Consider the following 1,153,433-nt stretch of genomic DNA (forward strand, 5'->3'; position numbering starts at 1 on the left):
ATTACCATGTCACAGCGACTTGCAGGGAGGCTAATCCTTCATTTCCTCAGGCGCTTTCTGCCCTCGAGCTGGTACATGCCTCTATTTCTTCATGCAAATTGGTCACCAGGCTCTATGCTCTCACACTTGCCGCTTCTTTTTTCAACACTGAACGCGCCCGCCTTGCATGGAGTGCTGACCTGGGTAGTGACCTCTCCCCGGAGGTCTGGCTATATTGCTGCAACCAGAGCGTTTATCTCCCAATTATCGTTTGCGGCTTATTCACTTTAAATATTTGCATAGACTTTCCTGCACACCTGCGTCATTGCATAAAATGGGGCTAATTGCTAGCGATAGGTGTGCGCGGTGCTCTGCCCCCGTGGCGGACTTTGCTCACCTTGCCTGGTTGTGCCCTAAGGTCTCCGCCTTCTGGCGGGACGTTTGCACGGCAATCAGCGACATCACACTTAAACATGTCACCCCTGATATGCCTTCTAGGCTATGTCAAACACACGTCAGACCCGAACCGTAAACTAACTGCCATGCTTTTGGTTCTTGCAAAACGCAGGGTGTCTATGCACTGGGGGCGAAGACCGTCACCCAAGGTCCAAAATTGGCTGGATGACTCTGCTCACTGTCAGACTCTGATGGGTGAATTTTGGGACCTGATACCGGCTGCCAGCAGACCCCCATCATCTGGGGCCCTCTTGTCTCCTACCTGCAGCGCCTAGCTGCCACAGACAGCCCTGCACCTAACTCCCAGGTCGGGGCTGTATTGGATATGACCAACAGCGCTGCCGACAGTCCCCCTTCGCCACATCCGTCGTCATACTCCCATAACAGTGTACCCTAAACCACGCCCAGGTGTTCATAGCCATACACCGTGCATTTCAGGTCAAACATCCTTCGTATTTCTATCATATGTGTATAGTGATAAGGTAACTGTGATTGCCTACGTGCTGCAATGAAAACTGTATTGTGATGTGCTGCTTCTTTTTTTAATAAAGGTTTTAAAAAATTTTAGGCGTGCAGATATTCCAAGCGTTTGTTTACATAAAGAGTAACTTTTAGGACTTTAGGGGCAAGTGAAATTCATGTATTGTCCCTGTGCGTACTTATGTGCAATTTTTGGGAAATTAGGCAAGATTGTGCGGAGAGTAAAACGGGTATTTAGTGCGAAAAGTAAAAGAGAAAAAAACGCCAAGCCACACATGATGCAAGGAGAGGGGCGCTTGTGTGAAACAGGAAGAGATGAGCCTGGCTGAGGGAAGTAGAGAGAAGCTTACATACCACTATCTATTGGAAAGATACTTCAATTAATGCTGCTTACCATTGTTTGTATGATACTTTGAGCTTCATACATGTTTACATCGTCAGTCTACTTGTATGTACAGCTGGTGAAATGTATCATTCATGTGTAATGTTCCACTTCTAATGTAAAGCACTCTAGCACATTTGGGGAATGTCCACAGTATACAGAACCGCAAAAATACACAAATAAATAAGAGGGAGAAGGAGTGATAGAATAGATGTTGAGAATGAAGGTACTTGAGATGCATAAGGCAAAAATTAGTGGCTGTTCTACTCGGGCAAAGGCAAAGAAAGAATAACAGAGATCAAGGAAGGAGAAGCTGGGCCAGAACACTGAAAAAAGGCATAATTAGCTGGGAAATTGGGAAGCTAGATAGAACAAGCACTGGCAAAGCTAACAGGTATCTCCTTTATTATAAGAGTGCTACTCAATTGGCTTTGCCCACATTTTTTGCCTTCACCCTCCTGTTTTCTGAACCTGTTTTTCTTGTCTTTTAGGACTCTGCGCACTTTAGCTCTGCTAATCAGTTCTAAAGTGCTTGTGTGCTATCCTTTTAACATGGTGCAATTGACTTATATCCAATTGGCACATTTAATTGACTTTAAGTCCCTGGTAAATGGGGGATACTATATGTAGAACTTCAGTTTGGCCCACTGTCTTCTCTGGTGGCAATGGTACACCCAGATCCTGCAACAACACCTGAAACTCACCAAGCAATTTGACACACTCATCCGAAAGAACAGAACCTGTTGTAAAAAAAAGTCATCAAGATAATGGGTCATGTTGACTTTCCCTGTCACAAATTGGAACAATTGCTGCAAAATAGTACTAAATGTTTCAAACAAGGCACATGAAATAGAATAGCCCATACGCAAAGCTTTGTCAATGAGAAAGAAACTTGCAAACTGAACACCCGACAGTTCAAAATCTGAAGGGTGCCATGGCAGAAATTTGACAGCTGACTTAATAATGCACTTTGACATTAGAGCCCCAGTCCCCAGTCTAGTGATCAATGCTATGACTGAGTCCACTGAGGCATAGTGAACCCTACTTAATTCCTCTGGAATGAAATAATTCACAGATTGTCCTTCTGGCCAAGAAAGTTGCTGAATGAGCCGGACTTACCCCAAATGCTTCTCAGGAACCACCCTAATAGGTGGATTGATCAGGTCGACCTGGTGACTTAATGAACAGATGCATTCAGTGTAGGTGCCTGTGTTCAACGTCCTGGTCACAGGTTCAAATCCTGGCAGGTCCACTCACCCTTTCACACTTCGGAGGTCGATAAAATAAGTACAATTGGGTAACAATAAATAGCTGTTGTTCAGTGCCAAAATACCCTTCTCGGTGAAAGTGTTCTTTACAAATACACGTTATGTTAGGGTTTGCAAAGGTCAGTCTGAGAAGGTGCCCTTCATGAACCTCCTTCATAAGTTTAGTCCATACCAAATTCTCATACCCATGCACAAAACACATTTTTTGCCCATTGTCATGCTCTCTGCCCCCGCAGCTCCAAATTCATAACCATCCAACAACTGCGTCATGCACCTTAACCCCCTGCCCACTGCACCCACCTCTCCTTCAGTGGGATGACTTGGAAAGGACTTGTAAATCACAGGCCATCCACTGGCAGTGTACATAATCAGGGCTGGCCTCAATGGTGCCATTGTCTGGAAAAATAATTGTTTATCCAGCTGACTCCAAACCTGTTAGAATCTCCTGCCAAACATGCCTGAAATTACCTTGCCCATGCCTAACAATCCAACATCTGCTGCACCTTCCACACGCATATATATTTAAAAAATGCCATATAACGTTCTGGGAACTTCTTAAAGCATATGCTGGAGGATATAAGGAATGCAGCTTTCCAATTCTCTAAGATAACGAGCACTCTATTGGCCAAATTAACAAAGTGTTGTGTTGTCCTTTAGTCACGCAAGGTCAGATTTACCAAGCCCCACAAAGCCATCTTGCATGGCCCTGAGGTGGGTGGTGAATCTGAAGTAACTCAAGACAGTGTAAGTTGCGGCCTTGCGTTACTCTGCTCTATGGAGGCGTTTCATGGGGGAGCATAGGTGTTCCCATGCATCCACCCATGGATTTTGGCATTTCCAGACTTACCATAAGTGGTAGACCTGGGAATGATTCAAAATGCTACGCCTTCCCAGGGTAGGCGTAATGAGGAGAAATAAAGGTATTTCTCCTCCGCATTTTCCACAACACATAGAAAGAGGAAAAAGCCTCAGAGGATTGTTTTGTGCAGGAAGGTATCTTGCACAGCTCATACTCCTATCATTTGCCTCTTCCTTCAGTCTCACTTCCCTGTGTTGAAGCTTAACAACTTCAACATACTCTCCTTTCCAAATACACTCATTTGTCAACATCATCAAATCGGCTCTCGGCCGCCTAGCAATGCATATGTGTAATCTCCTTACTTTCTTTTGCTCCTTTATCATCCTCCTTCACTTCCTCCTCCTTGTCCTTAAACTCTTTTGCTGCATCCTGCAATATTACCTTCCCATCCGTGCTTTCCCCAGTCGCGTCCATCCCTTTGTTCTTAATGTACTTACCCTTAGATAAAGGCACTTTACTCCCATCCACAATCTCACCGTCACCCACTGGAGCACTGGCTCACCGAGGCCGCGATACCCATTTCCCCAGCACTTCACAATACAAAAAAACACTTACAGAGCAAGCCAATTAGGCCGCGTCACATACCCCCCTAACCCCCTCCCCCGCTGACTGCCTCATAGGCCTCCCATACTGGGAACCAACACTTCATCTAGGACTCAAGGTTTAATTAAATCATCTCTCCACGCTACTTCTAAAGTGAGGATAGCCTAATTTTTTCATTCTTTTCACCTGCCATACGAAACTCCTGAATCAACCTTATACTTCTGACTGAAAAACTCTGAATTGTTCCCGTTAACCGGCGTGCATGTTCCCATCCAAAGGATGAAGAAAACCCAACAGTCATCGTCCTTTAAAACCCACAAAACTCCACCTCTCCTTGGTCCTCAAACAATGACTATCTCCCACGACCCTCAGACCACACCTTTACCCGAAACGCCTGAGGGGGAGTAGGGCTCAAAAACACCCACCCCCACAATCTCCCAATATACAGAGCCAATGAATCATATATGTGCAAATCAGTCCATAGGAAATGCTACATAAGACAATGAGGATTACAGTGTGTAGGAATCACATGTCACCAATGCCAGTAAGCAGTATATTTTCAGAATGTTTGGTCTGGAGAAGCGCAAATTCAGGTTTTAAAATGTAGAACAGTGATTGGCTTAACTAGTAAGAATGTATATCTACCCAAATTAACCCTTTTTAGCAACATTAGGCTAATGAAAGACTGGGGAAAAACATAATGTTCTAACCTATAACATGGTATTTACATGCAGCTCTTTGACGACAGTTCATAGCTCTGCGTGCTATATTAGGATTGTAACTTGTGATCTGCAATTGACAAAAGCGTTACAACAAACAAATGATGGACGGAATGCTGACAATGCAGACATTCTCCCCCAGTCAAGAGATCTGGGTTAAATCCATCGTTCTTTTGCCCACTACACCACCCCAGTTTAGACATGGCCATATGCAAATCAGTCTTGACCCTGTGCCTCATGGGAACAGTCCAGCCCGAACTGCCAAGCCATGTCTTCCCTGGACCGGAATCAAGCATCCTAGGACCGGTTTCTGGCTATCAGCCGTCATCAGCGAGGATAGCTTGACTCCAGTGGCGTAGTGAGCACGGGTCCCACGTCTGGGAAAACCCATCCCACTTAGGGCGAAAAGCGTTACAACAAACAAATGATGGACGGAATGCTGACAATGCAGACATTCTCCCCCAGTCAAGAGATCTGGGTTAAATCCATCGTTCTTTTGCCCACTACACCACCCCAGTTTAGACATGGCCATATGCAAATCAGTCTTGACCCTGTGCCTCATGGGAACAGTCCAGCCCGAACTGCCAAGCCATGTCTTCCCTGGACCGGAATCAAGCATCCTAGGACCGGTTTCTGGCTATCAGCCGTCATCAGCGAGGATAGCTTGACTCCAGTGGCGTAGTGAGCACGGGTCCCACGTCTGGGAATACCCATCCCACTTAGGGCGAAAAGCGTTACAACAAACAAATGATGGACGGAATGCTGACAATGCAGACATTCTCCCCCAGTCAAGAGATCTGGGTTAAATCCATCGTTCTTTTGCCCACTACACCACCCCAGTTTAGACATGGCCATATGCAAATCAGTCTTGACCCTGTGCCTCATGGGAACAGTCCAGCCCGAACTGCCAAGCCATGTCTTCCCTGGACCGGAATCAAGCATCCTAGGACCGGTTTCTGGCTATCAGCCGTCATCAGCGAGGATAGCTTGACTCCAGTGGCATAGTGAGCACGGGTCCCACGTCTGGGAATACCCATCCCACTTAGGGCGAAAAGCGTTACAACAACTGGGGGAGAATGTATGCATTGTCAGCATTCCGTCCATCATTTGTTTGTTGTAGCGCTTTTCGGCTGATGACGGCTGATAGCCAGAAACCGGTCCTAGGATGCTTGTTTCCGGTCCAGGGAAGACATGGCTTGGCAGTTCGGGCTGGACTGTTCCCATGAGGCACAGGGTCAAGACTGATTTGCATATGGCCATGTCTAAACTGGGGTGGTGTAGTGGGCAAAAGAACGATGGATTTAACCCAGATCTCTTGACTGGGGGAGAATGTATGCATTGTCAGCATTCCGTCCATCATTTGTTTGTTGTAGCGCTTTTCGCCCTAAGTGGGATGGGTATTCCCAGACGTGGGACCCGTGCTCACTGCGCCACTGGAGTCAAGCTATCCTGGCTGATGACGGCTGATAGCCAGAAACCGGTCCTAGGATGCTTGATTCCGGTCCAGGGAAGACATGGCTTGGCAGTTCGGGCTGGACTGTTCCCATGAGGCACAGGGTCAAGACTGATTTGCATATGGCCATGTCTAAACTGGGGTGGTGTAGTGGGCAAAAGAACGATGGATTTAACCCAGATCTCTTGACTGGGGGAGAATGTATGCATTGTCAGCATTCCGTCCATCATTTGTTTGTTGTAGCGCTTTTCGCCCTAAGTGGGATGGGTATTCCCAGACGTGGGACCCGTGCTCACTGCGCCACTGGAGTCAAGCTATCCTGGCTGATGACGGCTGATAGCCAGAAACCGGTCCTAGGATGCTTGATTCCGGTCCAGGGTAGATATGGCTTGGCAGTTCGGGCTGGACTGTTCCCATGAGGCACAGGGTCAAGACTGATTTGTATATGGCCATGTCTAAACTGGGGTGGTGTAGTGGGCAAAAGAACGATGGATTTAACCCAGATCTCTTGACTGGGGGAGAATGTATGCATTGTCAGCATTCCGTCCATCATTTGTTTGTTGTAGCGCTTTTCGCCCTAAGTGGGATGGGTATTCCCAGACGTGGGACCCGTGCTCACTGCGCCACTGGAGTCAAGCTATCCTGGCTGATGACGGCTGATAGCCAGAAACCGGTCCTAGGATGCTTGATTCCGGTCCAGGGAAGACATGGCTTGGCAGTTCGGGCTGGACTGTTCCCATGAGGCACAGGGTCAAGACTGATTTGCATATGGCCATGTCTAAACTGGGGTGGTGTAGTGGGCAAAAGAACGATGGATTTAACCCAGATCTCTTGACTGGGGGAGAATGTATGCATTGTCAGCATTCCGTCCATCATTTGTTTGTTGTAGCGCTTTTCGCCCTAAGTGGGATGGGTATTCCCAGACGTGGGACCCGTGCTCACTGCGCCACTGGAGTCAAGCTATCCTGGCTGATGACGGCTGATAGCCAGAAACCGGTCCTAGGATGCTTGATTCCGGTCCAGGGAAGACATGGCTTGGCAGTTCGGGCTGGACTGTTCCCATGAGGCACAGGGTCAAGACTGATTTGCATATGGCCATGTCTAAACTGGGGTGGTGTAGTGGGCAAAAGAACGATGGATTTAACCCAGATCTCTTGACTGGGGGAGAATGTATGCATTGTCAGCATTCCGTCCATCATTTGTTTATTGTAGCGCTTTTCGCCCTAAGTGGGATGGGTATTCCCAGACTTGGGACCCGTGCTCACTGCGCCACTGGAGTCAAGCTATCCTGGCTGATGACGGCTGATAGCCAGAAACCGGTCCTAGGATGCTTGATTCCGGTCCAGGGAAGACATGGCTTGGCAGTTCGGGCTGGACTGTTCCCATGAGGCACAGGGTCAAGACTGATTTGCATATGGCCATGTCTAAACTGGGGTGGTGTAGTGGGCAAAAGAACAATGGATTTAACCCAGATCTCTTGACTGGGGGAGAATGTATGCATTGTCAGCATTCCGTCCATCATTTGTTTGTTGTAGCGCTTTTCGCCCTAAGTGGGATGGGTATTCCCAGAAGTGGGACCCGTGCTCACTGCGCCACTGGAGTCAAGCTATCCTGGCTGATGACGGCTGATAGCCAGAAACCGGTCCTAGGATGCTTGATTCCGGTCCAGGGAAGACATGGCTTGGCAGTTCGGGCTGGACTGTTCCCATGAGGCACAGGGTCAAGACTGATTTGCATATGGCCATGTCTAAACTGGGGTGGTGTAGTGGGCAAAAGAACGATGGATTTAACCCAGATCTCTTGACTGGGGGAGAATGTATGCATTGTCAGCATTCCGTCCATCATTTGTTTGTTGTAGCGCTTTTCGCCCTAAGTGGGATGGGTATTCCCAGATGTGGGACCCGTGCTCACTGCGCCACTGGAGTCAAGCTATCCTGGCTGATGACGGCTGATAGCCAGAAACCGGTCCTAGGATGCTTGATTCCGGTCCAGGGAAGACATGGCTTGGCAGTTCGGGCTGGACTGTTCCCATGAGGCACAGGGTCAAGACTGATTTGCATATGGCCATGTCTAAACTGGGGTGGTGTAGTGGGCAAAAGAACGATGGATTTAACCCAGATCTCTTGACTGGGGGAGAATGTATGCATTGCCAGCATTCCGTCCATCATTTGTTTGTTGTAGCGCTTTTCGCCCTAAGTGGGATGGGTATTCCCAGACGTGGGACCCGTGCTCACTGCGCCACTGGAGTCAAGCTATCCTGGCTGATGACGGCTGATAGCCAGAAACCGATCCTAGGATGCTTGATTCCGGTCCAGGGAAGACATGGCTTGGCAGTTCGGGCTGGACTGTTCCCATGAGGCACAGGGTCAAGACTGATTTGCATATGGCCATGTCTAAACTGGGGTGGTGTAGTGGGCAAAAGAACGATGGATTTAACCCAGATCTCTTGACTGGGGGAGAATGTATGCATTGTCAGCATTCCGTCCATCATTTGTTTGTTGTAGCGCTTTTCGCCCTAAGTGGGATGGGTATTCCCAGACGTGGGACCCGTGCTCACTGCACCACTGGAGTCAAGCTATCCTGGCTGATGACGGCTGATAGCCAGAAACCGGTCCTAGGATGCTTGATTCCGGTCCAGGGAAGACATGGCTTGGCAGTTCGGGCTGGACTGTTCCCATGAGGCACAGGGTCAAGACTGATTTGCATATGGACATGTCTAAACTGGGGTGGTGTAGTGGGCAAAAGAACGATGGATTTAACCCAGATCTCTTGACTGGGGGAGAATGTATGCATTGTCAGCATTCCGTCCATCATTTGTTTGTTGTACCGCTTTTCGCCCTAAGTGGGATGGGTATTCCCAGAAGTGGGACCCGTGCTCACTGCGCCACTGGAGTCAAGCTATCCTGGCTGATGACGGCTGATAGCCAGAAACCGGTCCTAGGATGCTTGATTCCGGTCCAGGGAAGACATGGCTTGGCAGTTCGGGCTGGACTGTTCCCATGAGGCACAGGGTCAAGACTGATTTGCATATGGCCATGTCTAAACTGGGGTGGTGTAGTGGGCAAAAGAACGATGGATTTAACCCAGATCTCTTGGCTGGGGGAGAATGTATGCATTGTCAGCATTCCGTCCATCATTTGTTTGTTGTAGCGCTTTTCGCCCTAAGTGGGATGGGTATTCCCAGACGTGGGACCCGTGCTTAGTGCGCCACTGGAGTCAAGCTATCCTGGCTGATGACGGCTGATAGCCAGAAACCGGTCCTAGGATACTTGATTCCGGTCCGTGGAAGACATGGCTTGGCAGTTCGGGCTGGACTGTTCCCATGAGGCACAGGGTCAAGACTGATTTGCATATGGCCATGTCTAAACTGGGGTGGTGTAGTGGGCAAAAGAACGATGGATTTAACCCAGATCTCTTGACTGGGGGAGAATGTATGCATTGTCAGCATTCCGTCCATCATTTGTTTGTTGTAGCGCTTTTCGCCCTAAGTGGGATGGGTATTCCCAGACGTGGGACCCGTGCTCACTGCGCCACTGGAGTCAAGGTATCCTGGCTGATGACGGCTGATAGCCAGAAACCGGTCCTAGGATGCTTGATTCCGGTCCAGGGAAGACATGGCTTGGCAGTTCGGGCTGGACTGTTCCCATGAGGCACAGGGTCAAGACTGATTTGCATATGGCCATGTCTAAACTGGGGTGGTGTAGTGGGCAAAAGAACGATGGATTTAACCCAGATCTCTTGACTGGGGGAGAATGTATGCATTGTCAGCATTCCGTCCATCATTTGTTTGTTGTGTGGTAAATAATTTAATTACCGGGACTTAATTTGATACAGAAACATAATAAAATAGCTCAGTAAATAAGAGGCAGAATCCGTGGTATTAGAGGTTCGGAATGGGCTTTATTCCAATGAACGATTATAATCGGTTGCTCCAAGTTCCGTCACCACGAAGGTTCAGGAAGTGAAGTACATACATGATTGACAAGAAATGACTTTTATAGAACATACAATACAATGAAGCGAATGCGGTAGGCGTAACAATTGATAAGGAAGATGACGATTCACCTGCGTAACCGAAAATGGGCGTAATGAGGAGTAAAAAGGAACATAATTGGTTATGATGTCATATATAGGTGGATCTATAAGATTATACTTGGCATAGATGCGTGCGCAGCAGCATGACGTGTGATTGACGTGCAACTAGGGGGTGAGGGGGACTTGACATTTAGCTCTACATATGGAGACAAGAAGTCTGGAGGGTCAAGTCAACCTAATCCCAAATCATATCTAACATCCCATGTTTAAAGAACTATGTTATCCACAAAGGGAAGTCTCTTGGACAAAATCTATTCTATACTGACTGTGTGTGCGTGCACAAGCGTCTAAGTGTCTAAGTGTCTATATGAGATGCAAGGGGCAGAAACCTTTCATGGTAACAGGGCTATGAATTACTTGCATGAGGACAGAGAAGTCGGGCCTTTGCTTGGTAGCTGGAAGAATGTTTACTTAAACTACTAGACAGGAATGCATCGGGCAGGGAACGGAGCAGATAATTTCGAAGGTGAAATACAGTTCTTGGCAGGCAGCAAGCTGATGTCAGGCTTCGTGAGCCGCGCAGAGAATGAGGCAAAGTTCATGGTCACGGTTGCAGGCTCAGACTGGAGCTTTCAGAGGCAGAAGGCAAGAAGAGTTCGATGGCAGAATCAGGGCCTACTTGCCTGGACTGTAAAATGGCATAAATGAACCATATAAAGCCGGTGGCCTTTCATACTTTAAGAATGGAATATCCGGCCTATTCATGGCGGATCTGACAAAGGACATGTTGGCGGTGGACGCACATGTGTTTGCGTCTTCATAACTAGAACTGGAGGGAACATACATGTACTTGTGATTCATACATGGAACCGTTGGGGTCCAAGATAGGGGACATAACTGATCAGAAAAATCCATATTTCCACATTCCCTCCTTGTCCCCTACTTGCCCGTTAAGAGATATCAATCTTCATCAATCCATTGATCTGTTCATATAACATCATTTGTTCTTCTTTCTTCTTCCGTGACGAATGAATTCTTGGTGGTGGAATACACGATGTGGCACACAGACCACAGATCGCTGGTCCACATTGTAGACATAGACAGCAACTGAATAGTATGAGAAGGCCAATACCTAGGAAAGATAGGACCTTCCATCCAAAGGTGGATAATATACTCCAAAACCAACCGGACCAAGTCCAGGTGCCTGGGTTCTGGTGTATCTGGCTTACAATCTTATGAAGGCGAGTTATGGCCTTATATACAGATGGCGAATTTTCTGGTATGAAAATGCAACAGCTTGATCCGATGACCCTACAAGCTCCGCCCCTATCAGCCAGGATGACGTCAAGGACAAGACGATTTTGAAGCACAACAATCCGCATAGCAGACTGCTCTTCTGTTAAATTGCCTAAAGCGGAAATAGTTTCATTCACTACTGCTTCAAGGGTTCTAGTTAATCTACGTATCAGCTTACTATTAGTAACAGTACCTATATAGGGAAAGAGACCTTTATTGAAATCTGTGTATTTTTCCCATGCTGTTTCAGTGTAATCGACTATTGGGAGATCTCTCCTTTCTCTATTGTGTACTAAATGAATATTTCTGTGATAATCAGGAGGAGCTAAAAAAACAGGTGGCAAAAGGAATCCAATATAGCAGGTACCATCCCAATCTAGAGGCAAACGTACATATGCCGTCTGACCACATATAAAATAGGAATGGCGGGAAGCTCTAAACGTAGACTTGCCTTGATCACTAAATTCTACTTCAGTGGTGCATCTACTATGGCCCATATGTATGGAACCATTCTTTCTTACACATAATTCACCTTTTACTGGAAATATTGACATAGCGGGCAAAATTGGAGTAGCTTCGGATTCGACATTTAGGATCGTAAGATTAAGCGTGAAATTACCTAATCCATACACTTCGTTTTCTAGATCAGTTCCTGTTCTCTGGGGAAGTCCCTCCTTGTTGGGGTAGCAGACCTTAAGTAAAATTAAGTTCAAATTTCCCCATACCCAGTTATCTTGATAAACTGCAGAATTCGAATCTAGAGAATTAATTAAACTAAACCATGCTCCACAGGAGCCGTTGTGTGTGAACGGGTATGGAAAGAGAGGTAAAATTCCTTTATAATTCTGATAGGGAGGGAGTCGGCCACATATCCAACAATTTGTAGCATTGCTAACCTGATGGGAATGATGTAACATACTAATAAAAGTGTTATTGCGCAGCGCAAATCTGTATGACAATTCAAGCGGAGGTAATTCACTAAAAGAATGTTCAGCAGCAACATTGTAAACATGTCTAGGAATAGGATAATATATGTGCAACAACATACTTGCAATAATTATTAAAAGACTTGAGAAAAACAAAATTAATAACGTCATTATGCAATGGCTACGCAATGATTTACAGTACGCATGTCGCTTCAACATTTTTCGCGTGCTTTCTCTATTCAGGTCCAAGGGATACATGTCAGAGACAAATCAACCGCTTCACCTTGGAGAGGACTTAAACAATCAAATTGCTCGACTGATTGGGCCTGAGCTTTAATTTATAAAGTTCGGAGTCACTTTTTTCCACAAAAGGAAGTTTTGAGTCAATGGGTGAAGACACACAAGGTGTGCTATTCACATCTGATTTCAGTCCATGAAATTTCTTGATATGACTTGAATGAATCCATCCTTTTCTGCCTTCGATCTTCACGGCTGTCCTTGTGGTGAGCAGGACCAATTTGGGTGATCTCCACCTGGGCTCCAGCTGAGTCTTTCGGTCGAAATTCCTCACAAGAACGAGGTCCCCCGGAACTACGTCAAGGGGTTTCACCTCAGTGTTGTCGGGAAAGGTTGCAGCTACCTGTGAACGACAAGATTGTAGTGCAGACATCAAGGAAGCTAAGTAATCTGTCAGCATATTACAGTCAATATCAGTTATTTTTCGTGGCATAGGCGTCCCCCACATATTTGGTGGTCTGCCGAAGATCACTCCATACGGGGATAGCCCTGTTCGAGAGTGTGCTACCATTCTTGTGTAAAAGAGTGCAACTGGTAATGCTACTACCCAGTCGACACCTTTTTCCCTGCATATTTTGGACAATCTAATTTTCAGGGTCTGATTATGTCTTTCTACGAGACCTGCTGCCTCAGGGTGTCGGACACAGTGGAATTTCCACTGATAACCTAACAAAAGTGAAACATGTTTCATTAATTCGGATGAGAACGGCTGGCCGTTATCTGAGTGAACAACACGTGGTAAACCGTATCGTGGGAAGAATTCTCGAACCAACTGTTTGGCAGTAGTCGGGGCAGTGTAATCTGAAACCAGGTATGCCTCCGTCCAACGGGAAAGAGCACAAACAACTACGAGAACGTATTTGAATCCTCGACATCGTTCCATCTGGATATAATCCATCTGGAGGACTTCAAAAGGGTGATCAGGAGGATGAAATCCACCCTGTTCTACGGGAACGCTTTTTCCTGGGTTGAACTGGCAACAGATCATACAGGTACGGACCTTTTGTTTGGCTGCTGCTCGTAAATGTTTATTGAACCAAATGTGTTGAATGCTATCTAGCATAGCTTTTTCTCCTAGATGTGCTGGACTATGTATAGTGTTAATTATAACTTGGACCATTGAATCAGGAAGGAACCACACAGACTTTTCCTTCATAATCCATCCTTGATCCGTTTGGATCCCTCCTAATTCGGTCCATTTCTTTATTTCATCTGGTGTAGCATGTGTCTGGATGTCAATTACGTCAAAAGTAGGATCTTTAACTGTCATACAATGTGTCGGCGTTGGGACTATTATCTTTGTCATGTCGGATGTTTGTGTTTGAGCAGTCTGTTTAGCTGTTCTGTCGGCTAGATCATTGCCTTGAGAAATGATATCAGTGACTTTCGTATGAGCTTTACATTTCATAATTGATATTGCAGTCGGTAGATGTATCGCATCTAATAAAGCATGAATGAGGGGTCCGTGTTGAATGTGGGCACCGTGGGAAGTTAAATAACCTCTCTCTCGCCACAGCACGCCGAAGTCATGTACAACTCCGAATGCATAACGTGAATCAGTGTATATGTTGACTTTTTTACTTGTGGCTTGAATACAGGCTTGTGTCAGAGCGATAAGCTCTGCGGCTTGAGCTGACAAAGTATTTATATGATTTGTTTCAATGACTTCAGTATCTGTTGTGACTGCGTAAGCAGCCACTAACTCTCCTGTATTTGTTCTCATACATGAACCATCTACATACAATGTCAGGTCTGGATCTGACAACGGGACATCGGTTAAATCTTGTCTGGGTTTCGTCGTTATAGTAATAACTTCAATACAGTCATGGGCTAGTGGGTCTGTTCCGATTACTGGCAAAAGTGTGGCAGGATTCAATGTGTTACAGCGTCTGATTTCTATATGTGGCTGGAACAATGTAAGTTCGTACCCTGTAAGTCGCGCTATAGTCAAGTGTTGTGTTTGCGTTCTATTTACAAGAACCTCTACCGCATGTGGTACTTGAACTGTCAATGGATGTCCTAACACTATGGCATCGCTTTGTCGTATTGCTAAAGCTGTCGCTGCCACTGATTTCAGGCACGCAGGAAGAGCCTGAGCTACTGGATCTAATGTACTAGAAAAATAAGCACATGGTTTGTGTGCTCCTGCTTGTTCCTGTGTGAGTACTGACAAGGCAGTACCTTCGCGCTCTGTAACAAAGAGTGTAAACTGTTTTCTGTAACATGGCGTTGCTAAAACAGGTGCTTGACATAAAGCTTTCTTTAGGCTTTCAAAAGCTTGTGTATGTTCCTGAGTCCAAGGGAGAACAGTCGATGTGGCTGCCTCCTGTGTTGTCAACTGAATGAGCGATTTTGCTAGAAATGCATATTGAGGGATCCACTGTCTACAGTATGAAGTGAGGCCTATGAAAGCCCGCACCTCCTTTTGTGTCTTGGGTATTTGCATGTTAGCTATTAACTGAATGCGGTCGGGTGTAAGCTGCCTTCCCTCCTTGGACAGCGAGTGTCCAAGATAAATAACTCGCTGGACACAGAATTGCAGCTTAGAAGGGGACACCTTGTGTCCCTTTTCAGCTAGAAATTGTAAAACTGTCAGTGATGCTTTCTCACATTCGGGTTCGCTTCTAGCGGTGATCAACAGATCATCGACATATTGAAGCAAGGCAGTGTTAACTGGCATGTGGATACTGTCAAGTTCTCGTTTCAGTGCTTGGCTATAGATGCTGGGGCTTTCTGTAAATCCTTGAGGTGCGCGTGAGAATTTAAAGCTACGTCCATTTAAACTAAATCCGAACAAATATTGACTTTCCGGATCTATTGGGACGCTGAAAAAGGCGTTTTTAAGATCAATTACAGTAAAGAATGTTGCTTCGGAATCAATGGCTGTCAATAATGACGAGATATCAGGGACCACAGGGAATTGTGGCACAATGCACTTGTTTAATTCGCGCAGATCAATAACCAATCGATATACTGGCAGGGCCTTTGGATCTGTTCGTTTAAGAATCGGAATTATTGGTGAATTACATACATTGGAGTCTGTTTCCACAACCACTCCTTGGGCAATGAGCTCGTCAATGATTTGCAGCAAAGCCACTACAGCCTCTGGGGGTAACTTGTATTGTCGCATTCGTGGTAGTACCACTCCTGCCTTTAATGTGACTCGATATGGTGTAATATTCATGCAACCAACATCAGTAGGGCCTTGTGCCCATAGATGTGTAGGTAAAGTCTGCAGTCGGGGATCCATGTCTCTAGATACATAGTGACCTTTAAAATCACGTAAAAACAATCTTACTCCTTCCGGAGAACAACATATTATGGCTCCTAGAGCTTTCAGTGTTTTTATTCCTAACAGATTTTCTGGACATGATTTAGTAAGCAATAAATCGGTAGTTCGGGTCAAAGGTCCTATCGTAAGTGGAAGAGGTTGTGACACTTCATTAACAATAGGTTTTCCTGAAAAACCAAGGGAGATATTCTGAGAGCCTGAGAGGGGTGCCCCTGGAACTTCACTACGTTTTATGGTCGTTCGACTTGCCCCTGTATCGAGTAAAAATTTTCTGTCTTGGCCTAACAATTCACTATGTACATAAGGTCCTTCTTGATCTACAGGGATCTCGATAAGGGGTAAGTCAACTTCCCTCTCTAGGCTGGTTCATGCGTATCGTTGGTAATCAGGATAGTCATACTGTGCGGTCTGGTACAGTTGTCGTGTCGTGGTTTGTGTGGCAGCAACGGGCAGCGCTGGTGCAGCTGGCACAAACTGTACAGACTGTGGTGGAGCTGGCATGGACTGTGCGTGCTGCGGAGCTCCTTGTTCATTCTGATCCTGTCTAGGTGGCCGTGGTCTTTCTTTTGTATTACCTATGGCGATATTATGTTTCAAAACTGGACAATCGTGTACGTAATGACCTGGCTTTTTACAATAATTGCATGTCCCTTTTACAGGTCCTGCTGAATCACCGGAATGTGTCATACCCTTTTTATGTCCTTCAGCTGGAACTGTCTGAGAAACTAGCATTTTCATTTTTGTGTCTTTCATGCGTCTGTGTTCATGTTCTTGTTCCTCTCTAATTCTATTGTGATGGTACTGTAACATTTGTAACATTTGTGATGGAGTGTTACCTTGCCAGGTACTCTCGAATTTTAATACTCTATTCTTTACTTGGGGCAGGGCATTTTCTACTAATTTTGTTACAAACAGATGTGGGTATGATTCGCTACTTGCTTTTATGCCACTATTTATACCAAAACATTTTTCAAATCGGGCATAGTAATCACTAGTGTCTTCATCTTGCTTCTGTTTACAGGCTGAAATTGTACCCCAATCTTCCTTTTTCGTAGTTAATAAACGTGGCAGTACCTGTACTAATAAACCTGGTAGTGCTTTAGTTTTATCCCCAAGTCCTGCTCCTGCAGTTCGGGCCTTTTCTTCTGCTTCTAATACTGACCATTCTATCTTTTGGTCTCCTACCTCCCACTCTTTTTCCCTGAGTTTCTCATAAATGCCAGCAGGCATTAATACCTTTAATATTGTCATAATGTCGGGATAGGTATACTCTCCCATGAGTAACATGTCTTTAATTTCTCGGTGAAAACCCGCTGGATCTTTGTCATGACTGGGTACCACTTTCTTCATTTCTAACAATTCTATTTTTGATATGGGCGTGTATACAAATACGCGTTTAAACTCATTGTCCTCTCCCTTTATTGGGTGTACTTCTCGTAGAGGATTCTGTCTGTCCATGTAATACGTGGTTCTTTCCTTAATGGGTAGTGAAACATGTTCTGAACATACAAAAAGAATGTATTGCTTTCTTGATTCTAGTATTTCTTTAATTAATTTAGTACCTGAACCTCTCCATCTATTCATGAGTAATTCAGTCAATATATCAGGTAAGGGACCAGGGTCCGAATGCTGACTCTGATATAGTATAAGGAGTTGTTGAATCATATAAATCCCAGCTAAACGCTGTTCATCTGGGGTGAGATTCAAAAATGTGCGTGCTACTGTATCATCACTGTATTTTCCGGGACTGTCAACCCAATGGACAGCTGACCTGGCTAATTCTTGTTCATCCATAGAATCGAGAAAATGATAACCCCTTCGTTCTCGGAGTAATTTGTCAGCTGCTTGGAACGAATGCTCGTTAGACCTTATATGGACTATGGGTGTTGGGAAACTCCTGTTATTGTCTGGACATATCGGACGTATCGGGTCAATAAGACATCTATTACTATTACAAGATCTTCCTCTACCTACATAGGCTATAGTGTCTGACTGTCCTGTGGGCAGTCCTGATCCTTCTTCCTCGCTTTGTTCGAACTGGTCTACCGCTAATCTTTCTTCGTGTAGGCGTTCTATTTCTTTTCGGATTTTTCGGCACATGGCTATTATACAATTCTGCTTATCATGTCTTCCTTCTGATATATTCTGACTCCATCTGGTAAGAATTTGCATTGCTTCCGGGTCTACCCCTGGTCGGTCTTGATTTCTGATCACACAATTTATGAGGAAACGTAACAGTTCCCCCTGTATCTCCACTTTCTGATATTCCATAGCTCTGTTAATACATTCAGAATCTCGCCCTGTTTGAACAAAATGATATATATTATCTAGATGCGCAGTCATTCCTGGTAACTTCCCTAGATACACCGCGGCTCGTCTGATACGTAATGATGCCAGGGTCATTTCGTCCTCTTTGCCGGGCACAGGGTCATATCTACAATCTACAAGAAGTTCCTCAAGCGTGCGGGCGTTTATGAGTTTGGGTGTACGTGAATGTCCTGACTTTTGAAAAGTAAGTTTATTTATTCTGGGTGGCGTAGAAAAAGTGTTGCTAGTACCTCCCGTAGCCCCGTCTGGGGTGTCGGGCGTGAAAGGATTTGTTGAACGCGATACAGCAACTATAGGTGTGGACACAGCTATAGAAGTATCTGCAGGGACAGATGTAGAAACAGATGTGCTTGCCGGAACTCGTTGCTGTAGAGATACGGGTACTGGATCTTGGCGTTGAACCTCCCTGGCAGGCGGTCTATGTGGGGCGGAATTTGCATACTCGGGAGCTGCGTCATCTAAATATGAGGAAAGAAAAACATCTTCTGCGGTTCTAGGATGCCCCTTAGGATGTACCTTTATTGGAAACAATGGGGTTGGCAAGTCTTTTGGTATCTCTGGAGTAGCCTTAGGTAATCCTTCGGCCAGAAGGGGATACATACCATTCATAAGGGCATTTCTTTGTCTGTCTACTTGCTCTGATTTTACTCGGATACCTTCTTCAATTAATAGATTTTCTCGAACTTTATTTGAACTCTCTTTATTCTTCTCTTCCTGTCGGAGTGCTTTTTCTGTACGTCTATGAGATTCCTTACGCCATAACTCAACGGCATCTTTCTGTGACTGTCTGACTTTCCTTTTCCATAACTCTTCCTCGACTTTCATGATGCACTCTGCATCCCAGGTCCCCGCTGCGGGCCACCTCTGACTTTCTGGTAATTCCTTGGTGTAGTCTACCCATAAATCAAGAAATAATATAGCGTCTAAGCCATGTTTATGATACATGAAGTACCCTGGAGTGTCCCTAGGAGGAATAGGAACGGCTTCTTCGAGTACCCCTTTTCTTGTTGTGATCTGTCTTAATTTTGAAAAGAGCGGCATATTGAGAACTAATCTGATACTTGATTTAAAACAAAACTTAATACAGTAACCACGATAATGAACAGTCATTCATACCACAATATGCAGAACGTACTTAAAACATTTAACATTTAACATTTACCTGAACAATCAATAATGATGATGATCTAAGGAAAACTTAAATCACTAAACATAATACTCGACATTAACTGAATTATATACTTGATATACTGCTAAACAGTACAGATACACTGCTGAAACAGTGCAGACCGGATTTGTGTACCCAAACCCGTCTTGACCGGCACAAACTATGTGCACGTCAGAAAGCCTCCCCAGTAATGGTACTCACCGGGTAGCTCGGAAACGGAAGGCCTCGGAAACTGGACTGAACTTGAACCGGACTGGACTCGACTCGAACACTGCGGAGACTGGACTCGACTTGGGACTTCGGAAACTGGTGGGCCTCTGTATACCTCGGATCTTGCTCTCTCAGCTAGGCTCTGGTCGGGATACTTCGCACTTCTCACCGCCTCGTCTGGGTGTTGATCGCAGCCTCAGTCGCCCCCGCTTGACCGGAGGGAGATACAGGAAATCCTGCTGGTACGCGTTATTGTCCGTCCAGCTGTGGCAGGAGACCGGGCCTGCAACTCACCGCCGGCGCGTGAGATGAGAAAGTGTCCCTATTCGGGCGCCATTCATGTGGTAAATAATTTAATTACCGGGACTTAATTTGATACAGAAACATAATAAAATAGCTCAGTAAATAAGAGGCAGAATCCGTGGTATTAGAGGTTCGGAATGGGCTTTATTCCAATGAACGATTATAATCGGTTGCTCCAAGTTCCGTCACCACGAAGGTTCAGGAAGTGAAGTACATACATGATTGACAAGAAATGACTTTTATAGAACATACAATACAATGAAGCGAATGCGGTAGGCGTAACAATTGATAAGGAAGATGACGATTCACCTGCGTAACCGAAAATGGGCGTAATGAGGAGTAAAAAGGAACATAATTGGTTATGATGTCATATATAGGTGGATCTATAAGATTATACTTGGCATAGATGCGTGCGCAGCAGCATGACGTGTGATTGACGTGCAACTAGGGGGTGAGGGGGACTTGACATTTAGCTCTACATATGGAGACAAGAAGTCTGGAGGGTCAAGTCAACCTAATCCCAAATCATATCTAACATCCCATGTTTAAAGAACTATGTTATCCACAAAGGGAAGTCTCTTGGACAAAATCTATTCTATACTGACTGTGTGTGCGTGCACAAGCGTCTAAGTGTCTAAGTGTCTATATGAGATGCAAGGGGCAGAAACCTTTCATGGTAACAGGGCTATGAATTACTTGCATGAGGACAGAGAAGTCGGGCCTTTGCTTGGTAGCTGGAAGAATGTTTACTTAAACTACTAGACAGGAATGCATCGGGCAGGGAACGGAGCAGATAATTTCGAAGGTGAAATACAGTTCTTGGCAGGCAGCAAGCTGATGTCAGGCTTCGTGAGCCGCGCAGAGAATGAGGCAAAGTTCATGGTCACGGTTGCAGGCTCAGACTGGAGCTTTCAGAGGCAGAAGGCAAGAAGAGTTCGATGGCAGAATCAGGGCCTACTTGCCTGGACTGTAAAATGGCATAAATGAACCATATAAAGCCGGTGGCCTTTCATACTTTAAGAATGGAATATCCGGCCTATTCATGGCGGATCTGACAAAGGACATGTTGGCGGTGGACGCACATGTGTTTGCGTCTTCATAACTAGAACTGGAGGGAACATACATGTACTTGTGATTCATACATGGAACCGTTGGGGTCCAAGATAGGGGACATAACTGATCAGAAAAATCCATATTTCCACAGTTGTAGCGCTGCAATTGACAAAAGCAGTAACCTACTGAGCTATATACATAAAAATAGAGTTTGGTGATTTGCGTGGTGCACATACTTTGCAGAAGGCTTATTAACCCTATGTGCGACTTTATCATGAGCGGAAACTGCCCCTAGACAAAACTCAGATCTCTCTCCAGCAGGAGAATAGATCACCAAAGTTATCTTGGCATTTATATTGTTGCCTGAAAACTGCTGGACATACATGGAAGTCTGCAGCAGTTCCTTTTTAAACCGGTGTTATTTCTAAAAACGGCGCCACCGGGGTCAGCGCCAGGTGGGCTGCACAGGTCGCATTGCCCTAAAGCCAGCCTTGCCAGCAGGGACACCAGATACAACCTCTGTATATAAGCTTTCTTTTGTGCAGGCCATATTGTTTTTGATTTGTCGACTGGTGTGGGAGACGTTTTCCAAGCCTTTTCTTCATGTTGTCGGTGGCTACTTAAAGAATTCTTCAGTACCATTGGCACCCATTAGCTTGTGAAATGTTTCCCCATTCAATTTAGTTTAAATAATTACCAGCCATGTCAAAATTACAAGGGACATTTTAGGGAGGATGTGAGAGGGGAACCTTGGCCTGTCCATAGGTTCATTTTGTCACATTTTGGGGGTTAGCCATATTATGACCTAGCAGGTTTTAGCTGTGAAAGTTCCTCTGGTCTCCCCATGGCCTCCCACTGTGTCTAGGAGATACTACATTGCATTGGCCCTATGTCAGTAGGAGCTTTAGAGAAATCTTCTTGCATAATTTTGCTCCTTGCATCCCAAGCTAACTTGAGTAAGTCCAAATGCCAGTTGGCTGACCTCCTGTCATGAGCTACAGGAACAAAACTGGTTCCAAATGCCTACCTGCAACTGAACAGCTGATCTGCTGCAAGTGGTGATCCCTGGACCTGCAACTGGACATGCCTAAACCATGCTGGCTTCTGCTGGAGTGAGTTCTTGATTACCTAAAGATGCCCCTGTAAGTCCTGGAGCCTTGGCTGGCATCAGTTGAGCTCCTCCTGTGAAATCCTGAAGTTTTTAACTCTGTGCGCTGGACTCTGAAAAGGTAACATTTTCAGCGGGACTAACCTGGTCCCTGTATCCAGCCAGCACTCCACCATGGTCCTCCTGAATTTGAGACTTTGTCCTGGTCGAGTGCGACCATGATAGCCAGAGTTAGCACTTCCAGCTTCTTTGCACTATTTTTAATTAAACCTTTAAAATGCATATCTCAGGTTCCACTGGTTGGAGTTGATTTGTTTTGGTGTTATTCTAGTTATCAAATTCTACTATTTTTCTAACTTTGTATGGGATATCGAGTGTCCTATTTTCACTTTATTCTTGTTTGTGTGCATAAATACTTTACACATTGCCTGTAAGGTAAGTCTAACTTTTTGATACCAAGTTACCAGAGGGTTAAGTACAGGTTAATTTAGTGGCTTTTGCGGTTCACCTTGACAAGGGCTGTAGGTGTTGCTTGAGTAGAGTGTTCATTCCCCTTAGCCAATAACCCAATTTCTTACAGTGCAACGTAGCTGAATGTGAAGCGTCTGGCACACTCTTTCGCCAATAAAATGTCTGAAGCAAACCTTTTTTGTAACACCATATATGGTATAGCCATAAGCACTGTACTAACTACAGATAAAGCTCCAGCCCTGTTAGAAGCCATGCTATCTACAAAAGTAGGAGCTGTGAAAGGCTCTGAAATAATGGCGCGTGCTTTCACCTGGTGGATGCAGTTAAAGATAATGGGGCATATTCTCAAGAACATGTGATAATCATCGCAAACATAACTTAACACAACCTACAACATTGCAGTCTATCATGGGAAATTCACGCCATGTTAACCAAGTATTCACAACACGGCGGTATCATGCAATAGTCACCAGATAACGCGTCAAATGGCCGCATTACAACCAAAGCCAGGCCACAAAAATGTGAAACACGAATGCCAAAAAAGCTGCGATGAGGCCAAGCGCAATACAAAAAGCTGCGAAAACCAGCCACAGGCCTGCAAATCCCACGCGTCTGGCGGGTAAATGCATTATAAAAGCAGAACAAGAAAAACACACCAGAAACAATCCAAAGTGCGCAGCACCATGGATGCACCCTGATCCAGCGCCGAGGCCTACGCAAACCCCACAAGCCCCACAGACCACCAAGGTACAACGGGGTCAGGGAAGACCAGGGAGAAGAGAGTGAGGAAGACGGGGTGCAGTCCGTAGGAAAACAAGACGAGCATCACGGAGGTGACAGAACACTCCCAGCAACTGTCCCACAATCAGCTTACCTGGAATACAGCCGGAGTGTCGAGGAGGCCAATGGATGAGGCCAAGAGGCGCTGACGTGAAAACCTAAACCAGGCACAAAGACGCTGCCAACAGGAAGGCAGCAACAGCGACAGGAGGTGGGAGTCCAGTGCCACAGGAGGAGCAGGAGCAAATGGAGGACAGTCACCATTGTAGAGACGGTGCAAGGAGGTGGGAGTATGGACACAGCTCCAGAGGACCTGACACAACAACAACAGGGTGAGTAACAACCAGGGACTGGGGGACGGGGGGAGATGGGCACAATGGCACACATGCACAATCAAGTATAGCAGACTGCACACACACAACAACCCAGGATCATATTCCTCATCCCCATGGCACACTGCAGCACACATACAGAGCAATCACAGCACAACCCATGACAATGTGGCACCAAGTGCAACATCCACACTGCAGAACAGGGGACACAACTGGGTCCGCCCATGCGCAGAAACAGGCCAATCACATTTGACAGAGCAGGGAAATGTGAGATGCATATGCACTGGTAACAACTCCCTGCCCATTACCAGGCCTAAGCCTACTCATAATGACCAGAGCTTTCAAACTGTAAAACTATCTATCAATGAATTAAGACCTTTCTGCAGCCAGAGGTACGTTGACCACAATCAATGGAAGAAGTTAGTAGTGTGGCCTGGCCCAGCCTCAGTCAGTCTCGGGCGGGCTCAGACGCGTACTATGTGTCACTGCCAATGCCGCAGCGGTGATGCCTCTGGGGGTTGTAGTTATGGCCCCCCTGTGGCTAGGTGCTGGGCAAGGTTGAGCAAACTAGCGGTGGCCGTTCCCCTCATGGTGGTAGGAAAAACTAGTGAGAGCGTCCCCAATATGTCAATAGCCTGGCACCCTTGGCGCTACTTGTAGCTCTTGTAGTGCGTGGGGTGCTGTGCGCTCCCTCCTGGGAGAGCAAAGGAGCAAGAAGTAACGGAGCAAAGAATTCTGGTGTCAGTGGTCCCGTAGCAATCCCGCAGAAGTCCCGAGCAAGGAAGGAAACCGACAGGAAGAAAACCAGCAATTAAGCAGCAAAAGGCCTCACTGCCTGCCCTGCCTAAGGTACCGGGTGCTGGGCCCGCTCTTGACCTGTGCCCTTCCTCGGCTGTTAGCTCTGTGAGTCAAGGTGGCAATATGGCAAGACGGCAACATCAGCCGTGGGATAGTCACAGAGGTGGCAGAGGCAGTAACTCACAGGGTGCACCCCTTCCACCGCAAAAGAATGATTGTTTTCTCGCTACTCCTAAGGGCCTAAGAGTCAGCAAGAAATAGCTTGTTGCGGCCCACTTACTGCTTTCTTCAGGTTACTTGAGGCTGCAGGTGGGCGAACAGTGGAATCGGCAGCTGCGGCAATGGCCCCACGAGTTTCAACTCCCAACTTGACCAGGTTTACCACGTTCTACTTCCGGTTGCCAGTTGCCGGTGATACCGCTGCAATACCACTGTGATACCGCAGGACCCGCAGGACCCACCGCAGGACAAACTCAGAAATGCCTTTTGAACACTGAATCCGAACATGAGAAATCAATTACATTTAACAATGTTAGAAGAACAAGCATTTGCAATGCAATAGGACTCGCGGATGTATGACGTTACAACGCATGCTGTTACAACGCATGCTGTTACAACGAAAGTTTTACAACGCGAGTGCATTGACAACGCAGGATATTAAAACGCAAGTCTTTACATCGACTTGCACTAGATGGCGTGCTAACATTAAAAAAGTGTAATTTACTATTCCAACTCCAGTCCACGTAACAGTAGGGAAGGTGTTGGGATAGTAAACTACACTATTTTTAATGTTAGCATGCCATCTAGTGCAAGTCGATGTAAAGACTTGCGTTGTAATGTCCTGCGTTGTCAATGCACTCACGTTGTAACAGTTTCGTTGTAATGGTAGTGCGTTGTAAAAGTTGCGTTGTAAAGGTTGTTCCCCAGGACTCGCATTTACGCGAGACCCATTGCATTGCATCACGGACAACGGGAGAGGGCGGAAGCACGGACAATGGGAGCGCAGGCGGAAGGAAGGGAAGAAGGGGGCTAGAAGGCAGGACAAAGTAGTGCAGGCAGTTTAAATAGCACGTACCGTACTGTGTAACACTCAAAGTAAAGGGGCCAGTAGCCATGGGAGGGTACAAATGACAACATGACCATAATAAGGAGGGACTAACAAGCCTCATATTCAATCAGAAGGCAGCATTTACGAAAGAGAATGATACAAGCCAATTAAAAACATGGGCGAAGAGTGGGCAGAGCTTCCACGGAGATTCCACTCCATACTCCATTACTGCATGCATCGCAAAGTGACAGCGCATGCGCACTGCCACTATAGACTCGACCTAAAAAGGAATCACATTGAGAAGGGACATGCTTCTTTATAGCAAGATAGATTGAACACCTTGGACATGGGTTGCATGAAACTGAAACCAAACTTAGGCCTCATTATGATGTTGGCTGGAAAGCTATCCGACAGCTCGTCGGAGGCTTTCTGCCCGACATAAGGAGTTTTCGTCCGACCACCATATTATGATAGTCAGAGGGAAAACCTCAGGGGAATCCTGCTCTGCTTCTGCCACGCTCAGGGAGCCAGTCAGGGCAGCGATCGGAAAAGCAATCCCCAAATGGCAGCAGAAGCAGCCTCAGCTCCTCCATTGAGATTACGATTTTGCTTTCTGCCTGCCCTTTCATGGCAGTCGGACCGGCATGAAAAGGCAGGCGGAAAGGGACTTTTGGGGCCACTAGCAGGGCTTTATTTCCCCCTGGCCCTCTGCTATGGGGTCTAGAGGGCACCTGTGGTGCCCCCTAGACATCCCTGCATCATGTGGCAGGCACTACATAGTGCCTACCAAACGCTGTAAGAATGTTTTAAAAGTGCATATTTTTACTATTGCGGCTTGTGCTGCAGCCAGCAGCATAAGTCGCAATAGGAAATATGCACTTTTGTTCGCCATGAAGGAAAGCCGTACCGCTGACTCCTTGTCGGACAGTCCCGTTTCCAAGACGATGCCGGTCAGATGCTTGTAAGGACTATGTGAATTCTATGCAAAGTTTTTGAAATGTTTTGCCAATCTCACAGAGAGTTTCTGAGGACTATTAGTAAGGGACAGAAGTCACCTGGTCGGTGAATTGTCAGAGGAGTGTCCTGGAAATTAAAGAAAGAATTGTGAGTGCACTGGGGCTGCAACTATATGCTGAGTGATGATTGAAGATGCCTATGGGTTAGGTGTTGATGAAGGTGGATGGCAAACAGGAGATGATTGCATCTAGGACACGATAGATGTTGTAAAGCACAAAAAAAAAGATTTTGTGGCTTGTGTATATAGTGTAGAGAAATGTAAATCCTTTTCATGAGGAATACCATTTGTGCTAAAAGCAGATTGTTAGAAATGGGATTTCTGGTTGGCTAAGACTTGCGCCAAAGTCAGGCAGAAACCACCACTCTAGTCAGGGCAAGGAAGTTACACGCCAAAGATAACCCCTGCTCACCCCCTTGGTAGCTTGGCACGAGCAGACAGGCTTATCCCTGAGGCGATGTGTAAAGCGTTTGCGCGCGCACCCAGCAACAACACCCAAGGCCCACCACAAAGGAAACTCCACACAAGGTATCTTATAAAAATAATCTTTGTATTATACACAACACATTAGATAAAAACACACACTCTACAATGTGCCAACAGGCACGGGCAGAATTTACAAGGGATTATATGTACAGGGGACAGGGCCACATGGACCACTGTCAGGAATTAGCACTCTTAGAACATAACACAAATTACCAAGTGTACATGTAGAACATAACCAGTATCTACTGGCGCAATAATGACCTCAGCGTCATCACACTAGCATCAGGTATAAAACCTATCCTGCATCCATCACAGGGGCATAAATCACATTATGCAATTCTCGCAAGTCTAACGCCTTAGACCTAGCCACCTAAGTATACCTACACTAGGGGCGTACATAACACAGGGAAGTACATTCTCCCTACCATCAACCTAAACAAGGTAAAACAACCTCCTAGGCAGAAATCCTATCCAGAGGTATGAAATACAGGGAGCGCAAAATATACTATACACAGTACATTTCCCAACCCCATAAGCATGAACACAAGGTGCGCAAAACATACTACACCGTACATTTCCTAGCACCAAAATCGCATTAGAGTCCAGGTTGCGCCAGAACCTAAACGTAGCAGCTGCCCACTACTTGCTGGGCAGCTGGGGACAAGCACAGGGCCTAAACGCTGCAGCTGGCACTAAGTGCTGCGCAGCTGGGAAGGCAAATGAAGCAGGGGCTCTCAATTGCCCCTGAAACAATATCCACAACGTTGGAGCCACCTAGGCTCGACACACACCATGTCCCCAAGTTGGAGCCTCTCTGGGCTCTAGAATAATCATGTTCCCACACGAGGAACTGGCACCCGTCGTTGGAGCGCAGGAGCGCTCTAAAACAAATCAGTCCCCCACGTTGGAGCCTCTCTGGGCTCTAAAAACAATTATGGCCCCATCGTTGCAGCTGCCCCCTGAGTAGCGGGGCAGCTGGGAGTATGGCGGCAAAAAGGAAGGACGATAAATTACTTTGCCCCCAGGTTGGAGCCAGCTGGGGCTCTAAAATAAACATGCCCCCTTGTTGGGGCGGCCCGCTGCTAAACGGGGCCGCCCAGGAAGTCGGCACCGGCAATGGTGCCTCTCTCTCGCCCCCTCACTCACCGGGCTATTCAGACTTCTCTGGGCACGGCAGGCGGGGCTCTCTCTTCGCCCGGTCCCTCTTCTGGGACCGGGACGTCTCTGTACAGGCGGTCATGGCGGGGCTCTTTCACCTCATGAGAGCCCCGTCCCTGGATGCGCCGTCTTCGCCCGGTCCCCCATCTCGGGACCGGTCACCGGGACTTCCTTTCACGGCAATGGCGGCACTTCCCCTTCCGTACCACCGCCCCGCCCACAACCAGGCGGGCCGCGGGCTTGGCGAGGAGTTTTAAATGCAGCTCGGGCCGCAGCGGTGATTTTCTTCTGGCAATCAAGTCGCGGGGTGGGCACCCGTGCACCAAAAGGCGAGCAAAGTCGCGGGGTGGGCACCCGTGCACCAAAAGGCGAGCAAAGTCGCGGGGTGGGCACCCGCGCACCCCCAGGCAAGCAAAGTCGCGGGGTGGGCACCCGCGCATCAAAAGGCATAGAAATGAGCGGAAATAAGCGGGGTGGGCACCCGCTTTTAAATAAAAGCAGATGGCGGCATATTTAGCGGGGTGGGCACCCGCAAAGACACAAATTAAGGCCGCAATGCGGGGTGGGCACCCACGCCTAATTACCATAAGCCGACAGGCGGCGGGGTAGGCTCCCACACGGAACAGCCATTACGGGGGAATCCCTACGCTGGGGATTCCCTCTGGGGGCAAGGATGGCAGCTGAGGGCTGCAGAGCATGCACGCTCTTCTTCCTGGCAAAAATAGCGATAAAGCGCTCCCAGAGCGCTAGCAGGCTGTTGCAGAGGTCCTGGGGCAAGGGAAATAAAGCAAGTCGCCCTCCAAGTCCTGGAGGCATCAAGGGGGCAAGGCAGGGCCCAGGGGCCAGCACACAGGGCCCTCCAGCAGGGAGGCAACCCCCATGGCGGTCCCTCCTGGGCCCCACCAGCAGCAAGCCCCCTCCTGTCAGGATCCAAAGCAGAACAGTTTCTGTGGGGACACAGCCCCATTTTTATACAGCAAACCCCTTTGTTCTGGGTTCAGGGTGAGGGGGAAAACCAGTCGCAGCTGGTTGGGGAGCACCCCTGGTGTGCTCAGCCCCTCACTCTATTCACTGGCAGGGCTAGGGTCGTCAGTCGCACCACAGGGGGCGGAGCCAGCATTGTGTGTGGAAAACCCTGTCCTATTCAGGACCCAGGTGTACTCCTCCCACCCATCTAGCTGCTGATCTCCCCATTCACCACTGGGTGACTCATCCTGACTCTGGGGAATCCCTAGCCCGTCACATGACATGACCAGCCAATCACGCGACAGACACTGCACACAGAAGTGCCCACCTCTAGAAGTGGCACTTCCATACTAGGTACATGCACGCCGCACACATCATCGCGCAGCATTCACTCCCACGAGTCCGCACATACCAAACTCGGGCCTGCACACCCCACGCATCAGGAACTACTATGATGAGTACAGGCCCCAGCTAGGCCCGCAAGGCACAAGGGTTCGCTCTCCTGTAACGGAATCTATAAGGAAGTTGGCACGGAAACTGCAAAGTACAAAGACAACGTTTATTAACCCTTAAGGGTGGTCCTACAATCCACACAACACTCTTCAGTATTGCATGGAGTAGCACACAGAACATTCGTACACAGTCCCCTTTTATACACAACAGAGGGGCTCATAGTGGGTGGATACAACATGAGGCCGAAGAACATTACCATTTATGGTCATTCTTGATACTGAATCAATACATGGGCGGAGCCAACACGCTCCTTGAGCCCGCGAAACACATGGTCAAGCAAGGCTAATTATAACAGATGTGGTCAAGTCTGGGCATGCGCCAGACGGACAAGAGAGAGCTATTTATAAACTGTTGCTAGGCAGATTACAAGAGCAACTAACACAGAGGTCGGACTCTCCTCGTGGTGAACACATGGCAGCATGCCAATACAAAATGGAGTCCGGACTTCGGTCAACATAACAAAGAAAACATGATCCAAAGGGGGAAGCATTAAGGTTTTCAGTAAATGCTTAATCACATTCTGCCTTAATTTACAACAGACGACCCTTTCAGCATTTACTGAAGACATCCGGTTTCCAAGAATAATCATCATATATATCAATTATCATCATTCCCTTAACCTCTTTAGCTAGACCCTTCTGTCGAGCAACATCGGCAATAGCTTTCTTATCTGGAATGCAGAATGAAATGCATACAGAACAGCACAATGGTCCACATTGAATACACATACAGAAAAGGAACAGAATTGCTATAATAATACAGAGACCAGTTAAAACCTTCCATCCCCAGGCAGTAACCAACGCCCAAAACCATCCAGAAAAGGACCAAGTGCCGTTTTCTGTGTGGATTTCAGCTGCTATTTTATGCAGCTTGTTAATGGCGTTATAAACGGATGGCGTATGATCAGGGATGAACACACAGCAGCTACTTCCAATAATTTTACAGGCTCCACCTCGATCAGCTAGCATTACATCTAATACCATACGATTCTGCAATGCAACTATCCTAGTTATTTGTAATTCTTCCGTAAGATTCCCAAGAGCGGCAGCAGTCTGATTGGTCACAGCTTCTACCACTCTTGTTAATCTTCGGATCTTCCTACTGTTCAAAGCGGCTCCAACAAAGAAAAACAGTCCCAAGTTAAAATCAATATACTGTTGCAAGCTGGTATCTGTTTGATCCACATCATCAATTGATAGAGTACGTTTATATCTATTTACAGTCACATTATTCAAAAGTTTCAAATCCTTATGATATGACGCAGGTGCTAAGAATACAGGAGGTAATAGGAATGATACATAGCATACCCCAGACCACCCGGCCGGCAAGCGATAATAGCCTTTATTTCCACATACAAAGTAGGTATTATGGGATGCTAGGAAGGTACTATTATTTAACCCGTCGATGTTTAATACGGTTATGCAATCACTGACACCAACAGGGATAAAACCCACACTCTGAACACACAGGTCCGCTTGAGCTTGTGCTACTTGGATTACGAATTTGTCCTTCCCCACAGTGTCTCTTGTGTTCGTGAAGATATAGGGAATGGATTCATTGTCCGGTCGGTACTCTTCCCATTCCCAAATTGTCCCATTCGCCTGTGGATACCCATTCTTGTCCTGATGGCATTCTTTATTAAGTCTAAAAAGCAATCGTCCCACTGTCGGTTTCCGAGTGGCAAAAAGCAAAGTGTACCATGCTCTACAAGAGCCATTATGAGAGAAAGGAAGTGGTATGAATGGCGTACCTCCTTTCTTCTGATGGGCTGGCATCATCCCACATATCCAACAGTTCGTAGCGTTCGTAGCAACGTGGGTGTGATGCAGCATCTGAATGAAAGTGTTATTCAAATAGGATTGTCGATGCTTCAACTCTTGATACGGTAATGTATAAAAGTAGTGCTCCGCAGGCACTGGAGTAGTCAACACAAGTGTCTTTCGAGCAGGAGTTGCCTCCTCCACAAACCATGTGGTTATCCCAACGATAGCTACTGTTAGCATGAACCCCAACGCACAAAGGATTTTCTTCTTCTCCATGTCAAAAGAAACAATACCCTGATATCTTCCTGAAACTAAAAAGTCTGTCAGAACTCTTCCCCTTGGGCAGCGGTTGATTTCTTCACCAGCGGGCCAAGACGGGTGTCGCTACACTAATGCAGGGCTGATCCCCCCCCCCTTGCCTCATCGGCTCTCCGTTTCACTAACCCAAGGGCCGTTCTGACAGTATGTCCCGGTACTGGAAACCTTACTTCCTTGGTCGAAGATGATATCGCCTTCCTCCAGAAGTCGTGTGGTCCGGAAAGAGCTCCTCAGTGTCTCGTGGCTCAGCAGCACGGCCTGCCTCTGCTGCTAGGATTTCTCGTTGATCGGTCAGCACGGCAGACTCCACCAATCCGGGCGGTACCTTTCGACAGTGCAGGGAATGGATCCAATTCTTCCTGTTCGAGACTCGCACTGCCGTCCTGGTTGCAAGAAGGACTTGCTCAGGTCCTACCCATCTCGGCTCCAAACTGTTCGATCTGTCGAAAACCTTTATCATTACATGATCTCCAGGCCGGAGACCATGTCCTTCGCCAGTAGACCGATCAGGGAGCGCCTCTCGGACCTGTTGATGAATAGAAACCAAGTTATCCGTTAACTGTGCCAGATAATCACTCATCATTACACAAGGTACATCATACACAGCCTTAGGCCTTGGTGGACCCCAAATATTCATTGGGCGTCCAAATACTATCTCATAGGGTGTAAGGCCGGTTCGAGAGTGTGGCACCGACCTAATTGACAATAACGCCAGTGGCAAGGCGTCTGGCCAAGTCAAAGATGTTGAAGCTTGAATTTTGGCGATCTTAAGCTTCAGCGTACCATTATACTTCTCGACTAGTCCTGCAGACTGGGGGTGGAACACGGCGTGGAACTTCTGGGTGATGCCTAGGCCCTTCAAGACATACTTTATAACATCCGCTACAAAGTGAGGGCCATTATCACTCCACAGAAGTCTACAGACGCCGTATCGAGGGAAAAACTCTTTTAGCAGTAGCTTCGCCGTGGTCATTGCAGTATTGTCTTTCGTAGGGTACGCCTCAACCCATTTACTGAAGGCGCAGACCACTACTAGAACATACTTCAGATTGTTACAGCGCTCAAGCTGGATGTAGTCCATCTGCAGAACCTCAAAGGGTGCAGTGGGCGTCGCAAATCCTCCTGCTGGAGTTCGAGTGCCTTTCCCTGGGTTATACTTCAGACAGATCATACAGGTCTGCACCACCCTCTTTGCCGTGCTAGCAATCTCTGGATGCTCCCAGACTTGGGTAAGCAATTTCACAATTGCGGAAGCTCCAACATGTGCTAGCCCATGTGCCATCTGAACCATAGGTTGTACAAAAGCCGTGGGTAACTTCCATCTATCCATCTGTTTATTTCTCCAACAGCCCTCATCATCCAACTCTCCCTCGCTAGCCCATTGCTCCCGCTCTTTATCAGAAGCGGTCCTTTGCATTTCTCGCACTTCCTCCTTCGCATCACGCCATCTTTCCACCTGTGACTTTACTACATACATGGCAGTAGCGCCAGGCTGCACCGCAGTCTCCCGTGCTACCCGGTCTGCTAACGCATTCCCTTCTCCAACTTTATCAACTACTTTCCTATGGGCACTACACTTAACAATGGCAATTTTCTTCGGGTATGTCAATGCAGTTAAGAGATTGTGGACTAACTCCCCATGCATTATCTGTACCCCATGTGACGTTAAGAACCCTCTCTCCTTCCAGAGTAGGCCGAAATCGTGCGCTACTCCGAAGGCATAGCGGCTATCTGTGTAAACATTCACACACAATCCTGTACTGAGCTCACATGCTCGTGTTAAGGCTATCAGTTCCGCTGCTTGAGCTGATTTCTGCGGTATGCGTGCTGTCTCCACTATCGTCTGTAACGTGGTAATTGCATACGCTGCTGAAGTCGTACCATCTGGTAGCTTCAGGCATGATCCGTCTACCCACAACTCTCCATCTACATCTGAAAAGGGCGTATCCTGGAGATCAATACGACCCTTTGTTTGTTCCTCAGTCACAAGAATACAATCATGCGCTTTCTGCGCCTCAGGCTGGGTCTCGGGGTATGGCAACAATGTGGCCGGGTTTAATGTCACGCACCTTTTCAACGTAATATGAGGAGCCAAAAGCGTCAGCTCATATCCCGTTAAACGGGCACTGGTCAAATGCTGCGTCTTTGTTTGATTAAGCAGGGCATCCACAGCATGGGGAACTAACACCAACAATTTATGGGACAACACAATTCCTTCACTTTGGCGTATTGACACAGCTGTCGCCGCTACCGAGCGAAAACACCCTGGTAATGCTCGGGCGACAGGATCAAGCACAGCCGAAAAGTATGCACAAGGGTGCTGCTTGTCGCCGTGCATCTGCACTAAAACTGACAATGCACATCCATCTTTCTCATGCACATACAACGAAAAGGGTTTTGCATAATCAGGGGTCCCTAACACTGGTGCTGAACAAAGGGCCTGTCGCAGTTGCTGAAAAGCAGCATCACACTCATCTGACCAAGGGATTGGGATAGGCGTGTCTTTTGTCAAAAGAGCTAGTAATGGCTTAGCTATGTGTGAAAACCCCAATATCCACTGTCTACAAAAAGAAACAAGACCCAAAAATGCACGCACATCCTTCTGCGTGGATGGTCTCGGTGTGTCCAAAATTACTTGGATACGATCTGGTGTGAGTGCGTGCCCCTCCTTAGACAAAAGGTGACCTAAATAAGTCACCTTTGGTCTACAGAATTGCAATTTCTTCCTAGAGACCTTGTGATTGTGGGATGCTAAAAAGGAAAGTAGGGATAACGTGCTCTTTTCACACAACTCCAGGGTGTCAGCCGCCAACAAGATGTCGTCGACATATTGAATGAGGGCGACCCCCTCGAGTAAAACAAAGGAATCCAACTGTCGTTTCAAAGCCTGACTGTAAATACTAGGGCTTTCTGTATAGCCTTGGGGAATTCTACAAAAACGATAAGATCTATTGTTTAATGTGAACCCAAAAAGAAATCGGCTATCAGGGTGAATGGGAATGGAAAAGAAGGCATTCTTCAAATCAATCACTGAAAACATGGTCGCCGTAGGCGGGACCAAGGTAAGCAACGTCGTGATATCGGAAACCACCGGGTACTGAGGTATCACGATCTTGTTTACCTCCCTCAAATCAATTATGAACCGATAGACCTTTGCATCCGTGTCCTTTTTCAAAATTGGGAGAATCGGACTGTTACAGATATTATAGGGAACTTCTTCCACTACCCCTACTGCGATCAAATCTTGCACAATCTGTATGAGAGCTTCCTCGCCCTCCTGGGAAATACGATACTGCGGGAGGCGTGGTAACACCGCCCCCTCCTGGACACTAATGTGGACCGGAGGAATCACCATTTGTCCCACATCTGTGTCCGAAGTCGCCCATAAAGTTCGGGGGAGGGTAGCCAACAACGCATCCTCTGATATCGTACACATCCGCCCAGACCTGGGATAGTTGTCATTTAAGATCACCCTCACACCCTCAGGGGAGCAGCGGATTGTAGCCCTAAAGTACTTCAACATATCAAGGCCCATAATGTTATCCGGTGTATACGGAGCAAGCAGAAACGGACAGGGCGCAGAAAAAGAATCAACCTTAAATGTAAGGGGCTGTGAAAGAGGGCTTCGGGAGAGTGTACCGTCAAACCCTACCGATGTAACTATTGAGCCGGATGGGGGAGCCCCCGGAACCAAGTACCTAGACAATGCACTACGTGTCGCTCCTGTATCCACTAGGAACTGATCAGTAGAACCTAAAACCTCAGCCGATACATAAGGACCCGTCTGATCGACCGGCACCTCAACTGATTCGGACCCCCATCCAACGCATTCCTATGCATGCTGAGAATCATGATATCCCGATTGATCGATGTCCGATACATGATACTGGTGCTGGCGATCAAAAACATTTGAGCCATCTCGGTGCCGCCCGGCAGTATCGAAACGGACATTATCGTTAGAATTCCCTCTAAAGTTCGAGAAGCCCCCTCTACCTCTCGGGCCACCCGGAGTGTGCCCCTGACGCGAAGCACGCAACGCTGGGCAATCCCTGGCCCAATGGCCCAACTGCTTGCAGTACGCACACTGGTTCCTATTCAAATCAGATCGGCCCGAAGGGGGACCATAAGATCCGCCCCGTCCTCTATTATTACCCCGTCGGGGCGGGCCATATACTTGTGCTAACATCACCTTAGTCTTAAGGTCTTTCGATTTCTTCTCTTCCTGGCCCTTCGCCTCGTGCTCCTGACGCTCATAATACTGAGCGATAGTCAGAAGGGCCGTCGGTGTCGCGGAGGACCAAGAACTCTCACTCGCTTTCAACCGGGCCGCAACTGCCGGCAGCAGATTAGCCACATATTTGTCCGCGAAAAGATGGCGGCCTGTGTCGTCAGTAAGCGACTGGCCACTAAAGTCATGAAACGTTTCTTCAAAGCGCGTGAAGAAATCTGCAACGGACTCGTCAACTTTCTGTTTACATGCAGCTAACATATTCCAGTCAATCTTTTTAGGGGGGATAATCGTCTTCAACTTAGCCACAATCGCCGCAGGGAGATCTAAAATATTCTGGGGTGGTTTCTGTGCAGGCTTCCGTTCCCTATCCTCATCCTCAAGGTCAGACCACCGGGCCTTAAAGGCAACCGCATCATCTACCTTTCGGACAGAGCGCCACGTATCAGGCGGTAGGATAAGGCCAAAGAACAGGTCTATATCCGCTAAGGTCATAATGCAAGAATTCAAGGCCCCCTCGACTTCTTCATAGAAGGCCGCTGGATTCTTGCGGGGGTCAGGCAGCGCATTCTTTAGTGCCATAACATCGGCCCTATGCCATGGAGTGTAAACCCAATTATATACAAAATATCCCCTAGCATCGACGGAGTTAATATCCGAGCTAGTCCCTGCTCCCCTAGGAGGAACATACAAAGGCGCCGCCTCTCGCATTGGTTTAGCATGCACTATGTCATCCTTATCTGACTGGGAGGCGGATGGGTGGCCCCCTGCTGCAGACGAATCCAACTGCTTCCCCTCCTCCGTTTGTTGGCGTGCTTTCTCTCTAAGGGCCAGCACCTCGTCCCGTAAAGCGAACAGCCGCCGAGCCGCCTCAGGAGCCTTAGGGGGAGAAAAAACACCATTACGTAATGCTCCGGCATCCGAAGACACTTCGTCAGGCTCAAGGACACTAGAATATTTTCGGAAAGCAGCAATTACTTCATCTGCGAAATGAGACAGAAAATACACCCTCTCTCTATCTTGCCACGACCCCCAAGTATGGAACAACTCCTCCTTAGACATCTTGCCCTTAAGTGCACGGAGGGAAAGTTTCCGAAGCTCAGCCATATGTTCGGCCGATAACATGGACCGTGTGTCGACCTTACCCGGAGCCGGGCCAGAATCTTGCGGCCGCGGAGCGGATGCGCCAACATAAGGGGGCGGAGAGCGATCTAGTAAATAAAAATCATCATCAGGATTATTAAGGACAGGATAAAGTGGCTGACGAACAACATATTGACCCGAAACCTGTAGCCTACGCTCTTTCTCTTGTCTGTCCGTTTGCTCTTTATCCTCCCGACGCTTCGCTTCCTGCGCTCGCACATGATCATTCTTCCGTTGCTCTTTATCAAACAGCGCTTTCTCACGTTTCTCTCGCTCACGCACTTCCTTCACCCATAATCGCACACACTCAAACATATCTTGACGAGCACGTCGCTTACACATACACTGTTCCACATTCTCAATCTTACGTATATCAAACGATCCATACAAAGGCCATCGCAACTCAGGATCCTTCCTCGTGTATTTCCTCCATAGCGTGCTGTACATTATGGAAGAAAGACCATGCTTCACGTACATATCCCTATTAGGAGTCCCCTCTGGGGGAGCTGGAGCAGATTCCTCGAGGTTCAACCGGTTTCCAAAACAGCAGCACCACTTACGGAGTGCGCTAAAAGCAGGCATGCTAAGAATAATGCAAAATATGCAATATTATAAAGAAAATGGCACTTAATCGTTGCGCCGTTCAAAGTTTACACAGCTCCTGGAGAAATTTCTCCACATTACCTGCCTATATGTGTTGCAACGCATATATTTTCACAAAGACAAATTCAAAATATGACTAGTCATCATCAATCAAACTCAAATAGCCAACCCAGGCTTCAAAACTCGGAGCAAGTACCGTACAACGGTTCTTACCAATCAAGAGTCCAGGTTCCAACTGCCAAGCTCCACAATCGCCCCAAACGGCTCTCACGGCAGGACCGACAGAAGAGGTCTCAGTCGATGACCGGCGCCACCCAGATGGTCAGCTCGGAAGGGAAGGAAGAAAAACCTCGGGATGCCAGGGCTAAGACACCGCTGGCAGTGATCACGTCCCCGGCCAAACTCCTCACCTTCGTCGCGACCAGTCCTTCGAGCATCCGAGTCGCCGATGAGCCCCACGTGACGGGCGCCAATTGATGAGTACAGGCCCCAGCTAGGCCCGCAAGGCACAAGGGTTCGCTCTCCTGTAACGGAATCTATAAGGAAGTTGGCACGGAAACTGCAAAGTACAAAGACAACGTTTATTAACCCTTAAGGGTGGTCCTACAATCCACACAACACTCTTCAGTATTGCATGGAGTAGCACACAGAACATTCGTACACAGTCCCCTTTTATACACAACAGAGGGGCTCATAGTGGGTGGATACAACATGAGGCCGAAGAACATTACCATTTATGGTCATTCTTGATACTGAATCAATACATGGGCGGAGCCAACACGCTCCTTGAGCCCGCGAAACAGATGGTCAAGCAAGGCTAATTATAACAGATGTGGTCAAGTCTGGGCATGCGCCAGACGGACAAGAGAGAGCTATTTATAAACTGTTGCTAGGCAGATTACAAGAGCAACTAACACAGAGGTCGGACTCTCCTCGTGGTGAACACATGGCAGCATGCCAATACAAAATGGAGTCCGGACTTCGGTCAACATAACAAAGAAAACATGATCCAAAGGGGGAAGCATTAATGTTTTCAGTAAATGCTTAATCACATTCTGCCTTAATTTACAACAACTAGGGACACATACATTCCCCATGCATTCCTATGGGAGGGCAGGCCTATCTCACCACATGCACTCAGAGCACGCACGCACTTTACCCTGGGACACAGGGAAAGTGCGCAGAAACCAAAAAAATCACCACACCAAGTCACCAATAAAAAGCAAAAAGTTCAGGGGTGAACCTGCCAGAAGGGCCAAGTCCAACACAGATCATAGATCTCTTATAAACATTTTGACAGGGTCTAAGATAAGAAAATGTCCACAGGGAGGTTAGCCCTCCATCTGCAAAACTATTAGATTACAATTTCAGGCTTGAGTACATTCCTGGTGGAAAAAAGTAGAGTGGATTTCCTTCCAAAGCCCAACAAAAAATCCAAAGAGCATCATTCCACAGCTGGGCCACACCCACACAGTTTTGTGGCCAAACCAGGAGCCAGTGACTGCTTGAATGTTTTTAGGCTGCTTCTCTCACCCGCCCTCCATCTTTTGCCACTTCCACCAACTAAAAAAGTGAATTATGCTGGACCTTGGCCAGGGAGGATCTGGGATTGGTAATAGGAGCCCATGAACTATCCTGGCCATCAGATATATTCTTGGATGAACCTGGCATGGAAAATAGAATGCCCCCATTGCACTGCCAATATGTAGTAATGTTACATGTATAATATTGAAAATGCCTGGAAGTGAGCATCAGGCACATACGTCAGAAGTTTGATAATCCCCAAAAAGGATCAGGCACTGGCAGTCTACCACCCGCATGCACTGAAGGAAGATGTTTCCCATTGGGTGGGAACAAAAAACACAAACTGGTGCCATCTGAAAGGACTTACGAGAATCATGACATATATGTGCCATGGGGCACCCTAGCAAAACTTCTCCATGACTTATATATTCAAATTCAAAAGGCGGCAAAATGTAGTACCCTGATTGAATCTGCACATCCCTGTTTGCTATCGAATACTGATGAAAATAAAGCTATTGCTAGTAGCAAAAGCTGGCACTTTGATTTACGTCCCGGATCCATGGTGGAAAGACAATCATCCATTTGCCAGAACAAAGTTGCTGTTGCTTTGAAGGCCTACACACACTGATCTATCGACAGTGTTACACACCCACTTGATTGAGCATTTCAATATAGAGGCCCACGGCATGATGATCTTTCAAACTGACATCTCTTAACGCCACATTTACCAGTTGTGCTAGTCTCTGCCACAACTCATTGGTGATCCCATAAAATCCTCTGTCCTGATGATGACCCCTGTGTAAATATTCTGTTAGGGGTCAAAACATCAACAACTGTTACTGTGGAATTTGTTATATTAGATTTAGGATACAAACACACCTACACTGAGTGTTGTACAAACATCCATTATCCTGATCAGTCACTTGTATATATGTGCATTCTGTATAGCACTTGCACACTTTATAATCACCTTTTCATGTACACTGTGCCACATCACTATTTGCAGCACCTTATGTTTTCAATGTATTTGTTAAAAATGGAATATAAGAAATGTATTGTATTTGAATCTCAGGTTAAGCCAATCAAGCAATAATTTGTCCCAATTCTGCCAAGGGAGTTGAGGCTAACACTTTCCCTTAAGGGACCTTTGTTCCTCCAATAACAGAAAGGATCAGGCACTGGTACTGTTGTGGTAAATAATTTAATTACCGGAACTTAATTTGATGCGGAATATCTATAATAATAGCTCAGTAAAATAAGAGGCAGAATCCGTGGTATTAGAGGTTCGGAACGGGCTTTATTCCAAAATCAATTCGAATTGAGGACTCCATATTCCATCACCACGAAGGTTCAGGAAGTGAAGAACAAACTTTATTGATAAGTAATCATTTTTATACAATAGGCATTACAGTGAAATAGATGCAGGAGGCGTAACAGTTGATAACAAAGATAAGAACATACATGCGTAACTAAAGTGGGTGTAACTGGGCGTAACTTAAAAAACGTCATTGGATATGATGTCATAAATGGGTGGTTCCATGAAAGAATTTCGCAATGTCAGCAGAAATACTTGGCATAGATGCGCGCGCAGCAGCATGACGTGTGATTGACGTGCAACTAGGGGGTGAAGGGGACTTGACATTTAGCTCTATATGTGGAGACAGAAGTCTGGGGTTATGTCAACCTAATCCCAAATCATATCTAATATCCTATGTTTAAAGAACTGTGTTATCCAAAAGAAAGGTCTCTTAGGATAGAATCTTATTCTATACTGACTATACTGACTGTTAGTGCGTGTACAAGCGTCTAAGTGTCTACACTAGATGCGAGGGCAGAAATCTTCCATAGTAACAGGGCTATGAATTACTTGCATAAAGACATAGAAGCCGGGCCTTTTTGCTTGGTAGCTGAAAGAATGTTTACTTAAACTACTAGACAGGAATGCATTGGATGAGGAGCGGAGCGGAGCAGATAATCTTGAAGGTGAAATACAGTTTTTGGCAAGCAGACAAATCGAGTCAGGCACCGTTAGCCGCGCAGGGAGTAGGACAAAGTTCATGGGTACAGATGCGAGCTCAGACTGGAGCTTTCAGAGGCAGAAGGCAAAAAGGCTTGATGGCAGAATCAGGGCCTACTCGCCTGGACTGTAAAAATGGCATAAATGAACCATATAAAAGCCGGTGGCCTTTCATACTTAGGAATGGAATATCCAACCCATACATGGCGGATCTGAAAGAGGACAAGTTGACAGTGGACACACATGTGTTTGCGTCTTCATAACTGGAACTGGAGGGAACATACATGTACTTATGATTTATACATGAAACCGTTGGGGTCCAAGATAGGGGACATAACTGACCATAAAAATCCATATTTCCACATTCCCTCCTTGTCCCCTACTTGCCCTTAACAGATATCAATCTTCATCAATCCGTTGATCTGTTCATATAGCATCATTTGTTCTTCTTTCTTCTTCCGGGATGAATGAAATCTTGGTGGTGGAATACACGATGTGGCACACAGACCACAAATCGCTGGTCCACATTGTAGGCATAAGCAGCAACTGAATAGTATGAGAAAGCCAATACCTAGGAAGGATAGGATCCTCCATCCAAAGGTAGATAATACACTCCAAAACCAACCGGACCAAGTCCAGGTGCCTGGATTCTGGTGTATCTGGCTTACAATCTTATGAAGGCGAGTTATGGCTTTATATACAGATGGCGAATTTTCTGGTATGAAAATGCAACAGCTTGATCCGATGACCCTACAAGCTCCGCCCCTATCGGCCAGGATGACGTCAAGGACAAGACGATTTTGAAGCACAACAATCCGCATAGCAGACTGCTCTTCTGTTAAATTGCCTAAGGCGGAAATAGTTTCGTTCACTACTGCTTCAAGGGTTCTGGTTAATCTACGTATCAATTTACTATTGGTAACTGTACCTATATAGGGAAAGAGACCTTTATTGAAATCTGTGTATTTTTCCCATGCTGTCTCAGTGTAATCGACTATTGGGAGATCTCTCCGTTCTCTATTGTGTATTAAATGAGTATTTCTATGATAATCAGGAGGAGCTAGGAAAACAGGTGGCAAAAGAAATCCGATGTAGCAGGTACCATCCCAATCTAGAGGCAAACGTGTATATGCAGTCTGACCACATATGAAGTAGGAATGGCGAGAAGCTCTAAATGTAGACTTGCCTTGATCACTGAATTCTATTACAGTGGTGCATTTACTGTGGCCCATGTGTATCGAACCATTCTTTCTTACACATAATTCACCTTTAACCGGAAATACTGACATAGCGGGCAAAATTGGTGCAGTTTCGGATTCGATATTCAGGATCATGAGATTAAGCGTGAAATTACCTAATCCATATACTTCATTTTCTAGATCAGTTCCTGTTCTTTTGGGAAGTCCCTCCTTGTTAGGGTAACAGACTTTAAGCAAGACTAAGTTCAGGTTTCCCCATACCCAGTTGTCTTGATAAACTGCGGAATTCGAATCTAGGAAATTAATTAAACTAAACCATGCTCCACAGGAGCCATTGTGTGTGAACGGATATGGAAAGAGAAGCAGAATTCCCTTATAGTTCTGATAGGGAGGGAGTCGGCCACATATCCAACAATTTGTAGCATTGCTAGCCTGATGAGAATGATGTAACATACTAATAAAAGTGTTATTGCGCAGCGCAAATCTGTATGATAACTCATGCGGGGGAAATTCACTAAAAGAATGTTCAGCAGTAACATTGTAAATATGTTTAGAAATAGGATAATATATGTGCAACAATATACTTGCAGCGATTATTAAAAGACATAAGAAAAACAGAATTAATAACGTCACTGTACAATGACTACGCAGTGATTTACAGTACGCATGTTTTTTCAACTGGATTTGATTATCTCCTTCTCTATTCCGGTCCAGAGGATACATGTCAGAGACAAATTCAACCGATTCACCTTGGAGAGGACTTAAACAATCAAATTGTCCGACTTATTGGACCGTAGTTTTAGTTTATATTGTTCCTTGTCATTCAGTTCAACCAAAGGAAGCTTTGAGTCAATCGGTGAAGACACGCGAGGTGTGTCGTTTACATCGGACGGTAGTCCATGAAATTTCTTGATATGACTTGAATGTATCCAGCCTTTTCGACCTTCGATCTTCACGGCTGTCCTTGTGGTTAACAGTACGAGTTGCGGCGATTTCCACCTAGGATCCAGCTGAGACTTCCGGTCAAAGTTCCTCACTAACACCAAGTCTCCTGGAATTACGTCATGGGGTTTCACCTCGGTGTTGTCGGGAAAGGCTGCAGCTACCTGTGAACGACAAGATTGTAGTGCAGACATCAAGGAAGCTAGGTAATCTGTCAGCATATTACAGTCTACATCAGTTATTTTGCGTGGTATAGGCGTCCCCCACATATTTGGTGGTCTACCAAAGACCACCTCATAAGGGGATAGCCCTGTTCGAGAGTGCGCTACCATTCTCATGTAAAAGAGTGCAACTGGTAAGGCTACTACCCAGTCGACTCCTTTCTCTCTACATATTTTGGACAATCTAATTTTCAGAGTTTGATTATGTCGTTCCACGAGACCTGCTGCCTCGGGATGTCGGACACAGTGAAATCTCCACTGATAGCCTAACAAAAGTGAAACGTGTTTCATTAGTTCGGATGAGAACGGCTGGCCGTTATCTGAGTAGACAGCACGTGGTAAACCGTACCGTGGGAAGAATTCTCGAACCAACTGTTTGGCAGTAGTCGGGGCAGTGTAATCTGAAACCGGGTATGCCTCTGTCCAACGGGAAAGAGCACAGACAACTACGAGAACATATTTGAATCCTCGACATCGTTCCATCTGGATATAATCCATCTGGAGGACTTCAAAAGGGTGATCAGGAGGCTGAAATACACCTTGTTCTACGGGAATGCTTTTACCTGGGTTAAACTGACAACAGATCATACAGGTACGAACTTTTTGTTTAGCTGCTGCTCGTAAATGTTTGTTGAACCAAATGTGTTGAATGCTGTCTAGCATAGCTTTTTCTCCTAGGTGCGCTGGACTATGTACAGTATTAATGATAACTTGGACCATTGAATCAGGAAGGAACCACACAGATTTTTCCTTCGTCATCCATCCTTAATCCGTTTGGATCCCTCCTAATTCAGTCCATTTCTTTATTTCGTCTGGTGTAGCATGTGTCTGTATGTCAATTACGTCAAGAGCGGGATCCTTAACCATCATGTACTGTGTTGGTGTCGGAACTATTGTCTTTGTCATGTCAGATGTGTGAGTTTGAGCAGTCTGTTTAGCTGTTCTGTCAGCTAGATCATTGCCTTGGGAAATGATATCAGTAACTTTCGTATGAGCTTTACATTTCATAATTGATATTGCAGCAGGTAGATGTATTGCATCCAATAAGGCATGAATGAGGGGTCCGTGCTGAATGTGGGCACTGTGAGAAGTTAAATAACCTCTCTCTCGCCACAGCACGCCGAAGTCATGTACAACTCCGAATGCATAACGTGAATCAGTGTATATGTTGACTTTCTTATTTGTGGCTTGAATACAGGCTTGTGTCAGAGCGATGAGCTCTGCTGCTTGAGCTGACAAGGTATTAATACGATTTGTTTCAATGACTTCAGTGTCTGTTGTGACTGCATACGCGGCCACTAGCTCTCCTGTACTTGTTCTCATACATGACCCATCTACATACAACGTCAGGTCTGGGTCTGACAATGGGACGTCTGTCAAGTCTTGTCTGGGTTTCGTCGTGATAGTGATAACTTCAATACAATCATGTGCAAGTGGGTCTGTTCCGTTTACTGGTAACAGTGTGGCAGGATTCAATGTACTACAACGTCTGATTTCTATATGTGGCTGAAACAATGTTAATTCGTAACCAGTGAGTCGTGCTATAGTCAAGTGTTGTGTTTGTGTGCGGTTCAAGAGAACCTCTACTGCATGTGGTACTTGTACTGTCAATTGGTGTCCTAACACTATGGCATCGCTTTGTCGTATTGCTAAAGCTGTCGCTGCCACTGATTTCAGGCACGCAGGAAGAGCCTGAGCTACGGGATCTAATGTACTAGAAAAATAAGCACACGGTTTGTGTGATCCTGCTTGTTCCTGTGTGAGTACTGACAAGGCAGTACCTTCGCGTTCTGTAACAAAGAGTGTAAAATGTTTATTGTAACATGGTGTTGCTAAAACAGGCGCTTGACATAAAGCTTTCTTTAGGCTTTCAAAAGCTTGTGTATGTTCCTGAGTCCAAGGGAGAACAGTCGATGTGGCTGCCTCCTGTGTTGTCAACTGAATGAGTGGTTTTGCTAGAAATGCATACTGAGGGATCCACTGCCTACAATATGAAGTGAGGCCTATAAAAGCCCGCACCTCCTTTTGTGTCTTGGGTATTAGCATGTTAGCAATTAACTGGATGCGATCTGGTGTAAGCTGCCTTCCCTCCTTGGACAGCGAGTGACCAAGGTAAACAACTCGCTGGACACAGAATTGCAGCTTAGAAGGGGACACCTTGTGCCCCTTTTCGGCCAAGAATTGTAAAACCGTCAGTGAGGCTTTTTCACATTCAGGTTCGCTTCTAGCGGTGATCAGCAGATCATCGACATATTGGAGCAGGGCAGTGTTGACTGGCATGTGGATACTGTCAAGTTCTCGTTTCAGTGCTTGGCTATAGATGCTGGGGCTTTCTGTGAATCCTTGAGGTGCGCGTGTGAATTTAAAGCTTCGTCCATTTAAACTAAATCCGAACAAGTATTGGCTTTCCGGATCTATTGGGACGCTGAAAAAGGCATTTTTGAGATCAATTACAGTAAAGAATGTCGCTTCGGAATCAATGGCTGTCAGTAATGAAGAAATGTCTGGAACTACGGGGTATTGTGGTACAATACATTTATTTAATTCGCGCAGATCAATAACCAATCGATATACTGGCGGGGCTTTTGGATCAGTTCGTTTAAGAATCGGGATTATCGGGGAATTACATACATTGGAGTCGGTTTCCACAACCACTCCTTGGCCAATGAGCTCGTCAGTGATTTGCAGTAAAGCCACTACAGCATCTGGGGGTAACTTGTATTGTCGCATTCGTGGTAGTACCACTCCTGTCTTTAGTGTGACTCGATATGGTGTAATGTTCATGCAACCAACATCTGTAGGGCCTTGTGCCCATAAATGTGTGGGTAAAGTCTGCAGTCGGTCATCCATGTCTCGGGACACATAGTGTCCTTTGAAATCACGTAAAAACAATCTTACTCCTTCCGGAGAACAACATATTATAGCTCCTAGAGCTTTCAATGTTTTTATGCCTAACAGGTTTTCTGGGCATGATTTAGTAAGCAATAAATCTGTAGTTCGTGTCAAAGGACCAATCGTAAGTGGAAGAGGCTGTGATACTTCGTTAATGATAGGTTTTCCTGAAAAACCAAGGGAAATATTCTGTGAGCCTGAGAGAGGTGCCCCTGGAACTTCACTACGTTTTATAGTTGTTCGGCTTGCCCCTGTATCAAGTAAAAATTTTCTATCTTGGCCTAATAGTTCACTGTGTACATAAGGTCCTTCTTGATCTACAGGGACCTCGATAAGGGGTAAGCCAACTTCCCTCTCTAGGCTGTTTCATGAGTATCGTTGATAATCAGGATAGTCATACTGTGCGGTCTGGTACATCTGTCGTGTCGTTGTTGGTGTGGCAGCAATAGGCTGCGGTGGTGGAGCTGGCATAGACTGTTGCGGGGCTGGCATGGCCTGTGCATGCTGCGGGGCTCCTTGTTGGTTCTGATCCTGTCTAAGTGGCCGTGGTCTTTCTTTTGTATTACCTGTGGCGATATTATGTTTTAAAACTGGACAATCGTGTACATAATGGCCTGGCTGTTTACAATAGTTGCATGTCCCTTTTACAGGACCTGTTGCAACACTGGACTGTGTCATACCCTTTTTATGACCGTCAGCTGGAACTGTCTGGGAAACTAGCATTTTCATTTTCGTGTCTTTCATGCGTCTTTGTTCATGTTCTTGTTCCTCTCTAATTCTATTGTGATGGTACTGTAACATTTGTAACATTTGTGACGGAGTGTTACCTTGCCAGGTACTCTCGAATTTCAATACTCTATTCTTAACTTGGGGCAACGAATTTTCAACTAACTTTGTCACAAACAGATGTGGATACAATTCGCTACTTGCTTTTATTCCACTGTTTATACCAAAACATTTTTCGAATCGGGCATAGAAATCACTAGTGTCCTCATCTGGTTTTTGTTTACAGGCTGAGATTGCACCCCAGTCTTCCTTTTTCGTAGTTAATAAACGTGGCAGTACCTGTACTAGCAAACCTGGCAGTGTTTTGGTCTTTTCCCCAAGCCCTGCACCTGGACCTCGAGCTTTTTCTTCGTTTTCTAATGCTGTCCAATCTATCTTTTGGTCTCCCACCTCCCAATCCTTTTCCTTGAGTTTTTCGTAAATGCCCGCAGGCATTAATACCTTCAATATTGTCATAATGTCGGGGTAGGTATATTCTCCCATGAGCAACATGTCTTTAATTTCTCGGTGGAAACCCGCTGGGTCTTTGTCATGACTGGGTACCACTTTCTTCATTTCTAATAGTTCTATTTTGGATATGGGTGTGTATACAAACACACGTTTAAACTGATTGTCCTCACCTTTTATCGGGTGCACTTCGCGTAAGGGATTCTGTCTATCCATATAATACGTCGTTCTTTCTTTTATGGGCAGCGAGACGTGTTCGGAACATACAAAAATAATGTACTGCTTTCTGGATTCTAGTATTTCTCTAATTAGCTCAGTACCTGAACCTCTCCATTTGTTCGTTAGTAATTTGGTCAATATATCAGGTAAGGGACCAGGATCGGAGTGTTGGCTTTTATACAATATAAGGAGTTGTTGAATCATATAGATACCAGCTAAACGCTGTTCATCTGGGGCGAGGTTCAAAAACGTGTGCGCTAATGTATCATCACTATATTTTCCGGGACTATCAACCCAGTGAACGGCTGACCTGGCTAATTCTTGTTCGTCCATAGAATCGAGTAGATGATAACCCCTTCGTTCTCGGAGTAATTTGTCAGCAGCTTGGAACGTATGTTCGGGGGACCTTATATTTATTATTGGGTTTTGGAAGTTTCTGTTATTATCTGGACGTATCGGACGTATCGGATCAGTAAAGCCTCTAGTGTTATTACAAGATCTTCCTCTACCTACATAGGCCATGGTTTCTAACTGTCCTGTGGGCAGTTCTAATTCTCCCTCGTCCTCGGTTTGTTCAGGTTCGTCTACTGCTAATCTTTCTTCGTGTATTCGTTCTATTTCTTTGCGGATCTTTCGGCACATAGCTACTATACATGATCGTTTATCATGTCTCCCCTCTGATATATTCTGACTCCATGTGGTAAGAATTTGCATTTCTTCCGGATTTACCCCTGGTTGGTCTTGATTTCTGATCACACAGTTTATGAGGAAACGTAACAGTTCCCCCTGTATTTCCACTTTTTGGTACTCCATGGCTCTGTTAATACTCTCAGAATCTCGCCCTGACTGGACAAAGTGATATATATTTTCTAAATGTGTAGTCATTCCTGGTAACTTCCCTAAATATATTGCAGCTCGTCGGATACGTAATGATGCCAGCATCATTTCGTCCCCTTTTCCGGGCACGGGGTCATATCTACAATCTATTAGAAGTTCCTTGAGCGTGTTGGGAGTTACTAGTTTGGGCGTACGTTGGTGTGTTAATTCTTGAAAGGAAAGTTTATTTACTCTGGGTGGCGTGGAAAAAATGTTTGATGTACCTCCGGTAGCCCCACCTGGGGTGCTGGATGTAAAAGGATTCGTTAAACGTGATATAGCAACTATAGGTGTGGATACAGATGTCGAAGCAGATGTGCTTGCCGGAACTTGTGTCGGAGTTTGTTGTTGCGGTGGTACAGACGGAGGAGGGTCTTGGCGTTGAACCCCCTCGGCGGACGGTCTATGTGGCGCAGCATTAGCATACTCGGGAGCTGCGTCGTCTAAATAAGAGGAAAGAAAAACATCTGCTGCGGTTCTGGGATGCCCTTTGGGATGTACTTTTATCGGGAACAATGGGGGTGGCAAGTCTTTTGGTATCTCCGGAGTAGCCTTAGGAAACCCTTCGGCCAGAAGAGGATACATACCATTCATAAGGGCATTTCGTTGTCTGTCTACTTGTTCTGATTTTACTCGAGTACCTTCTTCAATTAATAGATTTTCTCGAACTTTATTTGAATTCTCCTTACTCTTCTCTTCTTGTCTACGTGCTTTTTCTGTACGTCTATACGATTCTTTACGCCATAACTCAATGGCATCTTTCTGTGATTGTCTAGCTTTCTTTTTCCATAATTCTTCCTCTACTTTCACGATGCAATCTGCATCCCAGGTCCCAGCTGCGGGCCACCTCTGACTTTCTGGTAATTCCTTGGTGTAGTCTACCCATAAATCAAGAAATAATATGGCGTCTAGGCCATGTTTATGATACATGAAGTACCCTGGAGTGTCCCTAGGAGGAATGGGAACGGCTTCTTCGAGTACTCCTTTTCTCGTTTTTATCTGTCTTAATTTCGAAAAGAGCGGCATTTTGAGAACTGATCTGATCTGATACCTATTTCTGAACACGTTTAATACAACAGAACACAATAATGAACAGTCATTCACACCACAATATGGAGAACGTATTTAAAACATGTTAACATTTAACATTTAATGAACAACAATGATGGCCATTTAGGGAACTAGTCACTAAACATGATACTCGGCACTAACTAGGTAATTCTGGATTATATTCTAGACATACTTGATATACTGCTAAACAGTACAGATACACTGCTGAAACAGTGCAGACCGGATTTGTGTACCCAAACCCGTCTTGACCGGCACAACCTATGTGCACGTCAGAACGCCTCCCCGACAATGGTACTCACCGGGTAGCTCGGAACGGAAGGCCTCGGAACTGAGCTGAACTGGACTCGGACCGGACTGGACTCGACTCGATACTTCGGAACTTCGGAACTGGTGGGCCTCTGTATACCTCGGATCTTGCTCTCTCAGCTAGGCTCTGGTCGGGATACTTCGCACTTCTCACCGCCTCGTCTGGGTGTTGATCGCAGCCTCAGTTACCCCCGCTCGGCAGGAGGGAGATACAGGAAATCCTGTGGGTACGCGTTGTTGTCCGTCCAGCTGTGACAGGAGACCGGGCCTGCAACGCACCTCCGGCGCGTGAGATGAGAAAGTGTCCCTGTTCGGGCGCCATTTATGTGGTAAATAATTTAATTACCGGAACTTAATTTGATGCGGAATATCTATAATAATAGCTCAGTAAAATAAGAGGCAGAATCCGTGGTATTAGAGGTTCGGAACGGGCTTTATTCCAAAATCAATTCGAATTGAGGACTCCATATTCCATCACCACGAAGGTTCAGGAAGTGAAGAACAAACTTTATTGATAAGTAATCATTTTTATACAATAGGCATTACAGTGAAACAGATGCAGGAGGCGTAACAGTTGATAACAAAGATAAGAACATACATGCGTAACTAAAGTGGGTGTAACTGGGCGTAACTTAAAAAACGTCATTGGATATGATGTCATAAATGGGTGGTTCCATGAAAGAATTTCGCAATGTCAGCAGAAATACTTGGCATAGATGCGCGCGCAGCAGCATGACGTGTGATTGACGTGCAACTAGGGGGTGAAGGGGACTTGACATTTAGCTCTATATGTGGAGACAGAAGTCTGGGGTTATGTCAACCTAATCCCAAATCATATCTAATATCCTATGTTTAAAGAACTGTGTTATCCAAAAGAAAGGTCTCTTAGGATAGAATCTTATTCTATACTGACTATACTGACTGTTAGTGCGTGTACAAGCGTCTAAGTGTCTACACTAGATGCGAGGGCAGAAATCTTCCATAGTAACAGGGCTATGAATTACTTGCATAAAGACATAGAAGCCGGGCCTTTTTGCTTGGTAGCTGAAAGAATGTTTACTTAAACTACTAGACAGGAATGCATTGGATGAGGAGCGGAGCGGAGCAGATAATCTTGAAGGTGAAATACAGTTTTTGGCAAGCAGACAAATCGAGTCAGGCACCGTTAGCCGCGCAGGGAGTAGGACAAAGTTCATGGGTACAGATGCGAGCTCAGACTGGAGCTTTCAGAGGCAGAAGGCAAAAAGGCTTGATGGCAGAATCAGGGCCTACTCGCCTGGACTGTAAAAATGGCATAAATGAACCATATAAAAGCCGGTGGCCTTTCATACTTAGGAATGGAATATCCAACCCATACATGGCGGATCTGAAAGAGGACATGTTGACAGTGGACACACATGTGTTTGCGTCTTCATAACTGGAACTGGAGGGAACATACATGTACTTATGATTTATACATGAAACCGTTGGGGTCCAAGATAGGGGACATAACTGACCATAAAAATCCATATTTCCACACTGTGCCAGCTGCATGCCCTGAAGGAAGTTGTCGCCCATGGGGGGAACAAAAAGCACAAACTGGGGCCAGCTAGGAGGACTTAAGAACATCATGACACAAATGCCCAATGGGGGGACCTAAAACCTTTTCTTCGTGACCGATATATACAAATTAGAATGGCAGCAATGTGGTTAAGTACCATACCCTGTGAACTTACAGGTACATTTAGGGGTGACTTATCTAATGTATAAAAGTGTTTTTCTTCTGCATGACACACATTTCTCTGGTATGTACTACTGTAGTGGTTTGAAAATGCTGCCAGCTGGAATCAAGCTATCCTGGCTGACGAGGGCTGAAAGCCCGAAACCGGTCCTAGGATGCTTGTTTCCAGTCCAGGGAGGACCTGGCTTGGCAATTCGGGCTGGACTGTTCCCATGGGGCACAGGGTCAAGACTGATTTGCATATGGCTGGGTTCAAACTGGAATGGCATGGTGAGCAAAAAAACGATGGATTTAGGCCCAGATCTCTGTACTGGGGTGAATGTATGACATTGTTCTACATTCTGTCCATCAATTGTTGTTTTTGCATTTGTCACCCCGAGTGAGAAGGGTATGCTCAGACGTGAGTCCCTTGCTCTCCATGCCACTGGAATCAAGCTATCCTGGCTGACGAGGGCTGAAAGCCCGAAACCGGTCCTAGGATGCTTGTTTCCAGTCCAGGGAGGACCTGGCTTGGCAGTTCGGGCTGGACTGTTCCCATGGGGCACAGGGTCAAGACTGATTTGCATATGGCTGGGTTCAAACTGGAATGGCATGGTGAGCAAAAAAACGATGGATTTAGGCCCAGATCTCTGTACTGGGGTGAATGTATGACATTGTTCTACATTCTGTCCATCAATTGTTGTTTTTGCATTTGTCACCCCGAGTGAGAAGGGTATGCTCAGACGTGAGTCCCTTGCTCTCCATGCCAATGGAATCAAGCTATCCTGGCTGACGAGGGCTGAAAGCCCAAAACCGGTCCTAGGATGCTTGTTTCCAGTCCAGGGAGGACCTGGCTTGGCAGTTCGGGCTGGACTGTTCCCATGGGGCACAGGGTCAAGACTGATTTGCATATGGCTGGGTTCAAACTGGAATGGCATGGTGAGCAAAAAAACGATGGATTTAGGCCCAGATCTCTGTACTGGGGTGAATGTATGACATTGTTCTACATTCTGTCCATCAATTGTTGTTTTTGCATTTGTCACCCTGAGTGAGAAGGGTATGCTCAGACGTGAGTCCCTTGCTCTCCATGCCACTGGAATCAAGCTATCCTGGCTGACGAGGGCTGAAAGCCCGAAACCGGTCCTAGGATGCTTGTTTCCAGTCCAGGGAGGACCTGGCTTGGCAGTTCGGGCTGGACTGTTCCCATGGGGCACAGGGTCAAGACTGATTTGCATATGGCTGGGTTCAAACTGGAATGGCATGGTGAGCAAAAAAACGATGGATTTAGGCCCAGATCTCTGTACTGGGGTGAATGTATGACAATTTTCTACATTTTGTCCATCAATTGTTGTTTTTGCATTTGTCACCCCGAGTGAGAAGGGTATGCTCAGACGTGAGTCCCTTGCTCTCCATGCCACTGGAATCAAGCTATCCTGGCTGACGAGGGCTGAAAGCCCGAAACCGGTCCTAGGATGCTTGTTTCCAGTCCAGGGAGGACCTGGCTTGGCAGTTCGGGCTGGACTGTTCCCATGGGGCACAGGGTCAAGACTGATTTGCATATGGCTGGGTTCAAACTGGAATGGCATGGTGAGCAAAAAAATGATGGATTTAGGCCCAGATCTCTGTACTGGGGTGAATGTATGACATTGTTCTACATTCTGTCCATCAATTGTTGTTTTTGCAGCTAGAAAGCAAGGGCATACATTTTAGTCATACATGTGGGTGGTGTAAATATACACTGCATCCCTTATTTGACATTTCAATTCCAAGCTACTGGTTCATTTTCGATATCAACATACTATGGCCCTACTGAAAGTCAAACAAGCAAGTTTACCGAACATTTTATAGAGATGGAGCGCATGATCTATGGCACCAAATGGCAGTAATCTACCACCCAGATTCACTGAAGGAAAATGGCCCACATGGGGAGAACATATTGAGAAAAACTGGCACCAGCCAGGAGAAAGTAAGAAAATCATGACAGATATATGCACCATGAGGGCATCCTAGCAACACTTTTTCATAAGTTATATATATATGAATCAAAAGGGCAGCTAAGAGTTAAGTACCATACTCTGAGAACTTGCAGGTATATTTAAAGGTGACTTAATTAATGCATAGCACAGTGCATAAAGACAATATGCTAGAAAAAATCAGTTTATATAAAGTAAAAAATCAAGGGAGACAACGTGACACTGCAACAAATCGCATCTGTAAAAGCATACAGTAGAATATTATTAGCCCCACTCTGTATATCATGTGTTAATTTGTGGTGCCCCTGTTGGGCCCAAAGCTAAATAAGCCAGATAAGACACAAGATTACCTATGGTACTCTCTCTTAAGCTAACGGTATGTGCTTGTATTCAAGCTGTCAATTATAGGCCTGCAGTGTAATTCTCAACTATGTGTGGATTCTGAAAGAACACCACCAGGGCTTTTTACATAGGTAACATACACTTGGAGTGTGTTACATCTGTAAGTTTACTCTTACACCTTTGAATAGCTTTATTACTTTTGTCCATTCACTATTTACGTATATAAAGTTGCTCAAGAAGTCAAGACTTACATGTCTCCAAGACCTGAAACAGGAAGTGAAGTCACATTTTCGAGTGTAAGTTACATCTGCCAAGAAGGAGCATCAGTAGGTCCAGCACCGTCCATTTCCAAACACTTATACTGCCACACCCTCCTAATGGATACAGGGACTTAAAATAGAACTCTATACGATATAATGTTAAATCAAATTATTTTGTTATTTTAATATAACTTTGGCATCGTTTGACGGATCTTCGCAAAATGTTCGAAACTAATATGCCACTCACTTCAGCTGCTGTGTTGTCCGGGTTATCCGTCAAGCGGGGAACGAGAAAAAGGGGGTCCCAAAACATGTTTTCTCCATGTTAATTTCCTAAGGAAATTTTAGACATGGCTAAAGCCCAAACTGCTGAACGGAATTACACCAAATTTGGCAGAAAGTTAGTTGTTGGTCCAGAAAGCGCCCTTTTTGTTAAATGGCAGCTATCTTGTGACTCCGTTGAACAAAGTCACATGAAAAAACAAATAAACTAAAAAAGAGGGCAGGGTAGAAACACAAGGACCCCCTAGACCTCTTGAGGGGGTCACACATGGACATTTTCTTTTTAATTTTCAGAGGGATTCGGGCTGGATCTGTGACTCATGCTGAAATTGAAAATCGCGGGCTCCTGCCCTTCGTTAAATATAGGCCCCAGGGTGGGCCAGGTCCCGGTGGCATTATACAGGTATAGGAGGGGGGCACATGGCCTCATCTCCTGGGGCTTACTAAGGCCCTAGGGACCACCCCCTCCCCGGGGCTTCATTACACTTAAATGTGGGGGAGACCCATACTGCGTCCCTCGCTGCCCTAAGGACCACCACCTCCCTTGGGCTTATGATTCCACAAATGGGGGCCTCTTGGACCACCCTTAGCCCCGGGGACTGCTACCTCCCCGGGCACTGAACAATAGGAATGCAGGGAGGCCGACTCGGCCCCTTGCTGCCCAGGGGACCGCCACCTCCCCGGGGCACTTAACAATAGAAATGTGGGGCCCGCCCAGCCCCCTCGCTGCCCCAGAGACTGCCACCTCCCCAGCATGCAAACATAATAATTAGGGGTTCTGTTTTGGACCCCCGGCCACAGGGACCAACACTTCCTTGGGGCTACATGAAAGAAAGGTGAGGGGCAGCATGACCCCCCTCCTGGAGCCATAGATGGCCCTAGGACTGCCACCACCCCCAGGGCCGGCTCCTGCAGTGTCCACCCTGGGACATTGCAGTTTGCTATGGCTTGACGGACCACCGCTCCTGTCAAGCCCTTATTATTATTAATATAAGGGACTAGTAATGCGTGCAGCTAGCCCAAGGGTTCTCCCAAGCCATAGCAAACACTGCTCCGCTTTCAGAAAGTGAGAGCATGTAAAATTCACTTGCTTGCTGAAAGTGGAGCAGAATTGCTTACGGACAGTGGGAGCTGCATTTTAGCAGCTTCCACTGTCCAAAAGCAATTCCAGTTCTCGCAGGACATGGGGAGCTGGCAGGACCACAGAGGCCTTGAGGCTCCCCCCACGGCCCCTAACATATAAGAATGAATGCCCGGGGTGGGACCCAGGCACACAGAGTAGAGGCCTGGCCCTGGGGGTTGGGGTACCCAAGGCCAAAAGTGGCCAAGGAGGGGGTCATGCAGCCCTCCTCCCTTTTAAAGAAAAACATAAATAAATTTTGAAAAGGGGCTGGCTACAGGGGAGGGGGTCCCTGGACCAAAAATGGCCCAAGAGAGGAGCTGCATGGCCACGCTCCATTTTTTTTATAAAAAGAAAAGGGGAGAGGTTTAGAGGATGGTGTCCCCCTTTCTAAAAAATAGAAAAATAATAAAATGGAAAAAACCTTTTTCAACTTGTCGGAGGCCCAGCTCCATTTCTCCACCACTCTGCAAACGCACCTCATGAAGTCCTCTTCGCTGCTGAGGGTCTTTAGGGGCCATCAAGACCTCCTGTTACCTCTAATAAGCCCCACACAATGGGATTGCTGAGATGTGGTCGGAGGCCAAGCCCCCTTTCTCCACCACTTTATAAACGGGCCACATGGTGCACTGCTGGTGGGGGGATGACTACCTCATAAAGGTAAATGCATGCAATCTATTGGAGCGCAATCCATAGTGATTGTGCAAGTGGGTTCTTTCTTGTCTTTTCCTGGTGAGAGCAGAATCCATCGTTCTCCCTTTTATATTACTACAAGTATTCAAATGTATAAAATCACTTGGAAGATTCTTCCGTTTGGCCCGGCCCATCTTAGCAGTATGCATTGGTCGTCCCGCCTTTTGTCTGGATAATGGACAGCTTAAGAGGAGCCCTCCTGCACTTTTCTGCTGATTTTGGTGAGGAATATGAGGATATCTCCACCAAACAAAGAAGCACTTACTTCATATAGTTAATAAGAAGGAACCTTGTTTGGTGGAGATTTAACTCTTTGTGGTCTCGCTGTCTTCTCAATAGGAATATTCATGCTATCACACATTTTTGGATAAAGACGCATGAGGAAGAATCACATTGCCAAAATGCACACAAGGTCACTGGTGACATTGCCTTGTGGTCCATTGTGCTGGACATTTACCCAACAAGGTAGCATTTAGTAATTATCCAGTAGTAAGTACTCCACCTGGTTAGATATTTTGTGCAAAACTGTGGACTCTTGTTGGATAAAGGAGCAGGTGCATTTATATTGTGGCCAGTAACTCACACAGCTGCTGACATACCCACACAGACACATAGACACCCACTCACATACTCAGGCACTCACACACCCATTAAAAGACCCACTCAAACACTGATACACCCACTCATACACCCACTGAGTCACTTATTCAGCTGAAAACTTCTAGAAGACCATAGGAACTACGGCATCCTGCATGATGACCCCACAGAATCCATTAGGGTCAGAATTACGTCTATGGTGGAAGAGGCAGTGACCCACAACTGGGTATCCAAGAAAGAGGCGGAATTCCTGATCAACAAATGCCCGAGGATCCCCTATTTCTATACTTTCCCAAAGATCCACAAAAATCTTGATCACCCCCCAGGACGACCTATAGTTTCCGGAATCAATTCTCTCTTGGAACCTCTCTCAAAGTTTGCGGACGCCTTCCTTCGTCCCTTGGTACAGGCGACTAGTACCTACTTGCGTGACACCAAGGCAGTGTTACAACTACTGAAGGATATCGAGTTCGACCCCACCAAGAACCTCCTCATGGGACTTGATGTGGAAAGTTTGTACACAAGTCTCCCTCACGATGAAACCATGGCCATCATCGAGGAAGTCCTTTTCACCATGAGTTGGGACTACCAGACACCTCGTAGTGTAGTGTTGGAATGTATCTCACTGGCACTCACCACATTTTTTTTTATGTATGCCAACACTTTCTATGAACAACGACACGGTACCAGCATGGGAAGCACATTTGCTCCAAGTCTGGCAGGCCTCTATGTCCACCACCTGGAAACAAATAAGATTCTGGATAACATCAACCCTTTCCTGCACCACATCAAGGTTTGGAAGAGATACATCGACGATGTTCTGGTAATATGGGAAGGTGACAGTGTCTCAGCCGAATCTTTTTTAGTTTGGCTCAACCAACAGAATACTTTCCTCAGATTCACACACACATTATCTAATGAGAACCTGGTGTTTCTAGATTTGAACATCTACCCGGAAGATGGCATACTGAAGACAACCACACACTTCAAAGTAACAGCCAAAAACTGTCTGCTATTATTTAACAGTTTTCACCCCCGACATCTGAGGGAGAATCTACCTTACGGACAATTCCTCCGCTTGCGGAGGAACTGTACCGAACTACGAGATTTCAAACAACAGGCCAATGATTTGCGTAGCAAGTTAATACAACGCAACTACCCTGGTAAAGTAGTTGACAAAGCATTGAAGAGGGCAAAAAACAACAATAGGGAAGCCCTTTTGGAGGACAAGGTGGGGACCACCCCTGAAGAAAGACCTATATGTGTTACCACGTATAACACTCACTCCAACCAGATCACAAAAATAGTGCATAAACACTGGCGTCTCCTGAACAGTTGCGATCTCAACATCACAAAACCAATGTTCGCGCACAGGAGGGGTAAAAACTTGAGAGATATGCTCGTCTGGACAAGACCAAGGCGAATACAAAGGACCGTATCTGAATGCACACTACCCCCTGTACAGGGACATTACCCATGCGGTAATTGCAGTACATGCCATCTTACAAACAAGAGTACACACATCAAGTTCAGGAATGGCAGCGAATGGGACCAGAGGAGTTTCACCAACTGTAACAGCAGAAATGTAATATACCTAATCACCTGCCCCTGTGGGCTAGAATATGTAGGTATGACTACCAGAGCGGTGAAAGTACGCATTGGGGAACATCGAAGTAACATTAGATGTGGTAGAAGCAAAACAAAGATGTCTAACCACTACCTAACCACAACACACAGAGTGGAAGATCTAAAATGGACAGTGATAGAGCGACTGGAAGGAGAAAACGGCCTTTTCGAGAAGGAACAACGTTGGGTGTTCCGTTTGGGAACACACATCCTGGGACTTAACGATGAGATCCCGTGGAACCAATTCCATCGATGAACATTAGAAATTTTTGTGTAATTGGAATAACACTGTATCATTCAAATTTGCTATCTTTGTCACATATAAGGCCGACCTACTGTGTAAATTATGAGAACATTAGTCCATATGCCCGCTTATATACTTCTTGAAGTAAAACGCTCCATTGAACCTACTTTGGGTAGGCATGTACCAATGACTTCCCTATGCAGATAAATCTTTTTTGTTCAGTTTTGAAAAAAGACATTAGCAATCTAGTAGGATTGCGAGCCTCTGTCATCCTTCTATCTTGACAATCTGAGCTTTTGGAAAAACTAGCTCCCTGGCTCAAACCATCGCTATCTTTCTCCTCAAAAATTATCCCTATAATGTAATCCGGGGAATACATGCTCCTGTCATTACAAAAATAATTTTGCTTTGGGCGCTACCTTGCACACCCGCAATAAACCCCCTCTTCCTACGGAGCAAGCTATCCTTTTCCTGGAAACATCTAGAATACATATTTCTTTTTGTTTCCCATCATGAATCTGGTAATTTGTATTTATACCATATTGTATGGCCCCTACATTTTCACTCCTCCTCCGCTTCCCATTGTGGGCTAATCCACGTAATTTCAATACCCATGTATAGCGTTACTTACTAGAACTTTGTCTCTGACCCAGGATAAATATATCCTTCCATACCTCATTGGGGTATTTCTCACTTTACTCGCCGATCGACAAAACCAGATTATTTCCGGTTCTGTCGTACATGGTTACATCGATTGGGGTGACAAGAGTCCTTTTTCTTAATTGTGATACATATGAGTATGGCACCTCCCCGCAATGGGCTTTTCCCATATGTTCACTTTATTTATTTTTCTCCCACACGCGAACCCGGACACTTCTGGTTCCGGGTCATCACTGGCAGAATGAGCGTAACCCTGCCGGCAAGCTCCACTAACTTCCTTTCGCGCCAGTATCAATTAACGATACCGGTTCTACACGGTATTTAGACGGACCTTCACCATGGACTCACTTGTCCTACGGAGCCACACGGTGAGGTCGTATTTAGGAGGGCAGCGAACCCGGGAGTTGTAAGTACGGCACAGCCGAGATAAAAAACCTCGTAACCATGGGAACTTTGACTTACAACTTTTTGATCAAATCCAGAGGCAAGTACTTCATCCACTTTCTTTTCTCAGATAGCCTATCAGGCACTCCTACGACCCGTGCATTAGGCTCATGACGCTGTTGATATTACAGGAATCAAGTATGTCTACCCCATTTTTGTCCTACCACAAACTAAGAGCCATCATAGTGATATTGGACAGAATATTGGTGTATTGTTCTAGATTTTTTAGAGTGTGTGTTTTATGTTTTATGTGTGTTTTTGTTGTGTATTGTGGCTATCAATGTACTACTGCTTGCCCCACGTCGCACTGAGACACGTCACGCAAGCTGACTAATGATAAAAGTAGATTATTCTATCACTTTTTTTCAGGTCACTGAATGCTCACAATGGTACTTACATCTAAGCAGAGGACAAATGTCTTTATTCTTTCCCCATTTATGTGTTTTTCTTCCAGGTAAATTGGCCGTGAAGACCCATTGAGGCATTATATACATTCTTTATATATAAAAAAAGTTTTTTACACTACACTTTATTCACGTTATTACACAGCACTGTGAGTTTAGGGAGGGATCCTTATGGTCCTGAAGAAGAAGCTTGGGGAGCTTCGAAACATGTCGGCAGACATAGGAGGCACAGCTCATTGAGGCATACACACCTCCTCCCCCCACTTTTTATTAATACCAACTCATAGGTATATTAAAAATCTTTTAGACCGACGAGCCAGGTATTTTTTATCTCACTTTCTCAATTCACCCCCGACCCTTCCTCTCACACCCTACCAAAACACATAGTTGTCTCACAAAACCAGTGCTCCCACGTGACGAAGCATGACACCAAGGGCCCTTTTGGTGTGTGAGGGGTATTTAAACAACTAGTGTGTACTTTCCACCATTGTGGGGTTCTACACTTTATCTGGGGAAATTTTGACCTACTTATACATCTGTGGGTGGATCACTATGTTTATTGACTGAATCTTGGGAGGACGTATCCACCTCCACCACTCAGGTTGAGTGGTACCTCTCTACTCCCCCTTTTTGTTTTTCTTGCATTTATATTGTGGCCCAGTAACTCACACAGCTGCTGACATACCCACACAGACACATAGACACCCACTCACATACTCAGGCACTCACACACCCATTAAAAGACCCACTCAAACACTGATACACCCACTCATACACCCACTGAGTCACTTATTCAGCTACTTGCAGACCCACTCAGACACTCATACACACACTCACATACCCATTGAGAAACTCTTGCACTCACTCACACTCACTGAGACACCCATGTACTCACACACCCACTGAGACACTCATGCACCCACTTATATACCCAGAGACACTCACACACTTAACTAGACACTCACACACCCACTTACAGATCCATATACTTATTAATCCACTCACAGATCTTCTCAGACACTCATGCACCCACTCACAGACCCACATAGACACTCACACACCCACTCAAAAACCCACACAGAAACTCACATACCCAGTCACAGAACCACACAGACACTCTCACACTCACTCAATGACCTATACAGCCACTCACAAACCCACTCACTAACCTGTAGAGCCACTCACACACTCACTGTCAAAGGGTACAGATTACAGTTATCAAATAAAATCCTTAGAAATTCACTAAAACAAAGGTTATAGGGACGTTATAGTTAGGAAATAACATTAAAAAACATAGAAATGTGTCAAATATTACAAAGGTTACAAGGACATAACTGTTAAGCTCAGATTTGACTCATACAAAATGAGTGAACATCAGCAGTTATAGTTACCTGAGTTAACTATACCTTAAGCCCCCGCAATGCACTGCTTGTGACCTCACATATTGCAGAACTCATGACAGGGTCAGGGACATCACTGATGACATCACTAACGACATTGGGTATTACATCACTAATGGTATCATTAACAGAACCACTCACTCACACCCTAGTCACTCACCCATACATCCACTTACAAACCCATTAACACATCCATACAAGCACTCACATGTCTACTCACTAACCAATACAGCCACTCACATGAACAGTCTCTAGTACAGCTACTCACACACTCACTCAATAAACCAAACACCCACTCTAACTTACTCACCCATACAGCCACTCACTCACTCACCAATAAAGCGAATCATAAAGTCACTCACTCACACATACAGCTACTCAAACATCCACTTATTCACCCAAACAGGTACTTACACACACACTTATTCACTGATCCGTCCACTCTAACACCCACTCACCCATCCATACAACCACTCGCATAGCTATACACTAACCCACACAGCTACTCACACACCCACTTATTCACCCATGCAGCTACTTATATGCCCACTTATTCACCCATACAGCCTCTCACACAGCTACTCACTAACCCAACCAGCTACTCACACACTCACTCACAGACCCATACAGCAATTCAAACACCCACTTATTTACCCATACCGCTTCTAACACACCTACTTATTCACCCATACAGCCACTCATCCAGCCAATCACACACCCAGTCACTCACACATCTACTAACCCACAGATACACACAGCCACTCAACTAATGTATGTTAAAAAATTGAATCACTCATTAGAAATCAAAGTATACTAATTTAACTTTTGTGGTACCTTAGTATATATGTTTAGAACTCAGAAAGGTTTACAAAACTCTCACAATCACTGGATGATGTCATTAGTGATGCCATTAGTGATGTCATTTAAGTTGTCTTTAGTGAAATTTTTAGTGATGTCACTGACCATGTCATGAGTCAAGAAATATGTGAGCTCATAAGCAGGGACGTGAGTTATAGTTCGATCAGGTGATTTTAACTGCTGAATTTCACTGTTTTTATATGAGTAAAATCTGAGCCTAACTAACATTCCTGTAACCTTTGTTTTTTCAGTCAATATATATATATTTATTTAGAACACACCGGTTTCATTTCAGCTGCTAAATTAAATAGAGCGCACTCTGAAGCAATTTTTATCAAATGCTTTTAATCCACAGCGCACTGGGTTGACAGACGCGTTTCAGCACGATCACCTTCCTCAATGTCAATCATCCAGTGTCTCTGCTGAGTTGTAGTGCAGTAGCTAGGGCTCAAGACATTTCTAAGGGATGTGTCTTTAGGGAAGGTGATATTTGGTTTTTGTGAGGTAAACTCTTCTGTGCTTTTATCTGCCTTTAGGATGTGCCAATGTTTTTTCATGCTTTGTGTTAATGTAACTCAGCAGAGACATTGGATGCATGAACACACACAAGGTTTCTTCAAATGTGGTCATTGTGTCGTCTGTAAATGTGCATTAGATAAGAAGAAAAACTTCATGGGAGTACAAAATCAGACATTTGAAATTGCCTCAAACATCAACTGCAACACTAAATTAGTAATATACGCCATAGAGTGCAAGTGCAAACTGAGATATGTGGGCAGAATCATTAGTACCCTCCGAGAGAGAATTAGTGAACACATGAGAGCCGTCATACACAATGACATAATATACCCCATAGCAGCACACATTGCAACATGCAACAAACAAACAAACACACAAATTATTTCATTTTTATGGTATGAAACATGTACCTAAAGATTTACGAGGTGGCAACAGAGAACTTACGTTAAGAAGGAAGGAAGCTATCTGGATATTACCCTTGAGAAGTGTTGAAATGGGTCTCAACATGGACCACGAGCTACAATACTTCCTAGGCGAATGATCGGAGAAAGACACTGTTAATATTGAGATTGTTATTTATACTGAGTGTATCACTGTTCACCACGAAGCAGAAAATGTCATAGGGAATGTTAATATGTTGAAGATGTTAGCAGAGGAGTGATAAATGAAGATCAACAGCACTCGCCAATAGTAGATTGGTTAAATAATGCGAAAAGTATACCTCCTATATGATAAATTTTAACTTTATATACGGATAACACTGACCTAACATGTCCACACCCAAGATAATGGGGACATAAATATGAAATGTACATAATACGTGATGCATTAAGTGTAATACAATCAAGATCTACACTCTATAAGCAGGGATTGATTACAATTTGCGTACAAATAGAAGTACAAACAATTGAATATTAGCAATGATACCCAGGCCAAACCAAACGTAGGGGTTGATACATATAGCTCGACACATGTAAACCATTTAGATTTTGAATGTATAATTATAGAGGACGAATAAATATAGGTTTGACTAAAAATTTCAAGATCTTACCACTCCCTCAACCACTACGATATGGTGACCATCCACCAGGAGCTTACAGGACGGATAGTCCGCCTTCTATTTTTGCAACTAATTAGTCTCTATCGGGACATATGAGAACAACACGTGAAAGCCAGATTGTCCTAAACCATTACAATATGGCGGCCATTCACCGTGAGCTTACTTATCGGGTAGTCCGCTTTGTAGCCCGACAACTAAAATTGCTTTTATTGAGACACACGCGAACAACACGAGGTAGCAAGATGAGCGTACTCGCTTGGACGCGTAGGAATTGACTGAGCGCACTCGCCAGCCTCACGGAAGCTAGACTCGGCAAATTCACAGGTAAGCAGGGTTTTTTGTAAATATTTTGTCAACCCGATTAACTGTAAATTACCGCAATCTTAAAACCAGATACTTAGGACCCTTTTTTTCTCAAAATTTAATATACAGAGCTTTTGGCAGCAAAACTACATCTACCACAAACACAGAAGCAATTGATAAATAATAAAGGAAGGATTACCCAAATCGCACACAATTAGAGGAACCAAGACGGAAGTAGAACCGGCTCTAAAGAAGGGTCACAAAATAATGTCACTTGCTAATCCAATAATGTAAAGTACAACACGGGTTGGCATAATGTATAAAATACCTTACAGAATTTTCTCACTTCTAATATATTTTTAGACAAAAATTAAAAAGTACTCAGAACACCAAGTACATAATCCACAGGCCCGTTTTTTAATTCTTTTTAATTATTTTGTTATTCATTGGTTGTATATATTGCTTTGTATTACTTTTTACTTTTATATTGCTTTGTAGTTTTACTTGTTTGTAACTCTACTATCTACTTATTACTCTGCAAAAGTTGATACATTGTTTACACAGCTGATGTATTCCACCAACCTGTTTAAGCATTCATTACTCCTTCTATTTTCTTTGTACACTGTTTGCTTTATAAAAAAACCACGCAAAGATATCATAGGCATGAAATCACCACGTGATGGGTGCAACACGCACATTGGGGACATTAGCAAAATGTTGCATTAAGGTGTGGATTCTGCAATGAATAGATAGTAATTAAGAAACGTAACACCTAAAAATTGTTGTAATTAGCAATGTAATAAAAGACAAAGAGGCAATATAAGAGGAAGCACTTTAACCTTTAAAGTCAAAACTGTAAATACTGAATAACGGCACCTGTTACAGTTACTATTGAAACAATGTGGAAGTCAACAAATATGCATGTATTACCACTGAGAAAATCACAAAAATGTTAAGGATAGTTGAAACAGGTGTAAAGGTGTACGTCCCCCATGCAGTTGAAATTCTTTTAACAAGAACTCAAACTCAGTATCTTACTCCAAGCAGAATGACAAAATATGAGAGGATCATATTAGGAGCAGAAAATGTGACCATAATTAGATGTACTGTTCTTAACCCAGCTACCTTGTTACCAGATCCATACAATGAAGAAGTGAAAGATGAAGCTGAACACAGCAATCTTGTTTATCTTTCTTAAATCTTGAACTACTCTATACTTTCCGTTTGGTTTCTTAATGCCAATTATAGGTGAATTACAGGGACTACTCATGATTTCTTTTAGAATGCCTTGCTCGACCATTCGATCTATTTCTGCTGCAACACCAGCCTTTACTTCGGGACTCATCTTGTATTGTCGAGTATTTGGATAGACCGCATCTTCTTTCACCGTTACTTTAACAGGGTCTACATCTCTCATCACATCGACTTATTTTCCTGTAAAATCCCACACTTCAGGATCCACTGTAGTTTTGACCTATTCTGGTAGGTCATTTTTGGTTATTATGGAAAACAATTCATTTACCTCTGCTCTTTGTTTAGCTAGAAGGATTTTGTATATTCCATCTTCATCTGGAGTTTGAATGGCAACACCATCCGGCGTGTAAAATATGGTGCAATTTATCTTGCACAACAAGTCTCTCCCTAATAAATTCACAGGACTAGAGTCACACACTACGAACCTATGCATCTCTTTAAATTTGCCAATGCACACCTCCATTGGTTTTGTAATAGGGGTCCTAATTTGCTTATTAGAAATGGCAACTACTTGGATCGCTTCTCCCGAGGGGGTAGGTTTGGAATGTCTGTTGTTCTCACAGTAGAACGGGTAGCACCAGTGTCCAACAAAAAGGTAATATCATTTCCTTCTACCTTTCCATCAATATATGGACCTGACTGATCTACTGGTAAGGATGCGCCATGTACGCACTCCTTATCCTCCCCTCTCAGGCACCGTCACAGATCCTGGTCTTCGAGATACATATCCTGCAAAAGAAACTGCGATGTTATATAATTTTTCTTACCATTTCCTTCTTGAAATCCGGTGTCCGCACTGTACTTGGCTTGACTCACAAAATTGGGCAAAGGGGCAGGTGGCAATTGACTCTGTAGTTTTATAATCTGCTGCAGTTGACTCATTATCACCTCATTCTGCGTCTGTGGATTTAAATTTTGATTTGGGCCATTATTATTCTGTATATTTTTACACTTGTTCCTCCAATGCCCCAATTTTCCGCACCCATGACAAGGGAACTTTTACTTTGCCTCTTCTCTGCTCAACCGCCCTTTTGGTTTACCCTCATTATTTTCACCATGACTTTGCCCTTTTCCTGTTTTTCCTGTCAGATTATTTAACTGGAGTTCTTGCTGTTCTGCTAGATTCACTTGAGCCCACATCACTTTCTCTTCTAAATTCTTCCATCTATTGTCAATTTCCTCTTCTCAATAATTTGCATATTTAAGTATCTCATCTATGGGCTTCGCTTGCCAACACAACATGTACTGTTTAATCATTTGGATATGTCTTGCCTTAACCCCGAAACAAATCTGTATACAAAAAGAGTCATATCCTTATCCCAATACTCTCAATTCCACTATACTGTTTGAACACCTGTAGGAGGTGCTCATAGTACGCATGTACAGACTTGTCTTTTTCCTGGGTTGTTCCATCTATTTTTATCCAATCTGTCTCTTTTGGAGGAATTTTTCCTTTTACGAAAGTGATTACTTGATTATATTTCTTCATAACCTCTTCTGACGGGGCTCCTGTCATTTCATTTCTCGGGTACTCATCATTAGGCCAATCAACTGTAATTTTAAATTCAGTCCACAAATCAGCAGGCACCACTATGTCAAAAAGGCCATCCAGATCCTTCAACAAAACTTTTGAAACCTTCATAAACCTTTCAACCTGTCTATACCATCCCACGGGTTTTGCTCTCAATTTTGGGAAATCATTTGTGAATGATAAAATATCCTGTCTTGTCCACGGGACATGTACATAACCTCCTACTGAAACTTCTCTCATTGGGTAGAATCTTTCTGCCTTCTCTGTTTCTTTCATTAAATATTCAGATGTTGCTCGACTTTCTGTGCTTCCTCCTTTTTCTTTTTCCACCGGACTTTCCATCTGTCTAAATCTCCCCATTTCTGCAATTTCGTCATCAATTCTTTAATCTGCAATTTTCTTTCTGACATGTTCATGTTTTCCAAATCTTTATCAGAACATTCTGCTTTATAAGGTTTTTGCAGTACTTTGGATTGCCCTATCTCTATTCCCATTTCAGAGGCCAGATTCATCAATTTTTCAGGAAATATTTTTGTTTTTCGGGTTATGCTTCTGCAAAAGAACAGTAATTCTTCCTCACTATAGGTATTTAACCTATCCAGTCCTACATTTCCAGCTATAATTTCTTCTAATTCAACTCTTAATTTGAAAATATCTAGTATTTTTGATGGTGGGTCAGGTTTTTCTAATTCTTGTGTCCATCTTTCTATTTCCTCTAGGGTTCTTATGGTGGCACTCTTTGTTCCTGTGGATTTCTCAATTCGTACTTCTTTTGAGCAACCTTGTGTGACTCTTCTGGGCTTGTCATCTACTTGCCCTCTTATCGGCAAGTCCATTAATGAAATTACCGACTCGCATTCACTAGCTTGGTCGTCAATTATTATTTTCTCTTTTCTAGGTTCAATAAGGGATGTGGTCATGACAGGTGTTTTAGGACAACTTGAGTTATCCCCATACAATGGGACAACAGGACCTATAGTCACTGGTATAGTTAGTGCTTCAGGATGCGTGTCTAACTGGGTTAGGTTCTGTATTAATTTGTTTCTATTCTTATTTATTGCATCCCTTTCTTTATCCTGAAGTACCCTTTCCATTGTTTTCTCATGTACTATTTGTGGCACCAAGGGTGTGTCTAGAATCGGGGCACTTGGGGTAGTTCTATTAGGTCTTTCTTGATAAGACGGAGGATTTTTCATTAAAATATCTTCTAAATAATCATCTTCTGAGTCTCCGCAACCTGTCAATGTTAAATGGTTTTTCTTTTCTGTGCACTTGCCTCCTGTCTGTTCCTCAGCCATCAATATAGGATATAATCCTTCAGTTAACATGGCTTGCCTCCACTGTTTCATCTGTTTTTATCTCGGGTTTCATGGGGATACTTTGGATAAAACCTGCTCAAATTCCTGTCACTTCTTGGTCTATCTCATTCAAATGCCTCAGTCTCCCAATTTTCTATGCCTCATACTGAGTTAATCTGGGTCTGGGTTCTAATTCATTCATTCTAGTGCGTACATTATGTAAAATGTTTCCATTAAAGGTTCCGAACTCTGGGAAAGCCAGTATTCCATCATCTTTTGTATATTCTATCCAATGTTCTAACCATACACAGGTATGATAACCTCTTTCTATTATCATGTAAGATGCGGGTGCCTTTGGGAGAGGAATGAGAATTCCTTCTCTAGTTTTAATGGGTTTATCCTTTTTAAAATAATTTTTAATTTTCTGCATAAATGAAATTTTTCTTTTCTCTCCATATATTTTCCGAGATCTTCCTTTTATGTACTGTTCGTGGGCAAACCCTAAATACCTTCTGTCTGGGTGATTCCCTAATAATGTCGGATCGTACATACAAATTCCACTATCTATTATTAATCTTGGGATTTCTATGTTTACAACTAATCAAATGTTCGCTTTTACTTAAACACTTCTCCAATACTAGTGCGTCTGCTAGTCATGCAACCAATCAGGGTTTGTTTTCCACTGTGCGTTTAGCCAATACTAGCGCGGCTCTCAGTGACGTCAGTATCACTCCTCAACACTGACCCTTCCTTTACAATTCTTCGCGTCAGTCACACGCCCGCTGTTCCAACCAATCCCAGCGCGGCTCTCTGTGACATCAGTGCAGCACTCGCAACTGACTCCTCCTTTACAAGGTAATGCGAAAACTTATTTTCTCAACACCTTTCATGTAATTTTGCATTAATTAACAACATAGAAACATTCGCTACTTTGTCAGATTCTCTAAATTGCAAAGAATAGTCAATTTCTTTTACTGCGAGTAAAACCTTTCCGCTTACTCCTCAGATAAACATCAGAGAACCTTGTTACTCCTCCAGCATTACCCTTTCTAGGTGATATAAGACCAAAGTTTCACCAACAAACTCCTTTGCTACCAATTATTCTCACTTTCATACAGAAGAAATAATCCCTAAAATCAGTGCTTCTAGTTCTTCGTAAGCTTCAGCACCTTTCTGAATCCTGACAAGTAACCTCACTGCAGTACGGCTTCCATTCACCACCCGCTATTCTATATTTCCGGGAATTTCCAGACAACATAGAACAAAAACACACGGGTTTGGTTAATACATAAATCAATAATTCAATCCACAATATTTCTACCTAACTAACTAGAACCTAACCATGCCTCTGCTACCAAGAAAAACTGATGGAGCGGGTTACCAGCTCGGGTTACACACACATACCATATACTCACCTGGGCCCAGATCATTCATTCAAATAAGCTAGTAAAAACCCAGCTGACATCAATTTTGGGTTTACCTGTAAATTGGTATTCACCTTTACCAAATCTTACCAACTCAATATCCTTGTCAATATTTTTCCTCTGCTCAATGAATCCGGTTGCTGAGTTAGTTTAAGTAGAAATGATATCAACTTTACCTTCAAAATAACCACAAACTCGAAAGTTTTAAAATCTTTATCTAATCAATAATTTTGTGTGTCAAAATCAAATACAGTGAACACCTTCTTCCTTCAGGACAAATTTAAAGTCAAGTAAAACAAAGTCGCAAATAAAGATCAATGATGACGGTACCTGGAAAGGGAGAAAACGGAGAGCAGTACAAGGAGATACTACACAGATTTATAATTACCTAGGATAATGCGATGACCGAACCCCTGGCCTAGGAGTCGGGTGAAGGTCTCCCAAACAAAACGGGAGATGAAGATCAAGACAGGTGCAGGACCGGGATGGTGACCTCTTCTAAGTACAACGACTGCGTCGCACCCCTCTCTGCCACCACTCTCCTCAAATAGTTCTTCCGCAACTCCCCTTCTAGATGATAGACTTTCGATCAGTATCTCCTTCTCTCAAGCAGGGTCTCTGACGTCTGGAAATCAGCATAGAGTTTGTGGCTGCCCCCTGCATCTGATGACGGTGTCACCACCCATCTCTAAGTGTAACTAACTAAACTTACCTCAATTAAACTAATCTACGTGTTCGTTCCACTCCCAATGTTTCAATTTCATGAAAACCCCTACTTCTGATTGGGCAAGGCAAGGGGAGGAAGTCATCACACCATACTAGATGTAATATTTTTCTTAGGGTCTTTTGTTCAATGTTCCCACCCCTTAATTCGTTTTTCCAAGCTTTATTCCCACCCACATTTCACGTTATAATCAATACATTTTGATACACTTGTTTTAATATTTTTCCTTTGTCCGGGTCAATCGGTTGAGTTCTCATGCGTCTCTCTCCAGTGTGGTCTTGGCTGTGTTTCAACTTTGCCATCATGGTTCCAGCAGGTTTCTGTGCGCCTGCGCGCGAGTCAGGTGGGGTAGGGATTTCAGTCAACCTCCGAGGCCCAAATATGAACTATTAATAAAGTCAGAAAATGACACGTTAGAATACGGAAATAAATGATTTCACTGTATACCACTTATCTCAACTCTATCCCCGTTTACTTATTCAAATCTTTTGAATTAGTGTTTAATAGAACTTATAAAGTTTAGTTTAAGCAATAGAATGCGCATTAACATGTGAGTTTCAAGCGGCCATATTAAGAGCTATTGGCAGCTGCAAAGTTTTCCCCCAAGCATAAGAGACATCATACTACGTAGATGCAGTAGACGCATGCGCAGTGAAAATCCCGCGTTTTTGGCGGCCATTTTAAGGCACTCGGGTTACTTGTTAGCAATACACATATGAAAGCTTCCCCTAGATACAGTATGTCATGTGTAATGCAATATTAGTATTTACAAAACAGGTTGGTTACGTTATTACATGTTATTTGAGAGGATTCCATACAAGCAAGTCTCTTTTATACGAAACCTTTCTCCATCACAGGCACTGGATGTACTTTGTATGGGCACGATTTGCCAAACACATTACAAAAGTATATAAAATGAGCAAATAAGGCACAAGTGTCACGCTGTGTGGGGTCAGATTGATACTGAATTGTCAGCATCTTCACATATATTATTGACATGCATTTCTATGTCTTATTAACCCTGAGGAAATCGTGGATACTGTCCTGATACGACAAAACATTTGTTGGCTTAAAGCTTGAAACCAGCAGTCTAAGAACAAATTAAAAAGAATGAATATAAGAAGACCAATAACTTGTAAATTGTATCATTTGAATGCAACCACTTGAATATGTTAATGTTAGCGTGTTATTGAGAACAAAATAATTAATTCTATTCAGAAGGTCGGACTGAAGCTGTGCCAAAAACTTTCTATGAAAATTAACATAGAGAAAAAGCATTTTGGGAACCCCCCTTTTTCTCGGCCCCCATTTGATGGATCGCTCACAAAATTTTCAAAACAGCAGCTAAAGTGACCAGCAAATTTGTTTTAAATATTTCGCTAACTTATTGTTAAACAATTTGGCTCAATTACATTAGCTTATTTATATATATCATTTATTATTTAAGAATTAAACAGAATAAAAAATTATTATTTAATTATAATATATTTTAATACCCTTTTTTAATAAAATAAAAATGTAACTCCCTGATGGAACAGCTCTCCCTAAGGAAAAGGATAGGGAAAAGCAAAACTTTTGGTAAACTTGAGAACAATTAGAAGAATATTTGTATTTGTTAAGTATTTTTTTATTTTTTGTCCTCATATCACCATAGCGTATGCAAGTCTCAGGCCCCTTTTATACTTGCTATCCGCCTCCCGGTCTGTTGCATTCACGTTGGGCCCCCATACTGACCCAGCCAACAGACCCGTCACCTAGACATTGCCTTGGTGTAATCATAGGACCTCTTTCTTGTTCTATTGAATCTTCTCACAAGATTCCACTCCAGCTAGTGAAATCAGCCCATACCATGATTGCTCTTCCAGGCTTGCCCTCTATGTCCAGATGACAAGTCCGATTTGCCGCTTTGAGCCAGTCTGTAGTACATGGGGCAGATGGATCAGTCCAGCATTTCCAGATCTCCCTCCTGACTAGAAGCACCAGGTAGAACGTTGTTGAATATTGGTGAAAATTAATTGTATATATTTATTAAAATGGCAACCAAAATGATTTGGCTGTATTAACTTGAGAATAATTTCCAGGTTCATTTTTTTCACATGGTAAATTTAATTTATACTGTTTTTCTGGAGAATAAATTTAAAGAAATCCCAACCTAAGTAAAATTTATATGTATATCTATATTTTATTATGTATTAAAACTATTACAAGTGATCTATAGAATTACAAATATTTAATTATTATTTGATAAGAAATATTGTTATGTTTTAATTTTTAAGTTTAAAAAGTTAGTAAACTAAAAACATTTTTACATTTAGATTATTTTTAACATTAAATTACATTTATTTATATTTTTAACTGTATAAATAAATTAACTTTATTTAACAATAATTTCCTATGGGGTTTTATTTTAAGTCCAACCCTCCATTATATTCCATGGGAGGTTGTTGCAGTAACAGTGGTTAGCCATGTGTGATCCTGAACTTACTCCAGCTCATACATTTACTTCAATTGGTTGTATGATGTTTCAAGGTGGAACAATTGGCATCTAGTCACAGGGAGGTGTGACTACCTCCCAGACAGGATTTAGGGGCATATTAACAAGGCGGCGCAAAAAAATTATCGCCGCCTTTGCGGCTGTTTTTTGCCGAAAAGCGGCGATAATTTTATCGCTATATCAGCAAGGTCACGCTATCGTGTGAATCCTTGCCTTAGCGCCCTTTCCTGTAACGCCCACCTTTGCATCTCTAATGAGATGCAAAGTGGGCCTTCCAGCTCAAAATAACTGGAGAAATGTCGCTAACCGACATTTCTCCAATTATCAATGGGTACGCTAACAAACATAGCGATAAGAAAAGTAGCGCTAACCTTGGTTACCGCTACTTTCCTTACGCCTGCTTTCAGTTTGACTTAGCCATGATATCCAATGGAAGGTGGATATCATGGCTGAGTCTGCCCTACCCTATCAGCAAGCTATCGCCAAATGTTGTGCGATTATCGCTGTATTTCCAGCGATAATCGCACAATTGGCAGCTTGCGCCTGGAATTTTATCGCTTTTGAGATAAGCGTTGCTAATAGCATGCTATCTCAGCGATAAAATTTGGCGATAGCCGGCGATAATTATCCTAGCGCTAAGTGCGCTTAGCGATAATTATCGCCGGTTGTTGCTGATATGCCCCTTGGTGTATTAGGGCTGGGTGGGTACGCTTGCCAGCGATGGAAAGTCTGCATGAGGGGCACATTTGGTGTCCCTGTGCATAGTCCAGTTCAAACCAGGTCTGAGAGCTGTTGGCTCCTGCTCTGGCGTGAAACTGGACAAAGGACATGGGAGTAACCTCCCCACTGTCCAAATCCTCCCTTGGGAGGGTCCCCTGAATCTGTCCAACCCTCACCTGTGAGTACAAAAGGGCTTGCCTGGCTGTAGGACCCTAGGACTCTAGATTCGACGTGGACAAGATTCTGAACCAGAAACTTCGACCATCTGGACACTCTGGACTTCGCTGGACTACGTTTGGGCCCGACTTCATCTCCCTTTCAGTCTGAAGCATCGTCTGTGCCCATGCACCATACAGGCTCAGTGCAGGACCTGTGGAGCATCAAGGACAACTGAAGATATCTCCTATGGAATTAAGGAGTCACTCCCCTGCATCTGCAGGCATCACAACATAAGGTTATCTTTGACCTCTTAAATCACCATAAGGGTTATTTGGACTGGTACTAGGTGCCCACTTTAATTAGTGGACAGCATATGCCAGACCAACTTCTCACAGCAACCATTCTAACAAGTACCCCTCCCCTGCCCTGAACCCTAGAAACAGACCCCTGCATGACCCCAGCCGCCAGCCCATCTAAAAATGACCTCTCCCCTGAGCTCTAAAAGCAGACCCCTACTCCGCCACCCCCAGCCCTTCTAAAAAATTCCCCTCCCCTGAGACCTAAAAGGGGACCCCTGTGCAACTCCCACCTCTTAAAAAAATGTAAATACATTTATAAAATAATAATAATATTTATATAAAAATAATTTTAGACAAATTATTTGAAAATTCCCCTTACCTCTCCATGACGTCACCTCTCCAGCTCTCCTGATGCTTGGCGCACATCATAAAGAGGAAGTGGAAATGTCTTTTCGTTTCCTCTAACAATGCCGATAGCCTCCACCATCCTTACCACACACATACCTTTACCACACATACCTTTACAACGTAATTCGTTCTAAAGACATGAGTGGTAAAGTCTAAGTGTGCTAACATTGCACACCCTTACCACACATATACCTTTACCATACATACCTTTACAACCTAATTCATTGTAAAGACATACTTTGTAAAGTGCATGCTTTGTACCTATGCATGGTTAAGGATATGCGTGGAAACAGCCACTTTGTAGTGGCTGTTTCCCCTTCTATTTGGGTCTTGTTTGACTCAAGCTCTGAGATGGAGTACATACACTCCTATTTAGGTCTTTTTTGGCAGCAGTAACTTTAGAAGTGAAGTTTCTGAATAGCAATGGGCTTACTCTTTTGTGAGTAGTGCATGTCACTTCCTAAAGCCCTCCCATTTAGTAGTACGTATGCCCCTTTTATAGCCACTGCCCCAGGTCCATCTCTATTTCCTACTAAGGGCCCGATTACGATGTTGTTAGGAAACTGTCTAGAACAAATCAGTTCCGGACTAGTTCCCAAATGAATAAGGTGCTGCGACCGATTACAATTCATCCCAACATAGTTCGGTCGGACTCGCTTTGACTTCAATGGGAGCCTGTGTTCCAAACAAGAACACAGGCTCACATTGAAAAAAGGGGTGATTGTGGACAACGCCACATTGTGCATGGTTGGGAAGAGGGGTCCCTTGAGTACCCCCACGGGCTACATTTGTACTTCTCTGGGTGAAGGGGGGCCTGTTGTTATGTTCCATATAGGTACCCCAATATAGGCTCAGGTAGCAATCTACCATTTCACCTATATTCTCCCCTACCATTACACTACATAACGGTTCTTGGGACTGACCTTTTACCTTGTTACGGTACTGCTAACAGGACATGGGGTTATCCCTGAAAACTAGCCTCATCCATTATGCATGAGAATTCTTGGAAACTCAGCAGAAGTACCATCTCCAGCATAATAACTATGTATAAGGGTAATTCCTTCCGTCATCCTAAGTCCGACATGACACAGCAAGGCAGAAACCCTGAGGGTACCACTTTGGGTACATAAACACCATATCTTGCTGAGGTAGTCAGAGGAGAAAAGGCCTTCCATGCTGACACACTGAGTCGAGACACTGAGGTTCCTCCACGCAGACACTCCATCTGGCAATGGTCTGACATGCCTTGCGGGTTGTCCATCTGGAGACCAAGACGGGGTCCCACAGTCTCTTACTTCAGGTAATGAAGTTGACTTTATCCTAGAAGGTTTCTTGGCTTTACACCTACAGATGCTAGGTACACTTAGGTACATCTAGTTAGGGTCGCGTCGTAGGACATCATATTTTATTGTCATGTATTTCTAAACTTGCCTGTATTCATCGTTTTAGCACTATGGTAGAAATCTACCATCCTTTTACTCTGTTGGTGCTTATAATCATTTATATCTGTTTCTGTCTTATGGTTGTTTCAACACACCTATTTTACACTAGAAAGACTCTGGTTCTATAAATGCTTATTGAAAAAGGTCCCCATCATTTATTCTGTGTATCTCTCTGAGACAAAGTGAGAATGAGTGACTGAGTGAAAAGTATCACACTGTTTCCACAATCCTGAGAGATCAGGGTTGTCATGTTCGAAAGTTGCCAAGAACTATTCTCTCCTAGGTAAGAGGAGTTTCTAGTGGCACTGTGAGCGAGCTGGTATTCAAGCAAACATACTCGGTGGGGGTGTCTGGATTCAGTTTGAACACTAATACCACAGTCTTTGTTGTCTAAATGCATAGATCCTACATAGGTTTATAGGAACTACACAACACCATAATCGGCCCCCAAAGACAGATTCCGAAAGCCATTTCATCTTGGGCAAACTGAATCGGAACGCTGTCCGAATCGGTCATCATAATCGCTCGCCCCGAAACCATGTCCATAGAGCTGTGCGATTTGGCTCCGAAAGCCTCGGGCTGTCCCAATGCCCAAACAGTTTCCAGGCACCGTAATTGGTCATTAGGAAATTTGTACGATTCTTTCAGGAACAAGGGTTCCAAAGCGGATTCTGCAATACCGAATCCCATCCGGAGCCTTTCCTTACGACATCGGAATCGGGCCCTTAGGAGTAAGCTTACGTGTATGAGGATTTCTTCATAGATAAGAGAGGAGGAAGTGGAGATTTAAACTTGTAAGTTTGTGAATTACATTTTGCACTAAGTAAGTAGAACTACATTATATACATCACAAACTACAAAATTCCGTTTGTGGATTGGGTCCTGCAATTTTTGCACTTTAAATTGCGCATAATTTCAGGGTAAATAAAGGAAGACAGATGTGTTTCTCCAGGTTGTATAACCAAATGATTGTGTGTTATTATATTTTCCCAAATGCAAATATTACAGTGATGTAAAATATATGAGAAAAATAAGTTAACTGTCAACTTGCAGCCAGCGTTTGAACTTCCCAAGCGTGTTGCCATTCATAAGTAAATTTGTAATGAACTAAAATTGGACGGGGACACTTGTGGTTTTCCCGAGGCAGAAACCAGTGAACCACTGCAGCGTACACTTCTTGTCTGAGGTTAGAATTTAACTTTGTATTGATAAAATGTCCGATATATTTCCAGACAGCTGCACTGTTTAATTAACTGGACAGCGACAACTTGGAACCACCTGACCTCCTGGAGACTGAAGTAAGCTTGCGAAACAAATAGAACTGCCAGGTACAGGAGTTGGGTGCACATTCTGATCTTTATCTCGATACACTATCATATTATCAAGCTGCAATTTTTTCAAGCAACATTGACACTTAATTTCACATTAAGTAAAAAAGAAAACATTTTTTGGGCTATGTTGTGGGGTGATTGATGTACATTTCCAGAATAATGTGGGATTGATAATAGGCACTTCATCTACATATACATGAGTGTGGATATTTTAAGTGTTGTTTACATAAAGAGGAACTTTGAGGACTTTAGTGGCAAGTGAAATTCGCGTAATTTCTGTGTGCGTAGTTAGGAAAAATAAATTTCAGGGAAATTAGGCAAGATTGTGCGAACAGTGAAACTGTCATTTAGAGCAAAAAAATAAATAAATAACGCCAAGCCACACATGATGCAAAGAGAGGGGAGCTTGAGTGAAAGAGGAAGAGATGAGCCAGGCTGAGGGAAGTAGGGAGAAGCTTACATACCACTACCTATCTACCCATCTTTCAATCAAGACTGAAAACCATTCTCTTGGAAAGATATTACAACTAATGCTGCTTACCGTTGTTTTAATATGATACTTTGAGCTTCATACATGTTTACATAGTCAGTCTACTTGTATGTATAGCTGGTGAAATTTATCATTCCTGTGTAATGTGCTACTTCTTTTGTAAGGCACTCTAGCATATTTGGGGAATGTCCACGGTATACAGAACCGCATAAATGAACAAATAAATAAGAAGTGGAAGGAGTGATACAATAGCTGTGGAGAAAGAAGGTACTTGGATGCATAAGGCAAAAAGTAGTGGCTGCTCATCTGGGGCAAAGGCAGAGAAAAAATAACAGGGGTCAAGAAAGGAGAAGCTGAGTCAGAAAACTGGAAAAAGGCATAAATAACAGGGAAATTGGGAAGCTAGAAAGAACAAGCACTGGCATAGCTAACAGGTATCGCCTTTGTTATAAGAGTGCTACTCCATTGACTTTGCCAATTGTTGGACTTGGACCTTTCTGCAGGGTCATCCCCAAATGTCCTGCCTTCATCCTCGTGTTTTATGAACCTGTTTTTGTTGGCTTTTAGGACTCTGTGCTCCTTAGCTCTGCTAATCAGTCCTAAAGTGCTTGTGTTCTCTCTTTTTACCATGGTGCAATTGACTTACATCCAATTGGCACATTTAATTGACTTGAAGTCCCTAGTATATGGGCCCTGTAAATTAAATGCTACCAGTGGGCCTCCAGCACAGCACTCGTGTGCCACCCACTTGTGTAGCCTTTTAAGTATGTCTCAGGTCTATGATTGCGTCCTGCGTGTGCAGTTTTAAAAGGCCATTTTGACCTGGCAAACTGAACCCTTTCATCATAAGATTTGGAGAAATGCATACTCATTTATACTGTATTTCGATCCATTTAAAGATGCTCCGGGCAGAGTGAGGCGTGCCATCTTGGAACACGCTCAGTGCTTGCACGTGACGTTTCAGTGCAACAGCTGGAGTCTCGTCAGGTTCCTCAACCTAGGATGGCATCAGCAAGGTATCAGAACAGAGAAGTCCTTTTACAAACAAAAGAACCTAGTGTGGAGCAAGATGCACTGACCTATTTTGCTACTAACCATCTTTAAAAAGTTATTAATAAGAACTGGAGAAAAATCGATTCAGGACCACTGGAAATGTACAAACCATGATTTACTCATAGAAGAGAATCTGAAGGGGTATCTTTTCCATATTAGACCTCAAAGAACAGGAAATGAGACAAGCACCATCTCTACAGCATGGACCTTGCCCCAGTCATCGGACATTATCTTTGTGGGTCATGCACAGTATGCCACCTGACTAAAATCACTAAAACCATACATTTCAATCGAAATCTAACATGGACACTCAAAAAGCACACACATTGTAATACATTTTATGTGATCAATATGATCACATGTGCATATGATTAGGCGCTACATCAGCATGACCTGCAGAAAATTCATGACTCACATAGGCGAACATTGGCGTAATATCGGATGTAGGGAGTGAACAAAACACATAAGCAACCACATTTTAACCAAGGGACACTCAGAGAACGACCTACAATGGGTCGTGCTATAAACCCTACATTCCATTTCTAAACATGCAGATTATAATCTATTATGAACGGAACAACAATGGTTCTGTCATCTGAAAACCTTTCGTATTGGCTTAAATGACAATATTGGCAGGTCCCAATTCAACCACTGATATACCTGGCCCTCCCACAGCATCTTATGTATCAGCAGGAGGCTTCAGGAGTGTTCCTCAGGGCAATATTGTGAATAAGGGTATTCACCTGAAGACGGGTGAACCTTATTTTTCAGACAGTACTACCATCTTCTATTTTTGTGATATTGATTTTTTTTTACTCTTTTGCTATTTTGTCTTCTTTGCAGACCAGATTGCCCTATAAATATTATTTCTTCTTAAAGTCGCTGCAGAAGAGATGTTTTTCAAGACACAGGAAGACATTTCCCTAATAAACCCTTGTGAATACATAACAGCATTCCTCGCAGAAGTAATCGCCCCATAGTGACGTATGCCTTCCTTGGTATTCAACAACATTTATCTCCCAAGGTCGAGTAACACTATTTGATCAGCACACAGCAGGTGCATTTTGTATACACCTCCTTTACATCAATATAAGGACACTGATTGAGTGTATATTTTCTGTACTCTTTTTAAAATACACAATTTATGTCAACTGCGTTTTTATATATAAACAATGTTTAAATATTGGACAAATCCCTTTGTAATACAGGTCTTCTATGTCTATGTGGCTGAAAACACACAGAGTCCTTTTTTGCTATCTAATATTTCTGGGGAACAACCTTTACAACGCAACTTTTACAACGCACTACCTTTACAACGCATTTTTTACAACGCATAATCCATTACAACGCATGACATTACAACGCATGACACTACAACGCATTTTTAAAAACTACCTTTACAACGCATTCCATTACAACGCATACTACCATTACAACGCATACCATTACAACGCATAATATTACACTACACTATCCAACACTTACCCTACTGTTGCACCCCCTGGAGTTAGAATAGTAATTTTTACCCCTATACTATCCAACACTTACCCTACTGATGCACCCCCTGGAGTTAGAATAGTAATTTTTACCCCTATACTATCCAACACTTACCCTACTGATGCACCCCCTGGAGTTAGAATAGTAATTTTTACCCCTATACTATCCAACACTTACCCTACTGATGCACCCCCTGGAGTTAGAATAGTAATTTTTACCCCTATACTATCCAACACTTACCCTACTGATGCACCCCCTGGAGTTAGAATAGTAATTTTTACCCCTATACTATCCAACACTTACCTTACTGTTGCACCCCCTGGAGTTAGAATAGTAATTTTTACCCCTATACTATCCAACACTTACCCTACTGTTGCACCCCCTGGAGTTAGAATAGTAATTTTTACCCCTATACTATCCAACACTTACCCTACTGTTGCACCCCCTGGAGTTAGAATAGTAATTTTTACCCCTATTCTATCCAACACTTACCCTACTGTTGCACCCCCTGGAGTTAGAATAGTAATTTTTACCCCTATACTATCCAACACTTACCCTACTGTTGCACCCCCTGGAGTTAGAATAGTAATTTTTACCCCTATACTATCCAACACTTACCCTACTGTTGCACCCCCTGGAGTTAGAATAGTAATTTTTACCCCTATACTATCCAACACTTACCCCACTGTTGCACCCCCTGGAGTTAGAATAGTAATTTGTACCCCTATACTATCCAACACTTACCCTACTGTTGCACCCCCTGGAGTTAGAAAAGTAATTTTTACCCCTATACTATCTAATACTTACCTTAAATGTAATTTAATATTATGCGTTGTAATGGTATGCGTTGTAAAGGTAGTATGCGTTGTAATGGAAATGCGTTGTAAAGGTATTTTTTAAAAATGCGTTGTAGTGTCATGCGTTGTAATGGATTATGCGTTGTAAAAAATGCGTTGTAAGTGCATGCGTTGTAAAAGTGTGCGTTGTAACGTCATACATCCAATATTTCTAGTTCCCGACTGACAAGTATGGACACGTGTATTTAACTACCCGATTAGTTACTGCCCATACCCAAACCGGGAAGGACAGCTCCAGGTACGGTGGGACCCCACAAACACAAGTAACCACCTGAGGCTGAATTTTATTGCATAACCTGCTTGGCATTTAATACTTTTACTTTGACATATTGCCTGTTTGTCCTGTAAATTAGGGCAATGGGTATTTGGGAGGCAGCCGACAGCAGGGAGGTCTTACCCCCCGGGTATTTTGGGGGATGAAGCAGTCTGACGACTGCTCATGGGTTGGGAATGTTTTGGGCTACTTTTGTAGACCAAGGGGTATGTAGTCGGGCATTTTGTAGGTGCCAGTCACCATTTTATAGGTAACACAGTTGCTGGTATCTAGTAGTGGTAGATTTCGCAGTTTTGCTGCGTAGCTTTGCGTGCCAGGTCAGGTGATTGTTCGCGTTTTATTGTATGGCCAGGAGTTAAAGTTGCTCAATGGCTGTCTCAAGCGATGTTAGTAGCCCAGGCAATGTGGCTGCTGGAGGCCGCGGGGTGCCTTGATCGCATGTCGGAAGGGGCACCGCCGCATGGAGGCTGCCCCATAAGGAAGGCCACTGAGGGGGTCTTGGCAACGGTCATGGCTTGCTTCTCACCACGCCGGACCCCAATTGTGCAAGCATCCAGGTAGGTAAAAGGGACTACTTTCATGGTCTCAACATGCGGCAGAGCAACCTGATATGAGCGTGGTTGACTTCGATGAAGACAGTCTGGAGGAAGTGGAAGTGCATGACGATTAGGAAGTGCAAGTGGTAGTGGGGAGGGTAGGCCACAACAAGAAGGAAGGGGGTGCCACACATCTTTCTGGCTGTAGTGTTTTACAGGCATCAGGTTTGCAACACACTCAAGGAGGAAGTGATGGAACCCAGCAGAGACCAGAAGTGCCTAATGCGCCTCAGGGTAGCAGGAGGCCTGCTTGAGTGAAGGTCATTACCTGACAAATACAGGTGTGGGGATGCATGACCACAGCTGGGATACTGGGATTGTAGACTCAGAGGTTAAAAGCCATGGAAAGGCAGTTGGGGCAGGGCAAGCAGAGCCAGGTAAGGGAAGGTAGAGGCTGCCTGTCAGAGGGTCTGGCGCAGAGTTGGGCACTGAGGTCGACAAAACAAATGGCAAGTCAGAAGGGGGGGAGAAGACAGATAAGTTAGAGAGTAAGGAGCTGAAAATTCATCATCATCATCATCATCATCATAGGCTTTATTTCGATATAAACAATATCTTAAAAAGCAGTACATTTAGTACAGAACAATAAGAGAATAAAAGGAGCCAGTACATTAACAAGCAATTCATATTACAAATGACCCCAATAAATTAGATAAAATCATTTAAGAACAAATTAAACAAGATAGGAACGCCTAGATGATCTAATGCGCCAGGCCCAACCCAGGAACTTAGCTATACCACAAGCAAATAGTGGGCGGGGATCATTTTTTAGAACACGTAAGGCCTCCTTAAAATGCCTTGTCCCAAGTTCTCTGCATAGTGGTTTTAACCACCTACTGCGGGGGAGAGCATAGGCCGGACATTCAAAAAACAAGTGTGGGATTGACTCTATCTTATGCTCACAAAATGGGCACATAGGGATGGTTTGAGCCGAGGCCTTCCACCTAGAGGTAAGTTCCCCTACAGGAAGTAGGCCTATCCTGAATTGAAAGTACAATGCTCTATCACTGCGCTTTATAATGATGTCCAAGTAGGGTTCGCAAAGGGGCATATCTTTTACTAGTAGGAAGTCCAGGGAGGTCCTGCACAAATTGGAGTTACCAGATCTGCTATCGGCTACCCAATTCCAATATAATTTCTTTAGCACAGGTTTAGGGGGGGCAGTTCTATTAACCCAGGCATTACCAAGGCCCATGTTGAAGAGAAGACGCTTGACTTCCCTCAACCATTGTATCTTAGACCAGCCCGGTGACTCCAACACATCAGTTAGGCCTTCCGCAAAGCAAGACAACTCTGGGACTCTCCAGATTCTTGCCCATAGAAGGAGAGGGCGGAGTCGAGCCTGATCACCAATTGAACTTAACCCCATATCCAAAAGCAGTGGGAGGGTTGGGGTACTATAAGGAAGTCCCATTAAATCTTTCAGAAACTTATTTTCCGAGCGAGTTAGCTGGTCCGCCTTATATGTCCCCCAAAGTTCTGCCCCATATACAACTGCATTAACGCCCCTTGCCCTGTAGATGTCAAGAATTGTTACAATAGGTTTTAGGGTTGAGGCACGTTGTTCCTTGAGAAGGACACCCAAGACCCTTTTATGAGTCAACAACATCTTTTGTAAATGACATTCCCAACTCATCGAGTCACAGAGGCGGATGCCAAGATAGTCGAACTCAGTAACCCTCTCTAGAGGGACAGCATCTAAAATTGGTGGTTTGACTGTCTTTTTCGGGGGATTGAGAACTAAATACTTAGTTTTCCCAGTATTGATAACTAGCCCCCTTGCATCGCAAAAGGATTTGAACCTAGATAACAGGCTCTGCAGGCTTACAGGGGTCTTGGAGATCAGGAGGGTATCATCTGCAAATAGAAGAGTAGGTATTTTTCTGCCGGCCAGGGATGGTGCATCTGATGGAACTTCCGATAAAAATTCCACCACTCCATTTACATACAAGGAAAACAGAGTGGGGGCTAGAACACACCCCTGGCGTACTCCTCTATTTACAGGTATTCGATTTGTTTTTTGGCCCCGATTACCCCACCTGATCTGGGCAAAGTTGCCGGCATGCAACTTTATCAATAGGCTTAGAAGGTACGGGGGAATGCCCAAATCATTCAGCACACCCCAAAGTTGGTTACGCGGGACCAGGTCAAAGGCAGTCCGCAAATCTATAAAAGCGAGATACAGACTGCCTTTGCCCAGTACAACCACTTTCCAATAGAGCATCAAAAGCCGAAAAGATTGCTCTATCGCCCCCATACCTGATCTAAAACCAGCCTCGAAATCAGAGAGAATGCTTTTTTCCTCCATCCATTGTAGTATCCTACCTAAGATCACTTTGCCTGCCACTTTCTGTGAGGAGTCTAAAAGACTTATGGGGCGATAATTAGCAGGGTCGACCCGACTCCCTTTTTTAAAAATGGGAACAACTTCGGCACCCTTCCATGAGCCTGGAAAAGTTGCCCCACTGAAACTAGCATTCAGTAGGGCAGCAATAAGTTTCCCCCACTCTACTGGGTTGATACGTAATAAGTCCCCTGGCAAACCATCCGGGCCTGCCGCTTTATTGGGGACAAGACATGTAATTGCCCCCACCACTTCCTTAACTGTGAACATATGCTCCTCAGTAAGTTCACAGGGTTCTACAGAAAAGCATTCTGTCTGACATGTCCCCGCACTCAGGGCCAGAGAGTAAAGCAGGGAAAAGTGGTCAAACCATGCATCCTCTGTTATATTGCATGTAATTAAGGAGTCCACAGGCTTGTCCCTTGCTCTTAGTAAGTCCCAGAAACCGTTGGAGTCCTTCCTTATGCTAGCGGCTTTTAGATCGTGCCAAAACTGGTCCTCCCATGCAATTTTAGCCTCCTTTATAATTCTCCTTTGGTTACCCCTCGCAGCACTAATCAAGGCTCTGTCCTTAGATTTAACCGCCTTGATTAGTTCCCTTTTGGCCTCTCGGCAAACAGGAGTAAACCACCCGACGTTGCCCTTTGTGGCGCCTCTTGAATTACGTCTCTTTCCCACATTGGGGACTAAGAATAAATCGCCTAGTGCATGCGTGATTTGGTCGAACAATAATGAGATCTCCTGTGCACTAGCAGGGGGAGAATCTAGGCGATGGGGAATATTGGACATTATGAACTTTACCTCCTGAATCTTGCACTCCCTGGCAGCAAAATTATTCCATTTTAGGCGCCTACCACAATTTGAGGGGCATACTTCATGGGTAGCTCTCCACATATGCGGGATTCGAGGAGGGGAGTGGCCCAACCAGAAGGGGCACAGGGATAGTGACAATGGATTATGGTCACTGTCAGTAGACGGCAAGACCACCATATCCAACAAATAGGGCCACAAACAGTAGTTAAGCAGAATGTAGTCAATCCGTGAGGAATGCCCTACTCTGTTGAACGTGTGGGCCCCCATTAGGTCTGAGTTGGATCTGCCATTGGTGGCTCTAAGGTTATACTCCATACAAAGTGCATTGAGATCAATAGCACCTTGATTCCATCTCCTAATAGGTGGAAGTTGCAATATTGGAATGCCTCTCCTAGTGTCGTCTTCTCTATTGCCCAGCACATCATCTGCAGCAAGGGGTTCATACGTGCAATTAAAATCCCCCGCTAGCAAGATATAGGCATCAGATTTGATATTTCTGAGTTCCTCGTCAATGCCAGTTGAGGATAACATAGAAGAACCCCCCCGTGCTCCTCTAATATAGATATTAAGAATTTCAAGTACTTTCCCTCCGCAAGGGCCTCTTAGCCTTTGGAGATCAGGAGACTTAGTGGTAATAGATTTGATAGAGTAACGCAAGGAAATATTCACCCAAATTGTCAGCCCTCCCGAAGGGCGGCCTTTCCCTCCCTTAGGGCGTATGGCAGGGACAGAATAGGTGGTATAACCCATCTTGTGTTGAGGTTCCAGAGACCAGGTCTCCTGGAATAGACAGATCCCAAACGATTCGATCAAGGCATTCCAATCTGGTATACCCAAATTCCGTCCAAGACCTGCTATATTCCAGCTAACAACCTTCAATGAGACACTGCCTCCCTCTTCCCGCCCTAACTCCATATTACTAACAAGGGGGGGGCTAGCAGTAGTTGGAGTTGTCTCAATGGCCGGCAGCGACAAGGTCTCTATAGTTGTGATAACCTCCTTCAGAGCAGCTTTGGTTTGGGAGGGTGGGACTAGCGTTTTTGAATATAGCAGAGGTGAATGCAATTGCTCCCTAGGGGGATTTATATTAGCTAGAGTATAAACGGGTGGCCTCGCCAATTCCGCACCAGTCAATTGACTAATGCTTAGTAGCTCCTCTATTCCCTCAGTATATATTTCCCTTGTTGGGCTGGTGGTAAGTCAATAATGTTGGAGAGGCCAATCTCGTGACTGGTATGGAGGCTTGACAGAGAAGCTAGGGTGGAGGAGGGGTCCATAGAACTGTCTGCCACCTCTCTCCTCCCGCCCATAGAAACCAGCTGTCTTCCCAGACAAGTTTGGGGAATAAAAATAACTAAGATCGTATGTATCAATATGGCCCCCACCGACGGGTGCACTATACACCCTCTGAGGCCTACTGCAAACATAACTAGCCACTCTTGGGTCGTCGAAATTTACGATAATACAGTCGCCGTTTATGGTTTTTTGCTGAGGACCAATCCAACCAACTCTCCTAACATGTATAATCCGACCCCCCAAGGGTTTAGGCAAAGGCCTATTTTCTTTGAGCCAAAAAAGAGTCTTATTGTATAGGTCCTCAAAGGTCTCCCGCTTGCCCGGACCAGGCACTGGCACCCCGGTCAAGACAGCTACATAAGGCTGGCAGGCAGGGGGGAGGTTGACATTAGTCGCCCTTCCCTCGCTTAATCCTTCGCTTAACGAATGTGAACCAGCTTTTGCAGGATTTAATTCTTCAGGGTTTAGGATCTTAGGTGGGCTTGAAGCCACAGGCCTAATAGCAGGGGTAGTGGAATTATCTTTGGGAGCAATACCAAGGGCTACGGAGCAAGTCTTCATTTTGCCTGACGTAATATTGGTGGTTTTAGTAGGCTTGGTTTTAACTGCAGATTCAGTTGCCGACAGGCCAGGCTTCCTTCCCACCCTTGCAGTTGTGAAAGTAGGCTGTGGGGCACAAGCAGGCGCCTCGAGTACAACTGCTGTGGTGTCTATTGGAGAGACTAAGCTTTGAGGCACTAAAGATGACTCCCTACTAGTATTCCCTCTCCCTTGGCCATCCTCCCTATTTCTCAGCTGTAGTTTAATAAATGATTTTAGCGAGAAAAAATTGTCCAGGGTTACCTGCTCCATTTTGTCCACCCGCTGTGAGAGGCCCTCGATTTTGACCAGCACAGGGAGAAGTAAGGATTTCATCATTTTCTCTAAATTGTTAACAAGTAGGGAATCAGAAGGTGGTTGTGTTAAAGAGTTTCGGAGCGGTACTCCACAACCAGTATTCAATATCCCACCTGAAATACCCATCTCTAAAGCTCCCTGCGGTGGGCAAGAATCTCGCCCCACTCTCGCCCCACTTTCGACCTGGTGCCAATCCGCCTGGGCCGCTTAAAAACTTTAGCCAGATTGCCTTTCTGCGGGGTGAGCAGCCTTTTCCTTTTAATAGGGGCAGGGTGAATTTCTGTCTGTACCACTAAGGCTGGAACAACATTTGTTTTTGCGTGGGTGGGAAGACTGGCCAAGGGCAAAAGCAAGGTGTCCGCCTCGTTAATAGCTGTATCTATGACCAAGTTAGATTCAGCTTGGAGCACTGCATCTGTCAGCACTTCAAGATCATCTATATTGGCACTCAGGGCAGCCACCCGGGGATGGTCCAGGGGAAAGGGGACAAGGGAAGGGGGCTCCCATAAATGGGGACATCAAAACCTTTGGGAGTGCATCTCATGGCAGCCACTAAAGAGATATATATGGAATGGCGAATATGTGGAGGTGGTGAAATTATTTCACAGGGAGTTGTGGTCAAAAGAAGGGTTCAAGGAAGAAGAATTTGAGTTATCCAAGCAGCCCAAAGTCCCGGTTACTATTGAGAACTGGATGGCAGCTTTCCTCATATACACTAGCGTATACTGCGAGAAGTACCCGGAGAGGTCAGTCACAATGTTTAAATATATAGATGTGATTAGAAAAGTGCACATCAACTATGGCAGGTATGCTTTGGTACAATATGACAAGAAGTTCAGGCCCCGCATGGCATGTGACACAGAGTATCAATGGGGTGAAATCGATATGGACTTATGGAAGCAAACAATGGGAAACGATTTTCACAGCAAGTGGTTTGCCAGTTGTCGATCGGCCCTTTCAAGGGGACCCCACCCAATGTGGGGTGGGGGGAGCAGGCAGAGGCCAGGCCAACAACTTTGGCAACTGCTAGAATTACAGCAAAGGGAGCTGCACAAGGGATTATTGCAATTTCCGGCATGAGTGCTCCAAATGTGCTGACAAACGTGCCTTGGTCAACTGCTTTTGTGCAGAGGTCAGGGTTCAGCATGGCAGGGTCAGCAGCAAGGTTACAGTGGGCAGCAGGGGGAGGCACTAGTCTACATGTCAGGGAGGGGAGGACAGATATCTGTAGAGAAAGGCTAGTACTCCCATTAAATTGGACTGGCTGGGTTTTTGGTTTGCAATGTATGACAGACGGGATGAGGCTTAGCATTTGCTACAGAGGTTTACTTGGGGTTTCAGACTAGAGTATCAGAGGCCATGGGTGACACGCTGGGCAGACAATTTGAAATCAGTCATTGAGCTGGGGAAAGAAATCCAGGCAGGGACTTTTGATGATTGGCCAAGGGAGAACTTGATTGTGTCCCCTAATTGGGTGCTTCCTAAGAAGGAACCGGGTCAGTTTCGCCTTATTCAACACTCATCTTGGCTGGAGGGCCAATCAGTGAATGACTTCATTCTTGAGGAGGAGGCAACTGTCACATACACAACGGTAGACATGGCCTTATCCCTAGTGGAAAAAGTAGGACGGGGGCACTGATGTCAAAGTGGGACATTAAGTCGGCTTTCCATTTGTTGCTGGTACACCCTGCCAATTCCCAGTTGTTGGGGATACAGTTTGAAGGGAAATGATATGTAGACAAATCATTGCCCATGAGGTGCTCCATCTTGTGTGCTCTCTTTGCATGCTTTAGCACTTTTTGGAATGGTAGTTTGTTAAATATACGGGACAGGCCAATGTCACACACCATCTTGATGATTTCTTCTTTGTTGGAAACTGTGCTACCAGGAAGTGTCAGCAGGCGTTGTCAAGTTTTCAGGAGCTGATGGAGGCCTGGGGGTGCTATTGGCGCCAGAGAAGACAGTTGGGCCCTCTGCTGTGATCTCATTCCTCAAAATTGATTTCCGGAGGATGGAAGCCAGGTTGCCAGAGGACAAGAAGCGATCCATGCACCATTTTTCTGGATGCAAAGTTGGGGAAAAAGAAGGTCACAGTGAAGGATGTTCAGGTTTTGTTGGGACACTTGAATTTGGCATGCTAAGTGGTGAGAGCGGGTAGGACCTTTTGCAGGAGACTGGGTTTGGCTCCTTCCAGGCTCCCTTTGTCGCATCATGTTCGATTGTCAGCTGGGGTGAAAGAAGACGTGAAGATGTGGAGAGTTTTTCTGCATTTCTTTAATGGTATTGCCTTGTAGTCTTTGGCTGAATTTGTCTGAGATGCTTAGATTTTTCCTGACGCGTTGGTGGCTTTAATTGCACAAATAGTTTTGATGTACTCAATACTTTGGGAGATGTTGAATGACTACCAGCGGCTAAGGCCCCTGAGCATTCAATGCCTAGCTTTCCGATGGCTGTTAACCCTATTGTTGCTTGCCCTGCTGAAAGTATTCTGATACAAATTGTGAGCTGGAATGTGGCAGGGCTTAGCTCTAACTTCTCTTAGTCTGATTGACTATCATCTATCAAAAGCTTCAAAATGATCATGATACAGGAGACATGTGAGTTTGTGCCTTCTTTTATTGATGGGTTTTCAGTGTTATCGTATCCCATCTATTAAATTCCGTTGCGGCCGACACACTGGCTGCTGGCAGTGTGGTTGAATATAGCTCTAGGTGGCCACGTGGATTTTCTGGAAACAGATTGTACTAGCTTTCAGGAGTTATCTGAGAAGGTTGTTACCTGAGGTCATGTACTGTATTTGTGTCTTGCTGGTGATTTCAACGTTTGTCTCCCTACATGTCGAAATTCTCCAGCTTCTACTGGGGGTGGGTTGGATCCAAGAAGCCAGGAGTTTGAGACGATAGTAGCATCCCTTGATTTAGTGGACATACTGGAAACTGCAGGGAAAGGTATTATTGCCCCACCCACATATAAAAGTATAGGGGCACCCTCCACGATTGATTATACATTTGTCACCCGGAGTTTGGACGGAGGTTTTGTTGCATGGATCTGTGGTTTTATCTACTTTTAGCGATCACAATCCTCTTGAAGTTGCTCTCTCAATGGTTTTAAGGAAAGTGCATAAGAGAGAGATTAGGGCTAGTAGCACTAGTTATTATTTTGAGGAAACCATATAAGTCTGTCACGGCTAAACAATGGCAGGTAGTCATAACAGACCAGTGGGATACACTAGCACAGGCAGCCTGCATGAAAGGTAGGAGGCATTTTTGGACCATCGTCTCGGAAATGAGGCGTAAAAATCAGTTAGTTTCCCCCTCTCCTGCCATATTGCGAGTAAAGCCTGGGAAGCCCATTTTAGAAAGGTTTATGCTGCTCCCTCAATGGAGGATATTTTTCATAATGATAGCAGGAAATTAGCAGAAGTTAAGATAACTGTGGATGAGGTGAAAGAGACCATCGCACAAAGTGTAGGGGGAAAAGCCCCTGGCCCCGTCGGTGTCCCAATCGACTTATTTAAATATAACACTGATCTTTGGTCTCCTATCTTAACTAATGTGTTTAGTAACCTGGCACATTCAGATATGCCTGCCTCCTGGTGTACCTCAGTCATTGTCCCTATATTTAAGAAGGGTAATAGAGATGACCCCAGCTGTTACAGGCCAATCTTGTTGATTGATACCACCGTTAAAATATTTGGGCGTGTTATATACAATAGAATCCAGGAGTGGACCCACGCTGAGTCAATTCTGCATCCTTCCCATCATGGGTTTAGAAGTAAGATTGGGACAATCGAGCAATGTGCTAATCTGAATTTGGTAATAGACAAATATACTATTGCGAAGTACACGCCTCTCTATGTGGCTTATATGGACTTAAGTGCTGCTTTGGACTGTGTCAATCAACCCAAATGGCACATACTGCTGTTGCGGGGTTTGGAAGTCTCCCCTCTCTACTTCCTTGCATACTTGAAAATGGATATGAGAGCTAGGGTTAGTGTTAACTACAATGGAAATGTGTCCAAGGATATCAAGATTGGCAGGGGCTTCAGACAAGGGTGCGTGCTTGCCCCTCTTTTGTTTATTTTATACTTTAATGATCTGCATCTGTTTTTAGCAAAGGTTACCAGTGATGTTCCCACAGTAAAAGGGGGTCGACTACCTACACTCGGATGCGGATGACGCTGTGCTTATGGCTCGTACGCCTAAAGCACTGCACCTCCTAGTATTTGCCGTTGTTGAATTTAAGACAAATCATGACCTACGTACTAACTTCTCGAAGTCTTATATTATGGTGTGTTGTCCACCATGCATTCAACTTCCCTCTTTGAAAGTGGGTGAAAATTGTTTAACTAGTATCAATAGTTTTCCATATGTGGGAGTCATGTTTTCTGCTTCGGGAGCATGGGCAACCGGTATTGTACACCGCAGAATGCCGTTTTCAAAGGCAAATGGTTCTCTATTTTGTCCCCCGGTACCTCTGGGAGGGAGGTAATTGGTACCAATGCTGCAGATCTACAAATCTCAATGTGTTTCCATTGTTACCTATGGAGCCAGAATATGGGGGATTACAAACTGTGAAGCCATACAATGTGAAGAAAATAGGTTTTGTAGGCAACACCTGGGAGTACCAATTTCTACCCCACGTGCCATCTGCCATGAAGAACAGAATTTAAATTATATAATTGATTTTATTAGGGTGAGACCCTTAATATTTTGGTTGTTAATTTGGAGAAACGAGAAGGCATCATTAACTAGAGATATATTGCTTGATTGCCTCTCTTGTGACAACTGCCTCTGAATTCCATGGTTGGCATATGGTGAATCAGAAATGGGTAAAATTGGCACGCATGGGGCTTTTGTTGAGCCAAATTCATTTTTAAATTAACGAAAGAAAAGTAGCCTCAATTTTTTATGAATCTCCGCAGGAAAGGATTTTCAGGAGTATAGTCGGGAAACCCCAGATTACTTCATATCTGTCTTTGAGAGTCCTAGATTGCCTCCCTGTTTATTTGCAGCAGTCAGTGAAGACCCTGGTTCTCATTGGTTATGCAGTTGTTTGATGTGGAAATCTGTTTACATGTAGGTTAATTTTTAACTCATGCTGTAAGGACACGTAGCACTTTACTATTTTAAGATTTTCTGGTATCTGATATTCCTGTCATACCTATTCTCCTTGAATATGATTTTAACTGTATAAAAAGTTTTAGCTGTCATATTTATATTACTTTTATGGATGAAAATCACATCCGAATAAAGTGTTTGAAACTGAAAACTAAAAGTATTTTTTCTGGGGCTGCAACAATTTTTAATTCACTTTGTTTTGCACAGATTCCACCATATCTCTCAGATCTCCTGGTGGAGGCGAGACCTGATGATGATGACACCCTTGACTACTACCACTACAGCAGTGAGATTACAACACTGAGGAAAATAGTAATTGAAGGTCTTACTACTATTTTAAGAAGAGACTCAAGTCATTGAGAATGGTGCGGTTTCACTCCTTTTGATTACCTCTATGCCAATCAAGTAGGCAGAGTGTATCGTAAGTTGCATGCTTCTATCTCCACCACCTGATTCTTTTAATTGAATAATGGACCCTCAGGCCCAAATGTTCAGTACACATTTAGAGCTGTGGATGACTCAGAAGTAAGATTGTTGTGCTGCTTTGCTGCGGTGAGGACTGTCACTCTGCTGCCTTGCTGTGCTGCTCTGTTGCCCTGCTTTCCTCCTGCCTGAGTGAGAAGGACTGGACCTGCATCTTGAACCTAGGACCACCCAAGTGACTCCAAGGGCTAGTTGGCTGGCCTCCTGATGGGAGCCTCTGGGACAGAACAGGCTCCCACAACCTTGAACCCATAACCTTTACTCTGCCAGCAGTGAGTCCTGCCCTACCAAGTAGTACGACTCCAGTCCTGGAGCCTTGGATGTGGGCCTGAAGGTGCTCAACGAGCCCAGCTGTGATTCCAGCAGAACCAATGCAGCACGACACATAGCCACCAAAACTCCGCATCGGAGCGACAGAGTGATGCATCGCCTTACAGAACTCCGCATCAGAACCAACAAACGCATCCCTGATGTAGTACTATGTATCACAGCCCGCAGATGCCTTGGAAACACGGCTGCCCAATGCATCCTCAACATAGTTCTTCACAACGCAAGCCACTCATCGAAGAATTCCTCGACTATGACAGAAGACTCCAATTCACAAGCCTCGCTTCTTCTTCATAACCAGCCAGTGAGCGACACACCCATGACACCGGTCTACGCAATAAAAGCACACTCAACAACAATACAGAACCTCACATCGCAGCCTCATAGCTTCCCAAAAGACCTTGCATTCCCTCGGCTAGGTGCAGTGGCGGTTGGTCAACTTTGAAGGTGGCGCTGCTAAGATGCAATCCTAAATTTGCCTGCATGACTGAGCACAGCTGCCACACGGAGTCTTTGAAGGGAATTGCAAGAGATACTAAATATATAAATATATATATATATTCACTGAAAAAACCATGGGTTTCACACACGTTATAGTTAGGAATTAGCATTTAAAAAACCTTTGAAATTCAGTGAAAAAACCATAGGTTTCACACACGTTATAGTTAGGAATTAGCATTTAAAAAACCTTAGAAATTCAGTGAAAAAACCATAGGTTTCACACATGTTATAGTTAGCTGGACATTTTACTCGTAAAAAACCAATGAAATTGCCCCGTTATAGTTAGTTCAGCTAACTATAACTCGCGCGCCCGCAATGCACTGCTGATGACGTCACATATTACATCACTCATGACATGGTCAGTGACATCACTCATGACATCACTGATGACATCTCAAATGACATCACTGATGACATCACTGATGACATCATCCAGTGAATGTGTGTTTTTCTGAAAATTAAATATGTTTTATATATGTATATCTCAAGGTCGATGGAAGAATAAATGGGTATATAAGTGTCTAAATGGATGATTTGTTTTTGAAAAATTGATTGTGTAACTGACTGATTAAGTGTATCATAGTGAATACATGGCTTAGTGAGTAATGTTTAAATATGTAAATATCTGTATCAGTCTCTCACTTTGTGTATAAGTGGCTGCATGGGTTGGTGAGTAGCTACATGGGTGTCTATATAGGTTATTAGTTGGTTTTTTGAGTATCAGTCTGAGTGTCTGCATGGTTCGGTGGGGGGTATTACGTAGTGCATAGGTGCATGAATGAGTGACTCACTGTTTGGATGGGTTGAACACAGCATGTGTGCAGGACTGTATGGGTGGATGAGTGTGTGTATGGGTGTGTTAGTGAGTGAATGACTGTCTCAATATTGTCTTTATGAGTAACTACATATGTTTTAAACTAGTATATGTGACTATTGGTGTATATATGTGAGTATATGTGAGAGTGAGAGATTGAAAGAGTTCCTGTATGAATAAGTATGTGTTTCTATAAGTGATTGTTTAAAAGACTAAGTATGTGTAAGTTTCCGTAGAAGTAAGTGTGGTGGTGTGTGTATAACTGTATATGCAAGTAAATGTATGTTTGATTCTTTGTTAGCATGAGTGACTATGTGTGTGAGTAACTCTATGGATGAGTGGCATTGTGTAACAGGATGTATAGGTGTATGAGTACATATGATGAGTGAGTACATGTATGAGTGACTGAATTGGACTGTTGGTGAATGAGTGGATGTGTATGTGGATCTTAGAATTACTGAAAAGGTTGTTTTAACTGGTATTGGTATGTCCATTGTTTTGAACATTGTAGTTTCTATTTTTGAATGTGTGTGTCAAAGGTTATATTAGGGGAAGAGGAGGTCTGCCACTCTATCACAAGGATGATGTCATCAGTGATGTCATCAGTGATGTCATTTGAGATGTCATCAGTGATGTCATGAGTGATGTCACTGACCATGTCATGAGTGATGTAATATGTGACGTCATCAGCAGTGCATTGCGGGCGCGCGAGTTATAGTTAGCTGAACTAACTATAACGGGGCAATTTCATTGGTTTTTTACGAGTAAAATGTCCAGCTAACTATAACATGTGTGAAACCTATGGTTTTTTCACTGAATTTCTAAGGTTTTTTAAATGCTAATTCCTAACTATAACGTGTGTGAAACCTATGGTTTTTTCACTGAATTTCAAAGGTTTTTTAAATGCTAATTCCTAACTATAACGTGTGTGAAACCCATGGTTTTTTCAGTGAATTTGCAAGGTTTTTTAAATGCTAATTTTTTTTTTATTCTTCAATTTTTTCAAACATATTTTGAATTTAATTTTCTTACCTTTTATAAAGACTATGCTTTAATTTTTAAAATCCTTAAATATTTTTTTTAAATATATTTTTTAAAATAAACATGTAAAATTTATTTCCAGTTCTTTTTTTTTTTTTTATTTTTTTTTAGTACGCGTACCGTAAGCTCACGGTAAGCGTACGGTTTACGCAACGTCCGTAATCTATCTACGCTGCTTGCGTATAGTTACGCACTTTGCGTAGCCGCGCGTACTGCGCGTGGGACGCGTGCGCGCTTACGCTACACGCGCACAATACGCGGAAGTGCCGGGGAGTGACTGTTATGCGCATGCGCGCAAGCGCGTGTCTTTTTTACGCGCACGCGTACTTTTTGCCGTAAGCGTACCGTAAGCGTACCGTAAGCGTACGGTAGGTCATGTGATCTTGAAACACAACTTTTGATTGGTTGAAACTACTTTCAGTTCTAGAACTCTCCTACACCACACCCATTCCCCTCATTTCTGCTTGTGATCCCTTGGGAGAAGGAGCTGGTTTGTCTTTGGGATACGATGGCAGAACAGCAGAGCTCTTCTGAGAGTGAGGCTAGCACTAGCAGCACTGTCTTGAGGCAGAGATCGAGGAAACAAAAGCCTTCTTATGTTTGGGATTATTTTACTTTTCCAGAAGGCCAGCAAAAGGTGAATGCACCCTTAGTTACTTGCAAGCTGTGTCAGCGTGTACTTTCTAGAGGTAATCCTAACAGGAAGTATTCCTTTGGGAATCACACCATGAAGAGACACCTCAAGGATGTACACAGAAGGACACATGGTCATCTTTTTGGAGGTAACTCTTCAGAAAGACGAGCCAGTACATCCACAGCAGCTCAGCCTGGACCATCACCTGCAGGGCTTACTCCTTCTTCTGCAGGTCAGGTGAGCCCTTCATCTGTGGGGGGAGAATCTCCTTTTGCTGGCCCTCTGGAAATGAACCCTCGATTTCGGAAGGTTGATATTCATTGCACATTTTGTAAAGATCTAATTTGCCATAGGGAGACCAGTGTTTCCCTAGTGAACAACAAAATAGATCAGCACATTTGTCGCTTTGAATAATTTTCCCATGCTTCCTTTCCTCTGTCCCTGCATGAACACAACGGTTCTTTTAAGAGCCAACCTTATCTTTCATCTTTTTTTTACATATGTTTTTAAAAACTTTTTTTTATTTTTTTTTTACCGTACGCGTACGGTGCGCGTACTTTTTTTTTATTTTTTAAAAAAAACACTAAAAATCATTTATCACATTACATTGTCCTTGAGAGACTACAATTATTATTATTGACTTACCATACTCACTGAAAAAATATTTATTCATTTCTTTTTTTTAAAAATAGTTTTAAAAATGTTTGTAGTTTTCGAAAATTTTCTATATCTATCTGGAAAAAAAGAAAAAAGTATTAATATTTTTTAAACATTTTATAATACAGTACACATATTTACATTTTTTACCAAAAAATCTTTTTGCCTTATTTTTGCTGTTTTCAGAATATATTGCATTTCACTATAAATTGTGAAAGCAATTGCATTCATCATTTTACAGCGGGCAAAAAAAAATACCAATCACAAAGATTGTATTAAAAAAGCCCTGATTCTTTTTTTAATTAAACTTAACATTATAGAAATGCATAATATTGTAAAAAAATATCATCTAATACCAATACTTATTTCTTTAAAATACCGTCTGATATGTTTGTTTCAGAACTATAATCACAATATTATATCTCAAATAACTCCAAAATACATCTGATTTCATTTCCTTTAGGCCAAATAGTAATTTTAATTTTTTTTTTGGAATAAATTTCCAACGGAAATCCAATAAAATTCTAAAGTTTAATTTGTCCAGATCTCACCGATTCTCTGTAACATTTTGGTTCACGAAAATTTTTTGAATAATTTATTTAGTCCACAATAGAATTGGTTACTTTTCCACATGGCCAAATAGTAATTTTTTTAATCATTTTTGAAAAAATTTCCAATGGCAGTCCAATAACATTCCAAAATTTAAAATGTGCAGAAGTTACCGATAATCTCTAAATTATTGGTTTTTCAAAATTGCATTAAAAATTAAAAAAGTCCACATTACAATTGGTTATCTTTCCATTAGGCCAAATGATAATTTTAAAAATCTTTTTTTTACAAAATTGCAATGGTAATCCAGTAAAATGGTAAAATTATTTTGTCCAGATCTTGCCAAGTCTCTCTAAAATTTAGGTTTCAGGAAGATTAGATAGGAATTTGCTAAATCAAAAGGCAAACGTTGTTTGAAAATCAATTGGGAATCATTACACAGTGTCCAGCCTTTTTCACATTTCAGATAAACTGTGTAATGTCCAGAAGTAACAGTAGGTCCATCATGGAAAATTATTGCAACAGTTACAAAAGTTTTTCCTGAAATTGATAATTGCTGTCCTGTAAACTTCTTTATTAAAGTATCCAATTTTGAACCATCAGCTCTACATCGTTGCATCATTAAAATTACATACTGTCCGTATTCCTTTAAAATTAATGTTGAAAACATGTCAGAATTACACTCACCACATTTCATGCTATGATTAGCATCTTTAACTAATTTTGCAAAAGTGACTGTTTTACTCTCTGGCAATGTCAAATAAATAAACCTTTCATTATCAACAATAGAGCCACATATATTATAACAATTATCACAACTATGTTCCCATTTATAAGAGAGACCAAAAAAAATGTCAATGGGAACTCCTTCTTCTTCCACTACCTGAAGAAAATACATCAAAAATTCATGTGCATCTTGCTGTTCATTTTGAGAAAACTGTGTTCGTCCTGAACATACATCTAAAAGTTTTCTAATGTCAGTAGCACTTTCTATTTGAGTTTTATCTTTACTCAACTTTTGAAAAAGGAGACTCAGCTCTGAACAGAATCTTTTTCCCTGATTTACTATTATCTGCTCTTGCAAACTTTCCAGATAAAATGCAACATTCAGCACTACATTTGCGTAGCAGTTGACACCAGAGCTATTTTCAAAATGACATCCTACAACCTGTTCTTCATTTTCCTTTTTCTTTTTGCTTGCAATTACATCACTCCTCTTTTTTTTCCTCTTCTCTACATCTTCACTACAGATATTCTCATTTTTTCTTTTACGAGAAACTACACGTTTCTCCAACACAGGATACTGACCTAAATGAGGAGCATAGCTTCTTCTTAATCTATTATACTCCTTTACACAATTTGTATCAGCACTAACTTTTGATTCTTCAAAGTCTATCATGAATAAACCTGATAATGTTTTGACTCGTGACAAAGCAACATATGCCATACCTTCTTTGAACACAGTTGAACCAATGTTCACAAATGCACAATCTACAGTCAATCCTTGAGACTTGTGAATAGTTACAGCATATGCTAGAGAAAACGGAAACTGCTTCCTACGTACATATAAGTCTTTCACAAGCATAAAACGAACTGTACAACGACAAATATCTTTAACTTCATCTATCTGATCAAATTTTATTTTTAAACATTCAATTCCTTCTTTTTTCTGATAATTAATAAAACCCACAACTCTTCCCATCGCTCCATTAACTAAACCTTTCTCAACATCCAAATTTCTCCTTAAAAACACTCTACAGTTCATGCAAACATATAGATTTTTTTCTAATCCAGCTGTTTTGGAGATGTTCTTCTCTAGTGAGTCCAATTTATTTTTCAGTTTGCCTGTTACTGTGACAGTAATTCTTCCATCCTCAATTTTGTCCACTGCTTCCAATTTCCTGATCTCTTCCTTTTCCAATTTCAAAAGCTCCTCATTGAATATTGAGCATTCACGTAGAGTAGGCATTAAGCAGATGACACTTTTGTTTTCTGCAATGTTCTTGTATATCTTCTCTGCAACTATTTCTTCCTTTGGAAATAAATTATGTAGCAGCCGAGTCTGTAATGCTTTTTTGCCAGCTTCTGTGAGTAGTCCAATCCTGATATCTTTCAGAATACTTCCATATTCTTCATCGTTTGCTTGCCTCATATTAGTTGTAAGTTCCTTGTACTCAAAGAAGGACCAAATATTTGTATTACCGATGCTTCCCAATGACTTCTTCGTGTCTTCATGTGTCACAGTATTAAACACTGGTTGTCCTTTAACTGGAGTAAGTTGCAAAAGATCTCCAAAAACTATGACGTGTTTTCCACCAAATAACACGTCATAGTCTGTCTTCAAAATTTGCTGCATTCTTAAATGCACAAAGGCAAGCATTAAGTTTGATACCATGCTCACCTCATCAATAATGAGAACTTGCATCTTCTTCAATACTCGTGAAACTTCCAAGGATGCTTCTCCAGTTAGCTTGTTGAATTGTATTTTGTTCTCATGCTCCACTGGTAACATTAGCAAACGATGTAAGGTGATTCCTTTTATGTTATATGCTGCTAACCCAGTTGGAGCAGTAACCACACAAGACAACGTAGAATCCGTTTTTTGCTTTAGGTAGCTTCTGATGACTTTAATTAGGAAACTTTTTCCAGTGCCAGCTTGTCTGCTTACATACATCCTGATTGGATGAAATGATGTGCATGAGCACTCTTTTTTTACATGTAGAAATCCGTGATCAATTTTGTTTTTGATCTCTTCATAAATTTGTTGCTGCTCTTGATTCAGTTGTCTTTCCAAATTTTCTAAGTCTATAAATTCTTCTTGAGCTTGATTCATAGCTGTTTCCACTTCATTCATGGCTATTGATGCTTCATTTTCAACGATTGGTTGTCCTAGGGGATCTTGACTGTGTGTTCCTGAACTTTGGCTGTCCTGAGAACTGTCTCTAGCTATTTCTGCTGCAATTGTAGTTTCCTGTTCAATTTCTTCATTTAACATTTGCAGATAAGTTGTGAATGTATTGCATTGTATGCTGTCTTTGCAAGCATTAAATGAATCCTCATAGCTTTGAAATTCTCCCAGTAGTTCATCCTCTGTACGCCATGGTTTAAACAACTGTAAAAGAGCCAAGTAGTAAAATTCTTTCTTGTCGGTAGTGTCGCAACTCAGCTTCCGGTGATTTATCAAACTTCCTTTGGTTTGCTTCACCAAACATCCTTCTTCACCAACAACTTTATATTTTCCATTATTAATGTCTTCTGCAGCTTTCCGTGAATAAATGTAGTTCTGCAACACTTCATAGAGACACATGTTCTCCAGATGATGACTTCTCTTGGGATAATATGTGTCCAACATGTTTGTTTTCAATATATCTGTACTTTCTGGGTCATTCTCGGCCAAATATTCAATTTCTCCAACAGATTTCAGTACCCGATTTCTCATTGCTGCAAGGCCTAAACTTGCCCAAATTATTCTTCTTGACTTTGAGTAGAGACTTGCAGAAGATAACCTATCTGAACATTCGTAGGATCCAATTTCTCGATGCGATAACATCTTCAAACTGAAACTGTACAGCTTCTTACTAACAGTCTTCTCGTGAGAAATCTCTTCCCACATTTCCTTCAATTCTGTTTTTTCTGATTTCGTAATGTAAGACGTTACATATCGTGCAACAGCAATGGAATTGTCAGCTACATACTGTATATCCATGTTAGCGTTCCACATGGATAAAATGACTGGGTTGTAGTCATTTATATTTTTTGATTCTTCTTTTCTTTTAAGGTTGTAGGTATTCTTAGGTGATTTTCTTGTGATAGTATGTCTCACAGCTGACATAAAACTGTTTACTCTTCCATTTGAAAGAACAGGTCTAGGAAATCCAAATCGACATTTAGTGTAGTATTTTTCTTTGCTCTTGTATTTCCGTCGACAGTATTTTCCACACCGATGACTTTGGAAACGTAAAACTTGCTCCTTTAACTTGTTCTCTTCTGTGCTTTTTGGTATACCACATGTTGCATATTCTTCAATGTAAGATAACACTGCTTCATCAGTATCTGTTCCAAACTTTGGGGCATCCTTGATCCACAACAGCATATGAATATGAGGAGCACCTCTTGCCTGGTACTCTTTTCTCCAAAAGAAATCCACTACTTCTCCAAGGGGTGGATTTTTTTTATTGCAGATGAAGGACATCATAGCCTCAAATCTATGATTGAAATATCTGCAAACATTAACCGGATCCAATGAGCACAGTTCTCCTGCTGTCTTGTATTCGATGTTTTTAATGTTTGAATTGGCCTCTCGTAGAAAATCCAGTAAATCATCCCAAGCGTACTCGGCACAGCTTAGGGTAAGGAACCATGTTGGTGTTCCTAAATTGCGTAACATGCATTTTAGTTCACCATGGCGTCGGTACCAATATTCATTTGTCCCACGCTGACAAGCCATCAGATTGATCAGTTGTGTTTCCAAATGATCATCTCGGTGCTGCACTTTCTCCATAAAATCCTTAGCAGACACATTTTGTAAATGTACTCCACTTTTTAAAATGTGATTTACTGCATAAGACAGTGCAGACAAGTCGCTTTCAATTAAAAGATGGAACAAATAAGGAATACTTTGTCGAAATCTGGGATCTTCAGCATATAGTCTTGTAGTCCGATACTCTGAAGCTGGAATCTGTTCTGGACGTTCATCGTATCGTCCTCCTTTTCCCGTAGGAAACAGCTGGGGAAAACATCGAGCTTCCAAGCTCTCCTCCCATACACTCACGGGAGTTCCTTTTGCTTTCTTCATCTGAAAGAGATCAATATTGTCTCCCATAACTTCTTTCGAATGAAGAGGATGTATGCTAAAATGTTCATAAATTTCTTCTTCCTTTGTCTTGTCCACTTTTTCAATTTGTCCAGTTGGTGTTTCTGTGTCTTCTTGAAAATCTTCGTCTTCTTCTTCTTCTTCTATATAAATTGATTCATACCATTTGTTATTTTTTTTCAAATACAAATTTGCTCTTTGTACTTTCCGCACATCTACCAGCTCCTGCCAAATCTTCTTATTCTTTGTAGGTACACCATTAACCAGAATAATTAATGGTTCAGTTTCCAAAGTATCCGCATCAATAGTTTCCATATTTTTTTTCAAATCCAAGGGCAAATACACCACTCTACCTTTTAAACCTCTCAGTAAATCTGAAGGAGGTAATTTACCAGTTTTGGGCTCCATACGTACTATGGTCTGGAACGGATGAACACATTGAATGAGTATAGACTCATATGTATTTAATTCAGAATGTTCAGCAGGAATAGCATCCAATTCTAAATTATTATGTACAGCTCTGGTCGGCATTCTATTTTCCTCTAACTTGTTGTAACAGTATTTACAAATACGCTGATCTTCACCCAATTCAAAACAATTTTCAAGAAATATATATGTGGCAAAATCCATCCACTTATAATTATCTTCATTTTCACTCTTTCTGTAGAGATCAACATTCCTAGTTTGTTTTCTATAATGAGTTCTGCGGCAACAAATACAAGTAACATTTGGTCTTTCATTAGAGACTATTGCAAATTTTGTTATGTGATCATTAAATGTCTTACTTACAGAAGGTTCTACATTCTCTTCCACTTCTTCCTCATTTACTGTGTCCTTCTCTGCACTGTTTTGTTCAGGACCAAAGTAACAAAACTGAATTTCATCAACAACCTTCTCTACATCTGATACCGTTCCTCGGAACAGAGCCCTATTCAATTCATTTAACTTCATTGCTGGACTTTTGACAAAATACAACCGTCTCACAAACTTTCTCATTTCAGTATGATGAACAGCCAGCATCCTAAAATGATGGAAAACACTATTGCACACTTTTCTAGATAGACAAGCCAGAGAATGACCCTGCAAACCAGTATTCTCTCTCACTCTGCATGGATCCAGACTTTGAAGCACCTTAATCTTCTGTTTTACACTTTTTTTACTATATTCTCTTAGAAACTCTCGAAATCTGTCAATAGATTCCTGACGCACAGTGCAAATACTACTACAATTCCAAGTGTACACTGGGGCTTTAGGACGTCTCCCCATTGCCTCATCTGCCATCACTTGTACCTCATCTCTTGGAACCATTATCTCCTTCTCCATTATGCAACCATTTTTTACTTCGTATGAACGACCTCTGGTGTCAACTGCATGCAGCAAACTATTACTTTGAAAATAGCTCTCTTCATTAAAAAAAGGTTCACTACTTGAACTATGCATCCACTTTCCTAAAAACACTTTACAAAAGTTTGTTCTGTTCACTACTCTTTTGCTTTTGCTTTTGCTTTGTGATTTCAGTACATTAACCATTTTATCTAATGTACGCATCCTATTCAAAATTAATATGAATAGTTTCCTTTTTAATTCTAATGCTTTTGCTGCAATGGCTTCAATTTCTTTTTTTCTCTTGTAATATTTTGCCTTTTGCTTATATTTCTTCACATCCTTTATCAAATTGGACATAACTCTTCTCTGAAACATTTTTCTGCGTATCTCTTTAAACGCTGTTTTTCTGTTTATGTAAAACTTTTCAGTTGCAGAAGGTATATTTGCATTAACTAAATTCTCAATTTTTTGCTGTTCTCTTCGTTTTGTTACATTCTTCCCAGGACAGACATTTTGTACATTTTTCTTTGTTTTGAATATTTTTTTAAGAAATTGTTTTTTCTGCTTACCAGAAGATTTTTTCTTTTTCCCAACATGAGCATCTTCTACTAACTTTGGTCCTCCAGTTGTCTTCAAATATAGTTTTTTTTTTAGCGTTTTTTGAACTCGAGATTTTGTAGGCATCTTAAATTTTGTTCACTGTTCTTCAGCAATACCTGAAAAAAACTAAAAAAAAATCCTTTATTGTATTTAAATATATTACTACATTTCTTTTCACAATAGTCACAAAACAAAATTTCTTTGCCAATTTGAATGCACACAAACTGCTCTTTTTTTTGGGCAAGTGAAAATCTCTTTTACAAACTGTCACATTATGAAACCACTTTTCAGATTTTTTAAAAAGCCCATGTCCAGAGTGCTACACTCCAGCAAGGGCAACCAGCCTTAGTGAAGCTCAATGTATTTGCATTACAGACTGAAACCTGAAAACCCCACTCGCTTCTAAATACTGTGCATGACTATACACGGCAAGCACATGGGTGTGTGCTAAGACTCTGCTTCTTCCCCCAAAAATTCACTCCCCCTTTCCATCTAATGCAACTGTGAAATCACCAGAGCAAGACGCAATAAATCTCTGCCTATAATTCCTCTATGCACACAGAGTCATGTTTTCACATTAGTCCCAAAACGAAATTTCTTTGCCATTTTTAAAGCACACTTACTGCTCTTTTTTTTTTCGGGGCAAGTGAAAATCACTTTTACAGACTGACACATTATGAAACCTTTTTTTTTAATTTATTTAATTGCACTTGTCCAAGCTGTTTTTTTCAGACCACCACCATGTGTATTCGCGGTGACTGCCTACACTCCAGCAAGGGCAACCAGCCTTAGTGATGCTGAATGTATTTGCATTACAGACTTAAACCTGAAATCCCCACTCGCTTGTAAATACTGTGCATGACTATACATGGCAAGCACATGGGTGTGTGCTAAGACTCTGCTTCTTCCCCCAAAAATTCGCTCCCCCTTTCCATCTAATGCAACTGTGAAATCACCAGAGCAAGACGCAATAAATCTCTGCCTATAATTCCTCTATGCACACAGAGTCATTTTTTCACATTAGTCCCAAAACGAAATTTCTTTGCCATTTTGAAAGCACACTTACTGCTCTTTTTTTTTCGGGCCAAGTGAAAATCACTTTTTACAATTGGAAATCACTTTTACAGACTGACACATTATAAAACCACTTTTTTTGATTTATTTAAATGCACATGTCCAAGCTGTTTTTTCAGACCACCACCATGTGTATTCTCTGTGACTGCCTACACTCCAGCAAGGGCAACCAGCCTTAGTGATGCTGAATGTATTTGCATTACAGACTTAAACCTGAAAACCCCACTCGCTTCTAAATACTGTGCATGACTATACATGGCAAGCACATAGGTGTGTGCTAAGACTCTGCTTCTTCCCCCAAAAATTCGCTCCCCCTTTCCATCTAATGCAACTGTGAAATCACCAGAGCAAGACGCAATAAATCTCTGCCTATAATTCCTCTATGCACACAGAGTCATGTTTTCACATTAGTCCCAAAACGAAATTTCTTTGCCATTTTTAAAGCACACTTACTGCTCTTTTTTTTTCGGGCCAAGTGAAAATCACTTTTTACAATTGGAAATCACTTTTACAGACTGACACATTATGAAACCACTTTTTTTGATTTATTTAAATGCACATGTCCAAGCTGTTTTTTCAGACCACCACCATGTGTATTCTCTGTGACTGCCTACACTCCAGCAAGGGCAACCAGCCTTAGTGATGCTGAATGTATTTGCATTACAGACTTAAACCTGAAAACCCCACTCGCTTCTAAATACTGTGCATGACTATACATGGCAAGCACATGGGTGTGTGCTAAGACTCTGCTTCTTCCCCCAAAAATTCGCTCCCCCTTTCCATCTAATGCAACTGTGAAATCACCAGAGCAAGACGCAATAAATCTCTGCCTATAATTCCTCTATGCACACAGAGTCATGTTTTCACATTAGTCCCAAAACGAAATTTCTTTGCCATTTTTAAAGCACACTTACTGCTCTTTTTTTTTTCGGGGCAAGTGAAAATCACTTTTACAGACTGACACATTATGAAACCTTTTTTTTTAATTTATTTAATTGCACATGTCCAAGCTGTTTTTTCAGACCACCACCATGTGTATTCTCTGTGACTGCCTACACTCCAGCAAGGGCAACCAGCCTTAGTGATGCTGAATGTATTTGCATTACAGACTTAAACCTGAAAACCCCACTCGCTTCTAAATACTGTGCATGACTATACATGGCAAGCACATAGGTGTGTGCTAAGACTCTGCTTCTTCCCCCAAAAATTCGCTCCCCCTTTCCATCTAATGCAACTGTGAAATCACCAGAGCAAGACGCAATAAATCTCTGCCTATAATTCCTCTATGCACACAGAGTCATGTTTTCACATTAGTCCCAAAACGAAATTTCTTTGCCATTTTTAAAGCACACTTACTGCTCTTTTTTTTTCGGGCCAAGTGAAAATCACTTTTTACAATTGGAAATCACTTTTACAGACTGACACATTATGAAACCACTTTTTTTGATTTATTTAAATGCACATGTCCAAGCTGTTTTTTCAGACCACCACCATGTGTATTCTCTGTGACTGCCTACACTCCAGCAAGGGCAACCAGCCTTAGTGATGCTGAATGTATTTGCATTACAGACTTAAACCTGAAAACCCCACTCGCTTCTAAATACTGTGCATGACTATACATGGCAAGCACATGGGTGTGTGCTAAGACTCTGCTTCTTCCCCCAAAAATTCGCTCCCCCTTTCCATCTAATGCAACTGTGAAATCACCAGAGCAAGACGCAATAAATCTCTGCCTATAATTCCTCTATGCACACAGAGTCATGTTTTCACATTAGTCCCAAAACGAAATTTCTTTGCCATTTTTAAAGCACACTTACTGCTCTTTTTTTTTTCGGGGCAAGTGAAAATCACTTTTACAGACTGACACATTATGAAACCTTTTTTTTTTATTTATTTAATTGCACATGTCCAAGCTGTTTTTTCAGACCACCACCATGTGTATTCTCTGTGACTGCCTACACTCCAGCAAGGGCAACCAGCCTTAGTGATGCTGAATGTATTTGCATTACAGACTTAAACCTGAAAACCCCACTCGCTTCTAAATACTGTGCATGACTATACATGGCAAGCACATGGGTGTGTGCTAAGACTCTGCTTCTTCCCCCAAAAATTCGCCCCCCTTTCCATCTAATGCAACTGTGAAATCACCAGAGCAAGACGCAATAAATCTCTGCCTATAATTCCTCTATGCACACAGAGTCATGTTTTCACATTAGTCCCAAAACGAAATTTCTTTGCCATTTTGAAAGCACACTTACTGCTCTTTTTTTTTCGGGCCAAGTGAAAATCACTTTTTACAATTGGAAATCACTTTTACAGACTGACACATTATGAAACCACTTTTTTTGATTTATTTAAATGCACATGTCCAAGCTGTTTTTTCAGACCACCACCATGTGTATTCTCTGTGACTGCCTACACTCCAGCAAGGGCAACCAGCCTTAGTGATGCTGAATGTATTTGCATTACAGACTTAAACCTGAAAACCCCACTCGCTTCTAAATACTGTGCATGACTATACATGGCAAGCACATGAGTGTGTGCTAAGACTCTGCTTCTTCCCCCAAAAATTCGCTCCCCCTTTCCATCTAATGCAACTGTGAAATCACCAGAGCAAGACGCAATAAATCTCTGCCTATAATTCCTCTATGCACACAGAGTCATGTTTTCACATTAGTCCCAAAACGAAATTTCTTTGCCATTTTTAAAGCACACTTACTGCTCTTTTTTTTTCGGGGCAAGTGAAAATCACTTTTACAGACTGACACATTATGAAACCTTTTTTTTTAATTTATTTAATTGCACTTGTCCAAGCTGTTTTTTTCAGACCACCACCATGTGTATTCGCGGTGACTGCCTACACTCCAGCAAGGGCAACCAGCCTTAGTGATGCTGAATGTATTTGCATTACAGACTTAAACCTGAAAACCCCACTCGCTTCTAAATACTGTGCATGACTATACATGGCAAGCACATGGGTGTGTGCTAAGACTCTGCTTCTTCCCCCAAAAATTCGCTCCCCCTTTCCATCTAATGCAACTGTGAAATCACCAGAGCAAGACGCAATAAATCTCTGCCTATAATTCCTCTATGCACACAGAGTCATTTTTTCACATTAGTCCCAAAACGAAATTTCTTTGCCATTTTGAAAGCACACTTACTGCTCTTTTTTTTTCGGGCCAAGTGAAAATCACTTTTTACAATTGGAAATCACTTTTACAGACTGACACATTATAAAACCACTTTTTTTGATTTATTTAAATGCACATGTCCAAGCTGTTTTTTCAGACCACCACCATGTGTATTCTCTGTGACTGCCTACACTCCAGCAAGGGCAACCAGCCTTAGTGATGCTGAATGTATTTGCATTACAGACTTAAACCTGAAAACCCCACTCGCTTCTAAATACTGTGCATGACTATACATGGCAAGCACATGGGTGTGTGCTAAGACTCTGCTTCTTCCCCAAAAAATTCGCTCCCCCTTTCCATCTAATGCAACTATGAAATCACCAGAGCAAGACGCAATAAATCTCTGCCTATAATTCTTCTATGCACACAGAGTCATGTTTTCACATTAGTCCCAAAACGAAATTTCTTTGCCAATTTGAAAGCACACTTACTGCTCTTTTTTTTTTCGGGGCAAGTGTAAATCACTTTTACAGACTGACACATTATGAAACCACCATGTGTAACTACAACAAAAACAATTCCCATTTCTATTATTCATTTCTTAAGTTACCACATACATCCCCTCTCAAACTGTAAACTCACCTTTAAAATTAGTTAGTTGTGAAAGAAATGTGACACTCAAACAGCAGATTATCAGAGCCAGGATCTCTGTTGTGTTCACCTCTCTCCTCTCAGCAGAACCAGATAATGGCAAACTTTCCCTCTATTTTTCCACACATATACATGTAAGTTTCAAATCTCAGTGCTTCCCCCTTTTTTTCAAATGTAATCACACATTTCTATTGGTTGAAAACCAACCCTTTTCCAAAAGTACCCTTCCCCCAACTTGACTTCTGCCTAGTACCCTTCCCCCAACTTGACTTCTGCCTGCTACCATAGCAACAGCTCATGGAACACTGCTGTGTAGAGTTAGGTCAGAAGTTCGACACACAATGTTTCAATTCCACAGAGCAAGAGTGCTTGACTTTTCAAACCTTACAGCAAATCCATAGTACTGTTCTTTGGTTACACATTTTTTTGTACCAATACAAAACATGCTTCTATTAATTTACACATACAGCCTAGTTTTTATTCTAGAATGGTATGAAACAGCCAATCAGTTCTTTTTGTTTTGAAAAAAATACGTATGCCTCCATTTCCAAACTGTCTTTCTTTTCATATTGCCATTCTACTGAAAGACACCTCCTGAGTGCATCCAGTTCTCCTTTGAAGATGTTCACAGTGTGGATTGTAGGGCACAGCTATGTCTTCTGGAGTGAAAAGTTTGCAGAGAAAACAGGTATGGTGAGAGACCTTGCTTTGCCAAATGTAGACATTAAATGGATTGGTCAGAGAGGGTTAAAGTGGCACCAATTGATGCCATTGGTGAAATCCTTCATTCAAATCCAACACCCTGACCTCATAATAGTGCACTGTGGTGGCAATGACCTAGGCACTTTGACTGGGGTAGGTCTGGAAATGCTTATGAAGGACACCTTTGCACAACTGTTTACACTTTTCCCTAAAACTGCCTTTGTGTTTTCCAACATATGCCAAAGGCAAAAATGGAACTGGTCCAATCATTTCTGTCCGCAGATTGACAAAGCAAGAAAGCACGTCAACAAATCTGTTTCTGCTTTCCTCCGTGACTATGGTATGGGTGCCATTTACCACAACAACTTGCGTTATGACATGCAAGACATTTATAGAGGAGATGGTGTGCACTTCAATGATGAAGGGAACAGAGTCTTCCTCTTGAACCTTAGACTCTGCATCGGTACTTACTTGTAGGTACCACTAAAAAAATGACTTCATAAACACAACAGCTCTTTTTAGAGCTCCCTAATTTCTAAACTCTTAAATCTGCTTTTCATTTATTTTTTTTTATTTTTTTTACCGTACGCTTACCGTAAGCTTACGGTACGCGTACCCCGTGATTTTTTTTAAAATCAATAAATGTTTTTTTTGTACTTTTCTGTCCTTCTTTGACCCCCTTACAAATGTTAGGGGGTCTGTAACTCTCCTCATTGCCCCCTTTCCTTGTTTTCTCTGTTTTTTTTCTGAGTGAAACACACAAAATGGCGGCCGCCGCTTCCTGGTTTCTGCCGATTCGAATGTTTACTAAGATCTATGGGCCAATCAGAATCTCCTTCGCACACGCCATGTTTCTTCCGTACGCTTACCGTAAGCTTACCGTACGCGTACCCCGTGATTTTTTTTTAAAAATCAATAAATGTTTGTTTTGTACTTTACAGTCCTTCTTTGACCCCCTCACAAATGTAAGGGGGTGTGTAACTCTCCTCATTGCCCCCTTTTCTTGTTTTCACTCTTTTTTTTTCAGAGTGAAACACAGAAAATGGCGGCCGCCGCTTCCTGGTTTCGGCCGATTCGAATGTTTACTAAGATCTAAGAGCCAATCAGAATCGCGCTCGCGCACGCCACCGTACGCGTACCGTAAGCTTACCGTAAGCGTACGGTAAGCGTACCGTAAGCGGGCTCAGATATATATATTGATTTAAAGGCTATTTTCTCAGAATCTACTGAACAGATTTACACCAAACCTACAAAAGGCACTTCCTTGACCTAGGGACTACCTCTCTGCCAAATTTTGAGTAATTCTGTTCAGCCGTTCGGGCTGTAGCTCGTTCTAAAGGTCCTATGGAAAAATGCATGGGAAAAACGCGTTTTGGGACCCCCCTTTTATCTCAGCCCCCGCTTGACGGATCCCCCCGAGACTTTCAGGGTAGGAGCGGAGCGTAGCGCCCCACCTATTTTGAGAAATTCGCGAGGATTCGTCGACCGGCGCCAAAGTTATTCAAAATAGAATGTTGAGGTTTTCCTATGGAAACGTGGTCCTAACTATAACTACCTACTGGCGACCGCCAGTAGGTAATATATATATATATATATAGTCACTGAAAAAACCATAGGTTTCAGGGTCGTTATAGTTAGTTGGACATTTCACTCATACAAAAGCTGAGAAATTCCGCCATTATAGTTAGTTCAGCTAACTATAACTCGCGCCCCCGCAATGCACTGCTGTTTACGTCACATATTACATCATTCATGACATGATCAATGACATCACTGATGACATCACTGATGACATCTCAAATCACCCCGAAACTTTCAATACACAAACTGAGCGGTCCAACCCTATTTTTTGGAAAACTTCATGAAGATTTGTCAAACGGCGCCAAAGATATGGGCTAATCAGAAAACACTTTTCCTACGGAAACTAGGTCCTAACTATAACTATACATACATACATAAAAACATACATATATATATATGTATTATCTACTGGTGGTCGCCAGTAGATAGTTATAGTTAGGACCTATTGTCCATAGGAAATCTGCAACATTCTATTCCCAATAAGTCTGGCGCCGGTTGATGAATCTTTGCAAAATTTTCCAAACTTTTGGCCAGCTCCGCTCCGCTCCTACCCTGAAAGTTTCGTGGTGATTCGTCAAGCGGGGGCCGAGAAAAAAGGAGGGTCCCAAAACACGTTTTCCCCATGCAATTTCCCATAGGATCTGTTGTTGCAGCTACAGCCTGAACCGCTGAACGGAATGACACCAAATTTGGCAAAGAGGTAGTCCTCAGTTCAGACTCGTGCCTTTTGCATAAATGGTTTGAATCTGTTCAGTAGTTCCTGAGAAAAATTAGGGTAAAAAAGTTAGTGATATCTATGGCCGGGGAGGATCCGCGCACCCTACCCGCACCGTAAGCGCACCCTCCCCGAACCGAGCGTGCACCCTCCCGATCGCGCGCTGAATGCTAATTGGCTGTCGAGTGTCTGTCTACATTCGAAACCAGGAACTGTTGGCGGCCATTTTCTGACTCGGTAGAAGCGAGTAGAAGTAGAGGCTGAAGAAGCAAGGGGAATAAGTGTGTAACACATATAAAGGGGGCAGAGTGGAAATACTCTGACCCTCTAGAGGTGCCTAGGGGGTCCCAGAAGAAACACCCTGGGGCCCCCTTTTTGAAAAAAAAAACAGCAAAATGTGCGCAGGGTGCGCGCATCCTAAAGCGTTGGGTGCACGGATTCTCTCGCGTTGGGTGCGCGGATCCAAGGAAAAAAAATTGAAATTTTTGGGAGATAAAGATCAAGCTTAAGTGTTTTGTTCTTGAGTGGCTCTAAAAAGAGCCGTTGTGTTCATTGAGAGTTTTTGGTACTTATAAGTAAGTACCTATACAGAGTCTAATGTTGTTGAGGAAGACTCTGTTTCCTTCATCAGTAAAGTGTACTCCATCCCTCCTATACATCTCTTGCATATGAAAGCGCAGATTGTTATTGTAAATGGACCCCATTCTATAGTCTCGGAGAAAAGCAGAAACAGATTTATTCACATGTTTCCTAGCTTTCTCAATCTGTGGACAAAAATGATTGGACCAGTTCCATTTCTGCCTTTGGCATATGTTAGAATACACAAAGGCAGTTTTGGGAAAAAGTTAAATCAATTCTGCAAAGGTGTCCTTCATAAATATTTCCAGACCTACCCCAGTCAAAGTGCCTAGGTCATTGCCACCACAGTGCACTATTATGAGGTCAGGGTGTTGGAGATGCATAAAGAATTTTACCAATGGCATCAATTGGTACCACTTTAACCCTCTCTGTCCATTCCATTTAATGTCTACATTAGGCAAAACTAGGTCTTTGTGAATGCCTTTGTTTTCTGCATACCTTTGGCTCCAGAAAATATAGCTGTGTCCCACAATCCACACTCTAAGCATCTTGAAGGGAGGTCTGGATGCACTCAGATGGTCTCTGTAAATGAAATGGCAGTTTGAAAAGTAAGATTTTTCTAAAATGGTGGCTAAGATGCAGTTTTGAAAAAAGACACAAAATTATTGGGTGTTTGACAACCTTCCATACTGAAAACTAGGGTGCATGTTTCTGTTTTTTAAACGCATGATTCTTATTGGTTAACAAAAACTGATTGAAAGGAACATTATATATGATAAGCTGATATGTTGAAAAGTCAAGCACACTTGCTGTTTTGATTAGCAACATCGTGTGCTGAACTTGTGGCCTGTGTGCTCAGTTAAGTGTTCCATGACCTGTTTCTATGGTAACAGGCAGAAGGCAGATTGGGGGTAGGGTTCAAATTCATGCCATTTGGAAAGGGTTGAAATGTTTAACCAATAGAAATGTATGTTAGCTTTTGAATTAATGTGGGAAGGAATGTAATTTGATGTTTACATGTATATGTGTGCAAAATGAGAGGGAAACTTCGCCATTCTTTGGTTTTGCTGACAGGTGCCCAGTGCAGAGATTCTGTATAAGAAAATCTGGTGTGTGACTGACATACTTCTTAATCTACAAAACAACTTGAAAGGAGAGTTATTTAATTGTGAGGGGATGTATGTGGTCTATTTTGATTTTAATCAGACTAATGTATTTCTCCTGCTCAAGTGCAGGGAGTCCTTTTATTTGTCTACAATCTTATTGACAGTGTGTGTGCATGTAGAAACCATTCTGTGATAAGCATTTGTGTTTTTCATGTGTTTGCAGGCAGATAAGTGTGCTGTTTTTATGTTTTGGTAGAATTAGAAACCAGTCATTGTTTATGTATTTGCAAAATGAATCATGTGTCTACACTAAAATGTAGTACTTCTTCTAGATTAAGAAATGTGTTTTGGTACAGTGCAAGGGATAGTGTTGTTTGTATAGAATCACACAGTGAGTCTGTGTGCATTTAGGAATCATTTTGAGAGAAACATTTTGGTACTAATGTGTAGTAGAACATTTTCTGCAATGTGTGCAGTCACCTTACATCTTGTAGACTAGTTAATGTATTTTGTACAAGGGATAGTTGGTTGTCTACAATCACACTGTGAGTCTGTGTGCATTTGACCAACCATTGTGAGAGAAGCATTTGGTTATATTGTGTATTTGCTGACAGATAATTGTTTTAAAACCTATCATGTTGTGAAGTTTTAGTAGCATTAGGAGCCACTCATTGCTTTTGCATTGATAAAATGAGTCAGTGTTTGACACTAAAGTGCTGTACTGAAAAATGTAGATTGTGTGCAGTCCCCTTACCACTTCCAGAGTAGTGAATGAGTTTTGATAAACTCCTAGGGATAGTGTTGCTTGTCTAGAATCACACTGTGAGTCTGTGTGCATTTGAGTAAGCATTGTGAGAGAAGCATTTGGTAATATTGTGTATTTGCTGACAGATAACTGTTTTAAAACCTTTCATGTTGTCAAGTTTTAGTAGTATTAGAAACCAGTCTTTGTTTATGCATTGATAAAATGAGTCAGGCTTTGACAATAAAGTGCAGGACTAAAATATGTAGATTGTGTGCAGTCCCCTTATCCCTTCCAGAGTAGTGAATGAGTTTTGGTAAACTCCTAGGGATAGTGTTGCTTGTCTAGAATCACACTGTGAGTCTGTGTGCATTTGGGTAACCATTGTGAGAGAAGCATTTGGTTATATTGTGTATTTGCTGACAGATAACTGTTTTAAAACCTGTCATGTTGTCAAGTTTTAGTAGCATTAGAAGCCAGTCATTGGTTATGCATTCATAAAATGAGTCAGGCTTTGACACTAAAGTGCAATACTGAAATATGTAGATTGTGTGCAGTCCCCTAACCTCTTCCAGAGTAGTGAATGAGTTTTGGTAAACTCCTAGGGATAGTGTTGCTTGTCTAGAATCACACTGTGAGTCTGTGTGCATTTGGGTAAGCATTGTGAGAGAAGCATTTGGTAACATTGTGTATTTGCTGACAGATAACTGTTTTAAAACCTTTCATGTTGTCAAGTTTTAGTAGCATTAGAAGCCAGTCTTTGCTTATGCATTGATAAAATGAGTCAGGCTTTGACAATAAAGTGCAGTACTGAAATATGTAGATTGTGTGCAGTCCCCTTACCCCTTCCACAGTAGTGAATGTGTTTTGGTAAACTCCTAGGGATAGTGTTGCTTGTCTAGAATCACACTGTGAGTCTGTGTGCGTTTGGGTAACCATTGTGAGAGAAACATTTGGTAACATCATGTATTTGCTGACAGATAACTGTTTTAAAACCTGTCATGTTGTCAAGTTTTAGTAGCATTAGAAGCCAGTCATTGCTTATACATTGATAAAATGAGTCAGGCTTTGATACTAAAGTGCAGTACTGAAATATGTAGATTGTGTGCAGTCCCCTTACTCCTTCCAGAGTAGTGAATGAGTTTTGGAAAAGTCCAAGGGATAGTGTTGCTTGTCTAGAATCACACTGTGAATCTGTGTGCATTTGGGTAACCATTGTGAGAGAAGCATTTGATAACATCATGTATTTGCTGACAGATAACTGTTTTAAAACCTGTCATGTTGTGAAGTTTTAGTAGTATTAGAAGCCAGTCATTGGTTATGCATTCATAAAATGAGTCAGGCTTTGACACTAAAGTGCAGTTCTGAAATATGTAGATTGTGTGCAGTCTCCTTACCCCTTCCACAGTAGTGAATGAGTTTTGGTAAACTCCTAGGGATAGTGTTGCTTGTCTAGAATTACACTGTGAGTCTGTGTGCATTTGGGTAACCATTGTGAGAGAAGCATTTGGTAACATCATGTATTTGCTGACAGATAACTGTTTTAAAACCAGTCATGTTGTCAAGGTTTAGTAGCATTAGAAGCCAGTCATGGCTTATGCATTGATAAAATGAGTCAGGCTTTGACACTAAAGTGCAGTACTGAAATATGTAGATTGTGTGCATTCCCCTTACTCCTTCCAGAGTAGTGAATGAGTTTTGGTAAAGTCCAAGGGATAATGTTGCTTTTCTAGAATCACACTGTGAGTCTGTGTGCATTTGGGAACCATTGTGAGAGAAGCATTTGGGTACTTCATATCTTTGCATACACATAACTGATTAAAAACCTTTCCTGTTCTCAAGTTTTGGTAGAATTAGAAGCCAGTCATTGCTTATGTATTCACCCAGGAACTCTCCTTGCAATACTGTAAACATTCAGTTAATATCCAAGTAGTAATGGAGTGAGGCAGGCCTTAGCACATGGATTGATTCAAACGCCTATACACTATGTATGCAGTCCTTTAACCATCTACACACTTGTCTTTCACACCTTCAATTCCCCAGTCAATATCCATACACTTCCAGGAAACACCCTGTCACTGCTCTTGCACTACTCTACTGATCCATTCAGCACCATGTACTAATCCATTCACTGTGCGAAAACCCAATCACTTATAAATTCATCCAGGCACTGTCCTTGCAGTACTCTAATTATTCAGTCAGTACCCAAGTACTCATTCAGTGACCAGGCCTTAGCACATGGACTGCTTCAAACCTCTATCCACTATGCAGGCAATCCTCTAACCATTTACACACTTGTCTTTCATACCTGCAATTCCCCAGTCAGTATCCATACACTTTCAGCAAACATCCTGTCACTACCCTTGCACTCCTCTAGTGACCCATTCAGCACCATGTACTAATCCATTGACTGCACCAAAACCCAACCACTTATAAATTCACCGAGGCACTCTCCTTGTAGTACTCTAATGATTCAGTCAGTACCCAGGTACTTATGTAGTGAACCCGGACTTAGCACATGGACTACTTCAAACGTCTATCCACTATGCATGCTTGCCTCTAATCACCTACACAATTGTCTTTCACACCTTCAATTGCCCAGTCAGTATCTATATACTCCAATAAACACCCTGTCACTCCCCTTGCACACCTCCAGTGATTCATCCTTCACCATGTACTAATATTTTCACTGCTCCAAAACCCTAAAACTTAAAAGATTCATCCAGGCACTCTCCTTGCAGTACTCTAATGATTCAGCCAGTACTCAGGTACTCATGCAGTGACCCAGGCCTTAGCTCATGGACTGCTTCAAATGTCTGTCCAGTATGCATGCAGGCCTCTAACCACCTACACACTTGTCTTTCACACCTTCAATATCCCAGTCAGTATTTATACAGTTCCCGCAAACACCCTGTCACTCCCTTTACACCTTTCCAGTGACCCATTCAGCACCATGTACTAATCCATTTACTACGCTAAAAGCCAAACACTTATAAATTCACAGAAGCACTCTCCTTGTAGTTCTCTAATGATTCAGTCAGTACCAAGGTACTTATATAGTGAACCCGGCCTTAGCACATGGACTACTTCAAATTCACACACTTGTCTTTCATACCTGCAATTCCCCAGTCAGTATCCATACACTTTCAGCAAACATCCTGTCACTACCCTTGCACTCCTCTAGTGACCCATTCAGCACCATGTACTAATCCATTGACTGCACCAAAACCCAACCACTTATAAATTCACCGAGGCACTCTCCTTGTAGTACTCTAATGATTCAGTCAGTACCCAGGTACTTATGTAGTAAACCCGGACTTAGCACATGGACTACTTCAAATGTCTATCCACTATGCATGCAGGCCTCTAACCACATACACAATTGTCTTTCACACCTTAATTTGCCCAGTCAGTATCTATATACTCCAATAAACACCCTGTCACTCCCCTTGCACACCTCCAGTGACTCATTCAGCACCATGTACTAATCTATTCACTGCGCCAAAACCCAAAAACTTAAAAGATTCATCCAGGTACTCTCCTTGCAGTAGTTTAATGATTCAGTCAGTACCCAGGTACTCATGCAGTGACCCACGCCTTAGCCCATGGAGTGCTTCAAACGTCTATCCAGTATGCATGCAGGCCTCTAGTCACCTACACACTTGTCTTTCACTTCTTCAATTAACTAGTCAGTATCTATAAACTCCAGTAAACACTCTTTCAGTCCACTTGCACACCTCTACTGACTCATCTGGCACTATGTAGTAATCTATTCACTGCACCAAAACACAAAAACTTGAAAAGATTAACCCAGGCACTCTCCTTGCAGTAGTGTAATGATTCAGTCAGTACCCAGGTAATCATGCAGTGTCTGAGGTCTTAGTTCATGGACTGTTTAAACGTCTATCCACTATGCCTGCATGCCTCTAGTCACCTACACACTTGTCTTTCACTTCTTCAATTAACTAGTCAGTATCTATATACTTCAATAAACACCCTGTCACTCATCTTGCACTCCTCCAGTGACTGACCCAGTACCATGTACTAATCTATTCACTGCGCCAAAACCAAAAACTTACAAGTTTCACCCTAGCAGTCTCCTAGCAGTAGTTTAATGATTCAGTCAGTACGCAGGTACTCATGCAGTGAACCATGCATTACCACATGGACTGCTTCAAAGGTTTATCCAGTATGCATGCAGGCTTCTAACCTACTATACACTTGTCTTTAACAGCTTGAATTCCCCAGTCAGTATCTATGTACTTCCAGCAAACACCCCGTCACTCCCCTTGCCCTCTTCCAGTGACTTATTCAGCACCATATAGTAATGCATTCACTGCGCCAAAACTGAAACACGTATAAATTCACCCAGGCACTCTTCTTGCAATAGTCTAGTCATTCAGTCAGTACCTAAGTAATAATGGAGTGAGGCAGGCCTTAGCACCAGGATTGATTCAAACGCGTTTCCACTATGCATGGAGGCCTCTAACTACCAACACAATTGTCTTTCAGACCTTCAATTTCCCAGTCAGTATCTATAAACTCCAATAAACACTCTGTCACTTCAATTGCACACCTCCACTGACTCATTTGGCACTAAGTACTAATCTATTCACTGCGCCAAAACCCAAAAACTTAAAAAGATTCACCCAGTCACTCTCCTTGTAGTACTCTAATGTTTCAGTCAGTAACCCAGGTAGTTTTGCAGTGATCCATGAACTGTTTCAAACGTCTATCCACTATGCATGCAGGTCTCTAGCCACCTACACACTTGTCTTTCTCACCTTCAATACCCCAGTCAGTATTCATACAGTTCCCGAATCACCCTGTCACTCCCCTTATACTTCTCCAGTGACTCATTCAGCACCATGTACTAATGTATTTACTGCGCCAAAAAAACAAATACTTATAAATTCATCCAGGCACTCTCCTTGCAATACTCAAAACATTCAGTCAGTATCCAAGTACTATTGGAGTGAGACAGGCCTTAGCACATGGATTGATTCAAACACCTATCCACTATGCATGTAGGTCTCTAATCACCTACACACTTGTCTTTCACACCATCAATATCCCAGTCAGTATCCATATACTTCTAGCAAACACCCTGTCGCTCACCCAGTGTCTCTCCTTATAGTACTGTAATCATTCAGTGAGTAAGCATGTAGTCTTTCAGTGAGGCAGGCTTTAGGGATGAACTGCTTCAAAGTAGAATGCACTATGCATGTAGTGTTTTAACCATCATCACACGTGTGCTCCAGGGCTGTACGTGTGTGTACGGTAATAGAAAAGTATAAATTTTAAAGTTATTAATATACATTTATTTGTGATTATTTTTTACAGATACTGTTTTTCACCATTAAAATAGAGGAATCATGCCTGGAAAAAAAAAAGAAAAAAGAAAAGAACAGAGAAAGGAGAGTTACTTGAAGAAAAATCAACCACAAGTATTGAATGAACAACATAATGTGGCTAAAAAGAAAATATCTTCTGGTAAGATCACAAAGCAATTTATTAAAAATGTTTGTAGGACCAAACAGAATGTACAGAATGCTGAAACCTCTGAGAATTCTTTAACTAGAAAAAAATTCAAAATAATAGGAAAAGCAAAAAAGCAAATGGATAGTCAAAGGAGACGAAGTATGGTCAAAGAAGGCAAAATCAGTATAAGGAAATACGCAAAAAAATATTTTACAAGAGAGTAGTACATACTTTGCTGAAAGATGTGAAGAAATATAAAAAGAGAGCTCTGTTTTTTAAAAAGAAGAAGCATATTGAAACCATAGTTGAAAAGGCTTTCGAAGTAAAAAGGAAACTATTCATTTTAGTTTTAAACAGAATTCGATCACTAGATAAACCAATCCATTTAATGAAGGCCAAAAGTAGGAGGAAAGAGTAATTAATAGAACACATTTTTGTGATTTTTTTTGGGAGAATGGAAACACAGTTCCAGTTCAGAGCCTTTCTTTAATGAAGAGGGTTATTTACAGAGCAATAATTTATTGCATGCAGTTGACACCAGTGGTCGAGGTTATGAGGTTAGAGATGGTTGTCCAATTGACAAAGAGAAAATGGTTGAAAGAAATGCAGAAGAAGTGATAGCTGATGAAGTTCTAGGGAGACGTCCTAAACACCCTGTGTACACTTGGGATTGCAGTAGTATTTGTAGTGTATGACAAGAATCTATTGATAAATTATGTAGTTTTTTATGAGCATATAGTAAAAAAAAGTGTTAAACAAAAGATTAAGGTGTTGCAAGGACTAGACCCTTGCAGAGTGAGAAAAAATACTGGTTTGCAAGGTCATTCTCTGGCTTGTCTTTCTAGGAAAGTTTGTCAAAGTGTTTTTCACCATTTCAGGATGTTGGCAGTACATCATACTCAAATGCGGAAGTTAGTGAGAAGATTGTATTATGCAAAAAGTCCAGCACTAAAGTTAAATGAGTTGAACAGTGCTCTTTTGCGTGGGTCAGTATCAGATGTGAAGAAGGTTTGTGATGATATTGAGTTTTGTTACTTTGGTCCTCATCAAGAGAGTGCAGAAACTGACACATTAGTAGAACACAATGTTGAAGACAATGTAGAACCCGTGATTACAAAAAATGTTGAAGAGCAAATCACGAAGTTTAAGGTAATTTCAGGTGAAAGACCAAATGTTTCTTGTATTTGTTGTAGGCGAAGTCACTATAAAAATTAGACTATGAGTGTCAATCTGTATTTAAAAAGTGAAATAAAAAATGATAAGTGGAAGGAATTTGCAACTTATTTGTTGATAGAGGATTGTTTTGATTTGGGATCTGAGCAGCGTATTTGCAAATATTGTTATAACAAATTAGATGAGAATAAAATGCCTGCTAGAGCTGTTCATAATAATCTAGAGTTGGTTGCTATTCCTCCAGAGCTGATAGATTTAAAGACGTATGAGTCTATTCTCATTCAATGTGTGCACCCGTTTCAGTCTATTGTTCGCATGGAGCCTTAAACAGGTAAATTACCTCCAAAAGAGTTACAAAGAGGATTGAAAGGAAGAGTTGTGTATTAACCGTTAGATTTACAGAAAAACATTGAAACTATTGGTGTAGACCATGCAGAAAATAAACCACTAGCCATTCTAGTTAATGGTGTTCCTACTAAGAATAAGAAAATCTGGCAAGAGTTAGTGGATGTTAGAAAAGTGCAAAAGGCATCATTGTATCTGATAAAAATAATGAGTACTATAGAAATGTGTTTGTAGGAGAAGAAGAAATAGATTTAGCAGAAGATACTGAAACATTAAGTGGACAAATTGAAAAAGTGGACATGTCCAGATGTGAAGAAATCTATGAACATTACAGTGTACATCCACTTCATTCCAAAGAGATGATGGGGAATGCGATTGAGTTGTTCCAAATGAAAAAAAGCAAGAGGAAGTCCCATGAGTGTATGGGAAGAGAGCTTGTAAGCTCGTTGTTTCCCGCAGTTGTTTCCAACAGGAAAAGGTGGAAGATATGATGAACGTCCTGTGCAGATTTCTGCATCTGAATATCGGACAACAAGATTATATGCAGAAGATCCGAGATTTCGACAATGTATCCCTTATATGTTTCATCTTCTGTTTGAAAGTGATTTGTCTGGACTTTCATATGCAGTAAATCACATTTTAAAAACTGGAATGCATCTGCAAAATGTAACTGCAAAGGATTTTATGGATAAAGTGCATCAGAGAAATGATCATTTAGAATCTCAGTTGATTAATCTGATGGCATGTCAGCGTGAAACTAATGAATATTGGTACCGTCGTCATGGAGAACTGAAATGTATGCTACGGAACTTGGGAACTCCTACATGGTTTGTTACACTGAGCTGTGCTGAGTATGCTTGGGATGATTTACTTGAATTTCTTCGAGAGGAAAATTCCAATATTGAATACAAGACACCTGGAGAATTGTGCTCTTTGGATCCTGTTAATGTATGCAGATATTTCAATCATAGATTTGAAGCTATGATGTCTTTCATCTGCAATAAAAAGAATCCTCCTCTTGGAGAAGTTGTGGATTTCTTTTGGAGAAAGGAGTATCAAGCAAGAGGTGCTCCTCCTATACATATGTTGTTATGGATCAAGGACGCCCCCAAATTTGGAACAGATTCAGATGAAACTGTTTTGTCTTTCATTGAAGATTATGCCACATGTGCTGTACCCAATAGCAGAGAACATAAAAACTTAAAACAACAAGTCTTACGATTCCAAAGCCATCGATGTGGAAAATACTGTTGACGAAAGTACAAGTCAAAGGATAAGTTCTATACCAAATGTCGTTTTGGATTTCCACGTCCTGTATTATCCAAAGGAAGAGTGAACAGTTTTATGTCAGCTATGCAACATACCATCACAAGAAAGTCTCCGAAAAATACCTACAATTTAAGAAGAAGCGAAGAATCAAAATACATAAATGACTACAATCCAGTTATTTTATCCATGTGGAACGCTAACATGGATATTCAGTATGTTGCGGACAATTCCATTGCTGTTGCTCGATATGTAACATCCTACATTACTAAATCAGGAAAGACTGAATTGAAAGAAATGTGGGAAGAGATTTCTCACGAGAAGACTCCAAGTAAGAAATTATACAGTTTCAGTTTGAAGATGTTATCGCATCGTGAAATTGGAGCATATGAATGTTCAGATCGGTTATCATCTGCAAGTCTATATTCCAAAAGTAGAAGAATCATTTGGGTGAGTCTAGGTCTTGCAGCAATGCGAAGTCGGGTACTGAAATCTGTTCAAGAAATTGAATATTTACCAGAAAAAGAACCAGAAAGTACAGATATTTTGAAAACGAATATGTTGGACACATATTACCCAAACAGAAGTCATCATCTTGAGAACATGTGTCTCTTTGAAGTGCTGCAAAACTACACTTTTAAACGGAATACTACAGAGAACATCAATGATGGAAAATATGCAGTGATTGGTTCCGAAGGACGTTTGGTGAAACAAAGGAAAGGAAATTTAATTAATCACAGGAAACTGAGTTGCGACACTGCTGATAAAAGGGAATTTTACTATTTAGCCCTTTTGCAAATGTTTAAACCATGGCGTTAAGAACTGGAATTACTTGGAGATTTTCAGAGCTATGAAGATTCATTTAATGCTTGTAAAGATAGCATACAATGCAGTGCTTTTGCAAATTATGTGAAAATGTTGAATGATGAAATTGATCAAGAAGCTACAATTGCAGCTGAGATTGCTAGAGACAGTTCTCAAGACAGTCAAAGTTCTGCTGCACTGAGTCAAGATCCACTAGGACAACCAATTGTTGAAAATGAAGCAGCAATTGCCATGAATGAGGTGGAAACAGCAATGTATCAAGCTCAAGAAGATGTAATACAGTTAGGAAACTTGGAAGAACAACTAAATGTTGAACAGAAACAAATATATCAACAAGTGAAAGAGCAGATTGACCATGGATTACTTCATGAAAAGAAAGGGTGCTCATGTACATCATTTCAACCTATCCGAATGTATGTGAGTGGTCATGCTGGAACAGGAAAAAGTTTCTTAATTAAAGTAATTACAAGTTATCTGCAGACAACAACTGAGTCGCATTTGTCTTGTGTTGTCACTGCTCCAACTGGGTTGGCAGCACATAATATTAAAGGAATTACTTTACATCGTTTACTAATGCTACCAGTAGAGCATGACAACAAATAGGAATACCACAAACTATCTGGAGAAGCTTGTTGTGAAGTTTCAAGAGTCCTGAAGAAAATGAAACTTCTCTTTATTGATGAGGTAAGCATGGTCCCAAACTTGATGCTTGCCTTTGTGCATTTAAGAATGCAGCAAATTCTTAAAACAGAGTATGATGTTTTATTTGGAGTAAAACACGTCATAGTTTTTGGAGATCTACTGCAACTGACTCCGGTAAAAGGACAACCGGTATTTAAAACACTTGTACATGAAGATACCAGAAACTCTCTTGGTAGTGTTGGTAACGTGAACATTTTGACATATTTTGAATACAAAGAACTGATAACAAATAGACAGGCAAATGATGCTGAATATGGAAGTATTCTTCAAGATATAAGAATTGGACTTCTGACAGAACATGGCAAACAAGCTTTGGAGAGTCGATTACTTTCCAATTTGTTTCCAAATGAAAATGTAGTTTCTGAGAAAGTGTACATGAAAATTGCAGAAAATAAATCAGTGATCTGCTTAATGCCAACACTGCGCGAGTGTTCTATATTCAACGAAGAACTATTGAAACTGGAAAATAAAGAAATTATAAAAATGGAAGCCATCGATAAAATAGAGCATGAAGGAATCACTATTATTTTGACGGGAAAATTGAAAACAAAACTGGATTCTTTAGAAAAAAAATATCTAAAACGGCTGGTTTAGAAAAGACTATATGCATGTGTAAACTGTCAGGTAATTTTAAGGAGTAATTTGGATTTAGAAAAAGGTTTAGTTAATATAGCAATGGGTAAAGTGGTGGATTTTGTTAATTATCAGAAAAAAGAAGGAATTGAATTTAAATTTTTTTAATTTGTACAGATTGAAGAAGATAAAGAAATTGGTCATTGTACAGTTCGTTTTTTGCTTCTTAAAGATTTACATGTCCGTAGGAAACAATTTCCATTTTCTCTGGCATATACAGTGACTATTCATAAATCTCAAAGATTAAGTGTAGACAGTGCATTGGTGAACATTGGATCTACCGTGTTTAAAGAGGGTATGGCATATGTTGCTTTGTCGCGAGTCAGAACATTATCTGGTTTGTTTTTGATTGATTTTGATGACACACAGGTTACTGCAGATGCAAACTGTGTAAAAGATTATAATAGGTTAAGAAGGGTGTATGCTCTCAATTTAGGTCAATATCCTGTATTTGAAAAGCGTGTGGTTGGTCGTAAAAGAAGGTTTGAGAATATCTGGACTGAAGGTGTAGAGAAGGGAAAAGAACAAGCTAATGTTGTGATTGCAAGTAAAAAGAAAAAGGACAGTATTGAAGAGATTGTTGGTTATCAGTTTGAAAATAGTTCAGGTATCAACTGCTATGCTAATGTAGTGGTCAATGTTGTTTTTTATCTTGAAGGTTTGCAAGAACAAATTATGCAGAATCGGGAAAAAGATTTTGTTCTTTGTTGCATTCTGTTTATGAAAAATTGACAACAGATACAAGTAAAATACAAACTGTTTCAGATGTTCGTAATCTTTTGGATGTGGTTCTGGTTCTACACAATTTACACAAAATATCCAACAAGATGCTCAGGAATTTTTAATGCATATGCTTACCATTTTTGAAAATGAAGGTGTAGAAATAGAAAATATTTTTGGCCTTTCTTACAAATGGGAACATCATTGTAAAAATTGCATGTATACATCTAGCACTAATGTAGACACTGAAAGATTTCTGTATTTAACATTACCAGACTGTATATCAGTGTCTTTCAATACATTAGTTAAAGGTGCAAATCAAAACATGGAGTGTAGCCAATGTAAATCAGAAATGTTATCCACATTATTTTTAAAAAACAATATGGACAATATATAATTTTAATGATGCAACGTTGTACAGCTGATGGAAGGAAATGGAATACTTTAATAAAGCAATTTGTAGCAACACAACTATCAATATCAGGAAGGACTTTTGTAGCAATTGCAATAATTTTCCATGATGGTCCTTCCACAACATCTGGACATTACACTGCTTATTTAAAATGTGACAAAGGCTGGACACTTTGTAATGATGCCCAGTTGGTTTTCAAACAACGTTTGCCTAGTGAATTACCAAATAGCTACCTAAAATTTTTAAAGTCAAAGTTTTAGGAAGATAATTCACTCTCTGAGGAATTTATTATTGTAATTTAATAGGATTACCATTGGACAATTTACATAAAAAGGAGTGCAAAAATACCATTTGGCCTTAAGGAAAGGTATATGTTTGAATTATGGACTTTTTCACGCTCATTGACTCTGTGAATATTTTAAAGCGACAACATTTACAGTTTTTATAAGTTAAAGTTATAACATTTTGTTAGCCATAAGCATTTCATATATGTGTGATTTGTATTTTCTGGTATTTTACTGAGAATAGCATGTTGTTTTTTTTTAAACAATCTTTTTGATTGTTTTTTCTTGCCCGCTGTTATGTAATTTAGTACGATTGAAATCACTATTTCTAGTGAAATTCAATATATTCTGAGAACAGCAAAAAAGGCAAACAAATTACTTTGTTTAAATTATGCTGTGTTGTTAGAAATGTATTATTACATGTTATAACAATTTTTTCTTTTCCGTCACAGATCCTAATTCTAAAATAAGCAATTTACCCCAATTTACATTACAAAAAACATCTGAACAAAATGTGTACCATTTTTTATTTCTATTACTGTGAAGGTAAGTTTAACTAAGTATTAATATGTACAATGGGCAGATCTGGAAGAAGCTACAAAGTTTGAATACGTTTTTCAAAACACCCTGTTTATACCTATGTAGTTTTTGAATCTCCCTGTCATAGGATATCATGTGACCTGCAAAAAAACAGATTTGAGTGGTTCATAATATTTCCCATTGTACCTATTGAAGGACCGCAATCATTTCAATCATTCTTCTTTGAGCATCTTTGCAGACAAAACTCTGTGCTTACCTCCTATCATTCGCAAGCAATTTTTCAGAAATATGTCACTTTTTGGAACATAGTTATAGCGCAAGACACTCTTTCATATTTAGAAAGAGAGGAAAAGGCACTCTGTGTACCTTTTCTTCTCCATGTAAATTCAACCTCATCATACACACCACTTTGCATTGAAAGGGCGTTCTATAAGTGTTGTTGTGCGTGATTGCACTGAATACTCATAGAACAAGACACATCTCCAGATTTATCATAAATCATAAATCTCGACATGTGTGTGAATGCTGCACCATTCTCCAATTGGTGTAGCAAAGCACAACAAGGAGAATTGTTTTAATTTCTCCTCATTTTAATGCGTGCTAAAATGTTCAGCATACATTGAAGGAGAAAAATGCGTTTTCTGATTGTTTTTGTGCAGGAAGGTGTGTCTTCCTGCACAAAAACAAACACCACATGACACAGATATCCTTGCACCATGGTGCAAGGGTGCCTGTGTCACCATATGGCTGCTGTTTAAGCAGCCATGCAGAGAGAAGCATAGATTAGCAACATATTTATGTACATATGTTGCATCCCTGTGCTTCGGAAGTACTTCAGCACACTGCAGTTAAAGAGGTTACTGTGCGATGCTGCAGCACTTCCTCATAGTTCTGCACTTATACATTCACCATACGCTACTAATGCATAAGTTCAGTCAATTACGTACTACACATATATTCATCTAAACTTTCACACACTAACAAACAAATATAGCTCTTTTTTTAAACCAGGAAAGTTAGTTCTTAGAAGAAGTTTTTTTTCTTCTTTTTTCTTTTATATTTTTTTCTTTGTTTTTTGAACAATTTTTACATTTTTTTGGTTTTTCTTGAAAAAAAAAGGAAAAAACAGTACTGGAGGAACAAAACAATGAACTTCAGGAAAAAAAAAAAACTAGCAATGATGGTTCTCTTGCTTTCGACAGATAAGGTCAATCGACTGCTCTCCATATCATAGTACAGCGTTGCATTTCATGCAGAGCACTTTTAGGGTTGCAAACTGGACGGATGTCCAAGTTTTGCACAGATGGATCCACCCTTGAAGTACTCGGCTGCGATGCATCTGATGGAACAGGAAGAACTCGCATTCTTCTGCATTCCTTTCGAGCAAGGTTCACCGGATGGAGGGTCCTCAGATGCTTCATCATACTGGCTGCACTGCAGGAATATTTTTTGTTGGGATCCCCACGGGAGAGCACTCGCTGGCAGATCTTACAGGTCACTAAGGTGGCATTGGTTTTGGTTTGCCCCTCAGGAAAAGTAAAAAATTACCAAACCACAGATGTATATCTAGGTTGGCGTGGTGGTTCTTCCAAAAATTCATCCTCAGATGAATGAGCAGATGCTGGTGATGCCTGCAGCCCTGAAGCCATTGTTTTTGAAAAAAGTTTGAACCAGGTGCAAAATTAGCCCAAAAAAGTTCTTCTCTGCAGAGAGATGCTCCTCCAAAGAAGGTCAAAGAAAAATGATTGAAATGGGTAGGGTCTTTCAATAGTTAGAATAGGAAGTGTAATGAACCAATCAAATCTCTTTTTTTCAGGTCACATGGGATCCGCGCACCGTGCGCATAGGCAGCACGCACCGAGCGCGAATTCGCGAAATTGCATTTAAAAGGAATACAGTTTTAGAAGTAAAAATATATTAGTTTTACTAGTAGTTTACATTATGTCTTTAATTAATATTCACATGAAATACATATATATATATATGTTTTTTGACATTTAAAATATTTCGCGGGATTCGCGCACCCACCGCTTCAAACACACATTGATGTCACGCGGAAGCGCGCGAGCGTCGCGTAACGTGCTTCGTAAGTGTCGCGTATGGGCTTGAAGTCGCGTACCGGTCGCATAGTAATCACGCACAAAAATACGTACCCAACGCATACTGTACGCGGATCCTACACTACACTTGTAAAATGGTGACTATGTTCCGCGCAGGGATCAAAAAAGGTGCGCAAAGGGTGCGCGAATCCAAAAACAATGTAAAAAAAAAATAGCAAAGTATTAAAAATATAGTTTAAAAAATATAAAACAAATATAAAAAAATAGTTTAAATAAATTTACAATAAAAAAATAAAATCTATAAAAACAAATATTTTTTTTTAATTTTTAAAAGAATTAATTGAAAAAAAAAGTTTAAAAAATGGTGAAAAAATAGTATTAAAAATATAACTAAAGGAATTGACACACTGAAGTATAAAGATTTAGAAATCCTATGAAAATCATTAAACATCATAGCTTTAGAGATAAGTTATAGATAGGAATTAGCATTTAAAAAACCTTTAAAATTTACTTCAACAACCATAGGTTTCAGGTATGATATAGTTAGGAATTAGCATTTAAAAAACCTTTGAAATTCACTGAAAAAAGCATAGGTTTCATGCACGTTATAATTAGGAATTAGCATTTAAAAAACCTTAGAAATTCACTGAAAAAACCATAGGTTTAAGGGGTGTTATAGTTAGCTGGACATTTCCCACGTACAAAACCCTAGAAGTTCCCCCGCTATAGTTAGTTCATCTAACTATAACTCGCGCCCCCGCAATGCACTGCTGACGTCACATATTTCATCACTCATGACATGGTCATTGACATCACTGCTGACATGCAGCTCCCCGTGTGGAAAAGCAATATGGTTTGGATTTTGAAAGAGAGAGCAGGTTTCCCTGCTCTCTCTTTCAAAATCCAAACCAAGTTTGCTATGGGAGGGCGGGAGACTCCCGCCTTCTCATAGCAAACAACAGTGTCCTGGAGGTGGGCACCCCAGGACACTGCAGGAGCATCCCTGGGGGATGGTGGTCCCCAGGGCCATCGAGGGCTCCAAGAGGGGGGCCACGCAGCCCCCCTCCCTCAATACATAAAGCCCATGGGGTGGTGGTCCCTGGGGGTTGCGGGGGCCGTTGAGGCCCCCCACAAATTATACTGGAAGGGGCTTTCGAGCCCCTCCCAATTTATTTTGTAGCCCTGGGGGTGGCGGTCCCCGGGGCTGGGGGGCCCCTCCGAGTCCCCTTTAAATTTGATAATTTTGCCCCCGGTATTTGGCACTTTGCGCTCCTGGGACTAGGGGGTCCCAGGAGCGCAAAGTGCCAAATACCGGGGGCAAAATTATCAAATTTAAAGGGGACCCGGAGCAGGTCTAGAGGGTCAGGGTATTTCTACCCTGCCCCCTTTATACGTTTTGCACACTTATTCCACAGACTTCTTCAGCCTCGCTTCTACCAAGGTACAAAATGGCTGCCAACAGTTCCTGGTTTCGACTGTTGACAACCACTTGACAGCCAATTAGCATTCAGCACGTGATCGGGAGGGTGCACTCAGGGTGTGCGAATCCAGCGCGGCCATAAATATATATGTACTTTTAACTGTAATTTTCTCAGGAACTACTGAACAGATGGACACCATTTAAGCAAAAGGCATGAGTCTGAACTGAGGACTACCTCTTTGCCAAATTTGGTGTAATTCCATTCAGCAGTTCGGGCTGTAGATGCGGCTAAAGGTCCTATGGGAAATTGCATGGGGAAAACACGTTTTGGGACCCCGCTTTTTTCTTGGCCCCCGCTACACAAATCATCCCGAGACTTTCAGGATAGGAGCGGACTGGATCTGGCCAAAAGTTTTGAAAATTTTGCGAAGATCCGTCAATCGGCGTCAAAGTTATTGGGCATAGAATGTTGCGGATTTCCTATGGTAAATAGATCCTAACTATAACTACCTACTGGCGACCGCCAGTAGGTAATATATATATATATATATATATATATATATATATATATATATATATATATATATATATATATATATATATATATATATATATATATATTACCTACTGGCGGTTGCCAGTAGGTAGTTATAGTTAGGACCACGTTTCCATAGGAAATCCGCAACATTCTATTTTGAATAACTTTGGCGCCGGTCGACGAATCCTCGCGAATTTTTCAAAATAGGTGGGGCGCTACGCTCCGCTCCTACCCTGAAAGTCTCGGGGGGATTCGTCAAGAGGGGGCTGAGATAAAATGGGGGTCCCAAAACGCGTTTTTCCCATGCATTTTTCCATAGGACCTTTAGACACAGCTACAGCCCGAACGGCTGAACAGAATTACTTGAAATTTGGCAGAGAGGTAGTCCTCAGGTCAAGGAAGTGCCTTTTGTAGGTTTGGTGTAAATCTGTTCAGTAGATTCAGAGAAAATAGCCTTTAAATCAATATATATATCTGAGCCAGCGTACGGTGCGCTTACGGTGCGCTTACCCTACGTGTACGGTGGCGTGCGCGAGCGCGATTTTGATTGGCTGTTAGATCTTAGTAAACATTCGAATCGGTCGAAACCAGGAAGCGGCGGCCGCCATTTTCTCTCTCGCTCTCTGAGTTGGGCAGCAAAAACGATGCCAAAAAATGTCTAAAGAGGCAGTTTCTTCAGATCCTAACCACCCAGCATTGATATAGTGGTCCCCAAACAACCCCCCACGCCCAAATAATTTTTTTTTTTTTCGGAAAATCGCCGATTACGCGTACGGTAAAAATGTAAAAAAAAAAAAATTATCCACACCCTCCCCACCCCGTGTGCAAATGGTGCCCGAAGGGCACCATTTGTGCATGGCTTATTAAAGGTGAGAAATAAACAAAGAATAAATTTCACAAAGATGCGCATAATATGTCCCCCATGTGCGCACGGTGCGCGAAGCGCATCGTGCGTACATGGCCCATCCCGCATAACGTGGGCACGCGGTGCACGCAGCGCACCGCGTGACCACCGTGCGTGCACGGCACTAACTGCGTAAAGTGGGCGCGTGGTGCGCGAAGCGCACCGCGTGCTCACTGTGCGCGAAGCGCAGCGTGCGCGCACGGAACGAACTGCGTTAACTGGGCGCGCACGCCACGAATGGCGTAAAATAACTTAGCGTTTAAAAAAACGTACAAATTCACTGAAAAAACCATAGGTTTCACACACGTTATAGTTAGGAATTAGCATTTAAAAAACCTTGCAAATTCACTGAAAAAAACATAGGTTTCACACATGTTATAGTTAGCTGTACATTTCACTCGTAAAAAACCAATGAAATTCCCCCGTTATAGTTAGTGCAGGCAACTATAACTCACGCGACCGCAATCTTCTGCTGATGACATATATGTCTTTATGAAAAAAAAATATTTGTAATATATGTATAGTTAAAATTTAATGGAAGAAGACATGGGCAAATAAGTGTCTAAATACAGTATTAGCATCAGCAGAGGATTGCGGTCGCGTGAGTTATAGTTGCCTGCACTAACTATAACGCGGGAATTTCATTGGTTTTTTACGAGTGAAATGTACAGCTAACTATAACATGTGTGAAACCTATGGTTTTTTCAGTGAATTTGCAAGTATATATATATATACATATATATACATATATACAGGAGTCCCAAAACATGTTTTTCTACCAATGCATTTTTCTTAAACTGTGTACTCGTGGGTAGAGGCTAAACGGGCAGTCAGATTTTCATAAAATTTGGCAGGACTATAGATTATGGTGTGCTGTTTGGTAGTACAGGAAAGTAGGCTAAGTATTTCAAAGTTATATGGCATTTAACCTTAGTGACAGAGGAGGCAACGAAATACTGTGACATTTCTAGAATTTCATGAAATTTTGCAGTAATTTTCACAGTACTTGCCGATGACAAGTCAGTATATGATTGGGTAATGGCTGCCTTTGCAAAAGTAAAAGGTAGCCATGTTGTTTTACCCACACATTAGAGTGTTCTGGGCTACGGCCTTAGATATAGGTAAGTAGTAGGTTTAATATTTTTCCCTACTACCACTTTATTAAATTAGTACTAGGTAGGGACAAATATGTATAAGTTTCTATATATTTTTTAAAAAGGTTAGAAAGTATTGCGGTACTTAAAACAATTTTTTTTAAATGTAAAATTTATTTTACTACACTATATTTCACAGACATCTCTGCAGTATTTTATCATTTTTTTTAAAAATTTACTTTAAAAAACAAAATTTTTTTAAAGAGCACCACGGTACTACTTACAAAGTACTGTGCTACTTATAAAAATTACATTGCACTACACTATACTTCACATATATAGTCGATTACAGTATTTTTTTTTTTACATATTTATTATATTATTTTATTTTTTCTGTAAATACTGTGGTATTTTGTAGCTAGTAGGATCCATTAAACATCAAAAATTATAGACCAATCTCACTCATAAACATGGATTGCAAGATACAGGCTAACATCATTGCATGAAGATTGGAATCGGTCAGTCAAAATTTTAATGCAAACTCCCAGGCCAGTCTCCTCAAAGGGAGACTGGCTGCAGATAATATCAGGATATTCTGTCATGTCCTGGAGAGGCCAAACTATCTCAGTCTCCATCCATAGACCTCACACTTGACGCAGAGAAGGCTTTTGACAAAGTCTCCCGGCCTTTCCTGCAAGCCGTTCTCTATAAATATCATCTTGGAGACTATCTCAGTCGCATGATATATAGCCCACTATTCCAACTCAAAAGCACGTGTTAGAGTGAATGGTCACTTCTCCCAAACCTTTAACCTCACTCAAGGTACTCACCAGAAATGCCCTTTTTCTCCCCTTCTCTTCCTGTTAGCAATGGAACCCCTAATCTCAGCGTTCAGGAATAATCCACTATTGCAGGCATCAACTTTCATTCCGGCAGACTAGTAGTGGTAGCTTACGAGGAGAAGTCCTCTGTTCACCGAAGATGCCACAGACTCAATTCCAATCATCATGCAAGAAACAGAGAGATAGTCTTCAGTAATCCACTTTGCGACTCTGCACGAAAATGGGGCCTGCACTTACAATTTACAAGCACTTCAGACTTCACTGACATGATATGGAGTAACGTTTGGCAGTCCCCCTTTACTGGGAAAATCATACAAGCACTTGAACAATACAGATTCTGTTCAATTCATAATACTTACTGGACCCCTTCTAGATTGCACTAATTGGGTCTAAGAGACTCGGATCTTTGTTGGAGGTGAAAGGAGGACATAGGTGGCCTGCAACACATGCTTTTCAATTGCAGAATGGCTCACCCGCTGTGGTTGAGAATACAGACGCTGTTACAGAAGATCTCAGGGTCAAACATAGAAATTGATTTCTTAACAACATTTCTGGGCTTCCACACTAATTCCCTCTCAGCTGACATTACTGGCAATATTGGATTACTAATGGACCTCCTCATTTCCCTAGTGACTAAATCCATTCTCACAGATCGGAAAACAACAACCGCAAGCTCCTTTTACAAATGATGGAACCTACTATGCTCACTCCGGGGTGCAGACAACCTACTATATGCCAAAATGCACTCCTCTACTGGGTTCAGGAAACTGTGGGACACTCTAGACAAGTACCTACAGGAAATCAAACCTGCCTGAACCTGCTCCTCACCTTAATCCTATGTTCAGGATTGGCTGAAGTCTCTCTCGCCTTTACTTGGGCACATACATCTGCATGTTGGTTCTCCTAGGGTTGAGTGAGGGTCAATTCTGTAGTACTTTACTCTCTATACCCACTAATCTCTCTCTATCTGTCACACTCTTTTCCTCCTCCCTTCATCTAGCTTTCCCTATACCCCTACTCTCTTTCCTAGGAGCCATCCAGTTTGCCATGTTCCACTCCGGTTATACCTGGCCTCAGAGTACAACATGTAAGCATATTTTTATGGTCCTTTGGCTGCAGATCTCATTATAACTCTCTGTTGTACATGTTTAAGCCTGCTGACCAGTATTATTGTTTCTTCCAGATGTAATACATCAGGAGTGCATGGTACATTGCTGTTACCTACTTTGTTTTCTTTCTTTTTCTGTATGAAAATAAAAATTGATTACACAATAAAAACTTACCCATATCTAATGCTGTAACCAAGAATACAGCCAAAATGTGGTGAAAACTACATGGCTGTATTTTACTTTTGATATACAACCTTGTGATCAGCATGTTTCTCATTATACAGTAAAATTACTGCGGTATACTTTGGCAAAATACATAACTACGTGTTTTGTCCCTTATATCTTTAACAGTACTTAACCAATTTACAGGTAATACCAAAAATTACCCTTTCCACCCCATAATCTATATTCCTCCGTAACTTCATCTACATCCGTCCAGACACGTTCATGCTACATCTCTTTAAACTACACTTTACTACACCAAATGCCAATCAACTCTATTTCACTCCACTCTATGTGACTACAGTCTATGCTGGGCCCCTCTAATGCACTCTACACCACTGCATTGCATGCCACTCTGCTGAATGCCCCTCCACTGTACGATATCACACTGTACACCACCCAACTATAGGCCACTCTATTCTACGCCACTGCACTGTATGCCACTCAACTGTATGCTACTACACTGTACCATATTACACTCTACTCCACTCTACACTACTCCACTGTATATCACTGCACTGCATGCCGCTACACTGTATACCACTCCACTGTATGATATTACACTCTACGCCACTCCACTCTATGCAACTCAACTGTGCTTAAGAAGGTAACTTTTCAGTGGGACTAACCTGGTACCTGTATCCGGCCCATGCTCAATTGCTGTCGGCCTGAACTTGTGAATTTCCCCTGGTCCAGCGCAACCAGATGACTGCAAGTAGCGCTATTTCCACTAAAAACTTTAAAATTCAATAGCTCTGGTTCTGCTGATGGGATTTTTGTTGTCTGGTATCATTTTATTAAAATGTACTTCTATTTTTCCAAATTTGTTAGGGGTTTTTCTTGTGCTGTGTTTTCTCTTTATTACTGTTTGTGTACTCATACATTTTTACCCAGAGTTAAAGCCTGACTGGTGTGTCGTAAGCTACCAAGGAGTTAGACACATGTTAATATAGTGACTTTTGGTGGTTCACCCTGACAAGGATTGTGGTTGTTGCCTGAGTGGAGCTTCCACCCCTCTCAAACAATAACCTAGTTTCTTACAGCCAATCATTGTGTGTATTTACTGTTTTGGGGAACCCTGGTTGATCTCTGCTTTATGAAGGAGAGCTCAATTCTTGCCAACATCAAGGATGACAGAGAGAACAATACAGATAATCAAATCGGACTGCAATTAACATAACAAGAGCGTCATCAACGAGTACTATGCTAGTTTCATACACAGCTACGCATTCTTGGTTGAACCATTAAAAAGGTTATTTTTAAAAAAACATAATTGTACTGGGGTGAGGAGCAGGAAAAAGCTTTTATGGAAATTAAACAGGCCATTTTGAAAGCACCAGCACTTAGACCATATGATCCCAAAGTAAGGAATATAATAACGGTTGATGCCAGTGGAATTGGATTCAGTGCTATTTTTAGTTGAGTTGTGGACGATAAGGAGTACACTATAGCATTTATTTCAAGAGGCTTAAGGGAGACTGATAAGAAGTATAGTACAATAGAGGGATAAATGTTGGCTGGTGTTTGGGCAGTAGAAAAATTAAACAATTATTTGTGGGGGAAAAGCTTTGAAATTTTGACTGATCATAAAACTTTGCAATACATGTTTGATGGGTGTGGCAGAGGAACAGCAACTAAGTCGTCCATAAGTAATAAGATTAATGTCCAAATTGCAAGAATTTAATTTTGAGGTGAGACATATTTTCGGGGGGGTTGAATAAGAGAGCGGACACCAATCATGGACAAAGAAAAGAGTTTGAACCCTGAATAACATTAATGTATTACGACAGTTTTAGAGCTGACTGTTGTGAGGGTGTTATAAGAGCAGACCAGTGGAAAGAAGCAATGGAACAAGATGCTGTACTGCTTCAAGATTTAATTTATGTGATTAAAGGTTGGCGGCCGGTTAGGAATGTAGAACAAGCATTGAGGGGTTATGTGCAGGTGGCTGATTAGTTGAGTATAGAAGGTGATATGCTCATGAGGCATGATGTTTTTGAACCACCTTTTACTCTTATGAGAAAATTCACAGGAAACATTATTAGTGGCTTGGAATGAATTCAGATGTGGAAGAAAGTATTGATAACTGTGGTGAGTGCATAAGGTCAGACAAACACTGGAAAACATCAAAGGAAGAGATGCACAGGGTAGAAATTCAGGAAGGACCCTAGTTGAAGTTAGGTATAGATTTAGCTGGACCATTTCATGCACTGCGTGCAGACATGTGTTATTTGCTAGTGATGGAGCAAGGATTCGTATAAAAGAGACTTGCCCGGAAATAATCCTCTCAAATAACTTGTAACTCTGTAATAATCATGTTTGTAAAGACTAATATGCACCACATTCCGTATAATTAGCTTAGAGGAAGCTTGCGTATGTGTCTTACTAACAAGTAACCCGGGCAAAACTTAAAATGGCTGCTAACGCTGGAATTTGCACTGCGCATGCGTCAACTGCATCTACGCAGGATGACGGACTAAAGCTTGGAGGTCATTTTCTGCTTCTGCGCACTTGCTTCTAAAATGGCCGCTTGAAAGGTCACATGCTAAGCATCTGCCTCGCTGAAACTAAAACATGCTATTTACTAAATGCTAATGCAGGGAGACCTTTTATAAGTAAATGGGATTAGAGTAGAGATAGGTGGTATACAGTGAAATCATTTTATTTTGATTTTAACATGTTTCTTTTTGACCTCTCTATTAGTTCGTATTTGGGCCTCTGAGCGATGCTAAGGTCTATACTTCACGTGACTCCTCACTTAGGCGCAGTGACAACCAGCCAGAAGCCATGAGGGTGTGCTTGGATCCCGTCCAAGGCCGCGTTCGCAACATGTCCTGGGAAAGTGATGGACTTCCTGCAGGATGAACAAGACAACTGTTATATGTATTATTTTAATTGATAAAGATGTGAAATGCGGGTGGGAAATAAAGCTTGGGAAAATAAATTAAGGGGCGGGACTACTGAACAAACGAACTAGAAAATTGTTAAAACTAAGCATGGTGTGATGATCAATCAATTAGGAGTTTCATAAATTTGAAACATTTAGGGGTGTTACATGCCATTTGAAAAGTATAATTGAGGTAGTTTAGTTAGTTATATAGCTGCTCGTGTTGCCGAGATGCTGAGAGACCGGGATGCTGTCCGAGAGCTGATCAAATACTGAAGAAGAATCGTATTGCAGAACTTAGAACCAAATCTAATTAATTAGAAGAAAATTGCGGAAGAATCGAGGAGGGAAATAAGGCAAAGAATTAGAAGAAGATCACGGAAGAATTGAGGAGGAAGATAGTGTCAGAGAGGTGTGCGACGCAGGCGTCGGATCTAGAAGAGGTCATCTACCCTGTCCCTGAAACCTGTCCTGAAACCTTTGTCACCTGAGCTGTCCCAGGGGACCCTCCGAGCTCCTTGGCCAAGGGGTTGGTTTCCACACCATTTTAGGTAATTATAATTCTGTGTAGTATGTCATTGTACTGCTCCCACTTTTTTTTCTTCTCCAGGTACTGTCATTGTAATAATATTGTTTAGATGATTTTACTGATATATTTGATAGATTGATTTGCCTTCCTTGGAGAAAACGGTGTACGAATTGTATTTTGCTTTGGCTCACATGAATTTAACTAGATAAATATTTAAACTCTTACCGAGTCTGTGGTTATTTAAAATATTCAATTTACGTCATTTCACCATATACTAGCTTAACTTAAAGGTCCATTGAAAAGAGGAAAGTACTTTTTGATTCAGAAAATAGATTATTTGAAAATGTTAAAGTAAATTAAACTTAGAGGCATATCACAATAAATTGATCCCAGCGGTACTTTACCAGCTTATGTGAATGTGTGTCTATGGGCCCAGGTGAGTATGTGGTTTGAGAGTATCTCTAGCTGGTAACCCGCTGGAACACTAGTTCTACAGACTATTACTCTAAGTGGGTGCACTGTGGGGTATATCACAAGAACATGTGATAACTACCGCAAGAGTAGCGTGACGCAACTTTCAATATTGCAGCCCATCGCGGGATAATAACCCTGTGTCAACGTGGAATTCATAACAAGGCGGAACCATGCAATAGTCCGCTGACACCGCAGACAATGTCTGTGATACAATGACCACGACGGAGATAAAAACACAAACCACAAGACCAAAAAACACGGGATGGGCCAAAGCGCGATGAGGAAATCAGCGATAAACAGCGCCAGGCCTGTAACACACACCTGGCAGGCCGAAAAAATCACCATAAAAGTAGAAAAAACACCCAGCCTACACCCAAGCACCATGGAGGCAGCTGGAGCAGGCGCAGAGGACGAGCGCAACCTCACAAGCACCCTGGGTGACCAGCCCGGGACATCGGGGACAGGGAAGGGCAAGGACAAGAAGACAAGGAAGACAAAGTTCAGTCCGCAGGCAAACAGGATCATAGTCACGGAGGTGATGGGACACCATGAACAACTCTTCGTCACCTCCAACGGGTCATTGGGCACCAAAACTGGAATATGGCGGGATAAAGTCGACAAGGTGAATCCCGTCAGAGAGCACAAGCGGACAATGGACGAGGTCAAGAGGCGATGGAATGACATCAAGCGGAAGACCAAGGAGAAACTCTCTGCCAACAAGAAGGCAGCAATGCAGACTGGAGTTGGGGGCCCAGCGCCACAGCTGGAGCTGGATGACATGGGGGAGCTGGTGTTGACAGTCATCAGTGTGGATACTGTGGCCGGAGTTGGGGGACCGGACACTGCTCGACAGGACACAAGACAACCACAACAGGGTGAGTGACCACCAGGTACTGGGTGGACGGGTGGAGATGGCCATGAAGGCACACATGCACAATCAAGCAGGGAACAGTACACACCCACAATGACCCTGGCTCCGCACACAGACCCACAGACTGTCACAATGTACAATGCCATGCTGTCTGAATGTCAACCTGTATCATGCGGCTACATACATGAGGACACATTGTAATACACCATCTCCACTTCACATCGCAGGGGCATCATCAATACCTCCTGCAGAGCAGTCCCAGCCACTCTTCACTGATGACGAGGAGGACAACACCAGCATCGATGCACAAGCCCTCCTAGACATCATTGAGCTCATCCGCCTCCAGGACCAGGGCAGCCCAGCCACATCGAGGAGACCCCACCCACCACCCAAACCACCCAGCAGGAGGCGCCCACAGCCCGGCACCCTCCCAAGTCTCACAGGAACAATAAATGGCCTTCCAACATCGTGTGTTGGAGGGCGAGAGGGAGACGGCTGAGTAGGTGCGGGTGGGGTTTGAACTCAAGGCTGGCAAACTGGATACCATCCTTGGGTGTCTATGTCCGCCCCATGGTCTCCAACGAGCCCTGACTGACATTGGTGGTGTCATGACGCGGAGAGTAGAACAGCTATCCGCTCAGAGCGATACCACCCATGAGCTGGCACACATGCAGAGGCTCATGGAGGACATGGTGCGTATGGAGGCGGAAAGGATGGCAGCCACCGCTGCACATCATCGGAATGTAGCTGGGATCTATCATGCCCTGCAGACCACCATCATGGCATTGCCGCCACAAGGCGTGGTGCTGATGAATGCTGCTGCCCCCACACCATCCACCTCCCCGCCCCCTGGTGTGTCAGTGCCTCACAGTGTGGCAGACGTATCCACCCAGGCCCCTGATGTGTCAGTGGCACACAGTGTCGCAGCTGGGACTGCAACACCCACAGGGGGGCAGGTCACACATCCGGGGATGAGGACGTGGATGGGTTTGTGATCAGGAGGCACTAGCATTCATTTCCGCCACCTGGCATGTTTCTGCTTGGTGCCTCACATGGCCTCATAACCTTCCACTGACCCCCGATACACTCCGATGTACTCACCTTGGACAGCGAAATGGACTGCCACATCCAGTTTGACGACCAATGATACGGCGGACAGACTGCGGACTGCACCCTTCCTCTTCCGCAGTACATGTCATCCCCGGATGGACTCTGGCTGGCCTTCCACGGGCCCATATTGTGTAGTGGGCTTGGCATTGCCCTGTACTGCTCCAGCTGCATAACTGCACTGGATGTGCAAATAAACATTCAGTGACGCACTGCTGTGTCATGTCTTACATCATTCAGGAATGGATATGTGGATGAATGTGGGGACAGTGCCTTCCCTTCCGTCAATGATGTTAATCCTGTGGGATGCGAGTCAGAGGGTGCGACATTGCATTTTGTGTACCTGGTCCCGTGAACACTACAACAGGGACACACGCATCAGACACTTCCTTGTCCGGACATGGACTGGACCACGCCCTGAGCCCATGAGTCATTGTGGCAAGCCCTGTGCTGGTCCGGCGTACGGCAGGCCAGACCACTCTGATGACGCACTGAGGGGGTGCCATCATTGCTACCCGTCGCAGGCGTACTCGCTGGTGGTGTGCAGGTTACTGGTCTAGTCGTCAGCATGTCACAGCAACTCCCTGAGGGCAGGTTTGCACACACACCAACCCATCCAGCAGAGGCGTCACTGGCCATGTGACTCTGCCAACATAAGGGGCCGACGACGTCACATTCCCCTCTTCCGGTGGTGACTGGATGACGGCCGCTCCACGCTTCTCATTCATAAAGGGCCCTTGAGTTGTTGCCACAGGGTTGGTGGCATCTGAGACACGGGTATTATGCCACGTGGTGCTGACTGGGGTTGCACGGGCTTAGTGGCATCTGAGGCCTGGCACACAACACGGGCCATAATACCCACAACAAAGAAAAGGGGGGAGAAGGCAAAAACCCTACCTCATCCTCCTCGAAAAGTACGTAAACACACACTAGGAGGTAGAGCAACAAAAAGGCGGCCTATATATGTTTGCAAATGTAATGGATTCAAAAGAGCACACACACTTTGTAAAAACTGCCCTCACCCACAACAAGTTGTGGCATGCTTCATCATAGGGCTGCTACTAACACCTCTGCGCAAACCCTACGCTAGAGGCGGAGCAATAGGGAGGGGTAAACAATACAACAGTGATAAAGACAAACGGAAAAGACAGGATCCTAAAGTGCAGATAAATCGTGAGTTTAAAACTGGCTCAGGGATATCTCTATAATAATTTTATTCATGAATTCCCTAGTCAGGATTAAAAAGGTATATAAAAGAATATATACCTAATGAAAAGTGGTGGTGTGAGTAAATTAAGTGCTCACCACCCCTCCATTCTGCACAGCGGTCAACATGTTTCTGCCGGTTCAAAGCTTAGTCTCCGGCATTCCTCAGGACAAGTTGGATCCCTATGCTCTTTTTCCAAAACCCCTCTCACTACCCACTGTAGTGGGCTATACTCCACCTGTGAGTCTGGAGTGTTTTTGTAACTTTACTCTTCCAATAGGAACTGAAAGGTAAAAGACAAAACAATAACAACAATTGTTTTCACATCAAACACAAAGACAAAATTATTAAATGTGTTCTCTCACACAATCCCAAACAGTCGCAAACCACCCAATTAGTGTGACCAGAATCTTTCTTATGTAGTGCAAAATCCACCATCATAAATCAGTGGGCAATCAATGGCCCTCCTCATGGTATATACATATCACATAAGCTCTGATTCATATCCATTTAAACTAAAAACATACTTTACAAAAGAAGCAACGTGCTGAAGAGAAAGAGAGAAGACACACTCCAACACTTCAACATGATGTAAAAGATATAGAGGCGTCATTCCCCATATCATAACCATAGATTTTTAGTTCAGGTACACTCAATCTGGGTCACACAATATCCAGCACTCCCCACTTCTTACCAGAGTTTATTAAGTAGATAGCTAGAAATGGCACTGGAGTAGAGAGCGACCCTCTGTAGTCACACACTGTGGGAGGGAAATCACAAGATGTTCAATTCTTTGATCGATTCCCACTCCAAATGATATACAACCTCCTGAGCTGATGTTCTCCCTTAATATTGTTGCAGAAAGTTTCATCAGGCACGCTCTACACATATTATATATTGCCAAAGGCACAAACCACTCTCACCATCTACACCACCCGTTTAAATGAGGGGGGCTATAAGGAATATTACCATGAGTGAAGCTGAATACCTAAATCACCGCCAAAGGAAAATAACTTATATTTCAATCGACAACCTTCTCTTCCAAACGAGAAAATCTTACAAATAGGTGTAATATGGTACTCCTCTACCCCCAGTATGTGGCCAAATACTCCTTACTTCGTCAAGAGTGGTACGCCGCCTGCGAAATCCATCTCTCCTGGTGTCGTATAGGTACCACAGGCTTCCGTCTCACTCGTTATATCTCTTCTGCTTTTTCATCACGTGGTGCGTGCGAGTAACGGAGCACGCACCACGTCAGAAACTCGACCGCTAACCTCTCAGCACCGTCGAGGCTATGCGTACATTATCACGGGAAATGACAAACCCGTACACATTGCGTACAGATTCCACGTGCTGCTAATCACTGTATGATCTCGCATTTAGACCAAATCATGCCCAAACATGCAAACCTTACCCCAGGAAAAGGGGGGTGTATTAATCTAAAAATATATATCACTGTTCACCAATATTCACGAGTTGGTAATCATATGTGAGATGTCAATCCCTAATAAAATAACATCGGTGGCATCCTCCAAACAAGACCTTATAATTCAGAGGGTAATTATAGGCTATCATAACAGATTTCCTTGGTGCTCCTGGTTGTCCCGAGGTCAAATAGAGTACTCTTATCTCAATATTCCTCAACTCTCTCTACCAATAAAAACTCGAAAAAATAGAGCGACACCTCCGGGTTCCAATTCATTTTCTACCTAGTGCTAACCATGGTATTTCATCATTGAGTCCAGAAACATGACTCTTCGTGCGGTATACCCACTTCTGCTCCCGTATGAACAGAGCTTGTGAAAGGTCTCTCATTGATGGTCTAAAGGCAGGTTTATCCAACCCAGTCTAATATATATCCTGTGTTGTATGCCCTTTCTCAGCAAAATGTAATGTGAGGCGTGTGTTGGTCCTAGAACATCTGATATTGCTCCTATGCTCCAAAATCCTCACCTTCACCTTTCTACAAGTCATTCCAATGTAAATCAAATTACACAGACACTTAATCATGTAGATCACATTGGACGAGTTACAGTTCGTATGTACTCACTGTTGCCAAAGATATTTCAGACCCACATCTACCTCTTTTGTGTTCTTGGTCAGAGAGCAGACATCACATGACCCACAGCGTGTATGTCCCATGACAGGTGTTAGATATCCAGCCACCCAAGGAGCCCCCCGGGCGCTGTTCTGTGGGCGGGAATGTACTAATTGGTCCTTAATATTTTGACCCCTCCTGAATGCAAAGAGGGGTTTCTCAAGCTTAAGGCCACTAGAATTCAAGATCCGCCAATGTTTTAAGATGATACGTTTAATGGCCCTAGATGTATTAAACGTAGTAACACAAACAGTGTTGTGTTTTGTTGGTCTTTCTACTTTGGTCAGTAATGCCTCTCTAGGGCAGTTCCATGCTCGCTTCCGAGCCCTCCTGCTTCGGATAACCTCTGTCATCCAGTTTTTCTGCTAAGCAAGCTGCCTCTGCCTTGAATTCATCCGGTTCTGAACAGTTCCTGCGAAGCGGCAGGAACTGACCCACCGGTAGATTTCCCCTCAAAGCTCTAGGATGGAAACTACCAAAATGCAGGAGTCCATTCTTATCCGTCGATTTGTGATAAACTTTTGTTGACAGTTTACCCTCCATCGGAGAGATAACCAAATCCAACAAGCATTTGCAATGCAATAGGTCTCGCATTTGCGAGAGTTTAAGCTTTGGGCATTGTAAATGGCAAGGCCTTTTATTTATGTGTTTTGATAACTCATAAATAAAAGGCAATGCTATTTACAATGCTAATAGCTCAAACTCTTGTAAATGCGAGACCCACTGCCTTTCAAAGAAGCGGCCACCATTGACCCAGGCTGCTTGAAAATTGAAAGCTCGCATGGCGCGTTGAATGTTGCAAGGAAACATGTTGTGCCTGCAGTAGGAGAAACTCATTAAAGAAATTAGTGCTTACAGACTAAATAAGACATACCATGTAGAAAGAGAAGTAAAAGGGCCAATCCTTATGGAAGGTTACAAATGAAGGGAAGGCGATACTAAGGCGGGACTAACAAGCCTATTAGTGAATCAGAAGCCAGCATTTATGAAGGGCAATGACACAAGCCAGTGACAAATATAGCCTGAGAGTGGGCTGGGCTTTAAGTCCATCCAAACTCGAATACAGCATGCCTCGCTGCCCTGGCTCGACCTAAAAATGAAAAATAAATGCCTCACTTGTTATAAATTCTTTAAAGGGAACTCTAATTTGTTTTGATGTCAGATGGGGCTGCAAGGAAAAAAGCAAATCTGCCTTGTGTGATAAACAACACATAGCTTGCTGTTGTTTTTTCATCCAACAATCCTGCTGCCTTCGGCTGTTTGGCTTTTTCACCGTGCCTGGAAGCTCTGAAGCGGCTGCCACCGTGCAGGGTCAGACGGGGACAGAAAATAGGCCCACCCACCAAAATAAAAGTGACTTTCATTAGTGAATCAGATTAGTAAAAACTTGGGCCACACTTAAAATTCGGGGCAGTTTTTCACTTGATAAGACACGCTGTAGAGCTGTTTGGCAGGTAGGGTGGACTGCATGCATTTGCGCTTGCTGCTGTCAGAGTTTGTGGTAATAATATCAGGAAAATCAACAGTAAAAACCATCTAGGCCTTAAAACAGGCCCACAAACAGCAAAACCAACAGCCGACACACTGATCTATCGGACCAGCTCTTCTGGCACTGCCAGGCTGCCTGATAGGCCAATTTGACCCAGACATCAGTGTCATGTTGGGTCTTTACAAAACACAAAAAATGTGTGTGCATACTCTCTACATAACTTCAAAATGCCAGGCCTCTGTGACACCTGGAACTCGGACACCTCGAGGCTGCTCCTCTGCAGCGTCAGAACATCCTGCTCTGGGATCTTTGTGCCTATAGTGTGGTAAGTGCCTGCCAAAAGTGACAGCAAAGTGTCACACACACTCCCTCTCCGATCAAAGCTTTTCCACCCTCTTTCTTTTCGTTTCTCTTACTTTTTTTGCACATTCCATCTCATCACTCCCTCTCCTAAAGCCCCCATTTCCTCTTGTGCCTATCACTGTCTTTCTTTCTGTGCTCTGGGATAAACTGGGAGGATGGCTCAGTGAGCTGAACGTTTGTTGCTGACAAAATGTCCCTGGTACCAGGAGCTTCAATCCCGGCAAGGCAGCCTTTCAACCTCCAGGAAAAATAGTAAATTGAGTACCATGATTTGGGTAAACAAAGATAATGTTATCTGCAGCATTTAGAAACTGCAGCTTTAAGGTGTGTAATGCTATTTAGAACACAACACAACCGATTACTTTCGCTGGGTCATTGTTCAGATTTTCTTTTTTAAATTGGGCCTTTGTGGGCACCCACTGGACCTGGGGATGCAACACCCGAAGTTGGGTGGGATGAAGATGGGGAGAAGATCAGGTTTTGAGTAGACATCACTCGGGACTTCACAAGGCTCCAGGAAAGGTGGGGAAGAAGTAAGAAAATGAGAAAAAGAGAGGAGAAAGAATGGAAAAATGAAAAACAAAACAGGGAGAAAAAGATGGGGAAGGTGATAAAACAGCACAGGAATGCAAGTGTAGGAGAGAGGGTGAGATAAAGAGATGGCAAAGGAACAAAGAGCGATTACAAAGAAAAGAGAGAGGCAGGTGTGGGGAAGTGAACAAATGAGAATACAGCAGCAAACTGAAAGAAAGACACCAAAGAAAGGGAGCAAAGAAAGGCAGAGAGTGGGAGATGGGGATGGAAGTCCGAAGGTTGGGAGGGGTGAAGGTGCGGAGAAGACCATCTGTGCAGGCATCACTTGAGGAAAGAAAGAAAGTACCATAGTCCAAAAAGTTCATAAGGTGAGCTCCCTCTGAAGATCTACAGTATCCTGCCGATGACAGGTCCGCACCACCCACATCCCAGGCTTTAATCATTCTCAGGTCTACAAAGTGTGCATCAGTTCCTTCAGTGCAAATAACACGTAATTGAAATGCCACAAGACAACTTATTTCATGATGCTCCCTATGTATATACTGACGTTATTTTCGATGAAAAAACTAATAAAATAGATTATAGTAATAACGCAATACAAAAGCAAGGAGGGTCTGCAAGTGTGTGCATATAAGTTAAAGAGGACGAGTCAGCCAAGGCGAGCTTTTATCTAAATACACTTCACCCAAGAAGGAAGAACTCCGATGCCACCCTCCGAAGGCTAAACAACCGCCCTGGCTCCTACTTGGATACACACTGTCTGCCCTTGGCAGCGGGCCAGGCATGTAGGTGTCAAATCTATTCCATGCTCCACAAGATGTCTGCAATCCTTTACTTGCTCTGAACTTTACATGTTCTGTTGCACGTAATTATCCTAATTTTATTTTTGTGATTTTCTGGTGCACAAGATTGTGTAAATGTAAGGTATATTCTATAAAGTTGGAGCTCTGAGATGTGGTCTGCTGACCATGCCTTCATCCGTAGAACCGGGAGACTCAGGTCCCAAACGTGACCAAAGTGAGGCCAACGCTCTAACGCAATGTGCCTCGAAGACCCTATCTGCAGTGTGTAGAAAACAACGAGCCCGAATAGCAAGCACTTAATAAAAATAAATAACCAGAGTGCGGGGTCCCAGAAGCGGGCGCCGCGCTCAACTTCAAACTTTTAAAAATAAAATTTAAACTGAGCGCGGTGTTCCTAAAGCGGGCGCCACACTCAGCTTGCACATACAACAACAATCTGTTCCTTTCCCAGCCACCACCAGGAGAAGGTGGGAGCCACAGCCGCCAGTCAAGCCAGGATGGGCTTGTGCAGGCCAGAAGGGAGTGAAAAAAACGCTACTTTGTGGGGTAATGCTCCGTTGTAATAGCACTGCCAAAAGTTTTAAGATGGTTGCTTATGCAGTTATTCCCACATCACTAAGTATTAGCACAAATCGCGGAATCCCCTGAGGGGTGCATTTGGATAGAACCGCCACGTACCTTTCAGATCCGATGGCATGGTCACCCGCGCTGCTGCATGCACTGAAGTTCCTGCGGTTGTCTCAGCAAGATCTCGGCTTGTGCTCTCTGCCTCCCCCACCCCACATCCCCCTTTCTCCATCGCACACGGAGCGGAGTCTCAACCATGGGAGGGGGGCAGACACAGGCACACACAACTTAAACAAGATTGGAGCACTACCCCGCCCAGGGAAAATAATGTTTTTCAAAGAAACACAAGAAAACAAAAGTAGCGCTTCACTGGCAAACTCTGTAAAGTGGCACTAATGTTTTGGTGTGAATCAAACCAATCTGGCCACTTTGCGACCACTATGTCTTGTTTTATTTAGTTATTTATCATATTTTGAACCTTTTCCCGAGGCTGCACTTTGGAATAGAAAAATATCAGAAAAGACGGCATTTTCAGCAAATGTGTTTTTCTTTTTTGGATCCATTTCACAAGGGAACAAATACACGAAAGGAGAAAAGAAAGGGTGAGAACCCCGTTTGTTACAGTCACGGTTTTCACTAAGTGAGAAGGAGCTAGACAGAGAGGGAAGAAGAGGAACAAGAAAGTGAACGAGTGGTGTGTGCTTGCTGGGCAGCAGCAGGGAAGCCACGAAAGTGAAAGCATTTGTAACCTGACCCAAAACAGATGGCAGGCTGCATACGCTGCTGAAGCTGCTCACTTTGGAGCTGGAGAACAGGGTTCGAGCCTCCGTGTGGGCTGCATTATTTAAAAAAATAAACAGCGATCTCAGAGTGGGGGTGGAGAGAGACAAATTAAAAAAATAATACACATGGAGGGGGAGACAGGTACAATAAAAAAAAAAAAAACAGGTTGAGATGGAGAACTGTAGCATCTGAAACCAAGCATACTAAACAGTGCGAGGAGGTGGCTCAACAAATAAAGCTGCCGACTGTGGAGCAGGAAAACAGGGTTCGAGCCTCAGTGTGGGCTGCATCATTTAAGTGTGACTTAATTATGAATACATTAATCGTAAATAAATAAATAGGGTCCGGTAAGTGCAAGAAGCTGCTAGCTGTGGAAATGGGAGCAGCAAAGAATAAAAGTAGTCCCTAATTAAAAAGATAACAGCCAGCAGTGTAAGTTAACTGTAGTTGGTCCATGCTGCTTCCTCCAGAAAGGGAAGAAAAAGGAAATGATGTATCGGACCACAAGCCAACTAGTGAGCAAGATAAGAACAGCAATGCCAGATTCCACCAATGACAAACCACAAAACAAAGACAAATGCAATGGGTGGAGTTTCAGTGGTAATACTGTTTACTTGATGCCTCGTAGAGGCAGCGCATGCGCTGCTCTATGCGAGACCTAAAAAGGGGAAACTATCCTTAGTGATAGTATTAGTGAAGTGTAAGAAATGATTTTGTGCATTTAACCATTGCATAAGCTCATTTATAGATGCCTCATTACCCCTCCAAATGAGGAGGACGTCATCTATAAATCGTTTCCAGACCCGTATGTTGTCGGTCCATGGATTTTCAGAGCCAAAGATGTGTTTTTGCTCAAAGGCGGCCACATACAGACCCGCTAGACTCGGTGCAAAAGCACTCCCCATAGAAGTACCATGGGTTTGCAAGTAAAGCACTCCATCGAACTCAAAAAAGTTCCTAGTAAGAGCTAAATCCGCCAGATGTAGAATAAATGGTCTAGGGGTCTGATATTGCCAATCCAAATCAAACAAGAGCTCCTCAATCATCCTTAAAGTTTCTAGTTGCGGAATATTGGTATATAGGGATTCTATGTCCAATCTCACCAAAAATTCCTCTTCAGGATTGAAGGCCATGTCACTCAAAAGATTGAGTACTTCAGTGGTGTCTTTGAGGTATGCCCTACTACTCTGAACCAAAGGTTTAAAGAAAAAATCACAATACTGTGACAAGGGCTCAAGTATGGAGCATATACCCGCCACAATAGGTCTTCCTGGTGGTGGTCTAGTTACTTTATGTACTTTAGGTAGAGTATAAAATGCTGGTATAACAGGATCTTTTTTAAGTAAAAAACCAGCCTCATGTTCTGTTATCCAGTCATTACTCAGGGCTTCCTCTATGACAATTCCAATTTCTCTCTTTAATCCTGGCGTAGGATCGGTTTGGAGAATCTCATAGTTCCTCTCATCACTCAATTGTCTTCTGCACTCCTGTTCATACACTTCTTTCATTTCCATCAATCATAGGCATTTGTATAGCGCACTGCTCACCCGGAGGGTCTCAAGGCGCTGGGGGGGGGGGGGTAACGCTACTGCTCGAACAGCCAGGTCTTGAGTTGCTTCCTGAAGGCGAGATGGTCTTGCGTTGTCCGGAGGTGGATGGGGAGGGAGTTCCATGTCTTGGCTGCCAGGTAGGAGAAGGATCTTCCTCCGGCGGTGGCTCTGCGGATGCGGGGGACGGTGGCGAGAGCGAGGCTGGCGGAGCGGAGCTGGCGGGTGGGCTTGTGGAAGGTCAGGTGGCTGTTGAGGAACTTGGGGCCCAGGTCGTGGAGGGCCTTGTGTGCGTGGGTGAGGAGTCGGAACGTGATTCTTTTGTTGACGGGGAGCCAGTGCAGGTCTCTCAGGTGTCCGGAGATGTGGCTGTGTCGGGGGATGTCCAGGATGAGTCGTGCTCAGGCGTTCTGGATCCGTTGGAGTTTCTTCTGGAGTTTGGCGGCGGTGCCGGCGTAGAGGGCGTTCCCGTAGTCCAGCCGACTGGTGACGAGGGCCTGGGTGACCGTCTTCCTGGTCTCGGTGGGGATCCACCGGAAGATCTTTCGAAGCATGCGCAGGGTGTTGAAGCATGAAGACGAGACGGCGTTGACTTGTCTGGTCATCGAGAGGGAGGAGTCCAGGATGAAGCCTAGGTTGCGTGCGTGGTCCATTGGCTTGGGGGTGGCTCCCAGGGCGGGGGGCCACCAGGAGTCGTCCCAGGCGGAGGGTGATGATCCCAGGATGAGGACCTCCGTCTTGTCTGAGTTCAGTTTCAGGCAGCTGTTCTTCATCCATTCGGATGAGGGAGAGGATCAGGTGGGTGTCGTCGGCGTAGGCGATGATCTTGAGGTTGTGTTGACGTGCGATGGTTGCGAGGGGGCTCATGTAGACGTTGAAGAGGGTGGGGCTGAGCGATGACCCTTGTGGAACGCCGCAGATGACTTCGGTGGCCGCTGACCGGAACGGGGGGAGGCGGACTCTCTGGGTTCTTCCGTCGAGGAATGAGGTGATCCACTCCAGGGCCTTCTCCTGGATGCCGGTGTTGTTCAGGCGCTGTACCAGGGTGCGGTGGCAGACAGTGTCGAACGCTGCGGAGAGGTCCAGGAGGATGAGGGCCGCAGTTTCCCCATTGTCCATTAGGGATCTGATGTCGTCTGTGGCTGCGATGAGGGCGGTCTCCGTGCTGTGGTTGGCTCGGAAGCCGGATTGCGAGTGGTCGAGGGATCCGTTGGTCTCGAGGAAGGCGGCTAGCTGTCTGTTGACGGTCTTCTCGATGACTTTGGCAGGAAACGGGAGGAGCAAGATGGGGCGGTAGTTCTTGAGGTCGGAGGGGTCTGCAGTTGCTTTCTTCAGCAGGGCACTGATCTCTGCGTGTTTCCAGCACTCCGGGAAGGTGGCGGTGTTGAAGGAGGCGTTGATGATGTCGCGGAGGTGGGGTGCGATGATGTGGTCGGCCGTGTTGAAGATGTGGTGTGGGCAGGGGTCCGTAGGGGATCCGGAGTGGATGGTGTTCATTGTGCGTGTTGTGTCTTCGGTGCTGACTGGGGTCCAGGTGCGGAGGGTGGCGGTGGGGGGCATCGGTTCGGTGGTGGGGTTCGTGGTTGGTGGGCCGAAGCTGTTGTGAATGTTGGCGATCTTGTCGTGGAAGAAGGCTGCGAGGGAGTCGCAGAGGTCTTGCGAGGGAGTGATGTCATTGTTTCCGGTGTCGGGGTTGGAGAACTCTTTGACGATGCTGAAGAGTTCCTTGCTGTTGTGGGTGTTGTTGTCCAGTCGTTCCTTGAAGGCTGTCTTCTTTGTGGCGTGGATCAGTTGGTGGTGTTTGCGGGTGGTGTGTTTGAGGGCCGTCATGTTGTCTGTGGTCTGGTTGGTGTGCTAGGTTTTCTCCAGGGAGCGGCAGTTCTTCTTGGAGGTGATGAGCTCGTCGGTGAACCAGGAGGCTTTCTTGCTGCCGCGTCTGCTGGGGGGGTTCTTCTTCAGTGGTGCGAGGGCGTCTGCGCAGTTGGTGATCCACTGTGTGAGGTTGTTGGCGGCTTCGTTGGGGTCCGTTGAGCTGGTGGGGAGGTTCTGGCTGAGGAAGGTGGTGAGCTGGTCGCCGGTGATCTTGTTCCAGCTCCTGCGGGGGGCTTGTTGAGGGTGGTGGTGGGTCGTCGTTTTACTGAAGCTGAAGTGGATGCAGCTGTGGTCAGTCCACTGGAGATTGGTGGAGTGGCTGAAGGTGACGTATTTGCTGGATGAGAAGATTGGGTCAAGCGTGTGGCCGGCGTAGTGGGTGGGGGTTGTTACCAGTTGCTTGAGTCCGAGGTTGGCCAGGTTGGTCAGCAGAGCAGTGGTGTTGCGGTCCTTGTTGTCCTCCAGGTGGAAGTTGAGGTCCCCCAGGAGGATGTAGTCGGTGGAATTGATGGCGTGCGGGCTGACGAAGTCTGTGATGTCTTCGCTGAACTGTGTGCGTGGTCCCGGTGGTCTGTAGAAGTGGGTGCCTCTGAGCGTGGTCTTGGGGTCGGTGTGTATCTGGAAGTGGAGGTGTTCGGCGGAGGTGAAGGTGTCATTTGAATAACTATAGCTCCACCCTTATCGGCGGGCTTTATAGTTATATATTGGTTATTCTTTAAATCTTCGAGGGCTTCCCTTTCTTCTCTCGCGATATTTCTGTAGGGGTACCTCTGATTGTTACCTAGCTTGTCTATATCATAAACAACTGCTCTCTCAAAGGTAACAACTTCCTGTGGTAATACCGAATTCATGGGTGTAAAGGTAGGTTTGGGACGAAAATCCATATACCCTCTCTTATCAGTTCTATCTTCTTGATCTTTAAAGAAGACATTTAATCTCACTGCTCTAAAAACATCAGAGAGTTCCTGGCGCACCCTGAAACTATCCATGGTGTTAGTAGGGACGAAGCCCAGGCCCTTATTGAGCACCCTTAATTGTGCTGATGTAAAAGAGAGGTCTGTAAGATTAATTACCAAGTCGCCTCCCTGCTGGTCTCCGGTACTGGGTCCCGTGCAATGCTCCGGGTTACTCTTTGATTTAGATCTTCCCACTGAACACCCAAGTTGCCTCTCTGTCTCACACAACACGGGCCTACGGCCACGTGGCGCTGACTGGGGTTACACAGGGTTAGTGGCACCCAGAGCATTGCTGCCGGCACAGGCACGCCGCCACGGGGCGGTGACTTTGGGTGCACTGAGTCAGTTGCACCTTAAGCTGCTGAGCGGGTGTGCAGCCTGCGATGATGCCCCGTCCAGGCGGTCCGGAGAGCTCAGGTTTTGTGTGCCCTGCTGGACCGCAGTATAGGCCAGAGCCAGCGGGCAGCGCGGGCCTACTGCCATGTGGCATCGCTTCCGGGATCCCAGAGTTAGTGGCACCCATTGGGCTGAGCGGGTGTGCAGCCTGCGATGGTGCAGGGTGCACTGGTATGTCCTCTGCCATGGAGTAATCAAGACTCAGAACCAAACTTGAGACCTGTTGGCCTGCGGAGCGTGGCTGCATGGAGTGGAGGGTGCCATGTCCGCGGGCCCTATACTTGTGGCTTGCAGTGGCATGTGGTGGGACCATGTGGTGGGACCTCCCGTCTAAGTGCTGGTGGCGGAACGTGAGCAGTGAGGCCTGGGTGTGCATGAGCAGGCATGCTCTGATGGGCGGTTGAGGGGTTGGGGTGCCTCTGCCTGGGTGTGCAGGTGCTGTTGTCTTGTACAGGTGTGTGTACTGTGCCAGTCATGTATCTGGACCTGTTTCAGCTGGCGGCTCTGACTCAGATGTGTGACCTGGTGAACTGCTGTAGATACCGGCATGTGGTTGGATACACACTGGTGGCAGCAGGTGAGCAGTGTGGCCTGGGTGCGCAGGGGCGGCACAGTATCTCTCTCCCCCACTCTTCTTCTATCTCTCCACCTCTCTTCTTCTCTCTCTTCCCCTCTCTTCTTCTCTCTCTCCCCCTCTCTTCCTCTCTCTCCCCTTCGCTCTCTCTCTGTCCTTTGATGTGCGCAGGACACACCTTCTCATCATGATTTTTGTCTTGCAGGCTGGGACTTACGGATTGTCCCAAGGGGAGCGGCCATGTGTCTTCATTTCATTTCAGTGTTCATTTTAATAAAGTTTCATTTGTTGCTCGAAAGTGAATGTGTACTTCTCTTTTCTGTGTCGACACATGCATGTCACCAGTTGTGATTGTGCGACGTCAGGCGGATTATTTTGTGCATGTTTGGGTGTAGCTGATGTGGCATGTCTTTGGTCGGGGGGGTGCCAGGGAGGGGTAGTCCTGGGGATGGTGTCGGTGGGTGTTGTGGCCCTCTTGGGTGTCCAGGCAGCTCCATGGCTTCTGTTGCCCTTTGGGTGTGGCCCTGGGCTGGTCTCCCTTTTGTGGTGCAGGCTGCCGTCCGACTTTACACCAGGTCAGAGCAGGTGTAGTTTTCCTGGTGCTAACGCGCCTTATCACCTGTTTTGTGTTTTTATCGCTGATGTGACTTGTCTTTGTGATTGCTGTGGTGTGATGTTGTCGCGGATTTTGACACGGAAACGCCCACTCTGCATCTCATTAGCGATAGTTGCGCAGGTCCTCTGTGGTGATGTTTTTTTGCGGCTGCTATCGTGGCTAAACTGGTGCGGTATGCTGTTTGCCCCGGCTTGTGAATGGGGAGGTATTTTTATCACAACTTTGGGTGCGATAAAGTGCCGTTGACTCGGCGATAGTTTCTTGTGAATATGCCCCTATGAGTTTAAGGCAAGCATCACCACTGATGGTGTGATAGATTTTCTACAAAGATTTTTTGCAGTTGAAGGAGTACCACAAGTTAGACTGCCATATAATGGTACTTAACTGACATTAAAACAAAATTGGATTTTTTTAGCAAAAGTGGTATAAAGCAGGAAAACCCCTTTGTACAGTCCTTCATCTAATGGCTTAGAAGAAAGTGTAAATAGGTACTTGAAGAAAGGAGTACAGATGGCATTAGCATCTAATTTGAATGTGGCTCAATTTTTAAGAGAAAAAGTTGCGAATTATAACAATACTCCACACATAGTTATGGGGTTTACCCCATTCTTTTTAATGAGGGTAAGAATTGGTTGTACCTTGTAAACACCAAAAGTCATAAGTAGTAAAGAGCCTACTAGAATGACAGAGATCAATGATTATGTATTAAAGGTTAAAGAAAGAATATTACAAAAACAATCAAAATATAAAGGGGCCTTATTTATGAGCCCCTGCATCACTTTTGTGCCGCTGTTGCATCACATTTTGTGACCCAGCGGTGGCGTAAAATATGTGCCATGTTGCGCCATATCTATGAAGTGATGCATCAGACAGATGCGTCACTTCGTAAACCTCTGCGCTACATTATACCTTCGTCAGGTATAATGTATGCAGAGTGGGCGTTCCCTGCAAGAAAGGGTCGTAGGAGTGGTGCAATGAAATCTATAAGATTTCAGTACGCCACTTCCAGGACACCGATGTGTCAAAACATTACGCCTCAATAAGAACGATGGAGAAGATGTAGAGTTTAATGTGCACAATTTTGAAAATGTACCACAAGGTTGTTGTTCTCAGGAATAGTATATGCACCTGTTCAACAGGCAGATGATGTAATTGAAAATGAAGGAATTGTAGAAAATAGAGGTTGTGATAAGCATGAAATGAACAAACTGATGATTTACAAGGAGATACTAGCAACACAGTTAGTGGTAGACGATATATTGTTATTCCTGCAAAGTACAATGATTTTATCGTGTATTGATTAGAAGCTACTTTTCAATTTAATTGTATTTATTATCATCTGTGTTAGCAGTGTATAGATTAAGGTAGTTCGTTTTTTGTGTGAAATAAAGAAGGTGTTGCATTGGTAAGTAAGAATGGTGGAGATGATGTAAGGATACAGTGATGACACCTGTAGATGACTTTTACATATGTCATAGTGGCATGGAATGTTGCTAAGCAATTTAAGGCACACGGGTTAGAATGTGGGGGACTTGGCCGGGCGGTTGCGGAACGAGCTTGACTGGTGGGCCGATGTCTTGTGGGCACTTCGTACATGGTGAACTAAGAAAATAATATTTAAGTCTTTCTGCGTTTGGATCATCACTTCGACCCTACAGTCCCACGCAGCGCTCTCCCATCCGGTACCTGGCGAGCCCCCAGCTTCAGCACCTTCCTCTGAGTCCGACGATGCCTCTTCAAGGAGGTGGCCGGGCTGGGCTTGCTGGGGCGTCTCTGCGGCTGCGCGAAGGCAGCCTCCTGCTGGTGTCTGGATGCGACTCCTTCCCCCTGCCTCCGCCTTCGCTGCCCCCGTCTCCAACCGCGCGCGTCTTGATGCCGCCCGCCTGCCTCATCCTGCGCCTGCCCGAACCGCTGAGCCGGTGATCATTCCAGCTGTCAGTCCACGCACCTGACGGACAAACCAACAACGGGGGCGGGGAGCGGCGGCCAGCCACACACAGCCGGTGCGGTGAGCAGCGCCCGCAAGAAGCCCCAGCGCCCTGCCCTCCCTAGCCATCCTCCCCTGGCAGCGCCCGGAGCCCCCCCGGTGGCACCACTGGCCGGCGGCGGGGCGGGGGGATAAGGCAGCTTTCACAGGGTGCTATTTCATGGGGATGTGTTCAAGGCAAGAGCGCATCCAGAAGGATATCGACGTGGTCATCCAGAAGTGCAAGGCGGAGAAGGACTGCCTGTTCACAGGTGAGCCGCACATAGCAACCGAGGCGCGCCTGCCACACACCGCGCTCCGCCGCCCGGCACAGGGACCCGGGTATTGTCCGCGCTGGCCTTCCACTTCCCCATTTCTGTTTGCTTCACTGCGCTTTCATTTTGCCACGATTATGGGTGATGAGTCACCGAGGAATATAATTGTCCGTGTCTCCCTCCTCAGTGCCTCCTCCGCCCACCTTGCGCATGGAAATCCCGTGCCGGGAGGGGAGGGGTCCCCAGTTTTACCGGCAATGGCAGGTGGGGTGCGCCTCCCTCCCTCCCCCGTGCTGTTGCCGAGAAGAGGTGCATTACCGGAGCAGCGGCTCTGTAGGCCAGGTTCCTGTCTGTACCCATTGTTGGACGGGCATTAATAATAGACCAGTGCCCACATGAAAAAACAGACGCTCGAAATTGTTGAAGGTTTGTGTTTCCTTTTATTGGGCTGCCTCACTCGTTTCATGGATGTAGCCGTGCATTTAACTTGCGCGATCTTTGCATGTACGTGGTCTGAGTGACATATCTACAGTTACATCATGCATGGTATTCTTGAGGTGCTTTTAATGAAAGGGAACGGAGTTAACTAGAATTGCAGTTCCTGTCCGGGGCCTTGATAGGTGTGGGAAAACCCCTGTGATTCTGTTTGGTGGAAAGAAAATAACAGCGAGAGGGAACGACTCTGCGAATCATTTTTATGTAGTCGGGGGCACAGATGTTGCGGGGTGTGTTATAAGCTCCTAGGCCCTCGTTTCTTGGTGCTTGCGGTCAGACTGTTCTGCCTCTCTCTGTAGAATCACCTCTGTGTCATGTCATTTCTGCAGCCGTCTACAGGGACTACTGCTCAGGTGTGCATTATTGCTTTCGCTTTCTAATTCGCTTCCTTTCTCGCTGTCTTTTTCTGCGATGGCTTGCACGATCGTCTTCTGTCTAGCAGACCCTGACAATAGAATTTCCTTCTGTTGCCATGGCAGCCGTTGCACTTGTAACGAGGGTCTTTCTGTACCTTAAGCATCCATCTGCTTGTTGTAGAGGCAGCGAGCTCACTCAAACTTTGTCAAAGTATAATTTAATAATGCGCAGACATATAATGAAAGAACAATCTTTCTTTCTTTCTTTCCTTCTTTCTTTCTTTCCCTTCTTTCTCAAAGGCAAGAGGCTGGCAGTCACTGCCAGACCACTTAGCATTTTTAAGTCCGTGTTAGTCGGAAACTTTCGATTTATCGAAAATTATGTGTATTATGTATTTACTTATATGATCTGTGGTGTCATCCACAATTTTTCTCCCACTCTCCCTAGCATGCAATAAAGGGCAATACGTCAGCACTCTTCAGCCATAGGCTGACTTCAGTATGACTTTTTTGCATGCTTCCCTTTCACAAGGAGTACATCCACACCCAAAATAGTTCCCTTCAGTGCCAGGGGGTTCTATGAAAATGTCAGCTTTTATTTTTTACCATAAAGACATTTTTGCTGGGTTAGCCTCCTGTTAAGCTCCAGGAACACAAAAGTCGCAAGAAACCCAAGACTGTGCTGAGCCCAGCTGACCAGTTCCAACTGGATTTGCCCTGGACCCCGCTGGTTGCTTCCGGGAGGTTGAGTCCTAATCCTCAAGTGGTGCCCAAAAGGCCCTGGATCCTTGACTGTTGAAGATTGGACACTCCTCAACAAGAACTGGACACTTAGAAACGTTTTCCAAACATTTTCCAAAAAGAGCCAGAGGCTACCACAGGTTTGCCGCTAAACCGCTGCACCTGACATCACATTGCCAGTTAGATTCAACTTACTGTTTGCCCTGCTGAAAGAAGGTTGACTTCTGTAAGATCAGCTTCTGATATCAAGTAGAGATGAACAGCGAAGTTGGTGAAACCAATGTAGGTTTGTTCAAGTGAAGCAGTAACGACCCCATCCAGCATCAACTCCCGCAACTGTCAACTGATCAGTTGCTTACATTCTACCCCACATCATGTTCTACAAGTTCCATGTTCCAACTCTAGTAACATAGGAACAGTGAGCTAGGTTGTGTTCTAAGACAGGAACACTACATCACCTCCCCTCTTATCAGTGACTAAAGAAAACAAAACAGACATCAAAGAAAACTTGAGGGAGGGGTATGTACTAAAGATAAAAAGAAGGTTCAAACGTAATCATGGAATCTAGCAGGGCGCTGAACAACCCTGCGAGGTCTAACATTCCTTTCTGGTGAAACTACCTCAGAATCTCCCAACTCTTCTGTGAGTTGACACTTAGCCACCCTGTTTAAATTCCATACCTTATGATCACTGGTCTTCACAGCATTCTTGAAAACCTTATTCACTCTGAAAGGAACACTAAACTTAGACTTAGACTTGCCCAGACGAGGAGATCTTATTTTCATCCAGTCTCCCACAGAAACCACTGTGTGCTTGACTGCTCTCCTCTCATCATACCATTTCATTTCATTATCTTTATTTCAACTGTAAGAAAGTCATAAAAGAGGTCAATACAATATAACAAATCATTATCAAATTTCCAGTATAAAAATACATCTTCAATTAGCAATATTAACCAGAAAATAAAAACATCTTCATTGCCTGTAGAGAATATCAATAGAGAGTCTCATCCATCATTTGAATAGTCATGTACAGTGGAGGGAGTCTCATTAAACCACTAAGGTTCTTCTAATATTCCACATTGCAGCTAGGAATTTGCTTACAGCAAAAACAGTTAATGGGGATGAATCAGATTTTAATATTCGATAAGCATGCAAATGCTGCCTAAACCCCCATTTTCTGCATAAGGGAACGATCCACTTTTTCCTAGGCTTCATGTAAGAAGGACAGAAAAACATTACATGAATATCATTCTCCAACTCCTCAATACAGGCAGGGCAATTTTTAGTGGTTGGTGGGTGCCATCTACTCGTAAGAGCTCCAATTGGTAAGGAATTATGTCTCCATTGGAGAAATAATTTTCTGAGGCCAATGGGATTAATATCATCCAGAACAGTCTCCATCATGTAGTAATCTATCATTAGTAAAAATGTACTCGACATTGACCCCAATTTGTCGCTTAATAACCAAGCAGACAGGTTACAATCATAATACAAGCTGACCAGATCTTTACGGGATATATTTCTGCAAGCCTCTTCCGGATTTGTCCACAAAACAGAACAACACAGCCTCTCAAACTCATCCTTTATATATTCTAACCATGGGAGTTTCCGTATATTTGGATATTTTAATAGTACTATGAATTCTTGCCTGTAAATGTTAAGTTCAGGGGTTACCCAAAGACGCCTCCAAAAAGTTAAGGGCTTTAAGCCTAGTTCCTCCTATATAGATCTTATTCCCAAGTCAAGCCTGAGAGGAAGAAGGGGAGAACTAGTAGGTAGGGAGAGTAAATTCCTGAGAAACCTGATTTCCGTGGCAATGATTGCAGAGGCACAATTGTGTCCCCACAATTCACCGCCATAGATTACTGCCCCTCGTGCCTGCATTTTATAAATCTCGAGTGGCGGTCCAATAGGTTTTGTCTGAGATTTATTCCATAATTTAACAATCTCCCCCACCTTTTGCGTTAACTTTAATTGGGATTTAATCTGGTGTTGGACCCAAGCCAGATTTTCATTTAGGGTTAATCCCAAATACTCGAACGTCTGGACTCTTTCCAGGCTGAGACCTTCTATAACCGGATTTGGACGAGATATCTTTGGAGGGTTAAAAATCATAAACTTTGTTTTGGCCGTGTTTATTTCCAGCCCCCGATCATAACAAAAAGAGACAAAACCATCTAAAACTCGCTGGATACCCATTGGAGTCTTAGTGAGCAACAGGGTATCATCAGCGAACATAATCGCTGATATCCCTATACCACGAGCTTTGGTGCGTCTCTGTCAGGGACCGCATTCAAATGGGGCATGACTCCATTTACATAGAGGCAGAACAGGGTTGGCGCCAGAACGCAACCCTGCCTGACCCCCCTGTTAACGGGGAAGCTAGATGACAAGTTACCTTCTCTCCCACACCTGACCTTTGCAAAATTATGAGTGTGGAGTCGTATTATGATATCCAAAAGGGGGGATGGCATTTCTAAATCCCGTAAAACGATCCAAAGCTTCCTACGCGGGACCAAATCAAAGGCCGCACGCAGATCTACAAAGACGGTGTATAGGGAGCCGCCCTCCACCTTGGCCGTTTTCCAGAAGAGCATACTCAATCTAAAAATCTGATCAGTAGTCGATACACTCTTTCTAAAACCCGCCTGATAGTGGCTCAGGATCTCAGATTCCTCCATCCAATCCAAGAGGCGGTCTAGGATCAACCTTGCAAAAAGTTTCTGGGCTACATCTATTAGGCTTATAGGCCTATAGTTGACTGGGAGCAGGGGCGATCCCTTCTTAAAAATAGTGACTACCTCTGCTCCCAGCCAAGTAGAAGGGACCGGCATACCCCCAGAGATTGCATTAAATATTATTAAAAGATAGGGCGCCCATATTCTGGGTTCATGTTTGTAAAGATCTCCGGGTACCCTATCCAACCCTGGAGCTTTACCCGCAGGAAGCCTGGATATGGCAGTCTGAACCTCACCCAAGGTGAAACTAATCACCGCGTTAAGTACCTTGCGGGGGAGGGGTCGGGAAGAGGGCCCCAGGTGCTGTCACTGTTGAATGCGCAAGGCGCACTGGTCCTCGCAGTCCCAACGATGGAATTCCGTTTAAAAAACACTCGTTCCTCAGTAATGGCCGGTCTGCTCCTCCGAGGCGATTACAGAGTGTGAGTTGGTTAAAATGCAATGTCCAAGCCTACGAGCGGCACCCATCATACCATTTCTTCCTCTTTTCTTTTATCACACTCTCTTTTTTCTTTCCACCCCGCCACACTATCAGCATTCACATCCACATCCACTAACAGTCTCTTAGAAGAAACCCATGAGAGACAAACTTCCATATTGGTCACTCTCTTCTTGAACAAACGAAAAGGTGAGACACCCGTGGAGGAGTGAGGAGTGAATCTGAGGAGTGAATCTGTACTCCCTAACCTTTTTCATCATGGCTACCCCTCAGTCAGCACCATTGGCAACAGCTTGTTGTACAGCCTCTTTCAACACCTTCACAAACCTCTTGACAACTCCATTACTGTCCGGATGAGAGAGGGCTGCCCTCTTGTGTTTGATGCCCCTAGAAGACAAGTACTCTTCAACCACCGCTGAGGTGAATTGTACACCATTATCAGAAAGCAAGGACAGGGGAAATCCTTCCCTTTCAAAAAGACCATCCAAAAAGTCAATCACCACCGAAGATTCTACAGAGCTTACCACTTTAATCTCAGGCCAGCGAGAGCACATATCCAAACAAACAAGAATATACATATCACATGATTTTATCTTAATGGGACCTAAAATATCAATTGCACTGTCTGATCAAAGCCCATTAGACTGCTCTCTCACCACCATGGGTTGTGTTCTACACTTCAAAACCTTGTCACTACATGCACATTCTGAGCAACTCCCGAACTCTCTTTCAATCCAGACATCCATGGCAGGCCACCAATACGCCTCTCTTAACCTCTCCTTGGTTTAAAGATTCCCATATGGCTGGCATGGGCGCTCTTCAGTAACCTATCCCATAACATGCGAGGGGGAATCAATCTGCTACCTCTCAAAAGTATACCATCCACAACTGATAAATCGTCCTTAACCTGCCAAAAACCAATCAACTCCTCATCACAATCTTTGTTATCACACCACCCCATTGAAATCATTTCAATGACTTTTTGTAAAAGTTCATCCTCAACCAAAGCATTCTTCCATAAATTCTCAGATACAATACCATCACTTAACAAAAAAACATCAACCTCTTCTTCGAATTCCTAGCCAGCAAACTGATCACATTCCAAAGGTTCCTCACGTTCAGTGCCCAGTGTAGACAAGCAATCTGCGAGCGTTTTAGAGACACCTGGCAGATAGGTGACAACAAAATTAAATTCTTGTAGGGCAACCACCCACTTACGTATTCGATGAGAAACAAAATCAATCCCTTTTTTGCAAAAACTTCTTTCAACTGCTTATGATCCGTTAGAACTTCAAACTTACTTCCCCAAAGAAACTTGTGTAATTCGCGACTAGACCAATAGATAGCGAGAGCTTCTCTTTCTACAACGGAGTAATTATATTCTGCTCCTCTCAAAGGTCTGGACATAAACAATACCACTTTCTCTTTGCCTTCCGATTTCTGAAATAAGACGACACCCAACCTTTGGAGCTCGCATCTGTCATTAAATAAGAATCCTTTTTAGGATCAAAGCTACTAAGATCTTGTGCATGATTTAGACAGTTCTTCAGATTTTGAAATTCCTCATCACAAACATTCGACCACATGAACTCACAACCTTTTTTTAAAAGATCTCGTAAATATCTGGTGACCACTGCAAAATTTGGCACAAATTTGTGATAAAACTCGGCCATCCCCAAATATTTTACAAGTTCATCTTTGCTTTGGGGAGCCCTGAGTTTGCAAATTGTGTCAACCAAAGCGGCCTTGGGCTTAATTCCATTCACAGAGACTAGGTGACCCAAATATTCGATTTCAGCCACATCAAATTTACACTTGTCAGCCTGTAAAGTTAGTCCGGTATCATATAATCTTCTCAACACTGCCCTCATCCTAGCATTGTGTTCTTCAGAGTTCACCCCAAATACAAGAACATCGCATGGTATATCTTAATGCCCTCAATGCCCTTCAAGACACGTACCATTACCCTTTGGAATACTGAAGCAGCGTAAATTAAGCCAAAAGTCATTTTAAAAATCTAAACCTGCCATAAGGCGTGACAAATTCCGACAGTATTGAGAGGAGGGGTGTAATTTGACCTGATGGTGGGCCGAAGACAGGTCAAGGGATGAAAAATGCTCACGCCCGCCAAGAGAGCACAACATCTCATTAATATTGGGCAATGGATAGTGATCCACAGCCACCGCCTTATTAAGCTGTCTCAGGTCAACACAGAGCCTGGTCTCCCCATTGGCCTTCCAGGCCATAACTATGGGAGAAAGCCATTCGGTTGCTTCGACTTCCTCTATAACCCCATTGGCCTTCAGCTTGTCGAGTTCGGCCTTCATATTCTCCATTGCCACAAGAGGAACATTGCAAACTTTGGCTACCTTGGGAAGTGAACCAGGCTTGATTTTAATTTGGTGCATGTAGTTCTTAAGACACCCCAATTTATTATCAAATACTTCAGGGAACTCCTTAACCCAGTTTTTAGGTCTCGTCTGAGACAGCGCTTTAGCGCTGCTCTGGCGAGACTTATAGTAAGCGAGTTTTGGAAGTGCAAACAGTGCTTTTCAGGCCTCCAAATACAGTGCATGTGCCCTGGGCGCGCGCACCATTTGGCAGCCTGAAAAGCACTGCCTGATCACTTGCTTTGATGTCCTCAGTGAGCCGCGGGGCCACTGAGGACATCAAAGTGCACACCATTTGCCACCCCCTTGTTTTTTCCTTTGATCCCTATCTTTCCCTTCCTCAATCTCACCCTCTCCCTACCTTTTACAACTGCGGCCCGCACCACTGCGCCCGCCCCCACTCCCCCCTCCCACTCCCTCCTCGTCAGCTTCAGTGCGCTCTTGTTCTGTGCCACTCGTTTTTCCTCGTTTTTTGTGCCTTTCTGCCCTCTGTTCCACTCGTTTTCCCTCTTTTTGTGCCTTTCTGTCCTCTGTTACACTCGTTTTCCCTCTTTTTTTGTTCCTTTCTGCCCTCTGCTCCTCTCGTTTTTGTGCCCTTCTGCCCTCTGTTCCACTCGTTTTTGTGCCCTTCTGCCCTCTGTTCCACTCGTTTTTGTGCCCTTCTGCCCTCTGTTCCACTCGTTTTTTGTGTGCCTTTCTGCCCTCTGCTCCTCTCGTCTTTTGTGCCCTTCTGCGCCACTCTTTTTTGTGCCTTTCTGCCCTCTGTGCCACTCGTTTTCCACTCTTTTTGTGTGCCTTTCTGTCCTCTGTTCCACTCGTTTCCCTCTTTTTTTTTGTGCCTTTCTGCCCTCTGTTCCACTCGTTTTTTTGTGCCCTTCTGCCCTCTGTGCCACTCGTTTTTCGTGCCTTTCTGCCCTCTGTTCCTTTCGTTTTTCTGTACCGGCTTGTGTGGAAACGCATATAATTGGGTGAGTATCTGTGCTTTTATCTGTGTATGCTTATTTTGCTTGCATACCACTTGGTGAATATCTGAGAGTGTGGGTTTGTGTGCCTTTTTGAGCTAACCAGGGACATTTCCACCTTAAAGATCAGGGAAAATATTTTAATCAAGAAATATTTCCATGTTTTGTCAAATGTCCTGGGCATACGCTGGTATTCAGTGAATATAAAAATGTGTGTGCATTGCAATGTTTGTGCAATTATATGCATTTAACAACAAATACATAGACAAAAAGAATGCTCTACAAATAGCAGAACTGTTGCTGCGTAATTGTGCACCGTTTCACACCAAGAACATATCAAATTAACTGCTTGTCTCCAAGCCACGCCCTTAGCTTCGCCCCTTCTGTTACATTTAGTTAGTGCCTGCATTTTTTTTTTTTCCATTTAAAGCACTGATGCTTCCAAGTACATAATTCTCCATTAGTCTGTACACGTTTGCCTAGATCTCTGAATAATAATAGGTTCAATAACTCGAAAGAGAAAAATATACAAGAACAGTATTTCTTACGAAACGTCCCTAAACCTATAAAAATTAGCAGAAAAGAAGTTGGTCATTTAAAGAAGCAGCGAGTGCTTTCCTTAGAAGAGCTCTTCAGGAACCAGCCAGCGCCACGTTGACTGCAAGGTGACATGTTTACGTAGGACCACGTTCCCAGAACAGATGGCTGGCTTGTCTTTACCCACGCAGAGGAAAGGAAATTAGGGCTGCACACAGAACAAGCATTTGCAATGCAATAGGTCTCGCATTTGCAAAAGTTTAAGCTATTGGCATTGTTCATGACAATGCCCTTTTTTAATCTATTTTATAAAACAAACACATAATGGCATTTATTTATCATTTACAAAGCCAATAGCTAGTGTTGCATTATTATTAGCAATGCCAGCTGCTCACACTTTTATAATGCAAGACCTATTGCATTGCAAATGCTTGTTACATCTTGCCGCAACCTGACAGACAGAAGGTATCTCTTTTAGACACACAGAGGGGTTTTGATTAGGGTCTAAAAGGACATGCAGATCGGGTTGGTGAAACCAGCTCAGAAGTGATTCTCCTTTCTTTGAAATATAGACTTTCCCAGGGACAATTCTTCCTTTACAATCAATTGTCCCCCAGAACCATCCTAGAAGATCAATGATTTCTCCACTGTAACTCCTTGGTCTTATGTCTGGCTTCATTAGGGTGGCCTTACCCAACAAATACTGATCAAATAATTTCTTAGGGATTTATGTCACTTTAGCCCCGGAATCAAATAACATTTTCACAGGTGCACCGTTAATTAGGACAACATCTATGGGACCCCCAGAACCTTTAATCTGGCAAAATTGGTTTTCATCAACCTCATCCTCAAACAAGTACACTTTTCTAACTTTCTTTTGGTCTCTCCCGACCTACAACACCTTGTAAAATCGCCTTTACGTCCACACGTTTTACACACTGCCTTCCAAACAGGACAGTCCTTAAAATTCGCTATATGTCCTGAGTTCCTGCATCTGAAACACTTAACTTGGAAATTCTTTGAACCATCAGGTTGAGAATCACCCCTAGATGATTGAAAATTCTTCGAACTAGTAGGTTGAGTGTCGGACCTATTTTGCATTTTACTCTTTGGTACTTCATGCTTGTTCTTATCTTTATCACTGTCTACTTTCAATACAGAGCTCTGCCCTCTATCAAGAGGAGAATCTTTCTGAATCGTTTCAAGACACACCTTTGAATGTTCATACGTTTTTGCAATGGTGACTACTTCGTGCAAAGAAGGGTTATCCTTTTGCCATAAGTTGTCTCTAGCCTTATCAATGCTACATCCTAACATCATCTGGTCTCTAAGGCACTCTTCTAGTGAAGCACCAAAGCTGCACGTAGAAGCCAACTTGCGTAATTCACTGATATATTGTTCAACAGTTTCTTCACGTTTTTGCACGTGTCTGCCGAAGTGGTATCTTTCTAGAACCGTACTCACTTTGGGTAAATAAAGTAAGTCAAATTTCTTTATAGAAATTTCAAATTCATTGAGACCTGATGAGTCACCATCCGATAGGTCAGGAATATGCTCAAACACTTCTTGCCCCTCAGGTCCCAAACAGTGCATTAAAAGAGAAGTTTTCCTCTCAGCGCTGAGAGATGTTCCACACACACAAGCATAATGATTGAATACCTTTTTCCACTTCAACCAGGGTATAGCGGGTTCACCAGGTGAGGACAAAAAAAATGTAGGAGCAGGTACGTTCTGCGTTGCTATGAAGCAAAGTTAAGTATATTCAATAAAGTAACAGTTGTTAGAAAATAAAGGTTAAAACCCTTTGTCATATGAATTATACCCCTTACAAAATAAAATATGAGAAAAGGCGCAATAAAAGAAAGGCACTTCTCCCTTTACAGAGTTACTGTGAGGGTGTGCACAATTAGTAGCTGTGCGTATAAGTGGAAGTACTTGAGAAAATCCTTGACACACGATGTCAGAGTGACCAGCTGTGCGTGTCAGCGAGAATGACCGGAGTTAGAGCTGAAGAAATCAGCTGTTCGCATCAGCGAGAACGCGCTTAGTGAGACAGGGCTCATAGGAGAGCGTAGTTAATGGTAATCTGCTGTGTGCATCAGCGCTGATAAGCGGAAGACATGACAGGAGCTGTGCACATCCGCTCTATGAGTTCCGAGAAGCAGCTTGACTCAGGAGGAGAAACGCTGTGCAGAATATGCACGATAAAATGGCCGCCAGTGACGCAATGACGAACAGACATAGCGTGCAAGCATGCATGCAGCATCAGCACAAGGAACTTGGTTGCGCTTGCTTGATGTTGTTCGGTACCATGGCTTGATGTTGTTCGGTACCATGGAAACAGTCCAGAACGTTGCTGAACGCGTTGTCCGCGAGCGTTGCGTGCGAGTGCACCATGAGGCAGAGAGGCCTGGCAATCGCTTCGCGTGCGCAGTGCACGGAAGAATTTGAAGAGTACTCTCGTCAGCTTCAGGCACCCAGTCACCCTCGCGTCATGAGAGACACAGGAGGTGCTGAAAAGTCCCAAAAGACGAATAGGCAAGTCGACACTCTGACCAGCAGGAACGAGTTCGCGGATCTCGGCGAACAGATGCTGAAGATCAGGAGACTCCTCTCGGAAGAAGGTGAGATTGATGCGCTGAGGTCGATTTTGAACGCTGAAAGTAGTTCCAATCGTCGCCAAATATAAGATCAGCTTCTTATATCAAGTAGAGATGAACAGCAAAGTTGGTGAAACCAATGTAGGTTTATTCAAGTCAAGCAGTAACAATTTGGTGACGATCTTGAAGAATCTACGCGTTGAGTATGGAAGGCCCTGTACAAAGGAAATAAGGAACCAAAAGACTGAAACTTTAAGGAAAAGGAAACGTTACGGTAACCAAGACATTGAAATCTTGAAGAAACGCCCTGGTCAGCCCCACCAGTGTCCTCTACCATCTCGACAGCCTGCAGCCTGGGCGTTTGTCATTCCACTACACTAGGAGCCTGCTGTCTCACCTTCAGACATCTGTCTACCATGGTGTGAACTCGTCATCAACAGAGACTGGTATGTGAGCAAGCTCTTTATACAAAGACTGGCAGTGTTTAAAATGCTTCATTGTCCGTGTCTGACAGAGTACTTAAGCGACTGCTATCACTTGCAACATGCTCTGGCACAGACCTAAACGACAACCTCTACTGCTGGTGAGTCAGTTTACTTGTAATGAACTGCACCTTCCTCTTGTGTGAAAGCACCTTCATCAGGTTGCGGTGCAGTGCAGTGGTAGTTTGATTTGGCAGCGCGTGGGAGTCAGGAGAGGTGAGACACTTTCTAACTATTATTTCTGGTGTCCGCCTATACTTCGCGTTATTGGGCATCTCTTAACTGCAGTGTTGCCATTCAAATGTTTAAGCATGAGCTATCAACAGCGCACGCAATCCTACCTGCATGAAGACGTGTGCAGCTCCGGTGGACCTTCTGTGATGTCTGTTCCTCTCTCGGCCTGCTCTGGGACATTTTGGTGCACAAGCACACCTAGAGCCCTCCGGCATCCATGCCAACAGCGTGCCGCTATCTTGTGTTTGGCACGTCCCATCAAGACTAGTGCAGCTCTCAGCATACTACACTCTCTGACAACTACGTTGTTCCCTCCTTAAAGTTTTGGGAACGTTGCAGAGTTATGTTCACCTGCAGTTCGTGTCCTCGTGACGTGTAAAGGAATCGTGTCCAGGGAAGTTGCATCATGCAGATCGTCTGCGTCTCTTAGGTTGTTTCCCACGAGTGCAACTACAGGTACTCTTCTATTTTGGACCTTGCCCATGTCTCAACTTTTGGCGCTGTTGTGGGGCAGCCATCCGGTTCTCTATGGAGACTCTTGTTCCTTGGAAAAGGAATGTCAACTATTTTGAACTAGATTGTAGGACACACTACATCAGTGTTTACTTTTCTCATGCTATGCAGGACACTAATAGGATGAAGTTACTGCGCAACAGTTTATCAGAAGGTGACAGCTACTTGCAGCTTTTGGACAAGGATTTTTCTTTGGGTCTAGACATCGGGTGAGAGACCGCTCACCGGAGCTTGACACTTTCATTTCATTATATAGCTTGCGTTTTTAATGCATGTCCTGTTTTAGTGTGTGTGTGCTTACGGTCGTGTTTTGTTCCTAGGACCCTTAACAGGTGTTAGGCAACCCTCCATCCAGTTTACTACTGCACTGTGTACTCTTCTTTGGGGAAGTTATGGGGGTGGTGTACCCTGTCATGAGGAGGTTTAGTGGGTGGTCGGTGCCCCCAATTCTGTTTTTGGTCGTGTGTACCCATTTATTCGCTGGTTTGGGATCTGGTGTACCTTCTCATGGTTGGTTGAGGGGCAGTCAGTGACTTACCTCTGTTTTCTAGGGTGATGTTATACCCTGCGGTGTAATCTGTCATGGGGAGTTTGAATGGGCAGTCAGTGCCCAAATTCTGTTTTTCAGTGTCCTAAGTTCATTTTATTTTTAGGTGTTTAGAGTGTACCCATGTATGGAGCGGATGTGCGAGCGCTCCGTGCTCAAGTCACGTCTTTTTAGTGTAGAGTGTACCTATTTTGGGGAGGTTGTGGGGCCAGTCAAATGCTCCAATTTAGTTTTTAGGGTGATGTGTACCCTTCATTGGGGAGGTTGTGGGGACAGTCAATGCCCAATTCTGTTTTCTAGGGTGATGTTTTACTCTACGGTGTAGCCTTTATTGGATAGGTTGTGAAGCCAGTCAATGCTCCAATTTAGTTTCCAGGGGGATGTTTCACCCTACGGTGTACCCTTCACTGGGGAGGTTGTGGAGCCAGTTAATGCTCCAATTTAGGTTTCTAGAGTGATGCATTCTTTAGGGAGGTTGTGGGAGCGGTGAGTGTCCCTAAGCCATGCACTTGCAATGTTGTTCTTCCCCAAGGGAGGGGGATGGGGCCTGCATTGTGGTTTTGGGGCATAAGATCCTTCCACTTTTCCTGATATGTTTTACCTAATGATTCCTGTACATTTCATGCATGTTTATTTAGTGTCTTTCTTATCATGCTTGTACATTTTTTAATGTTTCTGTTCTCCTTTTCTGATGTATCGTTTATAATGACATTTCCACCATTGCACTCCTTTGCTTTTTTAATTCCCTACGGAAAGAGGATGTGTCATAAACTAGTTATTGTCTCTTCCCTACTGCTCAGCTGGAATGTGTTATGACCTCATTGAATGCGTGGGTGCCTGTGTGTGTGTGTGGAGCATCAGTTGGTGAATGCAGGCTGAGCAGCAGGGAGGCTGCTCCTGGTGGGGCTACGCTTCATCTTCTTACATCCTTCTACTCATCTATCCTGAAACTAACCTACAATAAAGATATCCTGTTTATACACCCGGCCTGTGTATCATCCATTTACAACATGGCACAATATGTCCTGCAGTCCACTAGTGACATTTCATTTACATGTGTTTTGTTACTATTAAATGCTTTACATATTTCTCCTAAGTTAAGCCTGTCTGCTCTATGCTACAGCTACCAAGGATTCAGATCAGTTTTAAATTATTGAGACTTAGCTAGACCTCGTCAGGAATAGTGCCATTATTACTTGAAGAGGACTACCATCTACTTAAACTATTTATCCACTTTCTTATACCGCTATTGAGAGTGTTGTCAGTGTTAATTGCATCAGTGCCCTCGTCACCTGTGTCAGCCAGACTTCGTGCTAGTTGTGCCAATACATTTCAGTACATGGACACCAGCCTACCTTGAACTGCACAAACAACACAGGCCTCAAAATGAAGGCAACAACTAGTACTGGTTTCTAATAGCTGCTCGCGACACTTGCCAGTGCTCCATAAATCTAACACAATTCAAGACCTCAGATCACAATAAATTCATCAGCCAAATGAGGATCAACTTTAAAATTGCGATTTAGAGATACATCTCTAAACTGCATGCCAACAACCCTTGATTCGGCCCCTTCCTTGAATCCACTTCGGAGTTTTTGTGCCTGCTGCTACAAATGCTAATGATTTTTTGACAATTAACATTCTTCAGTACAGTTTTAAAGCACTTTATTAAGTTTGTCGCTGGAGAAGACCTACACTGTTGGCAGAACTGATGATCTTTAAGGCTTGGTGTAGCCTCTGACAGTGTAGCTCGTGGCCAAAAGCATCTTATTCAAGGAAATGTATGTTCTGCATGTGATTGCAATTGTAGACATTTGTTCATGTTTAAACATTAACAATTGAGAAGCGTTTCCTGTGCTGTCATATTCACATGTCCTCACCACACCCTGAATTGTTCTCGGATAAGACCTGTAAACCACTCTGTTTTATTTACACTGCATGCTCCAAGTTCCCAAAACACAATACCAAGCATTAACACAGCCAGTGGGCCTGGAACATGCACACATAGCCCTTCCTAAATGCTGATTGCATGTGTTAGCACATTTAAGCCTGACTGTAAAATCCCTCTTTTCAAAGATACCAGGAAACAGGCAGGTTAGCGATAGTAAGTTTAATCCATAGAAAAGATCCCATCATCCAGAAGCTGGGACAAACGATCACTGAACCAGTTTACATATGAACTTTCCACATAGAGTTCTGTGACATCGCAGATGACACAGCTAACATTCTTAACCTGTCAACCAATAGAAGAGTGAGAGATTGAAAGAGTATGTCATGAACTTGACATACTACACACCTCCCTTCGTTACACAAAATTAAATTACAATTGTAATACATATCTACGCATGCCAAACAATAGAATAAACTTATTACACATAGTCTGATAAGTAAGATGGTTTCTTACAAAATCTAGATGAAACACGATTCCTACCACCTATAGATGTTTTCAGGTGTGTATTACCATCACCTTCACTACGACAACATTCCACTCTTCCTTTAACTACCACCACTCTGTTTAAATTCCAGATTCTGTGGTCCTGAGTTTTAACAGCATTCCTAAATACCTTAACCACTTTCATGGGTTTCATAAACTTGGAGACCGAATTCCCCACCAAACCAGGACGTTTGATCATTACCAAGTCGCCCACCACAACTTTAGTTGTTTTAACAGTTTTCTTCTTATCAAAGTAAGACTTCCTTAATTTACCTTTTTCTTCATCATTCCTTTTAATCAACTCATTGTCACACTTACTTTCTTTACCTTTCCCCAACTCATACCTATTAACCGAAGTAGGTTCCACACTGGTATTAGGGATGCTTCCTCTAAACAACAGAAAAGGTGTTTTACCAGTGGTAGAATGAGGAGTTAGCCTATACTCTTCAATTTGTTTGATCACCTCATCTTTCCAATTTAAACACGAAGATTTAGCTAGTGCAATTGTTTCTTTAACCACCCTATTAAATCTCTCCACCATCCCATTTGCCTCTGGATGATAAAGAGAGCATGTCTTTTGCGTTATACCTTTAGATGCCAGAAAACTCTTCATCTCTTCTGATACTAAATGCACTCCATTGTCCGTCAATATAGATTCAGGTATTCCCTCTTTAGAGAATAAATTCCTCAAACACTTGATAATGTGAGATGAATCAATGGTTGAAAGAAAGAACACCTCAGGCCACCTTGAGAACATATCAATTACCACTAACAGAAAAGTTTGAGACCCACTTGAATGAATTGGACCTAGAATATCTAAAGCAATGTCTTGCCAAGGATTTGCAGGACGTCTCCTTAAGACCATAGGCTGGACACGTGTGCTTTTGGATTTATCACTTAATGTACATGGAATACAATCACGAATTGCACGTTCTACTTCAATGTCCATACCTGGCCACCAATATGACATTTTCAACCGTTCTTTGCATTTTGTAATACCTGCATGAGAGGAGTGCACAAGATCTATGAGTTCCTTCCTAAGACTCTCAGGAGGAACCAGTCTTGTGCCCCGAAATAAGAGGTCACTCTCCATCGACAATTCATTACGCACACCCCAAAACTTTTTTGAGTCAACAGATCCTTGCTTGTTACTGTTCCAACCTTTCTTTACAAGGTCTATGATTTCATTTAAACCGGAATCTATGGCCATTTCGTCACACCACCTCTTCTCACAAATGATCTTTTGCTCAATGGCACAAACAAGTTCATCAGAATCCTCACAATCATCATCTGTGGAAATAGATATGGGAGTGAGCCGTGACAGAACATCCGCCACATTGTTCTTAACCCCTGGTATGTACTTGATTGCAAAATTGTACTCCTGTAACCCTATTATCCATTTAGTGATCCTGCTAGATATTGAATCCAGACCTTTTTTAGTGAATATCTCCACCAAAGGCTTGTGATCTGTCCTCACCTCAAAATTAACTCCCCAAAGGAACTTTTTCAATTTTTTAATTGCCCAATAAACCGCAAGAGACTCCCGTTCCACAACTGAATATCTAGTTTCAGGGTCCTTGAGGCTGCATGATAAGCACATTATTGTCTGCATGCCATCTACACCCTGCTGTTGTAGGACAGCCCCCAGTCCCTTTTCACTAGCATCAGTAATCAGTATAGGCTTAATCTCAGGATTAAAACTAGCAAGTGAAGGAGCCGCCTTAAGTTTACCTTTAATGTCCATAAATTCCTGCTCACAACTTTCAGACCAAGTGAAGTCTACACCCTTCTTTAACAGATGTCTCATATTCACTGTACCATTTGCAAAGTTCTTCACAAACTTTGAGTAATACTCCACTACTCCTAAAAACTTCATTAGTTCACTCTTGTTAGACAGCGAACTCATTTCTTGAATTGTATTGATCAATTCGACTTTGGGTTTTACACCATCACAGGTTATATTATGCCCTAGATAGTCAATAGAGTCCGTTCTAAACTTGCACTTTTCAGCTTTAATTGTTAAATTGTAGTCTGAAAGCCTTCCCAAGACCGACCTCAAGCGTACGTCATGTTGGCAAGTGTCTTGCCCGAAGACCAAGATATCATCTTGATAAACATGCGTACCAGGTAAACCATGCAGAATCTTTTCCATTACCCTTTGAAATACTGAAGAGGCCGATACTAGCCCAAAGGGCATACGTTTAAATCTAAACGTAGCAAAAGGTGTTATGAAAGAGGTGTAATCTCTACATGACTCCTCCAACACTATTTGGTGATATGCCAAAGTCAAATCGATTGAGCTAAAGACTTTGGCACCACCCAAAAGAGACAGCAACTCATTTATGTTTGGAAGGGGATATTTATCAATCACTACAGATTTATTTAACTGTCTTAAGTCAATGCAGAGCCTCAGGTCCCCATTGGGCTTGCGAGCTGCCACCACCGGAGCCAACCATTCGGTCCCTTCAACCTCCTCTATAATGCCTCCCTCTTTTAGTTTCACAATTTCTTTCTGCATGTCATCTTTTACCGAAATTGGAACATTTCTTACTTTGCAACATACCGGAGTAGCATCCTTCTTAAGTACAATCTTGTGCTTGTAGCCCTTGAGACATCCTAATTTCTTTTCAAACACCTTAGAATAATCTCTCCTGAGATCATCAACAAAGTTATCCTCCACTGCCTTCCTAATGGCATTAATGTCACTTTTGAATTGGATAGGAGGATCTCCATTGGGATCAAGAAAGACCCCCAGATCACCTTGGTGAAACCAACTGATGATACTATCACCCTTTTTAGATACATATACTTTTCCCGAAATTAACCTCCCTTTATATTCAATTAAGCCTATGAAATACCCATGCAGCTTGATCGGCTCACCCCAATAAGCCAACGGTCGTATGTCGGGTTTAAGGAGATTAACTTTGCCTTTCAACAAGTTCATATAGAATTCACTTGAGACTATGGTGATCTTAGCTCCTGAATCAAATAGAACTCTAGTACTTGCTCCTTCTACCAGAATCTCATCAAATGGCGAGTTTTTCCTCTTCTCATCAGTCACCACCTGTACTACAATCTGACCACACTTTTTGTCTTCGGAGTCATATTCATCATAACTGTAATCATAAACTTCTACTTCTTTTACTTTCGGTGCACCCTTACTATTGCACATTGTAGCAAAGTGACCTTTCTTTTTACACTTAGGGCATAAGAACCCTAAGGCAGGACACTTAGGATTATTAGCCAAATGTCCCATTTTTCCACACCTGAAACACTTGCTATTACTCCATTTCTCCTGCATCTTTTTCTTTACGGACATGGATTCCTTATGTGTCCTATCACTACTTTTATGACTTACTTTGCTATCCCCTTTCACCTCTTGAACCTTACACTCATTATTAAGATCCTTCTTTATCACAGCAACACATTTTATGGAGTGTTCTATCCTTTTTGCAACCACAAGAACCTCATCCAAGGTAGGTTCGTCACGTAACCATAACTCTTCTCTAACCTTCTCCATATTACATCCAAACATGAATTGATCACGAATGCTTTCATCAGTTAATCCCTCGAATTTGCATGAAGATGCTAGTTTTCTTAACACAGTAATATAACTTTCTACTGTTTCTTCCTCAGCCTGCATTCTCTTCGCAAATGTATATCTCTCCAAGATAGTGCTCACTTTAGGTAAATAGTGTTTGTCCAATTTTTTTACACAAACCTCATAGTCATTAAGACCATTTGCCTCCTCCCGTGTTAATTCAGGAAGATGGTCAAATACATCTTGCCCCTCAGATCCTAAACAGTGCAGCAATAGAGCAGATCTTCTCTCTGCGCTCAGTGAAGGACCGCATACCCTAGCATACCTCTCAAATACTACTTTCCACTTTTTCCATTTTATTTGAGGGCTGCCAGGTTCTGATAAAAAAAATGGAGCAGCGGTAACGTTTTGCATACTCAAAACACTAAAGTTTTACCTGAACTCAAAGAATGATAATATGGTTAAACCTTACAAACAATAATACATGCTAAACCCCAATAATATTAAATGCTGTGCGTATCAGCGAGAAGAAGACAGCTGCACGCAGAATCACAGAATAGTGATTGAAGAATCCAGCAATCATTAATATAACGATGGTGAGATAGTACATCCAAAGTATCCAGTGGAAAAGGAAAGAAAAAAAATAAACTCTAGTTACCTTGTTTTAAAATGAAGTATTTTAACTGAATACGAGTCTCTTAATTGGCAGACGAAACGCCAGCAAAAACAAGAAATACAGCACGTATAAACTGAAAGCTGTGTGTATCGGCCAGTGCTTTCTCGTTGCCTGGATACACAATGCACGAGCTTCAAATAGCTACTGCACACGTAGCGCAATGACGACACGTCTCGTTCGTTGCGTTGCTTAGAAACCTGACACTCTATCACCCTGATGGATATCGAGTCTGAGGCGTGCAGGCGTGATGACGACTCACCGGAAACCACAGGATAGAAGGAGAGAACAGATTCTTCTGAAGCCACCTCGAGATCCGAAGAGTTCCAGCGAGTTCGCTCTCAGAACACGAACAGGTATCGTTCCAAAACGTTTACGCTTGTTATGATTCGAACATCAAGTCGCTCCTAAAAAAAAAACAAAAAAAAACAAGATAACGAAGAGCGTCGCAAACACAACAAAACACCAAAAATTGTAAGTGCAACGTGTCCCAAGTAGCGTACATACGTAGACCAAACAACGTTTCAAATCCAGCTAAGCACTGCGTTGAGACTGCTCCAGAGGAGAGAGAAGTTCTCAATCCAACACAGTAGAAACGCAGATAAACACCAATTGAATTCAAGAAAGATTAGCAGAATATAGACGAGCCCGCATCGATCACATGAGTGCATCCATTAATTATTAAATATGCGGCAAAGCTCCCAGTCCTTCCTGATGATATAATAAGATTCCCAAATCTTCACCAAGACTAAATTATCTGCGAATCATTTCGTTCTTGGAATCAAATTAAAAGTGAAAATGCATCCACTCTTCCGTTGCAGCAAAGATACTTCTTGTATTTCCAGCTTTATAAATTCTCCAAGAATTGTCTGTGTTGAGATCTCTCATGGATACGCTCTGCCGACTACGCCAGTGTAAAATCCCTCTTTTCAAAGATACCAGGAAACAGGCAGGTTAGCGATAGTAAGTTTAATCCATAGAAAAGATCCCATCCATCCAGAAGCTGGGACAAACGATCACTGAACCAGTTTACATATCAACTTTCCACATAGAGTTCTGTGACATCGCAGATGACACAGCTAACATTCTTAACCTGTCAACCAATAGAAGAATGAGAGATTGAAAGAGTATGTCATGAACTTGACATACTACACTGACCTTTTGACTTGGTGCACAGCGCCTCTATGATGTATCAGAGATCAGAGATTTGTCGACAGCCAATGCACTGCTTACAGGCGGTGGGAGTCACACTGCTCAATAACCCTCATCCACCTCTTTCACACTCATCTCAAGGGGGCGTCTAGCTTCAGAGTCCCTAGGCGCCTACCCCAGTAACTACTTCTTTTGTTTTGTACTAATATTGGACATGTATGCTATGGGGAAACTGCAGCTGGATTAACTTAGTTAAGGGGACGTTCTTATCACCCTCTGCCACTAAAAGGTGCTTGAAGTTAATTCTTGCTCTCTACAGTAAACAGACAGCCTTGCAGCCACACATGGGATATCTTCCCTCCTGACACCAGAATCCAAGGACAGGCCCCTGTTACTCTACCTTGAGGGCAGCTGCATGGGTTCATGATATAATGCGGTGGTAATAACGGTACCATTCTCCCAAATGCCTTGATATTACAGGTGACATGTTCAATCGTCCCTGCACTTTTTTTAGTGAACTGGGACTTGTCGAATTGCTTTCCTTATTCTGCATAGGGGCCTACATGTTTCAGGATTCAAAGTGATGATGGCTAAAAAAGTAGCACTGACTCATGACATCACCAGAGGAAACTAGGAGAGTGGCTAATACCAAACTGGTTCAAAGTTAAGGCGAACCATTAGCTGAAGTGTACATTGCAGAAGAGAAGCATAAATCCCAATGTGTAGTCGGCACTGTATAAGGTATTACCTAGGCCATGAACGTAATATATCACAATGACCACAAAAGCACATATTGCCTTAGTTAAGAGCCAGTTAATATTAAAATAGCCAGCATAACGGTATATATTTCCATATCCCAGTTTCACTATCTATGTTAATGGATAGAATGGGCAGTATATATACTAAAGTCTTGGGACGGGCAATATATATTCTAGTAGCTGGTGTTGGCAGTATCTGACTAGGCAATAGTGTGCATTCTGACGAGAGTGGAAGCTGCATTTAATTAAACGGCAAAGGGCATTATTGCGTTTATTCAATAGGCAATGTATTTTCCATTGGGCCTTAGCACTATATATTCCTGTTGTTTGCCATTTTGCTATATATTCCATTGACTGAGGAGGAGAATATATTTCATAGGCATGGATGGCAGTTAGTGTGTTGTTAGAAGGAGGAACCAGCGTACAAATAATGGCTTAAAGCAGCATACATTGCAGTGGTTGTAAGTGGGAGGCATTTACTCAACTGGCTGCTAAAAAACTACATTCCAGCGCCTGGGAAACAGTGTATATTTTAGTGGGCAGGCGGTAGTATATACAGCATTTGGAAGAGGGATAAGTATACATTGGTTTGACTCAGTTGAACAGTATATATTTCAATGGGTAAAGATTAGTTATATATTCAAAGTGTAGTGTGATTAATACACAGTAAGTACATATTTTGCAGTAGCAGCATATTAAGTATATGATTACTAATGTGTGTGTTGGTATATTGTAGTGGCTTGAGAGTAGACTATATCAAGTAAATAAAGGAAAGTGTTTTCATAGCAAGACTCGTTATTCAAGAAATATATATTTCCAGTGGTGTGGGCAGTATATCATGCATAGTTATGGGTAATATAATCTTCTAATATTTTGGGCAGATTATATTCCACTGCTTGGGCGAAGTTTATATCCGAAGGCCAGAGAAACTATATAAATCTATATGGTTGTAGAAGTGTACATTCTAACAGTTTGTTAGAGTGGTGACGGGGTATACATTCAGTGAGGGCTATTTAAAGTTAATGTGCTACCCACTCCATATCCAAGATGTTTTCAATTGTAGATATCACAATTTCCAAGACAATCACTTATGAACAAAATATCCAGATTATTGCTTACTGTAAGTGTATATTCCGATAGCTGGTTAGAGTGGTGAGGGGGTATATAGTCAGTGAAGTTTATCTTCCCCTCAGCAGGGGTAGGGGCTGCTTGTGCGACCAGAGTCCCAACGAGACTATGACATCCTCGACAGCATCAAGGTGATGCTGGAAAATCCCTCAAGTGCAGATCACAGTATGTGGGCTCGACCCACCAGTTAGAGCCGTACTCCTTCGGTTCAGATGATGATGCAGACCGTCGGCCAAAGTAGTACCGGCAACTCCTCCTGGCATACGGGGTTGCTGTGGTGCTCAAGATACGGACGCAGACTCTCATGTGATTGCCATCACTACATTTGCCCCTTCTGGCATACAGGGTTGCTGATTTAGGCAGTCACAAGTCCTGTGCTCTTGGCCCTAAATCAGTTCACCTGTGACTCCCCTCTGCCATATGGCTCGGAGGTGAGGGCCTGATGTGTCTGGCACAGCTCCAGTGTCCGATACTGCACATGGACAATGGCTCAATCGGTGCACGGCCTCACACCCTGGTCAGGGAATCCTCGTGCAGAGATCCCCACTGGACCTGGCTCCCTCCAATTCTGTACTTTCCCTCACAGGGCACATTGGTCTTGGCAAGTAGGCAGGCAGGCAATGGTGTTCCAGATTCCTGCCCAGGTAATCTTGGTGTCCTGGCTGATGTCCCCTCATCCAGCAGGGAGACTAGCTGGCCTTTGCCCCCATTCTTTGTGACAGCCAGTAGTCTCACAGAGCCTCTCCTCCTCATACAGCCTACCTGGCTGCTTGGCAGAGGACAACGTTTGGTGTCTAAACTTCCCTTTCTTATAGTCCTTTTCCAAATACCAAATGTGATTTAGGGCTTGAGTCTTTGAAGTTTTATGTCGAGGTCTGCTTCTTTTGAAGTGGACATCTTTCATTATCTTATTTCCTCTGAAAGGATATCTACCACAATAGGCGTGACTCTGAAGCTGAATGACCTACAACTCAATTAATGAGAGTTCACACCTGGATAGCAGCCACTGTGATATGTGCATCAAAAGGTTAATTCCGGGCTCCCAGCCCTACTCTTTTATGATTCCCTAATCATCCCCATCTCCTTTCTTGTGATGTGTCCAGAATTCTTGTGATCTATCACTGAATCAAAGAGAAATCTTTTAACGTGTAAAAGAAGAACCCCTTTCTCCCTTTCACTTGTGTGTCCACTCAACTTAAAGGAATTCAGCAATACACAAATCTGTCTGGAAGAATTCCTCTACTCCTCAAGCCTTTACCAGGCAAGCCTGGGCCTCATAAAATGGAACCCAGGGTCCTCCATGTAATGTACCATTGCAGGCTCATTGGCACTCAGTGTGTTCACAGAATATTTACTGCACAGTACTTTTACTTCCATGCACTGTAGTATTACAGGCACAAATCAGCACTGTATCCTTTCTGCATTGGACCAGGGTGTGCTATTTTAAAACACACCCACTGCCAGCACACATACTTACCATGTGCGCTGCACAACACTTCACCCTTGATGTATTGCCCTTCACGCAAGCTCACACATACTCAGCACATGCTTTCCTTGCACATGCACTGCACAGCACTACATCTGTTATGTACTGTATCCCAACAGGCATATATACATCCAGTACATGCATTAACTATACATATGCTGCACAGTACTGCTTCATAACTGTGCTGTGCTGTAATGTATCGTCCACCTGGGCCCAGAGCGGCTTTCACCCAGGCGTTATTGACGCTTCTGGAGTCCGATACATACTCCCACTCCCTCACTATTCTGGGTGATTTTAACTATTACCTGGAATTAATGAATAATTCGGATACAGCTAGACTGCTAGATAATCTAGCAGCATTTAGCTTAAATCAACTAGTAACCGATCCCACCCACCGAGTGGGCCATACTCTGGATGGCATTTTTTCTAACAACTCTGACATCAATCTGACTAAAATATCAACTCATCCATGGACAGACCATATGGCCGTCCATTTTAACATCAAGGTTATGCTGCCCAATTATTGTACTCAAACCAAGCGATTCAAGGTAAAACTTCGACGTTGGAATAAGGTTCAAGGCAATGACCTAGAATTGGCCCTTGGTCACCTCCCTACCCTGCTAGCAAAGGACAATAACGTATCAGCGTCCCAGTTCAATGACTGGCTCCTGGCAGCAGCCAATTGTGTTGCACCCAAAAAATTGGTGGCGGTAAAAAGATCTAAGTCGTCAGCACCTTTGTATGGTCCTGAGCTTAAGTGCCTAAAAGTAAACTGTAGGAAATCTGAGTGTCTATGGAGACTAGACTATAGTAATGAAACGAAAGCAACCTATAATCTAGCTCTGCAACAGTATAAGGAAACAATTATTGCCGCTAAGAAACTATTTTTTACAACCAAGATTGAGGAAGCTGGAAATTCCGCGAATGAACTTTTTTAATTTGCTGAACTGCTGGCTAAGCCGCAGCATGACAATACATTTAAACCAGATAAAGCCGTGTGTAACAAATTGGCCTTATACTTTCAGAACAAGGTGCAAGTGATCTATAATGACCTCTTGAATACTCTGGCAACTCCGGATAATCAATGCCAACTGCCTGGTGTTGTCGTATTAACCCATTGCTGACTATCCTGCTTCCAAGCACTCACAAATGATGAGGTACAAAATCTTCTCCTCTCTATAAAATTCGGCTCCCCCAAAGACCCCTGCCCCCAGCCACTATGCACCTGGCCTCTAGGAAGATCTGTGATAAGCTCACCCCTCTTATTATGAAGTCTTGGAATCAGGAAATGATCCAGTAGCCTGGAAAAGAGTATCAATCAGGCCAATCCTCAAAAAGCCGACTCTGGACCCCACTGAACCCAAGGACTATCGCCCAATTGCTGGCCTGCCAATAGTAGCTAAACTTCTGGAGAAGTCAGTTAACAAGGTGTTGACTGACTACCTAGATGCCAATAATCTGCTGGACTCTACACAGCATGGTTCTCGGTCTTGTCATTCTACCGAATCAGCCCTGATTACTGCAATGGAAGAGAACCAGGGAATAGTGGACGGAGGGGGCAGAGCGGTCCTTGTGCTCCTAGACCTATCAACAGCATTTGACACCGTGAACCACACGGTGTTAGTGCAGCAGCTGAAGGACGTGGGAATCGAGGATACTGCCCTGGCCCTTCTTTCATCTATCCTGGAGGCTAGGGAGCAGAGCCTGTATTGGGATGGTCTGCAATCGGACAGTTTCCGTCTTCCATGTGGGGTCCCACAGAGATCGGCCCTATCCCCGACGATGTTTAATATCTACGTCATTTCATTGGCCAGACTCATTAGGGAGGCATGGATTTGGGCTGGTCTCCAATGCTGATGACTCTCAACTCGTGATCTCTATATCCAATCAGCCGGAGGCCACAGCTGTCAGTTTTCATGCATGTCTCACTGAGATCATGACCTGGATAAACCATAGCTTCCTGAAAATCAACACCGATAAAACAGAGGTAAAAGAGTTTGGCCAGGGCCGATCCCTCTGGAATGACTCCTGGTGGCCGGCTGAGGCAGGGAAATACCCTAGCCCTGTCTCTAAGGTCAGGAACCTCGGAGTAATCTTCGATGACCAGCTGAATTTCTCGGCCCAAGTTAAGTCTCACTTCTTCCTGCTTCTTTTAATTGGAAACCTTGCGGAAGATATTTCCTTTTATCTCACAAGAACTGCAAAAGACGTTGGCGGTAGCCCCCTTCCTGTCCAAACTGGACTATTGCAATGCCCTTTTTTTGGGCATTGACAAGACCCAGATGAGGAAACTGCAGTCTCTACAGAACGCTGCAGCACGACTGCTTTTGAGAATATACCTAAAGGACAATCGACCTCAACAGGAATTAAGTCACTGCACTGGTATCCTATCCAGCAGTGCGTGGAATTCAAGGCCTTATGCCTGGTGCACATCTCCGAAATTGTGGGTACCCATACCAGCATGTGAATTATAGATCATTTTTCAAAGTGACTTCTATTTTACACATTGTCTTACATTTGGAAGGCAGAAATGCATTGAAAATCATTAGGTAATACCAGTTGCTCCACAATTTTGTGTTCTCCTAAGTCTCCCGATAAAAATGATACCTCACTTGTGTGGGTAGGTGAAGTGGCCGAGACAGGAAACGGCTCAAAACGCAATGTGGACACACCACATTTTCACAGTGAAAACTGACCCCTTTTGTTTGCAAAGTGCCTATCTGTTGATTTTGAACCCTAGCTCTGCCGGCACCTAGGAAACCCTAGCAAACCTGTACATTTTTGAAAACTAGACACCCAGGGAAATCCAGGATGGGGTGACTTGTCTGGCTCTCACCCGGATCTGTTACCCAGAATCCCTTGCAACCCTCAAACATTGTCAAAAAAACACATTGTCCTCATATTTCTGTGGTGGAAAGTTCTGGAATCTGTGTGGATCCACAAAATTCCACCCAACCCACATTCCCCAAAGTCTTACCAGAAAAATGGTACCTCACTTGTGTGGGTAGGCCTAGTGCCTGCGACAGGAAACAGCCCAAAACCCAACGTGGACACACCACATTTCCACAGTGAAAACCGACCCATTTTTTGCAAAGTGCCAAGCTGTAGATTTTTAACACTGGCTCTGCCGGCACCTAGAGAAACCTACCAAACCTATACATTTGTGAAAACTAGACACCAAGGGAAATCCAGGATGGGTGACTAATCTGGCTATCACCAGGTTCTGTTACCCAGAATCCCTTGCAAACCTCAAAATTTGTCCAAAACAACACATTTTCCTCACATTTCTGTGGTGGAAAGTTTTGGAATCTGCGTGAATCCACAAAATTCCACTCACCACGCATTCCCCAAGTCTGCAGAGAAAAATGGTACCTCACTTGTTTGGGTAGGCCTAGTGCACGCGACAAGAAACAGCCCAAAACGCAACGTGGACACACCACATGTGATATGTGCTTTCCCAACGAGACTATGGCGTCCTCGACAGCATCCAGGTGATGCTGGGGAATCCCTCAAGTGCAGATCACAGTATGTGGGCTTGACCCACCAGTTACAGCCGTGTTCCTTTGGTTCGGATGATGAGGCAAACCGTCGGCCAAAGTGGTACCGGCAACCCCTCCTGGCATATGGGGTTGCTGTGGTATTCAAGATACGGATGCAGACTCTCATGTGATCGCCATCACTACGGTGGCCCCATCTGGCATACAGGGTTGCTGATTTAGGCAGTCACAAGTTCTGCACTCCTGGCCCTAAATCAGTTCACCTTTGACTCCCCATTGACATACGTAGTCACCATGGCTCGGAGGTGAGGGCCTGATGTGCCCAGCACAGCTCAGAACAAAGTGGCCCGCTCCTGGCATATGTGGGTCACAAAGCCGATATTGGAAAATTAACAATGACTCAATCAGTGAACGGCCTCACACACTGGTCAGGGAATCCTCGTGCAGGTATCCCCACTGGACCTGGCTCCCTCCAATTCTGTAATTTTCCCTCACAGGGCACATTGGTCTTGGCAAGTAGGCAGGCAGGTAATCTTGGTGTTCTGGGTAATACCCCTCATTCTTCAGGGAGACAGGCAGGCCTTTGCCCCTAGTCCTGGTCACAGCCAGAAGTCTTGCAGAGCCTCCCCTCATCATACAGCCTACCTGGCTGCTTGGCAGATGACAACGTTTGGTGTCTAAACATCCCTTTCTTATAGTCCTTTTACAAAAACCAAATGTGATTTAGGGCTTGAGTCTTTGAAGTTTAATGTCGGGGTCTGCTTCTTTTGAAGTGGACATCTTTCATTAACTTATTTCCTCTGAAAGGATGTCTACCACAATAGGTGTGAAGCTGAATGACCTACAACTCAATTAATGAGAGTGACCAGAGTTCACACCTGTATGGAAGCCACTGTGATATGTGCATCAAAAGTTTAATCCCAGAATCCCAGTCCTACTCTTTAATGATTCCCTTATCAGCTTAATCTCCTTTCTTGTGATGTGTCCAGGATCCCTGTGATCTATCACTGAATCAAAGAGTAACCTTTTAAAGTGTAAAAGAAGAACCCGTTCCTACCTTTCTCTAGGGAGTCCCACTCAGCTGAAAGGAATGCAGCAAATCTGTCTGGGGAAATTCCTCTACTCCTCAAGCCTTCACCAGGCAAGCCTGGGCCTCTTAAAATGGAACCCAGGGTCCTCCATGTAATGTACCATTGCATGCTCATTGGCACTCAGTGTGTCCACAGAATATTAACTGCACAGTACTTTTATTTCCATGCACTGTAGTATTACAGGCTCAAATCAGCACTGTATCCTTTCTGCATTGGACCAGGGTGTGCTATTTTAAAACTCACACACTGCCAGCACACATACTTACCATGTGCGCTGCACAACACTTCACCCTTGATGTATTGCCCTTCACGCAAGCTCACACGTACTCAGCACATGCTTTCCTTGCACATGCACTGCACAGCACATACGGGCCAGAAGTATCAATATTGGATTTTGCAATTCCATAATAGCAAGTTTTACTGATTCGCTATTATGGAATTGCAAAATGCAATGTATGTAGGTTTCGCAATAATAGTTGCGATTCCTACATATTCCTTAATTGCGAGTCACAAATTGATTTTCGCTATTAAGGAAAACCTTCCCATGGGCCTCTGAATGGGAAGACATTCGCAATTTGCGAGTACCAAATAGGTACTCGCAAATTGCCAATTAAATTTCGAGGGGGATAGGGGGGCCAAAAGGCCACCCTGTTGCACCCCCTAAGTGGTAAGCGTACACATACAAGCCCTAAGGGCATGTATGTGCGCCACATGGCACCTTGAAAAAAGTGAATTTTTCATGGAAATCGCATATTACCACCAACTTGCATTTCATTTAAGGAATTGCAAATTGCGTTTCCTTAAATGCATTCGCAAAATAGGGAATCGCAATTTTTGCGATTCCCTATTTTGCGAATGCTTTTTGGATGATACATCCCAAAAGGCTTTTTCCTGTTCTCAAATGGGTCGATTCTGCGAATCAGCCCGTTTGCGAACGGGAAAAACGCTTGATACATCTGGCCCTTCATCTGTTATGTACTGTATCCCAACAGGCATATATACATTCAGTACATGCACTAACTATTCATATGCTGCAAAGTACTGCTTTATAACTGTGCACACATACAACCAGCACAGAGTCACTACTCCTGCCCATGCAGCACTCCACATCTACCCGATGTAGGCCAGGGATGAGTTAAGCACACAGCAGCAAAACCTTTCAAAAAGGTGAGTGAGCCTGTAGGCCTCACTCCAGTGTCACAGGGTAAAAAGAACCTGATCATTGCACGGTATGCTGCCCCCACTGCGCTTGTGCTGCTTAAATCCTGGTGAAAGCAGTAGCCTTCCACTACTATGAGGGTAGCGCCCCTCCCAGTCCAACAAGACTGCAATTCGTGATACAGGCCTATGTCATGGCGCACATGCAAGATCTATGTTCGCCTATAATACAAAAAACAGCATTAAGGTTCCAGACAGCAGTATAGTAGGGCACTCAGGGCAGGGGTTCATGTCTCTTACCATGCAGAGGACTTTTCCATCCCAACACAAATTACCATTATTCAGAAAATGATTAGATAAAATAGTTTATCAATTGGCCACTTTTATAACAAGCTTTCCACCCCACTGGGTTTCCTGGAGCTGGCCTTATAGTTACCCTAACCAGACAGCATTTAGTTTTAGCCTAAAGATCATTAGTGTGGAAATTGTATTTATATAGTGGTTACTACCCCATAAGAGTCATTGAAGCACTTTACGGTGAGTAGCATGCTACTTCTGAACCCAAGGTTAGTCGTTTATTCAGTGGTTAAATGTTGATTATCGCGATTAGTCATGTGCTTTCAAGAAACAAATTGCATGCATTTACTCTAGTTATTTTGTGATCGATTATATTAATAAGAGTTAGGTGTGATTATTAGTGGGGGCTATGTGGTTTCAGGCGAATCATCAGTGAGATAGATAAGCTGATGAAGAACAAGCAATGTTAAGTTGCAATGATTGGGTTTTAATACAGGAGAGTTTGTGCTCTTTGATTGGAGGTGTCAGTCTTTTGCAGAAATATAATAAGAGACATTAAAGCAGATAGGCATGGGACTGAGAGGAGGCCTTTAGAGGATGGAAGGTAACTAGAGGGTCACTCTGAAGAGAGAGGAATCAAGCGGAAGTAAGTCAATGGCAATGTTTCATGCAGGGTTTAGTAGTATAGTGGGAGAAGGTTTTCTGAGGCAGCAAGCAATTTAAGGATGTAAGCTGTAGAAAGGAAAAACATTATACATAGTGCACCATGTCCAGGGAAGGCAGATTAAAACATGCAAGTCTGAGTGTACACATCGCTTAAACATTTAAGAGCATTAGCCTGTTATGTGCCAACCGTCAAACAGCCCTTTTAAACATAGTCTAGATTATGCCAACCTAGGTACAGGGTCTGCACGTTGCACAAGAGGAGTTGGTGCAGAAACGAGAAAAGGTCTTATATAATGACCTTCCCTCACTATTCTGTATTAAAGGTTATTTGTTTTATTTTTATTTTTTACTCTCTAACTGAAAATGAGTTATTTGGCATTGGCTGAGAATGTATTGTCAATGCACAGTCAGATAATACACTTGTTTTGTTACCTGCTCCCATTCTATGCAATAGTAATACGTTTTAAAGTTTGTTGTACTGCACAGAATGGGAACATTGTCCTTTGGCGGACCTGTTACATCTTTGGACCTGAAACAGAAACCTACTGTAGTTGCATAGGGATCTCTAGGGTTTCATTTTAGATCACAGACATCGAGGCACTAAGGAACGAAGATATTTATAGACAAGATGAACCACCCTGAATGTTACGTGATCAGAAACTGGCAACTAATGAACCTCTTGTGGTTGCTGTGAACATGAGCTCTCCTGTTCAAACCACAAATGGCTCCACTTCCATGTACTTGGCATGTTGAAGATGTACAAACATCTTTTCAGATGGTCACCCAGTTCTTCATTATCAAGATTTTGAAATAATCTGCAGTAACAAACGAAAGCCGATTCACGATGTGAATGACATAGTCCTCATCATGAAGAAGAGTGATCCGTTTCCTCTTCCTAACTTCAGCTGTTAGCCTTTATCACTATTCCCTAGCAACCCCTCATCAACACTATGCCAACGTGCATAGGATTCACTCTAACCACACTTTGCTTGTTCGCATGATCTCCAATCAAACTTACATTTTTAGAAGGACATGTGCAGATACCAATAACTTGCTGAGTCCCACAATGATCCATGTTCTCTCCAGTAGATGTTCAATCTGCACAAGGAAAAACGTTTTTTGGGGGGGGGATTTTGAAAACCTTTATTAAGGATATAGCACAACATGGTACATGACATTGGGCAGAAGGTCTGCATCAGTTAAGAAAACCACATCTGTTACATACACTGTAGGGACAATCATGCATGAGCAGTTCGAAACATTATGTGGAAACAAGCTATGTGAAACAAAGCAGGTAGGACGGGGGCACACAAGGAAAAACTTGGTGTCTTTCTCGCTACAGAACTAAGATTACAAATACATAAAAGAACATAAATATTTTCATAACATCTTCACAAACTAATACATAGACCACCTCGATAACTGCCTATTCTAAACTACAAGCTGAACCCAACACCTCCAGACAATTAGGGATTTGTGCTTGCCTCTTCAACATGAAAGTCGATGGAGTCACAAAAGAACTAAACTCGAACACAAAATTACTTAGATCTCACTTCATTCCAACATCGTATTCAAAACCTATGCACAAATTCAAACATCTTGGCACCAACTACAATCAAGACAATGTTATTATATATGGATTTTTGTTGAGTTCAATATACACAGTTAGCAGTAAGATAATATGCAAGAAAACCTATATTGAGGTTGATAAATCTTAGTGTTAAAGAGCCAAGTTTTAAGGTTCTTTATGAATTTCAAATGGTAAGATATTACTCATAGAAAGCCAGATTGTTCCAAGCAAAGGCACCTTTAACATGAAAGCCTCTGAAGTTCAATTTCCTATATCTTTACTTGGGTTCTTGGAATGATAACTGTGACCCATATCTTAAGTTACACCTAGGAATGTGTTTGACAAATTTCTTCCTGGATCCTGGGTCATTGATCTTTTACTAGCTTATGCATAATGCATGCAGTATTAAAAATAATTCTCTGGACTACATGGAGCTATTGCAGTTGTTTCAGATAGACTGAAAAGCAGTCAGTCAGTCAGTAACTTTATTACGATCAAAAAGGATCCTGTAAAGTATACAGCACAACAGAAACCAAAATGTACAGCAATAATAAGATGGCAATATAAAAAATTACTAAAAACAATTACACAATTTACACAATTTAAAACTCCATAGGAAAAAAGTGCAACGTGCAATAGCAGCCAATAACAAGTCAGAGTGAACAGAATTAAAGTGCTTAATGTGCTGGGTTACAGAGCCAATAGATGCAAAATCTTAGTCAATTACAAAAGGGTTCGGTACAAGCCATTCCTTATGGGCAACAGAAAGCTTCAAACACATAGTTTCCTTCGTTTGATCCAGAGTGCATGCCAAAATTTAGAAAGGCCAAACACAATGGGTTGTCTAGTATCAGTGCACAGAGCTTTTAACACCTCTAAGTAATGACCACTTTCTACTAGAGTACATAACGGGAGAATCAATTTTTCCCCATTAGCCAGTAGGACGGGCAAAAGAAAAGTAAATGGACAATAGATTCCGAACTTCCTTGGCATGCCAGACAGAGATCATCAAAAGTAGTACTGTTCGACCATTTTGAACAAGACAGTTTAGTAGGAAGTGTTTTAAAACGGAATTGCAAAAAAAGCTTCCGTGCAAAAGAGGGAACAATTTCATCAATACTTGGTTCGAAGGATAAGAAGCATTTAAATATAAAAAAGTCTTTCGTCAGGCTAGATTCCGAAGCTATAGCATCCTCTGCTAAGATAGTTCCCCAGAACACTTCCTTCATTCTTGCTCTTGAGATTTGTCTCATACTTCCCGGGTTTTTCAAAAAAACATCCATGCCCTGCTTCCCCAAGATTTTCTGTATGGCAATAAACCAGTTGATTTTTGACGGTTTGGGGAATCTCAGGAGGTCTAGCAGAGTCTCTAGGTATGGTTCAAGCTCCTCCAAAGTCCATAGTCTAAACCAGAACATTAGCAATCTATAATTCACCTTGTGTATCAGTTCTCTGTGTGCCAGATCCATGTACAAAGGTTTCATTGGGGAACTTTGGGGTAAAGCCACTAATGATCTTAAAAAACGGTTTTCAACAACAACAACAATTAGCAGCGCTATATTTCCTGTCCCCCACAATCTACACCATACATTATGCTCCCCAGTACCTTAGTGTTGTAAATTTCGAGTGCTGGAGCAATCTGGCGTGAGACTGTTTTTCTATGAATCTTGCTGATGTGGTTACACTGGATAATTTGGTTTAGTTTTGCCTTCTCCATATGAGCATCCCAGTGAACTGATGGGGACACTCGAATACCCAAGTAGTCAAATACATCTACTTGTTCTAGTCTAGTATTGCCAGCACATATCGGTCTACTTGATACTTTCCTACCCATTTTGTTAAAAATCATATACTTAGTTTTCCCCTTGTTTAAAAACAAACCCCTATCATTACAAAAATGTATAAAACCATTTAAAAGTTACTGGAGACCCTGGGGTGACTTTGAAATTAAAAGGGTACCATCCGCAAATAATAAAGCGGGAACTCTTATTTTTGGTGCATCACAGCCGTCCTTATCCAGGAAATTGATAACACCATTGATAAAAAGAGTAAAAAGGGTGGGCGCAAGCACACAACCCTGTCGTTCACCACGTTGTACAGGAAAGGTATCTGTAACTTCATTTTTTGGACCCCACCCAACCTGTGCTGTATTAGAAGAGTCGAGTCTGATTAAAATGTCTAAAATGTTTACCGGCAGGCCCATCTCTTTTAGTACACCCCACAGCTTTGCACGGAGCACTGAATCAAAAGCTGTGCGCAGATCAACAAATGCCACATATAATTTCCCACCTTTAACATCCACTTCTTTCCAATAGATACAAATAAAACAGAAAATTTGGTCTAAAGTGCTAACTTTACTACGAAAACCAGCTTGGAAGTCACTTAAAATTTGGAACTCCGTCATCCATTCTTGGAGCCTCACTAGGACCTGTTAGCATAAAAAATTCTGAAGGGAGTCAATGAGGCTAATTGGCCTATAACTCGAGGGCTTAGTTATATCGCCTTTCTTAAAGATAGGCGCAATTTCTGCAATCAGCCAAGATGGCGGTACAGGAGCTCCCGCCAAAACCAGATTGCATAGCATATTAATGTACATGCCCCACAGCGAATTATCTTCTTTATACAAATCGTTTGGAATTTTGTCAGGGCCTGGGGCACGGGCCATTGCACTTGATGAAATTGCCAGTTGGGTTTCCTCAATTGAAAAGACCAGGGGTTCGTATTCCCCAATCAGCCCCTCATCCACGGCCTCGTCAGTCTTGCCACTTACATAGCTGTCATTAGCATAAAGGGACCCAAAATATGTCATCCATTTTTCAGGCTGAATATTATATTCTAGAAGGTCTTCGAACCTTTATCTACAAGTGCTGTACGTAAAGTTGACCATAACAAGCCCTTCCACTCTTTTTTAGCATTGGCAATAACCTGCCTGTGCTTGGCTCTACAGAGCACGATCTCAGAGTGGGCCTTTCGCTTTACAGCACTAATAAGTTCCCCTTGGCCTTACTACACTCCCGGTTAAACCAGGAACTTTTAGGATTTTGCTGCAAACCAGCAGAATGACAACCTCTTCCCAGTATCTTAGCTGGCCGGCTGAGCAGTTCTCTAACTTCCCTATAGAGCTGCTTATGCCCGGGGCTAAACTCATTACTGCCTCAGAGCTAGGGATTTTGCCTAGGTGCCTAATTAAGTCCCTAGTTTTGCTCTTAACTTTGGCTAGCGTTTCTGGATGTTTTTCTGCCCAGCTCCATTTTACTGACCTCAAATTATTAGTAAGGGACAAGGCTCCAGGATCAGAACACCCCCTTATGTGGGACTGTACGTTGCCTTGCATAAGAAGAGTAAGAGCAAGAGCGTTGTGGTCACTTTCAAATCTTTTCACCACGGCCATATCATCTAATATAGGCCATAGATTGGGAGTAATTAAACAGTAATCTATTCTGCTTGAATGGTTTGGTTTGTTAAAAGTGTGGTCCCCATTTAAGTCTGACCTTGTTCTTCCATTAGTTGCTCTCAAATCATGCTGCAGCGTAAGGGCAAGCAACTGGCCACCTCTCTTCGTCCATTTTACCTTTGGCAAATTTAGTGGCGGGATTGACCACTCCCGATCCCAGTCCTCTGTCAGATATGGGGCAGTCAAGGCGAGAGGTTCAAACGTACAATTAAAGTCGTCAGCCACTATGGCGGGGGTGTTATCCAGGTACTTAGACAATGTATAGTCCAGTATGCGTAGAGTAGTGGTTTCTTCAGTGGCAATGTCCACCCTATTATACACATTAAAAAGTTTGCCTTTCCAACCACTAGATAGAGTCAACTCCAGCGCCAAAATATCCAGCGAATCTACATGCAGGTGCTTGATTTTAGACCCTGTAGCATTCCTCACCCAGACCAGTAAGCCTCCCGAGGGTCTACTCTGCTTTTTCTTAATAGCAGCAATATCGAAAGAGGAAAAGCCGCTTCTGTGGGGAGCGGACAGACTCCAAGTTTCCTCTAGCAAAATTATATCAAAGGTATCAATAAATGTGCACCAGTCGGGGTCTAACAATAGTTTAGAAACCCCAGCCACATTCCAGACCAGAAACCTGAATGGAGGAGCAGTAGGACACCCAGTTTCAACTGAACAGACATTCAGGGTTATACCGGGAGTTACATTTGTAGCATTTGGCACGCCACACGTTGTAGTAGTAAGCAATAAATTTGTGTCTGGCGAGGAATACTGAGGGGGTGGGAAGTGGTCCTGTCTGCATCTATGCGACAAAGTGCTATCCTTCTTCAGTCACTGCTGGGGGCTATTTGAACCATACAGGCCATTACGTGGATCCTCCCAAGATGTTCTCTGCAGGACTGCCCCTTCTTCTACTAATGGATGCGTGTACCTAATAGAGATAGAGGTGTTTGCCGGGGGGAAAGTAAGGGACTCCATTGACAAGAGCCATGAAACTATGGCCTCATCAACAAATCTAACTACAATAGTATCATTTACTGCAGTCACATTTATTTAGCCTTGGCAAAATTCTAGTAGCTACGTTTAGTATGATCTGAAGCTAATGGATATGGGAGGCAAAAATAAACTGTGTTGCCAAATTTAAATGCGTGATAGGACAAACACATTAATAATGGAGACAAAATGAGTAAGGAAAAGGAAAATGGGCTGCAGAAGATGATAGAAGTAGGATTTGGGGATGACATTTAGCTAGTTTCTAGTGTTAGATCGGAATCGAGCAGAATTGCAAACTCTCAATGGGTATAAGAGGATATCTTATTGAGGCAAGAAAGAGCATGAGCTCACACTTTGGATTGTGGAAGCACCCCTCATTGACCCACACTCCAAAAGCACTGTTCAAACTGTGAACCTTTCAGATCTGGACTTTAACAATGGCTTGTGTACTGGCAATTCCGACTCTACCCTGACTCCACTGGAAAAACCACACATTTCAACAAAGGAGTGAATGAAAAGTATCTCATTATGTCGCCTCTGGTAGATCTACCCATGTTGCCCCACTCAAAAGAATTCAGATTTGTCTCATCACAAACATGATAGAACAATTCATCCAGTCTGGCAGAAAAAAACGTTACATTGCTGGAGTCCAACACTATCCATAGAGAAAAATGGCAAATGACTGGAGAAAAACTTTCTCGAAGTACATACTCATAGTCTAGATCTGGGGCAGTCAATCTCTGTTCCTTGTTCAAACACAAGACATCCCTCCATCACTGTGCCCTCCTCCCCTATGATATGCACAATACTGAACTGACTTTCTAATCCACTCGTAATACAGCATTCTGTTATTCCTGAGTTATCGTTGCACAAGATAGATGTCAAGGCAAATGCCTACAAGTAAGGTTATCAGATGATTCAATTACATCCTGGACATCAGGTTGCAGTTCTGGGCTTTCCTTTTACAAGTCATTATCAGGTGTGTCATTTCAGTTGCTTCAGTTGAAAGTAACTAAGACTGCAAATTCCTGAATGCATTAGGTTGGTAAAGGAAAGCCCCGGACCAGGAAATTAGTGTTTCCAATGTCATGGAGTCATCTGGTGACCTTAATCTACCCAGGTTGCTTCAGCAGTATAAATCCTAATGATTGACTCTTTGGCTTTTCAACTGATGTTTTGTCCCCAGGACACCTTGCTTCGTTTCTGGTCTTTTATTTAATAAATCAGCACTTTCTGGAGATTTTATCTCAACAAACATGAACACACACCTTAAAATAGTGAATTATGGAGGGGCGTGGCTGACTGCCAGACAAGATGGCTGCAGCCTAACGGAGCTCCGTGGGTGAGGCTGATTTCCCCGCCATCCGCTTAATTATCCGCATTTAAAAACGAGCGCAAAGTCCAAGCGCATGACGCCGAAACGAAGCGGCACTGATTGATGTGATTTGTCTGTCCCCCCGTGACCCACAGCGCAGCCGCCGCCGGGCCGTCCGCTGGGGCCTGTACCCTCGGCCGAGACCAGGGGCCTCGATTTTGGAGACGCGGCCCGGGTGCTGTGCGCGAGACCCGGGGCTGCCGGGAGAAAAGTGCCGGAAACCCAGAGGTGCGGCGGTGGAGCCGAGAGCCGAGAGCCGGGGCGGAATACTCGGCGGCCTTGTGATGGCCTGGGGGAAGTACCGAGGGTCGGAGACTCCGATGGGAACCCTGGCGCAAAACTGAACGTCCAAATTAAAGCAGCGAGTACCGTGAAGGAAGATCGGTGAGGAACAGCGGAAGGGCGGTGCACTGGACGCTGCTGGGCTGAGCATTGGAGGTCGGCGGCGAACGGTGGTGGGTGCCCTGAGCTTAGCGCTTGTAGTGATTTGACTTGATATTGCTCTGCGCACCCGCGCCACCCCCCGGGACTTGAGTACAGGGTGCAGCGGAGGAGGCCTGGGGAGAGGTTGCATACTGCACCCCACGTGGTGAAGTGCGCAGTCAGGGGAGACGCACGGACAAGAGTAGCTGTGGGAGCCTGGAGAGCCGGTGAATGACCCAGAAGGGCGCCCATGAATGAGCCTCCTGCAAAGAAGCGGCACTAACCTCGGTGGAGTGGCTGCGCCTCATGCTGAGCGGGGTGCGACATCATACTCCCGGGGTTCCCCGCTCTATCACTTAGCCTACAGTGTGCTCAGACAAGTAAAGAGACTGCTAACCGGCCTTACAATGAGCGGCAGAGGGAATCGGGTGCACCAGCAAGGAAAACTGGCCAAGTATGCTTATACTAAGGACTCTCCCCCAGCGCCAGACCACGATGGGTGTACGGAGAAGGTCTCGAACGACGCTGGAACGCCGAAAGTGACATTAGAGGATATTATGGCCGCCCTTCATAGTGTACAGACGACAGTGGGGTCTATCTCCATGGATGTGACCTTCCTCAGAGCTGACTTCCAGAAAATGTCTGCTAGAGTCACGGAGGTTGAGCAGGCAACGGCTACCCTGGCGAAGGACTCTCGTCTCCTGATCCAAAAAGTGTCGCAACTGGAGACCAAAAACAAGCGCATGGCGGAGAGACTTGATGATCAGGAAGGGCGGTCCCGCCGCAACAATGTGCGCATCACGGGCATTCCTGAGAGTGAAGGGAATCCAGCCATGGATCTATATGTGGAAAACCTCATAAAAACCGGACTGCAACCCAGGGGACTGTCTGCCTTTTTCTCGGTGGAACGGGCGCACAGGGTTCCCGGGGGCAGGCCAATGGTCGGGGCTCCTCCCCGGCCAGTCCTAGCCCGCATCTTCAATTTTCGCGACAGGGATGCCATTCTCCAGACGGCCCGGGTGGCGCCGCCCTTATGCATACAGAACTCGGTGGTGTCCTTCTTCCCGGACTACACGGCGGCGGTGTCGGCGCGCCGAAGAAGCTTCCTAAAACTTTCTGATTACAGATGCCTCCTAAGGGGGTTGAAGCCTGGAGTGGAGACTCAATTCAGAGACGTGGACCAAGCAATAGATACATGCACCCTTAAGCTCACACTTTGCACACCAGGCACCTCTGAGATCTTGAGCCATTTCTGACCTCAAAGTCGGGAGCCCTGGTGGTGTGCTGGTTGTTCTGACCCCTCTGCCTGATCAGTGAGATAGTAGTAGTCCGTGGATGAGGCGGCAGCGTAATATCGAGTTGCCTGTGTTCTGTAGTGCACTTAGTTGGCGCTGCAGACCCAGGATTCTGCATGTGACTCTGGTTCCACAGCATATCCTCATCTACCCAGCAAACTATGATGAATCACTTCGCCTCAGCCTCATGGGAACCGTGCTCTACCCACAGACTTCCATGAATACTCCAGATGCCCTGGATTTTGGCCGCCATTGAAAAATGTGGACACTCTGGAGAAAAAGATAGATGCTCCCTTTAAAAGTCAATCTTCTGAGAACCAGCCTTAGAAAGGTCAGCGAGAGACCTTCCAGACTAAAAATATAGTAGAGATTTTTAAATTCCACCTCACTAAGCTAAAGAATACGGTTTGCTCCTTGTCTGAATTAACCCACCATTTAAATAATAGAGTAAAAGATACTGAGGTAGGTCCCGTAGGTGTAATTTAAGATTTATGGGCTTTCCAGAAAAAATAAAGGGACGACAATCTGTGACGTTTCTGGGAGACTGCATTCTGAACACATTATGGCTTGAGGGACTCTTGCAGTGCTTTGTAACAGAGAGAGCTCACCAGGCTTTGGTGCCAGTTCCTCCTCTAGGGGCCCCTTTAGGGGCTATTATTGGCACAATACTAAATTACAGGGACCAAGACCTCGTTCATCAGCAAGACAGAGTCGCTCCTGTTTTCAGACAAAAACAAATTGAGGTCTGGATATTTCTCGATCATAGTCAAAGTGTTCATTGGCTCCGGCAGACATTTGAGCAGGTGAAGCAGAAGCTCAGGGCTTTGGGCTGAAATTATATGCTACTTTTTAAAGCCAACTTGTTGGCAATTCATAAGGGAAAGTCCCATTTTTTCACATCCCTGAGGATGTTGTGGGACTGGTTGGTTTGTGTTAGAAATTAGGTTTCTGGTTGGATAGGGTATGCACCTAAACAAGGCAAAACCCACTACTCTAGTCAGGGCAAGTAAGTTACACACCAGAGATAACCTGGTAGCTTGGTGCAGAGCACTCCCTTATTATCAGAGGTAATGTGTAAAGTGTTTGCGCAACACTCCCACACAGAAACACAATCAATACACCACAAAAGAGCCTCCTCACAGGATTATATAAAAATATATATGGTATATTATACATAACACAAGAAGAACACGACATGATTCATGTTATCCAAATACTGAGATAGTACTTGTTATCCTGTACTAACAAGGCAAAAAAGTCATACATCAGTACATTAGTGCATGAAATGAAGCAGTTTGGTTAGATGAAAAACACATAACTCATTATAGTCTTTTCAGAATTTGCACCCTTTCAGATAACACCTGTCATCCTACTATAAACCAGACTAAGATGATGAAAATCACATAGGTACTGGTCTAATTATCACAGTAAAAGCCTGAAGGGCACACTGTGTTTAAATGAATGTATGACATTACAATGCAAACATTTACACCGCATGCTTTTACAACTCGGTTTTTACATCGCAGCATCCATTACAACGCATGATTTTACAACGCATGCCATCACAACTCATTTTTAGAAACTACATTTACAACACATTCCTTTACAATGCATACCATTACAACGTATACCATTACAGCGCATAATACTTTTAGGGCAAGAGTACAGTAAGTGTTGGATAGTGTAGGGGTAAAAAATAGTATACCCACTCCAGTGAGTGCAACAGTAGGGTAAGTGTTGGATAGTGTAGGGGTAAAAAATACTATTCCCACTCCAGTGAGTGCGACAGTAGGGCAAGTGTTGGATAGCGTAGGGGTAAAAATCACTAATCCCACTCCAGTGAGTGCAACAGTAGGGAAAGTGTTGGATAGTGTAGAGGTAAAAATAACGATTCCCATGTACCCCAAAACCGATACCCACCCTAAAACTTTAAAAATCCCCATTACTTATCCTATAATGCATTGTAATGGCATGCGTTGTAGTGACGTGTTGTAATGGCATCCATTGTAGTGACATGCGTTTTAATGGCTGCGTTGTAATGGTATACGATGTAAAGGCAGTTGCGTTGTAACAGCCGAGTTGTAAAGGTAGTGCGTTGTATGGACTGCGTTGTAATGGATGTTTCCCGTTTAAATAAGTATTTGCTTCTTTTAGGGACTTGACAGTCACATGAAGGGTAACAAATAAACATCAAGCTTTGAAGCACGTATGCTACTATCAGGTTATTTACGGTAATTAGCTAGTGGCAGGGCAACAATTCCCTTTGGGATCAATCACCGGCTCCTTCGATGTGGGAGCAAGAGGGACAAAACACCCGAAGGTCTTGGGGATGTTTATTCACTTTTATCCAAAGCTAATGGCCCACTGTGGCGTGCAAGACCTCCTCTGGTCTCGCCCGGCTGCATCTTGTTCTGAAATCGGGGTTAGTGGCCAACTGCGGGCGAGGGAGACCTCTCGCAATTTCTCCTTGTTGTTCCACTTTCTTGGAATAAAAGCGCCTGTGGGATGGGGTGTGGAGAGACACCCCTACGCCCACAGTACCTGTGGCGGGCTATCAGCCAATGGTGGAGCCGCGATGCACTGTCCTCCCCTGGAGCCCCGCGGTGTTTGGAAAGGAAAGAGTGGGCCTTGGTGAAGGGGGGGAGCTCTCCTTTTGCAAAGGTGAAGGAGTGCGCAACACATGCTCGGTTAGGGGAGGCGATGAAGGGCAACCCATGCTGGTTTCACCCTGTTTACGGACGTTTCTTCTGCAGAGACGGATGCCCTCGGATAGGAATGCAAATAATGACTCCACCCACGCTGGGGCAGAAGAGAAAACAGCACTCCACACGCACTAGGGGCTGAAGAATAAACAGCGCTGTACACGTGCTGTTGCAGAAGAGGAGAAAACAGCGCTCACCATGTTGAGGCAGCTGGAGAGTACTTGCGAGCACACAGGGATCAGCAGGCAGGCAGGCACGCAGGCAAGCACGCTGGCAGGCAGGCCAGCACATAAGGGTCATTGGCAAAGTGTCAAACCTTCTAGCAGCCCAACAGGCAGCCGGCCAGCACAACAAAGCAGGTCGTCCTAATGGCGGTTCCTCCGAGCAGCACAGAAGGCTTCTGGCAATGTGCAGAATGTCGAGCCAGTAGCTGGTGTTTACAAGTCCCATGCAGGGTCTGGTTAGACCAGCGTCGGGGAGCAGCAAGTAGTATGGCAAGAAGCAGATTAGCATCCCAGTTGAGTCTTTTAAGCAGCACAGCAGCCCTGACAGAGGTTCATATCTACTTTCCGATGTGCTTAATTTAATAAAACATGGTGTCAGAGCCCTGTACTTATACTCAAAAATGTCTTTGTTCAAGGAGTGACTTCAGAAGAAACCTTAGAAGTGAGCAATAGTCCCTTTTGTACCATCCCTGGCTGCAGATTTCAATAGGGGGTAAATCAGCACTTTGTGTGAGGGCAGGACATGACCTATACAAATGTAAAGGTTGAACACCCTCGCCCAGCCCTGGAAGCCCATCAGTATGCAGATAAATGCAGATGTAATCCGTGCCACACCCAACCTCTCCTGTGTTGTGGCTATCTGGAAAGTATGTACGAAGTGTAGCTGTCACCCAGTACAGACGTGATTGGAGTCAGGCTGCAAAGCACAAAGAGTCATAAGCATAGAGAAATATTCACTTTCTCAAAGTGGCATTTCTAAAATAGTAATTTAAAATCCAACTGCATCAGTAAGTAGGATTTATCCCCCCATTCTAAACATACTAAACATGGCAACGCCACTCTTTTCAGATCAGTAATTACCACTTAAAGTATATAGGGGAATTCCCAATGCTAGCCTATGAGAGAAGCAGACCTCACAGTAGTGAGGAATAAAATAGGCTGTTTGTTACTACCAATACATGCTACACATAAAAGCACATATCCTAGATCCTACCTTTTACTCACACAGTACCCTGCCCATAGGATTACCTAGGGCTTTCCTTAGAGGTGACCTGTGCGTAATAAAAGGGGAGTTTAAGGCTTGGCAAGTAGTTCTAAATGCTAAGTTAAAGTGTTTATGTTTATGGGATTTATAGAGCGCATGGCTACCCGCAGGCATCCCAGTGCTATAACAGGTACGACAGCTATCTCAAGTGGGAGTTAGGGAAACAGCCAGGTCTTAAGTTTCTTTTTAAAAGACTGTTAGTTTCCAATCAGTTGCAACTCTGGGTCCAGACTGTTCCAGAGTTTGGGCACCAAATGAGAGAATGATACCACCCCACCTTGATCTCTTAATTCTGGTAGTGCACATCAGAAAATTTGATCCTGATCTGAGACAGCGGCAGGGAGAATAGGGGGAAATCAAAGTCCGTAGCATAACTGGGCGTCTGCCATACATGGCTCTGTGTGCCAGGCAAAGTGACTTAAATTTGATCCTAGTCTGCACGGGGAGCCAGTGCAGCTCTCTCAAGGGTGCTCTAGGACTGACTGGTTCCTAGGTATTTTGAGAAGCAGTCTAGCTGCCGCATTCTGAACAATTTGTAGTCTATTAGTGACGTAATTAGGTGACCCAAGGTATAGTGAATTGCCATAATCGAGACTTCAGACCACCAAGGCTTGTACCACGGTCTTTCTTGAATTCTCTGGGATTAGGCTCTGAATTTTAGTATACCAAAACAAATACCGCCCGTTTTTTGGCTTGAGTCTCCATGGTAAGATTCTGATCGAGCCACATGTCCAGATTTTTTATAGAACATTTCGGATTTGGGGGGGACCCCAGTTAGCTGGCCAGGGGATCTCTGACCGAGGGCTGAAACTGCTGCCCAGGATCATGAGCTCGGTTTTATCCCCGTTCAACTTGAGACTACAATCAGCCATCCAATTCCCTATTTTTTCCAGACTATGCATAAGTTGCCTGTGGTTGGAATTGATAGAGTCAGCTATGGACACCACTAATTGGGTGTCATCGGCATATGACACAATGGAGAGTCCAAACTCCTGTTTGATATGGGCCAATGGGCTCGTATATATATTAAAAAGATCCCTGAGGGCACTCCCCAAGGGACTGAGAAAGTGTCTGACAAGATTCCGGCCTCCAAAGTGGCAGAGACTGTGCACACAGGCCCTGCAGTGGCAGGGCTGAAACAGGTTTGAAAGGCTATGTCTGTGGGGGGCACAGACAGTGCTGCAGAACCACTAGCAGCATTTAATTTACAGTCCCTGTGTTTATGGCATACCACTTTACAAGGGGCTTATAGGTAAATCAAATATGCCAAACAGGTGTAAACCAATCATACCATGTGTATAGGAGAGATCCCATAAACATTAAAACTGATTATCAGTGGTAACGTGCCCAGAGTCCTAAAACCAACAAAAAGAAGGTCATAAAAATAGGCAGAAGAAGGCAAAAATGTTTGGGGGAAAAACCTGCAGAAAGGGCCAGGTCCAACAGAAAGGGGGAAAGAATTTGGATTTCTCAAATGAGTCCTGCTGATCAGAGCTCTGGGCGGACCTCAGCTTGGAGGTTCCTCTCCATTGCCTGAAATGAGAGACGATGCTGGCGGACCGGTTGTGGAGGAACACAGAACACTGGGGCTTCAAGAGGTCTCCTTAAGACCCACCACTACAGAGGCTTCAGGTGCCGTCCAGTACTGGAGGCAAGATGATCCAGCGAAATAAACGGGTGGGGTTGAGTGGCTGATTTCCTCAATGTACACACATCGAGCCAGGACCAGGTAATTAGGCCAATGTCCTGATTAGGCTTTAGAGTCTTCATTGGGTGTGATTGTATATTGGCATTCAATTGTATAGTAAGGTAGGGCATATGGAGTGGTCTTTGTTAGCTCTTTCAGACTGACTTGGGTCTTGGAGGCAGGTAGGGGTTACCCTATCTCCTATACTCTTAACATACAAGTAGGTAGTTATATACAAAATGTTTGAAGTTGGGTGGGAAGCTTCCTTGTTGTAAATTTATGTATATTAGGTAAACGGTCCAAATCTGTATAGCTGCTAGAATAAATGCATAGTGTGAGGAATTGGGTTGTTGGTTAAGGAGTGTATGGCCCTTCTCAAGCAATAGCCACAATCCTTGTCAGGGGGAACAACAGTCACTAAATTAACCTGTGCTTAATCCTCTGGTAGCTTGGCACAAAAGCTGCACTCAAACAGTAATAAAGTAAAAAGACAACACAAGAAAAATCCCACACCAACTTAGAAAGTAGGTAGTTATATACAGCATGTTTGAAGTTGGGTGGGAAGCTTCCTTGTTGTAAATTCATGTAGATTAGGTAACCGGTCCAAATCTGTATAGCAGCTAGAATAAGTGGACAGTGTGAGAAATTGGGTTGTTGGTTAAGGGGTGTGTGGCCCTTCTCAAGCAATAGCCACGGTCCTTGTCAGGGGGAACAACAGTCAGTAATAAAGTGAAAACACAACACAAGAAAAATCCCACACCAATGTAGAAAAATAGAACCAAATGTAATAAATATTTGACACCAGGATGAAAAAAATCCAATCAGTTGAACCCGCATTATGATTTTTTAAAGTTTTTTAAGGTAAGTATAACACGTAAAAGCACAAAGCGCCACTTGTGGTTATCTGGTTGTGCAAGACCGGGTTCTAGCCCACAGCGATGGATTGTGAACCAGATACAGGAATCGGGTTAGTCCAACTGAAAAGTTACCTTCTAAAGTCCAGTGTGAAGACTTCCGTTAGCAGTGGAGGAGGGCTCGAGGAGCAGGGAGAACAGTGTGGCAGGTCATTAATGTACAGTGAAGAGCAGGCCTGGCATTGCGTACAGTCTTTGCTGGACCACGAAGATCGTGTTGGGTGCCACGGACAGCGATGCTGAGGATCCGTGTTCGCGGTCACTGTGAGCTATCTGTGCTGTAGCACAAAACACAGATTTTGCATTGCCGTTCTTTGCTGTATCGTAAAGTGTTGGGTTCACCAGAGAGAAAAGCAAGGCCTTGGCACAAACAGGCCCATTCACAGTTGCAAAGAGCCTAAAACCTAAGGAGTTTTTACTTTCTTCATTGAGTAGCTCAACTGATGCATCACCAAGGGTCCAGGACCTTGGAGGCACCTCTTGGGGATCAGGAAATCACTCCAGCAAAGGCCAGGAGGGCTCAGATACGCCATGGCATGTCTAGTTGTGGCAGGTTAGCGGGGCAGGTACAGGTGCAGCGTGGCCTCTGGCTCCTATTGTATCCCTGTAGCTCAGAACAGGAGATCAGTCAGCTGACCCTTGGAGTTATTTCAGCCTGAAATGATGGGTGCAGCTCTAATCTTCCTTCTCAGCAAGCAGCTGATGCCTCAAGCAGCAGGTTGTCCTCCTTCTGTAGTTATTCACTGGCTCAGGAGTGTACTGAAGAATGGGTCTGAGGGTCCTATTTTTGCACATGGTTCCTCCTTTGAAGTAGGTGAAGCTGCTGGAGGCTTCTCCTCACACAATTGTCCAGAATTTCCTGCCTCTCTGCCGTGGTCCCAGCCTGTCTGCAGGCTCTATAGGCTAATGTGAAGTTATTTGTGTGAGAGCAGGGCATGGTCTTTTGAAGTTCACGTGGGGCTGTGCACAGCTCCGCCCCCCCATCCTGACTTTGATGGACCATCCAGGCACACCTAGTGCCTCTATTGTGTTGCTGTCTGAGATGAATACACAAAGAGCAAAGTCCAACTACACCCAGTAATGTAACCCAGAAACAGGCTGCAGGCACCAAATGATTCGGAGAAGAAAATGCATTCTTTCTAAAAGTGGCACTTTCAGGATTGTGACTTTACCATTAAAAAGGATTTTAAACGTCAATTCCTCAGACACCAAACATGAATTTCCTACCTGCTCCCAATCAAAAGTTATCACTTATTAAATGTAATAAGGTAGGCCAGTGTTATCCTATGGGAGAGGTATGCCTCCCTGTAGTGAAAAACGAATTTGTGAGTTTTTGTACTACGAGGGCATGTAAAACATAAACTTACTTGTTCAACTTTTTAATTACAATGCACCCTGCCCCATGGGCTGCCTAAGGCCGCCTAAAGGGGAGACTTGTATGTAATAAAAAAGGAGTTTAAAGCTTGCAAATGGGTTATTTTGCCAAGTCAAATTGTCAGTTTAACACTTCCAACCTGCTTCAGTGGCAGACCTGGGACATGTTTTAAAGGCTACTTAAGGAGGTGGCACAATGAGTGCTTCAGGCCCACTAGTAGCATTTCATTTACCAGCATTGGGTGTATAGTATACCACTTTAATAAGGACCTATAAGTAACTCAATCAGGTGTAAGCCAATTCTACATTTTTTTCGGGAATGGGCACAAGCACATTAGCAGTGGTAAAGTGTACAGAGTCCTAAGGCCAACAAAAACACATCCCGAGAAAGAGGAGAGGTGAAACAAAATGTTTGGGGAAAGACCACCCTCAGACTGACAGTCTGACAGATCGGAAAGGCAGGTTTCAAGGTGTTTACCCGGGTTGGGACAGGTGGTATTCGGTTTAGGGTTTCAATTCTAGTCAGTTTTACATCATAGTAGGCATCCCTCTGCCACTAGGTAGCGCATCATTTTTTACATTTCCTGTTAAAATAGTATCAGGCGGGCCTGGTGTCATTACATTACAGATATTTGCGCAGTGTTGGTCACTCAACATTGAATGGTCACTTGGAATGGCCAGGGCCTCAATAGCTATGCTAAAAGATACAGGGCACTATCCTAACTCAGGCGATATTAAGTAGACATTGCCTGCTTACAGGCAATTCACCTCACAGATATAGAGAAATTCAGAGTAAAAAAAAATAGAGGGGACAGTTATACTCATCTACCTTACCTGCTCTGCCAGAAGGGTGTTGATATGAGTAGCTTCTGGGGTCCCTTTCAGCCTTCATTATTTGGAAGCTACCATAGTTTATGTTCTTTTATATGGTACTCTTGATGGGAGGAAACTGTGTTTACTCAATGTCTACCATGCTAATAATGAAAAATTATGATACATTTTTCTTTCATAAAATGAAGGATACCTCGGCTATGTATGTGGAAGTTTCGATTCTCAGGGCAGGAATGATGTAATTGATGGAACCCTTGATAGGTCCCTTCCAAAACAATGGACTAGCCCAGGTATCACTCAGGCTCTGAGGACAGTTATGTCAAATAAGGGATGTGTTGGCATTTGGAGAGTCTTGCACCGGCAGCTAAGGAATGCTCCTGCCACTCATTGACTCACAGCATGTACAGACTAGATTGCATCTTGGTCTCTGGTTTGGTCATACTGCAATTCATAGAATTCGCTATTTGGGTAATTTTTTGTTGGATCACTCACCATTGTTGGAGTATGGAGCGGGGGATCGTCTGCTACAGTTTTCTCTAGAAGAGTGACCCTGTGGGTCCTCACAGATCCAACATGTCTAGAAGCCTTAAACACTATGCTCACTGCATACTTGGAGGGAAACTGGGTACCACGCACACCAGAGTGAATGAATGGGAAGCTATGAAATCTGTAATGAGGGGCGAATGCCTAAGAAAAGTATAAGGGGTTCAGAAACAGATCCAGAAGTAATTGTAAACACAAGAGACCAAATTGACAAAACTGCAGCGGTACGCAGTTGCATCTTCTGAAACGTGTCTAGATGTAATATCTGCTAGTAAGGCTCAGGTGCCTGACATTAAAAGAACACTGACAACAATTGCACATGGAATGCTGAGGGGATCAACCTAGTCAAGTCTGGGCAAGGATCCTGAATCGGGAAATCATGGTCTCCACTATACTAGTACTAAATAGCCATGATCGCACAGTGAATACGAACCAAGCGACAATTAATAGGATGCTAGTTCTCATCTACAAAATAATTATAGAAGTACAGGGTCGAAAGCACCAGCATCACTTGTTAGTTATTTAGACTACATTGAACTTCAGCACGTCCCTCGACCTCTGTCGGAGTACTTTGAAGGGGAGATCACGATAGAAGAGCTGAAGTCCCACAATCAATGCTGAAGCGCGGGATAACTGGGAGTGATGGTTTTTCTCTGGAAGTCTACCAGACGCTGGCTTCTCTCTTTTTTTTTTTATATAAATTTGTATTGGTTTTAGATAATCCAGTTCACAATGGTACACAGATCAAGGCAAATACCACATGCAGTCCTTCAAAGTAGATGTCAACAATAACTGTACCCATCACAGCGACATCACAACCTTATGGTATTACAATCAAGGTGATCACAGACGGTTTATACTCTCTAGAGCTGAACAGGTACAATCAGGAAGGGTCACAATTCTGCGTACAAGCAAAGACAAATAGGGCAAGAATCTGTCATAATATATTAGTGTGGGCCCCTATAACCCTCATTCAATGAATGTCCCCACTATCGGCCTGTTTTGCCAACAGATATTGTGCGTAAAGACCCCAAAAACTTTTAGGGCGATGTTTGGGGGGAAGCAGTTCATTTTAGACATCTGACTGAGTATTGCAGTAGAGCATATCTCGCTCCCACTCTTTCACATCTGGTATAGGCCCATGCATCCATCTCATCGCTATGCTGCGCTTGGCTAATAATAGGCCCATGGAGATCAGTTTCCTGACTTCCTTATTCAGAGGCTTAGTGTACCCCAATAGTGTTAGCAAAGGGTCAGGTAAGAGGGATAGACCTGCAATCTCGTTTAATAAGTGAAATATTTGTGTCCAATAATCCGCTACTGGCTGGCATGACCATGCTACATGCAGAAAAACTGCCCCCGCCTCCCCACAGCATTCGCAGCAATCTGTATCCCTGATATAATCTCAGCGGAGTATAGTGAACCCTATTGAGGTACTTAAAATGGGCTAGCCTGTGTCGCCCATTAAGAGAAACCTTTTGTGTGGCTTCACAGCAGTAATGCCAGATCTCATCAGTGAGATCGCCCCCTAAATCGCGCTGCCACTCCAGTCTGGCCTTGGTCTATTGGGTAAACTTAAATGCTTGTGAGCTGACATAAACCTTCGACACTGACTTATTAGGGCAGTTTGAATGGATTACTAGCGACAGCGCGGGCAGCTCCGGTGGTTCCTGCAGTTCGTCCCCTAGCCAAGCCCTCATTGCATGACGCGCTCTGAAAAAGTGAAATTGCGTGAGGGGGGTATGATCAGGTATGCCCTCCGCTACTTCCTCCCAAGAGTGTATTCTTCCCTCCACAAACAAGTCACCCATCACATGGATATTTAAAGCACCCAACGAGCGTATCGCTCCTCTGTCAGCGCTGAACCTAAACCAATAACACCACTCCACGGGCATCAGCGGGGAATATAATAAGACTCCAGCCTGTTTTCTCAGAAGGACGTGCCAGGCGTGAACCACCGAGTTTACAGAGTCAGCACACTGCTGCGCCGATCAGGGGCCTGAACAAGACTGCGAGAGAGGGGGTTAGGGCTAGCAACTACTTTCTCTATTCGAAGATGTGGCAGATTATGTGGGCCATGGATCCAACTGTGGACTTGCGAACACTTCACCACCCGATAATATAGCTCCAGGTCCGGTGCCCCCAGGCCTCCCGCCGAATAAGGCCATGTAAGTATGTCTAAATTAACACGCGCAGTTTTCCCCGCCAAAGTCAACTTACCTAGTAGGGTCCTTAGTGTCTTAAAAACTAGGTTGGGGTATCACCTGAGCTGTGGGGAGGTTATATAATACTGAAATTAGTTTCAAGAAACTCCCAATCACCTAAGGACCACCAGCATGTATTTCCACTCAACCGGATCGAAGGCTTTTTCAGCGTCTAAGAACACCGCAGCTGCCTTATCGCTTGGTTTAACATGCTGCAGGGCCGCAAATACTGTTCTCAGATTATAGGTTAGAGTGCGGCCAGGTATGAAGCCCGCCTGCTCGGGGCCCACCAAAGAAGGCAGAAGCGGTGTAAGTCTGTTAGCCAATATTTTCTAAAAAGATTTGTGTCAACATTTATCAACGAAAGAGGTCTGTAAGACGAGCACTCCTGGGGATCCTTGCCGGGCTTCAAGATGGTTACTATAAGTGCCTCGCGCATAGTGGGTGGCATTATATCAGCCTCGCCCAGTTCCTGAAATAGAGTGGACAGGTGTGGGACCAGTAAGTTGCTGTAGGCCATGTAAAAAAGCCACAGTGAGCCTATCTTGGCCTGGCGCGCTTCCATCCCGCATAGAGTTGAGTGCCATCCAGATTTCCACAGCTTAAAGGGGCCTCATAAGAAATTATCTATGACTATTCATCAGCCGGGGCAGTTGTATATTCTCCAAGTAGTTCATTATGCTATCCTCATCTGGGGTGACATTGGAACTGAACAGGTCCTGGTAATATCGACCAAATCTTTTTACTATATCTGACTGCTCTTTCAGGACAATGCCCTCCCCATCTAGTACTTCTCAGATAACTCCAGACTCATACCGTCGGCTGGCAATCGCCGCAAGCACCGAACCCGGCCTGTCTCCCTCACCATAAGATCTGGTCAATGCATATTTCCCCATGTGCTTAATCTCTCTATCAGCTTCCTCATGATATTCCTCCAGTGTAAGTTTCAGTTGTTCTATAGTCTGAGGGTCTTTACTCTTAAGCGCCTCTGCTTCCAGCACACTCAAACGGTCCTCCAAAAGAGCAAGTCTACCTCTAATAGAGCGGAGTAACCCGAATACTTAGTCATGGCATCCCCTGTATGTATACTTTAAACGCCGCCCAGACTGTGTCAAACTGATCTACGGAGCCAACATTAATGGCAAAGAATTCAGTGATAGCGGCAGCTAATTCTGCTTAAAATACCGTATCCAGTAGGGAGTACAGGGAGGAATCCCCACAGAAAGGGTGGGGGGAGCGGGAGGAGATGTCAATTGCTAGCAGGATAGGAGAGTGGTCAGAGAAGGAGCGAGCTAGTACACTGCAGTCTTGCACCCTGGGCAATATGGCCTCGATATTAGCCAGTAGTCTATTTGAGTGTCCGTATCATGGTATGCTGAGTAGTGCGTGTACCCATGCAAAAAGAACTGTTGATGGACAGAATGCAGAACAATGTCATACATTCACCCCAGTACAGAGATCTGGGCCTAAATCCATCGTTTTTTTGCTCACCATGCCATTCCAGTTTGGACCCAGCCATATGCAAATCAGTCTTGACCCTGTACCCCATGGGAACAGTCCAGCCCGAACTGCCAGGCCAGGTTCTCCCTGAACTGGAAACTAGCATCCTATGACCGGTTTCGGGGTTTCACCCCTCTTCAGCCAGGATATCTTGATTCCAGTGGCATGGAGAGCACGCGACTCACTTCTGAGCAGACCCGTCCTACTCGGAGTGACAAATGCAAAAATAACTGTTGATGGACAGAATGCAGAACAATGTCATTCATTCACCCCAGTACAGAGATTTGGGCCTAAATCCATCGTTTTTTGCTCACCATGCCATTCCAGTTTGGACCCAGCCATATGCAAATCAGTCTTGACCCTGTACCCCATGGGAACAGTCCAGCCCGAACTGCCAGGCCAGGTCCTCCCTGAACTGGAAACAAGCATCCTAGGACCGGTTTCGGGGTTTCACCCCTCTTCAGCCAGGATAGCTTGATTCCAGTGGCATGGAGAGCACGGGACTCATGTCTGAGCATACCCATCCCACTCGGGGTGACAAATGCAAAAAGAACAGTGCGTTTACCCACCCTTCCCAGCAGACCTGGCTCTCCACACGTCCACCAGTTGTAACTGCAACACCACATCCGCTATAGCCCTAGCAGCTGCAGACTGTCGCCTAGAGGGTCCATTCGATCGGTCAAGCGACTGATCCAAAACACAGTTAAATTCCCCTCCCCAAATCAATGGCAATGGTCGGCTGCTCTTAATAAGGGTTAATAGAGTATGGTAGAACTGCGGGTCATCATAGTTAGGTCCATATGTGTTTATAATTAGAAAGTCAGCACCCCCACTGCTGCATCTTGAAATGGTAAATCTGCCCGCAGGATCCGTCTTGCATTCTTCCATCTGTATGCTTGACTTGGGATTAACCCAGATGAGTATGCCTCTAGCGTGTGAGGTAAAGCCTGCAGCGTGGAATGGCCCTGCTAGGTTGCGTCTAGTGAGCATAGCGCAATTAGGGGCAGGATGCGTCTCCTGCAGCAGCGCAATGTCTGCCGCCTTTCTTCGCAGACACGCCAGAATTTCCCGCAGTTTTCTGTGATCATTTAGGTACCTCACGTTCCATGTCATTAATTGCACACATCTCCTATAGCCCTGCTCGCGTGCACTGTACGGCATCCTGCATTCTCACATGTTGTAATAATCTCCGCTGCTATTGCAAATACGCTATCTGACCTATCATACTCAGTGTGACCATGTGAACTGTAAAAAGGAAACCAAACCCCCCCCAACCCACGGCAAGCCATCCCCAACTAGGCATTAGCAGCATACTACACCCCCATCCTGTCAATTGCTAGTACATATAGCAAAGATACTACACATGTGTAACAATAAACACTATTCAACCTGTGATGTTTGAGCGTGAAACGCATTGGGGCAGATGTTACCGGCCATCTCTTCAGCGTGGTCTCAGTGCCCCACCGCCACTTACTAAGGAATAAGAGACTCCCACTGGAGACACTAGGTCACTCAGATAGCCTCATAAGCCACTAATGATGAATAGCATCTCTCACTCTAGAAGACGAATAAATTTAATCTCTGCAAGTGAAGGTTTTCATACACATACAACTGAACATAAACTTACAGTCCCCGTGAAGAAGGCACACCCGGAAGGCAAAGTACTCAAGCCCCCCAGGCCTGCTCAGGCATTCTACTCACAGGATGGATTGACACCTTAAGCTAGCATTAAGTGTCACTTATCAGTCATTTTTATCAAGATCACCATCCTCTCCAGCAACTTGATGATCCCCCTTCTTGTCTTTCCTGCGCTTTCTGGACAAGTCCCATTCTTTGAAGGCTTTTTGCAGGGACCGAGGGTCAGAGAAAATCTTTGCCTTACCGTCGAACATCACTCTGAGCTGCGCCGGATACAGCATCGCGTATTTTACTTTGTGTTCCTGTAACTTACATTTCAGAGGTGCAAATTACTTCCTGGCCTCCTGGACTTTAATAGTGAAATCCGGGAGCATGGAGAGAGAAGAGCCCTCATATTGCAAGTCTCCCAGTTCTCTAGCCCTTCACAGCACCGCGCCCGGTCTCTGTAGGTTGAGTAGCTTTGTTATTATAGGTCGAGGAGGAGCCCCGGGGCGGCTTAGGTCCTAGGGACCGGTGCGTTCTCTCCACGACGAACATAGAGGAGAAGGTCGCAGCGCCAACCAGTGTAGTCAGCAATTGTTCTATAAAAGTCTCCATGTCACCTGTCGCAGTGGACTCGGGTAGACCGGTAATGCGCAGATTGCTGCGTCGCGACCTGGCTTCCAAGTCCTCAGCTCTGTCTTGCAAAACAGTCAGAGCCCTCTCCGTTTGTTATTGCACAGTAGCAGTGTCGATTTGCACCTCCTCTGTTTCATTACTTCTGCATTCAGCCATATCAAGACGCTCCGCATGCTTGTCGACTCTCTCAGTCTTACGGTCCATCCTGTAGGACAGGGTATCTATTTGTGCGTCAATCGCGGATAAGCCTTTTTGCATAGTCGCAAGGATTGCTTTAATGTCACCAATTTGGTCATCCGACATTGTGTCAGGGTCCGATGCCGCTGACTGTGCGGCTTCATCTCTATGCCGGGTTTTCCGTTGCTCAAAGTTCAGCTTGGGCTGCGTCTTATCTGGTTTGCCCATGGGAGCGACAGGCAGGAGCAGGGCAAAGGCTGCTGGAATAGCAGCAGCTGTCGCCTCAGCCGCCCTGCCCGGGAGAACCCACAGACGCTAGACAGGGACTGCACAAAGGGGAGTCTATACTTGGTCACCCCAGGTGACGCGCAAGGTTACTTCAAGAACTGGCGCAGTTCCAGCCTGTTCTCACAGAAATCGTGGGTCTCCGCTTTGTTGGCACTCAATGAGTCAAGTTCTCACCATGCGCATCCAACTGCTCCCAGCGTCAGTGCAGCACCTCTAAGAAAGCGTGCTATAAATGTGCAGTGTCGTGCACACATTCAGCACCTCAATTGCATCCCCGGAGGCTCTCCACAAGCAGGCCCGCCCGCCCGGCGTGCAGCTGTCAGGCCGTGCGGCGAAGCACGTCACCACCTCCTAGCCACAGGCTTCGTAGCGGCAGAGCCCAGCAGCAGTCAGGGGTCTCGCTGTGACTCATCCCAGAGCAGGATCGCCATCAGGCAGGGGGTCTTACGGTCTCCGCTCCGCAGCAAGGATAAGGGCTGGGCGACCTCGCGCACCCGCTGACGCCTCCTCGCTCCCTAGCAGCCGCGACACGCAGCGTAGAGGCCAGCCACGTACGAGGCTGAATCTTCGGATTAGCAGGTTTGAGTGACTCCCTTCTTGCTGCCTCCGAGTCACCACCACGATGGCACAGTGTGCACAGCGTGCACAGCGTCCAAGGTGAGAAATCAGGATTTTCACAGCTAGTAATTGCTGGATAAGTGTGGCGGTGAATGGAGCTCACTTAACAAGCTGCCATCTTTGTGCCAGGCAACCTCCGCCCCCTCGGCTCCTCATTTAATGGAGAAATTGTTGGAGAATCTTCTGTAGTCTAGAGCACAGGGTTCCTACACCCAGTGTTCTGGAGGGAATCATTTTTATGATGCTTAAACCTAGGTGTTGGCCAATAGACATTTGTCCCATAGGCCCCGACCATGATTAACTCGCACACTAAGGGTTTCTGTAAGATCTTAGCAAATAGACTAGGACTGGTGTTGGCAAGTCTGATCCACGAAGATCAATGTGGGTTTAAAGTGGATCGCAGTACGATGATGAATGTATGCCAGTTAAGATACATACTGCATTCAACCGCAGACATGGGAGGTGGAACAGACATTGGTAGCAGTTGATCCTGAAAAATACTTTGGCACCATGAATTGGGCCTTCCTGATGGCAGGGGGTTCGGTCTGGAGTTTTGTAACTTGGTAGACATTCTATATGCAGACCCTACCACCAGGGTCTGGAGTGGCAGGATGTTATTGGACAGTTGGAGCAGAAAATGAGGCAGTCAGCAGAGGTCCCCACTTTCACCTCTGCTGTTCGCTTTGTCACCTGAAACTTTCACAATTTTAATCAGGGTGGAGATAAGAGAATAGGTGATCAAGGTCAGAAACACCACTCACATAGTCACATTGTATGCTGACGATGCTGTTCTATCTAAGGATGCCCAGAGATTCCGTACTAAGGTTTATGGGTTATTTTGAAAGGCTTGGAGAGGTATCTGGTTTGAAGTTGAACTATCAAACTGGCTGGCACGGCACCTGCATGAAGATATTCGGTCATCAACGCCATGGGGCATTGAAGATATTCGGTCATCAACGCCATGGGGCGTTGAAGATATTCGGTCGTGGGCGTTGATGACCGAATATCTTCATGCTGGTGCCACCCCAGGCAGTTTTATAGTAAGGACTGATCTAAAATATTCTTGGAGGACAAGCAGTTCCGGGTGGATTGGAGTTATATCGCGAATAAATGGACCCAGGACTGGTTAATCCTGATTATCAATACCGCTAGAAGACTTAGCGAAGAATTATTAAGGGAGATTCTGCAGCTAGAAGAGGCAATCAAAACGGACACTACCATGACTGACACTAAAGAACATCTGATACGCATTCAGAGTGACCTTGCTGACTATGAAAACTAGATGGTCAACCAGAAAATTAAGGGTTTGAAACGCAACCTTGAGCGGTGTACGCACAAGTGGGCCTTTCCCTATGTGGAAGATAAATATTATCAGCCAATACAGAACAGTCATATCAATCGAGTTATCAAAGGGAAGGATGCTGTCAGGCTAGGAGAACTGTTACAAAACAGTTTTTATGCCGTTCCTCTCATATAAGAGAGCTAGAAATACAGAGTCAGAGAAGACAACGAGTCCCACTAGCCCGAGAGTTGGGGTCTGTGTGGGAAATCCATATTCCGGATAGTAATGCCCTCACACACCCTTTGCCCACTTCCTACATAGATCCTTTATTATTTTTATCTATATATGGATTATGACTGTGACGCCCATCGCCTTCTCTTACCTCTCATTTGACTAATGCATATGAGTTGCCTTTTTCAATGCATTTTCCACACGTTGTGTTTGCAACACACTTTCCATACTCCACATAACTCTGCGCGCCTGATATGGTCATCATGCCATTATTTTTGGTTTACTTTCCCTTTATATATTATTATTTAAATTACAAATAACACACACGCTCCTTTTTAACGCATTGTGGTTTTAACAACACAGCTCGGGAAGTTTACCCACGTTACATCCCCCTTAACCCCTTTCCTCAAACCCCAATCATGCAATGACCTTTTTCAATATATCTTGTTTTCCTAACCATCACGTTGAGGCTTTGATTAACCCTACTTCTGAGTACATTTCTCACTTCAACATACTCCATTCCAAGATGGCCGCGTTGCTAACATACTTCTTTAACTTGATGTTAACCGCGACTCCACCCATTGCCCTGCACACGTGACCACCACAACAGCTTTTAACCCGGGAAAGAAAGTTTACCGATACCTCCCGGACCCGGTGAACAGGGCAGGTCTACTACAGGGCATACTGCGCACTAACTGTAAGTACCTCCTTGATGGAGACATTCTCTCTCTCTTGCCTAGCCGCCCCTCTGCTTAAAATCCTCTTTTTAAACGCAAACGCTACTCAGACCGATGGGGACACTCTCTCTCTCTTGCCTAGCCGCCCCTCTGCTTAAAATCCTCTTTTTAAACGCAAACGCTACCCAGACCGCATGGTGAGCCCTTCCTGGCGCCTCGCGTTTTGTTAACTCTGGTTCACTTACTCCAGAAATGTTCCTGTCTCAGACTGGATTAATGCACATGACTCGAACTCCCTACATCGAGTGCCAGGCACCCTCGCGCCCTGTAGTGTTGTTTCTTCATGTTTTTCCATGTCTTATGAGCGAAATTTCCCAATATCACCACAGCGGTTGTGACAACTGACCCAATCACCTCTCTAACCTTACCGCTTTTTGTATAGCATGCAGCCATAGAAATAACTCGTAGAGACAATCAGATTTGATAGTTTCCAATGATGTATTCATGTCCCGTGAGACTTTTAATTTTAATATCATTGTACATGCTGTATACATTTTGTATTCTTTCTAGCCCTAAAAAAAATTTTTAGGCACCAGGCGCTATGCTTATACCACCGGGTACTGTTGAAGCCTGGGGTTCTACCGAATAGGGTGACTACCTGACCTAGTTTCTGCTGCTGCACTCTATTCTATAGGGGCTTATAGGCACAATAGCTCACTATAGAATACCACCACTTGTGATTTTATCAATTTTAACTTTTCACGTGTTGATGTTCACTTCATAAGGTTTCCGAGTAGAAGTCAGAGTCACTGTTAGATTGTGCAGCTGATCATTGTACCACTCCAACTTGATCGATACCTATATGTTTTTTTGTTTCCCTCAATAGGTAGATCCAGGTACTTTAATCATCTGACACCCTTTGTCCGTGAGTAGATAAATTCACCACATATGTTTTAGGTGTAGAACATTAGTCTTTTCTAGGTCCTGAAGAATCGCAAGGATACCCTTCCTACAGCGAGAAACATGTTGACCCACACTGAGTAAAACAAGGATTTACACTATACGAGACATTATTCTCGGGCTAGTGCCTTGTTTTCCGTCCTTCACTTTTAAACTAGGGTAGGAGACCCCCAGAATAAAATTCGTTCATGTTAGGTACTCCTTTCCCTATTTTAATCCACTACACTATTCTACACCCCTTAGCCCCCACACCTGCACTTCACCATACGGCATCCGGATAAGAAGATCTCCGATAAAGAGCCCCTATTACAGGGAGCCCGTCGGGTATTGCACCGCCGACCCGACGAGGAGCAGCCCATATGATGAAGCATGACACCTGCAAGGGTGTGTGAGGGCATTACTATCCGGAATATGGATTTCCCACACAGACCCCAACTCTCGGGCTAGTGGGACTCCTTGTCTTCTCTGACTCTGTATTTCTAGCTCTCTTATATGAGAGGAACGGCATAAAAACTGTTTTGTAACAATTCATTTGGGCCCCTTTCTTTATGCTGGACCTCCCACTTCTTTCGAGTGGAAAAAGGCCCTGTTGTCCCTCTAATTTTGGTTGCAGGCTAGGAGAACCCCACAGAACTGGACTTTTGATAATACCAGTAGTGAGGAAGAAGAGGCAAGTGAGCAACCCTCCACGTCCAATCAAAACAGGGTTAGATTCAATCCCCAGAATAGAACAAAAGATCTTGGTGCTCTACTGAGGTCTTTTTTAGGCCAGAATCAGAGAGGCAACAGAGGGGGTGGACAGAGGGGAAGAGGCAGGGGACATAAAAATCCACAGCAAACATGGTAGGCATACTCGCCCCGCATAACCCGCAGCAGGGGTAGGGGCAGGGGCAGGATACCGGAAGTTTCGTTTTTTGAGCAACGGGTGCTCCAAGACATCACTTCATTGGAGCAGTCTGAGAGTCAACACACTTTTTGTAACAGGAGCATCCCACCTACAATGCAGCATTGGATTATACAGTAGCAAGGTCATTGGCTACACTCTTGATATGGCCTAGGGAGTAACAATTGTATTGTGACACTACATTGCTGTGTCTATCATACCACACTTGTTTTACATCCCGCTGCAAATTACCAAGCGATATTAAGGATATTAAAGAACATTGGATTACGCACTGGCTCAAATAGATGAGCGGAATGCAAGGGTTTAAATACCACCCCTGTCACAACATACCATTTGGCCAGGGCTATTACCTCAAATTCTCTGCACGGTTTCCACATTGCCCTGAAGAAGTCCTGTTTTTTTAGGACAAAACACGTTGGCTGTCTGTCTTTTAAAGAAAGAACTAATAAAGGAAAAGAAAAAACTCGACCAGTGTACAACGACTTGGTGGCTTCATATAGAATTATTATTCAAAGGACTCTTTTGAACATTGCTGTAAAGTGGTGCATCTCTGATTTAGTGTTTCATTTAGTTGCCCCTGGCAACAGGGGAGTGCTCTTGGACAGGGGGCACGTTTGGAGATTTGCACACAAGAACTTATTTTTGTTTTAAATATTTCAATTGGTGATTTTATTGGATTGGTGCCTTACTGGTTGCTCTTTTAGTCCACTGTCCATTTTTTTGTGTTTTGACACTTTTTCTAACATGAGTCGGAATGATTGGCAAGCAATAAAATCATTACAGAACAATGGAACGATAACTATCAAACTGGCAGATAAAGGTGGCGCAGGGGTGGTGATGAACACCAAGGATTATGAAGCGGAGGTCCTTAAACTATTGGGGGTACATGCAAATTGCCATCTGCTGGTTCGTGATCCCGGGGGGGACTCCAACATCTTATCAGGGCTATGGTGGCAAATGCAAAAGAAAAGAAGTGGATTACTCATAAAGCAGCTAATTTCCTTGTGAATCCGAAGCCCAGGACGCCGGCATTCTACATTCTGCCGAAAATCCACAAGGCTCAGAGCCCACCACCGGGTCGCCCAATTGTGTCGGGGATCCAGTCATTACTGGAGCCACTGTCACAGTTCACCAACTTCTTCTTGAGGGAATCTGTCATAACTCAACACTCATTTGTCCAGGATACGACCGATATCTTAAACGTCTTAGGCACTGTGGAGTATGATCCAGAGCACCGATTTTTGGTGACTATAGATATCGAATCCTTGTATACCAGCATACTCCAAGATGACCCGCTGGTGGCAGCAGCACGGGCTCTTGGGGCACGGGAATGGTCTTATGACACACCGTAGTCCTTTGTGTTGCAGTGTGTTGAGTTGGCCCTTATGAGAAATTTCTTTGTCTACAAGAACCAGCTGTACTTACAGGTCTCCGGGACCTCTATGGGGGCTACATTTTCACCCAGCCTGGCCTGCATTTATTTCGTCTGGTTCGAGGAGAACTTTATCCATCTTGTCTCCAACCTCTTCCAACAGATCATCTCTCTTTGGAAGAGGTGTATCGATGATATGATATGCATTTGGACTGGACCAGAGGTTAAATTGCTGGACTTCCTGAAATGGCTCAAAGAGGCGGACAGGTGCCTCAAGTTTACATGGACCACCAGTAAGCACTCTGCTGTCTACTTAGAGCTAGTTATTACTGCAGCTAACAACAAACTTCATACAACTGTCCATCAAAAACCCACTGCGAGGAGCTCACTGTTACATTACTGCTCCTTCCATCCCAGGGCCTTGCGGGATAACCTTCCTGTGGGTCAATTTTTACGATATCGCAGGAATTGTACATCAACACAAATGTACATGGAGCAGTCTGAGGACCTGGTGATAAAGCTCAAACAGGGCCTATCCAACCAGGGTGGTGAAAAGGGCACGTAAGAGAGCTCTTAATACTCCCCGTGATACCCTGTTGGAAAGGAACGAAAGGCACAAGAACGCCTGCCCTCCTGTTACGACTTTTGACCCGCTGTCAACGAGAATCAGGCAGATTATTAGAAAACACTGGTCATTGTTGGACACGCGTGAGATCAAAATGCCGCCCCCAAGGTTTGCCTTTAGGAGAGCCCCTAACTTGAGAGACCAGCTGGTCCATACCTGCACCATCCAACATATAAAAGCGTCTGGCATTTCCATCAGGGCACTTCCCACGTGGGAGTTGCTCAGTGTGTGATCTAATGGAGACATCAAAAAGTGTGCAGTTGGCGAACGACAAGCTATGGCGCTTGAACAAATTCAGCAATTGCAATACCAACAATGTAGTAGATAGACTCATCTGTGCCTGTGGACTGCATTATATTGGCTTAACATCCCGCAAAATCAAAGTAAGGATACAAGAACACATTAGCACACTGAAGGCAGGAAAATTGACCACACGATTAGTGCGCCATTACCTAGAGCAGAGAAACAAGTTCAGGGATTTGAAATGGATAGTGCTTGAAAGAGCAGTGGGAGACCCACAGAGTATGGAAAATATACTGGCTAGGAAGGAGGCATGATGGATCTTTTCAGGGAAGTTGGACCAAGTTGGCCTGAATAAATGCATCAAATTGAATAAAGTAGGCAGATAGTCCATTAGAGATGCACAGTATTTGGTGTTTGAACTACTGGATGGGAGTACTCTGATTAGACAGCTATGAATACAACAAAATTAACCATGGTATTAGGTTCTGTTGATAAAACAGGACATCTTGCTCCAGCCTGATCATGGTGGTTAATGACCTCTGAGTATTTACTTACATAGCAAAATGAAGTACCCTGGCTTGAAACTACATACTGCAGCACTACTACACAATTGTTAGTAATGAGTGTGAAGTCCTCTGGCTTGAAACTAATTTCGGTATTCTACTAAGTAAACATTTCTAGGAAGACCCTAACGCAGTGCGGATATTATATACCAAGCGCACTTTTGCGTGACCACACTTTCTTTAGACAAAATACCGGAAGGTCTAGCGTTTTCCTCCCCACTACATTTGTAACTGAAGGCAGTGATGGTAGGTGTTTCCTATAAAAACCAAGATCTCTCTATTATTGGTGAATGCCATTGCAAATATGAATTAGGGTGTAAACGCAGAATAATATTAATAATGCATGTGTATACAGCACTATTGGATGAAGATATATTGGTCCCAGCACGTCTACACTCAGTACTTTGACATCAAACCATTTTGTAATAATGGAATGTGGGGAGTGACGGTAGTTGTCCCCCGCATAATTAATAACACTTTTGCAACTGGGAAATGCCATTTTAAATAGAAGTTATTCTGTAGAATGCAGTACGAGTAAGATTTTACAATGGAGTACGTGCATTTGACACCCCTCCAATATGGCGCCGATTGACGATCAGGTTTTGGGGCAGTGCGTAGGTTACTGGGCGGGGTTATCTAGGCCCTTCTGGTACACGCTCTTGAAGGAGAGCCCAAATGCCCTGTGTGATTGGGAGGAGTGAAAGGTGGACGCGCCCTGAGACGCAGTAAGAGAGTGTGAACGTGATGAAGGGCGGTGAGAGTGCCAGACGGATACTAAAGAGGCATTATAGATGAGGGGTCAGCATGCTGTAGTGATCGCTGTGCCAAGTAGTGATACCAGTGACTTGGGATTTGTTTTGCCAAATTGGGAGACCACTGACTCGGTGGCATTATGGTTGAGTGTTCTGAGGTGTGGGCGAAAAAAAGGGGGGCCGCTACAAAATAATAACAAACAAATAATTGTATAGTATAGACATGGTTCAATGCAAGTCAGTACAAATGCAGGAATAAGAATGTGTCGAGTATGGGAAATTGACGGGGTGTGGCATACATTCCCGTACGAAATGGGGATTATGTGAAAACATTCAGAAGCGTGTACACACTTTATATGTGTGTATGTACCCACAGGTTGACGGGCGGCGACTGACTGTTTACAGGGGATGCATGGCTAAAAAGTGTGAACACTCCCCAGGAGGTGTGTTGCCAGGATAAAGTCTGATAGCAACCACCTGGTAAATATACTACCACTACTGAACTGCATGTGTTAACGTCCAGGCAATGTTGCCGATTAACGTTTTGAGATGTTTTCATTGGTTGGCACCATCTTTCTTTCTTTTATCATTTATCAATCACCATAGGCTAAGCTTGAAGTACTAGTGAGGTGAAGACTGGTCCCTGAGCCCTTATGAAATTGCCGCAATGTATTGGCAATGAAACATGTTGGCCTTTCCTAATTGAAATGGTCTAAAACATACCGTTCTTTTTAACCTGAGTGTGCTCACGGCATCCAATAAAGTATGTACATTTGCGAGTAACTCACAGCTCATTTTACCTTGAAGAAGCAAGTTTTGCTTTTTTTTCACAACAGGGTCAAGTGGGCATAGAATGACACAAGCACTCTTAGGCCATTTTTTCACATATCACTTCTGTCTCTTTATTTTTCTTCACCTCTCGAGCATTAATTTGATACTAATTTCCTTTCTTCACGGTCATGAAAGTCACCAGTGATGAAAACGTGAGCAAACTGGTGAGCACCAACCATGCTTACCTGAGGTACTTTCTGACCTTACACACATTTTTTCTTCTTGATTATTTTAACAAGAGGATTTGCATTGTGGTAGATTAACAAACAGTAAGAATTGCTCACACGGACCCAGATCCGGATGTGATTGGCATTCTTTAGAGGCCAGCATCTGAGCAGAGATATTATTACACTGCCTCTGTGATTCTTGAATATGGTTGGTGTTCAAGTACAATCAGGTCTTCTATATATTGTGACCATTGTGCAGAACACATAGGAAAACATACCTATAACAATGTAAGCATTTGAAATATCTTCTAAAAATATATAACCACACAGTAATAATTCTAAGATTTAGTTTTAAAATAAAATAATGTATTGTTGTGTAGCACTGTTTACACACAAAATAAGTTATGAAGAAAAATAATATCTGACAAATATTGTAGTGTTTGCATTCTCTACATAAGTAAGCATTTGGTTATCATGTGGCCTTCCTTTCATGATTCTTCCGCTTTTTATCAACTAGTTCCTGACAAATAAAACACAATTTGTGTATAGAAGCATTTCATAAAACTGCGCAGTAGAAGGGGGAACTGTGGCAGTACTCTAGCATAAGTTAAGTGTTGTTTCTTGCTTTACAGAAGACCCATGTCTACTATTCTACATTATCAGAGTGCAACATAAATAATGAAGAAGTTGCATATCAGTGTCTCAGGAAATGTGACTGTGTTTTGTAATGTAGTGGTGGCTTCCCAATGGCATGCCTACATGCACTACTTCATTTAGTTTGCCTTGTAGCTTGCAAGGGTTACCTTATATACTTTTGTCAATCAAGCAATCAATCAATCAAACATTTGTAAAGCATGCTACTCACCCGTGAGGGTCTAAAGGCACTGGGGGGGGGAAGGGGGGGAACAGCTACTGATCAAACAGCCAGGTCTTGAGGAGTCTCCTGAAGGTCAGCAGGTCCTGGGTCTGTCGTAGGTGGCGAGGTGGGAGAAGGATCTGCCGCCAGTGGTTGTACGGTGGATGCATGGAACGGTGGCGAGGGCGAGGTCCGCGGAGCAGAGCTGGCAGTTGGGGGTGTAGAAGTTGAGTCGCTTGTTGAGGTATGCTGGTCCGGCGTCGTGGAGTGCTTTGTGAGCATGGGTTAGGAGCTTGAAGGCAATCCTCTTGTTGACAGGGAGCCAGTGCAGCTCCTTCAGGTGGGAGGTGATGAGGCTGTGGCGGGGGATGTCTAGGTCAATTTGCTATGTTTAATAAGTTCTCACAACCTTCTCTACTGCACCTACCATTCTCTTCAAGATCCCCATATTTCTACATATTTAACGTCCTCTTCGTGTAAACTAACATATGCCAATTTGCATGCACTTTCTTCAGAGCTGTTTCTCGCAATAAAAAATATGTGTTGTATGTAGGTATTGATGGACAATTGTGTGGCTGGGCTGCTACTAAACATTTAAGTGCTTATTAGGTTTTCAGACTAGTACTGTATTACCTTTATTGTGCTGGTAAAACATTGGTACCACACTGAATATATTGTCAACACCTGGTCAATGTGAAATACTATCTGTATTACCTGTTTTAGCCAGAATCTGAGGTTTTGATAGACAGATATGTATGTTAAATATCATTGCGTAAACATGACATAAAAGACACATTGTAACATTAACATTTTCTTTTGGTGTTTTAGATTTCAGATACTCGGACTCCACGTTCACCTTTACCTACATTGGAGACGTCAAAAGGTGATGTTTTTATTCAAACCTTTTTCGGTTGGGTTTCAAAAGTTTTGCTTTTATCATGATGATGATTTATATTCCATTGCTGAGTTAAAATTAAATAAAACGCAACAGCGGTTTTAGTACATACTGTATTAAGTATGTCGTAAATCATGTAAATAGTGTAAATCGTGTAAATAGTTTGCTTATATTTTAAGATGAGTGCAATTAATGGACGCTTGAAATGTTAATATTTTAGACTGCCAATATAGAATATATTTGAATACCTAGTAATGGATGATTCGAAGATTCGAGTACAGATACTTATTGTAAAGAAATAGACAATGTGACAAAGTAATTGAGCTTGTTGCCTATATTCCACAATGATAATGCGTATATTCCACAATGATAATGTTTTACAAATGCCAATAAATAGATTTGTTTTAAATATGAATCGCACCGATTGTGGTGGAAAGGCCACAATCTTCTGAACTATGACTGTGGTTCCACACCACTAGGTCAGTGATACACAACGAATAAGGCCATTTTTTAGGTTTCGCCTACACAGAAATCTATTTTTTTTAATATCAACTTACAAGGGCCTCCTCTCTTTCCTGGCTTCTCATTGGTTCCTGTGTGTGCCACTTATCTTTCCTCCATTTCTCTTGGCTGTATCATATTTTCCTGCATTTACCAATGCTTGTTCATTCTCTGCTTCTCTTACCAGTTTTCCACTGCCGAAATACTGTTAACATATGCTTTGGTGGAGCCATATTTTCATAAAGTTTTGCCTTTTACTCTTGCAGTATAATTATATAATAATTTATCACCCGGAGAGATTAAGTGATTTGCATAGAATCACAGGATACTTCTCAGCGCCCTGAGACTTGAACCGGGATCCCACTGGGCCACATCCTCTCCACTCCTGTGTTTTCTGTCAGGGAGCTCTTTCCTTCTCCCGGACGGTTTTTGATGAAAACAGCTCTTTATTCATGACATAGGTGAAACCGATCATTTCCAATGCTTGTTAATAAGGGTATCATTGCATTCAGATTGGCAGCTTGACTTGAGCATCAGTGCAAACTTTTAGAGATATGTGAATGGTTTAGTTGTTGTGGCAGAACAACCAAATAACAGTTGCAAATAAACAGCTGAGACCAGAAAACGTTTGAATTTCAATGGGTAATAATAGAAAATGCGTCAGTTTCTGTTAGGAAAAATGAGGACAATAACGGGTGACATTCCCTCCACTATGCCACATCAAATTTAGAGAGAATTATACAGGTGGATTCTGCAGATTGTTTTGTACCATTTGTTCTAGAAGGCAGAGAATGTCCACTATGTCCAACATAAAACTGTGTGCAGAAAAAGTCCCATTAGGGGGAAATGTCCATGTGTTTGGCTACAAATGTATTAAGCCTAAAAGAGAAATATTCAAAAGTACCAATAACCGGAATTAATTTGGGTTAAGAATTCTCTATCCATTTACTTAGCGGTTAAATGGGAATCATATAAAGATTCTGCACTAAAAACATTTTGGAGCTTTAGTGTACCCCAAAGAATCAGCAGAGGACCCAATCATCCATAGCGATCTAATAGCTGGGTAGGACCGCGCTACCATTAAGTTTTCTTACTTTGCCAAGTATCTTTGGCGGTGCTGCAGAGGTAATAGCAGTACTATATGGCAATGTTTCTTGCATATCCTCTGGAGTGATTCCACCAAACACTGTTGGCATGCACAGTGCCGGAGCGGCACCATGACAAACTGTGTCAAGGGTAACAAAGATTGTACTGTCATGTGGATTCGCAGGCAAAGGAAATCTCCTCTCCAGTGGCCTGCAGCACTACTATTCAGGGCTACTTCAGATTTTAGCCATTCACCGCTGTGAAAGGCTGGTTCCACAGCAGGAGACATACCACAGCCATCCAAAGTCTCCACTGTTCAGCAGTCCTGGGAGTGCCTTCCAGGCAGATTATGATGTAAAGTCAAGGCAAACACAGCTCTTCTTGAACGTCCCTTAGCAGGAGAGGCTGGTAACTTTGTTATTTTCTTTTTTTTTGCCTCGTTACGATTCTTTAAAGAAGACAGGATGGCATATCATTGGTTGGTATCAACAAGCCATTCCGTAATCGTCCTTAGTCTGTTCAACTTCCCTCTTTTTAAACAAAATGAAGTTATCCAAATGGATCAGGAAGTCTCCCAGGGCACTTCCTGTCTAATTAAGATATCGGAGGCCTCTCTGCAAGCTCAAGACCACTAGCTGAGTTACAAACCCCTCCCCCCCCCCCACCTTATAAGGACGTTCTACTGTAATCTTAATCTACAAAAAGCAAGAAATGTTTCATAGAAAAATATTGTTCAAGAGGATGGAAAATCTCAGTTGAATAGTGAGAGTTGGTTGAGAGCTATTTACAGATTCCTGCACTAGAGGATGATGAGAGATTATGATGGAATGCCCTTAAAGAAAGTATGCTCTTTTCGATCCTCTATAACATGGCCAGTTAAAAGGTACTAAGGGCCATGTCAATGTGCCAACACGATTCGAAAACATGTTGGACTGCATCCGCCCACGACCCACTGAGCAGTCTTTGAGTGAGATGCATTTTAAGTAATGATCAGTTATGTAAAGTATCACAGGGAATGGGGTTTTGGGGGGGGGGGCGGCCGACCAACGGGAGGCCTGCCACCCCCGGTGAGTTTTGGGCCGAGGGGGCAGCCATAGACACGTACGGCGTGCCTTGGGCTCCTTTTGGGCTCGTTGGGCTGGGGTTGGGCGGTTTTTGGGCTGGAGGGCTTAAAACCGGCCATTTTGTTTCACGAGCCACCATTTCGGTGGCCGTGACACGACAGCCGGTTCCGGGGAGGCAGGCAGTGGTGTCGGTTTTTGTCCCACCCTCCCTCCCCATAATTTTTGGTTTTTTGTGCGGGTCCTTTTTTGGTGGGGGACTTTGGAAGGCGTGGTGGAGTTTTGCGGTTGGCTTTTGGGGGAACAGGTGCATCCGGGGGAACACGTTTAAGGGGTTGTTGCTGGAACAGGTGCGGGTGTGAGGAGATCCACTGCGGGGGCGTTTTTCCCTAGTTGTTTCAGTATAGGGTTGGATGGTTACAGTTATGAGAATAATATAAGAAGTTATTTAGTTAGGTAGGTGTAGAGAAGTTAGGAATGTCCAGTTGTTTATAATGGTTGCAGCGGGGGGAAACATGTTAGGGGAGGGGGTGGGGGGAAGGTAGGAAGACTTTACTTAGTGAGGTTTAGTTTTGTACGGCACAGGCCAAGGGAATTTCTGATGTAAGGTGCACCTGTTTCCTATAAAGCGGCCTTTTTCACACCAAGAAATGTGTCGTGGTATGTGCTGCCCCAGGTTAGGCCCAAATTATAAGAATCCAACCCCTCTTTCACATTAGAAATGCAAACTCAAGAACACTAGGAAACAATGAATATATTTCAGATATTTTTCTTAAAATCACAATTCTATTCTAGTTCTCACAATATGCAATATAACTGTTAAAAAGACACACAAACTATTAGCTGCAACGTTTGAGTAATGTGAACAGGAAAAATATTGGAACGTATTTGTTGGTCAACTTGATATCAATCCCACCCTCATGCTTTCTGCTTACAAAGCTGAACTCTGCTCTAAAATAGGAGTTTGAAAGATGGTTCACACTCATAGCTGCTTCAATCAATGCAGTTACTTTTCGGTACGATGGGATAGTCTGCTATTCTCGTCGATGCTGGGAGGAAGGCTGAAAAGCCCCGACCAAGTGAAGGCTGAATTCACCTCCTCTTAGCCTTCAACAAAAGTAGGTGACGCAACTCTGTATGGCCCATCTCTTCTCAGTGTCCTGGCACAAAGTTTCTCTCCAGCTCTTCACACACCGTTCTTAACTTATATAACACTATCTGGTCATTGTTAAATCTTTTGGAATACATAATTTGCAGAAGCGTTCCCATATTATCATTCTATAAAAAAGCGCTCTTCAGAAGTATAATAATAAATGAGAAATGCAATTGTCAACTTTCATGAAATTGTGTTCACAACTTGATAACAATTATTTTAGAACAGAGTATGCAACTCCAATTTAAATTCCGATATTTGAGCAAACATGATTTTTCTAATTATTATTTTATTATATTAGAACTTCGTTTGAGTATCGATGTTTATAAAGCATATACAACCTTTCTTTAAATATCTTCTTCTCAATCATGGTACACTGGGTTATCCTCGGTGCTTTCTGTAGAAGGATAGAACATTCGATCCTATCAGTCTTTTGCTGTTTATACAATCAACGATTAATTCAACTAAGAATCTTGGCATTGACTTGACCCATCCCACTTACTGTGCTCCTAAATTCTTGTGGCATAATGGGATGTTATGATAAGGGAGAATCTGGTTGGTGTTGCTGGCCATCGGTGGGACTGCCTGGATTTCCACTTCAGCCCTTTGAACTACTACCGCGCCTCGCGGCCCCCGCTTCGCGGGAGCCGCTCGAGGGACCGGGACTCTGCTGCTTGATAGTCGGGGCATTGTTGGTGTGCTGACCCCACGCTCCAGGTTACTGGCATTGCTGCGACAAACCGGCGTATTCAGGACTGCGAGGACCAGGGTGCTGCGCGCGAAGCAGAACAGCCGCACCTGGTCCTCTTCCTGATTCCTCCCCCAACACCTTAATCAGGCGGTGTAGCCTCCGTATCACGGGCTCCGTCTGAGAATCTGGTTGGTGTTGCTGGCCATCGGTGGGACTGCCTGGATTTCCACTTCAGCCCTTTGAACTACTACCGCGCCTCGCGGCCCCCGCTTCGCGGGAGCCGCTCGAGGGACCGGGACTCTGCTGCTTGATAGTCGGGGCATTGTTGGTGTGCTGACCCCACGCTCCAGGTTACTGGCATTGCTGCGACGAACCGGCGTATTCAGGACTGCGAGGACCAGGGTGCTGCGCGCGAAGCAGAACAGCCGCACCTGGTCCTCTTCCTGACTCCTCCCCCAACACCGTTGCCCCTCACTATATGTACGTCTCCCCGCCTACACGCGCTAGCGGGACGCGCGCGTGTCTCAGCACGGGGCTAAGACCGGGCAAAGAGCGGGCCCTCTGAGGCCCTCAGAGGCACGAGGAGACCGGACCGGACCGGGGGAATCCCTTCTTCCTGCCAGTAAACGTGAGTCTTGACCTAGACGACTGCATTATTCACCATGGCTGAGACTTTCTCTACAAATACGCCCATAATTACTGGTGGTACAAACAAAGGTACATTGGTCGATTATTTTATTAAGGCTGCTGCGGCCACTGGAAAGGAGACTATGCTAGCTGAATGAAGGGCTGAGCGACGTCGGTCCATAGAATGTATAAAAAACAGGATGCTTATGGATAACCTGCTTCCTATTACCCCTTTTGAGCTAAGTCCCCCTACTCTTACTCAGGAGGCACTAGCCACTGACAATGTTCCTGTGTTGCTCAGAGACATTGAATCTCCACCTGATAAACCCAATTGTCCGCATGTTCCCACTGATTTGTTCCCCTCCAGCATTATTATTAAGGAAACTGATACGATCACTATCCCTTCTCAATCTAAGGTTAAAGCCACTAACAAGAAGGTGGGGAGGGTTGCGGTGTCTAAAGCTCCAAGGCCCCCTCCCACTAAAAGAAGAAAGAGGCTAGGTGATCTGCCAAGGGATAAGATTAATCACTCAGATTTTGGCAAAGGACCCATTCATACCTTAGAGACTGTATCCTTGCCAAAGGTAACACCTATTTTATCTACAGTACACACCATGGCCACAAGATCCTCTACCTTATTGGTACCCTCCTCTTCTGACCCGATCTGTCCCCCGCTGTGCCTACCTAACGAAGGTCCGATGCCAGCCCCTCTGGAGGGCATCGAACAATTGATAAGGTCATTCGTTGTACCTATAATCGAAAGATTAAAAAATATTGAGCAACGCATAGGGGATCTAGAATCAGCTATCACTAAACACGCGGGGGCACTCAAAGACCACGTACATCCAGTTCTGCCCCCCCCCCGTGGTACCAGTGTCATCCCCTATCCACACCAGGAAAAACGATATGGCTGGTCTTGATAGCCAGTCTATGGCCAAATCTTCCAATATAGCCCACCACCACCAAGTACAAAATGATGTGGGTGAATCGATAAAGGAAGTACCAGACCCTACCCTAGGAATGATTCCAAATGTGAGGGGTGGGAATCATCCCCCAGTTAGGGCAAGAGACCGACCAAGGCATCAAGTTGACTTACCCCCAGAAGCAGTCCCATATGTGGTAGTGCTCACGAGAGTCCCGCTTCTGGATAAGGGTAAAAAGGAAGGCTTCCATGAGCTTAAAAATAAAACCATGCATTGGCTCATGCTAAATAGACCCCTTCCCTTCAATGTCAACGGGGAGATACTACATGTCCGGAGACTCCCTTGGCTAGGTTGTAGAAACAAGGATATCGAGGGGGATATAATTATCATCAATTTCAGAGACCCCAGAGCAGTTACCCACATTCTTGACTATCCTTTGGGTAATACTTGTGGGTCCATCAATCCCCGCGAACTGTTATATTTTTATCCAAGACCTCCAGTCTTTCATAATGCATACCCTAGGGCCCCAGCCCGAATGCCGACATACCCCCTTGCATTCTCTGTACCCTCTGACAACCGTTGTCATACTTATGCACCCATTTCTGCGGTTCATGAAAACGTACCAGATTGGGTCACAGTGCCCCTCGGGAGCCACCGACATGGCCCAAGGAGGGTGAACTACAGATTACCATTTACCCCCCTGGAAGTCGCAAACAGATTCGATGCCCTATCAGGCGTTGATGACTGCGATTGACAGAGGAGTCTCTCTAACAATGGGCCCAGTACTCTGGAGTACCAGGTTGTGGATACTGTTCTGACTCCCACACCGCAGATTTCTTTTCCGCAACAATCCACTCCTTCTGGGCTAGCTCTATCTTTACCTGACCCCTACGTAGCGCCCCACGAACACGCTTCTGCGTTTGTAGAGGAATCAGCTACAAATCCCTCCCGTCCCATATTCGGGGGGGGAGAGGAAAAATGCGGTGGGTGGGCGTTTGCCAAGACAGATCCACCCGACACAGGTTGTCCCAGCCAGGGAACGCTCTGATACCGGGGTTCGCGCCCCCTCAGGGCCAGTACAAAGTACTCCCGATGAGATTGTTATAAGTACAGATAGGGTTTTGAGGTCACTAGAAATCCTATCTTGGAACATTGCTAGGTTGCCCAACAAGTTAGATTGTAGTGAATGGGCAACCTTCATAAAGAAATATGACATATGCATGTTCCAGGAGACGTGGGCTAGAGAAAACTATTGCTACCCTGGGTTTGCAACTTTTAATGTCTTAGCCAGATGGGGAGGAAAGGGACGTCCGTCCGGTGGTTTGTCAATATGGATTGGCTCCCATCTTGGCTGCAAGGCTGAGATTGTAGAAACCAACTCAGTTGACATCCTGTGTGTGGTCTTACGCTGGCCCACTGGGATGGGCTTGACACTGGTAAACGTATATTCCAGACCGGTCGGAGTCGCGGGCACTTCAGGGACAATGGAGGATTTGGTGACATTCCTTGACTCTCTCTCTGGTTCAGTAACACTCCTGGTTGGAGGCGACTTCAACATCCAGTACGAACCATTTCCGATTCACCTAGATGGGCTTAGTAGTGAGGAGGATGACCTCTGGGATATTCCAAGTATTGCGGGTCCGCCAGTCAGGTCATCCTCACCACTCCTACTCCAAGTAATAACAATGACCCTTGCAAACTCACTTAGAGCTTACAACGGCAGGTTCAAAGGGGACATACCTCCGCAACCAACCTTCAACAGACTAGGCCAGGAATCCCGGATAGATTACATAATGATCAAACTTCAGGACTGGAAACTAGTTTTAGATTTTAAAATAGCCCCCAGGTTCGACAGTGACTACAATGGCCTGATCCTCTCCCTGGCTGTCGACGGATTTCTTAATGCTGTTGTCCCAGAAAATAGAGTATGCGCCCCAAGTCTAACCTTATCTAGCAACAGGCGAAGAATAAGGTGGGACAAACTCTTAGAAAAACCAAACTGCATTAGGACCATCTATGAGTTAGTGGCATCAGCCCTTGAAAAGGTGGGAAGACTTCTCCCACTACTGCCCTCGCCTGATGGGTGCCTCTCCTTTGGGGACATTCATCAGACCCTGTGCAACAATCTCGCCGAGGTATTGAACCCTGTGGTCCGGGACAGGAAAGTGAGGAGAGAAAGAGCCTCATGGTTCAATGCCAGCTGTAGGAAAGCCAAGGCAGACCTTCTCCGGGCATTTAAAAGTAAGGAGGCCTCCTCGGTAATTAGGGAAAAGCGGGCTGCTTACAAGCTCCTCCTTGAAAATGCCAAAATAGACTGGGACTGGGAGAACTGGTCAGAAATGACAACTGCACTTAAAATCAGAGACCCAAGGAAATTCTGGCAAATAGTCAAACATGGCTCAGTTGAGCCTGTTAAGGCTATAGAGGGAAACATCGCGCCTGAAGTGTGGGAGGAACATTTTTCATTGCTCTACAGTGCGGCTGGGCTGGACCATCTAGGAACTCAGGATGGGGCAATAGCCGCCCTAACCATTGATAACTCTTCCGCGATGGGAGATTTTAATTTGGAGGAATTGGAAATGGCAATCACTCGCCTTTCCTCGGGAAAAGCGCCAGGTCTTGACAAGCTCCCAGGCGACCTTTTAAAGCATGAGGTTAGAATCTGGGCCCCCTACCTCTTGGTATTGTTTAATGCCATCGCCCACGGTATGGCGGTCCCCCCCACTTGGCTTGGGGCGGAGATCGTGCCTATTTTTAAAAGGGGCTCACCTCTACTCCCGGCTAATTACAGACCGATCAGTCTGATAGACGTCCCTCAGAAGCTTTTTGCGAGGCTTCTGTTGGATCGTCTCTTGGACTGGATCGAAGATAGGGACATTTTGAGCCCCCTCCAGGCTGGGTTTCGGCAAAAGACTTCCACCATAGACCAGGTCTTTAGGCTGTCCCTTTTATACTGGAAAACAATACAGTTGGAGGGTGGCAGCCTCTATACTGTATTTGTGGACCTAAGGGCAGCCTTCGACCTGGTTCCACGTGGTAAGCTGTGGGAAGTGCTGGCTAGAGCCGGGGTGCCAGGTGATCTTTTGTCAATGATCATCCGCCTCCATACCAACACCTATGCTCAAGTGAGGTGTGGTAGGCATGGCGCCCTATCAAATAAGTTTCCCGTTGACAGAGGGGTAAGACAGGGGTGTGTACTCGCACCGACCCTGTTCTGCCTCTTCGTCAACGGGGTTATTGATCACCTCAACAAGGTCCCCAATTCCGACGTCCCAAAGCTGGCGGGAAGGAGGGTTCCGGCAATTATGTTTGCGGACGATACCCTCCTTCTCTCCAAGTCGCCGATGGGAATCCAGCGTGTGTTAGACGGTTTTGGGGACTTCTGTAGAGAGCACGGACTGGAGATTAACACTCTAAAGACCAAATTTATGGCCTTCAATCCGCCACCCAGGTTCCACCGTATCCCACGCATAGGGAATAACACGCTAGAACGAGTCAACACCTTTGAATATCTTGGTGTAACCCTTAATGAGGAATTGGGGTGGGGTCTACACCAGGAGAAAGCAAGGCTGAAACTAGCGCAACATGTGGGTGGGATACTAAGGATGGTGGGGAAGAATAGGTCGACCCTCAAACCCATAGGCCCTCCGCTCCACATCTACAGGGTGCAAGCCAGAGGAGCTGTTATCTATGGCAGCGAATTATGGGGTCATAAAGTCTTGGCTAGTCTGACAAAAGAGGAGAATAGGTTTCTTAGGTGTCTAGTAGCCCTTCCTCCAAGCACACCCTTAGTGCCATTAAGACTTGACCTAGGCATTAGACCCCTGGAAGAAGAATTGGTGCTTCGCCCTTTGATCTATTGGCGTAGATTGTGGGCTGTGCCCGAATTGATTCATTACAGACAGGGCTTGCAGGAAGTCCTTAGTCTTCCAAATTCGGGGAACATTGCCTGGTTTAAATTTGTAAGGAACAGTCTGGTGGGCTTAGGCCTTGAGGCACTTTGGAACAACCCCCTGGATGCTTGCCCCAGGCTTCCTAAAAAGGTTCTAACCAAATTGCATTATAATTCTAAGGCTCCCACATTCCGACCTTCTATAACCCTAGGGACTCTAACGCATCAATTCCTCTGTATTAAAAATGCCTACAGTTTTGAACTAATCCTGGACAATATTTACCATGTATTAATTAGGAAGCTTTATCTACAATGGAGGCACGGGCCCTTGCCAATACGTGCACTCACTAGTCATTGGTCTGTGTCTGCACCCAGTACTTGCCCGGCATGCAGAGTAAGCGATGAAACTGAGCTGCATATTATTTTTTTTTGTCCGGGCTACAGTGAGGCGCGCAGAAAATGGATCATTCCCGTTTGTAGGAATTTGGGTTTTAATAGGTGTCACGAAGCCTTCAGAATTCTTAAGAGTGAAATGGCTGCTCACATTGTGTTTGCTGTGGCCAAATTTCTGGGGGCTTTCTGGCATACGAGAAAACGGTACCTGAAAATGCTAACCTGATTAATCTTGCACTGGGTTAAATTGTACATGATTTTATGTAATTAGCAGACATATCGCTGCCCTGGTGCTTTAATGTTGTAACCTTTTTTAAAAACTTTTTAACTACCCAATGTATGGTTTTAAATGTTTTTATATTCTTATTTTATGTACCTTTTATGGAGATTTTCTCCGAAATAAAGTTCTTTTGACTTGACTTGTATATTGTAATGCAATATTTAATGACTAAGAAATTATATATTTTTTTTATAATAACTGTTAGGTGTAATAAATTGAAAACGTATCATAATCTTTTATCTGAACCAAAGTTAAGAACATTTATTTTAAATTAGCGATGTTACTCAGGCTGTTTGTACAAAACACCTTGAGTGGTGGTCTATACAGCTGTACAGAGCATAATCCATGCTTTATTGACTTGTCGGTGCCACAGGATATTATTTTTGTATTTTTGCATTGACAAAGCCAGTAGGTCTGACTCATGTTTTCAGATTAGACTTGACTTTTCTGTTTTGCCAAGGTTTCTACTGCCACAAGCTTTATATTAAGTGCATTGGTTTCTTGACAGATGTTACACCATCGCACAGTTATAGGGGAAAATAGCAATGCTTCAATATGAATTTGTAGTGCAAACGAAAGTAATTTCATTTTCACCTTCAAAGGATAATTGGTAGAGTTTACACAAACAGACTTGCTTCCGGACAGGAAGGGGTTTTAGGAGACAAGGGTACCCCGATATGTGAACCTGGGGTGATAATGAAGAGTTAAGAACAATGGTTCAAGGATGGCCCAAAAGGGTCCAATAGAAAAGGTGACCCAGGCAGGGTCACTTGTTTTTTAAGATAAGTGAAATCAATTCCGTAGGGAGCAGGAGACAAAGTACGTAAAGGGTCATGTAGGTCAAAAGATAGCAGGTATTTATTTAAACAAAGTCAATTTTAGAATGCTCACAAAATAAGAAAAGCGTGGTGTGAAATAGTGATAGTAGTTTTAAAAAGACATCGCATTGACAACAATATAGTAGTTGAATTCCATAATTGATCTTTACAAGTTATAAAGAATTCATGTTGTGGGGTGGTCGACGGCGTTTCGAACCCAATTATTGGGGTTCATCTTCAGGACAGTGGTGAGCATGTATTTTGAAGTTAAACTGCCCGTAAAGTTCCTAGAGTCTCCAAAGTGGGAGGCAGGGGCTTCAAAGGTTAATTATTTGAAAACAAGCAGCTTGGCAGTACATAGATCCGCCTGGAGAATGTAATTTTCTTTAGAGGGGCGACAGGGCAGTGAATGGGAGCCTGAGGCCGAGCAGTCAGAGACGTCCTGCAGCTGTTGGGGCTGGCTGATGAATGGCATTCATCAGCCAGCCCCAACAGCTGCAGGACGTCTCTGACTGCTCGGCCTCAGGCTCCCATTCACTGCCCTGTCGCCCCTCTAAAGAAAATTACATTCTCCAGGCGGATCTATGTACTGCCAAGCTGCTTGTTTTCAAATAATTAACCTTTGAAGCCCCTGCCTCCCACTTTGGAGACTCTAGGAACTTTACGGGCAGTTTAACTTCAAAATACATGCTCACCACTGTCCTGAAGATGAACCCCAATAATTGGGTTCGAAACGCCGTCGACCACCCCACAACATGAATTCTTTATAACTTGTAAAGATCAATTATGGAATTCAACTACTATATTGTTGTCAATGCGATGTCTTTTTAAAACTACTATCACTATTTCACACCACGCTTTTCTTATTTTGTGAGCATTCTAAAATTGACTTTGTTTAAATAAATACCTGCTATCTTTTGACCTACATGACCCTTTACGTACTTTGTCTCCTGCTCCCTACGGAATTGATTTCACTTATCTTAAAAAACAAGTGACCCTGCCTGGGTCACCTTTTCTATTGGACCCTTTTGGGCCATCCTTGAACCATTGTTCTTAACTCTTCTTCCGGACAGGAAGGCAGCCGTCTGTACTTAGCAATGCATTCTCAACATGGCTTTAAATGCCTGTGTATGAATGAAAAGAACATGGTGAATGGCAAGTGGTCTATGTTGGAAGTGTTTTGCTGCTGGTTGTACTGCAGAGGCTGTCCAAGTTGTGTTGCCGCAAGCCGGTTTGTATGGGTGTAGGAGAACCGTGTGAAAAAAGTGAGTTGTGCAATATACGGGCACCTATCCGCTGTAGATTGGTATGTAACCAGCATAAGCCACACAGATTATTGAATGTTATGCTATGCTGTGTTAAGTTAAATACTTTAAAAAGTAGACGTTCATCAGAGGTTTCTTGGCGCTAAAAAGATGGAGACTGTTTGGGAAGATCTACTTAACTGCAATAGGCTTGTCTAAACAGTCATGTGTAAATGGTTATCCTGGAGGTTTTAAGCTCAGTTTCTGATTGCAGATTATCTAGAAGGGAATTCCACAGGGTTGGTACTGAACAGAAAACCTCTGACCACCCATGTATATTTGAATATCTGGGAATTCGTAGAAGATTAGCACAAAGAAATCGAATTGTACACGAGGGTGTGTATTTCATAATTTTCCTTGCAAGAAAGTGAGGAACAATGACCTTAATAAGCATTAAAGGTTGGGTCCTCTGTGTAAGTGGTGTACATGAGTTCTTTTAAAAGAGATGTCGCGATGTGGGCAAAGAAAGTGCTGAGGTTTGAAGGATGATAACCGATAAATGGTCTATGTGAGTTCTTTTAAAAGATATGTTGCTATGTGGGCTTGGAAGGGTGCTGAGGTTTGAAGGATGATAACCTTCCATAACTATAGTCAATGTTCTAGAGTTCGCACAGGAGCATCAGAGAGGAAACCCATAGGAAGTGCCATTATGCAACACACTGTGGTATATGTATGGGAAGTCCATTCATGAGCAGCAGGAAGCTGCCCATAGAAATGAGTGGTATTCTACAGGCTGTGGAATATGGTATGGGAATTCAACTCATGAGTGGCAGTGAGAGAACCATACAAATGGAAATTCTACAAACAGACATACTATATTCTCCAATATGTCACAATGGAGCGACAAAGGAGCATCCATAAGTGGACCAACGTTTGGTTATGCCTTAGGAGCACACTCAGGAGAAGCATAGAGCAGCAACGAGGAACCGACCATAGTATACATGCTTTCATGGGGCTATTGTGCATCCATTATACAAGGTACATGCTCTGAGGTATTCAGCCAAGAGCGTCAGAATGAAAGCCATAGGAAAATGAACTAGTCAACCAGCCATAGTAAATGCTTTGAGAAATCCTTTCAGAGAGAAACACCTCTAGCGACTAGTTATTCTAACCAGACATGTTATGTAGTCTGGAAAGTCAACCCAGGAGCAACATAGGAGCAACCCACAGGCATTCAGTGGATACAAGCAGCCACAGAAAATGATCTACAAAGACCGCCCGTAGAGTCAGAGGAGCATACCAAAGGCATACACTGGTTACAGGCAGCCAGAATATGTGCTTGATGGAGTCAAACTGGTAACCAACCTGGGCTCAACAGTAAAGCAGATATCCTGCGGTCTCTTGGGAAATAACAATGCGGTCTGATAATAATGAGCATGGAATATACTTATATTCTTAGTTCTTATTTCATGAAGGCAGAACCCAGCTACCACCAGGCACGCTTGTCTTCAGCTACTTAACCCCTCCCCTATGTAGATGAGATCTTCACTCAACTGGCAAAACAGGTTCTCTTCTTTACTGTGACGGGAACCAGGCCGCCTGTGAGGGTCCTGGCAAGGAATTGAAGTCAGCGCTAGACCAGGCAGCTTCAAGTATATTTTCTTCAAAGGTACTTTTCCACTTAAGTTATCAAAAATCTGATTGCAGCATTAAAACAGATTTTACAAACTAAATAGGAAATAATTGTAAGCAATATTCTAGTATTCGCCAAGCAGAGACAGCAAATAAAGAATGTAATTCCATCTAGGCCTGGTTGTGGAGGTCGAGTGTGGCCAACGCAGCCTAATAGCTTGTGGGTTTTATTTCATTGTGATAGCACACTAACCTCAATATGTAAAGTGTTCTCTTTTTCAATAGTACGACCCTAACCTGTGTGCTAACACATCACACTTTAGAGATGACATAAAAATATATAAAAATGTATTTAGGTAGCACTTGACCCCTGACGCTTTTTGACCCTTTGGAAAACTTCAGTGTAACAAAACTATTGACAGAATCCATATTATTAATGATAGAAAGTGTAAACAAGCACGTTTGTTTTCAAGGAATTTCTAGATTTAAGGAGGCAGGTTTTAGGTTGTACATGGAAGGGAAGAGAGTTCTGGAACATAGAGGAAGCAATACAATTTTTTTTATTGAATCTGGGAACTGTCAATAAAGATACATTAGTGAATCTCATGCTTGTCAAGGTGAATGGCAGCTCAGCTCATTGACCCCGGATTTGGGATTGTCTTCATATATGGCATTGTGAATGGCCATCATCACTTTGACTGTCAGTGTTTTTTAATCAGTTACCTATAGTTTTCTGACATGTTTGAAGAAATGCGTCCATTTTTTTTTTTTTTTTGAGTCCAGCAGTTGATTGCGCTGCTGCGTTTTGAACCTGGAGCTGATTAGTAGATATCATTCCATAACATAGTCAAGATTCAAATGAAAAATCGTAAGTGTGTCTCATCCTAAACGCACTTTCAAGTGCTTGATACCTTCGCCACCTTTCTTCTAGAGGCAGATTTCTTTTGCTATAGATTCCTGTTCTCCACTCTACCTTTAGAGGTGGACATTGGCCCATAACAGACTGCCAGGCGTTACTTTCCCATGGCAAGAATTCCATGTCAAAATGTTTCCCATTGTGAATGTAGTTAAACTGACACAGAAAGAACCATGAAGCAATGTGAAGAACAAAGCTTTGGCATGGTTGCAATGTAGAGTGAGCCTGACAGACCGCAAAACGTATACATAGTACACAGAAATCACATTGAGTGGCAGTGTATGCTAGGATGCATGAACTGCACTGGTAGTCAAGGAATCTACTGCAAGAACCGATGCATCGAGGGAGCGCGACTGAAGAAGCCGAAGCAGAGCCTCTCGACAACTCCTCATCGATCGCTGATGCATTCTGGATTTCCACGCATCGTACCTATGCGGCAAGTTTTCCCGACGCATCACCAGTGGACCAGAACCGTCCTCGGAATCGGCCCAGCTCTACCAGCCTGTCTGTACTCCGATCTGCTCACAGCGAAAGCCCCGTGTCCAGCAGCCAGCAGCCATCTAGAACCCGGAGAATCTGCCCTGCCTTCATCTAAAAAACTCTGTTTCTCGTGAGCACTGGGTTTCTTCAACCATAGACTCCAACACAAAACCCGGATCCAGGTGGCTCCATGGTTCTGCACCATTCTGCACCTAACGCCCAAAGCTCGAGTTCGAGTAGCCCAACACCACGAAGAGGTCTCCCTAGCAATCCTGACCTGGGATCTGGTGATCCCTGACCTACCTCGAGCTTTAGACTGACGCTGCAGCCTCAAACTGAGGGGTCCCGCTGACCGCATCCGGAGCTGGTAAGAAGATCCGACGCCTGAAGACACCCCTATACCCGACGCCCCTCAGCCTTGGGTGGCCCAACGACGGTGTCCAGGAATCCTTCCAGTATCCAGCTTACCTCTCCTGCTGGTGGTCGCCTGCAGGAAAACACCATGTCTGAGCCTGCAGCTTTTCCTTCAAACCGGAGATCTCCATTGAAAACCACAGGGCTCCCAATGTCTTCTGTGCTGCTGGTGGTGCAGCTCCTGTGCTAATTATTTGCCCCTGTTGGACTGATCCTAACCCCAGGAACTTTGCTCCCACAACTAAGTGGTCTGTTCGTAAGTAGCCGCTGACCAAAGGCCCCCTTGCCCCATTAGCTAACATTAAGCCTCTACACTCTGCACCCAGCCGCCCTAGTTCCCCTGGTGGTACAATTTGAGTGCCTAACTGAACCTTTGGGAACTTGGTTCTAACCCTCAAAAGCTGTTCTTACAGGTCGTTTATGTACCTGGAAAGCCAATAACTTTCTTTTTCCCATAGAAACCAATGCGATGATGTTTGTTCTGTGTTGAACTGACACATAGTATGAAAACCAAAGTAACTTTCTTTCAACCAGAAAAGATCATACTTACCTGTGTTTTGGAAGACCCAAGGTGTGATATCTAGGCATATCACCCGAGTAGTAAAAATAACTAAAAACTAAACCAAAAGTACTCTAAAGTAATTCCTATGTATTTTTAACTGTTTTAAAAGCAAATACAAACCTGTAACAATTTCAATTTCAACCACAATTGCATTTTCTTGTAAAGTTTTTTGTATTTGAAAGCATATACTTACCGGTTCCAAGTCCTGCTTGGTTCTAGAACTAAAACATAAGTATACCTTTTTAAACGTACCTAATTTGTCTGGATTCAGTCTCTGAGTGTGTGCTATCAGTCTTGATTGAGTGAATACAATAAATGCTTAACACACTCTCCTGATAAGCCTAACTGTTCGACCACACTACCACAAAGAGAACTGTTGGTGAATATCTAATTTAGCCTCTGCTATACCTTTGGGGATCCACTGGACTCTGTGCACACTTTACCTTACTTTGGTATAGTATACACAGAGCCAGTTTCCTACAAGATGTATTTCTGGTAACAATCCATCACAGGGATAATTAGTAGAATCCAAACCCTCTGTCATTGAAGAATAACACACTCAACCGTACTGGGAACCAGTGGATATATTTTAAAGATTTATTTTCAAATCAAAGTTCTATCCTAGTGCACACAATATGAATTGTAACTAGAATAAAGATAAACAGAATGGTAGCTGCAATGTTTACCAAAAGTCCCTTAACCCCTTCAGCGCTGCGCGGATTCCCCCGCGGTGCTGAAGGGTTCGAGCGCGGGCGGGGCCATGACGGAACGGTTCCGTCATGAGCACAGCTCAACCGATGCTCATGACGGAATCGTTCCATCATGAGCATGGAAGGGGTTAAGGATGGGGAGAGGATGCAGCCTTATGGCTAGAGCGTTCAACCGCAAAGCTGGGGAACCAGGTTCGAGTCTCTGCAATGACGCTCAAAATGACGCTCAACATCCTGTGATTCTGGACAAATCACTTAATCTCCCCATGCCTCACAAAAATAAATGAATGTGTGTCCTCATGTAACATAACTGGTGCTATGTAAAGCGCTCTGATACCTGATTGGATTCGGGTCAAGTTCGTGCTATATAAAACTCTAAAAAAAAAACAATTAAAAACTGTCTATCGACAATAGCACCATTCATTTAATGCCATGTTTTATGCGAGTTGGACCTGGACCATTCTACCTCACATATGAATCCGGTGTGGCCATACCTCCTTGTGTCCCATAGAAGCTTCTGAGTGCAAGGTCTGACTGTGCCCATATGATATCCAACACTTGTTTCTGTGTTTGGTTTATAAATAATCTACCGGCAGCGATAGGCAGTGCCTGGAATATGTAGAGTAGCTGTAGTAGAATGCTAAGTGTAACAGTGTAATGAGTAGCTTAGGCCATGCATCCAAGTCTTTTCTCATTTCAGCTATGAAGAGAGGGTAGTTTACTAAAAAATGGTCCCATATGTGAGACATGACTTTACACGCCTGTGCATCTCACATGGTCTTTGGCCCACTACAACAGTATTTCTGTACTTGGTGGTCTACCAACTCGGAAGGGAGTGATAAGTTTGAAATTTCAGATTTGTCAAAATGTATTTTATTTCCAGAGAACTTTTTCAACTGCTGTAGTTGGTAGATAACTTCTGTGTCCAGTGACAGTAGGACGGCTGGAGTCTTCTTTTTCAGCCCAGTAGATTGCTCTCCTCTGCTCTCAAGCTCCAGGCTGGTGTTCCTTTGATAGCGCCTGGCGGCTCACAGCTGCAGCTGCAGCTACCTGCGGCGAACTGAGGTTTGTCAAACGAACGTGACTGGACCCAGTGCAGGTGGGGAGTTTATTATTACACGGTGAGGTCTCTCAACCACACCATATATAAGCGGCTCTCCTTACAATCCTGTTTGCACAATGTTGTATGTTTAATTCATGACATTTTATATTTGTACGTTTGTCTGCGGCACTTAAGGCCAGCTGACCAATGTGTTAAGTAAATGTGTAACTTGTAATTACACGTTTGCCTCTTAGCTCTAAATTCCCTTATTGTGTCACAGCAGGAACACTAACCCCACACAAACCATTAAGTCTTATAAGGGCCTGTGTATCTCATCATTCCACTCACATTGTGAAATGCTTATTCTATACATTTAAATTACCTACTTGGCCAACTCTAGCGCCTAGAAGAAGAAAATGCATTCACCTCTACAGCTGCGATCTATATCCTCTGTATGCTTGATAATCCAAGCATTTCGAAATGTGTTTGTTTGAAGCGCATTGCATGATCCTCTCTGCCCATCACACGGGTTGTCAGTTTCATGGCGGGAGCGCTGAGGCTGAGGCCGGGCTGGGTGGTCTGTACTGTGGGAACAGGCTTGGGATGGATGGTTCGATTGCCCTTAGCGGACTGTTGTCGTCTATTGGTATTAATAACACTTTCATTGCCTTATAACATTAAATAAAACACGCTGCTTTCCGTTGCTAAGTGAAGTTTGATGAGCCGATTATGCATGGGATACAGCCAAAGCAAGTTCCTTTATTTTGAAAGTACATCTCAGACGGGCCGATCCGTAACGCGTTTCATAGCCCTAAGCAGTGCCCAACTTGTTATATTTTGCATAACTTCTACGGTTGTCTTGTGTTGTCTAATTTTTGTGCATTAGGTATTCAACGTTGGTATGTATATTATTTTATTCAAGTTAATTCTTATGTAGTTGCATATTTTGCTTATGGACGATTTAAAATAATCAAACAATCATGCTGCGATATCTTTCAGAGGTAGACACAATAAAGTATGTATACTGTGGTAGCCACAGGTGATATTTAATAGTATTTATCTTAAATGCCATTTTGCGGTGAACGGAATATAATTAAATAGACTATTGGTTGCATTTTTCGCTCTACTGCTGTGTTACTTGAAACGGCTAATTGTATTACAATTAAAAAGATTGCTGTCCTAAGGTTTATTATTAAATTCTTCAAGGGCCCTGACAAATATTTTGTACCATGATTTGACAAGCCGTGAACATCCGTAATGGCGCAAATTGCTGAGCATCTGTGCGGTCACAGTTTCAGATCCTATTTTGACGTGGATCTGTGGGCAGTGGGAGGGCAGTCGAGGGCACAGATGTTGCAGTTCCATTCCGCGCACTTCCGTCATGAATGACAAAGCAGCAGGCACGAGCCCGCTGCTCTGTTGAGCATTCGAAAGTATGTCGTATGTGGAGAAGGAGACGAGGATCTCAACCGTATAACATCTCTTATTAAAGCAGTACTGTCACTCCCAAAGAAGATAAGGACCACTCATTATGCAAAAATTACAGACCAATTTCACTGGTCAATACGGATTATAAAATTTTGGCCAAAATTTTGGCATTGCGCATGGATCCCCTTTTACCCGATCTCATTGGCCCTGAACAATCAGGCTTTGTCAAGGGCCGTCTCTCATCTGACAATGCCCGTGTTTTTCTTAATATACTTAGCAAGGCTTCCTCTTTGTCACTTCCCTTCGCGGCTATTTCTTTAGACGCGGAGAAAGCCTTTGACAGGATTGGATGGGATTTTATGTTTCAGGCCTTGCGCTGGATCGGCTTTTCTTCCAAATTCATCTCTATTATTTCTTTACTCTATTCTAATCCCCAGGCTTCCATTTTTGTCAACGGGATGACCTCGGATTATTTCTCGTTACACAGGGGAGTGCGACAAGGCTGTCCTCTATCCCCCCTACTTTTTGTTTTAGCCTTGGAACCCTTTCTTACTAAAATTCGTCTAGACAACAGTATTTCTGGTTTTAAATTTGGTTCGCGTCAAGTTAAACTCTCGGTCTATGCTGATGATATTCTTTTTTACTGCTCTGATCCTGTTTCCTCTATTCCCTCTTTTCTCCAGCAGGTGTCTTCCTTCTCCGCGGTCTCTGGTTATCGCCTAAATGCTGATAAGTGCGAGATTCTACCTTTAAACCCTATTTGTCAAAAGCATCTTTTTTCCCAAACGAGTTTCTCCTGGCAACCATCTAGGATCAAATATCTGGGTGTTTGGTTCGCTCCTCTCTTGTCTGATACACTCAAATTTAATTTTGATTATGTCTTCAAGAAAATGGACACGGCTATTCAACGCTGGAACCCGCTCTTTCTGTCTTGGTGGGGTCGGCTCAATTCTATAAAAATGATGTTATCCCCTCTTCTTCTTTATACCATTTCCATGCTGCCAGTACACATTCCAGTTTCCTTCTTTAAACGGATTGATTCCTTGTTGCTGAAATTCTTATGGAATGGCAAGCGGTCTCGGATAGCTTTGGCTTCATTGCGCAAGGATAAGGCTCAGTCTGGTGTGCGCTTTCCGAATTTCAGAGAATATCATCGAGCTTTCTCTTTGAAACAATCGACCCGTTGGTTCTCTTCTGATCTTCCGCACTATCCGCCCGTCTGGTTAAGTATGGAGTCTTCCTTTCTATCCCCCTTTACCTTTCGCGAGTTTTTATCCTTCACGTCTTCTTTAGTTCGCTTTCGTACGCCTGTTATTTCTCATTGCCGCACTCTCCTTCTCCCTTACATAATATCATCTTATCCCTCCCTCCTTTCCATTCACGATCAACCGATATGGCACAACTCTCTTTTCAAAATTCGTAATCGCACCATCTTTTGGAAGACATGGCATTCTCGAGGATTGTGTTGGATCTCTCAATTAATTTCCCAAGATACCCCTCTCTCATTCCAGGAACTTCAATCCTCTTTCTCACTGCCCTCTTCTGCTCGTTCGCAATACAATGCCCTTCTCCCAGTCCTGATCTTATATCTTCGCTCTTTGGCGCCATCTACTGATATTCCTTTGGACCGCAAAGCTACTTCTTTATTATTGGAGACGTCTCCCTCAGCCTCTGCTATTTATAACTCTTTCCGGTACTCCACTGACAGACTAAAATCTAAAATCGAGAATGCATGGGAATTGGATCTTTCTCAGGGTTGGCCAATACCTTTTTGGGACAAAATATGGGCTAAGCTTCATAAAGCCTCTAGAGTTGCTAATACTACCCAAACCTTATATTTCATTTATAACAGAACTTTATGTACTCCACAAGCTTTATCCCGTTTTTCACCTGACACATCCCCTATTTGTTGGTCCTGTTCCTGTCCCGTCGCAGATCTCAAACACATGTTGTTTGAATGCCCTCCTATCTCCAAGTTCTGGCACCTAGTATGGACGCAAATACAAAAGATATTTCAACTTCAAATTCCCTTTTCCCCTTCACAAGTTTTTCTAGGTTCCCTATCACCGTCACTCCCACAATCTCCTTCCCATTATCTACTACTTGACCTTCTAGTTGCTGTGGCTTTCCATACCATTACTTCTAATTGGAAACAGGCTGCAAATGTCTCCTACCAATCTTGGTGGAATGCAGTTTGCTTCCATCATCGCCTAGATACTAATTACGTATCTCCCATTTCCCTGGCAATTAAACGCGACCTGATTTGGCTTCCTTTGGTATCCTATCTCTCCTCCTTTGCTCCGGTGCACGCCTCTCCAGATCCTAACACAGTTGATGTGCGTAAGCCACCATGATTTTCTTCTTTCTTTAATGCCTTTTTTGTTATGATATCACGTTCTACTATACTATATGGTATTTTTCATTCCTATACGTAGGCTCTGTTCATGTAAGCTTCATGCTTGTTATAATTGCTTTTAATGAGAGTTTCTATTGAATTGCTTATTTTTTGTATATGTTTATCATGATGATTATACCCCGTTCCCCTCCCTTCTCCTTCCCTTCTTTATTTCTTCAATAAACTCAAACTTAAAAAAAAAAAAAAAAGCAGTACTGTCACGCAGTCTTTAAAGGGCCTGTATAAGCATGCGTTTACGTGTCTAAACCTAAATTATGGTTTGTTTTCGATTTCACCCCAAGACTCCCGCGGTATGTTTTCAAAGTACAAATGTATTAGACATTTTTTGATGTTATGACCCTGTGCCATAGTATTTCTGATCCGGAAGGATTTTAAATCGAGCCCTGAAGAAGTCTGCAAGGATGAAACACGTTGGCTGCTGGTATAAGGCAACTGTTAAAAGAAGAAAATGAATAAATAATTTCCCCCATAACACACCTAAAGGATATTGTGCATTGTAAATTGTAAAGAATATGTATTGTGTGTGATGAATATGATGCAAATTGTGTTGAACTCTCATTCAATATAAGTGATATGTTTTCATAAATTTGGGGAGCTGTACCGTCAAAGATTGATTCAAGTTTTGGAGTTTTTTCTCCATTAGAAGTTGAAAAGGGTTGAACTTCTGGTTCTGTGTACCTAAGTACTTAACACACTTTTCCCACTGTGATGGCAGGTGCGGTACTTTATTGCCTCAACATCTTGTGTATTTAATTGTCTTAGAGTCATGCCACTGCGTTGAGTGGAGTAGCCCCAGAAGAAGTGCCTGGGGTTGTGTTTACCGAGCTGTTCATACCCGAAGCAGCACACTATCAAAGCTGCTGTGTGGCAGCTCAGAACAACACCAGAAGTCTCCAGAAAAGTGAAGAGATCCCATGGAGACCAAGAGGGAGGTCACAGTTCCATCGATGGATCAAGAGCACCTAGAGGCCAGAACAGCACAGGGCCTTAGAGATGGTATGCATGAACCAGGTCCTAGCTTTTGCATCATATTCTCAGTTAGCAACAACTTCATAAAACGGGCACTAGCTGATGAAAATGTTCTCTGAGTATCTGAATATATATAAAATATTGGAAAGGCTCTTCAGCCATCTGTTGCCGCTCTCAGCGCAGCGGGTGCCTCTAGCTCGCAATGACGGACTCGCGTGGACACCGTTTCACACTAAGTAAACGCCGAACACTCAGGGCTTTTGCAGATTTAATCAGATTTAATTCATATTTTATTTATATATGTGTGCAACCTAAAGCTGACAAAAGTGTTTTAGCTTCCTGGACTTTGTTAATGTCTAAACATATATCTATATCTATCTAACTATCTATCTATCTATCTATCTATCTATCTATCTATCTATCTATAGATATATATATATATATATATATATATATATATATATATATATATATATATATATATATATATATATATATATATATTACCTACTGGCGGTCGCCAGTAGGTAGTTATAGTTAGGACCACGTTTCCATAGGAAATCCGCAACATTCTATTTTGAATAACTTTGGCACCGGTCAACGAATCCTCGCGAATTTTTCAAAATAGGTGGGGCGCTACGCTCCGCTCCTACCCTGAAAGTCTCGGGGGGATTCGTCAAGCGGGGGCTGAGATAAAAGGGGGGTCCCAAAACGCGTTTTTCCCATGCATTTTTCCATAGGACCTTTAGACAGGGCTACAGCCCGAACGGCTGAACAGAATTACTTGAAATTTGGCAGAGAGGTAGTCCTCAGGTCATGGAAGTGCCTTTTGTAGGTTTGGTGTAAATCTGTTCAGTAGATTCTGAGAAAATAGCCTTTAAATCAATATATATATCTGAGCCAGCTTACGGTGCGCTTACGGTACGCTTACCGTACGCGTACGGTGGCGTGCGCGAGCGCGATTCTGATTGGCTCTTAGATCTTAGTAAACATTCGAATCGGCCGAAACCAGGAAGCGGCGGCCGCCATTTTCTCTCTCGCACTGAGAGTGATGATGAAAATACAAAGCACAAAAACATGTAAAGGGGCTGTTTAGACAGCTCCCACACACATAGCCATGTTGAGGGAGTCCCCAAAGATCCACCAAGGACAAAAACGGATTTTTTTTTTTTCGCTAATTTCGCCGATTACACTTACCGTACGTGTACGGTAAAAAATTATATAAAAAAAAAAATTATCCACACTCTCCCCACCCCGTGTGCAATTGGTGGCCGAAGGCCACCAATTGTCCATGCCTTATTGCATGTGAGATAAACTATAATATTTAAAAAAAAAAAAAAAAAATTATCCACACTCTGTCCACCCCGTGTGCAAATGGTGCCCGAAGGGCACCATTTGTGCATGGCTTATAAAAATTACGAAAAATTAAAATATTACCTTTCAAAACGAAGTGCATCATATGTCCTCCATGTGCGCACGGTGCGCGAAGCGCATCGTGCGTACATGGCCCATCTAGCGTAACGTGGGCACGCGGTGCGCGTAGCGCACTGCGTGCCCACCGTGCGTGCACGGCACTAACTGCGTAAAGTGGGCGCGCGGTGCGCGAAGCGCACTGCGTGCTTACTGTGTGCACACGGTGCGCGAAGTGCACCGTGCGCGCATGGAACGAACTGCGTTAAGTGGGCGCGCACGCCACGAATGGCGTAAAGTAACTTAGCATTTAAAAAACCGTACAAATTCACTGAAAAAACCATAGGTTTCACACACGTTATAGTTAGGAATTAGCATTTAAAAAACCTTGCAAATTCACTGAAAAAACCATAGGTTTCACACATGTTATAGTTCGCGGAAATTTTACTGCTAAAAAACCAATGAAATTCCCCCGTTATAGTTAGTGCAGGCAACTATAACTCACGCGACCGCAATCTTCTGCTGATGACATATGTGTCTTTATGAAAAAAAAATATTTGTAAAATATGTATAGCTAAAAATGTATGGAAGAAGACATGGGCAAATAAGTGTCTAAATACAGTATTAGCATCAGCAGAAGATTGCGGTCGCGTGAGTTATAGTTGCCTGCACTAACTATAACGGGGGAATTTCATTGGTTTTTTATCAGTAAAATTTCCGCTAACTATAACATGTGTGAAACCTATGGTTTTTTCAGTGAATATATATATATATATATATATATATATATATATATATATATATATATATATAATCTACTGGCGGTCGCCAGTAGATAGTTATAGTTAGGACCGTGTTTCCATAGGAAATCTCAAAATTCTATTTTGAATAACTTTGGCGCCGGTTGACGAATCCTCGCGAAATTTTCAAAACTAATGGGGCGCTCCGTTCAGCTCCCACCCTGAAAGTCTCGTGGTGATTCATCAAGCGGGGGCCGAGAAAAAAGGGGGGTCCCGAAACACGTTTTCCCCATGCATTTTTCCATAGGACCTTTAGACGCAGCTACAGCCCGAACGGCTGAACAGAATTACTTGAAATTTGGCAGAGAGGTAGCCATAAGGTCGAGGAAGTGCCTTTTGCAGGTCTGGTGTAAATCTGTTCAGTATTTCCTGAGAAAATAGCATTTAAAAGCATATCAATATCTATACGCGCGCAGGGTGCGCGCACCGTGCGAGCACCCTAACGTGCACGAGCGTAACTCTGATTGGTGGTTACATGTTAGTCAACGTTCGAATCGGTCGAAATCAGGAAGTGTCGGCCGCCATTTTGTTTGTTTTCAGTGCGAGAGTGAAAAAGGAAGGTGGCGAACGTGAAAAGGGGGCAGGGTAGAGAGTTCCTGACCCCAAGCCTTTTTTTAAAAATTTTTTTTAAATCGCGGGGGTGTGCGTGCACCGTGCGCGCACGTTGAAAATAAAAAAAATATATATTTTTTTAATACGTAGTTTATTGTAAAATAAATATATAAAAAAATAATAATACATAAATAAATTAGCATTTAAAAAACCGTACAAATTCACTGAAAAAACCATAGGTTTCACACACGTTATAGTTAGGAATTAGCATTTAAAAAACCTTGCAAATTCACTTAAAAAAACCATAGGTTTCACACATGTTATAGTTAGGTGGATATTTCACTCGTAAAAAACCAATGAAATTCCCCCGTTATAGTTAGTTCAGATAACTATAACTCGCACGACCGCCACTCTATCACAAGGATGATGTCATCAGTGATGTCATGAGTGATGCCACTGACCATGTCATGAGTGATGTAATATGTGACGTCATGAGCAGTGGATTGCGGGCGCGCGAGTTATAGTTATCTGAACTAACTATAACGGGGGAATTTCATTGGTTTTTTTACGAGTGAAATATCCACCTAACTATAACATGTGTGAAACCTATGGTTTTTGTAAGTGAATATATAGATATATATATATATTCACTGAAAAAACCATAGGTTTCAGGGGCGTTATAGTTAGCTGGACTTTTCACTCGTACAAAACCATTGAAATTCCCCCGTTATAGTTAGTTCAGCTAACTATAACTCGTGCGCCCGCAATGGACTGCTGATGACATCACATATTACATCACTCATGACATGGTCAGTGACATCACTCATGACATCTCAAATGACATCACTGATGACATCATCCAGTGAATGTGTGTTTTTCTGTAAATACATATGTTTTATATATGTATATCTCAAGGTCGATGGAAGAATAAATGGCTATATAAGTGTCTAAATGGATGATTTGTTTTTGAAAAATTGATTGTATAACTGACTGATTAAGTGTATCTTAGTGAATACATGGCTTAGTGAGTAATGTTTAAATGTGTAAATATCTGTATCAGTCTCTCACTTTGTGTATAAGTGGCTGCATGGGTTGGTGAGTAGCTACATGAGTGTCTATATAAGTTATTAGTTGGTTTTTTGAGTATCAGTATGAGTGTCTGAGTGTTGGTATGGTTCGGTGGGGGGTATTACGTAGTGCATAGTGTAGTAACTGAGTCCAGACGTTTGGAGGATCTTAGGATGTTTATTGGTAGTTAGTTCCAGGTAATCCAGATCAATCCATAACCAGTAGACAGGACTAGTACAGAAACAATAGTAAGTCCATGGTAAACCCCACCAGGAGCAGCTTGTCTCTTGCTCAGCCCTTCCCAACTGACTCGCTGGCTCCCAACATTCTGTGATACCTCATAAACTGAACATTCCACTGGCTGAGTGGGGATCACATGCATAAATACAAAGCCAGGATATAACATAGGTGAATGAATGAGTGACTCACTGTTTGTATGTGTTGAAGACAGCATGTGTGCAGGACTGTATGGGTGGATGAGTGTGTGCATGGGTGTGTTAGTGAGTGATAGACTGTCTCAATAGTGTCTTTATGAGTAACTACATATGTTTTAAACTAGTATATGTGACTATTGGTGTATATAAGTGAGTATATGTGAGAGTGAGAGATTGAAAGAGTTCCTGTATGAATAAGTATGTGTTTCTATAAGTGATTGTTTAAAAGACTAAGTATGTGTAAGTTTCTGTAGAAGTAAGTGTGGTGGTGTGTGTATAACTGTATATGCAAGTAAATGGATGTTTGATTCTTTATTAGCATGAGTGACTATGTGTGTGAGTAACTCTATGGATGAGTGGCGTTGTGTAACAGGATGTATAGGTGTGTGAGTACATATGATGAGTGAGTACATGTATGAGTGACTGTATAGGACTGTTGGTGAATGAGTGGATGTGTATGTGGATCTTAGAATTACCGAATAGGTTGTTGTAACTGGTATTGATATGTCCATTGTTTTGAACATTGTAGTTTCTATTTTTGAATGTGTGTATCAAAGGTTATATTAGGGGAAGAGGAGGTCTGCCACTCTATCACAAGGATGATGTCATCAGTGATGCCATTATTGATGTCATTTGAGATGTCATCAGTGATGTCATGAGTGATGTCACTGACCATGTCATGAGTGATGTAATATGTGACGTCATCAGCAGTGCATTGCGGGCGTGCGAGTTATAGTTAGCTGAACTAACTATAACGGGGGAATTTCAATGGTTTTGTACGAGTGAAAAGTCCAGCTAACTATAACGCCCCTGAAACCTATGTTTTTTTCAGTGAATTTCTAAGGTTTTTTAAATGCTAATTCCTAACTATAACGTGCCTGAAACCTATGGTTTTTTCAGTGAATTTCAAAGGTTTTTTAAATGCTAATTTCTAACTATGCCTACAGAGATAGGACATGTGAAGAAAGAAGAAAAAACGCACAGAAAGAAAAAAAAGAAATGCAGAAAGAAGCAACAGAAGTCCTCAAAGACGAAGAAAAGTGCAGGAAGAAGGATAACATGCAGAAAGAACAAACAGAAGAGCAGAAAGAAGCCTTGTTGCAAAATCATCCTGTACCCTCAACTTTTTCAGACGGATACTGGTGGTAACTGAGTCTGACTAACCAGTCCTAGAGCCAGTGCTATGTTAAAAGACACTCAGAATACAGTGAAAACACCTACATACACTAGGGAACACTATGCGTTGGGGTCCACCTGTGATCAGCATGACCTCCTCTGTAAGCCTCTAGTATATAATAGGGCAGGGGATTAAAACTACCTCTTAAAACGCGCCACAGGGCGTGTTTGCACACGTCACCTCAGGCCCCGTCCCATCACTTCCCCACTGTGTAAACACGCCCTGTAACCGTTTTAAGTTGGGAGATTAAGTCCCCTTGAATCATGAGGGTCCCTAGGGTCCAACTAGACCACTAGGTACCTCCAGTAAGGGCCACAGAGCTGCGTTGCAGAGAGATGTAAAAAGGGGCAGGTCTAGACCACCTCTCTGCAACACAGCGGAGTGGTGCTTATTGGAAGCACCTGGTGGGCTAGTTGGCCCCCAGGGGCCCTCCGGATTGAAGGGGAATTATTTCCCCAAACTTAAAACGCGCCACAGGGCTTGTTTGCACACGTTAACTCAGGCCCCGGCCCCTCCCTTCACCACTGTGTAAACAAGCCCTGTGGCCGTTTTTAGTTGGGAGATTAAGTTAATTTGAATCCTGAGGGTCCCTAGGGTCCAACTAGCCCACTAGGTACCTCCAGTATGCGCCACAGAGCTGCGTTGCAGAGAGGTGTAAAAAGTGGCACGGCCAGGACCACCTCTCTGCAAAGCAGCTCAGTGGCGCTTACTGGAAGCACCTGGTGGGCTAGTTAGACCCCAGGGGCCCACAGGATTGAAGGGGAATTATTTCCCCAACTTAAAACGCGCCACAGGGCTTGTTTGCACACGTTAACTCAGGCCCCGTCCCCTCCCTTCACCACTGTGTAAACACGCCCTGTCGCCGTTTTTAGTTGGGAGATTAAGTTCATTTGAATCCTGAGGGTCCCTAGGGTCCAACTAGCCCACTAGGTACCTCCAGTATGCGCCACAGAGCTGCGTTGCAGAGAGGTGTAAAAAGTGGCACGGCCTGGACCACCTCTCTGCAACGCAGCTCAGTGGCGCTTACTTGAAGCACCTGGTGGGCTAGTTAGCCCCCAGGGGCCCTCAGGGTTGAAGAGGAATTATTTCCCCAACTTAAAACGCACCACAGGGCGTGTTTGCACACGTCACCTCAGGCCCCGTACCCTCCCTTCACCACTGTGTAAACGCGCCCTGTGGCCGTTCTAAGTTGAGAGATTAAGTCCCCTTGAATCCTAAGGGTCCCTAGGGTCAAACTAGCCCACTAGGTACCTCCAGTAAGCGCCACAGAGCTGCGTTGCATAGAGGTGTAAAAAGGGGCGTGGCCTCAGAACACCTGTCTGCAACGCGCCTCCCTGGCGCACACTGGAGATACCTGTTGGGCTAGTTGGACCTCAGGGACCCTCAGTATTGAAGGAGAATTAATTCCCCAACTTACAAATGGGCATGGGGTGCGTTTGCAGAGTGCTGCAAGGAGGGGGCGTGGCCTCCAGCGCGATGCCGGTCTTTTATTTATTTTATTTTTTTAGGAAGGAGGGCTGTGTGGCCCCCTTCTTTTTCTAATTTACTGGCCCTGGGGACCCCATCCCCCAGGGCCTGCACCCTAATTGTTTTTGTTGAAAAAAATTAATTTGGCCCTCCCAAGGCCTTAATCGGCCCCGGGGACCCCAACCCCCGGGTCATGGCCTTTTTTTATTTAAATTCTTTAGGAGGGGGCTGCGTTGCCCCCCTCCTCAGGCCACTTATGGCTCCGGGGACCCTATCCCCCGGGGCCGGCCTTTGTTTTTTATTATTTTAAAAATATATATATTGATAGAAACACCTAGGACATGCTGGACAAACCGTATGTACCTATCACCATGACGATTTGCGTGATATTCATTATAAGGCGACTATGCATAGAATGAATCCACATGGAATGTATTTACACTGCTAGTGAAGCTCTGACGTGTCTGACGCCCTAACGTGCCTAATCCCGGCGCCCCCGCCGGTGGGTACTCTCCAAGTAGACACCCTTGTCGTTTATTTATACAAACATAGGTAGCTATTGACGGGCACATTTAATATACACGCACACCAAGCCACTCAAAGGGGATTCGACAAAAATTCGACCAAACTATGCAATAAACACCCCTCACGGTTAATAAAAAACACATCCACCGCCGGATGTGTAATACTTTTTATTTTACTCTCTGGAAAGGAGACAAACCTCACTTGAGAGTCACAGCGTGCTCCTGGCTGAGCCCAATGCTGTGTTACACCCACCAGTGCCCGCAGATTGCCTCACACCTCTTTGTTGTATTCCACCAGCTAGTGCGTATGCTATGACACTCTCTAGCCCATGTGCACTGTAACACCACCCCGTGAATATGTCATGCCACACTTGCCTTCGCATGGGTTATATTGCCCCATCTAACGTGCCTTCCTCGATGTGTATGTTATAACGCACAGCGCTATGCCATACATATTACAATCTGGGATCCATATCTTTGTCACAGTGCATATGCAAAGTTACACTCCCCAGCACATATTTTATATTACAACTTAAGAGACTAGTTATGTTACACAACACTGCCCTGTGCATATTACACTCCAAGGCGCATATCGCATAGCATGCGCTAGTGCCTGTGCTATCTCGCGCTCTCCAATGAATCTGTCATTGCGCACAATGTATTGCATATTATATTTCACGCCCAGGTTCATCTTATATCACACTTTTTGGTGCATAGTTTATACCATATACTACATCTAGTTTTCATTTTCAATCGTGTTCTCGGGACTATGTTCTATATAACACTGCGTCCATTTTCACGGGCATTACATTTTGCGTTGGGGGTGGAGGGTCAGGGGGTGTTTCTGCCAAGTGAGCCCGGAGTCACAGTCACAAACGTCCTCTTCTTCCTGAATAAAAGTGAGATTATGCTGCATACTTGTTCATATTTTAAGTAGTTCGCACAGACACACATTTTAAAAACAATAAAGTTCCTAATACCCACCTTCTGTGAACAGTTAGCTTGCTGCCCCATCCACCTCCTCCCTATCCTCTGTTGTCTGAATCCATGGACTAGCCTCCTCCCTCCTGCCATGCATGGTCTGATGTGCTGCCACTGCCCTCCATTTAGCATGATGTACCAGTCCACTCCTCCTGCCCTCCATTGCCCAATTCTATGGCCCATCATTGACCTCCTGCTTAGCCTCTGTGCTTAGCTTGCTGCCCCTATTCTCCTTCCCTCCGATGTCTTTGTGCATGCCCCTGCTCCATCCTTTTTACCCACTATGTTCCATGGACCTGCCACTCCTATCTACTCTGAGTGTTCTGTTGAGCTGCCACTCCCCTCCCACCTGCCTAGCATTGCCAGATGACTGTAACCTGTCCCTGCCACCTCCACCCTGCCTGTCCACATGCCATGCCCCTATCCCCTTCCTCCTGTCCTCCATGGTCCATTTTACTGCCACACCCTTCTGCCCTCCCTGATCTGTTGTGCTGCAACTGCTCCTCCTGCCTGCCCCGCGTGGTCTGTTGTGAGGCCCCTTCCCCTGAACTCTCTTGTCTGTGCCCTGGTCCTGACCCTCCCTTCTATCCTCCATGGTCCTTTGTGCATGACCCTGCACCCTCCTTCTTGCCCATCATAGCCATTGTGCTGCCACTAACCCTCCCGCTTGCCATGCATGGTTTTCTGTGCTGCCATGGCCCCTCCCACCTTCCCTGTGTGGTCAGCTAGCTGCCCCTGACCCCCTCCCACCACCCCTCCATCGTCTGTGTGTATGCCACCATAGTCTCATTGTTGCTCTCCATGGTGTGTCTTGTTTCTAGTGCCCATCCTGCCTAACCTCCATGGTCATCTTGCTGCTCCTGCCCTGCCACCTTGCCCCCAGCCCTCTGTTTCCATGTGCAGACCCCCTATTCCCTCCCTCCTGGCTTGTCTGTTCCATTGTAATGCCCCTGGTCCGTCCCTCCGGCCCTTTATGGTCTGTTATGCTGCAGCTTTCTCTCCTGTCTGTCCATTATGGTCAGCTAGCTACCATTGCCTTTTTCCCATCTGTTCTCTGTTGTCCATGTGCATGGTCCTGTCCCCTCCCTATTGCTTTCTATGGATTGTTGTGCTGCACTCCCGTCCCGCATGCGCTGTGTGGTGTATTGTGCTGCTGCAAACTCTGATGCCTGCCCTGTAGGGTCAGTTTGGTGCACCTCTCCATGTCCCTCCTGTCCTCTGTTATCCGAGTCCATGTCCCAACCCCAATTCCTCCTGCCTACCATGATTCAATGTACCATACTTGCGAACATTTTGAACTTGGTAAGAGGGAGGTTTTGGAAAAAAACTGGGGTATTGATTTTCCCCTTTGAGTTACATTGAAAAAGAGGAGATTGTAGACAGGAGACAAATCAAATAAAGCCCATTTGAGCTTAAAAACATTGGACGTTTCCTGGCTGAAACGGGTCTGTTGACATGTATGGTTGTACTACCACTGCCTCTTCCTTCTGCCCACAATGGTCTATTATATTGGCACAGCCTCTCTTGCCAGCCCTGTACTGTTGGTTTGTTGCCCCTGCCCCCCTTTCTACTGCCCTCCATAGTCTGTTGTGCTACCACTGCCCTTCCTGCCTGCCCAGTGTGGTCAAATTGTTGCCTCTGCACTCTCCTACCTGCCTTCAATTTTCAGAGTCCGTGCCCCTGGCCTCTGCCTCTCAACAATCAATAGATTGCTAACATTCTATATTTATTACAAAAGTGTGGAACACCTGACATCATCTTGATGTAATCAAAACTGTAATACCTAGAGTATTTTCTTTAGAAATTACATATATGAGAGGGTCTTATATGGTTAGTGCTCTAAAAATCTAAAATGAGGACATATTTTCTGAGTTTTCAAATAGCGACAAAGAACTTTTAAATTATTTGTAATCTTTATGTTTTTTTATCCAGTTGACCACTTGATTAAATGTTGCACCTTGGCGAGAGGATGTGTTGTTACTTCCAGAGCTGCAGACTTTGCAACTGAGGAACCACGTTGGAGTTTCTGCTTCAGCTCAACATTCTGTGATTGTGGTCAAATCACTTAATCTCCCCATGTCTACAACCAAAATGAATTTGATCTTGTGTGATGTAACCAATGCTCATGTAAAGCATTCCAATACCTGACAAGTCTGCACTATATAAAACTGCAAATACACAATAAATAAGTGTTTTGCACACTTCTGTCATTGGGCTACATGTGGGCTACATCTGGGTGATATTTTTGCTGCATTTAGGCTCTTTTGTGTCTGGTGGCCATCTTGGGAGATTTATTTGTTATGAAGTTTCCTAATTTCCTCATTTACTGAAGTCTCCTCAGTAGGAAATGCTTTCAGTTTTTTACTTTGATTCCATCAAGAAGGTATTCAGATATGTCACACATTTGCCATAAATTCTGAATGTTAGCACTCTAGTTGGTCATTAGATCACTGTAGTAAAGCTACTGCTCACCACGGAAGTCTGCTGCTGGTATTAAAAGTGCATGTTTCAGTCTGCATATCAGAATTTTTTAATGAAAGAGAAGAGGATTTGAGAAGTCACTCAAAATGTGCCCTAATTTTTCTTTCTGCAGAACTAATCATAATTTCTATGGCAAAATGAACCCCCTCATTTTGTTCCTTTGTAAATTAAATGTTTTAAGTGTTACCACTTTATTCCAATCAAGATGGCTTCAGGTGTGCCATACTTTTGTCATAAGTAAGACTGTTAGCGCTCTAGTTGTTCGTTAGAACACTCTGGGACATTCTGTCATTGGGCTATACTTGGGCTACATCTGGGTGATATTTGGGCTACATTTGGGCTCTTTTGTCTCTGGTGGCAATCTTGGGAGATTTATTTGTTATGAAGTTTCCTAACTTCCTCATTTACTGCAGTCTCCTCAGTAGGAAATTCTTTCAGTTTTTTACTTGGTTCCATCAAGAAGGCATTCAGATGTGTCACACATTTGCCATAAATTCTGAATGTTAGCACTCTAGTTGCTCATTAGATCACTGTAGTAAAGCTACTGCTCACCAGGGAAGTCTGCTGCTGGTATTCAAAGTGCATGTTTCAGTCTGCATGTCAGAATTTGTTTATGACATAGAAGAGGATTTGAGAAGTCAAAATGTGCCCTAATTTATCTTTCTGCAGCACTAATCATAATTTCTATGGCAAAATGAATCCCCTCATTGTGTTCCTTTGTAAATTAAATGTTTTAAGTGTTACCACTTTATTCCATTCAAGATGGCTTCAGGTGTGCCATACTTTTGTCATAAGTAAGACTGTTAGCGCTCTAGTTGTTCGTTAGAACACTCTGGGACATTCTGTCATTGGGCTATACTTGGGCTACATCTGGGTGATATTTGGGCTACATTTGGGCTCTTTTGTCTCTGGTGGCCATTTTGGGAGACTTATTCGTTATGATGTTTCCTAATTTCCTCATTTACTACAGTCTCCTCAGTAGGAAATACTTTCAGTTTTTTACTTTGATTCCATCGAGAAGGCATTCAGATGTGTCACAAATTTGCCATAAATTCAGAATGTTAGCACTCTAGTTGCTTATTAGATCACTGTAGTAAAGCTACTGCTCACCAGGGAAGTCTGCTGCTGGTATTGAAAGTTCATGTTTCAGTCTGCATGTCAGAATTTTTTAATGAAATAGAAAAGGATTTGAGAAGTCATTCAAAATGTGCTCTAATTATTCTTTCTGCAGCACTAATCATACTTTCTATGGCAAAATGAACCCCCTCATTTTGTTCCTTTTTAAATTAAATGTTTTAAGAATTACCACTTTATTCCAACCAAGATGGCTTCAGGTGTGCCATACGTTTGTCATAAGTAGGACTGTTAGCGCTCTAGTTGTTCTTTAGAACACTCTGGGAAGCTGCAGTAGAACACAAAGGAATCAACTGACAGTCTCTGCCCTTGTTGGATGTACATGTTTTACTGAGAATGTCAGACTTCATTCTCACATGACTGAGAAAGATAATGTGAATTTACAGAAAATATGCTCTCAGTTAGCTTATAGATCACCTTCCAAACCTCTGTGGGAAAAGCATGAGAAAATAGTTTTCTCTCAAACATGATTCATGATATCACAGCAGGCTTTTTCACATGGTAAAATCACCTTAGAACACACCACAATTCCTAAAATGAGTATGGTACCATCAACAAATGATTTATAATGTAACTAAAGTCTTAAAACCTTCCATTAACTGCAATGCTTTTTAATGATGTGCTATCATGTATATTGGTCCGAAGATGGCTGCCAACACTTCTTGGATGAAGTGCTGACAGCCAATCAGATCTCACGATGAGATGTGTGGTTAGGCTCCGCCCAGATATACATGTGATTTTACTTTTGATTTTCACAGGAACTACTGAACGGATTTACACCATTTAAGCAAAAGGCACATACCTGACCTGAGGACTACCTCTTTGCCAAATTTCAAGTAATTCTGTTCAGCCGTTCGGGCTGTACCTTCGACTAAAGGACCTATGGGAAAATGCATGGGGATAACTCGTTTTGGGACCCCCCTTTTTTCTCAGCCCCCGCTTGACGAATCACCCCGAGACTTTCAGGGTAGGAGCTGAGCGGAGCGCCCCATTAGTTTTGAAAATTTCACGAAGATAAGTCAACCGGCGCCAAAGTTATTCAAAATAGAATTTTCAGATTTCCTATGGGAACTCAGTCCTAACTATAACTATCTACTGGCGACCGCCAGTAGATAATAGATATATATATATATAAAGTGACTCGCCAGAAGGCGGTCTGTATGGTAACGCTCATAGCTGTGAGACACTGTTAAAACCTATCATTGCTCTTAAAATCTATTATTTCTGCTGCTAGGACCTTTTACGCAATTTGACTCTTTTTAAACATTACCTGATTCGTACCTGTTGAATTGTAATTGTTTCGCTTTTAAACTTGGTTGACCTCACTTAAATTCGAATTGTTTCACTTTCAAATGGGCCTGCTTTCACTGCCTTTTGCCGACAACCGGCATTGCAAGACTTTACACTCCCGCATGATCATACATGGTCTAGTGCTTGGGGGTAACAGCTGCTGCACAGCAGAGCTGATTGGTTGGTGGGCGGAGAGAAGTTGCCTAAGGGACAGGCTAGAGCGGACGGGCGCAGCGGGTGCACCGCTGCCGTGCCGAAGGCGCGCCAAAGGCAGGCCCGTCTGCGCCCGTCTGTGCCTAGCCGAGACCAGGGGCTAGAACCCCTGGCCTCCCGCTGTCCTATTCAGCAGCAGAATTGCGGTCCCTCGCGACAGCCAGCCATGTTCTAGACGCCAATACATTAGCCAAGCTGCTAAGAGAAGATCTGGAAAGAATGGGACCGACTTCATATCCATGTTCCCGTACTTACTAACCCAGGAAAACACACACTTCAATAATCCACTAGGTCTGAAGATAGCAATTCTCGATACCCGCTCCCTACAGAAGCACCACCTTGAAGTTTTTTCACTTCTACAAGACGGAGATATAGATATTCTAGCCCACACGTAAACCTGGTTAGGGGACTCGTCAGCCCCAGACATTATTGCTGCTCTTCCGGAGGACTTTGATGTCCTCTGGCAAAATAGACCAGGGGGTACTAGAGGACGGGGTGGGGGGTTAGCCATCTTTTTCAAGAAACACTTAATGGTCAATAAGATTACGGCCGAGAACTTTGATAATGCTGATATTTTAGGGGTTAAAATCTCCTTTAAATCCTCATACATTCTTCTCCTGGTAGTATATCGCACCCCACAGACTACCCCCAGCTTTAATGACCTCTTCCTGGAGCTCATCTCTGATTTATGCTCTAGATATAGACGTCTCCTAGTAGTTGGTGATTTTAATTACCACTGGGACAAAGCACAAAGAGAGCCATCTGCTAGCCAATTCGAGACTGCAATGCTATCAATGGACCTCCACCAATTGGTTAACAGCCCCACCCATGAAAGGGGCCATACCCTTCACCTTATCTGGACATTGCAGCCTTGGGCGGCTATAACCGACATTAGTCCCAGCGCTTGGCCCGATCATTCATTACTTAGATGTTGGGTCCCGAGTGACAGTCATCCGTTGCAATCTCCACCGGTGTGGAGAAAGGTGAGGAACTGGAGGAAAATTGAGGCAGACCATTTAGTAGCCACCATGCTCACACTCCCTCCCTTAAAAACTTCAGTAATGAATCTTGATAAGGAGAGTGAAGCTTTCTCTGCTAGCTTATGTGAAGCCATGGACAAAGTAGCACCAGTACGGAAGAAAAAAGTCAGAGACAAGGGTAAGGGGGCCCCATAGTTTACCGAATCTCTGAGGGAAAGGAAACAAAATCTTCGTCAAGCTGAGAGGCGGTGGCGTAAAAGGTTTGACTCGGCTGAGATGATTACCTATAAAGCCATCCTTACCTCTTACAAGCAAGCTATCATGACTAGGAAAGCAGAGTACTATGAGGGAAGGATTACAGAGGCAGCCAAAATACAGAAAGAGATGTTCATTATTTTGAAAGAATTAAGCCAAAAATCTGAGAAAAAATCTCTGGTCGCATCCATTGACTGTAACGCCTTTCAGGCTTTCTTCCTTCAGAAAGTGATATTATCTCAGAAATTAAGAACAGCTCAACCAACCAGGACTCCTTTTCCCAGATCCAGGCCCCCCTCCCGGGTAGACAACTGAGAAACTTCCCTAAAATACACTCGGCCTCTCTGTCCTCATTAATGAATCGCAACAAATCGGGTTCCTCGGCAGACCCTTGCCCTCCGAGGATTTTTCGATTGGCCCTTCCAGGACTGGAAAAACAGATCCTTATGCTTTTGAATAACTCCCTGGAAACTGGATATCTACCGGCCAATTTAAAAGAAGCTAGGGTCACCCCCCCCTGCTAAAGAAGCCAGGTGCAGATTCTTCCACTCTTAAGAATTATAGACCTATCTCCCAGCTCCCCTTCCTGGCAAAAGTAATAGAACACATACTGAGCACACTCTCGAACCACTTGGAGGACCACCAGCTACTCCAAGCACGACAGGCAGGTTTTAGAGCCCATCATAGTACTGAGCTAGTGCTGTTGTCTGTCCTTGACGAGCTCAGAATTATGGCTGACAACAAACAACCGAGTGCCCTGATTTTGCTAGATCTATCAGCAGCATTCGATACGGTCAGCCATAAAAAGCTGTTGTTCCACCTTTTAGAACTGGGCATCAGCGGGCTAGCACATCAATGGTTAGATTTGTTTCTATCAGGTCGGACTCAGAGGGTTCAGTTGGGTGAGTATACATCGGCCAAGGAAACTCTCACCTGTGGTGTACCCCAGGGCTCCGCATTGTCCCCACTCCTCTTTAATATCTACCTGCAGCCCTTGGTGGAGGCCCTGGCGCATATGGACTGCTGGGTTTTCAACTATGCAGATGATACCCAACTCCTCATCCGGATTAACAACTCTAGTCCGGCCCAGGAATCGGCACAAAAGCTACTCCGATTCACAGTGAACTAGATGACGGCCAATTCCTTGAAAATAAATCCGGACAAGACTGAAGTTCGCGTCATCCCTACAAAAACCAGCCCTTGGTGCAACCTTTTCTGGCCACCGGAACTGGGCACTGCCCCCACACCAGTCCCGGTTGTAGAAAGCCTGGGTATAAAAATTGACTCAGAGTTGTCCATGTCCAGCCAGGTCACCATGCTGGTGGGAACTTGTATAGGGTTGATGAGGCAGCTGCAGAAACGAGGCTGGATTATGGGAATGCCCTTTACATTGGACTCCCCCAGAAACTTATTAGGAGACTGCAGGTAGTGCAGAATGATGCAGCCAGACTCATTTATAGACTTCCCAGAAGGACTCGGGCTACCCCTCTTCTACACAAATGGCACTGGCTTCGAATCAGACAGAGAGCCCAATTTAAAGGCCTCTGTATTGCCCACAAAGCAATTTATGGCCAAGCACCAGTGTAGATAAAAGAACGCCTGGAGAATTATGTTCCTGGCCGGAAGCTGCGATCATCTGAGGCCTGCCGTTTAGTCCTTCCCCGATATATCTTCAAATCCAAAAGGGGTAGAGCGTTCTCTGTCATGCTTCCACAAATTTGGAATAATTTACCTGAGCACCTTTGTAGGGAATCGGTCCTCCTTACATTTAGGAAACAGCTTAAAACGCTCCTATTCAGGGAGACGTTAGTCACAGTGTAATTCTGTTGCCTTGCCGATTGCCGTCTGTGATTCCGGTCACACTCTCTAAAAAGCGCTTACAGGCCAGAAGGTGATTTTGATATATATATATATATATGTATATTTTAGAAGCTGTCATTCGGGGCGGTCCATGCAGGGGTTACCGGAAACCCCGAAAATGTTACACCACACTTCTTTAATCCCAGAAACAGGCACGTACACCTTGGAAAGTTGCAGGAATATAATTTTATTTACTGCACATGCAACGCGTTGCGTGTGCAGTCAATAAAATTATATTCCTGCAGCTTTCCAAGGTGTACGTGCCTGTCTCTGGGATTAAAGAAGTGTGGTGTGGCATATATATATATGTGTATTTACACACGCATATACACGCACACACACACTGAAAAAAACAAAGGTTTTCAAGGGCGTTATAGTTAGAAAATAGAATTTAAAAAACCTCAGAAATTTACTGAAAAAATACAAAGGTTACAGGGACATTATATTCAGGCCCAAATTTCACTCATACAAAACCAGTGCAATTCAGCAGTTATAGTTACCTGAGCTAACTAAAACGTACGCCTCCGCAATGCATATCTTATGACCTCACATATTACATCACTCATTACATGGTCAAAGACATTACTCATGACAGTCTTTCACTTTTTGTGAGATGCCAGCACTCACAAAATAACCCTATAGCACTTAGGTCACTAGACTGCGAGCGTCTCTTTATGTGATAAACAGTGTATGTTGGAGGCTCCCTGCTCCTGGTGCCCCGCGCCTCTCGTTCCCTTCCCCAAGTCCTTCTCTTGGGGTTCATGTGGATAGACATTACTCATGATATCACTGATGACAGCTCAAATGACATCACTGATGACATCAGCAACAAAACCACTCACACATGCACAACCACTTTTACACACACCAATACAGCCAATCACACATGCACTCACTGATCCAGAGTCATTCACACCCCCACTTACTCATCCATACAGCCACTCACACACCCACTCCTTGATCCATAAAGCCATTCACACCCCGACTTACTCACCCAACAGACACTTGCACAGCCACTCACTTCCCATACACCTACTGACACAGCTACTCACTCATTCATACAGTTACTCACACACCCACTAATTCACCCATACAACCACTCACACACCCAGTCACTCACCCTTACAGTTTATGGACAGAGCCACTCATTCACCCATAGAAGCACTGAAACACGCCCCAACAAACCGATGCAAGCACTCAAACCTGTACTCACTCATCCATACAGCCACTCACCTAGACACTTACTCTCCAATACAGCCACTCAAACACCCAACAAGTTAACCAAACACTCACTCAAACTGCCACTCACTCACCCATGCAGCCACTTAAACATACAGTCACACATGCATATAGCCACTCACACAGCCACTTAATCACTGATACAGCCACTCACATATCCACTCACAGACCCATACAGCCACTCGTACACCCACTCGCTCAACAATATAGACACGTGCACACCCACTCACTCATCTATAGAGTCACTCACACACCCATGAACTCACCCGTACAGCCACTAACTCAGCTGCTCACTCACCAATATAGCCAGTCACAAAGCCACTTCCACACCCATACAGTTACACACACACCCACTTATTCACCCATACAGTTACTCAAACACCCACTCATTCCCCCATACAGCTGCTCACACACCTATACAGCCACTCAGACATCCACTCATACATGAATACACAGTCACAGAGCCACTCACATAATATGTTAGAAATAATTTCACTCATTAGTAGTACACAAAGTATAGTAATTACACTTTTGTAGTACCTTAGTATGTATGGTTAACACTCATAACCCTTTGGAACACACTCACAATCACTGGATGATGTAATCAGTGATGTCATTTGAGGTATCATCGATGATGTAATGAGAGATGTCACTGACCATGTCATGAGTGATGTAGTATGTGAGGTCTTAAGCAATGCTCTGCGGGCCATGAGTTATAGTTAGCTCAAGTAACTATAACTGCTGAATTTCACTGGTTTTGTTTGAGTGAAATCTGAGCCTGGCTTAATGTTCCTGTACCCTTTGTTTTTTTTCATTGAATTTCTGAGGTTTTTTAAAATTCTATTTCCTAACTATAACGTCCATGTAGCCTTTGGTGTTGTCAGTTAATTTTTAAGTCAATTGAGATACCTATCGCCATGCACGGTGGGGGGGGTGGGTTGGGTGCAGTGCCTTGCATTGTGCTGCCACCTACCCAATCTTGCTGCTCCTACCCCACTCTTTGCCATCCATTGTCCAAGTTAATGCCCCTGCTCCCTCAATACTCTTCCTGCCCGCCCTGGACAGTTAGCTTGCTGCCCCATCCACCTCCTCCCTACCCTCTGTTGTCGGAGTGCATGGACACTCCCTCTCCCTTCTGCCCTGCATGGTCTGATGTGCTGCCACTGTCTCCATTTAGCTTGGATTCCCTCCCCATGCCTCTTGCCCTCCGTTGCCTAATTCTATGCCCCATCATTGCCATCCTGCTTAACCTCTGTGCATAGCTTGCTGCCCCTACTCTTCTTCCCCCTGCCCTTCGATGTCTCTGTGCATGTATCTGCTCCCTCCTTTTTGCCCATCATGTTCCATTGACTTACAACTGCCCTTCCTATCTACTCTTGAGTGTTATTGTGACTGCCACTTCCCCTCTCACTTGCCTAGCATGGTCAGATGGCTGCCACCTGTCTCTGCCTGTCCCTGCCACTTTCACCCTGCCTGTCCAAGTCCCATGCCCCACCCAATCCCTTCTGTCCTCCATGGTCTATTTTACTGCCACTCCCTTCTGCCCTCTATGCTCTTTTGTGCTGTAACTGCTCCTCCTGCCTTCCCTGTGTGGTCTGTCGTGAAGCCCCTTCCCATGCCCTCTTTTGTCTGTGTCCAGCCCCTACCCCACCCTTCTGTCCTCCATGGTCCTTTCTGCAAGCCCCAGCCCTCCCTCTTGCCCATCATATCTGTGGTGCTGCCACTGGCCCCTGTTTGCCATTCATGGTCTTCTGTACTGTCACATCCCCTCCCACCTGCCCTGTGTGGTCAGCTTGCTGCTCTTGACCCCCTCCCACCATATGTCCATTGTCTGTGTATGCCATTATAGTCTCAATGTTGCCCACTGTTGCCCTCCATGGTGTATTGTGCTTCCAGTGCCCATTCGCCTGCTGCTCCTGCCATGCCTCCATGCCTACTACTCTCTGTTTTCCATGTGCAATTCTCTATCTCCTCCCACCTGCCTTGTCTGGTATGTTGTGCCCCTGCCCCCTCCCGCCAGCCCTTCATGGTCCGTTATGTTGCAACTGTCCCTCCAGTCTGTCCGGTATGGTCAACTTGCTGCCCTTGCCTCTTTCCCCTCTTCTGTCTGTTGTCCATGTGCATGGCCCTGCCCCCTCCCTACTGCTTTCCATGGCCCCTTGTGCTTGCATGCCGTCCTGCTTACCCTGTGTGGTGTATTGGGTTGCTGCAACCTCTAACGCGTGCCCTGTAAGGCTATTTTGGTGCCCCTGCCCATCTCCCTTTTGCCCTCTGTCCTTATCCCTACCCTATTCTTCCTGCCCTCCAGGAATCACTGTACCTTACTGCAAAAATTGTGACCTTGGTAAGAGGGAGATTTGAAGGAAAAAACTGGGTAATTGATTTTTCCCATTGACTTACATAAAAAAGAGGAGTTTTTAGGCAGGTGACAGATAAAAGAAATCCCTTTTGTGCCGGCCCAGCATGATCAACATGTTGCCTCTGCACCTTCCTCCATGAGAGGATCTTATTCCCATAGAAATTATGGTTAGTGATCTAAACAACTAAAATGAGGACATATTTTCTGAATACTCAAATAGCGACAAAGCACTTTTAAATAATTAGCTATCTTTATGTTTTTTTAATCTGGTTGATCGCTTGATTAAATGTTACACTTAAGGGAGAGGATGTGGTGTTATGGCCAGAGCTCCAGACTTTGCAACTGGGAAACCAGGTTCAGTTTTGGCGTCAGCTTGATATCCTGTGATTCTGGGGAAAGCCCTTAATCTCCCCATGCCTAAAACCAAAATGAATGTGTCCTTGTGTAAAATAACTGATGCTCATGTTGAGCACTCCAATACCTTCGGGTCAAGTCTGTGCTGTATTAAACTGCAAAAAATCTAAATAATGTAGTGTTTTGCACACTTCTGTCATTAAGCTGCACTTGGGACACATTTGGGTGATATGTGTGCGATATTAGGGCTCTTTCTTTTCTCTGGTGGCCATCTTGGGAGACTTATTTGTTATAAAGCTCCCTAATTTCATTTACTGCAGTATCCTCGGTAGAAAATGTTTCAGTTTTCCACTTCGATTACATCAAGATGGAGTTCAAATTTTCCTCACATTTGGCTTAGATTCAGAATGTTAGCGCTCTAGTTGCTCATTAGAACACTGTTGTAGTAAGGACTCCCTTAATACGTATATGCATTGTTAAGTTAGCATAACCACGTTAGATGTTAGAAAGCCATCTTGCTGCTTTTGCACACGACACTGCGTCTACATGTTATTGTTTAAACAAACTGCTGACTCGCGCTTTGCCTCACACGGAAGCAATCTGTTGTTACCATCCCGAGCTCTGCGCAGCGACCTTGGTCTGTACATAGTGTAACAAACAGTCTGGGTTGTTAGACAATGCATGTTTTCACTCTAGGTTGATCGACCCACTATTTAGCCATAACACACGTGCAGCTGTGAATACCTGAAAGTTGGTGCTTTTAATATTGCAGACATCATGTTTAATATTCAGACCGAAGACGAGCCTTCCTGCGAGAAGACTCCAGATGCTCCTGTGATGTGATCTTACTAAGCTGATCTTTGAGGTATGGGGTCCCCTATTCAAGCCTAAGAGACCTTCTATTAGCATAATAATAATATTAGCTTCTTAGTAAAGGGAAGGTGGTAGTATCCACTGTCATTATAACATGATCACTCCTTTTATATTCTATGGTATTGTAACGATGCTGATGGTTTTAATTATAATCATTTTTCTGCTTGTATTAGCCAAAGTACTGCATCTGAGGACACGTGGTCTATAAAAATAAACTCTTTTTATTTTCACCGTGTCTCCGTTTATTCTTGTTGTGGACTGATGTGAGAATAATATACGAACAGGTATTTCCGATTCCCACCATTCCTGAGAGTATACTGAGTCGCTTGTTCTGGGTCGTCTTTTCATTGGGACCGCCGAGCTAAATCTCGGATAACGAATGGGACACTTATGCTAGCCAGATACTGGGTTCTGGGTTCTGAGGTGAGTTTCTGGTACACCACAATTCACTGAGGTCCTGGGGTTCTACGCATAGTTCTGTGTATAAGCAGAATCCCTGCAACATGGCGCACCTAACGTTTGGTCTATGAGTTGAAACGCCTTAGTAGTGCTTATATTAGTCCACAACACCCTCATTCTTGTTTCCGGATAACAAGTCTGACGGATTTAAACCTACCTATTTCTTTTGATATAGGTTTCTTCAAGCTTGATCATTAAAAAGGTTATTGAACCCTTGTGCTACTGATTACTTTGAGTGTAGCTTGTCCTTATGGCGGTAGATATTGCGGCGCATAGCCGTGCAGCTCTGAAACGTCATTTGACGCAGTATGGAGTGCCGGACACTGGTATGAACGTCATCTTTGTGGTAGGAGCCGATGCGGCTCATCCTTATGAGTTGTTCTACTCTTGGGTGACGATTCCGGCAGTGAGTGAGGACGATAATACCTTTCATTCTTACACTGCCACTGCCGTGCCAGCGAACTATACGCCGTATAGGACACAGGAAATACCAATATCTGCTTGGCAGCATCTTATTTGGTTTAATGGCGCCCTTCCCCATGTGGTTATACCGCCGAGAATGGGCCCTTTATCGATTGCAGGGGCCACTTGGCCGGTACTAGCCGGATTTACGCCTCATCCCCGTTACCTGACGGTGACGGTGGCTGAATTGCGTGTACTACACACTGCCCTTATTACAGTATATAGGGCTTTAGTGCAGTACGTGTCTCACAATGTGCAGGCGGGGGCACCTGCTGTTGCGGGACAACCTACTGACCACCACGCGGTGGTCATTAGTCCTGTTATGGTTAATTCTGTTATGGGCAAGCGCCCCCAAACTAGGGATGATTTCCCTTTTTGGCTTGCTGAAAAATTTGACCAAATAGAAGCGGTTTACCCGAATACTACTCCTGTGGAAAAACACAGGATCCTTACCATTAGTTTGCCTAAAGACTTGGTCCCCGACATTGATGATTGTGTAAACTGGGGCAAGGTCTTTGCAGCGACGTACTCGCAGTGCTTTGGCACTCCGTCTATGTCGGTACTACCCTCCGTTATTAAACGTGTTCAAGATAACCACGGTGCGGAGTCTGCGATAGAATTAGGAATGCGGCTCCTCGGACAGTTTGACCTGGTGGCTTCCATGATAATGTGTAACCTTAAGGGTGATGCTATGCAGTTCCAAGTTCGTAATGAACTGAAGAAAGTTGCTGATGAGGATAAGCCGCGGGAATTTGCGAAAATAATCTCGTCAGCGTACAGAGATTTGGGTCGTAGCTCTTTAGGAGTTAAACCTGTGGTCAAAACTCCCGAAATTAAGCAGCAGGGTAAGGCGGAAGCCTCTGGTAAGGATGACCGTCCAAACTTTCCGAAACAGAATTGGCGGTCAAAACAACAGGGAAAGCAGCAGCAGAAACAGGGCTCTCGGCCTGCCTCTCCCGTTCAGTCAGGTAGTGAATGCACTTATGATCTACGTGATCGTGCTACTATTAAGTCTCCTGATAGATTTCAGGTTTCTGAACAACGTTCTCCTCGTTCTTCACAGGAAACATCGCTTCACAGTCCGGTGGCGGAGGCGGTAGCAAAGGTCGGGGTGCTCCACAAACACGTGACCAGCCCCGACAGACTGAGGGTAAAGGCAAGCAGGACGAATTTGCACGACAAAGACCCCCGTTTCAGAAGAAGAAAATGGCTGCTCTGACGGCAAGGTATGCCTCAGATAGTGCGGACACAGCTTCGGAACCGGAAATGGGCGCTGACGCTACTGGACAGCGCAGCGGAAATTACCATAGTCCGTCAAGCTCTGCGTCCATTTCTGGCGGCGACAGCAACTGATATATTGGTTACTGTTGAAACAGCTGACACCAGAGTGGCTCCCCCTGACAGACTTTACGAAATAGTCTTACTAATTGAGGGTGACATACAACGTACAATAAAGGGGATTTTTTGGGATAATCTGACTACCACCTATGATATCCTCCTGGCGGAGGCGGATTGGCCCCCAGCTTTCATTTTAGAAGCTCCTAGAGGGGAGGAGGTAATCCTCCCGTCCTTTGCGCACACAGTGCCTAAGGACCAGGCTGAAGTGTACGCTGAGGAGTGGGCGCTGGCGCTTGCGCCGGCGGTGTATCGTACTCGGGTGGGATGGGACCGGTTGTCCCCCTGCCATGAGATTCCATTGCGGTCTATGCCCCAGCCTCAACCCCAAAATCCCATGCGTCGTGAAGCTAGACCGCACGTCGCGGCGATCCTTGAACAATTGGAATATCAGGGTGTTATTGAAACTTGTGTGTCCCCTATGAATAACCCTTTATTCACTGTAACGAAACCTGACGGATCGTACCGTTTAGTTTTGGATTACCGGCACCTAAATTTGCATTGCCGGACCTGCGCGGTACAAAATACACAGTGCTCGGATCTTGTCGACAGTCTCGTGCGTAAGAGATTTAAAACAACACTTGACATCTCCAATGGCTTTTTTAGCCATAACCTGTCCACACTGAGCAGCCAGTGGACGGCGTTTACTTCGGGCGGCAAACAAAAACAGTTTACGAGATTAGCCATGGGCTACAAAAACAGCCCTGGCGTATTTTCCGCTCGCGTGGTCTCTCTCTTAGAGAGAATAGACCCCGACGCATACTCCTATGTTGACGATATCTATCTCACGGATGATGAGCTGATGCCACATCTGTCTCGAGTCGACAATATTATTGTGAGTTTTGCGGACTATGGCTACAAATTTAATTTTGCGAAGTCTCACATCGCGGAATATACAGTGTTGTTCTTGGGCTACGAGCTCAACAATGAAGGTAAGGGATTAGCTCCCCACTTTCTGGAGAAGTGCGCATGCTTGCGCGCTCCTACAACGCTGAAAAAATTACAATCTCTGCTGGGCTTTCTGAATTTCGGACGTACGTATATTCCTGATTATGCCCAGCGTATCAAGCCGCTTTACGCCTTGGTACAACCTTCTTTTTCGAAGTCTAGCTGGCAGCTAGAACACTCTGCTATTTTACAATCCTTACAGGCTGATCTTCTTGCTTCACAATACTTGCTGACGCGTGATAACCGCACTAACCTGGTAATAAGAATAGTACCAGGCGCCGTGGGTTTCACGTATTTGACGTTCAATGAGGGCGATACAGTCCCCATTGCGTAAAAATCACACTTGTACACCTCTGCTGAATTACGTTTTTCCATGGTCGAGAAAGTTCTGACTGCAGTGCAGATGGCGATCCTTAAGGAACGCGCACTGTCGCATGGAAAACAGATTCTGGTTGTAACACCGTATCCTGCCCTAGAGGCAGTGACTAAAGCAAGTGTACCAAATTCTAAAGCTTTGCATCCATGGTGGATACAATGGGCCACAACTCTGACATCACCAGATGTCACTTATATCTTTGACGCCTCTTTACAGACTCAGGAGTACTTGCAGTATGAATTCGTTCATCCAGCTCCTCTGTCTTTGCGCCCGCTCGAAGAATACCATTGTGTCATATACACTGACGGCTCGGTGCAGCCCGCGATTGGATCGAAGCATGCTTATTCTGCGGCTTGCGCAATTGTCGTGGGTACATTCGTAAATGGTGAATTCCAATCTGATGCAGTGCATACGCAGTCATTGGGTGATTGTACCGCGCAATTGGCGGAGCTTCGGGCTCTGGTGCTTGCACTGGAGTTTGCTGATCCCCGAGTCACTACTCTTATAGTGAGTGACTCCTTTTATTGTGTCCAGTCCTACAATGACAATTTACACTTCTGGTCTCAAAACGATTATCGAGATACCAAAGGTAGCACAATTAAGCATAAACTGCTTTGGTTTCGAGTGGCAGACTTTAAAGAACGTCTCCCTCTTGTGAATGTTATTCACACTCTTGGTCACCAACGACTTGGTGTCCATGCTGTCGGTAACAGCTTGGCTGACGAGGCAGCAAAAACCGCAGTGGCTACATACTTAGTGGCAGCAGTTACAAGATCCAAAAGTAAGATTGATGATGACATCTTGGCAGCTATTGCTGCTACAGAGAAGGGAAGTGATTACCCGAAGGGTTTTCCTTCTCGTTATTTTTATCACTTAAGTCCTGATAACGTCCCGTTAGTGAGGATTAACGACGTTGGTGACAGAATTATTCCCAACGCGGACTGCAGACCAGCTCTGATACTAGCAGCGCACGAGGGGTTGGCGTCAGCCCACGCCGGCGTGTCCGCTACTATATCTCTGTTACAACAACGTTACTGGTGGTTTGGTTTATATAAACAACCGCGCGCTTATGTTCTTGATTGTGACATTTGCCAACAGATTAAACCTTCCACTGTTGCGCGCCCACCACAAACACAGTTGTACATATCAAATAAGCCATTTGGTTGTGTTTATTTAGATCACTGCGGTCCTTTTTCTTCTGATACTGCGTACAAGTATATCTTGGTTGCAGTGGACTCGTGCACACGTTTTCTCTGGGTATGGCCACAAAGGAGTGCTGACTCGCGGACTGTCATCCGGGATTTGCGTGTCTTTGTGGGAGCTTTTGCGTGTGGTACCTTCCATTCTGATCAGGGCCCTGCGTTCGCCTCTAAGGCTTACAAGGAGGCTATGAGAAATTTGGGGGTCCAAGTCAAATTTTCGTCCCCCTACCGACCTGAGGGTAATAGTGTGGTGGAGCGAATGAACCGTGACTTAAAGCAATCTTTGACAGCACGTGTTTTAGGCACAGGCCGGAACTGGCTAGCCCATTTGTATAACGTCCAACGTGCACTTAATAATCTCCCTAGAAGGTCTCTGGGTGGGCGGACCCCGTACATGATGCTCTTCGGAATCAGAATGTTTGTCCCAGACCTTGATGGTCTAGACATGGCGGCGTCGACCGCACCCTTTGACGTAGATGATAACTGTGCTGTTTTGCAGACCCTACAAGAAGCCAGAGACACTCTTGCGAAGGAACACTTGCCCTCCACATCTGAAGCTGAGGTTCAGATTCCGGTAGTCGGCTGGCTACCCCGAGTTGGAGACCTGGTCCGTGAGAAGGTGGAGAACAAGAAGGAGTTCGGCCCCTCTTATTGTGCACCAGTTCCAGTGCTTGGAGTGCAGGGTACAAGAACAGTCATTTTACCTCCACTTCCTGGTCGCAAAGAAAACAGGTACATCTCTATTGACAATGTCAAACTTCAGCGAGTGGCCGATACTTCTTAGTCTTACTCCAGCAGTTTCCTGCCAGACAATGCAAAGAAATTCAGTGTTGGTTCCTGCTTCTAACACCTTGTCTGATGTTGCCATCGAGATGCAGTCAGTTACTGATCCCTTGTTAATGCCGCCGACTGGTGGTCTGCCCGAAGAGACTGAGTATGCTTATCCTACAAATGGTCACTCGCCTGTTTTACACTCTACGGCGGTTGACCAGTCACGTTTCTCCTTTGACACTAACTCATTGCCTCATACTTCCCCTTCAAACATTGCTATTTTTGCTAGCTGGTTCAAAAGACATTTTTTGATTCCCCCTTGGACATACATTTGGCTGGGACTTATGAGTATTTTTTTGTTTATGTCCATTGGATTTGTAATAGTATTTTTCCGTCTGGTGAATGGCCACTATCTCAAAGAGAGATCTACAATTAGACTTATCAATGGAACTTTGGCCCCCCACTCCTCGTCCCACATCATGAAAAGGGACCAGACTTTTGTGAATATTACTGCCTGGCCCGTTTTGGATGGAATTGCGTGGGATGCTGTTAAATTCCAAATTCATGGTCCTACAGAGGTCATCAATGTACCTAATGTATTTCGTGTTTCTATGGGTGATGTGGTTAATCAGAACATTCGTTCTGATGATTGGGATGTTCATGCCATTGAAGCACTGTTTTCTGATTTGAAATATTATGCCGCTTTTGATGCAGAAGATTTATATGAGAATGCGGCTAACTATGCAGAACAGTATTGTTTTCAGCATTATGGCAATCACTTCCTGCATAAAGCAAACACTTTTCGTAATTTTGTAAATTTTACCCAATGGGAACACTGTCCCACCCCCTCTTTCGGCAGCTCACCTACGTTAGTTGATAAGTATACTTATTTTACTGATTTCAGTGTTTCCGACCCGGCATCTTTTTATTTTAAAGTTATGCCTGAGTCTGCCTCGAAGGTTAGACTGACACACACCAAATTGCTCTATTCTAAGTCCTTTATGGATGAGTTGTCAATCAAAGGTTATGATCTGTGGAAGGCTACTATTGATCTTAAATCGGTTTGGGGTTCCAAACCGTGGCAGGTTCAGGGAACTGAGGCTTTACATCGTGCCTATCTTGTACCGAATCATATGTTGTTTTTAAATTCAACCATCTTCCAGACCACCTGTTTCGGATTGGCCACTTCTAAAAAACTAAATTCCCCTTCTGTTCCAGATCTGGGCGCTTACCCAAATTGGGATAACCACACAGATCTATCCCTCCCTGCTTTGCAGTCATTGGTTTCTAATACATCTTTCAATATTTCGAAATTTAGTAGTGAAGGATGGTTAATTTGGCAAAGCAGTTCAGATACCTGTCAACGTCGTTTTCTAGGTCTGAAGCCGGGGTATACGCAGAAGTGCGTAGACCCTCGGTTTGAGTCCTCTCATACTGTAACTACCTACTCTGTAGGGAAATTATGTCAGTCCTGGCTGCGACATTCCACCTTGGCGTCTGTCAAAGTTAATTTATCAAGATTACATGACAAAATAGATTTGAATGATTTTGTTAAAGGTCCTGTGGGTGGCAGATCCAAAAGGTGGGCGTATGCTATTTACAACGAAGTATGGAAATTGTCGCAAATTGAGGCGGCTTCCAGATTGAGAGCTATTGATCAAGCGAATATGGAAAAGGTATTAGCAGTTATTGATAATAGCATTAACACTCTTTCTTCCAGAATTTATACGTTAGATAATATTGTTTCTTCAATTGTTGATATTGTACATGATGATATGTCTGTATTGTACCATGGTCAAAACCAGTTACGTTCTGTTATGCAGTTTGCATGGACTTTACAAACGTTAAAGGCAGGAAAGGTCCCCTGGGACTATCTGAATACGACATCATTATTCCTTCCCTTTAACCTTAGTGTAAAGCAACAGTTCATGTCCATGAAAGATGCTACGTATTCATTGTTACACATTGAAAAGTTGGAGCCGTTACCTTTTTCTGTGGCGGAATTAAATTCGGCCGTGTGGTTAGTACATGGGTTGATCACGCTACCTTTCGCGCTTTTTAAGTTTACGTCCTGTATGAAACACTATGCTCTGGGTAGATATGAACAGCTGGGTACCGCTTTCATACATGAGGTTTGGTCCCTCCCTTTTACGTATAGATGTACAAGAGACGGTACTGAGGTTTATCTGAAAGGTGAGGAATGTACCACGACACCTGATCATTCTGTAGTATGTAGGCACATTCAGTTGCACGGTGCTTGCAATGTACACGCCCCGAATTTGGCCTGCGTCCTGAAAGGTATCCCAGTGCCAGTGATTACACCATCTTTCACGCTGCTTGCAAACGGTAGTTATTTGATTTAGAATAATGAAGCTTGCTGCGGGATGTTAGTGGGAATCCCATATATAGTAACTGTATCGCAGAGAGTGGTCTGCTGCAATAATGTTCTATTTCCTCCCCCGCATGGGCGGCTGGATGTTTCCATCTGGCCTTCGATTCCGACCTTGAAAGCAGAGTTCAACAAGATGAGCAGAATAAGAGCTCTATTGTCCCAAAAGGAGGTGCCGTTGACCTCCTCCCGAGAAACGTTTGTCCTTCACGTAGCAAATACACGCACTGAGGTACAGGCGCTTTTGAATACTGACCTCCCCCTGCATTTTGGAGCTTTGATCCAAACAATTTTCAATGCCTCGTCACAACGGGCCTGGCCCATTTTTTTAAACTTGTGGGCTCAGGCCTCGTGACCTCCTTCCAAACTATTTTTGGTGTGATTCCAGCATTTTTACATTCTATTTTCTCGAGCGTCTTTGGCGGTGTCCTGCTGATTCTGGCGCTGGTGGCAGGTGTGCTGTTTTTACTTTTTGTACTGAGAAATGGCTGCTCTTTCTGTGCCACACGACAACCTGTCTCGTCTGCATCTTCTTCGTGACCGGATGCTTGAATATTATGGTACGCTGCCATTGGCGACTTTGAGCCTGGCGTATGGATTATCCTTTCGGTATTCCTACTTCACCTGCGTGCAACCTGTTTTTCACTGCCTAGATTGTCCCTTTGAATGGCCTTTGAATTTGTGCTTAACCAACACGGTGTCTCCGGTGCCGGATTATGATCGACTAATGAGGCCCTTAGTGTCTCACGAGTGTGCCTGTTCTGGTGTTCGGATTATGGCCTGTGGTGCGGCGCATGGTATCCTGGGTAATTGGGACATCGCAAGTGCTGCCTATAACTTCTTGGATATGAGCTGTCTGGAGGAACACATTGGTTGCCCTCTGATCGTGCTAGAGGCTCCACTTATTGAAGAACATGTATGTTCCTTTTCTTTACTTAACTGGATGTCTGAAACTTTTAGTGGCTCTGCAAACGATTTTCTGTTGGAAGCAGTTGCCACGTATGCTGCATACACGTTCATGGATTAAGTGAACTGTTGTTCGCTGAGTTTTTTTTTGTTTGTTTGTATGCTCCCTGTGCCTTTGGATTGCTGGCCAGCGCAGCATTTTTTCATTTTTTTCTCCCTTCTGCTTATGTACTTTTTCGAACTTTGACTGAACGGATACTTGGTTTCAACTTGAATACGCCTTGTTCTGCTCTGTCGAAACTGAACTCTGCGTTCTCTCATTTCTTCCCTACTGGTTAGTGCTTCGATCAAGGGGGCATGTAGTAAGGACTCCCTTAATACGTATATGCATTGTTAAGTTAGCATAACCACGTTAGATGTTAGAAAGCCATCTTGCTGCTTTTGCACACGACACTGCGTCTACATGTTATTGTTTAAACAAACTGCTGACTCGCGCTTTGCCTCACACGGAAGCAATCTGTTGTTACCATCCCGAGCTCTGCGCAGCGACCTTGGTCTGTACATAGTGTAACAAACAGTCTGGGTTGTTAGACAATGCATGTTTTCACTCTAGGTTGATCGACCCACTATTTAGCCATAACACACGGGCAGCTGTGAATACCTGAAAGTTGGTGCTTTTAATATTGCAGACATCATGTTTAATATTCAGACCGAAGACGAGCCTTCCTGCGAGAAGACTCCAGATGCTCCTGTGATGTGATCTTACTAAGCTGATCTTTGAGGTATGGGGTCCCCTATTCAAGCCTAAGAAACCTTCTATTAGCATAATAATAATATTAGCTTCTTAGTAAAGGGAAGGTGGTAGTATCCACTGTCATTATAACATGATCACTCCTTTTATATTCTATGGTATTGTAACGATGCTGATGGTTTTAATTATAATCATTTGTCTGCTTGTATTAGCCAAAGTACTGCATCTGAGGACACGTGGTCTATAAAAATAAACTCTTTTTATTTTCATCGTGTCTCCGTTTATTCTTGTTGTGGACTGATGTGAGAATAGTATACGAACAGGTATTTCCGATTCCCACCATTCCTGAGAGTATACTGAGTCGCTTGTTCTGGGTTGTCTTTTCATTGGGACCGCCGAGCTAAATCTCGGATAACGAATGGGACACTTATGCTAGCCGGATACTGGGTTCTGGGTTCTGAGGTGAGTTTCTGGTACACCACAATTCACTGAGGTCCTGGGGTTCTACGCATAGTTCTGTGTATAAGCAGAATCCCTGCAACACTGTAGTAAAGCTGAAGTTCACCAGGGTGTGAAGTGGCAATCTGCTGTTGGTGTTGAAAGTGCATGTTACAATATGCATGTTAATGTTTTAATGAAATAGAAGAGGAAGATATTAATGCAATGGCTTAAAATGTGCCATAATTTTTCTTTCTACAGCACTAACCATAATTTCTAAGACAAACTGAACCCCCTCATTTTGTTCCTTTCTAAGTTACATGTTTTAAGCTAATCCAGTTTTATTCAAACTAGATGGCTTCAGGTGTGCCATACTCTTGTCTTAAGTAAGACTTTCATCCATTTAGTTGTTCTTTAAAACACACTGGGAGGCTGCAGTACAACACAAGGCAATCAAATGACAGGCTGCTCCTTTAATTCTTAAAATTAGTATGGTACTATCAACAAAATATTTATATTGTAACTAAAATCTTTTATCACCCTTTATATGATCTCCTTTTTGTTACCCTCAAAACCTGCCATTATCTACAATGCATGTCATTAGGGTGCTATCATGTATATTGGGCACAAGATGGCTTCCAACACTTCCTGGATGAAGTGTTGGCAGCCAGTCAGGTCCCACTATGAGATCTGTGCTTAGGCTCCACCCAGATATACAGATTTGAATTTACTTGAACGTATTTACACCAAAGAACAAAAAGCCTGTTTTCTGGACCAAGAGCTACCTTTCGGCCAAATTTGGTGTATCTCCGTCCAGCGGTTCGGGTTGCAGTCGTAACTAAAATTTCTATGGGAATTAACATGGGAAACACACTTTTTTTGACCCCCCCTTTTTTCAGCCCAGCTTGACGAATCACCCCCAAACTTGCCAAGCACAACTAGAATCAGCATGGCACTTCTTTGTGGAAAATATCGTGAAGATATGTCTAATGCACCAAAGATATTGGCAAATAATAAAATGCTCTACCTATGAAAACATGGTCCTAACTATAACTACCCACTGGTGACCACCAGTAGGTAATATATATAAATATATATATCAACAAAGTTCTCCCAAAGGAATACCTCTCCGCACATATATATATATATATATTATCTACTGATGGTCGCCAGTGGATAGTTATAGTTAGGACCACATTTCCATAGGAAAAGCATTTTTTCATGTGCTTATAACTTTGGCGTCGTTTGACGAATCTTTATGAAATTTCCCAAAAGTTTCTCTTTTTTGATCAGCTCCTATCTTGAAAGTTTGGGGGTTATTGGTCAAGGGGGGGCTGAGAAAGAAGGGGGGTCCCAAAACGTGTTTTCTCAATGTATTTTCCATAGGAAACTTTAGACAAGGCCACAGGTCAAACTGCTGAACGGAATTGCGATACATTTGGCAGGGAGAAAGGTCTTGGTCCAGAAAGCATGCTTTTGTTTAAATGGTGTAAATGCGTTCAGTAGTTTTTGAGAAATATCAAATTTGACAGATATCGATATTTGGGAATTCTGACATCTGATTGGCTGAGGGGTTACGACGAGCACAAGCTTGCGGCTACAGCAGAGCTATGAATGATTAGATATCCTAGAACAATGTGACTCAGGTCCTCTCAGAATTCGTGGGAACAAGACCCTCTTTTTCGCTTAGACACTCATACCTGTTCAGAATGTGAGTAAACAGAGACTTTGTATAGTTTAAAATGTTTATTTCAACTAACGAGCTCTGTAATGTAGTACACGTGCTAAGGTGAGGATTGAAATGCATGTAAAAATTACCATCAGCATAGTTTCAATTGCATAAATTACTAATGGGGAAAGTATATTATAATGTCAGTGGATTAAGTCACATAGCGCTTACTACCCTCCCCATGCTACGAACTATGTTTATTATATGAGTGGAAGACCTCTGGGCTTGGACAGTGGAACCCCCTACCTCAAGTTTAATATAATAGGATTTACATCTCCGGACACGCACATCTCTTTCTCGGGAAAAATTGTTCTCCAAGTGTGTGTAATTTGCATCCTGTGCAATATTAAAAGCACTCGAAATTTCAGAAGCGGAGGTCTATTCCATGTTATGTCTATATGTGCGTGGGACGGGCCAAAGCTGAATAACCTGCAATGTTGTCTTCTGCTCTTGAACACAGCGTACAGACGAGAACTCAGGGCACAGCAGAAATAGTAAAAGGCAGACAGTTCCCATGCGAAGCAGCGAAAGCAGAAGTGTTTACGAGAACCAATGCATTTAGAGTCGTGTGGAAAAAGCGGCTAAAATGGCTGTGATGCAAGGTACAAACTCATGCTAACTTAGCAATGTTCATTGGCACCTCCTAATCCCCACGACACCCTCCCCTTTGGGCGGTCCTACGCACAGTGAGCAAAGTAGAACACAGAGTACAAAAAGTCTGAGCCAAGAAGAGCAGATATCCAATATAGGAAAATGAAGTAGGCGAGGAATGTCTACAGGGTTGAAAAGAGAAACATTTAATAATACCATGGTGAGAGAGAAAAAAAACACCCATGTGGCACCACCAAATTAATCTATCAGTGTGTAAGAGCAGTAACAGCTTCCAACAGGAAATCATTATTTTCGTCTGAAAAAGTAGACGCCATCCAATTCAGCAAATTCGAAGGAGCAAACGTGCTCATTAATTATCGGTGCTTTCAGCTCCATAGCAGGGCAACTTGCGTGGTACTCGATGTAACTCAGTTGCAGGAAATGATGTGCAGCCGTACATACATCCCACTGAGCAAGCACACCAAGAGCAGCATCACATGCCATGAAATCAATACCGGAACATTAACGCTCATGATTCACCAAAGGGTTCATCAGGAAAGGAAAATCCGGGTCAGGCGATGCTGTGTTTGTGAGGCATAGATCCAACGCCCATTGGAAGGGACAGGACATGCACGAGAACACTGGTTGGATGCAAGTATACCAGGGATAGCGGAAAAACAAATTGTAAGAAAATAATAGAAAAAATAGAATGAATGGAAGCAGGGAGCACACCAAAAATAGTTTCAAAAGACGTTACAAGGCCGGATCCCACAAGTAAAAAAAATTCCGCCAGCCCTGTTGTATGCGAAGAATTGAAAATAGAATGAATTAGCTCAGCAAAATGTTGTGGGAGATCAGTGTTTTAAAGATTGTGCACTTCTGTTCTCGTGTTGGCCACCTGCAGGACATAAGTCTCATGGGCAGAAGTGAGAGAAACTTCTTTCTGGGACAATAAGGCTCTTATTCGGCTCAGCTTGTCGAACTCTGCCTTCAAGGTCGGAATGGAAGGCCAAATCGAAGTACCGAAACTCCCCTGTGAGGGAGGAAACAGCACGTTTTTACAGCAAACTACACGTTGTGACACAGTCACAATGTACGGAATATCTTTTAAGATGCTGCAGAATTTTTCATTATTCCCGAAAAAATAACTGCCATTACACAACATTGTTTTGTCTGTTGTTGATACTGTACACGATGATGTATCTCTGTTATATCATGGTCAGAACCAATTGCGGCTCGTGGCTATGCCTTTAGAAACCAGTCGATCAGCTCGCAGCTCTGCGCCCAGGAGCTGTCGGGCCCGAAGCTCTACCGCTGTGAGCCAGCCCGTTAGCTCGTAGCTGTGTCTCTGCTAGCAGGCCCGTTGGTCTTCCTCTGCGAGTCAGCCCGTTGGCTTGCAGCTCGGGCCCGCAGCTCGGGCCCGCAGCTCTACCTCTGGGAGCCAGCCCGTTAGCTCGTAGCTGTGTCTCTGCTAGCAGGCCCTTCGGCCCGTTGCTCTTCCTCTGCGAGTCAGACCACAGCTGTCCCTCTGTGAGCCAGCACACTGCTGTGCCTTTGCGAGCCGACGGCCAGTAGCTCTCCCTCTGCGAGCCGATATATATATTCACTGAAAAAAACATAGGTTTTATAGGCGGTATAGTTAGAAATTAGCATTTAAAAAACATTTGAAATTCACTGAAAAAGATAGGTTTTACAGACGTTATAGTTAGAAATTTGCATTTAAAAAACCATTGAAATTCATTGAAAAAACCATAGGTTGCAGGGGCGTTTTAGTGAGCTGGACATTTCACACGTACAAAACCAGAGAAATTCCACCGTTATAGTTAGTTCAGCTAACTATAACTCGCGCCCGCAATGCACTGCTCAGGACGTCACATATTACATCATTCATGGCATGGTCAGTGACATCACTGATGACATCACTGATGACATCTCAAATGACATCACTGATGACATCACTCATGACATCATCCAGTGACTGTGTGTTTCTGTAAAGTTTTAAATATGTTTTATATATATGCCAAGGTGTATTGAAGAATGAGTGGGTTTTTCAGTGAATTTCAATGGGTTTTTAAATACAAATTTCAAACTATAACGTCTCTAAAACCTATGTTTTTTCAGTGAATATATATATATATATATATATATATATATATATATATATATATATATATATATATATATATATATATATTCACTGAAAAAACCATGGGTTTCACACACGTTATAGTTAGGAATTAGCATTTAAAAAACCTTGCAAATTCACTGAAAAAACCATGGGTTTCACACACGTTATAGTTAGGAATTAGCATTTAAAAAACCTTAGAAATTCAGTGAAAAAACCATGGGTTTCACACACGTTATAGTTAGGAATTAGCATTTAAAAAACCTTAGAAATTCAGTGAAAAAACCATAGGTTTCACACATGTTATAGTTAGCTGGACATTTTACTCGTAAAAAAACAATGAAATTCCCCCGTTATAGTTAGTTCAGCTAACTATAACTCGCGCGCCCACAATGCACTGCTGATGACGTCACATATTACATCACTCATGACATGGTCAGTGACATCACTCATGACATCACTGATGACATCTCAAATGACATCACTGATGACATCACTGATGACATCATCCAGTGAATGTGTGTGTTTCTGAAAATTAAATATGTTTTATATATGTATATCTCAAGGTCGATGGAAGAATAAATGGGTATATAAGTGTCTAAATGGATGATTTGTTTTTGAAAAATTGATTGTGTAACTGACTGATTAAGTGTATCATAGTGAATACATGGCTTAGTGAGTAATGTTTAAATATGTAAATATCTGTATCAGTCTCTCACTTTGTGTATAAGTGGCTGCATGGGTTGGTGAGTAGCTACATGGGTGTCTATATAGGTTATTAGTTGGTTTTATGAGTATCAGTCTGAGTGGCTGCATGGTTCGGTGGGGGGTATTACGTAGTGCATAGGTGCATGAATGAATGAATCACTCCTTGTATGTGTTGAAGACAGCATGTGTGCAGGACTCTATGGGTGGATGAGTGAGTGTATGGGTGTGTTAGTGAGTGAATGACTGTCTCAATAGTGTCTTTATGAGTAACTACATATGTTTTAAACTAGTATATGTGACTATTGATGTATATAAGCGAGTATATGTGAGAGTGAGAGATTGAAAGAGTTCCTGTCTGAATAAGTATGTGTTTCTATAAGTGATTGTTTTAAAGACTAAGTATGTGTAAGTTTCCGTAGAAGTAAGTGTGGTGGTGTGTGTATAACTGTATATGCAAGTAAATGTATGTTTGATTCTTTATTAGCATGAGTGACTATGTGTGTGAGTACCTCTATGGATGAGTGGCATTGTGTAACAGGATGTATAGGTGTATGAGTACATATGATGAGTGAGTACATGTATGAGTGATTGTATAGGACTGTTGGTGAATGAGTGGATGGGTATTTGGATCAAAGAATTACTATATAGGTTGTTGTAACTGGTAAAGGTATGTCCATTGTTTTTAAAATTTTAATTTCTATTTTTGAATGTGTGTATCAAAGGTTATATTAGGGGAAGAGGAGGTCTGCCACTCTCTCACAAGGATGACGTCATCAGTGATGTCATTTGAGATGTCATCAGTGATGTCATGAGTGATGTCACTGACCATGTCATGAGTGATGTAATATGTGACGTCATCAGCAGTGCATTGCGGGCGCGCGAGTTATAGTTAGCTGAACTAACTATAACGGGGGAATTTCATTGGTTTTTTACGAGTAAAATGTCCAGCTAACTATAACATGTGTGAAACCTATGGTTTTTTCACTGAATTTCTAAGGTTTTTTAAATGCTAATTCCTAACTATAACGTGTGTGAAACCCATGGTTTTTTCACTGAATTTCTAAGGTTTTTTAAATGCTAATTCCTAACTATAACGTGTGTGAAACCCATGGTTTTTTCAGTGAATTTGCAAGGTTTTTTAAATGCTAATTCCTAACTATAACGTGTGTGAAACCCATGGTTTTTTCAGTGAATTTGCAAGGTTTTTTAAATGCTAATTTTTTTTTTTTTCTTCTATTTTTGTAAACATATTTTTAATTTAATGTTCTAACCTTTTATAAAGACTATGGTTAAATTTTTAAAATTCTTTAATATGTTTTTTTAAATATATTTCATAAAATAAACATGTAAAATTTATTTGCAGTACATTTTTTCCTTTTTTTTTTTTTTTTTTTAGTACGCGTACCGTAAGCTTACGGTAAGCGTACGGTTTACGCAACGTCCGTAATTTATCTACGCCGTTTGCGTATATTTACGCAATTTGCGTAGCCGCGCGTACTATGCGTGGGTCGTGTACGCGTATACGCTACACGCGCACGTTACGCGGAAGTGTCGGGGAGTGACTGTTAAGCGCATGCGCGCAAGCGTGTGTCTTTTTTACGCGCATGCGTACTTTTGCCGTAAGCGTACCGTAAGCGTACCGTAAGCGTACGGTAGGTCATGTGATCATGAAACACAACTTTTGATTGGTTGAAACTACTTTCAGTTCTAGAACTCTCCTACACCACACCCATTCCCCTCATTTCTGCTTGTGATCCCTTAGGAGAAGGAGCTGGGTTGTCTTTGTGATACGATGGCAGAACAGCAGAGCTCTTCTGAGAGTGAGGCTAGCACTAGCAGCACTACCTTGAGGCAGAGAGCGAGGAAACAAAAGACCTCTTATGTATGGGATTATTTTACTTTTCCTGAAGGCCAGCAAAAGGTAAATGCACCCTTAGTGACTTGCAAGCTGTGTAAGCGTGTACTTTCAAGAGGTAATCCTGACAGGAAGTATTCCTTTGGGAATCATACCATGATGAGGCACCTCAGGGATGTACACAGAAGGACACATGCTCGACTTACTGGAGGTAACCCTTCAGTAAGTCAACCAAGCACATCCACAGCAGCTCAGCCTGGACCATCATCTGCAGGGCCGAGTCCTTCTTCTGCAGGTCAGGTGAGCCCTTCATCTGTGGGGGGAGCATCTCCTTTTGCTGGCCCTCTGGAAATTAACCCTCGATTTCTGAGGGTTGATATTCGATGCGCCTCTTGTCATGATCTAATTTGTCATAGGGAGACCAGTGTTTCCCTAGTGAACCTCAAAATAGATCAGCACACTTGTCGCAGAGACTAATTTTCCCATTCTTTCTTTCCTCTCTCCCTGCATGAACACAACGGCTCTTTTAAGAGCCAACCTTATCTTTCATCTTTTTTTTATATATGTTTTTAAAAACGTTTTTTATTATTTTTTTTACCGTACGGTGCGCGTAATTTTTTTTTTTTTTTAAAAAACACTAAAAATCAATTATCACATTACAAGGTCTTTGAGAGACTACAATTATTATTATTGACTTACCATACCCACTCAAAAAAATATTTATTCTTTTTTTTTTTTAAAAAAATTGCTTTAAAAATGGTTCTAGTTTTCGAAACTTTTCTATATCAATCTGAAAAAAAAGAAACAAATATTAATATTTTTTAAACATTTTAAAATACAGTACACATATTAACATATTTACCCAAAAATATTTTTGCCTTATTTTTGCTGTTTTCAGAATATATTGCATTTCACTATAAATTGTGAAAGCAATTGCATTCATCATTTAACAGCGGGCAAAAAAAAAATAACAATCTCAAAGATTGTATTAAAAAAGCCCAGAATCTCTTCTCACTTAAACTTAACATTACAGAAATGCATAATATTCTAAAAAAATATCATCAAAAAACAATACTTATTTCTTTAAAATACCGTCTGATATTTTTGTTTCAGAAGTATAATCACAATATTATATCTCAAATAACTCCACAATACATCTGATTCCATTTCCTTTAGGCCAAATAGTAATTTTAAAATTCTTTTTTGATTAAATTTCCAATGGTAATCCAATAAAATTCTAAAGTTTAATTTGTACAGATCTCACCGATTCTCTGTAACATTTTGGTTCCCGAAAGATTTATTAATAATTTATTAAGTCCACAATAGAATTGGTTACTTTTCCGCATGGCCAAATAGTAATTTTAAAAATCTTTTTTGAAAAAATTTCCAATGGCACTCCAATAACATTCCAAAATTTAAATTGTGCAGATGTTACCGATTTTCTCTAAATTTTTGGTTTTTGAAAGTTTCATAAAAAATTAAAAAAGTCCACATTACAATTGGTTATCTTTCCATTAGGCCAAATGATAATTTAAAAAATCTTTTTTTTTTTAAATTCCAATGGTAATCCAATAAAATGGTAAAATTGTTTTGTCCAGATCTTGCCAAGTCTCTCTAAAATTTAGGTTTCAGGAAGATTAGATAGGAATTTGCTAAATCAAAAGGCAAACGTTGCTTGAAAATCAATTGGGAATCATTACACAGTGTCCAGCCTTTTTCACATTTAAGATAAACTGTGTAATGTCCAGAAGTAACAGTAGGTCCTTCATGGAAAATTATTGCAACAGTTACAAAAGTTTTTCCTGAAATTGATAATTGCTGTCCTGTAAACTTCTTTATTAAAGTATCCAATTTTGAACCATCAGCTCTACATCGTTGCATCATTAAAATTACATACTGTCCGTATTCCTTTAAAATTAATGTTGAAAACATGTCAGATTGACACTCACCGCATTGCATGCTATGATTAGCATCTTTAACTAATTTTGCAAAAGTGACTGTTTTACTCTCTGGCAATGTCAAATAAATAAACCTTTCATTATCAACATTAGAGCCACATATATTATAACAGTTTTCACAACTATGTTCCCATTTATAAGAGAGACCAAATAAAATATCAATTGCAACTTCTTCTTCTTCCAGTACCTGAAGAAAATACATCAAAAATTCGTGTGCATCTTGCTGTTCATTTTGAGAAAACTGTGTTCGTCCTGAACATACATCTAAAAGTTTTCTAATTTCAGTAGCACTTTCTATTTGAGTTTTATCATTACTCAGCTTTTGAAAAAGGAGACTCAGCTCAGAACAGAATCTTTTTCCCTGATTTACTATTATCTGCTCTTGCAAACTTTCCAGATAAAATGCAACATTCAGCACTACATTTGCGTAGCAGTTGACACCAGAGCTATTTTCAAAATGACATCCTACAACCTGTTCTCCTTTTTCCTTACTCTTTTTGCTTGCAATTACATCACTCCTCTTTTTTTTCCTCCTCTCTACATCGTCATCACAGATATTCTCATTTCTCCTTTTACGAGAAACTACACGTTTCTCCAACACAGGATACTGACCTAAATGAGGAGCATAGCTTCTTCTTAATCTATTATACTCCTTTACACAATTTGTATCAGCACTAACTTTTGAGTCATCAAAGTCTATCATGAATAAACCTGATAATGTTTTCACTCGTGACAAAGCAACATATGCCATACCTTCTTTGAACACAGTTGAACCAATGTTCACAAATGCACAATCTACAGTCAATCCTTGAGACTTATGAATAGTTACAGCATATGCTAGCGAAAACGGAAACTGCTTCCTACGTACATATAAGTCTTTCACAAGCATGAAACGAACTGTACAACGACAAATGTCTTTAACTTCTTCTATCTGATCAAATTTTATTTTTAAACATTCAATTCCATCTTTTTTCTGATAATTAATAAAACCCACAACTCTTCCCATAGCTCCATTAACTAAACCTTTTTCAACATCCAAATTTCTCCTTAAAAATACTCTACAGTTCATGCAAACGTATAGATTTTTTTCTAATCCAGCTGTTTTGGAGATGTTCTTCTCTAGTGAATCCAATTTATTTTTCAGTGTGCCTGTTACTGTGACAGTAATTCTTCCATCCTCAATTTTGTCCACTGCTTCCAATTTCCTGATCTCTTCCTTTTCCAATTTCAAAAGCTCCTCATTAAATATTGAGCATTCACGTAGAGTTGGCATTAAGCAGATGACACTTTTGTTTTCTGCAATGTTCTTGTATATCTTCTCTGCAACTATTTCTTCCTTTGGAAATAAATTATGTAGCAGCCGACTCTGTAATGCTTTTTTGCCAACTTCTGTGAGTAGTCCAATTCTGATATCTTTCAGAATACTTCCATATTCTTCATCGCTTGCTTGCCTCATATTAGTAGTAAGTTCCTTGTACTCAAAGAAGGACCAAATATTTGTATTTCCGATGCTTCCCAATGACTTCTTCGTGTCTTCATGTGTGACAGTATTAAACACTGGTTGTCCTTTAACTGGAGTAAGTTGCAAAAGATCTCCAAAAACTATGACGTGTTTTCCACCAAATAACATGTCATAGTCTGTCTTCAAAATTTGCTGCATTCTTAAATGCACAAAGGCAAGCATTAAGTTTGATACCATGCTCACCTCATCAATAATGAGAACTTGCATCTTCTTCAATACTCTTGAAACTTCCAAGGATGCTTCTCCAGTTAGCTTGTTGTATTGTATTTTGTTCTCATGCTCCACTGGTAACATTAGCAAACGATGTAAAGTGATTCCTTTTATGTTATATGCTGCTAACCCAGTTGGAGCAGTAACCACACAAGACAAAGTAGAATCCGTTTTTTGCTGTAGGTAGCTTCTGATGACTTTTATAAGGAAACTTTTTCCAGTTCCAGCTTGTCCGCTTACATACATCCTGATTGGATGAAATGATGTGCATGAGCACTCTTTTTTTTCATGTAGAAATCCGTGATCAATTTTGTTTCTGATCTCTTCATAAATTTGTTGCTGCTCTTGATTCAGTTGTCTTTCCAAATTTTGTAAGTCTATAAATTCTTCTTGAGCTTGATTCATAGCCGTTTCCACTTCATTCATGGCTATTGATGCTTCATTTTCAACGATTGGTTGTCCTAGGGGATCTTGACTGAGTGTTCCTGAACTTTGGCTGTCTTGAGAACTGTCTCTAGCTATTTCTGCTGCAATTGTAGTTTCCTGTTCAATTTCTTCATTTAACATTTGCAGATAACTTGAGAATGTACTGCATTGTATGCTGTCTTTGCAAGCATTAAAAGAATCTTCATAGCTTTGAAATTCTCCCAGTAGTTCATCCTCTGTACGCCATGGTTTAAACAACTGTAAAAGAGCCAAGTAGTAAAATTCCTTCTTGTCAGTAGTGTCGCAACTCAGCTTCCTGTGATTTATCAAACTTCCTTTTGTTTGCTTCACCAAACATCCTTCCTCACCAACGACTTTATATTTTCCATTGTTGATGTCTTCTGCGGCTTTCCGTGAATAAATGTAGTTCTGCAGCACTTCATAGAGACACATGTTCTCCAGATGTTGACTTCTCTTGGGATAATATGTGTCCAACATGTTTGATTTCAAAATATCTGTACTTTCTGGTTCATTCTCGGCCAAATATTCAATTTCTCCAACAGATTTTAGTACCCGATTTCTCATTGCTGCAAGGCCTAAACTTGCCCAAATTCTTCTTCTTGACTTCGAGTAGAGACTTGCAGAAGATAACCTATCTGAACATTCGTAGGATCCAATTTCTCGATGCGATAACATCTTCAAACTGAAACTGTACAGCTTCTTACTGACAGTCTTCTCGTGAGAAATCTCTTCCCACATTTCCTTCAATTCAGTTTTTTCTGATTTCGTAATGTAAGACGTTACATATCGAGCAACAGCAATGGAATTGTCAGCTACATACTGTATATCCATGTTAGCGTTCCACATGGATAAAATGACTGGGTTGTAGTCATTTATATTTTTTGATTCTTCTTTTCTTTTTAGGTTGTAGGTATTCTTAGGTGATTTTCTTGTGATAGTATGTCTCACAGCTGACATAAAACTGTTGACTCTTCCATTTGAAAGAACAGGTCTAGGAAATCCAAATCGACATTTAGTGTAGTATTTATCTTTGCTCTTGTATTTCCGTCGACAGTATTTTCCACACCGATGACTTTGGAAACGTAAAAGTTGCTCCTTTAACTTTTTCTCTTCTGTGCTTTTTGGTATAGCACATGTTGCATATTCTTCAATGTAAGATAACACTGCTTCATCAGTATCTGTTCCAAACTTTGGGGCATCCTTGATCCACAACAGCATATGAATATGAGGAGCACCTCTTGCCTGGTACTCTTTTCTCCAAAAGAAATCTACTACTTTTCCAAGAGGTGGATTTTTTTTATTGCAGATGAAGGACATCATAGCCTCAAATCTATGATTGAAATATCTGCAAACATTAACCGGATCCAATGAGCACAGTTCTCCTGCTGTCTTGTATTCGATGTTTTTAATGTTTGAATTTGCCTCTCGTAGAAAATCCAGTAAATCATCCCAAGCGTACTCGGCACAGCTTAGGGTAAGGAACCATGTTGGTGTTCCTAAATTCCGTAACATGCATTTTAATTCACCATGGCGTCGGTACCAATATTCATTTGTCCCACGCTGACAAGCCATCAGATTGATCAGTTGAGTTTCCAAATGATCATCTCGGTGCTGCACTTTCTCCATAAAATCCTTAGCAGACACATTTTGTAAATGTACTCCACTTTTTAAAATGTGATTTACTGCATAAGACTGTGCAGACAAGTCGCTTTCAAATAAAAGATGGAACAAATAAGGATTACTTTGTCGAAATCTGGGATCTTCAGCATATAGTCTTGTAGTCCGATACTCAGAAGCTGGAATCTGTTCCGGACGTTCATCGTATCGTCCTCCTTTTCCTTTAGGAAACAGCTGGGGAAAACATCGAGCTTCCAAGCTCTCCTCCCATACACTCACGGGAGTTCCTTTTGCTTTCTTCATCTGAAAGAGATCAATATTGTCTCCCATAACTTCTTTTGAATGAAGAGGATGTATGCTAAAATGTTCATAAATTTCTTCTTCCTTTGACTTGTCCACTTTTTCAATTTGTCCAGTTGGTGTTTCTGTGTCTTCTTGTAAATCTTCTTCTTCTTCTTCTTCTATATAAATTGATTCATACCATTTGTTATTCCTTTTCAAATACAAATTTGCTCTTTGTACTTTCCGCACATCTACCAGCTCCTGCCAAATCTTCTTATTTTTTGTAGGTACACCATTAACCAGAATAACTAATGGTTCAGTTTCCAAAGTATCCGCATCAATAGTTTCCATATTTTTTTTCAAATCCAAGGGCAAATACACCACTCTACCTTTTAAACCTCTCAGTAAATCTGAAGGAGGTAATTTACCAGTTTTAGGCTCCATACGTACTATGGTCTGGAACGGATGAACACATTGAATGAGTATAGACTCATATGTATTTAATTCAGAAAGTTCAGCAGGAATAGCATCCAATTCTAAATTATTATGTACAGCTCTGGTCGGCATTCTATTTTCCTCTAACTTGTTGTAACAGTATTTACAAATACGCTGATCTTCACCCAAATCAAAACAATTTTCAAGAAATATATATGTGGCAAAATCCTTCCACTTATAATTATCTTCATTTTCACTCTTTCTGTAGAGATCAACATTCCTAGTTTGTTTTCTATAATGAGTTCTGCGGCAACAAATACAAGTAAAATGTGGTCTTTCATTAGAGATTATTGCAAATTTTGTTATGTGATCATTAAATGTGTTACTTACAGAGGGTTCTACATTCTCTTCCACTTCTTCCTCATTTACTGTGTCCTTCTCTGCACTGTTTTGTTCAGGACCAAAGTAACAAAACTGAATTTCATCAACAACCTTCTCTACATCTGATACCGTTCCTCGGAACAGAGCCCTATTCAATTCATTTAACTTTATTGCTGGACTTTTGGCAAAATACAACCGTCTCACAAACTTTCTCATTTCAGTATGATGAACAGCCAGCATCCTAAAATGATGGAAAACACTATTACACACTTTTCTAGATAGACAAGCCAGAGAATGACCCTGCAAACCAGTATTCTCTCTCACTCTGCATGGATCCAGACTTTGAAGCACCTTAATCTTCTGTTTTATACTTTTTTTTACTATATTCTCTTAGAAACTCTCGAAATTTGTCAATAGATTCCTGACGCACAGTGCAAATACTACTACAATTCCAAGTGTACACTGGGGCTTTAGGACGTCTCCCCATAGCCTCATCTGCCATCACTTGTACCTCATCTCTTGGAACCATTATCTCCTTCTCCATTATGCAACCATTTTTTACTTCGTAAGAACGACCTCTGGTGTCAACTGCATGCAGCAAACTATTACTTTGAAAATAGCTCTCTTCATTAAAAAAAGGTTCACTACTTGAACTATGCATCCACTTTCCTAAAAACACTTTACAAAAGTTTGTTCTGTTCACTACTCTTTTCCTTTTGCTATGTGATTTCAGTACATTAAACATTTTGTCTAATGTACGCATCCTATTCAAAATTAAAATGAATAGTTTCCTTTTTAATTCTAATGCCTTTGCTGCAATGGCATCAATTTCTTTTTTTCTTTTATAAAACTTTGTCTTTTTCTTATATTTCTTAACATCCTTCATCAAATTGGACATAACTCTTCTCTGAAACATTTTTCTACGTATCTCTTTAAACGCTGTTTTTCTATTTATATAAATCTTTTCAGTTGCAGAAGGTATATTTGCATTAACTAAATTCTCAATTTTTTCCTCTCCTTTTCTTTTCAAAACATCCTTTCCAGTACAGACATTTTGTACATTTTTCATTCTTTTGAATATATTTTTTAGAAATTGTTTTTTCTGCTTACCAGAAGATTTTTTCTTTTTCCCAACATGAGCATCTTCTACTAACTTTGGTCCTCTAGTTGTCTTCAAATATAGGTTTTTTTTGTGCGTTTTTTGAACTCTGGATTTTGTAGGCATCTTAAATTTTGTTCACTGCTCTTCAGCAATACCTGAAAAAAACTAAAAAAAAATTCCTTTATTTTATTTAAATATATTACTACATTTCTTTTCACAATAGTCACAAAACGTAATTTATTTGCCAATTTGAATGCACACTTACTGCTCTTTTTTTTTGGCAAGTGAAAATCACTTTTACAGACTGACACATTATGAATCCACTTTTCAGATTTTTTTAAAAGCCCATGTCCAGACTGCTTTTTCAGACCACCACCATGTGTATCCTCGGTGACTGCCTACACTCCAGCAAGGGCAACCAGCCTTAGTGATGCTGAATGTATTTGCATTACAGACTGAAACCTCAAAACCCCACTCGCTTGTAAATACTGTGCATGATTATACATGGAAAGGAGCTGGGTGTGTGCTAAGAGTCTGCTTCTGCACCAAAAAAATCGCTCCCCCTTTTTCCTACTAATGCAACTGTGAAATCACCAGAGCAAAACGCAATAAATCTCTGCCTGTAATTCCTATTTGCACACAGAGTCATGTTTTCACATTAGTCACAAAACGAAATTTCTTTGCCAATTTGAATGCACACTTACTGCTCTTTTTTTTTGGCAAGTGAAAATCACTTTTACAGACTGACACATTATGAATCCACTTTTCAGATTTTTTTAAAAGCCCATGTCCAGACTGCTTTTTCAGACCACCACCATGTGTATCCTCGGTGACTGCCTACACTCCAGCAAGGGCAACCAGCCTTAGTGATGCTGAATGTATTTGCATTACAGACTGAAACCTCAAAACCCCACTCGCTTGTAAATACTGTGCATGATTATACATGGAAAGGAGCTGGGTGTGTGCTAAGAGTCTGCTTCTGCACCAAAAAATCGCTCCCCCTTTTTCCTACTAATGCAACTGTGAAATCACCAGAACAAAACGCAATAAATCTCTGCCTGTAATTCCTATTTGCACACAGAGTCATGTTTTCACATTAGTCACAAAACGAAATTTCTTTGCCAATTTGAATGCACACTTACTGCTCTTTTTTTTTGGCAAGTGAAAATCACTTTTACAGACTGACACATTATGAATCCACTTTTCAGATTTTTTTAAAAGCCCATGTCCAGACTGCTTTTTCAGACCACCACCATGTGTATCCTCGGTGACTGCCTACACTCCAGCAAGGGCAACCAGCCTTAGTGATGCTGAATGTATTTGCATTACAGACTGAAACCTCAAAACCCCACTCGCTTGTAAATACTGTGCATGATTATACATGGAAAGGAGCTGGGTGTGTGCTAAGAGTCTGCTTCTGCACCAAAAAAATCGCTCCCCCTTTTTCCTACTAATGCAACTGTGAAATCACCAGAGCAAAACGCAATAAATCTCTGCCTGTAATTCCTATTTGCACACAGAGTCATGTTTTCACATTAGTCACAAAACGAAATTTCTTTGCCAATTTGAATGCACACTTACTGCTCTTTTTTTTTGGCAAGTGAAAATCACTTTTACAGACTGACACATTATGAATCCACTTTTCAGATTTTTTTAAAAGCCCATGTCCAGACTGCTTTTTCAGACCACCACCATGTGTATCCTCGGTGACTGCCTACACTCCAGCAAGGGCAACCAGCCTTAGTGATGCTGAATGTATTTGCATTACAGACTGAAACCTCAAAACCCCACTCGCTTGTAAATACTGTGCATGATTATACATGGAAAGGAGCTGGGTGTGTGCTAAGAGTCTGCTTCTGCACCAAAAAAATCGCTCCCCCTTTTTCCTACTAATGCAACTGTGAAATCACCAGAGCAAAACGCAATAAATCTCTGCCTGTAATTCCTATTTGCACCCAGAGTCATGTTTTCACATTAGTCACAAAACGAAATTTCTTTGCCAATTTGAATGCACACTTACTGCTCTTTTTTTTTGGCAAGTGAAAATCACTTTTACAGACTGACACATTATGAATCCACTTTTCAGATTTTTTTAAAAGCCCATGTCCAGACTGCTTTTTCAGACCACCACCATGTGTATCCTCGGTGACTGCCTACACTCCAGCAAGGGGAACCAGCCTTAGTGATGCTGAATGTATTTGCATTACAGACTGAAACCTCAAAACCCCACTCGCTTGTAAATACTGTGCATGATTATACATGGAAAGGAGCTGGGTGTGTGCTAAGAGTCTGCTTCTGCACCAAAAAATCGCTCCCCCTTTTTCCTACTAATGCAACTGTGAAATCACCAGAACAAAACGCAATAAATCTCGGCCTGTAATTCCTATTTGCACACAGAGTCATGTTTTCACATTAGTCACAAAACGAAATTTCTTTGCCAATTTGAATGCACACTTACTGCTCTTTTTTTTTGGCAAGTGAAAATCATTTTTACAGACTGACACATTATGAATCCACTTTTCAGATTTTTTTGAAAGCCCATGTCCAGACTGCTTTTTCAGACCACCACCATGTGTATCCTCGGTGACTGCCTACACTCCAGCAAGGGCAACCAGCCTTAGTGATGCTGAATGTATTTGCATTACAGACTGAAACCTCAAAACCCCACTCGCTTGTAAATACTGTGCATGATTATACATGGAAAGGAGCTGGGTGTGTGCTAAGAGTCTGCTTCTGCACCAAAAAAATCGCTCCCCCTTTTTCCTACTAATGCAAATATAAAATTACCAGAGTTGTACACAATAAATCTCTCCCTATATTCCCCAACATGTGTAACCTGGGTGACTGCCTACATTCCACCAAGGGCAACCAGCCTTAGTGATGCTGAATGTATTTGCATTACTGAGTCCAACCTCAAACCCTTAAACTATTCTTTTTTTATACCAATACACCTTAATTTATCGTGAAAACATAGTCCATATTATTTTACATGTTCCTCACATTTAAATTTCTCCCAAAACAGAAAATAATAAACGCAACTTCAACAAAAAGAATTACATTTCTATTATTCATTTCTTAATTTACCATATACATCTCCTCTCAAACTCTAACCTCACCTTTAAAATTAGTTAGTTGTGAAAGAAATGTGGCACTCAAACAGCAGATTATCAGAGCCAGGATCTCTGTTCTCTACACCTCTCTCCTCTCAGCAGAACCAGATAATGGCAAAGTTTCCCTCTATTTTTCCACACATATACATGTAAGTTTCAAATCTCAGTGCTTCCCCCTTTTTTTCAAATGTAATCACACATTTCTATTGGTTGAAAACCAACCCTTTTCTTAAAGTACCCTTCCCCCAACTTGACTTCTGCCTAGTACCCTTCCCCCAACTTGACTTCTGCCTGCTACCATAGCAACAGCTCATGGAACACTGCTGTGTGGAGTTAGGTCAGAAGTTCGCCAAACAATGTTTCAATTCCACAGAGCAAGAGTGCTTGACTTTTCAAACCTTACAGCAAATCCATAGTACTGTTCTTTGGTAACACATTTTTCTGTACCAATACAAAACATGCTTCTATAAATTTACACATACAGCCTAGTTTTTAGTGTAGAATGGTATGAAACAGCCAATCAGTTCTTTTTTTTTTTATAAAAAAATATGTATGCCTCCATTTCCAAACTGTTTTTCATTTCTTTTTACCATTCTACTGAATTACACCTCCTGAGTGCATCCAGATCTCCTTGGAAGATGTTCACAGTGTGGATTGTAGGGCACAGCTATGTCTTCTGGAGTGAAAAGTTTGCAGAGAAAACAGATATGGTGAGAGACCTTGCTTTACCAAATGTAGACATTAAATGGATTGGTCAGAGAGGGTTAAAGTGGCACCAATTGATGCCATTGGTGAAATCCTTCATGCAAATCCAACACCCTGACCTCATAATAGTGCACTGTGGTGGCAATGACCTAGGCACTTTGACTGAGGTAGGTCTGGAAATGCTTATGAAGGACACCTTTGCACAACTGTTTTCTCTTTTCCCTAAAACTGCCTTTGTGTTTTCCAACATATGCCAAAGGCAAAAATGGAACTGGTCCAATCATTTCTGTCCGCAAATTGACAAAGCAAGAAAGCACGTCAACAAATCTGTTTCTGCTTTCCTCCGTGACTATGGTATGGGTGCCATTTACCACAACAACTTGCGTTACGACATGCAAGACATTTATAGAGGAGATGGTGTGCACTTCAATGATGAAGGGAACAGAGTCTTCCTCTTGAACCTTAGACTCTGCATCGGTACTTACTTGTAGGTACCAATAAAAAATCACTTCATAAACACAACGGCTCTTTTTAGAGCCCCCTAATATCTAAACACTTAAATCTGCATTTCATTTCTTTTTTTTTTTTTTTTTTACCGTACGCGTACGGTGAGCTTACCGTACGCGTACCCCGTGATTTTTTTTAAAATCAATTAATGTTTTCTTTGTACTTTTCTGTCCTTCTTTGACCCCCTCACAAATGTAAGGGGGTCTGTAACTCTCCTCCTTGCCCCCTTTTCTTGTTATCACTCTTTTTTTTCTGAGTGAAACACACAAAATGGCGGCCGCCGCTTCCTGGTTTCGGCCGATTCGAATGTTTACTAAGATCTAAGAGCAAATCAGAATCGCGCTCGCGCACGCCACCGTACGCGTACGGTAAGCGTACCGTAAGCGTACCGTAAGCTGGCTCAGATATATATATTGATTTAAAGGCTATTTTCTCAGAATCTACTGAACAGATTTACACCAAACCTACAAAAGGCACTTCCTTGACCTGAGGACTACCTCTCTGCCAAATTTCAAGTAATTCTGTTCAGCCGTTCGGGCTGTAGCCCTGTCTAAAGGTCCTATGGAAAAATGCATGGGAAAAACGCGTTTTGGGACCCCCCTTTTATCTCAGCCCCCGCTTGACGTATCCCCCCGAGACTTTCAGGGTAGGAGCGGAGCGTAGCGCCCCACCTATTTTGAGAAATTCGCGAGGATTCGTCGACCGGCGCCAAAGTTATTCAAAATAGAATGTTGCGGATTTCCTATGGAAAAGGGGTCCTAACTATAACTACCTACTGGCGACCGCCAGTAGGTAATATATATATATATATATCTCAGCAACTCGCGATATTCACCCGCTTACGCGCGGAAATCACCAGCGTAGACCAACTGTGTTAAGCATTATTTTATTTTCTCTATGTCAAGACGCGTTTCGGCCGTCCAAGCAGCCTTGATCACCTATATATATATCTCAAAACATCCGAACTCAGTGCCACTCACTGACATCGCCATGACCTCGCCACTTGCGACAGCGGTTCGTGGTGAGGGGGTGAGCCTCTTAACACAGCAACAATCGCTGTTATGTTCCAGGAAAAAACGCAACCACGGACTCCGGCTGGCTTCTTCAGCAGTGAATTTATTTTGCAAGATTATTCTTGAATGCTTCTGAGGACGAAACAACTTGATGACACTGAATGGTTTATGTTCAAAATTCAGGTCTTAAACGCGACTATACCCAGTCTCTTTTTCCATAATTCAGCAACAAAAAGTAGAAATGTGGTATTTAAATTGTAGCATTGTGTTTTTGTAATAGACATTAACTGACGGGTCACGATCGTTGTTTTACGAGATTAATTTGCAACTGACAAAAGCGCCTTTATTATTTGTAAAAAGGAAGTATTCTTTGGTTCTAAAGTCTGTTTTCACTATTCATTGTTTTGTTGAGTGACGTGTTAATTTAAGGAAATAAGAATTCACTAACGGCACTCGTGATCAACGGACGGGGTCCCGAAACGCATCGGGTTGCCAAAATCTTGCAAAATAAATTCACTGCTTAAGAAGCCAGCCTGAGTCCGTGCTTGCTGTTTTTCCTGGAACATATCCAAGATTGTTGCGATATATATATATATATATATCTTTGTTTGGTGCTCCTCCTCCTGAACACCGGATCTGGCGGCAGCACCCGTCCAACAAACACCAGCTCCGAATCCAACTTTCAGGTAAGTTTAAAAATTCATATTTATTTGGCTTTATCAATTGGCATCATGCAGTCCTTATGTTTACAATCCCGGACCGACGCGTTTCGGCGAGTTGCCTTCCACTGGGTCTAATTTTATATATATATATATATATATATATATACAAATTAACTTAAAAAACCATAGGTTTCACACATGTTATAGTTAGCTGGACATTTCACTCGTGAAAAACCATTGAAATTCCCCCGTTATAGTTAGTGCAGGCAACTATAACTCACGCGACCGCAATCCTCTGCTGATGACGTCAGATATTACATCACTGTATTTAGACACTTATTTACCCATGTCTTCTTCCATTAATTTTTAGCTATACATATATTACAAATATTTTTTTTCAGAAAGACACATATGTCATCAGTGATGTAATATCTGACGTCATCAGCAGAGGATTGCGGTCGCGTGAGTTATAGTTGCCTGCACTAACTATAACGGGGGAATTTCAATGGTTTTTCACGAGTGAAATGTCCAGCTAACTATAACATGTGTGAAACCTATGGTTTTTTAAGTGAATTTGCAAGGTTTTTTAAATGCTAATTCTTAACTATAACGTGTGTGAAACCTATGGTTTTTTCAGTGAATTTGTACATTTTTTTAAATGCTAAGTTATGTCTTTTTTTTTTTTTAAGGTTTTTCACCGCACCGTGCGTGCGCTGTGGGCGCACGGTGCGCATCGCGCGCGGAGCACCCACGTTACGCAACTCGCGGAATTTTTCCGTTTATACCGTACGCGCACGCTACGCGTACTCCGCGATTTTTCGTAAAAAAATTCAAATACATTTTGGCCCTTAGGGGTCATTCTGGGACCCCCTGACAAAGGCTAGGGGGTCAGGAACTGTCCACCCTGCCCCCTTTTCACGTTCTCCACCTTTGTTTTTTATCCCCTCACACTGCGAGAGACAAAATGGCGGCGACACTTCCTGGTTTCGACCGATTCGAATGTTTACTAAGATCTATCAACCAATCAGAATCGCGCTCGCACACGGCAGCGTGCGCGTACGGTAAGATTTACCGTACGCGCACGGAGCGTGCCTATAGATATATATATGCTTTTTAATGCTATTTTCTCAGGAAATGCCGAACAGATTTACACCAGACCTGCAAAAGGCACATCCCTGACCTGAGGACTACCTCTCTGCCAAATTTCAAGAAATTCTGTTCAGCCGTTCGGGCTGTAGCTTGGACTAAAGGTCCTATGGAAAAATGCATGGGGAAAACGTGTTTTGGGACCCCCCCTTTTTCTCAGCCACCGCTTGACGAATCCCCCCGAGACTTTCAGGGAAGGAGCGGAGCAGAGCGCCCCACCTATTTTGAAAATTTCGCAAGGATTCGTCAATCGGCGCCAAAGTTATTCCAAATAGAATGTTGCTGATTTCCTATGGAAACACGGTCCTAACTATAACTATCTACTGGCGACCGCCAGTAGATAATATATATATATATATATATATATACACACATACATACATATACATATATATATATATATGTGTGTATAGATATAAACATATCTATATAGATGGATAGATAGATAGATAGATTCACACAGTAGATACTCTGCATGAGTATGCCTTTCTTGAAAGAATCACACCTCACAACAGCCTGGTAACGAGTGTATTGACCTAACATTTCAAAGTAGGTCATCATCTGTTACCCTCTATTTATGGATTCCCAAATACCATTTGTGGTTTTTTTTTAGACACTCATTTTTTTTTATCCTAGAATAAAGCTACGAGGGGATGAGTACAGGTTTAAATTATTGAAACTGTGTGTTGGCACTTCACCTTTCCAGTCTGAATGTAAGGTAAAAATCAGAAGTCAAACAAGCCACACTACCTCTTGGTGGTGTTTTGCATGGTCCCACGTAAACTGTTTATTCTTTCTGTGTTACATGATGTCTGTTATGCTGTTTGCTGAAGTAACATTGTTTTCATGCTAACAGGCCAGAGAGTCAGGAAATGATGTTGTATGCAAGTGGAAACCACCACAGCACACACACAAGAGGCCGAGCGTGAGAAACTTCTGCAGAGCCTGCCTGTTGGTATCAACTTTTCCGTAGACTGAGACCTTAATGCTAATGTTCAAAATACAAGTAAAGGTTTATAAATTGCACATCAGGTGGTCTTGTTGTAGATCTCATTTCCAAAGGTACAGAGGGAGATGAGACTTGTTCCTTCATAGCATTGCTTTGTATGGAGAAAAATACTTTATTAATGTCCTGATTCCAATTGTTAGGCGCCCTTATGAGACTTCATTTAAATGGCTAGTACTCTTAGGGCTCTACAGACATGCATGATTGCCCTGGTCGGTTTCACACTTCCCTGAAAGACACAACAACAGAGGGGACACAGCAGGGCTTCACAATGACTACAAAAGTGTGATTTAAGTCATCTCCTTACTGAAATGCACATTGTACACAGAACAGTACAGAGGCAAGTTGAATTGTTCAGGGGCATACAAAATCTCAGGGTCACTGATTGCCTACACTGTAGAATGTCAAGGTGTGACAGCAGATGTCCTAGCGTGCACATTCTCATTATTAAGGCTGTGCTGAAGTATACATGGGAAAGCACAGATTACATTGGCAAACTGGCGATTATCTACTGTCATTTTGTGTGTGTGTAACCTGCTGATATAGAGTGGCACCTCAGTACAGTTCCCACATTTCAGTTGCTGCAGGATCTTGATTTTAACCTCAGCCCACCCATTCTCAGCATATGCATTCAAAGCTGGATGGTTGCAGTGCTCGTAAACATTCCCCTCTTAAAAGTATCTCTGCAACCCTAGGGTGCAAATATGCTTTGTTGAAAAAGTTATACATCACAGCATTTTTCAGGGGTTACACTTTAAGGAGAACTTAGGTCTCGAAGTGCTTTATTTCCTCATCATTTTATCTATGTGTAGAGCATGTGACCGCTAATCAGATAGACCAGCGCAGGAATGTACTGCATGCCTAACATGCCTCTATTTTGAATGCAAGGACCACACTGAGTCTTCCTTCTCTTTGAAATGCACCGAATGATCAAGATAACTGAGACATCCAAAGTGCATGATCCCATGTCCTAATAAAATTCACTGAACATGCCAGATCCCTTTTAGTAAAAGCTTCAGTTGACCTAAAAACCATAGGCAATCTACTGAAGTATGTGTTAGATCTTCCTTCATATATGGAGGGCACCTTTACAGGTTTTTTGTGTGTTTAACAATAATCCATGAAAAGAATTGATTTATCCCACATAAGACTCTCAGAAGGCTTCGCTGCAGCTACACATTAGGTAATTTCTCCAGATAGTGGAATGTCACGTCCTCCAACCATGAATTCATCAAAAAGGATACAGATTTCTTGTTTTTCAGATGGAGTAAATCTCCTTCCTGGAGACCTTCCTAGTTATTCTTCTGAGTTCAAATGTACTCCCTCCTACCCAATCTATGTCACCTTCTATTTTTAATTTCCTGCAACAGTATAGGATTCCCCTCTAACTACTCGTTGGCAGGTTAATTCACTTTGTAATATCTCGTATTTGCATTGCGATTACATTTTGGGAAGCTTCTCGCTGTTTATACTTAACCAGAATGTTGCATATGCTAAGTGGGTTCAACCTGTCAAGCCTATCTCTGTTCTGACTGCTTGCACCATTGTGGATGGGGGGGGAGGGCAATATTTTTAGACACCTATCCTCTTCAAGGTCCCAGTTTAATGTCCCTCCAGTACCGACCACCGCGGCACAGTACTGAAACTGCAGCCTTATAATACCCTTGTAAGCTGCCAGCACTGGTTTTTGGGAGGGGCCCCCATAATGGTGGTCACATTTCTTAAGCCTTTGTACGGAGGAGAGTGCCTTGGCTTTTAGGAAGGCAAGATGTTCCTTCCACCATAAATCATTTGAAAATCACATCATCAGGTACATGTATTTACTGACTGTCTCAATTTTAACTTTATTTATGGCCCAGATCATCCTGTTCTTCTTCTTCCCTATTGGCAGCATTTTATTCTTTTCCATATTGACTATTAGTTTTTTCTTTTTACAATAGTCCGAAAATACGTCTAGTTTCCTCTGAAGGCCATTTTCAGTTAAATTGAAGATTACTAAATTGTCCGCATATAAGAGAAAACTTAAATGCGTACCATTCATTTTGGGGCTGAATCTATTTGATTGACTAACTACATTTGGTAGATCAGTCAGGAATAAGGAAAATCGTATCGGGCCAGGACACACCCCTGTCTCAGGCCATTCCTTATATCAATCCTCTTTGAGATCTAATTCCACCTGGCCCAATTATCTCTAGGAAGCTCTTGTAAGATTAGAAGGGAACCATCAGGGATTTCATAACTCATTAGAGCCTCCCATAGTAAGGCCTGATCGACAGAATCGAACCTGGGGCTAAAATCCACGAAGCAGCATTACAATCCTCTACATTTCTCTAATGATTTCTTAGCTAAGGCCCAAAGGCTAAACCAATGGTCAAGTGTCAAGAGCCCCCATGAAAACCTCCTTGCCCTTTTGGGGTTTTCATCTGCCCAGTCCCTAATCATCCCCAAAAGGATTTTAAAGAAAACATTCCCATTCACATCCAGTAGGTTTATTTGCAGATAGGTCCCGGGAAGGGAATGGTTGCCTTTTTTATACATAGGCTTTATAACTGCTCCCAGAAAACACTCTGTTAGAAGATTTTTCTGGAACTCTACCCATGTGTCCTCTCCCACTGAATGTGTCAGTTTCCCCTGGGCTTTTTTTCCTATCCCATCTACGGGCATGCATCCATTAAGACCTACAAGCACATTTGATGTAAGGAAATCTATAAAGGCTATATCCCTTTCTGGGACATAATTTCCAAGGGAACAGGCACCTTGGATACTGAAGGCAGTTAATAGTTCCTCATATCTCTGGTCCGTCATCTAGGGAATCAGTTTGTGGTTAAAATCACCCATTAAAGCTAACAAATGCTGTGGATACCTTGCATCTATAGTAACCACATCTTCTTTAAACAACTACATATTTTCCTTATAATTAACCACACTTTGTGCAGATATGTAAATATTAAAAATGATGATACATTACTTGCCCGTCCTGGCAATCAAAATGTTTACCCCTCAGGCAAGGGCCCATTTACAACGTATCTTAATTTCGCACACTCTGAAGGGTATTCCGGTGGATACCAGCATTAGCAACCCCCCTGAGGGACACCCTGTTTCATTATTTGAAGCCTTCTGATGCCCTGCCCTCCTTTCCCAGGCTCCACACTAACAATAGGTGGTGTGCAGCTCTTTGTGTGGGGACAGCACACAGCCTTTTCAAGTGTAAGTGAGGTTGGGCCCAGCTCCTTCCTCTCGCCCATCCTACCACTGATGGCCCATCCAGGCAAATATAAGCTCTCCATTGTGTGTGGCTGTCTGTGAGCAATCCACTAAGTCCAATTGTCAACTACACCAAGTCATGTGACCCAGAGACCAGATGCAGGCACCAAATGGCTAAGGCAAGAAAATTACAACTTTATAAAAGTGGCATTTTCAAAATTGTAATTTAGAACCCGACTTCACCATATGTTAGGATTTTAAATTCCAATTCCAGAGACACCAAGCATGTACTGATTGCCTGCTTCCATTTCGAAATTTACTTCTATATTATCTTATGGGAGAGGTAGGCCTTGCAGTAGTGAAAAATGAATTTAGGAGTTTTTCATTACCAGGACATGAAAAACTTGAAAGTAAATGTTCTACTTTTTAAATACATTTCGCTCTACCCTCTGGGCTGTACAGGGTCTAGCTTAGGGATGACTTGTATGTATTAATACGGAAGGTTTGGGCCTGGCAAAAGGTTTACTTTGCCAGGTCGAAATGGTAGTTTAAAACGACACACACACACAGGCTCAATGGCAGGCCTGAGATACGTTTAAAGTGCTACTTAGGTGGGTGGCACAGTCAGTGCTGCAGGCCCTCTAGTAGCATTTAATTTACAGGCCCTGGGTATATGCAGTGCCACTTTACTAGGGACTTAAGAGTAAATTATAAATGCCAATTGGGTATAAGCCAATTCTCTCATTTATTAAGGAGAGAGCACAAGCACTTTAGCACTGGTTACTAGTGGTAAAGTGCACAGAGTCTTAAGGCCAACAAAAACGAATTCAGCAACAATAGGAAGAGTGAAGGCAAAAGGTGTGGGGATGACCCAGCAGAAAGGGTCAAGTTCAACAGACTGCTTTAGTAGGAGACCAATTTCAAGACTGCCCATCATGGTAACGCATACCTCTTGTTGTATGTGTTTGCATGCAGGTCTAAACAGCAGTGGCATAGCCAACAGCTTGTAATTAGACGTTGAGACCGGTTGCTTTCCCACTGCACACTTTTTCCCTAAAGAGGTTCTAATCTGGATGACACATTGTGGGTGTGTAGCACCATATATACCTTTTTAAAATTAAACCATCATAGTTTTATCGACACTAGAGGTGGTCTTCTTACTAAAACTGTGCCATCATGGACTACACCAATCACTGGTAGAGTTTTTTGTTGTCAAGGAGTTGTGTCAGCCTGGGCTCAGACTGGAATTTGTGTTTGAGCATGTCCTGATTGACATTCGGAAGACACATTTGTTAATCTCAATAAACAGTAATACTAAATCATTACTTTTTACTTTTATTAAGTTGGTAAAACACTGACTGGCCACGGCAGAAAAATTTTAAGTTGTAATCTGTTAAACCTATTTACCAAAGCGATTGCTTCTCCAAACGATATGTTGGACGAAACACTTTCAAACCGACATTGCTGGGTTCATGCGTTCTGGCCGTTTTGCTTACAGAGACACCTCGTGATTGTTTTCATTCTGGTAATCGATATAAACATATCCCTTGATACATCGAGCTTCTGTATACACATCCAATTTACAGGCCACTAATTGAATATGGTATGTAGATAGCTGTTTCTGATTTATCTCTTTACCTAAAAGATTGATAATCAGTGTCTATTTTATTCTGTAGTTTTACAGGACCTTGCATATCGTCTGGGGTCACTTAAGAGTCCTGTGTATTTTCTTTTTTTTAACTAATTTGTGAAAGGAGGAATTACAGTCTAGTCGGATTTAGGGAAGCAGGCTTGAATTTCCCCCACTATTCTCTCTTATGATTTCCATATTTAGTGGTGGAGAGAAGTAGCTATTCTTCCTTCTGGCTGTAAAATTTCCGCCACTGCTACATTCCCATCATTTATCCATCACGTTACATCAAACTCCAGACAGAAATATAGGTAGCGGAAAATCCCAGATAGCTCAGACCTGGTGGAAACACCTATTGTCACCCACATTGCAACCTTAGATTCATTTAGCTTGTGGGCTTTCTAATTTATTAAGATTAATTTAAAACCCTTCTCCGGTAATTATTTACTCTGGAAGAGGATTATTTTTTTTCTGAATCACCAAAATGGATATCTGAAGCCAATAATTGTGCTGAAAACCATGAAAGTCAAATTCATTGGGGTTGCACTCACAAACGGTTAAAGCAGTGGTGGCTCATCCTCTTCAGCAGTGCAAAAAATAAAAATGAAATGATAATAACAGGACGTTATTATCATTTTATTTTCTATGCGGGAGTTGGGCGGAGTCGGGAAAACTGGATGAGTGAGAAAAACTTCCACATCTGTAGCATCGCACTTTCTGGTTGTCACTGTTGTTTCTCTCACGGTCAAAAGAACGTTGTTGTCGAGAATCACGTTCATTGCGCTGTTGAGCATCTTTGTTAAAAGTAGCACGAGATTGAGTGTTCTTCACAACGCCTTTATTCTTTGACCCTGACGATACCTTGGCAATGCTCTCAGAAAATTCGTCTTCAACGTCACACTCTGACATGGAGTGGATGCTTCCTTGGTCTTTCTTTGTAACCTCACCATGACCCTGATCGCTATCTTCACAATTTTTCCTAATCTCCTTCCCCCATCAAGAAGTATTCTCAACACCCTCCACAATCGCAATGGCCTCTGTCAAAGTTGGATTCTTGGACAACAATTTCCCTTGTACTCTTGAACTGTTTGTGCATCTGACTAGTTGATCTCTCACAAGGGAGTCCGACAGTTCCCCAAATTTACAAGTGCGTGCCAATGTTTTTAGCGAAGCAATATAAGTTCCTACACGTTCTGTTTGGCCCTGGACTCTTGTGAAGAATCTGTGGCGTTCTAAAACAACATTGATCCGCGGCCCAAAATAACGCTCTAGCATAGTCATGGACATTTCGTACACATCTGCAGGCTCACCATCATCATTGCCAATGGTGATGGGGTCCATGCTATCATAAGTGTTCCTGCCTTCAACGCCCAATTTGTGTAGCAATATAGCTTGTTTTCTTGCTGCAGAAAACTTTTCTTCCCCAATCAATCAATCCCATCCTCGTCGCCAGTATTAAAAGCCACGATATTAGGAAGGATCCAAAGTAGGCTTTATTAAAGCGCAACCACCGACACAGACAGGTCTCCTTCCCAGCGCCTCTAATGTCGGAATGCCCGAACCCCGACCCTCTCAGGACATTCTCATTCTGTTACCAAGACAACTAAAGGTTCCTTGCCAGACTTACAAGTAAATTACAACAACTTGTTGATGGTAATTGTTGAGGGATAGCTAGAAAATGCTGCCACTCACTCGCTGTGCTATAGAGGAGTTCATTGATTAAGAGTATGTTTTTAATGTTTTCAATTCTGTTTATTAGGTTTAGTGCAATGGGACAACTGTGGAAACCAACAATAGCAATCCAACAGGTTTCCGGTGTCTAATACACATTCACATCAGAAAGACTAGACAATAACCCAAGACTCTCCAATAACAAAACAGGAATTATGTATACAATATGAACTTCCTGCCCCCCTTCCCCCCATGAACGACACCATCCAAAAATCACAATACCAGTTGATCATCCACCTCAACCCTTCTGGGCTCTGCCGCCAATTCCGCCCATTTCTCTGAATTCTCTCCATGTGCTCCACACTTTTTCATATTTCTGACGGCAGCGATGTGCTTTATACACAGAATTACTGCCTGCATATACCTGTCCATATTTGCCAATCAGTGTTCCATACTCAGGACCTCTGCTCTATCCCAGAGCCTAATGTCTCTCCTGACAAGCATAAGAGCCACATTGACAGTAATATAGTGTACTTGGCCAGGATTTTCTATTCCCAGATACCAAGTTCTGTCAATGGCAGGCCAAGTGTCAGAGTCTCCCCTTAGGAAACAAAATCTGGCTACTCACTTTTGACCAGAATGGCTGCACGACCTTCAGTCCCACAGAGTGTGAAAGGTGTACCAGAATGGACACAGACTGTCAACCACAAGTCAGTGTTAATCTTCCCATGTTAGAAAGTCTGGTCGTAGTGAAGTATGCTCTGTGCAGTATCTTAATCTGCACCAGCTGTAACCCTGCCCTAATAGTGACCTCACTTGGATACGGACATACCTCTCCCCAATCATCATCTTCCAGAATCCCACAGTCACACTCCCATTTTACTTTCCGTGTAGCTAATGTGGAGTGGCTGTATGTCTGTGATAGGGCATGTTTATATGGGGGGCTGCTAATAATCTGTATTGTAAGGATGTCTCCTTCTACCTCTTGCCGTTTGTTCCTATGACCAGCGAGGGCAAGCTCTATCTGTATATAGATGTCGCATTTAGATTCTGCTCAGTTAATTCAGTGTATTGTATTTCAACTCTTCGAATGAGAGAGAAGTCCATGAGAACCTCATATGTCCCCCAGTTTCGATATATTCAATATATCCAACTGTCTCTAGCCTTCCAACTCCTGCAAGTCAGCCAAAGCTCCAGAGTCCCATAAGGAGGTCGTTCCATCCCAGTTTCCACATTGCTGTTTTCCACATGTTATCTAGATTTCTGTTGGGGACTGCGTTCGAGTAGATTTCGACCCGCTGTAGCTATGTAGATAGCTGCTCCCACCCAGTCTACGCCCATCCTCCTGCTATGCCAGCTCTTGCTGAGAGGCAAAGGCCCACCTGTGTACCACCGGCAGCTTCTATGCCAATAACACAGCTATAAATCTGCAAGGGATACACCCCCATTAGAGGGATTCCTAGTCATGGTTCATAGGGCTATTCTTCGAAATCCCCCATTCCATAACAACGTTTTCGTCACAACTTCTACCGTTGGAAAGAACTCATCATGTATCTCTTACATAATTTTTTTCTGCATTATATATAGGCCTCTTCCTAGTAGTGATATAGGAAGTTTTTGCCAGTGGTTCACATCAGACTTGTATTCTTCCAAATCCCTCCCAGTGTTGCGACGCTGAAACTCTGCTGGGCCTACTCTCATGTATATTCCCAAGTAGATAAACCCTCTCATGTCCAGCTTAGTTGGCACTCCCATCCTGCTGGGGGCTGCCATGAGGAGATTGTAAATGCCTCATACTTTCCCCAATTGATGCATATTCCTGAAAACCTCCCAAAAATGTCCTTGCTCCCCCACACTCTAGGAATGGAACTAAGCAGATTCGCCAAGTAGAGGAGGAGGTGATTGGTGTAAAGGGAAATTACATCTTCCCTCTCAAGGGCGCATCTTATTCCACAGATCTGAGTGCCCACTCACACCCAATTTGCCAATGACTCTAGTGCCAGCACAAACAGCAGGTAGAAGAGCGGGCATCCCTGCCATGTCCCCCTCCCCAGCTCAAACTCACTGGACAGTACTCCGTTAACTCTCACTCTTGCAATGGATTTGGCTTATAGGAGCTTCACACTCAAGAAAAATCAATGCCCAAAGTCAATTTTCTACAAGGGTTACCAGCAAGCAGTGTCATTCTTTGAAATCAAATGCCTTTTTGGTGTCCAAAGCTAATAGAATTGCGGGCTCTTTAAAACTGTCTTGTTAGGCCAAACATTCAAACAGCTATCTGAAGTTGTGTCTCCTGAACCTCAGGGGCATGAAGGCTGACGGGTCTGACTTTATCAATTTGTCTGTAACATGTGTCAATCTGTTCACAAGTACTTTTGCCAGAATTTTGACAGCCATATTCGTGCAAGTGATTGACCTGTAGAAGGCGCATTGCTCCAACGTATTTATGCTTTTGAAATAAGTACACTTGTGGCCGTCCGAAGGTCCCTCTGTCAAATTCTGCACCTATTTTTCCACATATAGCATGCCCTTTATTGGTTCTGCCACCTCTGTTCCAAGCATTTAAAAATTTGGGCAGGAACCCATTGGCACCAGGCACTTTCTCCCTTTGCAGTTTTTGGATGGCCTCCCTGATATCGCCCACACTAAGATCTTTGTCCAACATCTGGCTGCCCTCTGTACCAAGTACAGGAGGTGGAATATCAGTAAGAAACTTCTGCCATTCCTCCTTGACTTTGATTGCTATAGGTGTGTGTTGTGGTGGAAAGAGACACCGGTACTCTCAATAAATGTGCACAGGAGCAAAGCTTTATTGGAGACACAACCTGGTGTCAAGCCTTTCCAAGATGGCAGGCACAACTGACACTCTTGGAATACCCACTGCCTTACAATCTACCACAGAACATCCAATGTGGAACATATGCAAATACACTGACATTATAACAGTGTGCTAAATGATTGGCAGAAACCTTGGTGATGACCTCAGCAGTGACTACCATTCTCCTGTCTCTGCCCTCAATCCTGTATATCAGAGTCTGACCTCTCCCTATGATCCAACCAGGTGAGTAGCTTCCCCACTTTATTCCCCACCTCATACAGACTGTGATGCCTAGCTATATATTGCACTTGTGCCTTCCCTTCTATGATTCTTCTGTATTCGTCTCTTGGCAATGTGATTTGGTGTCTCAGGGCAGGGCATGGATACGTGACCTTTTCCGCTTCCCATTGGCACAACCTGTCCTCTAGCAATGTGACCATTTTCGGCCTTGCTTTCCTTTTCCCGGCTATGTGTGAAATTAAGAGCCCAATCACCACTGATATGTAAGCCTCCTAACCTGGGATTGAACTAATTAGCGTTTTCCTTAAAATACTGTCCTGCCGCCATTACCAGAAATATTTTCGTTTTCCAGCCAGTCAGCTCTCAGGAGTCTGCTCTTCATTCGGAGTAGCGCAGCAATGCCTGGCTTCTAAGTCACGTGAAGAGATGCAAGAAGTCAGAAATTCCCCTGGCTAAGAATCTTTTATCACCGCCCCTGTATCTGAGGTACCAGAAATGGTTCAGTCCAGACATTGATACCACCCCCTTGCCTACCACGTGGGAGTATTGTCTGGCATTCGTGTTCTCTTCCCTCCTCAAGTCCACTGAGTCCATGGCCTCTGTGAAGGTGTACAAATGTGTATGTCCCGCCATTGCTGTTATCCCGTGATGAGCTTCTCCTACTCTCTCTTTATTGTTATGTTGTAATCCCCCACGCCCATGACCGTAAACGTATTGCTTACCCGTATTAACCATTTTTCTAACGTTTTCAGCATCTGTGTTTGTAGCTCCAGTGGGAAGTGCCAGGAGGCCTCTGCCAACTGCTCCCTGTTCCGCTCCCCAAACAGGGCTGAGAAACCGCCTCCTATCTTGATGACCTGAAGTGGAAAGGATCTACGGGTCATAATTGTCAATCCCCTGGAACCCAGAGTGAAACCAGGACCTTGTACCCATCCCTCCCAAAGAAACTACAACTGTTTCCCACTAAATGTGTCTCTTTTAACAGAATAATGTCTGTGCCTATACAGAAATTGCGATACCACCCACTTTTTCACCCAGGCCTGTTGACATTCCACGAAAGAACCGTAAGTCCTGAGCCTCAGCCTGAGGTCTGTGCCTGAGTGGTCATATCTCTTGTGGATGCTGTGGTTACCTGGGTGTCTACCCCATCAAAGCCCCTTCCCTGAAAAACTTCATGTTGCAGGTTCAAAAGTGCCTGTCTCTCCAATGCTTAAGGTTCCTGTCATCCCCTGTACCCCTCATCAAAACTGGTTGTGAACTCTAATGTTCAAGAGACACCCTTTGCCGCCTAGGAGGTGGAGAAATTCACAGTTTGTGTGTGCTGTGGTCTGCTCCAGATCCATGACTCTAATCATACCAGCTCATGTCTACTGTGATGATTGAGTCTTGCATTGCATATATTGAAAGTCTATCAGGGTGGGCGGGGGGGGAGGGGGTCCTGCCACCCCAACTTCCTCAAAAGCTTGATCTGCCAAATCCATCTTGGTGTTAGGGGATCCTGTTCTGCTTGTCTTCCTTGGTGATGGCGGAACTCCTCTACATTTCTTGCCCTGCGCAGCATGCCAGCTTTCCGGCCACTCCCAGGCTTCGTCAATCGTTCCAAAGAACCAAGACCACCCCCCAGCCACGACTCTCACCTTTGCTGGGAAGATCCTTTTGTACAGCATGTTCTGCTGTCGGAGTTCCACATTGACTCTGTACAAGGGTCTTATCTTGGACGGCATCTCCTGCATATAATCTTGGAAGACCATCATTCAATGGTTTTCCAAGAGTAGGGGCCATGTTGGCATTGCCCTCTTGAGCGCTGAGGATTTGCGCTATTGGAGGTCGTGAATGAGCTCGTGGTTTCGGCGGGACCCCAGCACCTGATATGCCTTGTCAACAGCAAAGTTGGGGGACAGGTCTCCTGGCTCGATTGTATTGAGCACAACATTGTCGATAAATGTTCCCACTGAGGGGCCCTCTGTTGTCTCAGGAATGCTCACCAGGCACGCACTGTTGAACCTGGACGACCCTCCACATCTTCAGCCCTAACGTGCAAACAGTGAGTTCATATTTTTAAGCAAACCGAATGGCGGGATCATTAGAAAGTTGCGAGAACATTAAGGGATGTACAGTTTCGGTCTTAATTCGCCTAGAATAAGAAATGGACCTAAAAGGAATCGACCGAACCCTTCTTCTGAAAGATTAAGACGATTAATATTAAATCTGTGATTCTGATGTGAAAAATCAGTGTTGTGAACTCGATTGTAATAAGTGTGATGTAGATATAATCATCTGTTGTGACTTTTGAGTCATTGTAACCAGCTATACACTAGGAATGGCATTACTTACGTATCTGAATCCTTTCTTCTACTCATTAGTGAGTGTAACACATTGGCCGATCTTTAAAGAGCTTTCTGAAAAAACACGGCATACTATGATAAATAGGCTTACTGTGTGCAGACCTGCGAATAAAATTGGGGTAGAAAATAAACCTGCACTTTGTAAAGTGCCAGATCTCTGTCATAGAAGCAGTTGTTTTCAAACGTACACCGAGATTATGTGGTAACATGGATTGAAATGCCGCTGAGAAGCAGAAGCTGTGCTTGTGCTTTTTTTTTTTTTTTACTTTATTGCATAGCTGTACTCTCTCTTGTGGACAAGAGCAGGCTTGTCGGATCAGGGTGCTCAAAACGCATCATTGTCAGATTTTACACGGTGCCCCAGTGTAACGTGGTGTGTTCGTATGTTGGAACGCAGGACATTGCCCAGCAAGAGGGGAGGCACCCCTCAGTTTATGCGAAAGATGAGTTTGCGAGGAGAATGTTGATTCTGTAACCCTCACCTGACTGGCAAAGGTATGCGTAGTGTGGCTCCTCGACAGCGGTCAAAAGATGTGCAATTAAATCTTCTATGCTTTGGATTTAGAGTCTCGAATGCTAGAGGTACCAATTACTCCTTTAAATGTTGAAGACAATCTGGACTTTGCGTATAAGCGATGGTCTGGCAGCATGACTGGTTTTACGCGAAGATTGGCTGAGGGGCTGGCGCAGTGGGGTAGACTGGTAAGGTTGCATAATTGCTCAATTGCCTTTCAGCTCGTTCCTACAGCAGAGGAAGTGCAACTATAATATTTTGTGTTTGTTCATTTTTTGACTATCTTTTCAGGTTTATGGCAATGTGCTGCTCATTGCTGATGAGACCACACTCCTCAATTTTTCAGTGTTTATTTAGACATTAGACAGTGCTTGTTTGTGTCAGGTTGTCTATGGCCTGGTTGCGTGGGCCACCCACAGTTATTCTCTTCTTTGTGCATACAATTGTTATGACATATACCTGCATGTCAGTGTGGCACAGCAGCTGGTGTAACTGAGCTCTCCTAGCTCAGGTTTGGTGTGTGCAATAGATGGGGGCAGTCTGTTCCACTGTTGTGGAATTGTGTTGCGCCATTGGGGTCCTAAGCACTCCAGTTTTCAAAGAACAGCGCTGCTTGTGCTGGACCACAGGGACTCATTGAATGTCCATTTGATCCACTGGATCCAGTTTCGATCCGGTGGCATGGACTGTGCACCGAGCTTCAACATGTGTTCCACTTCTGCTGTTGGCCTCTTGAGCCCTTTATGCTTGAGGGATGGAAGAGTGTCTTCAGTGAGTAGTTGGTGGTTGTGACACCACATACAGAGTAGAGACCTGAAGTCCTTGTCCTAGAGCGTTGAAGGCACGTGGAGCGTTAAGGACAACTGTTTTCTTTGTTATTGAATGTGAGCAGCTAGCAGAGGCAGGATCTTACATTCATAGATATGGAAGAAGTTGTTGTTTTTTTGGGCCTGGATTGATGTTGGAACCTAGAAGTCCGCAGGGATATATGAGGCCTATTGGTTTTGCCAGGGTTTGTTATTTTATTGCAAGTGTGAGACTGCTACTCTGGATATTTTCGACAGCGTGTAATTGTTAGTCTGTGATAGTAGTGGCGTAAAGAAACTTGAGGGGGCCACCCTGCAAAGTACATGAAGGGTCCTCAGCTCCCCTCCCCCCCCCCCCCCCCCCCAATTCTCCGGACCCAGTCAGGAGCTTCCACACCAGGGGCTGCGGGGGCTATTGTTCCCTACTGTGTGAGAGGGCGTTAGTGTGAGCAGTGAGTTGTAATTCACTGTCGGGGCCCTCGTGATATGAATTTCGAATACAGAGGCCACCACTAGCGCATGACTTCTGAACGCAGTATGTGCATACTTGGTTTGTTTGTGGTTTTTGCATGTCAGGTATGATTGAATGTTTAGTGGTTTGTGCATTATTTTTCTGATATGGCTAGTGTAATGTCTCCAACATAATATGCTTTTCGGAGCCAGGTAGATGAACATGAATGAATCATGACGGTATTTATATTTACATACGCCACCCACCATTGTTATTGCGTAGTATATCCTCTATCTCAGCACCCAGGCCATCAGTCAACCTATCGGACCCGTCATTGGATGATGTATGCTGTTTAGCTGGTGTTTACTTCTGTGATAACTTATTTGTTCAGTGTTACGTTTCTAAGTAGTTTAGTTTGAAAGTGAAATTAGTTTGATCTAGGAAAACATTGTGATAGTCTTTGTCTGGAAAATGACTTGCAAATGGCCGTGGTTAGGTGGAAGTCAGTCAGTCATTTTTGTTATTCAAGTACATGTAGCCATGAAAGCACATCATAATGTAAGACGTACATCTAACACGTCCCTAGCATGAAAATTCATAAATTTCTTAGAACAATACTGACAAAAATAACATAATAATGCTATCAGTGTACAATATGTTTCTACAATGGATAAAGAAACATAAAGTGCAATATCCTTTGCTTTAATGCCTATGGGGAATTGCATGGGAAACCGTGTTTCGGGACCCCCGGATCCCCAACCCTTTTGTCACCCTGCCACTTAACAAATTACCCCAAAACCTTCCAGGAAGGAGCTGAGGTAGATTAACATTTGTTTGGAAAGTTTCGTGAACATTCGTAAAACAGCACCTAACCTATTAGTGAAACAAAAACATTCTTTCCATGGAAACTCTGACCTAACTAAAACTAAACTGTGGCACCAAGGTCCAGATTTTCTCTGGCATCTCCCACTGTTGGCACTGTCCACTGCACCTGAAGGAGCTGCTCTTAGAATCCTATCCCTTTCCTGACATGGCTCCTATTTTAGTCTTTTTGGTATGTAGAGAGTTTCTTTGATCACAGACAAGATGTGTGCATCATGTTAGAAATACAAATACATGTATTACGTTTTGGTATTCATTTTAAATAAACTATGTATCCCTATTATGCAGAAATGGATTATGTTGCAACTTTGATCACATACACAATCTCCAATTAAAGTTCTACTTTGCCTGGACTGTTGCAGGGTACACATGACCTCACCCGTATCTCGCAATTACCACCTACCAATTGGGTCAAGAATGGAGTCCTCAGAGTAAAGCGGTCCATGGACCATATTAAAGAGGGAACAATTCCATGAGACCCATGAATCCACCCTCTACAAATGAATGGCGATCCCTTTGTCCCATGCTATGCCACTGATGAAGAAAGCCAGCACATGCCTAGCTGACCTGCTTCAGACCTGCTTCAAGCAGTTTCCATACATGACATGTTCTGCAGATCCGCTGAGCAAGGGGTTTCTCCAAACACAGGCTTAAAGTCCAAGAAGAAGGAAGTACACAATCACAGAAAAGGCATTTTGGAGACTAGAAGCACCAACAATCCTCTCAGTTCTATACCAGTACAGGGACTGAAACCACCCAGCACGACAAGAGCCCAAATAGAAGAGACTGTATGCCAAATGTCACTTGTCCAGCACCAGATGATGCCTCTGAGCCATTGGCCATAGAACCCTGGCTTTACAGTGGCGCTGACCTAAGAAGCCTAACCTTACTTCCCTCCCACAAGGCATAGAAATTCATTCTCCATGGGCCACCCCTGCTTAGGTATGGCAATGCAAACCTCTTCAATATACTCCTATCTCCTATCTGCACCATGTCGCTAAATGATGCCTACAACGTGGCCACACTTTAGGACACCTGCACACAATGAAGTCCTCAGGAGCATTTGTTATCCTTTTCAGGAGAACAGAGTGGCCAGTGTGGGACTGCCCAGGAGACCACCATAGATAGTGATGGCACAGACATTAGGGTGCCTGACCCTCCTATGTGGGACAGAGAGTTAGCCAAACGTTGGGCCACTGCGGAGTTGATGAAAGGCGTGGGTGTGCTACTCAGAAAAGTGCCATCACATTGTATTATAATGTAGATTGGCGGGGGCCTAAATTGAGGTGCATTGAATTGTCAGAGACCTGTGCAGTTCACAAGTGAGGCAAACACAGTTACTCCAGAGAGAAAGTTGAGTTAGCCCTACTCGAAGACTACAGGCGAAGTCCCATCTTCTTCAAATGCTTTGTGATGCTGGCAGGTGCTTTGTGAATGAATGATTTACTGGAGACAAGCTGGGAACTGTTAATGGCTAGATCTGGCCCTCTGGTTTTCTCTTACATCTTTCACACAGGGAGCTAATCTGCACTTGTGTGTAGTGCGTTCAGTTGCATCCTGACAAAGGCTCAGCAAGTACTGCATGCTTACTAGCACCTGAAACACCTGCAGTGGCTGAAAGTCACCTTCATGACATGGGGCAGTTCAAAGCTACGTAAAGTTTTTGACTGTGTCTACAATGCAAACACTTCGGATTGGTATGCCAAGACTATTTTGCCCTAGAACAGCAGCATTAGTGATATCAGCCCCTACGCTTGAGTCTCTCATAATTCCATACTTTTTCCATTTAAGAGGTGCAGTGCTCAAAAGCGATCTATCACCTAGTCCATTTTATTGCAGTAGAAACAGGCTTCCATGTTCGTCATGTCTGTGATCCGAGCGTGTTGGTTGATAGACTACACTTGCTCGTCTCGCATCCTCACACCAAGAGGGTAAAAAGATCGAGTTCATCCTGAGCCCTGCCACCGACTGCCATCTTGTCCTTGTCAAGTGTTGGTTGCCATTGCCACTGCCAGTGATCTGCTACAACCACCCCCAGCTGGCATTCTCCTGTGCAGCCTCGTCAATATCAGACCCAGCCCAGGGAGTGTCAGCAGGAAGATTGGAGATTGGAAGCACAGCCAGAATCAGAGCAGGCCTGGCCAAGGCAAGTGGCAACATTGCTTGTTGGTTCCGCTGCTTGCTTTTACCTCTGTTCCCAGCTTGCCCTCGAGTGTCAGAACAATTTGATATTAGCAGTCAGACCATCCCCAGAGTCCCTTCAGCCACGCAGGGCATGGTCTACTGTGCCTGATTTAAAATCAGCATACTGCTATGCCGGAGCTCTTCAGTCTCTCATATGCGTGCAGAAGCACGTCCAGATTATTTGTTGAATTTTGGGACTTGTAGTTCTGATTTTCTAATAGGATATTATTATTATTATTATTATTATTATTATTATTATTATTATTATTATTATTATTATTAATAATTAACAGCGCATGGCTACTCTGAGGCCTCCCAGCGCTGACGGCAGAAAACAGGCCTAGGGAAGCGGCTACCAGTTAATATTCTGGAATAGCCAGGTTTTAAGACCCTTCCGAAAGGTGAGGTGGGATGTGTCTGAGCGCAGATTCAGGGGAAGGGAATTCCATGGTTTAGCTGTGATGTATGAGAAGGAGCGGCCCCCGCTACGCATCCTTTGAATTTTAGGGATGGTGGCTAAATTTAAATTCTCAGAGCGGAGTATTTTCCTTGGACAGTACGCCGTATTAAGGTACTTGTTGATGCAAGGGCCTTTACCCATGAGGGTCTTGTGAGCAGTGCATAGGGCTTTGAATGTAATCCTCTCCTCTATGGGCAGCCAATGTAGGGTATTTAGACTGGGCATGGCTGACTGCGTTCTGGACAAACCAGACAAAAGTCGAGCGGCACAGTTCTGTGCCACCTGAAGCTTCCTTCAGGTAGATTAAGGTGCTCCTAGGTACAATGAGTTGCCGTAGTCCAGGCACGAGAGGAGTAAGGCCTGGATCATAATTCTCCTTGCCCCAATGGGAAGTAGGGGAAGGACTTTCAGCAGCATTCTAAGGATGCCGTGACAGACCCCTGACACTGCAACTGCTTGCTGGTCGAATTTTAGTGACTTATCAAGCCACACACCCAAGCTCTTTATTTTAGATTTCGTGACCGGGGGGGGGCCCCAGACAGATTGGCCATGGCAGTTTGAGCTCTTTATTGGATGTGTTACCTAGATACATGATTTCCGTTTTGTCTCCATTAAGTCTGAGACACGAGTGTTGCATCCAGGTCGCTACCTTCTCCAGGCAGGATTCTAGGTCAGATGGAACATTAAGCGGGTGACTTAGAGATACCATCAGCTGAGTGTCTTAAGTGACAACTTTGACCCCATACAGCTGGATGACCTCAGCCAGTGGCCTCGTATACACATTGAAAAGCGTGTTACTCGGGGAGGATCCCTGAGGAACTCCATAGCTGAGAGGTAAAGACCTAGAAGTGGATTCCCCCGCAAAGACCTGAAATGTTCTGCCATAGAGGAAGGATTGGATCCAAGAGAAGGCTTCCCCTGACACCCGGCCCGCCTAAGCCTTTCAATAAGGATGTTAAAATTAGCCGTGTCGAAAGTGGCACTGAGATCCAGGAGGATAATGGCCACTGCTCCTTCCTGATTGATTATGTTTTTAGCTTCTTCGACCACGGCAATCAGAGCAGATTCAGTTCTGTGTTGGGAGCGGAAACCCGTCAGGTGGTGCGGGGTCTATAGGAAAGCCTGATTTTATTTGAGCAGAGATGTCAGATATAGTATCCATGCCCAAGAGTGGAAATTCCCCCAGGGTGTGCTTGGTGTAATCCATCTGCTTATTTATGTTAGAAGGGGAAACATCGTTTACAACGCGGGGATTACATCGCAATGCCATTACATTGCGGTTTTTACAACGCAAGTCGTTACAACGACTTGCGCTAGATGGCGCTCTAGGACAAGGAATAGTATAATTTACTATCCAACACCTTCCCTACTGTACGTAGACTGGAGTTGGAATAGTAAATTATACTACTCCTAAGTCCTATTCCTTGTCCTAGAGCGCCATCTAGCGCAAGTCGTTGTAACGACTTGCGTTGTCAAAACCGCGATGTAATGTACCGCGATGTAAATGTATGCGTTGTAACGTCATACATCCTGTTAGAAGAATCCCGATCCATGTCAATGGTCATTGGGGTGGGAAGATCGCTAGGCACTGGGGAATCTGGGAATGTGTTGTATATAGTCTGAATTTTTCCATGAAAGTATCCTGCAAATTCATTACATCGATCGATAGATATACCCGTAGAAGTATCTGGGGGAGGAAGCTCCATAAGTGTCTTAGCGATACGGAAAGTTTTTTTAGGGGCATTAGCTGCTGAATTAATTTTTTCTTAAACAGTATTACATATCCAAGAAGGCAGACAAAACTGGACTGGATAAGTAATGTGTGGAACAGAGACACTTGTGAGCTCTGCAAAACAGTAATCTTGTGGGTGGGGAAAGGTGGGGCAGAGGTGAAACGTAAAACAAAGATGGAAGACGAAGGTTGCCAAGTCACACAGCGGTGCAGAACTACCGAGGACACTTGAGCAGAGCAAAAAAAAATATGTCTACCAAGCAGGGTCAGCAATGAGAGCATGATGGGCTGCCTGTCCTTCAGGACTGACTGAAACCAGTTAATGAGATGACAGGCCTGCATGCAGCTCTTGTTTGTGGGCATGGTGCCAGGGAGAGGCAGCTTTTCAGAGACTAGGTCTTGATGGCGCCTAGAATGCACATGACATACATGTGTCATCCAAAAACATGCTAACTGCACAGTCTACCTGCTGTTTCATCGTTAGTATGTCAACAAGAAGATTGCAATTGATCCTCCGTCACCCTCCTGACATAGTTGCATACTGGATGACCAGCCCTTTGCAGTTAGTTCTGGTGGTCAGCGTGGCAGACACCAGATACCCAACCTCCTTATGGCTACATGCTGGCACTCATCAAGCACTAAAAGTGCTGCATGGGACTCCAGCAGACACTGCGGACGAGCCCTTGATGACTCAGCCAGGAGTCTGCTGGAGGTGTCTACTGCTGCGCTTTGGACAGGAGGCAATGGACTGTCTGCAGTGTGAGCCCACACACAAAGAGCAGAGTCCTGCAGAGTCCTGCAGAGCCGCATGGAGCGACGGGCCATTTACTGCTGAGTTAATGACATCCGGCGCAGCGAAAAAGTGAATGAAAGATGCGTTATGGTAGTTGGCAGGAAGCAATGCACATCCTGCTAATCGCAACTCACATCTGCGACCCTTTTCAGAGTAGTCTGTCATAGCGGCCCCTTCTGTTGCTGCATCTCACTCTCCTTCCATTTCCATTAGGCAGCCCATTCGCTTTAGTGTTCTCTCTGTGTGCACAGAGAGCTGCATTTACAGACCTGAACTAGTTTTACTACTCACCACTGTGATGTACAGAAATGTGCACATCCGCAAAATGCCATGGGGCTGAAAAGGAAAGTGATGAACTACCCATTGAGTCGTCAACGCCAGGAAGAGTGTATCTGCTGTTTGTCATCCTGGTTCCTTGAAATAGAATCTCTTAAACTGAACAACACCAGTGGTCAATCCCAAAGAGGTGCACATTAAATCAGCAGCCTATAAAGAGATACGGCTACATGGGCAAGTCACTGTGGGCCATTAGTTTATGCAATTTATAGCAGCTGGTGCTCGGTTACTTGCAGCTACTCGGTGGTGTTAGACTTGCTTTATGGATTTAGTTCGTTAGGAAACATTCTGGTCTTTGGGAGAATCATTACGTCCGTTTCATGCAAGTATTTGCACGTGGTAAAAAACTGAAAGATATAGCAGTGAGGTTCTTAAGCAACCCACATGGGAAACTAATTGAAACGATTTTTTTAAAACAATAAACAGGTACAATGTACCATTGAAGGTTACGAAATCTGACCAGTCAGCTCGTTTCCTCATTTGCTGGTGTGATACTTGTGTTTGTAAAGCAGAAATGCAGCTGCCCAGTCTTCAGCCTGACAACTCTGTGGACCAAGTTTCAAGAAATAGGTTTTCCAGACCAAGAAAGTTCCTCTTTCTTTGACCTTAGTTTCCTTTGTTAGAAGCAGCTTTACTCTAAGAAGCTTAAATTGCACTGTGGCTTGGAATACACGAAACGATGTTTTAAATGTTAAACAAAACGCACCACTCTTAAGCGTTAAAGCTCTCCAATGTCCTTAATATTCAATGCTGGACAATGCACCGTTTCTCACTTGGTTTATCACATTCATCCCACATTCGCTATCTCTGGCATTCTCTGTCACACCAACGCCCCTCCCCTCCCCCCCCCCCCCCCCCGCTTAAATATAAATAAATGAATTCTTAAAGTATTGCTTTACGGGTTGAATTTCAGCACACATTTACCGTTTTAAACAAGCCTTCCCCTTTTCGCTGGCCGCGTTCTGTCACTTGCATAATTTACTTTGATAGTCTCAGAAAGGCCCATGACAGACGCTGGATTGCTGCTTTCTTATAGTACCTTTCCTCAGAGGCCCAGAGCATTCGGGGACACGAACATGCACTCATCCTACCAATCTGAAAACAGCTCAGATACAGCTCCAAGCAGGATAACCAAGATACAGGTAGCCATGCAACCCTTTCGCTGGTGATGCCTGATCCTCTGTAAGCTAGTATCTCGAGATATATGTGCAGAACTCAGCGGAAAGTCTTGCTGGACACTTGCTAGCAGTTCATTGAAGACGTATACTGCTCAGCATTTACTCCGGCTAGATTGACATTTGCACCGGTTTTGCACATTTATCTCTAACTACAGCGTGACTGGGCCGCGGTGGGAGGATGGCAGGATGCTGTCAGGCTTCAAAAGAAGCAGGTGCAAACACTGCCATGGTGATGCCTCTTGTAATCTGTTGGCCCATAAGTGCTGACTGATGGAACGTGGGTTTGAAGGCTGCCTGCCCCAGGAGGCCTGAGAAAGGCATGGCAAATCTATTCTATTCTGAAGTTTTTATATAGCTCATGGCTACCCAAGGGCCTTCCAGTGCTGCAATAGACTCCGTAAGTCGTCAATAGCTACCAGAGGTTTAGTTGCAGAAAAGCCATGTCTTGAAAGCTTCGCGTAAGGGGAGTTTGTGCACTATTAGGTGCAGTTCTATAGACAGAGTATTCTAAAGTTTAGGTGCCGAAAAAAATGGAGAGCGTCCACCCCATCGCCATCTACTGATCCTAGGAACCTTTCTTCCAGGTAAATATGGGGTTGGCTAGCAGTCTTAAAAGAGAAGGGCCTTTTTTGTTGATTGCCCTATGCATAACGCAAAGGGTCTTAAACTGCACTCGGCATTCCACTGAAGCCAGTGGAGGTCTCTGTGACGCCATGGTAGCAGACTGATATTTGGGAATATATTTATCAGAAGTCGAGCAGCCTTCTGATAATGAAGCAGGGCAAGCCAAGATACAAGGCATTTCCGTGACCGAGTCGTGACAACACAAGGACCTGAACGATCACTCTTCTGACTCTGAAAGGGGAAAGGTTAAGAACCTTCCTCAACAGTTTCAGGATGCCATAGCAGGTGACTGCAATCCTTTTCATTGAATGGTCTATCGTGAGACCGGAGTCCTTCCACATTCCAACGCCCCTTTTCAAGTTTTTGGGGGTAGGCAACTTGCTCAGGATGTCTGGTAAGGGGCTCGGGACATTGATGCAAAAATTATCGGCCAGCAGCATCACTTCTGTTTGGTCCTTGTTAAGTTTTAATTTGCAACCAGTCATCCAACTGGCTACTTCCTGAAGGCAGGGAGTCAGAGATAGGTGGCTAGAACCAGCTTAGTGTCATCAGCATATGAGAATAATGACAATCCAAATGAGCAGGCGATCTCTGCAAGGGGGAGCATATGAAGATTAAACAAGGTGGGGCTCAGGGAGGAGGCTTGAGGGACCCCACAGATAAGGGGGAGACTGGCTGTTTGCAAGACTGATCCAGAATCTGCAAGGTACAATTCTCCACAAAAGAGGAGTATCATTCTAGTGCTCTGCCTTCAATACCAACCCTTGAGATTCTCTGAATGAAAGTAGGATGGTCCACAGTATTGAAGGCTGCACTGAGGTCTAACAGGATGGTGGCTGCAGATCCTCCTTGATCCAGAACATGTCTGAGTTCCTTGACCACCACTAGCAGTGTTGTTTAAGTGCTGTGTTGTGGTCGGAAACCCATTTGGGTGGGGTGGAGAATTTCCTTAGATTCGTGAAAGGCAGAAAGAGTTTTGTTGATATGGTTTTCTAAAAGCTTGGAGCATCCAGGTAACATGGGGATTAGCCTGTAGTTGCTCAGACAGAGCAGGTCATGAATGTTTTTTTTTCTTCTAAAGTGGCTTGACTATTGCATGTTTCCACTGCTGGGGAACCTGCCCACAGAAAAGTGAAAGGTTAAACAGCTCTGTCATTACGGGGGCAATGCATTCTGAGCCTTGCTTTAGAATATGAAGAGGGGCAGGGTCCCGGGATGAACCTGATTTTACTGTGTTTAAAAGATCTTGTACCAGATTCAAGGTGAAATTTGGAAATACTGTGAGAGAGCCCTCTTAACGGTTTAGGGGAGATGCGCTATAAAAGGAATCCACCAAGTTGGGCATATCCAGAAAACAGGAATACATGTCCATGATTTTCTTCTGGAAAAAAGAGCCAGATTGTTACCACGCTCAACAGAAGAAGAAGCATCTGGAGAGAAGTTGACTGTTGGGGGATCGGTGATGTCTTTGAAGACCTTAAAGATTTCTTTGGGAGAATTGGAGGGGTTTTTATTTCTGCATGATAGAGCCCGATAAATTTCCAATATTTGGATTTACTAGTCTCATCATATGTCCTTCTTAATTTTCTCTCTAGGTGCTTACACTCAAGGGGATTTGTGGGCCTGTTGGGTGTCTTTTCGCCACCTTAGTTAGCAAATGGATATGCTCCGTATGGTTTTTCGCCCTAAGGACTTAATACCCAAGGTTTGTGATATACCATGTAAAGAACTTGGGAAAGTAGCTAAAATATGGCATAATGTTTTCCGAAAATGGAAAAAAAGTCCAGCGCAAAAAAGCCAGTGAATTTGGGTAAAAATGAGATCAACTTTTCTTTGGTGTGTTGTCATTGTCATTGTCATCTTCCTAGTTTCTTTCAACAGGCAGAGAGAAAAGAAATAAAATCGTATTCCTTCACTGTTTTTTTAATATTCTCTAAGCAGTAGTCAATATCTCATATTGTTGGGGTCTCTAAAATCCTCACAGTTTGTGGGAAAAATATGTGTGAAACCTATAAATGAACCCCAAAAGTTTGAAATAAATCAAAATTTCGATTTCAGCGTCATTCATGTATGGAGTTCATGTTTTTTTCAAAGAAAGTATGAGAAGAAAATTGTGAATGTAAATGTGGGAAAAACAAATTGACGACATGGTTTATATCTATTTTTTTCTATAGAATGCTAACCTAAGAAAGTATATATACCATTATGTCTGAAAAACTATTCCATTCACAGAGATATTTATCTTTTATACTTTGCTAAAATTCTGCGCTACATAGAGATTAAAATTTAGGATTACAATGATTTTTCATTGTGCATCGATCATTTGACTGAGAAATCAAATTAATGAAAATTGGGTATCAAGGAAATCAATGCAATTTAAGTCTATACTGTTAGAAATGGGGGTCTCTAGTTGGCAGTGGTAGGTACATTTGTCCAAATTGGAACCCTTTCTTCTAGTCAGGGTAAGCGGGATACACTCCTAAAATAATCCCTGCTCACCCCCTTGGTAGCTTGGCACAAGCAGACAGGCTTATCTCAGAGGCAGTGTGTAAAGAATTTGTGAACACATACAGTAATACAGTGAAAACACTACAAAGGGACACCACACCAGTTTAGAAGAAGAAGTAATCTTTATCCAAACTAAAACACGATCAAACGACAAAAATCCACAATACAGTATTAAAAATAAGTCTTTCAAATAGTATAAATTGTAAATGCGACACTTTTCTCAAAAGTACCGTAGATGCGTCATGCAAAAAAACCAAAATGGCCGCAGGGAAGGTGATGCGTTGGTTCCTTACACACAGGGAAGGTGATGCTTTGGTTCCTTGCATCAGAGAGGTGATGCGTCGGTTCCTTACTGCAGCGCATGGGAGGTGATGCGTCGGTTCCTTACCGGAGAGGAGGTCATGTGTCATTTTCTTACTGCGTAGGGAGTTGATGCGGCTGTTTCTTACTGCGTTCCCCAACGATGCAACAGTCTTGGTGCCTCGATGCAATGCGGCGATCTGGAACAATGCGTGGCTTCGTGCAGCTGCACAGCAGGCTCGCGTCGGGATCGGTGCAGGGACCTCGAACTTCAGAGATAGTTGCATCCGATGCATTGTGCATTGTGCTGCAATGGTTTCAGTACATGGGCAGCATTCCTCCTCAGCTTATCCGACTCTTCTCCTTGGCAAAGGTTTCCTCTTGATCTTCCAGAAGTGATCTAAAAGTCAGGGGTCTGGGCCCCTCTTTTTATGCACCAAAATCCTTTGTTCTCTGAAGGCAGGTAGTGTCTGTACTCAGCCTAAACCAGTTCTGTGGGGCACTTTGCAAGTGCACAACAACCTCCTTTGTCAATGTGAGCCCTGCTTCCAGACACACCACAGGGGGCGGAGCCGTCATTGTGGAAGGCAGGCACAGCCCTATTCAGGTGAAGGTGCTACTCCTCCCACCACTCCAAATGCAGACCAGGCCTATTCAGCGCAGCCCTGACTTATCAGACGTCTGGAGCTACTGCCCTTCTCCAGGCTCTGTCATCCAAAAGCCAGACATGCAAACCTAGCAGAGGCACACTGGATCATTAGGCAAGAAAATACCTACTTTCTAAAAGTGATATTTTCAAACACAAAATGTAAAAATCACCCTCACTAAAAGATGTATCTTAACATTCTGAGTTCAGGCATACTAAACTGTATTTTTCTATCTTGTTCCTAGGGTTAGTTATGTTTATAAGATGTTATAAACAAACTCCCATTTCTGGCCTATGGGAACAGATAGCCTTGCAATAGTGCAAAACGAAATTGACAGTATTTCACTATCAGGACATGCCACACACATCAGGGCATGTCCTACCTTTCACATACAATGTACCCTGCCCACATGGGTACATTGGGCCTACCTAGGAGTGACTTAAATGTAGAAAAGGGAAGGTTTAGGGACTGGCAAGTGTGTGCACTTGCCAAGTCGACATGGCAGCCCCAGACTGCACACAGGCTCTGCCATGGCAGGCCTGAGTCACATTTTACCAGCTGCTTCTGTGGGTGGCACAATCAGTGCTGCAAGCTCACCAGCAGCATTTGATTAACAGGCCCTGGGCACACATAGTGCACTGTACTAGGGTCTGACAAGTAATTCAAATAAGCCAATCATGGAATCACTAATCCATTACAATACTTTACAAAGGGAGCACTTGCACGTTGGCACTGAACAGCAGTGGCAAAGTGCCCAAAGCACCTAGACCAGCAAAACGGAGTCCATCACACAGCAAAAACACAGGAGACAACAGCAAAAAATGGAAGAGAGACCCACGCCAATGGTGCCAGGTCTAACATGTGTCCCCTCCAGCTGAAATGTGGGGAGAACTACCCACCCTCTTGGGAGTTCTCTTCACTAAGGTGGAAAAATCTAGACAGACCATCAGCATTGGTGTGTTCTGTACCAGGGTGGTGTTCCACCGTAAAGTCCATCCCCTGTAGGGAAATGGACCACCTCAACAGCTTAGGATTCTCACCCCTCATTTGCATCAACCATCCCAGGGGCCTGTGGTCTGTCTTAACCCGGAAGTGAGTCCCAAACATGGTTTCAGCTTCTTCAGCGCCCAGACCACAGCAAATGCCTCATGCTCAATTGCACTCCACCTCTGTTCCTGTGGAAGTAACCTCCTACTAATGAAGGCTACAAGTTGGTCTAGGCCCTCCTCATTTAGATGTGAGAGCACAGCCCCCTCACCATGCTCCGAAGCATCTGTCTGCACAAATGAACTCTTCTGAGAAGTTGGGTGCCTTAAGCACGTGCCCTGTGCACATGGCAGATTTCAGGACATCAAAAGCCTTCTGGCAGGCGTCAGTCCAATTCACTTTCCTGGACTGCTTCCTGGAAGTCAGCTCTGTCAAGAGGGCAACAATGGTGCCATACCCCTTGACAAATCTCCTGTAATTCTCTGTGAGTCCTAAAAAGGCTCTCAACTCCCTCCCTCCCCCTTCCCTAAACAAGTTGCTTAGTGTCAGTTATATGTGTCAGCGGTGAGTACTATTTCCTCGGCTATCCATATAGTTCGTATTTTGGGCGGTGCTCGATAGGTGGCTGGTGATTGGGGAAAGCTGGGGGTGTCACATTTCTCGCCAGTGCATGTGGTCTTTGCCTCCCTCAGGCCTCCAGTGTCCCTATTGCCCTGTCCCTGTTCTGCGGTTGTGAATCCGGCTGGTCATCTGCTGTATCATCTAGATCTGGAGTTTGTAGGTAATTCACTAGGTTACCCCAGGCCCTTGCTAGTTCTAGGTTTCCTATGCCTATGTTCTGCAGCTGCCCATTTCTTCATGTCCCTTCTCCAGCACCTTATTTGGGCGCCTCTTGCAGATTTCCAATTCTTTGTGATTTCCCTTTTTGCCAGTACAAATGCTAAGTCTTGGAATCTCCCAGTAACCTTCATTTTGGCCGTGTTTGGGAACCAGTGCCGTATGCAGTTGCGCTGCATGTAGTCAATTGTCCTATCTATGACACTCTCAACAGTCTCTAGTACCCCCTCCCAGAATTCTCTCAAGCCTGGCAGTCCCACAATATGTGCAGGATATGCGCCTCCTCATCCCTGCAGCGTGGGCATGCTGCCTCCTCCGTTCGGAAGTAGCACCTGATTCTGGCTGGCGTTAAGTATGCCCTGTGAAGCACATAGTGGTTTATGAGTTTGAACCTTGCGTTCCTAGAGACCTTCAGGGTGCGTTCCACAATAACGTCCCAATCTTTTTCTATAATGGTTATTCTTAAATCTTCCTCCCACTGTGCTCACAGCCACTCCATGGGCCTCCAAATGTCCCGCCTAATGGCTCTGTATATGCAAAAGACTGTTTTAATCCTACCTGCAGAGAGGACTACATATCTACAGCAGTCTAGCGCTCTTGGCTCTGTCGCGCCCATCGCCCAGTGTTTTCAGAATGCCGCTGAAACAGCCCTGTGGAGCAGGAAATGTCCCTGTGGGAGGCTAAAGTCGTCTTGTAGATCCTCGAATGGAACGATTTGGGTTTCCCAGAAAAGGTATCCAACTACTTTCAGCCCTGCTTCCTTCCAATCATCTAGCCCAGCCCAGTTCCCTCCATGGAGAGTAGGGGACCCTGCAGCCCGATCTTTGGAGCCATCTCGTCCAGCACTTCATAATTACCATCTCTTCATCCGTCCTCCGATGGGGCCCCTGCCTGAACCTTAACAGCATTTTCGTTAGGACTTGAGGTTCTGGTGCAAACTGTGAGTGCATCCTCTCTGGATCTTTACTGCCTGCCAGTTATCTTACGAACCATTGCAGCTGTGCTGCCAGGTAGTAAGCCTCAAGGTCAGGGACCCCTAGTCCTCCTGGGGCTGTGGAGCGCTGCACCGTGCGCAGAGCCACTCTTCTGCGACCCCGGCCCCCACAGAAAATGTATAATCTGTGAGTTCAGTTCACGGAACGTCGCACATGGGATCCAAATCGAGAGCGTCCCGAATATGTAGAGCAGATGGGGCAACACCACCATCCTCAGGAGGGCCACCCTGCCTGCCACTGACAGCATAAGGGACCCCCAAAAGTCCATGGAGGCACGGAGAGCATGTGTCCCCTTTCCCACATTGCCCTCTATTAGGTCCGCCGTTTCATGATATACCCTCACTCCCAGATATTCTAGGCATGCTGGTTCCCATCTTAAGGTCCTGAGATCTTCTGGAGGGCGTTCCTTAAGCGTGACAGGAAATACCTCAGATTTCTGCCAGCTTACTCGTAAGATAGTGCTCCAAATATTTCCAACATACCCCTGGCCCCCTGCAAATCTCCACCTGTATTTTGAAAGAATAGGAGTAAATCATCTGCATAGAGTGCTATGCAGTGATACAAACCATTAATCGCTAGTCCTGCGTAGTCCCGTCCCGTTCTGGCCCTACACGCCAGTGGCTCCATGGCAAACGCGAATAAAAGAGGGGAGAGAGGGCACCCCTGCAGAGTCTCTCTCTCTCTACTCTCAGGCTCTGGGAGATTACCCACCCCGTCCACACCCTCTCCTGGGGTTCCGCATATAGCAGTTTCACCCAGCCTATGAATCCTGCCTCTAGACCCATCGCTTCCAGAACTCTATAGAGGTATTGCCATTCTAGGCTGTCAAAGGCTTTTTTGATGTCTACTGCGACTATTGCAGCTTCTTCTTTGGTATAGTCCTCTGCCCTCAGTATGGCCATGAGGCACCTGATGTTGATGGCCGTATTCCGTTGTGGTATAAATCCTGTTTGGTCTGCGTGCACTAACTGGGGCATGTGGGGAAGCAATCTATTTGCCAAGATTTTGCTTAGTATTTTATAGTCCATGTTCATATGAAGTTTTATCATGAGGCGGTTTTCTGGGCTTAAGTACTGGGACTATGAGGGCCTCCTTTGTAGTGTCGGGCAAATGGTGCTGTTCTCTCTCTGATCGATCTAGTACAACCAGCTTAGGGGCCAGCATATGTCATGTAGAACTCTTCCTGGAGTCCGTCTGTCCCCGGCGTTTTGTTCCTCGCCATATGCTTGATGGCTACCCTCACTTCCCGCAGTGAACTGTCCAGCCCCAGTTCCTCTGCTTCCTCATGCTCTAGCTGAGGGAGTTCCATCTTAGCAAGATAATCTCCTAATGCCTCTCCCCCACGATACTGCTGTATAGCTTGGTATAGTATTTGGAAAAGATGTTGTTGATCTTGTCTTGTGTATCCCGCCTGCACCCATTGCCGTCCTCCAATTCCATCCTCAGTGACCCCCTGTTGTGTGGGTTGGCGAGCCACACCAGCAGTGAGCCTGATTTATTGCACTCTGCATGCATGCGGTCTATGTATTGCTGCTAATCAAAGGTTCGCAGTCTCTCTGTCGTGCTAATGTCTTGCGCGCTTCTAGGAGTGCCTCATGGATATGGGGGCGCTCCGGTCTTTTCCTCTCTATGCAACTCGTGTTTCCCTTTTCAACAATTCAGTAACATTAGAACGAAATCCCCAACACCCCATCCCGAGGACAAGTAGGCAAAAGCCTCCCATCCAAACCACAAAGTCAGAGTCCTGGAGTGTCATCCATAAAGTTAGGGGGTGAGTCTATGGACGTGTCCAGTGCGTCCACCCACCAAGCCCGCCGCTCAGCACACGTATTGCATTAGTTCATCTGTGTGCCCTAGTGTCTCTCTCACCTTCCCCCTCATTGAAGCACTCCTACCAGCGCCGTCATATGATCTTGTCTGCCGTGCCAGGTGTCACAATGGGGATTTTCACACTCGGGGCCTCTGAGATGGTGGAACTCCACTCTGAGCTCGAGTCTGTCCCTCAGCTGCCCAGTTCTGAATTGCCTCGTGGGAGCCCCTTCCCACTGATCAGAGCCACCACGTGCATAGCATTCCGTTGCTCCTGCTGCGTCGGTGCCAATGTGCCCCACCTAGTGCCCTTGTTGCAAGACCTCCTGCGTCGGTTCCCTCGGCGTCCTGGGTCTTTTGGTGGTGATTTTCCCCGGTGCTGCTCCAACCATCTCAATGCCGCCTGTGGGGAGGTGAAGAATTCCGTTCCATCTAGGGTGGACACTCGTAGTTTCACAGGGTACTGCATGGCATATTTGTATTCCAGTTGGCTTTGACAGTCATGAAGGAGCTCCTTTTTTGTTGGACATCCCTCGAGAAGTCCGGGAAGAGACGCACCACTACATTGTTGACTCTTTTTTCGCCTTTCCGCCGGGCTTGCGCTAGTTTGTGGTCTGTCACAGTAATGCAGCAGTCGTGCTATCACCGGTTGTGGTGGCGCCCTTGGCGCAGGCGGCTAGGCCGGCACTCGGTGTGCTCTTTTTAAAGCATAAAATGGCGAGAGGCCCTCCAGGGCCACAGCTGTGCGAAGCCACTCCTCAAGGTACCCCACCATGTCCGTTCCTTCTATTTTCTCATGGAGTCCCGTTATTCTGACGTTGTTTCTTCTGGAGTGATTTTCGGTGCCTTTCGCCCGGATCTCAAGCACGTTCCACTTCGATTCCAGCCCTGTGAGTCGTTCCTTCAGTTCCGAGGTCACTGGGCCCGTATTAGTGAGTTGACACTCATTGGTCGTAACTCTTTCCGTGAAGCTGCGGTGATCGTCCCGCAGTAATCCCAGGTCCGCCCCTATCGAATCAATTTTGGTCTCAAGCCTCTCGCTTGAGGTATTGATGGCCTGCAGGATATCCTGTAGAGTCGGACTCTCAGGGGCGTTCAGTGTTACAGATTGCGTTGCTCCTTCCTCCGAGGGTATGTCCGTTGTGGAAGGGCCGTGAGCCCCCTGCACCTCTGATGTGGGCAAAGTTGGCTCCCACAGGGGATCTCAGGGCCGCGCTGGTCTACTCCGTTCTGTGTACCGGGCCTCTGGGCGTGTGCCGTCAATGCAGCGTGGGCTCTGGTGCCTCGCTCCGTCTGACAGATCGGCTGTTCCGGTATGTTACGGCTTATCTCTCGTCTGCAATGGGCGTGGGGAGGTCCCGCACCCTCATCATGCCCACCACATCCACGTCTGTTGCAGTCCCAGAGGCAAGTATATTGGCACTGGTTCCTGGTCCCTGCCACAATGCCACCAGCAGGCTAGGCGGCTGCGCCCCGCTCGTTCTCTTGGGGTTTGGCTATAGGACTTTGGGATCTCTCTCACAGTGGTCAGCTCTATGAAGTGCTGGTCTCCTCGCTCCTGCTCTTCGGATCAGGGGCTGTCGCACACTCCCCATTCTTCTTGTCCTGCCTCCGCTGTGGCTGTCTGTAGCGGGAGCCTCCCCCAGTTAGAAGGGGCCTCTACCGCCAGCCAAAGTCACCATCTTGCTCTCGCGCGCTTTTCGGAGGCACTGCGCAGGTTCTGAGGCATTATTAGGGCTCTCGCTGCACCGTGGGCTTCCCACCAAACTCAGCAAAGCTAGTAGTTCTGTGTGTGTTGGGTCATGCTGTTTATTTATTTAAAATGGGGCCACCTCAGCCCTCTCCCCGTTGTCTGCACCGCCACGGTGTCCTGCTGCCTCCAATCTGGCAGACCGCTAGTTTGCCAGCCCCTCCACCGCTCACCTGCCATTCAGGGGAGGAACGTCCTCAACGCGCTTAGCCCGTCGTGGTGGCTCGACACCGGCTCACCCATGCTCCAGTCTTCTTGGCTCTTGGCCCAACAGCGCCAGCGGGTGCCCCCATTTTATATTCAGGACAGGGTCCCCTCTGTCCTCTTGCTGTGAATTGCCGCTCTGCAGTAGGCCGCCTCTCCCCAGCGGGTGGTCCGACACCACTACAACTCCCCCACCGCTCACCCACTGTGCGCGATGTCTGCTTGTCTGCGTTTTTCTGCTTACACGCCCGTCTCGGCTGGTGCCGCCATTTTATGTGCTCGTCATATCCGTGACAGCATTTGGTCTGCACCGCTCGTCATGCAGCCCAACCACAGGGGGGTTCGAGAAGTCCCCTGCCTTATCCTGGTGTGTATGGTGTCGTTTTTGCACCTCGTGGGTTGTCAGGATGGGTCCGAACGGCAGCCGGCGGGACAGAGCTCACAGGCTCTGCCGCCTACACCATCTGCATCCAGGCCACGGCCCGATCATACCAACGTTTCATCTTATCCTGGCTGGCTTCCAGATTCGCCTGAGCAAGTTGTCTGAAGTGCTTAGTCTGGTTTCTGAAGGCCAGCATGTAGCTATATACATCCTGGGGAGGTTTACTGAGAGCTTTCTTCCAGCCTTCTTTCACAAGATTCAGAACTCCTCTTACAGGATGGAAGTACAGCAGTTCAAAGGGACTGAACCCTAAGGACTTCTGGGGCACCTCTCTGTAAGCAAACAAAAGGCATGGTAAGAGGACGTCCCACTTACGCCTCATGGGTTCACCAAGAAGACCCATATTCATCACCTTCAGGGTCCAGTTGAATCTCTCAACCAGCCCATTACCTTGGGGGTGGTAAGGAGTGGTGCCACAGGGACTTTATATACTTAGATATGAAGTTGGTGTCATGGTCGGACACCACCTCGCTGGGGAACCTAACACAGGAGAAAATCCCCATCAATCCACAACCCACCACGGGGGCCATCACAGTCCGGAGAGGGATGGCTTCCGGGTACTGGGTGGCATGGTCCACCAAGACCATGATAAACCTGTTGCCCAATGCTGTCTTGGGATCCAGAGGCCCCACAATGTCAATACCGACCCTCTCAAAGGGGGTGCTGACTACAGAGAAAGGTTGGAGAGGAGCCTTACACTTCCTCCCACTCCTGCCACTTGTCTGGCTAGTATGGCAAGACCTACAATGAGTATCAGAGTGCTTGCGCATCTGCGGCCAGTAAAAGTGGGTGACAAGGCTTTCAAAGGGCTTGTTTTGCCCCAGATGTCCTGCCAAAGGCACATCATGAGCCAGACCCAGTAGGAAGGCTCTGAAGCACTGGGGTACCACCAGCAGATGGGCTGACCCAGGCTCAGCAACCTTAGGCTCGCTATACAGGAGATCATTCTCCCAGTAAATCCAATGTGATCCGGACTGATCACCTGCTGCCTGGTTTGCAGCCTGCTGCCGCAAACCAACGAGAGAAGGGCACGTCTGCTGCTCCTGGCAGAACTCCTCCCTGGTGGGCCCTCCTTCTTGCTGCCAATGGGTCAGCTCAGGCAGGTCCCCCAGTTCAGCCACTTGTTCCCCTGTAGGCTTCAGGGCATCCCCCTCAGTGTCCGCCTCCTCCTGGACCGTGGGAACTTCGGGGGCCAGTTTCCCACGCCCCTGCCTCTTCTCTTCCTGGCAGGCACCCGGGCCCCTCTTTCAGGCTCCAGGTCCTCTTGAATGCCCTTACCAGCTGCCATTGACTGAGTGGTCACACATGCCCACTCAGGCAGACCCAACATCTTTAAATGGGACCTCCGCTCCACCTTCGTCCAAGTGAGCTCTCCAAATCATTGCCTAGCAGACAGTCAACAGGCATGGCTGGCCTCACAACTACTTTCAAGGTACCTGAGCCCCCGCCCACTCAAAAGGGAACCTGTGCCACTTTGCAGAGGCCCTCTGAATTGTCAGCGGCAACTACTAGGTAGAATGTGTTGGGTACCACCTGCTCTTCAGACAAAAGTCGACAACTCTCAGAGCCTCCACACAATGGTCATTGAGGGTCACCCACTGCCTGTACTTTTTAGTGTTATTAGGCAGATGAGTCCTTGGGACCATCTCACTGTCTCCTAAAAAGACCAGGGACATCTCTGCAGAACCCCACCCACCTTGGGCACCTGACTCCTCCCCCAAGGCTACACTAGCCAGTTCCCAGGTGGTGCACCAGTGGGTGCAGTGGTAACCGGTTTGGGACACTTAGGATCCCCCCCAGAAGTGGCCCACCTGACTACAACTAAAACAGGTCTTGGGACTCTTCTGCACAGGCTACCTGGCGGGACCCATGGTTTCTTTTCAGCAGGAGGCTGAGAAGCCTTACCTTGGTTCCCTTAGGGATTACTTTGGGGCTCTTTTTGGAACTCTTTTTTATTGCCCTTGTCGTCCCCACTCTCCTGCGGGGGACCCTGCCCACCTTTGGTGGAGTCTCCCACAAGACCTTTGTGGACCCAGCTGTCTGCCTCCACTGCAAGCTTCCTGGGGTCAGTCAGCTTACTATCATTTAGGTGCTGGCGTAGCTCTGGAAAACATCTACTGGACAAGTGCTTCCATGCAACCAAATCACAGAGTCCCTGCAAGTCAGTTACCTTGCTACCCATCACCCATCCATCCAGTGCTCTACAAAAGTAAGATACATACTCCACCCAAGTACTTGACTCCAGCTTCTTGCAGCTCCTAAATTTCTGCCTATAAAGCTCTCGGTCAACCCATACCTGGCTATCAAGGCTTCCTTCATGGGGACATGGGACATTTGATCCTCAGTGGGCAAAGCTAGCAAGGTTTCCCTCCCTTACCTATGAAGTGTCCCCACAACCCCACTCCCCAATCTCTCTCAGGGACCCGGTAGGACTTCATCGCTATCTCATAGGCCTTAAACTACTGCCCAATGTTCTCATGCTTCATGAAATCTTTGATCACATCTTTAGCGATGTATACCTTTCCTTCCCCAGGCACTGATGGTGTGCTGTCACCAGAAGGAGTGATTTCTAGGCTCTTTGCTTTCAGCTCCAGTTCCCTCAACACTCTTTCATGCTCTAAAAGCATCTTCTTCTCCTCCTTGGCCAATCTCTTGCTCTCCAACTCCAACCTCTTATTCTCTAAGTCACCCGGGCTCCCCAGCTTGAGCTTAGCAAGCTCCATTTCATGCACTCTGCTTTTCTCCTTGTCCTCCAACTCTTCTGGAGACAAACCCCTTGAAGACACACTGCTGCCTTCCCTGGGAGGCAATCCCCCCTCCAGTTAGGTCCACTCACCCATCCTGCTGCCCTTCTAAATTCTCCCCTCCACCGTAGGCTCCTCGGTCTGCCCACTGGCATTCCTTGCTTCCAACCAGGCCCTCAGCGCCTTTCGAAATTCCTCCTTTCTGGTGAGGCCTCTCACTGAGATTTTTTTTTTTTTTGCAGATGGCTTTAATTGTGGCACAGTGTAGGTATCAACCCTCTCCTCTTCAAATGCAATATCCACAGATGCAACAGATGCTGGTTTACTGATGGTAAAAATTGGCAGTTCTCAAGATGCAAACATTTCCAAGGAAACACTCTTTAAAAATGTATGTGGTTACGTAATGGTCTGCACTCACTAGTAATGTACACCAATCACTGTCTGTAAATCACAAATGCAAGTCCAGGATCCTCACCGCTGACCACCAATGTTAGAAATGGGGGTCTCTTGTTGGCAGAGGTCGGTACCTTTGTCCAAATAAGGACCCTTGCTTCTAGTCATGGTAAGGGGGATACACTCCTAAAATAACCCCTGCTCACACCCTTGGTAGCTTGGCACGAGCAGACAGGCTTATCTCAGAGGCAGTGTGTAAAGTATTTGTGAACACATACAGTAATACAGTGAAAACACTACAAAGGGACACCACACCAGTTTAGAAAAATAAGTAATCTTTATCTAAACCAAAACAAGACCAAATGACAAAATTCCACAATACAGTATAAAAAATAAGGATTTCAAATGGCAGAAATAGTTCAGTTCAATGCAAGTTGTAAATGCAACACTTTTGTCAAAGGTACCTTAGATGCGTCACGCAAAACAAACAAAATGGCCGCAGGGAAGGTAATGCGTTGGCTCTTTAAATGCAGGGAAGGTGATGCATCTGTTCCTTGCTTCGGGGGAGGTGATGCGTCGGTTCCTTACTGCAGTGCAGGGGAGGTGATGCATCGGTTCCTTACCAGAGAGGAGGTGATGCATCGTTTTCATACTGCATGGGGAGTTGATGCGTCTGTTTCTTACTACGTTCCTCAATGATGCAACAGTCTTTGCGCCTCGATGTGATGCGTCGATCCAGTATGATGCGTGGTTTTGGGCAGCCGCACAGCAGGCTTGCGTCGGGATCGGTGCAGGGACCTCGAAACTTCGGAGCTAGTTGCATCCGATGCATCGTGCAGCGATTTCTCGAGCCGTGGCAGGTGCTGCAATGGTTTCTTCGGCGATGTATCGGAAACAGGTGCGGATGTGACACGCTTCTTTGATGTTGCTTCGAATTTTAAGCTCCCAACAACAAGCAGTCTCTAGAGGTCCTAAGCAGCAGCAGGCACCTCTTTGCAGTTTGGAATTCCCAGCAAGGAATTTCAGGGTAGCTGGTGGTGAAGTCTTTGTGGCCCTGAGACTTTAGAATAGGGGGCAAGCTCAGTTTCAAGCCCTTGGAGATCTTTTCTTCAAGCAGGCGACAAAGCAAACAGCAAAGTCTTTTTTTCTCCTTTCCTTGTCAGCAAGCAGCCACTGCAGGCCAACCCCAGACAGCAAATAGCACAGGGGCAGTATTCCTCCTCAGCTTATCTGGCTCTTCTCCTTGGCAAAGGTTTCCTTTTTATTTCCCAGAAGTGATCTAAAGGTCTGGGGTCTGGGCGCCTCTTTTCATACACCAAAATCCTTTGTTCTCTGAAGGCAGAGACTGTCTGTACCCAGCCAAAACCATTTCTGTGTTGTACTTTGCATGTGCACAACAACCTCCTTTGTCAGTGTGAGCCCTGGCTCCAGACACACCAAAGGGAGGCAGAGCCATCATTGTGGAAGGCAGGCACAGCCTTTGGCCCTTTTTGGCTAAAGTTCCTTAAACCTTTTGCTTTCCCCTAGACCTTTTTTCTGACATGGTGTTGCCAACTTAGATGCTTTGGGCTCTTTGCCACTGCTGATCAGTGTCATAGTGCAAGTGCTCCCTGTGTAAAGTGTATTCATAATTGGTTGTCCATGATTAGTATGTTTGCCTTAATAGTAAAGTCCCTAGTAAAGTGCACTATGTGTGCCAGGGCTTGTAGTGCAAATGCTACTAGTGGGTCTGCAGCACTAATTGTGCCACCCACACAAGTAGCCTTAAAGAGAGAACTCAGGCCTGCCACTGCAGTGCCTGCGCGCAGTTTGTTAAACTGCCATGTTGTCCTGACATGTGCACCCACTTGCCAGGCCTTACCCTTCCCTTTCTATGCACATCAGACACCCATATGGTAGGTCCAAGGTACCCTGGGCAGGGTGCAGTGTATGTGAAAGGTAGGACATGTACTGAGGTGTGTACCGTGTCCTGACAGTGAAATACTCTCCATTTCGTTTTTCACTGTTGAAAGGCCATCTTGCCTATAGGAAAGAATGGGAAGGCTGTGTAATATGTTTCCAGACTATCTTCCCAAAGGCTTAAGATGGAGAGGTAAAGTTTAGTGTGCCTTAACTCACAATTCAATAACATATCTTTTTGTGAAGGTGTTTTTTGCATTGTGTGTTTAGAAACCACTCTTTTAGAAGTGGCTGGGTTTTTGTGCTCTAACATTTCTGAATGTCTCTGCCTGGTTGTGGGTTGACTGGATTTGAAAGTGATAGGATCTGGGGAATGTCTTGACCCAGGGGAGGAGGTGAGACAGCAACAGGGGGGAGGAGTAGCCCCTGGAGGTGAAGAGGCCTGAGCTACCGCCATAAAACAATGGCTCCATCTCCTGCTGAGTGATTGAGGATCCAGACCCCCACTATCAAAGGAATAAGGTGTCACTGGCAGGGAGACACCCAGAACTGGTTTAGACAGGTGTCAGTGCCCCCCTGAACACAAATACTTCAAAGACATTTAGGGGTATAACTATGAGAGCTGAAACCCTTGGACTTTGGAGTGGAACTGAGCAAGACTAAACGGGAATGGAACTGTTCAAGACTGTAAAGGATTGAAACTACTTCGTGGTCAAGAGGAACCTCTGCCAAAGAAGAAACAGCTGAATATACTGAAGGAAAGGACTGACCATTGCTGTGTGTTCTGAGGCTGGCCTGCAGTTTGCTGCTTTAACCAAGGAGAGGCTAAAGGGACTTTGCTGTGTGCTGTGTCCCCCTGCTTGAAAGGACTTTGCTGTGCTGTGCCCTGAAGTAACTTAACCCCAAGGGCCCGAGGAGAGCTGGCTTCCTGTTGTGGAAACTCAGAAACACAAAAGTTTCCAGAAGTGTCTCAGCGACGCTGTGTGCATGTGCTTTGTGCAGTGTGAGACCTTCGTAAGAAGTGCCCTGTGATCGTGGGCACCTGGAGTCCAAGCAAGTCTCAGTGACGCTGTGTGCGTGTGCTTTTTGCAGCCTGAGCCCTTCGTGAGGATTGTCCTGTGTGCATGTGCACCCGGAGTCCAAGTGAATCTCAGCGACGCTGTGTGTGTTTGCTTCGTGCAGCCTTTATGAGGATTGCCCTGTGATCGTGTGCACCCGGAATTCAAGTGTGTCTGCTTTTTGCTCAAGGCAGTCTCAGCAACGCTGTGTGCGTGTGCCCTGTTGCAGCCTATGGCCCGGAAGCAACCAAGTTGCATCGGAGGCCCAAGTTGCGAGAGGCGGAGGCCGCACCCCCCAGGTAACATGTGTCGGTGGCTGGGGCGGTGTGCGGACTCGGAGAGAGACACTCTCGGCCTCTCCCCTTCTGGCAGCGCGAGCCTCTGTACCACCTCGTAGCGCGCCCGTACGTGTCAAGAACTGGCACTACCGGGGCTTGAGTGTGGAGCTGCACTGTGGTTTACAACATACCCATGTTGGGGGCATATGTTGGCGGAGGCTGAGAGCGAGTCAGTACGAGTGGCAGAGAGACCGTCTGAAGCACTGTGATCGGTGCCGAAGTGCCTTTCGCATTGCTTTGTTTCTGCATTACGAACTGCCTGATCGTTGCCTTGCGCATTGCATTGCATTGCATTGTGTTTCTGCATAACAAACTGCCTGATTGTTGCATTACGCATTAGTTTGCATAAAGAACTACCTGATTGTTGCATTACGCATTGCATTATTTCTGCATAATGAACTGCCGGATTGTTGCATTACGCATTGCATTAGTTTGCATAACGAACTGCCGGATTGTTGCATTACGCATTGCATTAGTTTGCATAACGAACTGCATTATTTTTACATTGCAAAGTGCCTGATTCTTGCATTATGAACTGCATAGCATTGCATTAGACCTACAAGGGCTGGCTGGCTTAATAACCGTCCAGAAGGAATATTACAAATACTCATATGTTGAATTTATATCGTGTGGTCTCATCGTATATCTTTTTATATAAACATATACTTGTTTTTCTATGAAACTTGTGTGAAGTCCTTTTGTGGTGTCATCATTGGGTCACTGAGAGTGTGATTGCAAATACATTACACATTTGCCTTGAAGATAAGCCTGGCTGCTCATGCCAAGCTACCAAGGGGGTGAGCAGGGGCTATCTGAGAAGGTGTCCTTCTTTTCCCTGACGTGGAAGCGAGGGTCCCTACTTGGCCTAACGTACCTACCTCAGCCAACTAGGGAATCCCGGTTCTAACAGAGGGAGATAATGAAAAAAGGTACAAATTTGTGATGGGGTGGGCTGCACTCAGTGAAACCCAGGCATTTTTTAAAACAAGAGACAAAGGGGAATCCAAGGTGTGTAGCTTTTGTGGATCCCAGTACTTTTTTCCTACCTAGAATGGTCTGTAACTGTGAAAATATTGGTGAAAAAAGACAATTGCCTCATGTTTTTGTGACAGAAAACTCTGTAATATGTGGCCAATGGGAAAAGTCCTTTCCAGAATTCCCATGCTGAGCCCGAATTATTGGTACCACATGTCTGTATGAGGGCCTACCGTGTACCAGGCATGAAAAGGCCAAAATGATAACCCTAGCCTGATTCACAGGTTTTGAATTGGTGCCAGCCAGCAGAGTAGTAGCCCTTCAGCTCCAGGCCTTTTTGAAAACTGTATATCAAGGGGAATCCAAGGAGGTGTGGCTTACCTGGATATGACTAGTCACATACAGAACTTCTAGCAAAAGCCAAACTGTCAGAAACAATTTCACAACAGTTCAGTGGGTAATTATTGCAGTTTTAGTGCCTTGTGCAGGCCACTACCAAGGGAACCCTACTAAGTATTGCAATTTCTGAAAATTATACACAAAGAGGAATATGGTTGTAGGGCAGAAGATTGGGTTTAAACAGGTGGGAAATGAAAAGCCACAAGGCACCCCCTCACTCATTTAACCTTGTTATATAAATAATGAATTTCTAATTCCCTAGGTGCCTAGTGGGACTTTTTAGCAGACTTAATTGGGCAGATTGGAGTAACCTCCCAACTTCCCTCTCCAATGTGTCTGTCTGAGTGTCTTTTTTTTCTTTCTTTTTTTTTTTTTTTTGAAAACCTTTATTGACAGTTCAATCAAGAACAAGTATGGGCCTACAACCCCCCGGGGCCGGCCGCTAAGCAATCAGAGCAAAAACAGGCAAGTGTAAACACAGGCAGCACTTCGGGGAGCAGAATCGTAATGCTAATACTGTGAACAAAGTAGGTAGGGAACCAGGAGAAAAAGGTTTTCATTTTATAATGAAACAAGGCAGAAGGATCAGGTGCCAGACAATTTTCAAACAGCAATTACAGGTATGCAGAGTAATAAACGTAAGCGATTTACAGCAATCCATTAGGTCAATGGCGCAAACACAAGAACATCAGGATGGGGAAAAATGTCATAAGCAGTTGCGCCTGCAGTCCCACGCCAGAACTCCCGGAGAGCACCCCGGAAATTGTGGTACACACGGAGCGGCAACGAGTCATAGCAAAGGAGGTGTATCACGCTGATCCCAGAAAAGAAAAACAAAAAGAATCAGAGAAGAAAAAGGAGGCCATGGAAAAAGAGATAAAAGACTAAAGAATCCCCTCCCCCAACCCCCCACCCTGCACCTCTGCAGATGAGTACGGCCCCCCCCCCAGCAGTGTGCCTGTCGCCCTGGAACCAGACCCGAAATATAGAAGAATAGGGAAAAAGAAGTAGGAAAAGAACCCCACCAGACGGGGGGGGTAGAGAAAGTATTAATAAACTGGAGGAGGGCCTTCAAAACATACCCCCGGCTTCTCCCTCCCGCACGGTAAGTTTCCCCCAAAGTGAACAATAAACGGCACAAAATCTATCTTCTCAAAGAAAAATGGGGAGCATTATGCACCTATTATGCTGTTAGCTATGCCAGGAGAGCACGCAACCCCTGAGCCCGCCCGTCCACTAGATGACCACCCCTGAAGGATCAGCCTCATCCCTGACCACTCTTTGGGAGTCTGCCCATGCCTACCCCTCGACCCAGCACCATATCCGATGTTCCAAGGTAGAGGATTGTCCAAAAACGTCCGAGAAGCGACGCACACAGGTGGGGTGGAAGTCTCTGAGCATCAACACAGTCCGCAGCGTGGAGAAACAGGCTTCCCAGTGCTGCACAAGGATATGCACTGCACTCCAGGTCCAGGAAGGCAGAAGCAGCCAAAGCAGACAATAGTTGCTGGAGTTGTCTCTGGGTCGCAGGAGGGCACGTACGGGACGAGGCTACCACATCCCACTCAGGTCTAATGCCTCCGGGGCAGATCAGGTCCTCAGCTGGACGAACACACTGTAGCATACTGGCCGGAGTGTCCAGCCGTGCACTAACCTCAGGGGTGGCCGCCAAAGTGTCCTCCTGTGCGCAGTGTGGGTAGTCCCTGTGTACGTGCGGACAGGCGGGCCGCCACTGCCCCAACGCCGACGCCACACCGTCAAGCTTACTCCCCAAGACCCCGACACCATGAATCAAGGAGGAGTGAAGAGCACCAAGGGCCTCGAGGAGGTCGCCGTACCCCAGCACAGCTCTCTGCGATCGCGCCGCCACACTCCCGAAAGTCGCACTCTCACAATCCCGCTGCGGCCCAGCGGAAAGGATGGTAGGCTTCATCGCAACAAGATGGCCGCCAAGTATGCCCGACCCTCACCGGGGCCGGGACCCCGGGACAAGCGTCTCGATGTCCACGCCGCTGGTGACCGGGTTCCGGGGGCAGGCGAAAAGTTATCCGTTGCGTGGTCACGGGCAACAGTCGTCCCCACTACGGACCAGCTCCCGTAAAAATTCGGGGGCGGCCCGCAATGATCAGGGCAGGATACGGGCGGCGGCCGGGCAGCTCACCATCAAAGGCAGGGGCAGCCACCGGAGGGTCTGCGAATTGCACCCCCGGGCATGCACTCGGTCCGCTACGCTTGACAGTAGAGACGACCACGACGAAATGTAGGCCGAGTTTGGCACCGCTCCGGGGGACCGACTCCACCCAGTCACAACAGGCCGCTGTTGTTGAACTGCCACCCGGCCACGGCGTCCACTCGAGGTCCCGGCTCCAGGGCCGCACAGGCCGCAAAGTTCAAATGCACATTTCTCCAGCGATACCGCAGCCAGAAACCTCGGAGTCACACAGTCGGGTGCCTCTCTCCTTCAGAAACACGACCGCGTAGCACAGGTTAAGGATCTCGTGCAGGATATCCGTGCGGGATGCGGAGGTTCACGGAGCCGGGAGTCTACGCTGCCGTCCCGGTCGCCATCTTGGCTCCTCCCCTGTCTGAGTGTCTTAAGGGTCTTTGGTGCCAAGACAGGATGATGGAGCCTTTGCCAAGAGAGACCTGCCCACACTCCATTCATTTTTCAGACTGGTTAGAGAGTGCATTTTATGGAAGAATGCAATATATAGATTCTACAAAAGTGTACACTAAGGAGGACAGAGAAAGAGTGGGCTTTAGATGACCCATTTACATCCACAGGTTTTCATATGTTTTTCATGGTTTGCCGTTGTTTAGATGGTTTGTCCATTAAGACTGGTGAATTTTGTGGATGGATGCATTGTATTTGTGTTCCCAATTAGGTTTGAGTGATGGGGTATTGTTTTGTTCAACTGCAGAGGTAACATGACACATAGTTTTTGTTTAAGAGCTAGTTTTTTTTTTTTCTGACAGTGACGACATTTTAATTGCTGATTTATAACTCTTTGTTTCCAAAGTGCCTGCTAATCAGATACTTTAGCCTCTCATAAAGGCACGGTGCTATTCATTAATCATCCTTTGTTTGTTAATTTCTTTTAATTTGCTGGGATGATAACGTGGAATTTTCAACTTTTTGTATTCACTGAGTAAAGACATGCATGTGTAGACTTTGTTACAGCTGCAATTAAAATATTTACCCATTTTTGACAGTTGCTACTATGCAATATTTTGATGTGTCTGCATTTTGAATTCATAAATTACAAAGTTTATCATCTTATTCCATTTCATAACCCTTTTTTTCAGGTTAGAGCCGAGCACTGCTAATACAGTCTATTAAGCAAAGATGCCTTTTCTTTATAATTAGGAAAACCACCGGACTTAAAACAAAACAAAAAAAAATCACAATGTGAATTGTAAGAAAAAGAATTTACAGTATCAAATATAGTAAAACCACTTATCTAGAAGCAAAAGTATGTGCTTTATAAATTACCATACCTAGTTTTGTGCTTCTCCTTATCAATGCTATAGTTTGCAGAAAAAAGTCTAGAAATGCATTATAAGTGCAAATGTTTAAATGTTAGACAAAAATGTTATGACATGTTTCATGATACATATTTTATCATATCTACTATACATAACTACTACAACTTACCTACCCACTATACCTAATGCACCATACCTACCTACCATATCTAAATATCTGCAATACCTACTCTAACATGCCTGTCTACAGTACATACCATACTTAACCTATCATACCTCTGCTAAATACCTAAGCTACCCACAGTAGTATACCCAATCGTTCATAGCTAGCTATGTATCTGCCACACCTAAGCTACCATACATTTATTTATTTATTTATTTATTTTAATAGTTTTTTATAGCACAAACATGATCCCTGCTGGTATCAGAGCACTTTACAGAATTTCGGCATTCCAAGTGGTAAAAGCAGTAGTAACATATTCATTGCAAGTTCACTAACATTCGATTACAATGGTTCCATCGTTAATAGCAACATAATGTCATAGTTCGTGCACTTCAAATACCAAGCATAGTTGAGAAGCAAGTGGTCGGGGTTGATATTGCACGGAAGAGCGCATTAGGTGATCAGAGATGGTTATGTGCGCGACTGAGGAAAATAGAGTCATGTGATCTAGGGAAAAAATGTGTTCATGAGGAATTCTTCGATTTCTTTCATGATTGAAATGATCGAGGGATTCGTTCAGATTTCCGGAGGTAAAGAGTTCCGGATACATAACCAGCTATACCTAACCTACCATACCTAAGCTGACCCTACAATGCATAGATCTCATTCCTACTCTGATGTGGTAGTTTGTGAAATAGGGGCAAGGTATGTTTGTTAAATTGGACAACATAGAAGAAGTTGTAAAGTTCCTATTACATTTGAAATAGTCTTTTTCAATGATGATATCCTGCAAATGATTAAACCCTATGATTAAGCAATCACAGTAATCATATGCTTTATGTATACTAACCTTTTGTACTAAAACAAAATTGAACATTTATGCGGCATCATGCAAAGTAATGATCACCTGGCATAACACTATACAAGCACTGAAAATGCATTTCACAAAAATATAAAAGTAACAACATATCAACCCGTCAGCCCTCACAACAATCACTCTCTATCTATAAATATTGACACAATGAAGATTAAACTGCATTTCCATAAATTTTAACTCCTAGTAATACTTCAAGCCTGCTTTAAAAATAAATAAAACATAACAAAGGCTAACACTTACCCTTTTTGTTTACGCACCTTCTACTTTACTAAATTGTTCACCTGTTACAAATTTTCACTATTAAACTAAACAAATGTAAACCTAAGTGAAAAAATATACAACTAAATTTGAATACAGATCCCTTTACAGGTCTTGGAATTCAATACAATTACTCGTATTTTAATAGTGTAAGGACACATAAATATTTAATAGGAGATTGTCATCTTTGAACAATGTTTTCAACAAAATAATTAATATATAGAACATAAGTAAAAAGAAAGGTCTTTTGGTATTGGCAGTGCTTGTAACTCTTAATTTTCTTGTTGTTTACTGGAGCTTTCAACCGCCTCTGTGTGAACAGTTTGGGAATACCCTGATTTGTTCCAGGTGAAGTGAATGGACTTCTGTGACTGGGAGATGACAATGCGACCTAATGCTAAAAGGATTAATTCCTCCACTCCGTTCATATTTTTTAGTAATCCAGTGCACCCCCCAGGTTCCTTCATCCCACTGAGGCAGGACTTTAATTGGAAGAACCGGACATTCTATGATAGCGGCTCCTTCTCACCAAGTTGGTTTAAATGGCAATCCACCCTCCAGCCCCCATTTGAATTTTTTTTATTTTCAAAAAGGTTTTTATTGGTTGGTTCCAAATAAAGCAGTACAAATAAAGCAAGACACACAATACTACAATTGAAGGGAGATAAGAAAACAAATGTATGAAATTAAATAAGGTATTTGGACGTTAGGTAACATAACTATACATAAGAAATCAGCTCGGGTATGGTAGTATATCATTTTTCAAAATATACATAGCGTTTGTCTTAGATTGAGTATGGTTATCAGCAGTATAACGGTGTCGAAAGGTATGTTTAATTAAGGAGTAGGTGATTGTCTTTGCTCAGGGAACAGACCACAGTGTAGAACATAGTTGCTGTATGGTGCTAAGATGTACTTGGTTGTAGCTAAACTTGGCGCGGCTCTTCTATGGGAAGGCGTAGCAGAAGTGGGCTACAGTGGTTCATGGTGGCTTGTGAGTGTTGAAGTAGAGGTCAAGGGTGTCCCATAAGTGCCTGATAGGGGTTTTCCAAGGTGAGGTCTGGAGAGCTACGTTGTCAGCCCCTCTCAGGTTGGATATCCAATTCAACCAACATTTAAAGGATGCTTTACGTGTGTCCTTCCAATTAGTGAGAATTATCTTAACCGCAGCCATCAGGAGTAGATCCAGGAGTGCCTCATCTCTTTCATTTAGTGATTTTGCTCGGAGAAACCCGAATACTAGTGTCGAAAGGTCTCTATTGGGGGTGTATGCGAAGAGATTAGATATGAATTCAAAAACCTTGTCCCAAAAGGGTCTCACACATTCGCATTGAAACAGTAAATGTTCCAGGTCACCTATTTTATCATTGCAGTTCCAGCACGTGGGAGTTTCACGTATTTTATGTGAGTGTAGTCGGGCTGGTGTCCAGTATGCCTTATGTAATAGCCAGAACTTCATCTGGGAGTGTATTGGGCTGATCTTGTTCCTCATAACAGAGTCCCAAGTTTTGGACCAGTCTTTCACTGAGATCGGGATAGAGGAGTGTGATTAATTTGAATTTTTATATACGTCTTTAATGGCCTCCAGTTTTTTTTCCAAATGTGTCATTTTATCGGCTAGTAATGCTGACAGTTTTTTAATAGCAAAGATGTGCCATAGCTCTAATTGCAGCCGGGGAGGGGGAGGGGGAGGGGTCTGTTTCTGTGTCCACATCCATTTGAGCACTGGGCTGTTTGGAGCAGCTCAAATAAATCTGGGAGTGTTGGATAACCCCAAGACACCCTCCTTTTTGCTCTTGTTGAGAGTAGCCCTTCTTACACTAGGGGACTTGCCTGAAATGTAGCTTTGTAGGTCTTTATGGGACTGTTTAGAATGTATAGCGGGAGCGTTTGTGTCACATACAAAAGGCGTGAAATAATGTTAATTGTGATGCAGTTGGTCCTGATTGTCAATGACAGGTCAATTTTCTCACATCGATATAAAAAGTGTTTAGCGAGATGTGAAAGTTGCCGTTATAGAGGGTGGTACATTGAGGTTGCAGCCATATTTCCAGATATTGTAGGGGCCGTGCTGTATGAATTAGATTGTTAAATTTGTTTGCCAAGTGTTAGCACAGTCGCAGTTGTGATTTTTGTAGCTGATGCTAGAGCAATGACAGTTCACAGTGGTAGCAAGTAGTTAGTTATATGCATTAAGTGTGTTTTTTATTTTGCCATGTTAGTTACTAGTTGGTCTAGTCTGGCTGCATAGGTTTCCATGAATTCTCCCAGAGTCTGCTTAACGTTAATGATTTAGCATCTTTCATAGTTAATGTTATTCTGCAGATTAAACAAAACTGATATATTAACAGCACAGCAATATAATAAGTAGGTCTTCTCTGTCATGATGTACTAAAACGGTGCTTCCCAAACATTTTAGAACTACACCTTAATATTTAGAAAGACAACCGTTCGCGGCCAACCTACATTTAATTGACATGAGGCTATTTCTTTGATGTAACTAAAGCATTGTGTGGTTGCACACTGTCACTTACAGACAGCTTGTTTTTTCATTGAAAAGCCCACTAAATTTGCATAGACGTACAATTTTAGTGGTAAAACTATATTGGGCACAAACAATGTCTTGAAATCGTATTTTATTGAGCATTTAACAATTGTGCATCACCAACTAAAGTGTCTTGATTTGTTTTGACCCTTTTAAAATCTTTTTTCAATGACACTTCGGAATTACAGAAACAAATGTGCTTCATTTTTGCTTTCCTAACTGCTGAATGTGTACTGTTCATTTACACGTATTTACCTTTTGTTGTGAGTTACAAAACAAATGCCATCTTATAGCCTTTCCTGTCACAGTCCCAGTACCCCAGCAAAATTGTCACATAATTCACTTTACTTTTATTCAAAGACAGCAAAATGAGAGAAGTTTGTAAACACCAGTCCCTATTTAAAACAATCATTTGCAATGCAATTGGTCTTGCCTTTGGGAGCTTATATGTATTTAGCTATGCAGCACATGAGCCTGGGTGCTGAACAATCGACTGTTCTATAACATGGAGGGAAAGTAAGCACCAAACTGCGTGACATGCTAGGACTGGGAACACATGGAGAGAAATATTGCCTTTCAGCGGGAAATGGTGTAGCCCAAAGCTCTGTTTTTAATATAAAATCAGGGCTTCAGAGGTCATGTCACTGAAAATACAAGATTTGAAAAAAATATTATTGTCTACGGGTGCTTGTGGAAGACAATTTCTATGGACTGGAATCTAGAGAATTCTAAAGTGAGTCTGGTATTTTACTGACCTCGCTGGTCGTTTTCTATCAAGAAAGTTAAATAGAGGCAGTTGCCAGAAAAAGAAAAAAAAGAAAGTCCCTCAGCAGAAAGCAATTCTGGTATTTTACTGACCTCTACTGTTCATTTTCTATCAAGACAGCTAAATAGAGGCAGTTGAACAAGCAGAAAGCAATTCTGGTATTTTACTGACATCTAATGGTTGTTTTCTATCACGACAGTTAAAGAGAGGCAGTTGAACAGAAAAAAAGTACCTAAGCGGAAGATGACAAGTCCTAGGGCTGATCTCCAGAGCCCACAAAGTACATAATAAAGTATATACAAAAGGTCTTGAGTGCTGGACCTAAAAAAATAGCAGCCATTTGTCAGAAGACATAGCCTGACATTTGACCTCTGTCTTTAAAGTGCAGCATATATGACAAGATAAATACAGAATATAAAGGCATCTTTATCTATTGCTTGGACTTTGATGACCCACCAAAAATCTGCTAGGTATGCGACCCACAGGGGCTGATTACAATGGCGGACATGATGGTGGCGACCGGGACCGTCCGCAATACATGCAGTGGTTCCGCACACAGAATTAGGATGCAACCGCCACCATGGTGGTCACACCTTGCACTTTTAACATTGCGGCACCATTGCACTAAGTGGCAGGCACCACATGGTTCCGGCCACTTAGTGCAGTGAAATGATGGTACCCCCCCCAGTGCACAAACAACCCCCCAACACTTTGGGGGCCTGCAACAGGCCCTCAAAACCAATCTCCACCAGCCTTTCAATTGCGGTTTACGAGCCACGGAAAGGCTGGCGGAAGACTGCATTGAAATTTGGAGGATGGTGTCTGCTAGGCACGGCCACCATTATGTGGACGCAGACCGATCCGCCAGGCAATCGAAACGATTACCTGTGGTGGTTCCGTGGCAGCTGGTCTTTGCGTCCACCGCGGTTGCAGTCTGGACCCTATCACCATTGTAATCTGGTGGTGGTAAAATCGCGGTCTGATGTGGGAAGGACCGCCACTGCAGGGCTGGCGGTGAAGGTCCTTCTGCCATCGTAATCGGCCCCACAGTTTGTGAATCGCTGTACTAGAAGATTGAGAAACTGTTTTTTGACCCGTTAATCGAAATGAGCCTTGCAAGTGTCAGTGAGTTTGTTCTCATGTTGTATGGACCCTTTTTCCAGTGTTGATCTAGTTGGGGGTTAAATGTATCAAATAACAGACTATGAGCATGGCAAACCTTCTGTCGTTGTTATACCTAGCTATAGCATGATATGGTTATGGATGACATTGTGAAATTTGGTGTCTCATGTTGGACTGGCTGTGTGTTGTAAGTTAGCTTTATGTTTTAATTTAATTGTTTCTAGTTGTGTAAAGATATTTTTTTCAATGGTATGATGTCACAATTTGAAATAGCTGCTCTAATAATGATAGATAATGATCGCCTGATTCTAAGATGGCCATCTAATGTGAAATGGGGAGCGAGTGGACTGCCAACACCTTCTTTTCCCTGAGGCTTCTGGCCAGCTATGGTGCCTTTCATCCTATACCACTTTCTAGAAGCTCAGCTTTGGTGTGACTTTTGGGATCAGTGCAACCCTTGTGTTCATTTACATCAGCCAAGATATGTTCTCATCTGAAGCCCTCACTGATGTAACTAGCCTTTCAACATTATTCTGGGTGGTAGCTTCATGGATTAAGCGAGGCTAGTGTCTGTGAAGGATGGATCTAACATCAAAACGGCTCTATAGAGCTTCTGTTTCTTGTAGAAGGGTCCAATTAGAAGCACACGCTCATCCTCCAATGAGCTGCATAGGTTAGCTCTTGGGGCATGGATCTTTAATTTTATGACCAATTTTCTGATTCATAAGGGTTTCAGGGTCGTAATGGAATATATATACATGAATATATATATATATATATATATATATATATATATATGAATATATATACGAATATATATATATATATATATTCACTTAAAAAACCATAGGTTTCACACATGTTATAGTTAGCTGGACATTTCACTCGTAAAAAACCATTGAAATTCCCCCGTTATAGTTAGTTCAGATAACTATAACTCGCGCGCACCCCGCGATTTTTTGAAAGAAAAATAAAATGTTTTTTTCACCCTTCGGGGTCCTTCAGGGACCCCCTGACAAAGGCTAGGGGGTCAGGAACTCTCTACCCTGCCCCCTTTTCACGTTCTCCACCTTTCTTTTTCACTGTCGCACACAAAACACACAAAATGGCGGCCGACACTTCCTGATTTCGACCGATTCGAATGTTGACTGACATGTAACCACCAATCAGAATTACGCTCGCGCACGTTATGGTGCGCGCTTATAGATATTTATGTACTTTTAACTGCAATTTTCTCAGGAACTACTGAACAGATTGACACCATATATGCAAAAGGCACATGCCTGACCTGAGGACTACCTCTTTGCCAAATTTCAAGTAATTCTGTTCAGCCGGTCGGGCTGTACCTTCGACTAAAGGTCCTATGGGAAAATGCATGCGGAAAACGCGTTTTGGGACCCCCCTTTTTTCTCAGCCCCCACTTGACGAATCACCCCGAGACTTTCAGGGTAGGAGCTGAGCAGAGCGCCCCATTAGTTTTGAAAATTTCGCGAGGATTCGTCAACCGGCGCCAAAGTTATTCAAAATAGAATTTTCAGATTTCCTATGGAAACTCGGTCCTAACTATAACTATCTACTGGCAACCGCCAGCAGATAATATATATACATATACACACCATCCGACACCCACAGAGTGAACCATATATATATATATATATATATATATATATATATATATATATATATATATATATATATATTTGACTTCTTTCCAAAAAGATTCCGGATAAACAGGAAACCAGTGATGGACACAGACCCAAAGTAGGTGCTTATGAAATATTTATTCTTCCGTTGTCGTTGATACGCGTTTCGGCTCTGGCGAGCTTTGTTCACTCAACATGGATACATTTTTTTCGTGAATTTAAAGTGACTGTGCAAAATAATCTTACCCCACGTGATCGGTAACCATATAGACATAGACAAAATACTCATACATTTTTAAAATGTGTAGAACCTGAGTTTTAAATGGTAAATCATAAAAAACAAATAATTAAATAAATTGTTCTTGGTTCCATAAAATCACCAAAGTTGTAGAGTTTCAATTGCCTTATTGTTGTGCTTAGTTGTCATTCTATATTTTATATGCATGGTATTAAAACCAATTGCTACTCATAAAATCTCAGTCACCCTGGGGAAGAGCAACAATATGTGCAAATAACAATAGTGAAATCATGTGCATATTATCATAAAATTGTTTGGTTAAAAATCGAAACAGATCATGAGTACAATTTAAATGTTAAATATTGAAGCCTGAGAACATGCCCAAAGTTTCTTAAGGTTTTTTTGAAATGGGCAGGCCAATAAAGTGATCGGCAACATATAGGTAAAATACAGTGGGTAAAACATTAGGAAACATGATTACGGAATTTGTGACCTTTAGAATATGACTATGTGATCTCAAATGATTTATTGTGATGTGTTCTAAAGATCCGCCAATGTATGACTCAAATTATTGAATGTTCATACGAAAATGTACATATATTGTGCCCAATTTGAACAGTAAATTTAGGGTCACTAAAAAAGATGTTAACAATATCAAATCCAAATCAAATATTATAAATGATGTACAGGCAAAGTCCTGCCCAATGTCAACTGGTTGATAATTCAAATTGGTAATCAGCCAGGATGGGTAACGTTGTGCCTATATGTTTCTGTATGAATATATTTGTCATATTGTAGCAACACCTGCGTGTTATTGACGAGAATATGAATGTACAAATAAATAAATAAATATATAAATATATATATAAATATGTTACATTACATAAAATCTTAGATAAAAGATACATGTCAAAAACATTTGATATTAAAGGATAAAATACCCTATGTGTTTATATATTGGACTGCCTGTGAATGGTACATTTGTAATGTTGCTGCATCTATCGGGCATACATAAAGGATTGCACGTTAAGTGTTTATAAGCATGTATAAAGATCTTCCGTCACATTAAGACCGTTAGGGTGCTTAGTGTCTAATTGTAAAATGTATCTTGTTTCAAGTCTCCTGAGTTTATACTCACGGTCACCTCCTCTTCTGCTAGGGGGTACTGCATCTATCACTAAGTAACTAAGGTCTCTATTATTAGAGTGATGGAATTTCTTGAAATGCCTCGCAACAGGGTATGTATTATCTTCATTGGTGATAGCGCAAAGATGTTGTAACACACGCTTGTGGACCTGGAGCCAGTAGGTAGTTATAGTTAGGAGCTAGTTTCCATAGGAAAAGCATTTTTTGACTGGCCTATAACTTTGGCGTCGTTGACCAATCTTTGTGAAGTGTCCCCAAAAAAGTGTCAAAGTAGGTTCTGTGTGTCATGGAAAGTTTGTGGGTGATCTGTGCAGTGGGGATCGAGAAATAGGGGCGTGAAATAAAGGTGCATTTGTAATGTTAATTCCCATGAGAACGAATTGTCGAACTTTCAGCCCAAACAGCTGGACGAAATTACAACAAATTTGGCAAAAATGTAGATGTTGTTAGGCAGATTGTGCTTTTTGTTATTTGGTGCAAATCTGTTCAGCCGGGGAGGAGCCAAGATGGCGACCGGAGCAGACGCTTGAGCGCCCGGCTCCGTCGGCCCTTGGCCCCGGACTATTATCCTGATTCCTATCCTTGCCGATTCTCGAGGTGAAACGTGTACGACGACGCGCTGTCCACGCCGCCACTTCCCCGAAGTCTCAGCCCGCCCGGATGCCGGAATTCTTGGTGCTTTTGTTCTCCGCCCTGGACCCCTGCTCCATTGTGGCCTTTGCCGGCCCCCGGGACGCTCCACAGTCCCCGGACCCGCTAGCGTAAATCCGAGCCCCGCGGTCCCGACCTCACCTAACACCACGGACTGTCGCCAGATGAGCTTGGGGAGGGACGGCCAGACACCTCCTCCACCCTGCGCCTGAAGGGCTGGGGCTGTAGGGTAAGCCCCGGTGAGGCGGGTCTCCTGCCCCGATCTGTGGACCGCGCTGTGGGAGGCTGCCGACCCCCTTCTTCTATTGCCTAGTCGGCAGCAAAGAGAACCCGAGGGAAGGGAGGCGACTGTTGGCTTTCCCAGTTGCGGCGCAGACCTGCGGGGAACTGACTCCTTGCTACGACCCCCCCCCCCTGGCCATTGTACCGTCCGGCGGTAAAACATGGCGTTGTTTGCCTGCTCGCGGCCGGGGGGTGATACTCCGGTCTTGCCCGCTGCCCGCTTCGCCCTCCCTCCACCAGACAGCAGCTCCACAGTGCCGTCCCGGATTGCTGCCGATGTGGGGGTGCAGCTTCCGCTGACATGCGGCTCCGTACTGGCCGTCCTGCGGGACTTTCGTTTACAAATGTTTGCTCGCTTTCAGGCGCTGAGTGAGCAGTTTGACTCCCTGTGGTCGGCTGCGGGCCGTGAGCGCTCCGTCTGTCATCAACACGGCGTGGGTCTGCCAGTGCTTTTGTCCTCTTGCGGGGACGCAGCGGCTGTGTGTGATCATGCTACACTGGTGCCTGCATCTGGCTTTCCCGGCACCCAGGATCAATTGCTCTCCAGCTTAACAGCGGATACTTTGTTTCCCCGTTCATTGCTGCCTGCTTCATTGTTGCCTGCCTCACCGCGTCTGCAAGAGTATCCGGCTGAGCAACACCTAACATCCTCGAGGAATCGTTCACGGTGGCCTACTGCTTCTTTTCTGTGGAACTCCTGTACTCTACATGCCATGTCTGAACTTTCTGTGGTGCACAAAGGGACCTCTACAGATGGTCGGCGGCCATTTTGGGATTCTACTTCACCATCTTCTCCCAAACGGCCATATTGTCTTTCTCTGCACGGGATGCGGGGCCTTCATGTAGGGGCTGGCTTAATCTCAAGCCCGCGATCGGGCCAGGGCTAGACTGATTAATATCGCCATGGTTTCACGGAGGGGCTGGACTGGGACTGGAACTGTATGTGTACTTTGTGCGCATTCGTCGGGATTTGTCTTCCTTCATCTAATTTGTTGTGACAATTCATTTTCACACGACCGCTTTTGGGGTAGTGGGTTCTCAGTGTGTGGAAGCCAAAGATGGCCGATGGTTTAGGGCGCTCTGATGATACGTAGGCTCCTCCCCACTTTCTTCTTTTCGGGAGTTTAGATTAGAATAGTCCTATTCTTTTCTCACCCCCTTTAACATAGGTGTACTGTTTTCTTATCTTTCTTTACTTTATTCTTACTCTCTTTCTTGTCTATATTTCGGGTTTATTGGGCGACAGGCACTATGCTGGGGGGGGGGGGAAGGCCGTAGCCTCCGCATTGGTGTAGGGTGGGGGGGTAACTTACTGTTTCCAATTAGTTCTATGGGCCTTTTTTCTCTTTATGTTTCTGCGCTATACTTGTTTCGATTCTGGGTCCGGGTGGGGGGTTGACTGAGTGGGGGCGGCACTGGAGGGGTGCGTAATTGCTCATGCGACTATCCTGTTATATAACTGCATTGCCTCACTGCCTGCGATTTTACTTCCATTGCTGTTTTAATGATGCTGCTGCTCTCCCGTGTGGTGAAGATATCGTGCGGACTCGAATCTCCTTGGTTCTTATTCTTCACTGACTATTTCCCTGATAAACTTATTTTGAAAACTTTAAAATTAACCTTCACTTCTCCTTTCCCTGGGGTCAAGGATCTCTCCAGTGTATGTTTCATAAATCGTTGCTAACCTTGACTGTTGAAGCACGGGGGCCGTAATGTTTGTATCAGTGCTTAACATATCGTGGCCGGCCTGAAGGTTGTAGGCCCGTATTTGTTCTTTTAATATGCACGAATAAAGGTTTTAAAAAAAATAAAAAAAAAATAAAAAATCTGTTCAGCCGTTTCTGAGGAATTAATACCAAACAATATAGTGATATCTCTGGCCGCAGCTATTTCACTGCGGTTTTGCAGTGATTGCGGTTAAATCGCAATGGTTTTGAGGTAAATTGCGAATGCGCACACCAATAGGTGAAGGGTCTGATTGGCGGGACGCAACCTAAACAGAAAGTTGCGACCGCCTTTTTATTCATCGGGAATGGTTCCCAGGGCTGAACATTTGTCTCAAAGCTAAGATAAGGAGTCTGGGTGGAGATACTCTGACCCCATATTTGAGAAATGGGGGTATTAGTGATACTAGTTATGTGTCCAAAATGGCTTTTTAAAATTGCAAACAATATTCTCGCCGCCACCACGATCACCAGTATGACCCCCCCCGTGTACCATCGCGTCTACATCACGGATACCGTGAATATTGGTGGAAACATAAAACAAAACAAACAAAACAAAAATGTGTATGTTTGTACACACTCAACGGTCTCTGTCACAGGCTCATGTATACACTCACAAACTCACTCAGACACTTATACACCCATTCACATTCCCACTCACATACTTATACATCCAGTCACATACCCATTTAGATAATCCACTCCCATACCGATTCAGGTACTCATGCATCCACTTACAGACTCACTTGGAGAGTGACGCACCCATGTCCAAACCCACTCAGAGACTCATGCATCCGCTTACTGACACACACACTCATGTATGTTCTCACAAACCCACTGTGACACTCATACACCTACTGACAGACCAACTGCGACATTCATACACACATATTGTTGCAGGGATTCTGCTTATGCGCAGAAGTATGCGCAGGAACCTAGGCCCTAAGTGAATTGTGGTGTACCAAAAACCCACCTCAGAACCCAGAACCCCGTATCCGGCCAGCATCAGTGTCCCATTCGTTATCGGAGGTTTAACTCGGCGGTCCCAATGTATAGACAACCCAGAACAAGCGACTTAGTATATTTCTCAGGAATGGTGGACCTCAGAAATACCTTTTCGTTATTATTCTCATACCAGTCCACAACAGAATAAACAGAGACACGGTAAAAGTTTAAAGAGTTTATTTTGTAAACCTCGTGTCCTAAGATGCAGCAGTTTGGCTAACATTAGCAGACAAAAGATTAAAATCAAAACCATTAGCATAGTTACAATACCATAGAAAATGAAAGGAGTAATCATACTAAAATGACAGTGGATCTAAGACACCTTCCTTTCTCTAACACACTAAAGTATTATTAGACTATTAGAAGGTCTCTAGGCTTGAATGGGGAACCCCATACCGTAAATATCAGCTCAGAGAGTTCACATCGCAGGATCAGCTATGCTCTGCTCCTAGGAACGCTCTTCTTCCGAATGTGTTGAAAACATGTAACGCTGCAATATTAAAAGCACTCGACTTTCAGGTATTTGCAGCTGCGTTCGTGTTAAGGCTAAACTAGTGGGCCGATCAACCTGAACTCAACAACATGCACCGTCTAGCGACCCAGACTGTTTCTTTACACGGTGTACAGACCAAGGTCGCTGTTCACTGTTTGGGATGGTAACAACAGACAGTTCTCATGTGAAGCAAAGTCGAGTAAGCATTTCTCAATTGAATAACATGTGACTACAGTGTCGTGTGCAAAAGCAGCAAAAGCGGCAAGATGGCATTCTAACATCTAACGTGTTTATGCTAACTTAGCGTTGTACATAGGTAGATAACGATCCTCACTACACCCCCCCGTGATCGGACCACTAACCAGTAGGGGCGCACTTGCAAGAACGCAGAGTTCAGTTTGATAGAACGGAACCAAGGGCATGAACTATAAGTCCATATAAGGGAAGTGAAAAAAGTTCGAAGGAAAAGAAAAAAGAACAAAAGAAAAAAGTTAAAACGTAGTAAAAAAAACATGTAGAGGATAAAAAAATCATAGAGGGACGTAGTGAAAGTACAAAAGTCAATCCATTAATGTATAGGCACAATAAGTTGCAACAGCTTCCAAGAGGAAATCATTGCAACGTTCCGCAAAATTATCTGCCATCCAGTTCAGCACGGGGAAGGAACATACATGCTCCTCAACTACCGGAGGTTCCAGCACCAGACGAGGACAACTTGCGGGTTCTTCAAGATAGCTTCTTGCCAAGAAGTCAATCGCGGCCGTTCCGAAGTCCCAATTTCCAAGAACTCCATGCGCTGCAGCACAGGCCATTACCCCGATACCAGAACAGTCCAACTCATGTGCCACTAAGGGGCTCATTAGTCGATCATAATCCGGGTTAGGAGACGCCGAGTTTGACAGACACAAATCCAGAGCCCATTGGAACGGACAATCTAGGCAACGAAAGACTGGCTGTACACAAGTAAAGTAGGCAAACTGGAAGGACAATCCATAGGCTACGCTCAAAGTTGCCAGCGGCAAAGCGCCATAGAATTCAAGCATCCGGTTACGAAGATGCAGCAGGCGGGACATGTTGTCGTGTGACGCAAGTTGTGCATCCATAGCGCAGGGCGCAGATCAACAACAGTATTCCAGCTATGAAGGCGAGAAGTAAAGGGAGACCTCCGAAGACGCTGGAAAAAATAGAATGAAAAAAGGCCGGGATCACACCAAAAATAGTTTGAAAAGAAGTCACGAGGCCGTAGCCCACAATTTAAAAAAAATGAGCCAGGCCACTTGTAGACGAGGCATTAAAGATAGTCTGAATCAGACTCCCAAAATGAAGAGGCAGATCAGTATTTAAAAGCGCTTGCACCTCAGTACGGGTGTTTGCTACGTGAAGGACAAATGTTTCCCGGGATGAAGTCAACGCGACTTCTTTTTGAGACAATAGAGCCCTTATTCTGCTCATCTTGTTGAACTCTGCTTTCAAGGTTGGAATTGAAGGCCAGATGGATACATCGAGCCGGCTGTGCGGGGGTGGGAACAGGACATTATTACAGCAAACCACTCTCTGCGATACAGTCACAATGTAGGGAATTCCCACTAGCATCCCACAGCAAGCTTCATTATTCAGCAGAAAATAATTACCGTTAGCAAGCAGCGTAAAAGACGGAGTAATAACTGGCACAGGAATACCTTTCAGAACGCAAGCTAAATTAGGGGTGTGCACATTACATGCACCATGCAATTGAATGTGCCTACACACAACAGAATGATCCAGAGTGGAAGTGCATTCTTCACCTTTCAAGTAAACCTCCTTGCCATCCCTCACGCATCTGTATGTGAAAGGGTGTGACCAAACTTCATGCAGGAAGGCAGTACCCATTTATTCCTACCTGCCCAGAGCATAATGTTTCATGCATGGACTAAACTTGAACAGGGGAAACGGTAACGTGATCAACCCATGTACAAGCCACACAGCAGAATTCAATTCGGCAACAGAGAAAGGCAAAGGTTCTAACTTTTCAATGTGCAGCAATGAATATGTAGCATCTTTCATGGACATGAACTGCTGTTTTGCAGTCAAATTAAAAGGGAGGAACAAAGATCAAGTATTCATGTAATCCCAAGGGACCTTCCCTGCCTTTAACGTTTGCAACGTCCATGCAAACTGCATAACAGAACGCATTTGATTTTGACCATGATACAATACAGACAAATCATCCTGCACCATGTCTACTACAGAGGATACAATATTATCCAACGTATAAACCTGGAAGACAGGGTGTTAATGCTATTATCTATTACAGCCAATACTTTTTCCATATTTGCCTGGTCAATAGCGCGTAATCGGGAAGCAGCCTCAATTTGCGACAACTTCCAAACTTCGTTGTAAATAGCATACACCCATCTCTTGGACCTGCCTTTTGCAGGACCCTTAACAAAATCATTCAAATCTATTTTGCCGTTTAATTTGAATAAATGAAGTTTAACAGACTCTAAAGTCGAATGTTGCAGCCAAGACTGGCACAACTTCCCTACTGAGTAGGTAGTCACAGTGTGAGAAGATTCAAAACGGGGATCCACACGAACTTGTGTATACCCCGGTCTTAAACCAAGAAACCGATGTTGACAGGAATCTGCACTGGTCTGCCAAACCAACCACCCTTCGGGGTCTAATTCAGAAACATTGAAGGATGTGTTGGAAACATATGTCTGCAACGTAGCAAGAGACAGATCTGTATGATTAACCCAAGCAGGATAAGCACCCAGATCCGGATTCGAGGGAGAGTTTTTAGTAGTAGCCAATCCAAAACAGGTGGTCTGAAAAATCGATGAATTTAAAAACAACATGTGATTCGGGATAAGACAGGCACAATGCAAAGCTTCTGTTCCCTGTACTTGCCATCGTTTGGAGCCCCAAACCGACTTAAGATCGACTGTAGCTTTCCACAAATCATACCCGCCAATTGCCAACTCGTCCATAAAGGACTTGGACAACAACAATTTGGTGTGTGTCAGTCTAACTTTAGAAGCAGATTCAGGCGCAACTCGAAAATAAAAGGAGGCCGGATTTGACACACCAAACCCTGAAAAATACGTGAATTTTTCCACTAACGTGGCAGAGCTGCCCATACTAGGGGCGGGGCAGTGTTCCCATTGTGTATAATTTACAAAATTTCTAAATGTATTTGCTTTGTGTAGGAAATGCGTGCCATAATGTTGATAACAATATTGCTCATCATAATTAGCAGTATCTAAATACAAATCCTCAGCATCAAATGCAGCATAATATTTCAAATCAGAAAACAGTGCTTCTATGGCTTGAACATCCCAATCATCTGAGTGAATGTTCTGCTTAACGACATCACCCATGGAAACACGAAATACATTAGGCACATTAATCACTTCAGTGGGGCCATGAATTTGAAATTTAACGGCATCCCAAGCGATCCCATCACGTACAGGCCAGGCAGTAATATTCACAAAAGTCTGGTCCCTTTTCATGATATGTGATGAGGAGTGTGGGGCCAAAGTCCCATCAATAAGCCGAATTGTAGACCGTTCATTCAGGTAGTGTCCATTGATAAGTCTAAAAAACACTACCACAAGCCAATGGACATAAACAAAAAAACACATATGAGCACCAGCCAAATGTAAGTCCAAGGGGGTATTAAAAAATGTCTTTTGAACCAAGCCACAAAAATTGAAACTTAGGACGGGGCAATGGAAGTCATTGAACGAGAATCAAAAGAGTCTTGTGAGAGGGCAACTGTGGTGGATTGTAAAACAGGCAAGGTAACATCCGCAAGATAAGCATAATCAACTTCTTCAAGCACACCACCAGGTCTTTGTGGCAACAAGGGACCAGTAACGGCATGCATCTCGACGGCAACATCAGGAACTGTGTCAGAGGCTCTGGCCACAACAGAATTTTTCAGCATCAAAGGGTAGGAAACCGCCGGAGTCATACTAAGAAGAATCGGCCACTCGTTGTAGTTTGACATTGTCAATCGAAATGTATCTGTTATCCTTTCGACCAGGAAGTGGAGGTAAAATGACTGTTCTAGTACCCTGCACTCCAAGCACTGGAACCCGTGCACGATAAGAGGGGCCGAACTCCTTCTTGTTCTCCACCTTCTCACGGACCAGATCACCAACTCGAGGTAGCCAGCCGACTACCGGAATCTGAAGTTCAGCAGCAGATGAGGAGGGTACGTGTTCCTTCGCTAGACTGTCTCTGGCTTCTTGAAGATTCTGCAAGACAGCACAGTGTTCATCTACGTCAAAGGGTGCGGCTGATGCCGCCATGTCTAGACCATCAAGGTCTGGAACAAACATTCGAACACCAAAGAGCATCATGTATGGGGTCCGCCCACCCAGAGACTTTCTAGGGAGATTATTAAGTGCACGTTGCACGTCATACAAGTGGGCTAGCCAGTTTCGGCCAGTACCCAAAACCCTGGCTGTCAAAGATTGCTTTAAGTCACGGTTCATTCGCTCCACTACACTATTACCCTCAGGCCGGTATGGAGACGAAAATTTGACTTGGACCCCCAAATTTCTCATGGCCTCTTTGTACGCCTTAGAGGCGAACGCCGGGCCCTGATCAGAATGAAAGGTACCACATGCAAAACTCCCAACAAAGACACGCAAATCTTTAATGACAGTGCGAGAATCAGCACTCCTTTGTGGCCACACCCACAGAAAACGTGTGCACGAACCAACTGCAACCAAGATGTATTTGTACGCAGTATCAGAGGTAAAAGGACCGCAGTGATCTAAATAAAGGCAACTCAATGGATTATTAGACATATACAACTGTGTTTGTGGTGGGCGTGCCGCAGTGGAAGGTCTAATCTGCTGGCAAATGTAGCAATTAAGAACATAAGCTCTGGCCTGTTTTTTTACAAACCGCACCACCAGTAACGTTGTTGCAGCAGAGATACCGTAGCCGCCACACCGGCATGCGCGGACGCCATGCCCTCGTGGGCAGCTAATATCAAAGAAGGTCTGCAGTCCGCGTTGGGAATCAATCTGTCACCAACGTCGTTAATCCTCCCTAATGGGACTTTATCAGGACTTAAGCGATAATGATAGCGAGCAGGGAAACCTTTCGGTGGCTTCGTTCCCAGCTCCGTAGCAGCAATAGCCGCCAAGATGTCATCATCAATCTTACTTTTGGATCTTGTAACTGCTGCTACTAAATATGTTGCCACTGCTGTTTTTGCTGCCTCGTCAGCTAAGCTGTTGCTGACAGCATGGACACCAACTCGTTGGTGACCAAGAGTGTGAATTACATTCACGAGGGGCAGATGTTCTTTAAGATCTGCCACTCAAACCCAAAGCAGTTTATGCTTAATAGTGCTACCTTCGGAGTCATGGTAGTCATTCTGAGACCAAAAATGTAGATTGTCGTTGTAAGATTGAACACGATAAGCGTAGTGACCCGGGATCAGCAAACTCTAGTGCAAGCACCAGAGCACGAAGCTCCGCCAACTGAGCGGTACAATCACCCAATGACTGCGTATGTATGCATGACATCGGACTGGAAGTCACCATTCACGAAAGTACCGACTACAATTGCGCAAGCCGCTGAATAGGCGTGCTTTGATCCAGTTGCGGGTTGCGCAGAACCGTCAGTGTATATGACACAATGGTAATCCTCGAGCGGGCGCAAGGACAGAGGAGCCGGATGAACGAATTCATACTTCAAAAACTCCTGAGTTTGAAGTGCCGCGTCAAAGATAAAAGTGACATCCGGCGAGGTCAAGGAAGTGGCCCATTGTATCCACCTCGGATGCAAAGCTTTAGAATTCGGTACACTCGCTTTTGTCACCGCCTCAAAGGCAGGATAGGGTGTTACCACCAACATGCGTTTTCCCTGCAACAGCGCTCGTTCTTTCAGAATCGTCATCTGCACTGCTGCCAGAACCTTCTCAGCAGCAGAAAAACGCAGTTCAGCTGAAGTGTACAAGTGAGATTTGTAAGCAATGGGGACGGTGTCGCCCTCATTGAACGTTAAGTATGTGAAACCAACTGCGCCGGGCACTATTCTTATGACCAGGTTAGTGTGGTTATCACGTGTCTGTAAGTACTTAGAAGCAAGAAGGTCAGCTTGCAATAACTGCAATACAGCTGAATGCTCTGGCAGCCAACAAGATTTGGAAAAAGTAGGTTGTACCAAGGCATAAAGCGGCTTGATACGCTGGGCATAATCCGGGATGTAAGTTCGACCGAAATTCAGAAAACCCAGCAGGGATTGTAATTTCTTCAGTGAAGTAGGAGCACGGAGGCATGCGCACTTCTCTAGAAAGTGCGGAGCCAATCCTCGACCTTCATTGTTGAGCTCGCACCCCAAGAACAACACTGTATATTCTGCAATGTGTGACTTCGCAAAGTTGAATTTGTAACCGAAGTCTGCAAACAAAACAATAATGCGATCAACGCGACGGAGATGCGGGTCCAACTCGTCATCTGTGAGATAAATGTCATCTATATACGAGTACGCATCTGGGTCTATGCCTTCTAAGAGGGAGACCACGCGAGCGGCAAAGACACCTGGGCTGTTTTTATAGCCCATTGGCAATCTTTTGAATTGTTTTTGTTTGCCACCAGAGGTGAACGCCATCCACTCACTACTAAGAGAGGACAGGTTATGGCTGTAAAAGCCATTGGAAATATCAAGTGTGGTTTTAAACCTTTTTCTCACGAGACTATCGACGAGAGCCGAACTATGGGTGTTCTGTACCGCACAGGTCAGGCAATGAGAGTTTAAGTGCCGGTAATCCAAAACTAGGCGGTACGACCCGTCAGGCTTCGTCACAGTGAATAAGGGATTATTCATAGGTGACACACATGTTTCGATTACTCCCTGATATTCCAATTGTTCAAGGATTGACGCGACGTGAGGTGTAGCTTCACGACGCATGGGATATTGGGGTTGTGGTTGGGGCGTAGTCCGCAACTGAATCTCATGGCTGGGAGATAATTTATCCCAGCCAACCTGATTTCGATACAACGCAGTCGCTTGCACCTGCGCCCATTCCCCGGCGTACTTTTTAGCTAGGACCTTAGGCACAGTGTGTGCAAAGGCTGGGAGGATCACCTCCTCCCCTCTGGGAGCATCTAAAACGAAAGCCGGGGGCCAATCTGCCTCCGCCAATAGAATATCATCGGTAGTGGTCAGATTATCCCAAAACACCCCTTGAATTGTACGTTGTATGTCACCTCCTATTTGAAGGACAATATTAAATAGTCTATCAGGGGGAGACACCCGAGTGTCAGCAGTTTCAATATTCACGAATATGTCAGTTGCTGTCGCCACCAGATATGGACGCAGTGCTTGTCGCACTACTGTAATTTCCGCCACGCTGTCTAGCAGCGTTAGCGCCCATGTCAGGTTGTGAAGCTGCGTCCGTACCATCTGAGGCATACCTCGCTGTCAGAGCAGCAACTTTCTTCTTCTGAAACGGGGGTCTTTGACGTGCAGAGTCTTCTTGCTTGCCTTTGCCGTCAGTCTGTCGGGATTGCTTACGTGCTTGCGGTGCACCCCGACTTTTCCCAGCGCCTCCGTCACCGGATTGTGAAGCCGATGTTTCCTGTGAAGAACGAGAAGAGCGTTGTTCAGAAACCTGAAATCTATCAGGTGACTTAATAGTAGCACGATCGCGCAGATCATAAGTGCGTTCACTACTTGACTGGACTGGAGTGGCAGGACGAGACCCCTGTTTCTGTTGCTGTTTCTCCTGTTTTTTCGCCCTCCAACTTTGTTTTGGAAAGTTAGGGCGTTCGTACTTACCAGACGAATTTGCCTTTGTCTGCTGAGAAACAGGATTTTTCAGTCGGCTTAACCCCTAAAGCGCTCCGACCAACTTGTTTATAGGACATCGCGAGAATTTTCGCGAATTCCCTCGGCTTGTCGTCTTCGTTCACTGCGTCTAACTTATTAAGCACCTGGAACTGCATAGCATCCCCTTTGAGGTTGCCCAATATCATGGTAGCAACCACATCAAAGACTCCGACAAGCCGCATACCGAATTCAATATCAGCCTCCACTCCATGATTCTCCTGAACACGTTTTATAACGGAGGGCTGTACCGACAGAGACGGAGTGCCATAGCACTTCGAGTATGTCGCTGCAAAGACCTTACCCCAGTTTTCACAATCTGCCATATCTGGGACCAAGTCTTTAGGCAAAGCGATGGTAAGGATCCTGTGTTTCTCCACAGGAGTCGTACGCGGATAAACCACTTCCAATTGGTCAAATTTCTCAGCAAGCCAATAAGGGAAATCATCCCTATTTTGGGGTCGCTTGCCGACTACCGAATTAACCATCACAGGACTAATCACCACCGCGTGGTGGTCCGTCTGATGTCCCGCAACAGCAGTAGCGACCGCCTGCACGTTGCGTGACACGTACTGCACTAAAGCCCTATGTACTGTAATAAGGGCAGTGTGAAGTACACGCAACTCAGCCACCGATACCTGTAGATAGCGGGGATGAGGCGTAAATCCGGCAAGTACCAGCCATGTGGCCCCTGCAATCGACAAAGGGCCCATTCTCGCCGGCACAACCGCATGGGGAAGGGCACCATTAAACCAAATGTTATGCTGCCAGGCAGAAATAGGAATTTCCTGTGTCCTATAAGGCGTATAGTGGGCTGGTAACAGAGTGGCAGTATAGGTGTGGAACGTATCATCGTCCTCACTCACCGCCGGCAAAGTAACCCAAGAGTAGAACTCAAACGGAAACAACGCATCGGCACTTACCACAAAAATCACAGCCATACCATCGTCCGGCACCCCATACTGCGCCAAGTGACGTTTCAAGGGTGTCCGGCTATGAGCCGGAATATCGACCGCCATTAGGATATAAACAGTAAACCTACAGTATAGTAGTAGCACTAGGGTTCAGATTAAAAAACCTTTTTAATGATCAAGCTTGAAGGAACCTATTTAGTCAAAACACAGGTAGGTTAAACCGTCACTCCCGTTATCCGGAAACCAGAGTGAGGGTGTTGTGGACTAATACAAGCACTACTAAGGCGTCTCAAAGTAATTGACCAAACGTTAGGTGCGCCATGTTGCAGGGATTCTGCTTATGTGCAGGAACCCAGGCCCTCAGTGAATTGCGGTGTACCAAAAACCCACCTCAGAACCCAGAACCCCGTATCCGGCCAGCATCAGTGTCCCATTTGTTATCCGAGGTTTAACTCGGCGGTCCCAATGTATAGACAACCCAGAACAAGCGACTTAGTATATTTCTCAGGAATGGTGGGAATCAGAAATACCTTTTCGTTATTATTCTCGTACCAGTCCACAACAGAATAAACAGAGACACGGTAAAAGTTTAAAGAGTTTATTTTATAAACCTCGTGTCCTAAGGTGCAGCAGTTTGGCTAACATTAGCAGACAAACGATTAAAATCAAAACCATCAGCATAGTTACAATACCATAGAAAATGAAAGGAGTAATCATACTAAAATGACAGTGGATCTAAGACACCTTCCTTTCTCTAACACACTAAAGTATTATTAGACTAATAGAAGGTCTCTAAGATTGAATGGGGAACCCCATACCGTAAATATCAGCTCAGAGAGTTCACATCGCAGGATCAGCTATGCTCTGCTCCTAGGAACGCTCTTCTTCCGAATGTGTTGAAAACATGTAACGCTGCAATATTAAAAGCACTCGACTTTCAGGTAATTGCAGCTGCGTGCGTGTTATGGCTAAACTAGTGGGCCGATCAACCTGAACTCAACAACATGCACCGTCTAGCGAACCAGACTGTTTCTTTACACGGTGTACAGACCAAGGTCGCTGTTCACTGTTTGGGATGGTAACAACAGACAGTTCTCATGTGAAGCAAAGTCGAGTAAGCATTTCTCAAATGAATAACATGTGACTACAGTGTCGTGTGCAAAAGCAGCAAAAGCAGCTAGATGACATTCTAACATCTAACGTGGTTATGCTAACTTAGCATTGTACATAGGTAGATAACGATCCTCACTACAATATATCCACGCAAACACTCATACACCCACTCACACACCCTTAAAGTCACTCACACACTCAGTCACAGACCCTGTTAGAGATGTATGCACTCAGTCACTCACTCATACACTCAGAGACTCACACACCCACTCACACACTCAGATCTACACACATGCACACACTCACTCATTCACTCAGACTCATGCATCCTCTCACAGAACCCCAGACACTAACCCTCCCAGTCAGAGACCCACTCAGACACTCATGCTTGCACCCATTCACTCACCCACTCTGAGACTAATGCTCTCACTCACAGATCCACTCAGACACTCATACACCTACTCACAGACCAACACAGATACTCACACACCCATAAGGTCACTCACGCACCCACTCACAGACTCACTTACCCACTCACAGTCCCACTCAGTGACCCACACACCCGCTCACAGAACCACTCAGACACTCACACTCCAGGTTATTGACCCACTGACAGACTCATACACTCACTCACAGATCCACTCATACGGTCATGCACCCACTCACTCACCTACTCAGCTACCCACTTAGACAAGCATGTATCCATTCACAGATCCAGTCAGACAGTCATATACTTACTTACAAATGCACAAAGGGACTCATGCACCTACTCACAGATTGACTGAGAGGCTCATGCAGCCTAATCATGCATGCAGTCACAGATTCCACTGAAAGAGTTATTAACTTTGTACTAGGGATATCAAGGGAGTTATACATGCTATATTACAATCATTTAGATAATAAAGTGTTTAGTGTGTTGGTTAAAATCGATTTTGCAATTATACGTTTTGAATGTGGTGGTGGCTTAAATTCACTGAAAAAAACAAAACGTCATAACTAGTAAATAGAATTAAAAAAATCTTAGAAATTCACCGAAAGAAACAAAATTACAGGGACGTTATATTTAGGAAATAGAATTTAAAAAACCTTGGAAATTTGCTGAGAAAACCAAAGGTTACAGGGACATTATAGTTAGGCTGACATTTCACTTGTGCAAAATCAGAGAAATTCTGCAGTTCTAGTTAGCTGAGATAACTATAATAAGAATGTATTTCTACCCAAACACACCCTTTTGAGCAATATTAGGATAATGAAAGACTGGGAATAAACATAACTTTCTAACCTGTGCCATGCAGTGTTCATGCAGCTCTATAATGGCAGTTCATAGCTCACTGTGCTAGATTACAATCGTAACTTGTGAACTGCACAGTAACAAAGTGACCTCTATGTCAAACGCAGTAACCCACTGACCAATGGATATACAATACTGTTCTGTTATATGGTACATGTTCTTCGCAGCAGGCACATTAACCCTCTACATTACCTTAGATGAGTCAAAATGGCCACTAGACAAAACTCCAATCTCTGTCCATCAGGTACATTAATCACCATAGTTATCTTGACAGTTTTATTGTTGCCTGAAAACTGCTGGATACTAAAGGAACTCTACAACAGGTGCTTTTAAAACCGCTACAACGCTACAAAATCGCCTCCCAGTAACAAACGCACACCCCAACTCCCTTTCAGCTTCCCAGGGGAAAGCCCGATGCCTGTACGGACAATCCGGCCTTAGTTCCAAAATGTAAAATCCCCATGCATTTTTCATAGACTTCTTTAAAACCGGTTATAGCAAAAACCACTGACTGGAATGATGACAAATCTGGCAGGATGCTAGATCTTAGTCCACTGGACTTGACAGTTTTGCCCATATTTTAAAATTCAAAACCAGTCATTTGTGGCTTGTGGTGACCCAAAGAGAGCTGTGTCGCAACCCATAATGTTGCCAAAGTGCAAGCTGAGCTGCAGGTGCAGTGTAGCCTCACCCCAAAACGTAGTTAGAATGACTCCAGCCAGAGTTGGATGGGACTTGGTGTCGATAGCCCCACCAGGACTTGGCATGTTTTAAGCGCTTCCTATGCTGGAGCTGCTGCTCTTTAGCTGGAGCTGCTGCTCTTTAGCTTGGGGAAGGATGTGTCCTCTAGGGGTGAAGACTATGGTTGCAGTCTTTGTGGCCGGAGATGGAGCACTCAGTGTTCATAAGGCAAAACACCCTCTAGGGGTAAATGTGGTGATTGAACATGTGGTTTATTACAAGAATGATGTCCTTTAGGCATTATGTTTAAACTGCATTATTGCTGTTTTTAAGCGTGTATGCTGCTAACACCTTCTAGGGGAGAAAGATTATAATTGCAAAGGGATGCAATTATAAATGTGATGCCCTTTAGGGGTTGTGGTTAAAGTGCAGATTTTATGTTAACAGTTTTGATGAGTGCAGCGCATTCACAGGTATGCTTCAACATTAACTCTTGCTAATGCTTTATTTAAATAATGAGACTGGCAGCCACTTGTGATCATTGCCAGTATTCAGTGCTCACAGTCATGGTTATATGTAATTATTGCATTTATTCCTATGGGGAAAAGCTTGTTGAAATAATGAGGTTTACAGCCACTCGCTTTATTGCCACTATTAAGTGCTCTTACTCCAAGTTATGTTCAACCCTGCCATTAACGGACAATATAATGTTTAAACATGTGAGTTGTGGTACTAGACCTGCCTCCTGCAGGGAGGGATAAGAATGATTATGCAATGTCATCCAGAAGTATTTCCATCAGCTTGTGTATATCTGTACATTTCCGTATAGTATTGAGTAGTGTGTAAGTGATAAATTTACTTTTCCTTTTTTAAAAGAAAAATTACTGACTGGACAATTGTTTATTCAGTGTTATTATTGTGTATCTGTGAATGGGGTTCACTAGCCCACACGTCCTCCCATGAGTAAGCCTTGGAGTGCTCTGCTTCACTACCCTGTGAGAGTCGAGTGCTACAATGGGATGTTTGGTACCCAGTTAAGCACAAATGTAGACCCATTAGTTGTGCAAGCCAGACAAATAATGACTCCTATTCTAACATGTCATTTGTGATGTCATAGAACATATCAAGAGTGATGTCACATGTGAGTCTATAAGCAGTGCAAAGCGGGGGTGCAAGTTATAGTTAGTGCTGCTAACTATAACTGCTAAATGTCTATTTATTTTTTTTAGTTCCAAACGTTAATGTTGCCACTGAAAAATTCACCTAACTATAGCTTTACTTTAAACTTTACTTTTTTCTGTGAAAAGCTGCATTTATTAGCACAATGAACTTACCTGAATCATGAAACAGTCCAGTGTTTTTTAACCATTACATTCAAAAGCTGCACTGAGGACTAACCTTTAACTGATTTTCATTGCTCATGCTCAAGTACAAATGACCGGAGGAGTGCGCTTTAAAACATGTGGTCTGTTCAGAAGGAGCTGTTAACTTTGATTCCCGTGAACAAGGCTCGTGAGTGGAGCTGAAACAGTATTGCACATCGCCTATGATTGATGTCCAATAAAGTGCTTTGAGCCCAAAGCATCTGGCTGCTGTGTACTACCTGAGGAGGAGCGTCACTGGGATATGATAGCGGGAGACTCTGAACCGGCCACATCGCAGCCTCGCTGCGTGGCTCCTGGGCTTCCTAAATGGAGTCGAACGTGGAACGAGATGTGCACCCCCAAAAGCAACAAGTGGAAAAGAGTAAGGGAGGTGTGCCGGAAAGTGTTCCAGGCTCTCGGATTCCGTGGGATGAAAGGAGCAACATGAGACAGTGAGCGGCATGTTTTCACCCTTTTAAAAGCTGCATTTAGTTGCACACTGAACTTACCAGAATGTTTGAATATTTGAAAGCTGCACTGAGGACTAACTTTTAATTGACTTTCATTGCGCAGGCTCAAGTACAAATGACAAGAGGACTGCACTAATATTTTATTAAGTGGTCTTTAAAACACATGGTCTTTTCAGAAGGAGATGTTAACTTTAAATCCCATGAACAAGGCTCGTGAGTGGAGCTGGAACACGCTGGGACTGGCAGCATTGCACACCGCCTATTATTGATGTCCAATAAAGCGCTTTGACCCCCTAGGACTTCTTTGCAGAGGCGGCTTGTTGGGATATATATATATATATATATTGACAAAAAAAAACATAGGTTTCAGGGGCGTTATAGTTAGCTGGACATTTCCTTCATACAAAACCCTAGAAATTCCCCCATTATAGTTAGTTCAGCTAACTATTACTCGCGCCCCCGCCATGCACTGCTGATGACGTCACATATTACATCACTCATGACATGGTCAGTGACATCACTGATGACATCACTGATGACATCTGAAATGACATCACTGATGACGTCATCCAGTGAGTCTGTGTTTCTGTAAAATGTAAATATGTTTAATATATATAGGGAAAGGCCTATGGAAGAATGAGTGGGTGTATATTTTTGTGAATGGATGATTTAGTAGGTGTGTGACTGACTCTATAAGTGAGTCATTAAACGTATCTTACTGCAGACTAGTGACTAAACTGTGTGAATGTCTGTATCTGTCTATCTGTTGGTATATAAGTGGCTGCATGGTTTTGTGAATAGCTATATGAGTGTCTATATTGGTTATTGATTGGTTGTCTGAGTATCTGTATGGGTGCCTGAGTGTTTGTGTGGGTAGGGTGTGTGTGCATAGATGTATGAGTGGGTGATTCTATGGGTGCATGGTTTTAAGAGTGCAACAGTGATGGACTGTATGGTTGGGTGAGTGTATGTATGGGTGTGTTAGTGATTGAATGTATATCTCAGTTGTACGTGTGTCAGTAACTACATATGCGACCGCCAGTAGGTAATATATATATGTGTATATATATATATATGTGTGTGTGTGTGTATATATATATATATATGTGTGTGTGTGTGTATATATATATGTATGTGTGTATATATATATATATATATATATATGTATGTGTGTATATATATATATGTGTATATGTTCCCCAAGTAGCTCCTTTTGTCGGATAATGCCAGCGCTCTCTCACGCTGCGGTTTCCCAAGGTAGAGCCAAACCGTTGTCCATTCACCACAAATCCCTCCTGCTAGGGAATGAAAAAGCGGGTCGCACTCATGTCGGTGAAAATTTGCAATATTTACTTTTTTTTTTTTTTATAAGTTCATAGTTAGACTAAAGGCAGGCGATCTATGCGTTTCGGTCTTAGCATAAGACCTTGGTCACGATAGATTTTTTAGTCTGGGAAAGAAGACAGACGTTACACCTCAGAAACCAAACCAAAAGAACTTCTCGAACAGAAAAACTAAACGAAGAAAGAGGAGACAAGCCAAACAGCGGAGAGACAAGAAAAACAGCACAAAAATCAAAGACAAAATGGAGGCGGTAAATAACACAAAATAGGAAAACAACCAGACTATCATTAATTTGACTGACATCAAGCTCAACGAAACAGAAAAACAACTTTTGAGTCTAGGATTATCATATTACCCACAGTCCAGTTTCAATTACGCAGATACAAAGGTAAACATTTATAAAAGCGTGAGAAAACTTAAATTGAAGAAACACTTCAAGTTAAATGAAAAAATAGATAGGGAACCCTTAACTCAGTCAATTGGCCCCTTGAATTTGTCACCTTCGATCAATCTCACACCCTCCGATGCTCCTATATACAACAACTTATTGGATCTAGCAGAGGAAAGTAGAATTCCAATTCTCTCCAGCGGACAGGGTACATCAACAAGAGAAATAACTCCATTCAAACCACGGTCAACATTTAACCCCATTACCACTAGAGACGCCATTGATATTTTCCAAGAGCACGTGATTTCTGACATCAAAAAACTAAACTTTGAGGTCATTCAGATTAACAGAAACAAAACTTACAACAGAAAAGAACTACAGTACCATCTATTGATCAACAAATTAAAAACTAACAAAGATATTGTCATCAGAAACTCTGACAAAGGGGGAAACCTTGTAATTTGGAGTAGAAAAGCATACATAGAAGAAGCTAACAAGCAATTAATGGACAGAGAATGTTACCCTCGTTGTGATCAAACATCGATCAAAACAATGCAGAATAACTATTATAGTAAACTACAAGGTTGGAAATCTGCAGGTCTAATCACAACACCGGAATACAACTTTTTACGTAATGATCATCCAATTACTCCCATATTATATTTTATTCCAAAAGTACATAAGGACCCTCTCAAACCTCCAGGTAGACCGATAATTTCGGCCCGAGGCAGTCTATTGGAAGCAACATCACAATATGTGGATTATTTTCTACCGGACCACGTCCAACGACTACCGTCCTATATCAGAGACACTGGAGACTTTTTGTCTAAGATTCAAGATCTGGAATGGAAGGAGGACTATTTACTAATTGCATTAGATGTAACGTCACTCTATACCTCTATTAACCATCAGAACAGACTCAGGGCCCTGGGTCACTACCTAATAAGAGGATCCATCGAACAGGAACAACATAGCAAAATGATTATCAATATGATCGAATTTTGTCTGCGGAACAATATATTTTTGTTTCAGAGTACACATTACCAGCAACAACGAGGTGTGGCTATGGGGGCCAGCTTCTCCCCAAGCTATGCATGCTTACATATGGGGTGGTGGGAGGAGCTGGTCCTCTATAAACACTTTGAGGAAATCTTGCGTAACAATGTGAATTGTTGGTATAGATATATAGATGACCTCTTCATGGTTTGGCAAGGCTCGGAAAGATCAGCTCAGGAGTTTCTAAACTGCCTAAATGTTAACAATCTAAACTTACATTTCACATCCACCATCAGTCGAGAAAGAATTACATTTCTGGATGTGGAGATTTACATTAAAGAATGTAGGATAGAGACAATACTACATAGGAAATCAACGGCAGGAAACTCTGTCCTACATGTGAGTAGCTCTCATCCGGCGCATTTGATCTACAGCATCCTCTACGGGGAGATGCTTAGACTGAGAAGGATTTGTAGCAATCAGGATGAGTTGAAAAAAGTACAGACAAACAGCAAACTTAGGTTCCTAGATAGGGGCTATACATCAGCATGTATAGATGCAGCCATTAAGAAAAGTGCAATTATCCCCAGAACCAGCCTCCTAGAACGGAAAGTAGACACAAGTACACAAGTCACACAAGCGGTTGACGACACTACATTCAGAATGATTTTTGGCTACAACAAACAACACAGAAAGATAAAAAATAACATCAAAAGAAATTGGCCTCTCCTATTAGGAGACCCTGTGATAGGACACTTATTGCCCAAACAAGCGTCCATCACATTCAGCAGCGCACCTTCAATGAAGGACTCTCTGGTGCACAATTATGTAGGTACACCAGCAACAAGCTCATGGTTATCTCAGAGGAAGGGATTCCATAAATGTAAAGTGTAGAGAGCATGCCAATTTGGGATAAACAAAACCAGTTACTAGACACCCTTCAATGAAGAGAACAAATCCATCACCAAAGCCTTAGCGTGTAAAAGCGAGTTTGTTGTCTATGTGTTGGAGTGCCCATGTGGCCTACAATATGTGGGTAGTACTATCCTACAGGGCCACAAAAGGGTACTCCAACACATAAGAGCCATTAAAAATCACAACCAATCATACCCAGTGGCGAGGCACTTTGAGGAAAAACACAATGGAAACCCGATTGGTCTAAAGTATTTTCTCATTGATGCCATCGCACCTAACAAGAGAGGAGGTAACAGAGAGAAGGCACTAAGACGCTTGGAGACCCGATACATCTTGGACCTAGATACCAAGGCCCAGCGGGGCCTGAACGCTACCGAGGAGCTCTACACTTGCCTTTAAGGAATCATTTGCACAAATTTTAGCAAAAACAGCCAGCTTTTTAACAACAGTCACAAGGTCACTTGACCAGAGATAAAAGCCGCCCAACCCCAAATTAAATTTATTTTAAACACAATTTTTCACAATTTAAGATGGGGTATCGATTACGATAATAGCACTCGAGCACTTTACACTTTTATCAAGTAAATACTTTTTAGCACTATGTGCAATGGATAGGATTACGTGAGGGGTTTGACACCTTAGAGCCCGCAATAGAACAATCAAGGTGGACACAAGGGGCGTGAGAGCTACATAAGATAACAACGAAAGTTCCAACTAGGTTGGCCTTAAACCAGGTATTGAGACCGGAACGGCACATTTTAACCCCCAAAAGATAACCTAGAAAAATTAATAGCACAACAGCGTGTCAGGACAAAAACACAAAGACAAGGCAATACACCTTAAAACCAAGCAGGGACAATTTTAGATACTAAATGAAGAAATGAAAAAGGGGACACCCATTAAAAAGGGTACCCTTTACATTAACCTAGAACTAGACACAGCCAGACCCAAGCACTATTGCCGAAGTCCATGCAAGTTGCTAGGTATACTAAGTTATTCACAGCAAGGGTTTTTTATATTTATTTTTATATTTATATAAATATATTTAAAACTGTTTTTAACTTTAACAGATAACCAACTGTGAATGTGTATCTAATTATTTATTTATTTACCTGTTAATAATTTATCTATTTATTTATTTATTTATTCAGGTAATTATCTATTAATTGCTGCTATATTTTTTAAGGTCGCAAGTCTGTCCGCTGTGTCTATAATGCACCTTATCCATTGCACTGCCACTTTAAAGAAAAAGAAAAAAATGTAAAAAAACGTATTTAAACTTACCTGTCACCTTAGAGCGCGTCATGTGATCAAGGGCCGTGGGGCTCGAAACGCGTCATGATGGCTGGTGTTAGAGGAGTCTGAATAAACACCTTTGTGCACTGGTAACTTGGTCCGTGCTCCGTCACTCAGATCGGCGGCAGTCAAATGCAAGTGGAGTGTGCCAATGTATATATATATATATGTGTGTATATATATATATATATATTCAGTGAAAAAACCATAGGTTTCACACACGTTATAGTTAGCTGGACATTTTACTCGTAAAAAACCAATGAAATTGCCCCGTTATAGTTAGTTCAGCTAACTATAACTCGCGCGCCCGCAATGCACTGCTGATGACGTCACATATTACATCACTCATGACATGGTCAGTGACATCACTCATGACATCACTGATGACATCTCAAATGACATCACTGATTACATCACTGATGACATCATCCCGTGAATGTGTGTTTTTCTGAAAATTAAATATGTTTTATATATGTATATCTCAAGGTCGATGGAAGAATAAATGGGTATATAAGTGTCTAAATGGATGATTTGTTTTTGAAAAATTGATTGTGTAACTGACTGATTAGGTGTATCATAGTGAATACATGGCTTAGTGAGTAATGTTTAAATATGTATATATCTGTATCAGTCTTTCACTTTGTGTATAAGTGGCTATAAGGGTTGGTGAGTACCTACATGAGTGTCTATATAGGTTATTAGTTGGTTTTTTGATTATCAGTCTGAGTGTCTGCATGGTTCGGTGGGGGGTATTACATAGTGCATAGGTGCATGAATGAGTGACTCACTGTTTGTATGTGTTGAAGATAGTATGTGTGCAGGACTGCATGGGTGGATGAGTGTGTGTATGGGTGTGTTAGTGAGTGAATGACTGTCTCTACAGTGTCTTTATGAGTAACTACATATGTTTTAACTAGTATATGTGACTATTGGTGTATATAAGTGAGTATATGTGAGAGTGAGAGATTGAAAGAGTTCCTGTATGAATAAGTATGTGTTTCTATAAGTGATTGTTTAAAAGACTAAGTATGTGTAAGTTTCCGTAGAAGTAAGTGTGGTGGTGTGTGTATAACTGTATATGTAAGTAAATGTATGTTTGATTCTTTATTAGCATGAGTGACTATGTGTGTGAGTTGCTCTACGGATGAGTGGCATTGTGTAACAGGATGTATAGGTGTATGAGTACATATGATAAGTGAGTACATGTATGAGTGACTGTATTGAACTGTTGGTGAATGAATGGATGTGTATGTGGATCTTAGAATTACTGAAGAGGTTGTTGTAACTGTTATTGGTATGTCCATTCTTTTGTAAATTTTAGTCTCTATTTTTGTATGTGTGTATCAAAGGTTATATTAGGGTGAGAGGAGGTCTACCACTCTATCACAAGGATGATGTCATCAGTGATGTCATTTGAGATGTCATCAGTGATGTCATGAGTGATGTCACTGACCATGTCATGAGTGATGTAATATGTGACGTCATCAGCAGTGCATTGCGGGCGCGCGAGTTATAGTTAGCTGAACTAACTATAACGGGGCAATTTCATTGGTTTTTTACGAGTAAAATGTCCAGCTAACTATAACGTGTGTGAAACCTATGGTTTTTTCACTGAATTTCTAAGGTTTTTTAAATGCTAATTCCTAACTATAACGTGTGTGAAACCTATGGTTTTTTCACTGAATTTCTAAGGTTTTTTAAATGCTAATTCCTAACTATAACGTGTGTGAAACCCATGGTTTTTTCAGTGAATTTGCAAGGTTTTTTAAATGCTAATTCCTAACTATAACGTGTGTGAAACCTATGGTTTTTTCAGTTTATTTTTTTCGTTTTTTTAAATGCTAAGTTACTTTACGCCATTCGTGGCGTGCGCGCCCACTTAACGCCACCAAAAGCACAGGGGGTGGGGTCAATGTGGATAGTGGTTTTTTATTTCGATTTTATATTTTTATTATAATTTAATGCAATTTTTTTTTATTTCATTTTTTGTAAGCCTTTTTTAAATAATTTATGTACTATATCCTGCATTATCGAAAGGTTTTTTTTAATGCATTTTTTTCCGTGCGCGTACGGTAAGCTGACGCTACGCGCTTGTAAAATACGCGTACGGTAAGCTGACGCTACGCGCTTGTAAAATACGCGTACGGTAAGCTGACGCTACGTGCTCTGGACGTAATTAGTGCAGCGCGCCTACGTGATACGTGCGTGCCGTACGCGTATACCCGGAAGCAACGTCGCGGTTACGCAGGGGCGTGTAATGCGCATGCGCGATACGTGATACGTGCGTGCCGTACGCGTACACCCGGAAGCAACGTCGCGGTTACGCAGGGGCGTGTAATGCGCATGCGCGAAAGTGACGTAAGCGCTGCGTAAGCGCACCGTAAGCGTCACGTGCGCGCACGGTAGGTCATGTGACTTACAAAGAACACTTTTTATTGGTTGAAATTACTTTCACTTCCAGAAACTTCCCACACCACACCCATTCCCCTCTTTACTGCTTGAAAGAACACTTTTCATTGGTTGATACTACTTTCAGTTCCAGATTCTTCCCACACCACACCCATTCCCCTCATTTCTGCTTGTGATTCTCTAGGAGCAGGAGCTGGATTGACATTGGGATACAATGGCAGAACAGCAGAGCTCTTCTGAGAGTGAGGCCAGCAGCACCACCATGATCCAGAGAAGGAGGAAACAAAAGACTTCTTTTGTATGGGAGTATTTCACTTTTCCAGAGGGGGAGAAAAAGGTCAATGCTCCAAAGGTCACTTGCATACTTTGTGATCGTGTTTTATCAAGAGGAAATCCAAGTAGGAAATATTCCTTTGGAAATCACTCTATGATGAGACACCTTCAGGACAGACACCCAAGGACCTTTGCTCGACATACTGGAGAAAACTCTTCAGTAAGTCACCAGAGCCCAGCCTCAGATGCTCAGCGAGTACATCATCGGCAGCTCAGCTGAGCCCTTCCTCTGTTGTTGGAGCATCACCTTCTTCTTTTCCTTTGGACATCAACCCTCGATTTGCGAGTGTTGAAATGAGGTGTACAAAATGTGGTGGTCTTATTGCTTTTGGGGAGGTCAGTCTTCCCCTTATTAACAATAAGATAGAACAGCATGTTTGTAGACGCTCATAATACTCCCATTCTTTCTTTCCTCCATCCCTGTATGAACCCAACGGCTCTTATAAGAGCCAACCTTACCTCACAATTTTTTTTATTTTTTTTTAAGCTTCCCTTTTCGCAAAATTTTTTTTTCCGTGCGCGCACGGTACGCGTAATTCCGCAGGTCGCCGTGCGCGTACGCTACGCGCATACGGCGATTTTTCGAAAAATATTTTTTTTTTATTTTTGCCCTTGAGGGTCCTTCTGGGACCCCCTGACCAAGGCTAGGGGGTCAGGAACTGTCGAGCCTGCCCCCTTTTCACATTATCCACCTTTTTTTTTCACCCCCCTGACAGTTCGAGAGAGAAAATGGCGGCCGCCGCTTCCTGGTTTCGACCGATTCGAATGTTTACTAAGATCTAACAGCCAATCAGAATCGCGCTCGCGCACGCCACCGTACGCGTACCGTAAGCTTACCGTAAGCTTACCGTAAGCGCACGGTAAGCGCACCGTAAGCTTCCACAGATATATATATTGATTTAAAGGCTATTTTCTCAGGATCTACTGAACAGATTTACACCAAACCTACAAAAGGCACTTCCTTGACCTGAGGACTACCTCTCTGCCAAATTTCTAGTAATTCTGTTCAGCCGTTCGGGCTGTAGCTCGTTCTAAAGGTCCTATGGAAAAATGCATGGGAAAAACGCGTTTTGGGACCCCCCTTTTATCTCAGCCCCCGCTTGACGAACCCCCCGAGACTTTCAGGGTAGGAGCGGAGCATAGCGCCCCACCTATTTTGAGAAATTCGCGAGGATTCGTCGACCGGCGCCAAAGTTATTCAAAATAGAATGTTGAGGTTTTCCTATGGAAACGTGGTCCTAACTATAACTACCTACTGGCGACCGCCAGTAGGTAATATATATATATATATATATATATATATATATATATATATATATATATATATATATATATATATAAATGTATCTCACGATCTTCGTTGCCTAAACCTCCTGAATGAGGAATAACGAACACGGACCGCAATTATTGTGCGTATATTTTCTTTTATTGTGGATTGTCCGACATTACCTGTTTTCAGCAGTTGACGGCCTTGGTCACATGATGACGCTGTGCTATAGGATCGGATCTTTTAAAGTGACAAATGCTATGCTATTCGTAGATACAGACAACACAGTTAGTCTAGGTTATGCTGATGACCATTCCTGTATAAATACTTAATGAGTGCATTGCACATGTCCCAGTCTTTTACCAAACATTGACACATAAATATGTACATAATGTTAAACATTTTGTATGTAATCCATTAGAATTGTCATAAATGAAGGTACAATACCCGTTTCGTCTGATTAGTCCATATTGTGCTAATTATGAGTGCATAAAGTGACATTGTGCGTGCAAATCTACCAAGAAAAAGCCATAGCTTGTTAATAAAGTTCATAAATGCATTTGTAGATGCTACATTTGAACAGCAAATTTGAAAAAGGGCCATGGCTCACTAATAAAGTGCATAAATACATATCAGTGCTTATTTCAACACTAGCCCAGACGTGGGTCCCGTGCTCTCCATGCCACTGGAATCTAGCTATCCTGGCTGAAAAGGGGTGAAACCCCGAAACCGGTCCTAGGATGTTTATTTCCAGTCCAGGGAGGACCTGGCTTGGCAGTTCGTTCTGGACTGTTCCCATGAGGCACAGGGTCAAGACTGATTTGCATATGGCTCGTTCAAACTGGAATGGCATGGTGAGCAAAAAAATGATGGATTTAGGCCCAGATCTCTGTACTGGGGTGAATGTATGACATTGTTCTGCATTCTGTCCATCAACTGTTGTTTTTGCATTTGTTACCCCGAGAGGGACGGGTATGTCCAGACGTGGGTCCCGTGCTCTCCATGCCACTGGAATCAAGCTATCCTGGCTGAAGAGGGGTGGAACCACCAAACCGGTCCTAAGATGCTTGTTTCCAGTCCAGGGAGCACCTGGCTTGGCAGTTCAGTCTGGACTGTTCCCATGAGGCACAGGGTAAACACTGATTTGCATAATGCTGGATTCAAAGTGGAATGGCATGGTGAGCAAAAACCGATGGATTTAGGCCCAGATCTCTGTACTGGGGTGAATGTATGACATTGTTCTGCATTCTGTCCATCAACTGTTGTTTTTGCATTTGTCACCCCGAGTGGGATGGGTATGCCCAGACGTGGGTCCCGTGCTCTCAATGCCACTGGAATCAAGCTAACCTGGCTGAAGAGGGGTGAAACCTCGAAGCCGGTCCTAGGATGCTTGTTTTCCAGTCCAGGGAGCACCTGGTTTGGCAGTTGGGTCTAGACTGTTCCCATGAGGCACAGGGTCAATACTGATTTGCATATGACTGGGTTCAAACTGGAATGGCATGGTGAGCAAAAACACGATGGATTTAGGCCCAGATCTCTGTACTGGGGTGAATGTATGACATTGTTCTGCATTCTGTCCATCAACTGTTGTTTTTGCATTTGTCACCCCAAGTGGGATGGGTATGCCCTTGCGTGGGTCCCGTGCTCTCCATGCCACTGGAATCAAGCTATCCTGGCTGAAGAGGGGTGAAACCCCGAAACCCATCCTAGGATGCTTGTTTCCAGTCCAGGGAGGACCTGGCTTGGCAGTTCGGTCTGGACTGTTCCCATGAGGCACAGGGTCAATACTGATTTGCATATGGCTGGGTTCAAACTGGAATGGCATGGTGAGCAAAAACACGATGGATTTAGGCCCAGATCTCTGTACTGGGGTGAATGTATGACATTGTTCTGCATTCTGTCCATCAACTGTTGTTTTTGCATTTGTCACCCCAAGTGGGATGGGTATGCCCTTGCGTGGGTCCCGTGCTCTCCATGCCACTGGAATCAAGCTATCCTGGCTGAAGAGGGGTGAAACCCCGAAACCCATCCTAGGATGCTTGTTTCTAGTCCAGGGAGGACCTGGCTTGGCAGTTCGGTCTGGACTGTTCCCATGAGGCACAGGGTCAAGACTGATTTGCATATGGCTGGGTTCAAACTGGAGTGGCATGGTGAGCAAAAACACAATGGATTTAGACCCAGATCTCTGTACTGGGGTGAATGTATGACATTGTTCTGCAGTCTGTCCATCAACTATTGTTTTTGCATTTGTCACCCCCGAGTCGGACGGGAATGCCCAGACGTGGGTCCCGTGCTCTCCATGCCACTGGAATCAAGCTATCCTGGCTGACGTGGGGTGAAACCCGGAAACCGGTCCTAGGATGCTTGTTTCCAGTCCAGGGAGCACCTGGCTTGGCAGTTCAGTCTGGACTGTTCCCATGAGGCACAGGGTAAACACTGATTTGCATAATGCTGGATTCAAACTTGAATGGCATGGTGAGCAAAAAAACGATGGATTTAGGCCCAGGTGTCTGTACTGGGGTGAATGTATGACATTGTTCTGCATTCTGTCCATCAACTGTTGTTTTTGCATTTGTGACCCCGAGTGGGACGGGTATGGCCAGACGTGGGTCCCGTGCTCTCCATGCCACTGGAATCAAGCTATCCTAGCTGAAGAGGGGTGAATCCCCGAAACCGGTCCTAGGATGCTTGTTTCCAGTCCAGGGAGTACCTGGCTTGGTAGTTCGGTCTGGACTGTTCCCATGAGGCACAGGGTCAAGACGTATTTGCATATGGCTGGGTTCAAACTGGAATGGCATGGTGAGCAAAGAAACAATGGATTTAGGCCCAGATCTCTGTACTGGGGTGAATGTATGACATTGTTCTGCATTCTGTCCTTCAACTGTTGTTTTTGCATCTGTCACCCCGAGTGGGAGGGGTATGCCCAGACGTGGGCCCCGTGCTCTCCATGCCACTGGAATCAAGCTATCCTGGCTGAAGAGGGGTGAAACCTCGAAACCCATCCTAGGATGCTTGTTTCCAGTCCAGGGAGGACCTGGCTTGGCAGTTCGGGCTGGACTGTTCCCATGAGGCACAGGGTCAAGACTGATTTGCATATGGCTGGGTTCAAACCTGAGTGGCATGGTGAGCAAAAACACGATGGATTTAGGCCCAGATCTCTGTACGGGGGTGAATGTATGCCATTGTTCTGCAGTCTGTCCATCAACTATTTTTTTTGCATTTGTCACCCCCGAGTGGGACGGGTATGCCCAGACGTGGGTCCTGTGCTCTCCATGCCACTGGAATCAAGCTATCCTGGCTGAAGAGGGGTGAAACCCGGAAACCGGTCCTAGGATGCTTGTTTCCAGTCCAGGGAGGACCTGGCTTGGCAGTTCGGTCTGGACTGTTCTCATGAGGCACAGGGTCAAGACACATTTGCATATGGCTGGGTTCAAACTGGAATGGCATGTTGAGCAAAAAAACGTTGGATTTAGGCCCAGATCTATGTACTGGGGTGAATGTATGAGATTGTTCTGCATTCTGTCCATCAACTGTTGTTTTTGCATTTGTCACCCCGAGTGGGACGGGTATACTCAGACGTGAGTCCCGTGCTCTCCATGCCACTGGAATCAAGCTATCCTGGCTGAAGAGGGATGAAACCCCGAAACCGGTCCTAGTGCTTGGATCCAGTCCAAGGAGGACCTGGCTTGGCAGTTCGGTCTGGACTGCTCCCATGAGGCACAGGGTCAAGACTGATTTGCATATGGCTGGGTTCAAACTGGAATGGCGAGCAAAAATACTTTGGATTTAGGCCCTGATCTCTGTACTGGGGTGAATGTATGACATTGTTCTGCATTCTGTCCATCAACTGTTGTTTTTGCATTTGTCACCCCGAGTGGGACGGGTGTGCCCAGACGTGGGTCCCGTGCTTTCCATGCCACTGGAATCAAGCTATCCTGGCTGAAGAGGAGTGTAGCCCCGAAACCGGTCCTAGGATGCTTGTTTCCAGTCCTGAGAGGACCTGGCTTGGCAGTTCGGTCTAGACTGTTCCCATGAGGCACATGCTCAAGACTGATTTGCATATGGCTGGGTTCAAACTGGAATGGCATGGTGAGCAAAAAAACGATGGATTTAGGCCCAGATCTCTGTACTGGGGTGAATGTATGACATTGTTCTGCATTCTGTCCATCAACTGTTGTTTTTGTATTTCAACACTAGCAGCAGGAGAGTTCAGTTTAACGATTCCTCACCTCGACCATTGTATAGCTTCACTGTTCATCAAATAATTACATTATTCATACAGTTCAATAGAATAGTTTCATATTCAGAGAAAAGTGCAATTTGTCTAGATAAATCTAGTCTTATCTAAAAATGTAAACTAAGGCGGTACAAATATTAAAATACCCTAAAATGCATTACCAATGTGAATCTAATTGCCCCTAGATACCCTAAACCCTTGCCTTTGTCACTATGTGGTTAGAGGTAAGTATAAAGATCCTCACTGGTGTTTAGACCTGCAGGGAGTTTGGTACCTAAGTCTAAAATGTAGCGTGTTTCCAATCTCCTAAATTTTTCTTACTGTTTGCCTCCTCTCTTATGGATAGGGACAGCGTCTATTAACAAATATATCAAATGTTTAAGATTGCTGTTATTGGTTTCCATTGAAGTGTCTTGCTACCGGGTAGGCGGGATCTTGATTAGTTATGGTGTGCTGGAGTATCCTTTTGTGCGCTTGCAATTCTGTGCTTCCTACATTGTAGTCCTCATTTGCATTCCAATACGTAAACGACTTGGTCTGTTTTACATGTAAGATGTTTGCCAATTGTATGCACTCTATTAGAAAATGGTGTTCGGTATGTTATTTTGTTAATACCATATCTACAGGCTTTGCAAGTCGCACATTAAAAAAAAACTTTTATTGCTGTGAGCCAGGTGCCTGCTTCTATAACATCTGGGCTACTCTTAACCAAGGCATTACTCATAGACGTCGTCTTTCTGTAAGTAATAGAAGATATTTTTGGCAGGAGGTGGCCTATGATGGGGTCATCCAGGATGATTGGCCAGTTAAGTTTTACAGTACCCCTCATCTGTTTCTCTTGTATGGTGTAAGTTAAAACTATTCTGGTAGATTCCAACCCTTGGTTTGTATTGGTGACATTATCTGGGTTCACAGCTTTCCTTGCCCATATAAAAATATCAGACCTAGTACGCAATCTGGCATGGCTGCATCAATGGTTTTCGTTTGAAAACTCCTTCCCAAAAATCTCTTCTTGCTTTCATTTTGTTTCACATCTAGATCTGCCTCATCGCTACAAATCCTCCATAACATTTCTCGATACGGAATACTCCTTACTAAATGTGTAGGATGTGAACTGGTGGCATGTAACACAGAGTTCTCCGCCTTTTCTTTTTTGTGTAAGGTTGTTGTGATTTTGTTCTTCACAATGCACACTTAAACCTTTAAAAAGGTGACCAACTCAGGACTAATGGTAGCTGTAAAATTCAAATTGATATGTTTCTCATTAATTTGCTAAACAAATTCCAAGGTGCTCTGTTCTGTCCCTTGACAATTATGAATAAATCGTCAATGAATCTAAGCCAGGTGAACACATGGTCATGGAATTCGCGGCCAAATTGCATTTTGAAGACCAGCTCCTCCCACAAGCCCATGTGCAGGCAGGCATAGCTAGGAGAGAGGCTGGCCCCCATTGCCACTCCCCGGACCTGTTGATAAATCTGGTTCTGAAACATGAATAAATTGTTCTGCAGACAGAAGGAAGCATATTGATCAACATCTTGCTGTGCAAACTTAATTGGTCTGTTGTTAAGGAAATACTCCACTGCCCGGATACCATTTCCGTGCCTAATGCTCGTATATAACAATCCGACGTCCAGAGTCATTAGGGTGTAACTATTGTGCCATTCAATATCCTGTATTTTGCGTAGATAGTCTCCTGTATCCTAAACATAGGATTGAAGATTTTTTACATAGTCCTGTAGGAAATAGTCTATTTATCGAGACATATTTTCAAAGGGACCTTCACACGCTGATATGATGGGTCTGCCTTTTGGTTTCTGCAAGTTTTTAGGAACTTTGGGAGTAAAATACATAACTGCCATGATTGGATGTTCTTTTTTAAGGAATTTGTATTCCTCAAAGCTCAGCAGACCAGCACTCTTCCTGGCTAAAAGTTTGGCAAAAAAATCATTGTGGGAATTCCTGACTGCTTGCATTGAGCTCTTTCTATAGCACTCGGGGTCATTAAGTTGGAATAGGGCCTCTTCCATGTAGTCTTTGAGTAGCCAGAGGACAGTGTTGCCACCCTTATCTGAGTTTCTGACCACTACTTGCTTGCCATCTTGGAGATTTGCAATTAGTTTCTATCCTGGTATGTATACCTTGGTTTGGTTTTTGGAGGTTTGAATTCAGTTTCTTTATTTGGGCTACCACCTGTTCATTGACGATGTCCAAGGAGTCACGGGGCATTACACTTAGATTTTGTTTTAAACGGGGTATATGGTCTTTCAAATGTCCCTTGTATTGGTGTATTTAGGGTACTTATTTGTATGTTGTTCTGTTGTTGTATATTCTCTACTGTACTGCTGATTTGACTAGCATTTTCGTTTTGCAAGTCTTGAAGGTCTTGGAGCAGTGAGAAGTCGCCTACTGTTAAATTCTTGATGTTAGGTGATGTGGCACTCCCTATTTTGATATCTTGAGTTTTTTTTTAAAGTAGATATTTTCCATATAAACATGTACACATCAGTTCTAGTTTGTGTGTAATTGAAGTTATTCTCAGGGCAATTTCACAGTCCTAGGGCAAGAAGTTGTGATTCATCTTCGTTTAATTCAACCTGTGTCAGATTGATTATCGTGTTGGCGCTTGGATTTGCGCTTTGATGATGTTGTTTTTCCATTACTTGCGTTTCCAGCGCCCGCTCCCCGGATTCTTCTTTCCTCCGCTTTTGGCTTGCTTTTCTCATTTCCCATCTTCTCTTATTGTTACGTTCTTTCCTGGTTTGCTGTTTCTGGGGTGTAGGGTCTCTCTTCTGCTGTGCCGTTCCTCAACTAAGAATAGTTTTACTCTGTTCTTTCTTGGTCTTCCAGCGTTTATCTCTGGCTCTCTTTCACTGTCCATTATGCAAAACCGCTCTGCTGGTAGTGCCCCGCGCAGCCTCCAAGAAAAAAAAAAGCTGTGGGTGACCAAGATGGGAACAAGACTCTTGCAAAAATACTAATAAAAAGACCTAAGAGACAATAATAAATGAGCTGCTGGAACAACTCATTTATTATTCACTTCTCTGGGATGGAGCACCTCATAATGCTTTCCTGGACTAATTTAAATATATTTTTTTTACATGTTGGTGCCCCAGTCTGGGCATCCAGGGAGATCCCGAGGCACAATTAACTTTTGGGGGTGTTCCACCATCACTCAGCCCATCTGCCAGCACCTCATGGCCAAACACTGTAGCGTGGTGGTCACAGCTGGGGAAAATGCAGAATGGGCCTCCTAGGTCGGTTCTATGGCGCAGGGCACAGCGCGCTGCACCGTCTCAGACTTCAAGCTCTGCGGCTGTGGTATAGGAGATCCACCATTCCCAGGTTGTCATGCGGCCTCCACATCGCTGTCCTCCTGCACGTGTGTCGCAACCTTCTCCACTTGGCACACCAATCTCCTGCTTCTGCCAATGGGAGCGCTGCTGAGTCGGCGCTCACGGGCAGTGAGGAGCTGCAGCGTCAATTGCTCCTCGCCTCCCTGCTGCAGGCCCCATACCGCCACTCCCCAGTTGAGGGAGACACAAACACCTACCTCCTCACTGCTCCGAAGCCATATGCCACCTCTCATGGGGGCATCACCAACCTTTCCGGCCAGTTCTACCTCAATCCCTGCATTTGGATGTTAATATTTGTTGGAAAGTGGGTTATTGGTAGGAATAAATATGCACCTACCAGCAGTAATAAGGTCCCTAACACGGTATTGGGTCCGGTTAAGGTCTCAATATATGAGTCCCTTGCTCAATCTTTGGTAGCTGTAACCGAGCAGTCAGGCCTAACTTAGGCTACAGGTATGTAAAGCATTTAAAAACACCAATACATCAAATTAGTAAGACACAACACACAATAAAAATCCCACACCAATTTATAAAAATAGTAACTATTTTTATGAACAAGTAGACACAGAAATGGCAAAAATCCAATGTAGGGAACTGAAGATATGAATTTGTAAAGAATAACCACTTTATAGTGCTTTAAAACCTATAGTGCCACTGTGGAACATCTGGTTACGATCGCCTGGGACAAAGTCAAAGTTTCAGGCAATCAGCAATGGAGCCCTGGTCGGATACACTAATTGGGAGGCCCCGGTCAAAATGTTACCTTCACACTTAGAAGCCATTCTGAAGCTTTTTCTCCCGAAGGCCCTCGCTGCCCTTCACCAGGCCGAATTCAATGAGGGTTCGCCAGCTTGATTTTCAGGGATCAAATTCTGAAAGTCAGAGCACCTGAGCTTTTCAGTGGGGCGAACCTGAAATCGTGGACGGGTTGCGGTTGAAGGTGGTCCGCTTGACTCTTGCAGTCGGTCACCTTATGGACCTTTTTCCCAAAAGTTCTCTAAACTTCTCCATACTTCAGGAGTTACTTCCTAAAGGTCTCCTGTGGGTTTGAAAGTATTCAAAACATAAATCTAAGAGTCTGGGATCTCCTTGAACGTTGGGACCACAATTCCCACAATGCAGCTGTCTAAATCCTTAAACGTCTACTGGACGCACTCCGGTATGGAGACTCCTGGGGGAGATCTGTTAACCTTTACCTGCTGGGAGTCCACTCTTTAATAATTCTTGAAGCAAGGCACATTTCCTGGGACTGTATTACCAAATTGCGCTGCAGGCGCAGTCATTCAGAGTGCAGGCCTATGGATACAAATTCAGATTCCAGCAGGTCAGTCCTTCTTTTACTTGTATTTTCAGGCAGCAGAACTAAGAGCCTATGTACCTTAGATATTTATTCTCATCTTGGCCTCAAGGGGGGGCACTTCTGACCAATAAAATGCAGGGTGCCACCCAGGTGCATGGCTCTCTCCAGCAGACAGCCTGGCCCCTGGATAGCCACTTATCACTAAATCAAGGCAGCCTAGCTAATCCTGTTAGCACTGACTTATCAGGGAAGACTGCAGGAAGGTTGGATTTTGGCTTACAGACAAGACAGTCTTATAGCTTCTTTTCTCTACAAGTTATGATAAAGTCAACAAGGGCAATCTGTTGGATTTATCAGTACTATTTTTCTTTGAATTATATTTATTTCCTTCCTAGCAATAATTATGTGTGCATAAAATATTGCAATTTTAGTCTACAATGGAAAAAACATAAAATGAGCAAATTTCCCTCAAGGGTTTATAACACAACGTTTATAAGGACCCTGGTTATAGTTACATGACCCCCCCACCCCTGAGACACCTTGGGAAGACCTGGGGAGTACCTAATATGTAAAAATAATTTAGATTATCACTTCTAAAGTGCCCATAACAACAAAGTTGAGTTTCCAGTGAATTTACTTTTACAAGTAATGCTGCAGAGCTGCTTTTAAAATTACCTCAGGCACTCACCAGTACCCGCATGCAAGTGCAAACAAAGCTGCGGGCTTCTAAACGGCCATGCTCTATTATATATTAGGGTCTTATATGTAGTTTTGATCCTCCTGCCCAATTATCTACTAGGGGCTTAAAGGGTAGATCATGCCAAATGTAAGAATTTACTTGTAAAGGCAGTCTGCAAGACAAGACTGCATTTAAAATGACAGACTGCCACTCAGCAATGCACACATGCAAAGTGCATACAATCTGCTGGGCTTCTAAACTTCCATACCCTATTATATAATAGGGGCTTATAGGTAGAGAAATCCCCCTTGCCCTATTACCTACTAGGTACTTATAGGGTCTATCGGGCCATTTGGAAGTGTACCCTAAACAAAGCACTGGCCTGGCCCTGTCAGCAATGCCCAGGGCACAGTCAGAGTAAGTTGCCCCCAGTATCATTCATCAAACAAATGGGGGTGAACTCGGCAAAATGATGACTTTCTAACAATATTGAAAAATTTGATGTCTATGTGACTAACAATACATGTACAAAAATGAAATCACATCTTTATTGACAAATTCGCTCATTATGAACGCCTCTTCATCCCTGACTTAGAAATAAATACTCGGGCAGGCTCTGCGACCCAGTACCGAGGTCATAGGTGGGGTAGCACGTAGCTGGCAGACAAACACACAAGGGTGTACATTTTCCCAAAGCACCATAAAGTATGCCACGTGAAGTTACATGAAGAACACTTAGCCAATCAGGACACAGCAAATCCAGTACACACAGTGATTAAGTGCTCCCCATGCCGGACATCTGGACACGTTATCTACTGGCTGCATTGTGTCCATGCAAGGTCGAGGAACACCTGGATTCCTCATCATATGCATTAATTTATGGCTCCAAAGATAGCAACTTGCATTCCTTACCAAAAAAGAATTGGTGGAATCATTTTATGACATTCAATGAAATGTGAAATTAAATGAAAAGCTCAGTTCAGATCGACTGTGAATGGAGACAGATCTCAGACCCTATGCCTGTGACTGTGCACCTGGCCGCAATCTTTAATTAAACAATCAGTTCCTGTTTTGCCAAACGCCTCATGTCTCTTATTTTTTCAAGTTATTTCATGTTCAAGCAACATTTTGGCAAGCCATATAGATGCTGATTGGTACCTCGAACCCGACTGCAACCAAAGGAAGGAGACCACAAGTGGATTCACAATTGCGCATCAAGGAAGGTGAGCAGATGATTGAAAGGTCTGCAGAATCTGTGGGCAGAGTTCTGTCCTGAAGCAGCCTTCACAGAGGGTAAGAGACTAAAACAGAGCCTTAGTAAAGCATGTGGCATATGGCAAACTATGGAGAAGCGTAAAAAGATAACCTGAGCGCCCCTCCACTGACCGAAATCTGTCAGATTACTTATTTTGCATGTCCTAGCTGAGTAGTCGCGAGGCAGCCTGAGAGGCAATCCTGACGAAGTCACCGTTTTTTAATAGTCCGCACACTAAGAAACGTGAATATTTATTGTATTTAATATCCGATTTGACACCTCAATCTTATTTTTTAGTCTAAAAGTGTTTCTTAGTGCCATCGGTTTCCCAACACCATTTGTATCTGGAAGAAGGGAGAGGCATAACATATATGGTACGCTTTTTCCGCTTCGCGTGACACAGGAGGTATGCTTGGACCACTGGGCGTGACACAGATGGTACGCCTGCCCCCGGGTGTGTTACAGGTTGAGATGCAGACATTTAGGGAAAAAGATTTGTTAGATGCATTTTTTTTTAGTTCCGTAGCAGGTGCCGAGTTTACAGGGGAATAGGGTGGAAGGTAATTTAATTATAATAAATTAATGAATATATTTATTTATTATTTTTTTGTATTCTAGATAACATAATGTTATTTGTGTTTTTAATTATTTTGGGGTAAATTTTAGATGCAGGTTGTGGGGTTTATAGAGGTAAAGGGTGGGAAGTAATTTTTTTAATTAATGAACAATTAGTTAATTAATATTAATTAATTGACAATTAATTATGGTAATTGTGTAAATAATTTTAGGTGCGGGTTTTGGGATTTTAGGGGTAAAGGGTGGGAAGTAGTTTTATTTGAATTTTTATTAATTATTTGTTAACTAACATTAATTAATTAATTACCAATTAGTTATGGTAATTGTGTAATTAATTCTATGTGCGGTGTGTGGGTTTTTTAGGGGTTAAGGGTGAGAAGTATTTTATTTTGAATTAATGAATGATTAGTATAAAATCAATATTAATTAGTGTAATTGTTTAATAATTTGTGTGTGGGTTTCATGGGGTGAAGGGTGGAGATTAAATTAATTTTACTTACATTATAATTAGTTGTTAAATACAATTTAGTTATTTAATTGAAAACGTTTTTTAATCGTGCGATTAATTTTTTTACAGTTAAATTTTAGGTGTGGGTTGTGGGGATGTAAAGGACAGGAAGTTAATTACATTTTATGTGTTTTAGTTTGTTTTTTAATTAATAATATTTGTTTTATTAACAATTAATTATGTTAATTATGCAAATCATTTGTTTTTCTTTTCAATGTGGGTTGTGAGTTGTGTTGTGTTATAGGGTAGGAAGTAAATAGACTATATTTATGTAATTAATGTTTTTGTTAATTAATATTTTCTAAGTACAAATATTTATTTGTTGTATTTTTTTATTTTATTCAATATAGTATTTGTAGGTATTTGTGTTATGTATTTACCATTATATTATCTATTTGTTTTATTATTTTTAATATTAAATATATTTTTATTTCGATTTTGAATATATTTATAATTCTTGATTGATTTTTAATTTTTTTATTTTATTTTGTTGATGATATTTTGTTTGTTTTTAATTTTGAACTGACTGGAGTGAGAATAGTACATTTTACCCTTCTGCAATCCAACACTTTCACTATTGGTGCACTGACTGGAGTGTTAATAGTAAATTTTATCCATCTGTTATCCACCACTTTCCCTACCTTTGCACTCACTGGAGTGGTAATAGAAAATTTGATCCCTCCGCTATCCAACACTTTCCCTACTGTTGCACTGACTGGAGTGGGAATAGTAATTTTTTCCCGCCGCTATCCAACACTTTTCCTACAGTTGCACTCAGTGGAGTGGGAAATTTAAGTTTAAAGATTCTTAAATAGTTTGTTTTAATTTATAATAGAATGTTTTTTTAAATAGAATTTATGTTATTGGTATATATCTATCTATCTATATCTCTCTCTCTCTCTTTATTCGTCTGCATCACGGGTCAAAAAAACACTCAATATGTCCTTACACGTTTCAGCTTTGCCTTGATCATAGGTGAGTGCTTTGTAGTCTCCATGTGGTCACGTGCCTTCAGTTCGACACCGCAAATCCAATGGCATATTTTGAGGGCTATGACGCGTTTTGGTAGGATCCCCTGCCTTGATCATACATATATATATCCCCAAAAGTGACCTCTACTCCACGATCACAGATTGAGGCACACACTGGAAAGATACATTTTCAAGTTTTATTTGCCACACGACTACTTCGAAGACAGATGCTTTTCGCCTTCCTAAAAAAAAAATATATATATATATATTCACTGAAAAAACCATAGGTTTCACACATGTTATAGTTAGCTGGACATTTTACTGATAAAAAACCAATGAAATTCCCCCGTTATAGTTACTGTAGGCAACTATAACTCACGCGACCGCAATCCTCTGCTGATGCTAATACTGTATTTAGACACTTATTTGCCCATGTCTTCTTCCATTAAATTTTAGCTATACATATATTACAAATATTTTTTTTTCATAAAGACACATATGTCATCAGCAGAGGATTACGGTCGCGTGAGTTATAGTTGCCTACAGTAACTATAACGGGGGAATTTCATTGGTTTTTTTATCAGTAAAATGTCCAGCTAACTATAACATGTGTGAAACCTATGGTTTTTTCAGTGAATTTGTACGGTTTTTTAAATGCTAAGTTACTTTACGCCATTTGTGGCGTGCGCGCCCACTTAACGCAGTTCGTTCCATGCGCGCACGGTGCGCTTCGCGCACCGTGCGCGCACAGTGAGCACGCGGTGCGCTTCGCGCACCGCGTGCCCACATTACGCTAGATGGGCCATGAACGCACGATGCGCTTCGCGCACCGTGCGCACATGGAGGACATATGATGAGCAAACTCTTAAATCTGCTTTTCATTTATTTATTTTTATTTTTTTTACCGTACGCTTACCGTAAGCTTACGGTACGCGTACCCCGTGATTTTTTTTAAAATCAATAAATGTTTTTTTTGTACTTTTCTGTCCTTCTTTGACCCCCTTACAAATGTTAGGGGGTCTGTAACTCTCCTCATTGCCCCCTTTCCTTGTTTTCTCTGTTTTTTTTCTGAGTGAAACACACAAAATGGCGGCCGCCGCTTCCTGGTTTCGGCCGATTCGAATGTTTACTAAGATCTATGGGCCAATCAGAATCTCCTTCGCGCACGCCATGTTTCTTCCGTACGCTTACCGTAAGCTTACCGTACGCGTACCCCGTGATTTTTTTTAAAAATCAATAAATGTTTGTTTTGTACTTTACAGTCCTTCTTTGACCCCCTCACAAATGTAAGGGGGTCTGTAACTCTCCTCATTGCCCCCTTTTCTTGTTTTCACTCTTTTTTTTTCAGAGTGAAACACAGAAAATGGCGGCCGCCGCTTCCTGGTTTCGGCCGATTCGAATGTTTACTAAGATCTAAGAGCCAATCAGAATCGCGCTCGCGCACGCCACCGTACGCTTACCGTAAGCGTACGGTAAGCGTACCGTAAGCGGGCTCAGATATATATATTGATTTAAAGGCTATTTTCTCAGAATCTACTGAACAGATTTACACCAAACCTACAAAAGGCACTTCCTTGACCTAGGGACTACCTCTCTGCCAAATTTTGAGTAATTCTGTTCAGCCGTTCGGGCTGTAGCTCGTTCTAAAGGTCCTATGGAAAAATGCATGGGAAAAATGCGTTTTGGGACCCCCCTTTTATCTCAGCCCCCGCTTGACGGATCCCCCCGAGACTTTCAGGGTAGGAGCGGAGCGTAGCGCCCCACCTATTTTGAGAAATTCGCGAGGATTCGTCGACCGGCGCCAAAGTTATTCAAAATAGAATGTTGAGGTTTTCCTATGGAAACGTGGTCCTAACTATAACTACCTACTGGCGACCGCCAGTAGGTAATATATATATATGCCACAAGGAATCGCCTCACCAACCGCACAGCATTCAAGTGCAAGAGACGAACACGGACCCAGAGTAAGTGCTTAGTGGTTTTTATTAAATCAAAAACCCAATAGCTGCCATGACGCGTTTCGGCCTTCCAGAGGCCTTGATCACATGACGCTGTCTCGTGAAGCCAGAGCTTTTAAAGTGCAAGTGCAAAGGTTAATCATGACGTCATCACAATAGACATAGAAAACATAATGTGTAAAATACATCTGTACGAATGCGCAAACAATTGTAAGCATTAATTCATCTTGTGATTCATATTCCAATTGATTCTAAAGCCACGAATACAAGTCAAATACTTATAACAACATGTGCACTGGCCAAAGAAATTTAAAATTAAACGACTAATGAGACATTTTGTGCAGCATAAATGGATCTAATGAATCGATCTGTAAATTATAGCTTATATCGGTTTCACCAAAGAACTCCCTGGTTAACCAATACCTGCACACCAAAGGCAAAAACTAATAATATATATATTATTCCTCAAAATGCCCAAGCATACCTGGAGGCACTCGGCTGCTGTTGCAAAACCGGAGGTTTTTATTTTTAATTCTTGGCGGCCAGCAGTTTCATTCTGGCATTATAGTCTCTGTGCCGACGCGTTTCGAGAATTACATCTCTTCTTCATGGGAAGATGCATTGAAGCGATCACGGAAAGTCCAGCATGCCTTAAATGAATATCCCGCCCTTAGTGGGTGTGGCTGGTGCCCAGGAGCATGCTGGAACTCGTGGTTCAGACCCTGAGTGGGCTCCGATAACTTCTTGGCAATGTTAAGTTTTGTACCCTGAGTAGGGCTCCGGATGTGTCACTGGCCATTTTATGCCGCAACAGTAGTGCCGCAACGGTGAGGAATCGTTCCCACCTCGGCTTCTCATATGGTTGAAGACGGTGCACTCCAGCGCGGCAGGGCTGCCGCGTAGTAAATTATTTCTCAAAATGCCCAAGCATACCTGGAGGCACTCAGCTGCTGTTGCAAAACCGGAGGTTTTATTTTTAATTCATGGCGGCCAGCAGTTTCATTCCGGCATTATAGTCTCTGTGCCGACACGTTTCGAGAATTACATCTCTTCTTCATGGGCAGATGCATTGAAGCGATCACGGAAAGTCCAGCATGCCTTAAATTAATATCCCGCCCTTAGTGGGTGTGGCTGGTGCCCAGGAGCATGCTGGAACTCGTGGTTCAGACCCTGAGTGGGCTCCGATAACTTCTTGGCAATGTTAAGTTTTGTACCCTGAGTAGGGCTCCGGATGTGTCACTGGCCATTTTATGCCGCAACAGTAGTGCCGCAACGGTGAGGAATCGTTCCCACCTCGGCTTCTCATATGGTTGAAGACGGTGCACTCCAGCGCGGAAGGGCTGCCGCGTAGTAAATTATTCCTCAAAATGCCCAAGCATACCTGGAGGCACTCAGCTGCTGTTGCAAAACCGGAGGTTTTATTTTTAATTCATGGCGGCCAGCAGTTTCATTCCGGCATTATAGTCTCTGTGCCGACGCGTTTCGAGAATTACATCTCTTCTTCATGGGCAGATGCATTGAAGCGATCACGGAAAGTCCAGCATGCCTTAAATTAATATCCCGCCCTTAGTGGGTGTGGCTGGTGCCCAGGAGCATGCTGGAACTCGTGGTTCAGACCCTGAGTGGGCTCCGATAACTTCTTGGTAATGTTAAGTTTTGTACCCTGAGGAGGGCTGCGGATGTGTCACTGGCCATTTTATGCCGCAACAGTAGTGCCGCAACGGTGAGGAATCGTTCCCACCTCGGCTTCTCATATGGTTGAAGACGGTGCACTCCAGCGCGGCAGGGCTGCCGCGTAGTAAATTATTCCCCAAAATGCCCAAGCATACCTGGAGGCACTCAGCTGCTGTTGCAAAACCGGAGGTTTTATTTTTAATTCATGGCGGCCAGCAGTTTCATCCCGGCATTATAGTCTCTGTGCCGACGCGTTTCGAGAATTACATCTCTTCTTCATGGGCAGATGCATTGAAGCGATCACGGAAAGTCCAGCATGCCTTAAATTAATATCCCGCCCTTAGTGGGTGTGGCTGGTGCCCAGGAGCATGCTGGAACTCGTGGTTCAGACCCTGAGTGGGCTCCGATAACTTCTTGGCAATGTTAAGTTTTGTACCCTGAGTAGGGCTCCGGATGTGTCACTGGCCATTTTATGCCGCAACAGTAGTGCCGCAACGGTGAGGAATCGTTCCCACCTCGGCTTCTCATATGGTTGAAGACGGTGCACTCCAGCGCGGCAGGGCTGCCGCGTAGTAAATTATTCCTCAAAATGCCCAAGCATACCTGGAGGCACTCAGCTGCTGTTGCAAAACCGGAGGTTTTATTTTTAATTCATGGCGGCCAGCAGTTTCATTCCGGCATTATAGTCTCTGTGCCGACGCGTTTCGAGAATTACATCTCTTCTTCATGGGCAGATGCATTGAAGCGATCACGGAAAGTCCAGTATGCCTTAAATTAATATCCCGCCCTTAGTGGGTGTGGCTGGTGAAATGAACACTATGTTCCAGCATGCATCTTAATAATTGTTGCTTTACACACATGCCCATCGTGATATGCAAATGAATAAAAACCGGAAATGCAGGCATGTGAGCTTTCGAATGCTGTTGTTTGTTCAGCCCATGAGGAAGGGGTTTTTGGAACCTTGAAACGCGTCGGCATCCTGATTAAAGAGTGGAACATTTAAGGCAGGCTGCATTCTTACAAGCTGGAGGGCAGAGTGACTTTGAGTGCGCTTCCAAAGCTTCAGGGCAATTTGAGGAATACATGTTCGCACGGCAGCCCAGCCGTGGGGAGTTGCACCATCGCCAACTGGGAGAGATTCTGTAATCAGCTGGCGAGGCTGTCGATTTGAACTGTTCATTATCGTTTCAGCATGTCACTCTAAAATGCTAATTGAGCCTGCCTGCTTGTGACACAACCTACTATAGGCAACCTACTAAAGGTATGAATGAACATAATAATAACAAACTATGCATTTTGTACTCGTGAAATGAACACTATGTTCCAGCATGCATCTTAATAATTGTTGCTTTACACACACGCCCATCATGATATGCAAATGAATAAAAACCGGAAATGCAGGCATGTGAGCTTTCGAATGCTGTTGTTTGTTCAGCCCATGAGGAAGGGGTTTTTGGAACCTTGAAACGCGTCGGCATCCTGATTAAAGCGTGGAACATTTAAGGCAGGCTGCATTCTTACAAGCCGGAGGGCAGAGTGACTTTGAGTGCGCTTCCAAAGCTTCAGGGCAATTCGAGGAATATATATATATATATATATATTTACTTGTTACATTTTTATATAATTTAAAAATTACAATTTACGTGTAAATTATTAATTTTATAATAGTTTTAAATTAAATATATAAATGTTCATTAGTATGTATGTGTGTTTAACTTTTTATATTTAGTTTATTTGTTATATTTTCTAAAATGTAGCTTAATTTTTGTTTACATTATTTTTATTCTTTAATATATTTAATATTGAGTAATTTATTTTATATGTATAAAAAAAACGTATTTCATACTGCTTTATGAAATCGATGTTTTGTTGTTGATATTTTTGTACTTACCATTATTAGTATAGGATGTAGATATTTTGATTTAAATATTTTGGTCACGATATTTTTGTATGTGGATATTTTGTGTGTCGACATTTTGTCACTGTACCATTAAAACTCATGCAAACCAGGTTCCCCAAACAGGCTAAAAAACATGATAAAGTTTGACTAGAATGACACACACACAAAGGCACATACACTTCCCTGACCAAAGGAGGAAACTTTTGATACTGACATACTTGAACACATGAGAACATACATACAAACCAAATACACAGGTCTAATGAATGATGAGAGGGAGGCATTATTAGAACTATGGCCCATCTTCAAGGAAGCCCAGATAGCTAACAAGGCGTCAGCATCTTCCCTACCAAATGCAGGTATGGGGTTACTCTCACCTGCTCTTCCCTCATTAGGGTATTCCAATCCACCAATAGTAGAAGCCAGCTGGCCTGCTACCGAAAACCGAGCGGTTAGGCCCTGGCATGAGAGTCCAACAGGCCAGCAGGCCTAGGCAATCCCAGCACAACAGCAGTCCAGTGCAAGGGGTCCCAGAAGTTCAACCCCCCCTCTGTCGCACCCGACACAGAGAACCCCAGTGGCACGTAGAACATGCACCCTCACTTATTTGTGCAAACACACACGAGTGACAGGGAGGTTTGTGGCTGTTCTACATAGTGATACAGCTAGCAGGATTGAGAAAGGGGGCCTCAAAACCCTAGGGACCGATGACGAGGGTGAGACTACAGGACTTGCCCAGTCAACCAAGGGAGAAAGATGGGATCCGATGCTCGAGAAAGAAGAGGCAAAAGTTGACACCCGCCTTGTACTGTCAACCAGTAGCCGATCAAGAGGAAGAACCAGTAGTTACTGCCCTTGCGAACAATATACCATACAACTTTGTAATGGACACACGGGCGACAAGGTCATGCCTAAGGGAAGGGATGGTCTCCTTATCTAAAGACACTGCAGCAAAACAAAGTTTCTCAGGTACAGTGTTAAGGATCCCCTGTATGAAATCCCTCGAACAAGAGATAGGAGAGATTTGCGTGAGAGGAACATTATTATATTCTCTTTTATCCCATAATAATCTATTGGGACGAGATTTTCTGACCAAACTAAAAATGAGCATCCAGGATTCTGATGATGGGACCATGGCCTGCCCCTCCATGGGGCTCCCAGCTTAGGAGCCCTGACATCGAACCCCCCATATCACAAGTCTGCAAGCAAACACACTCCCTACTAACCACACTTGAGGTGGTCTTGCACTACATGGGAACATTTTGGAATATGTGCAAACTCATTCGGCAGTGGGAACGTCGTGCACACTGCTCCCTAGTAGAGACAGTTAAAAGGACAAAAACCTTTTCAACAAATAGGGTAGTTAAGGAGGAAGAGAGTCGCGATTTTGCTGTACACGAGTCCAGTGGGTCCCCTGATACAAAGGGCACCATTAGTAGGACTTTGTCCGCCCGCCATACCCTCGGGAAACGGGACCACCAACTGCCGAGGGTGCGGCGGTCCCGCACTCCCGATTAGCATGTGCCCGCCACACTGGCGGGTGCATGGCGCATCTGCAACATTGCGGCGGGCGGTGCAGAGAGCACCGCCCGCCGCAATGCCACAGAGGCAGCCTGTGCCTTTCAATGCACAACGTGACAGGCACCGTGCGTCCTTCATAGTAATATGGATGCCGGTGTCTACCAGACACCGCCACCATATAAACTGCTTTACCGCCTGGTAGGCAATCGGGCGGATTGCCTACCAGCGGAAAACCGGTGGACGGTCTTCCCGTCCGTCGGGGTCCCCCTGCCATGGTAATGTGGTGGGGGGAAATTGGATGCGGGCGGAGGTTTTTAGCGGGCGGATCGTCACTGCCATACGGGCGGTGGCGATCCGCCCGCTATACTAATGGGCCTCAAAGTGTGAAACATGGGCAAGACATGTGGGGTCAGTAGTCGTAACAGCTAGATCCCATGCACCTTATAATACACTGAGCTAAGGCAATGCCATTCCCACCGCACCCCCGTGTACTTGGGTGTGGTGAAGGCGAGGCTGCTCAATGCGATGGGGTGCATCTGCCCTGCCTAAAGACCTTTTTCCCCTGTCAAATACGATACTTGAGCGTGTAGCTATCGTAAAGATTGCTGCACATAAGGAAGACAGAAACTCCTATGAGGAAATGTCCCTGTTATTCGCGGAAAGGAAAGGCTGAGTATGAAATGAATCAGCAGACACACAACCACAAGGACGATCCCCAAACAGGAGCAATCCCAGAGAAACACTTCTGAATTGGTCCAACACAAATTGAAAAGACCACCCTTGAGGGGGCTGCTTTGGACACAAGTGTGCAAATGGCACCAGTCTTAAAGGGAGCTCCACCTCAAAACCCCAAAGGGTTTCAATCTAGCTATATGGGCAGAGGCCAGGGAGGTTCAGCAACCAGATCCTAGGGAATATTACTATTGCCACAGGATGAGACACTTGGCAGACAGATGCCGGTTAAAAGCATACCATGAACAGAGATCGATGGGCCAGTGTCAGCCACCACAAAATCCTAATCCACAAAACTAAGTCCAGGGAAACCTGAATGCAACCTACATTCAGCCACAGGGAGGCTAGTCAGCTCCTGCACCCCTGCAACAGGGATCAGGTAGTTGAACAAAGATGTGGCAACAGCAACCGCAGAAAGGGAACCATCCCAACAGTGACCGGGGCCACAGCCTCGGCAGGGTGGCTTAACTGTCTACTTATGATTTAAATGTGTTGTTGGGAGAAACAGTGAGCTCTTGAGAGAACATCAGTTGTTAATTATTTTGTTTTGTGTTGCTGTTGCATAGCTTTTGGTCTACATAATCCTAACTTGACTTAACTTCTTCAGGAGGCATGGTGTGAAGAGTGGTGTATCTCAATCTCATTGAACAGCTAATGTTGTGTTTGGTTACCCTAATTTCCACCCCTCCTATCAGCGGAGAAAGATTTGTCAGAGGATCATTGCCTCTGTGGTAAATGGAAGTACTGCAGAAATATATAAACATAAAGAGCCCAGTACGGTTAGAGTATTAAAAGAGAGTAAACAAATAATAAAAATTGACCATGCTTACACTGCAACAATCCTGATTAAGAAATATTTAGTCAGGCAGGCTCTGTGACCCAGGCCTGAGGTCCCTGACTGGCAGATCACAGGTGGGGTGGCACGTAGCTGGCCACAAAACACACAAACAGGAAATCCCAGATCAGTCACACAGATAGGCGCACTGACACTACAATGGTCCTGGGAAATTGGCCCCAATAAAGCACACATTGGGGGGCGCGCGTTCCCAAAACACCCTAAAGTCAGAGGCCACATGATGTTAGGGACACTTAGCCAAACAGGACACAGCACAAACAGTACTCACAGTGATCATGTGCTCCCCATGCTGAACATCTGGACATGTTATCTACTGGCCGCATTGTGTACCTGTAATTCTCATCAAATGCATTAATTTATGGCTCCTAAGACAGTGGTTCGCATTCCTTACCAAAAAAGGATTGGTGGGACCATTTTATGGCATTTAATGAAATGTATAAAACCCAGATCAGATCGATTGCAAGTTGAGACAGTTCTCAGACCCTATGTCTGTGCTCCCGGCCGCATTGTTTAATTAAACGAACTGTTCCTGTTTGGCAAACTTCTCTTGTTTTTTCAAGGTATTTCATGTTTAAGTTACATGGACAGGAACAGTATCTATTCAGGGGTTGCTCGTGGAGCCTTTCACTATGCAACTGCTCCCACCGCCATCTTGGCCACTCCCCCACGAATAGAGATGTGGGTAATTCAGACCTGATGTGAAAATGTAGACGGAAGTTGCTTTGTATAGTTCAACTTAATGAGTAGGTAAAATCGGAAATGTTTTCTCATTGTGAAATCTTTGACATACACCACACAAAGGGGATTTGCATTGCCAACTCTGACGTGCAATAGGAAGGGTTATTCCATTATGTTTTATGAAATACTGAATGGCAGGCATCCAATGAAAAATCATTGTAAGCTACAGCTCAGTTGTTAGCTCTGGGTATTGTTTGGTTTTGGAGAACCTATCAACCCTCTATATCCCCGCAACCAGAAGGGTCTATTGGATGTTACAGTATAAAGCTTTTGTAAATCTGACATTGTGACAATAAATTACAGATGTAAACCTTGTCATCAATGGCTGATATTTTCATGATTAGATACTTTGGGAAAACCTTGAGAGATCTACACAAATGACCCTTTGCTGAATTTTGATTTTTGTTTAGTTTTCAGGAATGTGTAGCTCTCCAGAATTATCTATGGGTTTCACACCTGTTTCCACTGTTAAATGCAAATATGTAGAATTATTGAAAATTTGAAAAAATGCAGTACCTCTAAAAACAAAATGCAAATACTGTGGTAAAAAATGTTTTTTTTATTCCACTCTGTTTGTTTCTGAAAACTGGGAATATGGTGATACTTTTTATTGGAAGAAAATATGCTTTCCTACACAGAGCTTGTTCCCCATTTTCGCCACAAAAAAAATCTGCACATCCGGAATATTTTTACAATCCCCAAGCTGTTGGAAAAGGGACCAAAATCTGGGGTGGATAACTTATGTGGGAAAAAAAGTTATGAAGGTATAAGTGTAAAGTAACGCAGATATAATAAAACAGATCAGTACTTGGTGTAGAAAAGCCTCGACAGCTAAAGGGGGAAAGCGAGGTGAATTAGCTTGTTTGACTTGCATTGTTTATGCAATTCTTCTTGTCCTTTTATTATTTGGGAAGTTATTTGCTCGATCAGCTTTTAACCAGAAAACTTTAGAAGCCATATGAAACCCTTAGGTCCCTGATGGTGCAGCGATAACTTAGCCTTGTTTGGTGGGGATTAATGTACCGTGGTGTTTGTCATCTTTACCAAACCGCCCGCTGACTGAGCGTTGTTGTAAATCCACAGTTTGTTGAAGGCATTCTAACCTTCATTTCAAACCTCATTTGTAAATCCTCACTGTATGACGTCATTTGGATCATGAGAGCGGTATTATTTTAGTTGAGAAATTATTGGCTTCATCAGTGCTGCTTGCCAATGTTCCTTTTTCTTTTTTAGGTCGAGCGTCAGCACGAATGCGCTGTCCTATAGACCTATAGTATTCAATGAAACCACTTAATTCCTGCCGGCTACTTATCATTGATTCCTGCCTCCGACTCTCTTCTTTCCTGCCTCCTAAGTCGTTCCCACAGTGATACATCACTTCTGGTCAGAGCTGAGGAGCCCCGGTCAAGCACGGTCTCCTTTCACTTAGTTTCTTCACTTTTTTTTTTAAATGCTGCTTATAGCGTTTGCAGTGTATTTGTTTATTTTTTTGTTGGAAAACGAGGCAGTATCTGTGAGGCCCGCACAAATAACATGACTACATTTGTCCTTCACTGGGAACCAAACACCCAATTGTAGCGCCTGACTCTCAGATGGTAGCGTTGCAGAGCAGTCTGAGGCTTACTCAAGGGAGGTGGTGTGGGCTAGTAATCGCCATTTGCAGGTGCACAAAAATAACACTCAATAATTGATTGTCCAGTCTGTACTTTGCTTTATAGAAGTAAGAGTACATTTATTAAACACACACACTACTCAATACTTTGCACCAATTTACAAATATACATAAGCCGTTGGAATTACTTTGTGACATTGCATAACATCTCCACCCCTCCTGCAAAGGGGGGGGTGGAGTCTAGTACCACCACTCCCATGTATGCACATCAACTTGCCTCCAATGCAGATAGTTGAACATAACCTGGAGCGAGGGCCCTGCGCACTGGCACCAACCCAGTGGCGACCCACCCCATTACCTCAACAAGCATTAAAAAGGGGTAAACCTGCCTTGGTGACACATGACCCTGACTGAGTATCTCCTACTGAGCATAAAGTATGCACCTCTATATCTTAAGGGCTCGCAGTCTGGGGACTTCACCTAAGCGCAGCAGCAAGAATCCATCTTTACGCACACTTTAGAATGACAGTACTCATCACCTTGGTTGATCATTTGAATTCATTGCAATTACAGCCCCTAAAGGCATCACAGGTGAAATCACAGGATTGCGCATATACAGCCAGACACCCTAGCAGGACTGTCTGGCAACATAGCCCCACTTGGCTTATGACATCTCCTTACACATGTAACTTACAGTCCCTTCAAAAGAAGTACTCCTAGCAACTACACTTCTCCTGCAGTGCACCTCTTCACTTTAAAAGGAATCACAGGTAAAAGCATGGGATTACGTAAATACAGCCAGACCCCCTAGCAGGAAGGTCCAGCAACATATCTCCATTTAGCTTAACATCACCTTACACAGTTACTTCACTTTACACATGTGACTTCCAGTCCACCTAAAAAGAAATAACCAATAGTAAATGCATTTCGGTGCAATTACACCACTTCACCTCCAGGGGATGCCCTTCTCCAGACATCCCCCAACTCAGCCCTTCACTCCGTGATGCACTTCATAGTACACCCTCAGCTGTAGAACATAAGTTCCAGCCTAGAAGGTGTTAAAGGCTGGCTGAGCCCTTGAGAGGTTATTTTTTCAGATGCCCCGTGAAACTTATGGGTGGACTGTTCTTCTTTATGCTGGGGGAGACTGCGGTGCTCCTGCAGCCCCCCTGCACCCCTTTTCACACATGAGGGTGACCCCCTCCTCTGGGGGCCAGCAGGCACCAAAATGGCAGATTTCTTCGTGCTGTGGGGGTGGGGGGGGGGGGGGAAAGACTGCGCTCCTCCAGCAGCTCCCCAAGCACCTTTTCACAAGTGAGGGTGGCCCCCCTCCTCTGGGGGCCACAAAGCACCAAAACAGCAGATTTCCAAATGCCTGGTGAGGCATTATGGGGCGCTTCATGCTCTTCTTTACCAGCCCCAGCCCCTGGAAACACTCTCTTCTGCCCTCAGGGTCTCTGATTCAGCAGGGTGCTGTCTTCACTGGCTCCCTGCGCCAGACTTTCACCTGGTTCTCCTCCGTGGCCTCTCTTCTCCCTGTGCAGAGGCCACTGCTCCTGCGCACCGGTCCTGGGCTCTTCTTCTGGTGCTGTTAGGGTCCTGGGGGCAGTCAGGGGGTCTCTCCTTCCAACTGCCCATTGCGCCAGGCTCCAGCACCTTCAGCCTCAGCAGACCACACCCCAGAGAGCTTCTCTCCCTGTGCAAGCACTTTTTAAAAGTTGAGTAGGGGGCTGGCAGGAAGTCTCTGTTGGTCCTATCAAACAGCGACACATCACGTCCCTGCCCCTGCTCCCTCCTTCTTGTCCAGCCTCTGAGCTTGTTCAAAATGGCGTCGTCCAGGGTTTCTGGCCACATGTCTCTGAAGCCCCTTTCGCCCACGCTGCCTTCCCTCCTTGGTGCAGCCTGGTGCCTGGCACCCAGTGACAGCTGCTAATTGATGAGCCTGTAGCCCCTCCCATCTTCTCTTCGTGGAGAGGAAGCCCTAGCTTGTGGAAGAAAGGTTATCAATCCATCCAGCTGAGGTCATCCCTAAGCCTGGGTCTGGTCCTGGCTGGCTCAGAGAAATATGACAGTTCTGGATGACCCAAAAGCAGTACAAATATGACTTTGGACTCTGCAGAATATTTCTTTTCACATTTGCTACACTGGACTTAAGTGCGTGTCCAGAATCTGTAGGCCTAATGGAAGCTAATCTAGCCCATGGCTCCACATTCCCATAGGGGAATAATGAAGTGAAAAAACAGTAAGGCACACTGACTCTCCCTGGCATGTTTTATCCCAGTGTATAAAGCCTATTCCATGTCACCACCCAATACTGCATAAGTCCTGCCACACCATTCACTTTGTAGCTGCTCCTGGACTGTGCACGCTAGGAATCTCCCCTGCGCAGCCCGGACACCTGTGTACATGCATGTACACATATGTCTGCATGTAACCAGCTCGGTGTCCCTTACTCCAGCTGCTGAACAGTGGCCTGGTCAAGCCAGGGGAACACCAGTAAAATCCCCATGCAGTCTCTTACATCCTGAGTTCACTGTGGGTGAGTCCCAACTTCTGAGGCTCCCCCACAGTAAAAGCTCAACAATTAGGTGCTCAAAAATCGAAAAATCCGGGCGGCCCATAGTGTCAGAACCACCTTCTAACATTTTTATTTTACAAAGTTTTATATTGCGTGAACTTGACCCGAATTGGGTATCAGAGCGCCTTACATTGCACCAATTGCATTACATGAGGACACATTAATTTTTTTGTTAGGCACGGGGAGATTAAGTGATTTGCCCAGAATCACAGGATGTTCAGCATCATTGCCGAGACAAAACCAGTTCCCCAGATTCAAGGTCGACCGCCCTAGCCGTTAGGCCAACTCCTCTCCCCAATGTAAACAACACGCTGCTGGACACCACAACAATTTGTATCATACGAAGGTCTTTTGTATGAGTCAGGGGCAGTTTTTACATTTAGACCGAGCATGAGCTGGAGTTTCCTCTGCGCAGCAGTCGTGGGCAGAGCGCATATTGGTTTCAGTTGTGGTATGATTAGAGCAGAGACATATTATCAGCTGCCTGGTGCTAGCACCTCATGACTTCTGTTTTTATCCCAAGATTTTTCTGTTGCTGCTTTCATACTGGGTTTGGGCGTCACACTATTTCACGCTGTGGGTGATAAATAATAGTCCTGCAGTGGAAGATGAGGAATGTTGTAAGCTAAACGGGGAGGATGGGCAAAGTGTGATAGGGCAAGCCTGGGGAAAATAAATGAGGTAACAGTGGAAGTAGGACAACGATTAGTGTCATAGTTATACAATTAATAAATAATGATCAATAATCACCTTGAAGCCAATTGAGCTGCTATTTTCTTTCAACTTTAACTGCTGGGACCTGGCCTGATTCTTTACAACTTACACTCCTTCAGCTATCCAAAGCTGCATTTTGTGCAAGGCTATTCTTGGATTTAAAAGCTATTAAGTGCTCCCTACCCTCCTCCTGCTCACCACTTGGCTGAATTCATATCAATACATTTTGCTCCTTACTGGAAAGTATTTGACAACGTCGCGTCTAAGACACCCCACTTCCCTCATGTTTTGGAACCAAGGCTTACACCCACGCCTGTTTACATTATATTGTGCTATACTTAAGCCCAGAGGCAACTAAGTACATACATAGGGTGTTATTTCATCTTGAAAGTTTTTTTATTAGGGGATAATGCGACTCACTGTTGTCTGTGATAGTGCATGCTTTACATGATACACTGAAATAAACTACATGCTATGTGAACAGCGTTTAGGGGATAACCTTAAGTTAATGACGATAAAACAGTGACTCTACTTCCAAAGCACTGCCCACAACATCGCATATTCTATAAATAGATCATCAGTGATGTTGTTGATGACATTACCAATTATGTAAAACATTCGCATTTCAGAAACCCATAAAGGCCAATACACAAACACGCCCTAAACTGCGGAAAGCGGTTTGTTATATTTGTTTCCATAAACTGATTTTTGAAATAGTTCCAAAATAGTCATAATATGAATGTATGCTTGTTTATTTAACTTGTTTTTAAAGCACTTATCAGAGACAAACATTTGCCAAATGTTGGCTAACCTCCCCCTCCTTACCCCCACTTTTACAAAATAAGGAGACTTTGTCTCACTTTCGCCCCACGTCCCCAGCATCCACCTCCAGTCCCTTCCCCTAATAAGAATATGTGAGGCCATGATTCAAAGAAGCTGATCCAATGTTAGAGCTTTAAATGATAGACATTGTGTGTGACCCTACGACAGCAGTGACGTAGTGTGGGCGTTTTACGCTGGCTCAGCGGACACTCCTCTAACATTCTCTGCTGGCGTGAAAGCACAATGCCCTAGAGTTTCACTTGAGGAACCACACGTTACACTTTAGCATGGACCACGGCTTGCCATCACATTTCATTACAGATGCATGGCGACAGCCTCATGCCTTGGCCTTCAAGAGAGATGTATGGAACTCTGTACAACATATAGCCAGGATGTATCCTTGTTTCTTCCTATGCACATGAGGATGCAGGGTAAGGGATGGCAGAGTGCACAACATTGGAGCCAACTACAGCAGTGGAGAGTTAAACGCAAGTCATAAAACTGGAATGAAGGCCTTTCTGAGAGAAAACCATATAATTTTTCTTCCAATTCGGGGAGACCATGTACAGGTGGTGGGTACTTCAATTGTCGTGGAGAGGACATACAAAGAACAAGAAATTAGTGTTCGCATTTTAGAAACTTTGACCTATTGGTATTGTGAATGACCATGCCTTTTATTATTGCAGGTTTTTTAAACACATACATAAAAGGCATTGTCATTTACAATGCCAATAGCTCAAAAGCTCGCAATTGCGAGACCTGGTGCATTGCAAATGCTTGTTTCTCCAGACAAGGTTAAGATTGAATAAGTGTCTGCTTGCATAACAGGTTGGGTTAGGTCTAATAATGATCCATGTGGTTGGTGAAAGCATGAACTGAGTGTTAGTTGGACATGACGTGTGAAATAGGTCGTCAGTGTACTTTGTGTTTGTTTTACAGGCGTGCAAGGGTTGTGGCTGGCCCCAGTAGTTGAATCTACATAGAGCATCACTGGTTGCATTGATTAATGAAACACAAATGAGTTCCTTTTTGACGTGTGAGGTAGTTAGCGGAGAGAATGTCAGTCTCGTTAAGGAGAGAGCCAGAGTTTTGCAGCTAGTTCTGATTCCTAGGGATTCCTTGCATTGTCATTGCATTTCCTGAAGTGCCACCACTTGAAATCTGCGTAGATGGGGATGGTGTTTCACTTTTCCCTTCGTGAGCCTGGCGCCTGGTGGGTTCCCTCACATAAACTTAAGTAATACAGCTGCCATTAAGACCAAACATTAAATGTTGTGAGTGGTACTGAGTACAAGCCTGAGCAACTGTTTGAGGACGCATCACAGGAGATCTTGTAGAATAATTTGGAATCTATACAGGATACAGTCATCTATCTTTCCACTGGCAAATACGTTTCTTTGCGAAAACAGTCTTCTACCATAAGATAGGGAGAGATGCACAAAAATGTTGTTGACCTAAGAAAAGGGTTAATGCATAACTAGCATCTTTTAGACTCATGGTGACTAAGGTCAGAAAATGTATGAAGGGGCGGATGTACAGGTGAAGGCACTTCTAAGAGTTGTGGAAATGTGGATTTTCCTAATCAGTTATGTCCCCTATCTTGGACCCCAACGGTTCTATGTGCATGTCACAAGGACATGTATGTTCTCTCCAGTTCCAGTTTCCAAAACGCAAACATATGTGCGTCCACCGTCAACATGTTCTCTGTCAGATCCGCCATCAATGGGCTGGATATTCGATTCCTAAGTATGAAAGGCCACCGACTTTATATGGCTAAGTTACTCTATTTTTACAGTTCAGGCAAGTAGGCCCGATTCTGTCCTCAAAGCCTTCCCTGCTCTCTGTCTCTGACAGCTTCAGCTTGAGCTCGCATCTGTATCCATGAACTTTGTCCTACTCCCTGTGCAGCTAACGGTGCCTGCCTCGGCCAGTTTTCGCCTGCCTGCCAAGAAGCTGTATTTCACCTTCGAATTATCTATTTTTCTCTCCAGCCGATGCATTCCTGTCCAGTGATTTAGGTAAACATTTCCTTTAGCTACCAAGCAAAGGACTCAGCCTTTCCGTCCTCCTGCAAGTGATTCATAGCCCTGTCACCATGGAATATTCCCATCCCCTCGCATCTCATATAGACACTTAGACGCTTGTACACGCACACAGTCAGTATAGAATAGATTCTGTCCGAGAGTCTCTTCTTGTGGATAACATAGTTCTCTAAACATAGGATGTTAGATATGATTTGGGATTAGGTTGACTTGACCCCCCAGACTTCTCGTCTCCACATGTAAAGCTAAACGTCAAGTCCCCTTCACCCCCTAGTTGCACGTCAATCACACGTCATACTGCTGCGCACGCATCTATGTTAAGTATTATCGTATAGATCCACCTATGTAAGATAACCAGAGCCAATCATGTTTCTTTTCGCTCCTTATTACGCCTAGTTTCGATTACGTACCTGTTATGTCACTTTTCTTATCAAATGTTACGCCTTCTACATTCGTTTCATTGTAATGTACTTATTATAAAAATACATGTCTGTCAATAAAGTATTGTACTTCACTTCCTGAACCCTCGTGGTGACGGAACCTGAAGGCCGCGACTCGAGTCGGCCATTTTTGATGGAATAAAGCCCATTTAGAAAACCTCTTATACCACGGATTCTGCCTCTTGTTATTTTGAGCTATTTTACTTTACTTAAGATTCCGTATGAAATTCAGTATTAGGTAACAAAGAATATTTACCACATAATGGCGCCCGAACAGGGACACTTTCTCATCTCACGCGCCGGCGGTGCGTTGCAGGCCCGGTCTCCTGCCACAGCTGGACGGACCATAAACGCGTACCAGCAGGATTTCCTGTAAGCTCCCTCCGGTCAAGCGGGGGCGACTGAGGCTGCGATCAACCCAGACGAGGCGGTGAGAAGTGCGAAGTATCCCGACCAGAGCCTAGCTGAGAGAGCAAGATCCGAGGTATACAGAGGCCCACCAGGTTTTCGAAGTCCCGATGTCCAAAAGGTCCGCTGTCCGCAGTCATCGAGTCCCGTTCTTTCTCTGAGGCCTTCCGTTTCAAGGAGCTACTCGGTGAGTACCATCGCCGGGGAGGCGTGTTGACGCGCACATAGGTTGTGCCGGTCAAGACGGATTTGGGTACACAAATCCGGTCTGCACTGTTTAGCAGTGTATATGTACTGTTTAGCAGTATATCAAGTATTCCGAAGTATTCAGTTTTTGTCAAGAATTCTGCTTGGTGATTAGTTATGCAGACTGTCATCATCGTCGGTCATTTTTAAAATGTTTAATGTTTAATGTTTAAAGTGTTCAAATGTCTTGCATATTGTGGTATGAATGATTGTTCATTGTTCACCGTTCATTATTGTGTTTTCCGTATTAAGTGAATTCAAGAGTAAGTATCAGATCAGTTGTCGAAATGCCGCTCTTCTCGAGGTTAAGACAGATTACTACCAGAAAAGGGGTGCTCGAAGAAGCAGTTCCTATTCCTCCTAGGGACACCCCAGGGCATTTCATGTACCATAAGCATGGCTTAGATGCCATATTGTTTCTTGATCTATGGGTAGATTATACCAAGGGATTGCCGGAAAGTCAAAGGTGGCCCGCAGCGGGAACCTGGGATGCAGAGTGCATCATGAAAGTGGAAGAAGAGTTATGGAAAAGAAAGGTCAGACAGTCACAGAAAGACGCCGTTGAATTATGGCGTAAAGAATCTCATAGACGTACAGAAAAAGCACGTAGACAGGAAGAGAGGAGTAAAGAAAGTTCAAATAAAGTTCAAGAGAATCTATTAATCGAGGAAGGTATCCGAGTGAAATCAGAACAAGTAGATAGACAAAGAAACGCTCTTATGAGTGGTATGTACCCCCTCCTAGCCGAAGGACTACCTAAGGCTGTTCCAGAGACGCCAAAAGACTTGCCACCCCCATTATTTCCAATTAGGGTACATCCAAAAGGGCATCCCAGAACCGCAGAAGATGTTTTTCTTTCCTCATATCTAGACGACGCAGCTCCCGAGTATGCTAACCCCACACCACATAGACCGTCTGGCGGAGGGGTTCAACGTCAGGATCAGGTATCTGTCCCCGCGCAACAGCAAGTCCCGACGCAAGCTTCGGCAAGCACATCTGTTTCCACATCTGTCTCCGCAATCGATTCTACAGTGGTATCGACGCCCATAGTTGCTGTGTCACGTTCGACGAACCCATTCACACCCGACGCCCCAGATGGGGCCACGGGAGGTGCTAGCAGTACCTTTACACCGCCCAGAATAAATAAACTTGTTTTTCAAGAATCAGTACATTCACGTACACCCAAGTTCGTAAGTGAACGTACGCTTAAAGAACTCCTTGTAAATTGTAGATATGACCCGGTGGTTGGTAAAGAGGATGAAATGGTCCTGGCATCATTACGTATCAGGCGAGCCGCAGAGTATTTAGCAAGGTTACCAGGAATGACTACGCATCTAGATAACATATATCATTTTGTTCAAACAGGACGAGATCCAGGATGTATTAACAGAGCTATGGAATTCCAGAAAGTAGAGATACAGGGGGAACTGCTACGTTTCCTCATAAACTGTGTGATCAGAAATCAAGACCGACCGGGGGTAGACCCGAATACAATGCTTACTCTTACAAGATGGAGTCAGAATATATCAGAAGGGAGACACGATAAGAAAAATTGTATAATAGCCATGTGCCGAAAAATCCGTAAAGAAATAGAGCATATTCATGAAGAGAGATTGGGAACAGACGAGTTCGAGCAAGATGAAGTGTCCGAATCAGGGAATTCCGCAAGACAGTCAGAAACCATAGCATATGTAGGCAGAGGAAGATCCTGTGAAAATACTAGATGTTTTTCTGATCCCATACACTCTGTATGTCCAAATAATAGCAGAACGTATCCGACGCCTGTAATAAATCTGAAGTCTCCTGAACATTCGTTTCAAGCCGCAGATAAAATACTACGAGAACGAAGGGGTTACCACCTCCTCGATTCCATGGATGAGCAAGAATTAGCCAGATCAGCTGTTCACTGGATTGACAGTCCTGAAAAATACGGTGATGAGACCGTAGCACACACGTTTTTTAACCTTAGTACAGATGAACAACGTTTAGCTGGAATCTATATGATTCAGCAACTCCTCATATTATATAAGAGCCAACATGCTGACCCTGGTCCTTTACCTGATATATTAACGGAACTACTCACGAACAGATGGAGAGGTTCTGGTAACAAGTTAATTAAAGAAATATTAGTGTCACGTAAACAGTATGTCCTTTTTGTAAGTCCGGATTCTTTCTCGCTGCCCCGCAGAGAAGGAACGCCGTATTATATGGATAGACAAAATCCCTTACGAGAAGTGCACCCAATAAAAGGCGAAGACAACGAGTTTCACCGTGTGTTTGTATACACACCCATATCAAAAATTGAATTGTTAGAAATGAAGAAAGTAGTACCAAGTCATGACAAAGACCCAGCGGGTTTCCACCGAGAAATTAAGGACATGTTGCTGATGGGAGAGTATACCTATCCTGATATTATGACGATATTAAAGGTGCTCTTACCTGCTGGCATTTATGAAAAACTGAAAGAAAAAGAGTGGGAAGTGGGAGACCAAAAGATAGATTGGACAGCATTAGAAACGGAAGAAAAGGCCCGAGCTGCTGGTTCAGGGCTCGGGGATAAAGTCAAAGCATTACCAGGTCTACTAGTACAAGTACTGCCACGTTTATTAACTACGAAAAAGGAAGATTGGGGTGCAATCACGGCCTGTAAACAAAAGCACGATGAAGACACAAGTGACTATTATGCCCGATTTGAAAAATGTTTTGGAATAAATAGTGGTATAAAAACAAGTAGTGAGTCGTATCCACATTTATTTGTGACAAAATTAGTAGAAAATGCTTTACCTCCAGTAAAGAATAGAATATTGAAATTCGAGAGTACCTGGCAAAGTAACACTCCGTCGCAAATGCTACAAATGTTACAGTATCATCACAATAGAATTAGAGATGAACAAGAACACGAACAAAGACGCATGAAAGATACAAAAATGAAAATGCTAGTGTCTCAGACAGTACCGGCTGAAGGACATAGAAAGGGTACGACACAGTCCGATTCAGCAGGACCGGTAAAAGGAACATGCAATTATTGCAAAAAGCCAGGTCATTACGTACACGATTGTCCAGTTCTAAAACATAATATCGCCATAGGTAAAACACAAGAAAGATCACGGCCACATAGACAAGATCAGAATGAACAAGGAGCTATGCCGCATTCCCAGGCCATGCCAGCCGCACAACAGCCAATACAGTTTGTGCCAGCTGCACCACCGTTGCCTGCTACTGCCACACAAACCGCAACACGACAAATGTATCAGACTGCACAGTATGAATATCCTGAGTATCAGCGTTACGCATGAACCAGCCTAGAGAGGGAAGTTGACTTACCGCTTATCGAGATTCCTGTAGATCAAGAAGGACCTTATGTACATAGTGAATTATTAGGTCAGGATAGAAAATTCTTACTCGATACAGGGGCAAGTCGAACAACTATAAAACGTAGTGAAGTTCCAGGGGCACCCCTCTCAGGCTCTCAAAATATTTCCCTTGGTTTTTCAGGCAAACCTATTGTTAATGAAGTGTCACAGCCTCTGCCACTCACGATAGGACCTCTGACCCGAACTACAGATTTATTGCTTACTAAATCATGTCCAGAAAACCTATTAGGAATAAAAACGTTAAAAGCCCTAGGAGCTATAATATGTTGTTCTCCGGAAGGAGTAAGATTGTTTTTACGTGATTTTAAAGGTCACTATGTATCTAGAGACATGGATCCCCGATTACAGACTTTACCTACACGTCTATGGGCACAAGGCCCTACTGATGTTGGTTGCATGAATATTACACCATATCGAGTCACGCTAAAGGCAGGAGTGGTGCTACCACGAATGCGACAATACAAGTTACCACCAGATGCTGTAGTGGCTTTACTACAAATCATTGACGAGCTCATTGCCCAAGGAGTAGTTGTGGAAACAGACTCCAATATATGTAATTCACCGATAATACCGATTCTTAAACGAACAGATCCGAAGGCCCCGCCAGTATATCGATTGGTTATTGACCTGCGCGAATTAAACAAATGCATTGTGCCACAATTCCCTGTGGTCCCAGATATCTCGTCATTACTGACAGCTATTGATTCCGAAGCGACATTCTTTACTGTAATCGATCTCAAGAATGCCTTCTTCAGTGTCCCAATAGATCCGGAAAGCCAATATTTGTTCGGATTTAGTTTAAATGGACGTAGCTTTAAATTCTCACGCGCACCTCAAGGATTTACAGAAAGCCCCAGCATCTATAGCCAAGCATTGAAACGAGAACTTGACAGTATCCACATGCCAGTTAACACGGCTCTGTTTCAATACGTCGATGATCTGCTGATCACCGCAAGAAGCGAAGCTGAATGTGAAAAAGCGTCACTGACAGTTTTACAATTTCTAGCCGAAAAAGGACACAAGGTTTCCCCTTCTAAGCTGCAATTCTGTGTCCAGCGAGTTGTTTATCTTGGACACTCGCTGGACAAGGAGGGAAGGCAGCTTACACCCGACCGTATTCAGTTGATAGTTACCATGCCAATACCTAAGACACAAAAGGAGGTGCGGGCTTTCATAGGCCTCACTTCATATTGTAGACAGTGGATCCCGCAATATGCATTCCTAGCAAAACCACTCATTCAGTTGACAACCCAGGAGGCAGCCACATCGACTGTTCTCCCTTGGACTCAGGAACATACACAAGCTTTTGAAAGCCTAAAGAAAGCTTTATGTCAAGCACCAGTTTTAGCAACGCCATGTTACAGAAAACAGTTTACACTCTTTGTTACAGAACGCGAAGGTACTGCTTTGTCAGTACTCACACAGGAACAAGCAGGAGCACACAAACCATGTGCTTATTTTTCTAGTACATTAGATCCAGTAGCTCAGGCTTTGCCTGCATGCCTAAAATCAGTAGCAGCGACAGCTTTAGCAATCAGACAAAGCGATGCCATAGTATTAGGACATCCATTAACAGTTCAAGTACCACACGCAGTAGAGGTTCTTGTAAATAGAACACAAACACAACACTTGACCGTAGCACGACTTACAGGGTATGAACTGACACTGTTTCAGCCGCATATAGAAATAAGACGCTGTAACACATTGAATCCTGCCACACTTTTGCCAGTAATCGGAACAGACCCACTAGCCCATGACTGTATTGAAGTCATTACTGTAACGACAAAACCCAGACAAGACTTGACCGATGTTCCATTGTCAGAACCAGACTTGACATTTTATGTCGATGGTTCATGCATGAGAACAAGTACAGGAGAGTTAGTAGCCGCTTATGCAGTCACAACCGATACTGAAGTTGTTGAAACTAATCGTATAAATACTTTGTCAGCTCAAGCCGCAGAGCTCATCGCTCTGACACAAGCCTGTATTCAAGCCACGGATAAAAAAGTCAACATATACACTGATTCACGTTATGCATTCGGAGTTGTACATGACTTCGGCGTGCTGTGGCGAGAGAGAGGTTATTTAACTTCTCACGGTGCCCACATTCAGCACGGACCCCTCATTCATGCATTATTAGATGCAATACATCTACCCACTGCAATATCAATTATGAAATGTAAAGCCCATACAAAAGTTACTGATACCATTTCCCAAGGCAATGATCTAGCCGACAGAACAGCTAAACTGACTGCTCAAACTCAAACCCCCGATATGACAAAGACAATAGTCCCGACACCGACACATTGTATGACAGTTAAAGATCCTACTCTTGACGTAATTGACATACAGACACATGCTACACCAGACGAAATAAAGAAATGGACTGAATTAGGAGGGATCCAAACGGACCAAGGATGGATGATGAAGGAAAAGTCTGTATGGTTCCTTCCTGATTCAATGGTCCAAGCCATAATTAACACTATACATAGTCCAGCACATCTAGGAGAGAAAGCTATGCTAGACAGCATTCGACACATTTGGTTTAATAAGCATTTACGAGCAGCAGCCAAACAAAAGGTCCGTACCTGTATGATCTGCTGCCAGTTCAACCCAGGAAAAAGTGTTCCCGTAGAACAGGGTGGATTTCAGCCTCCTGATCACCCTTTTGAAGTCCTACAGATGGATTATATCCAGATGGAACGATGTCGAGGATTCAAATATGTTCTCGTAGTTGTTTGCGCTCTGTCCCGTTGGACAGAGGCGTACCCGGTTTCAGATTACACTGCCCCGACTACTGCCAAACAGTTGGTTCGAGAATTCTTCCCACGATACGGTTTACCACGTGTTGTCTACTCAGATAACGGCCAGCCGTTCTCATCCGAATTAATGAAACACGTTTCACTTCTGTTAGGTTATCAGTGGAAATTCCACTGTGTCCGACATCCCGAGGCAGCAGGTCTCGTAGAAAGACATAACCAGACACTGAAAATCAGACTGTCCAAAATATGTAGAGAGAAAGGTGTCGACTGGATAGTAGCATTACCAGTTGCACTCTTTTACATGAGAATGGTAGCACACTCTAGAACAGGGCTATCCCCGTATGAGGTGATCTTCGGTAGACCGCCGAATATGTGGGGGACGCCTATACCACGCAAAATAACTGATATTGACTGTAATATGCTGACAGATTACTTGGCTTCCTTGATGTCTGCACTACAATCTTCTCGTTCACAGGTAGCTGCAGCTTTTCCCGACAACACTGAGGCGAAACCCCATGACGTTGTTCCGGGTAATCTTGTCTTTGTGAGAAATTTCGACAGGAAAAATAAACTGGAGCCCAGGTGGAAAGCACCCAAGTTGGTCCTGTTGACCACAAGAACAGCCGTGAAGATCGAGGGACGCAAAGGTTGGATTCATTCAAGTCACATAAAAAATTTCATGGACTACCTTCAGATATAGACACTGTGCCCTGCACTCCCTCACAGACTGATTCAAAACTTCCTTTGGTGGAAAAAACTGAAAGCGAACTTTACAAAGTTAAGTTAAGGCCTAGGACGTCGAGCAATTTGATTGTTTAAGTCCTCTCCAAGGTGAAGCGGTTGAATTGTCTCTGACATGTATCCCCTGGACCTAAGTAGAGGAAATACCGGAAAAATGTTGAATCGACAGGCGTATTGTAAATCACTGCGTAGCCACTGCATAGTGACATTATTAATTTTGTTTTTATTAAGTCTTTTAATAATTATTACAAGTATGTTGTTGCACATATATTACCCTATTTCTAGACATGTTTATAATGTTGCTGCTGAACATTCTTTTAGTGACTTACCTCCGCATGAATTGTCTTATAGACTTGCGCTGCGCAATAACACCTTCATTAGCATGTTACATCATTCCCATCAGACCAGTAATGCCACCAATTGTTGGGTGTGTGGCCGACTCCCTCCCTATCAGAATAACAAAGGAGTTCTGCCTTTCTTTCCACATCCGTTCACACACAATGGCTCCTGTGGAGCATGGTTTAGTTTATTAAATTCCATAGACCCAGACACAGCAGTTTATCAGCAACATTGGATATGGGGAAATCTGAATCTAGTTTTATTCAAAGTCTGTCACCCTAATAAGGAGGGTCGACCCAGTAGAACAGGAACTGATCTAGAAAATGAAGTGTATAAATTAGGTAATTTTACACCTAATCTTATGATTTTGAATGTCAAATCCGAAGTTGAACTAATTCTGCCCACTATGTCAGTATTTCCAGTTAAGGGTGAATTATGTGTGAGAAAAGTTGGTTCCATACATATGGGCCATAGCCAATGCGTTACTACAATAGAATATAGTGATCAAGGTAAATCGTCATTTAGAGCTTCTCGCCATTCTTACTTTATATGTGGTCAGACGGCATATATGCTTCTGCCTCTAGATTGGGATGGTACCTGTTACATAGCATTCCTTCTGCCACCTGTTTTCCTAGCTCCCCCTGATTATTATCGAAATGTTCATTTAGTACACAAAAGAGAGCGTAGAGATCTCCCAGTTGTCGATTATACTGAGACGGCATGGGACAAGTATGTAGATTTCAATAAAGGTATCTTTCCCTATATAGGTACCGTCTCAAATAGTAAGCTGATACGCAGACTCACCAAGACTCTCGAAGCTGTAGTAAACGAGACTATAGCCGCCCTAGGCAATCTGACAGAGGAACAATCAGTGATGAGAATTGTTGTTCTCCAGAATCGTCTTGTCCTTGACGTCATCCTGGCCGATAGGGGCGGAGCTTGCAGGGTCATCGGATCCAGCTGCTGCATATTCATACCAGAAAATTCGCCATCTGTATATAAAGCTATAACACGCCTTCATAAGATTGTAAGCCAGATACACGAAAATCCAGGCACTTGGACGTGGTCCGGGTGGTTTTGGAGTGTGATATCAGCCTGGGGATGGAGAGTTCTATCCTTCCTAGGTATTGGCCTTCTTATACTCTTCAGTTGTTGTTTATGCCTGCAATGTGGACCAGCGATTTGTGGTCTGTGTGCCACATCATGCATTCCATATCAAAATTCTCGTTCAAAATGCCGGAAGAAGAAGGAAGAAGAAATGATGCTCCATGAGCAAATCGATGGAATGATGAAGATTGATATCTCTTGAAGGGCAAGTAGGGGACAAGGAGGGAATGTGGAAATGTGGATTTTCCTAATCAGTTATGTCCCCTATCTTGGACCCCAACGGTTCTATGTGCATGTCACAAGGACATGTATGTTCTCTCCAGTTCCAGTTTCCAAAACGCAAACATATGTGCGTCCACCGTCAACATGTTCTCTGTCAGATCCGCCATCAATGGGCTGGATATTCGATTCCTAAGTATGAAAGGCCACCGACTTTATATGGCTAAGTTACTCTATTTTTACAGTTCAGGCAAGTAGGCCCGATTCTGTCCTCAAAGCCTTCCCTGCTCTCTGTCTCTGACAGCTTCAGCTTGAGCTCGCATCTGTATCCATGAACTTTGTCCTACTCCCTGTGCAGCTAACGGTGCCTGCCTCGGCCAGTTTTCGCCTGCCTGCCAAGAAGCTGTATTTCACCTTCGAATTATCTATTTTTCTCTCCAGCCGATGCATTCCTGTCCAGTGATTTAGGTAAACATTTCCTTTAGCTACCAAGCAAAGGACTCAGCCTTTCCGTCCTCCTGCAAGTGATTCATAGCCCTGTCACCATGGAATATTCCCATCCCCTCGCATCTCATATAGACACTTAGACGCTTGTACACGCACACAGTCAGTATAGAATAGATTCTGTCCGAGAGTCTCTTCTTGTGGATAACATAGTTCTCTAAACATAGGATGTTAGATATGATTTGGGATTAGGTTGACTTGACCCCCCAGACTTCTCGTCTCCACATGTAAAGCTAAACGTCAAGTCCCCTTCACCCCCTAGTTGCACGTCAATCACACGTCATACTGCTGCGCACGCATCTATGTTAAGTATTATCGTATAGATCCACCTATGTAAGATAACCAGAGCCAATCATGTTTCTTTTCGCTCCTTATTACGCCTAGTTTCGATTACGTACCTGTTATGTCACTTTTCTTATCAAATGTTACGCCTTCTACATTCGTTTCATTGTAATGTACTTATTATAAAAATACATGTCTGTCAATAAAGTATTGTACTTCACTTCCTGAACCCTCGTGGTGACGGAACCTGAAGGCCGCGACTCGAGTCGGCCATTTTTGATGGAATAAAGCCCATTTAGAAAACCTCTTATACCACGGATTCTGCCTCTTGTTATTTTGAGCTATTTTACTTTACTTAAGATTCCGTATGAAATTCAGTATTAGGTAACAAAGAATATTTACCACAGAGTCATGGTTGACGTTTCTTTGGTATGCCACACTCCCCGATGAAAGATACGAGTTTAAGGGACAATCTTTAAACCCATCATGAATTGTAAGTGGCTGATCTGGTTTTCAGCTGCCATAAATGTTCGACATGCTAAAGCACTGCAACAGTGTTTAATGCTGAAATGTGGTACTTGTTGTTAGCTTGTTGGTAGTGCATGCTACAGGTATTCATTTCAATAGGTGTCAGAGTTGACTCTACTTAGCAATACAGCACCTAAAGATGTCTTATGGACGTTCCACTGCCCCTCCATTCCCTGCCTTTCTTCATACTAGTCAGGAGTGTGTCACCTTTTCACGACCCCTACTACCAGGAAGTGTTTATGCTCGTGGTTTCGAGTTGAATGCATTAAGTGAAGCCACCCGTGACTACTTCATTAGTCATTTCCTCAGTCTCGACAGTAACTGCACAGCATTCGCTTTGCTTTGCAGGCAAAATGTTTCACCTGTTTTATTAGTGTTCATATCTGCAGGTCTCAGGTAAAACATTATTTAATCCGATTGTTCATTTTGTAGTGGGTGCAGCAAATCATTCTAAGCCCCATGCTAGGGAAATTTGTACTAGGTTTGCTCTTTGTGTATTACAAAATGATGCAAGCAGATTTTGCTGCAGTGCGTACAGCAGAAATATTTTTGCACAAGGGCAAAATGGAAAACTTGTCAAACTGTAAATATGACCTGTATCACAAAAGCCTTTCTTTATTTTTTAAACTGTTATCTGCTGCTGTTAGTCACATAATCCAGATTGTCACCTAGTCCTCCTAAACATCAGCTCTCCTCTTAATCTGCATTCCATATGGCGTGTACCTAAAAGTTTACAGAATTTTTAATAATTCCAAATCTTAATTTTAAATTCTCTTCAGGGATGATGGAGACTAAGGAGCTCATTATGATGGTGGGCACACATCAGTCCGCCCGCCACCATAACGGTGATAGGACCGACCGCCAGATGTGCGGTGGTCCCACCGGCCCAATTAGGATGCGCCCGCCATACTGGCGGGCGCATCCTGGCCTTTTACCATTGCGGACGGTGCTGCTGGCTGCAGCACCGTCCCCAATGGTAAAACGGCATGCACAGCATTTCCCTGCACCACGTGGCAGGCACCACGCGGTGCCTGCCACTTGGTGCGGGGACCTGCGGGGGGTACCATGGGTACCTCCCAAGTGCACCCACCGCCCCCCCAAAGCCATGGAAGGGCCTGTTTACAACCCATGTCATAATATGGCTGGCCGTGCCTGCTAGGCACCGCCACTATATTACTGGCCCAGCACCGCCTGGCTGGCAATCGGAACATTTGCCGACCGGCAGAAAAGTGGCGGACGGACTTTGTGTCCGCCGCGATACCCACAGCCATCATGATATGTCAGGGTATTTCTCGTTACGATGGCGTAATGGTCGCCACCGCCGGCTCAGCGGTGGCGATCGTTATTTCATCGTAATGAGGCCCCTAGTGACCACTGGAATACATCCTTAAAGTAGGACAATTATAATCTGTCGCTTATGGTCTTTGTCACAAGAGTGATATACATAGCAATCATGAGACACGGTACCCATGCCTTGGGCGGTTGAAGTGAAGGGAGGTGGTCTGCGTTGCATGCAACACGGCAGACAGCGTATAGTCCCTTTTTAACACAGTCTTTATTACTGTTAAAATCGGTCATGTTTTCCATATTATTGCCCTGAGCGTCTTGCTTGACAAACACTCATCTTCAAGGTCCTGGCACCCTTTTACCTGGTATTCACCACTGACGCTCTTTAGCATTTTGGTAAGATCAATTCCGAGTAACAATAGTCTTTGTACTGCTGTACGCCACGCTGTGAGGCCTGCCTGCTCATCTGTGTGTCTAACAGCACATTGGGTTGCAAGTTCTCTCTGCCTCTTCCTCTGGTTAAAAGTTTTCTGTTGGCTGCCATGCTGCCACATTTTCAGAAGCACTGTGGCTGGCACTTCCTGTGGGTGCCTTCCATCCGCAGGTTGTGTGTCACTTTGTTAAAGATTGATGAAATGCTTTTTAATTCTATCTGTTGCTCATGTCAAGCCTCTCTAATTTCTTGGAGAGGCTACCGCACTTCAAGGTGGTGGCTTGTAAAGTGCATTGGGTGGCCACTCTCATTTCACATAGCACCACCAGGCATCCTGCTCCAGGAAAACTTTTCTGCTTTTCGTGTGGTTGGCCTTCATTGTGCCAAGTGCCATATTGAAGGATATAGTAACCAAAGAAATATCATAGATGACCTTGGAGAGGGCTGTCACAGCATAAATAGAAGTGTCCCCTAAGTGGTATGAGAGGCAGGCCCTTTTCCACTGTACCACCAACTGCCAGGGGGGTAGATTACCACACTTTCCGTGGAAGGACCTTTACAGGAAGGGCTGCATGATCCAGCTTTGACTTGAAGGGCCTAGTAGCCAGCTGCGCCGCCTCTAAGAGTTTACCAGTACTGCCATTTCACACAGACAGCCTGCTCTTGTCACCATTTTGTCCTCTTGAGAATAGGGGAATTTCCAGCTGAAATGGTTTAATGGAATTTAGTGGTTTGAGAGAGATCTGAAGGTGGGACAGATTTTTCTGGGTAAAGCTCTGCCAGTCATGCAAACCGAAAACTGAATATAATTAGCAGGACGTCTATGACACAGCGACATTCGCATCTCTTCCTTCTGACTCTTCCATTCCCCCTCTAATCATCCCAAACCTGCTCTGTTGCTATGATCTCCAAATAAACTCTTTGTAGACCCTTCCCTTTTCTATCCCTTCACTATGCTTTTTAATTCAACTATCAGACTTACATGTCAGCCGCTCAAATGAATTTCATATTTCCCTATACTAGTTCACCACTAATCCTGTTTGGGTTCCAAAGTAGCGTGATGCTCCATCAGGGGTACCAAGCCCTATATAAATGAAAACTCCTCCCTCTTCTATCTCTCCACTATCCCTTTCAACCCAAATAACAGACTCACATGTCCACCTCTCAAATACATTTTATATATCCCTATACTAACTCACCAGTAACCCTTTTTGGGTTCTGGAGTAGCGTGCTACTCGCCGAAAAGCGCTTTGACGCCTTGTCAGGGGTAGTAAGCTCTATATAAATGTAGTTACAATTACAATATGTAACTTGTTGCATGTAAATCATTTTCAATGTGTAATGATAGACACTTTGGTAAAGAAAATCAAGTCCATGATTGACAGCTTTTAAAAGGTAGAGTAAATTCATTTTGTACTACATTTCCTACCTATATCATAAATCAATAATTGACAAAGCCAAAAAACTTGACTTTTTATAGCACACACACCCCCCCCCCCCGCGTGCATGCATTCACACCCACACTCCCCCCCCACACACACACACACATATTCAGATAGATGGCACTTATATGAAAATATGAAGGAAGGGCAAAAAACAGACCACTAAACATCAGTCTTACAGCTGCATTTTCGACCACTTATAACTTGTGGAGTAAATGTTTTGCAATGCCTAAGTAAAGACAATTGAAGTATTCCAGTCGTGAAGTGATAAGAGCATGGGCTACTGTTTTTCTTGCACCCAGCGGAGAAAATTCAAAAACCTTTGTGAGGGATTTGATCAGGAAGAAACCAGTGGCGGCTCGCCAATGGAGTGCTACGGGGTGGGGGAGAGGAGAGGTGAGGCGGGGCAACGTGGGTGGGGTAGTGGAGTCCGACATAGGACGGACAGGAGTAAGGTAATTAATTAAATAAATAAAACTATTTACCTTGCGCGCGGTGCATCGCAAACTCGGCGATGGAAAAAACGAATTCCAGACTGCTAGAATTTGGGGTCGAAAAGACAGGTCACAATCAAATGTAACTTCTAAACCCCTCGCCACTTTCACTGGGGAAGGTAGATTCATGAGATCGTTGGGCCACCAATCCCTTGAAAACAAAGTATTATTCTCCCCAAACAGAAAGGTTTTTTTTTTATCTGAATTGCACTTTAGATGGTTGCATTGCATACAACGAATGATTGCGGTGAAACAGTTTTTAAAGTTTCGTTCGGAACCAAAAATCAGTTGGGTGTGGTCCGCAAAAGAAGTGGCGGAAATATCAAAAGATTTACTCAAAGAAATCAACAAGGACATGTAAATATTAATAGTTTAGCGCAGATGGAAGGGCCCTGCAGAACACTGTATTTCAGAGATTTCTATCCTAAGATAAAGTGACCGATAGAAACCCCCCCGTTCCCTGTTTGCAAGGAAAGACTGAATCCAGGACCAAACCTGTTTAATAATGCCAAAATGAGTGAGCCGCTGAAGTAGTACAGTGGGCAACACCATGTCAAACATTGCCGACAGGCCCAGAAGGATGACTACAGCGTTCTGACCATGGTGCAGCGTAACTTTTACTGTTTCTGACACTTCAAGGAGGAAGGATTCAGTGAACTGCCTGGCCCTGAACCCTGACTGAGAAGGATGTTGAATCTTGAAGTTTTCTAGGTTATCTATGAGTTGCTCATTTGCTAACTTTTGTAGCATTTTAGTGGGAGCCGGGAGCAAGGAGATGGGGCTGAAGTTGGAAAGGATGCTTAGATCTGCTTGCTGTAAAGATTTAACAACAGCCAATTTCTAAGACTCCGGCACCATAGCCAAATTAAGTGAACCATTTAAAATACAATTGAAAATGAGATCAATAATCTCTATGGCTTTTCAAATTAAAGGGTAGAGAAGAGATTGCTGTCAATCTTATCTATCCAGGACTCTCCTTGGAGATTTTTCTCCTACTGAATGAAGGATTACTTCTGTTTCTATGCCTGCTCAATCTTTGCCTGCTTTGGAATGAGCCCATTTAAGAGTGCAGCTGTGTTCACTGCATACCCATTCTATCCTTTGGCTCTTTTCTGTAATCTTACATATGTACGACTGAGGTTTAACACTTCCTTTTTTCCAGATTGCTCCATCTCCAAGTATCCAGGCTTGGATTTTAGTTTAAGCAAATGAAAACCACTAAATGCTCAGTGATTGGTTAGATGAACGCCTAGAACAAGAACACTGTGCCCTTTGCAAATGAATCAGGCTATAAAAAACGCCATATTTTCATATTCCTGATTTCAAAAGAAACGGATCTTGCTATTTCGAAGCTGGAAAATTACAAGAAAGCTGCACTTTTGTTTCAGTTTTTTTTATTTACTGTGCTTAACATGCTTATGGAGTTTGACACCCATTTTTTTAGCTCGTTCTTTCACAGGCGTTAAGTGCTTTTGCTATTTAAAACCACTACTTCAGTTCTTTTTAATTTGTTTGCCACGCCCAACTTTTGCATCTATTTATTTTTATTGCCGACAATTGTTTCTAAACATTTAATTACTAATGGCACGATTTTAGGCCTTCTCTCAAAAAAACTGATGTTTATGTCTTGTCATCAGACAGCCACACGTTGATATAAGTCATTTAATCCAAGAACTGCTGTCTGCAAGTACTCCTTGTTCAAACACCATTGGGCTGTCTAAGAATACCACAGAAAAGGGATTAGTATTCAAGAGAGATGAACTCTTTTCCTGAGCGAGGAGCTTTCGTGCTTCCTTTGCTGAGTTTGAATTCTCCCTTCCTTGAGAAGTGAGCTTGCCTGCAGCGGCGGATTCTCTGTCAAGGTGGAAGAGTGTCACCCCACTGCCTTTCTGCAGTGCAGAAAAGTAAAAATAAAATGATAATAATGCGATGTTATTATCATTCGATTTTTCAGTGTGAGCCAGGTTAGGGTGGGGCGGCGGGGCTGTCAGACCGGGGGGAGAAGGAAATATGTGCACTTAAGTGCGCATGAAGATTTGGCTGGCCATGTTGGGCCGGCCAAACATTCCTGTGCACATAGTATGGTCTCCACCTGTTGCACACCTGGGGTTTGAGAACATGCACAAGCTCCGACTCCCTCTCTGAACTCCAAATCAGGCCGCTCAGACCAATCACAACGGTGCTGTCATGCTGGTGACAGCAGGGTCATGATTGGCTTAGAGGAGACTGTGTGCTTCCTTCTTCCGGGAGTCAGGAAGAGAAGCAGAGGAGAGACGAAGGAGAGTCCGTATCCGTGCAGAAGTAGGTGTTATATATTTTTATGTTTCACCCTCCTGCTCACCACCCTCATTCTGGTCCAGCTGCCACTGCTTGCATGCCTTCTTTCCTGAGCAGTGAGCTTTCATGTTTCCTTTCGTGAGCAGTGAGCTTTCATGTTTCCTTTCCTGAGCAGTGAGCTTTCATGTTTCCTTTCGTGAGCAGTGAGCTTTCATGTTTCCTTTCCTGAGCAGTGAGCTTTCATGTTTCCTTTCGTGAGCAGTGAGCTTACATGTTTCCTTTCCTGAGCAGTGAGCTTGCATGCCTTCTTTCCTGAGCAGTGAGCTTGCATACCTCCTTTCCTGAGCAGGGAGCTTGCATACCTCCTTTCCTGAGCAGGGAGCTTGCATACCTCCTTTCCTGAGCAGGGAGCTTGCATTCCTCCTTTCCTGAGCAGTGAGCTTGCATTCCTCCTTTCCTGAGCAGTGAGCTTGCATACCTCCTTTCCTGAGCAGGGAACTTGCATACCTCCTTTCCTGAGCAGTGAGCTTGCATTCCTCCTTTCCTGAGCAGTGAGCTTGCATACCTCCTTTCCTGAGCAGTGAGCTTGCATTCCTCCTTTCCTGAGCAGTGAGCTTGCATTCCTCCTTTCCTGAGCAGTGAGCTTGCATTCCTCCTTTCCTGAGCAGTGAGCTTGCATTCCTCCTTTCCCGAGCAGTGAGCTTGCATTCCTCATTTCCTGAGCAGTGAGCTTGCATTCCTCCTTTCCTGAGCAGTGAGCTTGCATACCTCCTTTCCTGAGCAGGGAGCTTGCATTCCTCCTTTCCTGAGCAGTGAGCTTGCATACCTCCTTTCCTCAGCAGGGAGCTTGCATTCCTCCTTTCCTGAGCAGTGAGGTTGCATGCCTCCTTTCCTGAGCAGTGAGCTTGCATGCCTTCTTTCCTGAGCAGTGAGGTTGCATACCTCCTTTCCTGAGCAGGGAGCTTGCATTCCTCCTTTCCCGAGCAGTGAGGTTGCATGCCTCCTTTCCTGAGCAGTGAGCTTGCATGCCTTCTTTCCTGAGCAGTGAGGTTGCATACCTCCTTTCCTGAGCAGGGAGCTTGCATTCCTCCTTTCCTGAGCAGGGAGCTTGCATTCCTCCTTTCCCGAGCAGTGAGCTTGCATTCCTCCTTTCCCGAGCAGTGAGCTTGCATTCCTCCTTTCCTGAGCAGTGAGCTTGCATTCCTCCTTTCCTGAGCAGGGAACTTGCATTCCTCCTTTCCTGAGCAGTGAGCTTGCATGCCTCCTTTCCTGAGCAGTGAGCTTGCATTCCTCCTTTCCTGAGCAGGGAGCTTGCATACCTCCTTTTCTGAGCAGGGAGCTTGCATTCCTCCTTTCCTGAGCAGTGAGGTTGCATACCTCCTTTCCTGAGCAGGGAGCTTGCATTCCTCCTTTCCTGAGCAGTGAGGTTGCATGCCTCCTTTAATCTCAAATCATTTCTACAGATCATTCCGCCCGTTCCTCTCTGTAGTATATTGTATACAATACTTTTACAGAAATGGCGCAAACGTAATGGAGTCAAACCTCAAACAAGGAATAAATAATTTGCAGTAACATTTTGTGGATGACTCTATTTTAGGCGACTGAGAGGCGAAGAAGTATGAATGCTAAATCGTTGCAAGTAGCATTAGGAGTTGCTCAGAGAAGTGAGCCGGGCTAGTTTCTCTACCACCGGAGGAATTCAATTCAGACTGCGGGTCGTACACTATGTGATGAAATTCGGCACAACTTGAGCTGTCAAGTTGTTTTCTTTGAGATAATCGTATTTGTGGAAGGGTAGGTAGGAGAAAAGTAAGTAGCAGGTTGTCGGATGGTTTCTATTAGAGAGATCTAATAACGGAATCCTTTAGTGGGCTTGTGACGATGCAAGATAGCATATGTGACGTATGGCATACATAACATATAGCAGTGTTTAGATTCTTCAAAGGGTTCCCTCCATTACAACTCATGGACACTTCATGGACCGTGCCCTGAGGCGGAAGCACTTAGTTGGCGAACAACTCCAGCTGCTGGCCAGTCATATTCTGAAATGCTGTAAAGGAGCACAAAATATGAAAAGCACAAGAACTGAGGGAAAGAGTTGTTAAACCAAAAAGGGGAAATCAGACTAATTGATGTGCTTTTTTGGCTACGAAACCTGGTCCCCGAAAAGCCTACTTCCAAGGGTACCGGTCTGTCTTCACTAAGTTTGGAAAAAGAAAAGAAGGGCCCACATATGCCCACTTTACCCCTTGGATTCCCTCACGTTAAGTGTTCTCACAAAGCCGGGGCACATTTTTCAAATCTGTATAAGAAATAGTTCCTTTCTCTTAAGTGACAAAGCTGTTTCAAAGTGCATTTTAATATTAAAATTCAATTCTGCCTATTTATTTTGCCTTCACTTTGGGTGAACGGGTGATTTGTTTCTTTCTCCTCCTTCATCAGATCGCTGTAGCAAAAGGTGTAAGTGACACTGTAGCATTCTACCTGCTTGGCGTTTGAGTGTTTAGTCTGGCCATTTATACTTATGTCTTTTGCAAATAATACTATGCATGGTACAACTGAAAGTCTTATTTACTAATGCAACACTATTAATGCTGTCACCTATTTTTTACATTTAATGTTTCTTTATTGCATGCATTTGGCAGCCAAGCTTAGATGGCTGCAAGCTTTTTTTTTTGTTCATAGCTGTTGACAGACATTTCTGTGAGAATCACCAAGAGAGTAGTTATGGTTCCGCCCACATGTTGGGAGCCAGGACTGCATGATCTGATTAGGCAGAAGTTGTGTGCTTCAACGAAAAAAGTGCTTCCCTTCCACACATCTGTGATCATTCTGTTTATCCAGCTTCCTGAGCGTGAACTTTCAGGGGTACACACATGAAATTGTAATGCTATTAAAGTGACTAAGATGACTAGATAATTTATAGTGTTTTTGTCTGGCAGCTGCACAGATGGGAGGAAGCTAGTCAGTCAACCTACATGGATTTTTGCTTGACAGTCCAGCTTCTTCTGCCCTTTTGTGATCAACAAAAAGATCTTTAAGAGTCACACTGACAGAGGGTGTTAAGGCTGCACTCATGTTTGTCCCCCTGGATACAGGATTTGATTGGGCCTAATTTGTGTGCGTCCTCCAAAAAGACTGCATGTGTTACACTTTTGGCTTGTGGCAACGTCTGTACTTTATACTGCAGGATTGAGTTAGTTATGGTGGCAAGCCAATGATCATGGCAGCAGGCCTGCTCTGTTTACTATGAAATGTTATGATAAAGGCACTAGGCCTGACATATTTGTTGTGGAAAACATATATTAATGGTGATACGCATATAGGTATCCATTGTTATATTAAAGCCTACAGATCGGTACTCTGTTGTTGATCACAGTAGTAAGGGTTTTGATGTTGGGTCGGCAACCCTCTCCGATAAACCCTGGGGTTTTCACTGTAATGATTCTTGTTAGAGCCCACCATTGAGAGGGTTGTATATTGTTTTGCAAGTTGAATTTTTCTACATTTTTGTAATTGTATAACTGTATGCAAGATAGTTGCCAGCTTATGTGCACATGAACAGGCCGTTATTGGGTAAAGGCTTCATCGGTTCATTAGAAAAAGCTAGGCAGATGTCATAGATTTGATATGTTTATTATGAAATGCCTGCCCTACTTGTGAAAAGCATGGGTAGCAATCCATAGGCTTTTAGGATGGATTGTTACTACACTGTGCAAAAGTCTGTGGGCAGATACTTTTGTTGCATGGAATTTCAAAGATTATTGTAGTAGGCAAGGGTTTTGGTGTTGGGGATCTACCCAAAGTGTGTGCACTACAATAATCCTTATTAGACTCTCTCAGGAGAGATGGTATTTTTCTTTGCCAACTGTAATTTTTTATACTTTTATGACAGTAGGCAGGCTGGTTGCTTAGTGGAAAGCTTACACTAAGCAACCAGCCTGCCTACTGTCATAAAAGCCAACAAGCCTACAAGCCAATGATAAAGGCTAAATGTCTGATTGTTTATAATGAAACGTTATAATAAGGGCAGTAGGTCTGACATATTAACTGTGAAAAGCATGTTAAAGTCAACAGGCATTTAAGGGCGGAGGTTATTACTCTGAATTAAAGTCCACAGATAGATTTTTTGTTACGTGGAATCTCATAGAGTATGCTAGTAGGCAATGGGTTTGGTATTGGCTCCCCCCTCTGACAAACTATGAGCATAGAAGATTTGCACCATAGGGATCCTTGTTAAACCCTGTTAGGAGAGATAATATTTTGCTTTACGAATTGTCATTTTGTATGCATGTTCAATTTTATGAGTCTATGCCTGATGGTTGCCTGTGGGAAGGCTTATGCTCAGTACAGTAGGCTCGAGTTGGTTATGGTGACAAGCCAATTATATCAGCTATATGCTTGATTACTGTGCAGAGAAATTTTATGCTCGATGCCATGCGTCTGGTCTGTTTATTTTAAAACTTTATTACAAAAGCAGGAGGCCTGCTTATTTATTGTGAAATGCATATGGTAAATCCGGTAGAAGTAGATTATCATCACATTATGTCACAGATTGTCGTCCTAGGCAATGTTTATGGTGTTCATCGCCCACTCTACCAAACCCTGGGAGTAGAATTTCACTGTGATAATTCTTGTTAGGTCCTATTTAGAGGGGTTGTATATTGTTTTGCCAACTGTAATTGTGTACATATTTGTAATATTACAAATCTGTGTCTGATGATTGCCAGCTTTTAAGCACTTATGTAGGCCTGGTTTGTGTATAGTGTCAAGCCATTGGTAAAGGGTAGAGAGACCTTATCCGACCTTATCTGGTCACTAGGAAAAGTTATGTCAGATTCCTTAGGTGTGATCTGTTTATAATGAAAACTTAGGAAAAATCAAGTAGGCCCTACTTACTCATTGTAAAAAGTATGAGTTAGAGGATAACAGTTTTTAAGGGTGGATTGGTATTACACTGTAATAAAGCCTGTAGATAGGCAATTTGTTACATGGAATCTCACAGATTTTGGTGCTGGTAATCCATCTGAACAAATTATGGAGCTAGACAGTTAGCACTATGATTGTCCCTATTAGGCTCTATTGGCAGGGGTTTTGTATTGTTTGACAACTGTATTTTATACATATTTGTAATTTTATTTTGGTATACTTGATGGTTGCCCTGTGGGAAGGCTTATGAACCAACACAGTAGGTCTGAGTCTCCTATGTCAAGCCTGTGATAAAGGTTACAAGCTTGAATTTTTTTTAATGAAAAGTTACGATAAAGGCAGTAGGCCTGACATATTGACTGTATAAAGTATATGGTAAAGTAAATAGAAATTAAGGGTAAATTGTAATTGCTCTGCATTAATGCCTCCAGATAGGTATTTTGTCACACGGAAGCTCAGAGATCACCATAGTGGGCAAGCATTTTGGTGCTGGTTATCCCCTTTGACAAATCGTAGATATAGAATATATACATTGTGAGAATCCTTGTTATGACCTCTTAGGAGATAGTATTTTGCTTTACCAACTGTATTTTGTGGCCTATGTACTTTTATGACTGTATGCCTGATGGCTGCCCTGTGGGTAAGATATGCTCAGTAGAGGAGGCCTCAGTTGGTTGTGGGTATAAACCACAGATAACAGCCACAGGCCTGATTAGTTCGCTAGGAACAAATATTTTTGTTGGCATACTTCTGATCTATTTATTTTGAAAAGTTATTATAAGCTCAGTAGGTCTGGCATTTTTACTGTGAAAAGCATATGTTAAATCAACAGGCATTTAAGGTTGGATTGTTATTTCTCTGTATTATAGCCTACAGAAATATATTTTGTTATACAAGATGTCAGGCTACCTTCGTAGGGAATGATTTTAGTGTTGGTTACTGCCTCTGGCAAACACTAGTGAGAGAAGATGTGACTGTAATAATTCTTTCAAGAATGTCTTATTCGGTGTCTGCTTGAATCTTGTAATTACAAAAAAAAAATAAAAAAATAATACATACATCCATATACATAAATATATACCAATATAAATACATATAAGGTCTTTGGGTTCTGTCTTTTCTGCCATTGGTCTGTCTGAGTGTCATTTGCTCTCCGCTTCCATCCATGACAGCGAACTGCATGGGGTAATGATTCAGTCGGCATCCGTCACTGGGTCTTTTGCCCTGTGAATGATGGCATTTTCTGCTCATGTGTGTACATCCACCTCAAAATGTTCTGCAGTATGAGAGCTGGTTTGCTAGTCTCTTAGCTTCAAATTTTCTCCTTTCATAGTTCCCCTTTTATTTCTTTGGTTCTACTCTTTTTTATATTAATATTTCTCAATCGGATACAACTCTCAGGCAGTGCTAATGGGTTCCTTGCTGCTCATTTCATCTGCAGTGTGGCACATTTTACGTGGCCATTTCCTCTAAACCAGGAGATCATTATGGGTTTTATCATTCCAAGATGGCAACAAGTTGGTTCTAAATGTGGCGGCCATGCTTGAACTTTCAAACAATTATAGACTATTTACAGTACCTTTTGCAAAGTGGACACTCACTGCTTTGTTTTGTTTATTTATTGCAAATATGTAACTGTTGCAGCACATTTATTTTTCTACTTGTATGCATTTAATACATCTTGCATATGTTGTTGAGCTTATGTTTGTTTTATAACAGTTGTGTCAGAGGATGAATTAAAGGATGAGTCAGTGGATTGATGAAAGGAGGCATGAGTGCAAACATGAGTGACCGAGTGTGTGCATGATAACTAAGGAGCCGATTAGGATGGCGGGTGGACTTTTGTCCGCCCGCCACCCTAGCGGTGCTGGGACCGGCCACCAGTGGTGCGGCGGTCCTGCACCGGCAATTAGGATGCCACTGTGGCGGTGGCATCCTCTATTCCCAGCATTGTGGTGGGCGGTGCTCACAGCACTGCCCGCCACAATGCTGGGAATGCACGTTGTGCATTGTCATGCACAAGGTGACAGGCACTGTGCGGTGCCTGACACCTTGTCTGTGACAATGTAGGGGGGTACCATAGGTACCCCCCATGTGCACCTCCACCCCCCAATACCCTGGGGGCCCACAATGGGACCCCGATAGCAAAATCCGCCTGGCTTTCCATGGCGGGGTCTCGGCCATGGAAAGCCCTTCCCTGCTGCCCATGCTAATATGGATGGCGGTGTCTAGCAGATACCGCCACTATATCCAGCCCCTTTTTTGCCCGGTCGACTGGTCGATGGGCGGAAAACTGGCGGATGGTCTTTCCGTCCGCCAGGGTCCCCCCGCCATACTAATATGGCGGGGGGAAATGGGTGGCGGGCGGGGTATGATGTAGGGCGGATCACCACCGCCCGCATGGCAGTGGCGATCCACCCTACATCACAATAGACCCCTTAGTGTCTAAGCCATCTGTGACACAATAGGCACTTTCATTCATCAGCTAAACCAATTGGCATTGCCAATGCTTATTTTATATTAGCTTTGAACACAAAAGGGCAAGATCGAAAAAGTCATTAAAAATTGAACTTGACTAGAATAGTGGTCTCCTCTTCCTAAAAACATAATATGTTCTCCCTTTTTAGTCTATAATGCCCTACAAAGGTCTGTGTATTGAAAAGCCACAATTTCCACCTTTAGAACTGCGGCTGCACCAATTAACCCCTACAACCTTTAGTGCTGATTAAAATCTAACAAACGCACTCTTTAAATCTAAAATTATTAACTCGTCTTGTAAACATTATATCACCGGTAATCCATAGCTCCTTAAAATTGCCTTCCGGAGTTAGATTTTATGGTTGATTCAAATTCTGCTGAACTTCACGTTTGAGCTCTTGTTCCACTGAACAGGAAGCGTGCACACCGGTGTGTCTCACCACTTGCATACCAATGTCTTCTCAGCTCACGCATTTGCGGGAAATTAAATAGTCTGTTAATAGAGAGGACATTTAAACGAGTGTACTCAAGCGCTGCACCAAAACTAGCAAAGACTAGACCCGTTCAGCTGTACTGCAGGAAAAACTATTATTAGGCTATTCTTTCACATTGACATATGCAAATGGCATCTTTGACTCAGCAGAAGGGTCGTTTCCTCTGCTAGATTGCGAAACGCGTTCCGCATCTGCTGTGTAATTCTTGTGGTCTACTTTTTTGATGCAAGTGTCTTAGTCGGTGCAGTTGTTTGTTTTAGTCCAGTTGTTTCCCTGAAACCGAAGCAGTGTCCATGATCTCAGATTCTTGTTCACATGTTTTTGGGGTTAATTTTATAGCAGTTACATTTATGCCTGACACCTTATTGGGTTTTTATTCCTATATAGAAGCGTTTTCACACAGAGACGGGAAAGATGCCTGCGTGTGTGTTGGGCAGTGTTAGAAATGGGGGTCTGTAGCTGGCAATGGTTTGCACCTTTGTCCATGTAGAGACCCTTGCTTCTAGTCAGGGTAAGGGAGTTACGCCCTTTGACAACCCCTGCTCACCCCCTTGTTAGCTTGGCACGAGCAGACAAGCTTATCTCAGAGGCAGTGTGCAAAGCATTTGTGCACACATACAGTAGTAATACAAGGAAAACACTACAAATGGACACCACACCAGTTTAGAAAAATAAGTAATCTTTATCTAAACCAAACAAGACCAAAATGACAAAAATCCACATACAATAATCAAAATATACACTTTGCAGGAATAACCTTGAAAATGCAGTTCCTTGATGTCAGTAACTTTGTCCGGGGCTACTGTGGTGCTGAAAACAACCAAATCCAACAGTTCTGGTTGACAGCGTCGGTGTGGACCTGCATCAGTGTCAGAAGCCTTGAAAGGAGTATCTTTGGTTCTGGCCGACCGCGTCGGTGTGGGCCAGTTGCGGCAATGTCACAATTGCGATGTGAAGTGGAGCGGTGCGGTGTGTGGTGCCCTCAGGTTGCGGTGCAGGCAACGGCTCAATGACGGTCGTCTAGTGGTGTCAGTGAGACTGAGGCGGTGGTGCAAAGTGGGGCTGATCTTGCTGCAGTGCTGATAAGTCACGATGCAGGCAGTGGTGCTAGTCGATGGGAGCTGGTGTTGGTGGGTCCAGACTACGATGTGAGATGGGCGGTGCTGAGGTCAAGGTCGGCTCCCTGTCTGCCACGGGGGAGGCGAGGAGTCGTTTCCAGCGAGGATGCTACGTGTCGAATCCAGGACATGGGAAGGAGGTTAAGTCGGCAGTGAGGTGTTGGTTCCGGTGATGGTGCAAAGTCGGCCAGTTCGGGGAGTCACCCTCGGCGGTTATCGGCGCCGCAATAACAGGATGCAGGTGCTGATGGTGACGGGATCGGTGCGAGCGCTGGCATAGGGCACGGCCGATAACTGCAGGCGTTGATGGGCATTGGAGCTGGGCTGCAGGCTGGGCGGTGCGTTGTGCACTTCATGAGCAGTGCCCCTGGCCCCTGTGCGGGTCGTGGTGTCGGAGACAAGTTTTCTTTCTTCTTTAAAGTTTCTTCTCCCAACAGCAAGAACAACCTCCAGAGGCCCAAAACCGGAAAAGGCACCACCTTACAGGTCAGAACTCTAAGCAATAGAGATCAGGGGAGCTGGGATTGAAATCTTTGTGTCCCTGAGACTTCAGAACAGAAGGCCAGCATACACAGGCCCTTGGAAATTCTTCTTCAGGCAGGCTCACAGCAAAGTTCCAGTCTTTGTCCTTTCCTTGGCAGAAGCAGCAATTACAGGCCAACCCCACACAGCACACAGCAAAGGGGCAGTACTCCTCCTCACAGCTCCCCTGCTCTTCTCCTTGGCAAGAGTCCCTATTGAGTCCAGAAATGTTCTAAAGTTCTGGGGTTTAAGGTCCACTACTTATACTACATTTTGTCTTTGTCCTTATTTGTGCAAGGGTCTCTGAGCCCAGTCCAAACCAGTTCCGTGCTCACTGGTGCAGTATGATCACAGGGGGTGGAGACAGCATTGTGCAAGGGAGACGGGCCCTATTCAGGTGCAAGGAAATCTTGTCCCACTACTCTAAATGCGGCCCAGGTCTATTCGGCCCAGCCCTGACTCATCCAAGAAAGGCAGGACACACCTCAACCCCTTCAGTGGCTGTCTGAAGAGAATGCATATCCACAGCCCCTGGCACTCCGAAGCCAGATAGTCAATCCACAAACCAGCAGAGGCACATAGGATGGCTAAGCAAGAAAATACCCACTTTCTAAAAGTGGTATTGTCAAACACATAATATACAAATCATCTTTACTAAAAGATGCATTTTTACATTCTGAGTTCAGGCATACTAAACTCCATCTTTCTACGTTGTCCCAATGAGAAGTTATAAGATGTTATAAATGAAGTCCCATTTTATCCCATGGGACACATGGCCTTTCCATAGTGAAAAACGAAATGCAATTTATTTCACTATTGGGACATGTTACATACGCAAGTACATGCCCTACCTTTCACATACACTGCACTTTGCCCACAGGTGTTCCTTTGGCCTACCTTAGGTGTGACTCACGTAATAAAAGGGAAGGTTAGTGCTTGGCAAGTGGGTGCACTTGCCAAGTCGACATTGTAGTAAAAACTGCACACAGACACTGCAGTGGCAGGTATGAGAAACCTTTACAGGGCTACTTCTGTGGGTGGCACATTCAGTGCTGCAGGCCCACTTAGAAGCATTTGATTTACAGGCCCTGGCACTCTCAGTGCACTTTACTAGGGACTTACCAGTAAATCAAACATACCAATCTTGGAAACACCAATCCATAACAAGACTTACATAGGGAGCACTTGCACTTTGGCACTGACCAGCATTGGCAAAGTGCCCAAAGCATCTAGACCGGCAAAACGAAATCCAGCGTACAGCAAAAATACGGGAGGCAGAGGCAAAAAGACAGATGAAAACCACCCAAAGGATGCCAGGTCCAACAGGCAGTGAATGCAAGTGTGAATCTTTCTGGCCTTGAAAGAAGTACAACATTAAAAGCACCTATCGGATAAAATGTTATGCTGGCTTCCACCACCAATCTGGGTGGGGTGACCAGATGAGCATAGATATGCTGTCTGCCATGAGCCTTCCCATGCTCCAACTTTATCCTGGTCACACGAGGCACAAGTGAATATTGTTTGGGATGGGGCGTCTGTGTCTACATACCTTGTGTATGCCATGTGGCCTGGGAGTGCAGTTTCTATTGGTAAGCAATGCCAGAGTTTGGCAGAGCAGACAGAATACCTTTGAGTAACCAGTCTCACTTTTTTGAAATTGTAGATAGTTTAGAGGTTTGTTTTGGCAGACTGTCAATTGCTTGATGATGTAGATTTTTAAAATCGACTGCTGAAGACAAGCATCTGCCCGTCAGTGGACCGATGACAGATCCTAAATTGCACACACTTCACTATGGGGACTCTGAGGCCAGGAAAGAGAAGAGAGCACGCATATGAAAATCTAGAAGCTCTAATGATAAAACCTGCAACGGTATTTTGATTGTCTTGTAGCCTCTCAGCAGGTTAGCAGGGACATAAAGGGAGGTCACATAATCTAATTCGGATCCAACAAGGGCAGATACCACCCATCTTTTACCATCATTGGTTAGAAAAGAATGTTTTCCTCAGGTGCCTTGAATAAAAAGCACATTTAGTAATGATTCAAGAGATGTGACCAGTCATATAGATTTATGTTGCATTGTACTCCTAACCTCTTCACTGTGGTCATATGTAAGGGAAGTGAACCATTTCAAGAAGCTAATACTTGCCAACACAAAGATTGTGATTGCCATTAACCAAGTCTTGTCAGCATTTAGCTACAGTTATTCGCTACACATCCAATCACAGAGAAACTTCACACAAAGTTGAAAGCCTAGGTTAGGGGCTTATGAGCTTACCTAAATTAACTAGCATGTGGGCATCATTTGTATGTATATATACATGTTTAAACCCTGTTGTTGGAAGTGTATTGGTAAGAGTGCTCACAAATAGAGTAAACAAATGGAGTATGAGTGCAGCTCATATTTTCAGTAGTATATGGAGGTAACCTCCCAAATTGGGATCCATCATCTAAAATGGTTTTTATCCATTTCAGAGTTGGGCCTTGACTTGGTACCACTTTAAGGCATTCATGTAGAATACTGTGGGCCACTGTATCTAGCATGACTGATGGACCTAGCAGGATAAGGATGTGCTGGATTTTTGGGGATATGTTTCCAGTCTCAAGTCATCTGTACCTCAAGAAGAACAGATTCAGTGCTATCGACCGACTTGGAGCCTGTCTGCTTGACCCCAAGAGATGTATTATCTTTGGGGTATGACAATAGTTGGTTTGCAGCATGGTTCTCAAGTAGTTTGTCAGCTGCTGGTAATAGGGATATATGTCTGATTGTTTTTATATGACTATGGTCAGCTCCTGATTTTATTTTCCGTGTGGGAGTGACGATAGCTGATTTTGAAGAATGGAGATACTAGCCCCTTTTCTGAGAGGGGATTCAGAAGTGATATTAAATGGCTCATGATACTAATTTGTATTTACCCAAAAAGATATAAAGACTTGTATCAGGAGTAGCTCTGAAGTTCATCTGGGTAGACCCAAAATGAAGTTTTGGTGGGAGAAAGTTGTAAAGCGCAAAGATATAGGTATGGTGGGATCAACTTATGTTGGATCTGGGGGAAAGTGATATTTTCATCTTTCAGATCCTAAGAGGCTGATTTTTTTTCCTAAGAAGTACTTATTTAATTAGTCACGAAGTGATAGAGATAAATCTTGTGCCATCGTTCTCTTAGATCATTTGGAAGAAGATTTCAGTGGAATTGTAGGCTGCTTTAGCCACCTTAATAATTTGTTTATAGTTAGTCACAAGTATTTTAAAATCAAGCTTTGCATTCTCACTGTTGCTGGGATCCATTTGCTTTCACCTTGACATAGAATAGTTTGGGCATTTTTAGTATCTTCATTGAACCTGGGAGCTGGTTTTCTAGGACTCTTGACTGGGGGTGAATGTTTGATTTGCTCCGCATTCCGTCTGTCATCTGTGTGTCTTTTGCTTTCTTACCCTAAGTTTGCCTGGTATGCCCAGACGTGGGTCCCGTGCTCTCCATGCCACTGGAGTCTAGCTATCCTGGCTGATGAGGGATGAAACCCCGAAACCGGTCCTAGGATGCTTGTTTCCATTCCCGGGAGGACCTGGCCTGGCAGTTTGGGCTGGACTGTTCCCATAGGGTGCAGGGTCAAGACTGATTTACATATGGCTGGGTTCAAACTGGAATGGCATGGTGAGCAAAAAACCGATGGATTTAGGCACAGATCTCTGTACTGGGGTGAATGTATGACATTGTTCTGCATTCTGTCCATCAATTGTTGTTTTGCAACTTTCTAAAAGCGGCATTTTCAGACCTGCAATTTAAAAACCAACTTCACTAAAAAATGTGTTTTTAAATTGTGAATTCAGAGAAACCAAACTCCAATTTTCTATCAGATCCTAACTGGCAAATGAATTGTTACAAAGCAGCTCCAATTCTAACCTATGGGAGAGCTCTGCCTTGCTGTATTGAAAAACTAAATTAGCAGTATTTCAGTACCAGGACATGTAAAACACAGCAGTACATGTCCTCCCTTTTAAATACATTGAACCCTGCCCATGGCTCTATCTTGGGCATACCTTGGGGGTGCCCAAGATGGAATAAAAGGCAATGTTTGCTCCTGTCAAGTGGGTGCATTTGTCTGGTCGAAATGTCAGTTTACACTGCACACACGGACACTGCAGTGGCAGGTCTGAGACATGTTTACAGGGCTACACATGTGGGTAGAATGATCAGTGCTGCAGTAGCATTTGATTTACAGGCACACATGGTGTACGGTACTAAGGACTTACTAGTAAATCAATTATGACAATCATGGAGAAACCAAGTCAAGTCAAGTCAAATTCCACTTTATTCGATTAATTAAAATCATAAAAGCATACTACAGCAAATATCAAAAGTTCATCTATAAAACAATTGATAAATTTAATACAATATTAAACAGTTTATAGGTTAAAAAGCAGATTAAAAGGGCGATAAATACATAAAATAGATTAAAAAGCACTCGACTGGGCGATATAGCTAGGTCCAAATTCCTATTTTTCTTCCAAACTAAGCCTTGTTCTCTTGCATCGCACAGATGCGGCTAAAAAACTGGCAGTGCAATACATAATAAGAGGAGAGAGCAACATTTGTAAATAAAACAGTGCAGGCTTGTACTGGATAAATCCCAAGTCCTTCAGAATAGATTTTAGGTATTTTGTACGCGGTTCTTGATAGAAGGAACAAAAAAACAAAAAGTGGGCGTTATCCTGAATAGAGAAACCATCACATTTGCATGGGCCCGATTCCTCCAGCTTGCACCAGTTTTTCACATCCCACAGCACTGTATAAATTTGGTTAAACCGAAATTTGGATAAAAGCCATCTATGGAAAGGATTAATTACCATGGTTAAATAAGGGGCCAGCTCACAAGGCGGGGATATCAGAACGTGAGCCCTCACAGAGGGTTTGCACAAATCGCGTGCTTCACGCTCAGCCATGCGAATTCTCAGAAAATTTAATTTCACCCATTCTAAGTCAGCTCTACACAAGGCTTCAGGGCAACTAAAAATTTCCGGGCGACCCAAAGAAGCTGTCATAGTTTCGATGTATGACAGCCACTGAATATCCCTTCTGTGATCAAGTTGGAGGCAATCTTTGATGATCCGGTGATTTAGGCTAAGGTTTGGGTTTAGCCAAAGCTTAATCCACATCAAAAGTGGAGCTAGATTTAAAATGTCTAAGATGTAACCCATTCCCAGCTCTAAATGTACTGAGAAGGTAGCAGTTGACTGGGGTAACCCCAGCAATGAGCGAAAAAATTTATTTTCCTCTGTCTGGATATCTATGACGTTAACGTAACCCCAGACCGCTGCACCATATCTAGCAATAGCAATTGTCTTGGCTTTATAGATGGCCATAATGGCCTCCATAGGTTTCCCCCCCAATCTTTTCGCAAAGCCCAAAATAGCACCGTACGAACTTCTTACCGCATTAGTTTTGGATGTTACCTGCGGTGTCCAAGATCCCCTCTGATCAAAGATCACACCCAGGTAGGTGAAGACCTTAACACTAGTAATCACCTCTCCATCACAGAAAAAGGATTTTTCTTTACGCATGCCACGCCCAACAGACATGGTATGCGATTTGCTTTTATTAATCACCAGATCGAGACTACTCATAAAATTACAAAAGGCATCTAATAACTTTTGTAGGGCAACTGGGGTCCTAGCTATGAGTACCGCGTCATCGGCGTAGAGGAGCACCGGGATCGGTGCACCCCCCATGCACGGAAAATCTTTTGTAGCAGACGTTAGGTAACCCTCCAAAGAGTTCACATAGAGCGTGAACAACATTGGAGCCAGGATACACCCCTGGCGGACCCCTCTAGTGGATCTGAAGCTCTCGGTGCACTTTCCATCGGTGGTCATTCTAATGCGGGCCCTCAGATCTTTGTGAAGCTCCGCTAGAAAGTGCACCAGAGAGCTATCGAGGCCCATCTCCAACAACATTGCCCACAGTTTTGATCTATTAACAAGATCAAAGGCTGTGGACAAATCCATAAAACCCATGAATAAGCTGCCCTCTTTTGCTTTAGTGTATTTGGACAATATAAGGTGGAGGTTGAGGCATTGGTCCTCAGTACTCCTCCCAGACCTAAAGCCAAATTGAGCCTCGGATAAGATATTCTTTCCCCTGGCCCACGCGGAGATCCTCGCCAGGACAACCTTGCCTAAAATTTTGACCGAGGAGTCCAGGAGCGATATGGGTCGATAACATTTTGGGTCTCCTCTCTGCCCTTTTTTAAAAATAGGGACGATTGTGGCGAGGGACCAGGACTCAGGGATACCCACTATTGCGGCAGCGTTAAAAACTCTAGTTAAAATATTTGCCCAAAACAGTGGATTTGCCCTGTACATATCTGCAGGTACTCCATCTGGACCGGGTGCCTTACGCCCAGCTGTTTCCTCTATGGCTCTAAGTACCTCACAGAATTCAAAAATCACAGGTTCCATTGGACTACCAGTAACAGGAATTATAAAAGGGTCCAACTCTCTGTGACTGTCATAAATTTTTTCAAAGTGAGACAGCCACTCAATTTCTGAGATGTTTAATTCCTGTACTGAGTTTTGGGCGCCTGTAAGAAATGGAGAATTTATTATTGTCCAGAATTCAGCACTATTTTTTAGGGTAGCTTTGTCCCTTAGGTCCTCCCAAGCTTTACTTTTTAATTCTTTTTTGCGTAGAGAAATGACCGTATTGTAATCCTTCCTCAGTCGAGCCACAAGCTCCTTGTTCCTTGGGCGGGCACTGAGGGCTTTTTTGAGGCGGTTATGGGCTTTACTACAGTTTTTGTCAAACCATCCTTTTGCCTGATATTGTTTGTCCCCCTGCCCTTTGGCTAGAAGACTGCTAGACACAAACCTGCAAATACCTTCAAATGAAGATATAACATCTTTGTGCCCGGCTAGAGGAGTAGCACACACCCGTAACTCATCTGCGACCGAATTAGATAGAGTTGCAAAAAAAATTTCTGGTACAACCGCCTCCCATTTGAGTCTTCTCCCCTGATCCTTTACTTTTAAAGGCAAAATAGTCTGCTGGAGGACAACCAATTTTGACAGTAAGGCACTATTTGTTAGCACCAGTCCGACAGGGTTGTGATCACTCATGGGCATATCAATAGCGTTATAAGTAATCACTTAATTAAGAAAAAATCTCGAAATAAAGATAAAATCAATAATCGAGTCGCTAGCCCTGCCCGTGTATGTGGCAACCCGTGTGGTAGTATCAGAAAATTCAGATTCGAATAACTCGTTTAGCAGCAATACATTTTCAAGTGCTCTACCATTCAGTGTGTGTTCTAAATGAGGAGGTGACACACTGCCTGGGCCCTCCATATCAACCATAACACATTTAGAACACAAATGGACATTAAAATCACCCATTAAAATAATTCTAAACAAAGTGGATTGCTTGTCTCCATAGAGAGTTAAAAAATCTAATAACCAGTTAAAATGCGAGGGTTCTGGATTACTATTAGGAGCATTGTAGCAGTTAACCAACAACAATTTACCACCATCCTCAGCGGTTAACTCCAGAATAATAAAATTTTTGGAGGCACAGTCTAACATAATCAGTTTGCCTCTTATATTCACTGAAACTAACATCATAAGGCCGCCTTTGTTTCGACCCGCTGGGGAAGGCACGGCAGGGACAAAAAAAGATGTAAAGCCATCTATCCAGTAGTCACATTCCAGATCCCAAGTCTCTTGCAAGGCAATAACATCATAACTCTTGACAAAGCTTTCCCAGCTGGGATCTCCCTTCTTGGCCCGCAAACCAGCAATGTTCCAAGATAGCAGCCTAACCGTTCCCCCAAAGTCACTAATAACGATCTCAGGTAAATTGTTCTCGACCACCACAGAAGAGGGTACGTGAACCATAGATGTTCGGGCCGCAACCGCAGCGACCTCTGTACCCTCTCCCTCTTCCCGTCAATCACAGAGGTCGAGACCTGAGAGCACATCAAACCTGTTATGTGTTGAGATGGGGGGACCACATAAGCTGGTATTTTCACAGCACTGCAGAGAAAGTTGCTGCGGCCGGTTGGGCCCCACCGGGGTAAATGGATAAAGTCTTGGTCTCGACGCGGAGGGAAAATTGGCCTTATTATAAAAATACCCCAATGGGCGAACACGGATGCTGTTGCTCTCCTCCAGCAAAGATGCTGCCCGCAGGAGGACAGTGGCCACGTGTTGTGGATATTTAAAATTCACAACCACGCAGTCCCCTCTACAAGATTTCCTTGATGGGCCAATCCAGTTCACTCTCCTTGTCGTAATTATGTCTCCAGCAAGTTTGGGAGGAAAATCGCATTTAGCGCCTAACCAGGCCACCACTTTGTTTTTGAGGGATTCATGCGCTTCCACTTGCGGTTCTGAGTTGCCTGGGTCGAGTAGTGGGACGTCTGCAAGTACGATGACATATGGAGCGCATTCCGGGGGCAAATTAATAGTATTGGCGCGTCTACTTTGTGCAGCATTAATGTTATTGCCAGGTCTCTGCAAACCCCTCGCCTGATCGGAATCCACATCTGTTGATGGGTGGTGAATTACTACGGGGACAGTAAGATTTTGGCCTGAACTAACAACAGAACGAGTCATAGATGAAGAGTTGGGAGCTTTTGTAGCACTACATCCCGTCACCTCGGGGTTAGCTAAACTGTTATGAGAGGGTAAGGGATTCGCCTGAGGAGATTTAACCAGTTGTCGATCCAGTAAATCTCCAAGTCTTTTAATTTCCGCATTTGCAGTGTCCAGTTTGGCTGTAAAACAGTCGATACAAGCTTTAAGTTTTAGGTCTACCGCAGCCTCAATACGCTCGATTAACAGATCAAACTGTTCTAGGCTCAAAGTAGTCTTGGGATCATTCATAGGCTCTACATTTAAGTTGGTTTTAGGGGAACTGTGTCTATCTGGCCGATGAGTTTCCACCCTTCTCCTCTGGGTGGTCTTACCCCCCCTCTTACTTTGAAGCCTTCTGCATGATCTAACTGGTCTCTTGCCCCTAGTTTCTTCCACTGTTTCTGAGTCTTCCTCAGAGTCAGGGCGTAATGTATCATTGAATATGGAGACCAATGCTGCGTTATCCTGCACCTGGACAATAGGCGCTACTGTGTTACAAGTAAGTTCGGTAACGTTATGATCTTGTGGAAAACAGTCCGCGATTCTATCGCCATCTGAGATGTCCTCCAATGTAGCGGTTATTGCTAGAGAGGGGGCATGATCCATATCGTCTATTTTACCCAAGGAGGCTCTTCTATCCTCGTTAATCTTGGTTACCCTCTTCACTAGAAAATTGTTCATTGAGCCCGCCCCCGAGACTACCTTATTTTTCTTGGGACCTGACATCATGTAATTGACAGTCCCCGCGACAGGATCCGGTCAATAGCCACAAGTCCGTCTCTACTGAACTACACCACAACAGTGCACAAGGGGCGCAACAGTAGGAATAGCGTACGACAGCAATACCTGTAAAGCGGCAGGAGATCTGATGTCCGATGTCAGGGGGATGGCCCCGCCCTGCCTCCTCCTGCCCCTGACGGCCACAGACGGCCCGTCCTCTGCCCGGGCTCAGCCCGGCGCCGCCCGCGCGCGTCCCGCGACGCGGAGGGAGCCTCTGTTTTTGCAGCGCCTCGGGCGCGCTGCTGCCCGGAAGGAAGGCAGGTAGGGAGCAGGGTATGACGGGAGCTGTAGTTCCCCCCCGCTGCAGCCAACGAGGAAGTGGCGGCAAGGGGAACAACAGCGTCAGCAGCCCGCAAGCGTCCTGGTGGTCCAGTGGTCTGCCCCCAATTGGTGTGCCTGTGCCTGGTGAATCCGCCGCTAGTCCGATTAGATGCCCTCCGCTCCGCTCCACCGAGGGAGCCTCTGTTTTTGTAGCGCCTCCGGGCGCGCTGCTGCCCGGAAGGAAGGCAGGTAGGGAGCAGGGTATGACGGGAGCTGTAGTTCCCCCCCGCTGCAGCCAACGAGGAAGTGGCGGCAAGGGGAACAACAGCGTCAGCAGCCCGCAAGCGTCCTGGTGGTCCAGTGGTCTGCCCCCAATTGGTGTGCCTGTGCCTGGTGAATCCGCCGCTAGTCCGATTAGATGCCCTCCGCTCCGCTCCACCGAGGGAGCCTCTGTTTTTGTAGCGCCTCCGGGCACGCTGCTGCCCGGAAGGAAGGCAGGTAGGGAGCAGGGTATGACGGGAGCTGTAGTTCCCCCCCGCTGCAGCCAACGAGGAAGTGGCGGCAAGGGGAACAACAGCGTCAGCAGCCCGCAAGCGTCCTGGTGGTCCAGTGGTCTGCCCCCAATTGGTGTGCCTGTGCCTGGTGAATCCGCCGCTAGTCCGATTAGATGCCCAATTACCTTTAAATTTTAGGGAGACAGTGTATAGACTTTAGCACTCATCAGCAGTGGTAAAGTGCCCAGAGTCCTAAAGCAAACAAAAACAAGGTCAGAAAAACAATGGAGGAAGTAAAAAGGTTTGGGGATGACCCTGCAAAAAGGGCAAAGTACAACAGACTGGCTTACACTCTAGGAAATATTCATTGCATGTTCTCTAGCTTATCTAGTATCCGTTGGAGAGCTGGAGAATGTAGCCACATTGCATATTTTGTAGAGATTTCCTAAGCTCTGTCTCTTGGATAGAGGTTACCAAAGCCTTCCATGAGGTGCTAGGCTTCCCTCTTCCCTTTGACCCAGGAGTGTATATGGTGGGTCGGACATTAGACAACTGGGAACACATTGCAAAGACAGAATAGTATATGTTTTTTTCAAAATTTGGGGGTGGCCAAGCTTGCAATTGTATGTCAGTTGAAGAACCCAGAACCTCCTTTACGGTCCCAGTGGTTTCGCAGGCTGTGGTCTGTGTTGGCCACAGAGAAGCTTGTCAAAGGCCAGGAGAAGACACATATTTTTTTTAAAGGACAGAAAAGAGTGATATTGACATCGTTTTCATAAGGTACTCCTGCACCAGAGTATTTTTACCTAGAGCGGTGGGCACTTACTCTCCAAGGGCACACTGTTGTGGTATACAGGAATGCACTTACGAAACAGAGATCCGTGGGGGAAAGGGTGGAGTTAGAGGGAGGCAGGAGTAGGATTTTTCTTAATAAGGGGTTTAAGTGTTATTGACTCTATGTATGTAAATCCGCTCATATTCCCTCTATGTTGAAATAAAGAAGTAAAATATATGTTTGGGAAAGAAGGATTGCACCCATATTGTCCTACTTAACGACTATCGTGATTTCTGTTGTATTCTTTAATAGGCAGTGTGTGTTTAAGTAGGCAAATTGCTTTGTTTTTGTGGCATTCCCAGGTAAATTAGTACCTGAGGCATTGGATATGTTGCTAGTGGGGCTACACTTGAACACTTTCTGATAGTGATTTTTAAAGCTTTATTTATGGAGTTTTTTAGAGGTAAAAAAACACCTACAGCAAGACAATAATTTAAGTCAGGAGCAAAAAGCAAAACATATTATTACATCCAGGCTGGGGTCATAAGGTCAAATAATGAAGTGGTACTGAGAACACAGCACTCAGACCTCCATTACAGCATCGCCCTGAATGAAGAGTGATGGGGATACATTTGGGGTAAGAAGTTATGACCGCAATGGAGACCATATGTCTTCGAGGCGTGAAGTGAGGGGTAGTGTGTCTTTATAGATGTCCATAGAGCTGTTGCAATAAATGAGGTTGTTCATCCAGTCCCAAAGAGTTGAAGTGCGACCACTCCCCCAATGTATCGCAATTCTTCTTTTCATCATGTAAAGGGCTAAACAGTAAATCTGTGAGAATGTTTGGGTAATGTTCTCACATACCCAAGTAGTGCCTGCAGAGATACGGAGAACATCTCTGAGATGAATTTAAATATTGCCTCCTAGTCTCAGTTGGAGAACACTTCTGGACAATCCCACGCTAGGTGATCGTAATCTGCAATGGGGTGACTGAATATTCCACAAGTCTCTATGCTTTTAAATGGCAGAGGGTGTAGTGTATTGTGCAATTTAATTGATTCAAGGTGTATGCATTTCATTGCTTAACTTGATGAATGTGTACATGTCCATTTTGAATTGGGTATTAAAAACTGTTGCAGGGTCTGATGAGAATTCTGGAGTGATAAGTCTTAGTCATCAGAGTTGTCTCTGAAAGAGCAGGGTTTTTATTGGAATATATTGGCTTACCGTTTTTAGGCATATGGGCAGCAGTGTGTAATGGACAATGGTGGGCATTGAGAAAAATAAAGGATGAGGGTGTTGTCGTTTGAGTAAGTCGGGAGTGAGAGGTGTTGTCTAAATCATCAGTATGAATGCCACTTCCATGGCCTTGGATGCTTCATATTTGGACCTTAGTGCAGGAAGTGGCAGGCGAGTCTACAGATCCATTGATTTTGGGCTGTTCTTGGAGGGTGCATGGCCCTGAATTAAGCATGACAGTGAGGTAGCCTCTTGTCTTGCTCAGTAGGACGATGTGTTGCATACCTTATTAGAGAACATTGAGGATGTGTGGGAAGTGGTAAAGGGTATTGTCTGTATGACTAATATTGCCCCTATGCCGCGTGATATGGCTCTGTGACATGTCCACTCAGTGGCTTGACGAATCCTCCTGTAAAGTACCTGGAGGGCCCCCCTCCAGAGCTCTCAGGCCATGGTACTGTGCTGAGGGGGCCCCTGGAGCTCACCCCCCCCCCCACTGCAGGGGCTGCTGGGTGCCTTTGTTACACCACTGTGTCCACTGCATAGAGCACACTGGATGGAGCGTAGATGAGCAGAGATGCAGATTATGTTCTGCTTGTCTCAGGAGGTGGCATTAGGGCTGTGGGTAAGATTATTAGGTGTGGCTGAGTACGGATTCAGAATGGATTATCAGTGTGGTGTTTGTAGGACTGCATGGCTGGTCACAGGTTAGTGAATGGCTACATTTGCATACACACACACACAAAAAATCTGGATACCTGTATATCAGGATTAATGTATTTTGGATTCAATTTTCTTTTGAAATGTAATGAACTGGGTGATATAAAATGAAGATTCCACACTTTTGCTCATAAATGGAATTCATTTGGTGATGGCCGCGGGGACAATTAAAGCAGTGGCTTGTCTCTACCGGCGGATTACGCAAGACCTGCGCCATTCCCTGACAGTGTTGCGACTTAAATGGGAGGTGGACTTGGGAGTGTCAATTGAGGAGAAACCCTTGGGGGAGGTTGTTGAGAGGGCATGGAAGTGCTCTCGCAATGCGCGCTTCCAGCTGATTCAATTCTACGTCTTGCATAGGGCGTACTTAACGGCCGGCAAGATCAACAACTATTTTGGGGCATCGTCTGCGTGTTCCCACTGTATGCTGGAGGGGGCGGGGTTTCTTCATATGTTCTGGAACTGCCCGCACTTAGAGGACTACTGGCGAGGGGTGTCGACTACACTGGCGACCGTGACAGACAGAGAGATAGACATGACACTGGGGTTTTCTTGGTGCACTGGTTTCCCCACACTGCTAAGACTAAAATAACCAGCAAGTTCATTGATCTGGGGCTGATCTTTTCAAAGCGACAACATACCACCCATTGGAAGACTCATAGGGGGCCTATCCACATGCGCTGGCAGAGAGCGAGGGGAACTGCAGGTTACGCCTAGCTAGGCGCAATGGGAGCGAGAAATCACTGGAAATGGCCAGGGCGTGGGTGGCGCTAGTGGAACTGGTCAAACACCCAGTTGAAGATGGCGGGGGAGTACCAGGTGGAAGGGAGAACGAACAAGCTGATGGGAGCGATTGATGTTTTAAGGGGTTAGAAGGAGACGGAATTGGTACGGGCCAGACAAGGATCTCCCTCATGGCTATTGGACCTCCTTAGGTTGAGCGCTGTGCAGTAAGCCCCGGATGTACGATGCAAGTGTGCTAGGAGACAGATTGAATATTTTAATGGGCCAACGGCATGCCTGGGGGTGGATGGGGTGGGGGGGAACTCGTTGGGGTGGTTGGGAATTGGGGGGGTGGGAGGGATGTTGGAAGCCTTCGATTGGTCCTTGTTCTTGGACCATAACAAGTGCAGAGATGAGCCGAGCCAAATACTGATTTGACCAAAAGGAGAGGGAGAAAAGGACCAGAAGGGGGCCTGTTTTGGTTAGGTACATTTACCGGCAGCCGGCTCTAGGAGGGCTCAGGTTGTCAATAGCTGTAATTGTAATGTATATTGCCCTCCTCCTGAGTCTCTGTATTGCCCATGGGGATGCGCATATGATGTAATGTTTGTAATTTCCTTTGAAAACTAATAAAAACCTTTAAAAAAAAATGAATGGAATTAATTTGGATATAATTGCTTAGTTTTCATATTTTTAATTGTTAATTTTTTACATAAATGTGATTTATTTGGAGCTTTCACAGCATTTAGCACATTTATTAAACTTACATGTTTGAAGATTGTTGTGCAATACACAAATTACTGTCTTTTAGGAGAAAACTTATGTGGCTTACTTGTCTGGCTGCTTTAACATGGACGCCAGTGAGGTCATGTGGAGTTTGTCTAAGAGATTCATGCTAGAAACTCCGCAAGAATACCAATCAATCGGTTGCAATGTTATTAATGCCAACTGGCATACCTCATTTTTTAAAAATATTAGAATGACATCATAGTCACATTTATTACTTGTACAACTGAATGCTATTTAGATGTTGTTAGGATGTTATTTGAGTAATCACAATCACGTATGATCCTGACACTGTTCCTTTTTTTTATATTTTCAGTGTTGCCTATTCTGTGCACGTCTCGGAGGATTATCCAGGTACAGTGAGGATTTAATGGAATTATCTTAGAACTTTACAAGTCACTTTTACATTCTGTGGCAGCTTGCTGTGAAATCAAGAACTAACATTTTTTTATTCAGCGTTTGGTTTTGTTGTTTTAAGAATTTATACCTAAAATCAAAACTGATGGATTCATATTTTTGGGTTGCACCTCGTTCAGCGGGAACTTGCTACTACAGTGCCACGCGTTTGTTTAGGTAACACCCACTGTATTACCATGTAAGTTATGACCTGCAGCCCTTTCAAGTATCACGCATCAGACGTGACACTAACGCATTTCAGTGTGGTGATCCCCATCACCGCAATGAAATGGAAAGTCACGCATAAATGGCATAGCGCCTCCTCGGCTGTCAGGCCGTAGCGCTGCTAATCATGCGCCAATATTCAATGCAGACTGAAGGTAAAGCTAAATTTAGCAGTGCGCTATGCGCCCTGCTTCTGGAAGGCTTCGGAAGTGGCTGAGCTGCAGTGCTACAATGTAACACTAGTATTAACCACGTGGCGCGACAGTCCTGATAGATAACATCAGTAAGAGCGCGCCGTCGCGAGCGGGTGGTTGTGGGAGGGAGGCTTCACTTGTAATGGCAGAGCTGCTCGTGGTAAATAATATTGAAATAAATCAAGTGAAAACGCAGATCCCCGTGACCGGCCGGAGCCGCCCCAACCCCACCGACCGTTGCGCCTGCTGGAACTCTCGTCTTTTGCTGAGAGTCACTGAAGTATGCCCAAGCAGATGACATTTGCGACGGAAGTCGCTGTGGCCACGAGGCGCCCCACATACAGAATTGCCGCTCCTCTCCTCTCACAAAGTGAGTAAATGCCTGCTGTTAAAGTAATTCAAGAATACGTGTGTAATTCCTTGAAATAGCGAAGCGACGCCATTCAGATGTACACCAAAGAGCAGGGATGTTAGAGAGGGGCACTTGACCCGCTGCATATATGGGCTCATCGGGCACCGGTCATTGTCGTGTCGTGGTAGTTCCCAATGACGACAGACACCGTGGTCGTAATTAGCAGAGCTTTATTATCCCTAACCTCTTACATTGCCGTCCCTATTCTAACTGCCTGCCTCAGCCGTCGCTCCTCCTCTTCCTTTCCCGTCGATGCCCCGCCCCCTCAACCACTAGCCTGCGCACGACTGCACATCTCCCCCTTTGTTAACAAAACAATGTGACATAAGTTCATATTTCTTCTATTAACCTCTTGGGCCGTTGAATTGTCTGTCGCGGTCGGAGAGACCGGCCTTCAGCCACAGTTCCGGCGGGGCCTCCATCATCCCCTTCCTGACTGGTGGTAGCCTCACCTCGTTCTTCACATTGCTCAGTTCCAGTTGTCGTTGGTCCCGCCACAAGTGCTTCTTGCATGGCTGGACTGCATTTTTGGAAGTGAGACACGTTCCGCGTGATGCGCCGGTTTTCTGATTCCGCAGTCAGCATGGTGCCCTTTCGTCGAGTTATTGTTAAAGGCTCCGCTCTGAACCTGCAGTCTGTCTTTCGGCCTTGTTCTTGCTTGACCACAACACAGTCCCCTTCCTGGAGGGAGAGGGACCTGGCTCGTCTCCTGCAGTCAGCATATGCCTTCATGTTTTCCTTGCCTGCTCTGTCCGCGATGGCCACTTCGTGATGGATGCGGCTTGGGGACACTGGTCGTAGAGCCCCTTCCCAGGTGGGTATCCGTGTTCGAATAGGGCGCCCTAGCATGAGTGTGGCCGGGCATTTGCCAGTGGTGGCATGGGGTGTTGTTCGATAGGATCGAAGCACATCATTGAGAGCCGTTTGCAGATCTCGTTTGTCAAGCGTGGCTTGCTGGAATGTCTTTTTTAGGGTGGCCATGAACCTTTCAACGGTGCCGTTGGCTTGCGGCCATAGGGGCGTTATTCTCCGGTGTCTCACGTCCATTGACTTCACAAAGTCGCTGTATTCCTGTCCGTTGAAGGGGGGACCATTGTCTGTTTTTAGTTCCTTGGGCACACCCCAGGCTGCAAAGACTTCGTCCAACACTTTGATGGTGGCGGCAGCGCTGGTGGATGGCACAAACTGGGCGATGGGGAATCGGGAGTATTCATCGATCACTACGAGAACATACTTGCCCGATTGCATTGGGCCGTAGAAGTCCATGGCTAATTCATGCCATACCCCGGGTGGTAGTGGCGTCATCTGAAGTGGGGCTGGAGGATCCCCGTGTCCAACCACTTGACATTGCGGACAGTCCTTCAGAGTGTGCTCCACCATTCTGTCAAGAAACGGGAACCAAACCTGCTCTCGGAGGGCCCTCTTTGTCGCAACTACACCTCGATGACTTTCGTGAGCCAGGTTAATGACTCCTTGACGCAGTTGGCTGGGGATGACAATTTGGTGGTCTCTCAGTAGCAGGCCCTCAGCAGTGACAGACAGTTCTCCGCTTACGTTTCTGAACGCCTGTAGTTCCTGACGCGTCGTCAGATCACTCCCTTCCTGTGGCTCTTCGTGCCTCCAGCGATGTGTCTGCACCCTGCGGATCACCCCTTGCAACATCTCATCTTGTGACGTGGCTTGTTGAATGACCTCCAGAGGAACAGCAGGCGGTCGCGCTTGATCCACCACAAAGTGGATATACTCCTCGGCCACAGACGGTTTGGAGAGGTGAGATGCCTTGGGGTGGCGCGACATGTAATCGGCCGGGTTAGCTGACTTTCCCGGCTTATGGACGATGGTATAGGTATACTCCTGCAAGCGCAGTCCCCCAGCGTTCAATGCGAGGCGGCATTTTGGAGCGTGGATTCCCGAAGATGGTAACGAGCGCTTGGTGATCCGTCACCATGGTGAAATGTTTCCCATATATGAACACGTGAAAGTGTTCACAGGCCCACACGACCGCCAGGCTCTCCTTTTCAGGTTGGGAATATGCCTTCTCCGTGTCGGAGAGACTCCGGCTGGCATGAGCCACTATGTGACGTTGATCTGTGTCGTTGTCGTATTGCGCTAAGATGGCCCCTAGGCCGACAGGGCTGGCATCCACCGTTATTTCAGTCTTGCGGTCAGGACTGAAGTATGCCAGACTCCCAGCTGCTCCTACCGCTTGTTTAATTTCCTGGAAGGCGTGCTCGCACTCACGAGTCCACTCGAATGGCTGTCCCTGCTTGGTCAGTGTTCGGAGTGGGTGGCTGAGGGTGGCATAGTCTTTGATGTACCTCGAGCAGTAGCTTGCCATTCCCAGGAAGGACCGCACATCGCTAACGTCTCGTGGGCTCTCGGTGTCATTGAGCGTGCTCACTTTATCAGGGTCGGGCTTCATCCCAGCCCCCGAGAAGACGTGCCCGAAGAACTTCAGCTTCGATTGGTGAAACTCGCATTTGTCCTTGTTGAGCGTTAAGTTTGCTTCCAGAAGGGCATGGCAGACTCGGTCCAGGGCGGTGTTGTGGTCCTGTACATTCGCCCCATACACCAGGATGTTGTCACTATAGTTCAGTGTGTTGGGGATGTGGTGGATGGTCTGGCGAATGGCCTCTTGAAATTTTTCGGCGGCCGAGGAGATGCCGAAATTCAGTCTTTTGTAACGGTATAGCCCCAGGTGCGTTGCGAAAGTTGTGATGTATCGGGAGCTCTCGTGAAGTTCCAACTGATGGTACCCTTTGTTGAGGTCGAGCTTGGAAAACACTCGAGCACCATTCAGTGCGGCTATCATGTCACTCAGGTGGGGGCCTGGGTGACGCTCTCTCTCGATGGCGGTGTTGGTCATCCGCATGTCCACACACAACCGCACCTTTCCCGGGGTCCCTTTCTTCGGAACGATGACCACTGGTGACACCCATGGTGTGGGGCCCTCCGTCCGCTCGATGATGTCGGCTGTCAGCAGATCTTGCAACTCATCTTCCACGGCCTGCTGGAGATGGAACGGCTCCTTCCGAGGATGTTGGGCAACCGGCCGGACTTGGTCATCAATGTGTAGACGGATCTGACCCCTGTTCATTTTGCCGAGTCCCATGAACAGCTTTGGGAATTTGTGGACAATGTTGCAGTCATTGCTGACCCGATACAAGATCTCTACCAACCGCAGTCGTTCGGCCGTCGGCAAGCTAAGGAGGCAGTCATCCTCTGGCCCTTCTATGACATGTATCACGGCAGGAACAGATATCATTTGGTGTCGAAGTACAGTTGAAAACTTTCCGAGACAAGGAAGTGGTTTCCTGGACATCCAGGTGTAGACTCGGACATGTGCTGGACTTAGTCGAGGACGAGGCTTCATTTTGTGATACTCTGTCACAGGGATGTAGTTCAGTGACGCACCACTGTCCATTACGAATTTTGTGTTATGTTGGCCGACACTGATGTCCAGTCGGGGATATTTCTTAAGTTGATCGGGGTCAGCGATCATGTTGGCATATTCGAACCAGTATTCTCGTTCGTCTGAAGGTGATCTGGAGTCTCGAGATGGTGACCTCCTTGACCATCGCGACGTCTGTGACTCCCGGCTGGAGTGAGAGGATCTGGACGACGACTTTGGGCGGTCGTGCACCGCTCGCGCGTGGTGTTGGCAGGTGTCGCCGCGCGACGTCCTGTGCGTGTTCTTGTCCTTCTCCCGGCGATACTCGCTGCACATGGCTTCAAAGTGGTTACTCCGCCCACACTTGCGGCACTGCTGTCCCATGGCTGGGCAGGCTCCGGTGTGCGGGAAATCATACCCACATCTGTAGCATTTCCGTGCTGGTGCTTTTCTTACATGATCCTGACGCTTGCTTCTCCGCCTTCCTTCCGGTTGACGATGTCCAGAATAACGGCGGTGCGACGACGGCCGGGAGTGCCGCCCTCGCTCCCTGGACCATCGGCGGGAGCGACTGGTCCGCACATGGCATACTTGTTCCCTGCGTTCCGTCCGTCCTGCTTCCATGGTCCTAGCGTGCTCCTCAGCCTGTTCATGCACCCTCGTCATTTCTTCTATTTCGTCGAGGGTGTGACTTTTCTTCAACAGTTTTCTCCTGAGCATCTCGGACTGGCACCCATCGATGACACGCAGCCGGATGGCATCGTCCGTCGAGAACGCGTCAAAGTTGCAGTGGCGTGCTAGCCGGCGTAGTCGAGTTATGTATGTACCCATCATCTCATCTTTTCCCTGGTGCGCCCGCTGGAACACATACCTCTCGTAGTCCACATTCTTCTTGTGTAGAAATTTCCTATCCAACGCCTCTCGTACTTTGGCGTAGGTCCCTGCATCTGTGGCTGGGATTTCCTTAATCATTTTGCTGATGTCTTTTCCCACAAGGTTGCGGAGCGCTATGAGTTGGTCTTCATCACCAAGCACCTTGGAGCCTTTGATGTAGTCTTCAAAATCTTCGATCCATTCCTCCCATCGAGGCCCCATGCTACTCCCAACCACGAGCGCCAGAGGCTCTGGAGGGCGCAAGTGCGACATCCCCATCACAACGGGTTTCACCTCTTGACGTGCGGGCGAGCCGTGGTTTGACATCGTGCTTCTCTTGTGATCATTTTAGTTCCTACTTGTTTGCTCTCCTGTCTTTACTCGGGCTTGATTGCTTTCATGTAATTTGCCTTTGCTTGTGCTTGTCCAGTATTCTTCCTGCTTTTGCTCGTGCTTGTTTGAATTTTTTTTTCTTGCCTTGTCTTGGGTTTGTTTAATTCTTCTCTTGCCTTTGCTCGTGCGTGTTTGCTTTTCTTCTTGCTTTTGCTTGTGTTTGTTTAATCGTCTTCTTGCCTTGGCTTGGCTTTGTTTAATTCTTCTCTTGCCTTTGCTTGTGCTTGTTTGCTTTTCTTCTTGCTTTTGCTTGTGTTTGTTTAATTGGTTTCTTGCCTTGGCTTGGGTTTGTTTCTTGCCTTTGCCAGTGCTTGTTTGTTGCCTGACTCCAAAATGGCCGCTTGCTTGATTTACAAAGGGTGTCCTGAAAACAGCCGCCTGGTTTAAAGATGGCCGCCGGACCGGCACCACACACGGGGCTTGACACGAGGCTCAGCACTACCTCCGGTTCTTCCCCACATGACTCACGCTACATCGGCGGCCTCACTCACCGGCTCATCAGCTCCGTGGGACTTCATTCACCACAGGGTAGGCGCGCACTGTTACTGCCACCTCTCTTGTCACACACGTGATTTTGGCGTCACGCTGGGCTTGAAGGCTCCGGTTTCAGCGCGAGCAGCGCTGCTTTCAGGCTTCTTTCTCGCGCCTCGCTCAGGGGACAGACCACGGTTTTCCAGGGTTCAGGGGAGCATGCCGCTCATCCCACCCTCGTCGCCAGCTGTCGTGTCGTGGTAGTTCCCAATGACGACAGACACCGTGGTCGTAATTAGCAGAGCTTTATTATCCCTAACCTCTTACATTGCCGTCCCTATTCTAACTGCCCGCCTCAGCCGTCGCTCCTCCTCTTCCTTTCCCGTCGATGCCCCACCCCCTCAACCACTAGCCTGCGCATGACTGCACAGTCATGACCGCAGCAACAAATGTAGTTCGCTGCAGCGCACAGGGTCGTGTCATTTAAAGAACCCTAACACCCAGTCCAAATTACATATTTGGAGCAATGTTTGATAAAGATGGCAGCAGGTTTGAACTCCGACGTTTTGACACCTGACATGATCAGTGTGCACAGCTGTTCCGTGCTCACACGATTGCGTCATTTGACTTGACAGAGTTTAATTCAAGGCCTTCCAGACATCCCCGCAGGCCACCCGGGCCTTCTCTTGGATCAGTGGTATTATACCCACCTCCTTTTGGACATATACTGGCCTTGGTGAGGGGCGCTAACTTCACTTAAGCCAATATACCATTCCAATGGCACCTGACAGTTTCCTTGCCTCCAGTATGTTTCAAGCACCAATAAAACTGTCAAGAAAACTCTGGTGACTAATGGACCCGCTGGGGATCGATCAAGGTTTGTCTAGTGGACATTTTACACAGAAGGTTAATGTGCCTGCTGCTAAGCTCGAGCATCATGCAGCTCACAGAAGTGCATATAATGTAAATAGGTTATTTGGTTACTGCTTTTGTCGGAGAGATCCTTTTAATAGTTGCAATTTACAAATTAAAATCTCACCCGATCTTTCATTATCCTAATGTTGCAAAACGGGTTCAGTTGGGTAGAAATCAATTGTTATTAGTAATGACAACCCCAAACCACGGTGGGAAATTTTAAATTCTGAGTTTGTGCTTCTTCAGATCAAGCACTCTTAAACTATACCCAGTATGAATGACGTATGACTCCTTTCCTATACCCCTTTTGCAACATTTCATAAACACTGCTTTACACACGTATGATTTATTGTGTCCATGTTTGATGTACAGTTCTGTGACACCCTAAAATGGTACAAGTAGCTCTAAAAAGCAAAACAAAAGCATGTGAGAGAGAGTGGTTATGGAGACTTAAGGGCCACTGCTAAAGGGTGGTAAATCGCAATCGTCTTCATTGCTGGATTTTGCTGGCGATTGTGTCACTCATAGTTGTTGAAATGTCACTCATAATTACACTGAAATTATGAAAATGTCACACATAGTAATCTGACACCTTGGCAGCTATGGCCCTGATGTTAGGGAAACCCCATTTAAAATGTGCAATATAGATGGATAATAAAATCCAAAGTATGCAGTGTAGGTACACACGTCCAGGCAGGTCTACACGCCACTGTGACCCCCTGTGTGGTAGAGGAGAATCGAGTCAGTGCATTTTAGGTGGCATGACCATTAGAGGGAAGCCCGGATGCGCTTATCTCCTGTTTTCTTGTCAGAAAGTAGAAGTAAATTCACACATTTCAAGTTTCAAAATGTTTTTTCAACACATTTCAGGCAAAATAAAGGAAACCGACTGAAAATGTTGTTACCCCCATTGTGACTCGGTTACACCACCTTTGTAGTTTCTCTTATTGCCACCTTTTGGGTACCGTGCACCAAGTACAGAGCCCTTAACCCGACATTCAAAAACCCAGAGCCATCCACAGCAGTTCCCATGCATGCAAGGGTGCCCTGTATGTTTTCTGGCCCCTTGATGTTAGCACCTCCACCCACTCACCACTTTCCTCATTAAAACAAAATCAGTTATTGTAAATGTACTACCCATATGACAGAAGTGTCATATGTGGGTGGTGTATGTCGAAGGGCGAGAGCCCATGGACTACAGTTAATGGAATCAACATGGCGATAACTATGAAGGACATATACCGATGGTATACATTGGCTGCCCATGGCCAAGCGGATGCAATTTAAGGCTCTCTGCTTATCTTTTAAGATCTTGAAGCTTGCATCGGCCAGCCGCCTAGTTAACCTTCTCGCCCCGTATGTTTCAACTCGTCAGCTGCGCTCTTTGGGACAACATCTGGCCCTTCGGGCCGGGGTCGATCCTTTCGTTGCTTGGCAGCCAAGCAATAGAATTCCTTGCCTCCCCAGATCCGTAGTATGGATCGCCTGCTGGACTTTAGGAAAGCTATCAAAACTTTTCTTTTTCCTTCTGCCAAGTCGCTTTTTGTCCCTCTGTATCTTCCTTCATTCTACCTGTTATGTTTCTTAGCCCTGATCCTTCTGATGCTGGCAGTGCCGGGACGCCTCTTTGCTGAGGCATCTGTGCGCTATATAAACACAAGATAACATAACATAACGTATGTCCGGTTAAGTTAATTGAAACATCTACGTAGTTTCATCTACCCTTAAAACTCTGGAGGTGGCTTCTAAAAGCCTCCGTAATAGAGGGCATCTTACCTGATTCCCTAGATATGAGCCAAATCATTCCCCTTTTAGAAACCCCTCCAAAGTGATCCTAACCAGATTTCTACATCACTCTTGCAACCAAACTATAATGGTTGAGAAGAGGTACAGAATTATGACCGCTTATTAATTCGGCTTTCCAAAAATGTGCAACACTGAAAATGTGTTTGCTGGCCATTTCTGGGATGGGACTTCGTCCCCCAGAATACAGTTTGTCTGTCCAGGAGGAAGGGCTTGGCACACGCCAGTGCTTTTAAAGCGCTTTCCAAATTCTGTGGTGCAGGACCCCCCCCCCCCCCGAGCGCAGACAGACCCGTCCACAGCTGGATGAGGCTGGGCAGGGCAGAAAACTTTGGGTTTGGAACCAGCCATGGCAAGGTTGGTGATCGCATCCTTTTTTGTTTGTGCCCCCTTTATTTTTCGAACCCTCTGGCATTCTTGTATTTTTCAGAATCTGTAGAAGTTCTAGCAGCCTGATGGGGAAATGTAAGCAAAATAAACCGTTTCCTGGAGGGACCAACAAGAAGAGAGCTAGCGTGTATGGCACAGCGATCAATTGCTTTATCACTGTTATTGATTCATTACTGCAGGAAGCACATCTCCTTCTTGATGATGGACCTGATGCCACACTACCTGACCCTACCTCCATTCCTGAGGCGAGCAATCAACTGCAATATGATGTATTCAGTAGAGTTTTTCAACATAGTAAAGGGCAAGCTAGTTCTAAGGTGTTTACATCTGGCTCTAAGGAATCATCAGCCAAAGCGACCAAGAAAGGCCGTTGCAGGAAAACCCCTACTTCAAAAGACTGACCCAGGTGATATAATTGCTGTAAATGTTGGTGGCTCGAATCTGGGCAACAAGGTACCTGAAACCACTTCTGTGAAACCACCTCTAGTAACATCCAAGTGGGCAGCCAATCTTTTGGCTCTAGTGCCCCTGCCTGTGAGATCTACCAGCATTGTGGCCACATTTTTCCCTCCCTAGAGACTTTACATGTGAGGACAGTGATTGAGAAAGACAAAAATGATGAAACATGTGAGGCGATAATAAGTGAGCTGCATACTTTCAAGCAAGTGGTCAATTACTTAAAAACACTGATGAAGAAGTTAATTGGTATAGCCAAGGCAGCCAATAATGTTAACCCTGCTTCACCAGAGAGATGTTGAACTAGGATTAGCTGTAATAGTAGTATAGGCAATAGGCAGACATATCCTTCAGCTAAGCCAATCCAATAGGATCATATTTTGAAGCATGGAAACCATAACAACGTAATCTCTACTGTGAAATCTTTTCAAACTCATACACTCAAAATAATTGGATTTGGTATCTAATATGAGTGCAGCAACCTCATCTGGTAACTCTACAGGACAGCTGCAGGCATTCTATAATGACTCTCTGCCAAATACGTCCTTAACTCTTGAAGCCACCCTTAAGTGTTGGTGATCAAGAACATTCCCAAACCTTCAATAACATTCCCAAACCTTCAGTGTCTGAATCCCAGCAATCTCTGAGAAATAAGTGCATTCATTGGCTCGGGCATACATGAAGGACATAAACATTCTTACTAATGACGTTATCATGGTAACAAGAGTCGCCTGGATCGGCCACACTTTTAACGATTGTGAAGGGGATTGTTTCATAATGAAATTTTTATTCTCCACATCTTGTTCAGTCATTGTTAACCTCCCATCAAGTAAGATCACATAAACCCATCGGCTCTCTGCCGTTGCCTTTGGACTACTTTTAGAAACTGCAGCCAAATGAAAGCTTGTTTATGGTCTGATCTCTCCAATGATTAGGAGACTTGTACCATTGTGCTCAGTTTTTGAATTATCTCTATACAATTCAGCAGTTTGCAGATGTGGTAGTTGTGGACTGACAGTTGGTAGATGACAGAAGTAGCACAAATTTGAAGGAAGGTGGATGGGCTCTAGAGTACTTTTCTGCTTTGCCCACCACTAAGGTACATCATGCCTCCTCTGTATTGACAGCTATGGACTGCATTGATCATCATGAAATCGCTATACAAGGGTTGGAGGTTAAGGGAGATCCCTTTAACCCTTTTACACCTACACCACCTGACAGCCACATTTTAGGTACCTCTGGAAAATCCAGTCCTGTTTCAATTTTCACCTCCATGGTCACATCCACTAAGCGTGATTCCTGGAATCTTGCAGGAATGGCTTCAAAATTATCCTGCCCAGATTGATGCCAGTATACTGATAAGTAAAACATCTACCTCTTCAAGGAGACACGGTCCCTGTCCCCTCAGTACTGCCCTGATTTTGTTAATTTTGACCAGGCCGCAAAATCATCAGGGAAGGGACGACCATCATGTAGGTTAACCACCTGGGTGGCAACCACCCTGCTTTGTGTGGCCAAGGAAATTGATTTGGGCTCACCTGAAGTAGTGCAGTTCCCTACCAATGAAATCTAATACATATATAACGTCTGTTGTAGACCGTGGGGCAGCAGCTGCCAAAATACCAATTATAGACCTGGTAGAATCTCACATAGCAGCCCTCCCAGTTGGTGCTTATAAAATTGTCATATGGGAGTTGTAATTCAGAGGAGTTTACAGGTAGTGGAGACCGGATTTGGTCAATTTTTGGGCTCACGCTTGCCCCATAAAGAAATAGACAGTCACAATTATCTGATTGAATGCATTCACTCTAATTCAAGGCCTTCGAGTCTGCAATGCGAGATCGATTTCTGACAAAGAGGGGAGACACAGATTCAACCATTCGCACAACACCAGTCTTATTGATTACATCTTGCTGGGCTTCAGACTTTGGTCCAAACTGGTTGATATGATAGTAACTTCCCAACAGGATAGTGATCACAATGCTCTGGACCTCACTTTGAGATCATTGGGTATCATATTGTCTGGCTCTCTAATTGAACCCTTTAACAGAAGGCTTAGACCCACTAATAATCATGGAAGATTAAAATGGAGCACCATGGCAGAGTCCCCGATAGCGTTAAGGGAGGGTTTATAAGGTAGTGATTGATGGGCTTGAAGCAAGTGGGCCTCCATGCTATGCACCATTAAAAGAGAAGGACCATTGTTCTTTTTGGATAATCCTTGTCAACGGGGGCACAGGTGATTATTCCAGCCAATTGATTTTACCATTTTTCAGAGCTGTATTATTTTTCAATAGGGGGGCACCTCTTCAGAGCGAGCCCACCAGGCGAGTGATCTCAGTTCCCGGCTGCAGTGTAGGAAGTATTTGCTTAGCTGAACACCAATTGGCATGTTTGTAGAATCTAATCTATCTGATGACATCAGTAATTTTACCAGTGTTGAAATTAGTAAGGCTATACACTGAATTACCCCAAACAAAGCTCCTGGTTTGGGCAAGATCCCTGGGGATCTTTTTACGTCTGAGAAGGATATTTGGTATCCATATTTAATACTGTGCTTCAATGCTTTACTAAGAGGAGCACCCATGCCCCCAACATGGACTGGGGCAGAGTTCATTTCGGCCTTTAAAAAGGGCTCTGGGGCACTTCCATCTAATTATAGGCCCATTAGCCTCATTGACAGTGCTCAAAAACTATTAAGCAGAATTATCTGGGATAGGCTCCGTGAATGATTATTGGACCCCAAAATATTGTCACCTTTACTAGCTGGTTTCAGGGATGACACAAGTGCCATCGACTAGGTATTCCATCTCCAGCTGCTCTATTGGAAATATGTTACACTGGGGGGTGGTTGTCTTTTTTTGACATTTATGGACCTTCAGTCCGCAATTGACTTAGTCCCCAGAGAGACCATGTGGAAGGTACTGGCTAGGTTGGGGGTCCCAAAGTATCTCCTGGGTGCCATCGTAAGAGTGCATACTAACACCATTTCCCAGATCAGATGTGGGTCTCAGGGTGAGTAAACTGACACCATTCCATTCAATAGGGTTGTACGGAAAAGGTTGTTGCTCGCTCCAACCTTATCAATTTTATTCATCAATGACATGGTAGCCCATCTTTAGCATTGTAAGAATGATGCCTTAAAACTAGCTGGTATCAGGGTTAAAGCCGTTCTGTATGTGGATGATACACTCCTAATCTCAAAAACACCTGTGTGGCTTTAAAATCTTCTGGATCAGTTTGACTTCTTCTGCAAACAGAGGGGCCTACAGATTAAACATTGGGTAAACCTTGTTTATGGTTTTTAATCTCTGTGTATCCACCAGAACCAACCCTACACCTAATGTGTCCCCACTGGAGAGAGTGCCCATATTTGATTAGCTAGGGGTCATACTCACAGAGCATTTTTATTGGCAACCCCATATCACCAAGTGTAGTTTAAAATTAGAACAACATACAAGGGTAATTGCAAAATCTCAGTTGGCCCTAAAATCTGTCCAATATCCAATAGCCCTTCAAATGTACAATCTTAAAGTCCTTGGGATGGCCGTTTATGGTGAAGAGCTTTGGGGACACAAGGACAAAGGTTCCATATTGAAAGTTGAAAATTACTTTATATGACTCTTAATTAATCTCCCTGCTAGTGCTCCGCTAATTCCTTTAAGATTGGATCTCTGACAAATCTGAACTGAGACCCCTTTTGTTCTGGCGAAGACTGTGAGGGACCCCTGAAATTATTTCTTATTGATTGGTTTTGGAGGAAGTACTGTGGTTGCCGGATGCATTTAAGATCCCTTGGCTTAGGAGCATTAAACAAAGCCTTATTCAGATTGGATATGGGAACCTATAGACTACCCCTCTGGTAGCCAGTTGGGTACCCAAGGCAGCGATAAAGGGTACATATAGGCAGCACTTACACAAAACTTTCTTGGGACAAACCAGGGTAGGCACTCTCACAGCGTCTTTTCGAGTTTAAAGATGAATACAATACGGAAGATTTTGTGGATGAGATAGAACCTTTACAAGCCAAGTCACTTTACATGAAATTTCAATTAAGGATTCTGCCCCTTTACTATGTTATGGCCAAATGGCAGCGTGTTGGGTAATAGCATTTACAACGCTGTTTCCACAACGCATGGCTTTACAACACGGTCATTGCAACGACCGCGTTGTTACCACGTGTGCCCTTACATCGTTAGTTGTATCAACGACTTGCTGTAGGGGCCGTGCAACACCAGGGAATGTGTTGGATTTTAAATCCAACACTTTCCCTGCTTTTGCACAAACTGGAGTAGGAATAGTAATTAATACTATTCCCAAGTCCAGCGCACCCCCCACAGCAAGTCGTTGATACGACCTGCGATGTAATGGCACGCTTGGTAACAACGTGGTCCTTTTAACCACCGCGTTGTGATGCCATGCATTGTGAATGTATGCGTTGAAGCGTCATACCTTCCAGCGTGTTCACATGGAGTCAGATGGGTTTTGTCCTTTCTGTACTGGGGTTGATGAAACGTTTGAACATGCACAATTTATTTGTCCAGCAGGGGGTACAGAATTAAATGGATTCTTCCGGTATGTCGCAATTTGGGATTAAGGGACCACATTTTGTAATCAGGATTCTGAGAAGTGACGTTAAGCAACCTATTGTGTTTATGGTTTCAAATTTTTTGTTATGCATGTTGAGGCTTATACAAGGAAAGATTACGAAGTAGTGAGTCATCTCTGCAGTATGGAAGACAATTGTCTCTTGGAAATCTCTTTGTTCATACTGCTCACACTAAAGAGCATTTAGTAGGCCTTGTTGAGGGATTAGGGCCTTGTTCGGGGATTATTTACTAAATTATTGAATAAGTTCTGTCTTCATTCACCAGTCTTTTGGGATCGGCCTTGATAGCCTTTAGGACCTCCTTAGTAGACTCTAATGTTATTCTTCGATATTACCATTGCACACAGAATATTGCCCTTTATTTGTATACTGAATTGTAGTTGAATGGATTTTACAGTTTTGTGGTCATTTCATTATATCCGTATTAAATTGATTTTATGTACTTTATATTGTAATACTTTAATGTGGTTTTACTGCTGTATAGCCGAATAAAGATTTGGAGAGTACAGCAACACTGAAACTGCAATGTTCACACTTTTGAATGGCATTCGCTGCATGGAAGATCTCCTTCCCTATTCACCCTCCTCAATTTATTGGCGGGCTTCAATACAATGGACAACATATGACTCATCCTAGTCCTTGGATGCTTAATGGCTTCAAAGTGAACTCCTTGGAGTTGCCATCTCTGTAAGTTATAGGGTTGTTAGTTGTGCCAGAAGTGAGCCCTATACAGTTCATAAATAGGTCCACAATTGTCCTCTTACTGTAAAGCAAGTACCCCATTGTAGCACTTCACTCTCTCAGGGAAGCGAATCAGAGCAGTCGAAGGCCTTCTCAGAGGAGGCGGTGTGGGCTAGTAATCCCTATCCGCTGGCACGCAACAACACTACTTAATAAATTATTGTCCAGTCAGTACTTTTTCTTTGAAAAAGGAAAAGTACATTTATTACAAGCACACTATTAAATACTGCACAATTTACAAATATATAAATAAAGTAGATGGCAATTCCATTGGTGAAATTCTAGATTCACATTGGACTCCTAGTGGGTCCTGAACCTTATAATCACAATATCGCCACTTAAATCTGATGTATAAGGGGGTGCCATTTAAAGGAAGGAGGCGTCTTGGCTTTGATAAGGGGTCACTACATCAGTATAAGGCAAGCCTGTTGCCTTGTCAAGGTGACACCACATTAATAAAAGCAATTTTCATATGTTACGCTTTATCATCAAAAGAAATGAAATCAATAGCCATGTTCAATCTCATTCATTATTAATATAAAAGCATTGCATTGACATCAATATTCATTGCCAACAGAACTTAAAGTGAAGCATTGAAAATCAAAAAACATGCTGAACGTCCTTCTATGCAATCACCAGGTGGCATAAAATGCAGCCATAGGTCAGATCACTAGGGATCTCAATACTCCCAAACTGTAGAGCAAAAGCTCCTTATGAGGAGGTGCTTAAAAATTAGGTAAGCGTTTCCGGTGATCATCCAGTTAAGGCTCTTGAAGACTTGTTGGCAATTTTTTATAAACGACTTCTAGGTGGTGCTGTGCTCCATGCAGTCCCCCACAACGCTTTAAATGTGCATTAATGGTGACCCTGCCCCTCTGTGGGGCAAGGCAAGGTAGAGAGTGTTAGGGGGCTCTCCCAGGTTGGGACCAGTGGACCTTTTCGGAGCGGATCCCCGCTGCTCCATTTTCAGTGCAGCCTCAGCCTTGGATCTTTTTGTTTTGCTGCTTGGGTTGCCCCAGTCCCACCTGGGGCACCTTGATGCTTCAATTCATGGTGGAGGCCACCGGGGAGCCCCAAGGGGCCCTGCAATACTGGCTGGCTCCCTTATGCCCAACCCACTCCAGTGGATATGTGGGAACCATCCACTTTTCTTTCTGCCACCCGCTTGGAGCATAGGTGGGAATCTGTAAAGTATGCACCATTCTCCCTCTCAGACATGTGCACCGGGAGGGTTGGAGGTGGTGCACAGTGTCACTCCCAGCCCCGAGTGAGAGAGTAAGAGAGAGAGAGAGAGAGCACGCTGGCTAAGTGGCACGTCGATTTTTCTTCTCTGGTCCTTGGGGGTGGGGTCCACTAGGACTGTATGCATTGTATCGGGCTCAAGGGAATGCACTTTATGAGGAGCCGGATTTACCAGCTCCTTGCACCAGTCTTCTCTTTCCTTGACTCCTACTTCTCCCTTCCTGCTGATTGGGGCATCTTTTGTAGCCCATCTACAACCAGTTAGCAGAGCACCAGACTACCTACACTACCAGGTCCCAGAATGTCCTGGTTGTCTTGCAGGGCAGAGCGGTACAAAAGGGGGTGGTGATGGACGGAGCATCAGAACCAATCAAACACTCTCACCCAGTCAACAGATCTTGGTATGCTCAGACGTGAGTCCCTTGCTCACTTTGCCACTGGATTCAAGCAAGCCTGGCTGAAGACGGCTGAAATGCCAGAAACCGGTCCTAGGAAGCTTATTCCCATGAGGCACAGGGTCAGACTGATTTGCATATGGCCATGTCTGAACTGGGGTGGCAGAGTGGGCTAAAGAACGGTGATGGATTAAACCCAGATCAGTTGACTGGGGGTGAGTGCTTGCAATGTTCAACAGTCCGTCCATCATTTCCTTTGGTTGTGCTTTGTTCGCCATAAGTTGGCAGGGTATGCTCAGACGTGAGTCCCTTGCTCACTTTGCCACTGGATTCAAGCAAGCCTGGCTGAAGACGGCTGAAATGCCAGAAACTGGTCCTAGGAAGCTTATTTCCGTTCCAGGGAAGACATGGCTTGGCAGTTCGGGCTGGACTGTTCCCATGAGGTACAGGGTCAGACTGATTTGCAGATGGCCATGTCTGAACTGGGGTGGCAGAGTGGGCTAAAGAACGGTGATGGATTAAACCCAGATCAGTTGACTGGGGGTGAGTGCTTGCAATGTTCAACACTCCGTCCATCATTTCCTTTGGTTGTGCTTTGTTCGCCATAAGTTGGCAGGGTATGCTCAGACGTGAGTCCCTTGCTCACTTTGCCACTGGATTCAAGCAAGCCTGGCTGAAGACGGCTGAAATGCCAGAAACCGGTCCTAGGAAGCTTATTTCCGTTCCAGGGAAGACATGGTTTGGCAGTTCGGGCTGGACTGTTCCCATGAGGCACAGGGTCAGACTGATTTGCATATGGCCATGTCTGAACTAGGGTGGCAGAGTGGGCTAAAGAACGGTGATGGATTAAACCCAGATCAGTTGACTGGGGGTGAGTGCTTGCAATGTTCAACACTCCGTGCATCATTTCCTTTGGTTGTGCTTTGTCTTGCAGGGCACCCAGGATGGCAGTGGAGTTCAAGTCTTCCCCCAAGTGGTCCTCAGGGGGCATAAAAGGGCCAACATCACTGGTCTCGGGCAGACCCTTTTGGTCCTGGGGTCAGCTGCAGGCAAAGTTTTTAGTTCGTCTTTGTAGGGCATCAGGTGGTTTCTCCTTCCAGTTGTTAATGATTCTGTTTCATCACCATCCAGGTACAGGGTCTTGCTCTCCATGTCTCCCTTGTGCATGGGATTATAAGTGTGGGTGGAAAGTTCTAGATGCGAGGCAAGCCAGCCAATCCTAGGATGCCACATCATTCCTCCATCACAAGCCAACCCTATTGCACAGCATTCTGGCACAATCCATTATGGCAGAACCTTTCTTCCACTGTGTAGAGCTCCTGTGCTCACCCAGTGGTGTGGCTGGGATAAAGGGCAAACCCTTCCTTGTGATCACTCCAAACAGGCTCTGGGGCCAGCTCGCACTGGCTGTGAACCAACTTGGCTGGAGAGACAAAGGAAGTCGGGCAAGCCTGGTGTCATGTTCATCTGCTTATGACAGGGTAGGCTTCTTTGAAGTGTAACTAGTCCTTTAGTACAGTCATCCTGTCAGTGGAAGGCCTGCATCTCCTTACACCCAGGTGCTTTGTCGTCTGTCTGGGAGCAAACCACATCTCACCACTAGATGCCTCCAGCTGCCAGGATACAGTTTAATACTTACAAGCTTTAGGCAGGAAAAGGGTAACATTTCAAAAGTACCTGTTGATTAATAGTTAGACAAAATTTGATTTTACCATTCATTTGGATTTTGAATAACTATTAAAATGAGTCCTTGAAATATTTCTCTATGTGCTACTAATCCAAATTTAGCATTTATTAAATGTAACCTGCATGTTACCTGTATGCAGGTACAAGGTTGCTCAAAACGGTAGTTTCTCCCATGTAGCCTGCACATGCGTGTGCACACGTGTAACCAGCCCAGTGCTTCTTACCCTAACTGAACTGCATTGGCCTCATCTTAAAATGCAGACTTTGCGGTAAATATGTTCAGTGCAACTGCCATGAAATTATTGTGAGTGAGACTCCAGTAGTGGGACTCATCCACAGTAAAGGTAAAAAAAAAATGGATGATCAAATTCAAATAATTCTGGCGCAATAATTAGGCGAAACACATTTGCAACAGTCTTAATGCTAATATAACATAAACAGTTGTTAAGGCTGGCAACACCTTCTCTGCTCCCATCCCATTCACATGCTGAGCCCTTTGTGGATCAATTATTACATCCATTTAATTCAACTTGTACATGGAACAGCTGAGGATTGTGATGGGAAGGCAGTGATGGTAATAAGCCCATATGCAGAAGATGCCCTGCTATAGCTACCAACTTCACAATATAATTACACCCTAAATAAAATGAATGAAAATTTGCCAAAATAAGCTACCTTAAGCCGACCCGAGGTTTCCTCTCAATCCTGGTAGATCAAATCACAAAGTTTGTGGATAAATATATATCTGTCGAACAGTTCAGAAATAAGTCAACTCCTATATCTGCAGAATCCTTTGTCAACTCGGTCGAAAAATTCAAATTGCTGCTGCATCCTAAAGACATTTGCATGAATGTGCAGGTCATTGTCATATCTTGGCTGGACTATATTAACTGCATTCTCTACGGCATTCCCAGCTTCTCATTTACACCAGTGAATGCATGATCACACATCAACCATACTTGGAAATCTCCACTGGCTTAGCCTAAAAGCCAGGACAAAATTCAAGCTAGCATGCGTGACTTTTAGGGAGGCCTCAATTGCTTTTCTGCCCACGGATTCCCTCACAACCAGTGCAGTTACCCTGTCAAATGCACCCTGCACTGAACGGACCTATATGGGTTTGTATTAGCAACTTTCTGTTGTTTGCGCATTCTAGTAATACTATGTCTGCATTGCAAGAATATAACTTTTTGGGCAAATTTAATGTTGTCTATTACATTGGACAGATTTTTATTTGTCTCCTTGTGGGCCATACTTTAACTGTCACTTCCCTGACACGGAATTCCTTTGTGGGACCTTTTCTCCAGTTTCAGTGACTTATCCTTTTCTTGCATGCTATCCCTTATGTCACTGCAAGACGGGCGAGGATTTGTCTTCAACAATCTACTGTATTGCATACTCATAAGTTACATAGGTAACCACATTTTTATTCCTTTGTACCATTCCTTCTCTCTGAATACTTTTGAGGCCTAACCCTGCACCCATTTACCAACAAATGTACTAGCATCATCAGCCAGCTCCGCTTGAGTTTCTCATTCACTCACTCTCTAAAAGCACATTCTCACACATGCTCACTCATTCTACTCTACTTACCTCTGTGATTCATTCCTTTTATCTTTTCTGTTCTTTAGATATCCATCACATTATTAGAACATTGGAATAATGGGATTTCAATTGAAGACAATGGAGTGCTGTGGGATTTCAATGGCCAGTAGAAGCCTTGAGCTCCAATATTCCAATGTTGTCGTTCACAGCTATTGCTGTGAAGAAAGACCTCACAGAGCCTGAGGGGATTCCATCCCCACCGGCTGCTTGATGCCTTTATTTGCAAGAACATCCTGCCCTCTAATGGTGGAATGTTCTACGAGCCTTATAGCCCTCCGTAGTTGTGCTATACCGGCATTAAAGTCCTGCTCCCTTGTTAACGCTGGAGTGGGCCTTTAATTTAGGCCTGGGAGGTGAACTTCGCTCCGTTCACGGAGTTTGCAGAGTTTTCTGCACTCCTCACTCTGCGGAGCTCGTGGAGTGCAGAAAACTCCGCTTCGCGATGTGCAGCATAGTTTTTTCCCTGCTCGCGTTCACGAATGGTAAATTCGCGAGCATGAATGGTAAGTTTGTGAGCGTGAGCTGCCGCTCGGGTAGAATTCCTACCGAGCTGCAAGAATACCAGCCACAAACTGCAGTTTGCACTGCACTCCGCCACTTCGCAAAGGTCTGTTTTAGCAAATCTCTGCGAACTACGCCCAGGCCTACTTTAATTGCCATCATAGCCTGCTACTGCGGGCTATATTAGATTGTAGGTATCCTCTAACAACATGCCAGTATACATTATTCCTGTTATGGCATGTGTAACTAAGTATTAATACCCATATTTGTTTTCATTTGGTGACATTGATTACCTACTGCGCTTTTCCAACTGCTCCCCAGTCCTGATGATGGCCTGTCTTTCCACTTGGGGTGAAAACATCATCAACATCTCTAAAGCCGATAAAATAACATTTTTTATTACTCTTGTGTAGAGGAACATTTCTATGAACTTTAATTCTTTCTTGCAAGCTCTACATTATGAATTGTACATAGTTCACCATCGTTGTTGCTTCTTTTTCCAGGACTGTGTGTTGACTTTATTCACCGAGTGCACATTTTATTTAAGTCACTCTTATAAATGTCCAATCATTTTCTTAAATATGATTTTTTTTATAAATGTTCAGTAGCAATTGGTCATGTTGTTTTTTTCTATGTATATGTTTTATTCTTTATATGTAGTGTCTACACTTTCGGGATTTCTGACACATTTTTTAAATTGTGTATTGTACATCAAATGAATTTGGACACTGTTGTTACTAACTATGTTTACCCTTGTTCAAACTGGTCTGTGGGTTTCTTTTTTGGCTTTAAATGTCACGTTTAAAGCCATGCACAATCAATATATGGAACTTTTTTTAGAATTTCTGGTGGATAATAGAATGTCAGAAGCAGCGATAAGCTAACACTGGAAGTCAAAAAAATGTTTATCCTACAAAGCTGCTAAAGAGTGTATATCTGGACCTGCCTCTTCGTTATGAACCTCATTGCCAGTTGATCTGAGATGCTCAAAAGATATCATCCCATAACGCAAAGCTCTAAAAACTTACCAGTTTTAAATATATCTGGACAATTTTCCTAGCTTTCCTTCAGGTCCTGTTTCGACCTCGAGATTACTTTTATCCTTCATCACATGTGCTCTTTTCTGGGTTGGTCCATATAGTCACATTTTTCATTGTTAGGAGATGATGTACTGTTGTGATGAATACATGGCACAATGAGAACGGTTTCTTCCACAGTACGCTTGAGGTCCTTGGTGGTGAGAGCATCAAACTACTTGTGCTTGGGACAGAAACATATGAAATTCAAATTCCAAATGACTGTGGGTCTTCTACCTCTAATAATTGATGTACCAGACCAATAATGTGGCCTTTGGTGGCTCCTTGAAGATGGTTAAAGATCCCTACCCCGTTTCTGTGTGCTCTAGTTCCTATTAAATAGGTTTTGCAATTGACAACTTGGTGGAGAACGACATGATATTCTCAACAGAACATTTACGGGGATCACAAATTGCAAGCGTGACTATTTGAAGACTGGAGGTCCTCAGTGTCCTTGTTCTGGAAATACCCTTTTGTTAATGACCCAAATATGTCTGTATGTCATGCACAGGATCCAAGCATCATAAAGTGTTGCGGGGATTCTGCACATATACAGAACTATGCACAGGAAAACAGGGCCTCAGTGAATAGGGGTGTACCAACCTACTACGTTAGTACCCAAAATTCCAAACCGACTAGCTATAGTGTCTCATTCGTTCTCCATCTACAGCGAAGCTACCAATGATTAGACAACCCAGAACACGTCACTCTATCTTGGGAATCGCGGGAGCCAGAGACTCGCTCACTCACTCGTACTTGTCCACAATGCGAGTAATCAGAGACGCTGTATAGTTTAAAATGTTTATTTCAACTAACGCGCTCTATAGTGCAGTACACGAGCCAATACTAGCAGCAAAATGCATAAACACAATATAGTCAGAATTGTTACCATACCATAGAATACAAACTGGGATATCATGTTATAAAAAAAAGTGGAAAAGGACTGAACGACCTAACCACCCTCCCCGTGGTAAGAGATAGTTTATTATAAAAAAGAAGACCTCTGGGCTGTGTCAGCAGAACCCCATACCTCATGGCATAGATGCAATGTTCACATCTCAGGACAAGCACAGCTCTTCTCTTAAGAAAGGTGTCTCTCCAAGTGACTCAATACTTGTTGCGCATGCAATATTAAAGCACATGATTTCCAATAGTGCAGCTGTGTGTAGCATGTTATGTCTAGATGCAAGGGACTGACCAGAACGGAATAACAAGGGGCATTGTGGTTTAACCTTGAACAGCGTGTGCAGACTAAACCTCAGAGCACAGCGGAGAACATGCAAGGTAGACAGTTCTCATGTGAAAGGGGCACAAACAGGGTCTTGCGAAATATATGCATGCAGTGTTGTGCGCAAAAGCAGCCTCATGGCAGCGAATCTCATGCTAACATATCAAATGTCGACAATGGACATATAAGCCATACTACAAAAGTATAAGGTGTAATTCTTTGTGAAAGCCCTCCAGTCTTCAAATAGCCACATTTGCCATTTCTGATTATGATATTTAGCTGTGAGGATGCAAATGTGTACAGCCCAGTCCTTCCTCTCATTCCCCCAATCCCTTAAGCAAGGGGTTCATATGTGTTAAACTTTTCCACATAGACAATCCCAGTGACACTCTCAGCCAGATGTTTTTTTCCTGGGAGCTGATGATGACTTTTCTGGCAGCCTCTAGGTTGTGAGCGCATACATTCTGGTTCCTTTGGAGTCACACACTGAAGGTGAGTAAGAGTAGGAAGCGGTGGAGGATCTTCCCACTATCATCATCAAGAGCTCCTGCATCAGGGTAAGTCAGATTGACTTCCCTGGTTGTCGGTGCAGAGCTTTGAAAATTCAGATCTAGCAAGATTTGGCTTGAACCTCCAAAGTGGCTGAGCCCCCAGTCATTTCATTAATCTTCTGAAAGATGTTCTCGGCCTAGGGCGTTGGTGACGAGGCTCATTCATACTAAGCTAGAAGGGAACATGGACTTGCTGTCTCAAAGATGGAGCGAGAGATGAATATACTAGGACAGACTTTTATTTTTAATTTTATTTTTAAACCTTTTATTTAATGATTTTCATCATGGGTAACAAACATTACAGCATTTGATAACCATGATATAGACATGCGCCAGTCTGGCATAGTGATCTCTCTTGTCTCTGCACAATAACAAAACGTCAGGTGGATAAATCCTAGATAGAACACAATTATAGCAAGACTACACACGTCGGGCATAATGCATTAGGGGTACATTTGGAACATCAGGGGCACAGTTAAGTAGGCATGCATCACCATATTACTTACATATTACTTAGGTCGCACATCCCGAAACCCTGAGCAGCAATGGCAAAGTAGGGAACCACAGAGCATAGAACAGTGACACTTGAATGCATTTCATAAATCTTTGGCATGGAGAAGGGAAGCTTGGGAGACAAGGAACAGAAGGATTCATACATCAGTCAATCATCATTTCCCAGGGGGAAGGTATCCGATCCTCCCGAGTCTTGCATGAGGAGGTAACCTTGGAGAGGACCTCATAGGTCCCTGGGCCTAGAAGCACGTGGAAGCGTTTCAGCATAGGCTGTCAGTTGCTCCTGACAATAGAGTAGGTCGTCCAGCCAGTCCTTGAATTTTGGAGCTCGCCCCCTGCCCCACCTGCAAGCCACTCTACGCTTGGCCAGTAGGAGCGACATGGCAAGGAACTTGCAATGTGATTTGGGTATCCTTGCGGTATAGCCCAAAAGCGCCACTAAGGGATCCCTGTCCAGTGTGCTTTTCGTCATTTTCTCAAGTGCCTCGAAAACCTGCTCCCAGAACTCCTGTATCTTCGGGCATTCCCATGCTAAATGTATGAATCCGGCCCCCGGCCTTCTACATCTCTCACAGCAGTCAGTATCAGACAGTTTGAATCTATACTTTTTAGCGGGTGTATAATACAGGCGTTGTAGGAATTTGTAGTGTATGACCCGCAGCCTACAACTAGCAGAGATTTGTGTGGTTTGGAGACAACAATATGTCCATTGTTCGTCAGTCACCTCCCTCCCCAGTTCCACACTCCAGTGTGTGCGGGCTGTGCTAGTAGCCTCCGTTTTTTGTGTGCGTATACATTGATAGAGCCCAGATACTAGGTGTTTTCTATCCGTAGATCCCAACATTTGATGTAACGGGGTAAGGCTCTTGGGCTCCCGCGGAAAGTCTGGGATAACCGACCGAACCCCCTGTCTGAGTCGGACATATAATAAAAAAAAAAAAGGGCGAGGGTCGAGTCCCATGGAATAGCTGGTCTGCAGAGCGGAATATACAATCTTGAAAATGGTCACCCCATTTAGCAACCTTAATCCGTTCGCATAATTTGTGAAACCCCTTTTCCTGCAACAATGGCACGCAGGGATGATAGGATAGCAGAAGCTGTGATGAGTATAACAGGGGGGAATCAAGAAGATCTGTGATACGGTTCCATGCGTCAACCGTGCCTGTAACCATGGTGGGTGGTGTTGCGTGAGTCATAGTTGTGCCATAATTGTGACGTATGGTGTCTTCTTTGTCCCTTGAAAGCTGTATACCCAGGTAGCGAAGGTCGGTATCGCACCATTCCAACGGAAAGTCGAGAGCAAATCTAGTAACCGCAGGTATCAGAGTAAAAACCTGAGAATTCCCCCAGTTAATATGAACCCCGGGTAACCTACCAAAGAAAATAAACTCCCGCAGTAGGGGATTGATGTTCTGTTGGGGATCTTTAATATATAGGGTAACGTTATCAGCATAAAGAGATATCAAAATTTGGCGTAAATAACAGCGGAATGCCTTATCTTGGTGGTGCTGACGAAGCTTGGATGCCAGTGGTTCAATCGCTAAAGCGAATAGAAGTGGAGATAGCGGGCATCCCTGCCGGGTGCCTCTTGTGATGGAAAATGCGGGCGAGAGATGTCCATTGATCAACACTTTGGCAGTAGGCTGTTGATATAGTGGTCTGATCCAGGAGATGAACAGAGGAGGGAAGCTCATACGCTGTAGCACTCCGAGGAGATAATCCCACTCCACAGAGTTGACTGCCTTAGTGGCATCCAAAAATACTGCAGCTAGTGGGAATTCAGGTGCTATGTTCTGGAGCAAGGAGAACAATGTGGGAAGGTTATGGGTGGTGGCACGTCCGGGAACAAAATCCCGACTGGTTGGGAAGGATAAGTTTATCCATTAAAAGAGTTAACCGGTTAGCCAGTACCTTAGCTAATATTTTCGTGTCACAATTTATGAGCGACAGCAGTCTGTAATCGCATGAATCAGGGGGTTTGCTGTGTTTCAAAAGAGAGGTAACAAGTGCTTCCCTCATCGAGATGGGGGAGCACACCAGTTTCCAAGGATTCCTCATATACTTTAAGAACTGGAGCCATGATATCAATATAATTTTTATAAAATTTGGCGGGAATGCCGCCAAGGCCCGGTGCCTTCCCATTTTTCAGCTGCATTATCGTCTCCCTAATTTCGTCCAGCTCGAAAGGGATACATAGGAACTCTCTCTGTGTATCACTTAGCCACCCGAGTGCCACGTCTCCCAAGAAGCTATGTAGGTCCACTGCCCCACTTCGCTGTGTAGTATAGAGCGCAGTATAATGTGAGGTGAATGTTTCAAGTATGTCGGTTGTGTCCCGATGTACCATCTCCCCAGGCCCCTTGACTTCTAGTATTTGATTGGAAAAGTGAGGGCACCTAGTCACTTCAGCTAATGCTTTTCCTGGCCGTTCACGTTCACCGTATCTGCGGGCCACCCAATAACGTCCCTTAAATTTCACCTCTGGCGCTGCAGCATCCCCATATTCTGACAGTTTCTCTCTGAACTCTTTCTGCACCTGTCCTGTCTGCCCCGCCCCCATCCAAGCCTCTAACATCTTCAAGTCTTTCTCCAATTTCCTGAGCGTTCCCTGTATATCCCCAAGCACACCAAACCTTTTTGAGATACAGAACCCTCTGATTGTGGCCTTGAAAGCCTCCCATATCGTCTCCACACTGTCCACTGACCCTTTGTTTCTCAGGAAGAAATCCTGGATCTCCTCCCCAACTCACTATTAAAAACCGCATCTAATAGGGCATTGGGCTGTAGCCTCCAGCTAGGTCTGGGTTTATCATACCCTGGAGGTATGAGCATAAGTTTCACGGGGCAATGATCAGAAAATGTTCTGGCAGGATGTGTGACATCGCGAATGACCAGTCCCAGGCCCCTTGAGAGTAGATAATAGTCTAGACGAGCCCATGTCGCAGCATATGTTGTGAAGTGTGTTCCTTCTTTGACTTGCGGGTGAGTGTAGCGCCAGCTATTGATCAGACCCCCCTCGTCCAGTATTCCCTGCAAGACCGCTTGAGAGTTATTATAATGATATGATGCAGTGTTGGACCTATCTAAGGCCGGGTTAAGGGCTACGTTAAAGTCCCCGCCCCAAATTATATGGGTGGATCCTACATTCATAATTTTTCCCCAGATGTTAGTAAAGAACTCAGGAGTGTCTACATTAGGGCCATAACAATTCGCTATCATGACCGAATCCATGCCTAGGCGCCCCCATGCTATTACATATCTGCCTTGGGGATCAGTTATCGCGCCTGCTAGTGCAAAAGGTATCTGTTCTTTTATTAATATTGCCGTGCCACGGGCATAAGAAGAGTACGAGGAAAATAACCTACTCTCCGCCCACTTGCTAGCAAACGTGACAGGAGAATGTGGGTTAATATGTATCTCTTGAAGCATAGCAATGCTTATCTGTTGACGGTCCAGATAGGCTAGTATCTGCCTGCGTTTTCTCGGGTCCCCAAGCCCCTGACGTTCCAGGACAGCATTCTCAGTTGAGATTTATCTACCGGGTCCACCATATCCTCTTGTAATGCAATACCCGCTACATTACGAAGCCATGGACATTAATAATTGGACAAATAGAGAGTCACATTTACAAATGAAGTGCTGTAAATTACGCATGTCAAAGCATTCATTAACCCACATCCCTACCTCCCCCTCCCACTGAAACATCCCAATCATACCAGTTACATTTGACTCTCCCCCCACCCTGTTACCCAGTAAAGAAAACATTACGTTTAGCATCTCTAGTCGGTGACCAGAGGGAACCTGAAAAGGGGATATCCCTTAGGGGGAAATTCTGCTGGGTGGCACACGGGTACCTCTCGCCGTTCAGGTGTATCTGTGCTGACAAACAGTTTCCCTAGTGGGTGTCGTGGGTACCTGGCTACCTTTGGATTCTGTTTCCCATCAGAAGGCAGGTCTCGTCCCTACGTTCATGCGCCCCACTGATGTGGGATCATGTTGTGTGGGTGGCCGTCTCGCCGTAGCAGTGCAGTGTCCATGTTCATTAACAAAAAGCAACATGTAGCCATCTTGCATGTTATCCATCAGTCTATGTTCGGTGAATGCGATCTCGGCAAATCTTCTGGTGTGGTGGCGACAGTCTTTTGTCTCTTGAGGTGCTTTAGAAATTCTTCAACTTGTTGAGGCCTTGTGTAGAACATTTGCTTTCCTTGGTATGTGACCCGGAGGCGCGCAGGGTATAGAAGGGCGTAATCAATTTGGGCCTGCCGTAGCTTCTGTTTTACAGGGAGGAATTTGCGTCTCGCTTATTACATGAGTGCAGTAAAATCGGGGTACATAGCGAAGGGCACTCCCTCAAAGTGCAATTGTTTCTTCTCCCTCGCCACCTTGAGGGCAACGTCTCTGTCCCTGTAATTCAGAAGATGTGCAATGATGGGTCTGGGCGTGCTTCCAGGGGGTGGCTTCGGACCCAGGGATCGATGGGCTCTTTCGACTATGAAGTGAGGGGAGAGAGATTCCGCCCCCAACACAGCCAGCTACAACCTCTCAATGTAGTCCTCCATTTTGCCTGTGTTAGTACTTTCCGGTATGCCCAGAACGCGGATGTTGTTCCTTCGGCTTCGTGCTTCAATATCCTCATTCTTGGCAGCTATAATCTTTAGTAGCCTACCCATCTGGATATCGGCGCCAGACTGCGGGAGCCTCACACGATGGCGGCCATTCCGATTGTGCGCCACCTAGCGCCCCTACTAGGACAGACTTGAATGAACAATCCAACATTTTGTCCCAGTAATCCTCCTAATAAAGAAGAAATACATATGCACGCAGTCAAGATTGTGTGACCACTGCGGTGCATAATACCTTGGAACCAGAAGCTCCAAGAGCAGCCAAGCAGTTGTGCATCTGTGGTGGAGGATGAGGTTTTAAATTCGCTCCTCAACTGGGCACGAGAAACCAGTTCCAAACTGCTCGAGTCAGCACCATTACTATCATCCCTGTAAAAGCAGCAGTGTTTTTTGCTTGTTTGTACCCAAATGAAGGCAACAACCATTGGTCCATTGGTTTGGTAAATATTTATTAATCTCTATTTAGTACAGATTGTAGTGATCTTTATATGGACTGTTGATCCCCTAGGGTGAAACTTAGATATTGCGTGTGGTCTTTACACAAAGAAACATGGCAATTCACATTATGAATACTGAGTTCACAGAGTTGTTGGGCTGAAATTCTGCTAGCAGCCTTGCATTTTTTTAACTTAGGAGGCAACAACCAATTGAGGTTGCACATATACAGCGTGGAATTGAGCCCAAAACACTACAGTGTAGCCGGAAAATAGTCACATTTGAAGCCCTGGGTTCCACAAGTCCCTGACGTAGGTGCTGAACCGCCCTTTCTGCAGAGATGATCTTGTTTATGGCACCTAAGACAGCAGTAGTGCAAAGTTGGACTGGCAGTGAAGAGTATTTAGGATTCCTTTATGATCTATGTTCATACAAACCTATGACCCAGTCCTGAGGCGGAAGCCGGGAGCTGGAGGTACTCTTGTGATTGTTCTGTTTTAAAAAAACTGCTAATTTCATTATCTTGTGTGGTGTCACTGTTGTTTTGTGTTTTTAAATAACACGCACCCAAGCGCTTCCTCTGCCCTCTGCGCACAGCTGATTTGAGAGCTGCCACGCCCTACCTCGCGCTTCTCAGCTGCCGCCATCATCCCAGGTGTGCGCGCTGACTCCGCCCCCTTTCAGGCCACGCCCCCTGCTGCCTGTACTTAAACCGCCGATTCCTGGCGATCTCAGACAAACCTATGACCCAGTCCTGAGGCGGAAGCCGGGAGCTGGAGGTACTCTTGTGATTGTTCTGTTTTAAAAAAAACTGCTAATTTCATTATCTTGTGTGGTGTCACTGTTGTTTTGTGTTTTTAAATAACACGCACCCAAGCGCTTCATCTGCCCTCTGCGCACAGCTGATTTGAGAGCTGCCACGCCCTACCTCGCGCTTCTCAGCTGCCGCCATCATCCCAGGTGTGCGCGCTGACTCCGCCCCCTTTCAGGCCACGCCCCCTGCTGCCTGTACTTAAACCGCCGATTCCTGGCGATCTCAGACAAACCTATGACCCAGTCCTGAGGCGGAAGCCGGGAGCTGGAGGTACTCTTGTGATTGTTCTGTTTTAAAAAAACTGCTAATTTCATTATCTTGTGTGGTGTCACTGTTGTTTTGTGTTTTTAAATAACACGCACCCAAGCGCTTCCTCTGCCCTCTGCGCACAGCTGATTTGAGAGCTGCCACGCCCTACCTCGCGCTTCTCAGCTGCCGCCATCATCCCAGGTGTGCGCGCTGACTCCGCCCCCTTTCAGGCCACGCCCCCTGCTGCCTGTACTTAAACCGCCGATTCCTGGCGATCTCAGACAAACCTATGACCCAGTCCTGAGGCGGAAGCCGGGAGCTGGAGGTACTCTTGTGATTGTTCTGTTTTAAAAAAACTGCTAATTTCATTATCTTGTGTGGTGTCACTGTTGTTTTGTGTTTTTAAATAACACGCACCCAAGCGCTTCCTCTGCCCTCTGCGCACAGCTGATTTGAGAGCTGCCACGCCCTACCTCGCGCTTCTCAGCTGCCGCCATCATCCCAGGTGTGCGCGCTGACTCCGCCCCCTTTCAGGCCACGCCCCCTGCTGCCTGTACTTAAACCGCCGATTCCTGGCGATCTCAGACAAACCTATGACCCAGTCCTGAGGCGGAAGCCGGGAGCTGGAGGTACTCTTGTGATTGTTCTGTTTTAAAAAAACTGCTAATTTCATTATCTTGTGTGGTGTCACTGTTGTTTTGTGTTTTTAAATAACACGCACCCAAGCGCTTCCTCTGCCCTCTGCGCACAGCTGATTTGAGAGCTGCCACGCCCTACCTCGCGCTTCTCAGCTGCCGCCATCATCCCAGGTGTGCGCGCTGACTCCGCCCCCTTTCAGGCCACGCCCCCTGCTGCCTGTACTTAAACCGCCGATTCCTGGCGATCTCAGACAAACCTATGACCCAGTCCTGAGGCGGAAGCCGGGAGCTGGAGGTACTCTTGTGATTGTTCTGTTTTAAAAAAACTGCTAATTTCATTATCTTGTGTGGTGTCACTGTTGTTTTGTGTTTTTAAATAACACGCACCCAAGCGCTTCCTCTGCCCTCTGCGCACAGCTGATTTGAGAGCTGCCACGCCCTACCTCGCGCTTCTCAGCTGCCGCCATCATCCCAGGTGTGCGCGCTGACTCCGCCCCCTTTCAGGCCACGCCCCCTTCCTCATCTAGATATGTGCCAGTACAGGAAGCGCAGCGGACGAGCGCAGCGGGAGCGCCGTTTGCGCGCCGAAGGCGCGCCTAAGGCAAGCCCGTCTGCGCCCGTCATCGTCAAGTCGTCGCCTCTCGCCAGTCCCCCTGGTCTAATCTCGTCACCACTCCTTTCCTATGACAGAGAACCACTACTTGGACTGAATCCTGGACGGTCTTGTGCCAACATGGTAGGTAGTCCCGGCCGCACCTGCCTACAATGCCAAACCTGCACTTTCACTACGACTGAACCCCACCCCATCCAACAGCTCCTAGCTCCGGAAAATAACACCGTCGTCTCGATATTCCACCTCAACGTGAGATCACTAGCCAAACATCACCCTGAGGTTAACACACTCATCCTAGAGGAAAATCCAGATATCCTCTTCCTAAGTGAAACATGGTTATGGGACGGTACTTCCACCATCCCCAATCTCACGCTACCAGACGACTATCTGATGTCAACCATTAACAGAGATGGAAGAGGAGGCGGTATCGCCATAATCTATAAAAAAAGATATTCTTGTACATTTGTTAAGGAAGATTTGCCTAACTCCGAATGCGCCCATTTTAAAATCACCATAAATTCTAACTTCACGGTATCGGGTCTCTACATCTATCGCCCACCTGGCCCTACCTCAAAAATCATTGAGGCCCTCCTCGAGACAACAACTTCCTTAATAACTAAATACTCCAACTTCACAATTCTGGGAGATCTTAATCTTCATTTCGACCAGCTAAATGACCCCACGATCAAAACGCTCCTTGCAGATCTCTCTGCACTGCAACTCAACTCCTTCATCTCCACTCCAACCCACTCAGCCGGCCACATCTTAGACCCAGTTTTCTCAAACCTAGAGAAACTTACTTCAGAGCCACCCTTACCAATGGGATGGACAGACCACTTCCTCATCAAAGTGGCCACTCCGGTTAGGAAAAACAGACACAACACGGCCTCGACTCGCCGATTAAAAAGGCCATGGCATAAACTATCTCCTAACGACCTGCATACGACCTTAGGGGACTTCCACCTGGATACCCATTCCGATATCAATGTTAACTACAGCGCATTTCAAAAATGGATCACGGGCGGACTAGACAGTCTCATTCCAGCTAAATGGGCCAAAGGCCGCAATTCTCCATCTAATCCCTGGTACAACGATATCCTTAAAAATCTACGCAAAGAATGCAAAAAGGCAGAACGCCTTTGGCGCAGAGACTACAACTTAGAAGACAAAGCAAAATATCTAGGTTTACAGAAAACGTATCACAAAGCCATCCGTGCGGCACGTTCCGCCTTTTACGCCGACAAGATCGACTCTAGCCCCATCCCTGCTAAAGAAATCTTCAAACTAGTACAAGAACTGCAGAGCAGCAAAGCCCCCCTCCCTACTATCTCCTCCGAGCAGCAGTGCGAAGACCTCGCCAGTTTTTTCGTCGATAAAATACGGAAGATTTACACCTCTTTCCCTCAGCCCGTCCCTAGCACCACCAGCACCTCCTCCTCCCCCAATTACTCGAACATGACGCACATCCCAGAAATCACCGATGACATCCTCCTCAGATTATGCAAAAAGGTCAAATCTGGTTCCCCTGCAGACCCTATGCGCCCGGCCCAATTCCTGGAGTCACTCAACTTCTTTCTACCAACACTTACCGCCATTTTGAACCTCTCCTTCACTTCAGCGTGCGTACCTTCAGCCTGGAAGCAAGCTTGGGTCTCGCCCACCATCAAGAAACCCACTCTAGACCCATCTAAACCGGAGAACTTTCGTCCTATCTCCCTGCTCCCATGGCTGTCTAAACTCGCTGAAGCTCATGTCAACAGCTCCCTGTCCCAGCACTTGGTCAAAAACAACATCCTGGACCCAACGCAAAACGGGTTTAGACCAGGTCATAGCACTGAATCAGCTCTCTTAACCACCACAGAGCACCTCCGAACGATCTTAGATGCCGGTCAAAGCGCTGCGCTGATCCTTCTGGATCTTAGCGCGGCCTTTGACACGGTATCCCATACCATCCTTCTCAATCGTTTGGAGGCCTCGGGAATAACTGATCATGCCTTGAACTGGTTCAGATCTTTCCTCGAAAACAGATCCTTTTGAGTCTCCACCCCTCCCTTCCTATCCAACCCCCACCCCATTACACAGGGAGTCCCGCAGGGCTCTACACTGAGCCCATCCCTTTTTAATCTCTACGTCCAGCCTTTGGCGGCAGTGGCCAAAGAATGGGGATTGACAATAGTATCATATGCCGATGATACACAGCTGGCCATCGCTCTCTCAGAAGGTCCTTCCAACCTTTCCTCTAACTTCAAAAACGGACTTTCTGCAGTTGCCCAGTGGATGACAATGAACTGTCTCCAGCTTAACGGCGGAAAGACAGAGGTTCTTCTCCTGGGAAATAACACCAACCTTTGGAATGAACACTGGTGGCCGTCTTCCCTGGGCACCATCCCCCCCCCAAAAAAACTAGTTAAAAACCTGGGCGTCTGGATGGACGACTCACTCAACTTCCGGTCCCACACCAAGAAAGTGGCCGGCACCTGCATTGGCCTACTAAGAAGCCTCAGCCACATTCTAGGCTTTTTCAACGCCAAAACCCGACAACTAATTATTCAAGCTACCATCCTCTCGCGACTAGATTACGCCAATGTACTCCTTCTTGGTGCCAACAAATGTGAGATAGCACGTCTCCAACGTGTGCAGAACTCCGCGGCTAGAACTCTGGTCGGCCTCCCCCGCAGATGCTCAGCCAGAGCGACCATCAAAAGATTACACTGGCTACCCGTTGATTCTAGAATCAAATTCAAGACCCTTGTTATGTCCTTCAAAATTCTCAGACTCAACACCCCTCCCTTGCTTCAACCCCTCCTCACTCCCTACGTCCCGGCACGGACCCTCAGATCCTCCAACCGAAATCTTCTTTGCGTTCCTCGAATAAAACTCAGCCGCATGGGCGGCCGCTCCTTTAGGTTCCTCGGAGCCAAGCTGTGGAATGACCTGCCACAACATATCCGTTCTATAGACAGCCTACCAGCATTCCGGAAAGCTGTGAAAACGTTTCTATTCCCTTGCCTGTTACCCCTCTAGTCCTTCTCTCCTCTCTGACTTGGATCTGGGTTTCTAGCGCCGGGACGCCTCATTGCTGGGGCAGCTGTTGCGCTCTACCAAAACAATAGAATAGAATAGAATAGAATTGGTGGCAGGGGAGGGTGGCTCTAAATTGATTATTCTCACTGGAGTGGCCTGCATCTTTGGATTTGGAAGATTAGAGAACACACGAGGCATAAGGACAGCATGCCATTTTCTTGAGCTCAGTTCCTGCTTTGTGGAGGCTCGGTATTTCTAAAGTGCTGCTTGCTTCACTGAGAAGAAGAGCCAAATGAGGTGTGAGGTGAAAACAGAATGCCACCACAAAAGTATGCAGCCAAGTTATTGTCTTTGGGTTTGGAATATTTAAAATTGTATTAGCTGTGTTTGTTTTATGTTGGATTATTATTCATTCATGCTTACGAGATGGTCCTTAGTTCAAAAACTCATTTGAAGACAAAAGTAAACGATTACGTTCAGCAATACATTACAGTGTGTTTTATTTTTCAGATAATACATATGTGTCCAGTTCTGATAATGATGAAGATGTGCTAGTTACGACAGAGCCTATCCAAGTCATTTTCCACAGAATTGCAACAGGTAACTTCATATTTTTGACTGGGCAGGAGAAGGTTAGAAGTAGGCAGAGAATATATTTTAAAAGTTAAATGGAATGTTGGTTCATAACGTCATATCTATGGGTGCTTTGCAGGTTCTGTACACCTCGAGTGGTTATTAACTTTTAATCTGTATTAAATGCTATGATCTGCAAATATGTTTATACTGTGGGCTACTTATAGTGTTTCATAGTTCAGTGCTCAATCAATCAATCAGTGAATCAATCGGGGATTTGGCATTCGTGCTACTCACCCGTGAGGTTCTCAAGATGCAGGTGGGGGGATGGGTCGTGAGGCTCCAATTCAGCCAAAGAGCCAGGTCTTGAGGCTCTTCCTGAAGGTCTGCAGAGTGGGGGAACGCCTGATGTTGAGCGGGAGCTCGTTCCAGGTCATTGCCGTGATGTTTGAGTAGGCTCTCCCACCTGCTGGTGTCAAAATGCCTATTTATTCAGATTGTTTAATCTAAACGAGTTCATGTGCTACGATCTGGTATGCCCAATGGAAAAATACTTACCTAAGATAGTCAATAATTCTGTAGTTTTTCTAATAAAAAAGATATTGAACTTACAGCTTTCTACATTTTTTGGACACAATTTCTATAATGATAATTGAATGTTGGACATTGTGCTACATGCAAATCACATTAAATCAGAAATAATGCTTAGATTGGAGGTCACCTTCCATAAACTCTCCCTAAAGGAGTAGAATTGCTCCGTTTTATGTACTTTTTGTTTAAATACAAATGTAAGTATTCTTAGGTATATTTATTAACAAGCATTGGCAAAACCAGTAGATCTGCATTAAATATGCTACAAAATGTAGGCATAGTCATGCACAGACTGCTCGCACTGGTAATTACGCAGGTCACATCCCTATTTGTTATTTTGCACACAATGCCACCTAAGTTTGGACCCTTCCATATGCAAATCAGCCCAGACCCTGCACCAATAGGAATAGTCCAGCTTGAACTGCGAGGTCAGGTGTTCCCTGAACCAGAACGCAAGCAACCCATCAGATTTTGCAGGCCCTTATGTTTTTAGGCAAAATTGGCTATTATTCATCAATAGTATTCAAATTTCCCCTGGAAGGATCGTGATCACTGTTCCTTGGCTTAGTACTCCACTGTGGCCTTCTTCTGAGTTTTTTTGGAAGCCATTCTCTGCTTAGATGGTGCCCTAAATCCTCCATCACATTATAAAAATTTCACACTTATTCTTTGTTTTCAGGCCTCATTCCTATAATGCAAAATCTCATGCAGTGAAGCATCCCGGTTCTTATTGACAATATATGCCAGGAAATCATCCACCAAACATGGTACGTTTTGTACCTGCCTTGAAAGGCTACTGCATTGTCTTCGGAACAATGCAGATTTTATTTTTCTTTCTGGATTTTTATATAGCTCGAACTTGACCCGAAGTATCAGGTATCAGAGAGCTTTACATGAACACCAGTTACACAAGGACACATTCTTTTTTGTTAGGCACGGGGAGATAAAGTCTTTCGCCCAGACTCACAGTATGTTGAGCGTCATTGCGGAGACTCGAACCATATGCAGATGCACATGGAAGTTCAAACAGCAGGAACCAGCATGTAATTAGGCATTCTAGATGATGTTGGTGCTCTGGAGTTCTCTTGCAGAGGTATTTGAAAATACAGTGACATCAAGCGTGGAAGGCATAGGAGCTCCACTCTATGCATTCAACATCTGATGAATATTAGGAAGGGTTCATTGTGCAACCAGATATATGAATTTAGACCTCCTGAAGCCTCATGCAATCTGAAGCTTCTGTTTGCCTTTCTAATAAAAGAATACGAGGATGGGCCCTTTGGGTACATCTGCCTAAATCTCTTACATGATACCATCTTGACATAACCGTATCACTTCACCTCTTAAATGCTAGTTCATTATGACGACTATCCATAAATCCACATTACCTGTCCTTCTTTCAATGGGTTTCCAAGTCCAAATCTCTCAAGAAGATCGTTTATCACTAAATACCTTGTGGTACATGTCCTAACATTCCTAAATAGTTGTTCTAGTGGTTGTATCAGCAACACTTAATACTTGATTGTGATGATTAGGACCGAGTTTTAATGGTAACATACCTCATTGGGGGCCTTTCCAATAACACTTACGCCTGTGTAAGATCCTTGAATGGAGGTAAAGGATCACGCAAGGCAGGTATTCTTGAGGTTGAAATCCAAGATTTAGTCTTAAGCAAGAAGGAACCCATCCAGGAACTCAGCCTGACAGGAATCACAGTTTCAGAAATTCAAAACAGTACATTCCAGTGCTAAAGAAACCAACAGCTGAGTAGAATGTCCAGTAACCATGGTATTAGAACAATGAATGAGAAGGAGGCAGGATGCCACAGCCTGGATCTTCCTACACCTGAATTCCAATTTAGATTCAGATTAACACACTGGACCAATGAGTTTTATTACAGTATGCTTTACGTTTTATTTCTGGTTCCTTCAGCGCCAAATTTGCAAATATTATGAGCTTTGATGTTTGATAGCACAACCCTGTGAAATAAGGTATTAACTTTCTCCTTCCTCCTCGTTCTCCAGTTGATTTACTCTCGTCTTCCCTGCATTCTTTTTTCAAATTTCCCACTGTTCCCCTTTGCATACTCAGACACAATGTCCTTTTCTGTTGCAATTTTTTGGAAATGGCTGGATGCTCCGATGCTGCATAGGGCTTATCCAACAGATGCAGACTTTCTACTTCATTCTCTGATGTTAAGCACCTTGGTCACATCTTTTCATTTCTGTCTTAGGCATTCCTGCTGCTACGTAACTAGCAACAGGCTTACATCCCCCTTAGGATCACCCCAAACATTTGTCTGCTCTTTCATTTCATTTTGTTCGGAGTTGCAGTCCAACTATAATGTGGCTATTTCAGCGTCATCCAGTTCTTTCTCCTCCATTATTTGGCCAGGTGAATCTTTTAGTATGTATCGACCTTTGCCCCAAAGCATTGCTCTAGCTAGACCAGCTTCCTCTTTTCTGTACAAATGTTGGACCCGATTCACATAGGAAAACTGAGACGAAAGTCTAACTTTACGACTTTTGGTATTCACAAAGGGCTTTTACGGGTAGTAAATTTGACTTTTGTCTCAGATTAACTTAAGTTTTGGCCTTAAGTCTAACTTTACTACTCGTAAATGCCCTTTTTTGAATACCTAAAGTCGTAAAGTTAGACCTTCGTCTCAGTTTACCTTTGTGAATCGGACTTGTTGTCTCATGTGGCTTCAACGTGAGCCTCACATCCTTCTTTCAAATGTTCCCAGTCTGACTGAGGCATTCCCGTGAACTGAACGAATTTTGGAGGTGGTGACGTCCCCTGCATCTTAACCTTTGCATTGTGTTAAGACTGTACTGGCCATGGAGTGTACACACTTGTATTGAATCCTAAGTATAGAAACATCACAGTACGCAAAGCTAAAACTATTTAAAGCAAATTCCATATTAGGGAGCTGAGTTCATATATCAAAATACTAAGTGTAGGGGAAAATCGTATTATATACTTTATAATAATGTCATTAGCAGTAGTGTTAACCTTGTGTTTCCAACAGCTTGTAAAATTAAAATGTTGATGTCCATACATGCTATTGCAATGTCCTTTCACGTCTTTGCAGAACAGTTCCATCAAACCACAGATTCTGCATTATCCACATACTTTGTTTCTCCTGTAAGGCATCGGGGAGAATGTACTTATGGCTTGCATGACAACCAACAAGATGCCATTTCTCTGCTAGCAGACTTCTCCGTGAGCTTACACTATGACTGTGGAGGTGTGAGCTTCTGATGACAAGCATCGTACTATAATGTGCGAGATGAGCAACCACACAATTGCAGGAAGGACACCGTTGACGGGTAACCGCGGTCATAGAAATCAGACAGATCTGTATTCACAAGACGGTGCTCATCACAATTGCCATGATTACTTGCTGTCTAGGCTGTACATTGCACCCCTTTATGAGCCTGAGTTTTACATATAATTGTGACAAGTTGATCATTTTGCTTTGGAAACCCCAAACTCGATCATAAATGTTCGACCTATGACTTCAGATTGACTTTTGAGCGTGAACGGTGGGCATAAGAAGGGCCTAACAAAGGGTTCAACGACAGTGCTGCGTTAAAGGATGGCACTGTTGAGGATATCGCACCCAGAAACGCACAGGATCATTAGGATAACCCTACATAACTTACAATCATCTCCCAAGTGATATTCATTCATACATGCATGCATTCTTATTTGTTGGTGACTGCTGTGTTCTCAGTTTCCCAACTCCAAATAACTGAGAGTTCTTCATTAAGCTTTAATGACTGGTTAACCCCCCCATGGTGGGCTATGAAGCTGTTAGAACATTCCACTCCATGAGTGCGAAATGTCCTAATAAAAACAAAAAAAGCCCCTCTGCGAGACAACAGCACACGCCTCCAAAGCACAGTTTCGCTCACAACTCCTGCATTACTAGCTCTTGCAAAAACAGGCGCTGTAAAAGCAGGTTAAAGTCAGTCCTTGATGCTCACTCGGCTCTCCCAACCGATCTGCTTAGAAATGGCCCCTGCCGCTTCCACATCTCCAGTGACCATGTGAGCTGCAGGAGGAGGGAGTGGGACGGACTCCCTTCGTTCTTGACCACAGCCTTTGCCTCTGGTTCCCCCGCTCAGTTGTCATAGACTGTGGAGAGTCAGGCAAATGTTGTAAATTAGGGCATTGGAAAGTTGACAACTTTACGCCTATACCAATGTTTATAGCCCCTGCTGCTTCATTGCCAAGAGTGAAACTATCAACATTCCATTGTTGCAATACAGTAATATAGCCTGATGCCAAGTACTATACAGCTGTTAAAATCCCTGAACCTGAGCCCCAGGCGAGGCCTATAATAAGGCAGAGATCATTTATAAACCAGTCTAGCTCAAGGCAGAAGGGCTGTAATGCTATTAGTTTTCTACACATTGAGGGGTGGAATATTCGAGTTGAGGATCAATAGCAGCCAGCACTGGCCCTGAGGGCTCCATTGTCTTCAGTTGAGCTCTCATAATTCCAATGTTCTAATTGTTAGGGTACACCACATTCTTTAAAGCAACGGGTTTGATGTTAGTTTTGGCTTCTTTGGGAGCAGTACCCCTATATTATATGGAAACCCTTAATTTAAATCCCCTCCAAAGTTACCTCTGGTGGTTCTGCTACAGCTCTCTTCATCTTGCGATAAGAGTCTCTACCCTCCTCTACGGCAGGCCCAATAAATTAGCAGAGCATTAAAACTGGGACCAATCAATCTATGTTCTGGATCAGTGAAAAGTTAAAAGTTGTTATTACAAAAATCTCAAAATAGGCAATACTTAGAAATGCAAAATATATGCCACACAGAGTCACAAAGTACATAGGTGGGAATCAGAATTATTTTAAGTGCCAGGCATAAAAACTCATAAAGACAGCATCTCTAATGCAAAGGGAAGTCTCTCAATAAATGGACAGAGTCCTATAAAGAAACCGAAAAGTCTCTAATTTCGAACTGTCAGATTCACAAGGACCTCACCTCCAAGGAAAAGGGTAGCCCCAAAACTAAGGTGTTTTTATACACATTTTAGAATAGGTAATAAGCAAAAACTACAAATTCAGCACAGCATAGCTAATAATAACACTTATTGAGCAAATCCAAATCAAGGTGGCCCCAAGCAAAAATATAACAGTAACTCATTCCTAAGGAAAGGAAACCTGCAGGAGCTTCTGCAGCATCAGCATAGTCCGGAGAGGTGCAGCACAATATGGAACATTTTCAGACAAGGACCTAGACGTTAGTGTCTGCTAGCAGGCCTATATCGGAACTTCGACCGGATGTAAACATGAGATTGATGCAGTCTTTACCAGTGGCGGCTGGTAATCTTACCAGGGAGGGGGGCACACATGTACACAACGCTCATTTATACCCATGCATTCACACACGTGCATATACAGATACTCACTCACAAATACACATACATTCATACATACATGCATGCACGCACCAAACATAAAAAACACATCAAACTTACCTTCACTTAGAGAGGGGTGCCTCGGAAGTCCCAGGAGTGTTGCGACTGCTACCTTCCCTCATTGGCTGGCCTTAGTCAGCTAATGATGGAAGGCAGCAGTCCCTCACTCACACTGTGATGGCAACTCGACCCTGGGCACTTGAAGTGCACAGGCCCGAGGTAATCAGTGATGCTCCCCCTTGTCACAGCGGTGAGGGCCTTGAGGCACTTTTGCCAGGCTGAGGAGCTCACGCGCACAGAGCTGTGAAATCCTCAGCCTGGCAAAGTTCTGCTCAGGCAGTTATTTATTTATTTATTTTGTGGTACTTGTAAAGCACAAACACTCATCCCCTGAGGGATATCACTGAGCTAAACTGCTCTGGGCCTACGAGCTAATGCACTGGTGTAAACCCAACGGGGTTGCAGGTGAGACGAAGATCCACGGGCAGTAGGTTACGTTGGGCAGCAGCCAGATGGGCGAATGAGCGACTGCCCGTTCTGACTTTTTGAATGTGTTTAGCTTTGGCTATTGCTAAGTTTAATAATCTAGGATTTTGTGCATGTTTATAGAATTCCACCTTTGGTAGTAAAATTGCAGGGCCAGTGTTGTTTAGCGCATTTAACGCAAGTCTAAATCCTGGCTGCCTGACCTCATCCAAAAGAGTGTCTGTCACGCGGATTTTTGATCTGCCTGACAGGCACTTGCTGTCGGGAAAAAGGTGGGGGTGTGGCCCCACAGCCCATATGGACGGGCTGTGGCTGGTCAGTACACGAAAATAGTTTAATTCAAAATACATGCTCTCCATGGAAAATGACCAGATTTGGCACAGTGTCATGTGCTCTGCGAAGAATGTAGACTGAGAAGACGTGCAGGAGGACATTAATTGGATGGGATAATGAGCAGGAGCAAGATGAACAGAACACCAAAACAGCATCCATATTAATAAATTGGTTTCTCTACAAAAATGTGACACAATTAAACTACATTAATAAACACACTTCTAAACTACTATTAAAAATCGTTACAAATGCAACATTAATAATTCATTATACATCTTAAAAACTATTAGTATTCAAAGATAACTTGTCACCCAAAATTGCACTTTTAGAAAAAGCTTCAACACTTCCAATTGAAACATCTTTTTATTATGACTGAGTGCAGTTAGGATGTTCTTCTAAACGAGTCTGCTAATAGCCCTCTACATGAGTCATTCTGTTCCATGGCACTCCGATCCGGTTCGGATTTATTGTGTACTGTCGCTAGGTACTCTTGAGCTTAGCATTCTGTACATCCAACTTTGAAATGCTTTCTTAAGAAACGACCTATTTCCAAACACTCGTTTTTGTCTTCTTACAATAAAGGGATCTATTTTCTGTTTATATAGTCTATGCCATTTAGTTATCTATCTACACTACTACTAAACGATCGTGTACTTTAGTGTAACATTAACTTGTTTGTGCCCAAGGTGTGTGGGTCGTAGGTCAAGTGTAATTTAATTTATTTTTGGTTATGATGTGCTGCATGATGAATTGGTACTTAGAGTAGCAATAGACAATAGAATTTTGCTTTATTTGTGTGGCTAAAAAAAAAAATCACAAACATTCATTACATTCACACAATAAAAATACGGTGGTGCAATTTCTGTCGTATCTATCGAGATTCATTGGGTACACATTATAGAAGTACACAAAACACCAATGATTCCTAAACCTAGAGTAAAGCTGGTCTCAATCCATTCAAAACATGGGGGCAGATTTACAAGCTTCTTGCGCCACTTTTGCGTCACTTTTAACATGGGAAAAGTGACGCAAAAGTGGCGCAAGGGGCTTGTAAATATGCCCCATGCATATCTAGAAGACACAGGCTTCATATAAAAAATTTTGATTCCCCGAAAGTGCATAGAGTGTGTAAAGTGCCATAAAAATGAGTACATCTCAGACCACAGCCACAATTCACTATTGCATACTTTCGAGTCATAGTTGAAGATAAAACCCGGCCATAGACCCTGTCTTATTTTGAAGGCAGTCGTTCTGAATATATATTACTGGGCCTCAAGTACACTCTAGCGCATCACTGTGAACATAATTTGTCGTGGGTGGTATAATAAGTTTAAATGAAGGGTTCATTTCTTGCGCTGGCTTGTTTTCTGTTGTTGAGCAGGTTACCTTATAGTAACCCATCAGAACCATGCTTTACTTGACATACATTAAGCGCTAAGAAAATATGTGGTCTAATACATTCAGGCGAGTAATCTGCAATACAAGATAAAATAACATAGTGATTAATTAAATATGGCTTTATTTGGAAAACAAAGTCAATTTGATAAATGAGTTGTCCTACATTAATGTAACTACTACTGCTAGTAATAAGAATTCCAAATACGTTCCATGCAGTACACATCTAATCCCCAATTAACTAGTTATGTAATTAAGTTTTGCTCATTCTGTCACACGTTGAAGTATAAAAGGCTGTGCCAGCCCTCCCAGAACTCAGACCAGTGGCGTTAACTCTAGGAGCATGAACATACCGAGAATGCCTCATTTTAGCTTCACGCAGTCTTGAGGTTGCAGTGCATTGTGTGTAGCACTTTACACCCCCCCTCCTCACCCCCAATTAACTGATTAAATTATACATACATCTGAATACACTGTGGTACTGGAAGTATCTTTCTTATTCTGCGTTAAGGGCTGATCAGCATTGTAACATGTAACATTCCTTTCTTTTAGAACTGAGAAAAAGCAGTGATGTTGCCAATTCGTCGTCTATAAAATCCAAACTTCAAAGGGAAAATGGAGAGGTGAGCTATTCCGAAACGTTTTGTACCGCATTCGTGCTTAGAACATCGACCCTGCCCAAGGCTATCATCTAAAATCCTGGTTTGATTCTGCAGATTCTTTCAGACATTGAATGTATGAAGGCAAATATATTGAGTGGAAGTGAAAGCAGAGAGTAGGGCTTTTATGGGGTTTATCCAAGAAATGATATTGCCTCTAAATGCACCTGCTGTGTCCTTTCAGATCCCTAACTAATTAGGTTGTATCACAATCTAACATCTGCTGGGCTGTTTGACAAAATAAGAGCCAGGAGTTCTTAACCAACCAAACCTAGCAGCTCAGCACAGACCTCACAAACGTGATCTTGAAATGTGACATCCCTGTCCGGAATGATGGTTATAGACTCGTTGACGCAAGAGTGTCAAAGGGACTCGTGGCTCTCTCAGCTTCACCATGACTACCCCCTGAGCTACAAGTAAGATTTTGAATGAATAGTATTTACTCCATACTTTTAGAAGCTGAGAGTAAATTGCTTTATTGAGGAGTAGAAAGTAATTTTGGTTCTGCTGGGAGTATTTTCAAGTGGCAAAAATTATAATGTAGACAGTTGAGTAAAACGCTGGTTCCTCTTCAGGGGCTTTTAGTGCCTGAATAACCATACAGGGTTACATTTAGATAAAACGAAAGTGGTCATTATTGGTTGAAAAATAAAGATATGAATTAGGCTTGCCTATATAAATAGTAAAAAATCATATGTATCAATGTATACGGGTTTAGGCATCCTTACTGGAGCGTGAGCTAGTTTTCATCACCACCTCTGCTCTTTGGAGTCAAACGCACATTCTTTTAGTGCTTTGCCAAAAAATAACTAGTCATTAACTTGAACCCGTGCTGCAGGTAGTAAAAAGTTAATTCTTACCATTATTAATTAACCTACTGGTCCGAGGTAACTTTTGGGAAATTTGCCAAGTTTTGTTTACCTGACTCGGTGTATTATCTACAGAATGAATTACAGATTACCAAATTTCAAGTCACAAGCCCAATTACACCTAGAATATGGTCTGGTTAAACAAGTACTGTTGCAGCAAGCAATATTTGTTGCAACTTGTCATCATCTTGAAAACAAAGCCACAGCACTTAATTTAAAATATTATATTTGGAAGTAAGTAGGGTTTAAACGATACAGTTGACCCAGCTACTGAAATGTCTATTTAGAACATGCATCACGTCATTTTTAAACCAGCGGTTTTTAATCTGTGGCCCACGAACCCACATCATCCCCAACCATTAATTTACATCGGTAATCATAAACATTTTAAGCTAAATAATTGTATATATATATTCCCGCCTTTGAGAACAAGCGTTTCATGAGGTAGCAATAATACTTACTGGAATTCTGCTGTATTGCTTCCTCAGCGTAAATGGTGTATGGTTTAATAAAATCAATAGAGAAATGTTAAAATCATAAACATTTTACTTTGCTGATTGCTACTTTAGGACAAAACATGTGTTGATGCGATTATTCACTATTCACATCCAAAAACGTTTCGACCTGAACTAACAATCAGCTTCTAACAACAATTGTGTTTTGCATATGATTTTGTATAAATAATTAGCATCTATAAACTTAGAGTGCTCAGTGATCTATGTATTTATACACATCTAGACTTCCCAAGAAGCCCTTCCAGGCTACACATTTTCAAATCCAGGGCTTGACATGGGTAGGCGCTTACTTACAAATACCTGCATTTCTTGTATTGGAAAAGGCGCATCCTGCACCTTCAGTAGAGCCCAATTACTTCCCCAACCAAAGTGCAGCTTCCAGTAGATAGCATGTACTCCTGCATAACGTGCAACTGGTCTTCTTTAGGTCTTAGCTAGACGGCGCTTGCGTTGTCTCTTCAAGGCATGCTGTACCTACAGCCACCCATAGGCCTCCCATTGTCACTCTCATATTCTTTCTCCTGATCTGTCCATGGCATGCATTTGTCATGCCTCTTGCTGTGTTTAGCCGTGCCCCAGAACAGGGACTAAGTACTATATAAATACACTGGTCACCATTTTAACATCTGTTCAGGAACTCCTTTTTTCTTTAATCTGGAGCACTTGAGACAAGCGCTCTTACAGAGCTCAGCTGTAAACAGGGCTATAAATCCTGTTATCTGGTCACATGTGCTGTGCATTCAAGACCGAGGTCAAATTTCCGCTGCTGTTTTCCCAAGGGTGCGTATTTACTTACTGTCCTTGTGTTGCGTTTAAAAAAAATAATAATTAGGCTTGGGGAGATTAAGAATTTTTCTTTGAATCACAGGATGTTGGGTCGAATCCGAGACTCAAATTTGGTTTTTCAGTTCCAAAGTTTCTATTTAAGAGTCAATGGAACTCGATGTAAAGTGTGTGCGACGTAGATTCATTTTTTTCTGAGACATACTATCCTGCTGTGCTAATGTAACTGCCATTATACTTAACGGCGCTGTGGGGAGTTGCCAACGGGACCAGGGGCTATAAAAATGACGTAACGCCACACCAGTCTGAGGTAGGCAGTAGGCTGCCTTCACACTGAGGTTAGGCAAGCGGCTCCTTATGTAGAGCTGGGGCACAGCAATGGCATGGTGTTTTTACCAGTTATGCCAGCTTCATGCATGAACATTGCCCGTTTTCACCCTTGGAGTATGCTGTGAGATTTATGAGTCACACATCCTCTATTACTTGTTTTACTTCTAGTCCCTGCAGAGTTTTTCTTCCTGTTTACAATCCGCCCTACTTCCAGCACAAAACAGGCCGGCGTGCTGACCTCTAACCCGATGGTTACACATTGGTGCTATTATTACGCAGATGTCCGCCATCAAAGTGCTCTGCAGATGCTTTACATTTCCAGCTCAGTAGGGAACATCAAAGGTTAGTTGTGAGGTCCCTGGGGCTGCAATGGGGTGGCATCAGTGATGCCCGTATAGGGAAGGGGATGAAAGAGCGTTGGGTAGCACTGTGGCATAGCTCAGTCCATCAGTGAGAGTGCTGCAGCAGAAAAGCATCAGCTAATTCTCTCGAAGTTACTAAAATGAGTACAGTTGAGTTGGGGGACATAGTGACTCGTGGTACATACAGCGCCATGTATCCTTCGACAGCAAGTGCCAAAGCCCAATCTCGACCTCAATAAGCAGGGCAAAGTAATCGGGAATGGACCTGAGTTTTTTGTTGTCTGTTACGCTAGGAAACATGCCTTAATGTAGTGGGGTAGATGTATTTGCATACGTTTGAATCCCTTTTGTAATCACACAGGCAAGCTAAGAAACAAACATTGATACAACCACGTGTGATGTCCTTAGGATAGAGAAAATATTTTCCTAAGCTTTATTAACACACAACTGCAGCTCAGGTGGCAGCTGTGCAAGCTTCATTTGCACAATAGGAACAGTTGCACCATGGGCAGCAACACTAAAAACTTCAATTTTTTTCTTGAGCATCTTTGAAGTCTCATTATGGATGAGCTGCAGTTGATAAATTATCAACTCTAGGTCATCTGAAAACAATCTAGAATAAACTCTTACACTCCATTGCACTACCAAATGGACTTACGTACTGTTCCCCGTCCAGTGAGTGGTGACAGCTGTTGTGTTCTATTACCAACCACCTCTGCACAGCATGAGGGTTATCAGGGCCAGCATCAGGCCAAGCGAGCACCCACTTTTACAACAACCATAGAAGGCTGTATCTATCCCTGGACTCTCCCAAACCACCGTGATCATCACTTCTGGCCACTGCCGTAGACTCTACCATGGGAACCCGTGCTTCATCCCTCGACTTCAGAGATGAAATGGCTCCTGTTTGCATGTGAACAATCACAGTGCCATACACAACGCTGAATAGACAATCCACTTTGCAAATACACTAAGAGAAGCACTGTTTTGATAACACAAGGATATACACGTTTCAGCTACTTATGCCCTGGAGAGTTTGTCTTGTAATACCTTTGTAAACTTTTCCGCTTAGTGGCACTTATCTATCACTGTGCCAAAATGTATAAAACATTGAAATACTGCCCAAAGTATTCCAAGCAAGGAAGGCGTACAAGGATAAGCATTTCCATAGCATGGTTTCATCATAATTATTGCATTTTGGCCAGTACAGCACAAAAATGTACCGACTGTTAATGCTTTGCAGCTCGGATCCTAATTGTCCGGTTTCATATCATAGCATATATTCTATCATATGTTGCTTAGCTATGGAGCAAGCATGATTCTAAGCAGGCTCCAATTTTGCAGATTATGGTACTAAGACGCAGAGAAATGAGCAGGTGTGACAAAGAGCACACCTTGATGATCTAGGGAAGGGAGGAAAACATGTAACAGGTAGTAGTATAGGAAGAAATTATTGGATCAGAAGGGTAGAAATTATAAGTTCTCCCAGCACATGGACGAAAACATTATGGTATTCACTATGTTATCTTCCAGCACATGTAGGAAAACAATACATCAATACAGGACAGGCTCCAGGGCGGTGTGACCGGTGCCACTGCACGGGGCGCCTACTTCTGGGCGACATCGTGTTTCCAAATATATTATGGAGGTAAAAGCACCTGCTGCAACGTTCCTTGCCTCCATCAATTTTCAGGCAACAATAGAAATGTCAAGATAACTCTGGTGATTAATAGACCTGCTGGAGAGAGACCAGCGTTTTTTCTAGTGGAAGTTTTGATTCATCATAAAGTACACCTGCTGCTAATGCAGACAACAGAAGTGCGGATAATGTAAATAGTTCAGTGTGTTACTGCTTTTGTCAAAGAGATCATTTTGTTGATTGTAATTTATAAGTTAAAATCCTGATAGAGAACAGTGAGCTATTAACTGTCAAAGAGCTGCATACAAACTACAAGGTATAGGTTAAAGCGTTATGATTTTTTTCCCAGTTTTACAGTAGCCTAATGTTATAAAATGGGTTAATTTGTGTAAAAATCAATTCTTTTTAGTAAAGACCACCTCCAAGCATGGGATTACATTTTAAATTCTGAGTTTGAGCTTCTCCAGACCAAGCACTCTTAAACTATACTAGCCACAAGTATGGATGGCATGTGACTCCTACAACTTGTAGTCCTCTGTCTTATGTAACATTTCCTATATACTGATTTACACACAATTCATTGTCTCTGTAAATGTGTGTGTGATATAAAGTGCTCTGACACCCTACACTGGTTTGAGTAGCGCTATAAAACCAAAGAAATGCATGTGAGAGAGAGTGGTTCTGGAATCTTGAGGGGCTCTCGCAGAGGGTGGTAGTGAGGAGACTCTTGGAGGAAGTCATTGGGGGGCGCCAACTAACATTGTCGCACCAGGCGCCACTAGCCCTAAAGCCAGCCCAGGATCAATATTTGGTCTCCATGATACATATTTCTGCCCCATATTCTATGTGTTTGCACTGCTCTTTTAACTGAGTGCAAGAGATAGTTCTTCCCTCTTTGAACTCTTTAGGAGAAACTGCATGTAGGCAGGCATCAATGCTCTTTCTTAAAGGGGAGCACCCTCAGCTGACAATAAGATTGGCTAGGTTTATGGATACTGCTGCAAAACCGTTGTCAGTGAGTGATACAAAACAGCTGTAAACTGCAACAGGTGCAATCAGCTGGGTCAGTTCTATTTACATTACCGCTTTTTGTAAGTAAGTTTACTCATTGCTCTCCTTGACTAACCTTGTTTTAATTTTTGTATTATTGTAAATTTGTGGTTGCAATTTTCAGATTGCTTTTTTGCATTTCCATATTTTTTATGAATTGTTGTTTTAATGGTTTTGAATGACTATAGAAATAAAAAGATGAATTAATTCATTTAGAACATTAGGCCATGGATATTGCTTTTACTGTAATCTAAAAATGTGGATTTTAACCCAAATCCACTCTTCAGGTCAGCACCAAAAATAGAACACATTTTTGTTTGATGTCATTGCTGATGTCTCTGATCTGGATGTATCAGTATGGCTCTAAGGCACCAGTCTTGAACAGATTCCTAACTATTGATGTAGATGCTTTCATACTATGAGTACTTGCTTGATTAAAGGCAAAAGAACAGTTCTTTAAGCCAGTTATCGGGTAGGATGTATTTACCTGTTTCAGAGATGCATGTATCCACTGACACTGGACCTCAATATACGCGCTGTAAATAGCGATAGGACCATGTCCCAGCTTACTAACGCAAATATTGTGCTCATAGATCAAGCACGTAGAGTGAGGTGGGAGAGGATTACCCCTGATAACTTTATTGATAGTCTAATGACCAACTTTGCACAGGAGTTTGGGACCTGTCTAGACCAGGACTCCCAACCACTATCTATCCTTGATGCCTTTGACCGAATTACAAAGCAGGTCGCTTTGAACTTAACTGTTCCTTGCAGACGGAGGCCCCCAAAATTTAATAAATGATTTGATGAAAGTTGTAAGAATATCCATAAGGAACTTATGTGGGACCTTAACCACAAACCCAGGGAGGTCTCACGGGTTAAGAATGCAAGAAGGGTATATAAATTGGCAGTGGAAAGACGGAAAAGGCAATTAAGGGAGATGGCGTGGGAGGAGCTTAGTCAGGGTAGTGTCCTGGCCAACAGCTCTAGATTCTGGTCTGTTGTTAATAGCTCATTGTTTGATGATATACCAAACTCTAGTAAAGACTGCTTAGTTCCTGCTGAGAGGTGGGTGCAACACTTTGGGAAAGTGTACAGTGATGTGACACCCGGAACTCCCGCAGGGTCAGCAGAAAGTGATCGTGTATGCCACCCTCTTGTTTTTACTATTGACGAAGTCAATAAGGCGATCACATCAACCTTAGGGGGGAAAGCTCCAGGTCCCGATGGAGTACCGGCTGACTTGTACAAGGCAGATCCTAAGCTATGGGCTAAGGTTCTAACTTACGTTTTTAATGCAGCGTGCCTGATTGGTTTTCCCCTGTCCTGGGCCAAGGCAGTTATTATACCAATTTTTAAGAAAGGAGCGGGGAAAGTTGTCCTGGCCCGGTTAACAGACTGGCTGGACCAAGCAAATATTATTTCCGATCTCCAATATGGTTTTAGAAAAGGGAAAGGCACGTCGGATCAATGCCTTAATCTCCATTTGGTGATAGGGAAGTATACAGTTGTAAAACGCGGGGATCTTCATCTGGCCTTTATGGATTTAACCTCTGCTTTTGATCTTGTTAATAGATCAAAACTCTGGGTGATCCTTCAGGATATAGGGCTAGATGCTGATTTAATCTCTTTTCTGGCAGCCATCCACGAAAATACAATAGCGGCTGTGCGCTTTAATGAAGATGGCAGCCTGACTGACTCATGAGCAGTAAAGAGAGGGGTCCAGCAGGGGTGTATTTTGGCCCCTTTACTTTTTACTCTCTATATTAATAAGCTAGGAGATTCCCTAATTTCCTGCTGTAAAGATATCCCCAGAGCCGACTCCAAAATGCTCCCCGCATTCTTGTATGCTGATGACGCGGTGTTGGTGGCCAGGACTGCAAGGGGGCTGCAAACCCTTTTAAATTGTTTTAAAATTTTTATGGAGTCTTTGGATTTAATTACCAATATAAAAAAATCACATGCTATGTCCATAGGGTCAAAAAGGGCAAGGAAGGACAAATTCTATTGCAAGGGTCTTGAGTTAGTAAAAGTCCCTGTGTTCCCATACCTAGGGGTACTTTATGACGACCAGCGCTCATGGTGCAGGCAGTGTGCACACACAAAGAATGCATTAGCCAGAGCATCGGGGGCTACTCTAGACTTTGCAAAAAGAATAGGCTCAAAACCAATCCCTGCGCTTATAAAGATCTATAATGCTAAGTGTCTCCCTATGGCGACTTATGGGAGTGACATCTGGGGTTATACAGATGTCAGAGAAATTCAGGGGGTTGAAAATATTTTCTTCCGTAAATTGCTTTCGGTCCCTGCTTCTGTGCCAGTTTTTAACATACACGAGGAATTAGGAGCAGGTTTTATTTATGACCAAATTGCGGTTGCACCGTTATTGCGTTGGTTAAGAATTTGGGCACAAGCTACCCCAAATCTTAATCAATTGGTCATTGGAGATTGTCTTACCCTGGAAAAGATGTTAGACATTCCGTGGCTTAGATACATTAAGGACCAGATGGAAATTCTTGGCCGTCCCGACTTATTTTTGAGTCCTCCGACACTGAGTAAATCGGCCATTAGAGACCTCAAGCAGGAGTTCTTAGAGAGACGAAGAGTACTAAGGGAGGAGAATGAGCTGAAAAAACCCATGGTGAGAAGTTTTGCTATATTGAGCCTGGGTCGGCAGACACAACCATATTTATCAAACCATACCATCTTTTTGTCTTGATAAGATTTAGGATGAACATGGTTCCCTGGCTCCTTGCATTCCCCAAAGGGTAGGTATTTCAAAGAGGGAACATTAAATCCTTGTCCTTGCGACAATTTCTCAGACCAGAATACTCTTCATATAATATTTTTCTGCGCATATTACAACTCCTTGCGCAGAAAATTTATTATTCCCTTGCTTAGAGGATGCAACTTTGAGCAAGTTAGGCCGGCGTTGGTATATTTAGAAATGCTGGCCTCACCTATGGTCTGTTTTGGGGTAGCAAGTTTTATAATAGGTGCAATTAGGTGTAGGAATAGGCTATCTATGAATCTCCCTGCGGATAGGGCTTTGAATCCTGTTACTTAAAAAATTATTTTTATGCTTCTTTATATGTAATGTTGGATAAGACTAATGCTGGGCTAACTGTATTTTATATATTTATTCTATTTATTTATTTATTTATTCCCAGGCCTAATTATGTGTTAGTGGTCTGTATTTCCATTTTGGTATGAACTGTGGCATTATTTGAAAGAGTGTACTTTGTCCTATTGTGGATAATGGATTTTGAGTGGGGCAGGACTCTATGAAGATTACTAATAATCATTTTATGGTTTTTATTGATTGCAGATTTGATCTGTCTTGTTTTTTTATGTACTTTGATGCCTACAATTAGCCGAATAAAGTAAATTTGAATTTGAATTTGAATTTGAGATGCATGTATTCCTCTGGCATTCCAGTATATATGAGAACACCCAGTTTGCAAAGCGAGATTGATAGCTTTTTTCCGGAAGATAAACTGCCATATTTATAATTGTTTTCTGCTGCAAACCTCACTCTTTGGAGTAATCTTCACTCTGCCTGGACTCCTCATAAAAACAGAAACGCTTTTAGCATCTGGAACAACCACCAGTCAATCTACCTTTTTGTCACCTTCCCACCGGAACACAAACCAGCTTGAGTCCCTACAGGCATTAGAAGAAACTCGACCTCCCCACACTGCAGTCTCATCTCACTGTAGCAAATGTCAGAAGTGGACCCTCTCTACACCTGGCATTCTGATGGATACCCCGCTCAAAAGAATTCTGTGCTGTCCTCACAGTTCATGTTGTACCAAAAGCATATAACCTGCAACAAAATTTCCAAAGCAAGATGTTGAAGAATCTTTTGACAGAGGAATGCATCAACACCTGTCCTCTTTCAAACAAGTCTTCAGCTGCAAATTTAAGTAACAAACTGGCCAAGGTGAATGGCTCTGCTGTATATAAAGTATTTACGCTGTACCAAACCAGCAATAAACCCAAAATGCAAAACAATAATGATCCCAAAGTGATTTTAAAAAATAGAGTAACATTTAATGAACAAAATGACACCAAAATGGCAACTATCCAACCAGGGGAACTGGAGGATTTCAAGTTTTGAAATAGCCCCAAAAAGCACAAAATGCCAATGTTACTTAATGGTCGCAGTAAACTGGCACCTAGACAACATTTGAGGCAAAACCAGATACAGAGGTCTGGTAAGACTAAATCAGGGTCCTTCAGCAACCTTACTAGGGAACCACAAGAATTGCCTTTGAATCCAGTTTTAAATGAGCCCCAAGTGTTATATGTGGCTAAACAGATGTGTCAAGCAGTATTTGACACTGCGTTGTCTAAAGGAGGCGCTCAGACCACACCCTGCCTATTCTGTGGAGTTCAGTGGAGTCACCTCTGCCCAATCAGGCAAGCCTATTGTTTACTCCTGGGAGGCATTTCACACCTTTTCCCCCCTGTTCAAGTATAATCACTGGCTGGGAGAAGCTGGAGAACTAGTGCAAATTAGCCTGTTGGAACTTAAGGCAGGAAAAAGGTAACCCTCATAGAGTTACTTTTCCTTACTATTAGGGCCAGCTTTAGCGCTTGTGGCGCCCCCTCAATGACCACCTCTGCCATGGATTTCCTCACCACCCCCTTTAACAATGCCCCTCAAGTCTCCATAACCACTGTCTCTCGGATTCATTTAGTTTTATAGCACCACTCATACTAATGTGAGGTGTCAGAGCACTTTGCATCACACACACATTGCAGTGTAAATCACTGTGTAGTAAATGGTATATCAAACAGGACTACAAGGTGTAGGAGTAACACGTAATTGATACTGGTATGCAATTAGTTTGAGTCCTTATTCTGGAATAGCACAAATTCAGAATTTAAAATGTAACACCATTGTTAGAGGTTCTCTTTAATAACAAGAATTGTTTTCCACCCAAATGAACCTTTTTGGGAATATTAGAATAATGAAAGATGTGGCAAAAAACATATAGCTGTAACACATACCTTGCAGTTTACACACAGCTCTTTGATGACATTTAATAGCTCAATGTTCTATACTATGATTTTGACAGCAAGTAACAAAAGGAGCTCTCTTACAGAAGCAGTAACCCACTGACCTACTTGCATTAAATGCACTTTGTTATCTGCATGGTACACGTTCTTAGCAGCAGGCATTTTAACCCTCTGCGCTACCTTTGGATTAGTCAAAACTTACACTAGACAAACCTCCGGTCTCTTTCCAGGAACATGATAAATCACTGGAGTTATCTTGACATTTAAATCGATGCCTACAAAAATTGCTGGAGGCCAGGAACGCGCCAGCAGGTTGGTGCTTTTAAAATGATAATTTTAGGTGTAAAAATGATGTCCCCACTCCAAGTCAGCGCACCGTGCGGTGGCACTGATCACACCGCCCTAGAGACGGCCCTGCTTACTATCTATTAGAAATCGGACTTCACCATTGATTTGAATTTTAATAACTAATAAAAAATAGTTGTTTAATGATATTTCTATCTGGTCCCATTCCCTCGATACTGTATTATTATTTTAGTTGGTACTGTGGTTTTCTAAATAGGACAGCTAGGCCTGCCACAATAATATTAGCTTTTGGGACCCTTGTCACTGTACGGACATGGTAACTTCTACATACTCCACTTTAAAATACCATGCACACTACCTTGTGGGCTACAAGACGTACAAAAGGGTGACTACTAATATTTCAGAGGGAGGTTTTTACCTGTCAAAAAGTGTTTATTTTGACAGGTCGAGTGTAAATGTATACTGCCACAGTCAGGCTATAAAGGGTAAGCCTGAAGCAATGTTTGCACTGCCACAGTGGTGGTTGGCACAATAGACGCTGCATTTTACTAGTAGCATTTAATGTACAGCACTTTCTACACCATATGTAGAGACTTAAAGGCAAGTCAAATGTGTCAATTTGGAATAAGCCAACTCAACCATGTTAAACAAGGGTGCTCAAGCACATTTCTACTGGTTAACAGAGATATATTTCATAGAGTTCTAAATCTATCAAAAATATAGGGTGCGGCTAAATGTGAAAGGTTTGGGGTCATCACGCAGCAATGGCGTTTCCTACTCATCAACAGTGTTCAAATTTAGGGCATCTATCACTCTGCCCTCAATACCTCTATCAGGCCACTCACAGTTAGTTAATAACCAAACTCCAATGGCCTGATTTTAGAAAAAGTGTCTTTACTTTGATTTCCAACGTCATAGAAGAAAGTCATTTACTGTCAGTAAATAAAACATGTTTACCCCTGGCAGAGGTACTAAAATTCTCCTGATCTCCATCTGGGATGATCTGAAGAGAATTGTGGACATAAACATTGTTGCTGGTCTACTGCTTCCTGTGTTGTTGCCTTTGACACAGTTCACCAGTATTCCATCTTACAGAGGTCAGAGAAACCTTACATCCGCACCACCATCATACTCCATATCTCTTCCTACCTCAGTGATAAATCAAGCATCATCCTTTCTCCTTTCACATGAGCTCCCTTTCACACTAAATTTGATGTGCCACTAAGAATGATCATTTCTGCATTCTTCAACAGTACATAATAGCCTTCCACCAGGCCTCAGCAAGTGCTTAATCCTGACATGATGAAACTACCCCATTGATGCACAAAACAAATCTGAAGCTGAGAATCCCATTCCACCTATATATCTCAGTACTAGCCTACACCCTCTGTTCTCTCAGCTAATGGATGTTGAGGAACCACCTAAAACTGAACGTATTCATGACATAAATCATAGCTTGTGGAGTCAGGAAGAATCACCACCCTATAACTAACAGCCCCCTGAAACAATGCCTTCCTGTAGTGGAATCTACTGAATTAAACTGAACGTGATCATGTACTCCAGCTTATCATTGGTCCCCCAAATGTAGAAACACTTTCTACAAAATGCAAACTCTTGAGTGCATTGCTACTCACCTAACAGTCTTCCAGAATCTGCATGCAGTGATCATACTTCTTCCTGTCTCTCTCAGACTACTTGCCGATGTACAGACGTGCAATTGGTCAGTGGGTGTTGGAAACTTAAGCCTAGTACCACAGGGAGGAATCTCGTGTATGATGGTGCCATGGATGTGAGGTTTCCCTAACCTATGTAAAGTGGAATATTGGTGAACTACGTTCAGGGTGAGAAAGATCCCCCCAAAACAGTTTTTTTTTACCTTCCTGATCACTACCAGTGTGCCCATGAAATCTCACTCTTTGTGGGTACTTCAAGCTGGAGACTATCATTCTGTCAAGAGCATCACTCTACATACAGGCTGTCTGGAGAAAAGCCTTGAGAGGACCAAGGAAAGCAGAACTAACCAAACCTGATTCTGAACATCCAGACAGCTCCTCACAGAAGCGGGAGTGATGTAAAACTCATGCTACTGGTCCCTGTCTGATGCCAGACTGACTGCACTGTGGTGAGACGATACAACAGCAGAGACTTGCTTGAGAGGAGAGTGCTAGAACTGAACTCTGGAGTAATCTGCACCTAATCCTTGAGACATGCCCAAAGGTCACCCAGCTCCCTGAGGGAGGCCTGCTTAAACATACCAAAGAGAGCAGGCGCATGTGATAAGGGGGTGAGGTGGGGCAGATTACAAGGTGCAGTAACCCAGCACCTATATGAGGATTGTTACTGTTTTATGTGCTGTGAAGTTAAGTTTTAAGAGAGTCGATTAAAGTATTTTTTTTTTACCAAAGTAAAGGAGTAGGTGGGAAATTCGGTTATTGCACTGCCGGATTAGTGTAGAGTGCTGAATTTGTACACCTTCATGCTGTCTCCCAAAGAACCATGTTAATGCTCATCATCACTACCACTGAGAGTCAAGCGCCGAAGAGGTTGTACTTTTCCCAGTTTGAGGAGCCATAGTAGGACGGATTCCGGGACATCAACTGCAGATGACCCCACAGGCTGAGGCCCAGTAGCTCCTACTTGCCCCTGGTCCCTCCGAATGTGGTCTGACAATTGTTCACAAGCAGTGAGAAGTCCTGCAAAAGTCAAATTCCACTTCCAGTGACAGAGCAGTAAATTCAACGTATGCACCTTAAACCTACATAATAACATAACAGATACAAAGTTGGTTGAGGGTAGACCTCGACTCCATGTCACTAGATCAGTTGAGGGAGGGTTCCCATGAACAAAACAAAAGAGGTACTTGTGTGTTAGATTATCTGTAGATAGAAACTAAAGGGGAGGGACTAAACTGTGATAAACTTTGAGGAGGGTCCCATCTTAGGAATCCAGGGAGGGGAGTGCTGTGGTGTCATTGTCTCTTAGCACAGTTTTTCCCCGAGATACCCAGAGTGTATCCCCAGATTTGCTTTCAAGTGTTTCCCTAGGAAATAATCGGCACCCGATTTCTAGTGTACCGGTCTTGCATACTCCAGAAGTTACTCATTTGGAATAGTTAATTCTAGCTGAGCTCCTGAACTTGCAGTTTGGCCTGCAGCAAGCTAATGCTGACTTATTAGTGTTTCTTATTTACTTCTGCTAACGGTGAACTTTAAATAATTTTCATACATTCAATTATTTCACTTTTCTCTGTTTCTTCTTCGAACATTATCAATGAAGCAGAAGGTGCTATTCCTATACTAGTAAAAAGAGGCTAATAGCATTTCTGACAGGTGCTCATACTCTGTTATAGCCAAAAGTAAATCTCACAGGTGTGCAGCCTTGAAGACTCAAGCTATAAACCTTGTAGTTATAGCAATGTAAGCTATTGGATGGGAAAAGCAAAGGTTTAGACATGTAACGTTTCTTTTTTGCTTGTGCTCTTTGGCCTCTCGTTTGAGTGAACTCTGGCTATTAGTGAACTATTCCTAAAAACAAAATAAAGCAACCCTCTGAGAAATCTGGAGCTCTAAATCAAAAATACCTTAAGTATCAGAACATTGATGCACAGTGGTGTGTCAAATTCACACCAAGGGAGCAAAATATCGGAAACCTACAAAGTTATCTAACTAGCATATGGCAAAAACCGGCCTTTGAAATCTTTCAACCTCAAGTGTAGCTTCTTTGCCTAGCCTTCTAACTGTGGTAAAGGGATTTTCCTGGAGACTGTTCTTTTTCTGACTGAATGGCTTGAGTTGCTCTGTCTACAAAACTGCTGAAGAAACTACGGCTAATATTTGTATGTGTATTTACTCGAGAGTTTCCGGTGAGTTTATTGTGCTTAATTACAGAACTAATTCAACCATTGATAATGAACAGATTCACCCACAGAGTGTCCCTCAGATAATATGGAGCTGTCATCGATCCTTCATGAGTTATCAATGTTTGGTTGACTCTATTCTGTATGTGCATCTGTGACAAGGGCTAATGATCAATAAGAGGTCTCAAATTATCGTGCAACTGTATGGATCATTCAGCTCCAGCCTCACTCAGAAGATCCGTAAACTTAGCATCATTGACTGGGGACCCTCATGCGTAAGTATGCAAGATAGATGACAAACGAGGTAGAAAGGAGACTGCACCTGGCATGGTATCTATTTAAGGACATTAATTGTATCCCTGTAAACCAGAAAAGTTAACATTGAAACACTTTTAGAAGTTCTAACAATAGGTAGGAAAGAAGACAAAAAAGCTGATTACGTAAGGGATAGTGGCAGATTGGTAGATAAGAGTCTAGACAATTGCATACTGTACTGCATTGAGGATTGAGGTGGTTGCTCTCTTGTCACCTTTAGAAGGAATTGCTGGTTATGGTTTGCAGATTCCCCGCCGATTTTTAATCATCGGTTTTTGGCCCCGCATTTGATTGAAGGACCTGAATTGGTAATCAGATGTATTACACGCCAGGGAAATGGACGACCAAATCAGATGTGCCCAGATTAATGCAGGTCAGAAATGTTATACCACAGCGTAGAAGTCAGCTGTTACAGAATAGTTATTCATAGTACTCTGAAAGCTTTCTGGCTTGCACGCCCTACTAGTCCAGACAAATGACGATGAGCTTCATTTAAAGACATTCCAAATGAAAGCAGAGGAGCCATGACCACAGATGATTCCATAGAATTGTAAATGCAATCCCTTTTCACTTCTCTGCAGGCAGAAGCTGGCTATGTGAAATATATGTATATTTCCTTCTAACTGGGAGAATATTATGTGAAGCTGAGGTAATGAATGAATACTAAAATGCAAAAAATGCCAAGCTCAGGATCATGAATCCAGCTGGAGTGACAGAAAACGAAATGTGGATAAGAAACCAGAGCCATGGAAGATAGCTAGGTGCAATTGCAGTAAATTAGAAGAAATTAGTGTATGTTCTGGTTTTTATTGCAGTAGTGTTTGAGATTTTCTAAAGGTTTATTCTGAAATATTATTCAATTTGTTTACTGACTATTTGTTAAATTATGTGTTTATTATCTATGCAATTGTAAAATAGGAAAAAAACATTACAGCAAAGAACAGGCTATCAACTCAAAGCATACTTAATTCAATCACTGCTGATAAAGAATCTTTTTGAGGCCACTGCAGAGCAAAAAAAACACATACACACACCTACACACACACACTCACTCACTCGCTCACTCACTCACTCCTTTTTCAAGTGGGTCCTCCTTTTATTTATTTTATTTTTTATATAGCGCAAACTTGATCCCGAAGGATATCAGAGCGCTTTACAATTTGAGGGAAAGGAAGGTAACAGTTCAAACATGAGTCAAATGGAGAATCTGCATAGGCATTGAATAAATAGTGCTCACATAACAGATCATTTATAAACCTGGGGTAAACGAAGGATGGGCTAGTCGATGAAACATAATGATATAAGGGGAGCAAATACAATAATAATATACAGGATTAACAAACAATACTGTAGTATGTCCGATGCGATTAGAGCTGACAGTCACCCCTCATGTTAAGGTAAGAACTTATTCATGAGGAATCTTTTTGCTTCCAGTTTGAAAGCAACCTTGGAAGAGATTCTACGAATTTCCGGTGGAAGAGAGCTCCAAATTTTTGGTGCAGAGCCAGAGAAGGCTTGTTGGCATGTTTTCTTTTTGCGGAAGATCTGAAGTTTCAAGAGGAGAGAATTAGCACTCCTTGATGGTCTACCCCCTCCGGCATAGCCTGAAGTCTCCTACAAGAGTACGTGCAATCCCAGACTTCATGCAACCATCTGGAAGGCCATGATTAATTCTCTCCTTGTCCGAGGTTCTGAGTAGACCCGGGTGGTGAACTCCACTCTGTTCATTGAGTTTTCTTCTGCGCTCCGCGGAGCTCGTGAGTGAAAAACTCTGCTCCAAATGGTAAGGTGGCGAGCACGAGCTGCCGCTCGGGTAGAATTTCTACCCAAGCAGCAGGAAGATCAGCGCGAACGGCAGTTTGCACTGCACTCTGTCACTTGCGGAACTCGGCAGAGTTTTTTTTCACTTTTCGGAGTTCCACGTAGCGAAGCTCTGTGAACTGCGCCCAGGCCAGGTTCTGAGTAAGCAAGATCACAATTTTGAAATGCAGACCTAGCTTTATAGGTAGGATGTGTACATGTTCCTGTAGCTGTTGGAATGGAACTATCACACCTACCCAACTGAAAGTAGACACGTTCAGTAGACCTGGATTAAACTCCCTATTGTGAGGTCTTGGAGAAGCCCCAAGACCAGAAATTGCACCCTCACAAAAGAGCGTGTTTATTGTCCTCCTTGTGGTGGAAATTCAGATTAGCTATTGTTCCTCTTTACATAATTTGCAGTTTTCTGTAATAGTAATATGCACACATAAAAAGGCGATTCCCTCATTTGAATGGCAGTATGTCCGGGGGTAAATGTAAGAAAGTCACTTTCTTGAATGTAGTCAGCTGTATTTACAAGGCAAGCTGCCCCATTTGCATTTGTATGTAGGTCACAGTTTCCTTAATAATACTCTGTGTTTTTTGTTTTTGATACAACAATGTTTTCGTTGGGTAAAGTATAAAGCACTTAGGGACCAATGGACAAGTGTTTGCTACAAATAGGTATAACTTACTTTTGTAGAAATTCTGGCTTACTCCTGGAATTCAAAGTTAAGCCCCAGAAAAATCGATGTGCATCTTGTACATAATTTCATTGTTCAGCACATTTTGATTCTTTTTTACTTTCCCATCGTTTTTCCAATTTAGGAGTCAAGGCACTGTAGTGCGGTGGAAGAAGACTCAGAAGGAGACAATGACTCCGAAGAGTTTTACTATGGAGGACAGGTATTGCATTCTGATTTCTTAAGCACAACTATATGTAAATAAACAGTTAACACCCAATAGTTTAATAGAAGTGAGCTTGTTAAAGAGATTTTTTTAATCTAAGGTGGAAAGTCTATTATTAACTTTTAGAAACTGCTGCATTCATACAAGGGAGATTTAGAACTGATGTCATATAAAACCATCCAAAAGCCTAATCTTGAAAGTAAAGTAAGACAGCTGTAGCACTGTACTTCATATCTGAGACATATCTAATATTTGCCTTGCAGAACGCAGAACATAAGAGATACGACAAGATCTTATGTTAGCTATCAGTATAAACACCACAATAATAACCTCACCACAAATATTTATGACAATGACACAGTTGTAATCCTGCAAACTACTAAAACCATATGCCCAGAACCTAGCTATAATTACTGCTAATACATGTGATCAACTATGTCCTGAATCAAACATTTAGAATCAATGTATGTGCAGACAGATGATCTCCTGCACTAGTCTCAACACCTACAGACATCCCCAACATCAACACATGAGTTGACTTTCCTAAGCATAGAGCAGCGTCAGAGCTAGTGAAAAATATGAAAACCCCAGTCTGCATTCCGTCATCTGCAGAAACATGAGCACCCATAGTGTATACATCAGATGTTACTGTGGTTTGTGCCCAAGCATAAAAACGTGACCCCAGCAGGCCAGACTAACAGGAGCCTTTAGATCTGAGCACAATCGTGGATTCAAAAATCTTCCCGGCACAATCTGCATTTGAAAGTGGTGTCCTTTGAGATTATGAACGGAATAAATAATTAGCGTTCTCAGTAATGATATGTCTGATTGGTCAAACAGTTGGAACTACAGTTTGTGCTAATTTTGCACTACCGTCTGAATGTGATTATTAGTGTTCCTATATAACAAGAAGCCGATCGGTTTTGTGGTGCAATACTAACTGTGATCAAGCCCTTTATTGATCTCTAAAATGAACCATGATCCTCAGCTCAAAATCAAGCTTAACCACTTGAATGTGGTAGACAACCTGTTGACGTCCACCACATTTTCTCCGTTAAAGTCAGGACATATGAGAAGAGCTTCTAAGTTTCTTTTTTTGTTAATGTTATGCATGGTGCGTTGGCATCACTGTAAACAATAGTGCATACATACTGTGTCATTAGATGTGTGTCGTGTTCCCGACCCCACAGACCACGCGAGACACACCAGAGCTTTCAGGTATTCTTTATTCTTTGTTCGTCGTCCCACCAGTGGGCCCTGACTTCTCGCCCTGGAATGCCCTTTGTTCCCCTTGCCCCCTCCCCTCACCGGAACTGGTGTCCAGTGTCCTTTGGCCTCTGCCCTTGTGTCCCAGGGTCCTAGTGCCCCTGGTCTGGGCATGACATCTCCCCCCTTGTTGCAAACAAAAACATTTTTTTTTTGTATTTAGAGAGAGAGAGAGAGAGAGAGAGAGAGAGAGAGAGAGAGAGAGAGAGAGAGAGAGATAGTGTCTCCACGGACCTCTGTCTCCTCACATTTCTTCAATTAGTCTTTTTGTTTTCTTGCATTCTCCTCTCGGTCGTTGTGTTCTGTCGTCCGCTTGATCTCTTTCCTCATGTGTCTCTTCCTTCAGCCCATGCATTGGCAGCTCCTCTTCTTTTGATTTCAATTCTCTGAAGTGCAAGCTGTTGCGAGTGATGTGGTATGGCCCGGCTGAAGCCATTATCATTGGCCCTTTGACTCCTGTCACTGTCAGTGGGTCACTTGAGAAAACACTGTCTGACTTTCGAACTTGTCTCTGCCATACTACCACGGTGTCTCCTTCTTCTATCTTTGTGCTTGCCGCGTGTCTTCTCCGATCAGCATATGCCTTCATCTTTTCTTTCGCTTGGGTGTCTCTCGTTGCTATGTCATGTCGCTCTATGCTTTCCTTTTCTTTCACTTGTGGCAGCCTCGTCCTGCTTGATCGCCCTAACACCAGTTCCGCGGGGCACCTTCCTGTGGAGCTGTGCGGGGTGTTTCGATAATCCCTTAGGACCTGGCACAGAGCTTGTTCTATTGAGATCTGCGTCAACTTTGCTCTTTGTATTGCCTTTTTGATTGTTCCCATGAACCGTTCTGCCATCCCATTTGCTTGTGGCCATCGGGGAGTTATTCGTCGATGATTGATCCCGAGGTATTCCATGAACCTTTTGAATTCTTCGCCTGAAAATGGGGGCCCATTGTCCGTCTTCAGTGTCTGTGGTAAGCCCCATGCTGCGAAGATGTCGTCCAGGACTGGCAGTGTTGCGTTTGCTGACGTCGAAGCTACCTTCCTCACTATTGGGAATCTGGAGAATTCGTCTATTATTACCAGCAGGTAATTTCCTGTCTCCAGCGGTCCATAGAAGTCAGCTGCCAGTTCTGTCCACACTGCCTTTGGTAGTTTGGACATTTGTAGTGGCTCCGGCTTTGATGGGGGACCTGTTACTTGGCAGATGTGGCAGTGCATCACGGTGTCTTCCACCATGTTGTCCAGTCCCGGGAACCACACTTTTTCTCGTAGCATTTTGTTTGTTGCCACAATCCCTCGATGTGACTCATGTGCTAGTTCTACTGTCCTTCTCCTCAGAGTTTGCCGAATTACAATTTGGGTGCCTCTCATCATTATTCCATTTTCGCTTTCGGAGAGTTCTTCGCTGATCTTTTTGAATGCGAGCAGTTCTTCTTTTCTCACTCCTTCTTCCCAGTTGTTGTTGTTGTTGACATGCCTCCACCTTTGCTGTTTCGTCACTTTCATTATTGCTTGCATGGTGGGGTCTTTCCTTGTCTCCTGTTCCAGTTCTTCCATTGATATCGTTGCTGGTGTGTTGAGTTTGAGTGCAAAGTTTAGGTATTCCTCCGCCATCGTTGTCGCTTGAGATGCTTGTGGCAGGGGGTGCCTTGACACATAATCCGCAGGTTTGTGTATTATTTTGAAATTGTAGTCCATTAGCCGTATCCCCCACCTCTCTATCCTGGGCGGTATTTTTGCATTTGGATTTCCATATATTGTTATCAGCGCTTGGTGATCTGTTATTATTGTGAACGGTTTTCCGTGGATGAACATGTGGTAGTGTTCACATGCCCATACTACCGCCAGGCTCTCTTTTTCTGGCTGGGAGTATCCTTTTTCGACATCCGATAGGCTTTTGCTTCCATATGCTACTACATGTCTTGGGGAGTCTTTTCCTGGTTGGTGTTGCACCAGTATTGACCCTAGCCCCACTGGGCTGGCATCTACTGTCAGTTCAGTGCATAGCCTCGGATCGAAGTATGCTAGGTGGTCTACTGCTGTTACGGCGCTTCTGATCTCCTCAAACGCTTTGCTGCACTTTTCTGTCCATGCAAAACTTTGGCCTTGTTTTGTTAGTTCCCTCAGTGGTGCACTTACTGTAGCGAAGTCTTGAATGTACCTTGCACAGTAGCTGGCCAGGCCAAGAAATGACCTCACTTCTGCCACGTCTCTTGATTGTTGTGCTCTTTCCAGAGTTTTTACCTTGTTGCGATCCGGTCGCATTCCTTTCTTGGAGAAGATGTGGCCAAAGAATACTAGTTCGTCTCGCTCCAACTCACATTTCTCTTTGTTTAGTGTCAGACCCGCCTGCTCTAGGTGAGAGCACACCTCTCTTAGCGCTTTGTCGTGCTCCTCGTTTGATTTTCCAAACACCAGGATGTTGTCGCTGTAGTTTAGGCTGTTCTTTACCGGCCTTATTACTTGTCGTATTGTCTCTTGAAATATTTCTGCAGCCGACGATACGCCAAAACTCAGACGTTTGTATCTGAACAGGCCTAGGTGTGTGGAAAACGTCGTGATGTATCGAGACTGAGGATCTAGTTCTAGCTGGTGGTATCCCTTGCACAGGTCTAGTTTAGAGAATCGCCTCATGCCTGTTAGACAGCTGATCATGTCATCAAGGTGTGGTCCGGGATGTCTCTCGCGTTCAATTGCTTTGTTTGGCATCCTCATGTCGACACAGATTCTTATTTTTGACGTATCTTTCTTTGGTACGGCCACAATCGGAGACACCCATTGTGTTGGTCCTTCTGCTCATTCTATGATGTCTTGCTTTAGTAATGCATCCAATTCCTCTTCTAGCTGTGGCTGCAGGTGTATTGGTACCCTCCGATGATGTTGCGCTATCGGCCTTACTGTTTCATCAATGTGTAGTGTTATTTGCCGCCCCTTTAGCTTCCCTAGGCCTTGCAGTAGTTTGGGGTATTCATTCAGGATGCTTCCTTTGTCTGATATATTGTAAGTCATTTCAAAAAGACCCATCATCTGAGCCGTGATGTTGCTCAAAAGGCATGGCGCTGGGATGTCGCCCTTTAATACATGAATTTCTTCCTTCGTCTTTTGGTCTTTGTATGTCAGTTCTTCTGTGAATTTCCCCATGTTTGTTACTGGTGTTCGGGACCCCCAGGTGAAGACTTCAATTCGGGACGGCCTCAAGCTTGGCTTTATTTTCATCTTTTCGTATTCCGACACACACATGATGTTACACGTCGCGCCACTGTCTAAGACGAACTTTGCTTTGTGTGACCCTACACCTATTGTCACCGATTCTGTCTTTTTGATCTTGCTTTTGTCTACCAGACATATGCTTTCTCTGCTTTCACCCTCCTCATTTTGTTCGGTAGTGACATCCGACATGAGGTATAGTCGTCCCGTCGATCCCTCTTCTTTTTCTTCTTCTTCTTCTGATCCTATTGAGGGGCTCCTTGTTTCTGTGTCGACGTGTCGAACATGCCTGCTGGCTGGTACTCGTGGTCTTTCTGTTCTTCCTCTGTCATTCCTGAATTGCATTCCTTGACACACACTGGCATAGTGATTTCTCCCATTGCATTTCCGACAAGTCTGACCAAACGCCGGACACGGCCCTCGATGTGGAAATTCAAGTCCGCACCTGTAGCACGTTCCTTCCGGTCGTTTCTTCACTGTCTGGCCATTTCTGTCCTTTTTCCATCCACTTGTGCGGTTGTTGTTTGTCATTCGGTGCACTTGGTCCACTGATCGTTCCTTTCCTCGTTCCATTTCCTTTGCTTGTGCTGTCGCTCTTGCTTCCGCTCTTGCTAGTGATAGGATGTTTTCTAAAGACGTTGGTTCTTTTAGAATTCTTGCGCGAAATTCCGTGTCACGGCAGCCCTCTATGATGCGCAGTCTGATGGCTTGTTCGTTATCGAATTTGTCGAACTCACAGTGTGTTACTAGCTTTCGCAGTCTCGTTGCGAAGTCATCCAGCGTTTCATCTTGTCGTTGGAAAGCGATCGTGAAAGTGTATCGCTCAAAATCAACATTTCTCTGCGGGTCAAATTTGTTTGTCAGGCACGCCTTTAGTTTGTCGTAGGTGGTAGTCTCCTCTTTTGGCAGTGTCACTAGTAGGTCTTCAACCTCATCCCCTGCTAGGTTTAGGAATAGGCCTAGTTGCTTCGCTGCTGTCACGTCAGTCACTTCCATGTATCTTTCAAAATGCCTGATCCATTTCTCCCACTGTATTCCTGCTTGTGGCTCTGATGGGTTAAATGGTAGTGGTCTCCGATATTGCACATTTTGTCTTTCTGCCATCCTTTTCTTTTCTTGCTGCCTCTTTATTTGCCTTTGCCAAAGCTTGTTTTCTACTTCTGGTGTTTCTTTATTTGTCCTTGCCAATGCTTCTTTAGTCACTTCTGGTCTTTTTATTTGTCTTTGTCAGTGCTTGTTTTCTATTTCTGGTGTTTCTGTGTTTGTCCTTGCCAATGCTTGTTTCTCACTTATGGTGCTTATTTATTTGCCTTTGCCAGTGCTTCTTTAGTCACTTCTGGTGCTTGTTTGCCGTTGTCAATGCTTGTTTCCTCCTTTTGCTGTTCTATTTGGCACTTCTTTATAACCGCCTGACTTCAAAATGACCGCCGCGCTGTTCTCTCTTCCTATTGGTCTGTTTGCCTGACCTCAAGATGGCCACCGGTGATCTTGCGATACTTTTCCTCCAATCGGGGCACTGCCTGACTTCAAAATGGGCGCCCGCTGCTTCTAAATGCTTAATGTACTTTTTTCTGCCTGACCCTGCCCTCTTCTCGCGATATTTCGCGCTTCAAACAGCGCGCGTTCACTCGGCTTTTCAGTCTCCTTACCGGGTGATGCAGGGCAGTCTTCTTGCGCTCGATTACAGTCGGGGTGGGCTCCCGCGCCGTGTCTTCTTCAGTGGCTGCACACACGAGCCAGGGTGGGCTCCTGGTCTCGATTACGGTGTCTTTCGACGCGACAGACGGCCGCACTTCGATCTTCTGCTGGGCACTCGATCACGCACCTTCGTCGCCAGTTGTCGTGTTCCTGACCCCACAGACCACGCGAGACACACCAGAGCTTTCAGGTATTCTTTATTCTTTGTTCATCGTCCCACCAGTGGGCCCTGACTTCTCGCCCTTAGGTCCTGCCCTGGAATGCCCTTTGTTCCCCTTGCCCCCTCCCCTCACCGGAACTGGTGTGCAGTGTCCTTTGGCCTCTGCCCTTGTGTCCCAGGGTCCTAGTGCCCCTGGTCTGGGCATGACAGTGTGGTCTGCTTTCACTTAGATCACTTAGCAGGGGGTATAACTCTGCCCCCGGAAGACCTATCTGTGTGGGAGAGGTACCATTGGAAAGGCTCCCTAGCAATACCTCTCCCCAGTGACGCCTCTCCCAATTGGAAACACACCTAGTTAATGAGCCCCAAGAAGGGAATAACCCACTAGACACCGGGGATATCCTTTGCGAGGAGTGCCCCTCTGGGTATGAGCAAGTGCTCCCCAATACCAAGGGTAGACTAGAGTTCTGCCTCAGGGGAGAGTCCGTTAAACATCGGGGAATTTGCTAAAAACAAAACAAGGGTTGGGGGCAACCCACCCTGGCATCAAACAATCGCAGCACTCCTTAAGGGGCGTTATGGCCTTTTTGCACCCCTTACCTTCATTGGAAGGCAGGTTGGGGGGTTATCCTGAATCTGACTACTGCTTCTGTGGCGAAGTCAGAAAGCCCATTAAACTCCAGGGAGAAATGGTAAAAAAAAAAAGGGGCTGGGTATGCCTGGCAAAGGCGTCGGGACATGCCTCCACATGAAAAGAGGCAATACAGTATTTCTGCTCACCCCATTCATAACATGCTTTCCCCCAGCTTTTAGCCTTCAATCCTCCTGTGTTTGCTTTACCACTGCTAGCTTTGCTAGCTTTACCACTGCTAACCAGTGCTAAAGTGCTTGCACTCTCTCCTTTATGCATGGTGAAATTGACTTACACCCAATTGCCACATTTAATTTACTTGTAAGTCCCAAATAAAGTGGTACTACATGTACCCAAGGCATGTCAATTAAATGCTACTAGAGGACCTGCAGCACTTAATGTGCCACACACTTCAGTAGCCCTTCAAAACAGATTACGAAAGATGTATTACAAGTACTCTCTTTAGTTGAATTTGAACCTTTCTGTTTAGAAGTAGGACAAGGTACACGGGGTTGGTAGGATAGATTAATGAAACAACTGCTAGCCTAGTTTAAACTAGTAAAAGGGGGCCCTCACCCAAATATTAGACTAATATGTAAGGGGAATACATGGTATGATGATCAATGTCGGGAGGGTAGAAGGGTGGTAAACAAGAGCCATCAATACTTGAAGCTAAATCCAAGCGATATCAGTTTCAAGAACTGCAATGATAGCAGCAAAAACTGCTTATTGAAAATTATGTGGTCAAAAGCAAGTGTTTTGGCGACTTGTGAACTCCGTTATTATCTCGTCGCCATCTTATCTTGAGGCCCAAATAAGTGAGGAAGACTGGTTTGTTTTCATCGCCTCTTTATGTAAGGGTGGAAGTCCTGAGACTATCGCAGCGGTGTAGTTCAGAAGTAGACTCTGAAGTGATCGCGAATGTGCAGTCGGCAGTTGTCCTGTTGGAAATAATTTGTAATATGAAAGCTTCTAGGGCAGGTGGTCTAGATGGCCTTCTACATGTGATATTTAAAAAAAAAAACAAAGAAAATGGAGCAGGTTTTTCCAGTGGGTAACATTGACTGGTTCCCTCCGTGAAATTTGGAAAGGGAGCTATAGTGAAGCCCATTCATAAAAAAGGCAAGATGGATCAGCCAGCTAATTATCGCCTTTTAGATATCCTGTCCAGACTTTACGCCCAAACATTGTTGAAACACCTAGCAGCCTGTGCCTTCAATACCAGATAAATTCCAGTATAGCATAGAGGCTTTAGGCCAGAGCACTCCTCAGTGGACCACTGTTTCACGCTCTGGGGAGTTGCAAAGAAGTCAATGGAGCCGGTAGGTGGCCTTTGCTGCTGTTTCGTTGACTTCTGAGTGGCTTTTGACAGGGTGGAAAGAGGCATGCATTGACGCAAACTATAGCAGTGGAAGATATCTGGAGCCCTCCTGAGCCTGGCGATGAAGCTCCACAGTGGTAACTAGGTACAGATTGACCTTGATAGGCATAGAAGCCTGACTTGGAAAATTCTGGTTGTGAACGGCTTGCGACAGGGGTGCGTTTTAGCACCCCTGCTGTTTAGTCTGTTCATTGCAGACCTACCCAAGACATTACGTGGTACACATAGTTTTTCACCAAAGGTTGAAGCTAGACATATTAGTTGCCTCATGCACGCGGACGATCTGGTTGTGATGGGCCTCAAGCCTAGAGGGCTGAAACGGAAGCTAAACACCCTAAATGCCTTGTCGAACTTGGCTTTTCTTGCAGGGTCATCCCTAAACTTTCTGCCTTCCTCCTAGCCTTTTTTCTAACATGGTGTTGGTGGGTTTAGGACTCTGGGCACTTTAGCACAGGTTAGCAGTGCAGAGTGCGTGTGCTCTCTGCCCTCCATTGGCTAACATTGGAAACCCCCCACCCCCCTTATGGGATAACTCCTAAATAAATCAAAATAAGTGTGGCATGTTTGGTAGGTGTGGAATGGAAATGATAAATGCTGCTCAATGGTGTGCGCAGATTTATTTTTACTATTTTAGGAATGCCACTTTTAGAAGTTGGCATTTCTGTGTGCTGTGTGCCTGCGTGCATGTCTGTGTCTAGAAGTGACCGGGCTGGTGAGGAGTGGGTGGCTCCAGGGAGGCAGGGCCAGGCTGAATGAGAGGTCTGCAACTGGAGTAGTGGGCGGAGAAATCCCCTGTCCCTCAATAGGTCTATGCCTGCCCTGTACAATGCTAGCTCCGCCCCCCTACAAACACCCCTCCCAGTGCCAGTTGGGACTGGAACTTCCAGGACCCTTCCAGAAGCTTCTGCCCCCTTCTAGACGCAGGGCAGAAAGGTGTATAAATGCAGGGGCTGTGACTCCATGGGGGTGCTTGTGCTGACGTGGAGGGGACACTCTGCCAGGAGGAACCGCCGTGGGACCCTGCGTGATGGCCCCTGTGCCCAACTCTGCCCTTCTACCTTCTGCTGGACCCAGGAAGAGACTTTGCAGGAGTAAAGGCTGCTGTGCTGGAAGGATTGCCTCTTTGCGGTGCCTGACTGTTCCCAGGAATTGCTGCTCTGCCCAGTGTGCTGTCCTCGGGTCTGCTGACGTTGCCCAGCCTTGCCTCCACATCCTGGAGCTTCGCCAGCCTTCTAGCACCTCGTGGGTGCTACATCTTAATTTTCCCCAGAGGAGCGCTGGAGCTCCGCAGCGCCGAGCTGCACATGGCTTATAAGGGAATCCCCAGTGTGGGGATTCCCCCTCACTGCTGATTTCGCGCGGGCACCCACCCCGCGTTTCCCGCTCCTTTGGATCTCAATTGCTGGTGCCCACCCCGCTGGTGCTTTATTTTAATTCTGGCGGGCGCCCACCCCGTGTTCTAATGTGGAAGTCACCGCCACTGGTCCGTGTCTAGAGGAAAGCGCTGTGTGGCTCTATTGCACCTCCGCCGACCCGGGGTACATGAGAGCGCTGCAGGAAGGAAAGCGCTAACATGTTAGGCTGCCTTCTGCCAAGAGATTTAGTGGGTGCCCACCCCGCACTTATGCTGCTGTGAGCGGATGCCCACGCCGTATTGGTGTATTTCTACAGTGGGAGCCAACCCCGAGTTTTGAAACTGAAGCGGGAGCCCACCCTGTGTTATATCTCTTTTTTTTTTTTATTATAAATCTTTTTATTAAAAACATAAAATAAAAATACAACAAAAAGCAAACCAAAAAGGAGAGCAATTGCCAGAAGGAGCACATCACGTAAAACATATGTATCGCATATACACCTAAAAAAATCAAGGTAAACGATAAAAATCTCAGCTAAGCACAACATAGTATTGCATTGCATCCTTAGAGGGACTCCCCATCGGTAGCATAAAAGCCGTCTATGCTCGTTCCATGGGCCCCATATCTTAGTCCATTTGCCTGGACAGCCTCTGCCTTCATATATCACCCTTTCAGCCTGCATGCACCAGTCCATGTCTCCGGCCTAGTCTGTACTACAAGGCACGACTCCCCCCTTCCATGTTTTGGCGATGTTACGCTTAGCTATGATACAGCCCAAAGTAACCCACATCTGCTCAGTGTGATTGAGATCGGTGGCATCCCAAATGTTTAAAAGTCAGAGCCTGGGTGAGGGATTCAGAGATTTCTTGCATATTTGGGGCATAGTGTCTATAATCCCGTTCCAATAGTGTTGGAGAATCGGGCAGTCCCACCACTGGTGTAGGAACGTGCCCAGGGTGCCACGGGGACAAAGTGAGGAGGTTGTCAATCCTATTTTAGCCAAAGCCTTGGAAGTATAATAGGCTCTGTGTAATATTTTCAGTTGTATAAGTTTGAACCGGGATCTAATTGCCACCTCCCTGGGAGATGCTAAGGCCTCCCTCCAGTCCTCATCCGTCAAGTCCCCCATGTCATCCACCCATTTCATGCGGATTTTATCGAGTGGTTCCGGGCGATTGTTAAGTATCTTACAATATGTTCAGGAAATAGCCTTATCTGAGAGATAGTCGTCTAGGAGTCTGTCCTCTAAGGGAGAATAGACGGGGAGATCGAGACCCTTAGGAATGGCCTTGGTAAGAACGTTACGTACTTGTAGGTAGCGGAAAGTTTCCCCTTCGTGTAGTTGGTACTTTGCCCTCAAGTCAGCAAACGGAACTACCGCACCCCTTGCCCACATGTCCCCAACTGTGGAAAGGCCAATAAGGTCCCATTTATCAAACCCGGGAAAATTTGACAGCATCCCTAGTTGATGGGATTCCAGTAATGGAGTAACTCGTGTAATTTTACCCTTCCAACTCAGTGCAGCTGTAGCCGCATTCCAGATCGAGACCGTGTAGAGGTGGGTGGAAATAAAGGTGAGTGCTTGGGTCCCCCATACAGTGCCCTCCTATAGTTGCCCGCCGTCATATTGGAGCGATCCATCCTAAACGCTGGATCCGTGATGGGGCGGTGGGCCCAATGATTAGGGAGCACCTATTGTGAGGCCCAATATTACATTTTGATTGCAGGAAGTGCAATACCCCCATTGTACCAACTACGTAGAAGTTTAGTCAAGGCGATTCGGGGAGTGCCGCCGTTCCACAATAGGGTCCGGACCTCAGAATTCATTGTTAAGAAATATTGTTGTGAAATAGGATAAGGTGTATTTTGTAAAACATATAAAAAGCGGGGAAGCGCCATCATCTTAAAGAGGGCTGCCTCACCAAGTAAGGTAAGGGGGAGCGCCCTCCAATGTTGCACATCCGCCCGGAGGCGATGCAAAGGGGGGAGGATAATTCTTCTGTGGAAGACATCCACTTCTCTTTTGGCGTAAATACCTAAGTATCGGAAGCCCTCCGTGACTATTCTGGCCGTACAGCCCGTGGGAAGCCGTGGAGGACCGCCATGGAGGACAAATATCACGGATTTGTCCCTATTGATAGTGTAGCCCGAGTATTTCCGAAAAAGAGTGAGGATGTGAAATACCGTATGTAGTGAAGACCAGGGTTTGGCCAGATATAAAAGAATATCATCAGCGTAGAGGGATATTCTATCCGACCAATCCGGAGCCCAGTTCAGCCCACGAATAGACAGGTCACCTCTAATCCACACCGCCAAGGGTTCCAGTGCCAGAGCGTAAAGCAATGGCAACAGGGGGCAACCCTACCTTGTGCCCTTCCCAAGCTCAAAAATCGCCGATAGTCCACCATTGACCGAGACTCTGGCCAAGGGGCTAGTATATAATAGACGCACCGAGGCCATAAAACGTGGGCCAAAGCCGTATCTCTCCAGAGACGCAAATAAAAAGGGCAATTCCATCATGTCAAACGCTACTTTAGCGTCCCAGTACTCCGAAGAGGCGGCGGAGGTTGAGCGCTGTATTCTTATTTGGCATAAAGCCGTATTGGTCCGGGTGAATTACCTTATGGAGATGGGGCGACAGGCGGAGGGCCAGGATTTTAGCTAGAATTTTAACCTCTGGATCAAGGAGGGAAATTGGTCAATAGGAACTACATTGATCTCGGGGTTTCCCCTCCTTGTATATGACTGCAATATTCGCCAAGTGTTGTGTCTAGGGCAGACTCCCAAGCTTTATGCTTTCCTCATACATTCGAATCAGGTGTGGGGCCAAAACATTTGAGACCGTTTTGTACAGCTCAATTGGTAAACCACTAGGCCCCATGGCCTTCCCGGATGCGCAATGCTCCAATAGCTTTAGACACCTCCTCAGAATTGAGAGCAGTGTCAAGGTCTGTCACATCTTGTGGGTCCAACCTTGATAGAGGGAGAGTGGAGAGAAGGTCGACAGCCTCTTCCTGCGTGGAAGTAGATGTAGGGACGTAAAGACGTTCAAAATGATTGGCAAAAGTTTTCGCAATACCGCCCCGGTCAGTTCGTCTCTCTCCATCTGGAGACCTAATTTCAGCAACCCATCTATTAGCAATTTCTCGCCTATCCAACCACGCTAACAGTTTACTGGCTTTATCACCTATTTCATAAACCAGACACTGGGTAGAGCGATAATGCTCCCTGACTGCCTCACTGGCTATGTCATGATATTCCTTCTGTTTCACTGCAAGTCTATGAGAAGTGTCCGATGAGGCAGTTGCGATAAGCTCACGCTCTAAACTGGCCACCTCTAGTTCAATAGCCTCTAGCCGCTGACGCTTCTCCCTTCGATGGCCCGCCACTGCAGTCACCCCACACCCCCGGATCACTGTCTTATACGCCTCCCATAATATTACATCCGAGTCAACGAAACCTACATTCTCAGCAAAATAATCCGATGTGGCCTTCATCAGTTTGGCCCGAATCTCCGGGACTCGAAGATACCATGGGTTAAGGGCCATGTATCGGTGAGAGCGGGAAGGGTTACCCCCGTACTGATCCAGGATCAGGGAGTGGTCGGATATGCCCCTAGGTATAAAGGTTATATCGCCAAACATAGAGAGCTGAGAGGAGTGGCAGAAAAGGTAGTCGATACGGGACAGGCTCCACTGAACCCCGGAGAGGAAAGTGTATTGCGGATCTGAAGGGTGAAGTCTGCAACAAGTGTCAGTCAATCCCAGTAGTTTCCCCTGCGGTTCTGTTTGTCGGGAGGGCAGGCGGTCCAGTTCTCTGAGTAGGGCGGGGATTACTGTCACCCCCTAATAAAATGTCTCCCTCCGGTAAATTTAGTATGTGTGGGCCTAAAACAGCCAGGGTGGAGGACTGGAGTCTGGGGATATACATAATGAGGTCACATTGAGAGAACGGCCCTCCCAATCCCCCGACACAGTGACAAATCGCCCATCTGAATCCCGTGTGATTGTCCTAACCTGAAAGGGAAGGGAGGAGCGTGAATGGATACCCACCCCTCTGGATTCCCTGGTGTACCCCGCATGGGCAAGGAGTTTGTAGCCCCAGCGGTTCAGTGCTTTGTATGTAGTGCCTCGGATATGGGTCTTCTGGAGGAGTACAAGATCAGGGGAATGACGTTTCAGATATTACAAAACTAACCCTCTTTTGATCCGATCACCCAACTCATTCACATTCCAAGTCGACCCAGGGAGGTGGAAGTTACGGAAGCGTCAGTCATTATAATCCTGAAACAGAGGCCCCATCTCCCACCGGGCACAAATAGCAATCATACATAGTGGAGTACAGCCGAAGAACAAAGGAATGAAATCACAATATGCTTCAATTACTACCTTACAAGTGTGTATTACCATCGCGGACTGATTGCTAAATACAAAAAATAAAAGAACCCCTTGAAAAAATACCCTGGAACCCCCCCCCACTCTGCCTTCCTGCAACGTGAACTGCCCACCACCCCAAATTGCAGAGCGCTTGAGTACCCATAAAGAGCCCAATGAAAGGGAAACGCTGCACAACCAACGTGTCCCAAGATTTGGCCCTCTTCCATCGACGGAAACATTGTAATTGCACAGAGTAGAACATAGAGAACCAAACATTGTCAGGACGGAAGATCAGAACCCCATGGACCTCAAAAAGCAAAACCCACCCCTCCCAATTCCTCGAGGGTCCAGTCCCAATGGATAAATGTCTTGAAATGTTCGTTCATGAAGGAAACAAATACACAGTGTCCCGTACACAAACAATAAAGGATTTTTTATCCATAACAACCCAAGAATGAGGCCTAGGAACATAGTCAAGATCGTGATCAATTACAGAGGACAGGAAATTAAACCCAGTTCGTAGTGAGTGGAATGATACCTGCACCATCTAAGTTCAATCAATCTTCCCTGGAGGACGTTGGGAGTCACGTGAATGATCCTGGGAATCAGCGTCCCGGCCTGGAGATGATCGCCACCCCTCCAGCCAGTCCCAGGCCTCCTCAGGGTACTGGAAGAAGAGCGACTTGCCGTTGACTTGTACATGTAGCTTCGCCGGGAAGAGCATGGCGTATTTCAAAATGTGTCCTCTGACAGCGCGTTTAACTTCTAGAAAAGAGCGATGTTTCAGCTGCACCTTATAAGTAAAATCCGGAAAGAAGGTTACACTGGAATTCTCAAATTTTAAGGGCGGTCCGTTCCTCGAGGCCTAGAGGATAGCGTCACGGTCGCGAAAATTGAAGATTCGCGCCAGGATGGGGCGAGTGGGAGCGCCAGGCTTCGGAGGGCCTCCAGGCACTCTGTGGGCGTGTTCGACGGAGAAGTAGTTGGAGAGGGACCGCGGTTACAAGTGATTTTGGATTAAGTCCTCCACAAACTGATCAGTAGCCGGCCCTTCCGCCTGTTCAGGAACTCCCAAAAAGCACATTATGTTTCTTCTCGCGTGCCCTTCGGAATCCTCCAGTCAGGCTTCTAGGTCAGTCGTCTGGGTCTGCAATTGTTTGACCACCGATTCCAAACGTTGGAGGTCGTAAGTGTGGCAATAGAACCTTCGTTTGCCTTTACTCAGTCCCCCCATATTCCGCAGATCAGTACGGATCAAATTGACATCGTTGGAGACGGTGTCGATTTTTATGCTCCAGCTTAGTGCGGACTCCCTGTACCGCCACCATTATGTCTACCAGTGGCGGGCCCTCGATAACTGAGTGTTGCCTCGCTTCTCCCTCCGGCTGTTTCTCCTCGGCTTCATTAAATTTAGAGTTGGAGTATTTCGACAGTTTGTGGATAGTGAACGGTTTGGGGCCCCTCTGTGTGGCCATTGTGTCCTGTACCTCTTCTCTAATCAGGAGATGTTGAAACCCAGGGCGTCAGGGGCTGCGTAAACACGGCAGCGGGCAAGATGTAGATCTTTCATTGGACCCGGGCCTCTACACTGAGGGACTGCGCATGGCCCAAAATGACGACCTCCAAGGCCTAGGCAGGCGTCACCCCAGCCCCGGCAATCCTCCCCACGGGGGTAGTGCACCCCAAGTTCAGAGTGTGAGAGGGGCTGGGGGGATATCTTCTTATTTGGCCAGCAATCAGGGCCTACAGTTCCCAATGGGGCCAGATCGTCGAGCGGTGGCGGAGAGAGAGAGCAGATGTGAAAGAAATGTCCTCCTAGTGCCCACGGGGTCACAGCGTTACTATGCAGGCTCCCAAGGCCTTTGTCCAGACTTCGCCTAGGGCCCCGGCAGAAACTGGTGCGATGCGCAGTACCTCCTGATCGGCCCGGGCGCCGTGCACACAGCGCCCTGGGCTCTCACCACTCACCAACTCTTCAGAGTGGTCTGCGGCCAATGCGGGTAAATTATGCTGGTCCCCGGCGATGGGATCTGTTGGCCGCAGTAGACTTTCGGAATTAGCGGTCACTGGCGCCGACGAAGGCCGCACTTTGTCACGGCTGAGTCTGCCCTTGTCCCGCGGCCGCCGGCTTCAAATGGCGCTGGCGGCGGCGGTCGACCTTCAATTCGGTACTGAGACGGCTCAAATGGAGCAGCAGTTCGAGTCGATCCTCCGTCCTAGAAGAATGTGGGCAATCGGATCGTTTTAGCTGATGTTAGCGGGGAATTAGCCGGTGGCTGCCCGGAGCTCTACCCCAGAGCGGCCATCTTAGTTGTTGGCTAGCCACACCCCCTGCGTTATATCACTTTCAAACCGAAGGCGGGAGCCTACCCGGCACTTCGGTAGCCGGAGAGAGGAGTGCTGAAGAAAAGAAAACAGAAGACTGACGGCCCGCCTCCTCCCCTGCCTTGGGGGAAGCCGTCCGGAGCCTCGCGGGCTCCCCATTGAAGTCCCGGAGCCAGGAGGGGGCCCGGGTGAAGTCAGGAGAGGAGACGGCCCCGGCATTGATGCCCCCAAGAAGGCGGGAGCAACCAAAGAAGAGTCCCGGCGAGTGGGGAAGTTGCCGATGCCTCCCCCCTGCCCAGAGGAGTCGGCCATCCGGCAGGAATTCTGGTGAGTGGGGCTGCGTGTGCAGACTGTTGGGGGCCGGCTGAGGCACATTGTCGGTGCCTAAGGTCCCCAGGGGGACAGGGAGGGGCCGCGCTGGCATTCACTGTACTTGCCAGGCAGCTGCCCTGGGTGGCAGTGGGCAGCTGCCCTTCATCCCTTCTCCGCATGGGGCTCCGACGGCACAGCGGTGCCGAGTCGTTGTTCTTTTTTTATTCCCCCCTTCACAGCTGCCCTGCCAGACAGTGGACAGCTGCAATGTCTTGTCTGCCTCATTTTGCACAGCTGTCCTGTAGGAGCGGGCAGCAGCAACATTGTGGGCAACATTACTTTTTGATTTCAGAGTCCCATAGGGGACCCCAACTTTACCGGAACTGGTTGTACTCTGCACAGCTGCCCCGCAGGACAGTGGGCAGCTGCAACGTTTGGGCAATTCCGTATTGTGGAGTCCCAGAGTGGGGCTCCAATCTGCGCATTGTTGGGGTCACAAGGTTTGCCCTGCTGATTTTGTGTGTAATGCATTTATGCCTAAGGGAATGCCTAATGTGATGATGCCTAACGTCATGGCATGATGTTTTAGGGTTATGCCCACTGCTAATGGGATTTATGCCTAATGTTTTCATGCTAACGAGATGCCGCATGCTAATGTGTTTATGCCCAATGTGACTTATGCTGATATGATGCATAATGTGCTTATATGGCTACGGTTGATGCCTAATGTTTTTCCCCTAATGCTTACATTGCTGGTTGTATGCATAATGTGCTTATACCTGATCTAAGGTGGCTTATGCCTAATCTAATGTGGTTTACGCCTAATGAGATGCATCATGTTTTTCGGCCTCTTGTCATGCTAGGATGTCTTAGGATGATGCCTCATGCACATGTGATTTATGCCTAACTCTAATGTGATGATGCTAAGTTCATTATTCACCCATAGCTACTGGCTGTTATTCCTGGTTGTTTTACATTTATTCTTTGGAGCTTGTGATGGTTCTGCCAGTGACCCAATTGGCGCTGCCTTGTAACTAATCCCTTGTAAATTGCTACCTGGTGCCAGTTGGCACAGTGTATATCTCTGTGATTGTGATTCTAATGTGTTTTTATAATACAAAGGCTATTTTTATATAACCTTGTGTCGAGTCTCTTTTGTAGTGTGCCTAGTGTGTTGCCTCTGTGTGAGTGTGTCGCGCAAATGCTTTACACATTGCCTCTGGGATAAGCCTTACTGCTCGTGCCAAGCTACCAAGGGGGTGAGCAGGGGTTATCCTCCGGGTGTAGCTCCCTCGCCATGACTAGAACGGGGGTTTCTGCCTGGCTTTGGCGCTTGCCCTAGCCTACCGGGAAACCCCGTTTCTAACATGCCTATTGTCTCGAAAACAAATTAACAATAAATGTTGGCAAGACAAAAACAATGTTTTATGCTAAGAGAAAAAGGAAATTCGTGTGGTGATGTACATTTAGAGCAGGTTAGAGAGTGCAAATATCTGGGTGTAACCTTTTCAGACAATTTGAGGTGGGATAGATAAATCACTTCCTGGAGACCTGTTCTTTCCACAGTAGTGAATGGGGTGAAAAGATTTGAGCATACGTTTGGGAGCCATACCTTTGAGCCACTAAGTAAAGTTATACAATAATCCCGCAGGCCCTTTAAGGAGGGAGTAGAGAACTATAGCCTGGAGTGCCCTTGTGGATGCCTGAGCCTTGTGCTTCTATTTTTCTCTTAAAGATGGGACGCCTGGTGATAAACTGTCGGAGCAAATCGTACCAGAAATAATGTTAATTTACACTGATAAAAGTAATTGATGCTGAAGCGTTTGGGGGTCCCAGAGTTGCGGTCCGAAAGAGGGGAAGTGGCCTGGACTAACCAGACAAAGAGTGCAATCAGGAAAAGTGCCCTTGAATCTAGCTGGAGAAAGGATCTGCACTATCTTAAAGCCAATAGCTCAGTTATTCACTACTTAAGCTCTCAGGAGAGCACAAATCTATTTCCCTACTTGTATTGTTGCGGGGATTCTGCACATATACAGAACTATGCGCAGGAAAACAGGACCTCGTGTATAGGGGTTGTACCTTCCTACCACCTTAGTACCCCAAATCCCAAAACCGACTAGCTATAGTGTCTTATTCGTTCTCCTACATAATCACGAAGCTACAAATGATTAGACAACCCAGAACACAACACTCCTGACTCTCTCAGGAATCGCGGTAGCAAGACATACCCTATCGCTCGCTCACTCGTACTGGTCCACAATAACAATAGGCAGATTCACTGTAATAGTTCAAAGTGTTTATTTTAAATATTGTGCTCTCTAATGCAGTATACGAGCCACTACCAGCAGCGAAATTCATAAACTCAGAACAATTAGCATTGTTACAATTCCGTAGAATATAAAGGGGGATGTCACCATATACAGACAGTGGAAAAAGGACTATAAGGCCTAACCACCCTCCCCTTGGTAAGGTTGAGTTTTAATTTATAAGGGAAGATCTCTGGGCTTTGTCAGCAGACCAATACCTTAGTGCCTAGATAGAAGTTTTACATCATAGGCACAGCATAGCTCTTCTCCCTGGAAACGTCTCTCTCCAAGTGTGTGTTTGAACAACATGCATCCCTGTAATATCAAAGCATGAGTTTCCAGCAGTGCAGCTGTGTTTAGCATGTGTTGTCTAGGTGCTAGGGATTGACCAGAACAGAATAACAAGGGGCATTGTTTATTGACCTTGCACATCGTCTTCAGACTAAACTCCAGGAACTAGCAGAGAACACGAAAAGCAGACCGTTCTCAAGTGAAAGGCATAAACAGAGTCTTGCAAAATAAAGTAATGTCGTAGCAGTGTCGACAATGGCCCTAATGGCCATATAACAGTATAACATTCTGGACAAGCGCCTACATAATGAAGCTATGCACTAGAGGGTAGTATTCGACCCTGGGTGGCGTATGAAGGGATTAAAAATAGAAGTTGCTAAGAACAATGGGCAGTGCCACTGTAAGTGAGGCAGGAAATATTTGGTGAGCCAAGTACTGATGGATTGTGCATTCTTCATGGCGGAAAGGAAAAAGTTACTCTGACCTGTATTTAAAAAATATGGAATCCAAACACGGAAAATGGGTCTAGATTTGATACATGACCTTAGGTTCTTAAATGTAGCTATAGGCATTGGACAGTATTTGTGTAAAATCTTAAGGACACCGACCATATTACCCTTTTTTTTAATTTTAACATAAGGTTGACATGGGTGTTTTTTACTAAGTGAGCATACTTAATTCAAATGAGAGGATCCCCTAATAGGAATATGTTAGATGATTGAAAGTATATCTGAAACTGAAGCAAGATTAAGAGAGATCATTGAAGTTGCGATAAGCTGCTATGCACTTTACCCTTTATAAATGCTGATTGGAGTAATATAAATTGTTTGTCATTGACTAAAACCTTAATATGTTTTCTAAAGTGCTTTAAATATATGTGAGCTCTTGGGCTGGGAACTTTGAGTCATGGTACGGAGAAATGGGAAGTACTTGGGATTGAAAGTAATAATCATTAATTGATGTCTGAGGCTATTTAATTTTGGGGGGGATTTTTATGAATTGTGTGTATATTTCTATAAGAATGTATTTCTTGGAAATAAATTATTTTTGACTTGACTTACTCCTAAGAAAAATTCAAAAACTGTAGTAAATTTTTTTGATACTTTGCTTTTTCCTGAAAGCTGGGAAGATGGTGATCACAGCATAGCAAACCTGTTTTTGATGCCATGTTTGGAATTTATTTTTTTAATCTTCTGCACAGCATTAGTTCGCATTTGTCCCCCCCCAAAATGCTATATTTTGTCAATTTTGAAAATCCTCCAAACATTGGTACCTTAGGATACGTTTTGTGGAAAAAAACATTCTGAAGGCTTAAGCACATAGGGCCACATGCATCAAAGTAAAAACCGGTCGCAAACAGGCAGATTCTCAGAATCTGCCCCTTTGCGACCAATATTTTTGCATTTGGGATGCATCATCCCAAATGCAAACATGGCAATTTAAGTAATCGCAAAATTAGCAATTACTTACATTGCGATTGTATTTAAGGAATCACAAATTGCGATGCCTCAAATGCAATGCATAATGCCATTAAAAATAGCAATTTCGCTCTTAGGGGACGCAAATTACGGTCAAATGAAACTTGATGGTATTTTGCTTGAACTTTGAAAAATGCAATAAAAAAGTGAATTTTTCAAAGTTCCAGGTTGCACACACACATACCCTTGGGTCGTGTGTGTGTACTACATGCGTTTATTTAACAATTTCAAGGGTGCCTTTTGGCACCCTTGAAATTGCATGCGCAATTTACGAGTACCTATAAGGTACTTGCAAATTGCGCATGCAATTTCCTTTCATTCCTTTGGGCCTCTGGGCCTAAAGGAATGAATGGGAATCAATTCCTTAATTGCGAGTTGCAATTTGCAAGTCGCAATTAAGGAATTTGTAGGAATCGCAAATTTCTTTTGCGATTCATACATGCATAGGCGATAGCGATTCTTTAATTGAGATTCCTTAATAATCGCAAATAAAGAATCGCTATTGTATATGTTGATGCATGTGCCCCAAAGTGCCCAAACAGCAAAAAAAATGTCTCAGCACTGCAGCGGGAGAGGCTTCAGCAGCTAAAAGATTAAACCCAAGTCGGCAGATAGCGTAAAGAGAAAAACACAAATAAGAAAAATCATTAAAGTGTATGTTTCAGAATTCCTAAAACTTGGGCAGGAGCAGGGACCTGATTTGGAGTGAGATGGTAATAGAAAATCCTCTGCAAATTATTTTCCAGAATCCACTGTGCCATCCCTTTAATGGGGATAATCCACCTTAGACCATCGCACTTGCTTCAGTCACAGCTAGTCACTTTGCTGTAAGTCATTGGAAATGTGTGTGTAAGGAGGCATAATTTTTTGCAAACTGTGAGAGGGCCATTTCCTATAAACGAAAGAACCCAGTGTGAGCTTCAATTACAGATAAATAAATACCTTCTGTTTTTGTACTTCTTTTCTCATATCCTCCTTGGATTAAAGGTAAGAAGATGCCAACTAATGCAATTAATTCACAAACCTTGGTGTATGGCATTATTGCAGTAGTCGGAAAGGAAAAGGGTTGGTTATATTCGATGGCCTTAATCTTCAAAGACCTCCCTCAATTTGTTTCATTAATGTGCGTACTCTGTTTACAATGTATTACTTCCAATAAGAAATATCACATTCCCTTTTGCAGGTTAGTTTTGATGGAGAACTTCACAAGCACCCGCAGCTGGAAGCTGATTTGGCATCAGTGAGAGAGGTCTACGGATCCAGCGCCGTATCGCTCAGGTATTTAATCATTAGGGTTTCCTTCTTGAACAGTTGTGAATCTTGCCTGAAAATGTAATTCATATAAATGTTAGCATAGATAGTTTTCCTTTGCAGTGTGGCCTTCGGTTATTTCAAGCTGAATAACAGCAGTACTCTTGCTTGTCACTTTCAAAATTCTAAATGCAATCATCAAATGTTAACACTTGCTTCTACATTAATATTTTTGAACACCCTCAATGATTTCTGTGAAGCCCCTCATAGATCATATGCACCATTACTTCCTGCTTGTAGGTTATATTCATTCTAAAAAATACACACCTGTATCAACCAATCCCTATTTGTTTTATTAATTAGAGGGCAGATGTACGATGTGTTTTTTGCGGTGGCAGATGGGAAATCGGGCCAGTTTGCGACCGTAAAATAGGTCTGTTCTATTTACAAACCCTATTTCGCGAGCCAGTAACCTATAACCGACTCACAAAATAGATTTTTTTACCTATTATTTGGAAGGGGTGTGCCAAGGGCGTCCCTTCCTAATAGTGACTTGCACTTCATTGTAAGATTGTGTTGCGGCCGCAATTGTAGCTGCAAAACACTCACAGTGTACCACCCATTTCAAATGGGTGGTAAGCCACTGACAAATGGAAAGGAGTTCCCAGGTAATCCCTTCCCCTTTGTGACTGGCAATGAATATACTTTTTGAGAGCAGGCAGTGGTCCCACAGTAAAGTTTCATTTTTTAGGTCTCGCCTAGCGTAGCTGCGCACAAGCGCAGCTCGCTCGTGCGAGATTGAATGTTTTTGAGTATCTTCAGTAAAGGGCTTTAAGCCCCGCCCCTCTTTTCCATTGGCTGGCGTCACCGTTTATGCTAAACGGTGGCCAGCCATTGGAAATGAGCTTTCCGTGTTGCCTCCCTTTGGCTTTTTCAGACGGCCCACTTGGACAAGCTCGCCTGCTTTCCGTGGGTCGCAAAAGGTTTCTTATCTTTATGGGGACATGTGTGTCAAACACATGGCCCTATAAATATAAGCTCCGGTGCGATCCTCTTTCGCTTTCGGAGCGCTTGTTTTAGGACTTGTGCCCTGCTTGTGGCTGCCCCTCACTTCAAGCAGTTTTCAAGCAGCGCGCGATGTTGCGCTTTACTGCCCATTAGCCCAGCAGCCTCCAGCACCATCAAAGTACTTGGGTTTTTTGAGCAGCGCGCAATGTCACGCTTTACCACCTATTAGCCCTGCAGCCTCCAGCACCATCAAAGTACTTGGGTATTTTGAGCAGCGCGCGATGTTGTGCTTTACCGCCCATTAGCCCTGCAGCCTCCAGCACCATCAAAGTACTTGGGTTTTTCAAGCAGCGCGCGATGTCGCGCTTTACCGCCCATTAGCCCTGCAGCCTCCAGCACCATCAAAGTACTTGGGTTTTTCAAGCAGCGCGCGATGTCGCGCTTTACCGCCTATTAGCCCTGCAGCCTCCAGCACCATCAAAGTACTTGGGTTTTTCAAGCAGCGCGCGATGTTGCGCTTTACCGCCCATGAGCCCTGCAGCCTCCAGCACCATCAAAGTACTTGGGTTTTTCAAGCACCGCGCGATGTCGCGCTTTACCGCCCATTAGCCCTGCAGCCTCCAGCACCATCAAAGTACTTGGGTTTTTCAAGCACCGCGCGATGTCGCGCTTTACTGCCCATTAGCCCTGCAGCCTCCAGCACCATCAAAGTACTTGTTTTTAAAGCGCGCAATGTGGCCCTTTACCTTTAATTTTTTTTTCTTCAATAGGTGCGCTTGCGCACTAGGTTGTTCTGGGGTTCTGGACTGAGCCTCGAAGCCGCTCGGCGTTCCCCACCTAATCATTGTCATTTAGCCCCACGTGGAATACAAGCCCTGCAACCTACAGCATCATCAAAGTACTTGTTAATATTTAAGTGGACAACTTCCAAGAAGTGCCGGCACTACACTGGAGCAAACACAGTTTCCATTCAGCCCCTGACTGTCACTAGTGCAAACATGGAAACAATCACAGTCCCACTGACCCCAGAAGGGTTCTTCCTAAGATGCATTTCTCATGGCTATGGTGTTATTCTTATCCTGCTCAAAATAATAGCGGGTATTCCTCGGAAACTGAGGCAGTACGGCTCTTTATATTTCGGACTGACTGACTTCTGAATGTCAGTGTTGCTAGACAGCGAGATGCACTGCTTCCAGTGCAGCGGTGGGGGCTGAGGGGACGAGGCCCCTCCCACTCACATCCTAGCCAGGGAAGCAAAGCTTTCATTGTTCATCAGAACTTCCCAAGACCCGGTTGCACGGTTGCCATTTCACAACAAATGACTCTATTTTTTATTGTCTTGACAGTCGCAGGAGTTCACAGGACGGGGTAGGATCGAGCTGCACATTACAAGGTTGTTTCTAGCTCGATAACCCTGTCTGGATCAGAATCCCGAGACAATCAGTGCCTCGAGGAAGAGCCTTCTTGACATGGAAGTAATCTCTGCACAGGTTGTCTTAAGTATCTACTGGCAGTCTTTTATTCTGTATAGCCTTATCGACGTCCAACTTACTGCCTGAAACACCCGCCCCTTTCCTAATCTATTTATGGAATTATTAATTTTATATATAGCGCCCTGTTGCCGCGAGGCATCAATGCACTGCACGGGTCACACAGACACCTGATAACAGTACTGCTATACAGAGAAGCGATAGATATGTTTATAACACTGCATCTCCAGGGATTGGCCTTCGAATCAGAGTGTTCGTGGATGTGTTACTGAAAAGCCGTGTTTTTCTGTTTTACTGAGCACCTGCAGAGTGGGGGCAGTTGTCGTTCCTCGTAGCAGCCCCACCGAATGTGTGGTTCATCGTTTGGCTGTATTTTAATTTAGGGGTTAAAGGTTAAAAGACGCCTCCTCGGGCAGTGTGGTTCTATCCCAAGTTATTTCTCTTTTTATGTCCATCATGATTTTCAGTTTTCAATTTCCTCTTCCCTTCTAATTTAAAATATTGCACACCTTAAGCAATACTATTCTCCTGAGAGGATTCAATTTCATTGCCGACTTTGACCTTTGAACTCTGCAGCAGTATTGTTGTTCAGCTGCCCTGTCATGGCTGCCTCTAGCAGGAAAGGCATTGTATGGAAGACCTTCACAGGAACAATGTTTTATTAACAATCGTCATAAGTACTGGAATACCAGATGATGAATGCGTTTTTTTCATGATTTTCCAGGACGCACTTCACACAGTTTGCAAGGCTGTAAAATAATAGGGTGTGAAAGTAGTAAGTAGCTAAGCCCTGTGTACAGAATCAACATAATCATATGTACATTGCAAAGCCCCCAATGAGGTGCATGAGGAAACGTCACATCTGGCTAAAGTTTCACAAACACTGCCTAAAGGCAACAGGCCTGAACCCTACTTGTTCAGCACTCCTGCATGTAATTTCGTTGTGCAGAAAAACCATTTTCATTTTAAAATTCCAACTTTTTGATTCTCGAAATGAGCTGGAGGGGAGTTTCGAACTTGTAAAGTGTGCTCAGGGGGATGGACATTGCACCATTAATGGAGATGTTCTACTGCTGCAAATTAAGTCGCAAGGTGGGAACATGAATGCTGTCAGGAAGAGGAGCAAAGCAGTCGCCCTTAAATTCTAGCACCCACAATCTGGGACAGTTGTGGACATTCTCAAACATTTCCATTGGCGATGAACACTAAAGTCCTTACATCAACTTACTCATTAAAATGCAATAAATGTATCATTGACTCCAGAGTTACTTTCTCCTACTGTAAATCCTGTCTACCCCTTTCACGAATGAGGAAAAACTGGGTTAGGTAATTCCTCAAAGTGAAAACATTGAAAAATTTGAAAGAATACCTTAGGTCGCCCATGTAAATGAGTATTCACACTGCCACAGAGTAAATACAATTAACTGCTCGTATGTTTTTATGAAGCATTAGTGGCTTGGTGTGTTGAGGGGATGTGGGGTTGACAACAGACTGTAATAACAGGGTATCAGCCCCCTTAGCTTCTGCCGCCCTGGGCAAATGGACGAGAATGCCTGGTTGTAGGGTCACGTTTAATACCGCGAGAATTCTTCTGAGACAGGAATCCTCAGCTGCAATCCTCCTGTAAATTTGCAGATTTCCCTGACTTATGTAGATGCCTTTGAATCCCTAGAAAGCAAAAAGACACCCTAAGGTGCGAAGAAACTGGTGGAAGTGGATTATTCACTTAATAAATGAGGCCTTTTTTAATCCGGCCATACAAAATGGCTGCCTTCTTGCTTAGAGCCCATGTGGATATTTCACGACGAAAACAAAATACTGTATATGCACAGCCTTTGCTTGTGCCTTGATTTTGAGTAAAATATAAGGTGAAAGGTAGGGGAAATTAACCACAAAGTGTTATTTTAATTGTATATTAAATAAAAAGATCACGTTATGGAGAAAAAGGGAAACGGAAATGACACTGAGGCCTTGTCTGAGTGACATCTGATTTTCTGAGGTAGAAAGAATGTCATGACCCTGGGACCTCCTGCATGTGGTCACGTGTTTCTGTGCCCTCCTGCCCAGTCCCCCCTCATTTGTCTCTGCTGAGAGCAGCCAGTGGGTGGTTGCTGATGAGTTTAAGTCAGTCTCACACTCCAAGGGACAGAGACACAAAGAGTTGAAAATGCAATAGCTTTGATTAGGTTAAAGCCATTTGCTTTGCTATTGCTATTGCTTTGCTAATGGTATTGTATAGCAAAGCAAATGACTTTAACTTAATAAAAGGCGAGGCCTATTGCATTTTCAATGCTTGTAATTAAATGCATCCCATTTTCCTTTAAAAATGTGCTTCATTGAAAAACCCCACCAGGCCACCATCCCTGGGAGTGCTAGCCATTTCCAATGGGGTTGCACATTGCACCTGCCTCATGAATATTAATGCGGCCCGCAATTTGCGACCCCATTAGGAAGCGCTAACACTGTCTCAGACACTGTTGTAAATTCGAATTTGCGAGTCGCAATACGACACAATTTACGACTTGCAATTTGGAAGGGTCGTACATCTGGCCCTAGGTTTTATATTTTTGCGTTCATTTTTGTGCTGTGTTCTCTCGAAGGTCCCAAAAGTACCTGTGTCAATGGCCCTTGAAAGCAAAGATGCATTATATATGATCAGTATGCAACAAGGATGAAGGGTCAGACCTAGCTCAAATCACAATAAATGACAAGCAAGGACTCACCAAAATAGACATAGACAGTCATAACTCTGGTAAGCTATCCACACATCGAGGATGTGGGTGGTTACGCCATCTTTGTTAAAGTTAATGGAGACTTGTGTCACGATTAACCACAGAGTTGCATACCCATTCCCAAAAGCACGAAAGAAACCACTGAAATCAAACAAATGAAAATTGGCAAAAAAATTGCTAAATCTTCAACACCTGCAAAATCTAAAACACTGAAGATATGTTTAGCCAATATAATAAAACTCACTGATTTACAGTGACAGACAACATACGCAGATACATAGCTCAACATTTTTTTTAATTAAAGCAATCTGTATCTAAGAGTGGCACTGCTGTTTGACCAGGAGACCGGTGATGTATAACAACGACGATTATTGTTCATTCGAAATGTATTTTAAAAGTACAGTGTATAAAAAAATAATTGCATCCTTACTGGACACTTGATGCTATTACCTATTGGGGGTATTGTATGAAACACAAACATGTATTAAGGTAGGGAACTATATAGCTGCCCAGCACTTTTAACAATGAATGTGGAAGTATTTTAACATCAAATGTGCTCTAGTGAATAACCAAAGTGAAAGCACAGTTCTTGTGAAATGTGCAAGTGAAAACGTGTTAATAGAACAGTTTCAAAATTAATTAATAAAGACGTTTTGGCTGTGACAGCTAAATTGCAGAGATTATGGTTCCTTGTAACAGTATCCCTGTCTGATAGAGTACAAATTGAAGGAACACAGTCCAGAACCATATGGTGTAGATAACATACATTTCAATGCCTTCAAAAAAGGTTTTTTCGGGGCCTTCATTAGGAAATGGGGGCCCGCAATGGGCTGTTGCGAAATGTGATGGGAAAGAAGGAAAAAGTACGAGATAATGCCCAAGGGTTGGAAAAAGTATAACTTACAAGTAGTCTGCTGGAACTTCCAGGGGGGGCACCTGTGCTACTTAAAGCAAACCAGACACAGCCAGCAACAATACAAAGCAAATGAACATGACAGAAATGGAGGACAAATATCAAATGAGAACATACCGATAAAAAATAAAAAAACAGCACTAAACACTAAGGGGCCGATTATGATGTCGTTAGGAAAAGATCTGGATGGGATTTGGTATTGAAGAATTTGATTCGGAACTCTTGTTCCTTCCAAATCATACAGATTTCCCAACGACCGATCACAATGCCCGGAAAGACCGAATCGGTTCCCAAAGGCATCCGGACAGCCGAGTCTTACCAAGCCGATTCGTACAGCTCTATGGAAACGGATTCCAGACAAGTGATTGCGATGACAGATTCGAACAGCCGTTCCAATTTGGTTAACCGAGACAAAATGGCTGCCGGAATCTTTCATACTAAGACTTATGAATGTAGCCCGTGGGGGTACCCAAGGGACCCCTCTTCCCAACCATGCTCAATGTGGCAGGCACCATGGGGTGCCGCCACGGGCTGCAACCACCCCTTTTTTCAATGGGAGCCTGTTTTATTGTTCAGAACACAGGCTGCCAGTGAAGTCAATGCAAGTCTGACCGAATGATGGTGGGAAGCATCGTAATCGGTCTACTGGACTCACAGGACCCGATTCGTTAGGAAACCATTCCGGAACTGATTAGTTCCGGACAGTTTCCTAATGACATCGTAATCGGGCCCTAAAAGTAAAAATCTAGCATCAATACCCACTTCTTATAAGAAGCACTACAGTGAGACAGACAACCTTAGAGAACACTTTAGCATTGTTCATTTTTATCTCTTCTTATACTCTTACTTATATAACACCTCACCATCAGGTGGCAAGTGCATGAGAATTAAATGCTTTGCAATTTATAGTCCCTCCACTGACTATAAGATAAAAATGTGTGCATTAACAAATGACTGCAACTTCTCTCCTTTCCAGCATCTCTACATATAGTCCGCAATACTAACCATGGCTGTATTGGACACCCTCAATCTTTGTGACATCACTCCATCAGGCACATTTCAAAAGCTTCATTCTGTGGGATCCCTTATCTAATACCCCAGTCAGTCGAAAGGCATTGGCTGTTAAAGGCATTTGCTGTTGGAATTGCACGCTTGTGAGTGTACGGCATTATGTGTTGTGAAAGGATGAAACTACATAAGAAACTTAAATCCCAATATCAGGTGGAGATGAACATTCAACATGATGGTATTGGGTAATCTTCAACAATGTGAAACCACTGACCGTAAAGAAGAGAATTGCAAAACAGCTTGGATTGTGTGGCAGTGAGTGAAGGTCTTGTCTCAGAGGTATGGCTTACTCTGTCAGCAGCAACACATTCGAACCAGCTCTCTTTGTTTTTGCAAGAGATTTCTAACCTTGCTGTCTTTTGTAATTTGTTAAACACATATTTATTAGATAGTACTACCTGTTCCTTGGTCTACCCACACTGTCCTTTTTCATTCTAGCACCAAGATGCCTTTCGAAGAACACACGCATAATAACCATTTATTGTTTCATAATGGTTTTCAGCCAAACTCTCTAGGTTCACAACCTCAAACCCTTAAAGCCCTACTCCTGACTTGCTAAGAATGTTTACATTCTGAAAGTAATATGTAACAGTAAGATTACTTTAAGGTTCGCATTCAAAGGAAACAAAGATCAGTCAAACACCTTTTGAAAGTAGTATACTCAAATGCATCAACTCCTATTTGAAACAAAGTTAGTACCATTGGATTTAGGATACACCACATACAATCCCTCTGCTTGTGAAGATGTGTAAAGTCACACAACATACAAAGTGTGCCTTGGAAAACAACTTGGTAGAAGATATCAAATGAGGTTTTATTGAAGGTATCACAATTAAGATAAAGGTGTGGCTTGACTACATAGAATCCTTGACCTTTAGAAGCATTTGCTGCAGTGGATGGCATGACTTTCCTAATATTTGTTTCAACGTATTCTCCAAACATGGCATTTTGCAACTGGAAAGGTTAAAATTGCCAGTAATGATCTTTCCCTATTCAGTGGCAATTGGTTATCTTTGAAAAACGGTGGCATAAAAACTTTTTGATTTGAATCACACTTTACGAGCAAAATAAGAATGCAAAATATACCTAATGGTGGCTCTCAGGGTTTGTCTCTTGAGCACATTTATTTTTTAACTGGGGCAAATAGTGTATTTTACCAAACACATTTCACGTTTTTTTTATTTTAAAGCGAGAAGTTCTGAAAAGCTACTCATGATATCCTGCAACGACACTCAGTTAGGTTTGTGGTTAATCCTCTTCAGGAAAACTCTGAGAAAAGAGTTTAAAAATTAGACATTTTTCAACACCATTCCTAGTACTTTTCCATTATTACCCACAGAATTCTATTTTAAGAATAAAAATCCATGTGTATGTTTTTTTTACTCACTTTCAGCAATCTTGTCTTTAATGTAAAAGGAAAAAATGCTCAGTGGATTGTTGTTGTGGCCTGAGTGTGGTCACAAAATCTTCTTTAGTATGTGAAATAGTCTTTCATTCACCTCATTCTCTGTTTTTCAGGTTCTTATTTTCAGTAATATCATGGTTTAGACCAGTGCATCAGTTTTGTGTTCTCACAAGCACTTACATACATTACAGCCATACAAAGGCTGATTCTTACTTGCATGTACATGCATCATCATCACCTGCCAGGAATTCCATTTTTCCCGGGAGAAGGGGGACCTTAACAAATATAATCACAATATACCAAGAATTACATTCATTTTGCCAGTACCAGCATTATGCCAGCGGTGAACACTTATGTTAAGAATATCTATTAAATGCAAAGATTAGCCAGCTTTATGCCTGCACATGCCTTTTGCCAGATTGTGAACAAAAGTCTGGACAGAATTGCTACCCTTATGATATGAAGATTTACTGGGTATTTTCCAAGACAGTAGGTCACCCTCTTCTAATGCAAGGCTTGCTAGCTTTGAGCCTATTTCAATGGAGAGATCCCTGACAGCCCTGAACACTCTTAAATCAGGCTCTCTATCAGACCCATGCTCACCTAATCTATTTGCCTTAGAGTCCTCTATTATTAGTCCTCTGGCGAACATGATACTCAACGCATCGATAGTGACAGCTGCGGTTCCTTGCTCTCGGTAACATGCAAACATTCTGCCTTTGGCGAAGAAACCAATTGTGGACCCCAGCGTTACATCTAATTACATCCAAGATACTTGAAAAACACATGGATCAACAGCGTTCTATTTATCTGGAATCCAATAACTTGATGCATCCTAGCTAGTCTGGTTTTAGATCCCATTTTAGTAGAGACAGCGCTGATGGAGGTCTTTGAAAACATCAAAGGTATCCTTGATACTGGGTGAGGTGCTGTGCTGAGCATGCTAGACCTGTCATCAGCCTTTGATGTGGTCCCCCCATTCTAGACGTCTGGCACGTCTCGAGTCTATTGGGTTAACAGGTTAAACCCTGGACTGGCTTGCTTCTTTTCAGGCAGATAGAAGTCAATGAGTATGGATTCCTCCTTTTTCCGCAAAACCTTGCAAACTGACAGTGGGAGTTCCTATGGGCTCTTCCCTAAGTCCAACCCTGTTTAACATTTATCTTACTTCCCTGGCCCAGACAGCAGAAGCCCTTGTGACCAAAGTTATTTCCTATGCTGATGATATGCAGCAGCTCATTTCATGGGACAAAGAAGAAGATATTTTCATACTGAGTCTGAAAGTGCAAGACAAAATAAAAGCAATTTAAGTTGAAAAAAGCATCTTCAGCACTGTTTTTGTATTTCAGATACTTGGGTTAATGCTATCCAGAATCCTAACAAGTTAAAAAACACAATTCACTCACTCTTATCCAAGAAATGCTTGTTTCATTCTCAGTGTGAAAAAAACAGCTTGACCTTTGCAAACTATCAAGCATAACACTGTGTACGGGCATCCTACACAGCATTTAATTACACTCAGACACTGAAAAGCAAAAAGACAAAGTCTAAGGACCTACATGGACTGCAGAAATACCAAAGATAACCACTAATTTTAATAGTTAAACAGACATGGACATCCAGTGTCCAGAAAGATATTGCATTTACCCCGAAAATCTAGTCTCTCAAACCAACAAGCACTATTACATGATACATGAAGCACGAACAGTGAACCGCACATGCTCTTGGGGGATTCTTAGTCATAGCATGACCCAGGTTTTAAGGTTAGTGGCGCTAGCATAGTTTAAACAGACCAGGGCAAAAGTAATGTTGCCTAGGTTGCCTTGGATATAAATATTCATCTCAAAATCAATGTTAAAGATGGCAGCAGACGTCTATAGAGGAATAGCGGTTCCCTATGATACAGGAATATGTGATACGCAAAAAATTAACCATTTAGGAAAGCAAGCTTCAATTAAAAAACAATAGATGAGATCTAACATGAATCATCTACAACGACATAGTAGCAATTAGTCAGTGATGAGTAATAATCACAAATGTTTTCAGTTCTGCAAGAACCACTGGTTGTTACCACCTGGTATATATATATATAAATATATTATCTACTGGCGGTCGCCAGTAGATAGTTATAGTTAGGACCCTCTTACCATAGGAAATCCGCAACATTCTATTTTGAATAACTTTGGCGCCGGTCGACGAATCCTCGCAAAATTTTCAAAATAGGTGGGGCGTTGAGCTCCGCTCCTACCCTGAAAGTCTCGGGGGGATTCGTCAAGCGGGGGCTGAGATAAAAGGGGGGTCCCAAAACGCGTTTTTCCCATGCATTTTTCCATAGGACCTTTAGACAGAGCTACAGCCCGAACGGCTGAACAGAATTTAATGAAATTTGGCAGAGAGGTAGTCCTCAGGTCAAGGAAGTGCCTTTTGTAGGTTTGGTGTAAATGTGTTCAGTAGATTCTGAGGAAATAGCCTTTAAATCAATATATATATCTGAGCCAGCTTACTGTGCGCTTACGGTGCGCTTACCGTACGCGTACGGTGACGTGTGCGAGCGCGATTCTGATTGGCCGTTAGATCTTAGTAAACATTCGAATCGGTCAAAACCAGGAAGCGGCGGCCGCCATTTTCTCTCTCGCACTCTGACAGGGGGTTGAAAAACAAAGTGCAAAAACATGTAAAGGGGCTGTTTAGACAGCTCCCAAGCACCTAGCCATGTCGAGGGAGTCCCCAACGATCCCCCAAGTGAAAAAAGGCAATTTTAATTTTTTCGAAAATTTCGCCGATTACGCTTACCGTACGCGTACGGTAATAAATAATAAAAAAAAAAAAAAATATCCACATTCTCCCCACCCCGTGTGCAAATGGTGCCCGAAGGGAACCATTTGTGCATTGCTTATTACAGCAAAACAAAACATATATTTTACCTGTCACAACGATGCTCATCATATGTCCTCCATGTGCGCACGGTGCGCGAAGCGCATCGTGCGTTCATGGCCCATCTAGCGTAACGTGGGCACGCGGTGCGCGAAGCGCACCGCGTGCTCACTGTGCGCGCACGGTGCGCGAAGCGCACCGTGCGCGCACGGAACGAACTGTGTTAAGTGGGCGCGCACGCCACAAATGGCGTAAAGTAACTTAGCATTTAAAAAACCGTACAAATTCACTGAAAAAACCATAGGTTTCACACACGTTATAGTTAGGAATTAGCATTTAAAAAACCTTGCAAATTCACTGAAAAAACCATAGGTTTCACACATGTTATAGTTAGCTGGACATTTTACTGATAAAAAACCAATGAAATTCCCTCGTTATAGTTACTGTAGGCAACTATAACTCACGCGACCGTAATCCTCTGCTGATGACATATGTGTCTTTATGAAAAAAAAATATTTGTAATATATGTATAGCTAAAATTTCATGGAAGAAGACATGGGCAAATAAGTGTCTAAATACAGTATTAGCATCAGCAGAGGATTACGGTCGCGTGAGTTATAGTTGCCTACAGTAACTATAACGGGGGAATTTCATTGGTTTTTTATCAGTAAAATGTCCAGCTAACTATAACATGTGTGAAACCTATGGTTTTTTCAGTGAATATATATATGTATATATATATCGCAAACAACACTCCTTCCACTTCTACCAAAGCCTCGGCAGCGAAGAAAGAGAAACGAACCACTTCTTTTTTCCAGGCAAGATGTTTATTTAAAACCTAGCAGCAGTCAACAGATGACGCGTTTCGGGCTTAGGCGCCCTTGTTCACATAAAGGCTGTGAGTGGATTTCGCCATTTTAAGTGATATGCCCTTCCCACCAAAGTCACATGTTCCAAAAGTTAATGGAGAACATAGTAAAAAGACTACATGACTCGAATATAATCAATGTAATGTCCCTACTCGTTAGTGCCAAAAAATCATAATGACAAAACCCCAACCGCATTTCCCATCATATTATAATGGAAATGTATATTGTTGTCGGCTGGAGAAAAGCAAAATAAAACTTTTTGAAATTACAATATAATTCCAAAATCAAAAGACTTCATTTTGGCAATCTAAAAATCCCTGGATAAATCCAAATACACGTTATAAACAGTGCAAAAATTCATATATATATATATATATATATATTCACTGAAAAAAACATAGGTTTCAGGGACGTTATAGTTAGAAATTAGCATTTAAAAAATCTTAGAAATTCACTGAAAAATACACAGGTTTCAGGGACGTTATAGTTAGTTGGACATTTCACCCGTACAAAACCAGAGAAATTCCGCTGTTCTAGTTAGTTCAGTTAACTATAACTCGCGCCCCGCAATGCACTGCTCATGACGTCACATATTACATGATTCAAGGCATGGTCAGTGTCATCACTGATGACATCACTGATGACATCTCATATGACATCACTGATGACATCACTGATGACATCATCCAGTGACTGCGTGTTTCTGTAAAGTTTAAATATGTTTAATATATATAGGGAAAGGTGTATTGAGGGATGAGTGGGTGTATAATTGTCTGAATGGATGATTTAGTAGGTGCGTGACTGATTGTATAAGTGAGTGATTCAATGTGTCTTACTGAATGCATGGGTTAGTGACTGATACAAATATTCACAGTTTAGTTTGTCAGTTGGTGTGTAAACGGTTGCATGGGTTGCTGAGTAGCTAAATGAGTGTCTATATGGGTTATTAATTGGTTGAGTATCTGTATGGGTGCCGTAGTGTCTGTGTGGGTGGGTGGGTGACTTTGTGCATAGATGTGCGAGTGGGTGATTTACTGGGTGTATGGGTTCAATAGTACATCTGTGAAGGGCTGTATAGGTGGGTGAGTGTATGTATAGGTGTGTTTGTGAGTGTTTAGATGTCTCAGTGGTACATGTGTGAGTAACTACATATGTAAAGGTAGCATATGTGAGTGTTGGAGTATATAAACAACTTTATGTGAGAGTGATTGTGAGAGTGGCTGTATGGATGAGTGTGTGCTTGTATTAGTTATTGTATAAGAGTGTAAGTATGTGTTATTATATGTTTGAATAAGTGAGGTGGTGTGTGTATAAATGTATAGGTGATTAAATGGGAGTGTGATTGATTCTTTGCATGACTGACTAGGTGTGTGAGTAACTCTATGGATGAGTGGCGGTGGGTGAGTGTCTTTATAGGTATGTGAGAGCATATGATACTGCCGTATTGATGGTTGATTGCATGTATGAGTGACAGCATGGGTGAATGAGTGGATGTGTGTAGACCTAGGAAACAGTGAGTGGGTATGTACTAACTGGTATTGGTGTGTATGGTTTTGAAAATGGTAGTCTGTATTTTAGAGTGGGTATATCAAAGATTATATTAGGGTATGAGGAGGTGCATCAGATTATCATGTGAATGTCATCACATTGACATCAGTGATATCACTGACCATGTCATGAATGTTATAATATGTGACGTCATCAGCAGTGCATTGCGGGGGCGTGAGTTATAGTTGGCTGAACTAACTATAACGGCTGAATTTCTCTGGTTTTGTACGAGTGAAATGTCCAACTAACTATAAAATCCCTGAAATCTGTGTTTTTTTAGTGAATATCTAAGGTTTTTTAAATGCTAATTTCTAACTATAACGTCCCTGAAACCCATGGTATTTTTCAGTGAATTTCAAAGGTTTTTTAAGTGCTAATTTTTAACTATGCCTATAGAGGTAAGATATAGGGCAGGGGGATTAAAACTACCTCTAAGTCAGAGATGCAGAATGATGGTTCTTTAAGTAGTAGTCGCCTATACAGAGTGGTGGAGAAACGGTGCTGGGCCTCCGGCTAGCGCTCAGGAATTCCGCTGCATTGGACTTAGAGGAGGTACCTAGAGGGCTTCTTGGCCCCCAAAGTCCCTCAGGAGTAAATTGGACTTCATTCCCATCCCGTAGTCTGCCAGGAAGCATGTTTGCAGAGTGGTGGAGAAAGGGGGGCATGTCCTCCTTAGACGTCTTAGCAATCCTACTGTGTGGGACTTACTGGATGTAACAAGAGTGGTAGTTGGCCCCCAAGGACATCTTTCGGGGTCAACTACCCCTCGTATTACCTCCAGTAAGTCCCACACAGCAGGATTGCTAAATTCTCATTGCAGGCCATGCCCCCTTTGCCCACCACTCTGCAAATGTGCTCCCTGGCACGCTCATGGATGGAGATTAAAGTCCCCTTAGCCGCTGGGGGACCTTTAGTGACCCACTAGCCTACCTCTTATCTCCAGTAAGCTCCACACAGTGGGATTGCTGAGAGGTGAACAAAGGCCATGCCCCCTTTCCCACCACTCTGTAAACGTGCCTCCTGGCGTGTATTAAGTTGGGGTGTTAAGTCACCTTCATTCCTAAGGGTCCCTGGGGGCCAATTAGCCCACCAGGTACCTCCAGTAAGCGCCACAAAGCTGGATTGCTGAGAGTACACCACTCTGCAAACGCAGCTCCTGGCGCACTGCTTCTCGGGGGATGAAGTCCACTTGTGTCCTGAGGCCTGCAGGACACAAGAGGACCTCATTGCCCCACCACCAGTGCGCCAAGAGGCGCGTTTGCAGAGTGGTGTAAAAAGGGGCATGGCCCCGGACCACCTCTTTGCAACGCAGCTCTGTGGCGCATACTGGAGGTACCTGGTGGGCTAGTTGGCCCCTAGGGACACTCAGTATTCAAGGGGAATTAATTTATTAACTTACAACGCATCACGGGGTGCAATTTGCAGAGTGGTTCAGGGAGGGAGTGGGGCCTCCGGCAAGGTGCCGGCATTTTTTCAATATTTTTTTTAGAAGGGGGGCTGTGTGGCCGCCCTTCTTTTATAATGTTTGGGGCCCTGGGCACCCCATCCCCCAGGGCCTGCCCCCTTTTTATCAAATTTTTCAAAAAAATCTGGAAGGGGCCTGCGTGGCCCCCTTCCGAGGCAAATTTAGGGACCGGGGACCCATACCCCGGGAAATGGCCAGAATTTTTATTTTATTTATATTTGGATGGGGGGCCGCGTGGCCCCCCTCCTAAGGCCAGTTATGGCCCCGGGAACCCCACCCCCAGGGCAGGCCTTTCCATATTTTTTATTTTTTTTTAATAATTATTGGGGAGGGGGGCCACGTGGCCCCCCTCCCAGGCTAATTCTGGCCCCGGGGACCCCATCACCCGGGGTCTGGCCTCACCATTGGGGAAGCCCCAATGGTCTTGCAGGCTCCCTACCTCCTGCGGGAGCGGGCATTGCTTTTGAGCAAGGGGAGCTGCTGACATGCAGCTCCCCTTGCTCAAAAGCAATCCTGCTTTGCTTCATTGAAGTGAGTGCAGGTTTTCCTGCTCCCGCTTCAATGAAGCACAGCAGAGTTTGCTATGGCACGGCTCCTGCCCTGCCATAGCAAAAATCAATGTCCCAGGGGTGGGCAGCCCGGGACATTGCAGCAGCCGGCCCTGTGGGGTGGCAGTCCCCAGGGCCATCGAGGGCTCCAGGAGGGGGGGCCGCTTGGCTACCCTCCCAGCGTTTCAATGCCCTGGGGAGGTGGTGGTCACCGGGGGTCTACTACGTACCCCCGCATTTTTTATGAGTATGTGCTCCGGGGAGGTTGTGGTTCCTGGGGCGTTTGGGGGGGCCTCTTGACCCCCCGAACATCTATTTTTTTAACAAAGCCCCAGTGAGGTGGCGGTGCCAGGGCTACGGGGGGCCAGGTGCCTCCTGCGTTTCATTCTCAATGCCCCGGGGAGGTGGCGGTCCCCGGGGCAGCATGGCGGGGATTGGGACCCCCCCACACATTTATTTTTAAAGCCCCGGGGACCGTGACGGTCCCCGGAGCTGTGGGGGGCCGCATTGCCCCCTGGATACAGAGTGGTGGAGAAAGGGGGGCATGTCCTCCTTAGACGTCTTAGCAATCCCACTGTGTGGGACTTACTGGAGGTAACAAAAGGGCATCCTTTGGGGTCAACTACCCCTCCTATTAATTCCAGTAGGTCCCACACAGCAGGATTGCTAAGTTCTCATAGCAGAAGACACACAATTGATGGACGGAATGCAGAACCAATCAAAACATTCACCCCAGTCAAGAGATCTGGGTTACATCCATCATTCTTTTGCTCACCATGCCACCCCAGTTTAGACCTGGCCACATATAAATCAGTCTTGGCCCTGTGCCTCATGGGAACAGTCCAACCCGAACTGCCAAGCCAGGTTCTCCCTGGACCGGAAACAAGCATCCTAGGACCCGTTTCGGGGTTTCACCCCTCTTTAGCCAGGATATCTTGACTCCAGTGGCACAGCGAGCCCTGGATTATTTTTTTATTGATATTTGGAGGGCTCCTAAGGCCAGTTATTGCCCTGGGACCCCATCGCCCGGGGCCTGGCCTCACAGTTGGAGACCGCGGTGGGAGCCCCAATGCCCCCATGGTCCCGCCGGCTCCCCACCTCCTGCGGGATCCAGCATTGCTTTGAGCAAGGGGAGCTGCTGACATGCAGCTTCTCTTGCTCAAAAGCAATCCTGCTTTGCTTCATTGAATCGAGGGCACCCGTGCAAATACATATGGGCTATTTCGATGAAATGTGCTGCATTGTACACTGTGTGCACGCAAGCGTGCCGAAAAGTTCTACAGTGTTATCGGCATGCACATAATAAATCACAGAATCTAATTATAAAACGTGCAGACATTGTACATTGCGCTCATATGCGCTGAAATGCTCATGACACTGTCTTTAAGCATGTGCATGCTTTGTTTTATATGTGCACTATTAGGGCCGGTCCTAGAACTTCTGGGGCCCCGGGGGAAAGTCAAGATGCGAGGCCCCTCTTATTTGCATGTAACATCACAATAAGTGACATCCCAGAAAGTGGCATCGCAGGACTATTGATCTTATTTGGCATCACTGAAGAGCCCTAATGTGGATATCAGTAATATGGACAAAAAGATAAATATACAAATGAAATCATTCCATATATTTTAAAAATGTATTAAATGGATTACTTTTGTCACATTGGATAGAAAAGCTAGGTGCAGGTCTCACAAAGATGCATATTCTTTACTCCATGTTAACTGATTGTTCTCAGATGAGTGCATGATAAAAAATTTGTGTTCTGTCTCATAAAGGGGAGAGATCCTGTTGAGGTAATGAGGTGTGGAATCATTCAAAATATAAAATTAAACAAGAGAAAACCCCTCACCCAATGGATATAATCGTAAATTTCACAAGGCTCTGCTATCTTACCATGCCATTATTGTGCCACCTTAAGATGACATTATTACTTAGTAATTTGTTTTAACGTAAATTCCCTCACCAGTATTCCACACGCACATGCTAAGACTCGTATGACAATCTTTTTTGTTTGTGGGCTCTTTGCTCGTCAGAGTTATGTTAAGTGCATAAACACAACACATGTAATACAAAAAAACAAGACACCATTGCAAACAAATAAAAATTGTACATAATTAAAGAAGTCTTAGAACAACAGAGACCACTACTAAATAATATATTGACTTGAAGGTATGCTGCAGATTCAAGGGGTTTTCAAATCAACGTTTTTGATTTGGTGTTAGAACTGTAGGAAGTGGTAGTGACCGGCTTTAGCTCTGGTGGAGTCCTGTGCAAAAATGTTTGTTGGTGCCTCCCAATTTCTCCCGCTGCCACGGATTCCCTCACTACCACCCTTTAACAGTGCCCCTCAAGTCTCCATAACTACACTCTCTTTCAGATGCATTTAATTTGATTTACAGCGCCGCTCATACCAGTGTAGGGTGTCAGAACACTTTATATCACACACAGTACACAGAAACGATCAATCATACCTGTGTAAATCACTGTATAGGAAATGTTACATAAGACAAAGGACTACAATGTGTAGGAGTCACATGACAATCATACTAGTAGGCAGTATAGTTTAATAGTGATTGGTCTGGAGAAACACAAACTCTGAATTTAGAGCGTAATACCATGGTTGGGGTTTCTCCTTAATAACCAGAATTGATCTCTATCTAAAAGATTCCTTCTGCAAAATTAGGATAATCAAAGACTGGGGAAAAAATCATAATGCTCTAATTTATACCTTGCAGTTTGCATGCAGCCCTAAGATGACAGTTAATAGCTCACTGTTCTATGTTATGATTTTGACTTATAAGCTGCAAGTAACAAAAGGATCTCACTGACAAAATCAGTAACCCACTGACCTATTTACATTATGTGCACTTTGTGATCTGCATGGTACATGTCCTTTGCATCAGGCACATTAACCCTCTGCGCTACCTTTTCACAAGTCAAAACTTCTACCTGACAAACTCCATCTCTTTCCAAGAAGAACATCAATCACCAGAGTTGTCATATAATTTTTATTGTTGCTGAAAATTGCTGGAGGCCAGCAAGGAGGCAACAAGTGCTTTTAAAAACATAATTTACTTGCAATCATGATGCCTCCACCCGAAGTCAGAGTTCGGTGCGATCTCACCAGTCGCACCATTCTAGAGCCTCCCTATTCAAGAGTCCTGTGACCTCAGTGACAGAGTCACTGTTGCTCTAAGGCAGAGGTCTTCAAACTGTTGTAGGTTGAGCCCCCCCAGCTGTTTTCTTTTAGATGTTGGGCCCCCCAACACCTGACAGAAACTTCTGGAATCTGGTACACTACATAATCGACCGCCACACGCATATCCCGGGCCATATACAGCAAATAATGTTCAACACAATAAGAGTGTTTAGTAAACTGCAGGTTTGTGAGTGGGTGTGGTGAAATGACAGAGGCTTATTACACAGCTCAAAACACCATTTTCCAAGATAAAATGTGCGCAAATTGTTTTTACTAGGATGCGTTGTTTTACCCATGACATAGATTGATAATAACACCACCAACATTAATGAAACGGGTGTGCCTGTTTTTCGCTACAGAGACGGTCAATCTGTGGATGGATTTTTGCTACTTCCATCCTCAAGTTGTGCTCCACATCCAGTCTTGAACGGTACTTAGTCTTTAATAGTGCTGTGAACCCAATCTCACATAAATGGAACGAGCTGAAAGGCAAGAGAGTTTTGATAGCAGTTTCTCTCAAAGCTGAATATTTTGCAGACATTTTCATCTAAAACAGGGACTCAAAGGGAGACAGGGTTGTCAGATTTTTTGAGCACTCCCTAGCTCAGAGCTGGTCCACGAGAAACAAATCTTCTCTAGAAATCATTATAATGGGATAATTGCCCACCAACCAGTTATGGATCTGAAGACAAAGTTGAAAGTCCACAGAGAGGGCGCTGAACGAAAACCTAATTGAGAATTCCTTAGTGGTGTTACAATAAGTTGGTTGGCTGAAGCAGTGAGGGTTTAGGACACGTCGGGCTTATGTTTTTAAAAAAAAGTAGAACTAATAATAAATTAATGATGTTGTCTATTTTACTTGAGAGCAATGTTGTCTGACAGACTTTGTGGTGGCAGGGACATGTTAAGGATTTTGGGTGCCCTGGGCCAAAAATATTTTGGGGACCCTTGTTCAGTACAGCTTTGAGTTTAAATGATTTGCTTTCAGCTCTGCCATACCCTCTTTAGCCAGGCTACTAACGGTGCACAGGCACTATAGTCAAAATTCTAAAAGCGTTTACATCTAATATTCAGAGATTGTGACGTGTTTTCATTGTTGTAACAAAGCAGCAGCCCACTAATTTTACAGCGAATAATATCTGTGATATCCTCCAATTTCTCATATGCGAGGACCCACTTGGATTTAAAACAAACTTTTTTATGGTTGTTGCATGAAACAAACACATTTCTCTGCAATTAGTAATTGACTCTCCCACAACAAAACATTATTTACAAGAATCTGCTTAGGAATTATTCCAGGCCATCAGGGCAAAACCAGAGCTGTCTCTATCAAGGGGCACCCTGGAAGGCTGGATTGAAGTGCATGTAAATGTGTCCTTTTGTAATTTAGGACGAAAACCTTGATGGGCCACGACATGCCCATACTGGAGTACAGGGGCGCAACTAGACCCAAACTTCGGGTGGGGTCTAACACTCCCAGCCAGGGCTGGCCCTAGCACTTGTAGCTCACAGTGAAGCAGTCTTTTTTGGCGCACCCTCCCCCATTTCCTCCTTCTCCACGAATTCCCTCACTACCACTTACCAACGATGCACCTCATCTCTGTATAGCACCTTTCTGGCAAACATATTTTTTAGAGCATTACTCATTGTTTACTCACACTCAGTTCTTTGATCTGCATGGTACACATTCTTTGTAGCAGGCACATTTAACCTCTGCGCTGTGTGGGTGGCAGGAGTGCCCATGTGAGTGCACAGTGAGCCATGCAACAGTGTGAGAGTAGGTTAAGAGGAGTGACTGCAGGGTGAGTGAGGTGACCATATGAATTTGGGTGCGGATGTAAGTGCAGAGTGGGGTGAATTAATGTATGAATAGTGGTGAGCTTATTTGAGTGAGATTGCAGATTAAGCAGTGAGGGGGACAGGTGAGTGAAGTGTCACATGAGTGCAGGCTGTTTAGTGTGCTCCTGTGACTGCAGGGTGAGGTACAGGGTGAACAGCGCAAGTGGATTGTGAGCGCAGAGTGATCACTGTGAGTGCAGGGTAAGTTGGTGAATGGTGTGAGTGCATCGGGATCAGTGTGAGTGCATTGTGATCGCTGTGAGTGCAGGGTGAGAGTGAAAGTGAAGGGCGAGAATGAGGAGCGAGTTGTCTGAATGCAAGGTGCAATCCCAGACCCTTGAAGTAACTCAGTATGTTATTGACGGCAGCGTAGGGTTTTAAATGTGTTAAACTATTGCTATTATGGCAGTAACCAGGGATCAGGGTGGAGGAAATAAATAATGTGCTGATCCTGCAACAAACTCCCAGTCTTGTGATAAGGGTTGCCAGCTCATTATTTTGATGTCCCAGGCGGAGCAAAAATAAGCAGTCACCTAAAGCTGTATTTCAGCACTTGTCTGTGCATACTTTGAACAGCAAATCTAAATAGAAATACATTTCAATCGGGTGCTAGGGCTGCCTGAATGATCTATGACTGATAATAAAAGGGCACAAAGACAAAAAAGTCAGATTACAAATTAATACACACTTCTTTATTTATAACCATATTTAGTGTCAAGACAAGCAAGCAATATGCAGGCTGTTTAAACAACACATGGCTGGCTGGCATTTTGCGCGCCTGCCTGTGTAGTTTTAAAAGAAACTTTGTCTCCTTTCAGGGAAAAGCTAACCTTCCCAGGAAGGGGTTAATTCATAGAGCGGAAATGCTTCAGCTACAGAGGGAGGCAGACATCTCCTCTGCTTAAACTGAAAGCAAACCAACAGTCATTTCAGCTGCAGTGGGAGGCAAGGAGTCTCCTCTGCTTAAACTGAGAGCAAACTAACAGTCATTTCAGCTGCAGAGGGAGGCAAGGAGTCTCCTCTGCGATGAAATCAAACCTGAAGGAACAGGACTGTCTGTTTGCGTTTGGTTTCATAGCAGAAGAGACTACTTGCCTCCCACTGCAGCTGACATGAATGTCTGTTGCTTGCTTTCCGTTTCAGCAGCTGAAGCATTTCAGCTCTATGAATTAACCCCCTCCTGGGACAGTTAACAAGACAAAAGCATGGGCACGTCGTGCCCCATCGATTCCCCTCCCTCCCCCCTCCAACCATACCGGGGTTCTCTAAGAAGACTTGCAACGCAGGGTACAAAGGTACGATTAGAGTGGAGTGCAGAAAGGGGGCCTGAATGGCCGGTACTTAACAGAGGCTCTGCCCAGCCCCTGATTGTGCGGGCACCATTCTGTTTGTTTTTTCCTCCCAACCCCTGCACCCCCAGGAATGCCACCATGCCCTGATCAGCAAGGTCAAGACATCTCACATTTGTAATGTGATTGTGTGGGGCACGGGCCCTGGAGGAGCAGGTGGGCTAACTGTGGAAGTGTGGCCTGTCACAGTGGAGGAGTTACGTCCAAGCTTCACACAACACCCGCCCCCCCTTCCTGGAAAGTTTGTTTGTTCCCTGCAGAGCGTGTTGTCGGGCACACGGCCTGTGTCTGAATTAGTGAGGTGAGGGGGCGGTTTCCAGGTGGAAGGTCACTCGTGGAGGGTTGTTTTCCATCAAGCACACTCGTTTGCGGTGCCACGCGATGCTTTGTGGGTTTTGAAGGTGCACGTAATCTTGAAGTACTCCCTGTATGGATGTGGGCAGTGGTGTAGCACGTATTAATTATTGGGACCTGATATGTATGAGTTAGTCGTATACACTGAAGGCGTCACGAAGTGGAAAGTTCGCCCAATAGAGGAGAATAAATATGAGCATGAAACAAGTCTATGCTCACACTGGTGTGTATACTACTCGTAAATTAAGTGCTTCTTCTATCGCGCATGCATTAACAAAGCACTCGTTGGTCCTACGCACGCACATTAAGTTCGTCATATTTTATATGAACATTTTAGGAATTTCCAGTAGTACACAGCATGCCTACATATGCCAGTTGCATAAACCGTGTATTTACCCCTCTGTATTCGTTCAAATATGGCCTATGTGTACCTGTGGTTACATTTGATGAAACTATTGTAAAATGGGTAAACATAAAATTCACAAGGTATACACAGATATGCAAACAAACAAAATATATTTTATGGTAAATGCGTACAATCCAATACAATGCATACAGACAAATCTGGTGTGTACAAACGTGTGCACGAGAAAATGCAATATGTTAAGAGACAAGAGCAAACAAGGCCCTTTCTGCACAGAGATAGGTAAATGCACCAATATAAACATAGGCTGCAAGAGAGCTCGCTGCACAACTGGAGCGGCCTGCAGGCAACACACAGGTCACGAGCACAAACCTCGGCGCAGCCCACTCATCCTTCGTGGTTACGAAGTCGATACATTTCGTGCCTTAAACTTGACTACTTTTTATAGCGCCCAGAAACTGCTGTCTGCACAAACCACATTCATTGACGAGATTTGTTGTTAAGTAGGACAAATTACACCTAAGAATAGAAGGCATCCTCAAAATATAGTCACAGAATGATGTACACATATACATACATGACATGACACGAGGTGTACTGGATGTATGTACATTTACGAGATGCAGGACGTGCACTTCCCATATCGGTAGACAATGTTATGCATTTGTAAACAGATGCATACATGGGGTACACTCCGTTGATGCCCGGATATAGACATATGTACACAACAAGTCAGAGGGCGTATATTCATGAATACGCATACATATGTAGATAAGATACACTGCGTGCACGCCCAGGGTGAAAAATGTGCACATGCACATACTTACAGACGGCATATAACGAGTAAGTGTACATTGGTCCTGTAAGAACCCACTAGGCCTGATCCGTTTGTAAAAGCCCGTATGTGGCACACCAATTTTAGACTTACCGGTGAATGTGGCGCGCTGGTGCGTCTTCGAAGTTCACTGTAGGCAAAAATGAGCACATGCAAACACAAAGTGCACCCCATGCTACAGGGACATTGTCGACCTTCTGGTGCATGCACACGTGCCGTAGACTGTGTACACTTTGCACACAGCATGAACACACATATGTCTGAAACTATCTGATGCTCCTCTCCAACACAGAGCACCTGCCAGAAGTAATGGGGTGTTTGGTTAACCGGGCCTACTGTTATCACCGAGGGCACAAAATGCAACGCGGGTGAAATGCGTGCCCAGACTGTGCGAACAAAAGGTGAAATGCGCGTGCAGCATGACAAACACAGCCACGCCTCACCTTCAGCCGAGTCTTTGACTGGCAGGGAGGGTTGGGGCAGCACTTCCGCTGCTCCGACTGTGTGTGACGTGCGCTTTTGATCTGTGGTGCAATTTGATGCATTGATCACAAAGCTGTCCTTAGATCGGAGGAAGAACATTCTACAATGAAAGAAAAGTTTCAGAACTGCGGTGAGCAACTTATGTGGAATAAACGTGAACTTCATAAGCACCAGACTCCACCTTTTGTTCAATAAATGTGAGACACTAAGCACCAAGCTCCATCTTCTTTGGAATAAATGTGAGGCAGTAAGCACCAGGCTCCACCTTCTTTGAAATAAATGGGAGGTAGTAAACACCAGGCTCCACCTTCTGTGGAATAAATGTGAGGCAGTAAGCGCCAGGCTCCAGGTGGAATAAATGGGAGGCAGTAAGCGCCTGGCTCCACCTTCTGTGGAATAAATGTGAGGCAGTAAGCGCCAGGCTCCACCTTCTGTGGAATAAATGTGAGGCAGTAAGCGCCAGGCTCCACCTTCTTTGGAATAAATGGGAGGTAGTAAACGCCAGGCTTCACCTTCTGTGGAATAAATGTGAGGCAGTAAGCGCCAGGCTCCAGGTGGAATAAATGGGAGGCAGTAAGGCCAGGCTCCACCTTCTGTGGAATAAATGTGAGGCAGCAAGCGCCTGGCTCCACCTTCTGTGGAATAAATGTGAGGCAGTAAGCGCCAGGCTCCAGGTGGAATAAATGTGAGGGAGTAAGCGCCAGGCTCCAGGTGGAATAAATGGGAGGCATTAAGGCCAGGCTCCAGGTGGAATAAATGTGAGGGAGTAAGCGCCAGGCTCCAGGTATAATAAATGGGAGGCAGTAAGCGCCAGGCTCCAGGTGGAATAAATGTGAGGGAGTAAGCGCCAGGCTCCAGGTGGAATAAATGGGAGGCGGTAAGCGCCAGGCCTTAACCTTCTGTGGAATAAATGTGAGGCAGTAAGTGCCAGGCTCCATCTTCTTTGGAATAAGTGTGAGGCAGTAAGCGCCAGGCTCCACCTTCTTTGGAATAAATGGGAGGCAGTAAGCGCCAGGCTCCAGGTGGAATAAATGTGAGGCAGTAAAGCCAGGCTCCACCTTCTGTGGAATAAGTGTGAGGCAGTAAGCGCCAGGCTCCATCTTCTTTGGAATAAGTGTGAGGCAGTAAGCACCAGGCTCCAGGTGGAATAAATGTGAGGCAGTAAACGCCAGGCTCCACCTTCTGTGGAATAAATGTGAGGCAGTAAGCGCCAGGCTCCACCTTCTTTGGAATAAATGGGAGGCAGTAAGCGCCAGGCTCCAGGTGGAATAAATGTGAGGCAGTAAACGCCAGGCTCCACCTTCTGTGGAATAAATGTGAGGCAGTAAGCACCAGGCTCCATCTTCTTTGGAATAAGTGTGAGGTAGTAAGCGCCAGGCTCCATCTTCTTTGGAATAAATGGGAGGCAGTAAGCGCCAGGCTCCAGGTGGAATAAATGTGAGGCAGTAAACGCCAGGCTCCACCTTCTGTGGAATAAATATGAGGCAGTAAGCGCCAGGCTCCAGGTGGAATAAATGTGAGGCAGTAAACGCCAGGCTCCACCTTCTGTGGAATAAATGTGAGGCAGTAAGCGCCAGGCTCCACCTTCTGTGGAATAAATGTGAGGCAGTAAGCGACAGGCCCCAACCTTTGTGACATAAATATGGGCACAGGTAAAACGCTGGCTCCACCTTTTGTTGAATAAATGTGAGATTCCAACTTCCATGGAATTAATCTGGGCGTCGTAAACTCCAGACTCCACCTTCTGTGAAATAAATGTGAACTAATGTGAACACATTAGGCACCAACTTCTGTGGAATAAATGTGAGCTAATGTGTAGGCAGCATGCTAAAACGTATGTGGCATAAATGTGAGCTCTGTAAGCGCCAGACTCCACCTTCTGTGGCATAAATATAAGGTCAGTATGTGCCAGCCTCAACCTTCTGTGGAATACATTTGAGCACACTACCCTCCAAGCTCCATTAACAAATACTTTAATTCTGAATAAAAATTTCTCCATGTGATTTTTTCTTCCCTATCAGTAGTTACACATGCTTTATCCATAAGTCACAGACGTGTCTCTTCGCATATGCATTAATACATCTACTAATTAAAAGAAGAAATTGTCTTCAATTGCTATATTCCTGACTTTGTTTTAATAAACGGAAAGATAAAACATGGGCAGTAAATCTAATATTGGCATTGATTTTTTGGGTATCAAGTGGCAAGGCCAGTATCTGTGTCTGTCTCTGTTGAAAAACAAAGTGCGCTTTGCTTCTCCATGCAGATCCGCTTATCAAAGACAGCTACGGAAAAATGTTCTATTAATTGCTCATTTTTGTGGTAAGTGTGATGCATCACATATTAACATTGTAAAACACTGATTTTGTGTACTTGGCTCGTGTGACAGAATTCACCAGCTAATTATGACCTCTTATACTTGAACTACAGTAGGCGCTAAAATGTTGATTTATTGTGACCGCACTGAAGTTGTATCATTGGAAATTAAACAAGAAACAAATAATGCATCCGCTTTCTGTTTTTGACGATACTGTTTTAAAATATGCAACTCCTTCTTTACGCGCTCTCTGGATTAAACCTCAGCCTGCAGCGTAAATGAGAAATCGCAAATATTTGCAGATGTTTTCACATTTTTGGCAATAACAAAGACTTTCATTCAAACCGAGGCGATATTTATAGAACGATGATGGATTTATCGTTTCATGTGTAAGAAACTTTTTTTTGCAATAACATAAACATCCTTAACGCGAACTGTGCTATTTCACAGAAAAATGTTTAATTGACATTAGATTTTTGTTAGTCATTGCAGATAAAAAAAAATACCTCTTTTGCATTATTATCAATTGCACACAGAATTTTAGGAGACACGTTACAAAATCACTGCTTAAGGAAATTAAATAAATAACGAAGGACCAAAACCCCGCTACCTTTTAATCGCAAAAAAGTTTCTGCATAAATACAAAGATGGTGTATGTAAACACTATTTTTCATTGAAATTAATCTTGATGGATATATATATATATATTCACTGAAAAAACCATAGGTTTCACACATGTTATAGTTAGCTGGACATTTTACTCATAAAAAAACCAATGAAATTCCCCCGTTATAGTTAGTGCAGGCAACTATAACTCACGCGACCGCAATCCTCTGCTGATGCTAATACTGTATTTAGACACTTATTTGCCCATGTCTTCTTCCATTAAATTTTAGCTATACATATATTACACATATGTTTTTTTCATAAAGACACATATGTCATCAGCAGAGGATTGCGGTCGCGTGAGTTATAGTTGCCTGCACTAACTATAACGGGGGAATTTCATTGGTTTTTTTATGAGTAAAATGTCCAGCTAACTATAACATGTGTGAAACCTATGGTTTTTTCAGTGAATTTGCAAGGTTTTTTAAATGCTAATTCCTAACTATAACGTGTGTGAAACCTATGGTTTTTTCAGTGAATTTGTACGTTTTTTTAAATGCTAAGTTACTTTACACCGTTCGTGGCGTGCGCGCCCACTTAACGCAGTTCGTTCCGTGCGCGCACGGTGCGCTTCGCGCACCGTGCGCGCACTTTACGCAGTTAGTGCCGTGCACGCACGGTGTGCACGCGGTGCGCTACGCGCACCGCATGCCCACGTTACGCTGGATGGGCCATGTACGCATGGGGGGGGAAATGTGGATAATTTTTTTTTTATAATTAATTTTAACCGTACGCGTACGGTAAGCGTAATCGCCGTTTTTTCGAAAAAATATAGAATTGAATTTTTTGCCTTGGGGGTTCTTTTGGGACCCCTTAATCAAGGATAGGTGGTTAGGAGCTGTCTAACCTGCCCCTTTACATGTTTTCAACCTTTGTTTTTCCTCCCCCTCTCAGAGTGCGAGAGAGAAAATGGCGGCCGCCGCTTCCTGGTTTCGACAGATTCGAATGTTTACTAAGATCTAACAGCCAATCAGAATCGCGCTCGCGCACGGCACCGTACGCGTACGGTAAGCTTACCGTAAGTGCACGGTAAGCGCACCGTAAGCTGCCACAGATATATATTTTGATTTAAATGCTATTTTCTCAGGAACTACTGAACAGATTTACACCAGACCTACAAAAGGCACTTCCTTGACCTGTAGACTACCTCTCTGCCAGATTTCAAGTAACTCTGTTCAGCCGTTCGGGCTGTAGCTGTGTCTAAAGGTCCTTACTTACAGAGTTATGGGGTATGACTTCCTGGGCGCTTTTGTGTTAATGAGGCCACTTTGCTTGGTAATAACGAAACTATGGATGTACTTCATCTTGTCCATCATGTGGGTTCCACTGTGATTTGACCTGCCCCTACACGGTCTTTGGCCTTCCCAGATGTCCTGAGCTCACCAAGGACACGCTCTTTCCCCTAGAGGTCTCGTGTCTTTTGTCTCTTCTTTGTTCAATGGTATGTAGTGCACACGACTGTGGCACACTATGCTGCATTAAGCAACGCTAATGCACATCCGTTGAGTTTCTCATTTTCTTTTCTGTCCTAGGTCTTGTTCAGGAGCTGCATAATGGCCCGCCTGACATGCATTGTGGGTATTTACTCTTACTTTTATTATTATGTGCACTTCACCACATTTTTAATCCAGGGTCCTGAAGAAACGCCAACGACCTTTAGGGCAACACAGGCGTGAAACATGTTGACCTTTTTACGTTATTTAGGCACATTGAGCCTTTTTGGGATTAAACCTTAGTCTTGGTTTTTTTATTTTGTGAAGGTTGTTACCTCGTTGAATTATCTTTTTGAGGTCACCCCTCACTAGTTATTAATATGCACACACTTGTTGACCCTCATTAGGACCTAACCCCCCACACACCCGCATGCACCATCCGGCTTACCTCAAAAGAACTCCGATAAAGTGACCCTTCGGGGGCCCCGTTGGGAATTGCAGCGCCGGCCCAACGAGGAGCAAAACGCCCGATGATGAAGCATGACACCCTTTGGGGTGTGTGAGGGCAACAGGAGGTAACATGTGTCCCTCCCCCTGATTTATGTGTCCATCTCACCTAGGATTACCTTTTTTCTTTTTCTTTCTTCTTCTTGAAAGCGCAAGTGTGATTGTGTGCACTCTGCCCTTGGAACAGTGTCTCGTTTTTGTCTTGGTATAATTATTTGGAGCATAGACACTGGACCTTTAACTGGCTCTCAGATCCCCCCCCCCCCTTTTTTGATATATGTTAACATGGGGAAAACGCATTTTCGGAACCCCCCTTTTTCTCAGCCCCCGCTTCACGGACATCATTTCCAGACAGCAGCTCAAGTGAGTTTTAAATTACGTTGGAAAATTTCGTAAAGATTCATCTAACAGTGCCAAAGATAAAGGCATGTGAAAAAATGCATTTCCTATGGAATCATTGGCCTAACTATAACCACCTACTACCAACCGCCAATTGAAAAAAACAAAGGTTGCAGGGGTGTTATGGTAAGGAATTAGAATTAGAAACTCTTAGAAATTCACTAAAAAGGTTACAGGGAAGTTATAGTCAGGTTCATATTTTACACTCACACAACCATAGAAATTCAGCTATTATAGTTACTTTATCTGAAGAAACTGTACCTGGCTCCCTAAGGTGACTATAACTCGCGCCCCTCAATGCAGTTTTCTCATCATTAATTGTATTGTAAATTTTGCAGTGATATTATCAATGATGCCATAGAAGATGTCAGGACTTACGTAATATGTGGAGAAATTAGCAATGCATGGTGAGGCCGCAAGCCCCATTGCCTCCGCAGTCCCAGCTAGCTCCCCACCTCGAGCGGGAGCCAGCATTGCTTCCGTACACAGGGAACAGCAAAAAATGCTGCTTCCTGTGGGTGGGAGTCATTTTTTCATCTCTTTCCCTTCCCCCTTCACAGCGGACAAGGAAACAGATAAAACGTCCGCTCCTAACGAGTGGGAGCATTTTTAATGCTCTTGTCCGCTGGGAGCGACTTAGTGTTGCTCTCACTCAGTGGAAGCTTTTAAATTGCTTCTGCCAAGTGAGCGCTGACATGCTATGTCACGAGGTAGGCACCCCAGGACATGGCAGGAGCCTGGCCTTGGAGTCCACAGGGCCATTAATGGCTCTGGAAGGTGGGGCGTGCAACACTGTAGGGGGGCCATGCAACCCATCTCCCCATTTTTGCATATTGTCTGGGCCCTAAGGGATGGGGTCCCCAGGGCCAAAATCGGCCTTTGGAGGGGGCCCACGTGCCCCCATTTCCCAATTGTATTAACTAATACATACTCTTTAACCTGGCCCACTTGGAAGGCACATAGAAAACAAGCCGGGCAGCCAGCATTCCTTAAAATTCTTAAACTGTGGATATGCAGATCCTCCGCAAATTTGCAGTATAATTAAAAAATGTTTTTGGCCCCCACCACGGTCCTTCTGGGACCCCACCACCAGGCCTAGGGGGTTAGGGTATCTCTACACTGCCCCCTTGATATTTTTTTTATGTTGTTCTTAGGACTCGGCTGAGTCTGAGAGACAAGATGGCTGCCAACATTTCCTGGTTGAAGTGTTGTCAGCCAATCTGATCTAAGTCATCCTAAGTGGGAAGGGTATGCCCATACGCGGGGGCCGTGCTCGCTGTGGCACTGGATTCAAGCTAGCCTGGCTAAAGAGGGATGATAACCCGAAACTGGTCCCAGGTTGCTTGTTTTATGGTCCAGGAAGTCCTGACCTGGCATTTTGGGCTGGACTGTTTCCTTGAGGAACAGGGTCAAGACTGATTTGCATGTTGCTGGGTCTAAACGGGGTAGCATGGTGAGCAGCAAAACAATATATTTAACCTAGATCTGTGATTGGGTGTGAATGTTTGACAATGTTCAGCAGTCCGTCCATCATCTTATTGTGTTGCTATAGTCACCCTAAATGGGAAGGGTATGCCCAGATGTGGGTCCTGTGCTCACTCTGCCACTAGATTCAAGCTAGCCTGGCTAATGAGGGGTGATACCATTAAACAGGTCCCAGGCTGCTTGTTTTTCGGTCTATGGAGGACCTGGCCAGGCAGTTCAGATGGGTGATGTGCATACGGATGGGTACAAACTGGGGTGGCATGGTGAACCAAAAAAAGATGGATTTAACCCAGATCTGTGACTGGGGTTGAATGTTTGACAATGTTCAGTATTCCGTCCATCTTTTTGTTTTGCTATAACCAATCAGATCTCACTATGTGATTTGTTGGACTCGTGGACGCTCTGTATCCCTGGATATCGATAAATATTTTTCTTTAATAACGCAAAAACTACTTAATATATTTACATTAAATTACAAAAAGGACTCTTTCTGGACCAAGAGGTAGCTTTCTGCTAAATTTGGTGTAATTCTGTTCAATGGTTCGGGCAGTAGTTGTGTTCAAAATCCTAATGGGAAATTGCATGGTGAAAACATGTTTTGGGACCACTCCCTTTTCTCTGCCCACGCTTGCTGAATCACTGTGACAGCAGCAGAACTGAGTGACACACTAGTTAGAAACTTTCGTGAAGATTCGTCAAACTGCGCCAAAGTAATTAGCAAAACAGGAAATGCTTTTCTAATGGAAACTAGGTCCTAGCTAAAATTACCTATTGGAAGCTGCCAGTAGGTAATCTATATATCCCTGAAAACAAAAAAAGGTTACAGAGGCGTGATAGTTAGGAAAAAGGGAGTGCATTGTAGGGGCATAAGTTATAGTTTGCTTAAATAACCATAACTGCTGAATTTTAATGGTTTTGTACGAGTCAAATCTCAGCCTAACTATAACGTTCATGTAACCTATGTTTTTTTGAGTACATTTCTCCTTTTGAAAAAATGATATTTCTGAACTATAATGTCCCTGTAACCTTTGGTTTTTCAGTAAATTTTCAATGTTTTTTTAAATGTTATTTCCTAACTATAACCTATGACCTTTGAGAGATGGTGTGTCAGTGGCTGTAGAGGTATGCAGAGGGGTGTGTGAGTGGCTTTATAGGTCCCTGAGTTGGTGTGTGAGTGGGTTTGTGGTGTGTTAGTGGCTGTATTGGGGTGTGAGTGAGTGTAAGTGACTGTATGGGTGAGTACATAGCTGTGTAAGTGGGTGTGAAAGTGTCCAAGTGGGTCTGTGAGTGGGTGCATGCGTGTCTGAGTGGGCCTGTGACTGGATGCATGAGGGGGTGTATGAATATGTGAGTGGTCTGTGAGTCTGGGTTTGAGAGTCTAAGTGGGTCTGTGAGTAGGAGCATGAGTCTCTGAGTGGGTGTGTGATTGAGTGTGAGTCTGTGAGTGGGTATGTGAGTGTGTCTGAGTGGGTGCATGAGTGTCTGAGTGGGTCTGTATGTGGGTGCAACAGTGTCTGACTGGGTCTGTGAACGATCGCATAAATCTCTATGGGTATGCGAGTGTCTGAATGCCTCTTTATTGCTCGTTTTGATCTCTATTTTGTTTCTTTCTGCTTATTGCTGACCTTTATTTTACCTCTACCTGCTCGTTTCTGATCTCTTTTGCTTCTTGCTGCTCTTTCCTGACATTTATTCTGCCTCTTTCTGCTCCCTTCTGGCTTTACTCTGCCTCTTTCTGCTCGTTTCTCACCTTTATTTTGCCTCTTTCTGATTTTTGCTGACCTTTATTTTGACTCTTTCTGCTCGTTTCTGACCTCTATCTTGCCTCTTTCTGTTTGTTTCTGACCTTTATTCTTTCTCTTTTTGCTCTTTCTAACCTCTATTCTGCTTCTTATTGCTCATTTCCGATCTATTTTGCCTCTTTCTGCTTGTTTCTAACCTTTATTCTGCCTCTTGTTGCTCATTTTAGATCTCTATTTTGCCTCTTCCTGCACGTTTCAGACATTTATTCAGCCTCTTCCTGCTCTTTTCTCACTTCTTTTTTGCCTCTTTCTGCTCATTACTGACCTTTATTTTGCCTCTTTCTGCTCATTTCACATCTTTATTTTGCCTCTTTCTGGTAGTTTCTGTCCTCCATTCTGCCACTTTCTGGTCATTTCTCCCCTTTATTCTGCCTCTTGCTGCTCTTTTCTAATCTCTACGTTGCTTCATTCTACTCATTTCTGACCTCTATGTTGCCTCATTCTGCTCAATGCTTACTTTTATTCTGCCTCTTTCTGCTTGTTTTTGATTTTATTCTGCCTCTTTTGCTATTTTCTCACCTTTAGCTTACCTTTTTCTGCTCAGTGCAAGTCTTTATTCTGCCACTTTCTGCTTGTTTCTTACCTGTATTTTGACTCTTTCTGCTATTATCCCCCGGGACCGAGGGGGGAGCCTGAGGCCACTGTGGCCCCTGCCGGCTACATACAGCCTGTGGGAGCTGGAATTTCTCTGACAGACAAGGAGCTGCTCAACATGTATTATTTCATCTGTATCCCTGGCAGCTTGATAGCGGGCAGTGAAACCGACGAAACCTCAGCTTCCAGCAAGCAAGAGCATTTTGTCAGCTCCCGCTTGCTGGAAGGGGACTGTTTACTCTGTCTTGGCGGGAGCTGTCAATGCTCCTGCCAAGTCACAGCAAACAGCTATGTCCCAGGGGTTGGCACCCCGGGACATAGCAGGAGCCGGCCTTGTGGGGTTGAACTCTCCAGCACCATTATTGGCTCCAGGAGGGGGTCACATGGTTCCCCTCTTTCACTTTCACAAGCCTGCCCCGGGGAGGTGGTGGCCCCTGGGGCTGAGAACGGCCCAGGAGGGGGGCAGGCTGCCTCCTCCTTCTTTAAATAAAAGAGTAAGCTCTGGGGAGGTATTGGTTCACGGGTCCGTCCACCCCACTCTATATTTAAGGTGGGCCCTGACAAGGAGTTGGTCATTGGGACTCAGGGGGTTCCTGCAGCCCCCATAGCAATTATTTTAAGTCCCATGGAGGAGGTGGTCCCCAGGGCTCATGGGGGAGATTCGCAAGGCCCTCCCAAGCATTTAATGTATAGCCCCGGGGAGGTTCCCCTCCTTCTTCATATGAAGAAGCCACGAGGAGGTGGTGGTCCCTGAGGCATTTGTAAGTCCTTGGCCTACAATTAAAACAAGCGTGGAAACCCACTTTTGTATTTTTTTAATTCACAGCGATATTTGTGAATATTTCATGAAAATCACAATGCTTTTATGCCATGGTGGGGTTCCAGGGGAACCTCAAGACCAAGGCTTGGGGGTCAGGGTATTCCTACCCTGCCTCCTTTTCTTGTTTGTTTCTTTTTGCAAGATGGCTGCCAATACTTCCTGGTTGAAGTGTTGGCAGCCAACCAGAGCTCGGCATTTCCCTTCAAGAGCTTGTAATTATTCGTAAATTAGCTGTGATCGCAGTAAGCCCTTGGAGGAGAGCCTAATGTGCCCCGTCCAATTTTCATTAAATCTCGGCATGTCCCCAGGACCTGATCCACCCGGGGGCCCTGCTTGTTTTTTTTCTGCCGCGTAGTCACAGATTTTGTGAATTTGTAGCAACCCATTTTTTTTAATGCTTTTTTTTGCCCAAGGAATAGGGAGGGCGGGCAAGGTATTCCTACCTTGCCCCTCTTTCTTTCTTTCTTTTTATGTTTTTGTTTTTAGGACCATTCCAAAGCAAGACCATAGGTCGTGTGCATGGATTTTTCAGATAGGGAGTCTCTGTTTTTAGAATGGGTTACATTATTCAGAGCTCAACTGCCCACTTTGTAATGATAATCTCTTAGGATGTTGCACATATTGTTATGTTCGAGGCATGTGGGCTGCTGAATTCATATCTGTGCATAGATCGCCGCCTAGTGTTGGGTCCGGATGATTGCATATTGTTGTCCTGGAAGAGTCTTCGAAGTATCACGAGATAGGTGACTCCTCCCCTGGACCACAGTGCGCATGGGCATCCTCTCCATCCTTAGATTGTTTTTTTCCGCCATTGGGTTCGGATGTGCTTATCTTAGCTCAAGTTAGGAAAATTCAGTTTAAGGCCAAAAGGCCTTTAGTTATCGTCGGTACTGTTCCCGTTCGGTATCGACTAGTTTCTTAGTGCTTTAGCACCTTCTTCCAGCTTTTCGGATCTGCTTGGTCCGAACATCGAACTTCGATCGACGATGGAATCGAGGACTCCATTCAAAAGGTGTCCTTTATGCCACTCGAAATACCCACACATCGACGTCCACCCGGTATGCAACAAATGTCTCTCACCGGATCACGATGAGTCGAAATGTATGGCCTGTGCCCGATTCCGCTCGAAGAAGACTCTCCGGAATCGACGGGCAGCGAGATTGGAGGCGCAGCAATCGGCGCCTGCCCCGGCCAACATCTTTAGCACCGAAGACGAGGACGCCAAGAGCGTGGAAGACGTAGACTCCAGCCCCGCTTCCGAACACGATTCCCGATCGGAAGACGACGATGAGGTGATCTTTCAGAGAGAAGAAGTCGTCGAAGAGGTAGGAGACTACGATGAGGCCTTTGGGGCCGAGGAAGATAGCTCCAGCGAGGAGCTAGGCCAACCCGTCGATACGGAGGCCGAACAAATACGTCGTCATGAGGCTCAGGTCGAGGGATCGCCTTCGGGCCTTACCCAAGATCAATCTCACGGTTCTTCGGCCCCGCCTTCAGGCCCGGCCTCGAACATTTCGCAAGAGCCATTATTATCGAAGACGACTGGATTCCCTTCAGCGAAACCGAAACCATCCATCGCTCCAGTTCCATCGAAACCGAAAGTGAAACTGGTTGTGATCGGCTCGAAGGCCTCGAAGCCCTCCACTCCTTCGACGCCGGCAAAGGTCATCGGCTCCGACCGCGCAAAAAGGGATTTCGGTGCCGAGCTCACCGCAGCGGATACGGGTGCCGAGCCGAAGAAGAAGGCCCTCGGTCCCCACAAGGCGCCTCGGCCTCTGGCACCGAAGACATCGGCCCCAACCACCAAAGTCAAGGTGACCACCCCGTCTGCGTCGACGCCTAAGACGGCGGCGCCTGCCAAGTCATCGACTCCAACGAGCGTCGATACCTCCCTTCGGATCGATGACCCCATGACTGCAAAGAAGTCGGGGGCCGCTTCGACGCCTACCTCCACGGTGCCGACCGGTTCCAAAGAGCCATCTGCGTTCACCGTGCAACAGGTCTCGGCATCGTTGCCACGCATCAGAGAACGGGCAGCCCTCCACTCTACGTCGGGTCCCGACATGCACAAGGCTTCCAAGGCACCCTCGGCGCCGACCAACATCACGTTTGGGTTGCCGCCGCCCACGGCGCCGAAACTGTTCCAGATTCGGACACATGTCCGCCAGACACAGTCCCCATCCACTGGACAAACAGATCTCGAGCCTTCACAGCCACAATTTATCGACGCCAACACTGGTAGGTTGATGCTCCGCAAGCGGAAAATCACGCCAGAGAGGGGATTGGACTCCTACAAAATTCCTCTCAAACACAAATTGCCGGCAGGGTCAGAGCCAGTGCTTCATGAACACTTTCAACCCTTCCATCAGGATCCACCGTCCTTTTCTCCTACGCTTTCAGAGGCAGACGCAGTGGAGGACTATGTAGGGGATGATACCACCTACCCTGGGGATATCGATCCTGATGATCACCTGCAAGAACCAGATCAGGCATGGGATGACCCCACAGACCAGGGTACCGCACCAGATACCCATGACACGCAGCTTTATAACATAGACATCTCCCACAGAGGACACTGCTACCTTTAATGCCCTCATAGAACGGACTGCTGCCAATCATGGAGTAGAACTCCATTCTGACACTGTCGAAGAAGACTTCTTGGTGGACACTTTCGCCTCTTCCGAAAGAACTGTCAAGACTCTGCCCATGTTAAAAGGAGTTCTCAAACCTGCAAAATACATTTTTAAAGGAACAACCAGGGCACGGGTGCTAAACCCCAGGATTGAAAAAAAATACAAGCCTGCACCCGGAGACCCTATGTACATTAGGGGTCAGTTACCTTTGGACTCCATGGTGGTTGCTAATGCTCTCAAGAGAGCCCACTCACAAACAACAGGTGATGCTCCTCCCCCAGACAAGGAGTCCAAAGTGCTGGAGACATCAGGCAAACGGATTGCAGCGCAAGCAGCGAACATCTGGTGCATTGCCAACACACAGGCACTCCTGGCCCGTTATGATAGGTCCCACTGCGACACACTAGAATCCCTACTCCAACATTTGCCAGATGAATATAAAGAGGCAGCGGAGCTCCTCATCAAAGAGGGACAACTCCTTACCAATGCATCCATCAAGTGCGCACTGGATGCAGCCGACACAGCGGCGAGGGCAATCAACACAAGCGTCATGTTGAGACGGCATGCATGGTTGAGAATCTCAGGCTTCAAGCCGGAGATTCAGAACAATATCCTAAATCAACTGGTCAACCCAGACTATTTATTTGGCCCTGAAGTTGACACTACCCTCGAGAAAATTAAAAAAGACACTGACACTGCGAAATCAATGGGGGCTCTGCAGACGCAGCAGTTTCGTAGTGGCTCCTTTCGTCGCCCCGGGAAAAGAAGGGGCAGCTAGAGGTCAGGGGTCACAGCAGCAGTACACTAAAGGGGGCACACAAAGTACCTATGATAAAACCAACAGAGGTGGATATCGTGGCTCCAGCACCAAGGGCAGAGGACGTGGTTACGGCAACACCAGGTCCTCCCCCAAAAACAAACAGTGACGCCCTCTCCCTGCCCCCCGACCACATAACACCTGTCAGGGGGAGACTCCAACGGTTCCTGTCAGCGTGGAAAACCATCACCACTGACAGGTGGGTCAGGGACATTATCCAGCATGGTTACTGTCTCGAATTAACGTCCACTCCACCCAACATACCGCCAAAGCACCGTCCTATGTCCGTAGAGCACTTGGCATTATTGCAGCAGGAAGTGCTAAGTATGCTGCAAAAAGGTGCAATAGAGGTCGTGCCCGTCAACCAGCAGGGGACAGGTGTATACTCTCTGTACTTCTTAATCCCAAAAAAGGACGGGTCGCTCAGACCTACACTAGACCTGAGACCCCTCAACCGATACATTCTCTCAGAGCATTTCCATATGCTCACCCTACAGCAGGTTCTCCCGCTACTCAGTCAGGGAGACTTCCTAGCCACACTGGACCTAAAAGATGCGTATTTCCACATACCCATACACCCTTCACACAAGAAATATCTCAGGTTCACTATTCAGGGGCATCACTATCAGTTCAAAGTTCTCCCCTTCGGAGTAACAACAGCACCCAGGGTCTTTACCAAGTGCCTAGCATCAGTGGCGGCACATCTACGGAGACAACACATTCACGTGGATGTATGACGTTACAACGCACACTTTTACAACGCATGCACTTACAACGCATTTTTTACAACGCATAATCCATTACAACGCATGACATTACAACGCATGACACTACAACGCATTTTTAAAAACTACCTTTACAACGCATTTCCATTACAACGCATACTACCTTTACAACGCATACCATTACAACGCATAATATTAAATTGCATTTAAGGTAAGTATTAGATAGTATAGGGGTAAAAGTTACTTTTCTAAATCCAGGGGGTGCAACAGTAGGGTAAGTGTTGGATAGTATAGGGGTAAAAATTACTATTCTAACTCCAGGGGGTGCAACAGTAGGGAAAATGTTGGATAGTATACGGGTAAAAACTACTATTCTAAGTCCAGGGGGTGCAACAGTGGGGTAAGTGTTGGATAGTATAGGGGTAAAAATTACTATTCTAACTCCAGGGGGTGCATCAGTAGGGTAAGTGTTGGATAGTATAGGGGTAAAAATCACTATTCTAACTCCAGGGGGTGCAACAGTAGGGTAAGTGTTGGATAGTATAGGGGTAAAAATTACTATTCTAACTCCAGGGGGTGCAACAGTAGGGTAAGTGTTGGATAGTATAGGGGTAAAAATTACTATTCTAACTCCAGGGGGTGCAACAGTAGGGTAAGTGTTGGATAGTATAGGGGTAAAAATTACTATTCTAACTCCAGGGGGAGCAACAGTAGGGTAAGTGTTGGATAGAATAGGGGTAAAAATTACTATTCTAACTCCAGGGGGTGCAACAGTAGGGTAAGTGTTGGATAGTATAGGGGTAAAAATTACTATTCTAACTCCAGGGGGTGCAACAGTAGGGTAAGTGTTGGATAGTGTAGTGTAATATTATGCGTTGTAATGGTATGCGTTGTAATGGTAGTATGCGTTGTAATGGAATGCGTTGTAAAGGTAGTTTTTAAAAATGCGTTGTAGTGTCATGCGTTGTAATGTCATGCGTTGTAATGGATTATGCGTTGTAAAAAATGCGTTGTAAAGGTAGTGCGTTGTAAAAGTTGCGTTGTAAAGGTTGTTCCCCCATTCACGTCTTCCCTTACCTGGACGACTGGCTTGTTCAGGCAAAGTCAGCCCAGCAATGTGCCAGCCACATGTCCCTCACCATTCACCTTCTTCACAGTCTGGGATTCTCACTAAATTACCCAAAATCACATCTCCAACCCGCACACGTACAACAGTACCTGGGCGCGACCATAAATACTCTGGCAGCCACAGCTCAGCCAAATTTAGTGAGGATCAACAGCATGCAACTGCTGATCTCAAAGTTCAAACCTCAACACTCCCTTCCTGCGCGAGTGTTCATGCAGTTGATAGGCATGATGGCCTCCTGCATTTTCATAGTCCCGCACGCGAGACTACATATGCGCCCGCTTCAGGAGTGCTTGGCACGTCAATGGAATCAGGCTCACGGGCAATTAAAAGACCTAGTGTTGGTGAGCGGTCGGGCATACAACTCTCTGCTTTGGTGGAATCCACAAAACCTTTGCAAGGGCCGACTGTTCCAAGAGCCTGTTCCACAAATAATACTGACAGCGGACGCCTCTCTCCAGGGTTGGGGAGCTCATGTACTCACTTACACAGTGCAGGGACTATGGACAACGCAACAAAAGAAGATGCACATCAATGTTCTGGAACTGATGGCAATCTTCCTAGCCATGAAGGCATTCAAAGTACACTTGTGCAACAAAGTCGTGTTGATCCGGACGGACAACATGACTGCCATGTACTACATACAGAAGCAGGGAGGAACACACTCTCCACAGTTGTCTCATCTGGCTCAGAGCATGTGGAAGTGGGCCATTCAGAGGAACATATTCCTCATGGCGGAATACCTCCCCGGCAATGACAACCAGATGGCGGATCTGCTCAGCAGGCACAGCCACCAGATGCACGAGTGGGAGCTACATCCGTCAGTTCTCCAACCGTACTTCCAACAGTGGGGTCATCCAGAGATAGACCTATTCGCCACAAACGAAAACGCAAAATGCCAAAGCTTTGCCGCCAGGTTCCCACATCCACAGTCACAGGGCAATGCGATATGGATAAACTGGTCCAGCAGATTTGCGTACGCTTTTCCCCCAGCGCCATTAATACCTCTAGTGGCACGCAAACTGCGACAAAACTCACTGACACTCATCCTAGTTGCTCCCACATGGGCGCGCCAACCATGGTACACCACCTTTCTAGAACTTTCCGTGGTGCCGCATCAAAGGCTGTGGATCAAACCCGCACTTTTAACGCAGAACCATGGCGAGATTCAGCACCCAGATCCGCAACAGCTGAACCTGGCAATCTGGCTCCTGAAGTCTTAGAGTTTGGCTTCCTAAACCTGCCACTTGACTGTATGGATATCATCAAGGACGCCAGGAGACCCACTACCAGAGCTTGCTATGCGGCGAAATGGAAGAGGTTTGTCATTTACTGCAACAACAATGACATTAACCTGCTGGACGCATGCATTAAAAACATCATCTGTTACCTCCTACACCTATAACGATGCAATCTGGCATACAACTCAATACGTATCCATTTAACCGCGATAGCAGCCTATCTCCAAAACAGGCAGCACCTCTCTTTATTCAGAGTGCCTGCCATCAAAGCCTTCTTGGAGGGACTCAAACGAGTAATTCCCCCAAGACACCCACCGGCACCGGTGTGGAACCTCAATTTGGTCCTCACCAGATTAATGGGTCCACCCTTTGAACCTCTATATTCATGTGAGATTCAGTTCTTCACCTGGAAAGTGGCTTTCCTAGTGGCAATCACTTCATTAAGAAGAGTTAGTGAACTCCAGGCACTAACCATTCAAGAGCCATTCATACAGGTTCACGCAAACAGGGTTGTACTACGTCCCAACCCCAAATTCATGCCCAAAGTGATATCGCAGTTCCACATGAATCAAACAATCGAACTGCCTGTTTTCTTTCAAAATCCACAGAATGTCGCAGAGAGAATGCTCCATACACTAGATGTAAAGAGGGCCCTCATGTACTATATAGACAGAACTAAGGACTTTAGGAAAACAAAACAACTTTTTGTTGCCTTTTCTCCACAACACAAGGGCAACGCCATTTCCAAAGCAGGTATAGCCAGATGGATCGTTAAATGTGTTCAAATTTGCTATCACACGAGCCCACTCAACACGAAAGTTAGGGGCATCCATGGCTTTCCTAGGAAACATTCTTTTACAGGAAATATGTAGAGCAGCCACATGGTCCACTATACATACATTTACCAAACACTACTGTGTAGATGTACACTCAAAACAGCACGCAGCTGTAGGACAGGCTGTTCTCAAAACTCTTTTTCAGACTGCTGCAGCTGGCACGGGTAGCCGCCGCTAATGGAGGTACTGCTAGGTATTCTATGCACAGATATGAATTCAGCAGCCCACATGCCTCAAACTGAATATGCTACTTACCAGTATGCATATGTTCTTGGCATGTAGGGCTGCTGACATTCATATCGCCCACCCTCCTCCCCGGCGCCTGTAGCGGCTGCAGCACTCAGAATTACTGTATGGCATGGTCATCACTTACTGTATCTACTCCATCACTGCCACAATGGCGAAAAACAATCTAAGGATGGAGAGGATGCCCATGCGCACTGTGGTCCAGGGGAGGAGTCACCTATCTCGTGATACTTCGAAGACTCTTCCAGGACAACAATATGCAATCATCCGGACCCAACACTAGGCGGCGATCTATGCACAGATATGAATGTCAGCAGCCCTACATGCCAAGAACAGATGCATACTGGTAAGTAGCATATTCAATATATGTATTTTCCAGCTTTTCTTACTTTCTCATGACAGCTTGAATGATTGCTCTAGCGAAAATCTATTGTGTCTTTATTCATTGTTGAGGGATTCAATCATCTCCCAATAAGTGCACCATATGTATCATGTCATCTATGTCTATGTTTGAATACTGCATACAGATGTGATTCCTTTTGATATTTGAAATGTATGTATCATAATTGATGAATACAGGCCCCAGCTAGGCCCGCAGGACACAAGGGTTCGCTCTCCTGTAATGGAATCTATAAGGAAGTTGGCACGGAAACTGCAAAGTACAAAGACAGCATTTATTAACCCTTAAGGGTGGTCCTACAATCCACACAACACTCTTCAGTATTGCATAGAGTAGCACAAAGAACCTTCGTACATGGTCCCCTTTTATACACAGTAGAGGGGCTCATAAGTGGGTGGATACAACATGAGGTCGGAGAACATTACCATTTATGGTCATTTTCGATACTGAATCAATATGTGGGCGGAGCTAACACACTCCTTGAGCCCGCGAAAACATGGTCAAGCAAGACTAACTGATAACAGATGTGGTCAAGTCTGGGCATGTGCCAGATGGACAAAGGAGCTATTTATAGACTGTTACTAGGCAGATTACAAGAACAACTAACACAGAGGTTGGACTCTTCTCGTGGGGAACACGTGGAAGCATGACAATACAAAATGGAGTCCGAACTTTGGTCAACATAACGGAGAAAACATGATCTATAAAAGGGGAATTAATGTCTTTAGTAAATGCTTAATCACATCGTCGTTTCAATTTACAACAGACGACCCTTTCAGCATTTACTGAAGACATCCGGTTTGTTAGGATAATCATCATGTATGTCAATTGTCATCATTTCTTCAACTTCTTTAGCTAAACGTTTTTGGTGGGCAACATCGGCAATAGCTTTCTTATCAGGGATACAGAATGATACACATAATGAGCAGAGCAAGGGACCACATTGAATACAGATACAGCACGAAAACAGAACCGCTACAATAATGCAGAGACCAGTTAGAACCTTCCATCCCCAGGCAATAATTAACGGCCAAAACCATCCAGAAAAGGACCAAGTGCCGTTTTCTGTATGGATCTCAGCTGCAATTTTATGCAGTTTATTGATGGCATTATAAACTGATGGCGTATGATCAGGAATAAACACACAACAGCTACTTCCAATAATTTTACATGCTCCTCCTCTGTCAGCTAGCATAACGTCTAATACCATACGATTCTGCAATGCAACAATTCTAGTAATTTGCAATTCCTCCGTAAGATTCCCAAGAGCAGCAGCAGTCTGATTTGTCACAGCTTCTACCACTCTTGTTAATCTTCGGATCTTCCTACTGTTCAGGGCAGCTCCAACAAAGAAAAACAGTCCTAAGTTAAAATCAATATACTGTTGCAGACTGGTATCAGTCTGATCTACATCATCAATTGATAAGGTACGTTTATACCTATTTACAGTCACATTATTCAATAATTTCAGATCCTTATGATAAGATGCGGGTGCTAGGAATACAGGAGGTAATAGAAATGATACATAGCATACCCCAGACCACCCAGCCGGCAGACGGTAATAACCTTTATTTCCACACACAAAGTACGTATTATGGGAGGCTAAGAAGGTACTATTGTTCAACCCATCAATATTCAGAACACTAATACAATCACTAACACCAACAGGGATAAAACCCACACTCTGGACACACAGGTCCGCTTGAGCTTGTGCTACTTGAATCACAAATTTGTCCTTTCCCACAGTGTCTCTTGTGTTCGTGAAGATGTAGGGAATGGATTCATTGTCTGGTCGGTACTCTTCCCACTCCCAAATTGTCCCATTCGCTTGTGGATACCCATTTTTGTCTTGATGGCATTCTTTATTAAGTCTAAAAAGCAATCGTCCCACTGTCGGTTTCCGAGTGGCAAAAAGCAAAGTATACCATGCTCTACAAGAGCCATTATGAGAGAAAGGAAGCGGTATAAATGGCGTTCCTCCTTTCTTCTGATGAGCTGGCATCATCCCACATATCCAACAGTTCGTAGCATTCGTAGCAACGTGGGTATGATGCAGCATCTGGATGAAAGTGTTATTCAAGTAAGACTGTCGATGCTTCAACTCTTGATACGGTAATGTATAAAAGTAGTGCTCCTCAGGCACCAGAGTTGTCAACACAAGAATCTTCCGAGCGGGAGTTACATCCTCCACGAACCATGTGGTTATCCCAACAATGGCTACTGTCAACATGAACCCTAATGCACAAAGGGTTTTCTTTTTCTCCATATCAAAGTAAAAATAAAACCCAATATCTTCCTGAAACTAAAAGTCTGTCAGAACTCTTCCCCTTGGGCAGCGGTTGATTTCTTCACCAGCGGGCCAAGACGGGTGTCGCTACACTAATGCAGGGCTGATCCCCCCCCCTTGCCTCATCGGCTCTCCGTTTCACTAACCCAAGGGCCGTTCTGACAGTATGTCCCGGTACTGGAAAACTCACTTCCTTGGTCGAAGATGATATCGCCTTCCTCCAGGAGTCGCGTGGTCCGGAAAAAGCTCCTCAGTGGCATTTGGCTCCGCAGCATGGCCTGTCTCTGCAGCCAAGATTTCTCGTTGATCGGTCAGCACGGCAGGTTCCACCAATCCGGGCGGCACCTTCCTACAGTGCAGGGAGTGGATCCAATTCTTTCTGTTGGAGACTCGCACAGCCGTCCTTGCTGCGAGGAGGACCTGCTCAGGGCCCACACATCTCGGCTCCAAACTGTTCGTTCTGTCGAAGACTTTCACCATGACATGGTCACCGGGCCGGAGACCATGTCCTTCGCCGGTAGACCGATCAGGGAGCGCCTCTCGGACCTGTTGATGGATAGAAACCAAGTTATCCGTTAACTGTGCCAGATAATCGCTCATCATTACACAAGGTACATCATACACAGCCTTAGGTCTTGGTGGACCCCAAATATTCATTGGGCGTCCGAAAACAATCTCATATGGCGTAAGGCCAGTTCGAGAGTGCGGTACCGATCTAATTGACAATAACGCCAGTGGCAGAGCGTCTGGCCAAGTCAAAGACGTCGAAGCTTGAATTTTGGCGATCTTAAGCTTCAGTGTACCATTATACTTCTCAACTAGGCCTGCAGACTGAGGGTGAAACACGGCGTGGAACTTCTGAGTGATGCCTAGGCCCTTCAAGACATACTTTATAACATCCGCTACAAAGTGAGGGCCGTTATCACTCCACAGAAGTCTACAAACGCCATATCGGGGGAAAAACTCCTTCAGCAGCAGCTTCGCAGTAGTCATTGCAGTATTGTCTTTCGTAGGGTACGCTTCAACCCATTTGCTGAAAGCGCAGACCACTACTAGAACATACTTCAGATTATTACAGCGCTCCAGCTGGATATAATCCATCTGCAGAACCTCAAAGGGTGCAGTGGGTGTCACAAACCCTCCTGCTGGAGTTCGAGTACCCTTTCCTGGGTTATACCTCAGGCAGATCATACAAGTCTGCACCACCCTCTTCGCTGTGCTAGCAATCTCTGGATGCTCCCAGACTTGGGTAAGCAATTTCACAATTGCGGAAGCTCCAACATGTGCTAGCCCATGTGCCATCTGAACCATAGGTTGTACAAAAGCCGTGGGTAATTTCCATCTATCCATCTGCTTATTTCTCCAGCAACCCTCATCGTCCAATTCTCCCTCACTAGCCCATTGTTCCCGCTCTTTGTCAGAAGCGATCCTTTGCATTTCTCGCACTTCCTCCTTCGCATCATGCCATCTTTCCACCTGTGACTTTACTACATACATGGCAGTAGTACCGGGCTGCATCGCAGTCTCCCGTGCTACCCGGTCTGCTAACGCATTCCCTTCTCCAACTTTATCAACTACTTTCCTATGGGCGCTACACTTAACGATGGCAATTTTCTTTGGGTATGTCAGTGCAGTTAAAAGATTATGAACTAACTCTCCATGCATTATCTGTACTCCATGTGACGTTAAAAACCCTCTCTCCTTCCAGAGTAGGCCGAAGTCATGCGCTACTCCGAAGGCATAGCGGCTATCTGTATAAACATTCACACATAGTCCTGTACTGAGCTCACATGCTCGTGTTAATGCTATCAGTTCCGCTGCTTGAGCTGATTTCTGTGGTATGCGTGCTGTCTCCACTATCGTTTGTAATGTGGTAATTGCATATGCTGCTGAAGTCGTACCATCTGGTAGCTTCAGACATGATCCATCCACCCACAGTTCTCCATCTACATCTGGAAAGGGCGTATCCTGGAGATCAATACGACCCTTTGTTTGTTCCTCAGTCACGAGAATACAATCATGCGCTTTCCGCGCCTCAGGCTGGGTTTCGGGGTATGGCAACAATGTTGCCGGGTTTAACGTTACGCACCTTTTCAACGTAATATGAGGAGCCAAAAGCGTCAACTCATATCCCGTTAAACGGGCGCTGGTCAAATGCTGCGTCTTCGTTTGATTGAGCAGGGCATCGACAGCATGGGGGACTAATACCAACAGCTTATGAGATAACACAATTCCCTCGCTTTGGCGTATTGACACAGCTGTCGCCGCAACCGAGCGAAAACACCCTGGTAATGCTCGGGCGACAGGATCAAGTACAGCCGAAAAATATGCACAAGGGCGCTGCTTATCGCCGTGCATCTGCACTAAAACTGACAATGCACATCCATCTTTCTCATGCACATACAACGAAAAGGGTTTTGCATAATCAGGGGTCCCTAACACTGGTGCTGAACAAAGGGCCTGTCGGAGTTGCTGAAAAGCAGTATCACACTCATCTGACCAAGGGATTGGGATAGGCGTGTCCTTTGTCAAGAGGGCTAACAATGGCTTAGCTATGTGCGAAAACCCCAATATCCACTGTCTACAAAAAGAAACAAGGCCCAAAAATGCACGCACATCCTTCTGTGTGGACGGTCTCGGTGTGTCCAAAATTACTTGGATACGATCCGGTGTGAGTGCACGTCCCTCCTTAGACAAAAGGTGACCCAAATAAGTCACCTTTGGTCTACAGAATTGCAATTTCTTCCTAGATACCTTATGATTGTGGGACGCTAAAAAAGAAAGTAAGGATAACGTACTTTTTTCACACAACTCTCGGGTGTCAGCCGCCAGCAAGATGTCATCAACATATTGAATGAGGGCGACCCCCTCGAGCAGAACAAAGGAATCCAATTGTCGTTTCAAAGCCTGACTGTAAATGCTAGGGCTTTCTGTATAGCCCTGGGGAATCCTACAGAAACGATAAGATCTATTATTTAATGTAAACCCAAAAAGATATCGGCTATCAGGGTGAATGGGAATGGAAAAGAAGGCATTCTTCAAATCAATCACTGAGAACATGTTCGCCGTAGGCGGGACCAAGGTAAGCAACGTCGTGATATCGGAAACCACTGGGTATTGAGGTATCACGATCTTGTTCACTTCTCTCAAATCAATTATAAACCGATAAACTCTGGCATCCGTATCCTTTTTCAGTATGGGAAGAATCGGACTGTTACAAATGTTATAGGGGACTTCCTCCACTACCCCTACCGCTATCAAATCCTGCACTATCTGTATAAGAGCCTCCTCCCCCTCCTGGGAAATACGGTACTGTGGGAGGCGTGGTAACACCGCCCCCTCCTGGACGCTAATGTGGACCGGTGGAATCACCATTTGTCCCACATCAGTATCCGAAGTTGCCCACAAAGCACGAGGGAGGGTAGCTAACAGCGCATCCTCTGACATCGTACACATCCGTTCTGATCGGGGGTAATTGTCATTCAATATTACCCGCACACCAGCAGGGGAGCAGCGGATCGTAGCCCTAAAATGCTTTAACATATCAAGACCCATAATGTTGTCCGGTGTGTACGGGGCAAGCAGAAACGGACAAGGTGCAGAAAAAGAATCAACCTTAAACATGAGGGGCTGTGAAAGAGGGCTTCGGGAGAGTGTACCGTCAAACCCTACCGATGTGACCATTAAGCCGGATGGGGGAGCCCCCGGAACCAATTGCTTAGATAGCGCACTACGTGTCGCTCCTGTATCCACTAGGAACTGATCAGTAGAGCCCAAAACCTCAGCCGATACATAAGGGCCCTTCTGATCGACCGGCACCTCAGCTGATTCTAACCCCCATCCAACGCTTTCCTATGCATGCTGAGAGTCATGGTACCCCGACCGATCAATCCCTGACGCTTGATACTGATGCTGGCGATCAAAAACATTTGATCTATCTCGGTGCTGCCCAGCAGAGTCAAAACGAGCCTGTTCGTTAGAATTCCCTCGAAAGTTCGAGAAACCCCCTCTACCTCGCGGGCCACCGTGGGTATGCCCCTGACGCGATGCATGCAACACCGGGCAGTCCCTAGCCCAATGACCCGATTGCTTACAATACGCACATTGGTTCCTATTCAAATCAGATCGGCCCGAGGGAGGACCATAAGATCCTCCCCTACCTCTATTACTACCCCGTCGAGGCGGGCCATAGACTTGTGCCAACATCACCTTTGTTTTCAAATCTTTCGATTTCTTTTCCTCCTGGCCCTTTGCTTCTTGCTCCTGACGCTCATAATACTGGGCGATAGTCAGGAGGGCCGTCGGTGTAGCGGAGGACCAAGAACTTTCACTCGCTTTTAGACGGGCCGCAACTGCCGGCAGCAGATTAGCCACATATTTATCCGCAAAAAGGTGGCGTCCCGTATCGTCGGTAAGCGACTGTCCACTAAAATCATGAAACGTCTCCTCAAAGCGCGTAAAGAAGTCCGCAACTGACTCGTCAACTTTCTGTTTACATGCAGCTAACATATTCCAGTCAATCTTTTTAGGGGGGATAATTGTCTTCAACTTAGCCACAATAGCAGCAGGGAGATCTAAAATATTCTGGGGCGGTTTCTGCGCAGGCTTCCTCTCCCTATCCTCATCCTCCAGTTCAGACCATCGAGCCTTAAAAGTGGCGACATCATCTACCTTTCGCACAGATCGCCACATATCTGGTGGTAGAATAAGCCCAAAGAACAAATCTATATCTGCTAAAGTCATAACGCAAGAATTCAAGGCCCCCTCGACTTCTTCATAGAAGGCCGCTGGATTCTTGCGGGGGTCGGGCAGCGCATTCTTTAATGCCATAACATCAGCCCTATGCCACGGAGTGTAAACCCAATTATACACAAAATATCCCTTAGCATCGGCGGAGGTAATGTCCGAGCTAGTCCCCGCTCCTTTAGGAGGAACATACAAAGGCGCCGCCTCGCGCATTGGCTTAGCATGCACTAGATCGCTCTTATCTGATTGAGAGGTGGATGAGTGGCCTTCTGTGGTACATGAATCCGACTGCGTCTCCTCCCCTGCTCGTGGGCGCGCTTTTCCTTTATGGGCCAGCACCGCGTCCCGCAAGGCGAATAGCCGCCGAGCCGTATCAGGAGCCTTAGAGGGAGAAAAAACACCATCATGCAATGCTTTAGCATCCGATGTCACTTCTTCAGGCTCAAAGACACTAGAATATTTCCGAAAAGCAGCAATCACTTCCTCAGCGAAATGACTCAAAAAATACAATCTCTCTCTATCCTGCCACGACCCCCAAGTATGGAACAATTCATCCACAGACACCTTACCCTTAAGTGCACGGAAGGAAATTTGCCGAAGCTCAGCCATATGTTCAGCCGATAACATGGACCGCGTATCTACCTTACCCGTACCCGGGACAGAATCTTGCGGCCTCGGAGCAGATGCGCCGACATAAGGGGGCGGAGAGCGATCTAGTAAATAAAAATCATCATCAAGATTATTACTGACAGGATAAAGTGGCTGCCGAACAGCATATTGACCCGAAACTTGCAGCCTACGCTCTTTCTCTTGTCTCTCTGTCTGTTCTCTGTCTTCCCGACGCTTCGCTTCCTGGGCTCGCACATGATCATTCTTCCGTTGTTCTTTATCAAACAGCGCTTTCTCACGCTTCTCTCGCTCACGCACCTCCTTCACCCACAACCGCACACACTCAAACATATCCTGACGAGCACGTCGCTTACACATACACTGTTCCACATACTCAATCTTACGTATATCAAACGATCCATACAAAGGCCATCGCAACTCAGGATCTTTTTTTGTATATTTCCTCCATACTGTGCTGTACATTATGGAAGAAAGACCGTGCTTCACATACATATCCCTATTAGGAGTCCCCTCTGGGGGAGCTGGAGCAGATTCCTCGAGGTTCAACCGGTTTCCGAAACAGCAACACCATTTACGGAGTGCGCTGAAAGCAGGCATGCTCAGAAATAATGCAGAATATGCAATATTATAGAAAAAATGGCACTTAATCGTTGCGCCGTTCAAAGTTACACAGCTCCGGAGAAATCTCTCCACATTACCTGCCTATATGTGTTGCAACGCATATATATTCACAAAGACAAATACAAAATATGACTAGTCATCACAAATCAAACTCAAATAGCCAGATCAGGCTTCAAAAACTCGGAGCAAGTACCGTACACCGGTTCTTACCAATCAAGAGTCCCGATTCCAACTGCCAAGCTCCACAATCGCCCAAACGGCTTTCACGGCAAGACCGACAGAAGAGGTCTCAGTCGAGGACCGGCGCCACCCAGACGGTCAGCTCGGAAGGGAAGGAAGAAAAACCTCGGGATGCCAGGGCTAAGACGCCGCTGGCAGTGATCACATCCCCGGCCAAATTCCTCACCTTCGTCGCGACCAGTCCTTCGAGCATCCGAGTCGCCGATGAGCCCCACGTGACGGGCGCCAATTGATGAATACAGGCCCCAGCTAGGCCCGCAGGACACAAGGGTTCGCTCTCCTGTAATGGAATCTATAAGGAAGTTGGCACGGAAACTGCAAAGTACAAAGACAGCATTTATTAACCCTTAAGGGTGGTCCTACAATCCACACAACACTCTTCAGTATTGCATAGAGTAGCACAAAGAACCTTCGTACATGGTCCCCTTTTATACACAGTAGAGGGGCTCATAAGTGGGTGGATACAACATGAGGCCGGAGAACATTACCATTTATGGTCATTTTCGATACTGAATCAATATGTGGGCGGAGCTAACACACTCCTTGAGCCCGCGAAAACATGGTCAAGCAAGACTAACTGATAACAGATGTGGTCAAGTCTGGGCATGTGCCAGATGGACAAAGGAGCTATTTATAGACTGTTACTAGGCAGATTACAAGAACAACTAACACAGAGGTTGGACTCTTCTCGTGGGGAACACGTGGAAGCATGACAATACAAAATGGAGTCCGAACTTTGGTCAACATAACGGAGAAAACATGATCTATAAAAGGGGAATTAATGTCTTTAGTAAATGCTTAATCACATCGTCGTTTCAATTTACAACATAATGACCCCTATGTGTGATCAAGGCCAGTGGCTGAAACCCGTTGCAGGAGCTAGTGCACCGTTAACGAAACCCTTTATTCATTCCCTCCTGAGTGCGCGTGACTCGTGTGTCTTCGATTATCCAAAGAACCTATGTGTGTGTGTTTTTTTTTTGTTGTTGCGGATCAGGCCACTTTTGTTCTGTGTATACAACGCAGTTGCTATGTACAGGTAAGCATACAAATGCAATATATGGGTGCACTTAAAAAGAAGCACTTGATCCTTTCCTGAACACTGCCTGCATTAAAAAAATCAGGTTTGGGAATGCAAGGGCAAAGATGGATGTCTGCTTTCCCTTGAAAGTTTTCAAAACAGCATTGTCAACTAATCACAAGGTGTCCTAAATCTTGATCTGTCTAATATCTATTAGTCAGGTTATTTTGTGGACATGTGCACTTGGAAATTTTACAAAGCAACTAATGGTATTCCCATTTGCAAATAAGTAGTTGTGCAAAAGAAAACTTCAATGGTTTGCAAATTTAAAATGTGGTTTGTCCCTAAATTTTGTGTAAATTAATTGCACCATGTATACACAGTGATAATTTATTGAGGCATAGTTGCCATTGGAAAAGGGGCAGAATTTAATTTTAGCTATCTATTTGATAATAAATTTCAAAAGGTACTGTGCCTCCATTCGCTCATCAAGACATTAATAATCCATTTAGCAAAAAGAAAAAGCATTGGCAAATCCAGTAGGTCGATGGCTGTATAATGCAGGTGCCAATCAAAAACCTGGAGTTAAAAGCAAACACTTATTTTAAGGTACCTCAAAACCATAAATTACATTTCATGTCTTCATTCAATATAAATGCCCTGCTTCATTTTCAAATACTGTTTGCACAAGAAACTCTGAACATAATTTAAAATGAAAAAAGGTAGTATTAGAATTCAAAGGATAACACTTGCCAAGACCCGACTTAATTTGACCTGAAACAAGCTCCAGCAGTAGCCCAGGCAGCAGATTTATGGACTGCTAGGAGAAGAGACAGCTCCTTTAAAGTACAGGCAAAAGGGGAAGGGGTGTTGATTTTCACAGGTTTTCAAACGGCGCTTTACCAAATAGCGTGAAATTACACAAGAGAAAACAATTTAATGCGGTGCCACAGGTGAGGGAAAAACCCCTAAACCCTGCAATTGGGACCTAGAGGTCCGACTAAGTATACACAACAAGTCCTATGCACACGCATGTGAGTAAAAAACAGTACAACACAATTTCTGTTGATCAAGGATGAAGACAATGGTGTCCTTTTTAGAATGTTTGCTTTTAATGTGTTTCTTAGCAAGCCAGCAAACATGTGTTTCGTCAATAGGGTGTTAAACCCTTGACTTCTTCAGGGCATAATAAGCCGTTGGTTGGTCTGTAGCGAGTACGCCCGACTCTCCTCGTGTCTCCGGGATCGTGTTTCAACCGGATATCTGGTTGTAACACGATCCCGGAGACACGAGGAGAGTCAGGCGTACTCGCTACAGACCAACCAACGGCTTATTATGCTGTACTTACTGAACTGAAACTGCCACAGTGTGGCTTGACTAATTTTGAATCTGAGAATTAAGGTGTTGCACTCGGCTGTGCGATGGATTTGGCTTAGAATAGCACTTGACACCCTGAGCTGAGACTCACATTCCAGAAATTATAAGGATTCACACTAAGACCGGCACTGTGGAATATTTATGACCTACCAGGTCAGAAGTATCACCGGTTTCAAGGTCTAAAAATCCACTTGCCTCGTAACAGCCCTGAAGAAGTCAAGGGTTTAACAGCCTATTGACGAAACACGTGTTGGCTGGCTTGCTAAGAAACACAACATTAAAAGCGAACATTCTAAAAAGGATGCCACTGTCTTCAGCCTTGATCATTAGAAATTGTGTTGTACTGTAGCTCCTTTACAGTAATGCTAAGTACACCTTCTGCATTGAACGCAAGTTCAATGAGTGTAGCAGCCAGCCCTTCACCTTAGCACCATAAAAGCCTTTGTGTGCCAAGGCCTTTGCATTAGTTTAAGATGTAGAATACAGTGGATAAAACAACCCTTAAAATATGCTTTTTAGTAATACCCTGGCAAACATATACCAGTTGCTGTGCTTTTAGAGACAAACCTGCAAATGTGGGGATAAAACTCCTTTGTTTGGTGGAGGAAGTCACACATGCCTTTTTATGAAGTGCTGAGTAAAAAAAGCAGTTCCCTGAATGTGAGCAGTGGAAGGAATCAAACCATACCATCAAAAAGATGGTAATTACGCTATACTCAGGGACTTATAAAAGTAGAGAAATGAAGACTGTCAAATAAAAAGTGGAAATTAAACAGATGAGAGTGACAAGAAAGCAAAACCAATGGTATGCAATGTATATATATCTAAGTAATATTCAGATTGTAATAACGGAATCTGTGACTGTTTAATTTCTAGGGAATATGGAGCTATTGATGATGTGGATATTGATCTACACGTTGATGTCAGCTTTCTGGATGTAAGTATAAGTAACACCAAATGCCTTCTTGTTTAATGGTGGAATAAGGTAACATTGACAGTTCTACAAATTTGTTTAGGCCTAGCTTATTAATTGCTAAAACTAAATATGAAATAGTTGGGCAGAAGTCCCTTCAACAATAGCTGGTAACACAACTGCTTTCTGTTTGGAAGGAAACTATCAAAAGTGTTGTAAATATTTTTACATGCATTTGACTCTCATCCAATCCTAAAACGTTTTGTTATATAATTCTTTCAGATCTGTATATATCTATATCTATCTCTCTCTCTCTCTCTCTCTCTCTCTCTCTCTCTCTCTCTCTCTCTCTCTCTCTCTCTATATATATATATATATATATATATATATATATATTTATATATATATATTTATACTCACTGACAAAACCATAGGTTTCAGGGACGTTATAGTTAGTTGGACATTTCACTCGTAGAAAACCATAGAAATTCCACTGTTATAGTTAGTTCAGCTAACTATAACTTGCGCCCAGCAATGCACTGCTGATGACGTCACATATTACATCATTCATGACATGGTCAGTGACATCACTGATGACATCAACCACATGAAAAACTGATGCACCTCCTCACACTCTAATATAATCTTTGATACACCCACTGAAAAATTCAGACAACCATTTTCAAAACCATCGACACACCAATAACAGTTACTACATACGCACTCACTGATTCCTAGGTCTACACACACATCCACTCATTCACTCATACAATCACTCATACATGCAGTCACTCATCAATACAACACTATCACATGCACTCATACACCTACTTTTTTTGGACCTGTGGGACCCCCTGAGCAGGCCTAGGGGTATATATATATATATATATATATATATATATATATATATATATATATATATATATATATATATATATATATATATATATAAGCCAAAACACATTTATTTTGTTTTACCATGTATATTTATATTTATCTTCTAAAACACTGTAACTGCCCTTTATTGCTGCTACATGGTAAAACAAAATAAATGTGTTTTGGCTTATTTCATTTTCACTGTTTATCTAGTACTACAGCTCAACATCTATATCTACATACAGAATCAACAACATTAAAAAAGTACACTTGAGTAAAAATGACTTTTTGGAGTGTGCTAATACGGCAGCCTTTTTTAACTTGCTGAGAATCATGAGAATTAATTCCATACTTTTGGAAACATCTGATCCACAACATAGAAATACTTTCAAAATTAAACATAAAACTTAAAAAGAACAAGTTATCTATGCAATTTGATCATTACAATATAGTGTAAATGAAAGAGTAACTCAACTTTTTCCCAATTCATCTTTTTTAACATAAATTTATTGGACACTACAGTAGATACAATTAATAAAAGTGTATTTTCTAGTACCCACAATCTCGCCCTGTTGGGCTAAATCATTAAACGTGTAGTTCTCCAGCCATGTCATGTGTACTCAAATTCGTGTAGGCCTAAAAACCAACCACATTAGGATAATACACTCTAGTACACTCTGACTTCTATGATTGTGCTAACATAGTGGCCATTGTAGACTAACTAAAAATTAAAAGAATTCAATCTGTACTTTTTGAAACATTTAATCAACAATATACAAATATTTTCATTATGCAATGTGGTCATCCCAACATAATGTAAATGTGATACCCATCTTGACCCCAATCAACCTCTGTCACCATAAATTCAATGGGCATTGCAGTAAACAAATTTAATAAAAATGTATTAACGGTTACCCACAATCCGTTCACATTTGGCTAGTTCAATATATGTGTATTTCTACTACCAGGTCATCCATGTGCGCTCAAGTTCATTAAACCCATGGCCAGGTCCTAAAATAATTCAGTCCAACCTTAAACTAAATGTGTTGCCATCTCTTCATCAATATTCAATCCTTTTGGAATCTTGTATCTAACTCAAGAATATAGTGAGACATTAGCCTGCTCAATATTAATATTCAATTACCACCCCTAGGGTTAGGTAACACTGTCCAAACTGAAAAAACTGAGCAAGTTACAGTTCCCCTGATGTGCAGTCTGACAATGTCACTCCACTAGATGGGTTGGATCCCCTCTAGCTATTGTCCGCATATGTTTCACTACCTTACACTTGGCTGGATATACTGTACTACCTACATAATATTTAACACAGAGGCTTTCCAGGCAATAAACCGCATATTCTGGATTACAATTAAGTTGTTTGTTGATTTAATATGGTGTACGGCAGTCGGCAGTTTTATAATCTAACCTCTTCCTATTGATTCTACATTCTGTTCATTTCATGCAAGGGAAAAATCCTGTCACTGAATTTTGTTTCCTACCTCTCATAATATAATGGCTTCTGACCAAGTGTTCTTTAAAAAATCTTGCTTTTTTAAAGTTATGAGGGGAACACGATTCAACGTTTGGCCTAAAAGTCTGCCAATAAAATACTCCAGTTCTTTCTCAGTATTCTGTTTATGAATGGCATGTCAGATGAATAAATTGTGATAAATCTCATCTCATTATCTCTAATTTCCATTTTCTTATCCTGTAATAAATCTTCACATGTATAGTCCCTAATGCATCTCATTGCATTCTCTAATACTTGTTGGAGATAGCTGCTTTCCTTAAATCATAAGATCATAGCTTCCTGTTCTGTCAAATCTACATCGTTGGTGCGAATGCATTTAATGCACAGTAGCTACCCCTTTCTCAATAGGTTACTGGATATGCTATTGCCCTGTACTGTTAACATTACATCTAGAAAATTAACCTGTTTGTTACTGATTGTTCCTATTAAATGTAAAATGTCTTCCCTTCCAAATAATAAAGAGATCATCAATAAATCCAACCCAGAATACCAAATATTCCAACCAGATCTCATTATTCCCTGCCTCTTCCATTAGTCAACAAAATGATTTGTGTAGCTGGGGGTAAAACAGGTGACCTTGCTAGTTCCTCTCTTCTGCCTGGATAGATTATCTCCTAAGAGAAAAATATTTTCAGTGAGACAAATGGTTAACATTTGCAAAGCATTCCTTTATGTTGATAATACTTTAATGTCTTTTTCTCATAAATATTCACATGATCTGATACCATCTACGTTTCCTTTTCCCACAGTCGCTTATGTTACAAGGTTTTAAGGGTTAAGTTAATGTAAACACAGATTTAAGTTACAGAAAATGGCATGTGAAAAATTAAAAATGTGTTGGCAGTCGAACAGCAGAAGAAATCTGTGCTACAGGAGAAAGTTATATATTTATAAATATAGATATGTATATATTTATAGGGATAAACATATTGATATGTATATAGTTTTCTCCTGTAGCATAGATGTGTTCTGCTGTTTGATTGCCAACACATTTTTAATTTTTCACATGCTATTTTCTGTAACTGAAATCTGTATCTGCATTTACTTAACCCTTTAAGCCTTTTATTATTAGTAATCAGCTTTTATTATCTAGCACATTTTTTTATTTATTTGAACATAAAGATTTTCTAACATGGAATCTCTTCTCAATCGAATGTGGTCTCAGTACACCGAGTGCTCTAGTTTCCCTATTTCTGTAGCACTGAGGCCATCTATTCCCACAGAGCGCCCATGTGTATCTCCTGCTACTCACAAATGTAGCCGAGGTCAGTGTGGTACAAGACATGCAATTACACATTTCTCATGCAAAATGTATCCATGCGTTTTTTTGTTCTAAACATTGAGTCGCAATTAAGTCCAGTCTTCCTATATATTTACAAGTTTATTACAGTTTGTTTACTGTACAAACGTTTATGTGCTAGCCAATTTGCAGCAACACAGATTCAATAGTACGGCAAATGTTTTGCAAAATCTGCTTAATTAAGCATTCTTAAGTTTACTGTGTAAAGAGATTGCATAGTTTGAAAATAAAACATTTACATATATGCTCTTAGTCAACTTGTATTTATGTTAAACCAACATTGGTGATATTGGTGACATGAGTCACTACATGCATTACCCACTCCTGTCCTGTTTGATAGAATGTACCGTCTTTTATTAAACCCATTTACTTAACAATTGATCTCAAATGCCACTTCCTTATTAGTAAAATGGAATTCAACTAGAACATGAATCATACTTTATGCTCGCACGTAGCCATTTAAGCAAACATTACTTCTCCGCTGTGGGCCCTTATGTGCTCTCCTTTCATTTGTCTATGATTTCCCTGTAAAAGGAGCTATGTGTCGGTCACAGAGAGCCCCCATTCAAACAGTTGCATGAAAAACATTGAGTGACAAACTACATACCAGAAAAACTGAATTTTTGACATTCTCTTTTGTTGCAAAATGTTCTGTAATTTGCAGGAAAATGCTACAAACTTTGGAATAGAGAAAAGCAATGCACCATTAAATCAAAAAAGAGAGATGAAATGATAGAGAAATGAGATAGATATATGGTGACTCCAACCATTTAAACAGTGCAGAAGCAGAAAATGCAGCTAGACCAAACCCTAGCACTCACCATCCTCACAAAATGTTGTGTTTTCTCTTTTGGTGAAAATTCAACTTTGGGGCATAAAATGGTGCTCAGGTAGCATCTTAAAATAGATTCTCTTATGTGGCAGGATTCATTTTTAAACAGCATTGTTTGGATTATAGTTCATTGGATACATTGCATTATTAAATCAGCTTTACCAATGTAAGTAGCTGTAATTGCTTCTAAAATAGATGCCAGTTCAGAAGAAGCCCACTTTGATTTGCATGTGAACTTTTATGCAACATCATAAAGCATCATGATAATATAAAATGTTTTGGAGTGACCTATACAGTTTTTAATAAAAGTAATAATAGGGACAGAGAAGTGCCATCTAATCATATTTTCTTTACATTTTACTAGGAAGAGATAGCCATTGCTTGGGATGTGATCCGCACAGAGCCTGTAATAGTGCGACTGCACTGTTCGTTAACACAGTACTTAAATGGACCAGGTTTGTGGACGTTTTAAGACTGTCTTTACTGTATTTTGCAAAATGTATTATTAGGTTTCATAATATAATACTTTTCTGAGATGAATTGCAATCTGTTTGTAAGGCTGTATTAATATCGAGTTAAGTTGTCACTCGTGTAATTCTGTTTTATATCACACTGCTTCAAAGTCTTTGATTCACTAAAACCCAAAAATCACTTTCGAAAGGAGGTCTTCACATTGCAAGAAAAACTGTACTGCTCTGTCCCTGGTAATGCTAGATCTTTGCATTTTTGCTATTATTTACAAGGGATCTAGCTTCAGAGTGGGCCTGAATATAGTGCAGAGAAACTTGAACATAATCTTTGTTTGCCTGTAAGTGATTTGAGTGCCTTCAATGTGTGATTATAAACTCCTTGTTCATGCATCATTTTGAGTTTCTGTAAGTCCTGTTCACTGACACATAATAACACTAAGTAAGAGTGCTCAAAGCAGAACCAAAGCAGTGGTCTGGATGCCGCTCAGTAACTGGATTGGATGATTGAACAATTTTCAGCTGTTATTGCTTTCAGCAGTTTTAATTTGCAAGGAGAAGGTGAGTTCCATACCGAGCCAAATGGAGAGAGTTTCATTTTGTTGACAGTCGTGGTTGTTACTCCTAAAACTGAATATACATCTTGGTGTGTTTAAACTGGTGACAGTACTACGTAAACACTACACAAGTAATTACATGTCTTCCCAGCCCTTCCCTTGATTTGAGATGAAAAGAGGGGCTTCAAAGCCTTAGATAGTATGTCAATGCTAAGGTCATAATGGGTGGTGTTGGACCTGGTTTCTTTTAGCAGGGCCAATCCCAGATTTTGCCTTCTGTTGCTGAACCTGTTTTTGTTGGTTTTAGGATTCAGTGCACTTTTACCACTTTTAACCGGTGCTAAAGTGCTTTCTCTCTCTCCTTCAAACATGTCAAAATTGGCATACACCTAATAGGCACATTTCATTTGCTTGTAAGTCCTTAATAAATAGTACTACATGTACCCAGGTCCTGGAAGTTAAATGCTGCTAGTGGGTCTGCATCACTCATTGTGCCACGCACTACAGTACCCTTTTAAAACATGTCTCAGGCCCGCCACTGCAGCCTGTACTGCAGTTTTAATCTGCCATTTCGACCTGGAGAAACCTTTTTAATACTTATAAGGTGCCCCTAAGGTAGGCTTTAAAGACTAATAGGGCATGGTGCATTGTATATAAAAATAGGTCACTCCTGTAAGACCTATCTCTGCCATTGACTAACTCCAGGTTACCTTATTGCATTTAATAAGTGATAACTTGGGATTGGGAGCAGATAGAGATATGCTGTTTTCACTCAAATGCATTGTAATTTAAAATCCTCTTTAGTGGTAAAGTCAGTTTTTAAGTCACAGTTCTAAAAATGCAACTTTTAGAAAGTTGGGAGTTTCTTTTCCTAACCATTTGTGCCTTCTCCCAGTGTCCTGTGTCACATGCCTGTAAATGGCTCTGCTGTTGGGGTTTTTGGATTGCTTCCAGACAGTGACACAAGGGTGCTTAGGTGTGGAGAGGATGAGCCATCCTGACAGTGTGACTGGAAGTGGCTGTACTCAGGACCACTTACATTTCAAAGGGATTTGCCTCCATAAGAATTCAATGCCAGGCCTGCCATGTCTTTTATCACCCCGAACAGTTTGGAGCCTTGACCGGTTAAGCAGAAACAGATGTGGGTTAGGACAGGAGGTCCATCCACCCAAAGACTGGCACCAAGTATAAATATTGGACCTCCTGAGCCACTCATCAGAACACTCCTGGACCTGTGGACATTAAAATAGAAGGACTGGCCTGCTAGTGAGCACTGCCTTGCTCTCTGAGAAGGAAGACTGGACCTCCTTACCTTCAACCCATGCTAACCTGAGTGACTCCAAGCGTCAGTTGGTTGACTTCCTGTGTGAACTACAAGGACATAACAATCTCCAAGGTCCAACTGCTCGGCTGACCTGCTCTGGACCTGCCTGAGATCTACTGGCCTGTCCTTAAGTAAGTTTATGATCCCCCAAGAGTCCTGAATCCTTGGCTGGCATCGGTCTGAGCTTCTTCAAAGAACAAGAGGTGAAAGCCTGAAGTTGGGTTCTTTGCAACTGTGAATGGGCCCCTTCACGCCAAGACTCTGCCGCCCGTGATGACTGCCAACGCCAAACTCCGGTGACACCTGCTGTTCGCTCTACAGAGACCGCCAGCAATGACCGGCACCATGAGATCTGCACTTCATGCCTCAGCATCGACAGTCCACTATGAATGCCGCTAAGAAGCTCCAGCAATGACCATCTGCAACGAATATATGATGCTACTTAGCATACCGTTACTCCACAGGTATTTACTTCGAAGTTTTTACTTCGCAAATACCTTTACTACGCATGATTTTAGTGCGCATGCTTTTACTTCGCAAATATATACAAATACATTTAAAAAAATTTACTTCGCAGTTAATTATTACGCATACCGTTACAACGCGTTATTGGTACTTTAAAACAAAAAATAACCGTAATAGTAACCTATCTCATGGCACACACCCTGAACCCTAAAAATACCCCTTCAACCCCAAAACCCGATCTCACCCTGACACCTAAAAATATCCCAGTTCCCCAAAAACCTAAATGCACCCTAAACCCTAAAATTACCCCCTACACCCCAAAACCCCAACCCACCCTGACACCTAAAATTACCCCAGCACCTCAAAACCTAAACGCACCCTGAACCCCAAAAATACCCCAGCACCCCAAAACCTTAAACGCACCCTGAACCCTCAAAATACCCCAAATCCCCCAAACCCTAACCAACCACGGCCCCTACAATTACCCCAGCACCCAAAACCTAAATGCACCCCGAACCCCAAAAAAGTCCTCAGCACCCCAAAACCTTAAACGCACCCTGAATCCCCAAAATACCCGATACCCCATGCACCCCAAAACCCTAACCCAGCCTGACATCTAAAATTATTCCAGCACCCCAAAACCTAAACGCACACTGAACCCTAAAATTACCCCCTACACCCCAAAACCCTAACCCACCGACACCTAAGCACCTCAAAACCTAAACGCACCCTGAACCCCAAAAATACCCACACACCCCAAAACCTTAAACGCACCCTGAACCCTCAAAATACCCCAAAACCCTAACCAACCCTGACCCCTAAAATTACCCCAGCACCCCAAAACCTAAATGCACCCCGAACCCCAAAAATACCTCAGCACCCCAAAACCTTAAACGCACACTGAACCCTCAAAATACCCGATACCCCATGCACCCCAAAACCCTAACCCACCCTCACACCTAAAATTACCCCAGCACCTCAAAACCTAAACGCACCCTGAACCCCAAAAATACCCCAGCACCCCAAAACCTTAAATGCACCCTGAACCCTCAAAATACCCGATACCCCATGCACCCCAAACCTCTAACCCAGCCTGACATCTGAAATTATTCCAACACCCCAAAACCTAAACACACCCTGAACCCTAAAATTACCCCTACACCCCAAAACCCTACCCCACCCTGACACCTAAATCTACCCCAGCACCTTAAAACCTAAACGCACCCTGAACCCTCAAAATACCCCAAAACCCTAACCAACCCTGACCCCTAAAATTACCCCAGCACCCCAAAACCTAAATGCACCCCGAACCCCAAAAATACCTCAGCACCCCAAAACCTTAAACGCACACTGAACCCTCAAAATACCCGATACCCCATGCACCCCAAAACCCTAACCCAGCCTGACATCTAAAATTATTCCAGCCCCCAAAACCTAAATGCACCCTGAACCCTAAAATTACCCCCTACACCCCAAAACCCTAACTCACCCTGACATATAAGCACCTCAAAACCTAAATGCACCCTGAACCCCAAAAATACCCCATCACCCCAAATCCTAAATGCACCCCGAACCCCAAAAATACCTCCGCACCCCAAAACCTTAAACGCACCCTGAACCCTCAAAATACCCGATACCCCATGCACCCCAAAACCCTAACCCACCCTGACACCTAAAATTACCCCAGCACCTCAAAACCTAAATGCACCCTGAACCCCAAAAATACCCCAGCACCCCAAAACCCTAACCAACCCTGACCCCTAAAATTACCCCAGCACCCAAAACCTAAATGCACCCTGAACCCTAAAAATACCTCAGCACCCCAAAACCTTAAACGCACCCTGAACCCTCAAAATACCCGATACCCCATGCACCCCAAAACCCTAACCCAGCCAGACATCTAAAATTATTCCAGCACCCCAAAACCTAAACGCACCCTGAACCCTAAAATTACCCCCTACACCCCAAAACCGTAACCCACCCTGACACCTAAAATTACCCCAGCACCTCAAAACCTAAACGCACCCTGAACCCCAAAAATACCCTAGCACCCCAAAACCTTCAATGCACCCTGAACCCTCAAAGTACCCCAAAACCCCAACCAACCCTGACCCCTAAAATTACCCCAGCACCCCAAAACCTAAATGCACCCAAACCCCAAAAATACCTCAGCACCCCAAAACCTTAAACGCACCCTGAATCCTCAAAATACCCGATACCCCATGCACCCCAAAACCCTAACCCAGCCTGACACTAAAACGTAAACGCATCCAGCACCCCAAAACCTAAATGCACCCTGAACCCCCAAAATACCCCAGCACCCCATAACCTTAAATGCACCCTGAACCCTAAAAATACCCCCTACACCCCAAAACCCTAACCCACCCTGACACCTGAATGCACCCTGAACCCCAAAATACCCCAGCACCCCAAAACCTTAAACGCACCCTGAACCCTCAAAATACCCTATTCACCCCAAAACCCTAACCCACCCTGACACCTAAAATGTCCCCAGTACCCCAAAACCTAAACACACCCTGAACCCCAAAAATACCCCAGCACCCCAAAACCTTAAATGCACCCTGAACCCTAAAATTACCCCGTGCACCCCAAAACTCTAACCCACCCGACACATAAAATTACCCCAGCACCCCAAAACCTAAACCCACCCTGAACCCCAAAAATACCCCAGCCCCCCAAAACCTTAAATGCACCCTGAACCCTAAAAATACCCCCTACACCCCAAAACTCTAACCCACCCTGACACCTAAATGCACCCTGAACCCCAAAATACCCCAACCCCCCCAAAACCTTAAACGCACCCTGAACCCTCAAAATACCCCATGCACCCCAAAACCCTAACCCACTCTGACACCTAAAATGTCCCCAGTACCCCAAAACCTAAACGCACCCTGAACCCCAAAAATACCCCAGCATCCCAAAACCTTAAATGCACCCTGAACCCTAAAATTACCCCATGCTCCCCAAAACCCTAACCCACCTGACACCTAAAATTACCCCAGCACCCCAAAACCTAAACCCACCCTGAACCCCAAAAATACCCCAGCACCCCACAACCTTAAATGCACCCTGAACCCTAAAAATACCCCCTACACCCCAAAACCCTAACCCACCCTGACCACTAAAAATACCCTAGTACCCCAAAACCTAAACGCACCATGAACCCTAAAATTACCCCCACACCTCAAACTCCTAACCAACCCTGACCCCTAAAATTACCCCAGCACACTAAAACGTAAACGCATCCAGCACCCCAAAACCTTAAATGCACCCTGAACCCTAAAAATACCCCCTACACCCCAAAACCCTAACCCACCCTGACCCCTAAAAATTCCCCTCTACCCCAAAACTTTAATTTGCACAGTAACTCCATTATGCGTAGTAAGTGCATGCTAAGTAATGGCATCTGCGAACTAAAATATGCGTAGTAATGGTAATACGAAGTAATGACCGCGTAGTAAAGGTAGAATACCTCTGCAACGCCTGACCTGCTAGCTCTTTGCACTACAGCAACAACAGCCCATAATGCCAGGCCTGCTCTTCATGCTACAGAAATGACTTGACGTTCTGCCTGTTCCTCGACGCCTTTTCTACTGAGAATGGAACTCTTCACACCTGAGGTAACTTTTTTCTCTGAACCAATTTGGTCCTTGTATACGACCGGCGCTCCATTGTGGTCAGCCTGAACTTGTGACTTTCCCCTGGTATAGTACGAACAGAAGACCGTGAGTGACGCTCTCAGCTTTTCTGTGCTATTTTTATTTAAACATTTGAAATTGTATATCTCTGGTTTTACTGATTTTTCTCAATCTAGTATCATATACTTTGCATGTTGCATCAAAGTTAAGCTTGACTGATTTTGTGCCAGGCTACTAGAGGGTTGAGCATAGGTTAATTTAGCGACTCCTGTGGTTTCCATGACAAGGATTGAGGTTTTCTCTCAACTAATAACCCAATTTCTTAAAGGTGGTATGATAATGAATGACACAATGAATATAAGCACAATAAAGTAGAAATGTCTAGCTTTAGTTGCTATTAGCATAAATATACTCTAATAAGAACTAAAAAAATGTTACACAAAATATAAAGTACATTAGAGAGTAACAACATAATTAGCATATAAAGTATTACAAATGGTTTTGAGACTGGACGCAAAAGGTATTATAATTATAGACCATTAGAGTCCCATTCGACCTCTTTCTCATTCCACCACAACGTTTCTGAGTGAGGCATAATGCAAAGTTCCAGATGGCATGGCCTTCTTCTGCTCCTCCATCTGAATCTTCTTTTGGGAGATGTAGGTACCAAATGTAGGCAAGCCTGTCCATAACCATTTTCAATGCTAACCGTTTTATGGAAGACTGCCTTGTAAACCCAGGCAGTCTTTCATGGAACACCCATGCAAAAGTCCCTGGTGTACTTAGACTTGCACCTCTCAGAATACACAATCGGGGTGAAATTATGGCCACCATTTTTTCTAAGTTGGCTCTTGACATGTTTGAAGCACCAAGAGAATGTAGAAGAGGGGCCCTGGCACCAAATAGGACATCTCGCTGACTTGCAACTTGCAAAGTGGATGCTTTTAAACTCTTTCTCTGCAGCTCTGCCTCACTGGTGGATTGAATGCCTGCTGTTCAATATTTAAATGAGGACCTTGGTTTTCACATTGCGTGTGTCCTTTTGGTAAGCACAAACCCTTGTTAGCATAACAATATTTGATAAAAACTTATGTCAAGAAAAAGTCAAATGGTCTGCAGGTCCTGTACATGGCCAATGTGTGCAGTGACCCCTGACGCTGCTCGCAGGGCCGGTCGCTCCACGCACCGCACGGCTCCCCGTGTGTGACCAGGACCTTCACCGCTGCTGCCGCGAGTTCGCCGCTGCTCCTGTGCTCCGTCTGCTCTGAGTATTTTGTGTTTTTACTGTGCCCATTATTGTATTTTCTTTGTGCCCTGTGTTTAGCTCTTTTCTGTTTTCTGCACTCCCCGTGACTGTATTTCTCCCGCACAGTGCCCCCTCCGCTCCCGCTTCCGCCGCTGCTCCCCTCCGGCCCGCCCCTTTTTCTCTCTGTACCCGCTCCCTGACGCCCATTCGCCGCCCTGCTCCCCAGCTGCTCCTCCCTCCCACTTCGCTATTTATGGAGGAGACCGCGCAGACATGCAGGAGACGCGCGCAGTGGTCGCGCCGCTGGCGCGCCAAAGGCTAGCCCGTCTGCGCCTGTCCGCGCCTGGACCGCGCCCAGCGCCAGAGCCCCTGGCCCCCGCAGGAACCAGGACACCCGACTGAAGTATGACACCGCCGCCCTCAATGCACTCAACACCGGACGACCACCCGCCTGCTATCAAGCCACCCCAAGGCGCACCCACGGACCCTTCACCTGTCAAGCCTGCAAATTCACCTGCCTCCGACCCCGCACCCCGCCCGCCAAACCAAACCACAACAACAACCACCACAAGTGCATCCTCCTCAACACCCGCTCCGTTCACAAGCACGCCATTGAACTCTGGGACCTCCTCGACACAACAGCACCTGACGTTGCCTTCCTCACGGAAACCTGGATGAACGCCTCCTCAGCCCCCGACATCGCTATAGCCATCCCGGACGGCTACAAAATCCCCCAGAAGGACCGCGTCAACAAAACAGGAGGAGGGATCGCCATCATCTACAGAAACACCATCAGCGTCACGACCAACACCGAAGGCACCTTCTCCACCGCCGAACACCTACACTTCCAGATCCACACCGACCCCCAGACCACCCTCAGAGGAATGCTCATCTACAGACCCCCCGGGCCCGCGTACACAATTCAGCGAAACCATCGCTGACCTCATCAGCCTGCACACCCTAGCCTCACCAGAATACATCCTCCTAGGAGACCTGAACTTTCACCTGGAGAAAAACAACGACAGCACCACCACCACCCTGCTCGACAACGTCACCAACCTGGACTCAAGCAACTGGTGGACACCCCCACCCACCTCGCTGGCCACACTCTCGACGCCATCTTCTCCGTCAGTAACCACGTCACCTTCAGCCACTCCACCGGACTACACTGGACCGACCACAGCTGCATACACTTCACATTCAAGAAGACTACATCTCACCACCTCACGCATCAGATCCCCCGCAGATGTTGGAGCAAAATCACAACAGACCAGCTTACCACATCACTGAGCCAGAACTCACCATCCGACACCAACATACCCAACACCAATGACGCAGCCCACAACCTCGCACAGTGGATCACCAACTGTGCCAACGACCTCGCCCCACTGAAGAACCCCCACGGCAAGACCGCCACCAGAAAACCCTCATGGTTCACAGATGCCCTCAAAACCGCAAAGAGATCCTGTCGTACACTTGAAAAGACCTGGCGCCACAAACGAACAACAGGAAACATGACAGCCCTCAAAAACGCCACCCGCGAATACCATCAGTAGATCCGGGCCACCAAGAGGACATCGTTCAAAGAGCGACTGGACAACAACACCCATAACAGCAAGGAACTCTTCAGCATCGTCAAAGAGCTCTCCAACCCCAACGCCAGCAACAACATCACCCCTTCGCAAGACCTCTGCAACTCCCTCGCCACGTTCTTCCACCGCAAGATTGCAGATATACACGACAGCTTCGGACCCCAAACTCCACCTCCGGACACCAAACCAGCGACCCCCACCACCACCATCAGCTCTTGGACCCCCATCAGCAGTGAAGACACCATACACGTCATGAACACCATCCACTCTGGCTCCCCCTCCGACCCATGCCCCCATCACATCTTCAACAAATACGACACCACCATCGCACCCCACCTGCGGAACGTCATAAACAGCTCCTTCAAGTCAGCAACCTTCCCTGAGAGCTGGAAACACGCAGAGATCAACGCCCTCCTGAAGAAACCCACAGCGGACCCCTAGGACCTCAAGAACTTCCGCCCCATCTCTCTTCTCCCCTTCCCGGCTAAAGTCATCGAGAAGACCGTCAACAAACAGCTGACTGCTTTCCTCGAGGCAAACAACTCGCTCGGCCCTTCCCAGTCCGGATTTCAAGCCAACCACAGCACCGAGACCGCCCTCATCGCAGCCACTGAAGACATCAGAACCCTGATGGACAACGGAGAAACAGCCGCCCTCATCCTCCTAGACCTCTCAGCAGCCTTTGACACCGTCTGCCACCGCACCCGAATACACCGCCTCGACAACACTGGAATCCAAGGAAAGGACCTGGAATGGGTCACTTAGTTCCTCTCCGGCAGAACCCAGAGAGTCCACATCTCCCCCTTCCGTTCCGCGGCCACCGAGATCATCTGCGGCGTGCCTCAAGGATCCTCACTCAGTCCAATGCTCTTCAATATCTACATGAGTCCCCTCGCCACCATCGCACGAAAACACAACATCAACATCATTTCCTACGCCAACGACACCCAGCTGATACTCTCCCTCACCAAGGACCCAGCCATCGCCAAAACCAACCTTCAGGAAGGTATGAAAGAGGTAGCAGAATGGATGAAGCACAGCCATCTTAAGCTCAGCTCGGACAAGACGGAGGTCCTCATCCTCTGACAATCCCCATCTGCCTGGGACGACTCCTGGTGGCCCTCGGCACTGGGCACCGCACCGACACCCACGGACCATGCACGCAACCTGGGATTCATCCTGGACTCCTCCCTCACAATGACCAAACAAGTCGACGCTGTCTCATCACAGGCCCTCGTCACCAGCCGGCTGGACTACGGGAACGCCCTATACGCAGGAACCACCGCCAAACTTCAGAATCGCCTCCAGCGCATACAGAACGCCTCCGCACGACTCATCCTCAACATCCCTTGCCACAGCTACATATCCACCCACCTGAGGAACCTCCACTGGCTCCCCGTGAACAAAAGAATCACGTTCAGAATGCTCACCCACGCACACAAAGCGCTCACAACATGGGCCCCGAATACCTCAACGGCCGCCTCTCATTCTACACCCCCACCCGCCAGCTTCGCTCCACCAACCGCGCCCTCGCCATCATCCCACGGATTCGCACAACCACCACCGGGAGAAGATCATTCTTCTACCTGGCAGCGAAGACCTGGACCTCCCTCCCCATTTACCTACGACTGACCCAGGACCATCTCAGCTTCAGGAAGCACCTCAAGACCTGGCTCTTCGTGCAGTAGCAGCGCCCCCCCCCCCCCACCCCTAGCGCCTTGAGACCCTCACGGGTGAGTAGCACGCTCTATAAATGGAAATTATTGATTGATTGAATGAAACCGGGCCCGTGGGTGGTGAATCCGAACAGCACGAAAAAGGAAGACTGGTGTAAGGGAGCCCTGAACAGCAAGCAAAATATAGCAAGGGCCGGAAACGTTCTCAATACTGTGTACTTGGAAATACAAGGATGTGATCACCAGTTCACCTGAAGCTGAATCAATCTTCGACTGCATCCTTTTGGAGTTGGTGTACTGTCTGACCTGGACAGAAGATTAAAGTGGGAAAAGGTAATCCAAGAAGATTTATTAAGATCTCTTGTGAAGACTAAACGTTCAGATTTTGAAAAATGTTTGTAGGGCTCGTGTACAGACCTAATTTCTTGATGGCACATTCAGAGAAAGGGAAGGAAATAAAGTGAAAGTTACTGTTAACTTCTAAATCAATCAAGGCCAGTGTCATACGTCGATTCAATAGGGATTTCTCGAGAGCCCAGAAACTGTTAATGAATGCTCTTAAAGCTATGTCTAAATATCACCATCTAAATGCCTCCAGGCGAACTGTTTGCAAGAAGGTATTAGACCTGAGGAAAAGTGCATTAGGAAAGGAGGCTTGTGAGGAGTTGACTAAGGCTTCATTTGGGACAAATAGTCGTATGACACCGTGAATTGCACTATTTCATCGCGCATTCTTAATGAGAAATGGGTAGAGCATTTCGAGTGTGTTTATAATGCCCCTTCCAGAGGGGGAGAATGTGACTCTCCCCACCACCTATCATTGCAATGTAGCCTTCACTGTCAGGGAGTCCCAAGTAGTCATAGAGCGATTTACATCACATAAAACCCCCGGATCCCTGCAGACCTGTTCAAGGACACACCAGTTACGAGCGCCAATCCTATCCCACCTGATCAACTTGGCCCCGCTCATGGGTCCCCCAGAATGATGGTCCCAGTGGCTCATTCTCCCGGTACATAAGAAGCGTTCCAGAGACTCACCTAGTTGTTATAGTCCTATTTCCCTGGTGCTCTCGGTTGTCAATGTAATAGGAAGGGTAATCCTGGAGAGGGTAATTTTGTTGGCAGGGGATAGTTCCATTCTTATTGATTTGCAGTTTGGGTCCCGGCCAATCCTCGGTACATTTGATCAGTGTTGATGTCTCTTTCTGCTGATTATCAAGTACACTGTGGCAAGGCCTGGGTCTCTCTTTATTGCATTTATTGACCTGTCCTCAGCATTTGTCAAGGTGAACAGGTCCATATTATGGGCCATTCTATTGGGCCTTGGCAAGAATAAAGTGATTGTTTAATTTCTCAGCGAGTTGCACAGGGATATGTCGTCACTTGTCCGGTATGAAGTGGATGCACTAGAGCTTTTTCCTTGGAGCTAGGAGTGAGACAGGGATGCACACTGGCCCCTTTTTTATTTCACCTTGTATGTGAATGATCCAGGGCCTGGTTGCTAGATAAGCAGGTAGGTTGCCTGCGAGTTGGTATAAACATGATTCCCGCACTGTTATAAGCGGGTACACAAGGAGTTTTTTTATTATTAAGGGATGCAATGAGAGAGCGGCAGGAACTTGACAAACTTTCAGTGTTCGCTAATGCGCAGGTGGTAATGGGCCACACCATTCTTACCTGCTAAATACACATAATGGCATCACCGGATTCCTTCTTACTAAATTCCGGTTTCATCAAATTTGTTTATTTTTGGTTTTACCCCAGCCTTGTAAAGCAAATAGACAGGACTTCATCCATTTTATGTTTTTCTGTGGTTTTTATAATGTTTTCTGCAAGATTTTTTTGTTTCTCTTGCTGAAATCGCTAACCTTTGTTCAAATTACACCCTCTCTTAGATTTCACCAGCTACTGCCATATGTACGTATATCTTATGCTGTCGCATGTTTACTGGCAACATCTCAGGAGCTGAGAAAAATCGCTTGGAGAGAGGAGTGGCCTTGAAATCTAGCCTTTAGCTTTTAATTTTGTTACCAGAAATGGGTTTTTATGACTGGTATATTAACAATGCACAGCGGACCCTGAGTTTGATGATTTGCTTTGACGCTTATCCATTATTTACTTTCTTTGTATATAGATTGTGTGCTGTAGATCACCAGAGTGAATCCCCCCCTAAACCTTTCATTTTTAATACTTACAAGTCATCCCTAAGGTACGCCCTAAATGCCCATAGGACACTGTGCATGGCATTTAAAAAGTAGGGCATGTGTATTTCATTTAGAGTCCAACTTAATTGTAAAGTCTAATTTTATAGTGCTTGCTAAAACATGACACAGACCCGTTTGTCATGTTACTTTGGCGCTTGGGCTCAATTATGACTTGATGTCGTGCAATAAATGTGCCCTTTTGCACTTGAAGGTAATCCGGGAGCGGGAAGTGAAACTCTGTTGTCGCACATAAGAAAACATCACAGTCAAAAAATAAGTCCTGCTCCAATTTGCAGGCAGTTTGCAATCACGTTGAAGCAACCCTACCCACATCAAGTCCCATTGCCTCACAGGTCCACCTATGAATTGAAGTTGAACCCATGTCATAAGCACAATAAACCTAAGCAGCACTTAACCCCATCTCGCCACACTCAGGTGAGAAGGCATGAGGGTGTCAATGGAAAGATCAAGCTTCTTCTGACTTGGATCCAGTTCTGCGGCTGATCCCAGTGTTCGCCGAATTCCCTGGGCTATCATTAACCTTTACAGCAAAATAGTAGACCTCAAGGAGACTTGCTGCATCTCTTTCAGATTCTTCTGGCTATTTATGGTGTGCCTTTGGGTTCTAAAAAACCACACCGGACTTCAGTTAGACTTCTTCAGGTGGGTCTTGGACTTTCCTTAGCACTGACTGGCAAATGTCAGACCCATTCACGAGCTTGTTCCAATGCCGTTTAACACTTCCACCCTGGCCACTAGGTCCACACCAGTTCCTTCTGTTCCGCAGCTGATTTCACTGCCACTGATCTTTACACCCGTCTCGGACCCAAGGCCACCATAGGCCCACTCTAAGCCTATGTCATGCTATGAGATTACAAAGTGCAGTTAGTTTTATACAAGACTCTAATCCTCTGCCTCCTCGCCAATACATTCATAAGATAGAGGCCTTATGTCGACATGACCCCGAGGAGGTCAGGGAATGCAAAATGCCCAACATGACACATGATGATGATGATTAGGAGGAGGCAGGCAACCTACTACCCTCCCCCCCCCCCCCCCCCCCCATTGTCCAGATGATGGCCTACACATAGAGTTAAAAAATGCCAGTGGGCTAGATCAGTCACCAGAGACTGAGCTTGACTGGTCACCTCTACCACCAACAATAGAGAGTGCCTCTTGAGCATTGGCTCTACTAAGGGCAGCAGAAGTGTTTGGTCGATTTGGGGTTCTCTTGAGCATGCAATTAACCAAATAGGCTACCCTGGCACTAAAATAAAAGCTTAGCCACCACACAACAAATTAGACAACCTGTGAAAAGAGATGAGTCTTTAAATTCCTCCTAAATACCTAATAATCTAAAACTTTCTGAAGGATAGCAAAACTTTGTTCCAGAGTACAGGCCCAAAAAAGAAAAAATACGACATTTGGCTCTGACCTTATTAGTCCGAGGGATCATCGTAAGATTTTCATGAGAGGAATGCAGCGTACAAACTGGAGCATATGCTGAAGCTCGGATTTAGTGTGGAAACACCCTGAGCCATGGAAAACAGAGTGGCAAAAATACAGGACTTTGAAAGCGCTGCATTGGTGCATAAGAACTAATGAAGTTTCATGAGAAGCTGCAAAGCAGTGGTCCATGGAAGCAAGCAAAAAAGATGTGTAGTGCAGCTGTTTCATGAAGTAACCTGGAAGCCTAAGATAGAGAGAAATACAGTGGTCCAGACCGGAGATTATAAGATCCTGAACAACTGTCCACACATGTAACAGGCAGAGCATTTTATATTGGGTACAAATGCACAAAAGACAATTGGCTGCCATTTTTTGCACTTGGACAAAGAAAGAAAGGGCTATATCAAACAGAACCCAAAGATTTGTTACAGATGTACTTGGAATGGCTGCTGCAGTCAGTTCCTAAAGGCACCAGTTAGAAAACTATAGCAACAGTAGACCACCCAGTTTTATGTATATTTAACGTTATACATTTACCATCCAACTGGTGACTGCTGCTAAACAAGAAGAAAACTCGCTTTGAGAACGCATGTCCCCATCAAGCCAAAGCATCTGCATAGGGCATAAGCGACAGGACGGACAAGGAATGGATAAGAAAGAGAAGACAGATAACATAAACTTTAAAAAGTGTGGGGCCCAATGATTAGTCCTATGGCACTCCACAAACGATGCGGCCAAAACTCAGATTGGAAAGGGGGAGGCTGTATCAAATGCTGTGGACAGATCAAGCAAGATCATCACAGCCCCCCTGATCTAAAATCTTCCTCAGTGCTTCAACCACAGCCAATTATGTGGATTCCTACCATGAAGAGGGCGCATTCTTAACTGTTGGATCCAGGAAATCTTACAGATTTATGTGATAAACAATCTGTCAAGTCTTGAATCGAAGTCTAGTTACTAAGATTCTTTAACCAGGTACTGCTTTTTCCGAGCCTCTGCTTCCACTCAAGGAGGCCCCCACCTACACTCTTATACCACCTGGTTTAGGCCATGCTTGGGCCCCCTAGTCAGCTGACCAGTGGCCAGGTGACATAGACTGGCCACTTATGATTTCTATTTGTTTTCGACACAATATCCTATGCATGAAAGCCTGGTGTACAGGTGTCGACCTGTTCAATCACTTCTAATGCTTTTGCCACTAGTCCTTTGGCTAGAGAATCATAACATATTGAATACAGCGTGCCTTTTGGGCATGTCCTCACATGCAAAATCTTGCTGACCATGCAGAAGTCCTCTTGGCTTTGCTGGCTCAAACAAAATATGATGGCCAGGATGTGGTGACGTACATTTCACATGCTGGGGTGGACAGCACAGACTGTTTTGGCAGATCTAATGGCACGACGGTAGTGATAAGAAGGCACACCTTGTCGCAATCAACTGGGTTTAGGGGATGTCCAAATATTTGTTATGGGTTGGCACCTTGATCGCTCTAGATGTTTGGGTGGAAAAGCATGATTTGTTGTTGAAACAATTGAAAGAGAGTCAAGCCACAGCACAATTCTTATGACTCTTGTCTCCTGCCAATCAGTTCCACCAACTGTACAGAACCTTTAGGGGTGATTCTAGGGTCTAGCTTCAAAGCTTCAAGACAATGCCCACCCTCCTCATCTGTATAGCCACAGCAGGGTCCATTTCCTTTGGGTTATGTGTTATGGGGTGGCCAAGGCCGATCACATCAGCAGGAACAACTCCTGGAGTCTGGTGCAGCAGAACATCTTTGTGGTAGCCAACCATCTAGCAGGGCCTTTGAATGCGAAAGCAGATGAGCTGAGCAGACGCCAGCTGGTGGATCTCAAGTGGCATCTCCATCCCAAAGTGGCAAGGGATATCTTTGATCAGTGGGGCATGCTACAGTTAGATGTGTTTTCCACTACAGAAAATGTGCAGTGTTGAAACTTCTGCACAATGGAGTTTCTTTCAGGAAAGGCACTGGGAGGCACATTCTAACAGTGGTGAGACATAGGGCTCCTGCACACGCCCCCCCCTACTTTTTCTCCTGCCTCATTTTCTGAAGTTAAGTCAGGACAGAGTGGGCCTATGTCATCTCACTAGCCCAGACTGGGTCAGGAGGTACCCAGAGCGCCTAAGCATGAGCCCTCGCCCTCCATTCTTGCTACCACTTCAGGAGGATCTCCTGTTTAAGCAACAGTGGAGACTCCAGCACCTAAGTCTCCACAACCTACATCTCCATGAATAGAGACTAAGTGGTGGCAGTTAAATGTATTAAATCTGCATGCCTCAGAGTTCGATGTCATCATTGCAGCTCAATGCACTTCAAAAGAGTTTATCTACGATGGAAGAAATGTGTTGCCCATGGTGGCGATTCAAACGCCCAGAGGTCTACAGCTCTTGAGAAATCAACTAGCACTATTCACAGCTTCAGTTCAACTAATCATAAATTTTCGGAAAACAAAAGTTATGTATTTTTCAAACTCGCATAAAAAAACAACCAAAATGTACCTGGACGATAAACAGTGACCCCCTGGATCAGGTGGAAACATATAAATATCTGGGGGTACTGTTAGACCAACACCTTAGTTTCAAGCAACATCTAGAACTTGGGAAAGTCAAAGCAAAACAGCTATTATTCGCATTTAAAATTTTGCAAAAAAACTAAGCGACATTTCAACAACACACTTATTGACAGTCGTGGCGGCAACATTTTTGCCATCAATTACATTTGGTTCTGAACTTCTAAACACAAAGGATGCAATAATTTTAAATACTGCTCAAACTAGACTCTTTAAGAATCTATCTTTAATTCCGCGCCATATTCCACAAGCCTTGATCAGACTGGAATACGGGTTAAAAAATCAGATTCCAACAAGACAATGGGCACTTGTCAAATATTATTGGAGAATGAGGGCAGCAGAGGAAGATTCTTTAACACGTAGAAGAAGAGTCAGTACTTCACCTACTATGTATTTGTCCGGCATTATTACACATACGGAAAACACTTCTACGTCCACTATTGAAAAAAGAACAAATAAGGACTTGCAGAACTGCTGTAATCAAATGCCTAGGAGGCTCAACAGTAAAACAGGCTTGTAAGGCAATAACGTTTCTGACTATCGCAGCAAAGGAACTGGAAAAGAGGAACTGCCAGTTAGAACTAACTGGGGATACAAGGTGATAAATTGCAATTAAGAATTTGAAGTCCATTTATTACAGCCCCATATACTTCACCCTGGCGAAATAATAGGAAATTAACAACGGTAGTAGTCTCCAGCCTAGATAAAGTATAAATGAACATTTTTTTCTATTGCAGACTATTAGTTTACAGCTCCAAGCACTTTATCCTGGAATCACTCGATTCAATCTACGGTACCAGTCTTCTTTTAGATCACCAACCCACTTTTATCCTTTTTAACTAGTTTTATTTTAAATTTTAATGAGACTCATGTTAGTTAATGCATTGATATAATCGTTCTAGTAAATTTTATGAGATTCATGTTTATTAATGCATTGATATAATCGTCCTTGTACTTTGTGTATATTGGTGGATGTGCCACCTTTTTATGATTTAAACTAAATCAAATAAAAGTAATTTATCTCTCTCTCATGGTGGTGATTCATTATACTATCCCGCTGCAGGCCAAATCTTATGATGTATTGTTTGGCCTGTTGTTGACACAACAAGTCCTTGCTGTGGTGGGCACAGTTAAGGACTGTCTCTTGGCCTTTGAGTTTCTACTTCATATGAAAGAATATATCGCATGGATGATTGGTGCACAGAAGGGGAAGGTAGTGCATGAAAGGACATCTGCTATGCTCTGTTCAGGAAGCAACCCGCTGAAGATCTGTGAACCCATTCTACCAAGGCTAAGTCTGTTCCAACAATATTGCAAGAGAGTGTGTGTTCTGCAAGGCTGTGGCATGGATATAGATGTTCTCGGAACAATACTGTCTTAACAGACAGGTCTGACAGGATGGATATATTTACCGCTTGGTCTTTCAAGACATTCTAACTTATGGACTCCTGTGACCCTCCATCTTTGGGAGGTACCGCTGTTGTATCTATTCTTTAGGTGAGGAATCTGAAATTAAAAATATCCAAAAGATGCACAGATGATGGATGTAATGCGGAGCAAATCTAACATTCACCCCCAGTCAAGACATCTGGGTTAAATACATTGTTCTTTTTTTTTAGACCCAACCATATGCAAATCAGTCTTGACCATGTGCCTCATGGAAACAGTCCAGCCCGAACTGCCAAGCCAGGTCCTCCCTGGACCATAAACAAGCATCCTGGGACCGGATTCCGGGCATCACCCCTCATCAGCCAGGCTCGCTTGAATCAAGTGGCACTGTAAGCCCAGGACCCATGTCTGGGCATACCCAGCACACTTAGGGCAAGAAAACAAAAGTCACACAGATGATGGATGGAATGCAGAGCAAATCAAACCTTCACCCCCAGTCAAGAGATCTGGGTTAAATCCATTGTTATTTTGCTCACCATGCTACCCCAGTTTAGATCCAGCCATATGCAAATCAGTCTTGACCCTTTGCCTCATGGCAACAGTCCAGCCCGAATTGCCAAGCCATGTCCTCCCTGGACCAGAAACAAGCATCCTGGGACTGGTTTTGGGGCATCACCCCTCATCAGTCTGGCTAAGTTGAATCCAGTGGCACAGTGAGTCATATTAAAAATATCCAGCAGATGAATATGTAACTTACCTTTGGTAATTCTCTTTCTTATGTATACTCAATCTAACTTTCGGCCCGTTTCCCTCCTTCTCTTTCTGGCTAAGGTTACAGAACGTTATGTCAACAGTATTTTAACCAAATTCCTAGAATGCAACGAAATGTTGGATGCTTCCCAGAATGGATTTTGAACTGGTCACAGCACGGAATCTGCTCTCCTTGCTGTTTCCAAACATTTTCGTAGCAATTTGGATGAGGGCAGATCGTAAGCCCTGATTCTGCTTGAACTGAATGTCGCATTCGATACGGTGTCTCACATGGGCCCTCTCCAACCCAAGTCGTCTATTCAAAACCTAGGAGCGTGGCTGGACAACACTCTGGCCTTCAAGGTTCAAGCTAAATTAGTTGCTGGCACTTGCTTCAGTCTCCTGAGAAGTCTTAAACCTATTCTGAGTTTTTTTACCCCCAAATTTGTCATTCTATCTTGGTTGGACTATTGTAACGTTTTATACTTAGGCGCCAATCATTCTGTATTAAAAAGACTCCAGCTAGCCCAGAATGCAGCTGCTAGGCTGCTTTTTACTCTCCCCAGGTTTTGCTCTGTCTCAGGCTTTTTGCACAGGTTACATTGGCTCCCTATGGAGAAACACATTCATTTCAAGACCCTTTGTTTCGCCCATAAGATTCTACATTCCCAGGGCCTCCCTATTCTGAGCCGGCTTATTTAATCTTACCAGCCTACATGCTCCCTGTGTTCCACCAACCAGAACTTTGCTATAGTTCGCCTAGTTTGGAGAGTCAAAGCCGGGCTTGCTAATTTTTTTGGGCTCTAGCCCCCTCCCTCTGGAATGCTCTACCCCTCTCTATCAGAAATGCTCAAAACCAACTTCTGTTTAGGAAATCCCTCAAGTCTTGGCTTTTTTCAATCTAGCATCTTCCCCTCTTTTCTTGCGGGGCTGACAGCTGCAGGTGTGTGCTTTGAGGCCTAACACTGGGAAGCCTCATAGTGGGGGCAGCCATGCCCTCTATACATCCTGTAGCATCTCATAACATTACATAACTACAGATTCCTCACTGCCCTCCCACCTCCCTATTTTGGACTCCTGAATATCATAAAAGATTCAAAGTTGGATTTTGAAACACTGTCACGTTTCATTTGTTGGTAGTGCTCAGCATCTGAAGGTAAGGAAGGAGAAAGATTAAGAAACTGGTGTTAGCATGCAGATGTAGCACAATAATATAAGGCTCTCCTTCTGGGTCATGCATAGTCACCCTGGATCCACATGCTACCGCCGATCGGCGTGGGGGAGCATTGTTGTAAAATTCTCTGTTTCCAGTCTGGGGGCTTAGATATAGTCGTAATGTGAGGAACCCAAACTTGTATTGTGCAAAATGACAATGCTGATAGTTTGGGGTCCTCAAACAAAGCAAGTGCTTTTGTAATCTTTTCTCCCTGTGTCTTCATAATGCTAAGGGGAAAACTTCCAATCAGTTTCCCTGGGGTCAGCAGGAGCATCTAAAGGAATCTTCAGATTGGTGACAAGATCTGAACTATGGTTCACAATAACTAGAAATATGTTTATATAAAATTCCACTAATATAACCAGTGAGTTAAATTTCCATTACAAAAAGATTCAGCAGGATAATTATACTAAAAACATTATTGCATGAAATTCTCTCACAAATAAATTTTACTGATTATTCAAAATTTACCTTGTGATCCAATTTCTCCCTCTTGTGTGTTAAAAACTTAACAAACTTCTTGAAGCTCATAGGTTTACTAAATTTCAAATATGCCAAATTTTAATAGAAGAGATGTTTCTAGTTTTCAAAATCCCTAATGAATAATTGAGCCTCATTGTGCCGGTTATATTTGAAGATCTGTTTCCCTAGCACTGAACTTTGTGGTTTGAGGGCAAATATTACTTAACGGAATAAATGTAAGCTAGCGCTTAGATAAATGCATTGCGGCTTCTACATGCATATCGCTTTCCAAAACATTGCCATGCACAATAGCCACCCAGACCTTAACTTGCACACAGTATTCAGCACTTATGACCTTTTAATATTTATATCAAGGTTTACATTGTGTTGTTCCACAGGACTCTGCTCTCCGCCCCACACTTTAAAACTTTTATGTGGCTTCTTTGGCTTATCTTCTTGCTGCTTTTGGCTTCCAGTTCTATGGGTATGCGTATTATGCTCAGATTATAATTTGGATGGAGATTACTTTTAGCCACCTACAAGAGCAATTTAAAGTATGCCTTATTAAATTGACTAGCTGGATGAATGCTAATTCCCTCAGTCTTAATTCTGACAAAAACTGAAGTACTGGTGTTTGGCAGTGCTTTGGTGACTTCAATCACTAGGTTATGTCCTAGCCTGGCAGATACTGTCCATAATCTAGGAGTGGTATTTGACAGGAAAATGCCATTGAAACCCCATGTAAGAACACTTACTACCACCTGCTTCTTTATCATGAAGGAATTAAAAATGATCTTACATTTTAGCCCTCAAACCTCTAGAAAGTTGTTGATTCAAGCTTAGATTATCAGTCAGGTAGAGTACTGCAATGAGTTGTATGTGGGAAACATCCAGAAATACGAGGCTTGAGCCACGAGTTCCGGAAGCCCGCAAGCCGAACAACGACTTGCCTGAACAATGACTTGGCCTTAACCAAGCATATGTGTGGTTAAGGCATATTCAATCTAGTGTTCGGATGGGCGGAGAGAGAGGAGCATCGGAAAGAGAAGAGGACAGGTAAGAGGGGTTCGGGGTAGTTTTTAAGGGGTAGGGGTATAGGGGTGGGGGGTTTGGGGTAGTTTTTAGGGGGTGGGGGATTCAGGGTAGTTTGTAGGGGGTAGGGGATTCGGGGTAGTTTTTAGGGGGTGGGGGATTCGGGTAGTTTTTAGGGTTTGTGGGGCTTCTGGGTAGTTTTTAGGGGGTGGGGGTACAGAATAGCCCTTAGCAGGAGGGGGGTTCAGGGTACTTTCAAGGTGGAGGGGGTTTAGGGTAGTGTTAAGGGGGTGGGGGCTTCTGGGTAGTTTTTAGGGGGTGGAGGTTTCGGCGTAGTTTTTAGGGGGTGGAAGAGTTTGGTGTAGTTTTTAGGTGGTGGGGGTCAGAATAGTTTTTAGAGGGAGGGGGGTTTAGGGTAGTTTTTAGGGGCTGGTGGGTTCAAGGTCGTTTTTTGGAGGTAGTGGGATTGGGGGTAGTTTTTAGGGGGTGGGGGATTCAGGCTATGTTTTAAGGGCGTGGGGGTGTTTGGGGTAGTTTTTAGGAGGTGGGAGGTGGGAGGTGGGTTTGGGGTAGTTTTAAGGGGGTGGGAGGGGTCAGAGTAGTTTTTAGGGGTGGGAGGAGTTCAGAGTAGGTTTTAAGGTGTTAGGGTTCGGGGTACTTTTTGGTGGGTGGGTGTTCGAGGTAGTTTTTAGGAGGTTGGGGATGTATTTAGGGCTCAGGGAGAGAGGGAGGGGGGTAAACTTAGCCACGGATAGCTGTTTACCATGCATGCCTTTACCATGAAAATTCCTGGTAAAGGAATGCGTGGTAAAGCACTTCGTAGTTAAGACGCGGTCGTTGTAGAGACAGTGTTGTAAAGGTAGGCGTTGTAGAGGAACTCGTTTTTACGACATACAACCGTTGTATGTATAAAGATTGCAGCCTATCTAGAATGTTGTGGCCAGACTGATATTAGGCATCCACAGATTTGATAATATCTCAGTAAACTCCACTGGATTCCAATACAGAAATGTTTCTGGTTTAAGGCCCTTTGCCTGTGTCATAGGGCTTTTTCTCCTACACTTATACTCGTGTGCCCGCCATGCACAGTTTTGTCATCACTGATGTAATTTCAAATATTGCAGTGATGTTATCAGTAATGTTATAGAACATGTCATGAGTGATGTAATATGTGGGGTAATTAGCTGTGAATGGTGAGGGCACTATATGGAGGTTTCATTCGTAGATGCTTGCATCAAGGGCGGGCCTGAAAGTGTGTGCTTGTTAGGTGTGCTTATTAATCCATTCTCATTGTGAAAGTGTTTTTAGCGGCACTTAAACGCCGTATTAGACATCCATTTTACTTTGTTATTTGTTTAGGGGCATTAAATATCATAAAAATCAATTTATCAGTGTGATTTATGTGAAAAGATTCTCAGTTTGACCGTATTGGTTTGAAACTACTGGCAAACATTCAATGACAAAGCTTATTGATGTGATATGTGTGTTTATATATGTGTATATATATATATGTATGTGTGTGTGTATATATATATATAAATATATATATATATATATATATATATTCACTGAAAAAACCATAGGTTTCACACACGTTATAGTTAGGAATTAGCATTTAAAAAACCTTGCAAATTCACTGAAAAAACCATAGGTTTCACACATGTTATAGTTAGCTGTAGATTTTACTGATAAAAAACCAATGAAATTCCCCCGTTATAGTTACTGTAGGCAACTATAACTCACGCGACCGCAATCCTCTGCTGATGCTAATACTGTATTTAGACACTTATTTGCCCATGTCTTCTTCCATTAAATTTTAGCTATACATATATTACAAATATTTTTTTTTCATAAAGACACATATGTCATCAGCAGAGGATTACGGTCGCGTGAGTTATAGTTGCCTACAGTAACTATAACGGGGGAATTTCATTGGTTTTTTATCAGTAAAATCTACAGCTAACTATAACATGTGTGAAACCTATGGTTTTTTCAGTGAATTTGCAAGGTTTTTTAAATGCTAATTCCTAACTATAACGTGTGTGAAACCTATGTTTTTTTCAGTGAATTTGTACGGTTTTTTAAATGCTAACTTACTTTACGCCATTCGTGGCGTGCGCGCCCAGTTAACGCAGTTCGTTCCGTGCGCGCACGGTGTGCTTCGCGCACCGTGCGCACACAGTGAGCACGCGGTGCGCTTTGCGCACCGCGCGCCCACTTTACACAGTTAGTGCCATGCACGCACGGTGGTCACGTGGTGCGCTGCGCGCACCGCGTGCCCACATTATGCGAGATGGGCCATGTACGCACGATGCGCTTCGCGCACCGTGCGCACATGGGGGACATATTATGCGCATCGTTGTGAAATGTTTTGTTTATTGTTTTCATTTGATTGATAAGCCATGCACAAATGGTGCCCTTCGGGCACCATTTGCACATGGGGTGGGGAGAGTGTGGATACTTTTTTTTTTTTAAACAAATTTTTACCGTACGCGTACGGTAAGCGTAATCGGCGATTTTTCGAAAAAAAATAAAATATTTTTTTTGGGCCTTGTGGGTTGTTTGGGGGCCCGTATATCATTGCTGGGTGATTATTATCTCAATATACTGCCCCTTTACACATTTTTGGGCTTCATTTATGCTGCCCCACTCAGAGTGCGAGAGAGAAAATGGCGGCCGCCGCTTCCTGGTTTCGGCCGATTCGAATGTTTACTAAGATCTAAGAGCCAATCAGAATCGCGCTCGCGCACGTCACCGTACGCGTACGGTAAGCGCACCGTAAGCGCACTGTAAGCTGGCTCAGATATATATATTGATTTAAAGGCTATTTTCTCAGAATCTACTGAACAGATTTACACCAAACCTACAAAAGGCACTTCCTTGACCTGAGGAATACCTCTCTGCCAAATTTCAAGTAATTCTGTTCAGCCGTTCGGGCTGTAGCTGTGTCTAAAGGTCCTATGGAAAAATGCATGGGAAAAACACGTTTTGGGACCCCCCTTTTATCTCAGCCCCCGCTTGACGAATCCCCCCGAGACTTTCAGGGTAGGAGCGGAGCGGAGCGCCCCAGCTATTTTGAAAAATTCGCGAGGATTCGTCGACCGGCGCAAAAGTTATTCAAAATAGAATGTTGCGGATTTCCTATGGAAACGTGGTCCTAACTATAACTACCTACTGGCGACCGCCAGTAGGTAATATATATATATATATACGTATTGCATTCCCATTAACCTATCCGTATGAATTCTCTATGTAGTTGGCGAAATGCGTACGTTAAGTTTATTTCTGCATTCATTTATACCTGTTATTGTGCAGTTTATCAAAATACCTAGATTAATGATGTACATTTTTACAGTGGCATAAGCTGTGCAGGGACATCTTTAATATCGGGTGTTTATTAATGAACAACATCTTATTTTCTGCAGTGCCCACCGTGGATGTTTTCCAGATCTCGACAAAAGAAAGATTTGGGTTGGGACATCAACTAAAAAAGTAAGTTGATAAAATGCAAGTTTCTTGTAACGTACCTATAGTTGTTCATATTACTTTTGATATAATTTTTTATACGTAAAAGAGATTTGCTTGATTATTATATTATAAAAATTTTTTTTTTAAAGAAATTCTTACTAAGGGACCACATCACCTGCACTTGCGCAGGCAGTTGGGAGTAGGGATGGGTGGAATTTGCGTAGTTGCACTACGCAAAGCTCCGCGAAATGGTAAAACATCTCCGCGAGCACGCAGAGTTCCGCGAACACGCGGAATTGCTTGTTCCGCCCGTTCGCGATGCATTTTTCCTGTTCGCGAATGCTGTCAGCGTGCTCGGGGGGAAATATCTTGCTAACACGCATTTTGAAGGCGCAAAGAAGCAAAAAATTCTGCGAAGGCGCGGACCGTGGAATTTTTGGCAACTCCGCGTTCTCCGCGGAACACGAAATTTGCAAAATTTACCACCCATGCCTAGTTGGGAGTCATCGTCTAAACAACACACTGTTTACAAAAATCCTAAAACCACATACCATAGCCTATACATGTGAGACGTCCAAGAATTTAGCACGTTTTTTAACAAATATGTTACATAACAGCAAACACACGTTGTATGTAGACTCGGCATGGCATCTCATGCCTACAAGCTGGTGCATGCCCAAGAAAATTCACTGTAGAGTAATGTGTGATAAACAAGAAATATCAATGTCTAGTTAAAAATGAACTAGAGATTACCCTAAAGAAAAGAAAATGAAGTTTTCAGCTCGCTGTTGCCAAAGATGGCTTAAGTGCGTAGCATGGAAAGAGCCCGAGGCCTCTTGGTGACGCATATCACTCCATGACCAGGGAGGACACTGCGTTTTCACTCGTCTTTGTTGCCGCTGTGGGGGCGTGCACACACTGTACTCTCCTAAACAACTGCCTCTTGCAATCTAGCAGCAGTAGAGGCCCTTCTTGTATTTATTCCGTCTTAAATGTGCACCTACCGCTTATTTGGGACTTAATGGATGTAGTCTTTTCTGAAAATTCCTAATTTTGCAGGCATCGGTCATGCTGTCTCTCTAGGCAAAATAGCGGACACCGGCCTAGGCTACGCGTCCTATACGTAACTTTCACACATCAGGACACGCGAATGTTGTTTGATTCCTGTATAAATGTATCCACAATTCATACAGTGTGACTGTTAAAATAAATGTCCTCTAGTCTAAAGCAGCCTTTATAGGACAATAATAGCATCTTCGCAAAGCATCTGTTAAATTTTTGCACAAATTATAAATGTTACTAAGGTTCATTCAAGAGTAAATGTTCTATGCAGTATTTATTTTTAACAGCAGCAAACTACACGGGCGGCAGCTGATTACCGATCGCATTAATAATTTGAGCCATTTTTGGATGGACATTTATTTATTGCAAAGATGGCGATTACCCTGCTTAGATGAATGCTATTTGGTTATCAGCAATACTTCTAACAACACTGTCTAATTAACAGTGAACCGAGAAACTGATTCTTACGGCTGATCCCGTTTGACTCTGTTGTTTCTACTTGATGCTCGTGTCTCAACCTCGGAGTAAAGCCCAGTCATTTGCTCGCCACATATTCAGCGCTGTCCAGAATGCTGTGACGCAATGATGTAAAATGGCTGACACAGACCGTTGCACCAACGGATCCTCTGTAGTGAATGAGCCACTTTTGTGGTCTGACACCCTATGATGACCCTCAACCACCACCATTTTAACTGATCTTAAGTGTGTTATGTTACCCTAGCCTTAATGTAGGATGGGTTTGCATATGCCTGCTTCTCTTCTGTCCTGTAATCTTGATGTCTTTTAGTAGAATAGTCTTGCCAAGAATAGAAGGTATGGGATGTTGAGGTGCAGTGTTGTGGTTGGTGGTGCACACATGTGCTCAATGTTGTATACTGAGGGATAAAGTCTATAATGTTATTTGGGTTATGTGAATTATGTGTTGAACTATTGCCTTTGACAGGGCTTCATGTCATTCTGATTTCTGACTTTACTTTGCTTTATGGCAGTGCTGACTATTGCCTTTGACATGGTTTCATGTCATCCTTGCTTTTCTGATTCCATCTTGCTTTGGGCCTTTGTGTGCATGGCTTAACTAACTCCTTTTTCATGACTGAAGCTATTTTCTGTGCTCGCACGAAGCTACAGAGGTGGGGAGGGTGTGTTTTGCTCTTCTCCTGTTTTTCCCACTTTACTGACTAGAGAGAACTGGTTCTTATCAGAGGAATGTACATGGTCTGTCTCGGAGCCACAGCAAAGGCCTGATCAACCGATGCAGTGGCCTTGGAGCAGGCTGGTACGGGCTCTCATGAGAACGAGGGGGCGAGGCTTGCTAGAAGCTTCGTTGTGTTTGAATTTGTATTAAAAAGGGGAGCCTACACTGGCCTGGTGGAAGTTCACGCCGTGGAGCAGATGTGTTGTCACGGAAGAGTGGGGGCTGGTGTCGCCTCTGAGCTTTCACCCGGTTAAAGCAATGGACTTCCCTTGAGCAAAGTGGGGTGAAATGATGAAGCAGTAGGTGAGGTGTGTCTGCTACTAACTGTCTCTTGATTCTTTACTGATTCTTTCCTTTCCTTCATATTTTCTGATTCTTATATCCATACATATATATTTCTACATATATATTTGCTTTGATTGTGTATTTCAATCGGTGTTTGATATGTGAGAGTCTGCCATGATCAATATATATTCGGCCTGCCCGTGATTGAAGTATTGTGTTAATAAATTTATATATATTCCATATGTTTGAATTCGTCTTTTCCTTGGAGCAGGAGGTGTGGACTCTTCTTGGCCAAGTATTCTGTTGTAGAAGGATGCGTGAATTCCCTTCTAGTAGGTAATTGTGTTATAGGTTGTTCTACTCCTGGCAAGTGATGTGCAAAGTATATCTCGCTCTAGAGAAGTGTTGTGTGCGTTACCTTGGTCTAGAGGAGACTCTTGTGATATTGTTTTCTTGCCTTGCCTTTGGGGAGTGTTGAAAGTTTGCCCACTTTAGTAAGTGCTGTGTATATGTTATATTCCATAAGTTTGGAACTAATATTCTCTCCCTGGGAAAGTGACGGCACATACCTTGATCCAGGGGAGATCTGAGAAATGTCATTACATCCTCTAAGAAGGTTCTTGCGGATTCTTGTGTCTCTAAGTTTTTCTTCAGGCAGTAGCTCGTCAGGGAGCTGTTAAGTAGTTCTGCCTCCCCGACCTCAAACTAACAAACCCGAATAATACCGCCAGTATATCAAGATCCACGGTAGAAGATCAGTTGGCCAACCCCGATCAATTCGCTTGTATTAGTTATCTATGTATATTATTGTATTATTGTATTGTGCAGACTTTAGATATTGTTCTTGATGTGTATGGCGTTATGTCTTGAATTGCTAGTTAGAGTTTGCTTGACACTGGGTGTTTAGTACAAGTGCAGCTCTTGCTTTATTCTGTGACATGTAATGCTGAAATGGTCTCTTCTACAGCACCAATGTGTTACATACACTTTACCATTTGTTTTTTTTAATAAAAACGAAACTAACATGACTTTAGAACTGGCATTCTATTGTGATGGGGTATTTACATACAGTTTTTTCCTATGCCAGATGTGCAGTAGTCCTAGCTTTAATATTCTAATATATGCAAACATAGATGTGCACAAATTATTTTTGCATGCATTAGCATATGCACGCTGCACCGATTGGATTTGGCAGAGCTTGTTCTCTTTATGCTCTGTTAATTTCTGGTCATTGTACTACTTCCTCACTGTTTATATAGGCAATTGGTGAACACTTTTGTCCTTTCTCCTTACTCATAATGAAACTTGGGGCTGGGTACCTAGGGTCATTACGAGAAAAAAAGAGATGAAGCATGCAAGTCGTTGTGAAGGCCAAGAAGATCTGACATACCCTGGAAAATGGGTGAGAGGCTCTCAGTCAGGGAAAGAGTGCATATTCCTCTAAATAGATGGGTGGAAATGAAAGCCACTTAGCCTCTGTTGAATAAATAGCCATAAAGTTTGCCAGTGGTCATCAGTGGAGGTTGGTGGCCGACAAGAATTGTGATGCGAGTGGGTGACATAAACACAATAAAAACATACCAATTAACAAAAACATTTAAAAATGAAAAAAGAAAAGGATTTACTTACCTTAACCTGCATCACTTCCTCCATGTTTTTCAGTCCCAGGCTCCAGTCTCATCCAAGCGCAAGGTCCCAGAGCTACCACAGTTCCTTATCCAATCCAGGTCCTGCTCTTATGCTATTAAGCAGCATGGGTGAAGCATCTGGATTGGTTGGAGCAGGCTGCCTCAGCTCTCAGAAGGGCACTGGGGGCTGATGCCTGCTCGCCAACCCAGTTGTCTAACACAGCTCGGTTGGAGAGTTTGAACTGCGCATGTCGGTTTGGCCGTAGCAAGGTAGCCTGCCAAACCAACATGCACACTTCAAACTGAAGGGACCGCTCTTCACTGCTGCCAATCAGCAGCAGTGCCGCACTGGCCCCACCCTGCCCTCTCTGTTTGGCAGAAAGACGGAAAAATAAAATGGTAATAAAAGGATTTTATTACCATTTTATTTTTCCTGCTTTCTGCGCAGCAGTTTGTGGTGCGGCACTCCTCGGCTCCTATGGAGGAACTGCTCCTAGTGACCATGGCAGACTGGTACACAGTTTGGTGTGTGCTAAGCTTCGTAGTGAGGTGAGCCAGCTTGAAAATAGTTAGTGAAGGTTGACTGCTGACCATCTTGGTTGGAGTCTCCACCCAGAATTTAAGCTATTATAGTTCTCATGGAAGTTTTGGGAGATTCAGTATCTTTGGTGCATTCAGTTCAATACTAGGAGAGTGATCATGGCAATTACATGTAGCAGTCAGCCATTATGTTATGTTATGTGTATTTGTTAAAGGGCACTACATTTGTGAGGGTACCCTGGTGTTGTGCAGGTGTGTGAGGCTACAACTAGGGTGGAGAAAGGAATTATTTGCAGAGCCACATCCTCGGATGTGTGTTAGTAGGAGTCTGGTTGAGTTGAGGTGCTCGATTGATTGATGAAAGTGTATGTAGCTGTTCATGTAGGCTGAATCCGTTTTGTGTAGTACTTTGTATGAGTGGGTGAGAAGCTTGAATTGTGACGAGTCTAGCAGCTGTGTTCTGGGTGGTTTGTAGTCTTCCTGAGATGTTTGGTGATTCCTACATAGAGGAAGTTTCCATATTCCAGTCTGCTGGTGATGAGTGCTTAGGTGACGATCTTTCTGGTGTTCGGTAGCTGCTTGTAGATCGTTCTCAGCATCCTTAGAGTGTGGAAACAGGATGCGATCACGACATTGACCTGAGCAGACATGTTTAGCTTTTTATAGATAATGATCCAATGGCTTCTGGCGTGTGAGCAGGGAGTGGGAGTGGGTCCTAGGTCTGTGGGCCACCAGGTTAAGTACCATAGTGAGGCATTCTTTTAGAAGATTTTCACTTCTGTCTCATCATTGTTTAGCTGGAGAGAGCTTGTCTTCATACAAGTGGCCACTTGACATGCGGGCGGTAAATTTGTGCTTTGTGTTGGGGAATTTGTCAGGGAGGGACAGTGCGAGTTGCGTTTTGTCTGCAAGGTAGGAGAGAATGTTGATTTTGTAGGTGAAGATAAAATTGGGCTGTGGGGTCATGTAGATGTTAAAGAGGTTGTAGCTGAGTGAGGAGCCTTGAGGTACTTTGCAGATGAGTTCTCTGACTTCTGAAGATGAAAGACCTAGGTTAACTGTCTGAGTTCTTCCAGTCAGAAATCAGCAATTCCAGCGGAGAGTAGATCCCTTAATGCCAGCTGTGCACAAAAATAATTCTCATAGCTGAGAAGTGTATATCACGGAGTTCATATCTTTCCAAGCTTGAAGCTTAGGGAGGTGGTTTCCATACCTAAACATAATTGTACCTTAAGGCTCAGAAGGAGCTTCAGATTAGGGGTGGGCAGAATTTCCATAATTAGCTTTTGTGGAAATTATGTGAAATGTAATGAAAACTAGGCAAATGTACTTATAATGTAAATGTATATTTTTGCTTGTAATGCTTCCTTACATCAGTTTTGGATGCAAGTGCACATTTTGCACAAAAAAAGTGTGAAAAATGCAATCGCTTCAAACATTTAAACAGCAGACTCTAATATTCTGGATATTCATGTTGCTTCTGTGCTGTTGCGCTATATTTTTATCGTGAACTGCGGCGTATTTGCACATCCGGCGTTGTCGTCATTTTAGGAATTTGACTTAACAAGCGCTATGTGATATTCCCCAAATTGCGTGAATTATGCTGACGTAATCAGTCTAGGATTCGGGCCCCATATTTTCTATTATCAGTAAATGTAATAAATACATTTCTTGTCAGTGGTAAAGGTGTTATAGCGGTACGCTTCCTGTGATCTTGAATCCATTTGCGGGTTTCATGTGAGTGATGCAGTTACATCCAAAAGGCATATTTTCACCAATCCATCACCCTCTTGCTCTGCCAGTCACTGTTGTTATATTAGTGGGATCATTATGTTGGGATTTATGATGTTGTTCTGGGGATATGGCTTTTTTGTCTCATTAGATTGAATAGTGTGAACGAAGTTCATCTCCAGGGGATTCACATTAATAGTTGTAAGCATTCTGTAGTTCCAGCAATGCACATGATCCATATGCACTTTTTTGTAATGAATGTTTCCCAGCAGGGCAATAAAAGTAAGTAACTTTACTTTCCCAGACTGGTTAATGTATACAAACTATGGTTGCAACCCTGGGATTTCAAAATGGCCACCATCAACTATATCCACTGAATTGGCTTCGACCTGATTTTAGCAGAACTGTCTAAGAATTCTTCTGATTCTTCCTCGGAGATTCAGCATCACTCCTCTGTTCCCCATACGGATTAATATGGTGTTGCCATACTCAGTTTACATGTTTCAGTGCTATCTTTTTATGCACTTCTCCTCTCCATCTGTTTTGATAGACCCATGGGAGAACCAGGCTAATGAGTACACACATTTGTTGTTTATAGCACTGTTCTTGGTCTTCATTCACCACTCCACTCCTGCGTCTGAAGGTATAAAATTGTGAACTTTGAATTCCTATATAAAAATCCAAATATATGCTTTTGTAATTTCAGGCACCTTGCGGCTATCAGGGTCCACAGCCAGAATATATTTTCCTTTAATCATTTTCCTTTATTTTCTTGACTGTGGTAGAGTTTTGTTGAGTCTGAGCAGAATTTATATGCTATTTATGAGAATCGATGAGTTATGGATATGGTATTTTAATTACGGGGAATTCAGCACCGCGTTCTAAGAGCAATCTCAAACGTCGTCTTCCTAAACGTTTCGTATTTTCTCCTTTGTATTGTTATCTGTGAATTTGCGACCTGGTAAATGCAATGTCTTTTACTACTAGAAATACACAGACCTCTTAACTAAACCTGTATATAATTGTCTTATTGTTATCTCCAGAGCAATGCGAATATCATCTGTAAAATGCAGACAATACCTTTGTTAGACCTGGCACCATTAGCTTGGGTCTCCCCCGCATTTTTTGCGTTTTCCTCTTGTGTTTTTGCTGTGTGTTGGAGTCTGTTTTGCTGGTATAGATGATTTGGGCACGTTGCCACTGCTTTTCACTCCCAAAGGGCAAGTGCTCCCTTTGTAAATTGTTGTTATGGATTAGTGATTCCATGATTGACATATTTGATTTACTAGGCAGACCTGTGTGTGCTCAGGGCCTGTAAATCAAATGCTGTTAGTGGGCTGCAGCACTGATTGTACCATCCACAGAAACAGCCTGTAAAATGTGAATCTGGCCTGCCATTGCAGAGCCTGTGTGCAGTCTGGTACTGCCATGTCGACTTGGCAAGTGCACCCACTTGCCAGTCCCTAACCTTCCCTTTTCTTACACGTCAGTCACGACTAAGGTAGGCCAAAAGTACCCCTGTGGGCAGGGTGCAATGTATGTGAAAGGTAGGACATGCCCTCGTGTGTGTGTCATGTCCTGATGGTGAAATAATGCCAATTTCGTTTTTTACAATTGCAGGGCTGCCTGTTCCCATAGGGCAGAATGGAGAGTTTGTTTATAACATCTTATCAACATAACTGGCCCCGGGAACAAGGTTGGAAAACAAAGTTTAGTATGCCTGTTCTCAGAATGTTAAGATGCATCTTTTATTGAGAGTGATTTTTACATTCTGTGTTTGAAAATGCTACTTTTAGAAAGTAGGTATTTTCTTGCGGTACCATCCAGTGTGCCTCTGCTAGGTTTGTGTATTGACTTTTGGATGAGAGGGTCTGGAGAGTGGCAGTGGCTCCAGAAGTCTGATGAGTCAGGGCTGAGCTGAATAGACATGGGCTGCATTTAGAGTAGGGGGAGAAGATTTCCTTTCACCTGCATGGGCCTGGTCTGCCTTCAACAATGCTGTCTCCACCTCCTGCCAGGAAGCTGCACCAGTGAGGACATAACTGGTTTTGGCTGGGTATAGACACACTCTGCCTTCAGAGAACAAAGGGTTTTTTGTGTATAAAAAGAGGGGCCCAGACCCCAGACCTTTAGATCACTACTGGGAATCGAGAGGAACCTTTGCCAAGGAGAAGCTGAGAAAAAAAAACTGCCCTTGTGCTGTTTGCTGTTTGGGGTTGGCCTGCAGTGGTTACTGGCTACCAAGAAAAGGAGAAAAGGACTTTGCTGTTTGCTTTGTCACCTGCTTGAGAAAAAGATCTCCAAGGGCTTGAAATTGAGCTTGCCTCCTTTTCTGAAGTCTCAGGGACACAAAGACTTCATTTCTTCTGTCTCTCTGCAACTGGAACTGCTGTTTCAGCTGCTACAGAAGGAAATTGCAATGCCAGAGAGCGACGCCGTGACCTGCACCAAAGCCGCAGGCACCGCTCGTGAAGAGCACGACACACCGCCCGACTTGCACCGTAGGCCTGACACTGTGCCGCATCGACTCTGAAGCTATCGCCTAGGCCGCTGTCTGCCCCGTAGCTAAGGACACTGCTTGTTACGTCTACGACTCAACGTCCCCACTCGCACCGCAGCCCCGACTTCAGCGATGCCGGTGCTTCATCAACACAGGGCCGATACGCGACGTGAGTGACTCTTGAATCTATCGGCACCGCACTGTTGTAAGGAACCGCCGCCTCGCCGCCTCCATGATGTCACCTGCCCCGCAGTAAGGAACCGAGGCTTCACCTCCCCTTGGGTTGCAAGGAACCGACGCCGCCCGGCGCCAACGAAACATCACCTCCCCGACAGCGTGCAGCTTCTTTGCTTTCATCAATTCCAAGGTACTGTTCTTTGGGGGTCTGCTTGACTCCGCGTCGGACACCGTGCACCTCACGGTCTGCACCTTACTTTGGGATTTGTATCTGCCATGAAACCGTAATAACTCCAGGTGGAGTTATTTGTTGCAACAAACTTTAATTGAGTGAATAACCTATTTTTGAGGCTATCTTGATAACTGTAGTGTGGATTTTTGTTGTTTAGTGTTGTTTTGGTTTAGATAAAGATTACTTATTTTTCTAAACTGGTGTGGTGTCCATTTGTTGTTTTTTCACTGTATTAATGTATGTGTTCACAAATGCTTTACACACTGCCTCTGAGATAAGCCCTTCTGCTCGTGCCAAGCTACCAAGGGGGTGAGCAGGGGTTATTTTGGAAGTGTATCCCCCTTACCGGGACTAGAAGCAAGGGTCCTTATTTGGACAAAGGTACCTACCTCTGCCAACTAGAGACCCCCATTTCTAACAACCTATTTCCCACAATTATTTTTTTCGTCTTTATTTTCTGGCGCAGCTTGGAATCTTAGCTCAGCTGATTGGCTGCCTGTTGTCTATTATCTGGTCCAAGGCTACTTTTACTGTAGTTCCCAAGCCTGATATTCTTCACTTTTCTGATGCTTGCAAGGGTTGATGGCAAGATCATGACTTTTACTTTTTTAGTGTCGTCTTTGCCGTCCTGCTGTTACAAGAAGATACTTAGGGGCGGGATGTGAAATTGTAATCTTTGTGATTGGTCAACTTTGAGGGCATGCTGAATTAATGGATTTTAAATGTTGCACCATCAAAATGTGCATTCTTCATATTACTGGTTAATTCAATTGAAAGGGGGTGAGGTATTTGCTAAAATTCTTGTGTGTGTTTTAATGCAGCAGTAGAGCACATGTGCTTTGGTTTTCATACATTTTTTTCCTCTCACAGGGCAGTAATTTATTTCTGTACCCTAGCTGTTATCTTTTCCTGATGCGGTAAAATATTTTATAAGGTATTCGTTTGCAGACCTGCTCTAGCCATTGAGACATACTTGTGAGCCTGCAATTAAAAACAGACCACCTGATATCTGTGGAGTCTATTGTAACTCAATCTTTAGACCTTTATTCACTGATGATCCATCCACACACTTCATTCAACTATGTGTAATGTCGCACCAGTGATGTGACTGGTGCGCGGAAATGTTTACTGTGTGTTGATTTGCTGGGGTGGGTGTTGTATGTCCCCCACTCTGCACTCGTGAGTGTGGTCTTCAGGGCAGAGCCTCCAGACGACGAGAGAGCAACTCAACCTATGTGTGGCATCCTATTATTTCTAGGCCACATCACATGTCTAGAGTTGTGATGCTCTCACAAAAACCCCCATGCCATTACAAATTGGCAGCGAGGGTGGTTGCGCTCTCCATCAGCATCGCCTGATGTTAGTGTGCCTGTGGTTGGCGGCTTTGTTTTCCAGCCAGGAACCCAGATCTCTTGCCACATGGGACATGCCCCTGAAGGAGACACACCACTAGAAGACCCGTCCGGCGCATGAAAGCTGCCCCTATGCCCCCGCTACATAGACGGTGATTAATAATCAAAGGCCTGTCAAAGGCCAGTGCACGGAAGAGGTCCCTGCTGCGTGGACGGTGCAGCTGGACCAACGAACTGTCATTGGCAGTCAAAGGGCATAGCCACGAGGGCCAAAATCGGTGAGGCACTGTGAAAGGCTGCTGCTGCTCCAGTGCTTGTGAGCCTTGCTACTAGTGACATAGTGGGTGCAAAACTGAGCGCATGTTTCCCTGGGAAGCCCTCATCTGCCAGCTGCCTCCGGGGTATGATGCATAAAAAGCAGAGATGCCCTACACATGCCTGCCTCACAGTGTTAGGGTGAAGTTAGGCCTATAAACAGAGATCTAAAACAAAAAAAACAACAAAAGTGAACAGTAACTGAACTGACCAGGTCTTCCTCAGATGACACCCAATTGGGCAGAGAGAAGCCACCAGCATGTCACCTGTGTTACCAACGAGCAATACAGCACATCACTAAGTGTTCTACAATGTCCAACATCCCTCCCATCGAGCACTTCATCATTGAAGGTGCCCCATTGGCGCAAGCGTCCAGATGGAAATACTGGATAGAGAGAGTGGACTCTATTTCGAGGTAACCGAAGTTGATGATGCTAAGAAATGAGCCATGATTCTACACCTCGGAGGCAAGGCCCTTCACCGAATCTCTAAAACGTTGCCCGAAGCAACTCCAAAGATGCACAGGACCCTCATGAAAGCACTCAGTGCGTACTTTAAACCCATGGCTAAACAGGACTATAAGCAATTCATTTTCCGTCAAGCCACACAACAAGCTGAGGATTCCATTGACACGTTCTACACCAGGCTGAAGGAACTAGCAAGCACGTGTGGGTTCGCCAATGAGGGTGACAACATTCGTGGTAAAATAATGCGAGATTGTACCTGGGCGAAATTAAGAGAGCGCATTCTAGAAGAATACAGTAAATCCCTTGCAGACATTTTGATGATGGGCAGGACCAAAGAACTGTCCAAAGCTTGTGCTTCTCATATGGTCAATGCCGTCATGTCTACACCATCACCCAGAAGACCCAAAACTGAAAGTTCTGTACCTAAACCCTGTGGGTATTGAACCGACCCCATACACCGCCCAAACGACTGCCCCGCGAAATGAAAAAAGTGTGCAGCATGCAGAAAATGCTATAATTTTGCAAAAGTATGTCGCTCAAGCAAAAAGCTCATGCCTCGAATTGCTGTCAACACAGTGACGGAAGTGCAAGAACCAGGCAGCGACATGTATGGCGATGAGGAGTCTGAACACATTGTTCACTCAGTGTTCACCGTAGGAACAGCAAATCAAACTCATCGCCATCTCCCACAATGCCTGAAACAAGTGGGAGCTCATCCCGTGCTAGCCACTGTAGACACAGGTGCATCAATCAACCTGCTATCTACCTAGCTAGATGCTACAACTCCTGCCGCGTCTGAGTAAAACAACGAATAATGTCTTTGCATATGAACAGAGCAAACCCCTTGTCATCAGAAGGAAGTTCCACACACCAATTACCCATGAAGCCCAGTCTTTCGACTCTCCATGTACGTCACTGAAGAAGGCCATGCCATGTTGCTGGGGTGCCTCACAGTGAAGACACTAGGAACTGTCACTTTTGTTTCAAGAATGCACAAGGAAGGAATGTCCCACATCTTAGAAGACTTTCCTGAAGTGTTTGAAGGCATAGGGTGTCTCAAAGAAAGAGAAATTCAGCTTGATATTGACCGCTCAGTACAGCCTGTTACTCTGCGATCCCGGAGGATAGCACTCCATCTGAGGCCCCTACTTGAAAACGAGATAGAGAAGCTGGAATCAGCTGAAATCATTAAAAAAAGTGTTGGCGGCCACCCTTTGGGTGTCTCCTATTGCTGTCACTAGTAAACCAAAGCAAACAGGTGATGTGTGCATATGCATGGACATGAGGCTGCCAAATGTAGCAAACAAAAGAGAAAGGCAGCTCACCCCCACCGTTGACGACCTATTAGGAGAGTTCAGTGGTGCATGCTGGTTTTCCAAAGTCGACCTCAGATCTGGTTAGCATCAGCTCAAGCTAGCAGAAAAATCAAAGTATGTCACAACTTTTTCAACCAATGTAGGTCTGCAACATTATCGCCAATTAAACTTCAGCATCTCCAGTGCTGCCGAAGTGTTTCAAAACAAGATACAAGAGCTACTGATTGATCTCCCTAGAATAATAAATGTCGGTGACATCTTTTTTCTTTTTACGGAGTTTTATATAGCGCGAACTTGACCCAAAGGTATCGGGTATCAGAGCGCTTTACATAGCACCAGTTGCATTACATGAGGACACATACATTTTTATGTTAGGCACAGGGAGATTAAGTGATTTGCCCAGAATCACAGGATGTTCAGCGTCCATGCCGAGACTCGAACCCAGTTCCCCAGATTCAAGGTCAACCGCCCTAGCCGTAGGCCAACTCCTCTCCCCATCTTGGTATATGCTAGATCAATGCACAAACACAATGATCGACAAAGGAGTGTCCTCCAGATGAAATGCGAGTTCATGAAGCAACGCTTACGTTTCTTCGGATACACCTTTTCATCAGAAGGTGTCAATACAGACCCCGACAAGGTCAAGGACATCAAGGAAGCAGTCCCTCCAGCCAGCATATTTGAAGTCCGCAGTTTTCTGGGCATGGTCAAGGTATTGCGGTAGGTTTCTCCCAGTTTTGACGACCCTTACACAATCCGTGTGAGAGCTCACCAAGTCATACACCCTGTGGCATTGGGGAGAAGAACAGGAGCGCGCTTTTCAGGCAACTAAAGCAGCTCTGTCGGCTGACACCACGCTAATGTATTTTGATCCGCAAAAGGAAAACACCATTGTGGTGGGTCCTGGTCCCATGGGACTAGGAGATGTCCTGATGCAATTACAAGAGATTAGGGAATGGGCCCCAGTAGCGCTTGTGAGACGGTCACTCACGTATATGGAGCAACGGTACTCGCGTATTGAGAAGGAAGCAATTGCTATACATTGAGGGTGTAGAAATTTCCATTTGTATGTGTACTGCCGGGCTTTTGTAGTCACCATGGATCACAAACCTCTCATTCCACTGATCAAAGGAACTGCCTCAAAACCCCCACCGCGCAATGAAAGATGGATGCTTCAGCTCCAAGAGTACAATTGGCAGGTGGAATATCGGCCGGGCACCAAGAACTCTGTGGATTATCTATCTAGGCATCCCCTGGCTGCCGCCCGGAGAGAAGAAGAAGAAGCCACTGAGACTGAGGAATATGTATGGTACATATCGGACCAGTCTAAGCCCCATGCTGATCTCAATAGACCAGTTTCGAAAGGCCACGGACCATGATGAATGTTTGCAGCAAGCACTGGCAGTGGTCCGAGATAATCAGTGGCTTTGCTTCAATAAAAGGTGGGCCCAGCAAACATCTGAGGCCCCATACATACTGGAGAGTGTCTACAATGTTCAGCACGAGCTTGTTGCTGACCCTCATGGATGGCTCCTGCGAGGGTACAGGCTGGTCATCCCCGCTAGCCTCACTGATCAAGTAGTGCAACTCACTCATGCTGGTCTTCAGGGGATGGTCAAAACAAAGAAGTGGTTGTGCACGAAGGTGTGGTTTCCTCTGATGGATCAGCAGGTAGAAAACGTGGTGAGATCCTGTCTGCAGTTTCATGCTACCAGCGGAACCCCAGCTCCAGCCCTTGTCATAACGGAAAGCGGACCCGAACAGCCGTGATTATTTGCCAGCTTGGATTTCAGAAGTCTATCGGATGTGAGGTATGCTATGGTGATCATTGATGATTATTCTATATACTCTGAAGTAGAAATCATTGCATCACAAGGAGCTCATGAAGTACTGCCGAAGTTGGAGAAGACCATCGCCACACAGAGATTATTATGAGAAGTGCAAACTGACAATGGTCTGCTGTTTAATGGTCAAGAGGTGACCGAGTACTTCAAGTCTCTGAACACTGTCCACCAGAAAGTTACCCCTTGCTGGCCGCAGGCGAACAGAGAGGTGGTACTTTTCATTAGAACTTTAACCATAAACAAAGTCATCAGAATTGCACATGCCAATCAACAGGCCTATGAGTTGGCCATATATTCCTTCCTCTGTGAATATCACCAGATGCCTCATTCCACCACAGGGCAAGCCCCTGGGCACCTGATTATGGGTCAGGTAGTGCAGGATTCTATTCCCCATTATCTGGAGTGGCTTCCTGGTAGACAATCAACGTGTCCTGGCCAAACGTCAAAGTGTCAATGCTTGGACTAGTCAACATCGCTGAGCCAAGCAGGCTCTTCAAGTGGGCGATTTGGTCTTAGTGAAGGACCGACTTCCCAGCAGTAAGTTCAGATTGCCTTTTGAACATTCTCCGTGGACAGTTACTCATGTTCATGGCACAAAAGTGACTGCCAAGCGAGGCGCAAAGGAAGCGTCTAGGAACATTTCATACTTCAAAAGATTCTACGCACCTTGCCCTGCAAGTCCTGAGCTGGATCATGCCCCGAACCTGGAGGACGACAGTGACTCTAGAGACAATGGGAGAGGAAATGGAGGCGAACATCCCAGGTAGCTGTGCTGCTGAGCGAGAGAGTGCTGTGCCTCCAGCTGTGCACAGAAGGCGTGATAGCCGCACCCGTTATCGCCTGAGGAGTAATCCGGCCCCCTCATCTCGCTTGAAAGACCATGTTGTGTAGGTGTCTGTCCTGAGAAGACACCTGGTTCTGATAAACTTTGCCCGGGAGATAGTTGCGGTACAGGGGTCCCTGTGTGGTGTCTTTCATTACCTGTGACATTAAACAATTGTGACTCGAGTAATGTTAATGTGTAACTGTTACGTTTTGTGGTTATTTCAAAATAAAAGAGGAATGCAATCTGTTAGGGACGACCCCCAGAGGACGAGAGAGCAACTCAACCTATGTGTGGTGTCTCATCATTTCTAGGCCACACCACATACCTAGGGTCGGGACGGTCTCACAACCCCCCACTACATTACACTATGTACGGCTGTCTGTGACGATTGTTTTTGGCTCGTTCTTTGCATATATCTTGTCTATGTGTGTATGTATGCCCGTACATCTACAGTCTGTGTGCGTGGGTTTCTTTATCTAAATTATGTAGCTTTATATTAGTGTCTTTAGCAATCGTATGTATTTTATACATTTGTGTAGATGTGTTGTTCTAGCTGCATGTATGCATGCATTTCTCCCTCCACGATGTTTCCCTTTTATATGTGCCTCTCTGTGCGTGTCGTTTACGAAAGCAAAACCTAACTTTGCCAAAGCTTATTTTGTATAAATTCTAAACCTCTTTTCTGGCTTTTATTTTCTTCACTGTAAATTAACTCATCAAAATCGAACGCTAAATGCAAATGTAACATGCTATCTGTCATGCACTGCAACCATTGTAGTGCTTTGTAACTTTTATGGGCTTATGGCCACCATTTAACAGAGGCATGTATTTTTCAATGAGGACTATGTGTGTTTCCCATGTGATTGATTTTAGCTCTTCGGTCCTCACAACACTCAACTAAAGTCCTGTGCAGTACAGTATATAGTCCAAAAACAAGTATAATTGACCAAATCTTCCAGCAGCGCGCCTCGCACAACCCTTTCAATAAAACATTTATCCAAGTGGATCCGAATATCAAGTAGTGCATTAGGGACCCCTTCAGTGACGGTGGTATGTGTAATAGACAAAAAACACAAATGATGAAAATAGTTTTTATTAATTCATTGAATGGAACCATTACTGACAATTTTTTCTTTATGAAGGTTTTTCACGAGGTTGATGACACCAATCTGGAGAACACCATTCTTGAAGAAACATTTGTTTCTTCATGTTTCTTATTTTTCTTTGTCTCTTTTATGGGCACGTGACTTATCCCAGCCCCTCAATCTCAAGTTCCTTACACCTATGCTCCTCTCCCACTTAGTTCATTCCTTTCTCTTAGCCCCTCTCTGTCTACCCCTAATGCCGCCCCCTCCTATTAAAACTGCATTGAACCTTTTTTCAAATAGACATACACCTTTTCTACAAAGCCATACCATTTTCTTGGAAAAGGTAATCTGTCATTTTGACATTTCTCCATAATGGAGTTTCGCCAGCCTGTTTTTGTCAGGATGACTATCTTCATTATGGAAATCCTTCAAAAATGACAGAGTTCCACAGGAACTTGTAACCTTATAGTCTGCAACAACAGTGCAAGATTCCTCTTAGACATCCATATTCAGATTTTTTCTGCCAGCTGTTAGACCCGGGATTCCTGGTTGGCTGAGGTAGGTACCTTAGGCCAAATAGGGACCCGCAGTTCCACATTAGGGAAAAGAAGGTCACATTCTGAGATAGTCCCGCTCACCCCCTCGGTAGCTTGGCACGAGCAGCCAGGCTTATGTTCAAGGCAAATGTGTAAAGTATTTGCAACCACGCTCATAGCAACCCAATGATGACACCACAAAAGGACTCCACACGAGTTTTATAAAAACGAGTATAAACTTTATATAAAAAGATATACGATAAGACCACACAATATAAATCCAACATATGAGTTTGTGTACTATTTCTCCTGGCCGGTTGTTAGGCCAGCCAGCCCATGTAAGTTCTGGTGGTATTAATGAGCACTTATAAACATTCTCCTGTAATCCTAATATCATGTTATACAGTTTGAATGCTAGAATCAGGCACTTTTGCAATGTAAAAATACTGTCAATCAATCAATCAATCAATCAATCAAATAATTTGTAGAGCGCACTACATACCCACAAGGGTTCCAAGGCGCTGAGGGGGGAGCTGTTGCTGCTGGTCGAACAGCCATGTCTTGAGTTGTCTCCTGAAGGTTAGAAGGTCTTCGGTTTGTCGTAGGATGAGGGGGAGGGTGTTCCAGGTCTTGGCGGCGCGGTGGGAGAAGGATTTGCCTCCGACTGTGGTTCTACGGATGCGTGGGACGGTAGCCAGGGAGCGGAGTTTCCTGTTGTGTACGTAGAAGGAGAGTCGACTGTTGAGGTAGGCTGGGCCGGTCTTGTGGAGTGCCTTGTGTGCGTGGATCAGGAGCTTGAAGGAGATTCTTTTGTCGACAGGGAGCCAGTGCAGGTTCCTCAGGTGGGGGGTGATGTGGTCGCAGCACGGGACGTCGAGGATCAGGCGTGCAGAGGCATTCTGGATTCTTTGCAGTCTGTTGATGAGCTTGGTCGGGGCTCCGGCGTAGAGGGCGTTTCCGTAGTCGAGTCTGCTGCTGACTAGGGCCTGTGTGACTGTTTTCCTTGCGTCTGTCGGGATCCATCTGTAGATCTTGCGGAGCATATGGAGGGTGTTGAAGCAGGTGGAGGAGACAGCGTTGACTTGTTTCGTCATGGTGAGTTTTGAGTCGAGGATGACTCTCAGGTTGCGTGCGTTGTTGGTGGGTGCGGGGGGTGTCCCCAGCGATGCGGGCCACCAGGAGTCGTCCCATGCTGAGGGGTTGGGCCCGAGGATGAGGATCTCCGTCTTGTCTGTGTTCAGCTTAAGGCGGCTATCCTCCATCCATTCGGCGACGGCCTTCATTCCCTGGTGGAGGTTGGGTTTGGCGGTGAGGGGGTCCTTGGTGAGGGAGAGGATCTGTAAGGCATAACGCAGCAATCAGACACTCTGCAATGTAAAAAGAATGCAATGCATAACGCAACAATCAAACACTTTGCAAGGTAAAACGAATGCAATGAGTAATACAACCACCAGGTACGTCGTTATGCAGAAATAAGGCAATGCGTAATACACTAATCAGGTAATTTGTTATGCAGGAATAATGCAATGCGCAATACACTAATCAGGTAGTTCGTTATGCAGAAACAATGCATTGCGTCATACGACAATCAGGTTGTTCGTTATGCAGAAATAATGCTGTGCATCATACACTAATCAGGTAGTTCGTTATGCAGGGATAATGCAATGCGTAATACTCTGATCACTTACTCCGTTATGCAGAAATGATGCAATGTGTAATATGACAGTCAGGTACTCCGTTATGCAGAAATGGAATAATGCGTAATACACTCAGGCACCGATCACTGTGCCTTAGGTGGTCTCTCCGCATCTCCTTCTGACTTGCAGTCTCTCAACAGTTGCCCCCAACACGGGTACGGTGTAATTAAAAAGTGCAGCTTCGCACACCGGCCCCTGTACTGCCACTCCCATGGCAACATGGGCCGCGATACGAGCCGAAGCAGAGGCTTGCGCTGCTGGAACGAGAGAGAGCTCGAGAGCGTCTCCCTCCGAGCCCGCACCCAGCCCCAGGAGTCGACACACGTTAAATGGGGGGTGCAAACTCACTCTCCTCTCCTCGTCCGGCGGCTGTGCCTCCAATGCAATCTTTGTGAATTGGCAACGGCAGGCTCGGGCCAGCGGCTCAGCACCTCTGGGGCTGCCGGTCCAGGCCGCTACAGTTACGAAGATCTCAGACTGCCACAGGGCACACGAACACAGCATTGGTGAGACTCCCTTGAGCTTCGGGTGCACGATCACCGGGCACTCCACAAGAAGGTCTCAGGCTGCACGAAATATCACGCTCACAGCGTCACTGAGACTCACTTTAACTCCGGTGCACATGATAACAAGGCATATCCTCACGAAGGTCTCACAGTGCACAACGCACACGCACACAGCGTCGATGAGACTCACTTGGATTCCGGTGCACTCAATAACAAGGCAAATCCTCACGAAGGTCTCATGGTGCACGCTGCACACGCACACAGCATCGATGAGACTCACTTGAATTCCGGTGCACACGATAACAAGGCAAATCCTCACGAAGGTCTCACGGTGCATAACGCACACGCACACAGCATCGATGAGACTCACTTGGATTCCAGTGCACATGATAACTGGACAATCCTTACAAAGGTGTTCAGGTTGCAACAAGCACACACACACACACACACACACACGTCGCTGATCCTTGCTTGGACTCTAGGTGCCCACGATCACAGGGCAAACCTTACGATTGTCTCAGGCTGCAACAAGCACGTGCACACAGCGCCTCTGAGACTCTCCTGGAAACTTTTGTGTTCCTGTGTTTCTGCAACAGGGAGCCAGCTCACCTCGGGCCCTTGGGGATAAGTTACTTTAGGACACAGCACACAGCAAAGTCCTTTCAAGCTGGGAGACATAGCACACAGCAAAGTCTATTTAGCCATTCCTTGGTTAAAACAGCAAACTGCAGGCCAGCCCCAGAACACACAGCAAGGGTCAGTCCTTTCCTTCAGTCTTTTCAGTTGTTTCTTCCTTGGCAAAGGTTCCTCTTGACCACAAAGTAGCTCCAGTCTTGTTCAATCTTGAACAAGCCATTCTCCAAAATTCAGGGGCTTCAGCTCTCATAGTTATACCACTCAATGGCTTTGAAGTATTTGTGTTCAAGGGGCACTGACCCCTGTTCAAACCAGTTCTGGGTGCCTTCCTGCCAGTAACACCTTCTTCCTTTGATTAGTGAAGGTCTGGATTCTCATTGACTCAGCAGGAGATGGGACAATTGTTTTATAGCAGCAACCCAGGCATCTTCACCTCCACCCCCTACACTCCAGCTGCAGGTCAGCCTGTTCCTGTCTCACCTCCTACCCTGGGTCTAGACATTCCCCAGATCCTATCGCTTTCAAATCCAGACAGTCAATCCACAACCAGGCAGAGACGCACAGAAATGTTAGAGAATAAAAACCCAGCCACATCTAAAAGAGTAGCTTATAAACACACAATGCAAAAACCACCTTCATAGAAAGATGTGTTATTACATTGTGAGTTCAGGCATACTAAACTGCACCTTTCCATCTTAAGCCTTTAGGAAGATAGGCTAGAAAACATATTACACAGCTGATGTAGCGCTTAAAAGTTTGAAAATTGTAGGGGTGCGTTATATTCACTGTTAGTTGGCACCCGCATATAATCAAATGTGTGCTCAGGTATTTTGTGTGCAATGTATTAAGAACTGTATAACCTATATCGATTTCAATAGAAGTGTCAGCTATGTACAAGCATCTTATGTATATATTGAAGCAATGCATAGAGCTTAGTCCTTTTTTTCGAACAATGTGATGTAAAACGTGTAGATTAGAATTCGTGTCTGTAGACTGTTTAGTTTGACCACACATGAAAGAAAGACGTAAATGTCAATACTGTGATTTAAACCTGCTTGTGTAACCGAAGTAGTGGCCAGAATTCGCATATATCGTTGAGGCGAAAGGCCTGGTATTTTCTTATGTTAGCCAAGGGCAATAGGCCAAAAAGGATTTATTCCAGTAGAGGTTTTAGGCTGTAGTAAATTGCAACTTAAAAGATGTGAAGAATGTCTGCTTTGCATGATCTCACCCCAGGTGCAAGGACAGTTGCTCGTTAGTAGAGAAGCTCTTTGTTCACAAATTGACTTATGTAGTAAAAGCCAGACATGGGAGTGTATTGGAATGTGCCAATCGTAACTCCTAGTGCGGATGGCGTCTGGGACTCAAGGCCAAGCGATGGACGATGGAACTGGACAGCGCTCTGTGGAAATTTACTGAAAGACGACCCCGCAGAAGAGGAGGCGCAAAGGGCGTGTTCTGGGATTTGGGGTTCTGTATTAGGGACAGCGCCCCGAGGGTGGAGGCAGTTCAGAACAGCCCAGAGCAGAGGAAGGCTAGGCGAAGGGATAGAGGGGGCAACTTAGACCAAGCTCTCTAAGTGAAGTCTTCTTATGAAGTTTCACTCTGACACCTTTTATTCGATGAGGGTCTCAAGGGATTGCTAAGTAGGGATGTCATCTAGTGCAGAGTAGGGACAGAGATGGTATGGTTCAGTGTCCCTAGTATCGACATTTGCTTGGTGGTGTTCTACCTCATGCTTTTAGAGATTGTACTCTTAGTTATTTTTAGCCGTATGCGGATTCTTCGTAGAGTAGCATTTGTGTTAGTGCCTATGTACTTGTTGTGCCTCGTATTGAGGACTTTGTATCTGCAAATCTTTATGCTGATAATAAAAACCAGAGAGCCAAGAGATTAAGTCTCGAGTCCTTGATTATGGCAATTTGTGGACAGTAATTTTGATAATTGTGTTTTTCCCTCCACGCTATTGGGAAAGTAAAAAGGTCCATCTGACCAGAGTGGGTTCCAGTAGATGATTGCGAGATACTAAAATGGGCCGGAGCAGTTGGTAGCAAACGAGGATGGTTTCTTTCTGATAGCGAGGGAAGATTAGATAAGGATAAGTGACCCTTGAGGCCCAAGAGACGATAAGTGATGCTGAATCATCAGATGGCGAGCAGCAGACGGCAGCAGATGAGCATCGACGGCGAGTAGCAGTGCGGCAGAAAGCAGCAGTTCCAGGAGTGAGTATGAACATAATGAGATGTTGTAGATTGCGGTGTTGATTTGTTGTGTGATGTCTTGCGGAGTTGTTGAGTATGTCGTGTGATTGTGAGATCAGGCTGTGAGCGCGCGCAGCCCGGGAATTGTGGTGTAGAAGACACCTGAGATAGATTTTGTTGACCACCCAAAGGAGATCGTGAGGTACCATCGATCACCTGGACCGAGATAGGGGGAACGAATGCGTGTGTGTATGGCAACTTAACGCTGGTCGTGGGTTGGAGTGTGCGGATCAGAGTGTTAGTAACCTATCAGAGGCGATCTGTCTGGCCGGACGGGGGCAGACGGGCGCCAATCGAGGTCAACAAGGTCGAGAGACTGTGGACGAACAGTCAGAGGCTGTGGACGGACAGCCAGAGAAGTAACTTAATTGGTTATTTCAGTGTATGAATGGGACGTGAGTAAGCGTGAAACGAGTTTTGGAGAAGGGAACTGCTGCGAACGAAGGAAGGTGACGTCAGAGAGTGTCGCGCTGTGATAGGCCGGTTGGTGTGAGTCGCGCTGTTATTGGAGGATTCGAGAACAAGAAGTAAATAGAGCGCGAGATCGAATTTGCTCATTATGAAGTGCCTTAGGGCTTTGCGAGAGTTGTGTAGAGGCGATAAGCATGTGGTTGTTCGTGGGGGAGAAGAAGCCCCTCCCGAGGATACCCCGGCACATTATATGGCACAGAATGTGGGGTTACATACTATAGTTTGGATCGAGAATTGGCACAAGATGACACAAGGCGAAGGGGAACTAGCTTTCCCGAGGTATGGCTCATTTAGACTAGCGGTGCTGTACCAACTGAAGACGGTGATGGGGTCCTTAAGACCCTTGCCGAGACCAGCACAGTTCGAAGCATTACATGCATGGATTAGAGCAGCGCATGATAAGGAAAAGGGGAGAAGTCAGGAGAGGATGAGGAAGTCGATTAGGGCATGTCAGGATGCCAAGTGGGACGCAGCGGAGAAAAGATGAAGAGTGCAGACAATTGAGGAAGCGAAACTGTATCCCGTAATAATAGATTCGACGGGGATACGTCATGTGAAAGCACAGGAGAAGGCACAAGAGGAAGATAGTGATTCCGATGATGGGGTATTGCAAAGATTGCTAGATGAGAGACCACCCCCTTATAATCCAGATGAAGCGGATGATAGGTGGGGTGAGAGGGGAGAAACTAGAAGGGTAACTATCCAGCCTGAGACCCGAGTGGAAGGGTTGGTTTCGTTTGACACAGCGAGTTCGCAGGGTCAGTCGGAGACCAGCGGGAGGATTGAAAGAGAGATGAGGTTACCGGATGCCTTGAGGGTACCGGTCACCATTGGACCGATTGTGTCAATATACAGTCCGGAATCAGAGGAAAGAGAGAGGTCAGAACGAGTGGCAGAAAGAACGAGGAGAGAAAGCGGAGAAAGTGAGTTGGAAGGGGCAACGGCCCGACCTCCAAGCCCTGTACAATGGAGTACGCCATTAGCAGCGGTATCAGACACATCTAGGGGCGAGGAAGATCAGAGATCGGAGAGGCCGAGGACTCTGATGGAGTCGAGATCAGATTTAAGGTCATGGGTACCGCCAAAGAAGCAAATGAGCTGGAATATGGGCAAAGCGGGGACAACTCCAGTTGCCTTTCAGAGCCCTTCTGCTCCTGTAGAACCACCAGAAGAGAGGAGGGAGAAGGAGCCAGAATGTGAATATGATGAGGGATGTGGAGCAAGTTGTCAGGTGTTGAAAGGAGCCTTGAAGGCAGGGATGATAGACGTAGTAAGGCTTAAGGCGGAGGCAGATGAAATTATATATGGAAGTCTACCTCTTGAGAGGATAGTATCCTACAGTCCAGATGACCTGTTTTTCGTGGCGAAAGATGTGACGCGGAAAGCACGAATGGCACACGAGAAATTGAGGGGATTGGCGAAGGAATATGGTGTGGATCTGTCCAAGACTAGAGCGTTGCAAGGAAGCCATAGGATGCATTATACAGAGCGGGAGCTAGAGGAGAAGAGGGTTGTTGGACTGAGATCACATACTAGAGAACTGGTCCTAGCCATGCGGCCATGGTTGACGCTTGATAAATGGGAAGAGAAATGGTCAAAGAAAAAGACCCCAAGGGGAGCGGACGGAGGAACTCCGGCAGAGGGGTTGCTATTAGCTAAGACCTTTCCCCTTAGGGAAGTGGCGAATGGAGGATATGTGCATGTACCATGGAGCCGGGGGGATTTGGCATCATTTACGAATGATTTTCCCAGGCTCAGGGAGAAGCCTGCAGAGTGGTACAAGCAAGTTGAGCGTTTTGTTAAGATTTCGAAGGTGTTGTGGATAGACCTGAACACCTTATTCGATATTGTGGTTCCAGGGGATCTGTGGAACGCATGTAAAATTGCTGTTGATTGGCCGGACTATGAGCCTGATAGGAACATGATTACAAATGGTCCGTCGCCCGTAGTGATGAGGCTGTACGATAAAGTAATTACTTGGTTGAAATCGAAGGTTTCGCCCCAAGACATTGATTGGGTGAAGATAGATAGGACGGTGCAGGAGCCAAAGGAGACAGTACATGAATTTTATGAGAGACTTTTGAAGGCTTTTAAGCAGTACAGTGGCCTAGATGAGCTGGAAACGAAGGACATGGGACAGTTTGTGTCTAAGTTCGTGCTGGGTTTGAAGCCCGAGGTCAGCCTCATGATACAGCAGCATTTGATCTGTTGGCAGAATAAGCCCGTAGATGAGATCTTGCGGTATGCCAGGTACTGCACGGATGAGATTGAGTCCAAGCACAAGAAGATGAAGGATAACCTATTGCTCATTCAGATGCAAGCTGCTCAGGGACCGCCGAATGGGGGTCCGGTGGTGCGGAGACAGGGAAACTACCAGACAGGGAATCAGAACGCGCAGGGTCAGGGAAGGCCGAGGCCCGTTGACCCTAGGACAGGCATAGATGTAGCAATCTTGAAGAAGACGACTGCTTGTCACCAGTGTCACCAGGTGGGACATTGGAGGCGCGAGTGTCCCTTGAACCCCTATAATCAGCCGCAGATGGAGGGAGGAATGGGTCAGGTCCCTGGGGCGGAACAGGTACAGACGGTGACTGTACCGAGAATGATGCAAGGGGGGACCGGCGTCTCGCAGGTGCAGGTTCCCCAGCCACCCAGGATGCAGAACATACAGCAGGGAGCCCGGACTTATTTGCAGATGCCCATGTTCGAAGTGGGAGAGGAGAGGGATGCAGATTTGCTGGCGCAGCTAAGTTTAGGTCAGGATGATGATTGCATACTTAGGGCTATTCTAGAGGTAGATCAGAGAGGACCCTTTGTGGAAGCAGAACTCGATGGACACCCTACTACCTTTTTGGTAGATACGGGGGCTACCAGGTCAACTATAAGATCAGCAGTAATTCCGGGGGAGCCCTTTCGGGGGAATGCATACAAGTGGTTGGAGTGGCGAACAAGAGGCTAGTGAGCCCCTTAACGGAACCGATTCCAGTCAGGATAGGAAACTTTAGGGATCGACATCAGTTCGTGGTGTGCGATTCTAGTCCTGTTTGTTTATTGGGAAGAGATTTATTGTGTAAGCTAAATTGCACAATTTACTGTACCCCGAAGGGAGTAGAGGTACAGACAAGAGATGATGACGCGACCTTTAAGGTTGCAAATCAGCGGGTGTGCGTGGAAATGTACCCGGCTTTGACAGTGGAGGAGCTTCCACCGGATTTGAGGGAGTCTGTATCGACCGATGTGTGGGATCTAAGCGGAGAGGAGATCGGCTTAGTCAGGGGAGTGGAACCAGTGAGAATACAGGTTAAGCCGAACGCGGAATTCCCGAGAACACCCCAGTATAAACTGTCGCCTGAAACAATTGCAGGGATTAAACCTGTGATCGAGTCTATGATTAGGCAGGGAATTCTGGTGGAGATCATGGGTAGTCCATGTAATTCACCCATTATGGGATTGCAGAAACCAAGTGGGAAGTTCAGGATAGTGCAAGACCTGCGGAAAATAAACGACATAGTTGTTCCATGTTGTCCAGTGGTACCGAATCCATCTGTGATACTGTTCCAGATCCCATGCGAAGCTGGATGGTTCACAGTGATTGACTTGTGTCAGGCATTCTTTTCGATTCCCCTACATGAAGAGAGTAGGTTTCTTTTTGCATTTAGGCTAGAGAATCGTATATTAACGTGGTGTCGTATCCCACAGGGGTATACGGAGAGCCCGTCAATTTTTAATCAGCTCTTAAAGAAGAATCTTGAAGGTCTTGTGTTGCCGAAAAACTCTGTTTTGGTGCAATACATTGACGACCTGCTTGTTGCGTCAGAGACAGAAGACGCTTGCAGGGTCGATACCATTGCGTTGTTGAATTTCCTGGGAGAGAATGGTCACAAGGTGTCTCCAAACAAGTTGCAATACTGTTTACCTGAGGTACAGTATTTGGGGCACAGGATTGAAAAGGGTAAAAGGAAAGTGTCTCCAGATCGCATTGATGCGATTCTGAGAATGCCAGTTCCCTCGACGCAGAGGGAAGTTAGAATGTTTTTGGGAATGGTGGGCTATTGCCGCCAGTGGATCCCAAACTTTTCCTTTGAAGCGAAGCCTTTACAGCGGCTGACGCGAAAGGATGTAAGTGATCCGGTACCATGGGACGACGACTGTTTGAAATCATTTCTGAGGCTGAGAGAAGCCTTATGTAGCGCTCCTGCGTTGGGAATGCCGGATTACAACAAGGCATTTGCATTGTTCTGCTGCGAAAGAGAAGGTTGCGCATTAGCAGTGTTAACCCAGAATCATGGAGGTGTCCGTAGACCAGTTGCCTATTTCTCAGCTACTTTAGATCCAGTAGCTTCTGCGTTGCCCGGATGTCTCAGATCCGTTGCGGCAACAGGTGTCAGCATCGAGAGATGTGAGAGCATTGTGATGGGTCATCCTCTTACTGTACATGTGCCGCACTCTGTTGAATTGTTGATGACTAGGACTAAAACACAGCACCTCACGAATATTAGGCTGACTCGTTATGAGCAAGTTATCCTTGCAGCCGATAATGTGACATTGAAGAGGTGTGCTGTTTTAAATCCTGCTACATTGTTACCTGTTCCAATTATAGATGATAATGAAGATTGTGAGGACCATGATTGTCTCGACGTTACGGAACTATGCACCAAACCGAGGCCTGACATTGTCGATGAACCACTCCCAGTGTCAGATGAGATTTTCTTTGTGGACGGTTCATGTTTAAGAGACAGTGTCGGTCGATTGAGAGCAGCGTTTGCTGTATGCACCATCACGGGTGTGGTTGAAGCCGCTTGTTTAGAAGGAGTACACTCCGCGCAGGTGGCTGAGCTCATTGCCTTGACTCGTGCCTGTTTGGCAGCCGACAAGATCCGTGTAACTATTTACACGGACAGCCAGTATGGGTTTGGTGTGGTTCATGACTTCGGACAGCTATGGTCCCAGAGAGGGTTTATGACGTCTTCAGGTTCTCCTATAAGAAATGGTGAACATGTACGGAAACTGTTAAAAGCATTGCAAGGTCCTGATGAAATTGCTGTTGTTAAATGTGCTGCACACACAAAGGGAAATGATTTTGTTTCGTTGGGAAATAACTATGCTGATGAAGTAGCCCGATTTTGTGCAGAACAGGGATGCAACTTCACTGAGACCTACATGGAGGAAACTGGGGAGGAGAGGGTGTATGGTCAGATGTTAGCAATGGCAGACTCATGGGAGGAACTGAAACAGCTTCAGGAAGGGGTCTCGGATCAGGAACGTGACAGCTGGATACGAGCTGGATGTGAGAAGGGAGATGTGGATATATGGGTTTCGAATGATGGACGAGCGGTGTTGCCGGAAAGTTTGTTGAATCCCATGGCGAGGTTGATACATGGTGCTGTACATCTGGGTAGGGATACCATGATGAGAGTGTTTCGTCAGACTTGGTACAACCCGAAGTTTCGTGCAGTGGCTGAAACTGTGTGCCAGAGGTGTGTCACTTGTCAACAGATGAATGTGGGGAAAAGAACCGCTGTGACGTTGAGCCACATAGGGAGGTCAGGGGGACCTTTCAATAGGATGCAGTTGGATTTTGTCGAAATGCCGAAGTGTAATGGGTTGAGGTACATATTAGTGATAGTATGTGTCTTTTCCAGGTGGGTGGAGGCGTACCCTACACGCAGATGTGACACACTCACAGTAGCGAAACTATTATTGAGAGAACTCATTCCAAGGTACGGGTTCCCGACGTCCTTTGAATCGGACAGAGGAACTCATTTCCACAGCGAAGTTATGAAGTTGCTTTGTGCTGCTTTGAATATAGACCAGAAGTTACACTGTAGCTATAGACCAGAAGCTTCAGGGATAGTGGAGCAGGTGAATGGAACTCTGAAGGCTCGGATGGCGAAAGTGTGTTCGTCTACGTCTCTGAAATGGCCTGACGCATTGCCTTTGGTCCTTATGAGCCTCCGAAGTGTGCCTGATAGAAGGACTGGGTTGTCACCCCATGAAATCCTCATGGGAAGAGCGATGCGTTTGCCTGCAATACCTGCTACTGCTCTGATAAATATCACTGATGATATGATCCTGGACTATTGTAAAGGCCTTGCTGACGTGGTCCGTTCTGTGTCTCAGCAGGTGCAGACAGCAACGGTTCCAGCTGCGAGTGACCGGTGCCACGACTTGGACCCAGGCGATTGGGTCCTAGTCCGAAAGCACGTGAGGAAGAGTTGTTTGGATGCTAGGTGGCGCGGCCCTTTCCAAGTGATCCTTGTCACGAACACAGCTGTCAAGTGTGGAGGTTTACCGAACTGGGTGCATGCTTCTCATACCCATAGAGTTCCAGCACCCTTGGAAGATACAGCCCCTCTCGAGAACCAAGATCCCAGTGAGCCGACCGAGCCTCCTGAGAGGGCCAGTCAAGCTGTAAGGGTTGCTGAAGCGGCTGATGGTGCACTGAATCGTACTGGGGAAGAGCGTGAAAGAAGTACTGACCCAGAAACCGGCGAAAGAGCAAGAGGTGCAGTGGGTAGTACAGAATCAAGTTCTGCCGAAGAAGAGGAGGTCAGTGCACCGGGTATCGAAGAGAAGACCGGAGGTGCTACCGAAGCAGAAAGGGTTTGGCCCGCAAGACAGAACCGGGTAGACCTGAGGTTGGCTCCGGACACAGATCTTGCACCAGTTTCGGAAGAGCCAGAAGAAGAATCAGGAGACGAGGAGAATCCTCAAGGTGGTGTGAGAAGGTCCAAGAGAACTCGAGTGCCAAGTCGGAAGTACGCTTCACCAGAGTGGGCATATCAAGTGACTGATGCCAGGGTTACCGAGCACGGGAAGGTTGAGGTCGATGACATTGGTCAACAGTGTCCCGCTCCAGAGGGTGGAAGTGTTGCTGAAGGTTCCGGGATTGGAGATCGAAGGAATTTTGACGATTCATATTCCGAGTCCGCCATTCCTGAGTGTCATTCGAGGCATGATCTTGGACAATTTAGAGTTCCCGACGTTCACGACTGTGCCAGACCCACAAGAACTGATCATTCTTAAGCTCGAAATATTGCAGGGAGTCTTGGAACTGTTGGAACCAGCGCTTATGTTAGATTGATTTGAGAAGGTTGCAAGCAGAGAAGAAGATAACCTAGATCCGAGCGGAAGAAGAACAAAATTAGGGATTTTTCCGTTATAGAACGAAGAAAAGTTAGGGAGGTTTGCCTAAGTTCACGAAAGAGACACTGATGAGAAAGAGACTTACCCTTTCAGAGACTGTATTGGACACTGAGTATATTCCGAAGATGGCAGATCCTGCAAACCCACACCGTAGGGCTAAACTGATAATAGGCACATTGGTAGGAGTTGTGATAATCACCATATTTGCGGTAGTGATAAGTTCATACATGGTGGCTCACAGGCAAGAGGGGAAGGTTCAGGGAGCACCCACACCTAATACCCCAGGGCAGAGAGGTGTCAGTATCGGAGAACAGGAAATATCGAAGTTGAGGGATGATCGCAGACTCCACATGGATTTGTCGAGGGGTGATTTTAAGCTTAATGCTTATGCAAAGTTGCTGTATGAGTATGTTTATGCGATGGATGTGAAGGATTGCTATGTGTGCATGCAGTTGCCTGCTTCAGTGGATGAGGGTATCAAGTATCATCATCTCCCATTGACATATGGGATTTCTTGTAGTTTATTGCTTAGTTTATTTTATGACAGGAGACAGTTCGAGTATTTCTTTTCAAATTTTGACACGGTACTTCCTGAAGTTCCAGCAATCAAGCATTTGAACAAATATGATTCTAACAAGAAAGAGGACAGACTCCTGAAGTATTTTAGACCGACTATGAAGTTGGATACGGCGCATGCTCACAGGAATAACCTGACATGTGCTTTATCTGAGATAGAGAAGAAATTCATAGATCAGGTAGAGGACCGATACAGAAAGTTGACCCAGACACGACACACCGGAGATAGTCCAGTAGATTGGACAGACGAGGAGAGGGCTCACAGATCCAAGGGAAGTTATGGACCAATAGCGTTAGATGAGGTACAGAGAGGGAATTTGTGTATTGGACGGCCTCAATCCGATACGGATAAGGTCGCAGTAGGACATAGCACTTGTTCTCAGACCTTTACAGTGGAAGCTTCTGCTAAGAATTTTATGGTAGGTCCGGTAGAGGTAATTCCGACAGTATATTATGTATGTGGGAAGAATGCTTATGTCAGGCTACCTGCGAATTGGTATGGCATATGCTATTTGGCTATTATATTCCCGAAGATCTATCACACCGAGGACTTGGAGTTGTTAGAGACGAAGCGACAGTCTAGGAAACGAAGGGCTACGAACGCCGGTGCAGTGATTGGGGACATATACGGAGCAATGATACCTAGTATGGGTGTGGTGTTGAATGATGTGAAGATCAGGAGGTTGGCGACTGTGGTTGATGAGTTATCTATGAACACGGCGAGATCTTTGTTGTTGGTGGCTGGAGAGATGTTGTCGATACGGAATATGGTTATGCAGAATCGCCTTGCTTCAGACGTATTATTAGCAAAAGAAGGCGGAGTCTGCAAATTATTGAAGGTTCAGGAATGCTGCACATATATTCCAGACAACACGAAGGAGATAGGGAAGTACATAGACAACATCACGACCATTCACAAGGAGATTATGGATTTGACGGAGGAGAATGTGTGGGAAAAGATTGGATTAGGATTTGGAAGAGTGGGAACTTGGTTTGCGAATCTGGGAAGAGGATTTCTGGGATCAGTGTTGAAGCCAATTATCATTGCTGTGGTTTGCGTGATTTGTTTGTGGGGATGCGTGAAGGCATGGAAGTGGTATCAAGGAGGCAAGGTTGAAAGGGCTCTTAAGGCAAACGAGAAAAGGATGGCGAAGCTCCAGGAACAGCAATATGAGAGTCTTAAGAGACTGGAGGGAGTTCGACATGGCAAAGTTATGACTAGCGCGGTCTAAATCAGTTCTAAAAGAAGAGAATTGTAATGGTGTGATGACGGATGTCATCAAAGGGGGGAACTGATGTAGCGCTTAAAAGTTTGAAAATTGTAGGGGTGCGTTATATTCACTGTTAGTTGGCACCCGCATATAATCAAATGTGTGCTCAGGTATTTTGTGTGCAATGTATTAAGAACTGTATAACCTATATCGATTTCAATAGAAGTGTCAGCTATGTACAAGCATCTTATGTATATATTGAAGCAATGCATAGAGCTTAGTCCTTTTTTTCGAACAATGTGTTGTAAAATGTGTAGATTAGAATTCGTGTCTGTAGACTGTTTAGTTTGACCACACATGAAAGAAAGACGTAAATGTCAATACTGTGATTTAAACCTGCTTGTGTAACCGAAGTAGTGGCCAGAATTCGCATATATCGTTGAGGCGAAAGGCCTGGTATTTTCTTATGTTAGCCAAGGGCAATAGGCCAAAAAGGATTTATTCCAGTAGAGGGTTTAGGCTGTAGTAAATTGCAATTTAAAAGATGTGAAGAATGTCTGCTTTGCATGATCTCACCCCAGGTGCAAGGACAGTTGCTCGTTAGTAGAGAAGCTCTTTGTTCACAAATTGACTTATGTAGTAAAAGCCAGACATGGGAGTGTATTGGAATGTGCCAATCGTAACTCCTAGTGCGGATGGCGTCTGGGACTCAAGGCCAAGCGATGGACGATGGAACTGGACAGCGCTCTGTGGAAATTTACTGAAAGACGACCCCGCAGAAGAGGAGGCGCAAAGGGCGTGTTCTGGGATTTGGGGTTCTGTATTAGGGACAGCGCCCCGAGGGTGGAGGCAGTTCAGAACAGCCCAGAGCAGAGGAAGGCTAGGCGAAGGGATAGAGGGGGCAACTTAGACCAAGCTCTCTAAGTGAAGTCTTCTTATGAAGTTTCACTCTGACACCTTTTATTCAATGAGGGTCTCAAGGGATTGCTAAGTAGGGATGTCATCTAGTGCAGAGTAGGGACAGAGATGGTATGGTTCAGTGTCCCTAGTATCGACATTTGCTTGGTGGTGTTCTACCTCATGCTTTTAGAGATTGTACTCTTAGTTATTTTTAGCCGTATGCGGATTCTTCGTAGAGTAGCATTTGTGTTAGTGCCTATGTACTTGTTGTGCCTCGTATTGAGGACTTTGTATCTGCAAATCTTTATGCTGATAATAAAAACCAGAGAGCCAAGAGATTAAGTCTCGAGTCCTTGATTATGGCAATTTGTGGACAGTAATTTTGATAATTGTGTTTTTCCCTCCACGCTATTGGGCAAGTAAAAAGGTCCATCTGACCAGAGTGGGTTCCAGTAGATGATTGCGAGATACTAAAATGGGCCGGAGCACAGCCTTCCCATTCTATCCTATGGGCACGATGGTCTTTCCACAGTGAAAAACGAAATGGAGATTATTTCACTGTCAGGACATGGCACACACCTTAGTACACGTCCTACCTTACACATGCACTGCACCCTGCCCAGGGGGTACCCTAGACCTACCATAGGGAGGTGAGGGTAAGGTCTTGCAAGTGAGTGCACTTCTCAGAACAATATTGCAGTTTAACAAACTGCGCGCAGGCACTGCAATGGCAGGCCTGAATTCCCTTTTTAAGGCTACTTGTGTGGGTGGCACAATTAGTGCTGCAGGCCCACTAGTAGCATTTGTATTACCAGCCCTGGCACACATATTGCACTTTACTAGGGACTTTACTAGCAAGGCAAACATACCAATCATGGACAACCAATTACCATTACACTTTATACAGGGAACACTTGCACTTTGACACTGTTTAGCAGTGGGAAAGCATCCAAGTTGGCAACACTATGTCATAAAAAAGGTCTAGGGGGAAGCAAAAGGTTTAGGGAACTTTAGCCAAAAAGGGCCAAGTCTTACACCAGACTTCTAGGAGGTTTATCAGTTTGAGCTTTTATATAACTGGGTCTCTTACTTGCCAGAGCTATGCATTTTCTGAGGATACCCTGTGCATTAAAGACATGCTAGATGCTATGTTGGGACATTATACATCATTCAGTTCCTTACTCATATCATATACATAGAGCACTTTTTCCTAATAATTTGGCAATACATTTTTCTAGGATTGTGAAGCACAACTAAATGGCTATTTAGGTGTCTCTTCATAGACCACAGGGCCAACAGTGTGGTAGTTTGTTGCCGAACCCTTGTTGTTCTGACTATAGCAGATTAACCAAGATGTGTTTTAATTTGCAGGATTATGCAGACATTTGTAACACAACAGTGGAAACAAAGTAAAGAAAAAACAAATTGTCCGCACAAGAAAATAATTGACAAGAAAGTGAAATCTCCTCTGCACATCTTTTCTACATTGCGCAGGTAATAGAAGTGCATATTATGATTACATAGATTGTGATTTTTGTAGTTGTATGTAATCCTAGGTGTTGGGAACTGCATTGTGCCACCTCGGTCAAGTTTACCTTCTACATCGGTTCACTATCAATTATTACATCGCATAGTGGAATTTCTAGGTAATTATTAAAGTCTTGAAAAAATGTAATGCCAACCAGCCTACTGTGGACACTTCTTTAGCACTTAAACTTCCTCCTAATCTTCGTCTCAATTATGTTCAAATCAAATGTACATTATTTCATTTTCGTTCATTATTTTCTAAATTTGGGTGACTATGGAGCAATAGCAATAATCTCTTTCCCTAGTGTCTTCTCGTGATCAAGAAGCACAAATTGATCTTTCTCACCCCCATCAATGATTTAAAATGTAATGGATATTTGGACAGAGGTTTTAGGCCTTACTGCGTTTCTTCGTATCCCTCACTGCATACTAAGGTATTTATAAATGCTACCCGTTTCCAGGATTTGTTGAGTCATACAAGTTCAACCCGAGGGTGGGAGGACTCTATGACTGAAAATCATCAGTTTAAAATAAGAAAGTTTTTTGGGAAATCTTTGATCTATGAATATGGAAGGCTGCACTTTACCATATCTCTCCTGTGGAAACTCTAATTATCCAGTGGTTCACATGGCACATGCGTGCCTTTCTTTGTAGGAATGTGGAATAATGATCAAACTGTTATATATGGATCATTGAGAGCTAGACCATTAAAAAACTACCTGAGACATCTTGGTCATATATCTAGTCCAGATTATCTAATTCCTTGTGATTCGCTCAGATCAAGCAACAGTCATATAAAGAAGGAACACGTTCAAGAAAAGGAATCAATGGACTGCACAGTTACCATTTGGTTTCTTGGTGCTAGAATAATTGGAGGCCACATTCTAAAACATACCAGATGAGAAATAACATAAGTGAAAATTGGCAGAAACGCTGGGATTTAGGAGCGTTTCAGGAGGTAAGATGGCTAATGATTTTATGCAGCTAACAGTAATACAGTTCTAGAGCTGGGCGACAAGAAAGGAAAAAGATCTTCCCCTAGCCTAGCATGCCTGAAGTGTGGTTCTTGCAGAAGGGACAGACCACTCAATTGAAGACATTTGGACCGTTAGAAGGGACGTAACCTTTCCGTAACAAATCTAGGACATGCTGACGGGAAGCCCAGTGGACAGTACATAGCATTTTAAATACTACTGACCAAGAAACATAACACTAGTCCTGCCCTTTTGTCTTTTGAGATTTGGTTGAATTGTGTTAGCTTCCTAGCCAGATGAGCCAATATACTTTTTTGTAATTTATTTAGCTAAGGATTGTGACAGTAGTCCCAAATAAAAGGCATTTATAAACAGCCAGAGAAGATATACGCCCCAACCACCACTGTTTTCTACTCGGATGGAATTGATCAAATGTCTTTCATGGCAGATAACATTGATGGAAAATACTGTGTTGATCTTGCTTCTGAGAGAAAAATCTTGACCAAAGAAGAAGACCATGGTCTTTACTTTTAGGTCAGGGGTAGGAAGAGTATCCAAGGCCAGAGGCCAAAGAGACTTAAGACCTGATTACGAGTTCAATGGTCTTACCTCCATACTGCGGCGGTCTCCTGCCCACCTACCATATTACGATGTCACCACTGGCCAGCGGCTGTGTTTCTGATGGCGGGTAATATTTTTTCAAATGTGTTGATGCTGGTGTGTATATTTTAACTGCACAAGTGTTAAATGTACACATATGCATGACATGTAAAAAAGTACCTACTACCAGTACTTTACCATGGCTGGAGTCCGGACAATATGTGCCCAGTCCAGTCAGTGAGTAAATAGTGTAAAACGGAATTACCTGGAGTTCAGCACCAACAGGGTTATTTTCTTCAGGGTCAAGATGCCGCTGTGAAGCGGGGCCCTGGAGGAAGGGATCCCCATGGGAGACTGAAGAAAATAAAAAGAAACAGTGAATAAGTATCCCAATTCCATCGATTCAGCCGATTCGAAGTAGGTGGTCTTCCCGTCACGGTCAGCTCGACGAAAAGCCAACTCATAATTGCGACGACAGTGATCTTGTCTATACCTCCCTCTGACATCTGCTTTCCCAATGCGGCTGTTGCGGTGGTCGGGGAATGGCTGGCGGGGGCGGCGGTGCTCCAGTGGTCTTCCATTCTGCAAACTGCCAACATCGTAATATAGCAGGTGGACCGCCAACTAGGCAGCAGGGTTTCTGACGCCGTTTCGACTGCAGTTCCCTTACCGCTGTTCTCGTAGTCAGGCCCTTAGTTTTATTCCCAACTATCTACGGGGAGTTTTTCTCCCAGTTGGTGGATGGCAGCTGAGCAGGAGTGCGTTAGTGAGTTATACTTCCCAATGGCAGTATGAAAAGGCAAACTAAACTTCATGGCATCCATGTAAGAATATGATGAAATCCTAAAACCTCTGATAATGGTAGCAAGATGCTGCTTGAAATATTATACAAGATAGGAATCCGGCAGATCTACCTGTGAAGTAGTTGCATGGTAGAAATGAGGAACTCTTGTCTGGATTCCCTTAGTCAGCAAATACATAAACCTTAATATTTCATGATAACTAGTGCTTATTGTATGCTAATGTAATATATGCCATATTTATTAATATTATCACCATATATATTGTTCATCAAATATCCCTAATTAATTAGCTTAAGAACTTCCAGTCTGTGTTGCAGCATTATATATTATGCAAAATTGTTGGCGAATGATGTGTCTTTTCCCACCTCTCGAATCCCACTAGAGACCATAAGTTTTTCATTTTAGTGTCCCAGTGGGTTGCATATCCATAGCATCTGGTCCTACATACCTTTTTCCCTTTGCATCTCTATGGAGCTGGTTGGGGCACTGCTCACTCGGAGCTCTGTGTTGGGCAGGTGGTAATATTTAGATGATAAAATTGACTTAATTTGAAGCATTGGAAACATTAGTATATGTTACGTTCAGAGCACCATTATTGTGCGAAACTGAGCTCCAGTAAGGTAATATTTTAGGAAACTACCTGCCTGCTGCTGTTAATGTTGAGTAGTGAAAGATTAAAGTTCCCCTCTGAGCTGAATAGTGTTGTAATTTGCAATTAAAGACTCCACACAAAGGAAGGCCTCTATATTAAATGAACACACCCATGCTAAGGCATAATTATATGGTCTCCTTAGCATCATCAAAACATACATAGACATAACAGTCCAGTACCACCCCATAAAATGCTTGATCGGAGATTGTGGAATAAGACCCATAACCACTTAAAACCCAGTTTGGGATATCTTCTATCTCTTTTTTAGTTGCTAATAAATTAACAATAGAATTTTCTTGGAAAATGCTAATCCACCAACTCTACATATTTGGTGGAATAAAGTGTGGTACCTCTCTGAATGGAGAAATAATGTTATCCATGTCTAACCAACAGGATAAATTCTCCCTTTTAAAGATTAGATGGCAATAAATTACCCACTATTTGATTATTGGCTATTAATTGGTGGATGCAGGTGCCTAATATTGTTCCTTCACTGACATTTTCTGACATATTTGATTTGCTTGTATTAATGGATCACAATTGTGTCATAGACCAATGATGTTCATATTGGCTTCTCTGGTATATAACCGACCACCCATTCCCAGATGGGTTATGATACTGTTGAAACTAATGTTATCAATTTCTTTACCATATCTGATAATGCTGAAGTCTAATCCCTGGATCGTCTGTTCTGTACATATTGCTGTACACTTTTACTAAAGGAAGAACATACTCAACAAATACTCAAATAGTGAAATATGCTGTGTAATTCACAATCAAATAGAGAAAGTTTCACATTTTCAATTTTGCTTCTTTATATGTATATACTGTATTAATCTGAATTGATTAATGTCCACTAGTTCACTTTTAGGCCAAGAACCTAATTAGAATTAGTAGAACCTGCTAAGAGGAATCTTTTTTGCACATCTCTCTAGGATTGTTAACCTTTCAAACATCTGCTTGCCATGTGAGAAAGGCTAGAATGTATATGAGAGATGTTTGTTGAAATCATCTACTCAATAGTACATCTCTTTTTATTTATTCTCGTTAAATATGGATATATACATTTGTAGTATGGCCAAACATAGCGAACTGCCAGTCATGGGGTGCTTTGAGTGCCTTGCCCTAAATTTGAACAGCTTTCAGAAATACAGAGTATTTTTGGGCACTTTACTGTCTTTGTTTCACCTATTGACATTATATCTCTTGATTAATATACCATGATTGCCAGCTTGTCTCTTTGGTTGTGTGTGATGCATATCCTAAATATTCCTTACATTAATCTAGACTTTAGCACTACACACATAGCCTCCTCCATACCCAAACCAGCGTGCTAGACCTTACCAATTACTTCTGCTAAGCGGTATAAACTTACCAATGTAAGAAGTGATGTAACCAATTTTAGAATATCACAAATGGCTTACATTGGTTTTAGTTATGTTAGATCTTTGACATATGGTTTGGGGAAAACAGGGGTATTGTATCCCAAAAGAGGACATCTCATATATAACACCTCATGGTGGTACAGTGTAATGAGGACAATATGTTGGCAAGCATGTTGTATTGTCAAATGTGTGATCTAGTTTGTGGTGGTGTGGTTTATTAGTGTGTAGTGTAGTTGGCATGGTGGAAATGCAGGTTTGTTATTTATTTGGCAAATATATGTTGATGTGTTATATGTACTTGAGGGGAGAATTAATGTACGATGGGACATACCCTGGCCTCTTTGTGCAGACAGTCATTACTGTTTTGTTTTTTATTTCCACTTAATGCTCTAGTTGTAGGATGTAGGATTGATTCACTATTTGGGTGAGGCACATAGTTATAAATTAAAATGAAAACCATGCTTTCTTTTTACGTACTGGTTTTGGTAGGGGACGTTTAGTTTTGTTTTTGGATAAATGTAACCGGGCTTAATCCCACAAATTAGACACTGAAATACCACGTTGTATAAGGATTTGTCGACGGGTCTAAAACCAAAAATAAAATGTATATAGAAGTTGCCCTGCTGCATGTGTTCCATTGAACCATAACCATTTTGTTAATGCTGACGCAGATAGGTCAAAGGCCAACTTTCACAATGGACATACGGACAGTGGAGGGGATACTGGCATGACATCATACCTATTACAATAATCTGTGCCACAAAAGCAAGTAGTCTACATCCTAATCTTCCTAATTGTGCACATGAAATTAAATACTTTTCATTTCCAGTAATATTTGTATGTAATTGGTTAATTAACATTGTATTATCTCCAAGAAATCTCCTGTGTTCATTTGTAACGATGTATTAACATGAGAGATTGTCTTAGTTATCATTTTGTCCTTGAATTGTCTCCATGCTTTTTAAGGTCGCCAAGTTATCCACCACCTGGATGTGGTAAAAATAAATCCAAGTTGAAAACCGAAGATGAGGGCATCTCCAAAACTCACAAGCTGCTCAGAAGGACTTGTTCTAGCACAGTAAAGGCTGAAGATGGCTGTTCCACTAAGTCTCACAGAAGCTTCGGCCGTTCTTTGTCAAGCGACCCAAGGGCTGAAGAGGCGATGACTTTGAAGCAGCACAAGCTCCTGAGCCGCCCTTGTTCCGCGTCTGTCAAACAAGAAGACTGCATCACTTTAAAGCCACATAAACTCCTGGCAAGATCATGCTCCGGGGACCCTAGATGTGAGCACAATAGCACCTTGAAGCCCCATAAACCTTTGAACCGCTCTTATTCCAATAACCTTAGAATGGAAGAATTAGATGGACTTAAGAACCACAAGTTACTCAAGTCTTACTCTAGTGTCCCCACGTCATCTAAAGGTGAACTCTTGAAGGAGCCCATCACAGAGGGCAGAAGGCTCTCTCTTACCTCAGGGTTAATTGGCATCTTAACTCCATCCTCATCATCGCAAGCTGCTGTGCGTATCTTGAATTTTTAAAACTCTTTTATTAGACAACCTAGGTTTAATGGAGGCCTGAATGCGATAGAGATGTTTTAAAGGATAGAATGTGGTCTGTGAATGGACAGAAAATATTTGTAAGATGTCTTTATCAATGAGCTAAGAACTGTGTTTTTAGATCTGAATACTGCTAATTTTATTTACGAAATTCTCTAGAAAGAAAATATTGACCATTATCAAAGTGCAGAGGCATCCAGTCCTTTCCATGTTTGGCTATTTGATAGTATTTACTAGGTAATTTATGATTGAATAATGTAGTTAGAGTATACATCGTGATGTTTTGTGTTGATATACTGGAATGTTTGACATGCACACTTTTATGCCATTTTATTTATAAGGTACAAATACATTATTATGTGTTTTTTGCCGAGCTAAAGGCTTAATCCATGCAGGGTGTAATAGGGATACAGGCCATGGCATACCGCAATTCAAATCAACTAAGCAGATCAAGAAACTATTGTCCAGTTGAATCTAAATTGAAAAATAACCAGGACGTCACATGCGGTATTAAATATACTCTACCAGACAACAATAACTAGGAGCCGTAGAGTAAAACGTTGAGCTGAGTAGGAGATGGGGGACTGAGGACATCCGTCTCCCATACCATGTTGGCAGTGGTGCCTACTCGTGAGGATTTGATGAGTTTTACAAGGATCTAAGACTTCACTTACACTAAAATGCAGAAATCAGATATAAATGTTCTGAAACGTTTCAGTGTGTATATATTTAGTTGAGTAGCAATCTCCGCCTACAAAAGGCCTTGTTTGTGCCCGTCCAGGTGGACATTGTGCTGCCTCCTCCCAAGCATGGGGACCTGTGCGTCCAAGTCCATGCAAGGAAAGACTCCATATCTGGAATGAATGTTTGACTAACATCAAATCTGAACAGCCTCACTCCCTGAGTCCCTTACTACTTCTGCCGCTTGCACAAACATGGCGCTTAAATGAGGCCCGTAAATGGGGCTTGCCACGGAAGAGGTAAGAACGGGCCCGCGCGCCTCTGTGAAATCACCCCGAGTGCTTTAAAAACCACCAGCTGGGCTCAGTCTCCGCACTCCTCACACCTTCCTCCCTCTGTTCCGGTTTCAGCTGGTCATGTCACTTAGCCGGGGACGAGAAACACTTCAGCCAGAAAACCCAGGCGAAAAGAACGACGGGAAACTCCCATTGGAGGTCAATGAGAACACCCCAGCACACAAAAAATTTTGTTACAGGAATTATTAAACGTGCTGAATATTGGCACAAATTTGAATAGAAAAGTAAGTAGTTGTTCTTTTCTTTTTAATCCTTGAGTCTTCAAAGAGAGCCTTTCAAGACACGTGTTTCGTCGCTAACAAGGGAAATCGTCCCGCGACTTTATCAAGGCTATGGTCCTTCTTAATGTTTCCTCAAATTGTGGTGAAATTTCCGACCCACGATGGGTTCTGTTTCTTAGAGGCGTCCACACGAGTTGTGCGTCTATTATTGGGTATCTGTAGCTTGCTCAATATCTGTATCGTGATAGATGCTTTCAAGTGTATGGACGCCGCATGGCATGAAGTCCGAGCGCAGAGCACCCATTGGAGGTCCTAAGGTGGCCGAATGAACCCAAGACGGTAGCCCTAAAAATTGACCCATGTGACAGTATCCCTGCAGAAGCTTCCAACTAGGATATACGGAATGCTGGTTCCTCTGTCGCCAGCCTTACACAGCCTCTCGTTTTAATCAGAATTGAATATGACAATGTGTTTATTTTACCTTCAGAGGACATTTTTGCTGCTGTCATGTCTCTTCAGCATCATGGAGGCTTGGTATTGTAAAGAACAAAGGAATTTCTTGATGACAGCTAAACGTGGCTTGCCTAGCATTTCGGCTGCATGGGAACGCAAAAAGCACAAGAAAGAATTATTGCTTCACCGCACGGTCCGAAAACCTAGGCTCCAGTCAAGTATAACCGTTTAATAATCAAAATATTTTTTGTTTAAAACGTGAACATGCTCGGTTGTCAGTGATCTGCGCTTTAGTGGCTAGACTAACAGGTTTTAGAAGGGCAGAGGAAGTGTTTATTTTGTAGGCCCTGCCCTGGATCAGGGATGTCTGCTTGGCAGAGTGACAAACACCGACGCCAGCGCTCAAGCACGGCATTGATAGCCAGCAGACACCGCGCTGCCGAGAGTTCCAAGAACGGTTCATAGCCCGCTCAGCACAGTGTAGTGAACACAGTGACTCCCTCTCTCTGCTTCTTGACAAAGGTACCTGAGGCTCTCGAGTGCCTGAATGCTCAATGACAAAATGACCCTTTAGCCGTGCTTAATAGAAACACCTAACTTGTTAGGAAGGAATGAAGAATGTTGGATGATGCGATCTGTTGTCTTGGCCTTTGAACTCTGCAGCAATTGCACCCCAACGCACCAGCAATGCATTTTATTGGATGCATAATATTAATGTTTCGCAGTATGAGCTTTTTAATAATTCAGAACAGTGTCTCTGTTCTCCATTACAGTACTTTTGTAATTCGCTGCCACATGTTCACATGTAACACACAGTTTCCCTCTGATTGGTGCAAAGCTGGGCAGTCAGCAGATAGGGCCACCTACCTCAAGTTATAATATATCTCTGCACTAATCCACCCTTGGAGGCCTATGTCACATTACTGCAAAAGTGTAAATGCCACATTGCACTCCCACGTCTTCCCCTACTTGTGCTCTGCCAAAAAGAGAGATATGAGGCACCTTGGAGGGATTTTGCCGCCTCTTCTCTGACCATAACACGACTAGTAGAAGTGTGCAATGACGCAGAACCTGATGGGAGCAAGCGTCTACCATTGGTATGCATTAACAAGCAGGAGGTAACAATATGAGTACTTCTGTAGTTTGGGCGTAGAGGAGGCCAAAGCTGATAACAGGACAGGCAATAGATGCCAATTGCTGATGAGTGACCGCAAATCTGTGTCGGTAAATGCAGATCTTTAAGTTGAGCCGTAGTCGAGAAAGCATATGTTTAGTAGACATTAGGCGCAGAGTTTCCAGAAGGGTAGCTCTTTGTAGAGGGTGGTGGTTGGTGGCATCATCTCCACTTCCAAGTTCAGAATCCCGGTTACTCAGGGCTGTAAAATTAATGCAGAGAAGAGTGAAGAGCAGGTAGGGCATTCTGGCCAATAGAAGTCGTAGGACTGAGTTGGGTATGCATGGTATGTATGGACGAGGTGGTGCTATTAATGCATATGTGGTCTACGACTGGGAACTCATTCTGATCAATTTCATGAAACTGGAGCAGTTTCCTTCACGTTAGGGTGTCAGTGTAAGGCTTTTTTCAACCATAGAGCGTGCACATGTGCAAGCATGCATTCACGGTCTATGAATTGAATAACTAATTGCACAAAACATTATATTCCTCCTTAAGTAGACTGAGATTAATACTCATGAGACAGAGTTAAGAAGCACGGCCAAGGAAAACCATTGGACCCAGCCCTGTCAGGGATGTGGTTGCATCATCTCCACAGATGAGATAATGGAATTGGTTTTGTCCATTCGAAGTGCAGTGGTGGTTTAGGATAGCCATTATTTGCTCATCAGGACGCTTTGCCCGCATGTCCAGCAATGACATCAGATGGCATTCATGTTATAAGAACTAAGCAAGCAAAGTTAAGATTGAGAACTATTATCATTTCCACTTGGGTTATGGATTTGGGGGTTTTGGGTTTCTTTTCTTGTGTTGAAGACGTAGGCTCTCTATTTAGTTGTGCTGTTGGAGCCGTTTAAGAGATTTTTACTGAGTATTAGTCTTAATCACAGCATATTTCTTTCTATTCTATATCACACACCATATACACGGCTCCTTAAATGAGTCAAATAATAGTGTCATTTATTTGACAAGAAAAGGTGTTCGGTTCTTGAGCTGAGATTTTGGAAATATATGTGTTTTTATAATTTGATCCAAACCAAAGCAAATGAGTACATACATTAACTTAATGTTATTTTCTTCACAGCCCCAACTGAAACCTTCACCGGGTGTAATTGTGACTGTATTTAAGTGAAAGCGAATAATGTGGAAAAAACAAATGTCAGGCATGCAGTAGACAGAACATCTGTCCTCCCTTCCAAGTAATCGCAACTAATCGCTGTTAATGATGTTCTGATTGTGTTTTCTTCTAGCCAAATTATGGTGCAAAATGCATTCCAGTACGAGAACTTGGCTTCCTAGTTCAGGTAGGAAAAACAGTGCAAGATGGCGCAACTGCTGGCTAGGCTACCATTTATAATTTGTGTCATACTTTTTTTCTTTTCGTTTTTCTCTTAGACTATCAAGTTTGCTGAGCAGCGGATACCCGTGTTGAATGAATATTGCGTGGTTTGTGATGAACCTCATGTTTTCCAGAATGGTCCTATGCTGAGAGTAAGTTTCATATTAGTATTTGTTTTGCTTACTTCATCATAATGGGTATGCAGATACATCGCATATAGGTACACAGTGTGCAGTTTAGGGTTTATGGTGTCACCTCCGTGGTGTACGGTGATTTTATATGTGGCATCCATTTGGTACAGTTACTAAGTAAAGGGATGCGGAGTGTTAGAAAAGTAATCTGGCCACCAAGCCACGCGATCCGGCGCTATGAGTAGGCAGGCCCTCCAGTATGGCACTGGCCCCGGCCATCCATATTGTTATTCCCTGTTCCCAGCACACATCCCGTTGCAGTGCATGCACTCACAAACCTCTCTTTTATCCATTGGTAAAGTTGTAGATAGAACGTACACCACCCAGAGGGGCCTTTGCAGCCTGAAGGTTTCCACTGCCGCTCTAGAGTTGTAGCTTGTCATCGATCAATGGACCATTTATATATTTCAAGCTTGCTATAATGTGAATGGAAAACTGTAAACCTAATCTTACTCTTCTGCTCATTACAGAAGATTTAGTTTCAATCTGTTTCAACAATGATAAAGTCCAGAAAAAAAAATCCATTTTAGTAAGGAAGGGTACGAGGAGATTATGACTTCTGATAAATGTAGCCAATTAACGCAGATTGCTGCTGCTCTCCTTTCTCGTGTCTCTGCCTTTATGGATGATGTGGCCCATTGGAAGTAGTTCTCCAAATACAAACTGTCAGTCTGCAGAGAGTCTGATCTCCGATATATAAAATGTGGTATTTTGCTTGTCAAAGATCTCTTTTTTTGTGTGAAGAAATCATATATATATATATATATATTCACTTAAAAAACCATAGGTTTCACACACATTATAGTTAGGAATTCCAATAAGGGATTCTGGCTCATATGGCAGCAAGGCCAAACCAATTATAATAAGAAACCGAAAGAAAAAGCCAATGCTGCGTGTAAATTGCCTGAACTTTACTAGTGACCTGAGTGAAACAGAGACACTAGCAACCAATTGTTCCGTTGGATTTAATCCTGTAAATATTTTCAGTTCACATTTGGAAACATTTTCAATTGACAATACATATTCATTACAAAAACATAAATACACTTAACTCAACAATATAAACATTTGCAAAATTGGACACCACTATAATCATTAATACACTCACCCATGAGAACAACATTCATACTACTCATACATCCTCACTCAACAACGTACAATATGAGACAATGATACTCAATAAATAAATCTTTACACAAAGGCCATCAATAAACACGACTGTGCATAGTAATGAAGCTCAATACTATATTTTCCGCAAGATTGGCCGTAGAAGAAAAAAGGTCTACGCGTTTCGAATCCCTTTGTAGGCAGGGATTCTCATCAGGACCAACACTTGACTTAATCTAAGGAGGGGGGAACTCTACCCAAGTCTAGTGAGGCTTTAGAGTGTGTGGAAGGGTGTCGAGTCAACTAAAGGCACTTATTTCCGGCGTTTAGGAATCAACGAACATTAAAAGAGTCACGAGTGTTACGAGTGTTTACAGGTGTTCTGGACAATCTCCAAAGGAGAGAGTATGAGGAGTTAATCTGCTCACACGGTCGTCTGCTCTCCGGAGCAAGGACTAGCGCGGCATGAACTCAGCCGGCCGTCTGGGGAAGTATTCCGCAAGTGACGAATCTCAAGAAACGGCAATGTCCGTGTTTCTTTTCCTCAGTTGTTAGTCACTCAATAGGTGCCTATTTCACTCGTAAAAAAACAATGAAATTCCCCCGTTATAGTTAGTGCAGGCAACTATAACTCACGCAACCGCAATCCTCTGCTGATGACGTCAGATATTACATCACTGATGACATATGTGTCTTTCTGAAAAATAAATATTTGTAATATATGTATAGCTAAAGATTAATGGAAGAAGACATGGGTAAATAAGTGTCTAAATACAGTGATGTAATATCTGACGTCATCAGCAGAGGATTGAGGTCGCGTGAGTTATAGTTGCCTGCACTAACTATAACGGGGGAATTTCATTGGTTTTTTACGAGTGAAATGTCCACCTAACTATAACCTGTGTGAAACCTATGGTTTTTTAAGTGAATTTGCAAGGTTTTTTAAATGCTAATTCCTAACTATAACATGTGTGAAACCTATGGTTTTTTAAGTGAATATATATATAGATATATAGATATATATATCCAAATCGAAGGTTGCCCAACAGTGAAGACGCCACACAGCGGGGAGTTCAACGCCTTTAATGAATGGCTGTAGCGCAAAAGGGTAACAGTCTCACCCTTGATTTTCAATGGAAAACTTTGGCGACTGGTTCTTTTTTTTATTGTTCACATAATAACGTTATTCGCTTATACTTATGCCGGACATTAACTATTGGCTTTGTTATCAAGGGATCCCTGCATCCCATGCAGAGCCGCCCAACAACCTCAATCACTCACGGGGCCCCAACCCTTCAGAGGGCCCATTCAGCCTCTAGACACTCGGGGCTCATTGTCACTTTCTGCAGAGGCGCCCCATCATTTTGCGTTACACCTTTGATTATTTATTCGAATACTAACCATTAAGTAAAAGGCAAACATCTGTCAGTGTTTCTGTTTTTCAAATGAGGACTAAAACACCGAACAGATTTAGATAAAAATCAAGGGGTAAGAAAACGAATGAAGATCAACTACCCAACCGCATTTGATATTCAGTGTTATGTGATTCATTTACCAATTAGTTTATGCTTTGTATAACACCGAACAATGATATATTATGCTTCTGTGTCTGGAGGAGAAAACCTGGGAAGAAGGGATGAGGGAGGGTATAGCAAAACTTGTAGCAACAACTTGTATATTCACGGTTTTTAGTTCTTGCGTTATCCAGTTACTTTTGATTTTACAAAAATTATCTGTATAATGTACTTATTTAAAGGGGCTTTCAGCCACCCCTTTTCATCCTTTGGTCTATTGTTGCGTCATTCACATTGTCCTTCCTCCCACTACAACATACAGCATAGGGCAATGGGTCAGCCTACTTCAGCCACTCCTTAACTAAATTTTGAGTGACTGCATGTTGTAATGGAAGAATAGTCCGTATTCTGATGGTATCTTCATGTAGTTTATTAGGTAATAAATAAATGAAGTAAGATACAAATGAATGAAGAACAAAACTAAGTAAAGAACCCCAACAGGAGCAGCCTCCTTGCTGCTCAGCCCTACTCTCAACTGACATTCATGCACGCATACAACACTCTATGACATCATACACTCATACTAACATTCTACACCATCCACTGGCTGAGCAGCAAGCTGGAAGCAGATACCACACTTCTTCCCCCTTTAATAAAACACAAAAATTGATAATGCAAGAATAAGCATAATAAGAACATTACAGGGAAGAAGCAAGCAGTCAGAATGTCAATAAACATAAGTAACTAAATAAGAACATATTGCAATTATTATGATAGAGGATTCTGCAATAAAACAATGGAATTAATATGCAGAACAACGATGAGAACATAAACACTAAAATAAGGAAGGAAAGGACAATGCATACCTCAACAAAGAATAACAGGAATATCCAAATAACCCACATCCATCTTCCCCTTTTAATAGAACGACAAATAAATCATGTGTAGGAAGAGTAAAAGCAGAAGAAAAGTAGGAAATACTAACAACCTAAGGAGATACTAACAAAGTATGGAAGGACAACAATAGCGTAGCAATAGAGACGAGACACACATAACAAAAAGGAATTGACGCTCCAAACATACCAGTTGGCCATACCAGAATGAAGATGGCAAGAAGAAACAGCAAAAGAAAAACAGACAGTGAAGGTCAAAGACAAGAAAAACACTCTCAAAATGTAAAAGAGATGTGTAAGGAAAACTCATTTTGAATTAGAAAATACACATGAGAAAAGTAAAATAGTAAAGTGATACAATGTAAAATCAACGTACATGTACCATGTAAAATGAAAATACAGAGTGTCATATATCCCAAGAACAAGAATATGTAGATAAGTTACAAGAATTAAGAAACATAACATAGGCTATTACAACACAATTACATACATAACATATGCTTTAAAGAAAGGCACTGTAAGGTAATGCAACGTCAAGTAATGTAAACCTCTAATTTATGTAAGGAACATTGTGAGTGACTAATCACAAACAGGAGGATAAGACACATGTAAGGTAACACAATGGATAGCAGTGTAAGTGACCTGACAAGTCACGAAACATGGCAAGGTAACATATAGTAATGCATAACAGTGTAGGTGACCTGACAAGTCACGAAACATGGAGAAGAATGTACCGTGATGCATAACAGTGACAAGTCACGTAACATAGCAATGTAACATATCGTGATGCAAAACGCTGGTGACCTGACAAGTCACGTAACATAAGAGCAAAAATCGCTCGTAGATCTCAATAAGGAATTCCATATGGAATTTTTAAATCAAGTAACGTTGCAGTAAATACTATAATAGGAACAATGAAGATTCTCCTACAAGAATTTGAGAAGGAAGCATTGTAAAATAAAATATACAGGCAGTAGGCTATTAAAACAGATGCTCCAAGCAATTTAATTCTGACACTGTAAATTCTAACACTCTAAAATACTGTAACGTAATGTAAAATAACACTAACAATATGTGACAATGTCAGCGTAAAATAGGAGAACACAAGAAATGCAAGTTGTAAAGTGGTTCATATGAGAAATGATAACATTATAAACTTAAGCAAGGTTCCAATAAAAAAATAATACGCTAAAATAAATAAAGTGGTCACCGTTGTCATTGTTAGTGTGCAGCTGATGCATTATACAGAAACACTACCTTGTGAAGTAACGTTAGACCTTTGAAGAACAGTTGATGCAATAAAAATACTGGAGGAATTGTATTTTACGTGTGTAGACTTATTTTCCTTGAAGATGTGCAGAGGTGGCGAATGACCGCAAGATGGCACTACTCTGTAATCTATATAACAGCAAAAGTTATACTCACTGTCTTCAAACCTTGACGAAAGACAAATAATTGTAAAACTCCACACACTCAGGAATATAATCCAGGAAAGGAATGCACGCCAAAGCAGAATATTGCAAAATACGATGCAAGGAAAATAAGAGGATCGTGGCATTGCTGGAATAGCAGAAATGCAGTGTGTCAACCATGAAGTATTGCAGAATGCAGAAGTGAGGAACGCTGCAAATGTTGTCCATATTAAAACGTGGTTGGCAGGATGAATACAGTAAAACACATAATGAAGGAAAGGACAATCCCAAAATGGCGGCACGCAATTAGACGTCGCGCCGGGTGGTTCACTGCATGCCAGTGCAGCAAATCGCCCATTCAGCAGTTCCCTATTTCTCAGCAACGTCACAAATAAGGTATTGTAGCGTGAAAGTAATGAAGGTAAGAGCGCGCGGATCTGTATGCGCTCGTGTCGTATTTGAAAATATGGCGGTGGCGGTTCAACTGGCAAGGAAGGGCGCATACAGGAGGCAAGGCACAACCAAGAAAAATAACTAAAGTACTCACAGCTAATGTTCCAAACACCGTAAACCTTCATCTCCAACAAATGAAAGCATGCGTGTGCTGATGACCTCGTCCTTTAGTTGTATTAATCAGTATAGCGGACAACAGTTGCAGTTAGGAGAAAGAACTGGGTTTCAATCTTTGCTCATGAACGCTATATATCCTGGCAGCAACGTCAGTGGAATCAGCTGTGAGCAGGAATCAGAAGGGAGGAAGGAAATTTGGCATCAGAACGGCAAATAGCATAAGGAGCCGGTAGACAGAAATGCTGGTTTCAAAAAGTGCATTCACAAGGTAAAAGCATAGTGCACCAAGGCAGCAGTAAAAGCAGTATTGAAAGGCTTAATGCGCCTAAATAGGAGGAACACTCCCTGGTAAGTTACAGTAGGCAGAAAGGAAGAATTGAAGTAGAGACTGGCACGTAGGTGTTGAGGGCGACCAGTGGGAGGTCACTGTTGGGGTTCGTAGGGTGCTAGAAAGCTTAAAAGTACGCAGGTTTCCAGAATGCCTTAAAGGTTCATAAATAGATACAAGATCATACCTTGTAGTTGCTTAAAATTTCAGTAGTCCTTTACAAATGTAGGTTCGTCATATCGTTGCCAGTGTTGTAACGGAAGAATAGTCCGTATTCTGATGGTATCTTCATGTAGTTTATTAGGTAACAAATAAATGAAGTAAGGTACACATGAATGAAGAACGAAACCAAGTAAAGAACCCCAACAGGAGCAGCTTCTCAGCCCTACTCTCAACTGACATTCATGCACGCATACAACACTCTATGACATCATACACTCATACTAACATTCTACACCATCCACTGGCTGAGCAGCAAGCTGGAAGCAGATACCACACTGCATTTTAATCTTTCACAAGGAGAACATCCGCATACAAGTTAGTTCCATTGATTGCCAGTGTTTTTGTGTTTACATTATAATTATTTTTCTCTTTGTGTTTAGAGCCTGATGTGATAGCAGGACATTGTTGATGTGAGCACAGGACACATTCTAGATTTATCAGATCCCATCTTTTGCTAATGCTGTTGTATATTCCTTTTGCTGCACCCCTCATGCAGACTATGAATATAAACGAATCAGTGTGTTCTGTCTTTGCAACTCTAACCATCTTTCTTTCCTTCTTTCTTTCGTGCCTTCCTTCCTTTTTTAGGTCTCAACATTCGAGACCTGTTGTAACTTCTCTTGTTGGCTTAAAGCCATCCCCTCCTTTCTATTTGTTTGGTTTGGTGTTCTTTAAAAAGCCGTGCTTGCTGGTGGTCAGTCCTGCCTCTTTGTCCTTCCTAATTCTCATTCATTCCTCCCAGGCCAGGATTAAGTACTGAATCATTACACATTGATTGTATATATGCTCTTTGGGTGACTATTTTCTTCTTGGGTTCCTGCTCAGTGCTATAGCTACTTGCATGTTTTCATCTTGTCAGTACTCTACACAGTGCTGCTAGCTGCTTCTCTGGTCTCATCAGTAACTCCTCATTCTTTGTCTGCTAGGCAGTGCGGCAGCTATGTCTCTGTTGTCAGTGGTACTTCCTCATTCTTAGTCCTCTAAGCAGTGCTACAGCTGCTTCTCTGGTCCCTTCGGTACTTCCTCATTCTGAGTCCTCTAGGCAGTGCTGCTAGCTGCTTCTCTGGTCCCGTCGGTAATTACTCATTCTAAGTCCTCTATAAGGTGCTACTAGCTACTTCTCTGGTCTCATCAGTAATTCCTCATTCTATGTCCTCTAGACAGTGCTGCAGCTGCTTCTCTGTTCCCGTCGGTGACTTCCCCATTTTAAGTCCTCTAAACAGTGCAGCTACCTGCTTATGTGGTCTCATCGATAATTCCTCATTCTAACTCCTCTTGACAGTGCTGTAGCTGCTTCTCTGTTCCAAATGGTAATTCATCATTCTTAGTCCTCTAGACAATGCTGCTAGTTGCTTCTCTGGTCCCGTCAGTAACTCCCTATTCTAAGTCTTCTAGGCAGTGCTGCAGCTGAGTCCCTATTTCCAGTGGTAATTCCTCATTCTAAGTCCTCTAGATAGTGCTGCCAGCTGCTTCTCTGGTCCCGTTGTAACTCCTCCATTCTAAGTCTTCTAGACAGTGCTGCAGCTGCGTCTCTGGACCCAGTGGTAATTCCTCATTCTTAGTCCCCAAGACAGTGCTGCAGCTGCTGCTCTGGTCCCATCGGTAATTACTCATTCTCAGTCCTCTGGACAGTGCTGCAGCAGTCTCTGTTCATACATCCACTACACTCCACACCAAAACACATTTGTAAAACACATTGTCATTTACAACACCAATAGCACTAACTCTAAAAAATGCGAGATCAATTGCATTGAAAATGCTTGTTCTTTCTTGCCATATTGCTTGGTTTCTTTTTCTCTTGCCATTATCGCCTTTCTTTCTTTCCTTCCATCATTGTCTGTCTTTGTTTGTTTGTTTGTTTGTTTGTTTCTTTCTTTCTTTCTTTCCCTCGTTCCTTCTTTCTTCCATCCTTCCTTTGTATCTTATTTCCATCTTTCCATCTTTACTGCTTGCTTTCCTTCTTTTATTTTTCTTGCCTTCCTTCTTCCTTTCTTGCCTTCCTTCTTCCTTTCTTGCCTTCTTTATCTCCTTCTTTCTTTCTTACCTTCATTATTGCTTGCCTCCTTTCTTGTCTCCTTTCTTTCTTTTTTCCTGCCTGCCTTCTTCCTTGCTTTTTTGACCCTTTTTTCAAATGCAATAAGCTGGCAGCCAATGCAAGACCTATTGTTGTTTGTGGTCTGTGTTAGCCAAGAGCTTTTGATTTTGCAAAAATGATGTGTATGACATACTTACTTTGCTGTGTCATTTATGTTTTTCTTCCACACACCCCATCATGCATAAAGGGGCAGTGCGTCAGCCCACCTCAGCCATTGACTGACTTCACTTTCACTTATACTATCAATAGAAGGAAATAGAAGTGTTCTGAGCGGATCCACAACTCTCCCTTCTATGATCTACAAAACAAATCAGTATAGAGAGAAATCACTAGTTGGTTGAGTTTATCTCAAACCATCCAAAACATCCCCAATTATAGTGTTCAGTAGGAGGTTCACATCTCTACCTGAGTATTAATGCCTTAATTCAGTTAATGGGGAGGCTTTTCTCGAGGTATTGAATGATTCCTATGCTATAGATTATCAATGCAGAGTTCTATGAATATCCACTAATGTAACCTGAACATTATGAAATCATGAATGCTTAAGGTAAATGTCAAATTGTTGCTTCTCAATAGGGTACATGGCACCTGTCTCACCTCATGCTACTAGTGTCACATCCAAGGGTGATCTTTCTATAATTAACATCTAGAAAATTATGATCAAAACAACTAGTTAAAATGTTTCTAATATTTTTACACTGACTGAGCACTTAAAGCCAGCACCATTAAAGTAATCAAAAAAGTAAAAAAGAAAAAGACACTAAAAAATGTTCGTAATTTCAACATCCTAATAACTTTGCCCAAAACAGTTTCCCATCACACCGCTCTATAAGGATATGATTACGCATGTGCATGCAACCTAATCACAACATAAATCTATTTGACTCCACAAAGACCTTGATATTGGGCTTTCATCCTGTTTTCTCTTTTCTTGCTTTCCTTTTTCTTCCTTTTTTTCTTCTTCTTGTAAAAACATTTTAGATACTTTTGGTTTGATCCTTCCTTTCAGCCTTGAAAAAGCCCTGTTCTGATTGACACTGAAGGGCGAAACACGTGTCGGCTGTTCAGGATCTCTTTATGCACTCATTGCCATCAAAAGGAATGGACTGACTAATTTATCCTATTTAATGCATAAACAAAAGATCATATTGAAAATCATAACTGGTACCTTGAATTATTTCTATCTGAAGGAGCATTGTGAATCGGAGGAGGAGTCTGTCTCACACCAAAGCAATACATCCCCAGCCGTTCCAGAGGGAATACTTACTATTTCTTAAAAAGTACTCTTGCCCACTAGAAATTCCTAGTGCATACTTCATCATCGAGTCTTCACCCAGAAACCGTCTACTGTGTGGGTGTGTTCAACTTTGTAATCAAGGGAGCTCTTTTTAGGATTGTTGATAGTGTGATCTGGGAAATTTCATTTAAATTTGCCAAAAGACTGGCGGCCTGCACCAGCACTATTGCCTTTACCAATGATTACTCTGAATTGAAGTTCGCGATTCTGAAGCCCAGCATCCCAGAGACACTGCTTGAGATCACCTCCTCATTCTAGTGTTTGTAGAATAGATCGATGCCTTAACCTATGTAGATTTAGGACAAAAGCGTAGATTATTCCCATGAGCATGCAGGTGTCTAACGTAATCACTAAGTCAGAGGGGGCTCCAACCATGTTGCTGCCCTCAGATAGTCGAGGGGTTGAACACCAACGAGTGTAGCAAAAACTAAGGTTCAAGTCCGCTATAATCGCTAACTTAGTGTTTTGTAAAAAAAATTATTTATTTCCTCACTCTCTTTTTATAATTATTCCTACATAATTCATTGTGACGCTAGTGATCTTACTGCAGTCAGGTTTCGGTCCCGTTGTGTGTGGTAATCAGATCACTCGCTAGGAGTAATGTTCAGATGCTCTTTAGGGCGGGCCACGCCCACCGACCTGCCCCGCCTCTCCCAGCCACGCCCATTACCATGAAGACTCTACGCGTGTGGCATCCTCATCTATTTCACTTTGACAGAGAAGGTCCGGCCTTAAGACTTGTTAGCCGTAGTTATACAGAACCGCACGACGGTCTGCACTGTAGCATTCATTGATTAATCGGTATGAAGTTCTTATTGGAAGTGCCAGTTACAATGGGAATTTCTTCCTACCAAGCACTTCCTTTACCTTTTTCCTTGTTTGTATTTATTTTTGAAGGTTTTCTGCCAATAGCCTATTGAGGTGCTATACTCTGACATACAAGATCCCTCCACGTTCTAAGTGAGCCCACCAAATTACATTTCCTCAAATAAGGTGAGGCATGCTCGGCCCTGACGCCGCTTGGGCTATACTTAAGCAATCATCATTCTAAGAGTGTAGCCCTTCCGTTATTAATCTATTTGCATTTTTCTAGGGACATATTAAAAAAAATTGATTAATTGAGATTTATTACCCTTGGTCCTCTTTTCCCATAATGGGCCTCCTCTTCCTCAGCCAGTATGTATTAATTTCCTCATCTAATTTCCTATTTTCCATTACCAACTTCCTCAAAGTTATTTCTCTGTTTTTACCTTTTTCCCCTAGACCCTAGGCATCTCAGTCCTGATGAGACTCTAATTATTCGCCAAGGGGTCGAGACGTTGTTGACAAATGTATAAAGACAGATTATTTCTTTGAATTGTGATACAATAATTGATTGTGTTGTGTCCAGAATTGCACCAAATTAAAAAACTGCTGTTTTTAGTTGTAAAGCACCCAATATACCGTATATGTTCACACTTGCACCTTACCTTCTTGTTTCTAAATTTGGTTTTGCTTTGTCTTTTCACCTGGGGTCACTCACTCTCCTTAAGAAACACTCACATCTATATGTTCAAAACTACAATGGATTGCTCCAAGAAACTTGTTTAGGCTGAACCGCGGTTGTTCCTTAAAAAATACTGACTTCGCTGATTCTTATTTTTTCTATTCATGAGTAGAATTGATGTCATTTCAAAAAGTTTTTTAAAAGATTGTTTCTGTACAGACAATTCTGTGAACTAATACTTGTGTCCTAAAATGAGTTTCATATGAACATTTGACAAAGTATCCTACATACCGAATAGGCCGCACCTGTCCTTATCCGACTTGCCTCCTATTACGTCCTCATTCACTGCAGGTAGCAGACACTCTGACCTGCTGAAACCTTCTAAAATAGTTTCTGTAATTCTGCCTCTACACTGGAAGGCAACATAGCACTGTACAAAAATTAGGTGCTATAAAGGAGATGGATAAAGAGGGGAAAGTCCAACAGCTGGGGGAGGAGGGTAGAGTCAGCAAGAATAAGCTAGCAAGAGTGGAATCATGAATTTTCAGAAGAAGGAAGCCTGAGGGATGCACACTAGTTTTCTGCTTGAGGCATAGGGAAAGGTCCAGTTGATTGCTAATGCCATACAGGTGGGATTGTGTCATGAACATCGGCTAGAAGGCTCAGGGGGAGAAGCAGAGGTCTCTTGAGATTGTTATAGTGATTTGCAACAAGATGTTGTTTAAGGAGCAGGGGTAAGGTAGGTGGGGTCTGTGGCATTGAGGCTGTTTATGATGCTCCAGTAACTGGCTACAGGTCAGGGTACGTTTCTGGAGAATCAGGGAGCATTACAATCTGGTCAGGACGATTATCTTCAGAAACTCCTGGTAACGGGTTGTAGCACTATGCATGCATATACATTCCTTACTATTGCAAACACCGTCTTGGCAGTCCCCGTCTTCCTCTCAAAACGTTTAAACTTACATCCACACAATAAAACTTCAGGGCGTCTGCTATGCTTTGCTCTTATGCTATAAATAGCAGTTGCAGAGCCGCATGCAAGGTAAGATGCAGGCCGATATGTAGTTGGAATATACAAGGTTTACATTTTTTTGTGTGAGCTGCGTGTAGTACATGATCAAGAAACAGAGAAACGAGGCGGTCCAACATGGTGGACGTGCCATAAAGGAGCTCTCATAAAATACGCTACTTATCCTGCCTTATCGGCTTACCAAAATATACCATCGCAGCCGTCCTGTGAGCCCCGCTGCCCTTTAAGAGTGGATTTGGTGGTGTTCCTGGGGCTGGGTGGTATTGAAATCACCGGGCATGACTGCTGGGTGGCGCCGAGCCATCTGCCTGATCTGAAGACTGCGGCTCGAGGGAGGTGCTGCGGCCAATACCATCCACCTGCGCGTGGTGTGCGTAGCGGGGTCGGCGGCAATATCGGGAAGCGGAGTATTTGAAATATCAGTGTTTGGCCCCTGCATCTTAGCGGGAAGGTGAGAGCGGCTGGATAAGGGGCTTGTGTTCATGGCCGCCCTTGCTGCTGTGGGGAGCCCGCCGCTCCCTGATTGATGTGGGACGCTGTCCTTGCCTCCGCTGGAACAAGCTGTGATGCGTGATGTGCAGCCCAGTGGGGTGAGAGGTGCCACCTGCCTGGTGACGTGGCCAGGTGTGGCCCGCGGCTTTATTTGTGCTACAGGGGCCCAGAGTGGCTGCCCCCCCCTCTTCATTGGCGGCCAAACCGGGCCGCAAGACACTTTATTTGTTGGTGTGCGCGGCCTGCAGCGGATCCTGGCGGCGTCCTTGTGTCGGGGTCTGCATGGGCGGCCCCCCCCCCCCGCTGGTGAATCCAGCACTGGAGTGCGGCTGATAAGCTGGGACAATAGCGTGACGCCTATTAGCCCTGGTGGTGCCTTGTGGGACTGAGATGCGACCATTGGGACTCCCCGCTCCTCCAGATCTATATAGCCCCAGTCTTGTGAGTGAGTGGCCCCCATGCCATCTGGGAGTGATGGCCATGCATCCATATACTTTACACGAGCCTTCTCCTGGTCTGCGCTTTTACGACTTGGGTTTGCTTCTAGGAACTGATCTCACCCTACCATCTTTACCATGGCCAAAGATAAACTCCCCAGCATGACGTCAAAACAAAGCACTATTGATAAATATGCTGGCGCTGCGGCTCAGGTACCAAACCCTAATCCTGGTGACTCGGCGTCGCCTATGCCTGACAATGCAGCTATACTGGCGGCCATAACGCAGTCCAGGGACATGCTTGAGGCCAAGATTGGAGTGGTTGGCTCTGATTTAATGTTGCTCAGGCAAGATCTCCGCAAAGCAGTACAATACATAACCAAAGCGGAAGCCAGGGTATCTACGGTTGGGGATGCGGTAACTACCCTTACAAAGAAGATGTCTACACTGAAGGCAATCACGAAGGGTCTGGCAACCTGCGCGGAGGACGCAGAGGGACGCACGCGCAGAAATAATCTGCGTGGTACAGTTTCCTGAGGGCTGTGAGAGTAACGACATGGAAGGCTTCCTTGTTAAGTGGCTGACTAACTGTCTTCCTGTGGGTGACCTATCACCATGCTTTGTAGTTGAACGTGCGCATCGGGCCCTGCTGCAGAAGCCGCTGCCAGGTGCCTGTCCTAGTCCCATCATTGCCAGGCTATTAGACTATTAAATTGCAAGGACAGAGATGTCATTCTGCAGCAGGCCAGGCTTAAGGAAACTCTCACCTACGCCTCCTCTACTATCATGATTTTTCTGGACTATACGAGATTAGTTCAGCAATGCCGGCAATCCTTTACTAAAGCCAAGGCTTGACTGTGGCGTTTAAAAAGCCAGTACTCGTTGCTGTTCCCGGCTAGGCTGCAGGTGATCTATAAATCGCGGAGCCATTTCTTTGATTCACTGCAGGAGGTGTTCACCTGGACAGATGAAGCCGTCAAGCTCAAGCCGCACGCCCCACCTAGATTGGACTCGGATTCGTCATCGGGGAGCCCGCGCCATGGGCTCTCCCATGAAAATGCCAAACAGCGTCGCCGATCAAGATCCAAGAGACGCTCCAGGATGTGTAGTAAGTCCCACATTCGAGGAGCGGAGGACGCAACATGGAGGACAGAATGCTAACTTTTTTGATTTGTTCCTAATACTTTGCTCATATGCCGACGGCATCTACATCGAGAGCTACTTTTATTAACGTTTTCCCTTGACACTGCAGATATCTGTATGTACAAGTGTATCTCCAATGGCATCCATTGGCAGAGGGTAGTTCCTGATCCCCGTTGGGGCAGGGACACCCATCACACTGCAACAGATGCTTCACAATGTTACTGAGGTATTGGGGTGGGAGGGTGGGGTTGCTGGGATCTGGGCAAGTTCTTGTTTATGTTTTTGAGTGTCATTTCTCTGCAATTTCTATGCTTTGTCCTAATCCACTATGCCACCTCTGTACTATCTTCCATCCACCCACATCACCGCTACATACATCTCTAGAAATGTCCACGCAACCCGATAGGCTGCTTCGCATCGTCAGCTGGAACATCTGTGGTGTGCTGAATAAGGTCAAGCTTGGTGCAGTGTTGCGCCAGGTTAGGCGATATGAAGCAGACGTCCTGCTTCTACAAGAGACACACCTATTAGGCAATAAAACGCCATGCTTGGCACGATTTGGGTATGTTCAGACCTTCCACTCTGGACTTACCAGAGGCTCACGAGGCGGGACTGTTCTGATTCACCGTAGAGTCCCATTCCTCCATGATAAATTATGTGCTGACCCCCAGGGCAGATATATCATTGTCACGGGCACTCTATACGGTGAACCGCTTACCCTGGACTGTGTATACACCCTTCCTCTATTAGCATGGAACCTAACAGAGCGTTTATTGACACTGTGGGCAGAGGTCCCCTCGAGTTGACGTTGGTGGACGCTGACTGGAATGACACTATCTGCCCCCATTCTGATAGATGGCTCAGCGTGTGTCATCCAATAGAGGCACGGGAGTCGAAGTTGCAGGTCCTCGTTCAGGATATGGACTGGGTTGATGCATGGCGGAGGCCCCACCCCACTGACTAAGGTTATACATATTTTTCTAGTACACACGGATCTTTCTCTCGTATCGACTACATCTTCATATCTGCAATACATGCACATAGGCTAGTGGCAGCGGAGATCTTACCCTGGGGCCTCTCTGATCATTCACCTGTACACCTGGATATACGACAGGGCTCTAGACACCCCCACCCCTTCCATTGGCGATTATCACCATGGCGCCTGCAGGATGCGCAGTACATGCATGCTGCAATCACAGAATATTATTCCCACAACTCAGGAACAGTTAATTCATCAGAAACCCTGTGGGAGGCCATGAAGCCAACACTTCGGGGGGTCGACATTGCATATTGCATGGCTCAGCGTAGACAGTGTTGTGAGAAGTTGGCGCAGACAGAAGCCCAGCTGATAGAATTAGAATCTAGGAGCAGAGGGGCGGAAGGCAGGGAGGCACGCAGACAATTGCTTTATGCGCAGCAGGTATATGCCAGTGAGCTGATGGACAAGGCAAGGGTGACCTGGTTGGCCACCCTCAGTAGAATTTACCCGTGAAACGACAAGTCTAGTGCTTTGCTGCATTGTTTCTGTCAGTGGGCGATCTGCTCCCTAACTCTCCAGGCTGATAGTGGTCCCAATCGGAGAGATACTCATCATCCTGCTGCATGTTGCAGAAAGCTTCACAGAGTATTACAAAGATTTATACACCCCCAGAGAGGTCATTCCATCTTGTCTTGTCCATAAATTCATAGATGGCATGCCTCCACGGTGAGTAAGGACTTAGATGTCCCAATAACGATCGAGGAACTTCAGAGGGCAGTTTCTGAGATGGGCCCCGGTAAAGCACCTGGCCCCAATGGCTTCCCCTGTGAATTCCACAAGAAATGCCAATCCCTATTGACGACCCCGTAGCTAGCGGCACTTAATGCCGCTTTCGATGTGCAGCGCATTCCACGTGATTGGCGGCATGCAGAAAACGTGGTGTTTTTAAAGCGGTGCAGGCCTACTGAACATCACACTTCTTATCGCCTGATATCGCTCCTTAATGTGGAAGCCAAACTTCTTGCTAAAGTCATAGCCAACTGCATTGTGCCATACATCACTGCGCTAGTTCATCCCGATGAAGCTGGGTTCTTGCCAGGCCGTGCTACACAACATAATATCCGTCGCGTGCACAATGCGATAGTAACAGTGGACCGCCTGGAGGAGCCGGCTGCGCTTCTAGTAGCTGATATCGACAGGGCCTGTGACTCCCTTAGTTGGACCTATATCTTTGCACTCCTGCATCGTCTAAATTTCGGTCCCCACCTTCTTCAGTATATTCGACTCCTGTATACTGATATTACCACGTCGGTTCGCATTGCCGACTCCACGTCACAGGCTTTCCCCATTGGAGGGGGCACTCGCCAGGGCTGTCCCCTTTCTCCCTATCTTTTTGCTTGCGGCCTGGGTGCGCATGGATACACAAATCCGGGGCTTTGAATGGTCACGGGAGGTCTCCGACCGCATAGCTTTGTATACGGAAGATGTTCTGTTCTTCCTTACGTGACCGGACCGGTCAGGACCGAGAATGCTTCGGATGGTGCAGATTTTTGGCGAGCCATCGCGACTCTATATGAACGCCCATAAATCATATCTATGGCCCCTGCGGGAGCGGTCGCCACATAGGCGAATGGTCAGGCGAAGTGAGGGTTGTCCGGGATGGGTTTAAATATCTTGGGGTACATCTGTCGTCCTCCCACTTGGTGTCTTGGGAGAAGAATCTGGCCCCGCTATGGGTTCAAATTAAGCAACAGACTCGCTCTTGGTCGCATTTACCACTCTCTCTGCTGGGCAGATCCGCCATCTTCAAGATGGTCTCCCTCCCCTGCCTAGTAGACCAACTTCAAAATCACCCATACCCAATATCACCCTCCTGGTTCAAGCAACTGAAAGCAACCCTCAGACATTTCCTCTGGGGGTGCTCAGCTCGGGTTGCACTGGCAACTTGTTTCCAGTCGACATATTGTGGAGGCATAGCAACACCGGATGTCCAGGCGGACTATGTGACCTCACATCATCTTATCCTCAATGACTGGTGGTACGTGGATAGATGCGATCCCGCGTATGCAGTTGAACGCTGGCTGTTGGGCAATATGCCGCTTCGCACAATCTGCCATGCTTCCATGCACACTCGACTTTGAAAGTGTTGCCGCCGGCGACTGCCGTTGTTTTCAAGATCTGGAGATGGTCACAACACCAAATGGGGTGGTGGGGTAGGTTAACAAAGAAAGCACCCCTCTGGCATAATGGTAGTCTGCCTCAGTTGATGGGATTATCTGGGTTTTCTGGTTGGGAGGCTATAGGAATATCTACAATACGAGATGTTCTTCATGGTCGGACCTTAAAGACCTTCCAGGAACTGCAGCAAGAGTATGAAATGTTCCAGTCACAATTTTATAAATACCTTCAATTTCGTCATGCCTTCTCCCCCTACCTTACACATCAGGAAGCTCTGACTGATTTTAATCCCATAGAGGCTAAAGTGTTTATGGGGGAATTAGGTGCACACAAGATCACTAAGATCTATTGTACATTAGTGACAAATAGCCCCCCTTCTGTTAGTAAAACACAGGAGGCTTGGCAAGAAGATTTGGGCCCCCTGGATGAAGACGACTGGATGGAGGCATTGGAGCCCCCATGCGGTGCTGCTATTGTGGCATGATTAGGATTCGTACAATTCAAATACCTGCCTCGTGCTTATTACACCAGATATAGGCTCTGGTGTGCCGCTCTTATTGAGTCTCTTCTTTGCTTGGGCTGCCAAGTTATGGACGGCACCCTCATACACACCGAATGGCAGTGCAATTCACTCTCTAGTGTCTGGGGTGGCGTAATCACATGTCTGTCAGAAGTCCTGGGCTGGGATATCCCTTACTCGCCTCAGCTAGTCTTGCTTCACATTACTGATGGTATCGGGGGCAACATATATAAACGCCACCTATTGCTCTTGGGCCTCAAGCTGGCGAAACAGGATATAGCCAGGGCATGGAAATACGCCTCCCCACCATGGGTCGGGACATGGAAAAAGGGCCTTGATCTTTGCATCGGTCTAGAATTACCAACATATAAAGCGAGAGGATGCCCCAGAAACATCTCAAGATCTGGAAGAGATGGGCAGACTATCGGGGATTATATTTGGAACCTATCCCAACTGAATAGTTCGATTAGTAATGGGTGAAAAGGCTGTACTGTGGATGGGAAAATATGTCTGTCATTGTAAAGGTATGCGACTGGGGTGGCGAGGAAGGGCATGCATTGTATTGTTTATTAGATATATGAAACTCTTGATTATGATTGGCAGAATGTGTTTGATTGTATTCAATTTTCAACTGTTATATTGCAATTCAAAAGTTGACATCACTATTGCTACTCTGTACATTGGTCTACTGGTTAACCTGGCCAGGCCAGGCTTGGTACGGCTGTTAAGAATAAAATTTTGCTGTGAAAAAAAAGAAACAGTGAAACAAAGGGTTTAATCCACATTTAAAGAAAAATGTCTCTAATAGTTAGCAGCAGTGTAAACTGCGTTTGCTAGTTGGCAGTGTTTGAAGTTTCTCCATCATTTGTAGAATGTCTGCTAGCTGTAGCTTCTGCTGTTTTTATAAACTTGCACTTGGTCTTGACTTGAATTTGAATTTGAAAAGAAATCCCCTGCAGTCTTGTGGTTGGTGATTCCGCTCCATGTCAGACGCGACACCGCAACGCAGCCGTAGCCGAGCAGAGCGGCGTGCAGATCCTCCAGCCCTCCGCCCTGCACCTCCGCCCTGCACCACCGCCCATCGCTCTACACCTTCACCCCGACCTCGGGTGCTTTTCCCAGGTTTACCACTGGCCCGCGATACTGCCGTCCCGTTTGGTGCCGGGACCGGGAGGCAGAGTGGAACAGTGTAAACAGCAGATTAGCGCAGCGGTACAGTGCAGCCCCTTACAGGTGGCTAGGCAATGCAGCAGCAAGGCGGCAGGAGGAAGGAGTAGGAGGTAAGGAGGTTGAGCACTGCCATCATTAGTAGGTCGCGGCGGAGTTTTGCCCGGCGTACCCGTGGAAGCGGGCCAACTAGGTTAGGTGCGGCTTGCAGGGGCTGTATGAGAGCCCTGCTCGCCTCCCCTCCCTCCCCCCTCTCTCAGTGACTGCACCCCCACCCCCCAAGTGACTTCAGGACTTCAGGATCCCAGCCACTCCTCAGGCCCCAGGCCCCAGGCCCCGGCAAAGTAGGTTGGTAGAAGGTCTGGGGCAGCCGGCAGGTACTCCAGGGAGTTCCGCGGCAGGGCGAATGTGAGGAGTGGAAGGACGCTAGGGTGCCAGGGGAGAAGTGCATCCTGGTATCCCCTCTTCTCTGTCTCCATCCCAGGCATTAGACATAAGGCCTTGCAGCACTTCTAGAACTGAGCCCCTGCAGTCAGGAACCGGGCCTCAACAGAATCCAGTACTCCCGCAGAGAGTAAGGGCCCGATTCACAGAACAAACTTAAGACAAAATCCTAAACTTAGTACCATTTTGGTATTCACAGAATGCACTTACTACTTCTGGTATTCACAGAATGAACTTACTACTTTTGCGATTCACAGAATAAACTTACTACTTTTGCTATTCACAGAATGGATTTAAGACTACTAACTTTACGTCCGCACTCGGGCCGGAAATTCCGGCCCGGAGGCGGGGCTTCCGGGCCGGAGGCGGAGCTTCCGGCCCAGAGGTGGAGATTTTAAATCTCCGCCACTGGCCGGAATCCCCACCTCTGGGCCGGAAGCTCCGCCTCCGGGCCGGAATTTCCGGCCCGAGTGCGGACGTAAAGTTAGTAGTCTTAAATCCATTCTGTGAATAGCAAAAGTAGTAAGTTTATTCTGTGAATCGCAAAAGTAGTAAGTTCATTCTGTGAATACCAGAAGTAGTAAGTGCATTCTGTGAATACCAAAATGGTACTAAGTTTAGGATTTTGTCTTAAGTTTGTTCTGTGAATCGGGCCCTCAGCCTTTTATTAGCCCTTAGTAAGCGGCAAGAGGCAACTGGTAACCGGTTGTCTTTGGGGTTTGCATGGGTAATAGCCACTTAACGGAACGTAGAGAGCACATAATAAGAACAAAAGCTGAATCAAAATCTGATTCAAAATAAGACGAGGGAAACAGTTACATCTTAGGCAGTCATCAGGTGTACTCACCAAAATATCTCAAAACATTCAAGGCTATCCAAATCCAAATCCAAAATCAAGGAGGCATATGAAACTCGACAGTAATGAGGTCAGGAAAAGAGAGACGGTCGGTTACGTCTATACTCAGTGAGAGGAAAAAAAAGAGCAAAGGCCTCAATGAGATCTCCAGCAATGAGAAGCAGGCAATGGAAGAAAGTTCAGCGAACCAGAAACTGGTGGTGTTGGATGACGCCCAAACTCAGAACTCTGAAAGGGTCAGAGGCGGCTTTCAACCTAAGATCTACACAAAGTTTTCATTCTTAAAAGATGCAGGGGCAGTGCTAAACCTCAATAACGAGAGTTTGAGTGACCTTCCTTCCTCCTTTGCCCAGTGACAGTACATCATTCAAACCATCAGCATTCATGAAAGACAGAACACAACGACAGCAAGGGTGAGAAAGGAGAATTAACTGTCCCATGCCTGAATGGCCCTCAATAAGGGCCAACTCTCAAAATAACAAAGGCTGGTGCACCCAACGAAGACCTCATAACTCCTTCAATATCTACCCTGAGGGGCACAGATGTCGGTTTAATCCAGGCTACACCAAGAGTCTTTGACGCTCCGCCTGAGCCAAGAATAGGTCAACCACTTGAACGGTCATAGTATTGATAGGAAGAGAAGAAACACACTAAGGACTCGCAAAAGTCCAACAAGGGGCACACGATTACCTCCTTGGCCATTCCTTTTTCAATGACAAACACGGAGGCCATCAGCGCACCACGAGAAATTACAGTTCAGTGCACCAAGACAAGAAATGAACAAAAATCAAAGGCTGAAAGCCTATTTTCTTGTCAGCGGCACAGGTAGCTTCAGAACAAACTCACTCCACGTTGGAATCAGACCTGGTTGCCCTGTGGATCTCAAGTAGCCCTGGAGGAGAGGGAGAAGGATGAGGTGAAGCAATCAGAGGAACCCAGTACTATAGATCGGATGCCAAAATATACTCTACAACTGAACCCTCAGGCATTGAGTCCAACCGATTTCCCAAAAGTCCAACAGTAATCATTCCGGCACAAGATTGGGGAGAATCAGAAGTGCCAAACTCAGATCCAGTTAACAGTGGGCTTGACATATGGTCTGAACAAGAGTGGCACAATCCATTAATCATTTCTTGCATCATGCAGCCTGAGATGTCAAGCGGGTATCGAAGCCGCCCCAAGGAACTGGCCGGGTCAGACACAGGAAGACTTTGGTTGTCCCTACTGGACACTATGCAGTTGTCCATCAAGGCAATGCAATTTCATTCGGATAAAATGGACATCCAATTAATTATTCTTAATTCAGTTGCTACTCATGTCGGAAACATCGATCACAGACTCACAAACATGTCCAAACTGATTCACAGGGTGCAGGGAGAAACACAACTAACGCAAACACACTGTATCTGCTACACCATAGTGGACAAGCTGTCCACACTTCCAGCAGCAATGGGGGAACTGGTGAGGAATTTAACGAACTATGCCAGGACAAACCCCCAAGAAACCTACTTAAAAGAGATAATCACTAGTGGAGAAACAGCTCCGTTGGACAGGGGCAGGGGTAGGGGCAACATCCCCTTAAGGGCCTCCCACAGGGATGATGGGCCTACTATCTGCCCAAGACCTAGCCAGCTCAATACATCAAATGCCACAGAGGATCAGCTAATTGAGATATCCTGGGTGGAAAGGCTAAGCAGGAATGACAAAGCAAAAGAAGCAAGCAGCGATTTAGAACAAAGCGATCAGACACAACAGTCAGAAGGGGAACTATCGATAATACAAGCCACATAACCGCAAGGCACGGAAAACAGCCAAAGCAAGGAGAAGCGGACCCATAATCGCAAGAAAAGGAGGAAAGAGAAAAATAGCAAGAAGATCATAAAGGAATACTTTCCTCTAGATAGACCGGAGCAGGGAACAAAAAGCCCGGTCGACATGCCCCATGAGTCGCCCCATGAGTTGCCCAAGAGACGCCCGAACCAGAGGTGGAAAGCCCCGGAGAAGAACCGCCCAAGCATGAACCTTAATGGGAGGCAAAAACATGTCGACCGTTAGCAGCACCAACCCGGTCTGCATAAATAACAACATACAGGCACACTTATCTGCCCCATCTAAAATGTCCGCCAGCCATAAGCAGTCTGCTGGGGGCACAGTCACCCTCGTATGACGCAAAGACAAATCAGAGCCCAAGATTTTGGCAAACAATAAACAACCTAGGTAATGCCAACTTTCAAGGTATCAACTCTCATCCAACGGAGGAAACTTGGGCAGGCCACCTCTTGGAACATTTCAAATCAAAGGAGGAAAGTCTCACTCCAGCAAAACCGAGGTCAGGTCAGCTCGACAAGCAGAGTCCCTATGGAAACACCAGCAGAACACCAATAAGCGTCCCTCACTTTACGACTTTGCAGATTAAAAACCAAGTAGCCAAAGGCAAGTCGGAGGGCGCACCGGATCCCAACGGGATTCCCCCAATTTTGTTCAAAACTGACACGGACTATTGGGCGGCCGTGTTGCTATCAGTGTTTAAACACATAGGAGGCGGGGCATTATACCAGACTCCTGGAAAGGCTCCATAATATCCCCAATTTACAAGAAATGAGATAAGAATAAAGCAACTAGCTACCGACTCGTAACTTTAACTGACATTGAGGTGAAATACTATGCCGGTCTCCTCCTGGATGAATTAGCAGCATGGGCAAATGAAAAATCGGTCATCTCTGTTAACAAGACATGCTTCTGTAAAGGCACAGGGACCATCACGAATTTACTCGCCCTGACGCTATTGATGAACGGAGTCAAAGCAGCAAATCTCCCCTTTTTCTTTGTTTCATTGATTATTCCGCTGCTTATGACCGTATTGACAGGAACAAATTGTGGGCCAAACTAGAGAAGATGAACATTCCAGCAGTGCTATTAAATCAGATAATTCTCCTACACACCAACACATGGGTTCAAGTAAAGCTAGGAACCGGAGAATTCCTGTCAAGGAAAATACCAACAACAAGGATACTGAAACGGTGTGTGCTTGCCCTTTTGCTTTTTAATCTGTTTATGGCAGATCTTTCTTCGGAATTAAACATCAGCACCTCACACATGACAGATTAGGGGGGCTGTCACTTTCTAACTTACTGTATGCCGACGATGTCGTTCTGATCAGCCGAACTCCAATTGGGCTTCAGCACCGGCTAAACCCAACTATCAGTCACGCAGTATCTAACGGTCTAACTATCAATTTAGAGAAATCGAAGGTCATGCGCTTCAACCCAAAAAAGAACACATCTGGGTTTCAGTGGGACCTGGTAGGGGCACCCATAGAAGTTGTGGCTGAATACAAGTATCTAGGGGTGATAATTGAAGACAGGGGTACTTTTAAACCACAAAAAGAAGCCATAAAACGGAGAGGCAACTCAATAGCGGTAGGTCTAAAATCTCTCAAACTTAAGACCGCTGGACCGAGCTTCTCCCCACTACTACAAGTTTTACAAGCAAAGCTAATTCCATCTATCACCTACGGGAGCGAGTGCCTCAAGGGAAGAGATGGGGACACTCTGGATCGTACTGTGTCGAGATCAGTAAGAATAATCTTCAGACTCCCAAATTACGTCTCTCCCGCAATAGTTTGGTCTACAATCTAAAAAAACAACTCCAAATGGCGCCTACGTGAAATGTTGGCATAGGATTAGAAGGTCCGAACAAAGCTCTTTGAATTTCCACCTATGGAAAGAGAGAAATACATGCAAGGCCTGTATAGCAAGAGACTACCTGACAGCATCTATAAACCGCCTAGGCCTAAAGGCGCCCTGGGCAATTTCGGGAACGCAAAACAGCTTTAAATCTTTGGTAAAGAAGACAGTAAGAAGGCTGTCAGTAGTAGAGGACAAAGAATCGCTCAGGGGAAGGTCTCATGGATGGTGCGTGCTGCAGAGCTACACAAGTCCCTTCCCACAAAATTATTTAGGTGCTGGCATCAACAGAATATCAAAAGACAACTATCTTCAGTCCCGAATTGGTATCCTTCCCGTCCTGCCGCACCTTCCACGACGGAAGCGATCTTAGGAAATAACTAAGTGCCGTCTTTGCGGGAAAGCAGAAGAGAGCATCGGGGGTGCTAGAGGGCGCCTGGCAAGATGGCCGCACTCTAGTGCAGCTCTGCCCGGCTGATCTTTTATCCTCCCAGAATCTGCAGCATACTGGGGCAACCAAGCATATAAACTGCTACCCTGCATGGAGAGTCACCCCTGCTATATTTAGTGGCCATTGGGGTGACAAGAGCGGCTTTGAAATGAGACAATTCGGCGAGACCTGCCCCGACTGCCTCGAGGCTAAGATGGCGGCCAGTGCACGCTGAGCTCCGGCTGGCGCTCTGAGGAGTCGAGAGCGTGCTGTGCTGCATCCTCTGCCCCCCTGTGGGATGCACGTCCGACGGCTGGTGTCACCTACCTCGTCGGTGAGCCTCTTGTGAAAACGGGAACTGGCCTCATGCTCCGACAGATCTACACGACCGACTCCAGCACTTGCAGCCTGGGGATCGGAGGCGGGAATCCGTACATTGGGACGAGTCTGGAGTTCATCTGCAGCTGAGGAGCCTAATCATCGCCCGCCGTGGGCTGCGGTAGGTGGGGGCGGTCCAAGCCCTGGCCCTTGACTGCGGAGGTGGGAGCTGCTGCAGAGAAATAATATAGCAGAAGATTCTCCAAACTTTGGCCCACCGGTGTACCCTGGGTCGATCGGCTCGCATTTTGGTCCCGGTCCCATGAAGGTACACCAGGCAGAAATTTAGAAACAAGTTTGTAAGTTCCAGCTTTTAGGGTTAGTTAGGAGAAATCCACTCTAACACCATCCAAGGGTTCCAGGACCTCAGGAACATTAATTGGCTGTCAGAATGTACTTCTTTAGAAGCCACCAGCAGGGTCGAGTGCAAGTGCAGTGAAAAAAACTGTTTGGCTCGGCACTTCCAGGGAAGTGGGCATCCTGCATTTTTTATGTCCCTGTTGCTTCATTGGAGGTCACCCTCAGATTCCCCATCTAAGTCCTGGGTACAAGTGAGATCAGGAATAGCACTTAGAATTCCTCTTACAGGTGTCAACAGCAGGGGCAGTCCTTCTGTCTTCCAGAGGTCCAGTAGTGTTGTGAAGAGGGTGCCCCAGGGGTGCCATATCTTTGCCTGACTCTAGCCTATTGGCGAGGGTGACTCCTGGCCCCAAGCCCTAACCGACAGGGGAATAGGTCCCAGGGGTAACTCTACTAACTTCTGCGGTAGTTTCTGAGTGTCGTACTGCAAACAGTCCCACAGTGCCCCTTGCACTGTGCCAATTTGTAAAATATTTAAAATACTTCATTCAAATTTGACCTTAGCAATACATTGGATTTGTAAGAAATGTTTTAAAAAGTCAAAGAATTAACTTTTCAAATGGTTACTAGGTGGAGATAACATCATTTAATTTTAACGTTAGCTCCCAATGCCTTCCTATTGACAGCTAACTCTGCTACTGTAAAAATGGCCTTTGGGGCATTTTCACTGTAAGGACATGTTTTACGTTCAACTATTACATGTCCTGCTTATAAATACCATGCACCCTGCCTTATTTGGCATCAAGGCTTAGTTAGAGTGACTTGTTAATATTTATAAAGAGGGTATAGACTTGTCAAAATGGCTTATTTTGACAGGTCAAATTTGCAGTTTAAACCTCCACAGCCATATTACTGGTGGCAGGACTGCAGTCATGTCTGGAATTGTTACTTTACTAATGGCACAATATGTGCTGCAGTCACTAACGATATTTAATGTACAGGTCCTGCGTACACTTTGTAGCATATACTTGGGATTTATAGGTAAATTATATATGCCAATTAGGAGTTTAGTTAACTTTAACTTGCTTTAGGGGTTGGAGCACATGCACTGAACCCTGGTTAGCAGAGTCCCAGTGCATAGAGTCATAAACCCAGCTGCATCAGTCCCCAAAAAAGGGGGTAATCATGCAGAAAAGGGCATTTTCCTACATGCAGCTTGCGCTAAATCTAGTGATGGTATAATACTATTGTGCAATATGTGAATTGCAAGTTTACAATCATTTGTAAGTGAAAGTAATTTCCCATGAACAAGGCATGTGCCTATTGGCCTATCACGGACAGCTGAAAATATGTTTTCGTAAATATGTTTGTAGATATTTGCCAAATTGTTCCTTATTTTGATTAGGAGACAGATGAATACAGTATTCTAAAACTCAGACTTTAAGTAGCTGCAAAGCAGTTGATTAATGTTAAAATGGAAAGCTGACTGGGTTTGGAGTGAAAACTGTTTATTAGTCATGTAAAGAATAGCAGTTTCTGGTGTGCACCACATTGAATATATTTCAGATTATCATTCAAATACAGCAGAAATCAGTACCGGATTTAGAACTGGTGGTGCCCAGTGTGACAGTCATTTTTGCCACACCCCACATGACCTGCTCAAATGCCCTAATTACCATCGGGCAAAAGTGCCACTCATCTCTCCAGAGTCCTTCTCTCATATAAATTTAATTTATTTTAAAGCACTGGTAAAGGCTGGATTCCTTAATAAGAAGGTATATCTACCCAAACAAACCCTTTTTAGCAACATTAGGAATAGATAATGAAAGACTGGGAAAATAATCATGAAATACCAACACATTTTATGCAGTTTGAATGCAGCTCTTTGATGACAGTTCGTAACAGTCACTGTTCTATATTAGGGTTGTATCTTATTAACTGCGGTAACAAAAGGATCTCTGTGACAAAAGCAGTAATCAACTCAGCTATCCACATAAAATACAGATCTGTGATCTATACTGTATGCGTTCTTTACAACAGGCATATTAACCCTCTGGTCTACTTTACGGTGAGTCAAAATTGCCAGTAGACAAAACTCTAATGTCTCTCTAGCAGGAACATTACTCACAAGAGTTTTCTTGACATTTTGAACGCACACATAACTCTGATGCATGTGTCTTTTAATCGTACTTTGTTGCGAAACACAGCACCCCTCCTGATGTCAATGACCTCAGGCCTCAGCAATGCACACATGCAAGTGCAGAAAGGGCTGCTGGCCTCTAACTGCCATGCCCTATTATATACTAGGGACTTAAAGGTAGTTTTGATCCCCTTGCTCTTTTATGTGCTCAGGCCTTACAGGGGAGGACATGCCAATCATAGGAGTACCCTAACCCATAATGTACCCTAGTGTATGTAGGTGTTTTCACTGTTTTCTAAGTGTGTTTTCAGCATAGCATTGGCCCTGGACCTGGTTAGGCAGATCCCAGGGACAGTCAGAGTTGGTTACCACCAGTACCAGTCAACAAACAAATAGGGGTGTCCAGGGCACAAGGGTGACTTTGCAACAGATGCCATGATGTTAGAAGTAAAACACACAAGATGATGGACGGAATGTTGCACATTGTCAAAACATTCACCCCCAGTCACAGATCTGGGTTTAATCCATCGTTATTTTGCTCACCACGCCACCGCAGTTCAGACATGGCCATATGCAAATCAGTCTTGACCCTGTGCCTCATGAGAACAGTCCAGCCCGAACTGCCAAGCCATGTCTTCCCTGGACCTGAATCAAGCATCCTAGGACCGGTTTCGGGGTTTCACCCCTCTTCAGCCAGGATAGCACTGGAATGGCATGGTGAGCAAAAAAAACGATGAATTTAGGCCCAGATCTCTGTACTGGGGTGAATGTATGACATTGTTCTGCATTCTGTCCATTAATAGTTCTTTTTGCATTTGTCACCCTGAGTGGGACGGGTATGCTCAGACGTGAGTCCCGTGCTCTCCATGCCACTGGAATCAAGCTATCCTGGCTGAAGAGGGGTGAAACTCCAAAACCGGTCCTAGGATGCTTGTTTCCAGTCCAGGGAGGACCTCGCTAGGCAGTTCGGGCTGGACTGTTCCATTGGGCACAGGGTCAAGACTGTTTTGCAGATGGCTGGGTCAAAACTGGAATGGCATGGTGAGCAAAAAAACGATGGATTTAGGCCCAGATCTCTGTTCCTGGGTGAATGTATGACATTGTTCTGCATTCTGACCATCAATAGTTCTTTTTGCATTTGTCACCTCGAGTGGGACGGGTATGCTCAGACGTGAGTCCCGTGCTCTCCATGCCACTGGAATCAAGCTATCCTGGCTGAAGAGGGGTGAAACCCCAAAACGGGTCATAGGATGCTTGTTTCCAGTCCAGGGAGGACCTGGCCTGGCAGTTCGGGCTGGACTGATCCCATTGGGCACAGGGTCAAAGCTGATTTGCATATGGCAGGGTCCAAACTGGAATGGCATTAAAAAAAGATGGATTTAGGCCCAGATCTCTGTAATGGGGTGAATGTATGACATTGTTCTGCATTCTGTCCATCAATCGTTCTTTTTGCATGATGTTAGAAGTAGCAATCAAAAGATTGATGGTAACCAGTGACCATGTTACTTCAAGGTGATCCCATCGCAGCTATGGAGTTCTGGACAACTGTAAAACTTTACTCTGTGTACCACACATTTTCCCATTACATTCCAGTGGACCACTGCATGCTTACCCCAATGAAATTTGAGATTTCAATCTGTAAAAAAGTAGCAATTTGACGAATGAAGGGATGGAAGGCTTTTCCCTCGGACAGCCTTCCACCCAAGTATTTGCAGTCTTTCACAATGAATCTCAAAAGGAATCTTCCCTCATGAATATTAATGAGGCATGACTTTTTAGTGACTTTTTTCGAATGGTGGTTTTGGCAAAACTGACTTTGTGTCACAAGGCAGTCTCTATACAAAAAATGGTGACTGCTTGCAAGCTAGCTTTTGTGCACTGGGCCGCAAGTTCTCTCAATTTAACTTCTTAACCTCTTTTATTTGTTAATCCTAGTATGTTTTTGGCATCCCGTATTTTAAGTGAGCTTTGGTTCCACATCACGAAATATACTGTGCATTTTGCTGTGCTACTGTTGTGTGTGAATTTATTTTGATTATTGAAAGTAAAATAAAGGTACTTTTAGTATACTTTTTTCATGCAGTGTTGTTGCACAGTGTTTAGTTGGTAAATGGGTAATATAATCCTAAAAGGGGGAAAATATGTTCTTTGGTGAACGCGTTTTTAAATCAAATAGCAGGAACTATTTTATTTGACAACTTGTGGTTTTCTGAATTCAACCACTGTGACACAGACTTCGTTAAACCATATGTTTTCCATTCTATTTTATGTGAGATATTTTACCGTTCTAAATGATTAAAGCCTGGAGGACATTACAAGTGGTATAGTCCCATAGCCCTCTTTAATGAACAAGCATTTGGAAATCTCTTTATTTACTGCAACTTTGACAAACAGAGCTTGTTTATCTCCTGTGGTGAAGCATCATTCAGCAAGCTTCATTTAGCAGGCAAGAAAGAGAAAACGCATAGTTCCAGATAAACATACTTTTCTTTCCCCACCAGCATCGTTCTATTTTATTTTTATGTTTACAAATATTACAGAGAAAACACAAAAATCCAAATCCAAAATCCTTAAAGCTCGTTTTGGTTGGTTTGTTTGGTATACAGGACTTACAAATAATATAAAATTATGAAGGGTACGTAGTTAATAATGGAGATGTTTTAAATTGGGTTCTGAATTACATTATAGACATCTCAAGCTATGCTCTCATTGTCTATCAGATGCCACTGAGAACCTCTTGATGAAAAGCCTCTATTATTCACAGTCACCCTTCTATAGTTTGATGTATTACATGTAATGATGAATAATGAGAAGGTGCTATGCCAATGTAAGTTATACCATATCGGATTCCAATGTTCTTACTAGAAGTTCAGTCCAGTGTTTCACCCAAGTACAATATCTCTTGAGTTGCAATAAAATTTGTATTCTTAAAAACACCCTAAACATCCCTCCATTTTTTTTGCCTTCCTCAGCTTTAAGTGCTTGGTTATCCTCCACTGTGGAAAGCCACATTTTACTGTTAAGATTGTTCAGAAATTCAATGATGGTATAGTTGAATAAGGCATAGTTATAACTTTGTCCACATAAGATTTAGAGGCATTTTTTATTGCAAATGCACCAAAAATATTTTATGGAAAACTGCTTCACAATCCCAGGTTTAAAAGAGATGGGGAGTTCGCTATCCCTTAACCCCTTCGGTGCTCATGACGGAACGGTTCCGTCATGAGCCACGGTTGAGCTGTGCTCATGACGGAACCGTTCCGTCATGACCACGCCCGCGCAAGATTCCGTCAGCACAGCGGCGGAATTTGCGCAGCATGGAAGGGGTTAATTCATACTCTTGTTTACGATTCAGACGAATATTTATTTTCTCTGTGAACGTATTTAATAGTGTTTATTTCCAGTCATGAAAATATTGATTAGACACATAAATACAACTTCATTTTAGCACAGTTGATTTTATAGACAAAGCCTGGACATTGTTTGTAACACGAATGGTAGGATAAACATGCCACAGTTATCCTTATTCTGCATTTGTAAATTATCAATGTTACGTACATTTTAGACATGACTTGGCATTCTACATCATATATTTGTTCCTGGAAGGTCTGCTAGGTAAAGGCTTTGTAATGCATTCAAACCTTCATGTATGCATGCAGACACAAATACATACAGAGGCAAGGGTACAAATACATTAGAATTGTGCTTTTTTTAAATAAAACATCCATCATTACAAAAGTTGTGTTCTGTGGTCGCTAACAAAAACAAACTGTACTTTTCCTGTTAAAAATATTATTGTGTTTTATGCATGCCGGTCTATATATGTTGTACATTTCTACATGTGCTAGAGGAGAGTTTAACATATTTACCTTTTTTTTTCAGCCCACAGTATGTGAACGGGAGCTGTGTGTATTTGCATTTCAGACACTAGGTGTTATGAATGAAGCAGCTGATGAAATTGCTACTGGGGCCCAGGTAGCTGTATTCATATATATTACATTAGTGTGTCTTGTAATTCCAAAAGTATCCACTTGCTTGCATTTCTTTAACATCTTTTCATAGCAATAACTAACTATAGTGAAATTGTTGTTTAGAGTATTTATGATTTGATGATTAATAAACTAACATTTCTTGTTTGTACAGTTTTTAAGATACGGTTTATCTTACGCAATTAAATTAGATACTGCTGGCATCTCAAATACAGCACTTGCTTAAAAAAGCAGGATTCTTCATGTTCTTGCGTTAATTACATTGAGATTGAAAAAACTTCAGGGCAAAAAATATATAGTAGGAAAAAATAACAGGCTGGGAATATCTAAGGAATCACTACTAGAGAAATGGAAAAGGCTATAAAAGGGAATTAAAAGTAGGGATTTCTACCCCCCGCCCATAACTTAAAAAATGATAAAGGCACAGGTTCCTTAAAAAGGAGAAGAACAAAATAGGGCAAAGAATGGAAAATGACAAAATAGCGAGTAGAATGTCCATACAGGAAGTGAAAAGATTGAATTCTAGGACTAAATTCAAAGTTCCAGAAAACTGTAGCAAGATAAAATAAAATGAGTAACTTAACATTCTGACATTAATTACACTGAGATTAGTCCCCAAAGAGTGATTTGAAGAAATTAATGAACTGCAGAATAACAAATTGAACCACTTGTTGTCTTTACTTATTTTGCATTAGTGCCAGGCTTTTAATCATTACTGGGCTGATTCACCAAAACATTCGCAAAATTCTGATTCCACATCTGTGAGATTGAGTCTAGCAGATCGCTGATTTCTGCGGATTAAAAAGAATTCTTATTAATTTCTCACTGTAGATTTGCTTGCATAAGCATGGCTAGGTACGTTATTGCTGCAAGCCATCACAGGGCAGACAATGCACATTAATACAATTAGTTGACATTTTCTCCACAAGACAAGAATTGTTTTTCTCGAAGAATAAATCCATTCTCCCACACCTCCAGGACTTTTGGGTGAGCGTGTTCTCAATTGTTTAGTAAATTTACAAGTTTCCAAGCTGAAAATGGTGTGCAAAATGTGCAAATACACACAAGGGATTGAGTTTGTGGGTGATCCGTGAACTTGTCATGGAATTCTCATCCTTCTCCCTTCCACCCAGCACGTTTCTTTTCCTGCCTCTAAATCTCAATGTCTAACTTCTGAAATACAATATTTTCTCAAATTAACCTCATTAGGAAGTTTCATCTGTGTTAAAAAATTTGCACATCATAAATTCAATATTGACATTAAATGTAAGTTGGAGATTCAATTCCAAGTATTCTCAAGCATAAGCATCAAAATATAAAGCTCAATATTAATATTCATAAATTGTCCTCTAACTTCTGAATGAGGGAATCTATTTGCTATTTTTAGGTGTGGTCTAGAGGCAGCTTTAGCTGTTTTATCACCCTGATGTTACAAAAGAGATTTTGAATAAAAACCACATATATATGTATATTCAAAAAGAGGTCTCAAGTAAGCCTTTTTTGTCCCTTCGTCTGACATTCTGCCTACCACAGCTTTTATCATGAGGAATTGGGTCAGAACACCTCAGCCATTGACTCTCTTACCAAGTGGGTGTGCAGTTTAATGTCATTTACTTTTCAAATAAATTTTTCTTTTATTTCCGTCTATTGTTTTTTATATTTTGAGAACATGATTTCTGTGACGTGTATTAAAACTGAAAAGTGGTTCTTTACCCATTTTAAGCATACATGCCTGATAAAAAGTTCCTGGTCCTGTGTTTTTATACTTATATTAAATTGTAACTGTTTAGTTTAAAAATGTTATTACAAGCCCACGATTAGACAGCAACGTGTTTTTTACATTTTTGTGCCATATATGGATGCGATAAAAAATAAATAAAAAATATTTAACCATAGCACCTGCCTGCCAGTTTTTGGACATAATATTGGGTCATAAATATCGAGCTCCACAATTATCAAGTTTTAAATATTGTGTCACATAAATATCATAATGCAGAAATATCGTTACAAAAGTATCATTTTTTTAAAGGTACGTAATATTGTTTTAAAGAATATTGTGGTTGTTAATATCGTTTTCAATCAAATAGTTGTAAAAAATATTGTTTTTAACAACTTGAACCCTCCACCCCACAAGACCACTTCTCCAAGCAGTCTTCACAACTGGGAGTAGGATTGCTGACATTTTCCCGCCGCCCGCTCTTATTACATGTCGTCTCATACTGCATAGCGCGACTCACCTTAAACCCTCCACCCTGCAGGACCACAACTTCGCTACTGGGAGTTTGATTCTTGATGTTTTCCTGTCGTTATTCCACTCCCAGCCCTTATTACAGAGCACCTCCTCCTGCATCAGCGGCCTCACCTTGAACCCTCGAGTGGCGGAGTGCAGTGCAAACTGCAGTTTGTGCTGGTATTCCTGCCGCTCGGGTAGAAATTCTACCCGAGCGGCAGCTCGAGCTCGCAAACTTACCGTTAGCGTTTGCAAACTTACCACGAGCGGGGAAAAAACTCCGCTGCACATCACGAAGCGGTGTTTTCTGTACTCCGCGAGCTCCGTGGAGTGCAAAAAACTCTGCAAACTCCGCGAACGGAGCGAAGTTCACCGCCCAGGTCTAGATACAGGGCTGTGCCCCCAGAGCCTTCAAAAAAGCGATTATAGTCCCCCTTCTAAAAATACCTAGGGCAGACCCCCTTATCCCAATTAACTACCGCCCTATTTCCTTGCTTCCCCTCCTGGCCAAGATATTGGAAAATCATGTGGCAAAATGCCTCTTTTCATTCATTGAACCGTCTCAATACCTTGACCTCCACCAAGCATGGTTCCGTCTTTCACATTCAACTGAGGCAGTAATAACGACTGTCCTGGACAAACTAGGGAAGGAAGCTGACAAGGCAAACACCAACCCCCCTCCTCCCCCGGCTCTGGTGCTGTTGGTCCTATCCGCGTCATTTGACACAGTCGACCACAACATTTTAGTGGACCGTATCAGGGACGCAGGACTCCAGGATTCGGCTCTCAGCTGGATTACATCCTTCCTGGAGGACCATTCCCAATCTGTTGGCCTTTCCCGCTTTGCTGTGCCTAATATGAAATCAACGTGCAGAGTACCACTGGGATCATCATTATCCCAGCACTTGTTCAACCTGTATCTACTTCCTACGATTCTGTCCTTCAGAGTAAGAAATGTGAGCACATTCAATTATGCAGACGACGTGCAACTAATATTTACCATTGACAACACGCCCAATCTCAGATGTGCACCATGCTGCACATCCGAGAGTGGATGAATAACAACCATCTAAAGTTAAATCCATACAAAGCTGAGCTGATCCTGATAGGAGGCGCTCGAAATCCTTGGAGCTCACATCTCTGGCCAGTTGAGCTGGGCTCTCCCCCAACCCCATCCTCACTAGGGAAGCATTGGTGCAGTTTGTTCTGGCCATGGTCATGTCCCACATAGACTACGCCAACTCACTGTACTTCGGTCTACCACTATATATAGGCAAAAGACTGCAACTTGTGCAAAACCAGGCCACTAGACTGATTTTCCATCAGCCTAGACGGCAAAATGTTTCCCTTCTTATGAGGAAGCTACACTGGCTCCCCATACCACAACGCTGTGCCTTCAAAGTCGGGTGCCTCATTTTTAAATCCTTGCATGGCACCTGCTCAAAGCTTGTCTCCAATCTTATTCAGAGACACATACCCACCCTCAATCTGCGCTCAACCTGCATGAACCTTTTGGTCACCCCGTCCTACAAATTGAAGCAGCTAGGCAGTAGCAGATTTGCGGTGCTAGCCCCCCACTTTTGGAATACCCTCCCCCTTGATATCAGATCATACACAAACCGCCCGAGATTTAGGAGACTTCTCAAGACTTGGGTGTTCACTCAGGCATATGAATAATTCACCAGGACTCAGGCTAATCCTATATATAGTGTCAAGAAACCAACCAGTGTATGTGCGCTATACAAAATACTTTAACATAACATAGCATCGTGGGCCCATCTGCGCTTGGAGGAGGCTGTGCTGGGCCACCCCTCTTTCGTCTGACCCCATCCTCAGCTACAGTGCCTTCCTCTTATCCCTGCCCAGCGCTGCCGGCTGTCCTTGTCCCTGCACTGTCTGCGGTCCCTGTGCTGCTTGCTTCTCTGTCCCTATTCCTGTGCTGCCTGCTGCCCCTGTTCCTGGGATGCCACAAGTCCCTATCCATGTGCTGCCTGCTGTCCCTGCCCCTGCGCTGTCTGCTGTCCTTGCCCCTGTGCTACCTGATGTCCCTGTATTGCCTGTTGTCCCCAGACTACCTGCTGTCCCTATCCCTGCGCTGCCTGCTGTCCCAATCCCTGCGCTGCCTGCTGTCCCAATCCCTGCAGTGTCTTCTCTCCCTGCACTGCTTGCTGTCCCTATCCCTGCTCTGCCTGCTGTCCCTGTCCCTCTGTTGCCTGCTCTCCCTGCACCTCCTGCTGTCCCTATCCTTGCGCTGCCTGCTGTCCCTGCCCCTGCCTGCTGTCCCAGTGCTGCCTGCTCTCCCTGTACTGTCTTCTGTCCCTATCCCTGTGCTGCCTGCTGTCCCTGCGCTCAACTGACCTCGACCAGGTCATCCAGAACTTTGCCACCTGGATAACCGACTTTGCCGACAGAATCGCGCAAATAAATCATTCAAAATCCAACAAGACCTCCAAACATACCAGCTGGTACACCCCAGAACTCAGGACCACCAAGCACAACTACCATCAACAAGAGAAACAATGGCACTCCACCAACAACTCTGCCAACAGAGCAGCTTACAAAACAGCCCTCAGCAACTATCACTTCACATCAAAAAAGCAGCCATCACCACACGCATCGACTCCATGGGCGACCACACAAAGGCACTCTTCAAAATAGTCAAAGAATTCTCTAAACTGAAAACTATAGAGAACACCATCCACCCCTCCCAAAAACTCAGTGACACCCTCTCAGACTACTTCGACAGCAAGATCACCAACATCAACAATTTCGACCTGCAACCCGCGGCCCACAACCCCAACGACCTCAACCAGCCAGAGCACATAAGCCAAACCATTACTTCGTGGTCCACGCTCACTGCCCTGACCACCTCAGTCATCATGTCTTCTATCCACTCCTGGGTACCCACCGACCCCTGCCAGCACCACCTCTACAACTTTGCAACAAGCCCAATCAGCATGCAACTCACCAGCAACCTTAACACCTCCATCTCCACAGCAACCTTCCAAGACAGCGATCTCAAAAAGGATCATCCTATCTCCCTGCTCCCCTACTCGGCCAAAGTAATCAAGCAAGCCATCAACCAGCGGCTCATCTAATTCCTGGGACAATTCCACCTGCTGGATGCCTCACAATCAGGATTCCTTGCCAACCACAGCAATGAGACCATGCTGTTTGCTGCCATAGATGAAATCAGAACACTCCTCAACCATGGAGAAATGGTGGCCCTGACTTTTGTCGACCTCTCCATGGCGTTCAACTCCGTCTCCCCCAACAGCCTCATTAAGAGATTCTACAACATAGGCATAGAGCAAGACTCTCTCAAGTGGATCATCTCCTCTCTTACATGATGTATAGAGAGTATCCGACTGCCTCCCTTCACACAAGCACTCAAATATATCATATGCGGAATACCACAAGGATCATCCCTCAACCCCACCCTGTTCAACATCTACATGACCCCCCTCTCAGAAGACGTCAGATCCTATGGACTCCATATAATCTCCTACAGAGATGACACTCAAATGATCATCTCCCTCACTGAGGACCCCTCCAATGCCAAAACTAACTACTGCGACGCCATGACCAGTGTAGCCAAATGGATGAGAGACAACTGCCTCCAACTCAACTCAGACAAAACTGAAGTACTGATCTTCAGGAAGAACACTTTTGCATGGGACCACAGCTGGTGGCCTGCAGAACTCGGACCTACACCTGCACCAACCGACCATGCACGCAACCTCCGCATCATCCTCGACAGCCAACTGACCATGAAATGACAAGTCAAAACAGTTGCCTCCTCCTGCTTCCACACACTACGCCCAGATACCCCTAGGGGTGACAGTGTTGCACTCTATAAATGCTGTTTGATTGATTGATTGAATTATCTTTATTTGTTTTACATAATATTTTAATTGTATTTGTAATATATTGTTTGTATAATTATAGTTAATGTTTTGAAATATAGTTTGTAATTTTAAGTTATTTTTCATTTTAATTTAATTGCCAATAGTAATTTATACTGTCATACTGGGTGAGGTGCATGGGGTTCAGTGTGGGAAGTTAAGTATAATTAATTAATAATTTATCTTTGAATTAATGTTAATCACTGAATTGATAATTGATTATGTAAATTGAGTAATTATAATTTGTTAGGCGCCACCTCAGCACACAAACATCAGTTCATTCCACTCCAGCTAGCGCAGATCCAGGAAGAGAGCTACACTCTCACTTTTTGACAGGCTTTTTTTAACATTTTGCCGACATGTTTGGAGTGTAGGTATTTTCATCAATGTCAAAGAAGACTTCTGGATTTAAACCTGCCACCCCACCATGTTTGTGACGGATCCACCTTTTTCGGCTCTGGAGCGCGACCACGACTCAATGTCGTGCTCTGACTGCCAGGCCATGGCTCCGAAGGGTTTGAGGGAACAGTCCCGAAAACTATTGCGACTCCACGTCGCTCTCCCCAGAGTTCTCATTGCCGGATTAGGTCGAGAGAAAGGTCCGGGTTCAGCTTTGGGAGTCCGAAGTCCTCTTTCCCCTGCTCTTAGTCGTCGAGTCAGTCAGGGAGGTGGCATAAGAAACACAAGAAGTCGAAGTGTGCTTCCTCCTCTTCCTGTCCGTTGGCCAACGTGACGGAAAAGCCTCGACGCTCTAGGCCTCGTTCTGCGGAACTTGCGCCTGGGATGGCTCTTCTCCTCCCTGCATTTCCAGGAGCAAGGGCAACCTCCGCCCAGCTTAAAGATTTCTATGATGCCATGTGATTCATGTTTGGGCGACCTGACCCTCCCGACATGCCTTTGGGCTCCGGTGTCTCAGGACGGACACCCTCAGGTTCCATGCCGGCGGCTCTGGCTCCGGCCCCAGCGTCGATGGCCCCAGTCCTATGCACAGAGACTCCTGGCGCCCCAGCCCTATTCTTATCCCCAACAACTGATTCCTGCGCCAAGGCCACCCTTGGGTCCTGGGTTGGTTCCTCAGCCTTATTTTGAGGGACTAGGAATGAAGGAGGATTGGGAGGGGTCACTGGACCCTTTATAAGACCAGCCTGAGCATGACTTGGACTGGTATGAGGAATTGGGTGAGGCCTGTGGTTTGGATACTTCCCTGGATTCTGGCCTGCTTTCTACCCCTACCGTGGCTACGAGGATGGAACTTCATATGCTATGTGGGTGAGAAGGGCATCCAAGGTCCTGGACCTTCAGTTCCCTTTCCCTTCAGTGGATGTCAAGAAGAACATCTTGACGGAGTTCCTGCCACCTGGTGTCTCTTCCTCAAACCACTCCTGCCTTTCAATGAGGCCCTAACTGATGTCTTTCTGAGCACCTGGTCCAAGCCCAGCACAGGGCTCCTGCGAAACGGCTCATCATCAACCGCCATCACCCTACACCGGGCGACCTAATATTCTCACCAGTCACCCTATCCTTGAGAGCTTGGTGGCCGAAGCCTCTACCTCACAAGGTGCGCTCTCTTCTGCACCACCGGACAGGGAATCTAATTGGCTGGATAGTTGGGACAAGAAGATTTTCTCTTCCGCCAGTCTTGCTTTGCAGTCAGTGAACATTGCATGTCTCTTGGGGCATGATGCCCACTCTTTGTTGGAACCGGTTGTGTAGGTGCTGCCGCAGGTTCCAGAGGAGAGCCGGGTTTTTCTCTCCCAAGCGGTTTGGGATGGGCGAAATGCAGTCAAGTTCACCATACATTGTGGGCTTGACACTACTAACTAGCTGGGCAGAGCAATGGCGTCAACAGTGGCTATTCAACAATGCCTAGCTGAGGACTTCTGGCGCTTCTAGGGATGTTCAGGCTGTCCTTATGGACATTCTGTTTGATAGCACCCATCTCTTCGGAGACCAGGCAATCATGGCCCTGGAGAGTTTTAGGGACTTGCGGGCTATGGCCACGTCCTTGGTCCTCAAGATGACCACCCGCACCTGTCTTCTTTTTTACCCTTTTGTGGCTCTGGAAGGGGCTTTCAGCCACACCAGCCATATCCTAGCAATAGGCTGTGCAAGTTCAGCAACCTCTGCGTGGCCGTGGGCATGGCTCCTTTCGATCGAGTGGATGTGATTGCCAGAGGTCCAATCAGTCAACTCTCCCCACAGCCTCTATACCTTCCTATTCTGGCCCTTAAGGCTTATGGGCTGCCAATTGGTGGCAGGATCAGCCATCGCCTCCACAACAGGCAAAACATCACATCGGACAAGTGGGTCTTCTGAAAGGGCTGCTCCCTCCTTATTGGAGTCTACTCCTCCCTCCATGCCTCCGACTTAAGATCGGCTGATGGAGGACCCCCTACCTTGCTTCAGGAGGACATCAGGACTCTCTTGGCCAAGGGAGCCATAGAGAGGGTTCTGGCACCTACTTTCTGGTCCTGAAAATGGGCAATTGCATTGGTCTTATCCTAGATCTGCAGGTCCTCAGCTACTTTCTCAAAAAGGTTAAGATCAAGAGGCTCACTCTGCTTTGGGTCTTGTCTGCCCTAGACTCCGAAAACTGGTTGGTAGTTTTGGACTTGCAGGATGCCTATTTTCACATTCCCGTCCTTCCTGCTCACAGGCGTTACCTGCTGTTCATGGTAGGCCTTTGGCCTTACCAGCGCCCCTCGGGTGTTCACAAAGGTGATAGCGGTGGGCACTGTTCATCTGCGCAGATCAGGGGTGCCAGTCTTCCGATGTCTCAGCCTCTGTCCTGGATTTCTGTGAGAATGACTCTGAGGCTGCATCCTCCTTGTAAAACATGCTGGATGGCTCTGCAGTGGGACCTGAATTTGCAGTGGGCTCAGCATCAGTGGAATTTCTATAAAAGGGTTCAGAATTGGGATGAAACAGCACGGGACCTGCAGTGGTGGCTAACCATCCGCGATGGGGTCAGAGGCAGACCCCTCTTCCTTCCCAACCTGATCTCACAGTAGTGACAGATGCGTCACTCCTGGGATGGGCGGCCATCTGGGAAAGGTGGAGATCAGAGGACTCTGGTCTCCGGCGGAATCCAGACTTGAATCCACTTGCTGGAGCTCAAAGCGATTCGCCTTGGCATTGAAAGCTTTTTTCCCTTCGATCAAGGGGAAATTGGTCCAAGTGTTCATGGACAACACCACCGCCATGTGGTAGTGCAACAAACAGAGGGAGGTGGGATCATGGACCCTTTGTCGGGAGGCCCTGCGTCTCTGGACAGTGCTGGAGCAGCAGGGCGTATCCTTGGTGGTTCAACACCTGACAGGCTCCTTGAACGCCAGGGTGGACAACTCAGCTGTCGAGGCCTAGCGGATTGCAAATTACATCTCCATCCGGAGGTGGCGCTAGGTTTTTTTGAGCAGTGGGGAGAGTCTTGATTAGATCTGTTTACCTCCACTGGCACACTTAAGGGGTACCTTTTGGCCTTGTCTGCCTTCTTGCGACTGCCAGACCAGCTCTCATAAACTAAATCCCCTATTGTAAACAGATTTCTTGAGGGGCTTGTACGCATATTCCGACGTGCCCCATTCATCATGCCACAGTGGTACCTCAATTTGGTTCCCTCCTTCCTGATGTGCGCTCTGTTCAAACCTCTGCACAACTGCCCCCACCGGCTGCTTTCCATCAAAACAGCCTTTTTAGTGGCAATACCATCTGCCAGGAGGGTGAGCAAATTGCAGGCTCTGTCATCCAAGCCTCCTTACCTGACCATCTTCCCTGATAAGTTGGTGCTACTCACTGGGCCTTTTTCTTACTGAAACTAGTAACACCATTCAATGTGGGGCAGTCAGTCACCTTACCCACTTTCTAAGCTCCTCCGCACTCATCTAAAGAGGAGAAACTACTCCACCACCTGGACACAAAAACAGCATTGTCGTTCTACTTTTAACACACTAAAGAGTTCCGGGTGGGCAACCAACTCTTTGTGGGGTACACTGGATGAAAGAAAGATTGTGCGGTTCAAAAGAGGACTATCTTGCGATGGGTCGTCCTCTGCATCAAAATTTGGTACGCTCTGGCCAAGAAACCTCTGAAGGCTTAAGGGCTCATTCCACAGCGTTGCAACGTGCTGTTCCAGTCCTTGACATTTGTCAGGCAGCAACAGGGGCATTACTGCACACGTTCACTAAGCACTACTTCTTGGACAGTCAAGTCGAAAGGGATGGTCTTTTTGGCCGCTCTGTCCTGCAGGATTTCTTGGTCTAAACTTGTCTGCAGTCCTTCCTCCAGGATTGGTATTGCTGGGGTATCTATTCTAAGGTAAGGTATCTGTGGCTAGATGTATCTATCAGATGGACAAGTTACTAACCTTTGGCAATGCCTTATCTGGTAGAGACATAATCTAGCCACAGATTCCTTACTGACCCACCCATCCTCCCCGCACTACGGTCAGGTTTTAGGGTCAGCGCTGGTCCCTTTCAGGGCCCTAGTTATTCTGTACAAACCACTGTCAGTGCACTTAATGACTCCGTGCACCTGACATGGAAAGTCATGAAATGTAGCTGATGTCACTGCACCGAGGTGGTGCCTATATAAGTGATGCGGAAATTACTTCTGCCCTGGAAGACACCGATGAAGTTCTGTGGAGTAGAACAATGCCACCTATTGGCGTGCAAAGTTATTGCTCGAGCAAAAGTTTACGGACCCAGCCTGACGCCTGTGATAATATAAGGTAAGAAATCTGCAGCTAGCTTGTCTCTACCAGATAAGGTGTTACCGACGGTAAGTAATGTATCTATTAATAATTAATTTATTGTTAATTACTTAATTCATAATTAATTATGCAAGTTGTGTAAATATATTTTTCAAGGTATATTTTAGGTGCAGGATGTTGGATTTGTAAGGCTATAGGGTAGGAAGTTAATTAAGTAATAATGGATTAATAATGCATTATTAATGTATTAATTATTTAATTGCTCATTTTGTAAATTGTATAGCTATTATATTTTTTAAGTTATATTTTAGGTGCAGGTTGTTAGGTTTGTAGGGGTATAGGGCGAGAAGTTAATTAGGTAAATATGAAATATAAATTAATTATTAAGTTTAATTAAAATATGTAATTTATTTATAATTATTTGACTTGTTTAATACGTATATTTTTATGTTATACATTAGATGTGTGTTGTGTAAGGGATAGAGTGGGACATTATTTAAGTCATAAGTAATTATCAATTAATTATCCCTGTATTGTTAATTAATGTATTTATTATTTGATAGGTTATTTGCTTCATATTTTTTTTTATTATTTTAAATATGGGCTGCTAGGTATGTGGGAGTATAGTGTGGGAATTCAATTAAATAATCAATCCTTAGCATTTTTGTATTTGATAATAATTATTAATTATTAAACTTTTTATAATGTCAATTTTGTGATTGTTTTTTCAAATATATATTTGTATTATTTTTATATTAATAGTTTTATATTTTTGTTCAATTGATATGTGTATTAAAATATGGTATGTGTTTAAAGTGATGTACTTTCCCTACTGCTGCACAGACTGGAGTGGAAATAGTAAATGTTACCCCTCCTGAGTCCTATGCTTTCCCTTCTGTTGCAATGAACTGGAGAGGCATAGTACATTTTGCGCCTCCTGAGCCCTACGCTTTCCCTCCTGTTGCGCACACTGGAGTGGGAATAGTAAATTTTACCCCTCCTGAGTCCAGTGCTTTCCCTACTGTCGCACTGACTGGAGTGGGAGAAATATATTTTATCCATCCGCAGTCCAACACTTTCCCTACTGTTGCAAGGAGAAAATAGTACATTTTAACCCTACTGGGTCCAACACTTTTTTTTTTTTTACTGTTGCACAGACTTCAGTGGGAATAGTAATTTTTACCTTGCCTTAGTCCAACATATTCCCCTACTGTTGCACAGACTGGAGTGAGAATAGAAAATGCTACCTCTCCTGAGTCCAACGCTTTCCCTGCTGTTGCACCGACTGGAGTGGGAATAGTAAATATCACCCCACCGCATTCCAATGCTTTCCCTAGTGTTGCACTGACTAAAGTGGGAAGAGTACATTTTACCCTTCTGCAGTGCAACTCTTTCCCTACTGTTGCACAGATTGCACTCAGGCTAGTAAATCCTTCCCCTTCTGCAGTGCAACTCTTTCCCTACTGTTGCACAGATTGGACTCAGGCTAGTAAATCCTTCCCCTCCTGAGTCCAACGCTTTCCCTACTGTTGCACAGACTGGAGTGGAATAGTACATTTTAGCCCTACTGAGTCCAATGCTTTATCTATTGTTGCACAGACTGGAGTGGGAATAGTAGAAGTTACCCCTCCTGAGTCCAACACTTTCTTTACTGTAGTACAGACTGAAGTGGAAATAATAAATTTTCCTCCTCCTTACTCCAACCCATTACCTACTGTTGCACAGTCTGGAGTATGAATAGTCTTTATTATTCCTAGAATGTAATTGTTTTGTTAATATTGTATATTATTATGTGTTTGTGTATTTAGTTTTATATTTTTTATATACAGAAATGTTTTTAACTTCGAAGATAATTTTAGTTGTGCACTTATTTATATATATTTAAACTGGCAATTATTTACATTTTTTGCAGTTCTGTTGTTATTTTTTTCTTATATTTTCAAATATCAGTAAATAAAAAATAGACAATCATAATATAAATGTAAATTACTATTTTTACTAATAGTTTTCATTATATATGTGTTTATAATCATACGCACAAACATATATGTATGTTTGTTTGAATAAGTATATATTTTTTATACATTTATTTACATTATATTAATGTTAAATGTGAAAATATTTAATATTTACTATTTTTAACTAAATATATAAATATCTATATATTAAAAAAGATTTTTTTGTGTATATCTATTCGATATTAGTGTAAAACGATATATTTTTTTCAATATTATTGTACTTACCTTTATAAGTATAGGGAGGAGATATTTTTTGACAACGATATTTAGAACTCGATATTTCTGTAGGTGGATATTTGCGGTTCGGATTTTATACCATAGATCCCCTATAGCTTAGTGAATGCTTCCTTTCGTAGCACTCTCTTCATTTTATCTCTAGTTGAAATGTGTTCTCAGTACTTGTATTGGTAATAAAATTAGTTTGCTAAAATGTACACCACCTATGAAGTGACTGTGTGTTTTCTCTTTTCCTTTCCAGGTGGTAGATTTGCTTGTCTCTATGTGTCGGTCTGCTTTGGACTCTCCTAGGAAAGTCGTTATTTTTGAGCCATATCCTTCAGTGGTAGATCCTAATGATTCTCAGATGCTTGCCTTTAATCCAAGGGTAAATATTTGCCAAAGCTGTTGCATTTCTTAATTGCTCTTTAAGACTTTGCAGTGATATACACATCAGAATCAAGAGATGCCCTAAATTATATATTTTCAACAAGGCCATCTATCGTTCTATTTTAGATCACCTATTATCATGCCTTCAGATAAAGTGTTGTCTTAAGTGTTGTTTGAACATTTTTATAAATCTTTTTATTCTAACGTTTGAAAGGGGTAATGTGGTTTCCTGCAAAATGAATTTTTAGTGCAACTTAATACAAGTCACAGTTCCTCGTTTGGTTGTCCCTAACTTATTCTGATTATTCTCTTCTTTACTTGTGACTATTTGTGCTACTTCATGACAAAGACCATCAAAACTTCCCACAAAGAATGTAGGCTATGTTTTCATTAAGTGATTTGGGCGGTAGCCAAAGATTCAGAGCCCAGACATATGCGGAGGTCCAAAGTTTTTCACTCGCTCCCAGAATAACGTCAGTCTTAATTTAAAGCCTGTTCCAACATTTTGGTATTCATGAATTTCCTGATCCGAAGGTAACCAGCTTCAGGTCCAAGGCCGATGCTCTCCCAAAGGGGCACACAAGGCTCGTCTTCCCAATAACTCACTTGTGATCAAGTGCTTGGGAACCGCTTGCATCATTGCGGTTGGAGTGTTCCGAAAACAAAATTATTTTCATTCCAGTTGTAGAGAAGTTGATAGATCTGGCTGGCCATGAAGATAAAGTGAAAAACAGGCTGAGAAGAGGGCATAGTGAAGTGACTCAAATTGACATAAAATAGCTTTGTTTGAAAGCCGGTTTTGCACATTGTAGTTTAAAGTTAGAATGGTATTAAATTTAATGATAATTGGAGAGAGCTTTTCCTTTTCATCATTTACTTGAGTTTAAGTTCAAATGTGTGAAAACGTAATGCTAATAGATTTATAATTGCACACTTTCCCAGTGTCGAGGTGGAGTTATGATGTCCTGGTTAGACCATGACCCTTAGTTCTAAGAAACAAATGTAAATGTGAACTTTGTTGGTGGGGACTCCAATTCCTAGGATCCCTGTTGGTAGAGGTGGCGAAAGGAGGCACGTCCCCAAATTGCAAGCGCTGTAAAGTTCCACCCTCTGCCCTGCAGTGCTGGACACAAACTTTGTTGGCGGGGACCCCAATTCTAAGGATCCTTGTTGGTGGAGCCAGGAAGAGGAGACGGGTCACCACGCTGCAATCACTATAAAGTACACTATCTGCCCCGCAGTGGTGGATGCATGCTGGATGCACGCTCACATATTCTCATAATAGAAAAAAGAAAAACAGACCCGTGGGCCTGGAAAACTGAATACATTCATGGAACATGTGGCGTTCACTTGTGCATGCAATGCGATTGATGGTTTGATAAAAGAGGTGGAATCAATTTCAAAGCCTGCTCTGCTAAGCAGGCATTAACTCCTAAATTAAATTCCCACACTATTATTTGCAGATTATACGCTATTATTATTAAGAAGTCCAGTTGGCCTACACATTTTGCTTGATAAGTTCTCAAGCTTCTGCAATTCACATGGATTAAAAATTAGCACTAATAAAACGAAATGTATGTATGGCCTTTAACCCCCACAGGTCTTTCAGAGGGAAGATTCATATCCAGGGCAGGGAAAGAGTTTAACTACCAGGGGGTTCGGCTGACAAATACTTTGTCATGGTCCGCATAGAGCCTGCAAAAAAGGCACTTTGCAACATAGAGCTGGGACTGTTTTGAGGACCTTAACATATTTTTCCAATCACCCTTTATCCATAGCTCTAGAGATTTATCAAGCAAAAGTGGTTACTGCAGTGCTCTACAGTTTTGGGGTTTTGAAATTTATCCCAATTGTCAATAATTGAAAATAGATTTAGTCGATGTCTCACTGGTCTCACACAAAATGCCCCCTGGATTCCACTACAGTTAGATTTGGCGCAGCAGAACATCATGCAACTTGCGAATCTCAAACCACTCTTGTGTGGGATAAGGTTATGGTTGAGCAAAAAATTCGAACAGTACAAGAAGCCTTTTATTGAACTATAAGACCTAGATGTGGGTTGCAAGATACATTGATTGAAAATATCAAATTATGGTTTAATAATCTTGAGGAGGAACCATAATCCATCCTCATGTAGCAACAGTATGATTGAACAACTCAAGACTAGATACTGGACATGCATTAGCAAAAAGTGTTATTTGAAGTGCTCCCTAGCCAGCTTGACAGAAACATTTCTCAATGTAAAATGCTCACCACTCTTTGAGCAGTTTCTTGACAAAATTGAGCCTTCTGAAGCGAGGGCTTTTGATATGATATGCTCCCTGTGGGTGGCGCTCCTTGTCACCAGCATCTTCAACCTGCCCTGTCTGTGCCTCCCTTGTGAAGCAGTCACGCATTTCATGTGCTTTTTGTCCAGCATGTCTTTGCATTGGCAGATTGTGGCTGGATCCCATGTGTAGGAATCTGGGTGTGAGGACTTTTGAAGTAGCTCTAATAGTGTTGAATTATGTGTGTGCTATGACCAGATAGTTGCACAAGGCCTGGAGGGTTAGGAATGAGTTTTGTGAGGGGTAATTTGGTGTATAAGGTGCTAGCTATAAAGAGCTGATCTGTGAAACCTTGGTGTTTTAACGTGTATGAATTATACACATTATAATGAATTTTAGGTGGTCTAGAAGCAGTTATTTTGTAACAAAACGGGCCAATCTGAGCGGTCTTGTTTACAGGTGCGTGTATATTACCCTAATGGACAAAAGCTGCCTGTCTAGATTATGCTAGATTATTTTTTAACTTCAATTTCTGGGACACAAATGCGGTCTCTGAGTCTTCACCAGTGTTATTTTGGTTTATATCTAAGGGTTCTGTATGCAAGTCTTTTTTATCAATACTTGCTCAGGACGCAATTATTCTACAAGATCTGTTTTTGAATTGTGGTGTATTGCACAATTGTCCTCTGGATTTTATTGTATATATGTAAAAATTGTATTTAGATATGTGTTTTATATAAACTTTTAGGGCCGGGATTGGCCGAATAAAGATCCACTAAAAATATAAAGTTGATATTTATGTGCGTACAATTTCACAGGCTCTATTATTTGTAATTTTCCCAACTTCCTAAATTTCCCATCACTGCAGTCATTCAGGTTGTATTTGGAAGAATTGAAGACGTTAGCATAATTGAATACTTAATTGCTCGAGTTTTGAAACACTGTAACTGTGCTGGTTTGTCTCAGACAGGAAACTTGCTGGTCACTGCTTTAAAATGATAACAAAGTTAGGTGCTTTGCTCCAGTGAAATCGATCTCTGGAGCAGTGCGGTGACACGCTAATCCAGCAGTGGTGGCACACAGAGGTAAAGCGGTGAGGCGGTGAGGCCGGGCTGGGTGGAGGGTTAGTGTAGTTTGACATTTGACGGCAGAGGTGAAAGTAATAAATAAATAAAACCACTTACCTTGTGCTCGCGCATCTCCAAGTCGGCGAGTACAAGGTAAGAGGTTTTATTCATTTATTTCTTTACTTTAATCTTTGCTGTCGTACGTCGGACTCCACTACACCCCCACCCGCCATGCCTCCGCCTCACCGCCCCACAGCATTACCTGTGCGAGCCACCACTGTAATCCAGTGGATGAAATATAGCTCAGCAGTTCAAAGCACAGTAGAGAACTTGTACTTTTAGGCACATTTGAAGCAAATCCAGCCGAGGATCTGATTTTAGAAAGAGATCCCTCGAAGAGAAAACAAGAGACAGTTTTTTAACTCAAACTTCATTCTATGTAAATACCAGTGGTGGCTCGCACAGGTAATGTTGTGGGGCGTTGAGGTGGGGCAGGGTGGAGTAGGGGGGTAGTGGTGTCTGACATACGACGGCAATGATTGAAGTAATTTAATAAAACCAATTACCTTGCGCTTGCCGCATCGCCGAGTCGGCGATGCGGCGAGCACGTAGGTAAGTGGTTTTATTCCTTTCTTTCTTTACTTTCACCTTTGCCGTCGTATGTCTAACTTTACTACCCCTCTACCCGCCCTGCCTCACCGCCCCACATCATTACCTCTGCAGAGCTGCCACTGGTAGATACAATTTGTAAAAACGTCACCACTGTCGCGCCCAATCAAAACTACTGTCAGTCGGATGCACTATGTGAAGGACTATTAATTTCTTTTGCCCTTTGTTGACACTGTCATGTTGATGCCTTTATTTGACAATAATCGCTTTGTTTCCAATACTTGTTTTTTAGGATCTTTTAAGCACATAAACCGTGTGAAAAAAATCTTGAAGTGCGGTGCTGTTCTTTCTTTTCCTAATACAAATATGTAGATTATATTTTGTCTCTTTTGATCATAATCCTTTGTCAAGTATTGTGAGACCTTGTTTGTGGGGCCACAGGCTACTGAGCCACAGACATGGTGGCTGGGCTCTTTTGTCCCTACTGTACCAGGGTCCATCTTACGATGGCCCTTCAAACTGGGCCAAGTACAACCCCTTCAGCACTTGTCTTTCAGTGGTAGTGATGGTGATCAGTCACAAGCTTCTCAGGGAGGTTAGCATTGGGGTACAACAGGCTCAGTTCTCTGCAGCACCAACCATCATAATAACATGATTGTCTATTCCAGTCCGCTGCTTCTACTAGCAGAAATAAAAATATTTTATTAAACAATAAAATGCAATGCTACATATCAACACAAATGGGTTCATTACAATGTCGGGCAGAATCACTTCCGCCCAACACTGTAGGGTCATTGGACTGACCTACACCCTGTCGGTGGTCCCGACCGCGCCATTAGGATGCAACCAAACACTGTTTGGTTGCATTCCTATATTTTACTATGGGAGCATGCATTCGGCCACAAACAGGCCCTAATGCATGCTCCCATAGTAAAATGGGAGGTGTAGTCCATCCCTGCACCCCGTGGCAGTCACCTCAAGGTGTCTATCACAAGGTGCAGGGATCAATCAGCCTCCAACCTGAGGCCGTGCACCAAAGGGGGCCCTGCTGGGGGCCCCCAAAGTCACTTTCCGGCATGGTTTCCGTGTCTGTCAGACTGGCATGGAAGCCATGTTGGAAACCGTCATCGTAAACTCAAGGGCGGAAAGGCCCCCCTTTGAGATTACTTGCTGCATTCAACTGGCAGCCGGCTTTCCGAGCCCATCGGAAGCCACCCAGAATGACCAGTCAAATTCCTTTCTGCACTCCTCAATCAAAATGAGGCAGTCAGAAAGGAATATGAGGTGCAAATTACAATGGTTTTCAGTAGGCTCCGACCAACAGTCGGAGCCTTCCGAGCCATGTCGTAATTGGCCCCTAAGTGTATAAAATTCCTTATATGCAGTTGCCAAGTTAATACAGCCAGGATAGGAAAAATTGCCCTCCTCACTCTACCCCTTTCCTGCCCTGCTCTTATAGTATGGCCTTTTACGTGTATGTAGCCCTTTCCCATTTTTTTGTGATTAGTCTCTTTAAGACTATATAGGGATTTAGTCTCCCACCCATTCACTGGGCTGCAGTTGGCCTTCTGTCGGCCTCCCACTCTATGTTTACTAGAAGCTTGCTGGCCATGGTCGAGTCATGTGGCTCCCATTCTAGGGATGGACAGGCATAGGCTGCACAAGAGTGTCCTGGGGCAAAGGTAGCTGCTGTCTCCGGTCTCGACCTTGTTCCCAGCAGTTGAACCCCATGGTTGCAGCAGACCTACTCCCTCCAGACCAGGTAGGCTTGGTGTTAGTTGCTGTGCTCCCTGGGGCAATGCGCTGATGCAGGCCTTCTTTCAGGTGCAGCTCCTGGTACAGCAAATTGGCTGCTTCGAAACTGTTTTGGCAGCAATGGTCGAGTCCAATTGGTTGCACTAAGAGTTTATGCCCCCGGCAGTTAGTCAGTGTTTTGGCATATGGGAACAAAGGGCACAGGCAGAAATATCTCCTTGTGGGCAGAATAGTCAGAATGTGTCACACTGTTGGGGTTAATGACTCCACAAAGGGATCCTTCTGAAAGTGGTGTCACCTTTCAGTGCGGGTCAGTCCATCACTGTCCCTGCATTATGTTCTCTACCGTATCTGGCAGAGAGAAGGGTACTGTGCCCTCAGCATCTATATCAATAGGGCTGAAGGAGTATGGTGTCAATCAGTTTTTGTGGAGTTTGTGTAAGGGAAAAAATTAAAATGTTGCTGGAAAGTGAACTCTTGTCTCGACAGATCATGCTTGAATCAAACTCTATCCCAGAATGGCAAATTATACTTAGGTAAAAATTCGAACTTTGACCCCACCTTTTGGTGTTCTGTCCTGGAAACCTTTTAGAAGGTGGGCACCCATCCATACTTTCACAGGGTACTCTTGCATCGACTCAAGTCTGCAGTGAGGACCATATTGCCCGTTCTTGCAGGACTTTCTGTTGTAACAATAAATGGCAATACGCCTGTTCCATTTCTGCTCCTAAGCATTATCAAAAATAATTTGCACTATTTTACAAAAGTGATTGTACAAGCTGAAACAATCTAAGTAGGTGCATCTGCAGTGCATATCTCATAGATTAATTTTCCCGATTACCTTCTCCTTGCACTCTTCACCCTATACTAGAGCTATGCAAAATCATTGTTGATACTTTGGCCAATAAAGTTTCCACAATTTAAGAACAGATTCATCATGTAGGCGCTAAAAAAAACAATTGGAACATTAAGGTTAGGATTGTACGATGTTAGCCAGTCATTTATGGTCTAAGTTCCCACAACAGGTTGAGATCAAAGCTTTTCTGGATGTTGTCAAATCGAATTGTAATAATAACCTGTGCTCAGTGACCATGCTTTTCTCTTTCAGTTCTTATCTAGTTCAGCCACACTTAAAAGCACCCTAACCTAGATCTCTAAGATCCATCAAACTGAAGGCATATGACCCTGCACCATACAGCAACCAAAGTGTTTTGGAGAGCAGACACTGTAGCTGAAGGATTACATGGGGTAATGTTTTAGATTTTTTGACTAAGAATAGGCCTCACTTGGACCTTCCAGGAGGACAAAGCTATTATTAGTGGCTGTCCTACATACAGTTGACTGATCAAAGACACTGGCAGTGCTACATTCCTTAATCCATTTGACTTTCTTAGTGGTATTTGATACATCGACTCTATCCTGTTATAGCATGAACAGGAATTTTTGGGGTAACCCTGAACTTTCTTAGGGATTCATAAAGATCTTCCCTCTTTATAATTTTCACTCTAAAAAATATCCCCATGTTATCAATATTCTCCCAAGCCCCCCCACTTGTATCCGTTGATCTTTAATACTAGTTATTACAGTGTAGCTATCCTATCCATTTGTCGTTCTGTTCTATTCATACACCAGTGACTCCCAGATCCTGGACCAAGGCCTGAACCCGGGATCTGCAACAGCTTATTTATGGACTGCGTCGGCTGATTGGATGAACATGCAGTTTTTTCTCTGGATTGATTTGAAGGCATCCATCCATCTAGAGACACACTGGCACCTCACTAAAAGGTGTGGCAGTAGAAAAGTTACCAGATTGAGGGAGGTTTTCTTTAATGAGGAGAAGGCTATCCCAAATAAGCATGGACACTTCCTTAGTATGCTGTTTGCTACCATATCTTATGCAAGGGGGGGGGCGGGGGAGAGAAATGTATAATATTATGATTCCTTTATCATCATGCTACTGTTGTCCGCATATATATCAGCTCTTCCATGGTGACAAATGCATCATGGGGCTTTCTTCAGGACCCTAAGACTTGTGTATCCAGAGCCAAGTGTGTTCTGTTACAGCTACATGGTAGTGTCATTACTGTAATTAAGCATTCAAGGTGATGACATGGTTTAGTGCTACTGTCTCACCATCATCTCAAAGGTGCAATAGAATGTGTTCACAAGCTATCTAAAAAGATACTTCGATACTGTTTGGACAAAGAAAAAAAGACTTAATAGGTATATACTGTGTACTAGGCAACTATATCCCTAAGCTTGCAACAAAAAGTGTTAGTATTTTAAGCTCTTAAAGAAATTGCAAATTAACTAATGCTGATGGGTGTTAAAAAGATATGCTTAATCTGGTGTTATAATTCCTACATATAACATTTTTCTGTGGATTACCAGAGGTTACAGAGGATGATATGGTGGACCTTCTAACGTGGTGAGAAGACCCCTAAAATGTTGAATACAAAAATGATCTCCTTCATATATTGTAATAGGGGCTTTAAAATTATGCTGCATAAAAAAAATATTAGTGAATGCATCAATAATACTGCCTGAAAAGTACCATCAGATAGTAGTCACTATATTGAATAACGTTATGCAACTCACGCATCGAGTTCTGTTCAATTTGTGGCTAAACGGAGCAACCACTCTGTTCTTTTTATATTAACTGTTGTATATTTTTGACAATTTCTAAATAATACTCCCGGTAAGAGACCCAGGACTGTATCCTCTGGACTGTGCGGCAACTGTTTGAAGTGTCATTAATTCTGTGGTCAAGGCTTCCCTTTTAATATTCAGTTTATTTTCTTGGATTCTAATCCTCATTTTTCCAGTCATCATTCCAACAAATCTAAGATGCCAAAGGCATTTCAACAAGTATGGCATTAGTTCTAATGTAGTTGTTGAGTTCCCTTTACTCCCATTAGATCACCAGTTCCAAATCAATGAATTTGGTAGATTTTGTAAGTTTTAACACATTGAAATTACCAAGGGGGGGGCCATGCCCTCTAATCTTTGGTAGGCCACCCAGGGTGGTTTATGCATCTTTCTGATTTACTTATGATCGTGTGAGTATTAATTTATCTTGAAAGCAAGCAATAAGGGTTCCAGGTCAGTTTTGAACTCTGAAGTGTTTCTTGAATCTGTTGTTCTTTTTTGGACGAGATGGATAAAGTGGACATGCATGAAATCCGATGGTTCGTTTAAATTACATAAGAGTCAGAAAGACTGTCCGTCTTTTCTGGCTTTCTTTTGCCATTTTCTTATGATTTTGTTGGGATAATCAGGTTCATCTAATTTTCTTTATAATTTGGAGGATTGTTCATTATAAAGTTCAAGATTAGAGCAGGTTCTCCTCAACAGAATACTCACAAAGAGATCTTGCATGCTGAATAGTGAAATTAAGTATTGCGCTTTGGTCCGTAGGCTTTGTGTAAACCGTGGACAACAGTTGTCCATCTTTTGCTATGCGATCCAAGAATGTGATCTTCTGTTTGTGTGTAGGACAAACCATAGATGTTCCTCTCTGTTATTGATACAGGCAATAAACCTATGTTTGGATCCCTGATCTTCTTCCCAAATGATCAAAATATAATCAATATATCCTTTCCACAATTTTATGTTCTTAAAAGGATTTTATCAGAATAAATCTAAATCTTCTCGAAGTTGTGTATGTAGAGGTTGGGTAGTCTTGGTGCACAGTCACATCCCATGCTAGTCCAACCAGTCTATAAGTAAAAATCCTCTGCATGCTGGAAGATGTTCTTGGTAAGAACCATCCTAGCACGTTAGATTACAATCCTATTGTTGTATGGTATTTACAAGTAGTTTGATTCAACGATTCCTCAATTTCCTCTTGTGTAATGATAGTATAAAGTCCTTCTTCATCCAAGGAAATGAGGAATTACTTGGTGGGATCAAGCATTTTGCCTGGGCCTACACCTACTACCAGTTATTACATGGATTGCACCCATCAGGAGATTACACATTTGCTCTTGTTGGAAACCATGTGAGCACAAAATGAAAATTCTGGGTTCTTATGTGGGACCTTCTATATGTCTTTAAAGTCATAGTACAATTTTGGATTAAATAAAAGATTTTAATCTTTCTGAATAGCATACATTTGCTTTGAAATTATAGTTAACCTGCTGTTGTTAAAGGATGTTAATTCAGTTTTAAAATCCCTACTTATGTGAGCATGTTTTGCCTTGGGTTGGGTCTTCTTTTCTTTTTAGGGAACATATCCTTAGTGCACCATTGTTCAACATCTCCTCAGTAGATCTACATAAGCAGCTGCACATGTCTCCTGTTTTAAAGGTAGGCAGAGGATTGTGATTTTTAAGCCACTCCATGAAGTGAGATTAGAAGCCTTTTTTGTCAACCTACCTACTCTTTGATGATCGCTCTGTATAAGTCAAGAACCTCAAGTTATTGTTTGGCTTTGGTTTATAAACGGGAGGGTTGAGAAGGAGGTATTGTTTGCTATGTTTGATTAACATCCCCAGCATGTATAGGAAGGTAGTTGCACTTACCCTTTCAGCATGGTGGTTGGTAACTTTGTTGGGAGCATATTTTAAGTTATTTTGTTTTGGATTTAAAGCATAACTCATTTGTTAGTGGAGCTACTGAGAGACGGCTGGTCTAAGAGTTAATCACTCTACATCTTTATAGGAGTAAAATGCCTGTGTTCTAGATTAGATTACCTATGGAAGCCAACATTACAATATCACATTTCATATCATCGTAAAAATAGTATATACACTGGATTTGTGAAGAGTACTAACTGAGTACTTTAGGTAGACTTTGAGACACTTAGTAACGTAAATAATAAAACATAGCACCTGTTAATTTCTCCCTCGACGGATAACAGTTGTTCTGAAGGATACATCTACCTGTGGATTTCTCACCTTTTGAATTACCCCATGCACCAGCATTCTGTGGAAACTTTTTTTCTAGCTCTCCCACATCGATGAGGATGTCAGAATGGCACTGCTCCTCTTGCGACTCCGTATGATGTCATCGGAGCCATAAGAAGACCTCGTCGGTGTGCTGGCATCAGATCCCTTTTTTCCGCCCCGTCAACGCATAACAGTTTTTTGGGGGACTCTCCATTTTCTTCGTATTACTTTGTTTCAGCTTTCTTCCTTGGTATAGCAGTGCAATGGCTACACTAAAGAAGTCAGGGTTTAAGCCTTGCAGGGAGTGTGGGGGCCATATGTCCATCACAGACCCCCACGATGATTGTCTATGGTGCCTGTCGTTGGAACACGGCGGCAAAGGATGTTCGTCCTGTCGGATAAATCCGAAGGCGCTAAAGGAGCGTGAGGCGAAGCTTTTAATGACTCGGGCAAAAAAGGAGAAGAGGGGCTGCAAGAGGCCCAAGTCGAAGTCATCAACTTCACACACCTCAAGGTTGAGAAAGCATAAGAAGAAGCACCAACATGGGTCTCGGCATCGGTCTTCTGACCGCTTCTGAGGGTCCTCCTTCGATGCCTGGCGCCACCGATGCTGATCCCGAAGTTGCGCTCCAGGAGGGAGGCCCAGAGGCTGCTGGAGGAGGAGGAGTACCAGCAGGATCAGGCTGAAGAGGGGGAAATCCTCAACTCCGTGGATGACTTTGAGGACCTTCAGGAGGCCAGTGGCCTTGCCTTCACAGGACGTTGCTCCATACCATTCCATTATCAGGAAGGCTGCTGACCTATTGGAGCTACAATTGCCCACGGCTGAGGTCAATTCAAATATCCTGACTGAGGTGTTACATTCTCCTTGTTCTGTTGTTGAGCCTTTGCTGCCCTTCAATAAGGCTTTGACGGAGCCAATTATGGAGGTATGGTAGAAGCCCTTATCTGCCCCTGCTGTATCAAGGACAGTGGCGATACGTTATAAGCCTGCTCCGGGTGATGCGGCCTTCCTTACTGCCCACCCTTCACCGGAGAGCTTGATGGTTCAGGCTTCTTGTTCTACTAAGCAGTCGGCTGGATCCTTCTCCACTACTCCTGGGGTTAGGGACTCAAAGAAGCTGGAGCAGTCTGCCAAGAAGGTTTACTCCTCGGACAGCATGGCCATAAAATCGACTAATGCCATGTGCTTGTTGGGAGGTAAATCCATGCCTTGATGGACTCTGCTAAAGAGGTGGCTCCTAAGCTGCCTGAGGATCACCGTGGTTACTTCTTCGAAGTGTTAGCAGATATGCAGGTGGCAGCCCGTCAGGTGATTCAGTCACGGCTGGATACGGCAGACTCTGTTGCCAGGGTGATGGGTTCCTCTGTGGCTACCAGGAGGCATGCCTGACTCAGGTCTTCAAGGTTCTCTCCGGATGTGCAGGCTACTCTGCTTGATCTGCCTTTTGATAGGTCCATGCTTTTTGGTACGAAGGCGGATTCTGCTCTGCAACGCTTCAAGGACAGTAGGGCTACTGCAAAATCCTTGGGCCCGCAGTCCCAGTCTAGGGGCTGTGGATTCAGGAAGTTGTGAAGTCTTAGAAAGGCGGCTTTCTTTTGAGGCCATCAGCAGCCACAGCAGCAACAGAATCCTCTGTTCAGGTCATGGTAGAAGCCGTCTGCAGGGGCCTCTGGGGAACAGTCCTCCTCCTTCTCTTCTTCCCCTGTCCCCACCACCGGCACCACAGGGAAGCAGCTCTAGATCCCCCATCTTGGAGCATGTTGGTCCTGTAGGGGGCCGGATGTCCCATTTTCTGCAAAATTGGAAAACTGTTACATCAGATCTTTGGATTTTGAAACTTGTAGAAAATACATACGCCCTGCCTTTCCAAGAGTTTCCACCTCCTTACCATCCTCGCCAGGACTAGTGATCGGAGGACCATCTGCTGTTCCTGCAGCAGGAGGTTCTTGCCTTACTGCAGAAAGGTACGATAGAGGTGGTTCTAGAGCAGGAACGGGGTCAGGGGTGCTATACCAGGTATTTATTGATTCCCAAGAAGGACTGTCGGTTGAAGCCGATCCTAGACCTCAGGATCTTGATCTTTTACCTCAAGCAGAAAAAGTTCAAGATGTTGACCCTGGCTTAGGTTTTTCTGGCACTGCAGCAGGAAGACTGGATGGTCTTGATCGATTTGCAGGATGCGTATTTTCATCTTCCCATCCTGCAGTAGCATCGTAAGTATCTCTGTTTTATGGTGAGATCTCAACACTACCAGTTTGCTGTCCTTCCGTTCGGACTTCCGTTCGCACCACGGGTCTTCACAAAGGTGATGTGGTGGTAGCAGCTCATCTCAGAAGGTCGGGGGTTCCTGTTTTCCCCTATCTGGATGACTGGCTGCTCAAGGCAAAGTCGCCATAGTTGGTGCTGCATCATCTGCAGTAACAATGCGGCTGTTGTTCCACTTAGGTTTCTCAAAAAATGTACCCAAATCTCACCTGGTGCCTTCTCAGCGCAACCTGTTCATAGGGGCAGTACTGGATACTACTATGCGTTGAGATTTTCTGCCTCCACAGAGGACTCCCGACATTCAGGAACTGATTCTTTTGTTTCACGATGGAACGGTGGTTCCAGTCCTGAAGGTCCTTTGCCTGCTCGATCTGTTTGCTTCCTGAATACTGTTGGTCAACCATGCACGCTCGCACATGAGGGCACTCAAGTGGTGTCTCCGCAGGCAGTGGTATTAGCACAATGGAGATCTCGGGGAGATGGTCAGAATCTCCAAAAACACTGCAGCCAACCTGTCTTGGTGGAGTGTTTCTAGCAACCTGTCTCAAGGGAGGCCATTTCGACCTCCACCGGTGGCCACAGTGATTACGGATGCCTCCACTCTAGGGTGGGTAGCACATCTGGGGGATCTGTAGGTAAAAGGTCTTTGGTCACCAGAGGAAAATTTGCTTCACATCAACCTTCTGGAACTGCAGGCTCTCCATGCCTTCCTTCCATCCCTTTGCGGTCACTCCGTTTAAGTCCTAATGGACAACACTACAGCGATGTGGTACATCAACAAGCAGGGAGTAGTATGGTCGTATCATCTCTGCAGAGAGGCTCTGCGTCTCTGGTCCTGGGTTCAGAGCCACCAGATTTGTGTAATTGCTAATCATCTGGCTGGGGTGTTGAACGTGCATGCGGACAGTCTCAGTCGGCAGTATTCAGCCGTCCACAAGTGGAGACTTCACCCAGAGGTGATTCACCGCATGTTCAGGTTTTGGGGGTCTCCTCAGGTGGACCTGTTTGCCACACACTAGAACGTGCATTGCCCGTTGTTCTGCAGTCTCCAGTATCCAATGCTGGGAGCATTGGGGTACATGTTTCAACTGAATTGGAGCTTTCGGCTTCTTCATGCGTTTCCTCCCATACCCTTGATTTCTCGGGTTCTGAGGAAGAAGTGCTAAAACCGGGCCCAAGGTATATTGATTACCCCGGATTGGCCAAAAAGGGTGAGGTACATAGATCTTCTTCACCTCTCATTGCACCCTTTGCTCCATCTCCCTCTCAGGGCAGACCTCTGGCAGTCACAGGGGCAGGTTCTACACCCCCACCTCCAAAGCCTGCATCTTCATGCCTGGAGATTGAACAGGGCAACCTAAGCTCTTTCTCTCCTGCCAGATGTGGTGGATGTTATTTTATCATCCAGGAGACACTCCACCAATTCTTTTTATTCCTCTAGATGGGCTAGGTTTGTGAAGTGATGTGGAGAGAGATCCATTGATCCTATGAAGGCCCATTTATCGGTGGTACTTGGTTTTTCACTTTCCTTGATCCAGCAAGGTTGTGCTGTGGTGACTGTTAAGGGCTACTTGTCAGCCTTCTTTTTTTTGCCAGACCAGCCTTCTTTATTTAAGTCCCCCATTGACATGATGTTCATTATGGGCCTCACCAATAGGTTTCCTCCCACTCCCTTCATAATGCCTCAGTGGATTTGAATGTAGTACTTACATTTCTGATAGGGTCTCCTTTTGAGCCTCTTCATAGTTGCCCATTGAGACTGCTTTCGTTTAAGACTATTTTTCTGGTGGCTATCACCTCGGCCAGGAGGGTAAGTGAGCTTCATACTCTTAGCTCCAAGCCCCCATTTACCTCATTTCATGTGGATAATATGGTTCTTAGGACCAGAGCTGCTTTCCTGCCTAAGGTGGTCACTCCTTTCCACCTAGGACAATCTATCACTTTACCCACTTTCTATCCTCCCCCTCACCTGTCCAAGGAGGAGAAGAGACTTCACCACCTGGACCCTCGGATTGCGGTCTGCTTCTACTTGGACAGGATCAGGGACTTGAGGTTGGATGACCAGCTCTTCATTGGCTATGTGGGGAAGATGAAGGGTAATGCCATCCACAAGAGAACGCTATCCGGGTGGACCATCTTGGGTATCAAGATATGCTACACCCTGGCCAAGAAGGAGCCTCTGGAAGGTATCAGAGCTTAAGCTACTAGAGCAAAGTCTTCTACATCAGCTGTGGTGGACATTTTTAAGACTGCAACATGGGCCTTCCTCAACACTTTTGCGAAGCATTATTGCTTGGATTCTGAGGTGAGGAGGGATGGCCATTTTGCACAATCTGTGCTGCAGGACTTTTTGGTATGAGTGAGTGGACACCGTCCTCCGGGAGCGGTACTGCTGTGGGATTCAATTCAAAAGGTGCTCAATCCACAGGCAGACGTATTCATCAGAAGAACAAATTACTTACCTTCCGTAATGCTTTTTCTGGTGAATACAGTTTCTGCCTGTGGCTTCCTCACTGACCCACCTTCCTCCCCGTTGTCCACCTACGTATACTAAAAAAGGTTTTCATTGTATGACATTGTTGTTTTCCTATGTCATTTGCTTGTCATACTGTTTGTTGTTAGGAAATGCTTTAGTTTTAACTTTTCCTCCGTACCTCTATACTGTGTGTTTTGGGGTATATATTTTATACTGTGTATACTTGCATTATGTTGTCAGTCTGCCCGTTTGCCTCGATGGCACATAAAAAATGGGTGGCACTGACGTCACCACACCAACGAGGTCTTCTTATGACTCCGATGACATCATACGGAGTCGCGAGCGGAGCCATGTCATTGTGATGTCATCGTCGATGTGGGAGAGCTAGGAAAAGGTTTTCATGGAATGCTGGTTCAAGGGACACTTCAAAAGGTGAGGAATCCACAGGCAGATACTGTATCCACCAGAAAAGGTGCTACCGAAGGTAAGTAACTTGTTCTTTTTGTTTCTAAAGAAAGAATGGGCAAGAAAAGAAGGCTGTGTTGGACACACTGGGTTATTCACATATCATCGTCATGGAGTTGGAAACTGGCTTTGTGCCTCATTGCTAGATAGTGATGATGGGACGAAGGACTGCTTGGGACCTCATAACTCTGTTAGAGGTATATTCCACCATCCACAAGCACTTAATGCTGGCCTGCAGTACCACCCCAACTCTCTTCACCAAACACACACTTTGAGGGGCAAGATTCTCAGTGCTACTGCGGGTGGCACATTAGGTCTGGGGCTCCAGTGAGGAATGTGAGGCTGCTGTCTGCATTCATGCTTCCCGCAGCCTGGATCAGCACAGAGTAAGCTGTCAGATAATGACAGCTCACACCTTGCAAAGTGTTACTGACGATGTTGCAGATAGTAACGCTCACTCCATAAGCAGTCATGATGCATTTCTGCTTTTCACTACAGTATGTATGGGGAAGGAACTCCCCTTTGCCAACCTCTTTCCCATGCGACTTGCAAGGGTTCATAGTGTGCATCTTGCTGTTTGTAATGGCAATTGCAAATGCAGATTTTCATTTGCAAAGTAAACTCAGCTTTTGGCTTTGCGAATGTACAGTAGTTTTTAGTTAGAGCCTAAAGCGGCAGTGCGCATGCGCTGCTTGCTTCACGAAGAATGCAGTATTCAGTATGGCGTGGGTGCTCCACCCACTCTCCGCCCATCTTTTTCATTGCCTTATGTCCTAAATGCTGCCTTCTGATTGGTTTTAGGCTTGTTAGTCCCTCCTCATGACGGCCAGGTCGTCATTTGAATCCTTCCATGGCTACTGGCCCCTTTACTTCGAACACTATTTTCTTTCCCTGCACCCCACCCCTCCCGTAGTCCGTGACTTCTCGGACACCCGCACTCTCCTTCGTGCCTTCTTGCCCACCCGCACTTCAATTTCCAATGCAATAGGTCCAGTGTAAATGCGAGTCCTATTGCATTGCAAATGCTTGTTTATAAAGTCCTTTGTGTGATGTACAAGGCGGATTTGATATCCCGGCATGCCTTTCTTCGCACTTGCATCTCGCTGGCGTTTAGACTGTTCTGGTTACTTCCTGCTGCAGGCCCGTGGCTCGCTGTGTTCCGAGAAGGGCGGGAGGGGTGAGGTGGGAGTGGGCTGTAGTGGAGTTTGCCAGTAGGGGAAAGGGTTTTAAGGGAAGATCGTGACGGAATAATTTCCTAGTGAAGTTTGCTTAGGGACGTTCCGAAAATTGTTGCTGTTGGAAATCTAATGGTTGTTATGGCGCCATGTTAAAGAGACCTGGCATTTTGCTTTACGTTACCTTGTTCACCCTTACCTCAATGGTTCCTATTCTGAAAATGTACAAAGTTGCCATTTGGTGGCCTTGCAGTCTCTGGTATTTAGCTATAATTATCATGTCCTGTCGTAGCCTTAATTTCCACGGTCCTAGATGCCTCATTGACTTGAACCATTTTTCTTTCTTTTTTTTCTCCCAATAAAACTGTTACGGTTTGATTCACAGCTATCAGACCTCACTCAGGTGAACTCTTACAATACATATTGAGCTCACTGGGATTTTGTGGATGGGTGTGTCTATGTAACCAGTGCTGTGTCATAGTTGTGCTCCAGGATGTTAGACTACACACTGCTGAGTTAGATTTGAGGAGTGTTGACGGTAAATTAGACAGTCTGACTGTCTGCAAATGGGGGAAAAAACATTCTGAATTTACATTTTACTTGTCAAATGTAATAGCACCGGCTATTTCCTCTTGATTTTTCATCATTCTTTATTCATTTTTCATAGCTCCTACTACGGCAGGGTCTGACCACTATAATTTTCCATCTAAATTATCGGACCTTTTACACCTATCGTTCCACTTCCCCAAGTAAAAGTGAGGTTAAATGTATTTTACTGTAAAGTTCTGGATAAATATTTTATATCCAATACTTATTATGCAAAAGAAAGGTAGGAAGCATACCAAATCAGTGGAACCCTCTATAGGCCAGCACCTAAGCTGCTATCCCTTCTGTATTCATGTCCCTATGTAGTTGCTAGGGGTGAGTGTGCACACTGGATCGCACCCACTGATACAATGCAAGTCCAAGCGGACCTAACAATTTCAAACCAAAAGCACAGGTGCACCACACATTAAGAAAATGGGAAAGATACTAATATAATTCATTCCCGACGTCAAAGTTATTCAAAAAAGTTCATTTTTTTATTCAAAAGATTTATAATAGTTCTCATTTAAAAACAACGAATTGTAAATACAGTCTGTTCTTGACAACACAGCCTGTGTTGTCAAGAACAGACTGTATTTACAATTTGTTGTTTTTAAATGAGAACTATTATAAATCTTTTGAATAAAAAAATGAACTTTTTTGAATAACTTTGACGTCGGGAATGAATTATATTAGTATCTTTCCCATTTTCTTAATGTGTGGTGCACCAATACTTATTAATACATTTTTATAAATCAGAACTGTGTTTGTGTCTTTGTTTGCCTATCGATGCTGTATTGGTCTGGTTTACCAAATTCCAGCGGCACGCATGGACCTAGGAAACATGGCATGGCTGACCAGGCGCCCTTCCTTAACTTTCAGGAGTTCAAACATGCTGGAATTGAACAAGGGGAAATGGCACAGTATTTACAGAGAAATGCAGGTTGTTAGTGAAGTAAACACCAAAATCTGCTGGCTGTTTCCATAAAACTTAAAATATGCAATGATTAACGTGTCCAATGAAATCCAATCATCTTGATGTTGAATTTTTATTGCATGTGATAATTATTGAATTCCATATGGCCAGCTCGTAAATCGGTCCTTTTTGTAATGCATGTATGTTTGCGAAAAGGCTGCTTTAGCATTACAATCAGTGGCCAAAGGGTATAAAAATACTTAGTGTGAGAAAGTGGCTCTGTATATACTGTCCCTTAATAGGTACAGGGTGTACAGAGTCCAGAGACCCCAAGGGTTTAACAGAGGTTAAAGTTAGATATAACCTTACTCTCCAAAGTGGTAGCCTGGTCGAGCAGTAAGGCAGTATCAGAGGACGTGTAAAGCATTTGTTGTACACACTCAGTCAGCAAATAGTTCCACACACTCAATAACTGAACTCTAGGCCAATGGTTTGTATATATAAAAAAATATATGCTTGTTTTATTTTAGAACCAACACTTGGAATTAAAATATACTTTCTCGACAAGAGATGTTTCATAAAAATACTTTTGTATATGCAATAGACTTTTTAGTAAACAGTTACAAATAGTTGCAGTAGGCAACTCTATTTCTAAACAAAATACATTGAGCTCAATGATACATTCAAATTATATGCAACAGATTACTTTCAGATTACTTTTGTAATTCCAGGCTTGGATCCTAGATCCAGTCCTGGGTCAGTTCTCAGAATCAGCTGTTGAAAGTCGATTTTGGTACTGTACTGATTTTTAACCAATATTTAGCTATTTCAAAAGAGAGCACTTAGAAAATATTTCAGAGCAAACAATCAATGATTCCCTATGGAAGGAAATATAGGTTACAGGTACAGTAGGTTGTCGTTACTTTTGTAATCCAGTACTGGGTGTCTGGGTTCAGTACTGGGACAATTATCCAAACCAGGTAAGTAATTACGTTTTAAGATGTTATATGATTTTTGAGGAATATTTAGAAATTGCAGAAATCAACACTTAGAAGTAATTTCACAGAAAAGCAGTCAATGGTTTCCTATGGGAGAAAATGGGGTTACTGGTAAGTATAGATGCGAGTATTCTACCGAGCCAGTGCTGGGCACCAAGATCCAGCACTGTGAGCCCACCTGAGAACAGGTGAGTTTTTGCGTTTTTGTCGCTCGGCTGATTTTGAGTGAATATTTGAAGATTTGAAAAGTCCACACTTGGACGAAATTTCAAGAAAAAGCCAGTCAATGTTACCCTATGTAGAAAATAGAGTTAGCGGTTTTCAGGTAAGTTCTCGACTGGCAAAGGTGAGGTTCTGGGCATAGACTCAGGGGTCCCCCAAGGTCAGATAGGCACAGTTAGTTCACCCTCAGCGGCTCTAGGGCAGCCGGGTGCAGAGAGAGTTAGGCCCAATGTTAGCCTATGAGGAATAGGGGGGCCTGGTTTGGTGGCTGCTGACCAGCAGGCCACGCGGCTGTGGGAGCTGGGCTCCTGGTCACTCACTCAGGGCAAGTGGGGAAGTAGGCTAGTGTAGAGATTGCACTGCCAGGGCCACTCGGGCGGCTGGGTGCAGGGTGCTTTTGAGCCGTCGGGCACTCAATGGAAATCAATGGGAATGTTCCGGTTAGGAAAAAGGCTGCAAGCTCGGGGACGAGGATGCTTCAGGTGCCACCACTTCGAGAGGTAAGTTGGGTAGTTGTAGGTTAGGTGGGTACCCCGGAATTGGGCACAGGGGGCCGCAGGGCGCCGCGTGCAGGGGTGCCTTTTGGTGTCGGGAAATCTTACCCTCTGATGATCGCGGTTGGGGGGCACCTTGTTCCGAGGCTGCAGGCTTCTTCCGGAATGTCGAGGGGGGTCCTTGGGTGCCGGACTAGGGGTCACAGTCGCCGTGGGGTCGTCCTCAGGGTCTTTGTCCACTCCGGCACTGGCCAGGCTTGGCTGGTGCAGAGTGTGCTGGGTTCGCGGTTCCGGGCTGCTGCCAGGGGTTAGAAATAGGTTTCTGAGTAGAGCCTCTACTCATGGGAGTCCCAGGGGCTTAGAGCCAAAAGGTAGCCAGGTCCTCCGGGGTTGGTGAGGTTGCTGGCCACGAGAGATGCCGCGCTGGTGCAGGTTCGGGAGTCGACAGGCCGGTAGGGCTGGGGCCAAAGCAGTTGGTGTCTTCTTCCCTTTTTAGCAGCTGCAGGGCAGGTCTTTGTTCTTCTTGCTCTTCTTGTAGTCTTTTGAATCTGGAATCTGGGGAAGGAAGGTTCAGGGTGCCCCTAAATACTAGATTTAGGGGCGTTACAGGTAGGTGAAGGTCAGGGACCAATGGGTCCTTGTCCTGGGGTGGGTACACCCCCTATCCTGCCCCTCTCCTGTGGGAGGGGGGCAGTAGCCTAATCCTGATAGGGTAGGGCCTCCCATCTTCAAGATGGCGAGAGCCCGGAGATGTGCTTCACCTCGCCTCCCCCACCTGAGGGGTGGGGTGGGCAGGCTGGCACATCCCCTGTCCTTGTATGGGGTTTCCGGCCAAGCTTCCCGCCAGAGTGGGGGGTTGCAGTGGCCTGGGGAAACTCCTAGAGGCGGCAGGCCTTTGAAGCTTCCCTTTGCTCATCCTGGGGGAGGAGATTTATCACCTCACCCAGGATGTGCATTGTTGCATGCCCGGGAGAGCAGGGGCTCTCCCACCCAGGGGTCCAGCAACGTGTCTGCTGTGTGGCAGCCTGGGCAGCCTCAGAGCAGACGTGGATTGTAGGTTAGTTGTAAGGGGGCATCTCTAAGATGCCCTCTGGGGTGCTTAGTACATTAAATCTCACACTGGCATCAGTGTGGGTTTAATGTGCTGAGAAGTTTGATACCAAACTTTCCAGTCTTTAGTGTTGCCATTATGGTGCTGTGGAGCTCGTGTTTGACGAGCTCTCAGCACCATGTACTCTTAAATGGCAGCACTGCACTTACAGTGCCCGGGAATGGACCTGGGTACTGTAGGGGCACAGGGCTCCTGCTCCTGTGCCCACACCATGGGCATAAGGCACCCAGCCAGAGGGGTGACTGACATATGCCTTGGCAGAGTGGGTGTTGGGCATGGCACACAGGGATGTGTGCCATGTCGACTCTTCATTTTGTCCTGCACCCAGACACTCAGCCTGCAAAGGCAGTGTGTGTGTGTGTAAGGGTACAGGGCCCCTAAGGGTGGCACAATGAGTGCTGCAGCCCTTAGGGGCCTTCCCTGGTCACAAGGCCCTGGGTACCTAGGGTACCATTTACTAGGGGCTGACATGTGGCCAGGGTTTGCCAATTTGGAGTTTGTGTGTTTAAGGAAGGAACATAGGCCCTGGGCACCTGATTGGCAGGAGTCCAGGGTACACTCAGTCAAAGTACATTCAGCAATTTAGCAAAAAGTGGGGGCATACCATGCAAGAAAGAGGGCACTTTCTCACACTTAGGAACTGTAATCCAAAGTTCAAGAGAAGATACTGGTGACCGGGTCAGTGGATGTGTGAACCTGGTCAGCGACATTGCTGAAAGGAGAGCAAAATACTATATGTTGTTTTGTGATATTTTCTATTACAGAAAACTGTATACAAAATATTTGGTCTCTGTACCTTTGAAAGGACTACCTTACCTTGATTAGAGCCAGTGACACTGAGGTTATACAAGGTATCTGCAGTAGGTGCTATAGCCCACTGGTCTGTCTCCTAATTGGAATCTGAGACCAGTATCTCACTCAAATATCTGCAGTAGATACATTAACCCACCAAACATTCTCATTGGGATTTGCATTTGGGGCTTGCAGGATACACACAGATCTCAGTCATAAGTTTTCAGTTAGATTTGAATCCGTCCCCTACAGGCTCTGTGTCCTAATGCTCTCTTTCTCCATGCCCCTTCACTCTGTTGCTTCCCCCACCCACGTTCTCTCTCAAAACCAGTATTAGCCATTCAGGAGTAGTGTAGGAAGGTTTTTATTCAAAACAAAAAAGAAAAATACTTAAGAACGTTGTTCCCAACACTTCCCACCCACTACCTTCTTTGATGACTAATGAGGCAAACCGTGTGAGCGGGCTACAACTATAGCACAGCACGCATCTCCACAAAACAATGTCAGCGGGAGCGCAACATTGTCCTTATTCATGCTTTTTAGCTATTCACTAACCAGCTAGTATAGAAACCGGCTTACCTTAGGCTACCTACAATAAAGCATCGAGCATGGATCTCAGACATGTATTCCTGACTCACACTGCATGGCCCAGTGTGCAGTAATAGCATTCAATCACTGGAGTCCAGAATAATGTGCTGCATAGCTAAACGCTTATAAGTTCCCAAAGGCGAGACCTATTGGTTATGCCAATGCTTGTTAATCTTGGACCCCCCTTTCTGAAAATGGTAGTTAGTGCTGTGTAATGCCGGTACAGCTTTGAGTAAAACCAGGCCCTGCTACCCAGGTAAAGTAAATCCAAACATCATGCATCCCGCAAAAATGGGCAAACAAGGAAAGGATGTAACGCGGAATGCGTGAGACAACAACTGGCTGTAACTTTATTAACCTCTGTGTTACACTAAAGCGCCCATACGGACTGGACTTAATAATTAGTGAATCCATTTATATGCATGCGTGTTACTATATTTGGAAGTGTCAAACGAGGGTGTATGTCATTCACGCGGCAGTGACCTCTGTGTCAGGAAAGGATGCATCGCTTGGAAGTCTTCAATCAAATACATTCGTGGATCTTCGAATCTGCCACTTCCTCTTAAAATTAGGTTTTCGCCTTGTGGTCCATCAAACTTTTTTCCGATAAGAAGATGGAGTAAGTTCAAAATACAGCATGAGGTAGATTGTTTCAAAGCAGTAAGTCCCCAGTGATTCAAGGTTCTGTGATACTGACATCTTAGTAACAACAAAAGCGTTTGATCTTTTTACGAGCAAGCAGGTCACTCTTCTAAAATGATGAAAACTGTCCACAAACATAAGAATAACTATTTCAAGTCTAAAATTCGACTTAGTGTATGTACATTGTCAACACAGTTGAAAGTGATGCATTTTTTCTTTAATCGCCTGTTTCTCCGCTATTTAGTCGTGGTCTTTCCATCATGAGCTGGAGTCAAACTTTCCCTTTTACGCACCTTTATCCATGGAGCATGCTTTTATGTCGGTGTTTCACCGGTGGGTGGGCGGGTATTGACTCTCAGATTGGGTTTTATTTTGCCTTTATTTTCACTGACATGAACTCTTGACCCGCCCTTCAGTATTACTGGTTTCTGCAGAAGAAGAAAGCTGGAGCGTGATGTCTCAGTGAGGTAAATGTTTGCTGCTGTCTAGGATCTGGAGGTCAGAGGTTTGAATCCCGAGAAGCTAACACTGCCTCCCATTCTTCTGAGGTCAGCATTGGGCTATAGTGACACCTGAGGCCGTAGACTGTGCCCACGTACAAAACACATACGGGTGCATTATGTCAGCAAAATCGCTATGAACAAAGTTCCACATTTATCAAGAAATCGTGCAGCTCAGCGAGGCCACCTTGCTGCTCTGCGTGATAGGGAAAGGGCATAAGTGTGCTGTATTTAACATCATATGGTGCATTGCTGTTGTTTCCTTGCGCTAGCGCACAATGTGCTGCCTGGCGCCAACCAGGCAAGGGGTGCAAGGGTGCCTGCGTTGTAATCAGGATTGATTTTGTGCAGGAAGGGAGCCCTTCCTACCCACAAACTATCCTCATTCATTTTCAGAGAAATAAACATATTTCTCCTCGTTAGGCCTCGCCTGGGGAGGCGTAACATTTTGACGTATTCCCAGTTCTACCAGTAATGATAAATCTGGGAATGTGCCAAAATTGATATGTGGATGCATGGGAACACCCACGCTCCACCCAAGGAAAGTTTCCCTGGTCAGAGTAACGCAAGACAGCAATTTGTGGTGCTTTGCATTCCTCTTGATTCATCAAGCCGGGCAGGGTGGCCTTGCGTGGCCTGATAAATCTAACTTACTAGTGGCGTCACCCTTGCACCCCATCGCGTGGCGCAAGGGCATCATCAACTCTTTGAACATGCTCCAAAGTACATTTGAGAACTCATTAAGACTAGTTTAGTGCATGAGCTGCAGACAGCAGAGGTCGGAGCCAGGGAGCAGTGGCTGGGGCCCCACGCTTCCAAGCTCTCCCTGATGTTACTGATTCAGTGCAGGTGTCTCCAAGCAGTGGATTGATCCAAGCTGCCAGGAGCTCCCAGCCTTGAGTTCATTTTTAATTAAGAACTCCAACAAATAGGTGTTGGGTTTTACTTTTAAAGTTAGTGAAAGGCTATGTTTATTATAGCCTTATGGCCCGCCGTAGCGGGCTATACCGGCTGTTAAAGGCCCGCTGCAGCGTTAAAGGCCCGAGCCGAAGGCGAGGGACTTTAACAACAGCAGCGGGACTTTAAAAGCCGGTATAGCCCTGCTACGAAGAGCTATAAGGCTATTAGAACATTCTGCCACTAGAGGGCAGAATGTTCTAACAAAACGAAGCCTTCAGGGAGCGCGAGGGGATTCAAATCCCCTCCGGCTTCCTGAAGTCTTTGTTCACAGCCAGAGCTGTGAACAAAGACACATTGGAATGTTGGCGCTCCGGGCTTATACCAGCCATTATAAGCCCGGAGCACTCCATTGTTTTCAATGGAGCTTCCAACATTCCAATGTTCTAATTTACATTATTATTAGGCTGCAGATAGCAGAGCCTGATAGTGAGCAGTGCTCCACTCAGATTTATGACCCATGTGGGTCACAGAGGTGACACCTGAAGCACTGATGCATTTAACTCCTAAATAAAAGTTGTTCTCAGCTAATATTGCAACATTAGAACAACATTATATTTCTGAATGCTTTTAAATGAGAGACAATTAAAATGAAGGGTTAACTTGATTAAGTTAACTCCTCATTTTAATTGTCTCCCTTTTTAAAGTGTCACATTTACAAACAGGCCTCTTGCTCTCAGAGGCTGGTAGGCACAGTGCCGTATTTATAACTGAAAACTACAGTCATTTTCTTTTAAATGGGAGAAATTTAAAGTGAAGAAAAATGTTTCTATGAAATATTGTCTTAATGTTTTCTTCTACTTTAAATTAAGCCAATAATGCACTGAGATTTTATGAAGCATGTTTCTTCACCTTAAATTCCTCACATTTAAACAAATGATTGTATTTTCCTGATATAGATATGGCACCATGTCTACAGGCTACTGGGAGTAATATGCCTGCTGTTTGGAAAGGCACTTTGACATGGGAGAAGATTAAAAAGATGAGTTTTATGTATGGCATATAAACATAAAGTTAACCCTTCAGTTGCACTTTCTCCCATTTCAAAGTGTCACATTTAGACACAGCAGGAATCTTGCTCCCATTGTTTGGTAGACACTCTGACATATTTATAACTGAAAAATACAGCCATTTGTTTTTAAATGGGCAAAATTTAAAGTGCAGAAAAATGTACCAACAAGCGCAGAAAAATGTTCCTTATTACGAACATTTATGCTGAACATTTTCTGCACTTTAAGTTTCTCCCAATTAAAAAAATATTGGTTGTATGTTTGTGTTGTACATGTAACCGTGCCACATATGGTGAAAGGTATGCCCTGTGCATAAGTACATGATACGACACAGGCTCTCAGTCACCCATACACATATATCCCATTCATTCATACACGTTTATACATCCCCACAGACCAGGCACTCACGGACGCACATGGCAACCCTACCATACTACCATTAAGTCACAGTATTAAGTTCAAAGCATAGTATCGGGCTCCATGGACATTAGGATGAAAGTCAATGAAGCTGGGCGAGGGGGTATCTGGTAACAATGCAGGAGCTACTTGGTCTTCAGTAGCTCAAAATAATCTTCATCGATCAGAAGTAATTCTCATTACAGAAAATGTTGGGGACCCCCGATATAGTGGGTCTGCTTGATGCCCCATTGCCAGCACAATATCATTAACAGTCTTTAGAAGCAGCAGCCATGCAACATGAAGGCCTGTGTAAAAATAAGTCACTATTGTTACGTTTTAAGCTTTAATGACAGAACCGGTTGTCAAACTCTCAGAATAGTCTGTATGATAAAGCAGTAGTCGGGGAAAGCGTACTTTTCCATGACACTCAGTCCAGTTTTGTAGTAATGAAAATTTGTCATTTTGACCAAGTTTACTTCTGTTGCTATCAGCACATTTTCTTATTTTACCTTACCTTGTTTTTCTCCTTTTCTACTTCATAAATAACTCAAACTTGTATTAGTTTCATTCAACTTTTTTAGAAAAACGTGCAGTCCCAGCAGTAGAACATTAAATTTATTTTAATTTTGAATCAAATCTAAATTGGCTGACATAATGTTAATAGCTGAATATTTCTCTTCTGCAGGTGTGTACCGAAGTTTACATGTTAGATTTGTTGAAGGGCTTGCCTCTGCTCTCTGCCCTCAACTCTGTGGGCTCTCTTCACTGGCTTCAACGTAGTAGATGCTAAGAATCTGAATGTGCTTTGAAAATGCTCACATGCAATATCTCTAAAATTATTTTTATATATCTTTTTTACAGAAGAAAAATTATGAACGTGTTATGAAAGCACTGGACAGTATTACGTCTATTAGGGAAATGACACAGGTCTGTATGCCCACCTTTACTTGTTGTCTTCGTTATGATGGGTGGCGAACACTTTATTGGCCTTGATTCTTGTTCTGAAAATGTTTAATTAAGAGCTGTGCTACAGTGAGCCCACTCCTGATAAATAAATGAATAGCAACTCCCATTTACAGCCATTGAATAGCTTCCAAGTTTTCAGATTGCTTATTTGTGACATTTCAGTGGTTTCCGTGTAAGTATGAGTGACATTTTACTGTCCAACTTGTGCCACTTTGAGTGACACTTTCTCACAAGTAAAATCAAGCAATGGAAGGGGCACTTTCCTGCACAAAAACAATCTCAAGAGGCATTTTCCTCTTTCTATGTGTTCTGTAAAATGCAGCACACATGGAAAGAGGAAAAAATTAGCAGAAATAAAAATCTTTCTCCTCGTTCTGCCTGCTCTGGGGAGGCGTAAGGTTTTGGCACTGCCCCAGGTTTATGTGATTATGTAAATTTAGGGCAGCATCAAAATCCTTGAGTGCTGCGTGGTAAAATCCACCGCAATGACGATGGAATGGCTCCTTGATGCAGAGTAATGCAAGGCAGCGACTCGTGCTGCTTTGTCTTGCTCCAAATCTATGAGGTTGTGCAAAACCACATCATAGATATGATTGAGAGGCTTACGCTGCTGGACCGTGGAAAACATTGTCACTGTGGCGGCGCAAGCCTCTCATAAATAAGTCCCTTAGTTTGTCATTCATAACATTTCCAATTTGTTGAATTCTGCAGCCTCGGCCAGCCTCATTGCGTGATGCTCTCCCCAGTTAAGGTCTGTAGAAGAAGAAGCGGCATGCTGGGCCCAAGACCACTGCGGTTCACGCTGGCTACACTGGCTCCCTCTGAGAGCCAACATATTAACTACAGTTCCTCATGGAGCATGATAGGTGCTATATTTGTAAAGTGTGACACAGCATTTTATTGCGGTGATGAGAACACCAGCACCAAAATAAGTTACTGTTACCAGTAATGCATGATACTTAGCCAGGCTGCCATTGTAGTCCCTACAATAAACGTGAATAATGGAAGTGAATCAAAGAAAAAAAAGAAATACGCATAGTAATATTTCAATCCACAAACTCAGTATTTACTTTAACTCCATGGGTAAGCATTTGCCTAGCTGGTGGGAGATGTGAGTTTAAAGAAAAATAGCGTACAGACATTTTATGGTGTTCTCATTTTTCGGTTTATTTTTAGAGTTGTGGACTGCAGCTATTATTGTGCCATTAAAAGGACATAGATTATTGTTTGGGATAGGCGACTACCCTCATTCAGGATTCATCACAAGCCTTGTCAGGGTGAACCCTCCAATCCACTAAATTAACCTGAGCTCAACCTCCTCATAGCTTGGGTTCACCCTGACATATTGCATTTTGGCCCTTGTTTATGATAAGGCAAACTGGAACTCCTTCAAAAGTAGGCAGATCAGGGCCTGGAAACATTTAACCCATTGGTTTAGAAGTCAACCCCACCCACTAGCTAGTGCCAAGCATAAATGTGGCATCCCCAGACACCATCGTCAGAACACATACTAGACCTGCGGAAGATCAGAAGAGGACTGGATCTGCTGTCTGACCTGAGAGAAGCCGCATTTGACTGGATGTGCTCACTCTTGTACCCAAGACAAAGAAGTTGACTCCAAAGGTCAGTTGGCTGATCTCCTGTGTGGCAACAGGGACAGATGCTGCAAGACACCTTTTTCGTGGCTGACCCAGCTGACCAATGGTAACTGGACCTGGACTGGACTTTGCTGTTGGCCTCTGCCTAACACCCAAAGAGTCTCTGAGTGCCCTTCCCTGAGGTCCCCGGGGCCTTGTACGTGTACCCCTGTGGTTGATTGGGCATCAGAAGAAAGTTTGAAAACTCTGAAAAATGTTTCCTCCAGAGCTTCAGTGTGCCCTGTAGGAGAAAGGTATCTGAGCAGCAGATCCTCAGCATTGGGTAGAATTTCAGCTTTGTTCAGGGAAGGCTTCATGCAGCACCTCTGAAAAATAACTAAGTCCCATTCTCTGTTAGGGTTTATAACATTTACAGCAAGAAGACTTCAAAGCTCCGGGGTCCAGCGAGACCAACTTGCTTCAAGTATCCGGCCTTTAGTTCCACAGCTTCAATACAATTTCTGTGGCTCCCTGCTCAGTGAGGACTTTTCGTCACAAAACGTGACAACGTCCCTTTCTACATTAGAACTTAGAGTTTCTTTCAAAATGTTTCACTTCCAGACTTTAACCAGGACCAGTTCACTTCTATAATTAATGATTGGTAGGTGCTTAATTGCCTCGGTTGTAGCCAGACCTGAAACCACAGGAATGTCACTACCATGCGCTATGGCCGTTTTTAGATTGTGTGTTGTCTAAATGTTATTACATGTCGCTAAAGCTTTTATTCCAGAAAATATAATTGGGTATCTAGCTTATACTATTGCCATTGCCTTTCTTTCAAATAGTTTGTTGAGCGTTAGGTACTAAGGGGAGCTGTGAGCTTGTTGGCAAGGCTGGCCAGGATTTCAAGGGTGTAGTACAGTGGTGGGTTCTCTTTAGTTCTCTTTTGATCAGTTTCTTATAGGGAGATCGTGACACCTTTTTCTGGGGTCCTGCAGTGGCCAGTGGCTTCTTGGCATTATTCTGTGTGGACACTGATGTTTACTTCTGATGTCCCATGGCCACATTATTGGGACACTCATTGAAGATAACTAATGTGCTCCCCTAGGTCCTAATTCACTCAGGTTAGTGAGCAGTGAAGGTGTACTCAGGAGGTGGAGTGGGTTAGAAAGTGAAATTCAATATGGCATAGCAATTCGCACTTAGTATCATCCAGGAAGTGCTAACTGTGGAAAAGCAAAATGACTTTAACAATTTAAAAAATAGAGCACTTGAAACATACCAGAAGGCAAATGTATTATAGCTATGTGTTAGACGTCAGCCAGTGACTTATGTTTTTGTATGGGGCGTGCTTCAGTTTGATTTCTTAAGCAATCATGTCTCTAATGTCTAGCAGCCTCCACACTAAGGCAATTTAAGGGTGGGCAGGCATTTAGATGCTTGGACTCTGGACCTGTCTGTGCACTATAGGTGCCACACTGGTAATAATGGCTGGAATAAAAGACGTTACCTCTACAATAATATCCTAATAACTTTTAACTTTGAAAAATGTAATGTCAAAAAATCACCACTCGAACATTTCGGATGACTCCCTGTGATGTCTTTGGTGCTTACAGTGGTAATGTACCGTTGACCCAGAATCTGGTCACTGGTGTCCAGTTGGGGACAAAGTCCACATTAAACAGGAGTCAAGTGACCAGTTAAGGACCAAGCTTACCTTTGTGCTTTTCAAGGTCACTGATGGAACTACTGGGTCACCTTCCATTGGTAACTGCAATGTGTGCTTTTCCATTGGGATTTTCCTCTTAATCTACTGCATTTTCCCTTGGTGGGGCACCCACAGGACATTGAGTACAAACTGGTTCTTTAAGTTTGGCTAGTGGCAGTGACTTTAACCACTGATGTCTCTGGAATTGTTAGTTCTAGAACGATGATTCAAGTGGCTCTGGAAGGAAAGCAAACTCCTCTAGCCACGGAATCAGATGTCACACAAAAGTGTGAATGTTAACATTCTCTAGTCCCCTGTAGAGCAGATGAAAGGGAAATACCATCAACCTACTGGCAATGAGTGTGTCAGTAAACACCCTCATGACAATAATGGATGATGCAGCAGCTCCACAATCAACATGCTCTGCTTGCCTTTCCTAGGATGGGCTCATCCTATTGATTGGCAAGCAGGTCTTGCAGCAGTTAGGCCTTTCATAGGTCTTCCCACTGATCATGTCACTCCTTCTATCCAGCGCAGTCCTCCTTATGTTCCCCTGTAAAAACAGAAAGGTGACAGCTGAGACTTCCCAGACCTAGGCCCAGTGTTGGCGGCATGCACGAAACCAGCCAATAGTCTACCCTAAGCGTAGTGTCTTCTTTTCTTACTGTGGTGTGTAGGCTTTGTTTATGCCAAGACTGCAAAAATTAATTACCTGCTAAGGTTTCCAGAACTTATACTCATGTGACGTCAAAGGCAGGATGTCAGTGCAAAGCTCATCGACTGCAACATTCAAAGGTTTTCAACTCAACCAGTCCTGGAGGAGCATTTTGTCTTTGTTGCTGACTGGATTTTGTAGGCTTCTGCTCACAGAACCAAAGTTCAGACTAATTCTGACTGTTCTAGGTTTTCAATATTGTCCTCAGACTGAGGCCTGCATCTGCTCCCATTACCATGGATGAGGGCATGATGTAGGAAATGGGGGATTGTTTAGTTTTACTAAGGGCAACCCCATGTGACTCTTTGACAAAGTCTTCCTAACCCTGATACACAGGCTTTGGGAAGGAGCACTGGAAGTATGGATTTACAGGCAGGGAAGTGTGAGAATTACATCACTAGCTCAATATAGTGGAGATCACCACACACACACACACACTCACACTCACACATCATTATTTTCTCTTGCATACACACCTAATTCCTCCAAATGAATCTTAATATTCAGCAGTACTTCTTTAGAAGGCCATGGAGTGACTAACTAGGTGAAGAAAACCCAAGGTTGTCTAAATCATGCGTGACACCTACCCACTTTAACACAAAAAGTGATGGGAGTAATACTTGCAAATAGTCTAAACCAATGACAGTCAATGTGGATAGCATTCCCATTCATCATTTTTGGCCAACTCTAGACAGTGTTCCACTCTATGCAAATCAGTACAGACCCTTCTCCTCCTGGGAACATTACATCCTAAACTGCCCAGACAGCCCCCCTCCAGATGGAAACACAAACAACCCTATGATGGTTTTGATCTTATTGGGTCTCATCAGTGAAGTTTAGCTTGGATCCTGTGGCAGAGCGAGCAGTGGATCCCACGTCATGGCATGCCCATGGCCACTTAAAGCATTGCATCAAACACTCAGAAAAATCACTGGCCTTTGCTCCATGTAGCATTTTTCTTGTTTTCCCCATATTACTGCTGTACACACACATGACGTTTGCCAGTTGCATGATAATTGGCAGTTGCACAATATCAGGCATTATTTTCCCATTGTAGAAGAGATCCATAATGTGAACAGTAGGGCAGAGTATGGGAGCGACATAATGGATAACTAGAAACAAATATTGTCATTAAAAGTGATGACTTTATCTTTTCGATGATGCTGATGATTTTGGTAATTGCATTGTTTTAGTGAAATAGAGATTCTGAATTTTGCTCCAAAAGTGAGGCTGAATTTAATGTTTTCAATTATATTGATTCATATGGTATTGCATTCTAGGCACCTTACTTGGAAATCAAGAAACAGATGGATAAACAAGATCCTCTAGCCCACCCTCTCTTGCAGTGGTATGTAGACAATGCTCTTGATATGTGTACATACAAATATCTGAATTATGTCCGCATTATACATTGAGTGCAAAAGCCCTTGAGCACACCATGCCTCCTTTAGGAGTTTCAAACAAAGTGTTTAACTTACAAAATTATAATTATTTAGAATATACTAATACTAATTTGGACCCTATGATGGGTTATTTACACACCAACTGGTTTGGGAATGGGTATTCAATATTACAAAAACCTACGTACTAATAGACATCATCTCAAGTATCCTCAATTTAAAGACATCACAAATGACCTGGTGAGTGAATATTAATTAGGCAGGTTGCAATTTGTGATGTCTTGTGATGGGTTGTAAATGGAGGAATGGTGATCTTGGGATGGAGGCCTGCAAGGAACAGCAGATATCCATTCCTCCAACTGCATTCCCAAACTGAAAACATTTTAAAAGCTGCTCATATCCATTAAAGGGACAGGTACAGCCAAGTGATATTTCCTGCTTTGGAAGGCATCTGTGACTGCAAAAAGTGATCCTCTGGACCGCTGCCTGCTACCCCCAAAACTGTCCATCTGAACTCGGAGGTTGGTGAACAATCTGAGGTTTGCAATTACAGTTATAAACAAGTAATACATACTGTCATGACTCACATAAAAGAGGTGGAAGTCTCTTTCATTGCCTCTCCTGTTTGTAAAGGATAGCAAAACCCTTTTTACAAGTTATATATTTTTTTTTAAACCCGTAAAATGATTGTTATACATTATATAAAAAACTTTTTGTGGTAGCAAATCCTGTGATTTTTCAAATAATATTATTTTGTGACTGTAATAGGTCTTTATACATTAGCTCTTAACCTCTTCGCCGCGGCAGGAATTCCGCCGCGGCGCTGTGGGGGGTTTGCGGGCAGTTGCGGTGGCGCTGTGCTCGTGACGGAACCACTCCGTCACGAGTCACGGGTGAGCTGTGCTCATGACGGAGTGGTTCCGTCACGTCTCCGCCCACTGCGCTAATCGCCCGCACAGGCGGGGAATTAGCGCCGCGTGGGCGGAGCGGCCGCCAACGGCCGCATCATTACGGAACCACTCCGTCATGAGCACAGCGCACCCGTGGCTCATGATGGAGTGGTTCCGTCAGGAGCACGGAAAGGGTTAAAGCGAGTGGTAGACAATCTAGATAATCATAAATTGAAGAAGTTACAAGTCCAAGCCAGGGAGATTTGTAATATTCTACTAAGAGACATCTATTGGAAAGTTCGGATCACAGTCTGTATATTATGACGTGTGGGATCAAGAATTTTTATCTATTTGTTTTGCCAGGAAATTTACTCCATGAACACAAAACATAACAAGCATATTTGTAGACGGCACAATCACCACCAGAAGTGTTCTTTGGTGCTGTTGACAGTTAACCAATGTTTATTGTTACCATACTCAATGGTTCTATAGTTAGCAGTTTTTGAAAGGCGAGATGTTGAGTGAACTTGTGACCACTAGATAGGAAACAAGAGTCCTGCAAGTGGGTTCACAAGTCCACTAAAACACCAAATTCAGATATAATATGATCATGTCAAATACAACTTTAAGGAAGCAACCTACACAGGTAATATTCTATTACTCAACACACAAGACCTACTGTTCCCTTCTATTTTGTAGCTGATATAGAATCTAACTTTATACTAGTTTGTTGATATGTTGATTATAATAAGACTTTTTTCACACTCAAAGCTCTTTGCAACATGTACAAGATCTGCTTGGTCAACAGCCTATAAACATGGGCACTTCTGCCCTGGATCCATCATTAAAGCAACCATATTTGAAAATTCTAAATGAGCATTGAATGTTGAATGAGTATGAAACCTCTTTACTCTTATGTCTATTGGTTGCTTTGAACACAATCACCTCTGAAGGGTTTGTTTGAGCACTGAGGCACTCCATGTACTTCCATAGCCTGGTCCTAAGTTGTTCCTTTTTCTTTCTCACTAACTAACCAGAAGTGGTAAGGATAGCGAAGTATGTTTATGAAAGAAGAACTTCAATGTAATGTGCTCTTTCTCAGAGCTAGACCTGTGTCTTTTTCATGTTTCACTTGTCTGATATTCAAGGATAAGAATGTCTCCATAATCTAACATTTGAACAATAGTATGATCGGTCTTAAAACCATGACTTTCAAAGACATCTTCGTTCTCCACACTTATCTTGTTAAACTCAATGGCTGAATGTCAGAAATTATCCTAATGCACAAGAAGACTGAATTCCTCCCGACTGCATCCAGATTAGGAAATAAAATGTTACCCTTCGTAACTGACTGAAATAATTTAAGGGTACTCATCTTCACTCTCTGCAACAGTAAAGACCTTAGGATATACTTTATAGTTTGCTTAAACATCTAAATCCACACATCAAGCAGCAGATAGGACTTTAAATGTGCACCTACATGGAATCAGAAAAATCTGATATGTAATTTCCCTTTACCCCTTGTAAATAGCATCTTCCACCTCAAACTCTTTACTCCTTGATTTTAGCCCTGAGCCCACTTTTATTACTTTTAGAAAACATATAAAGAATAACTTTCTCTGAGTCTTTTTAAACTAATGTCCAACATTAAGTTCAGATATGATGTATAATTCTAATCAAGCGTCAGGCTGGATCCGAAAACTTTGTTCAGACATTCGGGCGATGGTTCGAAGACCTTAAGGGAGCGAGCGTAGAAGTTGCTTGCGGCCCAGCAGTTGACACTGTCAAGCGAGTCTCTGAGGAGATCACGGTCCTGTTTGAAGAAGAGGAGGTCGCGGGACCGCTCACAGAGCCCTTAGTCCTCTTCCTCCCATTAGAGGTCTTCTGGACACTCGGGGAAGAGGCACAAGAAGAAGAAGAAGGCCAAATGGACTAAGACTTCACCTCAACTGGCGTCCGTCGTCGAGAGATGTAAGGAGCACCGATGCTCAGGCACGGTTCTGCAGACCCAGAGCCTGAGTCGCCTTCGCGCCTTCCACCCTTTCCAGGAGCCGTAGCGACTCCCGCTCAAATTAAAGAGTTTTACGAGGCCATGCGCCGCGTATTTGAGTGCAATGACCCGGTTGGTGAGCCCTCTGGCTCCATGGGGCCGGATGGGGACCCCATCGGGTTCGACGCCCTCGTCTCTGGCCATGGCGCGGGTGGGGCCTCAGGGATCCGACCCTGGATCCGGATCAACGCCTGTCGTACCAACGTGACCTTCCCCAGAGAATTCGAAGCCGATGCCCGTCGGTGGCGCAAGCCCCATCCTCATCCCCGATGACACGGAGCCGGAACGGCGTCGAGCGACGCCGATGTCGACAGAACCCTTGGGTTCTATTTTGTCGCCTGACCACTTTGTGGACGTGCTGAACTCAGGAGAGGAATGGGAGGAGGCTGGAGACCCTCTTGAGAACCAGGATGTCTCTGAGGAGACAATGGACTGGTATGGGGAACTTGGGGAAGCCAGTGATCTGGATACTTCCCCAGACACTGGCATGCTCTCTCTGCCTACAGTGGCTATGGAGGAGGGGGCGTTCTATGCCATGGTGTTTAAGAGGGCAGCTGAGATCCTAGAACTGGAGCTGCCCTCAGTGCAGGTCAGGACTAATCTGACCGAAGTACTTCAGCCTGGGGTTCCCACTTCTGAACCCCTATTGCCCTTTAATGAGGCACTTACGGATGTCCTTTTAGGAACATGATCTAAGCCTAGCACAGGGGCTTCTGTGAACAGGACAATTGCATGCTGCCATCGCCCAGCTCCGTGCGGCCCAGAGTTCCTCAGACAACACCCCACCCCAGAAACTTTGGTGATGCAGGTCTCTACTTCCCAGAGCGCATTCACTTCTGCCCCTCTGGGTAGGGAATCCAAGAGACTGGACTCATTTGGGAAGAAGATGCTTTCATCCTCCAGTCTGGCTTTGCGGTTGGTGAATACCGCGTGCTTATTGGGCCGTTTCTCCCACTCTGTTTGAGAGACGGTTGCGCAGGTGCTGCCACAAGTCCTGGAGGAGGCCCAGGCTGTGCTCTCCCAAGCTGTCAAGGACGGGAGAGATGCAGCAAAATTCACCATACGGTGTGGATTAGATATGACCGATTAGCTAGGCAGGCCGATTTCCACGACGGTGGCCTTGAGGTACCATTCCTGGCTTCATAAAACTGGCTATTCTGGGGATGTCCAAGCCAATTTAATGGACATGCCCTTTGATGGAACCTGCCTTTTTGGGGAAAAGTCAGACTCAGCCCTGGTCAGGTTCAAGAACTCTCAAGCTACAGCCAGATCCTTGGGCCTCTCCTCCACTCCTCGTGGCCAGTCTTCCTTTTGCCCCTTTCATGGCAATGGAAGGGGTTTCCAGCCGTGTCAACCCTATCCTAGCCACTGCTCTGCTCAGACTACCCAAGCTGCGTGTGGATATGGATGCAGTCCATTCTGTCCTCGGAATGGAGGCCAGAAGTCATCTACCTCACTACCCCCAGGAGCCGTAGCCTCCAAGCACTCCTAGGCTGATTCCGTAGGACCACACTACTCCAGTGGGTGGGAGAATTTTTCATCATCTCCACCGCTGGAGGTCTATAACAACAAACAAGTGGGTCTTGCAGATCGTCCAGGAGGGCTATTATATTTGTTTCCTTTCTTTTCCCCCTCAAATTTCACCAAGTCTGGAACAGTTGCAGAGGATCATTTAAAGTTGTTCTAAGAGGAAGTTACAGCTCTTTTGGCCAAAGGAGCTATAGAAAGGGTCCCAGCTTTAGAAGTAGGCAGTGGCTGTTATTCCCGCTACTTTCTGATTCCGAAGAAGAACAACCCATTTTAGATCTTTGGACCGTCAATCTTTTCCTCAAAAAGGAGAAATTCAAAATGTTTACTTTGGCTCAGGTATTGTCTGCCCTAGACCAAGGAGACTGAATGGTGGCGTTGGACCTGCAGGATGCGTATTTTCACATTCCCATTCTGCCGAACCACAGGCGTTACCTGCAGTTCAAATCAGGCCACAAGCACTTTCAGTTTACTGTGCTCCACTTTGGTCTTACCAGTGCCCCTCGGGTGTTCACCAAGGTGACGGTAGTTGCAGCTCATCTGTGCAGGTTAGGGGTGTCAGTCTTCCCCTACCTCAACGAATGGCTGATATTTGTGCCTCTTTCCTGGATTTTGGTGAGGTTGACTCTGAGGCTGTTGGGCCTCCTCCATCCTGTTTGTAAGACACACCAGGTGGCGTGTGCGGGCTCTGCAGTGGGACTTGAAGTTCCAATGGGCACACCGACGTTGTTCAGATCTCGGAAGGAACTGCAAAGTATCTTCAGTGGTGGTTAACGAACCGCGATTGGGTCAGCGGCAGACCTCTCTCCCTTCCCCAACCGAATTTCACAGTCGTGATGTATGCATCACTTCTAGGATGGAGCGGCAACATGGGAGAGGTGGAGATCAGGGATCACTGGTCTCCGGCAGAGACGGGACTCCACATAAACTTGTTGGAGCTCCGAGTAATTTGGTTGGCAGTGAAAGCATTTCTTCCTCTGTCAAGGGGAAACTGGTGCAGGTGTTCACAGACAACACCACCACCATGTAGTACTGCACCCCTTTGTCGAGAGGCCATGCATCTCTGGACATGGCTGGAACAGCAGGGCATATCCCTGGTGGTTCAACACCTGGCAGCACCCGAGGTTTGACTACTCACCGAGCGCCTTGTTGGTTTTGTGTCCCTTGTGAGCTTGCCTATGTGCGGGACATACTGAGGGGGTATTGGCGATCCACCTTGTTATCTCCTCTCCTCCATGTTATAACACTGTTCCCATGTGAGCACCTACGGATGGATACTGATTCATTCACTTACCGATCCCCATTTATCTTTCTTTATATTTTTATTTTCTTTCAACAGGACACTTACTGTTGGTGTCCCTTTTATTCCGCCGGAAATTGATGAGGCCATACTATTTAGGCCCTTAGGTGAGCATTTCCACAACAATATGCTCCACTGCTGCTTTGCTCATGTTTTTATGTTGTATGTATGTATGTGCGGTCTTATATAGCGCTCAAATTACCCTTGGGCATCTCGGCGCTTGCATTGGGAACCCGTCCTGGTTTTTCCCTGTGAGATAACCCGTACTGGGCATCCCCAAGGTGAAAGCCAGGCATCCCGCCGCGGGGGGCCGTTGTGGAGATTAAGCAAGCTTGTTGCCCAGAGCTGCATAGTGTGAACTCGTGCTTAGAGTAGGCACCGAAGCGAGAATTATCGAGTCCGTGGACAATTGGGCTCCAGACCCTGCCGCGTCGGGAATCGAACCCTGGTCCCGGGTCTGACCTCTGCTTCAGGGTATGCCTCCTCTAACCAGTGAGCTACACTTCTCTGTAATTGGTTTTAAAACACTTAGTGCTTGGTCCTTCCACAGCACCTAGGCACTATAACTGCGTGAGACATCACTTGTATATGCACACCTTCTAATATGTTGTGTGCTATTGTCACTAAGGCGTATAAGGCACATTATGAATGTCGAGTAAACGTACAGCTATTATAATATCTGTCCTTTTTCTGATCTAGTTTCCGTGACATCAGTGAGACATTGCCCACTGTATTACGATGTGGGAGGTAGGTTTTCCCCTCTCATTTTGTGTAGATAGCATTTGATACCCTGGTCCTGATGAATTGCCCCTGATCTTACTGACAACAGAGGCAAGAAACATGTCGACCGAATGAGAGTAGGACGTAGGCATCTAGGCACTTAACCCCTAGCTTTATGCCACTATATTGACTTTTAATCAGGCAATTTACCTACCAGAATAAATACAATTCAAGGAATAAATGACCTGTTTTAACTCACTTACACTACATCTACACTACTGGGCCCCTCACCCCCACTGCACCAAACGGGAGGGACAAACGAGCTCCGACAAAGAGCCCCATTTATGGGAGCCCGTCAGGCATTGCAGCGCTGGCCCGATGAGGAGCAAGCCCAGATGATGAAGCATGACACCTAGCTTGCTGGGTGTGTGAGGGCTCCAGTTCTGAAGAGGGGTCTCCCCCTCTCACTTTGAATAATAGGATTCACTTATTGAACCTACATATCGAAGCTAGTACTCGCTGACCTTATATGTCTCCTCACCCTTAGGAACTGCATACCCATCTTTATACACATTGCCCTGGGCACGTATGCTGGACCTGAAAAAAGCCCTATTGTCCCTCCTCTTGTTGTTACATAGGTTCTCTGCCTGCCAGGGCGGACAATCTCATCCATCAATGCCTTCAGGATCATAAATGGCATCTCCAGTTGAAGGTGGCGCAAGGTCTCTTTCAGCAGTGAGGAGAACCTTGCTTAGATTTTTTCGTCTCCGGAGAGAATGCTCGATGTCAGCAGTACTGCGCGCTGAAGTTTCCACGGGGGCTATCGCTCGGCAACGCGCTTCGCCACGAGAGGAGCTCAGGCCTGTTGTACGTCTTTCCGCCCATACCACTCCTGTCCCGGGTTCTGAAGAAACCCAGGAGCGACCGGGCCCAAGTCATTCTTGTGGCACCGGACTGGGCAAGGATCCAGAGCTTCTGAGCATGAGTGTCGATCCTACGAACAGGCTGCCCCTTCAGGATGAACTTCTGTCACAGCAGCAGGGGAGGGTTCTCCACCCAAACCTGTCAACTCTGCACCTCCATGCATGGAGATTGAGCGGCAGCAGTTAAAAGCTTTTGACCTTCCTCCCGAAGTCCACTAAAACGGTATAGGCCTGCCGTTGGCAGAAATGTGCTTTATACTGTACAGAAAGGACTATTGACCCTCTTTCTGCTTCTCTTTCTACTGTCCTTTTATTCATTCTAACCCTTGCCCAGCAGGGTTCTGCCTTGGGAACTCTCAAGGGTTACATTTCTGTTCTGCCTGCTTTATTGTGACTGCCAGACCGGCCCTCTCTCTTTAAGTCTCCTATTGTAAATAGATTTCTAAAAGGGCTGGCTCACTTGTTTCCACCCACGCCCTTTGTTATGCCACAGTGGGACCTTAATTTGCTCCTCACTTACCTGATGTGTGCTTCCTTCGAGCCTTTGCAGAATTGTCCCCTCTGGCTGTTGACCATCAAAACAGCCTTCATGGTGGCGATTACATCGGCCCGGAGGGTAGGTGAATTGCAGGCATTATCCAGCTCGCCTCCTTATCGTATGTCCTTTCCGGACAAGGTGGTGCCTGGCACCAGGGCATCTTTTATTCCAAAGGCTGTGACCCCATTCCATCTGGGTCCGTTCATCACTTTGCCCACCTTCTTTGTTCCCCCACATCCCTCTAAGGAAGAGGAGCGTCTCCACCGACTGAACCCAAAAAGAGCGTTGTCGTTCTACCTTGAACGCTCAAAAGAGTTCTGTGTGGGTGACCAACTCTTAGTGGGGTATGTGGGAGCAAGGAAGGGACGGGCAGTGCAGAAAAGGACCATCTCTTGCTGGGTCATTCTCTGCATGAAAATCTGGTACTCCTTGGTGAAGAAGCAGCCCCCTGAGGGATTAAGGGCGCACTCCACCAGGGGAAAGGCTGCGACTACAACCTTGGCTTGGGGTGCCCAGTCCAAGACATCTGTCAAGCGGGAAAGAGGGCATCATTGCACATGTTCGCAAAACATTATTGCCTTGATTGTCAAGTGCGCAGGGATGGGCACTTTGCCTGTTCAGTCCTGCAAAACTTCTTAGTCTAGATCATGAGTCCGCAACCCACCGCTGGGATGGTATGGCTCGGGTATCTGATTCAAAGGTAAGGAATCTGCTGCTAGAAGTCTCTATCAGATGAACAAGTTACTTACCTTCGGTAACACATTATCTGGTAGAGATTATCTAGCTGCAGATTCCTTACAGCCCCACCCATGCCTCCCCGCCTTGCGGACTAATGTTGTAGGGTTAGGAGTACTCCCCCTTTTCAGGGCCCTAGTTTTTGCACACGACTATGTCAGTTACTTCGTGGCTCTGTGCTTCTGATGTGGAAAATACGAAAAGTACTGATGTCCTTACGAAGGCACCACAACGTCATAACCGACGCTACCGACACCGACGATGTCAAACGGAGCCAAATGGATCTCCCATACGTCCCACGCAAGGTGTATTGCTCACCAAAAGTTCCTGGATCCAGCCTGACGCCTGGGAAATTCAAAGGTAAGGAATCTGCAGCTAGATAGAGTCTCTACCAGATAATGCGTTACTGAAGGTAAGTAACTTGTTCATTTTGTCAAATGAGCTATTGGCTGAGAACGTGGACATGATCTAACACACAATCAAGAAACATCTGAAAGTGAAGCCTCTAATAAAATGGTGAAATTGTAACAGCACTATATCTTTTGTGTACAGTCTCATATTTCAGGAGGCAGGTGGGCAAAGATTCCACCGAGGCTAGATACTGTCTGTCCTCTAACCTCAGTTTACTCTGTGTGAGGCACAGCAGAATGAGTCTAAGGTGCACACCTAAATGGCCCCCTTTTTTCTTTATGATTGTTATATCGATCTGTGGTTCTTTTCTTGCTCTGGAGGATTCAAACTGATTTGTTTGATGCTGTGGATACTGTGGATAATGGCTGACTTAGTACACTTGCTTGTGAAACAGTGTGACTAGTAGGCACATGTTACACCGCAAAGCACAGCTGCTCTCTATTAAACATGTACTGTATGCATTCCTGGTTCCTCCTTCCTTAAGAAAGATCATTCCAATTCTTAGTACATCTCTATTCTTTCTGTTGTCTCTGGGCTTGAGTTCCATGAAGTTGTTGTTGTTTTTCAGGTTTAAGAACTACTTTGTTGTAACTTTTACAACAACTTGAACTTCACCTTGCATCAACTTAAATTTCTGCCTATATATTTAAATACTAGGCAACTGTGACACTGATTGCTTATTATGCCTATTGGCTTAAGGTCTGCTTCAGTTGTCAAACATGTTCATATTTTAGTTACCATTGTTGTCTATATATCTCTCACAGTACAATGCTAGAAGTCAGAGATATTATTTTTTCCAGGCAGTGGATTCTGCTTACTAGGTTTCTATATTACATAGTTTTTTAGATCAAATTGATACCCTAGACATGAACATTGATAGACTCAGGCTTGAACAGAATTTGATGAAAATCCATGGGCTATTACATATTTGCCAGCCAATGGCAGTTTTGTTCTGGGCTCCTGGGTTCCTCAACGAACAGCCTGTACTTTGGGAAATATGATTGGAGATGCAGAACTGGGATGAATTGTTACTAGTTCTAATCTCCAGCAACATATGCTACCTTTGTTGAGTTAATAAGGAATAATTGTGATTCATCTTGCTGAACATGAGTCCTTACATACAACTGAAAATAAGTCACATGTGGAGAAGTGTGGCTCAATGGTTAGAGCGGCAGACCTCGATGCAGAGCACTGGTCCGGGACCAGGGTTCGATTCCCGTCGCGGCAGGGTCTCGGGCTATAAATTCCGCGGACTGGATATTCTCGCCTCAGTGCCTATTCTAATCATGGGTCCCACGCTGCAACTCTGGGCAATAGCTTGCTTAATCTCCACAACGGCCCCCCCGCGGCGGGATGCCTGGCTTTCACCTTGGGGATGCCCAGTACGGGTTATCTCACAGGGAAAAACCAGGACGGGTTCCCAAGGCAAGCGCCAAGATGCCCAAGGGTAAGTTGAGCGCTATATAAGAACACATAATAATAATAATAACATGTGTATGAATGTTGTTGATTATATCACATGCCTCCTCCTCCTACTACTACATTAGACTGGTGTGATAAGTCTTTGGCAGCAAATTTGTAAACCGAGTGTGAGATAATGTGAAGGATATGCTAGCTCGTGTGGTGCTTCCCTGGCTGTTACTTGTGAAGTCATTTTTTACCTTTTATTTGTCAGTAAGCTAGAAAGCAAATGGATTAATAAATGAAATAGGTAAACGCCTACTGGAATGAAGAAATGAGAGATGGTGTAGCAACAACTGAATGATAAAAAGACCTCCTTTTGCACTTCTGTTCTCCAAGAACAGCAATCTGAACATGTGCAATTATATTCGAATGCATCTATAGATGAAGAGAAGTGCTTTTTTTTGCAATTAATAAATATTTGTATCGTAGTTGGACATTTCCTGCTTATTTGTTACACTCACTTGCACCATGACAGATTCAACCTTCAAGCTGGTAGTATGTAGTCAAAAACCACAGCCCCTCTTGCTAAGATGTATAGTGCTCCAGCATGAATCATCAAACTCAAACCAGTTTTACTGCCCAGAAGAAACGAGGACTCAATGAGGGCTTGCTTTGGTTGCACATAACTTTAAAGCAGAGCAACGTCTAATCATGTCCTCTTTGGTAACTCCAAATCAACTTCCTGTGCATTTCCACAATCTCAACCCAGTTAAAGGAGACTTAACAGAATCTGCAGTTGATTTGACCCAAATCCTTGCATCATTTTCCATATTCTTGACCACTGGAAATTCCATTTTACATTGCTCAGACAGGTATTGATAAATCAAGACCCAAGCAACAGCCTTCAAACTACTGGTTTAATAAGGAATGCGCCTCAGCCAAACATTGGCTCCTTGGAGCCCTTAAAGCCAAAAAGATAACACATATCAGACATGAAAGAGCAGAACACAAAAAAGCACAGAGGATAGCATTGAGGAATTGGGAAGATGCTAGCTGGATTGATCTCATAATAGCTGCAAAAACCAGAGACCAGTGTATGCTCTGGAAAATAATAGCTCATGGTAGCAAAGCGAGCAAATTGGCTACTGATCATTTTCTGGACCCTTGTACTTGGCTGTAGAAGAGTGGAATCTGACTAATGGTTGCCCCCAACTTTTTGCCTGGTATGTGAGTGGTTTTTGACTAGTCTGGCTGGGATCCTGCTATCCAGGACCCCAGCCTATCTGCTTTCTCCCTAAAAGTGATGTAAGTACTCTAGGTACAAACCTAATTGGATACTGGGCATGCCCTACCAGTCCCTTGTAGATGGTACCCTAGGTACCCAGGGCATGGGTCCCCCAGTAGGCCTACCAGGGCTGCAGCACTTATTGTGCCACCTTGGGACAGCCATCCAAACTGACACCACCAGACCACTACTGTAGTCTGGGTAAGGTGGTGCTAGCACCCCTTACAGGGATGTAGGTACCCTATATCCCACACCATTACAACACATATACTCTCATAGGTCACCCCTATGGCAGGCCCTGGTAATCCTACAGGGCTGGGTGCTGAGGTATGTGTGAGGGGGGACCCCTACGTGAGTAGGACCTCTCTGCAACCTTCGTAAAATCGTTACTGGGTTGTTTGTAGTGTAGCCATACCATATACTCTTAACCGCATTATAAGTTATCGCATCATCGCTGTAACTTGAGAATGGCTACACAGAACCATATCGTGTTTGGTGTCAAACATGAAGGAATCATACCCCCAGTCCAGCCATGGGCATGAGGGCACGATTCCCCCTTGCTAGGAGGGTGATATGGGAAAAGCGGTAGAATTTAGACACCAATTTAAAAGTGCACATGTACCACAAAATGGCTACTGTCCGCCACCTACACGACTCTGGCTGGCTGTTGCTGGGGAAAACCCCAGCCTCGCCATCTGGACAATAGGGCTCCTGTGGCAGGGAGGTGCCAGCACCTCCCCAGACAGGATATGTGGATTGGAACAGGGTGGGTGCACCAAATGTCCTTTCAGAGTTGCACGTAGGCAGCTGTAGAGCCCCAATTCTGCATACACCGCCTGGAACCGGTTCAGGGGCATCCTGCCCCTCGCCCAGGCGGGAAACACACAAAGGGGAGTGGGTGTAGCCACCCTTTCCCGCCTCTACTCTGATTGGTAGGCTCTATTTGGGACCATCCCCTAATCTTGGGGATATATGGGAATAACTTTGCCCTAGAGCCTCAGATTCGACCAGAACTTTACAGAACTGACCTTCGACGAGCTGCTGCCCAGCTGACTGAAGAAATCTCTCTTGGGATAAAGGAGTTATCCCCCTGCTTGGCAGGCACCTAAAAGACTGCAAGATACCCGGTTGGAACTTCGCTGCTCTCACGAACTTCGACGCCTTCCATCAACCTTGAGGTGGGTCTCCAGTGCATCCCAGAGTACTGTGAGCGTGCCCAGCAAGCCTGAGCACCGTGGACCACGTGGGTGCCGAGATCCCTGCATACCCCGAGACCCCGGCCACCTCTTGCATAGCACACGACCCCGACCAGTGGGGAAGTTGTGCTTTGGCCCATTTCTGAGCCAACCATCAAGCAGCATCTGTGCTAAAGCTCAGCTCCCTAGCCCGCTCCGGTGGCCCGTGGGAGCCCTTTTACGCACTCCATTTTGCTGCCCTCCGCGGTCCCTTGTCCCTCGACTTGTGGGCCCTGACGGAGGAAAACCTACCTTTCCAAGAGTTCCCCTGGTTGCTCCAGGCCTGCTCTGCACTCCCTGCAAAGGTGAGCACCCTCAGACCTCGTGGATCTGCACCAGCAGCTGTTTTGTCCCTTGTGTGGGTTGCGGTTGCCAATGCTTAGTGGATCCAATCGGGACACTAACACCGCAGCAACCCTCAGCCGACGTGGGACAGTCGCCCTGCAGAAGCTGGCCTCCCTTGAAGCCTCCCGGAGCCCGTGACTGCAGAGCCCAACTGTACCTTCTACACCTGAAGCACCCGACATCCACGAGCTCCTTCCTGTGAGCTCCCTGGTCACTTTGCTGTGACCCAGACTCTGTCCCCTCTGCTTTCAGGTTCATCTTTATCTTCTCTTCAACTTTAATCTTCACGACTTCGACGACGCTTTCAGCTAGCAGCAGTTTGGACTACTTTCCCATAGGAAATTAGCCCGCGACCCGACACCAGAATCGACCTATGCACCCGGGTTCACTGGGGCAGGTAACAGTGGTACTTCAGTACTCCCGTGGTGGTGGGCTCTCCAAAGCCTTAAGTCTCAAGCCTTAACTTTGTACTGTTGTTAGAAGTGTCCTTAATCTTTAAATATTCAACCGCGACATTCTCCATAGGCTAACATTGCGATCCCGATAGCAGCTCTTTGCACTGCACGCGTCTCCCGTGGGTCCCCTTCCTCTTAACTGTGGGTGGATTCTGAAGGGGCAAGCGATCCTGAATGCCCTAGGCATTGCCTGTAGAATTGTCGTGGTTCTTATACCACTATTTTAGTATATGGTTTGGTCCCCCCCTGGGGCCCATTGATTTCTGTGCTATTTATTGTGTTTATAAATGCTTGTTTGAAGTGTAACTTTGCCACTAGTCACATAAAGTGACTGTGGGATTCTGTCTAGAATAAATACATATATTTTATATATATACCTGTGTGGGCTACTCTTTCATTTGGTTATTCAAGAGGTTATTATGGTAAAACAATAAGCTTAACACTCCTTCAAGACTTAGCCTGAAGGCTGCTCTCCACAGCTACCACTAGGATAGCTTTCTTTAAAGGTTGTCTTAAACCTATCATCAATAAGAGTCGAATTGGACTGGTGCAAGGTGTCCCTATAACTAGGAACAGCATATGCCAGGCCAACTTCTCACATTGGCACAGACACTTTTCTAATTTATTTGCCACACCTGATGTGCCCGCTCCAGACTCTTCAGTCCCTACTGAGGGGCCCCTGCTGTTAGCACAAACTGTACCTCTTCAGTTTAATACAGAGGACACTGCTTTAGACATAGCCACTATTAAGTCAGCAAAGGCGCCCGGCCCGGATAAGATTCCAGGGGACCTTCTGAAACATGCCCCAGATCTATGGGTACCATATATGGATCTCCAGGGGAGAGCCCATTCCAGAATCATGGAAGGGAGCGGAGATAGTCCCTATTTACAAAAAGGGCAGCAGGGATGTACCCGCAAATTACAGGCTCATAAGCATGATAGACATTCTGCAAAAAGTGTTTGCTAAACAAATCTTGGCCAAGCTAAATGATTGGATGAGGGAGAATGATATACTCTCACCTTGCCAGGCTGGCTTTAGACGAAGAACAAGTACAACAATCAAGTTTTTAGACTCTTAAGCCTAGCCTGGAAATATACAAAGCTAAAACTTGGACATTTATATGTTGCTTTCATTGATTTGAAAGCAGCATTTGATTCTATTCCAAGAGATCTTTTATGGAAAACCTTACACCAACAGGGACTGCCAGAGGAGATTTTACATCAAATTATAAGGCTTCATGAGGGAAACTTCACCAAGGTACACTGGGGCACAGAAGGGGAGCTTACAGATGAGATTCTGTTCAGGAGGGGCGTGCACCAGGGTTGTGTCCTGGCCCCAACTCTGTTTTTACTATACGTGAATGATATGGCCCATTATCTGCAGTCATCCTCCCATGAATCACCTAAGCTCCGAGGTACTCATATCTGTGCCTTAACATTTGTGGATGATACAATATTATTGTCCCAAACACCAAGGGAGTTTCAAAACTTACTTGATAGCCTTAATAATTATTGGAAACTAAAGGGCCTCGAGATAAACCCTAACAAAACCAAATACATGGCTATAAGACCACATAAAAGCTTCAAAAACAGAATAGCTTTGAATGGGGTGCCCTTGGAGTGTGTTTCCACCTTTGTATATTTACACGTTACGCTCGACTCAAAGCTTTTGTGGAAGTCACAAATAAACAAATCGAAGACAATTTTAATGCAAAATTCCATCCCCATTGCAAAGAAACAATATTGGATTGTTTCAAAGGCCATTACCCCCCACTTTGGAAGTATATAAATCTAGAGCCCAAGCCACCACCCTCTATGGATCAGTTATGGGGAGGTGAAAACCTACAGCCTTTAATTGTTGGGGAAATAAAATCTTGAGAATGTTTAGGTCCCTCCCCCAAAATACCCCAATGATCCCATTAACATACGATATTGGTATAAAAAGGCTGGAACACTTAGCTGTATGGAGGTCATTGTACTATTGGATCAGAGTCTGGACTACTGTGGAATTAGAAACTTACAGGCAGACCATGAATGAGCTATTAGAATTGGATGCTCATGTCACTTTTCCTTGGTTGGCCCATATTCAAAATTGGCTCCTTGATTTAGGTCGGAGCAGGTATTGGGTGAACCCGAGCCTACTGACGCCGGAATCAAAGAGAGAGATCAAGCACAACTATTGGAATTTTATCTTGCACAAAGTTACTTTGAACTGCTAATCAGGGAGACTTACCACACAATTTTTGTCTTTTAAAATGAATCCGAGCTTTGAGCCATTTCTAGATGAAATTGAACCTCAACTAGCAAAGACACTCCTTCTGAAATTTAGATATGAGATACTTCAGATAAATGTCTTTACAGCTAAATGGGCGATGTCAGAAATGAAGGCGGACCCTAAGTGTACATTATGTCCATTAGGCGTAATCGAAGACATCGCACACGTTTTATTTTTCTGCACAGAATATGTAACTCCTAGAAGAAAATGGATTAAGCCGCCATGTGAAAGGTTGAAAATCAGGCGTTACTTAGAGATGTTGAGAATACTAAAATCAGATAGCTCTAAACATATTGTATTTATCGTTAGTATATTCTTACTGGCTGCCAGTTATATAAGGAAAAAGAAAGAGCAAAAATGTTAATGTAAATATATTATACAAATGTGTCTCTTTACCTCGCGGATTTTACTCCGCGATGCAAACACAACGTGGTCGTTACAACGACCGTGTTGTCACAGTGCACTTCCATTACAACGCAAGTCGTTACAACGACTTGCGCTAGATGTCGCGCTGTACTTAGGAATAGTATGATTTACTATTCCAACTTCAGTGTGTACAACACTAGGGAAAGTGTTGGAATAGTAATTCATACTATTCCTTATCCTAGAGCGCCATCTAGCGCAAGTCGTTGTACGACTTGTGTAGTAAATGCACTGCGCTGTAACAACGCAGTCGTAACGACTCCGTTGTGTTTGCATGCGATGTAAAACCCATATTGTAAACGTTGTTTTCCATATTATACTCGCGTTGTACTGCTTGTGTTTTAATATATACTATGAATTAATGGTCCAACTTATGTCCAGATAAAGGAAAAACAGCGAGAATACCTTTTATTGCTATTCAGTGAAGGTTTTAATTATGTTAGTATAATTTAAATTAACTTTATTGTTGGTACTGAGTAGGTATTTGCACTTTACACTAAAAATATTTTAAGCTAAACTACGCTCCTTAGTACCGTGCCAAAATTCGGAATCTTAAATTGTATACATTTTTGGTGCATTATTCCTTAGTGAAAATTGCTCCCAATGCTTGTACCTGATGGGATTTTATTGAAATGTTTTTTAAAGATTTATCTGAAATGATTTAATGATTCTTTGAATCGAATAACGAGACTTTGAATTGAATTTTAGATTGCCAGTCCCAAGCATGAGTCTCTGGGTACCACTACAGATTTAAAAGCAGACTTGGCATTGATTTGATGTGTTTTACATTTACTCATGTATACTCTTGTATACAACACTTGGATAGCTGTGCTATTTAATATTTTGATTGTTTTTGATGATTAATTTCTCTTAATTTACTGATTCGATCTAATTTTGATTCCTTACACTTTATTTAACCTTGATTTGGATCTGATGTTCTTTACTTCCATTGACTCTACTCATAATGATAATTTTGACACAAGCACTTTTCCCTAGAGTGTAGCCTTACTGCTCAACACACATTACCAAAGTTAGGACAAGGATAGCTTGCAATAAAATTTGTTTGCATGTGTAGGTCTGCCAGTCTGGGAGTTAAGGAAGCTCAGGAAAAGTTGATATCTGATAGAGACATCTAGCCACACGTTCCTCAACTTTGAATTCTCCACAGGGAAATGTTTCAGCAATACCTCTGCACGCTGGGGGATGGCGCTGTACGGCACATGACATTGACTCCGGTTGTGACGTCAGTGGAGCCATATAAGTCCCCTCCGGTGCGCAGATGTCAGTTTCTTCTTTTCCGTGCTGCAACATGGATCTGGAGAAGAGGATCCTTAGGCCATTTTTGGCCTACTTTGACAATTTTTTGTTCTTGGGAACAGTGTGCTCTTTTTTCTCTATGACTTCAGGCTTTCAGCCTTGTGGGTCTTGTAGTTCGCAGATGTCGGTTACAGACCCACAAGAAATTTGTATGTGGTATTTGGGCAATCACTACGACGCCGAGGATTTCGGCTCCAGCAAAAGCTGAAGCCGAAGACACTAAAAGAGGATTGTATGAAGTTGCTGGTGGCATGTATGTGGCAATCTTTGGAGTCGTCCTGGCCTCGGTCTTCATCGTCTCAGAAGGAGGTATGTTTGTGGGGTGATTCTAGAAGCCAGAGCCGGTCCAAAGGATGTCACTCTCCGCCAATGCCAAAAGGTAAGAAGTGGTTGAAGTCGCTGCAACCCCAGGTTTAACCGCGTGGAGACTGTGTTTCCCACGACTCCTCCTGCTTTACGTTTGAGGAGGCCTTGCGTGAGTCTGCAAAACATCTCTCCATCTTTACGGGAGCCGGGGCATCGAGGGCCCAGATGAGATAGTATTATAACTCTTTACACCTCATCTATGGAACTCCATCTCCTTCTGTAGTGCCTCCAGGCCCCAGCAATTGAGTGGGGTTCTGTTGGAGAGTTCGACCCCTGTGACGGTTGGGCCATCAGTGTCGTTGGTTCGGCGTCGACCGGCTCAGCTTTGGCGCAGGTATACAGTCCTTCGGGATCTCCACCTACGGTGCCTGTTTTTGACCAGCCGACTCCAATACTGACGTTGGAGGCGTCTGCCGAAATCATCTCTCCTCCACCTACTGATGTTCAAGTATCACCTTCTCTCCATCATTTGGCGTAGAATGCGGATTTGATAGTACAGACTGAAGGGAATATGATGTTTTTGGTTCCTTCTCAGGAGTAGATTTTCTCAGGTAGAGGAGAGCTGGATAGCTGCTCTAGGAGAGGCTAGTGGACAATAATCTTAACCAACTTTGGGGTACTTTCCCCCCCTAGTCACGCTAGTGAGACTAGTTCTACCTTCGCAGATATGCTGAGTAAGGTGGCCACAGTCTTGGATTTGTCACTACCTACGGTGCAGAGGTCTACCGACCCTCTGATTAAGGTCCCTTACCATGGACAGATGGGGGAAGAGCCTTTTCTCCTGTATAGTGAGGCTCTGTTTGATATTTTATTAGGAACTTGGGCCAAGGCTGATTCAGTAGATCGGAATATCGCTCATAGACATTTGCCTGCACCTGGAGACCCAGTTTGCCTCCATAGACATCCTTCCACTCGTAGCCTGGTGGTTCAGGCTGCAACATTTTCTCACGAATTGGATTCTGTTCCCAAAACTCCAGTAAATAAGTATTCTAGGAGTCAAGAAGCATGTGGCAAACACATCTTTTCTCATGCCAGCTCTGCCTTGAGGTCCACCAACATGTCTTGTGTGCTGGACATTTTTCCCATGCTTTGTGGGATTCTTTGCAGAATATGTTGCATTCTCTTCCGGATAACCTCTGTTCTGAGGTGGCTGGTTTAATGAGAGATAGTCAACAGGCAGCTAAGCTTTTAGATAGGTGTGGCATGGACATTACAGATTCAGTAGGTCGGGCCATGGCATCTGCGGTGGCGCTACAGCGTTGTGCTTGGTTGGCAGCTTCAGGTTTCTCAGAGGCAGTATAGTTGACTTTGGTCAACATGCCATTTGATTGTGCCGATCTCTTTAGGGCTCAGGCCAATTCGGCATTAAGAATCCTCTGTAATAGGTGAAGGGATACAGAGTCATAGTTCCTCATTCTCTGTTTAAATGCTATTTTGCCTATACTTAGGTTGTATAGGTGGTTAAGCCTTTTTAGGGCATTGTCATGTCCACTTTTGTGTCACCAGATGGGGTTTTTGAGAGAAGCAGATTATTTTTTCAATACCATCTTGACTGAAGAATGCTTGTGTTCCTCTGAGGATGAGCTGTAAGCTCAAGAGGATTATTAAAAGAGGAGTGTCTTCTGGATGTGAAGGTTATCTGTTCACATGCTTCTTTGAAGCAGTTTGGTATGCTGAATTTGCATGGCTTCTGTCTTTTAGTATTTCTTATAGAGAAATATTGTTGTGCCAGTTATGAGACCTGGTACATAGGGTGTGTATCTCTTTTTGTATATACTCAGATTTTTATTCTCAGATCAGTCAGCACAACTTTTTGTTAATACTTAAGCGGAGTGCATGTTCATTGCGGGTGCTTCATTGTTTTGAAGCACTACGCTGAGAAGCTCAGTCTGTTTTGTATTCTTTTGAATACCCACACTCTTTGGTTTCCTCCTTTGTTGGAGAGTATATGTAATTCCTGTGTTTAATTATTTTGGAACAGGGTGGTTATATATCACTGTGTCTAAATGTACCTGGGATGCAGTGTCTAAAAAGGTTTTCCGTCAGGCTGTTTACAGCCAGCCTTGCATAGTAGGAGAATTTTAGGCTTTTCCTGCAATGTTCTTATTATGCATTATTCTATATGGAGGTTGGATGTTACTGGTCTCCTGGAGGACATTTGTTCCTTCTCTAGTATGCATCTGTTATTCTCTTTACTTTACAGTCCTTGAGAAATCTTGGTGTGAGCATATGATCTGTTGCTTCTTGTAGGGGCGTGTGTGATCATGTGTCTTTGCTGCTGGCATGTAGGATACTTTAGTCAGACAGGACTATCTTTATGGAAGTCACCTTCGATATCTATTGTGTGTAGTGTATATATGAGTGTGTATGTGTGTCACACATGCTTGGATATATCTATCTCGCTCTCTCTCTAGCTCTCTCTCTTTCAATATATATATATGTGATCAAGGCTCGGAGGAGCTGAAACGTTATGGCGGCAATACTGCACTAAATAAAATTATTAGCACTGATTCATTGGGTCCGTGTCCGTGTATGCGGTTACAGCGGTGACAATTCAACTGCGGCTCTTCTACGGAGTACTTATATATATATATATATATATATATATATATATATATATATATATATATATATATATATATATATATTACCTACTGGCGGTCGCCAGTAGGTAGTTATAGTTAGGACCACGTTTCCATAGGAAATCCGCAACATTCTATTTTGAATAACTTTGGCGCCGGTCGACGAATCCTCGCGAATTTTTCAAAATAGGTGGGGCGCTACGCTCCGATCCTACCCTGAAAGTCTCGGGGGGATTCGTCAAGCGGGGGCTGAGATAAAAGGGGGGTCCCAAAACGCGTTTTTCCCATGCATTTTTCCATAGGACCTTTAAACAGGGCTACAGCCCGAACGGCTGAACAGAATTACTTGAAATTTGGCAGAGAGGTAGTCCTCAGGTCAAGGAAGTGCCTTTTGTAGGTTTGGTGTAAATCTGTTCAGTAGATTCTGAGAAAATAGCCTTTAAATCAATATATATATCTGAGCCAGCTTACGGTGCGCTTACGGTACGCTTACCGTACGCATACGGTGGCGTGCGCGAGCGCGATTCTGATTGGCTCTTAGATCTTAGTAAACATTCGAATCGGCCGAAACCAGGAAGCGGCGGCCGCCATTTTCTCTCTCGCACTGAGAGTGATGATGAAAATACAAAGCACAAAAACATGTAAAGGGGCTGTTTAGACAGCTCCCACACACATAGCCATGTTGAGGGAGTCCCCAAAGATCCCCCAAGGCCAAAAACGGAATTTTTTTTTTTTTGCTAATTTCGCCGATTACGCTTACCGTACGCGTACGGTAAAAAATTATATAAAAAAAAAAATTATCCACACTCTCCCCACCCCGTGTGCAATTTGTGGCCGAAGGCCACCAATTGTGCATGGCTTTTCACTACTGAGATAAACTATAATATTTAAAAATAAATAAATAAAAAAAAAAATTATCCACACTCTGTCCACCCCGTGTGCAAATGGTGCCCGAAGGGCACCATTTGTGCATGGCTTATAAAAATTTACGAAAAATTAAAATATTACCTTTCAAAACGAAGTGCATCATATGTCCTCCATGTGCGCACGGTGCGCGAAGCGCATCGTGCGTACATGGCCCATCTAGCGTAACGTGGGCACGCGGTGCGCGTAGCGCACCGCGTGCCCACCGTGCGTGCACGGCACTAACTGCGTTAAGTGGGCGCGCACGCCACGAATGGCGTAAAGTAACTTAGCATTTAAAAAACCGTACAAATTCACTTAAAAAACCATAGGTTTCACACACGTTATAGTTAGGAATTAGCATTTAAAAAACCTTGCAAATTCACTGAAAAAACCATAGGTTTCACACATGTTATAGTTAGCGGAAATTTTACTGATAAAAAACCAATGAAATTCCCCCGTTATAGTTAGTGCAGGCAACTATAACTCACGTGACCGCAATCTTCTGCTGATGACATATGTGTCTTTATGAAAAAAAAATATTTGTAATATATGTATAGCTAAAAATGTATGGAAGAAGACATGGGCAAATAAGTGTCTAAATACAGTATTAGCATCAGCAGAGGATTGCGGTCGCGTGAGTTATAGTTGCCTGCACTAACTATAACGGGGGAATTTCATTGGTTTTTTATCAGTAAAATTTCCGCTAACTATAACATGTGTGAAACCTATGGTTTTTTCAGTGAATATATATATATATATACATATATATACATATATATATTATCTACTGGCGGTCACCAGTATATAGTTATAGTTAGGACCGTGTTTCCATAGGAAATCTGAAAATTCTATTTTGAATAACTTTGGCGCCGGTTGACGAATCCTCGCGAATTTTTCAAAATAGGTGGGGCGCTCCGCTCCGCTCCTACCCTGAAAGTCTCGGGGTGATTAGTCAAGCGGGGGCCGAGAAAAAAGGGGGGTCCCAAAACGAGCTTTCCCCGTGCATTTTTCCATAGGGACCTTTAGTCCAATGTACAGCCCGAACGGCTGAACAGAATTACTTGAAATTTGGCAGAGAGGTAGTCCTCAGGTCAGGGATGTGCCTTTTGAATATCTGGAGTCAATCTGTTCAGTAGTTCCTGAGAAAATTTCAGTTAAAAGTACATATATATCTATAAGCGCGCACCGTGCGCGCACTGTGCGCGCACGGTGACATGCGCGAGTGCAATTCTGATTGGTTGTTAGATGTCAGTAAACATTCGAATCGGTCGAAATCAGGAAGTGTCGGCCGCCATTTTGTCTCTCGCAGTCTGAGGCAGTGAAAAACAAAGGTGGAGAACGTGAAAAGGGGGCAGGGTGGACAGTTCCTGACCCCCTAGCCTTTGCCAGGGGGTCACTGAAGGACCCCCAAGGGTGAAAAAAACATTTATTTTTTTTACGAAAAAGCGCGGGGTGCTCTCACGGTGCGCGCACGGCACGCACAACGCATCGTGGGCACTCGGTGCGCGAAGCGCACCGAGTGCCCACAGCACGCGCACGGTGCGCGCACGGTGAAAAACCTGAAGAAAAAAAAATATTAATAAATACATAACTTAGCATTTAAAAAACCTTACAAATTCACTTAAAAAACCATAGGTTTCACACACGTTATAGTTAGGAATTAGCATTTAAAAAACCTTGCAAATTCACTTAAAAAACCGTAGGTTTCACACATGTTATAGTTAGCTGGACATTTCCCTCGTAAAAAACCAATGAAATTCCCCCGTTATAGTTAGTGCAGGCAACTATAACTCACGCGACCGCAATCCTCTGCTGATGACGTCAGATATTACATCACTGATTATATATGTGTCTTTCTGAAAAATAAATATTTGTAATATATGTATAGCTAAAGATTAATGGAAGAAGACATGGGTAAATAGGTGTCTAAATACAGTGATGTAATATCTGACGTCATCAGCAGAGGATTGCGGTCGCGTGAGTTATAGTTGCCTGCACTAACTATAACGGGGGAATTTCATTGTTTTTTTACGAGGGAAATGTCCAGCTAACTATAACATGTGTGAAACCTATGGTTTTTTATGTGAATATATATATATATATTCACTGAAAAAAACAAAGGTTACAGGGACATTATTATTAGGATGCATTTTACTTGTACAAAACAAGTGAAATTCAGCAGTTATAGTTAACTAAGCTAACTATAACTTGTGCCCCCGCAATGCACTGCTTATGACCTCACATATTACATCATTCATGACATGGTCAGTGACATCACTCATGACCTAACTGATGACATCTCATGGGGAAACTCGAGTCAGAGGACGTGAGGGAACCAATGTGAACCACCGGTGAGTGCCTCTTGTATTAGTACTCCTTTCGAGATACCTATGCATACGGCAGTCTCGAGGGCTTAAGAATGCTGTGTTTGCAAGCCTTAAAGTTATTAAGAAAATGTTCAGTGATACTGAACGGGAGGAAGCAGTTACCAATATATTTGGGAAAGGCACAGACAGTGGGAAAAATGGCTACCAGGGGGCAACTTCGAGTAAGACACCCCCAAGCAATTTGAAAGTATTGTACCAAACTCTGGAGAAGACCTATGAAACAGAAATTAGGAAATGGTGGGAGGCCACCTCACTTCAAAAGCACATTGATGTGGATCGAATGTCAAGAGGTTTATGAATATATACTATTCCATCTTTTGAAAATCTTGACATGCAGCTATTGAAAGAATGGTCAGACTATACCACAGATTTAACTAAAGGAATAGTCAGAATCCTCATAAAGTATGCGTGGAGTGATCCAGCAAAATTATAGGAAGAGATAAAAAAACTGAAATTAAAAAGCTATCTAGTGACAAAGACACCAAGCAAAGTGATGAACTTAAAGCAGCTATGAAAAAATGACTAATGGACTATGAGGGCTCCATCAGAGGTCGGAAACAAATCAAATTCTTGAGAGATGAAAAAGACTATGAATCAGGATGGATTTTAACATTTGCAAGAGAATTTGATGCTCCGAGAAGACATCTGAACCAGCACAGAAGTAGGAATATAGAAAAAATAAGAGAAACTTCTGAGTCAGAAATGTAAACTTTGGAAGAAGAACAATCTATACATCCGACAGGGAGCAGTGAAAACATCAGTGAACCTACTTATTTTCAGGAATGCCAGCTTATCAGAGAAAACCGACAAAGATCCCCCCACCCCACAGACCGAGAAAAAGACAGACAAGAAGGGGCAAGAAAGGAAGGGGGAGATTCAATTACGCCCCGGATGACGAGAAGCAAGGAGAAAATGGAAAGATGGAAATAGTCCCGGAGGAAAGGACAATAATAAACCTGTCAGACAGGGTACTGAATTCAGATGAAATACAGGTACTAAAACTATGTCTATCAGTTTTCCCTTCTCCAGAGTTCAATTATACACAGACCCCAACTGATCTATATAAATATGTGATAAAATTGAAATTGCAAAAAATGCATCTTTCACATCCGAAAAACAAGCCAACTTGTGTAGATAAAGAAATTGAAGAAATAGATATTTTAACTGGAAATGACCTGGAGGCGTTATTGGCTCTGCAGGCCAACAAAGACTCTCAGGAAAGTGAACTGGGGAGACAGGAGAAAGTACCTCAGCCTGCTTAGCTAGAGTGGGCATTTTACAACAAAGTTGTAAAAGTGACCTTAAAAAGAAATCAAAGTTCCCTCAGACCCCCCATGATGCAATAGATGTTTTCCATTAAGCTATTATACAAGATCTAAAGACATTAATACCCAAAAATAACATCAATGGGAATATAATATTCAGCAATGCAATGGTTGGCGATACAAGATCTTAAAGGAGATGACTCCCTGGTTATTAAACTTTCTGACAAAGGAGGAAATATTGTTTTATTCAAGAAAGAACAATATTATAATGAGGCTTTAAGACATCTTAAAGATGAATATTGTTATTTACAGATCAATAAAATTTATTATGAGAAGTGTGTGATCAATTTTCACGAACATTTGTTAGTTTGGAGGGATAAAGGCATGCTAGACCAAGACGAAAATCAATTCTTACATTGCGAATATCCAGTACTTCCTACCTTTTATCACTTACCTAAAGTACACAAGAATATGACCAATCCCCCAGGCGACCGATAGTGGCATCTCAGAATAGTCTACTAGAAAATACTTCTGTTTATATAGATTCTTTATTATACCCCTGTTGAAAGACTTAAGTTCATATGTTAAGGACACATAGGACTTTCTCAAAATAATTGATGGGATTCAATGGGAGGATGAAATGTTATTGATAACACTCAACATAACAAGCCTTTATACCTGTATTGTAGACGAAAAAGGTTTAGACGCTTTGAAATGGTTTCTCAACAAGAGAGCATTAAAATATAAAGGGCGTAATGCCATGTTGCTAGAAATCACAAGGTTGTGCCTAGAAAATAACATATTTATATTTGCAGGCCAACTGTACCAACAGAAATAAGGGACTGCAATGGGCACATGCTTCACCCTCAGCTAAGCAAACTTCTTTGTGGGCCGGTGGGAGAAGCACTTGGCCTGAGCAAAAGTTACAGATCAATGGGTTAACAACATAGCCCTATGGGCCTATTACATTGACAATCTGTTTATCGTCTGGAAAGGGACACGCCGCCTGACGGCTGAAGCTTATATAGTTGTCCTTAACCAAAATGACCTGCATTTAGTATTTTCAGGAACTATCAGTAGCACCAGTGTCTTCTACTTAGATCTGGAAGTATACATGGTAGAGTATAAGATATTAACAAGACTATACTGTTAACCGACTGCAGGTATTTCGGTATTACATGCAGGAAGCCACCACCCCAGAAGTTTACAAAGAACATCCTCTATGGTGAGCTCCTACATATCAAGCACAATTGCACCAATGAAACAGAATATCAAAAAGCCAAAGAGAGCGCCCTAGAGAGATTTGGAAAAAAGTGCTCTACAAGAGGGATCTTACAGGAGGCAGTTAAAAAGACTGAGTTGGTGAGGAGACCTCGCCTTCTTGCCACTAAGTACCAAGTAAAACCCAGGAAGAATGTGCAGGTAAGGACTATTAGAATGATTGCATATTTCAATGCAATTTTTCACTAAGTGGTGCAGATTTTCTTTTAAAAACGGGCATATCCTAAGAACTTACAATGTGATCAGAGAGGCTATTTCACCAAACTCTCAGATTACATACAGATGGGTCCATGCATACATTTCCACAGTCATTATAGAACTAATCCTGCTAAGCAAGACCCAGTTATGGGGTTCTTCCCCTGCCTTAGATGCAAATCCTGCAAATACAGTAGCAAGGTCTGTGACTACAGAGTGAGAGGGCAGGGGACCAATGAAATTAGGAAGATCAAGAAACTGCTGAATTGCAATTCAGAATGTACTGTCTACTGTCTAGAGTGCCCTTTTCCAAAACGATATATAGGAAGCACCATTCATCCAGCCAAAAAGAGGGTACTCGAACACATGCAAGCAATTGCCAATAACGACCAGAGTTATCCTGTAGCTCATCACTTTGAATCGAAACACAAAAGCAATTGAAATCTACTCAGATTCTTCTCCATTGATCAAGTGCAGAAAGATGGAAGAGGAGGATACAGGGTAAAGAAACTGCATATCCTTGAGTCCAAATATATTTTAGAGTTGCACACTAAAACCCCGTGTGGGTTGAATAATGAAGAAGAATTGTGGGTACATGTAGGCTAACGATTGAACAACATCTTTTAACAGGGGTTATCTATTCCTTTCTGGAGCATGTATCCCCTAAATTCATTTGATCTTCTTTTCATTATATTTGATGTATATGAAGTGCCTTTGGTCTCCATCCAATGTATTAACATAAATTGATTCTTCTGTAGATACATTTTTCTCCTCTTAGAATACGTACGTGGCACTGAGAACAGAGGAGATGAAATATCCCATTCATGGTACGATAGAGGATTGGGGACAGGATAGGAGTCACTTGTGTGAGATAGATATCTATGTTAACCTGCTTAAATGTAAAATATTTTGGGGGAGAAATGAAATAGAAAGAAAGTATAATCATGTTTATCTGATGTGGGGAGACGTGAATATTAATTCATATGTTGGTATATATAGTACCATTTATCCCTGCATGGAAGAAAATACATTTTTTATCATGCATTTATTATCCTTTTACATTCCCTCCCTCTTTTCCTCCCCTGCTCCCTGAATTTGTACCATCTTGTATCATATATCTATATGAAAAATATATAATTAAGAAAAACTGCGATATATCGATTAAAGAACAATTCTCCAAGATGGTCGCTGAATTTACATTGTATTTACAAGACCCTATGTGCTGTTGTTTGTTTTTATGTAAATCACTGTGAGTCTGACGTATTCCACCATAGTTTAAATTGAAGATGAAATCTGAACGCACTGACAATGAAAAAGGCATTGTCCCGAAACGTGTCTGTCAGTACCTATGACTTGCTAATAAAACATTATGTTGGAATCCTGCATGTGAGTGCGCTCGTCACTGGTAACGTGATTGTGATTGCCGTAGTTAATCGATATATATATATATATATGTATATAATATTTTTTTTACTGAAAAAACACAGGTTACAGGGATGTTACAGGGATGGCGCTTTACTGGTTTGGGGATGAAGTCCACTTTACTTCTGAGGGACCTTGGGGGCCAAGAAGCCCTCCTGGTACGTCCTGGAAGTCCTACACAGCGGAATTCCTGAGAGCATGTCAGAGGCCCGCCCCCTTTCTCCACCACTCTGCAAACGTAGCTACTACCAACCATAGAAATTTACTGAAAATTTACTGAAAAAAACAAAGGTTACGTGGACATTATAGTTGGGAAATAGAACATTAAGAAACCTTAGAAATTCACTGAAAAAAAACAAAGGTTATAGGAACGCTATAGTTAGGCTGACATTTCGCTCATACAAATCCATCGAAAATCAGCAGTTATAGTTAGCTGGGCTAACACTAACTCATGCACCTGCAATGCACTGCTTATGACCTCATATATTACATCAATCATGACATGGTCAGTGACATCACTGATGACATGGGAATTCACATTACAAAACACACCCTTATTTCACACCCCTATTTCTTGGTCCTCACTGCACGGACCACCTTCAAACTTTCCATGACACACAGAACCTACTTTGACACTTTTTGTGGAAAATTTCAGGAAGATTGGTCAAACAATGCCAAAGTTACAGGCAAGTCAAAAATGCTTTTACTATGGAAACTAGGTCCTAACTTTAGGCCAGTAGGCATTTATATATATATATATATATATATATATATATATATATATATATGTATGTACAAAACGCACTCTCAGGGCTAGGCAAGGTATGCTTCAATCCATTTATTTTCCATGACACGTTTCGGCTGCGTACCTTAACCACATGCAAATTCACCAAGCGTGCGAAGCCCTAATGACTCCGCAATTTATTGTGTGCCCGTGTGCTCCACCGGAGTGCGAACCACTTCCCTACGGGACTGCTGGTTCCCGAAGGAGCGCTGTTTCTTTGGGATATATATATATGTCGAATTACACTCCCTTGTGCACTGGATGCACAAAAACAGGTACGGACAACTTCTTGATTTTCTTTTCGTTATTCAAGTTAAGTGCAAAGCTCCTTCATGACGCGTTTCGGGCCACTTAGCCCTTGGTCACATGACCGCAGTACGTACATTAAGAGTCTTTTTTTGGGTGATACTACCACCACCTGACTGTGCATGTGACAATAATAGTAGAGCTAGAAAAAACATTCTCTCCTGTGGCATAATGGTACTGTACAAACTCAATGAAACACATTTGGGTACTTAATACATTACTGTCATGTAAAAAAAACTTTATTAGTAAAACCATTTAAATTTGATGGTGTTCCTGAGTTGACAATAGCATATACCCCTTGTCGTGAATATCATGGCACAAATGCTTAAATCACCATGCTGCAGCAACTCATTAAAAATAGTCATATTTTGTACATTCAAAAGCCACATAAATATAAATTTTAATGCATATTGTATATAAATAGTTGACAATAAATAACAATGTCTGTGCAAATACTGCAAGTGCAAAAATTGCAGACCTCAAATGGCCATATCAACTATCTTGATTCGACAACATAGCTCTCATATTCAGTCACAATTTGCAATTCATATGTGCAAAGAGCTTGATGCTTAAAAGTGTCTAATGTGCTTTATAATAAATATAAAAAAACTTTGTTTCAGACGGCGGAGAGACGAGAAAATATTTTTTCATATTAACATTGAACTCGTCTGTAAACGCCACATTTTACCTAACTTAGGGAGCCTCCTTAAAAAGGTATATACACTGAGAATAGAAATTTAAAGACAAAGTACCAGATATATAGACTATTTGGGTCACTAATTCAAAACCAACATTAATGGTGCTGTTTATGTCTCTTTGCAACGATCTTAAAACATCCAATGATAGAGTGAAATATCATCTGACAGGTTGTAACGGGAATCTAAGCATTGCTCGGTCATAATACGTTAATGTAAACTGACAACCATTTCTCATATCATGCAACCAATCTAAAACTTATTAATGATCAATTTTAAATTTTAAACAAATTGGATAAAAAATGTATACGTGAAGATAGCAGGCAAAGAATAGTACCCCAAAGGAGGCAAAACATTATGTTGTTATAAGTTATGGTGGAGGCTTAGGATTAATAAAAATTGTTCTAAAAAATTATTATAAAAAGTTATTATAAAAAATTATGCACATCCTCCCCAGTGTTAAGGCCATGCGGGTACTTGGTGTCAAGCTCAATAATATACTTTGATTCTAGTTGACGTGGCCTTTTCTCTCTAGTGCCTCCTCTCTTATCTAGTGATACTGTATCTATCACAAAATATTTCAAACATTTAAGATCATTTCCATGTTCTGATTTAAAATGTCGGGCCACCGGGTATGTTGGATCAGAATTTACGATGGCCCATAGATGTTGCAGGATATGAACATGTACTTGTAACTTGGTACTCCCTATGTATTTATAACCACAGTTACATTCTAAAACATAGACGGCATATTCTGACCTGCACGTATAATGCCCTTTTAACTCTATGGTGGTGGAAGTGAAGGGCGTAGTGTATGTACAAGTATTGATTCCGAATTTACAAGTCCGACAGGTGCTACACTTGTAAAAACCTTTTTTCGGAACCAACCAACTGGTTTTGTTATCCAGTTCTGGACTGGTTTTAACCAAATCGTTATGCATAGAATATGCTTTTCTAAAAGTAAAAGTGGGTTTATCAGGGAGCACTGTTTTTAAGGTACTGTCAGTTAATACTATAGGCCATTGTTTCATAATTATGGCTTTGATCTCTTGGGCTTGTTTAATGAATGTGGTGATTAATCTACACTGTGTAGTGTCTGTATTAATATCTGCACCACTACCCTGTTTCAGCATATGCTTAGCTTTGACTTGATGTTTCGCACCTTTTAGTAAATCTAGTCTATCCATTTTGTTGGCTTTTTTATGGCTGCATCTAGTTTAAGCGAGTTGTAACCTCTTTCTAAGAATCTCTGTTTGGCTGCTTTCTGGTGATACATGAGATCCACTTCCGTACTGCACGCTCTACGAATACTCAGTGAGCAGTTTTTATTCATTTGGTTCTTTCTTTGAAGGTCTTTGTCTAGTATTATCATACCTAGTATTGTCACTAGCTCATGTAATGGTGTAATTGGACAAACAGTTGCGTATTGTTTGTAAAAGTTTTGTTTGGTTATTATTATGCCACTCATTACCATTAGTGTATCGTCTGTAGAGTGTAAGGTGTTTTCTCTTGCATGCTGATTTTACACCAGGATGCAGGGTTTCATGTAGCTCTGCACTTCGTTGATTCTTTTGGAGTTTTCTCCAAACACGCTGCAGCTCAAAAGGATGTAAAAAATATAATATTTTAAGAGTAAGGACCTAGTGAAAGGACTTAACATTTCTGAAATGAGAAGCTATCGTTTAGTTGATATGTTCAAAAGTTTATTAACTCAGTAAATTCAATATCACACTTATGAAATTACATTTGAAAAAAGTATTTTGAAGATGTTCTGCTTGTAACTTTCTATCATTGCAATCCATCTATAATATATCTGGGACTCTGTTGATAAGAAGGCTGGCTGCAGTTTCTCTGAGATCCATGCACTAAACGGAGTTTACATACGAACAAGGCTTCACATTTACTTAGCAATTAATATTTACAGATCCTCGTTCATAATGGAATTTTAATACAAAAGGGATTTAAAAAAATACTTAACTTTAAGCCTGAGCCTTCCATATTTCCTATGCGTTGGATACATCTTCCACTTAAAGTAGTCCCTGAGCATGTCTCTCAAGCAAATGAACTCATGCCACAAGCACCCAAACTACATTGGTCCTCTTGAATCTCATCCTCGATCGCTATATGATGATTAAACGTTGCCTGTTTACCTTTAGTATATTCCAGAATCATATTTTTTCACCATTGTTTTGTCTTTCAGTGAAACTCATTACAACACATCTTGGGCTCTCATTTGTGATGAGAGCTAGCTTTAAATATTGCAATAATCTGTTGAGTCCAGATCCTTGCACCCAACCCCAAATGACAAGATCCACAATGCTTTTAGACATCAAAAACAGGATGCATGAATCAACCTTAACTGCATGTAATTACTTTAGAGTGATACATTCTGTATTTTTTAGATTTGCTGCACTATTACAGATATGGGCCAACCATAGGCAAATCTGTTTTCGACCTTCGCAACATGAGCACAACTAGCCTCTAATGCATTTCAGTTTTATGAGGCCTCATTGGTGAGTTGCAAAATGATTGTATATGATGCAGTGAGTCCAGGCAACACGTATTTGTGTACTTGTGTCATTGAGGGTGTCTCGCACCGGGTTCAAATCTGATGGCTAGAAATGCTTAAATCGATCACAACTATAGGTAATTACAATGTGTAGATTGTCTTCCATCACTTATCAATCAATCAATTAAGGATTTGTAGAGCGTAGCAAATCACCCATGAGGGTCTCAAGGCACTGGAGTTGCTGACTGCTTCGTAAGCATTTGAAAAGCCAGGTCTTGAGTCCTATTCTAAATTTCTGGAGTGGTGAGATGGTCCTGAGGTGCAGGGGAAAGTTGTTCCAAGCTTTGGCCACCAGGTGTGAGAAGGAGCATCCTCTGCTGTTGCCTCGGGGGGCCAGGGGCATCAGTGAGGAAGAGAGAGGCAAATCATAGTTGTCTGGTCAGTTGGTGGAAGGTCATGCGTTTGTTGATGTATGCTGGTCCTTCGATGTGCAGGGCTTTGTATGCATGGGACAATATTTTGGACTGGCATCTCTTTTGGATCGGGAGCCAGTGTAGCCGCTTGAATTGGGGTGTGATGTGGATCCGTCTGGGGAGGTCGAGGATGAGTCTTGCTGCTGAGTATTGTATTGTGTGTAGTCTCTTCAGGGGGCGTGTGGGAATTCCTACGTAGAGTGTGTTCCCGTAGTCCAGCCTGCGGGTGACAAGGGCCTGCACGACAGTCCTTGTGGTGTTGGCTAGGACCCACAAGAAGAACTTGTGGAGCATGCATAGAGTGTGGAAGCAGGTGGATGAGACTACATTTAACTATTTCTTCATGGATAGCTTTCTGATGTTGAGGTTGCGGGCATGGTCTGTTGGGCGGGGGATACACCAAGTTCAGCAGGCCACCATGCGTTGTTCCATGGCAAGGTGTTGTTCCCAAAGACGAAGACTTCTGTTTTGTCCGTGTTGAGCTTGAGCCATGTGTCCTTCATCCAGTCAGCGATATTCATCATGCATCTGTGGAAGTTGGGTCTGGTGGTGGAGGGGTCTTCTGACAGTGATACAATGAGCTGGGTGTCGTTGGCGTAGGAAATGATGTTGAGTCCTTGAAATTGAATAGTGTCGGCCAGCGGGTTCATCTATGCTTTGAAGAGGGTAGGGCTGAGGTACGATCCTCTGTGATGCTGCAGACTATCTACTTGGGCTCCGAGGTGAATGGTGGGAGGTAGATTTGCTGGGTTCTTCTGGTGAGGTATGAGGTGATCCATTTGAGAGCACCTCCCTGGATTCTGATGTGGTGAATTGTGTTGACGAAGATGTGATGGGAGCCGGGTCAAAGGTAGCTGTAAGGTCTAGGAGAATGAGGCCTGCCTTTTTGCCATGGTCCAGTAGGGCCCTGATGTCGTCAGTGGCTGCGATCAGGGCTATCTCGGTGCTGTGACTGGCTTGGACTCCGGATTAAGAAGGGTCCAAGAGGTTGTTGTGTTGATTGCCTTCTTGAGAAGCTTCCCTGGAAAGGGGATCATGTAGATGGTTCAGTAGCTTTTCGGTTCTTCTGGGTCTGTCGATGGTTTCTTCAGGAAGGGCCTCACTTCAGCATGTTTCCAGAACTCAGAGAAGGAAGCTGAGGTGATAGAGGTATTCAGGGCTTTCTTGAGCTCGTCGCAAATTGTCTTGCTCCACAAGGTTGAAGTTGTGGTGAGGACAGGAGTCTATGATTCCTTCAGAGTGCAAGGAGTTCATGATGGCGATTAAGGCTTTGAGAGGTTCCCAGTGGGTGAGCAGGTGTTTGGGGTTTGTGCAAGTGGATGTGATTAGGCTTATGCCATCATCGGCAGGGAATTAGGGTTTGAAGTTTTCGTAGATGACTGAGATCTTGTCGTGGAAGAAATACACAAGGAAGTCACACAGTTGTTTGGAAGGGGTGATGTTCACTGCGGCTGCAGGGTCGGAGAACCCCTTCACAATGATGAAGTGCTCCTTGCTGCAGTTTGAGCTGCCTTCTGTTCAGTCTGCTAGGGCATTTTTCTTTGTTTTATTCAGGAGGCAGTGTTATTTGTTGAGTGTTGTCTTGAAGGTGGTATGGTCTCCAGTCCCTTTGCAGGGGCACCACTTCCTTTCAAGTTGCTGTCAGTTGCGTATGCTCCACTGTGAACCAGCTGGACCTTCTGGCAGGTCCTTTGGATTTGGCAGGCCTGGCGGTGGGTGCTCCTGTGATCCACTGGGAGCAGTTATTTACAACATTGCCAGGATTGGAATTTTTTTTCCAGTTTTTGCACCTTGAGCTGGGGAGCATGGTGCCAGTGTTGGTGGGTCATGAGATGGTGAAGTGGACGATGTAGTGGTCGGTCCAGGTGAGCTGTGAGATGTGGTTGTACTTGACTCTGTCGCTGGATGTGAAAATGGGACCAAACATGTGTCCTGTGATGTGGTGGGGTCGGTTACAAGTTGATTGAGGCCGATGTTGCTCATACTTTCCAGGAGGTTGGTTGTGTTGGTGTGCTGGGGGTAATCAAGGGGGAAGTTAGGATTCACTGGGAAGATGTAGTGCTCAGAGTTGATGGCACTCAAGGCAATGAGCCTAGGGAAGGCAATGCAGAAGCTGGTGCATTGTCCTGGTGGTCTGTAGGTGAGGGTGCCTCAATAGGGGCCAGAGATATGCAAATCCGTCTTAGCTCTGTTAATATTGATGTCAATGTATGCAATGATACATGTATATTCAAAAAACAGATCAAGTCACTGTTGTGGAAATATCCCGAGATGGCCTCTCTATCAAGAAATATGTGGTCAGGTGGTCCTGTGACCTAGCCTGAGGCAGCGTGATGGATGAGCGGAGGGATGGAGAAGAGAGAGAGGCAGAGACGCGGAACAGAAGTGGCAATGACAGGGGATTTTTATAATAGGGGAGGGTTGACTTCAGGATGTGTGAGCTGCGAAATTAGACGAGAAGGATCAAAGCAAATCAGAGAGGGTCTGGGAGAAAAGAAGAGCGGAAGGGCCAGGGGTGGAGAAAGACATAAAGGGGGGGCACAAGAAAAAGGAGGGAGGGATGGTGAAATGGGAGTGGAAGCCAGAGCATGAAGGACAATAATGGTGGGAAATGTGAAGATAAACGAAAGGATGAGAACTTGTTAACAAAGAGAGAAAAAGCAGAGAAGCGAGGGAGGAAGGGTGAATAACAAATGTATAGTGATGTAATTTAGCAGTTTCAGATGCCATTGCTGGTTTTATTTATATACGAGGATGTGAGGAAGTTGCTCGTCAGCGTGATAAATTCCGATACTGAGCAGTGACAGGCACATTATCCCGCTCTTGCTTACAAATGGCGCAGATTATCATGGCATCGCAGCAGTGGCCTGTAGCTAGGGCAGCAGTTTTATCAAGCTACCACAAGGTGTCACTGTTGCTTGACCTACTTTCTTGCATTTTCGCAGTCATTCCATGTTATTCCCTGGTCTCCTCCGCAGTTGGAGTATCCGAAGCTCAAGAGTGCACGGGTAAGTGAAGAAGAACAATGCGTGAGCTCCGCGCGCCCCGCCCTCTCCCGCCACCGCCTGCAGCAGGCAAGCAAACAGTGAATGACAGCTGAGCAGACTCGAGGTCTCACAGGACCCCCTGTACCGGTGTATGTATTTCTCAGAAACACACGGCTGTCAAACTGCTAAAGCTGTCTCTAGCCCAGAATTAAGAACAACAGACCTCTTTGACTGACTCCAGTCAATAAGAATCATAGATGCCAGAAGCGCTTCTGGGAGTAGTAAGGGTAACTCGATCCATTTATACAAATGTACTTTACATATTATAACGTGCAGCTGTTAAGAATCCCTGTACAGTTAAAGCCCCCAGAAACACCGTCAATCACGACACACGAGCTTAATGGCCTATTATTATTTGCGCAATGCCCCCAGGACATGACCCACCCAGGGGCCTAATTTAAATGAAATGCGGGAGCCCGCGCTTCATTTTTTAAAATAATTTTGGCGGGATTCGCGACCCCAGCGCGAATTCCGCCGAAATTATTTTTTTTAAAAATGCTATTTTTGGCCCTGGTGTCCTTGTGGGACCCCCTGAGCAGGCCGAGGGGGTCAGGGTGTTTCTACCCTGCCCCCTTTTCTTGTTTTTCACCTTTGTTTCACTGTTTTCTTGTGACTTGGTTCTATCAAGTCACAAGATGGCAGCCAATCACATTGAAGCTCATGGTCGGGAGGGTTCGCGAACCCACCACGCCCATAGATTTTGAACCTTTTATCTTTTGCATTTCTCAGCAACTACTAAACGGATTTAAACCATTTAAAAAAAGGTCGCTTTCTCAACTAAGAGCTACCTTTTTTGCCAAATTTGGTGTAATTCCGTTCAGCAGTTCGGGCTGTAGCTTTGTCTAAAGTTTCCAATGGAAAATAACATCGGGAAAACGCGTTTTAATACCCCCCTTGTTTTTCGGCCCCCACTTGGCAAATCACCCTGAAACTTTCAAGACAGGAGCTGGCAGAGCTGATCACTAGTTTCCCGAAGACTCGTCAACCGGTGCCAAAGTTATTGGGAAAACAAAAAACACTTTTCCTATGGAAACTAGGTCCTAACAATAGCTACCTACTGGCGACCGCCAGTAGGTAATATCTATACCTATATATATATTCACTGAAAAAACCATAGGTTTCACACACGTTATAGTTAGGAATTATCATTTACAAAACCTTGCAAATTCACTTAAAAAACCATAGGTTTCACACATGTTATAGTTAGCTGTACATTTCACTCGTAAAAAACCAATGAAATTCCACGTTATAGTTAGATCAGGTAACTATAACTTGCGCGCCCACAATAAACTGCTGATGACGTCACATAGTACATCACTCATGACATGGTCAGTGACATCACTCATGACATCAATGATGACATCTGAAATTACACATTGTGGATTGCGGTCGCGCAAGTTATAGTTACCTGATCTAACTATAACGTGGAATTTCATTGGTTTTTTACGAGTGAAATGTACAGCTAACTATAACATGTGTGAAACCTATGGTTTTTTTAAGTGAATTTGCAAGGTTTTGTAAATGATAATTCCTAACTATAACGTGTGTGAAACCTATGGTTTTTTCAGTGAATTTGTACGGTTTTTTAAATGCTAAGTTATGTATTTATTTTTTATGTTTTTTTCTGGTTTTTCACTATGCGCACACCCTGCGCGCATAGTGAGCTTCGCGCACCGTGCGCGCGCTGTGGGCGCTCGGTGCGCTTCGCGCACCGAGCGCCCACATTGCGCAGTCCATGCCGTGAGCGCCTCGCATTTTTTTACGCAGTAACATTTGTTTTTTTCTCCCTTGTGGGTCCTTTAATTTATGTAATAAATGTGATTGTTACTTTTTTTATTTTTTTTATTTTTTTTTGCCGTGCGCGTACGGTAAGCTTACCGTACGCGTACCCCGCGCTTTTTTTAAAAAAATTTTAAATTTATTTTTTGTACTTTTGGGTCCTTCTTGGACCCCCTGACAAACACTAGGGGGTCTGCAACTCTCTTCGTTGCCCCCGTTTCACGTTCCCCAGCTTTGTTTCTCAGTGCGAGAGACATAAAATGGCTGCCGACACTTCCTGATTTCGACCGATTCGAATGTTTACAGTCATGTAACCACCAATCAGAATTGAGCTCGCGCACGGCACCGTACGCGTACGGTAAGCTTACGGTAAGCGCACGGAGCGCGCTTACAGATATATATATAGATTTAAATGCTATTTTCTCAGGACCTACTGAACAGATTTACACCAGACCTACAAAAGGCACTTCCTTGACCTGAGGACTACCTCTCTGCCAAATTTCAAGTAATTCTGTTCAGCCGTTCGGGCTGTAGCTGTGTCTAAAGGTCCTATGGAAAAATGCATGGGGAAAACGCGTTTTGGGACCCCCCTTTTTTCTCAGCCCCCGCTTGACGAATCCCCCGAGACTTTCAGGGTAGGAGCGGAGCGTAGCGCCCCATTAGTTTTGAAAATTTCGCGAGCATTCGTCGACCGGCGCCAAAGTTATTCCAAATAGAATGTTGCGGATTTCCTATGGAAACAGGGTCCTAACTATAACTATCTACTGGCGACCGCCAGTAGATAATATATATATATATATATATATATATATATTACCTACTGGCGGTCGCCAGTAGGTAGTTATAGTTAGGACCACGTTTCCATAGGAAATCCGCAACATTCTATTTTGAATAACTTTGGCGCCGGTTGACGAATCCTCGCGAATTTTTCAAAATAGGTGGGGCGCTACGCTCCGCTCCTACCCTGAAAGTCTCGGGGGGATTCGTCAAGCGGGGGCTGAGATAAAAGGGGGGTCCCAAAACACGTTTTTCCCATGCATTTTTCCATAGGACCTTTAGACACAGCTACAGCCCGAACGGCTGAACAGAATTACTTGAAATTTGGCAGAGAGGTAGTCCTCAGGTCAAGGAAGTGCCTTTTGTAGGTTTGGTGTAAATCTGTTCAGTAGATTCTGAGAAAATAGCCTTTAAATCAATATATATATCTGAGCCAGCTTACGGTGCGCTTACGGTGCGCTTACCGTACGCGTACGGTGGCGTGCGCGAGCGCGATTCTGATTGGCCCTTAGATCTTAGTAAACATTCGAATCGGTCGAAACCAGGAAGCGGCGGCCGCCATTTTCTCTCTCGCACTCTGAGGGGGGAGCTGATAAACAAATGCCAAAAACATATAAAGGGGCTGTTTAGACAGCACCCATGCACATAACCATGTTAGTTGAGTCTTCAAAGATCCCCCAAGGCAAAAAACTGTAATTTTTTATTTTTCGAAAATTTCGCCGATTACGCTTACCGTACGCTTACCGTACGCGTACGGTAAATAATTATTTAAAAAAAAAAAAAACCACTCTCTCCACCCCGTGTGCAAATGGTGGCCGAAGGCCACCATTTGTGCATGGGATATAAGAGCACAGCATTTCCCAAAAAAATTTCAACAGATTACCTATCACAAGGAAGCGCATAATATGTCCTCCATGTGCGCACGGTGTGCGAAGCGCATCGTGCGTACATGGCCCATCTAGCGTAATGTGGGCACGCGGTGCGCGTAGCGCACCGCGTGCCCACCGTGCGTGCACGGCACTAACTGCGTAAAGTGGGCGCGCGGTCCGCGTAGCGCACCGCGTCCTCACCGTGCGCGCATGGAATGAACTGCGTTAAGTGGGCGCGCACGCCACGAATGGTGTAAAGTAGCTTAGCATTTAAAAAACCGTACAAATTCACTGAAAGAACCATAGGTTTCACACACGTTATAGTTAGGAATTAGCATTTAAAAAACCTTGCAAATTCACTGAAAAAACCATAGGTTTCACACATGTTATAGTTAGCGGAAATTTTACTGATAAAAAACCAATGAAATTCCCCCGTTATAGTTAGTGCAGGAAACTATAACTCACGCGACCGCAATCTTCTGCTGATGACATATGTGTCTTTATGAAAAAAAAATATTTGTAATATATGTATAGCTAAAAATTTATGGAAGAAGACATGGGCAAATAAGTGTCTAAATACAGTATTAGCATCAGCAGAAGATTGCGGTCGCGTGAGTTATAGTTTCCTGCACTAACTATAACGGGGGAATTTCATTGGTTTTTTATCAGTAAAATTTCCGCTAACTATAACATGTGTGAAACCTATGGTTTTTTCAGTGAATTTGCAAGGTTTTTTAAATGCTAATTCCTAACTATAACGTGTGTGAAACCTATGGTTTTTTTCAGTGAATATATATATAGATAGATAGATAGATAGATAGATAGATAGATAGATAGATAGATAGATAGATAGATAGATAGATAGATAGATAGATATAGATATATATTTAGAGATATAGATATAGATACCTACATTTTTAAAAGTAAGTTTATTTGTTATATTTGTTAAAATATACATTTAAATATATTTTATTTTTATAAAGTAATGTTAGTATTAAATGTATGTTTATTTTAATATTTTAAAATTGTATATACTTAAAATTCGATATTTTATATGACTATATTGTTGTAAACACTATTCTTTACGATATTTTTGTACTTAACTTTTTAAGTATAGACAGTTGATATTTTTGTTTTCTATATTTTTTCCTCGATATTCGGTCTGTGACCCCTAAGTGCTATGGGCTCAGATGGATAAAGAAGGGCTTAGGGCTAAACTGCACCCCCTCGAAGGACAGGGCAGGAAAATGGATCTTGGGTTTTGAGAAAAACACCGCAGTAATAAATATAGCAGTAGGTGATGGCCAGAGTCTGTTCAGCTTGCTCCGGCAACAAAATAATGGATGGAATGCTAAATAAATCAAACCTTCATGCCCAGTCAAGAGATCTTGGTTAAATTCATTCTTCTTTTGCTCACTGTGCCACCTCAGTTTGGACCCAGCCATATGAAAATCAGTCAAAACCCTACTCCTAATGGGAACAGTCCAAGCCGAACTGCCAAACCAGGTTATCGCCGGACCGGAAACAAGCATCCTGGGACCGGTTTTGGGGTATCACCCCTCATCAGCCAGGCTAGCTTGTAACCAGTGGCACAGCGAGCAAAGGACCCACGTCTGGGAATACCCATCTCACTTAGGGCAAAAACTTCCAGGAACATCAAAGGATGTTTAGAATGCTGAATAAATCAATCATTCACCCCCAGGCAAGAGATTGAGTTAAATCCATTGTTCTTTTGCTCACTTCGCCACCCCAGTTTGGACCCAGCCATATGAAAAGCAGTCTTGACCTTGCTTTTCATGGGATCAGTCGACCCAAAGACCAAGCATAAGCCTTCCTTTTTTTTAAACATATTTTATTGCTTTTCTTAATACAACATTAGTCAATATCAGTGGTATGCAGCTTAATAATGCACAATATACATGCGTATTTCCTGCCACCAATACTTTCTCGAAATTGTAACATCTAGGTTTTCAATACATTACTGCATCAACAGGAGTACATAATATGTTTGTATTTACGTTTTGTTGTCATTGTGAAAATAAACGTGGAGGACTCCGTCTCATTCACAACTTCTAACTAATCAACAATACCCCATCCCCCCAGCGTACAGACTCAATACTTTCCTTGCTTGGTACTTCTAGTCAGCCTATATATTCTAGACAGTTATTAACGTTTTATTCCGATTCATTAGGCCTACCCACTATAATGTCTTGAAATCACACTCATGTCATTTTCTCCTTGTACATCTGTCTGCATTATGTCGTTAGGTGTGTTACCCATCCTATTGTAGCAATATATCCAGTGCTATAAATTCCTCCAGTATCGCATTCCATTCCAGCGAGATATGCTTCTTACGCAATCCCCTATTTTCTTCCCATTTTATCTCTGTGCTTTCTGCTCTGCCCCATCAAATCACTTCATTGTACCAGTCCTAGGCTGCTGGTGCCTTTGCAGCCTTCCAGCTCATTGTGATTGACCGTTTGGCCAGGATCAGTGCCAGGTTGGTGAACTTATTCTGCAGTCCCCCTCTCTTCCGCCTGGTGTGCAGACCCAATATGCAGTATTCTAGAGGATCTGCTCCGTCCCCGGGGCTACGTCATTCAATGTTTTTTGCACCGTTGTCCAGAAGTGTGTCAATCGCGGGCAAGTCCATAGCATATGTATTAAATCCACCTGTGATGCATGACATCGAGGGCAGGTGTCTGCTGTGTCTGGAAACATCTTGTTCAATTTACGGGGGGTCAAATAAGCTCTGTATACTATAACTAATTCTGGATATTTTCTTCGGGTACTCTATTATAACCCCCCCATTCCTAATCAGTCAATTCACGGCCCATCTCTTTGTTCCATTTTTCTCTAACTACTTGTAGTGAGATTGCCGTGTGCGTTCATATCCCCCAGTACAACCATCTGGTCAGGTGTCTACCGTTTCCCATTAGGTATTGCAAGTGTACTAATTTGTTTGTTGGGGGCTCTTTCCCGTCGGGGGCCCATGTTCTTCCAAGGAGAATCTGACACAAGTCAGCTACACGGTACGAGCGAGTACCCGCAGAATTTAGCATGTTTGCACTGTTTATTGCCACTGAATTTTAGTTGTAAAATTGCCTAAGTTGAATGAATTGAATGAACTTGACTTTTTAAAATGTACTTTTAACCTTTTAAAATCGAACTTTGAAGTGAACTTGAATCTTATATAACTTCTTAAAAGCGTTCGATACTCAGTGTATCCTGGGGGAATCTTGTCCTTACGCCGAGCAGTTAAGCGGCTGGCCGGGATGGGGCAGGACCAGTGGTCACAGCTGAGAGGACCCGCCCTCGTAGGGAGCGAGGGGCAGGTCAGCGGTCTAGTTAGCATTCAATCGCCTACTTATGGCACCCACAGCGCGGACGCGAACAGCGGACCCGCCACTGGCGCACCAAAGGCGCGCCTAAGGCAAGCCCGTCTGCGCCCGTCCGCGTCCAGACGAGGCCAAAGGCCAGGAACCCCGCTTGTAGTGACTCAGATAATTGTAAAAATATCACATGTGATGCTAAAGAGTTAATTTCACTGAGGCACTCGGGTGGCCCCCGATGCAATAAGAATTTCTCACCAACAAGCCTTATAGGTAAGGAAATCACATGTCCACTATGCATGACCAAGATCTGCTCAGGGAACACAGAGAGGCAACTGCATGCAGACAGGTCTACAAAGAGCTCTCAGTGGAAAATGGGACTCATTAACAGCATATCTTTACCAGCACATGCTACAGAAATCAGGCTGCTAATTGAGAATGAATAACTTGGCATTCTCTTTGTGACTGAAACATGGTTGAAGGAATGCTCTACCCCTGACATAGTTCAAGCTTTACCCCAGACTTTTCTATCAGAAGACAGGATAGGAATGGAAAAACAGGAGGGGGGGGTAGCTATCATATATAAAAAAGAATTTGGATGTCTGATCTCACCCCTCACTATTACCAACTGCGACGCAGTACAATTTAGCCTTAAACTTTCACCCAATAGCACCTTTTCAGGCACACTGCTCTATAGATCTCCGGGCCCCGGCATACCCTTCCTAGAGGAACTTCCCAGTATAGTAGCAACAATGGTGGCCAGCAAGAGTTCTACCACCCTACTTGGGGATTTTAACGTTCAGCTGGATAAACTGGACAGTGCCACTTCGATCAGACTAATTCATGCCATGGAAGCCATGCATTTGAAACAAATGGTAAGGGCAAGTACTCATGAAAAAGGACACAACTTGATGCCATTTTCTCTAATGAACTCAATCTAAAGGTAGGGACTCTGATAGCAATACCTTGGTCCGACCATCACTTCATACCTATCACATTAGACAACCTACAGGCCCTACACACATGTCATAAATAAATCGACTAGGAACAAATGGCCAAAAACCTTACATAATAGTATGTTGAATGAATTGGAAGCCCAAGCCCCACACCTGACAGGTAGTGTAGAAGAGGCTGATAAGACCTGGGCCAACTGGATTGATAAGGTAGCTCAGTACCCTCAGAAAATTAGAAGAAGTAATCTTCTAGTGAGGAAAAAAGCACCCTGGTTTAATGAGCAGTTGATCCTGATAAAAAAAATCCTGTAAAAGACTAGAAAGGCTATGGAGAAAAAACTACGATCCCTCCACTAAAAGCCAATACAAGTTGGCTATCAGACAATACCACAGTGAGATGACCCATGCCCAGGTCAAATACTTTGAAGAAAAAATTAATACGGCTTGTAACTCCTCAAAAGAACTATTCAAAGTAGTACGCTCCTTAACATCCACTGATCATGAATTGAATAACCAGTCCTCCTTCAAAGAAAGATGTAATCAGCTGGCCAAATTTTTTAAAAATAAGGTGGAAATATTATATAGCAACCTGCAACAAAACAGCAGCTTCAATAATGCTGAAATCCATCCTAACACTAACGAAAATCTGAGAATTAAAACAAGAGTGGATTTGATCACTTCACTAATTTGAGTGAAGAGGAGCTGACCTTAAGCCTGCAACAGATTAAATATGGTTCCCCCCAAGACTCGATTCCACCTGACATTTTGCTACAGCCAGGCAAAAAAACAATACCAACAATCGCAGCTCTTGTCTCACTCTCCCTCACCCAAGGTGTGATTCCCAGATCCTGGAAACATGCGATAATACGGCCATTGCTAAAGAAACCCCAGCTGGATCCGGAGGAGCCTGGTAATTATCGACCTATTTCACTCCTACCACTGCCAGGCAAAATTGCTGAAAAACATGTGAATCAAACCCTGTCCCAATACCTAGAAGAAAATCAGGTGCTACATAATACACAAATGGGATTCCGACCCCAACACAGCACAGAGTCAGCCCTGTTGGTGGTGACAGAGGAATTAAAGGGAGTTTTAGACCAGGGACACACAGCAGCTATCCTGCTCCTAGATCTAAGCGCCTCATTGGACACAGTCGATCACTGCACAATGATCCGTAGACTAAAAGGTGCAGGGATCACAGGCACTGCGCTAAAATGGCTGACTTCATTTCTGGAAGACAGGTCTTTCCAATTGCTTGAAGGGGAGCATCTATCTGACACACTCCAAATAGCGTGCAGAGTCCCACAGGGATCTGCATTAAGCCCAACACACTTTAATCTGTACATGCAACCACTGGCTGAGATAGTACAAGAATTTGGACTATCTATAGTTTCGTATGCTGATGACACGCAGCTGGTACTATCAGTGACAGAAGGCCCACATTCCATACCCAACAACTTGGGACCATGCATGACACGGTTAGCAGATTGGTTGTGTAAGGGCTACCTAATATTGAATGGGGATAAAACGGAGCTTATGTTCCTGGGAAATAAGGCAGTCCTAAAAAACATAATTAGCTGGCCGACCAAATTAGGAGAACCCGCAACGCTTAAGAACGCTATTAAAAACTTGGGAATCTGGCTAGACGAAAGCTTAAATAAGGAAACACAACCTCGGAGACTCTCAGGCAAATGCATTGGATCATTGCAAATGCTCTTGAAAATCCTCCCTATCATACCTGAACACTCCCGCAGAACTGTGGTCCAGGCTCTAGTTATGTCACATTTGGGCTACTGCAACTCTCTGTACCTTGGGGCACCCAAATACATCATAAACAGGTTGCAAGTGGTTCAGAATGCCGCAGTAAGGATACTGCTCCAAATCCCTAGACAACAGTCTGCCAGTACAGCCCTAAGGGTGTTGCATTGCCTCCTAGTCCAGGCCAGAATCGAATTTAAGGCACTATGTATTGGCCACACAGCCATGAATGTTAAAGGTCCTGCCTTAATCAACAAGCTCTCTATAACCCAAGCAGAAACTTAAGATCCTCATCAGAGTTACTCATGCAACAGACCAGAATAAAAAAGCCAGATGGGGAGGTAGATCCTTTATGCATCTGGTCCCCAAAATATGGAACGCCCTGCCCAGGGATGTACGTATGATAACCATTGAACTGGCATTCCGGAAAATAATTAAAACATGGGTTTTTCCTTAAAACCCCCACTCTTGGAAGTTCACTGGCTCTCTGAATGTCATGTTTCTCCTAGCGCTGGGAAGCCCATAGGCAGCCATGCGCTCTACAAACCCATAAACATAAAAATAAACATAAATGTTACCTGCTCATGTGTGCGTATAGCAAATATAGTGTGTTTGGTACCCCCTGTCCTTGCACGAATGTGTCATGATTTATTAGTGTGCTATCCGCATGCAACATCCCCACCGTGTTTACTCCTGCCTCTGCCCACGCAGATACTCGTTTCATAGTAATCGTCCCTATTGGTGTAGGGAGTTCCAGTAGAGGGACGTTAGGGGCATATGGGTTCACTTCCTTGATGTAACAAAGTGTCTTCCTCCAGTAATCCAGTGCAACCTTTAGCAATGGGGGCGCTGTTCCTGGGGTTTTGCTTTTCAACAATAGCAGAGTATGGAGCGTCCCTTGTTCCCATGTACGACAAGTCATTCCTATCTTTTGTAGGTTACGTCCCGCTATCCAGTACGAGAACCATTGTAACTGACTGGCATAACAATATGCTTAGAAGTCTGGGACTCGCATCCCTCCGTTATCCGTGTGTAGCTGAAGTTTTGACATACGTATCTGCTGCGCTCTTGTCCCCAGATTAACTTTACAAGTAGAGTGTCTAGGGTTTTAAATACATGTGCTGGTATCATTATTGGTAAATTTGTGAAATAGTGTAGTAACCTGGGGAGCATTACCATTTTAGAGATTGCAACCCTTCCCGCCACTGATAATGGCAAGGATGTCCAAAATGCTACTTGTGATTTCAACGCCGTGACAGCCCGGGTCAGATTACCTTCTAATAGGTCCCCCGCCTCCCTTTATATGTGTATGCCCAGGTATCGGAAGGTGACTGCTGCTATTGGGAACATCCAGTGTCTAAAGCGCAAGGGGTTTACTTATGTTGTGTCTGTAAAGAAGTATGCATATGATTTGGACTCGTTAATGGATAACCCCAACAGCATTTGGAACTCGTGGAATATTGTGGGAATAGGCTCTTGTCCCCATTTGAGATTCTGCAGGTAGAGTATTATATCATCTGCATAGGCAGAGACAATGTGCGTTTCATTCCCGACTTGTATTCCCTTGTGCTTGCGACTGTCCTCAATTTGATGGCTAGCGGCTCCAGTGCTAACATAAAAAGCAAGGGTGATAGTGGGCACCCTTGCTCTGTACCTCGTGCTATGGTGTATTGCTCCGAAATATGGACACCTGTGCGTGCACACGCCGTGGGATTCGTATATAGGAGGCTTACCCACTTTGACATATTTTTGTGGGATTCCAAACTTTGAGAGAGTTCGCAGCATGTAGCTCCAATGTAGTGAATCAAACGCCTGCCTCAAGTCTAGTGACACACAGCCCTGGGTAGTGGCGGTGTCCAGTCTGGCCTGCGTCATCACTTGGTGTAACCTTCTAATATTTAGGGCCGTGCACCTTCCAGGCACAAACCCACACTGGTCCATATGAATTAATGTTGGTATATATTGGAGAATTCTATTAGCTAATATCTTGCTTAATATTTTGTAGTCTGCGTTTAGTAATGAGAGAGGGCGATATCCTGCCATATCAGTGGGATCGCTGCGGGGTATTAGCAGAGAAACCACTAATGCTTGTAGGGTAGTATGTGGGAGGGAGCCCGTCTCCAACGCTACCTGATATAAGCTTTGTAAGTGGGGAATCAATAGCGCTGAGTTTGTTACATAAAACTCCATCGGCAGTCCATCTATACCCGGTGTTTTATTGTGTGGGAGGTATTTAATTGCTGCTGTAATTTCTGCTTTGGTTATAGGTTTCTCTAATTCTTTTTTTTGGTCAGCCGTCAGTTGGGGAAATTGTAGCCCTTTAAGAAAAGACTCGTATTCGATTCCTGAAGATCTGCTGGTGGTGAATACAGTTTTCGCAGTAATGTTTAAAGGCTGTGTTGATATCTAATTGCGTGTTTACAGTTATGCCTTCTTGGGTAGTAATTTCAGTTATGGGAGTTGCCGCCAGTGTATCTCTTATAATCCTTGCAAGTAGTTAGCCCGCCCGATCCGCTTCTGCATGTTGCTTCTGTGTGTATAGGCGATAATCTATAATGCGTAGCTCTTCAAGAAGTTCTGCATGTCGTATATTTGCCTCTTGCAGTTTCTCCCTGTCTGTGTCACTCATTGCTGCCTCCCTTTCTAATCTACCCAAATCATTTTCTATCTCACTAATCTCTTTATCAAGAGAAAGGCGGGCTCCCACCCGCGCACTAATCGCTGCCCCTCGTATCACCGTTTTAAAAGCCTCCCATTCTATTTGTCGCAAACTGGCGGTGTCTGTATTTTCTGCAAAATAATTAGTAATAGCTGTGGAGAGGGAGCTGCGAAATATAGGATCCTCAAGGAGTAAGGGTTGTAATTTCCAGGTTGAAATTGGTGTTGGAAGTTTCCCCCATGTGAATGTGACTTCTAGCAAATTGTGGTCTGACAGTGTTTTGCCAAGATACGTAGTGTCGACCATGTTAGCAAGAAATCGTGTGGAGCAGAAGACCCTGTCTATACCTGTGTGTAACCCACGTGGTGGTGAGTAAAATGAGTATTCCTTATTAAGCGGATGTTGCTCACGCCATGCATCACACATGTTCCACCCCTCTGCCCATCCCTTCAGTGCCTCTGCTTGTTTTTTACAACCGGCACCCTGTATTGGTGGGTGCAAGCGGTCTAAATCACTATCCAGCACCGCATTGAAGTCACCTACCATCAACCAGGGGTATCCGTCCCATCCCGTCAATGCATTGTTAAGTGTCCCTAGGAACTTATCTTGCTCCACATTAGCGGCATACACACTACCTAGTATTATGTGCTCTCCATCCAGCATTACATGTAGTAACACGTATCTACCATTTGAATCTATTCTTTGCTCTAACATTACAAAAGGAGTGCCACTTCTGATCTATATTGCAGCCCCACGAGCAAATGCGGAGTAAGATGTATAAAATAGTTGACCTCTCCATTTCTTTTTTAATTTAATGGCCTCTGCGTGGGTAAGATGTGATTCTTGGAGAAAAACAATTTGCGTTTTCCGACTGTTGAGCTGGGCGTATATCCTATCAGGCACATGCATCAAGGAAAGCTTTTGCGAGTCCTTAATTGCGATTATTAAGGAATTGCAATTAAGGATTCTCGAAAGCCTATGCATGTAGGAATCGGTATTTCAATAGCGATTTCTAAAATGTCTTAATTGCAACTCGCAAATTGCGAGTCGCAATTAAGGAATGCCTTCACATTCATTCCTATGCGCCTACAGGCCCATAGGAATGAATGGGAGATTGCTGCTCAATTTGCGAGTACCAATAGGTACTCGCAAATTGCGCATGCAATTTCAAGGGTTCAAGGGTGTCCAAAGGACACCCTGTTGCACCCCTGATATTGCTCTGTGCACACATGTTGTGGACACACATGCCCCAAGGGCATGTGTGTGTGTGTGACCTACAACTTTGAAAAATGCACTTTAGTGCATTTTTCAAAGTTTTTGCAAATTACCATCAAGTTCAACTTCATGGTAATTTGCGCCCCCTAGTAGCGAAATCGCTATTTTAAAATGGTTCTTGCAGTGCATTTAAGGAATCGCAAATTGTGATTCCTTAAATTCAATCGCAATTTGAGAAATTGCAATTAATTGCGAATTCTCAAATTGCGAGTGCCTTGAACCTTGATGCATCGCAAATGCCCTTTTTGCGGGCGCAAACGGCCAACTTTTGCGAATCACACCGTTTGCGTTCGCAAAAACGGTTGATGCATGTGCCTGTATGTCTCTTATGCACTGAGCCAAGATCCCTTACTTTCCAGGATGTACATGAATATTTGCCAGAATTAGCCGTGTGGTGTGGTGTGGCTCGGTGCTAGGAGGTCTCCCTCCTTATCTGGCTGACCAGGTAAACAATGTGTAGCTACTAAGTCTGTGCCTTCATGCCTCTCTATAAGTACCAATACAAGGTTCCCCCATAAAACTCTAGCGGACCAAACAAGAAAAACAAGTTCAACATGAACCCTATGTATCCTATAACACTGTGCAGTTGCCACGGGGGAGGTGGTAACCGCAAGTTGCTTAATGTGCATTATACAACACATTTCAATTGCATGTCCATTGTCTGAGCCCAGGCCCTATCATATTTCAAGTACAAATTACATTTAGACCATCCACATTTAGTATTACTCATACTCATCTGTGGCAGCGGGGAACCAGCATACATGTATCTTGCTCTTGATCCCAAATAATCATTTACAGTCTGAGGGGTGACCGAGGGGAACAAAGCTAGGCTGTTTTCAGAGTCCGAGTGTAGGTTGGTATCTACTGAGGAGTCAATCGATTCAGCAATGGATTTCGCGTCCTGTTCATCCATTGCTACCACCGCTAGTATTGCATCTTTCTGGCTTTCCGAGATCTACTCCGGGGAGGGGTTCGCGCCGAAGGCAGAGAAAGCTCACCGGTTTCCATTCCCTTCATTCTTCAGTCCTCTGTGGTTTTGGCAGTTTCCTCCGGCGTGCTTGTGACGAGTACTGTGATGCATCTGAAGTTAGTGTGACTTCTGCCCATTCCGTCGCTTCTTCCGGGCTATCAAAAAACAGGGCTTTTGGTCCATAGATTACCTTCAGATGGGCAGGGAATAGTAGTGCATATTTCAAATTAAGAGCTTGAAGTATTTTTTTGACATTTTGAAATGTGGCTAACGCTCTTTGGACTGCCGTTGTAAAGTCCGGGTACAGTGAAATGCGTTTATTCTTGTAGTGAATTGGAGCGTATTTCCTGGCGGCGCGCAGCAGTGTGTCTCTGTCTTTATAATTCAATATACGTGCTACTATCGGCCTAGGTGGCGCACCGGGGGGGGGCGAGGCGGTATCCTATGTGCTCTTTCTACACTGTATAGGTCTGTAAGTCCCTGCGGTGCAACATGTTCACGCAACCATTTTTCTACAAATTGGGTGGGGTCGGACCCTTCGCTTCATTACGGTTTCCCAATAATTCTCACATTGTTGCGTCGGGAGCGTCCCTCCGCATCATCCACAATTCCTCCAGTTGACTCCGTAGTTGTTCTATTTGCGAGGTATGGGCTTTGTGCTGCGGTGCCAGTTCTTCTAGCTCCAATTTATTGGCTTTTACTTTTTCCGATAATTTTGTATGATCTGCATTCAGCAGCGTGAAGCTAGTTGTCAGTGCACCCACCTCTCTTTCTATGGCTGCTCGTGAGTCCCTTACTTCCTTTAATATCAGATCCAGTTTATCAACAGGGTCTCCCTGCGCTGTTGGCAGCAGCATTTCCTGGTCAGTGCATTGTGTCTGCTCATTATGCATGAGTTGTTCCGGTCCCCCAGCAGCGAGAGGGTCTGGTTGCTTGGTTTTGGTGCATCCCATGCTTAAAGTTTTAGGAAAAAAAAATCCACAAATAGCCACTGACTTGCTGCTCACTGTATTATAGGCCGTAACCAGTTGGTATGTCCAGTCCCCGTCTCCCTATCTCTCCGGCAAGCAGTGGTACAGAGTTCCCAGTGTGTACTCACCTGCTGCAGCCTTTCTCAGTGGTGGGGCCCAATGCGGATGTGTGAAGGGATCGCTGCCATGTCCTATGCCCCACTCCCGTCTACTTGCGTCCACTGGGGGAGTTCCTGTAATGCCTTGTGTTATTTTGGTGCAGCTAGGCACTCCAAGTGACAAATCCGGTGGATTATGCGCCGTCTCCCACAGTTTTCCACCGTTATGTGTCTCTCAGGGCCTTCAGAGTGTGCCCCAATGAGTTGTATCACTCTCTCTGTACTTGTTGCAGGTTGTTGGAAAGTGGGTTATTGGTAGGGGCAAATGTAGGTCTGCCACTGGCAATAAGGCCACTAACACATGGTAGGACTCAGAATAGGTTTTAGTAAATTATTCCTATGCTCAACCCTTGGTAGCTTGGCTGCTAGCAGGCAGGCTTAACTTCAAAGACAGGTATGTAAAACATCTAAAAACACCAATTTAGTAGATGATTGAGCCACAATACATAATAAACATCCAATACCAATTTATAAAAAAAGGATACATTTTTATCTTTAAAACGACACCAAAATGACAAAAATCCATTGTAGGGAACTGAAGATATGAATTTTCAAAGATTTCGCAAAATATAGCTCTTAGAAGATTATAGCACCATATCGGGATACATGTTTGTGATAGACCGGGTCAAAGTTAAAGTTTCAGTTTCTACCTTCACACTTAGAAACTTTTCTGGAGCTTTTCTCCCCGACTCTCTCAGCCAGTCCACATCCTGTGAGGGTTCGGCGGATTGCCTTTCGACGAGCTCCCGGTCAAGTTCCCTGGAACGGATTTAGAAATGTTTTCTTTACCGCTTCAGTGGGGCAACCCAGGAATCCAGGCCGACACGCGATGGAAGGCAGGCGGCTTGGCGTTAGCGGTTGCTCCCGGTCACCTTTTCTATGAGCAGACTTAGAAACTTTTCTGGAGCTTTCTCTCATGGGATCTCTTAATGCTGTTCATGTAGCCGGATCCAGTGAGGGTTCGCCGGCTTCAGATTTCTTCTAGTGCCGGTCAAAATCTGGAAGTTGGACCGATGGAGCATTAAGCGGGACGAACCTGGTTGTTTGGCCGGCTCGCTGTTGAGGGCAGGCGGCCTGGCTGGCCAGGTTGAGTCAGGTCCCTCTATGGAGCTTTTTTTTCCAAAGTTGCTCCAAAGTTCTTGAACTTCTTCCTGGAGTTCCTCAAGGATTCCCAAAGTGTCTCAAATTCCCTCCAAGGGTCTGGAAGTTCCAAGATGGTCCTTGAAAGTTGAGGACTTCAGTTCCCACAATCCACTGGTACAAAACCCTTACAAATCCATTGCTGGTTCTCCAAGGTGCAGATTTAGTTGGTGATGTTCCAGATGAGCTCTTTTAACCTGTAGCTTTCAGGGAGCCCACTCTTTAGTTCTTTTTCAGCAAGATAATCTACAGGGCTGTAGTTTCAGATGATGCAGTCTTCAGAGGTCAGGCCTTAGAAATCTTTGCACAGCAAAACTTCTTAACACGGCATTTCTTGCCCCTCTCAGATACTTATTCCCAGTTCTCTGGGTCAAGCAGGAAATAACTGCTGACCAATGGGAGCAGGACAACGCCCCAAAAATATGACCACATCCTGTAGAGTGTGGCATTATTTTGTCCCAGAGTGCACCAATTCTTCCAAATTCATAATGGCTGATTTTCCAACAGAGAGTCAAGAGCTGGCTAAACACACACCCTAGGATGGCTTATTTCTATAGACTCTCCCCCTACCATCTGCTCATACCTTCCCTAATCCTAGGCCTGGTTGGGGTCAAAAGTGTGTAGTGGAAACTGACACTGTGGCCATCCCTCTGCCTTTGAAGACCATGGTTTACGACTCCTCCCCCTGCTCGGACATTCCTGGGTAGCAGCACACTGCCCTCCCAGCAGAGCTGGTTATCCCCAGGGGCTCTTTATCACCTCTTCAAGGCAGCCTGTCTAATCCACTTAACTCTGACCAATCAGCGTAGACCCCTGGAAGGCTGAATGTGGACTCACAAACAAGAAAGTCTTATAACTTCTTGTATGTACACTTTAGGAGATATTCAACAATATGATATTGTTGGATTTATTAATACCATTCTGGGAACTCTTTGACTGGTATTTCTAGCCTGTTCCTATCAAGAGTTATTAGTTACTAACCTCTTGTCATGTGAACCAATGTGGCCTGGGATTAGCAATGGGGAAAATGACTTGGGCCATTTTTCCAGCACTAGGGCTTATAAAAACATATTTTATAAGTACTTCACTGATTTCTACAGGACCCCCACCCCGTGTGCAACTAGGGTGACTTTAGGGGTTCTGAAACTGTAGAAATATTGCAGATCCTCCCTCCACAGTGCTCCTAGCATCCAAGTCGAATTTGAGCAGCACTTTACCACAATGTGGGGAGTGAAATGTGAAATTTCACTTAACCTAGGGCATATAAAACTCATTTTATAAGGGTGTACCTTATAAATATCTGACACCCCACCCCTGGGACACCTAGGGGAGACCCTGGGGGTTCCTAATATGCCAAAACATTGTAGTTTATCCATTTTTAAGTGCCCCAACCCCCAAAGTCGAGTTTGGGCACAATTTACTTTTTAAAAGCAGTCCTGGCACCCAGGGATGCTTTTGAACTGACCTCAGGCTTCAGCAGTGCACACATGAAAGTGCAAAAAGAGCTGTTGGCCTTTAAACTGCCATGCCCTAGGGTACTAGGGACCTTTAGGTAGTTTCAATCCCCCTGCCCTATTATATACTAGGGGCTTATAGGGTACGTCATGCCAATCACAGGGGTACCCCATCATACCATTGTGTACCCTAGTGTATGTAGGTGTTTTAACTGTATTCTAATGAGTCAGTTACCACCAGTATCAGTCATCAAACAGTTAGGGGGTTTCGAACCTATACCCTGGCAGTCCTCATCAGCTAAGTGGAAAAACCTGGAAAGTCCATCTGCATTTGCATGGGCAACCCCAGGTCTGTGTTCCACTGTGTAGTCCATTCCCTTTAGGGAAATGGACAACCTTAACAGCTTGGGATTCTCCACTCTCATCTGCATGAGCCATCTGAGAGGTCTGTGGTCAGTTTGAACACGAAAGTGAGTCCCCAAAAAATATGGTCTCAACTTTTTCAGGGATCACACCACAGCACAAGCCTCTCTCTCAATGGCACTCCACCTCTTCTTGCTGGGAAGAAGCCTCCTATTAATAAAGGCAACTGGCTGATCAAGGCCCTCTTCATTTAGCTGTGACAATACTTCCCCAATCCCTTGCTCTGAAGCATCTGTCTAAACCACAAATACTTTTACAATTTACTGCTAACAGCTCCTTCTCTGGCACTCTAATATACCGTCCCCCAGAGCCGGCTAAACTGTTCCACAAATTTCTTCCCGACATCATAGCTAAACGAGCCATGACTTTGGCTAATTATACTATGCTGGGAGATCTTAATTTTCATTTTAATTCTTCCACAGACCATATTGCTATGGAACTAACTGACGATCTGGCAGCCCTACAGCTAACTCAGCGGGTCACAGCCCCTACCCATGAAAAAGGCAATTTACTCGACCCAATTTTTAGCAACTGCTTCGAGTTGATGGTGGGTCATCCCATCTCCCTTCCCTGGTCCGATCACTTTTTAATCCCGCTGACCTGGGTCACCAGCAAACCCTCCACGCCTGCCCCCCAAGTAAAAGCTATGAGGAACTGGCCTAAACTTCCTGTGGAAGTGTGGTGCAGGAATTTAGAATTCACCCGCCCATCCCTCCATACAGACCCTAACTTGGCGAACAAGGATTATGAGGGCTGGATTACAAACTCACTCGAGACTATTCTTCCCTGTCGGAAAGTCACACCAAAGAGACTGCAGAAATCAGCACCCTGGTTCTCAGACACCCTAAGGGAACTAAAACGCCTATGTAGGAAACGAGAGCGAGCGTGGCGCCTAGACTCCCTACCGGAGAAAAAGTTGCAATATAGGGAAGCAATCAAGGCCTATAGAGACGGGGTAAGGGAGGCCCAGGCTGCCTATTTTGCAGACAAAATCATGGAAGCCAAGTCCAAACCTAGGGAAATTTTTCACCTGGTTAAAAAATGCACCAGATTAAATACAGCTACACCTCTGCCAAAAACGCAAGATCAGTGCAACGAGCTAGCGGAATTTTTTCATGATAAAGTTTCTCGGATTTATTCCTCTTTCTCGACAGCAACCTCAAATTCTGGAGGTGCGGACGAAGCATCCTCGACACATCCCATCCTCTCAGGCCAACCAACTTTAGAACATTTCCCACCTCTAGACTTCGACACCCTGAACATGCTGGCTCGGCAAGTCAAATCCGGCTCTCCACTTGACCCAGCTCCACCGGAGATTATGTTGCGGACAAGTCCAACCACTTTTCCCGTAATTCTGGAACTATTAAATTCCTCGATCTTGTCTTGTATTATGCCCACCGTTTGGAAAAGAGCCATGGTACGGGCACTGTTAAAAAAACCAAATCTTGACCCAGAAGACCACGCCAATTATCGCCCCATTTCATTGCTCCCCTGGGCAAGTAAGATCTTGGAAAAATACATAAACACCCAGCTGATTCAGTTCCTAGAGAACAACCTACTATTAGATACGACTCAGACAGGCTTCAGACCCAGGCACGGAACTGAGACTGCGCTGCTGGCAGTCACTGAAGAGTCACGGAGGATACTGGATCAAGGAGGATCAGTGGCAGTGATCCTCCTTGACCTAAGTGCTGCCTTTGATACGGTCAGGTATACCACCTTACTGAACCGTCTCCTTGACATCGGGGTAATAGGCAATGCACTGAGGTGGTTTGACTCTTTTTTGACTGACAGATCGTTCCAGATCTTTGACGGGGACACAGTGTCAGTCAGCAAATCACTGAGCTGTGGGGTTCCGCAGGGTTCCTCCTTGAGCCCTGCGTTGTTCAACATATATATGAAACCACTCGCTGGGGTCGTCGAACCGCATGGTATTAAGATCATATCATATGCGGACGATACCCAGCTAGTGGTTTCATTGACGCAGGAGGGCAACAGGCAAAACTCGTCAGGCTTGATGAAATGTCTGGAGGAGGTTAAAGGCTGGATGACAGCCTCCTCCTTAAAACTCAATGGAGACAAGACTGAGCTCATGCTCTTGGGCCCAGCATCACCAGTACCATTCACCTCCTTATGGCCCTCATGTCTGGGTACTCCCCCTATCCCCAAAGAGAACGTAAAGAGCCTGGGAATTTGGTTGGATAAAAGTCTTACATTTACCCACCAGGCCACCAAGTTATCTGCCACATGTTTCGGCCTGCTCAGAACACTCAGGAAAGTTCTGCCTCTTTTACCAATGGAGGCCAAACAGGTGGCAATACAAGGCCTGATACAGTCCCGGTTGGATTTTAATAACGCCCTCTATGTGGGAGCCCCAGAACTGACTCTACGGAAGTTACAGGTTGTGCAGAACTGCGCAGCCCGTACCCTGCTTAACATTCCACGTACGCAGTCAGCTAGACCTGGACTAAAAAGTCTACACTGGCTGCCGGTGAAGCAGCGAGTGGCTTTTAAGGCACTATGTATTTCACATCATGCCTTCTGGAAAACAGGTCTAGCAATAAATGACAATCTAATCACCCGCTATCACCCAAGCAGGAATCTACGCTCTACTGAAGCCTTTTTGGCCGTGGTTCCGAAAGTTAAGAGAGCTAGAACTGGAGGCAGAATGTTCACTCTGAATGCCTCAAAACTGTGGAATTCACTCCCCCCTTCAACTCAGGTGCAACCCCAACTTGCAATCTTTCCGCAAACAGTTAAAGACCCTTCTGTTTGCTAGGTCCAACCTATCCTAACTTCTGCCGTACCTTCCAACTCTGTCTACATCCTCAGCGCTTGGACGCCCGTGGGGCAGCAATCGCGCTTTACAAATCGATATACAATACAATACAGTAGTCAGGGGCCAGCAGTACTGGTGCTGAACACATAGCAGCTTTCAGAGTGTCAAAAGCCTTCTGACATGCTGGGGTCCAATACACCTTTTTGGGCCTCTTCTTAGAAGTCAGTTCTGTTAGGGGCCCCACAATAGTCCCATAATTTTGAACAAACCTTCTATAATACCCTGTCAGTCCAAGGAATGCCCTGACCTGAGTCTGGGTAACAGGAGCTGTCCAATCCAAAATAGTTTGGAATTTTGCTTGGAGAGGCTGCACATGGCCCCCACGTACCAGGTGGCCCAGGTACACCTCAGAACTCTGCCCTATTTGGCACCTACTTGCCTTAATAGCCAGGCCTGCTTGCAGCATGGCCTGAAGCACTTCCCTTGGGTGGTTTAAGTGTTCCCCCCCCAGGTAGAACTGTATACAGCTATATCATCCAGGTAAGCTGCACTGAAGTGTTCCAACCCAGACAAGACCCTATTCACCAACCTTTGAAAGGTGGCAGGTGAATTCTTTAAGCCAAAGGGCATTACCTTGAACTGATAATGTCCCTCTGGTGTGGAGAATGCTGACCTCTCCTTTGCTCCGTCAGTGAGGGCACTCACTCAGCCAGTAACCTGAAGTCACATCACATGTACTCAGGTACTTAGTAGCCCCATACCTATCAATTAGCTCATCAGCTCTAGGTATAGGGTGAGCTTCAGTCTTTGTGACTGCATTCAATCCTCTGTAGTCCACACAGAGCCTTACCTCCTTGGGTCCCCCCTGAGGATTAGGTTTAGGTACCAGTACCACTGGACTGGCCCATGGACTCTCAGACGGGTCAATTACCCCCAATTCCAGCATCTTAGCAACCTCAGCTTTAATGCTGGCTTTGACATGGTCAGACAACCTGTACAGTTTATTTTTGACAGGTAGGCTGTGACCAGTGTCAATGTGGTGCACACACCACTCAGTGATGCCTTGGGTCAAGAGAACAGGCCAGCAAACTGCTCCAGCACTTGCTTACAGTCTCTGTGCTGCTGGTCTGTCAACTTGGGAGAGAGCACAACTCCCTCCACTGTCCCATCTTGCACATTAGTGGAGAGGAGGTCGGGCACAGGCTCAGTTACCTCCTCCACACCCTCATCAGTGATCAGTAACATGGTCATGTCTGCCCTGTCATGGTGGGGTTTCAATCTATTCACATGCAGGACCCTATGAGGGTTCCTGGGGGTGCCAAGGTCAACCAAATAGGTAGCCCGTCTTTTCTAAGATTGGATAGGGCCCACTCCACTTGTCGTGGAGGGCCCTGGGAGGCACAGGCTCCAACACCCACACCAATTGTCCTGGAGTCTACTCAGGCATAGTAGCCTTTTGATCATACCAGTGCTTCATGAGCTCCTGGTTGGCCTTCAGTTTCCTGTTTGCCTTGTACATGTACTCTGCCATTCTAGATCTCAGGCCTAGCACATAGTCAAGCACATTGTCCTTTGCTTCTTTTAGAGGCTTCTCTTAAGACTGCCTTAGCAGGCCCAACGGCCCCCTCACAGGGTGTCTAAACAACAACTCAAAGGGACTGAAACCAACCCCTTTCTGTGCCACCTCCCTGTAGGCAAACAGTAAGCATGAGAGGAGAACATTCCATCTCCTCCTGAGTTTCTCTGACAACCCATTTATCATGCCCTTCAGGGTTTTGTTGAATCTCTCAACAAGACCATTTGCTTATGGGTGATATGGGTGGTGAACTTGTACTTAACAACACACTCATCCCACATAGCAGTCAGATAGCTGGACAGGAAGTTTGTGCCCCTATCTGACACCACCTCTTTTGTAAAACCTACTCTGGTGAGCGCACCAAGCAGTGCTCTAGCCACCGCAGAAGCTTCAATGGTCCTAAGAGGTATGGCTTCTGGGTACCTAGTAGCATGGTCAACTACCAATAAGATATACCTATTCTCTGATGCTGTAGGTGGGTCTAGGTGACCAACAATGTACCTCCCCACTCTTTCAAAAGGAACCCCAACCACTGGCAGTGGTATTAGGGGAGCCTTTGTCTTGCCCCCTGCCTTGCCACTGGCCTGACAGGTGACACAGGAGCTGCAAAACTCCTTTACCCTTTCAGACATATGAGGCCAATAGAAATGGTTCACCAACCGGTTTCATGTCTTTGTCTGTCCCAAATGTCCTGCCAAGGGGATATCATGACCCAAAGTCAGGATGAACTCTCTGTACTTCTGGGGCACCACCAACCTCCTGGTGGCCCCCTCCTTGAGGTTTCTGGCCTCAGTATAAAGCAGTCGATCTTCCCAGTAGAGTTTGTGAAACCCACTGTCATACCCCTCCTCTTGCTTAGAATCAATCCGCCTCTAGCTCTCAAGGGTGGGACAGTCACGCTGTCCCTTACTGAACTCCTCTCTGGAAGGTCCACCTGCTCCTGTCAGTTCTGCCAAATCTGACAGCTCTGGCAGGGATGGAGTCCCTCCCTCAGAGGCCAGATCCTCCCCATCAGGGTTAGATTCTTCCTGCACCTCTGGAGTTCCCTGGGCTGGCTCACCAGGCCCAGTGCCCTCTTCCTTGGATGCTTGGTCCTTTGTTCCAGGATCCAAGTGACCAGCCCCTCCTTTCTGGCTAGTCTGTGACCTAGTCACAGCACATACCCACTCAGGGAGCTCCAATATTTTCATATGGAGTCCTCTCTCCACCTCTGACCACACAGAGGCTTCAAGATCATTGTCCAGTAAACACTGGACTGGGAGCACCTTTGACACATCTACCTTTATAGGGCCTGTCACACTTCACCATTCCAAATCCACCACAGCCATAGGATGGAGTTTGGTAGTACTGTCTGCATAAGTCACCTGGTGAAACTCACCAGGTAACACCCTCTCTGGAGGCACCAGCTCATCCAGGACCATAGTTACACTAGCACCAGTTTCTCTGATAGCCTCAATCTCAGTCCCATTCACTTTAGGCCTCTGCCTGTACCTGTCCATGTTTGGAGGTAAGGCAGCAAGGGTTGCAATATTCACCCCACCTAGGGACACTAAGGTTACTTCCACCACCTGACTACCCCTCTCTGGGGCACCACTCTCCAACCCTACACTCACACTGGCAATCCCTGTGGATGTCCCCTTAGGGGGGAGCTTCTTGGTGCAGACAGTATCTCCCTGCTTATGCCCTGGCTGGTTACATTCAAAGCACTTACCCACCTTTGAGGGGTCAAAGAACCTACCAGGCTTTCCCTGATTCACTCTCACTTTGAATTTGGGTTGGCTCAGGGGCCCCCTCCTTATGCAGGTTTTTGTGGGTCTTTGGAGGAATCCTTAGGTTTTTGACCTTCATTTCCCTGGGCTTTCCCTTGGGACAGGACCTGTCTTCCTTTCTTCTGGTCGCCCCCATGGTCCTGAATGGAAACCCGGGTTCTCACCCACTCATCAGCTGCTTCCCTCAGCTCTCTGGGGTCTGTCAGCTTAGAGTCCACTAGATACTGGTGTAACTTCTCTTCTGCACAATGAGTCAAAATATGTTCTTTCAAAAACAAATTATACAATCCCTCATATGTGTCAACTTTGTTACCAACAATGCCGCCTTCCAGTGCCTTCACTGAAATGTCCACAAAGTCTACCCAAGACTTTGAACTCAATTTCCGGGTGCCTCTAAACTTCACCCTGTACTGCTTTGGAGTCAGACCAAATCTCTTGACTAAGCATGCCTTCATCTGCTGGTTTGATTCTGCATCCACACCCTTGAGGGTCAGGAGCCTATCGCTCCCAGCTACTGGAATCAACTCCCACAGGAGTGCACCCCAATACCTAGAGTGGACCCTACTCATTTTAAGGGCCCTCTCAAAAGCTGCTAGACACCTGTCAATGTCATCCCCCTCAGTGTACTTGGGCACTATACCCTTGGGAAGATTAGGATCATATGCAACACCCCTGGACATTTCAAAATCTTCTTCATTTTCACTGCCACCATTTCTTCTCAACTCCTCCCTCTCCCATCTCTTCTAAGCCAAGTCCAGTTTCTTCTGCTCTAAAGCTATCAAAGCGAATTGAGCCTGAAGCTGTCTCTCTGCAAGGGATGGTGGGGGTTCCGGAGTAAGGGACCCTTCCCCACTCCCACCATCTGGAATCACCTGGCTAACACTAATAATAATGGAAGAGGTCTCATCCTCACCCCCCTCTTGCGTGAGGTTGGGGGGGGAACAGCCTCCATCCCAGCTGCTTCTCCTCAGCTTCCCTGGCCCAGGCCTGTAGAGACTCAAGCAACCCTGACTTCCTTATCTTCTTGGCAGCAGGCAGCCCCCTAAGCCTACACTGTGCCCTAAGATCAGCAATCCTGAACTGGGACAGTTTAGCCAGGTCCAGCTCTATGGTTCTCTATGGCACAACGAACTTAGAACAATTTGGAAAAATCAAAACAATAGATTAAAAACAGTTTAGTCCAAATTCCAAAATTCAAACTCAAAAGTTTTGTTCTGAGGCAATTTAGAGGATTTTTATATTCTTAATTTACTTTACTGATAGGTGTACTTTTAAACACAAGTCCTCATCCACACCGCTGAGCACCAAATGTTGGAAAGTGGGTTATTGGTAGGGGCAAATGTAGATCGGCCACTGGCAATTAGGCCACTAACACACATGGTAGGACTCAGCATATTCCTATGCTCAACCCTTGGTAGCTTGGTTGCGAGCAGGCAGGCTTAACTTCAAAGACAGGTATGTAAAGCTTTTAAAAACACAAATTCAGTAAATAATTAAGACACAACACATAATATAAATCCAATACCAATTTATAAAACTAGGAAATATTTGTATCTTTAAAATGACACCAGGGGGCGTGGCTAAGATGGCGGCGCCGTAAGACGCAGGATCGTGTCCCTCCGGCACCGCCAAACTAAAGCATTGTTTAATTACCTGTTCCCGGAGCCCCTGGACCATGCATCGGGACGGGGGGGGAGGCACCGGTGAGCTGAATAGACCCTCCGAAGCGAGTTTCCTGCCCAGAGACACAGCGTGAGCAGGCTCTCACACCGACATACGTGGAGGCCTAAGCAGAGCCGTGAGTGATCAGAGCGGCGGCCCGGCGGCGTAATGGGCTGGCGCAGGCTAGAGGCGGCAGTCTGCGGCCCGACCCCTGATGGTTGTATGGTGTGCAAGGAGCTGTGAATACCTGCTTGCTGACCGTGACAGTGAAGACGAGGCGTTGTCGCGGCCGGCGCCGAGGTGGACAGGCAAGTGCCATTTTGCACCACTCGCTGTTGCAGAACTCCGCTGTGGTGCACAGGCCCGGCTGGCGCACAGGTTTGGCAGCTGCAGTGAAAGTTGGCAGTCGAGCAGTGGGGGGAGCTTGGAGGTCCCCCGGGAATTGATCAGCGCGGAGCAGCGGACTGCACACCCTGACCGGTCATGTTTTCTCGCCTAGTGAGTGAGTGGCACCGGCCTCCATTTCGGCCCAAAGCAAGGTCACACGGGAGGATCTGCGGCCAGGGGCTGAGCATTGGGTGGCGGGACCTGGTGCAGGGTCTCTGCGGTCCGTGGGTCTGCGGACGGGGAGCAATGCAGGAGTAGACACCTCCCGAGTGTTGGCTGGGGGCACTTGAGGGTGCAGAGACGATGGATCCGCCATTTTGGGCATCATGCCAGCACGGCGCCCCAGAGGTCCCGGTAGTACCACGCGCCCGTTGACTGGAGTGATACTGGGGCTGAGAGGTACGGGGTCTCGTGGCGCTTGTGGCCCTATGGCGGCCCCCACCGGTGTGCAACTGAACGGCGGGCACGCTGAGTCACAGAGAGCCCAGGGAGGCAGCGAGGCCTGCAGATCGCCAGCCCTCTGGCTAGTGTGGATCACTGGAAGCTGCTGCTGCGGTTGGTGACAGAGGTGGGCGTCAGCAGGTGGAGGGGCGCAAGATGGCGGCCGCACGTGCCAAGAGGGAGAAGTCTTTGAAGGAGCTACTCATGAAGCAGTCAGGGGCGTCCGCCACAACTGGCGAGAAAAATCCTGGAACGCTGGAGGGCGACGATTCCCCTGCTACCAAGGTGTTCATGGTGGAACTCTTCTCTCCCATTAAAGAGGATATACAGGAGCTTAGGGGCCAGCTCGCAGCATACCTAAAGGAGGTACGTGATGTGGATGAAATAGGTGAGCGGGTGGCGACACTCGAGGAGCATGATGTCAATAGGGAAGAGGATCTCCACCAACTGCAACAGAATATGTTGCGTCTTCGGGAGCAGCACCTTGATCTTCGGACCTACGCTGAGGATTTAGAGAATCGCTTCCGACAGAACAACATGCGGATCAGAGGCATACCATTGAAGGAGGAAGGAGATGACCTCAGGGCCTATGTTGGGGTGCTGTTTCAGCAGGTGTTGGGAGAGGAGGAGGTGGTTGACATACGATGATTGGGTCCATAGAGTGAGTCTCCCTCGTGGTGCCAAAGCGCCACCGCCGGATATCCTTGTGTGTGTACACGACTTTCAATTGATGAAGCGCATCATACGAAAGGCACGGGAGGCCCAACCCATGCAGTTCCACGGCCAAACTCTGGCTATATCTCAGGACCTGGCAGTCTCCACGCTTCTCAAGCGACTTGAATTTAAGGTGGTGACCACTCATCTCCATGAACAAGGCACTCCTTACTCGTGGGGCCATCCTTTCTGCATTATCTTCAAGCATCCGGGAAAGCTGCTTCAGATTCGCTCTCTGCCCGAAGCCATGGAGATTCTTGGTCTGGAAGGTACTCCGGCGACGGAAAAGGTTGAGCGACCTAAAGATCTAAACGTCAGCCGCACAGCACAATGGCAACGAGTGGGCAAACCCAATCAGGCCACAAGGGTCAAAGAACGTGAGGCAGTGATCTCTTCTAAGTTGCAATCATCGGACCGCTCAGCCACCCCATGAGGTCTACAATCGATGGCTAAAGAATGGGTGCCTAGATGGGTGTCGAGGGGACAGGGAGAGTTGTCCTAAGAAAATTGCTGACAGCCTTTCCGTGGGTGGGTGGGTACATACATGGCTCGACATGGGTTGGCTGGCTGCCCGAGCCACGATCCCCTGGATCTCTTCTACCTTGACTTTTGTCATGTTTCGATTTTGATAATTGTCTTGCTAACAAGTTATCTCCGCACCAGTCTATACGTCAGCCCTGCCTTTGCAGGCTAGCCATGGAGCTCTTAGGTCAGCATGGGTCTAGTAGGCGAAAGGTAGACGCAGCAGGCCGATATTTCATCACACTCATTAGATGGGGAAAGACCTTAGGGTAGTTAGCCTCAATGTTAGAGGCCTAAACAACCCAGTGAACAGAGCAGCAGTGTTGTACATACTTGAAAATGCCAGGAGCGACATATGTCTCCTTCAAGAGACACATCTGCTCACCAAAGACACCGTACGTATGCGTGACAGGCGATTCCCGCAGCAGTTCTGGTCAGCGGGCCGTCTAAAAAGAATGGCATAGCAATTCTGATTGGGGCCCACTTACCGGGTAAAGTCTTATCGACTGTTGCAGAAATAAAGGGACGACTGTTAGCTCTTAGGGTACAATGGGGCGGGACTCACCTCACCATAGCATCACTTTACGCCCCAAATACACAGCAGGAACCCTTCATCCTCTCAGCTCTTGCAGAGGTTCTTACGTCTCCAGATGCAGCAATTTTGATAGGAGGGGACTTAAATCTTGTGATGGACACAGAATTAGATAGGTCTGGTCAGCGAACACATCAGTCAAGGGCACTCACCCCAACGGGACAGGTGTGGTTGGGGGACAACGGGTTACATGATGTCTGGCGCACGCAGCACCACTCAGAGTGCGATTACACATACTATTCTGCATCACACAAAACTTATGCGCGACTATATCACTTTCTGGCCTCTACCTCCCTACTGCATCACCTTCACACAGCCACGATAGAGCCCCGCTCTCTCTCCGATCATGCCCTTATTTCTGTTCACATCCCTGCGCAGCAATCACAGGTGTTTTCCCCTAGGTGGCGTCTTCGAAAGAATCTTTTACACTCTGAGGATACAGTGCAACTAATTAAGCAAACAATAGCAGACTACCTATTGCTCAATGATGTGGGCTCTACGCCACTGTCAGCTTTATGGGAGGCCCTGAAGCTTGTCACAAGGGGGGAATTCATTGCTATTTCTGCAACATATAATAAACTCCGTAGAGAGAAATGCATAGAACTGGAGAGGGAGGTGGGGGAACTCAAATCGATTCACAAGCGCACCGGGGCACCAAGGGTGTGGAGGGAACTGGAGAATCGCAGGTGCCTGCTGAAACATTTGGACCTTGACAGGGTGGAATATGCTCTCCTCCGCCTCAGACACAAATTCTACTTTAGTAGTGATAAATGTGGTAAAATGCTGGCTCATAGACTGCGAGCCAAAACGCAGGCGACCCAGATTCAGTCATTACGGAACCACACAGGGGCGGAAGAGAGTGCAGATGAACAGATTGTGGATGCTTTTCGCAGGTTCTATAACATTCTCTACACTGGGCAGGATCCCCTGACACGTGACCCGAGCGCCTATCTGGATACCTGTCAGATTACACCTCTCCCCAGAGCCTCAGCGAAGGCGTTCTACTCCGTGATCCGAATAGAGGAGGTGATCTCGGCTATCTCTAAATGAAACTAGCCAAATCGCCGGGCCCGGATGGGTTCTCGGCTTCCTTTTACAAGACCTTTTGCAGAGAGCTGGCTCCCTTTTTAACCAAATTGTTCAATTTCTTTTTAGACTCGGAGGAAGTGACACCCTCTATGTCAGAGGTAGTGATTTCTGTCATCCTCAAGCCCGGAAAAGATCCTCGGGAGTGTGGGTCCTATAGACCTATTTCTCTACTTATTATTGATGCGAAAATCTTCGCGGGTATTTTAGCGGCACAATTAAACCCTCTCATGGCTGACATCATAGACCCTGACCAAACGGGTTTTATTCCGACGCGACAAGGTGGGTACAACACTAAATGGCTTCTCCACCTTATTGATAGCATACAGCGATTGGGTAGGCAGGCATTCTTCTTGTCTATAGACACCGAAAAGGCATTCGATAGAGTAGGGTGGGACTATCTATTCAAGGCTCTGCGCTGCTATGGGTTCGGGGAAAATTTCATTAATTGGATCCGGTGCATTTATCGTGCACCCACGGCATTTGTGAGGGTCAACGGTAGCAGATCGGCGTTCTTTCCAATTTCCCGTGGGACTCGCCAAGGGTGCCCCCTCTCCCCGCTTTTATTTGCGCTTTATATGGAGCCTTTGGCCCAGCGTATAAGAGCAGACAAGTGCAGAGCAGGCTTGAAATTTGGGGCGGACATCCATAAAATAAGTCTGTTTGCGGATGATGTGATCTTTTCTCTTACCCAACCACAGTCAACTTTGCCCGCTCTGCTCTCGGAACTTTCCGCTTTTGGGGATGTATCAGGGTTTAAAGTTAACCTGGGCAAATCTAATATTTTGAATCTGACAATCCCCCCTGAAGAGGTAGATATCTTGCAACAGAAATTCCCATTCCATTGGACACAGAGTTGGGTGTCAGACTAGCCCCGACCATTGCTCGGACGGTTACACTCAACTACACGGTGTTACTGGAGCAGACGGCAAGGCGCTGGACACCTGGACGCTGTTGCGGCTAGTCTGGTTTGGGAGGATTGCGGCGGTAAAAATTACCATCCTTCCGCGCATTCTTTATATATTTCAGATGCTCCCTATGTCTCCCCCGCCTACAGCTTTAAAACAATTGCAGACTATTGTTAATAAGTTTGTCTGGGAGGGGAAAAAGCCATGTCTCTCACTTAACCAGATGGCATGTCCGAAAGCGCAGGGCGGAGTGGGACTACCCTTGATCGGTGGCTTTTATCAAGTAGCATGCCTCAGATACCTGGTGGAATGGAACAGACCGTTATCCAGCAAACACTGGAACTTCATGGAGCAGTCCGTAGCTGGTGTCAACATTTGTAGGGAACTGTGGTTACCTCGCAGACACCGGGCTTGGGATCTCCACTGGTCCCCTGTTACCTCTCCGACGCTTAAGATTTGGGATAGGGTGGCTATCATGAAAGGCTGGACCTCCTTTCCCTCGCCGATGACCCCCATTGTAGATAACCCCGATTTTCCTCCAGGGCAGGCATCTGCGGTGTTCCAATGGTGGCGGGAGGAGGGTTGCAAAAGAGTTGGGTCTCTCTTTGATACGGAGGGGCTGGTCCCCTTTGAGCAGCTCAGGCGGGATTATGGCCTCCTAGCAACCGATGAATATCTCTATCTTCAAGTATATAACTGGATCACAAGACCTTCTCACTATGCCCACATGTCTAGGCCCCTTACAGCGTTCGAAAGGTGGTTGCTTCGCAAACAGGATGACTGCCGGCTCATATCTGAATTGTATAATATGCTTAATGCAGGTCCCCCTGGGCAACGCACACAAGCAGAGGTTCGCTGAGAAACAGAAATAGGCCGGCCGCTAACTCCTAAGGAATGGGAGCACATCCTCTACAGAACACACCACACTCTACAGAACACACCACACTGCACGCAACACAGCTGGGGCGGAGTCAGCTTTTAAGGTCTTTTCATATTGGTACTACACTCCTGCCCGCATCCACAGTTGGAACAAAAGCAAAACAGACCTCGGCTGGAGAGGCTGTGGGATGTCTGGTACCCTGGCTCACTTGCTATGGCATTGTCCAAAGCTGGAACGTTACTGGACGGAGGTCCTAGACAACATTGATGCAGCGTTTGCGATCTTCTTGCCCCGCTCACTAGAATACAATCTCCTCGGCCTCTCGCACCCCAAGGTCGTCCTGTTAAAATCCATACGTGGCATGCAAATAGCATTAGCGCTGCTGGCAGCCAGACAGGTCATCTTAGCTCAATGGGGTGCGACGTCTATACCCGACGTGCTGTCTTGGATCCATCGCCTGTGGGATCTCTTAGCTATGGAACGCATGTCTCCTAGCGTCGAGGGCAAAGGGAAGGAGTATGCCAAGCTGTGGGCGCCCTTTCTGCAACTGTTACCAAAAGATATGAGAGAAGTGACTTGTCCTAAATATCTGCAGATCCTTAAACTGCTCCCACTGGAGAACCTAGCTAGAACTCACACTGGCTTCATGAGTAAGAGGCTATCCCAAACCTATGACTAGAAGCCCCGTTTCGCATAGCGAGGCAATAACTGGTGCGGAGGAGGGTGGAGGAGGGACGTAAGAGTTTGGGAGGGACTTTGTTATGTTATTTGTTAGACTTGGGGGTCTCTAGTTGGCACAGGTATGCAATTGTGACAAATAGGGACCCTCTCCTCTAGTCAGGGTAAGGGGGTACACTCCTGCTCACACCCTTGGTAGCTTGGCATGAGCAGACAGGCTTATCTCAGGGGCAGTGTGTAAAGCATTTGTGAACACATACAGTAATCAAGTGACAACACTGCAGATGGACACCACACAGGTTTTATATAAAAAATAAGTATTCTTTATATAGATTTACCACAAGACTATTAAACGACAAAAACACACAATACTGTTACTTAGATGGTAGAATTTAACTTAGTTCTCTCAAGTTCTTGGATGCGACTCTTTAAGTCAATGTACCTTTAAGATGCGACACACAGGGCAGCCAAAGTGTTGCAACAATGTTGATGCGATGAAGATTTTGGGGCAAAGAAATAAAGACGTGAAGATCTTACAGATGAGGTACGCTTCTCCGATGTTGCGAGAAGACTCGACTCGATGCTTCAGCTGCAGCGGCAACACCCTTTACGCGATGTGACGACTGCGGCCTTGGCAGCGGCACTCTTCTCCGACGTTGCGAGATGCTTCCGCTCGATGCGATGCTGCAGCGGCAACACCCCTTTACGCGATGCGATGACAACAGCTCCGACGGCGGCACGCTTCTCCGTGGATGCGAGGCGCTTTCCTTGATGCGGTGCAATGCGACAACTACGATGGCTGCGATGGCGACACGCTTCTTCGGCGTTGCGAGACACTTCCTGGATGATGTGAGATTCTTCCGCTCGATGCGATGCTGCAGCGGGAACACACTTTACGAGATGCGACGACAACAGCTCAGACGGCGGCACGCTTCTTGAGTCGCGCTTCCAGCTCCTTGCGACGTGCAGTCCCTCAGACGGCCCAACAACAGCAGCAGGCGCTTCCAAAGAAGTCTAGGGAGCTGGGGGGTGAAGTTTGTTGTTCCTGAGACTTCAGCAGGAGACAAGCTCTTTTCCAAGCTCTTGGAGATCCTTCACAAGTTGAGCAAAAGTACACACAAAGTTCCATTCTCCTCTCTTTGGCAGTAGGCAACCACTGCAGACCAATCCCCCAGTTTCAGGGATAGTTCCTCCGCAGCTTCTTCTTGGTTCCTCTCCTCAGCAGAGGTTTCTTCTTGTTTTCCCAAAGTGATCTAAATTCTTGGGATCAGGGTCCCAATACTTATACCCCAAAATTCTTTGTCCTCTGAGGGCAGAGGGGCCTTTGCCTTGTTCAAATCGGTTCTGGTCAGTCCTGGAGCACTTTGTTTACCTGACTCCTTCTTTCCTTTCAGAGTGCAGGGCAGAGACATCAGACGCACCACAGGAGGTGGAGCCAGCATTGTGGAGGGAAGGCACAGCCCTATTCAGGTCCTAGGTGCAACTCCTCCCACCCATCTAGATGCAGATCTCTCTATTCACCACTGGGACTCCTCACCATGTCTCCTGGAATTTCCCAGCCCTGTCACTCAAACTCCAGACAGGGAATACACAGCCTAGCAGAGGCAGGTTTGAATGGTTAGACAAGAAAATGCCTACTTTCTAAAAGTGGCATTTTCAAACACAGAATGTTAAAACCAACTTCACTAAAAGATGTATTTTATCATTCTGAGTTCAGGCATACTAAATTCGAATTTCTACTGTGTTCCCTGAGTCAGTTAGGATTTTAAAATGTAATAACCAAACTGCCCATTCTGGCCTATGGAGAACAGGTAGCCTTGCAATAGTGAAAAACAAAAATGGCTGTAATTCACTATTAGAACATGCCACACACACCAGGGCATGTCCTACCTTATCCTTACAATGCACCCTGCCCTTGGGCCTACCATAGGGGTGTCTGAAATGAAGAAAAGGGAAGGTAAAGGGACTGGCACGTGGGGGCACTTGCCCAGTCAGCATGACAGTACCAGACTGCATGCAGGCTCTGCAATGGCAGACCTTAGACACACTTTTACAGGCTGCTTTTGTGGGTGGCACAACCAGTGCTGCAAGCCCACCAGCAGCATTTGGATTTACAAGCCCTGGGCACTCCTGGTGCACTGTACTAGGGTCTGACAGGTAAACCAAACCAACCAATCATGGAATCACAAATCACACATCAATTTACAATAGGGAGCACTTGCACTGTGGCACTGGACAGCAGTGGCACAGTGCCCTGAGCAACTAACACCGGCAAAAACACATGAGGCAACAGCGAAAAATGGAAGGGAGACCCACGCCAATGTGCCAGGTCTAACAATATTGTTTTCCCTTTGTTATTTCTATCTTTGTTAACTTCCTTCATTCTCTCAAATTTGGAAGATACAAATTAATGTACTGCAATACTGCTTGACATGTGGCCCGCCTCCGGGTTGTGAGCTTAAACTCTGTGTATTAATACCGCTGTCTCGCTCTGCCGGCCAAAGGATGTAGGCAGGAAGCTGTGTCCATTTGCTATGACTTCCACTAAATAAAAATGATTGAATCTTAAAATGACACCAAAACGACAAAAATCCATTGTAGGGTCCCGAAGATGGATTTAGCAAAATATAGCACTTAGAAGATTATAGCACCATATTGGGATACCTGCTTACGATAGACCGGGTCAAAGTTTCAGGCCGACTGCGATGGAGCCCTGGGCAGCTACAGCTCACGGCAGGTCCCGGTCTCAGTTTCTACCTTCACACTTAGAAACTTTTCTGGAGCTTTTCTCCCCGAGGTCCCTCGAAGCTCCCAGCCAGTCCGGATCCGGTGAGGGTTCGCCAGATTGCCTTTCAACGAGCTCCCAGTCAACTTCCCTGGAGTGGACTTAGAAATGTTTTCTTTAGCGCTTCAGCGTGGCAACTCAGGAATTCAGGCCGACACACGATGGAAGGCAGGCGGCTTGGCGTTCACGGTTGCTCTCGATCACTTTTTTTTACGAGCGGACTTAGAAATTTTTATGGAACTTTTTCTCACGGGGTGTCTTGATGCTCTTCATGTAGCCGGATCCGGAGAAGGTTCACCGGCTTCAGATTTCTTCTAGTCCCAGTCAAACTCTGGAAGTTGGATAAAGCTTTTAGCGGGACGAACCTGGTTGGCTTGGCCAGCTCACGGTTGAAGGCAGGCGGCCTGGCTTGCCTGGTTGAGTAGGACCCTCTGTGGAGCTTTTTTTTCCAAAGTTGCTCCGAAGTTCTCCAAACTTCTTGAAATTCTTCCTGAAGTTCCTCAAGGCGTCCCAAAGTGTTGCAAGGGACCCACGTCTGGGCATACTAATCCCACTTAGGGCAAAAATTGCTGCGGCATCAGATGATGGACGGAATGCTGAATAAATCCAACATTCCCCCCAGTCAAGAGATCTGGGTTATATTCATTGTTCTTTTGCTCATTACACCACCCCAGTTTGGACCCAGCCATATGCAAATTACCCTTAACCCTGCTCCACATAGTAGCAGTCCAGCCCGAACAGCCAAGCCGGGTCCTACCTGGAGCAGAAACAAGCATCATGCGACCAGTTTCGGGGTATCACCCCTCATCAGCCAGGCTAGCTTGAATCCAGTGGCACAGCAAGCAGGAGATTCATGTCTGGGCATACCCATCTCACTTATGGCGCAAAATTGCTGCGGCAACAAATGATGGACGGAATGCTGAATAAATCAAACATTCACCCCTAGTCAAGAGATCTGGGTTCCATCCTTCATTCTTTTTCTTAGATTGAACCCAGCCATATGCAAATCATTCTTGACCCAGCTTCCCATGGGAACAGTCCAGCCCAAAATGTCACGCCGGGTCCTCCCTGGACCAGAAACAAGCATCCTGGGACCAGTTTCGGGATATCACCCCTCATCAGCCAGGCTACCTGTAATGTAAATTCGTCATATCACTGTATGCTCTTTGTGTACTGTATTGTATCATCCTGGTGGATATATCCTTCTTGGCTTTACCAATACACTGGTAATTGCTATGATGTTATCCATGTGGAAATAGATCTTGATGCCCCTTTTTTCAGATTTATTAGGCTACATGCTGATTTATTGAATAGGTACTGAGTGCTTTTTCCTGAGAGTTAGTTGAGTTTTCATCCCCAGTCTGTTTTTCAATACACTCCCCTAGTCGTTCCATGACGTGTAGGCCCAGGACCAGGCAGATGTTCAGAGCGACACACGCGCTCTAACCACGACGTGTGCTCGCAGCGTGCATGCCTTTGAATACAGACACTCCACGCGTCGGCCAGTCTCCTGCCGTACCTTGATGGGCGAGGAACCGTTATCTCACGGTTGATGTAATCACGCTATGAAAGGTAATCTTTCTTCCCGAGGTCCCTTATTGTGTCTGGCTGCTTTTTGTACACTACCGGGCTTAGATTCATTATCTTGTATATTTTGTTTACTTCGTAGATCTAATAGGGTGATTGGTTCCCCTATCTAAGTATGGTTTCCTTTACTTTCCAATCCAGCATTTTGGCTGGTTCTGACTGGGTTTTGGATACCCCCACAGTGAATTAACTGTACCACGCCGCAATTGTGATGCGTGTAAGTGTTTTTGGGGTTTTTACACTTATTAATTGATCCCAACATTGAATGGGCTATCTAATATGCACCTTCGCCCTTGTTACAGACTACCCACCCCTAGGAGCTGTGATCAGGGCCATCAAACAGGCATCTGCAATAGGTCAGTAGTTTAGACACCCAGAGGTCACTTTTTTGATTTGTCTTACGATACTTAATTTTTATTTCACGCTTATCCTCATAGGTTGCCTCCCACACCTTCCCCTGTCCTGAAGAAGACCCACAAGCTGAGGATCGAAAATACCCTTTACGCATTGTTGGGTTGAAACGTCAACATTTATCCCCAGTAGCGCCTGTACCATATGTCAATACTACCCCGTCCAACAAACAGATGAGATCTCTCTGCAATCATTGAAAACTGTTTAGATTATTAACAAAAGGATGTATTATGGACAAGCCACAACTATTTGGTGGTAATTTTACTTATAACAATTTTAGATTGTAAAATTGTTGTAATTACCTCCATTTAATTATCCTCACTGTGATCTTTTTCTTCTTCCATCTACTGCACACACGAGCACTACTCTTTTGCAGCAACCTTTTGATTGATAGACGCTCGGTAATGTTTTTACCTTTTCAGTTAATTTGTGAATAAAACAAAGAATTTCTCTACGAACAGTGGATGCCTCTCCTTTTCCAGGTGCATATTTGAAAGTGTTATTTTTACATGTATTAATTACCATGTGCTGATTTCATGTATGCAACAAATTATACTTGAATTATAAACGTCTTTTACTTGATGCATGACAAAATAGTCTAGGACTATCTGTTTTCTACACTATATGATACCCAGGCCCGCGGACAGTGATTGGTATAGTCTATAATGGTTAGCTTGAATCCAGTGGCACAGCGAGCAAGAGACTGGGCATACCCATTCCACTTAGGGTGAAAATTGCTGCAGCAGCAAATGATGAACGGAATGCTCAATAAATCAAACATTATCCCCCAATCAAGAGATCTGGGTTAAATCCATAGTTCTCTTGCTCACTACGCCAGTTTGGATCCACCCAAGAATGCAAGGAAATGTGCTAATTGCTCTCCTGCGGAAGATTCAGTCTTTATGTAATCTACCCTAGTAAGAAATAGGTGAGCTTCCTCTGCGATAGCAAATGTTTTGCTGCTTGGAGGGATCTTGAGTGTGAACGAGCTACACACTCTTAACCCACAAGACAAGTCTAAAACATAATTGACTGACACATTATGAAATATTGCAAGTCTTTACTTCATAAGATTACCTTTAAATATTATTTTGTATAAATCCTGGTATAGATACAAGTGTTGTAACATTAAAGTGTACTCTGTTCTAATAATTACGTTATGTAGCATGATTATGTGCGTAGCAGAAGGTTTTAAACATAAATGACTGAGGTGTTATGTTAGGTTTGTGCTGCAGCCGTGCAGCACAAAGCCACATTGTAATGCTGGAGTTATTGTACTTGGCAGCTGTTTCAAATGCTACATCCCACATTTGTAGAAGATGGCAGTAGCTATGGTCAACCTTTACCAAGATGTGCTAATTTTTTTACATGTGGGGTTGAAAGCAAAACAGCTTGTGCAGCACATTGTAACTCCATTTATATAGTCCTTAATGCCCTAGACAAGATGTTGATGCACTCTGCGATGAGTAGCACACTACTCCAGTACCCAAAGTTAGTGATTAACCTAATTGTATTGGGAGTTATTGGAATTAGTCATGTGCTCTACAAGAAAAAGAATCCTTGCATTTATTCTAGATTATTTATGGTGGATCATATATAATACCAGTTAGGTGTGATTATTAGTGATGGCTATGTAGTTGTAGACAAATGGTTGATGAGATAAGTAGGCTGGCAAAGAAGAGGTTTTGTTAACTTGAAAGGATAGTGTGAGAAATTGGGCTGTTGGTTGAAGGTGGGTGAAACCCTACAGAAGCAACAACCTCAATTCTTGTGAGGGTGAAACACAAAAAGTCACTAAATCAACCTGTGTTTACCCCTCTGGTAACTTGGCACAAAAGCAGTCAGGTTTAACTTAGAGATAATGTGTAAAGTTGTAAAGTACCTATGCAGTGCTTAAACTGTAATAAAGTGAAAACATAACAAAAGAAAAATCCCACACCAATATAGAACAAGCATTTGCAATGCAATAGGTCTCGCAGTTACGCAAGTTTAAGCCATTGTTATTACAAATAACAATGCCTTTTATTTATGTTTTAAAAAAGAAAACAAAAATAAAAGGCATTGTTATTTGCAATGTCAATAGCTCAAACCCACGTCAATGCGAGACCTATTGCATTGCAAATGCTTGTTTAATTCTTGGACCAAACATTGTAGTTTTCTGCTCCAGGAGTTCATTTTCATGTTTGTTTGTTGTCTGTAGTTTCTGAGTACACTCACTTACGGGCACAAGTCCTGATTGATTTCATGATGAAATTCTTCACAAGCACATATGTGAGGAGACTAAGGACAGTAAATACATGAGATGCTCATGTATAAGTGTTATGTACTGGACAGTCAACAACTGTAAATGTGATTAAGCTTTACAGCATATTTGTAAAGTCGGAAAGCCTTTTAAATGTATTTTATTCATTCTCCAAAAGCATTTTAGGATCTTGCCTCTTTTGTTGATCGGGTAGTGAGTGATAAAATTCTACTTCATATATTTGGTGTGATGCTGTTGGCTGTTTGTGTTGTCATTGTACTGTACCAAAGACACACAATTGATGGACGGAATGCAGAACAAATCAAAACATTCACCCCCAGTCAAGAGATCTGGGTTAAATCCATCACTATTTTGCTCACCATGCCACCCCAGTTGGATTTAGGCCCAGATGTCTGTACTGGGGTGAATGTATGACATTGTTCTGCATTCTGTCCATCAACTGTTGTTTTTGCAATTGTACTGTACCAGCAAATTTGCAAACTCCAAATTGAGTTCCATATATTTTGAACCTGCTGTATTTGTGGGCACTGTGAATACAGTCCCCTCCGTTTTTAGGATGACTAAATCTTGTAATGCCCAGGGTATAAACAAATTATCCATTAATATCTTGAGTAAAAGCAAAAATCTATATTGAAGGTCTGTCATTTTGACCCCTCCATTTAGTGTCCTGCTGGGTGGCAGGACTGCCAGTGAGTAGAAGGGGTGATGTTGGTACTAATATTAAAGACTCAAGGCCCTTGTACTGGGGGGGGGCACATGGTGGTTGTACTATGCAGGTAGAGTGCAGCGGGTCTGCAGAGGAGGCTTGGTGGTCTTGAGCAATAACAAGTACTTGAAAGGTGAATGAAACCAAGGCACAATGATCTTTGGTAAGACCAGTTTCAAGGGACAGGGGCTGGTTGATTCTTTGAGTTTACAGCCACTTTGGTTTTCAGATTGATAGCTTTCTGAACTAAATTCACTTCTATATAATTACAAAGTAATCTCTGAAAAAGATGTCAAATGCATTTCGGAAAGTTAGCTGCACCTCGGGAGGGGCTTCTGCTGCAGCCCCTGGTGAGAGTAGATCCTGTCAACCAACGCACCTCTTGGTTTCAGAGCTGGAGGACGTTTCTAGAAATAAAGGGACATGCATGTTCCATACAACACCGGACTGGAATCATTTAACGTCGACCCTTGTGTAAATGTGTGCACCTCCTTCGGATGCTGTAGGTCCGTTGATGGGGGCGCCTGGGATGTGTGAGTGCTTCGTCACCCTGCCGTTTCTGGCGCCACTTCTGTGAGTGGTGTAGGCTCCGTCGATGCGGACGTCAGACCGTTCATAACGGAGCCTGCGGCTGCACGAGTTACTTCGGGGCTCGCTTCGGGTTAAAGTGTTATTAACAACAATGTACCTGAAGCTGCTGTTTAAATCCTATGTGAATGGCTCGCTTACCCGACAAAACGATGGGTAGAGCTAAGACCAAGTTTCAATAGACCGTGTTGATTATTGTGACCTTTTTTAAAATTCAAACTGCTATTGTTGCTGAGTGCAGTCCTGATCGGTTGTACCCATCTGTGCTGCCTCATATTAAGTAAAAGAATGAAAACTGCGCTCGCTCGGTGGGCGCCGTGCCAGGCTCGTCATGCTTCAGCCCCCAGAACCAGACAATGCCGGGCGTGGGCACTGTACACAGCGGCTCAGGTTGCTCCCGGTGGCTCGCTTTCCTAATTCACAGCAGATCCATGACCGACGGGCTAGATACTGAACCCGGCTACTGGACTTTCATGGTGGAGGGCTCCTGACAGCCGCCCCGCGTTCCCTCCCTCAGCACAGTGTAGGTACCCATCTGTCAGTACAGGCCCCTTCTGTGCCACCTGAGTCCACGCTGTAGGCAACAACAATTAATAAACGAAATGCCTTGTCTCAGTCCAGACATCCTCCGATGTGTCTTTTAGTAGTAATTGGAAAGACCCCGAAATACTAGCTAATAGCAGCATGACGGGCTAGGTGGAAAGATGAATTGCAAGCTTTGCCGGGGAGCTCGCCATACGGACGGGGGCACACGGAAGTGGAGGCGAGCAGCCGTGCGGCTCAGACACTTGTAGATATGGCTTTGGCGCGTTCAGACCCCTGCCCAGCCTTTCACTTAAGTCACGGCGCCCTCACGCATCCGGCCGCCCTGGGGCATCCGAGGTTTGGCGCTCAAAGCACCCCTCAGGCACAGAGATGTACAGACGCTTCCTCAATGCTGCTGTTTCACGGAAAGGGAGATTGTGGTAATATCATTTTGGGGAGTTTGTAAATATATTACCGTGAAAGGTCTCAAATGAATGCTCGATATTGCTTAAATTGCTTACAAATCCTAGTGTTGCACTGAAAAAAGTCATGCTGTATGAGTTAATGGACCAACTTCATATTATTTGTGCCATTTGTCAGTAGTGAGAAGTGAATCCCAGAGGCAGACTCCTTTTTTATCAACCATAGAATGATAAAGGGCTAACATGGATTTAGATAATACTGTCGGAAATCTGCCTTTTCTGCATGTCACCCTCGATAGTTCCCCAGTTCCAGTGCAATGGAACTTCAAGGCTGCGACCTCAAGCCAAATACAACAAGCAGCACTGAAAGCGATGGCTTTCACGATCGCTATTGTAAAAAAAAAAAACGCACGCGAGTGGTGCGCACGCGCGCGCCCTATGTCTTAAATTATCGCGCCCGTGTCTTGGCACGATAATTGAAGACATATGGGCTTTGGTGCGCGTAACAGACACCAATAGGCCATGGGCGGAGCAACGCGACCGCCTATGGCCTATTGCGTGTTCTGTTACAAAACAACACACACTCCAATCCCAATCAGAGAAGACCATAGGAAATGAACACGCACGAGCGTGTTCGTTTCCAGGGTCCATTTCTAAAACCCCATCAAAAGGACTCTCGCTGCGCGAACACCGCTGCGCAGTGTAACGCTAGGCGCGAGACCTAAAAATCGAGTAAAATTGCATAAATTATTTGACACTTAAAAGTCAAAAATCCAGTCAGTAGAATCGGAGATATGCAATGTCAAAGATTTAAGGTAAGTATAGCACAGGTGCTGACCTGTGGAGGGAGCGCCAAACTCAGGGGGGACTGTGTGTTTAGCAATAACTTTGGATAGAAGAGATATGGGGCCCTTATGCCCGGTAGTAGTGAGAGAATCAGAGGAGGTGCCAAAAAATGATTCTCGCACCGGGCACCACCAGCGCTAAAGCCGGCCCTGAGTTAGTTAGTTAATTAGTGAGAGTGAGAGATTTTCTTCCATGTTTTTTTAAACGGTGCATATTACCTTCACTCAAGTAGTGCAGGGTACATATGGATAATACTAATAAAAGTGTAGCAAAGTAAACGGTTAGAATGCTGAAGTGCAATTATATAACCCTAAATTACATTTAATTACTTTTCATCCCTTTAAAAAAACACTTTCCACAACATTATCCTGAGAGCAGTTACACTAGTAAATAAGCAAACTGGTCTAATTTGGTGAAAGTTGCACTCTCACAAATATTCTAGGAGTGCAGCTGGAATGGTAATTTGCATCCTGGCGTCCGAGGGCGCCCTCCTGCTGGGAGCACCATCACCGACGGTACTCTGTGCTTAGGCTTCAAATGCACCTGCACAGCGAGGGTTTGGATTCATTAGCTGGTCGCTGAGATGCGCAGTGTGCTTTTGGGTGTGAACCGGAGACTGTCACTTGGATGGAAATACCAAAGCCTAGGCGAGGCCACGCTGGTAGGAAGAGTTTGTACCAGCCCTTAGGACAACAGATGGATTGCATTTGGACCACCGTGTATGAAACTGTGTACAATAACGCACTGCATAAATAAGGGTTATTAGCTGGCGCTAAGTACAATCTACCAAAATGAAGGATGCAAATATAATTAGACTTTTATGTGGAGCAAGCTGCTATGGCCCATCTGCTCTGCATCGCAGCATATACGATGTGCCTAGTACACCCCCCAGCAGCACGAGTTCTAATAGAACGTTGTAAGCTGAGTAGAAAAATCCCCCAAGCTCCATGTTCCTTCCATGCAGGCCTTCACAGCAAATGCAGCGCGTCCGTTGTCTGCCAGGATGCTGGGGCATGCGCACTGCATCCGGCGAGCTTCACATTTAATCCCGCAGGTCCCTCAATATAATGAAAAGATTCAATAAACGTTGCGCATTTCTGAAATATTACTTCAAAGTAACTGACAGCAACATTAACGAACTATGCAGGAATCTGTGTATCTACACGTACGTAAGTGCATATATGTATACACATTACAATTCAATTCAATTAGACACATTACAAGTTTCACGCTTTTGGCAACGAGGGAGATATCGGGTCTTCTATCAATGCGATGAATTGTGCACTGAACCAACCACTCGTCCACTTCTGAGCAGTGTCTGCAACACAATTTCAAAAGAGGAGATACCATGATTACAGGGCCTCTTTTACCCACACGCCTTACAGTCAGGCAGAAAATGCTGCCTCTATTACTGTCCAGAAAGCTCTGTTTGTAACGGCAGTTGATTTACAAATGCGCCAGTCCCTCAGTCAGCTTTTCACTATCGGCAGATGAAACAGAGGACAACTAATTAAGTTCTAGGTATTTGATTTCAGTGACAAAAGTAAATTTGGTCCCTGAGTATGTGCAATAAAATCGTTCACTTTAATAAGGAATACTCCCTATGTAGGGCTTTAAGTGGAATCAAAAAAGTGTGTGGGGTGGGTCTCCTAAAGGGGCGTGGTAGATGTAATTACGAGCATGTTACGCTAAAAATATGTGCTTAGCATAGCGTGCTGCTCGAATGGCATATTTGTTGTTTGTCACTGCATCCAGATATAGGATACAAAAAAAGTAACATTATACATACAACAAGCCAAGACTATTGGCTTTGTCAATGGCTGTTGGCTGCATAAAGTAATTAAGCAACCACTATGGATTTGTTCTATATAATATTGAAAATGCTTCAGTTCTGGAACGGTGAGGCTGTGAAAGAACTAAAACGAGTCTCTTTGAGACTGCGAACAAACTAAAACTGGTCTCTTTGAAGTTACATCAGAGGCTTTGAACAGTGGCACAGCTGCAGAGTTAAAAAAAGATCCGAGATGGGTCTGTGGTGCTAAACATAAGGGCACAAAATTCCACTAGCTCATCATCACACCGCATCAGACACACACCATAGTGTGCCATGACCCATGGATGCCCACTTTACCCAACTGTGCTCTATAGGAATTAACCCGCCATAAATGTGGGCACTCCTGGCAAGCCTCAGCAGACGATGGGCACTGGGGTTTTCTTTTAAGCAGAAGGAGTAAAAGTTAAATGGAGGGAGGTCTAGTAATGTACGTTCTCTCTAGACCTCTGTCAACTTCAAAGCGCTGGTTACGGGTACATATATCGTCATTTAACCCCCGGGCACTACTGAAAGGCTGAGTCAGTTGCTGCATGGCATGCTCACAATTATGTGAATGGGGAATCAACCCACCAAGCTAGGTCAACGGCATTAACATACACTTGTGCACAGATACACCCTACCAGTGAAAGGTGAATGGTTTCATATAATTTTTATTTCCGCCCAGATTCTCTGTCGCCCTCGAAGGCGGTCTTTTCTCTGTCCTTGCCTTCCCTTTTTACGAGTAAAAGGTACCCCCTAGGAGGAAGTCAGGGGTGAATATGAAGACAAGATAATGTTTTTCGAGCAAGTTAAACACTATTTTGAGGTTTTGCTGTGTTGCCTCGCACGGATGTAAGCATGATTGCTCTTGCGTTTTACATATGGCTCGAAAACTGCGATTTGTCCTAAGCGGAACCTACCTGGATAAAAAGGGTGATTGGCATTGTAGCGCTTCCTGAGTCTTGGCGCCCTTTTCATGCAGGTTTGGCTGTGGTTAGCGGAGATAGTTTTTTTCTTATGTTTTACGTACTATCATTTTCTATTGGGTGCGAACAACATTATGTGTGTAATACCTTCAGCAGGCTTTATTTTATTACTTTTATAACATTTTACTTAACGCAGACAGGGAGTATATTGACGCTTAAAACCGTAACAAAAAGTTTGAAATAAGCCATCGTTTTCACTGTTGCTAAGCTTACAATGGAAAGATAAGTGTTTTTTAAAGGTTTCCCAAACTTCGTCAGTAATGGTTCTTTGCGCGGTTCACTAGCCATAAGATATATATAATGGCAACCTCCTTGATTCTAATGTTGCACATGGCAGCTAACACACCAGACGCTTCGTGGCACTAGTAAAACCGCAGCTTTGCAAAACACTTGTAACAAGCGCAGCCACGAAAGGAATGTGAGGTATGCAGCTGCTTGTTTTTTGTTTTCTCATGTTATTTTCTTATATGCATTGGTTATGCTGTTAAGGAAAAGGCATACGCAGTTCTTTCGTAAGTGTATGTTTTATGCTTGCTCCCTTTATGGCAGGCGTGTTATGTTATTATTTTGTGTTATTTCGTTTTGCTCTAACTGTTCTTTGTATATTTCTTAAATGCAAAATTTACATTGTGAAGCAAAAGAAATATACAGTATTCTTTCTATCTTGCCACTCGACTCTGTCCGTCTCGAGGCATGTCTGTGACGTGTCAGAGAGCGAGTTGGGCAGACGGTTGGAGGTGACTCGAGTGGAAGATTGCTGTGTCGGCAGCTCAGGGTGATTTCTCATTTCAATTAAACTTTGTTTAATCTTCTCCTTCGTACTCTGCTTATTCTCGCCCACTACATACTGCTTTCTTGCTATGGACCCCAAAGGGTGAAAGGGGGCTATTTGTTACTAAGGGCAGCTTTAACATTACGGACAAATGACTTCCGTAATACACTCCATAAGGTACAACAAGCAGCCTCCCAAAATAACAGACTGTCCTTGTATATAAAGGACAGTCGGTCTCCCCAGGACCCAATCCACGTGACAGCCAAGGGTAGAATTCGGTCCCTTAATGTTTGTAAACATGAGTCGCTAGCACGTGAACGGAGATGGCGGGGTGAGGATACTCAGCACAACCAATAGCCTCGCACCGTGCACCCGGAAAAGGCAAAACCAGATGTAAAATGGGCGTGGGCGGTGGCCAACTGTGTGACTATTGGTTAGCAGGCGTGCCTACAAGTAGAATGGTGGAGCATGTTGTGCGAAGCATAATTTATTTTATGGAGCTGTTATTGTGCTAGAATGCTTCTGAGCACTCTTCCACCGCAGACGAGAATGGAAGAAAGGCAGAGGAAGAAACGGAAAGAGTGCCTAAGCATTTCAGGAGGGAAGTGCGACGGCTCTGTCAGGGAGATGGAGCGTCTTGAGCAGAATATGAGCTGCGTCACCTGGTGAGTTTTGTTTATGGGTACACTAGCGCGAAATCACGTCGCAGCCGCGATAAGGAAACCGTCGACCACCACATATTACCTCTCTTCCCTCCTACGGTTGCCGTAAATCATGAGCGCTGCTAGAGAGACCCACATAACACTTTGGGTGCAGCAATGTCTCTATAAAAGTTTAAGCGATGCATACTAGGCTGTCAACACCATACAGACAAACCAAGCCAGGCCATAGCAGGAGACACGTGCTCCTCTGTGAAAGGGATTCCAGCGGAGCTGAAGATCTGAGAGCCCATATCAAAGCAGCAGTACGTGCGGCTGGCGGAGCGCGCGCCTCGTGCGACAGCAGGGGTGGGGGCCTGCGTGATTTCCTTGCGGGAGCGTGCGACCATATGGCGCCGCGCGCTCCCGCAAGGAAATAGTCAGACGTGCACGCGTTGCCATTGCAAGCAATGCAACGCGCGCACGTTTTTGCCCCCAAAGCTGTGCCAATGGCATTAGGTCTCTCTCCTAATCAGCGCATGCGTGCTGCGTAGGCGAGACCTAAGTAGTGGTCTCTTGATCTCTATTAAACAGAGTTGGGGAGAAAACAGGGGGGGAGTTGAATTAGTGTGTTTACAATTGATCTCTTCTCCCGGGAGCTCATTAGGCATCCATGTCTAATAGTAGTGGGAGGGTTGCCCAGGGAGGGGTAGGGGTGATGGGAAAAGGGGTGAGGGAAGGACACTGGATGGGGAGCAGTTGGAAAAAAAGATAAAAAACAAGTCCACAATATCACCTAGATTTAAATATGCAATGAGATGGTCTAGAATGTCGCGAGTTAGTTCGGATACCATATCTAGAGATGGCAAAGGGGGGAGTAATTTGCTTTCTTTGCTCTCATGGAATGTGAATGGTCTCAGGTCTAATAGGAGACAGAGGCTTGCGATCAGATATTTATAAGATAGTAAGGCTCATATCATTCTCCTACAAGAAACCCAACTTATGGCCAGTGAGAGCAGAGTTATTTATTCAAAATGTAGATGGCTGGGAAGCTACGCAGTTTCTAAACAAACAGAGCTCTGTAAGAGAGTTGCCGTTCTAATAAGGCAGGGTGCTGGGTCAAGAGCTTATATCATCAAAAACTGATAGTACTGGAAGGTGGATCATGGCCACAGTGAGATACGGAGATTTAGACTTTGTATGTGCCAGTTTTTATGGACCGAATATAGATGACCTCCAACACCTATCTAAACTGGTGTGGAATTTGGTTGAGGTTACTTCTCCAATTATTGTAGGGGGGATTTTAATGCTCTTCTTGACCCCTCTCTGGATAGATCTAATCAAAAGAATCAGGCACACAGCCCTTGTGTTAGACAGGCCCTGAAAAATATGCTTCATGATTTAACATTGGTAGATGTATGGAGGCACATGAAGGGGACTGGATGGGGCTATACGTTCCACAGTAAAAAAATACGGTAATTTCTCTAGATTAGATTATAACTTTGCGGATAAAACCCTGGTGGAGTGTATTAAGACAATCCGTATTCTGCCAGGGCCTATCTCAGATTATGCTGCAGTTAGTAAGTCTTTCGAGTGTAGTAGTGGTCAATCCAGAGTAAAGTGGACCTTGAAGAGGTCCCTTCTGCTGGACCCCGGTGTAGTTGATTCTCTGAGGCAAGCCACTAAGGGTTTTTTTCTCGACAATAGGGGATCGGCCTCCCAGGCTATAATTTGGGACACTTTTAAGGCATATTGTCATGGGGTCTTGCAAAATCTGGCCCACTATAAAAACAAGGCAGATAGAAATGACATTAACAAGCTGGAGGATAGAGTGGGGGCACTAGAGGTGGCTCTTCAGAGGCAAGACCCTTGGCTAAATGGAGGATCAGAGGAAGTATTAAAACAACTAGAGGAGGAGAGGTTAAATTATAGGATTAAATTGGACCTTAAGTGTAAGTAAAGATGGATAACTGGAAGCATGAGGAACTTTGAGTATGGGGAGAGATTAGGGGCATAATTAGCATACAAAGCCAGGGCAGAGTGGGCGAGGAATTATATTAGAGACTTCAAAGTCAATTCTTTGGGGGAGAGATCGAATAAGGTAGGCGAAATGTAGGCTTGCCTGGTGACACTATTTGTGAATTATATACTGAGGAGGTTCAGCTAGATCAACAGAAGCTTAGAGGTTGGTTGGGGAAAGTACAATGTCTAAACTCACAATGGAGGGTAGAGATTTCATGGATGCCCCCATTACCAGGGAAGGGATTAGAGATAGTCTACTCCAGACAAAGAATGGCAAGCCCGCAGGTCCGTATGTTTTGCCTATAGAAGTGTACAAACTTCTAATTGATGAATTGATTCCAGAGTGGGAGGCCTTGTTTAACTTAATATATCGGTAGGGAGGGGCGATCCCAGATAAGTGGGGGGAGGCCACAATAGTTTTTATCCGAAAACCAGCCAAAGACCCAAGGAAGGCTGACTCCTCTAGACCAAAATCTTAGCATTAGCAGGGAGATTGGCCACATATGCCCCCAAATAATTCATATAGATCAGAAAGGGTTTATCCTGAAGCAGCAAATTCACATGCTCATGCAACAATATATAGGCACAATAGATCTTGGCACGACCCGCTAGACCCTTCTGGCCGTGATCGCGATCGATGCAGCTAAGGCCTTCGATCGGTGTGCTGGTCCTACCTCTGGGAGGTCCTGGGGTGATGGTATTCGGCCACGGCTTTGTGAGCACCCAACAGAAGTTGTATGAGAATTCATTGGCCAAGATTCTTTTGCATGGGTCTCTAACAAGGGGCTTCTGTATACAAAAGGGAACAAGACAGGGGTGTCCTCTATCACCTTTACTGTTTGATAATTATATTGAGCCCCTAGCGCAGCAATTGAGAGAAGATTGACAGATAATTCCCTTTCGCTCACCAACTTTCAATAGTAAGGTGGCATTGTATGCCGACAATTTGCTAATTTATAACACTTCGAGAGATTAGAGCAGATAATGGCAGAATTTGGAGCCCTATCAAGGTACTCAGTGAACCACTCTAAAACAGAGCTAATGTGTTGGAACATTTAAGGGTGGACTGAGAGGGTCAGCCCAGAGATAAAATATTTAGGGATAGCGGTTGTTGATACTGTGGACTGAATTCCACTGCATAATCTAAAAAGGGTAGAAAAGGAGGTGCATATATTGATGTCCAGGTGGAGGAATTTGCTTTTAAAATCTGTGGACGTGAGTTTAGTAAAGATGTTGATTCTCCCAAAATTTACCTATCTCTTTAATTGTATCCCCCTTACATTCCCAAGACCACATTTGGATAAAATTCAGGGAAAAATAGCTTCATCTGGGCCTCTGGGGGGCCAGATTGTCATGGAAAAAACATAGGCGTAGGTTACAAAAGGGCGGACTAGTCCTCCCAGACCTAAATATATATTTTATGAAATTCCAGTTCAAAAATTTCCGGGTGCTGTTAGGGAAACCTAGTTATTCTGCCTGAGGAATGCTGCTAGTGGAAATGATGAGGGAGGAGGGTGCTGACGGGTTACTTTATAAATTTGGTGCTCCAAAGTTTTTTAAGAAGATACTACTGAAAGTCCTAAAGTCTGCACTTTTTCTTTGGTGCAAGTTGAGGAGAAAGATTGCTATTGGGTACTATTTGGATTGCGCACCACTTTGTGACTCCCCAGGAACCCCAGAATGTATGCAAGATGTACAGAGTCTTCCATTAAGACGGACAGGGATGGCCACCCGGGGAGATTTGATGTCAGAGCAAGGGATACTACCTTGGGAAGGCTTGAGAGCGAAAGTCGGGAACAAACTATCCAGGTTTAAATATGTACAACTTTCTTCCTGGCTGGCGGCCTAGAAATCAGAGACAAGGGAGGACTAGGATTTTGAGTTCTCCCTTCAGGATATAAGACCAAAAAAAAGGAGATCACCATATGATACTAGAAATTCCTGGAAGCAGATGATAAGAACTCAAAGGTACCATATGCGGTGTGGGGAGACACTTTCCAAGGGGAGCATTTGCAATCAATCTGGCGTGACTCTTTGAAATTATTATATTCAACTGTTAAGCCTTTACATCTAAAGCGTATCCATTTTTTCACAATCTATAGATTATTATGGACACCTGCAAAGATTGCCAACTTTACCTCATCACCCATTCCAAGGTGTAGAAGATGTGTTTTTTTAAAAGCTAACAATGAAAACATTTTCTTTTTATGCCTTGGAATAAAATCTTTCTGGAATGGTATAGAGTCCATCTTTAAAGATATTTTCAGGGTTACTATAAGGGTAAACTCAGCTTTAGTATTACTAGGTGTAGATAGTGTCACATGCAGTGTATTAAAAGCAAACTGCTGTTAGGTCTTCTGTTCTATTTGATACTTATGGTGCAGAGAGAAATCTATAAGCTGTGGGTTGATCCCTCTCCCCCAAAAACATCAGACTGGATTAAAGCAGTTACCTGGGTATGGCGTTCGGATGTGAACTGTAAAAATGGGAATGTACCTGAGATATGGGCAGACTTCCAGATGGAGAGGAATTTAGCGTAATATTTTATTCAATCATGCAATATGGAGTACCTATGATTTCACCGAGACACCATCTGTGCTGAAGACTCTGCCTGGAATCGAGAGTGTTAGAGCCAAGAGCGAATGCAGCAGACCGCGAGGCGCACAGATAGAGCAGTCAGAGATTTGCAGACGCTACAGTGATATGAGGACAAAAAAATAATCGGGCAACAAACATGACATTTCTACCTATTCTCAAACAAAGATTATCATTTATTAAATGTGATATGGTAACCTAGTTTTATCCTAAGGCAGAAGTAGCTCTAGTGAAATCAAATTTAAGAGTTTCTCACTACCAGGACATGTAAAACTTGAAAGGAAATGCCCTACTTTTTAAATAGAATTTGACCTGCTGTATGGAGTGTATAGGGCCTACCTATCTATATAATGAGGTGAGGGCTATTTGCAGGATTATAAAAAGAAAGATTAAGAGAGACAGGTGTAAGACTGAGAGGAAGTTAAACTCCCAAATAGAAGACATCCAGAGATCGGTAGGTAAGGAGAGGGTCACTCTGAAGAAAGAAACTAGAGGAATTCGTTGTTATTCAAGGTCCATGTTTCATACAGGATTTATGGAGTATAATGAGAGAAGACTTTCTGACATAGCAAAGAAACTGCTGGATGCAAGCTGCAGAAAGAAACATGGCAGACTTGTTTGTATGCACTGGTCTCTCCACATTACTAGTGAAACAGAATTGTAGTAAAGGATGCATTAGTATGACTGAAGCCCACTACAACTGGGCAAAAATACCCAATCATGCCTTCTTAGCTGAAGGCCAAAAACACTGAGAGGTTTGACTTGGTTGGTTTTGGACAAATTTCAGGGTCAATAACACCTGTCTAACAGCAGAGTCATACCTACAGGCTCCCTTGCTTTAAAGGGAAGGGTAGTCAAATGAAATCTTAGATTAAGTTCCATAAGAGAAATCTACAGATTGATCCGCAAAGCATACTTTGTAGAGATTGGGTATAGATGCAAATTGATGGATGCTCATTTACATTCACACCAGTTTGTCATAGGAATATCATAACATAGATGCCTTCTTTGGACCAATGTACCTGAAAATCACTGACAATAACCTATGCAATCATACTCTACATTCCAATACATACAAAGTCAGATGATGTCAAATTAAAAAAAAATCAAGCTTCTGTTTCGTCAATTGTTTTGTTGCTTTTCATATCTTGCTGTGGAGAGGTATGCTATAGACTCAACAGAAGATTTCAGACTTCGGTCCCCATTACATTTAAAGCAGGGCTGATACAAATGGAAAGGTTCATCCTTACTATTGCTCTTAAGATCATATGATAGTACCACATGAGCAATCTGGGATTATTTGCCCAAGTGTATAGAAAAACAAATTCATAGAATACCAACTCTAAGAACTGTTTCAGCTAAACTGTTAATTACTTTTTTTTTCGAAATTGCCTTTTATATGCTTTTATTTAGTTTTCCATATATATTTTCATTGCATCCCTTTTCTACCTGCATGTTTTTTGTTTATTAGTTTTTCCCCTAGTATTTTTGGTCAAATTCATCCACTAAAGGGTTTTTTCAATAATTTGGGTTTATATTACTTTTTTTCAATGTGCATACTACATCTAGCAATAGTATCAAATATTAATACATTTGGTAAATTAGAATATTACTAACCGAACTGCTTTTCCATCTTTAAATTCAGATTAGTATGCGAACAGTAGCAAGGGCTTTATATCAAGCATGCTGTTGGCACAAAAGATGGGGGTATAATTCTTGGGTTGAACAGGAAGTCAAATTTGCATGGGCCCTGGACAAGGCATATCTCTCTAAGTATTACTCCGTGATCTGCAGTAGATGCAAATCTGCAGCTCATAGCAAGCTGATAAAAATACAAGCAAGATCTTTATTTGTATGTCTGGCAACAGACTTTAAGAAAATGTGTGTCTTCGGCATCAATATTTAATCATCTTCTTCATGCGTCTGTTGGTTGCAGAATCCCTAATCACTTCTTATCTTCAAGCTAGTGGCAGGAGGTAAAAGGAGTGTGGTGTGAATGAGTACTTGTGATCATGAAACATCTACATCAGACAGGTAGCACCATCAGGCATTCATGTGTTATAGTACAGGTATCTCGTAAGACAATTTGTCCAGCAAATAAAATCTGCTATTTATTTAATCAAGGAAAAATAAAAATTCTTACATTATTTCACTTTACCACTGCTGAAGAGGGCGCAACACTGTGTTATGTTCTTTCTAGGGCAAAATAACTTAATGAGTATAATGGGTTTAATGAGAATCAAGTCAACTCTTTCACATCCAAAAGTGTAGAAACATTACCTCCATCTCACTAAATGGTTGATGAGGCTGAATGTCTCTCCTACAAAATCTCTGCCTCGAGATAAAAATTAATTTGCACCTGGACTGCATGTGTCCATAACTGAGATAAGACCTTTACTTAACAGAGTACCATTGCATTTTGCTGCTATAATACTGACTGGCTTTTCATGGACTGCCACGTGTTCAATATTCCAGTGCTCTCATTCAAAGACACAGGGAGGATTTGAAATAAGTTCTGGTTTATCATTACATGCCTTTTATTGGACTTGTCCTGGCTTTCAAAGGCACAAAACACCTGGTTGGTTTGCATTTCAGTTTGACTTCTCATAAAAGCAAGATGTTTTGTAGTGTATAGATATACCATCACATATATGTTCACCTTTTTAAATTACAGATTGCATTTGTTGGGTACTGGTGGTTTTATATAGTTTGTTGATGAGAATGTAATAACCTGTTTAATTTTTTCTTGTGTTAAGGGTAATTTCAAGTAATCGGTCTCATATAGTGAAATTGACAGTCAACAGGGTAAGTTTTTAATATCATTTTAAAAATGTCTGAAACAAAATTATGTATAGATGATAACAACACTTGTGAATTGATATTGTAGAGTATGACAAGCCAGCATGTATATATGTAAGCTTCTAAGGTGGCACAAACAGCTGCAAAACAATGGAGCTCTGTACTCACTGGGTGTTTCAAAGTGGGAAGTGCAGAAATGGGCAAGAAGGGTAGTGGAGCTCATTTGCAGTAGAAATGATAGGTTTTACAGTGGTGAATGGAAGATTACTGGGTTGAGGATACAAGGAGGTTCAGGACAGTAAGACAAGTGACAGCTGTGGGTGGGAATGGTTAGTAGTGGTCGACCAGCTGAGTGGTGACATGGAGAATTCTATGTAATATTTACCCCCGAGTGCCAGCTTATAGGCAGTATCCATGCTAAGGTTTTAAGACTTTACAGTGTGGGTTTCGGGGGAGCTAAATGGGCAATAATTTTCAATTAAAACAGCCTGTTATCTGATGACTTGGAAATGGACTAGACTAGCAGAAAAAATTAGTATTTCAAAATTCAGCTTTGTAATTGTGACAAAAATTAACAAGTTTTGGCAAAGCAAACAGGTTCACTTGTGATACAGGGGCATGCGTGTGCATGTATGGCAGCCATCATAAATAGCTTTTCCATAAAGCTTAAGAAGAAGCATTCCAATATGGCCATTTTGAAATGGCTGAAAAACACTTTGAAATGTGGCTGTCTGCTTCCGTAGTAGCAGCAGGCAGGCCGAGTGTGGTAATTGGGCACAGGGGGTAGTTTGTAAATAAAAGGAATGTGAGCCAGAGATGGAGGAGCTAGGGGAAGGAGAGAGAGGGATAAAATATAGTCCCTCATTCACTGCAGTCCAAGGGTCTGACAGCTTCAGTTGAGGGATGCTGGTCATCCATTGAAAAAATAAGACTGAAAAGCTCATTGGAAGGAACAAACAAAAATATGTAGGAATGCTATCAAATTAGCAACATGGAACTGAAAAGAAAGCAATCGAATAATGAGCAATTAGTGGAAACAAAGGTCTGTTGCCAAACACAGGGAGAACTCTGTGTAGGCAAGACCTAAAATCAATATCTTACACCATCACCTCTATCTATATATCAAGGATTTATCTTGTAGAATGGAGGCACAAGTATTAGACGCCTGTAGGAAAATCTTGTCTGGGTAACAAGTACATCTTCAGTAGTTTAATATAAGCTGCAGGATATTGCTGACATGTACAAAGGTATCACTTTAAATGTTGATGTTTCAGATAACAAATGACATAAAAATTGTGTGTCTGTGTTTTAGAACTGCATGATGTGTATTATGCATCCTATTCTTGAAACTCCATAGATTCCTCCTTCTTGCACCATAAATCCGGCACTCTTCTCTTGATTCAATTGCTAGTTGGGCTGGTGATGTGTATCCTACCAGGCTTAAATGAGTACTTGTTTAAAACTGACTGAATAGTCCAAGGCAGGTCAATTTCTCTTTTTTTTTTTTTAATTTTTTTTTTTTATTGAAGTACTTTAATGACAATAAAGACTGCTGGTCAAACATACACAGGATCAAACACCATAAAAAACAGATTCAGCATAAAGGATTCTCAAATGATAAAGTTTAACATCATCCACTAAATAACCATCAGTCCGAATCAAAAAAAGAACCCCAAATTTTATCAAATTTTCTCCCTCCTCCCACCCGCAGAGCATAAATTTGTTCACTCTTTCTTACTCTCCTCATTTTCTGCATCCACTCTAATTTACTTGGAATCTGTTTTGACCGCCAGTTTTGCAGTAGTAAAGATCTTGCAACTGCCGTTGCTATATACAGTAGTTTAGCCAATTGAGCGGATATTTTAAGATCTGAATCAAAACCATATAGTATCAGTTTTTCATTAAAAGGGAGCGTAATTTTAAAATAAATCTGGCAAAACACAAAAATATCGTCCCAAAATTCCCTTATATTGGTACAATGAGCCATTACATGAGACCAGTTGGCGGATGTGTGTTGTATACATCTAAAACAGTTTGAAGGATAATTTGAATACATTTTGGAAATAGCAGCAGGAGTACGATATAATAACCATTTCCCCAAAAATAACATTCTACGCCAATTAGCTCCCCGAAGTATATTAAAGTTAAAATGGTTAATAGTCTTCCAAGTATTCATAGATAGTACATGGTTTTCTTGTTCCTTCCATTTTTTAATTACTTTTTGACTTAAATCCGTTTCCCTACTATATGCTAAACAACGTTTCCATTCCCCTGGTCTCTTTATACACTCATTTATAAGGAGATCTTTAACCAATTGCGTTGGTTGATTAAGCTGTTCAATATCAAGTTGTCCCAAAAATTTAAAAATAGTATTATATGACAAAACCAACAAAAAATTTGTCTGAACAAGACTTGCCATCTCTCTAGGAGTTATCCAGCCTCCATTTTTTAAAAAATCAGTTACTTTACTAAATCCTACTCTGGCCCAATTGTCCGCTATATCAGATCCACCTTTAATACCCATCAGTGGAAAAATACTGGACAGTGGAGTTGTTACATTAAATAGTGGGAGTGAATATCTATTGAACATAGCAGTACGTTTTTTAAGAAACCATAAAAGAATCTTATAGCGAACTAATTTGGGAGATTTAAAAATCTGCGGGGGGGGGGGTAGCTCATTTTCAAAACAAATTAAGTCGAAGAAACAATTAATAAACAAGTTTTGACCTTGAGTTTGATTCCTAAATCTCGACAAATACTGTATAAAATAAGCATTATAATAATCTCTAATATTTGGCAGAGAAAGTCCTCCTTGATCTAAATCTGCATAGAGAGTATTAATTGCTATACGAGGAGGCTTCTTTGCCCATACGAATGCAGAGAACATAGATTCAATCTTGGAAAAATACGTTCCTGATAAAAAACAAGGAATAGTAGAAAACAGAAAATTAAATAACGGAAGAATAGACATTTTTATCAGGGCAACCCGACCCAGGATTGATAATGGCAAGGAATTCCAACGTGTAAACATTAAGCGGATCTTTAGAAGAAGGGGATCAAAGTTAAGCATATATAAATCCTTAACTGACTGTGAGAAATAGACCCCGAGATATCTTTTGGGTTTAGTATTAATGCAACACTTTAGATCGGGATGTATTTCTGGATCTCTATTCCCACAGATCATGATCTCTGTTTTCTTTTTATTGATCCGGTAACCCCCTAAGGCTTCGAACTCTTCGAAGATCTGAAGCATCTTAACTTGCGAATGAAGCTCAGGTTTAATTAATAACATAATATCATCCGCATAAAGTTTGATCTTACTCATTGAAGGAATTGGGGGAGAAATATTAACACAGTTCCTTATTGCAGCCGCAAGGGGCTCAATAAAGAACGCAAACAAGACTGGGGATAAGGGACATCCCTGTCTCGTACCTCTCTTAACAAAAACAGTGCCGACCATTACCGTATTTATAATAATATTTGCTTTGGCCATAGTATACAGATTTCGAATTAAATTTACAATTTTATGGGGAATACCAAAGTGCGTTAAAATAATAAAAAGTGTCTCCCAAACCACCAAATCAAAAGCTTTTTCTGCATCTAATAACAAAATCAATGCTGGGATCCCTTGTGTCTCAAAATAATCTAAGGCGTCAACTAAATAATGTGTGTTTGTAAACAGTTGCCTTCCTGGAATAAAACCGTTCTGATCCGGGTGGATCAATTCTGTTGAGATTTGATTCAGGCGCATTGATATTAATTTAGTAACGATTTTATAATCTGTGTTTAGTAAAGTAATTGGTCGGTACGAATTTGGATCTTTAGCATCCTTCCCCTTCTTCAGAAAACTCACCACCGTTCCTTCTCTAAAAGAGTCCGGGATCGGGCCTCCTTCCAACATCGAATTTAATAATAACAAAAAAATATTTGAAAAAGTGCAAAAAAACGTTTTAAAAAATTCAGCTGACAAACCGTCTGGGCCAGAAGCCTTCCCATTTGGTAGATTTTTAACCACCAATTCTACCTCTTCCAATGAGAAAGGACATAACAATGCTTCCTGATCAGTTTGAGAAAGGCAGGGCAATGCACAATTTTCTAAAAAATCCAATAGTTTTATTTGATCAATATTATGTTGCTGACTATAGATTTTATTATAATGAGCGAGCATTATCTTCCCTACCCCAATCGAGTCTAATGTATCTATTTGAGTCGCTGGGCATCTTAGTCCTCTAATCAAATTGGCCGCTGCTTGTTCTCTCACCTGCCAAGCTAGAAACTTCCCAGTAAAATTACTTTCTTCGTATATTTTTTGAGAATGTCTGCGAAAAATCTCCTCGCTTTGAGCATAATAATATGCACTTAATGCCCTTTTGGCTTCATCTATTTGATGTGAGATCGTATTGGATGAGTTTGCCTGTCTTAATTCATTTAAAGCTTGTATTCTTTGTTCCAACGCCTCTTTTTTACTTTTAATTGCTTTAAATACTGCTGCATCTTTACTTATAATTATACCGCGAATAAAGGCTTTCATAGCATCCCAGATAATATTAATCGGGGCCGAATTGGCATTACGAGATACAAAATCATTGATCTCTGTTTTCAAAGACGTTACCCACATTTCATCATTCAAGTATGTTTTGTTGAATACCCAACGCTTGGGAGTCTTTAAGTTTGGATCCAAAGCAAAGTTAATAACCAACATTGCATGATCTGAGAACCCATTATGGATAGGCCTTTGATTCAACATATTAAGCTGTCTGGAGGCTAGAAAAAAGTCAATCCGCGAAAAAGACTTAAACCTGCCTGACCAGCATGTGTATTCTTTTTTTAGCGGGTATTGAGTGCGCCATGGATCACAAAGGTCTAAAGTTTTTTTATAATTAAGAATAACTTTCAATGATTTAGGTTTAAATTGTTTCCTAGATTGCGTGGTCTTATCCAGCCTTAAGTTCATAATTAGATTAAAATCTCCTCCAATAATGATATCTCCTACCACCATCAGTAAAGATTGAAATAGATCCTCATAAACTGAGGAGCAATCGTCTACCGGAGCATATAAACTGACAAATGTAATAGGTCTCAATCTGTTTTTTATTCTACAGGAGGCCCAGCACCAACGTCCTGAGCCATCCTCATTTGTTTGTATGATCTCAGGATAAATATTCTTATTCAGAAATATGGCAACCCCTCGCTGAGCTTCTGAAAATGAGGAGAAACCACGATATGAGGCCCATTTTTTAAACATAGAGAATTGATCCAATTTTACATATGGGATATGAGTCTCCTGCAGCAATATTACCGAGGGATTTTCCGACTTAATCCACAGCTCTATGGCCCGTAGTTTCTTTTTGTTGTTTAAGCCGTTCACATTGAAAGAAATAATTTTCAAACAGTCGCTACTCAGTATTTAGATAGATTACATATTTTCTGGAGGAATCTCTCATTTTATCTTTTGTAAACAAAGAATCACCTATCAGGCATAGAATAGCTAATAATAAACATAGCACTAAAGACTTCATTATTTTTACTTTACCCATTCTGCTCCCCCACCCGTGCATCCCCTTCAACTCATCCCCCCTTCCCCATTCACATGACCCCCCCCCTCACCTGCGGCCCTATTTCCCCTTCCCACACTGGCCCCAGATCTAACCCCTAAACCTTGGGTGTCCTGGTGTTACACCCCTTAGGCCCTGGACTACTCCTCCCCCAAAAAATAACAGGAAAAAAAAAAAAAAAGAAAAAATAGATAAAAAAAAAAAAAAAAAACCCAGGGCAAGGAAGAATATTTATCTTTACAACCGTCACTTTTCACCCTTGAACCCCTGAGTAATTTCCTTCAATAAATCTTGTGCTTCATCCAGATCTGACAACATATACTGCTTGCCCAGTGCCAAAACTCTAAGTTTAGATTGTTGAGCAATCATGGCCTGGGCACCATTAGCTTTAAACAGATGAAGCATTTTCACAAACTCCTTCCTTCTCCGTGCGGCGGTTGCCGACATATCCGGAAAAATCCGGCATTTAATCGTCTCATTTACAGCAAATTGTCTTAATTGATAAGCCTTAGACAGAACGGCTTCCTTTATCCGATAGTCTGAAAAATTTAACAGGATTGTACGAGGTAGAGCAGAATGGGGGAACGGCTGGGCTGGCACACGATGTGCTCTAGTAATTGTGAAATCCCCCTCATGTTCCGGTAGCACTTTCTGTTTCAAAAAGGAGGATACCCATCGTACTGTGTCGGAGCCTTCAAGCCCCTCCGGAACCCCTACGATACGCAAATTTGATCTTCTTGTGAAATTTTCCAACTCATCGAGTTTTAATTCCAAGGCTCGTCTGTCTTTATTAAGTATTTTAACTTCTTTTTGGGCTACCGTCATTTGATCCTCCAAGGTCGAGATTCGTGCTTCGGCTTCCTGAAAGCGAACTGGAAAGCTTGAAATTAAGTCCTCTATCTTCTCCAGTCGCTGATGTACAGCGGCTAATTCAGCCTTTTGGTATTTTTTAATTTCCCGAACTTCATCCAGAATTAGATTCAGCATGTCTTTGACTGACATCTGAATTTCACCTGTTGACTCCGTATTCATATCTAGGAGAGGGCTAAGAGGTTCATCCGCCTTTAAAGTTGGAGTATCCAAAATTGATGATACTGAAGGTGGCTTTATTGATTTCGTTAGAACACTATTAGATTCCAAAGCAGTCAATGGGTTAAATCGAGTAGTATCTTCAAACTGTGCTTCGGATATCAATATTGGATCGTTTTGCTTTTGAACAAGCAGCCGAGGTGAATGCTCATCTTGATACAGAAATCGAGGTGGTATTAAAATGGAATTAGGTAGAGATTCAGACTCCGGCTTTGACGTCTTCTCTGAGGGGTGGATATCTGCTGAAAGGATTGTGGTTTGGGCACCCTCTGAGTGAAGAAGACTATTAGTTACCATACTAGAATTTTTCTGAAATAGAGGAAACTGCTTACCATCTTTCAAGGCCTCGGTCGATTTAATGTCGCTTTTAGCTACCTTATCAGAGTCATGCTGAATGAAAGGCAGTGATTTAGATGGCTCGTCAGACTGAAAAGCGACCAAACTGGTGCTGAGCTCTCTTGTTCCATTCTGGACTAAATTCGCTGTACTAAGTTGCCCTATTGGGGCCGTGGAAGGTCCTTCTAATTCATCTGAACTTTCTTGAGGCTCTTTACCAGGCTCCTTATCAGTTGCCTTGTTTGAATTCTTAATCTCAGAGGGCAGCTGACGACGAGTTTTTGCCTTAGTGAGAACACGCGCATTCAAAAGTTTGCCCATGGTTCAAACAAGGATCATCAGAAAAAAACCACAGAGAATACTCTTTCCCCTCTGTCCTTCCTCCTCCTTTTCACCTCGCCTAGTCCCGTCTCTTCCCCTCCTTCACTCTGTGCTTTCCCCCAGTCCATATACTGATCCAATTCCTAAGCGCCTGAGCAATCGACTACAACTTGCTCACCTGCTGCCGTTCCCTCTAAGTGTTCCAGGAATAAGAATTTTCAAGCAGGCGCAGGCACTTTCAGATACGGAGCCGCAGCGTTGCCTTCCAGATTACGTTTTTTTTCCCCCAGTTCTGTTCCATCGGAGGTACAACCAGTAGATGGGTACGAAGGTCAGGGAGAAACCGGGAGAATTTCAAAAGTCCCCGCACAGCGTTTCCCGTCGAAAAACGCCAGCTGCCAGCCGCCTCGATCGTCCGAGCCGAAGAAGGAGGAAGGGGGAGGAGCCAGCACCAGGTGACCGTGCGGAGGTGTGGGTTCCGCCGCTCAGTCCATCGCCGTCACTCAAGGCAGGTCATTTTCACAATGAATTAGAGCATATAAAGACACATGTTTCTCCTCAGAAATTTAGAAGTTACATTGACTTCGATCCTGAACCAAGTCTGTAACAACATTTACAAAGTAAGGTGTAGTGTTAGCAGTTAGATCTCAACGAAGAAATTGACATTATCACTTTTATGTAAGATTTTTTGTTTGTCCTCATAAACTGTAAAGTTGCTTGTGACATTTGTGTGACTCCTAGGTCCCCCTCACTAGTTTCATCAGTCCTAAAGGGATTTATAAGCCAATTGTCTTAAAATATAGTGTGGCAGATAACCGTGATACAGATGTAAAGGCTGCAGTATCTAAAACCCCTTAAGGTGTAACTTTGTAATTTAATCAGTATTTCTGAAATACTAGTTCTTGGTTAACTTACAGTCTACAACAACTACACAAAGCAAATAGGCACAGTGGCCTTGAGCTACTTCATTGGGTCATGGCAGAATCATCAATCTACACTATCAAATTCTTTCACATCTGTGTGCATTAATCAACAACCAACTAACAGATTCTCAGAGAAAGCAGCAGTCAGAAAATGGGTGATTACTACTTGTGGATGCATGGGACCATGTATATTATGCCTTTCACAAGCTTAATTGCCCCCTGGTGCTGTAGACCATACAGGACGCCAGCGAAAGTGGAAGAGATTATATTCAAGAGATTCTGGCAGAGCTTATCAGCTGAGCCCTCAGGATAGGGGAAAGTGAATCCTAAAAAGTTGAACATCCGAGAATAGAGAGGAGATGATAATGCTTATCATTGGTGTCTAGTAAGTGTTTAAGGTTGCACCTGTTTCCTAGAGGCAAACTGTGTTTGACAAATAAAAGGTGAATCACACATTCAAGGCTCATTCATTCTTTCAGAATGCTGATCAGAGAAATAAGATTGACAGTTTTGAAAGCAATCAACAGGTCTAGAAGCACAAGTACACATGAGTATCCAGTCGAACAAATGGGGTGGGTCAACAGTTTGTAGAATAACTATTTCTGTGCTACAACCATAGCTGAATCCATATTGAAAATTGTCTAGGAAATTTCTAAATTGGATGTGATAAGATAGTTGTAAGCCTACAGAGCTTTCTATCACCTTTCTCTGAAAGGTCGTTCTGCTATGAGGTAAAATTGTTGAGACCATTAGCGTTCGCTGATGTTTTCTTCAAAATAGGTGACTTGTCCAATTTTCAGACAGTCAGGGAGCACATACTTGCGCAAGTGACAAACTTAACAGAATAGTCAATATTTCCCGACACTATGTAAAGAGTGGTCTGAGGGTTTTTCTTTGACTATAATTCTGAATAACTAATTCTCCAAGATTTTAATGAAATAGGACTAAGGGCCTGATTTAAGTTGTGGCAGATGGCCAGTCGTTCTTCCATGGGGACAGAGTAAATGATATGTCCCCATGGTGGAGGGACCCCACCAACCAAAGATATAAATGCCCCCCAAGCAGGCAGTCATTTATAATGCATTGGCAAGAACCGTTGTTCGGTGTAGGGTTGTGTCAGCATGACACAACCCTGCACCAAACAGTTTTCTTTTCAAACGAAATTGCCCAAACTTGTATTTCTTTTAGGAAAAAAAAGCAATGTTCCCATCTCCATGGAACTCATCTCCCATTGCGGCCAGAGCATTATTTGCATGCTACTGTCATTCACTTACAGCGTTTCCCTGGCAGTGGTGGACAGTAAAAAAAGAATGGCTATATGTTCGTCCATCCTGATTGAGTGGGCAGACACATAGCTAGTTTTTCAACAACCCTTACTCGGTCGGAGAGGTGTGGGTATGGTGGTGACAGAGTAGTTACCGCCATAGCCATACCTAGGGTCCGCCCACATATAAATGTGGCAGGCTGACCATTCTTTTGGCGGTATATACTCTGTGGCAACAGAGTATACGTACCAGCAGCATGCATACCAGATACTATGTCATCTGAGCTTGGCATTGCAACATGTGATTGACTCAATGGTGATGGATTGGAGGAAGTGAGTGTTTGATGGGACTTACTGTCTCAGCAAAGAACTTTACATAATCTTAACTTTTGGATTTGGGGAAATCAGATTTCATGGTACTGGGATGTTCAGCTACTTTCAACAGATGTTTCCATGATTGTTGGAGGTGTCCAAAATTGATTTGATGTGTTCGGACTTTGCTTGCAGATGTGATTTTTTATAGCATCTTCTTGCTGTCCTAATCTTAGTCTGATTACAAGGAGAGTGGGAGTTGTCTGCAATTATTCTTCATTCTTCTCAGATACTTTTTCCTCATATGCTTTATGGAACAAGGGGGCAGAAATCTTCAGTCTATTCTTCTTTCTTTTCAGACGAATGTAGTCCTCAAGATTGACTTTTACACACTTGTAATTAAAGTCAGGACTATTTCCAATAAGAGGAAGATTTTCCTGCAGCCTACTTTCAAGTATGTTAATGTTGATATTCTTGGTGTCCCACAATCATGCAGTCTCCTTGATGAGATTGTGTTCTGGGCCAAGGTAGGGGTCGAAATGTTTACAATTACAACTTTCAACAAGTTCTTGTAGGTACCTTCACTGAGCAGACCTGGCTCTTACGGGGCAAGTTACACAGATGTTCTTAAATAGCCTAGCCCACTCATTAATTTCTTTCACTGAAGACCACTTTGTTTGATAATCTGTTAAAAGACAATTGATTTAGCCAGTTAGGTTTAGGGGTCTAGTCTAGCCTTTTTAAGATAGATGGGATTACAGTAGTAGAATCCCTGGATGTGGTAGTCCAGGCTCTCCATTTAATTGAGGTTTGAGCTGTTGAGTAGCAAATGGGGGATTCTCCTTAAGGCACATGTGGGTTAGAGAATCCTTCAAAATGGAAGAAGTAGAAGTGTTTCTTGTAAAACAATTGAGAGGGATGATATTAGTTTAAAGCAGAGAAACACATTTGGAAAGGACAGGGGGAGTACAACTTCAATCTGAGGGGTTGAGATGAGGTTTGGCCAGTGGGAAATTGGGGAGGTGGTCAGCAGAGCCAAATTAGGTAAAGGTAGAGAAAAGTAGCTTGTATGAGAAATATGTGCCTTGGAGTGAATACAAAGGGTGCTTGAAGATGTAGAGACCACATTGGTGGCCTCATTTGACCTATTTGGTGTGAAGTATGAGGTGCTGTTTAAGAGACACAAGATGGGTGAGGAGCATAGTTAGAGTGTGTAAGCTGTTGGGGAGAGAACTCAGACGTTATACTAACACCTGAAGAAATGGTAATGTAACTGTGCAGCTTGATGGATACCGTAATCTCTCAGGTGAGAGAGATGGAGACTTAGTAGCTTTCTTCCTTAGGGTGTATAATAGATATTCAGAACCTGATAATTTGTTTCTACCCACTGGGCAGTTTGAGTGTTAAAAGAAATAGGTCTGTTTTGAGGTTCCCCTTGCAGGCACAGTGATATTGACCTGCTATTGATGTTTCAGTGAATTCTCACAAAATCTTGTTTTTGATGTTTTTAGCTGCATATTTATAAAAATCGGGGGGATAGCTAATTTGGACTAATTTAAACAAATGTTTAGAAAGCAAGGGAAGAGCAGATCCTGTCATATTAAAAATATACTCCATGGAAGAGCCACCGCTCAACATGAGAAAAAGTAGAAGGAATCGTGGAAAAGGGGAAAACAGTGGCTCTTTGGTACACCGTACATAAGACCAGTCCAGAACAACTGCACTGCCAGATGGAAGTGATAACTTGGAGTGTTGGAATAAGTTGCAACAGAAAGAGCTATCAGTAGGTCCAAGATGGAGAAATCTCTACCAACATGGATAAAGATGGATGTCTTGTTAGAGCAAATAACACTAAAATTAAAATGAGGATTAAACAGCAGAATATATGATGGTTTGAAGGCTCATTCTGTCAGATCTAATTGCCTCTTCACAAAATGTGAGCCTAGACTTTAGGGCTTGTTTACTTAAGATCCACTTACAAACTTGACCCAGTATAAATCTTGGTGCACTTGGTAGACTTAAAGATGGTAGAAGTAACTTAGTTCAAGTTGATGATAAATGCAACACGTTTCTCACAAAAGTACCTGGATGCGTAACGCAAAACAAACAAAAGGTTCGCAGGGAGGGTGATGCGTTGGTTCCTTGCTTCGAGGGAGGCGATGCGTCGCTCCTCAGTGCTTGCACAGAGTAGGGGATGCGTCTTGTTCCTTACCGGAGAGGAGGTGATGTGTTGATTCTCGCACTGCGTTCCGGTTACGATGCGGCAAGATGGCACCTCGATACGATGGGACAATCTGGTGCGATGCGGTAAGATGGCACCCTTGATGCCATGCAACGACGTGAAGACAATGTGTGCACGCCCAACGGCTGTGTGGCTAACTCTGTAACTTTGGAGCTGCGACTGGTCCTGCGATACGCTTCTCTGGTGGTGCGACGGTGACCCTTGCGGTGGCGACACGCTTCTCCAGCGATGCGACGGCAACAGCTGCAACGACGACACGCTTCTTCTCGTTGAGTCGCTCTTCAAGTTCCCAGCGACACGCGGGCTTCTGCAGACAGAATTCCCAGCAAGGACATTCAGGAGAGAGCTTGGGGTGAAGTCTTTTAGCCCTGAGACTTCAGCAGAAGGCAAGCACAAGTTCAAGCCCTTGGAGTAATATTCTGCAAGATGATACAAACAGCACACTGGCAGAGGGGCAGTCCAAACTCCTGCAGCTTCCTTGATTCTTCTCCTTGGCAAAGGTTTGTCTTGTTCTCCCAGAAGTGATCTAAAGTATTGGGGTCTGGGACCCCATATTTATACTACTATTCTCTTTGTTCTCTGAAGGCAGAGGGTCCTGTACCTAGTCCAAACCAGTTCTGGGTGCATTCTGCCAGTGTACACCTTCTTCCTTTGTCAGTGTGGGCCAGGGTCCTCAGACACACCGCAGGGGGAGGAGCCAGCATTGTGGAAGGCAGGCACAGTCCTATTCAGGCCCAGGTGCTACTCCTCCCACCACTCTACATGCAGATAGGTCTATTCAGCCCTGTGCTGACTCACCCTGTCTCCTGGAGCCCCCCAGTCCCTGTCACTCACAAAAACAGACATACAATACACAAGCTAGCAGAGGCAGGCTGGATGGTTAGGCAAGAAAATACCTACTTTTTAAAAGTGGTATTTTCAAACACAGATGTAAAAAAGATGTATTTTATCATCCTAAGTTCAGGCATACTAAATTTGTTTTTCTACCATGTTCCCTGGGTCAGTTAGGATTATAAGATGTTATAATCAAACTGCCCATTCTGGCCTATAGGGACAGGTAGTCTTGCAATAGTGAAAAACGAAATAGGCCGTAATTCACTATCAGGTCATGCCACACACATCAGGGCATGACCTACATTTTACATACAATGCACCCTGCACCAGGGCCTACCTTAGGAGTGTCTGATAGGTAGAAAAGGGAAGGTTTAAGGACTGGCAAGTGGTTGCATATTCCAAGTCGACATGGCAGTACTAGACTGCACACAGGCTCTGCAATGGCAGGCCTGAGACACACTTTACAAGCTGCTCCTGTGGGTGGCACAATCAGTGCTGCAAGCCCACCAGCAGTATTTGATTTATAGGCCCTTGGGCACACATGGTGCACTATACTAAGGTCTGACAGGTCAATCAAATAATCCAATCATGGAGTCACTAATCCATTGTGTCAATTTAACATAGGGAGCACTTGCACTGTGGCACTGAATAGCAGTGGCACAGTGCCCAAAGCATCTAAACTGGCAAAACATATCAAAAACAGTGGAGGCAATCAGTGAAAAATGGAAGGGAGACTCACGCCAATGGTACCAGGTCTAACACGTGTCCCCTCCAGCTGAAATGTGGGGAGAACTACCCTACCCCTTAGGAGTTCTCTTCACTAAGGTGGAAAAATCTGGACAGACCATCAGCATTGGCGTGTTCTGTACCAGGGCGGTGTTCCACCGTGAAGTCCATCCCCTGTAGGGAAATGTACCACCTCAACAACTTTGGGTTCTCACCCCTCATCTGCATCAACCATCTGAGGGGCCTGTGGTCTGTCTGATCCAGGAAGTGAGTCCCAAACAGGTATGGTCTCAACTTCTTCAGTGCCCATACCACAGCAAATGCCTCACGCTCAATTGCACTCCACATCTGTTCCCGTGGAAGTAACCTCCTACTGATGAAGGCTTCAGGTTGGTCTAGGTCCTCCTCATTAATCTGTGAAAGAACAACCCCCACACCATGCTCTGAAGCGTCTGTTTGGACAATAAATTCCTTTGCGAAGTTGGGCGCCTGAAGCACGGGTGTTGTGCACATGGCAGTCTTCAGGGCGTCAAAAGCCTTCTGACAGGTGTCAGTCCAGTTCACTTTCTTGGGCTGCTTCCTGGAAGTCAGCTCAGTCAAAGGTGCAACAATGTTGCCATACCCCTTGACAAACCTCCTGTAGTACCCCGTGAGTCCTAAAAAGGCTCTCACTTGTGTCTGAGTCTTGGGGGGTTCCCATGCCAGGATGGTATCAATCTTGGGTTGTAGGGGTGCCACCTGGCCGATCTCTACCTGGTGGGCCAAGTACACAATGGAACCCTGCCCGATCTGGCACTTACTCGCCTTGATCGTGAGGCCAGCCTTTCGCAGTGCCATCAACGCTTCCCAGAGGTGGCGCAGATGTTCTTCCCAACTGGCGCTGAATACTGCAATGTCATCCAGGTAGGCAGCACTGAAATTCTCCAGTCGAGCCAACAAATGGTTGACCAACCTCTGAAAGGTGGCAGGGGCATTCTTCATCCCAAAGGGCATGATCAGGAATTGGTAGTGCCCATCTGGTGTGCAGAATGCTGACCTCTCTTTGGCCCCATCAGTTAAGGCTGAGGTACAGTGCAGCTCCTAGCCGATCAATGAGCTCATCAGCTCTGGGGATGGGGTGCGCGTAAGTCCTGGTGACTGAATTGAGTCCTCGGTAGTCCACACAGAACCGGAGTTCGGGTGTGGCACCAGGCGCGGCAGCTTTTGGGACCAAGACCACTAGGCTGGCCCAAGGGCTGTTAGAGGACTCAATCACTCCTAAGTCAAACATCTTTGAGAGACAATTTAACTTAAACCTGCTTCAGTTTCTGTAATAATCTATACAGATTAAAAGTCATTCAGATCCACATAAACGAGTTAGAACAGTTCATCCTTAGGTACTCTCAATTAGGGAGGGTGGTATTGTGGCCATAAAACTGGAGAAGAGGAGGAGAGACAAGTTAAAAGATGTACATTGTAGCTTTTTTAGCTCTCCGCTGAGTCAGGCAGTGTATTCATCCTCTATGGTTATCATTTGTCAAGATTGTGTTGGGAATAGTAGCCTATACAAGTATGCCCTTGTGTTTTTTTTTTTTAAATCTCTTTTTCTGGAGATAATATGAGTCTCTCTTTACATATCTTCTTGCTGTGAAGTTTTCCCTACTTTAATTGGGCATTTGTGTGTGTGTGTGTGCGTGTCTGCGTGTGTGTGTGTGTGTTGTGTGTAGTTGAAAGTGTGAAGTACCTCAAGAAGTGAAAGGCATTCTTGTGTGACCTATTAGATGGGGTGAAAATATAATGAAAATATATGGGTTAAACTTAGATATCATTTTAGCTTTAATGTGGGAAACAGATCAATCAAGTCGTATTTCTAAACCGCAGCTTTTCACCTGAGAGGGTATCCAGGTGCTGGCTGAAGGTAGAAGTCAGAAAGCCAGGTCTTGTGCCCCTTCCTGAAGTCAATCAGTATGGGTGAGGTGAAAGGTAGGGTGTTACAGGCTTTGGTGGCAAGATGGGAGAAGGAGTGTCCTCTGGCGCGGCAGCAGCGAAAGCGTGGGATCTGTGCAAGGGCAAAGTGTGCGGAGCAGCGGTTCCTGGGGGGTCGATGGAAGTGCAGATGGTGGTTTATGTAGGCGGGCACTTGGTCGTGGACAAAAACAAACTGAATAGAAATAAAGACACTACCATCGGGAGGACGGAGACACACAAATAGGTGCCATCAGCAGGGAGAGACCATTGATGAATGTGTGACTACAAGGCTTCCCTCTTCCCAATCCTCCATGAAGTTTATCTGTCCAAAAATTAGGGACCCTATCATTGATTTTGACCAGCTATTAGGAATCGATATAGTATGTTTTACTGCACACTGAGTAGGTGTTGATGCTTGTAACAGGGAACGAAAAAGGGACATACAGGAACCTAGTCCTGAAGAAAGCCCTGGACCCATGTGCGGGCCCTTGCTGGGCTGAAACTGTCGACCTAAATAGGACACAAGTCGCATAATGGTGTCTCAAGTGTCCAATAATTGCTTTTAATCACTCCTACACCACCCATTAATAAATGACAGAATTTAAAACACTGGCATGTGTATGGGGTTTTTAGCTATTTGGATCCCCCACTCCTCACAAACATTCCCGAACAGTCCCTCAAATAAAAACAAAGGCCGCATGACACTAGAGCAATCTCTGGCGGGCGAGTCAATGATGAAGCATGACACCCAGGGGGTGTGTGGGGCCATCCCGGAAACCCATGCACAATAGAGAGCTTAGGTGTGCCTGGATGGGCCATCACTGGCAGGATGGGAGGCTGGAGCTGGGCACAGCCCTACTTATAGTTGAACTGACTGTGTTCTACCTCCACGCAAAACATACCCACTGTAGTTAGTCTGGAGCCAGGACAGGGAATGTAGAATGCCTAGTGATTTCAAAGAGAAATCTCTCAAAAATTCTCCCACCTTTCAGAGGGAGGGCACCAGCTATAAATATTGGACCTCAGATACCACCTCTTCAGTACACTTTTGGACCTTTAAATACTCTGCCAGGAAGAAGGACTGCTGTGCTGGTGAAGGACTGCCACTCTGCTGCCTTGCAGTGCTGAACTGCTGCCATCTTGCTTGGATGAGAAGGACTGGACCTGCACTGGTTGAATTCAGGACCCCAGAGTGACTCTAAGTGCTAGTTGGCTGGCCTCCTGACTAGAGCCTAAGGAACAGAAGGCTTCAACACCCTTGAACCCAGCACCTGCATGCTTCCATCTGTGAGTCAACTCTTCCAAGTGGTGCCCCAGTCCTGGACCCTGGGAAGTGGGCATAAGGTGCTCTGCCAGCTCTGTGGATCAAACGGAACCGAAGAATTTCCTTGGCTACACGGTGCAACCCAACGCAGATCCAACTCTTTGCTGCTGCTGTGTGATTTGGACCCCTCACAAAGACCCTTATCGCCTCCATAGCCTCTTCAGAACTGCTGCTGCATGAGGCATCCTTGGCCCAGGATATCACATGCCTCGTGGACTGCAGCATTGAGGACAACGCCGGACTCCACATCACAGCTCCTCTGAAACGATGCATTGCTGCGACTGTGTGACACATCCTTGACACCAAACTTTGCATCACAAGCCATCGTCGATGAAATCCCTGACAGCAACGCAGGACCTAACAACCCAGTCTAGCCACATTTCAGAACCAGTGAATCACTTCGGCTGCGCGATTGATCCATGATGCGTGTCCTCGCATCTCTCTGCAAACCAGCATTTATGGTACTTTATTTAGTGCGACTAACTGGGTCCTTGTAGCCGTGCTCACTGTATTGCGGTTGGCCTGAACTTGTGACTTTGTCTTAGTCAAGGCACCACCAGGTATCTAAAGTTGGGACTTTATTTTTATGGGTGTTATTTAACTAAAATCTATAGAATTGCATATCTCCAGTAGTACTGAATGAATTTTCATAGTTTTCATCTTGTTTTATTTTTTGAAAATGACTCTGTTTTTCTAAACTAGTTTGGGGTCGCTTTGTGGTGTGTTTTTACTGTGTTGCTGGCTGAAGTGCTGCAAAATGCCTTTGAACATGGTCTCTGAGTAAAGCATGACTGCTCTGTGCCATGCTACTTGAGGGTTAAGCATTGGTTAATTTAGGATTTGCTCATGACTTCATCCTGAGAACTGTGGTTGCTGCTTGAGAACTTTTTCACCCTCCTCAACCAGTTATCCAATTTTTTACATGGTGCATGTATCATAATCATTTTTTGACCAATATCAATTGCTAGGCCAGGGTAACCTCATGCTTTGTTTATTTTACAGCAACTGAAGTTTATGCACACTCCCCACCAATTTTTGCTCCTAAGCAGTCCACCAGCCAAAGAATCCAATTTCAGAGCTGCTAAAAAACTCTTTGGAAGCACTTTTGCATTTCAGTAAGTTTTATTTGTTTTTGTAAATAACTTCCACAATATTACTCTCACATTTTGAATCTGTGAATACAAAAATAAATGTTCCTACCTCATTTTAGTTAGCTTTATTTCCTTTTTCTTTTCTTAAAGAATGTATTAAACTGTTTTCTCGTTTCAAAGAGCCTCTGCTCTTACATAGCAGCTTCACTTTACCTTAATGAACTGGGCTCAACCTAATTATAATATCAGAAATTAAAGATGTTAGGCTTTTACTTAGTAGGTCTCCATAGAGACCTGTCCTTCCCTATTTTCTTCTGTAGGATAGCTAATCCGTATGCTTCGTTCCTGTTCTCAGAGTGTAGTTGCATTGTTGGTTGTCCCCTAAGACCTGCCTTAATTATTTTTAAAAATATGAGTTTGTTCATTTATAGCAAAATGTGTTGTTAATGATCTGCAAGGCTTTGAGTATGGTTAAAATTTAAGAATACATTGGTGCTTTATCAGGTGTTAGGGGTTGCATTGCAGAAGTTAAAGCAGGGACTGGTTTTCTATCATGTTTGTCACAATGAAGTCTCAGTTGTATGTTCGATGAGCAATACACCTGCCACCTCTACTATTTTGTTGAGAGACACAAGAAGAATTTGATGGTTCAGCCAAAAAAATGTTTAGCACACCTAACACGTCTAAAGACCAGACTGAAATAGGTGCAGATGATATCTCTTTCTCTCCAATAACAAATGAGGAAACATTAGCGGAACAAGGACAGTGTCTTACAGTCCCATAAGTACAATTTAGATGTGAAAATATACTGTGTTAGCCTATTCCCATTTAGCCATAATCTGTATGCTTCGTTCCTGCTCTCAGAGTGTAGTTTCATTGTTGGTTGTCCCCTAAGACCTGCCTGAATTATTTAAAAAAAAATATGAGTTTGTTCATTTATAGCACAATCAGGCACATGCATCAAAGCTATTTGCGATCGCAAACGGCGCGAATCGCAAAAATCGGCCGTTTGCGATCGCAAAAATAGCTTTTGCGATGCATGAAACAACTTGCCACTCGCAATTTAAGAAATCGCAAATTATTGTGATTTCTTAAATAGCGATTGCATTTAAGGAATCCCTAATTGAGATTCCTTAAATGCAATGCATTACAGTTTCCAAAATAGCGATTTCGCTATTAGCGTGAGCAAATTACCATGAGGCTGGACCTCATGGTAATTTGCGAAAACTTAGAAAAATGCACTTATTTGCATTTTAATAAGTTTCATGTTGCCCACACACATGCCCTTAGAGCATGTGTGTATGCAACATTTGTGCAGAGTGAACATACATGGGTGCAATAGGGTGTCATTTTGACACCCTTGCACCATGGAAATTGCGGGAGCAATTTGCGAGTACCTACTGGTACTCGCAAATTGCTCCCGCAATCTCTAATTCATTCCTATGGGCCTGGAGGCCCATAGGAATGAATGGGAAGACATTCCTTAATTGCGACTCGCAATTTGCTAGTCGCAATTAAGGAATTTGTGGGAATCGCTATTTCTTTAGCGATTCCTACATGCATAGGGTTTTGCTATTCCTTAATTGTGATTCCTTAATAATCGCTATTAAGGAATCGCAAAACCCTATGATGATGCATGTGCCTGAATGTGTTGTTAATGATCTGCAAGGCTTTGAGTATGGTTAAAATGTAAAAATACATTGGTGCTTTAAATACAGTTGACCACTCATTACTAGTCAACAATCTAGACTTAAGAAAGGGAACAAAACATAATTTCTGCAAGCCATGAAAACTGATATGAAAATATGGGCTGAGCAATCAAACTACAATTCTGCACAGTGTGTAAACGAACAAGGGCCTTCTCTATGATAGTGACAAGATAGAAGATTGTGTGAGTTGGCATCCAGCCATTACTGGCCGTGGAGTACGTCTGCCCACCATCAACAAGTTTCAGTTAGAAAGCTTGAATGATACTAGTGTTAGCCACCTTTTATTGGAATTAGTTTCCTCCCATCAGAAGCCAGTATTCACTCATGTTCTGAACTTCTCGATGGTGCGCAATGTTTAAAATGGGACAATAACAAACTTTCTCAATAGCAAACAGGTATTCTGGGATAGTGACTACCTGCACTTTATAGTTGTGTTTCAGGTAATAAGAGAGCATATCTTCCCAACACATGCACTCGTGTCTGCATTAGTCACACAAGCCTGTCCCCCACCTAAGCCAGTAAATAGAGGAGTTACTGTTTGGTTTCTGTGAATCACATACACTGTATAATTAAAGAGCATAAGATGATTTTCAAATCCTACAAATGCAGAGGCAAAAAATGTGAGTTCTGCAAACCATTTAAATACTGCACTCAAAACAGTCAATCTTCAAAAGTGAAGTTATTCAAAATTCATAAAGATTCCATTGGACAATTATGTCTGCCATCAGGTGTTAGGGGTTGCATTGCAGAAGTTAAAGCAGGGGCTGGATTTCTACTATGTTTGTCACATTGAAGTCTCAGTTGTATGTTCGATGAGCAATACACCTGCCACCTCTATTATTTTGTTGAGAGACAAAAGAGGAATTTGATTGTTCAGCCACAAAAATGTTTAGCACACCTAACACGTCTAAAGACCAGACTGAAATAAGTGCAGACGATATCTCTTTCTCTCCAATAAAAAATGAGGAAACATTAGGGGAACAAAGACAATGTCTTACATTCCCTTAAGTACAATTTAGATGCGAAAATATACTGTGTTAGCCTATTCTCATTTAGCCATAATCTCTTGTACAGAAAATTGTAACATCAAAACCATAAGACCGGTTGCTATTACCTAACGTTGGGATCTAGCATAGTATCTTTTCACTTGTAATTTTACAAAAAAATCTTGATGAAAAATGACCCATTTTTAACCGTCCAATCAAACTCACATAACTGCATTAGAGTACAATGCTATTTGTTAGTTTTATCCTGTATGTAATACCATGCAAGCGTACCACTCTTGATCTCTGTACTCGGTGTTTGCCACCCATTAAGCAAAACTATTTAAGAATAGCGTGTTTGGTTGCCTCTGTGATAACCATACAAACTCAATTCTGATTGATGTCTGTATGGGGATACCTGCGGATCACACTTGACTTCTTTTTGCATAACCCTTAGAGATGTACATTCTATTGGTTTGCAGAGAAGAAAGAGAACTCTACAATAACAAATAGAGAGCATTATTAGTTGTGGCCCTTCACTGTGATCACCCACCAAGGACCCAGTGTTTTGGCCAGAGTTCCTGAAGCATTCCTTTTTAAATGAGCACATGTCACCATGTCACAAGCTTGCCAATGACAACCAATATCCACTTAATACTTCCATTACTACAGATTTGACCTAACATACTTATTCATTCCTGTACTGCTAGATTCTCTATTTGAGCAGTGGGTTTATGTACTTGAGGGTAATGATCAGTCGGACTATGAATACTCAGATTAGTCAGACTACGGAGTATGAATATATGCTACGCAGGGTCTTCAAGTGACTCCCCCAAAGTACCAGACAGCCGACTGGACTACGGAAATGAACCCTACTAAGGAATCAATGCACACCTCAGCAAAAGACTCCAGACCATCAATGAGCGTCTCAGCATGACGTCCTCCGAGACCTCCTGTGTTGCACCCACATTACCCCCCCACCTCGTAGAACTCCACTGGCTCCCAGTACAGAAGAGATTCCTCTTCAGACTCCTCACACACACACATTCAAGGCCCTACACAACCTCAGACTTGGCTACATTAACCGCCGCCTTAAATTCCACATTCCCACTAGAGAATTCTGCTCCTCCACACTTGCTTTGGCTCATAGCCCCTGCATCCGCCACAGCAGCACATGGGAGGACACACCTTCTCTTCCCTGACCACCAGGAAATGGAGCGAACTCCACCTGCACCCAAGGACCTCCCTGACCCTGGCTGTAGATACACCCTAACAGCCAGTACCAGCAGGTAATTGAACAGTACTCCTCTGAGCCTAGCTAAGATCTGATTTCAAATAGCTGAAAGAGGCTTGTCAGGAAAAGTCAGTGCTTGAAGGCAGTGGACCTAAAGCTAAATCCAAATATATTGTACTCAAAAGGTCTGCTTGACAACTATGTTGGGAACCCCAACCTAAAATGAGCTCCATCACAAAACAGTAAGAGGACACGTACTTTGCAAATTGACGTAGAGTGACTAGAGTGTCGACCTACTGCTGATATGTGTAACTAAAAAGCATGAAGCTATATTCATGCCTTTTACTTAAGACCTGATATGTGCTAATGGCAATATGAGAGAACATGTAAAGATGGTTTGTATACCTCCATTTTTGTTTTGGCGATTTCCACAATGTTTCTATTTTTGGAATTCTAATGCGTTTGCAGTAATCACAGTGAAAACCAAGCAATGATGGTTCGTTTTTATCTGTTCTAGAAATATTTTCACTGTTTAAAAGGTCCATCCAGTGAACAGTGTCACAATACGTCAGCTAACATCAACAAGGCAACATTCTACAATGGTTGCTTTTGGTTTTTGGTAGAGATACAGCACTGGATAAACAGAACTGTCTTTAGCTTTAAATTCTGCCTGCTACAAGGAAGTGATCTCCAGATTCACTTATCTGTTCCGTTATCAGTTTCCCTAGTGTGAGTGACACAGACCACATAATTAGGACTAGGCACCACTCGTGCAAGCTAAATCTGAGGTGTGTTTAAAAAGAAAAGGTGACGCTAGATACACGAGACGTAACATTGAGAAGCTTATGCTCTTTTACACAGTCCCTTTTTTTGTCTGGCTTGACAGCATAGCTGTAGTATTGACCTATTGTTACAGTGTGAGATACACAGAGTGGGCTTTGGCTTCAATTAGAGGCGTATTTCCCTCTCACTTCATGCTATTGACTGTTCATCATACATTAAATACCCTATGGCATAGACACATTCTCCTCTACAGAAAACAATCATTGTTTGCTTCATTTCTGCAGGATTTTTCAATTTACTATACAGAATTCAATTTGGAAGCCAGACCTATTGTCTTTGACAATGCATGTTTGTTTTATAGGAACTTTGTTGTGTTTTAGTACGAATTGTGTTTTCCACCTAAGTATATTTAGCTTAGACTTTTTTGACACTCCATTCACTTTTTTGTGAGTACTAAATTTAGCCTTATGTTTTCTATTTTTAAGCGGCTCGCACATTGAAAACTGGCACTCTATTCTGAGGAATGGATTAGTAGTTGCTTCCAATACGAGATTACAGGTAACCCACTTCCTTTCTAAAGGCTAACAGTGTAACAACTTAATATGTATTCATTAGAGCTCTATTGTACATTTTAAACTCATATTGTTGACATTTGTATCGCACTTAAATGGTCTGTAATGCATTGTAACAAACAGCAGGGTCTAGAATCCTTTATTTACATGATTTGCTAATATTTTGTGGTCTGTAAATATTTTTTTAATTGTTATATAACACATAAATCACTTCCACTACCTTATTGCCTATTGTTAGTTTCATAGCACTACGACTAATATGTATTACTTTTCATCATAATGTTATTCAATTTAGCAAACTGAAGGCTGAAATGCTGAGTCTACCTGTGCCATACATTAACACCAGATGAATGCTTGCTTTCTCACCCCTATTACTTGTTTTTTATGTCTGAACTTGTCCTTTGAAAGTAATGTAAATAATGCCTTTGTGTCAACATCTTCTCTTTAGAGGCTGTTCTGTGCTTTATTAAAGATTCTAGTATAAGGAAGTTTTTAGCATGACTTAGTCTTTCTATATGGACATTTATTTGGAAAGGAACTCTTCCAGTGAATATCTTGCATTTCGCATTCGGAAATATGTCTGTCCTGTCTCACTATACTGCATATTATTAGAGCCCTATATTTCTGAGCCTTTCCACCTAGGTCATGTCTGTAAGACCATGCCCCAATTTTGTGATCCTGTCAGTGTACTACTTCCAATTTGTAACTTTCCTTTTGTAAAGATGGCCTTTACAGCTTGGCACACAACATATATGACCTCAGTAATGTTTTGTGGAGTGTGTCCTCTTCCTTGCTTCCCCAAAACCTGCTCTTGTAGCTTTGTCAATCAATGTGTCACACATCTCTAATATGAAAGAGATGTCTGAAATGAATGCCCATTCTGTTCCGATATAGGTAAAGTCAATGGATAGAGACCTAGTTTAGAAGATCCGGAATCTCCTCCCTTTTGGTTCTAACACATTTGGATCACATTTCCGATATTTTTAATAATGTAATCATGATCTCTGTATCTGTCCGCTGTGACGTTTTTTGGGAGACAACTGTCCAGTAATGACTTCTAAAGTTTTAATTGTATACTGATGACTAATCTCTGTATGTTGTATGTATATATTTAGGTGCTTTTATGGTAATTAATTTGACTGAATAAACAATTTTGATTGATTATTGCTAGTATGTACCTATAAATATGCTGATCAGGCTGATCTTTTTCAGCTTCACGGTGCAATGTACGGAAATGGGATCTACCTTAGCCCTTTGTCAAGCATTTCATTTGGATACTCAGGTGATTATGTAGCAAATATTGTTAATATTTTTGTTAAGTTTTCCATTGATTTACCTTTTTTGAAATTTGAAAAACTAGAACATTGAATATTTTTGTGGTGGTGGCCATATAGTACTGACATAATGTAGTTGATTTGGCATTCTTATACTTTTTCATTCAAAGTTGTGTTTCTGTCTTTGTGGGTGGATACATATCTCGTACAAAGCATTTGAAACAAAAAATGCATTTGTCTACTTGCTTGCCTAATTATATCCTGCAATTAATATCACAATTGTTCTGTTTCTTACTAAAATTTGAATTTCTTGTGTATTTTAGGGTTCTTGTACTAATCTTTCCTTGACTGCAAATTGCTACTGTGCTAACCCACTATTATCACTCATGAGCTTGTTAAACACTTACCTGGTGTCAGATCACTTGAATATTTTTGTTGATGGTATTTAAACATTAAAAAGCAAATGTTGCAGGGGTCGATGTTAGCAGTCATGTATTTTTCATTGTTGCTCATGGTATTTCATTAAATAATGTATGTGCAAGTGTGAATTGCACAGCTTGTCATATTGAAATATTTGTTCCCGGTTAACAAACATTACAAAAGGAAAAAAAAGATACATATATCAATATTATACTTTCTCATAATTCTGACACAACAAAATAGATTCCACTTTCCATTTCAGTAATAACTAATGTGCATCTGGCATGCCTCATAACAAATATCAGATCTGAAAGAAACACGTTAGTTAGATTCCTCACCTTAGAATATCCCCAGGCGTCAGGCTGGATCCGGAAAGATTTTTCGTCAGCAATACCCCTTGCGCGTCGCTAGGCATCGTCTGCGGCTCCGCGTCCGTCGTCGGCGTCGTGCGCCGGAATGACGTCGTCGGAGTACTAAGACGCCGCCCTCAGTTCTTTTTTCCGCGCCAGGCAGCGCCGATCCGGGAAGAGCTTACCCCTTAGTCACTTTTTGACTAAACTTTTTGACTCTTTTTGGTCTTCTGTCGACTCGACTCTGGTGCCGGTAGGATGCCTGGTTTTAAGGCCTGTGACTCCTGTCATCGACTGATGTCGGTGACGGACCACCATCGCCGGTGCCTTTACTGCCTGGGGGCCGACCACGATGCGGAGTCGTGCCTCGACTGTCAGGCCTTGACCTCGAAGGCTAGGCGGGAGCGGTCCCGTAAGCTTCTCAAGCTTCGGCACACGGCTCTGCACCGTTCACGGTCCCGGTCCAGGAGGAGGTCCAAGGACCAGTCGCGGAGCCGCAGGCACCATCATCGCTCGTCGGGCTTGAAGTCTTCGGGTAAGTCGAAGCGCTCGAAGAAGTCCAAGAGGCGGAGCCGCAGGAGCCGCGTCCGTCTCCATACCCGCCGGTCCCTGGGACAGACGCGACTCCGGCAGAGATCAGTGCCTTCCTCTCGGCAAAAAGGGGCCAGGTACCGCCGTCGACGCCTGCCGGCGCGCCTTCGGGCGCCGGCGGCTCTGGCCCCGGCGCCGTCGATGACTTCGGTCCAGACGCCGCAGGTCCCCGTAGGATCCAGTGCTGGATCTCTGCCGGCGCCGGTCGACCTCACGACGCCTCCTCCGCCGGCGCCGACACCGGTTCCAGCCCCGGCGCCGTCCCCGGACGACGCCGTTCCCCGGTTTAGCCCCGGTCTGGGCCCGGCGCCGCTCGACGCCGCATCCGACGCCGACGGTTGAGCATTTCATCTACCGCCCGGCTCCGGTTATTCCTCCTGTTTATCAGGAATCGGATGACGGGGGCGACTGGGAGGGGTCTGAGGACCCTATGGCCAGACAGGCCGAACTTTAACAGGACTGGGCAGACGAACTGGGGAATGCCAGTGGTCTGGACACCTCCCCGGACGCTGGATTCATCTCTCCTCCGACTGTGGCCTCGGAGGAAGGTGCAGCTTTTTCAGTGGTGCTGCGCAAGGCGGCCGACGCCCTTGGGCTGGAGTTGCCTGCTGTGGCCGTGAGGACCAACGTCCTCACAGAAGTGCTTCAACCGTCAGCAAGCTCCACAGAGCCTCTGCTGCAGTTCAATAAGGCACTAATAGACGTTCTGCAGGGCACCTGCTCCAAGCCCTCCACAGTACCTCCTGTGGATCGGAACGTGGCCCGGCACCACCGCCCTGCTCCGGGCGACCCCAGTTTTCTGTCCCAACACCCCACCCCCGAGAGTCTGGTTATCCAGGCCTCGACTTCCCAATCCTCCTTCCCGTCCGCTCCTCCGGATCGGCAATCCAAGAGGCTGGAACAGTTAGGAAAGAAGCTGTTCTCTTGGACCGTTATTCCCACTCTCTGTGGGATACGGTGAAGGACGTGCTGCCCAGGCGCTTGCTGACGGGCGAGATGCAACACGGCATGCCATACGGTGTGGACTAGACACCACGGACTCGCTGGGTTGGGCAATTTCGACCACGGTGGCGCTTCGTCGCCATGCCTGGCTACAGTCCACGTCTTTCTCGGGGGATGTCCAGAGTACCCTCATGGATATGCCCTTTGATGGCACTCGCCTTTTTGGCGAAAAGGCGGATAGTGCGCTGGCTCGTTTCAAGGACTCCCGGGCTACGGCCAAGTCCTTGGGTCTCTCGGCCCCGCGGCTGCAAACTTCCGCCTTTCGTCCCTTTCGTGGCCAAGGAAGGGGCACCTCCTCACGTCCGCCTAGCCACCGGCCGCAGAACCAACCTGCACGCAGACGTGGATTCCGCCGAGGCGGTACTGGAGGACAACGTGCCGGTCAGTCCACATCCACCCCGGCAGCATCCGCCTCAAAGCCCTCCTAGTCTGAGCTTTCAGGCCCATTCCACGCCAGTGGGAGGCAGAGGTCGCCATCACCTGCTCCACTGGCGTTCCATCACGTCGGACAGGTGGGTGCTGCAAATCGTCCGAAGAGGCTACTCCCTCCCCTTTGAGACGACCCCTCCAGCCATGCCACCGCAGAACCACCGTATGTCGGCAGATCACTTGAATCTTCTATGGGAGGAAGTTACGGCCCTCTTGGCCAAAGAGGCCGTTGAGCGTATTCCTGGTCCAGAAGTAGGTCGTGGTTGCTATCCCCACTACTTTCTGGTTCCCAAGAAGGGCAAAGGGGGCCTACGCCCTATCTTGGACCTCAGGAGCGTCAACGCCTTCCTCCGGAAGGAGAGGTTCAAGATGCTCACCTTAGCTCAGGTTCTGGCTGCCCTAGACCCTGGAGACTGGATGGGAGCGTTGGATTTGCAGGACGCTTATTTTCACATCCCCGTCCTGCCGTCCCACTGGCGTTACCTGCGGTTCACGGTGGGTCAGGAGCACTTTCAGTACACCGTGCTCCCCTTCGGCCTCACCAGTGCCCCTCGGGTGTTTACAAAAGTGATGGCGGTGGTCGCAGCTCATCTGCGCAGATCGGGGGTTCCAGTCTTCCCCTATCTCGACGACTGGCTGTTGAAGGCGGGCTCGCCCCAGGCAGTCGTCTCCCACCTCCAGACTACGGCCGACCTCCTGCATTTGCTGGGGTTCTCCATCAATGTGACGAAGTCACACCTGAGACCCTCCCAGAAGCTCCTCTTCATCGGAGCGGTTCTAGATTCGGCGCAGTTCCGGGCCTATCCTCCGGAGCAGCGGGTCCGGGATATTCAGGCTCTGATTCCCATCTTTCGGCCTCTATCCTGGGTTTCGGTCAGGTTGGTGCTGCGGCTTCTGGGGCTGATGGCCTCCTGCATCCTGTTAGTGCGTTATGCCAGATGGCGAATGCGGGCTCTGCAGTGGGACCTGAAGTTTCAGTGGGCCCAGCATCCTGGCAACCTGTCCGACCATGTCTTGATCTCGGAGGGCACTGCGAAGCAGTTGCAGTGGTGGCTCAAGAACAGCGATTGGGTCAGCGGCAGATCCCTCTCCCTACCCCAGCCGGAGCACGTAGTAGTGACGGATGCGTCCCTCCTGGGAAGGGGGGGCCACATGGGGGAGGCGGAGATCAGAGGACTCTGGTCTCCGGCGGAGACTCGGCTCCATATCAACCTTTTGGAGCTGAGAGCGATCCGGCTTGCACTGAAGGCATTCCTTCCCTCTGTCCCGGGAAGTGTGGTGCAGGTGTTCACGGACAACACCACCGCCATGTGGTATTGCAACAAACAGGGCGGGGTCGTGGACCCTTTGTCAGGAGGCTCTGCGCCTCTGGACATGGCTGGAACACCAGAGCATCACCCTGGTGGTTCAACATCTGGCGGGCTCTCTGAACGGCAGAGCAGACGAACTTAGCCGCCGGTGGATGATGGATCACGAATGGCGTCTAAACTCGGACGTGGCGCAAGGCCTCTTTCGGCAGTGGGGAGAGCCTTGGCTAGATCTATTCGCCACCGAAGAGAACGCGCAATATCCGCAGTTCTGCGCGTTGGAGTTTCCAAGGCGGCACTCGCTCGGGGACGCCTTACGTCACGAGTGGAGTTGTGGTTTGTTGTACGCCTTTCCGCCTATACCACTTCTGCCCAGAGTGCTGAAGTAGATCAGGCGCGACCGGGCCCAAGTCATCTTGGTGGCTCTGGATTGGGCACGAAGGTACTGGTATCACGAGCTACTCAGTATGTGAATCGATCCTCCGACACGACTGCCTCTTCGGGAGGACCTTCTGTCACAGCAGCAGGGGACGGTCCTCCACCCGAACCTGTCTAGTCTCCACCTCCATGCGTGGAGATTGAGCGGCAACAGTTGATGCCATTTGACTTGCCTCATGAAGTCTGTGACGTTATTCTGGCAGCCAGGCGTCCTCCACTAAAACGGTATACGCCTGCAGGTGGAACAAATTTGTGGCATGGTGCACAGCGAAGGCTGTGGATCCCCTTTCCGCCCCTCTTTCTGAGGTTCTCCTCTTTCTTCTCTCTCTGGCCCAGCAGGGCTCTGCTCTGGGCACCTTGAGAGGTTATCGCTCAGCTATCTCTGCTTTCTTACGGCTTCCTGATCAGCCTTCTCTTTTCAAATCCCCTGTTGTTTCTCGTTTCCTTAAGGGCATTACTCACATCTTTCCTCCTGTCCCCTTCGTAATGCCTCAGTGGGATTTGAATCTAGTCTTGACTTTTCTGATGTGCGCTCCCTTTGAGCACCTTCACAATTGTCCCATTCGTCTTCTGACTCTTAAGACTGCTTTCCTGGTGGCTATCACCTCGGCTAGACGGGTGAGTGAGCTCCAGGCGTTATCGTCTAAGCCTCCTTTTTTTTCTGTTCATCCGGACAAGTTTGTCCTCCGGACTCGTCCTTCCTTTCTTCCAAAAGTGGTAACTCCCTTTCACATCGGGCAATCTGTCACCTTGCCCACCTTCTTTCCGCCTCCTTCGAAAGAGGAAGAGAGGCTCCACCGTCTGGACCCAAAACGGGCGCTGTCCTTTTATTTGGACCGCACCAAACAGTTCCGGGTGGACGACCAGCTTTTTGATGGATACGTGGGTGCTAAGAAGGGAAGGGCAGTACACAAGCGGACCATCTCACGGTGGGTCGTCTTGTGTATAAAGGCTTGTTACTCCTTCGCTAAAAAGGACCCTCCTGTAGGGCTGAGAGCCCATTCCACCCGGGCCACAGTGGCGACTACTGCCCTGGGACGGGGGGTCCCTTTGCAGGACATCTGTCAGGCAGCAACGTGGGCCTCGCTGCACACGTTTGCCAAGCATTATTGCCTGGACAGCCAAGTCAGGAGAGATGGCTTCTTTGGCCGTTCTGTTCTCCAGGACTTTCTGGTGTGATCTTGGTTCGCAGACCCACCACCGGGGTTGGTATTGCTGGGGTATCTATTCTAAGGTGAGGAATCTAACTAACGTGTTTCTTTCAGATGAACAAGTTACTTACCTTCGGTAACGATGTATCTGTAAGAAACAATTGTTAGTTAGATTCCTCACCGACCCACCCATCCTCTCCGTTCTGCGAACCGACATCTAGGGTTAAGGCTATCCTTTCTAAGGCCCTAGATTTTATGGCACCAGTGTCGGTCTCTTGCATGGCTCTGCATTCCTGGCGTGGAAAGCTATGTACAAGAACTGACGTCAGCGCACAAGGGCGGCGTCTAAGTACTCCGACGACATCATTCCGGCGCACGACGCCGACGACGGATGCGGAGCCGCAGACGACGCCTAGCGACGTGCAAGGGGGTTTGCTGACGTAAAATCTTTCCGGATCCAGCCTGACACCTGGGGATATTCTAAGGTGAGGAATCTAACTAACTAATGTTTTTTACAGATACATCGTTACCGAAGGTAAGTAACTTGTTCTTCAAGAGCGGTAGACATTTGGGAGCCTTGCTGGTCCTTCAGAGCATGGCCAGCACTTTGCTTGGTCCCCCACCACAGAAGCCCCACTTTGCCAGTGCTTCCAGAACCCATCAATGGGTGACACCGCAACCTTCTCCCGTACCCTGTTGACACACAAGGCAGGCAAGCTCTTTGCTCCCATACATTTATTCTTTTGGGCAGTGAGGGAGCTCATCAGTATCTCCGTCAAGACCGTGCACTGTCCTTCCCATAGCAGGCAGTATTTTTCCTTCAGGGTACATTTAATCTTCTCACATCTGCTTAGGAAGCATTAAATCATGTGCCTTTAGTTAGCTGCTGCATTTTTGCTCTTTAAAAATGGTACTCATAGGCAATACATTCATAGAAATAACATAATAAACCACCAGGTGTATATCCTTAGGTGATGCTGTCTATTTTAAACAATACTGTAAATGTATCTATAGTAAAGCATGCTTTCCTGCGTATCTGCATACGTTTATGAAATGCTCATCTTACTGTGGAGTGCTGTTCCCAATATCCACCTTGTTCATTGTGTTTATGTCATGTAACCCTCAGGGATGAACAAGAAGCACCAGAAGGTGTCACCTAAGGATGACCCACCTTCAAATAGTAAGGGCGGTAATACAGTACAGGTAATACAGCACTGCAAACTTGTTTATTATTTCAAATATTTTAGTCACCTGAAATATTAACCCTTTGATATATTATGAGTTACTGATTTACAAAATACTGCTTGATGGAATATATAGTGTAATTTCGAAAGTTGTCCACACAATAAGAGACACTCTAAAGGCTCAAAGCAAAGTTCAATCCTTATTGTCTGCATGCTGATGATGGTTACTTGATGATTGTTGGTAGGTTATACTCACTGGTGCCTGTGCAGTCCCTTGCAACCCATTGAATATACCATACATGAGGGGACCAAATATCGCTGTTGAGATAGAGGTATGCAAGTATCATAGCTGAGCAATGGAAGAATGCCTTTCTCACCTGCTACTAAAGTTTTGTCCGATTTCATTAGTGGCCCATGAATGTTGGAAGAAACACAGTTAAAAATATGCTTCCATCATGCATGTACCAGCAGTTCTGACCTGTGTTGTACTGACTCTATGATGAATGTGGTTTATACATGTATTGTATGATTTTATTCTTTGTGTTTTTGATCTCCACTTGTAATGTATTCATTTAAAATATATTTAATGCAGTAACCTAACCCCTATATTTATGTGGTCACACCTGCTCATGTGAGGAACCAAAAGAGGTTTAAAGATGTTGTGGACATCTTGCTTTTATTTCTATATACTGAAAAAGAGATGTGTTTGCTATAAACATTTGCTAAATTTTTGGGTGTTTGTCAGCTGGATAGATGTTAAGTTTAAACGAGGTAATTTACTAACTACTTTAACTCCTACAATGTATGCATCTGGGGATGTCACTATCCTGATATTTGAGAATTGTATCTTATTGTCAGGACACTAGAGTGTTCAGTTTAGTAGGGCGCCTGTATGTATTAGTCAATGAATCTGTATTTTTAGCTGGCCTCTTAAAATGAATTTTACTCTCAGTTTTTTTATAGAGCGAACCCTTTTCAGTTAATACAGCATTTGGCGTACTCAGTTTATTCCGATGGGTACTTCCAACCAATTGTCCCTCATTTAAAATATCCAGAGGTGCCAGTCTGGATCCGGAGGATTTGAAAGCAATGGTCCCACACACAGATAGATGGCACACTTTACAGAGACTCCGTACCTCCCCAGAAGTGACAGCTGAGCCACGTACAAGCACCACCCCTTACACTGACATCAGTTCCTTTTTTTCTGCGCTCATCTTTGTCGGTCTTTACCAACTCCAAAACTGATGCAATCTGCTAGGAAATAATTTGTACAGTATTCAAATGTGCCACGTCTGCAGTACCAGATGTCAGCCACACACCATCATGTGGTGTGTATGTGTTGCTTGGTCCCCAGACATGAGTCTAACATATGAGTGTGCACTCATGCATCATGGGATGAGTCAGCAAAGGAAGGAGAAGCTCTAAGTCGCTGAACACAAGAAAATGTTATACTCAAAGCACAGCTGTCGCTCTAAGATGGAGGCCTGGATGAGGTCCCAGTCTTGAGGCCGCTTCCACTCAAAAATATTTCCTAGGACAAAGTCTTCTGGTAAGTCTATCTCTGACCTGCTGACCCACCACTTACTGATAGACGCTTGGCGCTGGATACACCCGGCTGCGCGGGAGGGCACGCACTGGTCGGCGCCACACTCCACATGGGCTCGGTTGGACTACATACTGCTTTCTAGGGGCTTGGGGTCCTCACTGCTTACAGCGCGACACTTGCCTCGTACTTTTTCAGATCACGCACCGGTACTGATCACTCTAGCCAGGACGGGGCTGGTAGGCTCACCACTCCCGTGGCGCATGCAGCCTAACATCCTCCGGGATGAACTTTTCCAGCATGAAATGTCCCAGGAGATCATGGACTTCATAGACGCAACAAAGGGTCGGTGGATAGCGTTGCGACGGTTTGGGAGGCCATTAAGGTCACTATGCGAGGGGTGTGCATCTCGAAGGGATCAGGGGTACTGCGCTATCTTCGCGCTACTCTGACTTCTCTGGAGCGGGATCTGAGGGCGCTGGAGACTGCCACAGATTTCCTGGAGGACCCCGGAGCGCAGCTAGAATATCGCACGAAGCTCTTGGAGTACAAGCGCACTGCGGAGAGAGAAGTTCACTTTAGGGGGAAGCACTTCATGGCGCGGGCATATGGGGAAGGGGAGCGACCCGGCAGGTTCCTTGCGGGGGTAATTCGCCCCCCGCAGGGCTCTAATCACATACTAGACGTCAGGGCACCGGATGGTTCCATATGCCGAGATACGCCCTCTATACTCTCTTCCTTTGTCTCACACTATTCGGGCCTGTACACCTCCAGACGGGAGTCGCCGTTGGAGATGTCCGACTATCTCTCGGAGCTCACTCTCGGGTGGTTATCCAATGCCCAGCGGGAACTCTTAGCGGCCCCTATCGGCCTGGCTGAAATCAAGGAAGCCATAATGCAGACGTCATCGGGGAAGGCGCCGGGCCTGGACGGCTTCCCTATCGACTACTACAAAACCTTTATTGACCCGCTGGCGGCGGTTCTGCGCGAGGTGTTCGAAGAGGCGAATGAGACTGGCTCGTTGCCACCCAGTATGTCAGAGACCCTTATAGTCTTGCTCCTTAAACCGGGGAAACCTCCGGATTCCTGCGACTCCTACCGGCCCCTTTCTCTCCTCAACAGCGACGTGAAGATTCTGGCCAAGGTTCTAGCGAACCGGGTTAACCTCCTGATTGGAGACTTAATTCTGCCGGATCAGTCGGGGTTCGTCCCCGGCAGGTCTACCTCTCACAATCTTCGGACCCTGTTCTCGATCCTAAATAATGCTGATCCCTCTCTCGCGTTGGTGGCGGTGTTCTTGGACGCCACCAAAGCGTTCGACTCGGTCGAGTGGGACTATCTCCATTTGATTCTGCGTAACATGGGTATGCCCATAGCTTTCTCCAGATGGATCCAAATCCTGTATCACCGCCCCATGGCGAGGGTTCTTATTAACGGGCGTGTCTCTGAGCCGTTCCTGGTCACTAGGGGCACTCGGCAGGGATGCCCGCTATCACCGCTCCTCTTCGCCTTGGCAATAGAACCCCTGGCGTCCCGGCTTCGGCAAAACTACCTGGCGGCTTCCTTGCGCTGTCAACAGAGGCAAATCTTGGTGTCGCTTTACGCGGATGACCTCACGTTGTACATCAAACACCCCCGGGAACACTTGAACCCCATACTCAGAGAGCTTGTCCGGTTCTCGTTGTACTCGGGAATACACATCAATTGGGGCAAATCTGCGGTCTTTCCCCTAACGGAGGGTGTCGACAGATTCCCACTCGACTTCCCGTTGGAGTGGGGCGACACTGATGTGAAGTATCTGGGGGTGTGGATCTCCAGGGATCGACAGGAGGTGATGCGTATGAACTATGGCAAGACTCTGGAGTATATACGCACAAGTATAGTTAGATGGCTGACCTTGCCGCTGACCATGGCTGGCCGTGTCTCACTTATCAAAATGGTTATACTCCCCAAACTACTCTATTTATTCCTCAATATACCGTTTCATCCGGGGGGCTATTTCTTCAGGGCTCTGAGGACTGAACTCATCCGGCTGGTGTGGGGGGGAAGGAGACCGCGGCTCAAATGGTCTGTGCTTACGCGCCCGTACGTACAGGGGGGCCTCGATATCCCGGATTTTGAACTCTACTACAACTGCGCCCAAGCACACTACGCGTATTATTGGTATCGCCCCACCCCTTACATGCCACAGATAGCTGTGGAGCACTGGTTGGCGGATCCGATCCCACTGGAAGGCATGGCCCTCGCGGAGGTCCCCTCGTCTCGGGCCGATCGCAATCCTGTTCAGGCTACGGCGCATGCTTGGAGTGTTTTTGCGAGACTCATGGGCGCGCCGCTCCTTTATTCCCCGCTGATGCCCTTGGTCTACCACCCGGCTCTTCCCCTTCTAGAGGAAGGTCTGTTCCAGCGAATCAAACTTAAAACGGGGGTAACGCGCTGGGGGGACTTGTTCCACGAGGGTAGGTTTTGTGACCTCCCGCTCCTATTTGGAGAGGCGGTCCCAACCCCCCTGGAGGTTTTTGCGTTTATTCGTCTTCGCAGTGGCCTGCAAAAAATACTGCCGGCATATCCTGCAGAGCCTGCAGTTTTGGAACCGTTCCATTACCTCCTCGACTCCACCTCCCCGTCGCACATGGTCTCCTCGCTTTATCGGCGCCTTTATACCTACGGACGGGGGGATACTCTGAGGTCTCGGGCCGGCTGGGAGACTGAGATCGGCACAGTGCTCACGGATGAACAGTGGGAGTACTGCTGTCTGCAAACCAAAATGATCTCTTCGAGCAGTAGGTTCCGCATCATTCACTACAAATTCCTACACCGCCTCTATTGTACCCCAGTCCAGATGCATAGGTTTCAGCTTCGTGACAACGATCGATGCGATCGGTGTCACTCCCCGGGGTCTGACTTCTTACACCTGGCCTGGACCTGCCCGAGTATAGACGACTATTGGAACCGAGTCTACGCTGCCATAGGTGAGATGCTCGGGGGCCCGCTGCATCCCTCCCCACTTCAGGCCCTGCTGGGATACACCCGGGATATACCCAAGGTAGATCATCGCTTTGTTACCTGTGCGCTGTTGCTAGCCAAGAGGCGTGTGGCATGTCGGTGGGGGCGGGGGAGAAGCCCTAAGTTTAAGGAGTGGCTGCGGGATATGCTTACCTGTCAGGAGAATGTTCTGCTGTATGCTGATTTGCTGCCGCCTGCGTCACGGCCCCCCGACATTTGGGCCCCTCTGACGAGATACCTCTCCGCCCATGAGGACCAGGGGACACATCCTAGTGTAGCTGAGGGATAGTGTCGGATGTTGGTTTGAGGCGTGGAGGGTGGGTGGATGTCCTCCTCGTGTGGGATTCCGGCCTGTGGGGTCTTCAGGGTTCTTGTATATCTCTTTGGAGGAAGATACTGCCACTATCCAATGACTGTCTCCAATGTAATGTAATCTGTGAAAATGTGATATTGATGTATCTCCTACTGCGAATAAGTGTAATGCTTGTTGGATCTTTTCTTGCTGTATAAAAAATCTTAAAATAAAGAGTTAAAAAAAAAAAAAGTCTTCTGGTAAGTCTAAATCAAAGTATAGACATAAGCACAAAAAGGTTAAGCAAGTCTTGACTCCCATTCCATCATTTGGTCACTTGATATCTAGAAAGAAGGTGTGAGGGCCTCATGATAAAGTGTGTACCCTTCCAATGTCTCCTGAGTCCACACCAATGCCGCAGTTGTGACCTAAAATCTCTGGCCATCGTTGACCCCACAGCAAATAGGAGCCATCAAAGAAGTCATGCTGAAGATCTTTGTTCTGTTACCAGCTGCCTCTGGTGCACCTTCGCTTCCCACCGAGCGGCAAGAGTCTCTAGTTAGACTTCTGTCTGTGAATCTTCCCCTAATGCAGCCTGCCCCTGCCGGCCCACTACTGAGCTCATGCTTACTCTGGCACAGATTTCTAATCCAGCGCCAAGGTCCACACCAGTTCATCCTTTACTGGCAATGGGCCCGATTCACAGAACTAACTTAAGACAAAATCCTAAACTTACTACCATTTTGGTATTCACAGAAGGCACGTATTCATTTTGGTATTCACAGAAGGCACTTACTCATTTCGGTATTCACAGAAGTTAGGAGTCCTATCTTTAGGACTCCTAAATGCCTTCTGTCAATACCGAAAGTCTTATAGTTAGGATTTTTCTCAGTTTAGGAGTAGTAAAGTTAGGGCTTCTAACTTTACTACTCCTAAACTGAGAAAAATCCTAACTTTAAGACTTTCTGTATTCACAGGAGGCATTTAGGAGTCCTAAAGTTAGGACTCCCTACTTTACTACTCCTAAACTGAGAAAAATCCTAATTTTAAGACTTTCGGTATTCACAGAAGGCATTTAGGAGTCCTAACTTTACTACTTCTAAACTGAGAAAAATCCTAACTTTAAGACTTTCGGTATTCACAGAAGGCATTTAGGAGTCCTAAAGTTAAGAGTCCTAACTTTACTACTCCTAAACTGAGAAAAATCCTAACTTTAAGACTTTCGGTATTCACAGAAGGCATTTAGGAGCCCTAAAGTTAAGACTCCTAACTTCTGTGAATACCAAAATGAGTAAGTGCCTTATGTGAATACCAAAATGAGTAAGTGCCTTCTGTGAATACCAAAATGGTAGTAAGTTTAGGATTTTGTCTTAAGTGAGTTCTGTGAATCGGGCCCACAGTTATTAACTCCACTGGCGCTGATCAGAACCGATCCAGGCATATGTCACAATATACATTTAAGAAATAGCAACAGGCAGTTATACAGTCAGATTCCAATCCAGTACCTCTGCTGTGACACCAGTACCATCAGAAGATTCTGATTCAGACCCAGTATAAAAAGCACTCGAGGTCTCTCAAGACTCTGATGATAAAGAGGAAGAGAACATGTTGCTCCCCCAATCATTATACAGAGGATTCATTGTATGTAGACTTCCAAAACTCCAGTGAGCTACTTACATCTCTTGAAGTGGAGCTAAACTTGCCACTTGTGCCACCAAGAGAAGAAAAGCGTTTTATTTGAGGTGGTGTTTCAAGGGGCAGCGGAGGCACTAGAGTTGCATTTGCCCACTGTACAGACAAAACAAAAATGTATTGACTGAGATTCTTCAACGAGGGTCAGCTTCATCAAAGCCATTATTGCCAATTAATGACACCCTTACTGACCTATACTTATCTGTCACTGGAGCTGTGGCTAAGCAACATAGACAGGCCCCTGGTGACCTGGACTTCCTAACTAAGAAATCTACACTAGAAAGTGTCATTGTTCAAGCTTCTACAAGTAAGTATAATCCCATTTCCTTTCTGATTTCCCTTCAGATAGGAAATCAAAAAGAATAGCCAAACAAAGAAATGGGTCAGAGCTTTTAACTGTCCAGCACCAAACGTCACTACTTGTGGGAGCCTGTTAAAACTGCTCTATGCCTCGGTGCATGTGGTCTAGGATGTGACCCACATACATCCTAAAGAGTGGTTACAAACCACTACTATCCAAAGCAAACAAAAATGACCCTGCACCCGAGATGAGCCAATACTCTCTAGTATTGATGTCCTAATACAACATATTTAGGCAAAACGAAGCAGTCCAAAGCAAACAAGGTTGACCCAACACGCCAGAACAACATATATTTTCTACTATAAATGTCCTAGTGCATCATATTCCAGAAAATTAGAACAATATATTGAATAAATAGCTTCCCAGATGAAAATGAGACAGATGGTCGTATTACTTGATTGAAGTCAGTTTCTTTTATTGAAAAGCAGTTAATTCTTTAAAAACACCACACAATTGCTTGCCAACGCGTTTCATCCCTCACGGGACTTCTTCAGGGCTAAAAGCAATTACAAAACACTATTTACAATATGAACACAATAAAACATTAAGTGCACAAAACTATGCAGTTCCTTGTAATTCATTATCACGCTAGCACTGTGTTGTTGTTAATGACCATCACAGATAGACATAACTCTCATCCTATTAAATTTGAATCAACGGGAAGCTACTCTAAGGATCACATAATCACTGTCGCACAATTATTTCGGCTAAGGAAGGAAACAGAAAACAGACACATAGTTTGCTACATTATATCAAATGTCAAAGCTATCGCCTATATGACAGCTCATTCTGGCTCTATCACATTTAGTGATCATACGATGACAAGAATAGTAATATATACACTACAATGCATGCCTTCGTGAATCACTGTGCACACCGCCAGCAGATAAAGACTTTGATGAAGGTATGCATTGTAGTGTATATATTACTATTCTTGCCATCTTATGATCACTAAATGCGAGAGAGCTTGCCTGGACACTACAGACTGCATTGGCAGAGATGTTGGCACTAGTGTAAAGTTCAGGAGGAATGCCTAGTTAAGCCAGGTTTCTGGAGACATGCAAACATCCTTACTTGACCTGCCGTTCGATGGCTCCACATTATTTGGAGTAAAGACTGTTTCAACAATCAAACGATTCAAAAATAGTTGCAACATAGCATGATCTTTGGGCTATTGACACGAGCGAAACAATTTCCCCCTCCAATACAGAAAATTCAGAGGCTATTCCAGAGCGCTAACTTATATAAACACAAACCCTCCCTATGTTTACTGCAGCAACCAACCCAGTCTTTTCAAGGCAGTAAACATGGCATCAGCAGGTGTAGTTTAAACCAACAGGTACAGCTCAATCCTCCTTTGGACTACCTCACTGACTGTGGTGGCTGATGGTCATCAACTTGATGTGCGGCTGGCCATACTTTATCTCCCATCACACGGTGGAGACAAACACGTCACTGCTGTGTTGGGGGTGCCATATGGGAGAGGTGGAGATAGGAGACCTCTTGCCTCTGGTTGAGAGCCAACTCCATATGAGTCTTCTGGAACTTCAAATGATCCATCCATAAAAGCTTTCCTGCAGTCCATCAAAGGGAGTCTGGTGCAGGTCCTCACAGACAACACAACCTTCTTGTGGTAATTCAACAAGCAAGACAGAGTAGAGTCCTGGATCCTGTTTCAGGAGGAATCATGCCTTGAGAGCCGGCTGGCCCAGCAGAAAATTTTCCTGGTTGCCAACCACCTGGTGGGTTCATGAATGTCAGAGTGCATGAAATGAATAAGCATTGTCTGGCATCTTATCCTGAGTTAGCACAGGGTGTTTTTGAGCAGTGTGGCACGCCCTGGCTAGATCTGGTCGCCACCGTTAAGAATGAGCAGTATCAACAATTCTGCAGACTGGAGTTTTCTCAACAGCCTACATTAGAAGACACATTTTGTTGGAATGGAAGTAAGGGCTCCTGTATTCATTTCCTGCCTCAGGTTCTTAAAGAAATCAAGATAGACTAGACCCAGGTCATTCTTATCACCTGGACTGCACCAGGAGCTTCTGAGCATTTGTCTATCAATCAGCCTTTGGGTGGATCAGCAATAGGTCAGGGTCGTGCAACCAAGTCTGTTCCACCTACATCTCCATGCATGGAGTTTGAGCAGCAGCAGCTAAATGCATTTGACTTGCCAACGAGGGGGTGGATGTCATTCTCGCTACTAGATGCCCTACCACAAAGTAAATCTATACTTTACCAGATGTGTTGCCTGGTGTGGTGACAGTAACACCGATATTTGCAGGCTAAGCTTCCTGATGACCTGTTACTTGTTCTTTCGCTAGACCAGCAATGCCTTATCGCAGGCCAGATAAAAGGTTATTTGCTGGCCCTTTTTGCCTTTCTGTGTTTGCCTGACTAATTGTTTTCAAGCAGCTTTGATGTGTTTTATAAAAAGTTGGCCTCACATGTTTTTCCCCCAAACCGTTTTTTTATGCCCAAATGTGAGCTAACCCTGTTCTTAATATTGCACACCCTTCAACCCAATGCATGTTGTTCTTTGAGGTTGTTGACATTAAAGTCCGTCTTCCTCAACACCATTGAATGATCATGCTGTGTGAGAGAACTGCTCGTGCTTTCAGTCCAACCAGCATACACCACATTTTTTCCAGACAAACTGGTACTGAGCACCAGGGCAAAATTCCTAATGAACATTGTAACCCCCTTCTACCTTGGGGACTCGATTACTCTGCCAGCGTTTGTGCTGCCTCACCCCTCAAAGAAGGAGGGAGATCCTCCATCATAGTAACGCTAAAAGGTCCTTGAGGTTTTTCATCGACCACACAACGAGCCATTGTGCGTATGATCAATTTTAGGGGGTTTCTCTGGGGCAAAGAAAGTGAAGGCAGTTCAGAAGACGAGACTGTTGTGATGGACCGTGTTGGAAATAGCTCTTTCTGGAGTTTTCCCCCAGATTTTTGCCTTCTGTTGACAAACCCGTTTTTTGTTGGCTCTAATACACTGTGCACATTAACCCTGCTAACTTTTAGCAAAGTTTTTGTGTCCTCCCTTTCAAACATGTCAAAATTAGTTTACACCTAATTGGCAAATTCAATGTACTTATAAGTCCCTAAAATGTGGTACTTCCTGTACCACGGGAGGCTAAATTAAATCCCACTTGTGGACTGCAGGACTCATTGTGCCACCAACCAAAGTAGCATTGTAAAAAAAAAGTCTCCAGGCCTCCCCCTGCAGCCTGTGTGTGTAGTTTTAAACTCCCAATTCAACCTGACAATACACTTTTGCCAGGCCTAAACCTACCTTGTTAATACTTATAAGTCACAGCTAAGGTAGGCCCTAAATACCCAAGGTGCATGGTATTTATTTTTTTTGTTTCGCAATTCTTTATTGAAATTTAAAAGCAAACATATATACATATACGTATACATATAGGTGCTGCACAACTACATGGGTGTACAATAGTCTATTGATAATAAAGATACAAGTGTGCAATTCGAAAGGAGAATGAAAGGAAAGGAACAGATAGAATAGAAGGGAAATAGATGATGGAGGAAAGGATTAAAGGAATATTACACACTGTATGTATAGTAACCCATAACTTTCATTATTCATAGTGACAGGATAGATTAGACAGAGTAAATCATGGGTATGAGGAACAGAATTGCCGATGATCATTAAGAGTACTGGGTGGTTATAAATAAGAAAGGCTGCCTTTTCCTTATCCGGAGTAGGAGGGAACATAGGAAAGAAGAAGAGGGGAAGAGTGAAGGGGGATGGAAAGAGAAGAGAGAGGAGAGGAGAAAGGAGGAAGGGGAAGACGCATGTGCAATTAGAAAAAAGAGGAAATGGAAGAGATGGGGAGGGAAGAGAAGAAGAGGTAAAGAAGGAAGGGGAGAAGAAGAGTAAGGCAAGAAAAAAGAACATTCAGGAGTCATGAAGAAAAGGAGCCAATACTTGTTGGAATATTTCCTCTCAGTCTTGTAGTTGATATATTACACATTTATGGGATGCCATTTGAATCATTGCTACCATCCAGTCCTCCTGTGAGAGTGGATTGGGCGATTGCCTCTGTCTTAAGATACAGATTTTGACCAAAAAAAGTGCAGTATGTCAGATGCGGCATTGTGGGTGCGTAATGCCAAGTGAGTTACCAAAGTCACGCAACAAGATAATGGGGGGGTAAGGGGAAGTTGGAGAGGAATTGTCGCCCTCAGTGTATTCCCTACGGAAGTCCAAAAACCTTGTATAGAAGGACATTCGCATATTTTATGAGGAAGGTCACGATTAATTAACTCTGGTACTTCTCCAACACTTGGAAAGTGGCAATAATCCTGCTCTATGCAATTTCAAAGGTGACCAGTGCCAATCATATAAAGTTTTGAGAACACAAAATTTCAAATGCACTTCCCCGGTTCCCTTATCTAGGGCTTCCAATAATTCTGGCCAGGCATCTTCTTCACTAGTAAGTAAGCGCTCTTGCCACTTCTTACGGAGAGTTTTGAGTAGTGGTTGTGAGAATAAGTGGTTAGTTAGTACTCCATTCAAACCCAACATTACTCCTTTGTGACGTCCCCAATTAAGGAGATAGTCTAATATCGGAGAAGGTTTCAATGCCGAGGATAAGGACTGAGGCATCGCCTCAAACAATGCTGTAACTGTGAATGTTGCGAAGCCTGATGCAATGGGAGATCAAATTCATCACGCAGTAAGTCAAAGAATTTCAACTCTCCATTAAGTATGACTTGATCTAATGTCTGAATTCCTCTTGATTTCCAAATAAGCCAGCTAAGCTCATGACCATTTATTCATATGCTCTCATTGTCCCAAAGTGGGGGTTTAGACTGTAAACAGTAAGCAATCCCTAGAAGACAATGTGCTCGGTGCCATGCTTGATATGTAGCTTTCATCACTGGGTGCGGAGGGGATATTCGTGGATTACTGGCTCCATGTAGGAATGCAAGGCCGTCATCTCGAATAAGTAATGAGTTTTCCGTTGTGACCCATTGTGGGGGATCAGTTGTGTCTGGGAGTAAATAGGCTAGTTGCGAGAGGTGTAAAGCTAAAGAATAATGTTCCAGAGATGGTAAACTCCAACCTCCATGGGATCGACGAGCTATTAACTTGACAGAAGATAAATGAAGACGCATAGATCCCCAGACAAAGGCTTGTATACGGGCATCTACACGACAGAGTGTAGACAGGAAAACTACAATCAGGCGCATGCCGAGAACATAAGTAAAACGAGGCAAATTAACCATCCTTACAGTTTGGACTCTTCCCCAAGTGCATGGTATTTAAGGGTTAGGACATGTATATTTAATGTTTTTGATCTCCTGGCAGTGAAAAACCTCCAAAGTCGTTTTTCACTGTTGCAAGGCACACTCTCCCATGGGCTAGCACTGGGTTACACTTTTACATTTATTAGGTGATAAATTCAGTTTGAGAGCAGCTAGAAAAAGTATTCAAGGACTCATTTCAGTATTCATTTAAATCCAACTTACTGGTCAAGTCGGATATTATATTACTTTTTAAGAAGTTGTCATTTTCCTGCCTACAACCAAAAGGCTTTCCTGCCAGTGTATAGCTGTCACCTGACCCCTGATGGCTCCCATGGGGAGATGTGTATTGCTCCCAGATAATAGACCAAGGACCCTGTGAGGGTAGAGGGTGAATTCTCCCTTTACAGGATGGCCCGATGGGCTGTGCCCAGCCCCTTCCTGAATTCAAAGGCTGCTATCTTGTTACTGGCAGATGAAACCCACACCTCAGCATGCCTCTCCTTTGTCTCTCTATTCATTGATGGAAACAAACCCAGTGGGGATAGAGGAACAAACCAGAACTGGTTTGGGGGGCAGTAAAAGGATTGCCCCCCACCAAAGGGCTGGCAGTGGGTATAAAAGTGGCAGCCTCAAACCTTCTTCTCAGAAAACTCCTGGACCTGTGAAGACTCAGACAAAGGACTGCCACAATGTTGAAGAAGCTGAAAGAAGACTGGACCCGCTTGCCTTGAACCCAGGAAGCCAGAAGTGACTCCAAGGGTTAGTTGGCTGACCTCCTGATTAAGCAACAGGGACAGAACAAGCTTTCAGATGCTCTTTTCCTGCAAGTGCCCAGCTGACCCAAACCAGCTTGGGCCTACAAAGCCCTCCATAACACCTGACCCCAATACCGCAACAAACAAATCTCCTTCCACGCCCCCAAGAGATACCTCTGCTCTCCCGACCTCGCCCTAGCCACGGTCCCCTGCATCCACAGGGCCAGAGCAGTTGGCAGGTCCTTCTCCTATCTGGCAGCCAAGACCTGGACCTCTGCATCTGACGAAGCCTGACACTGCACCAATTCAGAAAGGACCTCAAGACCTGGCGCTTCAAATGATCTACAGAGCTGCTCGCACCCCTCCCCTCCCCCCACCCTGTGTCTTGAGACCCTCACGGGTGAGTAGTGCACTTAAAAACCCCTGATTGATTGATTGAGTTGGGCACGGGCTGGAGCTTGCTGCTGGTCTATGTTGGGGTGAGTCTTCACCCCCAAGTGGTGCCCCCCATGTTCCTGAACCCTTGACTGGTGTTAGTGTTCTCTTGCAGGAAGTGGGACTTAGAAACTTTTTGCCAACTTTCTACTTGGAGAACAGACTGAGGCCAGGATCGCTATCAAAGTCACAGCTGTCTACATCAAATTGCTGGTCAGCCTCAGCTTTCTAGTTTGCCCCACTGAAGGGGATCTGGCTTCCAGAAAAGTTCCTTAGTCTGGACGTACAGGGCTTCATCAAGACTGACACTGAGCGGCATCTTGTTGACTTTGAAACCTTTCTTGGCATTTACCATGGACTTTGCCAGCTAGAAACTTACCTGCTTTTGTCAATGACCTCTCCGGACCTCACTGTTCAGCAAGCCACCATCCGTGAGCCCTAGTTTGGATCCAGCTTGCCCTTTTGATGATCAATTTTTCTCTGTAAACGTTTCTGGGTCCGGAGGTAAACTTTCCACCAGGATGAACTTCGTCCCTGTATCTGACCGGCAATCCATGGAATTTTGCCTTAAGTACTGACTTTTATCCGGTCTAGCACAACCTGATAACCACGGTTGGAGCTTTGTGCCCTATTGGCACTATTTTGAATTCAAACTTTAAAAATTCGTATCTCCTATTCCACATGTTGGATTTTTGTCATTCTGGCGTAATTTAATTTATTTTAATTTACTCTATTTTCTTGTGTTAGGTTTTAACTTTATTACTCTTTGAGGACTGCATAGGTCAAGGGGTGCCTGTTTTTGAGATCTGCCAGGTTGCCGCGTGTGTGCCGATACACATGTTCACATAACACTACTTGTCAGTAAGGTCCAAATAAGAACAAGTTATTTACCTCTGGTAATGAGCTTTCTGATATTTACTTTAACACCCAATCCCTCACATTCTTTCCAACTCCGCGTTGAGAGATGCAAGAAATGTATGTCAGTGCATAGGAGCTGAACATATATCCGGCTTTCCACCGTCACTTCGAAAGTGGTATGAAATCACTGTGAAGCCACACGGTGCCACCTACTGGCAGGAGTATTGCTGAAGAATTCCCCAGATCTACTCTGGCGCCTGGGGATAGTGTAAAAGTGAGAAATATGCGATTACATCATTATTACCATATTCTCTAGTATACTCTTTCTTTTCTAATAAAGTACTTTCATATAAGCAGCTGTTTACATTTTACCATCAGTGGTTGGCATGCGGTCCATTTGTTTCTTTTACCCAATTCATAACCCATTTACAAAGGCTAGGAATGATTACAATACCATCACATAACTTAACATTTCAAGTGTAATCACAACATCAAATAAATAAAACTTATTAGCACCATTTTAAGAGAGGGAGCGTGAAGGTTTAATGTGAACTGTGGGTAAGCACCTACAAAGCCAAAATATTGTGATTCCTATTAGATAAAGTAGAATCTGCAAAGAATACTTGCATCTCCGTTTGTAACATGTGCTTTCTCACACTCATTAAAAACTTAAAGTAAGTAAAATGTAATGGTTATTGTGATACAAAAATTAAGAAATTGATTTAAATCATTCCATTAAGTAGGAATTGGAATTCAAGAATTTAAGTAAACCAGTGGGCAATGGTAGACCAGAAATGAAGCACAGTCTGAAACCAGTTGTTGAAGACAGGGAAGTAGAACAAGGTCTGGGAATGGGTTGGCGGTTAATCCCAGTCAAACATTTTACCCAGAAATGTGTACTTCTCAGGAGGTGGAAGATGGTGGGGCACGGTCAAATTCTGAATGGGATACCCTGCTAATATGTAGCTAATGACGTTGACTCCTTTTCATCCACAGTATTGACTTTTAGAGTGCTTGTACAGAATGTGATGACACTAGTACATATAAGGTACCAACTGGTGTGCTGGTGTCCATTCCATGTTTTGCAGCACCTCATCGATGTGCATCTGGAACTCACTCAATGTTTGACCGAAAAACCTGCTCCACTTTCAAATTCGACGAAACCAAATGTCTCCTCCAATGGTCTCTGGGTTTAAACCCTGCCGTAGATGCTGTAAAAAATGTCTTTGTCAGGGCTGCATGACATCTATATATGGTGTCTTTAATCCTACCTTGATCAATAGGTCTGCAACTCCCATGATTTCATGCATTCAAAGAACATAGAAAGGGAGGCCACAATATTTTTGACCAAGGATACTAAAAAGTGGTCCCTGTCTCTTTGAGGCATATCTTTAAAGGGACAGCAAAGGATCTAGAAGAATAAAGTTAATCACAAATTATGCACTGTAAAATAAAGGCTTACACAGCCAGTGCACATACATGTGATTTTAAGAATGTTACCTTTTTTAGATGTAAATGAGAAAGATTGCTCCTTCAGACGTACTTCCCAGATTATAATTGTGTTGTGAATGTGCCAAAGGCTTGCACACATGTATGCCTAACGTACCAAATGTCAACTTGTAACAAAAAGCATTTATCTTATTTGTGCAGAGCACCTGAAACTGGGGTCTGATTAGTAGGCCTCAGCTAATCCTGATGTTAAGTAATAAAGACCAAAAATATGTATACAATTGAGGAGAGCTCAGAAAAAGATACATTGCCCAGAATTATGAGGCAATATGTTTAGGTTTCTTATAATTATTGTGTCTCTACTCTAAATGTTTGTAATCTTAGGTAGGGCTATGTAGAGAACTAAAATGTTTTGCCATTCTTCTATTAAACCCACAGCATTGTTTTTAATTCCACTATTGCCACCTTCTGAACAAAGATGTTGGTTTTTAGTATCCTTAATGTACATGAATGTATTGCTTCAAGGAGATCATAATTATTTTGTACTGGTTTGAAACAAATGATGGCATAATATTGAACTGTGTGAATGGTTTAAGTAATGAAAGCATTACAGTGCCCTTTATTTAAGTCTACATTTTGTGAATTCATGTAATGATTTTTCTTTTTTCTTTTGATTCTTTAGTCACAGAAAAAGGGCCAGCAGTCCCAGTTTTTGCAGAGCCGTAATTTAAAATGCATAGCCTTATGTGAAGGTAAGTCCTAGCAAATCCTAGCAACAGTGACATATTAGAGTGCTCACAGTTTGCAAAGTATTTAAAGTTTGAAGTGTCCTTTGTGTATAGCGTACTATAATGATTCTCTTATGTATTTGTGTAAAGACAAAACACCTCCCATAACAGTATATAAAACAACACAAGCAGTAAAACTCAAAAGTAATTTTGACATGTTTTATGCATCTCGTTACAGACAGACTTGGATATCTTGTAAGCGTGTATGTGATCAATAGAAGGTCATGGCATTTTTAAAAATGGTTACACTGTGCCATTCACTTTACATTTTGGCTTTGGTGATTATGATAAAAATAGGCCCTACTAACAGCAAAAGCAGCTTCTCTAGTCCTTGGAGGGGCTTCACATTGAACGCATAACACCCCTTCTTCCCCCACACATCCCCTTCAAGCTGATGGTGGCTCACATCTGGCAACATTCCACAAAGCTCTTGAGACCTTGCAAGACTGATGTATTGTCTTTGCCACCGGTTCTTTAGCATGGTTATAGCCTGTTAATTACAGAAGGAAATCTACATAGAAGAAGACATTAAGTAAACAAGCAAGAGTACTTAATCCAATTAACAATCTTCATGCCATATTGTAATATTGGTCTATAATATTAAATGTTGGCTTGTAGGTGAATCCTCAGATACAGAGGTGACATTTAATGCCAGTGAGCCCATGTTAACATTTTTTGTAGAATAACAAAGCAAACAGAAGAAGACGATGGACGGAGCACTGAAACCTTTTAGAAACCCCCAGTCACAGTTCTGGGTTGAATCCATCATAATTTGTTAGCTCACTTTCCCACCCCAGTTCAGACCCAGCCATATGTAGATCAGTCTTGACCCTGTTCCTTATGGGAACAGTCCAGCCCAAACTGCCAAGCCAGGTATTCCCTGGACCAAAAACAAGCATCCTGGAACCGGTTTCGGGGTAACACCCCTCATCAGCCAGGCTAGCTTGAATCCAGTGGCAAAGTGAGCAAGGGACCTACGTCTGGGCATAACCTGCCAATTTAAGGTGAACTAAGCAAACACAAGGGGACGATGGACGGAGCGCTAAAGATTTTCAGACACTCACCCCAAGTCACAGATCTGGGTTGAATCTATCATTGTTCTTTATCTAACTTTGCCACCCCAGTTCAGACCCAGCCATATGCAAATCAGTCTTGACCCTGTGCCTCATGGGAACAATCCAGTCCAAACTTCCAAAAGACGTGGGTCCTTTGCTCAGTGCCACTAGATTCAGGCTAGCCTGGCTGATGTGGGGTGTTACCCCAAAACCTGTTCCAGGATGCTTGTTTCCGGTCCATGGAAGACTTGGCTTGGCAGTTCAGGCTGGACTGTTCCCATGAGGCACAGGGTCAAGACTGATTTGCATATAGCTGGGTCTGAACTGATGTGGCGAAGTGAGCTAAAAACGATCATGGATTCAACCAAGATCTGTGACTGGAGGTGAGTGTCTGAAAAGTTTCAGCGCTCTGTCCATCATCTTGTATTTGCTTTGTTCGTCCTAAGTTGCCAGGGTATGCCCAGACATGGGTCCCTTGCTCACTTTGCCACTGGATTCAAGCTAGCCTGGTTGATGAGGGGTGTTACCCCAAAACTGGGCCCAGGATGCTTGTTTCCGGTCCAGGAAGACCTGGCTTGGCAAATTGGGCAGGACTGTTCCCATGAGGCACAGGGTCAAGACTGATATGCATATAGTTGGGTTTGAACTGTTGTGGTGGAGTGAGCTAAAGAACGATGATAGATTCAACCCAGATCTGTGACTGAGGGTGAGTGTCTGAAAAGTTTCAGCAGTCCGCCCATCATCTCCTTGTGTTTGCTTTGTAGAATAACAAACAGTTAATGTTTCTTGTTTGTAACCGGTAGGCTGAGTACCACATCTCAAATTAAGTTGAGGAAAAAAAACATCTTTTTCAGTATAGAAGAAAAGTCATATTGCTAAAAATATATATTTATTAAAATTATCTTTTGTTAAAACCTAGTTTGTCTTGTTAATGAGCTGGCCAATTGTTTCTTAAAGTGGACACAACTTGACTGTAGATGCTGCCGTTTAAATACCTTCATTAAGATACATTCCATGTCTTTTTTTATTTATATTTTACTCAAGTGCAGTCACAAATTTAGGCTTAGAGGCTGAAAGAGAGGGCAGACACTCTTAGACAGAGCTCTTTACCTGAACAGTATTTGTGGGCCAAAACTCCTTGTCTGCACCAACAGTTAGAATCTCCTCTCTCGTCACATTCTACTTTTACAAACACACTAATAGGGGTATATTCACAAGAACGTGTGCTAAACATCACCAAAAAATGCTAACGCAACTTTAACAATCGCTGCCCATCGGGGAAAAATAACCCAGTGTTAACGTGGAATTCACAAAACGGTGGTAGCATGCGATAGTCCGCCAAAAACGCGGCCAATGTCCACGATACAACCACCCCGACGGAGATAAAAACACAAACTACAACACCAGAAAACGTGCGATGAGCCCATTCGCGATGAGGAAAGCAGGGATAAGCACCGCCAGGACTGCGAAACACACGGCAGGCGGAAATAAGCACAACAAAAGCCTGAAAAAGTAAGACAGACCAAACAGAAAACAACAGCCAACCACAATGGAGACAACCCGAGTCAGCAGACAACCCCACCAAACCGATTGGCCACAAAACATTGTACATGGCAGGCCATCTTGGAAGAGATGAGTGCAGCCTGAGAGCGGAGGAGGACAATGGCAGAAAACCAGAACTCCAGGAATGATGCGAAAGGCACAAACAAGCAGAAACACGCCAACAACAAGAAGGCAGCAATGCACACCGGAGGTGGGAGTCCAGCGCCACACCAGGAGCTGGATGACATGGAGGAAATGGTGTCCACCACATCAGTCTGGAGATGGTGGCAGGACTCGGGGACCAGAAACTGCACCAAACAACAGACACAACAGCAACAGGGAGAGGAACCAGCAGGGGATGTGGGAGATGGGCACAATGGCACACATGCACAACTAAGCACAGCGAAGGAACATCTCACACACAATGCAGCACACACACATAGGAAGCAGAACACCCCAACATTGAACACAATGTGGTACAAACACCAACTTGTGCACAACCAAACACAGGACACAAGTGCACCCGCCTGTGGCCGGTAAACGGCCATACGCATCTGGTAAAGCACGAAACCGGGACATGATAATGCACAAGTACAAACACACAGTTCTGATGGGGTAGCAAGGCACGCATAGCAGGGATCCAGAGAGTCCGTGACACACACATTGGCATACAAATCAAGACACTACACAGTTGGAGACAAGTGAAAGTGTGGAAACTTTATCAACAATTGCGAGTCAGTACGGCCAAGAGAAGTGCCACGATATGCAGCAGCATGTCTGAATGAGGAACGTAGGAAAACACCCATGTCCACCTCGGGGGAGTCCCTCACCAACACAAGTCAGTGCCAACCCGCGTTGGTTGTCCGTGCCTGGAACATGAATCCTGGCCAATGCAGCCATGTCCACTTTCGTCGTGGGACATGTGACCATATCCACAACATGCAACCATGTGTCTGGACACGTGCAATGGCTCACATCCAGTTGTGGCTGCCGGTACCTTGTCAATCGTCCATGAATGCGAGTGTGGCTGCGTAGGCCAACATCTCCAATGAGCGATCGTCGTCCACCACATCTGACATGTCGTCGACCCAATCCATCAGCTGACCCGGACAGATGTGCTGACTCCAACCACTGGACCCAATGTGCACCAAAGCCCAATCAGGTAGTGGCTCAAGTGCTCACTGCACACAACGACTCGTGCAATCTCCCAGGTCCAATTTCCAGCCTGCATGCCAAACATCCATGCATGCCATAAGCGGTCATCCTGGTGACACTCCTGGCCGTGGGCCAACAGGGGGCGCACACACACATAATCCAGGTCAGCTACCGTTACGTTGGAGAGGCAGACATCCATGGACCACTCGAATATGCACGAGCGACAATGCAACACAGGATGCACGCAGGCGACGTGCGCAAGGTGGAAGCTCAGCTGGTAACTGATCTGCAGCACTGCCAAAGGCAGTGCCCCCAGTACATGCAGCAGACTTGCACGGTACAGCTCCACGTTACTGGAGTCGAGCATGTGTCCCGGATGGTCTGCCATTGCATCAGTGGCTCTGCATGAAGCGGTACTGGCTTGCCCTGAGACAGTCCTGTGGATGAAATGGCACAGCTCGGTGCAATGAGCAGTGTCTGTGTGCAACAGGTGCAGGCCTTGGGTGGGGTGGGAGTATGTGTGAGGACCATTTCACGCACGCCAACTACAATGAAGGAATACTGTGTGTGGGATGTGTACACGTTGGTCTCACATCAGGCAGTGCGTAGTGTGAGAGTCGCAAGCAAATGCTATCGTATCTGTCAGGGAGTGCTGGGCACATGCAAGTTCATTCTCGGAGCTGCAGATGTGCTACTGCCTGATAGTACAGACAAAGGACCTTTCATCCCTACAGTAACTTCACCAGCTGCATGCATACAGGAGACGTACAGAGGCCAGTCGTGAGTGTGGTGGGACGTCTGCCACCCTGGGAATCATGGATGATATGCCCAGCACTATGCAACTGAGCGGACTCACTGTGTGTCACTTTGCCACACAGCTGGTCCTCCCTGCCACGGGCACCCACACTTGTGTGCGCTGCACGGTTGCATCATGTGCACTCCTACGGGACACCATTCTAATGCATGTCCAGAGCCATGCCAACAACACCCCGACGTTGGCCTTCGAAGGTGTGCGCCCACTTGGGTGTAGGCCAATGGTCCGGACAGGGCGGACACAGGTGTTCAGCCCATGGCTGGCTGGGATCACGCTGCGAATGAGGCCAGGCAACAGACTCATGCATCCGCAAGACTGATACACATAACACCTGGCATGCATATGCCAAGACCCTGAGTGTTCTTGCGCTCCTACTAGTCCCTGTACATGCGGGCCCGCCCTCCTGGTACATGCCACATTGCAACATTGTGTACTGTGGCCCTGGTGGCGACAACACCCCGAAACAGAGACACACTTACCTCACTTCCTGCACCGGGCCAGGCCCGGACCACGCCCTGCCGCCCCTGCCGAACCAGCACACGCAGCCTGTGAATGCAGAAGGGTAGGTGCAGGGCTACATGTCCAGGGTCACTGCCAACGCTGAGGTGACATGGCAACATCCGCAGAAAACAGCACACTGTGATGTTGCGGGGCCCGTGCTCATCATGCTGACACAATGAACACACGGAAACACTTGCTCAGATGGTGTGAATGGCTACGGGCACATGCGCACGGCCACATTTATAATCAGGCACACTTACCGAGTGACACCTGTGTTGGATGTGTGTGGGGTGTGTGCACATCCTGGTGCAGTCAGAAATCAACAACAGTGTACATCGTAAAGGACACAACCATTCAACCATAAAGGCCCCATGATTTCTGCTGCACAGATTTAGTAGCCCCGGATGCACAGAGTCCTGCATGGGCCTGCCGCCACGGGCCGCTGACCTGCTGTGCACTGGTGCAGGGTCACGGGTGCAGAGCAGGTTCACAAGATGACAAGGGGCCTTGTCACGGAGTGTCTCGATGGGCAGTGGAAGGTGTACCCCCAGGGCAGGATGCAGAGGGCAGGCCCACGCTGATACAGTCACTATGGTGGAGATGAATGGAACAGACACATGTCGGACACCAAGTCCGGTCCAGCCAGAAGAAGATGCAGAAAACCACCAGGCCATGGGCTCTGACGCCACCAAGGTCCAACCAGATGGTGCCCATGACTCATTGCGCACAGAATTAATGGCACCAGTGCTGTTAGGCGATACCTCCTGCGATGAGGCATGTCCAATGGTGTGAATTCCTCCACATCTTACCCAAGACACAGTTCCACATGTGTGATCTACTGGACCGCAGTGTAGGCCTGAGGCAGCGGTCAGCACGGGCCATTCACCGAGTGTCACCGGCATAGGTTGGATGGCCCCACCGGCCTGCGTAGTTCAGGTTCAGTGGGACCACGGGACGCGGACTTGCGATGAACAGGGTTGATGGCACCAGGTCAATTGTTGATAGTGTTCGGTCACCTCCGTGACTGGGACCCGGCTTTCGTCCGGACAAAGCCGCATCTTCCTCTTACTCCTCTCCGTGCGACCACTGGTGTGGACTCTGCCATTCGTGATTCGCAACTAGGTGCTGTATGTGGGACCTAATGGTCCGCAGGGTAGTCCTGGTCCCTCATCCACGTGTTGCCGGCTGGCGTTGAACAGGGTTAGTGGCACCACGTGTTGCAAGATGCCCATATGGAACTATGCCTCACTGACCGAGGGGGGGGGTCTGGTGCTGTGGCCGCTGCCCCGGCTTTGGGGTCACTGCCATTCAGGACTCAGGACACAGTTTCACATATGGGACCTACTGGGTCGAAGAGGACCCCGGTGTAGTTTGTGAATGAGGAAGGAGTAATGTGAGCCAGCATCGGGGGCCAGAGATGGTCTGCGGAGGCTGCAGAGGTCACGGAACTGGTGCTTGGAGCTTGCACTGGCACGTGGTGGGGCCTCCTTGACATATGCCGGTGTCGGCAGGTGATCAGTGTGGCCTGGCTGCGCAGGGGAGGGCCTGATGGGTTTGGGGTCCAGCGGGCCAGGGTACTGCAGGCGATCAGGATCACGAGGACGGCGTCTGCTTCTTGGCGTGGTGATAGGCGCTACCCTGGCAGAGACGTTGGGCTTTCCGGAAGAGGAGCATGCCCAGGGCTTCGTGCTTTTTATTCACACCCCTACGCTGGCCTGGCGTACGCCGGGCCATCCCACTCCGCTCACGCATACGGGGGGACATAACAGGCAACATTTCCGCGAACTCCCCCACTGGCCGGGGTGACATGGTTGCGTCCACGGTCTACACCAGAGGTGTATGTTGCAATGGATATGGGTGTGTTCTGCATACTGCGGTCTGTCCAGCACATCTCTGCCACTCTTGGCATTGTGTGCTTTCCCAATCATGGTTCTCCTGCCTCCTTCACACATGCCTGGTTGCCACCTCTCCCCACATTCGGCTAGTGTGTGGCTGAGGTGCCATGCCGTTGATGGCTCATGTTCACAGCTTGCCCAGGTTACCATTGTGAGTTGTTCTGTCGTGTCTGGTGGGTGGGCATGTTGTTTTGCATGTTGGTTTTGATTTTGTGATGTGTGCATTGCCAGAGTTGTGAGTTGCATGGTTGTGGAGTTGAGTTGAGTGGGGTGTTCATTTGGAACTTGCCAAGGGGCTGTGCATTTCCCTTGGTGCCATCCTGGGAACGCTGGTTGCTGTTTGACTGTTGGAGGATGGAGGAATCATGCACACTGGCTGGGTATTTGGAGGGGACATTGGTGGAGGTTCCACGGTGTTCGGTTGTTGCCTGCACATTGATATGAGACGTGTGCTTTCTGTTGTGGTGATTGTGTGCTGTGTCGGCAGGGGGCACAGGTATGACGTGTGCTGTGGATTGCCCCCAACACCTGCGTGCATCCAGCTATGGCGTATGGTCCTTGCTTGGTGTCCAGCAGATCCTGCGCATTGTGTTGGGCATATAGGGACTGGGGTACCAGGCTGATGGTGATGTCCAGGACAGGTGTGAGGGACTTGGATGTGGCTGGCTGTGTGACTCCTCCGACTCTGGCGGTTGTTGGTTGGGGGTTCCAGGGGCCAACAGGTGCAGCACAGCCAGCAGCTTTGTGTGGGGTGGGATGTTGGTTGTCCGCTGTGCTAGTGCTGTCGGCCTGTTGTGCGTTGTTGGTCAGGATGCGTACGATAGTTGTCCTTTTGAGCTTGTAGTGGGCAATGACATTGTCAGGTGTTGGGTCTGTGTGGCTGGTGCGTTTCCTGGGGGTCGACTGTCTTTGTCTGGGCTGCCTCTGGTTGTCTGGAGGGGGGTTGTTCTGGGTGGGGGTTGGGGTCCTGGGGTGGTGGCAGTGGGTGTTGTGGCCCTCTTGGGTGTCCGGGCCGTATGACCAGTGGCTCCATGGCATCTGTTACTCTTCCGATGTGGCTGTGAGCTGTGCTCCCTTTTGTGGTGCAGGCTATGGTCCGACTTTGCACCAGGTCAAAGCAGGTGTTATTTTCCTGCTGCTAACACGCCTTATCGCCTGTTTTGTGTTCTTATCACATTTCTAGTTGGTTGTTGTGAATGTTGTGGAGTGGTGTTGTCGCCGCTTTTGGCACGGGAATGCCTACTCTGCATCTCATTAGTGATAGTTGCGGGAGTCTTCTATGGCGATGTTTTTTGTGGCTGCTACCACGGGCAAACTGGTGTTGTGGGCTGTTAACACCAGCTTGTGAATGGGGCGATAAATTTATCGCAACTTTGGCTGCGATAAAGTGCCGTTAACTCGGCGATAGATCCTTGAGAATGTGCCCCATAGAGTCATAGCCCCATTCCAAAACAAATGGACAGAGGGTATTCTTCTGCACCGTTAACAAATAAGTATATCCCGCCAACAAGGACATATTAGGAGACCTCCTTCCACCCACAACCAGTATACATTTAAGCTTACCTGCCCCTGCTGGCATTGCACAACCAAGTTGGTCCTACCAACACCAGTATTCAAAAGTAGAAGGGTTCCCCCTGCACTCATATAGGTAGACTCTCTGCCACAGCATTGGCTAAGGAAGAGAGGCCTGGTGAGGAAATTAATTAGAGTGGTGTAGCATGAGTAGAGTGAAAGACAATGCACAATATCCTGTATTGGTGGCTAGTGGATTCTCTTATCTAAAATGTATTGTGGCAACCTGGAAAATAAGACTGAAAATGGAGATAGAGGAATGAGCCTTTACCTACATATGCCCAGAACCGATACACTGAAGCTTAACCTTTAACCTTGCTTTGTCGGCAAGATGGGTTGCCCCAAGTAGAGTCCGTCAAGTGACACAAACATTTCAGTTTCTAAACCTACCTACACTTCCATACACATCACAAACAACTAAATCAAACCATAGACTCCCAGATACTAATATTAGGATTTACAGTATATGAAATGTTACTAAACAAAATTGCAACCTAAAAGGAAAGATGACTTCTCTTGTCAAAACCTGTTAAAAAAATAAACATTGAAATTAAAAGTGTTACATGGGCGGGTGGCAAACAACCTCTATGATTTATGTAAAATATATAGGCCTACCATCTGACTCTGTCACACAAATAGCACATTTCCTATTTTGCATGTTCAATTACTACATAAGGGCTTTCCTGGGCCTTGTAACATAGTTCAGTTGAAACCATTAGCCTCTCACATGTGAAATCAATGATTTCTATAAGGAAAGTCCAGACCTTTCCTTTTAGAGTTGCGTCCTCATGACAGGCAGTCAAATATTATCTAACATATATATTATAACATGGTAATAGATTACAAGGGATCTGTAACCCAAATATTTAATATCTCTGGGCAATTATGACTGGCATTAGTAATTTAATAGGTGTATTTTGAATTTTCCTACCTGTCTACAGTCACATTCTCTTTCATTTTGCAGATACAATCTATCTGTGCATAATACCCATTACCACATTTAGCACATCCTTCTACGTAGCTATGTTTCTTGAATTAAAATCAACTGCAATACTCACTCAAAAAGTCACCAGCTTTTTTCTTCATACCATAATTTTCCCATGTCTGTTCTGTGGTTAAATGTTTTCTCTTAGCAAAATGTATATTTGATATAATGTTTTTTTTCCATTACATTTGCTTTTTCTTGGCTCACATTCATTGTTTATTTGTAATGTGATCAGAATTTCTTAGATAAAAATTGCCATGCTTTTTGAGAAAGAGTTATGATGTAATGATGATTTATTAAAAATAAATATATTGTCTTCTTTCTATGCAGTTATAACCTCACCTGATCTGCACAAACATGGAGACATTTGGGTGGTTCCTAACACTGATCATGTCTGTACAAGATTCTTCTTTGTGTGAGTGCTGGTTCAAACCTTGATATCCTTTCTTTGAAATGCATTGGTTCTCATTTACTTCAAATCTATCATTTGTTTAGCACATTATACAGATATCCACACTCTCATCCACAATTTGACTTCTGTGCTGATGATACAGGCACATACTTGATTCTCCTGTCAGAGCTCACAATGGTAAAGTTCAAATTATCACAAAGCATGTGTGAATGATTCCATTTTCTATATACAGCAGTCATTGAAAAAACTATTGTTTATGAGCATTTTGATTCTAGCAGTTTTTCATGTAATCAAATAACCTTCACACGTCTGTGGAAAAAAACTGTTCAAGTGATGGTAAGGTAATTAACTAAAACTTAAACGTCACTGACATTCTCGTTAGCAATGACACCACCAATGTACTTCTGATGACATCACTGCTGACTTTGCTAATAACATCATCAATAATACTACAGGTGTGCTGTCGCATATTACAATACATTAAGGTAAAAGTATGCAGCTATTCTGATGTCCTAACAAATAGTCCAGTCAAAAAAAAGGTTTGTATTACAGTAAAAGCAAATAGTTATCCACCCAGGAATCACAAAGTACTGAAATGATTAAATGCTACTGCTACCCAGCACATGCCCATAGAGAGTTTATGTAGTCATGTACAGCTAGTGACAAATAACTAAAACCCTCATATCGATTAGATATAATAAAGAATGTTTTCGCACAGTCAGTATATGGATGCTCCCATAATATTTAGTTTGAAGTTAAAGGTTATGCAATTGGTAGCCAGCATTTGTCCTCAGTAGCTTAATGTAGCTAAAAGGCCAAAGTTTCTCTCACAACTAATCGAATTTCTTTAAAAGTTTTTGTTTGCAGTCCATTATAAGCAACTTGAAATCCTCATAAAGAAGTGCGGCTGGGTCAGTTTAATCAAAATACTCACTCACAAATAATACATGTCCTTACAGACATTAAATGCAGATGTAAGGATCCGCTTCCACTGTCAGACGCTAGATGCTGTCACAGATATTCTGTAGAAAAGGAAGGCTTCTGCTGTTGAGGTCACAAGTAAAGCAGAATTGCAATTGTAAGACAGCACATTCAAAGAGGAGATATACTCGCTAACATTGCATGCGTAAGAAAGTCTATTTGTTTTTTCACTGGCTCCAAACAGTTGTGAAGTATAGATGTGTGGCCCTTCAATGACGTCAGTGATGACATTGCTTGCTATGTCACGTCTGAGTTACTTAACAGTGCTATTTTGGATTTTATATTAGCGTAGCTAACAATAATGTTTAATTTTAGTAATGTTTTTCTCCTATACCATTTTTCTATTGCACCTACCACCAGAGCAGAGCTGAATTTGCACAGTCTTTAGCTGTGCACAGTGGGACCCAGATGCAGTGCATGCCCTTCATAGCGAACGCTCTCATTGGCTCCAAGCAGCATGCCAGCAACACGAAAAAAATGTTGTTGGTAGTCATTATAGAACTCGGTGACTAAGTCCCATGTCCTGAAGTTTAAAGAAAAAAAATGATACAAGGGGGCTGAGTAGGGATACCCTGTCCCCCCTAGCCCTAGGAAGGGTCCCAGAGCCTCCCTTGGGTAAAACAAATCACCAAATGTTGCCACAATCCGGCAAGAGCCCACCGGGATCATGGCAAAAAAAAATGGCAGGCGTGTTTGTTATATATATATATATATATATATATATATATATATATATATATATATATATATATATATATATATATATATATGGAGGGGAGCATAAGTAGGGGACCCCATTCCACGGGGCTGGGTATATTTAAGGGGAGGGGCAGGCAACCCCCCTCCTTGAGCCGTTTTTGGCTCAAAGGACCCCATTCACCGAGGCCCAATTCTACAATTTTATTTGCTATGGGGAGGGGGGTCACATGGCTCCCCTCCCTGAGCCTTTAATTGTCCCGGGTACTCCATCCTCCAGGGATGGCTCACTTGATGTGTCCCAGGAAGCCCACCCCTCCCCCTGTGACACACTATTTTCCCTGCCCGCACTACAGCAGGCAGGGAAGTGTGTTTGGTACCATCTGGTGGGAGCATTTTCGAATCTCCCGCCAAGCAGGAATAAATACTAAGGGCCCGATTACGATGTGGTTAGGAAACTGTCCTGAATGAATTGGTTCCGGAATAGTTTCCAAACAAATCGAGTCCTGTGAGTCCGGACGACTGATTATGATGCTTCCCAACATCGTTCGGTCGGATTCGCATTGACTTTAATGGGCGCCTGTGTTCCGAAGGAGAACACAGGCTCCCATTGAAAAAAGGGGTGGTTGGGAAAAACCTTGCACTCTGTGGCGGGTACCCCATGGTGCCTGCCACATTGTTCATGGTTGGGAAGAGGTAGCCCATTTGTACCCCCATGGACTACATTAGTAAGTCTCAGTATGAATGGGGGCCTGTAACGGTCCCCCAAAGACAGATTTTGGCAGCCGTCTCGTCTCGGGCAAAACGAATAGTAACAGTTGTCCGAATCGTCATCGTAATCGCTCGTCCGGAAACCGTGTCCATAGAGCTGTACAAATTGTCTCAGAAAGACTCGGGCTGTCCGGATGGCTTTTGGAACCGATTCGGTCTGCTCGAACTGTTTCCGAGCATCGTAATCGATCATTGGGAAATCTGTATGTTTCGGTAGGAAGCACGGGTTCCGAATCGGATTCTGCAATACCGAATCCCATCCGGAGCCTTTCCTAATGCCATTGTAATCAGCCCCTAAGTCTGCTCCCAGCTGGCAACAGCTTTAAAAATATTCCTGCTGGCTGGAAGCAGACTTGTGTTCTGTTCCTCTGCCCTCACTGATGCTTAGAGGGAAACAGAAGAAAATATTGCTCCTTCCTGGAGACAGTGCATAAATAGCTGCTCCCTCCAGGTGGAAGCTATTCCGACTCCTGCACCATGCGGTGAGGTTGCTGAGCCCACTGTGCCTCTGCCCCTCCTTGGTGGTCCCTAACACTGGTGTTTGGTGGGTGCCCCTGGTAGGCACCGGGACCTCCACCGATTTATTTTGAAACCCCAGGAATGTGGTCCCCAGGGCCACAATAGGGTTGGGAGGGGATCTCTGCAGCTCCCCTTCCCTTTTAAAGAAGGCAGGCCCCAGTGAATGAGGTCCTTGGGGCCCCATCCCCTTTTAAAAATGTGTATAGCCCTGGAGAGTGGGGTCCGCAGGGCCTAATTAGGCTCAGGGATGGGGCAGAATGCCCTCCTCCCTTTAATAATTATTCGGCACTGGGGAATGGATTCCCTGGGGCCCAAAAATGCTTGTGTAGGGAGATCGCCTGATTAGGCTCAGGGAGGGCGGCTGTGCAGTCCCCTCCCCTTTTAAACTAAAAACAACCCCAGGGGATGGGGTCTCTGGGGTATATGAAGGCTCGGTAAGGGGGGGGCACACATCCTGTCTCCCCATTTGTATTTTTTGTTCCCCCTGGGAAAGGGTCCCCGGGGCTAATAAGGCTCTGAGAGGAGGAATGCACACCCCCACTTATATTTTTACCCGTGGGATGTGGCAAAAGAAGATTTGAGAAGGAGTTTTGCATGGCCCCCCCTACCCTTTTTTTTGGAATAGGCTTGAGGGTTAGGGCCTCTGGCCAATTAAAAGTTGGGATGGGGTGCACGCCCCCCTTCCCTCAATATATATGTTTTAGCTCCATCCTCCAGAGGTTGTAGTCAATGGGGCTTGAAGGTCAAACCTACGATGCGCCCTCCAAAGGCTGGGCACGGTGTGGAGTTGGCAGGTTTTGCCATAGGGCCTGGTGGCAGTCCAAGGCCTCTGATCAACATCATGCTGTGCACTGACTGTGCGCAGTGGGAGTGGGCCGCCTGAGGATAGTTGGAAGTAGGGCGTGGCTGCAAGCCAGGCCCTGAGACTAACGCCACGCATGACCAAAGGCCATTCTCAGCGTGGGGTTAGCTGCCACTGGGTGGCTGCCTGTGAGGCGTTTGATGCAGCCAGGTCCTGTGGCAAACTCCTCGCTGTGCACGATGAAAGGTTGTGCACAGTATGGGACGATTGTCTTCAGGGGGAGGGGGGATTGCTGCCTTATGGGGGGATTGACTGTTTCTAGGTTTGCCAGGCCCTGCGGACAACTCCCCAACAGCACACAGATTTCAGCCATGCAATCCTAGGGGCTGGCTTTATGTATGGTGAATAAATATTACTTTAAGTTAACAAAAAAACAAAATTCACAGAAAAATACAACGGTTAAAGTAACGTTATAGTTAGGTATAATAAAAGATCTGCTTTCATTATTTTTTTTAAGTAGAAATTCACTGACCAAAACAAAGGTTATGGTAACACTCTATTCAGGTGAATATGTCAGTGACAATGTTAACGTTTTGACCAAAACAAAATATAGAAATTCACCAGTTATATTTAGCAGAGTTAACTATAGCTTGTGCCCCTGCCATGCACTGTTTATGACCTCACTTATTACATCACTCCTGACAATGCCTGTGACATCATTGATGACATCACTGATGATATCATCCAATGAGTGTGTTAGTTTGTTTTATAATTTACATCGCAATGGGTAACTACCATATTACTTTTGTACCTAATTTTGTACAGCCGGTGTCCAGCTAATTGGTGTAAGTGTTTACAAAATGCATATGTTTATAATGCATCATCGGTGTGTAGAGGTATTGTACACTTTATAAATCATTGTATTGAACAGTAACTTGTGCAGATGACAGTTGATGACTTGTGCTCAGTATGTTCCAAATAAGTTTTTGGTTCTGCAGAAAATGTTTCCAACAGTGCAAAGATTCTACATAGTAGATACTAAGTATTGTAAGCAGCATAACATTATTAAACAGAATTGTCTCAGCATGACAATTAAACCTTTAGTAACTCATGCTTGCGAGAAGGAAGACACAAGAAATACTCAAATTGGCATTTCAATTATTTATTGATGCAATATGATTCTTGTGTTAAATATGTGCACTGCAATGATTAATAGAAGGAAACAGAACAGTGTAATCAGCATTACTTGAATGCTAAAGATGATTAATAATTCAAACATGGTGGTGTTACATTGATTATAAACATACATATAAAATCATATCTATATTCCTACCTAATGCTCCCTAACCTAGTGGGTCTAGGGGGTGAGAATCTGCCAGAACACCCTAGGATGATCTGACTCCCCAGTTACATGTGGGTATGTTTAATCTGGGTGGAGCAGACCATCTTCCTTCTCAGGATGGTAAACAGGATTCAGCTGGGCTGAAATTCTGGCATGGGACGACCTTGACAGCGACAGTAAAATGATCCTCTCTCTAATCAAAGGATTGGTGGTGTTTATATAATAAACTTCGCCCATGTTGCCATAACGGTGCTCTAGTCAGGCCATCATTATTGATTCTACCCTTGCAGGCCAGTCGCAGAGTGGACAAGCACAAATATCAACATTTTGCGCAGACAACTTAAACTTGATACAGAATGTTCAAGGCCCTCATAATATGCCTATGGAGAAGTGTAAATGTAAGCAAATATATTTCAGAGACTATTATCCTATATGTGTGTGCATGCAAATGTTTAGCAAGAGTCAACATTTAAGAAATATGTCAACTTTAAACGTGAACATGTAAAATGGAGATGCTCCCTGTCTGAGACCTTTGACAGCATAGAATATTATGTGCACCAGGTACTAACCTATGTACATGAGCGTCTTTTCCTTCAGAAGAGGGGTATTATCTGTGAAGTTTTCACAACAGAATGAAGGCTGCAGGTAGTATGATCTTGAGTACCTTCCGACCTTAGTTATTTTAAGAGAATATTCTAATTTTTGACAGTTGTTGCATACAGTAATTTTAACACTGTGGTGTATTTCCCGTTGGGAATTCACTGTCTGCAAACAGTGTTGTACATAGTAAACTCTCTCCATAGAGCAAACACTATTTACTGTACCCAATTATCTACCCATCTCAACTTCATTTCTCAAAGTAGGTTCAGTGACAGTGAGGGGTTGGATACAAATAAAAGCTGTCCGTAGTAGGGCATTAATTTTGGAATAGACATTGAGTATCTTGAACACATTGTTCATATTGAACAGTGTGTGCAATGGAGGTTTCCCATATATCTGTGGTTGTTTGTTAAAGTGACCTAGCCTACCCATGAAGTGTGTTGTGTAGGGTCAATGTGGCACATAACACATGCTTGTTGCACCTATAGGAGTTGCATCTGTGATGGCATTAATGATGCTTTACAATATTCTGAGATATATTGTACTTACTTTCAGGTCTTTAATACTATACTATTTACTGAGTAATGTGTACAAAAGAAGCTTAGATGATGTCATCAATGTTGTCATTTGAGATGTCATCAGTGATGTTATAAATGATGTCATGGAACATGTAATAACTGATGTGATATATGAGGTAAAAAGTTGTGCATGGCAGAGGTGCAAGTTATACATGCTCTTCTTACTATAACTTGTGATCCTCTGTATTTTTTGTTTCGTTGAGAACGTTAATGTTGTCACTGACACATTCAACTGAATATAACGTTACCATAACGTTTGTTTTTTGAAAAAAAAAAAAAATATATATATATATATATATATATATATATATATTCACTGAAAAAAACATAGGTTTCAGGCACGTTATAGTTAGGAATTAGCATTTAAAAAAACCTTAGAAATTCCATGAAAAAACCATAGGTTTCAGGAACGTTATAGTTATCTGGACCTTTCACTTGTACAAATCCATTGAAATTCCCCTGTTATAGTTAGTTCAGCTAACTATAACTCGCACGCCTGAAATGCACTGCTGATGACGTCACATATTACATCACTCATGACATGATCAGTGACATCACTGATGACATCTCAAATGGCATCACTGATGACATCATCCAGTGAATGTGTTTTTTTCTGAAAATTAAATATGTTTTATATATGTATATCTCAAGGTCGATGGAAGAATAAATGGGTATATAAGTGTCGAAATAGATGATTTGTTTTTGAAAAATTGATTGTATAAGTGACTGATTAAGTTTATCTTAGTGAATACATGGCATAGTGAGTAATGTTTAAATATGAAATATCTGTATCAGTCTCTCACTTTGTGTATAAGTGGCTGCATGGGTTGGTGAGTAGTTACATGAGTGTCTATATAGGTTAATAGTTGGTTTTTGAGTATCAGTATGGGTGTCTGAGTGTCTGTATGGTTCGGTGGGGGGTATTACGTAGTGCATAGGTGCATGAATGAGTGACTCACTGTTTGTATGTGATGAAGACAGCATGTGTGCAGGACTGTATGGGTGGATGAGTGTGTGCATGGGTGTGTTAGTGAGTGAATGACTGTCTCAATAGTGTCTTTATGAGTAACTACATATGTTTTAAACTAGTATGTGTGACTATTGGTGTATATAAGTGAGTATATGTATTGTATTGTATTGTATTGTCATTTATATAGCGCGGTTGCTGCCCAAGGGCGTCCAAGCGCTGAAGCATAAGACAGAACTGAGTATGACGGATGGGTTTAAGGTTCGGTGGACCTCGCAAACAGGTAGGTTTTCAATTGTTTGCGGAAGGAGAGTAGGTTTGAATTAGTCCGGAGCTGTAGGGGGAGTGAGTTCCACATCTTAGAGGTGTTTAAGGAGAACATCCTGCCTCCGGACCTAGCTCTCCTGACTCTGGGTACCACAGCCAGGAAGGCCTCCGTAGATCTAAGGTTTCTGTTGGGGTGGTATTGCGTGACTAATTTGTCGGTGATAGCTGGGCCCGACTTGTGAGAGTGAGAGATAAGAAGAGTTCCTGTATGACTATGTATGTGTTTCTATAAGTGATTGTTTAAAAGACTAAGTATGTTTACGTTTCTGTAGAAGTAAGTGTGGTGGTGGGTGTATAACTATATGTAAGTAAATGGATGTTTGATTCTTTATTAACATGAGTGACTATGTGTGTGAGTAACTCTATGGATGAGTGGCGTTGTGTAACAGGATGTATAGGTGTATGAGTACATATGATGAGTGAGTACATGTATGAGTGACTGTATAGGACTGTTGGTGAATGAGTGGATGTGTTTGTGGATCTTAGAATTACTGAATAGGTTGTTGTAACTGGTATTGGTTTATCCATTGGTTTGAACATTTTAGTTTCTATTTTTGAATGTGTGTATCAAAGGTTATATTGGGGTGAGAGGAGGTCTGCCACTCTATCACAAGGATGATGTCATCAGTGATGTCATTTGAGATGTCATCAGTGATGTCATGAGTGATGTCACTGACCATGTCATGAGTGATGTAATATGTGACGTCATCAGCAGTGCATTGCGGGCGCGCAAGTTATAGTTAGCTGAACTAACTATAACGGGGAAATTTCAATGGTTTTGGACAAGTGAAAATTCCAGCTAACTAGAACGCCCCTGAAACGTATGGGTTTTTCAGTGAATTTCTAAGGTTTTTTAAATTCTAATTCCTAACTATAACGTGCCTGAAACCTATGTTTTTTTCAGTGAATTTCAAAGGTTTTTTAAATGCTAATTTCTAACTATGCCTACAGAGATAGGACATGTGAAGAAAGAAGAAAAACGCACAGAAAGAAAAAAAAGAAATGCAGAAAGATGCAACAGAAGTTCTCAAAGACGAAGAAAAATGCAGTAAGAAGGATAGCGTGCAGAAAGAACAAACCGAAGAGCAGAAAGAAGCCTTGTTGCAAAATCATCCTGTACCCTCAACTTTTCAGACGGATACTGGTGGTAACTGAGTCTGACTAACCAGTCCTAGAGCCAGTGCTATGTTAAAAGACACTCCGAATACAGTGAAAACACCTACATACACTAGGGAACACTATGCGTTGGGGTCCCCCTGTGATTAGCATGACCTCCTTTGTAAGCCTCTAGTATATAATAGGGCAGGGCGATTAAAACTACCTCTTAAAACGCGCCACAGGGCGTGTTTGCACACGTCACCTCAGGCCCCTTCCCCTCCCTTCCACACTGTGTAAACACACCCTGTGGCCGTTTTAAGTTGGGAGATTAAGACCCCTTGAATCCTGAGGGTCCCTAGAGTCCAACTAGACCACTAGGTACCTCCAGTAAGCGCCACAGAGCTACGTTGCAGAGAGATGTAAAAAGGGGCACGGCCTAGACCACCTCTCTGCAACGCAGCGCAGTGGCGCTTACTGGAAGCACCTGGTGGGCTAGTTAGCCACCCGGGGCCCTCAAGATTGAAGGGGAATTTTTTCCCCAACTTAAAACGCACCATAGGGATGTTTGCACACATCACCTCAGGCCCCGTCCCCTCCCTTCCCCACTGTGTAAACACGCCCTGTGGCCATTTTAAGTTGGGAGATTAAGTCCCCTTGAATCCTGAGGGTCCCTAGGGGCAAAATAGCCCACTAGGTATGTCCAGTAAACGGCATTGCAGAGAGGTGTAAAAAGGGGCACAGCCTGCACCACATCTCTGCAACGCAGAGCAGTGGCACTTACTAGAAGCATCTGGTGGGCTAGTTGGCCCCCAGGGTCCCTCAGGATTGAAAGAGAATTATTTTTCCAACTTAAAACACGCCACAGGGCGTGTTTGCACACATCACCTCAGGCCCCGTCCCCTTCCTTCACCACGGTGTAAACGCGCCCTGTGGCCGTTCTAAGTTGAGAGATTAAGTCCCCTTGAATCCTAAGGGTCCCTAGGGGCAAACTAGCCCACTAGGTACCTCCAGTAAGCGCCACAGAACTGCGTTGCAGAGAGGTGTAAAAAGGGGCGTGGCCTCAGAACACCTGTCTGCAACGCAGCTCCCTGGCGCATACTGGAGATACCTGTTGGGCTAGTTGGCCCTCAGGGACCCTCAGTATTGAAGGGGAATTAATTCCCCAACTTACAACTGGCCAGGAGGCGCGTTTGCAGAGTGCTGCAAGGAGGGTGCGTGGCCTCCGGCGCGATGCCGGTCTTTTATTTATTCATTTTTTTTAGGAAGGAGGGCTGTGTGGCCCCCCTTCTTTTTCTGATTTATTGGCCCTGGGGACCCCATCCCCCAGGGCCTGCCCCCTAATTTTTATTTTTGAAAAAAAAATATTTGGAAGGGGGCCGCGTGGCCCCCCTCCCAAGGCCTTAATCGGCCCCGGGGACCCCAACCCCCGAGGCATGGCCTTTTTTTTTTTAATTCTTTAGGAGGGGGGCTGCGTTACCCCCCTCCTCAGGCCACTTATGGCCCTGGGGACCCCATCCCCCGGGGCCGGCCTTTGTTTTTTATTATTTTAAAAAAATATATATTTATAGAAACACCTAGGACATGCTGGACAAACCGTATGTACCTATCACCATGACGATTTGCGTGATATTCATTAAAAGGCGACTATGCATACAATGAATCCACGTGGAATTTATTTACACCGCTAATGAAGCTCTGACGTGTCTTATGCCCTACCGTGCCTAATCACGACGCCCCCGCCGGTGGGTTATCTCCAAGTAGACACCCTTGTCGTTTATTTATACAAACATGGGTAGCTATTGACGGGCACATTTAATACACACACACACCAAGCCATTCAAAGGGGATTCGACAAAAATACGACCAAAACTATGCAAGAAACCCCCCTCATGGTTAATAAAACACACATCCACCGCCGGATGTGTAATAGTTTTTATTTTACTCTCTGGAAAGGAGACAAACCTCACTTGAGAGTCACAGCGTGCTCCGGCTGAGCCAAATGCTGTGTTACACCCACCAGTGCCCGCCGAGTGCCACACACCTCTGTGTTGTATTCCAGCAGCTAGTGCGTATGCTATGACACGCTCTAGCCCATGTGCACTGTAACACCACCCCGTGAATATGTCATGCCACACTAGCCTTCGCACAGGTTATATTGTCCCATCTAACGTGCCTTCCTCGATGCCTATGTTATAACGCACAGCGCTATGCCATACATATTACAATCTGGGATCCATATCTTTGTCACAGTGCATATGCAACGTTACACTCCCCAGCACATATTTTATATTACAACTTTAGAGACTAGTTAGGTTACACAACACTGCCCTGTGCATATTACACTCCAAGGCGCATATCGCATAGCACGCGCTAGTGCCTGTGCTATCTTGCGCTCTCCAATGAATCGGTCATTGCGCACAATGTATTGCATATTATATTTCACGCCCCGGTTCATCTTATATCTCACTTTTTGGTGCATAGTTTATACCATACACTATATCTAGTTTTCATTTTCAATCGTGCTCTCAGGAGTATGTTCTATATAACACTGCGTTCACCTACCCTTTTCACGGGCATTACATTTTGCGATGGGGGTGGAGGGTCAGGGGGTGTTTCTGCCAAGTGAGCCCGGAGTCACAGTCACAAACGTCCTGTTCTTCCTGAATAAAAGTGAGATTATGCTGCATACTTGTTCATATTTTAAGTAGTTCGCACAGACACACATTTTAAAAACAATAAAGTTCCTAATATCCACCTTCTCTGAACAGTTAGCTTGCTGCCTCGTCCACCTCCTCCTTATCCTCTGTTGTCTGAATCCATGGACTAGCCTCCTCCCTCTTGCCATGCATGGTCTGATGTGCTGCCACTGCCCTCCATTTAGCATGATGTACCAGTCCACTCCTCCTGCCCTCCATTTCCCAATTCTATGCCCCATCATTGATCTCCTGCTTAGCCTCTGTGCTTAGTTTGCTGCCCCTATTCTCCTTCCCCCTGCCCTCATTTGTCTTTGTGCATGCCCCTGCTCCATCCTTTTTGCCCACCATGTTCCATGGACCTGCCACTCCTCTCTTCTCTGAGTGTTCTGTTGAGCTGCCACTCCCCTCCCACCTGCCTAGCATTGTCAGATGACTGTAACCTGTCCCTGCCACCTCCACCCTACCTGTCCACATGCCATGCCCCTATCCCCTTCCTCTTGTCCTCCATGGTCCATTTTACTGCCACACCCTTCTGCCCTCCCTGGTCTGTTGTGCTGCAACTGCTCCTCCTGCCTGCCCCGCGCGGTCTGTTGTGAGGCCCCTTCCCCTGAACTCTCTTGTCTGTGCCCAGGTCCTGACCCTCCCTTCTATCCTCCATGGTCCTTTGTACATGCCCCTGCACCCTCCTTCTTGCCCATCATAGTCATTGTGCTGCCACTAACCCTCCCGTTTGCCATGCATGGTCTTCTGTGCTGCCACGGCCACTCCCACCTTCCCTGTGTGGTCAGCTAGCTGCCCCTGACCCCCTCCCACCTTCCCTCCATGGTCTGTGTGTATGCCATCATAGTTTCACTGTTGCTCTCCATGGTGTGTCTTGTTTCTAGTGCCCATCCTGGCTGACCTCCATGGTCATCTTGCTGCTCCTGCCCGGCCCCCTTACCCCCAGCCCTCTGTTTCCATGTGCAGACCCCTATTCCCTCCCTCCTGGCTTGTCTGTCCATTGTAATGCCCCTGATCCATCCCTCCTGCCCTTTATGGTCTGTTATGCTGCAGGTTTCTCTCTTGTCTGTCCATTATGGTCAGCTAGCTACCATTGCCTCTTTCCCCTCTGTTCTCTGTTGTCCATGTGCATGGTCCTGTCCCCTCCCTATTGCTTTCTATGGATTGTTGTGCTGCACTCCCGTCCCGCATGCCCTGTGTGGTGTATTGTGCTGCTGCAAACCCTGATGCCTGCCCTGTAGGGTCAGTTTGGTGCACCTCTCCATGTCCCTCCTGTCCTCTGTTATCCGAGTCCATGTCCCTACCCCAATTCCTCCTACCTTCCATAATCCAATGTACCATACTTGCGAACATTTTGAACTTGGTAAGAGGGAGATTTTGAAAAAAAAACTTGGGTATTGATTTTCCCCTTTGAGTTACATTGAAAAAGAGGAGATTGTAGACAGGAGACAGATCAAATAAAGCCCATTTGAGCTTAAAAACATTGGACGTTTCTTGGCTGAATCGGGTCTGTTGGCATGTATGGTTGTACGACCACTGCCTCTTCCTTCTGTCCACAATGGTCTATTATATTGCCACATCCTCTTTTGCCAGTCCTGTATTGTTGGTTTGTTGCCCCTGCCCCCCTTTCCACTGCCCTCCATAGTCTGTTGTGCTGCCACTGCCCTTCCTGCCTGCCCAGTGTGGTCAAATTGTTGCCTCTGCACCCTCCTACCTGCCTTCAATTTTCCGTGCCCCTGGCCTCTGCCGCTCAACAGTATCCTAATGAACAACTAGATTGCTAACATTCTATATTTATTACAAAAGTGTGGAACGCTTGATGTCATCTTGATGTAATCAAAACTGTAATACCTAGAGCATTTCCTTTAGAAATTACATATATGAGAGGGTCTTATTTGCATCAAAATTATGGTTAGTGCTCTAAAAAACTAAAATGAGGACATATTTTCTGAGTTTTCAAATAGCGACAAACCACTTTTAAATTATTTATCTTTATTTTTTTTATCCAGTTGACCACTTGATTAAATGTTGCACTTAGGGGAGAGGATGTGGTGTTACTTCCAGAGCTGCAGACTTTGCAACTGGGTAACCAGGTTGGAGTTTCTGCTTCAGCTCAACATTCTGTGATTCTGGTCAAATCACTTAATCTCCCCATGTCTACAACCAAAATGAATTTGATCTTGTGTGATGTAACCAATGCTCATGTAAAGCTCACAGAAAAATACTGAGTTTCTGTCAGAAAAGTGAAAGATAAAAAATCACTAATAAAATTGAAAATTGTTGACAAAAAGTCTGAATTAAAAAGTACAAATTAGTCAGAGCAGAAAACTCCAGGGTCATGACTGAAGGAGCAGGAACTGCTGTTTTGCAGATGGAGTTTTTTTTGATTCTACTCATTAAAGAGAGTTCATGTGATACTTTTTCTCCTGTTGTCTATGTTTTATGTTATATGGTTGCAAAAGCAGTTTTTTGTCAGTACATTGATTAGCCTTTTTTCTTATAAGAGGCTGCATTGATGTGTGGAAAAATTATATATATATATATATATATATATATATGTTTTCATATATAATTTTTTATAGGTCCCAGTGCATGGGCGGGAATATTCTTTGCTTATTTGTATTTGTATTTGTAATTAGATTTATAAGGCGCGCAGCTACCCACAAGGGGTCTCCCGGCACCAATAGAATAGAGATTACGCATAGAGTTGTTAATGGGAGAAGAGCCAGGTTTTGAGGTCTTTGCGGAATTTTAACAAAGATGGTTCATGTTTAAGCATGGTCGGAAGAGAATTCCACAGCTTAGGCGCAACAACGGAGAAGGAGCGTCCGCCCATTCTCGTCAGTTTAAAACGTGGGATCTGGAAGTTGCCTTGAGTGGATGACCTGAGGTAACGGGAGGGGGAGTATTGTTGAACCAGGGCCCTCAGGTAGCCGGGAGCTGAGCCATGTTTGATTTTGTGCAAAAGGCAAAGGGCCTTGAATTTAACGCGGCTGTCAACACGGAGCCAATGGAGGTCTTTCAGAAAAGGGGAGATGGAAGATCGCCACAGGACCTTATAGAGGAGACGGGCAGCAGAGTTCTGAACAAGCTGAAGTTTCCTCTGAAGCTCCAGGGTGGCTCCCAGGTACAACACGTTGCCGTAGTCCAGGCGAGAGGTGACTAAAGCCTGGACCACTGAGCGTCTGGTAGAGGGTGGAAGTATCCATAGGATTTTGCGAAGCCACCCTAGGATGGAAAAACAGGTGGCTGCCACTTTAACCACTTGATGTCGCATGGAAAGTGAGTCATCCAGGATAACACCAAGATTACGAACCTGGGAGACTGGGATGGGTAGAGGGCCCATTTCTGATGGCCAATGAGCAGAACTCCAGAGATGCTTTTGCTTGCCCAGAATGAGCACCTCCGTCTTATCTCCGTTTAGTTTCAGAAGGTTAGCCTGCATCCACTCTGCTACTCGGCTGAGGCCTAATTTAAGAGCAGATGGAGAATTTTCAGCAGCCGAGGAGAGGGAGAAAAGGATCTGAGTATCATCGGCGTATGAGTAGAGGGAAAGACCAGCGTCTTCCACGATGGTAGCTAGGGGTCTTACGTAGATATTAAAGAGCGTTGGGCTCAGTGAGGACCCCTGCGGGACACCATACGCGGATGAACGGACGGAGGAGGAGGAGCCGGAGGAAACCACCTGGAAAGTACGTTGATTTAAGAAGGAGGCCAACCAGGCACGAGCGGAGCCCAACACTCCCGCCGATCTTAGGGCATTCAGAAGGATGGAATGTGAGACCGTATCGAATGCAGCGCTTAAATCTAGAAGAATAAGCGCCATGGTCTCTCCATGGTCAAGGCGGGAGCGTAGGTTCTCGGTGACCCCCAGAAGAGTGGTTTTGGTGGAGAAATGGGAGCGGAAACCCGATTGGGATGGATGAAGAAAGCCTGAGGTCTCCACGTGAGATTTGAGGTGAATGTTGACATGCCTTTCCAGGATTTTTGAAAATAAGGGCAGCAGAGAGATAGGTCTAAAGTTGGCCAGTATCTTAGGGTCTGCACCAGGTTTTTTTAACAGTGGCACTACGAGGGCCCTTTTCCATTCCTCTGGAACAGTAGATTCACGCAGGGAGGAGTTCAGAAGTGTCTGAATGATAAGGAGAGCATCGGGAGAAAGCAAACGGAGAGTGTTCATAGGAATCGGGTCAAGGGGAGAACCTGAATTGACCCTCATTAAGCAGGCAGACAGCGTGTTGGGATTTAGCAGGGGCCATTCTGAAATTAGAAGTGCTTGGGATTGCGAGCTTATTGAGTCCGAGGTAGGAAGGTCAGGAAGGGGTTTGTGAGGGGGTATATGGGAAGTGCAAGAAAAAGCAGTGTAGATGGTTTCCACTTTCGATATAAAAAAGTCGGCAATTTCATTGCATTCTGCTTCCCCTAACGCAGGTGGAATAGGAGCGGTCTTAGAGCCGGCTAACTTTTTTACCATGGAAAAGAGAGCTTTAGGGCGGTTGATGGCCTTTTCAATTGACTCAGAGACGAACCGGGCTCTGGCCTTTCGACAGGCTTGGTGGTAAAGCTTGAGTGCTGAACGGTAAATCAGTCTGTCGTTCAGGGCATAAGTTTTCCTCCAGGATCTCTCTAAATGTTTACATTTAGATTTGGAGACCTTCAATTCATCTGTGAACCATGGGGCAGGGGCATGATGAGGGGTCTGTGGACTTGGGCGCAGCGGTAAGTGAAGGTTAATATTGGAGGTTAACCACTTAGACAGTTCCTGAGCCAGAGAGGTGCACCCAAGATTGATGTCGGGCAGGAATCCATGAGAGAGGCATTGAAGGCTGAAATATTCAGCTTGGACCAGGGTCTGTAGTTGTTCCTAAAGCCGGGAAGAGATGTGCATCTTTTAGTGTCAACGGGCAGAGTGAAATGTATAGCAAAATGATCGGACCAGTCTAAAGGAAGAGCTGGGGAAGAGCAGTCGAACAGAATGTTTGAAAGGACAGGATCAAGTAAGTGCCCTGCCTGATGGGTGGGGCCGCTGTTGCGAAGTATAAGGTTGATAGCCTCGCAATCAGAGAGAAACATTTTGCTAGGTGCGTTCTGTGTGTCTTCTAGGTGGAGATTGAGGTCTCCTACGATGGTAAAGTTTGCTGCCTTCATGGCAAAAGGAGCCACCAGCTCAGCAAAAGAGGTAAGCCACTGTGTAGACTGATCGGGGGGACGATAGATTAGGATGCCCGACAGCGTTAATTGGGGGGAAACTGCTAATTTAAACAGGGCAGCTTCGCAATTAGGAAAAGGGACAGCATCCAAAGAGCAGGCGTGAATATCTTTAAAAATAATCGCGATCCCGCCACCTTTTCCCGTGCTTCTATCGAGCCTGACTATTACATATCCCGGTGGTAGAGCACTAGCTACATCAGGGCCAGAGCCAGTGTGCAGCCACGTTTCCGTTAGGAACAGGGCGTCTGGTTTGGTGGAGGATAATAAGTCATATATATGGTCACGATTTTTGGGCAGAGATCTGCAATTAATGTTCCAGAACTGGTAGGGAGAGCTTAAAGGCACGGATGGAGCAGAGTGTTCAGAATAGGAAAAGCAGCAGTTTGATCATCTTTGAAACAATTTCAGCGAGCAATCAAGCTGTGTGCAAGAGGAAAGGGTAGTATTTAAGCGGCGGAGCTCCTTAGAAATGTAAGTGAAAGGGCTGAGGCGTAGCTGATCGGGTTGGGCATGGTGCCGGGCAGCTGGGCGCTTCAGGGCGCGGATGGGCGCAGACGGGCTTGCCTTTGGCGCGCCGCCGGCGCGCCCGCTGCGCCAGCCCGCTGGCCGGACGGGAAATGGTGTGCTTTACATAGTGAGAGGAGAGGGCGGCACTCATCACACCACAGGTGCGGTCAGCGAATGAACGAGCCCCCAGCGTCAGCAAACCCTGCCTCCAACGCATCCGATGCTGGTGGACTGTGCGAACAGCGGCCAATCGGTGCGGTGAGACAGGGTGAGTGTGAGTCAGTGTATTAGCAGCTCAGCATTCAGTTTTTAAAAGTGACAGTGCGCAAGAAATAATAATTTAAAAATTGCTGCCTAACAAACCTCCGCCTTCCGCCTCAGAGGAGCAATAATCTCAATCTAACGCGAGCAGGGAGGCGGGATGTTTAAATAAGGAAATGGCCGGCACTCAACACACCACAGGTGCGGTCAGCGAATGAACGAGCCCCCAGCGTCAGCAAACCCTGCCTCCAACGCATCCGATGCTGGTGGACTGTGCGAACAGCGGCCAATCGGTGCGGTGAGACAGGGTGAGTGCGAGTCAGTGTTTTAGCAGCTCAGCATTCAGTTTTTAAAAGTGACAGTGCGCAAGAAATAATAATTTAAAAATTGCTGCCTAACAAACCTCCCGCTTCCGCCTCAGAGGAGCAATAATCTCAATCTCTTATGACTTTGATGAGGATACCCCTGGAAGAGAAATAGAATTACAGGTGAATAACTAATCCTTCTCTAACTGTAACATTTCTATATTAATCTGTGAGCACTGACCATATCTATAGCTCTTACTTATTTGAAGTAATGTAGAAGTTATAAAATTAAATTTATGAAGTCCTTGGGGTCAGGATCCCCTACTCTACCCCCATTTTAAAACAAACATTTGCAATGCAATAAGTCTCACATTTGTCAGAGTTAGAGCTATTGGCATTGTAAATGACTATATATTTTATTTATGTGTTTTGGTTTGGAGTGTAGTAGATGCATGAACAGAGACACCGCTGCAGCACTGCCTAGAGGACTAAGAATGAGGAATTACCACTGGGACCAAAGAAGCAGCTGCAGCACTGCCTAGAGGACTAAGAATGAGGGATTATCACTGGGACCAACGAAACAGCTGCAGCACTGCCTAGAGGACTAAGATTGAGGAATTACCACTGGGACAAGAGAAGCAGCTGCAGCACTGCCTAGAGGACTAAGAATGAGGGATTATCACTGGGACCAACGAAACAGCTGCAGCACTGCCTAGAGGACTAAGAATTAGGAATTACCACTGGGACCAAAAAAGCAGTAAGTAATACTAGCTAGAGGACTAAGAAAGAGGAATTACCATTGGGAACAGAGACACTGCCGCAACACTGCCTAGAGGATTTAAAATGTGGAATTACCGATGGGAACAGAGAAGGGTATAGCAGCACTGCCTTGATGACCAAGAATGAGGCATTACCACTAGGACCAGAGAAGCAGCTGCAGCACTGTCTAGAGGACCAAGAATGAGGATTTACCACCAGAAACAGAGACACAGCTGCAGCACTTACTAAAGCACTTAGAATGGGGAATTACCGACCGGACGAGAGAAGGAATAGCAGCACTCCAACAAAAGAGTCCACTGAATGCTGCTATTGTCCAGCAACCGGTTCCGGGTTTCAAAGCAGTTTTTGTTGAGGACATTGTAAGGCTTAGCCCGTCGGAATTTTGGCAACTTTAAAGGCATGGTTTCGAGACCTTAGGAGCCTCTCAAATCACTCCTTGTTCTTCCTCCAGAGGTGCTTAGGGCTGATCAAGTTTTCAGCTTATACACTCCTGATGAGGGGACCAATTGTCCATGTCTTTTCAATATCATCTTACTTCCTGTAAATTGCAAATGAAAAGTATGGATAGTAAACTTTGGGCTATTATGCAGGATCCCTACCAAGCCTTTGAAGCTTAGTTAGGGCCCATGCCTTCAGTATCGCTTTGATATTTCTATCACTCACTCTATTACTTAAAAAGTGCACTGTTGCCGTATGCCTAGCTAGCGCTTTGCAAGTATCCTAAATGATTAAATGAAAAGTCTCAAATACAAGTTCATATTCAATAAATGAAATTAAACATACCTATATAAACTAATGCAACTTAAATAGGCACTGTTTGGTTACAATTACAGAGCCTGACTGAGCTGGCCATGCACTTTAAAGTGTCTAATTTATATTTTTAATTCTATATTAAAAGGTATAAAAAATAAAATCCAGTCAAACTGTCTACGCAGGATCAAGTGGCAAAGAGAGCTAATTGGTTAAAAAACACTTTATGTAAAACATAAAATGATATACGATCGTTAAAAAGCAGAATTGTTTCTATACCATTGAATATGTGGGCCTGAACTATTACGCAGATATGTCTAATGCATAAAAACTACCTCCCTAGAATTTTCTCCCCAGTGTTAGAAATGCATGTGAAGCTCAACCTCTCCATTGAAACAATGAAGCGTCTCACATTTTACACGCCATGCAGAAACTTTGGGATTTGACTGATACATGCCCCTATGACCGCACACCGCCTTTAGACTGAGGCAATATTGTGAGCATTTGCTAGGAACGTGTGAAGCTACAAAGGAGGCACACTCCACTGAGTTTATGCAGACCCATGCCTATTTTATGTGCCTCAATTGTGTAGTGAAAACACTTCGGAAAATTAGCAAGATGACGCGATGGAACCTTGCCACAGGACAAGAGACATTTTTTTGACATCGTACTCATACGTGCTGTTTTACCGCAGTCCATGTATGTAATAATGCACTCTCCAGCTGTGCTCGGTGCTGAACAGTCAGAGCAACATAACGCCTTTACCAGGACGATAAAATCACTTTATAAAGTCAGTGCCAACTGCTTACAAATGCCACGAGTTGGTTGTCAAGCGCTGGGGAATGGAGCACCAAAGAAGTGCTCAGCCCCATACAGTGAGCCCCACTGTGATTATCTGCTGAATATAAACATAAAATTCAGTATTGTTTGTTTTTAAAATGCCATATACATGGAGCACTTGTTGCTGACACAATCCGTACTATTAAAGTTCGACAAGTCATGCTGTTACTGTATATATTTTCTGCTTTGAAGAACAAATAACACATTCACGAGAAGAGCGCCTTGAAGTTATAGTACTCAGTGGTACGATGCACTGTTCATAGAAGACCTGGCTACATTTCACAACACTTACCGTCTTAGAAATGCATCTACGGACGTTGCACTCGGCGATGAGCACAGGCCACAGACAAGTCACAGTGCAACAAATCCATCCGAAGGCACAGGCCCTATTGTATCATATTGTTTTCAGGTCTTGCGCTGCAGTGCGCAGCACTGCTCGCGCAGCGCGAGACCTCATGTAGGGGGTTCTGAAAGCTAACCACACGCTCATGCGTGTGGTTTTGCTTTTCGACGGCTGCAATTGGCTTTAGCGTGTTTAAAAAAAAAAAGAAAAAAAAGCCACGCAATTGGGCAAAGGCAGGCGCATGTCCCGTCTTTGCTCCGCACATTCCCATCGGTGTCTATTACGCGCAGCAGCACGCGTTCACCTCGCTGCCGCGCTCCCTCGCTCCTCTGTGGTTTGCGCACACCACTGGTTTCGATTACCGCCCCCGCTCCTCTGTGGTGCGCGCGCACCACTGGTTCGGATTCCATGATTGGATTAAATGTACTCGATGGCCTTCCTTGCCCATTTCTGTGTCCCGCTATGGAGTTGCTGTCACGGAGTTCGCAGGAGTTCACCTCGGCTCAATACTGGGAGCGATTATTTTGTGATAGCATCCACCAGAAGTTGTGCAGCTCAACGGTGCGTACTCATTAACTAATGATGTGGCGTGGCTCCGATTACTGAGAGCGAAACTTTGGAATCTGACGCAACCCTGATAATGCTGCCCATCATGTCACATACCCTGCGGCAGGTTTGTTTTCACTTGCGCAAATATGATACTGTTGAATGTATTCCTAAGGCCCTTCACCGCTACACCACACACGGCTGACACTGCCTCTCTGCTAGGTACTGATGCCTGCTTAAAAACACATCTCAGCTCTAGAAGAGTTTTGTGCATTTCATACTACTATTCAGGAGTAGGGAAGGACACATTTATAAGCTGTAAAATATAGATGATTTGGATCCCTAGCACCAGATGGAAACTGAATACTTATTGATGCAATATTCCCAAAGGCACTTGCTTTTTGCATTCTTTAGTTATGCATTTTAAACTTTCCCAATCCTTTCATAAATAAACCATTTCTAAAAAAGAGAAGCACATAAAATACTGCCTTTCGTGTGGTTAACGTGGTAAATTAATTTTTTACTGGTATGTTGCAGTCTTTCCACTTGTCACAGTTTCAGTGATCAGTCTGTTCTCTGGTTTACGCTATATTTAAGGCTAGGGTGGTTGATTTCTGCCAAACAGGCTTTGTTCTTCTCTAGCATAAGATCTGTCGCAGAGCATTGCACAGACTGCGTTCTCAAGGGTCTAGCAGAGGCTGTGTCCCAAGACCTGTAGTGTTCAATAATTAGGTGGCGTGTTTTTCTTTTTATGTACTCTGTTTTACCAGTGTCTTTATGTCAAGCCCCCTTTAGCCAGACTTGTATTGAGCTCTTTCTGGTTTCTTTGCAACCATGTGAGTTTACTTACAGACACATGAAGCAACCATCCATCTATAAACGCTGTCGTGTACCACCAATTTCATTTAGTTGAAGGCAAGAAATCAGCCAAATATGTCCCCGGTGCAATGCAGGTATAAAGGACTCCTCCGTGGTCTCTACTTTTGTATTGCGCTAGACCATTTATCATAAGGCCAGTCATTTGAAAAATGTATATTTGTGTATATAGCTGTTTTTTTGAGGGGCTGATTGACTGTCCGGTTTTAAGCCCTAGCTTGGCGTCACAGCTGTCTGCTTAACATGTTGCAAATTCTTTCAAATATAGTGGGCTTTGTCTCCACTCAGAGAACTGTTACTGTCACATCATGCTATTGGGTATTCATTATGCATTCCAACAAGTGCTTCTATTGGAACTCGTAATGCGAGACCTATTGCATTGCAAATGCTTGTTTCACATGGTGCTGCACACACAGAGCACATACAAACCTCTTCTGTATTTTACTTACAGAGAGGTTGTTCTCAGCAGCGTCAAGACTGCATCAGCGAGCAAAGAGGTGCAGACATCGCATCCTGGAAACAGCAAAATATTGTTTATTATTGAAAAGTTGTAGAAAAATCTTTATATTACGAATCTTCTATACTGGACTTTAAAAGTGTGGGCACTATGCCAAACGTTCCATGTCGTATATGCTTAAGGTTTAACGCAGCCCACCGAGTGCAGGGGTGGAGGCCCAGCCCCTTAGAGCCCCACTAACCTGTCAAGGGGTCCCCATTCAGCCTAAAACCACTTAATTCCTGTGAGCTATTGGAAACTCGGGCCCCTCTTCACATTGCATGGTCGGGCCCTTCATTTTCCGCTACACCACATTTAGTAACAACAGTAGGTAGTCGCAGTGCGGCGCTGTAAACACAGGTCACCTCGCCATGGAAACTATGCACACTTAGCTAAATAAACCCCGCTCTGTGAGTGCTTATGACAGTGCAACAAGCAGCAGATTAAGGAAAATGTCATGTTTGAGAGTGCACTTGAGAAATCGTCGCCAATGTTTGTAAACACAGCACCCAAATAACATGTGGAAACAATTGGGGCACTAATAGAATAGACTGACATCATTGAGATTCTGTGCATGAGTTTACAACAATAAGGCTAGGCTCACTTAATGGCTGACCTCACCTTTCCTGCAAAGGAGAATAACCTTTTCGAAAGACAATCATCTAAAAAATTATATTGTGTTGTTTTATGTATATTTTGTAAAGCGCTCAAATATCACAGGTGGCGTACAGGTGCTAAAAGAGCAACAAGCAAAACAGACATTCGGCTTCTGACACTGCTAAAACATTATGTGTATTACACATCACTTATAATGACGAAAACCTTGTCAAAATCCACTCCCTCTGGATCTGCGCTCACTGTTGGAAAACAACCGCAGCAATCTGGCTGCTGTCCTGGATCCTACAGCTATCTGTGAGCAGCGGGAGAAAGTGAAAACAGACTGCACATAGGTACTGCGTGCGCGTCACTGCTCACTCCTGCGGCAGTACTCCATAGGAGTGACCTTCTCTGAAAATGTGGAACATGCACCCACCATTAGCCATTTGCAGACTACAATTTTTAAATGAAACACACAGAAGCCAATCCCTAGCGTGGGAGGAGTCAGACGCCACAAAGTACAGAAAAGAGATCGTCTAGCAGCTCAAGCGCTGTATAGGCTCGACCTAAAACATTTCCAGGACACAGGAACTGAGTTCCTAGGTTTTATAATGGGGGCTTCAACACTTTTCAGTGTTGCTGCCGGCCAATCGATCTGTATTGCAGTATCAATACGTTGATGGAAAAAAAGGTCTTCTGGCCAGTCAGTGTCCTATTTTTTTAATTTACAGTACTGTGGGAATATCGCAGAACATACCTGCCATACCACACAGAGCACCTCATTAAAGGTACATTTCTCAAAAAATGGCTAAACAGATTTACACCAAATCACAAAAAGCATGCTAACGACGCCACCGATGCCACGTCCACGGATTCGTTCAAGGAGAGAAGCACAGAGGCTATTACAAGAGGAGCAGTATCGTAGAGAGGAAGTAGAGGAGGGTGAGTTGGAAGAGTCTCTGGATGAATTCGAGGGAATTCAGGAGGCGAGTGGTTTGGCTACCTCTCCTGAGTGGGAACTCTCTTCTACAAGGGCTTCCCCTCCTTAAGAGGTAGCTCTTTACCATTTGGTTATAAGGAAAGCTGCGGAGCTTTTGGATTTACAGTTACCTACTGCCGAATATAAACCAAGTTTGCTGACAGAGGTTTTGCATTCACCTTCCTCCACGGTTGAGCCTCTGTTACCCTTTAATGAAGCTTTATTGGATCTTATCCTTGAGGTTTGGCGTAAACTATTCTCTTCGCCTGCTGTTTCTAAAGCTGTGGCTGGAAGGTATAGGACTGCACCAGGGGATCCAGATTTTCTCTCTTATCATCCATCTCCAGATAGTTTGGTGGTGCAGGCATCTTGCTCCAAGCAATCTTTAGGTGCTTTTCCACAGGCCCCAGCTGACAGGGACTCAAAGAAAATGGAACAGTCAGCCAAAAAGGTTTTCTCCTCTTCTAGCATGGCACTGAAATCGACCAATGCTACTTGTCTGTTGGGCTGTTATATACATGCTTTGATGGACTTGGCAAAACAGCTGGCCCCCAAGTTACCTGATGAGGAGAGGCATTTACAAACTTTATGCAGGTTCTGTCAGACGCTCAGGCTGTGGCTAGACAGGTCATTCAATCAGGCCTGGATACGGCTGACTCAATAGCCAGAGTCCGATCCTGGACCTCAGGGTCTTGAATTTTTACCTGAAGCAGGAGAAGTTCAAGATGCTGACCCTTGCTCAGGTTCTTCTGGCGCTGCAGCAAGAGAACTGGATGGTGTCGATCGACTTACAGGATGCGTATTTTCACATCCCCATTCTGAAGTCGCACAGGAAGTATCTCCGTTTTACGGTTGGGTCGCAGCACTACCAGTTTGCGTCCTCCCGTTTGGTCTTACTACTGCACCTCGAGTCTTCACAAAGGTGATGGCAGTGGTGGCAGCTCATCTCAGAAGGTCGGGGATTCCTGTTTTCCCCTATCTGGACTACTGGCTGCTCAAAGCGGAGTTGCCAGAGATGGTGCTTCATCATCTGCGGGTAACATCTCATCTGTTGTTCAACTTGGGTTTTTCAATCAATGTGCCCAAATCTCACCTGGTGCCCTCTCAGCGCAACTTGTTCATAGGGGCAGTACTGGACGCTACTGTGTGCCTAGTATTTCCTCCTTCACAAAGAATTCTCGACATTCAGGAGATGATCCCTTTATTCCACAATGGAGCGGTTGTTCCAGTTCTGAAGGTCCTTCGCCTGCTCGGTCTTTTCGCCTCCTGCATTCTGTTGGTCAACCATGCACACCAGGCAGGCAGTGGTATCAGCACAAGGGAGATCTCAGGGAGTCAGTCAGGATCTCCAGAGAAGCTGCAGCGGATCTGTCTTGGTGGAGCGTGAAGGGCAATCTGTCTCAAGGAAAGCCCTTTCATCTTCCTTCATCGGTGGCCACAACAATAACGGATGCATCTACCATAGGGTGGGGTGCTCATCTGGGGGATCTGGAGATCAAGGGTCTTTGGTCTCCAGAGGAGAGATTGTCTCATATCAATCTTCTGGAATTGCGGGCGATACGTTTGGCGCTCAAGGCCTTTCTCCTTTTCCCTTTGCGGTCAGTCGGTTCAAGTCCTGAGGGACAACACTACCGCGATGTGGTATGTCAACAAGCAGGAAGGAGTAAGGTCGTACCCTCTCTGCATCGAGGCGTTGCGGCCTTTTTCCTGGGCTCAGGACCATCGAATTTGCTTCATGGTGAATCATTTGGCCGGGGTGCGGACAGTCTCAGTCGGCAGTTCTCTGCCGACCACAAGTGGAGGCTTCATCCTGAGGTATTTCGACATGTCTTCCAGATGTAGGGGCTCTTCGAATGCACCTGTTTGCCGCTTTCGAGAACGCGCATTGCCCATCATTCTGCAGTCTCCAGTTTCCGATGCAGGGGGCGTTGGGGGACGCGTTTCAGTTGAGTTGGAGCTCTCAACTCCTTTACGCGTTTCCTCCCATACCCTTGATTCCTCGGGTTCTGAGGAAGATTTGCCAAGACCGGGCCTGGGATATTGTTCGCCCCGGATTGGCCAAGAAGGGTGTGGTACACAGATCTACTTCACCTCTCATCGCACCCTCCGCTCCGTCTCCCTCTCAGGGTAGACCGCCTCTTGTAATCTCAGGGGCAGGTTCTTAACCCCCACCACCAGAGCCTGCACCTTCATGCCTGGAGATTGAACGGGGCAACCTGAGTTCCTTCTCTCTCCCTCCTGACGTGGTGGATGTTATTTTATCGGCCTGGCGACACTCCTCCAAGTCCATTTACTCCTACAGATGGTCAAGATTCGTTAAATGGTGTGGAGAGAGATCCATTGACCCTTTAAAGACCCACTTGTCGAATGTTCTTCAGTTTGCTCTATCCTTGGCTCTGCAGAGTTGTGCTTTGGCCACGGTTAAGGGCTATTTGTCGGCCTTATCGGCTTTTCTGTGTCCACCTGATCAACCGTCTTTATTTAAGTCGCCTATCGTTTTGAGATTTATCAAGGGCCTTACCAATAGGTTTCCACCTACGCCCTTTGTTATGCCCCAATGGGATCATAATCTTTTTTTAACTTTTTTGATGGGTTCCCCTTTTGGACCCTTACATAGCTGTCCTTTGAGGCTTTTGTCTTTTAAAACAGTCTTTCTATTAGCCATTACCTCAGCAAGGAGGCTGAGTGAGTTTCATGCTCTTAGTTCAAAACCCCCGTTTTTTACCATACTTGCTGATAGGATGGTCCTCAGGACCAGGGCTGCTTTTCTGCCTAAGGTAGTTACTCCTTTTCATCTGGGACAGTCTATAACTCTCCCTGTGTTTTATCCTCCCCCTCTCCCTTCCAAGGAGGAGGAGAGACTACATTCGCCTGGACCCTAAAAGAGTGGTGAGCTTTTATTTGGACAGGACAAAGGACTTGCGTATGGACGATCAGCTCTTTGTGGGCTAAGTTGGATGCTCAAAAGGTAAAGCTGTGCACAAGCAAACTCTATCCAGGTGGATCCTCTTGTGCATCAAGATCTGCTACGCCCTTGCTGGTAAGGAACCACCTAAGGGTATTAGAGCTCATTCTACTAGGGCTAAGTCTTCCACCTCTGTTTTAGCCAGGCCCTCCCTCCACACTTTCGCAAAGCCTTATTGCTTGGATTCCGAAATAAGGAGGGAGGGCCATTTTGCGCGCTCTGTCTTGCAGGACTTTCTGGTATAAGAAAGGTGGACACCCTCCTCCGGGAGTGGGACTGCTGTGGGAATCTATTCATAAGGTGAGGAATCCACAGGCAGATGTATCCATCAGAAGAACAAGTTACTTACCTTCGGTAACGCTTTTTCTGGTGGATACAGTATCTGCCTGTGGATTCCTCACTGACCCACCCTCCTCCCCCTGTTGTCCACCTTTGTATACCTTAAAGAATGCCTTGTTTGACATGTTGTTTTACATGGTTTCTTCTTTCGATCTGGTACATTTATAGGAAATGCTTATGTTCTTTAGTGTTCCTTTTTATTATGTACTATGTATATTTGTTTGAATGTTGTGTACTGTGTATACTTTGATTCAGTTGTCGGTCCACCTGTTCGCCTCGGAGGCACAGAAAAAATGGGTGTAACTGACGTTATCATGCCGACGAGGCTCTCTTATGGCTCCGGTGACGTCATGTGGAGTCGCGAGTATAGCCGACGTCCTCGTCGGCGTTGAGTGCTAGGAAAAAAATCTACGGAATCCTGGCGCAGGGGATATTCATAAGGTGAGGAATCCACAGGCAGATACTGTATCCACCAGAAAAAGCGTTACCAAAGGTAATTAACTTGTTCATATATACAAAATCTAAAGAGAGACACGTACAAAGTCAGATGTTACATTTTAAACAAACAACTCTGCTTAGTAGTGAAAGGTTGTTGGACAGATTAATGTGTGTGGCAATGTGTAGTGTCTGCATTTTCAGTGTCACCTTCTTGCACATTTAGCAGCTGTGGTGATGGGGCCAGGACAAATAGAACTGAGTAGCAGGCCCCATCCCTTCCCCCAGAGACACCTGTGCCAAGAATATGAGCTGAAATTTGGTGAAAATATGTGGTAATCAGTGTGGTTATTCCGCATTCCAGATATCAAAACTCATTATGACCTGATAAAGGCTTAGTAGTACCACCAAGTATATTGGCCCTTTCTAGTTGCACCTGCTTTGTGCGCCCCTGGGACTCAATGGGTCTGTACAGTGGGTGGAGAAAGGGGCAGGGCCTCTGACGAGCCCTCAGCAGTTCCGCTGTGTGGGACTTACTAGTGGTAACAGGAGGGGTTCTTGACCCCAATGATCCTCGGCATCCAAGGGGACTTCTTACCCCCAATGAGTTGTGCGCCGAGAGGCGCATTTGTAGAGTAAGTTCACGGCTGCCCTGAGGGCAGCGCATTTATCATTACAGGGCACACTATCCTTGTTGGCGCCTGCCCACCTCCGTAAAGGTGCGTTGTGGTGCAAACAGGGAATTTGAGCCCTTTTTTAAATACGAGCCCTTTTTTAAATACGAAGGCGAGGATTATGCTTATCCACTCTCTTCGCTTTATTCTGAAAACATACAGCAGCCAGAGAGATTTTATCGTAACCATGAAAAAAGTAAAAAATATACAAAAAACTACAACTCCCTACAACCAGGGAGGCACACTGTAACGTAGTCCATCATCTGTGTTCATCGTCATGTACAAGTTCCTCTGACAACTTCCTCCCATCCTCTTTCTTCGCGAATGTTACGCCTTGTCATCATTGGTCCTGTTTAGATCCGTCATTCCCTAAAAGAGCCAAACAAGGAGGTCAGAAGTTGGAAACAGCCGACTGTAAGCAGCACCTCAACAGAGCATGAGAACGAAACTTTCTGAATCAAGAGCTGAAGCCTTAACAAGAATAATACATCGAAAAAAAGGCTTACTTACAACCATACGGGCGGGTTCGCACCAACAGTGCCCCGGGCGGGATAATCCTCGCCTCCGTGTCCTTAATAGAATTGAAACTTACCGTCATAATAACTAGGCAAATTCTGATTCTATGTCAGGACCGGAGGCTTCGGATTATGCTAGTTCAAAGCTTACTTACCACTAACTGTGCCATATTAACCACTGGTTTAAAGTAAAACCTCTTGAAGGTAGAATCCGAAGACCAATCCACCGCGCGCATTAAATCTTCTAAACGCGCTCCCAGTGTAAAAGCTTTCGAGGCCATAGCACCTCTGGTAGAATGGGCACCAAATTGCTTTGTATCAATACCAGCCTCTTGCATAACCCATCGCACCCACCGTGCTATGGTGGGAGAAGAGACCGCTTTGTGTGGTTTCTTGAGGGCAATCAAGAGTTGACGCTCGCCCGGAGGGCGGAGTTCCTGCGTTAAATCCTCGTAAGCCTTTAGGCAATCCACCACACATAACTTTGGCACGTCCCGGAAGGCCGGGTACGAAATTGTTCTTGTAAGAGACTGGGTCCTGCGACCTAATGTAAATACTACCCCATCCGGGGAAAAAGATCGTGCCGAGATGTCCAAGGCGCGAACATCGGAAACTCTCCTGCAGGAGATCAAGCATAAAAGCATCGCCAGCTTGGAAGATAATTCTTTCAAAGATAAGTATCTATTAGGCTGCCAAGAAAGAAACAAATTCAAAACCTTGTTGACGTCCCAAAGGACGGAATAACGAGGCTCCGGGGGTAACGATAATCGTATGCCCCGTAGAAGTTTGCAGACCATAGGATGTTCCCCAATTGGTGCGCCGCCCAAAGGAACGTGACCGGCGGAAACCGCGGATCTGATAGCATTAATAGATCGATATGCCAGACCGTCCGCCGCCAAGTCGGCGAAAAAATTTAAGAGGGGAACGATTCCTGCAACCACGGGATCCAGATCCCGCCGAAGACACCAACGAACCCATCGTGACCACGCGGATCGGTAACGCTTTGTGGTACTGTCCGCCCAAGCCTCTGACAGGAGGGCCTCAGCCTGTCCCGAAAGTCCCGGCAACGACCACCGTCGCCTGAAAGTCGCCATACCATGAGGCGGAGTGTCCCCTGTGTGACCAGCTGATGAGGCTCCCCGTTCGGGTTCCAAAGAAGTTGAGGAAACAGGGGGAGTAGGATTGGAGAATCCCAAGAAAGTTCCAGAAGAACCGGAAACCACACTTGAGATCTCCAAAGGGGAGTTACCAGGATCACCTCCGCACACTGTCGACGGATCTGGGCAGTCGTTCTCGTTATCATTGAGAACGGGGGAAACGCATAACCGTGCTCCACCCTCCAATCCTGGAGGAAAGGCGTCCGTGGCCAAAGCCATCGGGTCCGGCCTCCAACTGAAAAATCGTGGAATCTGATTGTCCAAACGGGAGGCAAAGAGATCCACTGAGAACGGACCCCACAGGGTGTTCAACCACTGGAAGACCAGAGGGTCCAGCCTCCAAAGGCTGGAATCGTAAAGGTGTCTGGAGTGCCAGTCCGCTATCTGATTGTGTTGACCCGGGAGATACTCCGCCGTGACCGATATGTGGTGATCCAGACAGAACTCCCAAAAGTCCTTCGTCAGGTTCGCCAACGTCTGGGAACGGGGACCCCCCAAGCGATTGACATAGCGTACTGCGGAGATGTTGTCCATCTTCAAAAGGACGCACGATTGCACTCTGTCCTTGGTCCAACAGCGAACCGCGAAAGAACCCGCTAGCAACTCTAAGCAGTTGATATGAAAAACTTGTTCGTCTGCCGACCAAACACCTCCGGTGGAAAAATCGCCGCAACGGGCGCCCCAACCTAGCCTGCTGGCGTCGGACTCGATAATTAAATCCGGAACGGAGCCGAAGATCGCGCGGCCGTTCCAAGCCTCCATATGGGTGAGCCACCAAGCGATTTCCTCCTTGGCCTCCGCGGAGAGCGGGACTACATGATCGTACGACCGACCCCTCCGGAGGTGGAAGGCTTTGAGACGCTGCAGGGCCCGATAATGCAAGGGACCCGGAAAGATCGCTTGGATCGAGGAAGACAGAAGACCCACAATTCTGGCCAAATGACGTAGGGAAATAGTTGGTTTGGACGCTGTTCGGCGGAGCTCGTGGCGAATCTTCGCCATCTTCCGAGACGGAAGACTCAGAGTCGCTCGAACGGAATCCACCACAAACCCCAGAAAGGTGACTGACTGCGAAGGCCGAAGAACGGACTTCGCTTGGTTGATAACAAACCCCAGATCCTGTAAAAGAGACACAGTTTGTTGGAGTTGAAGCAACAGGGTTTGAGGACTCTGGGCCATTAGCAGAATATCGTCTAAGTAGACGATCATGCGAATACCCCTTGCTCGGAGAAACTCCACTGCAGGGTGTAGCACCTTGGGGAAACACCACGGCGCCGATGAAAGTCCGAATGGAAGGGATGTGAACTCATACACCAAACCTCCCCAAGAAAACTGTAGGAAACGTCGGTGGGGCGGATGAATAGGAATTACCAGGTAGGCGTCCTTCAAATCCAGACGCGCCATCCAATCCGATGGCCGCAACAAATCGCGCAGGAGATCTATCCCTTCCATCTTGAAATGGCGGTACACCAACCAAAGGCTGAACTCTTTGAGATTGATGACGGGCCGACGACCCCCATCGGCTTTGTCTACAAGGAAGATATTGCTGAGAAACCCACGCGGATGCAGAGCCGAGCGGCAAATGGCTCCTTTGCGCAGCAACTCGGAGACTTCTTCGTCGATCAACCGTGCATCCCGTGGGCTGAAATGAAGCGGGCGAGGCCGCGTCTCCTGACAAGGGTTGCCTAGAAATTCTACGTGAAAACCCTGTACCGTCTGAAGGACCCATGCATCGGACGTCAAAGCCGCCCAAGCCTCTTGGAAGCACACTAGCCGCCCCCCTATAAGAATTTGATCTGAGGGAAGGACACTCACCGCTTGAATTTCCGCCTCCAGAGTTAGACTTGAAACCTCCTCGGCCTCTAAAACGCTGTCCTCGCGTTGGGTAAAAGTTGGTATAATTTGCGGTCGAATTGTATTGGCCGCGGCCAGAGCCTTGTCCCCTTGAAGGGTTTTGCTGGAACCCTCGGCCGGTCGAGCGGCCCCTACCTCGACCGGCCCCGCGGAAAACCCGCTGGGTAAACACCTTCTTAATGCTAGACTGGGCCTTATCCAACGATGTAAAGGTAGATACAAATTTCCCCAGTTCCTTAACAAAAGGTTCACCGAAAAGGCCTCCCTGGGCCACTGCCCCAGCCTCTGAAGAAGCCAAATCCCCAAGCTTGGGGTCTAATTTGATCAACAAAGAGCGGCGACGCTCAGTTGAGAGAGCGCAATTTGCGTTTCCCATAAAAATGATGGCTCGCTGGGCCCAATTAGACAAAACCTCAGGGGAAATTGTGGAACCTGTTACCTTAGCCTCCTCTGCCATATCCAAGATTTTTGCCAATGGACCGACGGCATCAAGGAGTTTGTCCTGGCAAGACCGCCAGGATCTATCAATGCCCTTCCGGGGATCTTTGACATACTTCGCCAGAAAAGTGGCCATTTTGGAATCTAGCTCTGGCGTTAGTGCAATCTTATCCGGCAAGGAAGGTCTCGGACACTCTGCTCTCAAGCAACTCCGCGCCTCCTTCTCTAGAGGTTTACGGAGACGATTGGTGAGGAAACGAACAACCTTATCCCCCGGGACCCAAGCGGAGGACCGAGGATGCATAATGTCATCGGGATTCAGCATATCAGCATCCTCCTCCAACGCCACTGAAGAGGACGTTGGAGTTGGACGCCAAGGACGGGACGATCCCCCTTCCTCATCGGTATCTACCAGGGTCTCGTTATCCGTCGCCGGGGATGAGGGGTCTGGTATGTCTTGGGCCGGAGTCTCCGAAGGAGTGATGGGAACGGGTGGGGTCGCCTTTGCCAAAAACGCAGACTTAAGGCGCGCAAAGGCATCCACATCTACACCCTCTGAACGCTGTTTCTTGGGTGGTGGGGGGGGAACCTCTAAATGGAGTCATCCACAGCATCAAAAAAGTCGTCACTAAAAGGTAGGTACTCCTGCACCTCCTCCTCATAGTATTCAGATTGGTTAGCCATGACAAGAAATGTAAGTATTCCTAGAGATACACAACCACCACTCAAGGTCCCTGACCAGAGAAAAGGAACACAACGCAATCACGCAGGTAAGTTTTAGCGCAGGCCAGAGGCTGCAATGATTAGGGTAGCCCAAAGGGATACAAAATAGGGGTGCACCAATACCCACAACGCGCACACACCCTCAGGGCAAACCTGACTGGGTATCTACCTCCCCAGCACGTTGGAAAAACAATTATGTGCCTAACTTGAACATAAACGCCCGCGCAATGCGTGGGAAATGGCAAGGTGCATACAACGCTGGTATCAGCGCGTTCTCCGCGGTTATAATACCGCCTTACAGACCCCACCAGGGGCGTCAAAGACTCTGGGGCATACAATCCGCAACGCGGACGTCCGGGTGAGGTAGTAGGGGCAAGGCTCAATGACTGTTACTCTCGCGGCACGCTCCTCAGCTGAAGAACCGCGCCGCGAGAGCAACGAGACATTAGAGTCCCCCTAGGGGCCGCGAATAACGCCGCAAGCAACAGGGAAGCCGGCCGCGTAAGGAGCGAGACGCGTTCCCGCGGCCGGCAAAGGGAGCTGAAAAAACAAACAGCGAAAAGATTGCACAGCTACAATAACACTGTTCAAACGTGAAAGCACTGAAAACACAAGTAACGTTATGCCCCAAGATATGAGAGAAAACAAAACATGTACTCATCTGGCTGAAGCAGCGAAGAAAGAGGATGGGAGGAAGTTGTCAGAGGAACTTGTACATGACGATGAACACAGATGATGGACTACGTTACAGTGTGCCTCCCTGGTTGTAGGGAGTTGTAGTTTTTTGTATATTGTTTACTTTTTTCATGGTTACGATAAAATCTCTCTGGCTGCGGTATGTTTTCAGAATAAAGCGAAGAGAGTGGATAAGCATAATCCGAAGCCTCCGGTCCTGACATAGAATTATGTATACTTGTACTCGTGATAGGAGAGATAACTTACTGTACTTGCTGCTTCACATTTGTGGGGAATTTGAGACTTTCAATACTGACTTTGTTTCATTGCCTGCAGCGGGATACCCTGTATTCACATTGTTTTTTAAAATTTATTTTTGTGTAATATGCATACAACTAAAAATAATAATCACACCACCTTACCATGGCCAGATCTGATGGCTTTGCCAATGCGTCTTTTACTTAGCATGTGCTTAAACCGCACTATGGCAATCCTTCACTCATTCAACTGGGGTGCAGGATAGTCAATGAATTTTGATTTTCAGCTTGGCGCGCAATGTGATAACTTCATTTGTCCAAATTCATTTCGTGAGAGATTTCATACAATTCTTAGGTTATTTTATGTTTCATATGACTTTTACTTAAAATACTGGAAAACTTGCTAGAGTGAAAAAATAGATGTTGACCTGTAAAGAAGGCTGCACAGAAGGTGGATGTCCACTAGGTGGCGATTTTGCTCTATGTATACAAGTTTGGCGAAGTGTATAACCCTAAATATACAAACTAACAATGCTTATCGAAGCTACAAAGTTAGATATTTATCCTTTTCGACAACGAATATATTACATTTCTCTCGCGCTTTTTTCGTCTAATTGATATATTGTCAAACATTTGTATACGTGTAGCATGCGCTGCGCTCATGTTATACAGTTCAAAATGTTAAAATAAAAAGCTATACATATGTTTTTTTCATAGCTAAGGTGCAGCTACCTTTTCCTATGTTCTTTTATCGAAAGACAACATATTAAACCCTCTCCATCAAGCAGCAGACCATGAAAGACATCGTATTTGTATCCTACTCTCTACACATAATTGTACACCTCCAGCTTTACGGCAAAGCGCTTCTTTCAGTAGATAGTTATACGGGCTGTAAGTAACAGCATTGTTACAGCTCAGGCAATACTGCTAACCTGCTAAAAATGTGAGGTTAAAACGATGTTACAGACATGGGCAGTGGTTTTTGAAAGGAGGCCTGGTTTGGTTATGTGGAAAAGGCTGTTGATAGATTTGTGTTTGTCAAATTTTGCTGAATGAAATACTTCTAAAATATACCATGGGATTAGATATTCCTGAAGAAGTTTGGGGCATAATTTCAAGAGCGGGCGATAAATATCGCAAAGCGCACTTATCGCTTGCATATTTATCGCCGGCTATCTCTGGAATTTATCGCCCAGTTAGCGCGTTATCAACAACGCGCATCGCCGAGGCGATAAAAATTCCAGAGATAGTTGGGATATCGCCGTTTTCTACCATGGTGGAAAACGGCGATATCCTAGATGATAGGGCCTGTGGTCTTAGCCACACAATCCACCCCCCCTGTTAGGTATGCCTTAGTCAGGAATTTAACAGACGTTAGGGGGCATATCAGCAACAACCGGCGATAATTATCGCTAAGCGCACTTAGCGCTAGCATAATTATCGCCGGCTAGCGTGGATTTTCATCGCTGAGATAGCGTGCTATTAGCAACGCTTATCTCAAAAGCGATACAAATCCTAGTGCTATCTGCCTAACGTGAGATTATCGCTGGAAACCCAGCGATAATCTCACAAAATGTGGCGTTAGCTTGTTGATAGGGACTCACATACTTAGCCATGATATCCACCTTCCATAGGATATCATGGCTCAGTCAGTCCTGAAGCAGGCGTAAGGAAAGTAGCGATAACAGGGGTTATCGCTACTTTTCCTGCCGCTATGCTTCATAGCGTGGGGCTTGATGATAGGAAAAATGTCGCTCAGCGACATTTCTCCTGTCAGGTCAGGTCAAGAACGCCCACTTTGCATCTCATTAGAGATGCAAAGCTGGGCGTTAAGAATAGGTGCGCTAATGCAAGGTTTCACGCGTTAGCGTGACCTTGCTAATTAGGCGATAAAATTATCACCGCTTTTCGGCCGAAAACGGTTGCAAAAGCGGCGATAATTTTCTATCGCCGCCTTGTAAATATGCCCCTAAATTCCTGCGTTAAGGCATACTTAACGCGATTTTATATATCGCTAACCCTTCTTGATAATATCGCCAAGCTGCCTTCGCGATATTATCCCATGTTGTTTTCACTGCCACGCCTCTTTCGCATCTCATTATCGAAAAAGGGGCGATACGTCAAGGAATCACGCGCTAGCGCGCCCTTGAAGATAATGCGATAATATTATCATCGCCCCTTGATGATATGCCCCATGAACAATGATGTGAATGCCGGAAAGGAGGCTGAAATTATATTTTATTTTGTCGATAGTATGCATAATTTTCTTCAGGATTAGGCGAATTATGCTTGGGTGGGCATCTGCATGAAAATTGTACACTGCGTATGTATGCCCTCGCATACGAAACAGATGGAAAAGGACTTCTCATTGTTTTCGCATAAAAACCTTCTGCTCCACGCCTCCCAGATCACGTTTTCTGCTTTAACCAGTCTCTCAGGAGAAAAAGTGAAAAAAACGAGGATCAAGTGATTAACAAAGGTTGAAAAAAGCTCATTTCTGGTCTAGGATGATTTTATCATACAATTTGGAGGTGGTTGCATCCTGGAACTGATGCATGCTTTGTATCAGCTTTACATTTGTATATTTTCTGGTGCCATGGGATGGAGCACTTACAAGGATAGCACCCCGAAAGGAATAACTATGATAAATGTGGAGTAATACAGGAGGGCGGGTTGCTGACTATTTTCCACATTGTTCATGTATCTGTCCCATCCGGTACCCAGCACCTGAGTATTATATTAACTTGAGACAAACTTGATAGCAATATGAAGGACATTTGTCAAATTATGGACTCCATACACTTTTTTGAAAAAACATGTCTGAGAGCGACTTTTAAACTTTCTGAAACGCTATTGCACAATTATTGACAAAACAAGATGTTAACGTTGATGATTTTCATGGGAGCGCGGAAATCTGCACACCAACTTGCATTTTATCATGTTGTTATTATGACTTTTCATAGTGTTTTTTTACATCAAATTGGTCACCATGTATTTTTTCTATTTCAATGGTTGCGTGCAGTGGGGAAGTAGGTGTTTTTGAATGGGCATTTATTTGATTAATGGCAGTTGGGGAACCAGCGTGCCTAAGAACGAGTAAATGAAAAAGCGGCCCGTCTGTGCGATCGGTCTGAGAGTTGTAGGTAGGAGGCGTTCAGACAATTGAAGCGCACGCTTCTAAATATGTTCAGCATGAAAGTTTAATTTGAGCCACAACATGGGTGTGTGATTATTTTTAAATTTTATTTTATTGTAGCCCAGTACGGGATAGGGGAAATTTTATTTGCCGGGTGGATAAACGGAATAGCCGTGGGGTTTTGGCATGTTAATTATTGAAAGTTTTAGAAGACACGAGGCACTCTTTGTAAAAACTGTCAACTATTGAGCAACTAAAGTGCTTATGATATATTGTTTTTTCCTACATTACAGTTACCCCTGATGAAGGGCGTAAAGCCTGAAATGCATTGGGTTAAAAACTTCACCTTTCGTTGAATTGATAATTTTGACATGCTGTAGAAAAGGCCTGGATTGGCATTATACATGCATTTGAAAATCGGAATTACTGTTTCCATACACCAAATAAAATGTGGATCAAGTGGTTAATAAAGGTTGAAAAAGGATATTTTCTGGTCTAGGGTGATTTTATCATCCATTTTGGAGGTAGTTGCATCCTGGAACTGATGCATGCTTTGTATCAGCTTTACATTTGTACTCCACTCAATGCCACAAAATTCCACTCCACACAATTTATCTTCACTTCACACAATGCCACAGATTACACTCCACTCCACATAATGCCATATATTTACATATCACACAATGCCACGCAATTCAACTCAATGCCACACAATACAACTCCACTCAATGCCACACAATTCTGTTCCATGCCACAAAATTCCACTCCATGACACAAAATGCCACAAAGTTTCACTTCAATCCTCTCCACTACATGCCACTCCACACCACACAATTCCACACTACACATTGGCACTCAATTCCACTCCACTCCACACAATTCCAATCCACAATATTCCACACTTTTCCACTCCTCTCCACAGAGTGCCACATAATTCCACTCCGCTTAGCTCCACTCCACATAATTCTCTCCACACAATTCCACCCAACTCAGTGCCACACAATGCCATGCTACACCACACACGTCCACTCCAGACAGTGCCACAATTCAACTCCATGCCACACAATCGCCCCCAATTCCGCTCCTTGCCACACAATTTAAGTCCATGCCACACAGGTCCAATCCACTACACTACACACAGTGCCACACAGTTCCACTCCACTCAGTGCACCACAATACCACTGCATTCCACTCCACACAATTGTACTCCAAGCCACCCATTGCCACACAATTCAGCTTCACTTCACACCACACAATGTTATGCCATGCAGCGCAATGCTACAGAATGCCACTCAACTCCATTCACTTAATTCCACTCCACACAATGCCATGCAATTTCACTCCACACAATTTCACTCCACACAATTTAACTCCACTTCACACAATGCCACACAATTCCACTGCACTTCACATAATGCCACATATTTCCACTCCACACAACGCTATGCAGTTCAACTCCATGCCACACAATTCCACTCCACACAGTGCCACACAATTATATGCCACAAAATTCCAATCCATGACACAAAATGCCACAAAGTTCCACTTCACCCACTCCACTGCACACCACTCCATGCCACTCAATGCCACTGCACTAAATGCCAAACAATACACTCCACGACACACAATTCAGCCCATGCCCCACAATTCAACTCCACAACACAGTGCCACTCCGCACAGTGCCACTCCATACCACACAATACCACTCCAATCCACACAGTCTCACTCCAGACCACACAATGCCACTCCACACCGTGCCACTAAATACCACCCTTTTGCAACTCCATGCCACGCAGTGCTACTCCACACCACAAAATGATACTCCACTGCACATAATTCCACTCCACTTAATGCCACTCCACGCTATTACTCAATTCCATTCCAATTCACACCATACCACTCCATACAATTCCACTCCAAACAATGCCACTCCACACAATGACACTCCACACCACACAATACCACTCCACACCACACAATGCCACTCTAGTCTACTCCACGCAATGCCAAACCACGCCCCACAATACCACTCCACTCTACACAATGCATCTCAACATATTGCCACTCCATCCAACTCAAAGCCACTCCACGCAGTGCCAATCCACTTCACTCAGTGCCACACCACACCACAGAATACTATTCCAATCAATGCTGCTCCACTCCACACCATGCCACTCCACAAACTTTCACTCCACACCCCACCGTGCCTCTCCATGCCAGACAATGCCACTGCGCTTCACGCCACACAATGCCATTCCACACTGCACAATGCCATTCCACACCACACAATGCTCTTTTGCTCCACACAATGCCAATCCACACTACACAATTTCACTTCACCCAATGCACTTCACTCAATCCAATGCCAGTACACTCCACTCAACTGTATTTTTATTTGTATAGCACTTATTACCTCTTTGCAGCATGCCACTGTACTCTACTCAGTGCCATTTCATGTCACACAATGCTACTCCATTCCACTCCACTCAGTTCCATTCCACTCCACACATTTCAACTCCACATAATTCCACTTCACACAATTTTACTCTACTCCACACAATGTTACTTCACTCCACACAATGCCACACCACTCCACGCTACACAGTGCAACTCCATGCTACCAGATGCTTCTACATGATACACAATACTACTCCACGGCACACAATTCAACTCTACTCTACTCCACGCAATGCCACATCACTCCATGCCATGCCATGCCACACAGTACCATTCGACTCAATGCCACTCCACAAAACCTGGTGCCACTCCACACAATGCCACTCACCCCTCTCAATGCCACTGTACTCCATGCCACTCCACACTAAACAATGCCACTCTAGTCCACACAACGCCCCTCCACGCTGCACACCACAATGTCACTCCACACCACACAATGTTATGCTATATTGATTTTTTATAGCACACTAATCACCGGAGAGAGTATCCAGGTGCTTGGGCAGGTCTGTAGGTTTGTCGTCCCCAAGGTGCTTATACGAAGAGCCAGGTCTTCAGCTTTTAGTGGAACTCAAGAAGGGAGAAGGAGGCTCTGATGTGTTGAAGGAGGTTGTTCCATGTCTTGGGTGCAATGAAGGAGAATATGCGACCTCCAGTTTTGCTTTTGTGGATGCGGGAACTGTGTGAGAGGGAGGCAGAGTGTAGGTGGCTCGTGGGTTGGTGAAAGTGTACATGGCTGTTCAGGTATTCCTGTCCTGTTTTGTGCAGGGTCTTATTGGAGAAGCTTGAATTGGCTGTGCCTGTGAATAGGGAGCCAGTGAAGCTTCCTGAGGTGCAGTGTGATGTGGGTGCAGCATGGGAGGTATGGAGTCTGTGCAGTAGTTGTTTTGAGATTCCGGTGTAGAGAGTGTGTTAGAAAGTCACTCTATTTTTCCTGTTCACCCCCATTTGTTTTGTACTGGCTGACACTGGTGGTAGCTGACGACTCACACTGTGCCCTGGGCTCTGCTAACCAGGCCCAGGGCCAGTGCTATGTTAAACACAGGCACATGCATTGAGAAACACTTATAATTGGCATGACCTACCCAATGAGTCCCTAGTATATAATAGGGCATAGCAGTTTAGAGGCCTGCACCCTTTGTTGCACTTGTATGTGTGCACTGCTGAGAGCCTGAGGTCAATTTAAAAGCAGCCCTGTGTTGCAGCACTTCTTTTAAAAACACAATTCACTGCAAACTCGACGTTGGTGTTATGGGCACTTTACAAGTGATAATTGACCTTATTTGTACATTGTGGGTACCCACAAGGTCTCCCCTATGTGATCCAGGAGTGGGGGGTCATGCAACTAATGTAGTATGGCCGTTAGGGTCATTGTCAATATTGCTAAGTTAGCATGAGCTATGCTGCCATGCTACTGCTTTTGCGCATGTTACTACATGACTTTATTTGGCAAAACTCTGTTTTTGCCTTTCACATGAGAACTGTCTGCTTTCTGCGTTCTCTGCCTGTTCCTGGAGTTTAGTCTAAACTCACTGTGCAAGGTCCATAAACAATGCCCCTTTTTGTTCTGTTCTGGTCAGTCCCTAGCACTTAGACAAAACATGCTACACAGCTGCGGTTGCTGGAAACCCGTGCTTTGATATTTTGGGATTGCATGTTGTTTTAACACACACTTGGAGAGGGACCTTTAATGAGAGATGAGCTCTGCAGTTTCTATGATGTAAAAACTACAGTCTAGGCACTAAGGTATGGGGTCTTCTGACAAAGCCCAGAGATCTTCTTTTATATAATAAAACGTATTCTTTCCAAGGGGAGGGTGGTTAGGCCTTATAGTCCTGCAATCCACTGTCTGTATACAATGGTTTTCCCTTAAATCCTCTATGGACTTCCTACAATGCTGTTTTAGGTTTATGCGTTTTGCTACTGGTATTGACTCGTATACTGCATTATAGAGCACAATAGTTAAAATAAACATTTTGAACTATAACCGTGTCTATTCTTATTGTGGACAAGTATGCGTGAGGGAGCGAAAGGGTACGTATTGCTACCACGATTCCTGAGAGAGTCGGGAGTGTTGTGTTCTGGGTTGTCTAATCATTTATATCTTTGTGATTATGTAGGATAACGAATTAGACACTATAGTTAGTCTGTTCTGGGAGTTTGGGTACTAAGGTGGTAGGAAGGCTTAGCCCTTATACACCGAGGTCCTGTTTTCCTGCGCATAGTTCTGTGTGTGCAACACTGCGCAACACTATAAGCACAGTCCCTATAAAAGATGTTTTGGATGTTTTGGAAACCCTAGTGAGTGAAAGCTGCCCAGGTCATTTTTCCCCAGTGTAGGATATTCAAAGTTGACTTTGGTGCTGTGGGCACTGTGAAAAATTAATCAAAACCATTTTTGCATATTAGGATATCCCCCAGTCTCCCAGGGTTGGGGGGGTCCTATGATTATGAGCAGGGACTTTATAAAACAGGTTTTATAAACCCTAGTGAGGAAGAAGTTGCCCATTTTATTTCCCCCATTGAAGATAGTTGGCCTCATAGGCTAACATCACTACATGTTATGGACACATAACTAACATGGCAATTTGTTATGGATGCATAACTATTGGTAGGAGGTTGTGGAAAATATAGTTCAAAGACTGCACAGAATGGTATTGATAAATCCAGCAACTTGGCAGTGTTGAATGTATCATAACTTTTACAGAAAATAATCAGTAATAAGACTTTTTTCTCTAAGCCAAAATCCATCCACAAAGCATACTTCCCTGATTGGTCAGCTCTGAGGGGATTAGCCAATCTGCCATAATCTGGTGATAAGTGACCTTGCCAGGCAGAGGCTATATTATGGAGAGAGCTCTGTGAGGCACAGGATGCCAGAGCAGGGAGTTGGGCCATAAAGCATCAGTTTCAAAGGAAGAACAGGTCAAGCAAGACTGTCAGCCAGGGCCACCTCTCCCCCTGCCAGATGGGAGGCTTAAGAAAGGAATTCACAGATGTAAGTGAGGGGAGTTTATGAAAATAAACCATAAACTGAGTTTGGTTTCATTTGCTCTTGCTGCTCTGCTGAAATTTCGGCCATGATGGACTTTGAGAGAAAAGTGCTTTCTGGGACAAGACTATGCCACAATTTGGAGGAAGTTGTCATGCTTTGGGGTGTTGCCCTGCACCTCATTGGACAGGGGTGCTCCCCTGCTTGTCACCAGAAAACACTGGATAAATATGTTAGAGGAGCAGAGCCTCTCAGTTCTGCTGCCTGAAACTACAAAAAGAAGGAGGATTGTCCTGCTGGACTCCTGATCTGTACCCTAAGGGGCTGCCTAGTGAAGACTGGGTCTGCTGCACTATCTGGGACTACAGCTCTGAGGACTTTGCATTGCTTCAAGAAAGAGTAAGGAGTGGACTCCCTGCAACTACAGGTTAACAGAGTTTAACTGACTCTTCTCCAGCCAGAGTCCCCGTCCTGGAGTGCATCCACTGGAGCTTTAAGGGGTTGACCAAGTGCATTGTGGGATATGAAGTCCAGGCCTGCCAATGACCAGCTATGAGATTCTAGACCCTTGGATTTGTGTTATGGACACTTGGAACCCACCAAAAGACCTTCAGAAGTTTGGAAAACTTTGGGAAAAAGTTCCAGGAGGTGACCGGCCCAACCGCGAGAGCCAAGCTAACCACCTTCACCTGCGACCCAGATTCCAGGTTTGTCCCACTGAAGAGCTCCGGAGGTCCAACTTCCAGAGTTTGACTGGGAGCACCCTGAAAGTCAAGCCGACAAACCATCTCCAAGTCCAAACTGGTGGGGAGCAGCCAGGGCCCGCGGCCCAAAAAGCACCAGAAATGTTTCTAAGTCCGAAGGTAACATTTTGACCAAGGCCTACTGCATAGGGTATCTGAGCAAGGCTCCATCATATTTGGCCTCAAATTTTGTCTTTGTCCCGGTCAAGCACGACCATATATCCAGAAGTGGCGCTATTGGTTTCTAAATACCAGAATAAATATCTTTGGTTTCTTACATTAGATTTTCATGGTTTTGGTGTCATTTTAAAGATAAAAATATATCCTAATTTTATAAATTGGTGTGGGATTTTTATTGTGTGTTGTGTCCAACTTATTTACTGTGTTGGTGTTTTTAAAAGCTTTACATGCTTGTCTTCAAAGTTAAGCCTTATTGCATTGTGTCAGCTACCAAGGGTTGAGCAAGGGACTGATTTATAGAGACGCTATTTAGGACTCAGTACCTTGTTGGTGGCCTTGTTACTGGTGGTAGGTGCCCACCTAGCACTCCCTATAACCCACCTTCCAACAGACTATTGCTGTAGTCCAGCATTGTGGTGATGAGTGATTGCGTGATGGTCCGTCTGGTATTGAGACAATCATTTGAAGATCTTTTGCTGCATTCGTAGGATGTAGAAGCAGGAGGATCAGACTGCGTTGACGTGAGCCACCATGTTGAGCTTGCCATCTAGGATGATCCCTGGATTCTTGCATGATTTGTTGGTGTGGGTGTTGGTCCTAGCTCTGATAGCCACCAGGTGGAGTCCCATGGGAGGTCTTGGTGCCGAAGACAAGTACACTTCCGTCTTGTCAGAGTTGAGCTGCAAACAGTTTGCATCCAATGTGCTACCATGGTCATGCGGTTGTTGAAGTTGGTTCTCGCTGTGGTTGTTTTGTCCATCAGGTATGAGTTGGATGTCAGAAGGAGGATGGGAGCACACTGCTTCACCTCCCAGCACAGTTCACCCCTTAGCATCCTGGTAAATGCAGTTCAGTTTAAATGTTTACTGACATTTTTGTTAAAGTGTTTCACCAAATTTGGTGCAGGTTAGTGCTGTTAATCTCTAGACATGTGTTTCTGGATATTATCCTTCATCAGTAGAGATAAAAAACAAAATGTATCTGGGGTTGCTGAGCAAGCTACCACCCACAGATGAATTTGGTGAAACACTTCAACAAAATATCAAGTAAGCATTTAAAGTCTCTACACTCAATACCTCTACACACAATGCCACTCCACTCGATTCAATGGCACGTGCCTATTCACCACATCATTTCCACTCCACTCCATCCCACACAATATCACTTTTGTCCATTCCACACAATACCTCTCCACTCAATGTTATTCCACTCCATACCCCACAATACCTCTACACCATAGAGACGATCCATGCCACACAGGGCCCATTCACACCAAACAATGCCACTCCACATCACACAATGCCATTGCACACAATGCCACTCCACTCATAGCCAGTCCACTTCATTAAAGCCAATAGATCTCACATAGGCGAGACCTTTTTGGCTTGCTAGTGATACTTCCCAGTTGGAAGATTAAAACTTTCTGCAAGTCATAATAGATTTGAGTGTTGAGGAGACTGGAAGATTCTGTTATATAATGGTATGACAATGGGTTTCCCACATGGAGTTGATACAAGGGCAATCAGTGACCTCCCAACCTTTCAAAAATAACTACAGACACTCATATTTGTTTCTTAAAGTATAAAGTGTTAAACACCGATCAGACATGAGATAAATAATCCTTCCAAACACACCAGCCCAATGTTTTGTAATATACATGTAATCTCCATTTCTGATGGATACATCTGCCAGTGGATTCCTCACCTTGTGAATATCCCCTGCGCCAGCATTCCACAGAACTTTTTTCCCCAGCTCTCTACGCCGACGTGGACGTCATAATGCTTCGGCGCTGCTCGCGACTCTGTATGACGTCACCGGAGCCACGTCGGCGTGATGACATCAGTTCCCTTTTTTCCGCGCCGTGGACGCGTAACGGTTTTCCAGCACTCTCCTGCTACTTTGTAGTCTTGTAGTGGTTATTGTTTCTGGATTCACCATGTCTTCGACGAGGAAGTCTGGTTTCAAACCTTGTAGGGAATGTGGGGGCCACATGTCAATGACTGACCCCCATGAGGATTGTTTGTGGTGTCTTTCTTCTGACCACGACGTGGGGGACTGTTCCAGCTGCAGAAGAATGAACCCCAAGGCCCTGAAGGAGAGAGAGGCGAAACTCTTCATGGCCAAAGCAAAGAAGGAAAGAAGAGCTAGAAAGAAGCTGAAATCGAGGCCGGAGTTGTCGACTTCGCACTCTTCGAAGTCGAAGAAACACAAGAAGAGGAAGCATAGGTCTCGGCGCCGGTCCTCAAGGAGTAAGACTTCGAGATCGCCGTCGCCTCGACGTCGAAGTAAGGATGTTGTATCTTCTTCTCCATCTCCTAGGAGGTCTCCAGAGAGGTTGCCTTCGCCGAAGCGGACTCCGGCGCGGTCCCAGGCGCAGTCTTCGGCGCCAGTGGAGTCTTCTGCTTCTGACACTGAACAAGAGAAAGAGCTTTCTCCAGGACCAGCTGATCCTGCGGCGCCTGGTGAGGACACTTCGGCTCCGGTTCCGGGTACTCCTCGACCGTATTCAGAGTCAATCCCTTATCCGCAGTTCCCGGCTCCGGGTGCAGATTCAACGCATTTCCTTAATGCGATGTATGGGATTTTTCAACGGGCTGCCTTCCCATCCGGTGCACCATCTTGTCCCGGTGGTCCTATGGCATACACCTTGGGAGTGCCGCAGAATTATGCTCAGGCCCCGTTTATGCCCTTTTTGCCGAAGGCTCCTTCGTGGCAGTTTCCGGCGCCGTCTGGTGATCCATCTCGACTTCAGCTGGAGCGGCCTTCTTCGGAGCCTTCTCGACGCCGTTGCCGACTCCTTCGGCTCTGCGCCAGGCGCCGCCGACACCACGTTCGGTTCCACCGACTCCGCGTACGGCACCGCTGACGCTGGTTCCTCGGATCCGTTCAAGGAGAGAGGCCTAGAGAGTCTTGGAAGAGGAGCGTTATAGGGAGGAAGTGGAAGAAGGTGAGGTGGATGCTTCTTCTGATGACTTTGAAAGCATACAGGATGCTAGTGGTCTTGATACCACTCCGGAGTGGGAGCATTCTTTGACTAGGTCTTCGCCACCACAAGAATTGGCCCCCTATTATTCAGTTATCAAGAAGGCCGCAGAGTTGCTGGACTTGCAGTTACCCTCTGCTGAATATAAGCTAAACCTCTTGACTGAAGTCCTGCATTCACCAACTTCGAATGTTGAACCCTTGTTGCCTTTTAATGAGGCTATCTTAGAGCCTGTAATGGATGTTTGGCGTAAGCCACTCTCTTCGCCTGCAGTCTCCAGACAAGTGGCAAGGAGGTATAGGGTGGCTCCGGGAGATCCAAGCTTTCTTTCTTCCCACCCTTTTCCAGAAAGCCTTGTGGTGCAAGCTTCATGTTCGAAGCATTCTTCAGGCGCCTTCCCTCAGACTCCTGCGGATAGGGATTCTAAAAAGACTGATCAAGCAGCCAGAAAGGTATTTTCTTCAGTCAGCATGGCGCTTAAATCTACTAATGCCACTTGTTTACTAGGGCGCTATGTTCATGCACTGATGGACTCTATGAAATTATTAGCCCCCAAGCTGCCAGAAGGAGAGAAAGCTTCTTTTATGGAGGTGGTCACTGACACTCAGGCTGCTGCAAGGCAGGTAATTCAGTCGGGACTAGACACGGCTGATTCTGTGGCAAGGATAATGGGGTCTTCGATAGCCACTAGGAGGCAAGCGTGGCTTCGTTCTTCTGGCTTCTCTACTGATGTTCAAGCCACTTTGGTAGACTTGCCTTTTGATGGAGAAAAACTTTTTGGCGAGAAGGCTGATTCTGCCTTGCAAAGATTTAAAGATAGCAGGGTTACGGCAAAATCTTTGGGGCTACAGACTCCTGCTAAGGGATTTGGTCTTAGGAAATTTAGAAGCTTTGGGAGATCCTCTTTTTGTTCCTTCCGGCAACCTCAGCAGCAACAGCAGCAGCAGAATCCCCTCTATAGGTCGTATAGAGGAAGGCAAAGGGGACGAAGAGGTTATGGCCGCAACCCATCTTCATCTTCTGCCTCCTCTGCACCCAATGAAGCTTCAGGGAAACAGCCCTAGATCCCCCATCCTAGATCATGTGAGACCTGTGGGGGGTCGGGTGTCCCACTTTCTGCGAGGTTGGAAATCTGTTACGACCGACCTTTGGGTTTTAAACCTCGTGGAGACTGGTTACGCCCTTCCCTTTCGGGAGTTTCCTCCCCCTTACCCTCCTTGCCAGGGTTTTTGCTCGGAAGACCATCTGCTTCTTCTGCAGAAGGAGGTTCGTACTTTGTTACAAAAAGGTGCAATAGAGGTGGTTCCGGAGCAGGAAAGGGGTCAGGGATGCTACTCCCGGTATTTCCCAATTCCCAAGAAGGACGGCAGATTGCGTCCAATCCTGGACCTCAGAGTCTTGAATTTTTACCTGAAACAGGAGAAATTCAAGATGCTGACCCTTGCGCTGGTTCTTCAAGCATTGCAGCAAGGAAACTGGATGGTGTCGATCGACTTACAGGATACGTATTTCAACATCCCAATCCTGAAGTCGCACAGGAAGTATCTCCGTTTTACGGTTGGGTCGCAACACTACCAGTTTGCGATCCTCCCGTTTGGTCTTACTTCCGCACCTCGAGTCTTCACCAAGGTGATGGCAGTGGTGGCTGCTAATCTCAGGAGGTCAGGGATTCCAGTATTTCCATACCTGGACGACTGGCTTCTGAAAGCGAAGTCCCCGGAGATGGTGCAGAATCATCTGCAGGTAACATCTCAGCTGTTATTCGACTTGGGTTTTTCAATCAATGTGCCCAAATCTCACCTGGTGCCCTCTCAATGCAACCTGTTCATAGGGGCGGTACTGGACACTACTGTGTGTCGAGCATTTCCTCCTCCTCAAAGAATTCTCGACATTCAGGAGATGATCCCTTTATTCCAAAATGGAGCGGTTGTTCCAGTTCTGAAGGTCCTTCGTCTGCTCGGTCTGTTCGCCTCTTGCATTCTGTTGGTCAACCATGCACGCTGGCACATGAGGGCGCTCCAGTGGTGCCTCCACAGGCAGTGGTATCAGCACAAAGGAGATCTCAGGGAGTCGATCAGGATCTCCAGAGAAGCTGCAGCGGATCTATCTTGGTGGAGTGCGGAGGGCAATCTGTCTCAAGGAAAGCCCTTTCATCTACCTCCATCGGTGGCCACAGTGATAACGGATGCATCCACTTTAGGGTGGGGTGCTCATCTGGGGGATCTGGAGATCAAGGGTCTTTGGTCTCCAGAGGAAAGGTTGCTTCACATCAACCTTCTGGAATTGCGGGCGATTCGTTTGGCGCTCAAGGCCTTCCTCCCTTCCCTTCGCGGTCAGTCGGTTCAAGTCCTGACGGACAACACTACCGCAATGTGGTATGTCAACAAGCAGGGAGGAGTAGGGTTGTTTCGTCTCTGCAGGGAGGCGTTATGGCTTTGGTCCTGGGTTCAGGATCATCGGATTTGCTTGATGGCAAATCATCTGGCCAGGGTGCTAAATGTTCGTGCGGACAGTCTCAGTCGGCAGTTCTCCTCCGACCACGAGTGGAGGCTTCATCCGGAGGTGGTTCGTCACGTCTTTCGGACGTGGGGAACTCCTCGGATGGACCTATTTGCCACCCGCGAGAACGCGCATTGCCCGTCATTCTGCAGTCTCCAGTTTCCGATGCAGGGGGCGTTGGGGGACGCGTTTCAGTTGAGTTGGGGCTCACAACTCCTTTACGTGTTTCCTCCCATACCTTTGATTCCTCGGGTTCTGAGGAAGATTCGCCAAGACCGGGCCCAAGTTATTTTGGTCGCCCCGGATTGGCCAAGAAGGGTGTGGTACACAGATCTTCTCCACCTCTCCTCGTGCCCTCCGCTCCGTCTCCCTCTCAGGGCAGACCTCCTCTCGCAGTCGGAGGGGCAGGTTCTAAACCCCCACCTCCAGAGCTTACACCTTCATGCCTGGAGATTGAACGGGGCAACCTGAATTCTTTCTCTCTCCCGCCTGATGTGGTGGATGTTATTTTATCGGCCAGGCGACACTCCACCAAGTCCATTTACTCCTACAGGTGGTCTAAGTTTGTTAAATGGTGTGGGGAGAGATCCATTGACCCTTTAAAGGCCCATCTTTCCAATGTGCTTCAGTTTGCTCTTTCCTTGGCTCAGCAGGGCTGTGCTGTGGCCACGGTTAAGGGCTATCTATCGGCCTTATCGGCTTTTCTGTGTCTTCCAGATCAGCCGTCTTTATTTAAATCTCCTATTGTTTTAAGATTTATCAAAGGCCTTACTAATAGGTTCCCACCTACTCCTTTTGTAATGCCACAGTGGGACCTTAATCTTGTCTTAACTTTCTTGATGGGGTCCCCTTTTGAGCCCCTTCATAGTTGCCCTTTGAGGCTGTTGTCTTTTAAGACGGTCTTTCTTGTAGCCATAACCTCGGCAAGGAGGGTGAGTGAGCTTCAAGCTCTTAGTTCAAAACCCCCGTTTTTATCCTTGCATGCTGAAAGGATGGTACTCAGGACCAGGGCTGCTTTCCTACCCAAGGTAGTTACTCCCTTTCATCTGGGTCAGTCTATTACTCTCCCTGTTTTTTATACACCTCCTCAACCCTCCAAGGAGGAGGAAAGACTTCATCGTCTGGACCCAAAAAGAGCTGTGAGCTTTTACTTGGACAGAACGAAAGACTTTCGTTTAGACGATCAGCTCTTCCTGGGCTATGTTGGACATTCTAAAGGAAAAGCTGTGCACAAGCGCACTCTGTCCAGATGTATCATCCTGGCCATCAGGATTTGCTACGCCCTAGCTGGTAAGGTTCCTCCTGAGGGTATTAGAGCTCATTCAACTAGAGCTAAGTCTTCTACCTCTGCTTTGGCCAGCGGTGTTCCTGTGGCAGACATTTGTAAAGCCGCGACTTGGGCCTCCCTCCATACCTTTGCAAAGCATTATTGCTTAGACTCTGAGATGAGGAGGGAGGGCCACTTCGCGCGCTCTGTCTTGCAGGACTTTTTAGTATAGGAAGGTGGACACCCTCCTCCGGGAGTGGGACTGCTGTGGGAATCTATTCACAAGGTGAGGAATCCACTGGCAGATGTATCCATCAGAAGAACAAGTTACTTACCTTCGGTAACGCTTTTTCTGGTGGTTACAGTATCTGCCTGTGGATTCCTCACTGGCCCAGCCGCCTCCCCGTTGTCCACCTTTGTATACCTTAAAGGATGCCTTGTTTGACATGTTGTTTTATCTGGTACACTTTTAGGAAATGCTTTTGTTCCTTAGCTTTCCTTTTTTATATATGTACTATGTATATTTGTTCGAATGTTGTGTACTGTGTATACTTTGAATCTGTTGTCGGTCCACCTGTTCGCCTCGGAGGCACGGAAAAAATGGGTGGAACTGACGTCATCACGCCGACGTGGCTCTCTTATGGCTCCGGTGACGTCATACGGAGTCGCGAGCGGAGCCGAATCATTATGACGTCGGCGTAGAGAGCTGGGGAAAATAGTTCCGTGGAATGCTGGCGCAGGGGATATTCACAAGGTGAGGAATCCACAGGCAGATACTGTATCCACCAGAAAAAGCGTTACCGAAGGTAAGTAACTTGTTTTTTAGTTTTTCCTTTTAACTTAGCAACATTTTCTAATGGTGGTATGGGAATGTTTTCCCTAATTTGCGAATATGCCATGCATGCATTTGTTTCTTATAGCCATTGTCTCCCTATAGGCTATTCATTTTTTTAAGGGTCGCACAACTTCAAGCATGATGCCTTATTTAATTTTATTTAAGATTTGCTCGTAGGAGATGACTAATTCTTCCTAAACTTATTAATGACACTGTTCTGCACCTCTGGCACAGTGTGATAAGCTTGCCGTTTTATTATTCAAACAGCATCCATGCTGAAGTCAGTGCGTGGTTCACTTCCAGCCGGAGTCATCACTGAACGTTGCTGTGAACTCTGCCTGAGGTGCAGTTTTGCTGTACCCTACCTTAATGCTGAGAAGGAAGATAGCCGCTCAGAAGATGTGTGCAGACCTGCACAAACAGACAGAGTGCATTTGTTAGTGCACTGAAACCGGCTTCCTGACATACAGTACTAATGTATGGGGTTAGGTCATCCCAATAGGCCTGGAATATGGGTACTCACGACATGCTCTCTTTAGCATAGAGAAATTAGTGATAGATAGGAGTAACCTTAGTAATATTATGAACAATTAACATGGTTGAATTGTTTGCAGTTTTCACCATCCTGATAATGCTTATTACAATGATGTGTCTCATCTTTCTGATAATGGCAGTTCATGTTTTATTTACAAAGATTAGAGCTTTTCAATATACATTTGAAAAATGCATTTTCGATACTCTTCTTTGAAACAACCTGGACATGCAAAAGTGACAAAAGAAAGTTTTAGATATGTTTCCACGATTTCCTAGGAAATCAGAGTGGTCATGTTCAAGGTTACCGACAACATCTATAACTAGGGGGGGGGGGGGGGAATGGATGATTGAATTCTTTCCATACGAAATACAGCACTTCATCCATTCCGCTGACAAGGCAATTTTCGATGTTAGTCACAGCAAAACAAGCACTGCTGTCGCTATAAGAAACAGTTCATATGTCTTCAGTGAAGATGTGGTCATAAATGGTATGGTCCTCTTTGGAGTTTGTAAAGTGATCTGCAGTACCCAAGAAGAGATCTACTTTTTTTAAACTTGTAGAGACCTGTAGTGCCACATCTGACTTGCGATAACAACGTTCCTGTTGAGCTGCTGTTGGGGAGGGGTGGTTGGCTTGATGTAGGTGGAGTTTGTCTATCAGACAGAGAGGGGGGTGGCTCGAAACAGTCATGGGAGAGAATTCAGTATGAGTGAAGGAAACGGGTAGGAGACAAGAGTGGCTTTGTTGAAAGGTGGTTATTTTTACAAAACGGAATTTTCCATCTTAAATGTTGAATTTGTCTCTCTCCAAAATCTCTATACACATCAACTTAAAACTGTAATGCAGGTTTTCTACCTGTGGCCAGTCTTGTAATCACCCTGTAATACAGTTGTAAAAAGGGTGAAATGTTTCATCTGTACTTACAGTATATCACTTTTGTTTCTCCCTTCATTTTTTCAGTTATGAAGATGGTCAAGTGGGCGATACAAGCATAAATACACAGGATCAGAGCATTCACAAAGAAATTCTTCGGGTCATTGGTAACCAAACAGCTACTGGTTGAGTGGACTTCTTTTAAGGATTCGGGTTATAACGTAATGCCTTCCTCAGTTTCAAAGCTGGATTTTGAACTGAAAATGGTGAAAACAAATTATTTTGTTTCTTAACGCAGATCATTGCCCTTTTGAATTTCTGTGTTTTCCTGACGTTTGTATTCGGACTAAAAGGCAACATGTCCACTACCATCAAGTTATTTCGCAGATGTCTATATTCCTTGTTAGAAATAAACTGGATGAAAACACACACTTTTCTGTAAAGCAGTTGATTTAGACATTTCGTTCTGGAAATTTTACGAACAATGAGCTAACGTGCAAGGAAGACGAGTTTTATAATTTAGAGACCCATAATGGTGTGATGCTTCGCAATATGTATAACCTTCACTTCTTGTGATGCAATTTAGAATAAGATGGCTGAAAGACATTTTCAGAGGCCAACTTGTGGGGAAAATATGTTACAAAATGTGTAAATGTATTATTGCTCAAAAATTACTTACCCATTGTTTTAGCTGAATTTCCTATCAGACTTGTGCAACATTCGATAAAATGACATGTCTCCTACCGCAGGAGAGCTGTTGAAAATGTCCCATCGAAAACACGCAGTATCTGCTCGATGTAAACACAGAAAATAATAATGCTGATGAGACCACCTCCTGCATTCCACCCGGGCAGCTGGGATCATATCATGCTGAACATGAATATAGGGCCTGGCAGTAAGGACTACTGGTTCTGAGACACGCAGGGAGGTTACATGAATTCACTTTGCACACTGCTAGCACATACAACAAGCATTGGCCTCTCTGCTGGGCCTACGCAGCCCATCATGGTACTGCGCCTGGAGTGTAAAATGAAATGTTTTTGTAAACAATGCAATGTCAAATAATAGCTTGCACTGACGATGGATACATTCAGTTGCTTCATTATTCCGCTCACTATAAGGATCGTCTAATTAGGAATGAACAGTAGATGCACAGGATTTATAAGCGCAGCTTCAACACTTTTGAGTGGCAGACCATGCATTTTCCATTGAAACAAACGACAACATATTTCCTAACAGCGCATTTGTTGGTATTAAATGTCACTTTCTTGCAAAGCGGAGCATGTTGCTGCTGTAACTCCGTGGCCTCTCTATAGGTCTGTGTGCAGCCTGCAACTCAAAGGTTCCAGGCACCGCTTGCAAACTCTGCCATTGACTCTTGCGCTTTTCATAATCTGGCCAGCATTGATTTCAGGTCAAATAAGACGATAATTGTCTCTGTAGTATTGTTTATTTATATTGAAAATGAACAGCGGCAGATGACGTTGAAGTTATAAATCTTTTGCACTAGTCTTTTCTACATTTTAGTAAACACATTTGACATATGAACATTCCTCAAAGGGCTACATCTCAGAAAGACAAGCTGGCGTGCAAATGGCCCATTTTGCAATATTGGATGCCTGAGCCAGTGTCTAGGCCTCCGTGCAAATGGACGATTCTTTCAAGTCTCTGGCAATGTTATATTATAAGGGGATACATAGGCCACGAGGGATGTGCCATATGCCTGCTAGCCAAGGGAAGACACCCGCTGCGTTCCCCGTTAGAGGAGGCCTGCAGCAGTGTGTTTGCTATAGGTCAAGAAGGTTGCCAAGAATACTTAATGGTGGCCACGTGGAGGGGGACTTTGGCTCTTTTTTAACGCCAGGCCAAGCGGTGTACAAACTCACATCCCGTGCGCAGGGAGTACACAAGAAGTAGGGTTCCTGTATATTCACCCGGTATCAGTCCTTTGACAGTGGCACAGGAAGGCAGCAGGGGGCTGCGCTCACCCTTGAGGCGGTGCTTCGGTCTGACTCCATCCTTCAGTGGGGAAGAAACCAGGTCTGCAAGTAGCCAATCAGACCTCCGGTCTATAAGAGTGCACTCAGGCACCACTGATACAATATGACCTTTCACAGGGAAATGATGGTTCTTTCGCATCCTCGGTCACGTGGTTCCACTTGGTGGAAATGTTTGAGCTTACAAACTGGGACAGTCCTACAAGGTACATAATATTCCACCCAAACGTGCAAAACCCCAGTTACTCTTAAATTTTTTAAGCTAAAATGTTAGTTATCAATAGAAATGCGCAGTACCTTTAGCTGTGCCATTATTGAAACGAGGTTTACCATTAACATGCATTTTACTAATCAGTGCTTCATAGAGTAATTTGTTATGCCCAATATAGAAAACTATTCATATGAAATGGTGAAGTTATTAATACTTTCCGATCAATGACATCACAACCTTCTAGCTCGCATCCTGATCAGAGAGTAGCATTTCGCCAAATTCTCCTAGGTGTCTTTCACCGAGCAGCAAAGTTTCAATATGGCGACGGATGGAGCTGTGTTTTCTCAGTCCTCATATAACACCCAGCATTCCTGAGAATGGACGCCGTTGACAACCGTGCCTACGATTTTGTAGCCCTTTTCATTTTAGCCTGTGCATTCTGTTCAGCGTATAGGTTCTGAGACGGCATACACTATGAGAGCCCAAGACCAAATGTGAACTTTACATATCAACAGAAAAGCACACTGCTCTCTGCTTGCTGCAACCCTCTGTTCTCCGTCTCCACATTCAGACGGATTCAGCTGAGGTTAACTTGGCAAAACAACCCTATTCTTAATGGCCCCTGTGGAAGAAGTCCAAAAATAACAGAACAGTGGCAACGTTAAGAACACCAGCACTGCGTGTCACTTTTACAGCAGCTGTGCTCCTTGAAGTTAGAATATCAAATGTATTCTTGAGATTTTACTCACTTCAGTACCTTTGTTTTCCAATTTGTTGAACTTTTTCAAAATCCTTATAGACGGTTGAAGTTCATTCGATTACATACCACCTTTCAGTATTTATCGGTTTGTTAGCCATGTTCAGCTATGGAATGCTAAAGAATTCCAATCTTTTTAATATTTGTATTTCCTAATCAATTGAAAACTGTTTACTGATGCTGTAGGATAGTTTCTTTGATTTTATAGTAGTTGGTGCACACATTAAATCCGTTAAATAAGGTTAAGCTTAAAATCCATTTCTATTTAACGTGTCATTTTATAAAAGAAAATGGCATACTGTACTGTGTGCTTTGGGTCATACTTATATTTGTAACATTTTCTACTACTGCCATGATAACCCCTTTCCTCGTTTTTTTGTTAAAAATAAAAAAGACAAAAATAAAAATGAGTTATTAAGAAAAAAAATGTTATATTGACAAAAAATTGAAATGTTTGCTTTTTTTTAAGTGCTGTATATCTTCCTCATTAGACAACTGCTCTGTATTTAAATGGAAAATTGGGTGAGTCTAAACATTTTTATTCTGAATAAAAAAGTTTATTTTACATTAGAAATGGTTTTAAAGACTTTGCTGTGGAAATAGCTAAGCATTTATTAAATTACTTGTAATTGCATCAAGAAGGACATAAAAACATTTTTAAAAATCTGGCAAAATGTTCTTCCCGTTCATTGGCAAATGAAGTACAATATCATCCTGATAAACATCCCATGGATGCGAGTGGTCCCCTCTGATATGCATTACTCGATACACGGCAGCATGCCTCTTGAATCCGTGAGTGAGCTTTGAAGCTCTGGAAACCACAAGATTTAACTTTCACGTCATTTTAGTTGGTAGGATTGTTTTTATCGTTGGAGAAAAGCATCTTGAAGCAACACTGCACTGACGAGGAGGCATTAAGAGGGGAAAAACACAAGCTAAAAGGAAACGTAATTCATATATTAATTAGCAGAGATTCCGTTTTGAATAGTGCACGAAAAAACAGATCTTGCAATTCTGAAATGCTGTTAGGGAATCAGAGGATCCGAAGCATTTTATGGAACTTGGTTTTCCTAATGTTGCTAAAAGATATTTTCATTGAGGTGCCAGTGGGCCAGTGAACGAGAAGTGTGTCGGCGTCACTGATGATGTTATGTCCAAGTTTGTGTGACTTACAATCTACCTCTCGTCTGATATTGCAGCACTTTTGGTATGTTATGTTTACCTGATATAGCGCACAAATCACCCGAGGGCATCTCAGCGCTGTTGCGGAACAAAATCAGGAAATGAAGAGGATGATTAAAATAGGAAGGCATTGAGTTGTTTCCTGAAACTACAGTAATTAGAACAGGAACGAACGTGAAGAGGAAGCTTATTCCAGTAAACGGGAGCAAAATAGGAAAATGCCTTTGGCCTGCTCCGTGTTAAACTCATGCGGGGAGTCCGCAGCAGGGCTTCAGAGCAAGATCTTAAACTGCGGCAGGGAGCCCAGGCTGTTATTCTGTTCCGAAGATGGAGTGGGCCTTTGCCCTTTTACGGCATTATATGCGAGACAAAAGATTTTGATGTAGGAGCGTTTTTTACTGGCAACCAGTGTAGTTCTCCCAACAGAGGTGCAGAAGAAGTGCCAGAAGGGCAGTTAAGGACAAGCCTAGCTCAGAAATCAGCGTTCCACTGACATCTGACATCTGCCAAAAGCGCATTGCCATAGCCTAGTCTGCTTATTACCATGGCCTGAACCAGAGTTCTACGGGCAGGGATGGGGAGGTAAGGGAATTGCTGTTGCCCTGATTATTAGTCGGGTAGAACTGAGGTGTCCACAACCATCCAGGAGGTGCCATGTGTCAACTTCAATCAATTGTCCATGAATGTTCTTGGTAATAGAGGAGGGACACCAAGGGCAGTTTCTAGGGTGGCACGCGTTCCCTGGCAGAGGTGTGCCTGTCTGTTTGTGTGAGGCAGCTGGTGACAGCAAGTTGTGTTGGATACCGTGACGGTCAACTGAAAGCATCTATGGGCTACGTATGGATGCATGTTTGTTCTGTCTCAATATATTCTGTTGTATGTTAGGGCACTGTGTGTCCTGAAAACATGACATCCATTGGTGTTGTGCAGTACTTGTGTGTGCATTATTGAGATGGGTGTGTTATCTTTAGATTGTGTGTGCCTATGGGCTCCAGGAAAGCAGAATTAAAGCTGAAGATCAAGCAAGCAGGAAAGTGGGGGAGGGGGAGAAATCATGTGTGCAGTAACCTGAATGGGATGGTGGCAAGCAGAAGGCATGTAGTGCTGAGACAAGGACAAGGGGAAGCCAAGAAGGCCATGCCTAACTGGAGAAGTAAGAGGCACAATCTGCTGGGAGCAGAGCTAATGGGATGCAAAGGGGTCATGATCTACTGAGAGGAGAGGTGAGCATGACCTGTCTGGGCAAGAGAGATGCAGGCAATGTTCAAGAGAAGGATGGGGAGGACTTATAGATGAGATATCTGACTGCAGGACCTCCTTACCAGCCTGTCAGCTGCAGGACCACTACTCATACATTTATTTTTTATCCTTTGTAAAATGCTTCAAATAGGGGAGGGTCAGCCGCTGAGCAAGGGTAATGTTGAGAAGAGCAGTAGAATGGTCTCCTTTTGATGGGCCCGATCCTTCGCAGAGTAGGGGCAGACCCTACTCTGATAGTCTGAGGGTGAAGAATATGCCTAAGTTCTTCTGTCTAAAACAAAAAACTGAGTGCCAAAGAGCATGTATACTATCTGCTTCTGAGCAGGCAGCCAGCACTGCCTGTATTAACTGTTGTAAGGAACGAGCCAATTGCTTATTTTCAGCAAACAAACTATGTCATGCCTTTCCTCTCTACGTCCTGCGGCAGTGAGTGAGAGCGAAGCTTTGCTGGAGCTTTCTATACCCCCTGGCAAAGTCAATAAATGCCCAGATAGCACAGAGAGGTTTGCAGGATGTTCCCATAGATCTTACACTGTCAGGTGAAGTGCTCAAACGTAAACTAGTGCATACTATTAGAAACTAGCCTTAATAAAAACGCGTATTCTACATTTAACCAGTTTTTTTGGTGCTGGATGTGCCTCAAAGCCCTGCACATGCACCTACTGTTCTGCACCAGTTTTTTTTAATCAAAGGGTCTTATTTAAGTTGGGTTTCAATCGCATTTGCGTCACACAACGTGGTGAATGCGTGACGCAAACCCTAAAATGCAGTTTATCAAGCCACACATAGCCGTGCGTGGCACTGAGTAGCTTGATAAATCTGGAGCAATGCAACGCAGTGCATATCGATGCGTTGCGTTACTCTGCCCCAGGGAGGCGTTCCATGTGCGTTCCGTGGGTGCTCCCACACAACACCCATGGATATTTACCATTACTGGTAGACCTAGGAATGCGCCTAAATGCCATGCCTCCCAGGTGTGGTGTAAAGAGGAGAAATATCTTTATTTCTCTTCGTTTTTTCCTCTTTCTTACAGCACACATAGAAAGAGGAAAATGGCTAAGTGGACTGCTTTTGTGCAGGAAAGTGTCCCTTCCTGCACAAATTCAATCCTATGGTGGTGCTAGACAGCCCGTTGTGTGCCAGTGCTGGGAAAAAGGCAGGAATGCGTCGTATTTTTTTCAATACGGCGCATTCCTGCCCTTCCCCTGTAACACAGGGCAGTGCAGCTGCGCTGCGTTACTTTTTGATAAATACTCTCCCCAGTCTCGTATGTAAATTCTATACACACATTTTCTAACGAAAATAACATAAACATATTTTTCTTTGGAATGGATCATCTTTAAAGTGTACAATTCATAAACTTACCATCAAACTTACTATTCAAATGTATCACGTGTATATGCTCACTCGTGTGCTCAGCAGTGTTCAGCATACAGGCTTTAACATCAATCACAGAGCGTTCATGAGATTTTAAGGGTGTCATTATTACATCACCCATCAGGGCTCCTTCTAGAGGACCTTTATAAGTGCCAGTGAGGCAGCATGAATGCCTAGCAATGTTAGTTGTATGTAGTGTTCATTACTTGCTATATGTCCTCCACCTTTTTTGTATTTCCCTGAGGTCCACTTTGCTAGTATTCTTGTAGAGATTTGAGATTTGACATAGACCTTTTGCCTCCATCACCCTGGCTTTCCTTCCTTGTATTTCTTTCAGCACTTTGATCTTCAGTCAGGTTTAGTTAGTCTAGACGTTCAACAAGGCATCCAACTCCTGGGAAACCGTAAGCGTCTAGTGGAGCCTCCATATGTTTACATGGTCTTGTCAGACGAAATAATTGGAATATTTACATTACTGCTTCTCTCGTGGACACAGTGTGTTACTGCTTACTCTTGACTTGCTTCCTTATGACAATGACACAGCTAACATAATTGCTGTGATCATCCATACTTTATACCGGCTCTCTACAATCTTTCTTCTACTTTTTTCTCTCATTTCCCATTGTGATATTTTTATTGTGTCATGAAGCCCCGATAGGGCATCTCTCTGTGGATGTTTGGGATTTGTGAATTCATCCACATATCCTTTTCTGTCATCTGTCTTTCTGATACAGACTTATAATTCTAGATTCTTCACCGTGTGAATTTTGTCAGACAACAAGACTGGATCCGGAATCTTATCAGCAATTCCCTTGAGCATCTATAGGTGGTGTTGTGCAGCTCTGCGTGGAATTCGTCCACTCTGGATATCACATTGAGGATTAAATACATGTATAAGACCACCAGCATGCACTTGCATCAGTTTCTTTCCGCATCATCCAACGCAGATCTGGAGCTAACAATTCTGTCTTTTGACAGACTTTTCCCTCAGGGGAGTTCCTCTTTTTCCTCCTAAAGAGGTTTGGTTTGTGCAAATATGGGCCCTAAAATGATGGATTTTAAGGCGTGTCAGGACTGTCACTGACAAATATTGATGACAGGCACTCGCAACGTCTGCCTTTGGTGCCTAGTCACTTCGCATTACTCTGAGTCATGCCTTTGCTGTGCGAAAAGCAAGTTGCTTACCTTCAGCAATACCTTTTCCAATAGAGACTCCATCTAACCTTAGATTCCTTACCATGTGAATTTCCCCTGGTGCCAGGCTGGACCCAAAAACATATCAGCAATTTACTTGCGCTTTGACAGGTGTTGTTGAGCAGCTTTGCATCGAGCTATCGGCTCTGGATATGATGCCAGGGACCCATATATGTAACCTGCACACCACTCTGAGTTCAGATGCTTATCTTATGTGCTTTCTAAATATTTCTCTTTTTCCTCCTCCTAAAATGCTTTTCAGTGTGCAGATATGGACCTTAAAATGATAGGGTGTAAGCCTTGCCGTGACTCTCACTAACAGATGTCACTGACATATACTCATGATGTCTGCCTTTGGTGCCTAAGCAACTTGCACTATTTGGAGCTGTGCCCTTGCTTTGCAAAAATGAACCACAAAGCCATCCATGAAACCAAGTTTGCCGCTGCTGAACTCCGAAGGAACAGGTCAAGGCATAGACATGCTCTTATTACCAGGATGGCTTGTATGAACATTCAAAGTTGCAGAGTTTGGGTAAGTTGAGGAAATCCCCCAAAAACCATAAGACAAAGCATGTCTTATCATTGTCCCACCACTCGCACTATTCCCCTTGAGCAGACTGTTGCAGCACACAAGCTCTGTCATTTGAAGGAGGCTGCAGAGAAAATGTTTGGTACCCCACTGATAACCATTTGAGCGCCTTCAGGTCCCAAGTATCCAAGGTGACTGCTAGTTAGGACCCCATCAGTGGATCCGTCCCAGACACCACATGTCCTCCAGCTGAGCATGACCCCTTTCTTGAGCACGTCATCACTGCATCCAGCCTCCGCGCAATGTCTGATGCCTTCCATGGCGCTGCAACCAACACCACCTAGCGGGATGGTTCTGATCATTTTATTTGACTCAGAGGTGCAACCTCAGTCCCTCAACATTATACTGATACCCAGCTGACATGGATACAATAATATTATTGGACTGGGAGGCTCAGCCTCTATCCTCTGACCCTCGACATTATACTCATTCTAACCCAGAAGCATACCACTACTGTGACAACGATGGTCACTATGGAGGTGATTTTTGTGATGAAGTGGCCATTTTTGGCTCGTCAGCATGCCAGTGGTTTTGACACACTACCAGACACTGGGTTATTCTCCCCACACTAAGCTATGGTCACTGAAGACTGTCTCCTTTGCCACAGTGATTATGAGGGCAGCAGAGGTCCTTGATTTTACTCTTCCTACGCAGGAAGTAAAGATAAATGTTTTGAATGAGATTCTTAAGTTTAAATAGCGAATTTTATTGTGGAAACAATGCAACCAGGTACAAATCAATCGAATAAGCATCCATATATAGATTAACACTAAGTAAGCTAACATCATAATATAGAAAAATAAATATTAAGAACAAATCAACGTAGATGCATATATAATAGAGGCTTATACTAGATGTGAAAAAGAGGAGAGGAAAAGAAAAAGGGAGAAAATATAATAAAAATATAACTAAATATATGATATAGAAGAAAGAAAGCACAATACATCGTAAACGGTATCATCCCTTTAAGGAATAAAAGCTGTAAAAGAAATGTAATTATAATAGAGAAAAGAAAGAAAATATATAAGTAAATACACTGGATTGTGAATAAATAATATACCAATAAAAACCAATCATGGTGGTTTGGGGACTTCTTCCATTGATGGGTGATGTCGAGTACATTTTTGTGCAGAAGCACCAAAGAAAATAGTTACAGGGGACCATATGCGTTCTCTTTTCAGGAGTAAGGCCATGGGGGAGACCTAAGCATGATCTAGTCGATGGTTGTAACATACACTATACCACCAAGCTAAAAGAAAAGTTGTATGGATTGTTACCAATTTGTTTGTTATTTGTTGTAGAACAATTGCATTTAATAAATCCACTCATCAGTGTTATTAGAAAGGCTTTGCCAGTGATCAGACAAAGTACCCAAGAAGATGTCAATAGTGGAGAATGAGAAATGAGTGTGAAATATGACATTGATTTGGGCCCATATCTTCAGGCCATAATTGGTGAGTAGGGGAACAAGCAAAAAGCATATGGTATAAGTCGGCGTGAGGAGTGTTACATGACCAGCAATTTGAGGAAAGTGTAGATTTGAATTTGTGTAGGGACATTGGAGTAAACATAAGTCTATAGTAAAAAAAGAAAAGTGTTTGCGTCGTACTAGCAGATCTTGAAGTCTTATGGAGTTTTTGCCATAATTTATCCCAAAAAGTAGTGGGCCATGAGGTATGGAAATCACGTTCCCATTGAAGTTCTATGTTAGTCTTAGCTCTTTGCTCAGGGGGGGGGTATTAATGAATTTATAGATATGTGAAGCACAAGACTGAGTAGATAAAATAGGGAGAATATTACGATGAGGTAATGAGGGAGATGTTGTAGACGATATTGAAGATAGGGAGGAGGATACAGTCTGGATCAGTAATTTAAATTTTGCAGAAAATGATTTTGGCAATTTATAAAGTGATTGTACTTCAGAAAAAGTGAGAAGAGAATCATTTGAGTAAAGCCTTCCAAAAGATAGGTTTGTTTTTAATTTTTAGAAGGCGGTTGTGCCAAATGGAAGAGTTAAGAAATTGTTCTTTACTTGAGAGGTGTGGAATCATAAAGGAATGAAATAATTTATGGGCAGTGTTATGTATAGGTTATGATAAAAAATGAGTTTTATGAGTGTAGGTAAGAGATTCGTTGAGAGAACAAGGAGATAGGAAAGAGTGTTCAAGATCTTTCCACAGAGAGATTGCAGTTAGGTTGATATAAGGACTTAGAAAGTTGTTTAAGAAGAAGAGCCTTATGGTAAAGTTGAAAGTCAGGAAAGTTAACTCCGCCTTGTGATTTAGGACATTTAAGCATGAGCAGGGACATACGCGGTTTCTTTTTGTTCCTTAAAAAGTCTGATAAAATTGAATTCTTTTTTTTTTAAAGTATGTGGGAAAACTAAGAATGATAGCCGAGATCATATAAATGATGACAGGAGTGAGCATCATTTTAATGGTGTCAAATCTCCCCCACCAAGATAAGTATAGAGGATGCCATTTAGAGATGGATGAGGATAATGTAGATAGGGTATGAGTCATGCTTAGGGAAAGAGTCTGTTTGATGGAAGGGGTGAACCAGAGATCTAGATATTTAATCTTTTGGGAATTCCATGAGAAATTAGTAGAAGCAAAGTCTTGTTTAAAACATAAAATATTAAGAGGGAGAACCTCACATTTATCATGATTCAATTTATAACCACAAATTAAAGGAAAAGCATTGACCTCTGCCGTGAAAGCTGGGATAGATTGTTCTGGCTAAGATAGATAGAGCAGAATATCATCTACATAGACACTAATTTTAGCATGAAGTTTATCCTGTTGAAAGCCATATATGTTAGGATTTTGTTTGATTTTTGCAAGAAAGGGCTCTAGAGCAAGAATAAATAGAAGGGGGAAAGGGGACATCCTTGACGGACACCTCTTTGTAACGTGAGTGAATTAGAAATAGAACCATTGGTAAAGATAGAAGCTTTGGGTGAGGTGTATAATAAGGAAATATAACAAATACATTTGGGCCCAAAGCCAAACCAAGATAATGTGTGAAAAATAAATGACCAATCCCTACGGTCAAAAGCTTTTTCTGCATCTAAAGAGATGGCTGCAAGTGAGTGAGAGTATTTATTAGATTTGTGTAATGAGATTCTTGATCCAGCACAGACCATCCAAGAACCCTTACTACCTTTTAATGAGGCCCTCATTGACATGCTGGTGGTGCATCCAGGATTTTACCTTCCAGTAAGAAGACCATGGGTGAGTGGATGTAGGCCTGTCCCTGGAGACCCCAACTTTCTGCCCCAGCATCCTGCCTCTGAGAGCATGGTGATGCAGACACCCTCCAGCTAACTGAATCCTAATTATTTTCCTACCACCCCACACAAGTTGGAGTCCAAACAAATAGACACATTTGTAAAAGGGGTGTTTTTCATTTCCAGTCTTGCCCTAAGGTCCATTATTACTATCATATCACACACTGTAATTCTACACACATTGTGGTACTCACACACATTGACACATTGTGGGACAGGGTGGTGGACATCTTGCTGGCTGTTCCTGCAGACCTGACTGAATCAACCCGAAAGAACTAATCTTGGAGGTCAAGATGTGGCAAAATACACAATGTACTCAGATTTGGACAAAAAAACGACTGTCTGGATAGGGTATTTGGGATCAGCGTGGTGCTTTGATGCCATGCCTGGATTCGTTCCACAGACTTCTCATCAGATTTCCAACAGGCCCTTATAGTCATTCCCTGTAGAGGCTCAAAACTATTTGGTGCAAAGGCTAATTTGGCCTTGTACAGTGAGAGTAAGGCCACCACCTGCTCTCTGAAACTAGCTTAACAGACTTGGTAGTTACTTTGACAACAACGTCCATTTAGAGGCTTCCGTAGGAGATATTAGCAACAGGCATCCCAGTGCTTTTGATGGCAAGGCTGGAGACCAGGCTGACAGCGTCCAGACCTCCATGGGCAACGCGCCCACCAAGCCCCCACCTCTTCAGCCATTGCAAAACAGCTTTGATTTATTCTTGCCTGTACATGATCACACTGTAGGGGGTTGAGTCCGCTTTCACCTCGATGGATGACAGACCAATGGGTGCTCCAAATAATGGAACATTGATGCTCTATACACTGCCCATGCTACCCTTAGAACATGGCACCCGCACTGCAACTCCTCTTTAAGTCAATACTGTGCATAACATTTTTGGCACTGTTGGTCAAGTAAGCAATAGAGAGGGTTCCGGCACCTTGTGCCTCAAGCCCTGTTTGCATGCACAGAAGTTCCAGCACGGTATCGACTTTTCAGTCCATGGTGTGCTGGAACTGTTTTTGACATTCCCATGGTGGTGCCTATTTTACTGGCACCGCCATGGGTACACCAAAAGAATCACCTGCCAATGACTAAAAAAGTAATTATACGGCAGGCTGTTCTCATGCAGGTTTGGCGGTGTGGTTCCGCCGCCGCACTGTCAAACTCGTAATTGGTCCATAAGTGGGTCCATAGCTTTTATGTAGACTGAACCAGAGAGTGCCAACAGGATGAACAACCTTTCGTCAGTTTCTCTAGGGCCAATAAACGCAAAGCAGTGCAAAAGAGGACCACCTTTAGATGGATTGTGTTGTGCATCAAGATCTGCTATAGGCTTGTCCTTGCTGGTCTACTCCTGAGTCACTAACCCTCCATAGAAGTATATTTGAAATACTGTTCGCTGTAGGCCTGCTTGTGCCTGCCACTGCCACAGGCCTCAATGGACATGATGGGCACACAAAAAATCATATATGAGTTCTAGTTAAAGATTCTGATATCTCTAATCCCAATGAGCTGTTCTTAATGAGGTATGCTATCTTTTGTTCTTGGTTGCACACACCACATAATGCATTGGTTCAGGGCTTTCTGTCCTCTAAATCTTTACATATTTTCTGTAGCTTCTTTTCAGCTGAACTCCCTCTGGTGTGATGGTTCCCAGGAGCGTATTCTCCTATCACTTAGCTCACGGTAGCCTGATTTTGCAAGGCTCTTCAATGGATTTAGAACCCAGGCACCTCCTTCCAAAAAATACATGCTCTCCTGTTTTGCCTCCTGGTAATCTGCTTGGCCCAGAGTTTTCCTTCAGCAGTATCCTCTGGCCATCAAGTCATATTATCCTTTCTGTCTGCATTCCTGAGGTATGCTTCCTCCTGGCCAATTTGCAGGGCAACTGTGTGTCTAACAGGAGTCAGAGGATCCCCCTCTGGGGTTGCCCACCAAAGTGCCAGTTCACAGATCAGGATCCTGCAATTCCTCTCACAACTGCCATCAGAGAGGCCAGTACCACTGGCCCTGGAGACAAGGTTCAACAGACTCCAAAAAGGTCAAAGGTGTCTTTCCGCTCCTGGCGGGGGTTTGTCAACACAGGGTTATTCCTTTCTCTTCTTCTGCCATTCCATTTTCCTCTCAGGGCTTCTCCCTTATGTAGGGCTTTAAATGTGGAGGTGGAGTTTTCAAGAAACTGTGGGGCATATTATCAAGGACAGGCGATAATTATCGCTCAGTGCTCTTAGCGCGAGGATAATTATCGCTGGCCAACTCTGAATTTTATCGCGGAGATAGCGTGCTATCAGCAACGCTTATCTCCAAAGCGATAAAATTCAGAGCGCAAGCTGCCAACTGTGCGATTATCGCTGGAAATACAGCGATAATCGCACAGGGTTTGGCGATAGCTTGCTGATAGGGCAAGGCATACTTAGCCATGACATCCATGACATCCACCTTCCATAGGATATCATGGCTAAGTCAGTTTCAAAGCAGGCGTAAGGAAAGTAGCGATAACAGAGGGAATCACTACTTTTCTTGCCGCTATGCTTCTTAGCGTGAGGCTTGATAATAGGAGAAATGTCGCTTGGCGACATTTCTCCTGTTATTCTGGGGAGGAACACCCACTTTGCATCTCATTAGAGATGCAAAGCTGGGCGTTAAGGGAAAGGGCGAAGAAGCATGGATTCACGCGTTAGCGTGTCCTTGCTAATAGGGCGTTAAAATTATAATTTTTTATCGCCTCGTTGATGATATGCCCCTGTGTCTCTCTGCTTAGTCAAGAGATGCTAGAACATTTATCCCCCAAACTCACATTTCCAAGAAGCAGCCCACTGGCTGGTCCACCCTCCCTCCCCTCCAACTGCCACTGTAAACTGGTTACTTAGCTTTCTGAGTTTAAAAGGGAGCCCCTTGTGTGACTCGGTTCAGTCTGGCTGTCCCCCTTTGTCTCTGTGAATAGGATATTCACAGGATTTTCAGGGAGATGACAGTTAATCAGCCGTGGCAGACTTCGTCCCCACAGTCTTTTACCAGAAGAAGGCCTAATGGCCATAAAATAGGCCTCTGAGCTAGTGGAGGATTTGATCTATCTACTTGCCAGGAGAGTTATTAACTTGGCCTAGGAGGGTATATTATAAGCCTAAATCTCTTCAAGGGTTGAGTTGGTAACATACCACAGAACCCACATTTAGTGAAAAAGTGCAGATACAGCCAAATTAATGTTTTTATTCACAAATTACCTCATATATATCTCTCATGACATGTTCTATGACATCATTCATAACATTACTGCATCATCTGAAAAAACGATGTATTTATACACCAATATTTATAATCAAATGCATATTTCATTAATTCTCGTAGTGCAATGTTTAATAAAAATAAATTGTCACAAAGACTGTTTATAAAGTCTTATTAAAAAAATCAACTTGTTTTTGAGTCTTCGTTTAACATTTTTTTATGCTACAAAGTGAATACTTAGTACAAACCATAAGGGGAGCTCTGCACTCCAGCTGAAAAGCATAGTCCTTCAACTAGGAGTGCCTTAACAAATATGGTACCTCTCCTGAGGTCATGGATTTAATGACTCAGGAGACTCACTGTTTTGTAATGTTGCTGGGGGCAGATATACTCCCTGCAGCCCCCCATAACATTAGAAAAATGTCCCAGCAAAAAAGGGACACCACCAGGCACAAAAATATATATTTAAAAAGCCTTTACAGGACACCATGGGGCACTCCTTGCAAAGAGCAATGACTAATAAATTAGCAAATCCTGACACTCATTTATTAGTCATTTATTTATTTATTTATTTTGGGTGTCATGGTGCCCACCGAGACACCCACATGTTAAATATTTGTTGGGGGCTGCAGGAGGAGCCCCAGGGGCCCACTAGCTCTCTGCAAGCTAGCAAAGCATTTTTCTTTTTTAAAATGAAAATATGTTCTTACTATTTTGCGCTGCAGGGGAGCCGCAGGGCTCCCATGGCCCGCAAGCTTCCTACAAGTGCAGGAGCAAGCCATTAAAAAATAATAATAATACTGAGGTGTTTACGTTCTCTTCTCGAGCACCCCAAAGCATTATGTATTTTGGGTACTGTAGGGGGTGTCCCAAGACCCCTTCTGCCCTGCCTGCACCCATCCTGGGTGCAGAAGAAGCAGTCATTGCTCTCCAGCCTGCACTCATCCTGGGTGCGACGGGAGCCATCATTGCTCCCACCATGCTCTTTTGCTCACACCAGGTGGGAGCAATTTTGTGTTTCACCGGCTTCAGGAGAGTGGGCAGGGAAACTTATGTGCTCCCAACCAGTGACAGCAACTTTCTTCTCCTTCCAAGTAGGAGCACATCACAGTTCTCACGGACGGGGAATCTCCGTTGTGTCCCAGGGGTTGGGTCTCAGGGACACTGCAACGGAGCTATCCCCAGTGGTTGGGGTGCATGGGGCTAACAATGTTTCGGGGAGGAGGGCCATGCTCTGATCTCACCTTTAATTTTAAGATACGACCCTGGGGAATGCCATCTGTTGAGTCTGATTAAGGTGCAATGAGGGGTGCTGCATGCTACTACCCCTTTAATTTTAAGTGTTGACCTCAGGGGATGGGGTCTTCGTGGTCTGATTAAGACTTGGGATAAGGGTCATGTGCCCCCCCCTTTAATATTGAGTTGCCCCCTCCCCTTTATATACATATCGACATCCCCGGGGCCTCAAGGAGGCTCAGAGAGGGGGCATCATTGCTCCTCCCCTACTAAACTCATTTCGACACACCCTTTTTTTTCTTAAAGTGTAAGAGCCCATTTTGTTTTATTTACTGCGGCTTCGTAAAACCACTGGTTTGTGGTAACATTTTAAATTGTTCTTGGTCCCATGGATGGGTCATTCTGGGATCCCCACACCAAGCCTGGGGGGCAGGGTATCCCTACCCTGCCCATATGTTTGTTTTGCCTTATTTTCAGGACAGAGGACTGAGTCCTAAGGACTATAATGGCTACCAACACATATTTATTGATGTGGTGGCAGCCAATCCGATCTTATCTTAAGCTGTTTCAGCTCCGCAGATCCTCCGCGGCTTGATATATACAACGTTTTTTATCCTTTATTTCTCCAAAACTACTGAATGAATTTACACCAAATTACAAATACCACACTTTCTGTACCAAGATCTAGCTTTCTGCCAAATGTGGTGTAATTGTGTTCAGCAGTTTTTGCACTATCGCTATTCAATTTCCATATAGAAAAGTGAATGGGGAAATTGCGTTTTGGGACTCCCGTTCTCCCTTTTTCTTGGCCTCCACTTGACGGACCACCCTAAAATTTTCCAGGAAGGAGGAAAATAAACTTTTATCCCAAAACTTTCCAGGAAGGAGGAAAATAACACTTTTATTTTAGAAAGTGTTATGAGGATTCATCAAATGGTGCCAAAGTTATAAGCAAATCAAAAAATTATTTTTTATGGAAACACAGCTCTAACTATTACTACCAGTGGCAACTGCCACTGTTTGTAAAACGGGATATAATCAGAAAGTCATTTGGGCACAATTGAGTAAAATATTCTTTTGTTTGTGGCAATAAAGGAATAGTCCATATATGGAGTTATATAGAAGAGAAAGGGAAAAGTGCTGAAGACCTAAAGAATGGAAAACAAGGATCAAATCAAATAAAAAGACAAAGTGAGGAGACTAAAATCAATAGAGAGAAGGGGGAATATGAGAAAAGTAGGCAAAGGTAGACACCTGATTGGTGTAATATTTTTTTCTCCGAGGCACACGAATTCACCGCAGAGTATTCCTTTATTCATTTATTCCCTTTCTAATATAAATCACTTTGATACTTCTAAGGGTCTGGTCTACTATGTATAAAACTGAAAATGGAAAATGCAATATAAATAAAATTATTACTTATGTGTCCCTGGTGATTGGTGCACGACCACGACCCAAAGTTTTGCTCCGGCTGCCGGGCCAAGAATCCGCAGTCTTTGCGGGAGCGGTCCTGAAAGCTCTTGAAGGCCCGGAAATCTGCTCCGCGTCATTCGAGGTCCCGGTTGAGATGAAGGTGGGAGCCACCACCACTCGTCTTCGAAGACTTTGCACTCATCGGGTTAGTCGAAGCACAAGAAGAAGGCGAAGAAGCATTGTCGCTCTTCGCCTTCTCCCTGTCTGATGACCAACGCGACGTGGGACCCGGGGCGTAATCGCTCTCCAGCTCCGTCTTTGGAGCCCATTCCTGGGACGGCTCTGTACTTCCCTCCCTTTCCTGGAGCCAGAGCATTCCCTGCCCAGCTTCGAGCTTTTTATGAAGAGCTTCACAGCATTTTTGGGCAGCCCGACTCTGCAGACGCGCCTTTGGGCCCCACAGACTTGGCTGAGGGCCATGGGCCTTCGATGCCAGTGGCTCCTGCCCTGGCACAGGAGGACCTCCGAGGATCCAGGCCTGGATCCGGATCGGCAAAGGTCAACCTCACGTTAACTTCCCTGGCACCGATTCCAGTGAAGACGCCCCTGATGCTGGTTGTGCCCCCAACCGGCGTTGGCTTCGACCCCGGCCTCACCCATGACTGGGACCCAGTGCCAGGCCGATGCTGGTACCAATGCCGGAGTGTACCTATGTACCGCTGTTCATCCTTGGCATTCCCTATCGCCCTGAGTGGCAGCCAGAGGAGGGTGAAGAGGACTGGGAGGAGTCTATTGACTCTAACTGACCAGCTTGAAGAGCTGGACTGGCGAAAGGAGTTGGGTGATGCCAGTGGTGTGGAGACCTCCCCAGACCTTGGCATGCTCTCCCCCCCTACCGTGGCTACGGAGGAGGCAGCTTCCTACGCTGTGGTGTTGGGTAGTGCGGCTGAGGCCATGGGCATCGAGCTTCCTACGGTGGCTTTCGTGACAAACCTCCTGATAGAGGTGCTTCCACCAGCAGCGGCCTCTTCGGAGTCCCTGCTGCCTTTGAATTAAACCCTCACAGACATCCTTCTGGGCACTTGGTCCAAGGCCAGCACAGGGGCTCCTGTGGACTGGATGATTGCCCAACATCACCGCCCGGGCCCGGGCGACCCACTTTTCTTACCGCAACACCCAACCCCGAGAGCTTGGTGGTCCAAGCCTCGTCCTCCAAAGGCGTATTCCCTACTGCTCTCCCAGATAGGGAATCCAAGAAGATGGACCACCTTGGGAAGCAGATGTTTTCTTCTACCAGCTTAGGGCTGCGGTCAGGGAACACAACATGCCTTTTTGTCCGTTATACCCATACGGTTGGGATACGGTTACGCAAGTGCTGCCATAGTGCCTGGAGGAGGCCCGGGCCATGGTCACCCACGCAGTTGCTGAGGTACGACACGCAGCTAATTTCACCATCAGGTGTGGGAGGGATATCGCCGACTCTCTGGGCAGAACGGATCCACGTCAGTAGCCCTGTGGCGCTACGCCTAGTTGAGGATGTCTGTTTTTTTGGGGGATGTCCAATCCAACCTTTTGGACATACCATTTGATTCCTGTCACCTGTTTGGTGACAAGGCGGATTCAGCGCTCGAGCGCTTCAAGGATTCTAGGGCTACGGACAGATACTTGGGCCTCACAGCAACCTCTCGCCCCATGCAGTCTGCCTTTTGTCCCTTTCATGGCTACGGAAGTGTGGCCCACCACTTTTCACCCAATTGAGCCAGAGGTCCACGCAAGCTACCCAGTCTATATGGAGTCCGCAGACGTAGGACCTAGCGACGCGGGTTTGGGGGCTAGCGGGAGGGCCTGTCCACCATTACCCCCCCTGCACCAGCCTCCAGACCTTCCTAGTCTGACTTTTCAGGGCCACCAGAGGCCAGTGGGCGGTAGGATTTGCCATCACCACCGCACTGGCACATCACGTCGGACAGGTGGGTTTTGCAGATAGTCCAAAGGGTCAACCCCCGTCCCTTCAAGACTACCCCTCCTTCCATCGCATGTCGGAGGATCATTTGGCCCTTCTCTGCCAGGAAGTTGCAGCTCTCTTGGCCAAGGGAGCTATTGAAAGGGTCCCTGTGCCAGAAGGAAGTAGGTTGTGGTTGCTACTCCCACTACTTTCTGGTACCCAAGAGGACAAAGGCCTGCTTCCTATCTTAGACCTCAGGGCACTCAACAGGTTTCTCCGGAAGAAGTTCAAAATGGTCATGTTGGCTCAGGTCCTCTCTTCCCTCGATCCTGGAGACTGGATGGTAGTGTTGGACTTGCAGGACGCCTATTTCCACATCCCCGTCCTGCCAGCCCACAGCTGTTCCCTCTGGTTCACGGTAGGCCATGAGCATTTTCAATTTACTGGGCTCCCCTTTGGCATTACCAGTGCCCCTCGGGTGTTCACAAAAGTGATGGTGGTGGTCACAGCTCATCTCTGCAGATCAGGGGCTCCAGTCTTACTCTATCTCGAAAATTAGCTGTTGAAGGCAGGCTCGCCCCAGGCTGTTGTCTCCCACCTCCAGACTACGGCGGACCTCGTGCATTAACTGGGGTTCACTATCAACGTGCCGAAGTCGCACCTAATTCCTTCTCAGAAGCTCCTTTTCATCTGAGCAGTTCTGGATACAGCGCAGTTTTGGGCTTATCCTCCCGAGCAGCGAGTCTGGGATATTCGGGCTATGATACCGATGTTCCAGCCTCTATCCCGGATTTCGGTGAGAATGACCCTGGGGCTGCTGGGCCTCATGGCTTCCTGCATCCTGCTGGTGGATCATGCCAGATGGCACATGCGGGCTCTGCAGTGGGACCTGAAGTTCCAGTGGGCGCAGCATCAGGGGAATCTTTCCGATGTCGTCCAGATCTTAGAGGGGAATGCATGTCAGTTGCAGTGGTGGCTCACAAACCAGGATTGAGTCAATGGCAGATCTCTCTTCCTTCCCCAACCAAAGTTCACAGTGGTGACAGATTCATCACTCCTGGGATGGGGCAGCCACATGGAAGAGGCGGAGATCAGGGGTCTCTGGTCTCCGGTGGAGTCCGGGCTCCACATCAACGTCTGGAGCTTCAGGCGATCTGTCTTGCACTGAAGGTATTCCTTCCTCTGTCTGAGTAGTGCAGGTGTTCACGGACAACACCACCGCCATGTGGTACTGCAACAAACCGGGTGGGGTGGGGTGGGGCCATAGACCCTATGTCAAGAGCCTTTGGACATGGCTGGAACATCAGGGCATATCCCTGGTGGTTCAACACATGACAGGTTCCCTGAACGCCAGGGCGGACAAACTCAGCCACCGGTGAATGATGGATTATGAATGGCGTCTTCACTCCGAGGTGGTGCAAGGTCTCTTTCAGCAGTGGGGAGAGCCTTGGTTAGATCTTATCGCCAGATAAAAGAATGCGCAATGTCAGCAGTTCTGCGTGCTGGAGTTTCCAAGGTGGCACTCGCTCAGCGACGTTTTTTGTCAAGAGTGGAGTTGCAGCCTCCTGTACTCCTTTCCGCCTGTACCACTTCTACCCAGTCCTATCCGGACTGAGCACGAAGAGTCTGGTGCCCGAGCTCTTGCGCATGGCCATCGATCCTCCAATCAGACTGCCTCTTCAGGAGGATCTTCTGTCACAGCAGCAGGGGACAGTCCTCCACCTGAACCTGTCCAGCCTTTACCTCCTTTCGTGGAGATTGACCGGCGACAGTTGACAGCTTTCGACCTTCCTCCCGAAGTCTGTAACGTCATCTTGGCAGCAAAGCCTCCACTAAGACGGTTTACGCCTGTAGATGGAATACATTTGTGACATGGTGCACAGCAAAGGTTGTGGATCCCCTTTGTGCCCTCTTCATTCTATCTTTTGCCCAGCAGGGCTCTGCTCTGGGCCCCTTAAAGGCTATCTTTTGGCCATTTCGGCCTTTCTTCACCTTCCTGATCAGTCTTCTCTTTTCAAGTCCCCTATCGTAAATAGATTCCTGAAGGGCATTACTCATCTCTTTCCTCCTCCTTTCGTAATGTCTCAATTGCACTTGAATATTGTTCTTACTTATCTTTTGTATGCTCCCTTCGAGCCACTGCATAATTGACCTCTGCGTCTTCTTACTTTAAAGACTGCTTTCCTGCTCGCCATCTCCTCTGCTGTTCATCCAGACAAAGTGATCTTTTTAACTAGGCCCTCTTTTCTGCCCAAAGTGGTTACCTCTTTCCACATAGGTCAGACCATCACATTGCCCACCTTATTCTTTCCTCCACACCCTTCCAAAGAGGAGGAGAGACTCCACCGTCTGAACCCAAAACGCGCTCTGTCCTTCTACCTTGAACGCTCTAAAGATTTCCAGGTGGACGATCAACTATTCGTGAGTAATGTGGGCATCAAGAAAGGTTGGGCCATGCACAAACATACCATCTCTCGATTGCTTGTCCTATGCATTAAAATATGCTATTCTTTGCGGAGAAAGGAACCTCCAATAGGACTACGTGCCCCCTCTACAAGGGCAATGGCAGCCACTACTGCTTTGGGACGTGGAGTTCCCCTGGTTGACATCTGCCAGGCAGCCACGTGGGCATCCCTGCACATGTTGACAAAACATTACTGCCTGGAAGCCAAGTCCGGAGAGACAGATTTTTTGGCCGTTCTGTTCTCCAGGACTTCCTGGTGTGAACTTAGTTTGCAGGCCCACCACCGGGGTTGGCATTGCTGGGGTATCTATAATAAAGGTAAGGAATCTATAACTACAGTCTCTTTCAGATGAACAAGTTACTTACCTTTGGTAAGAGACATATGTAGTTATAAATTTCTTACCGTCCCACCCATCCTCCCCATTCGGCAAACTGACTTCTAGGGATAGGGACACCCTTCTAGAGCCCTAGTTATGTTTACCAGTTATGTTTACCAGTGGTCAGTGTCTTGCATGGTTCTGCGTTTCTGAGGTGGAACGTTGTGTCAGAACTGACGTTAGCGCGCAGGGGCGGCGTCTAAGTAGACACCGTGATGTCATCCCGGCGACCACGACGCTGATAACGGATGCGGAGTCGACCGACGCCACCTACTGGCATGGGTACTGCTACGAAAAAATTCTCAAGATCCAGTTTGACGCTTGAGGCTAATTCTAAAGGTAAGGATTCTATAACTACATATGTCTCTTTCAGGTACATCGTTATCGAAGGTAAGTAACTTGTTCAACAAGATCAAAGTCCATGTGGACATTGGGAATAAAAGCACCTAGGGCCTCATTTACAATGACTTTGCGTAGGGCAGCACCGCAAGTCTTTTTGCTGTGCTGCCTTATGCTAAATAGAAAGGGCAGGAATGCACCTTATTTACAAGTTGCGGTGCATTCCTGTCCGTTCAGCCCGCGTTGGCACACAATATGGTGCCTAGTGCTAATGCAGGCACCCTTGCACCTTACTGCAAGGGTGTCTGCATTATTGGCAGGATTGTTTTTGTACAGGAAGGGACAAACTCCTGCACTAAAACAATACATGGAGGCATTTTTTTCTTTCTATGCAGCGCACATAGAAAGAAAATCAATTAGGAGAAATATTAATATTTCTCCTCGTTCCGAATACCCTGGGGAAGCACACAGTTTTGAAGTCTTCCCAGGTGTACAGATCCTTGTAAATCTGGGAATGTGTCAAAACCCATGAGTGTCGTGTGGAAACACCCACCACAATGCCTTTGAAACACCTCCCTGATGAAGTGTAAGGCAGCGCAGCACTGCGTTGCCTTACACCATATCTACGAGGCCATGAAAAGCCATGCAAAGGGGCTTTGCGTGGTCGCGTAGATATGGGTCAGCACTGTGCCCCGCAATAGCATATTAAAAAGTTACCCACTGGTGGCGCATGGGGCTTGTAAATGATCCCCCAACCATTTACCACAGTAGAAAAACACTACTGTGTCAAACAAGCACTACAGATACAAATCCAAGTTTGTGCGTAGCAGAGACAAAGATTAACAAAAGCAGAACAAAGTACTGGCAAAGATGCCACAATGCACATCCCTGAATACTCCTACCAGAATACATTATCTAGTACCACACTCACACCTACCATACATGAGTGTTGCCAAACAAATTACCGCATTCAGGACAGAGACTACAACAAAACTCTTCAATTGGGTTAATTTAACACACACCTGCAACCAGAACTTAGTACTATTCAAAAGATTTATTGAAAATGATGCCTCGTTGCCACGCCACAATGTTTGCATAAAATAAAAAGTTAGTCAGTTGACATAATTTCACTTACGTATAGAAATTTGGGACCTCATTTGCCCTACGCCAATGTGAAGATCAGGAATGCACTGTATTTCCCCCTGCGCTGGTGCACAATTTGCTGCCTAACACCAACATAGACACCCTTGCACAATGGTGCAAGGGTGCCTCAGTTGCAGGCAGGATTATGTTTGTACAGGAAGGGACTCTTTCCTGTACAAAAACAATCTAGAGAGGCATTTTTCTCTTTCTATGTGCGCTGCAGAATACTGCACACATAGAAAGAGGACAAAACAAGGAGAAATATTATTTCTCTTTATTACGCCTGCTCTGGGGGAGGCGTACGGTTTTGGCACTGCCCCGGGTTTATGTGATTAAGTAAATCTGGGAAGCTTCAAAATCCATGGGCGCTGTGTGTGAAAACCCACTGCAATGCCCATGAAAAGCCTCCTTGATGCAGAGTAAGGCAGCAACTTGCACTGCTTTGTCTTCCTCCATGTCAATGAAGCCTAAAAGCCACGGACAGTAGCTTTGCATTGCCTCATAGATATGATTGAGAGGCTTACTCTGCTGGAGCATCAAATAAAGTGACACTGCTGCAGCTCAAGCCTCTCATAAATAAGCCCCTTGGTACATGGAGATGCAAACATCTCCATAAACACTCTGACAAAGGAGCAGCAGGGCGACTTCTCTTCCATACACATAGATCCCATATAGCTATGGAAGGACAAGATGACATTATTCATTGTGCAGGAGCATGTACCATGAGAATAGACACAACCCAGCAACAGCCCCGGAGACAATACACTTACCAAGGAGAGCACACCGAAGTTGGGCGAAAGAGGATCTGTTGTCAACCAATAGAGTGCAGTCAACATGTGATCCAAATTCCAACATGATTGCAGACTACATGTTGCAGTGCGAGCACTTGCACCCCATTTTCCAGTTAAACATTAATCTTATTAAAAATCAAGGTTGTTATAGAAGACAGATACTAGGTTACGAAAATACAACTACTTCAAAAAATCGAAACTACTTCTCTTATACATCTTAGAATTACGACCCAGCAGACCTCACTCCTGAATGCCACACTCAGCAACTCAGGTAAGATGCCTTCCTTCACCGCTGCCTGTAAGAGCTTAGCATGCATGCAGACACATTGGGTAATGATTACCTTTGATGACAGCACCATTGAGGCCGGCTTAGATAACAGTGCTAGTGAGTGACTGCAAACATGAGGTATGCCAGTACTGGGCGAGTGGCAGCATGCACTCTGCAAACACTCAAATTGAATATTGTAATTTGGTATCTGATAGAGACTTCTAGCGGCAGATTCCTTACCTTTGAATTTTCCAGGCATCATTCGGCTCTGTGTGACGTAGTTGGCGTCGGTAGTGTCGGTTATGACATCGCAGTGGCTACATAGGCACCACTCAGGCAGGCGAACATCAGTTCTTTTCTTTCTGCGCCAGTTAAGTGCCGATCCAGGAAGAGCTACCCTTTTTTCTCGACTTTTGTCGACATTTTTTGAGTAGCAACTTCGTGTGCGAGGGATGTCTGGTAGGAAGACAGGTTTTAAACCATGCAGGACTTGTTCCCGCATGATGTCGGTTACCGATCCCCACCGCGTATCTCTGTGGGGCCTTGAACATGACTATGATTCAAAGTCATGCTCAGACTGTCGGGCAATGGCTCCGAAGACGTTTAGGGAGCGGGCGATAAAGTTGCTCACGGCCTGGCAGTCGACACCATTAAGCGAGTCTCTGAGGAGGTCGTGGGACCATTCATGGAGCCCTAAGTCCTCTTCCTCTCATTAGAGGTCGTCTGGACACTCGGGCAGAGGTACAAGAACAAGAATAAGTCCCAGCGCACTTCGACTTCACCTAAACTGGCGTCTGTCACCGAGAGAGGTAAGGAGCACCAACGATCTAGGCTCTGTTCTGCGGAGCGGAACCTGAGTCGACTTTGCGCCTCCCTCCCTTTCTGAGAGCCGGAGCGACTCCTGCTCAAATTAAAGATTTTTACAAGGCCATGTGCGTGTATTTGAGCTGACTGACCCCGCTGGTGAGCCCTTGGGCCCCGCGGGGTCAGATCAGGCCCCATCGGGTTTGATGCCATAGGATTTGGCCACAGTGCCGGTGGGGTCTCAGGGATCCGATCCAGGATCCGGGTAGATGCCGGTCGTGCCATTGGGACCTCCCTCGGCATCAAACCCAAAGTCGGTGCCTGCGACGTCTCCGATGCCCATCGGTGGCGCAAGTCCCATCCTCATCCCCAATGACACGGAGCCAGAATGGTGTTGAGCGACTCCAATTCCGAAGTTGACAGAAACCAGGGGTTCTATGTTGTCACCTGGGCATTTTGTGGATGTGTTGGGCTCAGGAGAGGAATGGGAGGAGGGGAGGAGTCTGGAGACCCATTAGAGAACCAGGATGGGGTATGGGGAACTTACGGAAGCCAGTGGACTGGATACTTCCCCAGACACTGGCATGCTCTCTCCTCCTACAGTAGCTACCGAAGAGGGGGCATCCTTTGCCATGATGGTTAAGAAGGCAGCTGAGGTCCTTGGACTGGAGTTGCTCTCAGTGCAGGTCAGGACTAATCTCCTGACCGAGGTGCTTCAACCTGGGGCTTCCACCTCTGAACCCCTATTGCCCTTTAATGAGGCACTTACAGACGTTCTTCTAGAAACATGGTCCAAGCCTAGCACAGGGGCTCCTGTGAATAAGACGATTACATACGGCCATCGATCAGCTCCAGGTGGCCCAAAGTTCCTCAGCCAACACCCCACCCCACCCCAGAAAGTTTGGTGCTTCAGGCCTCTACTTCCCAGGGCGCATTCCCTTCCGCCCCTCCGGATAGGGAATCCAGGAGACTGGACTCACTTGGGAGAGGATGTTTTTTTCCTCCAGTCTGGCATTGCAGTCGGTGATTACCGCATGCTTATTGGGCCGTTTCTCCCACTCTCTTTGGGAGACGATTGCGCAAGTGTTGCCATAAGTACCCGGAGGAGGCCCGGGCTGTGCTCTCCCAAGCTATCAAGGACAGAAGAGATGCAGAAAAATTCACCCTACGGTGTGGTTTGGATACAACTGATTCGCTGGGCAGATCAATTTCAGCTTTGAGGCGCCACTCCTGGCATTGTACAACTGGCGCTTCAGAGGATGTCCAGGGCAATTTGATAAACATGCCCTTTGATGGAACCTGCCTTTTTGGGGAAAAGGCTGATTCAGCTCTGGTCAGGTTCAAGGACTCTATATAGCTACGGCCACATCCTTGGGCCTCTCCTCCACTCCTCGTGACCAATCTTCCTTTTGCCCCTTTCGTGGTAACGGAAGGGGTTTCCAGCCACGTCAGCCCTATCCCAGCCACCATCCCACACAGACTGCCCAAGTCGTGCGTCGACATGGACGTGGTACATTCTGTCCCCGGATTGGAGGCCAGAAGTCATCTACCACACCGCCCCCAGCAGCCGCAGCCTCCAAGCACTCCTAGGCTGATTCTGCAGGACCACACTACTCCAGTGGGTAGGAGAATTCATCATCATCTCCCCAGCTGGAGATCTATAACAATGGACAAGTGGGTCTTGCAGATCTTCCAGGAGGGCTATTCTCCTCCTTTCTTTCCTTTTCCTCCTTCTAGTCCGCCAACTCAGGGACGGCTTGCGGAGGATCATTTGAAGCTGCTCCAAGAGGAAGTTACAGCTCTTTTGGCCAAAGGAGCTATAGAAAGGGTCCCAGCTTCAGAAGTAGGCAGTGGCTCTTATACCCACTACTTTCTAATTCTGAAGAGGAACAAGGGGCTTCAGCCCATTTTAGATCTTCAGACTGTCAATCTCTTCCTCAAAAAAGAAAAATTCAAAATGCTCACATTGGCTCAGGTCTTGTCTGCCCTAGACCAAGGAGACTGGATGGTGGCGTAGGACCTGCGGTTCAAGGTAGGCCACGAGCACTTTCAGTTTACCGTGCTCCCTTTCAGTATTACCAGTGCCCCTCGGGTGTTCAGCAAGGTGATGGCGGTGGTTGCAGTTCATCTGCCCAGGTTAGGGGTTTCAGTGCTTCCCTACCTAGACGACTGGCTGTTGAAGGCGTCCTCACCTCAGGCAGTCATCTCCCACCTTCGGACTACAGCGAACCTCCTGCATTCGCTGGGGTTCTCTATAATCATGCCGAAGTTACACCTGACTCCTTCTTAGACGTTCCCTATCATCTGAGCTGTTCTGGACACAGTGCAGTTTTGGGCTTATCCTCCCGAGCAGTGAGTCCAGGATGCTCAGGTTATGATTCTGATGTTTCAGCCTCTATCCTGGATTTTGGTGAGACTGACTCTGAGGTTGAGACTTGGGTCTCATGGCTTCCTGCATCCTGTTGGTAAGACACACCAGGTGGTGTATGCGGGCTATGCAGTGGGGCTTTAGGTTCCAATGTGCACAGTATTGGGTAAATCGCACCAACGTGGTTCAAATTTCTGAAGGAACTGCAAAGGATCTGCAGTGGGGGTTAAGGAACCGCAATTGGGTCAACAACAGACCTCTCTCCCTTTCCTAATCAGATTTCACAGATGTGACGGATGCGATGGGGCGGCCACATGGGAAAGGCAGAGAACATGTGTCACTGGGCTCCATATAAACATGTTAGAGCTCCGAGCGATTCGGTTGGCATTAAAAGCATTTCTTCCCTCTGTCAAAGGGAAGATGGTGCAGGTGTTCACGGAAAACACCACAGCCATGTGGTACTGCAACAAGCAAGGCGGGGTGGGGTCATCGACCCTTTGTTGAGAGGCTGTGCGTCCCTGGGCATGGCTGAAACAGCAGGGCATAACCCTGGTAGTTCAACACCTGGAAGGTTCTCTGAATGCCAGGCCAGACGTTCTCAGCCGTTGATGCTTTCAAGATCACGTATGGCATCTCCAGTCGGAGGTGGTGCAAGATCTCTTTCAACAGTGGGATGAACCTTGGTTAGTTTTTTTTACCTCCGAAGAGAACGTGCAATGTCAGCAGTACTGCTTACTGGAGTTTCCAAGGCAGCTATCGCTCGGCGTCGCGTTTCGTCGCAAGTGGAGTTCAGGCCTGTTGTATGCCTTTCCGCCCATACCACTCCTGCCCAGGGTTCTGAAGAAGATTAGGAGTGACCGGGTCGAAGTCACCCTTGTGGCGCCGGACTGGGCAAGGAGAATTGGCGTCGCCAACGCCGATTCTGAAGCAGCGCTCAAGGAGGGATCCGCAGAGGCGGCTTGAAGAGGAGGAATATAGACAGGAACAGGAGGAAGGTGAAAATGTCGAATCTGTGGATGAGTTTGAAGGTTTACAGAAGGCCAGTGGATTGGATACTTCCCCTGAGTATGAACTTTCATCTCCGAAGGCTGGGATATTACAGGATGTTGCTCCTTATCATGTTGTAATAAGGAAAGCAGCTGAGTTACTTGATCTGCAGTTACCCTCAGCTGAGGTAAAATCTAACATTCTGACTGAGATTTTAAATACATCTTCTGCAGTTTCTGAGCCTCTTCTGCCCTTCAATGAGACCTTAACAGAGCCTATTTTGGATGTCTGGCAAAAAACCCTTGACTGCTCCAGCAGTTTCCAGGTCCATTGCAAGAAGGTACAGGCCAGCTCCTGGGGATCCGGCGTTTCTTTCTTCACATCCGTCACCTGAACGCTTGGTGGTCCAGGCTTCTTGCTCAAAACAATCTTCTGGTTCATGTCCTACCATTCCAGGGGATAAGGGATTCTAATCAAATGGAGCAAGCAGCAAAGAAGGTATTTTCTTCTGCGAGTATGGCATTAAAGTCCACTAATGCTACCTGTTTACTTGGGAGATATATCCATGCTCTATTGGACTCTGTCAAACAGCTAGCCCCAAAGTTGCCTGAGGATGATCAGAATAATTTCTTGGAGGCTCTTTCTGACTCTCAGTCTGCGGCCCGTCAAGTTATACAATCGGGTCTGGACACGGCTGACTCTGTGGCTTGTGTAATGGGGTCTTCTGTAGCAACAAGAAGACAAGCTTTGCTGAGGTCATCTGGATTTGCCCTTTGATGGTTCGAGACTAGTTGGCACTAAAGCTGACTCTGCCTTACATCACTTTAAGGATAGCAGAGCGACTGCAAGATCTCTGGGCCTTCTAACGCAGTTTACAGGATACGGCTACAAGTGGTTTCGTGGATTTGGAAGGGCTGCTTCCTTTCGTGGCCGTCAACAACCTCAACAGGGCCAGTAGCAACAGAATCCTTTGTACAAATCGTACATGGGTAAAAACAGGGGCCGTCTTAGAGGAGCTCCTCGACAGCAGTCCTCCTCCTCTTCCCTCCCCGCCACCAATGGTGCTTCAGGAAAGCAGTTCTAGATCTCCCATCTTAAAACATGTTGGTCCTGTAGGGGGTCGGGTGTCCCACTTTCTACAAGATCGGAAATCAATTACTTCAGACCGTTGGATTTTTAAAGCTTGTAGAGAATGGGTACACCCTCCCTTTTTTTTAGAGTTTCCTCCTCCTTACCCTCCCTGCAACAGGAAGACTGGATAGTGTCCATCGATCTTCAGGATGCGTATTTTCATCTTCCCATACTGAAGTTGCATCGGAAATATCTCTTGTTCACGATGGGATCGCAACACTACCAGTTTGCGGTCCTTGCGTTTGGTCTGACTTCCGCACCTCGGGTCTTTACAAAGGTGGTAGCGGCACATCTCAGAAGGTCGGGGTTTCCTGTTTTCCCCTACCTGGACGACTGGCTGCTGAAAGCAGTCCCCGGAGTTGGTGTTGCGCCACTTGCAAGCGACAACGCAACTGTTGTTCAACTTGGGTTTCTCGATAAATGTACCCAAATCTCACCTGGTGCCTTCTCAGTGCAGCCTGTTCATAGGGGCAATACTAGACACTTCTGTGTGTCGGGCATTCCCGCCTTTGCAGAGGATTCTCGACAGGAGATGATTCCTTTATTTCTCAATCGAGCGGTTGTTCCAGTCCTGAAGGTTCTTCGTCTGCTCGGTCTGTTCGCTTCCTGCATTCTGTTTGTCAGTCATGCACGCTGGCACATGAGGGCACTCCAGTGGTGACTCCGCAGGCAGTGGTATCAGCACAATCGAGATCTCTGGGAGAAGATCAGAATCTCCAGAGACACTGCAGCGGAGCTGACCTGATGGGGTGTGCAGGGTAACCTGTCTCAGGGAAAGCCTTTTCAGCCTTCACCGCCGGTGGCCACAATGATCACGGATGCCTCCAATGTAGGTTGGGGCGCTCATCTGGGGGATCTGGAGGTCAAAGGTCTTTGGTCTCCAGCAGAAAGGTTGCTTCACATCAACCTTCTGGAATTGCAGGTGATACTTTTAGCACTGAAAGATTTTCTCCCTTCCCTTCACGGTCAGTCAGTTCAGGTCCTGACGGACAACACTATTGTGATGGGGTACATCAACAAACTGGGAGGTGCAGGGTCGTATCGTCTCTGTCGAGAGGCATTGCGACTCTGGTCCTGAGCTCAGGGCCATCAGATTTGTGTGTGCGAAAATATCTAGCTGGTGGGCTGAATGTTCGTCAAAAAACAGAGGAGGGACAAGGAGCTAATTGGAAAGAGGTTCTGAACCAATGCTCCTAAGATTAATGCAAAATCACAATGGATGGTTTCAGTTCCTTCAGAAGAGAGGGGTTTACAGCGGAAAAATAAGCTGTAAAAAAGTGGATGTCTCCATAGGGTAGGTGAGTGTGCAGAGAGGAGAGAGAGTGTACTCCTTTGTGTGGTACTTGGTGCCCTCACACACCCTTGCGAGTGTATAGCATCATCATTGGGCAAGGTTGCTCCTCGTGGGGGTGGCGCTGCAGTCCCTCACGGGCCCTTGTTAGGGGCTCTCTGATGGAGATCTTTTAAGGAGTTGCCGCATTTGTGTCTGAGGGTATGTGGGTAGGGAAGTGATAGTGAGTGAAAGATAAAAATGAGCCAGGGGACCTTAGTGATTTATTCAGAGGACACCTGGTTCAGAGTAAAAGATTCACGGGGATGGAGATGCACTGTAGTGTCAATTGGAGAGGGGAAACAAGACCAAATAGAATCCCACTTCTCTCAACCCGTGTAGTATGTGACTAAAGTGATTTTTTAAGCAGGGGTCAACATGTTTCGCGCTGTAGAGTGGTCCCTAGTGGATCCCAAAGCGCTTCATCAGGACCATATAGAAAACAGAGTAGCGGGAATTGGGAGAAGACAACCTGTATTCCCGTGTATATCCTAATTAAGATTAGTTAGACCGATATAGTCTCAGGACACGGTATTGTACGTAAGTCCTATTCACAGCCCTCCCTGAATAGAAGAAGGGCTCCGTCGGCGATACCGCGGAGTGAGGTAGAATTCCTAGCTCACGATCGGGAAACCTACCCGTCCAGCCGTACGGCTGAATGTTCGTGCAGACAGTTGCCGTTACTCGGCCGACCACGAGTGGTGGCTTAATCAGGAGGTGTTCCATCGCATCTTCGAGATGTGGGGATTTCCTCGGTTGGACCTATTTGCCACTCACATGAACGTGCACTGCCCGTTGTTCTGCAGTCTCCAGTATCCGATGCAGGGATAACTGGGGGACGCGTTTCAATTGGATTGGAGCTCGCAACTCCTTTACGTGTTTCCTCCCATACCCTTGATTCTTCGGGTTCTGAGGAAGATTTACCAAGACCGGGCCCAAGTCCTATCGATTGCCCAAGAAGGGTGTGGTATACAGATCTTCTTCACCTCTCATTGCACCCTCTGCTCCGTCTCCCTCTCAGGGCAGACCTCCTCTCGCAGTTGCAGGGGCAGGTTCTACACCCCCACCCCCAGAGCCTGCACCTTCATGCCTGGAGATTGAAGAGGGCAACCTAAGTTTCTTCTCTCTTCCGCCAGATGTGGTGGATGTTATTTTAAAGTACAGGCGACACTCCACTAAGTCTATTTATTCCTCTAGATGGTCTAGATTTGTCAAATGGTGTGGAGAGAGGTCCATTGATCCTTTGAGGGCTCGCTTGTCAGATGTTCTTCAGTTTTCGCTTTTCTTGGCCCAGCAGGGTTGTGCTGTGGCCACTGTTAAGGGCTATTTGTCAGCTTTGTCTGCTTTTCTAGGTTTGCCGAACACGCCGTCTTTATTTAAGTCCCCCAATGTTATGAGGTTCAGTAAGGGACTTACTAATAGGTTTTCTCCCACTCCTTTCATTATGCCTCAGAGGGATTTAAATCTTGTTCTTACCTTTTTAATGGGTTCTCCTTTTGAGCCTCTTCATAGTTGCCCATTGAGGCTTCTCTCTTTTAAGACAGTTTTCTTGATTGCCATTACCTCGGCTAGGAGGGTAGGTGAGCTTCAGGCTCTTAGTTCTAAACCTTCATTCTTGACCATTCATGCAGATAAGTTGGTTCTAATGACCAGGGCTGCTTTCCCTCCTTAGGTGGTTACTTCTTTCCATTTGGGACGGTCCGTTACCATACCTTCCTTCTATCCTCCCCCTTCCAAGGAGGAGGAGAGACTTCATTGTTTGGATCCTAGGAGAGCGGTCAGCTTTTATTTGGACAGAACAAGAGAATTGAGACTGAACGATCAGCTCTTTGTGGGCTACGTTGGGGGTATGAAAGGCAAGGCTTTGCACAAGCGGACTCTCTCCTGGTTGATCATCTTGTGCATCAAGATATTCTACGCCTTGGCCAAGAAGGACCCTCCTGAAGGTATCAGAGCTCATTCTACCAGAGCTAAGTCATCTTCTTCTGCTTTGGCTAGAGGTGCACCCGTCAGCGCTAAGGAGGCGCAAGGGGCCAGGTATGCTGTCCGGTGTCTTAGCTCTCCATCTATCAACCGGCGGTATTCAATGAGCACCCTTAAATCTCTTAGACCCCCCTGTTAAAATGTCATTATAAATTCTCACCTGGGCAACTGCGCCTTAGTCTGGACTGTAGATGTCTGAAGGAGTCTGGGACAGCATCCCCGGCACCTGTTACTAACTCCTGCAGGAAAATTGGGACACAGGAGCCCCCACCCCCCCCTTGAAAGAATTAGGCTTTCTCATCAATGCCCGTTCCCTGGTCAAAAATAATTTAGCCTTCAGAGACTTTGTATCTCAAAGGAAACCCTCCTGGGTCTTTGTAACTGAAACGTGGGGCTCGGATTCAGCAGGCCCTGATTTGGTCAACGCTCTCCCTGACGGCTATGCCATGGTAAGACAGGATAGAGAGGGCCGTAAAGGGGGTGGAATAGGTATAATCTATAAGAACATCTTTACCTGTCGCATGGAGTCTCTTCCTTCTCCCCATAACTCTTTTCAGGCCATGTTTTTCTCCCTTAGTTCTTCTCCCATAGAACATTTTTCCGGTATTCTTATTTACAGACCCCCAGGCTCCAGATCCTCGTTTGGCTCCGACCTTTTGGAAGCCATAGAGCCTTTCCTAAATAGGCCCTCCCTTACTATTCTCGGGGATTTTAATTTCCATTTGGAAAATAGTAATTCTAGTGACACGCTATCCCTTGTGGATTTGCTGGCCTCCCTCAATCTATTTCAAAAGGTATTATCTCCCACCCATACCGCCGGTCATACGCTCGATGGAGTCTTCACGAATGACCCTAGGTTGGAGTTGGGTCCATCCTTTCCCCTCTCTTGGTCCGATCATAGCGCAGTTTCCATGGAATTTACTCCCTGTGCCTCTCTCGTCCCTAGAAAAGATATAAACTGCTGGGTGCAGAAGAGGAGCTTCCGGGGGTTGACTGATCAATCCCTGGGTCCCCTTATTGCTAACTTCAAGCCTCTTCCCTCGCAGGATATCGATTTTTCGGCACGGGAGCTTGCGAGTACTATTGCAAAGGCAGTGGACACCCTGGCCCCCTTAAAATCTTCATACAGCGCCAGGAAACGCCCCTCAGCACCCTGGTACTCCGACTCCCTTAGAACTCAGAGGCAGGTATGTAGGAGGCAAGAAAGGCTCTGGAGAACCCAGCCCGACGCAGAAGGTCGGACCAAGCACAGAAATCTCCTTAAGAACTATAAAGCGGCGGTGCTGGCTGAAAAGCAATCTTATTTCTCTAACGTCACTTCCTCTCTTACTTCCTCTGGAGATCTGTTTAAAATTGTAGACACCTTATCCCTTGTCCATCACCCAGACCCCATAGTCCCTTCACAAGAACTCTGTGATCAGATTTCTTCCTTCTTCCACACCAAAATTTTAAACATTTACACAGCCCTCCAGGCGGATAATCTCACTCGGCCTTTCTCTTCTGATTTGGGAAATACTATTCTCCCTATTGAAACCTTCCCCAGTTTCCCCCTTTTCATGGCCAAGGACCTCGAGAGTCTCTTGGATTCTCTTAGGTCAGGTTCTCCTCTTGACCCCTGTCCGCTTAAAGTCTTAAAAAACTGTAGGGCAACTTTAATTCCCCCCTGTTGGCAGTTATGAACAGGGCTATATCCAGTGGTGCTTTTCCAGCCTCCTGGAAAACAGCTATTGTAAAGCCCCTCTTAAAAAAGGCCACCTTGGACCCTGGGACCTTAAAGAACTTTCGTCCCATCTCCCTTCTTCCTGCCCCGGCAAAGATGTTGGAGGCTCACCTTAATTTCCATCTCAGCGCCTTTCTTGATAAAACCTGCATGCTTGATCCATCTCAGCATGGTTTCAGAAAGGCGCATAGCACTGAGTCAGCCCTTACAGTGGTGGTCAATAACATCCGCGCTAAGGTCGACGGGGGGCAGACCACGCTTCTGATCCTGCTCGACCTTACAGACGCGTTTGACACCCTGTCCCCCACCATCTTGGCCTCCCGTCTCAGTGAGTGAGTGGGTTAAATTGGGTGACTTCCTCTCCACCGCCAAGCCTTTGCAGTGTGGGGTCCCTCAGGGCTCCTCTTTGAGCCCTACTCTTTTCAACGTTTATGTGGCCCCACTCGCTAGGCTTGTCAGGTCTTTTGGACTGGAAGTACTCTCATACGCCGATGACACCCAAATCATGGTCTCCCTGTCACAATCTGTTGGGTCTACGGCCCTAAACTTTAGGAATTGTATGGGGGCCGTGGCAGTTTGGATGACGTCAAACTTCCTAAAGCTGAATGGGGAGAAGACTGAGATCCTTGTGTTCGGGGGAAACAAGGAGGTTTGGTCAGCTGATTGGTGGCCATCGACTCTGGGAGTATGCCCCCAGCCATCCCCCGTTGCCCGTAATCTGGGAGTCCTATTTGACACCTCACTTGCCTTTGATAAGCAAGTGAATAGGACCGTTTCCACCTGCTGTGGGGTTTTAAGGGTGTTGAGAAAGCTCACACATTACCTCGCCCCTGACGCCCGGAAACAAGTCTCGGTTGCCCTCCTATCTTCGCGTTTGGACTACTGTAACGCCCTCTATCTTGGGATGAGCAACAAACTGGTCCATCGGCTGCAAGTGGTCCAGAACGCGGCAGCAAGGTTTGTTGTTAATGCCCCTAGACGCTCCTCAGGAACCGCGATCAGGAAACATCTTCACTGGCTTCCGGTGCAAGCCAGGATAAAATTTAAAACCCTGATTATTATCCACCGGGCTCTTCATGACGCAGGGGCTGAGGGCATTAGGTCTCTGGTGTCGTACTACACCCCAGGTAGGGCCCTGCGATCCGCCAGTCAGAAGTTGCTAATCGTCCCTCGCGTTGCGAAAGCAAGGTGGGGAGGCAGGGCCTTCTTCGCCCTTGCTCCCAGACTGTGGAACGAGCTTCCCCCTGATCTCAGGAATCAGGAATCTCTTACTCTGTTCCGTAGAAGCCTCAACACTTTGCTTTTCTCTGAAGTTACCCCTAACGCTCCTTCCTTTCCGTATCCTGGACTTGGCTGATTGCTTTCCATCAGTTTCGCCTTGACGCCTTCGGGCTAAGTAGCGCATTATAAATGTCCTATCAATCAATCAATCAATCAATCAATCAATCAATCAATCAATCAATCAATCAATCAATCAATCAATCAATCAGGTGTTCCTGTTATTGATATTTGTAAAGCAGCAACTTGGGCCTCCCTCCATACTTTTGCAAAGCATTACTGCTTGGATTCGGAGGTTAGGAGGGATGGCCATTTTACTTGTTCTGTTTTTTTTGGTATAGTCAGGTGGACACCCTCCTCCGGGAGAGGTACAGCTTTTGGATTCTATTCAAAAGGTGAGAAATCCACAGGCAGAAGTATCCATCAGAATAATAAGTTACTTACCTTTGGTAACACTTTTTCTGGTGGATACAGATCTGCCTGTGGATTCCTCACTGTCCCACCCGCCTCCCCGTTGTTCACCTGTTTCTACCAAAAATTGCTATAACTGTTTGACATGAATGTTTATAATATGTCTTAATCATGCTTATGTTTTAATAGTGGGAAATGCTTGGTCTGCTGCCCTTTTTCCATGCTTTTATTGGTTATGACTTTGTATATATATATTTAGTATAATTTGTATACATGTGAAAATGTGTCGGTCCACCCGTTTGCCTCGGTGCCACAGAAAAAATGGGTGGAACTGACATCAGCACACCACTATGTGTCTTCTTATGGCTCCGATGACATCATACGGAGTCATGAGCAGAGCCGTGCTATTATGACATCCTCGTCGACGTGGGAGAGCTAGGAAAGAATTTCCGCGGAATGCTGGCGCAGGGGGTATTCAAAAGGCAGATACTGTATACACCAGAAAAAGCGTTACCGAAGGTAAGTAAATGTTCTTTGTGGGGTATGTGGGAGCAAAGAAGGAAAAGGCAGTGCAGAAAAGAACCATCTCTTGCTGGGTTGTTCTCCGCATTAAAATATGTTATGGCTTGGTGAAGACGCAGCCCCCTGAGGGATTAAGGGCCCATTCCACCCGGGGAAAGGCTGCGACTACGGCCTTGACACAGGATGTCCAAGTCCAAGACATCTGTCAGGCAGCGAAGTGGGCATCATTGCACATGTTCGCAAAACATTATTGCCTTGATGGTCAAGTGTGCAGGGAGGGGCACTTTGCCTGCTCAGTCCTGCAAGACTTTTTAGTCTAGCTCATGAGTCCGCAACCCACCGGCGGGATGGTATAGCTCGAGTATCTGATTCAAAGGTAAGGAATCTGCAGCTAGAAGTCTCTATCAGATGAAAGAGTTGCTTACCTTCGGTAACGTATTATCAGGTAGAGACACTATCTAGCTACAGATTCCTTACAGCCCCACCCATGCCTCCTCGCTTTGTGGACTGATGTTGTAGGTCTAGGGTTACTCCCCTTTCAGGGCCCTAGTTTTGCACACATTTACGTCAGTCACTTCGTAGCCCGGCACTTCTGGCGTGGAAAAATGAAAATTGCTGATGTCCGCACGCCTTGGTGGCACCAATGTAGGCACGCGATGTCATAACCGATGCCAATGGTGTCACGCGGAGCCGAATGGAGCCACCTGACGTCGCGCGCAAGGGGTATTGCTCAGCAAAGTTTCCAGATCGAGCCTGACACCTGGGAAATTCAAAGGTAAGAAATCTGCAGCTAGATAGAGTCTCTACCAGATAATGCGTTACCAAAGGTAAGTAACTTGTTCTTCAAGAGACCTGCCACATGTGAAACCAGGTCTATTGCTATTCTTCAAAAACAAATCCTCAAGAAAGCAACATAGATGACATCTGCAACTTATTTTCGGAACAAGAACACTTATATGAGGTATTCCCCATTCATGAGGCCACATAGCAGCTGGAAATCTTTTTGAACTGCATCTGCAGAAATGTGAGGAAAATTAGTTTTCATTCAGCTACATTTGAGGTTTGCAGGGGATTCTGGGTAGGAAAATGTTGGGGGATCCACACAAGCCACACCTCCCTGGATTCTCCCCGGTGTCTAGCTTTCATAAACGTTTGGGTTTGGTAGGTTTCCCTACATGACCACCGAGCCCGTGGCTAAAAACCCAGGTGACCCCCCTCTTGCAAAATCAGGTCGTTTTGTGATCGGTACGAGTGAGGTACCAGTTTTATCGGGAGACTTTGGGGGAGGGCTGGGTGGTTGGAAGACTGTGGATGCATGCAGATTCCAGAACTTTCCTTCACCTATATGTCAGGAAAATGTGATTTTTGTCAGCTAAATATGAGGTTTGCAGGGGATTCTTGGTAGGAAAACGTTGGGGATCCACGCAAGCCATACCTCCCTGGACTCCATGGGTGTTTAGTTTTCAGAAATGTCTGGGTTTGGTAGGTTTCCGTAGATGGACCCCGATCCCGGGGGCAAAAACTCAGGTGACCCCACTTACAAAATCATGTTCTGTGATAGGTAATATTAATGTTTCCACAATACATTTTGGGCCCTTCCCTGCCACAGGCACTTAGCCCACCAACAAAAGTGAGATATCAATTTTATTGGGAGACTTTGGCGAATGCTGGGAGGGTGGAAGTTTGTGCATGCACGCAGATTCCAGAACTTTCCATCACAGAAATGTGAGGAAAATTTGATTTTTTTCAGCTAAATTTCAGGTTTGCAGGGGATTGTGGGGTATCCATGACAACCCAGCTGACCCCCCTTGCAAAACGAGGTTGTTCTGTGATAGGTAATTTTGATGTCTCCACAGTACGTTTTGGTATGTTTCCTGTTGCGGGCACTAGGCCTACCCACACAAGTAAGGTACCATTTTTATCAGGAAGCCGGGGGATCGCTGGGTGGTAGAAAATGTGTGTCAGCCCGGTGATTCCCACAACTTTCCCACACAGAAAAGTGAATAAAATGTGATTTTATTAGCTAAATTTGAGGTTTGCAGGGGATTCTGGATAGGAAAATGTAGGGAGATCTATGCAAGCAGCACCGCCCTGGACTCCTCTAGGAGTCCAGTTTTCAGAAATGTCTGAGTTTAGTAGGTCTCCCTAGGGCTGCTGAGCCGGGGACCAAAAACACAGATGACCCCCTTGAAAAACCAGATCATTTTGTGATAGATATGTGGATACCTGTGTTTTTGGTCCCGGGCTTGCAGACATCTAGGGGAACCTAAAAAACCCAGACATTTCTGAAAACTAGACACCTGTGGGATTCCAGGGAAGTGTGACTTGCGTTGATCCCTCAACATTTTCCTTCCCAGAATCTATTGTAAACCTCAAATTTAGCTAATAAGTCCCATTTCCTCAAATATCTGTGTGGGAAAGTTGTGGGATGACTGCTAACACAAATTTCCTACCACTCAGCCTTCCCCTCAGTCTCCTGATGAAAATGATACCTTACTTGTGTGGCTGGGCTAAGGGCCTATGACATGGAAGAGCCAAAAACTTGTAGAGATTGAGGGGGGCCCGAGGCGGGTCCAAAAGGGTAGTTTGTTTATAAGTTTTTAGGCTGACGCTACTTTGGACACCGACACAAGTGAGGTATCAGTTTTCTTGGCAGACCAAGGGGAATATTGGGTGGTAGGAAATTTGTGCCTGTGCAGTGATCCTACAACTTACTCATACATAAATGTGAGGAAAATGTGACTTTTTAAGTAAACTGGAGCTTTGCAGGGGATTCTGGGTAAGAAAACGCTGGGAGATCCATGCAAGCTACACCGCCAGCAAAGAGTCAGTACACGCACACCAACATCCAAGCACACCACCAGCTAAGTGCCATCCGCACACACCGCCAGCCAAGCGCCATGCATGCACACTGGCAGCCATGCGCCATCCACGCACAATGCCAGCCGAGTGCCATCCCCGCACTCCGCCAGCCAAGTGCAATCCCCACACCCAAGGAGGGTATTGGCATGCCTATTTGGGGCAGCCCCCACACCTACATATAAAAAAAAACAATCCCTGGTGACTAGTGGGCTTATCACGGGCTATTGCCCCTATCTGCCACATGGTGGGGGGGCAGAAATACTGTGGAAATTTGTTTGGGGTGGGGGCATTGGCATGCCCATTATGGGAAGCCGCCAGCACTAAATGTATTATTTAAAAAAATGCCTAGTGTGCTTTCTGTGCCCCTTGGGGGGGGGGTAGATTGGGGGATATTGCCCCATCTGCCTCCCAGGGGGGGCAGAAAGACTGTGGAATTTGGGGGGTGGGAGCATTGCCATGCCCATTCCTGTAGGGGCAGTCCCCACCCCTACAGGAGTAAGAACTAAAATCCCTGGTGCCTAGTGTGCTTTCTAAACCCCCCCCCCCGGCAGATTGGGGGCTATTGCGTCCATCTACCTTCAAGGGGGTGCAGAAAGACTGTGCCCAAAATAATGGGTGGAGCAAAAGCCCTTGCCCAAGGGGCCGCTCCCCCTCCCTGGTGCCTAGTGGGTGGATCCCTGCTTGGTGATCGCCCTCCTGAGGTGATCCCCAAGCAGAGTTCCACTAGATTCTCCCATTTCCAATGATACCTCTCCCGTCTGCCTCGGTGCTCAGGAAGCTGAGATAGCCCCCTGAGCACCGAGGCACTGAAACTGAGTTTCAGTTTCTCTGAAATGACGTCAGCACGCCATGCACGTCGACCGTCATTTCGGAGAAATAATCAGAAGACCCCCAACTTCAGAGGGTGTTTTGACAAAAAGGTAATCCCTCTGGTGCCCGCACCAGAGGGATTTCCTGTGCCATATGCGCAGACTGCCGGGAGCCATCCAACACACATGACCCCTTTCTGAAATCACTTTTGGCTCGATTGTGGTTTGGTCAACTTTACTGAGGGAATTTCCCGATATAAGGAGATAATCGATGCTTGGGTGGGAGTTAAGGGGGAATGAGTTGAATGTGTAATCCATTTCTGTAGGAATCTGTGTTCTCCAAGCTTCTTTAAGTATAAGTATAAGTATAAAAAAGGCTTATAGAGCGCTCAAATACCAAAGGTGTCTTGGCGCTATGGTGTGTGTGATTCGCAGGAGGATGCATTATAGTTGGGCCTGAAAAAGGCGATACTTGAGCATTTTTCTGAAGAGGGAATAGCTAGCTTGGAGTCGCATCTCCACAGGCAGTTGGTTCCATAGTCTGGCTGCACAAATGGCAAAGGAGCGACCGCCCCATCTAGCTAGTTTGAATCTGGAGATGCGGATGAGGCCAAGATTGGCAGACCGCAGGGCACGGGGCGGGATGTAAGGTAGGAACCTATCAGTCCCATCATTCGCGCCCCCACCAAAGCGGGCCCGATGCACCAGACAGAGTGCTTTAAACTCGATTCTTTGTTGAACCGGTAGCCAGTGAAGAGAGTTCCTTCCCGCTGAGGTAGAGCTACCCCTGGGTAAGTTTAGAATTACCCGCACCGCGGCATTCTGAAAGGATTGGAGCTTTCTGTCCTGAAACTTGTCAATGCCCAGAAACATGGCGTTACAATAGTCCAATCTGGACATAAAAAGTGCGGCCATCACCGTCTTTTGTAACGCCGATGGTATGTATGGAAAGATCTTCCGCAAAGTTTTAAGCAGAAAGAAACAGGAAGACGTTAGGCTGTTGACCTGAGCTGACATGTTCAGCTTTTGGTCAAAGATCACCCCCAGATTCCTTACCTTAGTGACCGGGGAGGGACATTGTCCAGCCACCGATGGCCACCAGAGGGAGTTCCAGACTGAGGGACCTTTCCCAAACTCCATCACTTCTGTCTTTTCGGTGTTGATTTTTAAGAAGCTCAAATGCATCCACTTCATCACATCGGAAAGACAGGCGTGGAACTTGGCCGCTATTTGATCAGGATGTTCAGCAGCGGATATCACAAGTTGTGAGTCGTCCGCATAGGAAATCAGCATGAAGCCATGTTTCCTGACCAAGCTAGCTAGAGGTCGGACATAAATGTTAAAAAGGGTCGGGGAAAGAGCCGAACCTTGAGGGACACCGCAAGGCAGAGCGAAATTTGCTGAGTGTAGCCCGGCCCAGTTCAGGCATTGCCTTCTCTTATCCAGAAAGGAAGAAAGCAAGGCCAAAACTTGGCCAGCAATCCCAACCTCCCTCAGACGTTGAATCAGTACAGCATGATTCACGGTATCGAAAGCAGCAGACAGATCCAGGAGGACGAGAATAGCTCGCCCCCCTTCATCTACTGTCGCCCGAATCCCCTCAGCTGCCGTTATAAGGGCAGATTCTGTGGAGTGCCTGGGCCGGAAACCATGCTGGGACCTATCCAGCAGGTCGTTCTTATCCAGATACCCCATCAGGCATTGATTGATGGCCTTCTCAGTAACTTTGGCCATCAAAGGGAGGCCAGAGATTGGACGATAATTTTTGGGTTCAGAGGGGTCCAAAGAGGCCTTTTTAAGAAGGGGTTTGACACATGCGGACTTCCAGGTGACTGGATAGATACCAGTGGCTAGAACCTGATTGATTAGGATCGTGAGACTTGGCACTATCCTGTCTGCCACCAGATGAATGATATGAGGCGGACATGGGTCGGAGGCAGCACCAGATTTTATAGAGCCTAATAGTGTCGAGACCTCTCTGCTAGTTAAGGGATCAATGGTAGTCAGCCTACATATGGGTGGTTCCTGCTTAGAATCCAGAGTAGGGGATCCCGGTGTATTTAGCAGATCATAATAAATAGTGGCCACCTTAGTGTTAAAAAAGGTAGCTAGCTGGTCGCAGAAGGCCTGATCTGGGCTGAACTGGTCGGTCTGCTGCGGATTTGTCAGAAAGGCCACCGTTTTAAAAAGTTCTTTAGAGGAATTCCCAGCCTCGGAGATCTTACGGGAGAAGTAGTCCTGCTTAGCTTTCCAGATGGCCTGCTTGTATAAGTGCAAGGCCTGATTGTAGGCTAGCTTATGGCCCATATTGTACTCAGTTCCCCAAAGCCGTTCCTGCCGTCTACATTCTACCTTCAGGGATTTCAGCTCCGGGCCATACCAAGGGGCATCCGGGGGGCGCCTATTCCTGGTGGCTGTCTGGAGGGGGGCAACCAGGTTAATAGCATCCCCAATCCAGTTTGTGAGCTGGGAGACAGCTGTATCATTGTTATCCTCCAAGATAGGAGGGAATTACCCAGTGCCTCCCTCAGGGATACTTGGGTGACCTTATTCCATCTCCTAAACAAGATCTTAGTAGGTTTGTGGGGATCACTCCTGGCCCTTGATTTTAGGCCAATCTTAAAAAATACCGCCCTATGATCGGTCCATGGGAGGGGTTCAGCCCTAAGGTATAGTAAGTCTGGATGGCTAGAAAAGAGACCATCCAAGGTGTGGCCCCCATCGTGAGTAGGGGCTACCACCAATTGATGTAGTCCATAGGCCTCTAAGCTATCCAGAAGTCTCGTAGTATCCGAGTTATTCTCGGCCTCCAAATGCAGGTTAAAGTCCACAAGGATTGTGTAGGCCTCAAACTCTGTACAAGACTCTAGATGAACTTGGAGAGCCTCCAGAAACGCGGCTCTATGCCCGAGAGGTCTATACACCAATAGCCCATGGGAAACGTTAGTATCTTTAAAAAATATACTAAAATGCAATGCTTCTGCATGCAGGTTTTCAATGGCCCTAACCTGGACTTTTAAGTGGTTCTTGTAAATGATCGCTAAGCCCCCCCCTCCCCCCCTCTGCCCACCTTTCTATCAAGACAGTGAAATGAATAGCCAGGAGGCAGGGCAATGTTCCAATCTGGGCAGGAGGCCGCGTTGGTCCATGTTTCCGTGATGAAGGCTATATTATATAGTTTAATTTCATATTTGTGTTTGACCACAGAGCGGGAGTTCAGGAGGGTACAGACCAAGTGATTATTGAAGCTCACCCTAGATTCATGGTCAGTGATTTGCCTCTGGGTTTCATCAGGGTCAATGAAGTGTCCAGCCCTTGACACGGTGCGTAGAGAGTGGCTAGGGCCTACTTCATGACTCATGGTCTCTCTAACCGCAGAGAACCGGCATCCAGGGCAAAGGTAGCTGCACAAGTCATATGGGTCTGAGACAGGGATACAGTCTATTGATCCTGGCACCTGCAAATCTAGAAGCCTTGCTCGAGAGTATCGTATGGGACAGGGGAGGGATGTAAAGGGGGCCCTGTCCCTGGCATGCTCCTGGCGTGGACGGGCGTAGACGGGCTTGCCTTTGGCGCGCCGCCGGCGTGCCCGCTGCGCGCGTCTGCTGCGCGCTCGCGCCAGCGTGTGTTTTAAGGCTGCCGGGAGGTTAGCGCTAACCTCTACCGGAAGTGTTGGAGCGGGCCCGCTCGCACGGACGGGCCGCACAACCAGGAAGAAAGGCCGGGAGAAGTGCACCGGCTTACATGAGGAGGTAAAATGCTTTAAAATTGCTTTAAAACCAATTGCTTTAAAACCAACGATAGAAATTAAAATGGTCTAAGCTAAAAAGAAGAAATATACCGGCCAACACACATTTAAAACGTAATTGTTAATGTAGGATCTTCAAACAGATATCATGTCAAGAAAGCACAATCGCAGCCCATACCTAATTCAGCTTTGCTGCTGCTAGTGTAAACAGTGCTCATAGCTTTTTGAGTGCTTTATGTGATTTATTAGGGCAGATGGAAAACGGTGAGTTCCTGTCTATTTTAGGGTACAGGGGTAAGTTGAAATCACCTGCTAGTATGAGAGTGTCCATAGCTACTTAAATTGTATGGAGAACTCATCTCAAAAGGAGGGATCGGGGCGTGGCTTGGACGCCGAGAGAAGATGGCGGACTTCCGATAGCTCCGCTTGGACGCGGTGCTATGTAGCTACGTGGAAGGCTTCCCAGCGAGCTGTGGACGCTGTCTTCATAAGAATTCGTCAGCGGAGCATGCCGTGACTCGGAACTGCCCATCAACGGCGATTTGTATCGCTCCTATCACCCGGAGACGTGGCGGTACGATTTCCTGAGGTAATATCGGGCGGCCGCCATTTTGCGACGCGGCGCCCGTATCTCATCCCTGCATTACCGCGCACGCACCTCCAGGGTCCAAACATGCTATAATGCTTCATTATTCCCCGAGAGGGAGTCTGTTTTAAGTCCTGCATTTGACATTAACCCCTGGCCATGCTTGTTTTGTGCCGTTTTTCTGACAGGGGAAGGTCTCATAATTTTTTTTTTTCTTCAGAAGCCGTGGTTAACCCCTCTGTCCCTGTACATACAGAGCTGCAGGCTGGATATGGAATGGCTTTTATGTTCTAAGGTGGTGCTGTAAGGCTATATGAGACTCTTTGTCAAATTATACAAGAAAGTGTGTCCCCTGAATATAATAGCATTGCCTTTTTCGTTGGTCACGCTCGCTCAGAATATGAACTAGTGGCTACATTATCTCCCTGGTATTCAAAGTTATGTGCTACTAGTCTTCTCATATGATGTTAGTATCAATTGAGGGGTGAAGCTAAAATATGAAAGTCCCTTCCCTTGACTGACATTGTAGAAGTGGTTTTTCTTTTTTCTCTGTTGTTTTATCAGCACACCAGCCTATTGCAAAGTCACTGTTGTTTATCTATTGTCTTTGGTGTGTGCATCTTGACAACGTATGAGAGAACTTCGAATACTCTTTCCTGCTAAGAAGGTGTCAAGTCAAAGTGCCAAGATGTCTAGTGACTCCCATCCCCCAAGTAAGCTGTCTTTTTCTGGTGCAAAGCCTAAAAGGCAGAAAAATGACCCGCCTTCACCTATTCTTTCTTCACAAAGCCCAGTACTAGATAATATATTAGAAGAAGTACGTGGTCTTCAACCCTTTATGGTCGCCACAAATGAAAAGTTGAAACAAATAGAGGACCGATGGATTGTCATGGAAGGTAGGGTGACTGAGTTAGAACAACGCGTCAGTGACACTCAAGATGTTGCCACAAAAATACCGTTCTTGGAACAAGAGATTCATAAGCTAAAGCTCCATACTGAGGATTTCGAAAATCGTAATTGAAGGAATAACCTCCGTCTTTTTGGTTTGCCAGAGAATATTGAGGGTCCCGATATTTTGCTTTTCCTCCAAAAATTCCTTCATGATCTCTTGGGCCTTCAGTCATCCTCACCCTTGAATATACAGAGAGCTCACCGCTTAGGTCGTCTTCAACCGAATTCTGCCAAACCTCGTGGTATCATCATGCTTTTTCTGGAGTTCACAGAACTTATGACTGTACTCAAAGCAGCTAAACTTAAACGTCACCTTACGTGGTCAGGTCATAATATCTTTATCTCGCAAGATGTCTCAAATGCGACCAACGCCCGACGCAAAGAATTTCTTGCATTACGTCCACAAATGAGACACTTGAACGTCCAATATGGCATACTTCATCCCTCCATCTGCAAGATCACGCACGATGGCCAGACAAGGTCCTTCGATGATCCGGGAAAATTGAAATTGTTCCTTAATAGCATTTCTTCTCGGAATATGGACACAAATCATTGAGTGCTTCTTCTCATTACTGCTTTAATGTGATGTACTCAAAAAGCTTCTATGTGGTTATAATAGATATTTCTTATATATAGTTCTTCGTACTCTCTCTTGCTCACCGCATGTTTGTTAATCACGTCTCTTCTTCTTCGTTAATGGCTCTTACTTGCTCAGTTCTTTCTACTTTCTTTCATATCGCCCATCCTTTGCTCCTTCCTTACAATACCAGGTTTATTCCTGCTTTCACTCTTATCCATGTGGTATGTACCGCTGTCTTCTCTCCGGTCTCATCACGCTCCAACCTCACTTTTTTATTGGTGTCTTTCAGGTCTGGATTTTCCTCCTTGACCTGTTTTTCTTCTCTACTTTTCTATACTTTCTACGTTTACTTATCTCCTTTCCCTCCCCTGCTCTTTCTCGCATTTTCTTAATTCAGTCTCTCTTTGGTTGGTGCATCACTCTTTTCTTCTTTCGAGATTTCCCATGTTTCCTCTTTGTTTTTTCCCCTTCTTTTTTCCTCATTGGTGGCGCTTTTAGACTTCTCTCTACATATTTTAATGCCAAGGGCTTGTTGATTTTTCTTAGAAGTGTGGTTCTGTGTTTTGCTGTTTCTTCTTGTAATTTCCATGTGCATTTTTGTTTTCCAGTGTCGTCTTGTCTTTGAAGTATTCCTACACCATGTGTATCTCATACCCCTGACCCTCGCGTATGTGTAATTTTGTTACGTGGAACGTCCGTGGTCTTGGAAATCCCGTTAAAAGACAAAAGGTAATATCTCATTTATCTAAACTCAACTCTCAAATTTCCTTTCTTCAAGAAACCCATTGTAATGATGCTGAGTCGCTGAAATTAAAAAGGCAGTGGGTAGGCCAAGTTGTTTTTTCTCCTGCAGTTAACAAAAAAGGGGGGGTTGCCATACTGTTTCATAAAACTTTGTCTGTGCAAATACTATCTTCCCAAAATGATGATGCAGGTCGATGGGTAATGGCCAAGATTGTTTTACACAACAAAACGTTAGTCTTGTTAAATATTTATGGTCCTGTGAAACCGGATCCAAAATTCTGGATTGATATCAAAATTCTCCTCTCCACTGTTGAGTGTCCTAACATTATTGTTGCAGGCGACTTTAATCAATGGTTAGATCCCTTTTCGGACCGCTTATCCAAGTACAAATTTCAACCGGATAAGACCCATAAATCCTTTCAATCGGCCATTGCCTCTCGCCCAATGTATGATGTCTGGAGAACTTGTAACCCTGATTTATTGGAATATACGTTTTTTTCTAATATGCATCACACCCGATCTAGAATTGATTATATCTTAGTTAGCAAACCCCTACTCCCGTCTATCCAAAAATCTGAGATTGGCTCTATTTTTATTTCGGATCATGCCCCCGTTTATGCTGTTTTTGACCTTTCACTTACCTCCACTAAATTTAATCGCTGGAAATTTAACACTCACCTGTTATCGGATACAGTTTATCTTAAAGAAGTCACCTCCTTTATTAATGAATTTTTTACCTTTAACAACCCATCAGACACTTCCATTCCTAATAACTGGGATACTTTTAAGGCGGCTCTCCGTGCTTTTACTATTTCTTTTGTGTCTCGGAAAAAGAAGGCCAATGTGAAAAAGTATGAGGACCAATTACAACAGCTTAAAAAATTAGAGCATGATTATTTCTCCTCCAAAACTTCAGACGCACTAAAGAATTTAATTGCAGCTAAAACCGACCTTAACAAGATTGCGACAGTCGATGCCTGTAATATTTTACTTAGAATAAAATCTAAATTTCACGGAGGTCAAAATAAAGCAGGCAGAATGCTAGCGAATTACTTAAAAATCCGCTCTGAACGTAAAACCATAGGTCCGATCATGGATGAGTCCACCAATAATCTGGTGTCCTCTGATGAAAAAATTGCAGCGGTCTTTCATGATTACTATCAGTCTCTTTATTCTGATGATACATTCCCCTCTTCTCAAAATCTTGATACTTTCTTTTCTGGGCTCCCTGCACCTCCTTCTCTGAATTCTGAGTTCTCTGCTTTAGAGGCGGATATTACTTTACAAGAGATACTTACTGCCTTACAAGCTTTGAAAAAGTCAAAAGCCCCTGGTCCGGATGGATTACCGGTGGAGTTTTATTGTACTTTCCAATCTTTGTTTGCCCCAAAACTATTGCAGCTTTTTAATTCCTTCATTACTGACGCGAAAGCATCTGGCTCCTTTATGGATGCCTTGATCGTCATTATTCCTAAACCTGATAAGGATCATTCTTTTTGTAAAAATGTATCGCCCAATCTCACTAATCAATTATGACTGCAAGATCTTCGCTAAGATTATTGCGTCACGGCTTGACAATATCATACCTCTACTGATCAAGACTGATCAGGTTGGTTTTGTCAAAGGTAGATTGGCCTCCGATAATGCTAGAATGTTCATGAATATCCTTTCCTATGGTAAAAATTATAAAGATCCTCTGGCTGCTTTGTCCCTGGATGCTGAAAAAGCATTCGATCGTATAATTTGGCAATTTATGTTTCACACACTACAATGGTTTGGATTTGGCCCTAACTTTATTTCTTTTATTAAACTTTTATACTCATGTCCGAGGGCTAGTATTTTTGTTAATAACCAATTTTCTCAATTTTTCCCCTTATCTAGAGGTACCAGACAAGGTTGTCCACTTTCCCCGTTACTCTTTATCTTATGCTTGGAATCCTGGAGCGTATTAGAACCAACCCCAAAATTAAAGGTTTTGCCTCTGCGTCTGTCGAAACTAAAATATCTGCCTATGCGGATGATATATTGGTATACATGTCCAATCCGAGTGAATCCCTTCTCCCTTTTTTAGAGGAAGTCCGCCTTTATTCCTCCATTTCTGGGTACAAACTTAACCTATCTAAAACAGAGGTTCTCCCTTTAAATTCGATATGTTATCAATTTATGTTTTCTGATACTGCCTTTGCATGGTGTCCTTCTAAAATTAAATACCTTGGCATTTGGTTTGCCTCCAATATAACGGATACTATTAAATTCACTTTTAACGCACTAATGAATACATTGAAATCTCTTCTCCTCGTGTGGTCCCCCTTATTTTTATCATGGTGGGGTAGACTGGATACTATTAAAATGATGGTTACTCCTCATATTTTATATACGGTATCTATGCTCCCTATCAAAATCCCTAATACATTTTTTTCCCAATTAAACTCTTTATGTATCAAATTTTTATGGAATAATAAACACTCCCGCATTGCTTTGAATAAACTTATTCGTCCCAAGGAAGAGGGGGGAGTGCGCTTTCCTAATTTTAAATTGTACCACTCTGCTTTCTTGATTAAACAGTCTTTCTCATTGGCCTTCGATTTTGGGGATACGCCTATACCTCGATGGATTATTTTTGAGCGTTCGCTTTTAAAAGAGTTTCAGTTTCAACATGTTACATTTATGTCCAATTGCACCTTTTTGTCTAAAAGCCCTGTATTAAAATACTCCTGTGAATTGCTGTGTAATACATTTCTTAAAGACCTATCTCCTATCCAATGTTTTTTATCTTCTACCCTATGGTATAATAAATTTCTTAAATATAAAGGTAGATCATTTTATTACAAATACTGGAAGGAAAAGGAGATTATTTTTGTACATCAGTTTTTGAATGAGTTTTCTATTATCTCCTTTCAAGAACTACAAACACGCTATCAGCTACCTGACTCCTTTTATAAGGAATATATTATCATTACTAATGCTATACAAACCCAGTTTGCTACTTACTCTCTCCCATCAGAACCACCTCCTTTAATACCCTCTTCACCATTATATTCTCTATTCCCGGCTCATAAACTTAAAGCTGCCACTGTTTATAAGTTATTGTTATCTAATGGTAATGTTCGTTCTAAATCCAATATTGAAATTGCATGGGAAATGGACCTATCCATCTCTCTTTCTGTTGATAGTTGGGACACACTATGGTCGAAATTATTTAAAGTTTCGGCTGCAGCCAGGATAACCCAATCTTTGTTTTTTTTGTATCATAGAGCTATTGTTACTCCTGTTGCTATTTGTAAGTTTTCCCCTACATCCTCTCCTCTTTGCTGGTCCTGCTCTAGCGAAACGGGTACATTAGTTCATCAACTATATGAATGTGCATCTGTTCTATCTTTTTGGAATTCAATTTGGAATGTATGCATGTTAATTTTCAACTTTAATGCTACCTTAACTTTTGTTAATATCTTTTTAGGTTCTTTAGCTCCTGATATGGAAACTACTTTACCTAGTTCTAGGTTATTTGATCTTTTTATTGCATTAGCATTTAAAGTGATCCTGTCTTCCTGGAAAGATAATTCTAAATTGTCGTCAATTACTTGGTGGAATTTTATTTGTGATGAACATAGGATTGCATCCGTTTCCTCCTCTTCTGTTTCCCAAAAAATCAAAGTTGATCTTCTCTGGCTCCCTTTTACTACTTATCTTTCCTCGCACCCTCCCATGTGATAATTCATTTTCTTTTCTCTCTGGTTTTCTCTTTTCTCTTTCTCTCTCTTTTCTTCTGTCTTCCCTCTTTTCCTCTCCCTTTTCCCTCCTATCCTGTTTACCAGTGCCCTTTCCTTAATTACCTTATTATTGATCTTTCATTGTCTGCCCAGTTATTATAAACCATTTTCGTTTATATATTATTTCTGTATGGCATTATATTGGAATATTCTTTTATAGTATCATATGTTTTTTCTTTCTCTGAAAATTCCCCAAAAAATTTCTTAAACAAAAAAAAAAAAAAAAGGAGGGTTCATCCATGGTGGTAGCACATATGTTGACCACAAAGAACTCTCTCTCGCTCTTGGATAGGTTTGAGATAATCTGTCTTCCCTGTGTGTCTGAGAGACTTAACACCAATTCTATCCTGGATTTCTTCGAGATCAGAGTTAGAATCCTATTTTGTTTTTTTACCTATTGCTGCTGAGCATGTTAAGTCAGAGAACTGGTAATTTCTAAGTGATGTGTTTTGTGTAGAGTCAACCTTGGTATCTTGCAGAAGGATGATGTTCCCTTTTTTGTTTGTATATATAGTCAAAGATTTTCTTTTTCTTGCTGGGTTGATTCATTCCCTTTATATTCAGGGAGATTATTTTAATATTTTGTGGTGGGCGAGTCATCAGGTTAATATAGTACTCTGTTCTACGGCCGAGATCCTTCCAGTTTGGAGTGTGTTACTGGTTCTATGATTCCGGAATCTGTATGGCCTCTGGATGGTGTGTAAGTATGTAGCATCTATACTTGAATGTCTATACCCTCTCATATGAGTACTGAAAAATAATGTGTAAACAGAAATATCAAAGGAGCAGCTAAATAAAAGAATAGTACAACAAATAAATTAGATATACGGTACTCTTTCCCTACAATCCTTCTCCACCCACCCATCCTCTAAAATAACCAACAGGAGTGGTGATAGGAGGAAGAACCACTCCTCCAGGGAAATAGAACTTTTGAATCACTTTGGTATAATAGCGCTCACTTACTCAAAGGGAAGCTATCCCCAGGTTTTTCTCCATCTTCCCTTTTAAAGTAAGGCAGTGAATTATTCAGATCTTTCTCTTAGTCCAACTATGACAGTAAGTAACAACTAGAACAATAGGATGTGAGACCCTTTTACGTGAAATAGGCTATAGAATGACTGGTTAGAGTACTTGTCAATTTAAGTAAACACTAAGGGGCTTTGCAACGTGACGCATCTCCCTAGATGCTTCACGTTGTAAATGGGCCGCATTTTTACGCTGCTGCTGTGTCAAAAAAAGTGACGCAACTGCGGCGCAAAAATGACACAAGGGGCTTGTAAATCTGCCCCTAAGTATGCCCTGTACCCAATATGCGTAACAAACATTGATTATACAAATGTAACTGCTCATACTGGCCTGGTTTCTCCATCTCATATTTGTATTCGCCAACAATTATACAGCACTCTGTCATAATCGAATACCCCTCGAACTTTAAACTGATCCTTGGTGATTTATTGGATGGGTGGAGGACTAGTAAGTCCATGGACATACAGATTTACAGAGGTACAGTAATATACAATATAATTCAGAACAACATTCTGTGGTTGGTGATTCCGGTCATGTAGAGGGTTGGTGTTTGGGTTTCACGCTAGTCTCTAAGACTCAAGGTATCCATCATCATCGCTTCTTTGTCGTTGAGGAACTTTATGAGAATTGTGTGGTCTGTGAAGATATGTGGTGTGCCTTGTATTGTAACACAATATTTTGCAGGTCCTGCAAAGGAGCAATACAAATTAAACACCTTCAGTCTGGAATGGAGAGCCAGAAAGCCTTTTCTTGTTTCAACCAATGCTCTTGAGTACTCCTGTGAAATAAAGATCTTATATTTTTTCACAATATATGATTGTGTTTCCTCATGAAGGACAGGATAAGCTCAACATGCTGGTATCACAATGGTTTACACATGCTTGGGAGTAAAAGAAAGATGAGGCTATTACAGCACAACCATAGAATCAGAATCAGAATCAATAAATCCAAAAAACAGTATTTGGTCATGGGACAGTGTAAACCCGTATTACAGTTTAAGTTCCTCTAGCAGGATAGGGACAATAGAGAGACCTCAATGAACGTAGAAGTGGCAAGGACTGAGTACCATAGTGCAACTTGTATATGGATGTGCTGCACCTACGGATTGCGCACCTAATAAAGCTTATTTGCATTCTTCAACATTCCCAATTTTTGCCTTGAAAAAGTCTGTGTTGGCTATCGTGTGCTGGGAAAATCTTTTCTATACATCTTGGATTATAATAAAGCATGCCAAGAAAACCTATTTGATGATCTGATGTCATTTATACAATTCATTGACGTCTCTCTATTGTCCCTATCCTGCTAGAGGAACTTAAACTGTAATACGGGTTTACACTGACCCATGACCAAATACATTTTTTTTGGATTTATTGATTCTGATTCTATGGTTGTGCTGTAAAAGCCTCATCTTTCTTTTTTTCAGTATATGCACATTATTGTTTTAATGTGCACGTGACACCTTTGGGTAGTAGGTGTCGGAGGCATAAAAAGCACCCAGGTGATAACATATCAACTATATATTTGTCACGCATATTATTGTTATTTTACAAATACTTTTCATATTGTGGATGTGCGTTTTTTCTCCTTGTTAGGGACAATACTACCTGTTCTTTCTCTCAAATGCTTGGGAGTAGGAACCTTTGATTTGGGATTTTTCTTGTTGGGACTCTATGAGCTCTGTCAAATTCAAGAGCTTTATCGAATGTTACGTTTGTGGCTTGTGTAAACCATTTCTCTAGGAAGAGAGTACATAAACCCGCAGAGTCCTTTTCTCCTTCGAGCATTCCAAAAATGTGCAAGTTCTCACGTCGGTTTCGGTCTTCCGACTCTGAGAGGTCCTTAGAGAGTGAGCAGGTGGTGCAGTTGAGCATTAGAATAGTTTTCCCCATTTTGGTTTCCTCATCTTCCAGATTATGGATTCTGCTCTCTGCCTCTGCGATTCTGGTGTTAGTTTCTCTAATGTACAGGCGGATTGCAAAAATCTCACTTTGCGTAATGTCCATGTTAGCTTTAGCTGATTTGGCGAGGTCTTGAATGTCTGCAACCTTTTTTAAGATCATTTCCTTTGTGGCGTTAATGTGCTGCTTGATTTTGACTAGTGAGTCTGGGTTTGGTGGATCTGCTTTGACTCTTTTCCAGCTCATCTTGATCTATTTTTCTGCCCTCCTTTCGGGGAATCTGTGTATTTACTGGGCTGCCTTGTTTAAACCCCGCTGTTGCCTTTGATTAGTATTTATTGAGACTTAGATGTGCTGCCTATTATTCTATGAGTCTTTTTTCAGGATGTCTCAGTCAGGGTGGCTTGCTCCTTTTTGTTGGGGTCATTTTCACCTTTAGTTGTTTTGTTTCTGAAACCTAAAGTATAGCTGCATTAGTATTCCATTGAAGATCTTATTTTGTTCTATGGGGTGCCTCTATGTATTCAGGTGTCTAGTCTGAGGAGCATTGCTGTTAATTGAGAGCCGCTGGGATCATTGTAAAATTTTGTCTACTTTAGTGTCTTGGTTGTAGGGTTTAGGATATATTTAGGTTTCCATCCTTAAATTGGTGTCCTTAAGTGCGAGTCATTAGAGTCGTTATTTGCACACTGAGGGGCAGATTTACAAGCCCCGTACGCCACATTTGCGCCGCCGTTGCCTCACTTTTGTGACGCAGTGGCGGCACAAAACCAGCTCCATGCTGCGGGGTATTTACAACATGACGCATCTAGGGAGATGTGTCACGTTGTAAAGCCCTGCGCCACATGTGGGCGTTCCGGCGCGGGGGGGGCGTTCCGGCGCAGGAATGCCTCCTAAAAGTGGCTGAGTGAAATCTACAAGATTTCACTCAGTCACATTTACGGCCATGCTGCGTCAAAACCCTGCACCTGCTTGAAGCAGGCGTAAGGATTGACGCAGAATGTTAGGCATAGGGGCACCCCGAGCCTTGCTGGAGCTGCATCGCGCTTGCGACGCGACTCCAGCAATGCGTCACCTTTACGGCAGCAGATGCATCACGCATCTGTCTATTCTTGCCCCATGGTGCGCCGCATTGTAAATGCGGCGCATCCATGGTGGCGCAAGAGGTGTCTGCAGTGACGCAAAATAACTGGCGCATCCCTGCTGATATGCAGGGATGCAGCAGTTATTGTAAATCTGCCCCTGAGTTCTTAAAGATGAGTCTTTTAAGCGCCTGGATTGTGTTTGCTATTCTAGGTATTTCCTGCCATATGTGCACTCATTGTTAAGAACTGTACTTTGCACTCAAAGACACAGCAGTGCCGTCCGACCTAAAAGAATGTGAACAGTTATTACTCGGTCACTCACCAAAATGAATCTGGGAGCCTTAGGGACTCTTACGGGAATGAGGCTGCAGTGAAATTATTGTAATATAATTACTACTTACAGAAACAAACAGCGAGCAGTAAGGTAACGTTAATATGGGCACAGTGTGCACAGTGTGCAAGGCAGTTATGGATGCGCTTGTTTGTATAGGCTCTGATAATTCAGATTAGTACGTGGGTGAAAAAGAAATCACACCTCTGTAGGGGGTCCATCCATTTGCCGGGTTGTTCCTTGTAGAAATGGCTGAAGGCCACGCTGGGCAGAGAGTCGGTCACGCTCCTTTAGTCGGGTGCCATTTTGTGGTTGTCGCTTGTGGAATCACCACTACAGCCAGCACAGGCTGACTAGGATGTTGAGTTTTGAGTGTTGAGTGGTGCACAGCAATCCAACAATGTGTTGCACTGTTCCTTGTAGATTGGAGTCTAATTTGGTTGTGTGGCTGCCACAATTAAGCGGGGACAAGCGCGGGTGCCAACATGATGTCGGCAGTCTCTGTTAATTCAACCCCATTGGCATATAGAAGCGTTAGCGCTCGATGCGGCATGACCTCTTATACATTTCAGCAGGACATATAGTCTAATGATTGATTGTTGCAGAGGTCCGAAAGCCGGTTCAAAGTGAATCACGTTCACATTTAGGCCATTTTGTAGGGAAAGTTAATCATTAATGTTGGTGATCAGTTGCCATCTTAGGGTCAGGCAGGAAGTGTGGGATAGCTGTTAAGGGTGCCAAGTGGATCGTGTTAATGAGTTTTAGCAGGCAGACTTGCAGACCTTACTTGTTATTTGTGAGGGAGCTTGTTAAGCAACTGTGGTTATAGGGCTGCCATGTTTTCATACGCACTCCACTTCACGTTCTATGCAGAGGGTAGCAATGAGTCATGCTGCCTAAACAGACAGGTCTTACAAACTGTCTCAGATGGTCGTTTGTGATAGTTTCCGTGGTGTCACATTGAGTCCCGCATCAATTGGAATACATTGTCTTTTCTTCTACTTCATGGGATGATCTGAGAGTGAAGTTGTTCGTTATTATCTGCCTCCCTGGTATGGAGCTGCAGGCATCACGCCGCCATCTTCCTCACACTCCAAACCACGCCCGCATCTTATCATATTGTTAACAAAAACTGTATTTTTCAAATAACATGTTTTGGTCAACTTATCTTAAATGTTTTGTTGTTTGCCTTGTTGTACACATACCACATGCACTAGTGCCAATATCATCAACAGTAGTCAGTTATCATGCAGCAAAATACATCAATAAACCACACGACACCTTGTTAGTGGAGGAAATTGCTGCAGGTTTATTTGCATAACAAATATGCCAACATGGTGGGTTATCTTACGGGCGATCCCAGGGCAGGCCAACTCTTATGCCGCCTGCCCGCCTGATGAGCCAAATTACACCGTGGCCGTCGCCAATCGGTGTTTACCAATTATTGGGAGGGGCCACCCCTCCCATCAGTGGACCACCAGTCCACTCCCTAACTCACGCCCCCCAAAAGGTGGGCGGAGCGCTCCAGGCAGCCCCCAGTTGCTCAGACCCACACCCCCTATAGGACTAACGGGGCGCCGTAGTTCTTCCAGGGGACAACGCTAAGACATCCCTGGGTATCCTTGGCTTAGCACCCTTGTTCTGCAGCTGCATATAGTACCCTTCTGTACTTTGCAGACTCTGGATCGCCCTGTAACTCCTCCTGCAACACAAAACAATAGGTTAGATATTTCCCCCCCCCCCAATCCTCCTATTTGTCCGTCCGCAGGGTACGCGGAAATCCCTGCCTCCCAGCTTTCGACCCCAGTGATGAGAGGGGAGACACACCCACCCCTGCCAGGGCCGCTATTTATACAGAAGCTGTTCCAGTGCCTGCACAATTACACCACCCCTCGCCAGGGTGGCTTACGGACGGTTATCCCTTAAAATGCCTTGGGATTCCGATCTCCCCTCCTGTTAGCATGTCCTGCTGAGCCTGCAACTCTGAGGGGGACCCAGTATCCATGGTACCCACCTCGCCCAGTACTTCATGTATATGCGCCCAGGATGACCTAAAACAATTAGCTTGGTGTTGGTTCAATGTTAAACTTGCCTGGCTGAAGAGCAATACCTCTGACAAGAAGTGCCAATGCGGTGGAAGTAAGAGTAATCAAGACCGCCTTCCTTCCTCTAACCCAGCTATTTGTGTATAGCACTTGTCGGAGTATGTCCATCACATTACGCCGGTCATCACCCCAGGTGACGCCATGCCCTCCAAAACTTCTGTTAGACACCAGGGAGCAGACAGGACAGTGTGGACCGAAGGGGAACCAAATTTATAGATACCTGCTCTTTCTCGAGTACTGGGAATGCCAAGTGTCCTCCAATACTTTGTAGCCTATTTGTGCTTAACCCAAAAATTGGCCCATCGCCTACTTGTTGGATGACATCTTCCACAACCTGCATTGCTGCCAGCCAAGGCTAAAGGGCGGGAGAAATTACAATTACAGAGCAGTCACATCTCATGTCAAGTTTGCCTTTATTCACATTAGCCTACCATTCTGATTACCAATAATGGTATGTTGCATATGGGATAATAGGGAGTGACTGTTATAAGCAAAATTGGTGTCATCTAAGCTATTACACCCTAGGAGTGAAAGTACAGAATGCTGCTTCACCCTATTTAGATTAACATTGCTGCAACCCACTTTGAAGTAATGGAGCACACTACCCTGGCATACTGTCCTTGCATAATACATAGCCATCTGTGCCAAAGTCTGTATATCGTACTCCAATAACCCATTTTGTGTTTGCAGACATAGATGAGTGGGCTGGTACTATTTTGTGTTCTAGCTACACAGTATTGCAATCAGCATCATTTATGGAGAATGACAAAGTACTCAGGAGGATGCAACATACCTCTGTCGCAAGTTCCTTCTAGGTCTGGTACATTTTAAGTAGTTCACTGGCATCTAAACCAATCTTTTTCAAGCACATTTACCAGGTTTTTCATGGCCTGCAAACATCGTACATTTGTTAGGACAATTTCCCTCCCAACTGGATTGAATTCAGTCCCTGAATCCAAGAGAGCTCAATGTGCACAGTTCACAAAATTCAATATGAAATACATGCAAAAGCAAGTTGGAGGCAACTAAGAAGTGGTACAAGGGGTCAAATCTGTCACTACCTGCCAGACACATAGTGGTGCACGTCAGGCTGACACACAAATAAATAGACCAATAGAACATACCACTATAAAATCTGCTAATCTTCACCTTTTTTTTTTTAAACATAATTTTTATTATTTTACCAAATTTGCACAGTTCTTACAGTGGCGTGACATTACATAATAACTCTTACATATAACTTGCACTGTAAAATAGCTTCTTGTCCGCTTCCCATAGCTGTTTCCGGCTCCTGCAATTGTCTACCATAGTGCACGATTCAGCAAATAAAATATATCCACAACAATAACATTCCCTCCCCCCTCCCCTTTCTCCCTGGGTCCTTGCATATCTCTCCTCATCCTGTTCAGTCTGTATCTAGCTGCTTCCCTCATCATACGCATTGCACATTTCTTACTGCTTTGTACTGGTCTGCCCGTGTCTCGGGCTCTGCCACTGCCCTGCATGTTGTCGTTAGTGGTAGGGTAATCTACATCTAAGGCGCGCCCCGTTTCCAGCAAAGCATCCCATTCTGTCGCAATAGGAGTCCTCCTTAACCCTCTCGCTTCCTCCCGCCTCAGTGCTGCACTCTCTGCACTCCCCCAACTCACCATCTCAGTATGCCATGCATAGATTGTAGGCGGCGTTTTTGAGTTCCATCTCTTGGTGATTGCTCGCACTGCCAATAAAAGTGCTAGGTTCACAAACCTGTTCGGGACTTTATATTTTGAGGTCCCCACCCTTAATCCCAGGATGCAGCTCTCAATTGTAGCCGGTACTTCTCTGTGTGTAATCTCCGCCATATGGCGTCTAATCGAATCCCAGTACCCTCCAAGTCTATGACAGGACCATACCATATGTATAAGGTCCGCTCCTTCTAATCGACATCTAGGGCAATGATGTTCTGTATTTGGGTACATCTTGTCTAATCTATGCGGTGTAAGGTATGCCCTATGTAAGATCATGGTTTGGATGTACTTGAACCTTGCCTTCCGTGATACCTTCTTCGGGTGTTCCACTACCCTCTTCCATTCCCTGTCCTCTAAGGCTCTGCCTATATCACCCTCCCATGCTGTGCGCAGTGGCAGCAGATCTATTTGTGTATGGGAGCGCAGCCCTACATACAGCCATTTAATGAGGTGTCGGCCCCTCCCCATATAGTAGAGTGTTTTAACCAGATCATTCGTGGCTGGCTCTTGTCACTGTGGGGCCCACTGTGTCCTGACGTACTGTAACAGTGCTGCGTGTAAGAGGTATAAATGATCCAGAGCCCCGGTTTCTCATACGAAATTATCGTGATCCATTAACATCCCGTCTCTAAAAAGATCCGCCATTGTGCTGACCGCCACATCCAACCAAGGCGTCAGCCTGCGCGTCGTCAAGCATCCATCTTGTAAAGGTACACCAAGCAGGGGTATGTTCCCCGCATATGCAGGGGTTGTTCCAGTGTGTTGCAGGGCTGCCCTCCAGCATCGCACGGCCGTGTGCAAAAGGGGGGGGAGATCCCTCGGGATCCTGCTGTGTGGTAACAAGAGGGTGTGCAGAGCCCCTCTCTCAATATCCTGCTCAGTCATCCCTATTTCCTGTAGATTGCGCCCTGCTGTCCAGTAGGACAACCACTGCAATTGACAGGCATAAAAATAAGCTCTGAGATCAGGCACTCCCAAGCCTCCTCCCGAGGTGCTGCGTTGTAGCTTCTTAAGGCTAATCCTCCGCCTACCTGTCCCCCATATCAGATCTATTAATAGTGTATTCATCAATTTGAAAGTGGTGCCCGGTAGCATAAGTGGTATATTCGTAAAATAGTAGAGCAGCCTCGGGAGGACCACCATTTTCGCTATTGCCGCCCTGCCTGCGACCGACAATGGCAGAGCAGTCCAAAAGGTAATGCTAGATCGCAATGCCCTAAGTGCTCTATTCAGGTTGCCCTCCACCATGTCTGCCTGGGACCGGTAAACATGGATACCTAGATACTTGAACGTTTGAGGTGCCACCTTGAACTGTAGCGTACCAAACCAGAAGTCCCGTACTGGCATCTGCTCCTTGAAATAAAATACCGTCGATTTCGTTGGATTGATAGCGAGCCCCGATAACTGCTCAAAGCGTAGAAACATCGCTGCCATCGCGTCCGCCGGGGTATGGAGGTCGCGTAAATATAACACAATGTCATCGGCGTACGCCGATATCAAATGCGTGGTACGACCCACTTTGATCCCCATATTCCCCAATTCGGCCCTAATTTTCAATGCCATGGGCTCCAGTGCTAGTATAAAAAGAAGCGGCAACAGCGGGCACCCCTGTCTCGTTCCCCTCTGCATCTGGTATTCTGCCGAGATATGCCCTCCCGTTCGCGCTTTAGCCGTAGGGGCGCTATAAAGAAGACGGACCCACCGGGCATACTCTTCTGGTACTCCTTAAACATGTAGTCCCACTTAAAGGAATAGAACGCTTGCCGCATATCAAGCGAGATACAACCCGCATAATCATAATGCTTCGGAGCTTCCGCAAGCAGATGGTGCATTCTCCTCGTATTCAATGATGTGCTTCGCGCAGGCAAAAAAACAGTCTGATCCATGTGGATCAGTTTATGCAAATTCGGCAGAAGTCTATTAGCCAGCACTTTACTGAGAATTTTATACTCCGTCGTCAACAATGATAGCGGGCGGTAGCTAGCCATGTCCGTGGGGTCTCTGCCTGGTTTCGGGATTGACACCACTAACGTCTGTGCCGTAGTAAGGGGCAAGCTTCCCTTTTCCAGTGCTTCTTTATATAAAATTTCCAATTGGGGTACGAGTATTTCCGCATAGGTATCATAAAATTCGGCTGGCAGGCCGTCAATCCCCGGGGCATTATTTCTGGGTAAGCCCTTAATGGCGGCTTTGATTTCTGCTTTCGTGATGGGACCTAGCAAACCCTTCTGTGCCTCCCTTGAGAGTCTGGGGCAAGGCGCCGTGTTCCAAAACTCCTCTACGTCTACTGCCAATGTTTGCCCCACCTCACCGTAGAGTCTCTAGTAATATTGCCTGAAAGCCTCATTTATCTCCCCTTGGGTGGACACCACCTTCCCTGTGACGTCAGTGACCTCCCTGATAACCACACTAGGAGGGTCGTCTCTTAACAATTTTGCCAACAGGGTCCCTGCCTTGTCCGCCTCCTCTGTATGATACAGTTGCGTGTACCTTCGGTAGTCTATAACCCGGAGTGATTCCAGGAGTTCAGCCTGTTTAATTCTATCCTCCTGCAGGGAGGCCCGCTTGTCAACGCTGTGCACAGCTTCCTGCTCTAACTTATGGAGTCTTTCTTCCACCTCCGTAAGGGATTTATTAACCTCTTGCCGCGCACCCACCGTCGCCCCTATTGCCTTACCGCGAACCACCGTTTTGAAGGCATCCCACTCGATTAATCTAGTAGACGCCATGTTACTGTTTTCAGTAAAATAATGCTGAATGGTGTCTAATATAGCATCACGTAATACTGAGTCTTCCCGCATTTGGGGCCACATCCGCCATGTTGGCACTGCGGCGGGTATCGTCCCCCACTCAAACACCACTTCCAGACTAATCTTCACATTAACCCCTAGATTGAGAGAACTACAGAGCGGAAAAGGAGGAACGCACATATTTTATAAATATCATAACGACCAGAGAAAGGAGAAGAAAGAGAATTGAAATTGAGGAAGACAAGAAAGAGAAAAAAAGTAATATGCACAATATGCAGGTTCCCCATTTTCCTCTCTGAATTTCTCTCATTTATAGACATCACTTTTTTCCACTATATATGAATGAGGTAATCCAATGCCAACCATCCACTTTCTTTATCGAGCACAGTAATATTGAAATAAATACATTGAGTTTGTACTAATAACAACCACGTATCATGTTTGGGGTATTCTACGGCTATTATCTGAGACGTGTGAATATTGCTTAATCCTACATGCAAGTCACAATATGATTTATATGACTGTTTATTAGATGGTTTCTTTTTTCCGGTATGTATAATGTGTTTGCGTCACTTGTCTTTTCTTTTTAGGTGTAAATAATTTGTTGTTGCCTTTTTGGGGGGTTATTGGATTATATTGTGGATGCTCAGTTTTGGTACCAATTGTATTTTTATATTCACCAGTTTTTACATGTTTTCTTTATTTATTGCAGTAGTGTGTCATGTGCAATGCTTGTTTTTTATGTTTGTTGTTTTTAGATGTTGTACATTTTTATTGAATTGCAGCCCTAAATAAGTCCATTGTTATGGCCGAAACGCGTTGGCTGTCTTCGCTGCATATGTGTGATGCTTTTTAAGGAAAGAAAATACAGGCAAGAACAGCACAACGTTTACTTGTACGTTTACTTGTACAATTCCAATGTAGGGAACAAGAGGCATGAATTTTAAAAGAATAAACACTTTTTAGTGCTTAAAAGCCAAAAGTGCCAACTTGGAACATCAGGTCTTGATTGACCAGAGAAAAGTCAAAGTTTCAGGTCAACCATAATGGAGCGTGGGTCGGATGCAGTAAGCGGTAGGGCCCATTAAGTTTTTACCTTCCGACTTAGTCACTTTTTTAGTCACTTTGGGGCATATCAACAAGCGGCAGCGATAATTATCGCTGGCCGCCCTTAGCGTGAGAATTTTATCGCCGGCTATCACAGATAATTATCGCCATGCTAGTGCTGTATTACCACCGCATAGCGCAATGGCGATGATTATTCCTGTGATAGCGATGTTTTCCATGGACCATCGCTGGTTTTCCAGCGATGTTCCATGGAAAACGGCGATATCCTTGTTGATAGGGCTGGGTGGTCTCAGCCCTATAATCCACCACCCATTGACTAACATTGTTTAGTCAAAGGAAAAGCAGGCGTAAGGAAAGTAGCGATAACCAAGGATAGCGCTACTTTTCTTATCGCTATGCTTGTTAGCGTGCCCATTGATAATTGTTATTTTGTGACGGAACGCCCACTTTGCATCTCATTAGAGATGCAAAGGTGGGCATTACGGGAAAGGGCGCTAAGGCAAGGATTCACGCGACAGCGTGACCTTGCTGATAAAGCGATAAAATAATCGCCGCTTTTCGTCCAAAAACGGACGCAAAAGCGGCGATAATTTTCTGTCGCCGCCTTGTTGATATGCCACTTTGTTAGCTTTTTCTCTCGACGTCGAGCAGGTCTCCATGGCCAGCTAGGTGTGGGTTCTGTGAAGGCAGCTTGCTTCAGCAGGATGCCTTGGTCTATTCCTGGAAGTCCCATCGACAACAAAAGGCTCCAGAACTTCAGCGTGGCAAACCTGAATTTCACACTGTGTCGTGGTTCGACTTCGCCAGCTTGATTCTCATTTCTCCAAATGATCTCAAACTTCTGGAGATGCTTCCAGAAGATCTTTTTGGGATTCCAAATTGCCCATAACACCAATCCAAGGTTCAAAAAGCTCAGATTTGCTCCTTGGGTCTACAATTACCACAATGCACCGGGCCAAATCCTTAAAAGTCCAGTTAAAGGCGGTCAGCTGCATACTTCTTGGTGGAGCTGATGCAGGTGGAGGTCTTTTAACCTGTTGCTTTCAGGGAGTCCATTCCTTAAACTTTCACAGCAAGGCAAAGTCCTTTTTAAGCTGAAGACCAAAGTGAGCAGCAGGTGCAGTCCTTATGGGTGCAGTCCTCTCTTGTGCAGTCCAATGGTACAGCAGGGGAGTCCTTCTGTTTCTTCTTCTTGTAGTTTCAAGGAAGGTATCTAAGTTGCTGGTAAGCTCTCCCATATTTATCCATGCTTCTGGGGTGACAAGCAAGGGGCACCCCTGACCAATGGGGTACAGGATGCCACCCTCAGGTATGACAATTTCCTCCAAAGTGTGGCATAGTTTTGTCCCAGCAAGCATTGTTTGTCGAAAATCCAAAATTGAGAAAATCTCTCCTGGAGCTTACGGTTTGGCTAAACCAAACTACAGGTGTGGCTAACTTTCCCTAACACTCCATTCCAGCCTCTCTGCGAATTGAATTACAGGGGCTCCCATCTGAATGGGAGCGTAGGAATTGGGGAGGGTGCTAGGTCCTGTCCTGACCAGAGAAAGGAGAAGAAAGAGAATTGAAATTGAGGAAGACAAGAAAGAGAAAAAAAGTAATATGCACAATATGCAGGTTCCCCATTTTCCTCTCTGAATTTCTCTCATTTATAGACATCACTTTTTTCCACTATATATGAATGAGGTAATCCAATGCCAACCATCCACTTTCTTTATCGAGCACAGTAATATTGAAATAAATACATTGAATTTGTACTAATAACAACCACGTATCATGTTTGGGGTATTCTACGGCTATTATCTGAGACGTGTGAATATTGCTTAATCCTACATGCAAGTCACAATATGATTTATATGACTGTTTATTAGATGGTTTCTCTTTTCCGGTATGTATAATGTGTTTGCGTCACTTGTCTTTTCTTTTTAGGTGTAAAATAATTTGTTGTTGCCTTTTTGGGGGTTATTGGATTATATTGTGGATGCTCAGTTTTGGTACCAATTGTATTTTTATATTCACCAGTTTTTACATGTTTTCTTTATTTATTGCAGTAGTGTGTCATGTGCAATGCTTGTTTTTTATGTTATTTGTTCTTAGATGATGTACATTTTTATTGAATTGCAGCCCTAAATAAGTCCATTGTTATGGCCGAAACGCGTTGGCTGTCTTCGCTGCATATGTGTGATGCTTTTTAAGGAAAGAAAATACAGGCAAGAACAGCACAACGTTTACTTGTACGTTTACTTGTACAATTCCAATGTAGGGAACAAGAGGCATGAATTTTAAAAGAATAAACACTTTTTAGTGCTTAAAAGCCAAAAGCGCCAACTTGGAACATCAGGTCATGATTGACCAGAGAAAAGTCAAAGTTTCAGGTCAACCATAATGGAGCGTGGATCGGATGCAGTAAGCGGTAGGGCCCATTACGTTTTTACCTTCCGACTTAGTCACTTTTTTAGTCACTTTGGGGCATATCAACAAGCGGCAGCGATAATTATCGGGCCGCCCTTAGCGTGAGCAATTTTATCGCCGGCTATCCCAGATAATTATCGCCATGCTAGTGCTGTATTACCACCGCATAGCGCAATGGCGATGATTATTCCTGTGATAGCGATGTTTTCCATGGAACATCGCTGGTTTTCCAGCGATGTTCAATGGAAAACGGCGATATCCTTGTTGATAGGGCTGGGTGGTCTCAGCCCTATAATCCACCACCCATTGACTAACATTGTTTAGTCAAAGGAAAAGCAGGTGTAAGGAAAGTAGCGATAACCAAGGATAGCGCTACTTTTCTTATCGCTATGCTTGTTAGCGTGCCCATTGATAGTTGTTATTTTGTGACGGAACGCCCACTTTGCATCTCATTAGAGATGCAAAGTTGGGCATTAAGGAAAGGGCGCTAAGGCAAGGATTCAGGCGACAGCGTGACCTTGCTGATAAAGCGATAAAATAATCGCCGCTTTTCGTCCAAAAACGGACGCAAAAGCGGCGATAATTTTTTGTCGCCGCCTTGTTGATATGCCACTTTGTTAGCTTTTTCTCTCGACGTCGAGCAGGTCTCCATGGCCAGCTAGGTGTGGGTTCTGTGAAGGCAGCTTGCTTCAGCAGGATGCCTTGGTCTATTCCTGGAAGTCCCATCGACAACAAAAGGCTCCAGAACTTCAGCGTGGCAAACCTGAATTTCACACTGGGTCGTGGTTCGACTTCGCCAGCTTGATTCTCATTGCTCCAAATGATCTCAAACTTCTGGAGATGCTTCCAGAAGATCTTTTTCGGATTCCAAATTGTCCATAACACCAATCCAAGGTTCAAAAAGCTCAGATTTGCTCCTTGGGTCTACAATTACCACAATGCTCCAGTTAAAGGCGGTCAGCTGCATACTTCTTGGTGGAGATGATGCCGGTGGAGGTCTTTTAACCTGTTGCTTTCAGGGAGTCCATTCCTTAAACTTTCACAGCAAGGCAAAGTCCTTTTTGGGCTGAAGACCAAAGTGAGCAGCAGGTGCAGTCCTTATGGGTGCATTCCTCTCTTGTGCAGTCCAATGGTACAGCAGGGGAGTCCTTCTGTTTCTTCTTCTTGTAGTTTCAAGGAAGGTATCTAAGTTGCTGGTAAGCTCTCCCATATTTATCCATGCTTCTGGGGTGACAAGCAAGGGGCACCCCTGATCAATGGGGTACAGGATGCCACCCTCAGGTATGACAATTTCCTCCAAAGTGTGGCATAGTTTTGTCCCAGCAAGCATTGTTTGTCGAAAATCCAAAATTGAGAAAATCTCTCCTGGAGCTTACGGTTTGGCTAAACCAAACTACAGGTGTGGCTAACTTTCCCTAACACTCCATTCCAGCCTCTCTGCGAATTGAATTACAGGGGCTCCCATCTGACTGGGAGCGTAGGAATTGGGGAGGGTGCTAGGTCCTGTCCTAAGTGTCTTTTCCTCTTTGAAGACCACTTTGGCTACCCTGCCCCCTTCCTGTACTGTGCTTGGCAGCAGCAATTAGTCCTGCACCCAATGTCTCCTTTGTATCAGGAAAGGTGTGGCGCCACGGCCAGGGTGACTGACTCCGGAATCTGGGGATCACGGTTCGATCGCCGGCGGCAGATTAGCCCAGCACCATGTGACTCTGGGCAATAGCTTGCTTAATCTTCCCGACAGCCCCCAGCGCCTAGGGACCCTTACGGGTGATTGTTCGCGCTTTACAAATTTGGATTATTATTATTATTATTATTATTATTATTATTGCAGGCCACTTCACACCTCCTCAGAGCAGTTTGGCTCAGCTTGCCAAAGGCTGGCCAGTCAGGATAGTCAGCTAGAAGGCTGGATTTAGGCACAACAGAAAAGCAAGTTCCATAACTTTTTTTCTGTCATAGTTATTATAAATCCCACCATGGCAGGTTATTGGATTCATTATTTATTTTTTATTTTTTATATTTTTCCAGAAAAAAGTGCAATTGCAGCAAAGGTCGAAATACATATAAGTTTCATTTAAATTATTCATTATTATAAAGCCAATGTAATCCATTAACCAATACAAATGGTAGTGCAAAGGTTTAAATTGTATAAAGTAAACAGACTATAAACAGAGAGCTGAATTCATTTGAATTGCAATAATCATAAAGAAGAATACATCTAGGAGAAAAGCGACATTACACTAATGGGCATATATACAATACAAAATATGGCAGATGTATCAAAAATTCATCACAATTATTCATCATAAATACAAAAACATGATTGATCGATACCTCAACATTCATTCATCCTGGGTGAGTAGAGTAGCCCAAGCAGTTAATGGCCCCCAGATCCTTTTCCCTTTAATCCTTCCCCTTCTACCTCTCTGTTCATAAAGTGCTCTTTCTAAATTATATATGTGCAAAAATCAGCCTTTCCACTGCTGGAATGTCGGAGAAGAAGATCTAGCCAAGCTGAGGCAACACAGAGTCTGAGGACTGACATTGCTATAAACATAAGATCTTCTCCAGTTTTTCCATCTTGTTCAGTTACACCTAGCAACATAAGCTGAGGAGACAGAGGGACATCCTCTTTCAATACATACTGCAAAAAGCCACATATTTCTCAGCCAATCGGTTCTATGCTAGTGCATGTGGGGAAGATAAGAACCAAATCCACACTGAATACCTTGCACCTGAAACACTGGGTCCCCTCCACGTTATATATAAATCAAAAAGCGTTTTAAAATATTGTGATCACAGGTTCGCAGAGCACAGTATAGAGTCACCCATTTCTAATGATTTCAAATCCCGGACCCCCTAGCCTATCCTGCCATCTCAGCTCATGCTTATCCAAATCATCCGGGACCCCTTCCAACAGGCATCTATATAGTTTTGAAATCGACAAGCTGGAGGTCCTTATTAACAATTTGATCAGGGATACCTGCGCAAAACCCACAGCGCCACCAGCTTAGAAGAAAGTCCCTCAGCTGTAAAAACTTGAAGAAGTACTGGTGGCCGATATTAAATCTTTTACTAACGACTTCTAAGGATGCTATATGGTCTCCTGCCAAAAGGTCCCATATCCTATATAAGTCCCCTTTCTCCCACCTTGCCAAACACTCATCTTGTAAAATCCTTGGTAGCTGATCCTTCCCAATCAAGGGGGTATACCTGCTGCACCTACCCACCCCAAGTTTTTTCCGTACGCCTGCCCAGTTACGGAAAGATGCAATTAAGATCCTAAACTGTGTTTTTTTTTAAAATAGCTTGATTCGTAAAATTTTAAGAGGCAGCCATTAGTCCGTGCTCCAATCAGGATCTCAAAAATCTACGGGACATAGATGGGGTCATCTCCTTCCCTTGCGTTGATTCCAAAAAGAAGCCTATAGTATTGCAAAGATGCAGCAAGGTAGTATAGCTTGAAATTAGGAAGCCCACATCCCCCTCTATCCCTACGAAGGGACAAAAATGTGTTGGCTCTCCTAGTCCTGCTGTAAGACCAGATGAATCTAGCCACCTCCCTGTTGATTTGCCTAAACCAATCGTTACGTATTTCCAGAGGAATCATGCGAAAAATATACAGTAGTTTTGGCAAAATCTCACTTTAATTTGCACCTCCCGATTATTGACAACATTAAATTGTCCCATCGCCGAAGGTCATTCTTAATTTTTCCCATTATAGAAGCCAGGTTTATATCTACAATATCCTCCACCTTTGCCCTGATATGTATACCTAAATAAACTGTTTCCTCCATGATCCTGCTGTCAGAGGCAGTGGTAAATCTATGTATCAAGATCTGTGTTTTTGCCTTGTTCAATGAAAAACCCGATTGTTTTGCAATGGTTTCCACTGTGCGCAGTGCTTCTTTCAGGATCAGAAGTGATTATCGCCACGTCATCAGCATTCGCCAATAGCTTCGTATCCCAACTCTGTAAACTTATGGGAACAATATCAGGGGAGGCCTCTAACCATCTGAGGAGGGGCTCTATATATAATGCAAATAACAGGGGAGAGGATGGACATCCCTGCCTAGTTCCCCTGCAGATTGAAAATATCCCACATTCTTCCCCCATTATTTGCAATCGCGCTGTAGGGTTAGTATACAAAAGCTGTACTGCCTTGATAAAAGAAGCCCCTAAACCATTGGTTTCCAAGATCCTCCATAAAGAACTCCATGACACCCTGTCAAAAGCCTTCTCAGCTTCCAAGAAAGCAACCCCTATAGATTTCATAAGAACCTCTGTGGCATTAATAGGTTATTTACTTTTCTTTAGAAAAATACCAATGTTGGCAGTGCCCCATAAGTCTGGGGGTGCAATTTCATCCCTAACCTCTTTAAATAATCCAAGCATTTCCTGGCAGATCTCTCTAAAAAAAGTTTGATAAAACTCTAGCGGTATACAGTCAGTTCCCGTAGCTTTACCCGATCGGAGGGCTTGGAGAGCCAGGTGGAACTCTTCCTCGGAGATGTCCGACCCCAGTAGGAGACGCTCCTCCTGAGAGACCCTCCCCCTCTGAGCAAATCCCAACAATTCGCCATATGTTTGAGGATCTCCTATAGGTGAGACTGTATATAAATCCTCATAGAACTCCCTTGAAGGCCTCCATAATGTCAGCAGGATCTGAGACAATTTTTACCTGCATGTTCCTGACCCACTTAATATGCCCTGCGGCCACCTGTTGTCTGGCCCTAACTGCTAATAGCCGGCCGACACTTTCACTATACTCATAGCATTCCTGCCTCTTGGTAAGGCACCTACCCGCCGTCCTCTCGGCATTAAATTCATAAAGACAGGCTTTAGTTGCCGTAATTAGGTTCAAAGCTAAAGATATATTGCCTCCTCTAGTCACCGTGCTAATTAGTTCTGTTTCTAGAAGGGCAAGTTTCTGATAGAGCATTTTAATCTGACCTGCATCTTTTTTTTGTTTAATCAAGCTATATCGCAACGTTTCTCCTCTCGCTGACGATTGAAAGCATCCCAAATCACTCCTGGGGAGCACTATCCTTATTATTATTAAAAAAACTCACTGATCCAACCCTTCATATAATTAACATATTCTTGATCAAATAGGAGTGCCCTCTCAAGTGTCCACTTCTTATGCTCCTTTCTTAATCCTACAAGGGGGAGCTCCAAAACGACAGGATTATGATTGGACATTACTCTGGGGAAAAGCTCTACCCGGGCCTCCTTAAGTAAAGATGGTGAGGTTAAAAAATAATCAAGCCTAGGAAACTTGCCGTGAGGAGCAGAATAATAAGTGTATCCAGACTCCTGGTCTTTCATACATCAACCAATCCGATATCCCTTGAAAGATTTTTCTGATGGATACATCTGCCAGTGGAATCCTCACCTTGTGAATATCCCCTGCGCCAGCATTCCACGGAATATTTTCCCCAGCTCTCCACGCCAACGTAGCCATAACAGAGCCATGTCAGCATGATGACGTCAGTTCCCTTTTTCCACGCCATCGACGTGCAACGGTTTTCCAGCACTCTCCCTGATTGTAGAGTTACTTTGTAGTCTCCTTGTGAGTTACTGTTTCTGGAGTACTCATGTCTTCGTCAAGGAAGTCAGGTTTCAAGCCGTGTAGGGAATGTGGGGATCACATGTCCATCACTGACCCCATGAAGACTGCTGCTATTATGGTGTCTTTCGTCGGATCACGACGTGGAGGACTGTTCCTGCTGCAGGAAAATGAATCCTAAAGCACTAAAAGAAAGAGAAGCGAAACTGTTCATGGCTAAGGTGAAGAAGGAGGGCAGAGGTCGAAAAAAGAGACAAGTCGAAGCAGGAGTCGTCGACTTCGCACTCGTCTAAGTCGAGAAGACACAAGAAGAAGAGGAAGCATGACTCTCGGCGCCGATCAACGAAGAGTAGGGATTCGAGGTCACCTTTGCCTGGACGTCGAAGTAAGGACTTGGTCTCTCCTTCGCCTTCCCCTTTTCCTCGTGTTTATCCGGAGAAGTCTCCTTCGCCAAAGTTAACTCCGGCGCAGTCTCCGGCGCCGGTGGATTCACCAGCTTCCGAGGCCGAACCTGATCAGGTTGTTGATCTTTCTCCTGTGCCTGAAGGTGAACCTGTGGTTCCAGTAGAGGATCCGTCGGCTCTGGCTCCAGCTACTCCTCAGCCAGATTCAGGTTCGAATCCATACCCACATTTCCCGACTCCGGGTGCGGATCCAACGCATTTTTTTAATGTTATGTATGGTGTTTTCCAGAGAGCAGCCTTCCCATCCGGTGCACCTTCAGGTCCCATTGGTCCAATGGCGTTCAGTTTGGGCGTGCCACAACACTACGCTCAGGCACCCTTTATGCCCTTCATGCCGATGGCGCAGTCATGGCAGTTTCCGGCGCCATCTGGTGAGCCTTCCTCCCGGCCTCGTTTGGATCGCGTGCCTTCTTCGGAGCCTCCCTCGACGCCGGTGCCAACTCCAGCGGCACCGCGTGTGACGCCGCCGACTCCTCTGGCGCAACCAACTCCGCGTACGGCACCGCCGACGCCGTGTCCTCGGATCCGCTCTCGAAGAGAGGCTCAGAGGCTTATAGAGGAAGAACAATATCGAGCAGATGAAGTGGAGGAAGGTGAAGTGGATGACTCCACTGATGAATTTGAAGGTATTCAGGAGGCAAGTGGATTGGACACCACTCCTGAGTGGGAGCTTTCTTCTTCCAGATCTTCTCCTCCTCAAGAGTTGGCTCCTTACCATTTGGTAATTAAGAAGGCTGCCGAGCTGTAGGACTTCTGCGGAATATAAGCCAAACTTATTGACTGAAGTCCTTCATTCTCCTTCTTCTATTGTCGAGCCTCTGTTGCCTTTTAATGAGGCTATCTTAGAGCCTATTATGGACGTTTGACGCAAGCCACTTTCTTCACCTGCTGTTTCCAGGACTGTGGCGAGAAGATATAGAGTGGCTCCGGGGATCCGAGCTTCCTTTCCTCGCACCCTTCTCCAGAGAGTCTTGTAGTACAGGCATCCTGCTCAAAACAATGTTCGGGTGTTTTTCCACAAGCGCCAGCTGACAGGGACTCAAAGAAGATTGAGCAGTCAGCTAAAAAGGTCTTCTCATCTGCTAGTATGGCGCTTAAGTCAACAAGTGCCACTTGCTTGTTGGGCCGCTACGTTCATGCTTTGATGGGCTCTGTGAAGCAGTTAGCTCCCAAATTGCCTGATGAGGAGGAGGTTTCTTTTATCGAGGTTGTTTCAGACACTCATGCTGCAGCTAGGCAAGTTATTCCGTCGGGTCTAGATACAGCTGATTCTGTGGCCAGAATTATGGGATCTTCTATAGCCACTAGAAGGCATGCTTGACTTCGCTCTTCCGTTTTTCTACGGATGTTCAGGCCTCTCTGGTCGACTTACCCTTTGATGGGGAAAAGCTTTTTGGAGAGAAAGCGGATTCCGCCCTGCAAAGATTCAAAGATAGCAGAGCTACTGCAAAGTCTTTAGGTTTGCAGTCACAGTCAAAAGGGTTTGGCTTCAGGAAGTATAGGGAATTTGGAAGGTCATCCTTTTGACCCTTCCGTCAGCCTCAGCAGCAGCAGCAGCAGCAACAAAATCCTCTCCATAGATCCTATAGAGGAAGACAAAGGGTTTGGCGTGGTTCTGGCCGCAATCCCTCCTCCTCCTCAGCCTCCTCTGCTCCCAATGATGCTACAGGGAAGCAGACCTAGATCCCCCATCCTGAATCATGTGAGGCCTATTGGGGGTTGGGTGTCCCACTTTCTGCGAGGTTGGAAATCGGTCACGACGGACCTTTGGGTTTTAAACCTTGTGGAGAATGGGTATGCCCTTCCCTTTCAGGAATTTCTTCCCCCTTACCCTCCTTGCCAAGGTTTTTGCTAAGAGGACCATCTGCTTCTTCTGCAGAAGGAGGTTATTGCATTGCTACAAAAAGATGTGATAGAGGTGGTTCCAGAGCAGGAAAGGGGTCAGGGATGCCACTCCCGGTATTTCCTGATTCCCAAAAAGGATGGCAGATTGCGTCCAATCCTGGACCTCAGAATCTTGAACTTATACCTGAAGCAGGAGAAATTCAAGATGCTGACCCTAGCGCAGGTTCTTCAGGCGTTGCAGCAAGAAGACTGGATGGTGTTGATCGACTTGCAGGATGCGTATTTCCACATCCCAATCCTGAAGTCGCACAGGAAGTATCTCCGTTTTACGGTTGGGTCGCAACACTACCAGTTTTTGGTCCTCCCGTTTGGTCTTACTACTGCACCTTGAGTCTTGACCAAGGTGATGGCGGTGGTGGCTGCCCATCTCAGGAGGTGGGGGATTTCGGTTTTCCCCTACCTGGACGACTGGCTACTGAAAGCAGAGTCGCCAGAGATGGTGCAACATCATCTGCAGGTAACATCTCATTTGTCATTCAACTTGGGTTTTTCAATCAATGTGCCCAAATCTCACCTGGTGCCCTCTCAGCGCAACCTGTTCATAGGGGCAGTACTGGACACTACTGTGTGTCGAGCATTTCCTTCTCCACAAAGAATTCTAAACATTCAGGAGATGATCCCTTTATTCCACAATGGAGCGTTTGTTCCAGTTCTGAAGGTCCTTCGCCTGCTCGGTCTGTTCGCCTCCTGCATTCTGTTGGTCAACCATGCACGCTGGCACATGAGGGCGCTCCAGTGGTGTCTCCGTAGACAGTGGTATCAGCACAACGGGGATCTCAGGGAGTCAGTCAGGATCTCCAGAGAAGCTGCAGCGGACCTGTCTTGGTGGAGCGTGGAGGGCAATCTGTCTCAAGGAAAGCCCTTTCATCTTCCTCCAACGGTGGCCACAGTGATAACGGATGCCTCCACCCTGGGGTGGGGTGCTCATCTGGGGGATTTGGAGATCAAGGGTCTTTGGTATCCAGAGGAAAGATTGTCTCATATCAATCTTTTGGAATGGTTGGCGATACGTTTGGCGCTCAAGGCCTTTCTTCCTTTCCTTAGCGGTCAGTCGGGTCAAGTCCTGACGAACAACACTACCGCGATGTGGTATGTCAACAAGCAAGAGAACGCGCATTGCCCGTCATTCTGCAGTCTCCAGTTTCCGTTGCAGGGTGTGTTGGGGGACGCGTTTCAGTTGAGTTGGAGCTCTCAACTCCTTAACGCGTTTCCTCCCATACCCTTGATTCCTCGGGTTCTGAGGAAGATTCGCCAAGACCGGGCCCAAGTTATATTGATCGCCCCGGATTGGCCAAGAAGGGTGTGGTACACAGATCTACTTCACCTCGCTCCCTCCGCTCCGTTTCCCTCTCAGGGTAGACCTCCTCTCGCAGTCGCAGGGGCAGGTTCTACACCCCCACCTCCAGAGCCTGCACCTTCATGCCTGGAGATTGAACGGGGCAAACTGAGTTCCTTCTCTCTCCCACCTGATGTGGTGGATGTTATTTTATCGGCCAGGCGACACTCCACCAAGTCCATTTACTGGTGTGGAGAGAGATCCATTGACCCGTTAAAGGCCCACTTGTCAAATGTGCTTCAGTTTGCTCTTTCCTTGGCTCAGCAGGGTTGTGCTGTGGCCACGGTTAAGGGTTATTTATCAGCCTTATCGGCTTTTCTGTGTCTTCCTGATCAGCCGTCATTATTTAAATCTCCTATTGTATTAAGATTTATCAAAGATCTTACGAACAGCTACTGTATCCACCAGAAAAAGCGTTACCGAAGGTAAGTAACTTGTTCTTCATCGCCCTGGAAGATTGTGGTTTGAGCCCCTTGCTCGATGCCCCATTATCCCCTGAAGCTCCACTGGATCCATTAATACTTTAATCCCCACAGACTACATATGGTGCAGGCCAGGAGGGTAGTTCGATAGCTAAAAAGTTTAATAAGCCAGAATCGTCTAATACTGGAGCATAAACTGAACATAGTATAAATGAGCCTGTCCCTCCTCTACATTCCAATATTACCCATCTGCCATTCTTACCCTCTGTTTTTCTCCCTGGTGTAATAGTGCTACCTTTCATTAGAATGGCTACCCCCTTAGTCCTAACATCTTGAGTTGTAAAAGCAGCTTCTTTTAGCCCCAAAGATTTAAATACACCACTATCATTGCGTGCTATGTGGGTCTCCTGAAGACAAAACAGATCTGCTTGTAAAAATTTAACATCTCCTGCGATCTTTCTTCTTTTAGCGCCATCATTTAACCCACGGATATTAATAGTGGCGATGTACAACTTAGCCATAATACCAACTAATCATCTTGTCTAGGCATATTTCCTCATCACATTTAGCACGGGCATTATACTGCCAGAAAAAGCTCTCTGATCCAATCTTATTTGCACATTGTTCTTTAACTTTTAATACTACCCGAAAATCTGAAAGAAAAGCATTCTTTAGCTGCAATTTACATATTTACTTTCTTGCCAGGTGACCCCCTACCCAAATCCCCCTCAAAATCCTCCACTGCACCCTCCCTCTACCCTCCCCTTGAAAGTAGCCAGACCCACCAGGTCTGAGTGATAGAGATAGCAAGAAACACTGCAGCACCCACTCCTAAACCCACTTGCACACCCGTCAAACTGTTGTTACAAACTAAGCCATCAATAAATAACACAAAGAAAGCCACCTAGAAAAATAATTTCTCCATTTTGTAAAGAGCAAACAAAATGACAAAAAAGAAAGAAAGGGTCTGCTTTAAGATATACTATCTGTATAAGAAAATCCCCTATCTTGTGAGGTTTTTGCCCAAGTTTAGCCCCGGCCCCCTTAGCCAAACTGCTTTATACACTTCTTTCCTCCCCCAGAGCCTGGTCCAGATACTCTCTGGCTTGTATTTTGGAGGCAAAGCACTTTACAGACCCTCTCACAACAGTTTTCAGCCTTGCCGGGGCCTGCAAAAATGCCTAGAATCCGTCACCCTGATAAGGTTTGATTAACTACTCTAATCGCCATCTACAATCGCAGCTGTAGGGACTGGCTCCCCAGAATCCTTGGGTTGAGGGCTCTACGGGTAACCGCCCCATCTGGGATAATACCAACCTCTAGTATGTCAGTGCCTAGGATTCAATCTAAGGGGAGGTCAGAACTGACTACCACCTCATACCAGCTAACGGTACCCTCCCTCTCCAGGAACTCTATGGCTACAGGTTTGGTTGTGACCTCACCTGGTGCTGCCCTTACCCTGCTTGTTTCTCTTGGAACTTACTGATCTGGGGACACCAACCTGTCACTCACAATGGTGTGACTGGCACATGTGTCTCTCAGGCCTGTGGTAGGGATCCCATTCACCTGAATGGGGTGGAAGTGCCTCTTCCCATACTCGGGTATCACCAACATACCCTCTGGATCTGTCACCCAGCACAATGCTATGAGGACCTACTCATCTGAGGAGTCCTCCTCTGTGGATTCACTAAACAGCCCAGTGCTAACCACCTTCCTGGAACAGGATGAGGGTCACCCCGAAAGTGACCTGACAGCTGACTGTCAAAACCGACCCTGTTATCCAAGTAAACTTTTAGCTCCGGGTGCCCTTTCCTCTGCTGAATTATAGTTGGGGTGGGATTTGCTCTCCTCCCTTTTAGGGTTCTGGGGTACTGAGGGAGTCCCTTTGGTGGGCTTACTACCTCCCTCTTTAGATTTTTGTGGGCCTAATCCCCCCTTCTTGAAGTCTATCCCCGGGACTTCCTGGGTACTCTTAAACACACCCACCTATCAGCTGTAGTTGCCTGGGACCAGACAATTTAGAGTCAACTAGATATTGGCAGATCTTGTCTGAGGTACAATTACTCAAAATGTGCTCCTTCTTGAACACATTATAGAGCCCCTCACAGCTACTTACCTTCGTACCCTGTATCCTGCCATCTGGTGCCTTTACGGAGATGTCTACAAAGGCCACCTAGCATTGGGTGCTGACTTTCTGGGTGTCACTGAACTTCATTCTGTACTGATCTGGGGTGAGACCAAATGTTCTGATTATACACTGCTTCATGTGAGAGTAATATTCTTCTGCTTTTCCCTCTAAGTTCAGGAGCCTATCCTTCCCATCTACTGGGATCAACACCCACAGGAGTGAACCTCAGCATTTGGAGCTAACTCTTTTTGTCGTACAGGCCCTTTCAAATGCAGTGGGCCATTTATCAATATCATCCCCCTCCTGGTACTTGGGAGCTATCCCCTTGGGAAGTCTGGGATCAAACTCCCCACCCCTGCACATCTCGTCACAGCCAGTATTCGTTTTTGCTTTCGCCTATGCCCACTTCTCTCTAGCTAGGTCCAACTTCTTCTTATCTAGAGCTATGGAAGGTAACTGAACCACCAGCTCTCTTTTCTCTAAGGGACACTGCTGGGGCTCCTGTGGAAGTGCCTAAATTCCCAGCATTAGCTGAATGCCTGGACCTCCTGCTAGAAGCTGTGGACAAGTTATCATCCTCCTCCTGGACTTTGTTGGAAGGGTCATCCTCCCCCTCACCTTCATTCCCTGGAGCTGTCACTGCTCAGGCCTTAAGGGACTTAACCAGCTCTGCTTTTTAAATCCTTTTAGCAACTTGTAGGCCCCTAGCCCCACACTGTACAATAAGCTCGGCTGTTGAGAGTTTAGTCAGGTTAGCTAGGTCCATAATATCCCTAGCTTTGGGTCGCAAAAAGACTTTGGTACCAATTGAACACAATAACAATTTAGAAAAATTAAAAATGAAGTAATTAAATAATGTGTCCACATTTCAGTAATCCATTTTTGCTCTAGGTAAATGTAGAGGATTTTTAAAGATCTTCACTTATATACTGTATGGTGTGGTTAAACACAAGTACTATCCTCACCGCTGCTCACCACATGTTGGAAGATGGTTTATTAGTAGGTGTAAGCAGGTACCTACGACTAGTAATAAGGCCAGAATCATAATATAAGGTTGAGTCAAGGTCTCCATAAATTATTCCCTTGCTATACCATTAGTAGCTGGCTGCCAGCAGGCAGGCTTAACTTAGGAGACGGGTGTGTAAAGCATTATAAACACCAATATTAAATAGGTAAGACACAACACACAACAAAAATCCAACATTAGTTTATATAAATGGGAAATATTTTTATGATTAAAATGACTTCAAAACAAATCAAATGTAGGGAACCGGAGAAATACATTTTTAAATAATAAACACTTTCTAGTGCTTAAAATCTAAAAGTGCCAACTTAGGACATCTGGTCGCACTTCACCGTGGCAAAGTCAAAGTTTAAAGTTGACAGCAATGAAGTATCAGTCATATACAGTGAGCAGTAGGGCCCAGTCAAGTTTTTACCTTCTGACTTTGTCACTTTTCTGGAGCTTTTTCTCTCAACGTCGTGAGGTTCTCCTCTGCAGGCCGGGTTTGGGTTCAACAACGGCAACTTTCTTCAGCAGGATGCCTCAGTCGATTCCTGGAAGTCTTGTCAAAGGCAAATAGCTCCAGAGCTTCAGCGGGACAAACCTGAATTTAAGGCTGGGTCGTGGTTTGACATTGCTGGCTTGACTCTCGATGATGGGTCGGTCAACATTTAGAGCTTTGTGGTCAAAATGCTCCAAATGATTTCAAAAGTCTGGGGATGCATCCATAAGGTACTTTTGGGGTTCCAAATTGTCATCAACACCAATCCAAGGTTCCAGCATCTCTGAGCTGCTCCTTGGGACGTTGGGAATACAATTTACACAAAGCACCTGGCCAAATCCTTAAAAGTCCAGTTGAAGGTGGTCAGCTGGGTTCTTATTGGTGGAGATGATGCAGGTGGAGCTCTTCCATCTGGTTTGTTTCAGGGAGTCAACTTCTCCAAATTTCCAAACAAGGCAAAGTCCGTTTTGGGCCGAAGACCAAAGTGTGCAGCAGGTGCAGTCCTTATGGGTGTAGTACTCTCTTGTGCAGACAAAGGGTCCAGCAGGGTAATCCCTCTTCTTCTTGTAGTTTTAAGGCAGGGATCTAAGTTGCTGGGCAGGTCTCCCATATGTATCCATGCTTCTGGGGTAACAAGCAGGGGTTGCACCCCAACCTATGGGGTACAGGGTGCCACCCTCAGGTATGACAACTTCCTTCAAAGGCGGCATATTTTTGTCCCAGAAAAAACTGTTTGTCAAAAATCCAAAATGCAAGAAAATGTCTTATGGTCTGGCTAACCCAACCTACATGTGAGGCTAATTTTGCTTAACACTCTCCTTCCAGCCCCTCTGCTAAATCAATTACAGGGTCTCCCATCTGGCTGGGGGTGCAGGAAGATGGGGTGGCCCTGGTTCCTGTTCTAAGTGTGTTTCCTTCTTTGAAGACCAGTTTGGATACCCAGACTTCTTCATGTCCTTTGCTTTGGCAGCAACAGTTCTCCCCCCACCAGATGTCTCCTTTGTCTCTGTACAGGCTAATTCTCCGACTGGCAGCTGGCAACCCTGATTTTCCTACGCAGCATCCAACTCTTGGAGTTTGGAAGCTCAAGCATCCACCAGCAAGGTGAATCCTAATTTGTTCACCATGACTCCCACTGTCAGGGAATCGAAAAGGATTCAAGCATTCAAGAAGCAAACCTTCTCTGCGGCCTGCCTAGTCTTGAGGTTTGTTAATGCAGTTTGCCTACTAGGCTGTTATTTGAACTCCCTTTGGGATATGGTCAGTGACATTGTGCCGGAAGTCTTAGAAGAGTTTAGGACCTCCTTGGCTCAAACCATTCAGGATGGTCAGGATTCTGCCAAGTATGTGATTCATGCTGTCCTGGATGCTACTGATTGCTTGGGGCAAGCAGTTGGCTCAAGTGTGGTGTTTCGTTTAAGCCTGGGCGTAGTGGGCGTAGTGGGGCTACGTGGAGCAGCGCGTAGTGTGCCCAAATCTACGCACACTCCCGCGCTCCGCGTAGCCCCACTACGCCCCGCCCGCCTCCCGCCCACCCTTCTTTTAAAATAATATCATGCATGATAAAATAATTAAATGTAAAGACTTACCTGCAGCGCGGTGTCTCCGGGGCTCCCTCTTCCTCGTTTCCAACTTCTTGTGACAAATGCGCATGCGCGGATGCCCGCGCATGTGCATTTCTTGCGCTGCAGGTAAGTCTTTACATTTAATTATTTTATCATGCGTGATATTATTTTCAAATGAGGGCGGGTGGGAGGCGGGTGGCGGGTGGCAGGCAGCTACGCTTCGCCCTGGCTTGTGCGTAGCACTGCCTGCTTCGCCTACTTCGAAAACTGCGAAGCAGGCAGCGCTACGTACACTACGTGGGCGAAGCGTAGTATAACGCCCAGGGTTAGTTTCGTTGCCATGTATGGATGCGATCCCCAGGTTTTCCTGGAGACATGTTTTCATCCCTTATGGATATGACTTTTGATGGACACCTCCTATTTTATGAGGTTACTCAAGAAGGATGGTGTAGAGGCAATACCAGGCTTCCCCACCCCGCATATGCAGCCACCCCAATCGTTTCATGGCTGGTGATGGGGATAAAGCAACACACAAGTTACAAAGGGCACCTATCTTCTCTGTCCCCTCCCCTGTGGCAAGTAACTTCAGTTTGACCTTCGGGGAGCACAGCCACTCTGTGGTAGGCAGGATGCAGCAGTTCCTCTCAAGTGCCAATTCATTATAGCTGAGAGATGGTTCCTGTAGATCATCTAGTTGGGCTACTTCCTGCCCGTTTCTTTCTGACCCAATACAGCATTTTCCCACATCAGAGTGACTTTCAGAGGATAAGCTATCCATTTTCCCGCAAGATGTGTGAGCTCTACTATCGAAAGAGGCCATCAACAGGGTTACTGATTCGGAGATAGGGACGGGTTGTTACTGCACTATTTCCTCATACCAAAGAAGAATGAAATCCTTTGTCCTGTTTGAGATCTCCGCCCTGTGATTGCCTTCCTGCAGAAGGACAGAGTCAAAATAATCACACTGACTCATGTTCTGTCTGCGATGGATCCAGGCAACTGGATGGCAGCACTTTTATGTTCCCGTCCGGGAGTCTCAGAGATGGTACCTGCAGCTGCAGGTTGTCCAATAGCATTTTCAGTTAGCTTTGGCCTTACTACTGCCCCTAGAATGTTAACAAAAGTGATTGTAGTTGTAACTGCCCATCTTCGGAGGTTGGGGATACCAGCTTTCTCCCCCTCGATGATGAGATGTTGAAGGTGAGCTCCCTACATTTGGTCATAAACCACCTACTGACTATGGTGGACCTCTTGACCTCATTGGTGTTCTTGAGCAATGAACCAAAGTCACTTCTTACTCATTTCGGGAGACTTCCTTTTATAGGAATTGTCTTGGACATGGTTCAGTTCAGGGCCTTTCTTCCATTAATACGAGGCCAGGACATTCGGGCTATGATCCTGATGATTCAGTTGTGCTCATGGATCTCTGTATGAGCAGTTCCGAGGTTTCCTGGCCTGTTGGCACAATGCATCCTGCTTGTCCACTTAACCAGGTTGCCAATACAGGCTCTACAATGGGATCTGAAGTCTCAGTGACCTCAGCACCAAGAAAACCTGTCAGTTGTTATTCAGGTTTCATAGGAGACTGCACAAGATCTGCAGTGGTGGCTGCTCAACCGCAACCTGACCAGTTCCCCACACAGAGCTGACAGTGGTGATGGATGTGTCACTGCTGGGTTGGGGAAGCCATCTGGAGGAGGTGGAGATTAGAGAACTCTGCTTACTGTTGAAAAAACTGCCTCTATATCACTCAGTTGGTGTTGCTGGCAATCTGCCTGCTGTTAAAAGCAGTTCTACCATCCACCAAAGGGAGGCTGGTACAGGTCATCAGACACAACACCACGGCCATGTGGCACTGCAAAAAGTGGGCCTAAGTGAAGTCCTTAATCCTTTGCCAAAAGGCTCTGGGCCTGTGGATGTGGTTGGAACTAATGTATGTAGTTCATGTGCTACTTTCCTGCCATCCCTGAGCACTTCATGTTGCTGCCTGCACCACACCTCCTCCCCATCTTGTATATTTCTTTCCTGAGCCCTCCTGAATTTTTGTCTTTTTCTTTCACATTTTATTCTCTCTGCATCAAATGCCCCCCTTGCTCAACCACCCCCAAATCTCTGTTTCTCCCCTCATGTTTCCCCAATCACTCCTCTGTTGCCCCCTCACTCTTCCATCGCATTCATTAAAAATATTCCTTGTAGAGTAATCAGCAGTAGCAACTTGATCTTGGATCACTCTTTTTTGACTAAACACTTTCATGTACATGTACATTTAATTTTTTTATTTACTGCACCGAGATTGACGTTCACCATCTCGTAACAGTAGATAAAAAACAGAAATGGCAGTATTGTCATGATGTATTCCCATGCATGGGAACACATGCATGTGTATTTCATCATACATTTTGTTTTGCTGATGCTGAATAGCATCAGCAAAATGACTTTTTGCCCTCTTTTTGCTGATCCTGGACAGCATTAGCAAAAATCATTGACAAACCCAATAGGTCAACCGAAGGCAATACTATTGGTTTTGCTAATGTTTTTTTCTGTGCCACTAAATTGGCCACTGCAGAGATTGAGATAAGAGCTGTAGTTCTTCTAATGAACCACCAGTGAAGATCCACACCATGGAAGTGACTTCTGCAACGGCACCTTTTTTTTTATACAAATGTATCTCTACTCTTTCTAAGTGATCTAAATAAAAAAATGACAAGTAATCTATGGTACTTGTTTAATGGTACCACAGCTAATTAGTAAATACTGACAATCCCCTTTTGGGCTAACATGGATAGAAGCAGGCTTGGCTGATTGACCCTATAATTTACCACAGATGCCCAGTGATATAAAAGAGTCAGCATATTTTGTGGATTCTACCCCCCTGAAGGAATAAAATGCAAGAATTGCTATTGCTTGTTGGGAAGAACCCAACCAGTTTCAAAACCTGTCTCCCCACAGTACTACCCTCTTTTACACCAGAAGACTATTTGGTCTGATCACTGTTAATACAGTTTCCTATGTGACAATCACCCTGGCAAAGCAGGAAGCTGAGCATGTGGCCACTTTATACATGCTACTTCTTTGACAAATTGGTCCTCAGAGCTAAAGTGGTTTTCCTTCCCAAGGCTGTGACTCGTTTCCCTTTGAGGTTATCCATCACTGTTCCCACTTTTTATCCTCTACCCCATCCCACCAAGGAGGAGATGGTATTACATTGGCTGCATTCCAAGAGGTTTGTCAGTTGTTATACTTGCTACACGGAGGAAATTAAATTTGACGACAAGCTCTTTGTGGGGCAGCAAGAAGGAAAACGTTCTCAAGAAGACATCACTGTTGTGCCAGATTATGTTATACATCAAAATGTGCCACATCCTTGACAAAAAGGAACCACCCAAGGGACTCTGCACTCATTTTACCAGAGCGAAGTCTTCCATAGCTTTCACTCTGCTGGAAATGTGTTGCCCAGCCACATGATCATCCCTCCATACCTTTGAGAAGCATTATTGCTTGGATTTAGAGGATAGGAAGGCTGATCATTTTGCATTCTTTGTGCTCCAGAATTTCCTTGTCTGGCTACTACTTCAGACTCACCATTTACTTCTTTGGAATCTATTCAGCAGGTGGGGAATCTACAGGTAAAACTATCCAATGATCTCTCTGGTGGATACTCTGTCTACTTGCAGATACTCACTGTCCCCACTCATGTCTTCAGTTTACAGGAGGATTGCAGAACATGTTTCATAATATTCCATTTTAAATTGTTGCAATACACTGCCTCAATATTGATCACTTGCTTCCTCATCTCTGCCTTTCATGGCAAAGAAAAAATAGATTGGGAACTGACATCAGTACCTTTGGGTGAGCATTCAATGGCTTCAGTGACATCAATCTGGTGTTCCTTCTTGTGCTAAGATGGAGCCAACACCGACCACCAGAGTAAGAAAGCTTGAGGTTCCGTGAAAACTGAACCCATGTTTCTGAACTAATGGTACCGTGACGATTCTGGTATTAGCGAATCGCAAATAATGAGTCTTATATAAAGCGAGCGTTTTCGCAACGCTGCACTGAAAGATTTGTCATGTATTGCTGATTCTTGCGTTCGAACCTACGGGTTCCATTTCGTGCACGACGTCCATTTTGTATCCTTGCCCTCACATAGTCAGTGAATGGGCGATGTCCGAACAATGACCCTGATTAGGTAACCTCGAGGGCACGTAGTCCCTAGTGCGCGTTCTGCCAAACTCTGCATGACTTGGCGAAAGCTGACCCTATCGCCTGAGGCGGACCCTGCCGTACTTGTTTTCTGTCCTGGCCTGCCTGAGCAAGATTACTGACCCTGACACAATAGACCACGTTTCTTTTATTGGCCTACGAATATGTCCTATCTGACTCTTCTATTTTCTACATCTGTTCCTGCATTTCCCTTTGGCCTTTTATGATGAGGAGGTGACCAATTTTATTATGGGGCGGTCCGGCCTTTCAATAAGGGGATGTCAGAAACATGTGATTGAAGGCCGGACACCTGGAGATGGGAATGTGATATTGTGAGATCTTATTGTCTGGAATACAGAAACGGGAATTATTGTAAGTCTGCAGGAATGTTTGCTCGAAGCAGAATATTCAGTATTTAAAGAGCGACCTGCTTTGTACAAATCGAGCAGTCTCTTTAGAATCTATCTCGTATGATACTTCTGTGACTTCTGTTCCTGACTGCAGTCATTAAAGATGATCTTTTGACGCCAGAGGAAGAGTCCCGTGTCTCTGTTTGTTAAGTACGCCAAAACAGGTGAATCCTGAAGGCTTCGGGTGTTGTTCCCTGGCACCGCTGGGTCTTAGAAATTGCCCAGTCCTTCAGTTGGCGCCCTAGCGTGGTGCGACATCGAGCGGTTCCGGTCCTAGCCTGAAGATTGTGAGGAGCTTCGTGTGAAATTTCCGAGGGAGGTGCATCGATCCATGTATGTCGCATAAGTGGTCCGAAGGTATTTCCCCGCGAAGGTTCCCGCCTCCAGACGGCTGCAAAGGACTGGCGCCCTGACTGTCGACCTGTTTTGGAGCCTGGCGTAGTCCTTAGTACGGCGAGACGATAGACGGGTCTTCCTGGTGACGTCATTGATCTTTCAGTTAAGTATAAGTGGGTCGCTCCCAGTCCTTAGGTTTAACTCGAGTTCTTTGGTCCTTAGTTTTGGTGTGCATGGTTCCATTGCATTTGGTTTAGTTTGGTCCTTAGGATTATTTGGTAGCTGCAGTTCCCAAAAACCGAGGGTCTCGTACATTTACGAGTGTATCGGTAGAGATAGCCCCTTGAAGTTTGAAACTCGGTTAGTGAGCGAAAAATGCCTAACCGTAGTCTTGGTTTCTTGTCTTGTCTTGGATGTTGCAACAAGGATTCCCGATTGGAGGACTCTTGTCCGATACCTCCGGTTGGAACTCCGACTTATGAGCTCTATTCGAAGCATGGTGTGGGCCCTATCACGTATAACGAGGTATGGGTCCGCTATACGAGGAAATATGGTGTTCTCAGATGGCCACTACATGGTAGTTTTGAAACCGCAATTTTGGATAATTTAGAGGCGAAGTTATTTAAGAAGAAAGCCCGGCCAGCGATGTTTGACTCCTTTCGTCTATGGCGCAAAGAAGCCAAGCAGAAAGAAATCAAACAGGCTAAAAAGGATAAACGAGGCAAAGGTATCTCGATTATGCAAGCTGCTAGGCAGTTTAAGGAAGATGAAGAAGAGAAAGCGACCGAGATTTTCACTAGACAACATAGCATGGCAATTGATAAGTGTTACCCTGTTTTGCCATCATGTCCTGATAAGCCGAAAGAGGGCCCCGAAAAGGATCCTCTGATGTCTTATTTATTGAAGTCGCCACCTCCTTATGTACAAAGCGCTACAGCCCTTTTGGTTCCCCCTGCTGTACAGCCGGCTGCTGGTCAGCCCGTGGTAGTTCCTCCCCCACCACCTGTTCCTCAGCAGGGTTACGTTCCTCCGGCACCCCCTCTTCCTGGGTTGCCTTTTTCGTCTTTAACTGCTACACCTCACCTTACTACGTCTGTCACTCCTGTTTCTGTTACCCCTTTTGCTCCTTTGCTTTCGCTGAATGCTGTCTCTCCTGCTCTTATGTCTACTTCACCTTCTGCTCGTCGGCGAGTAACCGACACTTCCCTAGTTTCCTGACTCCTCTTTTTGGGTCGCTAATTGCGTCCGTCGTTTCTGATTCTATGCAGAGACGTAGCCAGCTCCCTGAGTCTGGGGAACGAGCATTATTAGATTCGGTGGCTCATAGGTGGATTTTGAAACCCGATAGGTATAGTTGTCGTATAGTTTACGATACATTTTCTCAGTGGAATGAACCGACTCAGAGATATGTGTTTGAGGAGATGTGTAAGTTGTTGCGAGACGAATGGGACAACGACGAATTAGACTCAGCCCCTGCTGAAATGCTCGAACTCCAGAGTCAATTTGCGAAAGGTATGATTGTGGGCTCTGATGCTAGACATGCGTTAGAACGGCTTCTTGCCTATAGGTCTGTATTACCGTCTAGAGTTTTGTTTGCGAATGATTCCTCTGCAACGAAGACGTTAGGACAGTATACTATGAGAGAGGTTCCGCCAGTATGGCGTGATGCAGTACAAGCTGATGCAGGGAGAGGTATTGCGGCCGCTCCGGCACATTTTCAGAGTGTTTGGATACATGTCCCATGGAAAAGGTCTGAAGTATTAGCATTAAAACAGACTTTGCCAGACCCACGTACTATAAGGAATTGTCCCAGACAGTGGACGCCTGTATTATGAACATTGCAGATATTGAGATGTTGTTTGGCAATATAGTGCCACAACCGATATGGGCAAAAATCCGCCATGCGGATCATCCGAACGAGTTAGGTGGTACCTGGACTGCTATTTTAGCTGCGGATGCTCTCCAAGTAGGAGGTGCAAAGCCTGAACCCCTAGTAGCGGAATTACCAAATAGGATAGTTAATTTAATGAAGACGCTGATGCCAGCGTTGAGAGTAAACTGGGATAAATTGTCGGCTTGTAAGCAGAAGAAGGATGAAAGTGTGTCCGACTTTTTCACGCGATTTCAGGAGACTTTTGTGGACCACAGCGGTCAAGATATGAGTTCAGAGGGAGGCCAGAGACTATTTGTTGATAAGTTCGTGTTTAACTTGCTGCCTGACTTGTGCAACAAATTGAAAGACTCAGAAAGTGCTTGGGCTGTCTCTTCGACGGCTCAGATTCTAGCCACAGCCCAATATTACGAGAACAGAGATAAGGAAGAAAAAGAACGTGTAGAAAGGAAAACGAAGGACCTGAAGACTAAGGTGTTGTTGCAGCAGGCGTATCCGCCTCGCCCGAATCAGAACGATTCGCAGCAACGTACGCAATTTCAGCAACAAACAACGTTTACGAAAGTACAACTGAGACCGGAGTATCTCGCTTCCAGGCCCTTGTTAGGATTGAATCAATGTGCATACTGCAAGGAAGAGGGTCATTATAAGAACGAGTGCCCTGCGTTGCGACAGCGTATGAATGGTGTGCCAGTTCAGAGAGGTCGTGGTTTTCAACAAGTCTCTAGAGGTAGAGGACGTGGTATCACGTCTTCTCAGAATGAGCGTTCTCTTCCGTCACAAAGTTCTCTTAATTGTTTTGACCAATCGAAGGTGCAATCGGACAGGTCTCCGCAGTACCATGTAGATGATTACTATGTCGAGGGCGAGAGTACTGCGTATAATGATTGCTAGGATAGCCATGGACAAAGAGAGGGAGTAGTGTCAGTTTCAGTTGATCAGAGTGGGCCTTACGTTTCAGTAGCTTTATCAAGTGTGGTTGAGCCTTTTCTGTTGGATACTGGTGCGGCAAAAAGTTCAATCATACATTCTAAACTCCCTGGCGCACCCTTGTCTGGCTTAACTAATGTCTCAGTAGGATTCTCTGGCGCCCCTGTTCGTAATCCAGTCTCTAGTCCTTTGTCCCTTTCAACTGGACCGTGTAAGTTAGAAGCACCGTTGATTTTGACTACTGGTTGTGGTGAGAACTTGCTGGGTTTGGACCTGTTGAAACGATTGTATGAGACATTGCATTGTTCCCCATCGGGAGTACAACTTACATTGGGCAGGAAAGTGATCTCTCCTATGTATGTGGCGACAGATAGGCTTCCACAAGAATTGCGTTCGCTCCCCGAATCTCTTTGGGCTACGGGTCCTAATGATGTGAGTCTTCTGGAAATTCCCCCATATGTTGTTCAGCTTAGATCGAATGTTAGGTTACCGCGAATTCCACAGTATCGAATTTCGAGCGATGGTGAACGAGCACTCCATGATTTGATCCAGAAGGGTGTGATCGAAGAAACGCGAGGTAACGTGTGTAATAGTCCTGTTTTGCCGATTTTGAAACGTACCGATTCTTCCCAACTTCCTGTGTATCGTTTCGTAATCGATCTTAGAGAAGTGAACAAGATTGTGGTTCCGCAGTTTCCTGTGGTTCCCGATATCACAGCTTTATTGACATTGATTCCTGCTTCAGCTACCTGGTTCTCGGTGATTGACTTGAAGAATGCCTTCTTTAGCATCCTGATAGCAGAAGAAAGTAGGGACATTTTTGGTTTCTCCTTGGGTGGTCGTAGCTTCAGATTCAAGCGCGCACCTCAAGGTTATTGTGAAAGTCCTTCGATATATAGTCAGGCTCTGAAAAGCCAGCTTGATACCTTTGTATTGCCTGTCGGGGCTGCTTTGATCCAGTACGTAGATGATCTTTTAGTGGCTGCTGATGACAAAACAACTTGCAAAGCAGCTACGATTTCTTTGCTACAGCATTTGTCCGATTTACATCACAAGGTGTCACCTTCTAAGCTGCAATATTGTTGCCAAGAGGTAACCTACTTAGGTCATCTCTTGTCAAAGGAGGGAAGAAGGTTGACCCCAGAACGAATTAGAGCAATTGCTCAAATGACTGTGCCAAACACTCAAAGAGAAGTACGTGCCTTTTTGGGTATCACATCATACTGCAGACAATGGATCCCAAATTTTTCATTGTTAGCAAAGCCTTTGTTAGCTCTCACGTGCAAAGATGTTTCGAATCCTTTGCCATGGTCTGATGACTGCCTGAAGAGTTTTCTGAGCTACGCGATGCGTTGTGTTCAGCTCCTGTGTTGGGTACCCCCGACTACAATAAACCATTTACACTATATGTTCATGAACGAGAGGGTTGCGCGTTGAGCGTGTTGACGCAACAATTTGGTGATAAACAGCGTCCGTGTGCATATTTTTCTTCGTCCTTAGATCCAGTAGCAAGAGCATTGCCGAGTTGTCTTAGAGCGTCAGCGGCAGCTGCTGTGTCTATTCGACAGTCTGCTGGTCTGGTCATGAATAATATGTTAGTGGTAATGGTTCCACATGCAGTAGATACTTTATTGAACAGAACGAAAACTCCACATCTCACGAGTGCTAGGTTGCCAGGCTATGAGCTGACACTCTAGGCAAGTCATATTCAGATTAAGAGATGTAGTGTGTTGAATCCAGCCACATTGTTGCCGACTACTGTAGAGTCGAGTGATTCAGAACCACATGATTGTTGTTTGCGAACTGAAGAAGAAACGAAGGGTCGGATCGATTTGAAAGATACCCCGTTGTCAGATCCGGATGGTACTTTGTATGTGGATGGTTCGTGCTTTAAGTTGTCGAATGGTGATGTGACTGCCGCATATGCTGTGACGACATTGAGTACGATTGTTGAGACTGCGAGAGTAAGTCAGAATTCTGCACAAGCTGCAGAGTTAATTGCGCTGACGAGAGCGTGTGTTTTGGCCGAGGGAAAGAGAGTGAACGTGTTTACCGATAGTCAGTATGCGTTTGGAGTTGCACATAGTTTTGGACGATTATGGAGAGAGAGAGGATTTTCGACGTCCCATGGGACAAAAATACAGCATGGACAATTGGTGAATGAGCTTCTGGAATCACTTACTTTGCCAAAGCAAGTTGCGATTGTGAAGTGTAGTGCTCATCGGAAGATCACGGATGATGTTGGTCGTGGTAATGCATTTGCAGATGAGATTGCGAAAAAGACGGCAAAGAACATGACGTGTCGAATGTATGTTGCAAGTTCTGCAAGATGGGTTACGGATGCTGGAATGTGTGAAGACACGATTGAGAGTGTGAAGTCAATTCAGAATGAGGCTACTGAGAGTGAGAAGAATGTGTGGAAAGACAGTACGGGTAAACTGGATTCGACTGGTTGTTGGATCGATCTGTCTGAACATCAAAGATGGATGTTACCTGATGCGTATGTGCTTGCAGTAGTTACAATGGCACATGGAATGGCACACATTAGTGCGAAAGGAATTTGCAAGTTGTTGGCCCCGGTATGGAAGAATGATGGAATTTCTAAGTGTGCGGAGAGGGTGGTTAAGAATTGCATGGTGTGCCTGATGCATAATCCTGGCAAGGGAACTCCAACTCCAGCTGGTCATTTTGCTCCCCCGACTTGTCCCTTTGAGATTATCCAATTAGACTTCATTCATATGGAAAGGTGTAACAACCTTAAGTATGTCCTTGTTGTAGTTTGTGCATTTTCACGATGGATTGAAGCCTACCCCTTGAAGGATAATACAGCCCTGTCCACAGCCAAAGTCCTTCTCAAAGAGTTTTTCCCTAGGTTTGGCATGCCACGGATTGTATGGTCGGATAATGGAAGTGAGTTTGTGGGAAAGGTTATGAAGAGCGTGTGTGTGGGTTTGGGGATTAGACAGAAGTTCCATAGTGCAAATCACCCACAGTCCGCAGGTCTTGTTGAGGGTTATAACGGGACTCTGAAATTGAAGTTAGCCAAGATCCACACGACTACTGGATTGTCATGGCCAAATGCATTGCCTTTGGCTCTTCTATCCACTAGGGCGACTGTTCACTTTCGAATAGGGCTTAGTCCGTATGAAATTGTGTTTGGTCGTCCTGCGAACGTTTGGGGAGTCCCTAGACCCAGCTCGAATATCCCATGTTGGTCAATTACCTTTATGACTTGACTGCTAAACTAAGTGCCATTCATCAACAGGTTTTTGAGGCTCTGCCAAAACCAACAAAAGGACCAGGACACAAGTTACAGCCTGGCGATTTCGTGGTCGTAAAGAACTTTGGGAAATCAAGAAACTTGGAGCCAAGATATATCGGACCGTTCCAGGTCCTGTTGTCAACCCGAACTGCTGTTCGATTGGCTGGAAGAAAGCATTGGGTACACGCTGCCCATACGAAACGTGTACCGCTTCCTTTACCGTATGACAAATGGATTAGACAGGGAATTGGCAATTCTGAGACAGAGTGTGTTCCTAGGCTTGTCCCGTTCAGCGATGCACAATTTAAAGGTCTTGAGTCTGCTAAACTGAAGAACACTGCTGCTTCACCTGGAACTGTGCCTTTGCCCTTGATTTGAACATTACTCTGTCCAAACATCCACCTGAACAATTGAACACTGTTTCGCCATCTGGTCCCTTGTTCGAAGAGCAGACACAACCTGGAAGACATCGTTACTCTTTACGCTCCGATTCCAAAGACTAATAAAGTGAATACCCTTTCTTGTTTTCCTTTGCCCCCTCTGCCCTGACAACTCGTCTTTGAACAATTGTATTATCCTCAGCCAGGAAGTTTGCTGTGTGCGTGTCTTTGAACCGGCCATCCGGGTTTGCCGTAGGGCCGTGACGTGTGCCTGTTTTGATTTGCAGGTTACCAGACACTAGGTCGGTTCCCCCGGTTGGTCTTTGGGAACTCTCAAGGCTAACGGATGCATTTCCGAACAGGTACAAACCAACCGCCACGGACGGCTCGAGTAGAGGATGGAGCTTCCTGCGCTGCGAGGTGTTAATACTGTAATTGAGCGTAAAGTGAAATTGCATGAAATATTGCACAATAAATGTTTCCTGATCCAGTGTGCCCTAATGTTTTTGATTGTCTTGGTAATTCTGATGGGTGGAATTGTCTTTGGTGCCCAGTTAATTTTTGTACCTGCTATGTCTACGGTGCCTCCTCACGTTTCCCTTCCTGTTACCACTGCTTCTTCGCACTCTTTCCACCCTTTGCCTGAACACGAACAAGCTAGACGTTCTGAGTTCGTGAACAATTCATTTATTCAACTCTTGCACCAACACCAACTAGTGATGAATATGACTAATTGCTGGGTGTGTGGTTTGATGCCGCATAACGTCGATATAGGCATCCCGTATCTAATTCTGCCTTTTAGCTATAATGGGTCATCGTGGGCATTCCAGACTATGTTCCTCTATGCGCTTGAGACCTTTCCCCCGCGACCACCGCGCTCCACAAGATATAGCTCTAGCAATAATGCCTTGGTAAGAGGAGTTGCCGATATGAGTAGAGATATCGATGCATATTCATCCATTCCTAAAGGATGAGTTGCGAGCTTATGTGGGTTGGAATGCGACTGGGTATAGCATTAGTCTGGGTGAGAAACAGCGCAAGATCTCGTCTCCGATTTGGGTCGTACCACACTTAGGTCGTTTTTGTTTGCAAGGCAATGGTCAGAATCCGAGGGCTCAGCTAGGGAAGAGTGACTGTACTGAAACGTACGTTTTTCCATCACAGTCTTCTCCTGCGTTTTTGGCTGCCAAGGGTACATACCTTGTCTGTTATGACCGAGCATACACATGGTTGCCCCCAGATTTTTCGGGAACATGTTATGTTGCTAACTTACTGCCACCGACATTTACGGCTGCCTCTGATTATCACAAGGCAAGAATTGTGAGGGGCGTTGTTAGTCAGGAAGACACTGCCGGTCAGGAAGTGGGAGACTTCCTCAAGGGTTTCCTGCCGTTTTGGGGACCTATGGTTAATAGTAGGAACCTGAGACAACTGACTTGTGTAGTTGAATCCACTGTTAATGTAACGGCTGGTGCCCTTGGTAACTTGACGTCTGAGCTTCAAGCGGATCGCCTTATGACGTTGCAGAACCGTATGGTTCTAGATGTGGTACTTGCAGATCGAGGTGGAGTGTGTAAAGTGATCCGATCGAGTTGCTGTGTTTTCATTCCGGATAATGCTCCGACAGTTTATGAGGCCATTTCCAAGTTGCATAAGATCTCTGATTCTATACATATGGATGAAGGGGAGTGGTCGCTAACTGGATGGTTTTGGAACCTATTATCTGCGTGGGGATAGAAGATTGTGATAGTCATTGGGGCTGTTTTAGCTCTCCTGTTTTCGTGCTGTCTCTGTATCCAGTGTGGTCCTGCCTTATGTGGCCCTTGTGCCACAACGTGTATAAGAAGGCCACCTGTTACTAGAGAGGTATTGATGGAAAGGAAGATGCTTCAGCAACATCTCAGTGATTTGATGAAAATAGGTATCGACTCAGATATCGATTAGTGCTTGCCTATGTAAGGGCAAAAGGAGGGTCTGAGGTTCCGTGAAAACTGAACCCATGTTTCTGAACTAATCGTACCGTGATGATTCTGGTATTAGCGAATCGCAAATAATGAGTCTTATATAAAGCGAGCGTTTTCGCAACGCTGCACTGAAAGATTCGTCATGTATTGCTTATTCTTGCGTTCGAACCTACGGGTTCCATTTCGTGCACGATGTCCATTTTGTATCCTTGCCCTCACATAGTCAGTGAATGGGCGATATCCAAACAATGACCCTGATTAGGTAACCTCGAGGGCACGTAGTCCCTAGTGCGCGTTCTGCCAAACTCTGCATGACTTGGCGAAAGTTGACCCTGTCGCCTGAGGCGGACCCTGCCGTACTTGTTTTCTGTCCTGTCCTGCCTGAGCAAGATTACTGACCCTGACACAATAGACCACGTTTCTTTTATTGGCCTACGAATATGTCTTATCTGACTCTTCTATTTTCTACATCTGTTCCTGCATTTCCCTTTGGCCTTTTATGATGAGGAGGTGATCAATTTTATTATGGGGCGGTCCGGCCTTTTAATAGGGGGGATGTCAGAAACATGTGATTGAAGGCCGGACACCTGGAGATGGGAATGTGATATTGTGAGATCTTATTGTCTGGAATACAGAAACGCGAATTATTGTAAGTCTGCAGGAATGTTTGCCCGAAGCAGAATATTCAGTATTTAAAGAGCGACCTGCTTTGTACAAATCGAGCAGTCTCTTTAGAATCTATCTCGTATGATACTTCTGTGACTTCTGTTCCTGACTGCAGTCATTAAAGACGATCTTTTGACGCCAGAGGAAGAGTCCTGTGTCTCTGTTTGTTAAGTACGCCAAAACAGGTGAATCCCGAAGGCTTCGGGTGTTGTCCCCTGGCACCGCTGGGTCTTAGAAATTGCCCAGTCCTTCAAGCTATGAAAAATGTATGGATCCAGTCTGGCATCTGGGGGTATTGAAAAGGTGAGAAATCCGCAGGTAGGCAGATTTATCCTACAGGTTACTGAATACAAGTAACTTTTTCATCTGATAGAGACATCTAGTCAAAGATTCACAAACATTTTAATTCTCCCGGCGCCAGTCTGGATCCAGAAATTTTTCAGCAGGACGGCGTCATACGACTCCGTGATGACGTTGACTCCGTTCATAATGTCAGTGGAGCCATATAAGTCCCCCCGGCACGCAGACGTTAGTTTATTTTTTTCCACATTGTAACGTGGATCCTGAAAAGCAGTTCCTTGGGTCAATTTTTTGACCTGCTTCGATACTTTGTTGTTGGTGGAACAGTGTGTGTTTGTCTACAGGTTTCAAACCTTGTGAGTCTTGTCGCCGACAAATGTCGGTGATGGACCCAAATACATTTGTATGTAGTGTTTGGGCAAGCACCACGAAGCTCAGGATTGCGGCTCCTGCCTGAAACTGAAGCTGAAGTCGCTAAGTGAGTGGGATTTTAAGTTGATGGCAGCGCGTATGTAGCGGTCCTTGGAGGCTTCCCAGCCTAAGTCCTCGGTTGCCCCGGGAAGAGCATTTCCGGGGTCGATCTAGGAGCCGAAGCCAGTCTGGAGGACGTCGTTCTCCAGAGAAGTCAAAAGGTAAGGGACGTATGAAGTCATGGCATTCTTAGACTTCACCATGTGGAGACTCTGTCTCCCATAGCTCCTCCTGCTCGATGGTGGAGGAGGCCGTACGCGACTCTGCACCACGTCTCCCCGTGTTTCCAGGAGCCGGGGCGTCAATGGCTCAGATGAGGGCATATTATAATTTCTTGCACCTCATCTTTGGGACACCATCTCCCTCTGGAGCACCTTTAGGCCCCAAGGAGGTCAGTGGGGCGCAGTCGGATGTTTATCCTCAGTGACGGTTAAGCAATTGGAGTCAATGACCTGGCACTGGTCGATGGCAGCTGGTGCAGGTATACAGTCCTTCAGGATCTCGGCCTACGATGCCAGACTTCAATCAGCTGACTCCGACACTCACATCGGAGGCGTCAGTTGAAGTTGCTTTTCCTCCTCCATGTAGGCATCGTACGATGTCGATGAGGAGTTGACTATTCAAACTGAGGGGAATATGCAGGTTTTAATTCCTTCTCGGGAAGTGGTTGTGGAAAGACAGCCTGTGTCGATTGAGACAGGGCTCTTTCAACCCATTTCTGATATTAATGTGCTTCAGATGGAGGAGAGCTGGTTGTCTGCTCTGGGAGAGTCTAGTGGCCTGGATTCTTCACAGGCTTCAGGGTTGCTTTTTCCCACTGGCCTTTCTATGGAGGTGAGTTCCTCCTTTGAAGACATGCAAAGGAAAGTGGCTACAGTTTTAAGCTGGTCACTTCCTACAGTGCAAAGGTCCACAGACCCTTTGATTGAGGTCTTTTTTCAGGGACAGACAGGAGAAGAACGTGTTCTTCCATTTGGAAAGGCCCTGTTTGTTAATTTATTAGCTGCATGGGCAAGCCTGAGTCTGGGGCCTCCATGGACCGGGGTATTGCACATAGACACTTGCCTGCACCTGGGGACCCGGTTTGTCTTCATAGACATCCGTCCACACATAGCTTGGTGACTCAGGTTGTGACTTCTTCCCAGGATGTTGATTCTATTCCTGAGACTCCTGTGAGTAAGGAGTGTAGGAGTTGTGATGTATGTGGTAAACACGTCTTTGTTCCTGCAAGCTCAACCTTGAGATCCACAAACACGTCTTGTGTGCTGGTGCAATATTCCCATGCTTTATGGGATTCTCTACAGAATATGTTGCAATCTCTTTCGAATAATTTCCATTTGGAGATTCATGATTTGATTAGAGATGGTCAGAAGGCTGCTAGGCTTACCATAAGGTGTGGTATGGACACTAAAAGACTCTGGCATCACAGTGGCATTAAGGCGTTGTGCTTGGTTGGCAACTTCGGGTTTCTCAGGGGCTGTCCAGTTGACTTTGATTGACATGCCATTTGATGGTGTCCATCTTTTTTGGAGTCAAGCTGATGCAGCGGTAAAATGCTTCCATGAGAAACAGAGGTCTTGAGAGTCATAGTTTTTCAATTTCAACTTGTCATTATGCTTGAGGTGCAGACTGTTTCCTTATAAAAGAGTAAGCTTTGTTAGGGCATTCTACATGTCCGTTGTTGGTTTGACCACATGGTGTTCCTGCGAGGACAGATGTTTGATTCTCAGTACCTTTTCGCTTTTTTAAGTTGGTATTGATTTAGATGCCTGAGAAAGGTTTCCCTTTGTCCCTTGGCCTCTGAGGATGAGCTTTGGGCTCAAGAGGTTATTGTCAAAAGATGTGTCTTCTTGTATGGAAGATTTTCAGACACAAGCATCTTCGAAGCAGTTCAGCATGCTAAAATGTGTATGGTTTCGTGCTGCGAGTTTTATGGTGCAGGTTTTTTTCTCTTTTTGAGCGGACTGCATATCTGCATATTTATTATAAGTGCTTCAAGTTTTGAAGAGTTGTGCAAATAAATTCAGAGTTTATGGCGTATTCTTTGGAAGGCACAAGTTAGTGGACTTCTCCGCTGTGGGAGGGGAAAGGTAATTCATTTGTTCAGCCTTGGAAAATGACGCGTTAAACTCTGTATTTTGCGCTGTGTGATAGGCAGTGTTGGAAACAATTTGATAGAGTATTCTAGTTGCAGATTCCTTAAATGTTTTCGGTCATACAGTTCATGGTAGGATTTTTTTTTTTTTTAGACTTTATATAAAGCTCTTTTTGTTATTCTCCTACAATGCTTTTTGCATCTGTCTGGAGGTTATATATTACGTGTCCTCTTGGGTATATATCTATTTTCTCTGTGTTTCACAAGTCCTTGGGAAATCATTGCTGTTTCTCCTTGAGACAGACTTGCGATCACAAAAGTTCTTGCATGCACTTGTTGCTAACAAGGATTCATTTTATATATGACTTCCTTTTAATGTTTCGATCTATCCTTATGTTATGTTTTGGTACTGCACTAATAGGTGCATTCCCTGTTGCAATCTACATATTTGGTCTCCGTTTAAAACAAAAAAAAGAGAGAGTATACAAAGAGGTTTTAATGTGAGTTGTGGTCACTTCTCTTTTTTCGCTTGCCTGGGTATTTTGAGCATGCCCACGGCTCGGAGTCATGTTCAGACTGTTGGACCGTGACACTGAAGGTCATGCGCGGGCAAGCTTTATAGATATTTGTGTTCCAGCAGAAAATGTGGGCCAGCGAAATTCTATGAGTTGTCGGGCCACTCAGAGTCTATTGTGACACAATTTTATATATATCATGTTTATGTCCAGATAATACATTTTTGTAGTCATATTTTATACAACTAACATAATTGATGAATATCTATACATTCATATCTACTTTGTGCCATTTTATTCTCTTTACAGTGCAATATGTAACCTTCAAGCATTCATTTTGTTCAAAGAAAATTCTTTAAACCATAGAGATATTATTGTTTATTCTTCTTTTGGTGTTCATTCATCTTGGTATAACGGAATGAGTTCTGAGAGTACTTCTTTGGATTTTATCAGGACAGTTTTTTCTCTGATATCTCTTTATTGTTGTAAAGAATGCGGATTACATGACTTTTGTTTTGCACTTGGGCCTTTTGGCAAATGAGTTCTCTTTTCCTTGGGGGATAAAGGATAATGTCTGATAACTGACGGATGGTGCTTTAGGGGTTTTTCCCCCTTTTCCTTCAAGGGCTGATTCTCTCGGGCCTGTAGGGTTGTTTTTTATTTACATGCTCTGTGGCAGTGATCATGCATTCTGTTAAGAGCCAAGTTCTTGTTCTGCCATTCCTACTTACATTTGGTCAGTTGTTAGTTATGACTGGCAAGTTCTATTTGAGAACTTTTGTAGGATTAGTTAGGAGATCCTCTTCCAGGGGAGTATAGCTATGGTATTTAATTCAAAAGTTAAAGAATCTGCGGCTAGATGTTTCTATCAGATGTAAAAGTTACTTATCTTTCTATAACGTGATATCTGGTAGAGACAGTCTAGCCGCAGATTCATTAACTCCCAGCTCATCCTCCCCACTCTGCGAATGACCTATGAGGTAAGGGTTATACCCTTATTCAGTACTGGTTTTATATACCGGTGATCACTATTCAAATTTATGTTGGGACTTAACAAACCACTTTGTTTCATACATTGTATTGGCACTTTCCATATGTCACGTAATGGTGTGATTCAACAAACAGCTTGGTGTTTTTTTATAGGTTTTGTTTTGCTATTACCATTCCATTCATTAACATTGATGGATGGACTATAGAGTGTAAGGTTTTCTTCCCTTACATGAGAGTTCTTCACCAGGGCACAGGGTTTCACGTAGCCCTGTGTTTCGTTGATTCTTTTGAGCTTTTCTTTAAAACCATGTGTGGTATTAACATACCATTTGATGTTGTTATTTATTAATGCTTCAAAACATTTTGATCTTTTTGGCACACTGCTTCCACAACCAGTTTCTATAGTGGCTCCGCGTTCTGGCACAGATGGTTTTACAGAAGAAACTTACATCTGTGCGTCGGAGGGGCCTTTGGCTCCGCTGATGTCATAACCGGAGTTAATGTCATCACGGAGCCGTAGAACGCTTTCCCCAGCGCGCAGAAGTACTGCTGAAAAATTTCCAGACCCAGACTGGAGCCTGGGGAGGATTCAAAAGTTAATGAATCTGCGGCTAGACTGTGTCTCTACCAGATATCATGTTACCGAAGGTAAGTAACTTTTACTTTAATGCAACTGTTAATGAATTGATACAGCGCCTGCTACAACTCTTCCGACTGGGCTGAGGTGGAACAATCAGTGTGCGGTGGAATGAAAGCAGGTGCACCATCCTTTATTACCAATGATATTTATTGTCCTGTGCAGCTCTAAGTGGCTGTAACGATAACATAAAAAATATATGCCATTTAAAACTCTGTTGTGTGCAGACATGACTTTGTAACTCTCCATCATCCTTCGCCACACTCCTCAAACCTCAATTACTAATGCGTTTTCTTGTCGCAACCCCTGTGGTTCAGTAAACTGCAGGATCTGTGACAAGAAATGTCATTTTTGAAAAGGGCTAGACCCATTTATCGATTTGGTAAAATGCTACCAAATAGCTTAATGGGTTTAGGTAATCGTAAGGAATCGCTATTTGGAAGGAGTTTGTTTAGGGCGTCTCTTCCAAATAGTGATTCCTCCCGGTGAGTATTATTGTTATGCGACCAAAATCGGTTCGTAAAACATTAATATTTTAGCAACACCTCAAAGGAGTTGGTAACTCGCCCACAAATGGGAAGGGGGCCCCAAGAGTACCCTTCCCCTCTGTGAATGGTCCCCAAAAACATTTTTAGAAGTAGGCAGATGTCTCTGGGACCACTGCTTACTCCTAAAAAAATAGTTCCAATAATGTTTAATGTTAAACGCATTCCATTTTTCGTAAAGGAAAATGGACTGCATTTAAATGTTTTCTGTTCTAGGAATCATAAACGTGGTGGTCTTCTGACCCATGCAGGCCACCATCCCTGTGATGGCAGCAAATCGTAGTGGGTCGCATGTTTCAAATTATCTCATTAACATTCATGCAGTAGGTCAAATTGTCACCCACTGTTATTTTAACTGACCTCTTAGTACATAGGTTGGTTTGCAAAATGCTACAGGATTTGCAAATTCGTTGTGCAAATTGCAACCACTTTTTGTGAATCGTATCTTAATACATCTGGATCCACATGCATCAAAGTAAGAAATAGCGATTCCTAAATAGCGAAAAATAAGGAATCGCTGTTTAGTAATCGCTATTTCCAATGCATGACCAATTTTGCGATTTTTTACTGAATCGGTAAAATTCGCAATCGCAGATAGCGATACCGGATCCGAGTCACACTATTTCCGAAAAGCCCAAAAAGCGACCTCGCTATTTGCTATTCTCCTAATAGCGAAATCGCTATTAGCGAAATCGGAAGTAGCGAGGTCACTTTTTGATGCATGATGATGACATCACAATCAGGAAGTCATCCAGCCCATGCTTCATTCAGTGCTCAGTGAGAGTGAGAGGAGGAGGAGTTCAGGAGCAGAACAGGAGATCCAACAACTGTGTTTGCAGACCTGTCCCTTGTTAAAAATGGATACTTCAGCATCAGGGGAGAGTACACCAGGTAGGAAACGCAAGCTGAAGTTTAGTGAGAGGGAAATTGAACACCTCATTGAGGAGGTAGTCAGCAGCCATGACAAGCTATTTGGCAAACTGTCACTGAAGGTCCCAGAGGCACTAAGCTCAAAATCTAGCTCAGGATCCAGAACAAAGTCAATGCAGTGGGGGTCACCCACCGCTCAATAGACAAACTAAAGAAGCGTTGGTATGACCTGCGCAGCCATGCTAAAGAGAGGATTGCTGAGAGGCTGAAGGAGGCCAAGAAGACCGGAGGGGAACCAGCAACACAGCTTGGGAACACACCCATGGAGGACCTGGTGGAGTCCAGACTCCAGCCTGAAGCCGTGGGGGGAGTGACCCAGCTGGACACATCCGGAGCGGCCAGCACATCTCAAGGTAGGATGCATGCAAGTGACCATTACAAGAGACATATCAAAATGTGCACATCACCCCAGTTCAGCACAAGTGTACAGGAAGCAACTCCAGTCCACATTTTACACCTACACCCAAATGTATTATGGGAGACACAGGCAGGTTAGACAGGTTCGTAGGCAAACAGACAATGAGAAGTTAAAACAAGTGAACAATATGTAACAGTTAATAATTTATTGAGAACCAAAGTATGCTTAATGGGACACGACATAACCCTTCCAAAAAAATTTACCCTTGCACTGTTTAACATCACAGATGCAGCAGAAGGAGAGGCTGAGGACAGTGACAGCGGGGACACCCAGGAAACTCCGGCTGTGGCTGACATCGGTACATCTGTGGTCACACAAACAACAGCCCATGCCCCAACTACACGCAGGGCCACAGTTCCACCACTGCAGACCATGGAAACTGAGGATGAGCAAGTGACAACACCAGAGACAAGCCATCCTTAAGGTTCCCCCATGACAACACCCCAAGCACAGATCCGGGACAGCACTGTCCAAAGCCGGAGGCTCAGAGCAAGGTCCCACTTCCCACAGCAGGAGGACCAATCTACAAATGTCTGGGGTGGGCTGGAAGCACAGATGCTCCGGGTGCAGCGCCTGCAGGCAAAAAACATGCGGTTAGTGCGGGTCCAAATCAGCATGATGGCAAGTAACATCGCTGTCATGAGTGATTGCATGAGGGAACTAACCACAGCTGTGGTGGAGGGCAACAGACAGTCAAATGCAGCCATGCAGGAGGTGAACAGGATGATGCAAGAGGGTCATGTGACACAGAGGAGACGGCGTCGCCAGTTGATGCAGCGCTTATAGGGGTATACACAATCAAACAATCGCCTGAGCGCAAACACTGCACTGCTGTCCCGTAGGTCCGTCTCCATACAGATCGAGATGACCCATTGTTGTGGGGATGTAGCCAAGGCACTGGGCCAGGTGACCAATGCTGTGTAAATAATGCAGTCTGCCAGTGTTGGGGCTAGTAATGTGATGGGGGAAGAGGGGAGTGAGGAGGCCTCAAGCCTCAGCAGCCTGTCAGTACCAGTCACCACTGGCAGGAGGCACGCCACTCGCAGCACCACACCCTTCGTAGGCTCCATGAGGGATGGAGATGAAGCAGGCGAAAGGCGTCTGGGGGTGCATGGAAGGAAAAGATAGACAGGAATGTCCAGAGCCAAACAACCATGGCGAAGTAACCATTGCCACTGACATTACTAGGGACTGAGTTTCAAGTCCTATGATTATGTCATTTTATAATTTCTTTTAAATGCAATCCCTGTGCTACTTGGCAAGTGATATGTGTGCTTCAACACTACAGCATTATTTAACTGTGAGAAATATAGTACAGTTCGGAAATGCTGTGTCTTGTCTCATCATTGCTCACCTCAGAAAAAATGTTGCGTTATTTCTACTCATCTACTTTGCCCTTCTGCTGAGTTTGCCCCATGTGCTGGTCTTAGTTGTGGCCCCTGCTTGTTGTTCTCTGGTTCACTGTCTGTGAGTTCAATGGGGATGCCCCTCCTGGTGGCAATATTGTGCAACATGGCACATGCAGCCACAATTCTGCAGCAGGTGTCGGGCCGGTACTGCAACACACTGCCAGTCTTGTGGATGCAGCGGAAGCGACTTTTCATCAGCCCAAAGGTGCGTTTGATGACATTTCGTGTGGTGATGTACGCTGCATTGTACCTCTGGTCATTTGGGGTGGCTGGGTTAAGGTAAGGTGTCATTATGTAGCTTCGCACAGCATATGCACTGTCACCTTCAGGGTAGTGAGCAAAGGGTTAGTAACAGTTATGCATTGCCAATTGACCATTGTGTGTGAGGAATCATTGTATGAGTTTACCAAGCAGGTGTCCTTCGCCAAATTCACCCCTGAGCAGACCTGTGTGTATGCCACTGCGTCTGAATATATAGGAGTCATGTGTGCTCCCAGGGTATTGAGCCACAATATATTTGATGATATGGTTGGTGTTGCAGACTACTTGTATGTTGATTGATTGATAGGATTTACGGTTCCTAAAAATGTATTCATTCACAGCTGGGGGACAAATGGCAACATGCGTTCCATCTATGCATCCTATTACGTGTGGGAGCCGGGCAACCTGGTAGAAGTCTTGTTTGGTCCTATTCAATTCCTGTGGGGTTGTGGGGAAGCTAATGTGGTTATGGATCCTTGTCATCATGGCGTTCAGGAAAGAATTAAAGATACGTGAAAGGGAACTTTGTGACACCCCTCTAGCAACAGGTACTACCTCCTGGAAACTGCCGGACACAAGTAGGTGTAGGCAACATAGGGCCTGCACATGAGTGGGGATGGCGTGGGTCCTATGATTGTGGCGCTACTTTAGGGGTTCCAATTCTGCTATTAGGTCAAGGATAATTTCCCCATTCATCCTGTACTTGTCGTAGATCTCTTCATCTGTTTGTCCTAACAATGTGATGCGCACTCTGAAATTGCGCTCCTGTATTCCCCTTCTTCGCTGTGCTGCTGCTCGGAGCCTCATCCTCCTCGCCATCAGGTACTTCGCTGCCATTGTGAAAGTTTCTGTGGCCTCCTGGGTGGGTTTAAATAGGTTTCGGATGATTTGCACCTGTATGACATTTTCACTCATGGTTACCACCTGATTGTGATCCTTCTTAAATTGCACTTGCAAAATTGTGATTTCCGACCAAATCGCAAATTGCGATTTTTCATGCATTTGTTAGCGATTCCTTATTTGCGAATCTCTATTTGGGATTCACAAATAAGGATTTTGCTATTAAGGAATCGCAAATTATGTCCTCGCAAAATTGGTGATTCCTTATTTTTGCGATGTCGGGGTTTTTCTCAGATTTGGGTTCATGCATTGGGATTAGCTAAATTGCGCTCGCAAAGAGGGTTTATATGTGATTCGCAATCTTTGCGAGCGCTATTTAGCTTGATGCATGCGCCTGCTGGCCCTTAGTCCCTTAACCATTTAGCGATAAAGAAAATATGCTTAGCAGTTCAGGCAGAAGGCCAGCTCTCGGACTATGACTCCACTCTTTCCTACAAGCAAGTGGCAAGACGTTACTTTTCCTACCAGCTCGAAGATTTTGGTCAATAAGTTGTGCTCTGCTGGGCTACGCTTTAATGTTCTAAGGCCCTTGTGAAAGCCTTAAACAGAGTCAAGGTAAGACCGATATTAATATTTATTCACTTCTTTCCCTTTTTATGAATAAAATATGGACTTCTAGTCTGGAAAGTCGCAGCTGTGTCAGTTTAAAGCTGTGATTTCTGCAGCTTAGTAACCTCCTGTTGCTCAAGATTTATGGCCTTTTGTATGATTTTTTTCTACCCGCCATAAGTGCTTCATTTCTCTCTGGGGTCGTAAAAACATGAAAGATCCAGCACTGATATACAGTGCAGACTCCCTTCCCCGTATTGCTGGTGCGCACAAAACCTGAATTGGAGTGGTCATTTCCTGCAGTTATGAATCACTTTTATTGAATACCCGGTGAAAGTCAATGGCGACTCTTTGCAAGTTTACCACAGCTTCTCTGCATTTTGTTTCTTTGACACACACTCACTTTCGGTGGATTGAACAAGTTAATAATTGTACGTTCTATGTTTCATAAGCTTGGCAAAATGCATAGTTCGTTTATTTGGAGAACCGTATTCTCCTTTTAATAGTCATTGGGCAACTGTTTTGTGTGGACTGTAAAAGCAGTAATCCCCGCACGCTCGGCCTGAGTTTAAAGCTTGCTTTTGTAAGTACACTCTTAAGTTTCCTAAAAAGCATGTCCTTAAAGTATCATGAAATGAACCCTTTCTGATCGTTCAGTTGCCTAACCCTCACAAAACTACTAAAACCCGTTGACTTCAATGTATTCATTCTTCAAAGGAACTCAATGCGATACATCACCCCTTACACACACATATACTAGATGAACTGCAGTATTTCTAAATTCTAAAATTATAGGTCACGTAGGAAAACATATATCAAGAAAACACAGGAAAGCTCACCACAGCGACGAACCCACATTACAAGGCAAACTATCTGTCCTGGACATTCCCTTTTGTAGGGGCTGAACCAGAAATTAGTTTAATCTCATTTCAAAGCCTACCACCTATAGACAATTTAGAAAGACCAAACAATACCAGCACACTAAGGCCCATCATTGTAATTTATGCATGCAATCAAGGCAGCAAGACAACTTGCTGCGCTACGTGAAGGGGAGGGGGCCGAATGCACCCTATTTGCCATTATATGGTGCACGCCTGTTCTCTCCTTGTGTTGGCACACTCAGTGCAGCCTAGCCCCAATGCAGGCAATCTTGCACCATGGCTGCAGAAGACAGCCCACTTAGGAAGAGGGAAGAAGTAGAGATAAGGATATTACTCCTTGTTGCGCCTCTGATGAGAAGGCATACAATTCGGGCACATTCCCAGGTCAACCAGTGTTGGTGAATCTGAGAATGTGTCAGAATGCATGGGCCAATGCGTGGAAACACCCATGCTACACCCATGTAACACCTTCACCGTGCAGTGTAGCATAAGGCAGCGACTTGCGTTACATCAGCTTTACCAAGACATGCAGGATGGCCTTGCGTGGTTTGGTCATTCGGATTCTAGGTTTTGCGTCGCTCTACGTCGCCATCCGTGGCACAAGGGTGACGCAAAACAATGATAAATCTGCCCCATAACAATATCAGTCTACTCTTTTTTTGCCTCCTCTCCAATACCGTAAAGCTTTTAACAGGTGTTAGAGAGCATTTCCCTCAAATAAGTTGGAAATATAAAGCAGCAGGGGAATGCACTATTTCATTTTAAAGGGGGAGTGTAAGTAAGTAAGTAATATGTTTATTGTGCAGTTAAATAAAACCATTACAATAGTTGGCCATCTCTTATAAACAATAAAACATCGATTTAAAAGGCTGATAGCCACAGTTAAAAACACACAGTAAGATTGCGGAAAAGATCCACACCCCCGGCCTTAGTGACCCATAGTCCTGTTTCTTCATTTTTGTTTGCAGAGATTAGCAGAAGTTCACGAGATAGAAAACTGTCAGAGTCTTGGCTACAAAGTGAGGGCAGGCAAATAGGTGCAAGTTTAAAGTGCACAGTGCCGCATCAACATCCATTAATTTGTACAAAAATATCCTATAGTTAGCCTATTGATGCTTTTCCTTGAGGCTTACATGTGCAAACATGCTTAAAATTATGTGCTTAAAGCGCTGTTACGGTTGTTGCGCAAAGTGTTAACAGGACGTCTCCAACTCAGTTTCAGTCAACTTTTTTGATGATCCGGCGGTATCTGTTTTAATCGGAGATCAGCTGCAGTTAAAAGTTTTACCAGGCAGCAGCTTATTTGAGTGTCTTCGCCAGTGAAGCTTGCAAGCACCGCTTGTCTGCACAACCGTATTTGGTTTTTGTTAAAGATAGGTCTGAGTAGTAACTGATGCTCCCGCATCAGCTCACGGCAAATGGTCATGATATGGACTATGTCCTCCTCTCCTTCCCCGCAGAGACGGCACATTGCTGGCTTCGGAGGGCGCAGCCACGGGGGCAGATGGTGTGCAGATGGTAATAAACTTAACCGGAATTTCAAAAACTTCTCTTTGGTGGTTCTGGAGAAGTTAGAGAGGAGGTAAGCTTGAGGAGTCGCTTTACTGTAAGACTGTAGAGTGAGCCAGCCATGTGAGCATTCTGTCAAGGCCGCTTTGTCTTGTAAGATAGATTCTTTTTGACGATGTTATTTACAATTTTTTTTAAGCTTGCCATAGTCCCTGACGTTGCCCAGAGTTCCCGTAACCCCAACTGGTCCAGTGCAGTGTCCAAGAAGTGTCTAGCTGGGCAGGTTTCTGAAGTTTCTACTTCTCTCCACAAGTAGGAGTTTAACGTTTCTGGCTGCCTTTTTTTTTAATCTTAAACCAGGTTTTAACAAAAGCTCATTTTCAGGCCAGCTCTTGTCTTTGTATCCCGAATTCAAGCCTCATTTGCGCCGGAGATGTATATCCAGGCAGCCCATATATTATTCTCAGTGCTCTTGCGATGGTGCCGTTCAATGTTTCCGCGTCCCTCCCTCTCATGGCTTCACTTCCATAGGTGATTGATGGAATCAGTTTAGCTTGTATCACCTTGGTCAGAGGGAGAAAGCTTGGTCCAGCGCTCATATTTTTCAGGTTTCTTAATGCTACCGTTGTTGTTAATCCCCTCTTTTTTATTACCTCGCATTGTGCTTTATAATTGCCTTTATTGTCGATCATGAACCCCAGATATTTGTAGTCTTGTACGACTTCAAGCTTGACTTTTGCCAGGTACCAGTTGTATTTTATTTTTATTTTCCGGTGATTTACACACATGACTTTTGTTTTATCTTGATTAATGCTTAGTTTGTTGGTCTCTGAGTATTGAGATGTAATGTCCAGCAGGCGTTGTAATCCTATGGGTGTCCGACTGATGAGTACTAAGTCGTCTGCATATAGGAGGTTGGATAGCTGATGGCCTCCTAGCTTCATGGCATGCGAATTGCTTCCATTAAGTTGGACTGAAAGCTCTGCCATAAATAGATTAAAAAGTGTCGGGGCAAGTACACACCCTTGTTTTAATCCTGAAGTTGTGTTCATCTTTTTCGTTAAATGGTCTCCTGCCCCCAGCTTTACTTGTACCCAGGTGTTACTATGCAGAATGATTAGTTGTTTTAGGAGCAATGATGGAATACCTAACGTATTTAGTTTTTTGCCACAGAATATTCCTGTTTATATGATCAAACGCTGAACTGTAATCAATAAAGCAGATGTACAGGGGCTGTTTAATTACAAGTGCAGCGTCTATCATTAGTGAGAGGGCGGAGATGTTGGTGGCAGTGCCCATGTCTCTGCAGAAACCGGTTTAATTGTAGGGTATTGCTTTAATTTCTGAGGCCCATGTTGTTAATTCTTGAAGGAGTAACCCAGCATAATATTTGGCTTCATTGTCCAAAAGAGCTACCAACCGAGAGCTCTTTGGATCACTCCTGTTGCCTTTTTTATAGATGGGAGAGATTATTGAACCCCTCCACGATGATGGTACTGTCGATATCTGCAGGATTCTGTCAAAGATCGGTTTTAGGACTGTAGCCCAAAATTCAGGGTCTTGTTTGAATAGTATGGGCAGAATACCGTTTGGGCCTGGAGCTCCCTCACGTCTGTCTTTCGAGATTCTTTTGCGGACTTGGGTGTTTGTGATTGTGAAGTTCTGTCCATGTTCTGCATTAGAGTTTGGCTCGGATGGTTGAATTTCCATTCTAGGCGCAGGGTTATTTAAGCCAATTTGGGGAGTCTGTTCTTTGTTAAAGTGTGGTGCGAGGTAAGTTATCCATGATTCTTCTGTGACGTTGGAGCTGATGCACTGACCTTGTGGTTTAGATAGGGCATTAATCTTCTTCCAAAATTGTGCGCTATTGTTGTTTTTGATGTCGTACAGGAGTCTGGCCCAAAGAGTTTCTTCGGCTTCCTTTTTGTTTTGCCAAATACGTTTTTTACGGGTAGCTTTTAACTGCCTCAGTTCTTGTAATGCCGAGGGGTCTTTCTTCAACCTCCGTAGCAAAATGTTTGTCCGTGCTTTTAGCTGTTTTAATTTGGCGTTATTCCATAGGTTGGAGCCTGGCGGTAGGTTTTGATGGCACATTATTCTCCTATTTCGAGAGTGTCCCTTTATATCTCCGTGGCTATTTCGTAGGGCTTTTGTGAATGCTTCCCAGCCTCCAATTATGTCAGGGTTGGCTGTGTCCCCTTCTTCCCAGAGTTGTTTCGCAGAAGAGAGGAGGCCTTCGGAATGATTGGTGCTGCATTTTACTCTTCTCTCATTGTTGGTATATTATGAGCAGAGTGTATTTGCTGGGGGCAATTTGTATGTTGATGGCTCTTCTACCGTGATTTCCTGGGGTCAGTGATCGCTGAAATCTATGCTCCCATTGTGATAGTTTTTTACTTTTGTGAACATGCAGCGACAGCAGAATGTATAGTCAATTGTGGACCTTGTTACTGCGTTGTTAAATGTTGCTGTTTGTGGGCGATCTCCAGAAAATCTGCCGTTTAATGCACATGAGCCCAGTTGCTCTAAGAGCGATAATAGATTTTTCGAGATGTTTGTGAGTCTTCCGTCTGTGTTGATGTCTGGAGACATTTCCTCCCAAAGAAATGGATCCTCCTCTGAGTAGATGTCGTCAGCTCTTTTCCTGAGCATGTTTAGGTTGAAGTCCCCAGTGATTATCCAGTTATTTATTTTGTCTTCTGTTATTATTTTCACCAGTTCCTCCTTTAGTTGTTGACTCCCTTTGTTTATATCACGTGGGTGCAGATAAAGGTTTACAAGTATTATATGTTCTTTACTTGTCTTCCCCTGTAGGGTAATTCGAGTTACGTGCATTTCATTTGGTAGCGCTAAGTTGTATGGTAAAGGTTCTACTGCGTAAATGCTGCTTATGGAGCTGTATGTAGCTAGGCCTCCCTTGTTGTGGCCGAATTTAGCGCTTCTTGTTGCCGGTAGATAGAGCATGTTAAAGCCGTGCAATGCCGTGGTACTTTACTCCATGTTTCTTGAAGCGAAATTATGTCAAATTTCTGCAGATAAGATAGCAGTTCTGGGTCCGAGGTCTTATCTCCCAGCCCATTGATGTTCCAGGAACAGATTTTCAGAGAGTTCCTATATGGGGGTGCATTATGCTTAGAGTGTCACGGTCTTTCAATTTTAATGTTTATTGTCCTTGAAACCCTGCTCCACTCCGGTGTGGGTTTGCTTCTGTCAGAGTGTGCCCTTAGTGCATTATGTTCTCTGTTTCCCCTGTACTCTGTGCTGTTGCTGCGTGCCCCTCGCAGTACTGAGAATAATCGTGGGCTCGGTTGTCCAGAACTAGGGTTTTCTTCTTGGCACTTTGATTCAGCCAGTAAGGGATCAGGATACCTTGGTTTTGCAAGTGGCCGAAGTTTAATGCCCCATTCGTTAAATCTAGTTTGTTCCTTTAGGACTCTCTCGGCTAAGTCTGGTATAGCCCAGACTGTTTTCGTTAGCTCTGTTCCTGGACAATCAGGTGATTCTTTAAACTCAACTGACTCCAGGTCAGTGGTTTTTATGTTCTTTAAGGTGTTAATGGACCTTAGTAAATGCAGGATGTTGCCCCTGTTTAGTGTATCAACCTGTCCCTTTGATATATACTCTGGGTAAAACATGACTGTTGTTGTTGCCCCTGAGTGCCCTATTTGTTGGTCCAGGATGTTCTCTGTCACTGTTGACTGGTGTTAACGGTGATGGCCCCCGTGATGGTATAGTCAGGCCGAGTAGCTCGCTGTTGCTTACTGAAGCTTTCTCTGTACTTAACGCTGACGTTATAATTATCTCCCCCTCCGTGCAAATGCTACTCTGTGGGGCTGTTTTTTTTTTAACCTGCTGGTTCCGTCGGCCCTTTTGTTAATGATATTGCTAAGCCTTGTGTTGCCTTGTTGAGTGCCCATTCCTTTATTATTGATATTGGTAGTTCCCCTGTCGAGCTCCTACTTTTGTTCCCCGGTTTCTGCTCCAGTCCATCAATTATTAATTAATTGGCAGTTGTTCGCTCAATATTTTCTGTTGCTTTTTCCTGGATTGGACTCTTTTTCTCTTCCAGTCCCGGGACTGTATCTTCTTCCTCCCTACTAGAAGAGACTTGTTGGTCATCCATTGGTGCATCCCGGGGACTATAAATTCCATCCATGCTGTGCGGCAATACCTGTGTGGGTTTTTGGTTTCGCCCCTTCCTCCTTTGTTTTTTCCGCTGTTTGGAGGATAATTGTGCACCTTCAGTCGGTACCTGTTTTTCCAGGGAGTTGCTGGGTTGCGAGGTGTTGCTCTTCAGGGGTACCGTTGCTCCTTGGGTTGGTGCGCTGTTGTTTAGCCCTGATGTGGGTAACTCCCCATCCTCATAAAGCTGCCAGCCATCTGGTATCTGGGCCGCAATTGCAGTTTGCTTAGCCTGTGCCTTGGGTCTTTGTACTTTAATTAGGTTTGTTGTTGGCTGCCCGCAGATGCTGGTGTGGGCCAAGCCCAGCGCTGGTTGGGCTGACACTGCTTTCCTTATATCGGCAAGGAGGTTATCCAGTGCTGATGGTAATGTTGCTAGCTTATCCACAATTGTTATGCAATTGTTATGCAGGTGCAGCTAGCCTGGGTCAATTGTGTCTCTGACTGTACCCTCTTGATCAAATTGTTGAGGTCTACTAGCTTATCATCTATGCTAGCAACAATAATGGAGAGTGAGTTGAGGACTGACAACTGGAGGTACATCTTATCTGATTGATACTGCAATGCGTTCAGACATTTGCATTGTGTGCAGCAGAGTGGACCAGATATCATCTTTGTCTTGTGATTTATCCTTTTCGATGTTACGTTTCGGTGTGCTGTTATTTCATCTTTCTGGCTCACCTCCGGTGGCAATGGAATATGACACGACTAATTCCTCCCATTCTTCAGGTGTAAGATACAATGACATTAGTAATCGTGTTGGCGCCCATTGTGTATTACAGTTAGGTTGAGCTGCGACAATGCCGAGACCATGTTGAGGTTTAGGTTTTCCCCGGGTTGGTTGAGCGTGCTCATCTTGTGCTAATGGTGCTTTTCCGGCTTCGATGTTTTTTGTTATATTATAGGAGGAGTCTTCACTATCTACGTGGAGAGCACGAGGGGCGTGGAGAGCACGAGGGGTCGGAGCGGAGGGCACGAGGGGGCCCCGGTCGTTTTGTTTCAGGGAAAAAACGTTTGCGGGCTCTGGCTCACGGACGGACAGGCTCTCTGGAATTGCTGCTGCTGCCAGACGCTGGCTGACTTAAATTACAGGAAAACCGACAACGCCTGTCTTCAATCTCCTGACCTCGCCACACAAGTACAGGCAACCAGTGGAGAAACCTCAGAGCACGCACAGTGTAGAGGATAAGTGCCATCATCCTGCACTCTTTGGACTTGGAGATCAATATAGTACGTGTTACAATGATCTGGACAGAAAATAAACACATCTAGTGTTAACGGTGAACAGAGAGAATATTCTTCAAACAACAGACTGGATCTGGACGTTTTCTTAGCAATGCTCCTGTGCACCTCTAAAAGGTGCTGTGCAGCTCTACATTGACTCTCTACCAGTTTTGCAGTTGCACCGGAGGGGGAGAGGAAACCACAACCCCCAGTTTCCTTTGCGGCTCTACGCTGCTCAGGTCCGGCGACTTGCCAGCGCGCCAGGAGGCGCTTAAACTCAGCGCGGGCTTCCCATCCACGGCTGCCTGAGGCTGGGCTGGGCTGCCCTCTTTGGTCTTTCTGATTCCTGCCCCACTCTGAACTTGTGACCTGTTGTGGAGGTTACCATCATAAATAGGGGGGCAGACTCTCTGCCCCACCGTGCAACGCGGCCCTAAACGAATACCTTCGCATTTGGATGTAGCGGCAAGAGGTGGCTGCCCCTCTTTTGCCTGTCGGAGGAGTAAAGTGTTGTTGTTTAAGGACCAGCTACCCTACCCACAAGGAGGACCTCTGCTGACCCTGAGTGCCTGGTTTCACTTACCTGTGGTGGGGCTGTGCTTGCAGCGTCGCTGGTGTGCGGCGTGGTCATCGGCAGCCTGTTCTTTCTCACCGCTGCGGTCCCGGCCCCGGACTACAACTCCCTACTGCCCTAGCGGCGGACCCGGAACCCGCCGGACTTCGTTTCGCGCCTGGAGGCGCATAAATTGCAACTGTGTCCCCGCATCGCGGGTCCGCGCGTGGGTCGGCGCCGGGAGAAGCCCGGGACAAGGGCGGGACAGTCTGTGACAGTCCAGGACTGGTTCGGGCTGGGCTGGCCCATATTGATCGATCGTCGATTTCCCGGACTTCCCGGATAGAGGGGACTTCTCTGTGGTAACGTGTTGATCCGGGTTTGAATTCACGTTGTGATATATTGCCTTAGGCCATCTTGTTTTGCTGGACATTTACTATATTGGGTCGGGGTACACAATGCCTATAGGCTCAAGGGATACACCGACGCCAGGGATAGGTCCCCTTGATAATTACATGGTGAAAAAGGTAAATAAAATAATTAATGAAAGAAGGGCCTCTTTGGGAATGGTCAGTCCCCCAGGAAATATTCAAACTTCATTGATATCAGTAGAGACCCCGTTGGTTCATGGCATGTGTGACCAGGCCCCTTTAGCCGCTCCTACGGTTACAGTCCAGGTCCACTCGGTTCCTATACCTTTAGATTCATATATATTGAGTGATACAACAGATGAAGTCACCCATGTTGGTAGACCAGTCAGGAACTGCAGGAAGCAAAAAAGCAAGTGGGGGGGGGGCTAAATCAACTAAAAGGGCTGACATCACCGAACAAGAACAGGTTAATTTAGATGAGCCCTCACATTCTCGTGTTGATAGTGATGTCACAAATAGCCCTTTATGCCCTGACCAATTTGCCCAACTACTTAGTTCCCTAGAAGGGATAATGGAATCCAAATTAGAACAGTTGGTGCAACCCCTAATCCAGAAACTTGATTTGGTGGTCGATGAGGTCAATAGGCTAGGAGGGTTGCTAACTAAACATTTAAAATTATTAGATAGCAAAAATAAAAAGGTGGCGGGTGCAGTTGGGCATGTGCCTACAGAAGGAAATCAACAGCAGATAGCTCAGCCCCCCATTACTACACGCCCAGTCATACCTTCTTTAACGGCGTCAACCTCTGCACACAGAATTGATATACCAGTGCCAAGGGGGTTGGTTCCGGCTCCTACTAGACAGGAAGAAACAAAATGTAGAGTCATAAATTTACCCCCGGCATGCTCCCCTTACGTCGTGATTTTAACCAATGTCCCGCCCCAGGACAGCGACTTAGATTCACATGACTCCCTTAAACGTAAAACCGTTTCTTGGTTGCATAGGAAGTGTGGATTTCCACTAAATTTTGCCAACGACATCTTAACGACCAGACGAGTGAGTTGGATTGGGCCCACAAAAAAATCTTGCACAGGTGAATGTGTAATAGTTAACTTTAGACATCCACAACATGTGGCTACCGTCTTACTGAGGGCCGCTTCTTTGGTACAAGATGTAAACAGCATTCAGGTGCATCCCTTAGGGTTTTTCTATAATCTTCCACCTAGACATCCCCCGTATAGTTTACAATTGAGTACTTTTATCCCACCGATTGTCTTGCCCCCGTCTGTCATTCAGGGTCCCGGAGGAGAAAACTACTTTAAGTATGGGTCTAACATCCCCACGCGAAATCGTTTCGAGGTTTTCTCCTCCTTAGACACGTGTGATTGACAAAAGGCTGATGAGGGATCAGGGGATGAGTCCAGCCCCCTTTTGGTTCCACAGGAATTAGTCCAAGCACCCACGATCCCTTCTGAAAATAATTGTAGTGAACCGTCACGCGGAAATTCCAAGGAGACAACTATTAAGTTGTTAACCTGGAACGTGTCGGGCTTACGCTCAAAGAGAGATAACCCCTCTTGGTTAAGTTTCCTGGAAGATTACGACATTATGGCATTCCAAGAGACCTGGGAAATTGACTGTGATTTCTGGTTGAACGGTTACACATCCTTTTTTGCTCCAGCTTTAACACCTGTATCTGGAAGGGCTATAGGGGGCTTAGCGGTCCTGGTATCAGTGAAACTAAGAGGGACAGTCAGCAGGGTAACTTGTCTTTCCAATAATTTTCTTATCCTGGAATTTAAATTCACTGATAATACGAAATTAGTACTAGTGAATTGTTATAATTCCCAGCAAGGGGACCTGCCGAATGTTCATTTGGTTTGGTTATTGAATTTTTTAAACACTTATACTTTAAAGCAAACCACTTTTTGTCATTATATTCTGTTAGGTGATTTTAACGTGCATTTATGTAGTCTCAATTGTCTGATAATTGACATTGATGAGCCTGATTTTTTGTCCCCGCAACATTTTGAGCATTCAAGCAAGGGGGAAGCACTGGAAAAACTTTTAACTGAAAATGCATTGTATGAACCGGGTTTCCCCGATCAAAGGACACGGGTTCCTACTTTCAAAGGCAGGGATAATGATACAATAATCGACTACATATTTCTTTCTTCTAGTCTTTTAAAATTTGTTGTCTCATATAATGCTATACAGTCAATTTTTAGTGACCATAACCCGGTGACAATTGAACTGATTGATGGTTTCTCTTTTTTAAATTCTTGCTCCCCACACCTGACGGTGGTTGATTTGAAGGCAAAGGATCAGGGGAGGAGGTTGAACTGGAGCAAGGTAATTCCAGAAGAATTTTTTAATACCATTACTTTAGCCGTGGCTTCTGATCTGGATATTTGTGGAGATGTCCACTCCACGGGGAAACAAGTAATATCCTCGTATGAAGCCATTTGCTCTATAGTGGCAAAAGAGCTAACTTGCAAAAATAGACCAGCCACTGATAGTACAGCCCTGGGTTGGTTTAATCATAAATGTACCAAATCCCATAGTGATCTTAAAAGAGCTCTTCAGGCATTCCCGAGGAACAAAGGCTTGGTGTCACAGCTTAGAAGAGTTTATAAAAAAACGTTGCATGATAGGAAAGAAGAAATTAAACATAATGCCTGGGTTGAACTTATGGATAAAGCCACCCTAAAAGATAGTGCAAAATTTTGGTCAATAATAAATACTCCACTCTTTTCTAACGCTAAAAATAGTGTGCTGGAATCCAATATCGCCGAGGCAGATTGGCTGAGTCATTTCGAAACTATATATGGTAGTCACCTTGAACTAGAAACTTTCACGGGACCAGTCCCTGATCCTATCCCTGCGCCAATTAGATTTCACATAGGAGAGGTCATAAAAGCGATTGAAGACTCTGCAGGAAGAAAGGCACCTGGTCCTGATGGTGTTCCTACTGATATGTATAAAGCCAACCCTTTGTTTTGGGCCAATATATTGACTAATGTATTTAACCATTCAGTTTGCTCTGGTTTCCCAAAATCATGGTCCCGGTCGGTCATAATACCGATTTTTAAGAAGGGTCAAAGGGCAGACCCTAGATGTTACAGGCCCATATCCCTGCTGGATTCCTCTATAAAAATCTTGGGGAAAGTCATCCTAGCTAGGATAACCCGGTGGGCCTCTGACAATAATATTCTGTCAGATGCGCAATACGGTTTTCGAGCTGGGCGGAGTACGGAGGACCAATGTTTGAATCTTCTTCTAATAACAGCCAAATACACCAAGGCGACCAGGGGCTCCATTTATCTGGGTTTTATGGATCTGTCCACAGCTTTTGACCTTGTCAATAGGTCTAAGCTGTGGACAATGCTCCTGGATTTGGGACTTGATGTATCCCTCGTACATTTTCTCGCCGAGCTCCATAAAGACTTGAACGCCTGTATTAGGATGTCGACCGATGGGAAATGCACATCCAGCTTTAAGTCTAGTAGAGGGGTACGTCAGGGTTGCATATTAGCCCCTATGTTGTTCACATTATATATAAATGCCCTGGAACAAAATCTGCTGGCAGTAACGCGGGATATTCCGCGCATGGGAGGTACCCCGATCCCGGTCCTCCTGTACGCGGATGACGCCGTTCTTCTGGCCAGGACCCCTCTGGCTCTCCAAAGATTGTTGGTCGCGTTTGGAGACTTTATGAAAAGTCTGGACCTGATAGTTAACAACAGCAAATCCCATGTAATGGCATTGGGCCCAACAAAGAATAATGTCAAGCCTTTCTTTTGTGGGGGAGAAGAAATCTCGAGAGTAAAGGTTTTCACCTATTTGGGAGTGGTCTTTGATGACAAAAGCTCGTGGTCCCCTCAGCTGTCACTAAAGGCTAACTCCGCGAGAATTTCTTCTGCGGCAGTCCTTGGTTTTTCAAAAAGATTGGGTGGAAAACCGGTTGAGGCTATTTTAACTGTTTACAAAGCAAAAACCATTTCCATCGTAAGGTATGGGGCATCTATTTGGGGCTACATCAAACATGATGTGATCCAGACGATGGAAAGTAAATTTTTGCGCTCTCTTCTTGGGCTTCCACACTCAACTGCTTCCCATTCAGCCGACATGGAACTCGGGATTGGATATATAGCAGACATAATTACATTAGCACCTTTACTGCTTTGGATTAAAACTTGGTTAAACCCGAATCTCATACTTAACCACAAAATCTTGTTGGACTGTATGAGATTAGACAACAGGAACAAAATCCAGTGGTTGGCTAACATTGAGATGTTAGCGGCATACCTGGGGAGACCTGATATCTTTTCCAACCCAGAATCCTTATGTAAGGCTGACTTAGAGTGGGTAAAATCCAACTTTATTAAATTAAAGGAGGCCGAGCGGGAGGGATTTGAGCTATGTAAAACTTCAGTTAGGGGGCACGTCTTATTAACTCCGTCCTCAGGGATGCCCCTATACCTGTCAACAGTCTCCAATCCCTTCCACAGATGGTTATTGACCAAACTGCGGTTTAACCAAGTACACATGATCCTTTGGGATGTGGAGGGTTGGAGTAGACCGGAAGAGGTTGCACCTTGCAAGTGTGATGATTTCTCCCTTCAAGACACCATGCACTTTGTATTTTTTTGCTCATTTTTTAAACAGGCTAGGAAAAAGTTTATTACTCCACTGTTGAAAAATTTGAATTTTGTTCAGTGTAAGCCAGCCTTAATGTTTTTAGCGTTATTAGAATGTCCATTAACCATGTTCTGTGTTGCCAGTTTTTTTGCAGCTTCAGTTAGAGAGAGGAGGGGCAGACTAAAAATTGCTCAAGATACTGGCCCCCTCCTAGCTATTGATAAATGAATTTCCTCTAACTGATTAAATTGGTCATGGCTTTTAAAGTTATCGGAATAGCTTTTATCTGTATATTTGTTATTATTAAGTTTTTAATCACTTTGTACTTGTATAGCTTACTTTTATGATTTTAATTAATCGAATAAAGTGGTTTTGACTTGACTTGACACTATCTACTTTGCTCAAGTTAGCCGTACTCATGTTAGTCGTGCACGCCTCCTTGTGTTCACATGTCCCAAGTCTCTCAGATGAATCCTGACCGAGAGTACCCGAGGAGAAAGGGATATCATTGGGACTATCTTCCGTTTTGGCCTTTGGCGGCATATCTGGTCGCTGTAAGAATCCGTGAAGAGCTGTGCTTTGCTTTTGTTCATCTGAAGCTTCAACCTCTCCTCCCAGTTGCTGTATTAGCATTTTATCCAAGGATCCATCCTTGGCATGCTTGTAGGGGGTGCAGTTGTTAGTGCTTTCCCCTTTTTTTTCCCTTCATACCTTCTATTCATCCCTCTGCAGTTATTGCTCTGTGGCTCACCGCCTGTCCAGACGTGTTGTGCCTGCGCTCATTATCTATTGCGATGTTTATAGGCACGACTTTCTCTAATTGGCTCAGGTCGTCGTATCCTAGGTGATTGTTTGCCTTGATTCCTTGAGTCTTTGCCTCCTTGATTATGGCTGGTGCGTCTATTCCCTCTTTAGGGCTAGCATCGCCACTACCATGGCTTTTGCCGGCGGCTGATAAGCCTCTGCAGTCTGGCCCCGACTGCTGCCATTGCTGCTGTTGTGCCAACTGGTATTCCAATTGATGTGCCTTGAAAGGTTGGAGTGGATCGGGGAGGTTAGTTACTTTACCGCTGTCTAAACACAGTACCGGCGCGGCATCCTTTATAAATGAAAATTTTGTGTGCATTTTAGGTTGGTAACTTGAGTTGGGCAAGTTAGGGTCACTGCTTGAACTACTTGCCATCCCGCTTGTTGAGGGTTCAGGGCTGGTAAAAAGCTGAGAGATCAGATTGAAGGCTTTGTCTTTTATCCTCGAGTGTGCTTCGGCACTTCCCTTGTTTATAGTCTTCTTGTTTATCCTCCTCGTTTTGGCAAGGTCTGCTAGTGCCTGCTGCCTTGTCTTCCCGTACAAGATGCTATGGGCTGATTTTAGTTGAAGTAGCTGTCTTGACTGACTGTTGTGACCGCTGCTTTTCTTGATATCACGTTTTTCCAAGGTTGATATCTAGCTCCCCGCACTCTGTGAGCACTCTGTGAGCCTCTCTGGGCGCTCCTCTGAGGGCCAAAAGCAGTAGTTAGACCATTGTGCCTCTCTGGTCGAGAAGCCTGCGGTTCGGAGCCCTGCACCTGCCCTGCACCTGCCCTAACACTGCCCCAACACTGCAAGCGCTAGCAGCTGCTCCTGTACCTTCTCTGACTCCACAAACCCCAAATTCTCTCCCCAGGCCCCTAAGCACCGCACTAGACTGTGGAGAAAAGCAGGCAAGGAGACTGTGAGTGAGGGGGAAACTGGGAGGAGAATAAAGCAAGCAAGCAGGGAGCAATCAGGGGACAAGTTGAGCAAGCTGGGCAAATGGGCACTGGGTGAGCAGAACAGGCAGGCAGGCAGGCGGGCGGTCGAGAAATGAAGAACGCCACTGCAGTGTCCCGCAGTCAACCACCGCGCTTCGCCAGCCACAGGTCGCTCCGCTGGTCGCGCCAGCTGCACCTAAACCAGCCTCACCGTGCTTCGTCTGCACTCCCCCACCCCCTCACCCTCTGCCACAGCCCATGGCTGCTTGCCCCAAACCACGCGCCGTACCGCACTCGGCAGCCCGCAGGACGCCGTTTGTGGTCTTACCGTGGCAGGGCGTAGGGAGGGAGGCGTATCGGGAGTGCAGTGACCGGTCTGGTAGCGGCGGCAGCAGGAGGTAAGCAGCGCTCGAGACCCGGGGGCTTGAAGGCTTGAAGACTTGCTGGCCTTGTGCAGAGACTCCGGCGGCACTCTAGAGAGCAGCGCTCAAGTCCTGGGGGTTGCTTGATGGCCGAGTGCGGAAGCTCTGGCTCCGGCTCTCGAAAGCAGCTGCCAGCTGGTGAGAGCAGCAAAAGTGAAAGCAGAAGCGGAACTGACTGGCCCAGTAGAGGCTTCCCTGCTCGTGCTTAAAGCAAGTCTTCAATTCCTTTAATAAAGAACTTGAACATTTCTCAAATGCATAATAATACGGAGGGCTGTCCACAAACTGCATTTTGCTGTATGTTATGTAAAATCACAAAATGTACCACAAAATACTACTCCCAAACCTATAAGCGGATTTTATGCCTCCACATCTTTCATACCATATATGAGGAGATATTTACCTGGACTGTGGAGTATTCACACCTATAGGCCTTTTAGTAGTAAATATAGGAGGGACACAGGAGAGAAGCTGGAAAATGTGGAATTATTATGCATAAAGGGTAACAAATAAGGGAGGAGTAAGGAGAGGTTTATGGAGGGCCAAGGGGGTATTTAGGAAGGGACATCAAACCACCCACAAAAGAGTAAGTCCATAGCTATTCATAAACAACACTTCTGTAGTTACCATAGACAAAAAGGGGCACAACACAGTAGCAAAGTACTCTAGCTCATAGGGATACTGTGTAGTCGGGTCAGAAATCTCCATCAGTCAGCACCAGGCCCAGTGGGAGAGGAGCTGCCTCCTGAGACGGTTTTGAGTGACTACAGAGGAGAGTTGCTAGTTTTCCTGCCACAACTCCAGGGTGGGAAGAGGAGCTCTGCACAGAGAAATAACATTTCTGCCACATTGGTTTTAGGTAGAGAGAGTCACTGTGTGTAGTTTGCAGCAGGGCACACAGGAACGAGTGCAAAAATGGGTAGGGTTACCACTGGGAAACTATTCCCTACTGGTTGAGGATGGGCCAGGAGCACCCTTGGGCACCCTCTAGAATAGACTACTGGATGTGTAAAAGACAGAAAAAAGACTGCACCTGCTGGTGAGACCTGGTGAGACCTGTGAGGAGAACCCTTAGGGCTGGACCTGCTCTCCAGGAAGTGGTCTACAAGCCTCATTTGGCTGATGATTTGTTAAGCTACAGGGATGCAAAAGCTGCAAAAAATCCACTTTCCTGAAAGAGCCAGATGATCAATTTTATACTGAACCTCCCATGGACCCTGCTAGTGGTTTCTGTTGAAGTGAGTTCTGACCCTCATAGACCCTTACTGAGGTCCTAGAACCATTGGCTGGTGTCGAAGTGTACTGACTTAGAAACGTTTTCAAGACTTTTTGCCTGGAGAACTGAAAGAAAACCGGGACCAACCTGCCAAGCCGATCCTAGGTGTGTGTCCTTCAAGAGTGTGTAGAGTAGGGCATCTGTATCACAGGAACTGTGTGTCTCATGCATCTGTCACTGTCACCCTAAGAGTGTCAGGAAATAAAATCATGAGTATGTGTGTTTTATGTGTGTGTGTGTGTGTGTGTTTGTGTAGCTCATCATAAGTCATTGGTATGTGTTTTGCAAGAGGGTTTATGAGTGAATGTATGATGTGGAGTGTGTGTATCAATTGAAGTGTGTGTGTGTGTCTGGTGCTGAGTGGAGTGTGGACTGTGTATGTGTAGGTTATACACTTGGAGTGTATCGTGCATCATTAGTGTGTTCATCGGTCAAATGTGATGTTGATCTACATCAGTCTCACTGTATACAAGATTAAGAGTGTGTGTTTTCTAAGAGAGTGTGCATGTGTTTGTATATTAGTAAAGTGTATCAGGCATTATGGAAAATGTATATTTCCTATGTGTTTGGCATTTATATCAGCCTGGTTGTACATATAGACTGGATTGTGTGTGATTTATAAGTCTGTGTCAATAGTTAGGAAAGTGTTTCCTTGAGGAGTGTGTAGAGTCAAAAGTTTGAAAGCAGGAGTGAGATATCTGTATTATGTGCAGTATGTGTTGGGTGTGCATTGCATGGAGGCTGTGTATCAGATATCATAGAGTTATCAATTCATCACGAGTGTCGACGTCTTTATCAGGGTGACTGTATCAAGTCAATATGTATGCAGTCAAGAGTGTTTGTTTTTACAAAGGTCTCGAGTGAGTGTGTTTTGGATGAGTGCATGCATTCAGTAAATGTATCTGGTGTGTTGGAGCATGTATATTTGTTATGGTTTTAGCCTATGTTTCATGTATGTGAAGGTTCAAGATTGTATGTACTGGGAACTGTACCTTCTTTGATCATTTGACAAGCTACTTGTGTTGATGTGAGGAAAATGCTCCAAGCCCCTTCTATTGCTTCCCCATCATGAGTTCCAATAAAGTAGCAATGCTTGGAAAATCCTGGGGCTCAGCATATTCAGTGACTCCTGCCTAAGTTATCTATAAGTTGTTTCCACAATGCTCCAAATCATGGTCACTCATTCCTTAGGTATTGGGATGACGTTTCCATAGCCTTAATTGTCCAAAGTCTGTAGCCAAGTATCTATTGACAGGGCTTGTTTTTCGAGGAACTACTTTTTTTTAGACATCAATGACATATAGTCATGGTGTAGTCCTAATATCACCACCAATAGTCTAGTAGGTATTGGAAGCCTAGAGTGCCCCATACGTAACACACATTTTTTTCCCACAAGATTTCAGAGAAAGACAGGGCCACCATTTGTGCAAAGCATTCCCATTTTCCATCAGTATTTGGAAAATGTGTTTTTAATCCTATCTGGTGTCTTGTAAAGGCTGAATATAATCTTGTATTGGATTTCTTGATTCTGGACTCTTTGTATTGGACAGAGGTGAGGTTGTCTATTCTCTCACCCACTGTGCCATGCTGATCTCTCTCACCCCCACTGATCTATTCATCCCCACAAAGAAATTAATGACCATTTCTGAGAGTATTGGAGCATATTAATAATACATCTCTCTCTCTCTATATATATATATATATATATATATATATATATATATATATAATATATATATCATCTATCTATATATATATATATTCACTAAAAAACCATAGGTTTCAGGGACGTTATAGTTAGTTGGACATTTGACTCATATAAAACCAGAGACATTCACCCGTTATAGTTAGTTGAGCTAACTATAACTCACGCGCCCACAATGCACTGGTGATGATGTCACATATTACATCACTCATGACATGGTCAGTGACATCACTGATGACATCACTGATGACATCTCAAATGACATAACTGATGACACCATCCAGTGACTGTGTGGTTCTGTAAAGTTTAAATATTTTTCATATATATCTATGCCAAGGTGTATTGAAGAATGAATGGATTTACAAGTGCCTGAATGTATTATTTAGTAGGTGCGTGGCTGACTGTATAAGTGAGTGATTGAACGTATCTTACTGAATGCATGGGTTAGTGACTAAACTGTGTGAAAGTCTGTATTAATCTCTCAGTTGGTGTATAAGCGGCTGCATGGGTTGGTGAGTAGCTGCATGAGTGTCTATATGGGTTATTGATTTGTTGTCTGAGTATCTGCATGAGTGCCTGAGTGTCTGTGTGGGTGGGTGGGGGGTGCGACTCTGTGCATAGATGTCTGAGTGGGTGATTCACTGGTTGTATGGATTCAAAAGTGCATCTGGGAAGCGCTGTATGGGTGTGTTGGCGAGTGAATGAATGTCTCAGTGGTATATGTGTGAGTAACTACATATGTTTTAAGGCAGTTTATGTGAGTGTTGGAGTATATAAATGACTATACGTGAGAGTAAGTTATTTGAAGAGTCGGTGTATAAATGAGTGTCTGCTTGTATCAGTGATTGTTTAAGAAAGTAAGTATGTGTTAGTATCTGCATAAATAAGTGATGTGGTGTGTGTATAAATAACGCAGTTGGTGTGTATAACTGTATACATGAGTAAATGGGTATATGATTGATTCTTTGCATGACTGACTAGGTTTGTGAGTAACTCTATGGATGAGTGGTGGAGTGTGACTGTATGTATAAGTGTATGAGTGCATATTATAGTACTGTATTGATGAGTAACTGCATGTATAAGTGACTGGATGTGAGTGTAGACCTAGGAAAAAGTGGGTGGTATGTAGTATCTGGCATTGTTGTGTGCATGTTTCAAAAATAGTAGTCTGTATTTTAGAGTGCGTGTATGAAAGTTTATATTAGGCCATCAGTATATGCATCAGATTATCACGTGGAGGATGTCATCAGTGATGTCATTTGAGATATCATCAGTGATGTCATCAGTTATGTCATCGACCATGTCATGAGTGATGTAATATGTGACATCATCACCAGTGCATTGCGGGCGCGCGAGTTATAATTAGCTCAACTAACTATAACTGGCAAATTTCTCTGGTTTTATATGAGTCAAATGTCCAACTAACTATAATGTCCCTGAAACCTATGGTTTTTTAGTGAATGTCAAAGGTTTTTTAAATGCTAATTCCTAACTATAACGTCTGTAACCCCTATGGTTTTTTCAGTGAATTTCGAAGGTTTTTTAAATGTTAATTCCATATTTTAATATTTATAAAACCTATATTTTTTCTATTTTTTTGTAACATTTTGGAACTCTATTATCCTTTTATATTATTAATTTTAAAAACTATGCAATGTTGTATATCTTCCCCAAAAATATGTATATATTTTTTTGGGGGGAAAAAACTGGTGTCCCGTACCGGTAGTTTACTAAGCTCCATCAGCACGCAAATCCCATCCTCCATATTGCTAAACTCGTAAATGATGCGCATTTCGCATTCGACGGGTGTGTGGCACCGCGTCCCGCATAACATCATATACGTATGAGGTCGCGCCAGCTGCTACTTTGGTATGCGATGGGTACGCAGTACCAAGCTGCGCGTTACATCATGTATGTAAGGGGTCGCACCTGCTGCGTGTTGCGTATGCGACGAGTGCACGCTGCCAGGCCCTGTGTTACCATAATATAAACAATGGTTCCATAGGGAAACAGTTAATTTCAATCGCAATAAATCAAACAACAAAGATCAAAGAACACAGCATTGGTAAATCAATCAAATAATCAATATTAAACAATGAATTACAGTTTGAGAGACAACAATTTATTCTTTGTCTTTTCAGTTAAGTATCAACTCATTTGAATATAAGCAAAAATGAAAAGGCTGTATATATAATATTTTAGAAAAACGACGCAGTGACCAAGTGAATAAGGTGACTCAGTGCAATAGTGAAGGTGTAAGTATTTACAGTATATGCACGTATTTATAAATAAAGTCAAAATATACAAAAAATACAAAAATTACAAAAACTTTTTGTTGTAAAGAGTCCTCAACTTCCTTATGGGTATATAATAAACCTTGTAAGACACATGTCCTATCTTTTTTTGTTATAAACAAGGAATTCCAATTGGTAAAGGACTGTGGAACCGTCAACGTTTCGACCCTACATCAACCAGTCGTTGTAAACAGTCATATCGGGTCTTCTTCAGGACACAGGAGGTGTATAACAGCCTAGATTGCAGGTGATGGGACAGATGTTCACACAAATGTCGCAGTGGCCACTCGTTATCAATCAAAAGGGACTGCCAAGATCGCAGAGAGTCTTGACTGCAAAGGAGATTCGTCTTAGTCTAACCGATAAATTCTTTCTTTATTTTCTGTCTTTTTACGCTTCGATTAGCGGGACTTGTTATGGATTACTGGCTTCAAGGTTGAGACTTTACGTGTACCACTGCAAGAGTAGACACAGCCATCAGGACACGAGTTAAACTGATGCTTTTCAGTTATTTCTCTCACTCAAGGGGGGTCCGTTCACTCAAAACAGCCAGGCCCTGTGTTACATCATAGACGTATGGTGTCACGCCGGGTACGCCATTCCCTCATTTTTTTTGTCTCAAAACTATATCTAAATAAGTTTAAAGTGTATATGAGAACAAGCGATAATATAAAATATTTTAAACATTTATATATTTCTAACTGCAATAAACTTCTTTTATGGTAAATATATTTTCTCAAAATTGTGTCGGGTGCGGCCTCGTTGCGCGCTCGATCCGCGATTGACATGTGACCTTAAAGAAAAGCATTTGATTGGTTCATAACATTTCCCATTGTAACAGTTGGAGGACCCCACCCATTTTAGTCATTCTCTCTACAGCGTTTGATGAGAGACTCCTCTTCTGCTTAGAGAGCTTTTTTGAAAACCTTTTGCTATGTACACATATCTGACACTACACACAACATGCAACCATCATCTTCATCAATATTCACGCTCTGTAAATTAGCCTTCCACCTGTGATAGCCATGCACCTAAAAGTTACATACCCAAAGTTTTCCCCACTGCCAGAGGTAACATGGTTGCATCCGCTGTCCACAGCACAAGGTAATGTGGTATGGCCCAGGGGCAGTATCATGCACAGATAATGAACACATGTACACAGATAGATAGTGGAAGTGGGTACGGGCATGTGCGCTCGACTCCTCTTTATTACCACGGTCACAAATACAGTGACGTCTGTGCTGGATGAGTGTGGGGTGAGTGTAAACCAGCCCTCAGGGAATGGTTGCGGCTAGTATCAACTACAACAGTAATCATTGGATCACACACAGAGATTCAATAATAAAAGGGTCAATAGTTTGTGCTGCAGTAAGGTAGGGACACTAGATGTGAAATAATACACAAAAGATTCTATCGTAAAAGAAGCATAACTTGTGGTACGCTGAGATACAGGCAGTAGATCTGAAATAATACACAAAAAGATTGTATCATAAAGGGTTCATCAGTTCTAGTGCACTCAGATAACCACATCAAAAGCCAGCGATGTGCACAGCCAGCGATGATCCGTGCTGCGAGCGGGCCATACTAGGAGCAATGTCTGTTGCCTACAGGACTGCCTCATCTGCAATAGTGACTCGATCTGAATTGTAAACACTGCTGTCTGCAGTGTAGGCCAGAGAGCGGTCAGCTAGGGCCCACAGCCACGTGGCGTTGACTTGAGCTGTCCTGTTTGAAGTACGCGAAGCAACAAAAACCGTGTGCGGACCCTGCGATGATGCATATGCGTAGTGTGGACAGAGCACACTGGAGCAATGTATTTTGCCTACAGGACTGCTTCATCTACAATAGCGACTCGATCTGAAGTGTGAACACTGCTGTCTGCAGTGTAAATTGAAGGCAGTAGTCAGCACAGTCATCCATGAATACTTTTTCTCACTTCCTCTTCACAAAATACAACAACATAAATTACAAAAAACTCTGCAATAAATAAATAAAAACAATTTGAATTGCGATCTCTGCTGTGCACAGTGTAGACTGTTATTCAGTGTTCTTTTCCACTACCAAGAAGAATTTGGTCATTGTACTAAACCTATAACTCATCTAAAAATACTTCTTCAAGCAAGTATACTAAAAGGATATTGTGTATATTTCAATAGACGTTGTAGTTAGTTACCTAGTGGATTCTGTAATTAAGCAATAACTTCTGAATTGTGAGCCCTGCTGACCGCAGTGTAGGCCAGAGGCAGTGGTCATTAACACCTCACAGCCACGTGCCGTTGGATTCGAAAGCACGAAGTTGGTTGCACCTGATCGGAGGGGGTACACACAAATCATCACAGACTTTAACTTCTGACATCCTCAATCACAGAATCAAGACCCTGTTTCACTGTTCGGACCTGCTGTAACGCGGTGTACTCCACCAACTGCAGTCAGCCAAGTCCAATAATCATGTGCAGCAGTTAGCTACGGAAGCACAGAGTGTGTTGCACCTCAACGGAGGGAGTTCTGTGAAAACCAAGCAGAAGGTAATATCGGACATCGTCCATTGTGGGATCAAGACACGGTTCCACTGTTGGGACCTAGAGTTGGTTGCACCTGGTCGAAGGCAGTACCTTCATCTCCACTCTCAGATACAGTTCTAACATCGTCCATTGTGGGATCAAGACCCCGTTTCACTGTTCGGACCTGCTGTACTGCGGTGTACTCCAGCAACTGCAGTCAGCCAAGCCCAATGATCATGAGCAGCAATTAGCTACGGAAGCACAGAGTCTGATGCACCTCAATTGAGGGAGTTCTGTAAAAACAACAAGCAGCAGGTAATATCGGACATCATCCATTCTGGGATCAAGACACCGTTCCACTGTTGGGACCTAGAGCTGCTTGCACCTGGTCGAAGGGAGTACCTTCATCTCCACTCTCAGATGTAGTTCTAACATCGTCCATTGTGGGATCAAGACACCGTTCCACTGTGGGTACCTGTTGGACTACTGTGTTAGTAGTATACATAGCACTCCACGGTGCTGGGCCTCAGGCTCGGCGCTGTCTACCTGTGTCGCGGCAGCCAGCGTTGATCTCAGGAGCCTTCCCAGCTCACAGACCTCGGCCCAAAAGCTTCCTCCGGCATGTGGTGGGCCCTCTTTCACATACGGCGGTGTGGAAAGGTGAACTGTGGGGCATATGTGCGTCGCAGCGGCCATGACAGTTTCTGGGTACCAACAGTCTGACAATATTATTCACGCAGCCACCTTCGCTCATGGCGTCAGCCTCGTGGAGGTGTAAGCTGCGCAGACCTGGCAGACATGTTCACCATTCCGGAAGAGAACCACACCCAGAGAAACATGCCTTTTATTAATACCCCTACGCTAGCCTTGCGTACGCCGAGCCAGCCCACTACGCTAAAGATTTGGGGGAGAGGGGGCACGTACGTGCTATATTTTCATAATCTTCCCTACTGACTGTACTATCATAGTTGCGTTCACTGTCCACTTCACTCAATAGACCATCAGTGTATGTTGACATGTACATCTCTCTGCTCTGCATACTCAAGTCTGTCCGGCACATCCCCTCAACACTTTGCATTGTATACTTTTATAATCGAGAATCACTTGCCACCTTCGCACATACTTTGCTCCCATCTCTCCCTGCATTCTGCATTGTGTGAAAGAGGTGCTATGCCATGTTTGGTTTGTGTACATGGCTAGCCACGGTTCCCACAGTACGTAGTGTTGTTGTGTCTGCTAGGTGTACATGTTGTTTGTCATGTTGTATGTGATTATATAAGGTAGCGCGTTTATTTACGAGCAGTGGTTTCTCCCATTTACATATCGCTGTCTTAAAGAGGATACAGAAGTTTTTCTCACAGGTGGAAAGTGCGACCAAAATTGCAGTCATTCATTACTATGCAAGACTTTCCAACTGCACGACACTTCTAAGCTTACAGCTCCCAATCTTGCGTGCTTTCTTAAAAGCACGCCAACTCCCAGAAACAGACCAACATTCACACAGCTTTCTAACGGCAGTTATCGGCTTCTTAATAACATGGACTGCTACGGAATGTGATCTGGCATACCGTATGTCCTTACTGTTTCAAACCAGGTAACTTCCTGTGGCAATCTCTATTCCTACACACACAAAGTAACTCCCAAAGTTTATCTTGGCCTTCAATACCTACTTTGAAAACAGATTTTATTAAACTGAGCAAACTGAAAGCGCATTTGTTTCAAACAGAAGTGTCCCTCACTTCTCCAAAAGTAATTTATCGACTGCAGATAGCACTAACTTCAAGTAAAATACACTCCCTTTTAAATACCAACCTCCCATTACACTTTGTGAATTGTTACACAATTTTAATCACATCTGACATTTAAGCTTTGGCACACTTTTTTAACACTGTCTCCTCCGGCCTTGTCACAGGCTTTCAAACAGTTTTCGGTATAATACCAGACTTCATTCATTTGATCATCTCTGGAATAACAGGAACAGTGCCCATAATTCTCGCTCTGTTTGCGGCCATCCTACTACTATTTTTGCTTGTAAAAAATGGCTGCGCTCCCTGTAGTAACAATTATGTCCGACAGAATACACCTCTACTAGAAACTACATCAATACCGTGAAAAAAATGGAACAACTTTTCAGCTGCCTGCCTCTATCTATTATCGGAGGCAGCTACAACATGACATTTATTTACACATATGCAATCTTCGTGCAACCATCTTTGTAATGCAAAACTTGCCCATTCGACTGGTGAATGGATCTATGCCTTGCCAATATCCCAACAAATGCTCCTGATATCCAGCAAGTAATGGAGTATCTTGAAAACCATGAACTAGATTGTTCGAGCAGTGGATCAATGGTGGATGCAATGCAAAAAGGTATCCTGGCGGAATGGGATTTCTGCGCAGCCGCTAAAGATTTCCTGCAACGTGCGAACTTTGACAACATCGCAGATTGCCTGCCAATTCAAATTGCCGCTCCAACATTCGAGGAACATTACTGTCCCTTCGAGGATATGAATTGGATCGCTTCGCTTTTCTCACACGATGGCAACAATTGCCTCTTGGAACATTACGCATCTCAAGCCGCTGAAGAACGTCCGGACTGCAATCTTCAAGACTTGTAAGAAATTCACTTTATTCTTGGATTGATTTTTTCCAACTTTTTTAACTTTTTCCTATAAAATGTTTTAATACACTTCAATTGAACTATATTCATATAATAACTTTCTAAGTATGCTTAGGCATTTGAACTCTGTTTTCATTATTGCCCGTTACCTCTCCAGACTAACCAGGGATGGGTGATGTATGGCCTATGCAAATACGCTATTTACTTGCTAAATTAGCCACACTATCTTGTATTCCCAATAAAATGTAATTATTCAGAGATAGCATGTCTCTGAAAAAGTTAATTATTTTGACTATTATCGGAGAAAGAGCGCTACCTGTGGCAAACATATGTACTGCATCTGTCCCACACGCAGCACAGTGTGTTCCTTTCCCTTCACCCCATTTAGCAATATGATATTAGGTGTAATATAGAGGAAAGCAGGTCTTATAAAACTGGACCTGAAGACTTGCAGACAGTAGAACAGTTAGTTTTATTTGCCACTTTGCAGAATGTTTTTCTCTTTCATGAGATTATGTACAAAATTACATATCATACCAGGGACCTGATTCGAATGCGGTTTGGAAAGCTTCCCGACCAAATGGGTTTGGGAATGGTTTCCCACCAAATCAAATCAGAGAGAGTCCAACCAACCGAGTACAATGCATCTAGATGCTCCCAGATACGATTTGGTTGGACTCCCATTGACTTCAATGGGAGCCTTTGTTCCAAAGAATGCATAGGCTGCCATTGAAGAAACGGATGGCTGGGGAAAATCGGCACCCTGTGGCGGGTACCCCCTGATGCCTGCCACACTGTGCATGGCTGGTAAGTGTGGACCCATGGGTACCCCCACAAACCCGATAGCGAAGGTTCTGGGTGCACTACCGGCCCTGAAAGTCTGATTCCGACTGCTGATTTGAGTCGTACAGCATGATTCAGAAAGGCTGTCCAAATCCAGCATTTGTACTAGGTCGTTCAGAAACACGGCCCGTAGAGATGTACGATTCTGATCCGTATGTCTCGGTCATTCCAAATGCCGTTGGATTGGGATTGGGATATTCCTTACACCTAACTTACATCATACTTGGTCGGTCAGAAACCTTTCTGAGTCAGTCCGAAAGACACGTTCCTGATCTGATTTGGAAGAAGCAAATGCCATTAGGAGACCTTCCTAAGTGCATCAGAATCAGGCCCATAGGCGAAATTTTTGTAGGTGTCTCAATGTGCTCTGATTAAAATGGTAATAGCAACCTTGTATTGCTCTGTGAGGGTAATTTTTCAGGATGGCTTGTATCATTGACTGTTCGAAGTCATTGATACATTTTTGTGGGTAGTAGTTATTAGTATTTTGCTTTATTTTTGTTAGCAGTTCTAAATAAGTAGTTGTTTGTTAGGTAATAGTGCATAAAATGAAGGGGATGTTGCTATTGTGGTACTGTCTATTGATTGTGTATAATTGGTAAAATGGTTTGGGACATATTTTAAGTGTACCATCCATCATCCATGTTTCACATGCTTGAAGTTTTTGTATGTTTGTGGGAGTTGCAAACATTAGAATTTGTTTCCCATGTGATTTGTTATCATGAAATAGGAATTGTTTTTCATTATGAGTTACAGTAAGTTCAGGTGGTATTTGAACTTCACTGAATGATTTTGGGGCAGGTGGGGTGTGAGTAGTACATTTTGTAGTTCTAGAAAGGTATCTTTTTAAAATTGTGATGGAAGGTAGTTGTCCAGTTACATGTTCAGGTACTCAAGGTAGGATGTCTTTCAGTTCTTCTGTTGTGGGTTTCTGAGAGCTAGTGCTACCTTCTTTAAGAGTTTCTAAAATATCTCTTACTTCTCTCTCAGTTATGTTAGTAGGTAGTTATGTTCTTTGACATTTGTTAATGTAATTTCTTTAGTTGTTGCCCTCCCATAACATGCATTTGAGTAGAATTGAGTGCATTTCCAATTAATGTAGCCGGCTGTTTGTTTCTCTTGGGTGTAGACATCTCCTATATAGCATAGTAAATGTTTTCCCTTTTGCGATGTTATGACATTTGCACCTGCAGTCATTTTGGTATTTTAACTGTTATGAGAGATTTAATTAGAACATTTTAAATATATTATACATGTTTTTATTGTATTAAAATGGTAAAAGTGAAAAAATATTCACATGTTTTGGTTTGTAGCAATTGTGTATTTTTGTGATATCTTTTGTTGGTCTTTGGATGCAGTGCTTGCTTTTTTTTCTGTTGAAGAAAATATGATTTTATTTCATTTGCTTAACAGTATTGTTTGTATTTTGGGGAGCGGTTAGTTAGTGGGGGTTTTGAGTTTGGATTTTTAGTTCTTGGATTACTATTTTTTTATTTATACTTACTTTGACACTCTGTATGTTGTTTGCAGTTAGTTTGGATATTCTGTAGAGGTGAAATAATTTATGATAACATTAGGTTATTTGTTTAGTTTGTTTTGGTTTAGTTTAGTTTTCTTTTGTTATATTATTAATTCATTTTTACTTACTTTATAAAGTTGAATTAGAAGTCTTGGACGTGGCAGTGTGATGTCGTAGAAGAAATTCGGCAGAGATTTAGCTTTTTCTTGCATTTTGCATGGGTAATACAGATTTGTGTTGATTTTTCATTGGTTTATATAGTGGTTACTTAATTATACTTTCATTTTGATTGGTTTGTTTGTTTTGTTTTGTAGTTGTTTTTGATTGGTTTTTGAAGGATGGGTTTAAATTGTTTTAGCAGTTATTTCCTTTTTTGGTAAACACTAATTTTTCTGTTTTTTTAATGTTACATGTATAATTAGTTATATCTTAGTATTTATTTAGTTAATTTATAATGTAGCAAATATATAAAATATTGTTTTTAATAGATTTGGTTGTAAAAATTATTTATTTGATGAAGCCAGTTTTGTGAAGTATTTTGTAGTGCCGTTTTATTTAATTCTGATATTATTTTTAGGTATTTTCTTATATTGTGTGTCATTGCACTGTTGTTTATATTATTAAGTTTTGCGTTAATTTGATCATTTATGAGATGTTGATATTTGTGTGTTTATGATAATTATGTGGTCTATATTTTTGGTTTTGATATTTTTGTTGTTTTGTATGTTTATTTAATGGTTACGATAATATTTTTTATGATATTTCTGTTTTCAAAATTAGATTTATTGGTGTTTTTACTGTCTATCTCTTTTTTCCGACATTTGTTAACTTTTTTAATTAAATGTAGGATATCAAAAATTTTGTTGTCGATATTAGTGTGTCGAAAACTTTGTTGGTCGATATTAGTAGTGTCGTTATTATGTCAGTGATCCCTCGGACACCTTTCATGGTGGGTTTCCTGCAGTGGTCCCTGCAGTAGCGGGAACATCGTCAGGAGTAGAACCGGTGACCAGCAACCTCGCTGCTTCCGTCTTTGATGTCTTCACGCCCCGATCCATCATAACCACAGTGGGCCGAAATCTTGTGCTACGTGGTGACCAAGAACTAGAGCTAGCAGCGAGGCAATACACCAAGCAGCAATCGCAGCAACCTGACAGAGCAACTCAGAGTGCGCAATCCATAGATACAACGTGTCGCAGCCCAGGCAAGGTAATCGAGTTCTGTACTGCCAATGTCAGAGGGAAGCATGATGAGAGATGCACCTAGTTAGCCAAACACCATCTTGCCTTTTTCAGTGAATTTCAAAGTTTTTTAAAATTCTTTTTCCTAACTTTAACATCCCTGTAACCTTTGGTTTTTCAATGAATTTCTACATTTAAAAAAAAGATTCCATATCCTAACTTTAATGCCCCAGTAACCTATGGTCTTTTCGGTGAATATTCATGTTTTTGTAATTTTATTTCCTAACTATAACATGTAACCTTTGAGAGTGGGTTTGTGAGTGGCTGTGTAAGTAGATATGTGTTTGTGTGAGTGGCTGTATGGGTCTTTGAGTGGGTGTCTGAGTGACTGTATGGTGGTGTACATGGCTGAGTAAGTGGATATAGGAGTGCCTGTGTGGATCAGAGAGTGGGTTCATGAGTGAGTGGGTTTGTGAGTGGGTGCATGAGTGTCTGAGTGGGTCTGTGAGTAGAAACATAAGTGTCTGAGTGGGTCTGTGAATGGGTGGATGAGTGTCTGAGTCGGTCTGTAAGAGCATGCAAGAGTCTCTGAGAGGGTCTGTGAATGTCTGAGTGGATCTGTGAGTGGGTGTATGAGTCTCTGGCTGGTTCTGTGAGTGGGTGCATAAGTGTCTTTGAAGGTCAGTGAGTGGGTGCATGAATGTCTGAGTGGGTCTGTGAGTGGTTGTATGAGTCTGTGAGTAGGTGAGTGAGTGAGTGTCTGAGTGGGTCAGGCATTGGGTGCGCAAGTCTCTGAATGGATCTGTGAGTGGGTGCGTGAGTATCAGACTTGGTCTGTGAACGGGAACATGAGTGTCTAAGTGGGTCTATGAATGGATGGATGAATAACTAATTCAGTCTGTGAGAGCATGTAAGAGTCTCTGAGTGGGTCTGTGAATGGGTGGATGAATGACTAATTCGGTCTGTGAGAGCATGTAAGAGTCTCTGAGTGGGTCTGTGAGTGGGTGCATGAATGTCCGAGTGGATCTGTGAGTGAGTGTGTGAGTCTCTGAGTGCGTGTATGAGGGTGCAAGTGGGTGTGTAAATCTCTGAATGGGCCAGTGAGAATGTGAGTGAGTCTCAGTGGGTCTGTGAGTAGGTGAATGAGTTCTTTGAATGGATATGTGAGTGGGTGTTTATGAGTGTCTGAGTGTCTCTGTCAGTGGGTGTGTGAGTCTCAGAGTGGACCTGTGAGAGGGTGCATGAGTGTGTGAATTGGTACATGAGTAAATGAGTGGATATGTCAGTAGGTGCACAGTAAAAAAAGAAGGGGCACACAGGAGCAGCTCCTAGTGCTAGGCTTCCTTTGTGATGGTCCTCCTGTCCTGCATGCCTGCAATCCTCTACCCTCTGCTGCCTTCGGTTTTGACCCTCCTAAGCTTGTTTTTCTGCCCCTTCTCTGATCACTACTGCCCTCTATTTTGTCTCTTTCTGCTCACTCCTGACCTTTATTCTGCCTCTTGCTGCTAGTTTCTGACCACTATGTTGCCTGTTGCTACTCGTTTCTGACCTCTCATTTGCCTGTTTCTGCTCATTCTGTGTTATTTTGCCTCTTTCTGCTCGCTCCTCATCTTTATTTTGACTCTTTATGGCCATTTCTGACCTTTCTCCCCCTCTTTCTGCTCATTTATCACCTTTATCTTCCCTCTTTCTGCTCATTGCTGACCTTTATTTTGCCTCTTTCTGCTCCTTTCCCACCTTTAGTTTACTTCTTTCTGCTTATTTCTAACCTTTATCCTACCTCTTTCTGCATTTTTCTTACCTTTATTCTGCCTCTTTCTCCTCCCTTCTGACCTTTGTTCTGTCTCTTTATGCTCATTTCTTGGTTTTATTTTGCCTCTTTATGCTTCTTGCTGATTTTTATTTTGCCTCTTTCTGCTCGGTTCTCACTTTTATTTTGCTTCTCGTTGCTGGTTTTTGACCTCTATGTTGACTCTTTCAGGTCATTTCTCACCTTAATTTAGCCTCTTTCTGCTCATTTCTCACATTTATTTTGTTTCTTCCTGCTTGTTTCTCACCTTTCTTCTGCCTCTTTCTGGTCATTTCTCACCTTCATTTTACCCCTTTGTGCTCATTGCTGACCAATATTTTGCCTCTTTCTGCTTGGTTCTCACCTTTATTATGCCTTTTCCTGCTCATTTCTGACCATTATTCTACCTATTTCTGCTCTGTTGACGACGTTATTTTTCCTCCTGCTAATCTTAATTTTGCCTCTTTCTGCTCCCTTCTGACCTTTATACTGCCTCTTTCTGATCGTATCTCACTTTTATTTTGCTCTTTCTGCTCGTTGCTGACCTTTATTTTGCTTTTTTCTGCTTGTTTCTCATCTTAATTTTGCCTCTTTCTGCTCATTGCTGACCTTTATTTTGCTTCTTCCTGCTCGTTCCTCACCTTTATTTTGCCTATTTCTACTCATTGCTTACTTTTATTCTGCTTCTTTTTGCTTATTTCTTACCTTTATTATGCTTCTTTCTGCTCATTTCTAACCTTCATCTTGCCTCTTCTTGTTCTTTGCTGACCTTTATTCTGCCTCTTTCCTCTCGTTTCTGACCTTTATTCGGCCACATTCTGCTCATTTCTCACCTTTATCTTGCCTTTTTCTGCCCATTTCTGATCTCTATTTTGCCTCATTCTGCTCATTGCTGGCCTTTATATTGCCTTTTTTTGCCGGTTTCTGATCTCTAGTTTGCCTCTTTCTGCTTGTCTCTGCCCTTTATTTTTCATCTTTCCGCTAATTTCTGACCTTTATTTTTCCTCTTTCTGCTCTTTACTGACCTCTATTGTGCCTCTTTCTCCTCGTTGCTGACCTTTATTTTGCTTCTTTCTGCTTTTTTCTCGTCTACCTTTTTCTAGTCATTTCTGACCTCTATTTTGACTCTTTCTTCTCGTTTCTGACATTTATCTTGCCCTTTGTTTACCTCTATTTTGCCACTTTCTCCCCGTTTCTGACCTCTCTTTGCTTCTTTCTACTCATTGCTGGCCTTCATTTTGCCTCAATCTGCTCACTGCTGACCTCTATGTTACCTCTTTTTGCCTCTTTCTGCTTGTCACTGCCCTTTATTTTGCATGACGGATGAAGTTGCTTGTGGCCCTGCAGTCGACACCATTAAGCGTGACTCCGAGAAGGTCGGGGTGCTGTAGAAGAAGAGGAGGTCGCAGGACCACTCACGGAGCCCTAAGTCCTCTTCCTCCTAATTGAGGTCGTCTGGACACTCAGGGAACAGGCACAAGAAGAAGAAGAAGTCCAAGCGGACTTCGACTTCCCCTCAACTGGCGTCCAAGAGAGGTAAGGAACACCTACGCTCTAGACAAGGTTCTGTGGCGCCTGAGTCGACTTCGCGCCTCCCTCCCTTTCCAGGAGCCCGTGCAATTTCTGCTCAAATGAAAGATTTCTACAAGGCTATGCACCGCGTATTTGAGCGGAACGACCCTGTTGATGAGCCCTCCGGCCCCGCGGGGTCGGATGGGGATGCATCGCGTTCAACGCCATCGGCTTCAGCCACGGCACCGGTGGGGCCCAAGGGATCCAATCCTGGATTCGGGTCGATGCTGGTCGTACCAACACGACCTCCCCCAGTCGAATCCGAAGTCGGTGCCTGCGACATTACCAGTGCCTGTCAGTGACGCAAGCCCCATTTGCTTCCCCTATGACACGGAGCAGGAACGGCTTCGAGCGGCGTCGATTCTGACGTCAACAGCACCCAGGAGTTCTATGTTGTCGCATCAGCACTTTGTAAATATGCTGGGCTCAGGAGAGGAATGGGAGGAGTCTGGAGACCCACTAGAGAACCAGGATGTCTCTAAGGAGACTATGGACTGGTATGGGGAACTTGGGGAAGCCAGTGGTCTGGATACTTCCCCAGACACTGGTGTGCTCTCTCCTCCTACAGTGGTTAAGGAAGAAGGGGCATCCTATGCCATGGTGGTTAAGAGGGCAGCTGAGGTCCTTGGACTGGAGTTGCCCTCAGTGCAGGTCAGGACTAATCTCCTGACCGAATTGCTTCAACCTGGGGCTTCCACCTCTGAACCCCTATTGCCCTTTACTGAGGCACACACGGACGTCCTTATAGGAACATGGTCCAAGCCTAGCACAGGGGCTCCTGTGAATAGGACAATTGCACGCCGCCATCGCCTAGCTCCAGGCGACCCAAAATTTCTCAGACAACACCCCACCCCAGAAACTTTGGTGATGCAGGCCTCTACATCCCAGAGCGCATTCCCTTCTGCCCCTCCGGGTAGGGAATCCAAGAGACTGGACTCATTTGAGAAGAAGATGTTTTCTTCCTCCAGTCTGGCATTGCGGTCGGTAAATACAGCATGCTTATTGGGCTGTTTCTCCCACTCTCTTTGGGAGACTGTTGCGCAAGTGCTGCCACAAGTCCCGGAGAAGGCCTGGGCTGTGCTCTCCCAAGCTGTCAAGGATGGGAGAGATGCAGCTAAATTCTGTAAGACAACACTATTCCAGTGAGTGTGAGAATTCATCATCATCTCCCTCGCTGGAGATCTATAACAACGGTAAAGTGGGTCTTGCAGATCGTCCAGGAGGGCTATTCTCTTCCCTTCCTTTCCTTTCTTTTCCTCCTCCTATTCCGCCAACTCAGGAATGGGTGGCAGAGGATCATTTGAAACTGCTCCAAGAGGAAGTTACAGCTCTTTTGGCCAAAGGAGCTATAGAAAGGGTCCCAGCTTCAGAAGTAGGCAGTGGCTGTTATTCCCGCTACTTTCTAATTCTGAAGAATAACAAGGGTCTTCTGCCCATTTTAGATCTTTGGACCGTCAATCTCTTCCTGAAAAAGGAGAAATTCAAAATGCTCACATTGGCTCATGTCTTTAATGCCCTAGATCAAGGAGACTGGATGGTGGAGATGGAGCTGCAGGATGCATATTTTCACATTCTCATCCTGCTGGGCCATAGACGTATTGCCTGGCCGGTGTCGGAGCTGTGTTCAATGCCTGACCGGTCGTTGTTGAGCTAGAACTCCTACTTGGATTTTAATATTGATGTTGATTTCACCTCTTTTAACCTGACTTTTAAAAATATATTGCTGCTAATTTCTTGCTTTTCTAACTTTTAAAATTATATTGCTGCTAACTTCTTTCTGGGGTCATTTGCGGTATTTGCACATTCTCTTAACTGAGCGGGCGGCCATATTGGGGGTCACTGGGTTAGCGGTCCAGTCGTCGCACACTGCCTATTTAGGAGGCACGCTGACGCGGACGCTCTTGTATTGCCTGGCCGGTGTCGGAGCTGTGATCTATGCCTGACCGGTCGATGCTGAGCTAGAACTCCTACTTGGATTTTAATTTTGATGTTGATTTCACCTGTTTTAACCTGACTTTAAAAAATATATTGCTGCTAATTTCTTGCTTTTCTGAGTTTTAAAATTATATTGCTGCTAACTTCTTTCAAAGGTTATTTGCAGTATTTGCACATTCTCTTAACTGAGCAGGTGGCCATCTTAGGGGGTCACTGTGTCAGCGGTCCGGTCGTCGCACGCTGCCTATTTAGGAGGCATGCTGATGCGGATGTGCAGCGGGCGTGCCAAAGCCACGCCTAAGGCAAGCCCGTCTGCGCCCGTCCGCGCTGGGACCGTGCTCTGAGCCGGAACCTCTGGTCGTGAGGACCCAGCCTGCTTGAGATGTACAAAACATGAGCTCCTGGAGCTTAGACCTGGAGGAGGTTCCCCAAGATGCCCAAGGTATGTCTGTGAGTCAAGACTAAGGGTGGGCATAATATGCGTAAGGGACCTACACGGAGAGGCACGGAGATGGAACCAATCTCCGCACTCTCCGCATAGTTCCCTTACGCATATACCGCCTCCCGCCCGCCCTATTAAATACATTAAAAAATACAAGTTTAAATAACCTTACCTGATCGGCGGCATCCCCGGGCTGCAAACCTCTTCCAGCGCGTCTTCTTCTGCGAACTTGTATTTTTTAATGTATTTAATAGGGCGGACGGGCAACTTCCGTTACGCCCTGAGTGTGCGGAGATTCGCCCTGTTTCTCCGCCTATTATCGCGGAAGGTGGAAGGGCAAATCTCCGCACATTCCGTGGGCGGAACGGAGTTGTCCGCCCACCCTTAGTCGAGACATAAACTCCCTTTAGGGGCATGCAAACACTGTGGCTTCCACATACTCAAGACACGAGATCAGTCGGCCAGTGGGAATCACAATAAGCCTGATGAAGTAACTGATAAAGATAAGCAAACCACAATTAAGTGTGTACTTATAAATGCCAGTTCCCTGATCAAACATGCCACAGAATGTGCCCTATTTCTAGAAGAGTATAACATTAAAATTGCTTTTATCACAGAATCCTGGGCTGATCAAGCCTCCGGTCCTGATTTGGTAAAAGCAACACCCCCAGGATTTCTATGTTACACCTTGAATAGACCTCTGAGGAGGAGTGGGGGCCTAGCAGTCACATATCGTGACTCTATGAATCCTATTTTTCATCCAGCTTCCAATACTTTCTGCGAGGCACTTTCCTTCAAATTCAATATGGAGTATTATAAAAATTTCAAAGGGCTACTTCTTTATCGCCCTCCGGGTCCCAGAGCTGGGTTTCTGGGAACAATAGGCACCCTACTTGAAGAAGGAATGTGTTCGGAATCATTTGCGGTATTAGAGGATTTCAACTTTTTCCTCGAGGACACCATGGACCCGGATACATTTAACCTTGATAAAATAATGGAGATTGGGGAACTGAAGCAATTGGTGGCAGGTCCTGCACATCATAAAGGGCATACTCTGGATGGGATCTATTCCAACAATCCTGATCTGTCTTGGCATGAGGTTCAACCCTTGACCTGGTCAGATCACAGGGCCATCATCGTTACGTTGCAGGAATCAAAAGCCCTTAAATCCAAATCTATGTCACGAAGATGCTGGAAAAAAGATTATGGAAGGACTTAGACGAGGCTCTGCTAGAAGAGGGATTAAAGAGATCTATTCTCCCACTTCCGTTGGAGGTAGACAAAGCCGTGATGATGTATACAGACTGGCTAGATAAAGCTTGTTAAAAATTGGTCCCCGTAAAAAGGTGGACCCACAAGCGAGCCAAACCCTCGGCCCCTTGGTATTCAGACAAACTTAAATCTCAGAGGTTGGTCTGTAAAAAATTCGAACGGGCTTGGAGGAAGAAATATAAAAACATTGATAAAGAAACTTACAAGCGCAGTCTCAAATGTTACAAAGAACTATTGCAGGAAACTAAAAAGAATGTCTATTCTTGCGAAATTCTTCAAGCGAAGTCCCATGCCAAAGAATTATTTAAAACGGTTAAAAAACTCGCCTCACCAAACACTCCTAAGATTGCAAGTAGCCCAGAACTGTGCAATAAATTGGCCACTTTTTTCCAACATAAGGTGGAGTGTATATATTCCACTTTTTCTCCAGCTCAGAAGGGAGATGGAACCTTTTCCCAAGAAAAGCTTCAGACAGAGTCCAACATTGGGCCTATATTTGATCAGTTCCTTCCATTAGAAAGTTTAGAAACCATTAAGCTCCTGAATTCCATACGTTCAGGCTCTCCTACAGACCCTTGCCCAGTCAAGATCCTGAAAACCACTGCGGAAATTATAGGATCTGCCTTACACCCCTTGATCAATAACATCTTTGTTTCTGGGTGTTTTCCTACGGAGTGGAAAACTGCTTCTATTCTTCCCCTACTGAAAAAGCCATCAATGGACCCTACAGACCCCAGCAGTTAAAGGCCTATTTTGCGGCTTCCACTGCCAGCAAAAATCATTGTGAAAGCAATGAACATATAGCTTAGCTCTTATCTTCAAACCAATCACCTTCTTGATCCAACACAATATGGTTTTAGAGATGAACATAACATGGAACTGGCTCTAATTAAGTCCATAGAAGAAGTAAGGGAGGTGTTGGACGGTGGAGGGAAGGATGTATTGATCTTGTTAGACCTATCGGCAGCCTTCGACACGGTTCATCACATGGTTTTGATGAATCGATTGTTGGAGGTAGGAGTACAAGGTGTGGCTTGGAAACTGCTGCAATCCTTTCTCTCCGATAGATCTCAGACCGTCGACTTGGACAATAACAAATCCCATCCATTCTGCCTTCCTTGTGAGGTCCTCACTGAGCCCCATGCTTTTCAATATTTACATGCTATTGCTGGCGGGCCTAATAAAATCTTACGGTTTTCAGTTAACCTTGTACGCGGATAACACTCAAATAGTGTTATCATTTGGGGACGGCGAGGAAAAAGAAACGTAGGTGCACTTTCATGACTGTATGAAGGAGATAGCTGGATGGATGGCATTGAACTGTTTAAAATTAAATTCCACCAAAACCGAGATCATTGTTTTTGGAAATAATTCCCATGTTTGGACACCTGACTGGTGGCCAGCTGACTTGGGCAACTGCTCCTCCCCAACGCTGAAAGCCAAGAATTTGGGGGTAACAGTTGACAGTAGATTGACATTTAGTGATCACATAAGTAAAGTGGTATTCGCTTGCTTCCTGATATTACGAATTCTAAGGAAAATTAAACCTTACCTTTCAGAAGGAAATTTCCGGACAGTGGTCATGGTACTCATTATATCAAGACTGGACTACTGCAATAGTATTTTTCTGAATGCCGAAAAACAACTTATCAACAGGCTTCAGATAGCTCAAAATGTGGCAGCGAGGCTGCTGTCAGGCACGCCCAAATTTGTCTCGGTGATAAAAGAACTAACCAGGCTACATTGTCTTCCGGTGAAGCATAGGATACGCTTTAAGGCCTTATGTACACTTTTAAGTCCCTTGATGGTATAGGCCGAGACCACTTGAAGAATATGTTCAAGTGGTATGTCCCCAGTAGGACCCTTCGGTCTACTGGAGCAAAAAAGGTCTTAACTCCCTCTGTTAAAAAGACCAGTTGGGGAGGCAGGAGTTTTATTGCATGTACATCTAAGGCTTGGAAATATTTGCCATTCCATCTGAGGAATGCCTCCAATTACCTTCTTTTTAGGAAGTGATTGAACACCTGGTTGTTTACCCAATGATCCTCTCTCCATTGCGGTTAGGTAGTACATAGCGCCAGGACACCCCTGGGTAACTGCTGTGCTCTACAAATAACATAACATAACAGACGTTACCTGCGGTTCAAGGAAAGCCACAAGCACTTTCAGTTTACCGCGCTCCCCTTCGGTCTTACCAGTGTCCCTCAGATGTTCACCAAGGTGATGGCGGTGGTTGCATATCATCTGCTCAGGTTAGGGGTTTCAGTCTTCCTCTACCCAGACGACTGGCTGTTGAAGGTATCCTCACAACAGGCCGTCATCTCCCACCTTCAAACTACAGCAGACCTCCTGCATTCGCTGGGGTTCTCTATAAACGTGCCAAAGTCACACCTAACTCCTTCTTAGATGCTCCCTTTCATCAGAGTTGTTCTGCACACAGTGCAGTTTTGGGCTTATCCTCCCAAGCAGCGAGTCCAGGATATTCAGGTTATGATTCCGAAGTTTCAGCCTCTATCCTGGATTTTGGTGAGACTGACTCTGAGACTGTTGGGTCTCATGGCCTCCTGCATTCTGTTGGTAAGACACACCAGGTGGCGTATGCGGGATCTGCAGTGGGACTTGAAGTTCCAATGGGCACAGAATGGGGGAAATCTCACCGACGTGGTTCAGATCTCGGAAGGAACTGCAAAGGATTTGCAGTATTGGTTAACAAACCATGATTGGGTCGACGGCAGACCTCTTCCCCTTCCCCAACCAGATTTCACAGTTGTGACGGATGTGTCTCTTCTGGGATGGGGAGGCCACATGGGAGAGGTGGAGATCAGGGGTCACTGGCCTCCGGCAGAGACGGGGCTCCATATAAACTTGTTGGAGCTCCGAGCGATTCGGTTGGCATTGAAAGCATTCCTTCCCTCTGTCAAGGGGAAGTTGGTGCAGGTGTTTACGGACAACACCACCGCAATGTGGTACTGCAACAAGCAAGGTGGGGTGTGGTTGTGGACCCTTTGTCAAGTGGCCCTGCATCTCTGAACATGGCTGGTACAACAGGGAATAACCCTGGTGGTTCAACACCTGGCAGGTTCTCTGAACGCCAGGGCGGACGATCTAAGCCGTCGATGCCTTCAGGATCACGAATGGTGTCTCCAGTCGGAGGTGGCGCAAGGTCTCTTTCAACAGTGGGGAGAACCTTGGTTAGATTTGTTCGCCTCCAAAGATAACGTGCAATGTCAGCTGAACTGCACGCTGCAGTTTCCAAGGCGGCTATTGCTTGGCGATGCGTTTCTTCAAGAGTGGAGCTCAGGCCTGTTGTACGCCTTTCCGCCCACACCACTCCTACCCAGGGTTCTGAAGAAGATCAGGAGTGATCATGCCCAAGTCATCCTTGTGGCGTCGGACTGGGGAAGGAGAGTGTGGTATCCAGAGTTTCTGAGCATGAGTGAAGATCCTCCGATTAGGCTGCCCCTTCAGTAGGATCTTCTGTCGCGGCAGCAGGGGAGGGTTCTCCAACCGAACCTGTCAACTTCGCACCTCCATGCGTGGAGATTTAGCAGCAGCAGTTGATGGTCTTTAACCTTCCTCCAAAAGTCTGTAATGTTATTCTGGCGGCCAGGCAGCCCTCCACTAAGTCGGTATATGCCTACCGTTGGTGGAAATTTGTATTATAATGTACAGAAAGGTCTATTGACCTGCTTTTTGCTCCTTTTTCTGCTTTTCTTTCCACTGCCCTTTTGTTCATTCTAACCCTTACCCAGCAGGGCTGTGCTTTGGGAACTTTCACAGGTTACCTTTCTGCTCTGTCTTATTTTTTGCAGCTGCCAGGTCAGCCCTTTCTCTTTAGATCTCCTACTGTTAATAGATTTCTGAAAGGGTTGCTTCATTTATTTCCACCTACACCCCTTGTTATGCCACGATGGAAACTTAATTTGATCCTCACTTATCTGATGTGCGCTTCTTTCGAGCCATTGCACAGTTGTCCCGTCCGACTGTTGACCATCAAAACAGCCTTCTTAGTAGTGATTGCATCAGCTCGGAGGGTGAGTGAATTGCAGGCGTTATCCAGCTTACCCCCTTATCTCATGTCCTTTCCAGACAAAGTGGTGCTTTGCACCAGGGATTCATTCTTACCAAAGGTTGTGACCCCATTCCACCTGGGTCAGTCCATTACTTTGCCCACCTTCTTTGGTCCCCTACTTCCCTCTTGTCTCCACCGACTGGACTCAAAAAGAGCGTTGTCGTTCTACCTTGACAGCAAAAAACAGTTCCGGGTGGATGGCCGACTCTTTGTGGGGTATGTGGGAGCAAAGAATGGAAAGGCAGTGCAGAAAAGAACCATCTCTCGCTGAGTTTTTTTCTGCATTAAAATCTGTTATGCCTTGGTGAAGAAGCAGCCCCTGAGGGATTAAGGGACCATTCTACCAGGGGAAAGGCTGCGACTATGGCCTTAGCCGGGGTGTCCCAGTTCAAGACATCTGGCAGGCAGCAACGTGGGCATGATTGCACACGTTCGCAAAACATTATTGCCTTGATTGTCAAGTGCGCAGGGAGGGGCACTTTGCCCGCTCAGTCCTGCAAGACATTTTAATCTAGCTCATGAGTCCGCAACCCACCGCCAGGATGGTATGGCTCGGGTATCTGATTAAAAAATAAGGAATCTGCAGCTAGAAGTCTCTATCAGATGAACAAGTTACTGACCTTCAGTAACGCAATATTGGGTAGAGACTCTATCTAGCTGCAGATTCCTTACAGCCCCACCTATGCCTCCCCACTTTGTGGACTGATGTTGTAGTTCTAGGGTTTCTCTTTTTTCAGGGTCCTAGTTTTGCACACGTTTTCTTCACTCACTTTGTGGCTCTGCGCTTCTGGAGTGGAAAAAGCAAAAAGATCGGACATCCGTGCGCCTGGGTGGCGCCTATGTGTCGCGACTGCATGCCACACCAATCCGCAATCCTCAGGAGCGAAGCTAGGTCTCACCTTCCCTGAAGATATCTCAAGCCCCCTACAGTACAATAGCAGCAGGCTCACAGATACCCCCAGGGAGCGATGAGCAGACACGGAACTTCAAAGGAACGTCAAAGGAACTCAGCGTGGGAGGGAACCAAGGGATAGTAGCCCATAGGAGTTGCTGTATAAAGATAAAAGAACAGGTCAATAATTTCTACCATAGGCGTACAGAATGATATACATCAGAGCTATGTAGTTTAAGAGAAGGATTGTGTATGGTCTTTTTCTTACCCGTGATAGGACAACGTAGGTCAACAAGTAGAAACTGGAAGTATAGTCCAACAGAGTCCGGTGTATTAACACCCGATCGTGGCTTTGTGTGGTAGTCCCTGTATTGCAATCATACAGAGCGTCTTTTCCAAGGAAGCCGAGTTTAAGAAACAAGTACAAGTCCTTATGTGAAGGATGCTGAGTTCGAAAAAGAAAAGAAGTCGCTAACGTAATTTGCCAGCGAAATAATATCGTATCAAGTTGTGATGCACTTCGCAAGGTACTCGCTAAATATGACGTTCGTAGCAAGAGGTTCAATCAGTTCTGTCTTTGTTCCGGTCTGAGAGTCTTCAATGGTATCCGTAGCGGGCGATAGGACGCCAGGGGTTGTTAGAGCCTTTTGATGAGCCGTCAGCGGCTTGCAGGGTTACAAAGTTGCAAGGTGTATTTGTAACAAGGTAGGAGCGAGAGGCTGTCGGATACACGCAGCGCTCCAAGGAAGCGGGGTGACGAGAGATATTCCTCTACGGCTAGCAGAGTTTCAGGAACTGCAGAATTCCACAAGAATCGTAGAAACTTTCACAGGCAGGAGTCACAAACGATAGGATTCGCAACAGGCAGGGTTCTCAACGGATCGAAGAAGCCAAGCAATTACGGGAAGAGGCGTATCTCTATTTGAAGAGCTTGAATGCTCTAATTCGCTGTCAAGCATCAGGAGACCAATCGAGGAATCTGATTCGTTGTCAGGTCACATGGAACTACTCGAGTGATCTGATTCGTTGTCAGGTAGTATGGGACCACACACAATCTCTCTCACCCTCCCAAGGCATTATGGTATTTGTAGTGAAATAGAGAAAAAGTGTGGTTTTCTACGTGTGAGATGTTGTATGGGTAACAGTTCTCCCCCTTAAAGGCAGCCTAACAGGTCGGGGTTTGTTGGGATGAAGGGCATGGAATCTACGTACATGTAGGGGCGCATGAACATGTTCTGCCAATTCCCATGTTCTGTCATCTGGCGTGTATCCCACCCAATCTATTAGGTATTGTAGTTTCCCTTGCCGCCTTCGGGAATCAATTATTTTGTTGACCTCATATTCTAGTTCTCCTTCCACTGTTATGGGAGGAGGAGGTGGTTCCGGGTAGGAAGGTGCGATATAGGGTTTCAATAAGGATATGTGAAATACAGGATGTATTTGTATTTCCTGGGGCAACTTAAGTTTCATCACTACTGGGGAGATAACCTTTTCAATCCTATATGGCCCTATGTATCTAGGTTGCAATTTCCTGGTTCCGGCTAGACGGAGATTTTTGGTAGCTAACCATACCTGGTCCCCAGTGTTGTATTGGGGGCCCTCTTGTCTATGTTTGTCTGCTTGTGTCTTCATTTGTATCTTGGCTTCATGTAATTCTTGTCTTGCTTGATTCCAAATTGTTTTTAAATTTGTATGATGCTCGGTAACTGCAGGAATTTCAGATAGAGACTCAGGGAGGTGTAGCGGCAAGAATTTAGGGTGATAACCATGAGAGAAAAAGAAGGGAGACACCTTTGTGGAGGAGTGCATGGAATTATTGTAAGCAAACTCAGCGAGAGCTAATGCCTGCACCCAATCAGTTGTGAGGGTACTTATTAAACACCGAAGATATTGCTCTAGTGTTTGGTTTGTCCTTTCTGTTTGGCCGTCCGTTTGAGGATGGTAGGCAGAGGACAAACGATGGTCTATGTGTAAGGCGTGACATAACCCTTGCCAGAACCTGGAAGTAAATTGGGGGCCTCTATCTGATACAATGATTGAAGGCAACCCATGTAATCTGACTATCTGTTCAATGAAAATGTTGGCTAGTTCTTTGGCCGTAGGTATTTGTTTCAAAGGAATAAAATGCGACATCTTTGAGAGCATGTCCACTACAACAAGGATAGTTGTATATCCTCTGGAATCAGGCATGTCAGTGATAAAGTCTAAGCTAACAGAATGCCATGGAGCCGGTGGGATAGGTAATGGTTGTAATAGACCAGCCGGAGCACTATGTAAAGGTTTCTGTCTTGCACAGGTGGGACAAGCCTGTACAAAGGCGGTAACATCCTGATTCATTCCCCTCCACCAGAACCATCTCTTACATAATTGCAGTGTTTTTTCTGTACCCGGATGAGCTACTAGGGGTAGAGAATGACACCATTGCATTAGGGTGGCACGAAGTTCTTGAGAAGGTACGTAAATTTTGTTTTCATGCATAAAGAATCCGTTTTCGATCCTATTGTGGGGATCAGTTAACCATTCTTCTGGAGATAAATGGGAGTGCTCCACTGAGAGTTTGGTCATAAATGAGTCAGGGACCTCTTGGATCTTGTCACCTATCGCCGCTATTTTACTATCAGGAATGATAGGCACAGATTTGTCAAGGAAGTGTTTGGATTCAATACCTAGTCTTGATAATGCATCTGCCTTACCATGTTTGTTTCCGGGACGGAAGGATATGATGAAATTGTATTCGCTAAAAAATGATACCCATCGCATTTGTCTGGGCGTGAGGGCCCGGGCTGATTTAAAAAATTGCAAATTGCGATGATCAGAGTAGATCGTGACTACATGAGGTGAACCAAGAAGATAATGACGCCATTCTTGAAAGGCTAGCTTGATGGCCAGCAGTTCTCTTTCACCAATGGTGTAGTTTTGTTCAGCAGGTAAGAGTGTCTTAGAAAAATAAGCAATGGGATGGAGAACGCCTGACTTGGGTTCTCTTTGAGAAAGTATTCCTCCGACTGCATATTGTGACGCGTCTGCTTCAATGAAATATGGTTGATTCTCGTCAGCATGACGCATTATGGGGGCAGATGTGAACTTGTTCTTTAGCTCTTGAAAGGCTGTTTCTGCGGCCTCATCCCATAAAAAGGAAACTCCTTTCTTTAGTAGTCTGGTGATAGGGCGTATCAGCTCGGAAAAATGATCTATAAATCTTCTATAGAAGTTGGCAAAACCTAGGAAGGATTGCACTTCTTTCACGTTCTGAGGGCTTGCCCACTGGAGGATGGCTGATATTTTAGCAGGGTCCATTTGTAACCCATCAGCCGATATCACAAACCCTAAAAAGTCGACCTTATCTGCATGAAAAAGACATTTGTCTAATTTAGCGAATAGGTGATTGTCTTGTAGACATTTAAGTACTTTTTTCACATGGGTTATATGTTCTTTTTCATCTTGGGAGTAAATGAGAATATCATCGATGTATACGATTACAAATACATCGAGATATTCCCTCAACACTTCATTAATGAAGAATTGAAATGCTGCTGGAGCATTACATAACCCAAAGGGCATAACACAATACTCATACAAGCCGAACTTAGTTCGAAATGCCGTCTTCCACTCATCTCCTTCGCGTACACGGATCAGGTGATATGCCCCACGAAGATCCAATTTAGTAAAAATCTTGGCCTTGCGTACTTGATCTAGAAGAGTGGAGATGAGTGGAAGAGGGTACCGATTTTTTATCGTCACCTTATTTAAGGCGCGATAGTCTAGACAAGCTCTCAAGCCACCTTCCTGCTTAGGTATGAAAAAGATGGGGGAGGACACAGGAGAGGTCGAATGGCGTATGAACCCTTTCTTGAGCATATCATTGAGATATTCCTGCAAATATTTAGTTTCAGGTTCCGTAAGAGCATAGATTCTGCTAAGAGGCAATTCTGCCCCAGGGACCAGATCTATGCGGCAATCAAAAGATCTATGAGGGGGTAATTCTACGGCCTTGATTTCATCAAACACCGTGACAAAGTCTTGGTATTCTACAGGAAGAATAGAAGGATAAGTAGAACCTGCACAATATAAAGGGACGTGCATGTGCATCATATCTTTATAGCAATGATCTACACAATAAGAGGAGTTCAGTGTGAGGGTTCTGTTTACCCAGTCTATGTGGGGGTTATGTTGTTGTAACCAGGGTACACCCACGATTGCTCCAAAGGGTGGAGTGTCAATCAGATCAAATATAATTTTTTCAGTATGCCCGTTATCACAAATCATAAGCAACTCAGGGGTGTGGTATGTTACCATTCCCGAGGAAAGAGCAGACCCGTCAACTGCTCTTACCTGTTCGGGTTGTGATTTTTTGAGGAATTCGATTCCACAGTCTTTGGCTAAGGCTATGTCAAGAAAATTGCCAGTAGCACCGGAATCAACCATGACTGACAACGATTTTCTATGTTGTGGGGACAAGATAAGCACTACTGAAATGGTCAAATGTCTGGATATCGATGTGAAAGCATTGGCCAAGAAAGATGAGACCTGCAGACAGGATGGACTTGGAAGAGCGGTCCCGGTGTTTTCCAAGTCTATTAGTTTTCCGATTGTACTACAGAGATTGTCTTTTTCAAGGGGGATTTCTTGACGGTGCGAGTCTTGACAGGACATTCCTGAGCATAATGTCCCTCCTTCCCACAATAAAGACATAGATTCAACCGTCTCCTCTTTTCTTTCTCTTCTAATGATAACGGGCCACGTAGGCCTCCGATTTGCATTGGCTCACAGGGTTCTTTTCCTTCTTTTTTATCTAGTCGGGGGATTTGGAATCTAGGATAGTCTACTTTGACCTTTTCCCCTTTTCTTTCGTGCAGACGGTGTTCCAATTTTACTACTAGGTCAATAAAAGAAGCACAGTCCTCAGGGGGATCTACTATTTGGGACAATATATCTTTGAGTTCGTCTCTCATCCCTCTGTAAAACAACGAAGTTCTCTTAGCCTCTGGCCATTGTGTCTCAGTCACTAGCCGGTTAAACGTTGTTATGTAGGTTAGTAAATCTTTGGAACCTTGTTTTAGTCCCAATAATTCGTTGTCGCTAGCCTGCATGTAAGAATGTCTGGCAAAGAGACGTTTCATGCTGTCTTTAAATAGGGTTAAATTGTATAAGATGGGGTCGTCATTTTCCACTAAAGGAACAGCCCATAAGGCAGCATTCCCTGATAGGTAGGATATGATAAATGCCACTTTTGCAGCGTCATCGGGAAAAGCAGCCGCCTTACTCAAAAATTGTAGGTGGCACTGATTCATAAAGACAGCGAATTTACCACTGTCACCAGAGTATCTCTCTGGCATGGCTAATGGAGTTTGAGGAGCCGTTACTACCGTGACATTCACGGGGGGGAAGGTGTTGCGTTGTCTAGTGTGGATGTACTTGGGAATGATGGAACATGAAAACGAGCAGGTTGAATGTAGGGTTTTTTATAAGGGGAGCCACTGTCTGTAACTATGGTTGTCTGCCTACGTAACCTCTCTATCTCTAATACCAGTCTTTGATTCTCTGCTTTTACGTTTCTAAATTCGGTTTGTAAAGTGACTAGTGCATTAGCTAGATCAGACAGGGATAGTTCAGGAGCATCAGCTCCTGTTTCTAGTGTCACTTTATCCATGCTTCGCTCGGGATTTTGTAAAAAACGTGGGCTTGGCTTTCTGTCGCGACTGCAGGCCGCACCAATCCGCAATCCTCAGGAGCGAAGCTAGGTCTCACCTTCCCTGAAGATATCTCAAGCCCCCTACAGTACAATAGCAGCAGGCTCACAGGTACCCCCAGGGAGCGATGAGCAGACACGGAACTTCAAAGGAACGTCAAAGGAACTCAGCGTGGGAGGGAACCAAGGGATAGTAGCCCATAGGAGTTGCTGTATAAAGATAAAAGAACAGGTCAATAATTTCTACCATAGGCGTACAGAATGATATACATCAGAGCTATGTAGTTTAAGAGAAGGATTGTGTATGGTCTTTTTCTTACCCATGATAGGACAACGTAGGTTAACAAGTAGAAACTGGAAGTATAGTCCAACAGAGTCCGGTGTATTAACACCCGATCGTGGCTTCGTGTGGTAGTCCCTGTATTGCAATCATACAGAGCGTCTTTTCCAAGGAAGCCGAGTTTAAGAAACAAGTACAAGTCCTTATGTGAAGGATGCTGAGTTCGAAAAAGAAAAGAAGTCGCTAACGTAATTTGCCAGCGAAATAATATCGTATCAAGTTGTGATGCACTTCGCAAGGTACTCGCTAAATATGACGTTCGTAGCAAGAGGTTCAATCAGTTCTGTCTTTGTTCCGGTCTGAGAGTCTTCAATGGTATCCGTAGCGGGCGATAGGACGCCAGGGGTTGTTAGAGCCTTTTGATGAGCCGTCAGCGGCTTGCAGGGTTACAAAGTTGCAAGGTGTATTTGTAACAAGGTAGGAGCGAGAGGCTGTCGGATACACGCAGCGCTCCAAGGAAGCGGGGTGACGAGAGATATTCCTCTACGGCTAGCAGAGTTTCAGGAACTGCAGAATTCCACAAGAATCGTAGAAACTTTCACAGGCAGGAGTCACAAACGATAGGATTCGCAACAGGCAGGGTTCTCAACGGATCGAAGAAGCCAAGCAATTACGGGAAGAGGCGTATCTCTATTTGAAGAGCTTGAATGCTCTAATTCGCTGTCAAGCATCAGGAGACCAATCGAGGAATCTGATTCGTTGTCAGGTCACATGGAACTACTCGAGTGATCTGATTCGTTGTCAGGTAGTATGGGACCACACACAATCTCTCTCACCCTCCCAAGGCATTATGGTATTTGTAGTGAAATAGAGAAAAAGTGTGGTTTTCTACGTGTGAGATGTTGTATGGGTAACACTATGTAGGCATCGCGATGTCATTGCTCAGGGGTATTGCTCAGCAAAAGTTTCCGGATCCAACCTGATGCCTGGGGAATTCAGCGGTAAGGAATCTGCAGCTAGATAGTCTCTATCAGTTAATTAGCTACTGAAGCTAAGTAACTTGTTCTTCTGTCCACTATTCTGCTTGTTTCTGATCTTTATTTTGCCTGTTTCTGCTCGTTACTGATCTTTATTTTGCCTCTGGCTGCTCATTTCGGACCTCTATTTTGCTTCTTACTGATCATTTCTTTCCTTTATTTTGCCTATTTCTGCACGTTTCTAACCTTTCTTCTGCCTCTTTCTACTCGTTTCTCACCTTTATTTTGTCTCTTTCTGTTCGTTGCTGACCTTTATTTTGCCTATTTCTGCTCGTTGCTGACCTCTATTTTGACTCTTTCTGCTCGTTTCTGAACTTCATTCACCCTCTTACTGCTCATTTCTCACGTTTATTTAGCCTATTTCTGCTCATTTCTGACCTTTATTCTGCCTCTTTGGGATTGTTTCTCACCATTATCTTGCCTCTTTCTCCACGTTGCAGACCTTTATTCTGTCTATGTTTGCTCATTTCAACCTTATTTTCCCTCTATCTGCTCATGTTGGATCTTTATTCTGCCTCTTTCTGGTTGTTTTGCCTCTTTCTGCTTGTTGCTGACCATTATCTTGCTTCTTTCCTTTCCTTTCTCACCTTTATTTTGCCTCTTTCTGATGGTTTCTTACCTTTATTCTGCCTTTTCCTGCTCATTTCTGAACTTTATTATACCTCTTTCTGCTCTGTTCTCATCTTTATCTTTCCTCTTTCTGCTCGCTGCTGACCTTTATTTTGCCTCTTCCTGCTTGTTTCTCATCTTAATTTTGCCTTTTTGCTTGTTTCTCATCTTTATTTTGCTGTGTTCTGCTTTATTCTGACCCTTATCTTGCCTCTTTCTGCTCGTTAGTGACCATCGTTTTTTCCTCTTTCTGCTTGTTGCTTACCTCTATTTTGCTTCTTTCTGCTCGTTTCCGACCTCTATTTTGCCTGTTTCTGCTTGTTTCTGATCTTTTTTTTTTGTCCTGTTTCTGCACGTTGCTGAACTTTATTTTGTCTCTTGCTGCTCTTTTCAGACCTCTATTTTGCTTTTTAGTGATCATTTCTTACCTTTATTTTGCCTATTTCTGCATGTTTCTGACCTGTATTCTGCCTGTTTCTGCTTGTTTCTCATCTTTATTTGAATCTTTCTGCTTGTTGCTGACCTCTACTTTGCCTCTTTCTGCTCATTGCTTGCCTTAGTTTTGCCTCTTTCTGCTCGTCGCTGATCTCTATTTTGACTCTTTCTGCTCGTTCCTTACCTTCATTCATCCTCTTACTGCTCATTTTTCACGTTCTATTTTGCCTCTTTCTGATAGTTTCTGACCTTAATTCTGCCTCTTTGGGATGGTTTCTCGCCTTTATCTTGCCTCTTTCTGCTTGTTGCTGACCTTTATTCTGTCTGTTTTTGCACATTTCAGAACTTGTTTTCCCTCTAGCTGCTCATTTTTTAACTTTATTCTACCTCTTTCTGGTAGTTTTGCCTCTTTCTACTTGTTGCTGACCATTATCTTGCTTCTTTCCTCTTGTTTCTCACCTTTTATTCTGCCTTTTCCTGTTCATTTCTGAACTTCATTCTAACTCTTTCTGCTCTGTTTTCACCTTTACTTTTCCTCATTCGGCTCGTTGCTGACCTTTATTTTGCCTCTTTCTGTTCCCGTCTAACCTTTATTCTGCCTCTTTCTGCTCGTATCTCACTTTTATATTGCCTCTTTCTGCTCGTTGCTGACCTTTATTTTGCTTCTTTCTGCTCATTTTTCATCTTGTATTACCTCTATTTACTCGTTGCTGAGCTTTATTTTGCCTCTTTTTGCTATTTGTTGACCTCTATTTTTCCTCTTTCTCCTCATTTCTGACCTTTATTTTGCCTCTTTCTGGTCATTGCTGACCTCTGTTTTGCCTCTTTATGCTAGTTTCTGATCTCTATTCTGCCTCTTTCTTCTTGCTGCTGGCCTTTAATTTGCCTCTTTCTGTCTCGTTCCGTGCAGGTACCTGCGGTGGAGCCATGTAAGGGGGATTTCGAGGGACGAAGCAGAGGGAAAAGTAAATAAATAATAAATTTTCCCTCTGCATCGGCCCTCGAAATCCCCCCTTACACAGCCCCAACCGCCCCACTGCAGTTACCTGCACGGACTGCGGCTGCTTTCTGCTAGTTACTGACCTTTATTTTGCCTCTTTCTGCTTGTTGCTGATCTCTGTTTTGCCTCTTGCTGTTGGTTTTAGACCTACATTTTCTGATCTTTATTCTCTTTCTTTCTGCTCGCTGCTGATCTTTATTTTGCGTCTTGCTGCTCCATTCTGGCCTCTATTTTGCCTCTCTAGACTCGTTTCAGACCTTTATTCTGCATCTTTCAGCTTGGTGCTGACCTTTATTCTGCCTTTTTCTTCTTGTTTCTCACCTTTATTTCTCCTCTTTCTGCTTAATACTGAACTTTATTTTGTCTCTTTCTGCTTGTGTTGACCTTTTTTGCCTCTACCTGCTCGTTTCTCACCTTTATTTTCCCACTTTCTGGTGTTTTCTCAACCTTTATTTTTCCTCTTTCTGCTCATTTCTGACCCTCTGACTTGGCTCTTTCCGGTAGTTTCTGACGTCTATTTTGCCTCTTTCTGCTTGTTTCTGACCTTTATTTTGCCTCTTTTTGCTCGTTTCTGGCCATTTTGTTCCTCTTTCTGCTTGTTGCTGACCTCTATTTTTCTTCTTTCTGCTTGTTTCTGATCTTTGTTTTCCCTCTTTCAGCTTGTTTACGATTTCTATTTTGCCTCTTTCTGCTCGTTGTTGATCTCAATTTTTCCTCTTTCTGCTCATTTCTGACCTTAATTCCTCCCCTTACTGCACGTTTCTCACCTTTATTTTGCCTCGCTCAGCTTGTTTCTGATCTCTATTTTGCCTCTTTCTGCTTGTTTCTGACCTTTATTGTGCCTTTTTCTGTTTGTTTCGCACCTTTATATTGTCTTTTTCTGCTTGCTGTTGACATTTATTCTGCCGTTCTTATAATTTCTGACCTTTATTCTGTCCCTTTCTGCTCTCTTCTGACGTACATGTTGTCTCTTTCTCCTCATTTCTGACCTTTATTCTATCTCTTATTGCTCATTTCTCAACATTATCTTGCCTCTTTCTGCCCATTGCTGACCTTTATTCTGCCTCTTTCTGCTAGATTCTGACCTTTAGTCTGCCTCTTCCTGCTCGTTTCTCACCTTTATTTTGCCTATTTCTGCTTGTTTCTAAACTCTATTTTGCCTCTTTCTACTTGTTGCTGGACTTTATTTTGCCTGTTTCTGCTCATTGCTGACCTCTATTTTGCCTCTTTCTCCTCATCTCTAACCTTATTTCGCCTCTTTCTGCTCGTTGCTGGCCATTTGTTTCCTCTTTCTGCTAGTTTCTGACCTCTATTTTGGCTCTTTCTGCTCATTGCTTGCCTTTATTTTGCCTCTTTCTGCTCGTTGCTGACCTCTATTTTGCCTCTGGCTTCTCATTTCTGACCTGTACTCATCCTCTTTTTGCTTGTTTCTTTCCTTTATTTTGCCTCTTTCTGCTTTCTTCTGACCTTTAACTTTTCTATTTCTGCTCTTTGCTGACCTTTATTCTTCCTCTTTCTTCTCATTTCTGACTTTTATTCTTTCTTTTTCTGCTGGTTTCTAGTCTTTATTTTGTCTTTTTCTGCTCTTTTCGCCCGGTACCGTGGGGGGAGCCTGAAGTTCTCTGCAGACCCAGCCTGCTCCCTGCCTCCTGTGCGAATTGGCATTGCTGCTGCACCAAGGAAGCTGCTGGAAAGGCAGGTTCCTCCATGCAGGAGCAATTTTTTCATCTTCTTCCCTGCCCACATGTCTCCAGACAGGGAAACTGATGAAACCACGCCCTCTAGTGGGCTGGAGCACTTTGACAGCACCTGCCCACTGGAACTGGACTATTTGTTTTGGCTTGCTGGGAGCTGTCACAGTTATGTCTTGGGAGTGGGCACCCCGCGACATAGCAGGAGCCGGCCCTGGGTTTGGCGGTCCCCATGGCCATGTATGGCTCTGAGAGTAGGGCTTCCTCTTTCGATTTGCCTGGGCCACACTGGGGAGGTGGTGGCACCCAGTGTCAAAAACTGTACAGGAGGGGGGCTGCACGGCCCCCTCTTTTTTATAAAAACAAGAAAGCATGGGAAGGGACAGTTCCTGGGGCAAAGGGGGTCCTGCACAGCCCCCCTCAGCATATTGATACAAACACTGTAGAGGTCGTGTTCCCGGGGCTTGGAGGGGTCTGCATGGCCCGCACTATTTTTTTGAAGTAAATCCCTGGGCTCATTTGGGCCATTGGAGGTGGGTCCACGCGGCCCCCTCCTATATTAATAAAAATCCCCAGGGAGGTGGTGGTCCCTGGCATTCAAAGAGCTTTATGAGGAGAGCCCTGTGCATCCCCTCCTTTTTTTAGAAACTGCCCCCAGAACCAGGACCACCCCCGGGGGGCCTTTAGAAAACAAGCATGGGAGCCCATGCTTCTTTAGTTTTTATTATTTTTTGCAGCAAATTCAGACAAAAACATGCTTTTTAGCCCTGCTGGGGTCCCTCTGGGCACCCCAAGACCAAAGTTTGTGGATCAGGGTATTCCTAGCCTGCCCCAGTGTTGGCTACCAATGAGAGCTCTGTATTTCCCGGCAAGAGCTTGCCATGTTTCGCGAATTAGATGCCATTGTAGATATACAAACTTGGATTTCTTTTAAATTCTCTACTGCTAAACCGATTTACACCAAATTAAAAAAAGTACAATCTGCGTACCCAAAGCTAGCTTTCTGACATATTTGGTGTAATTCCGTTCAGCAATTTGGGCTGTAGCCATGTTCAAAACTCCGATGGGAATTATTATGGGAAACACACTTTTTTTGAACCCTCCCTTTTTCTCGTCCCCCGCTTGATGGATCTCCTCGAAACATTCTGTGCACTACTACAATCACCAGCACACTCTTTTTTTGGAACATTTGTGAAAATTAGTCAAAAGACGCTTTTCCTTTAGATACATAGTCCTAACTATAACTACCTACTGGCGACCGAAATTAGGTAATACACAGGTGAACATATCAACATTTTGTATTACGTGGAGCGTGTGTATGGGCAGTAGTTATAAAGTCAGGTTTGCTCATATTGTATCAGTGTGTGTATTAGGAGTGAGTAAAGAAGGTGTGTTTCTGGAGAGGCAGTGTAGACAGGAGAGTGTACGTGGGACAACAATATGCTTCTTGTTACACCAAGAGAAACCCTGACACTCACAGGGTAATTCCTACACCCATGTTTATTGACGATGATGATGTGTTTCGCCAATCCTGTTTTTGTCAATCAAAATACATTTTGGGGGAATTATACCTCTTGGAGAATCACAGAATGGGAAGGGTTTTTTAAATGATGGTTGCTCTTGTCCCTGCTTCCCTATTCAATAACAAGTGGGCCCAATGAAGCAGGTGTTAATGTTTAAGTCTTTGGTGCTCATCCACTAAGCATTTGAATGAATGAATGAACAGAGCTTATAAAGCGCACAGCTACTCAACAAGAGTGTACCGGCACTAGAGGTTAACGCAATACTGCACTTGGAGGCACAATTAACTATTAAAGAGCCAGGTTTTCAGATGTGTCTTAAAGGATGTCAAATCAGTTGTTGGTCTCAATGTGGCCGGTAGTTGGTTCCATGCCTGAGCGCCCAGGAAGCTGAAAGATTTGCCACCCCTGCGTGCCAAGCGTACTTTGATGGGGTTCATGGTGGCTTGTTTAGGGCCAGGCGTGCTTCCGTGTTTTGTACAACCTGCAGCTGTGATAACAGATCATCTCTTATCCCTACCAGTAGAGGGTTCCCATAGTCTAGTCTACTGACTAGAAGCACCTGAATTAGAACTTTGCTGGTGCGAAGGGGGGTCTAGGTAAAGACCCTTCTTAGCATGCGCATTATGCCGAAGCACTTGCCCGAGGTGATTTTTACGTACTCCTCCATAGAGAGTTTGTCATCAATCACCACACCCAGGTCCTTAGCACTTTTTTTCGGAATAGGGGCTTCCCCTAACTCATCTGGCCACCACTCCGTGGACCATAATTCCTCAGTTTTGCCGAATAGCAAGATCTCAGTTGTACTAGAGTTCAGTTGTAAAAAGTTCTTGCTCATCCAGGTAGCGGTTTTTAGCATGCAGCTCTTGAATTGTTCTCTGGTCAAGGCAGGGTATTTCCCAATGGGGACTATCACCTGTGTGTCGTCTGCATAGGAGATCGTATGGAACCTGCATGATCTAATAATTGAGGCCAGCGTGGAGACATAAATATTGAACAGTGTGGGACTTAGGATGGAACCCTGTGGTACCCCCTTGTCCACCACTGTCGTTTGAGATACAAAGGTGTCCATTTGTACACATTGTGTTCTTTCTGTCAAGAAGCTATGTATCCAATTTAAGGCCGGGCCTCTGACACCAATACCTCGCAGTTTATCCAGAAGGACACTGTGAGAGATGGTGTCAAAGTCTGCAGACAGATCCAGGAGAACTAGTATAGCGAGGGTTCCTTCATCCAATAGCATCCTTATTGAGTCTGTGACCTCTGTTAAAGCCGATTCCATGCTGTGACCAGTACTGAAGCCCGACTGCAATGGGTCAAGCAGATGATATTGTTCTAAATAGGAAGATAGTTGTCGATTAATCAGAGATTCCATGATTTTAGAACAAAATGGAAGAAGAGAGATAGGCCTATAGTTTTGTAGGTCTGCAGGATCTGCATGTGTTTTTTTGCGTAATGGCTTTTTATATGCCTTTTTCCCATTTTGCCGGGAACGTGGCTGTGTCCAGAGATAAGTTACATACATCAGTCATTGAGGCGGATAAGGTAGGAGCCAGATCTGCGATGATGTGAGGGGGGCCACATCTGACGGCGAGCCTGATTTAGTGTGTGGCAGTAAGGCACGGACTTGCTCGCTGGTAATGGATGCGAAGGTCTCTAAGCTAGGGGAGGACGGGTCTCCCAGGGGGGGAGTAACTGCCAGACTAGCCTCTTCCACCTCAAACGTGTTATAGATTTTATCAATTCTCTGTTTGGAGTAGATGGCTAGATCATCGCATAGACCCTGTGTAGGTAATGGGGTGAAATTGTTGGATCTGGGATTGGTGAACTCATTAAGGATCTTGAAGAGTTCTTTGGTGGAATTACTGGCTTCCACAATTATTTCCCCTAGGTGGGCTCTCTTTGCTCTGTTGCAGTTCCCCAGATACGCTCTATGTAATGATCTATAGGCAAGTTTGTCATCCTCCCTCTTAGATTTCCTCCATTTCCGCTCAGCACCTCTGCAGATTGCTTTTTCTACCTTCAAGCTTTCTGAATACCAAGGAGCTGGGGCGGCTCTTTCCCTCACCGTAACTGTCTTGGCTGGCGCTATAATATTAAGGGCCGTCTTTATAGAGGTCTCATACATATGAAGCGCTAAATTACTATCCATCTCAGTGCTGAAAGACGGGGCAGAAAATGCTGAGTTAAATGCTGGTAAAGGCACTTTCCTCCATGATCTACGTAAGCTCTTCCTACCATGGACCTGACTTGGAGGTGGCGGAACAGCCAAGGAGAATCCTAGAGCCATATGGTCCATCCAGCTTGAGGCTAGCGGGGGATCTACTAAAAGATCCTTCATGTTCTTGAAGATGTTATCAAGGGTATGTCCCGCTATGTGTGTAGAGCTATGAATTCTGGGATAAAGGCCTAAGGTCTCTATGGTTGCTAATAAGCCTAGGGAGTCTGTGTTCAAGTTAATGTCTAAATGATGATTGAAATCACCAATTAGTAGAAAGTTATCAGCCTGTATGATGTAAGGAGCCAGACTCTCCAGTAATGACACACAGAAGTTCTTTTTGCTTTCTCCGGGGAGGTGGTATACTACCGCGCCCATCAGCCTAATGCCAGGAGCCAGTTCCATTTTAAATATCATCAATTCCATACTAGGGGTTGAGATGGTATCCAGGATGTTTGTCTGATGGGCTAGATGGGTTGCTATAGCCAACCTTCCTCCCCTTTTGCCTGTTCTGTCATATTTCACCACTGTATAATCTGCAGGAAAGGATATTGCTACACAAGGAGCTGATTGAGGGTGCAGCCAGGTTTCTGTGAAAAAATATATATCTTGCTTTAAATCATCTAGGAGATCCCAGGCTTCCCCAACATGTTTAGGGATGGACCTAGCATTAAGGTATAAACCTTGGAAGGTCGTCTTAGGCACACCCGTCCTCCGCTTTTCTTCCCCTGCAGTCTGTTCCACCGGTGCTCGCCAGTCCGCGAGATGGCAGTTTGCACTGTAAGTGGTGCTGTGCGCCTGATTTACGCGCCAGCCACATTGTGGGCAGTTTCTGGCCGTCCCCATAAACTCTACCATAGCCTTTCCCCTACAGCCCATCCAGGGGACCCTGTCCCTTGAGTCCAGTAGTGTCTGTTTGGCATACGTTATTAGAGGCATTTGTGAACCTGTGAGAAAATAAATGGGTGAAATGTCCTGGCAGCTGGCAGCATTCAGGCGCGGACGGGCGCAGACGGGCTTGCCTTAGGCATGCCTTTAGCGCACCAGGGCGCGTCCGTGAAGGTTATAGCTTTATGCCTAAATGCCCGTGAAAACTAGTGTGCTAACCGCAACACAGATGGAGGTCGTTCTCGGCCCCCTGCGCTCGGCTTACTCTCTCCACACAATCGGTCATAGGGGTAGACCGTGATGGACCGGTGAGTTGTCAGCGGGTGCTCAGGTGAGCGTTAGCTGGTAAAACAATACTATTATACAAATACACAATGGGTTTGCACCACCTGGAGGCACTGGAGAAGGTAACCTAGAAGGCCCAAGTATAGGACATTGGCATAGTCTAATCTAGACGTCTCCAAAGCCTGAACCACTATCTTCCTGGAGTCAGGTAGAAGGAATTTTGTAAGCAAGTGGAGTATGCCAAAACAGGTATCCACTAGTGCCTGTACTTGGGATCTCATAGAGAGGGCATTATCAATGTAGATGCCCAGGTTCTTAACCATGGTTTGGTCTAAGCTTGGGGGGTACTATTTCTAAGGCCACCCATGACTCCAAATGCTCACAGATGGCAGGCCAAAGAAAACAATCTGTGATTTGTCAGGGTTACATTTGAGCTGGTTTGCCTTCAGCAAGATAAAAACCTTCGTGAGACAGGATCTAATTGCGTCCTCGTCAAAGTCTGCACCTTTATCACAAGAAAAGATCAGCTGTGTATCATCAGCATATGAAATTATCTTGGCACCATTGACCTCAACGAGGGGCGCAAGGGGAGACATATAGAAGTTAAAAAGAGTCAGGCTAAGGATGGAGCCCTGAGGGTCTCCTACGTTCATGTTGGGCCTGGGGGCTGTGAAAGGGGGAATCCATATATCCTGATTTCTATCCTTCAGGAAGGATGTTATCCAGGCTAGTGCCAGACCCCCAATGCCTACATTTCTCAGTCTATGAAGGAACTTCTCGTGTGGTATCATGTTGAACGCCACCAACAGGTCAAGTAGTATGAGGATCGCTCTACCCCCCTGGTCGAGCTTTTCCTTAAGGTGCTCTGTCACCTCCAGCAGAGGTGTCTTGGTGCTGTAATTAGCCCTAAAGCCAGATTGAGTCAGATGCAGAAGATTGTGAATTGCAGCATAATCCGAGATTGCTCTGTTGACATGTTTCTCCAGTACCTTGGAAAATGCCGGGAGGAGGGAAATTGACCTATAATTCGTGGGAACTTTCGGATTTGCTGTTGGTTTTTTAAGGAGCGGCAGGATTTTTGCCTGTTTCCAGAGGGACAGCACAATGTCCGAGGAAAGCGAGGAGTTTAGCACCTTATTTACTGTGGGGTTTAAGATGGGGGCTAGGGAGGGTAATAATTTTGCTGGGCATGCGTCCACCAGTTAGTCCAATTTAAGGCCCTTAATTAAGGTATACAAGTGATTTGTCCAGTTGTATAGCCGGGAATTGTAATAGTGCCGGGGAAACTGGGCCTGGCTATTCCTGCGGAAATGTGATGGGAGGGCAGGACCCCCTCTGTCTCCCCGAGAAAAGACTGATGGACCGTAACAATCTTGTTGTAGAAAGATAGGGCCACCTGGCTGGTCCATTCAGCCGAGTGGGGAGCTTTGTTATTGACTGCCCTTGGGGCAATGAAAGACTTTACAAAGCTAAAGATCTCCTTGCCCTCATTATTAGTGGTCCCAATCTTGCTCTGGGGTTAGCTTTTCTTGGCCACTTTCACCTGCTGATAGTGAGATTTTAGAGCAGCCTTGTAGATAATCTTATCTTCCAGAAAATAGCTTTTGCACCAGTTTCTTTCTATACTTTTGCACTCACTTTTGCTAGATCTCAGGGATTCTTTGAACCAGGGAGTGGAGCGACTAACCCTCCTGGAATTGCGCGTGGTCAGCGGAGCTACAGCATTGACGTTGATCCTGAGCCATGATTCTAAAAAACTGGCATCTATTTCTGGATTTTCAGATAGTGAAGGGGCAGAAGAATCTAGAGCCAAACTCAGTGAGGGGTATTATTTTGAAAGCTCTGTAGTTATAGTCTGTCTTTTTCGTCTCTGGTGGGATGCACGCCCCTGTGCCAGGTATCTTGAAGTTAACAAGGAAGTGATCTGACCCAGTTAGGTTGGTTGGAGAATAAATTTCCAATTTTTTGTTACAGAAGATCTGATCCAGAGTATGACCCAGGTAATGTGTAGGAGAAGAAATGAAAGGGGTAGGGTTGCATGCTGCCGTAATTTCGGACAGAGCAGAAACATGAGGGTCCAAAGTTTTATTCATGTTTAGATTAAGGTGCCCCAAGATGAGAAGATGTTTGTATCTAAGGGTAAGGGTAAGCAGGGTGATGACTTCATTTAGGGTCCTGATGAAATTGTCAGGCGTTCCAGGGGGTCTATAGATCAGGATCCCGGCAATGAATTGATGGGGAGATAAAATACACCGGAAACCCAGGCATTCCGCGTCCTCTACTAGGTCTAATGGGATAGAGAAGCAATCCAACTCCTTTTTGAAAAGAATGGCAACGCCGCCTCCTTTCCCAACCGGGTGGTCTCTCCTCATAATTTTATAGCCTGATGGAATGGCAGAGGCAATGGTGGGGTTAGAGGAGTCAGACAGCCACGTTTCAGTAAGAAATAGGAGGTCAGGACGCGTATCTAGCTGAAGGGCCTGTATTTGTGCATCATGTTTTTACAGAGAGTGAGTGTTTAGAAGTATAACTCTATAATGCTTCCCCAGTCTCCCTGAGTTGGCTTCCATCTTATTCAGGGCAGGCCCCTTGTGCGGTCCCCCAGAGAGCCTGGGAGGAGTCCAGTTGCAAAATGGGCAATGAAAATTGGCCCAATTGCAAATAGTAGCCACTGCACCCTGGCAGGAATAAAAGTTGCCTAAATTAAGCAGTTTACCCCGCCCATACTGAGTAGTGTGAATCATACTCGAGGGCCAACGGGCAGCATGGCCAGCACTGGTGGCATCCGGGACGCTGACGCACGCAGACGAGCTTGCCTTTGGCGTGCCCGCTGAGCACGTCCGCTGCACAGACGCACAACGTCTCCGCTTTTATACATCTGAAACTAGAGCATGCTCCTCCCCAAAATGGTGCAGCTCTGTGTCCCAGTCGTGAGGCAAAGCTCAAGAAAGCCCGCCCCCAACTTCCAGTTAGTAGTGAAGTTCGTGGTACAGTGCAAAGTGCTAAGTACAGTTTCAAATTCAAAGCAGACTTTTACAATCAAATTTTAAAATAAGAGCCAGCAAAGTAATAGTTAAGATCAACTTTTAAAATTGGCGTGAACACAGCAAAAAAGCAGCTTGACGTGCAAGGGGGCTGTCAAACCATAGCCACTCCATCACCAATAACTACATACCCACTCACTGATTCTTAGGATTACACACACATCCGCTCACTCACGCTTACAGTCACTCAGTACAGGACTATCACATGCACTCATACACCTATATAGACACTCACACCCCGCCACTCATCCATAGAGCTTACACACCTAGTCAGTCATGCAAATAATTAATCACACTGCCATTTACTCACCTATACAGTTATACACACACCAGCTCAATTACTCATACAAATACTAGCACATTCTTATGCTCTTATACAATCACTGATGCAAGCACACACTCATCCATACAGCAACTCTCACAATCACACACTCTCACAACGTATTTGGGGGTCCGTTACGGACCCCCAAATTTAAATATTAGTGCCCCGGGGAGGTGGCGGTCCCTGGGGCGTTTGGGGGGGCTTGATTTATATATATAGTTATATATATTTTTTTTTAAAGAAGCCCTGGGGACTGCTGGGGGGCAGTGTGCCCCCATGATTATAATTGATGAAAGCCCCGGGGGTGGTGGTCCCTGGGGCTTAGAGGGGCCATAGGGGCTCCCCAAACTCTAAAAAAACATGACCTGGGGGTGACGGTCCCCGGGGCTGCAGGGGGCTGTGGGTCCCCCACAAATATTATTGCAAAGGTCTGGGGGTGGCGGTCCCCGGGGCAGTGTGGGGGGATTGGGGCCCCCCACACATATTTTTTTATGGCCCCCGGGACCTGGCCCAACCGGGGGCTTCAATTAAACGAAGCGGGGGAGCCCTTGCTTCGTTTTGTTTTATTTTCACGGCCAGATTTGTGCACCCAGTGCGAATTCGGCCAATTTTTTGGGGAGCCCTGGGTGTCCTTGTGGGATCCCCTCAGCAGGCCTTGGGGGTCAGGGTGTTTCTACCCTGACCCCTTTTCTTGTTTTGTGCCTTAGTTTTTCTGTTTTCTTGTGCCTCGGTTACCGAGGCACAAGATGGCTGCCAAAACTTCCTGGTTTGGAGTGTTGACAGCCAATTAGCATGAAGCTCGTGATTGGGAGGGTGCGCGGATCTACCGCGGCCATAGATATCATAACTTTTATTTTTGAATTTCTCAGGAACTACTGAACGGATTTACACTATTTAAAAAAAGGGCACTTTCTGAACCAAGCACTACCTTTTTGCCAAATTTGGTGTTATTCCGTTCAGCAGTTTTGGCTGTAATCAGTTTCCGATGGGAATTAACATGGAGAAAACATGTTTTGGGACCCCCCTTTTTTCTCGGCCCCCGCTTGCCGAATCACCCTGAAACTTTCAAGACAGGAGCTGACCGGAGCGCCCCACTAGTTTTGAACATTTTGCGATGATTCGTCATCCGGCGCCAAAGTTATTGGGAAAACAGAAAACGCTTTTCCTATGGAAACTAGGTCCTAACTATAACTACCTACTGGCGACCGCCAGTAGGTAATATATATAGGGCTGCCATGTAGCATGCTCTAATGTTCTGTAGGTTCAAACCTCCCCCTTCTTTGGGAGTATATCAAAGTTTTCTGGATATTCTCTGTATGCCTCTGATGCCAGTGAAAGAATCACAGCAAATTAGATAGTATGCAGTTCATGTATATGGATCATTATTGGTAAGGTCTGAAACAAATACAGCATTCTAAGTAAGATTTTTTTTTCAGCATCACTATTATACACATGCATAAATAAACAAAGGTAACCACTTCCAGAGACTGTCTTTTAAAGTTTTGAAGAGGTCTTGTTAGTTTGTCTGTATAGAGTCCACTGATTGTTTTTTATATATACCCAAGATATTGAATTGGGCCCACTTGAAAGGGGAGACCATATTGAAATTCTACCGGTCCTCCAAGTCCAACCCAATATCCATAATCTCAGGTTTTTCTAAATAGACCTTAAATCACGATATGGAGCCATAAACATCTGAAATGGCCATGTCTCTAGAAACAGAGTTCTCTGGGTCTCTCAGCATCAGCAGAATATCTCTGGTGATCAAGTGGATCTTATGATCCACTTTCCCAAATAGCATGATCCTACTCCCAGCTTCTAGCATAATGTTGCACCAGTGATTCCACTGACAATGCACAAAGGATGGGATAGGAGTCAGCTCAGTGTTAATATTAATGGCAGGACCATACCCCATTGATTCTCGGGCTGTCAAAGACTTATAACTCATCCATATAAGGTGTACATCTTCAAGATGAACTCTATTTTAGTGAACATTTATCCAAGAAAAGGCCAGGCAACACCATCAAACGTCTTTTCATCATCTAAGGCTAATATGATCCTGGGAATCCATCTCTCTCAGACTTTTTCCTCCAGAAGGAGAACCATCCTTACATTATAAACATGTACCTATACTTTATAAATCTCAATTGAATCTCGATTGATTAGTAGCAAGTTAGCCACAGTACACATGGTTCCAGCCTCTATGCCAGTATTTTAATGACTATCTTGACACCCACATTTCAAGCTTCCCAGCCTTATGTTGATGAGCAATATCTGCCTCCCTCATAGTTGGGATAGCCCTTACTGAATCTTGGAAAGAATTGTAATATTTATGCAATTTGGGGATAGCAGCAAACACATTTATTTGTAGGAGTTGGCCAACCGGCTCATGCCTGGCGTTTTATTCATTTTCAGATTGTTAATAACTTGTTTTCTCTTTACCACTGCAAGTTCTCATTCCATACATTTTTTCATCTGTGGGTTCAATACTGGGTTTCAATCTCCTCAAGAAGACTTTCATCCACTGAAAATCAGAGGCACACCCGGGATATAATGACACAAAAAAGAGACAAGTGACTGTGTCTTATCTACTTTCAGGTTTGTTGTGTGCCCACTGGGGGCCCTGACATTGGGAATTTCCCAGTGTGGCCCTGACATTGGGAATTCTGTATTAATCCTGTGCGATATATGCAATCTAGTAGCTAGCAATTTGTCTTCTTTATTTGCTCATTCAAACTTCTGCTTCATATGGAGCATGGCTCTCTCTCTGACTTCTCGGTCACTAATACACTAAATAGTCCCTTTATTATTATCACTTGCCTCAGTCCATATAGAGAGTTAGTCTAGTTACACCACAATTTTGTCAAACTATGCGCTGTACCCACCTATGGGTCTGTGACTTTATTCGTGGGGGGAGCAAATGCCTCTGCTAGTACTTGTAAATGAAGATGGCTCAGAAGCACAACTTTGTTAATTTGTTGCATTTCCAGGCTGCCACCATTTACAGCAGTTGATGTGTATACAAATGTATGAGAGCTGTAGTCCTGAGTGCCATACATTATTAGTAATGATGTAACTAGACTACACCTAGTGCAAACATCTCAAAAGTGTCTGTTAAAACAATACACTGCAGAACTCAGCTGAAAATCGCCTTGCATTAACTCTCAATAGGAATTTGTCACCATGGAGCTTCAGTGACTTAATCAATTAAAGTATATACAAACCCCCAAGCTGCCTTTACATTTAGTGACTAACCAATTGCAGACATTTATATTTCTTTCAGGTAGCAGGCACCGTGGTGAGAAGACCTGTTTGTTTAGGTCTCTGACCCTCTCGCGGTCACTGCACAGGAGATCAACACCCTCATCGCTTCCAGCCAGAAGCAGCTCAAAGTTTAACAAAATATATGATAACTTTTCTTGTAAAATTAAAAAAGGATGGCCACATCTATTCCCATAGATCACACCCACTTTGAACTCTGTTTTCTTACAGATGTCCTTTCAGGTGAGTCGATGGTGTAGCAGGAAGGATACCATCAGGGTCACATTCAAATGCAGAGCACTGGTAGTCTGGATCCATGGGACCTTAAAGTAATGGAGGAAGATCCATCAATACTGACAGAGATGGACCAGAGGAGGGTGCAACATATTGGAGCAATTTGTTAGGTCCCGCCTAAAACAGTGCATGCTCTGTCTCTATTTTGTTACCTTACAGTGGGCTTAGAGGCCGCCCATTGCTTACTATTGGATAACGTTTTTTCACTCTCATTTGCTTGCGCCTTACTCCTCTATTTCTATAGACTTTCCATCCTTTTCTTGTGTTTGTCCCTCCCCTGGAGCAGGAACACATTTCTGTGTCCTTTCTCACACAGGGTCAGACTGATTTGCATATGGCCATGTCTGAACTGGGGTGGCAGAGTGGGCTAAAGAACGGTGATGGATTAAACCCAGATCAGTTGACTGGGGGTGAGTGCTTGCAATGTTCAACACTCCGTCCATCATTTCCTTTGGATTTTTCTTTGTTCGCCATAAGTTGGCAGGGTATGCTCAGACGTGAGTCCCTTGCTCACTTTGCCACTGGATTCAAGCAAGCCTGGCTGAAGACGGCTGAAATGCCAGGAACCGGTCCTAGGAAGCTTGTTTCCCGTCCAGGGAAGACATGGCTTGGCAGTTCGGGCTGGACTGTTCCCATGAGGCACAGGGTCAGACTGATTTGCATATGGCCATGTCTGAACTGGGGTGGCAGAGTGGGCTAAAGAACGGTGATGGATTAAACCCAGATCAGTTGACTGGGGGTGAGTGCTTGCAATGTTCAACACTCCGGCCATCATTTCCTTTGGATTTTTCTTTGTTCGCCATAAGTTGGCAGGGTGTGCTCAGACGTGAGTCCCTTGCTCACTTTGCCACTGGATTCAAGCAAGCCTGGCTGAAGACGGCTGAAATGCCAGAAACCGGTCCTAGGAAGCTTGTTTCCGGTCCAGGGAAGACATGGCTTGGCAGTTCGGGCTGGACTGTTCCCATGAGGCACAGGGTCAGACTGATTTGCATATGGCCATGTCTGAACTGGGGTGGCAGAGTGGGCTAAAGAACGGTGATGGATTAAACCCAGATCAGTTGACTGGGGGTGAGTGCTTGCAATGTTCAACACTCCGTCCATCATTTCCTTTGGATTTTTCTTTGTTCGCCATAAGTTGGCAGGGTATGCTCAGTCGTGAGTCCCTTGCTCACTTTGCCACTGGATTCAAGCAAGCCTGGCTGAAGACGGCTGAAATGCCAGGAACCGGTCCTAGGAAGCTTGTTTCTGGTCCAGGGAAGACATGGCTTGGCAGTTCGGGCTGGACTGTTCCCATGAGGCACAGGGTCAGACTGATTTGCATATGGCCATGTCTGAACTGGGGTGGCAGAGTGGGCTAAAGAACGGTGATGGATTAAACCCAGATCAGTTGACTGGGGTGAGTGCTTGCAATGTTCAACACTCCGTCCATCATTTCCTTTGGATTTTTCTTTGTTCGCCATAAGTTGGCAGGGTATGCTCAGACGTGAGTCCCTTGCTCACTTTGCCACTGGATTCAAGCAAGCCTGGCTGAAGACGGCTGAAATGCCAGAAACCGGTCCTAGGAAGCTTGTTTCCGGTCCAGGGAAGACATGGCTTGGCAGTTCGGGCTGGACTGTTCCCATGAGGCACAGGGTCAGACTGATTTGCATATGGCCATGTCTGAACTGGGGTGGCAGAGTGGGCTAAAGAACGGTGATGGATTAAACCCAGATCAGTTGACTGGGGGTGAGTGCTTGCAATGTTCAACACTCCGTCCATCTTTTCCTTTGGATTTTTCTTTGTTCGCCATAAGTTGGCAGGGTATGCTCAGACGTGAGTCCCTTGCTCACTTTGCCACTGGATTCATGCAAGCCTGGCTGAAGACGGCTGAAATGCCAGAAACCGGTCCTAGGAAGCTTGTTTCCGGTCCAGGGAAGACATGGCTTGGCAGTTCGGGCTGGACTGTTCCTATGAGGCACAGGGTCAGACTGATTTGCATATGGCCATGTCTGAACTGGGGTGGCAGAGTGGGCTAAAGAACGGTGATGGGTTAAACCCAGATCAGTTGACTGGGGGTGAGTGCTTGCAATGTTCAACACTCCGTCCATCATTTCCTTTGGATTTTTCTTTGTTCGCCATAAGTTGGCAGGGTATGCTCAGACGTGAGTCCCTTGCTCATTTTGCCACTGGATTCAAGCAAGCCTGGCTGAAGACGGCTGAAATGCCAGAAACCGGTTCTAGGAAGCTTGTTTCCGGTCCAGGGAAGACATGGCTTGGCAGTTCGGGCTGGACTGTTCCCATGAGGCACAGGGTCAGACTGATTTGCATATGGCCATGTCTGAACTGGGGTGGCAGAGTGGGCTAAAGAACGGTGATGGATTAAACCCAGATCAGTTGACTGGGGGTGAGTGCTTGCAATGTTCAACACTCCGTCCATAATTTCCTTTGGATTTTTCTCCGTACTTCTCACCCCTCCATGTTCCTCCCCATTCTCCTCCCACCCTCTGTTGTCCATGTGCTGCTACAGCTTCTCCTGCTCACCCTTCATTGTTTGTGAACTTCCCCCAGCCACTCCTGCACATGCTACATTGTTTGTGTGCTTCCTCGCACCTCCCGCCCGCACTCTATTGTCTGTGTGCTTCTCCTTGTCATTCCCCCACACTCAGTTGTCCAGTGTTCTTGGAACCTCAGATCCATAGCCCAATTGAGGGCAAAACTGAAGCAGAGGAGACACCTTAGCTTGGGCTCAGAGAGATAGTGGGGAATGGGTGGACAAGATGGGAGCCAATGTTTTCAACAACAGGCAGACAGAGCCCACTTCACAACACAATAACTATAATTAGTGAAGCAGCTGCAGTGGCACTGAGGATGAAAAGTGTGTGGTTCTCACTTTATCACAGTTATGAGTGCACAGAGGAAGACACCAGCTGCAGTTGAAGTGTGGCCTAGGCGTGTGAGGGGTTCACAATGCCCCAATTATGGAGAGCAGTGCTTCAGTCAGTTTCTGTTTTGTTCGATTCATTTGCTCCTTTATAAATCTTACATTTAATATGGATTATAAGCAACTGATCTCATGAGCCTCACCTACTGTGCTCAGCCCTTTACCTTAAACTCCTCCAATCTTTGCCCTAATGTTTTCTACTTGAGGGCCGACTTTAAAACTTTTTGCTTCTGCGAGGGGGGCTCATAGCAAAAACAAATTAAGACATCTGCCTTATACTGTTCTACCTATCTAGGATTCATCCTCAGATGCTGTTTGTCAGTGTGCAGTTATGTCTCTAGTTGCCCTAGCTGCTATACACCTCCCTCTGATCATAGCCTTAAAGGCATCCCACACCACTTTAGGCAGGAACCTTTTTCTATCTTTAAGGCAGAAGTATTCTCCAATTTGATTGTTCAGCTCTGTTTTGTTTATAGATCTTATATCTACAGATTATGGTGCCTGAGTGCCACAAGTGTTCTCTCCTATATCTTTCCTGCTCCTGTAATTCCCATATGATCGATGTTGGACGTGGCCCTCTCTGCAGGGTCACCCCCAAACTTTTTTCCTTTTTCCCTCCACTATTTGCTGATTTATTTTTTGTTGGCCTTAAGACTCTGTGCACGTTACCATGCAATCAGTGCTAAAGTGCTTAAGTTCACGCCCTAAACATGGTTAGATAGACAGATACCTAATTGGGATAATTAATTTAATTCTAAGTGAGGCTCAAAGTTTTCCATTTTTAATGATTTATACAGGTAAATACAGACAGAAAACTATGTCTTTCCTGTCTGTATTTATTTTTAAATGTGGAAAAATACTGAAAATTGTGCTTTTAGAGACTGACTTTCCATGCTGTCTGTTGTGAATTCCAAGACCACAGATGAGCAGATAGACAGCATAGGTAGTTAAAAAACAGGTGAAGATATCTCTAGATACAGGCATATGTCGAAATATATTTGTAGTAAATTGCTGATACTTACCTGTGGATGCATTGTTTTGCTATATTTGGCTGCTGAATTTGATGAAACGCAATGGGCATCAAAGTACAATTGCATGTTTATCAGTTAAATAAATGCAGAAATGTACCATTTTTAATCCCACTTATTCACAAACCATGGACAAAATATAGATAAATACTAATAAGATGGTCAAAAAAGAAATATGGAAGAATACAGACGGAAATGTAAAAATAAAATACCATAAAACCTGGTGCCCTAATTATAAGTCCCTTGTAGAGTGGTATACTATACACCCAGGGCCTGTAAATCAAATGGTACCAGTGGGACAGCAGCACTTATTGTGTCACCCACTGAAGCAGCACTCTAAAACATGTCCTAGGCCTGCCATTTAAATTGTAATGATAAGCCCTCTTTAATGGTAAAGTTAGATTTTACATTACAATTGTGAAAAATACACTTTTAGAAAGTTGGCATTTTTCATCCCTTATCTCTTTGTGTCTGCCACCTGACTTGGGTCACATGACTGGGCAAGGCTGACTTTGTAAATTCCTCCCAGAAATTCACACAATAGCGGAATTAGGTGTGCCTCAATGGACCATCTGCTGGCCAGATAGGGAGGAGAAACTAAGCATAGCCCCACTTACACCTGAATTGCCTGTGGTTGGCCTTTACACGAATGGCCTAATGACCCTTTATTGTCACTGCAGCCAGCTTAGAGCCAGGGCAGGGGAAACAGGAAATTCCATCCACTTCAAAGAATCTTTCTAGATGCTTCCCCCACCTTCCAGAAGTAGGGTACCAGGGTATAAAAAATAATACTCTTCAGTTAACTAGTGTACCTGCGGAAGGACTCTCAGAAGACTGCATGCTACAGTGACCTTCTGTGCTTTTTGCCAGACTACTGCTGTACCTGGAAGGACTGCTTTGCTGTCTGGAACCTGCCTTGAACCCTCAAAGGCCAGGCCTGCTGTTGAGTCCTGCATTTTTTTTAACCTGCACTCAGGACTACCAGAAGTGACTCCAAGGGCTAGTTTACTAGCCTCCTGTTCAGAGCCACAGGAACATGAAAGGCTCCCACCATCTTGAACCTGCACTGGGGCCTAGTAGGAGTGAGTCATATATCTGCAAGAAGTATCCCACCAGTATGGACCCTTGGTTGTGCTGCTAAAGGTGCCCAGAGGGCCAAAAAACAAAACTGAGGACTTTTGGCCCAATAGTGCCCTGAGAACCAGGAGGAGACCAGGACCAACCTGCTCAACTATCCGCCCAAGGTGCATTGACGGTTGAATTGACTTTGCAGCTTCTCCCAATACCTTCTTCTTTGAAGCAGCAAATCCTTTTCAGTGGTCCTTCAACTATAGCACTCTGCCTCATCCCAGTGGGGATTTTCATCTTCCATTTACTACTGTTTGTGTACTGCATACATGCTTTACACGTAGCCTTTGAGTTAAGCCTGTCTGTTTTTTGTGCCAAGCGATCCAGGGTTAAGCACCAGTTCATTTAGCGACTTTGATTGATTGTGGCTGTTGCTAGACTAGGGTTCATACACCAGTCAACCAACAACCAATGGCTCACAAACGGTGAATGATCTGACACTGTAATCAACCCTATTTCAATCTTGACTCATAAAGTGTGTCTGTGCTCCAAAGAATGTTGATAATCATATATGTTTTGTGGCTATAGGAAAAAGAGTACTCCTTGTCTTGCGGGTGATTATTTCTCCAAACATCCTGTACCCTCAACTTGGTTGAGGATTTCAGTCAGGTGCCTAACATAACACCACTCATATTCCTATTTTGTGGATACTGGGCCATATTATTTCACCCCTCACCTTAGGTGTAATCTCACTCAGGGAATAGCAGTGCCACCTCTCTTCTTTCCAGTTTCCATGAATCATTATACATCAGTCCTGTATGTTATTTTTATTCATTACCCCCATCTAAAAAGCTAGATCTCTCTAGATTATGTTCATCACCTGCAGACCTTCAGCCTCACCATAGTGTGGAATTATATTGGGTAATTTCAATTGGACATCAATATTGTATCCTTTGTAAGAAGATGGGTTTGTTGTAGGTCACCTTGGGTGAGTCTTGAAGGAGTGCTTTCCCTAAGAAATTGTATTTTTCACCCGAGAGCCTTAAATATTCCAATCAATCAGGAGGACAGGATCACTCAAAATTTCGACCTACAAAATTATCGAGACACCAACAAGGATAACATAAATATCGATACCCTATACTTATTTAAAAAAATACACAAATATTGACACAAAATTATTGACAAACATTAACATTGATATCATTAATATCGATCAAAAAATATTGTCATAACTAATATCGAAAACATTGAATAAACATACAAAATGACACAAATATCGATAACAAAAATATAGATCACACTATTATAACCCCCAAAAATATTGAACCTTAAAAATATTTTTAATAACACAATATATGACAAAAATAATATAAACAATATCACAAACACACACAACATATTAAATGAATAAATATAACATTAAATTCATTATAATTCAATGAAATAACTTTAACATATTTAAACTCACCAAATGAATTATACTTACAAACACTATTTATACTATACATGCAATGCAAAACCAATTCAAATAATATACTATTACACTTTTAAATAAATAAAGTAAGAATAAAACAAAATTCAACTGAACATTAATTAGCCTTTCCCATATAAGGAAAAAACAGCCAAATTAATTGAAAACAGTAACAACCAACGAAAAATACCTACAACTAAAATAACCTAATAAATTTGAAAGCACAATTAAACAAACACTAAATAAACGAAAGAAAATGTAACATTATTTTATGCTCCAACAACAAAACGAAGAATAAGGGGAATCTCTGCCGGATTGCTTCTGCAACACTGGACTTCATCATTGAAACCTCTGAATACAACTTCAAACAGTAAGTAAAATATCTATTTCGGGCCCGATTCCTATGTGGTTAGGAAGGTCTCCTAATGGCATTTTCTCATTCCAAATCGGATCGGGAGCATGTCTTCCTGACTGGGGGCCAGATTACGATGCGGTTAGGAACATAGGCTCTCATGGAAGTCGATGGGAGTCCAACCAAATCGTATCTGAAAGCATCCGAATCCATCATACTCAGTTGGTCGGACTCTCCCGATCCGAATTGATCGGAAACCATTTACAAACCGATTCGATTGGGAAGATTTCCTAACCACATCAGAATCAGGCTCTTAATGTTACAACTGCATTAAATAATAGTAAAGCACTTTTTAAAATAACTAAATAATGAATGTATATATACATTTTTTAATTATATCTCCTCTACAGAAACTTCAACACATACTCCACTACCTTCAAACATCATCCAAAAACCACCATGCCAAAAAAGTAAGTATAAATCTCAATTAAACTATTAAAACAAGTAAAATTCCCAACCCAAATAGCCCACTAACCACACAAACCTAAAAATGAAATAAATGCTGTTAAACACATTTATTAAAATTTACATTTTTCTTCTACAGGAAATCAAAAGAAATACTAAAGGCAAGCACCAACAGAAACACCTCAGCGTCAAAATAAGTTCAACATATTCAAACATGTAAGTATAATGTTATATATAAAAACCTGTATTAAAATTAAAACAATTACAATACATTTAATATTTTTTATATACATTTCTCACAGCATTTGAAACATCAGAATGACTGAAGGTGCCAAATTCATAACTTCCCAGGATGGATATTTTTTATTAGGTTAGATGGGATTTGTCTACACCCAGGAGAAACAGACATGCGACAAAGTTAATTGGAAATGTTGCAAAGATTATTTAAATGCATGTTATGGGAGGGCTACAGCTAAATAAACTACTGTGTTACATGTTAAGGAACATAACCACCCCCTAATATAGCTGAAAAAGAAGTGAGAGATGCTTTAGACACTCTTGGGCCATTTCCGATCCGGGCTGGAAGGGCACCGAACGCGATCCGGCCTGAAAAACTACAAGCCGTACGCGTGTTTTTCGGCCGACTCGTACAGCTGTACGAGCGAGCAAGTACGATGTGAGCTACATGAAATTCACCGACTGAGTCGTTTCCAGGTCCGAACCTCTCCGTACGTCTCGGTCATAAGCTAACCGCGGCGTGCAATGGATACGAATCACGACCGAGCCAGTACGATGCACGCGTAGGACAGCCTGTGCGAGCCAGAGTGTCCGGCTCGCAAATCGTCTGGGTGGTTGCCTTTGGGGGTCCGCGTCGGACCCCCTGTCACCCGCAGCCCTACGACACGGACACAGGGGGAGACGCATCGGTCTCCCCAACACAGGCATGTACGGTGCAGATTGCACCGATGCATACCCACTGTAGGGGGCGCACTTGTCCGCGACGTACCCATTCAGTTAATGGGAGCCCATGTACGCGTCGTACGACCCGCTCCCATTGACTCCTATGGGAGTCTGACCGAACCGAGTCCGGCAGCATCGTACTCGCTCGGTCGGACTGCAGGACTCTGGCTCGGTCGGAAAACACCCCGGATTCGGCTCGGTCGGAGTGCTTTCTGACCCGGATCGGAAACGACCCCTCTGAAAGAAGCTAGCACTAGCTCTCAAAAACCTACTATTGAAATATTAAAAGATCCCCAGAGTTCCAGAACATGTAACTGGCCAATTACCCTCTGTCTCAACGTTTAAAAGGCTAATAACTAGAACATAAAAAGCAACTGATACCACCCCACCTACCCCCAAAACTTTCAGTAAAATACAAATACCACCTGAACTCAGTTTAAGTCATAATGAAGAGCAATTTCTACTTTATGACAATAAATATAACAACAAAAGAATGATTATATATGCAACTCCCACAAACTAACTTAAACTTCAGAATTGTGAGACATGGATGGAACATTTAAATATGTCCCAAACCTTTTTACCAAATATATACTATCCATGGACTGTATCACAATACCAATATCCCCTTTATATATGCCTTGTTACCAAACAAACAAATCACTACCTATGTAAAACTCAACAAAAGTAAAGCAAGAAACTAATAATTCCTATCCTCAAAAAATTATCACAGACTTTGAAAAGTCAATGATACAAGCCATCCTGAAAAACTTCCCTCACACAGCAATACAAGGTTGCTATTACCACTTTAATCCATGCATTTGGAGACACCTTCAAAAATCTACAATCAGTGTAAAATATGAAACTAATAGCAATTTTGCATATGAAATTAAAAAACTAATTGCACAAGCATACGTCCCAATAACTGATGTAGCAGAGAGCTACAATCTCTTAATAAAAAGCCCCTCTATCAAACAAATGAACATAAACTAAGTCCTCTACTCGACTATTTTGAGGTCACCTGGGTGGGAAGGCTACACAGATCTGGACACAGGGGACAGCCCAAATACCACACCATGGTGGAATGTATATAACAGTACCCTAAATAAAGAAGCAAAAACTAGTAACGCTGTTGAAGGATGGCATAATGCTTTCTAAGCCACAACAGGCAGAACCCAACCATCACTACATAAATTACTACAATCATTCAAAAAATGAAAAACAAAGCTACCAACAACTTAGACTTGAACAGTCTGTAACACAACTAGGTCCAAAACTAACTAAACAGACTAAAACAATGCTTGAGCACCTACAATATAAAGTAAGACTCTACCCAAACACTAAGGGGCTAAAATATCCAGAAAGAATAGCTAAATCCCTACTTTAAAACAGTACTACAAAAACATAGGAAAATCGTAATTGTGCAGTAAATTCTTAAATAAACATTTCTTTGCAAACGTAAAATATAAATATTGTGTCAATTGATTTTAACTTATTTTTTATAATTATTTTACATAATAAATATATCTTATATATTTACAAACATCAATAATAATGACAAAATTTAAATTTCCCTCCCATTTTAAATAATGTAAAATTACTTACTTTTTGTTGCTGAAGAATTGAATCCAAACTGCCATAAATAAATCCAAACGCGTAAAAATCCCCAAACGTACTTGAAAGTCCCCCCAAAAATTGAAAAATACAACTGTAAAAAATATAATCTGGCAACAACATTTGCGTAGACTACAATCCATTAAAGACACGAAAAATGAAAAAAAAAAAAAAGCGCAAATAATTATTAAAGCGTGCTTCTCCCAATGGCAAATTCGTAACGACAAAAACCGGTAAAAAGAAAACAAAATCCCTCCCGCACAAATACACAATAAAATCATTAAAAAAACACATAAACACACTAATAACACCATACTTTAAACATATTTAAACATATAGTACATACCCTAACACCTACCTATCAGCTACTAAAATCAAATTGCATCAAAAACACAAAATACAAACTATACTTAGACTATACACTACCTAACTACTTTCACCCTACACCTAAATTAGGCCAAAAGTAATTCAATTGAACTTACCTTAACTGATGCGACGCCGCTTCCAACTGCGAGCTTTTCCCCTCAGAAATGACCTAAAACAACACAGCCTACAAAATACAACTTAGTTTAGAAAATGGCTACCTAAATGAAATAATAAAAAAAAAGTACATTAAAGTCAATGCACATTAGAAATGCAATGCAAAAAAAGTTAAAAAAATAATAATTAATATTACTAATGTCTTAAATGTTTTTTCTTTACTGTTTACAAATGTTAAATTATAATAGTAAATATTAGATAATAAATAATATTTATTATTATACATTAAAAAAATATGTTACTTTACCAATGTGATTTAAAACAATTATAATGCTTGCTAAAAATGTGAAGAAATGTATAAATGTTAAAAACAAACAAAAAAATTCAAAATGTTTTCTTACCTTAATAATTGTATTTGTATTTTCAACTTAAATAATATTATGCAAAATATAATATTATTTATTAAAAAATATGCAAAAAATATAAAAAAGGTAGACAATGAGAGAATTGTAATAAAATGTATGTTATTAAACATGTACACTGTATGTGAATATGTAATGCATTTTTAGAATGTCATAATTATTCTATAACTGATACCAAAAGATATGTTATTAAAAAATGTATAAAAACCAGTAGACAACTACATCTTTTATTTGTAAAAAAATTACATATTTAACAAGTTTTACATTATAAATAAGTTAAAGTTATTTCATGCTGACTATGCTTTAAAATTATATACTATATATGCAAAGTAAGCATGACAATATGTATTAAAAAATGTTGAATAAAACAAAATGCATATTATTTATTTGCTTGACTCTGAATAAAAATAAAAACTTTAATAAAATAGAAATATTGTGTTGTATTAAATTCCTATATTAATTGTTGTTTTCTGTATTTACAATAAAATAATCTTAAATTATATATCACGCATATATTTTCTTTGAATACACATAGATAACTTACTATTACCACTTAAATATAGATTTGTATCATTCACCTTACTACAAAATAAAGAACTAATATTTTACTATTCCCACTCTACACTATATCAACTCAGGGAAACTGCAGGACACTAAACATATATAAATTACTATTCCCACTCCAAATTGTATTAACTCAGGGAAGGAGCTGGACACTAAACATAGATAATAAAATATTCCAACTCCAAACTAGAAAAAGTCAGGGAAGGCGTTGGATAGTAAACATTTATAATTTACTATTCCCACTCCAAACAGTACCCACTCAGGATGGCTGCTGGACACTAAACATATATAATGTATTATTCCCACTCCAAACTACATAAAGTCAGGGCAGGGGCTGGACACTGAACCTATAAAATTTAACATTCCCACTACAAACTGTATAAACTCAGGGTGGATGCTGGACACTAAGGGGTCAATTAGTATGTTGGGCAGATCGCCACCGCCCGCATGGCAGTGGCGATCCGCCCGACATTATCCCCCGCCTGCCTCCCATTTCCCACCTGCAATATTATGATGGCGGGGGGTACCGCGGCGGACGGGAAGACCGTCTGCCGCTTTTCTTCCTGGTCAACAAGTCGACCGGGCGGAAAAGGTTTGCATATGGTGGTGGTGTCTGCTAGACACCGCCATCCATGTTACAATGGCAGCGGGACATAGCCTTTCTGTGGCGACATTGCCGCAGCGGAAATCCATGCGGTCTTCTCAGTTGGGGGCCTGTTGCGGGCCCCCAGGGTGTTAGGGGGTGGGGGGTGCACATGGCATTTGCAGGCACAACGTGGCTGGCACCGCGCTGTGCCTGCCACGTTGTGCATGCAAATGCACGAGGTACATCCACAGCATTGTGGCGGGCGGTGCTGTGAGCACCGCCCGGTACAATGTTGTGGATGGGGGATGCCACCACCACCATGGTGTTGGCATCTAATTGCTGGTGCGGGACCTCCGCACCACTGGCGGCCAGTCCCAGCACTGCTAGGGTCCCGCCCGCCATCCTAATAGGCCCCTAAATATATATAATTTACTTTTCCCACTCCAAACTATATTACCTCAGGGAAGGTGCTGGACGATAAACATATATATGGTACTATTCCCACTCCAAACTTCAAAAATGCAGGGAAGGTGCTGGACACTAAAAATATATAATTTACTATTCCCACTCCAAACTAGAAAAAGTCAGGGAAGGTGCTGGACACTAAACATATATAATTAAGTATTCCCACTCGAAACTGTATTGACTCAGGGAAGGTGCTGGACACTAAACATATATAATTTACTATTTCCACTCCAATCTACATTAACTCCGGGAAGGTGCTGCACACTAAACATATATAATTTACTATTCCCACTTCAAACTACATTAACACCACAGGGAAGGTGCTGGACACTAAACATAAATAATGTACTATTCCCACCCCAAACTATATTAACTCAGGGAAGGTGCTGGATACTAAACTTATTTAATTTACTATTCCCACTCCAAATTAGAAAAAGTCAGGGAAGGTGCTATACAATAAACATATATAATGTCCTCTTCCCACTCCAAACTACATTATCTCAGAGAGTGTGCTGGACACTAAACATATATAATGTGCTATTCCCACTTCAAACTTGAATAAGTCAGGGAAGGTGCTGGACACTAAGGGGCATATTATCAAGGGTCTTATCTCTGCTCTATTGGCTTTAAAATCCAAAACAACTGAGATAATATTTTCCCTCTATTTACAAGGCGGTGCTAACATGCATTAGTGCATGTTAGCAGCCGTTTTCCCGACGCCTCGCTCTGCATTTCTAATGATATGCGGGCGTCACTGGGCATACCCCTCACGGAATACCATGTAAATTATCGCTATGTCCACATCTGATTTATTGTCCCCCTGGGCCAGCAGGAAGGTTCTTGGAATTGATTGGCCATGCTATCACGCCCATTATGTACAAATATGGACAGTGCATGATTTTGGGGGTCTTCAATATTCATTTTGACCAAACGACTGACTCAGACACCATGAAACTCTGCGAATTATTAAGCATTTTTAACTTGGCTCCATATGTAGTGCTTCCTACGCATGAAAAAGGACATATTTTAGATCCAATCTTTTCAACTACTGAATTGGAACCTATTGTTCCTTTGCATATTGTTTGGTCGGATCATTTTCTGCTAAATTTTACAATTGGAAAGATTCCGACCAAGGTGCCGATTACGATCCTGGAAATAAATTCCCCGTACGACTCGTATCCGGTCTTTTTACCGTATGAATCGTACAAGTGCCGTACAAACTGCCAAGTACGATTCGCATGGGAAAAAGTCCATACGAATCGCATTGGGAATTATTCCCCACACGTCCTCGGGTCGGAAAATGTGTCCGACACATCCTCGGACGATTTACCGTACAAATGTGAAAAGTGAAGTCCGACCGCGCTAGTACGATCCATCCCGTGCGTCCGATGTTACAACCGGATGGAAAAAACACCGTCCGCACCGAACTCCCATAGCAACCATGGAGACATGTGCCAGCATACGCGCCCAACACTCCCCCCAGCCCTCCTATGTACGAGTCGAATCCCCACCCGTGTATGTACACCCGTGTATGTACGAGACGTACCCCCACCCGTGAATGTACACCCGTGTATGTACACCCGTGTATGTACACCCGTTTATGTACGAGACGTACCCCCACCCGTGAATGTACACCCGTGTATGTACACCCGTGTATGTACACCCGTGTATGTATGAGACGTACCCCCACCCGTGTATGTACACCCCCGTACTTACGGCCCGTACCCCCACCCGCGTATGTATGGAGCGTACCCCCACCCCAACTATGTATGTATGACCCGTACCCTCACCCGCATACGTATGGAGCGTACCCCCACCCCAACAGTGTATGTACGACCCGTACCCTCACCCGCGTACGTATGGAACGTACCCCCACCCCAACCGTGTATGTACGGCCCATACCCACACCCGCGTAAGTATGGAGCGTACCCCCACCCCAACCGTGTAATTACGGCCCATACCCTCACCCGCGTATGGATGGAGCGTACCCCCACCCCAACCTTGTATGTACGACCCGTACCCTCACCTGCATATGTATGGAGCATACCCCCCCCAACCGTGTATGTACGTCCCGTGTATGTACACCCGTTTATGTACGAGACGTACCCCCACCCGTGAATGTACACCCGTGTATGTACACCCGTGTATGTACACCCGTGTATGTACGAGACGTACCCCCACCCGTGTATGTAGACCCCCGTACTTACAGCCCGTACCCCCACCCGCGTATGTATGGAGCGTACCCCCACCCCAACCGTGTATGTATGACCCGTACCCTCACCCGCGTACGTATGGAGCGTACCCCCACCCCAACAGTGTATGTACGACCCGTACCCTCACCCGCATACGTATGGAACGTACCCCCACCCCAACCGTGTATGTACGGCCCATACCCACACCCGCGTAAGTATGGAGCGTACCCCCACCCCAACCGTGTATGTACGGCCCATACCCTCACCCGCGTATGGATGGAGCGTACCCCCACCCCAACCTTGTATATATGACCCGTACCCTCACCCGCATATGTATGGAGCATACCCCCCCCAACCGTGTATGTACGGCCCGTACCCTCACCCGCGTATGTATGGAGCGTACCCCCACCCCAACCGTGTATGTACGGACCGTACCCCCACCCCAACCGTGTATGTACGACCCGTACCCTCACCCGCGTATGCATGGAGCGTACCCCCACCCCAACCGTGTATATACGACCCATACCCTCACCCGCGTACGTATGGAGCGTACCCCCACCACAACAGTGTATGTACGACCCGTACCCTCACCCGCGTATGCATGGAGTGTACCCCCACCCCAACCGTGTATGTACGACCCGTACCCTCACCCGCGTATGTATGGAGCGTACCCCCACCCCAAACAGTGTATGTACGACCCGTACCCTCACCCACGTATGTATGGAGTGTACCCCCACCCCAACCATGTATGTATGACCCGTACCCTCACCCGCGTACGTATGGAGCGTACCCCCACCCCAACAGTGTATGTACGACCCGTACCCTCACCCGTGTATGCATGGAGCGTACCCCCACCCCAACCGTGTATGTTCGACCCGTACCCCCACCCCAACCGTGTATGTACGACCCATACCCGCGTATGTATGGAGCGTACCCCCACCCCAACCGTGTATGTACGGACCGTACCCCCACCCCAACCGTGTATGTACGACCCGTACCCTCACCCGCGTATGCATGGAGCGTACCCCCACCCCAACCGTGTATGTACGACCCGTACCCTCACCCGCATACGTATGGAGCGGACCCCCACCCCAACATTCTAAGTACGGAGCGCACCCCAGGCCCCAACACCAGCACCTTCACCCAACATTGCGCATGTACGAGTCGTACCAAGACAGACACAAGGACAGCACTGTACAACAAAATTGCCGAAGTACACACCGTACACACGCTAAAAACGCACGTACACAACCAGGACAAAGCAAAACAACACAAGAATACACTATTCGAATGGCACAAAGCCACAAAACATGTCCAACAAGCACAAATACAACACATGCACTGACCTGCAACTGCCAAAATCCCAAACAGAGGCCCACAACACAACCACTCCTTATAACACACCCACCCAAAGTTCAAACACAGCCACACCCACCAATGGACCGATAAAAAGGGCCCACAGACACAAAACATGAGCCTTTGCAACAGACTCACTGCTGCCAGACCCCACAGACAACCTACAGCACCATACTTGAACCTTTACTACACCTTACACTTGCACACCTTCCCACACCCACCTTCACAAACACCCCCTCATCACATTCACACACACACCTGCACAACCACACCCACACACCCACAACCATCCACACCCACACCCACACCCCCCACAACCATCCACACCCACACCCCTCACCATGCCCACTAACAAGAATCCAAAGTTCACTAGCCAAGAGTTGGAGGTCCTTGTCGATGAAATCCTCAGAGTCGAGCCACACCTCTTTGGAACATTGGTCAGACAGACCAGCATTTCCGAAAAAACAGCCATGTGGCAGAGGATTGTCGATGCTGTCAATGCTGTTGCGTCCACCAGAAGGACCAGGCATGAATGCCAAGCCAGGTGGTACGATCTGCAGAGGAGGGTCCGAGCCAAAATGACCGACGACCACAACCAGGCCAACATCACTGGAGGAGGGCCGCCCCGCAGACCCGTACAATACCATCCCTGGGAGGATAGGGTGATGGCCATACTGCCGGTGGTGTCAGTGGACGGATTAGAAGGACTCCGAGACCCGGGTGAGTCCACAAACAACTCACCTCACATGGGGGGAACGTCATCCACAACCAAACTCACAATCAGGCACGCAACCACCCCAAGCTATCGCTTGACTCAACCACACTCCATGAACACGCACATGCCACTAGCGCCACCATGCCCCATGCACCCAGCTGGACAATGCCAAGTCACAGGCCACAGAAAACACCAACACAAGACACGGTAAGCCGGATGGCGGGAGTAAGTGCCCCAAAAATCACATAGTGCAACTCAGAAGCAGACAACAATGCCCTCTGCCCATATGGCCTAGGTCACAGCCAGACAAACAGTGTGTCCCCACACAGGAAAGACTTGCCAGCAAATGGCGGACGCCTTGCATTAAGACATGGGGGTGAAGGCACGTTTTTGCACATGACAGCAGCTAATGAACAGCCAACACTGTGAAAGAGTGGCAGCACACACCACCACAGCAGCAGCGCAGACACAGACACTACACCCAATGGGTGCCTGGAGATCAGAAACAAACTCACATGAACAAGCCAAGGGCCATTCAAAGATCTGCAAAAAGTGTGTGCCTAGGAAGCTGGGCTGAGGTGACAGAGGGTGACACACAGAGGGAGGGAGAGGGGGAGAGAGAGGGAGGGAGACACAGGGAGACGGACAGAGGGAGGAGGCTGACACAGGGAGGGAGGGAGAGGGGGACAGAGAGGGAGTGAGAAAGGGACACACAGGGAGACCAATTCAGCCTTGGGGGGTGTGGGAATGTCTGCTCGTCAGCAGGTGGACTGCGTGCATGTAGACAAGGGTGGCCAGTGCCTGAATCCCCCTCTCTTCTCTATGGCAAAACACTGGGCCATGTCTCAACCTGTGCACGAGCACAACGCCAGCTACCTGCATTATATGAGTGTGTGGAACAACTCCATGTGCCCACGTACAGTGCAACACGGAAAGCGCCAATGCATGGCTCGCCACACCTGCTCACTCCACTGCTGACTGCAGTCACAATTGACGCAGCAAGTAAGACTGTGCCACACATAGGTAAAGTCTCAAAAGCTGTGGCCAAGGGATATACCCATGCACAAGTGCACTGTGAGTGGAATGCAAGACATATCCAAATTCCCAGAGGAAATGTGCCAACTTAGAAACGAATGAAACATGGATGTTGCATGGAACAAAATTAACATTGTCTCTCTCACACACAGGTCAACGTCGTGGATCACCCCTCAACACTGGGGGGGAAGACTCACAGGACCCGGCTCGGCGGGATGACGGACCTACCGGCAGCGACGACTCTCACCACTCTGTGGACGACCCCGACCAACCTGGCCCCTCTGGTGTCCAACCACCTGCAGCACCTGCGTCAGGTACAACTGGGCCAACCACCACCCCCACTCCTGCCACATCCCAGGAGACACCCAGGATCCCTGCCCCACCACCACAATGCAGCCAGGCTGTCCAGGAGGGACACGGTGTACAGGGCACCCAGGAGGAGGCAAGCGAGAACGCCAAAGCCACATCTCAGGGGTCCCGGAGACCCGATGTGCCCACAAGGGCAGGCCAGGTGCAAGTGGGCAGGGGTGGTGGGAGTGGAGGACGGCGGAGGCGCGAGCCTGACCAGTTGGCTGCGGAACCGGTATATTCCCATGTCAGAAACATCCTGGAGACATACCGGCAGGACACCACGGGCATGGCCCAGGTTGTGTCCATCCTCGAGGAGATCAAGACCCAGCAGGCCCAGCAACATGCGGAGCAACATGCCTGTCTACTGCAACACCAAGGGCGGATGGAGGACAGACAGGCTGAGCTGGTGACGGTGTTCACGGGAATTCATCGTACACTCCGTCGGATAGCCGACAACATGGGCAACCCTCCCTGTGCCACCAGGCATAGAACATCACCACCCACAGGGAGGGATCAGGAGGAGGAGGAGACATCCGACGGAGCATCCCAAACATCGTCACGGCCTGCTTCTGAGGGTCCCCGCAGGAGGGCGGGTCGTCCACGGAAAAGACCGCGAGGGTCGGCGCAACAGCACCATCTCCCAGGACACCTGGCCTGGCACCTGGCCCACTGGACCAACAGCAGCACATCAGCAAAAGACATTCTCTGCCACATGGACTTGCTGGTCACTGACTGACCAATGTTGACAAAGACTGTGGCATGGACTCTGAGGATTTCCAATGGCAAGGACACCAACTCCCCTAGTGAACTTTGGATCACACACACCAGGAAAGCCCCTCATGTCATACCCCCCCCCACGTACCCCAACAAAAATAAAAAGTTACACGATAAAGAGATGATGCCTACATTTTGCATTATTACCTTACATGTGTCTTGTAAAGTCTAACCATGCCTGAGTTCTCATATGACTTCAACCATCCACACCCTGGGGCCTGAGTCTGGCACAGGACACACATGGGTCACAATGTATTAGGCAACACAGACATGGAGCACCATACACACCCGTGATGGGCCTAACCAGCTGAGGGGGTGGCCGCACAACCGTGCCGACAGACATATTGAGTACAGCGACAGCCATGCGCAGAGGTCAGGGATCATGTGGAGTGTCCTGGGGGGCACCCAGGTATGTGTGGACAGGTGGCAGAACCATGTCCTGCAAGCTTGAGTCAGGTGGATGCAGAGAATGGTGGCCTGGCCAACGTTGGATGCATGGGGATGGCACATGTCACAATACCCACACAGTCATGGACATCATGCACAATACACAGTTTAATCCCACACAAACAGCTTGCATCTTGCTACTCGACACATAGACACTTTCAGGGAAAACCATGCCAGACATGCCGTATACACCGTGGCAACACACCAGCATTGACTGAGAATAGGCACCTTGGAAGCATAGGGACACCTTTATTATTCATGTTTCCGGGAATGCAGAGGCAAATCGGAGTACACATACACAGGTCATGTGGAGTAACATGTGGGTCCAACACTGGAACCCCCCTTCTGCAGCACAAATGCGTGATAGCCATGGAACTGGCACACAAGTGTCGGCTAACAGCTAAACACCCCCTGCTGCTCACGGAGAGGCTGCCATACACCATTGATCATCTGATGTGGAAGTCCCACACCATGTCAAGCCAATGCAAACCGTATGTGTCCGAGGGCAGTGTTACACACATTGATGCCATCATCACAATCCACTATCCCATCACAGATGACTGTCAACAAGTCTGACCATCTATTCAGGTGTACCCAGCTACATGTCATGTGTCCCATGGTGATGCGACATGTCTGCAGAGGAACCAAACATCGACAGGGGCAGTGTGCACACATCTTAAACAACTGCCACACCCAATACACCCCTGATGCATCCCTTACCCTAAGGAGACTTCCAAACTTGTCCGTGCGTGTAACGCTGAGTCAGCACACGATGACGTGTCCATGAGGAATAGCAGTGCCACAACAATGCAACCAGCAGACGGCATGCGCAAGTACCTGGGGATGAGAGACACACAAGAAGTCAGGCACAAAAAGCACAGCCACTTGCATGTGCATGTACTCGACACATGTAAGGATGACAACATGCTAGGTCACAATTATGACTGGGGAAATACACTCATCACTGGCACCATCACTCCAGTGACACATCCACACACACCTCTGACTCACGTGGCATACATGCAGATGGACACACACATCGCAACACATGCCACACGGGGACCAATGCATGCACACTCAGACACTGGTACTCACCACTAAGCAAAGAAGTCGCGTATGAGCCGACTCCGAATGTCCTCTTGTGGAACCACATCCTCCACATCACTAGCCCCATTGCCAAGCCCTTCGTCCTCCACGGGTGGATGGTCCTGATCATCTTGATCCAGGAGGAGTGGCACAGCTTTCTCAACTGCCATGTTGTGCAGCATGCAGCAGACCATGAAGATTTTGCAGACCTTCGCCGGGGCATATAGGAGGGCGCCGCCGGTCTTGTGGAGGCATCTGAATCGGCTCTTCAGGATGCCAAATGTCCTCTCTATCACTCTCCTTGTCCGGCCATGGGTGGTGTTGTAGCGGAGCTGGGCCGGCGTGCTGGGGTTGTGGAGAGGTGTGATCAGCCATGGCATGTTGGGATAGCCAGCGTCCCCTACATGGAAACCACATGGACATAAGTAGGACAGGAGAAGCGGTCGTGCTGGAAGTCTACGCAAAATACAGGACAGACAGAGTGTACCCACCAACAACACATGCTCGTTCGTTGCACAGCTGCGTCATCATTTCAGGCACCCTGCTACGCCTCATGATGTAGGCATCGTGTGCTGATCCTGGAAAACGAGCACAGACATGTGAAATCACCATGTTGGACAGACACACCACAAGGGCATTGATGGAGTGGTAGTGTTTGCGATTCTTGTACGCTACCTCCTGTGCCTGTGGTGGTACCAAAGCCACATGTGTCCCATCTATGGACCCAATGACATGGGGCATCCCTCCCAGGGCATAGAATCCACTCTTGACCCCAGTCAACAGTTCAGGAGTTGGGAAATGGATGAACTCATCCAGGTGAAGCAACATGGCCTCTAAGAAATCATGCAGCACACGGCTGAACATGCTCTGGGACATGCCACCAACATGAGCTATGGTATATTGAAAGGTACCCGTGGCAAGAAAATGTAGGGCTGCCATTACCTTCAGCTTGGGTGTCAGTGCCGTAGGATACCTGTGCAGCGGTTGCAGGTGTGGTGCCAGCCTTGCCGTCAACTCCTCAATCAACGGTTGGGGGAAGCGGTAGCAGCATATACAGTCATTCTCCCGCATTTCAGCCAAGTCCGGAATTGGTCGGGGAAGAGGCGGCGCTCTGCAGTAATTTGGAAGTGACAAGGAAGAGTGAGTGCACTACAACAACAATTTATTTGTACTGAGCACATGTGTATCTGTCAATACACATATGCTACATACGGAGTCAGGTATGTGCCACATGCCCTGGACACGTATGGCTGCCAGGTGACACTCCTACCAAGACCCAGCTACACACGGAGATTGTGAACCTCCACATGCCATGGCATGGGATTAGCTGTGTCCCAGTGTAAGTGAACAGCCAGACGCAACACAGGAGTGACATACATCAACACATCAGCAGAAGTAGGATGTCGATTTCAGAGACAGGTAGTGGAACACTAGAGCCACAGGTCACATGACATTACACTAGGACAGCCCACACACCTTGCCAATAAGGTGTACATGTAATGACTCACCACACATACATTGAGAGGATGCAGACATGTCCTTGTTACGCTACTCCGTGTCCCATGCATACATACGCACCTCACATCCGATACCACATGTGGCCTGGTGTGCGTAACAGTGTGCCATGTCCATCTACACACAGACACATGTTGGTTGCTGCAACAGCTGATGCTTTTGAGGGAACACCAACATCAAGCTAATGGGAACACACCACACATACATGACATAGACACATCGTGCACCGTGGGTAGTCACATGTCTGGTGTGGTAACCCCTGTAGCTGGCATCAGGGGACACTTGCGTGTGTTGTTGACTGTGCCATGCCACTGACGCTCATCCCAAGTGTGCAGTACGACATGCACACATGTCAAAGGAGTCAAGGGCATGCCTGGCACATATTGCACCGTCACACATAACATCTGTACACATCTCATCATACATCTATTGCCTTCTCGACTCAGGAGTAATGTGCCACATCACAGCCTTTCACACCTGTGCCCCACACATGTAGTACTGCCCAGACAATGCCTTGATGTCCATCCATGGACAAGTATGTCAGCTCTATTCCTTCCTGTGTGCTGCCTGTCACCACTGTGATGTGTGAAAGGCACCGTACATTCGCTTAGAGGACCTGTGTACGTTCCCTAACACTATGAGAGTGCTGCCGTATGCGTACCCATAGTGATAGTGAGCGTACGCACGGGTGTACGGTCCGTATCACTATGGGTACGCATACGCGAGCACACCCATAGTGATAGTGAGCGTACAGGCGTGTGTACGGTCCGTATCACTATGGGTACGCATATGCGAGCACACCTATAGTGATAGTGAGCGTACAGGCGTGTGTACGGTCCGTATCACTATGGGTACGCATACGCGAGCACACCCATAGTGATAGTGAGCGTACAGGCGTGTGTACGGTCCGTATCACTATGGGTACGCATACGCGAGCACACCCATAGTGATAGTGAGCGTACAGGCGTGTGTACGGTCCGTATCACTATGGGTACGCATACGCGAGCACACCCATAGTGATACGGACCGTACACACGCCTGTACGCTCACTATCACTATGGGTACGCATACGCGAGCACACCCATAGTGATACGGACCGTACACACGCCTGTACGCTCACTATCACTATGGGTGTGCTTGTGTATGCGTACCCATAGTGATACGGACCGTACACACGCCTATACGCTCACTATCACTATGGGTGTGCTCGGGTATGCGTACCCATAGTGATACGGACCGTACACACTCCTGTACGGGCCGTTGCAATGCATTTGGGGTGCCCTAGGGCCCCGGAACGCACCGTACCTGTGTGTGAAACTCCAAATTACATAGGGGACACATGAGGGACAAGTATAAAGGCCTACATGCATGCTGGTTGTCATGGAGACCAAGTTTAAAGTATGAATTTTTTTCTGCAGGTGCACAGCAGAAGTCAGTTTGAATGAATCTACTTTGTTGCAATGTGGTTCTGGAGATGACATCATGCTCAAGAAAAAAAACAATAAAAACCGACTGACTGTGCTAGGTTTGAAGGGATTGGAGGAAACATAGGATGCAAATGTGAGTGACCAATCACTCTGTACTCCTGTGCATGAAACAGGCCAGCAAGGCAGATATAAGGCAGCCAGGTCCCATGAGGGAGCACTTGCCTGCACATCTTTGGATTCTACGACCCAGCTGCTGATCCTGATTCCCTGGAACCATGTCAAGGTCTGTGGAGAGGGCACAGCCTTTCACCCTGGAGGAGAACCTGGCATTGCTGGATGTGATCCTCCCACAGTACCCCCTGCTGTATGGGCGACCAGGGTATCAGGTGAGTGCAGAGTCTACTAGCACAGAGTGTGTCCCTTTTTTGTGACTGTGACTTCTGGCATTGTGTCCAGGTGTGACACACATGCAATGTACTGTAGGGGGGATCCCAGGGGGGGGGGAATGCCTGATGTCTCCCAGCCAGAGCATGGTGTGGTGCATGTCTGCCGTCCTCACTTGCATTGTGTTTACTGTGACAATCACTGCATGGTGCATGCCATATTCTGCCTGTCTTATCCTCCTGGGAATGTAGCCTCTACAGTCCTCATTTGATTATGTGGTCAGCCCAGTGTGACAGGTGACTGTACCCACAGATGTGTGTTAGTTCTGTGTACCTGTGCTGAGAGTGTCCACATGATGTGTTTGTACCCTGGACATCGGTGTGTGTATAAGTCCCCTGTCATGTCGGTGGGTGCATATGTGGAGTGTAGCACCCGGGCTGCATGAGGGAAGGATATACCCTGCCCATCTGATGTGAGCAGGGAGCAGTGCTGTGTGTCTGACGTGCAGAGCCAGCCCCACACCTGTGGGCCCCCCCGTCTAGTGGCACATGTGCAGAGTGAGGTTTGTCGCAGCATTTGGCAATGGCAGGTGAATGTCCTGTGCCTGTGTGTGTCTGTGTACTCTGCTGAGGGCGCCTCAGTGGCCTGTGGCATGTGACTGCTTTGAGGTGCTGCACATAATCCTGGTGTCGCTTGTGATGCACAGTGTGAGCCTGGATCATTGATTGTGTCGTTGCCCTCATTCCACCTGTGTACTTTCAATGGCACATACTGCTTTTGCCCTTCCCCTGAGGATCATGTCCCTATGACAAAGGTGCAATGCGTTGGATGCATACTATGCCTTGTTGTAAACAGCAAATTTGTTCTAATATGTGTCTCTGTGACATGTGCCAGGTGTATTGATGTAGTGTCACTTGTTCATCCTCACAGGTAGGCGCCTCTGCCAAGAAGCAGATCTGGATGAACGCCGTCAGTGCCGTGAGGAGGACGGAGGGTCGCAAGCGGCGCCTGGTCCAGGTGAGAAAACGCTGGCAGGATATCCGGTGCTGGACGCGGAGGATCGCACGGGTCCTGCTGGGGGACTCACCTGAGACCCATAAGAACCGCGGGCGCCGCCGTCTGACCCACATCCACAAGCGTATGCTGGCGGTGGTCTTTCCAGACTTGGACAGGCGCTTACAGGAGAAGCAGCAGCAGGAAGGGGGTAGGTACATGTGTGTTTGTTGTGTGTCACCAGCATTTGTAAGTGCACAGTTGCATGGATACCCTGCCAGGGTTTAAAGGTGCTGTGCAGATCCGGTTACCCACAGTATAGCGGTGCTCTCTTGCCTCCCTTCCCCTCCTTGCAATGTGTTCCCTGGTCTGTGTGTAGTCACTCCTTCACAAGGTTATCTAGGCTGGCAGTTTATCCACGTGAACAATGCCTGTGGCATCATGTGTGGGGGTGGTGTGTAACAGGTTTTGGGACCTTGCCTGTGCCCTGTCCAGTTCAGTACTTGTGGGTTCCATGTCAGTTGGCACTGATGCTGAGTCCAGACATGGGAGTTAGTCTCTCAAGTGTCATGCCTTACAGCACGCATGTCCTATGTTGTGGCCTGTGACATGATGTGCATGAGTGTGCGATACGCATGGTGCAGGGATGGTGGCGTGTGTTGCAGTCATTCCCATTCAGGACCATGGAGTTGTGTGGCCACTACTGTCCCCTGGGGCATATTTTCCTAGGTGTCATGTGTGTCATCACAAAATGTGGACACTCTCAGTGTCTACAGCATAGGTTGTGCTCTGTGCCATTGTCCCCTGGCACCATGTATATTGACGTAAAATGTAGTACAAGTGTCCACTGTACAGCCTGACCTGATTTTCCTTGTTCATACTCACGGTGGCCAGTGCCTGTGTGTCTTGTAACAATCATCTGATGATGACCATTTGTACATGATTATTTGGACAGGCGCACCTTCGGTATTTTGTGTCCAATCTTGCATTTATCCAGCCCATGTGTATTTCACCCAGACTAAGAGATGTAAGTGCTTCCTGTGTCTCAACAAATTGCCTCATGTAGGGGGTGGTTGGTGCGGGCAAAGCCTACACGTCAAAACCTGATATCTCCTTGCTAGGTCTTGCCAGTGTGTGATGTTTGTCTGGACATACACTCAAGGTGCAGTGAGCCAGTCATGGTGGGCATGTTTTCAGTATTACCTATGCAGCATGTGCCTCAAGTTCATGGATATGGTCCCTGCTCATCCCTATTTTCGGCAACGCTGTGTGGTGCAGACGCAGTGCTGGATTGTCCCCAGAGCCTGGCTCCTCTGTCAAAATCCATTTCATGTCATTTGCTATTGTGTCATGCTCTCCATAGTTTTTCAGTGGCATGGTGGGTCAACCAACTGTGTGTTGCATGCCCTACATATGTATCTTGTTTTGTAGATGTTACTCATCTTTCTTTTCAGGCTATGCACTGTAACCTATGTAGATTGGACTCATGTGACATATGTATACAGGTGTATGATTAATTGCTGTCTCTTCACCTTGCCCACAGCATCGTCGGGGGACACGGAGGGAGACATCAGCACAGACGGAGCGGAGGGACCGAGCACCAGTGCCAGTGGTGACATCGTGGCTGGCACATCGAGTGGAACTGAGGCGGAGGAGAGTGAGGCCGAGGACCTGTCCAGTGCCACCACAGAATATGAAGCTGACGGGTCCGAGGATGAGCTCTCCGAGTGGGCGGAGGCTGCATCAGCAGCTGACAGCGGCACAACATCTCTCCCCGCCCCCTCCATTGCCATCAGCCGCCTCCCAGTTGCTCGTGTCCCTTCCCAGCATGCCCAGTCACCACATGTCTCCTTCCTGCCAGGCACCGCACCCCCTGCCCCTGTCTCCACTGCTGCCGCCAATGCTGAGTCTGTGGACATCCAGCGGCAGTTGCAGGTTGGTCAGGCTGCGATGCTTAATGTCCTCCATGGCCACAGCCAAGTGCTGAACAACATGGAGGCATACTTGGAGGGCATTTTCTCATCGCAGGCTGACCAACGCAACTTGCTGATGTCCATTGACTCGACACTGACTGCAGCAGTGGGTCTCCTGCAGTGCTTCATCCAACCCCCTACCCCTGACCCATCCACACTTCCCACTCCCATGCCTGTCCCACGTACGCCCAGACGTCAGCATGCACCCACCACAACAGACACAGGCACCACACCAGCAGGGAAGGTCAAACGCACACCTCCTGGCACGCACACACAGGGTGAAGTAGGCACACCCACTGGGTCGGGGGGCAAACGTAAGACACGCAGCCAGAGTGGGAGTCCGCATTCCACCAAATCCACTCCCTCCAAATCCCCTCCCCTCAGCTCTCCTGGCCACATATCCAGCAAAGACTCCTTCATGGCCGCTCTGTCCCTGAGCCCCACAGTGACACCACCCCGCAAGCGGTCAAGGGAGTCCCCGGTCAGGGTGGTTGAGTCCCCCCCTGTCCACACCCTCCCCCAGTGGCGCTGCGACCCATCCTTCTGACCCCCCCCCTCCTTGGGGCCTGTGGTTCCTTCGGGTGCAGGGGAGTCACTGGAGGACCTTGCTAAGGTGTGCAGCGCCATCCTGGCCTCCGCCTTTGGCCCTGCCCACCCCCTGTGGTGGAGTCCACCATCCCTGCACCCATGACGCCTACCCTTTGCCCTCATGTCCCTGCGGTGCCTGGTCCTTCCCCCCCACATGATGCCCCCCCCCTCTGGAAGACGAAGGAGTCTGACTGTGCAGGCAAGCTAGGGGACACGCGTCCCACTGTGTCCCCCACCTGGATTTGAAATTTGGATTGCCCTATGGGCATTGTACATTTTGAACTTTCAAGGGACAAACAGATTTTTGGATGCTGAATAAAGCAATTTCTTTTTCCTTAGTACACTACTGTCTGTCTGGTATTGCTGTTGGTGGACCTGCTCCATTATTTTGGGTGGTGATAATGTGTTTGGTGTGTGGGAATTGTAGTCTTGTGCTGGTCATAGGGTGGATCCTGGTATCTGTGTGCCATCACAAGCTGTTGGCTACATAACTTTGTTCATGTAAGCAGTTATTGCATGGTGACATCGTCCCAAGGTGTGTTCCTTCCTCTGTGTAACTTGACATCTTCCCTGCAGGGTCTTTCCAATATGTGGTGCTGAGCTGTGTCTACATTGGCTGGGTGTGTGACGGACTCGTTAGACTTGGGCCATGCATGCTGAGCGATGTCTCCACCTGCATCATTCGTGTCGTCCTTGGTGGTCACTGTAGTTGTGTATGTAGACTGTTGTCATGACTTCATGTGGACATGTTTTCTTTTCGGCGCTATGCATGTGTATACTCCCAGCCTCGCACACATGTGGTACATGTACTGCAGGATCTTTGTGCACCTGACTGACATTTGTGGGCATTGGATCTGTGGGTACTCCACCTTTTTCTTTGCAGGGGCACTGCTGTGAGTGTTAGGCACCCACCCCTCCTGTGTCTGGGCACTGCTGGGAGTGTTAGGCACCCACCCCTCCTGTGTCTGGGCACTGCTGGGAGGACTCTGCACACACCCCTCCTGTGTCTGGGCACTGCTGGGAGGACTCTGCACACACCCCTCCTGTGTCTGGGCACTGCTGTGAGTGTTAGGCACACACCCCTCCTGTGTCTGGGCACTGCTGGGAGGCCTCTGCACACACCCCTCCTGTGTCTGGGCACTGCTGGGAGTGTTAGGCACCCACCCCTCCTGTGTCTGGCCACTGCTGGGAGGACTCTGCACACACCCCTCTTATGACTGGGCACTGCTGGGAGGACTCTGCACCCAACCCTCCTATTTCAGGATATGTACGCTTAGAACATACACGGGTGTGGGTTCGCTCCATGCATATGCGGGTGGGGGTACGGGTCGTACATACACGGTTGGGGTGGGGGTACGCTCCATGCATACGGGGTGGGGGTACAGTCCGTATGTACACTGTTGGCATGGGGGTACGCTCCATATGTACGCGGGTGAGGGTACGGGTCGTACATACACGGTTGGGGTGGGGGTACGCTCCATACATACGCGGGTGAGGGTACGGGTCGTACATACACTGTTGGGGTGGGGGGTACGCTCCATGCATACGGGGTGGGGGTACGGTCCATACATATACGTACCCACGCTGTGGAATGCTTGTGCGGGCCGTACCCAGGCCTTTGCCACGTGGGTACAGCCGTCCCGCCATTGTTGGGGTGACGTAGGTGTGGGCGTGGTACGACTCGTACCCACGCTCTTAAGGCGTGGGTACGGGACGTACCTGTATTGTTGTGTTGCCGGTTCGCGTCGTCAACCACTTCCGTAGTGGCGGACGCTGGCTTTGCTGGACACGCCCCCACCCCCTCGTAGTGACCAGGGCCTGGGGGTCAGGTAAGTCCAGGGCATGTGTGTTGTGTGACTTTGGTGGGGGTTTTGTGGCCTGCCCCTGCTCCTGCCCCCCCCCTTTCCCCCCTCCCTTTGTTGTTCTGACCTTCTGCGGCGTTTGCGTCGTAACCTGTAGAGGAGGTCGACTGCTATGAGGGCCGGGATGACACGTAGGTTCGGGTCCATGTCTGTCCGTCGAGTGCAGGTACTCCTTGTTCGCGTCGTCCTGATTTCCCGGCAGTTTTTGGCTGCCGGAAAATATTCTCTGTGCGGGATGACGTCGGTGCGAATTGTACTTCCTGGTTCGTGAATGGCAGGCTGCGTGCGTCCCGACGTCACGTCGGTGCTTTCCCGGATCACATTTGTATGTTTATTTTCGTCGGTCGGGGTTTTGTACGATTTGTACGGAAATAGTATTTCCGTGCAAATCGTATTTACATGTTTGTTTATTGTTACGACCGGGTACGCGTCGGACGGAGAATATGCTCCGTCCGACGGTTCGTACCCGGTTTTTACAGGATCGTAATCGGCACCCAAGTCTCAGTTTTATTATAAAAGTCGGCCGGAAAGTTTCCGATCTTTTAACCAAATAACATCGGAGGCTGTAATCACTATGCTTGGTCAACATCCCATACCAGTTAATGATAACTTAGAGAAAGATGTGTCTGCTTTGGAAAACTGGCTCCATGAGTGTAGTATGCAGCTAGCCCCCATTAAAATACGAGTGGCCAAACAAGGCCGAAACTCAGCACCATGGTTTAACGAGTCCTTAAGGAAAAGCAAAAGTGCATTCAAAAAAATTTAGAACGCCGCTGGAGAAAGAATTTTGATCTTACAGATAAATTAACATACAAAATGGCTTTGAAAGCTCATTATGTAAACGTTCGCGCAGAGAAGAAACTATTTTTGGCCAGTAAAATTGAACAAGCAGATAACTGTGCTAAAGAATTGTTTAAGATTGTTAAGGATTTTACCGTTCCTACAGCCTCTAAAAATTATTTTACCCCCACGGATACATGGACAAATGAAATTGCTCAATATTTCTATAGAAAAATTCAAATAATCCAGGACTCTTTCGGTAGTCCATGTCAGGATGTGATCAGCAGTATGTATAGATCCTCACATATAAGCCCTTCTAGTGAGAATACTCTAGTGGAGTTTTTGCCTTTGCCTATGGCTACTTAACTTAAAATCATGAGAGCCCTAAAATCCGGATCTCCGATCCTTGCCCGACAAAAATGCTGGTATCAATTGCTGAAGTAATCAATCCAACAGTAAATAGGACGCTCAACCTCTCTCTGCCTGAAGGAAGGATGCCTATAATGTGGAAGCATGGGAAAATTCTTCCTCTTTTAAAAAAAACACTAGCAGATCTCTTGGTAGTCAGCAATTATCGACTTATATCGCTCCTACCTTTTTTCTCCAAAGTGATGGAGAAATATGTGAACACTATTGTTACAGATTTTATTGAAGGTAATCAGATACTCCACCCGAGCCAATCGGGTTTTAGAGCGAACTGCAGTACGGAAACTGCTCTATTAGAAATTGTAGAGACGATTAAAAGTACCCTAGATACAGGAGGAAAGGTGGTGCTGATATTACTGGATCTGTCGGCGGCCTTTGACACCGTGCCCCATGACCGCCTCCTTCAAAGACTAAAGGAGAGTGGCATAGGGGGCACGGTGCTCAGATGGTTTACCTCCTTTCTAGATAATCGACAGCAAACAGTCTGGGCTCCTCCTTTTTCAAGCCCCATTCAATCTCTGAATGTAGGAGTACTGCAGGGTTCGCTGTTAAGTCCAACCCTGTTTAATATGTATATGGCCGCTCTTGCCCTTTTAGCTGAAATATATGGGGCAAAAATTATATCGTACGCAGATGATACTCAATTGCTATTCACCTGCGGGAAGGATGAGGTGTTAAACGGCAATGAAGTTAATGTCTGCCTAACCGAGGTATTTAACTGGTTTAGGCAAAACCAGTCGCTCTGCAATTCCGACAAATCGGAAATTATCTTTTTTGGGCATACTCCGGATGATGAGTGGCGCCAATGGTGGCCTAAAAATCTTTCCCCCCGAGAAATATGTCTCCACTGTGAAAAATTTAGGAGTAAAGATTGACTCTGACATGGCCATGAAGTCCCAGGTACAATCAACTGCAGGTACCTGCTTTGGACTATAAAAAATGATGAGGAATTTTCTTCCGCTTCTTCCTATTTCGCATAGGAAAAACATGGTCCAGGCCTTGATTATATCCAGGCTGGACTACGTAAATGTGTTGTATCTGGGCCTCCCGAACTATCTATTAAATCGTTTGCAGGTGGTTCAAAATGCAGCAGCAAGGGCTGTACTTTCTGTTGGACCCAGAGCCCACATGTCTTCCCATCTGAACACTCTGCATTGGCTACCAGTAAGACAAAGGATTTGTTGTAAATCCCTGGTCTTAACTTTTATGCCCTGAATAATATTGGAGCCCCATATATTAGAAATAAAATCCAGCCCTATAAACCCTCTAGAACACTGCGTTCATCATCTCAACAACTGACAATTGTGCCTAAATTTCGCCGCTCTTATAAAGGTGGCCGCTCTTTTCAAGTGGTCGCGGCTAGATTATGGAACAGCCTTCCTCTTTTTCTCCGGCAAGAATGTGATCTCCTCAACTTTAGGCGAGGCCTTAAGACCTGGCTTTTCCAGTAATAGTGTGGTTTAATCTTCTGTTAGCTTTTCTGTCCTGGGGTCAGGCTAGCACCGGGACACTCTTTGGAGTAGCCGTGCACTTACCAAATACCCTATAACATAACATCGCGATATTTACAAGGTGGCCCACAACACGGTTAGCGATTTTAAAATCCGCGCTAACCGCGGTTTTCACCGAAAACTAACGTCTGCTGAAAACCTGACTTACCTGCATTATCCAATGGCAGTTGGAGGCTGAGTGCACCTTCACGTATCAACAACGTTTTTGCCATTCCTGTGGACCTTTCGCTGGATTTCTGGCGATATCCCCTCCTACAACGCCGCTATCACTGGAATTTTATCGCCCTGGAGAAATGTGTTGTTAATAACGCGCTAACCGGGCGATAGATTCCAGCGATAGCCGGCGATACATAAAAAAGCGTTAAGCGCGCTTTACGACATTTATAGCCGTCTGTTACAGATATGCCTCTGAATATATATAATTTACAATTCCCACAACAAACTATATTAACTCAGGGAAGGTGCTGGATACTAAACCTATTTAATTTACTATCCCCACTCCAAGCTAGAAAAAGTAAGGTTAGGTGCTGGACAATAAACATATATAATCTACTATTCTTACTCCAATCTGAATTAACTCAGGGAAGGTGCTGGACGCAAAAAATATATAATTTACTATTCCCCCTCCAAACTACATTAACTCAGGGAAGGTGCTGAACAATAAACATATATAATTTGCTATTCCCACTCCAAACTACATTAAGTCAGGGAAGATGCTGGACACTGAACATATCTCATTTACTATTCCCACTCCAAACTACATTAACTCAGGGAAGGTGCTGGGCACTAAACATATTTAATTTTCTATTCCCACCCCAAACTATAGTAACTCAAGAAAAGTATACAAAAATATAATTTATAAATGTAATATTTCCCAACAAATTACATAGAAACATATAAAATAATCCACATTATACATATATTTGCAAACTTATACAAAACAATGTAATTTTTGTCATTCATTTTATATGATATTCGGAAATCTTAATATTTAATTTTCTCAAAGTCAACATCCCACTTCCAAAACACAATTTTAAAAATAATTAATTTTTTTATTAAAAATGTTTTAAAAAATGTTTAAAACACTCCCCACCCTTTTCCCCTATAAACCAAACATCCTGCTCCTAAAACACAATTTTAAATTTAATTTATAATAATGAAAAAAAAATATTATTTTTTTGTTTTAAACACTCCCCACCCTTATCCCCTGTAAACCCAACATCCCGCTCCTACTTGTTTTATATAAAGCATATACAATTAATTAAAAATTATTAATACATTTAAAATTATATATTATATTAAAAAATTCACATTTCAAAATCGATCTTTTTCAAAAACGATAGTTTTAAAATCAATATTTTAAACGATATTTTATACAACATAACAAAGCGATATTCTTGACATTGATATTATATATGACCTATTTTTGACTTTCGACATTTTAAACTCGATATTGTTGCACAACGATATTTAAATCTCAATATTATGTCCACTTAGCAGGAGGACAACCAATGATCGAAGTGATGGTCTTTCTCTCTTATGGCCTGCCACATGGCAAATTACAAATGTATCTTATCTAGGCACTGTGTAGTTCCCCAAAGCCCAAACCAATAATGCAATTTGATAAAACATAATTTTTAACTCTCAGTCCCTCGAACAGTGGGGCTTTGATATACCCCAGGTGTGATGCTGAATCCACTCCTGTAACCAACCTCCCCTGGTGTGCCCTTGACCCCGAAAATATAATTCCATGCTCGCCAATTATATGAAATGTCACCTTCAAAATGTCTGCAGAGAGACACTTGCCAAACCATTGCTGTGTGAGTTTACCAGTACAGAAATCCTTATGACTATTTTTGTCTGTCTCTCCTGCTGGTAGAACGTGCAGTCGCCCATCTACATCCCTTGTCAAGAGTACATCCTGGTTCTCTATGTTGTCCACTAGAGGGATCCATTTCTGAAAGTTCCAATATCATCTTCCTCTCCTCTGGGTGCCTAATAACATGAGTTTTCCCTTCCAACACAAACACAAGAGCAAAGGGAAATACCAATCTATACTTTTTCTATCTGATCCTTCGTCCAATAGTTATTTTCTTCAACATTTGCCACTTTTTGAGCCATGGCTTCCAATAAATCTGGGAACAGATCTATCACAGTCTACTTGAATTAAATCGCTTCCATCATCCAGGCATATTCTTTAAAGCGGAGGAAAAAAGATTAGCCAAGACATCACTTGGCCTTGAGCGTGGAGCAGACCACAGAGCTCTAACCATGTTGTTGAACCCCACCCCCTCTTATCTGTCTCCCACATTACACGTTAAATAGTGAGTTACAAAAAGCCACTACTTCATTACCCTCTCTCTTGAATTTCTGATCCTTATGTTATCAATCTAAGATCTGTCCTCTAGCTCATCACATTTGTCTTTGAATTTCTGCAGTTCACCTGATACGATGTCTTGAGTGTTGCTGTTTTTCCTCGTTGGTGCTCACTCTGTCCCCCATGGCCTTATTGTCCTTTCATTTCCTCCTTACTTTGTTGTATTGGTCGGTGAACATTTTAGTCAGCTAACTATCCATCCTATTAAGTGCTGCTTTTCCCACATTAATAAGCTGCTTGCGTCTCACGTTGATAATAAGCATTCTTTTTCTGTGAATTATCAACAAAGGGCAAGTCGCAAACAAATGATCGGTCACTCTCACACCAGGCGGAGAACCCCCTCAGCTGTACCCCCTGGGGAGAAGGCACAAACTTGCATGCCTAAACACGCAGCCCCCCATAAATTCAGAGGGCTGCATGATTTAGCCAGCTGCTTGTAGCAGCACAAGCCCAAGATGGCTGCTGCATCAGCGAGTCAGAGGATGATCACTGTCTCTTCCTAGTTTGGCCACTCATTGTACTCAGTTTCCTCCTCCCCAGTCACCACTTCATTAAGTCATCCGAGTTCCTTTAGCAGGTTTAGTCTAGGAACTCTGGATGGGAGTTCATCATCTGAGCAACCACAAGGCTCCGGCACTGGACACATGCTTACTGTCTGTTTTTCTTAACTTTGGTTTTTACAGGACTATTAAACCAAATGACAAATGGCATCATTTAGAATTTTGTGGAAATTAAAATCCTCTAAATACCGAGTAGAATCCACTGGCTGAATTGCTCCCAGAGCTATCAATATATCCCTTGTTGAGGAAGATTCTGCAGTTGGATTAGACTCTGTATTGGAGCTTCCTTCAGAAATGAGAGTATTTTCACGTCAGATTCTGATTGAGTTTCAAACTCCTGCACACTGCATTAGAGGTTAACAATGAAGATGCTTCAGCGCGAGAGGGCGGAGCTAGAAGGCCTGTGGGACCGAGTCGAAGTGGACCCGCCGGCAACCGAGTGACTGACCTGCCCCCGGCACCATGGTAGTGGTATTCCCCCAGCAGAGTCCAGATTCCTTCCTGGAAAAGTTGTCGGGATCTTGGGGGGAGTCGATAACGAAAATCTGATAATTGGAGGTGATTTTAACTGTGTGTATGATGTGGAACATGATAGATCTATTCCCCCACTGCATGGTACGCTGGCGTCCAGCACGGCACAGGGACTCAGGCGATGGGCGGAAGGATGGGGGTTGACGGACATATGGAGACTTCAGCATGACCGGCAGCGCGAATACTCTTATTACTCCCACTTGTACGACCTGCACACAAGACTGGACATGTTCTTTTGCTCCATTACACTTACACACATTCTCAGGGACTGAATATTTGGGACGAGCCATATCGGACCACAGCCCTCTACTCCTGAGGTTTGCTCCTACACGCGAGAGAACTCCAATCCACTAATGGAGATTGGATGCTAACCTACTAGAAGATGAGAGTTTCACAAAAATACTAGCGGCTGCATTGGTCACTTACTTTTCTACAAATAATGGCAAAGCTAGCACCCCGTTAATTGATTTGGAGGCGTTTCATGTGGTCACTAGGGGGCGCTGCTTGGGACAAACGGCAGGACTCCCGAGGGAGATTGCTGGTGAACTAGAAAGGATAGAGTCACAACAAAAGGAGTTGGATGAGGAACTAGTGAAAGACTTAGCAGTGCACGATAAGATAGCGGACCTCAGGAGTTGCTATAATACCACTTGGGATAGGCTACGGACGCTTGACCTTAATAACTACAGGGTGCATCAGCATGAAGAAGGGGGCAAAGGTGGTAGATTGCTGGCCTGGTTGGTCAGACCTGTGACTAGGGGGACATCCATCCTGAGCACCGCAGATGAACGGGACAGGTGCTTTGCTCTCCAAGTGTGATTAATGAAGTGTTTCGGAGCTACTATGAATCCCTGTACCAGCAGCCACAAGTGGTGCCATTGGAGGTGCTAGGGACATATCTGGGTGCGCTACAACTGCCGAGACTGGAGACACATATTGGGGACTCGCTAGCACTGCCGGTCAAAGCAGGTGAAATGAGAGTGACGATTAAGGGGATGGCATGTGGGAAAACACCCAGACCCGATGGTCTACCGGCAGACTTTTATCTGACATTCATCAACATATTGGCCCCGCAGCTAGAGCGTTTATATGAGTCCTCGCTGGGGGTTTGTAGGCTTCCGCCCTCTATTAGAGAGGTGCTAGTAGTTTCCTTACCTAAAACTAAACCACTACACCCAAAAGTGACAGATTTCCATCCCTTATCCATGTTAAAAACGGACTTTAAAATATTAAGCAAGGCGTTGGCTACCAGACTTTTCCCATATATGCAGCGATTGATTCATAAAGATCGGAATGGGCTCATACCCACACGCTCCACATCTAATAATCTGCTACGGCTATATAACGTCATGTTTCGCGCTGACCTTAGGGATTGCCCAGATGCAGTAGTAATGTCAATCGATCTTGAGAAGGCTTTTGACTCCGTGAGTTGGGACTTTCTCCTAGCGACTATGGATAAGATGGGGATGGGGAGGGTTGGTCCAACTGGGTGCAATTATTATATAAGAAGCCCAATGCTCGAGTCCGCACAGGCGCCATGATCTCTGCACCTTATAACATCTACAGGGGGACTCGGCAGGGTTGCCCACTGTCACCACTGCTGTTCACCTTGGCCATGGAGCCATTGGCTACACGCATTCGTCAGGAAGGCGAGATGTTGGGTATCAAAATAGATGGGTCCACTCACATTGTCTCGCTCTATGCTGACGATGTTTTAGTCTACTTGAGACACGGGGTTGAGGGGATTCCCAAGATACTGCAGTTACTGGAACAGTTTGAGGGGCTCTTGAGCCTGCGACTTAATAAGAGGAAGACACATATTTTTCCATTGTGCCCTGCGCTGCAGTGACCATTGACTCTCCCGATAGAGCTCAATTGGGCTCCAGTGGTCTTTCGATACCTAGGGATAAAGATATATCACACTCAGGCTGATTTCTCAGAGGGTAATCTTGGTGAGGCTCTACGGGGACTTCGGCAGAACGTGGCCTTTTGGCTTACGCTGAAACTTCCGGTGATGGCCAGGGTGGCGCTTTCGAAGATGGTGATGCTGCCCTGGCTACTACATTCTTTTGTTAATTTACCAGTACTCATACCACGTAGTTGGTTTAAGAAACTAGATTCGATATTGAGAGATCTGGTCTGGGACGGTGGCCGGAACGGAGTGTCTTTACAAACCATGCGCCTCCCATTGGTGGGTGGTGGCTTGGGAGCCCCGGATTTTGAAGCATATTATTTGGCTGCCCAACTGCAATGGATGGCTAGATGGCTCGATGGGAGAGGGTTGGATACGCTGTCACCGACCTCCTGCGCAACAATTGGGATCCTATTGTTTGAAATGCTCGCTACACATCGTCAGATTAAACCTATTGGGGTGCTACTCTCGGTTGCACTAGCATGTTGGGACAGAGCTATGAATAGGGCGGAAACTATAAAACTTTACTCCCCGAGCATCCCTAAAGGCAGAAAGGGGCCCACCCCTCACGGAGCGCCAGTTGCCAGGATGGGATGACGCAGGGGTCCAAACAGTAGGAGGCTGTTTTAGGGATAAGGAATTGTTGCCCATGGCAGATTTCTTGGAATATCATGAGGGATGCCATGATTGAACTATGGGGCAGAGAGACGACGGAACCCAACACACCCTCAGTACTGCATGTGATGGTGACACTGGGCTCGACTGGACACTTAGGGGCCGATTCCGATCTCGGTCGGAAGGGCGCCGAACTGGGTTCGGACAGAAAAACTACGAGCCGTATGCGTGTTTTCCGGCCGACTTGTACAGCTGTACGGGCGAGCAAATACGATGCGAGCTAAATGAAATTCACGGACCGAGTTGTTTCCGGGTCCGAACCGCTCCATACGTCCCGGTCGGAAGCTAACCGTGGCGTGCAATGGATGCGATTTACAACCGAGCCAGTACGATGCACGCGTCAGACAGCCTGTGCGTGCCGGAGTGTCCGGCTCTCAAAAGCTCCCGGAGTCGGACTTTGGGGGTCCATGTCGGATCCCCTGACACCCGCAGCCATATGATTCGGACACAGGGGGAGACCTATGGGTCTCCCCAACACAGGCATGTACGCTGCGGGTGGCACAGACGCGTACCCACTGTAGGGGGCGCACTTGTTCGAGACATACCCATCCAGTCAATGGGAGCCCATGTACGCGTCGTACGACCGGCTCCCATTGACTTCTATGGGAGTCCTACCGAACTGAGTCCGACAGCATACTTGGTCATCGTACTCGCTCGGTCGGACTGTAGTGGTCCAGCTCGGTCGGAAAACACTCCGGATCCGACTTGGTCGGAGTGCTTTCCGACCCGGATCGGAATCGGCCCCATAGTGAAATGGCTCTATCAGGCGCTCATAGAAATTTTGAGTCGCCGGTTGAGCTGACTAAACGAGATATGGGAAGGTATGCCTGCCATCCAGCTCTAGGATAAAGATTGGGAGCGTGCTCTAGGGAGCCCCAAAAAGGTGTCCAGAAATGCGGTTCTTAAATATCTACAATGTAATTGGCTCCATAGGACCTATCTCAAACCACACCGGTTGAATGTAGCGTATGAAGGGAGGGAGCAGGCTTGCCTCCGTTGCTCTCAGGTTGACGCGGACTAGACACACATGATATGGACCTGTCCGAGGATACTGGATTATTGGACGAAAGTAGTTGATCTGATTAATTAAGTATTGTTCCTCGGTTGGGGTGCTTACCTGCGGCTTGCCTGCTGGGCCTATTTACGAGGCCAAGCGGCTGCGACTTCGAATTTGCAGACCTGGCCTTGCTCCTGGCCAAAAGGAGAATAGCCCTCAGATGGAAGTCACAACAGGTTCCATTGGTGACTAAGTGGGAGGAGGATGTCTCCTGTTGGGCTAGAGCTTAGGAGCGTGCCTTGATTAAGGAGGATGAGGCTTGCGGAACCTTGGGCGGATATAGTTAAAGTCTGGGACGCGCGTCACGGGCCGCTTCCGCCCCCAGATTCGGAACTGTCAGACCTGGTTGCCTAAATCTCAACATTTACCTTCCAGGGTATGAGAATATTGTAACAGAATTAAGAGGCTCTGCGATGACCTGGATGACTGAGAAATAATAGAGATATCCGAGTTAGACTGGTAAGGCCGGAAAAAGTAGGATTGCCCTCTATCGCCTGGGCTCCACCCATGGATGCATGCATACATTAACAAATGAAATTTAGCTCATACACCTCATGATGAATAAGAACTCTGATAGATGGTTGTTTAAGGTTAGTATTTCCTTTTACAAATAAGATAGAACACAAATTTGGAACATTCTTGTTCAATTATGCATTATAAGATCATTTTTGGCAACAGTTATAAGTCACATGCAAACTACATATTATCGGTATATGTGATGCGCGGGACACCTTTGCATTTATGGTACATAGTTGTGGAACCTGTTTAATCTTGGACATCACACGACTTAAGTATTGGAACGTACCCATGTATGCCGACTAAGTGAAAAGAGAGCTTGTAATTGAATATGTGTTTATTAAGATATATGGGAGTGATAGATACTCAAGAATGAACAAAAGGACAGAAATACTAAGTGCATAGAACCACAAACAAAATTGTAAAATGTTGTTTGGGAATGTATTACAAAATGCCAATAAAAATGATATTTAAATAAAAAACAACGAAGTGCTTTTTTTGATGGCTTCTGTTAGAATATTCTCTGAGACAGCAAAACCCTAGATTTTCCCTTGCACATAAGGGATTAGGCCAACACAGCTAACAAGGACTGCTTGTCAGTCTTCTAGGCGCTTGGGTTCCAACAGTCAACGCAGCACTATGAATCCAAATACTTGGTTAAATCGTCACACTTCATAGGAATGTGCCAAGATAGTCCCTTGGATTTTCAAGATGGTCTAAGTCAGTAGTGTGCACTTGGTAATATAAAGGACAAATCTTCATCCGAATTTGTAGGATCATAATCCCTAAAATATCCAATCGGTATCTTCCTGAGATGGATCCGACCTCCCACTTGCATTACAGTTGACAATTGAAAACATCCTCGGCTTGTTGCTTCTTTTCAAGTCTAAACATCAGGCCCTGTTTCCATCCCAAAAATCAAAGCACCCTGCAGGAATTCTGGGCAATTTTTGCGCCAATATTTTCCATTACTGTTGGAAGTAGAAATAGGTACTTTGGGGCAGATTTATGAGCCCCTTGCGCCACTTTTGCGTCACTTTTCCCTTGTTAAAAGTGACGCAAAAGTGGCGCAAGGGGCTCATAAATCTGCCCCTTTATGTCTATGTGCCAAAGGTTTATCCAGGCCTCCAATAGAGTATGTTTTTTTTCTGAAGTGAGGCGGTTGATAAAAGCTTCCCTGTGATAATAATCAGACCCACCCACAGGGGAGGCTTTGTTAAATCAGCGATGGAAAACAGAAAAAGATGCTCTTACTTTGAAATCTCAAAGAAGAGAACAATAATGTATAGGGTAAGGAATACAAGATAGACTGACTTGCTAATTTAAATACACTTTGCAAGCTCATACATGGGAATTGACACCTCATTCCAAATAGATTGGCTGGTTAATTCAAAAACAGCACATATGCTCATCGTCTTACTTTTAAATCATGCAATTGAATCATTTCAATTACATGTAAAAAATGTATAGAAAATTTCCTCAAAGGTTCCAGAAACAGCCAATGAAATAATTTATGGGGCGAATAGCAAATCAATATCATTCACATTTAAAGTGATATAAACAGTTTTAATACTACTTTGCACTTCTAATTTTTACCAATTACACTACATGTATAGCCTGAGATAGTCGTGTGTAAAAGTTTACGCCAGGGCAGTATACAATGTAGCTAGTTATTTCCGATTGTTTTAAGGCAAGTGCCCTAATTTCAAGTAGGGCAGTGACAGGACATTTACAAACAACGCGCCAGACTCTCGGCCCCGCTGCCTCATTTAGAGATCAGGGAATGCATTTTCCTAACTCCATAGCTTTTGCTCTCTTGAGCTTGGAGGAAAAAAGACATGACAACCACTGAGCACCCATGGAAATAGCATTAGAGAGATTGCACTGCTTAGGGTGGCCTCTCTGAGGTCTTTTCCACTTGAAATCGTTCTGTCCAAGACCGCCATTTGAATCATGGTGGTACCAGTAGGCCAAGGCTGGTGGGGTCTGTGTTCAGAAGTGAGGGCAGGTCTGCCCACCCACACTTCACCCTAATAATTCCCCCAAGAACGAACACCACCAGGACCTCCTGAACCCTCCAATCTCTGTTGGGAAATCCCACACGGGAAAACAGGCTCCACGGACGGGACCTTGGGTTCATTCTCCCGGTGCGTCAGTGGGAGCCTGGCACCATCCGCTTTGGAGTGAAAATATAAGAAGCGGAAGTTCATGCAGAGCAGTAGACATATCACTGCCCTCAGGTGGGTAAACCAGCCCCTCACAGGTGGTGAAAGCTGATCAATCCCAATAAAAACTCACAGCCATCACGCTCCTGGTTTTTCAGGAATGTGATGGACTTCATTTCTTGGGTAGATTCTTGTTAGCATTAAAACTATCCCAGAGCTCAGTGGACTAAAGATCCAAAACTGTGAATTCTTGTCTCCACTGAGTGAACTCAGCCACAGACCCCAGCAATTCAGCTGCCTGGGCTTCACAGGAAATCACATCCGCTGAACCAACACAAGGTCTTCTGTGAGAGCCTGGCAGTGATGAGTGTCCCTGGCATTCGTTTCTGACGAGGAAAAAGAGGAATGTAGGGCCTCATTTACAAGCCCCTTGAGCCACCCGTACGTCACTTTTCCCATGTTAAAAATGACGCAAAAGTGGCTCATGGGGCTTGTAAATAAGCCGTATT

At 44.6% G+C, this 1,153,433-nt stretch overlaps 1 protein-coding gene across 1 annotated transcript; it reads left to right on the top strand.

Moving 5' to 3' along the window:
* The first annotated feature begins 157,131 nt into the window (after nt 1–157,131).
* Nucleotides 157,132–945,684, top strand: PARP8 (poly(ADP-ribose) polymerase family member 8). The gene is made up of 26 exons (XM_085631232.1): nt 157,132–157,589; nt 224,265–224,319; nt 452,575–452,612; nt 487,233–487,322; nt 496,094–496,164; nt 513,879–513,956; nt 535,915–536,009; nt 590,171–590,231; nt 595,111–595,201; nt 620,251–620,317; nt 654,163–654,285; nt 659,699–660,251; nt 664,426–664,479; nt 664,571–664,666; nt 695,692–695,784; nt 709,138–709,263; nt 736,313–736,378; nt 741,698–741,765; nt 832,096–832,144; nt 850,014–850,126; nt 855,297–855,369; nt 856,596–856,665; nt 863,472–863,548; nt 879,882–879,951; nt 889,837–889,921; nt 942,403–945,684. The coding sequence occupies exons 1-26, from the start codon at nt 157,499–157,501 to the stop codon at nt 942,503–942,505; spliced, it is 2,556 nt and encodes an 851-aa protein (XP_085487358.1). The 5' UTR covers nt 157,132–157,498; the 3' UTR covers nt 942,506–945,684.
* Nucleotides 945,685–1,153,433: the final 207,749 nt, after the last annotated feature.

The sequence above is a fragment of the Triturus cristatus genome, chromosome 2_1 (assembly GCF_964204655.1).
Source record: "Triturus cristatus chromosome 2_1, aTriCri1.1, whole genome shotgun sequence".
In the NCBI taxonomy this organism is placed as follows: Eukaryota; Metazoa; Chordata; class Amphibia; order Caudata; family Salamandridae; genus Triturus; species Triturus cristatus.

Coding starts and splice junctions, on each gene's coding strand:
- PARP8 (XM_085631232.1), top strand. CDS start 157,499: ATGGGGATGTGTTCAAGGCAAGAGCGCATCCAGAAGGATATCGACGTG. Junction 487,323..496,093: donor TTTCCACAGAATTGCAACAG/GTAACTTCATAT, acceptor CCTTTCTTTTAG/AACTGAGAAAAAGCAGTGAT. Junction 889,922..942,402: donor TGTACAAGATTCTTCTTTGT/GTGAGTGCTGGT, acceptor TCATTTTTTCAG/TTATGAAGATGGTCAAGTGG.